The 1,046,319-nt window shown below is 45.8% G+C and overlaps 8 protein-coding genes, 1 long non-coding RNA gene, 1 other non-coding gene and 1 pseudogene across 19 annotated transcripts; 7 read left to right on the top strand and 4 right to left on the bottom strand.

The window, feature by feature from the left end:
• Positions 1–26,894: 26,894 nt before the first annotated feature.
• On the bottom strand, positions 26,895–27,082 carry LOC113923297. The gene has a single exon (XR_003520291.1). It is a non-coding gene; the product is annotated as a U2 spliceosomal RNA (small nuclear RNA).
• An 18,636-nt stretch (positions 27,083–45,718) lies between these two features.
• On the top strand, positions 45,719–131,057 carry ADA2 (adenosine deaminase 2). Of its 7 annotated transcripts, XM_027595645.2 has the most exons (14): positions 45,719–45,930; positions 46,216–46,283; positions 64,014–64,120; positions 66,364–66,482; positions 67,580–67,906; positions 106,320–106,649; positions 108,900–109,125; positions 110,362–110,572; positions 120,558–120,685; positions 122,404–122,494; positions 123,652–123,760; positions 126,922–127,079; positions 128,309–128,511; positions 128,747–131,057. In XM_027595645.2, exons 6-14 carry the CDS (start codon positions 106,328–106,330, stop codon positions 128,868–128,870), a joined length of 1,572 nt encoding a protein of 523 aa, XP_027451446.1. In that variant the 5' UTR covers positions 45,719–45,930; positions 46,216–46,283; positions 64,014–64,120; positions 66,364–66,482; positions 67,580–67,906; positions 106,320–106,327; the 3' UTR covers positions 128,871–131,057. The 7 variants fall into 7 exon arrangements, with proteins under 7 accessions (XP_027451446.1, XP_027451447.1, XP_027451452.1 ...); XM_027595646.2 differs by lacking the exons at positions 64,014–64,120; positions 67,580–67,906; XM_027595651.2 differs by lacking the exons at positions 64,014–64,120; positions 106,320–106,649.
• A 19,867-nt stretch (positions 131,058–150,924) lies between these two features.
• Positions 150,925–170,968, top strand: HDHD5 (haloacid dehalogenase like hydrolase domain containing 5). Of its 2 annotated transcripts, none has more exons than XM_027595119.1 (8): positions 150,925–151,090; positions 160,029–160,232; positions 161,536–161,648; positions 163,496–163,589; positions 165,144–165,177; positions 167,106–167,280; positions 169,742–169,930; positions 170,117–170,968. In XM_027595119.1, the coding sequence occupies exons 1-8, from the start codon at positions 150,956–150,958 to the stop codon at positions 170,448–170,450; spliced, it is 1,278 nt and encodes a 425-aa protein (XP_027450920.1). In that variant the 5' UTR covers positions 150,925–150,955; the 3' UTR covers positions 170,451–170,968. The 2 variants fall into 2 exon arrangements, with proteins under 2 accessions (XP_027450920.1, XP_027450919.1); XM_027595118.1 differs by having other exon boundaries at positions 163,496–163,592.
• A 20,423-nt stretch (positions 170,969–191,391) lies between these two features.
• On the top strand, positions 191,392–198,654 carry TMEM121B (transmembrane protein 121B). Its single transcript, XM_027591670.2, has one exon. It carries the CDS (start codon positions 194,206–194,208, stop codon positions 195,967–195,969), a length of 1,764 nt encoding a protein of 587 aa, XP_027447471.1. The 5' UTR covers positions 191,392–194,205; the 3' UTR covers positions 195,970–198,654.
• A 4,039-nt stretch (positions 198,655–202,693) lies between these two features.
• Positions 202,694–226,307, bottom strand: IL17RA (interleukin 17 receptor A). Its single transcript, XM_027593718.2, has 13 exons — positions 226,040–226,307; positions 217,001–217,025; positions 216,170–216,316; positions 215,097–215,209; positions 213,672–213,798; positions 212,086–212,133; positions 211,798–211,991; positions 211,108–211,191; positions 210,636–210,720; positions 209,884–209,895; positions 209,513–209,614; positions 207,122–207,163; positions 202,694–206,537 (listed from the first exon to the last, which is right to left on the bottom strand). Exons 1-13 carry the CDS (start codon positions 226,181–226,183, stop codon positions 205,036–205,038), a joined length of 2,625 nt encoding a protein of 874 aa, XP_027449519.2. The 5' UTR covers positions 226,184–226,307; the 3' UTR covers positions 202,694–205,035.
• A 40,319-nt stretch (positions 226,308–266,626) lies between these two features.
• On the bottom strand, positions 266,627–917,314 carry CACNA1C (calcium voltage-gated channel subunit alpha1 C). The gene is given in 53 exon segments (XM_027592946.2): positions 266,627–274,176; positions 275,837–276,172; positions 278,103–278,206; positions 278,503–278,609; positions 281,854–281,979; positions 285,693–286,045; positions 287,531–287,665; positions 288,043–288,170; positions 290,989–291,090; positions 306,730–306,832; positions 308,647–308,743; positions 309,588–309,715; positions 310,288–310,453; positions 321,153–321,244; positions 322,771–322,836; positions 325,065–325,193; positions 328,490–328,522; positions 342,110–342,193; positions 342,807–342,890; positions 363,305–363,415; positions 363,988–364,146; positions 365,734–365,935; positions 367,325–367,471; positions 367,769–367,821; positions 368,703–368,774; positions 368,776–368,811; positions 369,374–369,461; positions 371,656–371,762; positions 376,297–376,356; positions 376,499–376,558; positions 378,087–378,216; positions 380,818–380,950; positions 388,219–388,288; positions 388,618–388,738; positions 389,526–389,640; positions 391,362–391,482; positions 392,413–392,620; positions 406,591–406,816; positions 407,794–407,835; positions 407,838–407,928; positions 407,930–407,954; positions 416,327–416,353; positions 423,921–424,011; positions 458,104–458,276; positions 465,766–465,869; positions 477,424–477,620; positions 484,317–484,475; positions 524,222–524,361; positions 530,909–530,963; positions 530,966–531,047; positions 855,930–856,035; positions 860,551–860,872; positions 916,683–917,314. Coding segments are annotated over 53 exon segments (6,558 nt in total). The 5' UTR covers positions 916,732–917,314; the 3' UTR covers positions 266,627–273,873.
• On the top strand, positions 278,635–280,967 carry LOC113921759 (annotated as a pseudogene).
• LOC113921760 (39S ribosomal protein L20, mitochondrial-like) lies at positions 303,162–303,834 on the bottom strand. The gene is given in 2 exon segments (XM_035729215.1): positions 303,162–303,783; positions 303,786–303,834. Coding segments are annotated over 2 exon segments (441 nt in total). The 3' UTR covers positions 303,162–303,391.
• LOC113921762 lies at positions 355,129–365,725 on the top strand. The gene is made up of 5 exons (XR_003519787.1): positions 355,129–355,430; positions 361,447–361,601; positions 363,239–363,372; positions 363,796–364,035; positions 365,539–365,725. It is a non-coding gene; the product is annotated as an uncharacterized LOC113921762 (long non-coding RNA).
• On the top strand, positions 777,456–777,800 carry LOC113921761 (60S acidic ribosomal protein P1-like). 2 transcript variants are annotated; one of them, XM_027592955.1, is made up of 2 exons: positions 777,456–777,521; positions 777,603–777,800. In XM_027592955.1, exons 1-2 carry the CDS (start codon positions 777,456–777,458, stop codon positions 777,798–777,800), a joined length of 264 nt encoding a protein of 87 aa, XP_027448756.1. The 2 variants fall into 2 exon arrangements, with proteins under 2 accessions (XP_027448756.1, XP_027448755.1); XM_027592954.2 differs by having other exon boundaries at positions 777,456–777,800.
• Positions 917,315–963,352: 46,038 nt separating the features above from the next.
• Positions 963,353–1,019,203, top strand: DCP1B (decapping mRNA 1B). Of its 2 annotated transcripts, XM_027592952.2 has the most exons (10): positions 963,613–963,711; positions 969,705–969,745; positions 972,259–972,344; positions 973,912–974,039; positions 998,843–998,909; positions 1,001,340–1,001,475; positions 1,011,604–1,011,732; positions 1,013,226–1,014,083; positions 1,016,188–1,016,436; positions 1,018,967–1,019,203. In XM_027592952.2, the coding sequence occupies exons 4-10, from the start codon at positions 973,943–973,945 to the stop codon at positions 1,019,045–1,019,047; spliced, it is 1,617 nt and encodes a 538-aa protein (XP_027448753.2). In that variant the 5' UTR covers positions 963,613–963,711; positions 969,705–969,745; positions 972,259–972,344; positions 973,912–973,942; the 3' UTR covers positions 1,019,048–1,019,203. The 2 variants fall into 2 exon arrangements, with proteins under 2 accessions (XP_027448752.2, XP_027448753.2); XM_027592951.2 differs by lacking the exon at positions 972,259–972,344 and having other exon boundaries at positions 963,353–963,711; positions 1,018,967–1,019,202.
• Positions 1,019,204–1,046,319: the final 27,116 nt, after the last annotated feature.

Genomic DNA, 1,046,319 nt, shown 5'->3' with positions numbered 1-1,046,319 from the left:
ATAAAGGGATTAAATAAAATTGCCCTTGATCATGTCAGTGATGCTACCATTGTTTATCTTTATGTTTCCTTCCTCTCTTGAGAGCCTTCCAGCTCTGTCCCAACTCTCCTTCCTAGCTGCCACGGAACCTATGGTTCCAGCACTCCATTACCTTTATCCACCTTGGGAAGCTTGTCGGTGTTGGATATCCTGTAAAGCAGGTTTCAGAAGTGAGGCATGGGGGGCGGGGGGGAAGCAGAAGGATAGGCAGCTGGTTGGGGAAGAAGATGACAGAGACAACAAGAGATAATTTATTGAGAGAGAAAATTCACATAAAAAAATGTGTTGTGATAGGAGGCAAAGTCACTATAAGGATTCACTGTGGATGGAAAATCAGGGTCAGGGGGCGCCTGGGTGGCTCAGTTGGTTGAGTGACTGCCTTCGGCTCAGGTCATGATCTCCGGGTCCTGGGATCGAGCCCCGCATCGGGCTCCCTGCTCCGTGGGAAGCCTGCTTCTCCCTCTGACCCTCCCCCTGTTTGTGTTCCCTCTCTCGCTGTCTCTCTCTCTCTGTCAATTAAATAAATAAATAAAAATCTTTAAAAAAAAAAAAAGGAAAATCAGGGTCAGAAATTCTTGAGCAAACCAGTGCTTGTCATGATAAGTACCAGGGGATGTGTGGAAGTGTTGAATCACTGTATCGTACATCTGAAACTAGTATTACACTGTATGTTAACTAACTGGAATTTAAATAAAAACTGAAAAAAGAAAAAGAAATTGTTTGCCAGCCATAGTGTGCTCCGTGTAAATGCCTCCCCCCCGCCCCCCGGCCACCCACATTTCCAGCAATTTCTCTCAGCATTTCTCTAGTTAATTACCTTCCCTAAACTCAGACTGAAGTGGAAACACACTTAGAGTAACCTGGTTTTCCACACCTTTCCTCAGAGCTGCTTAGGATGGGGACTCTCATTAATGTGACCTGTGAGGCTCACAGCCTCCGTGTCCTTCCACAGCACAGTAATAACAGCTGCGAGGCTGCCTGGACCAGGGCTACGTCAGCAGCTCTCTTTATTTTTGACCGTAAGACTGGTAATTTATTATTGCCGTGAAACTGAGGTGTCAGGCTTGAAACCCCCCTGACCCTGGTTAAGAAAGGCTGCTGGCATTCAGAGGTGCAACGCTGAGCTCGGAGGCTGTGGCTCTCTGGAGCGCTGCTTCTGTCTGCTCTGGCTGAAGCCAGCTTCAACCAGAGCTGGGGGCTAGCAAATCCTGTTGTTAATGCCACATGCAGCCATAAAGGAGATGACTACAAATGTCACTCCTTTCTACCACGGACTTTCTTTGATTCAGGACTCAGAACATCATCAGATTTTATTGCCTACTAAAGAACCCTTCAATTTGATTCTAGAAACTATCTGAGAACCAGCTCTCTTGCTGCATCTGGTTGCTTAGTCCATGTTTATGCTGTTCCGTTCCAAAATTCCTCTCTGAATTCCTGGAGTGTCCATCCCAGGCCTATCTTATTGTGGTCTCTCCCCTTGTTCTTGACACCAGGTCAAATAGCTTTGTAGCATCTCAATTCTCAGTGCCATTCAGAAGCTGGTGAATCTTAATGAGTTCTTCTCTTAATCTCTTTTCAAAGGGACTACAATCCTTAATTTCTTTAACTTTCTTTTTAATTATTTTAGCTCCTTGTGTCATTCCTTTGGCCTCAAACCATCCCTACTCAGTTTAAAGGACACATTATTTTGGTTGACAAAGTGCCCAGGGTTGTGTACAAGCAGGCTCAAACTCCTTAGCTGGGCCAGAGTTGTCTCTCCAATTTGATTCATTCAATATAGAAATACCCATTTAGGTAGAAAATTCAGTCTCTGGCCTTAAAGAGATTTCTGATGCAATTGATAGGATTATCCATGCTGTATAGACTATAAGTATACTATATAATGTTAAAGTCATAAAGGGGTGTAAGAAAAAATATAATAAATTTGGCTCCTTTGAGAGAGGAGTTCAGAGAAGAAAATATTTAGTGTGAGATGGAGTGTTCTGGGGGAGGCTTCAGGAGGAAGATGGATCTTGAACTGAAACACAGTTGGCTATCTTCATTCAGCGCTTAAAATCTTGAGTGAAATTCTATTGAATTCAAAACCAATTAAAGAAAACAATTAAGTTAGAACAATTTTTTAACTTAATGAGATATTTAGTAGAGAAAGTAGTATAGTATAAAGGCAAGAGCAGTGTTTTAGGATTCAAAAGACCTGGGATTCTGGTTATAACTTTAGTACCTGGCATCTACGTGAGCCTGGCTATCACATTGCATTTTCTCAAATAATAAATAATAATAGTACACAGCCCCATTCCATTTACTTCCATGAGTGATATGTGGAACAAAGAAGATAATTACTTAAATTATAAACAGCCATATACATATAAAGAATTACTGATTTCATTATTTTTAAACCTACTCAGTTCAAAAGTGAACTTTTTTGCTTTATCTAGATAGGTCCCAAGTGAGTTATTTTCCCTGTTGATTTACATTCCACTCCCATATATTTAAGATGGAGGAGGGAAGGACTATAAAATATATATTTTACATTTGAACAAACATAATCTTTTTGAAGGTGGGAGCTATGTCATCTCTGGGATCTCTTATCAGGCACCAAGTATCTATTTTATTGTTTCATTGGTTTCATTAATTTGATTGTTAAATATCAATTAAGGCTGTAAAGTTGGGCTTAGAAAATAAAATAAGCTGAGAGGTCTTCCATAATAGCAGTGAAAGCTCCCTCTGGTAGAGTATGCCTTAACCTACTAGCTTAATTCATACAGAATTTTTTGAGTATCTACCAACTTTAATAAAGAAAATGGAAAGTAGGGGCGCCTGGGTGGCTCAGTCGTTAAAACATCTGCCTTCGGCTCAGGTCATGATCCCAGGGTCCTGGGATAGAACCCTGCATCAGGCTCCCTGCTCAGCGGGAAGCTTGCTTCTCCCTCTCCCACTCCCTCTACTTGTGTTCCCTCTCTCGATGTGTCTCTCTGTCAAATAAATAAATAAAATCTTAAAAAAAAAAAAAAGAAAATGGAAAGTAGAAGGGTAGATGTGCTTCAGGTGCCATCACTGTAGAAGCCATATATGCTCTTGATTTCTTGATATCAGTATATATATATTTTTTTAATTTTATTTTTAATTAAATTCTACACCCAACATGGGGCTTGAGCTTGCAACCCCAAGATCGAGTTGTATGTTCTACCGACTGACCTGGCCCTGTGCCCCAATATGAGTGTGTATATATATATATATATATATATATATATATATACACGCATTTTTTAAAAAGATTTTATTTATTTATTTGGCAGAGAGAGAGAGAGGGAGAGTACAAGCAGGGGGAATGGCAGGCAGAGGGAGAAGCAGGCTCCCTGCTAAGCAAGGAGCCCGATGTAGGACTCGATCCCAGGACCCTGAGATCATGACCTGAGCCAAAGGCAGACGCTTAACCATCTGAGCCACCCAGGCGCCCTGAGTATATTTTTAAAAGCAGAAAATGAAGAGGCACCTGGCTGGCTCAGTCAGAAGAGCATGTAATTCTTGGGGCACCAGGGAGGCTCAGTTAGTTAAACATCTGCCTTTGGCTCAGGTCATGATCTGGGGGTCCTGGGATCCCTACAGAGGGGAGTTGCTTCTCCCTCTCCCTCTGCTCCACCCCCCAACCCGGCTGTGCTCACATGTGGTCACTCTTGCTCTCTCTCTGTCAAATAAATAAATAAATCTTAAAAATAAATAAATAAATAAATAAATAAATAAATAAATAAATAAATCTTTAAAAAATAAAAGAAGAGCCTGTAACTTGTGATCTTGGGGTTGTGTGTTCAAGTCCCATGTTGGGTATAGAGATTACTTAAATTAAAAAAAAAATTTAAAAAAATAAATAATAAAAGCAGAACTTGGAAATTAACTTTCCTTGCTTATTATCTTTATTTTTGAACTTAGAACAAAGAGCAAACATTTTTTATAGTCTAGAGTAACTTTCAATAACTACAGTAAACACTATTCATTTTATTACAATATAAGATCAGACAATTACCTTCTTTAAGCTAACCTCATTCTTTTATCAAAAAAAACAAACCCAAAGTTTCTATTTTTCATGAATAAAACTGTGAAATTAACATTGGTTTCTAATTTGATTGCTCCAGGCACTCATTCAATAAACATTTATTGAGCAGCTGCTATGCTCTAAGCATTGTTGTAAGAGTTGAGGACCTAGAAATTCCTGTGAACTTCAAATCTATTATGTTTATGGAATGATTTTTAAAGTTAATCAAGCCTCCTTCATCACCTCCTACCTCACTCAACAACTGAAACAGAGCCTGTAAGGTTGTTGCCCTTGTATAGCTGAAAATGTGAAAGGGGTGGGAAGGTGAGAGGCGGGGAGACCTATTGGTGAACAAGGAAAACTATGGGAGCACCTTGTGATAACTGCAGGTGTTACTGTATGATTTGGTTATGATTAAGCAGTTAGATTTAACCATACCAAAGAACAAGACATTTCTGGTAATACATAGACAGTGCAGAGGTTGGCTTTAATTCTTTTTAATTTTAATAGCACCTGATTATTAGCTAATATGATGACCTCAAAAAACATTCTGATCTAATGGTGTGTCCCTGCCAGACTAAACCACAGGAGTTAGCAAGCTGCTTAATTAACATAGAAAAGACAAATCTCTAGATACAATACTTAATGCTAAGCCTAGGAACTCTGAAAAGGTCTCTAACAGTTCTAGCTCCCAAATTAGTCTCCTGGCCTTTAGAGCACATGCCATGTGCCCGTTAGAAAACCACCTTCCAATCAGGTTTTCTTTTTTCTTTTTTTTTTAAGATTTTATTTATTTATTTGTCAGAGAGAGACACAGCGAGAGCGAGCAAGCACAAGCAGGCGGAGCGGCAGGCAGTGGGAGAAGCAGACTTCTCGCTGAGCAAGGAGCCCAATGCAGGACTCAATCCCAGGATCCTGGGATCATGACCCGAGCCGAAGGCAGATGCTTAACCCACTGAGCCACCCAGGCCCCACCCCCACTGGCTTTCCAAGCCGGTTGACTCTATTTTAGATAAAAGGATGATTCCCAACTGCTAGCTACTCTGTCAACCCAAGTGATTTATGAAATATCCATCTGTGTCCTTTCAGGTCTTCCCTCCTATCATCCGAATTAAAGACTCTGCGAGGATCATTAGCGAGGAGCCAAGGAGAACAGAATCAGATAAGCCAGGTATGGGTGTAAAGAGTACAAATGCGCTTCTTTGGGGCGCCTGGGTGGCTCAGTTGTTAAGCATCTGCCTTTGGCTCAGGTCGTGATCCCAGGGTCCTGGGATAGAGCCCCACTTGGGCTCCCTGCTCCGCAGAAAGCCTGCTTCTCCCTCTCCCACTCCCCCTGCTTGTGTTCCCTCTCTTGCTGTGTCTCTCTGTCAAATAAATAAATAAAATCTTCAAAAAACAAATGAACTTCTTTTTTTAAAAGATGTTATTTATTTGACAGAAAGAGATTGAGAGAGAGAGAGCACAAGCAGGGGAAGCTGCAGGCAGAGGGAGAAGCAGGCTCCCCCCTGAGCAGGGAGCCTGATGCAGGGCTTGATCCTAGGACCCGGGAATCATGACCTGAGCAAAGGCAGACGCTCAACTGACTGAGCCACCCAGGCACTCCTACAAATGAGCTTCTAGATCTGCCTATGCATAATAAGGACAGGCTATGAAAAGAATAAAGTGGAAAGAAAAAATGGTATACATTTAAGCATTGAACTTAAGGTGTTGGTGAGATTATGGCAAGATGGAGCCCTGGAGGGAATGTAGGTTAGAAGTGCATAGTGGTTTCATGGTCCAGACATGCACTATCGGCCCTCTGGCTTAGCCTACCACCCACCCAGGAGTGCTGTCAGCCTCATCACTTCCCACTTACAGAGATGGGGGATCACTACCATCAACAGCCAGACGGTTCCAGTTTTTATCAATTCTAATTACTCAAAAAAGTGAAATCTACCTCTCTGTAGATTTTACTCAATGATTCTTAATTCAGGAGCAAGATAAAGATATATTACTCTCTCTTCTACTTAAGAGAAGGCTCTAGTCATTGCTGCTCTAGGACTTCTCTTTTCTCCAAGTAAATACTCCCAGTTTATGTAGTCAGTATTTATTTGTTCATTTATTTAGAGCGAGACTCAGATCTGGATTGTTCATTATTATATTCCCAGCCCCTAGAGCAGTGCCCTAGCATAGTAAAGTAAGCCAAACAAAAACAAAAACAAAAATCATTTACTGAGGGCCTTTTCCTTGCCATGCATGGTATTTGGCTCCGGATTTAGATTTATGAAGTTCAATAAACCAGGGTCTGTGCACTTTGGCAGTTAAAGTCTAGAGAGGAAGGCAAACAAATAAATCAAGTATTATGGTTTTAAGTGTAGGCCCAGTATCGTATGGAGCACACGCAAAGGGTATCCAAACTAAAGTGGGACACCAGAGAATTCTTCCTGGACAAGGAGAGCCTTCGGTGAAGCTTGAAGAATGTGGTGCCACCTGGGGAGAGGGGAGAAGCAGAGAGGCACAGTGGCGTGAAATAGCCAAGTGGCTCAGCTGGAGTGAAGTGAAACATTTTGGTTGGTTGTGGGGTAGGAGGATAGAGACATAACCTGGGCCTTTGGTGCTAAGTTCAGAGTTGAAGGCTTATGCCAAAACATTTGGAGAAGCTATCGAAAGATCTTAAGTAAGAGAATGACATAAATTGATTTTTATATTTAGACCATTGACAAATTATGGCTTGAAGAAGCGAAGGGAGCAAAGGGAGACTGAAGTGAGGAAGACTAGCTAGAAAACAGACTGAAGTCACAAATGCTGAATTCAATAATTCAGGCCGAGAGCAATAAGATCCTAACTAACACAGTGGCAGAAGAAATGGAGAACAGGGAAAGCAGGGATAATACTGCAGAGTTAGAATCTGTAGGCTTTAGTGACTGATGTGCATGATGCTTGAGAAACAGGTGTCCTAGATGACTTCAATAACTGAGCAAGGGATGATGACATCACTGCCTGAAATGAGGTATGTCTGAGAGAAATCGGCACAAGCAGGTTTGCACATAGTGACCTTGAGGTGCTGTGGGCATTCACGGGTGGACATCCAGCAGGCAGCTGGATGCATGAGACCAGCAGAGAGGTCTTGGTAGAGATACAGCTGAGGGAGCCATCAGCGTGAGGATGACTTTGCTGTGGCTCCCCTGAGGGGCATATGAGGGGAGAAGGGCAGAGGGCTTTCCTTACTGCTTGCTCACATGATGTGGACTGAAGACTTCTTTTAAAGTCCTGTGAAAGCTCTTTACCAAGGTTCTTCCTGGAACTGTACATAAACAAATACAGAAGTGAATTCACTAATGCATGTATAAAGTGTTGCTCTCCCTAATTTGATAAGCATGTTTATATGATGACAACCAAGTTGTCATTAGCTTTTTGGCAGCTCATCACATCCTCGGTTCATATTGAGCTAACGGACAACTGAAACCACCAATTTTTATTTTTATTTTTTTTAAAGATTTCATTTATTTATTTGAGAGAAAGAATGAGAGAGAGAGAGAGAGAGCACATGAGAGGGGGGAGGGTCAGAGGGAGAAGCAGACTCCCTGCCGAGCAGGGAGCCCGATGCAGGACTCGATCCCGGGACTCCAGGATCATGACCTGAGCCAAAGACAGTCGCTTAACCAACTGAGCCACCCAGGCGCCCTGAAGCCACCAATTTTTAAATACATTCTCAGGCTAAGGGCTCCTCCGACTATTTTTCTGTAATTGATTTTTGGAACCTGATTACACAATTTTACATTGACCTACTGGAAGATGACCCCCTCAACCTGCATTAAACAGGCCTCTTTCTGCTGTCAAAATAAAGGTACCTCATGTAAGTATCATGTAGAGAATGTAAAGAAGTTTCAGAAATTTATTTTTTTAAGATTTCATTTATTTATTTGACAGAGAGAGACACACAGAAAGAGGGAACACAAGCAGGGGGAGTGGCAGAGGGAGAAGCAGGCTTCCCGCCGAGCAGGGAGCCTAATGCGGGGCTCGATCCCAGGACCCTGGGACCATGACCTGAGCTGAAGGCAGATGCTTAACGACTGAGCCACCCAGGTGCCCCAGTTTCAGAAAATTTTTAAACATTTTTAATTGAAGTATAGTTGACATACAACATTATATTAGTTTCAGGTGTATAACAAAGTGATTCAACATTTATATATATTACAAAATGCTCACCACAGTAAGTATAGTCACCATCTGTCACCATACAAAGTTATTTCAATGTCAATGACTATATTCCCTATGCTGTACTTTTAGAAAAGCATTTTAAAGCAGACCTAGAGAAAGAAGTTAATGAGATTATGTTGCAGTGTTGTTGCTGGAGAAAAAAAATTGTCACGTGTGCTAATTTGCTTTGCCAAAAATAATTATGATTTTCAGTCTCATCTGGATCCTGATGATGCTTAGGATCCTTTCCTGAGTCCCTAGTTAACAACCTTTCCTGTTCCTCCAACAGCTGTTCTAACCTGTTTGCATTCGCCTGGAGACCCTAACCCAAGGCTGGCCTGGCTCTCTATCTCACTCTCAGCAGATGCCCTGACCCACTGCTCAGAAAAGAGGGGCATCCGTGACCACCTCCCTGACTTCTCCTCCCCTGACCTTGAATTATGTGCACATCTTCTTCTGTTCCTCCTTCCCCTTCTCCTCTGGGCTGAGTCCAACCTTCTCACAGTCTTCCTGTCATGGATCTGATCCTGTCCCTTTCTCTAAGGCCTGGGAAGGAGAGATCTCAGTTACAGAAGGTAACATTCACAGTAGGGGGAAGTATATCAAAATGTCAACAGTGATTTCCCCCCCTAGAAACTGGAGTGTTCTGTGATTTTTAAATAAACAAGTGTATTTTTTCCACTTTAAAATTAATATATGATGGTATGTAAATTGAATAAAAGCTGTTTTTTTAAAAAAGTAGTGATACATGGTCCCAGATCCACTATTCACAATCTTTCTCTTCTTGGACTAATTTTTTTTAAAGATTTTATTTATTTGACAAAAAAATTTTTTTTAAATAAAAGATTTTATTTATTTGAGAGAGCACAAGTGGGGTGAGGGGTAGAGGGAGAAGCAGACTCCCCACTGTGTAGGGAGCCAGATGCGGGACTTGATTCTGGGACTCTGGGATCATGACCTGAGCCAAAGACAGATGTTTCACCGATTGAGCCACCCAGGTGCCCCTTCTTGGACTATTTTCTTAATCTCTCTATACCTCAAGTTTTGTGGTGAGGATTGAATGAGTGAAGTATTCCTGATATACAGAAAATGCTTTTTAAAAAGTAACTGTAGGGACGCCTGGGTGGCTCAGATGCTTAAGCATCTGCCTTCGGCTCAGATCATGATCCCAGGGTCCTGGGATCGAGCCCTGCATCAGGCTCCCTGCTCTGCAGGGAGCCTGCTTCTCCCTCTGCCTGCAGCTCCCCCTGCTTGTGCATGCGTGCTCTCTCTCTCTCTCCTTCCTCTCTCTGACAAATAAATAAAATATTTAAAGAAAAAAAAGGGGCTCCTGGGTGGCTCAGTTGGTTGGGCGACTGCCTTCAGGTTGGGTCATTATCCCAGAGTCCTGGGATTGGGCTCTGCATCAGGTTCCCTATTCCACGGGCCGGGGGGGGCGGGTGCTGCTTCTCCCTCTGCCTGCCGCTCCCCTTGCTTGTGCTCTCTCTCTCTCTGTCAAATAAATAAATAAATAAAATCTTAAAAAAAAAAGGAGAAATACATACTAATTATGGAGAACTTAGAAATAAACTAAACAAGGGGCACCTGGCTGGCTCAGGCTGAGGAGTGACTCTTGATCTCAGGTTTGTGAGTTTAAGCCCCACGTTGGGTGTAAAGATTACTTAAAAAATAAATAAATAAAACTTAAAAAAAGAAATAAACTAAACAAAATATAAAACAAAATTTTCCATAATCCCACCATCAGAAATAACCACTATTAACATATTAATATATTTCCTCCTAGCCTTTTCTACAGAAATTTTTTAATAAAAATGATGTTGTACATACAATTTTGAATACTTTCCCCTTAATGTTATAACATGAGTGTTATAACATGACTGTGTGTCTCAGTCAACCGGTTAAGCGACTGCCTTTGGCTCGGGTCATGATCTCAGGGTCCTGGGATGGAGCCCTGCATCGGGCTCCCTGCTCCACGGAAAGCCTGCTTCTCCCTCTCCCACTCCCCCCTGCTTGTGTTCCCTCTCTCGCTGTCTCTCTCTCTGTTAAATAAATAAATAAAATCTTTAAAAAAAAGAGTGTTTTTATGGATGTTTTAAAATGTTTTCCCATGTATACATTTTCGTATTCCTAAAGTCTTCTATACTGAGCATGTATTATTTTTAAAGTAGTATATACAATTAAATGAGTAATAGTGTAATAATACCTAATATATGCTAAATGTGTAAAACTTAAGAAATATGAAAGGATGGGGCACCTGGGTAGCTCAGTTGGTTAAGTGTCTGCCTTCAGCTCAGGTCATGATCCCAGAGTCCTGGGATTGAGTCCCGAATCAGGCTCCCTGCTCAGCAGGGGGTCTGCTTCTCCCTCTCCCGCTCCCCCTGCTTGCGCTCTCTCTCTGTTTCTCTCTCTCTGACAAATAAATAAATAAACAAACAAACAAACAAATAATATCTTAAAAAAAGGAAAGAAAAGAAATGCAAAAGGAAAAAAAAGCAGCATGCAGAAAAGAAAAACTGCCTGTGAAACCATTACCCACAGACTGCTGTTCACATTTCTGTGCTCATCCTTCTAGGCTGGTTTCTCATGTGTAACTTTTATAACTGGGAGAAAAATGTCTCTCTCCACTCCAACTGCCCCTTCCCTGTTCCACTCCCACCCTCCTACCTGCTGCTCATCTCTCTTCCATGAACACCTGCAACTGTTTCTCAACTGGTTTCCTGGGGTCCCTGGCTGGCTCAGTCAGAAGAGCCCACACCAGCACTTGATCTCAGGGTTATGCAATATTTATCCCCTGTGCACACCTCTAGTAGGTTCTCATTTTATTGTATGGTTGTAAAGTGTGCATATTCATCCTCACTGAAACCTCGTGTACCCCAAGTGCATGTCATAATCTGTGTACCTCCAGCACTTAGATGGTGGCTGATGCATAGTATCTTTGCTGAAGGAATGAAGGAATGCCTGAGTGTGTGTTTGTCTTTCAGTCAGCTAAATCAACCAACTAGTATTTTCAAAGTATCTACTATGCACTCATCATGTGCAAGGCACTGTGGAGCTGTCAAAAGACTTGAAAATTTTGAATTTTAATACCACAAAGATTTTTTTTGAGTGCTTCTTATTTGCTGTGAGAATATTAAAGAGGTAAAAGACATGTTTCCAATCTCAAGAGAGACTTCCAATCTTTATAGGGAGATACAACTTTGTTCCATGAAACACATGCAAATAATACAAGCAAATTCCTATTAGTTGTAAAGACAAGTGGAAGAGAAATGGCATAGTTTCCATAGTAATGGAAATAGCACTAAGCTAAGATTGGGGGTCTTGGTTGTTTCCCCCATCTATCATTTACCAGCTGTATAACCCTGGGTAGGTCACTTCATTATCTCCTTGAATCTGTTTTCTCATTTGCTAAAATATATGCTTTTATTTTTTTTATTACTAAGGTTCCTTCCAACTCTGATTCTGTAATTAAGTGCTATGGGATGACTGGAAAGGGAGCATTTAGTGTAGTTTAGAGTTGTTGGAAGGAAACTCATGGTGAAGGTGAAATTGAAGCTGAACTTGAACTATGGGTGAGATTTTGGATAGCCAGAGAAGAGGCAGAAAGGCATTTAAGATATGGGGAACAACATAAACAAAGGAACAGGCAGAGACAGGATTGAGCAAGCATGCTTGTGAGGTGGACTAGACCAGGCTCTCTAATAGAGAATGTTTGTTAGAGAAGATTGAGAAACAGCTTGGGTAGGTTGCCTAGGGCCAGGAAGGACTTAAGAGAGAGCACTGGAATCAGTGAAGCTATTTTGGGATACTTGGAAAAGGCAGGACAGAGGTAGTAGGGACCAAGATTAGCTTTGCAGCAGTGAGAAGGCAGAGCAATGGTTGAAGAGAAATTTCAAAGATAAAATCAGAAAGCTGGCTTGGCTATCCAGTCTGAAGGAAAGGGATGAGTCAAAGATACCTCTTATATTTTATTTTATTTTTTAAGATTTTATTTATTTATTTGACAGAGCACAAGTAGGCAGAGCAGTAGGCAGAGGGAGAAGGAGAAGCAGACTTCCCGCTGAGCAAAGGGCCCAATGTAGGGCTCGATCCCAGGACCCTGGGATCATGACCTGAGCTGAAGGCAGACACCCAACCGACTGAGCCACCCAGGTACCCCAACACCTCTTACATTTTAAACCAGAGAAAGTGAATAAACCAGATTCTGACCCAGGCTCCAACACCTCTGAGAGAGGATAGCATGCCCCAGCAGCCTATGGTGTTTGCCTCCTCTGGTGATTTAGGGTTGAGGGTTGTTCTAGCTCTTCTACATACCAAATTTTGCTAAGAACAATTCAGATGCAGTTTTTCTTTTTTAATAAAAATTTTAGTGTGCTCGGAAGTCCTTTGAGCCTATAATATGTTTGAAACTTCCAAATTTTATCTTAATCAAGAAACTACAGGAGCGTCTGGCTGGCTTAGTCTGTAGAGCATGCAACTCTTGATCTTGGGGTCATAAATGCAAACTCCACATTGGGCATAGAGTCTACTTAAAAGAAGAAAAAGAGGGGCACCTGGGTGGCTCAGTCAGTGAAGCGTCTGCTTTCGGCTCAGGTCATGATCCCAGGGTCCGGGGATTGAGCTCTGCATGGGGCTCCCTGTTCAGTAGGGGATCTACTCTTCCCTCTGCCCCTCTTCCCTGCTTATGTTCTCTTTCACTCAAATAAATAAATAAAATCTTAAAAAAAAAAAAAGGAAGCTAGTCCAAAGGAAGATAGGTACAGAGGCTTTACAATCATCAAGGGCTCAAGTTCTTTCTATGGACTCTACCATCCTCAACACACAGTTTCTCTCTCATGATTCCCACAGCCATCACCTCTGAGTTCCAATCAGCAGGAAGAAGGGATGAAAATGCTTATGCTCCCTCCTTTTAAGTACGCTGTGGTTGCACACATCTCATTGGCTTATATCTTATTGGCCAGAAACTAATCATGTGACCACACCCAGCTGCAAGGAAGGCTAGAGATGACCTCTTTATTCTGAGTATTCCTGTGTCCAGCTAAAAATCAGGGGTTTCATTGAAGGGGAGAAGGCAAGAATGAATGTTAGAAGACAATTTGCAATCTCTGCCAAAGGAAGGGATAGAAGCATAGTGATTCCAAACAAATGCCTTGCCTGAATGGTAAATGGTTTTAAATAAACTGACAGATGGGGCGCCTGGGTGGCTCAGTCGTTGGGCATCTGCCTTTGGCTCTGGTCATGGTCCCAGGGTCCTGGGATCGAGCCCCACCTCGGGCTCCCTGCTAGGTGGGAAGCCTGCTTCTCCCTCTCCCACTCCCCCTGCTTGTGTTCCCTCTCTCGCTGTGTCTCTCTCTGTCAAATAAATAAAATCTTTAAAATAAATAAATAAATAAATAAACTGGAAGATGTATTTTTTCCCAAGATTTTATTTATTTATTTGAGAGAGAGAGAACAAGGGGGGGAGGGGAAGAGGGACAAGTAGACTCCCCACTGAGCAGGGCCCTGGGATCATAACCTGAGCCAAAGGCAGAAGCTTAACACTGACTGAGCCACCCAGGCGCCCCCTGGAATATGCATTTAATAAAAACAGAAAATTAGTTTTCTGTTCACAAGGCAGCGAGGTATTGTAGAAAGTCTTAGAATTGGGAATTAGAAATGCTGAGTTCTTCTTCCCCATTCGTTATTCACTAAGCAAGGGACCTTAAGCAAATCAGCTCACTTTCTGAATCTTGGTTTCCCCATGCAAAATGAGAGGGTTGGACTATATTCCTTTTAAAGGTTTCCCTTTCTATAGATGTTAGAAAGTTGTTTTCTATATGTTGGTCCTAAGATTAGCAGAGGCTGAAAAATAAAAAGTGTAGTTAGGTTAGGGTGAAGGATCTTAATGGTTGCTCTCTTAATTTTAGTCAATTTAGATGATACATGTTCAGATTTTTTTTTCTTGGTTATTTGCTCTTCAAATATTCTACAAACATTCCATTCAAAATATTTTGGGAGGGCGCCTGGGTGGCTCAGTTGGTTAGGCGACTGCCTTCGGCTCAGGTCATGATCCTGGAGTCCTGGGATCGAGTCCCACATCAGGCTCCCGGCTCAGCAGGGAGCCTGCTTCTCCCTCTGACCCTTTCCCCTCTCATGCTGTTTCTATCTCTCTCTCACTCAAATAAATAAATAAATAAAATCTTAAAAAAAAAACAAAAAAAACCAAAAATATTTTGGGAATATATACATCCAAATGAAAATATGTGTGTATGTACTGTCAAAATATTACTCACGGGAACATTTTGAAAATCACACTGAATTTTTCAGATACTATGTTGATACCTTAACAGAAGATCCCTCTTTAAAGTGAATTGACAAGGCGCCTGGGTGGCTCAGTTAGTTTAGTGACTGCCTTTGGCTCAGGTCATGATCCCGGAGTCCCACCTCGGGTTCCCTGCTCAGTGGGAAGTCAGCTTATCCTTCTGCCCCTCCCCCATCTCATTCTCTCTCTCTCTCTCTCTCAAATAAATAAATAAAATCTTTTTGTTTAAAAATAAAATAAAATGGGGCGCCTGGGTGGCTCAGTCCTTAAGCGTCTGCCTTTGGCTCAGGTCATGATCCCGGGTCCTGGGATAGAGCCCGGAGTCGGGCTCCCTGCTCAGCGGGAAGTCTGCTTCTCCCTCTCCCACTCCCCCTGCTTGTGTTCCCTCTCTCGCTGTGTCTCTCTCTGTCAAATAAATAAAAATCTTTAAAAAAATAGAAATAAAAAATAAATAAATAAATAAAAATAAAATGAATTAATGAAAATGAAAGAATAGAGATTTGTAAGAGCAGCTGTTGGATATTATTTTCTTTTCAAACTGGATTCCTTCTATACATCCAGAGCAGATCTGAGGCAAACTTTCAAAGTAGGTAAGTATATTTCTGACTCATGTCACTCTTCTACTTTGTTTTAAACAGTCTTCTCCATTCTCTAAGCCCTCAGTATCCTCAAATTGTTCTAGTTCCACCCTGGGTGAGAGAGACACTATATTATAAGGCAATTCATACTATGATGGTAGCAACTTCTTGTATTATCCCTTCATTTTCATTTTAAAAGGGTAGCTCCTTGAAAGGACAATGCTTAACCCTCAAAATGAGTTTCTATTCTATAGTGAATAGAATTGCAGGCTTCTTGACACCCAGAGATATCTGAGAATTGTTTGTCTGTCTGTCTGTCTGTTTGTAGAGGGAAGGGTGGTGCTGGTATCCCTCAAATCCCACTATTCTGGTCATCCCCTGTTGTCCATCAGAAACCCAGCATTTTAGAGACTTTGAGCCTAGATCTATTTTAGACTGAATGGTGTTTATTAGAATATAGCAAGCTTTTTGTACATATACTTTGCATATTACTATTTTTGTATCTCAATTATATCTGAAAGAGTGAAATAGGTTATCAAAATGAAACAATGGGCCATAAGGGATCAATCCTCTTTTCTTTTTTCTTTTTTTTAAAAGATTTTATTTATTTATTTGACAGAGAGAGTGAGAGAGAGCACAAGCAGGGGGAACAGTAGAGGGAGAGGGAGAAGCAGGCTCCCTGCCAAGCAGGGAGCTCAACACGGGGCTCACTCCCAGGACCCCGGGATCATGACCTGAGCTGAAGGCAGATGCTTAACCGACTGAGCCACCCAGGTGCTCCTCAATCTTCTTTTCTGAAGGAGCAAAGCAAAATTACATGGTTTTAGACAATTCTAAGAATAGATTATATTAGTAAATTTCTAATATGTAGAGAATGCACACCCACCCACCCACGCACACACAGAATTCATAAACTGAGAATAAGAAGTATGTCACAAAGGGCACGTGGGTGGCTCAGTTGGTTAAGCATCCGACTCGATTTTGGCTCAGGCCATGATCTCAGGGTCGTGGGATTGAGACCCATGTTGATTCCATGCTCAGTGGGGAGTCTGCTTGAGATTCTCACTCTCTTACTCTTCCTCTGCCCCTCCTTCTCTCTCTCTCTCAAATAAATAATAATAAATAAATCTTTTTAAAAAAGAATCATGTCAAAGGAAGTTAAGCTTGATGTTCTGTCTAATGGAAAGCAATTGAAATAGAGCTTCCCTGGCCTATTGCCTAAAACCAAGTCAGGAAAATGCTAAAACTGAAGGAAAGTCTACTTAAAAGGGGGGCACACATCATTGGTGAGGAAAAGGAAGTAGGAAATGGTCACGAATCTGTGGCTTTCCTGGACCAGCTCTGAGCGGGCCTGTTATGGAGGGTGGAGAAGCATGGCTGGGGGACCAGCTGCCCAGGCAACCAACCAGAGCTCACGCATAAGTCTTTGTGGTCGATAAACTAAGGAACTGGGCACAGGGAAGAAAGAGGTGCTCCCTCTCTTCCCTCACAATCTGCAGGAGACTCCCTTTCTCTTCCCACTCTAGTCTAATATTTCTTACTAAAGCCAGATCCAAAAGGGAAGCCTAAATGTTCATTTCAACTAATTTTCTGTTCCCAGGGAACTCGAGACCACAGGCTGAAACCTGACTTTTTGGCCCCTGGAGAACAACCATTAAGCGGCAGAGAAGGTATGGTAGTAAACTTTAGGAATTTGTCTCCGCCAAAATTAGAATAGAACTGAATTTATGTCAAGAATTTGGGGGGACGCCTGGGTGGCTCAGTCGTTAAGCATCTGCCTTCGGCTCAGGTCATGATCCCAGGGTCCTGAGATTGAGCCCCGCGTCAGGCTCCCTGCTCCACGGGGAGCCTGCTTCTCCCTCTCCCACTCTCTGCTTGGGTTCCCTCTCTTGATGTGTCTCTCTGTGTCAAACAAATAAATAAAATCTTTAAAAAAAAAAAGAATTTGGGAATATCCTCCAGTGAATAAAGGGTTAGGTCCATCAGACCTAAAGCAATTTGATTCAGTTCAGTTTAATTCAATTAATTCTTCTCAAAAAGCATATAAGCACCTACTATATGCGAGGAACTGTATTAATTTTAAGGAACACAGAGGTATATCAGTTATGGGTATTGTCCTCAAACAACTTGGAAAATGAGTAGAAGACAGATACATAATTCACAAGAACTACGAAGGGTTCTCAGTACTAAGGCAAGTAAAGGGTATGATGCTGTACCAAGAAATGACTCTGGTAAGCAATAAGAAAGGCATTCTGTGAAGGGTCAGAGTTTACTGCCAGTCAGCATGGTTGAACGCTATTTGGAAATAATAGGATCTTCCCATCCCAGAGTGGTTGTGTGGTCAGTGATATGATATAGAAACACATACCTGTGATTTGAGTTCACAGACTGCCATCTGCATTCCCCAAAGTCACTCGGACTCCTACACTGTATAGTCTAGAAACAAATGTTTTCCAGGTGATCTAGACCATTGCTGTGGAATAGAAATGCCTTATTAAAGAAAAGCTCTGGGGCGCCCGAGTGGCTCAGTCGTTAAGCGTATGCCTTCGGCTCAGATCATGATTCCAGGGTCCTGGGATGGAGCCCCGCATCGGGCTCCCCGCTCCGCGGGAAGCCTGCTTCTCCCTCTCCCGCTCCCCCGCTTGTGTTCCCTCTCTCGCTGTCTCTCTCTCTCTCTGTCAATTAAATAAATAAATAAAATCTTAAAAGAAAACTCCGAACTGGACAAACTCTTCAAGCTGCATCAGGCCTTCCATCGGGGGTTGTGGTTGGTGACAAGTGGCAGGCATGGATGGTTCATACTGGAGGGGTACGGTGGGGTCCCATTCAGCGTGCAGGCTCTGGAGCAGCTTGCCCGGGTTGAAACTTGGCTTCACCACTTACCTACCTGCTCTGTAATTGGAGCAAGTCACTTAATCCCTCTGTGCTTCAAATTCCTCAAGACCCACGATGAGTATCTCAAGTATCTTAAGGCCCATGGTGAAAGGGGAGGAAAGAACTTTTTATTTATTTTTTTAAAGATTTTATTTATTTATTTGAGAGAGAGAATGAGAGAGAGAGAGAGAGAGAGCATGAGAGGGGGGAGGGTCAGAGGGAGAAGCAGACTCCCCGCTGAGCGGGGAGCCCGATGCAGGACTTGATCCCTGGACTCCAGGATCATGACCTGAGCCGAAGGCAGTTGCTTAGCCAACTGAGCCACCCAGGAGCCCCGGAAAGAACTTTTTAAAATGCCTCCTGTGTGCTGCATATATGAAGGGTATTATGTTGCGTTTTACATAAGAAGAAATTAAGATTCAAAGAGGTTAAATATTTTTTCAAGAATACACAACCAGGGACGCCTGTGTGGCTCATTCAGATTAAACGTCTGCCTTCAGCTCAGGTCATGATCCCGGATCCTGGGATCAAGTCCTGCATGGGGCTTCTTACTCAGCAGGGAGCCTGCTTCTCCCTCTGCCTGTCGCTACCCCTGCTTGTGCTCTCTCTCTCTCTGGCAAATAATAATTAAAAAAAAAAAAATCTTAAAAAAAAAAGAATTCACAACCAGCAGAATAGGCAAAACTTTTTTTGAGTTTTTGCCTAGGGTGGGAGTGGGGGGGTGAGGGGAGAGTATTGGGTAAAGGGGGAGACTGCTAATGGGTATGAGATTTCTTGTATGGTTGATGAAAATATTCTAAAATTAATTATGGTGATGGTTACACAACTCTGTGAATATAATAAAACCATTTAGTTGTACACCTTATTTATTTATTTTTTAAAATTTTATTTATTTATTTGACAGAGATAGACATAGCGAGAGAGGAAACACAAGCAGGGGGAGTGGGAGAGGGAGAAGCAGGCTTCCCGCTAAGCAGGGAGCCTGATGCGGGGCTCCATCCCAGGACCCTGGGATCATGACCTGAGCCGAAGGCAGACGCTTAACGACTGAGCCACCCAGGTGCCCCAGTTGTACACTTTATTTTTTTTTTAAGATTTTATTTATTTATTTGAGAGAGAGAGAATGAGAGATAGAGAGCTTGAGAGGGAAGAGGGTCAGAGGGAGAAGCAGACTCTCTGCTGAACAGGGAGCCCGATGTGAGACTCGATCCCGGGACTCCAGGATCATGACCTGAGCCGAAGGCAGTCGCTTAACCAACTGAGCCACCCAGGCGCCCCCAGTTGTACACTTTAAATACATGAACTGTGGTATGTAAATTATGTCTCAAAAAAGTGGTTAAAAAAAAAAAGAGTGCACAGCCACGAAGCATCAAAGTCTGGTTCAGACTTGGGCCAGGAGCAAAGCCAACTCTTTTTATTACATCACACCATCTCTCACACAAACCCTGGTGCATGGACAGTCTCCTGACATAGGACGCTTTGCACAAAAAAATTTCCTTAACTCCAAAGATGGGAGGTAAAAGACCATACTTAGATGCCTAAGGAGATGAAAGGCATAAATCATCAGGCCTTCTTGGTTCTCAGGGTTTTCTTAGAAACACCTAGGAGATTGGGCCCCACCCCAATCCCACCTCTGGAAGGGGGCTCAGCCTACAGGCAATAAAGGCAGGCTCCCTGAGAGGCCCTCAAAAAACAGGAAGCGGGCATGGGAGTTAGCTAGTGTAAGCTCAGAACCTGTGTGCTGTCTGTTGACTCTTATTTTTGAGTTTCCCTTGTTTATTTTCCCTTTGGCTTCCCTGAATTTTTAGGAAAGTTCCTTTGGCAAATTCCCACTAGACCCGAACTATGTTAGGGAAAGAAAGGAAGAAACCTTGGTGTTTTTCTACACTTGAACCAGAGGGAAAAGGGAGGAGGCTTGCTACCACCATCTCGAGTCCTTGCAGACAACCTAGGCGACCAGAATCAGCATGACCTGGATCTAGCCCCTCAGGTGTACCAATGAAGAACAAAGTTCAAGTACATGGGGGACACTTCTGTGGCCTCACTACCGTGTCTGCTCTGTGAAGAGGGAGGAGATGCTCAGGTTGCTCCTTTAATGACATGGGCAGCACAGCAGAATGGTGGTTGCCATTGTTGCATTGGCAAATTCACTCCCTTAGCTCAGGAGAATGAAGTAGAGTCCAGGTTTATTCAATTTATTTGATTAAGGAGACGGAATCTGGAAGTTAGTATTGTGTTGAAACCAGAACTACCAATACCAGTACTTTAAATGCTATTTAGTTAGTAATTATTTTGTTTGTACCTTAAAAAAAGAGGGGGAGGACGCCTGGGTGGCTCAGTTGGTTAAGTGTCTGTCTTCGGCTCGGGTCATGATCCCAGGGTCCTGGGATCGAGCCCCACATCGGGCTCCCTGCTCAGTAGGGAGTCTGCTTCTTTCTGCCTGCTGCTCCTCCTGTTGTGCTCTCTCTCTCTCTTTGATAAATAAACAAATAAAATCTTAAAAAAAAACAGCTTACAACGGATATGTTCTTTCTTTTTTTAAAAAAAGATTTTATTTACTACCATATGACCCAGCAGTTGCACTACTGGGTATTTACCCCAAAGATACAAATGTAGGGATCCGAAGGGGCACATGCACCCCAGTGTTTATAGCAGCAATGTCCACAATAGCCAAACTGTGGAAAGAGCCAAGATGTCCATCGACAGATGAATGGATAAAGAAGATGTGGTATATACACACAATGGAATATCATGCAGCCATCAAAAGGAATGAAATCTTGCCATTGGCAATGACGTGGATGGAACTAGAGGGTGTTATGCTGAGTGAAATAAGTCAATCAGAGAAGGACATGTATCATATGACCTCACTGATATGAGGAATTCTTAATCTCAGGAAACAAACTGAGTGTTGCTGGAGTGGTGGTGGGGTGGGAGGGATGAGGTGGCTGGGTGATAGACATTGGGAAGGGTATGTGCTATGGTGAGCGCTGTGAATTGTGTAAGACTGTTGAATCACAGACCTGTACCTCTGAAACAAATAATACATTATATGTTTAAAAACAAAAAAAGAAGATAGCAGGAGGGGAAGAATTGAAGGGGGGAAATTGGAAGGGGAGACAAACCATGAGAGACTACAGTCTCTGTGAAACAAACTGAGGATTCTAGAGGGGAGGGGGCTGGGGGGATGGGTTAGCCTGGTGATGGGTATTAAAAGAGGGCATGTATTGCATGGAGCACCGGGTGTTATATGCAAACAATGAATCATGGAACACTACACCCAAAAAAAATATTTATTTATTTATTTATTTATTTATTTATTTATTTATTTGAGAGAGAGAGAGCACGAGCAGAGGGGAGAGGTGGAGGGAGAGGGAGAAGCAGATGCCCCGCTGAGCAAGGAGCCCAATGTGGGACCCAGGACCTGAGCCGAAGGCAGACGCTTAACCAACTGAACCACCTAGGCGCCCCTCAACAGACATGTTCTTGAAAGAGTTGTGTAGGAGTCAATCATATATTAAACATTCGAGAAAAAGATGCTGAAATGTAAAGAAATGTTGCAGTTAATTGTTTTGATGAAAATACTCAGCAGTTAAAATTTTTTCTTTACACTTCTATTTTCCAAATGTTTCACAAATAAGCATGACTTTCACAATAGGGTAATATTATTTGTAAATTTAAAAATTGAAAGAACAGCTCTAGCTTTTGAATTTTCTACTTTTCTAATCTTTTTAAAGAAGCATGTGTTTTTCTTATAGTAAACTATTTTAAAAATCGCCCCAAACTTAAATCTTTCATAAACTTGAATTTTTAAAAATGAATTAAGGGTGAAACATGTATTAGCTGTCCCGTTTATCTCTACCTAGCCTTAATATTCAACATTGACACTGTTCAGTCAGTACCATCCAGGTGTCTAAGTGTGGCCAATGAGGCTTGCCCATCCTTTTGAGGCTGGACACAAGTCAAAACTGGTAGCCCTTTGGTTTCTGGACTCAGCCAATACTGAAGCCTGAATCCATGTTAGTAGCTATCTGTAACATAGCCTTTTCACCTCTGGAAAAGTCCGACAGAACTGGCCAAAGATGCCGTCCACTATTGTGTTACTTGAGCCAAGCGGGTTTGTTTGCTGCTTCTGTGACTCAGTGTTATAGAATGTTACTTAAAGCGGAGCTTCTGTGCCCAGCTCATTCTGCTCTCGTCCTGTTTACTACAGAGCAGTTGTTGGTGTGTATTCCTCTTAGTCATCCCCTGGATGTCTTGCTCAGCTAATGGAATTGCAAAAGAGCTCTTCCTATGCAGGGAAACCAGTTATGTTCTTGCACCTTTTGCTGGTGATCTTGTCTTGTTCGTTAAGTAAGGATGACTCAAGAGTGAAGTTGATGAAACTGTTAAGAAATTAGATATGAAGTCCAAGGAAGGCAGAAGTCATACAAACATAAAGCCTCATAAAACCTTATCGTAGCAATGTAGGTCTTTAACATATTTTGAAATCATATGCCAGCTGTGGTGATGTCATGCGTGCTGTACCTGCCAGTTCCCCAAAAGGCAATGCGGTCCTCCCTCAGCATGTTTGCTCTTAGATTTTCGCTAGTTGGAGGACTGTTTTTCAGACCTGAATTGCTTACTAATATCCTTGGCTTTCTGGAGGAATTTCCTGGCATATCTTGTCATAGCTCCTGTATATTTTATTGTTATTCTGACCTGACTTTTCTTTTTTTTAAGATTTTATTTATTTATTTGAGCAGGGAGCCCAATGCAGGGCTCAATCCCAGGGATCATGACCCTGGGATCATGACCTGAGTCAAAGGCAGACGCTTAACCAAATGAGCCACCCAGGCGCCCCTGGCCTGACTTTTCAAAACAGACGGCTAAGATCTGATGATTAGACACTGAAAGTTTGATTAAGTGTGGTATAATGGAAAGAATAACAAAATGGGAATTAAGAAGCCAGGATTTTTGGCTCAACTTTTCCCTCAGTATTTTATTATGAAAAATTTCAAACATACAGAAAAAACAGTTGAAAGAATTGTACAGTGAACATGTATATACTTGTTACCTATATATATATATATTCTACAGTTAACATTTCATTTTATTTGCTTTTTTTTTATTTATTTGAGAGAGAGAGAGAGAGAGAGAGAAATAGCATGAGAGGGGAGAGGGTCAGAGGGAGAAGCAGGCTCCCCACTGAGCTGGGAGCCCGATGTGGGACTCGATCCCAGGACTCCGGGATCATGACCTGAGCTGAAGGCAGTCGCTTAACCAACTGAGCCACCCAGGCGCCCCTCATTTTATTTGCTTTATCATTTACCTATCCTTCCATCCATGTATCGATTGATCTTATTTTTTGATATATTTCAAAGTAAGTTGCAGACATCAGTATACCTCACCTCTAAACACTTCAACCTGTATATTAATAACTAGAGTTCAAAAGCTGTTTCTGATTCTTTTTATTGGGGTAAAATTTATATACAATGAAATAAACAAACTTAAGTGTTCCATCCAATGACCTTTGACAAAGAGATACCCCTGTAACCCAAACTTCTAACAAGAATATAGAATAATACCTGTATCCCAGAAAGTTCCCTCGAGCCCCTTCTAGTCAATCCAAATGTCCACCCTCCCAGAAGCAACTGCTATTCTGATTTCTTTTCAATGCAGATAAACTCTGCCTGTTCTAGAACTTCATCTAAATGGATTCAGACTGTATGTGATATTTGCATAAGGCTTCTTTCATTCAGCATGATGTTTTTGAGATTCATTTCATTCATCCGTTTATGTTGTTACATAAATTGTTTCAGCATACTATAGTTTCTAAATTTTAAAATTTAAAATAAATATACTATAGTTTCTATATTTATTCTCCTGTTGATGGATATTTAGGTTATTTCCAGTTTGGGGCCATTATAAATAAAACTGCTATGAGCATTCTGGTACAAATTTTTTTGTGTACATATGCTTTCATTCCTCTGGGATTATAAAAGAGGCATTGTTAAATGTCCGTTAAAACTTTTTCCAATGTAATGATGCCGTTTAACACACCACTGGCAGTATTTGAAAGCTCTAGTTGCGGGGCGCCTGGTGGCTCAGTCGGTTAAGCATCTTCCTTCCACTCAGGTCATGATCCCAGGGTCCTGGGATCAAGCCCCGCATCAGGCTCCCTGCTTGGCGGGAAGCCTTCTCCCTCTCCTACTCCCCCCTGCTTGTGTTCCCTCTCTCGCTGTGTCTCTCTGTCAAATAAATAAAGAAAGAAAGAAAGAAAAGAAAGCTCTAGTTGCTCCAAGGCCTCATCAACATTTGGTGTTGTCAAGTTTTTTAATTTGATAGGTGCATAGTGGTATTGGATTGTGGTTTTAATTTGCATTTCCCTAATGATTAATGATTTTGAGCATCTTTTCCTGTGTTTTTTTACATATCTTTCTTTGTGAAGTATCCCTTCAAATACTTTGTCCAGTTTTTAATTGTGCTGTTTGTTGTTTATTGAGTCATAGGCATTCTTTATACATTCTGGATACAAGTCCTTTGCATATATATATATATAAATATGTATATATATGTCATATATATATAAAACTTGTTATTTTGAAATAAGTTCAGACTTCCAAAATGTCACAAAAATGACATTGAGAATTCCTGTATACACTTTACCATATTCCCCATGTTAACAGCTTACACTACTGCTTTATCAGTTATTCTCTCTCTATATATATATTCACATACATGTATACATAAGTACAGATAGATGGATTAAAAATCATTTCTGATGTTTGAGAGTAAATTGTAGGCATGATGCCTTTTTACCTCTAAATTCTTCAGTGTTCATTTACTTTTTTTTCTAAGAACATTCTCTTATATAACAGCAGTACAATGATCAAATTTAGGAAATTGATGTTGACGTAATACTATTACCTAAACTTTGACCCTACTCAAATTTTACCAATCATCCCATTAATGTCCTTTATTCTATCTGGGGTCACATATTTCATTCAGTTATGATGTCTCTTTACTCTCCTGTAATCTGGAACAGTTCCTCGGTATTTCTTTGTTTTTTATAACCTTGACACTTTTCAAGAGTACAGGCTAGGTATTTTATAGAATTTCCCTCATTTTGGGTTTGTTTGATGTTTAGAATGAGGTTATGTATTTTTTGGCAGGAATACCACAGAAGGAAGGTTGGGTCCTTCTCAGTGCATCCTATCAGGCAGTAAATGATGTCCATTTGTGCCATTACTAGTAATGTTAATTTTGGTCATTCAGTTAGGATAAAATCTGCCATATTTCTCCACTGCGAAGTTACTATTTTCCTCTTTGTAACAAGTAGGTATCTATTAGAAATGTTTTGCAGATTCTTTTCTCAGTATGTGGCTTGCTTATTCTTTTTTTAACAGTATCTTTTGATGAGTAGGAGTTTTAAATTTTGATGAAGTTGAATTTGTCAATTTTTTATAGTTGTTGCTTTTTGTATGCTAACAAATATTTATCTACCTTCAAGTCACACAGATACCCTTTTGCAGTTTTTTTCTAGAAGCTTTATAGTTTTTCTTTTTAAGATTTATTTATTGGGGCACCTGGGTGGCTCAGTTGGTTAAGTGGCTGCCTTCGGCTCAGGTCATGATCCCAGCGTCCTGGGATTGAGTCCTGAGTGGGGCTCCCTGCTCAGTGGGAAGTCTGCTTCTCCCTCTCCCCAAACCCTGCCACTGCTTGTGCTTGCTCTTGCTATCTTTTTCTCTCTCAAATAAATGTCTTTTTGTTTACTTATTTATTTATTTGAGAGAGAGAGAGCCCGAGGGGCAGGGAAGGGCAGAAGGAGAGGGAGAGAATCCTCAAGCAGACTTCTTGCTGAGCACTGAGCCCGACTCTGGACTCAATCGCGGGACCCTGAGAGCATGATCTGAGAGAAATCAAATCTGTTGCTTAACCAACTGAGCCACCTAGGCACCGCTATTGTTTTGTTCTTTATATTTTGGTCTCTAATCCATCTCAAATTAGTCTTTGTGAATGGTGTAAGGTAGGGTCAGTTTCACTTTTCCCCCTATGGATATCTAGTTGTTCCAGCACCATTTGTTGAAAATAACTTCCTAATTGGATTGCTTTGGCACCTTCACTGAAAATCAAACAACTGCATACAGGTGGGTCTAGTTTTGAACTCTATTTTCTTTCTTTGTTATATTTAATTATCCTTATGTCTAGGCCCCATTTTTAAACTAATTTTATAACTAATCAATTCAACATAGTCTCTCTGGGCCTCAGTTCCTCATTTACACAATGAATTATTGTAGCTACCTGATTTGTGAGGCCTCATATTTATAAAATCCTGTAGTTCTTGATTCTTAGCACTGCACCACCCTATTTGTGCCAATGATTTCTTTCTATTGATTCTATAGCTTGCTGGTTTTGAAAGAAGTTTGATCAGTGTAAGGAATGTGTGAATTCCCTTTCTTTCCCATAACTCTGGTGTCTCATTTCTGCCTCATAATTTCAGAAAAATGGTTTGCATTATTTGATATTGGCTAGAACTAGTAACAGATCCTGCTATGTCTGCTGGTTTCTCTGGCAGAAATGTCTTATAAACAGAGACACCTGCCAAAAGTTAGGATCGGCTATGACAATTGGGTCGTCTATAAACAGGATAACCACATAATTTATCTTGCAAATGAGGGCACTTTTGAGATTGAAAGGGATCATAATCATCATACAATCTTATATATTAGTAATTATATATCATATATTAATTCTATAGTTTATTATATTAATTATATTTATTATATTGTTTATTATAATTTCTATATGACATTTTATTATGTTATTAAATTATCAACCATATTTTATTATATATTAATTATATATAATGTGATTATATATAATTATAAGATTGTATGGTTATTATTTTGTCCCTGACAAGGGGTACTGTGCCTGGAAGGACAACAGTACCTGGTCGATGTGTGGAGTGGACAGAACAAGCTCCTTTTCAATCTCCCTTCTCCAAAAATCCATTCAATATGTTGTCCTTGGATAGCGGATGTATCAGATATTAAGCTTATAAGAACAGATACCACACTTCATCTTAGCCAAAGGCCGAGAAGCGATGAAACGGGTAATTATTAATAACTGTGCCTGGTCAACAGGTGTAAACCAGGAGTGCCCTGGAATGTATAGGAGCCCTGTCAATAAACTTCTCTTAGAACTCAAAGTCGTTCATTCAATAGCCATTTTTCAAATGTCTAAGTGCCAAACTCTGTATTAGGTGCCAGAGAGTCTAAGACAAACTGTGATTCCTGCCCTAAGGAGATTTCAGTATAGCGAGGGAAGCAGACAAAAAAAACCCAGATAACTATAGTGAGGTGTTTCAGTTCCATGACAGATATTTGCCCAGGGTTCCTTGGAAGGCAGGCAGGAAAGATACTTCAGCCTGGGATGCCTTGGTGGCTCAGTTGGTTAAGCAACTGGCTTTGGCTCAGGTCATGATCCCAGGGACATGGGACTGAGTCTCGAATCGGGCTCCCTGCTCCGCGGGGAGCCTGCTTCTCTCTCTGTCTGACGCTCCCCCTGCTTGTGCTCTCTCTCTCTCTGAAAAATAAAATCTTTAAGAAAAAGAAAGAGAGAGAGAGAAACTTGAGCTAAGTTTTTATTCTTATTTTTTAATTTTTTTAAAGATTTATTTATTGGGGCGCCTGAGTGGCTCAGCTGGTTGGGCGGCTGCCTTCAGCTCAGGTCATGATCCTGGAGTCTCGGGATCGAGTCCCGCATCGGGCTCCCTGCTCAGTGGGGAGTCTGCTTCTCCCTCTGACCTTCCCCCATCTTGTGCTCTCAATCTCTCTCTCAAACAAATAGGTAAAATCTTAAAAAAAAAAAAGATTTATTTATTTATTTGAGGGGGGAGGGGCAGAGGGAGAGAATCTTCAAGCAGACTCCCCGCTGAGCACAGAACCCGCCTCAGGGCTCAGGACTCCCTCTCACAACCTGAGATTGTGACCTGAGCCAGAGGCAGACACTTAACCCACTGTGCCACCCAGGGGCCCCTTGAGCTAAGTTTTTAAACAACAAAGTATTACCAAAGGGTTTGCGGGAGGTAGCAGGGAATATGTTGTAGAAGACTTTCAGGTACCAGATGAGCAACTGGGACAATGAAAATAACAGTATTAATAACAAGTTAGATTTGCATAGCCTTTTAGAGGGTTGTTAAAAAATTGGGTTGCTTGCCTGGAAGAAAATAGCAGCACTGTCAACACAGCCAGAGGAGATGAGAATAACAACCCATAAAAGAGATGAGCATTCAGCTCCTCATGCAACTTCCATGGAGGCCAATCAGCAGCTGCTCCCAAGGGCTCTGTTCTCCACCCACTTCTCTTTCTGCATTCCCCCTGGATGACCTCATCTACTCCCAACCTTTCAAAGGACAGTTCCTTGTCCTATTAAATGGGGACATCCTCTTAAATGGGGATGCCAGTCCTAGGCTTTCTGCTGAACTGCAGGTCTGAATATTCCCTGCTAATTGACTAACATTTTTCTTCCTCCCCAAATCTGCTCTTCTCTGGTGTTCTGTATTCTACAGAATGACCTCTCTTGCCATCTTATTGGTTACATATCAGAAACATAGCAATCCTATAAATCCCCTTCTTAGCTCCATGTCCTTCTGATTCTGCTTCCTTTATATCTCCAGAACCCCTCCCCTCTATTCCCACCTGGGTTGTGGCTCTTGTCACTTGCAATCTGGATTACTGCCAAGCCTCCTAACTCTTCTGCTTGTCACCAATCTGGCCCCCATCCAAACTATCCTCCCTCCTGCTACCAAAGTGAGTTTCTGAAATGCACATCTAAGCACCTTACTTCCCAGCTTGAAACCTTTCAATGATTCCCCACATTGCTTAAAGATCCCATCTTAAGCCTGGCTACTAAGGCACTTGTCAGTCAGATCCACAGTGATTTCTCTGGCTTGCTGCGCAAGCCTCCTTCACCCAGCTTTCACTAGGCTGGCCATTCGAAACTGCTCACACACCTCTGAGCCACTACGCCCGCTCTTCCCTTTCTCTTCTCACCGGTCCTCCCGGCTCTGATTGGCCTTCAGAAGCCTCTCCTCTAAGTTTCAAGAACACAACTTTTCCACAGCACATTTCAGGGTCTGTCACTCCCACCAGATCAGTGTTGCTCGGCCTGGGCACTACTGACACTTTGGACCCCTTCTTTGTCATGTCCCCAGACACTGTCAGACGTCCCCTGGAGAGTAAAACTGCTCCAGTTGAGCACTACTGTCCCGACTGTGAGCTCCTTCAGGGCAGAAACCATGTCTTACTTGATTTACATCCTGTGCTTCCCATGGTGCCTAAGAGGGAGTGAATAGTCAACTAATATTTATGTAATGAAGGAAAGAAAGAGGAAATGAATGTCCTTCTCGTTGATGTTGGCGGGACAGTTGAACAGCACAAGCTCCACGGTAGACAGTTTAGCAGTATCTATAACAATTACAAATTAAGACATCCGTGGATCCAATAATTTTTCTTGGATGGATTTTTACAGCTATACTCATATATGTGTAAAATGATAAATGTTCCACAGTATTTATTGAAGCTTTGTTTTAAAAAAGACTGGAAGCCTAGTTGTCCATTAGTGAGACACTCTAAATAAATCATGGCCCTTTATACAAGAACACTATGCAGTAGTGAAATAGAATGGAAATCCCTACACCTACTGATATGGAAAGACCTCCAAGATGCATTAGGAAATTTTAAATAGCAAAGTGGAGAATGGGCTATTTGTGTTAAAAGGGAGAATAAGAGTATATATTTGTACTTATTTGTACATGCAGGAAGAAACTGTGGAAGAATGCACAAGATACTAGTAATAGGTGTGTGTGTGTGTGTGTTAGGGGTAAGGGTGGGAACTGGACAGTGGAGGGCAAAAGGTAGGAGGAAGATTTTCCACTATGTACCTATTTATACGTTCTGATTTTTAAATCTTATAAATGTATTGCCTACTTGAAATAATTATTTTCATAAGAAAGGCAAAAAATTGTAATGGAATTTATAGGTAATTAAGTGTACAAAATTTGAACTAATAATTGGTTAATTCAACAGATAAAATTTCATTATAATAATTATTGCTACAAAGCAGTGTTCTATATTAAAATATAATAAAACTCTTTTCAGGGGTCCCTGGCTGGCTCAGTCGGTAGAGCATACAGCACTGGATCCTGGGGTTGTGAGTTGGAGCCCCATGTTGGGTGCAGAGATTACTTAAAAATAAAATCTTTAGGGGCGCCTGGGTGGCTCAGTCGGTTAAGCATCTGCCTTCGGCTCAGGCCATGGTCCCAGGGTCCTGGGATCGAGCCCCGCATTGGGCTCCCTGCTCAGCGGGGAGTTTGTCCTTCTCCCTCTCCTACTCCCCCTGCTTGTGCTCACACTCTCTTTCTCTCTCTCAAAAATAAATAAATAAATAAAAATTTAAAAAATAAATAAATAAAATCTTTAAAACAAACAAACAAAAAAACCCACCCTTTTTCAAATTTATGCTCATTCATGTCCCATGTGAAAATGCTGGGTTCACCTAGCTATAATAAAGTTCCCTCTAAAGAAAGCTTTTGTGGGGCACCTGGGTGGCTCAGATGGTTGAGCGTCTGCCTTCGGCTCAGGTCATGATCCTGGGGTCCTGGGAACGAGCCCCGCGTCAGGCTCCCTGCTTGGAGGGGAGCCTGCTTCTCCCTCTCCCTCTGCTGTTCCCCCAGCTTGTGCTCTCTCACTCTCTCTGTCAAATAAATAAATAAAAGGTTTAAAAAAAAAAAGCTTTTGTGCAACAAATGTTTTGTCTAGTCCAACATAACAGTCAGTAAGTTGCTTTTTTTTTCTTTTTCCCAACTATACTTTCAAGTAGCCATTCCCCGGGATTTCCTGAGAAACTACTTGGTGCTGGACACAGCAGTAGATATTCTGAGGGCTATGATATGAAATGACATATTCCCTGATTTTGAGTGGTTTATAACCTAATCAGAGCATACATATCCTTGTGTCTGGAGCCTTCTCTTGAGCCTTTGTTCAAATGTCACCCCATACCACGACCCCACTTTCTAGAATAGCCACCATAGCCTATTTATCACCATCTGACAAATTACAGATGCATTTGATTATTGTTCATGTTGTCCAACTAGAACAGCACCTGCTCCAAAATAGGCTCTCAAATGAATAAATGAATGAGTTAGGAAGAAAGGAATGGTTGCAGCATTCCATACTATAGGGTGTGGTATAAACAATACATAGGATCAAATAGGACATGTGGACTTGAAGAATCGGAGATACATATGAATTTGAGTTGGAGAAGGTTGAAAAGTCATAATGAAGTATAGATCAGAGGTCTCACAGGCTTTCCATTGATCAGAAATCATCCTTTTTCGGGCGCCTGGGTGGCTCAGTCGTTAAGCGTCTGCCTTCAGCTCAGTTCATGATCCCAGGGTCCTGGGATTGAGTCCCACATCGGGGTCCCTGCTCAGCGGGAAGCCTGCCTCTCCCTCTCCCACTCCCCCTGCTTGTGTTCCCTCTCTCACTGTGTCTCTCTCTGTCAAATAAATAAATCTTTAAAAAAAAAAATTAAAAAAAAAAGAAATCATCCTTTTTCTTCATAGGCTTTCCTTTTTTTTAAGATTTTATTTATTTATTTGAGAGAGAGCACATGGGCAAGAGAGCATGAGTCAAGGGGAGGGGAGGGGGGATGCCTGGATGGCTCAGTCAGTTAAGCGGTTGCCTTCAGCTCAGGTCATGATCCCAGCATCCTGGGATCAAGTCCCTCATCAGGCTCCTTGCCCAGCAGGGAGCCTGCTTCTCCCTCTGCCTGCCACTTTCCCTGCTTGAGCTTGTTCTCTCCCTCTCTCTGACAAATAAATAAAAAATCTTTTAAAAAGAGGGGGAGGGGAGGGAGAGAGGGAAAGGGAGAAACAGACTCCCCACTGAGCAGGACTCGATCCTGGACCAGGATCCGAGCCAAAGGCAGACACACAACCAACTGAATCACCCAGGCGCCCTGGTCAGAAATCATCCTTAACCAGCTCATAGAAGGCTAGGTGGGGTCTGCCCAACAAACTGAAGGTATACCTGAATTCTACACAAAGATAATTGACTAGAATAAAAAATCCAAGCCAGCGCCCCAATATAAATTTACCTAAAAACTCAGTAGTCCTCAATTGTCTTTGTAGGATAATGTTCTATTATTCTAATGGGAAATAGAACTCTCAGTGCTACTTTGGCCCTATTTAAATTCTCTTGATTGTAAGATCCCTTTCCCAATCTTTCTTTGGCCTTAGCCAAAGAGGAGAGCTGAAGCTTTCATTAAGTTTCTCTGGCCTTTTATTAAAGGCTTGCTTGGTAGACAGTTGGGGTTTGGCGTGCATTCTTTTTCAGCCACCTGAATGGCAGGTTGAATGGGCTTAATGGATCTAAGACGATGACAGAGAAAGCTAGTGACTAACGCATTTAACCACCTTGTTTCCAGAACAATCACCTGACTGAAAATTTTCTTGTCATCCTTGATCAATCTTGTTAAAGGGATTTGGGCTGGTATCAGTCCAGTGCAGAGTATGTGCCTGTACATACATGATATTGTGAAATCAGAGGCTCATTTTAGAATATCCCTTCCAGATCTTGCTTCATGGTAATGATTCTCATTCTCCATGATCTGTCATCAACACTGGCACTTTTGATCACCTTCTCCCTGAAACTACTATATCCCTTGATTTCAGTGACATAACCCTATACCACTACTTTCAGAGCAAAACAAATTGAGGTTAAGAACTCGCACTGGGAGGGGGCGCCTGGGCGGCTCAGTCGGTGGTTAAGCATCTGCCTTAAGCTCAGGTCACGATCCCAGGGTTCTGGGATTGAGCCCCACATCGGGCTCCCTGCTCGGCAGGGAGTCTGCTTCTTTCCTCTCCAGCTCCCTCTGCTTGTGTTCCTTCTCTCACTGTCTCTCTCTGTCAAATAAATAAATAAAATCTTTAAAAAACAAAAAACAAGAACCCGCACTGGGCGGAGCCTGGCTGGCTCAGTCAGTAGAGCATGCGACTCTTGTCCTTGGGGTCTTGAATTTGAGCCCCATGTTGGGCGTAGAGATTACTTGAAAAATAAAAAATTAAAAAGATAAAAGAACACACGTGGAGTCAGACTGCTGGGGTTTGACTCTGGGCTCTGTGCCTTGTTGGGTGAGCTCAGGCAAATTGCTTAAGCTCTCTGACTCTCAGTGTCTTCAAGTGATAGTACTTACATCATTAAGTCATTGTGAGACTTAAATGAGTGAATAAATTTTAAACACTTAGAATTGTACCTGGAACATAAGTAGCACTTAATTAGTTGTCATTACTTTATATTTGAATTTTCTCTGTCTCCTCTGGCTCCTCTTCCAGTTCCCTGAATGTGACTGACTCAAAATTTGCCTATTTATCTTTTCTTCTCTACCTTTTTTTTTTTTAGGTATGTAATCCTTTCTATGGGAAGGATTGTATGGGAAGGATTGTGAACTCTATGCTGGTTCTGATTTTCCTCCTGAGCTCCAGCCATACTTCCAGTGCCTACCAGATATTGTTGACTTGGTTGTCTCGATAACACCAAAATCAACGCTCCCAGAATCCCAACTCATCATCTCAGGAGAACATTTTCTTTGATGTCCCCCCAGACTTCCATGTCCAAATAGTTAATGAGCCCTTTATAATCTTTTATCTGTATCCCTTCCATTTCCAATGCAACCCCCTAACTTCAGCTTTTCTGACCCAATACCTGGGTTGTTCCAATTGCTTTAAGTTTCTTTTACCTGCATATCATCATCAATTAATCACAGATTGTACAAAAAGTGTCCGAGGATTCTTCTACTCAGGAAATGTTAGGACTTCTCTCTTGTCTAACATATAAAATCCGAATCCATAACTTATCATTTAAGGGTTTCCTGGGTCTGGCTCCCGACTGTCTCCCCCTTCTTCCCTTACACCTCTGCACAGACCCCACGTTCTAGCCACCTTGACTTCTTTAGTCTCTGTGTCTTGACTCACATCGCTCCAGCTTAAGATGGTTCTTCTCCCAACTCCAGCTATTGAAATCCTAAACCCTACTTATCCTTCAAAGCCGAGCGTACATACCCACTTCTTCCAGGAGGCCTTTCCTGACTTCTCAGTTCCCTTAAACTCTTTCAGACTTTTGACCATTTTTATTATACTTACCACATACTGTCCTGTAGTTATTTATTTCCATGGCTTGACTCCCCAAATAGATTGCAAACATTTTGTGGGCAGGGACCCTACTCTGTATATACCCTTGTATCAGACTTGCCTGGTTCAATACCTTTCATACAGTAGATTCTTTTTTTTTAAGATTTTATTTTTAAGTAATCTCTACACCCAACATGGGGCTCAAACTCACAACCCCAAGATCGAGAGCTGCACGTCCCACCGACTGAGCCAGCCAGGCATCCCCATATAGCAGATCCTTAATCAATGTGAATGAATGAATAAAATCATAGGTCTACTTGTATCTGTGTATAATTTTTCCAAAAGATTTGGTGGTAACAACCGCTGCCACCAAGTCATAATCTAAACCAGAAAATACACTTTGGAGAATAATTAAATTTCCTTGGCTCATTAAATCTCATAATTTGGGAAGTGGCTTCAGTGATGTGGTCATTTTTCTGCTAAGCGCCAAACCCAGACCATCAGTTCATGAAGAGTCAACATGTGGAAATGTTTATCAGCCACTAAATGCCAGAACAGAGTGGTTTTGCTCCTGCCAACAAGCAATCAATCAGAGTATTGAGTTCTTCATACTCTGGGCCCAGAATCTCATATAGGAATTATGAGAAATATAAAAACAGTTTAAGATGTTATTATTTTATGGAGGCTTTTGATCTGATTATGGGACAAAATCGGCATACTTGAAATAATTTAAAAATAAATAAGGCTAATGTGCATAGTATTGGATATAAGTGTCACAGGAATTTAGAGAAAGGAAAAATAAAAATAATACTATTTCCCATTTGAGTGCATAGTATTTGACAATTTATTATCATTTATTTCATGTAATTTTTCCCCAAATCTTATGAGCTAAGCACTAGTATTCTCATTTTACAAATGCAGAAACCAAGGTTAAGACATTAGGTAATTCGCCTAAGGTCTAGAAACATAGCTAGAAAATATTATCATTTACCAACTGGGTTTCAAATCCATGTTCCAGTGCTTCCATCTGGACTTTCTAAAGCCCACCTCTGAAATTGTGAATTATTCTTCTACACAAAACCTCAGTAGTTCTTAAGCAATATGATTCCAACTTCTATATATGGCATTCAAAGCCCTCCACAATGTGTCTACAATAAACTACCCTTCCAGCCTGATGGCCAAGTACTCCTCACCTTGTACTCTGGTAGAAGGGGACATCTCAGACTGCCTCTTTTTATAAATCCCAATGTTTAGGCCTCTGTGTCTTAGTCAAACATTTTTGGTTATAAGCAAATGCAACACATGAACAAACAAAAAAGGTGAAAACTTCAGGCCCCTGGCTGGCTCAGTCATTAAAGCATGCAACTCTTGATCTTGGGCTCTTGAGTTTGAGCCCCACATTAGTGTAGAGATTACCTAAAAAAATGAAAAAAATTTTTAAAAAGGCGAAAGCTTATTACAAGGACATGAAGAAATCTCATAAACCTTGCAGCCTAACATCTAGTCAAGCTTCAAAGGGAACTGGAACCTGGACCTGGGAAATGCTGGTCCTCCCCATAGTCCTATGGTCCCATCTTCTCTTCTCTAAATATTTATTTTCTTCTTTTTCTTTTCCTGCAGTTTGGGCACATGGTAGAGGATTGCTGCCCTACATTTCCAAGTTCACAGTCTTCAGTTGCAAGGGTAGAGACTAATCAACACCGACAAACCTTGATTTCAAATTCACAAATTAAAAAACTGAATGGCAGCTTGTGTCAAGTGTCATCTATGGCCAGGGAGGGTAGGGTCTCATCACACAAACATGGCTATTGCAACCCTTCCCTATGTGTAGGACACATGGCAGTGGGGAGGAGCGCTTCTTGAAAAGAGCAACTAAAAATTAATTCAACCAGACAGATCTGCATTCTACCTTGCCCACCTCACCGTAGAAAAATCTTGACCAGGGCGCCTGGGTGGCTCAGTCGGTTAAGCGACTGCCTTCGGCTCAGGTCATGATCCTGGAGTCCCGGGATCGAGTCCCACATCGGGCTCCCTGCTCGGCGGGGAGTCTGCTTCTCCCTCTGACCCTCTTCCCTCTTATGCTCTCTATCTCTCATTCTCTCTCTCTAATAAATAAATAAAATCTTTAAAAAAAAAAAAAAAGAAAAATCTTGACCTTCCTTCCAATTCCAGATCAAATACCACTTTTTAAATATTTTTTCCTTAGAAAGACTCATGCTGTGTGTTTTGTCTAGCTGTATGACCTCTCCTATCACACAGTTCCTCGCACATAACAGTTGTTCAATAAATAGAGGTTGCATTGAGTTAAGCTCGGGTGACAGAAGAAGTGTTTGTGGCAAGTGGTGTTTGGCCTGGACATTAAAGTAGGGACATGATTTTCATCAATGGGGGAGGGGTCACTGTTGCCTGGGGAAATAATGAACAAGGGTCTAGGAGTGGAAGAGCAGTGAAGAGGCCACCCTGAATGGAGAAGGGTGTGGGCCCTGGGGATCATCAAGGAGGAGAAGTAAGGCCTGTGAGAAGCTGACAGGTGGGTATGCTGGGGAATTATACTTAATGCCACAGGCAACCGAGAGGCAGTGTAAGAATGGAAAATGGCTTGGTGAAAGGACCCTATAGGTTAAAGTGTCCAAAATTATTTATCAGAGGCAGAGGCCAGTAAATTATTAGATGTCATCTTGTTTTTCTTCCAGACATTTGGCCTTTGAAGATGATACCAGAGTGTTATCTGAACAAGTAAAAAGAAAGAAAGAAAGGAAGGAAGGAAGGGAAAGAAAGAGCAATTAGCCAGGTTCCAGAGAGATGATCAAATGGTAGGAACAGGCAAGAGATCAACCTGCCAGGGGAGAGGAGACTTATATCAGAGTAAAGGGTAATTTCCTCTTCACTTGATTCTCCCTAGCTATTTCTAGTCTCTCCAGGTAGCACCCAGTGCTCACCTGTAGGGTGGTCTGGGAGGGCAAGTAGGCCATGCACTTGAAGGCTAGGATTCTAGGCAGGCACTGGAAAGGCCTCCCAGTTGAACTGAACTTTACAAACCTAAAAATCAATTTAATCATAATCGGCTTAAATCGATGTAGAAAGAGTTTTACATGGGGATCTAATGACAGGAATGGTGACTATAGTTAATAAGACTGGGATGTAGACTTACAGTTTGCTAAAAGAGTAGATCTTCAGGGTTTTCACTGCACCCAAGGAAAGGTAACTATGTGAAGTGATGGTTGTGTTAATGAACTTGATTGTGGTAATCATTTCATGTATATGCATGTATATGTATTGCAAACCCCAAATATATGCATTTTATCTGTCAATTATACCTCAATAAAGCTGGGGGGAAATGTTGTACAGACTTGATAAATTATAGAATCAGAAGGTTTTTAGATCTGAAACTGGTTTTTAAGGTATTTGGTTCAAACCCTTCATCTTATAGAAATGGAAAAATAGGGGTGAAATGACTCACCCACGGTTGCTCAGCAGGTCAGGAAAAGGATTCTAGGTCCCCTGTCACAGGTGAGTTTTCTTGGCCAAGTTATTTTGTCTTCTAGGTACAATGGCCTGAGCTCTTCAGCAGGCCTAACCTTCCTTTCTGATTTTTTTTTTTTTTTTTTGTAGGCTCCAGGCCCAGCGTGGAGCCCAGTGTGGGGCTTAAACTCACAACCCCAAGATCAAGACCTGAGCTGAGATCAAGAGTCAGATCTTAACCAACTGAGCCACCCAGGCACCACTTAACCTTCCCTTTTGAACCCTCAGTAACTAGGACATGGGACTCACCTTTTCCCAAGCTAGAAAATGGGTGAGAGTCCCTCTGTCGTGCCAAGGTGTGATTTTTTTTAATTTGCTAGGATGGAAGCGGGGAGGAGTAGGAGAACTGAAAATAGAGAGAGAATCCGCTTCTGGTAAAACAGGAACTCCAGAGTTACCAGCGAGTTGCCGTGAAGCTTGAGGCCACCATCCTGCACAGTGGGGGCACACCTGACACTCTGGTCTTTAGAGCTTGGCACAAGAGCATGGGGAAACGACCTGGTCTTAGTCTGTTCAGGCTGCTCTAACAAACAGATCACAGACTGGGTGGCTTATAAACAACAAAAATGTATTTCTCACAGTTCTGGAGGCTAGGAAGTCCAAGATCAGTGGATTCAGGTTCTGGTGAGAGTCCATTTCCCGAGTCACAGATCGCTGTCTTCTCCCTATGTCCACTTGGCAGGAGGGAGAGATAGCATGCTGGGGTCTCTTTTGTAAGGGCATTAATCCCATTCCTGAGGGCCCCCCCATAACCCAATTATCTCTCCAAGGCCCCTCCCAACACCATCGCATCCAAGGATAGGATTTCAACATGGAAATTTTGGTGGGCTACATTCATTTTATAACAGACCCCATCTTTAAAATCATGCAAAATTCAAAAAAACAAAATAAAATAAAATCATGCAAAACTCTCCCCACTTAATTTCACTAGACAAAATTATGTGCTAGTGCAAGGCACTGCTGCAAGCACTGCAGAGGCTATAAAGATGAAAAGACAGGGTCCTTGCCCTCCAGGGTTTTCCAGTCCACTTAGAGAGATAGCCTTGTCAGCAACATTCCAAAAAAGGAAGATGAAAGTAAGGACGAAGCAGAGGGAAAAATCAACGTGCTGAAGAAGCCCAGAGGAAGAAAAGGTTCACAGTCATTCCTGGGAAAGGCGTTTGCCAGGGCCGCAAAGAATAAGTCAGATTTGGATATAGGCAGAAGGAGCCAAGGGGTCAGCAGAAGCAAGGCCACAGAGGCATAACTTGCCCGCCAAGCCTGGGAGACTCCAGGCGTTAGCAAATGCCCAGATCTGTTTTTAACATAAGGATAATTAGAACGGTTGACTGCGACAGCCATTCCCAAGTCACAAAAGGTGCCCTTGTTCTGCCCTGACTCCAGAGGATAGTAGGTAGAAACGGGCAAAGCTAGAGAAGTCAATTTTGTGTGAACCCAGACATCATAGGATGATCATGACATCAAGCATACACACAGCTTCTAGAGAGATTCACCAGTTAAAGTTTCTCCATGTCAAAAGTAAATGAGACTAGGGGTTCCTGGGGGGTTCAGTCCGTTAAGTGTCTGACTTCGGCTCTGGTGGTGATCTTGGGGTCCTGGGATCAAGTGCCACGTCAGGCTCCCTGCTCAGTGGGGAATCTGTTTGTTCCTCTCCCTCTCCCCCTGCCCCTCCCCCTGCTCAGACCCACACTTTCTCTCTCTCTTTCAAATAAATAAATGAAAATCTTAAAAAAAAAAAGTAAATGAGACTGAAGAAGTAACCTAACCAGCAGATGATGAAATAGCTCTTCTTTTCCCTAGGCTTCAGAGAAGTTCCTTAAACCAGTGCTTCCCAGATTTTTCCACCACAGTGTACCTACTTGCCATGCTTTATCTGCCCTGCCTTGTATGTTAGGGAACGACATTTCCCAGGCTCCCCTGCCCTCTAGCCAGTGGGAGGCACCACGGAAGCCTGGAGGGTGAGAAGAACGAAGAAGCCAGAGCGTTTATCTTCTTACAAAGGCCAAATGTCCTGCAAAGGCAGAGTCTCCTACATGACTCCATCTCTAGCTGGACATGTCTCCCTTCATGGTCCCAGCATTCCTCCCCGCCTAGCTCCCCTCCCTCCCAGCCAAACACCAGCAATCATCCCTGGCTTTAGGAGCCTGGGAACATCACCTGGTCCCTGCATCCTTCTAATCCTAGTGGGGGCAATGCTTTCTGCTCATCTCTCAGTTGACTTGTTTGACCCCTTGGTTCTTCCAACACCTGTGTAACCAGTTTCTTGCACTGGAGTGTCTATTTTCCTGATTGGATGCAGACTGATAGAGCAGAGAACACTGCTGCAATGGGGCAATTTCTTTGCTATATCATGGTTTGCTTAAAAAGCCATGTGAATTTTGCTTATACCCCAGAATATATCTGTGTTTATTTTAATATGAAAATAATGTTTCCCAGAAATTGCACTGTGAATTTGAAGCTCCAGAAAGATGCCTCACATTTGTTCTGTGGCACGATTTTTCCTACTCCTTCGTGTTCTGATAGGGAGCTCCCTATATAGTCACTGACCCCATGTATTAGTCTGCTTAAGCTACCACAACAAAATGCCACAGATTGGGTGGCTTAAATAACAGAAATTTATTGTCTCACAGTCCTGGAGCCTAGAAACCCAAGACGAGGTGCCAGCAGGGTTAGTTTCTGTGAGACCTCTCTTCTCGGCTTACAGACAGCTACCTTCTCTCTGTGTTGTCCATGGCTCTTTCTCTGAGCACGTGTACTCCTGGTGTCTTTTCCTCCTCTCATAAGGACACAAGTCCTTTGGCTTAGGGCCCACTCTTACGACTTTATTTAAACTTAATTATTTCTTTAAAGGCCCTATCTTCAAATACAGTCACATTGGAGGCTTTGGGCTTCAACATGTGAATTTTGGAAAATTCATGCCACAACACCAGCCTTGTAACTTTTTGGCAGAACTGCAAAGAACTCATCTCTCTTATGAAGATGATTATTCCAGCATTTCTAGGATTTTCACAATTCTAGTAGGCAGAGCCATTGTCTCCCAAAGGCCACTACTAAAAATGAAATTGCTACATAGGAGCTGAAGAATATCACGTCTAGTGTTCTCCTACTAGCTATTAGCAAATTACCACACCAAGAGAGTCATCCTGGGAAGAGAAAGTTTCATGGGGGTGGGGGTGGGGAGAATGGGGGTGAGCATGGAGCTGTTTGGGCAACAGATGGCAGGCTAGCTTGAGCTGGGGATGGGACAATGAAATATTCTCTTCTTTTTCTTCTCCAATGTTTTTTCCTCTACCCTTATTTTTTTGCCTCAGTTAACTCCTGCTGTAAGGAGTAGTGTACCTAAACAGGGAGAGCCTCACAGGTACTATTCCATATGGGGAAGGTCCCACTTCTGCTTGCTCTGGGCACATGGTTACTGCCACACACCTGGCTGGGGCCATCTCTTTCCACCCAACAAACAGTTATGGGCTAGGGAGTGCTTATGTGCAGGGGCAGCTGACCGGGGGAAGCACTGGGTCCCGCCGTACAATGAACAAGAGTTCATGCTCTTGTGGAGATACTCAGCTCTCTCCTTAACTATTCTAATAGGGTTCAGCTTGCAGGTGGGGGTTTGGGGTTCGTTTAATTCAGAAGTTTAGAAAGTCAACAGAAAGATATGTTGAAGTCCTCCTATGAAATCAACCATATACACTTTTTTGGAAAAAGAAACCAAATTGAAAATAATAGAAAGTGAAAAAGGCAACGTTACCTTCTCACTGGGATGTTATTTAAAACCTTTAACCAGGGGCGACCAGGGCTAAGCTTCTTCTGGCCCAGCGTGCTTTGCTTGCCCCAGTCAGCTGCCCCTGCACCCTTTGTTCTTTTGTGCAGGCCACAACCACGACCAGACCGGTGACTTCTCAGGATTGATATCAATTGTGGAGACATCATTGCTTGTGGATTTTCTGCCTTCATCAATTATTTTTTGATTTCTGGCTCTTCCTGTTCCTAATTTCTATTGTAGAAATGCTAGAGAATTCTCTCATGCAAGTGTATTTGGAATGAAGCTGTGGAGTGCAAGGGGTTTTTATAGGCCACCAGCTTTCAGGAGGATCTTCCTGAATCACATAGGAGCTTCCCTCTCATTCCATTGACTAGTTGCTGCTGCAAGGGTCAAATGCTGGGGGTTTTTTTTTTTGCAACCAAATGTCTCTGCTGTTTAACTGTTTTTGTGTATGTCCTAAATGTTGGAGCCGGGTCACCTGAGCTCTACCAGATTCACTAGCAGTAATTCCCTAGAAGTGGATCGCAGAAGTGGATCAAGAATTCCCCCCCCTTCCCCTGAGTGCCAAGTCTGATTTATACTCCCCGAATCTCCCTGATTTATTCTTGGATTTTTGTCTTTTATAGATTTTTTCTTTTGTATTTTTTTAAAAGATTGTATTTATTTATTTATCAGAGAGAGAAAGCGAGCATAAGCAGTGGGAGCAGCAGGCAGAGGGAGAAGCAGGCTTCCCGCTGAGCAGGGAGCCTGATGTGGGGCTCCATCCCAGGACCCTGGGACCATGACCTGAGCCGAAGGCAGACGCTTAACTGACTGAGCCACCCAGGTGTCCCTAAAGATTTTATTTTTAAGTAATCTCTACACCCAATGTGGGGCTCAAACTCACGACCCCGAGATCAAGAGTCACACACTCTCCCAACCGAGGCAGTCAGCTGCCCCAAGAATACTCTTGTATGGTATCTTTAGTCTAAGAGTTGTTATTCATCTCACCATCCATTTGTTTTTGCTGACACTAGGTGAATACAATTTTTAGAATTCAGTCCCTCAGTGGGAAGAAAAAGAGCTGACCAACACCCACAGCAAGCAGAGACTGAGAGCCAAGGTGACCCACTTCATTCCAATACCCCACTGGCCACTTGGCTGCTAAGCCCGGAGGTGGCAGGTGGTGTGATTTCACCTGGATACATATTGATTTTAGAGTATGGTGAGGCATAGGAAACTTCCAATGATCTTTGTTTCAAAAAATAAAACCAAACGAACCTAGGTGTGAACCTTAAAAAGCTTGTATTCAGCATTGTTTAGAAAGGGAAATTTTATAAACATGCATCTATGTGTGTATATATGACAGAAGTCAAATGTATATGTATATATTCTTGTCTTTACTTTTTCCTTTTTTGCAAAACTGCAGTTAAAATTTTATATCAGGCTTCTTTGGTTAGAAGCTAACGTGAGGGGGCGGAAAAAAGGAAGGGGAGAAGGCAGGGGTGTTGGAAGGACAGCTCACAGAATCAAAGGAAGAATTAAACCACCAGGCTTGGGAAGGACAGGAATTGGGCACTTGCGTGGATTTTAGGCTCTGGTTCCAACTTAGGTTCAGTCCCTGTGTTTCTGCTCAATATTTAAATTTCAAGGAGCGAATATCTGACTGGCTTGGGATCAGTGAAGTGCCCATCTGCATGGTAGGAGTGGGAAAGGGCCCCTGAGACTGACAGCCCCACTAAAATGAGATGAAATGGGGTTGGGGGAGTGGGACTGTTCCCCGAAAGAAAGGACGCTGGGCAAACACAAAGAAAATCCCAGGGGTGCAGTACTGTGTGTACAGTTGGGGTGAGGCAGAGAGGGTGGCCAGCCAAGGAGACCAGAGGAGGCCTGCAAACAAGCTGACAGCTGCAAGTCGTTTGTAACTGAACTTGCAAGGCACAGAACAAACAGCTTCACCACTTTGTGGTGACTTTGGGAGCCCCAAGAAGAAAGACGGTAGCTATCTTTGCTTCTGTCCCCTGGGGAGGAAGTTTGGTTCAGTGATTGCTTGTTGAGATTGGACAGCTTGAGGCTATGGTTCTGCCTCTGGCTGTGAACAGGGCTCAAGGTGACTGTGGAACGGGGTAAAGACAAGGCCAGGGGCACCTGGGTGGCTCAGTCGTTAAGCGTCTGCCTTCAGCTGGGGTCATGATCCCAGGGTCCTTGGATAGAGCCCCGTGTCAGGCTCCCTGCTCCGCGGGAGGCCTGTGTCTTCTTCTGCCTGCTGCTCCCCCTGCTTGTGCTCTCTCTGTCAAATAAATAAGTAAAACCTTAAAAAAAATTTTTTTTAATTAATTTCACCTGATTCTTTTTTTTTTAAACCTGGTTAGTAGAAAACTTTAAATTACATATGTAGGGGTGCCTGGCTGGCTCAGTTGGCAGAGTGTATGGCTCTTGATCTTGGGGTGGTGGATTTTGAGCCCCACATTGGGTGTAGAGACTACTGAAAAATAAAATCTTTTTTTTTTTTTTAAGATTTTATTATTTGACAGAGAGACACAGCGAGAGAGGGAACACAAGCAGGGGGAGTGGCAGGCAGAGGGAGAAGCAGGCTCCCCGCAGAGCAGGGAGCCCAATGGGGGCTCGATCCCAGGACCCTGGGACCATGACCCGAGCCGATGGCAGACGCTTAACGACTGAGCCAAAGGCAGACACTTAACGACTGAGCCACCCAGGCGCCCCTGAAAAATAAAATCTTTAAAAGAAAAATAAATAAATAAATCGCATACGTGGTTCACATTCTATTTCCACTCAACAGCACTGTATTCTAACATCCTAGCTTGGCTTAGTAATGCAGGTTTGTTTTTTTATTCATCTCTCTGTAGACTCCTTGCCTTGCACAGAGCAGGTGCTCAATAAATTTTTGTTGGGCAAACTAATAAATTATTAAATTTATTCAAAGCAGTGTTTATGCCATATGTAGAGTTCTTTACTAGAAAGATAATAAGAATTAATAACTCATAGAGTCAGTACATATCTTTTGATCATTCAGTGCTAGTATGAGGGTTAAACTCTTCTCCCAATAGCAAGGCCACAGACTAGCAAACTTCTGTGCCCCTTGTTTTCTTCCCCCTGTGGCCCGTTTTTATTGTCCCTTTGAACTTGCTCTGCTTCCACAAAAAGACAATCCCAGCAAGGTTTAGACAGCTTAGCTGAAATGTGTGTTGTGTGGCAAATAAAGGTTTTTATGGAAACTGGAGAATCTCCATAAATGAGGCTGTTGAATTATCCGGATAGATGGGATTGTTTCCAAATCACTTTGTGGCCTGGGGAGATTGATTCCATGAACAGCCCAAGGCCACAAGGCTGTTCCCGGTAGGGCTGGAACGAAACTCTCAGACTCTTATCTGGGATCTTCTAAAATTTCACAGAGAAAAGAGAGGTTGTCTGGCAGGAACGCCCTCGGCTTTCCTCCCTGCCACATCTGTGCGTCACTCAGAGAAAGAAGGGGTGTCCTCACTCCTTTCCAGAGCTAATCTTCCCTCCTGCGCCCCATGCCTATCCCCTCCAACCCATCTGGGGGCTCGTTCCTACACTCCCCTGTCCCTGAAGTTTCCACTCTCCACTATGGCTTTCCTATCACCGTGCCCCAAACCTATCTGCCCTGAAAACCATTACCCTTCCTTAGTCCTGTGATCAACCCCCCCCTTCACGCTTGCCCCTACCGCCCCCTCTGTAAGCAGGTCCCACACCTCCTCTGCATATCCTGACTCCATCCTCTGCTGATATGACTCTTAAGGCTTTAGTTTCACATTGTCCTCTCTCCTGACACTGATCTCCGACTTCCTATTAGTCATTTCTACTTGGATATGCCACAGGGACCTAATGTTCAACATGCCTAAATGACACTCCTCAAATTCCCTCAGACCTACTGCCTTTCATCTGTACCCCCGTTTCATTTACTCACGGATGCTAGAGTCAATCTTTTATTTCTCTTTCATTTTCACATGTAACCCTCCTCCCTCAGCCCCTTCTCTGCTGGTGGCTTTTACTTTCTTTGGCCTCTTCCAGAATCCATTTACTTATTGCACTTAGTACACTGGGTGCCAGGCCTTGTGCTAGGCTCTGGGGCTGTCATGGTAAACAAGACAGACAAGTTCCGGGCTTGCAGGCTCTGCAGCTAAACAGAGGTCACAGATGAGTCAGCAGGCAACCATAATCCAGAGCAACAAGTGCTTTGTTGGGGGATACACAGAGCATTGTGAAGACTGACAAGGTATCTAACCTTCTCCGGGGAGGTTAGTGAAGGGAATAGGAAGACAGTAAGTTAGACCTGTAGGAATTATCTAGGGGGAGGAGAATTTAAGGGTGTTGCCGGCATATGTGAAGGACCAGAGCCAAAAAGGACAGCAGGACACATTGGTGAATGAAAGGCGTTGCCTAGGACCCAAGCCTGAGTACAGGTGGGGAGCGGATCTGACAGAACTGCTGGCCAGGTCACATCAAGTTCGTTGGGTGAGTTAAAGGGTTTGGAAGTCATTCCAAGAACAATCTTGAACATTCAAAGGGTTTGGGGCAGGGGAGGGGTGTGATAGGATTGGTGCGTGAGAAAGGCCGCTCTGGTCTCTCCTTAGTGTGGCAAACATCAGGGCGGGAGGCCAGAGCAGAGAGGAGGAGCTCCGGCTTGAGGTTGTTGCTCTAACCTAGGGAAGGGACAACGGTGAATGGTGGCCGTAACTAGGGCAAACAGCACACATCCATTTGTTTCTAATCTTGATTGACTTCTTGGGCACACGCTAGGTTGCAGGCGCTGGAGGAGATGCCAAGATGACTAAGCCTGTTTCCGGACTGAGGAAGCTCATTGTCTGGTAAGAAACAAATTATTATTCGTCAAGTAAATAAAGGATTGCAATGCAGTGTGATAGGTGCTATGACAGAGGTAAGGACAAATGCCCATGGGAGTCAGAGGTGGGCGGCCCAAGAGGCCTGCTAGGGGTGGCCACAGTTCTTTCCCTCCAGGGGAGGTGAGCTTTGCCTCCCCACCCTGGAAGAGGGTATTCTTACTTCACTCAGAAGTGAAGTGTGGTTGAAACTAGGCCTTTGGGCCCCAATTCTTGGGAGACTGAACTCTGTGAGGCCCAGGAGCCCAGGTGACACTCCCCGGGAAGGCCACCCCCAAGACTGCTAGGACGGGCTCCACAGAGACCATGCCAAGAAGCCAGTCCCGAGTCTAGAACTTCCCTGCCCTCACCCAGCATGAATTTGTTCAAGAAAGTTTTAGTCCCAAAGGATTTGTTAATAAGGGTTTTACTGGGATCATTTCTCTCTTCTGCCTGCCCAGCTCCTATGCCTGATTCAAAACCACGTTCAAATTCTGCTCCATTGGTTCTCCCCTTTCGGCATAGAGCCACACCTAAGTCTTCACCATCCCCCCCAAACCTCCATTCATGAATCGGCATCGCCACAAACTACTTTGTCTGCTCCTCTGGAACACATTCATGGTAGGTGCCGAGTGAGCAGTGAGCGTGAGGGTCAATCGATTGGTCTTTCCCCCCTCATTCCAATCCTTAGCGACTTCTACCTTAGGATTTCCACAGCATTGTTTCCTCTGATACTCTGATGTGGGTTTGTTCGCGCACAGATAAGGTTTGTTTAATAGCAGCTGCAGCCCCCTTTTATGGCATCTCTTCCATCTACCTGCCATAGCCGGCTTTCAGAAATGCAAATCTGACACCATTACCCCCGTGCTTAAAATCTTGCATGATTGCCTATCTCCCAAGAGATGAACCGAAGCCCCAAGCATGGCATACAAGAATCTTTAGAAGAGGTTTCTTGGGCGGGCGCCTGGGTGGCTCAGTTGGTTAAGCGACTGTCTTCGACTCAGGTCATGATCCTGGAGTCCCGGGATCGAGTCCCACATCGGGCTCCCTGCTTGGCAGGGAGTCTGCTTTTCCCTCTGACCCTCTTCCCTCTCGTGTTCTCTCTCATTCGCTCTCTCAAATAAATAAATAAAATCTTTAAAAAAAAAAAAAAAAGAAGAGGTTTCTTGGGCCCCTGGGTGGCTTAGTCGTTAAGCGTCTGCCTTCGGCTCAGGTCATGGTCCCGGGGTCCTGGGATCGAGCCCCGCATCGGGCTCCCTGCTCCGCGGGAAGCCTGCTTCTCCCTCTCCCACTCCCCCTGCTTGTGTTCCCTCTCTCGCTGTGTCTCTCTCTGTCAAATAAATAAATAAAATCTTAAAAAAAATAAAACAAAAAATGAAAGAGTTTCCTTGCCAACGTTTCTGGCTGTATCCCCTGCTTTCCACAAGGCTGAGCTTTTCCATAATAGACTGTGTCCTTGTCTCGGATGTTCTGCCTTGAAAGCTCTCCCCCATCACCTTGTCCGACTGACCTTTCATCTCCACCGTTCAGCATTTTGCTTCAAATGCCTTCTTTAGGGGTTCTCCCTTGACTCACTCACCCTCTCCATTTTGAAAAATCATACTATTAGACATATATAACCATATTGTTACTGTTTACATTTCTTTTCTCCATTAAATAGTAAACTCTTTAATGAAGACATTAAATAGTAAACTCTGAGGGGCTGTGTCTTTGGGACCACAAGATTTAGCTCAGCGCCTGGTTGAACATGCTTCGGAGGGTCTCAAGAAACAGAAAGAATGATCTTGAAGGATCTATGAGGCAATATTTTTGGTGGGGAGTTCAGGTATGTTCCTGGGTTCCTGGGCCTGAGGCTCAAACTCATCCCATGCTCAGTGTCCGTGTTCACTTTCCAGTGCCCCATTTGATCTTTACCGCTTCCTCCTACCCCCTCTGCCTTCCTGCCCAACTCCTCCTTTCTCTAAGATCTCTGGTTGCAAATTTCCTTTTTTTTTTTAATTTAAAAAAAAATTTTGTTTATTAATTTGACACAGAGAGAGCATAAGCAGGGGGAGGAGCAGCAGAGGGAGAGGGAGAAACAGGCTCCTCGCTGAGCAGGGAGCCTGATGCAGGGCTCAGTCCCAGGACCCTGGGATCATGACCTGAGGGGAAGGCAGACACTTAACGACCGAGCCACCCCGGCGCCCCAGGTTGCAAATTTCCTGATAAATGTATGTATACTAAGGTGTGGGTAACTAAGGTGTAAGGTGTATTTGTATTTCAGTAACAAGGTTGGGGGTGCCTGGCTGGCTGTTAGCAGAACCTGTGACTCTTGATCTTGGGGTCGTGAGTTCAAGGCCCATGTTGGGGGGAGTGTTTACTTAATTAAAAAAAATTTTTAGGGGCGCCTGGGCGGCTTAGTTGGGTAATGTCTGCCTTTGACCCAGGTTGTGATCTTGGGGTCCTGGGATCGAGCCCCGTATCGGGCTCCCTGCTCGGCCAGGAGTCTGCTTCTCCCTCTCCTTCTGTATCTCCCCACACTCCCCTGCTCATGCTCTCTCTCTCTCTGTCTCTCAACTAAATATATAAAATCTTTAAAAAAAATTTTTGGGGTGTCCCCCAGTTTTTTTTTAAAATGAGGATAATTTTGGGGCACCTGGGTGGCTCAGTCAGTTAAGCGTCTGCCTTCGGCTCAGGTCATGATCCTGGGGTCCTGGGATCGAGCCCGGCACGGGGCTCCCTGCTCAGTGGGAAGCCTGCTTCTTCTCCCTCTTCCTCTGCCCCTCCCTCTCAACTCGTGCTCTCTAACACTCTCTCTCCCAAAAATAAATGAAATCTTTAAAAAAAATAAAAAAATAAATGAGGATAATTTTTAAATTTTATTATTTCATTGGAGAATTCATTGCATCTTAGAGAAATCTTTTGTAGCTGGAGAATAAACCTTCCCTTTTTCTTCTTGCTGACAGCAGCCACGGAGAAGGAGGGCTCTTGGCTAAGAATTTATTGCAGTCTTATGAGAGCCGTAGTCTCCAGGCCTTTTTTTTTTTTTGTACAGCTAAGGGAAGTGTATCTGAGATGTGTGGCCCAGCCCAGGGCCTGTGTCTTGTTACCAGATGGTCTGAAGGGGAGAGCGCGAGGGGGTGTGTGGGCAAAGAAGGAAAGGAACTACACACTGCCTGGCATGATAATGTGACTGGGCTGGCTCTGCAGAGAGACGGGTCTCCTGACATTTAGGCTACAGCCTCTGTGAAGGGCTTGTCCTCAAGCAGTGTAAGAGCATGTGTTTGGTGCGTCAGTAGCCTTGTTGGCAAGTGGGGAGAGGTGCCTGTACTCACGCTGAAAGCAAGATTGGAAAGGGGCCCCTGACTCAGAGGCCGACACCCACCTTGGACCTCACTGCAGGACCTAGAGCCCAGCATATGAGTAGGACTTGCAGGGTTAAATCACTGATTGTCCATAACCCGAGACGTGGACTGGTACTGTGGAGGGGAGGGCGTGATCCCTCCTGGGATGTGATCCAGCCTCTGGTCGGTCAGGGGTGCGGTTTTCTACGAGGTGGGATGGGGGAGTGGAATACAGAAGTATTTTGGCAAGGAGGAGCAGTCTTCGGGATAGGGAGTCAGGCAAGACTGAGGGTGTGCATATGACGCAGATTTCTGATTGTGAGCTGAGATGCTTGAAAGCCACGGTGCTGAAAGCAGCTGGTGCTGAACGGGGGCAGGCCTAGAGGCAGAATCTTAGGTCCCCTGTATAAGGTAGGCAAGTATACACTCCTTTTTATAGACGAGACACTGAGGAAGTTGTGAAGAAAGCAATCACTGACCAAGCCTTGGCTAAGCACTGTGCCAGGTACTTTCTTGAGTTACTTGGTCTGCTTCTCAGGTGGCTCTGTGTGGCTGGGGTGGTACCCCATATTTAGAGCAGAAGAGTTTGGGTGACTTGCCCAAGGCCTCACAGTTCTCAGAGCTTCCTGGAGGAGTCTTTTGACTTCCTGGAGCAGTGTCCTTGGCTGCTCAGGGAAAAGCCTTTGAAGAGGGTATCGGGAAAATGACATGCTGAGTGCAGGTGAATGAATCTCTCGTGGTTACATTTTAGGCATCAGTGGAGGGAGGCAGAAATGCCCCTCGCCTCTCAAATCACACTTCAAAGGCAACAACAAAGCCTTAGAAGTAAAACCTGCACTGCATGGCTGGTTTGTGTGGGAGACAACTCCTGGGCTCTTTCTAGGCTGCACAGAAAGTACTGGGAACATTAACACGAGAGCAAAGGATTTCACTGAAGGTCACCTAGAAGTAGAGAACAAAGGAATAGTACTAAAAGGGTATCTTTACCCATAAATTTTTCCCAAATGGTGAGCAAGTGTTTATTGGGACCAATTATGTGGCTGCTACCATGATAATGGCTGTGGGGGAGTTAAAACCTACAAACCTTGAGCATTCGAGGCATTTAGAGCAGTGCACATGCGTGCACACACACATGCACGCACTATGAGCAGTCCTCTCTTGTGTGTGCCCGCACGCTCACACAGGCATGGAAGGGTCTGGATGGAAAGGGACGTGCGGTGAAGTGGCCAGCCAGTCAGGATGAAGGTGTAAAGGTTGGGATGTTTCCTGGGGGCAGACCTGTAATGCTGAAGAGAAGCGCTGCGAACCGTCATAGGGTTTGACAACTGACGTTTCATCTGGTTGTAGTTAGCGGATGTCAGCTACGTTTCCAGCTCCCGTATCTGTGATAAGGCTAGGAAACTCTGGGAAAACGTACCAGTTTAGTGATAGCAGCAAAGAGGGGAATTAAATGAGTTTATTTATCTGGGAAATTCCGTGATTTATGAGATATCAAGGAAGCAGTGTCTCCCCGTAATGTTAGGAGCCTGGGAGTGTTGACTTCTAGTTTTCTTGACCAGCTCTGTCCTTGACATATAGGGTGACCTTAAGACCTTCTTCCTGCCTCATTCCCTTCATTTCCTGCTACTGCCCTTGCAGCTCAGTCGACCCTCTCCTTCGGGCTGATGTGCTCCCCACCTCCCGTGAGCTATGCTGTGTTCAGGGCTCAGCCTCTACCGATGCTGCCCTCCCCCTTCACACACACACGCGCACACACACGCATGCACGCACTATGAGCAGTCCTCTCTCTCTCCCCCTGGAATTGAGGCTGTTTCCCAAAGCGAAGGAGAAGGACATTGTGGATACTCAGCCATCATGTAACCTGTGTTGAGTATCCCTGTGCTCCTTATTTTAGTGTTCTATATACGTGCCCCTGTCAGCATCACATTCTGTTTTATCCACAGTGGACTGCAGCTGTCCAGAAGCTGGAGCAAACTTCGCTTCTGGCCTGGGCCCACAACCCACACAATGTCCTGTGCAATAAATATCAATTGGTTTATTAATGAAATTTATTGCCCATTTTTTTTAAAGTGGTGACCACAGTTGCCTACCAAGCAGTTTTAGATCATTAGGGGGAAAAGAGTCATATAAACATAAATTATTAACTTACGAAACAATTTCCTTTAAACAAAATCTGTAACTACTTTCCCTTTTGTGGTTTTTTGTATCACATGAATAAGCTTTACTATAACTTACACATACCCACGAATATAATACGATCAGAAAGTTTTGAGCAATCGGAGCACCTAAGCCTGACTTTGGAATTTTGTTTTCAAAATGAAAATACTTTTTTTTTCTGATTAAAGTAACTATTGGATTGGATCAAAGTTAGTAGTTTTCCTAGAAAAGAAACACAGTTTCTTTATGTTCTGGAGCCTGTTTTGAGTGCCGTTTTATGCACTGTACAAATGGTATACTTTATATTTTCTCTCTACTATATTTTTTCAACATGGTTTCAGGGAATATTTACACATTGTACATATTCTGTTCTTTAGTGATAATAAGTGCCATTTATCGAGCACAAAGTATGTGCCATGCATTTCACATTTATTGGCTCATTAATCCCTCCCAATAATCCGTGGGGGGAGGTTTCTCGATGGTATATTTGTGTCCCGCGTGAATTCTTTTTTTTTTAAGATTTTATTTATTTATTTGACAGAGAGAGTGCAAGCAACAGCACAAGCAGGGGGAGCTGCAGAGGGAGAGGGAGAAGCAGGCTCCCCGCTGAGTGGGGCTCATCCCAGGATCCTGGGATCATGACCTGAGCTGAAGGCAGACACTTAAATGACTGAGCCACCCAGGCACCCCTCCCGTGTGAATTCTTATCAAAAGGCCTCCACTTCACAAAAGGCTTTTAATCAGGTGGGTAAGATGACCACCAGGTGGATGTCAGGAAGCTTCCTTCTCCATCACCCCAGGGCTTACACGTTGGGCTCAGGAGCAAAAGGTCATGGTGGCAGGAAAATGAAGATCATGTATGGATGGTCTCAACAACATGGACTTCTTCTTACCAAGGCTGACCTGACCCCCGCCACTGCTGTGAGCCCAGTTTGCAGCAGCACACCAACTCTTTGTTATGGCTCTAGTCATTGGTGAGATCAGCCAGCTACCTGGTGACTGCTTTATTACATTAGACCCCTTCTGTCATCAAAAGGGCACCTCTAGGGACGCCTGGGTGGCTCAGTCGTTAAGGGTCTGTCTTTGGCTCAGGTCATGATCCCGGGATCCTGGGATCGAGCCCCACATTGGGTACCCTGCTCAGCGGGAAGTCTGCTTCTCCCTCTCCCACTCCCCCTGCTTGTGTTCCCTCTCTCACTGTGTCTCTCTCTGTCAAATAAATAAATAAAATCTTAAAAAAAAAGGTACTTCTATTTTGTCCTTTATCAGAATAAATGCTTATCCTAGATTGTGTCTGCTTTCCAGGATTCTGCTGATAGAAAATTGTGAAGTTAGGGGCGCCCGACTGGCTCAGTCGGTAGAGCATTTGACTCTTTATCTCGGGGTTGTAAGTTCAAGTCCTACATTGGGTGTAGAGGTGACTTAAAAATCTTAAAAATTGTGAAGATAACGAATGTCTTAAACATCTCCAAGGTGTCCCACAAACGTTTTACAGTGAAAGAAAGAAGTCGTACACTGCTGTCATAAGATTCAGTAGTTTTATCATGTGCCCCATTGTCAAGGAGTCATAGAATGGCAGTGTGCATGGGCTAGCAAAGACATAGCCCCTTCAGAGATTGGTGTGCTATACTGCAGGGTGGGGCTCATGCTCTGAGCCAATGACCAACACAAGGATCGGTCCTTCCCATACCCAAAGTACACGGAGCTGGGCACCTGGCTGGCTCAGTCGGTACAGCATGTGACTCTTGATCTCATTCAGGGTCATGAGTTCAAGCTCCACGTTGGGTGTAGAGATTACTTTTAAAAAATGAACAATAGGGCGCCTGGGTGGCTCAGTTGGTTAAGCGACTGCCTTCGGCTCAGGTCATGATCCTGGAGTCCCGGGATCGAGTCCCACATCGGGCTCCCTGCTCAGCGGGAAGTCTGCTTCTCCCTCCTACCCTCTTCCTTCTCGTGCTCTCTATCTCTCATTCTCTCTCTCTCAAATAAATAAATAAAATCTTTAAAAAAAAATAAAAAATAAATAAAAATAAAAAATGAAAAATAGGGGCGCCTGGGTGGCTCAGTCATTAAGCGTGTGCCTTCGGCTCAGGTCATGATCCCAGAGTCCTGGGATCGAGTCCCGCATCAGGCTCCCTGCTCGGCGGGAAGCCTGCTTCTCCCTCTCCCACTCCCCCTGCTTGTGTTCCCTCTCTCACTGTATCTCTCTCTGTCAAATAAATAAATAAAATCTTTAAAAAAGACAAACCATGAGAGACGCTGGACTCTGAAAAACAAACTGAGGGTTCTAGAGGGGCGGAAGGTAGGGGGATGGGTTAGCCTGGTGATCGGTATTAAAGAGGGCACATCCTGCGTGGAGCACTGGGTGTTATGCACAAACAATGAATCATGGAACACTACATCAAAAATTAATGATGTAATGTATGGTGATTAACATAACAATAAAAAATTTAAAAAAAAATCTTAAAAAAAAAAGAAAAATACACAGAACTACGAACCAGGAAATGAAAGTGGGCAAAATTATACCCAGTGACCCATTCACAAATTTCTTTGCTTCCTATCCCCACGTAATCTGTTCTTTGCTGGTTTTAGTGCCCATGGGAAGAGAACTTCCACAGGAGACATATTGAAATACATGCTCATATAGCTACCTAATGTTTTGTCTCCTTGTGTCATCAAGCAAACAGGAAAAAGGGGGAGTTGGAGTGGTGACTGGATCATTGATCCTTCCTTCAAGGGAAGTAGGATTGCTGCTAGACAATATAGCTAGGGAGGAGGGTATCTTCCACGTCCTGGAAAGTATTAAGTAGGAAGAGGGCTACATGTGGCTATTGGGCTATAAAAAGGGTAGGTTATAGCAGACTTGGGTCATTGCTTTGGCTGTCTACTTCCAAATGTCCATCCCACTTACAAGTCTTTCCCAGTGAAGGAGTCCTAGTGGCATAAAGGATCCTGTCTTCCACCGTGGAAGGCTAAACCAGCATTTCCTCTTCCCACAGGGAACATAAATTGGTTCAGCCCAATTCTTTGAATCTGGAGGGCATACCACAGAGATGTAGAAATGGTTACTGATAATTCACAGAGCCAAGTGTCCCCTAGAGGCCTCCTGGGGTTTATCAGGCAGACTGTTTCTGAGGTCAGTCCTGGCTAGGGTTCATGGGTATATGGACAGATCTGGGTTTTGCACATTTTCCAAGCCTGGTTCTCCAGTTTTCCTGGAGATCACCTTTCAGTCAATTCCTTCTCTTCTTGAGTTATCCATAGTTGGTTCTACTGTTTTCAGTCAACAGCTCTGACCGGTATAGAGGGGAAGCAAGCACAAACATGAATCTACCTTTGGCGTCATGATTCAGGCTACACATGTCTTTTTTCTTCTTTCCTAAGCACTAAGTTTTCTTTACTTCCCTTTTGAATAGATAGTGGATAGAATAAATTCTTTAAAAATAAGAGAGCAGAGGGCACCTGGGTGGCTCAGTTGGTTAAGCGACTGCCTTCGGCTCAGGTCATGATCCTGGAGTCCCGGGATCGAGTGCCGCATCAGGCTCCCTGCTCGGCAGGGAGTCTGTTTCTCCCGCTGACCCTCCGCCCTCTCATGTGCTCGCTCTCTCTCTCATTCTCTCTCTCAAATAAATAAATAAAAAATCTTTAAAAAAAATAAATAAATAAAAATAAAAATAAGAGAGCAGAGAAGAAGCAAAACCTCAAGGCATGATAAAGAAAACATACTGATAACAAGCAATTTAACACATGTCTAATTACATCTTTCACTCAAACTGAGCAATAGATCTTAAACACCTCAAGACAATAGCAGAAACAACAAACAGAGAGAAAGGGAATTATAGACTAAGAGCTGAAATTATTTTACCTCACCAGAAAATGGAGGCAGACCTTGGTTTTTGGTTCCACATGAAAGGAACTTGGGAGTTGCCACTTTATCCTAGCAATAAGTAAAAAGCTGAACAGGCTGAAGAATCAACAATTTTTCTTGGATCTGTAAGAGAGGGCAGGACACAGGACAAACTGCTGCCCCCAAGATTGGAAAGACAGACAAACAAATAGAGGAAGTCTCAAAGACTCAAAGCAGAAACTGGAAACCAGTGCTGGGGTAGGAAAGTCTGAACTATAATTGACGAATTGCTGGAGGCTCATGTGGACAAGTCTGAGAGTTAAAAACTCCAGGGGGACCCAGTAATGGGGGATCCCTGACAATATTGTGAGATTTGTCTCCAGGAGCCCTTCCAGATGCCCATAGTAAGGAAAGAAAATCCCCTTGGGCTTCCAGAAGGGGCAGGATGAAAGGAACCATTTTGAAATAGCCAGAACATTCTGTCCTTCTTAAGGAGGCCCGCCTTCAGGGGAAACTAGTTAACCTAAACCTAACCTGTTGTGGTGTTATTAGAGCCTAACTGACCTGGGGAAGGGAAATACCCAACCTCAGCCCACTGTAGTCATCCTGTCCCATTCACGAGGCTGGGGGGGAAGCCCTGAGAATCTTGTGAAGTTCACAGTGCAGGGACAGGCTTGCTAGAAGACTGACCTAATCATAGGACTGTAGAATGTTTCCCCTCCTTCCACGCCTCACCAACACATTACTATAGGCCTATTTACAGCAGTTCCTTTTACCCAGTATGTGTCCGGCTACCAAGAAAAAATTACAAGGCATACCCAAAAGCGAAAAACACAATTTGAAGAGCAAGCCTCATTCAGGGAACTTATTCCCCAAAATGCTAGAGACAAAAACAACAGCAACACTGTAACAGAAATGAAGAATCCCTGTGGACATGGCTGAAGAAAGAATTTCTAAGTTAGGGGTTATAGTAATAGAATCCTTGGAAACTGAAAAACAAAGAGAACAGACTGAAAAAAGCAGAGCAGAATATCCAAGGACTATGGGACAGCAACAAAAGGTATACCAGAAGGAGAAGAAACAGAGAAAGGAATAGAAGAAAGATTTGAAACAATAACGACTGAGAATATCAGCCAAATTAATGTCAGACACCAAGTCACAGATCTAGGAAGCTCAAAATAGACGAAGTAGAATAAATGCCTAAAAACCACACCTAGGCACATCCTTTTTAAATTACAGAAAATCAAAGATAAAGTCCTGAAAGAAGACAGAGGGAAAAAACATCTTACCGATAGAGGAACGAAGATAAGAATTCTATCTGACTTCTCAGAAACCATGCAAATGAGAGTTGAGTGAAATATTTACGCGTTGGGAGAGAAAATAATCAACCTAGAATTCTGCACCCTGAGAAAGGGAACCAAATTTTTCTTTTAAAAAAGATTCCTGGGGCGCCTGGGTGGCTCAGTTGGTTAAGCATCGGCCTTCGGCTCAGGTCATGATCCCAGGGATCGAGCCCCACGTCAAGCTCAAGCTCTCTGCTCAGTGGGAGCCTGCTTCTCTCTCTCCCTGCTGCTCCCCCTGCCTGTACTCTCTCTCTCTCTGTCAAATAAATAAATAAAATCTTTAAAAAAAAAAAGATTCCTTTGAAGAAAATTCTTTTTGCTTTTTTCCTTCTTCTGCCTCCTGTGTTCTCCTTCCCATCATTTTTTTTTTAAGATTTTATTTTTAGGGCGCCTGGGTGGCTCAGTTGGTTAAGCAACTGCCTTCGGCTCAGGTCATGATCCTGGAGTCCCGGGATCGAGTCCCACATCGGGCTCCCTGCTCAGCAGGGAGTCTGCTTCTCCCTCTGACCCTCTTCCCTCTCGTGCTCTCTATCTCTCATTCTCTCTCTCTCAAATAAATAAATAAAATCTTTAAAAAAAAAAAGATTTTATTTTTGGGGTGCCTGGGTGGGTGGCTCAGTTGGTTAAGCATTTCCCTTCAGCTCAGGTCATGATCTCAGGGTCCTGGAATGGAGTCCCACATCAGGCTCCCTACCCGATGGGGAGTTCGCTTCTCCTCCTGTCCCTTCCCCTGCTCATGCACTCGTGCATGTGCTTTCTCTCTCTCAAATAAATAAATAAAATCTTTTTAAAAAGAAGATTTTATTTTTAGGTAATCTCTACACCCAACGTGGGGCTCCAACTCATGACCCTGAGATCAAGAGTCTACACTCCAGGGTGCCTGGGTGGCTCAGTTGGTTAAGCGACTGCCTTCAACTCAGGTCATGATCCTGGAGTCCCAGGATCGAGTCCCACATCGGGCTCCCTGCTCAGCGGGGAGTCTGCTTCTCCCTCTGACCCTCTTCCCTCTCATGCTTTCTATCTCTCATTCTCTCTCTCTCTCTCTCTCTCTCTCTCAAATAAATAAATAAAATCTTTAAAAAAAAAAAAAGAGTCTATGCTCCACTGACTGAGCCAGCCAGGCACCCCTCCTTCATCTAATCTCCTTTTCTCTCCATTTGTTCTGTCATCATGCAGTTACTCTTCTATTTTCTTCGCCATCCCCTCTCCAATGGCAAGATCCTGTCTTCTCTGGCTAACAGATTTCGATAATATTCACCACGAGTGTGTGTTATATTGATAAACACTCATGAGTGTGTATTTCCTGAAGAAGTGCTACTTGGGGAGAAGTGAGCAGTTTGTCCTTTCCCAAACTATGTGCCTCTTTTTGGAACCATGCAGACAAAAAATGCTGGAGGCAGAACCCTCTTCCTGTCCTTTCTCCAGAATTAGATTCTGCATTGGATCATAACCTCCATGTGTTCAGAAGAAAAAAAGTTATGCAATGGTAAGCAGGGGTTAGAAATGCTGGTGTCGGGGCGCCTGGGTGGCTCAGTTGGTTAAGTGACTGCCTTCGGCTCAGGTCTTGATCCTGGAGTTCCGGGATCAAGTCCTACATCGGGCTCCCTGCTTGGCGGGGAGTCTGCTTCTCCCTCTGACCCTCCCCTCTCTCATGCTCTCTCTATCTCATTCTCTCGCTCAAATAAATAAATAAAATCTTAAAAAAAAAAGAAATGCTGGTGTCACGCTTGTTTGAAGGTCTCCTTGGAGCCCATGATCAAAGCGCAGTGGTAGGCACAGGGAGGATGGACAATGACAAGAGAAATGAAGGGGAAGGAGAAGGCAAAAGGGAGAGACAGGAGATGCAGGAAGAAAAAAAGAATGGGGCGCCAGGGTGGCGCAGTCAGTTAAGCATCGGACTCTTGATTTTGGCTCAGGTCATGATCTCAGGGTTGTGGGATTGAGCCCTAAAGTGGGCTCCGCTCAGCAGGGAGTCTGCTTGAGTTTCTCTCTCCCTCTGCCCCTCCCCATTCATGCTCGCTTGCACTCTCTCTCTAAAATAAATAAAATCTTAAAAAAAAAGAAGGGGAGCCTAGGTGGCTCAGTCAGTCAAGTGTCTGCCTTCAGCTCAGGTCATGATCCCAGGATTTGGGATAAAGCCCCACATTAGGCTCCCTGCTCAACAGGGATTCTGCCTTTCCCTCTGCCTCTCCCCACCACTTGTGCTCTCTCTCTCAAATAAATTAATAAAATCTTAAAAAAAAAAAAAGAAAGAAAAGAAAAGGGAAAACTTCTTCAGCAGAACCTCCAAAGGAAAAAAAAGCATTTAAAGAAACTGGTTTCAAAAAAAAAAAGAAAGAAAGAAAGAAACTGGTTTCTAGGCACCTGGTTGTCTTAGCCAATAGAACATGTGACTCTTGATCTCCAGGTTGTGAGTTCAAACCCCACATTGGGTGTAGAGATTACTTAAAATAAAAAAATCTTGGGGTGCCTGGGTGACTCAGTCAATTAAGCGTCTGCCTTCAGCTCAAGTGATGATTCCAGGATCCTGGGATCTAGCCTGGCATGTGGGGAAGGGCTTGGTCCCTGCTCAGCAGGGAGTCTTGCTTCTCCTTTGCCCTCTGCCCCTCCCCCCCTTGCGCTTGCTCTCTCTCTCTCTCTCAAATAAATGGTTAAAATCTTTAAAAAAAATAACTTTTTTATTTTTTATTTTTTTTTAAAGATTTTGTTTATTTATTTGAGAGAGCGAGAATGAGAGAGAGAGAGAGCACATGAGAGGGGGGAGGGTCAGAGGGAGAAGCAGACTCCCCGTTGAGCAGGGAGCCCGATGCGGGACTCGATCCCGGGACTCCAGGATCATGACCTGAGCCGAAGGCAGTCGCCTAACCAACTGAGCCACCCAGGCGCCCCATAAAAAAAATAAATTTTTTAAAAAACCTTAAAAAATGATCTATCGTGATAATATGGCTTATGTTGTAGATTACTATATAATTTATAAACTGTTTTCAATTATGCTTTTTTATCTAATCACACATTTCTTACAAGGTTAGTATTATTATCTTCATTTTATACTTTAGGAAGCTGAGGCTTAGAGGCTTTGAGATTCATCCAAGCTCTCCTAAGTCATAACTGACTGATGATTTTGTTTAGTCCATCACGCAGCACTGCCTCTCCAGTGTGTGTGGATTGCGCCATAGATATTTCTCATCTCGAAGGAAAAGAAGAACCATGGAGGAGGGACCCTGGACAGAAACAAAATGGAAAGGAGTCTGTCCTCAAGGCCAGGGTGTCTGAAGGGAATCTTTGCTCCTCTGGGTGATGCTCACAAGGGGGGTTTCTGAATGGATGCATGCTGGTTGGTCTCCTAACTTTGGGTTTCTTTGCTAGTCTTGAAGATCTGTGAGACCAGATAAATCCTAGACTTTGTTCTTCACAAGTGAGAAATATGAAGACAGCATTTTTGAAAGTTTACTGAAACCTTCCCTTAACATGGGAAATCCAGTGTTTTTGTAACATTTTTCTTATTTCATAAGTCATGTGTGTTTAAATCTGATCCTCCCTATGTCTGTATTTCTCACACAATTCAAGAAAGAAAATGTACTTGAAATTTTATCCAATTTTATCTTGAAATTTTATTAGAACCCATCAGAGACTTCCGGTGTTTTATTCTATTTTATTTTATTTTTAAAGATTTTATTTATTTATTTGAGAGAGAGAGTGAGCATGAGATGGGGGGAGGGTCAGAGGGAGAAGCAGACTCCCCGCTGAGCAGGGAGTCCAATGCGGGACTCGATCCCGGGACTCCAGGATCATGACCTGAGCCGAAGGCAGTCGCTTAACCAACTGAGCCACCCAGGCGCCCTTATTTTATTTTTTTAAAGATTCATTTATTTATTTGAGAGAGAGAGCGCATGAGCAGGGAGAGGGGCAGAGGGGGAGAGAGAGAGAAAGAGAGAACCTCAAGCAGGCTCCCCGCTGGGTAAGGAGCCTGAGTCAGGCCTTGAGCCCAGGACCCTGAGATCACAACTCTGAGAGCACAACCCGAGCCGAAACCAAGAGTCAGATGCTCAACCGACTGAGCTACCCAGGTGCCCCTTATTTTATCCCTCACAGCATGCTGCTGCTGCTGCTTTTTTTAAAGATTTTATTTATTTGACAGAGAGAGACACAGCGAGAGAGGGAACACCAGCAGGGGGTAGTGGGAGAGGGAGAAGCATCTCCCCGCGGAGCAGGGAACCGGACATGGGGCTCGATCCCAGGACCCCGGGACCCTGACCTGAAGGGAAGGCAGACGTTTCACTGACTGAGCCATCCAGGCGCCCCTATAAAATCTTTTAAAAAAAAGAAAGAAAGAAAGAAAGAAAAAAGGCACCTCAGTGGATAGGTTAAGGGAGGTTGGAGGCAGAGAATATTTGCTTTGTTTTAGGGATGTTTTTACTAAATTCCATTCTCAAGGCTGATAGCCCAGAGTAGGGGTAAAGATGGGAAGAAAGAGGACGCCATTTTAGAATATGTTCTTCAGAAACACTTCAGATCAGGGCGCCTGGGCGGCTCAGTCAGTTAGTTATCTGCCTCTGGCTCAGGTCATGATCCCCGGGGTCATAGGATCGAGCCCTGCATCCAGCTCCTCGCTCAGTGAAGAGTCTCCCTCTCCTTCTGCCCCTCCCCCCACTTGTGCAGGCATGGCACATGTGCTCTCTCAAATAAATAAATAAATAAAATCTTTAAAAAAAAGAAACGTGTTGAGGGGTGCCTGCCTGGCCCAGTTGGAAGAGTGTGTGACTCTCGGGGTCGTGAGTTCGAGACCCACGTTGGGTGTAGAGATCACGCAAATAAAAGACTTTAAAAAAAACTAAAAAAAAAAAACTTAAAAAAAAACAAACTGTGTTGAGATCAGACAAGTGGCTTCTATCCAGAACCAGCCCCAAGCCCCCGACCAGTGCTAACTTATTAGGACTCTTCTGGGTTGTGCTTCTATAACAAGGTGAGAGGGAGGAATATCAAGGTCTTTGGAGTTAGAAAAGCTGCTATGCTCATTTCTGCTGTGTATTTTGCAAAAGGACACATCTATGAACAAAATGCTGGGATTTAAGTTACCACGCAAACTGCACTTTCCACAGAAATTCCTATTTTGATGATGGATTTCAGTTCACAGTTACACACCAACTCTAAGAAAGTAGTTTTTAGTGTGTTCTGTTTTGTTTTTGTTTGCGGGTATATTTAAATATCCTTTACTTGGAGAGATGGCAGCCAGACAGAGAGATTCTGAAATTCTCACTTGCTAGTGAGATCAACATCAGTTATTTGTCACCCCAATCATCTAGATGGTGTGACAGATCTGGTGAAGGGCAGACCTCGCTGGAGTTCAGCCTTACGCAGTGAGGGGATCTGTTGTGTCAAGGATATTTTAATTGGCTGTCTGCATTGTGTGGACTCATTAGGTAATTGCTAAGCTTCTCCTTCACTTTGTGTTACATAAACCTGGCAACCGAAGACGGCGTTAGGAACACAGATGCTGGGAGCAGAGGCTGTTGGACGAGAGACCGAGAGACTGCAGGGGCGAGGGAAGGGGGCAACACCTGGAGAGTGGGGTGGGAAACAAAGGGCGCCAAGATGGGAGAAAAGAAAGGCGGCAGAGGGGAGAGCACAGGAGGGGTTCAGGCTAGAGGGGGCACTGGAAACTCCCTCGGAATTCAGGATTCCCAGAAGACAGGGAGGAAGTATAAATGGACAAATATTTGAGATCAGGACAAGTAGAGAAAAGCCTCAGGAGAGGCAGATAGGCACAGACAGCAGCCCACCAGGGGAGGGGGCCTGGAGGGGTTGAGGTAAGAGATGACTCAGGTCCAAAGGGCTCCTGGGGAAATGAAGGGCTGGGGCGCCAGGTTACTCCCACCGTGGGAGCGAGACACACGCGAGCTGGAAGTGGTGCGCCTGGGCCGTCGGAGACAGAGCAGCAGGGTATCAGGCAAAATGAGGGAAATGACTGGTCACCACCTTATACCGGGATAAGGACAATCACTGATGGGGACTGGGGGCAGGGGGGCGGGGCTGGGCAAGGAGGCTAAGGTCATCTTAGCCTGAGGCCCCCTGGCCCTGAAGCAAATGGGCCATGATTCCAAAGATAGCCCTTAACTAAAAGAAAAACAAAAACAGCATTATCAGTGGTGGATTTCTCATCTCGCCCTGCTGAAGAAAGTTTTATAGAAAATAAAAATATCTGAAATCCAGCCCAGCTTGTAAAGAAGTAACCCATACGCAATAGCAATAAAAGGGGGAGGGGCAAATATCCATCAGTAAAAAACAAGTCATTTGTTTGTCTCTCAGTTGTCAGTTCGTACCACAAAAAAAAAAAAAAAAAAAAAAAATCATTCCTATTTTCCCACCACCTCCTGGTAATCACCATTTTACACTCTGCTTTTATGAATTTGGCTTTTTAGATACAACATATAGGTGGATATCATACAGTATTTATCTTTATCAGTTGATCCACTGAAGGGCACTTAGGTTGTTTCCATATCTTGTCTGTTGTCAATAATGTAGCAGTAGGGCGCCTGGGTGGCTCAGATGGTTAAGCGTCTGCCTTCGGCTCAGGTCATGATCCCAGGGTCTTGGGATCGAGTCCCGCATCGGGCTCCCTGCTCCTTGGGAGCCTGCTTCTCCCTCTGCCTCTCTCTCTCTCTCTCTCTGTCTCTGTCTCTCATGAATAAATAAATAAAATCTAAAAAAAAAAAAATCCATATGAAATCAAATTTAAAAAAAATAATGTAGCAATAAACATAGGAGTGCATAAAAGTAAATACACAAGAAATAAGTCATAACACCCAGACTAAGTCATACTAGGCAACAGCTAACAACAAGAGATAAGGACGTATATTGAAAGATAAATCATAAACCAAGACTATGATTCCAGCTGATATGCATGTATGTCTGAGTGAGGTCACGACGAGAAGTGCCCCGAAGAATTGTGAACAACGGCGATGCGCTGGGTGGGTGGGGTGGAGGCACTGAAGGGAGAGGGACAGAAGGCCTATTGACTTAACTCCAAATACTTTGTTTCCTTGGAAAGAAAAAAGTCCTGAAAGGTTGTGATAAAGATGACATGGAAGGAGAGACAGCAGAAACAGGAGTCTCTCTACATTTGAAGGATCATCCACAAGGAGGGAGAGAATGAAGGTATCTGGAAACGTCTGTGGGAATCTATATTAATCTTAAGGGGAGATACCCCGTTGAGGCTGGGAAGGAACAGGGTACCATTCTGAGAAGGCTCTTCTTTTTGCGGAGTGGGTAGAAACTAGAAATAACATGTTGCAACTGATAATAACAGTATGTTGGGTCTTGTCTGGGGATCTCAAACACCTTTAAGGCACACATCTCTTATCCTTGGGAGACAGGCCGATAGCATCGTCCACAGGGAAATTACGGGCTGCTAGTCTGACCACACAATGAATCATTAGAGAGCCCAGAACCAGAACTCTGACTTGGAGCCTGCCTGAGTTCTGGAACGTGTTGCCTCATATTGTCTTAGAACTTCAGCTCCGACAGCCGCCTGCAAGACGAGCCTGGCCTGCCTACCTCTGCCTACCTCAGCCTAGATGTCACTTCCTCAGAGATGCCTTCCCCGACTTGCTCCTGCTCTCACTTGTTCTCGTTGACCCCCCACGGCTTGTCCTTCTATCTGCGGCAGGGTTTACACCTCCCCCAGACGGCCAGCACCCCCTGAGCAGGGGCCTGCCTCCTCCTCTTTGTTAACTGCCACATCCCTGACACCAGTATTTCCAGAATCACTTCACTGTGGTTCTCTCTATCTCCAACCTGGCATTTGAAACTTGGTGTTAAGTAGGTGGGGTTGCCACGAAGGTGCTGGAACAGATCCCTGCATTTCCCAGGCAGGTCAGCCGGTGACTGCTTGAACCCACAGCCCCTGTGGTATGTGTGATTCAGTGCCCTTGGCCTGGCATTTAACTATTTGGCGAGACAAACGCCTGCCCACACCCAAGACTCCAGGTGCTCTGCTGCAGGCCCGGTGCTTCAAGGTGGCGCAGGGGCAGACCCAGATGGGAGGGAGGGACACAGGTGACTGTATCCATCAGCCACGTGGCCTTGCCAGGCTCCAGGGAGCCAGGGAACAAATGAGGGGTGTTGCCAAGGAGGGTGAATGTCACCCTTCCTCCCGCTACCCCGCCAGCAGCAGCCCCCGCCCTGTGGGAATGACTCGCTGAAAATCCCTCTCAGAGGCCCAAGGGAGCTTTCAGCTTTTCCCCGCTCCCTGGGAGGAGGGTATATCCAACTGCAGCTTGGGCTTGTGGCTCCGCTGAGCTCCACCGGGTCCCTCCCACCCCCTAAATAAGGAGAAACAATGGCAGTGAGCAGATGTTTGCCCCCAAGCTGCTTGGGGTGGAGGCGGCATCTCCCACTCCTGCCTCTGTGTAGGAGTGGGCCAGAGGAAGATGATGCCTCCCAGTGGGTGGACGGAGGGGAGGGGTGGGGTGTAGGTTGAATGAAAGAGAGCGAAGGCCTGAAAGGTGCCCCAGATGGTGCCCAAAGGGAGAGTCCTGTGTGCCAGAACTGGGCATCCTGGTTCTGTGTTGCAGCCGCCCCTACCCCCACCCCCTCCTGAGCTCTACCTCACAGCACCCCTGTGAACCGAGCCCTGGGGTGGAAAGGCCCCGAGCCTTGCCCAGCACACAGGCCAGCCCGCGCCCTCCTTCGCGTCAGCCCCCACCCGCATGCGTGGGGCCAGCCCGAAGGATTCACTGACGACTCCAGCGCTTAAGGCCTTCTGTAGGGTCAGCCCACGCTGCCTCCCAGTAACTTCACTCAAGTTTTGTTCCCCGGAGCCGCAGGGCAGTTCTGCCTGATGGCATTTCTAGCATCCTGGGAAGTGGTTGAGTGGTTTTCTTTACCCTGACTTCACGTGTCTCAGATCACATGTCGAAAGTGATGAAGCCACAGATCCTCAAGCTTAGTTAGGCTTCCGAGGTCTTGTCTGCCTCTGACTGCTCAGCCAGGAGCTTCCTTTGAGTATATGGATTCCAAGTGAGAACCGCTTTACCAGCCAGGTCAGTCCATGGATCATGGACCCCTGGAATGGGTGGATCCCCCAAACCAACGGACAGGAGTTTGGGGAGGCAGGGGTGCAGCTCCTTAGGTGGGTCAAAAGCAGAGGAAGATTCCCTTGGGGACCTGGGAGAACCCAGGTTGCTGGGTCTTCTCTATGGGTAAATAGGCTACTGCCCTCCTCTGGATAGAACTGGAGGTACCCCATCTTCCTCCATACCCCCACCCCAACCCTACTATGGAACATGGTTATTTTTTCTTGGTAGAATGGGAAGCACTTTTCAAACTTACTTGTGAACCTTCTGATCACAGCGCTATTGGGCATCCGAGAGCCAAGAATCACATTTGTCTTCCTCCAGGTGAGGGAAATGAAGTCACTGGTCAAGAAATGTACATTTTCTCAGAAAACATTGATACCATAGAAGCAGCAAGGCACAAAACCAGGGACTGTTGAACCAGACGGCTCCAGAGCTTAAAGGTCAGTGTGTGTGTGTGTGTGTGTGTGTCCCACGGGCCTAGAGAGCCCACCACAGACAGACTCATTCTTGGATGACATTCTGACTCTAAGCCTTCAAAATCCCCTCTTGGAGAGTGATGATCCGCCCGTTGGTACTGAGATTCAGGTCACCCTCCTCCCTGTAGGTTGGTGGCGTTCTGACATCTCCAGGCCAGCAGCAGCCTCAGACCTCAGATCCTATCACCCATGATCTGCTCTGCCATTTACTAGCTGTTACCCACCCTCTCTGAGCCTCTGGTCACTCACTTGTATCCAGAAGCTTCAACAGATAATTTGATAATTGGGTGAGATAATGTAAGTATGAATGGTTCCAGATCGTAGGAGCTTTAATATTAGTTTCCCCCTTTCTTAAGTTTCCCTTAAAGAAAAGCGGGGCGGGGGCGTCAATAACTACAGAGGTCCTCCCCTGGTTCAGAGGCAAAGCCCCCTGACCACAGTCCTGACATTGGGAACACCAGCTCCTTCTTCCTGAACCTTTCCGCATTTCTGCCATGGGGTTATAGTAGATGGTCTCAGCCTCGCAAGAGGTGACAGTTCTCTCTCGTCTGTGTGGCTCAGGAAACTGAGGCTCAGAAAGACAAAACAGTTTATCCAAGGTCACGGAATTACAAAGGACAGCGAGGCTGGACTTGAGACTGTCAGTCCCACGTGGTAACCCCTAGACAGTGTCACCTGCCACTCACCCACCACCGCAGCAGAAAGGCCAACTCGGTCCTGTGCTCACCTCAGAAGAACCTTGGCGTTCTTTTCATGGGGTGGGGGGGGCTACCCAAACGACCGACCGAAGCGGTTCAGGTGAAGGTCAGGGGCTGGCTGGCTGAACACGGGAGGCAGTGTCGGGCTGTGTCGGGCTATGATTATGTCAGGGACTGGGCTGAAATACTGCAAGTGGTCATGGGGGGGGTGCGGCTGGTTCACTGAGGGGGTGGGGGGGGGTTGGGGTGGGCAGGCACTTGCAAGCTTTCAGATCCAGAACTGTTCCCGTAACCAAGTGCAACCCTGAGCTCCCTGGAGGGCCTGGGGAGCAAATGTGCTCATCTCTGCCTCTTTCCCAGCAGCTGTTCATGGGAGGACACAGCCCTGCCATCTTCACAGTCCTCCTCCAGGCCTTCCCCAGCCCCCCAGCTCCAGCCTCAGGAAGTGGAGCTGCTGAGAATCTCTCCTCCAGCCTCGCCTCCTGCCGAGAGTGTCCTCCGCAGGAGCATTTCCTGGCCTAATTAAGCTGGGTAATGAGTAGCTAAGAGGGAGGGGATAAAAGCCCTAGGCGGCTTAGAGCTGGGACCGTTTATGACAGGGGTGTCTGCAGCTGGTGACACTCTTAGGAAAGGTATTTCTCAGAACCCTGGGAAGGTGCACGCTGTTGCCACAGCAGAGCGAGCCCCAAGGTAAGCACAGGGAATTTTGTGACTGAAGGGGGACCAGCCAGAGGGTCCCTAGAGGGAGGGGAGGGGTGCGGTGGTGGTGCTGCGGGTCTGAGGAAAGGACTGATCCCGGCCCGCAGAGCAGCCTCGAGCCGCCCTGGTGAATGCCCTTGGCTTAGCCCCAGGCTGGGGTGTCCTTGGTGACCACGTGTGACTCCCCGGGGCTTGGGTTTTAGGTTTCATTTGAATGATAGGACTGTGCACTGTGGGCGGTTTCCTAAGACTGTGTCCGGCTCAGAGTAAGGAAATCTGAGCCAGACGCTGATCCCGACTCCCCTCCGGCCCTCTTTTAAGGTCCTCAAAATTGTGTCCTGGAAAATACCAAGTGTCCCAGCAGCCCTGGCCTGGAGGACAGAGGAAGGCTGACAGCGGCTGGCATTTCAGAGGCCCTCAAGGGCCAAACAAAAGTAGATTGTTTCTACCTCCAGCCTTGGCCCCAAGAACTCAGAACCCACCCCAATTCCACACCCACAGCCTTTTGCTCTTAGTCTGTTTTGTTTGCTTGTTTAAATCACTTTGCCCTCTCTCAGAATTGGCCAGCAACCCACCCCCGCTGTGCTGTGCAGGGAGGAGCACCGAGTCAGGGCCCAGGTTCTGGAGTGGGTTCCTGTCACTAAAGCCCCTGAGTGAACTTGGGACAGCATGTGCCCTCTCAGCCATCATTTTCCCACCTGTAAAATAGGGCTTTGCTGATGCCTAGCCTCCGATAGGCTATGAGCCCACAACCTCCACTGACCATAAGTAGTGGGAGCGGCCAAAACTAGGCCACGTTTTCCAGGCCTTTCAAATCAGGGGACAAAATGTATACTGTTAAACTGAGGGGCAACTTGCTCCAATTATCTGTGGAGAAGAGCCGTACCCAGCAGATGTTACTGATGAAGGAAGAGCTGTCTCCCACACCCTAGAGTCACTATTCTGTTCTTTTCTAATTTTCTTTTTCTTTTCTTTTTTTATTTTAAGTAGGCTCCATGCCCAACGTGGGGCTCAAACTCACGATCCCAAGATGAAGAGTCGCATGCTCTACAAACTGAGCCAGTCAGGTGCCCCTTGAGCCTTTCCAATTTTCCTTCTTTCTTTCTTTCTTTCTTTCTTTCTTTCTTTCTTTCTTTCTTTCTTTCTTTCTTTCTTTCTTTCTTTCTTTCTTTCTTTCTTTCTTTCTCTCTCTCTCTTTCTTTCTTTCTTTCTTTCAAGATTTTATTTATTTATTTGACAGAGAGATAGAGAGCACAGATAGGCAGAGCGGCAGGCAGAGGGAGAAGCAGACCCCCCGTGGAGCAGGGAGCCCGATGTGGGGCTCGATCCCAGGACCCTGGGATCATGACCTGAGCCTTGACTTCAGCTCAACCGACTGAGCCGCCCAGGCGCCCCAAGCCTTTCCAATTTTCTAAAGAAGACCTGTTTCGGGCCATGTCCTCAGAGTCCCGTTGCTCCATTGCATTCTTGGTGGCCAGAGCCTGGGGCCCGCGGCCAGAGGGAATTTACAGGGTCCCTTCTTTCTTTCACCTCTCTTCACTCTCTGCCCTCTGCTGGTCTCATAATCTTATCTACCCCATTGGCCTGCTTCTCTTTCTTTTTAACCCCAGTTTCATTGAGATATAATTGACATGTGATATTGTATGAGTTTAAGATATACAACATAATGATTTGCTCTATGTATACATTGCAAAATGCCTCTCTTTCTGAGAATAGTCAGATCACAAATGACCTGCTGTCTCCCATCTTTCCCTCTTGCTGTAGTTGTCCCTGGAGTGGAAGGAGACTTGGTGGCCAGATGCCTGACCAGGGAGGGTAGGCCTGAGCTGCCCCCCACCCCCCACAAGAATGGCTAGGGCTCTCAGAATTCTGAGGAGGGGTCCCTGGCCTTCAGAAGAGGGGAGAACAGGCCTGGAAGCTGCCACTGGTGCCCTGCCCACCCTCCACTGGGTGGCCAAGCCCAGAAGCCTCTGGCATCCTCCAGCCATGCAGCAGCTGGGCAAGCCCTGGGAGCCAACTCACTCTGAATGTGTAATCCTTGTTAAAAAGCGAAAGGGGTTGCAAGTCCTGGCCACGCAGAGAGGCTAATCACAGGAAAGGGGGAAAGATCCTGTAATTTCCCAGGACACAGTCAACTGAAACCTGATACTCTTGTCAAGGGAGCCCTTCCACTGAGAGAGGCAGGAAGAGAAAGGGAGAGAGAGGAAGAAAGAGAAGGAGGAAGGAAGGAAGTTGTGGAAGAGGGCCTTTGGGATCAGGGGCCAGCAGGCAGCACTGAGCACAGCTGGAAGGGGAGAACCCCGCGTGCCACCTGCCCTGGTCCTTGGCCTGATGCCGACTCTTGAGGGGAGCCAAAAGGGAAGGTCTACCCAGCGTCAGAGCAACAGTGGCCGTGGCTTCTACAGGCCTGCTGTCCCACCTTCTTGGGAGCCTCTGTCCCATCTCTAGAGGACTGGCCTCCTTGCCTTCCCTGCCTTTTATGGGAAGGGGTCAAATAATGCGGTTGATAAAAATGCACAAAGGCTTCAACACAGACCCATAAGAAGCAGTTCTTTCCTTCTTTCATCCAGCAAATACTCATGTCTTAACTGGATGGGTGAAAGAAATGCTATTCCATATGGTCAAACGTGTGGTCAGGGAGGAAGAGATTCCAGGCAGACTCGAAAGGGACCCAGGTGCTCACCCTTGTTCAACTACAAAGAACTGCAGGTTTATTAGGCTAAAACCACAGAAATTTGGGGAAGCTGCTTTTTGGCTGGCTCTGTACTAAGTGCAGTTTGGGAGACAATGACATATATGGCAGAGTCCGTGAGATATAGCGCACCATGTGGCTGGAACAGCAAGGCTTCTAGCCCAGACAAGTAGGGAGCAATATACAAAGAAGTCCAGTATAGACAATATACAAACAATATACAAAGAATTCCAGTATGGACACACCAAATGTGTGCTAGGGCCAATGAAGTTGCCCTAGGCCGATTCTTTTGTATTTTACAGAGAAGGCTTCTTGTAGGTGAAATATTCCTAATGTCACTCTCTGAGTTGGCAGTAGTTTACTGAGCTCCTATGGCGGGCCCGGGCCTGGCCCCGGCACGGAGGATGCAGCTGCGAATGAGCCACACCCACCACCCTGGTCTGACTTCACGCTCATCTGTGCACTTTGGTATTTCATCATTCATTCACTTGTTTATGTGCCATCCATGCTCAGAAAGGAATTAAGGCAGTTTATAATCAATGGCTGCATACCATAAAACCAAACACCAGATTGATGTTTGAGGTCCAAGCTGTAAAGGAAACTGGGGCAAGAGAATAATGACAGCAGAAAACCTAGATTCAGGGAAGTGTGTAATTGAGCCTAAAAGTCAGCTCTGAGCTGCCTGGTGGTGGTGTCAAAAAGGAAGAGTGTATGTGACAAAGAAGAAGTGTTTCTTGTTTAGGTCCCTTCTTGGGGGAACTAACATTCAGGCTCATTTGCTACCCCTGTCCCATACACACTTGGCCGTGATTGGATGCATGTGGTTCCACAGAAGCACGGAGCATTCGGCTCCTTTGCACATGTGTTCTCTCACCTGGAATGTTCTGCCTCCTTCGCCTGAGTGAAGACCATTGGCTGTGCGTCAAGACCCAGCACAGACACTACTTCTGCTCAGTGACCTGTGGTCATGACCACATGCCTTCCCTGCATCTGCTGTCCTCCTACCCTGCTCTGTCACAGCCCTTGCGGGGCACTGTGGCTGGTCCTGGTTTCTTTCCCCACCATCTGGTGAGCTTCCCCAGAGTGGGAGCCCTGTCCCTCATCTCTAGGTTCCCAGGGCATAGCACAGTGCCTGGTCTAGAGTATCCAACAAATATTTGCTGTGAACATTTTTTTTTAAAGGTTTTATTTATTTATTTGACACACACACAGAGAGAGCACAAACGGGGAGTGGTAGGCAGAGGAAGAGGGAGAAGCAGTCTCCCTGCAGAGCAGGGAGCCCGATTGTGCGGCTCCATCCCAGGACCCTGGGATCATGACCTGAGCCGAAGGCAGACGCCCAACCGACTGAGCCACCCAGGTGCCCCTGAACTTTTTTTTTTTGCACATAATTACATGCCAAGCACCGTGCTAATGTTCTTGCATGTATTTAACTCTTACAATTACCCTGTGACATGGGTGTTATTATTGTGCCCATTTTACAGATGAAGAAGCTGAGATTAAGTGACTTGCCTCTGGGCACAGAGTGTGGAGGCAGTCTTCTAATTCAGGGTGGCCTGACTTTCAAGCCATTGGAGAGTATGAGGCATTTTTCAATCAAGGCCTTTTATTGGAATTATTTTTATCTTCAATTAGATTGTGAAGGAAAGAGGGAAAGTCTTCTCTCCCCCACAGGGGCTAGCACAGTGCTTTCTGTATAGGAGGAAGCTGTGAAAGCTTTTCTGGCAGCGACAAGTTCATAACAAAGACAAGTGGAGGATTACCCCGCTGGTTTGCGGTGCAATAAGATGGAACTTTACATCGCCCTAATTAGCCAGTTGGTTTAATCACATTTGTGGTGCTCACAGGCCTTAGAACTTACAGCTGGAAGGGACCTTAGCACTCATCAACTCTAACTCCCACATTTCACAGCCAAAGAAACAGTTGCAGAGATGAGACGGCTTGTTGAAAGGCACACATCTCATTAGTTACAAAGGAAGGGCAAAACTGGAGCTGACTCCTACCACCTGAATCATTCTCCAGTTTGATTCACAAATTCACCTCCATTCGTCAAAGCAGGTGAGGTGAAAATCCAGCAGTGGGAAGTTTCCTCCAAGGCACTGCCCCTATGGGGAGGGGGAGGGGGAAGGGAGAAGAGAAGGGGCAGGAGGAGGGGAGGGTGAGGCCAGCAAGGGCACTGGCCAGCCCCTACTGCCGGCTCTTAACAGCTACCGCTGCTTTCCCCTCCTGCACCCTATCCGCCATATTTGTTAGAGTGGCCGCTCCTTGCCTTCTCCACGACTACATTTCCTTCTCGAGTTCTGAGAGGCTCTCTTGCTTAGAAGAAAGGTAACAGTGAGCATCAAACCTTCTAACACGTACTGACTCCCTGCTACGAGTGCCGCCTTGGTTCGGACTCCTGAAAGGAGGCATGTGCTTGCTCCCAGCTTAGGAGGGCGGTTCTCGGCCAGGGCCTGTTTTGCTCCCAGGGGACACTTGGCAGTGTCTGGAGACAGTTTGTCATAACGGGGGGGAGGGGTGCCACTGGTATCTCGTGGGTAGAGGCCAGGGATGCTGATGAAGATCCTATAATGCACAGGACAGGCCCCCACAACAGAACTACTTGGCCCAAAGTGTCGGTAGGGCCGAGACTGGGAAACCCTGCTCTCCAAGGAGGAGGGAAAGCCTGTCCACAGACTTCCTCTGGAGAAGTTTCACCTGTCTCCTCCCATCCCACACCGTGAGTGGCTCTACATCGGCCTCTTCAGAGTCCCTGGGTTTGGTGCCTACCATTTCCACTCTCCATTTTCCATTTGGTATTTCCATTTTGTCTCCCACAGAATTTGAGAAAACAATTTTATCGAGCACCAAGTGGGGCCTCAGCAGAGTGCTTGGTGTGTTAGGTGTGTCTCATTAACTTTGCCTTGTCGTTTCACTTCACCTGAAAAATATGGAGTAGTTGAATTTGTGAGGTATATTTCCATTTTACCAATGAGACAACAGCTCAGAGAGGTTATGTGACTTGCCCAAGGTCACACCGCCGTTCACTGTTTCAAACCCCGTCCCGGCTATGCAGTCTCATGTGGCTGCTACTTTCCACAAAATAGCAGTGAGTCTGCAGACAGATTTGAAACGCTCGGCAAATGGAAGCCAGGTTTATTTTCCTCAAATCCACTCCCTGCTTGTCCACAAAACAGTGCAGAGAGACCTCTGAGTTGTATGTCAAGTACACTGCATTTCTAATTTTTTTAAAAAAAGATAGAGTTCTGAGGAACTAGGGAAGCTTAGAGGTGAAGACAGGCTGGTACATTTTTCCCAGTTTCAGTGGCTTAAGCTTCTGAGGACTCAGGTGAGCCAGTAGTAACCCAAAATTAAACTCTAAATTGCCAAGGAGTCCTCTGGGGGAGTCCTCACTACCCAGCTCCCAGCACACAGCTCCCCTCCCTGGGAGGAGGCACTCTGGGGTTCCTCCCCTGTCTCCCCCACCACTGAGGTCTTCAGTAATGCTGTCACTGGGGACTTATTAAACAGCTCCAACTCAGAGCTTGACTCCCGAACCCAGTGTCTGTTGTGACAACCTTTATTTTGGTAATAAGAATATACTTCGTGTGTGTGTGCATGCATGCTTGTGAGCACTTGTGAGCTCACAGGCAGGCTACCAGAAAGGTGGCCTTTATGCAGGGTTTAAACTGGGCCTTGGCCTCCTGGCCTGAGCGGCTTCCTGCTGCCCTCCATCCCAGGGATCTGCCTCCCTTGCAGTCTGGAATGGAGCTGGGGCCCTCCTGGCTTCAGCTCAGATTAACCCCTTCCTTCTAGCTTTCCTGTGCCTGGCAGAGGGGCTCTGGGCCAAGTGGCCAGACATTCACTGGCTCCAGGGCTGTGGATGCCATAAACTCATTTTCCTTGGGGACCCAGAGCTCCAGGAATTACTTTCAGAAAGCACAACTGTTTTGTTTGAAATGGCTCCAGGAGGAGGGAGAGCCCAGGGCTCTGTACACGTGTTCCTCATTTGCCATTGGTGGGGAGCAAGGGGCGAAGGGGGGCTGTGGAGGGGTGTGCTGGGGGTGTGCTGGGGAGGCAGGCACAGGAGGGGAGAGCCGGCTGCAGCTGCCGCTGCTGGGAAGTTTGGCTTCAGGGAGGAATGGAGGGAGAGAGTGCTAGGAAGAAGGGGTGGGACTTGGGGACAGGGGCGGTGTCATGGGGGAGGAGGGAGCAGGTGGTGACTTGTTTATCTGCTCAGCTGTTTTGTGTCCAGGAGCCTGAGAGAGAGACAGAAGCAGCTGGGAGGAGAGAAAGCAACCTGGCCAGGGGCCCTCTTGGTCCTTCTGCCCTGCTCTAGCCACAGGTTCTGAAACCAAAGCAAAACCACCAGAGAGTGATTCATAGGGGGATAGCCTGCCCTCCCCCCACTCAGAAAGGTTTCTTTGGGGCCCATATGCTAGCTTCTGCCGTGCAAACACCCTGGCAATGCCCTCTTGGCCTCGGTGCAGTGGTTACGATGGGTAGGCATTCCTGCTGGGTTACTCCTGGCACAAACTCATGTAAATATTCCTGGGCCTCAGTGTGCTGTGCTCCCGTGTGTGACTTGGCACAGTCCTCGGGGGCCAAACCAGCTAGCTCTTAGCCTTAGTATCAGCCTGGACCAAACCAATGAAAATTGTCCCTGCTGGAAACGGGATAGCTGTCCCCACCCCTGCTCCAGTCTCCCCAGTGACTCCCTTCACTTTCAAGGCAGCCCAGTTTGGATTTCCCTCTTCAACTGCCCAAGGCCTTATTGGTCCCCTTCGTGCCCCAGTGCTTGTCACATTTGCATGCTAAATCATTTGGCAGCCAGGCTGGGTGGCGACTTAATTTGCCTTGATGTTTTTGACCAGGTTAATAAACACCCTACCCCTCTCGGCACAGGAGGATCTGGAACGAAGTTATGCTTTCATTATAGTGCAGTTTCAGGAGTTTGCTTGTTCTGCCCCCTTGGCTCTTTCTCCATCTTATTATTTTCTTGTTGTTTGTTTGTTTAAATGAGAACATTTGCTGGAACTTCCGTAGATGACTCCCTTTCCCTCCTTCCTGATGCCAGAGGACTTTTTCTGCCTCCTTCTCGGCTCACAAAGCCGGGGCATCTCTGTTGACAAAGGGTCTGCTTCTCTGGCACTGAGCCTGGTGGCTGGGGACAGTGTAAGAAACGCAGATGCCTTTCGCATACGTCTCCGATGCAGTCAGTGGCCTCCGGCCTCTTGAAGCAGCCAAAAACAACTTCGGAAGACCACAAGTCCCAGCTTGCTGCTCTCCGAGCACAATGCCCCTCAGAACTGTGTGGTGCCCACAGGGTGGGAAGCATGGCAAAGGCCTGTGGAAGAACTGGCAGATTTGGGCAAGGAAGAATAATGAGACTGTCTGTGGGGTGGTGAGGTGGACAGACTGTCTGTCTCCTGGGAGAGGCCAGCCCGAGTGGGAAGGACTGGGAGTCCTTCCTGGTGTCAGCTTCTAGCTTCTAGTTAGTACCTTATTTGCTACTAACGAGTTAGGTGGTCCAGGGCCAGGCACCTCCCTGCTCTGGGCCTTGCTGTGTCAAGTGCGGGATTGGTGCCTCTGATCTCAGAGTCTTCTTCTACTTTATAAATGTTCTTGCTTTTAGAATGCTAATTTCTTTGTCTATAGCCCATTTCCTTCTCCCGAAGTCAGGTAACCCAATCAAATCACCCCTTCATGGTGGTTAGTAACACAGCCCGCTCCAGGGACTGCTTGTTTTCCTGAACCCAGATGCTCTGGCTGTAGCCCCAGTTAAAGCTTTCATCAGGAGGAAGCTCTGGAAGCTTCCCTCTTAACAGGTAAGGGGTTCCAAAGGGCAGAAGAGCCAGGACACCATCTTTGAGCGTCTCCTGTGCAGGTTGGTAGGGAATCAATGGCCCTTCCACACACGTCCTCACGGTGTACGCCTTCACCCTCCAAGGGAAGTTCCTGAGCTCTAGTCGGTACCAGTCAGATCACTGCTCTTTGGCTTCAGATGTACCCCATTCAGTTTTCCAAATGTTTTTTTGAGCGCTGAGCCTGTGACCGACGTTGCTGGACCTGAAGGAGTACAGGAGACATAAATGATCTGGTTCTGATCCTAGTAGTGTTGACTGACCTGTTGGTGGCCAAAGCTTACATATGAGACCATGAGAGGACAATTCTGGCATGCAGCTCCCATGTCGTGGAAGGAGAAGGTGCCAGGGGAATTTCTTCCTTGTTTAAGAAAACTGGCTATGAGAAATTTATTCAAGTAGATTACACTTAGGAATGCTTTGTCAAGTGCGTTTGCAGTCATAACAATAATATTGGGTGCCTGCCATCTGGGCCATGAATGTTGGCGGATATTTTACATGTATTATCTTACTGGGTTCTTTTATGAGAAAGGTGCTATTAAAATCTCCATTTTAGGTGAGGAAATTTACGCCCAAAGATCAATAAGTTTTTGGTGGAACCCATATTGAACTCCAAGGCCAGCACCAGCATTTTAGAGAAATTTCAAGCTGTCATGGCTGACGTGGCTGATCCTTTATTTGTAGGTGGTATTTGCCTCAGCATCAGTGATGCAAATGCCCAAAGGCCCAGACCCCTTTTGTCCTCACTCCAGCCCTTTGCAACATGTGGTGAGGAAACCCAGCAGCATGATTTTGGCTGCCGAACTTCTTGGGAGCTGGCTTTTGAGGCTTTTATGTTCCTCCATTCTCTGTGCTGCTGGTCATTGGTCAGGCTTGATGACCCTCTGCCTCCCAGCGAAGTCAGTACGGGGCTTTCTGGTCAGTGCAGGGAGCTAGCCTTCTGAGGTTGACTTTGTTGCTTGCTTATCTCAATCACATTTAAGAAATGTTGGATATCTATTGTATGCAAAATCCTACAGTAATGGGGGTTTTGGTGGGGAGATACCAAGCCAGGCATGATTCTTCTCCTCAAGGAGCTTATGATCTCCAAAAATATTCTTCAAATCTGTATTTTTGGCCTGCTTTTTCATATGAGTTATGTGATAATTGTCTCAAGTTCTGTAGAGTTGTTCACTGGTGTTTTTTGGAAAATATGGCAAGTCTGCTAATTGACTTGGGGAACCTCAACCTCATTTTTGATCTTTATAGCCAGGAATGACTTTCTACTCTGGTAAATGGTTCTAACTTCAGGGCCCAGCCTTGCTGCCCATTATCTTACTATGCTATTTATTGAGATAACATTGACTCACAACATTGTGTAAGCTTCAAGTGTACTGTATGTTGATTGATACATTTATATCTTACTGTGCTATTAACTCCGTTCCCCTTCTCACTGGGAGAGATGCCCAGGAGGGGCTTTTGCTTTTCTGTAGAGGGGTCTATCTCTCTCAGGGGCTGCCTTTATGGGAAACACATTTTTCTTCATTCCAGGTCACCAATTAGGGATCCCGCCATGGTTGTCCAGCCCCAAAACCAGTTCTTCCTGGTCTGGCTCTAGGGGCCTCAGCAGTCTAAGCTCATTCAGGCCTCAGAGTCCAGGTTGGAACATCAGGGGAGCCCCAAAGCTGGGCAGAATGGCAAGGGGTGGGGACCAGGTGGGCAAAATTTCACCAACAAAGGCCCTGGCTTCAGGTCTCCATCCTATGGTCATCCTCATTTAGTTTGTAAACTGTTATGAAAGATTTTTCCCCCATTTTAAAAAGATTTTATTTAGGGGCACCTGAGTAGGTCAGTCAGTTAAGTGTCTGCCTTCGGCTCAGGTCATGATCTCAGAATCCTGAGATCAAGCCCCTGACGGGCTCCTTGTTCAACCAGGAGCCTGCTTCTCCCTCTCCCTCTGCTGCTCCCCCTGCTTGTGATCTCTCTCTCCCAAATAAATAAATAAAATCTTTAAAAAAAATAAAAATTGTATTTATTTGAGAGAGAGAGAGAGCACAAGCTTGTGGGGGGAGGGCAGAGGGAGAGGGACAAACAGACTCCCCACTGAGCAGGGAGCCAGATGTAGGGCCTGATCCCAGGACCTTGGGATCACAGCCTGAGCTGAAATCAAGAGTCAGGTGCTCAACTGACTGAGCCACATTTTTATTATGTTTCTACTCACAGAAGAGTAGAAAGTACAAAGAATATTCATATATGTGCTGCCCAGATTCAACAATGGTTGATATTTTGCCATATTTGCTCATTCTGTCATCTACCTACCTACCTATCTATTATCTCTATGTCTCTGAATCATTATTTATTTTTTATTTTTTAAAGATTTTATTTATTTATTTGACAGAGAGAGAGAGATCACAAGTAGGCAGATAGGCAGGCAGAGGGAGAGGGAGAAGCAGGCTCCCTGCTGAGCAAGGAGCCAGATGAGGGCCTCAATCCTGGGACCCTGGGATCATGACCTGAGCCGAAGGTAGATGCTTAACCGACTGAGCCACCCCGGTGCCCCTGAATCATTTTAAAGTAAATTACAAACAGTGACTTTTCTCCTTCAAATACATCTCCAGAAAGTAAGGATGTTGTCCTCTATAGTCATAATACCAATGTCACACTTAACAAAATGAAAATAATTATCTAATTTAATCTAATAATGAGGCCATATTCAATTTTCCCCATTTGCTCCCAAATATCTTTTGAAGTTGGTTTTTTGAAACCAGGACACAATCAAGGATCATGCATTGCATTTTATTGTTATTTCTCTCAAATCTATTTTAATCCAAAACAATCACTTTGCCTTTTATAGTGTTGATTCTTGAAGAGACAGGTACTAACCTGTATATCTCATATACTATTCCAGACCATGAATTTGTCTAATTATTTCCCCATAGTGTCATTTAATTTGTTCCTTTGTCTGTATATTTCCTGTAAACTGAAAGTTAGATCTAGAAGGTTTGGTTAGATTCTGGTTAAAACTTCTTGGCAAGAACACATCTTAGGTATTGCCTCTGGTTCTATCTTAACAGTGGAAGCTGTCGTCAGGAGGTTATTTCCAGGGTGGAGGACAGGTGAGAAAGAGGCAGAGTGTGGGCTGGAAGGAGCCCGGGCCTTCCTCAACTGGTTACTGCACCAAATCTCAGAATGTGGGTCAGGGCAGGACCTTCCTTGACCAGCTGGGAGCTTGGGAGGCAGGCTCAGGCTCAGGACCCTGGTGCACAGGCCCCACTGCCAGAAGTCGTGAGCGGCGGCTCAAGGCCTTTCCCAGGAGCTTGGTGACAACTCTGGCCCCTTCTTCTGGATTTGAGTGGCAGTGATGCAGCATGCTATAAGGAAGAAGAACAAACTTTGGAGGCAGAGCGAGAACTGCAATTTTTCAGCTTTTTGGTTTCAGGCAGGTCACTTGAACTCCTGGAGCCTTGGCTTCCTTGTCTGTGAAATGGGCCCTGTAATTATCCTGCTTAACAGAGTAGTTTTAGGGATTAGCACTATGACAAGGGATACCTGGCACATGGTGGGTGCTCGGTAGACGGAAGTCACTGTCAGGGAATAGAGCTTTGGGTTCAGCCACGGGCCTGGGGCCAGTACTTGAGGCTGCCTCTTTACCATCCCACAATAGGATGACTGAGTACTATTCCCCCAGGTGTTGGGGTGGGGTGAGGCTTGAAGCAGCTGTAGCCCTTTCTGACATAAGGGGCTATTAATTCTCTAATTAAAACAAGCCAGTGAGTGGAGGCTGGCAGCAAACAAAGCCATTTCATGGGTCTTCAGAGCTGGCCACCAGTATGTGGTTTACCGGGTGACCCTCTTTGCCTGCTTATTAATTTAATCCAGGATGGCTGCTGGAAGTGCATCTGCTGTGGCAAGTCTGTGCATTTGTCCTTTGTTTCCTTGGTTAACCTCAGAGTCCTTTTTTTTTTTTTGTTTAAATATATTTTTTTAAAGATTATTTATTTGACAGAGAGAGACAGCGAGAGAGGGAACACAAGCAGGGGGAGTGGGAGAGGGAGAAGCAGGCTTCCAACGGAGCAGGGAGCCCGATGTGGGGCTCGATCCCAGGACCCTGGGATCATGACCTGAGCTGAAGGCAGATGATGTTTAACCCACTGAGCCACCCAGGCGCCCCCCTCAGAGTCTTCTGTAATACAGTTTTTAGGTCATATCATTTGCTCATAAACTCTGGAGTTAAGATGAGGAAAAACTCAACCTCTTGAGATTTAAAACCAACATAGGGGCACCTGGGTGGCTCAGTCAGTTGAGCATCCCACTCTGGATTTTGGTTCAGGTCATGATCTCGGGGTCATGGAATCGAACCCCACATCAGCTCCACGCTCAGCACAGAGTCTGCTTGAGTTTCTCTCCCTCTGCCCCTCCTGGGGCGCGGGAGCATGCTCTCACTCTCTCGTGTAAATAAATAAACTTTTTTTTTAAGATTTTATTTATTTATTTGACACAGACAGCGAGAGAGCACAAACAGGGGGAGGGGCAGAGGGAGAGGGAGAAGCAGACTTCCTGCTGAGCAGGGAGCCCCACACGGGCTCGGTCCCAGGATCCCGGATCATGACCTGAGCCGGAGGCAGACGCTTAACCAACTGAGCCACCCAGGCGCCCCCCAATAAATAAACCTTTAAAAACAAAAAACCAATACCAACATAAACTGGTTGAGAGTAGCTTTCTACATGAGAAACCCACCCCAAAATATGGTTAATGAATTGAGCAAATGATGGAGAGTAGGGAAGTCTCCCAATTGGCAATAGGACTTATGATTCGAATGTTACACTTTGGTCAGGATGCTTTTGGTTTCAAATAAGTAGAAGTGGCCTTAACAATGAGGACATATCTCACATAACCGGAAGTCCAGAAGGAAATGTCTGGATGATTTGGCAACTGCACAACATCAGGGCTCTGTTTCAGCTTCTCTGTGATTCTCGTGGCTTCGCCCTCATGATCACAAGGTGGCTGCTATAGCACCAAGTATTATATACTGTTGTGACAATAAACAAAGATGGCAAAAGAGGGGAATCTGCTCCAAAAATCCCCCAGCCAATGTCAATATCCCCTTATGTCTCTGACTGGAGTGGGTCATATGCCTACTCCTAAGCCAAATCACTGTCAAAGAAACCTGAGTCCCCAGCATGGGTCAGGCTAGTCATATTTCAGTCCCTAGGGCTGGGTCCACCTTCCCTGAAAATATTGCCACTCTGAACAAAATGGTAAGGAACAAAGAAGGAATTGGGTAGACAACCAGCAATGTCTACCTGAGTAACTAAAGAAAGTCATCCTCAGATCGGCTCTGTCCCGAGCTTCCTGAGAAGTGTGTCTGCATTGAGTCTAGCAAATTTAAGCCAAAAAACAAGACTCAAGAAATGCCATCTTTATGTGCAGGGAGAGGTAGATTCCAAGGAGATAGCAAGAAAAGAAGCAAACTTTGAGCTTTCTTTGGCCACATCAGGTACAAACCTTAATTATGAAGTTTCGAAATAAGACGTGGCTTTGTTTTCAGAGAAGATTGCTCAAGTAAAAAGAGCAGCTCCTTTTTGGTAAGAACCAAAAATTATCTTTGTCACAACAAAACAGCCACAACGGCTCTGCCATCTGCCAAGAGCTGTGCAGACAGGTGCCTGGGGCTGGAGGGCAAACACTTGGGGCCATGGTTCTGGGGCCTTCTCCTGGGCCCCCTCACTGATTTCATGAGGAACTGGCAAGTACATGTTTGTCTGAAAGGAGTAGCTACTAGTTTTGCCTTGTATAAAGGAGGGTCCAATTCTGCCCAATCTCCTGATTTTCCAAGTCGTTAAAATTTAACATTTTTTTAAAGATTTTATTTATTTATTTGACAGAGAGAGACATAGCAAGAGAGGGAACACAAGCAGAGGGAGTGGGAGAGGGAGAAGCAGGCTTCCCGCTGAGCAGGAAGCCCGATGCGGGGCTCGATCCCAGGACCCTGAGATCATGACCTGAGCCGAAGGCAGACGCTTCAACGACTGAGCCACCCAGGCGCCCTTAAATTTAACATTTTTATCTGAAATTGTCTCATTTTAGAAAACTAACAAAAACATTTTTTTTAATATTTTAAATCTGGTGGACCAAACACAACATCTGTGGGTCCTATTTTGACCTGCAGGTAAATGGGCATAAAGGATATGATTGGGGTAATGGAAATGTTCTAAAATGCATTGAAGATAATGCTTGTACAGTTTAACTTGGTCAGTTTACTAAAAATCATTCAACTGTACAGTTAAAATAGATGAATTATGTAAAATATGCCTCAAGAAAGAATTAAAAAAAAATCTATCTTCAGACAGTAGGCCTGCTGCCTATGGACTAGAATATTTATTCTTAAGCTTTGCTTTTGGTTTTCTAAAGGCACCAACCCGCCCAATAGCTGAGGATTGACCACATCAGTTTACAAGGGAGGGAGTAAAGCCTAGTGTTACTATGTGGGCCATGGGGTCACCTGAGTTCAATTCTACCTTCCCCAATTACTAGTCATGTGACCATAGGCAAGTTAATTCTCTAAGCTAGTTACCTTCTTGAGACTCAGTTTTCTCATCTCTACAATGGAATGGTAATAATAATACCTAGAAGATTAAATGGAATGATATAATACATGTAAAACATCTGGCACAATATAAGTTTTCAAGTAATAGTATATTTGTTTTTAGGAGTTCTTGCCACAAAGCTCAGCCTGCGCATTTTGAGCCTGGATTGTGGGTCTCTCCTTGTCCTTCCTGGGAGATGGGTTATACTTAAGTCTACTGCTCTTTCGTGGGGTGGACCGAAAATACTGTTGCTAATGCTCCCTAGCACCTGTCAGGAGGACTCCCCGCCAAGCCTCAGAGGTTTACAGTGCTCACAGATTTTCAACCCACATTTTCACCATAAAGAGATGAGATTCGGGACTTCCCAGGGCTTCTAGGAGCTGTGTGCACATCTGCAGGAGAGAGTAGTGTCCCCAGAGAAGTTCAGGTTTAGGCTCCTTTTTCTTACGAATTCAAAGAGGGTGGATTCGCATCTTTCTGTTCCTGTAGTTCAAGCCAGACTCCCGCTGGCTTAATCGCCATGAACTGCTGGTGTCTTTTGTCAGTCACACAGCAGAGACAGAGGTGAGGCTTGCAGGAGGATGCTGTGACCCACCGCCCCCCTCCACCCGCAGTCAGTTTTTCTGTGTCCCGCAGTGGGCTGTGTGTCGGGCTGGAATTCTGGGAGTCCCGGGCCACGTGGAAGCCCGCACTCGCCATCTCCATGTGTTTGCCTTCACCCCGCTGACCCGACTCCACCCCAACAAATGCTGCTCCTGCAAGGGCCATAGGACACTCCCTTTCTCCATGAGAGTGAATTCTCACCTACTTGGTTCAGACCGTTTTTAGAGATATTCCCCACATATGACCTGAAGGGAAGGCACTTTGGCCCTCACTGGGGCCCGGTCACTGCCCCCCATGGACTCCTGAGCGGAGAGGACAGGAGGCCCCACCAGCAGAGCCCCCAGCACCCCTGAGAAACCTAGGAGGGGTCCTTCCACAAGCTATGCACAGGCACAGCACAGGGGCTGAACACATCCGGGCTTCAGGGGAAGTGAGGAGACCCTGCCTGTACTCCCAAGCCAGTGTGGACCCCAGGCCCTGAAAATGTCGGGGAAAGAGAAACCCGTGTCAAGCTAGACACCTTGTGCTGGTGCTCAGTTCCCCGGGTTCTGTGCCCTCTCTCTGCCTTGCTCTGATTCTGGTTGTCTCTCTCTAATCCTATAGGCTTCTCCTCCTGCCCACATCCCGTCAACTGACACCCTGTGCAGTCAGCAAGCAGCTCGGGCCTCTTACATGAACGAGGCCATTATTACCGGCCACCAGCCCCTCCCTGAGGGCTGGGGGGCTTGGGCTGAGGTGGGAACAGGGCGCAGGGGTGAGCTTCTGTGCCCTGTTCTGTCAAAACTGCGCCATCAGGTATGCGTGCAGAGGTGGGGAGCCCCTCTTCTCATCTACCCTCACGGGGCGGAGGAAAGCCATGCCGAGAAAGCTTTCAGTTCACATTAGGTGTTAGGGGCTGGGTGGCACGATGGTGAGCAGAGCAAGACCCACGCTTGTCGTGTGATTTTTAGAAACTTGAAGTGAAACTGCAGATCTTGAGGCTTCTGTGTGACGGAGGCTTTCTAACCGGCTTTTATGCCCTGGAGCAGAAAAGCCTGCAGCAGGAACAATGCTCGGGCTAAGGAACACTTCGGTGTGAGGGCCTGAGCGGTTCGGGCCCACCGCCGCCCCGACCTTCCTTGTTCTGAAGGTCAACAGCAGTTGAGGTCTGTGCCCTGCAACGGAGAACCTGGCTATCACTGCCCCGTGGTGGTCCTGGTGTGCCTCTGGAGTTGGTCCGGCCTCCCCAGCAAGAGTTACAAGCTCCTGCAGGACTGGGGCGGAGCAGCCGATGCTACTTTAACCTCCACACTCCGAGAATACCTCTTGATTCCGTCACCCAACAGCTGCTTGCAGTGGGGGCCTTGTCTCTCCGCTCTTAGGGCTTTACCCTCACAATGCTTGGCACAGGGAGGCACTCAATTCATGGTTCCTAGATGAAGGAGTGATATTTTTTTCATTAACAAAGGACAAGAACGACCTTTCTGAAATTTTGCAGGGGGTGCTTAGACCTAAACTTGCTCCATTGGTATCACAGCTCTGCCTACTCTTCACCTACGAAGATGCCTTGGTGTTAGGATTTCTTATTCAGTAGTGCTCTGGGATGAATTGCGTCCTTCCGAAATTCATATGGTGATGGAGACCGGGCCTTTAAAGAAGTTAAAATGAGGTTATTAGAGTGGGCCCTAAACCAGTCTGACTGGGGTCCTTTTTTTTTTTTTAAGATTTATTTATTTATTTGACAGGAGAGAGAGAGAGAGAGAGAGAGCATGAGCAGGAGGGGCAGAGGGAGAGGGAGAGAGAACCTCAAGCAGACTGTGCTGAGCATGCAGCCCAACATGAGGCTCGACCCCACAATCCCGAGATCTCGACCTGAGCCGAAACCAAGAGTCAGACGCCTGCGCCACCCGGATGCCCCTGGTGTCCTTCTAAGAAGAGGAAATTTGGACACACAGTGAGACACCAGCAGCACACACACACACAGAGGAAAGGCCACTTGATGACACAAAGAGAGGCAGCCACCTGCAAGCCAAGCAGAGAGCCTCAGGAGAGACCAGATTGGCTGACACTTTGATCTTGGACGTGTGGCCTCCAGAATTGTGAGGAAATAAATTTCTGCTGTCCAAGCCCCCAGTCTGTGGTACTCTGTTGTTTTGTTTTGGCAGTCATAGCAAAGCAATACAAATAGAGAAGTTGAGACCCCCCCGGAAGGGAAGTATCTTCTGTCACAGATTAAGTGCTCAAGCTTTCTGGAAATCCCCCACTGTTCTGTATCACATGTGTGGGAGTTCCCAAAGGGGTACTACAGTCCAGCTGTGGCTTGGGCTTACTCTTTCTGATGCTCCCTACACACAAAAAAAGACGGTCCCCGTCTCTATCAAGAATTCTTTCCCTAAAAAAAATAAATAAATAAAAAATTCTTTCCCTGACCCAGGCCTGTCCAAGCTCTTTCCCACTCTCTCCCACTCTGCCCCACATCATGTAAGCACCCCTGTGACAGGTGTCGCCTCACATTGTAAGGAAGAACAGGGCACAAGCTGCACATGGTTAAGGTGACCCCCGAGAACGTTCTCTCAGGGCTCGGCTCTCTTTGCACAGGTGGACCGAACTAGGCAGTCCATCCATGGGCTGTTTTAAGCTATTGTGTCCGTCAGGGTAGGGGTGGGGGCGGCAGAGGCGAGCTCCTAGACACCTGCCAAGAAGCTGCATGTTGGGGTGGGCATATGGAAATGTGAGTCTGAACAATTCATGGGGAAAGACAGGCGAGACATAAATGGGCAGAAGACCAAAAGGCAACTAATGAGCGGAGTCCTGGTCCGGCCGTTTGGACAACTGCCTGTTTATTGAAAAGATCCAAAAGGAGGCCGGGGCCCCAGGGGCCGTGGGTAGGCAGACTCCCTCCACAGCTCAGCCCCCAGAGTTCTTTCTTGCGTGCCTGTCAGACTCTTTGTCCCTTTTTTTCCTGCAGGTGCCTAGAAAAACTGCTTTCTCACCTGAGTTCCTGCTTCCCAAGTCTGCTTGGGTCATCCTTTGCCAACTTTTGCCCATCCACATAGGATGTGAGCCAAGTACAAGAGAACTCCTTTCAGGTTTTGAAAAACATTTTGCAGTTAATAATTGCAGGCACTTCTTGGTTTACTTAGGCGTACCTTATTTGTATTCTGGAATAGTGTTTTCTGGTAGGTTCCAAGTCCTCTGTTTAGTCTCCTAAGTCCAAGGGCACCTGGGGGGCTCAGTCGGTTAAGCGTCTGCCCTCGGCTCAGGTCATGATCTCAGGCCCCTGGGATAGAGTCCCATGTTGGGCTCTCTGCTCGGCAGGGAATCTGCTTCTCCCTCTCCCTCTCCCTCTCCCTCTGTTCTTGTTCTCTCTCAAATAAATAAAGTCTCGGGCACCTGGGTGGCTCAGTTGGTTGAGCGACTGCCTTCGGCTCAGGTCATGATCCTGGAGTCCCGGGATCGAGTCCCGCATCGGGCTCCCTGCTCAGCAGGGAGTCTGCTTCTCCCTCTGACCCTCTTCCCTCTCGTGCTCTCTGTCTCTCATTCTCTCTCTCTCAAATAAATAAATAAAATCTTTAAAAAAAAATAAATAAAGTCTCCCAAGCCCAAAATCAAGATCTTGGCATGTCTGTGTTCCTCACTGGAGGCTCAGGGGAATAGTGGGCTTCTAAACTTGTTCACATTGGGGCGCCTGGCTGGCTCAGTCGGTGGAGCATGTGACTCTGGATCTCGGGGTTATGAGTTCAAGCACCACGCTGGGTGCAGAGATTACTTAAAAATAAAGTCTGTAAAAAAAAAAAAAAGAAGGGGGGCGCCTGGGGGGCACAGTTGTTTAAGCATCCGACTCCTAGTTTTGATTCAGGTCATGATCTCAGGTTCGTGAGATCGAGCCTCGTGTCAGGCTCCATGCTCAGCAGAGAGTCTGCCTGAGATTCTCTCCTTCTCCCTCTGTGCCTCCCGCTTGTGCTCTCTCTCTCTCTCTCAAAAATAAATAAGTAAATCTTTAAAAAGGAGGAAATTGCCTTTCAGGTCCTAAGTTAGTAGTCCCTTCTGTCATGGATGGTGTTCAAGCTCTGACTCAAAACAGTCCCCCTTTTTTTTAATTTTATTTATTTATTTTTAAGATTTTTATTTATTTATTTATTTGAGAGAGAGAAAATAAGAGAGAGCACAAGAGGGAAGAGGGTCAGAGGGAGCAGCAGACTCCCTGCTGAGCAGGGAGCCCGATGCGGGACTCGATCCCGGGACTCCAGGACCATGACCTGAGCTGAAGGCAGACGCTTAACCATCTGAGCCACCCAGGCGCCCAAAACAGTCCCTTCTTTTGAGCCTTTGGGAGGCCTCTGGCTTTGTCGGCAACATCTCCTTCTTTCATCTGTTATCTGAGTTGTCTTCAGGTGTCTGGAGAAGCTTCATAAGCTGATCCATCTTCACCTAAAATAGCAACCTCAGCTTACAGCAGGACTTGGGCACTCAAGGCACATACTGTCTGCCTCTTGTTTTAAGCCAGTTTCCTACCATCTCAATGCCCCCATCTCCATGAGCCAGTTTCCACTCAGAAAGTATCCCAAAGGGCTCCTCAGGGGCTGCTCTGCTCATCCCTTCAGACTCTGGTGACTCACCAATGATGAGTCCCCCAAAACTCGGCTATCGCCACTGCAGATGGCTCCCGGGGGAAGTCACTGCACTTTCAGATTCAGACAGTCATCTGAGGGTTGCTCCCAAAGCCAGGTTCATGGGCTGTGGAAAAGCAGACCAAGAAACAAAGATCTGAAAAGGACAAGCAGTGAGATGGATGCAAATCTATTTTATCCATTGGAATGGATTTCCTTGTAATCCCTCAATGCCCCAGATGGGGCAGGGCTTCTAGAGGGAAGGTAATATGCACTATTACCTCTCTGCATCACATAATAGACTTTACTTAACTTTCCTTTGCTGCCACTCAGCCTCCATCCTTTCAGTTCCTTAAACTTTCCACCTCAGGACCTTTGCTCTACCCTTGGCCTGCAATGCTTCTTCCTCTGGCTAACTTCTGGCCATCCTTCAGATTTATTTGAAATAACCTTTCCTGTGGGAAACAGTCTTGTACCCCCCCTGCTCTGGGTTGGGTCTCCCTTCTCTGCTATTCTTATCCTTCCATACCCTAAATGTAATTCTTTTCAGAACTAACTGATCATTTCTTCATGTTCTGTCTCCCTATAGACTGCAAACTTCATGAGTGTGGGGACCATACCCATTACATTGTCTGGCATACACTGACCTCAGTAAATACTTGGTGAATGAATGAATGAGAAAGAAAATAGAAGCAAATAATTAATCATTCCTTCATCAGTGATCGCTTAATAAATGTCAGGCACTGGAAGTATCAAAACAAAATTCAACATAGCCCCCCACAGTCAGGAAATCCACAGTTGAGCGCGTTCTGGGAAGCAGAGTCTGGAGATTCGAGCAGGAGCAGGAGAAGTGATGGAGGAGAGAAGTCCAGGCCACTAAGGCAGAGCACTTTCCATTTGCTTTGAGTTCCTGCCTTCACATTGTGGGATCGGACCTGCCTGGCCAGTTTTTGCCCCAAGATGACCACTTGGATTTCTGGAGAAAGTAAAAGTCTTCTTTGTCACCCTTAGTTACTGACCCCAAGAATCTGCTCCTCTTTCCGCACCCTGGCTTGCTCCTAGACTTTCTTACCAACTTGCCCGGGTTCTTACATCCTTTCTCTTCGCGGCCCTGGTGGGTTTTTTATCATGCACTGGGGCCCACCCAGGTGGCCCCTTCCCTCCAGCCTGAGTCAGCTCATCACCCTGACAAAAACTGCATTTAAAGTTTCATTATTTTATTTGCATATAAAAGGTAATCCTTTCTGCTCTCGGGCAATTTGTTTCTTGTATTCTATCTTTAAAAATATTTAAGCCCCCTGTATTTGCATTTTAACACAGACTCTGCAGGTTCCATGTTTGGAGGTGGAGTCACCCCAAATCTCTCCATTTGCGTTTGGAGGTAAGGAAATGTTGCCTCAGAGGTTGCTCTGACATAGAACAATTCCAGATGCAAATTGATGTTCTTGGTTAGTTGGGGGTGGTGAGGGGTTGGCACACACAACCCCCAAGCCTGGATCTTAAGCCCAGAGGGATTGACCCTTCCCTAATCACCAGCATGACTGAGAGTCTGTGGGGAAGTACTGGGGGGGTCTTTGGTCAGTCTTGAAAAGTAAGTCCTAATTGTGGAGGTATTCTTTTTTTTTCTTTTTAAGATTTTATTTATTTGAGAGAGAGAGCATGGGAGAAAGCTCAAACAGGGGGAGCAGCAGAGGAGAGGGAGAAGCAGGCTCCCCGCTGAGCAAGGAGCCCCCCTCAGGGCTCCATCCTAGGACTCCAGGATCATGACCCAAGATGAAGGCAGACACTTAACGAACTGAGCCACCCAGGTGCCCCTGTGGAGGTATTGTAAGCTCTATTTCAGGAATGTTTTGAGGACAGACATGGCCCTTTTCTCCATCTTGACCCACCTCCTCCATTTGAAATGGTCTCTGGGGTAATATACCCTCAGCTTGGACCTTCTGGTGTATCACCGTCCACAGATTGTTTTCCTCCAGGGGACTTCAGTTTCTCTCCATAAATCGAAGCTGCAAGCATCTTTGCACCTGCATCTGGAGAGGGCAGGAAGGAGAGGGTGTGGGCCTCAGAGGCCAGATGCCCACACCTCAGCTGGTTCCCTGGGCTCAGCCTGTGCCTGCAGTGTCTCTCCTTAGGGGAAGCTACAGGCATGGAGGCATTCCTTTCACTCCATGCTCTGGGAGCAGAGGAACCCAGTATTGTCCTCTGAACTTCAGTGCCACGTCGGAAGCGTAGTCCCCAGAGAGTCCCCGAGGTCAGTGGTAAGCACAGGGGCTCTTGGAGATGGGTGGAGGAAACATGATTATGTTTAAGGGAGGATGATAGAGTGATGGGGGCAGAGGAGAGGGAGTGCTTTTCTCCTCTTCTCTCTACTTTCCCTTTCTCTTCAGTTCAACAACCATCAGGCACCATTTAAAATGCCTTGAAATAAACCTTTATATTTGGAACTCTGCTGCGTTTGCCTTTGTTGACTTCCATCCCTGGTAAACCAGCACTGGGGAGCAGAAGAGTCTGGATGGGCCCCGTGTGGGATGAGGAAAGGACAAGTTCATGTCATTTCGTCCTCTGATGTCTCCCTCCTCCTTCCGCTGGATGTTGCTCGGGGTCATGTCAAAGCTCACCTCCGTTATGAAGCTGTCACCTACTCCCCTCCTGACTCCCAAAGAATTTGGGTCTTTTATGTGTGTAGATAGTGCCATAGGTTGCAATTTAACTGTTCCACGTGGACCTGTCTCCTCAAATGCAGTGGTTTTTAGCTCTGGCTGCACAGGAGACTCACTAGGGAAGCTTTTAAAAAATATACCAGTACCCAAGTCCCCAGCCCAGGGATTACAGTTTAATTGGTCTGGGGTGGGGCTTAGATCTATGAGGCCTGTAAAAGTTTTCCAGGTAACGCCAATGTGCAGTCAAGGTTGAGAATTGGAGAGCTGGACCCAGCCTTCTCTAGGGCTTTCTTATGTCTGCATGAATATGGAAACATTGACCTAAAAAGGACTTTGGAAAGCAAGTGGCCAGAGAGCCAGTACTGGCCCCTGGGTAGTCATGGGGAGAAGGGCAAATAGAAGTGTCCAGTAGGAAGGTGGTGAAGGCACATGTGGTGGTGGTTGTCAGCTCATTCTCCCAATGTGTGATGTATACATCTTGGTCAAGGAGACTGAGGTCCATGTGTAGTCCTTGTTCCAGAACCCCTCTGCCTTCCTGAGGATCCTTTGTGTGCCTTATTTATTTTTCACACTTTCTGTTTTCTTCCCCTGGAGGGCTTTAAATAAAGGGCAGGTGTACTATAGTGGTCCTACCTCAGTCACTGACTATGTGACCTGGATGGAGTTTATTAACCAACCCGGACTTCAGGTTCCTCACCTGCCAAATGGTGATGAACGGCTTGCCCGCCTCCCGAGGCTACCATGAGCATCACAAGAAGCCATCCCTGTCCTGAGTTGAGCCCACACTTCAGGCTCAGGGGATAGTGCCATCACTGTTTTTACCTGGTCCCACCTCTTGGTGGCTACAGAACTGACTAGATGGATTGGCTATTGAAGCCTTGGGGCCTCAGTGTCCACACCTTCTACAATAGGGACAATAATAGATCCTTCACAGATTTGGAAGGCGTCAGGAGGTAAAGGGCAGAGCACAAAAGGGCAGTCGGGAAGCACGGATTGTTGCCCTTCTCCCCGTGCCTCTGTCTCTCTGTCTCCTTGTGCAGGTGCCTCCTGTGATCCCCCTGAATAGTCATAGATTGGGAGGCTCTGGATGGAGCTTTAGGGCTGAAGAGGAGGTGGAGAGATATAGAACAGGGATAAGGAAGTGCACTTTGAGGATAAAAGACCTGCTTAAATCAGAGTAACAGAGACCGTCAAGGAACAGCTCTGAGCCTCTGTTACTGATGCTCCCTAAGTGACAAGAACTGAAGCCTGAAAGAGGTAAGGGAAACTGTTTGGCTTCTTTCATCCACTTACTCATCCACCGAGCAAACACTGATGGCGTCATTGTAATGTGCCAAGCACAGTGCTTGGTGAGCAAGAGCCTCTGCCATCAAAAAAGGTGCATCCTCGTGGTAGAAACACACAGGTACCTGGAAGATTTCAATGTGGTGTGAGTGCTAGGATAGGGGACTGAGCATGGGAGGGGCACCTGACCAGCTCCTGCCTTGGTTTTTGCCCTTGGGGAGGGGACCAAGACTTCTGAGAGTAAAGGCAATGCAAGCTGAGATTGGAACATAGGAATTGGCCAGGCAAAGGGGAAGGAAAACCTTTCCACGTGAACATGTGCCAAGGCCTGGAGGCAACAGGAGCCTGGCTTGTTCCCGGAGTGGCGAAGAATTCGGTGTGATTAACAGGAGATTGTGGGGATGAGCAATAAAACTAGTGAGGTGTTCTGGGACCCTTTCGGAGGGTTTTTAGAAGAGTGAAATGATCTGATTTGCTTTACTGACATCTCTCCTTCTGAGAGGAGAAAATCGTGGAAGAGCTTGTGCTTTACAGGTAGACAAACAGAATGGAATCCTTGGAGGAGGCAATACTCAGACAGGTGAGGACGCCTGGCTGGCTCAGTCAGTGGAGCGTGCAACTCTTAATCTCAGGTCGCAGGTTCGAGCCCCACGTTGGGCCTAGAGCTTACTTAAAAAAAAATACTCAGGTGGTTGTCTGGGTTTCCAAGGCAGTTGACTCTTTCCCTTCTGTGTTCAAGAATAACACAGCCACCGTCAGCCCAGGAAGTACAGGAAGTCCTACTCTTGCCCAGTCAACACATGGTAATAAAAGTCCTTCACCCCAAGAAGGCTAAGGTCCTCATGTCTATAGTATAGAAAATGCTGGCTCAAATCACACAGTCACACTGGAGGCCTTTCTTGTCTTTGGACTCAGAACCCACTTTGAAGGTAGCAAGACACGGGTATTGGCATGATTGAGTCTCTGAACTAGCCAGAGCAAAGGACCAGAGTACGGGCCCAGATGATATGACAGGTGTAATAAAGAAAGAACCACCACTCCACCCCCCAAAAAGTAGGAAAAGAAAAATAAGAATAAAACAAAGAAAACTGTAGAGAGGGCAAAGGTAAATGTTAGTGCGTGCAAAGAGTGTGTTGGAGACTAGAAACAAAACAATGGAAGAATAGGTGACTCCAAGACAAGGCTTGATTCCTAGAGATACTTCAGTGTTTCCCCGAGGTTGGATAAAATGAAATACAAACAAACAAGAACAGCCAGCCCAGGCTTATCGATAGGCCATTGGCATTTATCATTCCCTCCTAGGCTGCCATGTGAGATTGTGCAGGATGAGCACTGCACAATTCTAGGGGGCACCATTTACATCACTGACATAGACTTATCTATTTATTACAATAATTGTTCCACAGATGGCATAGAAATAGGCCGTGCCGGTGAACGGCTGAGGATGGCTGTGCTGACAGGCCATCCTTTACTAGACACTCTAACTTCATTTGCCTCTTCTCCATTACACCAGGTTGAGAAGACCCAAGTGCCTACTACCTGCAAAAAACACTCAGAATTTTCTTTTCCTCTCTACTTTCATTCATTCATTCATTCATTCATTCATTCATTCATGTGTTCATTCCTCCCTGCCCACTTGCTTGCCTGCAGCAGATGTTTTTGGGGCATCTACTCTGAGCTGGGCAGCGATATACCTAAAGGACACAGCAGTAACATCCCTTCAGAAAGCCCTCAAGCAGCTTTCAATCTAATACGAAGATGTAAATTAAACAATCACGGAAATATATAGATACGAAATTATAAATTGAGGTACATACTGCAAAAGAAAAGAAAAGGATATTATGAAGAGTGTACCAGAGGCACTCTATTTAGATGGCAGAGTGTTCACTGAAAGCTTCCCTGAGCAGAAGCATTTACACTGGGGTCTGAAGGATGAACAGGTGTTGGCCTGGTAGAGGAGGGGAGAGGCCATTCCAGGAAAAGGGCATCACATTGAAAACTCTTTGAAGAGCAAGGGTTCACCACGTGTGAAATGCTACAAGAAGGTTGGTCAGTGGGCAAAAGGAAGCCCGTGGGGAGAGGGTGGAGAGATAGTCCCAGGACCAGATAGAACATGGCCCTAGTAGACCGAGAAAAGGACTTGGGTAGATTTTGAAAGGTTTTCAGCAGGAAGGGACATGAGGGCCATGCTGAGATTTTGTGCTTTTAGATCTGGAAAATAAATAGAAAGGGGACGAAAGTGAGAGCTCTGGAAGTAGAGCAGATGAGAGATGCTGGGGCCTCGTGTTGCAATGGTGGCGCCAGAAGACGTGGGTGATCTATAGGGGGAGTCGGGTTTCTGACAGAAGCAATTAAGTGGATGGAGGTGCCATGTAATGAGGAGGAGAAAACTGGAAGAGGATCAGGTTTTGGGGAGAGGAGGTAAAAAAGTCAGAATGAGTGAAGTTGGGTTTGAGAGATCAGAGTTTGCTCAGTTACTCTTCACAACATCAAGAGAGACATGAGGGGCGCCTGGGTGGCTCAGTTGGTTAAGCGTCTGCCTTCGGCCCAGGTCATGATCCCGGGGTCCTGGGACCGAGCCCCACATCGGGCTCCCTGCTCGGCGGGGAGTCTCCTTCCCCCTCTCCCTCTGCCTGCTGCTTTGCCTACTTGTGCGCTCTACCTCTCTGTCAAATAAATAAATACAATCTTAAAAAAAAAGAGAGAGAGAGAGACATGAGCTTATGGCCTTCTCTCCAGGGTATCCGTTTCAGTGTTTGCATCCCAACAAGAAGGACGGTAAAAACAAAGATTTATTGAGCATCTACTCTGTGCCAACATTCTGTAAAGTACTGGGAAGTCAGCAAGGAACAAGGAGACATGGAAGGACGAGGAGTAAGTCCTGGGGATGCGACGTACAGCATGGTGACTATAGTTAACAACACTGTCTCCTTAAAGTTGTTCAGAGGTAAATCTCAGGTGTTCTCACCACACACACACACACACACACACACACACACAATGGTAACTATGTAGATGATGAATGTGTTAACCTTATTATAGCAATTATTTCACAATATGTACATATATCAAATCATCATGTACAAATTAAACTTACAAATGTTATTTGTCGGTTACATGTTAGTAATGCTGGAAAAAGTAAGTATATTTAGAAACAGCTAACATGGAAAGCAGTAGAACAGAGTGGTGGAGATCATGGTCCTTGGGGTCTGTCTGCCTGGCATCAAATATTTCACTGAGCGGGGGCTGTGCTTCTGAACCTGTAAATGGGCAGATGACTCACCTCACAGAGTTGTCCCGAGGACCACACCAGACAATGCTGCTAACGCATTTGAGCATAGTGTCTGGCACACAGTAATGCTAAAGAAATGTTAACGATTTTTGAACATATATTTACTAAGTGTTGCAATCTAATGAATGGAGAAGCTAGACACTGAGCAAATAATTTGAAGTGATGAATTGTTGGATCCCTCCGTCTTACTTTTCAGAGTTTACCTCTTAGAATCGTGAAATGGGGGGCGCCTGGGTGGCTCAGTCGTTAAGCGTCTGCCTTTGGCTCAGGTCATGATCCCAGTGTCCTGGGATCGAGCCCCGCATCGGGCTCCCCGCTCCGCGGGAAGTCTGCTTCTCCCTCTTCCACTCCCCCTGCTTGTGTTCCCTCTCTCGCTGTGTCTCTCTCTGTCAAATAAATAAAATCTTAAAAAGAAAAAAAAAAATCGTGAAATGGCTCCTCCCCAGGAATTCTCCAGTCCTTGGTGAGTGACAATCTGTTGAGCTCTGCTGGGGTGTAACGTCTGTGGTTTGTGTGTGACACCACTCATTTCTCCACACCACCAGTTCCCTCGACTGGCAGGCTCAGCAGCCGGAAAAACAGGAAGAAGGCAGTCTGACTGGGGCCAGGCATTCCTGCCTCTGGTTCAGGAGTCAGAATGTTCCCCGGGGCTCACCCCTAGCAGCCCCCACACCAGCCATTCTGTGCTCTCCAGAGGCTGTGGTCTTCAGGCCTTTTAGCATCTTCCTCCATATGCCTAATAACTCTTTATACTGCTCTTCTTGATTTATTCTGTTTTAGGTGTGAGCTGCATGCTTCCTGTTATAGAAGATTTAGATCTCTCTCAGCTCTCCCCCCTACTTCTACCACCACACCCACCACATTTTTCTATCCCTCCATCGTCCCAATGTATTTATGATTTTGTTAGCTCTATATTCGGTGCTGTCCAAATGATACTGTGTAGACACGGCTGAGCTACGTAGTTTGCTGTGATAACTTTCCCTTGTCACGACAGTTCGTATTTCGTGGAATTAGTCATTGTTTTTTGTTTATTTGTTTTATTTGGTTTTCTGTCTTTCCCCCTTATTCATCCTCAGATTCTCTTCTCCGAAACTCATAATACAACCAAACATATTAGGCATTCTACTAATTTCATCTTGACAAAATGCTTTCCCAGAGGCTTTTTCACCAGCTCCAGCTGCTCCAGGACTGGCTGGCCCTCAGTGTGCAGCACTGATCCGGCCTCGGGATCTTCCTTCACGAAGGTGGAAACTTCCTCTGTCCCTTTCTTGTGTTGGGTCCTCTGTCTCCTGGATCCCCTGAATTCCCTTTTTCTGGTTCACTCTCTTGTTTTAGATGACTTAGAGTTCTTTACTTTGTCCCCAGCCTTCTGCACTCTCACTGTAATGGCCTGGCCCTGGTTCATTGTCAGCCATCTGTTGGGCCTCCCAAGGACCCTTTCGATCTAGACTCACATGTCTTTCCATTCTAAGATATTTTATTTTTTTAATTTACTTTTTATTTTTTTTAAAGATTTTATTTATTTATTTGACAGAGAGAGACAGCGAGAGAACACAAGCAGGGGGAGTGGGAGAGGGAGAAGCAGGCTCCCCGCTGAGCAGGGAGCCCGACGCGGGGCTCAATCCCAGGACCCTGGGATCATGACCTGAGCTGAAGGCAGACGCTTAACGACTGAGCCACCCAGGCGCCCCTCTAAGATATTTTCTTGAGCTATTGCTTTGGTTTTTCTCCACTCTGTTTTCTCTTTCTGGAACATAACGTTTTTATACCTTTGATTTTTTTTTTTTTTTTTGGCTGTTCATCCTTTAAAAAAAAATCTTTTCCCGGGGCACCTGAGTGGCTCAGTCAGTTAAGCGTCTGCCTTCAGCTCAGGTCATGATCCCAGGGTCCTGGGATCGAGCTCTGTGTCAGGCTCCCTGCTTCTCCCTCTCCCTCTGCCCCTCCACTCATGCTCTCACTTTCTCAAATAAATAAATTAAAAATAATAATAATAAAAAATTAAAAAATATTTTTCCTCCACTTTTTCTTTTCTTCCTCTTTTTGTTCTACCTTCTGGAAGATATTAACTTCATTGTTCAATTTTTCTGTAGTTTCTCATTTTTCCTATCCATCATTTGTGCCGAGTTAGTTTTCACTCTTTGACTATTCTTTATAACAACCTGTCCTTGTTTCATGGGTATGATATCTTCTCTTACGTCTCTGATACTAATATATTAAATGGAGTTTTCGTCTCTCTCCCATTCTCTTTCTTCCAAGATACTTTTTGCTCTGTCAGAAAATAGCATACCTCAAATGTAGCGGCTCCTGGATGTCTACCTATATTTAAGAGTGAGGTAGGGGCGGCTGGGTGGCTCAGTCGGTTAAGCCTCTGCCTTCAACTCAGGTCATGATCTCAGGGTCGGGATCCCTGCTGAGCTGGGAGCCTGCTTCTCCTCCTCCCACTCTGATCTCTGTTGCTGTTTCTGTCTCTTTCTCTCTCAAATAAGTAAATAAAATATTAAAAAAAAAAAAAGAGGGGCGCCTGGGTGGCTCAGTTGTTAAGCGTCTGCCTTCGGCTCAGGTCATGATCCCGGGGTCCTGGGATTGAGCCCCGCATTGGGCTCCCTGCGCTGCAGGAAGCCTGCTTCCCCCTCTCCCACTCCCCCTGCTTGTGTTCCTGCTCTTGCTGTGTCTGTCACATAAATAAATAAAATCTTTTTTTTAAAAGATTTTATTTATTTATTCATGAGAGACGTTGGGGGGGAGAGAGAGAGAGAGAGAAGCAGAGAGAGAGGCAGGCTCCCAAGGAGCAGGAAGCCCGATGCGGGACTCGATCCCAGGACCCTGGGATCATGACCTGAGCCGAAGGCAGATGCTTAACCATCTAAGCCACCCAGGTGCCCCTAAATAAAATCTTAAAAAAAAAAAAAAGAGTGGGATAATAAGAGAATGCTATAAGCCCTGTGTATGTGGGGGAGGGGTGGTTGTTGGCCATCCCTTGTGCTATAAAGTGATCTGGTAAGTCTCTGTCAGTATCTTTAGGGCTATTATCAGTGGCTGGTGAAAGCCCCAGGGGAGGCTTTTCCCTTTCCTTCACTGTGGTATGAAACTGGTTGCTGATGTCTGAGAGACTAGTAGGGGAAAAGTATTGTTAAGTGTGCAAAATTTCAGTATTATCTTCATTTTTAGTAGGGTACACCATCCTTAACTAAGCTAGAAACTGTTTCTCTTCCCCCAAAGAAATCTGCAGTGCTCTGCTAAAGAGAGTTCAGAAAGAATGTCTGTAGCTCTAGGGGTTTTGTTTTTTTGTTTAAATAGGTCTAGTTTGGAAACGCCTGACTGGCTCAGTCGGTAGGACATGTGAGTCTTGATCTAGGGATTGAGGGTCCAAGCCCCATGTTGGGTGTAGAGATTACTTAAAAAAATAAAATCTTAAGGGGCACCTGGGTGGTGCAGTCGGTTAAGCATCCGACTCTTGACTTCAGCTCAGGTCATGATCTCAGGGTCGTGAGATCAAGCCCTACATGGGGCTCCATGCTGATCGTGGAGCCGGTTTAAGATTCTCTCTCTCTTCCTCTACCTCCTCTTCCACCTCTTGTGCTCTCTCTCTCCCCAAAAAAAAAAAAAAAAAAAAAGAGAGAGAGAGAGAGAGAGAAATATTTTCATGGGTATTATTTAACGCACACAAACTTACTTGGTTAAAAAACTTAGTAGGAAGTACATGTTATTCTTCCCTTATTGCAGATAAAGGCATTAAGCTCATAGATGTTGAGTTTTTTTTTCAAAATCACGCAGCAATTCCTTGAAAGAGCTAATTTTTTGCTTCCTGAAAAACTTTGGCTATTAAAAGCACAAGCTCCCAGGATCTAGAAAAATCATCTTATACCCGGTAATATCTGTTCCTGTGTCCCATCTTTGCGAATTGGGCTCTCCTCCAGGGATCTGCCCTTCTGTCTTGAGGGGTGCTCTCCCACACCAGTGGCTCGCCACCACCTTGAAGACCTCTGTTTCCTTGCTACCAGGGAAGGCTGTAGGTGGAAAGTGCAGGTCCAGCTGTGTGACCTTGGGCAAGTCACCAACCTCCATCCAGGTGCTTCGGTGCACTCACTGGTCAAGGAGAGCTAGCAATAGTCCCTACCTTATAAGATCACTGCAAGGATTAAATTAGTAAATATATATAATTCTCAATAAATTTTAGCTATTATTATTTCATTTTTTTAAACTCTGGGGTCAGAGATCCTTATTTATCTTCTGTTGAAGTGGTATTTCCAGCACTTCAAAACCTTCCACCATAGGTAGCTCTCCTATAGTTTGCTGTAGGTTACACACAGCAACGGCATATAATTCATGGCATTGATGGGAGAAAGCACTGTTCTAATGAAAATACCTCTCAAATATTTTTGTAGCCATACACCATCTTTAATTCTGAAAACCTCTCCTTGTCTCCAGTTTTGGGGGCATAACCCGCCTGTCCTATCAGACTTCATTCCATTTAGGTTAAGCTTTGAAATTACTAAAAGACACATTGGTTCCATTTTTCTACCCTGTAGATTTTTTAGATTCTGAAACAGGGCCAGTTCTGCTTCTGATGGTTGTCTTCAATAAAGCATAAAAAGCAGAGCCCTGTTCCATATTTTACAGTCTCTGCAGTTGGCAGAATATCCTTCCAGAACGGCCTCACCGTTTTACACCGTGGCTTGCTGTTGTCAGACGGCATACCTCTTCTGCTAGACGTGCTTACTGCCACACCCCTGAGGAGGCTGATGGCTCCGAAGACCAAGAGGTTTGCAGGTCCTGCTGAGTCTCCTGGTCTGACCCTGCTTCGTTTCAATGTTTCTGATCCTGGTGTGCGCCCCCAGCCATTCCCCCTCTGCTTCTGTCTCAACATCTGGGTCCTCCACTCCCCTGGCCCAAGTAGCTTCGGCCTGAGGCAATAACTCCAGCCTCAAGACCCACAGCCCTCCCCTGGCTCTGCACTTCCCGGCCAAGTCATGAGCCAGAGTCTCCAGAGCCAATCCTTTGCGATGTGAACATTAGCTCTTACTTTTAACCAAAGCTTTTGGAAAGAAAAGCTCTACCTTTGGCTCTAGTATCTTAAAAAATCTCCTAATGATTTATGTTCAAAATTGGTGATTTTTCCCTTCCTACCCTTCTGTAGGTCAGTTTAGTCTGTCTTTGCGGCTTGTTTGTTTCTTCCGATTGCACAGACTTGTAAAAAAATTAATCTTGAACTTGTGATGAGGGAATTGCTAGTTCCTCTGTATTTTCACTTTTGGATTTCTTCTTGTTTATGAAACGGGTGACCTTTTTACTTTTTGGAGAAGATGATGACACAGGGCCCCAAGGTTCCAGACGTTTAGGAACAGCAGAAGTGGAAGTGCTGGGGTGTTTGTGGGTGGCTCTGGTGCAGAAGGCCTTGAGAGGGGCCTGGGAAGGAGGGGTACTCGACAAGTCTGTGGAGCAGGCGGGCGTGTATCGCAGAAGTCACTGGTACGGTCTCACACGACTTGGACGATATGTCACAATAGTTATTTCTGATAGTAGTAATGGCTGCTATTTCTTGAGAACTTACTATGCACTGAAGACTTTGCATACATTCTCACGGTGGACCCTGTGTCGTCATTGCTTTTAGACCTCCATTTTCAGATGAGGACTCCAAAGTATAGAGAGTTTAAATAACACAGCTAAGGCCACACAGCTGCAAAAGGCCATAGGCCTGACTCCAGCGTCTAGGTATCAGGGCCTGGTCCCACTCTGCTCTTCCTCTGGAGCCTTCTGCCTCTTGCCTTCTTGCCCGTCCTCCCTGCCCCCTTGCTCTTGCCTCACACCTCCCTACTTCCTCAACTGTCCTGCCCCCAGATCTGTGTATTTTCCCCTTAAATCATTTACCTTCTTTTATATCTACCTTTTCACCCTCTGTTCAGAAGGTTGCCCCACAATTCACAATCACATTTGGAGGAAAGCTATGATTCCCAAAGTTCATCAGCAGATGTTGGAGTGCCTCCACGTGGTGCTTGTTGTCTAAAACTAGGCTCTGGACCCTACAAAGACACCTCAAAAACAAACACACACACACACATATCCTCCCCCCAAACATACAGAAGCCCACACATGCGCGTAAACTCACACAAACACGTAGACACACACAAACATGCATGTAACTTCCTCACAGACACATACATAACCCCCCCCACACATGCACATGCACGTAAAGATGTACATAACCCCCACACACATGCACATGACCACATACAAACACACACGCAAATCACCGCACGAGCACACAGGCGTGCACACAGGCACACACACATGTGAACCCATACTCTCAGGCCCACTTGCTGCCTCGGCTCTGCCAGACCCTGTCTTCCTTGCCTCCCTTTGGAGGCCCTGAGCAACATGAGGCTGGGAGGAAGTGAAACCTGCCCTGACAGGAAGTGAAAACGGGATGGTGAGGTTTTCTGGTGCTTCTGACCCAGCTGTCAGGGGACTCGGCGAACAGTCTGCAGTTTCTGGAGCTGCTCTGAGGTACCTGGGATCCGCTGGGCTGGGAGTCTAGCTCGTGAGGCTCCGGTAGGTAGCTGGGACGCAGGCACTTGGGCTCTGTTTATCTGCTGGCAGCCCTCCCTGCCCCCAACCTGAAGCAGGTTTGTGCCTTCCAGTGGGGAGGAATGCATAGCCTTGCTCCACAACAGGCTTTTGAAAATGGTCGTGGACCCAAGGACATTGGCTCAGAGTTACAGGTGCACATGGTCTGCTTCTTTGTTCTTACTCAGGGACCAAACTAGAGAGTCTTCATGCACCCTCTTTTAAAAGTAAAAGACAGGGGCACCTGGGTGGCGCAGTCGTTAAGCGTCTGCTTTCGGCTCGGGTTGTGATCCCAGGGTCCTAGGATCGAGCCCCGCATCGAGCCCCGCATCGAGCCCCGCATCGAGCCCCGCATCGGGCTCCCTGCCCCGCGGGAAGCCTGCTCCTCCCTCTCCCACTCCCCCTGCTTGTGTTCCCTCTCTCGCTGTGTCGCTCTCTGTCAAATAAATAAATAATCTTAAAAAAAATAAAAGTAAAAGACACTTTTCATGAGGAAAGAGATGAAGTAAGTTTAGCAACAAGTGTTACAGGGATTATTTTTCCTGATGCTCAGCCAGCTTTGGCCAGGACGGGTGTTAGATAAACTTTTGTCTGTCAGACCAGGGAAAGTCCCTAGATGCTGGGCCACACAACTACTTCTGGGGTCTGCGGAGAGGAGAGGGTGGAGATTGTGGAACTTAGTGGCTTCTGCTATGTGTGAGTAAGGAGAGAGGGAAAAGGGGCTGGGGCCATTGATTGGAGGATGCAGCATGGGATGGGTGGGAAGGTGACATAAATGTCACTCTCCTCTTTTAGCTGTTGGCAAACACTGTAGTCTGAAGAGAGGTTCGAAGCCTTGATGAAGTTGCAGGGGTTTTTCAAAAGTCCAACTCTCTGATTAGGAAGGTACAGCCCCTACCGTAGCTGTGGTATTAGAGTAAATAGTATCCAGTTCCTTCTGAAAATTCCGTCTTGGTATCTGATGTAGCTTAGAATAATTGAATGTTAGCCCTGGAAAGAACCTGGGATATATTGTGTTCCAATGATTAGCAAGCTTTTCACCTTTGTCATATCCCTGCATCTCTATTTACTTAATATCTTTCTTTAAAAAAAAATTTATTTATTTATTTGAGAGAAGGAGTGAGCCAGAGAGAGAGAGAGAGAGAGAGCACAAACAGGGGGAGAGGGAGAGGGAGAAGCAGACTCCCCACTGAGCAGGGAAGCTGACATGGGGCTCCATCCCAGGATCGTGAGATCATGACCTGAGCCAAAAGCAGACGCTTAACTGACTGAGCCACCTAGGCACCCCTACTCAATATCTTTCTTTCAATTAACTTATTTTTAAATTTCTTTATTCAACCTAAACATTGGTATCTTGTATCACTGATGATACCTGTATCACACTTTGAGGGCCACTGATCTAGTGTAATTCATCTTTTTCACAGGTGAGAAAAATTGAGACTCATCAATATTAAGCAGTTTGCCCAAGGTCTCATGGTTAAAGACATACTAATTTGGGACTGATCTTGAGGTCTTCCAATTTATAGCCTTAATTCTTTCCAGGATACCGTATCATACTTTCAAGTATGCAGAAACAATTCTTTTATATATTTTATATATATATAAGCATATATATATAAGTATATATATATATATATATATATATTTAAGTACTCTCTATACCCAACATGGGGCTCAAACTCACAACCCTGAGATCAAGAGTCACACGCTCCATGGGGCGCCTGGGTGGCTCAGTTGGTTAAGCGACTGCCTTCGGCTCAGGTCATGATCTCAGAGTCCTGGGATCGAGCCCCGCATCGGGCTCCCTGCTTGGTGGGGAGCCTGCTTCTCCCTTTCCCACTCCCCCCTGCTTGTGTTCCCTCCCTCGCTCTCTCTCTCTCTGTCAAATAAATAAATAAAAATCTTAAAAAAAAAAAAAGTCACACGCTCCTCTCACTGAGCCAGCCAGGCGCCCTGTAATTCTTAAATGTGATTCAAATAAATGACCTAACAAAGTCCTAACATAGTGCCTGGCATGAGGAGACCCAATAGAGGCAAGTTTCTTTCTTTCTGCCCTTAAATCCTTGTTCACTGCTAACCTGGACTAGCTGCTCTCTAGAAGATTTTAGCATCTTTTAGTGCTAATGTTCTGAAATATCAAGATGATATATCTTGGTGTGGCCATTGAGCAGTTGTTGTGCTATGCTAGGAACTCAACAAGCCTCATTAAACCAGGGATTCAGGTCTTCTTTTGTGGCCCAATTTCTTCTATTATTTATTTACTTTTTTTCTCTTCTTTTTTCTTTTTCCTTCTAATATGTCTGTTATTTGGGGTTGGGTTTCCTGAGCCAATAATCCTATCATTTGTTTCTCTCTTATTTTGTCCTAATTTCCAAAAGAAATTCCATCTTGTAATATTGCTAATAAATTTTTAAAATTTCAGCTTTTGTATTTTTAAAAAGATATTATTTATTTGAGAGAAAGAGAATGGGGGGAGCAGAGGGCGAGGGATAGAGTATCTTTTTTTTAAAATGATTTTTATTTTATTTTTTTATTTTTTATTTTTTTAAAAGATTTATTTATTTGGGAGAGAGAGAATGAGAGAGATAGAGAGCAGCACGAGAGGGAAGAGGGTCAGAGGGAGAAGCAGACTCCCTGCCAAGCAGGGAGCCCGATGCGGGACTCGATCCCGGGACTCCAGGATCATGACCTGAGCCGAAGGCAGTCGCTTAACCAACTGAGCCACCCAGGCGCCCTTTAAATGGTTTTTAAAATTTATTTGTTGGAGAGAGAGCACAAGAGAACACAAGCAGGGGGAGCGACAGGCAGAGGGAGAAGAAGGCTGCCCACTGAGCAGGGAGCCCGATGTGGGACTCAGTCCCAGACCCTGGGATCATGACCTCAGCTGAAGGCAGACACTTAACTGACTGAGCCACCCAGGTGTCCTAGGAGAGAGAATCTTAAGTAGATTCCTTACTGAGCGTGGGGCCCGATGTAGGGCTCATTCTCACAACCCTGAGACCACGACTGAGCCAAAACCAAGAGCCGGACACTCAACCAACTGTGCCACCCAGGTGCCTCTCAGCTTTTGTATTTTTTTTCTTTAAATTTTTATTGTTATGTTAATCACCATACATTACATCATTAGTTTTTTTTTAAGATTTTTTATTTATTTATTTGAGAGAAAGAGAGAATGAGAGATAGAGAGCACAAGAGGGAAGAGGGTCAGAGGGAGAAGCAGACTCCCCACTGAGCAGGGAGCCCGATGTGGGACTCGATCCCGGGACTCCAGGATCATGACCCGAGCCGAAGGCAGTCGCTCAACCAACTGAGCCACCCAGGCGCCCTACATCATTAGTTTTTGATGTAGTGTTCCATGATTCATTGTTTGTGTATGACACCCAGTGCTCCACGCAGAACGTGCCCTCTTTAATACCCATCACCATGTATTTTTAATTTCTAAAAGCGTTTTCTCATTCTATTTTTTAATTTATTTAATTTATTTTTTTTATTTTTTGAGAGAGAGAGTGAGAGCACAAGCAGGCAGAGCAGCAGAGGGAGAGGGAGAAGCAGGCTCCCCGCTGAGCAGGGAGCCCCGCTGAGCATGAGCCCAGGACCCTGGGCTCATGACCTGTGCTGAAGGCAGATGCTTAACTGACTGAGCCACTCAGGTGCCCCTATTTTTTATTTAATTTTTAGGTCATCTCTACACCCAATGTGGGGCTTGAACTCACAGCCCAAGACCAAGAGTTGCATGCTCTACAGACTGAGCCAGCCGGCCAAAATATAAAAAATTATATATATTTTTATAATTCCCCCATAGTTGTTTTATGGGACACAGTATCTTTTCGTATCCTTCTTAGGATATTAAGTATGGCTTTTTTTGAATTTTTCTTTATTTCCTGCATTGTCTCTCTTTCCCTTTGTTTCCATTCTCTCTGTGTTTTTTTTCTTAAGTTTCTTTACCATGTTGGAGGCTTTCTTTATATGCCTTGTGATCTGTTGCTCTCTGACGATATTTAAAAGTGAAACACTGAAAATCTGATTGCAGTGTCCTCCTCTATGTGTGAACAGGGCTCCCTAACTGAAAAACTCCACTTTTTTCAAGGAGGGCTCATGGTGACTTATTCTTTGGGAAACCCCTTCCGGTCTGTACCTGGAGGTCTTTTCTCTAAGGGCTTGGAGAATCCTTCAGTATGCTGCCTCCTGGTATTCTGAGAACAGAGTGGGAGAAGGAAAATCAGAGTTTAACATTTAAATCTGTAGATTTTCACTAACCTACTCCCTTCTTTAGCCCTGTTGGGTTTCTATGTGAGCAATTTCCTCTTCCAGGCATCCCAATGTCCATGGGTGGCCCGCCAGGGCAGCCAGCCCTGCTCTCCCTGCTTTTGGTGGCAGCGATGCCTTTCTCCTGCTCAGCCGTATCCACAGATGAAGCACGAGTGCAGCTGTTGATGAGAGAGAAGATGATGCAGCTGGGGGGGCAGCTGGTGCTGACCGAGCAGGAGGAGCTGGCTAACGGGAGGCTCATGGCCCTCAAAAAGGCCGAGGTGGCACAGGCCATGAAGAGCCAGAATTTCCCTCCCAGCATGCACTTCTTCCAGGCCAAGGATCTCATCGAGAAAAGTGAGGTGTTTAATCTCCTGAAGAAGATGCCAAAAGGTAGAGGCTTGGAGAGGGTGGTTTGGGGGTGCTGGGTAGGTAGGGGGAACGAAAGTTAGAGCTAGCATTGTTACTGGAGCTGTTGTTCTAAAGGGAACTGTGAGGAGCATGCGGCTGGCTCAGCCCGTAGAGCGTGTGACTCTTGATCTCAGGGTTGTGAGTTCAAGCCCCACATTGCGTGTGGAGCCTACTTTAAAATAAAAATAAATAAATGGAGCGGCGAGAACCCCACTCTGCACCTTTGTTCTTCCTTTTTTTTTTTTTAAAGATTTTTTATTTATTTATTTGAGAGAGAGAATGTACATGAGAGGGGGGAAGGTCAGAGGGAGAAGCAGATTCCCCGCTGAGCAGGGAGCCCGACGTGGGACTCGATCCCGGGGCTCCAGGATCATGACCCGAACCGAAGGCAGTCGCCCAACCAACTGAGCCACCCAGGCGCCCACCTTTGTTCTTCCTTGGCAAACTGGGAAGGGCGTGGTCCAAAGTGGCTTCTGGTTTACCCTGGAAACCAAAAACCCTGCTTGGGAGGGGACTCTGCCTCAGAGACAGGAGGGAGTGGGGGCTGGGCATTACCGTCTTCCCTGACGAAGTGGATGCATCCGCACATACGGGAGTATGTGGGCCCAATAGGACCTACTGCTCCCTTCACATCTTTTCTCGCATCTGCCTCTTCTGCCCTTTCTCAGTGGCTAAGGTACCCAACAGGGTATGGTATGAACGGGCATTTCCAGTATGGTATGTCTATAGTATATTTACGTTTCTGTTTGTTTTAAGATTTTATTTATTTGAGAAAAATAAGATTTTATTTATTTGTGCGCATGAGAGAGCACAAGCAGTGGAGAGGAAGAAGCAGGCTGCCCATCAAGCAGGGAACGTGATGTGGGGCTCGATCCCAGGACCCTGGGATCATGACCTGAGCCGAAGGCAGACGCTTAATCCACTGAGCCACCCAGGCGCCCCAGTATATTTACATTTCTATGAATAATAAAATAATTACAATCCTGCACATGCAAATAGCAGTTTGCAGCTTACAAGGACTTTTCTTTTTTTAAAGATTTGTTTAGCTATGCCTGGGTGGCTCAGTCGTTAAGCATCTGCCTTCAGCACAGGTCATGATCCCAGGGTCCTGGGATCGATCACCTCACTGGGATCCCTGCTCAGCAGGGAGTCTGCCTGTCCCTCTCCCTCTGCCTACCCCCCGCTCACTTGTGCGTGCATGCTTGCTCTCTCTGTCTCAAATAAATAAATGAATCTTTATTTGTTTATTTGAAAGGGAGAGCACACACACATGTGTATGAGTGGGGAAGGGGCAGAGGGAGAGAATCCCAAGCAGACTCCCTGCTGGGCACAGAGCCCAATGTGGGGCTCCATCTCACCACCCCATGATATCATGACCTGAGCTGAAACCAAGAGTTGGACGCTTAACCAGCTGAGCCATCCGGGCACCCCAAGGACTTTTCTATACCTCTTTTATTTTAATGTTAGAAATAAACAGACTAAACAAAAAAACTGTCAAGTTGGTAAAGTAACCTCTCCACTTGATGGAGAACATAAGGTTTAGACAGGGTGACCTGCCAAAGCTCACACAGCTGGGACCCCTAAGCAGCCAGTGTCAAGGCCAGGAGCTAAGATGGAGCAAGAAGAGCAGAGTGACAGTGTATACTGTGCCTTGAGGAGCTCGGTAGTTGAAATTGGTGTCAGGTCTGAAAGAAGCATGGGGCATGGAAGGCACCTGCGGGCCAGAAGCTGCCTAGATGCGGGCCAGAAGCAGGGAGTGCAAAGGCGGCGTGTCGGGCGTCGGGGAGCAGGCTGAGACGATCAGGACCAGGTTGGGGGCAGGGGCTGAGGCTCCTTCCTATTACAACCCTTCACACAGTGTTGGGTGGTGAGATGGAGCCCAACTTGAACCCCAGTCTTCTGAATCCAAGCTTGAGGCTCCCCCGCCCCATCAGGCTGCCTCTCTTGAATGAGGTCACCATGCTTCTGACTAGCGAGTGAAGCTCCCTTCCTACACCAGAGCAGGGAAGGCTTGGGCCAGCCCGGGAAGACAAAGGCACACAGAGGCCTGGAAGGTCTTTGCGCCAGAGTGGGGATGGTGTGTCATGGGCATTTCCAAGGAACTCCACCAGATAGACATCCTTGTGCTTCTCACTTCTTGTCCAGCTACTGTCCTCGTGGCCCCTGTGCCCTTGGAATGTGGACTTCACCTCTTTTGCCTTACTCTCACCCCCGTCCTTCTTCCCTTTCCAGGGGCTGCCTTACACGTCCATGACTTCGGCATCCTGAGCATGAACTGGCTGGTGAAGAATGTCACCTATAGGCCCCACTGCCACTTCTGTATCACCCCGAAGGGGGCCCTGAGGTTCAAATTTGCTTATCCAACACCCCCCACCCCAATGCCAGCAGAGTGTTCAGAGTGGGTTTTACTGGAGAAGTATCGAAAGGAGATTCAGAACGTCACTGAGTTTGACAACGGGTGAGTGTGATTGGGAAAGAATGTGTCTCGCTCATCATAAGTAGCGGGTGGTGTGCGGGTGTGTCTTCCTTGGTGCAAACCTGTATATGCAAATCTGGCCTTAAAAAAAATCAGGAGGCTTTTTCTTTTAACTTTACAAGATACTTTGCTTCACAGAAGCATTCAAATAGCAAGTTCCTGGTTCATTTAAAATCCAATTTGATCTGTAAGAGGTATTAACAGTAACACTGTTGTTGCATCAGATGAAATTTGTCTAAATGCTTAATATCAGAAAGATGAAAAGCCCAGCTCCTGGAATAATGACAGTGCATTTGTGAGGGAACACCTTGAAAATGTGATAGAGCAACTTCCTAACACACTTGTAAAGTGATATTATAAGTAATAACTGTTTTCATCATAGAACCATCTATAGAGTGCTTTTGTGAGCTTACTGCCCTTTACGAATAAGAAACGTGAAGCTCAGCATGGTTAAGGAAGCTGACCAAGGCCACACAGCTAGTATGTGGCTACTCAGGGGCGAAGCCTGGGTCATGTAGTCCCCGTATTTCCATCATACCTCCTGTATTAGCTTGCTGGGGCTGCCATAACAGAATACTACAGACCAGGTGGCTTAAACAATAGAAATTTATTTTCTCACTGGTTTGGAAGCTAGACGTTCAAGATCAAGATCCTGGCAAGTTTGGTCTCTCCTGAGGCCTCTGTCCTTGGCTTACAGACTGCTGTCTGTCCTCACATGGCCTTTCCTCTGTGTGTGTGCGCTCCTGGTGTCCCTGACACCAGTCCTATTCTATGTGGGCCCCACCCTTATGACCTCATTTAACCTTAATTACCACCAGAAAGGCCCTATCTCCAAATATAGTCATATTGAGGGTGAGGACTTCAACATACGGATTTTAGGGGGATACGGTTCGGTGCATAACGCCCCCGAAGACAGCTTGGTCTAGGATGTAAGTACAATGGGGCCAGACTGGCTAAGCATATGGAGGGGAGCAGGAGAGCCTGGCTGGTGGGAACATCCCACCTGAGCTGGGTCCTGAGGAGCACAAAGTGGGTCTCATGGAGGGGCCTCCACCAGAGAACCCAGTGTGCTTCCCCTGGCTTCTCATCATTGTTCACTATGATGCATCTGGGTTTGCTTCTGGCAGGAGAAGCAAGGTGGGCAGGAATCCTGCAGGCACCTGAAGGTGATGGCTTGAGACACACCTCCTCAATTTACCCCCTTTGTGTCCTGGACAGACTGCTAAAGAATTTCACTCTGATGACTGAGAACCCCGACGTGGATTATGCAAACCAAAATATCGTCTGGTCCAAGTTTCAAACGATCTTCTTCACAATCTCTGGCCTTGTCCACTATGCACCAGTGTTCAGAGACTATGTCTTCCAGGCCCTGGAGGAGTTCTACCAGGACAATGTGCTCTACCTGGAGCTCAGAGCCATGCTGTTCCCGGTGAGCCCACCTCTTTCCTCTGCTTTGACTTGACTTTCAGATCTCACCCTGTAGGTCCTCACAGGCTTCCCACCCTTGTACTGGTATAGGACTGGATGCTGGTTTTATCCCAAATGGGACATGTGTCTTTCCAGGGGCCCCCATGAGCAAGGGAACCTGCACTACACTTGGCTGGTCCCCACAAAACTGAACATCCACCTTGTACCCCCTTCTCTCATGACCCCCACTTCTCACCTCCTGGATATACTGTGCCTCCTGGATGCTCAGGGTTCCCTGGCCTTGGACTCTGAGCAGTGCCTCATGCCTGGACCTTTCTTGACCTGTCTCCTTTCATATCAAAATTTAGCTTCCCAGAATCTCTCAAGACTGTGCTCTTAATCCTGGGACAGCTGATGGTTCTGGCGAATGGATCGCCCTGGTAGCACTGGGGAGAATGGACCGCAGTGTGAGGGTTGCCCAGTGAGTGAGGTGGGGACGGAGGCTGGTAGAGCAGGGAAAAGCAGGTGTGAGATGACAAGGCCAGGGGGACAAGAGCAACGAGGAGGAGGAGATGGGCAGTGTGCTGAAGGAGGACTCTAGAGGTCTTCCTGACTGACCATGTGGGGTTGAGGACTCTACAGTGACTGGCTGGCGTTGGACTTGAGTTGAGTTGACTGGTGGTGACATTGACGGAGATGGGGAAGTAAGAGGAGGAGCAGGATGGGGAGGGAGAATAGAAATTTTGGTTTTGAACCTGTAGAGTTGGAGGTGTCTATGAGACAGCCCTACAAAGATGTCTAGGAAGTGGTTGAATACGTGGCTTTGGAGCTCCCAGAGGACAGTTCTAGCCTGGGAACAGATGTTTGACATCTGTCTGCAGAATGTCGAATCCTTAAAACTGTCAGAGGGATGAGGTTCCCACAGAAGCTGTGAGTTGAAAAGAGGAGCGGGCCAAGAAAGGGGCCCTGCAAACAGAAACAGGATAGAAAATTCACAAAATGGGCTGAGGAGGAGCCATTATAGAAGGAGAAAGTGAGGATGGTCTCCCAGTTAGGGGACGCCTTATTGAGGAGAGAGCCCCAGGTGATCAGATACTCCTGGACCATTCCTTTGGGATGTCTGTTGGACAGAACTTCCCTGAAGTTTTGTGGGAGGGATTTGGGTGTTGTGGGAGTGGGCAGGATTTCTGAATGTTCCATTTGGTGGGCTGACAAAGAGTTTGAGCTGGTTAAAGATTTTAAGTGGCTTGGAGAACATGACCTTTGTGTAGAGCCCTCCCCTATATTGTATCCTAACTAGTCTGCTTATTCATTGAAATATTTGTTGAGCATACAAATGCCTTGGTGAGTGACCTTCAAGTTTGTGGCAAGGCCCACAGGGTGGCATCATTTTGGCTTTGTTACCATATTCCATGGTCTTTATAGGCTCAGAAATGTTATTCTTTGTACACTCAGAAGTGATAGAACTCCAGAGGACCGAAACATATTGACCAAATTCATAAGAGACAGAAGTATAAATAAGAAAGTCAGAATGTGGGCGCCTGGGTGGCTCAGATGGTTAAGCATCTGCCTTTGGCTCAGGTCATGATCCCGGGGTCCTGGGATCGAGTTCCGCATTGGGCTCCCTGCTCCTTGGGAGCCTGCTTCTCCCTCTGCTTCTCTCTCTCTCCCTCTGTCTCTCATGAATAAATAAATAAAATCTTAAAAAAAATATATATATATATATATATAAAGTCAGAATGCTGGTTTTTGGAGAAAACTATTAGACCAGACACTTACGTTTCTTGACTGGGAAGTTCTCTCTCCTTGAAGGCAAATCTTAGCCTTTTCTGAAGCCAAGTTATAGCTAGAAGGATGTTGGTGAGCCAGAGCCCTAAAAAGCCCTGTCATTGGGCTCTGAGAATTTAAGAGAGTCCGTAACAGCGTACTTAATCTTTGGAAAATCTGATGAAAATTATCCCCTTTCCCGGGGCGGGGGTGGGGAGGGGAATGCTACAATAAATTGCCTTTATTGAAGACAATGTTTCCACATGTATCCATATGTATCTATGAAACATTTTATGAAACAACACAATGTACAGAGATTGTGATATTTTTGCATTCTAAAAAATTTTTCAGTTCTTGTTGGGATTCCTAAACGGATTTTGCTGCCCCCAGTTTGATCTCAAGTGTTCAATGACCCACCCTCTGATGAAGGATACACCTGTCCCAAGAACCAGTAATTCCAGTTTGTGGGTCAGGGCTCCCTTTCCCTCCATCTGAGACCAAACTTACTCAAGGCTCAACTCTCTGGACCGACCCACCTTTCCCTTAGATATGTTAATACCCTCCTTGAGGTTAGCTCAAGGCCAGCCCTGGAGGGTCCCGAAGCGTCCTGAAGAGTTGGCTCTCAGCTAAGGGTGCCTATCTCCCTCAGGATCTGCCTGCTTGTTTAGTAGTTAAAGCTCTGAGTATAGTTCTTGGGCAGTGGGGCTGACCTTTGTCCCCCAGTAGAGCTTTCAGCAGTTTTGTGAGCAGAGTAGATAAGACTGGACACAAATGATCCTTTTACAGGAAGCGAGGGTCCATCCACCTATTAAGAGAAGAATTCCTAGGGGCGCCTGGGTGGCTCAGTTGCTTAAGCATCTGCCTTCGGCCCGGGTCATGGTCCCAGGGTCCTGGGATCGAGCCCCACATCAGGCTCCCTGCTCGGCGGGAGGCCTGCTTCTCCCTCTCCCTCTGCTTGTGCTCTCTCTCTGTCAAATAAAATCGTAAAAAAAAAAAAAAAGAGAGAGAGAGAAGAATTTCTAAAAGAGATGAGCTGGCATTGGGCCTGGCCTATGTGAGGTGGAAGAAATTGCACGTCCCAGAACAATCTATTCCCATGATTTGGCCTGGAAAATCCTTTTCTCGCCAAGCATGGGCTCCATCCCATCTAAGCCAGTCTTCCTCTCTGGGTTCCACTGAAACTGGTTTGTAGGTCCGCCAACCCCTCCTTCACCCCCGACCCGGGACTGTGACAGTCCACATCTCTGCCTTTGTCTCCTGGTAATGTGGATTTCCAGCACCTGGTATTTGTTGCCTCTTTATTTATGTCAGATTGTGAGGTATTTCAGACTGCCACCACGTCTACACTGCTGAGAGGCACCAGTAGTGATAATCGTGCTTGTTGATGGTGGTCCTCAAACTTGGCTATTCATATGAATAATCTGGAGGTGCTCTTTAAAATTCGTGTTTGGGCCCCACCTTCCAGGATTCTAATTCTGTGCTCTTGGGTAGGGTCAGGAAGCTGCAAAATTAACTAGCCTCTTCCCCTCCTCCCAGTGATTCTAATGCAGATGGTCTGACCCAGACCACACTTGGAGCGAGGGCCTTCTGCACCTTGACCTTTCCAAAGCACTTGAGCTGCATAGCAAGCTTGCGTTTTACCAACGTGGAAACTGAGGCTTGGGAAGGTCAGAGAGCTCGACCAAGATCACATTGGTGGTAAGGACTGGATAGAGACCAGGGTGCTGGATTTTATGAGCATTGAGGCAGCCATGCTTGATCAATCTCAAAAGGAGCTGCTGGAGCAGGGCATCTGGCTTCGAGTCTCGTCCTTCCGGAGGGGAAAGACAGCCCCTAGGACTGGCCGAGCTGATGCTTCACCCAGAGTGGTGCCGGCCCCTGCTGGGGGCCACTTCCTGTTGCACAATCCTGGCGGCTTTCTCGGTGTGGAGCCTGGGAGAGGTAGCCCATCCATCCTGGCAGAGCCCTGGGCGCCTTAGGGGGCGGAGGGGAGAGGAGGCAGGGGGAAATCACAGAGGCTTTGGGTCTTGGTCGCTTTGAGGGCTATGACTTTCATCTCGAGCCCAGAGGGGAAGCATTTAGGGAAGATGCTGAGAAGCTGGAGGGAACGCGGTAGTCTCTGGTTCCAACCCTCCCCTTTTCCGGCGGGGCTCTTTCCTTCTTACCCTGCCGAGGAGTGGGCTCCGGGGCATCACACTTGGGGACCCCGCCTTGCTGCTTACCTCTTGTCCCGCTCGGCCAGCTCCCCACCCCCCACGAAGGTGGAGGGCTGCTGGGATTTGGGATTCTGGAGAGGCTGAGGGGGATGGGATTTGACCATTTGTTCTGCTCTGACCCTGGAACAAAGGCCTCTTGCAATAGAGAGTCTGTGCCTTAATGCCCCCCATTAGCCAGAGTGGGGGAGCCATCAGCACATTAACAACTAAAAACCGACTGCACGGGAATTCTTTTGCTGAGCCGCACAACCTCCCCCTTCTTGCTTGTGGGGCTAATTCAGGGCCTGGGATGATGTTGATGGACTATCCTGGTTGCTCAGCCTCCTATTGTGTTACTAATGCTTGATAACAAAGGCTACTTGCCTTTAGCAACAGTTGCTAGGCGGGTCTTATCTCCCGGGCTCCAGTCCCTTCCCCCACGGCCAGAATCGGAGGCCCAGGCTGGGTCTGGCCAGTCTTCTAAGACCCCAGAGGATTATCAACAGGGGATTGCCCTGCTGGCACTTCCTGACAGGAGATCTTAGGAGAGAGACACGTCAGTGGCAGAGAACCCACGATGGTCGTTCCCAGACGTTTTCTTGGATGCTGTCACTTGTATAACCAACGCTCCCCGGGCTTTGCCTGCCCACTCCCAACACCAGGGTTTTTCCTGGATTCTTGGCAGATCCTCCATTGTAAATTCCACCTGGCTCGTTGCTGAAGTGACCATTGTCTGTTGTTACTGGTGTAACTCTGCGAGAATGCTGACAAGCGAGGTTGGGGGACCCTTTTAACTGCTCCCCTTATACTACTATGCTGTAATCAAGCTGTTTACTTGTCTGTCAAGTCCACAAAAATGGTAGCTCTTAGCCCTAGCTGTACATTGTACATTAGAATCATCTGGGGAGGTTAAATAAAAACAACCAGCTTCTACCCCAGAGATTCTGATTTAATTAGTCTGGGATGAGGCCCAGGCATCTCCCTCTCCCTAGGTGATTCTAATGTGCAGCCAGAGCTGAGACGCTGAGACCCCTACCTGCCACTGGAGTATAAAGGTAAAAGAACAGGGCTGCTGACCGGAGACACTCAGGGTCAGCAAGATTCTGTAACTCAGCAGACCCCTCAGCCCTCACTCCCACTGTGCAATAGGACTGAGTTTCTTGATCTTTCTCAGCTCAAAATCCTCATTTGTAAAATGAGAACTTACCTGGGGCACCTGGGTGGCTCAGTCGTTAAGCGTCTGCCTTCGGCCCAGGTCATGATCCCAGGGTCCTGGGATCAAGCCCCACATTGGGCTCCCTGCTCTGCAGGAAGCCCGCTTCTCCCTCTCCCACTCCCCCTGCACGTGTTCCCTCTCTTGCTGTGTCTCTCTCTGTCAAATAAATAAAATCTTAAAAAAAAAAGAGAGAACTTACCTGATAGTGTGGTTTTGAAGATTAAAGGAGATTATGACATAAGGCTCTTGGCACTACCTGACACATAATAGAAGCTCAGTTAATGCACATTAAATGCATGGTGCTCGAGTGGCATTGCGAGTTAGAAATTGTGAGTCCTGGCTTCTGGTCTGATACAAACTAATTGTGTGACCTTGAGCAACTGTCTGCTTTCACATTTCCCTTCGGTTCCTTCCAGCTTCAAAATTCTATAATTCCATGATATAGACAATAAAACTTTGTGATCTTGTATAAATAGCCAACTTTATAGTTTCACAATTAAAAACTATAATGAAAATGGAGATAGTCTACATTGAATCCAATGTTTTCAACTCAAGGGAGTTTATTACATGGATATAGCAGCTTTTGTATCACATAGTCTTCGATAAATGACTGACACCACCTACTTGTACTTACTAATTGTTAAATTCTTAGATATTAACTCATCTTCCTAGGATAACTGCAGACTTTGTGTTGTTTTTCTACATCTGGTAATAATAAGATTGGTAATAATAACATTATTATTAATATTTATCATTTCTTTTTTATATGTTTTCATTTATCTTTTTAAGTAATCTCTACACCCAACGGGGGGCTCAAACTCATGACCCCGAGGTCAAGAGTCACAGGCTCTTCCAGCTGCACCAGCCAGGCGCCCCAATAGTTATCATTTCTGAGTGCTTTACAAATATTAACTCATTTGATCCTTGCAGTGACCCTGGGAGGTATGATTGACTGGGGCAGAACATACCTCCACTGGGAGCCAGAACCCAGAAGGCTGCCAGGAACCCCCTAACTAGCTGAGAACTTTCCTTAAATGCCTGGCTTCACAGCAGTGTTCTAACCAGTAGTGGAGTGGCTGTGAGGCTGTGAGGAGTTGCAGGTCTCCCCGTGAAAAGGGTCTCTTGCTCCTTGAAATGGGGGTGCTCTTGAGCGTTCAGATCCTATCCTAGGTGCTTCCACAAAGCCTGCAGTTTCTAGGCCAGGGGCCGGAGGCCCAGGAGCACAAGACAGGGGCAGCCCCGGTAGTGATTTACTAAGGCACCAAGAGACAGGGCCCTGGCATCTGCAGCCCCAGGGGCCAGATTCCATCTTTGGGGCTCTCCATGCTATGGGAACTGGCAGTGGGATTGGAACCCTGCAAGCAGGAGTCCCAGATTCTCCCACAGTAAGTACTGGAGTGACAGAATTGATGGTACTCCAGCCATATGCAAGCCCCCATTTCGCCTCTGTGTCATTTGCATATCTGTACATACTTGCTTAATATGCCAAGGATCTTCCTTTAAGCAGAATTGTCATTTGCTGTTGTTGTTTTTTTTTAAAGGTTCTTTTGTTTCCCTTCTGTTCCGCTAGCACTACTGTGCTGGCCACCCCTCCCAATGTCCATCTATTCGTCCCTTCTCTAAAACATGCTGCCTGGGGCTTAGTACTTTTGAAACTGCTAGTGGACAGTGCTCTTCTTAAGTTAACGCTTTTTTTTTCTTTTAAGTTAACGCTTATTTGTGGAGCTCCTACCCTGATGCTATAGGAGGGAAGGTGGGAAGATCCAAGGGAGCTCGACCCTACCGTCGGTTGTTTAGAATCCAGTCAGTGTGTCTGGGCAGGGGACTCAGTAATGACACAGCAGTCAAGGCCTGGGGAAGAATTCTGTTCTTCCCTTCTGCAAATCAGCTGCGGAATGCCAAGACAACTTCAAGTATCAATTCTAGGTTGGTTTAATGCATTGTTCTCAAACTTGGACACTCAAAAATTTTGGAGGATCCCAAAGGACTTTTGTTTATATGGATTATATCTACTATATCCTGTATAATCCAGCCTGTATTAGAAATTAAAACTGAGAAAATTTCAAAACACAAGACTACACAAGCACACAATCCATTATTTGTTAGAGCAGTGTTTGTCACACATGATGCAACTTCTGGAAAATTCTGTATACTCATGAGAGAATGAGAATGAAAAAGACAAATAACATCTTAAAACTTTTATGAGGAGAGTTTATGATTTTGCAGACTGCCTGGAAGAGTCTAGGGGACCCATAGGGGTTCCTTACCACATGTTGAGTACTCCTGGGGTACAGGATATTGGTTCTTTTGGCATCAAAGATCTGAAGATTCTAACAGAGCGCCTGGAAGTCTGTTGAACCCTTGATCAGTGACAGGAATTCTCCTTTAAAAAATCCTTGGTAAAGTAGGAGAGGATGAAAGTAACTTTCCTTTATTTACCCTCTTAAGGTTCTGTTTTGGGGGGCCTGCAAATTAAACTGACAAAAGCCACATTAACAGGAGAAAAGGCAGGGGTGCCTGGGTGGCTCAGTCGGTTAAGCAACTGCCTTCGCTCAGGTCACGATCCCGGGGTCCTGGGATCGAGCCCCGCATCGGGCTCCCTGCTCAGTGGGAAGCCTGCTTCTCCCTCTCCCTCTGCTTACTTGTGCACGCTCTCTCTCTGTGTTAAATAAATAAGTAAAAATCTAAAAAAAAAAAAAAAAAAAACCAGGAGAAAAGGCATACACATTGTATTTGATGTTAATATTTAATTTTTGGGTGCATGGAGGCCTTTGTAGAAAAAAGTGAAGACCCAGAGAAGTGGGTAGGCCAGGTGCTTATACACTATTTTAACCAGTGGTGATAAATTATGGAGAAATGATGATACAAAGGAAAAGGGGTTTAGGTTTCTGGGGCAGTAAATTGTGGGGAGGGAAATATATGGGGGAAACTCATAGAAGATAAGGGTTACGTTACTAAGGTCTGCTTGTGCAGACCCGTGTCATTGCTGACCTTCTGTCTCCAGTGATAAGCCTTGTTCTCCTGGTGTGGAAGATGGAACGGGGAGCACCTTCACGGACAGTTTATGTCCTGCTTGTAGGCAGATAGGAGGAGGGCAAAGAGCTCTGTCTGGTGTTTGCTGCTTAATTGCCTTCCACTCAAAATAATCCTTATGCAAAAGTAGCATATTTTAGGGTGGCATGTTCTAATCCCCTTCACTAAAAATAATAATAATAATAACTGACTATACTAGATACTGAGCTTAGCAGTTTCTAAGATTCTCTCCTCTGGAAAGTTCTGGCAGCTTTAACGTTCAGTAAGCCTGAGCATGTCCACTCCTGGGCCAAGCAATCAGGGAAGACTCACCTGCCAGTACTGAGCCCCGTTGGTTGAGGCAGCCTTATGGGGGATCGCATGAGAGGCTAGACTTCAATAGGGCAGCAGCAAAGGAAACTGAAGAGCCAAGGCCAATGGGCCCAAGAGAAGGGGCTGGAAAGAGCTGCCCATTCATCCCACTTCCCCCAACCCAGGCTGCAGAACAGGACCCCAAGAGGTGAAAGAGCCACGAGGGTGCTCTGTGGGCCTGAGGAGAAGAGGGTGATGGGGAGGCTGCCCTGGGACCCAAGGCAACACCTCCGGGGTGCAGCTAGGAGGGACAGGGGAGGCCCCCTGGGCCAGTGAGAGCGCGCAAGTGACTGGCGGGGAAATGAGAAGCTTCCTGCACCCAACCAGCTCCAGGATATAAGAGCTGACCTGAGGGAGGGAAAAGGATTTCTCTCCTTCAGGTGGTGACAGAGCTCACAGCTCCCATTCTGCCTCTCTGCCCTTCAGCCTCCGCTCCCTGACCCTGCAGCTCTGGCTCTGTGTGGGGCCGCTGCTCCCTACACAGGACTAGCAATGCTTTAGCCAGGGGGGCCGGCGCAGAGCAGCCTCCTCGGGCCCAGGTTCAGTGCCATCCCCCCCCCCCCGAAAGCTTCTCTGACCCTATCCAGTTAAAAGGAACCCTCTTTTCCTTGGAGGTCCTGTAAACCTCTGTTTAGCACTTAATTCTTCCTGCTTTATATCGTAAACATGAATAGAGCCTGTCTCCGCTAAATCAGGAACTCCTTAAGGGCAGGCATCTTGTCTTACTAGCATTTGTCTACCCCTTCCAGGGCCTAGCCTGGTTCCTTGCACACGGCAGGTTTTTAAATGATGTTCATGGAAATAACTTATGCATATCATTTCTTCCCATCCTCCCTTGCCCCACAATCTCTTTGGAAACTCCTACATCCTGTCCTGAGCCTGAACTGCCACTTTGTGCAGGGCTGAGAGGTGACCCAGTGACAGGAGAGGGCAGAGGGAACTGCAGAGGATGTGCCCACTCCAACCCTCTGGCCTCTCACGGTGGGCTTGTTGTGACCCAACCTGCAAAGAGGGGACTTCTTTATACCCGTTCCTTCTCCTTTGCCTTAGCCACTGTCCGTTGCTGGCTCTTGTCACTGCCCCTAACCATGTCCACCTCAGGGGACATCCCACCTAGGGGTGGGAAAGTGGGGCGTTTAAGTGGGTCCTCTCCCCTGCTGACTGTTCTTCACTCATTACACAAATACCTATTGAGCGTCTACCATGTGCCAGGCACTGTTCTAGGTGCAGGGACCCAGCAATGAATGAGACAGGCAGACAGCCAGCTTTGTGGTGTTCAAGAGCATTATACGAGATAGGACTAGAACTTCTGATAAGTGTCAGAGGCTGCTGAAGTCATTGGGCAAAGAAATTGCAAAGTCCAACATGGTTTTAGAGATTATTGGCAATGGGAATGAAGTTTCACTCAACTCTGATGTCTGATCATGACCATGCTTCCTTCTCAGGTGTATGAACTGAATGGGACCATCCATAGTCAAGAGTGGTCAGTGAGGACTTACAGAGAAGTGGCTTCTTTGTTTGCAAAAGAGCATCCCGGGTTTATTGGAATCAAACTCATTTATTCGGATCACAGGTGAGAGAGAATATGGCTGAAGCTGCAGGACTTGGGAGAATGGGTGGGATGCAGGCAGAGCCACTAGGAAAGGAGGGGAAGAGAGAGGGAGAAAGAGGGAGGCTGAGAGGCTGGCATCAGAGACCTACCCCCAGGGCCAAAGAGCCATGGGCTCAGCGGGTACATTCGCGCATGGGTGCAAAATCTACCTCTAAAGTCACTTCTAGTTCCAATCTTTGCAACTAAGCTAAAATGAAGAACTGTAGCAAATTTCCAGATAATTCTAGGCCTTGACCCATGTTGGCCTGGGTGACTCAGTTATGGATATGTTTTTGCCTGTATGTTCAGATAACTGGCTCATTTCCTTGTTTGAATTTGCCCCTGGGGTTCTGCCTAATGTCTGCTGTGGATGGCTGTGTGCAAGGCCTTGACTGGTGACCCGGCCGAGTGACAGCTATCTCAGAGTCCGTGTGTGGACACCCCATAGGATCATGTATGTGGGACCTGGTAGTGTGAACAAGGATCCACTCTTCCCTCAAACAAGCACAGAAAACTTTATGGCTTAATTTTCCTTCTGATTGTATGAAAGGACAGCTCTCTCCTCCTGTCAAAGGGCAGCTAGTCTAAGGCCTGTGACCCGTCCACAGGGCTGGAGATGCGGGGGCAGCAGTCAGATGGGGATCACACTGAGTCAGGGCTTGGCGGCGGGGAGGGCGGAGGGAAGGGCTCGGGTAGCTCCTTCATTTGCTCAGCCTACCCTAGAGGCTGGACTCCGGAGGGCAGTCAGACTCCTCCCCGCCCCATCACCCCTGAATCCCCTTCCCTCCTTGTGAGGGCTTGGGGGGGCCCCCCACAGGAGCAGGGGTCCATCCCTATGTTCTACACAGCCAGGATGGAGCTGGAAGGCTGGGGCCCCACTGGTTCCCCTGAGAGGCTCCCTGGGAGTCAGTGGCAGGAGGGTGTGTGGGCTGGGCTGCAGTTGGTCAGTGCTCTGTGTTCCCTTGGAGCTCTGCAGGAGAGGGAGTGGTATGGGGGAAGGGGGCAGGAGAAATTTAGGCCCCCAGAACTGAGGAACAGTGAGCCAGCTGCTGTGCAAAGACCTTTGTCCTGTCACAGAGTTGTAGCAGACTTTTCCCTTTGGTGCTTCTGTTGTCATGCTGTTTGCCTCATCCCTATCCTGGACTTGAACAGAGAGGGTGCGGAGAGAAGACAGCTCGCTTGTATGGTTTCTGGAGTGCCCAGAGCCTTGTTGATTGAATGGGGGGCAGAGGACATAGCGTTGCCAGGCCCAGCTGACCTGACAGCGACCTGGGTGATCTGCTGCATTCCCTAGGTGCCCAGTGACCAGAGAGCCGGGCTCTGTACTGCACCCACTTCCGGGAGCCACCTTCTCAGGGATGCAGGGCAAGTTTTGGACGAGGCCTCTTTGCTTCATCCACATGTAGATAAATGATGCGTATCCCATGGGTCTCCCTTCCTCACTTGTTTTCAGACGCTGTGGGTCCTTCTGGAGCCAGCCAGAGTCCTCAATAGGGTTGGATTTGGGCGAAACAGCTCACAGATGTAGCCACTGGTAGGGATCAAAAGAGCCTGGGCAGGCTAGGGTCACGTGGGCAGTGGGGAGGGGCTGCTGAGGACCCTGGCCCGGCCCCAGGTGCTGGTAGAGCCACTCCAGGGTACACAGCACCACCGACACCAAGTCACGCTGTCATCCCTGCTTCTCTCTGTCTCTCTCGCAGAATAAAAAATGTGTCCTTCATCGTGAAATCCGTCCAAACAGCCATGATGCTTCGAGCCATGTTCCCCAGGATGGTGGCGGGGTTTGACCTGGTAATGATTGTGCACGACGAAGCTGTCTGAGAGCGGGGTCCCCCAGGCAGCTCCTCCTGAAGGCCTTGGCGGCTCCCACGGAAACCCTCTGCAGAGGCGCTGGCCTGGCCAGGGTTTAGCAGTGGCCTTCTCTGGGGGCCTGCAGGAGGATAGCAGTCATAAGAGAAAGGGGCGCAGAAAGGGCCAGAAGGCTGAAAGGGGGAGTTCAGAATAAGGAGAATTCAAGGAGGTTGGGCAGTAATGGTGGGCTTACTCCCATTCCCCTGCCCTCCGCCCTCTTTCTAGCCCACGATGCCCACCCACAGCTGGCTCTTAAAACTGTAGCACACGGCGGCGGGGGGGGGGGGGGGGGGGGGGGGTTGTGTGTCCTGGAAGCAGAGATGGGGCTAATCCTGGGCAAAACTGTCCCCTGCCCCCTCCACCAAATCAAAGCCAGCCAGGGCACACTTCCCAGATGACAGCTCATCAATCGCATTAAGGAAGCTAAATTAATTTGAACTAACTGGCTGAAAGGCACTCCTGACTTCCTTTTATAGAATCTGTACATTTTACCTGAGTCTGTGCTTAAGCTCTTATTTTCAGACCATCCAGAGCTCAAAGGAGTAGATTTCAAAGACTCATTTGGTTTGCACCTGGGATGCCCTCCTAGGATCCCTGGGGGTTGCTCAAAGGGTCTGGCCTCTCCTGAAAGAGGCAGAAGGCCCCCTCATCCCACCTTTTCTGTCTGTGTGCAGCACTGACAAAGGGGGCTGAGAAGGAGCGCCTCTAGTATAGAGCTTCCAGAACAGTCCCTACAAGGACTGTAATGGACAAGTCCCGAGGGAAATTGGGGTTGGAAGGGGGATAGGCAGTTGTTCAAAGGGATCTACTCACAAGCTCCAACTCTCTTTCAAGCCTGCACTCCATTCTACTACATTGAATATCCATATTTGGCTTATAATAAAAATGTGTCATTGTCTGCCCCCCACCCCCAACAAATTAAAATAGGCATTCTGAAGGAGGTACCTTTTTATCCTAAGGCACTCTTACTCTTGGCACACAGCTACAAAGCCCTGGGGGTATGTGTGGTTTAGTTTGAAAAGCATAATTTTGTTGTAGTGACAGCTGAGGCATGGACAAAGCAGATGGCTCCATATCCTCTCTTCTGTGTCCTGCAGGTGGGGCGTGAGGACACTGGTCACTCCTTGTATGACTACAGGGAGGCTTTGATGATTCCCACCTTGCATGGCGTTAAACTGCCTTACTTTTTCCATGCTGGAGAGACAGGTGAGCCATATGGAGACAAGCAGGACAGAGGAGGTGATCGATAGGAGGGCTCCTCCTCATCATTCAAGAGAGCTGATAGGATCCTGGGGCAGTATTGAAACTGTTGATAGTCCTTTTATGGCATTATTTCACTTAATCCTGATGGCAACCCTTGGAGAAGGAATAACAATGATAATAACAGTATCTGGCACTTTACATATTTCTTTCTTTTCTTTTTCTTTTTAAAGATTTCATTTATCTGTTTGACAGAGAGAGAGCACAAGCAGGGAGAACAGCAGGCAGAGGGAGAGGGAGAGGGAGAAGCAAACCCCCTGCAGAGCAGGGAGCCTGACGTGGGGCTCCATCCCAGGACCCTGGGATCATGACCTGAGCCAAAGGCAGACGCTTAACCTGCTGAGCCATCCAGGCACCCCACATATGTTATTTCTAATTCTCACCCTAGTCCTGCTAGGAAGGTGTTTTTATCCCTACTTTATTTTATTTAAAAGATTTATTTATTTATTTGGCGGGAGGGGCAGAGGGAGAGAGAATCTCAAGTTGACTCCCCGCTGAATGTGGAGCTGGACACCAGGCTCAATCTCAAGACCCTGAGATCATGACCTGGGCTGAAATCAAGAGTTGGATGCTTACCCAACTGAGCCACCCAGGTGCCCTTCTTCCCATCTTATAGTTGAAGAGCCCGAGTCTCCAAACATAGAGTGGTTAGTCCAAGGGCAAGGAGCTAGTCATTAGTGGAGCTTGAATTTGAGCCCTTTCTGATGATCTCCATTTTATAATGAGCAAATTGTACTTAAGAGATTAATTCACCTGTCCAAAGTCATACACGGGTTAAGTGGCAGAAGAGGGGCTAGAACCAGGACTGCTCTAACAGCTAGGAGGCTCTGTCCACACTCACCAGGTGCTGAAGAGGAGACCCCACCCAGCTCAAGCAGACCCGCAGCTATTGTTTCTGAAATGCCATTAGCCTAGCCACATCTTTGTTCCCCAAAGCTCACTCCACAGGCTCATGGGTCATCTCTCAGACCTTCTCATATTACAGTCCTTAAAATGTGTAAACCTTAAGCAAAAGGAGTCCCAGATCATGGCTGCAATTTCAGGTCAAAATGAAGATACCAGGAAGAAAGCTTGCTGCTGCATCCCACCAGGTGTCTGAGTACCTTAGGCACCTGTCATCCTTAGAAGACCAAGGAGATCAGTGAAGAGCAGTGGGGGCTTGAATTTCACAACCAGGTTCAAACCATCTCTCAGAGGAAGGGTCTGTGTACATTAATCTCTTTTTTCCTGACATTTCAAGTCATTTTGGGTCCAGTTTAGATCAAAGTTGTTCTAGGAGATTTGAAGAATTGTTTTTGGGGGATGGGATTAAGGGGGTAGGGGTTGTTAACCTTGAAGACCTTGTGGTCTAGTGGGGAAAATCATACTTACCTGTGTGAAATCATTTCAACAGTATGAAACACTGTAACAGGATCTAACCACATTCTCAGATGTATGGCCCTAGGAGAGGATTTTGCCAGGAGCTGGGTATTTAATACCCAACAGTCATGTTCTTATTTTTAAAAAGGAAGAGGGGTGCCTGGGTGGCTCAATCGGTTAAGCGTCTGCCTTCAGCTCAGGTCATGATCCCAGGGTCCTGGGATCAAGCCTCATTTTGGGCTCCCCACTCAGCAGGAGCCTGCTTCTCGCTCTCCCTCTGCCACTTCCCCTGCTCGTGTGTTCTCTCTCTCTCTCTAATAAATAAAATCTTTAAATAAAATAAAAAGGAAGAGATCTGGGGTGCCTGGATGGCTCAGTCAGTTAAGTGTCTGCCTTTGGCTCAGGTCATGATCCTGGAGTCCCAGGATCGAGTCCTGCCTCGGGCTCCCTGCTCAGTGGGCAGGGAGTCCGCTTCTCTCTCTCCCTCTGTTCCTCCCCCTGCTCATGCTCACTCTCCCTCTCAAATAAATAAATAAAATCTTAAATAAATAGGAAGAGATCTTTGAAAAGAAAGTTCTAGATTGGAAACCAGTGAAAATCCACCTGAAACACATACCCTAACCAGCAGTGGGAATTCTGGGGTTTTATTCCTAGCAGAAAAGGGAATTTTCATGCTTTACATGTAGATCAGTTAGGATGCTTTTGGCTGCCAGGAATGGAATACGCACATTTAATAGTTGTTTTTTTTTTTTTTAAGATTTTATTTATTTATTTGACAGAGAGAAAGACAGCGAGAGAGGGAATACAAGCAGGGGGAATGGGAGAGGGAGAAGCAGGCTTCCTGCGGAGCAGGGAGCCCGATGTGGGGCTTGGTCCCAGGACTCCTAGATCATAACCTGAGCAGAAGGCAGACACTTAAGTGACTGAGCCACCCAGGTGCCCCAAGATCATCTATTATTTTACATAGTAGGTGACCTCTGCTGTCCTCATCAAGTCGAGGGTTTCACCTTATTTGGTTGTCAGGTAGTCAAATTACATTCAGGTATAACCAATCCAGTGAAGCAAAAGACAAGATATTTCCTCCAGGGCATCTCCTTTTATCAGGAAGGAAGCCAAAGAGCTCCCCACAAATAACCTTCCAGGCCAGCATTAGGACCATCCTAGCTGCAAAGGAAGCTGGGAGAGTCAGGACCTGTTATTTTCACCCTCCAAAGAACATCCTGCCAGCAAGGAAGATAGAGTGGGGGTGGCTGGTAAATAGGCAACAACAGTATCTGCCACCACTTTGTGCTGGTCATTGTGATCTTGCAATTGATGTTACAATTGATATTGTTGAAGATATAAACTGAGTAAGTACACACAAGTAATTATATTGAGAGAGTTTGCAACACACTATTGTAAAAATAATAAACAAAATTCCCAGAAAATAGCTCTGGAAACAAACAAAAAATGGAAAGAAAGAATATAGACTGTGGAGTCAGATAGACCAAGATTTGAAACCCAGTCTTACTACTTAACTGAAAATGTTCCTTCAATTTATAAAGCCTGTATAAGTTTCAACTTCTTCATCTGTTACATACATACATACATAAAATAAAGTCTTGCCATACCTTTCGTTAGCATTGTTACAAGGAAAATGTGTATGTGTGTGAATGTTTGTGTGTGAATGTTCTTTGATCTGGAGCCTTTATCTGAGGATGGTCTATGGGCCAGATCCATCTGATTGAAGACTATCCCTTTTTCCCCAGACTGGCAGGGTACTTCCATAGACAGAAACCTTCTGGATGCTCTACTACTGAACTCTACCAGGATTGGCCATGGATTTGCTTTGACCAAACACCCAGCAGTCTGGGCTGACTCCTGGAAGAAGAACATCCCCATAGAAGTCTGTCCCATCTCCAACCAGGTATGCATGATCCATGCAACCAACCCTCCAATCTCAACCTCTGTTCTTTTTTTTTAAGATTTATTTATTTATTAATTTTGAGAGAGTGAGAATGAAAGAGAGAGAGAGAGAGTACATGAGAGGGGAGAGGGTTAGAAGGAGAAGCAGGCTCCTCGCCGAGCAGGGAGCCCGATGCGGGACTCGATCCCGGGACTCCAGGATCATGACCTGAGCCGAAGGCAGTTGCTTAACCAACTGAGCCACCCAGGCACCCTCAACCTCTGTTCTGATTTCCCAAACTTTTTTCCTGTATAATTTCTTTTTTTTTTTTTTAAGATTTTTTATTTATTTGACAGAGAGAGACACAGCGAGAGAGGGAACACAAGCAAGGAGAGTGGGAGGGGGAGAAGCAGGCTTCCCGCCCAGCAGGGAGCCCGATGCGGGGCTGGATCCCAGGACCCTGGGACCATGACCTGAGCCGAAGGCAGATGCTTAACTACTGAGCCACCCAGGCACCCTCCTGTATAATTTCTTGCTCTTTAGTTCACTTGTTTTCTATATTCCTCCACTGTCGAGTTCCCGTTAGTAATTATTCAGGAATGGTCCCTTGCCTAACCCATTCATAACAATGAGGCAGCAGTGAGGGTCCCCAGTGGGGTAGAGTTTGGGGCAAAGCAATAGACAAAGCTAAAGGGACAGTGAGGAAGACCAGTGGAGTGGGAGGGGCCATTGGATACTGCTGTTCCCACAGATGCTTGGGGTTCTTTGTGCACCTGCCTGTCTTGCTGTGTTCAGGAGAGCTGCTCTGAGCTGGACCAAGAGAGAGACCAAATGTTTGTGGTCGTGAAGAAACTTGGAGAAAATTAGGAAGAGCACAGGACTGGCTCTATTCCTCTGTTGTACCCAGAAGTCATCCTAATGTTCAGTGGTGATGAGGATAAGAAAGGAGCTGGTTGGGCACCTGTGTGGCTCCGTCGTTAAGTGTCTGCCTTCAGCTCAGATCATGATCTCAGGGTCCTGGGATCGAGTCCCATATCGGGCTCCCTGCTCCACAGGAAGCCTGCTTCTCCCTCTCCCACTCCCCCTGCTTGTGTTCCCTCTCTCGCTGTGTCTCTGTCTGTCAAATAAATAAATGAAATCTTTTTTTTTTTTTTTTTTAAGGAGCTGGTTATGCTCATGGTCTTGCCTCTCTTATGACAACTCTTTTTATGGGTCAAAGTTTGTCTTTCTCCTTTGCCTCTTATTGGCAGGTTCTGAAACTGGTGTCTGACTTGAGAAACCATCCTGCCGCTGTTCTGATGGCCACTGGGTACCCCATGGTGATCAGCTCTGATGACCCAGCTGTCTTTGGTGCCAGAGGCTTATCCTATGATTTCTATGAGGCCTTCATGGGCATTGGGGGAATGGCGGCCGATCTGAGGACACTCAAACAGCTGGCCATGAACTCTATCAAGTGAGTATCCTGTGTACTTCCCAGATCCCCAACTCCTTCTTCCACCCCACAACTTGTGTTTATCTCTCTTAGAGTTTTGGGGCAGAAGCCCGGAAGGTTTCTGTGTGTTTTCTCCACCTCGCCTCAGTTTCATTATTGCTCTTGGACTGGGGAGTAATGTGCCCTGCAAGCATCTGAGATCCCCTCACCTGTTCCCCAACCCTTTCTCCTGACCTGGTTGCCTTTTCTCCTGCAGGTTCAGCACCTTGTTGGATATTGATAAAAAGGCTGCCATGAAAACCTGGGAGGAGAGATGGAATATGTTTGTAGCCGACCTGGCAAGGAGGCCAAAGGGAGAAGCTAGCCGTTTATTACCCTAGTCCTCTGCTCTCCTCTGCAAGCTGTTCTCACCTTCCATCAGTAATGCTTGAACCCACTTCAGTGTAGTTGCTACCTCCATTTCTTCATCAGAACTAACCTCATGGAGGTCATCAATGGCCTCCACATTGCTTGACCTCTCAGAAACACTTAAACAGTCTACCAAAGTCATCTTTTTGAAATATCCTTTTCTCTCAACCTCAGTGACATCAACTCTTTTGGTTTCCTCCTTTCTCTCTGGCCATTGCTTCCAGGGTGCCTTTTCCAGATGCTCTTCTCTATCAGATCTCTGTGTTGCATTTCCTCAGGGCTTAGTTTTGCCTTTCCTCTGTTCATGTCTCTGCTTCTCTCCTCTTCTTTTCTCTCTCACTCTATAGTCTTTTCCTAAGTAGTCTCATCCACTCCTTTGCTTTTAAATACCATTTATTTGCTGATGATTACCAATTTATTTATTCATTTGGAAGGTTCACAGGAATCTCAAAACCTACTATGTGCAATTCTGAACTCTCAATCTCTTCCCTTTCAACCTTTTCCTGATCTTTCTCATCTTGGTAAATGGCATCTCCATCCATTCCACCCAGTTGCTCTACGTAGAATTTTTCAGTGAAATTCTTGATACTGCTCTCTCTCCTGTTCCCTACATCAAAATGTATCTTGACTCCTCCATGCCTCTCTATCTGTATTGCTGTCGGCTGAGTTCAAGCCACTATCACTTCTTGTCTGAGTTACAATAGCCTCCTAACTGATCTCTCCTTTCTTCTCTTTGCCTTCTTCATTTCATTTTTCACAGAGCAATGACTTTTCAGAAATTAAATCAGGTTACTAATGGCTTACGACTCAGTGCACTTAGAAAAACCCAAATGTTTCAACAGGGCATATAGCATCCTCTTTAACCTGGATCCCTTCCAGCATCATTCTACCCCGGTCTCCTCTAGTGTACCAGATTCTGGCCACACTGGTCCTTTGTTTCTCAAATATCCCAAACTCTATGCTGCATCAGAGTCTTTTTCTCATTCTCTCTGCCTGGGATAGTCTTTCTTTCCACTTTTGTCTAACTGACTCCTGTTTACCCTTCAGGTTTCACCTTTAATGTCACTGTCTCAGAAGTTTCCTAGACCCCCTAACCTGTTAATATCTCTCATGGCACCTTGCTTTTTTCCTTCATGACTCTTATCATAATTTGTAATTATATATTTATTTCTCTGTTTATGGTTTCCCTCCACCAGAGTGTAAGATCCATGTGGGCAGGTACTAATGATTGTTTCCTGTACACTGTGAACCCAGAGCCTAACTCCATGCCCCAAACCTAGTCAGTACTCAATAAAAGATATGTTAAATGAATGGATATAATATTGAGCTGGTTGCTGAAGCAGGAGGGAACACAGCAGAGTCTCCCCAAAGAAAAGACCTCATATGATCCAATTCTGGCTCCTAGCCTGGTCTTCAGGAAAAGGAAGGCAAGAAACTAGCCCTGTCTTTACTTGACTAAAGGAAGAGAAGGAGGATCAAAGAATTCCTTAGAAGTTGTAGGTGGATTCAAGTGTCTTCTCATCCATCACCCATCACCTGCACCTGAGCTCAAAGGCAGAAGCCAACACTCTTCTCCGTTAGTAGTTTATCACTGTTTGGGTCATGACACTGGAAAAAGTCTTGCTGATTACGTGTCCTCAACCACAGGCTGGTACCCAGATGGAACAGTCTTTGATTTATTGCCTTAGCCAATCCCAGGAGATGGTACATAGGTCCCAACTCAGCTGACTTATATTTAATAAATGGTGAAAATGGAACTTAGCAGAATGGACTTCTGTAGCAAGTTGTCATGACTACAGGGGTCTCCCAGGAGTGTAAGGTCTCTGACCCAGACTTGGTGTGATCTCTGATTTGGCAAACTAAACCAGCTACTAGTCTTGTCTTCATGCCTGGTTCAATAGGCTGAGACCTAGCAGAGAACTAGAAACATCAACAGAACCAGATGTTAAGAAGATCTGGGAAACAGGTTGTAGCCCCCTTGGAACTAAGTAATATTTCTGCCAGGAGTTGAGTCGTTAAATCTGATTTCACTTATTCCTCCTGTAGGACTTCCCAGAAGGTACCCTGGCATATGTTTTTTTGGGAAAACTTGTGTGTTAATTGAATTTTTGTAAATGAAATCATGCTGCACCTGGGGCCTTGCTATTTATTTAAAGGAAATCTGAAGCAAAGCCTTCTGTTAAAACATATTTTGTAATTTGAATTATGTAGTCTATATTTATTTATTGGAATAAGGTTAAATGCTTTTTCCTTCTTTGTCAGGTGAATTGTCTGGTCTGGAAAATCCTAATGGCCAGGGACACGAAGAGTCCCTGAATTGCCAGGCTTATTGTACAAGTCCCCATTATCTGGCCCATGATGAATGCCCTGGTCCAGCCCCCTCCTCCTGGGTCCTCGAGCTTTTCATCAGTTGGCACAGCTCCCAGGGAAGGGCAGGGAGACTTCTCAAAATTCAAACTGAGGGAATGTTGTTGGAGATGCAAATCATCCTGTTTCCCAGCAGGTGAGAATTTGGGATCCAGCCTTAGGGAAAACCATGGAACATATTTCTTTTTATCTCGAAATAATGTGAAACCTTCAGAAAAGTCGCAAGAATAGTACAAAGAACTCTAACATACTCCTTGTCTAGGTTCCCCAATTATTGACATTTTACAACATTTGCTATACCCTTCTCTCTGTATATATATATATCTGTATCTCTTTCAGTGTCTGCATAATAGATCCTATTTTTTCTAACCAATTGAGACTTAAGATACCATTATGACCCATTACTCGTAAACACCGCAGTGCACATTTACAAAAGACGGTGTCATTCTCCTGTGTAATCACAGTATAACCACCCAAAGCAGGAAATTAACATTGATAGATACTACCATCTGGCCCTGGCGCTTCCAGGCATATTTCTTTTCTGTCCCAGAACCCAACCCAGGATCACATATTGCAGTTAGTTATACTCTCTCTTGTGTCTCTCACTGTGGAACAGTTCTTCAGTCTTTCCTTGTCTTTTGTGACCTTGACCTTTTTGAAAAGTACAAAAAATTATTTGGTAGAGTATGTTTTATTTCAGGTCTGTGTAATGATTCCTTGTGAAGAGACTCCAATTTATACATTTTCAGGAGGAAGGCCTCAGAAGTGACACTTTGTCCTTCTCAGTGCATCACATCCGGGGGCACATGCATCAGGGCCTGCTGGAGGTGGTCTGCAATTGATCTTTGTGCGAGTTTTTTTTATAACTTTTTTTTTAACGTAAGCTCTATCTATTACTAGGGTTCATGGATTCTGATTCTATTCAACGGACTATACTTGAACGCTATGGTTATTTCTTTTAAGATGCTCCCACTGTTCCAGATTTGGCCATGGGAACTTTGTTAAACTGGCTCCTGTGACTCTGATAAATTCTTTTTTTTAAAGATTTTATTTATTTATTTGACAGAGACACAGCGAGAGAGGGAACACAAGCAGGGGGAGTGGGAGAGGGAGAAGGAGGCTTCCTGCTGAGCCAGGAGCTCGATGCAGGGCTTGTTCCCAGGACCCCGGGATCATGACCTGAGCCGAAGGCAGACGCCCAACGACTGGGCCACCCAAGTGCCCCGACTCTGATAAATTCTTATAATTTTTTGAGAACTTACTTTTTTTTAAAAGATTTTATTTATTTATTTGAGAGAGAGAATGAGAGATAGAGCATGAGAGAGGAGAGGCTCAGAGGGAGAAGCAGACTCCCTGCTGAGCAGGGAGCCTGATGCAGGACTCGATCCTGGGACTCCAGGCTCATGACCTGAGCCGAAGGCAGTCGCTTAACCAACTGAGCCACCCAGGCGCCCAAAGTATTTTATATATTTATTTATTTGACAGAGAGAGAGAGACGGCGTGAGAGGGAACACAAACAGGGGGAGCGGGAGAGGAAGAAGCAGGCTTCCCGCCAAGCAGGGAGCCCAATGCGGGGCTTGATCCCAGGACCCTGGGATCATGACCTGAGCTGAAGGCAGAGGCTTAATGACTGAGCCACCCAGGCGCCCCTGAGAACTTCCTTATTTTTTGACACAATTAAATATTCTAGCTTCATTTTGTACTTTCTTTGTCTCATACTGGACATGAGCTCTTCTCCCAAAGAACTTTGGTTCCTTTTAGTAGAGAATATTTAGAAACCTTGACCTGAGCATTAAATGTGCTGATTAGATGTGCTGATCTTGGGAAAGGGGAAATTCTGGGAGTCTGGACATTTGCTATAACCTTCTCTCTGTATATCTGTATATAAATATAAATATAATTTATATATGTGCATATGTAACTATAATTTATATTGTTAAAAAGAAATCCACTCTCCCAAAATGGTGTCACTTAGGCCAAGTTACCAAACCAGCGCTTAATACCTAACCTAACTGCAGTTTCAACTTCCCTCAGAAATGTAAGTCTTAACTGGTCAGTCAGGAATTTTCCGATCAGTACCAATGAGATGATCTACCACATGGGCCCTCTCCATCCCCCAAAGATGAGGTAATCCACCTAATAAGAGCCCATACCCTTCACCATAAGGGGAGATGACCTTGCCTGGACCGATCTTTTCTTTTGCTAATAACTTCTTGCCCCACTGTCTTTCCTATAAAAACCTTCCATTTTATACAGCTTCTCAGAGTTCCCCTCTACTTGCTAGATGGGATGCTGCCTGATTCTGTGAATCACTTAATAAAGCCAATTAGATCTTCATATTTACTCAGTTGAATTTTTGCTTATTAACAGTATGTATTAAAATACACACATATGTTTATACATAGGCATTTACATCTATTTCCAAATTTATCTATGTATATTAAAAAACCATGAGTTTGCAGGGTGCCTGGTCAGTTGCCTCAGTTGGTGGAGCCTGTGACTCTTGATCTTGGGGTCATGAATTCAAGCCCCACCTTGGGCCTAGACCTTACTTAAAAAAAGCAAACAAACATGAGTTTGCACCCATATCTCTCATTCCATTCCATACCATGGGTTTATTCTGGCCTCAGCCCTTCCCATATCTAACTCTGTTCCCCAACAGTGAGAAACCCGGCTCCCACTACCCTCAATGTATCTTCATAGTTCCTGATTCCCTGTGTATGTGGTCCCTCTTCACCCCCCACTACCACCTCCTCAGGTGGCCCTGCAGGTCCCTCTGGTCCCAGATGCCTCACGGGAAAGGAGGGGAACCAATAAACAAAAGGGAAGGGAAGGGCAGGGAAGGGAAGGGAAAAAGATTTGGAAGAAGGAGAGAAACAGGTGGGCTTTTTAGAGTTTGAAGAGATCTCTAAAAGGGAACAGATTCACTGGTGTTACTGAAGCTCCCTCTCACTGTGTCTCTGTCAAATAAATAAAATTAAAAAAAAATAAAATTCTTTTTCTTTGAGAGGGTCCTTCAAATATGTATAAGCCTCAGGGTCCCACAAAATCTGGATCTGGGTCTTTCTCTAGCTCCACTCTTCATTTGGAATGAGGAAAACAAGGGGAAGGTATGTTCGCTGAAAAGACTAGCAAAATGGAGATAACCATTATAGGGTCTTAGCCTGGAAGGGATCCTGAAAGCTATGTAAATCATCGCCGCTTCTGGAAGAGCAGCCCAAATAATCAGGAAGCTGTGCCTGCTTAATTTTTAAAGCTCACCAGAATAGAATTTTGTAACCTGCCTCAGCCACCCAGTCCAGAATCCCAGAATGTCCCTTTTCTCAAGATCAGGACTTTTTTAAAAAAGATTTTATTTATTTATTTATTTATTTATTTATTTATTTATTTATTTATTTATTTGTCAGAGAGAGAGAGAGAGAGAGAGAGAACACAAGCAGGGGGAGTGGGAGCGGGAGAAGCAGACTCCCCGCTGAGCAAGGAGCCCGATGTGGGGCTCAACATCAGGACCCTGGGATCATGACCTGAGCTGAAGGCAGATGCTTAACTGACTGAGCCACCCAGGCGTCCAAGATCAGGATTTTGAGTGGTGGGATCCTTGCCTTTCACAAGAATTGATCACTGGAGGATTGGATATATATAACTGTATCCACAGACCAACATTAAGTTAGCATGCTGGATTATAAATATTATTTTCACATACATAATATGTTCTTTATATATCATTTACCCTAAAAATAACCTTCTTGGTCCTTCTTCTCTGTCTGGGAAGGGCGTAAATAGAAGGTGTGGGGGCTGGCAGAGCTGTTGGGGTGTCCGGGAGCATGGTGGGGACAGGGAGCAATTTCCAACTGACTTTGCCGGAGCAACATCCATATCACTCAGTGCTTACATGTTATGGTGCCACCAGGGCAGAGCTGCTGAGTTTCATTTTCTACCTTCAGGGTAACCTGGATCCAATCTTCCAAAGGGCCTTTGCCTGGGGACTGGCCAGAGACCATACATAAGGGGGATGAGGTCTGCCCTGGTCCATCCAGACCTTCCAGGGGCTAAGCCCCTCCTGGGGCAGGGAAGGGTAGGAAGACTGGAATTTTTAGATTCATAGAATATTGGAGCTGGGAGAGGTCTAAAGATCATCTTATCTAACTCTGTGTTGCAGAGGACTCAAGGCCCAGAGAGTGTAAACAACTCTGGAGGTCACACAGTAGGTAACAGCAGGTGTCCAGAGTCTTAGGTCGGTCCTCACACTACAACCCGGGGCTGTTTTCTCTTCCTGTCTGAAGCACCTCTAACAGGTTTCCATAAACTCCTGGCGGGCCTAGATCAGTTCTCCCGCTCAGAGGGTGGAGTTTGGGCAACCGCGGCCCTTAACTCACCCTCAGACAACCTCTCCACCAGTCCCCTTGCTTGATGAAGACAGAACCATTAGTCCTACTGGGAGCAGTGATCTTCCTTCTGGGACAAGCTGACCCCTCCTGTGACCCCTGGCTCTCCTTTGGCCGAGTTCCAGTCCCGGAAACCGGCTCCGTTTCCTGTCCCCCACCAGGAGGAATGGATCCTTGGAGCCAAGGGCCTCAGCCTTCTCTTTGTCCAGGGTCCCTGGGCAGGCGGAGCGCAGGTCCCGAGAATCTCCGCCAGCCCCCACCCCCACCGCCCCCCAGCTTGCAGACAGCTGTGGCCCTCCGAGAACCCCGTGACTGCCATTTAGTGGGAAATGACCCGAGACAGAAGCATGTGGAAAGCAAATGGCGATTAGCGTGAAACAGGATGGCAGGAAGGACCTTTCCCCGCGGGAGCGTCGTCCTCTTCACCTATGACCGGGGGCGAGCGGACTGCGGCGTGCTGCTGACCCCTGGTGGCCACTCATGGGACCACAGAAATGCCCCCAGCGTCTCAGCGCTCCTTTTGGTTCCCTTATCCTCTGCTGTCGCCTCCTGTCACTGCTGGGAGTAACACTTAATGTAATAAGTAACATTTAATAATAATAATTTATGATTGTAAAACTTGCTTGTGGGTAGCAAATTTGTGAACTCCAGAAAGTATAGATGAAACAAAAATCACCCATATTGGGGTGCCTGGTTGGCTCAGTCAGAGGAGCGTGTGACTCTTGATTTCTGGGTTCTGAGTTTGAGCCCCAAGTGGGGTGTAGAGTTTACTTAAATAAATAAAACTTAAAAAAAATTCACCTGTACTTACATTACTGTTATTGTTTTGGTCCATTTCCTACCCACAGTATAATAGTCCTCAGGGTCTCTTTCCAGCCCCCTGCTTCTGCCTTATCACTTGCCACTACCTCCTTCATATGTACAAATTTAGAGCACATAGTATAGGATGAGGGGGGTAGTGCCATAATAATTTTTAAATTTTAATATATATGTTTTTTAATTTTTAAATTAACATATAATGTATTATTTGTTTCAGGGGTACAGGTCTGTGATTCGTCAGTCTTACAATTCACAGCGCTCACCATAGCACATACCCTCCCCAGTGTCCGTCACCCAGCCACCCATCCCTCCCACCCCCCACCACTCCAGTAACCCTCAGTTTGTTTCCTGAGATTAAGAGTCTCTTATGGTTTGTCTCCCTCTTTGGTTTCGTGTTGTTTCATTTTTTCCCTCCCTTCCCCTATGATCCTCTGTCTTGTTTCTCAAATTCCTCATATCAGTGGGATCATATGATAATTGTCCTTCTCTGGTTGCCTTATTTTGCTTAGCATAATACCCTCTAGTTTCGGGGCGCCTGGGTGGTTCAGTCGGTTAGGTGTCTGCCTTCGGCTCAGGTCATGATCCCAGAGTCCTGGGATCAAGCCCCACATTGGGCTCCCTGATCCAAGGGGGAAGCCTGCTTCTCCCTCTCCTACTCCCTCTGCTTGTGTTCCTTCTCTCGCTGTGTCCCTCTCTGTCAAATAAATAAATAAAACCTTTAAAAAAAATACCCTCTAGTTCCATCCACATCGTTGCAAATGGCAAGATTTCAATTTTTTGATGGCTGAATAATATTCCATTGTGTATGTATACCACATCTTCTTTATCCATTCATCTGTTGGTGGACATCTTAGCTCTTTCCATAGTTTGGCTATTGTGGACATTACTGCTGTAAACATTGGGGTGCATGTGCCCCTTTGGATCTCTACATTTGTATCTTTGGGGTAAATACCCAGTAGTGCAATTGCTGGATTGTATGGTAGCTCTATTTTCAACTGTTTGAGGAACCTCCATACTGTTTTCCAGAGTGGCTGCACCAGCTTGCATTCCCATCAACAGTGGAGGAGGGTTCCCCTTTCTCCGCATCCCCACCAACATCTGTCGTTTCCTGACTTGTTAATTTTAGCCATTCTGACTGGTGTGAGGTGGTATCTCACTGAAGTTTTGATTTATATTTCCCTGATGCCAAGTGATGTTGAGCACTTTTTCATGTGTCTGATAGCCATTTGGATGTCTTCTTTGCAGAAATGTCTGTCATGTCTTCTGCTAAATTTTAATATATTTAAAATAAAAATTTTGAATAGGTATGCAATCACATTTTTAAAAATCCAAAAAAAAATGTGAGAGGGATAGATTGGAAAGTCTTATGCCCATCCCAACTTCACCCCGTTCTCTTTCCCACCCCACCTATTTTTTCCTACCATACTTAGTAGTTTCTTGTGTTTCTTTGTGCAAAATAAACAAATGCAAATATGAATATTCTGTTTTCCCTTTTTCTGATACAAAAGGCAGAATATTATGCACACTGGTATGGGCTTTGCTCTTTTTATTTAACAATATGCCCTGGGGATCTTTCCATTTTGGGTCATAGGGAGTACTTCCTTTTTCTAACTCAGTGTTTCGTTGTGGGAACATGCTGTAGTTCAATTAACAAAGCCCCAACAAGTTGGCATCTGGATTGTTTTCAAATATCCTTTATTATAAACACTGTTGCAATAGAATAAGTACCTGCTTTATTTGATGAATGAAGAAGAGGCCAAGTAACAAGAGCCTCGTAGACACTTCCCTGGGTTTATAGACTTGTGTCTTTCCCCTGATTCTTTCATGACAACAGTTCAGGCGAGGCCCAGAGAAGGTGCTAAGTCATCACCAGCGCATTGGCTAATGGGAAGCAGGGTCTTGCTTTAGAGGTCACAGGCCTGGTCCAGGCAGATTAGAAATAGAGATGGAAAAAAGAAAAAGGCACCAATGAGATTTTTGAGGAAAGATAGGGAATCGGTTTTCTTTTCTTTTCTTTTTTTTTTTAAGATTTACTTGTTTATTTGAGAGAGAGAGAATGTGGGCGAGGGGAGGAGCAAAGGGAGAGGGAGAGAGAATCTGAAGCAGCCTCCTCGCTGAGCACGGAGCCTGGCATGGGGCTCAAGCTCAGGACCCGCGATCATGACCTGAGCTAAAACCAAGAGTCCCACGCTCAACTGACTGTGCCACCCAGGTGCCCCCGATTTTCTTTTCTATCGGGCACAATTTTCTGTAGTACATAAGGGACATTTTCAACACTGTCTGCTCTGGAAAGGGGGTGGAGGGCCGAGGAGTCAATGCCTTCTAGACTGTGAGCTCTGGTAATGGCCTTTTCCTGAAACTCTTCCTTCACTTGGTTCAATCATCTCCTGATGCTTGGAGCTCATCTAAGTTCCCAGACCTCGTTCAGAAAAGGCCTGCCCTTCTTTATCCTTGAATAACTCACCTCGGGCCAAGAACAGAGTGCTGGGGTCTGAGCTCTAGCTCCAGTTCTGCTGCTACTCCTAATGTGTTTGTGTGTGTGTGTTGCGTGTGTGTGTGTGTGTGTGTGTGTGTGTGTGTGTGTGTGTGTTGAACCTTGTCGAGCCTGCTCCCTGCCTCTAAACTCAAAGGCCTCATTTATGTCACTAGAGGTGCTGGGCTGGGTGTTTTCTTAGGAACCTTTCTGGCTCTGACATTCTATTCTTCAATGCTCTTAAGGAAGAGTTAACACTATAGGAAGAAACCATGGTCTATAGGAAGGCAATAAGAACAATGGATAAAGGGGAAGGAGACATCATCCTTTAAAAAAATCAAACCCTGAGTTAATCTTGGAAGGAAACCTTCTGGTGAGGGCAAGTTGGGAGACCATACAGCCTGGTGATCCTAGATGAATGCCTACTCCCTCTCTTACGCTCTGCTTCAGGAGTAATATGGCAGAGACTGATGTTATCCCACGGTCTCTGTTACCCCCTTTATCTGTAGAAATAAAGATTTCTGATATTTAGCTGGGTACATGGCTGCCTGAAATGAAGTTTACCATTTCCAGCCTCCTTTGCGGCTGTGTGTGGCCATATGACTAAGTTCTGGTCAATGGCTTGTGAGTAGGAGTGTGTGTAACTTGTGGGAGGCATCCTTAAAGGGACCAACTGTTTTTTTTTTTTTAAGATTTTATTTATTTGTTTGACACAGAGAGAGTGAGATAGTGAGAGAGAGAGCACAAGCAGGGGGAGCAGCAGGCAGAGGGAGAAGCAGGCTTCCCGCCTAGCAGAGAGCCTGATGTGGGACTCAAACCCAGGACCCTGGGATCATGACCTGAGCCCAAGGCAGATGCTTAATGACTGAGTCACCCAGGCGCCCCCAAATAGTTTATTTTTGCTTTTGTTTCTCTTGCCTCAGGAGACCTATCTAGAAAAATGTTGCTACTGCTAATGTCAAAGAAATGACTGCCTATGCTTTCTTCTAGGATTTTTATGGTTTCAGATCTCACATTTAGGTCTTTAATCCACTTTGAGTTGATTTTTGTGTATGGTGTAAGAAAATGGTCCAGTTTCATTCTTTTGCTTTTTGATGTCCAGTTTCCCCAACACCATTTGTAGGAGAGATTTTCTTTTTCCCATTGGATATTCTTTCTTGCTTTATCGAAGATTAATTGACCATATAATTGTGGGCTTATGTCTGGGCTCTCTATTCTGTTCCATTGATCTATGTGTCTAATTTTGTGCAAGTACCATACTGCTTTGATTACTACAGCTTTGTAGTATATCTTGAAATCTGAGATTGTGATACTTCCAGTTTTGTTCTTTTTCAAGATTGCTTTAGCTATTTGCGGTCTCTTGTGGCTCCATACAAATTTTAGGTTTATTTGTTCTAGTTGTATGAAGAATGATGTTGGTTTTTTTTTAAATATTTTATTTATTTATTTGACAGAGAGACACACAGCAAGAGAGGGAACATAAGCAGGGGGAATGGAAGAGGGAGAAGTAGGCTTTCTGCTGAGCAGGGAGTTGGATGCGGGGCTCAATCCCAGGACCCCAGGATCATGACCTGAGCCGAAGGCAGAAGCTTAACGACTGAGCCACCCAGGCGCCCCAATGTTGGTGTTTTTTTTTTTTTAAAGATTTTTTATTTATTTATTTGAGAGAGAGAATGAGATAGAGAGAGAGCATGAGAGGGGAGAGGGTCAGAGGGAGAAGCAGACTCTCTGCCGAGCAGGGAGCCCGATGTGGGACTCGATCCCGGGACTCCAGGATCATGACCCGAGCCGAAGGCAGTTGCTTAACCAACTGAGCCACCCAGGCGCCCCCCAATGTTGGTGTTTTAATAGGGATTGCATTAAATCTGTAGATTGCTTTAGGTAGTATGGACATTTTAACAATATTTGTTCTTCCAGTCAATGAGCATGGAGTGTCTTTCTGTTTATGTTGTTTTGAATTTCTTTCATCAATGTTTTATACTTTTCAGGGTATAGACCTTTCACCTCTTTGGTTAAGTTGATTCCTAGGTATTTCATTATTTTTGGTACAATTGCAAATGGGATTGTTTTGTTAATTTCTCTTTCTGCTGCTTCATTATTAGTGTATAGAAATGCAATGTTGGGGTGCCTCGGTGGCACCTGGGTGGCGCCGTCAGTTGAGTGACTGACCCTTGGTTTCAGCTTAGGGTTTGATCTTAGTGTCATGGATCAGGCCTTGTGTCAGGCTCTGTGCTCAGCTTCAAGTCTGCTTAAGATTTTCTTTCTCCTCTCCCTCTACCCTACCCCCCCAACCCTGTGCTCTCTCTCTTTCTCTAAAATAAATAAAAATCTTAAAAAAATGCAATAGATTTCTGTATGTTGATTTTGTATCCTGAAACTTTACAAAATTCTTATTTCAGTTCTAGTAATTTTTTGGTGGAGCCTTTTTTTTTTAAGATTTTGTTTGTTTATTTATTTGACACAGAGAAAGCATAAGCAGGTGGAGTGGCAGGCAGAGGGAAAGGGATACGAAGAGGAAGAAGCAGGCTCCCCGCTAATGTGGGGCTCGATCCCAGGACCCTGGGATCATGACCTGAGCCGAAGGCAGACGTTCGACTGACTGAGCCACCCAGGCGCCCCTTAGTGGAGTCTTTATAGTATCATATCATCTCATATAGTGAATGTTTTACTTTTTTCTTAACAATTTGGATGCTTTTTATTTCTTTTTGTTGTCTTATTGCTGTAGCTAGGACTTCTAGTACTATGTTGAATGAAAGTGGTAAGTGGGGCGCCTGGGTGGCTCAGTTGGTTAAGCGACTGCCTTCGGCTCAGGTCATGATCCTGGAGTCCCGGGATCGAGTCCCGCATCGGGCTCCCTGCTCAGCGGGGAGTCTGCTTCTCCCTCTGACCCTCTTCCCTCTCATGCTCTCTATCTCTCATTCTCTCTCTCTCAAATAAATAAATAAAATCTTTAAAAAAAAAAAAGAAAGTGGTAAGTGGACATCCTTGTCTTGTTCCTGATCTTGGGGGAAAATCTCTCATGTTTTCACATTGAGAATGATGTTCACTGTGGGCTTTTCATATATGGCTTTTATTATGTTGAGATATGGTCCCTCTAAGCCTACTTTGTTGAGGGTTTTTAGCATGAATGGATGTTGTACTTTGTCAAATGCATTTTCTGCATCTCTTGAAATGTCGTATTTTTTATCCTTTCTCTTATTGACATGATGTATCACACTGATGGACCTGCAAACATCAAACCACCTTTGTATCTCAAGAACAAATCCCACTCAATTGTGGTAAACAACTTTTTTAATGTATTGTTGGATTCAATTTGCTAGTATTTTGTTGAGGAGTTTTGCATCTATATTCATCAGGGATATTGGCCTGTAGTTCATTCCTTTTCTTTCTTTCTTTTTCTTTTTTCTTTCTTTTTTCTTTCTTTTCTTTCTTTCTTTCTTTCTTTCTTTCTTCTTTCTTTCTTCTTTCTTTTTCTTTCTTTTCTTTCTTTCTTTCTTCTTTCTTTCTTATTTTCTTTCTTTCTTTCTTTCTTTCTTTCTTTCTTTTTCTTTCTTTCTTTCTTTCTTTCTTTCTTTCTTTCTTTCTTTCTTTCTTTCTTTCTTTTTTCTCTTTTTTGTAGTGTCTCTACCTGATTTTGGTATCAGGATAATGCTGGCATCATAGAATAAATCCTCTTCTATTTTTTGGAATATTTTGAGAAGTCTAGGGAATATCTTTATGACCATTACTCTAAATCCTCTATCAGGCATATTACTTATCTACGTTTCATTTAGCTCTCTTGCTGTGATTTTGTCTTGTTCTTTCCTTTGGGACATATTCCTCTGTTTCCTCATTTTATCTAACTCTTTGTCTGTTTGTATGTGTTAGGAAAGTCAGCTATGTCTCCTGCTCTTGGAAGCAGTGGCCTTGGGACGCCTGGGTGGCTCAGTCAGTTAAGCATCTGCCTTCCACTCGGGTCATGATCTCAGGGTCCTGGGATCAAGTCCTGCATCAGGCTCCATGCTCAGCAGGAAGCCTGCTTCTCCCTGCCTGCCACTCTCCCTGCTTGTGCTCTCTCTCTCTGACAAATAAATAAATAAAGTCTTAAAAAAAAAAAAGGAAGTAGTGGCTTTGAAGAGGTCCTATAGTGCCCTGTGGTGCAGTGTCCCTGTTCAGAACCTGGCACTGCAGGGGTGTCTCCTACATGTGTTGTGTGCACCCTGCTGTTGTGGCTGAGCTACTTTTGCCTTTAGTCCAGTCATCTGCAATGGCTCTGTTTGCCTGTTGCGGTCAGGGTTTGGTCCCTGTGTTGTTAGTGGGCCAGTCTGGGGCCACCTTGAGCTTGAGTTGAGTCAGACCAGGCATTTGCCAGGGCTTGGTATTCCCTCTGTGTTGTCCTCTGAGAAGATTTCACTGGTGAGCATGGCCTGCAGTCAGACCAGATGTCTGCCCCTAACCCCCTGCTGGGGCTGCAAACTGATGTGTGTGGTTTTCTTCCCCCTCCCTCAGGTAGTGGACATTTTGGGGTGGTGCTGGCCCTGTCGGGGCTGCTTGCACACTGCCATGCTTATGGTGCAGCTTTGGATGGACTCCTGCCAAGGGTATACTAGAGGGGACAATTCTGCAGGAGAATGCAGGGATGTCAATGAGGTCCTAGCCAGTCAGCTGCTGAGGGGACCTGCAGCTGCTGAGGAAAACTCCTGCCTAGGCTAGGTTGTGGGGACGGGTCCGCAGAAGAGCACAGGGGCAGGGCACATGGTTAGCAAGTTAGGTAGAGAATGTTGGCCCTGCCCTGGTTCCCACAGGAGTGCCTGTGTCTAGGCTGAGGCAGTGGAAGGAAATGGTGCCCGCCTGCTCCTTTGTTCTTGGAGAGGTCTCCCAATGTTCCATGCTCCTCTAGCACACACTCTGAGATTAGTAAATATATCTTCCCATAAATGCCGGGCATTTTTCAAACTGCTGCTTCTATGCTGCCTCTCAGTGGAGCTGTTTGTTGTACTGTCTCTTAAGGGTAAGGGTTCTACCCTCCTGGCTCTTCCAGAGCCAAACCCACTGAGTTTTAGTGTTCAGGTGTTAAGCTCCCCTGAGTGTTTGGGCTTCACTGGTTTTCAAAGCCCAATGTTATGTAGATTCATGTTCCCCATGCAGGTCCCCTGTGCCTGGGATGCCTGCCTTGGGGATCTGCTCCTCTCCCTTCTGTGCCTGTTGTGTTCTTCCCTCCTGCAGATGGTCCCTGGGTCCATTTAGCTCCTGACCATGTCTCCACCCTTCTAAACCTCTTTGATGTGCCTTCTCTGCTGTGGGGAGTATATTCTGCCAGTCTTCGTATTGCTTTCTGGGTTATTTATGATGCTACAGGTGTTATCTAGTTATGTCCATGGAAGGAAGTGAGCCCAGGACTATTCTTTAACATGTTCCTCTGGCCTGCATATTTCCTGTAAATTGGTAGTTAGAATTAGAGTTTTTTTTCTTTGAGGTAATCTCTACACCAAATGTGGAGCTCAAACTCATGACCCCAAGATCAAGAGTCACATGCAGTACTGACTGAGCCAGCCAGGCACCCCAAACTTAGAGTCTTAATATGATTTAGGTGTGATTCTTACCATAGGACTGTTTCATTCCTACCTTTTACCAATGAGGACCAACCAGTCTGGATAGTCCATGACCTGTGCAGGGCTGGAGATGCGGGGGCAGCAATCAGATGGGGATTGCACTGAGTCATGGCTTGTGGGGGGCAGCTCCTTCATTTGCTCAGCCTACCCTAGAGGCTGGACTCCGGAGGGCAGTCAGACTCCTCCCCACCCCATCGCCCCTGAATCCCCTTCCCTCCTTGTGAGGGCTCGGGGGGGCCCCTGCAGGAGCAAGGGTCCATCCCTGTGTGCTAGGCAGCCTGGATGGAGCTGGAAGGCTGGGGCCCCACTGGTTCCCCTGAGAGGCTCCCTGGGACTCAGTGGTAGGAGGGTATGAGGGCTGGGCTGCAGTTGATCAACGTTCCCCTTAGGGCTCTGCAAGAGAGGGAACGGACAAGGAGCTATATTTGGAGGATCCTGGCACTGCCCTGACCCAGAAGTACAGTGCAGCCTGGGTACCCAGTCCGGGGAAGGTCTGAGGAGCTGAAAATGCTCAAGAGAGGCTGGTCTGAGTGCAGTGGTTTCATAATTAATTGATCAGAGCCAGTTACAGATTTCTTTGTTCCTTCTCTACTCCCACTGCTTCACCTGACTAGCAAAAAGAAAAAGGGGGGAAAAAAACCCCAGGAAGGGCAGGTATCAGGGAGTCAGGGCAGAGGAGGGGCCACAGGCTTTGAGCAGGGAGAGGTGGACCCCTGAGCCTGCTCGGAACCCAGCCCAGGGCTTCATTTGGACATCACATGCTTCCAAGATATTTAGGAGCCTCTGTTCTGTTGTTTTCTTCCTTTTTCTACACTTGTCTCTGTGTAGGGTTTTCAGCATTTCCTTGATCAGTCTTCTTTTGCCTGTTTCTTTTCTCTTTTCTCTTCCTCTCCAGCTTCCCCTTTCTTTCATTCAGCCCTTCTCCTTCCCCGCACTCAGAAATCCACCTGTGTTTTGCATGGACATGTTGGACAGAGCACAGGTGTGGCAGGGAGAACCAGGCCGGGTGTGCCAGGCCGAGCTGCCAGCTCATTTCCTGCATCTTTGAGGAGCCCTCTCCTCACTGCCTGGTCTTGGAGCATGACCCAGCTCGGTATTCAGGACAGCTAAACCCTCACACGTGGCCTGCAGTTCCCTGGAGCAGGTGGTGAGGGAGTGGGGGAGAGGTGGACCCAGGAAGGGAACAAGAGGAAAGCATGACACATTGGCAGTTCTGGGGAGAAGGAGTGTCTGAGCAGGAGCACGGGGCTGTGAGGAGAATTCATCAGTGGCTCCCTGCGTTCTTCATTTTCTTCTACAGCTGGGACAAGATGTCAGAAAGTCGCCCTTCCACCCCTGCAACCAGGGGTCAGGAGGGCAAAGATCTGGAGGTGGGCTCAGTGACACAGTACCTTAGCCTGGGACCAATGACACAGTACCTTAGCCCGGGAGGTTTAAAGTTTTTCTGTCAATGTTACCTGCTTACAAATTAGGGTCACATAATCCAAATGGGACTGGGTTACCAGCTGCTGACCAGGACTCCCACCCCCAGCTGCAGCACAGTACCAGGGAAGCTCAGACAAGTCCTTGAAAGTGCCTCTTCTTCCAGAGGCTCAGCCATACTGAAGGTCCTGCCACCCTTAGCCCACGATTGACATTGCCACACCCGCTGTCTGATTTTTTCTGAGCAGGGGAGACTGGTGGGCTAGAGAACGTGAAGGAGTGAATCTGAGCAGGAAGCCCTGTGAGGTGCTGAAGCTTCAAGCCCGCGGGTCCCTCTTCGAGCCTTTGCTTTGCTCCTGTCATTGTCGTCTAGTGTCTGTAGCACTGACCTTCTTTCCTACTCGAAAAACTTGCTTTCAAGAAGGAGATAGCATCAGTAATTTACAGCATGCAGCGAACTGTCTCAACTTCCTGTGTCCCTGTTGTCCGGGTCTCAAGTCAGAGCTCTAACTGTGGTGCAAAAGATGTCATTCTTTGCCTCAGAGGTCTGGAGCGGCCAGGAGCTGGCCGGGGACCGCTGCAGCCTCCCTACCACACAGGGGGCCAGTTATTCTGCTAATCGCTAGGGTTTGGGAAGGCAAGTAGGGGTTGCTAGTCTGGAGCCAGTGGGGACGGAGGCTCTAAGGATAAGTCCATAAATGCTCCTTGCTTTCTTGCTTAAATCTGACTCCGTTGAAAAATAGACATGGGACAGATGGAATAAATATCAGATTTATTACTGTTAAAAACTTGTTGTAACAGGAAACAACAGGTGTTAGTGAGAATGCGGAGAAAGGGGAACCCTTTTTACATTAAACATTGACACTTTTTGAGGAACCTGCAAGCCACTCTGGAAAACAGTATGGAGGTTCCTCAAAAAGGTAAAAATAGAGCTACCCTATGACCTGGCAATTGCACTACTAGGTATTTACCCAAAGGATACAAAAATACCGATTTGAAGGGGTACATGCACCTCAATGTTTATAGCAGCAATGTCCACAATAGCCAAACTATGAGGAGAGCCCAAATGTCCACCGATGGATGAATGGATAAAGAAGATGTGAGGTATACATATGTGTGTGTGTGTGTATAGGTATCATATATATGTGTGTGTATATATATATATTTATTTATTTTTAAATGGAATATTACTCAGCCATCAAAAAGAGTGAAATCTCGCCATTTGCAGTGACGTGGATGGAGCTAGAGGGTATTATGCTAAGCGAAATAAGTCAGTCAGAGAAAGACAAATACCATATGATTTCACTCATATGTGGAATTTAGGAAACAAAACCGATGAACATGTGGGAAGGGAAAAAGAAAGAGGAGAGAGGGGGAGGCAAACCATAAGAGACTCTTTTTTTTTTTTAAAGATTTTATTTATTTGTCAGAGAGAGAGCACAAGCAGGGGGAGCAGCAGAGGGAGAGGGAGAAGCAGGCTACTGGCTGAGCAAGGAACCTGATGCGGGACTCGATCCCAGGACTCTGGGATCATGACCTGAATTGAAGGCAGACACTCAACCAACTAAGCCAGCCAGATGTCCCACCATAAGGGACTCTTTTTTTTTTTTAAAGAACCAGATTTTATTTCAGCTTATTAGTATTTTTTTTTAATCAGAGAGAGAGAGAGAGAGCTCAAGCAGAGGGAGTGGCAGAGGTAGAAGCAGACTCCCTGCTGAGCAGGGAGCCTGATGTGGGACTCGATCTCAGGACCCTGGGATCATGACCTGAGGGGAAGGCAGCCGCTTAACCAGCTGAGCCACCCAGGAATCCCCATAAGGGACTCTTTTTTTTTTTAAAGATTTTATTTATTTATTCATGAGAGACAGAGAGAGAGGGAGAGAGAGAGGGAGGCAGAGGGAGAAGCAGGCTCCCAAGGAGCAGGGAGCCCGATGCGGGACTCGATCCCAGGACCCCGGGATCATGACCTGAGCCGAAGGCAGACGCTTAACCATCTGAGCCACCCAGGCGGCCCCCATAAGGGACTCTTAACGATAGAGAATGAACTGAGGATTGATGGAGGGAGGTGGGTGGGGGATGGGGTAAATGGGTGATGGGTATTAAGGAGGGCACTTGTTGTGATGAGCAGTGGATGTTATATGTAAGTGATGAATCACTAAATTCTACTCCTGAAACTGATATTACACTATATGTTAATTAACTAGAATTTAAATAAAAATTTGGAAGAAAAAAAAAGCTTGTTGGAGAACATGGCTTATTTGGGAGACAAAATGGACTTGCTACCTTTCTACCCTTGAATCACACGAATCCAGAGATCATTGGCACAGGGGTAAAAGGCAGCCCTCCTCACTATAGGGCCAGACTGGAACACCAGGTCCCATTGATGGGCTTGCTCCCAAAGAGGAGAGAGGACAGAGCCACATGTGCCTAGTTCTTTCTTACAAGACCACCCATCAGGTAAATCAAATGTCCTGTGTCCCAGGTGGAGAGAGGCCGGTAGTGTTGTTAATAGTTGCATTTTCAGGGGCTCCTGGATGGCTCAGTCAGTTAAGCATCTGACTTTTTTTTTAAGATTTTATTTATTTATTTATTTGACAGAGAGACACAGCAAAAGAGGGAACACAAGCAGGGGGAGTGGGAGAGGGAGAAGCAGGCTTCCCGCTGAGCAGGGAGCCCGACATGGGGCTTGATCCCAGGACCCTGGGATCACGACCTGAGCCGAAGGCAGACGCTTAACAACTGAACCACCCAGGCGCCCCAAGCATCTGTCTCTTGATTTCAGCTCAGGTCATGATCCCGGGGTTGTGACATCAAGCCCTGCTTTGGGCTTTGCCCTGGGTGCAGAGCCTCCTTAAGATTCTCTCTTTCCCAGTCTCCCTCTGCCCTTCCCTCCCGCTCTCCCTCTCTAAGAAAAAAAAAGTTGTGGGGCGCCTCGGTCGCTCAGTTGATTGAGCGCCTGCCTTTGGCTGAGGTCATGATCCCAGTGTCCTGGGATCGAGCCCCGAATCCACCTCAATGATCAGCGCGGGGAGGGGGGGGGGGCGTCTGCTTCATCCCCTCCTTCCCGCTTGCTCATGCTCTCTCTTGCTATCTCTGTCTCTCTCAAATAAATAAATAAATAAAATATTAAAAAAAGAAAATAGTTGTATTTTCAGGAAAACATGAGGAGAAGGGAATAAGTATCACTCCCCAACAAAGATGAACTCTAACCTCTTCTCAAAATTCTCCTTCAGCAAAACTGGGTGAGGCCTGGGGAAAGCTGTGTGTGTGTGTGTGTGTCCCTCTGTCCATGTCCCTTTACCGACCACCACCCTGGTCCACCCACCTTCCTGTCATCCGCTCCCCATCTCCCACTCACTTTCTCCCAGCCACAGCACTCCAGCCCTTCCTCTGGGGACCCATGATCTCTGTTTTGTGTGTGTGTGTGTGTGCCTCCTAGTGTGAGACATAAAATGCCAATTTCCCTTGTTCCCTTTTTATGTGGAAAAGGAAACCCCTATTTTTTTTAAAGATTTTATTTGACAGAGAGAGACACAGCGAGAGAGGGAACACAAGCAGGGGGAGTGGGAGAGGGAGAAGCAGGCTTCCCACTGAGCAGTGAGCCCGATGTGGGGTTCGATCCCAGGACCCCGGGATCATGTCCCAAGCCAAAAGCAGACGCCCAACGACTGAGCCACCCAGGCGCCTCTCAGCTCAGGTCTTGATCTCAGGGACGAGTTCAGGCCCCACTTTGGCTCTATGCTGGGTGTGGAGCCTCCTTAAAAAAAAAAAGTGAGTTATTAAGTCCAGCCCACACTCAACAGGAGTGGAATTAATGCTACCTTTTTAGTAGAGGATTGTCAAATAAATTGTGGATATATTTTAAAATCACTACACCAAGAAACCTTCTACCTACTAAAGCAATTTCCAGGTAGTTTGATAGCAGGAAGAGATTGAGAACATTTCAATCTTGGAAAGCCATGTCCCCTGGCAGGGTTGAGGTGTTGGGCTATTGTAGGCTGGTTAATGTGAATCAGTCTGCCAGATCCTGCTCAGTTGCAGGTGAACTGACAAAATTAAGATCTTGGCCTTCAACGTTGAGGATCTAAGGGTTTCACTAATCTTTGAGTTGGCAGGGTCTCTGCCCATCCCTGACCCCCACCTTGCTTCCTCTCACCTAGTGCTAAATATATTGTAGGCTCAGCCATTCTTAGTGTAACTATATTCAGGGACAGGTCAAAGGGTCTGAAAGGGGGCATCTTAAACATTTCAAACGGTGGAAACAACTGTGCTTTCCCTCTTTCGGGACAATTATTTTCTACCTTGTGTTATATAGTCCTGTCTCAACCTCCCTACAAAATGTGAGTTTGCGGGATTATTTATGTATACAGTCTACCCAGGAGTTAGCACAGAGCCGGGCCGGAAGGAGAACCATAGAGAGTATTTACTGAAAGACTACAAGAATGACTAATTGGTATCCTACAAGTATTCCTTGATTGACTGGGGTTCAAGGCACTTAGAACATCAAAAGAAAGCTTTGCTCCTCCGTCCCCCCCCCGCAAGTAAATATTAGTTCCTTCTCCTTGACAGTCTCTGAGGGTTGAGGGAGCTGCGACTTCAGTCAGAAACGCATGTTCCAGGAAGTTCGCAGGTACAGAGTTCGTGCACACTGGCCTGCGTACCTGAAGTCTCCGTCTACTAAGAGGCGGGACCTTGCCTGCCTCTCTCCCCTCCAACAGGAACCTCACCCGCCCCACCCTCCACCCCTCATCCCTGGCTCGCCGAGCAAGAACCTTTGGCATCCGGCCGGTTCCCGGCCCCGGCTCCAGCCTCCCCAGCGCCCGGCTTGACCCCGCGCCCTGCTCGACTCAGAGCCCTGTTAGACCCCGACTACAACTCCCGAAATGCCTCGGGCGCCGCCCGGCCCGAGCGCTCCCCGGCTGCTGATTGGCTGTGCGGCGGGGGCGGGGGCCACGGACCCGGGCTGGCGCTGTCTGCACGTGCGCGCGACGGGAGGCTGAATGGCTGTTCTCCACTCTCTCGCGGCGGTCCGCGCGGCGCCGGGCCTCTGGTGGCGGGCAGCGCGCGCGTCGTTGGGGCTCCTGGGCCCCCTGGGCCCCTGCCCCGGGAGAGGCTACTGTGTGGACGCTGCACAGGTGAGAACGCCGGAGTTCCTGCCGAGCAAGTCCTCAGGGCTGGGGGTGGGGCCGGAGCCGTGGGGAGGGAGGGGCCGCGGGCCGGGTTGCTCCTGGAGGAGGCCACTGACCTCAAGTGCGCTTCGTTCTTGCCCTGAGCACGAGTGTCCCTAGCACTCCCTGCCTCCCCCTCAGTCAGGGGGTTTGTCATGCCTTCGGCCTGGATGAAAAGTTACTTCAGCTAGAGAATGAACAAAACAAGCCCAAAACACGCACCAGGATTGTTTCTTCGCCGCTCGCTCCTTTTCGTCTCCAAAGTTATTCGGCAGTTTCTGTGTTCCTGTTTTCCCGGTCAGGGTGTGATTCCTTTACTTCCTCTGTGATTTTTCAGGATGAGAGTCTTTCGGTTTTGATTTTCAACTACATTTTTTAAAAAAGATTTTATTTATTTATTTGACAGAGAGAGACAGAGAGGGAACAGAAGCAGGGGGAGTGGGAGAGGGAGAAGCAGGCTTCCCGCGGAGCAGGGAGTACATGTGGCGCTCCATCCCAGGACCCTGGGATCATGACCTGAGCCGAAGGCAGACGCTTAACGGCTGAGCCACCCAGGCGCCCCTGATTTTCAGCTACCTTTGAAAGAAATTTGGAGACTCGCGATGGACTGCACCTATAAATGGACAGCCCAGAGATGAAAGTCGGTTTTGTGCGGGCTTTTTATTTTGGTCCCATTCGCTTGTGAGCCTTACCCATAATGAGCAGCTGTTACATGGAAGATCTGGGGGGCGAGAGGAAGAGAACTGGCGCAGGGTCCCTAATTTGTGCCAGGTACTTCAGTGATGATAATTCTCTCAGCAACTTTGGAGGTAGATTTAACCCTGTAGTAAGGAAGCTGAAGCTTGGAGTCAAGTTTTTAAATACTTTTCTTTGTAAGGTCAAACGGTGGGGGGACGACTGTGCCAGCACTCTAAACTAGGTGGGCAAATCTGTTACCCTCACTTTCCTCTGGGCCATTGTCTTTTTTTTTTTTTAAAGGATAAGTTCGTTTTCTAAGATCACCACAATTTCTGTAGGTAATAATATTGTACGTTTTTATAGTGCTTTCACAGTAACCTTTGATAACTTTAAATACTTATTTTTAAAAACACATAGCACTTACTTTGTGCCAGACACTTCACAGTTACTAATTTGCACACTTTTCATAACAACTCTATGAAGTAGGTACTGTTATTCCGTTTTACAGATGGAGGAACTGAAGCACAGAGAGGTTAAGCAGCTTTCTCAAGGGCATACAGCTGGTCAGTGGTAGAATCCTGGAATCCAGGGCAGTCTGGTGCTAGAGTTCTAGCTCTTAACAGCTATGTTATCACTTGTTACCATTTTGGATATGGAGCAGCTAAGAGTCAAAGAAGTTAAGTGACTTGACCAGTGTCACAGAGCTAAAAGTGGCCACACTGGAAGCATGGAATGAAAATATGTTGTGGAAAGGACTTTGCTGTCATTTATAACTATTGTATTGACTTTAGCATTTTTGCAGGTCCTGAGATATTTCCAAGTGACTTTCTTTCTTTCTTTCTTTTTAAAGATTTTTTTTATTTGTCACAGAGAGAGAAAGAGTGAGAGAGCGCAAGCAGGGGGGGAGCGGCAGGCAGAGGGAGAAGTAGGCTTCCTGGTGAGAAAGGTGCCCGATGCGGGACTTGATTCCAGGACCCTCGGGTCATGACCTGAGCTGAAGGCAGATGCTTAACCGACTGAGCCACCCAGGTGCCCCACCAAGTGCCTTTCTGATAGAGTAGGAAAAGGGAAGAAAGGGATGTAGCATAGCACAGCATTTCAGAGTACTAGCTTCATTTATTTTTTATTTTTTATTATTATGTTAATCACCATACATTACATCATTAGTTTTTGATGTAGCGTTCCATGATTCATTATTTGCGTATAACACCCAGTGCTCCATGCAGAACGTGCCCTCTTTAATACCCATCACCAGGCTAACCCATCCTCCCACCCACCCTCCCCTCTAGAACCCTCAGTTTGTTTTTCAGAGTCCATTGTCTCTGATGGTTCATCTCCAGAGTACTAGCTTTAGAACTGAATCCTGCCTGTCCTGTTTGACTTAAGGCAAATGACTTAGCTTTCTAAGCTTCAATTTCTCCATCTATGTATTGAGGATATTACTTACTCTGCAGTGTTTTTGTGAGAATATCTGTAGGGTACTTTTTGTGATATATGTAGGGTACTTTGCACAGTGACTGGCACATAGTTCTCTTAAATGTGGAAGTGGATGGAGTAGACAGTAAAGTAGACAATAGTTTTAATGCTGTTGTTGAAAACCTACCAAACTAATAACAAGTAAGAAGCAAAAACACAAAGGAACATCTTAGTAGTCCTTTCACTTCAAACTAATCTTTTTATTTTTTAATTTGAGAGAGAGAGAGAGAAACAGCATGAGAGGGGAGAGGGTCAGAGGGAGAAGTAGGCTCCCCACTGAGCCGGGAGCCTGATGTGGGACTCGATCCCAGGATCCTGGGTTCATGACCTGAGCCAAAGGCAGTTGCTTAACCAACTGAGCCACCCAGGCGCCCCCACTTCAAACTAATCTTAAAACCACACATTTTATCACTGCCACAGATATGAACTTTACTTAGAAGATCTGGCTTAATACCCAGGATGACGTTTTTAAAAACCCAAGTGATAAAGAAGAAAAATCAGAATACAGATACAGAAGAGAATGAAAAGAAAAATGAAAAAAAAAAGAGAAAAAGTCTCTTTCTCCTTCTCTCGGTACCTTCACTTAAAAAAATTAATAAACTTCATTTTTTAGAGCAGTGTTAAAGACAGATTGAAGAGAAAGTATAGAGAAATCCTATATATACGCCCTCTCCCCCCAGTTTCCTGTATTACTGATATCTTGGCGGTAGTGTGGCACATTTATTACAGTTGACTTGCACCTTTACTTTCTTGTTGCTGGGTGCCTGATTTCTCTATGTGCATTCACCTGAAGATTGGAGGTATATGATTACTCATTTATATAGTTAGAGATGAGGGACCCTTAAGGTTATTGCTAAGTTGTCCTGAAAACCTTCATGTTTTAAGTAGCAGGGGCTGTGGATTCTTACTTCTAAGAGAGCAAATTTTGTGACTATTTAGGACATGGCCACTAAGACCATTAAAACTGTGTGGTTAAATTTTGTAGCCATCAGCACAAATGAGACATCTTATTTTTTTTTTTTAAGATTTTATTTATTTATTTGACAGAGAGAGACACAGCAAGAGAGGGAACACAGAAGGGGGAGTGGGAGAGGGAGAAGCAGGCTTCCCGCGGAATGGGGAGCTCAGTGCGGGGCTTGATCCCAGGACCCTGGGATCATGACCTGAGCCGAAGGCAGACGCTTAACGACTGAGCCACCCAGGTGCCCTGAGACATCTTATTTTTTAAAACCATGCTAAGTTTTAAAAAATCCAAAAACAGAGTAACATTATGAACCCAGATTCACCAGTTATAGACATTTTGCCACACTTGCTTTGCTTGTCTCCCTCCCCTCCCCCTCCTTTTTTTTCCAGCTGTAAGATTTTTAAATGAATGGCAGATTTCTTGTCACTTAACCCCTAAATTCTTCTATATGTACCTCTAAGAAAATGACATTTTAAACATAACTACAATGCTGTTGTCATACCTAACATTAGTAATCCCTTAATATAACTTAAAATTCTGTCCTCAAAATGTCCCTGAATGTCTCAAAATTATGGGCATATGAGTTTTACCTGTAAGCTTTCAGAACAGTATGCTGTGTGTCCATGTAGTACAAGAAAGAAGGCAGGCCATGCTCTAGAACAACATAGTCCTTACTTACCTCCAGAGGGACCTGTCTTCTAAGAGTCACCAACTGTTTTCCCTTGGGAAGGGATTTGGTGGTCAGGAAGTGCCTGAGGGGAAAGGTCGCCCTTACGTTGGCTGAACCTTTCATCCTTTGGGTCCTTCAACATTCAGTCAGCCTTTGTTGAGTACCTACGGGAGTTTAAATACTGTGCCAGGGGTGCGAAAATCATACCACTCCTCCCTCTAGACCTGTGCAGTGATTCTCTTTGAGAAGAATAAAATGATAAAATCAGAAAAGAGCCATAGATCCTTTCCCCAGGAAAAATGCACATAGAGTTTTAAGGGGTTTTATGGCCACTCTGAAATCTATCCATGGGCCCCTGGTTAGGAACCCCATTCTAGTGGGGTTTGTTGAGGAAGAGGGAGGGGCTCCAGGGAACCTTGAGGGCCATCTGGTGAATGAGCACACTGAGAAGAAGAACACAAACTCACATGGCTGGGGGCTGGCAGGAGGTGCGGCAACAGCATGTTCCAACACTATCCAAGATAGTGATAGTTATCTTGGTACCTCTTGGATCCCTTCCTTACTCTGAGGTGCTTGCTGCCCTGGGAGGCCACTGAATGAGCTCTGACTTTGCCACAGCTCAGTTTAAGGCTGACATCTGGATGGAGCACTTGTGAACGGGTCACCTTTGACTAGTTCTTCTCTCTGAATTTGGTTTCTTACTCATCCAGTCAGATTATCCAGTGAATCCATATTGAGCATTATGTATAAACCAGGCCCCTTTTGCTAGGTAATGTCAGTTGGAGATAATGACACCCACCCCCAGAGGGTTGGTACAAGGATTAAGTAAGCATACCTTTGTTATATGTCCAGCTCAGAGCTCAATACAGTCTACCCATCTATTCAGATCCAGTGCAACAGGATCAGCCTTTGGAACCAAGAGTAGAGACGCTGTTTCGGTATTTCCCTTGTGGGGATTTGACAAGTTTCTCCCTGGCAGTTGTGTTTGCTGGTGGTCAGAATTTCTGTCTTGCTGATTTGAGTTGCTTTCCCTTCTACTTTTCCGGGGCCCATCCTACCTCTGACTTGGCACCAAAGCTGCCATTGTCGAAAGCTGAAAGGTCCTGTGCACAAGCTTCCATGAAAGAGCTGGAAGACTGCCTCCCTGGCGGGGAGGGCCCTGTTCAGCGGAGGGGAGATGGGATCATTACTCTACAGTCACTCCATTTCCTAGTTTACTTGTTCCAGAAACTTATCCCTCAGCTTCCTTGACCCCACACCCTCTTGATTTTCCTCCTCCTACTGACTGTTGCTCCTCATTTTGCTGGTGACTCTTAGGTCGCCCTTCCTTAAATGGCGATGTTCTTCCAGTTCTTGCTTCTGCTCTTACTCTGCTTGTGCTTCTCGGGCTCTTCTCTCCCTTCCCAAGTTTCAGCTGTTCTCTGAGAGCAGAGAGCTTCTGAATTTTCATCTCCAGGACCTTTCTGTTCAGTGCTGATGTTTCCACTTGTACGGCGGACAGGTCCAAAGTGGGATGTATCTTCTGCCCTCCCTGACCTCCCAGCTGCTGCTCCTCTAGAGTTTCTTGGGTCAGTGAGTAATATCAGCATCCACCCTCCCAGGGTCCCAAGCCAAAAAAAAAAAAAAAAGGTATGGGGGTCCCTGTGGCCCCTCCCTCCCTCAGCCCTGCATCCTGTTGTTACCAGGTCCTGGCTGTTCTGCTTCTATGTATAACCTCCCCCCTTCTTACCATTCTTGTTGCTGCTACCTAGTAAGACCTGTTAAAGCCACCATCATCTCTGTCTTAGATTGTAGTTGGTCCCAACTGGTCTTCAACTTGACTCTTCAGTTCACTCAATCTTGACTTTGCAGCCAGGATTTTTCTACACTGCAGGTCTGATATGATGTCACTTTGCTGTTTCAAACTCCTTAAATTGGCCTATGAGACCTAGGATGACTAGTCTTCGCCACCTCCTGCAGGTTAGGTACCCCTCATTAAGGCTCTTGGGGTGCCTTCCCCTCATTTCCTAATGTAGCACTCAGTGCAGACTGTCCTGTGGCTGCTTGTTTGTCTTCCCCATTGATCTGTGTAGATGGAGGCCACTTCTGGCTGCTTGTCTGGTCTGGTGCTGATCAGGCTCTCAATAGATACTTGTTAAATAAAGGCATGTATTTAAGTTTTCCATTGCCTAGCTCAACATTCTCTTCTAAGAAACTACTTTTGTTTAATTCTGTTTATTTACTGAGAGCTTAAGTACTCAGAAATTGATTTGCACTTGTGAAAATGCTGCAGTTTCGTGAGTTTAATTGTTTCCTAGACTGGTTGCTTTTTCTTTGACCCCAGCTGAAAAATGCAGGGCCTGGAGCACTTGCTATCACAGACAGAACCCTAGGAATAGAGTAGGTGTATGCAGTAACAATGGCTTGACCTATTGGGCACCAACAAAAGGAAAGTAGCAAACAGGTTAGGTTGAATTATTTTGAAATTTGAAAAAAATCTTATATGTTAATAAGAATTGGAATGAATTTTTTATTTGTATTTATTTATTTTTAAACATTTTATTTATTTGACACCGAGAGAGGGAGATAGTGAGAGAGAGTGAGCACAAGCGGGGTAGCGGCAGGCAGGCAGAGGCAGAGGGAGAAGCAGGCTCCCTGCTGAGCAGGGAGCCCGACGCGGGACTCGATCCCAGGACCCTGGGATCACGACCTGAGCTCAAGGCAGCTGCTTAACCGACTGAGCCACCCAGGCGCCCTATTTGTATTTATTTTTAAACTTTTTTCTCTAAAAAAAAAAATCCTGTTGTTACCAGGCCCTGGCTGTTCTGCTTTTATTTGAGAGAGTGGGGGTGAGGGCAGGGGGAGGGAAAGGAGGGAGAGAGACAGAGAGAATCTCCAGCAGACTCCCCACTGACTGCGGAGCGAAACTAAGAGCCAGATGCTTATCTGACTGAGCCACCCAGGCACCCCTAAACTTTTTTTTCAAATTTTTATTAAGTAATCTCTTTCCCCAACATGGGGCTTGAACTCACCACCCCAAGATCAAGAGTTGCTTGCTCTTGACTGAGCAAGACTGAACCGGCCATGTGCCCCTGGAATGAATTTTTTTAATAAAAAGGACGGTGTTTTGGGGCGTCTGGGTGGCTCAGTCCGTTAAGTGTCTGCCTTCAGCTCAGGTCATGATCTCAGGGTCCTGGGATCGAGCCTCGCATCAGGCTCCCTGGGAGTCCTGCTTCTCCCTCTCCCTCTGCCCCTCCCCCCACTCACGCACTTGCTTGCTCTCAAATAAATAAATAAAATCTTTTCTTTAAAAAAAGGACAGTGTTTAGGGATGCCTGGGTGGCTCAGTCGTTAAGCATCTGCCTTCGGCTCGGGTCATGATCCCGGGGTCCTGGGATCAAGCCCCATGTTGGGCTCCCAGCTCTGCGGGGAGCTTGCTTCTCCCTCTCCCACTCCCCCTGCTTGTGTTCCCTCTCTGGCTGTCTCTCTGTCAAATAATAAAATCTTTAAAAAAAAAAAAAGGGCACCTGGGTGGCTCAGTTGGTCAAGTGATTGCCTTCGGCTTGGGTCATGATCCCGGTGTCCTGGGATCGAGTCCCACATCAGGCTCCCCCTGCTCTGCGGGGAGCCTGCTTCTCCCTCTGCCTCTGCCTGCCACTCCCCCTGCTTGTGCTCTCTCTGACAAATAAATAAATAAAATCTTAAAAAAAAAAAAAAAGACAGTGTTTAGAGTGCCTGGCTGGCTTAATGGAGCATGCAGTTCTTGATCTTGGGGTCATGAGTTTGAGCCCCATGTTGGGGGAAGAGATTACTAAAAAAAAAAAAAAAAAATTAAGAAAAAGGACAGTTTTCAACTTTATAAGTCCCAAGAAATGCAGATTGAAATGAGATACATTTTTTTCCTCTTTAAAGATTTTATTTATTTGACAGAGAGACACAGTGAGAGAGGGAACACAAGCAGGGGGAGTGGGAGAGGGAGAGGCAGGCTTCCTGTGGAGCAGGGAGCCCGATGTGGGGCTCGATCCCAGGACCCTGGGACCATGACCTGAGCCGAAGGCAGACGCCCAACGACTGAGCCACCCAGGTGCCCTGAGATACCATTTTTTTAAACCTTTAACAAGATGTTTGATAATTAACAAACTCTTTGATACATGTGAAAATCAGTATGGGCAAGGATAAAGTGTGTTAACAGTGGCCATGTAAATTGATAACATGTTTTTGGAAAACAGTTTGTCAATAGGTGTTGTATTATTAAAATGTTTGCACTCTCTTGTTACTCCTGCTTTTAAGAATCCAGCTTAAGGGAAAAATCAGTAAGCATGAAGAAGTTCCTTATAGCATTATTTATAGTAGTAAAAATGTGGGAAAACATAAGTGTCCAGAATAGGAGGAATATGTTAGTGGAATATCCACTCAGAAATACGTAGTCAGAAACGATGTTTAGAAAGAGCTCTGTATATTGATATGGAAAGATAACTAAGAGATACTATCTAAAAAAAGGTCAGATGGAAAAGAAAGTACAATATAATACTGTTTGTGTATTATTTAACAGATAAAAATTATTACTATCTATCCACACAGAGTTTCTGGAGATCTATAAGAGCGGAAATGGCACTGGGTGGAAGGAGGCAAGAAATTTAACATTTTTTTGATATTATCTGTAGCAAATGAGTTTTTTTTTAAAACTCCGGTGTGTTGTTGTAATAAAACTGTAAAAGATTATGAAGGCCGTTGTAACATATAAAAATATTTGAATGTCAAACAACAAGATGAAAAAGTGAACATGTAAAGTGTAGTTGTCTATGTGACAAAAGAATGGAAAAAGAAGAGCCAAGATCAATCATGTTAAAAGTCCTGGGATGTTTTTGAATTTGTCTACTTTCCATTTAAAAAATTCTTTTATATTAATTATGTGAAGATAGTTTTAACGAAATAGTTACATGCTTAAAAATACATGAAGGAGGGACTAATTCTTTGTTATAGATGGATTTGCCCTGTCAGAAATCCCATGTCCTCATTTTCTGTTCAAAGCTCTGGGTGACCTGGGGATAATGTGGCACCCCTTGTTGTGAGGGTCTTTTCCTTCTTCCCCTTTGCCTCTTGACTCAGGCTTTGGGGATTCTCTTCCTTCTGTGCAGAGCCCACCCACTTTTGGGTTCCTGTTGGACATTGATGGAGTGCTGGTGCGGGGTCACAGAGTGATCCCTGCTGCTCTGGAAGCGTTCCGCAGGCTGGTGAATGCTCATGGGCAGCTGCGGGTGCCTGTGGTCTTTGTCACGAATGCTGGGAACATCTTACAACACAGCAAAGCCCAGGAGCTGTCAGCGCTGCTGGGGTTCAAGGTAAGGAGGCACCAGAGAAATGAGAGCCCAAAGAGCTGGCTGCCAGTGGAACTCCCATTCCAACTCTGACTAAGTTCCCTTTCCTGGGTTGGGGTACAGTGTTGATAAGCCCTAGGGCATGGCCTGCTGGTCAGTAGTAGAAAAAAATAACTTGAAGCTCAAGCCTAGCCTCATGAGTAGAGCCTTACAGCAGGAGCATTTTTTATGTATCACTTCACCTCAAGCACAAAAATTCTGCCCATGGATTTGGCAGTATCAATCTGCTCTCTTTGTATCCATTTCTTTTCTGGGCATCAGGGTTGTCTCTTTTGGATCATCGGCCCCTGGAAAGTGAGGGTCACATTTTTCTCTATGTCTATATACCAGTGGGATTCTGAGATAATAGCCTTTGTTTCTCATAAATCTGAATACATAATCTGAAAGAGCATTGTCCCTGAAAAGCAGTCCCTCTTCACCCACTTGCAGTTTCACATGGTATATCAGTGTTGACACGTCCTTCTTTATTAAGGGGGATTGAGTTCTTCGAAAGAGCCCTTCGGAACCAGAAGGGTAAATAAAGTGGCTGATTGACTGGGTAACACTGCTTGGGGGTGAACGCAGAACAAAGGAGTACAACTGGTTCCTTTCTATGGTTTCCGGAGAGGGTTCCAAAAACATTTTGAGTATTGGCTGCATTGTTGGAATTAGTACTATAAATGTTAAAAAGCTAAGTCTTTTTTTTTTTTTTAAAGATTTTATTTATTTATTTGACAGATAGAGACACAGTGAGAGAGGGAACACAAGCAGGGGGAGTGGGAGAGGGAGAAGCAGGCTTCCCGTGGAGCAGGGAGCCCGACGCGGGGCTCGATCCCAGGACCCTGGGATCATGACCTGAGCCGAAGGCAGACCCTTGACGACTGAGCCACCCAGGCGTGCGCGCCCCCCGCCCCCCAAAAGCTAAGTCTTGAAGTAGAAGTGAAAACAGAAAGTCAGAGGCAGATTTCTGTGACTGTGACAAAGAACATGCCCGTAAACCCTGAGGTCTCCAGATGGAGGAACTGAGCAGAATGGGATTGGTGAATGGTCAGAACCCACGACTGATGGCGTTTCCTGCTTGTTCATTTTTTGTGGCAAGAGCCAAATTAGACAGGTTCTTCTCACACCTGTTTGGGTAGTGTCTAGAGGTGTTGGGTGCCAGAAAGGGCTCCCCACTTTTTTTTTCTGGGCAGTTTTTCCCTTCCTAAGTGAAAGAAGCTCCCTGTCTCCCCATTATTTTCCATCAACTTGTGTCTCTGTTTTCTTCTGTCTTTTGACGTCCCTACAGGTGGAGCCAGACCAAGTCATTCTTTCTCACAGTCCCATGAAGCTTTTCTCACAATATCACAACAAGCGGATGCTGGTGTCTGGGCAGGGGCCCCTGGTGGAAAATGCCCGAGTGTATCCTTTCAGTGCTTCTTGTTCTGGCTGAAGAGGAGGGGGCAGGACTGGAGTTTTTCTCCCATGGCCGGGGTGTGTGGTGGACAGGACCATAGTGAGGTGTGCCGGCTGCATGGTGCCAGGGCTTAAGGGGTACATAGTGGGCTCTCGAGGGAGGGACGGTGGCTCCCAGGTATGGCCAGTCCTGGTGCCATACTTTCCAAAAAGTCAGTCCGCTGAATCAGAACCTACTGGGGAGCTTAAAATACAGATTCTTGGTTCACTGGGTCTGAGAGAAAAATCAGCAGTCTGTATGTTAGAAGACTAGGTGGTGATTCTCTAATTAGGTTTGGAACTGCTGCTCTAGCACCGTTCCTTGGCGTGCTCAATCAACTTCTCAGCTAATATTAAGTATCCACAGTGAACCTGTGGGTGTGTGCACACTCAAGAGGCAGAAGAGTTGTTGCTTGTTCTCAAGTAGCACATTCATTTGCTCATATGGCAGACCTGTGTTGAGCACTTCCCGGGTACCAGCCCCATCCTGCACGTTCTTCAGGGGCGATGGGGACCAAGAACAGCACGTGGGACTCTGTCTTCATCAAAGGGTTCATATGAGAGGCAGGAGTAACACACCCACAAAGGATAAAGGAGTATTTAAGATGGCATACGATCGGGGTGCCTGAGTGGCGCAGTTGATAAAGGTCTGACTCTGATTTCGGCTCAGGTCGGGATCTCAGGGTCATGAGATTGAGCCCCGCATTGGGCTCCCATGCTGGGAACAGAGTCTGCTTAAGAGTCTCTCTCTCCCCCTGTCCCTTTGCAACCCCCTCCACTCCCTCTGTAAGAGAAAAGCAGATTCCCAAGCCTAGACATCAAGCCCAGCAGGGATCTGCATTAAAAAAAAAAAAAAAAAAAAAAAGGCATATGACTGAAAACTTAGAAGCACAGTAGAGGTTCTGAGAGTCCCAGGTATTGGGGAGGGAACACCCTGGGAGCGGCTCTGACTGGTGGCTTCATGGAGGGGTTTGGCTCAGAGATGGTTATGGTTAAGGTTTTCTGTGCAGGGAAGGAGCTAAGACGGCTGGAGAGAGAAGGGAAGGTGAGGATCCCTGAAGCAGGAGTTTGGATTGGGATAGGGTGGGGAGTAAGAGAGAGCAGGAGGAGTGGCACCTCAGAAGGGAAGGCAAGGGGCCAGTGAGCTTACTTATGAGGGCACGGGGAATCTTTGCAGGTTCTGTTGGTATTGGGTGGTCTGACGGAAGCAGCATTTTCAGGAGATTAATTTTGAAAGTAATTTGAAACCATGTCCGGTTAACATTGTAAGTGGGAATTGAGGACAGAAAAATGGAGGCAGGTCTCGGAGAGATAAGGTTGGCACTGGCTTTCTGCTCTTCATGGCCTCCCAATCCTGTCTGAATCTGGTTCATCTTCAAGAGTTAACTCAAGTCTGACTTCCCTGGACTCTGCCCAGCTACCAGCCCAGTGACGAATCTCCTCTTTTCAACTCCTCAAAACCAGCACTGTTCAGAGAGTGCTGGTTTAGATGGGCCCTGGGCATGTGGTGAGCTCCTTGAGGCCAGACATTCTTGCGTGCCTTTGTGCCCTGGTAGTGCCCAGCGTGGGACCTGGCACCCTGCTGCCGCATCGCTGTGGCAGGGTGCATCCCTACTATGCCTGTGTAGTCATGGCCCCTTTGCCAGCACCTTCAGGATTGGTGTCGGCCTTCCGGGCTGTGTCTGGGCTCTCACTGCTTCACTCTTGTCCAGGGACTGGGTGCAGTAGTTTGGTTGGGACTGTGTTGGTTCCCCTCACCTTAAAGGCATCTTCCCCCAGAACTGTCCAGCTTTGCTTCCCTGACCTTGCTGTAGACTGGGCTTCGAGAATGTGGTTACTGTGGATGAGCTGCGGATGGCCTTTCCTGTGCTTGACATGGTGGATCTCCAGCGGCGGCCGAAGACCACGGTAGTAAGGCTCATGCCCCTGGGTGTCTCATGTTTAGTTTTCTCCTCTTGTTCCCCATGTGGGTTCCTCTTACTAGTCTTGCAGGCCCTCCCACTGAGAGCCGCATCTTGTCCACCCTAGAGAGGCACATCCAGCCAAGGATTTTGTTCTCCAGATATACAAGGATGGCCAGAGGAGCAACAAGCTCCTGAGGGCTTTCCTTTTTGCCTTGTTTGTAAATAGCTGAGAACTCCTTTCAAAGCCCTAGCCTCTCCAATGAGGAGTTTTCTCCTTTACCAGCTGGTTTTCTGAGTGTTGCTTGGGAAAATCATTAACCTTAGTGAAATTAATCATTGCTGCTCCTTTATCCTAAAGCTTGCTGTGGAGAGCTGTCCTTATGAGAAACAGCTTGCTTATCAAAGTAACTGGCAGTTCTGAGTATGCCCATGTTCCTTTTGGGTTTGGCTCATATTTGAACCACTGGTTTGATTTCTTATCTCTTCTGATCACTAGTCACAGGGCTTCTCACTGATCCTTTAGAGCATGACTTCTTGGCTCTTGATGGCCCCTTCCTTGCCTCCCTCCTTCCTCATGTGAACTCTCTATCACCGTGGCCTGCAGTCTAAATCAGACCACTGTCAAAATGTGGGGAAATGTAGTTATAAACATACAAGCTTACTTTTGTTTGTTTATATAGCGTTAGTCCTCCTTCCTCTAGACCTTCCCAGTTGAACAGAGCACTTTTTTGCCTTCGAAAGCCTCCTCCTAGGATCATGCAAATTATGTGGGGAACCAGAATGTCCGAGTTGGAACAGCTCTTAGAGCAGCTCAGAGACTGAGCCCCACACAGGGGAAGTGACCTACTGCAGGTCACATAGCTGGTTAGTGGTAGAGCCAAGACTAATGGTTTAGGGAAGGAACAGACCCCAGAGGATTGGTAAAGTGGAGGCTCCTGCCTCTTCATATCACATCAAGAGAAATGGTCCATCATGCCCTGGTGACCTCCCTTTTCTCCATAGGCTCACCTTCATCTTAGCTACCTGATTGTAGACTCTTGCTTGGCCCATATCTCACATCTTGTCTTCACTGGAGGGGGACAGCTGACCAGCCCTTTCTCCTGGCTGACCTCCATATGTGGCTTCCATCAGCGTGTTCTGTGAGAGTCCTGCTCATTCTCTCTTCACTTTTCTTTGTTTTCTTTCCTTTTTTTTTTTTTTTTAAAGATTTTATTTATTTGACGGAGAGAGAGAGTGAGCACAAGCAGGGGGAGCAGCAAAGGGAGAGGGAGAAGCAGACTCCCCACCGAGCAGGGAGGACCCTGGGACCACGACTTGAGCCAAAGGCAGAAGTCCAACCAACGGAGCCACCCAGGCGCCTCTCTCTTCACTTTTCTTGATGAATTTTCTTCCTCAGTCCTATCTAGCTTCTCCTTGGCTTGGGCTAGACCATGGGGTGGTCTTTGATCTGTCTAGAATGTGTCTTTTGCCCTGCCACTTGTTATGATGTAGTTGTGTGGTTGTCTGGTAGTGGACAGTGACTGTGGCATTGACGGGCCTTTTCTTTGTTTCTTGGCAGCCCCTTCCAAGGAACGACTTCCCTGCCATTGAAGGTAATGAGGGCCTCTGCTGGTGTAGGTGTGGCTCTGGGCAGTTCTCCTTTTGGTCGTCCAGGCTATTCTCTTGCAGCTGTTTGCCTGGAGACTGGTAGGGTGGCTGCAGGCATTGGATATCAGGTCACCTGGGTTCCAGTCTCAGATCTGCCCCTCAACACCTCTGAGACACTGGTTTTTAATCTTTCCTTCCCCATATCACTTGCTCTATTATTCCAGAAAAATTGTTTTTATTTATTTGTTTTTTTATAATTTTTTTTTAAGATTTTATTTTATTTCAGAGGGAGAGAGAGAGCACAAGAGAGGGGGAGTGGGAGGGGGAGAGGCAGACTCCCCGCTGAGCAGGGAGCCCGATGTGGGACTCGATCCCGGGACCCAAGGATCAAGACCTGAGCCGAAGGCAGACGCTTAACGACTGAGCCACCCAGGCATCCCCAGAAAAATTGTTAAGTGTAGAAAATCTTAGCATGGAAAGGCTCCCAGAGGTAATATAGGCCAGCGTTTCTCAGCTCCATTAAACCCAGTTCCCCCTCGTGTAACAAAAATACCGTTATGTCCCCTTAACTGCCCTGCAATGAAATTCATAGATAACACAACTTTCCTGTATATGTATATTAAAAATTAACTAATTCAGTATAAAGCCCTAATTGTAATATGGAGAAATAAAAGGAAAATTTTTAGTAAGGTAATGTGTATTTCAATATGTAAATAATTATTCAGGAAGACATAATGAAGTAGTAAAATGATTATACCAAACATGGAATCACCGTGAATGTCATAGCTACAAATGCAGACTGATGTACGTGTGTTTATAGGTGTGATATAGGTGTATTTTATTTATGGGTGACTCAGAAATTAGGGGCTGCATTGTCATTGGTGAAGTGATTTTCCATTATAAGGAACAACTATTGGTAAACTTTTGAAAAGATAAAGTACAGTCTTCTCTTGACTTACATGATAGTTGCATTTTTAGAAAATTAGTGTTTGTTAAAACCTTTGTGTTTATATGTAGAATGAAATTAGGGCTTAGGCTCAGTTACTTATAAACAGGTTATTCACCCATGTGAAGGTCAGATGGGATGCTCAAAAGTTAATAGGGGGCAATTTCTGATTGTTCGGGACTGTCCTGAGCATCTAGCATTCGTGGCCCCCTCCCACGATCCTTGCCACTAATTGTCAGTCATGGTGACAATTAAAATACATCCTCCAGTTTCTGGAACACCTCCCTAGGGGGCAATACTCCCCCATGAGACCACTGGTTTGGTTCAGTCACTGGTCTTGTAGCTGATATTGGCAGCTACCATGTGTTGAGTGTTAGGTGTACAGCATGGGTTAATTATATCTCATTTTCACCCTAAACAATCATAGGTATCGTTATGATGTAGTTGAGGCTGAGTCTTAGAGAGAAGGTAAGTAACGTGCCCATAGTCACAAGGAAAATGGACAGTCAGGTTTGGAATGCTGGTCTGTGTCACTCTAGATCCTCCTCTCCTAGCTGTTAGGTTTACTGGCCCCTGGGGCTCAGAAGTGGCTGAGGAAGGCGAGCCCTTTGCCAGGTACTTGTGGGTGAGGTGGTTGGGAGAGCATTAGTCAGCAGGAGGAAGCAGGCCTGAGACTTGGCTGCTGGCTTTCTTTGTTTTAACCTCTTCTGTGAAGTACTGGTGAATACAAGTGAAAATGGGAGCCTTTAGGAAGTGCCTTCCCACGTCCTGGGCTTTCTTTACCATGGGTGAATGGATCTTTGAAGGCTGGTTCTGGGAACTGTGCCCTTGCCAGGGCTGTGTACTGTGGGGAAAGAGCCTGTGGTTGGGTGGCACCAGCTGGCATCAGCTGGCTTCCTGTCTGCCACAGAGGCCTTCTTCCTGTCCGCCACAGAGGCCAGGCAGAGTGCCCAGTAACCCTCACCTCCATGCCTTTGCTCTTTAAAGGAGTGCTTCTCCTTGGGGAGCCAGTCCGCTGGGAGACAAGCCTGCAGCTGATCATGGATGTCCTTCTCAGCAATGGGAACCCTGGGACTGGTCTGGCGACGGCCCCTTATCCCCATCTCCCCGTCCTGGCCAGCAACATGGATCTCCTTTGGATGGCTGAAGCCAAGATGCCCAGGTAAGGACACAGAGTCCCTGGCCTTGACCGTCATGGCCACTGCCAGCTGCTGCCTGGGCAGTCTTGCTGACAGTTTTCTGGCATCATTCTGGTATTCTGGGCGGTCACAGGGGCCCTGTATTTGCCACAGAAACTTGGCCTTCTGGGAGGATTTTCAAGGGGTTATTTTGCATACTAATTAGTAAATGAAAAGTATAGCTGACTGATCACTGAAGATATGTTGAGATGATCTTTAACATAGGTCCTTTGCCCTCCTTTTAAGATTTTATTTATTTATTTAGAGAGAAAGAGAGAGCATGAGTGGGAGGGGCAGAGGCAGAAGGAGTGGGAGAGAATCTCAAGCAGACTCCGCACTGACCCGACTTGGGGTTCACTCCCATGACCCCAGGATCATGACCTGAGCTGAAACCAAGAGTTGGATGCTCAACCAACTGAGCCCAGGTGCCCCTGCTCTCCAGAATCTTAACAGAACATGTTATTTTATTTTTTTAAGATTTTAAATTTCTTTTTAAGTAATCTCTACCCCCAACATGGGGCTCAAACTCACAACCCTGAGATCAGGCATTGCGTGCTCCACCGATTCAGCCTCTGGGTGCCCCCAGAACATGTTATTTTTTGTGTATAGAGCCCAAACAATGGATGACTTCGGAGGCCTAGCAGTACAGCTGCGCCTTCTTGCCTCCTCCCTGTGGCACTGGTTCCCTCCCTCTTTGTCTCCTCCTGCCCTTAAGATGTAGGGGCTGGGGGGGGTGGGCAATAGTTATTCTGATGGTTAGGTAGGCCAGAGAACTGAGACCCAGTGGGTAAGTGACTTTCTCAAAGGCACACAGGTACTGAGCAGGCTCTCCTCAGCTGTGTAGACCTCCTCTGTCCTGTCTGAGGCTAAGCGCAGTCTAGGCAGCTCTGGCCGTGGAGGGCCTTCCTGGAAGGGCAGCTGTGGCTACTGTACTGTTTGGCTGCTCTTATCTGCAGGGCCAAAGTCCAGAGTTTTCTCTCCCCGCTACTAATTCCTAGTGGGCTGTGTGAGTGATCCGTCAACAGAGGGCAGCAGGCCCAACGCTGCCTCAGGTCACATGACTCAGTAACTCCAAAGAGATGGGTGTTACGGTGTTCTCTTGTTACTTTAGTTTTATTTATTTATTTATTTTAAAGATTTTATTTATTTTTTGACAGAGAGAGAGACAGCGAGAGAGGGAACACAAGCAGGGGGAGTGGAAGAGGGAGAAGCAGGCTTCCTGTGGAGCAGGGATCCCGATGCGAGGCTCGATCCCAGGACCCTGGGATCACGACCTGAGCCAAAGGCAGACGCTTAACGACTGAGCTACCCAGGCGCCCCTCTCTTTTTACTTTAAAACGTATATTTCTATAGCCTGAGGTTAGATATTTTCTCTAAAGTATTCTTCCTACAGTTAAGGGTGTGCCGACACTAGGTGAGGGGAGTTTGGCTATGTAGGCTGGAATGGAATAGCAAGGTGCAAATTTCAATTTATAAATCAGATTTAAGATTAATTTTCATTCAGGGGCGCCTGGGTGGCTCAGTTGGTTAAGCGACTGCCTTCGGCTCAGGTCATGATCCTGGAGTCCCAGGATCGAGTCCCACATTGGGCTCCCTGCTCAGCAGGGAGTCTGCTTCTCCCTCTGACCCTCTTCCCTCTCATGCTCTCTATCTCTCATTCTCTCTCTCTCAAATAAATAAATAAAATCTTTAAAAAAAAAGATTAATTTTCATTCACTAATTTAAAAATTGAAAATAGAATTCGTCATATAAATAAGTGACAACACTGAAATACAACCTTAATATGTTGGACAGTATCAGTTGAAATTTAGTTTAGCAGCCACGGATAAAAACCCAAAATGAAAGTGTCTTTTTTTTTTTTTCCTTCAAGACTTCATTTATTTATTTGTCAGAGAGAGAGCACAAGCAGGGGGAGCAGCAGAGAGCATTGAGGGCAGAGGGCATGCGAGTAGCTTACTCGCATGGCTGCACACCTAGCTGCGGTGGTGCAAGGGAATACTTGTGTACACCCATTTGCAATATGGTGAGCTGAAAACTGGCACTGAGAAAGAAGGGGAGAAGGGCAACCGGTCATCTGCCACAGATTTAAAGCCGAATTTAAACTTGGGTTTGTGGAGTCTGACTGCCTGGGTTATAATCCTAGCTCTACCGCCTGGGGCAAGTTACTTAATCTCTGTATGCCTCAGTTTCCTCACTTGTAAATGAAAATGATGACAGCTCTCATGGGGTTATTCTGAGAGTTAAATGTGATATGCCACTCTAGTGTTCAACAAATGTTAGTCGATAACAGCAGGTCATAAAGATAAGTAATAGATGTAATTCTTACTAGAAGTAATTTCACTTTATCTGTCACCATCAGGGTGTTGGAGGGAAAGGTTGGTCTATAGGGTCCTGCTTAGAGCCAGAGAGAGGAGGCCTGAGCTGCTGAGCTTTCTTCTCTGGCAGGTTTGGCCATGGCACCTTTTTGCTGTGCCTGGAAACCATTTACCGGAAAGTGACAGGCAAAGAGCTGAGATATGAGGGCCTGATGGGCAAACCCAGCGTCCTCACTTACCAGTATGCAGAGGACCTGATCCGGCAGCAGGCGGAGAGGCGGGGCTGGGTGGCCCCCATCCAGAAGCTCTATGCTATCGGGTAAGTGCTATTCCATCTCCTCATCACTTTTGGACTTCCCCTGCCCTTTCTCCCTACCTACTCACCCACCTGTTTCCCGGTATCTAATACACACTAGTCCCACAATTGTCCTCTGCTCTCTTTGCCTTGTAACACTGAACTGGGGTTTTCTGTTCTTTCCTTTTCTGGTATGGCTGCCCCTGCCAGTGATAACCCTATGTCTGATGTCTACGGTGCCAACCTGTTCCACAAGTACCTGCAGATGGCGAAGCATGATGGGGCAGAGGAGCGGGGGGCCGATGGCTTGTGGAAGCGGCGGCCCTCAGCAACCCAGAGCTGTGCCTCTATCCTGGTGTGCACTGGTGTGTACAATCCCAAGGGCCCAGAGCCCACCAGGCCCGCCCAGGATGCAGAGGAGGCTCCATTCCATGGGCACCGGGACTTCAGCTTCAGTCCAGGGCTCATGGAGGCGTCCCACATTGTGAATGATGTGAATGAGGCTGTACAGCTGGTTTTCCACAAGGAGGGTTGGCCTTTGTAGTGAGGGCTGTGCGTTGGAGACAAGGGGGGTTGGGACTCTGGAGCTAGAGGGGAGTCCTGTTAACTGGCTTCTGGCCCACATCACTGGCCATCAAGTCAGGGCTGCTTCCTGTGACACTTTCTGTGGCCCCACGGTGGATATTACTGGTCACTTAGAAGAAGACACTGGCTTTTTCTCCTGCTGGGCAGTAGCCACAGAATTGTACCTGGGGTAGAACAATCAGGATTTTCTGGGCTCAGTTCCTGTCTGCTTCTCCTGGCAGTCTGACCTCGGGCCAGTTCCTTTACCTCTGTGCCTCAGTTTCTTCTCTCATTTCAGTAGGGACTTCTGAAAAAAGGGGAAGTGGTGTGAAATAATGCAGAGCCTTGCCTGCACTGAGGGCACCACTGCATGCCAGCAAGGTGCGTCACTAACACTATGATACTGCTTTTTATTGTATTTTAGCTTATTGCCCAGAGACTTTTAGGCTTATTTTTTTAAATTAAAATAATCATAATAAATATTCATTATGCTGTCAATTGTGAAGCGCTTCTGGAATGTACTAAAAAGTCCTGTGGGGGAAGGATAGTGGGTGAGCAACGTGGGTGACCCTGAAGCGAAGAGATCGGTGCCATTTTCTCCCATAACATGTTGATGTCTCCTTTCCTACCTTTTTCTCCTTCCCACCACCAATCTACTTCTGGCCTGCAAAGCCCGAGTCTGTCTGGGAATTAGTTATGCCCAGGATTTGGCATGTACTTGACAACTCCTCTGATGTGGAAAAGAAAGGATCGTGTTTATGGTTTCTTCTGAAGGAAGGCGCTTTTCCTATAGCGATCCTGGAAAGTATGTGTTTCTTATGTTCCTCCCTCTTGGAGCAACCCATTTCCACTTTTCCATGGTCTGTGTTGTCCACGACCCCGTGTTTGCCAAATCCCCTGGTCCTTGCCCTCTTGTTACTCTAGCAGTCATTTGCATGTGACATAAGCTGGTGACTCCCTCCCCTCTTCTCAAAACACTCTTTTTTTTTTTTTTTTTAAGATTTTATTTATTTATTTGAGAGAGAGAGAGAAACAGCATGAGAGGGGAGAGGGTCAGAGGGAGAAGCAGGCTCCCCACTGAGCCGGGAGCCTGATGTGGGACTCGATCCCAGGACTCCGGGATCATGACCTGAGCCGAAGGCAGTCGCTTAACCAACTGAGCCACCCAGGCGCCCTCAAAACACTCTTTACTTGGCTCTATCTCACGGACTTCTTGACCCCTTTGTTTGGATGCATGCCTGGTAGTCATTCAGAGGGGAGGGAACATAGGAGATTGGGAAGGAGTGGCCACTGAAATAGGCGGGGAATCGTGAGTGGGTGGGTGTCTGGTAAGCTGAGTGAACATGTTTCACAAAGGAGGGAGTGATGAGCTGTGCTCACTCTATAAGTATCAGAGCTCAGCTGTGTCCAAAGCCAAACGTAGCCCAACCCTACTGCTAGCAGCAGGACCCAGCTTGGGTCCTGCTGCTGCACACCACCCCCCCGCCACCATAGACAGTAGCACTGAAGACACTGCACTCATCCTTGTCTTCTTTTTAATCTCCTACAGCCGGTCCATCTGCATATCCTGCAGCTTTGCCTTCAGAATGTACCGAGTGTGAGCACTTTCCAGCCTTTAATGCTGCCCTGCTCCAGGCTGCTGGCTTCTCTGGCCTGCATTGTTGTGGCAGCCTCCAGTCTAACCTCCCTGTCTCATCTCCTTCTCCCTCTCTGCGGCTCTCCCCTCAGCGCCCCAGAAGCCACATCCTAAGTTTGACCTGATCAAAACCCTCCCGTGACTTCTGGTCTTACCCAGAAGAAGAGCCCACATTCCTTACTGCAGCACAGATGCCTTTCCATCCTGTTCTCCCACTTTCCCCTTCATGTCATTCCAGCCCCACTGGCTCCCTTGCCAGTCCACCGTACCCATTCCTGTCCCAGGACCTCTGCACTTGCAGTTCCCTCTATCCTACCTCCACTATCCATGTGGCTCACTCCTTCCCTTTTTTTTCCCTTATCACTTCTTAAATAGCTGGTGGATATGTCATCTCAAAGAGACTCCCTCAACTTCTTATAACAAGTAGTACTCCATCCCTCTTACTGCTTAATTTTTTCCATAGTCCTTATCACCCCATGGTCTATATTTACATCTTTATTCTGTGTCTTCTACTAAAATACAAGCTCTGTGGACTTTGTCCTTATTGATTCACTCTTGTGTCCCCACACCCATATGCCTGGCACTTGGTAAGTTTGCGGACCCTGTGAAGTCCTCCTATAGTGTCTTTGAGACAAACATGATTTTCTTTTCTTCTCCCTTGGGCATCATGGCAAAAGTGAAAAGACTGAGGGTCTTGGAGTCAGGCAGACCTGGAATCAAATCCTAGCTGTCACTCACTAGCTATATGGCCTTGGGCAATTTCCTTCACTTTGCCAGGCTTCCATTTTCTCATCTGTAAAATTGGCATTGGCAATGCGTATTTCATAAATGAACTATTTTAAGTACAGTACTGTATAATTTGGGATTTTGTTCAGCTGCTTGTTACAGAAATCTGACTGCAGTGGCTTGAACAAATAGGTGGTTATTTTTCTAAGCAATAGGAAATTCAGAGTAGGCATTTCAGGCTGGGAGGCAGCTCAAGGGTGTGTCATCAAGGACTCAGGTGCTTGGCCTGCCATCCTCAGCATGCAAGATGGCACCATTCTACCCTTTGGCCTCTTGCAAGATGGCACCATTCTACCCTTTGGCCTCTCATCCACATTCAAGGAGGAAGGAGGAAAAGGTGAAGACAAAGCAAGTGGAACTGGATTCCTTTATGTACTTATATATTTACATTTATTTATTTATTTATTTAGATTTTATTTATTTGACAGAGAGAGACACAGCGAGAGCAGGAACACAAGCAGTGGGAGTGGGAGAGGGAGAAGCAGGCTTCCTGCAGAGCAGGGAGCCCAATGCGGGGCTCGATCCCAGGACCCTGGGATCATGACCTGAGCCGAAGGCAGACGCTTAAACGGCTGAGCCACTCAGGTGCCCTACTTTTATTTATTTTTAAAAAAAAGATTTATTTATTTGAGAGACAAAAAGAGCATGAGCAGGGTGCCCTGAGACTTTTAGGGGTGCAGGGAGAGGGAGAAGCAGACTCCCTGCTGAGCAGAAAGCCTGATGCCGGGCTTGATCCCAGGATCCTGAGACCATGACCTGAGCCAAAGGCAGGCGTTTAACTGACAGAGCCACCCAGGCTCCCCTGAGCTGGATTCCTTTAAAAGAACTTTTCCAGACTTTGGTTCTGTCTGGTTGACTACAGGTGGTAGTCAACACTGGTAGCTACAAGGAGGCAGGGACAGGGTGCACCTTTGCTCAGAGAAAATCAGGGTCTGTTTGTAAGGAAGACGAGTAGAATGGATGGTGGGTAGGCAAGTAAGTAGTACAATACCAGCGCCTGGGACCCAGAAGGCATTTAACTGTAAGTATTTCTTCCAAGTGCTCTGAGGAAATGGGTAAGCCCTGGCCTCCGAAGCATCTTGTCTAATAGTCATCTGAGCTGTTGCATTGAGTAACAGTCTTGCTAGCTTACATTTGTGCATCACTTAATCTTTTCCGAAGCATTCTAAGTTAGACGTCATTCATCCTGTTTTGTAAGAGCTTCCCAAAGGCCCTAATGGGGAGAGAATTCTTATCCCAGTTTTATAAATGAAGGCACTACGGCAGAGACTATTCATTCTTTCATTTCTGAAACATCTGTTGAAGATCTGCTTGGTGCCAGATACCATTCTAGGTGCCATAGCAATGACCAGTCGTTGGCAACAATACCTGCCCTCAAGAAGTTCACCTTTCACTGATGATGTGTCCAAAGTCAGTTAGCAAATGGAGGGGCTGGGTTTGCAGTTCAGTCTCCTGACAGAGCCCAGTGTTTTCCCTGAGACATGCACTAGACTCTCCCCACCCTTAGCCCACTGCCCTTCTCCTCCAAGCATTGCTTTATATCCCGGAGCAGCTGCTGTTGTGCGTACAGCCCATGTGAGCTCTCCTTGGGCCAAATAGGTCAAGCTTACCAAATGGAATGACAGGTGAGTGCAGAAACGATTTGGAAATAAAGCCAAGTATGACTATGTGGAGAGGAATCTTGCCAGAGTCAAGATTCCTTCGCTCCACATTGAAATGACAGAATGACAGCATCTCTCTATCTGCCTCTTGCTCTTCCCATTGGCTGCCTGTCATTCTGGCTCTGTGGCCTCTTGTTTGGGTTTCCTAAAGATACCAAAAGCCATTCCAGACTGGGTGCCGAAGAGCAAGTGTCTGCAGTGGTACTTATGCAAATCTGTATTCGAGGGCAGGGCCAGCCGCTCAGCTCCAGGGCCAGTCTTGTCCCTTAGGGGCTTGGTCTAAACTATGGAACCAGAACTCATGACCAACTGCTTCATTTGCTCAGTCCCAAGCTAAATGAAAATGTTACCTTTTTGTGTTTTGATGGAGCCAAGTGAACACAAAAAAGACTTTGTAATTCAATCTGAACAGTAAGTAGGCCCATATTTTTAATAAAATTATTAACATGGAACAAAATTATACCATGGAGTGTTCACATTGAATCTCGGGTCTCTTCAGCCATTACCCTGGAGCCAGAACTTAGGGGCACTTCCTTGGCGTTCCCCTTGGTGGCAGCAGCTGCCGGCCTCTTCAGGACAGACACCTCTAGGCTGCCAGAGGCAGGTGCATCTAGCAAGTTGGTAATCAGGACTCCCAGCAGAGCTACGGTTGCCATAGCAACCGGATGCTCCCTCGAGGGTGGAATTTTAAAATATCTCAGCTATAATAGTGTTTTTTCCCCCCAGTCACTGTCACTTCCCCAGTGCTGCATGGTGCTGCTGAGGCTGGGGCCATCTTGGGACGTCTGTTTCTCTGCCTGGGGCTTTTGGCAGCTTCGGGGGTTGGAGGTGGGAGGATTGTCTCAGGGTGTGAACTGCTGGGAAGCTGACAGCTTTAGCTTTTGCTTCCAGGCTCCTCTAGCTCTTGGTTCCAAAAGCCTTCTGTCATTTTCTATTTTTTGGGAGGTTTAGAAGAGGGGTCTAGCTTGAAACTCTCTCCACCTCCTCCCACTCTGATTCGAGCATTCTGGCTTACACTCCTACCAGATCAGCCTTAGCATTTCTGGTACCTCTCTTTGGAGAGGGGAGGGGCATGTCCCTTGTCTGCTTTTTCCTTTGGTCTTTCTAACTTCCTCTTTGGCTTCATTTATTTACTTAGAAAATGATTGTTGAGCACCTGTCTACTAAGCCCAAGGATAAGAAGTGAGAATCTGCCTTGGTCTTGAAAGAGCTCACTGTCTTGACTTGACTTGGCCCCTATCCAATTCCAAACATTTTTATAAACTTATTAAGACAATATTCTGTTGGCAGAGGGATACGAACCAATGGGACAAAATAGCATGCAGAAACACATATATGATAAGTGTCTATCAATGGGTGAATTGATAAATTGTCTATGTATGTATACACACACATAATGTATACATTTACATATACACAATGGAATATTCAGCTATAAAAAGAAGGAAGTCTTGCATTTACAGTAACATGGATGGACCTTGAGGGCATTATGCTAAGTGCAGTAAATTATAGAAAGACAAATACTGTCTGATCTCATTTATATGTGGACTCTAAACAACCAAAAAAAAAAAAAACAAAAACACTTCAGGGCTCACAGTCTAGAGAAGAGATTGGTGGTTGTCAGAGGTGGGGGTTGGGGGTAGACAAAATGGGTGAAGGGGGCCAAAAGGTACAAGCTTCCAGTTAGAAAATTAGTCGTAGGTTATAATGTACAACATAGTGTCTGTATTTAATAATACTGTATTAAACGGGGACCTAGGTGGCGCAGTCTGTTGGGCAGCCAACTCTTGGTTTTGGCTTGGGTCATGATCTCAGGGTCGTGAGATCGAACCCCACATTGGGCTCTGTGCTTGCTCCCTCCTGCTCATGCTCTCTCTCTCTCTCAAACTAAATAAATCTTAAAAAAAAAAAAATACTGTACTACATATTTGAAAGTTGCTAAGAGTACTTAAAATTCTTTGCAAGAAAAAAAATTTTGTGAACTATGGAGATGGATGTTAACTAGACTTACTGTGGTGATCGTTTTGCAGTATATATACATATCAAATAATTATGTTGTACACCTAAAGCTAATATGTGTAAATTATACCTCAATTTAAAAAAAAGATGATTTATTTTTAAGTAATCTCTGTACTCAATGTGGGGCTTTCAGCCCTGAGATCAAGAGTTGTATGTTCCACCAACTGAGCCAGCCAGGTGCCCCAGTTATACTTCAATTTTAAAAAATATATAATGTTATATGTAAATTATACCTCTATTTTTAATTTTTTTTTAAAGATTTTATTTATTCATGAGAGACAGAGGGAGAGAGAGAGAGAGAGAAGCAGAGGGAGAAGCAGGCTCCCAAGGAGCAGGGAGCCCGATGCGGGACTATTTTTAATTTTTATTTATTTTTATTTTTTTAAAGATTTTATTTATTTATTTACAGAGAGAGGCACAGTGAGAGAGGGAACACAAGCAGGGGCCATGGGAAAGGGAGAAGCAGGCTTCCTGCTGAGCAGGGAGCCCGATGGGCTCGATCCCAGGACCCTAGGATCGTGACCTGAGCCGAAGGCAGACGCTTAAGGACTGAGCCACCCAGGCACCCCATACCTCCATTTTTTAAAAAGTGGGATAACTTAAAATTGTACTATGTCTCCTTGCTGTATGATCATACAGCATCACAAACTACTTGCTCAGATAACTCAATAATCTCATTCAAATTACTTACTTAATGTTTGCTTTTCCCCCTAGCCTGGAAACTCTATTAAAGGTTGCAGAAAGAATTATGGCTTTCAAGGTACTTAGAATAAGGGAACTAACATTCAATTTAATAGTTGCAATACAGCATGCTAAAGACACACAGAAGCATGCATTAGATATTAAGAGCTGCAGAGGTCAAAGATACATTTTTAGTCAAGCTGGAACTCTGAACATAATAAAATCAGATGAAATCTATGGTTGGTTCATTAAATGAAAAAGTCAGTAATTGTAAAAAGTGTTATTTGCATATCCTTAAAAGATTTTATTTTAACTTGAACACATAAATGCACATTTATTCACAAATCTTTTCATATATTAATGCCATATATTTGATATAAGTCTTCTGAATTTGGATCTTCTTTCTTGCATAGGCCATGCCTACAATGATCCATCATTTATGATTTCCACTTATGGTTTCTAAAAAAAAAAGAAAGAATAAATATAAGAAAATATATGATAATGTGGCTTAACTAAATAAATGTTGGGGTCCCTGGCTGGTTCAGTCAGTAGCATGTGACTCTTGAGCTCAGGGTTGTGAGTTCGAGCCTCATGTTGGGTGTAGAGATTACTTAAAAATAAACTCTTAAAAAAATTGTTTATTGCTCATTTCATAGTCTGATGTGGGCTAGGTGGCTATTCTTGGCCTTTCCCCTCCAAATAGTGACTCAGGGATCCTGGCACCTTCCATTTTTGTGATGCTGTCATCTTCAACACATGATTTCCAAGGTCTCTGTGGAGGAGGGATAGAGAATGGATGACTGTGAAGGGATTTATGACTAGACTGGGGAGTGGTACATAACACTTCTGTCCACATCCATTGGCCAGGCACATGGTTCCAATGCAACTACAAGGAGGATGGGAAATGTCTTCCTTTGTGCCTGGAAAAAAGAAATGATCAGCATGTACCCTGTCTTTGTTGCCATATTACTATTTACTAGGCTAAAGAAATTCTGTTTTGCTAAATTTTTGTTTAATAAATGTTGGAAGTTGTTTATACTTACTGAGTATGTATATATATTATAAATGCTTTTATCCTTTAATCTGTTTTTGTTTAAATGTTTTATTTATTTATTCATGAGAGTCAGAGAGAGAGAGGGAGGGAAAGAGGCAGAGGCAGAGGGAGAAGCAGACTCCCCGCCTAGCAGGGAGCCTGATGCGGGACTCGATCCCAGGACTCTGGGATCATGACCTGATCCGAAGGCAAACGCTTAACCATCTGAGCCACCCAGGCACCCTATCCTTTAATCTGTTAATGTGATAAATTACAGTATAGATTTTTTTTCATCTCTTTATCTTCCTTGCATCCTTGTGATAAAACCTAATCGGTTATGTTGCATGTTGCTGGCTGCTACTAGCTAGCATTTGTTTAGGAGCTCTTTGTCTATGTTCATAAATGAGATTGGCATATATATTTTAATTATTTTCTGCTTTGTCTGGTTTTGATATTGATTATATTAGCCTCAGAAATGGTGGTCCATTTTATCTTTTTCTATTTTCTGTAGCAGCTTGTTTAAAATAGGATTATCAGGGCGCCTAGGTGGCTCAGTCGTTAAGCGTCTGCCTTCGGCTCAGGTCATGATCCCAGGGCCCTGGGATCAAGCAACATTGGGCTCCCTGCTCTGTGGGAAGCCTGCTTCTCCCTCTCCCACTCCCCCTGCTTGTGTTCCCTCTCTCACTGTGTCTCTCTCTGTCAAATAAATAAAATTTAAAAAAAAGAAAAAAATACTTGTCTCTTAAAAAAAAATAAATAGGATTGTCAGTTTCTTGAATGTTGGTGGAACACATAATTATCTGGACCTGGTAAATTTTGTGGGGGATGCTTTTAATTACTGATTCAATTTCTTTAAGATTTAAATATATATTCAGATTTTGCTGTATATGACAGTTTTTCTAGGGCATTTACCATTTTTCTCTAAATCCTCAAATACATTGGTATAACATTGTTCATAATATTATAAGTCTCCATTGTTTCTATACTTAGATCTCCTTTTTCATTCCTAATATTGTTTTATTTATACTTTCTCCCTTTTTACTTAATAAATTATGCCAGATATTTGTGTATGTAAATGTCAATTTTAATTATTTCTGTTCTTTAATATTTTGTTTATGTTTTCATTGCATTTACTCTGTTCTTTCTCCCACTTATTTGGATGCTTAACCTACTACTTTTTAGTCTTCCTGCTTTTGTAACAAACGTTTAAGGCTATAAATTTTGCTCTGAATCTTGCTTTGGCTGTATCACGTTCATTTTGACATATTTTCGTAATCATTTAACTCTAAATATTTTCCAATTTTTACATGAATTATTGGAAAGTATGTTTTAAAATATTCCAAATGGGGGTACCTGGGTGGTTCAGTCAGTGAAATGTCTGCCTTCAGCTCAGGTCATGATCTGAGGGTCCTGGGATCAAGCTCCATGTTGGGCTCCCTGCTCAGCAGGGAGTCTGCTTTTCTCCCTCTGCCTCTCCCCACCGCTTGTGCTCTCTCGCTCTCTCTCAAATAAAATCTCTAATTCTAAAAAAAACCCACAAAACTCCTAAATACCTGTTTAAAAAAAAAAATATTCCAAATGTATGGGGAGTGGTTGGTTATCTTTCTGTTACTGTGTTACTAATCTAATTGCTTTGAGGTCAAGGAATATAGTCTATATATGGTCAGGATTTGTAATGTTGCACATGTATTTTTTTTTAAGATTTTATTTATTTGTTTGACAGAGAGAGACACAGCGAGAGAGGGAACACAAGCAGGGAGAGTGGGAGAGGGAGAAGCAGGCTTCCTGCGGAGCAGCAAGCCTGATGTGGGGCTTGATCCCAGGACCCTAGGATCATGACCAGAGCTGAAGGCAGATGCTCAATGACTGAGCCACCCAGGAGCCCTTGCACATGTATTTGTAGACAATGTGTAGTAATCTAATTTGGGGGATACACAGTTCTATATTCAGCCATTATGTCAAGCTTGTTAATGATGCAGTTAAAACTATATTTCTTTACCAGTGTTTCAACTATTTGATCTATCCATTACTAAGAGATGTGTTTATATCCCCCACCATAATAAAATATTTGCGGGGCGCCTGGGTAGCTCATTCGTTGAGCATCTGCCTTTGGCTCAGTTCATGATCCCGGGGTCCTGGGATCGAGCCCTGCATTGGGCTCCTTACTCGGCGTGAGGCCTTCTTCTCTCTCTTCTGCTCCCCCTGCTTGTGTTCCCGTTCTTACTATCTCTCTCTCTGTCAAATAAATAAAATCTTTAAAAAAAATAAAATATTTACCAATGTCTCATAATTATCCATTTTTGCTTTATACATTTTGAGGCTATGTTATTTGGTACATACAAGTTCAGAATTACGATGTCTTTCTGGAACTTGGTCCTTTTGTAGCAGCAAGTACTTATATAGCACTATGTTCCAAGGATTTTGTAAGTGCTTTCAATATATTAATTATACATTAATTTTTTTTTTACTCCTCATAACTCTGTGAAGTAAGTACTATTATTGTCCCCATTTTACAGATGAGAAAATTGATGACAGAGATTAAGTAATTTGCCAAAGGTCACCCAGCTTCTAAGTAGTGGAATTAGGATTTGAATCTAGCTTTAGAGTGTGCCCTTAATTACTGTGTTATATTGTCTTTTTTTAATCATGATATGGTGAAATCCTTTACCCCTAATAATTGGGGGGGGCATACATTTTATTTTTAATAATATAGCCAAAGCTTTCTTTTAGTTAATACTTGCCTGGCTTATTTACATAAATGTACTAAGAATACATTATTATATATATATATATATATATATATATATATATATATGTCTTTTTTTTTTTAAGGACTTTATTTACTTGAGAGAGAGAGAACAAGTGGGGAGGAGGGGCAGAGGGAGAGGGAGAAGCAGACTCCCTGCTGAGCAGGGAACCCAACATGGGGCTTGATCCCAGGGCCCTGAGGTCATGATCTGAGCCCAAGGCAGACACATAATCAACTGAGCCACCCAGGCACCCATTTGGCTTTTTACTTTCAATCTTTGTCTTTATGTTTTGGGCTATTTCTTTTTCTTTTTCTTTTTAATTTTTATTGTTATGTTAATCACCATATATTACATCATTTGTTTTGGTGTAGTGTTCCATGATTCATTGTTTGTTCATAACACCCAGTGCTCCAGAATGTGCCCTCTTTAATACCCATCACCAGGCTAACCCATCCCCCTACCCTCCTCCCCTCTAGAAACCTCAGTTTGTTTTTCAGAGTCCATCATCTCTCCTGGTTCGTCTCCCCCTCTAACTTACTCCCCTTCATTCTTCCTCTCCTGCTATCTTCTTCTTTTTCTTTTTTCTTAAAATATGTTGCGTTATTTGTTTCAGAAGTACAGATCTGTGATTCAACAGTCTTACACAATTCACAGTGCTCACCGTAGCACATTTTAGGGCTATTTCTTATAAAAAGCATATAGCTAGAAATTAAAAAAAAAAAAATCTAATCTGATAATCTGTTATTTAATGGGACATTTATTGTGATTACAGATATATTTAGCTGTATTTTTTAAGGATTTATTTATTTTAGAGAGAGCAAGTGAGCACGAGTTGGGGGGGGGCAGTGGGAGAGAATCTCAAGCATACTCCCCACCAGTTGCTGAGTTCCACCTCATGACCCAGAGATCATGACCTGAGCTGAAACCAAGAGTCGGACACCCAACCAACTGAGCCATTCAGGTGCCTCTCGCTGTATTTTTTTAAAATCACAGTTGCATTTTGGCTTCTCTTATTTCTGATGAAAAGTATGTTGTCAATCTAACTTGTTTTTTTAAGTAAGTTGTTTTTACTGTCTGGTTTCTCTTAAGATCTTTTCTTTGTTTAGACATTTTGTAGTTTCACTTCAAAGCATCTAGGAGTATGTTTATTTTTATTCACCCTGTTTAGGACTCATTGCAATTTCTAAATCTCTAGACTGGAGAAATTCTTTCACCAATTTTGGAAAATTTTCAGCTAAAATTTCTTTATTGTCTTTCTCCCATTGTTGCTATTTTCTCCTTCTGGAACTTCTTTAGGCGTATTTTGGATCTTCCCAACTCATCCACCATGTCTTTTGATCTCTCTTTTATATATTCCACTCTCTCGCTCTCTCTTCTGCATTCTAGAGAATCTCCTCAGATATGTTATTAAATTTACTCTCTTCAGTTGTGTCTAATTTTCTGCTTAATTAATCTATTAAATTATTTTCAATGACTATATATTTGAAATCTGGGGTTCTGATTTTTAAAGAAATATTTTTTGTATTAAGTGATTTTTTTCTTGTGTAACATTTAACTCCTTTAATTTCAAATTAAATTTTTAGTTATTTTCTTAGTGGTTGCTTTAGAGCTTATACCATCTTAGTTTATGAGAGCCTACTTCGGATTTATACTAATTTAATTCCAGTTAGATACAGGGACTATACTTCTGTTTTTAGGATTTTATTTATTTGACAGAGCAAGCACAAGCAGCAGGGAGGGAGAGCGGGAGAGGGAGAAACAGGCTCCCTGCTGAGCAGAGAGCTGGACATGGGTCTCGATCCCAGGAACCTGGTGAGCCGAAGGCAGACACTTAACCGACTGAGCCACCTAGGCACCCTAGATAGAAACTATACTTCTATGTCTTTTTATTCCCTTCCCTTTTTAATCCTATTACTGTTATACATGCTGTATCTATATATGTTACAAACCCAACAATACTTTGTTATAATTATTACTTTGTATAATTTTGTCTTCTATTGATTGAGAGCAAGCATGAGTGGGGGTAATGGGGAGAGGGAGAGAGAGACTCTCAAGCAGACTCCACACTCAGCATGGAGCCTGACCCAGGGCTCAATCCCAGGACCCTGGGGTCGTGAGCTGAGCTGAAATCAAGAGTCTGATATTTAACCAAGTCACCCAGGCACCCCTAATTTTATGTCTTCTAAAGAAAGAGTAGAAGGGAGAGAAACTATATATTTTATGAAATTTGTCATTTCTAGTTCTCTTCATTTCTGAGAATTCAGGTTACTGTCTGATGTTTGAAAAGCTGTATTACAGCTTTGCTCCCAACCACCTCCTTTGTGTTGTTGTTGTCAAATATATTGTATTTCCATGTGTTAAAGGCCCAACAATACAATTACAATTATATGCAGTTATATGTGTGTGTGTTTTAAAGTAATCTCTATGCCCAACTTGGTGCTTGAACTCACAACCATGAGATCAAAAGTCACATACCCTACCAGCTGAGCCAGCCAGGTGCCCCTGCAATTGGATTTTAAAAAGACAATTTTAATAGTTTTAGGTTCTCAAAATTGAGAGACTAGTACAGAGATATTTCATATACTCTGTGTCCCCACAAATGCATAGCCTCCCCCCATTATCAACATCACTTACTAGAGTGCCACATTTTTTTAATAAGGATAGGATGAACCTATATTGACACATCATAATCACCCAAAGCCCACAGTTTACCTTAAGGTTCACTCTTGGTGATATATATTCTGTAGGTTTGGACAAATGTATAATGACATGTGTCCATCATTATAATATCATGCAGAGTATTTTCACTGCCCTAAAAATCCCCCTTTGTTCACCTATTCCTCCCTTTCTCCTAACGCATGGCAAACACTGATATTTTTATATTCTCCATAGTTCTGCCTTTCCAGAATGTCATATAGTTGGAATCATATAGTATATGGGCTTTTGAGGTTGGCTATTTTTTTTTTTAACTTAGTAATATGCATTGGAGTTTCCTCCATGTCTTTTTTTTTTTTTTTAAGATTTTATTTATTTGAGAGAGGGAGAGCCTGCATACCTGAGCTGGGGGAGGGGCAAAGGGAGAGGGAGAGAAAGTCTTAAGCAGTCTCTGCACTGAGTGTCCAACCCCATGCAGGGTTCGATCTCTGAATCATGACCTGAGCCACCCAGTTGCCCCCTTCCCTGTCTTTTCATGGCTTGATAGCTCATTTCTTTTTAGCACGGAATAATATTTCATTGTTTGTATAGTTTATTCACATATTGAAGGACATCTTGGTTCCACGTTTTGGTAATCAGGAATAAAACTGCTATAAATATCCATGTGCAGGTTTTTGTGTGGATATAAGTTTTAAACTCCTTGGGTAAATACCAAGAAGTGCAATTGTTGGATCATATGGTAAGAGTATGTTTATTTTCATAGAAATGCCGAAGTGTGTTCCAAAGTGGCTGTGTCATTTTGCATTTCTTTTATTTTTAATTTTTTTACGATTTTATTTATTTGACAGAGAGAGACACAGTGAGAGAGGGAACACAAGCAGGGGGAGTGGGAGAGGGAGAAGCAGGCTTCCTGCCGAGCAGGGAGCCCGATGTGGGGCTTGATCCCAGGACTTCCTGAGCGGAAGGCAGATCCTTAAAACGCCTGAGCCACCCAGGCGCCCCCTTGTTGTTTTAATTTGCATTTCCCTGATATGTAATGTTTAGGATCTTTCCATATGCTTATTTGCCCTCTGTTTATCTTCTTTAGTGAGATGTCTGTTAAGGTCTTTGTCCCATTTTTTAATTGGGTTGTTTGTCTCCTTATTGTTGAATTTTAGGAGTTCTGGGTGTATTTTGGATAATATTCCTTTATCAAATATGTCTTTTGCAAATATTCTAGTCTGTGGCTTGTTTTTTTCATTCTCTCAACAGTGTCTTTTTCAGAGCAGAAATTTTTAATTTTAATTAAGTCTATCTTACAATTTTTTCGTTCAGGGATCATGATTTTGGTGTTTGTATCTAAAAAGTCATTACCAAATCCAGGGTCATCTAGAGTTTCTCATGTTATCTTCTAGGAGTTTTATGTGTTTTACATTTAGGTCTGTGATCCATTTTGAGTTAATTTTGTGAAGGGTGTAAGATTCTTTTTTTTCTTTTTCTTTTTTTTGAATGTGGATGTCCACCAGTTGTTCCAGTACCATTTGATAAAAAGATACAATTTTTAAAGGAGTTGGAAGAAAGAAGAAATGTGCAATTGTATGATCTTTTATAATTATCTACATGAGAACCTTTACTGCAATTGCTTTATACATAATTTAGAAGAAAGGAGAAGTACACATTATTGTTTATAATTACCTACATAATGACCTTTACTGACACTCTGTTTTTGTTGTGTGTGGATTTGAATTATTGTTTTCAGCCTGAAGAATGTCCTTCAGTATAACATTTTAAAAATAAGGTAGCTGTGCCAGCAATAGGTTTCTCAGATTTTGTTTGTCTAGAAATGTCTATTTCATCTTCATTTTTGAAAGATAGTTTTGCTGGATATAAGAATCTTGCTTGACTTTTTTTTTTTTAAGATTTATTTATTTATTTGAGAGAGAGAGCATGTGAGTAAGGAGAGGGGCAGAGGGAGAGAGAAAGAATCCCAAGCAGACTCCCTGCTGAGTGTGGAGCCCAGTGCAGGGCTTGATTCCATGAGATCATGACCTGAGCCAAAACCAAGAGTCTGCTGCTTAATGGACTGGGCTGCCCTGGCGTCCCTTGTTTCACTTTTTTTTTCAGCACTTTGCATATGTTATCCCACTGCCACTGGCCTTTCCTTCCTGCTTTCCTTCCTTCCTTCCTTCCTTCCTTCCTTCCTTCCTTCCTTCCTTCCTTCCTTCCTTCCTTCCTTCCTTCCTTCCCTTTCTTTCTTTCTGTCTTTCTCTTTCCCTTTCCCCTTTCCTTTCCTCCCTCCCTCTCCCCCTCTTTCTTTCCCTCCTTCCTTCCTCCCTCCCTCCCTCTTTCCTTCCTTCCTTCTTTCCTTCTTCCTTCCTTCCAGCTCCATGCCCAATGTGGGGCTTGAACTCAGGACCCTGAGATTAAGAGTTGCCTGCTCCACTGATCAAGCCAGCCAGGCACTCCTGGCCTTTACTCTTCTGTTTTACTACTTGCTGTTTTCAAGATTTCTTTCTTGTCTTTTACTTTTAACATTTTGACTGTGATTTGTCTGGATCTCTGCATTTATTCTGCTTGGAGTTTGTTGAATTCTTGGATGTGTGGATTAGTAGTTTTCATCAAATTTGGGAAGTTTTCAAGAAATTATTTCTTTGAATATTTTTTTCTGCTTTTTTGTTTCTCTCCTTCAAGTACTCTCATTATGTCTATGTTGATATGATTAATGTGTCCCATTATCTCTCTGAGGTTCTGTTCATTTTTTTCTTTATTCTTTTTTCTCCCTGTTCTTCAGAGTGTTTGATCTATATCAGTGTATCTTTTAGTTTGCTGAATCTTTTTTCTGCCAGCTCAGATGTACTGTTGAATCCCTCTAATGAATTTTTCATTTTAGTTACTGAACTTTTCAACTCTAAAGTTTCCATTTGTTATTATTATTTCTGTCTCTTCATATTCTCTATTTGATGAGACATTGTCATCATACTTTCCTATAATTCTTTATAAGCATGGTTTCCTTTAGTTCTTTGAACATATTTATAGTAGCTGCTCTGAAGTATTTGTCTCCTAAATCCAGTGTCTGGGCCCCTCAATAACAGTTTCTGTTGTCTGGCTTTCCCTATGTATGAGTTACACTTTCCTCTTTTCTTTATATGTTTCATAGTGTTTTAAAACTGGACATTTAAGATAATATCTTGTAACAATTCAGGAAACTGACCATGATCTCTCACCCCCACCTCAGGACTTTTTGTCATGGGTATCATGGATGTCATGGATATCCATGGCTGGACAAATTCAGTGAAATCTGTTTTCCTTATAGTGCGAAACCTCTGATGTCTCTTCAATAGCCTTGGACATGCACCCAGTCTCCCTTCCCTCCTGGGATGGCTGCAGTTTTAGCTGGGTTCTCATTGACTGTTTTCCCCTGATCTCCCAGTTTTGCTTCTGGCTGGTCGGCCTCTATTGGTATCACACCCATCTGTTAATCTTCACTAATTGATAGCTGATTGTCTTGTTATTTTTGACAATGTCCTGGGGCATCAATTGCTCCACATCTGATCCAATAGAGTTGGGCCCCTTTGCAGGGGTAGTTATTTTTTTTATTGTTATGTTAATCACCATACATTACATCATTCGTTTTTGATGTAGTTTTCCATGATTCATTGTTTGTGCATAACACCCAGTGCTCCACGCAGAACGTGCCCTCTTTAATACCCATCACCAGGCTAACCCATCCCCCCACCCCCCTCCCCTCTAGAACCTTCAGTTTGTTTTTCAGAGTCCATCGTCTCTCATGGTTCGTCTCCCCCTCCAAATTACTCCCCTTCATTCTTCCCCTCCTGCAGGGATAGTTCTTGAGACCAGTTTTTGAGGCTTACTCTGTCCCCACGTGGGTTCTTTTTAGCTCTTTCCCTAGTTCTCTCTGTTAAACTTTTAGCTGGTTTACTGTTCACTTGTTCCATCATGGAACTATCAGCCTCCTAAATTACTCACCACCAAGAGCTCCGTTGTCTTCAACAGTGCCTTTGGACTTGAACTTCCCCAACTCTTTTCCAAATAAAGTCAGAATCCTTAGGTTGAGCTACAGAGTTCTTTGTTTCTACATCTAAGGCAGAGCTGTTGTGCCACTGCTCAGCAACATACTTCTCTTGGAGTGAATCACCTTTTCTACGAATTGGAAGGGGATGAGAGGAGGCGGTAATAGGCTCTTGTTTTCTCCGCTTCCCTCTCCCTGCCTGGGACCCCTAAGCTACCAGTGAGCTGGGACAGGGTGATTTGGCCCAGTATTTTTGGCCTGCCACACCTAGGTTAGAACTTTCACTCTACAAGAAGGGACTGGGTGGAAGTAGGGAACCTCAGACCTCTCAGCTGTGTTTTGGCACAGAATTTCTACACAGGAAGCGGGGGTGGGGGGTGGGATTAGAAATCCCTTCCTAGGGACAAACTATTATCCTAGACTGGGAGATAGGGAGCCCCTTCTTCTTGGCTGTACTCAACTGAAGTAGAGTTTCTGTCACACTCAGTGGGGGAGGGAAAGGAGCAGGTTGTGGCTTAAATGCCACAGACTCTTGCTATTCTTAAAGAAATTTAGTATGCTTTCTTGAATAAATATTTTTCCATTTGCTGGGTGCCCTAATACGATTTTCAGAAATTTTAAATGGTTTTTTTATAGTTTCCACCAGTTGTGGTTGTTTTACTGGAGAGAAAATTCACAGAGATCCATACACTGCCATTCTTGGGTGTACTTTTCCCTGCCTTATTCTTTTCTTTTTCTATACTATTCTTTTTTTATAGCATTGTATTCTTTTTTATGTTTTTAATCGTAGTAAACCCATTGGTGATATAGCCTTCATCATTTCAAGTTCTTGGTGGTGGGGTAGGGAGGGTCTAATCTTGCTGTATGTTTAATCTGCTGGCTTTCATTCATGATGGGTTACTTCCTTATGTGTTTTGTAATTTGGGAGTGTGAGCTCACTTTTACCGGTATTTTATCTATGGGACTTCTTTAAGGCCTGAGTTGAAGGTGTGTCCCTTCAGAACTGTTTCATATTTGCCTTTGAGAGGCCTCCATGGTTATTAACAGCCTACAACCAATATTTATGTTAATTTTTCAGCATGAGATCATTCAAATTTCAAATCTATACGTGGTATAAACCCATGGTAATGAATTTACAGGAAAGGTTTTTATTTCACTTCTAGCCTAGGCCACTGCTCATTCGTCTCCATGTAGTCTCCCCGTTTAGGTGGTAGATTTGTTTTTGTAGTCCATCCTTTTATTGAGGGTTCTGGTTGTATGTAGGAAGGTCATCTCTGCCTTCTTGCCTCATTTGGGTTGAATGCCAGGTTTCCTGTCTCTGTTTGGCTATTAAATCCAAGTTCCCATCTGCATGGTCCAATAGAACTTGCCACAGTGATAGAGTTTTGTTTTTTTTTTTTTAAGATTTTATTTATTTATTAGAGAGAGAGCACATGAGAGGGGGGTGGGTCAGAGGGAGAAGCAGACTCCCCGCTGCACAGGGAGCCTGATGCGGGACTCGATCCTGGGACTCCAGGATCATGACCTGAGCTGAAGGCAGTCGCTTAACCAACTGAGCCACCCAGGCATCCAGTGATAGAGTTGTTTTATATCTGCTGTTTTATATCCATATGGTAGCCACTAGTCACATCGGGCTTTTGAGCAGTTGAAATGTTGCTAGAGAGATGGAGGAATTGAATTTTAAGTTTCAATTTATTTCAATTAATATTAATTTAGGTAAATTTAAATTATATTGCTATTTATGGCTTGTCCCTACCATCTTAGACAACATTCCCTATTGAGACAGCCTACATATGTGAAGGCACTCACAGCATCATTCACTTCACTTAACCATTCTGGCTTCCAGTTCGCTCTTTCTTTATGGCCCCTAGAATTTATCTTACTCTTTTAACTGGGCTTTTAAAAGGACATTCAATTGTTTTTTTTTTTTTTTTTAAAGGACAGTCAATTTTATCTTGTGTTTTTTTTGTGAGCTGGAGAGGTTTTATATTATTTAGTTCACAGTATTGCCAGAAGTGGAACATAGTCTCTGCTTTCATTTTCTCTTCCCTCCAATCCATCATCTTTACTGCAAAGCAACTTTTCCAAGATGCAGATCTGTTCTTGTTACATTTCTGCTTTCAAGAGTTCCCTCTTGTCTCAGAATGCAGCCCAAGTTCAGCGTGGCATACGAGGTCCTGTGTAACCTAACTCCTGCCTCTTCCCTCAGCCTTACCTTTTATTGCATCTTCTTGTACTTCATATGCAAGCGATGTCAAATACTTGTAATTCCTTAAACGTGTCCTGCTATTTCATTCCATAGGTACTTTGTTCATCTTGCTCCTTCTACCTGGAATGCTCTCCCAACCCAACCCCCCTCCCTCCCATCTGCTAACCACCATGTGCCCACCTTTTACAGCAGCTCGCACATTCCCCTCCTCTCTGAAGGCCTTACCGACTCCTGTTTTCACCTCTTCTGCACCCTGTATAGCATTCAGTCACTTCACTGTATCTCCTTCCCAGGGTGGACGCCTAGGAGAAGACTTGCTTTGGTTTAGTCTCTGGAACCCCAGCACCTAGCCTGGGGACTGACACATGGAGGTGCTGATGCTGGAACTTCTTTATCCAAGAGGGTAGTGGCATCTCTGTGAGACATCTGTGGGGCAGCTCAAGGCACAGCTTTGCTCCAGGTACTAGAGGATGTCTGAGTTGGGACAGGGGTAGTGTCTATCTTCAGAGAGCTCTAAAAGTCATTTTGAGGCTTCAAGTTCCTAATCCCAAGCTTCACAGACTCATCCTACTTCAGTCCCAGTTCCCTGCTGGCTTCCCTTTCATTTTCTCAGGTCGGTATGGTGACTGCGTAGTTGAGAACCAGAGGGCCCTGCTTGTGTCTTTTCACTGAGCACCTGTGGGGCTCCACACGCCCCTCTGACAGTTCTCTTTGGACCTTTTCTTTATTCTTGCTGTGAAGGTGAAAAAGGGCAGTGATAGTGAGCAGAGAATGGATTGGAAAAGAATGGGGCCTGGTTCAGTATGTGGAAGGGTTGGCCTTGCCTCAGTGAGCTTTCATATGCTGCTGAGCTGGCTGGGGGTATCATTCCCTTACTCCTAGTCCATCCACTGCTGCTCCAGGAAGGCAGTGAGCCCTTAGCCTTTCCGTTCCAGGAGGACAAGAATATTAGGTCTCCAAATGAACCTTACCCAGTGCCCAGTGTTTAGCAGGTTCTTAGGGAAATATTTTTTGGATTGAAACCTGCTTAGTTTGTCCCTGTCCCCCAGGATGCCTATGAGCTGCTGCCATCGTGGAGAGTGGTAGGTGGTGAGAGCACTGGGCTGAGAGAAGTCTGGATCTAACCTTAACTAGCTGTGTGACTTGGAGTAAGTTGCTTAACCTCTCTGTGTCTCAGTTTCCAGGTATTGTGTGTAAGATATCTAGCTAGACCCTCAGTATTTATGAGGTGCTTGGTGACTGTGTCTCCCTTTTCTACATCCTTGTGGGATATTTGCTCTCACTTTATATATGAGAAAGTCTCTTGTCTTCCTTCTTCTTCTTGTCATGTCTTTGTCAAGCCCTTTCCAGCCTGAAGCAAAGGCTGTGTGTGTGTGTGTGTGTGTGTGTGTGTGTGTGTGTGTGTGTGTGTGTGTGTGTGTGTGTGTGTGTGTGTGTGTGTGTGTGTGTGTGTGTGTGTGTGTGTGTGTGTGTGTGTGAAGATTAGGGAAAACCCAGTGCAAAGAGGAGATCCCTCCAATACCCAGGCCACCAACTTATTCTTTTGTGTACTCTGATTTCTCATCCTTATTATATATGGTCTTTTATTCAGGGCCTCAGATCTGAAAAAATTGGGCTAAAAGATCTCATACAGAAAGTTCATCTCCTAGAAATACAAAAGATAACTTCAAAGGGCTGTTACAATTCAAGTTACAGGGGAGATCCCTGTCCTGGAGGCACGTGTGGGAGGAGGGACTAGGCCTGCCAGGTGAGAGCAGGAGGGGAGTATGAGGGAGTGGTGAGTGGGTCAGGGGAGCCGGCAGGTGTGGGGCGTGGGGACCGATCTGTCAGTGTTCTCGCAGGAGCCCAGTTCTTTGCCTTCATCCGCTGCTTTTGCTCCTTCAACTGCTTCATTAATTTGAGCAGAAGTCTTGGGTCAGCTTTCAGGTTAGTCGTTGGCTGATGTTTTCCCTGTGGTAGAGCTGGGAGACTGGCTATAATCACTCCCATTAGCAGTTGGCAGCTCCCCAGTCTGCTTTTTAACCTGGACTGTCTCAGCCCTGACATCTGCCGGACCTGCTGTGACGCTCACACATGAGGGCGGTCTGCACACGCTCTTTATTCCCCACCTTGCCCCATGTGGCTGGGCCTTGGCACCCGCTGCCAGAGCCAAATCTCTCACATTGTGAAGTCTGTGGAGACCAGCTCTAAGAACCACTGTCTAATGAGAGCTTTGCTCCCTGGCACTTACTGAAGTGCAAAGCTGTGGGGGACAGAACTCTGAATGTGGCCTCAGGAAGGAATTCAGCCCAGAAAACATCATTAATGGCTTGTGCCGTGAGGAAATGTTCCCTGGGAGGTAAAGACAAGAGCTAAGTGGAATTATGATAACACCAGCTGCCTTTAGCTGAGTACATACTCTGTGCCAGGCACTAGGCTAAACCCTTGGAACTCATGACCTCTCTTAATAACAGCCTGTTAAGGTAGATATTGGTCCCTTTTTACAGTTGGATAATGTGAGGCCAGAGGGGAAATAACCAGTTCCAAATCACCCAAGCTAAGTGGCAGAGCTGAGACCCCAGAGCATTCTCACCATCTAATATCTCTGTCTGGCATGACTGGACATCGAACTTTTTAAAGGTTATGTGTGCTAGAGGCAGGTGGAAATAGTGCAGGTTAGTGGTTTTAAATCCCATATCTACCATGGATTAGTTGTAGAGACGGACCTCCAAGAGACTGGAAAAAGCAGTTTTGGCCCAAACTGACCCTTATTCACAAGGCAGATTTAGGGGCAAGGGCTGGGCAAGCAGCCACCATGGTGCTCCCTTGTCCTCCACCATGGTGCTCCCTTGTCCTCCTCCCTGGCACTGCATGGTGTGAGCCCCAACAGTACAAGTTTTAACAGCAATGGAATCAAGGCAGGGAACTTGCAGCCTGAAGTATGCAGAGAAGGAGGAAGGGGCAGACAAGTTTCCTGCCTTGCTTTGACGTGGCTGGAATGTTTGCATTATACATGAGCCTCAAATTTTTTTTTTTGAGCCCCAAATGCTCCAGTCATTGTTTTCTCCCCTAAACCTCTAAGACCATAACTCTACCTGCTGCCTTCCTGAGTTGCTGATGGGTATCCAGCCCCAGTCATGGAATAAATCCCAGGGGGTGAGTCAGAATGAGCTCTGAGCCTGCAGGGCCTGTCCAGGGTGGCAGGTTGTAATATTCACCAGCACCCAATTTGAGCCTTTGTTTTTATCAAGGTACCCGTAGCTCTAAAGGTCCCTTTATTTTCCTCTCTGCTAGATACATCTTTATTATTTCTAATTCTCACTTTAAGGACCTCTGAGAATACCAAAAGCCCCACTCGGCTGGGGCCACATGAGTAATTCTTTTACCTGCACTCTCCCCCCCAAGCAGTTATATTCAAAGAACTGCTCCATTCACTGGAAAGTGGGACGTCCCTGAGGGTCTATCACTGAACCCAGTGCAGGGCACAGCAATATGTAGAAATTCATGTCTGGGCTGCTGTTCCTGGTCCTTTTAATCCGCATGGCCTGATTCCTCAGTTAGTTTTCAAGTGTCTGAAGGAGAGGCAGGCTGCCCCAGGTAAAAGGGCGCTGGACTGGATGTAGAGGCCAAAGCTGCCCCTGCTGCCTGCAAAAGAAGTTGTGCTGACCGGGAGCAGAGGCCGGAACCTGTCGTCTGTGCCTGGTGCTCAGAGGCATGATCTACACGGAGACCAAGGCCATCGCGTTACTAACGCTTCAGCAGTTAGGCTGGTAGGATCGCTGAACGACTTCCGTAGGAATCCTCTGCTCGGGTTAGGTCCTCCCAGCGTCAACCCCGCCCACTCCCGCTTCCCCGTTTCTCCTCCTCCCCTCTCATCCTCTAGGCCCCCTCACAGAGCTCCCCACCCGAACTCTCGCGCCTCAGCAACCCCTCCCCCCTTTTGTTCCTGCGGATCCAGCGAGCCAGGCTTTCTCCTTCTCTGGTCTCTCCTCCTCCTCTCCCCCTTGAATCCAGTCCTGGTTTCCCCGCCGCCAGCCTCCCTTTCCTCTCCGACTGGGCTAGCTCCCCGCCCCCGCCTCGCCCGTCGTCACCGCGGTGGGTTCAGCTCCTCGCCTACCCCACTTCCCAGGCTCCCGGGGCTTGGCTCGCCCAGTCCGGTGGCTCCAGTCCGGATCTCGCTGCTGCCCGACCCGGGTACGAGTCCCAGCCGCTGGGGAGGAGGCGGCGGCTGGCCTCGGCTCCCCTCGGCCGCCTTGCCAGCCCGGGGTTGGCGGGGAGGGAGCAGCTGGGCAGCCCCCCGGAGCTCCTCGGAGGACAATGCACCCAGCGCTCGGCAACCCCCGCTCGGTCTCGTCCTCATCCGGCTCCTTCCCACCGCCCCCCGCCGCTGCCCGGCTGCAGCCCCTCTTCCTCCGGGGGGGTTCCTCCCGCGGCCGGAGAGGCTCGGGCGACAGCAGCACTAGCACCAGCACCAGCCGGGGGGGAGGCGGCGGCAGACGCGGCGGGGGCGGCGGCGGCTCCCCCAGCAGCAGCACCGGTGCCGAGAGAGAGGACGACGACGAGAGCATCAGCATCAGCAAGCCGCTGGTGCCAGCCACCGCCGCGGGCCTCCCGGGACCCCCGGCTCAGGGGGGCGCCCCAGCCGCCGACCCCGCGCCCGCCGCCTTCTCCTCCTCGGCCGCCACCTCCTCCTCCACCTCCACGCCCACCTCCTCCTGCAGCATGACAGCCGCGGACTTCGGCGGGGGCGCTGCGGCCGGGGCCGTCGGGGGCCCCGGGGGCCGCTCAGCCGGCGGCGCGGGCGGCACCGGGACCGGCAGCGGCACCTCCTGCTGTTCGTGTTGCTGCTGCTGCGGCCGTCCGGCCCGGTCGGGCCGCAGGGGTCGGCGCCGAGGTTGCGCCCCCAGCCCGGGGTGCCGCTGGGGCTACCAGGCGCTGTCCGTGGTGCTGCTGCTGGCACAGGGCGGTCTGCTGGACCTGTACCTCATCGCCGTCACCGACCTGTACTGGTGCTCCTGGATCGCCACCGACCTGGTGGTGGTGGTGGGCTGGGCCATTTTCTTCGCCAAGAACAGCCGGGGCCGTCGGGGCGGCGCGGCGAGCGGCGTGCACAACCACCACCAGCACCACCACCACGCCGCGCCGCCTCTACACCTGCCCGCCGCCTCGGCCGCCTCCGCCGGGGCTGCGGCGGGGGCCAAGGCGCGCGGCGGCCGCGGGGGCGCAGGTGGCCCGGGGGGCGGCCCGGGCGCTGCCGGGGCAGCGGGCGAGTTCGCCTTCGCCTATCTGGCCTGGCTCATCTACTCCATCGCCTTCACGCCCAAGGTGGTGCTTATCCTGGGCACGTCCATCCTGGACCTCATCGAGCTGCGCGCGCCCTTCGGCACCACGGGCTTCCGCCTCACCATGGCGCTGTCGGTGCCCCTGCTCTACAGCCTGGTGCGGGCCATCAGCGAGGCGGGCGCCCCCCCTGGCTCGGCGGGACCCCTGCTCCTGCAGCCCCAGCAGCACCGAGCCGCCGGCTGCTTCCTGGGCACGTGTCTGGACCTGCTCGACAGCTTCACCTTGGTGGAGCTGATGCTGGAAGGCCGCGTGCCGCTACCCGCGCACCTGCGCTACCTGCTCATCGCCGTCTACTTCCTCACCCTCGCCTCGCCGGTGCTCTGGCTCTATGAGCTCAACGCCGCAGCGGCAGCTTCGTCCTGGGGCCAGGCTTCAGGGCCGGGCAGCTGTAGCCGCCTTCTGCGCCTGCTGGGCGGCTGCCTGGTGGACGTGCCCTTGCTGGCGCTGCGCTGCCTCCTGGTGGTGAGCTACCAGCAGCCGCTCTCCATCTTCATGCTCAAGAACCTCTTCTTCCTTGGCTGCCGCGGCCTGGAAGCCCTAGAGGGCTGTTGGGACCGGGGGAGTCGAGCCTCCCCCAATCGGGGGAGAGGGGGCTACGGCCCTCCGCCCTCTGCCCCGCCACCGCCACCACCACCACCACCACCTCAGGGAGGCTCCCAGCTGGGCCATTGCATCTCGGAGAACGAGGGAGGTGCCCATGGCTATGTCAATACCCTGGCCGTGGCATCCCAGAATTGAGGAGGGATAAGGGAGAGGGGCTTGCTTTGGGGTTGAGAGACCCCACCCCCTTGTCCTTTGACCGTCTATCACCCAGATTTAATCAGGCTCTATTTGGAAGACAGAACTGTTAATAGGGCTAAGGGCCAGTGTGTCCTGCACCCCTTGGGTCAAGACTGGAGGGAGACCAGCAACTAACGGTGAAGGAGGAAGGTCCACTTACTACTACTGTAGTCTGCCTTCTCCACGCCCTACCCTAACCTAGCCTCCAGGGGCCGGATACCTCTGCTTCCTGCTTTTCCCACCACCATCCTAATTCCTGTCCATTTTGGGGGAGAATGGTAAAAAGGGGGTGCCCAGACAGGGGTGCTGGGCCTTAAGCCATCCCCCTCGCTTGGAAGTGCCAGCTTCTTATAGGCTGTGGTTAGTGGTCATTGTCCCACGCCTTGAAACTGATCCAGAATCCACTGTTCCCCTGACGTGTCTTTTGGATTTTTTTCCAGATGGTAGATGCAACGTCTGTGTTTGTCTGTGTGTGTAGTATAGTTTTCCTCCCCAAATATTAATTTCCAGAAAGAGCTGGGCTCCTGGGAGCTGCCCAATTGCTCTCCTCCAAGGGAGACGCTCACCCAGGATCTTCCTCAGTTCTACTCCTCTCTTCTCAGTTTGGGGGAGGAGAGGGTCCATACTCTAAGGACCAAACCACACCCTTTCTTGGGTGAGTGAGCATTTCTACCTCCGTGCTTTCAACTTTTGTTGCATCATACACTGATGCTGCTTGCAAAAAATAAAGGCAAAATACTCAGAAATTGCATTCAACATGGCCACTGGATCCAGCTGGGGTTTGGTGCCAGTCTTATTACAGGGTCTGTGGAGTATCAGCCATTGGCTTGCCCTCCCGCTCTCCCTCCCTCTGCACCCAGAACTCTTATCCTTCCTGAGGTTTGTTGCTGACTGGGTCAGATCTTGGCTCAGCTTTGGTGGGGTTCCTGGATAGATGTGAAGTTGGGGCTCCCATTGGCTCAAGGAAATCCAATTCCCCATCTGTCCTTCCTCTAGGAAGCCTGGTGTGAATCAGAAAGGGTGGTGACCTTTGTCCTCTGCTCTGGTTAAGAGAATTTCTAAGGAGAAGGCAGGCTGCATGGAGAGGCTGGGCAGATCCTCCCCCTGCCCTGCCTTCCTCCCTGGCATTCTTTTGAGATTAATGACCAGGGACACCCAGGGGTTGCCCGCCTATAGTCTGGATGTGGGACATCACTCTTGGAATCTTTGAGGGTGAGTATTTTTAGGGGAGGTAAGAGTGCAGGAGGACAGTTGGCAGCAAGGCCAGGAAATACTCACTTCCCTCCACCCCAGAATAGGATGGGGTGGGGGCTTTTTTGTTGCCCTTCCCCCCTTTGTATGCTTTGTGTGGTGTAATGAACCCCAGACAAAGGACCAGAAGTCATGGATTGTAGTTTTGACTGTCACTCACGAGCTTTGATGGCACTCACTTTTGCTTTCTGGGTCTCAGTTTTTTACTTGAGGCCCTTCTCTCCCAACTTCTTGGGGGTTTGTTGATAGAAGACTTCCATGTAGATACACAGAGGGGCTGATGTCTTGACCAGAGTCCTTCTGAAACTCCCCTACTGTCACAGTGGGGAACAATGGAGGAAACATGTTTACGCTCAATGTATCATCTGTGCTCCCAGCCCCTCACCCTCCTAGGTCCAATATTAGCGGGTTGGATTTTGCAACTAGTCTTTTTTTTCTGCCTCTGCACTCCCCCCGCCCCCATATCCTTTCCCTTTGAATTCGGTGTGCTCAAAGTCCTGGGCCCAGACCGCTCCCCAGGTCTCCATCTCTCTCCAGCTTTGCTCTGTTTCTCTGCTACCTAATCTCAGTGGCTGTGAATGGACTTTGTGTCTGAGCCATGGCCAGCCCCTGGCTGGCCCCTGCCCCACCCCCTTTCTCCTGTTTGGATGGTGGTCTCCCCCCGCTGAGTGACTGACTATAAAATCTGAGTGCTGTTGAGTTTTCTGGTGGGAGGCTGTGATAGGTTCCAATGAGCTACCACGTCCCTAGGTACGTCGAGAGACTGATGGCACCCGGGCCAGCCCTGGCAGAGGCTGGGCCTGCTCAGGCTCTGTCTGTGGGCCCCGCACTCACCCCTGGACGTTCTCTTTCAAACATCTGGTGCAAGCACTTTGCGCTCAGGGGTCAATCCCTTCCTTCTGGTGTTTTTTTCTTGAGTGTTTTACTCTTTCCTTGCCCCACTCAAAATGAGACACGACCCCTAAAATTTCATTTTTCTTGCTTTCTAGGGGCATCTGTAGTGGGGAGTTCAAACTGGAGATGTTTCCCCGTGGGGGGGGGTCTCATAAACAGGAGGTGCACTGTCTCCTGAGGCTCATGATTCACAGGAAAATAGCCCAGGTTCAGAATTCAGACTGCTGGCCTCTAACGTGGGTACCAGTAAGGCATGCCTTGATCTGAGCCTCTGACTCTATGGATTGTGAAAGGGGGTTGGATCGGCCCCCCTCTAAAGGCTGTTCTGATATAACCTGGCCTGGTTCTGCGTCCATGTGTTTTTGGGGAAGAGAGCTGGCTGGAAGTTAGAGCCTGGAAGAAGGGAAGTGGCACCTCACTAGCATTGAGCACGTTTCCCCCGCCCCTTTTTCTTTTTAAAAATAAAACCAGCCTCTGTTCTGAAAATAAAAAACTTGAAACTTGTGACAAGCTTCCTGTGTGGTTTGTTTTAAGATCTTTCCTGTCCTGGTTTCCTTACTAAATTCTTAAATGTCACTGTGACATTTCTCATCATTTTATAGGCTTGTGTTAACATTGTGGGTACACTTGGCCATTTCCTTCTAGGCGGTTGGCACTCTTCAGGGAGGTGGGGTGGCTTTGGCCTTGATCTGGGGGGTGTCTAGGCAGGCCTCCTATAGGCAGAGCTAACAGGTGGGCTCTCAGCCTGAGAGACATTTCCCCAGACACTTGGGGCTTTCACTCCCATTTCCTTCTAAGAATAACTTCCCAAAGGAAAGACTGAGAAACTTATATTCAAATACTTTGCCCTCCTTTCCGACTTATGTCCCTGCGGAGGAATGAATTATGTATGAATGAGGAGAACAACGTCTTTTTAAAACAACAACAACAACAAAACCACACAAAGGGGCTGTGAAGTCTGACAGAACATTGAGTCTGCACAAAAATAATAGTTTTTGTTTCAGCACGGACACAGCCAGTACTATTGAAACCACTCTGTGCTGTTGCCCTATGGCGCTTGTGGCCATTGCAAAGGCCACACAGCGGTTGGACCCAGACGGCAGAAGAGGCAAACTCAGAGCCTGGGAACGCTGGTCCTGGGCTTGCTCTGCCTCCTACCAGCTGCGGCCGTGGGCACTGACCTCCGCTCCTGGGGTGTCTTCCTCACTTGTCACCCAGGAGCACTATTACCTCACAAGGCTATGGTAATAATTAAATGAGGTGGCATATGCAAAAACGGTCCTTTTCCTCAAGACATTGATAATCACAACGGGGGACAACATTCATATGTAAAACAATGACAGAAAAACATAAGACCATGTCTTCCTTTCTTCCTAAATCGAGATGTAAAATAAGATGATGAGTTTGACTAAGCATGTTATATTGACATGTTTCTCACAGGTAAGCAAGCTAGCTCCCACCCCTGTGGTCTGCGGGACCATACAACGAAAGCACTCTGTGAAAGATGAAGAAATGGCATATGAGCGGACGGTGTATTCAGAGTGGGCCTGGCTGAGGCCACACGCGGCCTTGCCAAGGGCCTGATTCTGACCCTGCAGTTCTGGCCCTAGGGAGGAGCCCGGAGACACGTCCTGTGCTCGCCTGTGGCAGGCCCTTGATGCACAGCAGCTCATTTCATCCTCAGAGTCATCTGCAAGGGGGTTTTAGCTCCATTTTCCCGAGGTCCAGAAAGATAGAGTAGCTTGCTGAATACCACACTAGAGTCAGGAAGGGAATCTAGATTTGAACCCAGGTCTGTCTCCAAAATCTGCACCACCCCAGGCAGCCTTCAGACCGAGATGTTAATAGAGTTCCACTTCTCCTTATTAAAGCTGAATGGTCTGGCTAAAAAGCAGGGGCTGGTTTTCCTATTGTGTGAGTCCCAAGGAAGTGGCACTGAGCAAAAGTCAGGGGCCAGCCAATTGTGCGTCATTCTTTTCTGCTCTCTCTCCTCTCAGGTCACTGTTGTATCTTCTTCCTCTCTGATCAGAAGGGAAGGATCCAGTAAACTAACAGCCTAGGGAACTACTCCTCCTAGGAAGGGAATCCAGGAACTGGGGTCTGGGGAGGCATGTTGGACAAGACCTCTTGTTATCCTTGAAATCATGAGAGAGGGGACTCCCATGTTCCTCTAACGGACAAAGGCTGGTTCTCCAAGGCACTTCACCTGCCTCAACCAACCCAGATGGACAGGGTGCGAATGTGCACCCAGTGCCAAGGTCTGGGAGAGGCGGCAGGGCATGGAGGGCTGGGGTGAGACCAAAAGCAAGGAGGTGGACCGTGAAGCCATTTAGGAGTGATGTGGGAGGCTGTGCGTGGGCACCCCAACTTCACAGCCTGTACCCAGGGGCTGGGGGCAGTTGCTTTATTTTATATTCTCCCATAATATAGACTATTGGATCGTATATTGCTTTTGTAATCTGAAAAAGCAAACACTAGAGTAAAAAAGCCCTAACAACAGGAAGAAGGCTAAATAGTGCCCCACATTCCTCAACTGCTCCGACCCAGAACCCGGTCAGGGTGCTCTTTCCTGAGAGGCAATGAGACCCAAGGGAGCCTCTGGACTCCTCCCAAGGGCAACAGTGTGTATGGGTGGCAACACCTGGACGGAACGAGGGCCACCGTGTGCTGAGTGCTCCCGTGTGTGGGACACCACTCAAGCGCCTCACATGGATGTTCCATCCACTCCATACAGGAGACCTGTATGAGGGAGGAGCCTCTGCTGTACCTCCAGCAACCCGAGACCTCAGGCAGATCCCCTGATCAATCACAGGGCTGGTAAGCAGCAGAGCCAGGGCCCCAGCCTTGGGTTAACTGTTGCTAGCCTCTTTTTAAAGAACCTCTCTCTGGGGGCGCCTGGGTGGCTCAGTCGTTGGGCATCTGCCTTCGGCTCGGGTTCATGGTCCCAGGGTCCTGGGATTGAGCCCCGCGTCAGGCTCCCTGCTGTGAGAGGCCTGTTTCTCCCTCTCCCACTCCCCCTGCTTGTGTTCCTGCTCTCGCTATTTCTCACTCTGTCAAATAAATAAATCAATTAATTAAAAAAAAAAAAGAACCTATCTCTGGGTGCCTGGGTGGCTCAGTTGTCTGCCTTTGGCTCAGGTCTTGATCCCGGGGTCCTGGGATTGAGTCCCGCATCGGGCTCCTTGTTTGGTGGGGAGCCTGTTTCTCCCGCTGCCTGCAGGTCCCCCTGCTTGTGCTTGCTCTCTCAAATGAATAAATAAAATCCTAAAATTAAAAAAAAATAAATAAAGAAAATCTCTCTCCAGCCACCTGACCGGAGACCCAAGGCCAGGGCTGAAATACCAGCTCAAGCATACTTGGGTCCTTACTTTCTTGCATAGCCTGGAGCAGCCGGTGTCTCGTGGCCCCGAACTGGCAGGTCTTTTCTGGAAGTGTTGGAGCAGAAGTTGGCCTGGCACTGCCCTTATTTATTTGGGAGGGGAGGACATTAACTGCAGAGTCTAAAGGCCATCGGATTAAAACTTCCCATTGCATTGTAAGTACATCTTCCTCTCCTTTATGTCCTATTTAATCTTCAAAGACAAGTAGAGATGAAGTAAAATCCATCATACCCTCGCATTTGGAGATTCCAACTCAAAGTGCTGGATGTTCAAGTGACTGACCAACCCCCTTAGAGCCTGAACACCTCTGAGGTCCTTCCTAAGCAGAAAAGAGAAACTGGGGTAGAAGCGAAGTTGGAAAGCATGTCTACACCACCATCTAATCATTCCCGCCCCCCTCCTCCCTTCCTGACTAGGATCCAGACAGCAGGCAGGGATGCATGCAAATCCACTCAGGAGTCGGAGGCTGGATGCCGGGCACGGGTCATTGCTCCACTCTAGGTTTGGGTCGCATGTTGATTGTGGGTCCTTCCATCCCCTTGAGCCACTTCAGCTGTACTCTATTTAGGAGAGGGGCTTGAGTGGTAGGAAAACCACAGCTTGGAGGACATCTGTTCTTGGAATGGCGTTTCTGGGTGAAGCAGGATTTTATTAGCCATGTTTCAGAATAATACAAAAAGCAAGGCAAGGCTTTATTTACACATGCTCTTGACGCTCTTGATATTGAGCTGACAGCAGACACCACAGGCTGACAGAACTTCCAGCATTTGTGGTGAGCAAAGGCCAGTCTGAGACTGGAGGCTCCCTGGAAGCAGAGGGAACGTGGGAGGAACCAGGGACTGACATTCAAGAAAGGGTCCAGAAGCCCTGGGGAACTTTATGATTCCATTAATATATGTTATGTCCACAACAGGCAAATCCATAGAGGGATGGGGGGTGGAGTTTAGCGAGGTTGGGGTAAGGATTAAAGGGTGCTGGATTTCGGGGCACCTGGGTGGCTCAGTTGGTTAAGCATCTGCCTTCGGCTCAGGTCATGATCCCAAGGTCCTGGGATCGAGTCCCACATCAGGCTCCCTGCTCCGTGGGAAGCCCGCTTCTGCCTCTGCTCCTCACCCTGCTTGTACGCTCTCGTTCTCTCAAATAAACGAATAAAATCTTCAAAAAAAAAAAAAAAAGGGTGCCGGATTTCTTTTTGGAATAAGAACAATTTCTAAAATTGATTATGTTGATGGTTGCTGAGCTCTGAACTCTTTAAAGCCATTGAACTGCGTAGGGTCAGCTGTGAATGACACGGTATGTGCACTGTATCTCAATAAAGTTGTCAGGAGAACAGGCAGCAGCCCGAGAGAAGGGGAGCACAGCGAGCAAGGCTGAGGACATGTGGCCTCAAAGGCCAGCAGAACTAGAATTCAAGGCTTGTGGGGAACACAATCCAAATGGAAAGTATGCTTCTGGGCACCAGGGCTACACTGGCTGGGGCCATGCTGCTGGCGTGTCAAGCCTGGCCCCAGCCAGGAAGAGTCCACCATGGCGTTCCACACCCTGGGCATTGAGTCAGTGCTTCCTGGAAGCTGGGGCAACGTCACAGAAAGCTTGGTGGGCATCTGGCCCCAGGGATGCCCACTGCCAGCCAACTGGAGGGGAGACGGAGCCTGAGAGGCTGGTGGCCAGGAGAACGCAGCTCCCTTTCTTGCTGTCTCCACCTGGGAGGGCTGAGGGCACAGAACACCAAAGACCGGACGGCTTACACACACACTGCTCACAGCTCCAGCGGCCGGCCAAGTCCAAGACCGGGGAGCCGGCAGACTGGGTGTGTGCTTGCAGCCCCGCTCACAAATGACCATCTCGCCACGCCCTCACGAGGCAGGGGGTGCACGGAGCTCTCTGGGGCTGCATCCTCACGACCTGATCACCTGTACCTCCGCTGCCACCACACTGAGGATGAGTTGTCAAGTATTTGGGGGGGGATACAGACACCCTGTGTGCGGCTCTGCCTCCCTGTTCCTTCGCTACTGTGGGGCTGTGTATGGGCCACACACAGTCCGGGCCTTCGACCCGCTGCCCCTGCGGCTGCTCGGGGAAATCGCACGACTGAAAGGACTCACAGCCAGGCATTCGGCCTGTAGCAACACGTGACTCAACAGAACTACCAGGCTGGACAAATCTTTTATTGACCATCTCCCTTCTGTGCACAGGACGCACGTGTGTGTCACACACACACACAGCCTGTGACGGTTTCCCATTACCTGCCTGAGTCCTCACCCCTTCACTGGGAGCTTGGTGCCAGCTGAGGGCTCGAGTCCAGGCAATGAGCTCACCTGAGTCCAGGGGCAGACAGCATCCCAGCGTGCTCGCCAGGACCCCGGACAGCCAGAAGCCTTCAGTTCCTCCCGAGAAGGCACTTCAGGCACAATGTCTTCCAGCACTGAGCCTTAGCATCTCTCCTTGAATACTGTCTTTGAACCTCAGACTTTTAAGTACAGAGTGGCCTGTTTTCCTCTCCACCCCAGAGAGGCCTGCCAGGCCCTGTGTGCCTCTCATTCCCACCCTGCGCCCCTCTGCCCACCCTGCCGGGTGCCCTCCATATCTCACACTCAGGCTTGGGCCCCCAGCTCTGGGGCCTCCTGAGCTCGGGGGCGGGGTGCTGCTGCCCAGGGGCCTGGCCATGCGACCCTGGAAGACTCCTCTGCAGTGGCTCTCCCACTGACTGAGGGCCAAAATGGGAGCTCAGGATTCCAGGCTTTTCTTCCTGCTGAATGCTTTTAAGGTTCTCATCACACATTACTATCCTGTCTCTTTCCAAAGATGGTCTGAGGTGGCTTTCGGGTACGTTTGGTCCTCAGGCCCCTCCTCTGCAGGGCAGCAGCTCACCCTGTCAAAGGAATGCCAGGCCACCGGGCTAATGTCCCAACCCCCCAGCCTAGCCCACAAGCCCTTCTGCAGCCCAGGCTCCGGCTGCCCCCTCCTCCCGCTCCAGGCTCACTGGCCCCAGCCCTCACCCCACATGCTGCCCCTGCCCCGGGGACCGCTGCCCTCTCCAACCACGGTCTCTGGGCCCAGCTGCTCCTTCTGTGTACTTTCACAGCCCTGGGCAGACCTCTACTAAGCCTTTCCATCGCACAGGACCGTCCCGTTTGCTAATCTGTTGCTCCCACCAGACGTTAAGCCCCTTGGTGGCCAGAGCCCCTGTGCAATTGATCTTTGTATCTCAGATGCTTGGCACATGAGAGGTGCAAAATAAATGCTGGATGACCGAATGACTGCACGATGGAGGCTCAGGGATGCTCTGTGGCTGGCTCCCGGGGATGGGCTGTGGATTCTTGCTGGGACAGAACGCGACCACAGGCTCAGAGGAAGAAAATTCAGGGCAATGCCCAGGGCTCAAGAGGTCCACATTTAAAGGCAAACACTTCACACAGGAACATAGGCATATATACAGACACATGTGCGCTCGTGTACACATGCCGCCCTTCCCTAACACCCTGGGGCTAGGGGGGCCCTAAGGCTCCTCTGGCTCCACACCGCCCCAGCCGGAGTTCTTCTGAAGCTCTTGGAAGAAGAGCCGTCTCTGGAGGCTTCTCAGGCTCTCTAGGTCCTCAGCAGAGAGCTGCTTGGCCGATGTCCCCAGGTCCTGTTCTTCTTCCTCTTCCTCCATTTCCGTAAGTCCTTCAGGGGGCTGTGGGGAGCTCCTGGAGATATAGCCCTGGTCGGACTGCACGGACTGCCGCTGCTCCCCCTCATAGGGCGTGCAGAGGTCTTTGAGGGCCACTGCAGCTCTGTCCCAGCCCTCCTGGGCCTGGCAGCTCAGACTCTGCTGGAAGAGTGAGAACATCAAGCCTTCGAGCTGCTGCCTTACATCTTCTGGGACGTAGTTGGGAGATGCCACTGGGGTGCTGCAGAGAGGCGGGGCCTCTGAGTCCACAGGGAGGCAGAGGACACTGTTCCGCCGCGGGCCGCAGCCCTCCAGCAGCGGGCAGGCCTCGTCGCCCCCGACCACGGCCAGCCGGCCCACTGTGCTGCTCTCAACGGCTGGAGGGACGGGTTCCACGGCCTGAGCCGAAGGGACCTCGTCCACTAGGAGCACTGCGGTTTGGAGGGCCTGGGCTGCCAGCTCTCCTTGGGGCTGGAGTTGAGGTTCCAGTCTTGACAGCCCTCTTCCTTCCTCACTGACAAGCAGATCTCCCACCAGGCAGCCCTCAGAGGTGGGTTCGTGCACCAGGGGTTTCTGCTTGATGATCCCTCTTACTGGTGGCAGCAGGGGCTCTTCAAACACCTCTTCGTCCAGGGACGGGAAGTCCTGGTCATCCGCTGAGCAAAGGTTCTCGCGCTCAAACCAGTCTGGGCACTGGACTTGCCACTCCCGGAACCTCTCCACGGCCTCCTTGAGCTGCCAGCCGCTCGGGTTCTGCAGGTAGTTCTCACCTGTGAGCTCCCCAACGCGGTGCATCCGGCCAGGTTCAAACATCTCCAGGTCCTGGATCCGGAAGTAAACTTCCTCAAACCTGTCCATGAGTGGGTACCTGGAAGTGATGTTGAAGAGGTCGGGGATATCACTCTCACTACTGATGTCACGGAAGTAGCAGACAATGTAGGTGCCGAAGCAGGCTGGCTTCTTGAAGTCTGGTAGGATCATGTTCATGGCTGCAGTGAAAAGGTCACCTGCGGGCTTCCAGCGGTCACACCGGAGCTGGACAGCCGGCTCCTCCCAGCCGAGGATGGCCTGCCACTTGGCCCGGGTGCCTCGGGAGCACAGGATGATGATCTTGGAGTTGGTCTCCACCATCTCCTGCTTCTGGCGGCCCACCCAGGTCATGACCCCCACCTCTGAGATGACCTGCTCCTCCAGCAGGTCGAGGGCCACCTCGGTGCCACAGACGGTGAGCAGGAACTGGGCGAACTTCAGGACCACGTCCACGTAGAGAGGGTGGTCGGCAGAGTAGACAATCCAGACCTTCCTGGGCTTCAGGGGTGGAGGGGTCAGGCTGGTCTCGGGCAGGACATCTGAGGGAAACAAGGAAAGCCAGGCCCCCAGGTTTGGGTGTGTACCTGGGCTGATCCTCAGACAGCCCAGGGGGCGTCTGGACCAGGCAGACACCGGTTCCCTAGTCTAAGTAATGCAACCGAGGCCTTGGAATAAGCCAGATGTTGCTCTTTCACCCGTTCTGGCTGCCTGAAAAGAATTACCATGTGGTGCCTTCTGGGAGAGTGCATTTCTTTCTCAAGATTCCTATCTGGCCTTGAGCCTATACTTTAATTATTGTAATTAAAAAGCAAAATAGGCACAAAGGCCTCTCTATGGAATACAAATATCTGTTATAGGTAGGACCTCTTTTCATCAAAGATGGTACCCTTCCCTTCCTTTCCTTGTCCAAGTGATTTCAAAAATGGTATCCCAGCCTTGCCATTTGTGGTTCTCTCTGTGTGGGGGTCCTAGAAGGTGGGTCCTCCAAGCTGAGGTCTCCTGAAGGAAATCAGGAGTTAAACTGCAGAAGGCAACCCACCCCTGTGTCTCAAGAGAACCTTCCATCATGCCTTTGACAGCAACACTCACCGAACCCACCCCACCCACACCAGGAAATACTGACCTGTGTATTTGGTGTCATTACCATATTTTTCACGATGAGACCCTGAAAGAAAAAAAAAAAAAACACTGGAGCAGCTCTTTTGGAAGAGAAATAGGGACCAATTCCCAGGGGCATCTGAAGGAGTGCTGTCCCACCCCTGACCCAGGACAGACGGTCAGGGAGGGCAGTCGGAGGCAGTTGCCAGATGCTTCAGGACCTTCACAGGACACCGGGCTGTGAGGAGCCGCTCAGTGTGACTCCCAGGTCTGCCATCAACAGCTGTGAGATCTGGGAAAGTTACTAAGGCCTCCGAAACTCAGTTTCTTCCTCTGTAAAAGGGGTCTGTGCAGCAGGGATTGAATGAGATTGTATCTGTGCAGTCAGCTGGGGTCACGAATATTCTGCAGCACTGACCCAGCCAGGACCCCCAGCATGGTGACTAGGGGTTCCCCCCATGTCCCTTGTTCTAGCAATGGTTCCTCTCCTCCCCATAGTCTGGCCACCCCTGAGGAAACGCCCCATGGCAGGGAAAGCTCTTCCCCAGACTCATCCTTGCAAGAGGCTTACAACACATCTCCAGAAGCAGCCCCCATCAGGCCTGTTTACAACATTTCCTCCTGGTATTTCTGAGGTGAGAAAGGGAAACAACATTCTTAGGCAACTGCTCCCCCAGAGATACAAAGAAGGGAACTGTGGTCTAGGAGTCAGCTCCTCGGTGACATGGCAGTATGCACTGAACCCATGGGTAGCCAAGGAAGACTTTTTTAAAAAAGATTTTATTTATTTATTTGAGAATGAGAGAGCACGAGAGGGGGGAGGGTCAGAGGGAGAAGCAGACTGACTCTCTGCTGAGCAGGGAGCCCGACGCGGGACTCGATCCCGGGACTCCAGGATCATGACCTGAGCCGAAGACAGCCGCTTAACCAACTGAGCCACCCAGGCGCCCCAAGGAAGACTTTTTGAACCAGAATTTCAATTCCCACCTCTTGGGCCTTTTCCCAGAACTACCAAAAGACAGTCGAACAAGTGTCCTTTCCTTCACCCCATGGTGTGGGGCACACTTCAATACAAGGTCAGAAATGCAACAACAGAAATGAAGCAAAAAGCCTCCGTGGCATCTATGAAGAGCTTTACAGTTTATAAAGCACTCACGGGGGCGCCTGGGTGGCTCAGTCGGTTAAGTGTCCGACTCTTGGCTTTGGCTCAGGTCATGAGATGGAGCCCCATGTGGGGCTCAGCACTCAGCGGGGAGTCCGCTTGAGATTCTTCCTCTTTCTCTCCCCTTTCCTTCTGCCCGCCCCCCCCAATCAATCAATCAATCAATCAATCTTTAAAGCACTCACGGAGATGTTAACTTATCTGACCCTGAAACAGTCCTGTGGAGAAGTGCCCTCACAGTGGGTCTTCCAGGGCCTGCTGTGGTAGTCTCCCCATCACACAAGAATTAATAATGATTAATACTTAATCCTGATGAGCCTTGAAAGTGCGGAAATAGCTCTTAGACCACTGAAGAAAGGGCGTGGGGCCGCGGAGGGGCAGGGGAAGGCCGAGCCCCTCACCTGGAGGCCCATGTGCTCTCCTGCTCAGCACTTGGCCAGAGAGGGCTGCAGGGAGAGGAGCTGCTACCTCCCAGCACTCCCTGGTCAGTGCCTTCCATGGCTAGACCATTCAATCCGCACCACAACCTTGAGAGGGAGGGGTCATTATCCCAGTTCACAGAAGACAAAACCAAATCTAGGGTTTGTTCAGCAAGCTGCCTATGCCTGCAAAGCAGGGAGGCGGAGCTGCAAGCCGCATCCGTTTATCCTGGGCCCACCCAGAGCTTCCTCTATCACATCGTGCTGTCCCTTGCTGTTCTTCCTGACAGATGTACGTGCATCTGGGGGCTGCAGGATGGGCTCATTCAGGTTCTCCCACCTGCCTGGCTGATCATGTCTGAGGCAGGGAAACCCTACCTTAGCTCCTTCCATCCAGTTTGTTTTAATACTATTAATTTTGGTAGCAATAAACATAATTGTGGCTAACATATGTTGAGCAAATATGCGCCAGGCTCAAGGCTAAAAAGTCATATACGTTATTGCATGTAGTCTTTATATTCGTTTTGTGATATGGGTATCTTTATAATCTCCTTTTCATAAAAGAGGAACCCGAGGCTCAGAGAATGAAGTAATGTGCCCAGGGAGTAAGCAGTGGAGCTGGGATCTGAGCCCACTTCAGCCTTCCCGCAGGCTGAGTTCCTGACAAGGGAGCTTGCCGTGGCCAAAGAGAGACAATGTCAGTAGTTCACTTGGGTTGGGGGGCCTGGGACTGCAGGGTGCCCTCTGAGTACAGCCTTGCAGAGACTGGAGTGGGAAGAGGAAGGCGTGGGAAGAAAGAGAGGAACAGAGAGGCAAACCCCATGACGCCCCTTACCGGGTAGCCTCCAGGTCATGCAGACGATCAGCAGGATGACAGAACCCACCAGCAGGATGGAGATGCCCGTGATGAACCCGTACACCCACAGGGGTATGTAGTCTGTGGGAAGTGGGAACAGCATGAGTGACGTGGCGGAGGACGCCCGCTCCGCCAGCCCCGAGCTCCTCCAGCCCCGCTGCCCAGCCCCTGGGCTGTCCTCTCTGGCCTGTGCCATGATATGCTGGTGACCTCCACCCCCGGGCTGGCCACCCAGTTCAGCCTTGTCTGCCTGGCTCCAGGCGAGGCTCAGTCAGGGACTTCTCATGTGGCTCCTGAGGAAGGGCCCCTGGGAACTCCTGCAGCACGATGGGAAGGACTGCCGGCCTTACCTGCAATTGAGACTGCAATGAGAACAAAGGGAAAATAGTATTCGTTATTAGCAGTAATCACAAAACCCATCGCTGACACCCATGGGGGCCTGCTGGTGACGTTGGCCCTACCCTGAGCGCTCCAGACACCCGCTCAACTTAATGATGTCTACAGGAAACACCCAAGCTGCCGGCCTGCTAAGAGAGGCCCCAAATCCCACCCGGGAGGCCAGATCCTCCTCCAGGCCCATGTAAAGGCTGTGGCTCAGGCTGCGGCGGCTTCTTTGTGGGCGGTGGGCCGCGGAGCAGGGCATGGGGAGGGACGGGCAGCTCTGCCGCTTTCCTGGTGTGTGATCTTGGACAAGTTACTGAGCATCTCTGTGCCTCTATTTCCTCATCTACGAACTGGGGGAGGGACGCTCTACTTCATGGCACCAGGAGTCACAATCCGTGGGGTTTAAAAGTGGACATGGTAAAGCACTTCGTGGTCCATACTAAAACTCTCGGACAAGGACGATCCACAGTTCTTCAGTCACAGAAGTTCAGGATCAGAAAGGTTACATATTTTGTCCAGGGCTACACAGCTAATGAAAGGCAGTCAGGAGTCCAACCCAGGAGTGTCTCTACGGCCCCACATTGCAGGCCTGAATAACTCCAAGTAAAATTAAAGCCCGCCCCCACCCTCAGCACGAGGTCAGGGCTCAGCTCAAGGTGCCGGCCTTCCTTTACCCTCACCCCCTGAGAACGCCCCAGAGCAGCCATACACTCCCTACCTGGAGCCTCTGGAATTTCTGGGCAAGGGAGGCTTATGGAGTGTCTGAGACAGTCGTTGAGACAGCTACTGAAGAAGGGCTGGATCTGGGGGCGCAGAGAAAGCGGGGGACAGTGGGCCACTGAGACGCTGGGTGGGGAGGCTCGGGCCCTCTGCGAGTGTGCTCTTGCCAGCAGGGGCTCCCGGAGGGAGCAGAGCCTGGCCGGCTACTCTGGGACGCCCACGGGCCTGCCAGGCAGATTGCCCATAGGCTACCGGGCGCCAAGAAGCCCTGCCGGGGAGGCCGGGAATATACAGGGCTGGGGAAGGCAAAGAGGAGGCCTCCCCAGGCAGGGAGCCCCAGGGGGTCGGGGTGCCAGGTCCTCGGAGAAAGCACGAGTCCTTGGGCGGCCCGCCTCCCCTACTTGGCCCCTCTAGGCGGAGGGCCCGCCTGTGCATGTGCTCCCACACCTGCCGGGGCCATCCGCACCCACCTGCACTTGGTGGCGGCAGCACCAGTTCTGGTCTGACAGTGTGAGCGTGACGTTGGCCCGCCGGTGGGCGTCCTCGAGTGCGGGCTGCAGGGAGGTGGGAGGGGGGTCAGGCTGGACGGGCACGAGCTTGCCGCAGCGCTAAAGGCAGCTGCCGGGAACACGGCCATTGCTGTCCAGCGCGCCCAAGGAAGGCTTTCCGGGTTTCTGGAAAAGTTCCCTACAGCAACTGGCTCATTGTTGATTCAGGAGCACATCTAGTGACTGGTTTTTCTCTCTTTGCTTTGACTGCTGGGGATTGTGGGGACACATCTGTGTTCACAGCCAACGGCATGACACACATTTTCTGTAGTAACCCCACCCTGGCTTCCTCTTGTTTCCTCATCTTTATTTCCCCTTTGTCTTAATACCACATTTAAAACTCTTCAGGTCCTTTTTGGAACAGGTGGGATAAAAAAAACCAGAGCAAAGAGAACCAGGGGTACTGTGTGGAAGGAGGATCTGAGAGGATGGGGGAGGTAAGCAGGGCAGAGATCAACTATACAACGGAGCCAAAGGAAGGATCCACCACAGACCCGACTCTACACCCGCCACATATGAGAAGGAAAGACAAGGAGCTGAGCAGCACAGAACTGGGATCAACCAAGCACAGTACTGGGTGGCTTGAAGCTTGGGGAGGGGGCGTAGAGCTACCTGAGAGGGCCAGGACAGTGACGGCCTTACGTCGGGCACCATGAGGACACGATGGAAGCAGCTCTGGTTCTCCGTGTGTGGAAAGCTGGTCAGCAGGATCTGGTAAGGGGTAGACTCGTTCCACAGCGTGAAGCTCACCCGCAGCTGCTGGGCCTCCAGGGTCTCTGCCGTGATGTTGGGGTCCCACAGGCTGCCTGCCCAGGGCACAGACACGGGTTGGGAGTGAGGGGGTGGTGTGTGTGTGCACCCGAGTAAAGCTCCCCCAGCAAGGCCGCTGGCTGTGGTTACCTGAGCTCACACACGGTGTGGTCCTCCTCATCCTGGGGTCTTCGCAGCCTGCCAACCCGGAGAAAGGGGAAACCACTAAGCCTCTGTCTTAGAAAGTTTGCTCTTCCAGACTCCTGACACCATGGACAACCACCTCTTTCCTTCTGGGGAGTCTGGTCAAAGACGGCCCCGTCAAAGCAAGCTCCAGGACTGAACTGCTGCCAAGGGCCAGAGGCCCCACAGAACTGGGGGTTGACCTGCTTGTGTCCTCCCTGGTCTCTCACAGAACCTTCCAGACTCCACTCCCGGGCTTGCTGAGAGTCTCGGCCGACTCTAGTTCCTCCCCCCACCCTCTCCGCCCGCCCCCAGGCTTCTCTGCAGGTTGCCTCTGACTCTTGACAGGGGCAGAAGTACTTTATTCCTTCGCAGCAGTGCTTCTCAAACTTTCCTGTGCATCACCCTGGGTAGTTTCTGGATGCAGTCGGTCTGGGGAGGGCCCATGAAAACCTGCATTTCTAACAAGCTCCCAGGTAATTCAAGGATGCCACTGGCTTAGGGACTGCCCTGAGGACCACTGCTCCATAGACATCTTCCTGCCTTCCCTTCCCCAGTGGCCTTGCCTGTAACATTTTCACTTTGGTTTAAGAAGACATGTGACAGGTGTGAACTGCTGTGACAGGGACTGAGTCAGTCTACTGTAGGAACAAAGGAAGGGCCTGGGGGGCTGTTCACTCATTTGACAAGCGCTTATGAACACCCGACCTGTTTCAGGCACTGGTTTAGGCACTAGAGATATAGTGGTGAATAAGGGAGAGTCCCTGCCCTCTGGAGAGCACATTCCAGTAGAAGAGACCAAAGAAAACAAACAGTATAATGTAACGTCACAAAAATATCATGATAATGTGTAAGGGAGTGATGGGTAACGTGAAGAAAAATAAAAGCAGGGTAAGCAGATTGTGTGTGTGTGTGTGTGAAGGCTGTCATCATCCTTAACAAGCATGTTTCTGAACTGCCTACTACAGGCAAGGCAATGGGAGGCTCGGGAGCTTGCGTGGATGGGTGTGAGCCCCAGACCCTGTCCTCAAGGGGGCTGGGGCTCCAGACGGAGTCAGCTGTGAACAATGGGAAATGTAGGTTGTGGCTGAGATGCTGGGAGGACAGAGAACTAGAAGGGGCACAGACATCAGACGACACTTTAGAAGATCAGCCCCGTGGTCTTTCCTGGGCAGGACGGACCTGAGGGGAAGAGGGGATGGTGTCGCACATGGGATGGTGGCAGATAAATGCAGGTAGGATATGGGGTAAAAAGTGAAGAACCAGGCAGGGCAGGTGGGAAATGAAACAAGACAAACGTGCAGAGCGAGGTGATGAGGGACGAGGCTTGAAGCGGGGGTTAAACTCTCCTCAGAGCGGCTGGTCTTCCCGACGTTTCCTGGGCAGGAGGTCCCCAGCCGTGGCGTCTGTTCATTCTGTAGGTACCACGTGCTGACAATGGCAGCCACGGAGGGCCCAGCTGAGCGGGAGGCTGATGTCTGAGCCACCTACTGGTTTCTCTCGAACAGGAAGAGCCGAGTGGTGAAAGGAATGGCTTGGGAGGGCGCTCTTACCGGGCACGGGGAAGTTCTTGGACTGGTGATTTGGGTCCCCGTCAGGGATGGGTTTGGGCAGGTGGTGAACGGTCACCTCATAGTCCTGGCCAGGTTCTACCACAAAGTGGCTGAAGGTAAAATGCCACTGAAGAGAGGGAGGAAGGGGAGGTTGGACAGGTCACACACACACCTCTCACCCAGCGGTGTGTGCCCAGAGAACTCCACCCCTGCCCGCCCCCTGAAAGGTCCGAGAAACAGGGGAAGAAAACCACCACAGCAAGATCCAAAATCCGAGGGAGGTGCGTCTCTGCTCTTGGTTTCCTCTGGTCTTTGATGCCTACCTAAAAAACCTAGATCTGGCGTCAGCAGTAGACAGCAGTGTCATATGCCAGAGAATCTGGGGAAAGCCGAAACAGCCCTCCTCCCTGGTCAGCCCTCTCAGACTCCAGAACGATGGGGTGAGGGAACTGGCCAGAGGACTCCGGGCTAGTGGGAGAGCCAGCACACAAGAGGCAGCTAAAAACCGTTTGTTAAGGGACTCTTCCTCCTTAAATGGGAAAGCCGGGATCTCTTGAGAATGTTCTGAAGCACAAAAGTGCAGAGAGAGGGCTACAGATCCCCACTCAGCGTGCGCCTGCAATCACCTCTGCTGGAGATTACAGAAGGTATGAGGATACTTTCTGGAGGGTGCAGATGACACATATTGATTCCAACTTCCATCCTCATTAGTGTGGGAGTGGATGGGGGTGTGCGGTCCTTTGCTTCTAAGTCGTTCTAGGCACCTGGGCCTCACCATCCAGCCAGCAGTCAAGTTTGGGGGTCCTCATTAAATACAGGGGAAGGGAACTGTCTTGGCTGCTTGCGTTTGTGGGAGATCTGCAAACAGACACTTTTGCAGATTTTAACTGGCAAGTTTTCAGACTGGAGCTTGCCTCAGAATCACTTGGTAGGCTGGTTCAACACCGACTGCTGGGCCCCAGCCTCAGCATTTCTGATTCTGGAAGTCGGAGGTGGGGCCCTAGCTTCTGCATTTCTAACTGGTTTGCAGGGCATGCCCATGCTGCCAGCCCTGGGACCACACTCTTGTGAACCGATGCTTTAAACACACTAGATGAGAATCAACCTTTTACCCTCGGGCAGTGAGCAGCAAAATAAATAGAAACTGCTGCAGAACTCCCCCGCTTGTGCCCACAGCCACTGCAGTTCCCAGGTCTGGGCAAAGCTGCTCCTTCCTGGAGGCAGGCCCCACATTAGCCTCAGTCACACAGGAAGAGAACAGGAGTGGGGCTGTGCAAGGCCTTCGACTCAACTTCCTTTACGCTGAACAACTAGGGAAAGTTGGGAGCAAAAGCAGGGGTGGGCATGTCTGGGAAGTCTTCAAAAACACTTTCGCTCCTTGCTATCAGTAGAGGAACACAATGTGCTCTGGAGCCGGCTGCTTACCCGCTTGCGATGATGTTGCAGTTTGGACAGAAACTCAAACTTGACGCACAAGCGTTCATTGGTGTTCAGCTGCAGGACAGATAACTCTGCACCCTCCAGGAAGAGGATGCTGGCTGCAGGTCGGAGGGAGAAGAGACGAACAGAGGCAGGTCAACAAAGACAAACCACTGGGCGTGGAACTTCCCTGTTATGCTTACTCACTCTTGAAAGAAAATCTGTTCACTGTACCTAACCCTCCACTTCCTGCTCCCTCCAGCTCACTCTTGGGCTTGGTGGAGCCCACGGCCTTGCAGAGGTTACTTCCCAGCTGGGCAAGGACAAGTGAAACTTTACACTGGGCCAGAGGCAAAGGCTTTGCAGATTTGTGGCCAGGATGTTGACAACATGGCCTGGGTGTCAAACCTGGCTGTCCCCATCCTTGGAGAGGCTCAGGTAGGCACCAGGGGCTGGAGACTTATAAGGAGGATGACCTCCCCCAGGCCCTGGTCACAAATGTGGGGCTGGCTCTTGTTAACCCCAAACTTCCCGATTCTGTCATACGACTCTCTATCCCTGAAGAGGTTTTGGCGGGGGGAGTGTTGTCTTAGAAAATGCTAGCCCCTAGGGGCACTTGGCTGGCTCAGTAGGTGGAGCATGTGACTCTCGATCTTGGGGTCATGAGTCTGAGCCCCACGTTAGGTGTGGAGATTACTTAAAAAAAAATGTCTGCCCCTAAATTAAGGGAAAAAGCACACTGGCCAGTGTGTTACCATTTTCCAATAAATATTTGGTACCACAGTCAGAGAATGAACCACTTGACTTTCTTTCTGGGGTGATAAGGATTTTAGGCTGAAGGAGGGATGGTGGGTTGAGAAGACACCATCATGGGTTAATATCTAAAACACTAAAAAAGTATTCATTTACTGCATGAAATGATGGAGGCTTTCAGCATGAAATCTGGGCCCTCGTGTCTGAGGACGGGACGGGGAGCCCCATTCTGAGTCTGGTGAGAGAGCCGGTGGTTTGGTGTGTGGACTCACCTGGAAGAGGGTTGAACCTCCCAGGGCCCCCACCCTCCCGACACGCCCACTCACCGTCTGTCTGCAGGGTCCACCTGATGCGGGCTACAGGCAGTAGGTCTCCATGCTGGGTCTGGGCAAAGTCCAGGTGGACCTGGACATCTTTGGGGGATGAAGGGGTCAGATTTCGAGGGTGGATCCAGCTGTCATCCAGGCAGGTACCTGGAGCCAGAAAATGCAGGAATCAGAGATCCCCACGCTCTGCAAGAGCCTGAAGCTGCAGGAGAACGAGGCGTGCAAGCAAGATGCCCCAGCGGTGGCTCCAGAGAGCTCGATCGTACACACGCAGGGGCCTGTGACCCTCGGCTGGCTGAGTCCCTGCAAATCTCTTAAGTCTAAAGGGCATTTTAGGACAGGAGACAAAGCATGAAACTTGGTTTTGCGATAAAGCAGTGAAACGGGGCACAGGAAGGATGGGGTAGTGATAAAAGTTGATTTATACTATATGCCTGGGTTCGTCCCTAATTAGCACAGACACTTGAAGTGTGTGCCTCCTTCTTGAATTAAAACACAAAACAGGATCAACATCACAGATGTCTCTCACTTTCCAGTGACAAGCTCTGGCAAATCAAATCGTATTGTAGACACACCAGGGCAGCACCCCAGACAATGTTTTCAAAACCTAAATGACAATTCTGTGTCTCACTTCCTGACTTTTGCATAATGGATATTCTTGATAGGAAATGCAGGTGTACAGAGCCTGGACTCTCAAGGATCCCTCCTGCTGAAGGCTGTCACCCCCATCTGGAGCCTAGGTGGAGGGGCAGCGCTCCTGTCAGACAGCGGCATGAGGTTAGCACTTTATTAACAAGGCAACAACAGGATGAACAAAAACAGACGACTTACTATTCTTCACTGCACAGTTTAGCCCCTGCGGAAGAAAGGAAGGAGGTAATTACAGCTGTGAAGGCATGGTAATTCACAAGCCAGGCTTCCCATGCTCCCCTTGGCTCATTCTCAAGAATACAATGTACACAGCACCACCCTCCCTTCTGGGGGCCGCTCGTGGGGCAGGGAATCACAGTCTCCTCCCGCTTCTCCCACCCGCCCATCCGAGGAGAAACAGGATGGCAAGTGGGTCCGGTGGATGACAACATGGAAAGGGCATTTTCTGAGTAACTGTTAACAGCTGGGAACTTCCCCCTTTTAAAACACACTGAGAGGGTTCTCTTTTGGGGCACCCCGCTGAAAAGCCCTCTAAATACCCTGGGGCTTCCCACCTCCCGTCTGGACAACAGCGTGGGCAGAGAAGCGAACAAAACCACAGCTCCTGCGACAGGGTCAGCTATGGAAAATTCACCAACTCCCTACAAGCTCCCATAGGTGCCAGCCCCTGATCTGGGTGACCAGACATATTATTTCACTAATCCTCACACACACTTAGGACTGTTACCCTCAGCCCCGTTTTATAGATCAGAAAACTGAAGCACAAATGCCACCTTATGCTGCCTCCTACTTTGGCAATATGTGTGAACTCTCTAACCCAGAAGAACTCTGGAGAGCCAGATTTAGAAGCCTAATTACAAACAGTAGGAAATGCAATCACTGGTTTCAGTTTGGCCAGCTGACTCTTCTTGGGAAGACACGCACACACATCCTTGGAGCTGAGTCAACTTACCACCACTTACCAGCTAAGTGACTTTAGGCCAGATACCAAACATTGCGAGGCCTTGGATTTCTTCAACTGTAAAATCAGAATTACCATAATACTACCTTCATAGCATTGGTGGGAATTAAATGATACACATATAAAGACCCTGGGGCAGGGAGTGGGCTGGTAGTGATGGCGGTGTGGAAGGGAGCCCTTCACTTTCCACTTCTAATATATCTGTATTACAAGAAGTTTCAAACAGCAGAAATGTATTTGTGTATTAATTATACAATTAAATAAAATAATACAGTGCCCTCGGACTGTTAAATAGGCAGCCTTTAAACAACCCTAAGAAAATCATGATGAGGAATTTTGTTGGCTGCAGTGCCTGGGGAACTGTCATTGCCTGCTCAATGACACAATATTTGTCCAGTGTCTGGGACACAATGGCCGCTCTTTAATTATTGGCTGCCCTTCCTTAGAGCTTGGCATTTAGTAAGCGTTCAATAAATGGAAGCTCTTATTAAAAGGGGTGACCTCCACATATTCAGATTTGGCTTTGATTCTGGAGCCAGGAAGAACTCAGGCTCAGGTATTTCTAGTTATCCAGTCTGGCAAAACGGACCGATCATGTGGAGTAAAAAGTCAGATGTTGAAGCAGATCAGGAATACAATTTTGAGGACAACAGAGGGATTTGGTAAATGCGTGTAAATCTGGTGTTGGGGTCAGCACCTGCCTTTCTCTCAAGAGGGAGCAGAGAGACAGGGTTAAAGATGGGAGAAGATGCTCGGCCACCAGGGTTCATTCACAAAGCGGATACAGGAATAATATCCTTGAGCACGCTCCAGGACTGATTCGAAGCATGCCATTTCATCCATACCCTACCTTCTGGGATGCTAGTTCATGAGCCCTTGGGGTCCTGTCCAGCTCCTGGTGCTGAATTCTCACTCACCCAGGGCCACTGAAACCCTGTGAGGCGCTCGTCACGCGTTCAACAAGATCCACTAGCTGCCTCTGCTCACTCTAGAGTCACTGTGTTTCCTGGCCGGTGAGGAGATTAACTTCCATGCACATGCTCATTTCTCTTCCCACCAGAAACTCCTAGGACTGGGGCACAGAGGACAAGAAACTGCTATCTACTATGGAATATTATGTAAAGATTAAAGAGAATTAGTTATGTAGATATCTACTGACCTGGAGTGATGCTTAAGATGTGTTGATGAGTGAGAAACATAAGCAAAGAACTTCTTATCATATGATCCAATTTTCTATGGAAATAAGTGATGAAAAAACCCTTCCCATATATTTACATATGATGAATATAATTGTATGAACATATAAAAATATTTGGACAGTTATATAGCAGGTTGTTAACACACGGGTTATTGGGGGTAAAGGGATGGAAGCAGAAGAGATAGAGAGGGAAAATGAGGGGAAAAAGATTTAAATGGAAGAGAAAATATGCATATCAGTGAAATATCGAGTAACACATTCCATTAGAGGTCACAGCATGTTGATCATATACATACATTATCCTCTTCCCCTCCCCAAACCATAGGAAAGTTCTAGGAATGAGAACATTTTTAGAAATTTTCATGGACAAAGAAGAAACATCAGTGGACAAAAGATGTGAACAAATTAAAAAAACATTTTTTTTTAGATTTTATTTATCTATTTGAGAGAGAGAGAGAGACAGCATAAGCAGGGGGCACCGCAGGCAGCAGGAGAAGCAGGCTCCCTGCTGAGCAAGGAGCTCGATCGTGAGCTGAGCCGAAGGTGGACGCTTAACCAACTGAGCCACCCAGGCGCCCCGAGAACAAATTTTTATTTTATTTTAAAGATTTATTTATCTGAGAGAGTGAGAATGAGAGAGAGAGAGAGCACATGAGAGGGGGGAGGGTCAGAGGGAGAAGCAGACTCCCTGCCAAGCAGGGAGCCCGATGTGGGACTCGATCCCGGGACTCCAGGATCATGACCTGAGCAGAAGGCAGTCGCTCAACCAACTGAGCCACCCAGGCGCCCCAACAAATTTTTATTTTTATTTTATTTTTTAAAAATATTTTATTTATTTATTTGAGAGAGAGAGAGAGAGAGCACAAGCAGGGGGAGCTGCAGGCAGAGGGAGGAGACTCCCCTCTGAGCAGGGAGCCCGATGCGGGACTCGATACCAGGACCCTGGGATCATGACCTGAGCCGAAGGCAGACGCCCAACTGCTGAACCATCCAGGTGCCCAGAGAACAAATTTTTTTAAAAGCCAAAGTGGAAGGAGGAGTAGGCAAATGGCTCAGGTCAAGCGGGAAAAGAACAAGAAAGAAGCCAACAGAACCTTTTAAAGCATCAGGTCTTATACTTAACTAATGAATCATTGAACACTGCATCAAGGACTAATTATGTACTATACAGTGGCTAACTGAACATAAAAAAAAAAAAAAAAAGAAGGCATCAGGTCTTAAGGGTATCACATGTCCGGGGAGGTAGTATAAACAAAGGAGCTGAAGCGGGTGCGGTTCAGTGAAGGTCTACATAGGGAATGTTGGAACCTTCGCCTCTTTCCCTGCTCTGATCATAGAATGCTGGCAGCCAAGCCCTGGAAAAGACCTCCCGATTCTGACATTTGAGAGTCCACTCATAGGGCATGTTCACCATTAGCTTGACTCCCTATAGTAAAGTCAATAAGCCCTACCTACACAGAGTATTTAATCAGCTTTTCAGGACCTTATTCTTTTAAAACAATTTTTATTAAGTTTTTCATTTTAATTTCAGTATAGTTAACATACAGTGTTATATTAGTTTTAGATGTACACTATCGTGATTCAACACTTCCATACATTACTCGGTGCTCATCATGATTAGGACCTCATTCTTTCTTTCCTTTTTTTTTTTTTTTAAAGATTTTATTTATTTATTTGACAGAGAGAGACACAGCGAGAGAGGGAACACAAGCAGGGGGAGTGGGAGGGGGAGAAGCAGGCTTCCCGCGGAGCAGGGAGCCCGACATGGGGCTCGATCCCAGGACCCTGGGATCATGACCTGAGCCGAAGGCGGACGCTTAATGACTGAGCCACCCAGGTGCCCCAGGACCTCATTCTTAAAATATTCTCAGACAGGGGCGCCTGGGTGGCTCAGTTGGTTAAGCGTCCGCCTTCGGCTCAGCTCAGGATCGAGCTCCTTGCTCAGCAGGGAGCCTGCTTCTCCCGCTGCCTGCGGTGCCCCCTGCTTATGCTGTCTCTCTCTCTCTCAAATAGATCAATAAAATCTTGGTAAAATGAGCAAGCAGAGAATAAAAATGAACCTTGGAGATAAAATACCCCATAGAAGGGTTGTGCTGTAATTCAGGAAACTTCTCTGAAAGTAGAATGAACAGAAACAGAAATAGGAAAGAAAATATATGACTATTTATTGAATCAGTCAGGAAATCAAGGTATGATTAACTGGATTTCCAGAAGATTATATAGAAAATAGAGGGGAAGAAATTAAAAAGCAAAGAAAAACACTCCAGAACTAAAGGATACATATTTCCAAATTAAAAAGTTTCCCTGAATGGCCTGGAAAAAAGGCCCAGAACAAGGTCCAACATCATGAAACTTCTGGAATACCAGGAAGAAGAAGATCTAAATATTTCCAGAGCGGGGAAAAGTAGGGTGCCACACACAGACAGGAAGGCATTGGCCTCCTCAGCATCTGTACTGTTTGCTAGAAGGCAACAGAACAATGCCTCCGTAACTCTGAGGGGACATTATCTTTAACCTGTGATTTTTATGCCCAGCCAAATTAATAAACGGTGTGAGGGTATATATGTGTATATATTTCCCTCACATCCTTATCCATTTTCTTAGGAAACTGCAGAAGGATATGTTCCAGCAGAATGAGGGAGGCAGGCTCTGGGAAGACAGACAGAGGGTCCAGAACAGGATACTGAGTACAAGAGTTGTGCCACAGCCTAGACAGGGGTCCGTCCAGGCTGGAGCTGGAGAAGGCGGGGTTCCAGGAGGGAGTTCTCTGGGGGGAGAGGGAATGGAATCAATGGAATAGCTGATGTTTGGGGAAAACAACATCTGACAAATCTGACAGAAAAAACTGACTGACTACATGGAAAATTATGGAAGAATTAAAGCACTTATCATCTCAGAAGGGGAAAAGGAATTACACCAGAAAAGGAATATAATCAAAGTACACCTACTGGCCTCAGCAGTGAAGATTACTTACTTGTTACAAACACGAACGATGGATTTCACTAAAATTGTGATGTGGGAGAAATGTAAAAAATTTAAATTTTTATCTATTATGAGTCAATAGGCAATATCGAACATTGACAAGTCAAGAATAACAATATAAGTACATTTAGAAATGTGGAGGCAAATGCCAGGGGGAAAAAAACCTAAAATAAATGTAAGTGATCATCTTTGGGAAACAGTTTTAGGGAGTGGCGAGGGCTGGGACAGAGATCTGTCGGTTTGGGTTCTCTTTTTCTTTTTTTTTTTAAAGATCTTATTTATTTACTTGAGAGGGCGCATGCAGGTGCACACAGGGGGTGGGGCAGAGGAAGAGGGACAAGCAGACTCCATGCTAAATGCAGAACCCGAAGCGAGGCTCGATCTCAGACCCTGAGATCATGATCTGAGCTGAAATCAAGAGTCCGAGGCTTAACCGACTGAGCCACCCAGGCACCTCCCCTGCATTATCCCATTTTTACTGATGAAAAAACTGAGACACAGAGAGGTCAGTTAAGTGGCCCAAGGTCCCACAGAGCTGACACTCAAACCCATGCAGTTCTACTCCAGAATTCATGCTCTGAATCACTGCTGTACCGTCTAAGTGGGAAAAAAAAAAAAAAAAAAAAGGACACCTGCAGCAGGTAAGCCAATATTCTCTGTCTATAGTGGTGAAGATTAAAAGGAAGAAATTTATTTCACTGTGTCTAAGTCTGTGCATTCAACGGTCAAGACCAAGTGCCTGGTAAGGAAAGGTGGGCTCTGAAGTCACGTACCACGTGGATTCTCAGCCCAGCACTGGGTAGCGGGGTGACCTTCGGCCAGTTACCCAGCCTCTCTAGAAGGGGTCAGTGGTGTGGCCTGGAAGGTTGTTGTGAGTGTGGAGGGAAGCTGTGCAGGTGAACCCCCTGTACAGTGCCTGGCACAGAGCTACAGGTGAATGTTATGCCCTGGCACCTTCCGAAGCTACAACACACGTAGTCTGGTGCTTTACCTCCATGGAAATCTGCTCTCCCCGTAACCCTGTGAGGCGAAGATCTTTTGTACGGGGGAACACTGGCTCCCCAGTGGAATGACTGACCCTGGGCTGCACAGCGGGTGAGCGGGGAAGCCCAGCGTGGAGCCCAGGCCTTCTGACTGGCATGGCCTCTCCCCTACATGGCCCTGCTGGGTGCTGCTGGCAGCTGATATCACAGTCTCTAGATGGAAGGCCTGTTGGGAGCGGGCAGGGTGCGAGGTATGTTGGCCAAGGGACGTGTTAACTGCAGCAAGCCCAGCCCTGACTGCCAGAATGCCTCTACCACGTAAAAGCATCCCCAGAACACGTTTTACACCAGGAGAGTGGAATGGTAACCGGAAGGTAACGGTTAAATCTAACCCTTGTTCTGCCCCAAGTCTAAACCACAAAGTGCTCAGGAAAGAAAAAAAGAATTTTTAAGACAACATACATCCTGTCCATAAAACGGTGTGTTAACACTCAAAGTGACCAAATCCAAGTCATTGTCTTCCCTTGAGGGCTCTCCTCTGGGCTAGCAGTCATGGGTGACGTGTGAGAAAGCCTGGGCCGGGGGAAGGGCCAACAGGGGGGTAGGGGGTGGGGGGGGCGGTGGTGGAGACTGCTCAGGACAGGGAAATGCAATTACTTATGATTTCTTCAATATCGATTTCTGTGGGGAACTCAAGAGTAATCTGGGTTTTGAGGTGTTAAACTCAGGAAGCCAGAAACAGTGCTATGCCTGGTCTCAGGTAATCACTGCACTTCAAGCAGAGCCGATCACTCATTCGTTCATTCACTCACTCATTCCTTTGACTTTCATTCCACAAATACTTATCAAGCTCCCACATCCTGTGCTTGCAGCACTGAGCTAGTAGCAGAACAGAACAGGTCTGCAGAAGGCTCCTGTCTGTCTTGGGAGACAGTCACTGAGTGCTCAATCCAACCAGGCTTTGGATAGGCATTTATATATTCTGGAAAGTGGTTCGGACACACTTTGCAATGGCTCATCCATCTCTTGCTTGTGGAAGTAGGACACCCAGGCGAAGGAGCAGGCAGCCTAAGCTGCTCAAGCTTGCAGAGATTCTAGGTTGTGAAGTCAGGATGCAAATGCAGGTGCTCTGAGGCCAAGTTTGTGGCCTTCCCTCCCCTCATTATATTATGCTGCATCCACTGAAACACCAATGGAGGCAGAGAAATCTGAAGGGTTTGTTGCTTTCTTTTTAAAGGGACTAGTCCATGAAGCAGGGAAGCTGCCTGTCCATGGAGATGAGCCGGTTGTGAGCCAGGTGTGTAGGTAGAGGCAGGGTGGGGGAAGAACGTGGGAGATCACAGAAAACTCTGGCCAGTAAGTATCCCTTTCCAGCCCTGCCCCTGCTCCTGACTTTCAGGAGTGCTTCCCACTGAGCAATTAAAGTCAAACACAGCCTAGCTCTCACACCAGGCTGCCATGGGGCCATGGAGTCCCTACCTCCCTTTCTAGCTTCTTCTCTCACTTCCTGCCACACACACCCTCCACTGCAGCCACACACCTTTTCCTGCCCACCCAAGGGCCTTGGCTCAGCCCCTTTCCGCCACCTGGACTGCTCCACCACTGGTGTTTTGGAGGCCCCCACCATCCCTCAGCGTTGCCCAAATGGCTTATTGGCCATGAAGAACATCCCAGCTGGAAATAATTTTTCTTTTCCTTGGAATTCTGTACACTCTCTGGTTGCACAAAGAGCACTTGCTACAGGCTGTCTTGCACCACAGTTAGCACCGTCAAGCCTTTTCCCCTCCTAGATGATTTAAGTTGCTGGACATTAGGGTCCCAGGGGTGCTTCCTGATAGTTTCAGTTCAGAGCAACAGTAGTACCTTGTATTTTGCAGGCACTTGGCAAATGGCCACCAAAAAATGAACACCGAATTCTCTAGGTAGGATAGTTCTATACTGAGTTGTGGGATCTGCTAAGCATATATCCCCTGCTTTGCCTAAAAGTGGGAGTTACAAGACCATTTCCCAACATCTTTCATATTAAAAAAAAAAAAAATCCTGCTAAATAGTCACTCATCCTCCACCCTCTTTTGGCAAAACCTCCACAAAATTAGATAAGGAGAAATATCTCCTTGGTTGTTTCACATCCTCTGACTCAGTTACTGGGTCAGAAGTGATGGAGGGGAGGGGGCTGAGGAAACCAGAGAGAAAGTGGAAGAGAGAGGGCAGCTTTGAGGGAAGAAGTTGTGGAGGTGGGCACGGTGTTTTGCTGTTTGTTTTTTTCCCCTTAAGATGGTCCTCCACAAAAGGGCACTACCCAAGGGGTGGGTGTGTCACTTCCTGTGAGCACAGCGAGGGTACTACTTGACAGGTACAAACTGGACCCTAGGGGTGGTGATGGTGGGAGCTGGAAAGGCGGTGTCTTAATCCTCTGCCCCGTCCTCAGGGCTTCGTCCCTCTGGAGAGGTGTCGCCCGGGGTCGGCCGGCTGCCCTCGGCACAACTGTCCCCGTCTCACCGCTCCGAGCCCTTAGCCCCCACAGGCCGTCCGGGCTCGCGCGCAAGGCTCTAGGACCGCGGGGTCCCTCCCGGGGAGTGGGGCCGAGATCCGACCGGGCCCCAGACTTCCGCACAGTCGCCCCCGATCCGAATGCCGGGGGCTGGCGGGACTCCTTTGAGGGGAAGCTCTCGAGGTCCGGATGGGTCTCCCGGGCCCGCCCCGACACCACGGGGATTTGCCGGGCGCACGGCGTGGAGGCCGCTCCGGGCCAGTCCTGGCTCCTCCGAAGGGCCCTCCCCACCTCCCTTTCTAACTGACCCTGCCCCGCCTCTCTGGCCGACCCCGCGGCTCCCTCTCCTTCCTCGAACCGCAGGGCCCTCGCGGCGGCGCTCCCGCCTCCTGCCCAGGACGCCGGGTCGGGTCGTTTCCCCTGAAAACTCGCTCTGTTCTCTGGTCCACCCCGCAACTCCCACCGCTCCGAGGGTCCTCCCGAGCGTGCCCGCTCTTTGTGGCCGAGCCTCGTACCCACTGAGACCCCCCAGCGCAGACTTCCCGGCCCAGGGCACCTCGGCCGCCCCCGCAGCATCCTCGGGGCGCGTCGGGGTCTCTCTTACCTCCTGGGAGCAGACTGGCGTCGGGTGGTCCAGGAGCCGCGGGGAGGCGCGAGCCGGGGCCAGCCCGCTCAGGAGCAGGGGCAGCAGCAGCCGCCCCAGCGGGAGCCCCAGGAGGACGGGTGGGCCGCGGCGCGGAGTCCCCATGGCCCCGCACTGTCGCGGAGCGCTCGCAGCCCGCGGCTGGGGCACTGCAGGGGACCGGCCCTGGGCTTCCCCTTCCGCCGAGAAGCTCAGAGTTGGCTCTTCTTCGCCGGCTTCCGGCTTCTAGCCGCCCAGGGGGCGGGCCGCCAAGGGGCAGGGCTTGGGCCCGGGACCCGGCGCCGCGCTGGGCCTTCCTTCGGCGGTGCGTCCAGGTGCGCGCTCCTCCCCGCGCTCCTCGGCCCGGCGTCCGCGGCCGGGCACCCGCACCCGCGCGCACGTTTCCCGCCGCCCCGGCCGCTGCGGTCGCCTGTCTCTCGGGCCCCCTCCCGTTCTCAAATTTCATCCCGGCTCTTAGCCGCGAGCCTCAGCGCCCGACTTCAGTCCCTTCTCCCTTTGCCCTCGTCCCTGATCAGCCTTCTCTGGGCTTTCTTTTCAGTCCCTGGACGTCAGGCCCCAGCTCGAGGCTGCAAGGAAGTCCGTTTTCGTAGTCTCTGTCCCTCTATTCCCACGCCCTGGACACTCCGGGGTCTGGCTCTGCCTTCCCTGGCTTTCCTTTCGTTTCTCAAGCACCGGCGGCTGCCGGCTCCGACGCATTTCTCGGTTGGGTCCCGGGGAAGGAAAAGGGAGCAGTCATTCCCCACACAGTTGGCGCCCACTTTGCGAGACTGGATTGCCGGGGCGGGGGGCAGGCCCCCGGTTTGGGACCATTCTGCGTGCCCACAGCGCCCCAGACCGCCGCACATCCCGAGACTTACTCCACGTCCGCTGGCGGACGGCGCCCGTGATCCCAGCTCCTAGTCTCCCGTCCTGACGACCGATGATCCTCTGGAACGAGAGCTGACTGCATGCTCTCGCGTCCGGACCCCCAGACCATCCACCCTCCATCCCAAGTCGGGCGCAGGTCTCCCCTCTCCTGGCTCCCTCCAGGCCCCAGCCCCGGCTTGAGGCTTCGAGCCTCGGCCTCCCGCGTTTCACCCTGCCCGCTCCTAGCACATCTGCCTTTCGCAAACTGCTTCGTATCCCCTTGCTCCGTTTCCCTACACCCGCCGTCGCCCGCATTTTCTTCCCAGTCAGGTCTAATCGCCTCGCCTGACCTTTGACACCCACGGAATCTAGACGTGCTTGGCTTTTCCCTGCGTTTCGCACTCACCCGGACTGAATGGAGCTGCCAGGTCTGGGGCGGTGGCTTTTCTCACTGTCCCAAGCAGCCACCGCCCCTTCCCGCTGCCCAAGGCCCGCTGGCGACCCTCTGCTAGACCCTGCCACCTGACAGGCCCCGGCTCGATTAGGCCTCAAGCTCCGTGGTCTCCGAACATCTTTACTTGTTTATTTCTAAAAGAAGTCTTGAAAACTCTGCATCCTCTCACCCATTTTTAAGATGACACCTAAAACTTTTCGTCCTGTACATAAACAGAGGTAGAGGATATAAATGTTCTTAAAATTTGACATTTGTAGTGGGCAGCATCTGAGATGGCTCCCGGGATCCCCCGTCCTGGTGGTCACATCCTTTTGTATCTCCCTCCCCTTGAGTGTGGCCTGAGCCTCGTGCCTTGATTCCAGCAATAGAATACTAATAGAATAAGACAAACGTGATGTGAGACGATGTTACTTACAGGATTAAGCTAAAAAGACCATGGTTTCTGTTGTTCAGCCTCTTTCTGGGTTGCAGTGAGCTGCCGTGCGAAAGGCCCAAAGTCAAGGAATTGAGAAAGGCCTCAACAGTCAGTTAGAAATCGAGGTCCTCATTTCATAATTATTAGTACATAATTGATCAAAATAATGTAAACATGATGCAAGTTTTGATAAGTAGCTATTAAACATAGTAACAAACTGTTATTTGAAATTCACTTCTTATGAAAGGAAAGGTTTTTTTCCTCATGTATCAGTGGACCAACACTGCTTATTCATAGAATGGGACTGCATTCAGCATTTTAAATATTTTACAGGTAAGCCTTGAAAACTTTGTTTACATAAATAATGATACTAGTTTTGTCATAACCATGTTACTCAATTCTTTGAACCCCTTCTGAGTTACATGCCAAACATCACATAGCCATCTGCCACCAAATATTTTCAATGGTTTGGCAGCTGACAACTTGACTGGGTCCTCCTTTGGTTTTGGTAATGCAATATTTGGAACCCTCCTGACTTGAAAACAAGATGTCATTAGAATCCCATTAGACACAAGTATTTGGGGGAGATTCTTTGGTTTAGTGCCTAAGAGGTTTTTACGCCCCTGGTGTAAAAAGGCCTGGTGAGAGGTTTTCTTTTGGAAGTGGGAGAAGGGCAAGTGTGAAGAAGAGCTGAGAAAGGAGAAGATACCACCCATACCTGACCCCTTGAAGCTGGCACCTTCCCAGGCAGCTGAGTTCTTGGAAGAGGACACAGAGTGTTGAGGTTCTAGAAATCCATCCCCTTCAAGCTAGGGTCAGTCAACCTTTTCTGTAAAGGACCAGATAGTGAGTATTTTAGACTTTGCCATGTGGCCTCTGTCCCAGCTATTTCACTCTGCTCTTGGAGCACAAAACCTGCTGTAGACAATATGTGAACTAAGGAGTGTGGCTGTGTTCCAGCAAAACTTTATTTATGGACACTTACATTTGAATTCCATCTAATTTTTACATGTCCCCAAACATTATTCCTCTTTTGATATTCCTCCTCCCCATTATTTAAAAATGTAAAATCCATCTCAGCTCCTGGGGTGGTAAAAAGCAGGCCAGATTTGGGCCGCAGTCTCTAGTTTGCTGACTCTTGCCCCAAAGCATCCATGGAGGCATGCCCCTTGAGAATGTGTATACATTCTAGTTTGAACTTTGCCATCCTGGTTTTCAACCCTGGCTACATATGAGAATCACACGAAATGCTTTATTTATTTATTTAAAAATTTAAATTCAAGTCAGGTAACATAGAGTGTATTTTTAATTTCAGGGGTAGAATTTAGTGATTCATCGGATGCATACAACATCAAGTGCCCTCCTTAAGGTCCGTCACCCAGTGACCCCATCCCCCCCCACCTCCCCTCCAGCAACCCTCAGTTTGTTTCCTATGATTAAGAGTCTCTTATGATTTGGCTCCCTATTTTTTCTTTTTTTTTAAGATTTTATTTATTTATTTGACAGAGAGAGACACAGCGAGAGAGAGAGAACCCAAGCGGGGCTGGGGGAGTGGGGGAAGGAGTGGGAGAGGGAGAAGCAGGCTTCCCGCAGAGCAGGGAGCCCGATGCGGGGCTCGATCCCAGGACCCTGGGATCAGGACCTGAGCCAAGGGCAGACGCTTAACGACTGAGCCACCCAAGCGCCCCTATTTTTAACTCTTTGAGGAACCTCCATACTGTTTTCCAGAGTGGCTGCACCAGCTCGCATTCCCACCAACAGTGTAGGAGGGTTCCCCTTTCTCCGCATCCCTGCCAACATCTGTCGTTTCCTGACTTGTTAATTTTAGCCATTCTGACGGGTGTGAGGTGGTATCTCATTGTGGTTTTGATTTGGATTTCTCTGATGATGAGTGATATAGAGCATTTTTTCATGTGTCTGTTGGCCATTTGTATGTCTTCTTTGGAGAAATGTCTTCTTTATATCTTCTCCACATTTCTTGACTGGAGTTTTAATTTTTTGGGTGTAGAATTTGATAAGCTCTTTATAGATTTTGGATACTAGCCCTTTATCTGATATGTCATTTGCAAATATCTTCTCCCATTCTGTAGGCTGCCTTTTAGTTTTGTTGATTTTCCTTTGCTGTGCAGAAATTTTTTTATCTTGATGAAGTCCCAATAGTTCATTTTTGCTTTTGTTTCCCTTGCTACCTGAGGAGCTTTAAAAACTATCAATGCCCAGCCCCACCCTCCCCACACTGATTTAGTTGGTCTGGGGTGGAGTCCAGGCATAGCTTTTTTTTTTTTTAAGAGTTTCCCAGGCAATTCTAATGTTGCAGCCTGACTTGGGTCCCTATTCTGATTGCCATAGGCTCTAACACAGCTCTCAGGGCATATGATGCTGCGCTGTGCTATGGTTACAGCATTTCATCCAGGGGAAAGCATCACCAGCTTAAGATGAAGTGCAATTTGAAAGATTATAAAGTGTAGGGGCGCCTGGCTGGCTCAGTCAGAGTAGCGTGTGACTCTTGATCTTGGGGAATAGAGATTATTTAAATAAATAAATATTAAAAAATAAAAGATTATAAAATGTAAAAATGTGGGTGTCTTCAATTGAATAGAATCTTGCCTACAAAACCAATCCGTCCTTACAGCAAGGGTCCTGGCTTCCTCACCACTGTGTTCCTCTCACCCTTGAGTGCATTGCTGGGTGTGATGTGTTAAATAAATACTTGTTGAGTGCACCATTGGGTTGCTTTGTTTGTTTGTTATTTGTTCTCTGGGCTCTTACTTTTTTCTCTTCCCTTCTCTGCCCAGAGAGAGCCTCATTCTGAGGAAATAGGAGATGCTCAGTAAGCATTTGTGGATTCATTGATTAAGAAAGGAGTGGTAGACTGATATCAGGAATTGGAGTCAGGCAGGAACTGGAGAACTTGATCGTGTCTTTGGCTATGGAAAAAAAGAAGAGACCACCGCCCCCCCCCCCACCCCCCGCCCCGGACTGGCTAAAAGAGAACTTTTTATTACTTTTATGTACAGAAAATTCAACAGTATCCACTCAGCCCAGTGGGTGGCCAGTTCTTTAGCCTTTGCCTTTTCCAGCTTAGCGTTGCAAGCCACCAACTTCAGACCTAGGACAATTGCTTACCCAGTGACGTCAGATCTCATCATATCTGACATTGTAATTATGGTCCTGATGGCTTCCACCAGCTTAGCCAGAGCTCTTTTGTCTTCTGAGTTCACCTGTGTGAAGGTGACAGTGGTGCAGGTCTTCCTGTGGACCAGACGCCCCAGCCTGGCCTTCCCCTTGATAATGCAGTAGGGAACCCCATCTTATGTATGACACAGGGCAGACGGGAAGACAACCAGCTCAGTGGGATCCATAGCATGTGCAATCACTGCCGTCTGAGCCTTCTTGTTTTCCACCAAGGTGGTGACAGTGTTAACCCCAGCTTGAAAGACAGGTGGCCTCTTAGGGGGACATCCCCTTTGCCAGCAGCTTTCTTCTCAGCCCAGGCCAACGATCTCTGCCTCTTCTCTTGCTCTGTCTCTCCTCTGTGTTTGGGCCAGCTTAAGCCATTGAGTAGCTATGTGGCAGTCCAAGGCCTGGGTGAGCTGGTTAATCCCGGGAGGCACTTTTAGACATTTATAGAGAATAGCTGTTTGCCGTTGCAGCTGGATATAGCAGGGACATTTGACAAAGTGGGTGAGGTCCCTTTTGGGCTCGATGTCCTGTCTGATGCCAGTATTCTTGGGCCTTTTCTCAAACAGGACACTGACCACCTTCTTGGCTTCCTGCTTCTTCACGACAGGGGCCCCCTTCTTCCCCTCTCCTTCTTTCCTTTTGGCATCCTGGATGGCTGGAGGATAGAGAGAACACCACTGATTCTATTCCTGGATGATGGGAGAGGGGACAGAGTGGTTTTTGCCATGAGGAAGATGAGAGAGAGTCAGAAGTTAGGGAAATAATCTCTGATTGACTGGTATTTGTATCTCTATTATCTCCCTGTATTTTCTGCTAGTGTATAAGCTCAATGAAGGAAGGTCTGGGAGTCATTTTCCATCTGTGTCTAGAAAGCACCTATCTCAGAGCAGACGATCAATAAATATGTCTTGAATAAACTATTGAATAATTGTGTTCACTGAGGTTTACTGAAGCCTGAGAGAGGTTTTTGTGTGTAGAAACATTATTTATAATATTGGTGTTTTAAAGATTTTTTTTAAAAGATTTTATTTATTTATTTGACAGAGAGGGAGACACAGTGAGAGAGGGAACACAAGCAGGGGGAGTAGGAGAGGGAGAAGCAAGCTTCCGGCTGAGCAGGGAGCCCAACTCCTGAGCTGAAGGCAGATGCTTAACGACTGAGCCACCCAGGCACCCTATAATATTGGTGTTTTAATTATTACTCACTTACACTGAGTTATGAAATTTAAGTCCCAGTTTTTCCTCAAGCTTTTAAATTAAACTTACAAATCTTGCTAGTACATTTATTAACTAGTAATATTCAATAAGAACAATCACTTTTACTTGTTCTTTGGTTCACGTGCAGTTAACTCATAAACTTAAGATTAAATTGTCTTTAAACACTTAACACTACTCAAAACTTGATTAATTACATTTTTCTTAGACATTTCAAGCTATATCACAAATTTTATGTGTCTGCTTCTCTCAAACATTTCTAATGCTAACCAAGTAGACTTAAAAATTTAACAAAGCATTTCTAAGCATTTAAGCAACACTTGCAAATCTAATTGTTAGCAAAATCTAGGAGGTTATTGCAGTAATTGTTCATATCCTGATTTCTTCATACCTTCTTGAGTAATCCTCTCTCACACTTACTCAGAGCATGGTCATTGGAATTGCTTTGACCAACGGGACAATAGCATATGTAACACACTGCGGTTTGCTCTCTCTTACTGTATTTGGAATCTTAGACTCCCACGTAAGGAAGCCTGGGCTAATCTAATGGAGGATGAGAGACCATGTGGAGCAGAGACTAACAGACCGATCAATGTTCCAACCACCTGACCTTGACCATTCAGCCTGACCATCAGCACCAGCTGGAACCAGACCAGACCAGAAGAGCTGTTCAATTGACCCACAGAATGAAGAGAAATAATAAGAGAGAATTTAAGTCACTAAGTTTGGGTGTTTCTTAATGCAGCAAAAGCAAACTGATATTTAAACTGAAATCCTTCTTATTCGTAATAGGCCTTTTCAGGCCAGAGTTTTTCCCCTGAAACCTGGACTGTCCATCCACTTTATGACAGAATCTCTTCTGTGCTTCTGTGCTCCTGATTTGAGTTGATGAGGTAATGAACCCTGCACCAGATTGTAACTACTCTACTGCTTGATTGGATTCCACACCCTTCTAATATTTCTCTTTTATCAACTCTCATTTTAAAGTCATTTGTAGATATCTCCCCAATGATCAGTGGGGTCAGTTACCCTTCTAAATGTAAAGTTTGATCTTTTTTATTTATTTTATTTTATTAACTTAAAAAAATTTAAGTTTTCTCTACACCCAATGTGGGGCTCGAACTCACAACTCTGAGGTCAAGAGTTTTGTGCTCCACCGACTGAACCAGCCAGGAGCCCCAAGTTTGATCTTTTTAAACAAATAAATGCATTTAATAATTTCTTGACATAATAACAAATGCCAGTGCAATACAATTAATATTAATAGCAAGGTGATAAGAAAGAGGTAACCCAATCATCATTAACGTACTTTACATAATCATCCTTTTCATGAGTTGAAATTTTCTCCTAGGGCACTTTATGTTTTTCCCCTTCTGGAATACCATTATAGGCTCATGATTTTTCTCAGATCTGTTCCTGTGAAATATGATTATTTCCTTTTTATTCAAACTGTAATATCTCAGCCAGGGAAAGATCCTTTAAGCTTGCTCTTGTCTCCTCAGTGCCACCCCAAATGGTCTGAAGCATCTTATTGCCTGGGAATAAGGTATTTTAGGCAACCAAGATGGAATTAGCTACTTTTCACCAAGCTTTGGTTATTTCAGGGGTGTATTAGAGACCTCATTCAGGGCTCTAAGGGTGCATTCAAATTGTTCCATATAAATCTGAAATGGGTGATTTTGCTGTGGACCATTTTCATGCTAGAAAAGTCATACAGTTGTCCCCCCTTATCTGCAGTTTTGCTTTCCATGGTTTCAGTTACCCATGGTCAACTGTGGTTTGGATACAGATAATCCTTCTTCTGAAGTATGGTCAGAAGGTCAATAGTAACATGACATTTTTTTTTTAAAGATGTTATTTATTTGAGACAGAGAGCTTGAGTGCATGAGCAGGAGGAGGGAGGGCAGAGGGAGAGGGAGAAGCAGACTCCGCACTAAGAAGGGAGCACGATGCGTGACCTGGGACTCCATCCCAGGATCATGACCTGAGCTGAAGGCAGATGCTTAACTGACTGAGCCACCAGGTGCCCCAATAGTAGCCTGACATTTTATCTTGATGCCTATGTCATTTCCCTCACTTCATCTCATCAACTAGGCATTTTACCATCTCACATCATCACAAGAAGAAGAAGGGTGAGTACAATAAATATTTTGAGAGAGACTACATTTGCAAAACTTTTATTACAGCATATTGTTGTAATTGTTCTATTTTAATTAGCTATTGTTGTTAATCTCCTACTGTAACTAATTTATAAATTAAAATTGATCATAAGTATGTATGTATAGGAAAAAATAGTATACATAGAGTTTGGTACTATCCGTGGTTTCAGGAATCCTTTGGGGATCTTGGAATATATCCCTGTGGATAAGGGCAGGGGGGACTATTATACTTTTAAAAGTAGGAGTTCATAATGATGCTTTCAATATAATTTCCACTTTACCCAATCCTTAATTGTTCTGACATAAAAATATTTTATTTACAACATATCTTTTTAAATTCAATACAGCATTTCCAACAGAATTTAGCAGAAGTAAGGGCTCTAAGTTGCTGAGCATAATGGTCACATTTTATGACTCAGATTGAAAGATATTACTTAAGTGGAGAGTTCCATCAAATTCTATTAGTGATTAGCTTTGTTTTCTGGGAGGCAGAAACAGATGTATTGGGCTTTCTTGCCTTTACCAGTTATCTTCTAGGCACAGGAATTTCCCAGAATCCCAATCACCAGAATGTACCTGCAGAATGTCAGCACCATTCTTCTTAGAAACATGTTCTTAGCAAGGATGGAAATTGCTGCTTTTCCATTTCTATTTCTTTCTCTCTCTCTTTTTTTTTAAAGATTTTATTTATTTATTTGACAGAGAGAGACACAGCGAGTGGGAACACAAGCAAGGGGAGTGTGAGAGGGAGAAGCAGGCTTCCACTGAGCAGGAAGTCCAATGCAGGGCTTGATCCCAGGACCCTGGGATCATGACCTGAGCCAAAGGCAGATGCTTAACGGCTGAGCCACCCAGGCGCCCCTCCATTTCTATTTCTTTCTTTTTTTTAAGGATTTTATTTATTTATTTGACACACAGAGAGAGTGGGAGCAGGAACACAAGCAGGGGGAGCGAGAGAGGGAGAAGCAGGCTTCCCACGGAGCAGGAAGCCCAACGTGGGGCTCGATCCCAGGATCCTGGAATCATGACCTGAGCCGAAGGCAGATGCTTAACGACTGAGCCACCCAGGCGCCTCCCTCCCTTTCTATTTCTAAGAGGGATTCAAATTACAGCAAGAAAGAGCTATTGCAAAAAAAAAAATTTTTTTTAAGGCACCCAGTCCAGGGATTGTTAAGTTGAAGTCCATGGATAGGTTCTAGGAAGTTTATAAACACTCAGAAATAATTTGTAAAATGTTTATGTGTTTATGTCTCTTTCCCTGGAAAGAGAATTCACAAATTTCACCAGATTCTTTAAAAAGAATTTTTTTAAAGATGTTATTTATTTATTTGACAGAGAGAGACACAGCGAGAGAGGGAACACAAGCAGGGGGAGTGGGAGAGGGAGAAGCAGGCTTCCCATTGAGCAGGGAGCCCAATGCGGGGCTGGATCGCAGGACTCTAGGATCATGACCTGAGCCAAAGGCAGACGTTTAATGACTGAGCCACCCAGGCGCCCTTAAATTTCATCAGATTCTTAAAGGAGTTTTAGTATTAACAAAACAAAAATAAAACCATCACCAGCACCACAACTAAACCACAACCCTGATTTAGCTAATCTTTTCCCTTAGTCGTAAGTAAACTGATCAAGTAAATCACTTGCCTGAAATCATAGTTTGTGGCAGAACCTAGGACAGAGGGAGCCAGGTGGTAAGCTTCATAAAGAAGTTAGAAGTTCTGAACTCCTCGATGAGTGCTCTTTCTCTTACATGAAGTCAGAACAGGGAATCATTACATCCCAGAACAATTGTTAAATTTATATTTTAAAAAGGGAACATTGAAATTTGAAGAAAGAGAGGGAAGGGATATAAATGATGGAACAGAAGTAATATTGGGAGAAATTGCACAAGATGAGTCAAAAGAATCCTAAGCTTAGAAGTGATTCTCATTTACGAGAGACAGAGAGAAAGATGTGATGAGAGGTATAGAATTTTGCGTAAGTGCTTGTCAATAACATGGGCAGAGAATAGTGGTCATTGTAAAGGAAGTAAAATATAAAAACACTTGCAGAATATTTCTCAGTCCAAATCCCAGTAAGCTTCTTCCTAGGAATTGACAGGCTGATTCTAAAATTTACATGGAAACTCCAAGGACCAAGAATATCCAAAGCAATCTTGGGAAAGAATAAACTTGGGGACTTATACTATTGGACTCAAGACGTTTTCCAAAGCTACAGTAATCAAAACCGTTGGTTGGTACTGGCATAAGGACTAAGAGATAAGTCAATGGGACACATAGAGATTCCAGAAACCATGCACACTTATATAGCCATTTGATTTTTGACAAGGTGCCAAAGCAATTCAGTGGGAAAAGGAAAGTCTTTTTTTTTTTTTTTAAGATTTTATTTATTTGACAGAAAGAGACACAGCAAGAGAGGGAACACAAGCAGGGAGAGTGGGAGAGGGAGAGGGAGAAGCAGGCTTCCCGCCAAGCAGGGAACCTGATGCGGGGCTCGATCCCAGGACCCTGGGATCGTGACCTGAGCCGAAGGCAGACACTTAACCATCTGAGCCACACAGGTGCCCCAAAAGGAAAGTCTTTTAAAGAAATAATACTGAAACAACAGGGGATCTCTATAGAAAAAGCGTACCCCTACCCCTACCTCACACCATACACAAAAATTAATTCAAGAGGGATCGTAGATCTAAACATAAAAGCAAAAACTGTAATGTCTCTAGAAAAAAACAGAGGAGAATGTCTTTGTGACTTGGGAATAGATAAAGGTTTCTTAGGATGCAGAAAGTAATAACCACAAAAAATATATGATAAATGAAATGTCATGAAAATTAAAAACTTCTGTTCATTAAACACACTGTTAAGGAAATAAGAAGGCAAGACACGAACAGGGAAAGATATTTTGCAAGACATACATCTGACAAAGAATTGATATTCTGAACATATAAAGAATTTCTTAATAGTAAAAAGAACTCAATTTTTAAAAATAGGCAAAACATTTCAATACACTCCACAAATTAATGTATATATGAATAGCCAATAAGTACATGAAAAGGTGCTTACCATCATTATTCATTAGGGAAATACAAATTAAAACCACAATGAAAAACCACTATATACCTACCAGAATGGCTAAAGTTGAGAATACTGATAATATCAAATATTGGCAAAGATTTGGAACAGACAGAACTTTCATACATTGTTGGTGGGGATGTAAAAGTATATGGCTACTTTGGAAAAATTTTCTTAGGAAACTAAACATACAACAATTTTTTGCCCAGCTATTCCATTCTTAGGTGTTTTTCCAAGAGAAATAAAAAACATATGTCCCATAAAGACTTGTATAAAAATGTTCATAGAAGTTTTATTTATAATGGCCCCAAACTAGAAACAGTCCAGGTATACATCAATAGGAGAATGGATAAACAGTGGAGTATTTATAGAATGGTACAAACTATTGTTGGACACAATAGCATGAATGAATCTCAAAAATGCTATGTTGGTGAAGGAAGTCTGTACAAAAGAGTGCATACTTTATAATTCTAATTTACAAAGTTGGATAGGTGAATAGCAGGTAAAACTAATTATGGTGGCTAAAAAAAAAAATCAGACCAATGTTTGCACCATGGGGGTAGAGAACCAGGACTGACTGGGAAGGGGTGCGAGTAGAATTGCTACATGAACTACAGGATACCCAGTTATATTTGAATGTCAGATAAACAATGAATACTTTTTTTAGGATAAGTATTTCCCATGTAGTAGCTGGGACATACTTACACTAAAAAATTATCCATTCTTTATCCGAAATTCAAATTTGACTAAGCACACTATTATTTTTTCTTCTAAATCCGGCAACCCTAGGTATGAGGGAAATTCTAGAGTGATGGTAATGTTCTATATCTTATTGGGGTTTAGGTTACACAGGTATATATGCCAAAACTCATCTAATGGCACATTCCAAATCTGTATATTTAACTGTAAACTTTTTCTAAAAACACTATGAACAAATGCTGAACTCTAGTTAATCTGTGCATGCTGAAATGCTAAGTGTATTGATGTCTGCAACTTACTTTGAGATGCATAAGATGGATTGACAGATGGATAGAAGAATGGGTAAAAGGACAGATATGTGATAAAGCAAATATCATAGAATGTTATTTGTAGAACCTAGGTGATGTACGGTTTTTCAACTTTTCTGTATGTTTGAAATTTTTCATAATAAAACATTGTGAAAAATTCAAGGGGAAAAATTCACTATAGTGTGATACTACTTTTGTGAAATGTGTATAAAAAACCCCAAACCTTGAAGAATCCCATTAGATAGCAAAGGGATACATGATATTTTTTTAAATCAGGCAGCTGGAAGTTGTCTAAGAAGTTACTTTTAAAAGGTGAAGCACTGGGGTGCCTGGGTGGCTCAGTCATTAAGCGTCTGCCTTCCGCTCAGGTCATGATCTCAGGGTCCTGGGATCAAGTCCCGCATCCAGCTCCTTCCTCCAAGAGGAGCCTGCTTCTCCCTCTCCCCCTGTTCCCCTCTCCCTGCCTTTTGCGCTCAATCTCTTTCTCTCTCTCTCAAATGAATAAATCTTAAAAAAATAAAATGTGAGGGATTGATTTACAAGGAAAAGGCGTGGTCTTAAGGTGTTCCATTACTGTAAGACTCTAAGAAAAGCCTCACCTTGTTTCCATGGAGCTTAGGGAGGATTGCCTCTGAAGTAGACCACACTGTTTTGCCATAATTCAGAATCTCTGACTATCACTGGAATCTGTAACCCATCTCAGCACCCAGCTTTGGACTGAGTAGTCCCAGGCAAACAAAAATGGTGATTCTCATCTCTTTAATGTGGTCAAGTATAGATACACTGCTCTGAAGGTGTAGAAATAAGCAGAGATTTAAAAAAAAAGTACAGCAAATTCATGATATTATTACTTTGTGTTAGGTTTAAAAATATTCTGGTAATCATTGTAGTAATTTGTACGTATTGTTTCTTTTTTCTGAAGGAATTTGAAATATGTAGGAGAATGTCATGTTAGAGAGTCTGACATAATATACTTGTGATAGTACTTGAAAACATTTAAGAGAATTTGATATCAAACTTGTGAGTTATTTTGAAATATATAAAAAGTTGAATGAAAATAGATTTGGATAATTTGAAATGTGTTTAAGAATCTGCTTGCTTTTGGGGGCGCCTGGGTGGCTCAGTTGGTTAAGCATCTGCCTCTTGGTTTTGGCTCAGGTCATGATCTCAGGGTTGTAAGATTGAGCCCCAGGTCAGGCTCTGCACTCAGCAGGGAGTCTGCTTGAGATTCTCTCTCTCCCTCTCCCTCTGCCCCTCCTCCTTGCTTGAAATCTCTCTTAAATAAATAAATCTTTAAAAAAAGAATCTGATTACTTTTGTAATATATTCAGATTTTAGACAATTTGACTTATGGAATCTTTAAGACTTACCAAGGTCTAGGAAAGGAATTTAAGTGCTTTGGATAGTTCTGTTGGAAAGAAATATAAGTCTGTATTTTTAGGAGTTTGATGAGCATGGGTACTGCTTTCATGGCTGGAGTTCGAAATGCCTAGAAAACCCAGGTAACCAAGCTTGTGAACATATTTTCATAAGACATAAATGTTACCTACCTTTTGAAGAATTCTGTCCTTAGCTGCCGGAGTCAAATTTTAAGAAAATATGCCATTACACAATCGAAGTGATTTCCAGAGTGGGGAACGGGGAAAGATCCCATCTCTTTGTTGGAATCTGAAAGATTTTATGATGAAATGGCTTTTGAAAAGGGCTTTGAGAAGTAAGAGAGTGGGCAGGAGAAAAGGGCATTTTAGAACAGGAAACACTGGAAGGAAAGGCATAGAGTTCTTCCAGGGAATGCAAGTAGTCAAATGTGACTGGATCATCTAGGTGTTATAGCAGGAGAGTCAGGCTGCTTCAGTTATTGGGTGCAAGAAGCCACTGGGGTGTGCTGTGCAGGGAGCGCCTCTGTCAGAACTTTGCCTCAGCCGACTCGTCTGGCAGTGCCATAGAAGGTGGACTAGAGCAGTGGGGCCTGAGTGCTAGAAGACCTGCTCAGTCCTTCGTCTGTTTCTTTGGTCACCCACCATCCATCCATGCACCCATGCATGCATGCAACCATCCATCCACCATCCATCCAATCTTTCATTTAGTTGAGATTTCTTCATCACTCACGCTGTGCCAGGCTCTGTGTTCTGGGAACCCACAGATGAAGGGATGTGGTCTCTGCCCTCTAGGAACTCCCTGGTATGTAGGGAAGACAGACAATGACTAGATGGCAAGGAGGGTGGTGCATGCTTTAGCAGACCTGTGCTCAGAAGGCTGCAGGCTACCTGTCCATGCAGGCGTGGATGACTCGCTGTTCAGAGAGATGAGGCAAAGTGCCCCAGAGAAGGTGGCTCCGTGTTTATGTCACCTCAGTCCCCCTACGAGGTACTGAACTATCTAGCGTGGTGGCAGGGAACAAGGAAAGGAAAAGATGAAATAAATCACTCTGTTCTGCATTTTATTACAAAATTTCAAACATGAGAAAAAGTTGAAAGCATAGTACAACTAAGCCTGTATACACACCACCTCAGTTCAATACTTGTTAACGCTTTGTCATATTGGCTTTACCTGTATCTGTGAATGTGGCTGTGTGCTTTTCAGAGACATTTGGAAGTTGTAGACATCATGATACTTGGCCCCCAAATATTTCAGCAAGCACCTCTTCAGAGTGAGGACATCTCACTGCATCAACAGAATGCCTTTATTACACCTAAGAAAATGAACACTAACTCCTTAATATTCAGAGCATAGTCGAATTTCTCCAGTTGTGCCCTTAAATGCTTTTACTGTGGCTTTTTTAAAACCACGGTTCATTCAAGTTTCACATATTGCATGTGGCTGATTGCCTCTTTACATCTAGAACAGTTCCCTTGCCTTTTAAAAAATGACATTGAATATTCCACATTTTTATATTTGACAACTTCCTTGTAGTGTCTCTTAATATGATTTTTGTTTATTTACTTATTTTTTATTTTTTATTTTTTTAAAAGATTTTATTTGTTTATTTGAGAGAGAGAATGAGATAGAGAGAGAGAGAGCATGAGAGGGGGGAGGGTCAGAGGGAGAAGCAGACTCCCTGCTGAGCAGGGAGCCCGATGCGGGACTCGATCCCGGGACTCCAGGATCATGACCTGAGCCGAGGCAGTCGCTCAACCAACTGAGCCACCCAGGCGCCCTATTTACTTATTTTTTAAAGTTTTTATTTATTTATTTGAAAGAGAGACAGAGAGAACACAAGCAGGGGGGAGGGGCAGAGGGAGAGGGAGAAAGAGACTCTCTGCTGAGCGGCGAGCCTGACGTGGGACTGGATCCCAGGACCCTGGGACCATGACCCAAGCCAAAGTCAGACGCTTAACCGACTGAGCCACCCAGGTGCCCTGCATGATTTTTTCTATTCCCTATAATTCCTGTAAACTGGAAGTGAGGTCGAAAGGCTTGATTTGATTCAGGTTAAATCTTTTTGGCCAGAATATCCCCTAGGCAATGCTGTGTATTTCATGACGTCACATCGTGAGACCCTAAAAGGTCAGGTTGTTCCCACTATTACTTTTTATTTATTTTTTAATAGCTTTATTAAGGTATTCACAGACCATACCTATTCAGTTCATGTTGCTCCCTTGTCCCAGGGCTGCATAACTATTCCTATTACCAATGCTAAGTTTGGCCACCTGGTTGAAGCGGTGATTGCCAGAGAAGAGAGACATTTTAATTTACAAAGATTTCTTGGGCTCGGAGTCAAGCTCCGCATGGGGCACTAGACTCAGAAAGGCCACAGGACTGAGAGTTCAAGGGATTCCCCGTGACCTTGGAGAATGCAGCCCCAGGGGATTGTGGGGACAGAAGTCAGATTCCCAAGAGGAACATGGGTATTGGCGCTGTGGAGCTCTGACAGGGCAGACTTAATTTATGAGGTCTTAAAATCACAGGAAAGCAAAGACTCAGGAGGTGGCTTGAAGGGGTACCATGTTGAGTGGAACTTGGGGTGGCTACCGCCCCTTTCCTCCACCTGCCATAGACCTGTGTTCTATACCCGCTCTGCTCCACTGCTCATCGGCTGTAGTTCTGGGTTTGTATGGAGCAGCTTTACAGACAAGTTCAGGAAACCTGGAGCCTGGGTAAGAGCAGATGGGAGTAAACCAAGTTTGCGGAGCACAGACCGAGCACCGGGCTGGGCATGGCGCCCCCCAGCTATGTCATTTAATCCTTACAGGACCCTGTGAGGTGGGAACGTCATAGAAGAGCAAACAAGTTGGGAGAGATCACTAACTTTTTTCTTTTTTTTAGAGAGAGACAGAGCACATGAGGGCATGGGGGCAGGGAAGGGGCAGAGGGAGAGAGAGAGAGAGAGAGAGAAAGAATTTCAAGCAGGCCCCACACTGAGCGTAGAACCTGACCTGGGGCTCGATCTCACAGCCCTGAGATCATGACCTGAGCTGAAATTCAGAATTGGACGCTTCACCAACTGAGCCACCCAGGCGCCCTGAGAGATTACTAATTTACCCAAGGTCACATAGCAGGGTTTTGGGGTGCACACGAATTGAGTCTAACAGTTTGAAAGAGATGGCAAAATTCTTCCTGCTCTCCATGCCTCACTGTCTCCTGGGGCCTTCAGTTCTTGAGCCCTCCTGTTTCTCTCCCAGTCTCCCAGCCCGTTGGCTCTCCTCCTTCTCTACTCAGTCTCAACTCCAGGTTGGTCCCTGGGACTCTCAGAACTGAGCCAGGCATCTCTACAGAACTGGGTTGGTGACTGTGATAGTGACCAGTCAGATTCACCTGGGGTTGTGGTGTGCACAATGCACAGTTCTAGGAAACACTATCCATACTAGAATCTCGTGAATGGTGCCCCCTGATGTTGTGCAGTACACAGATTCTAGCTAAGGTTTCTCCCTCCCACCCTTTCTCCCATTCTTCCTTTCTCTGTTTTCTTTTTTTAGCGAGGAACCAGCAAACAAGATGTGGAAAGGACGTGTGTGAGATCAAGGTTATTGTCAGTGTGATCAGACCTGGCTACCTGGTGCCTCCTTGTTCCTGGTGGAAGCACACCTGCAGCTCATTATTCTCAGCAGTCTACAGAGAATGAGGAATCTTCCAGGCCAGGGGTGCGCAGGAACATAGGCCTGCTGCTTTTTATACTGTTTTTAGGCTACCAAACACCAAGAACCCAGAACCTCCTTTTTCGTACAAATCTCTAGTGAGTTCACCTGTCAGTTGGGGCTGTGATGGCCCAGCCATCCTTTAGCTCTCCAGAAGGTAGGAATGTGTGGATGTGTTTTACCTGAAGAGCCTCAGTTTATCAGGTGTTGGCTGTTTGGCCTGCCTTTGTAGTTGCCTGACAGTTTCCTTGCAGGGCCCTGAACAGGATTTTTTTCTGTTTCTGTGCAGTTCTTTGAGTGTTCCTCCTCAACCCTTGTGGAGTGGGACTCACGCTCCCGCAGGTCCCCAGTTACCTGTGGAAGCTACCTTCCAAGCCCACCCAGGACGCCATTGCAACAAGAGTATCACCAGGAGCAGCACAGGCCCAGGTGATCCTCCTCCTTCCCTGGCATTTGGTTCTTTGGGGCAGTATTTGGTAGTGGTGGCTAAGGGGTCACAGACCACTCCCCTTGCAGCAATTAGGTGATTTTTTTCAACTCGTATTGTCCTTGACCTTTCTTGGCCACTCGTCCTACATTCTCTCAGTTCTCTGAAATTACCTGACTTTGCCTATTCTTGGGTCAGGTATTAGCTGGATGTAGTTTGCTAGGGGCAGAAGACATCCAGAAGAATGCTGACTTAAACACTGTATTTCTGTTGCAAGTAGAAGCTCAAACTGGTATGGAGACTCTGCTTTCTGAGGCCATCAGGGGACCAAACTCCTTCTATCCTTTTATTCTATCACCCTGGGGGAAGGTCCTTGTCTGCATCTGGGGCTGGTATTTCACTAGTGGGAAGTGGGGAAGGGAGAAGGGGAGGGAGGGCCCAGAAGGTTCATGCCTCACCGGCTCACATCCCATTGACCAGTGTCCCTGACGGCAAGAGAGGATGGGAAATACAGTCTTATTAAGGGAAGCTGTGCCCACCTCACGATTCTAGTCCTATGAGAAAAGAGCAGGAGGGCAGGGTCTGCCACAGACAGGCTGGGCTGTCAGGACCCCTGTTTCCATGGGAGAGGGCTGCAGGGCGGGTGTGAAGCAATCCTCTCACCTGCTCCTGGTGGCCTGCCAGCATCTCCTCCTACCGCGGGCCCCTGTGTGGCTGGAGTTCAGATTGGCCCAAACCATGCTAGAAGGAAGGTGATTTTGAGATAATGGGATGCTTGTGGTCTGTCCAGAGTCCACCATTCCCTTAGACAGGGCACCGGAACCCAGCTTCACAGATCCTGTAGGCCCTGCTGCTGTGATGAAAAAGAAGTACTCACCGGAGCGGTGTCCACATCCATCCCCACATCTGCCCCTCCATTCGGAGTAAGAGGTTGAATTGACAATGGTCCCATTTTCCTGTTGATGGTTCATAAGATGGTTCATAAGAACCATCATAAGAAACAGGATCATGTTCCTGTTTTGATAGAAAGCACGTCTTCTGGCTTAGACCGGGGGTGTGGTGTGTATTTGTTTCTCTGGCGGTCTATGCTGTCTTTTATTTACTTCCCCTGCCTCCTATAGATGCTGTGATGGAGAGAAAGTCCAGGCTGTGTCCTGAAGGAGGGTCAGCCCTGCATATCAAGCCAAGGGTAGTGACATGAGTTCTTTCATCAGAGTAATAGTTGAAGTTCTCCCACATGCCAGCCCTTGGTTGTTGGCAAGGATCCCCATCGCTGCAGCAGCAGTATCCACTCAAATGTTGCCATGCCATGACAGTGGTCTCTCCTGGTCAGGGCACATTGCTTGTATATATACCATGCAGTTCTAGTACATTGGGCTCACACCTACTATGTAGCTCTCAGACCCGTACATCATTCATGGGTCAGATGAAGACCTATTTGGGTCCTGATTTTGAGGGTGCATTATGAGGGGTAGAACAACATTCAGGATGCATCCTAGCACTGTCACTTCTGGATCTTCTGATGCTGGATCATGATCTCATGCCCAGAGCAGCATGGTGACATGCCTTCAGTGTCCTGACTCCTTATAAACTGCAAGTCCTCCAGGTGAGATGATCTGCCTGCATATTTCAGTGGCTCAGGGGGGTGTCCTTATTAGACAAGTGCAGAACTGCTCTTAAATTTGAGGTATAAGTTTGCTCTTTGGTTTCACCACAGCTCCTACCAGATAAGGAATTCCTTTGATGATCCAACCCTGGGTCTTCTTGGCTCCTGAGCACTCTGTCATCCCCATTGTGATGGCCCTGGAATTTCTGTAGATTATAACCTCCTCCTGGCTACTGTTTCAGAGACCACGGGCTTATTGTCTGAGCCCTCCATTTGTCAGTACACACTACTATCATAGTCCCGGGTCTTGGGGATCTCGTTTATTTCTGGGGCAATGTGTGGCATGATTTTATTCAATTCAAACTCGGGCAGTGTGAAATACATCATCTTAAACACCTCTCTTGGCCCAAGTGGGTTATTACTTGTTACTTGCTTATTTAGCAACCCAGGCCCTAGGGGTGCCACAGAGAACGGAACAAAGTCCTAATGTGAACTAGTGTTACAAACCGTCTGTTGCTTTGTCTTTGATGAGTGTTAACCTCCTTTGATGAGTGGGGCCGCTGAGGGTTTCCAGGGTGGTTTCCTTACCACACACAGAGTGAACCTCTGCACTCACAATGCAAACTCATGCCACCTGCCTCAGCTTCCAACAGTGTTCACCTCTGTCTCTTTCAACTGGTCTGCTCCTGTGGCAGTCGCTCCTTACTTTGCTTAGGCTCATGCACTCTGGCCTCTGGAATGAGGGAGTGAGGAGCTATCCTGACATCCTTACTCGGATCAAACACCTGTTCCTGAGATGATGGACGTCACCTGGAACACCTGAGTTCTCATACCTGGAGCTCACGGGACATTGCTTCCTCACTCTCAGTGCATGTTATTAGTACCTGGATGTGGATTTCCCATCTCCTGGCTGTCCTGGGGCTAAGGCCTTACTCCTAGCAGCACACACATCCTTGCTTTTGCAAGTCTTTGCTGGGGGCCCTTGGGATGCTAATGGACCCCTCCCACCTTTCTCTTTTTCTTTTTTTTTTTCCTCTTTTTCATAAAAAACATGTTGTTGCAGTTGGCCGCAGGTGTAGGGTTTGACTCACAGTCTCTATTTCCTCCTACTACTCATCATCAGTTTCACTACTGAGCAGTCCCTTTTCTTAGAGCTGGGCTGGAAACTCCCCATTCCTTGCACTTCCCTTCTAAATTCCTTCCACGCTCACCTGTCCCTCCTTCCCTAGTTGTCAGCACTGGATCAGTCAGAGCTAGGAGGTGGAATCCAGTTAAAGATTGGATTGAGAGAGGGCTGGGCAGTTCCACGGAAAAGCCCCTTTTAAATTTAGAGGCCATCAGCACCAGAAGCTGCCTTCAGTTCCCAGCCCTGGGCTTGTAGGTTGTCCTGATGCCCAGAGAGTGCTACTTGCATTTAGTTCACCCAGGCCAGGGATGCTAACCAACTGACCATTCATGGAAAGCTCCACCCCAAATGTGGAGGGTACCCATGTTGAGAGCCCTGCACCTAGCTCCTGCTCTTAATCAGCAAGCAGCACCCCAGGAAAGGCTGACTTGAACTACAGCCCCTCCCTGCCCCTGAAAATTCAGCTCATCTAAACCTCTGGGTCTAGTCCAGCCCACAGTGGGATATCCCTACAGAGTCTACAGCTGAAGGCCTGAAAAGGTAACAGGGTGTGGGAGCCTTTGCTTACCTTGAACTTATCTTGTTCCTGTCTTGAACCACTGGTCTTTCAGACAAAATCCTGCCAACATCTGCCACATGGGATCTGCCGGCCACCAAGTCTGGCTGGCTTTGATGAGAACGACATGGTTGTTTTCGCTTCATTTTATTGTGAAACCAGCACCTAGGCTGTGCAAAGGCCATTCGTGAGGCCAGGCCTGGCAGTGCTGAGGTTGCTCTGGCTCTCTGTGCCTTCCTTGATCCTCGTGGAGGCACTCCAGAAAGTCTATGGTCCTAGCAGCCTCAGGAAGAGAAGGATCTGCCAGGCCAGGGCCTCTTAAATTCTCTACCCCGCTGGTTTCTGTGGCTCTCCTTCTACCTCCTTGACCATTCCATCTTTTTTCCTCTGTGACCTTCTCTCCCAGGCTCTGTCTCCGTCCAGAGCTGGGCCACCACTGGGGAAGGTGGTAGGAAGAAGTTAGGGACCCAGGTATCAGAGGGTGGCATGAGTCCTGAGCATCCAGAAATTAGCAAATGGGGGGAGGGAGGAATGAGGGCCAACTGTATGTATGAAATTGCTGGTATTTGATCATTTTTGACCTATACAATCAGCAATTTCATCTGGCTCAAACTACAACTTCAGAAATTGCTTCAGTAAGGCCCGTGTCCACCTATACTTTAAACAAGGCTATTAGAAGCTTAGATAGCTTACACAAAGGTAAGTAGAAATAATTAAATCAGAAAAGGTACCACTTTACAATAGCACCTCTGCAGTTCCAGAAGGTAGTAAAGTGCTGGAGCCTTACATGAAATCACATATAGCCAGGAAGTAGCTCTTTTCCTGCTGAAAAGCTTGTGGCTGACCTAAACGCCCACCTCACTATAGAGGAGAATGGATCAGGGCAGCAGATCTCTGTGTCTCTGAGCCTGGGATGCCTGTCCGGGGTAATTTTTCAGAGTAGGCCCTGAAGTTCCATCATTCTATGGGTCAGCACAGTAGGCAGTGAGGAAAAACATCAGCTGGGATTTTAGAAAGAGTCGGTAAAGACTTGGTACTTCCAGGGTAGCCTAGACAATTCTTTGCAAAAACAAAGTCTTCTTATAAGGAAGTCTGTGATGGATGCTGAGATGAGCTGCTTACTATCTGTGGGTTCGTAGCCAAGTAAAATTCTCTCAGCCTCAGTTTCTTCTTCTATACATGGGGATGGTAATTCCTACCCATTGAGACTGTATTAGTCCACTAGAGCTGCTATAACCAATACCACTGGGTGGCTGAAACAACAGAAATTTATTTTCTCACAGTTCTTGAGGCCAGACGTCCAAGATCAAGATGTTGGCTGGGTTGGTTTCTGATGAGGCCTCTCTTCCTGGCTGGTCTTCTTGCTGTGTCCTCACATGGCCTCATCTCTGTGAGAGTGCAGAGAGAGAGAGAGAAATCGTTGGTGTCTCTTCCTCTCCTTATAAGGATACCAGTCCTATCAGTTTAAGATCTCATCCTTATGACCTTATTTAACCTTTATTACCTTCTTATGGGCCCCATATCCAAAAACAGTCACACTGGGGATTAGAATGTCAACATATGAATTTGGGTGGGGGACACAACTCAGTCCAGAACAGACTCTTTTGAGAGTGGCCGAGCATAGATGCATAGATTATGCTCTGAAAATGGTAGCTCTTTTGATGTGGGTCATAGAAGAGGTCAAGCAGGTTCCAGTGAATCTGGCTGCTGAGTAAAGAAGATCTGAGCAGATTGAGACAAAGATACCCCCAGATCCTTGGTGAAGAAGAAATAAAAGTCAAGACCACACCCCTACACTAGATTACCAATATTCTGCTACACTTCTCTTTATGCTTAAATGGTCTGTTTAATGAATACCTATGGTTCTTTTTTCCCGACGCCTCCTTCTCCTTCACTTCCTACATTCTGTCAGCCACCAGCCTTCCCTGACTACATTCCCCACTCTTCTATTAGTCCAGGCCTCCACCCTTGATGGATTAGATACTCGCAGTGGCTTCCTCTATTCTTTTGCTGCTCTTCTGTGCCACCGACTTTCACACCCAAACAGGCTGTTAGTGTAAAGTTTATACTAGATCACGACACCTCTCTACTTGAAATATTTTGATGACTTCCTATTATTTTTTGGATAAACCCAAACTTTATGCCAGGCTTCCAGGGGCCTTCATTGTATCTTCTGGCTCTTAGCCGGCTCTCTAGCCTCATTGCCTACCAACCCCATTTTCTCATTCTCTGGCCCAGATGCCTCTGGGTTACTGCCCAAGCTGCTCTGCCTGTCCACACTTGTCTGCTCCCCACACCCTCGTACTAGACTCATTTTTCAGATCTCAAGTTCAAAGTGATACAACCCAGAAAGCCTTTATTAGAAGATTAGGCTGGGTACCTAGCCCGTGGGCTCACATTCTTTCTGTCCTAACAGCTATCTCCCCGTGTTGAAATCTCCTTAGCTGTCTCTATCTCTCCCTTCAAGCTGTAAGTTCTGGGAGGTGGCTGAACATGTAGATGGTCTTATTTATTGTTGTAGTCCCAGCACCTAGCATAGCATCTGGCACATAGTAGGTGCTCAGTAAATACTAGTTGAATTAACTAATTATCTTTTATTTTTTTTAAAGATTTTATTTATTTACTTGACAGAGAGAGACACAGCGAGAGAGGGAACACAAGCAGGGGGAGTGGGAGAGGGAGAAGCAGGCTTCCTGCCAAGCAGGGAGCCCGATGCCGGGCTCGATCCCAGGACCCTGGGACCATGACCTGAGCCAAAGGCAGATGCTTAATGACTGAGCCACCCAGGCGCCCCTAACTAATTATCTTTTAAAAACCATTTTTGATATTTATATACCTATGTTCATAGCAGTATTATTCACAAAAGCCAAAAGGTAGAAACAACCCCACTGTTCACTGATGGATGAATGGATAAGCAAAATGTGTATAGCCATACAATGGAATATTATTCAGCCTTAAAAAAGAAAGAAATTCTGGCACATACTACAACATGGATGAAACTTGAGGACATTATGCTAAGTGAAATAATCCAGGAACAAAAGGACAAATATGGTTTGATTCTCTTATATGAGGTCCCTGGAGTAGTCAAATTTATAGAGACAGAAAGTAGAATTGTAGTTGCCAAGGAGTCAGGGGAGAGAGGAAAGAGGATTTAGTGTTTAATGGGTACGGAGTTTCGGTCTGGAAGATAAAAAATTTCTGGAGATGGTTGGTGGTGACGGTTTTGGAAATAGCATTGTAAATGTATTTAATGCATTAAACTGCACACTTAAAAATGGTTGAAATGGTAAATTTTATGTTATGTACATTTTGCCATAATGAAAAAAGCACTAAAAATTATTTTTATAAAATTTCAAATGAGAAAAATAAAACCTCCAAGTAATGCTGGAGAAAGAGAGAGAGAGAGAGAGAATGAATCAGGAGGGGCCCCTGCTGGAGTCAAATTCAGGAGCCTATAGTGGGTAGACCAGGTTTGCAGCCCTCATAAATGGTCCCTGCATAGCCAGGCTCACGGTCTCTGGATGTGCCTCAGGTTATCCTCTGGCCTGCTTAAGACTGTTGCTGCTCATTTCTTTGTTCATTCTAACTGAGATGATTAACATGAACACTCAAGGTTTTATATACCACTATCCTTAGAGTCTATTCCACCAGGCAGGGTACCTTCAAAGAGGTTTCTTTGCAACTCTGGGAAAGAAACATTATTCAAGCACTCAGTGGCAGACTGTTCTCCAAAGAGGACCACAACTGTTATCTCCCATCTTGCATTATTTCTGCAATGAGACCCTCTTGTCAGGAGACGGGGTCTATTTCTCTCTCCTTGAATCCAAGATGGCAGAAGTGACATTGTGTGGTTTTGAGGCTAGCCTCCAAGCTGCAGTGTTATTTCTGTTATTTTGCTGTCTGGAAGAGCCAGCTGCCATGAAGTAAGGAAGTTAGAGATAAAATACTGAGTGATGAGGTAGCTGGCATGTGCAATGAAAGAGGCCATGTTGGGGAGCTGAACATGTGATATGTGAGTGAAGCTTCTTGGACCTTCCAGCTCAGCCTCACCGCCATTCAACCACAGCTTCATGGACACCCCAGTTGACCCCAGCTGGAACAGAAGAACCAGCCAACCAGGCCCTGCCCAGACATTTGACCCATAGAACTTTTAGAAATAAATAAGCCATTGCTGTTTTAAGTTACTGAATTTTGAAATGGTTTGATTTGCATCAAGAGACAACCAAAACCCCATCTTCTACCAAATTAAAAACCAGAACATATAATTGTATTAAGAGCATTCTAGTATATCCACTCCAGTTTGTATTCATCGTAATAATATTAAAATAAATCAAAAAGAAAGAAATCCACCTACAAATCCACCATTCCAATGCTTTCTCTGTTTCCACTTATCTGTACAGTGCTTATTAGTTCATGATAGGCATACATAGTGAAACAATGTGGTGTTTATTGAGGACATAACGTTTTGCAGCTTTTCCCTCTCTTAGCATTGTATTTTTCATTCATACATTCAACAAGCATTTATTGAGATCTATGTTTATGTCAAGCACTGAGGATTTAGAGCTAAATGACTACATACTTTTTTCCCCATATTTTTAGTAATTTACATAATAATTCCTGTGAAATTGCTCTTTGAATCAAACCAAATTGATCCAGGTGTTTCTTTTCTTGTCTATTTATACTTTTAGCTCTGAAGAATTTGTGGTAATTTACAATATGACCTATAGTATAAACCATAAAATTAAAATTAAAATTATCAGGAAAGGAAAATAAATATGCCATGAACCTAGTCTAATAGAATTACTGTAATTGTACATGTAGCTCTGAGATTTCAGGCAAGGAAAAAGAAAACAGTGAAGCAATCATTCTCATTGCTTGACTTAAAGCAAGTTCATCATTCTTCTAATGGGGATGGAGATCCTGACTTCCCCACTCAGGAGGGGCTGACAGTGGGTCAGAGGTGAGGAGGTGGAGATGCATAGGTAGAGGAGGGCCAGCCCTTTCCAGGAACTTGGCTGGGAGGAAAGTAGAGAGTGTTGAACCTAGGTAGGGGCAATGGGATGTTGGTGGGAAAATTCTGTAGAGAGGCAGAAATTGAGGATTCAGGGGAGAGAGGGTCTGACTCATGGGTAGGGTCTCTTGGAAGGTCCAGAGATGGTATCTGGGACTCATGTGGAAAATGAGGGAGTTTCCTGGCTGGCAATTTCTGTTTTTTTTTTTTTTTTTTTTTTTTTTAAATTTAAGTGACATGAGAGTTTAGGAGAGTGGTGTTGGGGGTTTGAGAAGAATGGGAAAGATATCAGATACTCCTTGTTGAATCTGCTGATAGACTATTGGGGATCTGAATCCAGGAAGAGACAGAAGGCAAAGGACAGATCATGACATGAATATCACCAGCGCCCTGGATCCTGGCCCCATACAAACTCTCCCTTCTACACTATAGGAGACTTGATCTGAAGGTTCTTCTACACCTGCTTTTCTGAGAGTGATGATTTGTAGAGGCTGTGAAGACAGGCAGGTGGCATAGCCAATGGGGCAGCTAGCTGGGAGATTCTAAAGAGTTGACCAGGAAGGAAAGGGTTCCCGTTGAGCACCAGGTTTTACATGGGAGAGGACAGAAGAAACAGGGCTTCAGAGCTGTGGCAGCAGAAGCAGGGACCAACCACCTGGATGGATGGTCCAGACAGGCTCCACTCCTCCAGCTGCTGCAGTGAGAACTTGTGTTTTTAGTCCCCACTCAACACATGTTACTGGAGATCTGATGTTTTAATTTTGAGCTGACTGGGATTTGGCTACCAAGCTGTCTCCAAAGGAAGAAGAGCAAAGATCTGTGGGCCTGGATACCAACTGTTTTGTTTCCTGTGAGAGTTGGCAGGTGAGAGTTCGGGGACCCACCACGGCCTTCCTCCTTTCTTCCCTGACACCTTTGGGCCATGCACTTGTGAAGCAGGTGAAGTCCAAAGTTCAGGCTGTCGAGTTAGACACTCTGGTTTCTAATCCTGGCACCTCTGTGCACCTGGCTGTGTAATAATCATGAAGGAGTTCCTTAAGCATTCTAAATCTCAGCTTTCTTGTCTGGAAATTGAGAATATTTATCTCATAAGGTTGTTCTAAGGAATAAATGAGATAATGAACTGCATAACTGTCCACTTAAAGCAGAGTGCCTAGCACATAGTTGAGTGCCCAGTATATGCATTGTTCCTCCACTGTCCCATCTACCCCTTTGGCTCTTCTCCTCGATCAGCCACTGCCCTTGGTAGGCTGACTGGGTAGTCCTGTATCCATCAGCTTACTCTGGAGCCTGCCTCTCATGATTCCTATGTATGGGCTGTTTGAATGATACTGAATGAATGATGTGACCTGATACTTGGGAGTAATTTAGAAATATTGCTGAGTCTCAGGCACCTTTGAAGGAGACTTTTCAGCATTAGCTGTGACAATTTTTCAATAAAAACCCTAAGCATCTTAAAATGTTTATTTATTTAGAGAAGGGGAGATAGAGAGAGTGAGAGAGTGAGTGTGGGAGAGGGGCAGAAGGAGAGAGAGAAAGAGAATCCCAAGCAGGTTCTGCCCCCAGTGCAGAGCCTGACACCCTGCTCGATCTCATGACCCTGAGATCATGACCTGAGCCGAAATCAAGGGTTAGACATTTAACCGACTGAGTCATCCAGGTGCCCCACAAAGCATTTAAAAAACCCTCAGAAAATAACAAGTGTTGGCAAGGATGTGGGAAACCTGGAACACTTATGTATTGCTAGTAGGTATGTAGATGGCACAACAGCTAAGAAAGACATTGTGATCATTCATCAAAAAAGTTAAACATAGATTTACTATGTTATGTAGCAATTCTGCTTCTTATTATATATTCACAAGAAGTGATTGTGGAAACTCAAACATATTTGTACACCCATCTTCATAGCTGCTTTATTCACAGGAGCCAAAAAGTGGAAATAACCCAAATGTCCATCAATGAATGAATATACAAACATGTAGTATATCCATACAGTGGAATATTATTCAGCCATTAAAAGGAAGGACAACTTGACACACGCTACAACATGAATGAGACTTGAAGACATTATGCTAAGTGAAATAAGCCAGACACAAAAGGATAAATATGGTATGGTTTCTCTTAGAGGAGGTTCCCAGGGTATTCAAACTCAGAGAGACAGAAAGTAGAGTGGTGATTTCCAGGGAGTGGGAAAGGGTGGGGGGCAAAGGGGGGTTACTGTTTAGGGTCAGAGCTTCAGTTTAGGAAGATGAAAAAGTTCTGGGGTGGATGGTGGTGATGGTTGCACAACAGTGCAAATGTACTTAATGCCACAGAAGTGTACGCTTAAAAATTGTCACAATGGTAGATTTTGTGTTGTGTTAATTTCATCACAATAAAAAAAAGACAAATTTGTTAACTACTCTAAACCTTAAGTTAAATGATTGGTCACTGGTCATGTGCAAGAACATATGTAAGAGAAGACAAGCACCGACAATTACCAAAATAAAACTAATAAAAATATTTACCATGTTTTACCCTTCTGTAAAGGTAATGTATCTAAACCACTGGCCAGGGGCTTGCCATATATAAGCAGTCAATAAGTGGCCAGTGTTTTTATCATCATTACTACTATTACTTTTTGTATTATTATTTATGTTATTACTGTTTATTATTATTATAATTATTTTAAATAAAGTATGATGGTAGGTACCCTCTGAAGAGTTGTGGATGGAACAGAAGTCATGTGCAAGAAAGGAAAGGAAATATTCTTTCTATTCCTTTTCTCTGTAGTCTTAGGAAATCTCCTGGCAAAGATACAAAGTATAGAGATTGCCATAGAGCTATTAACAGCCAGACACACCTGGCTGTTAAATTGTTAAATTCATTGATTCGTTCCATCCTTCCTTTGTTCATTTATCAAGTTTCATTAGGTCCTTAGATGTAATCATCTGTACTGGATGACATGGGTATTGTAAATGTAGTAAAGTTTGATCCCTGATCTCCAGAAAGCTTATAATCTAGTAGGAGAGGTAAGACATGTAATTGTGGTGCATTTGGGCATGTCCTGAGTGCACAGCCTTTATCACAGGCTGAAACGTAGAGAGAGGAATAACCACAGCACGGGGGTACAAATACTGCATGTGTGTAAAGATATGAGACTACCTGCTGGTGGTGGATCTAAAACCTGAGCCAATCAATCCCTTGGATGTACTTAGGGTTCTTGGCACCTACTCTCACGTTCTGACCCTGTGTTCTTCTCTTTCCATTCTTGCCTTTCCTGAGGTGCCATGAGGAGTTCTCCTGGTCTCGGCTTCCATGGTCCGTTGAGAGTCTGAAGAGATGGCTGGAGCAGCAGTAGCTGGACTGATCCCTGTGCTACACTCGGTGGCCAGTGACAAGTCCGGCTACTATATTGGGCGGCAGCTGTGGTTTGGCTTCATTGCTGTGTACGGAGTGGTGGTGTACATGGTCCGCATACCCTGGGCCTCCGTCCATGAAGATTTCTGGTGCCACGGCAACATCACTGATCCTTGTTTGATTGAGTGTTTTGAAAAACATTTCAGCAATCCTGTAGTGGGAACTTGGTACTTCTTTTTCTTTATTTTCTTGGCCCTCTTCTTCCTCATGGAATTCTTCATGGCTCAGATTTGGCACAAGCAGATCAAAGTCAAGTCAGTGGAATCAGTGGCAAGTGAAATTGAGGAGGGCTTCATGGTGGGGATCCAGGAACATGTCCCTTCCCTGAAGAAGTCCATCCTGAACTTCCACCAGGAGAAGATGCTTTTGCTTTTGTACCTTCTTTACTTCCTCCTGCAGGTTGGTGCACAATGCGTGTTTTTATTCCTTCTCATGTGCCAACACCTGCCCCTGGTGAACCAAGCCATCATTCACTGCAGCACCGAGAGCCGCCCTGGGCCCTATTTCTGCCTGATCAGGGGTATTATGGAGAAGCAAATGTCCATCTACACTCTCATCATCTTGTCCTTCACGATCATCCTCTTCTGCTCAGGTTTCTTCATATACAGCATCCATCATTGCCTGTTAAAAGGGCTTGCCAGTGCTAAGTTTTGGCTTGACTAATTTTGGAAGATTTTATGGAGAGTCTTTCCTCCCTTACACTAGGAAGTTTGTGTTCCTTTAAATATTGTGTCTGCGGCAGGGCTTCCTCCTGCTAACTTTCTTTGCTTTAGTCCTTCATGAAATAAACCTTCATTGTTCTGTTTCCTTCCTCTACAACCAGGCTCAGATTGTCTGTGGAGTGAGTGGTACACGCTTGATAACATTTCAGAGTTTTCTCAAATGTGCTATCTAATTTGGTCCTCCTCAGAAGCCTGTGGCATTGAGCTTCATTCTTCCAGTATCTTCAAATCAGGAAGAGTTGTCATAGTCTTAGAACTAAGAGCTTTAAAGATTCAGGGGAGATTGGTTGACTTGTGCTCTGGCCTCCCCAGTTTGGGTTGTAAATACAGAGAAGGTAGTTCTTCTCCACAAGGAAATTCTTAGCTGGAATGGCAGAGAGGGTTCCTCAAGCTCCTAGGTGTGGACCCAGTCTGCCACCTTACTTGAGTCTCCAGTGAGGACTGAATCAATCTGGATGAATCCCCCTGGGGAGACAATGAGTATGGCTGAGGTAGGAATGAGGCTTGGTGGAAGCAGTGCACTGGGTTTCCCTGTGTCCAGAATCTTGCCTCACGCCAAGACCTGACCTGTCTATCTTGAGTTATGTCGAAACCCAGCTCAACTCTACACAGAGGTTACTTCTCAACCATACTTTGGGCTCCCTGCTGAGTCCTGTTGTCTGCAAACACAAAGTGGTTTGACCAGATATGGCTAAAGCTCTTCACATCTGGGGGAGGCAAAGATGGGGATCAGAGTGAATCTGTTACAGAGAAGGTATGGCTAGTTACCTCATCCTGTGCTAGACAGTCACCCCCAGAAGTAATTTGAGTGACCATCCTGTGCCCGAGGCTTAGGCTCCCTCCAGGTACTTGGTGTAAGATGTGGAACAGAGGGCAGTGCCAAGAGCCCCACCTTTTTGGGTAAAGTCTGTCTTGTCCAAGCAAGCATGATGTTCCCAAATAACTTAGTTGAATGTAGTTGGAATTTTCCTGAGGCCGACTGTGGCAGACAGATCTCAAAGTGGCCCCTAATGATTTTCTGCCTCCTGGCATCCATGTCTTTGTATGATCCCTCCTTTATGAATGCAGGCAGGAACCGTGACTTGCTTCTAACCAAAAGATGTTACTCCTGTGATTGTGTCATATTATATATAACTCCATTTAGCAGGTTAGGACAAGACTTTCCCTTGCTGGCTTTGAAGAGGCATGCATGGCAAGGAATTGCAGGCAGCCTCTTAGAGCTGAGAGCGGCCCCCAGCTGACTGCCAGCAGAAAATGTGGTCCTCAGTCCTACAACTGCAAAGGAATTAAATTCTGCCCACAACTTGAATGAACTTTGAAGTGTATTCCTCTCCAGTCAAGCCTCCAGATGAGAATGTAGCCCAGCTTACCCCTAGATTGAAGTTTTGTGAAACCATGAGCAGAGGACCCATGCCTGGGCTCCTAACCCATGGAAACTGTGAGATAATATATGCATGTTGTTTTAAGCTGCTCAGTGTGTGGAGATTTGTTACACAGCAATAGAAAACAAACACACTGACTTCAGGGGCCCCACAGTGGTACAAGAGCCAGCAGAGGCTGGGTGGTCTCAGCATGGGTGCATCTGTGGGGGCAGCTTTTCTTCTATCCCAGGAAATAATTCTCCTTTGCTTTCTTCCAGCAACTGTTCTAGTCACAGTTTAAGGGACTTGTGTAAATCTTAGCAGAGAGTGTCAGAGACTGAGGTGACTGCTGCTTCTGTCCCTTCTGCCTAGCCAGCCCTGGGAAGATTCTCACCGTCCTGAATGATCCATCTTGTTCTGCACTGGTCTCAGCAAAGTGGAATCTGAGATCCCAGCACCATTTGTTGCACACACAAATAAATATGTGATCTTGCTGGGCTCACACAGCTCCCGCCAGACACAAAGCTTGGCAGTTGGGGCTCCTAGATGCCACCTTTGACTCTCATCCCAGGCTGGGCATCTTTGTGTACAGCTGTGTGCAGAGGCCTCTGAAGCCCCATTTTGAAGCTTAGCTGAGGTTGTGGGGAGACCACACCTTGTGGGTAAGGTTTTACCCAGCACATACTTGGAGTTGTGTAGAAGACGGGTTACCTTTTAGAACTGTGAAAGGTTTCAGGGGTGAGTCAGAGCCAAGTGTTGCTGTATACCAGTGCCCTGAACAGCATTTGGTACATAGAAGGGACTCAGTAAATACTTTAAATACTGGACAAATAGAGTATAATCAGGTGCTCTCAGAGACTCTTGATGCTATTTGTAGGGCTTGTGGGTAGTAGTAATCCTATTCACAGGTAGGTTTATTGAGAGTCAAAAGTCAAGATCTGGTTTATATCACAAGTAAACCTTGCATCTCCCCTTTCCCTGGGCTCATCCCGGTTGTAGGCAATAGTGCCCAGTGGTTGGGTCTGTGCCATCTTGTTTCAGAGAATAGACAGAGGCTGTGCCCGAGGCTTCAGTTTAGCTACAAGGAAGGACAGTCTAGACAGTAATAGGAGTCAGTCAACAGCTATATTTGAGCATGTATTTAACTGGATGAAGATTGTTTCAGGCAGAGGGAAGAGCAAGGGTGGTGTATTGGTCAGGGTTCAATCAGGAAGAGAAACCACACCAATAATTTGAACAGGGGGAGTTTGGTGCAAAATCTTGGTAACTAGTCAGGTGATTAACTACCTAAAGTGATAAAAGAGAACTTTAAGGGATCTGGAAGTAGCAATTGCAGAAAGCAACTTCTGCCTCCAGGGCCTCGGGAGCATGAACATGGATGGAGGGACTGGATGCTACAGGAACATGTAGCCTGTGGGGATGAAAAAACCTGCGAGAGGGTGACAAGCTTGGGTCAGAGCTAATCTGGAGAAGTAGAGTAATTTGCCAGAGAGTGCAGGTGGAGCCAGTCCATAGGGCTAGTTAGGTGAGTGCTCCCAAGTCTCTCAAATACCAGAGAATTGGCTGCTGCACCAAGAAATAGCACATTGGAAGCAATTCCCTTCCTTCTACTAGTGCCTCCTAGTGTCCTTCCAGTATTACCTATTTTATCTAATGACAAATCCTAACATCAAGCCATCTGGCAAAGGAGAAATGTTTATAGGGTCCAACCCCAGTATCACAAAGCCAAGCAAAAAAAAAAAAAAAAAAAAAAAGAGAGAGAGAGAGAGAGAGAGGCAATACATTGATAACCGTCACAGTCTACATTTTTGGCAACTCAGCTTCCATATGTATCCTCCTCCACACACTTGAGCTTCCAAACAACAATGAAACAACTCTGTTCCCACCCAACAAACTGTAACTGTCCTTTGTACAAGGAAGAAGTGCTTACACTTTCTCCAAAATGGAGACACTCAGACATTATACCCATTGCTGACCAAATTCAATACTTTCAAATTCAGTCACAGTTCCATTGAAAATTTTGTTACCTAATGGTTAAATTATAAAATTAATTTTCAACAACTTGTGTATATAAGATGATAAGGGAAAGAATAAGAGAGAAGAAAATTGTTACAATTTACAAATAAATATATACACAAAAAGAAAATATGCGAAACTAGTACAATCCTTGTAACTGGTCACAAAGTCCTAGTTGATATTTCTCCCTTCTTTACTCAATTTTTTCTTTGTCCTGAGCCAGAAATTTCAGTGGTTGGGTGTTCTCATCCTGATAGGGTGACCCAAACTGTCATTTCTGAAGTATCTGACTCTTCAAGAGTCTTGAATTTTTCTTTTGTTTGTCTGTTATAGTTTTCAACTAACCTTTACTATTGGGCATGGGGAGTATTCTGGGTTCCAGAAAAAGTCTTCTTTGTCCCCCCACTGTGTAGGGACAACTCAATTTCCCATTGACAATTGTGATCAATCACTCCAGCCTATAGAGTAACTCTTTTTTTCCCTTGCCTGTTGGTTCAGCATAAGGAGCCCCAAATAGCCAAGTGGCAGTCTCATCTTCCAAATCAATGGGACCATTGTGTCCTTTGAGAGAAGCATTTCTTCACTGGGATCTAAAACCTCCAAACCAGAAGAGCTCATGTTTGCTGGATGGGAAGTGAAAAATTCTGCCAATGTTTTTTTAGGTATAATAGTGAGAGGAGCTTCTCTCATTTCCACCCTTTGATTCAGAGGGTACATATATTCTGCCTGTGTGAGAGATAGCACTAAATAATGGTCTCTGATTCAAAGCATATACTGCAGCCTGTTAGAAGCTTGAGGGTGCTGTCTCACAATTGATTCTGTAACTGAGTTTTCAGTAAGCCATTCCACCTTTCAATTCAGCCAGCTGCTTCTGGGTGTTGGGGTATTGTGAGAAGATTCCATGGCATGAGCCTATTGCTACTTCCTTTGCTGTAAAATTAGTTCTTTGATCAGACACAATTTTGTGAGGCATTTATCTATCACCCAAGCACCATGAGCCCCCACTCTGACTGGTGGGACACACTGGTGGTTCAGATTCTTAGGAATTAATGTCAATTCAGAGCCTATGTCTACTGATCCCTTAGTAGTCTGGGTATTTCCTTTTCTCCAGTACCCAGCCACTCTAGTAAATGGTTATAGATATCTTCAGGGAAGTCTTAGAGGAATGGTTACTGTATACACTCGTGGCCATTCTGCAGAGTGTCTCTCCTTCAACCAAAGGTCTCTGGATCTGTGAACTGGCTTAGGACTGGAAACTGGATGAGAGGTCATGAGTCTCCATTGCAGTGACTCAAACCAGATCTTTAACCAACAGAACTAGAAGTTCTAGATGCAGGTTGCAAACTTTTTCTGACAAAAACCAGAGAGTAAAAATTTAAACCTTGCAGGCCAAACAGTCTCTGTCACAACTCCTCAACTCTCCTGGTATAGTAGGAAAGCTACCATAGACAATATGTAAACAAATGGGTGTAGTTGTGTTCCAATAAAACTTTAGTTATACAAATAGGTAGAGGGCTGGATTTGGTTCAGAGGTCGTAGTTGACTCTTACCATAGATCTAGCAATATTTTAATAGGTGATTTCTTTTATTACTCTACGATCAGTTAACCACCACTTGGCCAAAGCATTCTGATTACCTTTGTTCCTGCTGCCCTTTTAATGTGTTCACCTTGTCAGGCAGTTATATGCTGCCTCTTGGCTTTTGTTACTCTGAAATTCCATTAATCCTGTTGAAATCAGTGTAGCATCTGCTATGGCCATATCTAGTCTACAAATGCGGGTAATTACAGAGTTTGAAAGGATGTAAGTGGTCCTTCACTAATTTATTTCTCAAAATGTTAGTGAAGGGAGGGACTTCTGAGCCTTCTCAGGGGATATGGTTGAGGGGATGGGTATGCATGTTGCACATGATAAATACACATCAACATTCCTATCTTCCTAAGCCTTCAGGTTCCTTCCTCCATATCAGATCATGGCAACTATGGCATCTCACTCTCATTACGCAGAGGACACTACTGAGTCCAAGAGTCAGTTGATCACCTAATAAGATGTCAGAGCCTCTTCTAGCTGCCTAATTTAAAATACAAGATCTGGAATCTCTAGTAAGTGTACCATATAAATTAATTTGGTCTGATATAAAGTTATATTCCGCTCTCCATGCTCTCACTCCCTTAGAATCCACCCCCACACACATTCCCCAGGTTTCTGCCAACATATATATTAGACAAGTCTTCTAATTCATTTAGAGTATAAGCCGTTTCCTCCTGGGTCATACCGTGTGTCTGAGTCCCTGAAACATGCTGAGATTTGATCTAAGTTGTAGGTCTAGTAGCAACAAGAAGTGATGATAGTGCATCTTGAGGAGAATAAGCATCTCTTTCAAGACATCTGCCCCAGATGAAGTTATCATAGAGTCTTCCAGCAAAGGAAGGCTAGTCGTTATAGTACTGATCTGCTTCTATTTCAAAGGGAGGCTCAGAGTGACTTGGAGATTTTAGAATCTCAACTACCCTTGCATCCTATCAGATCTCTCCATTCTAAGTTTCAAGGTCTCATTATTTCTCAATGTTCTAACTTTCACATAAGAAACTTATAAAAGCTGTGAATTCAACTGCTGTTGTAATTCAGCCATTTGCACAGTTAAATTTGTGTTCAATATTGGTTTCACGAAATAAAATATTATATTAGGACTGCCCTTGGAAGCTCTGTGACTCTCAGATTATGATCCTGAGCTTGTTTTTTTCTTCCCATAAGTGCTGCAGTATACTCAGGAAAGTCAGTTCCACACCACAGTGCTTGTCATTACTATTAACAGTAAGTGCAGCAGCCACTTGGGTTCCCAAGGCATTCACTTTAATTAACACTTCATTACGGGTGATAATTTAATTAACTGGGATGTCACTCTATGTCATGGATAACTAGCACCCGGTTTCCCACTGGCAAGGAACTCAGCATTGCCCTCAGATGCAAACACATGACCAAACTCATTCTCAAATCTTGTCTCTGAGAGTCTGTCTCCCCACACCATTCCAATATCAATTCTCTATCAGGGTCCAATCAGAAGACAGACCCCACACCAGTAATTTGAATAGGAAAAATTTAATATAAAGAATTATAGCGTATAAAAGGGGTTAACTACCAAACTAGAAGAAAAAAAAGCAGCTACTATTTCTAGGGCTGAGGGAGAGTAATTTAGGAAAGAACAAAGAACCTAGAAGAGCTCTCCCCATCACTCACTTCAAGGCTGATTCAGACCGACTTGGAGAGGCATGGCTGCTATAGGATCACACAGCATGCCAGTGCTAAGGAAACTTGCCAGAGGGCACGGGCCACAACTGGTCCATAAACATGGCCTGTTGGATGGTGGAGAGACTTGGCTGGAGAGCATTAGCAGGCTGGAGCCGGTCTGTAAGGGCTACTGAGATGACCAGTACCAAGCCTCACACATACTGCTCCACTGTCTATGTGCCTAAAAATAGCACACTAAATTGTGAAAGGAAATGCCTTTATTTTGCAATGGCCTTACCATGTCCTTTCAGTGCCCTCTATTGACAAAAACTGTACTGACATTGAGCCAGCTGGCAAAGGAGAAATGTTTATAAGGTTGAGCTCCAGTATCACGGAGCAGGGTAAAAAGCATGGGTTTAGTGCTGAGATGCAATAAGTTGATAACTGGCAAAGGGATGAACAAATTTTGTGTGTTTAATGGACAACAGGAAGGTCAGTATAGCTGGAAGTGAGCGAGCGGGACAGAGACAATGGTGGGAAATGAGGTCTGAGAAGCAGAGAGGTAGATGAGGTCAGACGTTTTAGGCTTTATAGATCACGGTAAAGACTTTGGATTTTAATCCAAGTGTGATGAGAAAGCATTGGACAGTTGAGAGTAGTGATGTGATGTAATCTGACTTATTTAAGAAGGTCAGTTTGTGGATACTTGACTTTAGGCGCAAGAGTGGCGATAAAGAAGGCTCTATCAAGTGCTAGCTAATCCACACTCCATCATCTCTAGGCCACACTCTCTCCTGAGTTCTAACCAGGGTGACCAAATGTCTTTGTTGGACTGGGACAACAGAGGGCCCAAGCCCCTTTGTTCTCAAAAGTTCTAGTTTTAGACAACATACTATATGGCCACCCTAGTTTTGACATATCTCAAATTCTCTCCTTTCCTGAAAACAAGCCTGACACTTCAAGATTGTTAGACAGAATTTCTAGAGGTGACTGCCACTCATTGCTATGCTTGGGGAATGCCTGAAGTACAGGCAATTCCTCAAGACCTTCTCCCCTAACACACAAGAGTCTTCTCTTCCTTGGCCTTCTTTCATACTATCAGGTCCCAGGCCATTAGTCTAATTCCTGATGAGTGCTGGCATTCCTCTAACTTAAGATGCTCTGAGAGGACTTGGGGAGAGTCCCATTGACAATAGATTGACTTTGAGGACCACCATACCCTCAAACGAGTTTTCAGAAGAAGTCTTTCCAGTTTCCTAAAAAGATGTTTAAGATGACAGCCATGTGCAGGAGGTCAAGCCATCTTTCATTTCTCACTGGACCTTCAAACAGAGGCCAGATCACCTGCTTTATCTGACTTCATTGCTTCCCTAGCCAAATACGAATTCCTAGGTAGGTGAGGTAGAAGCTTGCCTCATGATGCCTCTGGCTCTTTTACTTAAACCATTACGCTCTTGCACATTTTGTCATACTTTCTCTACCCTTCTCTGTTCTCTCTCTTCAGGGCTGACAACCATTGCTCCCATTTCCCATCAAAACCTGCTCGCAAATCTTTTACTTATACCCTCAGACCTTTGGTTTCCTCTGGGATGTAATGGAGTGAAAGAATCTTAAAAAGTTTCCTCTCCCAGGGAAAGTGGTTCACAATGTTTGGTCTAAATAACAACTTGGAGAGTTTGCTAAAATGCATATTGATGGGCACCAACCTCCAAGTACCTGATTTGATAGCTTTGGGGTAAGGCCAAGTTTGGGGGTAAAACAAGAATCTGTGTTTTAATCAAGCATCCCAGGTGATTCTGCTGGTTGGTTCAGAAACTATGCTTTGATAATAATTCCCTAAGTTAAAGGGAGGAGACACTAATGCTAGAATTGCATGTGTCAGTTGTGAGAGGAGAAGGCTTTACTGAGTATCAGGAACAATGCCACACGGACAACTACATACAAATATATTAACCCTATTTTCTGATTCCAAAATCATGTCACATGGAACCTCAATGGGGCATCGCTGAAATACATGGGCTAAATGGTCAACCCATTTGAAGGAGGATTTTGATGTTATTGAAACTGTTCAAGAGTGCCAAGTTCTGCCCTCTCTCTCCCCTGTGGAGATCACAATATACATGTGATTGTAGCCAATTAGAAAATGAGTGTTATTCTATTATTAGCTAGAATAATGTCTAATCACATACAACATAGCGCTCTATGAAGGCTAGATTGAAGCCCATCATTTTGGTTCATGGTCGGTTCAGGGTCTTCTGCCCCTCCCCCAACTTTCTACAGCCTATTCCTGGGCTAGTATATCCATATATGCTGTGAAAAGCAAGAGATTGAGAGACTGCTGAGCCTACTTACCTGGCAAACCATATGGAAACAAAGAGAGCGAAAGATAATAAAGAGGTAAAGTTTTATAGAAAGAGTACTTAGATCTGCTTACTCTATGGAGGCTGGAAAATTAAAGTACAAGTCAGAGTGTCATGGATGGATACTGATTTTTTTACCATGTAGTAATCCTTCCCATTAGCAGTTGTGGCCCAATTAATACCTAGTACCTGAACGATGAGATCAATAATCACATCCTCCTTTGGGGGAGAAAGGAAGAAATGGGCAGAAGCAGACCTGGTGTAGGAAGAAGGTTCGCAGGCCAGGCCAGACCCAAACAGCTGACACCAAATTATAAAGCAGAAGGGGTGGTGACATGCTCCTATGGCTATGTTTAATTTCTGCTGTGGGCTATCTCTCCCCTCCTTTTACTTCCATTTACTCCAAAACATACAAAATGCAAGGGAGGGTAATTTCATTATAGGGTAAATCCTGAATCTATTCTAGCTGGTTAAAGGTATCATTTGCAGACTTTGGCACTTTCATTATGACTGGATCTGCTGATGTGTTGCAACCTTTTGTGCATGTCCTGGAGGAGGGCTCTCCCAACCTGCTCCAGTAGCTACTCTCTCCAGCCTTTCCACTCCTCTGTTCTCATACAAACTTAGACTCCAGAGCTCAGGGTTTGGGTGGGGGGGGGGGAGGGAGGAGGGAGGCTCTGGAGAAGCGGGGAGGTTGGCTGATGTCCTATAATTCCTAAAATGGACTTGATCATCCATGGGGAGAGGGTGGGAGGGTTTCTCTTGTTATAATTGTGTTCAACTAAGACACATGGATTTCTGGGACAAATTATTTTTACACAGGGAATTATTCTGGAAGCTTTGTCAGAGCCAGTTTAATAATAAAACAAAACAAAACAAAAGAACCTTGCATTTTATAGTCTTTAAATTACTTTAATATACATAATCTTATCTCCCCCTTCCCTCCTTCTTTTTGCCTCCCCCTTCTTTCCTTCATTTATTCAAAACCAATTTTGTGCCTTTCCAAATACTTGGAGGGGGGAGGGGTTGCTGCTCTTCTATTTTGTGGATTATCCACTCAGTTCCTTCTATCTCCTTGTCAACTTTTGACCATTTTCCTGTTAACCTTTTCATTGGAAGGAAAAGTTGGATAAATTGCTGAAATAAGGTTAGAGATTATCACTGGATTCAGATCTCACATGATTTTCCCAGCCTCCCTCCCCTTTGGAGGATCTGAGAGGGTAATTTGGCAGTTCAGTGTATTTTTGTAACCTCTAGCTAAGAGGAGAAGAGGAGGGATGTGGAAGAGGGAAGATACGATTAAACCAGTGTAGACATTGTTAAGAAATTTATTTGCAATTCTTGTTTTTTGTTTTTTTGTTTGTTTTTTAAATAACATCATTCCTTAGATAAAAATGCAATCTTACAGGAATATACATAGCGTCTCACACAGAGATGACCCTGAAGCTCTTCTCGAAAGGTTACCCCTTCTAGATTCCTTGGCCTTTCTCGAGGGTGAGAAGGCGCAGCAGGCGAGGCCTTTGACAATGGGATTATTTGATGATTACAAACTGTACAACAGTATTTACAACAGTAAGACCGTGAAGTCGTGGAGCCTGGAGGAGAAGGTTTGGGGGTGGTGACAGGTGGGGGGATGACAATGGAGGACTGTCCATCTTTCTGCGTTGTGCTGACAGCAAGTGTGATACAGACTGGTTTGGGGGCATGAAGATGGGCCTGAGCAGGAGGACATGAGGAGAGGAGGGAGGAGGGGCTGTTTCTGGAGCCTCTGACGTGGACCCAAGTTCTGCTTGGCAGCTCTAGGGTATTAAAATAAAACAAGCAGATTATGAGAGTAATAGATATTCTAGTGTGTCACCAGCTGGGAACCCGCCACTTGTCCAGATTTGTTTATGCCTTTGATAGCCACAGCCTATTTGGTCCTAGACTCTATTCCCACAAGGCTCTGCGAGAACAGCACATGTTCTGGGCAGGACAGGAAGCGGCTATGGGGTGGTGCATGATCTAGTTGAGAAACTAAGAGATGGATTACAAATTTGGGGGAGTGGGATGCAGCTCGATGCATGGGTGGTGTGATGTGTGCAAGCAGAAAAGTGCCCATAGCATTTGGGTCACTGGAGTTGCCTTACGAGGGAGCTCTTTGCACAGCGTTGTTTGTTTACAACTGTTGACCCTCCCGTTTTGTTTTTTTTCTTTTAAGCCTTGATGTTGTTTCTCCATGCTGGGAAATCTTAGGGGGAGGGGACTTGGAACAGGAGCTGTGACCTGTCCTCTTTTGTTCTTTCTGTGACTCTATAGAAGGGAGCCTTCTCGTTCCCCTCCCAGCTGCAGGCTCAGGAGAGACTTCATGCAGTGTCTGAGACCTGCAGCCCTCAGCAAGCTTTGGCAGTGACCCACTGCCGAGGCTGGTGCCCGCTCACTCTCATCTTCCTCATCCCTCTGCTTGTACCTTCGAAGGCTCCACGAACATCAGAACAGGAGTTCTCCAGGCTGAAACTGTGAAAAGGAATCACTCTGTCCATTTCTGTATTTCTTCACATAGAAATTACCCTTCCTTAAAACTTACAACCTCTTCCACCAAGAGACTTCTTTGATAATGACCTAGGGGAAACATTTTTTTATGTATGAGGTACATGAGTGATTTTTAGATGGCAAATTTGTAGTAAATGACTGATTTATGGTAGATTAAATGTCATGCTGCCCTTTCTAGGAATCTTCTCAAATCAGAGTAGATTCTGGAAAGTGGGGTGCCTGGGATGCCCCCCAAAAGAGAGTACAGCCGTGAAGAAGCCAGCATGTGATCTGAGGGAGAATATTTGACTCTGGTGATGTAACATTTCAAGCTTTTGTTTATCTAGTTTTGTCTTGTTTTCCTTAATTCAGTAGAGACTGAGGGGATTTCTGTGGAAGTCCCAACTCTGACTCTTTCAGTGTTAAATTGATTTGTTCAACTCAGCTCAATATATCCTGCTGGCAATCTCTCTCCCTTTCAGAGACTGATCAAAAGGCTTTTCTAGTATACCGGCGAGCTGAAGAGTCTTTACTACTGCATCTTCTCTGGAGCAAGCCTCTGAAAATCATATGAGGGAAAAGTCTGATTGTAGAAGTAATTGTATTTCTTAATGTAGATAAATAATATTTAGTTCGCAGTAATAATAGGGTCAGATGGCACTATTTCTACTAAGGGAGTTACTCTGCTTCACTCTCCACGTCTCTCTATACAGTGCTCAGCCCTCTGGGAGGACAGTATCATTTGTGCAGAGTTCAACCCCAGCACCAGCCCCTGTCCCTTAAGGAAGTGTGTTTGTGTGTGTGTATGTGTGCATGCGTGTGTGCATGAGGATGAAAGTGTGTATGTGTATGTGTGGTGTTCAAGTGTCTCCCAACCATGTGGGAGTCTGGCAGAAACCGCCTGTTACATCGGTATCTGGCGTCACAAAGCAAGGTTTCATTGTTTTGAAATTAAAAAAAAAGTTAAAACCAGAACTAGCTTCACAAAGAAACTGTTTAAGAATCTGCACATTGGCCTCCTTTCAACTCTCTGTTCTTCTGACTAGACTGGGGGGAGGAAGGAAAAGTGGGGGCCGGGCAGGAGGCTGGAATAGAGAGAAAGGCTTGGGGAAGGGGAAAAAAACCTCATCCCTGACTGCTGTAGGACACTTCGGTCCCTTGTCTATTTTCCTTGTGTCTCCTCAGAGGGAGCTGATGGGGAATCTGGATGTGGTGACTAAGAGCTTCACCGTGAGTGACATTAGGCCATTAGGCCTTCGTGCCTGCTGACCAACAGGAGCCAGTTGTAGGTGGCATGCCAGCTGGTATGAGGGGAGGGACACCAGCAAAGAGGAAAGGGTGGCAGATACCCCACATCTAGCCAGATAGGTTGATTTGTCTGGTAAAACAATGATTGCAATTTTATTCTCTTTTTCCAAAGTCAATCCTTGAAGCATTATCCTCTCCCCCCGTACTGGCCATTGCGTGGATTAACTGGACACTTCTTTCCAGAAAATGGGAACAGAGCATAAAGAGTCAAGACATGCCCTTTGCTTTGCCTGCATTTTCCCTCCAGTTCTCTCTGTGCCAACACTTTCCCCCGACCAGAGCCATGTTTTTTAAAAAAATGGAACTGGCCTGCCCTCTTATCAGCAAGTGTTTTACTAAATTGGGTCTTAAGTGGGTCCTCTTGAAACCAGATTGCCCTTTTCTGGCCTCTTTGCTGAACAGTTTCTAACTCTTAGACAATGGTATTTCATCTTTTCTAGGTCCCTCAGGATGGAGATGCCATCATCTTCCTTAGCAACATCTATAATTATGGTTGATGAGGCTAAAAACATGACTACCAGGGTTATTCTGTACACCTAAACTAGCTTCTTGTCACATGTCTTGACCTTTAAGAATGATGGAACCCTTTTGATGACTTCCAAACTCCTCATTTTCAGGGTGTTCTTATTTCTCAGGCATTGGAAGGTGTCCTTCTCCTGCGGGCGCCTTGTTATCGAGAGCTGAATGATCAGGAGATGTTCTGGAAGGAAAATGGCTGTGAGAAACTGATAGCATCAGTCCAGACAAGCCCCCGAGGTTTGGAAGCAGGGTCACAGGATCAAGACAGAGTAAGGAAGCCTGTTCCTTTGTCCTTGGACCTCCCAGTCAAAGTTAGAGGGTGGTGGTGGGGGGACTATAATAGCCTCTGAAGCAGAACAGAGAAAAATTAATGGAACAAGGCAAAATCCAGGAAAACATTCTCCCTTTTTGCCTCAAGACCAAAAAGAAACTTCTAGAAACAGGCAGAAAGGAGACAACTGAAAATCTCTCTGCTTAATATAGCCATGCACATGCCTAATTATTAAAAAGCTAAAGTGTGGAAATGCAAGAGTCTGGGCCATTCAGAGGAAAAATAAATATCGTTTACCAACCCCCAGAACTTACACGGCACTTCTTCAAGTCCCGTTGGTCCTCAGCCATTGACTGCTTTCTGCTGCCACTCAAGGGTTCTCAGAAGATTTAATGGTCATGGGCAAAGTTCTGCTCTAGGTGGAGGGTAGACATCACTTAATACGCTGCGGAGGAGGTTCATGATGTCATGATTGATTTTACCAGTCTGCATGATGACAGGTATCCTATACCAGTTGATCATGAGGTCAGGCCAGAAAGACCCATTGCCCTACACAGGGAACTCCCATCTGAAACTCCTTTCCTTCCCAGCAGCACAGTGCCAGGTGCCCTTGGCACTGCTGCCATTGTTCTTGCAGGGTGCAAGGCTAGCCGGTCTTCTGACAGAGCTGACTAGAAAGAAGAAGGGACCCTGTAGGTGTGAGTGGTGAAGGACCAGGGGCCACACTTAGGCAGGGCTCTAGGGGTAGTTGGCATGAGCCCAGCCTGTAGCCCATGCCACTGGCCAACGAGATTTGGTGATGCAGAAGACAAGTCCAAAAGGAAAAAAGAAAGCAGCATGAAGGTTGAGGGCGTGCGTGTGTTGGGTGTGTGTGGGTGTGTGGATGTGTGTTTGTGTATGTGTGTGTGGTCAATTGAGATTCTAAATTTCTATCCAGGGACCAAATGTACAGCAAAAACCAGATATCAATCCAAAAGGGCTCCCCTCTCCACCATAACATATCTTAGCAGCACAATGGTAGATATCTTGGGAAACCAGACAGAGGACGACACCTAATTTCTGGAAGGCCTTCATGGCACCGAAAAGGAGCCAAAAAAATCTGGATGGGTTGGGCTTGGAGAAACAGGAAGAAACCCTTCTGCTTCTAGACTGTAAGTTAACCTGGGAGTATCTGGCACGTTTCTCCACTTTTTCATGGATCAGTCCTTGAAAGTGAGACTCGTCTTTGCTGGGGAATTGACTTTCCCCGACTTTAATTTCTAGGTTGCTCACATAAGGGCTGAGAGCGCACTGGGCCTGGAAGACATTCACTGGGTAAATCCTGGATGTCTGGGTCCTGTTTTCCCCAAATCACCTCCTTTTCAACCATCATTGTTGAAATCTATTTGGAGGAAACAGCACCGATAGGATGATGCTCTAGGCAGACGCAACTGGGCATAAGAGACGCTCGCACAGAGTCTCTGGTCCCACTATCACTGTGACCTCCTGACGCGTCCTGCCTGGTCCTGGTCCCCTCCACGGCTGCCACACACACTAGGGTAGGTCTGGAGGAAATCCTGCTCCCGAGTGAGGAAAAGAAGTAAGAGCTGACTTCTGGATGGACAAAGATTTTACCTGGTTGCTGTTCTCTGGCCCCTGCTATCTGAGTTTGGGTAGAGCAGTTGCCGGAGGGAGGATTCCCTGACCTCCAGGCAGCCCGACTCTAGCTCCGGCCTCTCAGTCAGCGCACGCTTTCCTGAGGAAACCACTGAGGAAAGTTTGTGGAAGTAAACAGAAAAGCCAGCCCCCTCTCCCATGGGGGATGCTGATGCTTATGGCGCCGGACTGCCCCTAGACAAAGTCCAAATCAGAGAACTGGAGCAGAATGGATAGAGTGAAGACAGGACTAAGACATGTCCTGGTCTCTCAAAGCAAGATGTAGTACAAATATACTTATCATATAGTTTTGGAAAAATGGAGGGAAATGGAAGCGAACACAAGATATGCAAAACAGTAAAGTCCAAACCTGTTGGTGGATCGCAGAACAATGATTCACACTGGTGATACCTTTGCTCATTGTACAAATTAAAAGAATATTCGTTCCCTTTCCCCCAACCACATATAGAAAAGCACTTCAGAGTTCAAGGGTAAAGCTTGTCACACTCCAAATACAAAATGATTTACTTACATGCAGCAAAATATACAAGAAGGGAATTCAAAAACAAACTTAATTCAATTCATTATATTCGCTTGGCACAATTGCAATTCAGTTTTAAAAAAATATTTGTAAAATACTGAAACTGACCTGAATTCAAGTATAACAGTTTCTTCAACAGAAACATTTTCAATGCAATAAAACATTACACGGAATATATCGAAGCAAAACGCCTTCTTTAGTTTTTCCCTTAAATTTCTCTGTTTTTTTAAATACAGTTTTAATGCCAACACAACTCACAATTATATTTTTAAAATGAATATTATTGCATTGTTTTTGCATATCTTGTGGGACAGAAAATGCAAAGAGTTACTGATTCCCATTTCAGAAGCAGAGACAGTGGTTTGTTTTTGCTTTCAAATGGCCCCAGATTCAGATCTCCCCACAGTTAGACCAGAAAGGGGGAGCTACACACTCATTCACGCATGGGCGCACTGTGTGGGTGTACATACACACGGACGACAGGTGCCCAGACAGCCCACCACACACACACACACACACACACACACACACACACACACACACACACACACACACACACACACTCGCAGAGACTCACTCATCCAATCTTCCTCTCTCTGGCACCCACAAATACACCTCGCATTAAAAAGAACCCAACTCAATCACCCATATGTGCAAGACCGTATCAAGTGCATTACCTTTAAATTATAAAACCAAACCAAAAAAATTTTTGTTACTACCTACGGAAATTATAACAAATTATTGCGCATACACAATGGCTGGTAAAACTTGCCTACGGCGGCTCTATTGAACCCACCGTAGAAAAAGAAAACCACAACCGTTTAAATAATACAGTAAAACCAAACCCGATTTACATTTGCAAAAGTGAAAACAGTAAGGTGGGTGTACAAAGCTTTGTAAACACTTCTTCCTCCCCTCCCCCTGGGAAAACAAAATTAAAATAAAACAAAAACCAAAAAAACCCCCGAAAACTGCAACATGCTATCAAGAAAAATGTTAAACCCTAAAACAAAAGAGCGCTCAACAAGAAGCTCAGCACCACCTCGTCTTGTCAAGGGCCGGCTGCCCCTTCCCTGGCAGGCGGTGCCAGTGCCCCCTCGCCCCGATGCAGGCCCAGCCGCTGGGCTGGAGCTCGGTGAGCCTGTGCAGGGACGCTGGTCCTGATGCAGACGGGCGGGGCACGGCGGGGAGCCTGGGCCTTGGAGGCCGAATGCAGCCCTCGCCCTCTGCTCCCTTCCGCTCCCGAGCTCCTCTGCCTCGGGCTGCACCTCGTCCCTCTGGGGGACGGGGCTGTGTCCTCGCTGCAGTCACACCCCTGCTTCCTTCTGCAAATCCACAGGGCCCCGGCTCTATGGAGACAGTGAGGCTCATACAGAATATGTGCAAAATGATTTTTTTTTTTTTTTTTTTACAAGCAAAGTTGAAAGACACCCGTTTGACATGGGGTCCTTTTGGTGAGGGCTACCGCAGGAAGCTGAGGTTCTCTTTCATGCCCGGAGGTGAGGGCAGGCGTCTCTTCTCTTGCTCTCCCTCGCTGATTCTTCCACTCCTCCTCACCACTCTACCTCTGTGGACACAATACAAACTGGGGTTGCTGCCTTCCTTCCCCCCGGAAAACGGACTCTGCACACCACCCAACTCTGCGTCTTGTCCCAACGAAATGAATGAAGACGCTGTTCCGGTTAACTCCAGGTCACGAGAACAGTGAGGCACTTCTGAAACGAACCCATTAGGAACATTGAAACAAATAAAAAACCCAGCGTCTCCCCAGCCCTAGCGACTACAGGCTGCCGGCGTGGGCTCTGCTGTCCTGGTGCTCCTCCTCGCTCCTCCGACACGCCCGAGCCGCGGCGCAGCTCTCGCCCTCTTGGCCCCCTGCTCTGTCCTGCCCCGGGTCCCTGCAGTTAACAAAAGGTAGTAGGGTGCCGTTGGGGCTCTGCTGGGCGCCCCCACTGAGGATGTTGTCGGCGGCGTTCTCCATCTCCTCTATGGTCATGTCACAGGCATCAGCCAGCTCCTGGGTTGTGACCTCGATAAACTTGGGATCTTGAGCAAACTGCCCCAGTCCTTCTGAAATCAAGACCTGAAGTGGGGAGGGAGGGCCATAAAGAAGAACCAAAGAGGAACATTATTCCTGGAGGTCAACTCTTCCCTTTAGGGCTGGAGCAAGGGGCCTGGGCCTGGTAACTTCGGGAAGTGAGTGTGTGTGTGTGTGTGTGTGTGTGTGTGTGCGCACGCGCGCGCGCGTGAGCATGTGGGCATGCTGGGAGGGGTGCTCCCAGGAAAGGAGCTGACCCGGAGCATTGCCCAAAGGCATCAGGGATGTGTAGGCTGGAGGAGAGCTGTTTTGGCTGGGATACTCAAAAACTGTTGTCGAACACCTGAAAACTTGGCTCGCAGAGGGGCCGCGGGGTGCTGCTGTACTGCGGCCCAGGCAGAACCTGGCCTGCCCTGTCTTTTCTCCTCCCTGGCACCCGTAGGTGCCCCCCTGTTATTCTTGCCCAGAAACCTTCACTCTCCTTTGGGGAAACTGTTAAACTTGTGCCCCTTGCCCACTGCTGGCTGGCTGCCTTCGTGGGGGTGAGGATCCTGGCGTAGGATGTGTGCAAAACGCCAGGTCTGCACCTGCCTCTGCTCCAGCTCCAAAGGGCCAGAAGGCGGTCCCAGGGCTGCTCCCTCCTTCCTAGCGGCTGCTTTAGTGACTGGCTTTGGGGAAACCAGCTGCTGAGCCAAGGACAGGGGATTAATAGTGAAGCCTGAATGCCTTTCTCCCAGGTCTGTTTGCCCTGCTCCCATCACTCTTTATTTCCTGTCCTGCTTAAATTTTCTTCAGAGCTCCAGCGATGGCGGGCTCACTCCTTTATAGGAAAGCCCTCCTCATTTTGGGAAAGCTCTGTTGGAAAGGTCTTCCTCATGTAACCTGAAATCTGCCTGCCTGTCAGTTTGATCTGTCGCTCCAGTCCTGCACTCGAGACCCCCTGCCCAGGACATGAGGGACCTTACAGTTGGAGATGCCCATTGTGGCCTCCTAAGCCTCCCCCTTTCTTGGTTTGCTTCCCTAACTCCCTTGACCAGTGCTCATATGAGATAGCTTCTAGGGACCTCGCCAATCCCTTGCCATGTCCCTTTGGGCTTGTTCCAGTTTGTCAAAGTCCCCTAAAATGTGGTGCCAGGATCACACTAGATGCTCTGGCCAGGGCAGAGGATAGAGGACCTGGAAGCACTCTTGTTCTAGAATAGTGATCTCAACCCTGGCTGTGCATTAGAATCATCGCAGGGCTTTAAAGAATACCCATTTACTGTGTCCTAGGTTTCCAAAGCTCCCCAGGTTATTCTAATGTGCCCCAGGCTCGAGTCCCACAGATCCTGACTTTCTATGTGTGCAAACACAGCCCAGGCTCACCCCTACATCTAGAGCAGTCAGAGCTCCCCTCTGGCTGTACCACGGAGCCCCGGGCCCTGGGGGGCGTTCTCTGGCCTGTGGCAGGGATATGCTACTCAGTCCTTTCTCCCTCTGCGGCAGGCCCTGCCCAAGCAGAAGCCTCTAGCGTCTTGTGTGATCACAGTTCTCTGCACACCATGCCCTCCTCCCCGGGAGTGCGGGTCTTTCTGGCCAAGAGACTTGACATCCACTCTACTTGGGAAAGGACCAGGGACTCCTGTCTCAGTTCCTCATGCGAAGTCCCTGGGCTGCCCTTGGCTTTTCCCTCCCCAGCGTGCCGTGTGGCCCAGGGTCACTTTACCGCTTCCACCAAGCTGCTGGCACTGCCGTGGAACTGCCTGCCCTGGGCCCCAGCCTGGCTGGGCACAGTGAGGGACACCGGCCGGGCTCTCCGGATGGCGCTGCTGCCCCCAGCACAAGGCGTGGGCTCCCCGGACCAGGAGCCGCAGTGGATGGATGGGAAGCTGCTGTTGAGTTTCTCGCTGGACTCGGCCCCCTCCAGCCGCAGGGTGGGGATCGGCTGTGGGGGCCAGCCTCGGCTGCCCGGTGTGGCTGGGGGGGTGGCGCACGGCCTGGGGAACGTGCTGGGGGAATGGCTTCTCTGCAGGAGGGGGCTCAGGCCCGCCACTGCCAATGCCTGTGGACACACAAGGAGCTCGAGTTACTGGGAGAGGCGGACCTCTGCTTCCTCAGCAGCTCCTGCTCTCAGCTAGTCCCACCCACCTGGGGCCCACGCCCATCAGCCCACTGGCTCCGACCTCATCGAGACCCTGGGTTAGCTTCTGCCACCCTAAGATAGATTTTGTGATCGTGCCAGTCTGAAGGACTCGCTTTCTCCTCTAAGTTCAGAAAGCTGTGACGGAGTGGAATCAAGAGCGTCCCCTTCTTATCACCGGCCCTATCGTCGGGCAGCTGAGAATCCTCTGGCTTTTGGTTTTCTCATCAGTAGTTTAGAAAGAATGCTGCCCTCATCATCTGTAAAACCAGGACACTAATGCCCTCTATCTCCCTATCTTGTGGGGTTGACATGAGATCCAAGTGAAATAAAGCCTGTGAAGAAGTATACTGTGCACCACAAAGATCTAGACAGAACCAGTATTTAGTTTTAATTTTTACAGTTAATCAGGCCATGAATCATGTCCTGCTGATCCTTAGCTCAGGTCATCTCTGAACTGTTGTTCAAATCTTTTTTTTTGTTTTTTGTTTTTTTAAATTAAAAAAAAATTTTTTTACTGTTGTTCAAATCTTGCACTGTATTGTGATTAAACTTTTTACATGTTGTGTCTTCTGGCCCCCACTATGCTTGAGAATCCTGCGGCTGGGGCCTGACCCTCATGTCAAGTACCACAACGACCCGCTCTGAGCTGGTGTCCATGGAGAGTGGCATTGCGCAGTGGGAGAGCCCAGCAGAGAGGCAGAGGGAAGGGAAAGCTGCAGCCTGGGTTGGGCGGCAGTGGAAAGGCATGGAGGGGCAAGTGTAAATAAAGAAGAGGTTCTTTCCTGTAGCATGATAAGAATACATGGGTGAAATGGACTTCTAGAAATCTTTAAAAATAGCACACACAGTGTCCACCCGCCCCCAACCAGCCTGCTAGTCTCTTCTGCCCACAGCTCTGGACGGTCCCCAGCCTGGGGTCCTTGGTTCCCTGGAGATCTAAGGGAAGTGTAAGGCTCTGCTCAATACTCCAGAAAGCCCCCTGGAAATCATCTGTATGCTGGCAATGCCACACAGGCTAAGTAAAACGGTGAGTACTGTGAGCTGAAATAATATCAACTTGGCTGAGCCACACTGGCCATCTTATGCACATTATAAGCTTTGATTGGCAGATGAGTGCCCTTGGGTATTAAAAAAAACCATTTAATGCATACGCTTGTGGTGAGGGAGTATATACTTAGAGAGGAAAAAAGTTTGGGAAATTTGGGCCCTAATTTGCCTAGAGGTAAGGGACTGGCCTTTGATTCTTTGAGGCTTCCATTAGTTCTAAGATATTGAGAACATGTTGGATACTGATGTCTTGGATTTCACTGGCTCAGCTGGAGTCAGCCATGCCAAGAGATATTTCAATTATCGAATCTTCTGAACCTGTTCTCCTTGGACATCAGTCTCTACTCTTGATCATGTTGCTGGCAGATTCTTTAATCATTTCTATATTTCGGGGGATGGGTTTGTGTGCAACTAGATCTCCAGGTATCTTGCAGCTCTAGGTATGATTACGTCTGCCCGAGTGCTCTGTGGTGTAAGCCGTTGTCTGTGGAGGGAACATCTGTGCCATTGTAGGAAGGTCAGGCAGAATCCTGGAGCTGCTGATCCTTCTGAACCATGTGAGGAGCTCCTGCTCACCAGTATTTCCTAGGTGTCTCTCCACCCCCCGGGGAAACGACAGACCTTGTTAAGGTTCTCACTTGCATGGACGAGCCCCCTCATGTGCGGCTGTTAGGGCCAGGGGCTAGGGCTATCAGTGGTCCAAGACAGGAGGACTGAGTGGGGTCTTGGGATTTGCCATAATCACGGGGGTTGTGTAGCCTGCGGGGTGCTGGCCAGTGATGCCTCCTAAAGCCTCGGCTACCTGATGATGAACCAGATGCAAGGGCAGGACTGTCTTCTGAGAGACGTCTCCCCCTTGATTCTTCTGTCGCTTCAGACATTCCAGGTGGAAGGAGGCCCTTCGACCTGCAAAGCCAGCCAAAGAACTGTGATCAGCGCAGGGAAAAGGGACTGAGGTCTGCGAGCCTCAGACCATGGGGGGGTGCAAGGAGCCGCGTGAGTGGCCCCGGAGTCAACACTTCCCTACCGTTCGCCTCTCATAAGACGTAGCATATGGCCAAATCCCACCCCCGCAAGCCATGGCTTTGGAATCCCGTCTCATTGCTCTGGAAATCTGCCCAGCCCCTGCGTGGGGCTGTCTGAGCCAGTCACTCGAGTGCCTGACCGGCCACATCTGAAGAAAGAGAGAGGTGAGTATTTACCTAGTGAGGCAGAGCGGAGGAAACCCCTCTTTGGAGATTGCTGGATGCCTCTCTTGTCCTCCTCAGGTGGTGTTAATTGACGATTTTCATCGTCCTGATAGGAGAGCCTGGAACAGAGAACTCCTGGTGCTTATTCTGCGAGCCGGGAAGTGCCACCCCATACGGAGAGCTGCCACCCCCTGAAGGCAGTTTGCTTTTTTCCCTAGTGAAGGGAACCCCTGCTTTGTGCTTTCGTAAAGATTCGGGGAGCAGGCAACAGGAACTCGCCCCCACCAGCCAGGCTCGGCCTGGCTCTCCCACATCACAGATGTTCCCAGCTCCTCACCCACAGCCTGTCTGCTCAGAAGCCTCGCATTTCTGATTTTCGGCAGTAGAGGCACTCTTGAGTCAAAGTTGGTGAGAAAGATGGCAAAAAATGTTTGGTCCACAAGATTCTTTCCAGGAACAGCCTAGGCTCCTCTGTTTACATATGTGGATGCTATTTACCCTGACCACTCCTGAGTTCAGCCCAAACTTCTCCCCCTCTCCCTAATTTCTCCCTGGCCTGCCCACCCTTCATCATCAAGCCACATAAGCAGCTGCCTACAGACAAATCTCCAGTCCGCCAGTCAGTGAATAGCAGAGCTGTAAGGGGCCTGGCTGCTAGACCTTTTGGATGGGACTCACAATGAGAAATAGACTGTACATTGTCCCATTTATATACACACCTAATCGAACTCAACTTCTTGAACCATATTTACCTTTTTTGCATGCATTGCCCTCTGGTGGTTTCTATTCTACTTCAGTCTTTTCTATTTCACTAAACAATGTCAGTTGCAATCCACTAAGTTGATTTCACAGTCCCCAGGGGAAGAAGACAGGTGCTTTCTAACCCCTTCACTTTACAGATGAGACCACTGACTCTGCCCCTGGTGTAACTCCACATGCTTTGAGGGCAGAGAATGTGTGGCCGTCCCTGCTCCTAGCATACTGGTTTTGATCCTTGGTACATGTGCAGGAAAATTTCTGACCAAAAAACCTCCAAACCTTTCCTCTTATTTTCAACGTGGTAAGCTTTCCCTATTATATTTTCTTCTTATCCAAATTGTACCCACTCTTGAAGACCCAGCTTCTATTTGATCTTGTGCCAGGAGCCTGTTATGGTCACCTTGACCTCAACCTCCTCTGAATGTCTGTCCCCTTCGTTGCTTGTACTACTCTGTGAGTGAAAATCTCCATGTTATCTCCCTCTTCTAAGATCTTAACTGGTTTGTAAAATATCCTTGAGTGCCGAGGCCGGTTTATTCATGATCTAGCAGAGTGCCTGGATGCACCAAGCACCAGAGCCAAAACGGATTGAAGCATATGCTTTTCCTGATTTCTAGGGTATGTGGCCATGTAAAAACTTGCAGTCTCTAAAAATCAAAAGGCTGAGGAGCTGGTCCTTCCTTATTATAAAGTGCTTTTAGAAAAGCTTCTAAAACAATGCACCTGAAACTTTTTGAATGCAACCCACAGTCATAAATACATTTTATGAGACTCAGTACACGGATATATGTATTGGCAATTAAACAAATATTTCACTAAATAATACCTCTGTGACATTGGATACACTATTATCTATTGTCTTATTCTAACCTATGCTATTCTGTATTATGCTGTTCTTTCTTTTAAAGTGCTGCTCATGGCCTGGCCTTCTGGCACCTGAGGGGTGTTTTCTGGGGGCAGATACAGAATTGCCTCTCATGTGTCTCGGTTGATTTGAGAATCCTCTGCTCTTCAGCCCCTACAGGGAAATCATGCTTAGCCCGTGGAAGGGGCTGGCTGGGGCTGCTGAGCCTGCTGGGCCGGACAATAAGGGGCTTGTAAGAAGACATACCAAGACTAAGAAACCAGCGGGGGCATCAGCTCAAGGGGATAACTCCAGCCCTCGGAAAGCTTCAGCCTCTAAAAACGGTGGGAAGAATCTAAACAGTTACCGGCTGATGACGTCAGAACCAGAAAGCCAACTAGACAAAGGTGTAGAGGTGAAGTTCAGCCCTGGGGATTGTAAAGCACAGCCCAAGCAGAGAGCATGCTGGGATGGCCTTCACAATTCCCAGCCCCAGAACTTCCTTGGGGCCCTGAAGTGGGAGAAAGAAGCCTTCTACCAGAGCAACTGTGAAGAACCAGGCATCGCAGGACTTGTGAAGCTTGTGAGGGAGGTGTCCCCAGACCACACACAGTTTGAGAAAAATAATCCCCATTATGACCCATCCAGCAAAGAAGACAACCCCAAATGGTCCAAGGTCAATGTACAGTTTGTTCAGATGAAGTGTTTCATGACCCTGGTGCCTGAGCTCAAAACCCATCTCCAAGCTCACAAAGCCACTGGAGGCCCTTTAAAAAATAGGGCTCTCTCCACTCGCCAGATACTCTCCATTCAGCCCCTGACCCAAGAGGAGTTTGATTTTATTTTGAGGCTGCAGTAAAAGGAACCAAGTTAACTGGGACACTGTGGCTGGAATGGGCAAGACAAGACTCCAGAGAAGTCAAGCTTTTGTAAGACGAAAGAAGGTGTGAGGAGGCTTGTTTTGTTCATCTGGGGCTGTGTACATAGGTAGTTTTCATGTACCTTTTTCAATAAAACATTAATATAAAAGAAAGTGGTGATCATAATTAAGTAAATGTCACAACCTTCTAATGGGTCTAGACTTGTAGTTTTATTAAAAAACCTCCTCTTAAAAAATTCCAACACTGACAAAAACCTCGGCCACTGTTTGCCAACAGTGCCCTCTGCTGGGTGGCTTTATTATAAGTAGTTTCATGAACATTTATTTGCCAGTGTGTGTGTACGGAGTCTCACTATAAAATATATTTATGGGGCGCCTGGGTGGCTCAGTTGGTTAGGCGACTGCCTTCAGCTCAGGTCATGATCCTGGAGTCCCGGGATCGAGTCCCGCATCGGGCTCCCCGCTCAGCGGGGAGTCTGCTTCTCCCTCTGACTCTCTCCCCTCTCATGCTATCTCATTCTCTTTCTCAAATAAATAAAATCTTTAAAAAATATATATATTTATGACAGTTGGTTTCAGTAAAAAAAAGTTTATGAGACAATGTTTTGAAGTTTTCCTGAAACGACCGCATCACGAGGAAAGGCCAAGCTAACCAGGGACAGTGGTGTGTATGTGTGTACGTGTGCGTATGTGTCGTGTGGGCGGGGGCATACATCCATCTCCCGCATGAGGTGACAGATGCTTTGCAGGCATTCTTCTGACATGCGACCCCCCCCCCTTCCCCAAGTCCTGCCCAGAGGAGGGATTCCAGGGAGCTGCCCTTCACCCCCAGATCCTGTCCTACATATGGGCTGGCCCGGGCCGAGGCAGCCGCACTCACATCTCTGTGGAGATCAGGCTGGGCTCACTGCAGTACTCCGTGTCTTCGCTCATCCGCACGTCATAGGGCTCGTCCTGAGAGACCTCCTGACACACCATGGCTATCTGGCTCTCCCGGGAGTGGCACCTGAAGGGTCCAAGAGGGAGAAGTGAAGTCAGAAACTGCTACCCCCACCGTTCCCTCACAGGTGAAGCGTCACACACACGCGCCCACACAGCCACACAGCGAACACGTGCACACACCCGCCCACACAGTGAACACGCACACACACGAGCCCACACACCCACACAGCGAACACGCGCACACAGATGTCCACACAGCGAACATGCACACACACACACAGCGAACACCCTCACCCACACACCCACACAGCGAACACACGCACACACCCACACAGCTGCCCACACACCCACACAGCGAACATGCGCCCACACACCCACACAGCAAACACACGCACACACACGCCCACAGTGAACACGCGCACACACTCGCCCCCACACCCACAGTAAACATGTGCCCACACACCCACACGGCGAACACATGCACACACACGCCCACACACCCACACAGTGAACACACGCACACACATACAGCGAACATGCGCACACATGCACCCACACACCTGCCCACACACACAGCGAACACATGCACACACGCGCCCACATAGCGAACATGCGCCCACACTCGTGAACACACACCCACACACCCGCCCACACACCCACACAGCGAACACATGCACACACGTGCCCACACTCACACAGCAAACACGAGACCACACACACAGCGAACATACGCACACACACGCGCAGACACCCACACTGCAAACACACCCACACACTCACACACGCACACACACAGTGAACACGCACACACATGCACCCACATAGCAAACACACGCACACACGTGTCCACACAGTGAACACGCACACACACATGCCCACACACACAGCGAACACGCACACACGTGCCCACACACTCACACAGTGAACACACACACACGTGCCCACACACACAGCGAACACGCACACACGTGCCCACACACTCACACAGTGAACACACACGCCCACACACAGAGTGAACACACACACACGTGCCCCCACACTCAGTCAACACACACACGTGCCCCCACACTCACACAGCGAACACGTGCACACACATGCCCACACACTCACACAACTGCTGTGGCCTCTTCCTCCCACAGCTGCTGACGAAGCAGCAGAGCCACAGAAACAGTAAGATCAGGATGAGGACTCCATACGGAATAAGCATCTCCGGGTTAGGACCCAAGGAGATCTGAGTTCGGACCCCAATTCAATTGCCTTCTGGCATGAGTCACTGGCCCACCCCCCATGCTTCTGTATCCCCATCAATAAAATCGGAGTAGCGTATGCCCTGCTTGACTCAGAGACTTGTCATGAGTAACAAATGAATTAACAGATGAGATGGGGTTTTGAAAGGTGGAAAGGTCCAGCTTTTAAAACAGGGGCCTGGGGTGCTCTATACGGGCTGGGGTGGGTCCTGAGAGGGCTGTCCTCTCCCTCTGCTAGAGACAGCCAGGCCTTTGGTGCTGGTTGGGCAGAGCTGGGAAGTTCCTGGGGTCACATTTTGCCATGCCTTTGGGTTTGATATTGGCTGCTTAGAGTGACGGCAAAGACTAGAAGCCTCACGTCGATGGGTTTGTTCTCCTGGGCAGTGAGCCTGAGTCCCTCCTGCACCAGGGTGTGCCCTGGATGATTCTGCTCACCCTTTGGCCCAGGTCTGTGCCTCTCAGTACCTCCCTCAGTCTTTCTTCCTATAGATCCTGAATGCTGGGGCTCACTTTACTCCCAAACCCATGAAGGCATGACCCGGGGCCTCTGAGCTGTGGCAACTCAGGAAGCTACCCTCCTCGGGTACCTCCCCGGTTCTCTGGAGCAGGCCCTACCAGGTGGCTGCCCATCCCACAGTGAGGGCAGATGAAATGTTGAAGGCTTTTGATGGGGTGGGAAGAGGAGAGGTGAAAGGAGTTTTGGGGAGATGAGCGGGAGGTGGAGAATGGCAACAGGCAGACAACACCACTTCTCAGGGGCCGCTGTGTACAAGACATGCTGGCCCGTCCCCAGTAAAAGCAAGGCCAGTGTTGGGCCACTGAACTTAGCCTTGAGCTGCAACACGAAGGCTGAGACCCCAGAGCTACAACTTGGCTTAACTTGTCCCTCCTCACCAAGCTGAAGCTTACTGCCTTGAGTGTTGTTTTTCTCACTGTGCAGGGAGGGAGGGAGCCAGTATTTAGTGAGCATTTATTATGTGCTGGGCATTGTGCTAGGCTCTTGTGTGTACCGTAGTTCATGGATAGAGGGATCTGTGGGGAGAAGAAGAAAATCCCCCGATGTCTCTCCCTACCTCCTCTCTTAAAAACCACTCCCCCTTCATTTAATACAGACCACAGTTTAATAGGAAAATACTCTCTGAAGGAGGTATTAGTTCAGACTGAGATGCTAATGATGGACACAATGAGCCTTCCTAAAGAAGAGATTTTGGTAAGGGGAGCAAGGGAGAAAATGGCACCAGGACTGAGTCCCTGAAGTTCGTAGGAGGTTTGTAGAAAAGGGAGGGGCCCCCAAGACAGGCACGGGCCAGCCACTTGAACTCTGATACTCCCCTGTGCAAAGCTAACCTTTCAGATCAGCATAAAAAATCCAGGGCTGAGCACACTGCCCTGAGCATGGAAGGCCTCAACATACATCTCTTGAGTAGAAGGACTCACACAACATTGCTTTCAGGTGGTTTCACCAGCCATTCTTCCAGACAGTAAAGTAGACTGATGGCCAATCTGACTTGGCTGTCATCAGACACCATTAAATGCCCAGGCCATGTAGGTGTCCATGGGGCCACTTGAAAGTGGGTGTTAAGAAGGGAAGTGAAAACCAGGGGGCAGGTATGCTGGCTCCTTAGATGAAAGCAGCTTCAGGACACTTGTCCAAAAAGACACTCACACATCACAATTATTTTCTAAGCTCGTGAACAAGAGAGATCTGCCCAAGAACATGGCATGCTGGGGATCTGCCCGGCCTGCTGTGGTGGGGGTGCTGTCCACTAAGAGAGAGGTGGCAAGATACAGGGAGGCATGTCCTCTCCCACCCAGCCTTGGGAACCCAGAGCTGTTGACAGAAACAGGGAGGAGACCCTTTAGGCCCAGACTGTGCTTCCAGAGGCCTAGAGCACGGCAGTAGGCACCTACCATCCCATTATATCATAGCAATGCATCCTGGAGCACCAGGGAACAGAGGGTGGGGAGAAAAGCATGCATCAGGTGGTGGGAGATCAAACTACCAGGAATGATCCTACACTGGGGCAGAATGGGCAAGCGCTACGGTGAAGGGCCTCTTGCCACCAAAATTCCCCTCCCAAGAGGGTTGAGAAGGGTGTAAAGAAGAGGTGGTAGGTAGCTCCATTCCCATCCCAACTAGGCCAAAGGCCAGGTTTGTGCAGACTTGGGAGAGGCTGGGGGAACAGAGTCTGTTGTATAGCCAGGATGCCAGCATCCCGGGGGGCGGGGGCCTGGGCTCCTCAGCTTGGGTAGCATGAGAGAGCACAGGAGGCTCTGTCCCACAGTGTGCATCACAGGACACTTGACGGCCATCAGGACCATGATGCCTTCGCCCAAGGGCGGCTGCCACATTTAATCAAGGGCAAGATAGGGAGGCCTATCTCTTGGTGGGATCTGGGGCAGCAGCCTCCATCCCAGCTCGAGGGGTGCGTGGTAGCCCTGGGGGCCAAACTCTACCCCCCATCCAGTCTGGGCTGGAGTGTGTGGGGCCCCTGTGCACAGGCCCTGGATGCCCCACCCTCCTCCTTACCTCTTGGAGCTGAGCTTCCAGGCTGCCTCCTGTACCCGGACGGCAGGAGACAAGGGGGGCCCACGGCCCTCCACGGTGCTGACCGAGCTGGGGTAGCCAGCGGGGCGGGGGAAGCGGCCCAGGGCAGTGTTGTTGGCATTGTTGATGTTGGCGTTGGAGCCAGTGGACGAGTAGCTGCTGGGGGTGAAAGTGGAGTCCACCAGTTTCTCGTGGGACGGCGACCCGGTGTCGCCTTGGCTGTTAGCCGCCTTGTTGATGTGCAGTGGGCGCTGGGTGGTGAAGGTCTGGGGGAAGGCGCTCCGGCCGTCGCTTTGGTAGCAGCCAACGTGGTTGCCGAACAGGCCGCCGGCCCTCTGTGGGCGAGACAGGAGGGGTGGGAGGAGGAGAAAGCCCTCTCAGCTACCTCTCCTTCTCGGCCAAGGCACGGAAGGCTGTCTGCCTTCCAGAGAGCACAGCCACGCCGGGCAGCATGGGGTGGACGGGGAGCTCTTGGCCCGCGTGGCCTGGCAGCTGGAGGGGAGGGACGCAGACGGTCCCCTCTGAAACCGCTGGGGGGCCGGTGAGGGACAGGACCAGCCAAGCACGAAGGCTGCTGCCCTGGGACTTTCTACCGAACCCCCTGAGGACTCAAGAACCAGTGTAGGATGGCAATCCTTAGTTGCAGCCAGTTGCTCGCTCGCCTTGGCGGCTGTGAGGCACTGAGAGGGCTGAGGGGTGGGGAAAGGGACCAGGAGATTCTAATGAGAATTTTTAAAACGGAGATCCAACTGGCTCACTGAGCTAGAAACTATGTTGGCCAAACAGTTTTGAAAATAAGGATGACGCATTGACTCCTTTAATTATATTCTGGCCTTCTCTCCCCTGGGCAATTCTTACAGATTTCAGATCAGGACTCAGTGTTTTCCCCCAACATTCTTTCCTTGTCCTGGGGCGAGTGGGCAAGTAGCTATCTGCAAGTTGGTCTGTGGGGTCTTGCTGGGGCAGTGAGAGCATGGTGCTGTGTCCCTGAGGCCATTCGGTGATGGACATTTCACAGTGATGAGGATGAGGATGGTGATGACAGGGCAGCAACAGGCCGGGCAGGCTGTCCTCCCTCCCGGTGTCTCCACAGCCCAGGACCCCTGCGTGGGGGCTCGCAGGGCCCCAGCGCGATGCTGCTCGGTGGCTTCTCCCTCGCTTTGGAGGTATTTTAGCCAAATACCTTCGGGGTTCGGAAGGGACCACCATGAATGGAGAGAGCAAGTCAGGTTTGGTTTCCACCAAAAAACGGAAGCTCAGCCTCCATATCCAGGAAAGGAGAGGGAAGGAAGGCTGGAGGGGACTTTTGTGACCGGGAGAACACGTGCTTTCTCTCAAGAGGACAGTTGTCCCTGGGCTCTGCTCCTCTGCTGCCACGTGGGAACACAAGCCAGATTCTCTGATATTTTAGAGAGAAGTCAGAGGTCTAGGTTTTTATTTGAATGTGCCAGATTTCTGAATGCTGGCAAACAAAATCGGTCTGCAGGTTAGATGCGGCCAAAAGTGGCCCCACGGCTTTGCAGCTTCTAATGCAGAAGGTTCTCCTAGGAAACATGTCCCTTAAGAAAATGGCTCCTCCCCTCTTTCTCCGAGAGCCAGTGACACTCTGGGAGCTGCCATGTCCTGGGAGCCCAGGCTTGAGTTGGAGTCAGACTCGGAGAAGGCCAAGGGATAGGAAGTAGCTGAGTGGGAAGAGCTTGGAATCTGCCAGAGAGCTCAGGGCATTCCCCCTGGATTTCCTTGGCAGAGTGCCAGCCCACCCTCTTGCTTCCAGCTGAGCTTTATAAAGGTAAGAGAGTGCTCCTGTGGCATCTACCTACCCTGAAAATGTCGTCTTCGGAGGCAGCAGACACAGCCTCCTTCATGGCCTTGTCCAGCTCCTCCTCGGCCGTCAGATCTCCAGAGATCGCCCGTCGGATCTCAGGCCCGATGTCATGCAGTGTGCGCAAGCCAGCCTGAAACCCAGAGGGACACCCAGCTGCCTGACCCGCTGCCTCCCCATTAGGCAGGTGAGCCTGCTGAGGGTTTATCTGTGTGTGCTAACCAGGGATGTGCTTCGAGACCTCCCTTGTCTGCCCCAGACTGGAAGAATCCATTTCTCCACCCAGGAAGGATAAAGGCACATTAGGAGGGGCCATGAAGAAGGCAGGACTGGGGAAGCAGGGTGTGTGGGAGGCAGTGTGTCACCCCTTCACACACACACACACACCCTTGGAAAGGCTTGGAGCTCCCTGAAAGTTCTGGAGGGACCTGGCCTCTGACCCTTGGCCAGAGGTCAGAAGAAGGTGATCAGGCCCTTCCTTAGGGTGTGGACCCCCTCCTTGCCTCTTACCTGCAAGGATAGGGCGTTCCTCTGGGAGGGTTTGCCCACCAGGCCCTGCTCTTTGCGCTTCTTGAATTTCCGGAAGTACTCCTGGATCAGGAAAGTAGCATAAAACTTGCCAACCGTGACCTCGTCATCTGAGACAGAAGAGAGGACAGAAGGGAGGTAAAGGGGGGAATTCAGTTGGGCTTCATTCACTTTTTTTCAGCATCCAAGCTTTCTGAAGTTTTTTAAACTTTTTTTTTTTAAGAGGTAGTCCATTCACATGGTTCAGAAAGGCAAAAATATATTACAAGGTGTACAGTGAAAAGTCTCTCTCCTACCCCCCCATCCGCCGAGTTACCACCTTTCAATAGATAACCTTTCTAAAATTAGTTTCTTTTTTTTAAAAAGATTTTATTTATTTATTTGACAGAGAGAGAGAGAGAGAGTTAGCGAGAGCAGGAACACAGGCAGCGGGAGTGGGAGAGGGAGAAGCAGCCTTCCCGCTGAGCAGAGAGCCCGATGCGGGGCTAGGATCCCAGGACCCTGGGATCGTGACCTGAGCTGAAGGCAGACGCTTAATGGCTGAGTCACCCAGGCGTCCCTCTAAAATTAGTTTCTTGAGTATTTTTCCAGAGAGTCTTTCTGCAAATGCTTTCTGCAAATAAGCAAACATATTCTTAGCACCCCCCCTTTTTTTTTAACAGAAGTAGCCTATTATCAAAATTATTTCCCACCTTGCTTTAAAACCAACAAAAAAGCGTAAAAGCAACTTTTAAAAAAGTAAAAAAAAATTAACTGACATTGCTAACTAATTTTTTATTTGATTCCAAAACTTGAGGTGACCATCATAAATTGACTGGTCCCCTAAGTGCAAACAATTCTGGTTAAAGATGGAGTCTGGTGGAAGGAGCACTTTTCTTCTCTAAGTTTGGGTTTTGCTTTCAAACCAGACAGATTGGCTTTTCTTACCATGTGGCTTGGCTGGGTCCCTGCTGGGCTAGACCCCCAAGTTACACATGACATAGTCAGCCTCTGTGTTGGGAGCGAACCAGGTGGTGGAGAAGCCAAAGAGTCTCCAAGGAGAACATTGCATGCCCTGTGAGTAGCCTCTTGGCTCCATCTTCTGCTTCTCAAGGAAATGGGCCCAGGAGACAGTTGGTAGGTTAGACATAGTCAACCTGAGATGGTTCTCCTACTCTTAGTTGTCTCTTAAGAATATCCACATCCACAGCAGTAGTGACCTTCCACATGGCAAACACCTCATTCCCATGTGGGAGAGAAAACCCGAGTCCCCTGTCTAGGGTAGTCAGTGAGGAAGAGCTGCAGGGCAGAGAGAGCTTGGAATTCTGGTTTCCTCCAGGCCTGGGTTTGAATTCTCAATCTGCCAGGTACTCACACTAGAGCATTGGGTCAGCTACATAGCTTCTGAGAACTTCAGTTTCTTGAGCAAACGTCACAGCAATGTTATAAGGATTAAATAAGGTATGCAAAATGTCACGTGGTGCTTGGCCCATCTAGGTGACTTTTCACTGAGCTCCAGTCCTGATTCCCTTTGGGAAGTGGTTCTCAACAGGGCCGGTGTCAACATTAAGGAGTGTTTTGGGAATGTGTGGGATTTTTTTGGTTGTCACAGTGTGCTACAGGCATTAGGTGGTTCCAGATGTGTCCCTTAAAACACAGGCATGTTTTGCACAACAAATAATAGATTTACACTCTGCCTGATGTCCTTACCTGAGCTAAGAACCTAACTTCATTTTACATATGAACAGAAAATAATTTTTTTGCCTGGTTTTAATATATCCAGAATTTCCCAGGAATATAACTGCTAGGTAAATTGATGGACTTTGCTTTGTTTCCACTTGACCAAGAGGGCTTTACATTTTGGAAAATTGTATCCCTGATGGCAATGTTCCTTGTGGTATCTGAGTCACCTGCTGTATCTGACCCGCTTATATCAGTCTGCATTTGTTCTATGTATGTGCATGTACATATATATACATGTGTGTATATTATATTATTTAATATACTTAGTTATCCCTTACTTCAAATGACAAATACAAAATGTCAACAATAGTCAATATTGTCTTAGTTCCTTTAAACACAAACTTACTCATCATAGGTGGATGCATGCAAGTATTTTATCAGTTAACTGTAGCTTCTGGCATAGTGCCATAACCCATAGTGCCCAAGCGTGTATATATTGAATAACATTTGACTTTAATGTATTTTATATTAAGGTGTTATATATATATGTTTTTAAAGATTTTATTTATTTACTTGAGAGAGAGAGAGAGAGAGAGAGAGCACGAACAGGAGGGTGAGCAGAGGAAGAGGGAGAAAGCAGGCTCCTTGTTGAGCTGGGAACCTGATGCGGGGCTCGATCCCAGGACCTCAGGGTCATGACCTGAGCTGAAGGCAGTCACTTAACCGACTGAGCCACTCAGGTGCCCCAAGTAAAGGTGTTATATTAATATTTTGGAAATTATTTCTGTAGGAAGGTTATAATTTTCATTCAGGATAGTAATAGGGGCATTATAAACTATTCGTTATGAAAAGGGGCACTGGGTTTGAGAGAGTAGAGAAACACTTCCCTATATAAAACAAAAAGAATTTCAACCAAGAGCGGATCTCAGGGGATTCTTTTTCCAGGTCCCTTTTATTTCCAGAGCAACCAGCCTAGTAGTTTATGGGGAAACCTATACTTTGCAGAGTTTCTTTGGAAGTTCTGCCAAACCTCTGAGCATCAAGGGGCCTTGCCTAGTCTATGAAATGTATGATTAGACCAGATTTCCAACCTGACATTCTGTATCTGAGTTTGTGAAGGCATGGCGCCCTTGTCCCTTCCAACCAATAGGGCCTTGGAGCCTCACAGGAAGGGCCAGGGAGCGGGGAGAAGCAGTCTTCCCACGAGCCTTGTGGACTCAGGAACCAGGCAAGAGCCAAGGGTGTGGAGATCGCGGGAGCACTCACCACCCGCTGGGGGCACCACTTGGTCCAGCAGCTTCATGCTGGTCCGCTTCCAGATCTTCTTGATTATGGCCCGCAGCTCCTCGTTGGCTTGTTCTAGGTTTCCTGAGGGGAGGGAGATGCAAGGCTGAAAACGATCATCAGCCCCTTGGGGGCCCACCCCAGAGGGACCCATGGGGTGGGTCCCCCTGAGCAGAGTGGGAAGCCGCTGCCCCACAGAAAGCCCTGGTCCATCAGCTTCACTTTCTTTCTCTCCATTCGACTGAATGTCACCTCCATCTTCTTTTTCTTTGTATTGCTCTCCATGGTCCTACCTCTCCCTCCCTCTGTTCCTTGTCCAGTGCCATTCCTTCTCCCTTCCTCCCTGCCTGCTGCTCAGGCCAGCCAGTGGCGATCCTTCGTCCCCACACGCTGCTTCCTCGTGAGTGGCCCTTGGAGCGGACCAGACAGCCTGGCCCAAGTGAGCTCATCTGCCATCTGCCAGAGAGCAGGAGAAGCTGCTCTGGTGCACAACACTTCTCACGGGGCTCTATGGGTGATCGAGGTTTTCCCCACACAAAGCATCCATATGCAGGGGGACCTCGGTGTCAAAGCTCTTTGCTGCATGTCCTGTGGGGAAGAGGTGGCAAAACCTCAGTGTAGAAGCTGGACTCAAAACACATTGGGTTCTGTTTTGGAGATTCTCTGGGTCTACTTTCTCCACTGGTAAAACAGGCTTAATTTGCTGCCGATCCCATGCAGCCTCTGGGACACTGGTGGTATAGCAGCTGTAAGACAGGGTGTGGTGGGCAGTAGTGTAAGACCCCCTGAGCTATGTCCCACCACCACTGATATATACACACCTTGCCTGGTCCCTGGTGGGTCCAGGGTCCCTGGACTGTGATGGATTTTACCCCCATGATTAGATTAGATCATGTGGCTCCTATCTCCTTAGGATAGGGAGATTATCTAGGTGGACCTGACCTAATCATATGAACTCTTCAAAAGTAGCGAGTTCTCAGGTGCAAACCTACAGTTAGAAAATAAATAAATCATGAGATGCAATGTACAGCGTGGTGACTATGGCTGATAAAACCATACTGCACGTTTGATAGTTGCTAAGAGAGTAAGTCTTAAAAGTTCTCATCACACAAAAAATTGTAACTCTATATGGTGATGGACATTAATCAGATTTACTCTGGTGATCATTTCTTAATATATACAAATATGGATCATTATGTTGTACATCTGAAACTAATATAGTGTTATATGTCAATTATACCTCAATACAAAATAGAAACAAAACAAATAAAAAAGTACTACATGAAGGAGGTCAAAAGATAAAAGTAGGGCGCTGTCCCCAGTTGGGAGCAGAGGAATGCGAGAGGACTGCTGTGGCCTGGGAGAAAGCTGTGAATTGAATGGAGAGACGCAGCCCCTGGGGCTCAGTGGTCCCCAGCTGAGAGCCAGCCGTACAATGGCAAGACGTGCATTCCTCCAAAAACCCAAATGAGCTGGGAGCCTCTGGAAGAGGACACATCCTGATCAGTGTCCTGATTTTGGCTTTGTAAGACACTTAACAGAGAACTCAGGTATTCTATGGCTGTCCCCTGACCTACAGAACTGTGGGCTAACAACTAGGTGTTGTTCAAACCGAAGAATTTGTGGTAATTGGTTCCACAGCCATAGGAAACCAATACAGGGGTGTTTACTGCTGTGACACAGGGGAAGCAGTATGGTTGAGAGCTCTGCTGTTAGACTGTCTGAGGTGAAATCTGCCCTGTGGCCACACCAGAGAGGCTCCAACAGGGGTAAGCAGAGGTGGCAATGGAGGGAGAGTGACGGACTCCTGAGTCCCCTTTCGGATCCAAACAATACCTGGAGCTGGAGGACGATCCTGGGCATTCCAGTTATGGAGGCAATCCTGCATGGTTAAATTCCCTTTCTGGTTAAGGTAGTTAGTGGTTTCCGACATATTCAATGACAGTCCTAATTAAAATAATGCTCAAATATGCTTATCTTCTGTAGTGGCTTGAATAGTGTCCCCACCAAATTCATGTCCTCATACATCCTTAGCATGTAGCCTTCATTGGAAATAGGGTCTTTGCAGATGTTATTAGTTAAGATGAAGTTATACTTTATTAGAGTGGGCCCTACATCCAATACTACTGGAGAAGAAGCAGAGACACACAGGGAAGAAGGCCATGTGAGGATGGAGACGGAGACTGGAGTGATACTGCTATGGCCAAGGAACGCCAAGCACAGCCTGCCCCCTCCAGAGAGGCATGGAACAGTTTTTCCCTTAAGCCTCCGGGAGGAACAAACCCCACCGACACTTCTCCCGTTCAGCAGGTTGCCTTTTCATTATGTTGGCTTCCTTCACTGTGGGAAACTTTAGTTTGATATAATCTCACTTGTTTATTTTAGTTTTTTGTCCTTGCCTGAGGAGACTGGTCTAAAAATATTGCTAAGACTGATGTCAAAGAACTTATTGCCTATGTTTTCTCCTAGGAGTTTTATGGTTTCAGGTCTTACATTCGTCTTCAGTCCATTTAATTTTTATGTGTTTTCGTATATGGTATAAGATAGTGGTCTGGTTTTATTCTTTTGCAGGTAGTTGTCCAATGTACCCAACACCATTTATTGAAGAGACTTCCTCATTGTATATTCTTGCCTCTTTTGTCATAGGTTAATTGACCATATGTGTGTGGGTTTTTTTCCTGGACTCTCTATTCTATTCCATTGATCTATGTGTCTGTGTTCATACCAGTACCATACTGTTTTGATTAATACAGCTTTGTAGTATAGTTTGAAATCATGGAGCATGATACGTCCAGCTTTGTTCTTCTTTTTTAAGATTGTTCTGGCCATTTGGATTTTTTTTGTGGTTCCATACACATTTTGAGATACTTTGTTCTAATTCTGTTAAAAGTGCCATTGGTATTTTGATAGGGATTACACTGAATCTGTAGAATGGGTAGTATGGACATTTTAATAATATTAATTCTTCCAATCTATTAGCACAAAATATCTTTCCATTTATTCATGTCTTCAATTTCTTTCATCAATGTCTTTTTTTTTAGTAAAGATTTTATTTATTTATTTGAGAGATAGAGAGCACACAAGCAGGGGGAGAGGCAGAGGGAGAGGGAGAAGCAGACTTCTTGCTGAGCAGAGAGCCCGAATGGGGCTTGATCCCAGGATGCTGAGATGATGACCTGAGCTGAAGGCAGATGCTCAACCGACTGAGCCACCCAGGTGCCCCTCTTTTAACAATGTCTTAAACAGTATTCACAGTACAGGTCTTTCACATCCTTGGTTAAAATTATTCATAAGTATTTCATTATTTTTGATGCAACTATAAATGAAATTGTGTTATTTATTTATTTATTTATTTATTTATTTATTTATTTATTTATTTATTTGAGAGGGAGGGAGAGCACAGAGGGAGAGGGAGAAGCAGACTCCCTGCCGAGCAGGGAGCCTGATTCAGGGCTTGATCCCAGGACCCTGAGATCATACCTGAGCCAAGGGCAGATGCTTAACCGACTGAGCCACCCAGGCACCCCTGAAATTGTTTTCTTACTTTCTTTTTCTGATAGTTATTGGTGTATAGAAACACTGATCTCTGTATGTTAATTTTGCATCCGGTGACTATGCTGAATTCATTTATTAATTCTAACAGATTCTGGTGGAGTCTTTAGGGTTTTCTCTATATAGTATCATGTCATCTGCAAATAGTTACAATTTTACTTTTTCCTGTCCAATTTGTATGCCTTTTATTTCTTTTTCTTGCCTAATTGCTGTGGCTAGGACTTCAAATACTATGTTGAATTAAAATGGTGAGAGTAGACATAACTCGTCTTATTCCTGATCTTACAGGAAAAGCTGAAAGCTTTTCACTGTTGAGTATGATGTTAGCTGGGGCTCGTCATATATGCCTTTATTATGTTGAGATACATTCCTTCTATACCTACTTTGATGAGAGTTTTTTTTCTTATCTTAAATGAATGTTGAATTTTGTCAAATCCTTTTTCTGCACCTATTAAGATGATCATATGATTTTTATCCTTTTTTTTGTTAATGTGAGGTATCACATTGATTAATTTGGAACCATATTTGCATCTCTGGAATAAATCTCACTTGATTGTGGTGTATGATGCTTTTAATATATTGTTGAATTTTGTTTGCTAATATTTTGTTAGGATTTTTACATCTATATTATCAGATATATTGGCCCGTAATTTTCTTTCTTGTGGTATCTTTGTCTGGTTTTGGTATCAGGGTAATGCTGGCCTCGTAAAGTAAGTTTGGAAGACTTCCTTCCTCTTCAATCTTTTGGAATAATTTGAGAATAGGTACTAACTCTTCTTTAAATATTTGGTAGAATTGACCCATGAAGCCATCTGGTCCTGGACTTTTGTTTTTGGGAGTTTAAAAATTACTGTTTCAATTTTATTCCTTGTAATTGGTCTATTCAGATTTTTTGTTTTTGTGTGTGTGATTCAGTCTTGGAAGATTATGTATTTCTAGGAATTTATCCATTTCTTCTAAGTTTTTCCAATTTGTTGGTGTATAATTGTAGTAATCTCTTAACCTTTGTATTTCTGTGGTGTCAGTTGTAACTTTTCCTTCATTTCTGATTTTATTTATTTGAGTCCTCTCTCTTTTTCTCTTGAGTTTGGCTATTGATTTTATTGATCTTTTCAAAGAACCAGCTCTTGGGATGCCTGGGTGGCTCAGTCAGTTAAGCGACTGCCTTTGGCTCAGGTCATGATCCCAGGATCCCGGGATCGAGTCCTGCATCAGGCTCCCTGATCAGCGGGGAGCCTGCTTCTCCCTCTGCCTGCCGATCCCCCTGCTTGTGCTCTCTTTCTGACAAATAAATAAATAAAATCTAAAAAAAAAGAACCAACTCTTACTTTTATTATCTTTTCTTTTTTTTCACAATCTCTATTTCATTTATTTCCACTCTGGTCTTTATTATTTCCTTCCCTCTACTAATGTTGGGCTTTGTTCCTCTTTTTCTAGTTCCTTTGGGTATAAAGTCAGATGGTTTATTTGGGATTTTTCTTGTTTCTTGAGGTAGGCCTGTATCATTATGAACTTTCTTCTTAGAACTTTTGTTGTATCCCACAGATTTTGGAAAGTTGTGTCTCCAATTTCATTTGTCTCAAGGTATTTTTTTTTTAAAGATTTGTATTTATTTATTTGACAGAGAGACATAGCGAGAGCAGAAACACAAGCAGGGGGAGTGGGAGAGGGAGACGCAGGTTCCCCGCAGAGCAGGGAGCCTGATGCGGGGCTTGATCCCAGGACCCTGGGATCATGACCTGAGCCGAAGACAGACCCTTAATGACTGAGCCACCCAGGCGCCCCTCAAAGTATTTTTAAAAATTTCCTCTTGATTTCTTTGCTGACCCACTGGTTGTTTAGTAACGTATTGTTCATTCTCCACGTGTTTGTCTTTTTTCCAGTTTTCTTCTTGTAATTAATTTCCAGTTTCACCAGATTGTGTTTGGAAAAGATGCTTGATATGATATCAATCTTCTTGAATTTATTAAGACTTGTTTTGTGGCCTAACTATCCTGGAAAACATTCCGTATGCACTTGAATAGAATGTGTATTCTGCTGTTTTGGATGAAATGTTCCATATATATCTATTAAGTCCTTCTGGCCTTATGTGTCATTTAAGGCCAGTATTTCCTTATTGACTCTCTGGATGATTTATCCATTGGTTAAGGGGAATATTAAAGTTCCCTACTATTATTGTTTTACTGTCAATTTCTCCCTTTATGCCTATTAATATTTTCTTTATATTTTTAAATGTTCCTATGTTGGGTGCCTAAATATTGACAAATGTTATATCCTCTTCTTGGACTGAACACTTTATCATTATGTAATGCTCTTCTTTGTCTTTTGTTATAGTCTTTGTTTTAAATTCTATTTTGTCTGATGTTAGTATTACTTCACCAGCTTCCTTTTTGTTTCCATTTCCATGGGACATCATTTTCCCATCTCTTCACTTTCAGTCTCTGTGTGGCTTTAGATCTGAAATGAGTCTCTTATAGGCAGTATATAAATGGTTCTTTTTAAAAAATCTATTCAGCCACCCTATGTCTTTTTTTTTTTTAAAGATTTTATTTATTTATTAGACAGAGATAGAGCAGGAACACAAGCAGGGGGAGTGGGAGAGGGAGAAGCAGGCTTCCTGCTGAGCAGGGAGCCCAATGTGGGACTCGATCCCATGACCCTGAGATCATGACCTGAGCTGAAGGCAGATGCTTAAAGATTGAGCCACCCAGGCATCCCCACTCTATGTCTTTTGATTGGAGCATTTAGTCCATTTATATTTAATGTAATTATTAATAGGTATGTACTTATTGTCCCTTGTTTTCTGGTTGTTATTGCAATTCTCTCTGTTTCATTTTTCTTCTTTTGGTGTCTTCATTTGTGTTTGATGGTTTTCTTTAGTTTTGTTTGAGTCCCTTTCTCTTTATTTTTTATCTATTATAAGTTTTGGTTTGTGGTTACCATGAGGTTCATATATATTGACCTATATATATAGCAGTCTATTTTAAGCTAATAGTCATTTTGGCTTGAACACATTCTAAAAGCACTACATTTTTACTCCCTTCCCCCAACATTTTATGTTTCAAACATCCTATTTGATATCTTATAATTTTTTTTAAAAGATTTATTTATTTATTTATTTGAGAGAGAAAGAGTGAGTGAGTGAGAGAAGGGAGAGGGAGAGAGAGAATCTCAAGCAGATTCCTTGCTGAGTGTGGATCCCGATGTGGGACTTGATGTCATGACCCTGAGATAATAACCTGAGCCAAAATCAAAGTCAGACACTTAACCAACTGAACCACCCAGGCACCCCTGACATTTTTAATTTGTGTATTCCTTAACTACTTACTGTAGTTACAATTAAATTACTATTTTTGTCTTTTAATCTTCACACTATTTTTTTTAGTGGCCGATTTAACACTCTTCCTATATATTTTCCTTTACCAGTGAGTATATTTTCTTATTTCCAGTTATAGGTTCTTATTTTTTGCTTAAAGAATGCTCTTTAACATTTCTGGTAAGGTTGGTTTAGTGGTGATGAATTCCTTTAATTTTTGCTTGTCTAGGAAACTATCTCTCCTTCAATTCTGAATGATAACCTTGCCAGGTGGAGTATTCTTGATTGGCAGTTTTTTCTTTCAGCACTGAATATATTATTGCACTTAACTTCTGCTATGAAAAATTTATCTTGAAAAATATGCTGAGAGTCTTATGGGGGTTCCTCTGTACATAACAAGTTGTTTTTCTCTTGCTGCTTTAAAAATTCTCCCCTTGTCTTTAACTTTTGACAATTTAATTATAAAATTCCTTGGTGTGGGTCTTTTTGGGTTCATCTTGTTTAGGGCTTTTTGTGCTTCCTGGACCTGGATGTCTGTTTTTTCCCCTAGGTTAGGGAAATTTTCGGCCGTTATTTCTTCAAATAAGTTCAAATAACTTCAAATAAGCTTCCCCACTCCTTCCGGAACCCCTGTAATGTGAATGTTTGTACACCTGATGTTGTTCTAGAAGTCCTTAAAACTATTCTTTTTTTTTATTAACATATACTGTATTATTAGTTTCAGAGGTAGAATTTAGTGATTCATCAGTTGCATACAACATCCAGTGCTGATTACTTCAAGTGCCTTCCTTAATGCCCATCACCCAGTTATCCATTCCTCCAACCTCCTCCCCTCCAGCAACCCTCAGTTTGTTTCCTATAGTTAAGAGTCTCTTATGGTTTGTCTCCTTCTCTGTTTTTATCTTATTTTTCCTTCCTTTCCCCTATGTTCCTTCCTTTCCCTTAAATTCCACATATGAGTGAAATCATATGGTATTTGTCTTTCTCTGGCTGACTTATTTTGCTTAGCATAATACCCTCTAGTTCCATCCACATAGTTGCAAATGGCAAGATTTCATTCTTTTTGATGGCTGAGTAATATTCCATTGTGTATATATACCACATCTTTATCTATTTATCTCTTGATGGGCTTCTGGGCTCTTTCCATAGTTTGGCTATTGTGGACATTGCTGCTATAAACATTGGGGTGCAGGTGCCCCTTTGAATCACTGTTTGTATCCTTTGGATAAATACCTAGTAGTGCAATTGCTTGGTCATAGGGTAGTTGTATTTTAACTTTTTGAGGAACCTCCATACTGTTTTCCAGAGTGGCTGCACCAGTTTGCATTCCCACCAACAGTGTAAGAGGGGTCCCCTTTCTCTACATCCTTGCCAACATCTGTCATTTCCTGAGTTGTTCATTTTAGCCATTCTGACTGATGTGAGGTGGTATCTCATTGTGGTTTTGATTTTTATTTCTCTGATGATGAGTGATGTTGAGCATTTTTTCATGTGTCTGTTGGCCATTTGTATGTCTTCTTTGGAGAAATGCCTCTTCATGTCTTCTGCCCATTTCTTGACTGGATTTTTAATTTTTTGGGTGTAGAATTTGATAAGTTCTTTATAGATTTTGGATATTAGCCCTTTATCTGACATCTCATTTGCAAATATCTTCTCCCATTCTGTAGGCTGCCTTTTAGTTTTGTTGACTGTTTCCTTTGCTGTGCAAAAGCTTTTTGTCTTGATGAAGTCCCAATAGCTCATTTTTGCTTTTTTTTCTCTTGCCTTTGGAGATGTGTGTAGCAAGAAGTTGCTGCAGCCAAGGTTAAAGAGGTTGCTGCCTGTGTTCTCCTCTAGGTTTTGATGGATTCCTGTCTCACATTTAGATCTTCATTCATTTTGAGTTTATTTTTGTGTATGGTGTAAGAAAGTGATCCAGTTTCATTCTTTTGCATGTGGTTGTTCAATTTTCCCAACACTATTTGTTGAAGAGATTGTCTTTTTTCCACTGGATATTCCTTCCTGCTTTGTCAATAGAGTTGAGGGTCCACTTCTGGTTTCTCTCTTCTGTTCCATGGATCTGTGTGTCTGTTTTTGTGCCAGTACCATACTATCTTGATGATTACAGCTTTGTAATACAGCTTGAAGTCTGGAATTGTGATGTCTCCAGCTTTGGTTTTCTTTTTCAACATTCCTTTGGCTATTCAGGGTCTTTTCTGGTTCCATACACATTTTTGGATTGTTTGTTCCAGCTCTATGAAAAATGCTGATGGTATTTTGATAGGGATTGTATTGAATGTGTAGATTGCTTTGGGTAGCATAGACATTTTAACAATATTTATTCTTCTAACCCATGAGCATGGGATTTTTTTTCATTTGTTTGTGTATTCCTCAATTTCTTTCATAAGTGATGTATAGGCTTCAGAGTACAGATCCTTTATCTCTTTGGTTAGGTTTATTCCTAGGCATCTTATGGTTTTTGGTGCAATTGTAAATGGGATCAATTCCTTGATTTCTCTTTATTCTGTTTCATTGTTAGTGTGTGGAAACGCAACTGAATTCTGTGCATTGATTTTATATCCTCCCACTTTGCTGAATTCCTGTATCAGTTCTAGCAATTTTTGGGTAGAGTCTTTGGGTTTTTTACATAGAGTGTCATGTCATCTGTGAAGAGTGAAAGTTTGACTTCTTTTGCTGATTGGATGCTTTTTATTTCTTTTTGTTGTCTGATTGTTGAGGCTAGGACTTCCAGTACCATGTTGAACAGCAGTGGTGAGAGTGGATATCCCTGTCGTGTTCCTGATCTTAGGAGGAAAGCTCTAAGTTTTTTCCCATTGAGGATGATATTTGCTGTGGGTTTTTTGTATATGGCTTTTATGTTATTGAGGTATGTTCTCTCTATCCCTAAACTGCAGAGAGTTTTTTTTTTTTTTTATCAAGAAAGGATGCTGTGTTTTGTCAAATGCTTTTTTCTGCATCAAGAGGATCACATGGTTCTTGTTCTTTCTTTTATTAATGTGGTGTATCACACTGATTGGTTTGTGAATGTTGAACCACCCATGCAGCCCAGGAATAAATCTCTCTTGGTCGTGGTGATTAATCCTTTTGATGTACTGTTGGATCCTATTAGCTAGTATCTTGGTGAGAAATTTTGCATTCATGTTCATCAGGGATATTGGTCTGTAATTCTGCCTTTTGGTGGGATCTTTGCCTGGTTTTGGGATCAAGGTAATGTTGGCCTCATAGAATGAGTTTTCTTTCCATTTCTATTTTTTTTTTTTGAACCAGCTTCAGAAGAATAGGTATTAATTCATCTTTAAATGTTTGTTAGAATTCCGCTGGGAGGCCATCTGGCCCTGGATTACAGATTCAATTTCTTTGCTGGTTATGGGCCTGTTCAGGTTTTCTATTTCTTCCTGTTTCAGTTTTGGTAATTTATATGTTTCTAAGAATGCATCCATTTCTTCCAGATTGCCTAATTTTTTTTTAGATTTTATTTATTTGACAGAGAGAGCACAAGCAGAGGGAGCAGCAGGCAGAGGGAGAGGGAGAAGCAGGCTCCCTGTTGAGCAAGGAGCCTGATGCGGTGCTCGATCCCAGGACCCCGGGATCATGACCTGAGCCGAAGGCAGCCACTTAACTGACTGAGCCACCCAGGCGTCCCCAGATTGCCTAATTTGTTGGCATATAATTGCTCATAATATTCTCTTATAATTGTTTGTATTTCTTCAGTGTTGGTTGTGATCTCTCCTCTTTTATTCATGATTTTATTTATTTGGGTCCTTTTTTCTTTTTTGATAACTCTGGCTGAGGGTTTATCGATCTTATTAACTTTAAAGAATCAGCTTCTAGTTTCATTGATCTGTTCTACTGTTTTTTTTAATTTCTATATCATTGATTTCTGCTCTAATCTTTATTATTTTTCTTTTCCTGCTGGCTGTAGGCTTTATTTGCTGTTCTTTTTCCAGCTCCTTTAGATGTAAGGTTAGTTTGTGTATTTGAGACTTTTCTTGCTTCTCAAGAAAGGCCTGAATTGCTATATACTTCCGTCTTAGGACCACCTTTGCTGCATCCTAAAGGTCCTAAACTCTCATTCGCTGCCATGTATTTTTAAGAATTCTTCTTTAATTTTCTGGTTGACCCATTCATTCTTTATTAGGATGCTCTTTAGCCTCCATGTATTTGTGTTCCTTCTATTTTTTTTCTTGTGATTGAGTTCAAGTTTTAAAGTATTGTGGTCTGAAAATATGCATGGTATAGTCTCAATCTTTTTGTACCAGTTGAGACCTGATTTGTGAACCAGTATGTGATCTCTTCTGGAGAATGTTCCATGTGCACTCGAGAAGAATGTGTTTTCTGTTGCTTCAGGATGGAATGCTCTGTATTTATCTGTGAAGTCCATCTGGTCCAGTGTGTCATTCAAAACCCTTGTTTCTTTGTTGATCTTCTTCTTAGATGATCTGTCCATTGCTGTGAGTGAGGTGTTAAAGTACCCTACTATTATTGTATTATTATCAATGTATTTCTTTAATTTTGTTATTAATTGGTTTATATAATTGGCTGCTCCCAAGTTAAAGGCATAAATATTTACAATTGTTAGATCTTCTTCCTGGATAGACCCTTTTGTTATGATAGAGCGTCCTTCTTCATCTCTTATTAAAGTATTGGTTTAAAATCTAGTTTGGTATGAGGAATTCTTAATCTCAGGAAACAAACTGAGGGTTGCTGGAGTGGTGGGGGGTGGGAGGGATGGGGTGGCTGGGTGATAGACATTGGGGAGGGTATGTGCTATGGTGAGTGCTGTGAATTGTGTAAGACTGTTGAATCACAGACCTGTACCTCTGAAACAAATAATACATTATATGTTAAAAAAAAAAAAAAGAAGATAGCAGGAGGGGAAGAATGAAGAGGGGGGAAATCGGAGGGGGAGATGAACCATGAGAGACTATGGACTCTAGAAACAAACTGAGGGTTCTAGAGGGGAGGGGGGTGGGGGGATGGGTTAGCCTGGTGATGGGTATTAAGGAGGGCACGTTCTGCATGGAGCACTGGGTGTTATACACAAACAATGAATCATGGAACATTACATCAAAAACTAATGATGTAATGTATGGTGATTAACATAACATAATAACAAAAAAAAATCTAGTTTGTCTGATATAAGGATTGCTACTCCAGCTTTCTTTTGATGTCTGTTGCATGATAAATGGTCTTCTACTCTCTTACTTTCAATCTGGAGGTGTCTTTGGGTCTAGAATGAGTCTCTTGTAGACAGCATATCCATGGGTCTTTTTTTTTTCCCGCTGAACACCACATGAGCTTTATTTGTACAGTCTGTAAGATTTCTAGATCTGTCCCAGTGAGGGAAAAAGGGGCCCCTTAAACCTGTTACTAAAATGCAAATTAATAATTGTTGAACACACAGTGTTGACAAATAATTCTTAGACCCTATTTTTACTACTGTGATCATCGGGGGGGAAAAAAAAACCTTTTCCTAAGATACTCACATGCAAAGGGCAGGCAGTGTTGGAATCCCCCTCAGTGATCCTGCACCACGCTGGAAAATATGCCTTGGGGCTCTTTCCCATCCCCCAGGGCAGCAGCAAATCCTTCCTGTCGCCTCCTTTTGGCCAAAGCAGCCAAAGATTTAAAAGTCTTTGGTTCATAGATGGCTAGATCCGCAAGTACTTTCCTGTTGAGCTCCACCTGGCACTTAATTAAATTTACCATGAATGCTGGGTACTTCAGGCCGTGTTCCTGGGAGGCAGTTGTAATTCGATTAATCCAGAGTGTCCTCATGTTCCTCTTCTTCAGTCTTCGCGCTTTTGTGCATTTCACAAGCGCTGTGGTCACAGCTCTCACCGCCAGCTTGTAGCACCGATTCTTCCTTCCCCGGAAGTGCCGCACGTGCTGCAGCACCTCCTGGACCGGCGGTCAGTGAGGCGGCTCCGCAGCCAGAGCTGCGCGGAGAGGAAGACCATGGTGCCCGCGAGCCTGCTTCTCCGCTCAGCCACGCACGCGCCGCGACGCACCGCCTGGGTCTTTTTTTTTTTTTTTTTTTTTTACTTAGTCTGATACCCTATGTCTTTTGATTGGAACATTTAGTCCATTTACATTCAGAGTAATTATTGAAAGATCTGAAGTTAGTGCCATCTGAAGTATTACCTATAAAGTCATTGTTTCTGTAGATTGTCTCTGTTCCTTTCTGGTCTTTGTTACTTTTGGGCTCTCTCTTCATTCAAAGGATCCCCTTTAACATTTCTTGCAGGGCTGGTTTGGTGTTCACAAATTCCTTTAGCTTTTGTTTGTCCTGGACACTCTTTATCTCTCCTTCTATTCTGAATGGCAGCTATTCTTGGCTGCATATTTTCCCACTTAGCACAATGAATATATCATGCCAGTCTGTTCCGGCCTGCCAGGTCTCTGTGGAGAGGTCTGCTGCTAGCTTTGTTTCTACCCTCGTAGGTTGAGAACGTTTTGTCCCGAGCTGCTTCCAGGATTTTCTCTTTATCTCTGAAATTTGCAAGCTTCACTATTATACGTTGAGGTGTTGACCTATTTTTATTGATTTTGAGGGGGGTTCTCTGCCTCCTGGACTTGAATGCCTATTTCCTTCCCCAGATTAGGGAAGTTAAAACTATTCTCATTTTTAAAAATTCTTTTTTCTTTTTGCTGTTCTGTCTTCCAGATTGCTGATCCATTCTTCTGTATCATCGAATCTGCTGTTGATTCCTCGTGTATTTTTCAATTCAATTAGCATATTCTTCAGCTCTGTGACTCCTCTGTGGTACTTTCTTATATTTTCTAACTCCTTGTTGAAGTTCTTACTGTGTTCCTCCATTCTTCTCCTGAGTTTGGTGAGCATCTTTATGACCATTACTTTACTTTGGTAAGTTACGTATCTCCATTTCATCAGGGTTTTTCCTCCTGGGGTTTTATGTGTTCATTTAGAACATATTCTTCTGTCTCCTCATTTTGTTTGACTTTCAGTGTCAGTCTCTACAAATTAGGTGGAATTGCCACCACTCTCAGTCTTAAAGAGTGGCCTTGTGTAGGAATGTCCCCTGTGTACATTGCGTGTGCCTGGAAGCTTTGGCTGGCTGGGCGGAGCTGAAGCCAACATGGCCTGGGGGAATCCTGGGGCACACTATGCCTGGACCACCCTGATGGAATGGCTAGAGCTGGAGCAAGCACTGGCTGGGGGTATCCTGGGGTACACTGAGACTGGAGGTCAACTTGGTAGGGTGGTTGGAACTAGGGCAGGCATGGGTGGGGGGTTACCTTGGGGAGAGCTGGTGTGGGCTAAGGGCCTAGGGCTCACTGGAGTAACCCTAGCAGGTCAAATAGAGCATCTGGTCCCTGCTCCCATCTGCACTAGCAAGGTGGAGGGGAATGTAAACAATGGTGTTGTTGGTAACTCCAACCTGGAGAGAGTTCCAGTAGTTCCTTTCCCTGCCATTTAGTGGACATAAATGGATTTCCTTCACTTATAGTCTTGTTGCCCTTTAAGCCACTGTTTTTCCTGTGTCCCAGGGTGGGTGAGTTTGGGTATAGGGCCCCCGGTGCTATCTTTCCTCACTGCAGGTTGTCACATTGGTTTGGGGGGGAGGGTTTCCCATGGTTGCCATGTCTTCATCTTTCCTGCCATTCTCTATGTGGTCCCTCTAACCTTTGTTGTATAGAAGTTGTTCAATCAGCACTCAGTTTTTCCAGATGAATAGCTCCATATGTGGGTTTAGATTTGGTGTGTCCTTGGGAGGAGGTGAGTTCAGGGCTTTCCTATGCCAGCATCTTGGACCGCCTCCCTTAGCCTTGTTTCTCTTTAGTTCAGCAGCATAACTTGAACTATTTTTAATTTTGTAAAGATTAGCTCATTATTTTAACATGTGTCTTGCTGGCCTGGTTCTTATTTTCCTTCATTTTAGATGTTTCTATTATTTTGTGGAAGGATGTAACTGAGAAAAGGCACTTCTCTGCTGGATTATTCACTGAACTGAATTTCCACACATCATTATCTTTCTTATTTTACAAATGAAGGAGCTGAAGTAGAGAGAATAAATGACTTATCACATTTTAAACAAATTTCAACAGCTGAATCTGAGGCAGGTGGTCTTTTGACCACACTCTGTAAAACACTATAATAAGCTAGAAGCTCTTGGAGAGCAATCACACCTTCTTAGGTATATTCTATATAGCTTTTTCAACAGAATGGCTCAGAAATACTTATCAGTTATAAGGACAGCAGGTTATCTCAGCCAAGGCTGCTGCTAGCCCATAGGGTAACTTTGTGCAAACCAGAAGGCATCTCTTCAGGTGAACACAGCCCTGAGGGAGCAAGGCCCAACCAGAAGAGCACAGGTGAGATCTTAGCCCATACCTGTTGGCTGGCTGAGCACCTTGATCCAGGCACAGCCTGTACAATTGTATGTGATGACTTTGACCATAGTCACCATTTGCCAATATGACCCCTTTCTGACAGTTCTAATTTAAAAAAGAAAGTTAAGCATTTGAGAGATCCACACAGTTAGTAAAATTCCATTTAGATGGGGCTTAGCCCTGCTTTAGGTAAGACTAATCACCTTCTGCTTTTTGAACTATAAGCTATGACTTCAAGGTATCACCCAGAATAATTTTTAGAAGTTAATGGGAGGCTAAAATTCAAAGTAAATAAGCTAGAGACCAAAAGGCCATTGAAGGAGCAAAGGAAACAAGAGTGGGCCAGGCCTCTTCAACATCCCTGGATGTGAAGGTTATCACTGAACCACTGCCCTGATACTACGTAGAATGGGAAGATCCTGGAAGCATTTTGCAAGCTGTTTGGGTAGTCTGCTAGATCTTCTGAGTGGCTCTCTCAGTAGCCCTCAGATGACCCTTACCTTCTGTTTTAATTCGCAGGGCTGTCCGGACCAGGGCAAATAGGGTGGCATTGAACATGACTGTCCCATCACTGTTCAGAGGCATGTTCATGGAGACCAGGCGCTGGAGGGGAAGAGGAGGCAAAGCTGGTGATTATAGCAAACAGTTCTCAAAGGACCTACAGAACCACCATGGCAGGAGAATTTTGGGAGGGAGCCCTCAAACTTGTGTGCATATGTCAGGAGCAGGTATTGTTTGAGGCATGGGTCACTAAAATGTATTCAAAACCTCTTCTGGGGAGAATTTCAGCTCTGCCATAAGTACTCTCACCCTTCCACACAGAGTGAGGGAGGAATGGAGTTTGTCCTTCTTAGACCCTTGCTTTCACAAAAGGATGTTAAGCCCACCCAACGCCCTCCTCAGCTCAAATGTCTACTCAGGCATATGGGTGTGCTCTCTACTGGCAACAAAGGGCAGCTGCATGTCAGGCACTTGCCAGGAGCCCACCTGCCAGCCAGCATTCATCCAAAGCCCTGATAAGAGAGACAGTAATGGTAGGTTTGCATGAAGGAGGTGCAGTGTATCTTCTTTTCTGTATATTGAAAAACATACCTCTGCATCAAGCTGGGTCAAAAGCTTGTTGACTGGGTAAGATTGAATTGCCCTTTTCCCTCCTTTCTCATCACCCCAAATTGCTGCCATTGCATTGTGCCCTGGTGTGGGGCCTTCAGCACACGCCAGAGTAATTATGAGAAAGATCACCATGAAAGTCATTCTGGCATTTGCTCTCAATATGTGGTCAAAGAAGTTATTTGTTAGATCACATGGTGTCCTCTTATTAATCATAGTGCCAAGCAGAGTTATAATTTTCCTGAGTGACTGGATCTTCTTGACTCTCATGGACAGTGTGAATTGTGGAGCAGTCACTGGGAAGCTGAACACCCAATTGGTAGCCTGTCCAGGCCCATCTGGAGCCATGATGGATGCTCTATATCACCTCATGCAGGCCACACTTGTCCCTGCTCTTTTGTCCATTGTGCTTTGACTTTACATTTAATTTGTGCTTTTTTCACCTCATATCTTCTGTAACCTTGGAAATCTTCTAAAATCTTTTTTTTGGGGGGGAACAAAGTGGAGATTTAAGTGAGAAAACACTGAGTAAAACAGAGCACAATTCAATTCTCCATTTCCCATGAGTGGATTATCTGGAGTTGAATTTTTCTATTTGTGCTTCTTCTATACAGCTCTCTTACCTCACTTTCCCCAACCCCTTTTGGCTCATTGCTATTCCAACAGGGAGTACAGAATGGTGGAAATGGGAATAAAATGAAGAGGGGATAGAGTAGAAACAATACTCTTCAGCTACTGTGGGGTTATCTGGTTGGGATTACAGTGAGGTAAGGGAGGTGCCTGGGCACACAATTTAAGGGGTGCTCACTCTCAGGATCATGTGAGGGCTACATGAGCAGGAGTTGGGTCTAAAGAGCCTATCTTGTCTTTAACTTTTATAGGGTCTTAGACTCACTTAGAAATTTGATGAACATGATGGATCCTTTCCCTGGTACAATTTGTATTTCAGTGATTTTGTACATAATTTTAGGGCTTTACAGGTCCCTGAAGCTGATGCATGGACCCTGTAATAACCTTCTGATCCCAGGAAGGGAATCCCTAATCCATCCGTCCTTGGCTGTAAGTCTTCCAGGATGCCTAGGTGGTACAGCCTGATGGGACTGGGCATGTGGCTTGTTGGATCATGAGGCATTCACTTCAGTTTTCCTTTATGGAGTCTGAGGACTTATTGTTGGAAGGAACCTTAAAATATAATCTGGCTCAGGCTCATTTCTTTAGCACATAAAATGGCCTGACCAAGGTCACAAGACAAATAGGCTTCTTCCCTCCCATATTTTCTTTTTCCCCTATGAACCCAGGTCTCTTACTTTGCAAGCCACACGGTGAGGGCACAACTTCCCAAAACCCAGTGGGGGCTGAATCCGTCGGAGCAGGGTCACCACATCCAGGTGTTTGATACGACCCCTAAAAGAGGAAGGGGAGGAGGGAAAGATCAGTCAGAGGGCCATGGTCTCAGCCTGCAGCCCAGGACTCATGTACCAGGCTCTCCATAGCTGTCGCCCTATTGGTCAAACTCAGTGCAAAGTTGCAGAATTGCATGGTAAAACTCCAAAACCAATATATACATGTTTAGATTTTATTTTATTTTTTTTTAAAGTTTTATTTATTTATTTGATAGACAGAGACAGCGAGAGAGGGAACACAGGCAGGGGGACTGGGGGAGGGAGAAGCAGGCTTCCTGCTGAGCAGGGAGCCTGATGCGGGGCTTGATCCCAGGACCCTGGGATCATGACCTGAGCCGAAGGCTTAACAACTGACCCACCCAGGCACCCCACATGTTTAGATTTTAATGAGCAATTTTCCACCAGTGCTATGTTCAAGGTGGAAGGGACTTGGGGTAGTGCAATGAGATTTTCACATATACTTGCTGCTGCAATCTAACCATCTGACCAAAAGGCATTTATTGTCAACCAAATGTGATTGACCAATGAGGGTATCCTTGAACCCAAGGTGAGAATAGAGGTGAGATCTGCTTGACTCTAAACATTTTAACTTGAATACTTAGTAGTTATTCCTGACACTAGGATCTCCCGTCTTTCTGCCCAACTGGAAATAGATATGCTCTTGAATTAGCCAAAGATGCTTGGCCTCCTATTACTGGCCTTTGACCCTTGACCCTGGGGTCGGGTGCAATTCAGTGTTTCTAACTGATCTACCCAATGCTAACCTGTGTTGAACCTCTTCTATAGGTATGGTCACATAGTGTCCTCTGGGCTTTGAGAATCAGTGTTTCCCTCTGGGAACTTACTTCGCTTCAGGATCATACTCTGCCCAGATTCTTTTAAATTCATCCAGATGATGGGGACCAAGGATTGACCAATCCCTTGTCAGGTAGTCAAAGTTGTCCATGATGACGGCTACAAAGAGGTTGATGATCTGCAGAGAACAGAGGTATGATGAGTTTCTTGCCACTTGAATTCACTTTGCCAGCCAGTGCCATATGTGGTAGAAGCCCACATTTCTAAAGACCAGCTATATTCACCATTTAAAACATCAGCCCCTGGAACTTGGGTCTCTTGGGCATGAACCTGACACAGATCCCCTCAGAGTGGTATGGGATGAACCCCACATGTGGACTGGACATCTTCCCTCATACCAAACTGCTGGATAGGGCTGCCAAGGACAGAGGGCAGCTTTCTCCACCATCCTTCCCTACACTACTCATCAAAGTGTCCAAAACATATCGGTTGCCTCTAGGCCTCCACACACACATCCCTTCTGTCCCCAGGACAATGCCACCATGACAAAAGCCAAGAAGAGACGAGAAAGGTGCTGGTTGGGCTCGCTCTTGCCCAGGGTTTTGTGCCCTTGTCTAGTGGTTGGAAATTGCTACTGAGCCTTTCCAAGCTGGCTCCTCTGACTGCAAGCTGCAGAGATAGATAGAAGGCCTGGGCTGCCTTGAACTGCACACTCACGACCTGTGGCTGTTCAGTCCCACCTCGGCTTACCAGGAAGGCACAGAGCATGTAGAAGCTGATGAAGTAGAAGACCGCAAAGCTGCTGCCACAGGGTGTTTCGCCTTCTGTGCTGTTGCTGGGCTCCGACTCGGGGGCACACTTCTTCCCTGGCATGCAGGCCAGCATGATATCCTGCCATGCCTCCCCTGTGGCACACCTAGGGGAGAGCGGTGAGAGAGTCCACCACCTGTGGGGCCCATCTCATATCTCTGGATCTTTCCCTCACCCCTTTCCCCATCCTCCTTCCCCAGAGGGAACTACTAAATTGAATTTGGTATTTATCATTCCTTGAATGCTCTGATACATTTACTAAATATGAAGATACATAGCATTGTTTTGAATGTTTTAAAACTCCATAAATGGTCACAAACCACCTCTTCTGAAAAGTCCCTCTTTTTGCCATTCATGTTAAGTTTTGGAGATTTATACATTAGGCTCTAGTTCATTCATCTTAACTGCCACATAGCAATATATTCTATGTATATACCAATTTTTTAAAAATATTTTATTTATTTATTTGAGAGAAAGTGAGAGCATGAGCAGAGGCAGAGGGAGAAGCAGACTCCCCGCTAAGCAGGGAGCCTGATGTGGGGCTTGATCCCAAGACCCTGGGATCATGACCTGTGCCGAAGGCTTAACCGACTGAGCCACCCAGGTGCCCTGTATATACCATTTTTAAAAACCTGCTGTCCTGTTAAAGGTTTCTCCTTTCTTTTTTGCTATTACAAAGAATCCTGCAATCAGCATGCAGGTCTATGCCTTGGTTATCTGCTTAGAAAGTGGAATTGCCAGGTGAAGTAGGTATGTTTTCACTTTCACTAGTTTTGCTGGTTCTCCAAGGGTTTGCGCAATTTATGTTCCTGTCATCAGTGCAGGACAAATGCCATTGCTTTGCAGACCTGTCAACTGTTTTTCGGTTTTACTGAGGTATAATTGGCAAATAAAATTGTAAGATATTTAAAGTGTCCGTCGTGACGATTTGATTCAACGCTACATTGTGCAAGGACTCCTCCCACCTAGTTAATTAACACACTCATCACTTCACATATTTATCTCTTTTTTTTGATGAGCACATTTCAGATCTTAGCAAATTTCAAGTATCTAATACAGTGTTATCAACTATGATCACTATGTTACACTTAGATCTTCAGACCTTCTTTATCTTATAGCTGGAAGTGTGTGCCTTCTACTAACTTCTCCCTATCCCCACCCCATCCAGCTCTTTGGTAACTCCTTTCCTAACTCTCTGATTCTATGAGTTTAGACTTGTCAACTCTTTTTTTTTAAAAGATTTTATTTATTCATTTGAGAGAAAGAGAGACAGAGAGAGCACAAGCAGGGGGAGAGGCAGAGGGAGAGGGAGAAGCAGACTCCCCGCTGAGCAGGGAGCCCCACATGGGGCTCGATCCCAGGACCTGGAGATCATGACCTGAGCTGAAGGCAGACGCTTAACCATCTGAGCCACCCAGGCGCCCCCTTGACTTGTCAACACTTTGTCTTAGTGAATTTTAAAAAATGTTGCTCATATGATGGGTGTGAAATGATATTTCATTGCTGTCTTAATTTGGGTTTAAATGATTAATGAGTTAAGAATTTTTATTTCATCTTCTGTTGAACTATGTGTTCATATTTTAGTCTGTTTGTCTCTTGGGTTATTTGTCTTCTTGTTCATTTGTGGTTTGTTTTTATATATTCTTTCCATTAATCCTTTGTCAGTTACATGCATAATAAGTACCTTCTTCAAGTCTGTGGCTTGTCTACAGCCTTATTTACAGTGAAGCCTATTTATTTTAATGAATCTAAATTTTATTTTATTTTTTTAGATTTTATTTATTTATTTGACAGAGAGAGACACAGTGAGAGAGGAAACACAAGCAGGGGGAGTGGGGGAGGGAGAAGCAGACTCCCCACTGAGCAGGGAGCCCCACATGGGGCTCGATTCCAGGACCTGGAGATCATGACCTGAGCCGAAGGCAGATGCTTAACGACCGAGCCACCCAGGCGCCCCAATTTTATTTTATTTTTTAAGGATTTATTTATATATTTGCGAGAGAGAGAGAGATAGAGATAGAGTGAGCTTGGGGAGGGGCAGAGGGAAAGAGAGAATCTCAAGCAGACTCCCCACTGAGTGCGGAGCCAGACAGGAGGCTTGATCCCATGACCCTGAGTTCATGACCTGAGCTGAAATTAAGAGTTGGACACTTAACCGACTGAGCCACCCAGGTACCCCTGATGAATCTAAAATTTAAATTTCACTGTGCTTTTTGCCGTCTTGTTTGAAGAAATCCTTCCTTATTCTAGGTCATAAAGATAGTCTCCTATATATTCTAAAAATCCTAAAATTTTATTTTATGTAATAACCCATTAATCTGGAATTTATTTTTGTGCTTGATATAAGGTAGAAATATGTTTTATCTTTTCCTGTGTAGATAACCAATTTTCTCAATACAATTTATTGAGTAGTTCATCTTTACCTACTGATTTGAACTATCCCTTCTGACATAAATTATATTTCCATAGATGTGTGGGTCTCATGCTAGCCTTTTCATTCTATTCTGTAGGTTTATTTGTCTGTTGGTACCACATTGTCTTAATCACGAAGCTTTATATTAAGTCTTGCTCTCTTATAAACAGTGAGTCCTTCCAGCTTGTTGTTCTTCAAAGTTGTCTTAGTTATTCATTTTCCTTTTTTCTTACATTACAATCAGCTCATCAAGTTCCATGAATAATCTCACTGAGAGTCTTACTGGAACTGCATAAATTAACTTGGAGAATTTTATATTTTTGGGACATTAAGTCTCCCAGCCATCCATGTGGCACATCTCTCCATGATTTAGGCCTTATTTAATGTTTTTAAGAAAATTTTATAATTCCCCCATGTATATCTTTTGTTAGATTCTTTCTAGGTATCTTATTTAAAATAAATAAACAAAATGTTGCTTTTATAAGCAGTGTATTTAAGAAGTTATATTTCCTATTTCCAAGTGATGTAGAGGGACTATAGTTGACTTTATCTATAGAAGATTTGCTAAATTCTCTTAGTTCTGCAGTTTCTCTTGTATAGTTTACATGGGCAATTAATTTTTAAAAGAGGTTTTATTATTTTCCTTTTTTGTAGTAAAATGCACATAACATAAAATTTACCATCTTAACCATTTTTAAGTGTTTAGTTTAGTGATATTAAGTATATTCACATTGTTGTGCAGCCATCATCACCATCCATCCCCATAATTCTTTTCATCTTGTAAAACTGAAACTCTGTGACTATTAATTAATAAGTCTCCATTCTCCTCTCCCCAAGACGCTGGCAACCACCATTCTACTTTCTGTGTTTACAGTTTTGACTAAGTACCTCATATAAGTGGAATCACACAGTATTTGTCTTTTTATGACTGGCTTATTTCACTTAGCATACTGTCCTCGAGGTTCAACCCTGTTGTAGCGTATTGCAGAATTCCTTCCTTTTTCAAGGTTGAATAATATTTCATTGTATGTATACACCACATTCTGCTTATCTATTCACCTGTCAATGGGTACTTGGGTTGCTTCCACATTTTACTCACTGTGAATAATGCTGCTATGAACATGGGTGTACAAATATCTCTTCTAGATCCTGCTTTCAGTTGGTTGGGATATATACCCAGAAGTGGAATTGATGGATCATATGGTAATTTCATTTTTAATTTTTTGAGGAACCATCATACAGTTTTCCACAATGGCTGTGCCTTTTTATATCCCACAACAGGGCATAAGGGTTCCAATTGCTCCACATCCTTGCCAACACTAGTTGTTTTCTGTTTTGTTTTGTTTTTTGATAGTAGCCATCCTAATGAATATGAGGTAGTAGCTCACTGTGGTTTTGATTTACATTTCCCTATGATTAGTGATGTTAAGCATCTTTTAATGTGCTCATTGGCCATTCATATATCTTCTTTGGAGAAATGTCTATTCAAGTCTTTTGCCCATTAAAAAAAAGAAGATTTATTTATTTATTTATTTTAGAGAGAGAAAGAGTAGAGGGGAAGGGCAAAGGGAGAGGGAGAAAGAGAATCCCAAGCAGCCTCCCTGTTGAGCAAGGAGCCTGACGAGGCTTGATCCCACGACTCTGAGATCATGACCTGAGCCTAAATCAAGAGTTAGACGCTTAACTGACTGAGCCACCCCAGGCGCCCCTCTTTTGCCCATTTTAAAATTGTGGGTTTTTTTTTTTTGTTCTTGTTGTTGAGTAATTCTTACTCTTTGATTTATTTTTCTTATTGCATTGGATAAAATTTGCAATATTGATGAGAAAAGGTGATAGCATGTGCTCTTTTCTATTATATTTACTAATTACCTATTATAGACTGAATATGTCCCCACCAAATGCATATGTTGAGGTCCTAAACCTCAATAAATTTGCAGGTGAGGCCTCAGGAGGTAATAAGGCTTAGATCAGGTCATAAGGCTGGGGCCCCCATGATAAAATTAGTGTCTTTATAAGAACAAGAAGAGAGACTAGAGCTTTCTCTCTCTCCATCATATGAGGACACGGCAATAAGGTGGCTGTCTGCAGGCCAGGTAGAGGGCTTACACCAGGAACTGAATTGGCTAGGACCTTGATCTCAGACTTTCAGTCTCCAGATGTGTGAGAAGGAAATGTCTGTTGTTTAAGCCACCCATTTCGTATTTTGTTACAGCTGGCTGACCAAATTAATAATTGCCAGTACAGGAAAGTGATTGTTTTCCCTTATTCATCTTCCACTTTACTGATCCTATGAATTGTTATAAGGGTTTTGAGTTGATTTTCTTGTTTTATTCTAATTGGATTAACCTGTTGTTTGCCAACAATGACAGTTATGTCTCTACATTTTCATATTTATACTTCTTGCTTTTTTTCTTTCTTAATACATAAGGTATTAGCCTTATTTAGCCTTATAGAATGACTTAATGGAATGACTGAGGAGATTTTATACCCCCTTCCTATTCCTGAAAAGTTTATGTAACATAGGAGTGATCTATTCCTTGATATTTTGAGAGAAAAATACTGGATCTTGGAACTTTTTTTTAAGATTTATTTATTTTTAGAGAGAGCGAGTGAGAATATTGGGGGGGAGTAGGGGGAGGGGCAGAGGGAGAAGGAGAGAAGCAGACTCCTTGCTGCGCCAGGAGCCTCAGGACCCTGAGATCACAACCTGAGCCAAACCCAAGAGTTAGACACTTAACCAACTGTGCCATCCAGGTGCCCCTGGATCTTGGAACTTTTTGAGGACCAAAACCTTGACTACCTTTTCAATTTCTATTGTGGTTAATTAAAAAAATTCTTTTTAAGACAGTTTGTGATTTATATTTTCCTACATAAAATCATCTACTTTTAGATTAATTTGTTCATAATAGTTTATCATTCTAAAAATCTCTTCCACATCTGTAATTGCGTTACTTTTCTTATTCCTGATGTTGTGCCTTTTTAAAAAAATTGGTTTTGATGAAAGTCTATTTATAGGTCTTTTCAAAGACTTAGTTTTAGAGTTTATTGATAAATATTTTTGTTTTATATTTTATTAATTTCTGCTTTTATTTTAATAAGTGCATTCTTTCATACTTTGGGGTTATTTTGCTATTCTTCTTCCATCCATCAGTTTGGTTATTATAGATTTTGTAAAATAAATTTTGGCTCTGAAATTTTCTTTGGTATTGATTGGTGCATTTTATAAATTTTTTTTAAAGATTTTATTTATTTATTTGAGAGAGAGAATGAGATAGAGGGGAGGGTCCAAGGGAGAAGCAGACTCACTGCTGAGCAGGGAGCCCGATGAGGGACTCGATCCTGGGACCCCAGGATCATGACCTGAGCTGAAGGCAGTCGCTTAACCAACTGAGCCACCCAGGTGCCCCGCATTTTATAAATTTAAGATGTACTGCTCTCACTCTTTCATTTTTAAGAAGTATGCAGCTTCAGCTGTGAGTTATTTAGAACAGTGACTCAAAACATTTAAGTGGATAGATTTTGGAGGGACTACTGATTTTGTGGTTTATTTCTGATTTTTGTTGTATTGAAGTTAGAGAAGTTTTAGAATTTATTGAATTCTTCTTTGTGACTTAAATCTTGGCTGATTTTTGTGAATGTTTCTGGGTGCTTAAAAAGAATGTATTTTTGGGGTGCCTGGGTGGCTCAGATGGTTAAGTGCTGCCTTCGGCTCAGGTCATGATCTCAGGGTCTTGGGATCGAGCCTTGTGTCGGGCTCCCTGCTCAGCGGGAAGCCTGCTTCTCCCTCTCCTTCTACTGCTCCCCCCTGTTTGTACTCTCTCACTTTCTCTGTCGAATAAATAGATAAAATCTTTAAAAAAAAGAATTTTTTTTGCTATCTATTGATTACAAATTTACTTAAATTTGTCAGTTGTATTTTTAGATATTCTATACGTTATCTTTTATTTTGTTCTGTTTGGTCTGTCATTTTTTTTTACATGTCTCCCACTGTGTGTGTGTGTGTGTGTGTGTGTGTGTGTGTGTGTGTGTGTGTGTGTGTGTGTGTGTGTTCATATTTTCCTTACTGTTCTTTTAGTCTCCTTGATATATTTCCAAACTATATTGTTAGGCTCATGTAGTTTTATGATTGTTTTGTAATCTTGGTGGATTATACCTTTTATCAATATCAAATATCCCTCTTTGTATTGTTTAATGCCTTTCACCTGGAATTTTATTTCTTCTGATGTTGTTATTACTACACCTATTTTTTTTTTGGAAGCTTTGTCTGGTATTCTTTTTCCATTCCTTTATTTTCCCATTCCTTTATTTTACTCTATTATAAACAGGCTACAGCCAGGCTTCTTAAAGCCAACATTAGAGTATCTATCTTTTAATAGAGAAATTGAATTTTTAGTGATTAATTTTTGTTTTTTATTCCTGCCATCTTGTTTTATTTTCTAATTTTCTTTTCCTCCCTCTCCCCCACCTTCCTTCTTTTGTCTTTCCTTCCTTTTGCAGAATTGCTAAGGTTTTCCCTTGCTGTTTTTTTTTTCCATCTAGTGATTTGGAATGTACATATTCCATTTCTGTTTCTCTAGTGGTTGACCTTCAAATATTTAACATATCTATTTACACATTTTCCTCTGACTGTGTATAAAGTTGAACAGTACCTCTTTCCTCTCCATAAACAAGGGAAGAATGTCAGCACACTTTGATGTTTCTCATTCTTCTTACCTTGTTGAGAGTGTAAGAAATTTCACTTCCAAACTGCTATTAAGGTTTTGGACATTTTGCTTTAACAGTTATTATTTTTTATTAAAAAATTAATTACAAAAGTTTTCAACCATATACAAAAGTAGAAAGTACAAAGAAACCCCATGTACCCATCACCCAATCTTAACAACCATTAATATTTTGTTGTGTGTGTTTCATCTATCTCCCCAACAATCCCCTTCTCTCCTTTTAGCTGAAGTATTTAATTTATTTTATTTTATTCTTTTGCACTCTCAACTTTTAAAAAAATTGAAAGAGGAGGGGCACCTGGGTGACTCAGTTGGTTAAGCATCCAACTCTTGATTTTAGCTCATGTCATGATTTCAGGATCCTGAGATGGAGCCTGAGCCTGAGCCCAGTGTGGGGCCTAGCACGGGGCTCTCTCCTCAGGGGGGAGTCTGCTTCTCTCCTTCTCCCTCTGCCCCTCCCCTTGCACACACACTCTCTCTCCCTCTCTCTCTAAAATGAATAAATAAATCTTTTTAAAAAAATTGAGAATTGACACACAATGTTACATTAGTTTCAGGTGTACAACATAGTGATTCAACAAATCTATACATTATGCTCTGCTCACCACGAGTGTAGCCGCCATCTGTCACCATACAACAGTATTACAGTACCACTGACTATATTCCCTATTCTGTATCTTTTATCTCCATGATGGAATATTTTATTTTTAAAAAAAATTTTTTTTAAAGATTTTATTTATTTGACAGAGAGAGACACAGCGAGAGAGGGAACACAAGCAGGGGGAGTGGGAGAGGGAGAAGCAGGCTTCCCGCGGAGCAGGGAGCCCGATGCAGGGCTAGATCCCAGGACCCTGGGATCATGACCTGAGCCGAAGGCAGATGCTTAACGACTGAGCCACCCAGGTGCCCCCATGATGGAATATTTTAAAGCAAATCCCACACCTCATGTAGTATCATTATATCAGCCCTAAATACTTCAATATGCATCTCAAAAATAAAGCAATACATTTTACATAACCACAAAGTAATTATTATACCTACAAATTAGCAATAATTATTTAATAACTAATACCACCCTTAACAATTATTTAGACTTAATATAAGGTTTGTGATTTCTTTGCTCATAACTATAAACTTTATGGTTTCTTTACTAATATCATTACTCTGTTCATTCAATTTCTTAGATTAATTTTTCATTCTTTAGAAGTACATCCTTGTGTAGTTGTTTGAGAGGTTTATGCAAGGGAGTAAACTTTCTGGGTTCCTACACTTTTGGAATCAATTTTATTTTGTTACTTGAATGCTAATTAGGCTGTATTACAGGCATCTTGGTTCAAAAATATGTTTTCTTCATAATATTGCATACATTATTTGTCTTCTAGTATGTACTTTTGCTATTGAGAAGTCTAATGAAAATTGGTATTTTTGAAAATAATTCACTTTTTTCTCTTTGGATGCTTCTAGGATATTTTCTTTATTCTTGGTATTCTAAAACTTCCTTATACTGTGTCTGATGAAGGGACTTTTTGACAAACCTATTCTGCACTTAGTAGGCCATTTCAACCTGAAGGCTCATATCTTTATTTGAAATTTTCTTTGATCATTCCTTGATTTCATTCTCTCCATTCATTCTGTTGTTTTTACTTGAACTTGTATTAGAAAGATGAGATTTTCAGCTCTACCCTCCATGTGTTAACTTTTATTTTATATTTTCAATCTTTCTGTCCTTTTGGCTGTGTACTGAGAGAACCCTAGATTTGATCCTTTAGCTCATTATTTCATTCTTTAGCTATGCCCATTTTCTGAATATTTCAACAAGGATGTTTTTCTGAGTTCCCTCTTTAATTTGTTCTTAATAATAATGACTTTTTCTCTGCCTCCTGCTTTTTAATTCAACAGATATGCTCTGCGACCTCTCTAAAGATATGAATTATATTTATTTTCAAGTCTTCTGGCTTTATATGTTCTTTTTCCTCCTCATGTGCTCATTCATCTGCGAGTTGAGCATGGTGCCTTTCTTTATTGATATTCGTTTCCCCCAAATACTTTGGGATTATTATTGACTGTTCTTTGTGATTGAGGACCCAGTTCACACCTCTGTGGATCAAATTTTTATTACAGGGCCTCTCTGAGGATCGTGGAAGAAAGGGAAAGAGAACATGTGCCAACAGGTGAGGTGGGCAGGTAGCACATCTTTGAGGGTGGGGTTCCTCGGGAGGACCTACTCTACTTTTCAGACCCCAAAGCCCAGGGGCGTGATGTCAAGAGCTGCTGCTTTCAGCTTGTGAGCATTAGCAACTGCTCTGCAAACACAGGTCTCTTGAGGGGCCAGCCTCTTTGTGGCTCCAGGTCATTCCTGGACCTTTTACCTGTCGATCCTGGAACTGCTCTCACTTCCTCCATAGACCATGCATTGTTCGGGATAGGTTTTCCTCAGATCTTGTTCCTTTGTCAATTGAATCCCTTCTGGTTTCTTCCACTTAGAAATTCCTCAGCATTCCTGGTTCATTAATAGCATTCTTCCATGGTTTTTTTTTTTTTTTTCCCTTCTTAGTACTGTTATGGGTTTATTCTTTTAAGAAATATCTTCTGTCATCAAGGACTTTAGGAAAGGAGGGGAGATAGAGTCATGTGCTCAGTCTTATATCTGCATTCAGCTCTGATATTTAAATATGGCACAGGCTTAAGTGTTGCTGTTAAACTGTGGTTTACAGTGGCCTTTCTGTTCTCAAAGTCTACAATCCGAGGTAGGTGGTAATGTCTAACTGATATTTAAAGAGCTATCATTTTGATTTAATACACTTTGAGCAATAATGATACTTGGGCTTGGGTGTGGGGAAAGGATTCTATAGAACTTGGTGAAGGTAGAGCTATCTGATAGAGTGGATCTCTGGATCTTCTGGAGAGAGACCCCAGGGAATGGTAGGGAGTTCACTGCCTCTCCCAGTGCCATATTACGTAGAGTACATGAGCTGGAATGGGCTTTAGAAATCATCTGCTCCAAGGATGGGGTAAATAGTTCTCATCTCCCAGCCCTGGTCTAGATGGTCTAGATGGTCTCCTCCAGCAGCCCAGGAGAGAAGAACCAAGGGGGCAGAGCAAGGGGGTCATCAGGAGTCCGATGAGGAAGAAGCAGGCTGCGGCATGGACTCCCTCAGTCAGGAGCAGGCTGAGAAACACTCTTCCCCAGTCAGGCCTGAGGCGGTAGCCTTCTGAGAAGGGTGAAGGCTCATGGCTGGCTTAACTGAGGAGGATACTAAGTGCATGAGGTCATGGTAACCAACAGAGCAAATGGCATCGACGTTGGCAGCTGTACTTGTTTGCGAGGGAACCGAGACTCAGAGGAGTTTGGTGTCTTACCCAAAGCGAATGTGTCACAGGCGTGGCTTTGAGCCAAGGTGCTGTCCAGACCAGGGTGCTGTCAGTATTCGACTTGTGATCCTCTAGTGTTTTTGGGTGGTTGCTGGCAGGTATGTCAGTGACCAGTGGGCCACTCAATGGAAAGTATTACAAATAGCAATGGAATGCCAGCTCTCTAGTCTAGGGAGGGAGATCCAGCATCCGTTCTCTCCCTTCCCACTCCCCTGGAACGGTTCCCTCTCATTCTATGTCCAGACCACAGGGCTGCGTCATGCAGGTGTGTTCGTATCCATCTGTCCTCAGAGACTCACCTGAAGAGAAGCAGCACAGCTTGGGGGAAGGTCTGGAAGTTGTTGTTCCGGTTGATCTCTGTGGTGTCATTCAGGGCAATTTTCCCAAACACCTGAGAAGGGGGAGGGGAGGGAGATTCAGTGAATGGTGGATGGACAGGGTCCTAGTGACCACCCGTCGTTCAGTGGTCTCTTCAGGGGTCATGGCTGGCTGTGGGTCAGGCCAGCCCATAGCAGAACTGAGTCCCCTGACGTGACCTGGCAGGGCCTTGTAGGGGTAGGCACCTGCTGCCCCATCCAGCCCTTGATCTCCATCCACCACACTGGACAGGTGGAAGAAGAAAAAACCCATGGACGCTCAGGAGAGGTCCCGATGGGCCACTGGGAGCTGGGCTGAGAGCAGGTGGACGCTGCCACCAGCACCGTGCTTCTGTGTGGGGACAGAGGGCTCTCTGGTCTCCTTCTTCTTCTTTTTTGGCTGCAGATTCTTGAGAATATATATTTTTTCTCTTTAAAAAAACTTTATTGAGGAATAATTAACAAATATAATTGTATATATTTAAAGTGTACAGTATGGTGGTGATTTGATGTACACGCTCGTAGAATCATTACCAAGACCAAGATAATTAACACATCCATCACCTCACACAGTTAACATAGGGAGCTTTTTTTTTGGTGTGGCGAGCCACTTTCAGGTACACAGCACTGTTATCAATTACAGTCACCATTAGGTCCTCAGAACTCAAGGCTCTGGCCTCCTTTTCCTTGCCATTTCAGCCCAGATGCCCACTCTTCCAAATACAGTTCTTGGATTTTGGAGTGATCTGGGACGCGGGCAAGCTTAATCTATTCCTGACATGAGCGGCCCCCTTATTTTTCTGGCCTTTGAGAGCTATGCCTATCTTAGAAGCTGCCACCCTTGGTGAGGGAGCAGGGTAGCTCTTCTCATCTCAGAAGATTTTGGCCTAGGAACCTGGGGTCTTTCTGCAAAGAATAAGCAGGGGAGTCTTCCTTCGGGAGCCACTGAGGAAAAGTCCTGGCTGGTGTGAGTGTGGGGCCCTGGCGCCTTCCGAAGCCCTGAGGAGAGGCTGCTTGCAGAATGCCACGGGGTTTGAGGCAGGGGAGGGTGCAGTGGGCACCTGCGAGGGGAGGCCCTTGAAACTGCGGCATGTTTGATGGGGGGAGCTTGCCTGCCTGACTCCTTCTTTCCCTCCCTCTCTCCTCCATCCCTCTCTGTCACTAGCTTCTCCTGAATGGTGCTGGGGTGGGGGGCAGTTCTCAGGCCGTCAGACCTGGGTAAGGGGAGGGATGCTGTCTGACACACCCTTCGTGTCGTTTTCTGGAAGGGATTGTCTCTCCGGAGGCCCTTGGCGTTAATCTGGGAGTGTTTTTCCCGACCGAGAGCAGAGACCAGGCCTGGGGCAAAGGGGAGATAAGGTGCGTACAGCACATGGCCATTGACCCTGCTACCTACAGGACACCATTTGAAGGGATGTTTGAATTCCTGTGACCTTCTTGGCCTCAGAAGTGGAAGCAGAGAGAGGGACCGTCAGGAACAAGAGAGAGGTGTCCGGGAACGTGGGGCTGGGAGGTGGGAAGAGAAAGAGGAGGCTGAGGTGCAGCGGGCCAGCTGTCCTACCTGCATCCCGATCACTGCGTAGATGAAGAACAGCATCACTATCAGAAGAGCCACATAGGGCAGGGCCTGGAAGGAAGCACAGGAGACAGGACGTGAGGCCGGCAGGGGGATGGCTGGTCAGAGCCTTTCCCAGGGGGCGCTGCGGCCTGGCTTTGGGAGGGGCATTTCCAAGAGCCCCACAGAAGTTCTGGGCACCAGGAGAAGGCCTGAACCATGGCACTGACCTCTCATTTTCCCTCGGTTTCAGTCACCTGAGAAGCAGTGTGGTGTACCGAGCAAAGTAGGCTGCAGGGTAAGGGATACATATGGTGGGATACTGCTTGAGTAAAAACAGTCAAGAATGAGCAAATGTCCTCCGACTAGACATAGGTCTTTGTACAACAAGGAGAAAGCCATGGAGGATACACACCAAGGTTTCCTGGGGAGGCGTGGGTTGGAGGCAGGTTACACCCTTCCTTTACATAGCTTGATGATATCCTGCCAGTCGTAATAAAAATAAGCACTAAGGAAAAACTTAAGTAGAAGAAAGGTTATGGACTCAAATCCTATTTCTGCCACTTTCTAGTTATGGGAGGTTGGCCATATGACTTAACCTCTCTGAGCCTCAATTTCCTTTTCTGAAAAACGAGAAGAAATGTAATTACCTCTCAGGGGTTCTCTGGCATTTAAATGCTTTAAAGGCTTACAAAAGGCTGAGTGCAATGCCTTCCACGTATTTGGGTCCCATATATTTTATTCACTCTGCCTGGCAGCTCAGACAACTTAAATTTCTGGAGTCCCTGCTGCTTCTCCTGGGGAGAGGCCTTCTGGGGCTCAGGGCCTATTCTGGAAGCCCGAGAGCCACACGGTCGACTAGGAAAAGCCTTGCCAGGTATCCACACACCACTAGATGGCACTGCGAGAGCACATGGATGCTGCTTCTGTCCGGTTGGAGCTGCAGGTCAACATTCAAGCCTCTCCTCACCTGGGTCTCTTGCCTTTTCCTAGGAACTATGTGTGTGTGTGTGGGGGGGGGGGAGTGAGTTGGCAGCCTATATAGTCATCATGGCTATGGGACCCCAGGGGTGCACCCACGGACAGGGTCAGCCCCCAGTCCCGCTCTCCCCAGAATCCTCAGATTCCCAGGGACTGGGCAGGGTACGGCACCCACCAGTGGGGTAGGGTGGGGTGGGATGGGGCTAGCAGGGAGGGCAGCTGCAGCTCATCAGGAAGGCCTGGTGGGCAGAGGACTGGCTATGGGGAGTGCAGCCAGCCTGGTCCAGTGAAGGGCCTGGGCGGATGAGGCCCAGGGCAAGAGGCTGCCTGGAAGGGTGTTTATGTAAGCCTTTGGGAGAGGATTCCAGAGTAAGGCAGGCACCTGACCACAGAGCCCTTCCTCTGGCTGCAACTTCAGTTCTGAGCACATTTGGATCAGGGACCCACTCCGTGCCTGTCCCTGGGCCCAGACTGGCTAGAGCCGGGGACAAGGAAGGAATCCTTCAGTGCCCGGAAGCCTGAGAGTGGTGTTTCCGCGGGTAGGATGAAGCTGCCGTCAGTGTTGGGCTAAGGAAGCGTGGAAGTACATGCAGGGGTCTCTACACCACTCATCTTCAAGGAATTCAAGGGACCTCACAGGTTTGCTTCTCTTTAACTTCAAACTTACATAACACTCCTCAGAGATGGCCAGGGGCGATCATTATTCTGCTTTCACAGATGGAAAATAATGGCTGAGAAAAGAGAATTAATCCTATAGTTAGGCAACCCTGTGCCCCTGTGAGGGGGCCGTGTCTCCTTGAGTGGAGTGACACCAGGGTCCTGGAGCGTTTGGCTAGGTCTACAAACAGGTGTGGACAGCAGACATTGCAGAAATGCCTACTGGGAGGAAGGTGACAGCTGGATCCTAAAACTGCCCAAAGTGGGAGGGCCACTGAGGTTATCAGATCATCTGGGCCCATGTTTTTCAAAAATTTTCCACCACAAAACCTCTTTGTGCAGTAAATTCTTGCGGAAAAATGCACGGATGAGAGAAGAAAGCAGAACCACTTCAGCCTCCCCCTTAGCTCCCAGCCTTCTGTACCCCAACTTTGGGGAAATTTGGGGCTCCAGGAGAATGCTTTTGAAAACCACGGATGGAGTCTGAGGGCCTCATTATAGACCGGAGGAAAGCAAGGGCATAGAGGGAGGCTGAGTAGCAAGGTAAGCCCGCCCTCGGCTCCCGGTGGTGGGCTTCCTGTGCTGCCTCACCTCCCCGCTCAGGGAGCCCAGGTGAGCTGCGGAGGCTCTCCTTGCAGCCTGCTGAGGGTGGAGGTGGTTACCTGGAAGGACTTGATGAAGGTCCACAGCAGGGTCCGAATGCCCTCCCCGCGGCTCAGCAGCTTGACCAGGCGCATGACCCGGAAGAGGCGGAAGAAGGTGATGGAGATGCGGGAGTTCTCTTCTGCGTTCTGGAATCCATCGGCAATAGGAGGTGGTAGTTAACACAGCAACAGAGGGGGGCAGGGCAAGAACGAGGTGGGCCCTGCTCTGAGCAACAGAGCCCTTGCTTGGGGTGGAGACAGGGCAGGGCAGGGCAGGGTTAGCTGCACCAGCTTCTCTCCCCTGGGCCACAGATGGGGAGGCCAGCTGCCCACCTCTTCCAGGGAGACAACTCAGGCTGGAGGCCTATGCAGAGCCAAGCTGTGCCCAGGCCCTGGAGCCCATAACCCTGTTTCTCTGTGCGCCCCTTTTCTCCTTCAGTCCTAGTTCTTAACCCCCTGGGTGGAGCAACAGAAGATTCCATAAAGAACTTCCATATGCTTTGACATTGAGGCTGAGAGCTAGCTGCCTTGGGCGCACCCTCCTCCGCTGCATGCTGAGGAAGCAGCCCCAGCCCCCCTCTTGTCTGGCCTGGCGGGGTGCCATGCATCCCGAATGGGATCTGGCTCTCAGCAAGGTGGCTGGGCGGGTCGTGGCCTCCGTTCCAGCCCCAGGTATGATTGCACTGGGGGTCCTGGTGGGCAGGGCGGGCTGACAGAGACTAGGGTTGGAGTGGGTTGCCAACTGCAGGGATCTTGTGCCCTGGCAGCTCAGGACTCCAAAAGTCTTGCTGTGCCACCTCTTCCCACATGGCTACAGGGACGGTGGGGCTAGGGGCATTGCTTAGCCCGCGGAGAGTGTCTGTTTGCAGCCCTTGCCTCACCTCAGACACTGAAGCTATTCCCCTGCTAGTCCCCCGCCCCCTCCAGCTCTGGGGCCTCTGGGAGGCCCCGACCCTCTCCAGGCTGCAGGAGACCCCAGAAGGTGTGAGAGGCACACTCTAAGTGAGCCCTAGATGAGTCTGGGCCCCGGTGTAGGAGGACAGAGGGGTTCTGCTTAGGGCAGATCATGTCCTCAGGGGAGTCCTGGAGCAAAGGGGAAGCAAGGGGAAGATGAGGAAGAACTGGATCCAAGCCAAGCCAAGTGGAGGCAGGAACACGGTGCTAGGGCCGCTGGGGTCTGCTGGCTGAGGGCCCTCCTCAGCCTGTGGGACCTGGAGGGGCCTGGGGCTGGGGCACGTGCCTGGCCAGGGCTCAGGGGCAGGACAGGCTGCCCTGTCACCCTCCACCTCCAGACCTGAGCATAACACGGACTGACCGCCCCCGCCCCTCCTCCTGCCCATGCTGGCCAGAGAGCCCGTGGCAGTAGCCCCTGGGGAGCCACCTGCCTGTCCCCTGGAGCTAGTGCAGCTCACCCAGCCCTGCTGGCACCAGGAGAGAGTGGACCTTTGGGCTTCCTGTTACTGTCCCTGTTGCGTGCGTCCCTCAAGGGAGGGGGGGGTCTCCAGGTCACTGGCGGGGAGAATCTATGCTGGCCCCCCCACTTCTTGATTCTCTGCTTTCTTTTGAATCATTTACAGGCCAATCCTCCCTGACAACGTCCACACCTTGTTTGCACCCCTGAAAATCCTCCTAGTGCTGATGCCCCTGAGGGCTCCCACCGGCCCTTCGTTCTAACCCGGTGGCCTGCTGACTGTCCCTGACATGGCCAGTGGTTCCTGAGGCCACCCATCTTACTCCTGCTCTGCACGGGAGACCCACGAGGGCAGCGGAAAACTCCAGAGGCAGTTGCCACTTGCCAGCACACCCTCGCTCTGCCCTGGGAGGGCTGCGCAGAAACCATGCCGGAAGGGGCTCCCCTACTTCTCCGAATCTCCAGACTTGGGGAGAGTCACAGTATTTCTTCTAGTTTCTAACCAGAGCTGCCTTAGATCCGCACAGGGGGCCTGCTCCGCAGGCTGCCGTGGGGCTGGGGAGGGAAGGCCAGCCGCAGCCCCCGTCCTGTCCCTGGGCCCTACCCTGCCTGCCTATTTTGAAGCCTCTGATGCCCTTAATCTCTGCATTTCTATCACTCGTGTATCTACTTGAAATTCTATTTTCTCTCCTTAAAAGGAGGTTGTGTTCCCCCAGAGGAGTAGGCAGAGGAGGCTCGGGGTTTTATAACTCAGCTGTCAGTTCCACCATGTTCGGGGAAGGAGAAAAAAGAAGAAAGAACAAGCTAAAGCCGGGAACTTCAGCTGTGAGTGTCAGGAGTGTGAGAAGTTGGTGCCACAGGGGCATCTCGATTTGATAAGTTAAAAAATAAAAGTCAAGCGTATGGTTTGAATTCCATGCTGGGTTCAACCCCACCCCCTGTAGGCACGCTCCCCCCAGTAGCTGCAGTTTCCTAACGCTCTAGAAGGAGGATAAACACACTTCCTCGTAGACACAAAAATGTCCTCTAATAAACCAAATGACAAGGCAGTGGAACAGCAGACCCCAGTGGCGGCCCCTGGGAAGCGGGGTACAACGTCCAGGTTCAGCCTTTTCCTGGGCGGCCTTCCGGCCAGCCTGGGACGCGCTGTGTTAGGAAGCACCAGCCGCCGACCCAATCTTGCCCCCAGTCTGCTGACTTTCAGGGACTCAACCCACTCACGGGTCCTTTTAAAAACTCACACTCGGCTCACTTTTGAAACGTGTGATGGCAGCTTTTTAGAGAAGCCTGTTCCAAGGAGACTTCAAGGTCATGCCTAGCGGCATCTATCACTTTAGGCAAAGGAATCACAGTCCTACATCAGGAGTGGTCCCATCAAACCCCTGAGTTTGTTTTTCTGCATAGCCTAATTTGAATGAACTTCGGGAATTTAGAAAAATTCATGGGTCACTTTGTTGGAGTGACTGGATATTCAGCCACACTCTTAGTAACAGATTCCAGCTTACAACCGTCTACTGCGGCCTTAAACTCAGAGCACACGGGAGGCCAGTAGTTACAGATCCTGGATGATTAGTGGGAAGCCATTGTCTGACTTTCTGTCTCCGGGCTGGGTCATCCCTCTCTCCTTCCTTTTTTCTCAGGAGGCCCTTACCAGGGTGCTCATGGGCGCCCTGTGCAAACTCCCCACATCGGATTAAAGCTAGAGACTTTAGCCCGTGGAGTCCTCAGAATGTTTAACAGGAAATGGCCCTTGGGTCCAGTTCTCTCCCGGTGGCTCATTAGATGGTCAAGATCACAGTGAATTATCACCCAGAGAAAAGCTCAGGGAGGGAATGGAACACCATTACACAACAGCACGTCACAGCTCACACGCGACCGGGCAGGCGAAGCGCAGGACAGACACGGTGGCTACATGCAGCGGGAGCAAGCCTGGGCTCCCAGAGATGCTGGACACCGGGGCGGGGGGGTGAGAGTGGGGGTGTTAGAGGAGGGTCACAGAAGCTAAGAGCGTGGTCTGGAGGGTTGGTCTTACCATAAAGGGAGAGCATTGGGTATGTTCAGCTGGCTTTAAAGAAAGGCAGATAGAAATAAGCTGTAATGAGTCTCCAACGAAGATGCCTGGTACTCTAGGTCTTGGCTAACACAGGAGCAACACCGTGGCAGGAGAGGGCAAAAGGAAACAAGTGAAAGAAATACAAAGCACAGGCCTGGCAGGGACAGGGACATCACCATGAGTGTGGGCTCTGCACAGGTAGGTCTCACGTCTAGGGAGGACCCGAAGGCATTCCCTACTCAGGACCATCTCTGGCCACAAACGAAATAATTCACACACTTGTTACACACGAGGTCTTCTGAATTTTGTGGAGGGAGGTTTGGTTTTGTTTTCTAAAATGAGTTATGTGTTCTATGATAACCTTTGAGGGCTTGTACTTTCTGCACTTTAGCTCACCCTGGGCATTGCCAGCTGGAGGAGAAAGACTTTGCTTATGCCCTAGTGCATGTCCCTGTCCAAACATATTTGAGCAAAGGAGGTCAAGGGAATTGCCCTTGAAGTTTAGGGGAAAACTCAGTTTTAGTTATCACTAAAGGAGGATCTAAAGAGGTGGTCTGCAAGCCCCTCTGCAGCGGGGCTGGTCCTCAAGCTTAGGTTCAGGCAGAGATGGCCTGGCTTAGCTACTAGTCTACAGGTGTGGAGAGGCTTGGCCATCGGTGTGAAATAATACTTTCGACATTTTAAAGCTCTGCACACGATTTAGGATATTATTATTAACACCCAAAATAGCTGCTTTCATGGGTCTGACTGCTGAGTTCATTTTGGGGCAGGAGCTGAAGAAACTGGCCACCGGTGAGTACCCCACGGCAACTTCCAGTTCCTTGAGCTCGTATCTGGGAAGATGCCCCTACTCTTTGGGCCCCAGCACTCAGAGCTCAGCCCCTGACTGGTCCTGATCATTTGAGCTGTTAACTCTTTCTAGAAGATCATGACATTGCTTTTACCCTCCACTTTCAGATGGTTGCTCTTGTGTTTCTGTTTTTAAGGTACAAACAAGGAAAACGTGTAATGGAAGTTTTGAAGGATGGAAATGTGCACAACTAGACATTTGCTTGCAGACTGAAAATACTTCTTTGGTAACAGATTTCTCAGCAAATTCCTTTTTCCCTACAGCAAATTGGGTAAAATGTCCTTTTTCAGGAATGACGGAGATAAACGGTGAGGCAAGGGAAAAGAAGGGAAAGGACACCTCTCTAGTCCCTTACAGAGCACATTCTAGATCTTGGTTTCTACTTCAGGAGGAATACCAGCTGCCAGGTCAGTCCACAGGCCTGGAGGCTGTGGGGTCACTAGAATTTGGCTAGCAGGCTGAGATAGAACATAGAAACACACATGCATGCACACACACATACACATACACACACACGGAAGACATCTCTAGCCACTTGAGTGCTTGTCCTTGCGTGTTAATGGCTGAGTTCTGTGTTTCTAGAGCTTCAGTGCGGAGGGAGTGTGAGGGTCAGATGGAGGTAAATCTAAACTACATGCAATGCCAGGGCATCGGATAGAGTTCCCAGCAGGCGTGGGCCATTGTTCTCCTCTTGGATCCATCCTGAAAACTGCCAAAGCTGCCCATCACTCCTATGAACCCTGGGCAACTGTTTGAGAGTCCTCTGGGTCAATCCCGTCCTGAACGGGACCAGAACGGAGACAATTTAGAGAACCTGCCTGGGTTTGTATATTCTAACCACCTTGATTGTATCTTATTATTTTAATAATATGTATTAATAATCCTTAGGATACATCTCTATGGTAGGAGTCAAGAAACAGAAGGAGCAACGAGGGCAGTAGGGAGAGGAAGGATGGGGCTCTCTGGGACTCCTATGTTGAGTTCTCAGTCCAGGTAACGATAGCTTTCCTAAGAGTCTCACTTTGGGAGAATCTGGAGAATCACAGATTAATTTTTTCTTGGACCTTAAGCTATGCTATTCAGAGGGCACTTTTGACCTGCTAGAGCAGTATTTGTCAATGTCTCATGTAGGCCTGTTCATATCTGAAGAACTATGTTCATAAGATCCATGGTCTCAAAAATAACTAACCATTCATAATAAAATCAGAAAACAATCATTGGGTGATTTCTAAGTGGAAACAATAGGAAGAAGCCTAACATACAGCCCTCACCCTCAGAGAGCCCAGTTTACTGACATACAGCCAACCCCCTAAGGACATTTCCTAGATAATCTTGTGTAGTCATTCCAGTCTTTGGTACCCTGCCCGGCTGTAAGTAGAATCCCTTGGTGACCTAGGAGGGGAGACTGGACCTGCTGGGTTTGGGCATCTGCACCTTTAGCCCAGAGCCATTGTGCGTTTGCTACTCTCTGTGATTCCCTGGTACCCTGCCTTGAAAGACCACCTAGCACTGGTTCTACTTTTTGACCTAAATTCAGAATTGGTTGGTAGCCTGGAGTACTTACACCATCCATCTCTGACCCTTTCCCAGATTTCTTCCCAGTTCCCCTGAGGTAGCTTATAGTTTCCCTATCTGTGGTCTTCCTGGGGAGGAAGGGCAGAAAGATTCCCTGAAGACTCATGCCCTATGAGCCTGGAGACCCTACCTGTACTACCCTTCAAGAGGGAGCCAACAGAGCTGCTTACCTACTCTGAACATTCTGGCTGAGCTTTCATACGGCGTTCTATCCAGTAATGGTAGGCACTGAGCAGCCAATGATTTCATCTTTGTGTTCTAATGATCTGGTAATTTTCAAGGGGTTTAAAGATATTGGGCACTTAATTTGTTCATGCAATTGTATAAATGAAATGTGATTATTCCATAGGTGAGGCAGAGGTGGAACATTTTCAGAAAGAGTCCTGGCTAGTGGTTCTAGCTAATAGGCTAAGGGCTAGTGGTTCTAGCTAACAGGCTAAGGGCTAGTGGTTCTAGCTAACAGGCTAAGGGCTAGTGGTTCTAGCTAACAGGCTAAGGGCTAGTGGTTCTAGCTAACAGGCTAAGGGCTAGTGGTTCTAGCTAACAGGTTAAGATAGAAAGGAAAACCCAATCACCTTACTTCAGTGTACTTAGGCAGATTACCTAGATTTGGTATGACTGGCAATGACAACATGAGCGGCACTGGGCAGCAAACAGGAGATGCTCTCTGGAAACCTGTCTTTCTGAATTAAGTGCAGGATCAAATGAGAAGTTATCACCTCAGTGGATGAAGTCTTAGTTTCTGGAACGTCCTCACTCCTCCTTTTCATTGAGGGACCATCTTTAGACCATGCATAAGACACTGAAGGATGAAGCTCAGGGAGTACCAGAGGCTGGTGAAGAGAGGATTCTTCTAGATGGAGGGGATTCTTCCAGTTGTTAACATTACATAGTCTCCCTGGAGAACTAAAAGGTTGTTGAAAAGTAGCTCTTAACCATATAAAAAGGAGACTTTCCTTTCCTTTCCTCTCCTTTCCTTTCTTTCGCTCTTTGTTTTCTTTCCTTTCTTTTTTTTTTTTTAACACTGCCAGGAGGCAAGGATTACTAGGAATTAAAGGCTTGGTAGTAGATATCTAGGCTGTAATACCCAACCAAGCTGTCTTCCAGAATATTCTCTCAAGATCAGGCCATTGTAGAGCATTTTGAATAGATCATATGCCACTGCTGCACCCTCCTGGACATGCTGACTTTGAAAGGTGCAGATTACCTTCTGATTCCCTCTAGGGAAGGCTGGCTCTTGGCTAAGTCATGGACAGGCCCCACAGAACAGGTCTGCACAATCCATTGGTACCATTGAGACAATGGCCATAACATCAGAGTCGCTGAAATTCTACATTCCTCGGAAACAGGAGTCAAAAGCAATCTCACAGGAGCACGTAAGTCTTTTACTAGCTGCCCTGCTACAGAAATGCTGCTTTTTTTTTTTTTTTAAGTACTCTTGTCCAGAACTTAGGGGGTAGATCTAATATAAATTCCATTTTAGACCCCCTGAAGATCTGGGTCCAGTTGGCATCCCTCTCCACTCCCCAAGCTCTGCTCTCTGCTTCTCTGTATTCACTGTCTCTAATCTTATCTCAATTTGATTTGCAAGATAGGATGGCTGGTTCAGTTGCAAGAGTGTCATGGGATGTGGAAGGCTGAGGGGTTGGGGTTTTGTTGGTGAGACTCCAGGTATCTAAGTTGGGAGGACAATTATCAGGCCGGTACACACAGAAGGAGGCGGGAGTCAGGGGTTTCTAGAGACATTTGACACCACCTTCATGGTCAGGAGCCAGCAAGTGTAAGTTAAGGTGGGGAGGTCTTCAATATCCTCTTATCTCCTCTTCCAACTAGGAACTGAACTGTGGCCCTATAGATGTAGAGGAGGTGGGAGATGCTGAATCTTAGAGCCACCAGAGATGGCAGCATGGGAGGGAATTTTAAGGAGGCCAAAGTAAAATATGTTTTAAAAACTGTAAATCCTCTCAAGTTGCAGGAAGAACTTCTTTGCTAGGGAGATGCAGGGCTTAAATAAGCACAAGTCAACTGGGATGTATAGAAGCTGAGGGTAGATGTCAATGGTTTTCAGATTTAAGGGCAAATGAAGGGAATATGGGTAGTTGAAAGCAGTTCCTAGACAGAATTTCCATTTTGGTCTGTGGAGGAGTCTATGGTCTTTGGAGATGGATCTATGGAGGAAGGGTGCTAAGGAAAAGGAAAGAAGGGGGGATTACAAGGGAGGCAAAAACACTGCACAGAAAAGGGCAGAGAAAAATGAAAGAAAGCCCAAAGATGAGGCGGTGGAAAGTGGAAAGAGCAGCCCCTGTTCTCCTTGTCCACCTGTCCACCATGTTGGAGACCTTCTGGCTTGCATCTGTTTCCCATAGTAAAATTCTAGCCAGAAGGAGAAGGGCCCTTCTTGAATCTTTGTGGTTATAGACACACAGTTGAAATGCTTCTTTGGAACTTCCTTTAAGGGGGTCTTTGGCCCCAAGGGGACTGGTGGAGAGGTACAGAGCATGGACAATGCTGGTTCCTGGCTCACTCTTGCTCTTCCGGTCTCTGTGTGTTCGACTGCAGAAGGTGGACAGCGGTGACCGCTGTATTATTAGCTGCACAGTGGCTAGTTCATGCGGCTGCAAGTAGCTTAAGCCTCAGGCATCCCTGTGTTATTCACCTGAGCCTGATGGCTCCCCAGGTGCTATTACCTGTCAATAATTCATGCTAAACAAGAGTGATTAAATTGTCAAGGTAGTTTTATCTTCCCTTGGGAAGGACAGCCAGTATCCTTCACTCAAATAACAAACCGAAGAAACCCATGAAGAATAAATGAATGAAATCAGTTTGTCAGCAGTGCTAACAACATCGACGAATTCTATTTTAGAGAGAGAGGGAGACAGGGACAGAGAGAGAACACCCAAGCCCAGAAGAGTGGAGAAGAACGGGGCACAGAGAACGAGAGGACGACAGAGAGAAAAGGCACACTAAATATGAAGAGTAAATGGTGCAGGCTATGCTTTTTGGGGGTATTCATGGGCATTTTTGAACCCACCTGGGGTAGAGATCTCTCACATTCTCTACCAGCTCATGGAAGGTTCTAGGTCCCTTTGCTTTAGCAGCTTTCTGGCAACCACACTGACAGCAGCTTGCTAGCCTGTGGGAACTAAAGTAACAGACACCGGCGAGGCCCAGATGGCTGTCTGGCCAAACCAAGGGTGTATTGTGACAGCTTCCTTCCACTCTTCTATTTTAGGGGAAAGGAGAGGGCTGTGTGTGGACAGAAAAGATGAGAACAGGGAAGGAAAGGAAAGAAAATTAGGGGAAAAGAGAAAATGAAGGGGGCAGAAGGCAGAGGGCAGAGGAGCCTTGCTGGGTCATAACTGCCAGAGCACTTAGACGATCCAACACAGGCTGAATTAAGAACCCAAACCAGGATGTCCACACAAAAACAGGTTCCCATGGACCTCTCAGGTCAAGCCTGCAGGGCACTTCTCAAGACAACAGCTTTGGGAAAATTTGTATACCAGGCCGCTCTATCAGGCCTGACTTCCTATCACATCTGACGTCACGGTGCTCGGTGGCTGGCTGCCCACACAGCAAGCGTCGCCTTGCAGAGGCCTGGGGGTTTTCGAAATGGCTCCTGCATTGCAGCTAGACTGCTGATAGTCAGGCACACTGCTGAACCTCTCGAGGGCTGACTTTGTTTCCAAGCAGACTAGAAAACTGCCTGTGTAGAGCAACTGGAGGGTAGAGGGTAGAGAATATCTTTCTCACTTAGGTGTCATGTTCCTGAAAGTCTTATATTAGACACACCAGATATCCAGTCTTTAGGCTGAGCATGACTGTCTTCTCTTTAAGGGCAACATTACTTTCTGGAAGGGTAGCTTACTGAGTCACTATCACCCTAGTATGAATTAGTATATTGGAAACCGGCACTACGGTCGCATTAGTTTTGTTCTGGGGCTAGGGGTGGTGCTGAAAGTGGGAAGACGCATGGAGGGAGATCCATGAGCAACAGAAGAAGGGATCCAGCAAGGGGAAACAGAGGTGTATAGAGGTGTCAAGGATCAAGTCTGCCCCACCCAGCTTAGCCTGAGACCACCAGTCTTGCTTTTAATCTCCCTTAGAACCAGCTCTGGCCACACTGACTGTTGTCATATATATAGACAACGTCTGGTAATGCCACCAGTTGAGCCCCCTACACTAACGCACCTGATTGGGAGTCAGGGGCCAGGTTCTTGGTTGGCCTTGCTCTTAACAAGCTGTGAGAATGAGCGAGTTGTTTCCTGCCCCTGGCCTTCTGTGTCCTCATCTGTAAAACCTCTGTACCCCCAGGCCCTGTCACACAGCAGGTATTCTGTGCACTTGTGTGGGATATGTGGAGATGGGCCTGGGCCAGGTGGTCTGTAAAGTTGTGTCCGCTCTAACGTTCTTGGACAAGGCCACCATCTGCCTGCACCCCTCATCTCGGTTCTTGGGGGGGCATCCGTCCTGACCTTCTTGTGCCCATTCTGGCCCCTTCTCTGCTATGGTTGGGGGCAGGGAAAGGCAGACCAAGAAGACCAGGCCTGCTGCCCCACGTAGGCACTATGGGCTGAAGGCTGGAGAGAGGATCGGAGTGTGTGTGTGGAGCTCCGTGACTCAAGCTGCGGGTGGACATGCCACACACTCTCTATGACTCAGGATGACTCCTTTCCCTGTCATTCTAGGCCCCCAAACCAGAGCAGGAGTCAAACTTGCTTTATTATTTTTATGGGAAGCCAGTAAGGGGCAATTATCTGTCCTGTGGGTCTGTGGCAGAAAGGTACCCCTGGCTTCAGGAGCCAGAGCGGGAAGATCTGGGGCCAGCACATAGAGGCCCCTGGGTGACGTCCCTGGACGCTCCCTGCAGCTGAGCCCCATCCCCCTAGTCTTGCTACCACCCTCCCCCGGGACGCCCCCCCCCTCCCATTTTCTTCTCAAGCTGCAAATGTTAAGGGCGCAAGGGTGGTGGGGGCTGCTTTACACTCTGCCCTTTCCTTCTGAGCCCATTAATCAGACGCAGAGGTTGGGAGGATGCAGACCACGGTCTGTCTGAGCATTCCCGGGCCAGCCTGGGCTCCCTCGGTCCAGCACTGGCAGCGCCGACAGGCAGGTTGGATGGCTCTGCACCAGCTCCCAGAGCTGGCAGTGCACTGAACGAGGCCCCTCATGATGCCATGCCAGGCAGCCCGGCCCAGGGATTGAGCCAACGGGCTCTGTGGAAGTGGCTTTGAGATCCCAGTCTTGCCACCTGTTAGCCACATGATCTTGGGCAAACTGTGTATCCTGCGTGCTCGGTTTCCTCCTGTGGAGAATCAGTGCTCTGAGCAGTTAATCTGACCACGGGCATGACGCCTTTTGCACCACGCCGGGCACATGCTCCTCCAAGAGAAGCCATCATCTCCCTCTTTTTCCGCCACCTCCATGTCCCCGCCTTGCTCCCAATCAGCAAAGATCACAGCTAGGACCATGGTTCATTCACTCCATTTTCCTGCTCTGGTCACTCCTGTGGCCTAGCACTTTGGCACCTACACAAATCCTCCAGATTGTCTTCCCTCTGAGCCTCCCCAGAAGCCAGTGTTCTTTCCCCTGACGTGGTCTCTGTCCCGCCCCTCTCCTGGAAGGCCCCTCTAGGGCCTTCTCTCTGGAGAATTTCCACGTGAGCCAAGCCAAAGCCGAGTGAGCCAGTTCCCACCGGCCTTGGAAGCTTTATGAAAGGAACGCCCCTCTAGACTCTGCAAGGTGTGGAGGGGACAGAAAAATGCCTCAGACTGTATCAGAAAAAGCCCAGGTCAGAATCACGGAATGCTAGATCCCAAGGCCCACTGAGACCATCTCCACCTGCCCCGCTGCCCTCCCCATGTGCATTTGAGGAAGCTGAGGCCCAGAGAATGGGGTTAATTGCTCTGGTCACAGGGATTACTGGTGCTGGACCTGAAAACAGAACCCAGGCTTCTTAATTCACAATTTGGGACTATTGCTCCGTATCCGTAAGGCAAGGATCCAGCCCTCTCAGTTCTTTCTGCTTTGGAATAGACTTTAAAAATGCAGAATGAACAAGAAGACTGTTGGGCAAGGCTGTTGTCGCGGGCACCCAAACTGATTCCGGGTTGGGGTGTTAGGGGTGTTAGGAAGCATTTTTTTGACATTCCAGGGACTTCCACTAATAATCACAGGGGTTACCTCTTTGGGTCTTCCCTGTGGAAAATATCATTTCAGACCCCAGAAATAAAGGAACACCAGAGGGCAAACGAAGGAAGGGGAGCCTCAGCCAGAGAACAAGGCAACTCCTCGTGGAGGAGAAGGGCCACGGCCGGGGCGCCCCCGGGGCAGGGAAGCAGAACTTAGCGTAACGACACAGGTGGGGACTCACGATCTGCCTCGAGTTACATCTGCCATTTGTCCACAGGCATCTCCCAGAGCGCACAGAAGGTCAGCCACAGGCTGGCCGTGAGCACAGGGGTCCTGCCCTCGTCATGCTGGAGGCCCCGGCTCCGTCCTTGCCTCTCCTCTGTCTTTCTCCCTTCCGTGGTGCTCTTCACCACAGCCCGTGGCTCTGAATAACATCAGTCTCAGGGACAGCTCTACTGGTGGGTCGAAGAGACACGTCTTCACTGAGCTCCTGCCTTTCTCACGCGAAACTGCTTCAGCTGCTGTCTCTCCCAGTGGATACCAACTCCATCCTCCCACGGCTGAGGCCCCAACCCCCTGGCCATCCTGGACGCCTCTTCCTCCCACACCCACATCCCGTCTGTCAGGAGATACTGTTCTATTTTCAAACCAGATTGAGAATCTGACCACTTTGTACCACTTCTCATGCTCCTGCTCTGTCGCCAGCTACCCTCGCCTCCCACCTGGGGTACCACGTTTGCCTCCTGAGTGGTGTTTGGGTTTCCACCCCTGACTCCTAGAGACAGCAAGGTGGTCCTGTGGAAATGCGTCAGCGCGTGGGACAGCTCTTCTCAAAGGCACCAGTGTCTCCCCTTCTTGCTCCGTGTACAAGCCAGAACCTGGGCCCCTGTCCCCCCCTCCCCCCCACCCGCTCCGTGTGCGCCACCACCGCGCGGCTGCTCCTGGCCCGAAGCTCCTCTCACAGAGACCGGCACCGTGACTCCTCACTGCCTTCACATCTGTACTTTGTGCACATGTCCCCTCCTCAGGAGAGCCCGTCTTACTGACACTGCGCCTGCCTTCACTGTCCCCAGCACCTCTGATCCCCCTAACGTGGCATAATTTTTTCGAAAGCACTGATCATCATTTAGCACACTGTATATTCCTATTTCCGAGATGTATGGCCCGTCATCTGATTCTTCCCCCTACCCTGGAACGCCAGCTCATAAGGAAAGGGCTTTCGTTTTGCTCACCGATGTATCCTAGGTGCCTGAAATAGAGCCTGACACACACAGAGAGTGAGAGCATAAACACAGTGGAATGAAGAAGCGATGGCCGGGGATGGGTGGAGAACCCGTTTCCTGAGGGGGGCGGACACCACGGCCTACGTAGTGAAGGCGAGGAGGAAAGAGAAGGCATTTGCGGGGACAAGAGTATACATGCAGGGAGAGTTTGAGGACAGTTGGAATGAATACAGGATTTGGTGAGGGAAACGAGAGTTGATTTCTGTAGTTTTAAAAGAGCCAAAGATGCTGAGTGACAGGTGAAAAGCCCTCATGGATTCCTCCGAGGCTTAGAAGTGTGGATTCCTGCCAAATAGAACATATGTCTGGGAACGGATATCTTGTGATGACAGTATGACTAGAACATTCTGGGAAGGCCTAGAGCAGCACCCTGGGAAACCATCCTGGCGCTGTGAACTTCCTCATGCCAGGGAGTGTCCAGAACCAGAAGCTGCCAGTGACCTGAAGGCAGAGCCACGTGGGGGAGGGACCTACCTCTGAGACTAGGCATCACTGCTGCTTAGTTTGTCATCCACCATACTGGCTGCTACCTGAGTGCAGGGTCGCGCAGTACTGTGCTTGTGGAGCGGGCCTCTCGAGGCTTGGGCTGTACACAGTGATCAATACTCGGTGTTTACTTTCATCTGGCTGAGCCTGTCGACCATATTCCAGAGTCTAACCATATCCAGGAAATTAAGGGCCTTCACAGAGTCTGTGGGCAGTAAGTTATACTGAGATATAACTGGTTGGAGACGAGGCTCTCCCAGCTCTTCCAGTAGGGGTTTTGGAAAACACGTCGTTTGCTTGGGTGCCACAGTCTCTCCCACTCAGTAGTGCTTTACAGTTACATAGAGTTTTAAAATAGACGCTCTTATTTCAACCTCAAAACACACTGCAGGAAATATCATCACATTCCTTTGACAGATGAGGAAACGAAGTCTTCGGACATTTTGCTAACTTCTCCGGGAAGAAGTTCTGCGTCCTCTCCCACACTGCCTCCTGGACTTGGGTGATATTATGGTTATTCTCTTTGTTCAGAAGCCATTCATTGTGCACTGGGTCTCTGGACACCTCCTCTTGCTGTCCAGCACACACACTGTCCCTATTTAATCCCCAGACAACCCTTCAGTATGACTTTTAACAAATTCCTCAGTCTGGAGGAGTGAAGAGAATCTCAGCGTGGGATGGAGGGAGGCTGGAGGAGTTAGAGGTGTATCAGAACTCTAGGGTGGTCTGATATATAATTTTTTGTTTTGAAAATGGGAAAAGAACCTGTGTGGTTATCGAAAATATAAATTACAGAACGTAAGGGCTGAACAAATCCTGGCTAGGGGGAGTACACTTGAGGGGGTTATGTGAAATGTATGTGTTTGGTAAAGGCATCTTGGACTGAAGAGACAGGAACTCTGGCCCAGGGCAAAGTGAATGGGCCATACCAGGAGGCCTGGGTTCCAGCTGTGTGGCTCCGAAAGACATTTAAATCTCTCCATCAGCATCTTTAGGGTCAGCAAATTGGGGATGATAATTCTTGCTTGTCAAATTCACAGGGCAGTTAAAAGTTGCCTGAGATAAATTTATGCTCAGGTGAATTGTAAATAGAAAACCATTATGCAAACATAAGGGTCTGCAGGATGATTTCATGCGCCTTTCTTGCCCTGCACACTCCCTCTCTATCCCCCACATAGCCACTCTTTTGGTAGAAATTTTAGACCCTGGCAACTTTTTTCTTTTTGCTTGCTTTTCATTTAAAAACACCAATAGTTTGGGAGAAAATGGCAGGTTGAGTGGAATAGCCCTTGCCAACGGTGAGAACCACAAAGGACCCCCTCACAAGCTCGGGACTGCATCTAGGGGAGCAGCTTGCTGTCACCTTCCTGCATCTTCCTGCCCCTGGGCTCCCAGTCCCTGGGCGCAGATTCGTATGGACCTGTGCCCTCCCTCTCTTCCCTGTCTCCCTCCCTGCATGCTCCCTCAGTTGAGAGCAGTTCGAGCTCCAAGCACAAAGGTGCCTGCCTTTAGAAATGCGGGGGTGACTCCTGGCCCTGAATAGCACCTGACATTGTACAGTGTAGGGTTCCCGGCCTGAAAAGCCCGGAGTGTGCTCAGAGTGGTGAGGTGGGGGGGGGGCGGGGGGGCTCTGGGGGGGGAGGTGCAGAGCCTGAGTAGGAAGATGGACTTTTTTTTTTTAATGATCTGATGTTTTCCTGGGAGAAGTCAAGGGACAATGTGTATACACACACACACACACACGTGTGCACACACACACGTGCACACACACACACACACAGCATGAGACAAAGACAACCCAGGGGGATCTCAGAGACAGAGGGCCATCAAATCTGTAGCTATAGGGTGAGCAGGGAGGGTGCGAGAGGCCGATGGGAGCGGGGAGGGAGGGAAGCGCAACAGGCTCCATCCAACGTCCATGTGCTGGAAGGGGGGCAGACGGGCTTCTAGTCAGGAGAATCAGGCAGATAGGATAACATGTCAGTTGGACTGATTGGGGGCAAAATACGGAGCGGGCAGGGGGAGGGTAAGGATGCAGTAGGGGATGGTGGCAGTTGGTAGGGTAGTTTCAAACATCTTAGATCAAAACTCTACAGCGTCAGCTCCGTGCTGTTATTCAATGGTTCAGTGCATCAAAGGTTTGTGCAAACATTACCAAGTCTCTTAATTAAGGAAAAATAATAACAACAAAAAAATTAAACAACACATGTTAAAGACTAACCGCCAGAGGGCTTGCCTATAGATAAAGAGAGAAGGTTTCAACATGCCAGGTAACAAAAAGACATGTGCAGGGACTGGAAGGAACTGTATAGGAGGAGACAGCTCGGGAGAAGATAGTAGGAGGCCCGGGGCCAGGGGGCTGGGGTTCCGTCTGAGGCCAGGGAGCCGGGGGCAGGGTAGTGAGGGGCTTGGGGGGTGGGAGAGAACCGGGCAGGTGCCAGTGTCAGTTCTCTGGGCAGCTTCACGTGGGAGTGAGGTGCTCATCCAGAGGCTGCTTCCACAGCGAGAGGGAGGCAAGGTCCCCGCCCCCCGGGAAGAGCTCTGGGCGGACCACCCAGCCACCTGGCTGTTTGGCCACTCCAGAGACGTGGGATCCCGACAGGAGTTCCGACACGGCCGGTTCTCCTCTTTTCTCCCACACGAGCCTGGGGGGCTGCGCTGCCTGCACGGGCAGCCGATGCTAAAATGGCAACAGAGCCCCTCCTTACAGTGTGAATGGAATGGGCTGGTCCTTGGGCCCAGGATGCCGGCAAAGTCCAAGCCTTAACTTTGGGGGCGTAACTGGAGAGAGCTCCTTTCCAAGGTGCCATGGGGGTGAAGGGAAGGACAGCGTAAGGCAGCAGTCTGGAGGTGAAGGTGGGGGTGAGGAGAGGGTTGGGTCCCCGCCCCAGCTGTGGCCCAGAGGTTGTAAATATGCCCTCGTTCTGGCACTCTCTGGCTCCCATAGCTGCATCCTCCTATACAGTGTGAGTCATGCCAGGCGGAGTGGAACGGGAGAGAGAAAAGATGCAGCAATCAGAACTTAAAAGGAAAGGGGAGGCCTAACTCGTTCCAAAAGTTAAAAACAAAACAAAAACAAACAGAAAAATTCAAAATAAAGCAACAAGGAAAAAAAATCCTTTAAACCAATTTAAACAAACAAATAAAATAAACAAAATGAAAATAAGGAGGTGGGGAGGAGAAAATAAAATGAAGGAAAAAAATGAGCCGGGGAAAAGACAAATGAGTGTTAGAGCAGGCACGGACAGTTAGGAACAGACGCCATGTACTTACGTTTACCTCGGTGATTGCTATATCAACAATGCTACCCACAACAATCAAGGCGTCAAATGTATTCCATGCATCACAGAAATAGTGCTGCATGGGGCAGAGAAGCCGAGGAAAAGAGAGAGAGAGAGAGAGAGAGAGAAGAGAGAGAGAGAGAAAAAAAAAAACCAACAACAAAGGAGAAAAACAAAACAAAAAGGAAGAGGAAAAAATGAAAAAAAAAAGCATGAAAGAAAGGAGAGAAGAGAAAAAAATGAGAAAAGAAAGAGGTTACGTGGGCATATTAAATACTCTCTTACCACTCTACAGTTCTGGCGGCTCAAACCTGGGCAACCTGGTTCTCACGGGGCGGAGAGGCCTGACAAAAGCTGGGTTAGTACCAAGGTTCCGCTGGGCCGGGGCCGCCGGGGAGGGGGCCGGGCAGCCCCCAGCGCCTGCCCCTCCGCTCAGCTCCGGGCCCCTGGGCCTAGCGCAGCAGGGCAGAGCTGGGCCAAGCAGAAAAAAAGGAGGAGAAGCTCCCACTTTTTTTCCCCCACAGACGACGGCAGGTTCAATAAAAAGCATGACTGGAGGGGGGTAAAAACAGGAAATTAAAAAACCAAACAAATAAAAGGAGGTAAAGAGAGAGCGAGTGAGAGAAGGGAAAGAGAGGAGGCAGAGGAGGAAGGAGGAGGCTTCCTGGGGAGGGCAGAGTCATACTCACATTAGTCTCACTGAGAATGACGTCAATTATGCTGCCAATTACGATGAGGAAGTCAAAAACATTCCAGGGATCACTAAAGTAACCCTACATAAGGGAGGGGCAGGCAGGATGGGGATTAAAAAGGAATATTAGACAGACAAGAACAGAGCAACATCACCATCAGAATCACCGTCCAGGCACCTCAGTGTTGCTGCTGGAGTTGTGAACGCCCGTACTGTGGCCAGGAGCCCAAGAGGGAAGCGGGTGGCCGGGAGGCGGCTGGTCCAACCCTCCTGCCCCGCCCTCCCCTGGTCACATGGCCCCCCCTTCCTCCAGATCCATCCCACCTCACCACCCTCCTGCACAAAGGCTCTTTCTGCTTCCCACCCGGGTGGGGGAGCAGGCGTGGACATGGGGGGCAGGCAGTGCGAGTCACAGTGGTTCAGGGGCACGGTTGGACTTTCTTCTCAGTCCCCACTCAGCATCTCCTATGCCCCCAGGTCTCCTCCATCAGAGGAACCCTTCTGGAGGCAGGGAGGGACACAGGCGGGTGACCCCCCTCGAGGTGAGTGGGCTGTGGTCCTATGGATGATCTGGGAATTCCAAAGACCCTGAAAACCACAGCAGTGTGGTCCAGAAGGGTGGCCGGGTCATCGGGGCTCAGCGGTGACTCATCTAAAGCTTGGCAATAGCAAGAGGACTGAATCATTAAAACAATACCTATAATATGCTGGACTCTTTGCAGTTAGAATCAGGGTCACCCCTGTTCCAGCACTGGACATGCCCTGGTATTTCCAGGGACAGCTCTGACCTGGCAAAGGTTTTATGAACTGAAAGGAGATGGAGTCCAGGCAAATCTTACAGTTCAGTAGTGCCCCAGGCAGTGCTTTCGGGGGCATCTCTTACGCACCTCCCCTAGGTTCCTTTCCTAACGTCTACTAGTTTGATGTAGAGTCCCTGTTGACATGCAAATACCACCCAAAGTGAATGAAATTATCAAAGCCCGAGAACTGGATTGATAGGGGGAGTCTGGGTAGAGAGTATGGGGACATAGACTTCGCAGGAAGGGAGTGGAGGCAGTCGTGCCATGGAAGAGAGATTATGGCACCGAGGGGGTAAGACCAGCATCCCGACTTCACCACTTCATCCTGTACACTTAGATTTCACTCGTGTTCTGCCATATTTGGAGAAGGGAAGAGATGCTTTTGAAAGACTTCTTTTGAGGTCTTGGACAACTAGTCAACCAAGGGATAGGCTGTCCCAGATTTCCTAGAGGATTCCAGGATTCCTGGGAGGGCGGACCCTTCACAGAGTGGACAGGTGTCTTGGGTCTGGATCACCTGCCTCTCTGAGCGGTGTGGGAGTCTAGAGAGCACTGCCCTGTGGCCACATGGAGGTATAGGCTCACCGTTCGGGTAACCCCAGGAACAGAACACCTTTCCATCCCCAGGAATGGAAAGGAAAGGACCTAGTCCTAAAGGTACTTGTCTTCTTAAAAAAAGGACATTTGCTTCTTCACTTTTTCAGGGAATGTTCTGCAAAGGAGACCAGACAGGTCTGGGCTACATTTGTTCGGTAGGACCAGCATTTTCCTATTCTCTGAGCCACTAGCTGGGTCTTCCAGGAGATGGGATTCTAGAGGTTGGGGAGTGGGTATGAAAGCATTAAGGGTCCTCTGAGACTTTCCCAGACCTCTTTCCCCAGTTCTCTTGAAGGCTGCCAACTTTCCCTTTTAATTTTTTACTCACAAGAGCCAAGAGTCTGTGTTCTTCCATTTCCTCCTGACTCTATCCAGCTCCCTGAACTTCCCCACTTCCCAGCCATGCCCTCTTTCCAGAGGGATCGCAAGACATGCTGTCCTAGGGCTGTTATTCTTAGTGTGGGAGGTCAGGTCACAGGGAAAGGGGCCTCTCGGTTCCCAGGCATTTCTGCCAAAAGAAAACAGAAATGCCACGGCGGAGACTTTGGACAGCCAGACTGGAGAAGCAGAGGTTGGCCAGGGTGTGGGTCAGGTGAGGGTCAGATGGAAATCATGGCTTTCTTGTTGGCTTCCCAGAATCATTTCTGAATATACTAGAGCCTTGGAGGCAGAGGGAGACGGTTCTCTCCCATTTAAGTCACATGTTATGAGCAGGAAATAACCAATTCCTTCCCAGGTTCTTAGATGTTATTCACAGGGCAAAGGGAAAAGACTGACTTCTAAAGAAGGGAGGTAAAGAGAGAAGACCCCAAATGAACTGTAAATATGCATGTGTTTTAAAATTTGAGTTTGGAAAACACTGGGGGAGTCTCTCTTGATGGGAGTACCATCTTTGTGGGGAGAACTAGTTCAGAAGGGAAGGGGAGGCAGGGTCAAGGAAGAGAAGGGAGAGAAACAGGCGCCAGAGCAGAGTCCAGGGAGGTTCAGCATCTAGCCTAGAAAATGCGGTAATGAAACATTACTTGGGCGTGGGGGTAAGAGGAGAGAGAGGGAGGGGGAAGGCTCAGCGCTCAGGAAAGGACGTTGAGTTGGAGTCTTCTCATTCGCCAGAGACCTGAAACAAAATGGGTAAGCCGGCCTGGTCTGCAACGCCTCTGAGAGAGGAGAAAAAGGGAAGGAAGGCGGAGAGTAGGGCAAAGGCCAGGATAAACACACAGGTTAGTTAGCTGCTGAGCACCAGGGGAAGGCGGACACCGAAAGGGACCCTGCCAACCTCCCGGTTGGGCATCGCTCCTCACCCTTTCCCTGGGACTTCTTTGTGTACGTGCAGATGGAGGGAAAACATACACCAGTCCACTCCTCCTTGACCATGGCCCTCTCCCAACCTTCCATGGCAGGCTCCCACTGGCTGGGCTCTCTCAAGATGAATGCCTCATGCCTCGCCCTTGCCCTCACCAGGCTGTGCTGCTGAGGCTTTTGATCAAGACAAGCTACCTGGGAGACCCAGTGCCAGGGCCTCCATTGGCTGCAGAGACGCAACCAGTTGCCTTGTTAGACTCTGCTCGAGGAGATTTACACATAGCTAGAATGCAGGGGTGAGGGAGCATGCCAAAGGGGGAGGTGACAGGATCCCTTTTAGAGGCAGATTTTTACTCCGACCCATCCGCCCACCTTCTCTGTCCCACAAGCCCAACAATTCTCTAAGCTGGACCACGAAGACGGTTTCAGATCCAGCTTTCAGCTGTTTCCCCCATCCACCTCCTCCTCCCACTCTCAACGGTCCTTCCTCCCACCTCATCCACACCCATCCCCAGAAACAAGGTGATCTCCATTTAGACACCTGGCCAAATCCTTAAGTGGGCAGGGCCTGGAGGAATATTTTTTCCCCTTACTTTCCTCTGGAGTGTAAGAGCTTAGTGCTCTCTCTCTCTCTCTCTCTCTCTCACACACACACACACACACACACAAACCTGTTTTTGCCTACCTCCTCATTTGCTGGAAACCACAGGTAATACAGATTTTGGGGGTGTAATGGAAGAAGGAGGGTGGGAAAAGATCATAGGCTTTTTCTCTTAGATCAGTTTGACCTAGAGCCAGGTTATACCTGTGACTCCTTCTTTCCCTGGTGATGAGGTCCCAAATGGTAGGGTAGAAGTCAAGGTTAGGGAAAGGGCTTTCCTTGCCCTCCCTGAAATGGTTAACCAAACCTCTTAATGTCCAACTCCCCAGAGTCAAGCAGGGCTGATCACCCAGAAGGTATGGTGTTTTGAGGATGAGAAGGCTTTCCCTTGACATCCTTAAATCCTGCAGATTTAGTGGGTTTTCCCCTTTCAAATTCCCAGTCTCTGGGGATGAGTTTAGAAGATGGGCCTCTTCTCTGGCCTTCCTGGGAATGCTCGTGTGTGCATCCACTCAGGCTGATGAGCGGCCACCCCTGTGATCTGCAGTTGCTTAGACCCTCAGTATGACCCATTCTCCTGAGTGCTGCTGACCCTCCACTCGCTGGCTGAGGTGGGTTGAGAACATGCAGACAAAACTGATATTAACTTTAGCAAATCATTATTAGAAAGGACACACTGTCACAAAACACCATGTTAGGCATTTTGAATGCCCAAGAATTGTGGATTTTCCTCTCAGATTCTCTGTGCCCTGATTCACCTCCATCCTTGAAGCTATTCCAAGTTGAAAGAGGTGGTATCAAGAGCACGGTCTCTGGAGGTAGGTTGTCAGTTCAAATTCTACTTCTGGTGCTAATAAGCTGGGTACTCTTGAGCAAACAACTTCCACCTCTTTGTGCCTCAGTTTCCCCACCTGTAAAATGGGGAAACTATAGGGTTACAATGGGGATTACAATACAATGAGACAATACACGTAAAGCACTTGGACTTGCGCCTGGCCTGAAGTAAGCTCTAAATACGTCTGGATGACTGTCAGTGTTAACTCGAGCTGATCTACCTCTCTCCTAGTTAAGCAGGATTCACTGGATTCATAACTCGAGCTGATCTACCTCTCTCCTAGTTAAGCAGGATTCACTGGATTCATAACTCGAGCTGATCTACCTCTCTCCTAGTTAAGCAGGATTCACAGGGTCCATTTTGGGGGTGGCACTGAGTAGAAGGGCAGGCAAAGCCCAGGTGTGTGGAGGAAGGAGGGAAGAAGGTTCTGGAATCCTGAGCTTACCTTTCACCAGCATCTAGAGCCTTTTCTGCCCATCTTGAGGCACTAGTGAGTAGTGTGCCTGTCCGGAGACTCTTGAATGAAATCTGGCTGGTACCATTTTGAGACTGATGACAGTTTGCAAGTTGTCATGACTAAATTTTGTTAGATACAGGGGCACGTGCACAGTTAACTGCCAGGTTCTGAGAAGCCACCATTTTCACTGGGGGAGACCGAGGCCCCCCTCCGAGGACACAAGTGGGCTGCCAAGTGGGCCTGTTTCCCACCTCTGATCCCGGGGAGCAGGGCTGCTGCCGAGAGGTTAGAGGCACATGCCTTTGCCCTTGAATTCTGGATTCTCAGCTCCTCCCTGCCTGGCGCAGAGGCCTCCTCTGTGAACTCAGAGACAAAACAAACTTTAAAACAGATTGGTGGTGAGAACGTATCGAAGGAAAAATCTGCACACCTGGGAGCCTGTTGTGTGTTCTTGGGGATTTTGAGGTAAGGGTTCTTTTGTTGCTATCACTTGTTTTTTTTCCTCTTCTCTATCCCTGCCTGCCCATCTTCAGAATCTACCTCTGATGGTAAAGCAAAGGAAGCCAGAGGAGGTGATGAGGAAGACTGCCCAGCCCCGATGGGGAGGCTGACCTGGACTTTCAGTCCCTCTAGGGGTGCTTACTTCCAGGGACCCCGAGCCCCACACAGCGTTGCCAGGCTCAGTGTCAACGCGAGAGGCCTGAGTCTAGAGGAGAGGTGGAGGTGCTGGGATGGGGACAGAGAAAGGCCGGGAAGGAGGAGTGTCAGAGGGAAGGAAAGGCCGACTGGCAGGTCGCAGAGATGCCAGAGAAGCAAAGGGACTGAGGGATCACGTGAGAAGCAGAAGGTGAGAAGGGCAGGGATGGGGAAGGTCAGAAGCAGAGGGAAGGAGGGAAGGAGGAGTTAGGAAAAGCCACTCAGGTGGTGGGAAGTGGGGAGAAGGAGAAAGGAGCACAAGAGGGGAGTGGAAGGGAGCACGAGAGGAGGGAGGCAGGAGGTACAGTCCCAGAGGCAGGCCCAGGGCCTCACAGGGGAAAACAGGGAGTCCACACAAAGCGGGAGGAAGGGTCAGGCCACCTGGGGGAGGCAGGGCTTAAAATGGAAGGGAGGGACCCACGATGGCTCATCCTCAACCCAGGGTTAGGGGGTCTCTGAAGGAGAACAAGAGCCCCTGCTTGAGTCAGCAAGCAGGTGAGAGAAGGTACATGAGGCAGGAGGCTGAGCAGAGGCAGCAGGTGTGGCTGGGGAGGCAGTGTCCAGTTCCTTGGAAGCTCTGGTCTCTCCAGGGGTCCAGGTGGTGGGACTGGGACGTGGGGGAGAGTGAATGAACCAGGGAGAGGTGCTGAATGCCACAGGCAGTTCGGCAGTGGTGCCAAGAGTCGATCTCATGGAATCTCATGGAACACAGCGGTAACCAACACCAAGCAGAGATAATAGGACTTGTGTTATGTTAGGATGTCTTTTAGACATAACTAATCACGGAGGTTAGTGGCATCTAATGGAGAAGTCATAACGGGGGCACACAGCTGCCCCAGGCCCCAGGCAGCCTGGAAGGGAGCAAGGATTCTGCCTTCCTCTGTCAGCTCCTCCCCTGTGATGCGCTCATTTGGGGGCTCCGGGAGGCTCAGGCTGCACACAGACACGAGGGGCAAGAGCAGGCTGCGGGCCAGGGTGAGGGCCTGGGTCCGCACCCCTGGGGAGAGGAGGTGGGTGGTGGTGACGGGGCTGCTCTTGACATTGTCGGAGGAATGTGCACTTTGAACTGGACACCTTCTGCTCCAATTTTTTTGAGGTTTTTCCTCCCCAGGAACGTTTTAAAGGCCCTCTTTCATTTCTTCTCTCACCAACACATAATGAACACTTACTGGATGCCTGGGACTCCACAAGACTGAACGGGTCTCACACTGGCCTCCTTCTCCCCTGGGAGCAGATGAAAACTGGGGGTTATTGGCTAAGCTCCCTTTGGGGACCTCAGGAGGTTCTTTCTGGGTCTCAGTGTGCCTGGGGTAGGTGGCCTCCTGCTGCTACTGAGCTGCTTTCTGCAAAGGTCTCCTCCGGGACCAGGGTGCTGGGTGGATGCGTCCCCGCCGGCGGACACAGTGCAATGGATGCAGGCAAACCGCGGCTCAAGTAAACACCACGGACACTCTTTGAAGGAGAAGGGAAGGCAGAGAACAGGCAGCACCGGGAGCAGGTGAATGAGGAGGAGCCGTTCCACCCCGCTGCTCCAGGGCTGAACTCGGACCTGTGACAGCCCTCTGCCAGCTGCCTGCCTTGAATCCTCTCTCCTCCAACCCAGCTGGGAAAGCACTCCAAACCCAGATCTGACCGGTCCCCTCCAAGCCCTTCCTGACCGAATGGGCTGAGCCCTCCTTAGTGAAGGGGCAGGTACAGCCCCCCCTGCAATTGCGAGAGGCAGCACCTGCACCCACTTAAGTGAACAAAACAGGAATGCACTGAGCTCCTGCGCTCACTTCTAGAGCTATGCCTGGAGTTGTGCGGCGAGTTCCCGGAGCCCCCCTTCTCTGTCAAACAGGAACAGTCGCGGGCTTGGCGAGGACAACCTGAGTTGGCACAGGACGCGTACAGTGCCCGCTGCTTGCTGCCATCCCTCCCATACCGCTGTGGTTTGAGCACTCCGTGGGAGGCCGCCTCTCCCGGCCTTGCTGGTGGCCTTCCCACATGGCCCCCTCCCCTACAGCGGCGGCTGGGGGCTGGCTGAGCCGCAGGTCCGTTGGGACAGTGGTGACCCCGAGCCCCGTGGGTCTGGGGATCCCTCTTCCCCTCCTGGACGCGGTGCATTCTGGTTTCTTTCTCAGTGGCAGGGATGGAGAAGGGAACCACAGTGTACTTTCCGCCGGGCTTCTTTACACAGTGTGAATAATTTTCCACATTAAATAATTAAATGTAATAGCTAATACCACCCTTCCCACACAAAGGCTTCACCCAAGTCATATAATTATTTTTTATCATTCATAGCGACTTTCAAGCTCTCAAGCACCAGGCAGGAAAGAAACCTGTCACAATGTTGCAACAATATGCAAATCCCTGGGTGCAAGAGCCATGGTGGGGAAGCCCCTCCCTGACAAAGCCCCTTTGTGCCTGTCTGCCTGCACTGTTTGGCATCAGGTACCCTGTGGACATTCCACAAATAAATAATAATCAGGGTAATGCCAAATCACCAATCAGGCTGCTAAGAAGCAGGCAGGAGCTACACCCCACACAGCAGGTCCCTCTTGACTCTGCTGCCCAGCAGCCAGGGGGTGGGGCGGGGGGGGGGGGCGTTGTTACACGTCACCCCCTTGCTGCCTCCCCTCCTTCTCTTTCCCTTTCCACTCCTTTGAATGAAACGCACATATGTGGTGAGTTTCTGGGTTGAGGGGGTTCCCTTGCTGGTAGGAGACACTGGTTTCTTAATAATTTGGGTAAGCAGGTTTCAAATGTTTCAAGAATTAAATAAGAGGCTGAATGGAGTCCTACCTAAGGCATTAGTTCTCACTCTGGGGCACGCACTGCCCTCTAGGGGGTGTTTGGGAACCTGCGGGGGCACCACTAAGATTCAGGGGGGCAAAACTGGCATTTAGTAATGGGTGGGTGGGCCAAGGATGCTAAATGTCCTGCTAGGCATGGGACAATTCTGCCTAATGAACTGTCGTGTGTCCTGTATGAGTTTTGGGAGATTTGCCACATGCAAATAAGGCTCATTGGTTGTAACTTATCTTAAGTTTTTATTCCAAGGTCTCATAACTCTGCTCTTTCATTAACCTCTATTTTTTTAAATGTGGAATGAATTCTTCTACTAAATACAGACTTTTCCTATTACATTAAAATTCAGGGATTTTTATATTGCATATATATACACACACAATGTAAAATATATATAAATATTGCATTACATTTATATATATAAATATGTGCATAGATGTGAATTTTGTATACATAAAGTTTTAAGTTTCCTCTGATTTAGGAAAATTAAGGAGGTATTACAAAGTATTTGTTACCAAAAGGGAACTTTAGTTCTAAAAGGATCAAAGACCACTAGCCTAAAAGGCTATCTAAGTTTCTATAGAACTCTTAAAAGGAAATATTGCTTGCTCTTGGGGTTTTTTAAAGTTAATTTTCCAGGTTGGTGAGGAAATAGAAAGTCATTCAATCCAAGAGCCATTCATACTTCTAGTTTAATTTATGCTGAGCCTTGGTCATTAATGGGCCACTGAATAAGACCTACCCACAGTGTTCCTTGGATAAGCATTCTCAAATACTCTCCCAGCACACACAGGCCGGGTTTTCCCTGGGTGGCGCTGCCCCGGGCACTGCAGGACCTCACGTATCCTCGGCCCTTGCCCACTCAACCCTCAATGCTAGCTTCGGCTTCCTGGATCAATGTGGTGCCTCTGCAGATTTCCATAGCTGGGTTCTTTGGAACACTAGTTCTGGGAGATGGTAACTGGCTCTTCAATGAGACAAGACAAACAAACCAAAAAACAAGGCTTCAGTCCTCTAAAAAGGCTGCAAGTGTCGAATCTCCGGGCTTTAACCTGGGGCGATCCCAGAGTGCATCATGCATGACAGGCTCGGGGTCCTGCACCGAAGAAACCTAATTACACCAAAGGCAGGAGTTCCCTAGTTTAGGTGGCCGTGTCCTGCCGATCGCCACTCCAGATGGCAGCTCCCCAGGCATTAGCAGCCACACCCCTGGCTTTCCATTTCTGCTTCTCTCTCCAGCAAGTTCTTGGGGGTGACCTGGGGAGGGTGGGGACTGAAGGGGGTTTCCTCATAGGATGTTAGAGCTGTTAGAGGGACTGGAATCATTTCTGTGGGGAAGGAAGCAGGGTTCCTCAGTTTCCCCAGGGGACGCTGTCTTATTGAGGTGACATATCCAGAGTGCCTGATAGGTACCAGGTGTTCCTGTGTTAGCATCTGGAGGGATATAAAAGTGGGTAAGAGGCAGTCCTGCTAAAACCCTATCCTGACCTTCCCTGACTCCTCTTCCTCACCCTCACACCCTCTTCATCATCAGACGACGTTGTGACACTGCCCACCTCCACCCGTCCTCCACGGCTGTCACCTGCATGTCCAGGAACAGACTCCTAACTGCTTCCCCCCTTGGCCAGTACCAGTGCGTGTTCTTCTCTAGGCCATCAGCATGCTGGTTCAAAAACATGAATCCGATGATATAACGCCCACTAAGGCCCTGCTCCTTAGGGTGTGGATTCTAAATCCACACCCCTTTCAGGTCCTGAAGGGCCTTTGTCCTCTGATCCCTCCCCTCTTGCTCACTGCTCTCAGTTCCCAAAATAAGCTCAGCTTGCTCCTGCCTCAGGGCCTTTGCTCTCCCCTCTGTCTGACAGGTTCTTCCGGCTCCTTTTCAACCTCCGGGCCTCAGTTTACCCAGTACATTCCTGACTATCTTATCTGAAATAGGTGTTTCCTCCCCCAGTGGTGCTGTCCCTGTCGTGGCCTATTTCCCCCAGCATAGCACTTGCCCTATTCCGTAACCCCTTCATCTCTGCACTACCCCGTGAGCCCTGTGATACAGTACCATGTCTTGACATCATCACTGAGGTGCTCAATAACCATTTATAGAACAAAAGATGGAAAAAGCAGTACTAGTAAGTAGAAATCACAGGGGGGCACATTTCAGTTCAATATAAAGGAGGATTCCCAACAGAGCTGCCTGAAGAAATCTCTTATGGCAAAAAGGGAGAAGGCTTAGACATTTCTGCGTTGATGGAAGACTGATGATCTTAATGGTTTTATCTGATGTTAATATTCGGACTCTCTCTTCCTTGTTCTCCAGTTTCATAATTTTCATCATGCATGCAGGCGTGCATGCCTTAAACTTTCACCGAATGCCTCTCATGGGGCACAGAGATGCCTTTCAGGGATTTGGCAGTCTAATTTTTGTCTCCACATTTTGCAGGTCTTCCCATTTCAAGTGCACGTGCATGCGTGTATGCACACACATTAATATGTCAGCTTTTAGGTGTAGTCACCTGTCAGATGACTGTCTCCTCTCCCGAAGGGACCTGTCACTTCAGGTTTGCAAGGGCAACCCAGAAGGCCCAGGCCAGTGCAGGGAAACACAGGAGTCAAGGACAGGATGGGCAAAGGAGGGGGCAAGGGGCTAGGGGCCCCAGAGGAGGCAGAAGGACATGGGAATGGAGGGGCTATCAGTTTACGGGGGCTTGTTACTTGAGAATGGCTTGCTTTCATTTTGTCTCTGGTCTGCTCATAAGGAAGAATGTGAACACTTGCTGAGGACCCATTACGTGCACAGCAACATCTCCGCTTGTTCATATTTGTTGTGTCCATGAGGGGGTAGTGGATAGAGCTTGGCTCTTGAATCACCTACACCTGCATTAAAATTCCCCCAAAACAACAATAAAAAACTAGCTCTGCCATCTTGGACACATTACTTAGCTTTTCTCTGACCTTCAGTTTCCTAAATACCATAATGCTTCTCTCACGGATTAATTGAGGTAGTGAATGGAGAAAATCTAGCGTAGGGGCACCTGGGTGGCTCAGCCAGTTAAGTGTCTGCCTTCGGCTCAGGTCATGATCCTGGGGTCCTGGGATCGAGTCCCACACTGGGCTCCCTGCTCAGCGGGAAGCCTGCTCCTCCTGCGTGTGCTCTCTCCCCATCCCTCTCTCTGTCAAACAAATAAAATCTTTACAAAAAAAAGAAAACCCAATTCTTCAGATACTTCCTTCCCTCCCTGTTTCTGAGTGTTTCTTAATTTAAGGTATTGGAACTGATATAAAATGGGATCATGTGTTTATTCGCTGCTTCTTAAGTAGGAACAGGAGTTCCAGGCCGAAGAGGTTTTCCAGGGATGGATGCGATGGTGAACTGGGGACACTACCAGACCCAAGAGTGAGCCAAAGTCAGGGAGGGAGGTCTGTCCTTAAAAAGGCAAAGTGAGCAAGGCTGCACTCACCAGCCTGCTTGTGGTCACCGTGGTGTCCCTGGTACCTGCCTGCCATGTCAGCACTCAATATGGTATTTGCTGAGCTGTTGGTGAACTTTAGCCTGCAGCAAAACACTAGCCCAACAAAGCACAGGCAAAGAGTTCTGGAAATAAACAACGTGAAGAAAGACAAGGCCCAGGGACAGAGAAAGAGAGGAAATGGTCAGCAATGGAACTCCAATCTTGTCCCAGGAATGGGTTTTTTTTAGTCACAGGAAAAGGTGTTAGTAGCATGGGCTTATGCTGTGTCTTAGACAATCCAACTTCAAGGATGCATTAGGACGAGCCTTGAAATTATATTATGGTGTTAGGCAGAAATCTGTGTGAAGGGATAGAATCAATAAGCTCAGGATGAGAGAAGACAGAACACCAGAATTGCAAAAGGACCAATTTTAAAATGGTAATGGACAAGAAGAGCATGATAAGGCATTAGGTTCCTTTCTTCAGAGTTAGAGGGCTGGGTGCAACCTCCCCAGGCTGAGGGACCCTGCCATGTTCCATCTAGATGGCACTTTCCTCAGAAGCCACCAGTGCCTTTTAGACGTTGCTATGACCTGCATGTTTGTGTCCCCCATCCCCCATGTCACATGCTGGAAACCTGGTGACCAAAGACATGGTGTTAGGAGGTGGGGCTTTGGGAGGAGATGAGCTCATGAGGGTGGAGCCCACAAGAATGGGATTCCTGCCTTTTTTTTTTTTAAGATTTTATTTATTTATTTGAGAGAGAGAGAGAGACAGAGCACAGAGGGAGAGTGAGAGGGAGAAGCAGGTTTCCCGCTGAGCAGTGAGCCCGACATGGGGCTCGATCCCAGGACCCCGAGATCACGACCTGAGCCGAAGGCAGATGCTTAACCAACTGAGCCCCCCAGGTGCCCCTGGGATTCATGCTTTTATAGAAGAGCTCCCACAGAGCTCCCTCACCCCTTCCACCATGTAAGGACACCGCGAGAAGGCGCAGCTGTAAACCAGGAAGATGGCCCTCACGAGAGAAGGTAACCATGCCGGCACTTCGATCTTGGACTTCTAACCTCCAGAACTGTGAGAAAGACATTCTAGTTGTTGGTAAGTTACCCAGTCGGGGGTATGTGCTCTAGCAGTCCGAAGAGATGAATGGGGACAGCACCTTACTCTGTCTCCCACAGTCTGCTAAGCTAGTGTTCCTCCTTTACAGAGACATGGAGCCATGGAGAGAACTGCACATAGGAACTATAGCCCTACTGGCCCACCCCCAGCTCATTCCCTGACACAGGAGGGAGATAGGCTTCCTGGTTCTCAATCTACCTGAATTTTCTCCCTTACTGGGGAGTGAATGATTAAACAAAGAAAGTAAAATTTCTTGGTAAAAAAGAAAGCCTTGCAAAAAGGATTGCATCACACAGAGATGTATGTCTAACTTGTTGGCAAGTAGTGCAGTTACAGCCAGAGGTAAAGTTGGAGAGAAAGTAGATTTTTAGCTGGCAGTGTAATTATCTGGCAAAAACAAACCAAGTTTCTAGAAGATACTCAGCTTTCAAGAAGAGGAAATGGCTCTGGTTTACATTCTTTCCTACCGGTCATTTTATTTCCACCTTCCTTCTCCTGGTCCGTTACTGGGCTATAAAGAAAGAGTTCTGAAATTTCTGTTGGCCTGTGGAAGGGCATTGGGGGTATCCCTCAGCATGCTGCCCCCTCAGCATCCCTCCCATCTGGGGGTAGGGAGTCTTGCCCCCAGGGGCAGGCCCAGGCCCAGGCCTGATGGAATCCTGCCTGCAGCGTCTTCTGGGCCCCTCGGTTGCTGTACTGATGCATCTACAGGAATTCTGGCCCTGCCATCCTTCTCACTCTATCTGCCCAGGTTGTCCCAGGGCCCCTGTGGGGTTGCTCAGGGCCTTGTGGCAGCTGACAGACCTCCTTTGCTGATTGGCAGCTTCTCTAACACCAGCTCATGCGTCCCTTTCTCCTGTGGCTCTGATTCAGAGTTGGCAACACTTTGGAGCCTATCCTTTGGCATGCCCCCCACTTGGCTCCTTTGGCGGACAGTGAACACATCTGATTTTGGAAGCCATTGAATACATAGTCCAGATATGACATCTACAGACTGAGTAGGAAAGTAGGCAGGGCTCACGTTTGGTAAAAATGGCCTCTCTTCCCTGGGTCAGAAAAGCAGATCGGCTACTTGCCTTGGGGCTTGTGTCATCACTAAGACACTCTCCCAGCTTTTCCTCCTGCCTCATGAGTGTCAGAACCCTGGTCCCTTTTCCCGGGGGCAGCTTGCTTATGGAGGACAAGGGATCCAACGCCTAAAACAGTGGGTCCAGGCCTGAACAATCTGGACCCTCGGCTTCAGAAGCCCCCTTTGCATATGTAGAGGGCACGGGTGCCCCTGGGGAACCCCAAGCCGGCATCTTTATGACATCTTCAGGCAGTGTGTGGAAAGCTATTTGCCCAAGGGAAACCAGATGCTGGATCTTTTCTTTTCTTTTCTTTTTTTTTGGTTAGAGAGAGAGAGAGAGAGAGAGAGAGAGAGAGTGAGAGAGAGCACAAGCAGGGGGAGCAGCAGGAAGAGGGAGAAGCAGGCTCCCTGCTGAGCAGAGAGTCCGATGCGGACTTGATCCCAGGACCCTGGGATCATGACCTGAGCCAAAGGCAGAAGTGCTTAACTGACTGAGCCACCTAGGCATCCCTAGATGCTGGATCTTTAAGGAAAGAAACTTCTAGGCATGGATAGAACTGACAAAGGAGACTGAGAAATTGGACTGCAGAATTTCTTTGCAAGTGTTATCTCTGAATGCTTCCTAGCCTTCCAGCTCCCCATTCCAGCTTTCCCTCTGCCTGTCCATATGTGAACCTAGAGTCCCAACCTAGCCTGCATCTGTCCCTTTTGCCACAAGCCCAGTGAAAAGAAATTAGCTCCATCTTGATCACGCCCTTAGGATATCCCCCAAACTCCCCTCACCTTGGCAGGGCCTGTGCCCACCCATGTTGGGGTCAACAATCCTTCCCAAGAGAAGAATCATTCCTAAGAACAACAGAATGTGCAGAGAAAAGATTGCTCTGGGGACCATCAGAAGCCATGGGATCCCCTGCACTGTACAGGCACAATCAGCAATAAGAGGAAGGCTGCCTTTGGGCGTGGGAAGTCCAAGGCCAGTAGCACCCCTTCTCAGGCTCGGAGACTTGCAAGATGCAGAGCCGGCTGGCCCTGCACAGTGCTGATCACGAAGAGGGCCACTGGAGAACCTCTTATCGGTTCCTTCTCATAGCCTCGTGGCTGCTCATGTGGCTGGGACCACAGTGAGGCTGTGCCCAGGGCCGGGTGATGGGGCCTGACAAGCATTTGACCTCCACGGTCCTGAGCAGCTCTGTTCTCAGAGCATCTCATTAGCCAGGCTTCCTTCTAGTTATGACTCATCCCTTGCTCCCGGCCAAGGGAAGTGTGCCTGGGCCATAGATGAACTCCTCGGGACAACAGACGGAGGGAAGGAGGAGCTGCTTTCTTTGTTGGCCGGTGCCTCCAGCCTCACCCTCTTTCTGCTTCTCTGCCTTCCAAGAAGCAGCCAAGCCTTCATTGCCCTCATGTCCTCTTTCCGGAAAGGTAACAGGGGCTACAAAAAAGTCCCCAGAGCAGAGACAATATGGTGGCTGCTGAATTACTGAATTACTGCTCCACTGTTAGCTCACACTGTGAGATGTTGGCCAAGTTCTCTGTGTTGGGGGGCAGGGAACAGGAGTCACAGCCCAGACAGTTACAAGGCATGCTGGAACCTAGCAATAGAAGCCAGGGCAGGGTAAGAGTGCCAGGCAGGGCCGAGCTGGGGAAAGGATGTGGCTGGAAGGCTGGCACCTCCTCGGGAAGTGACGTCAAAGCTGTCAGGAAGCAAGTCTCTGGCCAGCAACTGGGATGTGCAAGGACAAGGTTCTTCACCCTGAGGATGGATCAGGCAAGAACCGGGTATAGGCTTAGGGCTCTCAGATTTCAGTTTCACTAGGGCACTAAAGCACTGTCAGGAAACCTAGTCTGAAGCCCAATAGACTGGGAAAAAGCGAAGCTGGGTGCCCCAGGGATCACCAGGGACACAACCCCTAGAAGCAGGCTAATTCCAGACTGCACCTGCCAGGGCACTTTCTCCACCTCCCGTAGGGCCTTTCTGAGCTCAGAAACTGGGTGGGACAGGATCCACAGGGAAGGAGCCTCAGCACTTGCAGCTGACAAGGACCGGGGAAGTCCAGGGATGACAGAGAGGACTGGCCAAGTCAGGAGAAAATCCACACTGTGGGATCCCAGAGCAAGAGATTGTCTTACCCCGTCAAGAGGGCTTCCACCAAGATAAGTCCATTTTTGGCAGAAAACTAACAGCTGGAGAGAGAGTGGGGAGGGTGAGGTAAACCATCTGGCTTCATAAAGCCAGAGCAGCTGGGCTGAAGAAACCAAGACAGACAGAGGACAGCAGAAGCTGGGAATATTATGGGAAAGAAGGACTGTCCAGAGCTGTGCTGCCCAACATAGCAGCAGCTGGCTACATTCAGCTATATAATTTTAAATTAATTAAATATATTTGAAAAACCAACCCTTGGCTCTACTAACCACATTTCAAGTGCTCAACAGCCACAGAAGGCTAGTGGTTATATTGCAGACAGTGCGTATGGAACATCGTAGGAAGTTCTATTAGACGGAGCTGGTCCAGAGGCCTCACTTCATCCCTTAGGTTTGAAACGCCTTGGGGCCCTAATTTGTCCTGCAACATGAAAGTAAGTCCCAAGGCTTTGGCTGCTCTTATTCAAGAAGGCTGAGGTGCCAGGAAGGTCAATGAGTGATTTCACTTTGGTTCTGTTCGCCTCGCAGTCTGGGAGAAAGCTGAAAGGGAAGACCAAGGCTTTGATCACAGGGAGCTGCCAGGGTCAAATCCCCTCCAGCATCCTCCCCTAGGGGGAGATACAGAGTGGGCAGCAGCCAAGGGGCACGAGGTACTTCTCAGCAATAGCAGACCTGCTTCTTCATCTCTCCATGACCCATGTGAAAGTTCATAGGGAGCAGAGGAGTCAGGAGCCTTTCACTGGTGGAACTCCTGCCTTCCTGGGGCAAACCGACTTCTGCTGAGCAGGGCAAGCCTGGAAGCCCTCCGCTCCCTCCTCCCCTCCTCATTGTGCTTGCTGAGTCATTGTCAACAGCAAATCCCAGGCAACCAAGTGACATCATCAGCCCTTCTGGTACTAAAACCTGTAGTTAACAGTGGAGTATCTGTGCCTGGCACTGCTTCCCGAACCAGGTTCTTGCCTCTCCCTCTCCATGGTGATGTCAGAGCTGCCCAAGTGGGCTGAAGCCTTGGGACCACCCAGGGTCATCCTGTCGGCCAGAAAGGGTTTGCTGATGGCTTCCCTTTCTCCTGCCATTCTCACCTTGGGTAAAGTCCAATCTGGAGTTTTCACGGGGATTGTACAGAATCTATGGATCAGTTTGAAGAGAGCTTACATGTTTATAATATTGAGTTTTCCAATTCATGAACACAATATATTTCTCAACTTACTTAGTTTTCTTTAGTTCATTTCTATGAAATTTTATAGTTTTCTCTGTAGAGATTTTTGACATTTTTTATTAGATTTATTCCTAGGCATTAGATATTTTTTCAGTGCTTATCATAAAGTATATCTTAATTTTTTTTCTGTCTTTGCTGATGCTTTCCGATTCCCTATAGGAGAACAACCCAGGTATCTAGTTACCTTCAGACAATTCTAACCAGGACTTTTCCATGCTGACCAACTTTGTCCTACACATGTAGGACTCAGGTACCATTCAGTGTCTCTTACTCTAGGGAAGGGATCCCCTCTGGTTTGCTATTAGCTGTTGAAATCAATACTACTATTACCTACTGCATTCTGTTCAGACATCCCCACAGATCCCTGACGTTTTGGTGGGGGACTGAATTGCTCTAAACTGGTTTATACTCACCCATAGTTTTTGGTGTGTTTGGAATAGAGTGTCAACTTAAGGAGTGGGACAGTTGGATTTAGGGCAGGGATTTACTTGAGTAAAGTCATTTTCCATGGTATGGTGAGGAGAACAGAAATGAAGAACTTGGCAACATCAATCACCACGAAGACAACAAAAGAATGAAACAAGATACAAAGTGACCAGCCAACCAACTGACCAACCAACTAATCACAGAGACTGAAAGGATAGCGAAGGAAAGTCAAGCACTGAGAACTTCCGGTAACGTTTCTCTGGCTACGGTTGATGCATCTTCTACTTCCTTGCTGCCTAACTGTCCTTTTTATACCTAATGCTTACAAGTGCAGACTCGTTCATATCATATATAAAGAATCATGCCAGTGAAATAAAAGGTGCTGAAGAGAATCTCAGTTAACGGTGAGATATGAAAGCTGTTCTGTATTTCAGAAGCTGCTGGTGCTTGGGCCACACCCAGCCAGATATTTCTACCAGGTCTTCAAGTCGTTTCTGGTTTGATTTGCTGCCTGAAATGTTGGAGGATGCTTTTCCTGGGGTCTATTCCCTAAATGAAGAACATAGCTTAATGAGAAACCAGGGCACCCTGTTCTCCTTAAGTCCCAACTGGTCAACCTTCTTTGGCCAGCCAGGTCCAGTGACCTTTAGCCCTCTATTGCCAGAAGTCCCTTTAGAGATATTCACAGAAATTATCCATTTTCCTTTCTCTTTACAGCACAGATTGACCCTGGCATGTGTGAAATGCAAACGGCCCCAGGATGGCTCTCTTAGTTCTTTGGGAAAAGTCTTTCTTATTTTACTCCATCTTGTCACAACAGGAAACTAGGGATTGAGGAAACTAGGAAACTCGCTTTATGGTTTAGACCACAGCTAGCTACTTCTGAGGAAATGGCTTATTCCTTGATCTGCAAACTTAGGTAAGGGGATCTTTCAGGCTGAGGCCCCTGCAGGGATCAATTTCATTTGCTTCGTAGGGCAGGTCTGCCCAATATATCTTCTGTGGTCATGAGGAATAATTCACAAAGTCCACTGCATGGCTCTGCAGACTGCATCAGACATCATCAGAGACACATCTGAGTCAACTGTGGAATGATTCAAGGCTTTGAAATATTTAAACCATATGTCTCATGAAACTAGGTGAAAGCGATGCCAGTTTCCCTACGAGAGGCTGTCATCTGTGACTGAAGCTCAACTTGGCAATAATTCCGCATTCCCAGCCTCACCGGTCATGATGCTATGGGCTGTGAACCTGTTAGTACTGTGGGGCCACGTGGCTTGGAACAGGACCACAGGTAAGCAGAGGTCCCATGGGCCCTATGGAAGGTGACCAGGAGATTCAGTGGTCTTCATTAGGTCAGGACAAAATTTATGCCCCTGAAAGGGACTGGGCTTGGAAGGGAAAGTGGAAAGAGTATATTAAGTGCCTTGGAGGAGGTAGGAAATACCATTATTATCACCAAATGACATTTACTAGGAGTCTTATTTTCTGAAAATTAGCCAAGATTCCTGGGCATTCTTTGAGAGAAGGAACCAACATTGCAAGAATATGGTCTGTTTTATCTTAAAGTCCCTCACAGGTTGTTTCCCTCTTTCTGAAAAGCACCCAGCAGTACACTTGACATGGAAGATGCTTGCTAACAGCTGGGCATGGTGGCAATTACATCGACTATAAAGTCAGGTTCTATTCCCAGTTCTGCCACTTAATAATGGTGTAATTAATATTACACTTAATTGCTCTGAGCTTCACTTCCCTCTTCCCTGAAATGAGGATGCCAGTACCTGTGTTATGAGGGTGTTTTGAGGATTGCATGCAATGAGGTATGTGTAGGACATGGTAGGTTATTCAGAAATGTTAGTTGAATTTTATTTCAGAGAAGATGATAGACATCTTGTTAAATGAATATGGATCCGACAGCCAAGGAGCACCCCCCTGTCCCATTTAACTCCAGGACAAGTAAAAATTTGAATAAAAATGGAATATATGGAAAGGACCCTTCCTTTTTGTCTCCTGTTGATCTGTGTTGAATCTGTAAAAACTAGTAAAGGAGGGGAAGAGAAGGCTCAAATAGCTAGAGAGTTTTCCTCAAGTCTGCAACCATATAATTCTCTTAGAACCAACTCTTTCTTTCTCATTGCTCTCCAAAAGGAGTTGCAGCTATACCCTCTCTCAGGAGCAGCTGCCTGTGTTGTGAATCCCAGGCCAGTGGATGCCAATGATTCTGACCTGTCTTCAGGGGTGGAAGTTGGCGGGTGATGCTCAAGTCAGTCTGCTTCTCCATTAGTCAGGAGAATGGGGGTGAGGGCTGGTTAGGGAGGGCACAGAGAATCCAACGTGACAGGCAATCCATCCTTCCCTACCCTGTCTCATTCAGCCAATGGTTCTCATCTTTCTCCCACCCTATTTTCCTAGAAGTTGCTCGCAAGTAGCAAGCCTCAGACATTTGCCCTTCCGGTACTGGAAAGCGCTAGGGTACAATGATGTAGCCTCTGAACAGGAGGACCCCATTGGCTGGGAAACTGAGCCTGAGCAAATGAAGCCCTGGCTGAACTTTTTACAATGAGCGTGGTCTGTGGCTGATGAAGTGAGAGGGCAGTAGAACAGCAGCCCAAGTGAATCTGGGGGGCTGGTTGTGAAGAGGTTTAGTTTGCCAGTCTGTGGGCACAGTTTCTTCTAGATTATGTGCTGGGGGATGAGGGTGGAGACAGGGTGGGAAAGAGGAGAAGGACCATCATCTGCCTCCTTGGAAGAGGAGGCTCAGCACAGGGAGGAATCTGTTTCCTGTATTTCCCAGCCACAGACTAGAGTGGAGACTATCTCAAGGGGTTGTTCTGGTACAACTCCTGGTAGGTTTAGGAGTTGTAACATTTATCTTCCAAGAAGATGGGGTCTTTCACTGATTATTTCTGCCCGCCACTCTCCTTCTTTCAGTACTGGCACTCCCCCTTGTCCATCCCTCCAGTGCCTGCAGACCAGACAACTTTTTCAGAGGCCTACCTTGGGTTTGAAGGCAATGAGCTTCAGAATCATCTCCACGGTGAAGAGGCCAGTGAAGAGCATGTTGAGTATGTTCATGGCAATTTTGAAGAGGCAGCTCTGGCCGTAGTGCTGAGGGGAGGGGAAGGACTGTCAAAACGAGGCAGGGGCATCCCTACTCCTTACCACCCTCCTCTCAACAGAGATCTTCCTTGAACCAAGCCCTGGAAGGCCATTCACATCTCTGTGGGCAGCCAGGTGGACTCAGGAAATCCTGCAAATTCTTCCCTTCTCTGCTAGCTCTGAAAACACAGGTTATGACACCTTTATGGAGACTTCTGGTTCTCAAGAGAGCTCAAGCACAAGTTGACCTCCCTGAAGAGAGGTGGATATAGAATCAACCTCTATACCCATGCCTCACAGTAGCAAACTCTTCAGGCTCCCCCTCTGTTCTCCATTTCCTTCACTCTAAGCGTTTTATTAACCCAGGCCTCTGTGGATTCTCTTATAAGGTCCCAGAGAGGAGCTCATCCTTGAGAAGGGACACTTGTCCTTCTCCATCTTGGAAAAGAGGACAGTTCTTCTGCTCTTTCTGTCTCTCTTGGCCAACATGACGGAGTCAGCCATGCAGCTCTTCTACACTTCATCTCCTCCCCTAGCATCCTCCTTCCTGCAGGCGTCATGGGTCCTCCCCTCGGACTGACCTGCATGGCCAAGCAGATGGTGTTGAGCAGGATGAGGACGAACATCAGGTATTCAAAGTAGGTGGAGTTGACCACGTACCACACTTTGTACTGGTGCTGGTTCTTGGGAATGTACCTGCGCAGGGGCCGGGCCTTGAGGGCATATTCCACGCACTGTCGCTGGGAGGGAGGCAGCGGGAGGGGCGGGGTGGGGATGGAGAGAGCGGGTTAGTAACCTGGATGATGCGTGTGGGGATGGCCGAGGAGGTGGGGTGTGGATGAAACTGCAGACCTGGGGCATCAGAGAACTAATCTACTTATCTAGCTCATTTACAGGTTTGAGATGGTATCTGGACTTTTTTTTTCCCCTATCACTCCCTTAATCAAGGAAATCGTTGCCTCTGGTCAGTTTCCTTACCAGGATTTTGTCAAGGAGTTTGAGTCTCCTTTTTTCAACTTGGTAATGCCTTGTACACTGCTGACACTTAGTTGGCATTTGATAAATACTTACAGAATGACAGATACTTGGTCTTCCCATTGATTATTTCCTATGCCACAGACTCTCCTTGGGGCACCTCTTAACTTTTCCTTCCTGTCCTAAGTCAATCTCCCTTATTTACCCATGTCCACAAGATTCGAAGACATAGTTCAGGGATAGGGGATCAGATCTTGAGGCTAGCTAGAATCTTGGGACTCCAGCACAGATTCAATTCATTTTCTCTGCACTCGGCCCAGATTCCCATGTCAGACACTGGGGACTCACTCCAGCCTCTTCACTTACCCTCAGCCTCCACACGCAATCTCTAGGCCTGACCAATTTTATTTCTTATCCTGTCCACCTCCACTATCATTAACCTGATAGTAAATCAGGGTCTAATCATCTCATCCACACTTTCTAATTGGCCTCCTTCTTTCCCATCTTACTTCCAATCCAAAGGCCATACAGCAGCCAGAATGATGAGTCTAAACCCAAGAGGTTGACATTTTGATGAGGGGTCCAGTTGGCCTAACTGGTGTAGAGCTGAAGGTCTTGTGCCATGTACCTACCCATACAAGACCTTAAGTCACTCATGGACAGGGATACAGTTCCCCCTGACTCTCTCCATTGGGGAGCCTAGTTGGGGAAGTGACCTCAGTGACCACATGCTGCAGCCCACTGTAACAGCTTCATTCCTCCCTGACAGAGTTTCCAGCTCTTTCTCATAGGCCAACAGAATACCTCCCAGTACTGGCATCCCCATCATTCCTCCTTAAGCCTACTTGCCCCCCACCTCATGCAACAGGCCTCTGTGTTTTCTTTTAAGAAACCATTTACTAGTGGTTTTCTAAAGCCCCTCTCTTCCCCACCCTGAAACTCTCACTCCCTCATTGCTCTAGTTTCTTTCTTCATTATCAGTGTGCCAACCCACGTGAAACACTTGCTGACTTGTCAACTTCTGAGACACAGGGCATGAGGTTCCCGCCCCCCCCCCCACAGAATCTATCATAGAGGTCTCCTTAAGTAGATGCTTAACCAATATTTGTTGGCTGAATGCATTTGCCAGATCCAGGATTTGCATTTCTTTTGTCCAGGCCCTTCCAGAAGACTGACAGCCCTATTCCCTCATTGAGGAGCAGACAGATGATCTTAGTATCCGCATGGATCTCTCTCCTGACTCCAGTCTCTCTTCCGGGTGGGCCACAAGCTGCCATCTGCTGTCATTCCTCATGTAGCCTTGCTCCCCGCTACTGCCCTGCTACCTGCTCCTCTCCTTCCTAGGAAGCTACCTGGTTCTTGTCCAGCTCACAGTTCTTGTATTCCTGCTCCCCCTGCTCCTGGAAGGTGACGATGACAAAACCCACGAAGATGTTCATCATGAAGAAGGCAATGATGATGATGTAGATGATGAAAAAGATGGAGATCTCCACACGGTAGTTGTAGATGGGGCCCTTGTCTTCTGTGTGGGAGTCGATGGAGCGGTACAGCAGCCTGCAGGAGGAGACAGGCCCCAGAGGGAAGTGGAGAAGCAGCGTTACCTCTGTGGAATGATGGCACCACTGCTCCTAGGGATCCTCGGATCAGGGGTGCTGGAAACAGCTCTAGGCTGGGAGTCAGAAGATCTGGGTTCAAGTCTCAGCTCTGCCACTTACCGGAGTGGGACCATGGGCAACTCACTTAACCTCTTAGAGCCTCAGATTCTTCATCTGTACAATGGAGACAATAAGCCTGACTTTCCTACCTGGCAGGGTGGTTGATATAATGTCCTAAAAGGAGGGTGTTTTGAAACCGTCAAAAATTATTTTAATGTAAAATGAGTCATGGACATTGATTTCAAATACTGGAAATATTAGTAAACACTGAAACAGCTTTGCAAAACTGGTATAGACTCAGAGGATGTTACAATGAATATAAAATAAATCTATCTGAGAGCAATATCCATTTAGATAGAAATATTAGATAAAAAATGACCCAGGCTTATTTAGATCATCGGCAATGGTTTGGATTCATACTTAGGTAGTTTACATGTGTATGCCATTCATTTGGGCCTGGACTACATGCCCATGATGCTTATTCCTCTTCATGGATAGGGATTATCTCCTCTCTTTCCTTTGTTTACTCTGCACAGTACTCGGTTATTCTCTAGGGATTATCTATATTTTACCACCTAAGAATGGTGACTCTCATATCAGATCCATCTACTATTACTGACTTAGAAATATTTAGAATTTTCTCACTTTTAAATAATAATTTCCCTGGAATACACTGGGTAGGGGGTATGGGGAAGCAGGTGTCTATACAAGATATATGGAACAGCCTGGTAGAGGTGACGCAGTGTAAAAGGCCAGCCAGGTTGGTCTAGGCATTATCTCTGCAGAGGAATTTGGACTCAGGCTTCTGTCCCTTTCTTACGTCTCACTGTAATTATAGGCAAGGCTTATTTTAAGGAGATGGGAGTAGAATCTAAAAGATAGATATCTTGGCCACCTCTCCCACATTGAGTGCGTGTTGGGTGCAGTAATCTTGAATCCTATGGTAATCCAGGGGCTCATACCTAGAGAAACTCACCCCACTCCTAGATGCCGTGAGAGTAATGACAAAGACACCTATCACTGGGGCTCACTCTGAGGTAGGGAGGGGAAGATAAACGAAGCTCATTTTTGGTTGGAATTTCTGAAATGTTGACATCTTCTAGAAAAAGAAGAGTCTATGTTTCAGCAGTGACCATGGAATGCAGATTGTTTTAGAAACAAACCCTCATTGCTTGGGAAGGACACAGGTAAGTATGACTTCTGGGAAGGAGTGTGGGAGAATAATAAAACTTGGGGAATGTCTTGACCTCTAATATCAGGGTGGGCAGGCCTTGATTTGTATACTCACTCCGGCCACCCCTCAAAGGTAGAGACGGTAAAGAGGGCCATCATGGCCGCCAGAACATTGTCAAAGTCAAACTTGCTGTTCTCCCAGCTGCGGGGTTGGATGATGGGGTGGTCGACCTCCCCGTCCTTGTATGTGATGTAGTTACCCCTGAGAAGAAGGAAGAATTAATTCTTGGGTCTCTCATTTCCCTTCACACCTGGCCCACCAATGACTCCTGGCTTGCTGGGTGGGATGAGACTGCCAGGCCTAAACCCACCGTGCCTAGCCATTGGAAGAACTTGAGAGGGTAGACCTTTCAAGATAGATAATCTTACATGTCATGTCAATGTGATCAAATGTCAGTGCCATCTCAGAAAGAATGGGCTGTCCCTCCTCTCAGGCCAAGTCACCAACCTCCCAGAGTTAACTAGCTTTGGCACTGGCTGCCCTGCTGCTTGTACTCACTTGCATTCCGCCTCAGTCTGTTTGGAACTATCTGAGCAGGTGTAGAGCTTTCCCTGGAAGGCAGAAGAACAAAGTGATTGGAGATATTCATTAATCAATGAATCAGTCAAAAAAATGATTAGTGATCATCTCTATAGCCCAGCACTATGCTAGGGGACTTGGGATGAAAAGTGCAAGGAGAGCAGAATTGAATTGGGAAGATAGGATTTGTATATACAAAACAGGCAGTGAATAAAGATGCTCAGTGTTGCAAGTACCACTGAAATAAAAATAAAAAAAAAAAGGAACTCTACTCCATGAAAGCTAGACTCTTTCAGCTGGCCTGAGGAAGGGTAGAAGTGGAACAGGGTTTGGAGGGACAAATTAGATGGGAGGAAATCAGGGGGAATTTATATGGTCGGTGGGAGAGGGCAGGGGGAAGGATGCTTCAGATAGGAGAAGAGCAAAAATAAAAGGATTAAGGGCAGAAAGAGCAGAGACCATGGACACCGGCCTCACCATAGTGGAGGGGTCTTGTCTGGATGCAGTGAGAGAGAACCTGGGTGGATGCAGGGTTCTGAAAGCTAGGTGAAGAAGGGTGGATTGGATGCTGTTGGTAACAGGGGACCCTTGTGGGTTTTTAAGCAGGTGACTGACATGAGGTTTCAGAGGATAAGAGGCCCTCCTCCCTTTCTTGCTAGAAGGATGGGCAGGCACTGCAAGGGCAGGCTGCGCTGTGAGGGCGAGGGGTCCTTGGCCTGGTGGAGAGCACCTCCTTCCAGGCTCTTCCTCTTCCCCTGGGGGGACGCTGAGAGGAGGGTGGCTGGAGGTTCCACTCATCCCAAGTCTGACCCAGGCCGCTGTCCTCTTTTGGTTGTATCTGCCAGCTCTGTTTCTCAGGAATACTGAGAGGAGGGGAAGGAAGCGGGAGCACAGATCAGAGTCAAGATGTTACCTTGAAAAGCTGGACCCCGATGCAGGCGAACATGAACTGAAGCAGCGTGGTGACAATCACGATGTTCCCGATGGGTCCGGATGGCAACAAACACGCACTGAACCACGTGCTGCAGTGGGGAGAGAAGGCAGGGGAAGGGATGGGGTTCTGGAAGTGCCTGCAGCCTGAGCTTCCTTCAGCCAAGCCATGAGCCTTTCCGAGGAGGCTAAATGGGCAGCCCCTTTGCCAAAGGGGGAAAGTCAGACTCAAATAAGCAAAGCACCTTCCCGGGTTCACATGGCGATGGAATCCAATGGAACCCAAAGTCCCTGTTGGGCTCTAGGTGACTCTAGGGACAAAAGCCCTGCTAGATTCTCATTTTATAGGGTAGGAATATGGGGACCTCATCACTATGTAGGGCCCTGGGTTTGTGTGTGCATCTCCTTTTTGTGAAGAGTTTTGCTTAGAAGTTCTGATTTTGAATGGCTGCCTGTCCTTGTTCTCTTCCTCCTGAAGTGGAGCTGGTGGTACAGGCAGGACAGTCCAGGCTCCCACACAGCAGCCACTTGCTCTGGCTATTTCTCCGCCCTCCAGCCTACCGCCCCCCCATCCCCTTGTTTAACTTCTGCCAACCCCCAGCCAGGTAGATGCTTGCTGGGCTGCTGGCTACCCCCCACACACATGCTTCTCACCTTTAGCCCCTTGGCCCTGTTGATGGCTCTCAGGGGCCGGAGGACGCGCAGGACACGTAAGATCTTCACCACGTTGATTGCGCTGGACCTGGGAGAGGGAAACAGGGCAGGCGAGTAAGCTCCTCTTTTGGTGGAGCAGGAAATAAGGTGGTGAGGGGTGTGTTGATAGGCTGACCCCAGGCCAACTTGAGAAAGCGTAAAGTCTGTTTTGGGGGATTTTTCTCATCCTGGGACCATTCTCTACTCCCACCTCCCACCCCCCAGAAGAGCCTAGAACTTGCCTGGGACTTGACTCTGGGACTTCCTGTGGGTGTGTAAATAATATGAAAAGCAATTTACCACGGGTCATTAGCACTATAATGTGCTACTCAGGGGAGCTTTAGACGAGAGAAAAAAAGAAACCCCAGCTCAGCCACTTAACAGCCAATTCACTGAGGATAAATTTCCTAACTTTTCTGAACCCTAGTTTTTCATCTGTAAAGTGGGCCTCATAAGGTTGTTGCAGGGATTAAATGAAGAAACATATCTGTATCATCTAGCAGTGTGCTTCGCACATATTATGAACAATAAATGGTAACTTTATTAGATGGTGGAGATTCAGGCCTTGTTGGCTGGAGGTGATGGGCAGGGGAGGAGATATTCTGGATCTCCAAACATGTGTCCTAGGTAGTCGCCCATTATGTGCGTATATGAAACCCACTGGTTCATAGCACACTCGGAACTTGAAAGAATGGATTCTACACAGCAGGTCCTGCATACCTGGATGCTAGGGCCTGGCCAGGATCTCTGGGAGCTTCAGGCTTTTTCTGTTCCCCAGTGGAAATGAGGCACCAGGGTGCAGTTCTCCCAGAAACCCCTCAGCAGGAAGCCTACATGGTTTCTGGAGTTATTCATCAACCCAACCCAGGTGGGGTCTATCCCAACCCTCACACACTACCCTGACTGAGATATCCTCTCAAACTTTCAGAGAGCTTGTACCCACCTTGGGACCTAAAAAAATGTATGACACCTCAGACAGGGCTGATTTCATTCTACATGAGGTCAGGATAATGTGCTCAAGAGGGAGCTGGTAGAAAGATCGAATTTCTCTGGTTCATGGCTGTTTTATCCCAAAGGACTTAAAGGTCATTTCTACTTATCCCAGTGTCTCAGGGAGGGAGTCTGTTTGCACTTAATGGCAATGGAAGGGATTTTAAGATCAGGCGGGGGAAAACACAGATAAGGTGGGGGGTGTTTCTTGGTTCCAGGTTAAATAGTAGTTTAGTGGTAGTGTTGGGATTAGAATCTAGACCTGTAGGCTCCTAGGCAGACAGCTGGGATAATACAACTGATGATCACAGAAAAGGTCTCACTCCTCATGCCCCCATGTCCGCTCTTTCTAGGTTTACCATAAAAACACCGTTGGGAAGGGAGACCCAGGACCCTTTTTCCTCTGCAATTGGTGTGACCTTGGGCAAGTCTCATGCCCTGAACCTCAGTTTTCCTATCTATAAAATGGTGGTAACAGCCCCTGCCCTGCCTGCCTCGTAGGCTTTTTTGTGAGGACCATAGAAGATTGTGCATGTGAAAGTGCTTTGAGGTTGAAGGGCAGGGTTAACATTAGCAGCAGATAGAACTTGGGAGACACTAGTAATCAGATCCTGTTAATTGAGCACATTGGCAAACTTGGTTGTACACTGGAGTCACCTGGAGAGCTTTTAAAACTCCTAAAGCCCAGGCCTGTACCCCAGACCAATTAAATAAAAACTTGGGGAGAGGGATACAGGTAAATGTCTTTCCTGAAACCACTCAGGTGATTCCACTATGAAGCCAAGATTGAGAATCGGTAATTCCCCTCTCTCTTTCTCTTTCCCCCACCCACCTTCTTCTCATCAGGTTCTTTGGAGAGAGAAAGGGAGGGAAGATGGACAGGAAGATCAGAGCTGGTCACGGCAATGGCAGGCCCTTGGAGCTGAGGGTAGCCAAGGGCACTGGGCACGTGGTGGAGGAGGCAGGAAGGCCCTGGAGACATTCCTCTTGTTATAACTGGGCCCGGCCCTGCCTGTCATGGCAAGATCCAGATATTTAAACATCTTCTTGCTGGATCGACATACCCCCAAGTGTCACACCATTAAGGACGTGTACAAAAAGCCATCATGTTTTACAAGGCAGGGGCCCCACCCTGTTCCTGTCACAGTCACACCGGTGGCCATGCAGGAATGCCCTCCAGAGTCTTGGTCATCCTCTCTGACACCCATTTCCACTTGTGTGCCCCCATATGGGGCCAAGGGAGTCCTACTCACTGGATGCCAAAGGAAATGAGGGACACGCTGACCACCAGCAGGTCCAAGATGTTGAAGTAGTTTCGGCAAAAAGAGCCCTTGTGTAGGAAAGCCCCATAAGCAGTCATCTGCAGGGAGGCACAGAGAAACACGAGCGTGAGTGGTCCCTGCCCAAGCTCCAGAGACCCCCTCATGCCTCCCTCTCCTCCCACAGCATCCCTTGGGCGGGGCAAGCTGAAGAGCAGTGAGAGGACCGGGGGCAGGCAGGACTGCAGAAGGAGAGGCACGACCAAGGACAGCATTCTGCAACCATTTATACAACCACCACACAATCCCCAGCTCTGGATGGTTAAGTGGCTCGTTCTACCTACTAGACCACACCAGACTCTTCCATCCTATATTTGGAGCCTTTTCAGATTGGGCACTGCCATCCCTCTCTCATTTTCCACCACTGTTCCTCATCACATGTCTGTGGCTCTGGCCCTGAGGGGCTCTTTGCTGATACTGCCCAGTCCAGTTTTCACTTGGATGCAAAATTGCCAACCTCCTGTTCAAATTCTATCAACCCCCAGGGCCAGCTTCAGACGTTAAGCATCTGGGGAAAGATGGGGCAAGCCCAGTGGGGTGACGAACTGTCCTGGTTTTCCCAGGGTTTTCCTGATTTAGCACTGAAAGTCCTGTGTCCCACCCAGGCAACTCTTCAGGCTCAGGCAAACTGGGATAGCTGGTCACCCCAGTGCCCAGTGAGATGTTTTATCAATAACTTTGGCAATTAGCATCCCTCCACTTCCTAAGCTTAATTAGTGTTTATGATCTATGCCACATATTCTAAACTCAGTTCTATTATCTTGCTTCTAGACTGATATTCTTTGAGGCCAGAGCTGTGTGTTCAGAGGGACAATGTGGTACCATGCTTAAGAGGATAGGCTCTGGAGCCAGGATGCCTGAGTTTGAATCCCAACACTGTCATATTTTATTTGTATGGCCTGGAACAAGTTACTTAACTTCTCTGTGTCTCAGTTTCCTCATCTGAGAAATGAGGGTCATGATAATATCTCCCCTGTAGGGTTGTAGGCATCAAATGAGTTATTACAGGTAAAACACTTACACTACCCTGCAAATACTAAGCTTCATGTAAGTGTTAGCTGTCACTATAGAGAACTGAACTCAGGGTCAGATAGATTGGATTTGAATTCTGGATTCTTCCTATATAAGGATGTCCAGTTTCCTCATCTACAAAGCGGGGATACTATTCCCTGTCTTTGTGAGACACACACAGAAAGACAACGTGAAGGCCCTTTGAAGACTAAAATGGGAGCACCTGAGATGGTGATTATTTTTACAGGACTTGGCTATTATTACCTCTCTCTGAGCTCAGTCTAAAGCCACGGTAGACACTCAAACAGCCTTTCCAATTCTGTTAACTTGAATTAAGAGATAACAGATTTCCAGGTTAAGGGTTGTGAAAGGCCATGGGCAGTGAAGCATCAGCCAAAGAGAACAATTTGGAGCTGTGGCTAAGAGACTGAGAGTGGCTCCCTGGTCATCTGGGGTCCAGTTTATCTCTTTGGAATCAGAGCATGCCCAGGGCAGCATGTCCGCAGAGTAATTCAAAAGCAAACACAGGGGAAACTGGCAAAAATAGCTCTCGCAACCTAATTCTTTCCATTTATCTCTTGCTGCAGGGGGTCGCAGGGGATTGAGACACCTGTGTCCTGCAACAGTTTCTAGAAGTGGGTATATTATATAAAAGGCTGCAGGGGAATATAGTTGGAGATTTCTCTTGAAGGCCCGCCATCAGGAGGGGCTTGCTGTCCTGTATCTGGTGAAGATCTAGGACCCCAGAGACTGGACTTGGGTGGCTCCTACAGTTCACTTAACCAAAGAACCCCTGCGCCTGTAGAAGGCCAAGCACCTTCCCCAGCCATCCCTCTTTCAGTCTCAGGAAAGGCGCTGAGTCTGACCCTACCTCACTCCTGGTTTGGACACCGTGAGGACACTATGGAGCACCACAGAGCCCTCCACAGCAGGAGCACTCCTTGAATAGGTGCACCAATGGGGCTCACTCTGCCAATGTCTGTCCTTTGACTTTGGGATCCTATTTGTCAGGGGACCCAGAATGAGACCAGCACTCCAGAAAGTGTGTGTGTGTGCGTGTGGGGGGGCACACATGCCCAGGCAGGGCTAGAGGAAGAGTGGTCAGGGGAGAAAGGGCAAGTGGATACTGAAAAATTGGAGCATTTATTTGAAAATTATCCTAGGCATTTAAGACAACAGAAGAGGCCAGGTTCAGGTACCCAGTGCAAAGTGTCCTTCCTTTACCCCGTTTGGCTGATGGCCACCCATTCATTTCCTGCTTCCCAAAAGTTCTAAGCCATTGCATAAGAAAAGCCTATTGCTGGGGTATTTTCAGGCTGAGGGAAGAAAAAAGGTGGGCATGAGATCACTGACTCTCTGAGCTGGCAGGGCAGGAAAACCCCGCTGTCCAGCCACAGGTGGCCACTGCCTCCCCAGGCAGCCCTTCTAGTTACTAGATGCATCTTGTAACTGTACCCACTGGGCCTGGTTCACCTCCTCCCTCCTCTATGTGACAGTCCTTTGCAGTATGCAGGCCTACTGTCATGGTCCTACAAACCCCTTCTTTTTAAGGCCAAACATCCCCAAGTCTTTCAACTGTTCTTGAAACTAAATGCCCCTTGGAGGATGGGACCATCATTGTCTGTGCGATGGCAGGAAGCTGAGCCTTCGGAAAGACAGAGGGGCCCAGTGGAAGGAGGTGCAGGGAAGTGGAGTGGGGACTGGGGTTTTTATTTAGAAGCACACTGAGCCATAAAGGGAGTAGAAGAGGGAGAGGGTGAAGAGAGGGAAGGCTCTTGCCATGACAATGCTGGCAAAGAGACCTTTCACTTCTGCTCATGGCAACCGTGAAGGAAAGACAGCACCACTGAAATCCACAAGGGAAGCTCTGTGGAGCAGTTCTGAGAACTGGGACTCAGAGCTTTTCTTGTACTGGGAAAGAGGTTTGGGGATTTGAGTGCCTCCCCGAGTCTGAAGTCCAGGATAACTCAGCTCACCATGGAAAGGGGTTTTACAGAGTATATCTTCATGTAGTCGGGCAGCTCTTGGCTCCCTCTCCCACTGCCAGGAATCAGGACCTGGTCAGGTCCACTGCCCTTGAGCAGAAGAGAAAACCCAGGGAACACCCTTGGTCACTGGAACCAGGGACAGAAATTGGGGGTCTGGACAGCTCAGCTTTCTGGGGATAAAGACACAAGAGAGGCACCCCAAACTGCTCCACTCAACTTCTGTCTGGAAGTGACAGAACTGTCACATACATTAAAGGGTTGGGACTTGACTTGGGAGTTGCATCAAGAAAGGAAGGGTCTGTCTGCCAGCTGGCTGTGGTACATGGTCAAGCATGGATAGTGGCTTGCATCAGCCCCATGAAGGGGGAAAAGGGAGCCTGGACTCCTTGAAAGGAGTCCTAGGTGAGGCTCCCAGGAAGAGGACACCAAGCTGAGGCATATGCTTTAGAGCATATAGCCCTTCTGTTCAGGGTAATGGTAAAATCCATCCTGTTGTTCTGAGAAGAGAGCAAGTGCTGAAATGCACTTTTCCTGCGTCTCAGAAATCACACCCTGAGTCTCAGGTGGAGTGGCTTGGCGATGCATTGTTTTAGAGGCTGAGAACTACGCTGGAAAAACAAAGAGATCATAATAAAAAAATATGAATATTAATTATAAATTAATATAAGTAATAAAACAAAACTTAGAAAACAATCTCTCTCATCCCAATGCTTTCAGGAGTGGGCTCCGCTGATTGGGTAATTCTGTAGCAGTTCCTCCATCAGGGCCACCAGCACCTGGTGCTACCAGCCCCAGGTGGGGCCAGGCCTGTGTGCTCTCAGGACTGGGGTTTGGGACCTGGGTGCTCCAGCTTCTTTCAGCTCACTCCCCTGTGCTTAGCTCTCCAGTATGATTCTCCCTCCTCCACGCCTAGGCAAGGGGCATCATAACAAAGCTTTTCGGCAGGAAACCGAGGATTCAGAAGTAATCTACAGTCATCTGTTGAAAGCCCTCATTGGAAGGCTGGTCCCAAATCTTGCATTAGGCCCATGATTACTATCACGCAGGCCCAACTCCAGCCTAGCCCTGGTGCCTGCCCCTAGTACTGAGGAAGGTGTTGAGGAAGGTGTTGACAATGGCTGTCCAAAGGAGGTCAACCAAGTGGCTTTCCATGCCCCATGAGTGTTTCCACTCTTGGAGTTTGTGCAGCATCTCTTCCGGGCAGGAGGAGGGAAGGGAGCTCTGAGCAGGGGTCATCATCAATTACCCAGAGATGGGGTATGAGGTGTGTGTGTGGCGGGGGAGGGGCACTGCGGACTGGCACAGTGCCAGAGCTGGTAACAGAACAGCATCAGTGTTGACACTGTGAGCCACATGCCCCTTCCAGACTGAGAGGAAGCACAGCGGGCGGGGTGGGGGTTGGTTCTTCAGGCTTCTGAGCCAGAGCAAAGCGCATAGCATAAAGTGAGGGGCACTAATTCTTCCAATCTCAGGCTTGAGAGTAAAAAAAGTGAGTGAAGGAAACGAGAGAAAGAGACAGGCAGACAGAGCAGAGATAGAGAAAGAGACAGAGAGTGCATTGCTCAGATTGCATTACCTTAAGGATAATTTCTAATGTAAAGATACTAGTGAAGACATAGTCTGCATTGCCTAGGATCTGAAAAATAAGCACAATTGGATTAGTGGCTCTGAGAGTGAACTCGACACCAACAGAAGCATGTGTGTTAACAACAGACAGCAGCAGAGAGCTAATGCCAGCTCCTGAGGAAGGGAAGAGGAGAGAGGGGTTGGGACTTTACCTTCAGAGCAATTTCAATGGTGAAAATGGTAGTGAAAACAATGTCAAAATAAAACAGAATCTGCAAAACAAAAAGAAACAGGGTGGGGATGGGGTGGGAAGGGAGAGAAGCAGGCTGGAAGGAGAGGTCAGCTCCAGAACCACACTACATGTCACCTGAGATTTTCCGCTTGGAGACAGATGGAAGCAAGTTAGGAGATGAGTAGCATATACACAGCATTGGATCCTGAAGTGGGGTTGGCCTCAGGCAGCTTAGTGGCTCCAGATGAAGTCCCCAGACATGTGAGGGGGGCTTCCAAGGCAGGACTCAGTGGGTCCTGGGTCTGGGCAGCATTTGGTTGGATGTTTTTCTCATTAATCCAATTTACTTACAAACCCCAATCAGACCATTGGGATGCGTGTCAAAAGGACAGAGTGGGGTTTGCTTTTTATTGCAGGAAAATGCAAAATGCTTAACTCACATTGGTGTGACTCAGCTAGCTTCTCATGTTGGTGGAAATCCTGGTGTTGTATTCTTTGGGGCATGGGAGGGAGTATCCTCCAGGTGAGGACTGCCCAGGCTTGGGACGGGCTACATGGTTTCACCCTCTATTATATCTCAGGTGATGGATCAGAGCTAGGGCCAACACCTTTCTAGAAAACTCTGGACCAAGCAGGCTGCAGGACCACCAAATCGTTTGGCATGGGTATGGCTTTAGGTTGGTGGACTCCTCTCTTCATGCCTACCTGTTGGGATTTGACAAAGTTTTGAGGCTTCGAGATAGAACAATTCTTACTCTAGCTTTTAATGTTGTTCACCAGAGCCTTGGCTGGGTCTCCAAATTTAGTTTTCTACTCTACACAAGGTCACTGGAGCTCTCCTTTATAAAGGTCAGCCTCACCACTGACACCTGTTTGACAATGCTCCCCTCATCTCCCCAGTGATTGGGACTGGTCAGAGTTTATTAGGAGCAAGGGAAGTCAGTGGCTACTTTTTCTTTTTCTTTCTTTCTTTCTTTTTTCTTTCTCTTTCTTCTTTCTTCTTTCTTTCTTTCTTTCTTCTTTCTTTCTTCTTTTTCTTCTTTCTTCTTTCTTTCTTTTCTTCTTTCTCTCTCTCTCTTTTCTTTCTTTTTCTTTCTTTCTTTCTTCTTTCTTTCTTTTCCTTCTTTTCTTTCTTCTTTCTTTCTTTCTTTTTCTTTCTTTCTTCTTTCTTTCTTTCTTTCTTTCTTTCTTTCTCTCTCTCTCTCTCTCTCTCTCTCTCTCTCTCTCTTTCTTTCTTTCTTTCTTTCTTTCTTTCTTCTTTCTTTCTTTCTTTCTCTCTCTCTCTTTCTCTCTTTCTTTCTTTTTTTTCTTCTAAGTATGCAAGGAACCAGAGCCTTCAGGGAAACATCCACAGGGCAATGAGAGTCCTGAACTTTGCCAATCAGGCCAGCCTGAAGCATTTGGGTACATGTTCTCTTATTTGTTTCTGATGGTTTCTACCCAAAACCCTAATCTCTTAAAGAAAGTTTATTGTGCATCTGATTACAATATTTGGAATTGGGCTCCTGATTGAGGGCCCAGTCCCATTCCCGGGAGAAGGGGTGCAGGGGACAAAAGGGAATGCATACATGGTTCCTGAAGGAGGTGTGCTGGACGGGGTCCTCAGCTGCCAGGGAAATGCTGCTGAGCAGAATGAAGAAGAGGATCAGGTTGGTGAAGATCGTGTCATTGACGATGCGGTGACACTGGAGGCGAAATCTGTGTGGGGAGGAGAGAAGGACAGAAGCACGTCAGGTAGGCAAGGGAAGCAGCTCCCGGGTCCCTGGAGCTCAACACTCTTTCACTCAACTTGTGAAAGGTGCTTGTTCGTTTGGGGGTGGGCTCTTCATCTGAGGTCTTATGGCTGCTGGGTAATGACAACCACATCCCACCCCACCCCCCTCTGTGCCCCCACTGTGAGGCACATCTGCACAGAATTTGGCACTTTCACGGGCAGTTAGCTTTTGACATTTTGGAGGGTTATATCTGAGACCTTTGGAAATCCCCAAATTTTCATATACTTCTGTGACATTAAAAGCTGGCTCTTTGTGGGGGGACTTCTTTTTCCCATCATTAAAAAATCATTTTATAAGATCTTCATATATTTATGTATAGGGAATGACAGAGCTACCCAGAGATGTGGATGGTGAGAGGCCAGCTCAGCTTACACTCTGGCTAGGCAATTTGCTCCTGTGTAAGAGCTTCAAGGCATGCAATTAAATTCCACACCTCAGCATAATTACAAGGAACTACATGCATGGACCTCTGGGCACTCATTGATGGTGTCACAAATGCTAGATCCTTGAATGCCAAGTGTATCTTATATAGTATCTCATACTGCCAGCCTAGGAATGGGATATGGGTGTTAGTATCTTCATTTTATAGCTAAAAACACTGAAACCTGAGAAGGAGAGCCTGGCCCAGAAAGACAGCTTGTAAAGTGTTGTGTGTGCTTGGCGGGGGGTGGGGGGGGTGGGGGTTGGGGTGGGGGTGGTTAGGGCTTGAATCCAATTTCAGACTTCTGCTCGCAGCATTGTGATTGACTAAATGCTCTGAGAGACCCTAGTGCTGCAGAAGAGGCAAATCCTGGAAGGACAAACCCTTTGAGACAATTTTGGCTTCATTAGAGTTAAGAGGTCTGCAATGATTATCCCTTTCAAACAAATAAACAAACCCACTGAGCCAGGGTCTGTGTGATAGGTAGCCAGGAAGGACAGGGTTGCCTGAGGATAGACGCCAGTGGTAGCCCTGCTATCAGGAAACTGCATTTCAAGCCAGACTTGAGGTGGGGCACAGAAGCTTGGGACTCTCAGGCTGAGCCAACACGCTTAAGAAGCATCTGGAAGAAAGCTTCCCAATCTTAATTTAGGTGCACAGGAATCTCACCAACTAAGATAATGTATTGAGGTCATAATCAAAGATTAAGCACATAAGAGGATGAGCCGCTAAGATGGGAAATCAGAAGAAACTACAAACAAGTGATTTAGAACCCCCTCCCAAAGACTGTGTATACTGGACATATCAGACAGAGAATGTAGAACAACTATATTTCGAATATTTAACAGAATAAAGGACTTGAGCACAAAAATGATGAATCAACAAGGGAAGTATTAGATATAGACAGATGGATCTGGAAAATCAATTAGCAAATGGAATTGTTTGAAATGAAAAAAGAATTAAGTTGATTTAAAAACTGGTTTAAACAGTAACATAGACAAAGTTGAAAAGAGAATGAAGAAGTTGGAAGCTATATCTGAAGAAACTACCCTGAATACAAAGAGAGATAAAGAGGTGAAAGATTTGCAAGACACAGTAAGAGATAGGAGGACAGAATGAGAAGGTCTAACCTATGTCTAATTGGAGTGCCAGAAGGAAAGAATAGAGAGAAAGAGATTATGGCTGCAACTTTTCAAGAATTAGAAATTCTTATTCTAATTTTTAATGTTGTTCAAGAACTGGAGAAAAATATAAATCCATAACATCCCAAGCAGGATAAATGGAAAGAAATCCATATCTAGATACATGGTAGTAAATCTAAACATTATCAAGGCCACAGAAGATATTCAGAGCAGCTAGAGATAAAAGGCAGATTACCTACAAAGGTAGGTAGCTACCTACAAATGTAGGAACGATACACTATAATAATATGTTTAACACACTGTGAGACAAATTTTATTGACCTAAAATTGTATACATAGCAAAACTATTTTCCAAGAACAAGAAATGAAAACAGAGATAAACAGAGGCCAAATAACTTTACCATAAAGGAACACTAGGGGCTTCTAAAAAATGTGCTTAGGAAGAAAGAAAATGATTGCAGAAGGAGGGACTGAGATGTATGAAAAAATGGTGAACAAGTAAAATGGCAAGTTGTATGTACATCCAAATCTACATTGTCTATAGAATAATAATGATGATGATAATGTCTAACTTGTTAAGTTAAAAATAGTTAGGACTAAAAATACTAAGCAACAACATATAAGTTAGGAGGGCTGAGAGGAGTTAAAGTAGCATAAGTTCCTTCTATTTTGCAGGAGGAGGTCTAGGATACTGCTTAACTTTAGACTTCGTTAAGTTAAATAGACTTAGTAAATTACCAAAGGTAATCACCAAAAGACTAGAAATAGAGTTTACATGTGTCAAAAAAATGGAGGGAAAAACAGACACAGGTCTTCTGATTTGGAATCCAGGGTACTGTTTACACAAGTTGTGGGGGTCGGCAGAGTCCCAGGCTCCACTAGAGGTCGGAGGATGCTGGCATCTGCTGCACATGTGGCTTGGAGAGAGCAGAGTCCCACCTTCCCCACCATTCTTGCACACCTGTTGTTGGGGCTGAAGATGAAAAACGCACTGGCTTCTGGCATGGGCACTGCCTTTTCCTTAAGGTGCAGCTCAGAGAGTGGTCGTGGGCGGGGGCCCACAGGCATCTCAGGCTCCTCCTCATCCTCTTCTCCTGTAAGAAAAAAACCACCATTCTAAATAACTCCACTACTCCCACGAAGTTTTACCGCTATGCTGCCTTCTTCCAGATACCTTCCTACCGCCCAGAATCAAGACATCATTTGCGTCTCTGAAAATGAGAAGTATCAACTAAGACACTCAGCTCTCTCCCTGTGAGTGCTGGAATCTTTGTATAGAGAGACTTTTCTGGCAGCACATGACAAGGGGGGTTGTAAGTAGGGTGACTAGTTCAATCCCAGTTTGCCAAGGACTGTCCTGGTTTCTAAACTGAGATTCCCATATCCCAGGAGGCTCCTCAGTCCCATGTGGATTCGGATGGTTGGTTATCCTAGTTGTAAGGCCCTAGGAAAGGTGATCAGGTAAGACTAGGGCATTGCCAGGTGTCTTTTCCATCTAGGCTGCAGGTAGGGGCATGGGTACGGCTCAGTTGACTTGCAAGCAACCCCATCCTTGAAGGTTCTAGGAGTTTAAAATTAACACTCCCATTCCTGAAAAATACCAAAAACTCATGTGCTGTAGGGATAGAAGGGCAATGATGCTGACCACAACAAGCACTTCATTCAAAAGTCTAGACATTAGCACCAGTTAAAGAAGCCCCTTTGTTCTCCAGGCTAGTGGCCACATTCACTGTGGACCTAAAGGAAATGGCTTACTTTGCTTGCAAGGTCATTGCCCATGGTAGGAAACTACTACATATCCTGTTCTGATCAAATGCATTTAAAAATGTTTAGAAGGGGAACGGGAGTAAGAGCATGGGTTCTCCAGCCAATGCCTTGACCCAAATCTTGGCTCTGTTTCTCTTTGGCATTTAGTCTCTCTGTGTCTCAGTTTCCCCATTTGTAAATGGGATAATAGTACATACCTACCTCAGAGTGGCGCCTGGTACATGGCAAGTGCTGTATAAACGTAAGCTGTTGTTACGATCTCTACCCACAGGAAAGACTCATAGCCTGTAAGGTAGTGCTTAACATCTTTCTCAGTCTGACCTCTGCCTGCTCTTATTCCCTGACAGACTTTCCACTCACATCAGCCTGTTTTCTGAAGGCTCATGGTAGTGGGTTGAATCACGTCCCCCACAAACTCATGCCTAGCCAGAACCTCAGAATGTGACCTTACTCTGGAAACAGTGTCTTTGCAGATGTAGAGTCATGATGAAGTCATATTGGAGTAGGGTGGGCCCTAAATCCAAGGACTGCTGTCCTTATAAGGAGACACAGAGACACACATGTGAAGACAGAGGCCGATGGGAGTGATGAGGCTGACAGGCAAGGAGCGCCAAGGACAGCTGGCCATCAGCAGAGACAGGGAAGAGGCGAGAGAGGATCCCCCCTGGAGCCTTGAGAGGGAGGATGGTCCTGCCAACACCTGAGTTCAGACTTGGAGGCTCCAGAACCGTGAGAAAATAAATGTTTGCTGTTTTAAGCCACCAAGTTCATGGTTATTTGTTATGAAAGCCCCAGGAAATGAATACACTTGCCATGTGCTTTCTCCTTTCCTTTCCTCACTCTGTCTCCTTATTTGAACTGCTCTCATCTCCCTCTCTGCAGAGCTAGAAGGACTCCCATGTAAGACAGTATCATTCACATGGCTCTCATAGGTACCTGGGCTCCCCTGAATGACCATCCTGTGATTCCAGAGCCCTGTCGGCCTCCTGCATTCACTTGGCACCTAGGACAAAATAGCTCGAATGCCTGATTTTACATGTATCTATCTGTTCCATCTCTGAGAGAGACACTATGGAGACACTATGCCCAGGATGTAGTCGCCCTTAGTTTTTGATGATGATTACACTTTCACACTAACATTTGCTTTATAAGGAAGAAGACTTTGCAAAAGAAGGTCAGGTGGAGACTCAGCTGTTGGCAAGATAGTTATGGGAAGTTTATCTTATGGACCAGCCATGTCTCTGCATGCTCTCTCTTCTTCTGGTTAAAATGAAGCCAGGTGGTGCAGAGGAAAAAAAAAATGCTTGGCACAGAAGGTGGTTCTTTATCAAGCAAGAAGCATTTAGGGGCCCAAGGATTTTTTGGAGGACCAGCAGAATATAGGCATAAATCAGTTTTTTTTCCCCTGGAGTAATTAGAGCTGACCAGCAAAGCAATTAATATTTTTAGCATTAGAGAGCTGTGAGATGAAAAATTGTGTACAGGCCAAGGGTTGGAGCCTTTTAACCGAACCTTGGTAGGTAGAAGAAAGGCAGAGTCTCCTAGTAAAACAAAATAAATAAAACTGGAGTTGACCTAAATCGAAATCTTTACAAATGAAATCTCACTGAGAAGGCTCTTAAATTCCTGCCCAACTTGTTTGTATTCTTTTTAGTTTTGCTCTAAATGAGCCAACACTTTCTTATTCATGATAATTTGGTAATAGGTAATTTAATGCTTACTTTAATCATTTGTGTTATATAGAAAAACATATTTCCTAGCTTTGTGGTTTTCCGAGTTCCTGGTGAAGAGTTTTTCATGCTCTTTCATCTGCAGTAGCCTGCCTTGCTGTTTTGAAGCTCTACCCTGATTTCCATTGCTAGGGAGAAGCAAGTCAGTCGGTTCAGACACACAGCAGCTGAATTCCAGGCATAATGTTTAAGAGGAAACCACTTCTAAAGGACAAACCCAAATTTGTAAAGGGCCAGAAATCTGACAGCTGTGATGCTTTGCATGTATTATGGATAAGGAGCGAGGTTGGCAGAGTAGGAAAAGTCAGGTAAAGTTCTGTTTATGGGGTTGGCAACTGAACTACCTACAATTCCGCTCCCAGATGCCAGTGGACTCCCTTGGGGATCTTTATTTTCTCATCTCCGTTCTTGGAGGTGTGGAGAAGTGCACTGTGGACTTGCTTGCCAGATGGCAGGTGCCATGCTCAAAGGTAAAACTCCTGGGTAGCTGAATGCCCGACACTTGGTCCTCGGTGATACGTGTCCCCACCCCATTTGACGCTCATTTTCACCTCTGTGATTTTGCTCATGGCCAATTCAGATAAAAATATTATTTCTAACATCTAGTGCCTACAGCGTACTGAACACAAAGCTGTGGTTCTTGCCCTCAAGGGACTTACAGTTTTTAGTGTGACCCCAGAGTTCACTGGCATGATTGGCAAGGCCACACACCCTGGAAGCGAGCTGTGTGGGTGGCGTCTGGAGACAGAAGGCTGAGGATGCACCTGCTGCTGCATCGGGCGTGGTTCTCTGCTGGCTCAGCTCCAAAACCTCATCTCCTCCCATTGCTCATTTTCTCTCTCTGACTTCTAGGCCACTAGCAAGTCCTGCAAAATGTACCCCAAGTTCCGCCACTTCTCCGTATCTCCAGCATCACCATTCTGGCCCACGCGGCCACCGCCTCTCACGGGACCACTACTAACATTCTCACTGCCTCCGGTTTTACTCTTGACCATCTACTGCCCTGTTTTCATACAGCACAGTTTGCTAGAGGTAATTCTGACACCAGATCTTACCGTCCTCTGCCTGAGAACCTCGGGTGAGTCTTCAACGACCTGAACCTCTCAGGTGGCCTCAGAGGCCCTGCCCCCCGGGCTCCTGCCTAGTCCCTGTCTCACCCACACTACCTTTCCCCTTCGCTCTCTTTCCTCTAAGCACATTGGCCTCTTCGGATTCCTCCACAGACCAGTCTGCCCAGTCTGCATTTGCTAGCTCTCCATCTAGAAAGCGTCTTCCTCTGATTTCCATACATCTAGTTCCTCTGCCTCATTCAGGTTTCAGCCCGAATGCCACCTCCTTCAAGAGGCCTTCACCGACCACACAGCCAAAGCAGCCCCACGCCACTGAGGAACTCGCTCACATAGTCCTTGGCTTCATTCATCTCCTTGCTGTTCACTGCTACCTGACGCTACCTTTTCAGTTGGCCTCTTTTCTTGCTCACTGTCTGTCTCCCACTGAAATGTAAGCTCCAGGAGAACAGTGGCCTTGCCCGTCTTGCCTACAGGTGTATCCCTGGGGCCTGCCACAGTACCTGGCACACAATAGGTGTTTCACTAGTAGTTATTTTTTTAAATTAACATATAATGCATTATTTGTTTCAGAGGTACGGGTCTGTGATTCATCAGTCTTACACAATTCACAGCGCTCACCATGGCACGTACGCTCCCCAGTGTCCATCACCCAGTCACCCCATCCCTCCCACCCTCATTAGTAGTTATTAAGTGAATGAATACCTCCACGGTTTCTTCTAGCTCCCTGTCTATGACAATAGTATGGTCCTGAAATAACTTCTGTTCTCTCCCACTCCCCAGATGCCAAGCCCAGCTCAGCCTACTCTTCTCCGTGAAGGCTGGCTGTCTCTCCCCAACTCCCCACCCCATGGCTCTGCTTCTGCTCGAACCCCTTGTAGTTGGAACCTCCCCACAGCACTCAGTGCTGTCCTGTGCATTCTCTGGTGTCATTCACTTTCTTTTTCAAGTGTCCTTGTTAATTTTAAGTCCTCAGTGACTCTTACCATCTGTATGTTCCCTCTAATAAATGAATTGATTAAATAAAAGCACAATCTTGGCACCCTTCCTAGGTGAGTACATATTTCTAAAATTTAGTGTATACTAAGCTGGGAGGCTCCAACCAACTGTTGAGCTTTGGGGATTCAATGGGGAGGGAAGGACTGACACGCCACAGCTGGCCGGTTGGCACTTTGTGCCAATCAGAAACCTGCCCCTCCACTGGGTGTTCCTGTGAGGGCAGAGGCCCTGGCTAGGGGAGCGCAGGCTGGAGCTCCACCCCGCTCAGCGCCTTCGGCACACACCTTTGGGTGCAACCTGGACGAGCAAGCACAGTAACCTGGGCCGGGGGTGGAAGGTCATGGGCATAGGGGGAGAGGAGGAAGCCTGAGTGAGAAGTGGGGACAGGAGGAGGTATGAGAGTATTCTCTGCCCCTACCCCTTCTTTCTCTGGGAGTCTGGCTGTAAGTGGGGCAGGTGCGATGCTCACCAGCGCTGCCTCCCAAGGGGCATCTGTGTGAAGTGGGCACAGCAGAGGCCGGATGCCCAGAGGCTGTCAAGCAGAAGGGGCAGGGTTGGGAGGACAATAGCAGATCAGGTTCCTTGCCTTTTCTGGTTCAGAAGAGAGAGAAGCAGGTGGGAATGAGAGATTGACAAGAACAGAGAGAGCAGGCCAAGTGATTCTGGGAGGAATCTTTGGGGACTTCTGCTGCACCTGATACTAGAGTCCAGGAGGTGACCTGTGGAGGCAGGGGAAGGAGAAGCCAGGAAGCAGAGGCTGGTCCCTTGGAGGAAGGTAGAACATGAGGCACCACCAGCTTTAAGAGCATACCACCCTTGGGTGAGAAAATGGAAAGCAGGGACGGTGAACAAATGGGGGGCTGTGGGGGCTGGCCTTGAAGGCCTGAGTGTGGTGGTGGGCTGAGGCAGGACAGCCTCAACTATCTATGGACCAGAGTTCTCAACACAGATGTGTGAGATGCATGGGACCAAGAAAAACCTGGGAAGGGCTGGGTCTGCAGGAAGCTAGAGAAGGGTGATCACACAACGGGGGGAGGGACACTCTAAAAAATCCAAAGAATCCTGACAAATTAGCAGAATGTGGGAAGAGCTTTTCAGTCAAAAAGCAAAACCATTCCAAGAATCCTCAAAGCTGGGTCAACAGAGGGACTTTTCTATAGTGGCCAATATGGTGACAATGTCCTCATTATTTTTTTTCCCCCTGACCTGCTTCTCTTTGATTTCAAAGGGCAACAAAGAAGAGAAAAGGCACTAGTATATTTAGAATGATGAAACTAGAGACTATGGTCGTAGGTGTGGCTGCCCCACTGCCAGGTAGAAGGAGCAGGCCTGGGCTATCCGCGGTCTCCCCTGTGCTGTGTGCAGCTGGGGTTGGCTCTGCTTGGGGCCCAGGGGGATTCCTTTGATTACTGTCTTTCCTTTTAAACTTTGAAAATACACACAAGTCAAGGGACTTGTGTGGTGACCCTCTATATCCAGCTTCAACAGGAGCTGCTGGAGTATATTTTAAAGCACTTTCTAAATATTTTAGATTCTAGCCATACACATGTCTACATTTATAAGCTAGAACTATAATAACACCACTGCAGTAACAAAATAAATGGAAACTAATGATTTTAAGTAGTTTTTGTTTAAAATCATTAGTTTCCAGTCCATATTCAATTTCCCCCTGCATATTATCTCCAAAATGTCACGTTAGAGTTAAGTTGGTGATTCAGGACCAAGACAGAATTCCCCATTGACTTTGGTCAACATGTCTAGTCTTTGAAATCCTGTAAGAATTTCCACCCAGAAGAGATTTCAGGCTTCAGACACCCTTCCTGCTCTTCCCTTGGTCCAATCCCCAGCAAACCAAATCCTCCTTCCCTGGAGGTGGGAGGTGAGTGAGGATGGAATGATGGCCGAGAGCCTGCTTCCCAAGGGAAACAGAAGATGGCTGCCCTGCAGACAAGCCTGCAGAGGACCGGTGGAGGGGAGGCCAAAAGGAAAACCTAGCTTTGCTCATACATGTAGAAGGTTTTTAGCTACTTAACGTGGTTACCAACTCAAATATAGCTCAACCTCCACAGAGAAGGAAATGCCAGTAAAACAACGGTCCCTTGCTGTGTGCAGCTGATGGCAGGCTTGAAGCTGAGAGGGATGGCAGCAGTTGTAGGGACAGGGAGGCAAGCCAGGGGCTTGTATGGGGTGTGGAGCTTCATGAGGCAGAGAAGTGAATTCTGGAGGGAGGCCTGAGGACCTCTGACAGTAAGCCTTCTCAAAGGAGACTGCCTGCCAACTTAGGTATTGGAAGATGAGAAGGCTGAGTTGTGAAGAGTTCTTTTTATAATAAATGAAAGCATTTTACAAAGCAACAAGTGAGACATCTGTGGTGGCAGCTGTCCTTGTACTCAGCACTGCCACCCGAGTAAGGGCAAGACAGAGTCGCGATTTACGATTATCATTAAGCGAGCGTCATGCTGCAACATGCAAATTATATAAGTTAATGATTTTATGGCATAAGATATAATAAAACCTTAAATGTCTATAGAATCCACCTTCCAAAGGGCATAAAAGACTGCTCAAACACAATTTATTTAATGTTATGTTGTTATTATGAGGAAGCCAGGAGCAAAGTTCTCCTCTGGATGATAACTGGCAATGCCTAACTACGGAGAGAGGACATTTAGCAGTGCAAGGTACTTGTAGAGGGAACCTGGAAACACCAGTCCCTAATACATAGCTACTTCCACATGGCTTTTGAATCCGGATCTCTACCCCCAACCTCCCAATCTCAGGGTTAGGCAGTGGGATTGGTACCTGTATTTTCTGGGTTTGGGTAGGGACTCTTATCCTCATTTTCATTGGGCTGGAGGTCATCCATGTTGATCTAGGCAGCCAAATGAGAGAAGGAGGAAGAATCCAGTTAGAAATGTTCACTAGTTAGAGAGGCTTACGGTAGCCTTGAAATTGCATCATAGTCAATGGCTGAGCTGTTACCTTGCATATATCCTTTAAGACATCAACAGAAGGCTGGGACTCACCCAGCTGGCCTCTCTTCACATTGCTAGCCCTCCTGCTCCACCCTCCTGGGCTTTCTTCCACTGAGTCTCTTTTTTTCCTTCCTCCTTCCTTTCCGTGGGTGCCTGGCCTGGGAAGACCGTGCCCTCCTACCCCAGCAATGGGCCTCCCGGCTCCTGGAAGGGGGTTGCTTCTTACCTTGGTGGTGGGTGGGGATTCTCCATCAGCTGTAATGGATTTCAGTTCAATTTTCTCCTCCTTGGTCTCCTCCACTGCTGGCTTCTCCACCACCTCTTGTTTCTTCTCTGGGCTGGCAGTCCTGGCCGGTCAGCAGGAGGAAAAATTAAAGGAATGTTTACTGAATGATAGGAAACATGAAGACACAGACTACCCTACGGTCTGCTGGGGACCGGTGGGAGCAGACTCCCTGGGCCTACGTCCATCTTCCTTCACCCAGGGCACATGGCATGTGTCACTCGATCCCAGATGCCACTGGGCTGGGCCCACAATGCCTGGCCTGGCTCTGTCTGGTACTCAGTTGGCCTCTTTCAGGTTCTTAGCTGCTCCAGTCCTTGTCTGAATCAGAAAAAGTTTCTGGATCTGATTCAGGATTGGTTCCTGGAAAACTCTGCTCAGTATCCAGCAGGTGTGTGGCCTATGACAGTCCCATTTAGACAATGACAAAAGACAATGCAGGGCCTTATCTTGCTTTCTGAATACTGGAGATGAGTTACCAAACAGTGAAAAGGAGTCACTCAGCTGGAACTGCATTTCCTCTCTGAACGGCTGCTTTCCTCTTCTCTGCATCCGTCACTCCCACCGCCTATCATGATCTCCCTTCTCAAGAGCATCCTCCAACTTCTTAGACAGGTGGGGGAAATCCAGCCCCTTCACAGAGACTGTAATTCATGACGGTCCCTACTTTAGAGCAATGCCTAGGTATTAGCAGAGAGGCCCAGCTTTCTGTAGGAAGCCCCAAACCCAGTGCCCTCTAGGAGGGATGGCTGACAGAGGCCAGCGCCCAAGCCTGTCTTTACCACTAATGGGAATGGCATTCCAGAACTGGGACCCTGGGGCCCTGGGTCTGGGTAAGCTTAGGGGGTTACCTGGCCAGCTTCTTTCTCTCCTTCTCTTCTTCCTCCTCCTTTTGGGCAGATGTGAGGCTCTCAGCATCAGCCAGGTTGTCCACAGCAATGGCCAAGAACACATTCAGTAGGATATCTGTTTGTGTCCATTCTTAAAGAAAATGACCTTGGCCTTGGGGTTTTTGATGGGCACAGGGGTCAGGGAGGTACAGGCCATGCAGTGGTAGAGTTCCCCACAGAGTGAGCTCAATGGTGACTCACCCTGAGGGTTCCCAGCCCAGTGGTGTCCCTCCTCCACCCCTCTCCCTCCCCATCACCCTCCTAGCTACCGGGAGTTTTCTAAGGGGTTGAGAATAGGCTAGCTTGCAGGCTGGAGTGGGCAGCAAGTGAGGCAGTGAGCCTGCCTTGCTCCTTAATTGCTGGGTTTCGTTATTGGTTTCCCCACTGAGATGACTGGCTGTAATTGACATTATAAACAGCATTGTCTCTAGCAGAATGCAGAATGTTCTTAAGAGTGGTTCATTAAAACCGGGTACTGAGGAGGCAGCCTGATATCTGTGCCAACTCTTAATGTGAGCCTGCACATACAAAGACCCTTGGAGTGTCCAGCTGAAGCTGACCGAATCTTGGGAACTCCGAATCGAAGTGGTCATTTGTCCTTTTTTCTCGCCGCCCCACCCCCACCCCCACCTTGAACAGAAACACTGTGGGTCAGAGAACTGCAGAATCAAAGAAAGTATAGCTGCACAGGCCTTATCATTCGTTAAGTCTAACCTCCACCTCCCAGGCCCCCAGACAGTCACACCATTTCACATACCAGGAAGCCACGACCCACAGGGGCGAAGGGTTTGCCCAAGGGTGCTAGCGTACACCTGCCCCCGGCCCCTGGCACCGTGGGCAGGGGCTTCACATACATCACCCATTAAACCTCACCAGGACCTGTTAAGTAGTAGGCACTGATATTTCATCACCCCATTTTACAGACACTGAGGTAGAGAGCCATTAGTTGCCGAGGTCACCCAGAGGGTAAAACGTGCAGCCGGTCTGCTGGCACCAATGCCCAAGCTTCCAGCACTATGTTAGGCCCTGATTTAACCCAAGTCTTAAAAAAATAAAAAATAAATTAAAAAAATGAAATAAAAATAAAAAAATAAACCCGAGTCTTGGGCTAGAGTTGCTTCTACTTTACCATCTCCTCTGCACACAACCCTCACGGGGTTAGACCGCCTGGGGCTTGAGAACCCAGAAACCCGCCCATGGCCTGGATCAGCAAGGACCTGTCAGGTCTGCTTGGGGAAGCCTGTCCAGCTCTGCCTGGGACGAAAGTCCTGGAGAGCGGCTTCAGAGGGAGGGACACTGAGCAGAAAACAGGAGGAGAGATGAAAGTCATTTCAAGGATGACGGCTCAGTTCCCCTGGATGGCACTTCTTACCTCCAGCAGCCAGAGGCCAGGGCTGTCAGGGTGCCCAGCTCCAAGTGTGTTCACATTGGAATCTATCTGTCTGTCCATGCACAACACCAGGGGGCGTTGTTCGCCAAGACTATAATGAGAACACGCCTCCTGGAGTCAGGCAACACTACAGCCCAAACTGGTTCAGGAAGATGAACTTACATCCCCACCTATGCCAAAGCTCCAGGCTTCCACCAAGACCTGCCTCCACGGCTAAAGTGGTTCTGGGACAGGACACGTTTTCTCCCCAGAGCACACCTTTCCCCTGCTTGCCTGGGGGCCCTGTGGGCGGGCAGCCACACTTTTCAGCCCCGAGTCAGGACCTGCTGGGCACACGTATTTGGCATCGTGCTGCAGGCTGAGGGAGGGTGGGGCAGCAGGGGCAGGGAGGCAGGAGCAAAGGATACAGTTTCCACAGATGAAGAGGATGATGAAGTAAATACAGACTAACATCCCTGGAAAAGAGGGGCCGCCATAAGCCATGATCCCATCATACATCACCGAATTCCAGTCCTCCCCGGTCAGGATCTGAATGACACATTCCCACCAATAAGGGACACAGCGTTAGACCAACAGCAAACCCCAAAACTCCCCTGCCCTGCCCCACTATGTTAACAGAATTGTCTAAAATCTCTTTTCCACCTCTTTCCCTCCTCTTGGCCCCCATTTCTCCTCCCAGGGGCTCTGAGCTAATCACCTGGTCAAGTTTGACCCTATCCTTAGACAAAATGCACAGGCCCTGGCATGATACTATTTGAGAACTGACTGGAAAGACTTCCTGGTCCAAGTATTTTCTTCTACTCGACTGCACAAGATGGCTGCCGTTAGCCATTCCTTGGGGCCTTTTTATAAATGTGAACGTGTTTGTTGAGAGAATACTATGCTATTCCAGCTTTCCCCAACATTAGTCATTTGGGTGCCATCTTCAAGATTTGGGCCACATTCACATATTATTTTTCTTGTAAATCAATCTACTTTGAAACTTCAACAAGTGCTACTTTAGCTTTACTCTACACCAAAATATCTATGAAATGACAAATTTGATGGGCTAGTTATATTTCTTCTGGGGACAAGCGTGGTAGGTAAGAAAGACAGAGCTTCACCACCCTTCCCTCCCCCAACAAGGGCAGTGTCCTTTCCTCTGTTCGTACTTTGGGTGTTCATGTAGAATTTGCTTGAATAAAGGGTTCCATGGTTAAGCAAGAGTTTTTAAACTACTCAATTATATTTTTTTCCCCAGTAGTCCATCCAACAGTGGAATTCCATGGGGGACCGAGGGTAGGGGGAACTATAGAAAGAACTCAAGACTCTCCTGGGCATGGACCCTCCATGGCTGATCTAGGCTGGCTTTGGTTGCCCAGTGCAAGGGTGAAGCTTCCCACCACCTTTTCTCCCCACAACCCAACCCCGCCACTCAACACCCTCCCACTCATCATCTCAGCAGAGAAGAGTCCATACCTGAAACACAGTGAGGAGGGACTGGGGAAAGTTATCAAATGTGCTTCTCCGGGTCTGCATTTCATCAAAGTTGAACTTTCCCCCAAAGAGCTGCATCCCCAGGAGGGAGAAGATGATGATGAAGAGGAAGAGGAGCAGCAGCAGGGAGGCAATGGAGCGTACAGAATTCAGCAAGGATGCCACCAGGTTGCTTAAGGAATTCCAGTACCTGAGGACCAGCATGAGGGAGATTAGTGTCCTTTTTCTATGCTTTCCTTAACATCACTCCTGATTCATATACTCACTAGAGATTTTAAGATAAATTACAACTCTTTCTTTCTCCCTTTCATTGGGGTAGTGGTGGTGGTGTGGATTGGGCTGGTAAGCTCAAAATTAGAGTGTGGAGCTAGTTAATTCAAGGTCCCAGGATCAGTAATGTGTAATGGCGAATAGATGGAGCTCAGAAGTCAGAAGCCTGACTGCCAGCTGCAGCTCCTTGCTGCAGTTGGGCAAGTCACTTAACTTCCCTTCTGTTTGCCTCTGAGAAAACAGAGGTAACAGTAGCACTTACTTCATTAGGTTATTGGGAAGATTACATGAGACAAAAAAAAGCGGCCCACCCAGAAACAAAATAAAGAATAAACAAGTGGGATTACATCAAACTAAAAAGCTTCTGGTCAGCAAAAGAAATCATCAAAGTGAAAAGACAACCTATGGAACAGGAAAAAATATTTGCAAAACCATATATCCGATAAGGGGTTGATATCCAAATATAGAAAGAACTCAGACAACTCAACAACAAAAACAAAACAAAACACAACCCAAAACCCAAATCCCCAATAATCCAATTCAAAAATTTGGCACAGGGGTGCCTTGTTGGCTCAGTCATTTGGGTGTCTAACTCTTGACTTCAGCTCAGGTCATGATCTCGGGGTCATGAGACTGAGCCCTATGTTGGGCTCCGTGCTCAGTGCGGAGTCTGCTTGTCCCTCTCCCTCACCCCCCTACTTGGGTGCATGTGTTCTCTCTCTCTCAAATCAATTAATCAATCTTAAAAAAAGTATAGTGCTTAAAAAAAAATTTGGCACAGGGCCTGAATAGACATTTTTCTAAAGAAGATATATGAATAGCCATCAAGTACATGAAAAGGTGCTCAACATCACTAGATATCAGGGAAATGCAAATTAAAACCACAGTAAGGTATCACCTTACCCCTGTCAGAATGGCCATCATCAAAAAGACAAGAGATAACAAGTGTTGGCAAGGATATGGAGGAAGGGGAACCCTGGTGTGCTGTTGGTGGGATTGTAAACTGGTGCAGCCACTATGGAAAACAGCATAGAGGTTCCTCAAAAACTTAAAAATCAACTAACATATGATCCAGTGATTCCAATTCTGGGAATACATCCAAAGGAAATGAAAACACTAACTCAAAAAGATATCTGCACTCCCCATGTTCTTTGCAACATTATTTACAACAGCCAACCCAAGTGTCTATCGAGGGATGAATGGACAAAGAACTTGTGGTATATATAATACACACACACACACACACACACACACACACACACACACACACTGGAATGTTATTCATCCACAAAAAATGAGGAAATCCTACCATTTATGACAACATGGATGGACCTTGAGGACATTATGCTAAGAGAAATAAGTCAGACAGAGAAAGACAAATACCGTATGATTTCACTTATATGTGGAATCTAAAAACAAAAACAAAAAAGCAAAAAAAACCACCTAACTCATGAAGAAAGAGATCAGATTTGTGGTTACCAGAGGTAGGGGGTGGGAGGAGGGAGAACTGGACGAGAGCGTCAAAAGGTATAAACTTCCAGTTATGAGATAAATAGGTCATGATGATGTAATGTACAGAATGATGACTATAGTTAACACTGCTTTATGATATTAACAGATTAGATCCTAAGAGTTCTCATCAAAAGGAAGGATTTTTCCCCTTTCTTTTTATTGTATTTATATAAGACAATGGATGTTAACTAAACCTATTGTGGCGATCATTTCATAATAAATGTAAATCACACCATCATGTTGCATGCCTTAAGTTTATACAGTGATGTGTGGCCAATTATTTCTCAATAAAACTGGAAAAGATATAATTCCTACTCTTAAAAAATACCCTAGTATAGAGCCTGGCACACAGTTGATAAAGGTTAGTAATTACTGTTATCACTATTGGTCTTTAGACAGAGAAACACATTACAATTTTTTTTTCTTCAAGAATGATGTCCTCAGCCCAGGCAGCAGCTGGTTACCCATGGGTGAGAGAGGGTACAAGGCTTAGTGATGTTTCCCAGATTTACCCTGCTGTCTAAAGAATTGGTTTTTTATAAAGCGTCTCTTCTGGAGATTCTGATTCAATTGTATTATAAAATCTGTATTTTTAACAAGCATCCCAGATGATTCTGACAAGCAGGCATGTCTGGGAAATCCTGGGTTACAGGAAACCCATCCCACCCACAGGATGGGAGTCTGTGAAGCGGGTAGAGAGGTCTTCCCCGGGCGGAGATGGGCCATTGGTGGGGAGTGTTGGACAGGAGACCCCTAGTCCTGCTAGTCATAGACCTCTCTCCACTGTAGACACAGACATTCTCCATGGTAGCCTGGGGAAATGCCTCCCTCTTGGAAAAGGAGGGAGGTGTGGGCTGCTCATGGCCACGGGATGTGGCTTGGGTCAGTCAGGGTAAGGAAATGCACCATAGTAGCAAAAGGAACACAGCCTCCAGCTGGAACAGGTGCAACAGCAGAGATATCTCCCTTCCTTAGCTCCATCTGTGGCCTGTCTGCTTTCCAGGTCACCATCTTGATTTCCTTCACTTAAGGCATTCCCAGCTTATTACCAATATACACAGTGAATTGTTTTTGCTGCTTAAAACGGTGACGTGCAAACCACTCCCATTATAGCCTCACAGCTGCACCCCCAGCCTCTGTACTTCTCTCCAGAAAATGGTTCCATATTAGTTGAAAGAAGCAGATGGGCCAACAGTTTGGAGGTAAACGTGAACTTCTTGCCAGCCTGGAGTCTTTAATGCTCCTTTCTCCTTCACAAATTCAGCCTTTTTCTACCTCTATTTTGCCGGCCAGCCATACTTCCTCTGTTTGCAGAATATTAATATACATTTATTTGTATCCGTTCTACAAATGCTCTTCAGTGTTTTTCATTTGTGACAGTCTCATCTCACCCAAATAGGTTCTGAGTTCTTGAGGACAGAGACCAGAAGTTTTTTTCTTCCATTCTCTCCATCTTTGTCCTCACACAGTATGTGTGACGGACTGCCTGGCATGCCATAGGCTAGAGTTGTCATATTTGTTTTGCTTAAAGCAAGAAGTAAGAGAACCTCTCTGGGGCTAGAATACCTGCCCCTCTTATATTTAAAGCTGTGTTCCCACACCTGGCTGGAGAGGAAACAGCTGAGGAGTTGGGTCATTTTCTAAATACCGATTCCCAGGCCTCACCCTGGAACCATGAAATCATAAACTCTGGAGCTGGGGCTTGACTGATTTTCATGCAACCACTCCAACACTTGTCAGTAGACTAGTATTTAGGAACCAGTAACTTTAGAGCATATTTATAACCAGAATTTTCAGCTGTATCAGAGGGGAGAGTGTCTGCATACAGATTAAGGTCACAGAGCCACCTAGAAATCTTCTGTGTGCTCAACTGTCATGGAATATTCTGGAAAAGTCTTTATGGCCATAGAAGGTAGAAGTCTTAATTTTCATGAGGTGCATGGACCCAGGGAAATAACTCAAACCAGGCTCATGACTGAGGTGTCTGTTCAGAGGTCCCTATGGGGAGCTGGACAGGGAGCCTATGGGGAGCCACATAGGGAGGCCCCAGACTGGACAGAGGTTTGGGAGTGGAGCAGCCAGGAGGCAGAGAGGGAAGGGGATGTGGGAAGAGCCCCTCAGAGTGTCCGGGGTTCTGGGAACATGGAGGCCATGGTAGAGAAACAAAATGAGTCATCCAGTGGAGGAGAATGTTGGGCATGAAAGATGGCGGATAATGAATGACCTAGAGGGGCTGGCCCATGGAGCAGGGCTGAGGGCTGCAATGGTCAGAGGGGCCAGCTGTGGGGCAGAGCGTTTGACTAAAAGTGAGGACTCTTCTCATGCTTCCCTATGTCCCTCAAATTATCCAGGGAAATTCTGTGTTTCTCTTGGTCAACTAGTAGTGCGCTCACAACATGAGATTTGTGGAATGACAGAACTCCTACTCCCATCGTCTCCCTTAGTAAGTGACAACTGCGGTTTCTGGCTCAAGACACAACCCTTGCAGTTACACTTCACGTCTCTCTCACCCCCCATGTCTCTCTTGCCCACCAGCAAGCTCTGTGGCCCCATCTTCCAAGCGAAGCCTGAGTCTGGCCACTTCCCATGACTCTGTCACCAGCCGAGCCAGCAACCTCCCAGCTGGATTTCTGCCCCCTGATGGGTTGCCCTGCTTTGACACTTGCTCCCTGCAACCCTTCTCCATGTCACATACATCTCAGGTGAAAAGCCATCAAATGCACCATACCTTTTTTTAAAATTGATAGTAATGGATTATAACACATTGAAAAAACAATCTAAATCCACTGATATTTAAGAAAGGAGGGAGAGGTTTACTTTACAGAATATAATGGATAATATGAATGAATGAATGAATGATAGAATTAGAAGATCACCCTTTTGCAGCAGCAACTAATTCAGATAAAGATCATCATGGACTCTAAAACCATTAGGTGAAAGATTGTTGGCCAGTAGGGCATTCATACACTCTCAAAGTATCACTCCATTGATTACTTATTAATCACAAAGAGAAAGGGCACCTTAACAGTGGAGAAATCTGGCAGACATCCCCTTAACCAAGTTTCTACACTTAGACTCACCAATAACGGGACAAACTTATATTACATACTTCCCATGTGTTGGGAGGTACACAATCATCTATGTACTCCACACCCTTGCAGCAGGAGGCCCTTTTAAATCGCAAGTCACACCAAGGCTTAACGCTGCTTCAAGCGCTCGAGAAGCTTCCCATTGGAAGGCCTAGCAGATCATGTGGGATCAGCTCCTCCCACCTCCATGACCTCTTCTCCTCCCACTCTCCCTCTCTCCTTAGCTCCAGCCCCCCGGTCCCCAACTGTCCCCTCAGCCTCCATGCATACTCCTGCTCTGGTCCCTGTTTTTCTGCTGTTTGCAGAGGTCTTCCCCAGAACTCTGCATGGCTCGCTTCTTCGGGCCCTGCAGGGCTCTGCTCAAATGTCCCCTCACCACAGCGGTCCTCCCTGACCACATTCTATTTCCTATTCCTGCTTTTTAATATACTCACCACCACTTGCCACCAGAAGTTTGTCTGTTTTGTTCGTATCCTTAGTGCTTAGAGCAGTGCCTCGTCAAAGGAGGTGATCAATGACTATTTTGTTGAATGAACGAATCTTACTATGATTGTGACATATTTATACTTATGGAGGGAAAAGCAAGGGGACATGGGTTACCCAGACACTTCTGTGTGTGTGAGGTGGGAGCAGGGGTGAGGTGGTGGTGGGACCTCTCACCCAGGTACTTAAGTCAAACATACTTTGCACCTCTTCCACATCATTTCCTTTCCTACAGCTTCCCTAAATTCATGGGCAGAGTTTCCCCTGCCTAAGTCAAACTATTATGTATCAAGGGAATAGACAGGTGGTTGCCAGAAGCAGGGGGTTGGGAGAGTGTGCAAAATGGGTGAAGGGGGTCAAAAGGTAGAAACTTCCAGTTATAAATTAAGTCCTGGGGATGTCATGTATAGCATGGTGACTATAGTTAATAATACTGTGCTGCATATTTGAAAGCTGCCAAGAGTAAATCTTTTCTTTTTTAAAGATTTTATTTATTTATTTGAGAGAGAGAGCGAGCACATGAGAGGGGGGAAGGTTAGAGGGAGAAGCAGACTCCCTGCTGAGCAGGGAGCCCGATGCGGGACTCAATCCCAGGACTCCAGGATCATGACCTGAGCCGAAGGCAGTCGCTTAACCAACTGAGCCACCCAGGTGCCCCTGCCAAGAGTAAATCTTAAAAGTACTCATCACACACACACAAATTTGGAATTATGTATGGTGATGGATGTTAACTAGATTTATTGTGGTGATCACTGTGCAATGTACACAAATAGCGAATCATTATGTATACCTGAAACTAATATAATATTATATGTCAGTTATACCTTAACAAAAAAAGAAAAAAAGTGAGTATGTATCAATTACCCTACAGAAAACAGGGCTGCTATGGCTTTGAGACCCTTGTGCTAGGGTTTCCCAAAGAGCTCTGGGAATGTCTCCCTTGTGGAAGAACTCCCATCCTGGTGGCTCAAAACCAATGGCTGTGTGTTCAAGGGCTTGAACCAGCCTTTAAGAGACAAACTGCAACCAGTTACATGGACATCAGCCTACTCCTCGTGAAAAACACCCAGGCTGAAAAGATACGGCCTTGAGGACCAGTCACGCAGTTCAGACACAGGGAAGACAAATAAACAAATGGCTGTTTATACTGTTTGTCTCCGATTTCCAGTTGCTTCCCATTCAACAGGGGCAAGGTGGAGTCTGCCCTATGGCTGTTCCTTTGGAGCAGAATTAAGGGAGCAGAGCTGATGCCAGGCATCATGGCATGACGAGGGGCAAACAGCCTGCCGAACAGAAGGTGTCCATCCCTAATGTGCACGTGGTTGGAGATGTTTTATGTGCTCTCCAAAGGACTGAGACAAAGGGATTGTTGTACTGATGTTGTGGCAAAGAACACTATTAGGGTTCAGAGAAGAGCTGGATTTTGGAAACTGGCATGCCTTGGCTGATAGCGGAAGATAGGGTGGGGTTCTCGTTACCACTGATATCAATGAGCTTTGTAAGTGACAGGTGGCAGCCTCTGGGCAGGGTGACAAGAAATAGCGTTTAAATGATATGTTAGCAGGCTTGCAGGTCCTGAAGCTCTCTCCTCCTTAATGCCAATCTGATTCTTGGTGGCTGTGACCACTATGGCATGAAGATCACATGATGCCTCAGCTCCCAGAAACACTCTCCTTTTTAGACATATTAGCTTCTAGACATAAAAACTAAAAGGGTTAACCACATATTAGCAATCAACTGAAAACCACAAAGCACACACACTCACAAAAAAAAGAGCTTTGGAGGAAAGTGAGCAGCAGCAGGACAAAGTCTTGGGCCTCATAAAGAAACAGGAAAATGAAGTATCTTGTCTTCAGAACAGTGTGCACAGGCATCCATATCCACAGAAGTCTCCATTCTGTATTTGGGGATTTACAGCCCCAGATGCACATGCACAGCTTTCGAGACTCCCCTCCTCCCACCCCACCATCCTCTGACAGTCCACCAGCTACGGTCATCCTTGAGATCAACTTTTCAATTCTCCTGTGGCTCTGAATCATTCTCTCCAAAGTATGTCTTTGCCTTCCCCATCCCCCATCCAACCCACCCTACTGTTCTCTCTTTAAAGTAGGGTGCATGTGAGGGTTTTCTTACCCAAGCTATTTCTTTGTTACCTAAATTCTCTCACTTGTTGACTATGGTTTCACTTTTGTCACCTTTTCCCTCCATCTCTCTTGGCTTAAGTGACCACCATCTGTGCAGGCGTGCTGTATCTCCATCATTCTTCCTGTGCTAAGTCTGTTTGGGCTCCATGGATTTCTCCCGCATCTTCAATGGCACAGAGTGACCTAAGCCTTGCTTGAGCTGGAACTTTCATCCTGTGAACCTTTGCTTCAAATAGCTCAGGGCTGGGTCCTTTACATTCTAGGTATGGAGCAGATCATCAAGCTTGCTATAAATAAAAGATCTTCACAATAACAGTACCAATAGCTTTAAGGTGCTTTGCAAAATGCTCCATCCTATTTCCTCTCTGTTCCAGAGAAGTTCATAACTAAATTTATAACTGTCTCAACTCTTCTTGACCTGAGGGTAAACCCCAACTCCCCCAAAAAACCCCACAAAACTCCTTTCAGTGTTGGTGCCAGTGATCTATTGTTGGTAGAGTATTTATAAAGCAAATTTCCTGCAGCAAATCTGTGTGATATGAGGCTTTTATACAACATTCTTAAGGGAAGGAGGAGGAATGTATATCATGTAAGCTGACTGAGGAAAGCACAGAAGGCTCACTCAGGGAGGAAGCTCGGCCTTGTCCTCACCTCTCCCTGGCCACACAGGCATCCAAGGTGGGTGTGCAAAGACTAGTCCTTCAGTAAAGCTGGCCCCTGGTTCTGTAAGACACAATAGAGCCTGGAGAGATTAGTGTGATGGGAGGCTGAACTAGGCATGTGCTGGTCCAGGAAGAGCCAAACAGAGAATTCTATAATATTATAGTCTGGGACAGCCAGGGGCCCAAGGCCAAATCTACCAGTTTAATTCCTGCTGATACCAACCTCTGCTACCTCCATTCTAGGAGAATTCACACTTTATGTGTTTTACTTTAGAGTCAAACTCTGCCTTGGATAATAAGTTCAAAGGTCTCATCTTCTCTGTTTGCATTAGAGGTCTTGGTCACACTGAGAAAGGAACTTACTGGGAGGAATGTAACCTGGTCAGGCTGTCTGTTCTTGACCTTGGGCAGGGATTGTGCTCCCCTGAGCTCCCGGACCACAGAGCTACTCAGTTCTGCTAGTGGGCTCTTGTACCAGACGTGTCAGGGTTAGGAAGGGAGCACATGCAAGTCATCCTCACCTATGTCTTCTTAATCCCCAGTAGATGATACCAGCCAGTCACTATCCCAGAGAATAACCACCCTTCATGCTGACGTCAGTGAGCAGGCTCTTGAGTCTGAGCTGCCTTCTCCATAGACCCTGGCCTGCAAACTGGGCAGATGCCAAACATACCTCTTCAATAATGGTCCTTAAGGAGCTCAGAGCCTCCATGGTGCCCTAAGAAGAGGAGGGCTAGAGTCGGAGGGTGGGGGCTATGTAGGGTTGGATCTGATACTCATGGCCAGACTCTGGCGATTGAAACGGAGACATTTAGAGGCTGGAGAATTTGCAAAGCCTCTCACCTTGGGGCTCTATGGAGCCCATATGTGATCATGATTCACCAGTAAATCTGTGCTGAGTCAGCCCAAACTCACATTTCAGGGCCTGGGAAGGGAGCCACAGGCGAGGAGCAGTAGGAGAAAGAAAGGGATTTAAGGTTTAAGAGAGAAAACAGCAAGGGCTGGAGGGATTTCAGTGCATTTAAAAGGCAACTGTATAAAAAATGAGATATGATTAGTAAATTGGAATCATGTCCAGATTTAGTCTAACTGAGGTCTTTCTTCCTGTAGAATGGTAAGTCAGACTGGGCTGACAAAGAGTAGACATACTGGATATTAAAAACTGGCAACATTTAAGAGCCCTGTAAAACCTCCAAACAGGAGAAAGAACCCAATCTATGACGTGGCTGGAAGGCCCACTGGCATGGGTAACGTACCCAAAAATGACAAAGATTTTGGCCACGTGGATGCCTCTCTGTTCTCACTGAGGCAGGAATCTTGCCTTCCCTAATTCATAATATACCACTTCTAATATTATTAACACTCAGGAATCAACTGATTTATAGTCCAGTGCAGGGTTCCCAGTCTTGTTTTTTTTTTTTTTTTGAGACATATAGGATGGATGATATTCATATACACAGTATCTTCTCTAAAGCATCCTCAGATTTTGACAAAACATTCAAAAAATAAGCATGCTAATAATTCATTTTCATCATATACCATATTCATATTTGTCATATACTGAAGATTTCAGGCAGCATGAAGAGTGGTAAGTCCAGCCCATTCTTGCCCCTTCATAAAAGTATTTGGGAATGCAAATGACCAAGAGTGAGGGTCAGGAACAATATTGAACAATAATGAATTTTTTTGTATTTTTTTTTTTTTTTGGAAAAGAACAATATTGAATTTTTTTTGTATTTATTTTTTTGGAAAAGAAACTGTTCATAAACTTTGGTATTTCAGCTCCTATAATAACAAATTACTTGCTACACACTGCTCAACTGCTCTGGACATAACATTGTGTCTTGACATCATGGTGGAGGACTCTTGGTCTAGGTCAGTATTCCAAACTCAGACCGTAGGTCCTGGGGGAAGGAAGGGAAATTTGGAATTATAGGAAGGGAGCCATGAATCCATGGATACATCAAGCATTACTGCGCTCTAAATAAAAAGCCTGTCTTGTGTGTACATTACCACTTTTCAAATGTGCACAGGTTTATAAGATTTAAAAAAATTCAAATAATTTAAAAACTTTGCTGAATTCATAGTACCTCTTTATCATTATATGTTTTTCCAGTCAAGAATTATCAAAAGTACAATCTTAACATGGTTAGGGGCTACAGTAGAGAGTTTAGATAAAAAAAATCAAGGTTTCCAATGATATATAAAGGTCTATATTTTAAGACAGGGAAGTGGACAAAGGACAGCAGCAGGAAATTAGGCCAGTGTTTCTCAAAGTGAGGTCACTGGACTACCAGCATGGAACTCTCTAGAAGTTGCTGGTCAAAATCTCTAGCGGTGGGGATGCTTCATGAACTCTCTTAATGAGTCCAACTAAGTTTGAGAATCACAATCACTGGTTTAGAATGCATTATAAAAAATGCTTCTTTAACACACAGATAGTAGTGAAATATTACCAAGTATTCTCCAAGAGGTTTTAAAAGAAGAGAGAGAAATATGCTTGCCTGATGGCAGGACCATGCACAGATGACCCATCTCGAGGGACCATGATGTCCACTCCCAGACCATATTTGAGGCATTTTCTTGGTCACTGGAGTATATTGGAGACAAGGTTCAGAGGGGGCATGGGATTCCCCACATAGTTATAGTCTCTATGTTGTTTTCCAAAGCCCCCAGAGGGGTTGGAGGCTTGCAAACAGGAAGATGATGGGCTTTGCCAAAGTAACAATTAGATAATTAAATTATTCTGTTTATAGACTTTATAGAGATCTGAAAATACCACCCATCTTTCTCATGGAGGGACTACAGGAAGCTCTCTGCAAAGACAGATTTTAAAAAATGGCTTCTTGGCAATAGTTTTAGCTTAGAAACTAAATTATTGATTAGAAAGAGAATGACTGTCAAATCTCTTTAAGATGCTATGACAATATCTAGGAACAAGAATTCTTTATAGGAATCTAAAAAACAAAAGCACAAACAAACCCCCAAACACACAGACTTCTGAGAATTATATAGGAGGCGCTGAAAACTCCAAGTTAAAAATAGCTTTTACCAGACCCAAGGAAGAACAAGTAGAATCAGTGAATAACAACAAGTATCAACTTGTAAAAATCCTTTAAGTTGTGTCGCTGGGACAAAGATGGCAAGACAGTTTAGCGGTCAACTCCACAGTTCATGGTCATGGTTAGGAGCACAGAACCTGAGATCAGATAGACAGACCTGCTATTTAATCCTAGCTTCACCTCTGAGCAGTTTGTGTGGCCTGAGCAAGTGACTGAAGTCTCTGAACCACAGTTTCCTCATCTGTAAAATGGGAATAATAATAGTGCCCTGCTCTGACTCTCTCTTACAGGTCATTAATTGTGAGGGTGAATCAAGTGAAAGCAGTCGGGCCACACTAACTGCACAGAGTAAGTCCTGATGCATGTTAACAATATTTTTACTATAACTATATTTCCTCTACTTTTTACTACAAACCAAAGATTTTCTGTAATGCCAAGATATTCAGGGCATTCAGAAAGAGATTTTTCTGGGACGAGGGGAAGAGAGGTGTTTGCTCAACAGCATTAAACTAGTGGGTTTAAATTCTGCGTGTCCTTGGAGTCCATCCTGTGACATTAAACCTTCCCCAGGGACTCCCTCTGTTCCTGACTTCCCATAGCACATATTCCCCCTGTCCCAACATTTGCCAGCTCATTTTATTCCGTCTTAGATTTTCTTTCAATGGTTTCATGAGTACAAACTCCATCTCCCCAGCCAGACTGTAAATTTCTCCTGGGTTCAGTTCATACCATACTCCTTTTGCCCTATCTCTTAGAGCTTGACGTGCAGTATGAACATGAGAGAGAAACAGAAGTAAGACTGTGTATATGTTTAGATGGCTCTCAGCACTCCTCCTCTCCCTCCTCCAAGTAACAACAATGATAATAATTAGATTAATAATAAACCCTCTGGCTTTTGAGGGTCCCTGGGCCTGGCACTGAACTGAGCTCTTTAAATACCTTCTCTCACTTGACTCTTGACCCTCGATAGCACCGCAGGAATGAGCTGCTGAGAGAGAACAGCAAAGCAAGGGCAGCTTTGCAAGCCCTGACCACTCACTCAGCCAAGTTCAGAACACAACCATCAGGGTGTGGTTACTTCCAGGTCTTTGTTTTTGTTGTTGTTGTTGTTGTTCTTCCAGGTCTTTGAATGAAAGATACCAACCCCATTTACTTTTTTCCCCAACACAATCCAACTGATGGTTCCAGTGCCCCTATTGTCATTTGGGCTCCCAAAGCAGAGACTCTTCTGGAGAGGAGGCATGTACCTCTGGGAGGCAGAGTTTGAGCCCTGTCCCTACCACATGTTTCTGACATGTCCCTTCAAGGTTAACCACAACCTACAGTGAGAAATATATATTATACTGCAACTCTGACATATGTCCCAAAGATTTTTATGAAATAATGCTTATGTTCATGTGAGGCCTTCTGAGATTTTCCTATCCTATTTCATTCCTTCACTGAAAATGATAATGTGAAGAAATCGGAACCCATACATATCACCAGCGGGAATGCAAAATGGCATAGTCTCTTTGGAAAACAATTGGGCAATTCCTCAAAATCGTAAAAGTAGAGTTATCAAATGATCTAGAAATCCTACTCCTAGGTATATGTCCAAGAGAAATGAAAATGTACATCTGTACAAAAACTTGAACATGAATGTTCATAGCAGCATTATTCATAGTAGCCAAAAGGTAGAGATAAACCGAATGCCCATCAACTGATGAGTGAATAAACAAAAGCAATGTATATCCATACAATGGAATATTATTTAGCCACAAACAAGAACAAAGTACTGACACATGCCACAGCATGTGAAACCATTATGCTAAATGAAAGAAGCCCAGTCACAAAACACCGCATACTACATGATTTCATTTACAGGGATTGCCAAGAACAGGTAAATTTATAGAGATAGAAAGTAAATTGTGGTTGCCAGGGAGAGAAGGTGGGACAAATAAGGAGTGGGTATGGCTCTCTTTTTGGGGTGATGAAAATGTTCCAAAACTAAATTGTGGTAATGGTTGCAAAATTCTGTGAATATATAGAAAAACACTGAATTGTACAATTTAAAGGGGTGAATTATATAGTATGTGAATAAACCTGTTTAAAAATGATGGCTGTGATCCACTCAATTGATTTCACCACCCCAAATGGGTCTCAACATGATTGAAAATTATTGTTCTAGAGCATACTGCCCACCCCCTGCCCCCGCCTGCGCCTGTCCTCTTCATGAGAATCACGGCTTGACCTGGAGAGTTGGGGAGCCTGCAGTGTTTGGGTGGGCGGATGGACAGGCAGATGGAGAGGGGGTGAATGTGTGGAAGGAGGGGTGAGAACCATCTGTGGCAAAATAGCCATCATCCTTCTCCAGTTAAGGAATCCTGACTGCATTTTCAGCAGCACATGCACAGCAAAAAGACCACATTGCTCAGTCTCTCCAACAGTTGGGTGGCCAACAGAGCCTTGGTGAGATGTCTAGAAGAGCTCTGGAAGGGGCTGATTCAGCCAGGATGGATGCCCCTTTGGTCCCTCACCCCTTCTCTTCTCCTTGCCTTGATTCATTCAAACATGATGGCTCAATCTCTGGAAACCACCTCATGACCCTGGGAGTGGAGGGCAGTCCTAAGGCTGTCAAAGCAAAGGACATAAGGGGACTGGGTCCCTGATGCCTTCTTGAAGCTACCTGGGCTGCACACCTCTGTACTTCTTTTATGTAACTGAATAAATCCCAAATTTGCTTATGCCACTGAGTCGTCTCTGGTATCAGTAGCCAAAGGAATTTCAAAATGATATGTCATCTAAATGAAGAAAAATTCCCCTCTATCATATATGAGCCAAGGATAGACCTTTCAAGAAATAGCAGCTACTCTCCCACCCAAGCCTTTCTGCCTCCCTTGCCTTCTGGAAGAATCTCTCCTTGAGTCCCAGGTCTGAAGGGAAATGAGAACCCAAATACCTTGTGATTTTAAATATCCGCAGCAGCCGGACACATCTCAGCACAGAGATGCCCAAGGGAGACATGATCTTGGTCTCCACCAGGATGGTCTCCAGGATGCCCCCGCACACAATGAAGCAGTCGAAGCGGTTGAAGAGGGACACAAAGTAGGCCTGCAGGCCTAGGCTGTACATCTTCAGCAGCATCTCCGCAGTGAAAAGGGCCAGCAGTGCCTTGTTGGCCGTGTCTGGTGGGATCAGGCGAGGGGCCAGGATCCCAGCACGGGGGTGAGAGGAGGAGGAAGGCAGGAGGAGGAGAAAGAAAACAGTAATTATCACTGCTGGAAAAAAAAAGCACAGATGCTCCCTTTCCCGCCAGAATACCTCCCCCCTCTGTTGCTGCCAGAACAGAACAATTGGGGCCAAATCTCCAGAAAAGGGGTATCTAGTTATAATCACAGTAAACATGATCTACCATGCATCAAAGGCTGTGTGTGCTGATCTTCTTTACTTCTTTACTGGTTGCTTTTTCAGAGATGAGGAGTGAGGTTCTGAGAGGTGAGTACTCTGCCCAAACTGATCAGCCAAAAGGGGGAGCCAAGCCACCCAAGTCCACTCTCTGCACTCGGAGACCATCCACTTTCCAGGGTTCTGGAATGCAGCCCCCATGTCTGCTTGACTCCCTGGGAGTGGAGCTGAGGCACTGGCTAGGGAGGTCCTATTCTAGGGCTCCAGGGAAGGGCGGGGGCAGTAACTGCCCATGGAGGACAGCTCCTGGTGCTCAGGCCATGACTGTCCTCTTTCCTGGCTTTTTGCTCACCTCATCCACACATGTTCTGGCAGGCCCACCTGCAGGTGACAGTAAGGCCTGAGGTATTGAAAACCCATTCTGGGAAGTTGGCAGCCAAGAGTCTGAGATAGCCAAACAAGGGGCAGCATGGACCTTGTCACCTGGACCCAATAGTGACTGTTGGGCCAGGCGGACCGGGTGGGCCCAGCCAGGTGAACCACACCTCTTTATAATGAGGTGGTGCATTTTACTATGGGACCTGCAAGCTTGTCAGCCCTTGACATCCTCAGCATGGCATTTGCCAAGAGCGAGGGACACTTTCCCTGCCAGGGTGGCTTTTCTCATCAACCTTGTGCCTGTGACTATTCCCTTCCTGGGATTCAGGGCCGAGTTGGCAAGAGTACAGAAGGATAGTGCTGGGGGGCTTCTTCTCACCTTGCACCTCCGTGAGCCAGTGGGGCTGGTTGTAGTGTTCGAGGCGATGGTGAGCGTGTTGAGGAACACCAGGAAGATCACAAGCCAGTAGAAGACATTAGACTTGACTGCAGCACGACACTTTCTTCTGCAGAAACCGGTTCCACCGGCGCCAGTAGCGGCTGGAAAAGGAGCCAAGGAGAGAAGGAAGGGGGCGGGCGGAGGGGCTGTGAAATCTGAAAGACACCATCGTGGTTTCCTTTCTTCCCTTAATGGACTTGGCCTCAGGCAGAGCAGTGCAATGTGGTGGCGAGGAGATAAGCTTCCCGTTCAAGTTAACCGGGCTCTGCCACTTACTTGTGTGTGTGGCCCTGACCCTTCTAAGCTTGGGTTCTCCCATTTGTAAATAGGAATAGGGTCAAGCTCACAGGGTTGTTGTGGGGATTGATAAAATTACCATATAATGCATCTGGTATAAATATGTATTTTAAATTTATAATAATGACATTATTCAAATTGTATTGCACAACGGAAGAGTATTATTAATAGTGATGGTAGTAAGTAGGACTAGTAATGGTTGCCATTAATGAAACCTCATCCATGCCTGTTACCATACTAGACACTTCTCATGCCTTCTCTTTAATTTAACCCTGCAAAGCAAGCACTACCCTGATATTGAGGAGGAGAAAACTAAGCCATAGAGGTTGAGTCCCTTGACTGATATTACATAGTGGCAGAGCCAGACTTGGTTTTTCCCCCCCCAGCCCAGTCTCTTGCCCAGATGCTGTCTCATCTGTAAAGTGTTACAGGTGAATCTGGATCAGAGGTTCTTTGCTTTCATGGGGTTATGGAACATTTTTGAGAATCTCATGAATGTTTAGATACTTTGTTCAGGAAAAAAACGAGCATACCCACACATACACACATCTCTATATAAAAGTTCATGCAGCACAATGGCCTCCTGAAACCTCGGCCGGGGTCCATATAATGTTCTTTTGGTCTCTTGTTTAGGGACTTATGTCAATGACTCTCACACCTGGCTGTACATAAAATTACCTGGGGAAGCTTAAAAAAAAATAACCATCAACCCTCACCAGGACCCAGACTCCAACTCCAAACCAACTAAATCTGATTCTCTGGGGGCTGGGTAGTTTTTAAAAGCTCCCCAGGTGGTTCTAATCTATAACCATGGTTGAGAACCATTAAGCTAGATGATACCAATTTTTAAATTCTATGGTGGAGGAGTTTAGAGCTTCCAGTGGAAAACCAAACAACCAACAAAAACAATTTCTAGATCAGGGGAAGTATGAGAAATGCTCTTTTGGCCATGTGGATTGGAGATGATGAAGGCAGTAGCTTTATTAATGGAAAAGAGGACACTGAGTTGACCTTGTTATTTTGAGACAGAATCAATAGGACTCTGAGCCTAACTGGATGCACAAGGTAAGAGAGAAAGGTATGGAAGGGACAGCCAAAATTTCTAGCTGGAGCGATTTGTAAGAGTGGCGCCCTCTAACCGTTATAGGTACAGACAAGCTGGGCAGGGAGGTTGCTATGAGGAGAAAGGTGGGGCGCTCAGCTCCTGCTCTGGGCAGGGAGGTTTGCTATGAGGAGAAAGGTGGGCGCTTAGCTCAGGAAATAGTTTGGAGGTGCTTGCAGGTCATGTGTGTAGAGAGAACCCAGCAGGCAACTGGAAGGCAGCGCCCCTGTTCGGGTAATAAAGAAGGCGGGGGGAGGAGCAAAACAGCATCTCAGAGCAAACAGTCCATGAGTATCTGTATCAGGTTTGTATTCTAGATTTGCAGAATGCAGACCCCTGCTGCGATGGATCCCTCCCCCCACCCCCAAAACGTCCTTTTGAGATAGCTTGACTTTATCTGTATTCTCACTCTGTATTATCTACCTACTATCTGTGGAAAATCCTGGTTGTCAAACTTTTGTTAGCATCTATTATGAGATAGAAACGTGAGAGAGTACATCTAAAAAGAGAACTCTTTCCTCAGAACGGCAGGGAGACTTAGTTTTTGGCCGGCAGAACAGGGAGGGAAGAAAGAATTAATCAAATAGTGTTCTGATCTGACCCTAGCTCTTTGTGGGTGCTTGATTGCCATCTCCAGTGAGCGCTTATCCCTTTGTTGGGGACACTTATCTGCCACTTGAGGCTAATTCACTACATGAGAAGAAGTGCATCAGGGTCAGAAAATTAAGGTTTCCAAATGCTACGGAGGCTTACCTTCCCCGACATACCACTTTGGGCAGGAGTGAGGATGCAGGAGGGTGAAGAGAGGGACAAAGGATGGGATAAGGGGTCTTAGTTGGTCCTCAGGCTCCTCTGCAGTTTGCCAGCTCTTGGTACTGAGGAGTCTTATCTCAACAGGGCAGGACACTGCTTCTTTCCTGTCATTGTGGTTATTAATACAATGGAGAAATTTGGTACGACTATATTTTTCCTGAAAAATGAATTTTTCAGGACAAACTCATATCTGACCTTAAAGAGCTTACATTGTAGTTTCAAAGGGTGTTTTAAATAGATACAATCTTTTGTTAGAGAAATCACAGATAATTGTTACTCAGAGGCCAAAGGAACGAAGTTTGCGTTCCTTTACAGTATGTAGAAATGGACTCAGAGTCAGTTTAATACTGAGAACTTGATTAAGCTCCTCTTTTCCCAAGTTTGGGGATGTGGGGGTGCCACATGGTCAGGCCTGTCCCATGGGTCTAGGACTGCCTGACCCCCTGAAGGAGTGGCTGTCAGAGGCAGGGTGATAGCTGTCAAATGTGCTGTTCCTGTGCACAGCCATTCAGGGGAGTCACATGGATTTGGGCTGGGTGGGGGTGGGGGTAATTACTATCCAGAGAAAGTATTTAAAGATAATTATACACCTCCCACTCTTCAAAATATAGCTTTGCTTGACAACTGGTTTCCTGGCAACGCTTCCTACGGTATAATAAATGTAATGATTTATTAGAATGTGTAAATTTATTTGTGTGTTTACATATGCATGGAGGATATAGAAATTAAATGATAAAATAGGGAGGAGAAATTTGCCTGCTATTCATGTTCCCTTCATACTAACTAGAAAAGTCATTTATTCTAGAAATAGAAGTTCCCATATGTAGACATAGGACAGAAGGGCGGGATATGAAATGTGCCTAATCTACTTCTTCAAAATTCTATATCGTTGCAGTCCCATGGAAATTTCTGCTCAACTCATCCTGGGATCCACCTTACCTCTTCCTAAGTCTGGGCTTTGCTCTTGCCTTTCCACCTACGTGGACTGTCCTCAAACTGTCAGGACCTCCCCTTTCTATGTCCTGCCCACTCTTTTTTTTTTTTTTTTAGATTTTATTTATTTATTTGACAGAGAGAGACACAGCAAGAGAGGGGAACACAAGCAGGGGGAGTGGAAGAGGGAGAAGCAGGCTCCCCGCTGAGCAGGGAGACCGATGTGGGGCTCGATCCCAGGACCCTGGGATCATGACCTGAGCCAAAGCCAGACGCTTAATGACTGAGCCACCCAGGTGCCCATGTCCTGCCCATTCTTGAGGGCTCATCTCAAGTCCCAGCTTCTCCATGGTGAACTTTTTCTAGTCTGGCCAGGCTCAGAATTCCTGTCACACTTACATCTGCATTACTCATTTTAGGTATACATTAAAGAAATATTTATTAAATACCTATCCTGGGATAGGTACTAGATATTCATCAGTTAACGTGATAGTCTTTTTCTGCATAAAACTCATGTGGGCAATAAAGACACTTAAGCAAGCAATCAAAGAGTGTGCTTAGCACTATGGCAGGCTTTGCAGAAGTGCTGCAGGAGTGCACCAAAGGGCCTCCGAGCCGTGGTGGAGGAGCCAGCAAAGGTTACTCAGAGGAAATGGGAAGAGAGGAAATGGCTTCCCATTTCCCCATATTGTTGGTCATCTTTTACTGTATGGTTCTTGCCCTCTCCAGTGAGATCATAAGACCCTCAAGGGAGAGGGGACTGTGTCTTGTACTTTGCTATAGATCCACAGTACTTAGTGCAGTCCATCTTACATGGTAGGGACACTTGACTGACAGCTTGGTAGAACAGCAGAGAGAAACTCTGCAGATTTACTAACTTCTTGTTGAAGACAAGGCTTGAGAGCCCTGGAGCTCTTGTGACCCAGGGATGACAATGAGGGTGAGGGAGGGGCAGTGCTACTGAAAAGTTTGCTTGGCACTAATTTTGGATAGGCATCTAGAAGAGTAGACAACATCAAAATGGTGGACACTTCAGGCCTCTTTCTAGTGGCCAGAATAAGTTCCTGTCTTTTTCTTTGAAAATGAGCAACACAGGAAATGATTAAATTTAATTCTTTTATACTATACCTAAGTAACTTAGAATGGACTATCAGAGAGTAGACAAATTTGGATATTTTGCCTTGTCCCAGCTGCTCATTTCACTGAAGATGGGCAAGACAGTCCTCCCAAATTTTAGAACCCCATGGGATTCACTTCAGAACTCCATAAAGTTAAGATCTGGAAACTCAACAGATTATCTGATTAATCCTGCAAGTTGCACAAAACTTTCTACATCATTTGTTCCTTAACTATTTAAATCCTATTCTGAACAGTTAGCCCCAAATGTTGCAAAATTCCTTATTGTGACTAATTCCTCCAAGTGGAGACTTGGCTTACCAAAGGAATACCCTAATATTGCCCTAATATTATAAGTCAATTAATTTGCTGAATTTCCCCTAAAGTCTCTCTTCTAGTGTTTCTTTTAAGTAAACTGTGATTTTGCATCATTGAGTATTGCAAATGTAATAGGCTGGTTGGAAACTCAAATTGTCTTATTTGTCATTGTTAAACTGAGAAAATGATCAGGATACTTTATTTCTTTTTAATTCAAATTTTAGAATCGTTTTTAGAGTACAGCAGTCTCTTCTCTGCTTACAAGGTTATTTCTGAGTTGCAAAAATTCTCTCTCCATTTTCCCTCTATACTACGCTTTTCAGTCATGGCTGCCACAACCCAAAAAGGCAGGAAGTATGAGGAGACATTCTTCTCACATCTGTAGTGGAAACCTTTGCAGCAGACAGAAATGGCTCTGGGTCTACTTTGATATTTTTTTTAAGATTTTATTTATTTATTTGACAGAGACAGACCCAGCGAGAGAGGGAACATAAGCAGGGGGAGTGGGAGAGGGAGAAGCAGGCCTTCCACTGAGCAGGGAGCCTGATGTGGGGCTCAATCCCAGGACCCCTGGGATCATGACCCGAGCCGAAGGCAGACACTTAACCACTGAGCCACCCAGGCACCCCTACTTTTTTTTTTTATGGCATTTCAATCCATTGCCAGCTTTTGATATTCCTTAAATATACACCATCTGTGGGCTGTAGCATCTAGACTAGAGGGCCCCCATTTGCTATCTGCTCAGACCTTTTAGGGCCACATGGTCTAGTGTAGTAACTACTAGCCACATGTGGCTCTTGAGCACTTGAAATTGGCCAGTCCAAACTGAGACACATAGTAAGGGTAAAATACACTGGATTTCAAAGACTTAGAACAAAAAAAAAAAATGAATGTAAATGTCTCATTAGTAATTCTTATATTAATTACATGTTGCAATGATAATGTTTTAGATACACTGGGTTAAATGAATTATATTAAGATTAATTTCACCTATTTCTCTTTACATTTTAATGTGGCTACTAGAAAAATTTAAATAGTCTTAATGTGGCTCATATTATATTTCTATTCCAAAGCACTGCTGTAGAGCTATGGGCCCATGCCTAAGATGTAACAGTTGAGCAGAAACAGGGTTTAGTATTCCTGGACAGAACATTTCACTAGGCTAGCATGGTGGTTAGTAATACGGGTATGGGTTCTGACTCGGCCAGATGTGAATATGTGACCCTTGGCCTCTCTCAGCCTCAGTATCTTCATCTGAAAATGGGTTGAATGATAGTGCCAAACTACTGGTAGTACACATTTTGGGAATACGGTTTTCTCTCTGTATTTCTGTTGTATCTTGAATAGTAGCAGCAGAGGGAGAAATCCTTCTCAGAGATCCTATGGCTGGAATACAGGAGGTTAGGTAGACAGCAGGTTGAGCTGAGTCTCAAAGCTTAGCAAAGGATTCCCAGGTTTAGGGGGGGCACTGTTCCTCTCCTTTGTCCTAAGTTTGGGTTGTACCATAGGTCACTGGATAGAAAAATGTTCCCAGAATCTCCTGGGCAATCTCTTACGAGACAGAGTGCATACAAAGATGTCATTTCTCTTCCAATCCTTCAGATTATGTTCATTCATTTGTTCACTCACTCATTTGTTCATTTATAATTCATTCATTTGCAGGCAATGAGAATGATATTTTGGAAATATTTTCAAATGGATTTTTATATCCCTTTACTCTTACTGTGTGGGGGATTTAAAACTGCTAGGAACACAAAGGGCTTTCTCAGCTTTGGCTGTCAAATCAGACATTTTGTTTGAGTCTGTGTAAGCCTATTGTCTTACTGAGGCAAGACCACGCATTCATTCATTCATTCAGCAAGTATTAATTCAGTCCCCCATTATGTATTAGCCACTTCCCCAGACACCGGAGATAAAGCAGTAAAATCCAAACACTATCAAGAGAGAAAGGATTTTTTATATTTCTATAACTCTCTTTCATGTAATAAGGGCTAGGCCTGGTAGACTTGACCCTAGATTTTTTAATGTAAAGGAGGTCTTGGCTTGAGAGAAAAAGGAATGGGAGAAAGGTCTACATTTTCCAATTCCAGTGAATTATGGGAGAAAGAAGGTATCAGAAATAGAGGTGAAAATCAGATACCAGAGTCCTCACTTAATTCTCAGCCCTGGGTGCCAAGTCTCAAGAGATTGCAGAGGGTTGCTTTAGAAACACCCAGATAGTCATTGGGAGGCTCAGGTATGCTGAAGCTAGTGGATAGCCTCCACTGGGTGTAGTATGGGGGGGTGTCTGCAGGCCCCTGGGAGAATGTCAGCCTTTGGCTCAGAGCTCTATTCAGGCTGGTGCAGACAGCAGCAGGTGGCAGAGAGGTAGGTGAGCCTGCTATAGTGCTCTGGGGTCCCCAGAGCTTGTTCATGGAGTGTGAAGGACCTGGAAATGTCCATGCACTCAGATGAGGTATGGAGGCACTGAAGTCAGTGACTGACAGAGCTTGGGGGTCAGACAGCAGAGATGGAGATTTCAAGATCAAATGTAAATATGGGGGTCGTGGACCCCAGTGAGTGGATGTCCAAACCAGATGGGCTGCTGCACCCCAGTAAGGACCTGAAAGTTCAGAGAGAAGTCCAGACTAGCAGTCAAACAGTGGAGATAGGCAGAGGACTCAGAGGGGTTCCAGGAGCAGCCTTCACCAAGCCCTGTTTACTTCCCAGGATCTTGAAGTTCCCTGCCCCCATGCATCCAGACTCCATCCTGGAGAAAAGCTGGGGAAGTGGAAATATGAGAGACTGAACATTTTACCTTCGGGGACTATTTAAAGCATAGCATTGGGTTCCATTTACCCAGCTGGACTAAAATTTAGTGTTATTTATGCTCTTGCTACACAGTGTGTGAGGCTAGGGAAGCAAGATTAGATCAATTACAAAACATAAACAACCAATATTTTTGGCATGTACAAGCTTTGTGGGGGAAAATTCACATCTCCACTCCACAAATCCATTCATTCATCCATTCAACATATATGTATGGACAGCCTACCCCTGGGCAGGCACTTAGCTAGGTTCTCTAGAAAGAATACTTCTGAGGCATGCAGAGCCTACTGAAGGAGACAGGCCTGTGAGCCAATAATTGCAATGTAGTATGCTAAGTGCTGTGACAGAGGTATGAGCACAGCACTATGGGAGGGGAGGGAGGTGAGAAACTTCCCTGGAAGAGTTTGCAGAAGATGTAGATGCAGTAACATTTGAGGTTCTTAACAAAAACCTGAATTCTCCAGATGAAGACTTGTGGACACAGTGATTCAGGGAGAAGAAAGGCTGCATGGAAAGGCCTTGATGTCTGAGAGGACAGGGAACATTCTGATGACTGCAAGAAGTTCCATGTGGTTGAAACAAAGAGTGTGTGCAGGGGAGTGCAGGAGGTGAGGCTGGAAAGGTAGACGCAGGGCTGAAGACCAGGGGTCCTGTGTAAGGTTCTGAAGCAGAGCAGTGTCGTGATCCTATGTGTTTTCCATAATCCTTAAAGTTCATTTCTTACTGTGTTCCATAAACATGAAGTAGGCAAGAATAGTAGCAAGTGTCCACATTATATTTATTTTAACTGAACTTCATCTTATAAAGAAGGGAGACACATTAGGTCTCCCAACCTCCTAGGGATGGTACTTGCCAAAAAAGACTGGCAAAGAAAATTCAACAAATGTCGACCCCTGAATTATATGTGGGATCTGATCTAAAAGTCTTTCCTTGGTAGCCATACAAAAGAGAGGCATTTACCCCTTAGAAAAACACCCTCACTGTACCCCCCCCCCCACCTGGTAGGTATTACCTTGGGCTACCCAAAAGTGTAGCTGGGGACAGAGCTGGTGTGCGGTAGGAAAGAAGAGCATGCATTTCACTCACCTGAACTTTGATTTGGAAATCCGGTGGCTGAAAGAGAAAAAGCAGATGTTACCAAGGGACACATACGCATATTCTTCCATTTAAAAGATGTTCAGCAGTCCCAGAGAAGTGTGATGGCCCTGGGTGACTAGAAATGGGTGTTGGATGGATGTGAGGAGTGAAATAGAATGACTCCGGAGAGAGAGAGAGAACCCTACTTGTCAGCATCTCTTGGTGTGTTTAAGTGTATGAACGTGGAAACTGAGGGCTGGCCCAGCTGACATATCTACAAGTCTAGTCTTTTCTAAGTGGAACCAATAGTCCCTGGAGAGGACAGGTGCTATGTGGCACACAGCATCCGCCCAGCAGGTCCAGCCAAGTCAGGTTAGGCCATGTGTTGGGAATGCGGCACCTTGACGAGAGCCATGCAGGGGAGGAAGGCCTCTCTGCAGATGTGAAGGTCTCAGCAGCTGGAAACCACAAGCAGGAAGGAACATGTCATTGCAGACCCCACTGCTGTCCCAACAGGAGCTTGGCCAGTGCTGGGGTATGAAGTGAAGATAAGCAAAACAAGCCAGCTGGGAACTGAGAAGCCACTATAGTCCTGGCCTGAGGGCTGCAACTGGGCCTAAAGGAACAGCCATGGGTCCTGACAGAAACCTAGGATGCTGACAGTCACATGAAGCCTTGAAGACGTGGGGGACTTCTGGGCAAAACACAGGGCAGGTGTGACTCGAAGGGTTGTGGTATGGGGAAGGAAGCCCACGGAGAGGTGGACCCTTCAGGGAGGCCCTGAGGCTACTGAGTTCATGTTGGAGTGTCCAGGGAAAACTAGGAGGAGAAAGGCTGGGAGCCAGAAGGGAGGAGAGAGAGAGAGAGGAGGGGGAGGGAGGAGGGAGCGAGAGAAAGGGAGAAAGAGAGGGAGGGAGGAAGGGAGGACAGGAGGAATGTAAGCCCTTGAGACAAAACGGTTGAAGGCAATGTGTCAGAAAAGGCCTGGGTGTTCAGAAAGTGAGCCAGAGGATTGCAGGTGGAGCAACCATGCTCAGATAGACATGTAGATGGATGGATGCAGAACGCAGGTTAGAGACGAAGAAAGTGATGGAACACTGGTAGGGAGACGAAGACAGATGCAGACAGAAAACAGGAGCAAGGAGTTCAGGAGGCGACCGCTGCAAGCCTGTGTTGTCCCAGCTCAGCACAAAGTGAGCTCTGTCACATAGCAAGAAAACAACCTCTCTCATTATTTTTTATTAAAAAAAAATTAAACCAGAAGATGTGACAGGTGGCAAAGCCATCGTGCATGAGATAATTATATCTCTGGGGCACTGAGAATCCTAGCCAAGTGCCTTTACTGCTCTGAACCGTTAGCTAATAACCTTTTCCCACCCCCAAGGCTGCTTGCTAGGGCTGGAGTGTTTAATCACATGTTAACAAAGTGTGTGGGAGGGGGACCAGGAGCCAAGGGCAGCATTTTTATTTAGAACCACAGTTTAATGGGGGAAACAAATGTTTTCCAGCTGCTAATTGGGTGATGGAGAATCGAGGTCTTCTCTTCCCCAGCAGGGCCATGCTGAGCTTGGGGACCTTCAGCGTCTGAACTAGGCTTACTTTCGGACAGTTGCCTCTCTTTGCTGTTAGGCATAAGCCAAAGTGGATGACTGTGGCCTTCAGTCTCATGACTCTGTCTACAGAGCCTGACCCGGCCCCAGGCCTCTTCTCTTAGAAATGTCTCAGTGATCCTCTCAGGGGTGTCCTTCAATGCAGACCGTGTGCTCTTTCCTTTAAGGCTCTCTCAGTCCATAAGCAAAAGTGGGTTCTTAAAGCCCAAAATCATATCTCCCAGGGAAATGACTCTGGGATGTGGGCACAGAGGGGGATCAGAGCTGAGGTGACTTTTTGAAATGACATCCTAGTCCCAGTTCCAGCGTGGTCATGAGCTATGGGCCCCTCCTTGGCATTCTGGCACATTCAGAAGAGCAGGAATGGAGCAGAACTTTCTTTTCCACTTAGTTACAAGTCCTGATGTATAACCCTTGACACCACACTTGAAGACTTATTTTTTGTTGTTGTTGCTAATCTCAGGGGATTGTGAGCATCATTTTAGGCTCACTGGGTCAGTTCATCCCCTTTTAAGTACCACATTACTTAAGCGCCCCTACTTAAGAGAGGGGAGGGTATCGCTCAAGTGGCAAGTGTCTAGAGACAAAGGAAAACCCTAACTCTTAGAGAACTGCGGCTAGAACTCTGTAAAGCCCAAGGGTTTTGATTCCTCCGTACTGCCTTGAAGAGCAGGGATCCCATTTCATGAAAACAAGAGGACCCAGTTGCTCAGCAGCCTCACCTCTTAGGGAGTAACTATTAGCTCAAGGTTTGGAAAGCTGGTCCGTCTCACTGTGTGAGTAAGCAAACTGGGGAGTCTATGGCAGCCTGGTGTCATGGTCCCCACTCCACACCCTGAGTTGGCTGATGTGGGGCAAGTGCTTCCTCCTACTGGTTTTTAAACCACTTCAGATTCCTCAGCACAGTAGAGGCTCTAGCTTCTCCAAATCCCAACGGGGGACACACAACTTGCTCAGAAGTCTTCTTGGCTTTTATCATTATTGTCCTAGTAAGGTACAATTCCCACCTCACGTTTTAAATGGTTTCCTGAAGAAGAGCTAGGAGGTGGACAAAGTAACTGACACTCAAGACCATCAGAGCAATTCTACTGGGTTGGACCTGAAGTAGCTTCAACCCAAGATACTTTCACTGCCCAGGCCTCCAAGACAAACCTTCTAGGGAACCATGATTTTCTTTGCTGATATTAAGGTTCAAAATTAGAGATGAGCCCCAAACTCCTTTCCTTTTGCTTAACTATTTACTTCTTGGGGGTCTATTTATATTTCAGCCTTTCTCCCCTTCTTAGAGTAATGAGCACAATATGTTTACTACCTGTGGTATGAAATAGTATCTCCCCGAATTGTCCCAATTTGCCTTTAACGTAAGTCAGATGGCACTGCAGTCACCATCCAGGCTGACACACATCTGACTCAGCTTCCTTGATGCCACAACTTCAACACTGTCCACAGCTGTTATTCCTAGAAGGGTAATGGACCTTGTCATCACAGAGCACTGCTTCAACAACTGGGTGCTGAACTCAGTAGCTCCACATTCTGGCCAGATTCTCCTTCTCTATTCATCCTTCTGCTCTTGCTCCGAACCCAATCTTTGCCCTCACTGGGTCTTCCCCATCATTCACCCCCTTCCAGGGCTCCCAGGCTAATGCCAGGCTTAACTTCCAGTTCCCAGCTTGGCACTAGTGTCACATCAATGTTGCCCTCAACACACGGCCTGGGACTTGTACTTTGCCTGCCTTGCTACACTGCCACTCTGGTTCACACGGCTGTCTGTTTTTAGTGCTTCTGGGCCTTGCAGGCTGCCAAAAAAAATCTGTCGAATCATTTCACAAGGCTGCCTTCACATTTACGATGTCAGGCTCCACTGTGTCTTCAGCACTGCTCGGTGATCATTTAGTGACCTCTTGGTGACTCACTAGCTTGAATCTTCTGTACTATTCTTCAGGTTCCTAGGACACCTAACCCTCACTTTCTGTAACGAGATGACAGATAATTTGGTTTGACTCCTATCATTGACTCTCTGTATCAGAGCCTATTTCTGATTCTATATTCTTCATAGACTACAGAGTTTGAGAGCTTGGAAGGGATCCTTAGATGTCACCTGGAACTATGGTTTGCAATTTATCGGGTTGTAGAATGTTTTATTCATATGAAATCTTACATGGAAGCCCAAATGAACAAGAGTTGAAAGTGGCTCCCAGGAGTTCTGGGCCTTTGCTAGGAGTCCCTGAGCCAACAATCAAGATAACTCCTTCGTGTCCCAGAGGGCAAGACCAAGACTCAGAGGGGAAGTGCTTTGGTTGAGGTCACATGGCTTGTTGGCGGCTGACTGGGACTTGATCCAGGACTCCTGATGCCAGGTCTGTTTTTCTATCTTCCAATTAGTCCCAGAGGTAAGGAACTTCTTCTTCCCGTGTAAATCTAGCATCTCCAACTGTGCCTCTGAAGTCAACCTTCTCCTCTTTTTAGGCAATGTCTTGCTATAATCACTCATTTCCATCCCAGCATCTGTAGACCCTCCATTTTCATTGGTCGCTTCTTTGCCCCAAAGACTGCCCCAGTGTTTTACTATGATGAAAAACAAGTTCTCACTTGGCCATTGCTGCCTCCTTTTTACCATCTTATTTTCTCCTCTCTCTTCCATGGCCTCACTTCTGGAGCGAGTGCCCTAAGCTGGCTCCTTCCCACCCTTCTCCTTCACTAAGACTCCAGCTCCCGCAAACAAGTCCTGTAGAGTGTGGCTCCAGAACCCATGACCACTTTCTTCATCTCCATGTGTGACTCTAGCCTGAGCCAGCATCATCTCACACCTCACTAACTGCTATCAAGGGTGCTGCCCTGTGTTTCACTGTGTTCCCTAGTGGCCTCACTTCTACCCATTCTTCCCCTGACATCCAAGTGATCCTTCGAGAATGCAAAACTAACCCAATCAACCTCCCTTGCCAGTTCCATGTTCTTGTGACTTCTCACAGTCTTGTGATAAAGACAAAGATCATTAGGGGCCTACCAGGCCATGTCCTTCCTCCAGCCTCCCCTTCTCTCCTCCCCCACCAATACGCCCTGGCCTCCCAGTTCTTCCACCCAAGGGCCTTGAAACACACTGTTGCCTTTGACTGGAACATTCTTCCTTACTCTTCCTCAATAATGTATGTTCACTCTTCAGTTCTCAGCTTAAATTTAATTCTTCAAAAAAGTGTTTCCTAACTTGCCAGTCTAACCTGTTATTAACCCTACTACTTGGCTACTTTTCCTTCTTAACACTTATCCCTATTTCTATGACTTATTTACTTGTTTAATGTCACTTCCACACCAGATTATAAACTCCAGTGAAATCGTATCAATTTTTTTCTCCTGCTATGCATCACCATCACTGTGCACCAAGCTGGGCACACTGCTGAATGAATGTACAAATAAACAGTTCTCTCTTGAAACTCTTTCTCCCGTGGCCTTCCTGCAAGTGCTGCTGTCTGGTCTCAACACTTCTTCATCTGTTTCACTTACTTGTTCTTATTCTTCTGTCTGTCAGTTTCCCAAGATTCAGCCCTTGGCCAACCCTCATCCTATAGCTTCATTAATAGTTTTTACACTGATAACCTCAAGTGTGTGGCTCCATTCTTGTTCAGAGCCACGCCTTGGACCTCCATATACTGTTGCCTGCATGGTACCTACAGGTCCCTCGGTTGGACCCTTGTTTCTGGACCGGGGACTGCAGGGACGGATGGGAAAAAATTTTACTTCAGCATCCTTACTGTTTTCTGTCTTCAAACTTTGATGGTTCCTTCTTCTTCATCACCTCCCTCTCCCCAACAAACTATCAGATTGCAGTTCCTTTTTCTCTCTGCTCCCACCCCCTCAGGGACCATCTTCATCAGCCCTTCTCACTACATATAAATTTTCATCCTGACCTCATCTGACTACACAAGCCTTTTAACTCTTAGCTCTAAAGATGCCAGTCCCTCACTGTCTCCTCCCCATCACACTCGGTTTTAGCCCCCAGCCTGTTCTCACACTGTTTCTCCCACCAGGAATGTTGGCAGTCTTATCCCATGGTTGTCTGAGTAGGGTGGGGCTGAGTAGAGAGATGGGGACCATAACTTATTAAGCATATATTATAATCCTGGCACTCTGTCCAGGTATTTTATATGCACAGAGTAGAAGCATAAATGTGGATATTCATAAGGATAACAGGGACCATTTCTACAGAGCTCCTCCAGCCTGCAGAATGTGTCCTCAAGGAAATGACAGATATACTAGAGGTGCCAGCTTCCCTCTCTGGAGGATAATCATGTTCTCCTTCCAACAGATCTCCATGCTCTCCTGGAATGTACTTGCAAGTGACTTCCTAGGGCTAGGAAGTTCTCTGGTCTCCCCTGGTTTGCAACTTGGGCTATGCCCCAAAGCCTGAGTTGCAGGGTCCTCCACCATCTTCTCTACAACCCTCCTTGGTGTCAAGACCACAGAAAGGCCTGACAGACTTAGAAGGTTCGCTGGGGCCCATTTGCAAAAACTTGAGTGCTTGCTTTGTATGGCAGGAGAGGAGGGGAATGCTTGGACTGCTGCTTAAAAATGTAATTAGTCCCGTATTTTAACAACATTTTGACAATAATTGCTTCCCAATGATGCCAAGAAATCTGCAGTGCAGACTCCCTGGTGCCACTGTCAGAGTGAGTGATGCTGAAAGCCCTGTGTAGCCTGGAAATAGAAGTTGCAAGAGCCAGTCTGTTCCTAAGCCTTGTTTTCCCTTCTCCTTTCTCGGAGACCATTCTCAAGGTTGGCATGGCTTGTGTTCAGACTCACCTGTGGAGAATCTTTTTAAAGAGGTTGGGGTTTGCTCAGCTTATTGAGTCATTTCAGGGATGAAAGGTGAAATAAGATGCTGTTCCACTGATGGAGCAATTTAGAAACTCATTTCATTTGGGACTGGTCCTACTCAGAGCCTTCTGTATGCGGTGCTTTTTAGTGACTGGGGTGAGCTTACAATTCTTACACCACCAAGCCAACAGGAAAAGCAGGCTCCACTTCCAAGAGCAGACCCTAAATGCTCCAGGAGGCCTCATGCCCAAGGTCAGTGTGAATCCCTGACAGAATAGGACTTTAATCTTTGGACTCTGCTGAGATGCTGGTAATAGAATCAGCAGTTTGCTTATTTTTAGCAGTTAAACTATTTTTTCCCTTCATTTTTTTTTCTTTTTTTTTTGTGGGGGAACATTTCCCAGGGACTACTGGTTTCCATTTTTAAGATCAAAGATGGGTGATTGTGATAGTTCATGAGTGAATTGTTCTTCTGCGTACCCTGCCCAATCTTGGGCCAGTCGGCTCCCCGAAGCCTGGAGCCTGGGGCCTGCCCCAGGGGAAGGGAAGCTGTGGGCATCTAGGCTGGAGCTACTTTTGGACGAGGTGTCTGGCCACATTACAAGCTAAGCACAGGTGAATTTTGTATTAACTCCAGTTTGCACTTTGGGCATCTCCGTTTCCCTTCACTAGGGTAGGTAACTAGAGTTGCAGAGAAGGACCAACATGTTGATTATCTCCCAGGGTATTTTCTTACCTGTTTGCTCTTCTTCCAGGTCACATTTACCAAAATGGAAAGGGTGGTTAGCAGGACCCAGGGACCCTCACATAGGTGCCTCACGTGACAGGGGGCGAGGGGGCTGGGAAGAAACAGACTTCGGAGCCACCGCCAAGCTCCCCTCACTGTCCCCCTAGCCCTATCTTGTATTTCTCTGATGTAATGGACAGGGGCTCCAAATCCTGAGTCAGACTGTCACAGGAGTGCAGAATCAGAGACTGGCCTTAATATTAAGACTCCTCCCCCTGTCATGGAGTCATACTCAACACAGGGCCCTCTTTCCCCACACAAGTCACTGCCTGAGTTTTCTGTTCCTCTGACCTCTGCCTCACCCACGATGGGCCAGCCCATTGTGACTTCGGGACACAGCATCCCTCCCCGCATCCCTGGAAAAGCCCGAGTCCCTGGGCTCGCCGTGCCTACTCACGCCAGCCTGGCCCCGCAGTTCTCTCCCTCGATGTCACCTCCAGCCACATTTTCGGTGTTGACAGACTCGGTCTCGCTTGTGGGCATGCTCACTACAAGAGTCAAAGGGATGCAGAACAAGGCATTGAGGGTGGGGAGGAAAAGGGGAGAGAAGTGCATTAGTTTGCAAAACACCCAGTCCCAAGACTGTGGGCTACTTGGGAGGAAGAGAACCTGAGCAGCATCTGTTAGTTAGGGGAGCAGCGGTGCTGCTGTGAGCAGGTTGGGGCCTGCCATAGCCAAGTTTGGGGGTTTCCTTGACTGTCATGCCTGCTACTTGTCTAGGGTGAGTTTAACTAGTGGGACTTACTTCCTGAAAACACTGACCATTGAATCCTTTCCTACCCTCAACTCTGTGCCCTCAGAAAAGCTGTGCAAGCTTTTCCATTTGTATCCACTATGAGCCATAAAAAGAGGAGCTTTCATGAAAATATTTTATTTTGCTTTTTTCCCCACCCACCAATTCTAAGGGATTTCATCCCCAAACTTAGGGTCCAACTTGTTTGTAGGAAAGATGTTTTTGCTGCCTCATGAAGTACTAGATGGATGTGGAAGACTGCCCCCCTACTTGTAGTGGACACTGGATCCTGAGTCAGTTCCATATAGGACCGTACCTGAAATAGGTAGTTTGAAATAAATGACTATTACCAGAATCGGGTACTAAGATTCAAACTTGCACTACAGACACCAGGAATGGGGAAAATAATTGTGGAATCCACCAATTAAGTTTAAATGTGACTGGAAGATAGACTGCAGGTAGACTGGGATGTCATTTCCCCTTCCAGCAATCCTGACATTCCGACCCCAGCAGGCTGACTTGGGATATAAACCATCTAATTCCACTGGTGCCAATCTGTCTGGTCAATCTCCACTCCCTTCCCAAGGCAGCAGTGAGCTGCATTTCCAGAGTGGCAGGAATTTTCTAGCTTGGAACCCAGTGTAGGGGCTTAGAGAAGCCATTATTTTATCATTATTTTTTATTTCAAATAGAAGTTTCACTCAAGAGAATTCTTCCTCCTTACCTTCTCTTACCCTATTAATATGACGCAAAAATGAGTTTTATTTTTGGCAACCCTTGTTCTTCAGAATGGCCATTACGGCATTGGTCCTGGTCCGTTCTCCTTGCAGAACAGAACTCCTCATGTGGTGAGAAAATCACTAACTCTCAGGAGCCACACAATCTGCAGTTAGTGAGGGTGTGGCATCAGGTGATGTGACACCTTGTACAAGTCCCCATGGGGCCGCCACAGCCCAGGAAAAGCTTCTACTGGTTATATGGATAATATCTTTGGATGGAGATTTTCCAAGGTTCATTTCTTTTGGATAAGACAAGATAGGTGGGTGAGAAGAGACTCATTTCAGGAACATGCAAGATACAAATAGAAAGCCCATGACTTAACATATGTTTGATTGTCATGTACGAGAGACCTCTCTACCCTAGGACTCATTTTTAATACAGTTGGGTAAAAAGAAATCTAGATGCCATTTCAAAGAAGGTTGGCACTGGATGTGACTTTAGATATCACCTAGCTCTAGCTTACTCCCTTCACTTTATAGGACAGGAAAGTGAGGTTTAGGGAAGGGAAGATGCCCAAGTTCACACAGTGTATTTGGGGGTAGGACTTGGTCATGAGTACAAGTGTCATAACCCCCTGCACCATGCTTATCTTGATTGCCCCTCTGTTGACCAGCTCCCTACTCTATACTTTAAGACAAGATGAGGTTCTTATAGCCAGATCAGGCTCTGGAAGCATCATAGGAGCATGGTGAATAGCCAAATAGTGGCGTTGAATTTTACGGCATTTACACACCCTTTGTAGCCTGAGGTCTGAGGGAGCTGGTGTGTGAGGCCAAGACCTTAGGCATGGTTTTAGCACTGGGAGCTAGGAAGACAGCACCTTCAGAGCTTACCAGTTTCTTTCCTCCATCCACACTAAGGAAGAAGTCATACATTAAAGAGCCTTCAGTCCTTTCAAACCATCTATCTCTGATCATCTCTGACCTAAGTTTCCTTTCACTCTTCAGGCATCATTGTTTAAAGTTAAAGAGCTCTGGGGGTGCCTGGGTGGCTCAGTCAGTTAAGCGTACGACTCTTGGTTTTGGCTCAGGTTGTGATCTCAGGGTTGTGGGATCAAGGCCCACCTTGGGCTCTGTGCTCAGTGCAGAGTCTGCTTGGAATTCTCTCTCTCCCTCTGCTCCCCCCTGCCACTCTCTCTCTTAAATAAATAAATAAATAAATAAACAAAATCTTAAAAAAATAAAGTTAAAGAGCTCTGACTTTGTGACACTTTGCTCCCAGAGAGCCCCTTATGTGTTAGTGGAGTGGTATGATGGTGGTGCTAGGCTTGGAAATACAACCAAGTTAGGAGTGGATGGGCTTGGCCTTTAGGAGGGACGATATCATCTCCTAAATCAAGGAACTGCCTGTACCAGTACCAAGATGGCATTTATGGTGACCTTAATCTTGGCTGGCACTATCCAAAGGAAGTGTTCCATCAAGGAATAGCAGCTGCTGATTGTCATGTCTGCTGACTTTATACATATGAAGAGATGATAGGGCAGTGGCTTTGAGTGGGACAGATTACCATCTCCTTATAGATACACACACACACACACACACACACACAAACACATACACACACATACAAATACACATTCATGACCACTGCATCACAAGCCATCAAAAAAAACACCAGTTCGGTATGTACCAATGCTCATTTACACACATAGAGTGCAGGGGAACATTACCATGGGTTTCTGTGGAGTGACTAAACCAAGCAAACTTCCCTTTCTTCTGATTAAGCAAGCCCGCTGGTGTGCCTCCTTTCACAGACAAGATGGTCATGTCAAGAACCGGGAATAAGACATCAATAGAAAGCATGCAGTCAGCCATGGGCAAAAGAAAGAAACAAGGAACCCAGCTTTCAGATAGAACATCCATTTTCATCTTTGAACATAAACTAAGAAAACTGTAAAAAGCAATAAACCAAAACACATAAGAAAACATAACAAAGTAGAACCCAAACCCCAAATCACATGAATTAATGACACAAAACAAATGATGGACTCTGAGGAGAAGGAGTTACTCCAGCAGAAGCTTCAGTCTACACTGGTCTATCTAGTTAGTGGCTTTGAGGGAAGAGCTTCCTGGGAGAGGCCACCACTCATCCCTGCTGCCTACAGTCTCCAGTAGGGTAACTGCTAGAATCAAACGATAGCATTGGTGCTCCCCCTTCACTCCTATTCAATGGCCAGGTGACCTGACCTCTTCCCCACCTGTAGTGGATCTACCCCTCCTCCCTCACCACTTATATTCAGATTGTGTCTCTTGCAGATGAAAAACAGCCCACGGATCTACTTGCCCCTTTGTCCAATTCAACTACTTAGTCCCATTCAGTAAAGAACCACCAAGTGTTTCAGGCCTAATAATATCCAAAACCTCTATGTATCTGCTTTTAATCAGTTTAAATAGGCGAAGTAGTTGCTTAGTTGCTTGTCAATGGATAGTCTTTTCAGGAGTTTGGTGTATAAGGGAGAAGAATGTTATAAGCTTCTTTTGGCTCTGGGCTATAGTTGAAGAAGAGGGTGCTAGGGAGATTGTAAAGACACTGATTACCACAAATGGAAGAGGGGGAGCTCTGTATTCTGCAATAGACTTTGAGTTCTGGATGTCAAATGCTTTATCTAATTCCAGAGAAAGAGAATTTCCCACTCTATTTGACAAAACTCTTATGAACCACACCTCTGCCAGGCCTCTACGGAGGGTGCTTGGCATGAGTGGTGAGTGAGGCTTAGTGACAACTTATTAATGACATGGGAAATCTGCTACCACTCAGGAAAGGAAGCATGTGCCCTGGTGGGGAATGGGTAGATGAGCCCATTAGTTCCAGGAAAGGGCATAAGGGGAAGGTCAATCCAAGTTTTTAGGTGCTTCTTTATTTTATCCGCTTCCCCTGGAACTTGGATCACCTTCAATGAGCATCCTTGAATGCTGCTTGTTAGTGAGAATTCTGAAGACTTGTTCATGAAAAAAAAGGATCAGTCTTATTTTTAACCTAGGTAAAGGGCCATGTCCCAACCACACATCTTTAAAATACAAAGCTTGGAAAAAAGAAAAAAAAACAAAAACAACAAAGCTAGGAATAAGCAGACACTTCTCAAAAATCCCATATGAAAAAAGCACTGAGTGTTAGGAGCTGAAATGAGGTTTGGTTCCAATTTGCCTTCTAGCAAAAGATATGTCTCAGCTTAGAATGATAACAGTTACTGAAGTAAGCATCTCATAATGAGTGGTCTTTTGTTCGGAGGTGTAGAGGGGTCAACACGAGGCTGCCAGTCACCAAGTTTCTGTCTGTTCACATGGTACATGGTTGTCTAGGGGAACAAGAGCCCTGGCCAGTGATGGAAGGCCCAGAACACTGTGACCTGTTCTAGAGAAGCCTTATTCAGCTTCTGGCCTTGGCATCAGTATTGCCCCATATTTTTTGATTTCAGAAATAACTGCACAATAACTTTAAAAACAATAGAAAGAGCTTGATAAAAACATGGTCATTCAGTGTATGACTGAATTTGACCAGGGCTGGTCTTTCATCCACAGGTGTGGAACGTGATTTGAAGAGCATGTAAATCATCTCCTTTCAGAGTGTGCTGTAATGTCTGCTAGATCTGCTCTTTTGGGTAAAGTCATATATCTGAAGGTTCCTTGTTGAAACAAAAATCTCTTACCTGGAAGGAGTAGTACATTAACATATTAGTGCCTATTTGTGATAGTTTATCCCAAAAGTCCCTAAGGGAATAAGATGGGTGAAAATGCAGTTTGTGTTCCTATTCCTAAGGGATTAGATGGCAGGATCATAGTTGATTCTTTAAGGGATTTGTTAACCCAGGGAGATGGACTTGCATTCCATCTTGGAGTCTGAGTGCCCAAACTGTTGAAAGCTGAGAATTATAAATGCTGGATAGTTATTTGGTGGATGAGCTGGAGACTCTGCCTCTTCCTGTGGCCACTCAGATGATGAACTGGCTGGAAATTAAGGCAGAAAGACAGCAAAGAACGCAGGTGCCTCAGGGCACCTCCCCTCTAAAGGCAACCCTCTTGATGTTTGTAAAGTGAAGCTTGATGTGTGCTCATCTGCAGACTGTGTCATAATAACATGCCCTCTGTGGAATAAATTGTGCTTCTTGAATGATTTAGGAAGGATATTACTGAGAAAGAATGCTAGAGAGGAAGACAGTTTTCTGACTTTCTAACTTCATTGTTAGGGGATACTCTGCATCAAATCTGGATTTCTGGGCTGTCCTGTTCCTTGACTTCTGCTGAGAAGATTCTCAAAGAAAATGAGATCTTCCTGAAAGAGTAATTAACAGCTGCCATTGCAGGTGTGGATAACATAATTACATTTTTAGTAATATCACAACTGCTACAATGAGTTGTGTTGACTCCATCTCGTCAAAAACTGATTATCTCTTGAATTAACGTCTTCTCTCCCCAAAATATTTTCTCTGCGTGACAACTCGTGCTTGAATGGTGCCTGACAGATTATTTCTACATCTCAAGGGAGGTGCATAGATCTTGTTTTGCAGTAACCAATGTCTCCTCTGACCTGCTTGGACAATAGTTGTGTGGATACTGGGGGGATTATAATAAGCCATTTCCTACATGTCCGGAAATCATTTGAATCATGCTGGGGGAAGAGCACTAGATCTAAGCCACGGTGAAGATTGGCAGTGCCTGGTACCTGTGGGTTTGCAAACCTTCTGAAGGTTTATTTACTAAAATTTAAAATCCTCCATTAAATACCAGATAGTTCTTTGAAAGCATGGCTGCATAGATCAGGGGGCCAGCCGTTCCAACGTTCCAACAGAGACCAGCCGTTCTCTGTGGTCAACAGAGAAATTCTCTGTAAAACTAATGCCTCTAGTCAGTTCCTTATACTGCTTAAAGCAAACCTCTAAGTGGTGAATCTGCTACAGGTTGTTCCAGTGTGTCAGCACTCACATTTGCCATAAAAAGAAATTAGATCTCATTTAGCTACTGTGATGTAATATGTATCCCCAAAGACGGCCATACTCATCCACGTGCATAAAAAATGACTTCAGAAGGGGCTCTGACAAAGGTTTGAGAGTAAGAGCAATGCTAGTTTTGATAAAGAAAAAGAAAGTCACTAAGGATACTTAGCAGGCAATCCACAGAGGAAACAGTAAGCAAAATCTTCTCAGGTATCCCTTCCTTTACTCTCTTTTTCCTTCTCCCTCCTTCCCCTCCTTCCTTCCTCTCCCTAGGTTGGGGGCAGATGCATGGAGAAGCCTCCACACATAAAATATCTGGTCTTGCTTCTTGAGGCTGTCTGTCTTAGGTATTTTTATTCATCACAATTGGCCACGTGACATTAGAGCAAAGCTCCATGTGAGGGAACGAGGAATGGACCTGGGAGAGATGCAGAAATCTGCCTAGTTCTGAAATCTTTGGTTACCCAAATGGCTTTGACACTGTCCCAGGGATGGGGCTTTGCAATGTTCTGTGGTGACCTTCAGCAGGAATGGCTGGCCTCTCTTGAGACCTACTAAGAGAAATGCTGTCGGCATTTTGGAAGTTAGCGGGCAGCCTCATTACCCAAGGTCAGAGAACTCATCAACTGCTGTCAATCTTTTATCTCCTTTCGTTGGGAGAGGGTTGGTGCATCAGGGCCAGACATCCCAGGCAGTGGTGGGGGTGTCGGAAGCCCAAGGAACTGAGGGCATTTCTCACCCAACCTGAACTTCTCCAGTGCTGTGGAGAGCCGTATGCAGCCAATGGGCTGAATCCTGGGTCTGCCAGACTGCCAGGATCCATTTGCTCAGGCTTCCACACTCTCTTGGATGAACTGAACAAATTTACTTTGCCATTTAATTGGCAGATGCCATTTTATTATCTTTTCTGTATACGAGTCGCATAATTAGTATTCATTTTCTCAAAGTACTAATCCGAGTTATGACTAACATGCAAAAGGATTCCTAATTTCCTACCCCACTGACTCTAATCTGGAATCTAACACTCCCTGTGGTCTGGCTCCATGCTATGTGTGATGGCTGAGAGTGCCCCTCAGAAATTCATATGCAGTCCTAGCCCCTGTAACCTCAGAGTGTAGCTGTATTTGGAGAAAGGGTCTTTAAAGAAGTAATTAAATTAAAATGAGATAATGAGGGTAGGTTCTAAAGCAATTTGACTGGTATGCTGATCTAAAGAAGCAATCTGGACACAGACACACACACAGAGAAGACAATATGAAGCCATAGGGAGAAGACAGCCATTTACAAGCCAAGGAGAGAGACCTGGAGCAGGTCCTTCCCTCACGGCTCTCAGAAGAAGCCAACACCGGTGACACCTTGATCTTGGACTTCTGGCTTCCAGAACTATGGGACAATAACTTTCTGTTGTTTAAGTCACCTTGTGCGTTTGTGGGACTTAGTTACAGCAGCCCTAGCTGATTAAGACACTATTGATTCATCCTCATTTCCCGTTACTTCCTCTAGAAATTCTCCACCCAAGCTGGGCTGCCCTCCTCACTGTCCCTGGAGTGTGCCATCTTTATTCTAACCTCTGGGCTTATGTAGCTATGACGTCACATATCATACCCTTCCGCCTCCCCTTCACATATTCCAGGGTCACGGAACAATAGCTCTTGGGCCAAATCCAGATTGCTACTTGTTTTGTAAATAAAGTTTTGCTTCTGTATTGTCCACGGCTGCTTTCACACTATAGCAGCAGAGCTGAGTGTTTGCAACAGAGGCTCCATGTAGCCTGCAAAGCCAAAAATAATTACCAACTGACCCTTCAGAGAAAAAGTGTGCTGACTCCCGAACTAGTCAAATTTCATCCATTCCTGGAGACCCAGTTTTCATTTGTGGAGCCTTTCAGGACCACCCACTGCCACAGAGTCCCCTCTTCTGAGCTCCTGGAACATTGCGATCCGTGAGGCTTTAAAATTAGAACGTGAATTCAAGTTTTAGTCCCATGAAACGGGTAAGTTATTTAACCTTTCTGAGGTTTCCTTGTATGTAAAAAGAGGCTAAATATCAATACTATTTGGTTCATGAGGTCCTAGTAAGGATTAAGTGAAATAAATTTATAAAAACTTTGTAAATGGTAAGTGATACAAGTATTTGCTAATATTACCAACTAATTTTAATGTTTTTCTTATAGTTTACTGTATGAGTATTAGATTATTTCCCTAAGTTATAATTTTCTCAAGGCCAGAGTCTTTATATTAGAACTCTCTGGACTCCCTTTCAGATCCCAGCGGTATTAGATTTGGAACTATAATAATAACAACATTTTCTATCTTTATGGAGTTTTAAGGGCACTCCTACATGCTGGACATCTTGAGAGTTTGTCCTTCAAATGCGTCCTCCTTCCCTCTCTGCTATGCCCTGTACTCCAGGAAGCTGACCTTTGTAAACGACATCAACAACTTCTCCTACGCTAGGGCTTATGCTGTGTTAACCAATGGGAAGGGCCAGCAGGATGTCTATGAGGCCTGAGGAAAGTGAAACAGGGTAGTTATTTCCCTGGCAATGTGTGCAGGGCTGGTACACATTGGCTGTGTCTCATCACTGAAGACCACAGGTCTGATCACGTGACCCTCTCCTCATGGCCGCCCTCTCTGATTTCTGGAAAATGCTCCTTCACTCTGTCACTTCAGGCCCTTCCAGTAGGGTCCTGCATTATCCCCTGTTGACTTCCTTAAACCTTCCTGCATCTTTTTATTAACCTCTCCTTAAAGCACCCACTTTAAGAGTCTGTTTTCTGTCAGCAGCCTGACCAATGGAGCACTCTGGTCCGGGGCAAGGTGGATGGTAGTATCCCCCTGTCAAATGAAAGGGTAGTCCCCACGAGTGGAATGTAGTTGCCCCCAAAGTGAAAGCTAGTAAATGGTACAGAATGGCTGGCCTTGCACCCAGGACTTTCCTGGGTACATCAGGGAACCTCCAGAATAACTTTGCTCAACTACAGAAGAACTAATTGATAAGAACTAGTGATGTAGGGTATTATAGTGGGCCTTGCTTTAGCCCCATGGCAGAATAGAACTGGACATTCTGGTTGTGCTTACTGCACCAGGAGACTCTCTTGGGAGAAACTATGTTACGTTTCCTTTCATTTCACTTTCTCTTGCCAACAAACAAACAAAAAAACTTGGAAAGTTATTCCTTACTACTTTCCTACATTTTGATAGGTCAAACACATGGCCAAATAAAGTCTCAGGCTGACAAGTGAAGGAGTTCTTTATATGTCTTTATCCAGCGCAGAGTCTTAAGAATCCCCCTAGTACTGTGAGTCTAGGAAATGCCAAAGATGATCCTCGCCTTGGCCTTGCTACGAAATAGCTCCAGACCCTGTACAAATCACACGATGATTGGGGGTCTCATTTTCCTCCTCTCTTATATTAATAAATTAAATTAGATGATGGATTGCAGGTCTCTTCTAAGGGAAAGAAAGAGAGGGAGAAGGAGAGGAGAAAAGTAAACTGTAGAAAAGAAGAGGAGAGAGATGGTGAGAGGGAAAGCAAAAATGGAGCCCGGCCATGGTGGGTTGAAAGGTCACAGAGAAGGGTGCCACAGCCTCCAGAGCCTTCTCAGAAGCTTCCTGCCAGCCCAGGCCCAGCAAGGCTTCCTCCACATAAGCAATTAAGACCTGGTTGATGTTAAGCCATCAGAAAGTAAATATAAAACAGGATTAAATATTAAGAAGCCAAACAAAGTGGCCTTATTAAAAAGGCACAATATAAGCATGATGTGCCATCGTAATAATTATTATTACTGCTATAAACTGGGAGGAGGCATAAATGCCTGCCCTTGATCTGCAGTCATAATCCCCAAAGAAGAAAACCAGGGTCGTTGTACTCTCAGCAGGCCATAAACATCCAGTGTTCCCAAGCAGAAAATTTCTCTCCACAATTGTGGCGCCACTGAGTCGGGCCACCAGCGCGGGTAGGGGGAGGTAGGCAGTGGGAGGAGGAGGCAGGGGAAGGAAGTTGAGCTGCATCAAACAAATGTCTGAACTTTGGCCCATGGTCCTCCTTCCTCCCCCACCATGCCCCACCTTCATTAGGGATGGCCAGGCGGTGTGGAACATTCTCAGGCCCTTGGGACGATGGGGGAAACAGGACATCCGATCACGCAGGAGAATGAGGACATCCCCAAGGAAAACAGAGCTCCCCACAGCCACTGGGGTTGAGACGGGGTGTTCTGGACATGGATGATGGTGGCCTTTCTGTGTAGGATCCCTTTGGAAACTCAATTCTTTTAGGGCACAAACTAATTTTAGGCTGGAGGGAGGACATTATTCTAGTTCCCAAAGCCTCGTTTAGCAGTAGCTGGTCGCTCATGTGGTATGATATAAAAGGGACAGAGAATGACTTGTGTCCTACATCCCTCTTCAACCCAGTCCAGTGATGCCCACTGGTCATTCCTTCATTTTAGGGTCTTGTCCCCTTAGAGTGCAAATACTCTTGGATGTGAAATAGTAGTATCAGTCATTTCTATCTTAATACTAATAGTGTTGAGTAATAGTTTTTTGATCACTCACTACATAATGGCTACTCCTCCATGCACTTTATATGCTAACTCATTCAAGCCTCAAACAATCCTACGAGGGATTATATGTGCCCATTATATGTTCCCATATTATAGATCAGGAAATTGAAGCTTAGAGAATTAAGTCACTTATTCAAAGCAAGCAGCTAATAAGATTCAGCATTTGAACTGTGGTAGATGCTATGCTAAGTCTCCCCTCTTAGCCATTATGTATACTGCATGAATTTATAAAGTCCTTTCCTAATCATAAGAGAGGACTAGAGAGCCCTGCGGATGTGCCTGGATCACTGAGAGGAGAAGAGGAGCCAAAATACAGGTGGAGGTTCTGGGGGAGAAGCCACTTATTTCATAATCCTGCCCAGGGCCCCCCTGCCAGCTCTTCTGGGCCAAGAGGGGGAGGCAGTGTGCAGAGCAGCATGGTTAGGAGCCTAGGCTCTGGAGCCAGGTGGCCTGAGTCTGCCTCCTGTCTCTGCCACTTTGGAGCTCTGTGACCTTGGACATGGGACTTCATTACTTTGTGGCTCAGTTTCTGCTCTGCAAAGGGATATCTGAATCATACCTGCATTGCAGGGCTAGAAGGGGTAGCCTTCACTTTACAGGTGAGAATATTAAGGTCCGGAGAAGGTCAGTGATGTGCCCAGGGTCACAAGGCTAGTTGGTGGTAGAGGGACAGTCTTCTTTCCACCATCCATTGCTGCCACCTTTCTCACCTGCCATTCACTCGCATCCTGGAGAGGATCAAAGTCCACCCTGGAACATCACAGCTGAGCTCTCTCCTTGTCTGGAATTCAAAAGTCCCACTGTGGATAAATCTCACACTTTCACCCTGTTCTCTGCTGTTTACAAAAGCTGTAGAGAGCTCCCGATTCACTCTTATTTTCTCTTTTCTCTTGGGCTCTGTCTTCCCCTTCACTGCTTTCTGAGGCTCAAGATAATTTTGATCCAGGTCAGATTTCCTGCAAGGAGCCCTCCAGGGGCCCAGCACAATCTCGAAGATGCAGGTACCCACAGAGCGGGAGCTGCCTTGAGTGAGGAGCACTACCTCTATGGAAGGGTCTTAGCCTTGTCTTCCTTTCCAGCGTGCAAGTACATAGCTGCCTTAAATTTCGAGGCTGCCTCCATTAGTGGCATTTCTGTGAAGTGAGTCACTTTAGCTTGCAGCTCCATGGTGCCTCTTCAGCCTAGTCATTTCATCAATGAGTTTCTGGGCAGGTGTCAGAATATCAATCAGCTCACCCCCGTCCGTGGCAAGTCCTTTACTTTAATTAATCTCCCTGCTCTGCCTGCTGGAGGCTTACCATTGTTACTTTCCTCCTTCTCGCTGGGGTGAGAATGCAGTCCTGGGTCCGTCTTGCTAATTTAACAGCCCACATCTGTCACGGAGAGTCCTTTTGCCGTGTCACTTCACAGGACCCTACACCCCCCCACCCTGGGCAAAGACCCAGGAAAGTGGTGCTCCCCTCCTCTGCATGAGTCAGATCCTGTTAGGCTGGGGTTCGGAGCCCAGGATCATGTTCATGGAGGCGTAGCTGCCAGAGGTGGAGTTCTGGGATGGAGAACTTCTGGGATGGTGAAGGGTGGTGTGTCATGTTCTAGGAAGAAACTAGAACGGTTTAATCTAGATAAGGTAGATTAAGAGGCCTCATCACGGGATGCCTGGGTGGCTCAATCAGTTAAACATATGCCTTTGGCTCGGGTCATGATCCCAGGGTCGTGGGATCAAGTCCCGCATCGGGCTCCCTGCTCGGTGGGGAGTCTGCTTCTCCCCCTGCCGCTCCCTCTGCTTGTGCGTTCTCTCTCTCTCTCTCTTTCTAGCTTGCTCTCTCCCAAATAAATAAAATCTTTTTTTTTTTAAAAAAAAGAGGCCTCATCACCCTCCTCAAATATTTGGAGTCTTTGCTTAGGGGGAAGATACTGCCTGCTTAGAGTAGTTCTACAAGGAAAAGGTATCAAAGAATAACTGGAGGGGTGAAGATTTTGCCCTAACATAAGAAACATGTCCAAAGTGGCCTGGCTACCATGAAACACTAGGAAGTAGTCATTATTGGCAGTTTTCCAAGCCTTTGCTGGGGGTTTGAGAGGAGCTTCCTAAGGTTTCTTTTGTTTAGAAAAAATAAACTGAGCTTTACAAGGGTACTCGGAGTGATGCATCACCATGAGTGGACTATGTGCGCGGGGTGGGGCGGGGCCCAGACAGAAGGAAGGAGGAAGGTTCTTGGAGCCCTTACCTGATTCTCTCATCTGCTGGGGGGGCCTTCCCTCAGCACCATTTCATCATGTCACATCGCTGTCCCGCACCACACAGAACCCTCAGCCTGCCTCCCGAGGCCCGTGTGATTTGGTTTCACTCCACTCACCCAAACTCCCATTCCATCTCCACACAGCGAATGATCGGGGCACTCAGCATTCAGCTCTCCTCTCCACCTCTGCTTTGTGCCACCCTGGGCCACCTTGGTTTGATGCCATTGCACGCAAGGTGCTGGCCAGCCACCAGGCACCCACCTACATCCGGTCTGCACCCTGCTGGAGACTGACCCCTGGGCTCCTCCACGGGCACAGGACCCTCTTTCCCTCCCAGTCCTGCCTTCCTGAAGCCTTCTTGAATCCCACAGCGTCACAGCATTCTTCCTCCTGAAGAGGAAACTACACGTTTGCACCATGTAGTTCAGTGCTCCGGTATATATACAGTTCTTTCTCTGCTCGCTAGAAGGAATACAGCTCTGTTTGGGGTTACTCTCAGGAAATGAGGCCATTTTCATTCTCACAACCACCTTGGGAGACAGCCAGGGAAGAAGATGTCTTCAGTCACAATTTCTAGACGAGGAGACTGAGGCTGTGCAGGAGCAGAGCCCGGGGCCAGGAGGCAGGTTTTGTCCGTCCTCTGCTCGTTGCCGCTCCCCCCACCAACGGTGCCTTTGACTCTGGCTCATGAATGGGAGGAAGAGCCACACCTCACTGACTCACCCGCTTTTTTCTGCTTTACTCTCCGGTCCTTTTCTTTCCACCACAGCCCTCAGAAAGCAGGGCATCTTCCGTGGCGCAATTTCCCTGGGAAACTAGATGGGGAAGTGCCGCAGGGCCGGGAGCAGGGCTCAGCTTCTGCTGGAGGCCCGGGAGCCCATCCAGAAGCATCCATTCAGCTTTCTTCCATGGCTGTCCTTCACCCTCAGAGAGCGGTGCAGACGAGCATCTCTGGGATGGGGCCAGGGTCGGCACTGTTTCCTTCATTCCGTTTCATCAGGGCGGGGGCTGGAACCCACACAGTCAGCCACCCACTAAAGGCTCCTGCCTCCCCTTTGGACTATACTGGGGAAGGGCCAAGACTGGCCATTGCTGGGTCGGGTGCTCATGCCCACAGCAGCAGGGTGACTCTGAACCAGGCAGAGGAGGAGAAACTGACCCCAAGCCAAATGTGCAAGAACTGGGGGGTGTTAATGCCGGACAATATCGCTTTATTATTCTACTCCATATCCTCTCCCTCCGAATCTTCCCCCCAGATTTAATCTGAATCAAAGGTATTATTCACCCTTCATCCCTCCTCCCTCTTTTCCCTAATCTTAGAACTCTTCTGTAATTTCTCAGGAGAGTTGGGCTTGCTGGAGAGGCTGATTGTTCTTCCTTTAAAAGAGAGAAAGCGTTTTTGAAATCCAGAGAACAGGGACCACTGTCTTCAACAAGCAAAAGGCCTGGGGGCACTGGCAGGAAGTGGGAATGCTGATGTTCCAGCAATCGACTTTAGATGGGAGGTGCGACCTTGGGTTCATCTGGGCCTCTCTGCCTGGGTAGTCATGCTACCTCTTGGTCATCCCTCCCCTTCTGAAGCCTAGATTCTATGAGTCTTCATGCTGTGGGCTCAGAGGCCCAGGAAACCTAGAAGGAAGGACACAGAACTTCTGGTTTTCGGATGGAGTCTCTGTCATGGTAGGTGAGACAAGGAACAGGCTTTTTAAGTAAGGAAGGGAAGGGCTGGTTGTGTGGATTGCATGATGAACAGGTGTTGGTGGGTCTGTACACGGGGACACGGAGACCTCAGGCAGATTCATGCAACTCTATTGCTTTTGTTGCTTGTGTTGTGGGAGTAATCCCTATCTGATGGTTAGCTGCAAAGGAGTGAAGCTAGGGTATTTGCCTGATTTGGGGAAAGCACAAAGGAGACAGTAGCCCATTTTTTATTCCAATAAAACTGTAGGAGAGTGAGCCTCCTTGCAGATAGAAAGGACCAAGCACAGAGGTCAGCACTGGGAAGGAGGGGCTGCAGGGGGGTGGGGGAAAGAGAGACACAGGCAGAGAGATGTTGCGGAAACCGTCTGTGCCAGAGCCAGGAGCCCAGCATTCCAGGGTCCTCCTTAGCCTTGACTCAGTGTCTGGGAAGGACACATAGTCTGAACAGTCCCATGCTTCCCTCGTTGGGTTACTGGGAGGGCCAATGAGAAGAGGTGGGCAAGGATGTCAGAAGCACGCCCCTAATGGCAACGTAAGGCAGGAAGGAGAGCAGAGACAGAGAAGCAATTAGTGTGAGTGACTAGCTGAGTGAGGATAATTAACAGTGCCTTTGGGGGGGCACTGTTGCACCCCTGACACCTCAGACCAGCGTGGGGAAGGAAAGCAGCCGCACGTATCAGCTCAGGAGAAGGAAGAATGTTATAAAAACTGGAGGTGTACAAAAAGGGAGGGGGTTTCTTGTTACCTGGTGAGTTCCTCCCATAGAGTGTTCGAGGAAGGGGGGGAAGACTCTGTATAGATGCTATAGAGGAGTTTCACGTGGACACAGAGACGGAGACACCAGGGGAGCAGGAATGAGCCTCTACAACACTTTCCGGTGCTGAAATTCTACCATTCGATGCTTTCAAGGCCAAGACAAAGTTATCAGGATATTGGTTCTGGGCACAGAGCCGAAGAGTGTGGGCCATGAAGTAGCTGCTGGATGCTGGAGAGAGGTTTCTATCTTGTAGCCACCTGCTGTCCAGCCAAGGCCGGGGGGCGGGGGGGGGGGGGTGGAGGGGGGAGGGGCGCGGGAGCCAGGGTCTGCAAAATGAGGACTTTCTCTCCCCGGCCCAGCCCGTCATCACTTCTGGAATATAGGACTCAAAGAGAAAGTGCCAGAGGGGGCTCTAAGGGATCAGAATGCTCAGGGATTTATAGAAAACTGGAGATTGAGTATTACTTTTACATCCTAGGAAACTGAGGCCTAGAGGGAAAAGGGTTTATTTGAGGTCCCAGAGCTATTCGTATTAGAGCCGAGACTAGGAGCCAGGTCTCCTGACTGCTTTCTGGGGTCTTCCTTCCCCTCTATTTCCCCTCCCTATTACCGAGTATTTTGGGGGCTACCTTGTTCTTTGTGCTTGACTCTTGCCTGACGACAAAAGAGAAAGAGGCTGGCTCTTAGAGTCAGACAGCCCTGGGCAGGAACCCTGGCCAAGCCTCCTACTGGCTGGCTGGCCTTGGGCAAATTATCTGAACCTCATCTTTCTCATCTGGAAAAAAAGAGAAAATATTAACGATCTTGGAGGCTTAAGTGAGGATTTAAGATACTATGAGTTAAAGGAGGTGATTGATAAGTGGTAGCTGTTGTTCATAATTTTCAGTAATAATATTCCGTGTTAGAATGCTTGGACACCATATATATTTATTAGGGAATGGAAAAGCAAAATGCAGGCTAAACAGAAGAATCTTAAGATCACTTGCTTTGCATCTAAAAGGTCATCTGGAGTCTGAACACTTATTAGTGATGATGTATCTGCTCCCAGGGCCAATCCCTAAGGCCGGCTGCAGTTAACCACGCTCCCTTTGGGGCCATCAACCTCCCCCAACCCCCCCCACCCCATCTTCATCATTGTTGTCAGTCCTTTCATGAAATATTCATGAAGTTCCTACTGTGTGCTAACAGCGACTTCCCCGGGCCATGGTCCCTGCCCTGGAAATGCTTAACAGTTTCGTGAGAAGACAATCTGTAAAAATCTTTACCTACCATTCATCGGGAAACACTGTTTATGCGTGACTGGAAAGAAGATAGCTGCATTTACCTCCCTTTTGTGCTCCTTTAATTCTTTTTTTATACCCTACATGAAACCAAGAATCTGCCAGAGGTTGTGTTCTGGCCCCCTAACCTGCTGTCTGCCGTGCCAGAAAAGGGTATTTGCGACCACAACCTGGGTACCATCGTGGTCCTTCTAGCCTTACTCTGGATGCCTCAGTTGGGTCAAGATGAAGTCACATGGGTCCTGGGCACTTTTAGAGTGGCCCCTGCTACAGCTTTCTGTAGCTTATTTGCAAAGAATTTTTGCTTCTATGAACCAGTGACACTAGTAACAGCGCTATGGAGCCTCACTTCCAGTTTGGTTTTAAATAGATTCTGGTCTAAACGTATTTTTTAATATGGCAACAATTGGGTTAGTCTAATGACAAATGTCATCCCCTTCCATTGCCAGAGCAGCAGGCCATTTCCGTAAGGAGCAATGCTTCCTGGCCAGACTGAGGCATGGAAAATAATTTTGGGACATCAACAATTCCCTTCAGTTTCACTGATCTGATTAAACTTAGAAACGGAAAGGGGAATTTACAAATTAGATGCTGTTCTCTATTTATTACCAAAATGGTTGCTTTCCACTACATCCAGGAGATACAGTTGAGATCTCATTAAGTCTCAGCTTGTGATAACATTTACTCCATAAATCTCCATCGCATCCAGTGAATGAAACGAGCATTATGCCAAAGCCCACATAACGGATTAAATCAGACCTCTGCCCCCTTGGAAGAGAGTTGACCTTTTCAAGCCTTAAATGTATTCAGCTTTCCCATCCTAAAGAAGCAGCTAAGCATTTATTCTCGGTACTCTATGAACCATTCCCTGACGCTGGCCAGCTGGCCTGATGGAGAAAGAAACAGAATAAGGATATTTCTGACGCTTCTCTGCACGTATTTTAGAATAAAGGGGAGAAGAGAGAAGACCCTGAAGAAAAACACCATGGAGTGATCCTGCCCTCTCGCAGAAGCTAGAAAGAACTGTTGGCAGACAAGAAATGGAAGACAAAGCATTAATCTGTATGTCTGACTCATTATACATCCTCTGCTGGATCAGATCTGGCCTTTCCTGGTTTTAGCTCCGACACAGTGACAAGGCAGGCCCCGGTCATCCACTCCTAATGGCAGAGTTCCAGACGTTCAGGCCACCCCCGCTTTTCTCCCCCCATCTCCCACCCCCGTTCTAACGGAGATTCATTGACCGCCTATCTGCCAGGCTCTGCGATAGTGCTGAGAATACAAAGTTCCCACCCTCACAAGGTATGCCATCCAGCAGATGGTAGAAGATGGATAAATAAATAGACACACTCTATCGTGCAGGCCTGGAGTAGGTGTTCTGGGAGTGAGGAGAGGTGGAGAGAGAGGGGAAGGTAGGGGAGGTAGTAACTGAGACAATGCAGTTCCAAAAGCAGATGGTGCAGTGGGGCTTTCCAGGCAGGGAGGGCAGAATGCATACAGGTGCCAGGAAGGTGTTTGGAAGAACAGGCTGGCTTCCAGGGGTTGGCGAGTCCTGTAGGAGACCCTGTACCAATTTTGGGAGTCTGGGAACTGCAGGCTTCTAGAATCGACTGAAGTATGATGGACTGGAAAGATCCAGGTTTGGTTCAGACTCCTAGGACTAAAGCTAATGTATGTCAACTTAGAACTATAGAAACAAAACAGAGATCTGGAAGGGGTCTTTGCAGCTGTCTGGCCCGACCTCTCATTTTGCCAATGAGGAGACTGAGAACGATTGCCAGTTGGTAACTGAAGGGGGCCCGGAAGCTTGGGTGGCCTGTTTTTCTCAGGCTCCTCCATGCCACTACAACACATGGACTATCCCCACCCAAAACCCTGATCCTGTTAGGACAGAAAGGTGAGGGCCATTCATCTCACATTGCTGTACTCTCACCTCACCCAATCAAGGGGCATGACTGCATGGATTAATGCAATTATGGAAATTATAATTAATGAAAATGATTGTATACCATCTGAAGGCTCAAGAAGAAGCTCTATAATTTTTATTAACTTTGCCTGGTTGTCGGCAAATGAGCATTGCAACTTCATCATCCCCGCCGGACGGCAGAACAGGCTGCGGGTCGAGGGGGCTACGACCCTCTACCACTGGCTTTACTTTTCATGCCAAGCAGAGTCTCTCCCCTCAGGTGATAGCCGGGATCTTTTTCTCTGCCTCTGCTAGGCACGGCAAACATCACACCAAGCTTCTAGTCATATCAGCTTACTGAAGCAAGTAATAATAAATATAATGAGCCTCTAATTCTGAATATTTCTGACAAGAAAGGGGTCCTCAATTTTTTCTTGCCCATGTGTATGGGGTGTGTGTGTGTGTGGGGGGTTTCTATAGGAACGTGTTGCTATTTTCAGAGAATTTTGTTAACATAATAACTGGCCTGATATTAGATACCATTGTATCTCATGAGTCATTGAAATGAGATATAATGGTTGGACAGTCTGATTTGAAGCTTCGAAGTGGTAAGGTAAACAAAGGCTTTTCCCCTTAAAGCCAGCCTGTCAAGCATATAATTAAGGCTTTCCACCTCATCAGTAAGTCATTGAGAACAGATCTATTATGTCACACCCAAGCAAAGCACAGACAAGTTTCAAGGCAGTTGTAATAATTCTTTAACAGCTTTGAGCCTGTGTTTATATTTTCTCTTGACCTCTAATCTTGGACTGTTTGCGTTCCCGCATATGAGGCACTGTGAAGTCCTGTGCATAAGAGTTAGGCTATGCTAGTCAAAACCAGCTTTATGTTTGGCAAATGATATTTAGAACATGATTTAGGGAGCATCAAAGGCTTTTTTTGTCCAGACGTTTAAAAAATGTCTTAATACCCATACTCTTTTGTAAAATAAATAAATAAATAAATAAAACAAACCGACACCAAAGAACCTCGTCAAAATTCAAATACATATTTTTGGAAAGGACAAGCTTTAAACTTCTTTCATCAAAGCTCTGTCTTAGTGAATCAACCCTGCAGATATTTGCTGGGGGTAGTTTTGGTCAGTCTGGAGAACTAATACGAATTAAGCCTCTGTTGCAAAGAGTATATATTTGTATGAATCTGAGTAAGTGGCTAAATCTTTCTTTCTTGTCCTTTTTTTTCTCCTAGGCTATCTGGAGATATCACCTGGAATAGGACATTCGACTTGCTCTGGTCTTCCTTGGTGACCTTCGCAGGAGACCATTCATTCACGGACTGTATTTTGGGAATAGGGTCTTTTGTGCAAACACATTTTTCTTGCTCATCCTCCCCTTTGAGGAGGGGTGGTGCTAAATGTCATGATATGTGTGGGTCCTGCTGGAGGATCCAAACTGGGGGCAGAAGGAAGAAAGTTTATGGCCTTTGCAGTGAAGTCCAAGTTTAGGCTTGAAGTCAGGTGCTCGGAAATGAAGAACACTGATTGTTCTGTTCTGGGAGGCCTTTGCCCAGTTCCCACTATGTTACCCTTGAGCACATTCTGTGATCTTCCCTGGGAGTGCTGAAACCTGCATGCATCTTTGAGAGAAAGTAAGTTTGTGAGCACTGTGAGTGGGGAGGAAATCTGCCCTTTGCTGTCTTCAGAAAACAAACCAGCCTTAGAGGAGATAGGGCCCTACAGAAACAATCCAGATGCTTCTTTTAGCCCCCAGGACACTTAACAGGTAGGTAAGGCATGACTGGAAGCTGTGTGGTTCTGCCCAAAGGCTGGGAGATAGACTCAGTGACCTGGAGACCCCTGTGTGCCCTGGGACTTTAGGATTCTGTGATTTTTTGATTGTGCTAGAGCCATCCACTTGGCTAAAGAAGCAATCCAGGGCCTAGTATAGGGACACAGAAAGGTCACTGCAATGGACTGAATGTTTGTGTTGCCCCAAATCCGTATGTTGAAACCCTAATCCCAGTGTGATGGTATTTGGAGGTGGGGCCTTTGGGAGGTCACTAGGTCATGCGTATAGAGCCTTTAAGATTGGGATTAGTGGCCTTAAAACAAGAGGTCAGGGAGATGGCTTGCGCTCTTTTTACCACATCAGGACACAGCAAGAAGACAGCCTTCTATAAACAGGAAGAGGAGCCTCACCAAGAACTTGACCATGCTGGCACTCCGATCTTGGACTTCTAGCCTCCAGAACTATGAGAAATAAATGTCTGGTGTTTAAGCCAGGCAGTCTATGGGAATTTGTTACAGCAGCCTGGACAGCGGTGGGAATAAGCCTTAACTGGCCCGGCCTTCTCTGCTCCAGTTCTCCCTCTTCCCCCTGCCTGCAGCCCAGCCTAGCACTGACATTCTGCCTTCTGGTTTGAAGAGTTCCATCCATCTTCCCAAGGGATCACCTTTCTATAGAGCAACTCCCTGAGGGCGATTCTCTGTTGTTCTGACCAGGCTCCAGCCCCGTCCCACTAACCACGAGGCTTAAACACAAGTGATCACAGTGATTCATAGCACAGCACTTACAGCAGGTACTACAGTTATTTAAGAGGATGAAATCTTTCCTATTATATGGGAGCATAAATCTCTTCTGGAAACACTGCAGTTATCACCAGAGGCATGTGCATTTCCATTTGATGAAGTAATCCTGAAGGATGGAGCCATCAAAGCCCTATGTTTGGGGTTGTTACTCAACCTTTTTTTTTTTTTTCATAAGCCACTTAATCATAAGGGCAGGGATTAAATGAGGCAGAGTCACTTGAATTCTACATGTGGTACCTGTTGGGGGAAAGGTACTGCTTATTGGTGTGTTTGTGGTCATGGATAGAAACAGGCCTGGAACAGCAGGGTCCAAGCACGGACAGCTCCCAGACAGGAAAAACCAGCTCCTGGGGGGAGTCCTTCAGGAGGCCAGGACACTGCTGTAACCCCTCCACCATCTCTGGGTCTGGAAAAGCACAGGGAATTTATTCCAAAGGCTTCTTGGTCGGCTCGCCCCCAGGACTGTCCTAGTGGATGCAGGCGACTGGTGGAAGGCCACCTTTGCAATGCGTTCTCCCTCTTTGATCCTCATTTCAGCCATATCAGCCCCAGAAATGACTAACCTCCCTGCTTCCAGTTTCTCCCTCCTTCCAACCACTGCTTCCCATCAAGGTCGTGGTGGCCTTTCAACAGTGACCTCTGCTTAAGTCTCTTTGGTGGCTCCTCCTTATCCACAGAATGAGGGCCATCTCTGAAGCCCTCTGGGATCAGGGCTGGCTTCCTTCTCGGCTCAATCTTTGGTATCTCCCCATGCACCCTAAAGTAACGTCGTCTCCTTCCTCCTCCTGTTACTTGCCTCTACACGTGATATATGTGGCTTCCTCAGCTTACAATGCCTTTCTCCTCCTTTTAAAGGCCTTGTGAACTGCTCCCAGACCGTGGGTGGCACAACCCCTGCCATGTGTCCAAGCAACTCCAGTTGTTCTCCCCTCTTCCTGCCCCTCTACCCCAGCACATAGCTAGGCTATGTTCTGGAAGCCAGCTGGAGCTGAGAACTCTTCTGGCCGATGAGGTGGGGAGGGGAGCTGTGCTCACACTCCTACACCTGGCCTTCACACTCCCTCTCTCTTGCCTCTTCTGCTGGCCAGTTGCAGGGCATCCATGGAGGCCTCTGAGGCCCAGAGGGTGGTAGAGCTGCGAGCAGGAAGAAGCCCTGATTCCCGAAGCCTGTGTGGAGGGGAACTTCCCCTCCTACCAACGCCAAACCCACACTGAACCATGGAGCCAGAAGTGACCTTCACTGTGTCAAGTGGCAGACTCGATTCTGGGATTGTTTATGACAACGATTAGCCCACCCTGACTGAAATGGCACCCCTTCGGAGTCATTGCCTGGGGAGGCAGCCCCGTCCACTCTCTTCCAAATGCTACTCCCTCACCTCTGTATTTCTCCAGTACCTTGTTCATCTCTTCAACGAACTGCTGTAACCTGTTTGTGCATCTGTCTCCTTCACTAGGCTGTAAGTCCCCTTAGGACACTGACTGTGTTTATTTATCTTGGTATTCTGAGTGGCCAGTTGGTACTTAAAGATGTATTGAGCGAATGCACAAATGTCTCTATCAAGTGAGCATGTGCATGACCCCAGGAGGTCTCCCCCAGACTGTTCTACCACTGTAAGGCCAGCAATCTCAATGTCTGTGCCCCTTCCACTGGCCTCCCATACCACGTTCCCCGATGATGGAAATACAGTATGTGGTTAATCTCCCTCCGTCACCAGGTGATGATCTCCCACCTCAGCAAGCAATGACAGAGGCAAGAGCTCTCACTCCTTCTCCTTCAAGAACAGCCTTCTGACAGGTAATATATATTGATGTGACATGGGGCTTTTATCTCCCAGACTTTATGTGGAAGGAAGGGAGGGGTGGGTGTTGGGAGCCAAAGACAACTGTACTGTGGGGGGTTCTGTTTGGGGGCTGAGCACTGGTTATTGGAGGAAACGGATCAAAGGGAAATTTAGGATGCTTCATCTTCCCTTTGATACCTTTGCTGAGCTACTTCCAGCTCCCAGGTATGTCGATCCCATTTGCAAAGCACCAAATTAAAATCAAGTCAGCACTTCACTGTGCGCCTACAATGGGTGAGGCTGAGCGGGCAGATCCATTGGTCAAAGGGTTTTGTGGCTTCAGGTAGGTGACAAGACCTCTCCAAAAACACCACATATGAACTCCTCACTGTGAGGCTGTCCCTGGCCAGAGATTCTTCTTCTGGGTCCCAATCATGCCAACGTTCCTGGGATTATCAGAGGCCTGGGAGGGATGGCCCTGCAGCACTGCATAATCCTGCATCGTCACAAACTATATCACACCCCTCATGGTGGGTTTGGCAAGACAGGAGAGTGGATGGTCACTGAGCTAGAACACCTTATTCCTGGAGCCTTCTGGTTGACAGCACTCTCCTCTAATCAAGTCCAAAAGGGGCCCTGAACTGAAAGAAACTCTGGTGGGTCATATAATTCATGTGTTTTCTTTTAAGCAAGACTATCACTCAAACCATTCCAAATGGATTTTTAAAAAAAGATTAAATGCAGAAAAGACCCCGAATTGCCAAAGAAATGTTGAAAAAGAAAAACAAAGCTGGGGGCATCATGTTGCCTGATTTCAAGCTATATTACAAAGCCGTGATCACTAAGACAGCATGGTACTGGCACAAAAACAGACACAGCGACCAATGGAACAGAATAGAGAGCCCAGATATGGACCCTCAACTCTATGGTGATATAATTTTTGACAAAGCAGGAAAATATGCAATGGAAAAAAGACAATCTCTTCAATAAATGGCGCTGGGAAAATTGGACAGCTATATACAGAAGAATGAAACTCGACCATTGTCTTACACCATAGACAAAGATAAACTCAAAATGGATGAAAGACCTCATTGTGAGACAGGACTCCATCAAAATCCTAGAGGAGAACATAGGCAGTAACCTCTTTGACGTCGGCCACAGCAACTTCTTTCAAAACATGTCCCCAAAGGCAAGGGAAACAAAAGCAAAAATGAACTTTTGGGACTTCATCAAGATAAAAAGCTTCTGCACAACAAAGGAAACAGTCAACAAAACAAAGAGGCAACTCACAGAATGGGAGAAGATTTTTGCAAATGATACTATAGACAAAGGACTGATACCCAAGATCTATAAAGAACTTCTCAAACTCAGCGCCCAAAAAACAAATAATCAAGTCAAAAAATGGGCAGAAGACATGAACAGACACTTCTCCAAAGAAGACATACAAATGGCTAACAGACACATGAAAAAATGTTCATCATCATTAGCCATCAGGGAAATTCAAATCAAAACCACACTGAGATACCACCTTACACCAGTTAAAATGGCAAAAGTTGACAAGGCAAGAAACAACAAACGCTGGAGAGGTTGTGGAGAAAGGGGAACCCTCTTACACTGTTGGTGGGAATGCAAGTTGGTACAGCCACTTTGGAAAACAGTGTGGAGGTTCCTCAAAAAATTAAAAATAAAGCTACCCTACGACCCAGCAATTGCACTACTTGGTATTTACCCCAAAGACACAGATGTAGTGAAAAGAAGGGCCATAAGCACCCCAATGTTCATAGCAGCAATGTCCGCAATAGCCAGACTGTGGAAGGAGCCTAGATGTCCTTCAATGGACGAATGGATAAAGAAGATTTGGTTCATATATATATATAATGGAATATTACTCAGCCATCAGAAAGGATGAATACCCAACTTCTACATCAACATGGATGGGATTGGAGGAGATTATGCTCAGTGAAATAAGTCAAGCAGAGAAAGTCAATTACCATATGGCTTCACTTATTTGTGGAACATAAGGAACATCATGGAGGACATTAGGAGAAGGAAGGGAAAAATGAAGGGGGGAAATCGGAGGGAGAGACGAACCATGAGAGACGATGGACTCTGAGAAACAAACTGAGGGTTCTAGAGGGGAGGAGGGTGGGGGGATGGGTTAGCCCGGTGATGGGTATTAAAGAGGGCACGTTCTGCATGGAGCACTGGGTGTTATGCACAAACAATGAATCATGGAACACTACATCAAAAACTAATGATGTAATGTATGGTGATTAACATAACAATAAAATAAAATAAAATAAACAAATTAAAAGAATATAAAAAGATTAAATGTATTTTATTTTTTATTTTAAATAGGCTCAGTGCCCAGCATGGGGCTTGAACTCATGACCTGGAGATCAAGAGTCACATGCTCTACTGACTGAGCCAGCTGGGTTCCTCCCCTTCTCCCCGCAACGAGATGGATAGTTTTTGATCTCAGTTAACTTATTTGTTTTTTTTTGCTTGAACAAGATAATGCCATGACTTCCTTTCATGCTTCAAACATAGTTCTTATAATCATAAAGCTCATCTTTTCTCTCTTTCTTTAAAAACTAAGCTCATGCCCCTTTGTGTTAACATTCAAGATCAGTTTTCCCTGCCACTGTTTCCCCTCTGCTGCCCTCCCCTCTCCTTCTTTTCTCTGTCCATCTTGCTTTGCCCATTAGACAGAAGGTGATAAATGCTATAACGAAGGAGATGAAGAGGCTACTCTGGCCTCCAGGGGGTTAGCAGGGCCCTCTTCTAGTTCCCTTCTGGTTGGAGGAGAAGGACAGTCCTGACATCACTGAGGGGCGGGACTATGGTATTAGGAGTATAAAGGAGTATAGTACAGAGTCAGCAGAACTGGGCTCAAGGCCTACCTAGCTGAGGTTAGGGGCAATGCACAAGCTATGTGACATGAACAAGTGAATTTCTCTGAGCCTCAGTGTTCCCATCTATAAAATGAGGATAGGAGTACCCACATAAGATTATCTTGGGGAGGATTAAATGAGATAATCTATGTCTTTCCCCCTTGCATGCAAGGAAAAATATGTCCCCTGTCATGCCTTTGCCCCTGCCCTGCCTCTATCAGGAGAGCCCATAAAGGGCTAATATGTGTCAACTATCCAATCTCAGAATCCAAAAACCACAAGCTATGGAACAATGACTCCCTTTCAGGGAGAGAATGTGGGAGTGAGGGATCTCACCCCTTTGCTCCATTGACCATCCAGCTTTCTCTTTCAGGGTCTATAATTCTAGGTCCTTCCAACTGTTCTTCTAGGCCCACTTCCTCAGCCCGTAAATCATTTCTACCCACACTGTCAATGATGATACATTTTCCAAGGGCCTACTGTGAGTATGGTTAAGACTAGACAAAGGGTATTTGGCCAGGTAGGTAGCAATGGAGAGATATAAAACCTTAATATTCTTGATCCACAGAGCTGGATTCAATTCACGTTCAGTTCAGTATTTTTTGGAGGGGAGAAGTCTATTAAACATAAATCACTGTCCTCGATGCTAAGTGGGAGAGTGAATAAGAAGTTGGTAAAGCATAGTCTTTGCCTCCCAAGAGCTGGGCCATGCCCACTCACACTGGGGAGGTGGGGCAGAGGTTGAGCCTGTCTGCCAGTGCCTGTCCTGGGAGGGAGAGGCCGGGGGGGACTAGGCAGGGTTGGAGCAGGCAAGTGAAGTGAGGAGGGAGAGGGTATTCCAGGCAGAGACACATGAGAGTCCAGAAGAGAGAAATTAGCAGGCCTATTTGGAAAATAAGAGTAGTCTGGTTTTGTTGAAGGGGAGTAGGGAGTGATATGTTGAAGCTATTGGCTGGGATAGATCTGAGGTGCTGAGAATACAGATAGAAAATGTTTAGGCGGGGCGCCTGGGTGGCTCAGTCGTGAAATGGCTGCCTTCGGCTCGGGTCGTGATCCCAGGGAAGGCTGCCTCTCCCTCTCCCACTCCGTCTGCTTGTGTTCCCTCTCTCACTGTGTCTCTCTCTGTCAAATAAATAAAAATAAAATCTAAAAAAAGAAAAAAAATGTTTAGGTTTTATTTTGCAGCTGTGGAGAGACATTCAGAGCTTTTGAGCAGGGGATTGACATGTCAGCTCTAGAAATACAGGAATTCTGCTATATCATGCAGGGTGTGGACGTGGGGCTGGGGGCAGGGCAGCCAGGTAGCTACTGCCTTGGGGAAGAGAGGAGAAGCGGCGAGGGCGAGGGCGGGCGAGGGGACTTTGGTTGGTGAGGGGAGGACAACTGATAAGATATGGTAGCTGACTGAACGGAGGGAGGGTACAAAAGAGGAGGAGGGAGGAGGAGGAGGGAGGAGGAAGAAGCCCTTCTGTCTAGCCCCGGGGCTGGTAGCCGGGAGGGTGGAGAAGCCGCTGAGACAGAAGAGGGCTCACAAGACGCTGGTTTGGGCTGAGACCCTGGCTGGAGGGCAGAGGGTGCTGTCCATCAGGCACTGGAGAAGAAGGGGGCCTTCCAAGTTCTGGGGCCCCGCCGAGGAGTCCTGGTCTTGCTCAGTCCTTCAAGAGCTAACAGTCTCTTTGCTCTGCCCCCTGCTGGGCACGTGGTTGGCCAGTGCTCCCAGGAAAACAGCTCCCACTCGTCCCCTTCACATGGCAAGAGCGGCAGGGAGTCATCCGGTGGCTCGGTGGGTAATCCTGTGTCTCTGGGAAACCGCAGCATTGCCTAGCAAGTGCCTGGCTGTGTGCTTGCTGCCATGGGCATTAGGCAGTAAAGGGTAAACCAAGACAAAGGCAGGTGTCTTAAAAAGGTGTAAGAAGCCCTTTTCTGGTACGTTTCTCAGCTGGCGTTGACTATATTCCTCACCATAAATGTAACCATTTGTCTTCTAGAGCTTGTTGGGTGTAACTGTGTTTTGGCACGAGTCCCCCTAAAGACATGGCCCTGTGGATTCTGTTGTCTGCCTCCAGCCTGCCTCATTCTGCTTCCTATGGCATCACCACGGAGCCCTGGGCTCTGCAAGGATGCAGCAAGCTTCCTTCTGTCTTGAGAGGGCGCTGTGGACTGGGAGTCTCCCAGAGTGGGTGGGGGCGGGGTGGTAGGAAAGGGTGCATAGGAACCTCCCGAGCAGGAACAGGGCCCTTAACTAACCTATGATGTCACAGACCAGTCAGGCACCTATACACTGACCTAAGGCTGGTGTGGGCAGGCCATCAAAATCTGTCAAAATGCTATGTGGCTTTTTCTCCTCCATTTCTCCAGGAGCCTACAGCCATTGTTCACTGAGAAGGCTGTCATGGTCTCCCAACAGCTCCAAGTCAGCAAGCTTTACCCAAAACTGGTTTTGCTTTTAAGAAATCTCTGGCCGCTCGGTGAGATTGACATGCCTAACTTCTCACTGTATATTCAATACCACCCCTCCAGTAGCTCTCCCCTGCTCTCCAGGCCGGGACAAGGGCATCTACACGCTTGTAGGGCCAGGCTCTGCTCCAAAGGCAGAAGTGCTACCTGTGGGAATGCCCACCTGGGGCTCAAGATGACATGATCCCCCATGTGAGGTACTGCACACAATCTTGGGTCCAGGGGCCCTGCCCAGGGGTACTGATTAACACCAGTCAGAGCCAGAAGGATCCATGAAAGAGTCTCATGGCAGAGCCCCAGTGTATAGCCAGCATCTTCAGGGAACGGTACTCCATCATTTCTCAAGAGCTCCCCACACCTTCCCATGACATTGCAATCTTCCTACCTTGCCACTATCCTTGCTTCTGGGAGTTCCGTGCCCTTCTGCCTGGTTTCAAATGGCACTTTGCAAGACCGAGAGTGATTCAGAGCTAGCAGAGAGCCCTTGGAAAGGGAGTCATCAGTGATGCCACAAGAGAGTCACTCTGAACAGACAGAATGAGGAAGCTTTACTCAAGTCTGGTGATGGTCTGAGCTTCTCTGCCCAGGGTAGGGCAGAAGATGCTCTGCCAAAACCTTACGGACAGGTACTCACAAACTCTTGTAAATCACTTGACTTCTATGTGTGGTAATATTCCCACGGCCGGGGCTTTGTCAGGGACTAGGGACATAGGGTGAATTAAGGGCAGCTAGCTGAGGACCTCACAGTGTAGACTAGCAGGCATGTGAAGAGGGGAACACACCCCAAGGGTCATGGGAGCACAGAGGGACAGTTAGGGACGGCTGTTGCCCAGAGCCGTCTGATAAGGCTTCCGTGAGGAGCACCATAGTGTGGTGGAGAGAGTCCTATATGGGGAATCAGGGGACCTGGCTCCGAGTCCTGCCCTCTCTAATCATCAGCCCAGGGGAGTGGTTCCTGTGTTGGACTCTAGATTCCTCACCTTATCTCTAAGGCCACATTCCGACACTAAAGTTTTAGGGCCCCGATCAGGACCAGCTGGAGTTAATGCGGGGGACAAGAGATATCTGGGGTCTGCACAGAGTTTGCTTCACTGAGTAGCATGGGGTCAGGATGGTCCTCTAACACCTGATAATTAAAGGGTGCAAGGTAAGAAGGGAATCAAGGAAAAGACAATAGTTAGTGTTTCTTCTCAAGATTGCAGAGCCAGATCCTTGGTGGGATCCTGTCACAGAAATGTAGATGCGTGGTAACCCCTGACCACAGGTTAAGTCCAGGGTAAATGCTGATTATTCTGATGAAAATGTAAAAAAAAAAAAAAGCTTGAAATAATGATACACATACCCTTGACACGTATATAATGTAAATCGATGATACTCAGATTACTGCTCTCAAGCCACATGGGGCCCTTTTGTGGGTAACCTGAAGCTCTCATAAGCCCTCAAATGTCCGTATTTCAATAATCCACTATCCTAGACTCTGCAGGGCATATAGCAGTCATGCGGCTCCGTCAGCTAATGATGATTGCAAAAGTGGCTCCCGAGTCACATAACTGAACACCACTGGTGTAAATATTTAATCCTGCTTATCTATGTGGAAATTCAATGTTTTGGTTCTACCGTCTGTCTGTCTTTGATATGCTCATCCACATAAATGTCTGTCTTAGACTGCAAGCTTTAGAGGGCTGGGAGTGCATTTAAATTGCCTTAATGGCATGATACAGAGATTCCCATATGGATAGATACTTAATAAATGCATTTTTTTTTTATCTTGAGGAGGAAAAAGAAAGAAGAAATTTCTGACTTTATCTCTTTCTCTGTGGCTTCTCTCTCTCTAATGACTGGCCTTCTATCAGATTCGACATTGAAGCTGGAAAACGGGCCCGTCCCTTGGAGCAGCGCATCTCTCCTGGTGACCATGGGCTCCCGGCAGCAGTGACAGTTTTGCTGGTGGTGACTTCACAAGGGATGCTTGTTGCCACTCAGAGGGAGAGGGAGGCCTCCACATTACCCTAGTCTTTACCCAGGAGGAGCAGGGCTTGGAGGCCAAGACCCATGTGGCTGCCTGCTTTGGAAGTAGCACAAATGCAATGGTGCACAAGCACGCCCCTTGCTTGCTTCTCTTCTTTTTGGCACCAAAATAGCTCTTGAGTATCCTTTTCTCCTTTTCCCAAGGCTGTCTGTAACCAATCACGGAGGCAATGGCTAGTACTAAAATGACTGGAGATGGAGATAGAATGCAAGGCTGGGCTTTACACACCTCCTTAGTGGCACAGGCAGGCTGGATTGCATGAGTCTCCTCCTCTCCCCTTTCTGGAAACCCTTAGATAGCTCACAGCTAGGTCATGCCAACAACAGGAGGTCTGCAAACAATGCCTGATACCATTCTGTGAAGTATCTAGACTCAAGAGACTCACAAAAGAAGACTCTCATTTGCCCTCAAGCTTTGAGCTTCACCGTTTCACCCACTGGTGACCTCCACATTGCTAAGCCCAATGACCAGCTTTGCGTGCTCACTCTGCTTGGCCTCAGGGCAGCATGGACCCTCCTTCACTTTTCCTCCTGTCTGTCTGGCCATACCTTTCTAAGTCTCCCTCGCTGGTTCTTCTTCTCCCTCGCTGGTTCTTCTTCATCACTCCTGTCTCCAAACATCACTGGGGCCCAAGTTCTTAGGATACGTCTCACTTCTGTCTACATTATGCCCTACTCTCACAGCTAGGTGAATGTTGACTCTGCGAATTATAATTCCGTCCCAGACTTTTCCTCAGACTCAGATTTATCCCAGTTGCTCACTCAACATCTCCACTTGGAAGTCTAATGGACATTTCAAACTTAAAGGTCCAAGATGGTTTTCCTGATACTCCTGCCCTAACATCTTTTCTTGTCATCATCTTCCCTAAATCAGTAAATGATGATTCTACTCTTACGACTGTTGAGGACAATCGCCTTGGGGTCTCCCTGACTTCTCTCTCTCTCACACCCCATATCTGGTATGTCAGCAAATGATGCCATTCTGGACCCTGACTGCACCACCCCATGTTACCAGGATAAAGCACAATCTCTTGAGTCAGTAGCCTCCTACCTGGCTCCCTGTCTCACCCTTGCTCGCCTTCACATGGCAGCTGGGGGGATCCTGTTAAATATGTGTAGGTCATGTCACTTCTTAGCTCGAAACCACCAGGGGCTTCTTGGCTCGCCTCTGGTAAAAGTCCAAATTCTTACAATGATTTTCATGATCTACTCCTTGGTTAACCTTGAACCTCATCTCCTAACACTGTCCCTGTTATTCACTCCTCCCTGGTCACATTAGCCTCCCTTCTGTTTCCAAGTCAGCCTCAAGGCCTTTCCATGAGCTAGTCCCTCTGCCCAGAATGGTCTTTTCCCAAATATCTATATGTTTCATTTCCTTATTGCCTTCAAGTCTTTATTCAAATGCTACCTTTTCTGTGAGGTATTTCCTGGTCACATCTCAACACTTCTGTCTCCCTCTCACTGTTTTATCTTTCTCCACAGTGCTTGTTACTTTGTCACTCTCTGACATACTATTTAATTTATTGTCCATCTCCCCACTAGAATATAATTTCTATGAGGGCAAGTAGGTTTGACTATTTTGTTCATTGCTATATCCCCAGTGCCCAAAACAGTGTGTGGCACAGAGTTGCCCTTAATGGATGGATGGATGGAGGGAAGGAAGAAGGGAAGAATGAATGAACTAGAATATATTTTTGTATATAATTTTACTGGCCACATCATTTGCTCTAATTATTTAGAGAAATGCTTCCCCACTATGCCCTTTCTCTCTCTTGTCTTCCCAACCCCTGTTCCTTCTACTTCCTCAGTGGTTTTGTAGCTTTTCCTAGAAAAAAAAAATGAGTCTTTGGGCCTCCTCTTGGTAAGCCCAGCTACCACGGAATGTGCCAATGACCTTTCCCTGTGCTGGAGCCAACTCTGTCTCACCCGTGCATCTTGCAAGTGCGGATGGGGATTCTGCCCGGAAGTTGCCAGAGCCATCGATGAAGAGTGATAATACCTTTTTTTCCTTAAAAGACTACTTAATCTTTGAACTGAAAAGAACTGGCAAATACACTAAGCTGTAATCTTTTAGCAATTTCAAAGGCCAAGATATTACTTTAGTTGAGACACACATGTAATTTGTAGCAACACTTCTCCCCTTGTATTTGTTTTGAAGGGCAAACTATGAAGTTCTGAAGAAGAGAATATAGTTCCTAAGCCATAGACTTGCCTTTCCCGCAGATCTGTTAGGTTGCCAATTCCTTAATAATTTAATCACATCAACTCTGCTTGTAATTGGACTTCCCCAGTAGACAGTCCTTTGGACCCGTTTTCTGGCTCCATTCCTAAGTCTCTCACATTCACTTCATTGCAAGTGTTATTTTTTTACTCTCTGTATCTTGCTTTTTTGGATACTTATTCTCTTGCCCCATCCTCTAGAACTGTTCGACCATCATCCCCACAACTGAAGGAGCCAGGGTCCCATTCTATCCTCCTAGGACAGGTTGACCGAGGACAAGAAGGAGACCCAAAAGTGTCCTCTAGCCATGAGGTGAGAGGCACAACAGTCTCCAGAGTCCAATTTCATCCATATTTGAGCTTATGAAAATGTGGCAGAGACCCTGTCCACTGGGGTAGGCAATTCAGTATGCTCTTCCCAAAACTTAGCCAGAAATGTGGGTACATGGGCCTTGTCAATGTGATCTGCTCTAGCAGCAGAGAATACTCCATTCTGGAAACTCCCTGGAATTTATTCACTTCATGGGCAAGGCAGGGAAGCAGCATACTTCTCCTTGGGAGCTCTTGCTTTAGCCAGAGAACAGAATAACTATATGTCCCTGTGGATGGCAATTAATTACTAAGCAAGTAGTGGATACTGCACATTTTTAATAACATGGTAAGAAGCATGCTCACCACCATTAATCAGGAGTTAGGGGCTCCACCTGACTTAAGGTGAAGAGAGGAGCCAAGATGACAATTCCTGTGCCTTAGAGGTAAGCTTCTCTGTCATTCAAGGCCAACTTATTTATTCACCATACCATTCAGTCCACAAACGAATCAACTACTCCACAGTACCATCAACAGTATAATACAAGCTGCCAGGCATTTTTCCAGAAAGACCCTCAATGGCATCATTGCTCATCGTTACAATCCATCAAAGGTGTTGTCTTCCAACTTGCAAAACTACTTAGTAGAGCATAAAGGTCTCCTTAGGTTATTAAATTATGTTGTTATGAGTCCCTTGTTGTTTGTGTGTTTTAATTTTGTATTTGCACCTTGAGCAGAGTTATCAGAAAGGGAACAGTTGATAGATGTATTAAATCAGTTTTGAAATGAGGGAGCAGAGATTCTATTCTCTATTCACATCTTTGACTGTCTTCTTCCCTTTTCCCTCCACCTGCTCCTTCTCCCAGATTCCCAGTTAGAACTCAGTTACTAATGAGTAGAAACATACAGAAACTAACTGGGGAGTTTGAATACAATGGACATAATTAATGCCTGCTCATAAGGACAAGAAGCCAGACTCACATATTTATATGTGTGTGTGTGTGTGTGTGTGTGTGTGTGTGTGTGTGTGTGTGTTAGAATATATATTCCTACCTTCCTACACCATAGGGATTTTAAAACTCTAATGGGAAGACCATAATCTGCCCCTTGCCCAAAGAGATGGAGCCTGGAGGAGGACATCCGATTAAAAAAAAAAAAAGTCCACCTTAGCAAAATCTCAACTGTCTTTTAGAATCTTTGGATCTAAAAGGAATATGAGGCTTTACAGATCAACAGCAATTATTTCACATCTGCGACTAATTTCTATGAGTAGCAATGACTGCAATCAATGCACTGAATGTTGTTCCAGGAAGACAAACTCTAAGGATAAGTTGGTGGTAGAAGGTCTCCCTGTTCTGGCCCCTGCCTCCTCCCTCTCCCAGAACCCAGCCCAAGACAGGATGGCTGCTCACTGTTTCGGGGCTTCTCCTCATCCATGCCTTCATCCTCATTCTCGGGGTCGATGTCCTCTGCCTGGGTGATCCAGTCCAGGTAGCCCTTCAGGTCCTCTTCCAGCTGCTGCTTCTCTCGAAGCTTCTGGAAATCTCCCCGAGCCTTGGCCTTCTCCCTTTCTTTGGAAAACTCTCTGGGGAGTGAGAGCAGAGGGGCAGGGCAGGGGAATGCATGAGGAGGAGGAGGACGAGGAGGGCCAGGTGGGTGAGAAGGAGAGATGGAGATAAGAGGAAACAAAGGGATTAATTTCTTCACACCAGGAGACCTGCCCACCTGCCCCTGCTTTCCACAGACAGCCTTCTCTCCTCATCCTAGGCTTTGTCTTTATTCTCACATAAACAGAAAGTCACCGAAGCGGACATTCTTGACACAGGCACTGGAGTACAAAGGGATGGATGAAGTCCATTTCCCTTATTCTTGGATCATGGTCACAGCCTTTGCCTTTTAATAACAACTATTCTCCAGTGACCTGGAAACCCCTTTCAAACAGTCACTAAAAAACCTCCATGACAGTTATGGACTGTGCACTTTCATTTGCCCCCCCTCCGGAATTGGGTGGCCACTGGGAAACCTCAAAGCATCTCTGGGTGACAAAGGCATTAAGGGCCAGTGGTATGTTGAATCCCGCTCACCCGCACTGGCTCCCGGGAGCCCACCGCACATGGCTCTTTGTTGCTCTAGCTTCACTGATGTCTCCTTGTGGCTTGAAATTGGCCATGGTGGGAATATTTACACCACGGAAATTGGCAAATGCTATCAAACCAGGGCTTTTTACTCCCCAAAGAGCTAATTGGTAAATATTTACCAGTACACCACTGATTTGAGGCCCAAGGAGATTCAACCACCTCAACCTCTCTTCTCATTACTAGAGTTTATTTTGCCACTTTTAACATGCCTGGAAGGATTTCTAATCTAGAGAAAGTTCTTCCCCACAAGGAGACAAATGAGGACTCTAAACACAAGAAAATGTCCTGGGGCCTGCCCTTTTGGTTAAAAAAGAAATCTAATCAGTCTGGAAAAATACATAAAAGCAAGATGATATAAAAGTTAAATGATGCATTCAGTTTAAAGTAATAATGAGTAGAAATTGGAATTGGATTGGGATTTGCTGGAAGAAGGGCCTGTTGAAAATTTTCTGACAGAATGGGTATTTCTTTCCTATTTTTTGATTTTGTCCTGATTTTCTCTCTGACTTCAAATTCACTTTCTGAGCAAGGAAGGGGGGCTGGCAGCAGAACATAATGACCAAGAAGGCTAGTTCTCAACTCTCAAAGCAAGTTTGTGTCTTTTCTTCCAAATTAGGTACATTAGGAGCATTTTGGTCTTTGATATTCAGTTTATGGGAAATGGGGCCCTCAGTGGTGTGTGTGTGCATGTGTGTGTATGTGTACGCATGCATGTACGCATGCATGTATGAGAGAGTGGGACATGCGCTGGGCATCCTGATTAATTCACAGAGACGTGATTCCTCCTTCTCTCACCAGTACAGGCCTAGTTCAGGGCAGGAGGTTGTAGAAACCACCTTGAAGGAATTTCTTGAGAGGCACCTTGGAAGGAAGGACACAGCAACAAACCACAGGTAGACAAAAGCTCCCAAATCCATTCAGTCATATAGGGGTGGCTCTATCAGCACCTCCACTATTTAGTATTTGCATTTTGCTTGTGCTGCTTAGGAAAGCACAGATTTTTAGCATTCACCATTTTTATGGATAAAAAGGTGTTAGGACTGGGAGTGGTCTAGGGAATGTTTTAATTGGGAGATGTGGGGGCTCTCAAGCTAATGAGCTTTCTTCAACTGCTGTCTTAATGATGCTATGCTTTGGATGGAATTTTCTTCTTAAATTTGATTGAACCCAATTCTAATTGGATTGAACTTGCTGTTTCTCTGGCTTCCTGCCAACTGGCGGGTACCTTCATTTCCTTCCCAGGGAGTTTAATGCCAGGGAAAAGGGGCCAGATTGACAGCTTAAAAAATGAAGATGGAAGCTTTGCCTTGCTTTGTTCCCTCCCTCCTTTTGCTGTTGGGGATGAGCATGGATAGATCGCCTATATCTGGTCATACCACCTGGGCTGTAGACTCACTCTCTGGAGACAGTCACTTCACACAGCAGTTCCTTCCCCATGCAAATTGACTCCAACAACTGTGCTTCCATTTCTGCCCACATACATTTGCATTCTCCATTTCTTTTCTGTGGAGTGGGTTTGGGGTTGTAAGGGGACTGAATAGCAGAGGGTTCACTTTAGCTCTTTTGGATTATTTTGCAGAGGGCTTAAGTTCTAGTTACAAAACAATGACCCATCCTTCTTCTGGAGTCAGGAGAACAGGGGGTTGGGATCAAACTGGGATAGGAACATTTGACCCAGTCCCGTGTTACAGCATCTGCCCTGTGGAATGAAAGCTCATTATCCATACCCGAAGACTCTGGGGAACTAACATAAACATTTATAAGGAGAAAAGAAAATGAGGTTGTGTTGGGGTGTGAGGGGAATGGAGGCAGGGTCAGATCTGAAGCCCTGCTGGCTCCCATTGGCTCCCATGGAGTGAGGGGCATAACTCTGCTTGTGGCTGGATGGAGGGTGAGCCAAGGTTTCTTTCTCCAGACTCCATGCAGTAAGGGATTTGCTGGGTGGTGGTATCCGGATCTCTTTATCTCCTCGCCTGGATGACAGCTATGTGCCTGCTCTGGGGTCTGAGCTAATGAAGACATGAAGCCCCAGCCTGATGGGCTGTGCTGGGCCCAGGGACCAGAGCTGGCTAGACAATCAGTCACAGCCATGGAATTTGTCATAAGGCAGGAGCACAGCTCTTGCCAGCAATGGCCAACATGAAAAATGAGGGGTGGAATGGAGAGTTGGGGGCCAGTGCTCAGTAATGTAAAGCATGCTGAGGGAGGTATATGTGGGAAATCCAATCAATACAGAAGGCTGGGGCTCTAGGCCCTCTGATGATCAATACAGTCGATTCTCATTATTCATAGATTCCGTATTTGCGAATTTGCTTACTTGCTAAAATTTATTTGTAACTCCCAAATTGATACTTGTGTGCCTTTGTGGTCATATGCAGACATGTGCAGCATGGCAAAAGTCTGGAGTCACATGAGCAGCTGAGGTTAAACACGGCTACACTCTGCCTTCTTGTTTCAGCTCTCACACTGTAAACAAGTGTATTTTTTATTATCTCTTTAGTGCCATGTTTGTCACATTTCTGGGCTTTCTGTTGGTGGTTTTTCTGTTAAAAATAGCCCCCAAGCACAGTGCTGAAGTGTTGCCTAGTGTTCCTAAGTGCAAGAAGGTTGTGATGTGCCTTAGGGAAAAAGTACATGTGTTAGATAAACTCCGTTCAGGCATCAGTTATAGTGCTGTTGGCCATGAACTCAATGTTAATGAATCAACAATATATATTAAATAAGATGCCTTTAAACAGAAAAACATAAAATAAAGTCATGTATTGGTTGGTTGACAAAAATACTGTGACTAGAAGCTCACAGGATCCTTGCATTTCCCCTGTATTTCTCCCAAGAGTCCAAGAGTAATGGTTTAGTATTCATTAATTCAGTGTTCATAGTGACCTCATAGAATGTAACTACACGGATAATGAACACGACTATAGATGTTGCTGTCTATTCTGCTTCCACCCACGAAGAATGCGAGTCCTGGATCCTTCTGGGCCTAGGCATTGTGTCTTTACTATAGTGCCATGGTCTATTTATGCTTTCAGGTTGCAAAATGCTTCCCCACCAAGCCCCTCGCTGTTTTGGGGAGAGAGACAAGCCCATATCCTGGTGGGAAAGAGGACGGGATGACCACCCATCTAAGAGACTCTGAGTTCCTTGTCTACTGACGGCCCATATCTGAAGTCCTCAGTTTGCAATCACTTAAAACAAAAAGTGACCAGATTCCAGAGTCCGGGGACTTTTACCTAACTACAGCTTCAGTGCAATTTTGAGAATCTCACTGTCATTGTTTTAATTTTAGTAGGCTGGAGACTGAGATTTTTGGAGAGAAAAGCAAGTATAATCCAGTTCTTGTCTGTGCTCATAGAAGTCCTGTGGCTTGTGAGGATCAATAGATAATGAACATGAAACCATTTTGAAAAAATCCACGAGATATATATTCTTTACACTGGCTCTATTTAGCTTCGTGAGGAATAAGATGTTCTGAATATGTTAATGTTCCAGATAAAGGGTACCTAACCCTCTGGTGACCAAAATCTCGGAATGTTTACATTTTACTTCATAGAATGTCCTCTTTCCTTCTTGAATAGAACACTCCAAGCACAATTTAACCTTCTCTTGGTGACTGAAGGACATAATTTATAAGGATGAGTTACTGTGTTGGACTGTAAAATCATACTGTCCTTAATGGGTCGGTGTAGGGTCTCAGACTGCTCCAGTTCCAAAATGCTCCAAGGCTATAGTTCTACCGAGCTGGGCAAGGGGGGCGGGGGGTCTGTTCTCTCTCAAGGACTATTAACATTTGCAGGGCTGCCAGCCCCCATGCTAAACAACCATGCCCTGCTGCAGCCTCCTGAGTGGTGGCTCTGCAGCTTCCTCTTGGGGTTCTTTCTGTTCTCAGCGGCTGTTTTCAACAGTTGTTCCATGGATTGCTTCTGCCTTTCTCCCTCTTCCTCTTGCTCCTCCTCACTGCACTTATTGCTCTCACCTCCCCACTTCTTGACTCTAATTTAGGAACATGGGATTAGCCAGTTAAATGGGTTTGGGGATAGTATAACATGGAGATTAGGGATAGAGGCTATGGATTCACGTTGCTTGGGTTTAATCCTGGATCCTCCATTTTCACCTGTAAGAACTGAGGTAGTTTCCTCATCTGTACCTCAGTTTTCTTCTCTATAAAACAGAGATATAAATAGCACCCAGCTCATAGGGTTGTTGTGAGCATGGAATGAACTATCCACCAAAGGCTCCATGTATTGAGCCTGCCATGGAGGTTGGTTACTGTTAATGCTATCATTGGGACAATGAATTTCGTGGAGCTCTGAGAGTTTTTTGGATGCTATTGGAAGGTTGGTTTAATCAGAAGTCTGACTGATGAGTAAGTGGGAGTTTTGTTGCATTCTTGTGGTGACTTGTATGTTATTGTCCCGACTGATCAAGATGCTGACTCAAAACTGAAACCACTGCCACCGTGTGGTAGCCAATAAGAGCCTGATTCCAGATTTTGTCACTGCATGGATGCAGGGCAGCCCATGCAGAGTGGCCAGCCCTTTTGACTAATTAGGAGGCCTCCTCAAACCAGGAAGGAGAGATGACTATCCATAGACACTTCTCTGTTGGTGCAGAGGGTGTGCCCAGCAGCCCAGGAAGCCTTGGGAGATGTTCCATCAGCAATTCCAGAGCTGTGAGGAGCAGACTACTACTCTGGGATGGGGTCAGGGAGGAGGAGCTGGGGAAGGTGTCCTGCAGAGACCAATGCATGGACTCCAGAGCTCACAGTTCTGAAGTCTGAAAGCCTTAGTGTTCCTGTTTAGAGTCAATTCATTACTAATGCCAGGGTTTGGGCTAGATGTTTTTACACATGCTATCTCAATGGGACTGAGTTGGTCCAAGACATGGTCTTCAAAACGACTTTTCTCTCACATCAGCAGCTGCTGCCATTTAACTTCTCTGCCAGGAAGACAACTTTCCTGGGCGGGGGGCAAGAATGACTGTGAGTTAGGTACCCTGTTTGAGGAGGGGCCTTCAATGGCCAGTGCTGATTCTCCATTTTGGATTCCTTTGGGTGGGGGAATTTCACTTGCTTAGATTTGTTCCCAATCTCTGGGGGAAGAAAGTAGAAGCACATTTTTTTAAAGGTTCAGAGCTCTAGCTTGTGTTACAGTTCAAGTTCATTCAACGTATAGCCAATGGATGGTGATGGGAAGATGGGGTCCAGGCTCTGCCTGAGTTCTGGTCCTTGTTCTAATACTTAGAAGCACAATGACATCACATAAGCCATTTACCTCCGGGCTCACTTTCCTCATCTTTAAAAGGAAAAGGCTGAGGACTTTATGCAATAATTCCAGTTATGATAGGCACCAAGTAAACAATAATCATTATCATGATAGCACCATTATTGAACACTTAGTATATGCCAAGTATTTTACACAAACGATCTCACTCTGTTATCACAACAACCTATGAGTTGGTATTCTTATCTTCATTTTTTTTTGATGGCTAACTAAAGTTTAAAAGGGTGAAGTTGCCCAACTCTATGCATCCAGCAAGTGCAGAGCTGGGATATCCAAATTTGTCTCGAGTGGGAGTGATGAAGTTGGTTTTTTCAATGCTTTGATTCACATATAAACACAGGAGCATTTTCTTGTGTTGGAACACAAAATTGAAAACCTTTATACCTTCCAGGCAGCTAACCAGGGGCTTATGTTGTCCTGTTCATCATGTTCTGTTATGTTTATCCCTGATGGAAGACACTAATTTCCTGTGTGGCCGTACCTTGGCAAAAGGCATGGTGTCATCAAAGTCTCTAACAGGCCACTCACCATGGAAAGGAGTGAGAGTGGGAGCAGATTCTTCCCTTCACCAAAGCCCAAAGACTAAACCTGATGCTCCTATAGGACATTAGGCTATGGCAGGAGACGGGAGGAGCTGTTCCCAGTTTATGTACTTAGTAAAAATTAAATGCAATCGTTCCTGTCATGCCTGACTTTCTCCCAGCATTACTGTCCCTGGAGACATAGGAAAGGCTATTCAAAGCAGGGCAGAAATAGATTGTCCCCCTCCCCCTTGTAGCAAAAGTAGCAGAAGAGGTCATCCATGAGCAGGTCACCAGGAGCATTTAGGTGTTAGGCCTTGGCCTGGCTGGTGTGGACTTGTGAAGAAGAAGGCAGGTTGAGGAAAGGGCCAGTGAGTCTCTGTGGTGTCAAGGTGGCCATCCCCAGGGCAGCTTGATGCCCCGACCATATGTTATTTCTACCACTTTTTAACTTCATCAGAGCAAAGGCTGAAATTAGGCAAACTTTATACTTGTAGCCGAGTAGATAAATTTAAAGGAAAGTATATTCCATTTCCTCTATTCACAAATAATCTATGGCTTTGAACAGCTAAGCGCCATTTCCATTCAGGAAAAGGGCATATGAGACACGGACTGCAGAGTTTGTGAATTAGAATCAAAGACAATTTTATTTTTAGTTTGTGTTTGTTTATTTATATTTTAAATCAAACTCTTATTACCCCAGTCCATTCAACAGATAGCATAAAAGGTATCTGAAATCTTTTTGTTAGCCTGCCACAATGGTAATCAGGCAAGTACCTATTGGCAAGGCAATCCCTACTGCCAAACCCTTTCGACTCAAGGCTCTCACCATGCAGCTCCTCAGGTAGAAGGAGAAACATCCTGCCTACCTGAATAGCTGTTTGAGGGTGGGAGGGGCTTGGATGAGCTAGCAGGAGACAGGCGGGCCTAAGAAGCTCCTTGTGAAGCCCAAACCAACAGATTAATCCTTGTACATTTGATTCCTCTCCAGCCAGGCCAAGGACACTCACTTCAAGGCTCCCGAGGTAGCCTCTTATCCCAGGTTCATCAGAGCCAGAAAAAAGAATAAAGCCAGGAATAGCAGAAAGAGTAAATAAAATAAAATCAAGACCTTTTTCCTTGGTCCTGCTTACCCGCTAAGAACACCGAGAACCAAGTTAAGTACAAAAAATGACCCTATGATGATTAGTGTAACAAAATAGATCCAGGGCCAGTCCCTTCCTACGGCATCATTGACCTGGAAGAATGGAATGATAGTTAGTGAGGCACACTTAGCAGCCGAGCACGGCCAAGTGCCCATCACCGGCTCCTGGACACTGACCCAAGCAGTGCCAGGACCCGGGGATCCTCTAGGTGCAAATCAGAGGTCAAATGGCCTGCCCAGCCAATGGGTCAAAATCTGTGGTTGAATGGGGACTTTTTTTTTTTTTTTTTCTGGTTTTCCTGGCCTGTTAGGATCCCATCCCTGAGGACCGTGGTGATGGATATAGTGGGACCTGGGACCTTGCTCGGCTGCATTGTAAAGAGTACATAGAAACAGTCAGCTTACCCGCTCAACACACCGAGAACCAGATTTAGAACGAAAAAGGATCCAAAGATGACCAGACTGACAAAATACACCCAGGGTAACTCATAGCCCATAGCGTCCTGCATCTGGAAAGATGAAGGCAGGTTAGGAAAGAGAGAGCAGAATGAGTTAAAGTGAGGAGGCAGGCAGGAAGGGTGTGGACAGAACTGGAGGAGACCAGGGAGGCTGAACCAGGATCCACTGTCATCTCTGGCACCCTCGATATTCAAAATACTTCCCCATGACCCTGATCTGAACCATAAGGGACCTTTGCAGGCTCTGAATTCTGGCTCTGTTGTTTTATTTTCCGGAACCAGAAAACTTTCTTCAACGTTTTCACTTGTCTAATAAGGTGGGTTACCTAAAAAAGTGATTTTTTCAGCTTAGGGTTGTTTCAGCTCAGTTGGGTTTATGTGGCATGAAATCTTCCACTGCACCCTGGAGCAGCCTAACCTTGGTGTCAGGAGGGCCTCGACTCTTCCTGAAGGAACCAGACACCCAGAACCTTTGAGGATGCGTGAGGAAGGAGAGCCCTTCCCGGGGGCTTTCCTGAGCTGGACCTGGTATTTAGAAGCAAAACTGCAGTGCTTCACAAGCACTCCAGGCCACAGCCCAGGAAGGACGGTTGTTTTGGTTACTTTTGCAGAGAACAGTTCCTGTCCTGCAACCGCTTTTCCTGTAGCCTAGAGACTGTGACCAGTACCCAACTGGGTAACGGAGACAGCCTCTGACAGGTGGCAAACCCCTGCAGTCGCTGGAGGCAGTGGTGTGCTGGACCTGGCTCCTCCGGGCTTTGGAGAACCACCGCACATCTCTTCCCTTGTTCGTGTTCAGTGATGTCACTAGGGTAGCCTGAAAATGGCCATGGTGGGGCAGAGTGGGCAAATGACAGAGATCAGCCCCCCTTTGTCCTTTGCCCCTAAGAACTGGTGGTTAAACATATACCAGCACACAGCTGGCTGGAGGGTAGGTGTAAACATGACGTGAAGTCACAGAGCAGCATTTTTTATCAAATAGGAAATTTGTTCTGGTTTAGTTTCTCAAATCTATTTCTTTTAATGCTTTCCAACTAGACGAAACAGGATTTAGTCATATCTTTCTAAAATGAACCCCAACTTTGTCTCTGTGAAATTGCCTTACAGGAATCCAAATTCCTAATATACAAGCTTCCCAAATGATTGACATTAGTGGAGTGTGGCCTTGACCTGTTTAAAAATGCACATGCTCGGCCTTCCCTGAAACTCTGCGGGTGGGCCCAACAACCCATGTTTTAGCAAGTCCTACAGTGAGTCTGATGTATGCTAAAGTTTGAGAACCAATGATTTACACCATTCTGCATAGCTCTCAACTTCAAATACAAGGACATGACAAATACTGTGATTCACTACCTGTCTCTGCTTTGTTGCATGGCAGTTTTCATTAAAGTGTGGTCTGAAGACCAGCAGCATCCGAATCATCTGGAAGAACTGTTAACAACGCAGATCCCTGGGCCATTGCTCCCAAATCAGTGAGCCTCATGACTCTGCGTGTTAATCACCCAGGGTATTCTAAAGCCAGGGGCCTCAGGTGAGTTACACGTGGGCTGGGATAGTACCTCCCTCAGCCCTCAGGGCTTCTCAGGCTCCAGGAAACCTTACCCATGTGCCTGAGGATGCTGGACAAATACTATGTTCTCTGTGTGCTGTGAGTAAAAAAGATCGAGAAGTACCGGGAGACCTACTTAGTTGGACTGGTCTGAAGTGTTACATCCCGATATGTTCTTTTCAAATCTAATACTATTTATCTGGTATCACTATATTTTGGTTAGAGGAATCTACCAAATGTGGCACAGAGCACAAAAACTGTGTTCAGGGCTTGGGGACACTGGTTTGAACTGAGTCACTGAGCAAAAGAAGAGTTCCCAATGTATGTCTACTTTACCATGTCATAATTCAATTCAATTCAACATGAATTTATTGAGCATTCCCATTCCCACATACTCTGCTGTTTTTCACATGGTGCTTATCACTTTTTAACTGTATCATTTATTCATTTATTATGTGTTTGTCTTCCATGTAGAATGTAAACTCCCTGAGGACAGGCAGTTTTGGTCTGGTTTGTTCCCTGGTGTATCCCAAGTGCCAAAAACAGTGCCTCATGCATGGCAAGTACTCAGTGAACGTTGAGTGAATGCATGAACTTGATATGTGCCAGGCAATGTGCTATAAATAGGAAGCCCTTGCTAGCAGGGGGACAGATAAATAAAAGGCAACTACAATGTGAGGTGGTAAACGAAGTTGTAGGAATAAACATGGAGGGTTCTAGAAGTGTTGGGGGAAGAGTGGCTGTTTGAGGCTTGGAGAAGCAAGCAAGTGTCAGACCAGGGAGGAATGGCTAAATCTTGCACCGTGAGGCCACTGAAGGCAGGAGTGTAGGGGCAGGAAGGAAGCCCAGAGGCCATGTGGTCCTGGGATGGGAGTGGGGATTTCCTAGGAAGTTGGCAATTATTAAAAATAGAGCCCACAGCTGAAAAGCCATCCTGGCTCTGGAATGGAGGCTTTTTCCCAGTGGCTGAGGACTAAAATATCCAGCAAAACAGTGGTTGTTAGGAGAGGCAGGGCAGAAAGGTCTGTGTGTGTCAGACCTTGCCCCATCACAGGGAGCTTGGGAGCCTCCTTTAACCAGAAATTTACTGTCTGAAGCAAGGCTACAAAGGAAACCAAACCAGCAGAGGAAAGTCCAATAACCACCCAGGAGGAGAAAAAGAAATCTGTACCCTTATAAGAAGGGGCAGGACTGGTGAAATGAGGTTAGGGAGGAGAAAGGCATAGGCATGATGGCGATCTTGCCAACCATAGGCCACATAATGATTGTTAAGGATGGCCATGTGATTCCAGGGTCTGTATGTCACATTTTATCTTGGGGGAGAACGACAGAAGCCTTTCACTATTCTTTATTTTTTTTTTTAAATATTTTATTTATTTATTTGATAGAGAGAGACACAGTGAGAGAGGAAACACAAGCAGGGGGAGTGGGAGAGGGAGAAGCAGGCTTCCCGCTGAGCAGGGAGCCTGAGGCAGGGCTCAATCTCAGGACCCTGGGACCATGACCTAAGCCAAAGGCAGACGCTTAACGACTGAGCCACCCAGGCACTCGCCTTTCACTATTATTAGCAGTGGTGTCATTGGAGTCCACATTGGTTCCACGGTACTTCCGGAGTGACTACTGTGTGTAAGACACTGTGTTCTGTGCCAGTGAGAGTGATGGGGTTGAAACAGCTGTGGGATAGGAGAAGGCATCTGTGAGGAGGTGTTTATGGAAGCAGGATCCAAAGCCATGAAGCCTCTAAGTGTCCTAGCTTTTCCTTTCTCAGATTAAGTCCAGCCAGTGAAGGTCAGAGTCCTCTCCTCTTCCCTAAGTTAGGGAGGGTGGGGAGGTCAGGAAGAGCTGATGGAAGCTGTGGACTCCCACATGAGAAAAGGTGCACACCCATGGCACTCCACATACAACCCCATGGGTGCATGGACCCCGTGTTTCTGACCAATCAGATGCTCTGTGCTAATCCCAGAAAGGCTTTTCCCAAGAGTGGCAGAGGGGGCCTGTTCTTGTGAGTTCTCCTGCTTTGCTCTGGATCTCAGACCTCCTTACTTTCCTCAGAACAGAAGGGAACAGGTAGTTGCAGGAGGCAATGGCATGCTTGCTGCAGTTCACCCGCCCAGAGCTGCCTCTGGAGCCCAGGCAGATGGTGAGTGGGTGCGAGGGCTGGCTGGCACTAAACCAACCTCCTTGGAATGAAATATCTCCTGACTGGTTCCTCATAACCCTAAATTTGTGAACATTTAACCTCACAGAAAATACAGTTCCCCGAGCCACATGTCTCTCACAAGTCAACAAACCCAGGGACCTTGAAGATTTCCTTGGGCCCTTATTCAGTTAGGGTGTCCTTTCCTTTGTGTCACAGGTGAGTGACTTCCAGCATCATCAAGGACCTCAAATGAATGGAACTACAAGCCATATTGCCCAGAGATAGCCCATAGAGAGCCAGGGCCATATCCAGAAGACTCATGGTCTCAACCTCTCCCTTGTCTTATGCTTCTGCTTTGGTCTCTTCCTTGCTGTGAGACAGTTCTTTCAAAGGTTTAAGATGCAGAATAGCAGGTGAGGGGCAGGAGGTAGGAAGATAGACGGGAGATTAACGAGCTTCCAAGGTGTTCCTAAGACCCCATCACTTCCTCAGCAAGCAATGCTTGGCAGCCCTTGGTGGGTGATTCTCTGGTCTGTCTGGCTCTGGCCTGAGAGGAAAGTGCCCCCTTTCGTTTTCTCTTTTACTTTCTCCTCTTTATTCTAGGCCACCTACTTTTGGGGGCAGACTGGGTAGACAGCATACAATGCTGGGTGACTCTGAAGTAGGGCAATGCCTGGAGTGATGAGATTGATGTCTTAAATCAGCTGGAATGGAGCTATTAAGAAGAGAGAGAATAAATAAAGACATATTTTTAAAAAATGACCTAGATTGCTGGCACCCTTATTTAGAGGTGAAAAAAGGATAGGTTTTCTCAAACCATTAAAGCTATATGTTTCTTAGGTCTATAACAAAGGAAGCTTTGTGACTTTTCTAAGGAAGGCACATATTTAGGCATCTTGACATCCACCATCTGCAGCCATTGCAGGCCCAAGGACTAACAGGATGACCCCAGCCTTTGCTGAAACACATACCTTATTATTCCTAGAATCCATAGACAGACCAAAGGTGATACTGAATGAAAAACACAGAAAGAACCTTCTGAAAACAGTATGTAATTCCTTGAGGGCAACCTCAACCTTAAACCTTCAAATCCAACATACGTTTTTTTTCTCCAAAAAAAGAAAAAATAGGAGGAACAACACCTCCTGGGTCCGAGTGCACCAAGGCCACTCTCGATCCTAGCTCATTTCCCTGAGTTTTCAAGTTGTGGCACTTTCTCCTATAAGGTTCATGGCACAGGCACTGTGGATTTAAAAAGACTAAATCGTTTCAATGAATGCCAAGAGGGCTGTCACTTGACATCAAAGGTAGGAGGTGCAGACCCATAAAAATCGCAGTGCTTTCCACGGAGCATAATTAGAGGACAGGGTTTGCTGCTGCCATGAATGCCAGTGCCCAGGGTGATGGCTCAAAAAATCTGTGACTACTCTTGACCTTTGTCACCTTGCTTGTGGACCCAGGGTTTCCACCCATGGGTCAATGAGTGAGCAGCAAGTCCGACAAGTTTCATCTGACTCCTTCCTGCCCCTGCCCCTGTTTATCACTATACATGGAAAACCCGTGAGTGCCTTAGGGCCCAAGTAAAAGCCTGGATCACGTGGAGGAAGACACCAAAATGCTCTTACCATGAAGGCAAGCCAACACATTTAACTCCTTGATCTATTTTAAGAAAGTCCCTGAACTCAGATGGGATCATGCACTGACATCCTAGGGAAAGTCAGGGAGTGTGAGTAGAGTGGTGGCCCCAGGTATGAACACCTGTGTAGGAGACACCTGGCTCACAGCCAAAGGAAGCCCCGCTTATTTGTCCTGGGCAACCACCAGGTGTGGGGTCAAATTTGGTGTCTGTGACTGCACCTCTAGGCAGGTGGCCTTTCAGACCTTTGGGTGAGAACACTTTGGGGAAACTGAGCTGTTTCTTGGTTCTGTTGAGAGAACCTAAAACACAGTTCTCTCCAATCTCCCCAAATGTTATAAAGCTTTCTTTCCCCACAGGGAGGAGCCTCAAAGCCAGGGAAATTCCCCTCTTTCCCCGAAGTATTCTGTGCCAATGCAGAGCTCTCCCTGAGTGTACTGCCATGGGCTAAGTCATGTTTTCTTATGTGTCCTCTATCTCTTCAATTAGATCCTAAGTTCCTTGAGGGCAGGATTTCTCCCCATCCCTCCACCCCAGTCCCTACTCAGTCCTAGGAACATAGTTAATGCTCAGTAAATGTTTGTTAAATAGGGTTATTGAATGATGACTCATTTAATACCAGTGAAATGAATAAAAGAAAACCTAAAAATAAAGTAAATAAAAGCATTGAGAGATGCTAATTTTCTTTCTTGATATGCTTATAAATGACTAGTTTATGGTCTAGATGACATTCTTTACTTTTTGTTTTTTAAAGATTTTATTTATTCATTTGTGAGAGAGACAGAGAGAGAACAAGCAGGGGGAGAGGCAGAGGGAGAGGGAGAAGCAGACTCCCTGCGGAGCAAGGAGCCCGATGCGGGACTCGATCCCAGGACCCTGGGATCATGACCTGAGCCGAAGGCAGACGCTTTACCATCTGAGCCACCCAGGCGCCCTAGATGACATTCTTTGTTTAAAACAGCATGGGCACTAAGTGGGGCACGCTCTAACAGAAACAGATTAAAAGGTAAGAATTGCAGGGTCCTAATAGGACCTACCACTTTCTCGGCTCTGATACCTGTTAAAGAGCTGAGGATGCTGTTTCTAGGTTACTTGAAGATTTTTTCCCAGCTCTTCACTTAGAATGACTATTAGGTCATAAATAGAACTCAGCTCCATTTCTGCTTTTTTGATGCCTTCAGAGACTCATTTTCTATATTCTATAGTGAAAAGAGGTGGCTTTTTGAAGAAAAGATGGAGTGAGAAAAAATAGGGTAAAGCCTGAATCAACCTGCCTGGATATAAAAGACTTTTGTCATAAATGAGGGATGTTTCAGCAGCACCAAGAGCAGATATGAGTGGCCATCTCTCTTTCTCTCTCCCTCTCTCTCTCTCTCTCTCTCTCTCTCTCTGTGTGTGTGTGTGTGTGTATGAGAGTTTAGAAGGAATTATCTTCCCAGCATGTCCAGACATGTAAGTGGGATGACAAGACCAAGTGTGGAGCTGACAATTGACTTATGAAAGGTTAAAACATTAGAATTTTTGTTCCCAGGGTCTCCTGCTGAGCCCAAACTAACCCAGATGCTACAAAAGACACTATTTGTAATTCCAAAAATCTTTTCTTTATATGATTTCTCATTAAGTATTCTTTCTAATCCTATTTTAGGCTCAATTTCTATTTTTTAAATATCAGTGAAGCAACTGATCCTGGAGAAACCAGTTGTGGCAGGGGGCAATGGGTGGTGTTGGAAAGAAGTGATCCCACTATGTTGGTGGTAGGTAGGGTGGGGTGTGAGTCCAGGAAAACCTAGACCTGAGTGCTTTCACTATGCTGCACAGTATGTAATATTCTTGGGGGCCCTGGACCAGGAGGGCATTGGGTGAGCAGAGGTCAACAGAATCCTCCTGATGAAGGATTAATTATTCAGGCATCTAGATTCCTGAAGAGCCAGAAACATGTATTCTTGGGTGATGCCTACTTCTGGCTGCTGCCTCCCTTTCCCACAAGTCTCACATATACCTTCTCCAGGTGTTCCAAACCCTGGGTAAGCGGTCATGTTATTCTGTTTCACAAGAGCGTGGGGTTATCTCAAGTACAAACTCAGCACTGAACAGACACTTGATTGATGTTTATGCTATTTAACTGTGATCTGGACGCAGTGTGGAAGGGTTTCAAACTGACCCTAGTCCTCAGATCATGTTTAAGAATCCTGCAAATCATCTTGATTTAGCTGCCTCTTCTACCTTCAGGAAGGCATGTGCTCAAACCATAGAAGACAAGTAGTCTTGAATTATATGCAGAAAGTTAGGGGTGTTTGGTTAAAAAAAAAACCCATAAAATCTGAACGTAGAAATAGAAACCAATGGTAATGCCATACAATATTGGATTCTTCCCTGTCTTGGTGCTTTACTGTTTCTAAAGAAGGCTGATACTTTTGTTTGCTCACCTTTCCCCACTATTTTAGGAGAGGCATGGACATTCTGAGAGTAAGTGAAGAGGCTTTGGCTTAAGAAACCATTGCCCAAAGAAACCACATCTCAAACTGAGTTTTGGCTTAGTTTCCAAATCCCCAGTGTCCCTCACCCCTTACCCTGTCGCCTACAGATTCGGTAAAAGAAATGTTTCCACAAATAGTTAATCTAGTTGGAGCCTTGACCCAATGTATGGCTAGTAGCTTTAACAGCTTGAGGAATTATGCAGTATTACTTCGCTAAGTTTGATCTTACTTTTTAGTCCACGAACTCTTCAAACCATAACAATGGGATGAAATAATGGATGTCACAGAAAAAACTAAATGGATTTGATATTATCCACAGTTGGAGGCAGGTGTCTGCTCTTTGCTACTGTTGACCTCCCTGATCCCTTCCATCCCAAGCTATATACAGTGATTGAATCAATTGCTTCTTTAGTGCTTTAATGGCTGATTCTTTCCCTAGGAACATCTAACCAGTTGTTTGATAGTTCAGAATGAACCGGGTTGTGAGGTTTCTATTCATTGCTATACTTGAAAATCTTGGTTGCTCCCTCCAACACTCTCTAGACTTGCCCCTTGGATTTGAAGGGAAATGCATTGTTCCGAGTGGAAGACCCTACTTCTCCAATTTCCATGAAAACTATAGCTTCCTAGACTGGTTCAAATCCAGTGGCATCAAAGCAGCACCATGCAGATTGAATAGGTCAGACTTCTAGGGGTTTTCAGACTCCAGCTTGGGCGTCAGAATCACCTGGGAAGCCTTTCAAAATGCAGATACTGGGGCCTAACTTTGGAACTTCTCATTCAGTGGCTTGGAGGGAAGTCTGGGCATCTTTATATTTAGAAAGCTCCATGTTTTATACTAAAGTACATTGAGATTTGAGAGTCTATGGGTTTAGAGATATGGACTCAGAGGCAAGAAGGAGGAATGCTGAAGAGGGGAGGAAATAAGAGGGAAAGAGAAGAAGGAGGAAAGGAAGAAATGGCCATAGAAAGGTCAAAGCAATTAGAGAAATTGTCTGAAAGCAGGAGCATTGGGCTGGGAAGTGCTTCCACCACGAATACCCAAATATGAGGGTGTTTCAGCTTTAGGGGTGTGTGTGCGTGTGTGTGTGTATGTGCACATACACACACACACATGCACACACACGCACGTACACACACACAATATGGCCATTTGGGGAAGGTGCTGGGAAAATCAGAGAGACATGTCCCATGAGCCTGGGATTGTTGCTTCACCTCTGACACTTTTTCCATTCCCAGCCTGAGCTCTATCACCCCCCCCCCCCCCCCCCCGGGGAGAAAGCACAACACAGCTGCTGCAAATTGGTAGTTGCAGTTGTGTGCTTCTTCTCATTCCCCACTCTGGCTGTCATTATGACAGTATTTCTTTGGGTCACATCTGGCTGGCGGGGTATCAATGACTTATGGTGGGGGAGAGGGAGGGAGTGAGGAAGAAAGTTCACAAAAATACATCAGGGCCATCAGCAGAGTAAATTATACCTATTCCCCCAGCCCTACACCCACCCACCCACTGCCACCCTGCCCTCAATTTGCTGCCATGGAAGGCATTCCCATAGCAACTTAAAGCATGGGTTTGAAGCTCATGTGATGAGGCTCTGAAGCACAGTTTCATATGATCATGTTTTATGACCCATAGCAGAAACTGCCCATGTGCAGAAGGGCGTTTCTGCACATGGATAGCCAGAGGGATCTACCCAAGGTAGAAGGACCACTTGGGAATTTGATCAGCTTTGCTAAGTGAAATAAATTTGCCTAAGCATAGTACATTCAATTCCCTCTTTTCCACTTAGAAATTATTCAAAACCAGTTTTGTCAAGCATGGGCCTAAAAAATGTTTTCCAGTGTTTCATTTTAATTTGAGGGAGAGGTGACTTGACCTTTGTCTTCTTTTCAAAGTATCACAACATAGCAACTCTACCATGACCCGGTTCCAATTGTACCACCATTATTCAGTTTAGATTTACTGTTTCTCTAGACTGAGCTTTTCAGTCTGAACTGGATGTTATTTATGTCTGAATCCTGTACCTAGGAGCTTCCCTGGCATGCAAGCAATGCTCAGTAAATGTTTGCTGGGTACAAGGTTCTCAGGCAAGTTTCAAGTAGTCATTTGCAGAGAGGTATGCACTTCATAGCAACACTGGGTTTCAGCATGTTGACCCAAACATAAAAACTGGAAAAAGAGGATTTTTGAATCAAGAGGACATGGTTCTTGCGAAAAAAAAAAAAAAATTAAAAGATACAATACCCTGTGTCACATCTCTGTGTTGTAACAAAACTCTTCTGATTTTAGGAAGAAGTCAATACCTCTCTTGGCATCAGTTCCTTTCTATCTGGCAGCTCTGTTCAATGGGAAGCCACTCGTTTCCCTCTCCCTCTTCCCTGCCTTAGTGTGTAGACACTATTCCCCAAGCAGACTCTTAGACTGTTTTCAGCATGGCCAAATAAATTTGACTATTTGCAAAACTCTGGGTGAGATGGTATTTTCAAGACTGGCAACAAGCATTTTTCACCCAAATGCTGGAGAACAACACTGGATTCTGGCAAGTCATTCCTCATGCTCAAGTAGGAGATCCTACAAAGAATTATATTTTCTGGAGCTTTTACAAATAATGGACTCGACTCTGCCAGAGTGGAGACAGCTCAAATATGGTGTGTATATCTGCGTATCCCGTAGGCAGAAATCTGGCACTTTGACAGCTTCTGGATAATAAAAGGGGCATCTTGAAGGGAAAAGAAGATTTACCATTGACTGGCTGACACTTAGGAAGCGGTATTCCTAAATATGCGTCACATAACCAGCAGAGTGTTTTGTTAGCAGTGAAAATGATGGCAATGTATTTGTCTGATGGACTATTCTAAAATGATAAGGTAGGGTTAACATGAGAAATAGAAATATAATAGCATGCCATAATGCTAACAATTCAATAAAAATGGCTTCTTGTTAGAAGACCAGGCTGACGTTTCTCCTTAGCCCTAAAAATTAATAATTGTGCTCTCTAGCTCTCTTTCAGGGACAGATGCAAGACAAGGATGAGAACAGAAGAAACTACAGTTTCTACAGGAAGGGAGTTGGATAGAATCCTTGTGTCGGGTTTGGCCAGCTCATTCACAGAGCATCAGCTGTGTGCCCGTATTTCTCACTACAGTAGGACAAACTTAAAGATGACATTTCTCTTAGGCTGGTGGGTGGACAGAGAGACTCATTAGGGTGCAAATTTCATGCTTTGTTTCTCAGGAAAGACCTGGAAGAAATCAAAGACATTCATCAACTATTCCATCAAGGTGTGTATGTGACCACAAAGTCGTGGGGAGGGTGGAAAAGGGAGCTATTTAGGAAGTTTCACAGCCTTCTGGACTCTCTGCCTCTGCCCATCTCAAGCTACGTACCCAGTACAGCACGTCTGTCCAGCCCTCCATGGTGATGCACTGGAACACCGTCAACATGGCGAAGGCAAAATTGTCGAAGTTGGTGATGCCGTGCTTGGGCCCGTCCCACCCGGGCTTGCACACAGTGCCGTTCTGACACTGCCGCCCATGGCCTGTCTCCAGAGCACAAGGGGAAGGATCATCTTCTGCTGGTACATCTTGAATGACCAGGGGAAAAGAGAAGGCAGTGGAGGAGATGGAGAGAGATGGGCAGAGAAAGAAGGAGAGAGAAGTCAGAGAGAAAACTGATAGGATAAGGTTGATGGACTAGGCAAAACAACCACAGCAACAATAATGCAGAACAAGTTCTCATTAGTTCCCCCCAGAGATGCATTAAACAACATAAGGAACTAGGTATTCATTTTAGGCTGCCATTGATTTAGAAGTCAGTACTTCCAGCTAATTGTAAAACTGTATTTTAACCTCAGTAATTGATTTCAAAGACAGTAAGGCTATTGCACATTCTGCTGAAACATGTTGGCATCATGGTCAAATGGCCAATTAAAAGCTAATGATGATGCAACCACTCCAAGTGGAAAATATCCTGGAAAGTGATAGGAAGTCTACCTTTTCTTTTTTTGGTGATAAAGTATCTATGGATGCTTCCATTGGAATACCAGAGTTTAGGGTGAGGGCTATATTGATTGAAAGAGACTTCCACATAATTAGCCAACAAATCCCATTCAGTAACACTTTCTCCATTACGTGTTACAGGATACATTACCAGAGATACAAGTCATTTTATAGTGGAAGCCTTATGTTGATAAAGGACAAAAAATAAATTCTGACCATAGGGGGAATGTATCAACCACAGTGGTCTTGATTACAACCCTTGAGCATAAACACTGCTGACTGTCACGTGGAAGCTTGTGGCACTGCTCTTTGGTCTCCAGCATTAATACCTTTCAGAAGAGAAGAATCCTTTTCTGACCTCTAATCAAGACAGAGCGCAGTGGGTGACAGGGAGAATACTCCCTATGTATGGACAGGGCTTTTTCAGGAAACCATATAACATACCTACTGTGGCTACAGACAGTGCTTGGGCTAATTCCACACACTGGGAAGAGCTACTAGAAAATTAATAATTAAGATGTAGCTTATATGTTTGGTGTGGACATCATTGGTAAATGGAAATAGGACTAGACTGATCTAGGGATGCCTGAGTGGCTCAGTCAGTTAAGTGTCTGCCTTCAGCTCAGGTCATGATCTCAGGGTCCTGGGATTGAGCCCCACATCGCATGGGGCTCCCTGTTCAGCAGGGAGTCTGCTTCTCCATCTCCCTCTGCCCCTCCCCCCAGCTTGTGTATGCTCTTGCTCTCTCTCTCTCTAATAAATAAATCAAATCCTTATAAAAAAAAAAAAGACTAGACTGATCTAAGAATTCCCATTATGTTAAAATACGAGTAACCTTGAACCAGCTGTGGAAGGTAACAGTTTCAAATTCACAGAAGTTTATAAAATTAAGGACATTGTCTTATGCTTGTAGAAGGTAACAGTAATAAACAGATAGACTTCAGTCATAACAAACAAATGATTGCCTTTAACAATAGTGAAAATATGCCCCCAGATAGAGAATTTACTTATAGTTCTTCATTTAGAGATAACAGGTCACCCAGGGGCTTTTCTTGCTTCATATGCATCACAACAATTACAAGTGTCTAGTACCTCTGTATTTAAGACTACTGGTTGGTTGGCTCCTTCTCAGTGGCTTCAAATTTGAAACTGTTTACTCCAAAGAGGAAGATAGGAAGAGGAATATTAATCCTAACTAGGAGACAGTTCTTACGAGAATGGAACTGAGCAGTATGGTTGGAAATATATGCTGGAGTGTGTCTTCTTGGCTTTTTTTCTTTTTTCTCTCTTAACAGCTTTATTGAAATATAATTTACATGTCTTACAATTCATCAATGTAAATGTACAGCTCAATTATTTTTAGTAAATTTATATAGTTGTACAGCTATCACCACAATCCATTTTAAAACATGTCCATCATCCTCCCAAATTCCTGTGTGCCTATTTGCAGTCAATCCGAGCTCCTCTCCCCAGCCCCTAGCCACTTGATCTATACTCTATCTCTATAGCTTTGCCTTTCCAGAAATTTCATATAAATAGAATGATACAATATGTGGCTTTTTGTGTCCCTCTTCTTTCACTTAGCATAATGTTTTTGAGGTTCATCTGTGTTGTTGCACATATCAGTATAGTATATTCGTTTTTGTTGCCAAGCACTGCATTTCACTATATGTCTATCTATTCACCAGCTGATGGACATTTGGATTGTTTCCAGGTTTGAGCTATTGTGAACAGTGCTGCTTCCTGGCTTATTCTTGGCTTGGTGCTTCAGGTTGTGTGTGAGTCTTTGTGTGATGACCAAGGTGTAAAGGTCTGCATCACTGGTCCCTGAACTGTTTGAGGGAATGACAGTGTCCACACCATTTCCTGACTCCAGGGTCTGGCTCCCAGTAGGGCTCTGCTTCTGGAACTGAACTCTAGCCAATTTTTTGTGACTTTTGAATTTTTGAAGTCTTTGGAAATTTGGATGTGAGTTTAAACAATGGGAGGCTATTAAAAGAGGGGAACTAAGAAGTCAATCCCAACCCTAAAGAATTCATAAAAAAGTGGGTAACAAACACCTAAAAAATTGAGAGACCGGGAAACCAACAACTAAACAGATCATACATTCTGTTGGGTTTCTCACCCGTTCTGATGATGGCTTTCTACTGTGATGTGTTCAATCACTGTGATAAAAGTGCTGGAATGATATAGGAGATGGGAGAAAAAGAGGTGAAAAAACAGAGGGACAACTTGCATTTCTTTTTCTCCTGTTTTGCCTTCTAGTGAATAAAGATGCTGTTACTCTTTGCATTGTGACTGCTCATCTGACAGTCTTCCCTGTGTTCTCTATTCCTGAAACAGGCAAAAATAAGGAAAAAGTGAAGGTCGCCAAAGTGGATTCTGAGTGTCCTCAAGGAAGAAAAACATCTTTTGGGGTTTTACAAAAAAATATGTGTTGAAAAGAAAATGGCATCAAGGGGAAGTGATCTCATTAATAATAAAAAAAAAGGGCTGGGGTTCAGAGAGATTATCTAAAGGCTCAAGCGCCACTGCTATTTTAAACTATCTTGAACAACAATAAAAAAAGATTTGAGAACAATTAAGAAGCAATGATGATCTGGTAAAAATAGGTATCTATAAAAAGCACTAAAGGGAACACTTGAAAAATGTGAACACACACATATCAGCAGGTCCTTGCGACATGCACTTGAGGGTGGGGGGAAATTAGTTTGAACACGAAGATTGTGTTGGTTTTCTTCTGCAGAGTCATGAAGTCCCAGGGAGGAAAGCAGGAACAAAAGTAGGAGAAAGAAACAAAGATGTGGGCCCTATGCCTTAAAACAGAAGTGAAGTAGAATCATTCTGGAAAGTCCAAATTAAGTTTGTGGTAAAAGAATGGAGGCGAAGATTAGGAGAGATGTTAGAAACGCAGTTAATACCAACAAGAACATGAAATCCTGGGAGAGTGCCAGTTAGGGGTTCCAAGGAGAAATCACCAAAGACAAAAACAATTACTTTTTTAGGACCCAACTTTAAGAAGTGAATACAATGAGAATGATTTCATTTCTAGGTTTGAGCCAACCAATTCTTTGTCAGTCTCAGGGGTAATTAGTGTGCTTGGGAGAGCGATTCAGAGTGGCCTGGCTCAGAGGGCCATCAAACAGATGGGACAGCCAGAAACAAAACGTGCCGGCATATGGTGATGTATCTGTTGAGGAACTAGGAAGGCGCCTTGCAGATGCCTCTGGGATTGGAGAAAAATTGCCTCTTCAGAGACCACCTCTACAGGGAGCTGGAAGGGCAGCCTAGAGGCTGAATAATGGTCCAGCCAGCCAAGCTCCAGAGCTTTCTTTATCCAAAACATGGCTCAAAATCCAATGTGTCCTACAATCTACAAGCACATAAAATTCCCAGCCTGAGAAATAATCTTAGAGTGCAAAAAGAAGAATTTGATCTAAATTCCATTAAAAAATTATGACAAGGGCTCACAAGCACTTTTGTATAATTTAAATTTGCAGAAAAATATGGTAATTCAATCCAAAGTCTAAACTTAAAAAAATACCACCCATTCCAAAGGTGGTATAAAACTCTCCAAAACACATGGGGGTTGGTTTCAAAGATTGCAGGTTTTTGGTCTTCTTCTCTATGGCTGCATGGAGTATGTCCAGATTCCCATACATTTTTTTCCTTCTCATTAGTTTTAGTCACTATGTAGGTGGAAGAGGCCCTGATGACTGTGGTACATGTTCTGTTGGGAGTGATGGAGTGGGTCCCTGGATTTGTCATCAGATGGCAGATTTAGGAAGGAGGAGCTACATGAGCTCCTGATTGCAGAGTGTTGAGTGAAAAGGCTTCTACAGCCAGGTGTCCTCAGCCCCTCTTTGGAGCAGGGAGCCTGGCTCCACACGGAGTGAGCTCACCTTCCTGATGGGGCTGGCATGGCTCCTCTCTCTGGAACACTTCTCTCAGTGTCTGTCCTCTGACACCCTGGATCCCCAGGCTGATGGTCATTTTCACCATGGCAGCTAACTTCCCTTCTGACTTGTGGGGTGAAGGTAAAACCCACCGCTAAATAATCTGATGCATCTTCTGGTAGGAAGCAGGCAACGTCTCAAGTATTTTTCCTAGTCCTGTTTTGTTTTTTTTTTTAATCAAGGATGGAAAACAATATGGCTCAAAATGGTTCTAAAGAGGCCACTTCAATTGGTGAGTCCAGTTCTGGTCTTTATCCTAACAGTGGGGAGGCCACTCTAAGTGTTGGCAGGCTGTTGGTGGCTCTTTCACCAGAATGTGCAGCTATGGTCCAGAGAAGAGCATCCCATCTTGTGTCTCCTTTGTTTATCATGCCCACCATTTTCTTGGCAGTTGAGGCCACTGCAGGTCTGACAACAAAGCCCAGTGACTTCCAACGTTCAGGGTTGCTTGTTAGCGCAGGCCCTTAGAGGATCTTGCTACCAGTGAAAAACATACTTTTACTGTTTTCCCAGCAGGATGATAGAAACCACGTGCAGCTCTGGGAGCAGTGCTCCTTAGGTAAGTGGTGCACAGACCTTTGGTTGCAGGGTATGTTTGCTATCATTAGCTCTACAGCAGAATTTCACCATTTCATTCTCCCCCTGCCCCTTGGTATGCTATTGGTGAGAGCCACACCATCACACATACCCACTCTTGGGGTGTTTGACACTCAACCTCCCTTCTACTATCTGAGGAGTTTGGGTCTAAAGAGTCACTGATCATTTCAATACAACTGCATAAACTTGACAGATAAACAGTCCATCTCTTAAGTGGGACTTAGAATGAGCTCTGACAAAGCTACCCAATTAACATAAATTTATTGGTTCAGGGCTGGCTACAGACTAAACTGAATAAAAAGAAGGATTTGAATTCAAGGGTAAAATACTATTCATTGCATTATTTGGTATTCCTCTAAGCAAAGCTGGAAATCTCAGAATTTTAGCTAAAGGCAAGATCTGTTCTAATATTAAAGAGCTTTTTTCTTAATATGACAGTTTATTTTATGTAATTATGACCCAAATAATTAGGAAGTTCTCTCCAGAGTGAAAAAATGGTCTCTTAAACAGACTCTATCAAAAAAGTAAAAACAATTGTGTGAGTCTGTGATTATGGGTTTATAGTTTTTTGTTTGTTTGTTTTAGGGCTATGGTCATGTAGTGGTGATCTAGAAACTACAAATACCCAGTCAATCCACCCAGTTAAACCAGATCATCCAGATCAGGTACTCTATTTTGGTTTCTGAATATGAATAACCAATGTCACTCCTTGTTGTGTAGATCTGTCCCTCCTCACCATCCTAAAGCAAGAGGGGTCAAATTTAATTTAATGCCTGGGCTGAATGGGAAGGAGAAGCAGTACAGATGGAGAGAAATGAGGTATCTTTTAAAACTTCAGACCTTTCTCCACCAAGAAGCCAAAAACCAAAATGAAAGATCTTGTTGGAAAAAACAATCACATAAATTTAACACTTCTAACCCCTTTGGGGGGAAGTATTTTTTTCAACAAGTTTTTATGTTAAACTACTTTATGCGTCTGTTTAAAAGTTTTGTCAATTCCTGTTTAAATGATTTTTTTTTAAAGGTGCCGCTGAGATTTTAACAACCTAAGACAACAGTTTGTAGTGTATCCCACGAGCCAAAACTTTGGTCCTATTCAGAGAAGTGCTTACTGGGTCAGCATTGCTTGCTAAATATATTGACTTATGGAAGGACCATAGGGAGAGAAGTCTCAACAGGTCCCCCCGCCCCATGACAGGGGGCCAGGAGGTTCTGCCTATGAAGGGAGAAGTAGAAAACCCTGAGCACAGAGGAGCCAAGATCAGCCCTGAAGGGTAGAAAGAACCCAACGTTGTGACGGAGGTATCTACTGGCTACAGGCAAAGCTGCCTTCCTGAAAGGGAAGCGACAATCGACACTGAAGGACCATGGAACAGAGATACACACCCTCACTATGTCAGTTCTGATTCTTAAATTAAAATACTCCAGGTTGTCTAGGTGATGTTTCTTGATTCACACAGCTCATTTAAACTGTTTAGTAGTGCTGGATGGGAATTTGCATTTAGCTGTTTTAATAGAGATTTATTGTACTAGAAAAAAATGAACTGAGCGGAAAAGAATACCAATCCCTGCCTCTCACTTATCCATGGAATGAAAAGATGAGTACTTGAATGGAGGAGGCCTTCCCTAGTGCCACTGGTCATGTGGTGGCAGTTCAGACCATTATAAGGAAAGTAGCAATGAGACAGGGAAGCTTCTTCAGAGCTGGCCACTCACATCTTCCCTTACCTGCTATGCCCTCCTGGTTGTAGCAGGTCTTATGCATCTTCCCCATGAAGAGCTCCAGGCCGATGATAGCATAGATGATGATGACAAACAGCACTAGCAGGGCAATATGCAGCAGGGGCACCATGGCCTTGATAATGGAATTCAGAACCACCTGGAGACCTACAATGACAAAATCAGATAGTAATAGTGAGCACATCAGCTTCCATTTATTGAACCAAGTGCTATCCTGGATGCCATACTGACATAATCTCATGCAATCTTCTTAGCAACTCTACCAGTGATGTATCACAAGCCCCATTTTTTAGATGAGGAAAGTGAGGCTTAAAGTCACACAGTGAGCGAGTGACAAAGCAGGGATTGATATCTAGGTTGGCCTGACTCCAAATCTTTCTTGGAGGCACATCCAAATGAAAGGACTGGCAGATGCTGTGCTTCTAAGGGGAAGAACGTATTGTTTTATCCAGACTATCCAATTTTCTAATATCCTATCTTGGAGACAACCTAGCATCTTTTTGTCCTAGACTAGCATCTCACTATAGTGAGAGTTAACTCTGACTAGAGATAGCCCTGCAAGGACTTGCTTATCACTCAAGGTGGGATTCCTAGAGCCGATGGCTGACCCATCTGCTAGAAAACACAAATCTGGTTGCTAGGCATCTGGGAGTGTGGGACTTCCTTTGTTGAAACTGATTCAAACCCCCAGGATACATGTAGGTGGTGAGACCTCTGTGGGACCATCTCTCCAGAGATTACGTGAGTGGACCTCTTTTCCTACAGATTTCTGACCAGGCCCCTTTCCCTCAGTGCCCAAATCTGAAGAACATTACAGCCTTCCATTCAAAAACCCCAATGAAGGGAGTTCATGTTTAATGCGTTTGTACTTTCCATTTGGGAAGATGAAAAATTTCCAGAGATGGATAACGGTGATGGTCGCACAATGTGAATATACTTAGTGCCACTGAACTATACACTTAAAATAGTTATAATAGCAAAGTTTGATATGGATACATTACCACAATAAAAACTGAAAGTACCCAGATCCTGTCAAGAAAAAAAAGTAAATGAAAAATCCTATTTAGCACATGGGTCTTGTCAGTGCTCCCAAAAGTGTAGGCTTGTACTGCTGTCTTATGGGAAAAAGCACCCCCTAACTTATTTTTTTTCCTGCTTTCTTTTTTTTTCTTACGTTTTTAAAAATTTAATTAAAAAATTTTTTTTTAAGATTTCAGGACATGTTTAATTTATAGTTATAGGCAGGGCTAATAGGTCTAGAATAAACTCCCCTGATGTCTTCGGACAGCATTTGGAAATGACAGTATGTTTATTTACACTTTACTTTAAAAATAGTTTCTTGGTCAAATTGTTCATCATCTAAGAATGTCTCAAGAAAAGATTGTGTGTTAGGATAAGGATAGTTGGAGGAACTGTAAGTAAAACAGAATTTTTTATTCTTTTAAAAAAAAATTTAAATTCAATTAACATATAATGTATTATTTGTTTCAGGGGTACAGGTCTGTGATTCACAAGTCTGATATAATACCCAGTGCTCATTACAACACATATGCTCCCCAATGCCCATCACGCAGTTACCCCATCCCTCCACTCCATTCCCTCCAGCAGCCCTCAGTTTGTTTCCTGAGATTAAGAGTCTCTTATGGTTTGTGTCCCTCTCTGCTTTTGTTGTTTCCTTTTTTCCTCCCTTCCCCTATGATCCTCTGCCTCGTTTCTTAAATTCCACGTATCAGTGAGATCATACAATAATTGCCTTTATCTGATTGACTTATTTCATTTAGCATAATACCCTCTAGTTCCATCCACGTCATTGCAAATGGCAAGATTTCATTTTTTTTTTTGATGGCTGTATAATAGGACCCCTTAACTTATAAGCTCAACCATCAATGACACCAAGAATTCTCTTTGTTTAAAAGGGATGTTACAAGTTTTCATTTGCAAAATGGTGGAGAGTTGCCAGCAAGTCACCCCCAGATTACACCCAGTTCCAAGAAAGCTTTCTGGCAACAGTGAGTACACCAAGTCTTCACGTCCTAGGAGAGAAGCAGGGGGAAGGGCAGGTTCTCCTTCCTTACATCTAGGCCAGTTGTGCAGAAAATCTTGTGACCACCTTTGACATACATATGATAGGACACCCACCTGTGCATCATACCACACAAGGTGCTTTTAGTGTCTCCACCTGATGTACCCACCCAGCTGTGGACACCCGTCCACTGCCCTGTGCATTGGGAGTTTCACCTTCACATTCACCCACAGCCCTCCCTCTGCACTGGATAAACAAAGTCTGGGTCACCCTCTCCCCAGGCCCCAAGGCAGCCATTGGTGTTTTGTGATTTGGTGGAGTGATTTTCACAAGGCTAATTAGAGGAATTCTCCCCAGTTATTAAGCTAAGATGGGGAGAGGGAAAAAAATTAAAAGAAGAGAAAAGCTGGAATAATTTTACCTGTGAATTAATGAGAGTGCTTTGCAGCCTCCCATTAGGACAAGATGTTTTCAGATCCAAATGATTTCATTAATTAGCAAGTTGTACACACATTAGTGCTAAAGTATGCGAAGCCATGGAGGAAGTTGAAAACTGAACTGCAAAACAAGTTTCAGAGATGTCTGCTGGTAGGTGGGTGGGTGGGGGGCGCTCTAAGTGCTACTCACTGAAGGGGAGGGAGGCCTCCCAATCCCGCCCACCCAGACCATCAGCGAGCCTTGTTATCAGGCCTTCGGTGCCATAGCCTGCGGTGGTGAGAAAGTGGTGGGAGACAAAAATGGGAACCTCTCCTCTGTGCCACGGCCAGAGGTTCTGCTCTTAAAGACCAGAGTCCTTCTCGTGCCCTTCAAAGTGTGGCACAAGGGCTGGACCCCTATCTACTTCTCTGTCCACTCCCATCCCCTGCCCCTCACTCTCTGCATTCCTAGTCAAAACAGCTTTTCTGTTAGCCCCAAATATGCCATACTGGCAGACCTCGGAGATCTTGAGGGTTCGGTTCCAGACCACGGCAATGAAAGGAATATTGCATTAAAGCAAGTCAAATGCATGTTTTGCTTTCCCAGGGCATGTAAAAGTTATGTTTACATGATGCTGGAGTCTATTAAGTGTGCAATAGCATTATCTCTAAAAAACCAACATATACACCTTAATTTAAAAATACTTTATTGCTAAACAATGCTGAGCATTGTTTAATAAACCATCATAATAAATAAACCATCATCTGAGCTTTCAGTGAGTCATAATCACTGATTACAGATCACCATAACAAATAAAGTAATAAAAAAAGTTTGAAATATTGTGAGAATTACCCAAGTGTGACACAGAGACACAAAGTGAGCAAATGTTGCCGGGAAAATGGCTTGATAGACTTGCTGGACACAGGATTGCCGCAAATCTTCAATTTGTAAAAAAAAAGATGCAGCATTTGCAAGCACAGTAATATGAAGTGCAATAAAACGAGGTATGCCTGCACCTCCTCCTCCACAGGGCTGTGAAGCATGCTGTTCCCTTGGCTGGAAGTCTTTCCCACGGTTCCCTCCTACTTATCCTTCAGCTAGGATGTGAATGGACAGGTGAGTTTCAGGGGCCAGCAAACTTGGGTGGAGACTACTGAGTGGGCTACAGAGAGGTCAAAAAGAAGCCACAGCAGCCCGTGGGCTTCCTTCCAGCCATCAGGGATGCCATCAGAGTTCTGAAGTAATGCTCTGTTCCCCCGTCCCTATCTCAGCAGGAGGCTGTACCACCCACCTGAGCACCCAGGCCAGAAACCTGATTCCTGAAGCTCTTCCCTCTAACTGGTTATCAAGTCACGCAGTTTGATTTTGAAGTGTCTTCAGACAGGAATGAATTATTTTTACTATATAAATAACAGGAAAAATCATGTATTATAGGGAAAATAGAATATCATAGAGAAAATAGAAAATACTTATGACAGAGAAATTACAAAACATGGGAAGCAAAAAGAAGGAAATCATCCCTTATTCCACCACCCAGAGATAACCACTGTTAGCCTCTGACATATATTTTGGACATTTTGGTTTATGACTTGTTTTCCTCTTCTTTGTCCTCTTGGTGTTCTTCATTCAGTTAATGGTCTCTTTATGTCCAGTTTTGCCCGATCTTCTTGCTGTGGTTAGAAAGCTCATGCTAAAGCACAAACCAGAACCTGTTGCCCCTCTGATGAAAAGTCCTTCGATGACCCTCATCACCTACAGGTAAAACCCACCTGCCTCCTTTTGTAGTTTCATCACATCTGATTCCAGTTTACACTTTACATTCCAGGAATATACTGAATTGTCTGAAGTTCTCTAGCTCCATGCCTCCACTGTTCCACCTGTCTAGAATGCCATTCCCTGCAGCCTCATCGCATCTTCTCATCTTTGTATCTCAGCACATAGTAGTGACTCAATGCACACGGAGCTAAATCACATGTGTAAGCACAGGTTGCCTTAGAAAACAGAAACCATAATGATCTGACAATACAACTTCAGTTTCTTCTAAAGATTATTGAAGAAACTGAAGTTGTATTGTCAGGAAAAGATAAGACTCATGGAATGGGAAAAGCACAGGCAGGGAGGGTGATATCAGTGACTTTCACATTATTTAAACTGCTATTTTGAGGAAGAGGAGTTAGATGAGTTTGATGTAACCATACGGATGGAACCGGGACTAACTAGGAAGTTTCCAGGAAAGATTTAGATTCAACAGGAAATGGAAACTATCAAAAAACCAGACCTATCTGAAGGTGGAGTGGGATGTTTTAAGAGGTAGTGGAATAGCCAAATTATGGAAAGAGCCCAGATGTCCATGGACAGATGAATGGATAAAGAAGATGTAGTATATATCTATATCGATCTATCTATCTATATCTATATATACGATGGAATATTACTCAGCCATCAAAAAGAATGAAACCTTGCCATTTGCAACAACGTGGAAGGAACTAGAGGGTATCATGCTTGGTGAAATAAGGCAGCCAGAAAAAGACAAATACCATATGATTTCACTCATATGTGGAATTTAAGAAACAAAACAGGTGAACATAGGGGAAGGGAAGGAAAAAAAATAAGATGAAATCAGAGAGGGAGACAAACCATAAGAGACTCTTAACTCTAGGAAACAAACTGAGGGTTGCCGTAGGTGAAGGGGGTGGGGGATGGGGTAACTATAACTGGGTGTTACGTGCAAGGCTGATGAATCACTAAATTCTACCCCTGAAATTAATAATACACTTTATGCTAACTAAATAGAATTTAAATACAAAATTAAAAAAAAGTAGTGGGCTCGGGGGGCGGAGCAAGATGGCGGAGGAGTAGGAGACCTAGATTTCGTCTGGTCTCAGGAATTCAGCTGAATAGGGATCAAACCATTCTGAACACCTACGAACTCAACAGGAGATCGAAGAGGAGAGTAGCAACAACTATCTGAACAGAGAAGCGACCACTTACTGGAAGGTAGGACGTGCGGAGAAGTGAATCCGAGGCGATATTCGGGAGGATAGACGGCGGGGGAGGGGCCTCCGCCGGCCGCTTCTGGCAAGTGAGAGAGCCGCGGAGCACAAAATCGGAACTTTTAGAAGTCGGCTCCGCTGAGGGACATCGCTGCAGTGGCTAAGCAGGGGGTGGAATCCTCCCGGGACAGTGTGGTCTCAGGACCCTTGGGGTCACAGAAAGACCAGGGGAGCCTGAGTGCGCCACAGCTCCCAGGTATCGGAGCGGGGAAGCCGGCTGCAGAGACGGAGCCAAGGCGCGGGCTCTCAGCTTGGGGTGGCCCTAAACTGTGATCCGCGGCCCAGTCGGGCCACTGCTCCTGCAGCAGGGACCCAACAGGCAGCAGATCCAGGGAGACTCCCCTTCCTTCCCGGGGAGGAGCGGCACGGGAACGCACCGCAGGGATCTGCTGGGTTTGGAGACTCCACACGGGGTCGGGTGCCACAGATAGCTACGCTCCGTCACAGGCCGGGTGAGCACGGAGAGCGGCTGGAGACCGGGGACAAGGGAGTGACTGCTTTTCTCTGTGGGCGCACTGAGGAGCGGGGCCCCAAGTCCTCAGCTCCTCCGGGTGGAGATTGGGAGGCCACCATTTTTGTCCTGGTCCTCCAAGGCTGTACGGAGAGCTTGCAGGGAACAAAAGCTCCTGAGATCAAACCTGAGCAGCTTGCTTAGCCCGGACCGACAAGGGCGGGGCAATTCAGCCTCCGGCAAAGACATTTGGAAACCACAGCAACAGGCCCCTCCCCCAGAAGATCAGCCCGAACAGCCAGCAAGCCAAGACCAAGTTTACCGATCAAGGAGAATGGGAGAACTCCAGCGCTAGGGGAATACTGCACATAGAATTCATGGCTTTTTTTTACCATGATTCATTAGTTCATCAAAGTTAATTTTTGTTAACTGTTTTTTTTGCTTTTTCCCTTTTTCAACCAACATCTTATCAATCTCTTTTTAAAAAAAATTTTTTTTTATTTTTCATTTTTAGAGTCATATTTTATCCCTTCCTATTAGTTACCCTTATTTTTGGCATATATATATATAAGTTGTTCTCTCTTTAAAATTTTGAGATACAGTTTCTTCTAACAGATCAAAATATACCCTAAATCACTAGTGTATGGCTCTGTTCTAGTCTCCTGCCTGATCACATTCTCTCCCTTTTTTTTTTTTTAAATCTTTCTTTTTTCAAACAACTTCTTATCTTATCAAGTCCTTTTATAAAATCTTTTATAATTTTCGTCTTTACAGTCATCTTCTATCCCTTCATTGTATCAACCCTTATTTTGTACATATATGTCTTTCTTCCTAAAAATTTTAGGAGGCACTTTTTTCTAACAGACCAAAATACGCCCAAAATCTAGTGTGTGGCACTGATCTATGCACTAGCCTGATCATATTTGATCACATTCTGCTTTTTTTGTATTGTTCTGTTTTTGTTTTTATCCTTTTTCTTTCTTTCTTTTTTTTTCTCTTTCTTTTTTCTTTCTTTCCCTTTCTTTTCCCCTGCTTTCAGGTCTTTTCTGATTTGTATACAGTGTATTTGCTGGGGACGTTGTAAACCTGTTAGCATTTTGTTCTCTCATTCATCTATTCTCCTCTGGACAAAATGACAAGACGAAAAAAATCACCTCAGCAAAAAGAACAAGAGGTAGTACCATCAGCCAGGGACCTACTCAATACGGACATTAGTACGATGTCGGACCTAGAGTTCAGAATCATGACTTTAAAGATACTAGCCGGGCTTGAAAAAAGCGTGGAAGTTATTAGAGAAACCCTTTCTGGAGAAATAAAAGAACTAAAATCTAACCAAGTCGAAATCAAAAAGGCTATTGATGAGGTGCAATCAAAAATGGGGGCACTAACTGCTAGGATAAATGAGGCAGAAGAGAGAATCAGCGATATAGAAGACGAAATGATGGAAAATAAAGAGGCTGAGAAAAAGAGGGAGAAACAACTACAGGATCACGAGGGCAGAATTCGAGAGATAAGTGATACGATAAGACAAAACAACATTTGAATAATTGGGATCCCAGAAGAAGAAGAAAGAGAGAGAGGGGCAGAAGGTATATTGGAGCAAATAATAGCAGAGAACTTCCCTAATGTGAGGAAGGAAACAGGCATCAAAATCCAGGAGGCACAGAGAACCCCTCTCAAAATCAATAATAATAGGTCAACACCCCGACATCTAATAGTAAAACTTACGAGTCTCAGAGACAAAGAGAAAATCCTGAAAGCAGCTCGGGAGAAGAGATATGTAACCTACAATGGTAAAAATATTAGATTGGCAACAGACCTATCCACGGAGACCTGGCAGGCCAGAAAGGACTGGCAAGATATCTTCAGAGCACTAAACGAGAAAAATATGCAGCCAAGAATACTATATCCAGCTAGGCTGTCATTGAAAATAGAAGGAGAGATAAAAAGCTTCCAGAACAAACAAAAACTAAAGGAATTTGCAAACACGAAACCAGCCCTCCAAGAAATATTGAAAGGGGTCCTCTAAGCAAAGAGAGAGCCTAAAAGCAGCAAAGATCAGAAAGGAACACAGACAACATACAGTAACAGTCACCTTACAGGCAATACAATGGCACTAAATTCCTACCTTTCAATAGTTACCCTGAATGTAAATGGGCTAAATGCCCCAATCAAAAGACACAGGCTATCAGATTGGATTAAAAAACAAGACCCATCCAAATGCTGTCTGCAAGAGACTTATTTTGGACCCAAAGACACCCCCAGATTGAAAGTGAGGGGGTGGAAAACCATTTACCTTGCTAATGGACACCAAAAGAAAGCTGGGGTGGCAATCCTTATATCAGACAAACTAGATTTTAAAACAAAGACTGTAATAAGAGATGAGGAAGGACACTATATCCTACTTAAAGGGTCTATCCAACAAGAAGATCTAACAATTGTAAATATCTATGCCCCGAACATGGGAGCAGCCAATTATATAAGGCAATTAATAAAAAAAGCAAAGAAACACATTGACAACAATACAATAATAGTGGGGGACTTTAACACCCCCCTGACTGAAATGGACAGATCATCTAAGCAAAAGATCAACAAGGAAATAAAGACTTTAAATGACACACTGGACCAAATGGACTTCACAGACATATTCAGAACATTCCATCCCAAAGCAACGGAATACACATTCTTCTCTAGTGCCCATGGAACATTCTCCAGAATTGATCACATCCTAGGTCACAAATCAGGTCTCAACCGGTACCAAAAGATTGGGATCATTCCCTGCATATTTTCAGACCACAGTGCTTTGAAACTAGAACTCAATCACAAGAGGAAAGTCGGAAAGAACTCAAATACATGGAGGCTAAAGAGCATCCTACTAAAGAATGAATGGGTCAACCAGGAAATTAAAGAAGAATTAAAAAAATTCATGGAAACCAATGAAAATGAAAACACAACTGTCCAAAATCTTTGGGATACAGTAAAGGCAGTCCTGAGAGGAAAGTATATAGCAATACAAGCCTTTCTCAAGAAACAAGAAAGGTCTCAAATACACAACCTAACCCTACAGCTAAAGGAGCTGGAGAAAGAACAGCAAATAAAGCCTAAACCCAGCAGGAGAAGAGAAATCATAAAGATCAGAGCAGAAATCAATGAACTAGAAACCAAAAGAACAGTAGAACAGATCAACGAAACTAGGAGCTGGTTCTTTGAAAGAATTAACAAGATTGATAAACCCCTGGCCAGACTGATCAAAAAGAAAAGAGAAATGACCCAAATCAACAAAATCATGAATGAAAGAGGAGAGATCACAACCAACACCAAAGAAATACAAACAATTATAAGAACATATTATGAGCAACTCTATGCCAGCAAATTAGATAACCTGGAAGAAATGGGTGCATTCCTAGAGATGTATCAACTACCAAAACTGAACCAGGAAGAAATAGAAAACCTGAACAGACCTATAACCACTAAGGAAATTGAAGCAGTCATCAAAAATCTCCCAAGAAACAAAAGCCCAGGGCCAGATGGCTTTCCAGGGGAATTCTATCAGACATTTAAAGAAGAATTAATACCTATTCTCCTGAAACTGTTCCAAAAAATAGAAATGGAAGGAAAACTTCCAAATTCATTTTATGAGGACACCATTACCTTGATCCCAAAACCAGACAAAGACCCCATCAAAAAGGAGAATTACAGACCAATATCCTTGATGAACATGGATGCAAAAATTCTCACCAAAATACTAGCCAATAGGATCCAACAGTACATTAAAAGGATTATTCACCACGACCAAGTGGGATTTATCCCTGGGCTGCAAGGCTGGTTCAACATCCGCAAATCAATCAACGTGATACAATACATTAACAAAAGAAAGAACAGGAATCATATGATCCTCTCAATAGATGCAGAAAAAGCATTTGACCAAGTACAGCATCCTTTCTTGATCAAAACTCTTCAGAGTATAGGGATAGAGGGTACATACCTCAATATCATAAAAGCCATCTATGAAAAACCTACAGCGAATATCATTCTCAATGGGGAAAAGCTGAGAGCTTTTCCCCTAAGGTCAGGAACGCGGCAGGGATGTCCACTCTCACCACTGCTATTCAACACAGTATTGGAAGTCCTAGCCACAGCAATCAGACAACAAAAAGAAATCAAAGGCATCCAAATCGGCAAAGAGGAAGTCAAACTCTCACTCTTTGCAGATGATATGATACTTTATGTGGAAAACCCAAAAGACTCCACCCCAAAACTGCTAGAACTCATACAGAAATTCAGTCAAGTAGCAGGCTATAAAATCAATGCACAGAAATCAGTGGCATTCCTATACACCAACAACAAGACAGAAGAGAGACAAATCAAGGAGTCGTCCCATTCACAATTGCACCCAAAACTATAAGATACCTAGGAATAAATTTAACCAAAGAGGCAAAGGATCTGTATTCAGAAAACTATAAAATACTCAGGAAAGAAATTGAAGAAGACACAAAGAAATGGAAAAACGTTCCATGCTCATGGATTGGGAGAACCAACATTGTGAAGATGTCAATGCTACCTAGAGCAATCTACACATTCAATGCAATCCCCATCAAAATACCATCCACTTTTTTCAAAGAAATGGAACAAATAATCCTAAAATTTGTATGGAACCAGAAGAGACCCCGAATAGCCAGAGGAATCTTGAAAAAGAAAAGCAAAGCTGGCGGCATCACAATTCCGGACTTCCAGCTCTATTACAAAGCTGTCATCATCAAGACAGTATGGTACTGGCACAAAAACAGACACATAGATCAATGGAACAGAATCGAGAGCCCAGAAATGGACCCTCAACTCTATGGTCAACTTATCTTTGACAAAGCAGGAAAGAATGTCCAGTGGAAAAAAGACAGTCTTTTCAACAAATGGTGTTGGGAAAATTGGACAGCCACATGCAGAAGAATGAAACTGGACCATTTCCTTACACCACACACAAAAATAGACTCCAAATGGTTGAAAAGACCTAAACGTGAGACAGGAGTCCATCAAAATCCTGAAGGAGAACACAGGTAGCAACCTCTTCGACCTCAGCCGCAGCAACTTCTTCCTAGAAACATCACCAAAGGCACGGGAAGCCAGGGCAAAAATGAACTATTGGGATTTCATCAAGATAAAAAGCTTTTGCACAGCAAAAGAAACAGTCCACAAAACCAAAAGACAACCGACAGAATGGGAGAAAATATTTGCAAATGACATATCAGATAAAGGGTTAGTATCCAAAATCTATAAAGAACTTATCAAACTCAACACCCAAAGAACAAATAATCCAATCAAGAAATGGGTAGAAAACATGAACAGACATTTTCCAAAGAAGACATCCAAATGGCCAACAGGTACATGAAAAAGTGCTCAACATCGCTCGGCATCAGGGAAATCCAAATCAAAACCTCAATGAGATACCACCTCACACCCGTCAGAATGGCTAAAATTAACAAGTCACGGAACGACAGATGTTGGCGGGGATGTGGAGAAAGGGGAACCCTCCTACACTGTTGGTGGGAATGCAAGCTGGTGCAACCACTCTGGAAAACAGTATGGAGGTTCCTCAAACAGTTGAAATTAGAGCTACCATTCGATCCAGCAATTGCACTACTGGGTATTTACCCCAAAGATACAAATGTAGGGACCCGAAGGGGTACGTGCACCCCAATGTTTATAGCAGCAATGTCCACAATAGCCAAACTGTGGAAAGAGCCAAGATGTCCATCGACAGATGAATGGATAAAGAAGATGTGGTATATATACACAATGGAATATTATGCAGCCATCAAAAGGAATGAGATCTTGCCATTTGCAACGACGTGGATGGAACTGGAGGGTGTTATGCTTAGTGAAATAAGTCAATCAGAGAAAGACATGTATCATATGACCTCACTGATATGAGGAATTCTTAATCTCAGGAACAAACTGAGTGTTACTGGAGTGGTTGGGGGTGGGAGGGATGGGGTGGCTGGGTGATAGACATTGGGGAGGGTATGTGCTACGGTGAGCGCTGTGAATTGTGCAAGACTGTTGAATCACAGATCTGTACTTCTGAAACAAATAACGCAACATATTTTAAGAAAAAAGAAAAAGAAGAAGATAGCAGGAGAGGAAGAATGAAGGGGAGTAAGTCAGAGGGGGAGACGAACCAGAAGAGATGATGGACTCTGAAAAACAAACTGAGGGTTCTAGAGGGGAGGAGGGTAGGGGGATGGGTTAGCCTGGTGATGGGTATTAAAGAGGGCACATTCTGCATGGAGCACTGGGTGTTATGAACAAACAATGAATCATGGAACACTACACCAAAACAAATGATGTAATATATGGTGATTAACATAACAATAAAAAATTAAAAAAAAAAAGTAGTGGGCTCTCCATCCTCAGATGTGTCCAAGCATTGACTGAACAAGTTCTTGGAGGAGGTGCTTTGTGGGCATTCAGCCATGGGGTGAAGAATTGCCTGGGCACACCAAAGCCCCCTATCTCCTCATTAACCTGTTCTGAAGACATTACCTTGGGTCAGGTACAGCTCTCAACACTCTATTTGGATTATTCCATTTCTTCCTGCTAATAACCTATGAAGTAGGTGCTATTTTTTTTTTAAAAGATTTTATTTATTTGTCAGAGAGAGAGAGAGGAAGAGAGAGAACAAGCAGGGGGAGGGGCAGGCAGAGGGAGAAGAAGGGTCTCTGCTGAGGAAGAAGCCCTACCGGGGACTTGATCCCAGGACCCTGGGATCATGACCTGAGCCGAAGGCAGATGTTTAACCGACTGAGCCACTCAGGCGTCCTGAAGTAGGTGCTATTATTAACTGTATTTTACAGGTGAGAAAAGTGAGTCCTAGAGAGGTTAAATGGCTTGCCCATAGTAATACAGCTGGTGAGTGGTGGTATGGGGTACAGGGCCAGGTGGCCTGGCTCCAGAGCCTAAGGGCTTTGCCATTGTGCTAAATGCTTCCCCATACCACCTAGACTATGGCTCCCAGTCTCTAAAATCTGTCTCTATAAAGCAGTAACACATGCTTGCAACATCTGCAGCAAAGGTGGGGAAGCCTAGTCCCTGCTTGAGGAGAGCCCAGATGTTTCCAAGGCCAGTTCCGGAAAGGCTTCTAGTTCCTGCCTGCTTTCCTCACAGCCAGCCTGGGATGGAAGAAGTCAGGCTGGTGTGTGAAAGCATGGGGCCAGAATGTCTTCTTTCCAGTCCATCATACAGAATTTGGCTCTCAAGGCCTGGATGCTTATTATCTTCTCTTTGGAATTGGCTCACAGCTGTCCCAGAAACGGTTCCTCCAGCTCAAGCTCTAATTTGGAAAACACATCGACATTTCTCCACCCAAGTGTTCTCCTCAGATAAGCCATGCTTACAGCAGATAAGGAATTGCTAGGCCCTTCTTCAGGGCTGGCTGCTCATGTTGGTGGAAGCAAATGGGCCCTAGGTAAGCCCGGTGAAGCAATTGCTGGAAAATGCCCTGTGAATACAAGATCAGTAAAGGCCTACAAATAGGATGAGTCTATTTTCCTAGCCTCAAATCAAGTTATGAGATCTGACAAATACACATATACTTATGGGGACAATGTTTGATAGGAGAACTATACCAGAAAATTTAGAACATATAGTTCCACACAGGGATTAAACATATAATCTAGAAATCCAGTGTCTGACAATTTGCAGTTCATGTCAGGTGACCTCCTCTTGGTGAAAGGAAAATCTCCCAAAATGCCTGGCTGCCAGACCTCCCAGGGAGATGGGGCTTTGGGAAGTAGCACCATCCAATGCCGAATTTAAGAAAAGGACAGAGACAGCGCTTAGTTGGTGTATATGGCTTTTCCCTTTCTCTCTCTTATGTTGCTGTTAAGCCCTGGACAAATGCCTGCATGCCTTTAGGGGTCCAATCTGAAAATTCCAGGTTAGGAAAGGTTTAGAGGACCTGAGTACATAAATCATCCTGTTTTTCCTTAAAAGATTAAGAGGAACCATTAGTCAGTTATGGAAAGCAAAACCTGGCATCTTTCCTGAAGACAGTGTTGAGATTAGCCTGAAAATGCCCAGGCTTCCACACCCGTTACAGATGGTCCACCATGATGGATACTCGGCTGAGGGCACATTACACTCTTTTGTTTTATAAAAGAGTATCTCACTAAGCCCTGCTTTTGTGATGAATTGTTCTCCTCAGGGCCCCAGGGGTCACATCAGGAAGGAGTTTGAAAATGACTTTGTGAGCATGAGCCTGAAGAAAGAAAATGAAAAGTTACTGGGGCTGAAAGGTAATGTGCAGAAGGGTTGTCTGATCAAGCGCTAGACCTACAGGCTCTGTTCTTTCCCTGTAAACTCTGTTCCCATGCTCCTTCTTTTGAACTCAACTTTCAAGTCATTCTGTGTAAAATGGGAGGAAAGGGAGAAATAATTGAAGGCCCCCAAATTGGAGATCTTTGCTAATGTTAGTCTGATTTCATTATGGAGGTTCCACATTGACTTACAGCTTTTTTTTGTTGGTGGCTAGGAATGTACATTTCATGTCCCAACTTTTCAGACTCCGTGGTTCCAGCCCAGCACTCAGAAGGCAATTAAAATGATCAAGAAATCCTGATTGTAGAATCGATAAGGAAATAATGATGAGAATCACTGAAGTAGGAGAAGAGTGGTTTGGGTTTAGTGTGGTGGTGGTAGGTACAAGTTTCTTAGATAGACTCAAAGTTTGTCAGAACGGGAAGAGGACTCTGGGATCACCTAACTTAATACTTTAATTTTCATTCATTCAAAGGATAGTTATTAAGCTATGTTTTATGGGCCACCTGTTATGCTGGGGATGGGGATAGAGGGGTGGATAAGAGGTCTGCAGGCATTGCCCTCACAGAGCTCGTAGTGGAAGCCAAACATTAATCAAATAATCATACAATCAATAAATAATTACAAACTTGTTAAGAGCTTTAAGGGAAGAGAACAAGGTATGACAAGGAACATCCTTTGGCAGGGAGGGTAGAGGAAGGCTTCCCCAAGAGGAAGAGAACCTTGCCAGGTGAGTGGGCAGGTGGACAAGTCCAGGCAGAGAGGTCTGTAAGTTCCAGCTGAGGAAGGTTGCCTGAAGAGCTCCTATCTGTCAGCTTCATGCTTTTCCCTTAGCTTTGTTCTGCCTCTTAAAAGACATTACTGGAAAGAGATTTGGGAAACCAGTTTACTGCTTCTGTTTGAAGTGTGGGGAAACAGAAATCACTTTCACTTTCAGAGAAAACAATTCAGGAAGCACAGTGAGAAAGGCTCTCCTGACAACTTCCTCATTTGTAAAACTGAGGAAATAATCCTCGTCCCAGCCACAGAGAGAGCGGAGGAAGGCAGGGAATTGGGCCAACAGTGCTCTATAGGCATACCTTGTTTTATTGTGCTTTGCTCTATTGCACTCTGCAGGTACTGCCTTTTTTTTTTTTCTTAACAAATTGAAGGTTTGTGGCAACCCTGCATGGAGCAAGTCTATCTGTGCCATTTTCTCAGCAGCATTTTGCTCACTTTGTGTCTCTGTGTCACATTCTGGTGCTTTTCACAACATTTCAAATGTTTTCATTATTGTTATGTTTGTTATGGTCATCTGTGATCAGTGATCCTTGATGTATTATTGTAATTGTTTTGGGGTGCCATGAACCCCACCCATATAAGATGGCAAACTTAATTAATAAATGTTGTGTGTGCTCTGCCTACTCCACCAACTGACCACTAAAACACAACAATATTGAAATTAGGCCAATTAATAACCCTAGAATGGCCTCTAAGTGTTTAAGTGAAAGGAAGAGTCATGTGTCTCTTTCTCTCTCCCTTTAAATCAAAAGCTAGCAATGATTAAGTTTAGAGAGGAAGGCATGTCCAAAGCTGAGACAGGCTGAAAGCCAGGCCTCTCACACCAAACAGCCAAGTTGTAAATGCAAAGAAAACATTCTTGAATGAAATTAAAAGTGCTATTCCAGTGAACATGTGAATGATAAGAAAGGGAAACAGACTTATGGCTGATATGAAGAAAGTTCTAGTGGCCTGGAAAGATCTCACGAGCTATATTCCTTTAAGCCAAAGTCTAATCCAGAGCAAGGCCCTAAGTCTCTTCACTTCTATGAAGCCTGAGAGAGATAAGGAAGCTGCAGAAGAAAAGTTTGAAGCTAGCAGAGGTTAGTTCATGGGGTTTAAGAAGAGAAGCCATCTCCATAATATAAAAGTGCAAGGTGAAGCAGCAAGTGCTGATGGAGAAGCTGCAGCAAGTTATCAGAAGATCTAGGCAAGATCGTTAATGAAGGTGACTACACTAAACAACAAATTTTCAATGTAGACAAAAGTAGTCTTATATTGGAAGATGTCTTCTAGACTTTCATAACTAGAGAGGAGAAGTCAATGCCTGGCTTCAAAACTTCAAAGGACAGGTTGACTCCTGTTAGGGGCTAGTGCAGCTGGTGATTTTAAGTTAAACTAATGCTCATTTACCATTCTAGGGCCCATAAAAATTACGCTAAATGTACTCTGTGCTCTATAAATGGAAAAACAAAGCTTGGACGACAACATATTTGTTGACAATATGGTTTACTAAATATTTTAAGCCCACTGTTGAGACCTACTGCCCAGAAAAAAAGATTCCTTTCAAAATGTGACTGCTTACTAACAATGTACCTGGTCACCCAAGAGCTCTAGTGGAAATGTACAATGAGATGAACGTTGTTTTCATGCTGCAAACAGAACATCTATTCTGCAGCCCATGGGTCAAGGAGTAATTTCAACTTCCAAGTTTTACAATTTAAGAAATACATTTTGTAAAACTACAGCTCCCATCGATGGTGATTCCTCAGATGGATCTGGGAAGAATAAATTAAAAACCTTCTGGAAAGGATTCACCATTCTAGATGCCATTAAGAATATCTGTGATTCACAGCAAGAGGTCAAAATATCAACATAAACAAGAGTTTGGAAGAAGTTGATTCCAACCTTTATTGCAGACTTTGAGGGGATCAAGACTTCAGAGGAAGTAATTGCAGATATGGTGGAAACAGCAAGAGAGCTAGGAGTAGAGCCTGAAGATATGACTGAATGGCTGCAATGTTGTGATGAAACTTGAACAGATGAGGAGTTGCTTCTCATGGATGAGCAAAGACAGTGGTTTCTTGAATGGAATTTACTTCTGGTGAAGATGCCATGAAGACTACTGAAATGACAGCAAAAGACTAAGAATATTCCATAAACTTAGTTGACAGAGCAGCAGCAGGGCTTGAGAGGATGGACTCCAACTTCAAAAGAGGTTCTACTGTGGGGAAAATGCTATCAAAGAGTATCACAAGCTGCAGAGAAATTGTTCATGAAAGGAAGAGTCAATCAATGCAGCAAACTTCATCATTATCTTATTTTAAGAAATTGCCACAGCCATCCCACCTTCAGCAACCACCGCTCTGATCACTTGGCAGCCATCAACGTGGAGGCAAGATCCTTTACTAGCAAAAAGACAACTCGCTGAAAGCTCAAATGATGATTGGCATCTTTTAGCAATAAACTATTTTTAATTAAAGTGTGTACACTGTATGTTTTAGACATAATGTTAAGGCACACTTAATAGACTATAGTACGGTATAAACAAACTTTTATATGTATTTGAAACCAAAAAAATTAATTTGGGTCATTTTATTGCAACATTTGCCTTATTGTGGTGGTCTGGAACTGAACCTGCAAATGCCTTTGAGGTATGCCTGTCCTGCTCTGCTGGCTCTTTTGGGGACCACCTTCATCACCAAGCTTTTGACTGACTTGATCCAACTGAAGAGAGGGTTGTGGCAACACACAACATGCCACCAACACAGGAAACCTAGATGGAAAGAGATGTCCCACCAACCTCAAACCCGGAGAAGGTTCTAAGATGGGACAGACCCCATTCTTGATGCAGTCAGTGCTTTCCAATGGAGTTACTGGTGGTTTTGTTGTTGACTCAGGACCCTGCAATGTGTCAGGGCATTTGTAAAGAAGTCATATCCTCATGTCCCAGTCTGAGGTGGGAGTGAGGACTGTCCTCACTATAGGCCACACCCAGGAGTTTAGAAAGCAATTCCTTGATTTAAGCTGGCTATCCTCTCCTCGAAGAATGGTGGGCAGAAAAACATACTGCTTAATCCAGAGGTCTGATTAGCTGGGTGACGCTTAACTGAGAGGTTGGTCCCACCAAAGTGTGTTATGCCTTCTGTATTTTCCAACAGTCTTTTAACCAAATTCAAAGAAAATGACAGAGTCACTACCTGGTGAGTCAATTCTAAGCTTCCTCACCAGGCTCACCTCAGAACTGGATGCTGTATAAAAGGAATATATCTCCATTAAAACAGGTGCTCAATAGAGTATTGTTCCTACCATGCCCAGTAAGCTCCAAGCTGCCCCTAGACCTGAATCACCTTGGACCTGGGACACAGACATTGAAGAAATTTGGATAAAATACCAACATCTCCAAGGAACGGAATCTAGAATGAGGCTTTCCTTCTTCAGCTACTTCTCTCTAAGTTTGCCCTTGCAGAATGCTATGAGAGGAGCTCCCCTTCTTTAACAAAGAGCAACTGGTATACCCAGACAGTAGAAAGCTCTTCTTCTAAGGGCCAAGGTTGCCTTTCTCCAGGCCACCACACACAACTGTGCATCCCTTACTTGTGAACCTACCGAGCACCTGTGAAGTACCCTGTTTATTGCCATGGAAGGTGGGGGAGAAAAGACAGTGCAGTACAGTGGTTAAAGCACAGGGACCCCTGGAGCCAAATGACTGGGTTGAATCCTGGCTCCATGACTTCTCAGACAAGTGGCCCTGGACAAGCTATTTGATCTCATCTTAAAGTAAGGATGATGATGGTACCTACCTCATAAAGTTGCTGTGAGGACTAAACAAGTCAATTCACATCAAATACTCAGAACAATGTGTGGCTAATAGTAAATGCTATTATTATTGTAAGCATGGTCAGGCTATCAGTCGAACTCTAAAGCAGTGAATGTGCAGAGGTTAAAATTTATTTAACACAGAATCTGTTAAAATGAAGATTCTGATTCAGGCCATGTGGGGGTGGAGCCTGAGTTCTGTATTTCTGACCAGGCCTGGGTGACACCAAAGCTGTTGCTCCACCGACCACACTCTGAGAAGCAAGGCCATAGAGCATGCTGGTCAGCCTTGGGGGGCGGGCGGGCGGGTCACAGCAACCTCACCCAGCCATGCTGAAGTATGAGATGCTCTTAAGCAGTTACTGGATTTTCATCGGAGTAGGGTGATCCTTGTCACATCACTCTTGTCAGGTAACTTATGTGATCAGTAAAGTGCATGAAGTCAGCATTGTATATAGAAAATACCACACACTAATTGATATCAGGGTCCTATAGGATTCTTTACCACGATTTTTCTTTTTCTTTCTTTTCTAGACATACACCTACACTGTGCTGCCAGGGAGCAGAAGTGATGTATGCTGGTGTCTCCTTCCAGTAACAATAACAGCTATCTAACAGAGGTATTGAAAGGACTCTGATGATTGTGACTCAATCCTGCAACATTACAGGAAGGAATGGCTTGGCATCAATTTTCCCTCCTGACAGCAGGGACTGTGTCATTACCACTCTTACTAAGCTTGCATCTTTAAAGGTTACTTATGGTCACCAACTGGCCAACCCATGTCTTTGCCATGGCCATTATTTTCCTTGGCCTGTTTGATGCCACCGATTATTCCCTTCTTTTTGAAACTCTCTCCCCCCTTGTCTCTGTGACAGATGTACACCTGTAGTTCTTCCACTTCTGCAGTTAGTTCTTTGCTTTCCTTCTCCTCCTTCCCTTCTGGATCTCTTTTAATCTGGAGAATATTACAAACACAAAAAAAAATGCAGTTGCTGCCCATGGAGAGCTGTAAGCTAGATGGAGAGGCAGACATGGAAACAGCTAATTGCAGAAGTGGGTGACAACGTTCCTAAGAATTATGCCCAAAGAACGGTGGGAGCATAATGAATGGTGGGAGAGGAATGTACATGTGAGCTCTGTCAGTGGGTGAGGCTTCCTTCTGCTCTTTTATTCAGTTAGTCTTCCTCCCCTTGTGTGGCTGTGTCTAACTCTGTTTTTCTCAGGAAATTCATTCACTCCCTCCTAAAGGCTCAGTAGTCACCACCATTAGATGAGCCCAAATTTCCAATTATACTTTCTTTGCCCTCTATTTTAAGTTCAAGTCATACTGCTCTATAAACCTACTAGATATTTCTGCTGGGTTGTCCTACCTTGCATCTCCTCACACTCAAGAAACCTAAACCTGAACTCATAGCCTTCTCCCTAAAGCCAGTCCCCACAAGGCTCAACCCTGGCTTACTTCTTCACCAACTGCAGACAGTTCTTCATCCCATAGCATACCTCTTCCCACTGCAGCCACTGCTGTCCTTGCCATCTCCTGCCTGGATTGATTCACTGGGCTCCCTGTCTCCAGTTCCCTTCCACTCCAACCTATTCTGCAGCACTGGCCCACTACTCATCCTAAAACTGCCCTGCTCAGAAACCTGCAGTGGTTCTATCACAGAGGGTAGATCTGAACTCCCTTTTCCATGATCTGCATTTGGGAGTACCCAAAATTTATTTGCAGAAAAAAATGAAACCAGGTTACAAATATCGTAAGAGTAGGTTCTAGCAAGAAACAGGTGGTTACCAAGATTGGGAAGGAGAGCAGTGGTGGGGAGGGCCATCTTGAGAAAGAGATGTGATGATGCCAACCCAGTGGCCTGAAGGGAAGGATCTAGGGACATAACAACTCTCACCTCACCCTCCTCCATCCTACTGAGCTCTTGCTCTGCTCCCTATTGGTTGGATCTAACTGAAAGCCAGAGAGCAAGGCAGCCTTTTGCTGTACTCCATCTGGTCAGCTCTCCCAGGCCTGAGAGCAGAGTAGAGAAGGGTGGAGAGTAGATGTGGTGGGGCAAATGGAACAACGTGGGCAGACAGAACAATGAGTTTAGGGTAGTTGGCAAGGTGTCACCATCACCATTCTCTTAGGAGGAACTAACCTATTTGGAAAGCTTCTGAGTTTTGTGAGTCAAGAAGTCCCCTCCTGAGGAGGGTCCTCTGACTCTAATTCACTAGCCAATCAGAGTTGGTCCTCATCTTCTAAAGACATACCTGACTGACATTTAAAAATGAATGCTCCTATTGGCATTTCTGGTTGTGACTATCATCACCACCATCACCACCACCACCACCATCATCAACAACATCAGATTGTGACTATTGGTCTAAAGCTTACTTCTGATTCACATGAACCAGTTTGGCCTGGCTAGAAATCAGAGGTGTGATAAATCTCACAGATTATGTTTTGTGCCTTCATTCAGCCAATGGAGAAATGAACACTTTTAATGGTTCACGGGCTTAATGGCTTTCAAAAGAAAATAGGTCTAGAAAGGAAGGCAGGCAGTTCTCTCTTGGTTAAGGAGGAAGTTTATCACACTGAGGTTCAAGGGTGCCTGATGTATTTTCTTATTGGAAAAGAGTCTTCCTATTAAAGGAGGAAGAACTCTTGCCTGGATAGCTTTCCTACAGTCTCAAGTTTTATTATTTTTTTACATGTTCTTATTAAAATGTCTTTATTCATTAGAGGGTTCCATTTCTTTTTAATTTAACCTTTCCATATTAATAAATTTATGCATCTCACAAGTGGTTTGATGAACACCAAAGGAGGACTGTTGCCCTAGGAAAGGGATGGCAAATACTGTGTTGCCTAATAAATTAAAAACTATAAGAGTAATTAAAATATCAACCTTCATGTTGAATTAATTTTTGTATTAGCAATATGGGTTGGAAAGAGAACTTCAGAGAAAAAAAGGTATTTAAAATTTCCTGATATTGGAGGAAAACAAATAAGGCAAAATGGAGACAAGATGTTCCAAAGTGAACAATAATGATAATATCAGTTACCATTTCTTGAGGACTCAGCCTTTGCTGGGCATTGTGCTAAGTGCTTTACATATATCATTTCATTTCTCCAACGATCTTGATAAAGATAAATGAACTGAGGGTTAGGCAAGACAGATAACTTGTCCAACATGACACACCTGGAGCTGGAATTAAACACTAAGCAAAGTTTACTTTAAAACCTTAACTGTTAGCTACTACCCAGGCAAGAATGGCAGGTATGCTGTACTACTTTCTGACCCTGCGCTGTGCCAGATGTTGTTTTCCATCATGGCCTCTTCCTCCTGTCCCAGATGGGGCCTTCTCATCTTTCTCAACGGTATCTCTCTCATGACAACTCTAATCCACTGGAAGTCATTGGGATCATGATTTGCCACCACTGTATATGCTGCCTCCCTACTGGTGACAAACTCTATCTTTCTGCTACAGGCAGAATAGGAAGCAGACTTCTTTTGGCACTTGCCAATGACGTAGAGGCCTGGGCCTGCACTTTTTCTTTTGCTTTAAACCTTTTTGAAAAAAAATTGTGAAATACAGCATACATACTCTCAGAAAAGTGCAAAAGAAAGAGGTTACAGAGTATAGTTTATCACAAAATAAAGCCATATAACTCTCACTCAGGTCAAGAAATAGAGTATCACCAGCTCTATAGAAGCCCCGCTCATGCCCCCACCTGGTAGTACCCCCTCCTCATCTAGCTAAACACTATATTATACTTTAGTGGCATGTTAAAAAGTACTATTTTTACAAAAAAAAAAATCACAAGTCTATCAATAGATGTAGAAAAAAAATTTCATGAAATTCAGCATTTATTCTCTAATCTTTTACATTCTTTTCTGTATTTCCCATTCTTTGATTCTCTGTGATTCATTCTCAATATTTTCCCCTGATCTCTCAATAGTTCAATCATTCTGTTTTTAGCTGTGCTAAATCTTTTCTAAATCCATTCATTGCATGTTTCATATTTGCTATTGTATTCTCCATATCTTTTTATATTTGGTTCTTTTCCATATCTTCTGGTTTTCTAGAAAATTATCAATCTTGTCTTTGATCTTTTTGAATAAAATAAAATTATTTTCAAGTCTATATCTGATAATTCCAATATCTGGATCCCCTTTGGGCCTATTGCTATTGTCCACAGTTTCTACTCATTTTCATTCCCATCTTGTCTCTTTGTGTGCCTAGTAATTTTGTATTGTGGGTTAGACCTTATTATTGTAAAATTGTTTTTCAAAATAATTTGAGAACTTTGATGATGTTCTTTCTCCAGAGAAGATTGATTTGTTTTTGTCAGGCACTTTTTTTCAAGTTTCAGAAAAGAGATTTAGATTATTTTGTTCAGCCTTTCTAGTTGTCCTCAGTAGGACAGTTGATCCAAATTACCTCATGTGCCATTTCAGAATGCAAAAGTGATCTGTACTTTTTAAGGAAGACTACCTAGGGAAGTCCCTTCATTATAATTTTCCCTATTACCAGATCCAGGTAACTGGGACTCTGAATACAGGGACATATTAAAAAGGGTAGGAAAATCTCTGCTAGTCAAATTCTCTTAGTGCCAGACCCTGGATAGAGCTTATTGGAGTGAAGTTTCTGTGGACTGGCTAAATATAGAGTGAAATACCTGGTAATAAGATTAAACAGGAGACAGTGATGGTTTGGTTACCGTCACTCCTCACTCTTACTCCTTCTTTCAGAAAAGTGTAAAAGGTGCAGATTTTAGGAAAATTGAAAAATATCTCCATGATTCAGGTGGCAAATGGGACATGCTTACAGTTATCAGGTTATCAGGTTGGATGAGTTACTAAGATAGTCCTGATTTTATCTCTCTCTTTTCCAACAAACACCATTATACCCAGGCAACTCACAGCTTTCTCTTCCCTAGCTGTTCTTGAGGTGGAGTTTAACAAAGAGACAAGCTTTTTTATTGATGCCAACTTATGGTGACTCCGTACACTAAAGTCAATCTTTCTATGAAACTCAAACAAAATGTTCTTAGGATTCCAGACTTATTTATTTCCCTTTCTGGCTCAAATCACTAGTGACTCAGTGGAGGCTTTGGCTCTGATCAAATCTTCTATATAGGGGAAAATCTCCAAGCATTATGCTTAGTGTTTTGTTTTGTTTAAAGAGATTTCAGATTTACTGGAAAAGATTGCCAGACTATTTTCTCTTCTGCTTCTAATAGCTGTGTGACCTTGGCAGTTATGTCACCTTATTGGATCTAGGTTTCAACATCTTTAAGAGAGGATATTAGATGAGAAAGCCCACTCTGGATCTAAAATTTGCTGGGTTATTTTCTAAATATCTTAAGAAAGATTCTAGTACTTTTCCTTCTTCCAACTATCACAGTGCCTTATATATAGTAAGTCCTCAATAAATGTGTGACAAATGAATTAATACGTAACTTTTATAATATAACACAGAATTATATATTACATAAGAAATAATTCCATATATAATTTATATGTTTGGGGACTACTTTACATCTGCTAACAGAGTAGTCATCAATTTTGAGATTTAAAAATCAAGTACACTTCCATCCCTAGCCATTTTGGAGAAACTAATAGCATAATAGCCCTTATACCATAAACATTAAAAAAAAATGGGCAAATAATATTATAGCATAATAGCCCTTATACTATAAACATTAAAAAAATGGGCAAATAATATGAGGAAATTATTTTCAGAAAGTGGACATAAAGCAGCACAGGGCTGTAATCCCTGAGAGAACTGAAACTCATGAGGTAAACACCACAATTCTGTGACTGGGAACAATTTTCTCACTATAGCACCAAGAGCTATAGTCCAAGCAGACAGACTACTGCAGGCCCACTAATCTGAGAAGGCAGAGATCAGATCAGAATTTGGGGCAGCTGTAGTGGCTGTGGTGTGACATCAGAGAAGAGGCAGCTGGGTAGATAAGAAGCCCTAGAAGTTTGTGTAGGGGTTCCCTGTGTGTCCATGGCTTAGGGCTAGGTCATGCCTGTGCACAGTGAAACCACTGAGGGCTATCAGATAGCAGCTGTTACAGGGTTTAAAAGCAGAAAGAAATACTATAGGTGAAGCAGTGCTGAGGAAAGAGCAGTGTCTGTAGGATGGCATTCTGGGCCTGTCATAGTGGAGAGGTCTAGTTAATATCTCATTAATACCCTGGGAATCTAACTGAGACACCAGAAAGGTACACCTGGAATAAGTAACCTACCCTACAGTAAGACTAACTCTTTTTTTTAAGAAAAAAATTTTATTTATTTACTTGAGAGAGAGAGAGAGAAAGATAGTGAGAGAGAGCACAAGAAGGGGAGAGAGGGAGAGGCAGGCTCCCCAGTGAGCAGAGAGCCCAACATGGGGCTTGATCTCAGGACTCCAGGATCATGACCTGAGCTGAATGTAGACACTTAACTGACTGGACCATCCAGGGGCCCCAGTAAGACCAACTCTTGACAAAGCCTGTAAGGAGCTTTGACAAGATCTGAAAGGAAAATGGAGTTTAGAGGTTGAAGGGCTTTGGCTTTTAATCAGTTTGCACCAACAAGCGAAAAGCCAAGCCTACAAAAGTTCATGGTGGTCAGTCAGTAATTGAACTGCCTGCTGAACAATCAACACTCTTAGTAAGATGATAGAATCCAGTTCTCTATAACATATTATTCACAATTCCAGTATTCAGAAGAAAATCACTAGCTATAATAAATAGGAAAATGTGATACATAATCAAGAAAAATCTTTCAACAGGGAGCTTAAAATGAGATTGCTCAGATGTCAGACTTAGCAGACAAGGATTTTAACCAACTGAGCCACCCAGGCGCCCTCAGACAAGGATTTTAAAACAGCTTACAAATGTTTAAAGAATTAAAGAAAAATATATTAAAAGAATTAAAGAGTTATATGGTCTTAAAGAGAAACAGATAGGGAATTTCACAGATAAATTGAAAACATAAAAGAAATCAAATGGAGATCCTATAAAGAGTAACTGAAATGAAAAATTTATTGAATACATTTAATGAAGATGAAGTCAGCAGAGGAAAAAGTGAGTGAACTGGAAGAATAATCAACAGAATTTATTTGATCTATGAAACAGACCAAAAAAAAAAAAAAAAAAGAAAGGAAGGAAAAAAAAACAACCTGAAGAAAACTGAACAAAGCCTCAGGGACCAATGAGATAATATAAAATCACTTAACATAGTATAATTGTGGTCTCAGAAAGGGAAGCATGAGCTTGGAGCAAAAAAATACATAGATATTTGAAGAAATAATGGCCTCAAATTCCCCAAATTGATGAAAGCCTTCAACTTATGAATGAATCTGAAAGCGCAGAGAACTCCAAGTAGGAAAAATATAATGAAAACAACAAGGGACATTGTAGTTAACTGCTAAAAGCCAAAGACAGAAAATCTAGAAAGCATTCAAGAAAAAAAAGAAACATGTACAGGGGAACCATGATAAAAATATCAATACCTTTCATCAGAGACAGTGGAGGCCAGAGAAAATGGAACAGCATCTTTATAGTTCTGAGAAACAAAATGTGTCAAACAGGAATTGTATATCCAGCTAAAATATTCCTCAAAAACAGGATGGAATAAAGACACAAGCAGAGAGAAGTCTGCAGCAGCAGATCTGTGTCATATAAATCCTAGGGTGGGGGAAATGATACCAGAAGGAAACTTGGATCTACAGAAAGGAATGGAGAGCACTAGAAATGACAAATGAGGGGGTAAATATAAAAGACTATGCTTATGTTTTTTCATAATTTACTTAAAAGGAAAACTGACTGTTTAAAGCAAAAAATATATTAACACTGTAGGATGGGGTTTAAATACATATATAAGTAAAAAAGACATATAACAATCACACAGGACGGGGGGTTTGGGTAAATGAAATTATACTATTGTTAAGTTATTACATTTGTGATACACAATTCAAATGTATGAATTTTATTGAATATAAATTATACTTCATTAAAGTTAATTTTTAAAAATCAATTGCAGTATTTCCCCTTTTCTAACCAGTCCAACTTGGAGCCTGAGGTAGGTAGAGAGTTGGACACACAGGAATACTAATAGCTAATATTTGCTGAATGCTTCTTATGTGTTGAGCACAATTTTAAACCCTTTATGAGCATTTATTTATTTAATTCTCACGACAACTCTGTGGAGTAAATGCAGTTTTAACCTCCATTTTATAGATCAGGAAACTGAGGCATATAGCTAGTAAGTGGCGGCTCTGGGAATCTGAACCCAGGTAGTTGGACTCCACTGTCTATGTCCTCACCTACTAATTGTCATGGATCAGCAGGAGGGAACAAACCAAGAATAACAGGTACCTGGGGCTCATGCTCTGTGTATTGATCATTTCATGGGACACTGACCCACTGTATCTTCATTTTCTAACCCCTCATTTTTCCTTCCAGCACTTATAACGCATGGGTCACTTGTAAGCCTAAGTGGCCTTTATTATTATCATTATTTTAAATTAGGTTACAGTCACCTTGCTGCTGGCTATTATTTCATGTTTAGGGATCTCCAGGAAAGGGCCAGGCACAAAAGAGACTCAATCATAGAGCTTGCTGAGTTTAGGAAGCTCTTTCTCCTTCTGTGAGCTGCCACCTGCCACAGTCCTGGGCACATGATCAATGCTTAATAAATATTATTGACTGGGACAACCCTGGGTGGCTCAGTCGGTTAAGCATCTGCCTTCAGCTCAGGTCATGATCCCAGGGTCCTGGGATCAAGCCCCACGTTAGGCTCCCTGCTCAGCGAAGAGCCTGCTTCTCCCTCTTCCTCTGCCTGCCGCTCTGCCTGCTTGTGCTCTCTCTCTCTGTCTGTCAGATAAATAAATAAAATCTTTATAAATAAATAAGTACATATTGTTGACTTACTATATGACATGTTCTCCCACCTCTGGCCTGATTGCTAATGTCTTGGGAGCTAAAGAGTAAAGGGATTTGCCAAAGGTCATGCCCTGTCAATGGCTGCATCTAGAATTGGTGAGTAAAAAAAAAATTCTCAGGGTATTGCTGTTCTCTGCCATTGAAGCATGTGATGATATGGCTCAGAAGAATTTTAGGGTTAATACAGTTTAACCCTTTCACTTCCCAGATGAGGAAACTGAAGGTCAGAGGTTAAACAATAAGGTCACTTCGCTGGCCAGACTTAGATTCTGGTTTCTTCACCTGCAGACCCAGAGTGCCTTCCACTTTTTCACAAGTCCCTAGGTGGCAATGATACCATTTCTCATTAGCCCCTGTAACCAAAGAGGTTCTCACCAACCATCAAAATGTAAATAGACCAGCACCCTAACTATCAATTGTCCTCAATCTTGAAAGCCACATGGAGCATCCTGATGAGAAAATGTGCCCTCCTCTAAACCACAGTGACCTGAGTCCTACAGGGAGTATTCCTGACTTGGGAAATAGTCTGAACCCATCTCTGTTCATTACTCTGGGAGAAGCACTTGGGACTATATTTGCCTATCTATAAATTAGGGATAATCTCCCTGCCTTCCTGGACCACGGGGCTGATTAATCAGCCAATAAAGCTCTTGCAGTCTGAAAGCCTTGCACTGATGCTGAATATTGCTTTTAGTTGGTGGTAACCCTAACATTTATCACCATCTACATTTTGTTCTTAAATCAAAAAGGGACATTTTCATCACGGGGGAATGTCTGTGCTTTCCTTTAGTAAATATGAGAAGTTATTGTGTGATTGGATGCATTCTTTGTCATTATTATTTTTTAAGCTGCTGTATGTAGAACACCAAATAATAGAGATTTTCCCAGTTTAGTCAGGTACTGTTACTGATATCCAATAACCTCTCAGTAAAACTCCATGACAACAGGGCCTGGAACTTTTGAAATATGCTCATTGTTTAAATTAAACTTGTTTTTGCTGCATTTGGGTCATCTTCCTTTCCTTACTACGTGATGCCATGGCTCATCACAATCCATAACCTCTCTCTTCAAGAGGTGGATTTAAAGGAGTCTGTTGCTAGATGCTCCTGGGCCTTGAGAGGTAAAACCTCATTCCTGTCCATGGAATACTCATCACTAATCTCACTTTGTAGATAAAGAAACCGAGGCAATGTGAAGCAGCGAACAGAGAGGTTCGTAGCAGAGCTGGGGTTGTAACTGTGCCCCTGACCTCCTATTCTGGGGCATCTGGAAGGGAGGGGTCAAGAGCTCCCAAATCAGAGGAGGGGGTGCAATAGTAGAATCATGCTGTGTGACATGGGAGAGGGATGGGCATCAACTCCCAGCTGCCTTGAACATGACAGGTTTTGGGGGACCGGGGTGGGACCCTATTCTGAATTCTGTTCTGTTTCTGGTAGACAAGGAATGCCAATACCAGGGAGCTGACTTCAGACTCCTCACAGCAAAGCAGGCCAGCCAACCTGTTTGGAATATTAAGACGCCGCACTGTTTAGAGCTGTCCTCCAGAGGGTCTGCCCTGCCTTAGTGAACACAAGCAGAGCGGGCAAGTGGGAGGGAGTGCTGACAGTCCCTCAGGCCTCCCTCTTGGGGTGGCTCTGAACTAATGTGTGCGTGAGAGCTCTGTGAGCTCCAAACGCTATAGGAAACTGGAGGGTCCCATCATGGGACTCCTATCAGTCTTCTTACAGGGGGTGTAGGAATTGAGTCCCGTCTGCCTGCCACCAGGGAACCGTGTGACTTCGAGAAGGCCATTTAAGATGTCTCGCTGCAGTGTTCTCACCTGTAAAGTGGAAACTTAGTTGGATCAGATATCTAATGTCCCTTCCACTCAGACGTTCTTCAGGAATGGCACCATGAGAGGAATGCACGGAACAAGGCTTCCTGTTTTAGTAAAAGAAAGTAGCAGACGAGGGACCTAGAAGATGCTGCAGACAGGATTTCTGCATGGGATGGGCAGCTTCTGGTCCCTCCTAGGGAGAAGTAGAGAGAGGGATGGACTTAGGCCCCTGCCCCCAACCTTGTATCAAGTAGCCTCGTAAGTGGTTTAAGGTCCCTCATTTCGGTTTTAGGTCCCATGACATATAAGATTCCTTTAGGACAAAAGGGATGAAAAGGCAGAGAAAGCAAATTAGAAAGTGAGGGAAGAAGAGGCGCCAAGTCCAAGGAAATGAAAGGGGAAGAGGAAGTAGAGGGTGGAGAGGCAAGAGGCCTGCTACTGGCAAGGGCCGTCAGCTGGTGTAGAGAGGAAGAGCGTGTGGAAGGGACGAGACGCAGAGGCCAGGCAGGTCAGGCCCTTCAAGTTACGAGGGAGAACAGTAGATCCGGAGCTAACCGACCTGCCCAAGGTACCTGAGCGAGGTGGGCGTGAAGGCAGGGCTGGAATGAGTCTTCTGTCCACTTCAGGCTTAAGGCCTGCCACCTCACCTGCAACATGCTGGTACTTTATGGAATTGTTACATGAACCAGAAGAAAGGGAGGTCCGGGAAGTGATGACACAGGCAGAAGAAAACAGCAGGGGGCGGGGAGAGGACAATGTGCACTCAGCCTCTGCTCTGACTCATGGGTCCTTCTCTGGGTCGTAGGTTTCAAAGCTGTAAATTTCAGGGGCTGAGTGACTTGATTTGCAAATATCAACTCTAGGCAGGCTTTCCCTCATCAAATCTGGAACAGTGAGGTGTCCTTAAATTCAGTGAGGGAGCTTTTGCGGACCATCTCTGGTACCTGAGCACTCCTCCTCCCTTGCAGGGCAGGCACCCCCCTGGGAACACTGTCCTGGGAGCAGTAACGGTGACTGCAAATCCACTGTGGCCCACCTTACCGAAGAGCAAATTTCAGGCAGGATGGCATAACTGCTTTTGAACCATCAAAGTGTAAAACACTCAGAAGAGTTGTTTTTAGCAGCTCTAATATGCCCCAATGGGTCTGAATTAACTGGCAGCATTTGCTAATCAGTGTGGCCAATTTCACAGTTACTAATCCCCAGGAGGGGAGAAGCCATTCTGAGGGAAAAACTGCATTACGGGATGAGTATGGTTCACCTGGGTATTTGGGCGCTCAGGTGAGTTTGTAACTTTTGCAGCAGGAAGTCAAGAATGCATTCTCTCAATAGCAATAAAGGCAGGTGTGGTAGGTGTTCTGTAGTGTAAGGTCTCTGGCAGAGTGCTCAGAGAACAGGATGCCCTGGACCTGGCCTCCGGAAAGGAGGCTGGGCAGGGTGGGAGAGGGTAGGCTGCTTTGGTCTGGTTCTGACCCCAGCTTTGCCACCAGCTAGCTGTGTGCAGGGTGGCTTACTGAACCTCCCTGGAGTCTAAGATCTGCCATCCATTCTCATACTCTTTGAGGAGATTCCCGAGGCATTTTGCTGTCTCTCTGCAATGCAGTCTTTTGGATGTTTCCAGCGGAGAGGAAAGAACAGTCTATTTAGAAAACTGCCTTACTGGCCTGGCATCCAGGACCCACTGTGGTTTGCTCCATGCCGAAACTGCCTCACCCGGTTCTCACTATGTCCTCAGTGGAGGACCGGTCCACACGGAGACCTACATGCTGGCCTGGGCTGGTGACCCAAACGAACGAGGTTTTCACCCCGAATGTCCTTTCATCTCTATCCCTATGTCTTCTACCAAAAACTTAAGGCTCATTTCAAATACTGTCTCCTCATAAAGCTTTCCTGGGCTGCCACAGTCCCTGGGAAACTCCCCCTTGAATCTACTTCACTAGCATACATAATGCCTCTCTGGTAGTTTTTGGTCTCATGTTGCTATTTAACTCTTAAATGTTCTTTACCATTTAAGTATATTTCTTTGGAGCACCTGGGTGGCTCAGTTGCTTAAGCGTCTGACCCTTGGTTTTGGCTCAGGTCACCTTCTCAGGGTCGTGGGATTGAGCTCCGTGCTCAGTGCAAAGTCTGCTTTAGACTTCTTTCTCCCTCCCACTCTGCCTGTCCCTGCTTGTGCTCTCTCTGTATCTCAAAAATCAATAAACAAAATCTTAAAGAAATAAAGTATATCTGTTTTGTCTTGATAGTGATTTTGTCGTGTTCTTCCATTTTACATGCCTTGTATAATATCATGTGATGGGATACAATGTAATGTAACCGCTACCATTTAACTGAGCACTTGCTAGAAGCAAGGCACTGTTTAAGTGCTTTGCGTGCATTAACTCGTTTAGTTTTTCTAACACCATATGAAATAGGTTCTACTGTTATTTCCATTTCACTGATGAGGAAGCTAAAGCACAGAAAGGCTTAGTAACTTATTTAAGGTCACAGAGTAAGTCGGTGCAGAAGCCAGGCAGTCTGATTCAAGAACTCTTGCTCAAAACCACTATGTCTTGTCTCTCCTGGCACTTTCTATCTGGTATCCAATCAACAGGTATTTGTTGGCTGACTGGTGTTGATTTGTTTTTCAGGAAACAGTTCTAATCTCAGCAAGAAAAAAATAGGAAGAAAGGGTTTGACTCCTCTCCACACATGGTCCTTACTGCTCCTTCTCACTTCTCAATTAGGAAGCAAACCCTTGTTTAATAGCTGTTTTCTGTTCTGTGTGATTCCAGAAATGACACTTTTAACTGAGAATCTTATAAATACTCCTATCAGAGGGAAAGCATGTCCCATGAAAAGTCTCTATAGCATTCAAGTATCTTAACAGATGGGGATAGTATTCTATTTATCTCTGTGTCTCCAGGGCCTCATTTAGTGCTTGGCTTACAGAAAGTGCTCAATAAATGTTCACGGTGAATGGATGCTATTTTCTAAGGCTGGCTCTGGTTTTGCATGGAGGTGACTGCTCAAATCCCCTTCATTGTCAAATCAAGTTGGCTGCTAGGAGTTTCTGTCAAAGACCTCACAAATCCAAAAAACACTTTCTCACCTCCATCTGTCTGATCCCTTTATTCAATCCACTCCTGAAAGTTCTTCTCCAGGAGGGCATATGGGATTGCATGGAAAGGAGGAAATGACCCTTTGCTTATTGCCCCACAAACAAATGCACTCCCTGTTGTATACATTGCGAATATTTAATCACAACCCTCCATGTTATTCATAATGTTTGAACACAGTTCATGTTCACTGTGCAAAACATTTATTCCATATGGTCTATCCTTTGGTACAGTATGCATATGCCTCACAAGCAGTGGGAACTGAGATCCTTAATTGATGAAGCAAAATGGACAAAACTTTCAATTACACAGAATAGCATAGAAGGAGTCAATTAATTTGTACATCCAGAGTGAAATCACCTCTGAAAACTTATTGTGTACAACCCCAGGGCCACAGTCATTCTCCTTTCTCTTCATAATTTTCTAGAATGCCTCCCCTTATTTACCTTTTAGGATCTATTCCAAATGCCACCCTCCTTCAAGAAACCTTCCTGATTCTTTATCCCCATTCCCAAAAGTGTGGCATCTCCAAAGCATCCTTGTCACAGAACTCCTCACATTTTTCTGAAGCTTTTTTTCTGAGGCAGGGGGAGAGCACTCTCCAATTTTTGTTCTATACCATCATTTCTTTGAACAGGATCTTTTCTTCTACTTTTCAGTCTCTTTGAGAACACACTTAGCATCTGACTCGTTTCTTTCTTTTTTTTAATATTTTATTTATTTATTTGACAAAAAGAGAGAGATCACAAGTAGGCAGACAGGCAGGAAGAGGGAGGGGGAGAAGCAGGCTTCCCGCGGAGCAGGGAGCCCGATGCGGGGCTTGATCCCGGGACCCTGGGATCATGACCTGAGCCGAAGGCAGACGCTTAACTGACCTGAGCCACGGCAGGCGCCCCAGCATGACTCATTTCTGCATCTACTGTAACAGCTACCAGAATCTTCTATCAGGGGTGCACCCAGTAGGTTTTGTCAAATTAATATATGGCTTGCACCCTTACAATCAGCTCTCTCATTCCATAATCTGTGATCTTAAGATTTCAATGATGGGGCACCTGGGTGGCTCAGTTGGTTAAAATATCCGACTCTTGGTTTCAGCTCAGGTCATGATCTCAGGGTTGTGAGATAGAGCCCCATGTCGGACTTCATGCTGGGTGTGGAACCTGCTTAAGATTCTCTCTCTCCCTTGGCCCCTCCCCCTTCCTCTCTTTCTCTCCCTCTCTAAAAAAAAAAAAGATTTCAATGGCATTTAGTACACATATGGATGTTTAAAAAATAAGAGCAACTTTTTGGGTTTAGAGTTACATACCCACAAACCATCCAACTAACCTATTTATTATAAGAAATAACATATGTGTATATCCAAATATCACACAACTGTCACGAAGATCAAATAAGAAGAAATAAATACCCTCTGGAAATGCTAAAGAGGCATTTATAACTGGAAGGTGGTTTAGCATTAGAATTTGAGTGAGCTGGGTAGTTCTTAGTAACGGCTGCAGGTAGCGCTGCCCCTCAGCCATGAGGCGGCTGAGTAGAGGCAGTCATTCAGTCTACAGAGATTTATCTGGCATTGTAGATGCTGAGGATATAACAGTGAACAAATGAACAAAAATTGTCCTCACGGAGGTTATATTCTCGTGAGACAAGGGTAAACCTAAGTAAATAAACAAGTACATATACAGTGTGACAGATGGTGATGAGTAAAATGGGAAAAATAAAGCAGGGAGGGGGGCACAGGAGATATGAGCAGGGCTGACATGGTTGGGGAGAGTGGGTAAGATGACATTTCTGTGGAGACTGTCTGGTGAGCAGGCCAGCCCAGCAGAGAGCTGGGGAAAGGGCGTTGTGGACACAAGAAGCAGCAAGCGTGAAGTCTTGCTGGGTTTGGAATGTTGGAAGCATGGCAAGGAGGTCACGGAGGCTGGCAAGGAGGGACAGACAGAAGGGAAGGGTGGAGGGAGATGATTTCAGAGGGGAGACAAGGGAGACTGTGTAGGGCCCTGTGGGACTCTGGCTCTCATCAGTGAGGGAGGGGAGACTTGGGGGGCTTTGACCACAGCTGTGGTGTGTATTTTACAAGGATTTGTATTTCAAAAGGACCATGTTGGCTATGGTGCTGAGACTAAGCTGTGGCAAAGGGCAAGTGTGGAAACAGAGAATCCAGTTAGGAAGCTACTGTAATGATCCAGGTGAGAGGTGTTGGAGGTGGTAAGAAACAGGGAGTTTCTTGAAGGTATGGCTGATAGGATTTCCTGGAGGACTGCCTACAAAGGGTGAGAGAAAGTGGTAAGTCCAAGATTTTTGGCCTGCGTAACTGGAAGGATGAGGTTGACATTGACCAAGACAGGAAAGACTTTGACTTTGGGAAGATTGGAAGTTCTGTTATGGATGTGGTAAGTTCGAGATGCTGAGACATCAAATTAAAGGAATGGAATAGGCAGGTAGGTATACAAGTCTGGAGTTTAGAACAGAGGTCTGGGCTGGTAACATACAGTTTGTAGTTATTAGAAGACATTTAAGCAAGATTTAATGCCAGAAGGCTCAGGTATATCTAATGCCAGATACTCAGAACAGAGTATCCCTGAGATATAGAAGAGGTCTAAGGATCTAGACTGCAGCTCTCCAATGTTAAGAGGATGAGAACGTGAGGGGAGAATCAGCAAGTGATTCTGATAAGGAAAAGCAAACAAATTAAGAAAGAACCGTGTCCTGATAGCCAAGTGATGACAGTGATTCAAAGACAAGGGATGATCAGCTGCATCCAATGCTGCAGCTAGATCAAATACAACGGGCACCAGGGAACTAACCACTGGATTCGATAATGGGGAAATCACTGGTGGTCTTGACAAGAGATGTTTTACTGCAGTAATGGGGGAGAGAGCCTGACTGGTGTGGATTTTAAGAAAGAACGAGAAGACAAGAATTGAAGACAACAGATAGAGGCAACTCTTTCGAGGAGTTCTGCTGAAATATGAAAGAAGACACCTAAAAGTTCTACGAAATGGAATTTGTCTAGGTTTATAGTGGTAGGAGATATTGCTGACATCTTCCTGGATGATATCAACCAAACTAGCCCAGGGTACTTGTTCACCACGATCTACATACTTTACTATTTAAAAGTCACACAGACACTTCTCCAGGAGAAAGGGTGATGGGCTGGATTAGCCCCTTCCTTTAAGCTCCAAAAAGAGCTACTCTGTTGGCGACCCATGGAACACAAGACACAGTTGTTAGCCCTATGCGTAAGCATGAAGCCACCTGCAAGGCTGCCCACAACTGCAAAACCATCTCAGTGTGATCATCTTTAATGACAAAGCTATCTTCTTGGACTGCATGGCAGGTACTATTAGGGCCCTTATCCTTGAGGTACTGTACCATCTTCTTGATGAGAGGAATTCCAAGGTATGTTACCTCTTCCTGACCCCCACTCTACAGTTCTACCATAAATTAAATGCATGTGGAGATGGGGACACCTTCTTTAGGAAGTTTTTACAGTGGAACCCTAGCTACTGTATGTAATCTGATTCTCCTTTTTAATGCACTGAAGCATGAGTGACTCTCAACCATATGCACCTCTAATTAAGAATTTCTGTACTAGAGTCATTACTGTAACTATTTCTACTAATAAAACCCTCAATCTCTTTGTTTTAGACTGTACTGTTTGTTCACAATTATTCACCTTGCTTCTCTGTAGGTACAGTATAATTCTGTGTCCCATTATCCTTGGGACAAAGATAGCAATGTGACTTGCTTTGGCCTCTGGAAAGTGAGTAGCCATGATATAAGCCATTTTGAGCAAAAGCCTGAAATATGCTTGTGTGGCTTAGCTCTTTGCCCCCTTTTTGAGCATCTGCCCTCTGCCATGACAACAACATAGCCTACTGGATGCTTCTTCAACCTGGGCTCTAGCTAAGCCCAGAAAAGTGGCAGCTGGCCGACATCATCATGTAACATGACCAGGTATAAATGTTTCTGATTTTAAGTCACTGAGAATTTGGGATTGTTTGTTCCTATAGCAAAAAGCTGACTGATACACTCTTATTAGATTGTCAGATTCCTCAAGTATTTATTTTTTATGGTATGTCCTCATACCCAGAACAATGCTCTGAAAGTGTGGGCTCCTAATAAGCATGTACATAAGAGGGTAAGAGTCATTATGCCCACTGTAGTTTGGTTGGAAGTTTGGAATAGTTCATAGTTCCTATCACTGACACATTGGCTGCACCATCATATTAAGCTCCTTAAAGTCATGTTCAAAGTTATTCTCACCTTCCTTCTCATTCCTCGATTTTAGTCTACTGAGTTATGGCTGACTGACCAAGAAAACCCAAAGAATTTAGGCTTCACAAAAGGGAAATTGGATCTTGGCCATCATATTCAGTTGAACCTTGAACAATATGAGTTGAAAGGTGTAGGTCCACTTACAGGCAGACTTTTTTTGGATAATACAGAAACAGTACTGTAAATGTATTTTTTCCCACCATATGATTTTTCTTTCTTTTATTTTAAAGAATTTATTTATTTATTCGAGAGACAGCACGCATGAGAGAGTACAGGAGCAGGGTGGGGAGGGGCAGATGGAGAGGGAGGAATAGGCTACCCACTGAGCAGGGAGCCTGACTCGGGGTTCCATCCCAGGACCCTGGGATCATGACCTGAGCTAAAGGCAGATGCTTAACTGACTGAGCTGCCCAAGTACCCCTGTATGATTTTTTCTTTCTTTCTTTCTTTCTTTCTTTCTTCTTTCTTCTTTCTTTCTTTCTTTCTTTCTTTTCTTTCTCTCTTTCTTTCTTTCTTTCTTCTTTCTTTCTTCTTTCTTTTCTTTCTTTCTTTCTTTTTCTTTCTTTCTTTCTTTTTTCTTTCTTTCTTTTTCTTTCTTTCTTTCTTCTTTCTTCTTTCTTTCTTCTTCCTTCCTTCCTTCCTTCCTTCCTTCCTTCCTTCCTTCTTCTTTTTCTTTCTTTCTTTCTTTCTTTCTTTCTTTCTTTCTTTCTTTCTTTCTTTCTTTCTTTCTTTCTTTCTTTTTCTTTCTTTCTTTCTTTCTTCCTTCTTCTTTCTTTCTTTCTCTCTTTTTTAAAGATTTTATTTATTTATTTGAGAGAGAGAGAATGAGAGATAGAGAGCACGAGAGGGAAGAGGTTCAGAGGGAGAAGCAGATTCCCCGCTGAGCAGGGAGCCCGATGTAGGACTCGATCCCGGGACTCCAGGATCATGACCCGAGCTGAAAGCAGTCGCTTAACCAACTGAGCCACCCAGGCGCCCTCTTTCTTTCTTTAAAAAAGATTTTATTATTTATTTGAGAGAGAGAGAGCATGAGATGGGGCGGCAGAGGGGAGAGGGAGAAAACAGGCTCCCCGCTGAACAAGAAGCCCAATGCAGGGCTCGATCCCAGGACCCTGGGATCATGACCTGAGCTGAAGACAGACGCTTCACCAAATGAGCCACCCAGGCACCCCCCTGTATGATTTTCTTAATAACATTTTCTTTTCTCTAGCTTACTTCATTTAAGAATATAGTATAACACTTATAAAATATGTGTTAACTGTTTATTGTTATTGGTAAGACTTCTGGTCAGCAGTAGGTTATTAGTAGTGAAGTTTTGGAGGAGTCAAAAGTTATATGTTAATTTTCAACTGCGCAAGGTGGGGGTCAGCACACCTAATCCCCACATTGTTTAAGAGTCGACTGTATACTGTTTCCAGTCCTAGATGCCCTAAATGGTTAAGGCCAAGTAGAAAGAATCTGTTCCAAAAGTGTTTGTGTGGCTTAGCTCCATGTTCACTTTTGAGTTTAAGACAGACCACAAACTTTGCCCAGGGGGCCCCACTGCAGAGAAGGCATTCCAACTCTTGCCTTCATTTATCTAGTAAATTCCCCTAACTTGTACAGAGACCATTGTAGGCATGGTGCAGGAACGGAGACAATACAAGGCACAGTTCTGGGCTTCTGGGAGCTTATAATGTAATTGAAGAGATGGGATATATTTGTAAAAGTCTAAGACAGTCAAGAGTTTTATACTAGTTAATCCTTTACAAGAAGTTGTATTGTATGATAGGAGAGAAAGTTGGTTAGGAAGTCCCTAGTCCTGCGCTGCTGCTGGTTAGTTAGGTTTCTCTGGGAGAATATTTTCACTAATCTGTGCACGTACGGAAAGAATAGAACAGGTTAATACAAGGTTCTTCACGTTTCTATGGTAAAGGCTCGGTGTTCAGAGGACCTCTTTGTTTTCCTGTCCCCTGCTCCCATCTCCAAGCTTGTCTGGTTTCAGCCCAGTCATAGGGACCTCTACCTTGAGTTATGGGCCAGATCTGATGGAGCTGACTTGAGAGGGAAAAATCTCAGCACGCAAGTCCAGAATTATGCCCAGATTGCACCAATTGATCAAGGAGCAGTGGAATGAAGAGCTCTCTGAAAGTTGACTTAATCCCCAAGAGCAACTGGGGTTGTGCTTTGTTGGGGGTGACGCTGGATGCCCGAAGCTGCTGTTTTCAGTGCCTGGGGTTCATCCATAGTGGGGCAGGCTTCTGGAGGAAGAGGTAGAAGACAGGCTGTCCACCGGACTGATATCTGGATAGACAATATCTCTCCAACGCCCTCTGGCCTGATTCAGAGAGCTGAACACCCTCCACCCTTGGGCAAAACCAATTCTCACAAAGGCAGGCAGCCTGTCCATAAATAGGACTTCTGAAGCCGGAAATGTCCCATTTGACATGAAAGAAGGAGAGGGTTGAGAGAAATGGCAAATAGAACTTTTTGAACATCCACTGATGCTTTTCTGATTGTTCTCTGGAAAAATACAGAAAGTAGAGATAATCTCATTGGCTAAAATACCTTGAGCCTGAGCCTCAGGGATTAGCCTTTTCTGCTCACCAGGCTCCTCTGCTGCAAATGTATTTAAATCCCCAGCCCAGGGCCTGGGGAGGGAGTGGGGGTGGGGCTCAGATGGCCAAGGGATTTCTTTCTTGGGGTAGCCTGTCTTCATTTGGCTGTTTAGCTGCTGTGGATTCTTTCCAGGGGTTTACAGGAGCTGCGGCCACAGTGTGTTCTCATGGACTCACATCAGAGTTAGGTTCTTTAAAGCAAAGGATTTCTTTTAAGAAAAAACACCTCCGTTTATATGGAATCAATTTCCTGGCAAAGTGCTCCTGGCAACTCAGCACAGGACAGCAGGGGGTGGGTGACAAGATACCACTGTGAACCAGAAGAATGGCTTTACTTACTTGGGACTCCAGACACCAGGCGCAAGGGACGCAGCACACGGAATGCCCTCAGTGCCTTCACGTCAAATCCAGCTCCTTTCCCTCCCAGAGCATTTGCCCCGTCGGCTTTGGTTGCTTGTTCTAAAATTGCACTAAAAAGCCTAGAAGAGAGGAAGGGGAGATGGAGCTGTCAGACCCTGAATTCTCTGAAGGAAGCTTGGGAGAGCAGAGTTTGCAGGCATCCCTAGCCCAGGAACCAGAGCAAGGTGTGTGCGTGGGAGGGACCGTGACCTAAGATGACATCCCCTCAGTGTGGGTATTGCCCAGCCAAGGGCATCACCACTGCCCAGAGAGGTCTGAGAGGTGATGGGCGGGCCCTTTGCAGTCATAAAGCCGTGCACGAACACAACTGGTTTTGTGTAAGCTGGGTGGCCTGGACAGAAGTGTAAAGTTGCTAAAGTTTGCTGGAGTGTCTCTGTCCCTTTGCAGTGCCCTCTCTCCACTCCATGGTTTCCTGGTTCCTGCCCTCACGTGGCCAGGAACCACAACCACACCCTCTCTCGTCCCCACACACCTCCATACTCCAAATGATTCCCCTTTGATTTTGCCTGGGCACAAATAGAAGATCCCATAGACATTGGCTTTGTGCTGCAGATACAAGGATGGGAAACTAACTACTGGCTTTAGCAACATGCAGACTCCTGAGACGTTGAAAACATCTGTTTTGGAGAAGTGATGGGGACAAATGCCTAATGGATACGGGCTCAAGAGAGGATAGGAAGAAAAGTCTGAGATAGCTCTAAAAGAAATATGATGCAAACCACAAACACGAGGCATATATGTAATTTAAACTTTCTAGCAGCCACGTTAAAAAAGTAAAAATGGGCGAAATTAACTGTGATAATGTATTTTATTTACTACAACATAACGAGAATATTATCATTTCAACTGTAATAAATACAAAGAATTTTTCATGAGATGTTTGTTACTCCTTTTGTGCTAAATCTTCGAAATCTGCTCTATATGTTACATGGACAGTGTGTTTCACCTCTGATTAGCCACATATTCTGTACTGAGTGGCCGCATGGCTGGTGGCTGGTGGCTACAGTATAGACAACACTTCCGAGGAATTTTGCTGTAAAAGGTAGTAGAAGAAAAAAGATGGCTGCCAGAAGAGGGTGTGGAGTCAAGAGAGTCGTGTTTGTTTTTAAATGGGAGATCCAGCGGCATTTTTATATGTGACAGGAGTCATGCAACAGAGACAGACAATCTGACCATGCAGAAGAGAGAGAACAATTACTGGAAGGATTGCTATCCTGCAGGAGGCAAAAGGGATATCTTGCACCCTGAGGGGTATTGGCCCTAGATAGGGGAAGGCTGGTTTATCATGGTTCAAGTGGGAAGGTACATCATAGGGGTACAGATGTTCCCCGTGGTTACATGTGTTTTCTCAGGGAAACAGGTAGCAAGGTCATCGGCTGAAAATGTAAATGGGGAGCAGGTATTGGAAGTTTAAAGGGGGAGGCTAAGGTATAAAAGACTCACCAAAGAAAGTGGAGGAGTGAATGGAGTAGCACATAGAATAGGGTTGCCAGGTATCATCAAGGACCTATTTGAAGTTGGTGGTCACAAGTGTCAAGTGAAACCCATCAGCTCAGCTTTGCAGGTTTCTCTACCCCTTTTAGTGGCACAGCTTCAGGTACCAGATGGATTTCCATCTAGCTGGATTTGATTAGGGTTGGTGTTTTTCCAAATGAGCAAGGTAAGTGAAGAGAGGAAGAAGGCAGTTGACTGTACACGCAAGTGAGAGACTGTGATGGGGCTGGGCATCTAAGCTGGTTAAAAGGAGGACTGGACACAATGGGCAGAGGAACAGAGAGAATGGGACAGGATGAATGGATTGTCAGGGTCAAAGTGCTAGAGGAGTAAGCTGGAAAGAGGGCTGGTAGTGTTTCCAGAGCAGGGTGTTTGGTTTGAGATTATGGGGGAGGGTGCAGTTATTAGTTACGGCAGGGATACTGGCTATCACCATGAGAGTGGGCATCTAAGACAGATGGAGTCAGGATCCCTGGGCGGGGGGTTGGGCGGATTTAGATATCAAGGAACCAAGATGCTACTGGAGGTGACAACAGGAATAGTGAGGTTGGAGAGAGTTGGGAGTGAGCCAAGAGCTCCTGTCTTCAAGGAATGAGGAGTCCCCAGAGGCCTAGAAGGGGACTCCATAGGGAGAAGCAGGGGTGGAAGGGTTTGATCACACACATCAGAACCAGAGGTGGCTAGGAAGGGGGGAGGGCCAGCAGTCTGAAAGCGGAAATAAGAGAAAGGCAGGGCCCCTCTCCTGACCTCCTGGCTGCAGAACAAGGCATTTGGGAGAGAGTGGCCATCTCCTGAGAGACTGTGATGGAGCAGGACCCTTGGGGGAGCCAGGAGGTTAAGTGAGTGGCCAGAGACAAAGCTGAGGGTTTAGGGCAGCCCTTGGGCCACTCGCTCTGTACATGGAGTTTGCTGGAGCTCAGCTATACCCCTCATTCACACTACTGCTGCTGTCCATTGCTGTTTTCTCGGAAGAGGTGACTAGTCGGGACAAAGCACACAGCTTGTGAGCTGAAAATGCATATCTGGCCCTTTACAGAAAATGTCTGCTGACCCCTGAATGGGCAGTGGCTTGTGGGGAACACAGGCACAGTGAAAGGTTTCAGGGGGATGGCGAGGAGAGGGGCACAGGATTCAAAGAACACGTGGGATGGGAACCCGGAATTTTGGGCTTTTTGTGGTAACCAAGAAAAATAGGGGAAAGGACGCATGGGGGCAATTTTCTGCCCTTTCTACTAGAGATGACTGCCAATTCACTGTCACAGAGTGTGTGCTGGGCTGTGGGCCGAGGGTCAAAGGGGAAGCCCAGATATCAGAAACTGGGGCCACACATCTGACCTGCACTCGAGGCCAGGGCAACTTCATTCTTGAGGAACAGGCTTGAGCTCCTGAAATGACTCATGCCCAGGGAACTGGATCTGGAAACACGGGAGGCTGCAGCTGGGGGCTTAGCTTTGCAGAAACGCAAATCAGGCAGGGCCCCCCAGCAAGGATGGGGTTGTTCTAGATGAAGGATTTCCAAACTGTGCTCCATGGAACTGCTTAGGGACTTCTTGGGCAGCGAGGCCAGAGATAAGTGGCGGGAACAGAATGGATTTCGTGACTCTCTGAGTAAGGCTTTGCTTGAACAATGGGCTTGTAGCTAAAAGAAGTTTGACAACTCTGGCCAGACCACATCTAAAGTCTTTCCCAGCCTGTGATTCTTTCAGCTCAGCTTGGCAGTTTGATGGTGTCCTATGTTAGCTGGTGATGCCTTGAACCCCAGGCAGAGTTGCCAGGATGGGGGAAACAGGCTTCTTTCTCTGCAGAGAAATGTTCTTTCCACTGAAGTCTAGATCGCTGAAATCTTAGAAAAATGGAGACCAGTTTGCAAGTTTGTCAAACAACATTCCAAATCCAAACCAGATTTGGTTCCTAGTTTTCCTGGAAGAAGCAGTATGCTTATTAGGGTACAAGATGTTCACATATTATTATTTATTGAAGGGAACAGAGGTTAGACAACTTTCTCTCTCTTTTCTCTGCCCCAACTTGATGCAGACACTTTATTAAGTGTCTGATTTTAATTTTGAAAAGGTAGAAAATTCAGGAATGGGTCTAGAGGTGTTCTTGGCTTGTAGGGGCTGGTGTGTTTCTCCTTGATTAGATACTGTAAAGCTGAAACCACTGCTTTGTGCCTATCTGTCCTAAGGGCTGGGTTCAGATATGGATGCTTGGCAGGGGGATTCTTCAGGAGTTGTGTCTGGCAGTTCCTTAGCTGGACTTGGAGCTTTTAAAAAGAGGACAACAAAGCTCTAGAGGGCCCAGCAGTTCAGAAAGGCAGGGCCACCACACTGGGAGAGAGATGGTAGCAAAAGCCCTTGCAGCTGGAGTAGAATGTCTCAGGCAGGGGGATCTAGTGAGGATCCCTAGGTCCCTGGCTTGAGGTGGGGAGAGGTAGCTCACAGAGGCCTCTGAAGTCCTCCCCACTTTCATTCAGCAGTCTCATCTCCCCACTGTACCAAGGAGACCCTTCCACTTTAGGAAGGAAATGTGGACAGGTCTGTGGGGGGTTAGGCAATGCCTCTTGTCACAGGCCCTTCCGTGCAATACAGACATGAGAGAGCAGCTCTTTGCCCGGCACTCAGCAGCAGGCGGACCAAACCGGCTCTCCCAGGGCAAGGCAGATTCCCCTCTGACTGTAGGAGAGCCCAAGAAACCTTCCCCTAAGTGGCTACAGAGGAGGGGCCTGGGAGAATAGATCTTTCCCAGGAGACATAAGGGAAGTAGACAGATACCCATTTAATATGATAAAAAAAGGGGGGGGCAGGAAAAGGAGGAATGGCGGTAGAGAGCAGGTTGCTACACCGTGTGTGTGTGTGTGCGCGCGTGTGTGTGTGTGTGCGTGTGTGTGCGTGTGTGTGTGATTTTTCAAGTTAGAAGGATGGCCAAGATTGAGACTAGACAGAGAACCGCTAGGACCAATGCCCTTGGAGAAGAGAAGCTGGGTGTCAAATATGTCCGTGTGTGCTAGTAATGGGGGAAAAGCCCAACGGGTCATATGAGCCCACAAGTTAAGCAACCACTAGCATCAAAACCTCTGTGGCTTAAACAGCCAAACCAGAGGCATTTTTTGGAAGAGGGCCAGTCTGGATGCTTTCCTCTTCATCAGCTTCACGGCCTAGACCCCAGGAAGATGTGACTGAAATTTGGGCTGACCCCAGGAAGCCTGCCCTCTGCGGTTACCGGAGGAGCAGCAGGGTGAGGGATAAAGCAAAGTCCAAACAAGGCAAAAAGGCACAGGCCGCATGGCAAGGCATCTGCTCCCTCCCTCCCGAGCTCTGGTTTAAGCTCTGCCCTGTGCTCCTGGTTTGACTTCCCAGGCTGCCGGTGAGGCCATGGAGGGGGCAGAGCATGGTACGCAGTCAACTCTAACTCATTCCATAATCCTGAGAAGAAGATGTAGCTTCTCTGCGGAAACAAAATTAGTCCCTGAAGGCACCCTTATCTCTCTATCAATCTCATTCCTGGGGCTCTTTTCTAGGCATATGTGAAAGGTTCCCCAGAGCCCGAGGCCCTGAGAAAGACACTGAATTTGAAAGGATTTAGGGGGCATGTGGAACAAGGTACTTAAATGCCTTTGCTATGGTTTACCGGAGTTAATTCAAGGCATTTGTTCAGTTATTCTTTGTTTATCCTGGTGTGAACAGAAGCAGCAAGTTCTCTTATAACTGCATCCTCACTCTGAGTCCTCTGGAGCCAGATCTATGCCTCGCAAATACTCCAATAACTTTAGTGCTTCTCATGTCACCCAAATATCCTTGGTGTTAATGTGGCCAAAGTGTGTCTTTCATTGGCTGTGCAAAAAAAGACAACAAAGAAAAACCCCTAAAACAGTTCCAAACAACCCTAATAAGTCATCCAGATGGCCAGAGGCAAGGAAATAACTTCTCAATGGTCTTGATTTGCTCTTGTTATTTCCTGCAGGAAAGACCAGACACTCCCGTGAGATGATGAGCAGTGGAGTGCTCTGGAGGAGTCCACAAGGGACCCGTGTCTTCACTGGGATGGCACAAATGGTGCCAATCAAAAACAGGTTCCTGGGATATGGGCCCAGTGACATATTGACCTTGACACTGAAGGCTATCAGAACTCCACGGGAGTAAAAATGCAAGGTGGCCACCATGTGACCACTCTCCAGGCTCAGAGAAATGACAGATGAGCTCCAAGAAGCCCAAGTAGAATCTGCTATAGGGTGCCCTCCCTTCACAAAAGGGAGGAGCAAGTTAAAACTTCATCAACTGTGTCTTAATGAACTACATTTCACATAGCACATGTATAGGATCTTTTTGTAAAGTTGCTAACTCCCAGATAAGGAGACCATCACTTCTGAATTTTATTTATGATTCTTTACATTGCTTTTTTTTTTTTTTAAAGCATATATTGACCTTGATTTATCTCATGCTACAGCAGAACGGCGTGTTTGGGGAAGGTGTATTTGGTTCTACTTAGGCCACCCACGACTTTGGCCCTTCAAAGTTCTCTGTTGTCTCCTCACCCCACTTATCTCAAGCAGCCTGTTTCCTGGGGCCCCCGATGAGACCCACTGTAGAGGTGAGAGTGGGCATCCATAGCACCTATGTGCCAGCTTCGTCCCCACCCCCATGCCCATGGGCTGCTCGCCAGGCCAACTGGACGAACTCTGCTCAGGAACACAGCAGGGGAACCGGTTCAGAGAGCTGTCAGGCCAGATGTGGTTGGAGATGGAATAAAAGACCTCAAGCAGAGGAATCTCCTCAGCTGCATAGAGGATGCTGAGTTCCATTAAAAGCCCTCTGGTTCCACTCTGTGTTTTGTGTGTGTGTGTGTGTGTGTGTGTGTGTGTGTGTGTGTGTGTGTGTTTGTGAATGCACGCATGTGAGCATGTGTATGAGGGAGACGTTCTTAAGTAAGACCTCTTTTCCCTTTGGAGAAAGTCTGAATTCAAAGTGACTTTTAATGGATCCTCTCATCTTGCCTGGTGCCCAGTGCCTCTATGACCAAATCAAAAAGAGATACAAATAACAGAAGAAAACAAGGCACATGTTGGTGGATAGTAAGGGGTGAGGGGAGGGAAGAGAGAAAGGTAGTGATACTTACCCTACAACACAATTATAAAATCTAGTAAATTTCCAACCATTGCGGAGGTAAGCGTTGGGTGAAAGAGAAGTCCATAGGCTATTACTTTTAAAAATGCTTCCACAGTAAAAATTATGAGAAAGAGATATTCCACTCGTTCCTAGGAAAACAAAATAGAAGGGAGAGAAAAATAAAGTCAATGAGATCAGGGATCTGGAAAGTTCTGAACCAGCAGATCTCACAAGCAGGTGGAGGAGAGTGCTGCCCACTCTGTGGTAGGATCTAGGTGGACCTGGGTAGGACCTCCTAGCCAGATTTACCAATTCCCCAGTCTGTTACAACCTTAGACCTCCAATTCATTGGGCATTAAGCGTTTTTTTTAGTCTTCAAATGTCCCATAAAATGCAAATATTAGGGTGGTAGAAAAATTACACATTTTGGAAAAACGTCTTATTTAGTTAATTAGTGAATGTTTCATTGTACCTTCTCAGAAGAGAACTCATAATGTCTTGAGCGTAGGGGAAATGGATGCCAAGACAGAGGAGAACAGTGCTCAGAAAGGAGGGGACAGAACCACAGGAAAAGTGTACCGCCACCTTGAGGTAACAAACCCTGAAGATAAAGAACCCATCTTGGGGGAGTGTACTAAGCACGTTCTCCAAACTGATTAGACGAGGAACATAGCCGCAAAGAAGTTGAGACATTGAAAAGCTCCTAACAACAGCTGAAACATAGGCAATCTGCTCATATACCCTGCCCCTGAACTAGAAGTCTCTCTCTTTCTTGAGAAAATAAAAATCTTTGTCCAAAGACAGACCCCCTCAGCTGAGAAATCAGGCATTTCCAGGATGGAGGCAGGCACTGGGGTGGGGCAGTGAAGAGAAAAGGCTCAATCTCTTTTCTCAAAGGTGGGAGGTAGTGTTTTTCCTCCCTCTGCCACCTTGAAGAAGGCTTTGCATTTAAGGATGACGCTCCTATCCCTGGAGCCCACACTTAACAGGACAAACTTGTAGGCTCAATTAGAGCGAGCCGACTCTGTGTGCTGATTCACTGGCTTCCCTCACCACTAATTGCTTTTCTCCCACAACCTTGTTCCCAGTGCAGAGCCTTAATGGCCCCCACCAGGCGAAGGCTGCCTGGATGCCTTCATGCTCCACTGCTCGCCTCTGCAGGAGCCTCAGCCCATCTCTCACTGGAGCCACAAAAACACTGGTCCACATGGCATTCGGCCACAGATCCTTCAAGCAGGACAGGCCCAGTCACAGCCCCCAGGAAGCAGTAGGCTCAGACTCCTGGACCTATCTTCCCATCCTGGTTGGGTCAGATGGAGCTCACCTGGGAAGGCATCACCTGGAAGGCATACTCGCCTCTTGGGTCAGATGGAGCTCACCTGGGAAGGCATCACCTAGGAAGGCATACCCGCTCTTGTCTTGCCTGCTGGGAAGGTGCTCCAAGACCAGGGACATTGGACTCTGACGGGTAGCTCTGTGGGGGGGGCTAAGCCCACTCATATACCTGTGCTCCCATCCATTCTTTCGGATTTGCTAGATTTGGCATGAGTGCTGGCCTCACTGTGCCCAGCTCAGGGTGAAGCAGTCTGAGGAGGCAAAGTTTAAAAATGCAGAATTCTGGGCCCTACCCAGACCTACTGAGGCGGATTTCCTGGCTCTGGAGCCTGGGAATGTGCATTGCAGACGATTCCAGGTGTTTCTGAGGCACCCTGAAGTTTAAGAACCACTAGCCCATGTGCCGGTGAAGGCCCTGATCAGGCAGTAGCTGTGGAAGGGAATGGAGAAGCCGGCCTTAATCCGCACCTCAGAGGCAGGATTGTCTTTTACTCACTACCTATTACAGAGGTGGGGTGGGGGAGCATGACCCAGGAACAAATAACAGTATGTGGGAGCCTCTGGTCTTTTAAATTAGTGATGTTGGGTTAAAGTGGGTTGATTCGGTTGATGATGGGTTAAAACCCCATCAGGACGGAGTTGAAAGGGAAAGCATGTGCAACCTGAGGGAGCTTGTGGAAGTTGTGTGTGTGTGGAGAGCTTCAGGTAATGCAGGCATCTGATCAGCTGGAGTGAAGGTTATGGGGCTGGAGAGGTGGGTAGGCGCAAAATGACCAGGGGCTTTGGAGCTGCCCCTGGGTGCTTGGATTCTATCCTGAGGAGATAGTGAATGTTGGAGTCGGAACGTGCGCTATAATCTGGCACCGGTCTAGGGAGTGAGGGTGCAATGGGGGTGGAGGGAGTTGGGGGGTGATCCATGCAGAGACCATGAAGGCTTGAGCAAGACAGACAACGGGATTGGCGAGAACTAGGTGGGTTTTAGAGATAGAAAGAAGGTAATTTGGTTTCTGGCTGCATGTAGGGGTTGGGGGGAAGACACAGCAGAAGTGCTCCCCCGCCCCAAGTCTTCTAACTTGGGCGACTCTGGATGGTGATGCCTCTCACTGCAGTGGGGGACTTGAGGGGAGAGCCATCAGTTCTGGACTTGTTGAGTTAAAGGATTTGTGGGACATTTGTGGGGTTACTGGTGATCAGACATAGGAGGTCAGGGGGAGTTCAGCTTGCAGGGAGGGCTGAATGAGGTTGCCCAGGGAGAGCGTGCCAACTAAAGAGAGGAGAGATGAGGCTGGAATCCCTCTCAGTGAGGACCAATCTCATCCCTTGGAAAGCACTTTCACATTATGGGAACGTACTGCCTTGGCAGAAGTTATCCTGCTTAAACCCATTGAGTTGGAGAGATAGAAAGAATCTTAGAAGGTATTTAATTAACCTCCTTACTTGAAAATCCAGAATGCTGGTAAGATACCAAGGCCAGGGAGGTATGTGCAGAAGATGGGAAAGCAGATTCCCTGACCCTTGGTCAAAAAGGTCCATTCATCTCATCTCGCTTTCCTGGGTGCCAGGGGAAGGTTTCTCCCTGGTCCCCGCTTATCCCCCGAGACACAACTGGGTCAGTCCTCATACTAAGTTGTTTAAGGATCTGAGATAGAACTGGAAAGGGCCCAGGTGGCCAGTAAGAAGTGGTCGGGACAAAGAATCCTGAGAAGGGGTAGGTGCCTGTTGCCTCTGAGCACGTGCGCATGCTGATGGCTCTATTGTATTCGTTCTGACTTTAGGGATTGAGTGCCCTTGAAGTTAATCCCACCCTCCCCGCCCAAACCCAAGAAAGAAACAAACAATGTAAACAAATGAAACAGCTTGGTTGATCCTTTTAAAACCTATGTTGTGTTGCCACAGAAACACCTAACGGCAAAAAAAAACGGCAAAAAATGAATGGAGTGGAGAAATGCAAAAGTTTGTCCAAGAACTTTCTCTTGCTGTGCTAATGTCCTGGTGCCTCTGGTCCTGTGAATATACATTTATTCATAGCCCTCCTCCTGCCTGAGTTCTGAGGCCAGAGCTCCGTGCTCCCCCGAATCCTGAGGGACCGTAGAGCTCTCTGAGAATGCACAGCACTCAGCCTGTGAACTGCCCCTTTTGATCTGTGATTTTGGGAACTCAGGAACTTTGGAAGCCAACCTGGGAAGTTTCTGTTCCTACTGTTCTGTGTTGACCCTGCAAAGGGTCAAGGAGGCATGCAAACCTGCCGATGAGAGGACGTCAAGGCTGGAATGGGAATAAGCCGGAATGGAGTCCCAGGACTCCTGGAGGACCCCCTTCCCAAATCAAGGGTGAAGCCCTACCTGCCTGGGGCAGGTGTGATGACTTCAGCCTTTCAGACACTCCTGTCTTCCTTCCTTCCTATCCAGGGCTCTTTCCCCTTACTGCTGCCTTTCCATTTTCATCTTCTTCTCCCTTCCTTTCCTCTCTCCCTGCTCATTTCTCAGCACTACTGCAGGCAGCTGGTGCCCATGGCAACACCCATGTCTCAAATATTTAGAAAAATTCAGTGGAGAGAGCCTTAGATTCCAGGAACCACGATGTCTTCTAAACACTTATGGAACTAATAGACACTGATGAGTACAGTGTTAATTTTAGTTTTCCCTTTATCTTTTCATGTACATGTATCCTACCTTTCATTATATAGGACAGAGACTCAATTATCTTTTGATGGTAATAATCTTGATTCTGGTACCACTGGCTGTATGTCTTTGGGCAAATCACTTTACTTCTCTGGGTCTGTCTCCTCGTCTGTAAAAGAACTAGGTAAGCATTAAAAAAAAATGCAGTGCTGCAGAGAGCCCTGGACTTCCACAGTGCTGCTCTGGGAGCAGTTACAGGTTAGGGGGGGCTTTGCTCACTGACCGCCCCCTGCCAACTTGAACCAGAGCAGCACCATCTGTACCCACATGCTAAGTTGTCCAAGGATCCTAACACAGTTCAAAAGAGTCCAGGGAACCGATATGATGGGGTGAGGACAGAGACTATACAAGAAAAAGAAGTAGCCATCTCTGACTAATCTGGAAGACTTTTATTGGCTTTATAATGCTGGTTTCTGCATTAAGATTTTATTTGAGAAGAAGAATCACTGCTTTGTTTGTTTATTTCTTTGTTTTTCTGGGAACTTGAATACCAATTCCAAAGTGGTAGAGGATTTCCAAAGTCTCTTCAAAATTCTATGGCAAGTGAGGATGCCAATCCCTTGTATGTGTGCGGTTCTGCCTAAGGCACAGTCAGATTCCAAGACATGGAAAGGAACAAAGGGTTCCTCTCCTCATTGTTCTGAGGATCACTATAAATACAAATAGGTTTTTATAATAAAAAGGTCCTTCAGCAAGGAGATCATTAATATTTGTGCTTTAGGAGAACACAGACTCCTTATGAGCAGAAGCCATGCCAGGGTAGAGCTCTTCAGACAAGGACAACAATGGAGAGCCTGCCATGTCTATACACGTGTGCATGTTTCTGCACACACACACACACACACACACACACACATGCATGGCACAGCTGGGTGATGCCCACCATCTGTGTTGAACACTGCACAGCTCACACCTGCTATATAACAGACCAAGGTGTGAGAATTCATACTAAGAGAGCCTGTGTGTATTCACTTACATTTATGCAAGTGTATTTATTGGAGCTGCCAAGATTTCTACACCAAACAGAATTGATGAGAAGCCCAGTCATACAATTCCATCTCAGTACAAGGTGCAAAGACAAGAAACACAATAATAATGTGTCAAACAGCACCCTGTATTCCAGATTGTTTCATAATTGAAGTATCATTCAACCTGACCTCTAAAACAGCCTCCTGACTATTTCTAATGAAGGGAGATGAAGAAACTAGAATACCTCAGTTCCTACTCTCCAATTTTTCTCTCGGTCCTTCACTCCTTCATGCAGTAGGTCACACACATTTCCTGAGGGTCTACTCTGCCCCACACCACTTGCTGCATTGCAAGTGTCTCTTAGGACACTGAGGGACTTGGTAGAATATTAGAAGCTGGAAGGACCTCCTACAAAGACACACATCCCAAGTAAGAGGACTTGTCCAAGGCCACACATCCACCCCATAGATGAGTACTTGTGTTTCCTCATGGCTGGTCCTGTGCTGTTTCTGCCATAGCACAGGGGTCTCTATCTGCGGGCTGACTGAGATTTTGGATTGCTGCGCCCGCCAGGGGCCTCTGGGCAGTAAAGGGCCACCTACGTGGTGTAGCTGGAAGGAAGGGCAGCAGGGATCTCCAAATCTTCCTCTCTCCTGGGGTCTTTAATGGAGCCTGGAACTCAGCCATTAAGAAGACTTTCTCCTATCAGTGGATGAGGGATAATCACACAACAGAATATTAGTCAGCCATAAAAAGGAATGAAGGTCTAACAGGCTACAACATGGATGAGCCCTGAAAACATGACGCTAAGTGAAAGAAGGCAGTCATGAAAGGACAAACATTGTAAGATTCCACTTAAATGAAAAGTCGAGGATGGGCAAATTCACAGAGACCGAAAGTAGAGGAGAGGCTACGAGGTGCTGGAGGGAGGGAGGAACTGTTTCAGGGCATGACAAACTTTGGAAGTAGACAGTGGTGACGGCCATACAACATCTGGAGTATAATTAGTGATTCTGAGGTGTGCACTTAAAAATGGTTAGGATGGCAAATTTTATGTTATATATGAGTTTACCACAGTGAAAAAAAAAGAAATATTCCTTTGGATCTTAAAGGTTTTCCTTAGGGGTCTCCAACCAAAGTACACGATGTCATGTTTAAACCTGTATCAGCCTTCACCTTCATAGGGAATAACTCATCAGAAAGTTGACAGCGTAATCTTCTGTGAAACCCTGGACAGATGCCTGGGCAGACGCCCGGGGCACCTGGATTGGGAAGAAGGGGCCTGGAAAGGGATGTGGGCTGCCCCTGAGGATGAATGCTTCCGTTGCAGAACTTTTTGAGGACAGGCCCTTCCTTCCCAAGGGCCTCATTTAGAAGGTGTCTGGTGGTTCAAATGGTCTGGCCTTGAGACTCAGGACTTCTAGCAAAGAAAGAGGGGGCAGGACAGAGTGCCTGGGTGGCTCAGTCGTTAAGCGTCTGCCTCCGGCTCAGGTCATGATCCCAGGGTCCTGGGATTGAGTCCCGCATTGGGCTCCTTGCTCCGCGGGAAGCCTGCTTCTCCCTCTCCCTCTCCCCCTGTTCCCTCTCTTGTTGAGTCTCTCTCTGTCAAATAAATAAATAAAATATTAAAAAAAAAAGAAAAAGGGAACAGCACAAACCATTTAATAGCCTACAAGTAAAGCAGCTTTGAAAAAACATTTCACCTATTTAGCGAGGGCAAGTAGCAATTGAGCTGAGTTGAGTGAGTTGAGAAGTATGCCAGTGTCATGGGTTTTACAGTAGCTCAGTTTAAAAAAACAAAAACTCTCCTCCAACTGGACTGTTTCTCTGTGCTTACACGTGATGCTAAGTTGAAGTGACTTATCCACTTACTAATTCCTCAAGTTCACATCTTCATCTCTGGAGGCCGGCCCTGCCTCGGCTGCCCCAGCCCAGTGGCACCTGACTCAGATCCAAAGAGTGCCAAGCAGGCCACCTTGGATGTTGGGGTATGGACCTGTCTGCTCCTCCTGGACCCTTCACTACCCCTGACTCCAAGACAGCATCTCTGTCCATCCCTGGGTCCCTCCCTAGTCTGGGTTCCTCTGTGTAAACCCCACAGGGCAGAGACCAGCCTGCTTCAGTTCTTTATCTGGTGTCCAGCATGTGGTTGGTACAGAGGGAACAGTCAACCTTTGTCATGTGCTGCCTGCATCCCCCCCTGGAGTGCCCAAACGGCCCGCAGGCCAGCCTCCTGCCCACAGCAGGCGATCCCTCCAGGTGACCTCTACCTCAGGCTGTCATTTCCTTCTAAGGTGGCCCGTCCTTCACCGGGCAGCTCTGGCTGTCAGAACATGGCCAGCCCCTTCCTCTCTAAGGAGTTCACTCCGGCTCAGGGATATTACCTTTTCTTTGGGTATAATGGAGTGGAGAGGGTGACAGATATTACCAATCAGGGCTGAATTACTCCTGGGGACAATGGAGCATTTGCTTAGTGACCTGTGGGCTGCAATGTAATTTCCCAAATGGAGGGAGTGTGCAGCAGTGGTCTCAAAACTCTCGTAAATGCCCCCCTTTGTTTGAGGAGTCACACCAATCCCTGGCCCAAGGAAACAGACCCTGTCTACGCTGCCTGTCCCCACTGCCCATCTCCATCTAGGCCTCCACCAATGGCCGGGTATTAAGTGGCTCCCTAACCCCTCCCATTGACATCTAAGCTGTTTTACTGCATAAAAACCTCCAACAGCTCCCCTCAGCTTTAAAGTAGAATCTAGCCTCCTTAGCCTGGCTCCCAGGTCTGTCACAGTCCCACCCCACCTGTCCCTCAGGCCTCATTCTCAGCCACCACCCTGAGCTCCAGCCACACCAAACGGCTCACGCAAACCAGACAGGCTGTTCTGTGCAGCTCTCTTCGTGTCCTGACAAGCCCTGCCCCTCTCTCTACCTGGCGGACTCCCTCTCAGAGCCAAGCCAGCTCCAGTGTCATCATCTTGTGTGGACTTCTCAACCCTCTCCTGCCTCCTCTGCCCCCAGTGGGCTGGAATTAATCAGTCCCTCCCCCCAGCTACAGCACCCTTTCTTCAGATGATAGCATTCATCACAACGGGTGTGTTTTCTGTGTGTTTCTCCTCTCCAGGGGCAGAGGGCCTGCAGGGCAGAAGCAAGTGTCTTTGTCACCTTTGGTGAAGAAGTGTCTTTAAATGAAAGGCAAAGTGACAGAGGAGAAAGGGCTTTGGAGTCAGATACACCAGAGATCAAATTATTTCTCTATGACAAGCTACATAATCTTCTGAAACTTTGGTTTCTTACCAGTAAAGTGGGAAGAGTGGTAATAATGAGAACTAGAAAGCAGTCATCACTGAAATGGTAGCTGCTGTCATTGCTACCACCCCAGCACCTGCACACAGTAGGTGTCCTGCACACGTTCATGGAGTGAATGTCCCTGCTCCAGGGGACTTAGCATGCCCTCTGCAGAGGTCCTGGCTCTGCTTGCTCCCATGACAGCCTGCTGGGCAGCTGGAGTATTCAGCGGCACCAGCCCTGCTGCCTCTCCCTGTCTCTTCTCCTGCCCTGGCCTCAAAACGGGTAGCACAACTCACTTCTGTGCCTCTTTGGATCCTCTTGACTTCAACAAAAACTAGAGACAGTCCTCATACCTCCTTTCTATTATCAAAGCAACTTAAAAACAAAGCCAAACCAAAATGTTCTCTGTGTCCTGTTTGCTGGGCTCCACATGTTCCAAATGTCCTTGCCCCATCTCCCTCCTTAGCCCTTAGATCTACAATAATGGGTTCCATTCTGCTAAAGAAGCTCTCAGCCCCAGAGCTGTGAGCATTTCCCTTGTGTCTCTGGGAACTTGACAACACTCTGCCTCTTGAAGTGACTTATTTCAGTTATGGCAGACAAGGGTGAAGGATGACAGTCAGTGCTCTTCAGGAGTAGAGGGACCCATGGACGTAGGAGGTTTGCTAACCACAGTTATCACACAGTAATCACCACACTAACAGCTATCACCACAGTGATAACTCACTAGGTAGCACTGTACAGTTTAGAAGGCACTTTCTCATACATTTTTATGTTGAGTCTCATGACCTCTTTGTGAAACAGGAAGGGTGAATACTTTCTTTCCTTTTTTATTCCTCTTACTCCCACTTTCCTTTTCTCCTCACATCACCATCACCACTATCACCACCCTCATCATCATCACCACTGCCATCACCATCACCACCTGCACCAGGATCACCTCACCACCATCACCATCACCACCTGTACCATGATCACCATCACCACCTGCACCGTCAGCACCACCACCACTATTATCATCACTGCCATCACCACCTGTACCGTGATCACCATCACCACCTGCACCATGATCACCATCACCACCTGTACCATCAGTACCACCATGATCACCACCTCTACCATATCATCACCACCACTGCCATCACCATCACTACCTGCACCATGATCACCTCACCACCATCACCATCACCACCTGCACCATGATCACCATCACCACCTGCACCGTCAGCACCACCACCACTATTATCATCATCACTGCCATCACCACCTCCACCATCATCACCACCTGCACCATTAGCACCACCACCACTATTATCGTCATCACTGCCATCACCACCTCCACCATCATCACCACCTGCACCATTAGCACCACCGCCACTATTATCATCATCACTGCCATCACCATCTCTACCGTGAGCACAATCACCACCTCCACCATCATCATCACCATCACTGCCATCACCATCACCACCTGCACCATCAGCACCACCATGATCACCACCTCCACCATGATCACCACCACCACTGCCATCACCATCACCACCTGCTCCATGATCACCTCACCACCATCACCATCACCACCTGCACCGTCAGCACCACCACCATTATCATCACCACTGCCATCACCACCTCCACCATCACCACCTGCACCATTAGCACCACCACCCCTATTATCATCATCACTGCCATCACCACCTCTACTGTGAGCACAATCACCACCTCCACCATCATCATCACCACCACTGCCATCACCATCACCACCTGCACCATCAGCACCACCATGATCACCACCTCCACCATGATCACCACCACCACTGCCATCACCATCACCACCTGCTCCATGATCACCTCACCACCATCACCATCACCACCTGCACCGTCAGCACCACCACCACTATTATCATCACCACTGCCATCACCACCTCTACCATGAGCACCATCACCACCACCACCACCATTTCCTCCTCCTCCACCACAGCTGCTGTTAACACCTGAGTCTGAGTCTGGATGTTTTAGTTATAACATTAATAGTAACTCTGTGTGATGGATTAAAAATATTATCTCCATTATATACACGAGGAAACTTATCAAAGAGATTTAGTAATTTTCCATAAAGTCCTGCAGTTAGTAGGCAATAGAGCCAGGACTCTAATGTTTTCCCCTTTGTTTATGGTTATAATGGTAGATGGACCCCACCAACTCAGCCCTCAACACCCCAGGGCCCATTTACCTGGCACATAGGATGTGCCTGGGGCTTTGTTGGGGCTATGCTGGATGATTTTTGTCGAAACCCAGCAACATGAAGCAAGCTCTTGAGATGCACAGCCTGCTTGGCTCAGGGCACTCTGTATTCCCACTGACAGTGTAAAGACATGTGGCTGTAGATGCTGGCTAGAGTATGGACCCCTGCACTCTCTTCCTACTCCTAATCAAACCTAGTCACTACTTGTGAGGGAGTACTGTGGCCGTAAACGAACCACTAGTCTAACCCAATGGAGGCCAGTCTATTTTCCTCCATCCCTTGGCTATGGAAGGGGCATGTGACCCATCCCTGGCCAATGTGACATGAAGGGAAATTATCTGGGATGCCCCTAGAAGATTCCTCATTAATTAAAAGGGAGAGAGAGACATACATTCAAAAGAGCACTATAATCTCTTTTTTAGCTGGACATGCTCATGTCTGTATGTGAAGCCTGGAACCATGGCAACCATCTGGGGATGACGAGGACCACTGGTGGAGGACAAGAGCGACATGCTGATGGTGGCAAAGAGGAAAGGTGGAAAGAATTGGAGTCCTGGGTAAAGTCATTGAACCAGTGAATTAACTTAACCAACTTTGGTGCCATCCTAATTTGTGGCTTATTTTATGTGAGATAAGATTTCCTTATTGTAGAAACCATTTCAAGTTGAGTTTTCTAGTACTTGCATCTGAAAGCACCCTTACTGATAGGCTCTATTTGCTATCTCTACACGTCAATCCTCGTTCAGCCTCTTTACCCTACTGCCTTTTTGTGCTTCTACTCCTTATCAGCTGTTTGGGCACATTAGAGCTAAGCTTAGCCTCACCCAGCCGGGAAAGGCGAGAGCTTGCAAACGCTGTAAGACAAACGCTCCTCTGTCTCCAGGTTAGCTCTCAGCCTGTGCGTGAGATGCTTATTTGAGATTATGCTCTCAGACTAGATCTAGCGAGCTCAGCCCAAATTCCCATCAGAGGGTAGCCCACGTAGTTCTGGCTTAGCCTTGTTTCAGCACACGGCTGTCGAGACAAAAGATACGGCCGTGTGAGGCAGTAACATTACAGTCCTGAGAGAGATTGGGTGGAGAGTCACAGAGGATTCCCTTCAACATCCCAGCACCAGAAGCCTGGAGATGGAGGATATGGATGCAGACCTGGCATTTCTCTCCCTAGTGTGGGTTTTTTTTTTTTTTTCACCCTCACAGGATGAAGAAATTTCTGAGCAAGGAACTTTCCAGAACCTCACTTTTATCATGCCACATCCCTCCTCAGGAACTTAAAGGGATTCCTTACTCCTAGTTGATTACGCCCCAGCTTTTCTGCTTGAATTTTTCCCTTCCCACATATGTACCTTGTCTTCTCCCAACACCCACTGGAGTTAAGATGCTACTTTCCTGCATGCCTAGTTCCATTCCAGCCTCTGTGGCTCCTAGCCTGGCATGTTCTTACTTCCTCTGGGGCCAACTGGATTCCTCCTCCCATTAGAGGGTTGCTTTGACTTCTCTAGAGCTTTCAGTTTCCTTTTTCTGTGGGCCCTACAGCCTTAGGGGCAGTCATTTGGAATTTTTACATCTGGCTTTATGGCATGTTTTAAACATCGAAGTTGATTTTGCAGTCTTGGCCTCTTTCACATGCCTGCGCTTTTTGCTTCACAATGTGCTTTTACATCTTTCTCTTATCTGCTCCCCAGACAGCCCTGTGGGTCTGCAGGCCATCTGTCACCCAGCCCTTGGTGTGCCACTGCAGGGGGTAGAAAGGAGGGGCTGTTCCCCAGCAGCAGCCTTACCTTCTGCCCCCATAAAGACACGCAGCATCGTCACTATGGATGAAGAACACGTACTGAGGGGCCCACCCTGAAGGGCACGGAGACTAAGGACTGAGGTTGCAAAGGGTATCAGACTTCGCTCTGTCCTCCAGGGGCTCCTAGTCAGGCCAGGAGGCAGGAAGATGTGCCTGATAGGGAGGAATTCTAGCACAGTGTCACATTTGCTACCTGCCAAATGACTCCTGTAGATAAGAAAGCAGATTAAGAACTTGGAGAAAAGGAGGATTTCCAAGGGCTGGAGGCTAGCATAGATGGTGTGAGCTGGGCCTGAGGGGTGAGGCTGGGTGCAGTGAGGTGATTAACACATGGGAAGTGTAAGTTCCCACAGAGACACAAGGAGAAGGCCATTTTTGCCAGAGAGTTTGCACTGTGGGAGACAAAGCTGGAGAGACAGGTAGGATCTAAATTAAATTGACAGGATAGTGTTTATACTTCATACGAGGGAGTTGTCTCTGGGATTTAAGGTCTGTGAGATTTAAGATCTGTGGTGACTTGGACTGAGGATGGTCTGTGATCGAGGGGTGATGTGCGCCAAGATATGTTTTACGAAGACAAATATGGAAAGCAGTCCTGAGACAGATTAGCCTGAAGTCGGGGGACCCTGCAGTAGTCCAGGAATGAGGTGACGACAACTTGAACCAGAGAAGGCTGGAGCAGAGGGACTGGAAAGGCAGTGACAGGTTCAGAAAACACTAGGATGGGAGGTGGACCGCGAGGGGACCTTCAAGCATGACGTCAAACTTCACATTCGGAACGGTGGGAAGAACGAGTGTCATGGGCCGAGTCCAGAGCCGAAGCTGACCAGAGCCCACAGAATGGCCTGAGCATGGCCCACAAGCTCTCTGGGCTGTGGTGTCTTTATCCACTGAATGCGAAGTTTGGCCCGAGAATCTCCACTCCCCTTCCAGCCTCTGGCTTGAAGGCTACCCAGCATAATGGGAATTCCATGGCACCAGCAAATCGGAGTTCTTAAATTTTTAGATCTCCCACAACCATTGCACCTTAGCCAAACTGTTTAAAGGTCACATGCTTCCACTTCCTTAGCTATAAAATGGAGATAGTATCCTCCTGTTGAGACTCTTTAAGGACTGAGGGGAAAATGTACACTAACGTGTTAAACAGGAAATACTTAAGAAATGTCCCCCTCCTTATGCCCCCCCCCCCGGTGGTTCTAGAATCCCATGGTATCTGAGATGTCCCACAGACACGATGAGGAAAAGCAACAACATCCAAGCGCAAATGTGTGCAGAGCCCTGGAGACAATGATGGGTCAGAGCTGAAGGCGTGGGTTCGAGAAACCATCTGTGTAGATGAAGCTGTGATAGTTATATGCAACCCATGGTCAAAGAACAGGGTGAAGTTGATGGGAACAGAGGTGAGAGGTTCGGGAAGGGGATGCTGGCAAGGGGGCGGCCCAGAGAGGCATTTATCAAGACCAGCATCATTTTTGCCGTGTCCGTATATGCTTAGTACTGTTTACTTAATACTTCTGCTTTCAATCGACTTGCTTTTCTTATACAGACATTTAGGAAGGAGATTTTTTTTTTTTTCACTAGAAGTATCCCTGCCACCATAGAAGGTGACAGTAAAAAGAACTATTGAAAGTGTTCATCCATGTACTACCTAAAATCATCTCACATGCTAGCCAGGACACATGCCACACTTGGGGAAACACTGTGCTCGAGAACTGTCCCTTGGAAGGATCAGACTGACTCCACGTGGCTTCAGAAGATAGGACTCATCAGCAGACATGATAGGGAGGCCGATTTTGTCTCCTAGGAGAACTCTTTAGAGCTGGTATTCTCCAGTACTGGGAAGGACTGTCTCGGGGCAGGTCACCTGTGGGTGTGCATTTAGGGACAAAGCCTCAGGTAGAGCTTACTCATCTCTTCCAAGGTCCCTCTGATGACTAAGGGTACTTAATACTGTGAGGTGCCCTCATATCCCTCAGCAAGAAGGAAGCAAAGGAAGTGAGTGAATGAATGGATGCACAGGCGGATGGATGGACACATGGAGGCAGAGAAGGGCTATTTTCCACGGAGACGTGGGTCCAAGGGCAGCACAGTGCTTCTGCTGTTTTGGCTAGCCCTCTCTCCCTGCCATGGACCTGGGCTTGCCCAGGCCTGAGGCTGCTCTGGGTCTTGTGGCGCCGCAAGAACATCACCCCAAGGAGACCAGCTCTGGCTGTGTGTCCACTGGATCTTCTGTCTCAGCTTCTCAGCCTCCCTCCTGGCTGAGACAGGCAAGTGGCATCCTTGATCCAGGCTCCTTAAAAACTGACAGGTAAGGAAATGAATGCCCACAAGGAGCAGCCCAACCACACTTCCCATATGGTTCAGAGACATTAGCATGGACATCAATTTCCGTGAACAAAAGCCATGGTTGGGCAGCCAGGACCCTCCCTGCCTAAGTGGCCTCTGGCTCCTGCCCCAAAGGGACCACTCCCCTCACCCAGCCTCTGTTTCTGCTCTTTTACCCCCTTAATGCTCTGGTTCTATCCTGGTGGCTTGCCCAGAAGGCTTGGGAGGACCATCAGGCTTTGTGGTGTGCAGAATGCATCTGGGCACGAAACATCAGGCTAGAGGGAACCTGGAAGTTTTGGGGGTCCACTGCCTTCTTTTCCAGATGAAGATAGTAAGGCACAAAGAGGGGTAAGGACTTGCCCAAAGCCACAAATTTGCATAATATAAACGACATGGTAATAACCTCCATTTGCACAATTTTTTGGGGGGGGTATTATCTTTTTTTTCAAATTTTTTATTGTTATGTTAATCACCATACATTACATCATTAGTTTTTGATGTAGTGTTCCATGATTCATTGTTTGTGCATAACACCCAGTGCTCCACGCAGAACGTGCCCTCTTTAATACCCATCACCAGGCTAATCCATTCCCCCACCCCCTTCCCCTCTAGAACCCTCAGTTTGTTTTTCAGAGTCCATCGTCTCTCATGGTTCGTCTCCCCCTCCGACTTACTCCCCTTCATTCTTCCCCTCCTGCTATCTTCTTCTTTTTCTTTTTTCCTTAACATATATTTGCACGATTTTTTTTAAAGCTCATTGCATGTATGCCTTTTCTGACCTACTGCATGCTTCCTCTAGCATCTAAACTTCCACAGCGCTTCTGATAGGACCGGGACCACGGCAGGAGAAGCAGGTGTGGGGAATCTCCTGCCTTGTGCTGTAGTGAATTGTGAGCACACCTTAGTTCCTCCATCAGATTACGGCACTGGAGGTCAGGGCCTCGGTTGCCCGAAACAAGGGCAGAGTACTGATCGCAGAGCCATAAGGACTTGATCTGCTGCTGGCCACCGTGATTCCTGAACACATCACTTTACCTTCTGGCCTCAGTTTCCTCAGCCGTCATGCAAATATGATAAAACCTACCTCCCAGGGATGCGGTGGATTTGAAATAAAAATACATAAATAATATTTATTAAGGCCTTTTGTAGTTGTCAAAGTGTTGTACAAGTATGAGTTATCATTACTATAAAAATGAGCAAAACAGAAAAAACAATGACCTAACATGTGAATCGAGCAGAAAGCCCTGAGTTCTCAGTGAAGACTGAAGCAGCCACAAGAGGGGCTCAAGCACAGGCTCTGTGAAGGGCCCTGGAGTGGGGCCACTGCCCCCCACTCACACTGACACTCACCTCTGGCCTCCCTCTTATGTCCAATAGCCTCAGCCACCTGTCCCCCGTGGTACTGACAGCGGGGTCACAGGGTGGAGAATCACAGACTGCTAGAGCAGAAATGAAACTCCACAACATTGGAGCCCCCTCCCTGAGCTACTAGGGCAGGTCTTCCAGGTTGGCCATCAGGATCCTGCAGACTCTGATGACACCCGGGGCCACGGAGCATCTGGGGGCAGCCATGATGCAAAGGTATGGTCTCTGCTCTGCGGGCACCCTTGGCGCACCTCCTGCTCTGGGAAGTCTGTGAGTTCCCGCCTGGTGTCCGGGCCTTAGCCTCCCTGCTGACCACATGCCTCCCCAAGGGGGCTCACTTGCTTCTCCTCCAACTCCTGCTGGGCTTCTTGAGCATGAACTCTTCTCGGAAACTGGTTAATGCCTCTACCAAAGGCAGATCTAGTTTAAAAAGTGTTTCCTGCAAACTGCAAACAGTCATAATTTGGGCTTTTTGTGGGTGTCTCCTTTCCCTTATAAAAACGGGTCTGTTCTCCTTGCCGATCAGTTCAATTATAACGATGTAAACCAGAGAGCTGTAAAAACCGGGGACATGCCCTGAGAGGGGACTTGTGGTGACAGTAATTCATGGTCTGCTCCCCTGGGGGCCTCTGCAGGGGTAGGATGGGTTTGAGCTGTCTCCCAGATGAAGACAGATTTTGTGATCGGTGACAATGGGGATGGGACTCTTGGGACCCAGAACACCAGGAGCCACGATGTCTTGGGTCCTTGTGCTCACCCCGACTTTCACTGGGCCCCAAGGAAAATGGCTCACGGCCCAGCAGTGCAATGGTGCCTGCACTCTGGCCTGTTGGTGGGATTCCCCTCATCATTCAGTGGCTGCCCAGTGAGGTTACTGGATCTGAACACCTCAGAAGTGGGCCAAACTCTGGGCTCCCAGTTCTTGTCCCCTGCCAGGGCCTGGGTGCAATACTTTACAGAGATTATCTCCCAACCACCCTGGGAGGTGGGGACAATCATCGTTCTCATTTCACAGGCTGGAGCCACGGTCTGCCTGGCACCAAGCTGGTGTCTCCATCGCCATGTTTATACGGCTTCTCAGCATACAGCAACACATTTGGATCCCTGGATTCTGTACTGCCTCTTATTGTTTCCTGTCTCTGGAAACACAGCAAAGGCAACGAGCAAGCTGTGGCAGTGAGCCCTGACCTGGAAGTCGGAAATCTTGGGTTCTAATTTTAGTTTCACCGTCATCAAGCTGGGTGACCTTGGTCATCCACACAGCCTCCATGAACCTGATTTTCCTCATCTACACAAGGAGGAGTTCAGCTTCTATCCATGGATTGCAAACGTTGGCTCTCTGACGGCTACCTAGAAACGTCCTGGGCACTTGTTAAAAAGACAGCCTCCTGGGCCTCCATCGAAGATCTGCTGAATCAGAATATTCCGGGAAGGGCCTAGGAATCTGGATTCCTAGCAGGTTTCCCAGTTTCTGGAAAGTGCCCAGGCTGGGAACTGCAGGTCTGCATGGTTTCCATGGCTCCTTTCAGCTACAAGGTTCTCATACATATCTCTGTCTCCTGGGAGCGAAGGGGCTCTGTGGGGACAACCTGGACCTGCCCACCTGACAGGAGGTGTGGAGCTAGACCCACAGCTGCCCACACACAGTGACGTGTGGCTTCTGTAGAGACATCAGAGGCCAGGGACAGCGCTGGGCGCTGAGTGACACTGTCAGTGGCCGGTGTGTTTCCAGGGTGGGAGGCTCAGCAGCAAAGGAAGGCTGAGGGACGGCAGGGCGCTCAGGCCTATTCTCTGCCATCAGCCTGTGGTGATGGAGCTCCCCGTGTCCAGCTTTGGGGCAGAGCTGTGGGGAATGCACAGGAAGGACTTTCAATATTCCTGTGAGGATACCAGCTGTACAACCTGTTCCGCACTGTACCCAGGAAGGAGTATACAGTGAGTGGCAACTGAAGAACAGAGAGTTTAAAGGGTCAGGGGGAAGGAGAGGAAGTGGTGTTTACCGAGCACCTGCTGTGTGCTAGCCCTGGGTCTCACACGTGCCCAGCCCCGAGGATCCAAGAGCTACAGGTGACCCTCCCTGGGCTGGGTAGGGAAAGAGCAGGCAAGGGAAGCAAAGCCAAGCAAGTGTGAGGGAGAATAGGTCTATGGATTCTTGCAAACTGTCCTGGGAACTAGCTGGAAGGCTATATGAGACCATGCATCAAGGTGTCTGGGCCCTGTTGCTATTAACCATTGGTAGGGGGCACCTGGGTGGCTCAGTTGGTTAAGCGACTGCCTTTGGCTCAGGTCATGATCCTGGAGTCCCAGGATCGAGTCCCACATCCGGCTCCCTGCTCAGCCGGGAGTCTGCTTCTCCCTCTGACCCTCTTCCCTCTCGTGCTCTCTATCTCTCATTCTCTCTCTCAAATAAATGAATAAAGTCTTAAAAAAAAAAAGAAATATTAAAAAAAAAAAAACCATTGGTAGGTCCTCAGGCAAGACGCCAAGGGTCTCTGGATTTCATTTAGAAATAAGAAGACCTGTCCTGCTAACTCATGGGATGAAATAGAACATAGTGAGCAGGTCTGTAGAAAGTTAGGATCACTGCTCAAGTCTCAGGCCTTAACGCGTACATTCTCCTCTCTCACTCCACACACTTCCTCCCTTGCCGGAGTTGGCCTTAACACCCGGGCACGTGGAAACCCCCTCCTCCATGAGCTAAGATGGGCTAGTCAGGCGCTGCTGGGCCCCTGGTGCCCGGAATACTGTGACCTTCCTGGGAGTGAGCAGAGAAACGGTATCTATCAAACAGCTCCCAGCATCTCTTGCAAATTTCTGAACTTGACCCACAAAGCCATCTCCTGGGCCCCTAATCCACTATGCTGGTGTTCTTATAAGACGAGAAACAGACACACACAGGGAGAAGGCCACGTGACAACAGAGGCTGAGGTTCAGGTGATGCATCTAGAGCCCAAGGAATGCCAAGAGTTGTTGGCAACACCAGAAGCTAAAAGAAAGGTATGGAACAGATTCTCCTCCTAGAGAACAGCCCTGCCAACACCTTGAGTTTGGGCTCCTTGCCTCTAGAACTCTGAGATCCTTCCTCTTTCCACAGAACTCACATGACGTGGCACGGACGCGGGGTCAGCTTCAGCTCTGCCGGCCTCCTGACCGACCACCCACTGCCAAGTTGCCACCCAGTATAGGCAGAGTACTTGAATGTGCTCTGCTTCTTCAGTAGGGCCTCTAATGACATGTCCAGCCACTCAGGGGGTGTCCCATTGGGTTGGGAGTTCACTGGGATGATGGGGGGTCAGAGCACAGAGATGTGGGGCCCCCAGGTTGGATGCCCCTTTCAGGGGGAGCAACGTTGGACTCTGAGCTGGCTCCATTCTTCTACCGACCCACCAACCAGCTACTAGCTGGGGCCCTTAAACATCAGTGGATGTCTTCCAGGGGCCGTATACTGTGGGGCACCCAGAGCCGGGGAAGACAAGAACTTCATCCTCAGGGAGGTGGCAGTCTAGGTTGGTAGGACTAATACCTGAAAAAAAAAAATGAATCCCCAAGTGTGTGATGCAGATGGCCAATGCCACAGCTGGCTGCATCTGCCAGGGAAGCTTCCTAGAGAAGGCGGCCAGTGCCCTGAGCCCTGGGGAAGGGGTAGAAGGGAAAGCCGGAGGACAGGGTGGGGGTGGGGGATCCAAGGTCAGGAGACAAGCCGCTCAAGCACAGGGCATCTGAGTGCCGGGCTAGAGCAGGGGTCTGCAGTGGAGGATGGCACAGAAGCTGGAAAGGCAGGTGGCGGCCCGATGAGGGAGGCCTTCAGCTGTCAGGGAAAGGAACCTGGGCTGTGTTCTGCAGGCAGTGATGAGCCAATAACGCGTAAGCAAATCTCATGAAAGCACTTCTCAAGTAGAATTGACACAGATTTTCAATTTCCAAGCAAGGAATACAAGATAGCCTTTCCTTTGAAAGTGTTTCTCAGCTTGAAAGCTCTGAAGTCATGGGGCTGAATGTTTGATCTGATAAGGACTCACTAAGATAGTATAAACATTCCAAAGCTGTTATTATTTTGCTTTTAAAAAGCAGCCTCACAAAATGCTAGCCATTCTAGGCCTAGCCAAGACCACACCTCCACCAGGAGCCTTCCTTGATTGTGCGGCTCAGCAGTGAGCCCCCCCTCTCTTCTGAGAATTATTTTGTCTTAACCAACTGTGCAGTGCTTCCCAGGTTCTTGTCAAGATTCCACGGATCAGTAACACAGCAAGCCCAAAAAGATGTTAGGGACAGACTTGAGTTGCCAACTTTTCATTCTGCCAAGTAGAAATATTAAAAATAACAATGACCATTTATTCCCTCTTTTCTTTTATAAAAGGAAGGAGAAACGAGCCCAGAATGAAGAGCAGTTGGCAGCCCCCACCACCCCTGCCATCACTCATCCGCTCACGTAGCGCTCTGCTTATTTTTCTCATCTAACTGCAGCCCCGTAACTCTTCACTGCGGGCTGGCACAGGCCCGCACACTGGCATTTGGGAAACTTCAGTCCTTCCCATTCTTGAGCTCATGGCGTACTTCCCATGTCCTTGCTACTAAGGCATCCTTTTACTCAAACCCTCTAGGACTTGGTGCCAGCTGACCAATCTGTGGAAGCTGGTGACAATGGCCACAATATTTTGTAGCTCTTCCCATCAAGAATCATAGTCTTAACTGCAGGGAACAAACTGAGGGTTGCTGGAGGGGAGGTGGGTGTGGGGATGGGGTCACTGGGTGATGGGCATTAAGAAGACACGTGATGGAATGGCACTAGGTGTTATATGCAACTGATAAACTACTGAACTCTACCTCTGAAATTAATAATCAACCATATGTTAATTAAATTGAATTAAAAAAAAGAATCATAGTCTATCTGTCTACCTCTTGAATCTGTGCTGACTTTGTCACCTGCCCTGACCAATAGGACACTGGGGTAGTGACAGCTAAGCCTAGGCCTCTGAGGTCTTGCAGCTTCTCCTACCATGTGAAGGAGCCCAGGACAGCCTGCTAGGGAATGAGCACCGAGGTATCCCAGCCAAGGCCAGTATGAACAGGCCAGCTCTAGTGACCCAGCAGCTGACCACAGACACTTGAGCAAGCCCAACTAAGATCAGTGGACACCTGATGGGTCTCGAAGAACTGCTCAACTGGGTCGAATCCAAATCACTAACCTGCAGAAATGTGAACTAAATAAATAGTATCTGTTTAGGGTCACTAAGCATCAGGGTAGTTTGTTATGCAGCACAAGCCTGCTGACACATTACCTTTCCCACAACAATCTGCATGGGCCCTCTCTACCCTCTGCTGATTTTAAATATAATTTGAGCTTTCCTGTTTCTAAAAATTTGCCCACACTCTCCCCCCAGGCCTGAAATATCTGCTCTCTTTCTCCTCAGATTTTGCCCATTCTTCAAGACTCAGGTCAATGGCCTCTTAAATAGCTCTCAAAGCTGTGGCACTCACTGTGCACACCTCTCCCTTGGCCCTTAATCACATGCTCACCTCCCTGTGGCATGTCTTGCACCCTGTAATAAATTATTTTCGATAACGTTAACTTCACATGGGTTTGTTACATCTTGCCTTCTCTATTAAACTGCCCGTCCTTCATGGGCAAAGGCTGGTCTTATATTTAAACTCAGCTTTTAACCCAATATCTTGCACAGGACAGGTATATTTATTGCTCACTGATTGGTGAGATTTGGAAATTCAAGGAGTATTTGAAAATAACCATGCTGGGTCAGTTCCCACCAACATACCTTCCACCCAGCTCTGAGCTACATCCTGGCTCCTCAGGCTTTTCCATGGGGTCTGAGCTCATTTTTCAGTCCCACCACAAATGCTTTCTAGAACATAGGGAATGGTCACCCGACCCCCTATCCTAACACCATGGAAGTCAGAGAGGCACACTCAAACCAAGGCAAGAAGGCAAGTAACCCCTGTTACCAAATTATTACTTGGCCTCCCGAGTCTCCTGGGACTTTCTGGAACCCTCTGGAAACTTCCCTTCTCATTCCTGTGACCTTTCATTTGTCCCAGGCATAGGCATTGGATAATCTGGGCTTCCTGTGCCTTTCAGCCTTCACTAAGGTCTTTAAAGTGAACTATAAAGCTTTGCAGGAGAAAAACAGATAAAAAGCTTAGCATTGCAAATGAGGAGAGCATTAAGCCCAGGCTGGAAATGAGGTAAGTGCTTTCAAAAAAGCAAGAGCTTGGAAGACTAAAGGTTAAATGGTGAAGGTAAAGGCCAAGGTTTCTTGCTCTCCTAGTTTAATCTTCTGGATCGTTTTTCTCAAACGGCTCATAACGAAGCCAGCAACATGCTGTCCCACCTCCCTCCCTTCACCTCCTGCTTTGCTCTGAGTTCATGCCCCATATTCCCATGCAGTCCCCTCAGCTAGGCCTCTCTGTCTTATAATCTTTTTTGTCTCTTTCTTTCTTTCTTTCTTTCTTTCTTTCTTTCTTTCTTTCTTTCTTTCTTTCTTTCTTTCTTTCTTTCTTTCTCTCTCTCTCTCTCTCTCTCTCGCTCTCTCTCTCTCTCTCTCTTTCTTTCTTTCTTTCTTTCTAGTGAGAGAATTCCCAGTGGAGGCAAGGTAGGGGAGGGGGGAGGGGCAGAGGGAGAAGGAGAGACAGAGCCACACAGGGCTCAATCTCACGACCCTGAGATCATGACCTGAGCCAAAATCAAGAGTCAGATGCTTAACTGACTGAGCCACCCAGGTGCCCCTGATTATTTTATTTTCTAATAGCTAAGATAAAATATTTCATGTCAGAAATTTAAGAAAACTCTGAGGTGAGGGGCACCTGGGTGGCTCAGATGGTTAAGCATCTGCCTTCAGCTCAGGTCATGATTCCAGGGTCCTGGGATCGAGCCCCACATGGGGCTCCTGGCTCAGCAGGGAGCCTGCTTCTCCCTCTCCGTCTCCCCTCCTGCTCAAGCTCTCTCTCTCTCTCTGTATCTCTGTGTCTCAAACAAATAAATAAAATCTTTTTTTTTAAAAAAAGAAAACTCTGAGGCGAAAAAGGAAAATAAAAATGAGCAGAATCCTACTTCTTAAGGTAACTGTTGTCAACATTTGCGCAAGTATGATCAATCTATTTCCTCAGTGTGTGTATTTTTGCTTTCCAAAACTGTCATCACACTGTTCATATTATTTTATAACCTCTTTTATTTTTGCTTAACAGAAAGTTTTAAACGTCTTATACATTATTCAATTTTGTCTTCAATATCACTTTCAATATCCTTATAGCATGCTAGGAGCATGGATAGGTGTACCATAATTTATTTAGCCATTCTCTGTAGAATGCTTAAATTTGATGCTGTAGGCTTCAACTCTATCTGTAATGATTTGAGGCCTATCCTTCTTTGGGAAGGTTGAGGGCCAGAGGCTTGCTTCAGCCCCTTGCTGTATGCCCCTCTTCCTCTGGGACTTTCCCCTGGACACTCCCCCTTCCCTCCCAAGGGGCAGATTACCCCACTGCCCCTTGCTTTTGCCGTACTCTGTCCTTGGAATACTCAAGGTCCTTCTTTCCATCTTGCTCATTTTCCTTGCAGAAGTATCAGGAAGACCCCTTCCATTCAGAGATGTCCCTTTCTCCTTTTGTGGATGAGCAGAAGAGCCTGCTGTGAAAAGTGGAGCCAGTCTTTCCACTCATGAGAACACACACTTCCCCTGGGAATGCGGCTCTGGCTTCCAGGTGGGCTGGGGTCTTTGTCTCCACTCGGGACAACACAGGAACTCACACCCGCCTCTGTGTGAGTACCCTCCATGCCGGAGCTTTCTGTGAAGTGTCACATCCCTCTGCATCTCCCTGTCCCTAAGACACCATTCAGTCGACCTATTTTTATCCAAGATGCCAAACATCCAAGAAAGAAGAAGCGAATCTGCCTCATGTTGGGTGAAAACGGCCCCATCCGCCTGTCTCCTGTCCTCAGGAGCAGGCTGCTGGCTCCCCTCTGCTCTCCCTCTTCTCTGGCTTCCCCACCCTCCTTCATTTTTCCTCTCCCCTCTGCCTCTCTGGCTTTTTTCTTACTCCCACCTCTTCCCTCTGTTCCCTTCTTTATCCCTCTCAGATTTTCCCTTCTCCACCTGAGGGATGGGCAGCTGTGCACATTCAGCATTCACTGAGTCACACAGGAGTTCAACTAATTGAGGTATTTCTCGCAAATTGCTTAAAATTTGCAGAGACCCACTGAAAATGGAAAAACACAGAGCCATGAGCATCAGCTTGTGATACCGACAATGCCATTAACGAAACACCAGACTTCGCTAGGTATGGATGGAGAAAAACTTCCTGGCCAGTGTGGAAACACATAATGAGCACGAGCTATTAAAGAAACATTGACAGCTTATAGAACCTCGCCTGGGAAGAGAGGGAGAGAGAACAGAGGGGCCTGGCCGCTGTGAGCCCCCAAGTACAGCAATGGTCTAAATAGCAGTCTTCACTCTACTGTGCACATCATTTGCTGGAATGATCTGAGATTGAAGAAGACGGGGCTTTGACTCCCAGCGAGAATTCTCTAAGTGCGACATGGGTAAAATGTCTTCTTAAACCTGTCTTCATTTTTTCTTACTATTAGGCTTGCTGCTTCTGACTTGTGGTTATAAACCCTGAGGTAGAGAGGGGACAATGAATTCTAGGGTTATATATTGACCCTGGGGGTCACAGTACCTGAGAAGAGTCCTAGTTAAGCCATTTACTAGCTGGTTACCACACCACTCCAATAATATTACTACTATACTGCTACCACCACCTCAACCATCTACCACCTTCCTTCAACTATTTTTTCTTATTTTTTATTTTTATTTTTAAAGATTTTATTTATTTAATTGAGAGAGAGAAAGAGCATGAGCAGGGTGAAGGGCAGAGAGAGAAGGAGACTCCTCACCGAGCAGGGAGCCCGATGCGGGGCTCGACCCCATGACCCTGGGATCATGACCTGAGCCGAAGGCAGACACTTAACAACTGAGCCACCCAGGTGCCCCATTCAACTAACTTTATTATGTGCATTCTAAATCCCAAGTGCCTTGCACGAACGATTTTCTTTAACCCTCACAATATCATGATACGAGGATGTTAGCCCTCCCCTAGAGATGGGGAAATGGGACATTGAAGGATGAAGTCAACTTGGCCAAACCATACAGACTGTAAGTGCTACGCCAAGTGTTCACACCCAGGCAGTCTGAGCCCAGAGTGCCATTACTTAACGTTTCTTAGCTTTAATGTTTTCACCTATAAAATGAAGATGATGAAAATAAAGCCTGCATCACGTGATTGTGGTTACACACATGAAAGTGTTCCATAAACTGTAGAGTACACTATAGAGGTACTAGCTGGCATCAGTCCCAAAGTGTAGCTTTCCTTTGGGGCCAGAGAGAACCTTCTCATAAAATGATCATAGGATCACATAATTTTAGGGTAGGAAGGGAGCTCAGATGTCATCTAGGATAATTTCCCACTTGATGAAGATTAGATAGATTCATGAAATTGGAAGAGACCTTGCAAGTAACCTGGTTCAACATTAGCTAGAAGTGACCCACCCAAGATGGCACAGGGAATCGTGAGCAGAGTTGAGTGTAAACTCAGACCTCCCAGCGTGTGGCTCATGCTGATTCCATTGCCCCAGGGAGTGCTGCCCCTCCCTTACTGCTCCTTTGGGAGATGCTGCTTAGCTATCACCATGTGGCTTGTGTGTGTGTTGTGTCACTTGCTGAGACACAACACAACCTCAGAATCCTTCTCAACAACAGTGCTCCAGGCAACTATTATCAGTCCATCAGTGCTGACTTACAGGTTGACAGTTCCACTCTCTCCGAACTATATACAGGGGGACCATACAATTTATCATTCAAACAAGGGCACTTTTGAGAGGGAAAGGGGGGGCACTGTTAATAATTATGGGTGACACAGGACTAAACCAGGATTATCTCAGGTGAACTAGAAACTATGGTTACCTTAATTATACCTCAGTGAGTCTTCCAGAATATCCAAAATACTCCTAACTCCTTCTAGGGTAAAACTGCTAGGAAACTGACTTGAAGGAGGGCCTGTTGGGAGCATCCTCCTACAGGATGGTGGAGGGTGCGAAGGGGAAGGAAAGATGCTCTTTTGGTAAGACAGAATGAAGGCCTACCTTTGGTTCACAGATGTGTCTACAGAAGCAGCACCACCAATGTGGGCTTATTTTCCACTCTCCCATTATTTTTCCTCTACTCCACTGGCCTGGAAAAGCTCATTACTTTCTCAGCTGAAAGCACTGGGTGTCTGTGAATGCTCCCCTCCTTCCTTCTTCTCTTCTCTTTCTCCTCTTTATACTGAATAATCGTTTCTATGGTAGTTTAATTAGCCAATTATGAATGTGTTTGGGTATCGTACAGAGGAAGAATCACTTTGTTTACTTGCTGGTAATTAAATGGGCTATATTTGATTTCTGTTTTGGGAGATTTATGGGCATTTTCTTTTTCTAGATGGTAAAATTGAAAAATTGAAGTCTAATCCTTGATGGATTTCCCTAAGTAGAGAAACGTAGAATAGTATTTCATTCATTGCCAAGTTCACTATGTCTTAGTAAGGCCATAAAAAGGGGTAGAGAATTACACTAATACTATAGACCATTAAAGACCAGCAAGGAGAGAGGAAAGGAAGCTACCAATGTCCATGGAGAGAGAAACATGTTTTGTAGCAAGAAGGGATCCAACTGCTGAACTGCTTTAGTTGGGCTCTGTTGACTTCTCCCTTCTCAAATCTTGAAAGTTCCTCTCAGATAACCCTTTTTCCTATGGCAAACCCCATTTGTCCCTTAAAAAAAGAACTGCAACATTCAATAGTTTACTTAACAATATGAAGCTTCAAGGGTGGAAGATTCTAACCAGGCATGGCGTCTAATTTGCTCTATGACACTGATCAAGTGAGCTTTTTTTTCTTCTTGGTCCTTACATTTTCTCATTTATGAGGCAAAGTTTCCAGAAATTATCATATCATTGAGTTATTTGAGCAGATTTTGCTAGAAGAATGGTTGCAAAGCCAGTTAACACAGAAAACATACAACATGTTTTATAAATGTTTGTAAGTTCCCTCTAAAGTGTTGTGGTAAGCTTTAGGTTTTCTGACCCTTTGAGTAGGAGGTATGAGAAAAATAATCTGAGAATTTTATTTAAAGGCAAATAGAATTGGCTTCTTGGGACTTCAGTTCTGTTATTCACCAGATCCAGTTAACTTTTGGCTATTACACCATTTTATTTTTACTTTTTATTAAGATTTTTAAAAATTCATTTATTTTGGAGAGAGAGAGAGAGAGAGAGAGAGTGGGGAGAGGGAACTAGGCAGAGAATCTCAGAGAATCTCAAGCAGACTCCATGTAAGTGTGAAGCCTGACTCAGGGCTCCATCCCATGGCCCTGAGATCACGACCTGAGCTGAAATCAATTCAGATGCCTAACTGACTGAGTCACCCAGATGTCCCCCTATTACACCATTTCAAATTTAATTCACAGGATCTGGCTGAGATAAGAGTAAGTTTCCTCCAATTAGATAAGAGAAAGGACTAGGGTTTTAGTGTACCCATTAGCACATACCTGGCCCCAGATTTACACAAAGAGCTTCGCATACACAATGTCATTTAACCCTGACAACAACTGTAAGAAATGGGTGTATTTTCTCCATAAGGAAACCAATTCAGGGAGTTTAGTGACTTGGGGAGCCAGGACCTGAGTCTGGCTCTGACTGTTACCTAAGCCTTGGCTCTGTCCGGCACCCCAGGCAGAAGTGCAATGTTGAACAGATTATGTCTAACTCATGCTTCAGTGTTTCAAAGTTCACAAGGATGTTGCAGAAACCTTGCTTAAAGAGACTGAAAATCACATTTGCTCCTCATTTACAGGGCACACTTAAAGGGACTTAGGTAATTTGGGTCCCAAGAGTATGACTCTCCTCTCACCTTGGCCCAACCCACACCTGCCTCAGGACAGAGACAACTAAGTGCATCTCTAGGGAGAAGTCAGCCCAGGACGCACGCAGCTCAGCAATAAGCAGCCTCTCCTTTGGCAGGACACCAGCTCTGTCTACTGAAGGTGCCCCATCCATCTTGTGACCCCTCCCACCACCTCAGCCATCTCAGCCCGGAGTGGGGGGGTGGGGGGGTGGGGGTGGGGACGGGCGGTGTCTCCCTGGTCCAATCTCTCACAGGAATTAAGAGTGGCAGCTGGGAGGAAAGCAACTGCCCAGGGTTGAGGGCAGAGAAGCAGGGGAGGGGAGGGAGGTGTAGTTAGCGGGAGTGGTTCCATGTCCCCTTTGGGCTCCGTAGCTCTTAATCCTCTTGCACTCACTCTTCGTCCACCACCCCCACCCCACCCCCCGCCAACATGGTCACACATACACAGTTTTGCCTGATGTCCATGTCCAGCTGAGTTATCCTGGCTATGGCCAAAATGCCATCACAAAGAAAAGCCTGGTGGTGCCCCCAAGCAAGGCTCAATATATTGTGTAGACCAGGCTAAAGCACGTGGGAGACAGAGATGATGGCGGAGGTCCCGGTACCTGCTGTGACACACCTCCAAAGTCAGTTTCACCTCAGCACCAGCTGTCCTCTCTCCAATTTGGCTGAAGCTGGATTTCAGAGGCAAAATCTCTTAAGGGGAGATGCAATGTACACCTCCGAGAATTCTATTCTCTCCCCTCATATTGCTACTGCTATTAATTGAGGTCTCACTGTGTGCCCTGAAGAGTGGGTTTATGCCTCTCTCTGGGGGGACCATTCTCTCAACGCCCAAATCAGGACACATGGATCATCAAGTCTGAGTTTATTTATGGGGCCAGAGGATGTGACATTTTACAATGTGCATTGTAAAATTCTCAGCTGTGTGGCCCCCCGTTCTGCCCTACCAAATCTGGTTGGATGTGATAAGTGGTTCATGGTAGGTCTGGGATGATAGAAAGGAAAAACACAGGACTGGGTTGAGAGGACTGTTTGGGAGAAGGCATTTGGCCTCTCTGGGCCTCAGTTTTCTCATCTGTAAAATGAACGCCCCTTCCCTTCACCTCCGCCCAGACTATGAGAAAGCACGTAGAGAGTTTGGTGTGCGTGTTTATCTGCACATTTCCATTGGGGTCCATAGCTCTCAAGAGACCATAGGGTTCTGGGACTCCAGGAAGTGGTCTGAGGCCCCTCCTTAGTTCCCTGGGGCTCAGCGTGGCCAGAGTTGGGCTGCAGACACCGGCTTCTGGCAGCTTCCCGGCCAGCTGCCCAGGCATGTTACCAACTCTGTGCAGGCAAAGGTCAGCCTCACTGACCGGGCTGCCTGCATGCTCTTTTTTATTCTCTTATATATTAAATGCAAGCTCCATTTATTCGCTGGAGGAGCAAACTTTGCTCCTGTTCCTGTCTTTAGGGCAAGTACCTGGGACATCCCACGGAGCCTTTTCTTCTCTTCCCACTCTCCTCTGCCTCCCGTTCTCTACTCCCACCTCCCCAGCACCGCTCTGGCCTCACTGGGTGGAAACATGCTGTGGTCAGAGTGTTTTCATGGCTCCCCCCGCCCCCCCCGCCTCCCTGCAGGCCCACACCTTTGTCAGCTTCTCTCTATTCCTCAAACCTGCTCCCAGAAAGGATCGGGTGTTAGTCATTTATACCTTATTGTAACACAAAATCCTGGAGGCCCCCGTCCTTTGGGTGTCGGCACATTTCTGTGTTCATATCTGTCAGGAATGGGGAAGACGCAGACTGAGGGTAAAAGAAGGTCAGGCCCCTTGCCGTGGGGAGGTGGAACCCTTCGGGACCTCATCAGGGGTCTGAAACCACCAGCCACCCCCAACCCCTGAAAAATCAGCCTTGATGCTATTAGGGTTCAATGTCAGGGATCATGCACTCAGAAGGTTATAGCAGGGACCCCAGAGTCAGGAAAGGAGCAGCCCCTTGGGTCTACATTTATGGAAATAATTACTTAGGTAACCTCAATTTCCTCCACCATGAGTAAGCCCCACGCGGGCAAGAAGCGCTCCCAGTTTTGCTCACCACGGACGCCCCACCTGCAAGCCCGGTGCCCGTGTAGGGGGAGCCCCAGTTGGTGCTTGTTGGATACGTGGCTAGAAGACAGTCTGCCCAGGGACACCTCCCTCGCCATTCGGGTGCCAGCCTCTGTCCCCAGCTGGAGAGGCACAGGGGGGACTGGAGCACAGCGAGAAGTCTCCAGCCCTAAGAACCCTCCAGCCAGTTTCCTGATTTCTCGGCATTCACATCACTCACTTCTCAAGGGCCTTTTCAAGGAGATGTGATTTTTAACTGAATTAGAATGTTCTGCTACCTGGGAGGGATGATATATTAGCACGGATTAGTGTCTCTGATTAACAGCATCATTACCTCTCCTGTCTCATCTGCCCGGACCCCCCTTGCAGCCAAGTCACACATCGCCAGAAGACAGAGGAGGGCACAAATTGGGGCTCCTGGCTCCAAAAGGCTCAATGGGGACCATCAGCACTTGTTTCTTGGGAAATCTTGAAAAAAGTGCTGCCTCCCCCCCCCCCCCAAGATGACTCAGGACTGGAGAGGAACCTGAGGCATGTGTGTCTGCAAAGCAGCTCATAGGACCGTATGGTCAGCCAGAGCTCAGACCCACCGACCAGCGACAGGTGTCTGAGCCCTGCCATCTAGGGGCCTCGAAGTTAGGGTAAATAAGTCACCCATTTTCAAGCTGCTCACCTCAGGAAACCTCTACATGGGACCAGCCTATATAACATGCATCACAGTGTTGAATACATGGAGGCCCAGCTCGAGGAAGCATCCAGGTTCAGGAAAAGGCACAAGCTGAACCCGATTTCGCCATTGGACCAATGTCACATCCTTGCCTGAGGCCCAAGGCTCAGTGTATTATAGAAATGACCGTATACCGTCCAAGGCGATTACCAGCACGCTTCTGCCTGTGTGTGTGGAACACGAGTTTTCAAAACACGGAGATGCTGTCGCTAATGATAAAGCAGCACCTTTTACGGGAAGCCCAGCCGCGTGAGGAGCATGAAGAATGCTGGATCTGGAACCAGGAGGCCAGAGTTTGAGTCTAGCCCCTGCTCTTAATGGCTATGTGAACTCTGGCCAGTCCCTTAGTCTCTCTGATCCTCAGGGTCCTCATTTGTGAAAGCGATGCTGGTAAGGCCCTTTTCCGAGGTTGTGATGAAGATGAAGATGAATGAAATCTTGCATGTGGGCCTCACTCCCAAGGTAGGTGCCAAGTAGAAATGACTCCCTCCCCCCACCCCCCGCCAAGTTCTTGCTCCTCATGGACAGCCCCCTGGTGCAGTAGATGGAGTCCCGACAGCCAGCAGCCAGATTCCTGCCTCGGCCATACTGCTGGCCCTCGAGAGCATGCTGGTTAAGAGCCCAGGCTCTGGAGGGAGACAGCCTGCTTCTGAATCAGGTGCTGCCACCTATTAGGGGTTTGACCTTGGTCAAGTTACATTAACACCATACCTCAGTTTCCTCATCTGTACAATGGCAGTAACAGTAGCTACCCCATGGTGCTGTTATGGGGATTCAGTGCGTTAATATTTGTAAATATTCCCTCTCTCCTTCCTTATTCCCTGGCTTTCTCTCCCTCCCTCCTTTCCAGTGGAGCTTCTCCAATGTGCCTGACACTGTTCCAAGCCCTGGGAACATAGCAATGCATAAGAAAAGGTCCCTGTTTTCATAGAACTTGCATTCCAGTGGGGAGAGTACACTGAATGAGTGACAAATAAGACATTTTTAATAGTGCTAAGGTGTTAAGAGGAAATCCACGGAGGTATGAGGGAAGGCGTCTGTGAGGAGGCAGTGAGCAAGGGCCCAAAGGGCAAGGAGGAGCAGACTCTGTGAACATGGGGGTGTCCTGCCTCCTCGGAACCCCAAATTCAAGCTAGTCTGAGACCTGGGGCCCCTCTGGGAGGACAGAGAGGGAAGGCAGAGAGACAGAAGCAAGATGAGGAGCTGCCTGTGGACAGCGAGATCACTACAGGTGAGTGTCAGAGAAGCAGCAGGTAAGAGCCTGGGGGGCTGTTAGGAAGGCAGCCAGGGAAATAGGGAGGAGAGGAATGTGGGCAAAAGGAGAAGCAGAGAAGAAGAAAAGCATTAGGAGCCAGGGGCGCTGATGGAAGACGCAGCAGTGATGGAGAATCGCTAATTACACCTGCTGGACCACAGTCAGAGCCCACATGCTCAGCCGTGACAGCACGGGGCAGAGCGTGGGGCCCTGAGAGCAGGCGGCTAGGCCCAGCCCACTGACAGCCACCCTCCCGTGACCGTGGGGTTGATCAAATCGGAGGCGCTTGGGTTCCAGAGTCTGTCACAGGTTTTTGTTTCTTCTTGTGGTGATCTTGTTGTCGTTCCTGCTGCTATTACTGGTTTTTATTTTTACTCTCTGTGGGCTTGCAGAATATAGTGTAAAGCATTCCTCCTTGGAAGAAAAGCGAACATTTCCTTTTCAGGATAGCAATTTAGGATAGCAGCTTGCAGGACAGCAGGGGACTGGCCGGGCCCCATAAGGGGCTGAGAAGTCAGGGTCACAGCCAGAGTCGAATCCAGAAACGTGGGTAGAAGATGTTGATGGGGCTCTTGGAGCATCAGCAGGCGTGTGGGTGAGGATGCCCACCAGGGAAGAAAGAGGGCAAAGGTAAAAGACAAGTAAAAATTGCCAGAGGGGAAAACTGAAAAATAAAAAGGAGGGTAAGATGGCAGAATAGCCAGGGAAAACACATGAGAGCTAGAAAGAAAGCTGCAGCACCTGTGGGAGTCAGTTTACCACTCCGAATGGACGTCCAGGGTGACAGTTCCCACAGCCATGCTCATGATGCCCCGGGGAGTCTGACCAACAGAAGGGGGTGTGTGCGTGCGTGTAACAGGAGCTCACAGTGCACACAGGTGTCACATCAAATGTGCCCTGCAGAAGAGCCTGGGGCATGAACCCGGCACATGTTACTCTCACACTCCCTCCAGGAACCCACAGACCACCTAACTGGATGGGGAAGAGTGCTGTTTTGGCCCCTCTGGGAAGAGCTGGCCACTGTAGGAGGAAGAAAGCCAGTGATCCTGGGGCCTCTGCCCGACCGAAGCCAGGCTCCCCCGCAGACATCTGACGGCCTTCTGGCTAGATGGCACCCCTCTGGCCACCCTCAGAAGAGGCAAGAGCACAGCCTCTGCTCTAGGGTAACACCCTCCTCCGTGTCACTTTTTCGCACCGTGGCTCTCTCCGACCCCTGGGCTCACAACGCTGGGGTCTGTGGAAATGGACTCCATGTGCCCGGCCAGTATCAGACTGCTGGTCCAGTCGGATGCCCAGGCCTCAGGGTGCCCAAGTTTTGATAATTTTCACAAACATTTATTATAAGTTTATCATGTTCCAGGCACTATGTGGGCACTGGGGATCCACAGATGAAGGAGGAGTGGCCCCGGCCTTGAGACGCCTAAGCCAGGAGAAGGATCCAGACAGGGAGAGAGGCCATTTCAATACAACGTATGTGCTGAGGACCAGTTACACCTGGGAAGCTTGGAGGGCACCTTCCCCTAACACCATCGAGACATAAAGGGCATTTTAGCCCTATTCTAGACTCAGGCTCTGTGTCTGACCCTCACTGCACACCACAGAACCCTTATGGGTTTCTTTATCTCAGAACAAATATTAGCATCTCAAAGGATATAGGCTTTCCTATGAGGCCAACGGGGAAGGGGCCCTGGTCTCGCATAAGGACACAAGCTGAAGGTGGCCAATACTCACACCTCCCTAGAGGTAAATCTGTACGGCTTTTCGCCTACCTGCAGTCATCTGTACTCAGTCAGAATTCGGTCGTCCACAGGAAGCTGGTGGCTCCCCCAGAACTTCCATATGGCTTAATCGTTTGATCATCTCAGTAAAATTCCCACCCTCAAGTGCTAAATCATGAAGGAACTGGAGGGTCATGTTGTACAGGTGTTAGTCCCTTGAAAAGAAATGCGGAAAGGGTGGAGCCAGGGAGGTGAGGAGAAGAGAGGGCCAACTTGAGGGACAGCCATATGCAGACACAGTAAGTCAGGGAGTCCCTGTCCCAGCGAGGCTGGTGTCATCTCTGTCTTACAGAGAATGAAGTGGAGGCTCAGAGAAGGTTAGCAACTGGGCCCCAGTCCCAGGGCAAACAATGGATACAGGCCTTGAGCTTGAGCCTGGCTTCCTCTGAACCCCATTATCTTCGCACACACCGTGGCGCATCTCCCTCGCGCGAGGCACTATACGGACTCGGCGGGGGCACGCGGGGTGGGGGGTGATTTCAACGTGCGTCAGACAGTCTCAGCTTTTGAGGAGTTTATGATCCAGCAGGAGAGGAAGTCATATATTCAAATAACGATAGAACAAGGTAGAATGAGGGAGTGCCGAGGAAGGGGAAGGGGAGCTCATCTCCAGCTCAGGGTGGGTGTGGAGGGGGGGCGGCGTGTGACAGGCAGATGGCAACAGAGGGCCCTTTAGGTGGACGGAACACTGTGGACAGAGTCACAGGGGTGGGACATGACAGGGTGGCTTCAGGACCCAAGTGGCCCAGATGTAGCCAGAAGCCGCCATGCAACGTGAAGTGGCAGTTTTGCAGTGGGCACAGGGAGAAGCAGGCTTCCCGCTGAGCAGGGAGCCCGATGCCGGGCTTGATCCCAGGACCCTGGGACCATGACCTGAGCTGAAGGCAGACGCTTAACGACTGAGCCACCCAGGTGCCCCGTGAATAGGAGCATTTTATCAGAGCTGTGTTGACACATGTCTGGTCCAATAAATTAACATTTCCATCTCAGTCGACTTCATTTGGCAGGAGCAATAAATTCAGATGGCAATTTAAGCAGCGAAGGGGAAGGGTGCAGGAGGGCACGGGAGTGGAAGGGGGTGGGAGAGGCACTCACCGCGTATCAAGTGGCTTTCGTTGCTGCAGTCAGTCATTCATTCACCAAAAAAAGCACTGGGTGGGCCCCAGAGATGACTGATCTAATGAACGTCTCTTTCTGCCAGTCTCTTAGCTTACATTTTAAATTTCGCCTATAGTTTAATTTGTTAGATTTGGACAAAACGGCATGTTTTTCAAAGCTGTTTGTCCTTGGTAGTGCTTCCCCTATTTACGCTCGCTATTGTCATTAGAACAGGTATGTGGGCGTGTCTCTAGAAGCCGGGAGGGTTGTGCTACAGACCTGTCTTCCCACAGCTTCCTCCTTCTGATGTAGACTATCTGAAAATGCGTTAAATCCATCTCACAGACATCTGTTAAACATCTACTTATTGACATCTTGATCAAGAGATTTATTTATTCCCTGGTTCAAGAAAAAGACGATTTATTGAGCACTTGCTACAGACTAGAGATGACGGAATGATTTCCTTCCACGCAGCTCAGGGCTCTGTTGCGAGCCATCAAGCAGAATGCACGCGATTAGAGCCTCCTGGGCCCGAGTGTCTCCAGCCAGTGTGCCGCTGCTCTGCCCTTGGTCTTCACATCGCTCACCCTGAAGAGACCCTGTTCAAGCAGCCCGGTCTGCCGGGCACTGCCCCTTGTTCCCAACATGTCCAAAGATACAGAGAGGGCCTGAAAGGCACTTAATGGAATACCTCATCATGAGACTTGCTGCCTGACACAAGTTTCTCTGAGGGACCTTCTAACAGGTCCCGGGGCCAAGCAGAGGAGCCCTGTCTAGAGTGCTTATTGTCCAAGGGACCGGATCATTGAGCACACATCACATTCACTCAGGTGTTTCTGTCTTGGCCCTTCTAGGGCTACTCTTCCAGGACATTTTCTCAGACTCAATGACCAGGAACCAGGCTAGCAGAACCTGATCACCAGCGACTGTCCCTGGTGTCTAGGGGGCACTGTGGCACACTACAGGGGAGAAATGCCAGTTAGGCACGCGAGGACAAATGCCAGCGGGTGCGGTGTCTGTCTCTGGGATGCCAGGCTCTCATGGGGAGTTGTATTAAGAGCAACTAGCACCTTCTCCTTCTTCTGGTCTAGACCCCTGGGACTGACCTGGTGGGATCGCCAGTGCTCCATGGACTGGGTTAGACTGGGGTGAGTGGTAGTGGTGCTGGGAAGTTAATGGGCTGCAGCTGCTCTGGTGGTCAGATATGCTCTGTCTGGGCCCGGAGCTCTCCCTGCCGTGAAGCCTGCCCAGCTGCTGAGCTGGCTGTGTCGGGGCTGGTGTTAGATCTGCAGGGCCTTGAAAATCTGGGGTCTGACCGTGTCCTGAGACAAAGACCCCAATCTGATGGGGGTGGGAGTGGGGGCATCACTGCTCAGTCCCCTGCAGCTGCTGGCCAGAGAAGATGGCAAGCCTTTCCACTGGGCATCCCTACCACACTCTCACCTTTCCTGGTATCTCTCCTGGTTGTGTGACCTTGAGCAAGGCACTTAACCTCTCTGAGCCTCAGTTTCTGAACTCGTAAAGTGAATGGTGGGAATAATCATCTAAAAAGATAATGACAATGTTTGCGTTTCATGGTTGTATGTGGTTTAGGTGAGATGTATGCTGAACCAACATCCACCTGGGACATCCATCCCCGTGTAAGTACACAGGTTGCTTTTCTGTTAATCTGTTGAGTGGTCAGTGAGCATGCCACTCTTATTGTTATAGATTTACCACTCTTTGACTGTATAAAAAAATCAAGGCTAATAAGAGCTCATTGAATGGCAGGTACCGTTACTCCAAGTGAGGAGAAAGACTCCTGGAAGGTTGATCACTTGCCTGAGGACCCAGAGAAGCTCAGCACCAGAGAGGCCATGAGAACCAGGTGGTCTGACTCCTGGCTCTTTGCTCTTGGCCCTCTCAGTCTACAATTTACAGAGAATTTGCAGAAGTCAGTCCAGACTATCTCCTGCGGCAGGTGTTTGCTTGGGGCCACTGCTAACTTCTGAGGTCGACAAGGGTGGGGGGGTCCAAACACCCCAAACACCCAACCACCCCTTGGGGCCTTGGTCAGAAGCCAGATGTGTTAATACCTGCCTGAAGGCTGAGCTAAGCTCGTAACGTAAGTGTCTACTAATTTTCTAGACTGGGCCTGCCTTCCCGGTGGGGGTTGAGGACGTCCTGGTAGGAGGTGCTCTGGGAGTCAAGCAGTAGGGCTGGGAGCCCTGGTGAGGGAGAGAAGGGAAGGTTCTCCTATTCATGAAGTTGCTCTTCCTGGGGACCTCTGTGGGCCACAGTAGCAAAAGCTCGACCATCCCTGTGCAGCTGAGAGCAGGCAGGGGACGGGCAGGCTGGTGGGGGTGGACCTGGGTGATGGGGAGGCAGGGCCAGGCTTGATCGAAAAGATGGCTCTGGGCCCCAGAAGGGCATTTCCTATCCCCAAACGGAAGCTCTGAGGGAGACCTGGGAGTGAGCGGTCGTCCAAATTCAGAGGCCTTGACATGTCAGGGGCCCTGTGCCTCCCACACGGCTCCCCAGATGAAAGAAAGCAGATATCTGCAGTTCCCTCAGGGGGACTGCCACAGAAGGAAGGCTGGCTCTCTGTCTCTCCTCCCCGAGGATGGTTGAAAGGCACAAGAGAAGGGATTACAGGAGGGAGCCTTGGGGTGGGCAAGGCTCTGTGCTTGGTTAATGCATCCTTCTCCTCTACTGCCAGGGGCTCTGCAATTTTTTTCTCATTGCAAGTCATCTCCGCAAGCTCCAGCTACCTCTGGGGTGCCTGATTTCAAATGTGAAGGGTGTCCTGGTCACCTCATGGCCAGTTTCTGAAGTAGCTTGGGCCGCCGCCAGCAGCCCCAGCAACCCCAGGGCCAGGGAGGGCTGGAAGGAAAATAGGGCAGTGCTCCCCTGCTCTGTTTCTCAAGGGTTTTAACTGTTCTGAAGCCATTTTAGTCCCCAGGAGGATCAGGGATTCTGCAGTAATTATTAGTAGTTTCTATCCACTGAAAAATAGAAGCATCACATTCTGGTGTGTCCCCAGCTCCAGCCCCCATTCTCTGGTTCTAAAAGGTCTTTCAGGTGCCTTGTCCCCAAAGGCCCCAGCGCTCTGACTACCTGCAGGTTCTGGATTCTTTGGAATTAGCCTTTTCATAAAAATCCAGAGAAAGTTCTGCTTTCATTCTCATTTGCTGAGAGTTCTGGGTGGGGACTGGTACTAGAGGTGAGAATTTGGCTTTTTTCTTCTTCCCTCCTAAGTAATGGTAGCTCCTGATAGCTCACCTAGTTTAGGAGGTTGGGAAGAGGTGGGATCTGCTAGGAAATGTTGGAAACACTCAACACACCCCCCCTGGGGAGGTCTGAGGGGGGCATCATAGTAGGTGGGATTTGTGCTGACCCAGATCCTTCCCAAAAGCACAGAACAGTCCTCTCCAGAGAGTGACAGAACCTGGCAATTATATGGAAGGGGCTGGGCCTCTTGTCCTGGAAAGGAGTGTCGGTAGAGAAAGACCAGAGAAAAATCCATATTGCAGTAGCAGAGAGCAAGGAGAAAAAAAGGAGAGGGAAGTCATCTACATATAGCATTATCTCCTGAAAAATATATGGATGCTGCGTGTACGCACGCATGCACACCCAGGCACACACACATGCACACACACACAGGGTCCAGATGTTTTTTTATTCCAGGCATGTTTATTCTCATTTGCTTTAAATGTTTTGTTTTGGTTTCCTTTACACAATGTGACCCACAGAAATCATGGTCCCTTAAAAATGAAAACTATATGATGAACCAAGTTCCTTGCAGGGGTTCACTTCTTGAAAAACTCTTAACACAAGGTGTCTCAGGGATCTGGGGTGGGGGGCTGGTTCTTTATCTCCTTTCATGCTTCGGACAATGGGAAGCCAGAGTTTCTTGTTTCCAGAAAATGGGTGGAGGTGGGCTGCTAAAATGTTGCTCTGTAAGATGCCCTGCAAGGTGATGTCGGTTCTACTCCCACCATGGGCATGGAGACTGGACAAGCCATGCTGCTCTGGAGAGGGGAACCTGTCCCTCTGGCCAACTCAACTAGGAGCATGTGCATTAGCCCAACATGCAAGGCTGGCAGCGACAAACAACCCGGAGGCTGCGAGAGGAAGAAGCTGCCAGCTTACTGAGGCCTGGTGGCTGACAGGTAAGGATGATTCATCCCCACCCCAATGGAAAATTCTCCTCCGTTTGTATTTCTGTCTCCCTGAGCTGTCCCGCTCATCCATCTCTCTGTTCTGTTAGTTCTGCCATGTGTTCTTCCTTCCCCTCCTGTCTCATTTTCTTTCTTGCCTTATTTCTTCCTCTTGCCCTGACAAGGATTCTGTGCACCACACATGAGTTGCGGCCTCCCCTGGTGGAAAGCAGCCCTGGGTTCACTCTTCCTTCCTGTATTTGGTACAGGGAAGGGGGAGGCATCGAGAAAGCACACGGGACTTACTTTGCTAAGGTGAGCACTTCAGCTTCAAGCACTTCCTACTCCTGTCAAAGGCAGCCGTGGAGACACAGAAAGGAAGAGGCAAAAGGGAAAGAAGACCTGTGATTAAGGCACCTACAGTCAAGGGAAGAAATGGACAAAAATCACTTATAATTTGGGTATTGCTCCAAGCATAATTATCAATGAAAATAAAAAATTATGGTGACAAACCCCAAAACAGGAGTCCTGATAGAAGTTTTACACATACTGTCTAGCCAATGCTGGTTCCTACCCATTAGCAGATAATCATCAAGGAGGTCAGGCCGGTGGTGGCAACTTTGTTTCTAATCCCCTGGTCTGATAATGACTTTGACTTTATTAGAGATGAGGAGCCTAAATGTAAAGCTGGTTCAAACAGGAAGAGTCCATAGGGATGATCCAGTTCTTCCCTCATTTCAATGATGAGGAATCTGAGACTCAGAGAAATGAAATGATAAGCTGGTTAGTGACAAAACTGGAACTAGAACCCAAATATCCTAACTTAAAGCCCATTGCTTCTACTGCTACACCAGGGTGTTTCATCCAAGGAGTGTTTTAAATACTAGCAGCTATGATGAGAACAAAAGGACAAATCTAACAAATGCATATTTGATCACATATGCTAATAAAAGAATGAAAGGGACAGCAGGCATCAGCTGAAGAAACTGACAATTAGGACAAGAAGAGAAGTGTCTGCACAAGTAGAATTGATTAATTTTATGATTGAGGATGTGCACTAGTCAGATATACCTGGGATTGGTATTGTTGAAACAAAGGGGAGAAGAGATTGTGGGAAATGAAATGTTATGACAACATGCTGCTTATCTGATGTTATAACCGTTGCTCTGGAAATGTTTAGAAATATTAACATAAGATTTCAGAATTAGGAGCTCTTGCCTGTAAAAACGAGAGATTGTTTTTTAGCTATAGTTTTTTTTAAGATTATTTATTTGAGAGAGAGAGAGAGTGAGAGAGTGCGTGCGAGCATGATGGGGGGGAGGGGCAGAGGCAGAGGGAAAGAGAGAATCCCAAGCAAACTCCCTGCTGAGGGCTGAGCCCAATGTGGGGCTTGATCTCGCAACCAAAAGATCATGACCTGAGCCGAAATCAAGAGTTGGATGCTCAACCAACTGCACCCCCCAGGTGCCCCTAGCTATAGTTTTATATATTAAATTGAAAGGAATGAGATTTCACTAGCTAGCAAAAGGAAACGAAACATGGACAGAAATCCTTCCATAAAATAAAGTGGCTTTGAGATTTCTACTTCTGAAAAGAGGAAGCAGACATATTTTCCCCTTTTCCTCCCACAAAGTGCAACTAAAATCCATGGATATTACATGTAAAACAAACATAAAAAGACTAAAAGGTAGAGAGAAGAAAGCAGACTGGTTAGGAATCTCAGGACCTGAGGAATGACACAGGGGTGAGGTCCTTGGGCTTCTGGGCAACCCAGAAATGCTGATGAGTATAAACAAACAAACACCCAATTGAAGTCTCCTCTCTTTAGCCAAAGGCCCAGGAAAGGGGGTGGCCTAGCAAGACAGAAACCTTTTTCCAAATTGTGGTAAAATATTCCTAACATAAAATTTACTATTTTAGCTGCTTTTTAGTGTACCGTTGTGTGGCATTGAGTACATTCACAGTGTGTGCAACCACCACCATTACCCTACACTGAAAACTCTGTACCCACTAAATTATAAATCCCAATTAATCCCTCACCCCAGCCCCTGGTAACCACTAATCTATTTTCTGTCTCTTTGAATATGACTACTCTAGGTACCCCCTACAAGTTGAATTATACAATATCTGTCCTTTTGTGTCTGGTTTATTTTGCTTTGAATAATGTTTGCAGGAATCTTTGATGTAGCATGTGTCAGAATCTCCTTCCTTTTTAAGGCCAAAGAATATTCCATTGTGTATTTATACCACATTTTTAATCCATTCATCTATTGTTTGACAAATGGATTGTTTCTGGCTTTTGGATTTTGTGAACAATGCTGCTATAAACATGAATGTACAAATAGCCAGAGTCCCTGCTTTCACTTCTTTTGAGTATATATCCAAAAGTGGAATTGCTATATCATACGGTAATTCTATGTTTATTTTTTTGAGGAACCATCTTACTGTTTTCTACAGTGGCTGTACCATTTTATATTCCCATCAGCAGTGCACAGGGGTTCCAATTTCGGCACATGCTTGCCAACGCGTTATTTCTGTTCTTTTGATAATACCCATTTGAATGAGTGTGAAGTGGTATCTCATTGTGGTTTTAATTTGCATTTCCCTATGACTAGTGATATTGAGAATCTTTTCATGTGCTTATTGGCCATTTGTATATCATCTTTGGAGAAATGTCTATTTAAATCCTTTGCCCATTTTTGAATCAAGATAGGAAAATTTAGACAGTAATCATTCTACTCCAGCCAAACGCCACAGGAAAAACTGTTGCTCCACCCCCACCTCCTTCAGCAAAGACTGAGTGGGGAGCCTTGACTTCCATCCTCACCTTCCAGCCTCACCAGGCTATAATGGGGCACCCCGAGTCCCTTGCTGGGGTAGTGTCAGACAAGGCCAAGTGAGGAGTCAGGACAGTCTTCCCCTCTTCTGGGTGGTAATGAGGCTCCTCAGTACCTCCACGGTGTCAGTGGAGCCCACATGGGGAAACTGAACTTCCACTCCAACCTGGGAGTCATGAAGTACACCTCCCTCTCCCTACTGTGGTAGTGCCAGTGAGGCCTACTGGAGAATCAGGTCTTTCACCACTGCCCAATGACAATGAGGCCCCCCTCTGATGCCCCAGGCTGGATGGTGTCAGCAGAGTTCTAGTGGGGAGCCTAAATTACCAACGGGGTAATGAGAAAACCCCGCCCTACTGAGTGTCAGTGGAGACCAAGTGAGGAACCTGGCAGTAATGAGGCAGCATTCTTCTTCCCTGCTGGGTTGGTGTCAAAGGAAACCAGCTATAATGGAAGACTTTTGATATTACTCAGAATGTCCAGTTTTTAATCAAAATCACTCATCATACTAAGGATCAGGAAAATGTCAAGTTGAATGAGAAAAGATAAATCAACAGATACCGACACTGAAATGACCCAGATGTTACAATTATCTCATGAAGATTTTTAAAGTAGTTATCATAAAAATGCTTCAACAAGCAATTAAAAATGAGCTTGAACCAATGAAACAATAAAAAACAGAAAGTCTCAGGAAAAAAAAAAACCCAGAAAAATCTCAGCAAAGAAATAGAGATATAAAGAAGACCTAAATGGAAATTTTAGAACTGATAAATACAACAAAGGAAATTTAAAAACTCAGTGGACAGGCTCAATAGCAGAATGGAAACAACAAAGGAAAGAATCAGTGAATCTGAAGACAGAACAATAGAAATTACCCAGTGTAGGCAACAGGCAGACAATAGTCTTTAAAAAGTGAACAGAGTGGCAGACACCTGTGGGACTATTACAAAAGACCTAATAGTCATGCTATCACAGTTCCAGAAGGAGAAGAGATAAAGGATGGGGCTGAAAAAGTATTCAAAGAAACAATGGCTAAAAATTCCCCCAATTTGGCAAAAGATATAAACCTACAGATTCAAGAAGCTGGATGGTCCCAAATAAGATAAAGCTAAAGAAATCCACACCAAGACACAGCACAGTCAAACCCCTGAAAATTAAGGCCAAAGAAACAATCTTGAAAGCACAGAAAGATAAATGAATGTGTTATGCAGAGGGGGAAAACAGTTTGATTTCTCATCAGAAACCATGCATGTTAGAAGAAAGTGGCATAACATTTTTTCAAGTGCTAAATGAAAAGAACTATCAACCCCAATTCTATATCCAGCAGAAATATACCTCATGAATAAAGGGAAAATACATGTATTTTCACAGATGAAGGAAAACTAATAGAATCTGTCACCAGCGGATTTACATTTAGAATGGCTAAAGGAAGTTCTCTAAGCAGAAAGGGAATGGTTTGTTTAAGATTTTATTTATTTGACAGAGAGAGACACAGTGAGAGAGGGAACACAAACAGGGGGAGTGGGAGAGGGAGAGGCAGGCTTCCCACTGAGCAGGGAGCCTGATGTGGGGCTCGATCCCAGGACCCTGGGATCATCACCTGAGCCGAAGGCAGATGCTCAACGACTGAGCCACCCAGGTGCCCCCTGTTTGTTTTTTGAAAAAAAAGGAATTTTAGATCATCAGGAAGAGAGAAAGTACAGAAAGAGCAAAAATAGAGGTAAATATAGTAGACTTTCCTTCTCTTGAGTTTTCTAAATTATGTTTGATGGTTAAAGCAAAGTTTTAACACTAATGTGTTTCTCATGTATGTGGAGAAAATATCTGCAGTGATTACGTTATAAACAGGGAGGGTAAGAGGAGATAAAGTATCTACAATTTGAACTGCTAATTAATTAATTAGTAAATGTAATTAGTAAATTAATTAGCAAAATGTGACACTAGTAGACTGATAAATTATGTATATATTATAATGTAATACTGAGAGCAACCAATGAAATAGCTACATAAAGAGATACACTCAAAAACACTTAGAGATAAATAAAAATGGAGTTCTAAAAAAATGTTCCAGTAATCCACAGGGAAGTGAGAAGTCATTTATATAACATTCTTAAAATAGCAAAATCATAGAGATGGAGAGCAAATTAGTGGTTGCCAGGAATTAGGGATGGTGGGGAGGAAAGGGGTGGGTGTGACTATATAGGGGTAACACGAGTAAGAATTTGTGGTGAGGGAACAGTTCTGTATCCTGATTGTGGTGGTGCTCACATGAATCTACACAAGTGATAAAGTGGCACAGAAATACAGATATATCCAATATCGGTTCCAATATACTCCATGCCTCAATTTCCCCATATGTTCGAAGAGGAGAACTGTCTTACCTGCCAACCTTAGCACTGGTTTTAATACTGTACCATAGTTATGTTAGATGGAACCTCTGGGGTACAGCAGACCTCTCTGTACTATCTCAAAGTTCCTATGCATCTATAATTATTTAAAAATTAAAAATTAAAAAAATAATGTGACTTGGATCAGTAGAACATATCCATGTCTCCTTCCCCTGGCTCAAGTCCTCCACTAAGGAATCCAAACCAGCAAGCCTTGCCGACCAGGTGGGGAAACTGAAGCAGGGGTGCTGCCAACAAAGTAAGCTCCCCTGTGCAGTTGAGTGACATGTTTATGGAAACACCTGTTGTGTCCTAAGCACTGTACTAGGCAACTGAGGGGAAACTAGGAAAACATATAACATAGATCCCTCCTTATAAATCTTAAAGCTTGTCTTTTCCTGGGCTCCCTCTCAGTCTTTCATGCTTGGCTTTTTACAAACAACCGCAAAACCAAACCAAACCAAAAGACAAAACCCAAAAAACCAAAACCAAAACAACAAACAAACAAACAAAAAAATACCAAAAACAAAAGCCCAGCCACAGACTGCGTAATCTTTCCATGGAAATCTCAATTATTTCATTTCTTCCCATGTTAACAAGCAATTGCCCAGAAGCTGACAAGATACATCATTTATCTTTATGCATGTTTGTCCACTTAATTTTCTGGAATCCAAGGTACCTCATTCATTAGATTGGGAGCTCGTTTCTTCCTTCCCAGCCATGTGAGAAGGGTCCATGCTGGAAGGGCATGTACACCAGGATGAACCTTTGAGGTGAAATAGAATCTTGTCTTCTGACTCAATGTCTAATTAATTCAGGATTGTAGATGGTTGAGTGTTACTGATTTAACCTTGCTTAGTAAATACTAATTATAAATACACAGACAATACCCGCACACATACCCAAAATGCCTACTAAGTGGACCCCCTATGACCAAGAAAAGGAACACACCAAATGTGAGACTGAGGAGGGTCGAACAAGGGGAAATATGTTTCACCCAGAAAGAGAGGTTTGGGCTGACCACCAAGAACATTTCTGATTAACATGAAGAGGCAAAAAAGTATATTTTTGAGGACGTTGGGATCCTGATGGTTTGGAAGACCTGAGGATAGATGTTCGTATTTCCTGGGCTGGTTCAATCACTATCCTTGCCAGAGGCATAGGGAGTAGATTCTCAACCTTTTTCATAGTGAGGGACACAGAGAAATGAGAGTATTTTCATGGCATCCAGAGGGAGATGAATGAAATGCTCACGGTTGGCCTGAAGTGACTGGCCCAGGGGACCCCGTGTCCCAGGCCTGGCCCTTAGGTGTACCCCAGTAACCAGCAAGGAAATTCTGACCTGGAGGACCTACCTCTAAGCTTTCAAGAGTGAGGATTAGGCATTTCCCGGGGAGTAACAGGCAGCTCTGAGAAAGTCCCCTGGGGGATGGGGCAAGGCTGTGGTCTCTGGGACAGGAGTGGTCTTCTACCTGCCATCATCTCTGTTGTCTTGCAGTTGGGAAAAGTATCCCATGCCCCACGCATCCCTGAGTGGTAGTAGCAGACATCCACCTGGGACTCACTCAGGAGATGGAAGGGGGTGGATGGGAGAGATGGGGGGCCTTCAGGTTGGTGCAAGTCATCTTCTCATCTGTTATTTACTGTACTTGTCCTAATCATATAGTGTCAATGCATCTATAAATTATCTTGTCTCTCAGCAGCGGCCATGAGTGATGAAAGCTGTCATTTAATCAAAAAAGTTTAAATTAATTAAAGGGGGAAAAAAAGGAAGAAAGGGAAAGGAAAAGCAGCCTTGGAATGGCTGTTCTGGACTTTGCAGAGTTGTCTGAGATGAGATGCCAGTGTGGGAGCTATGTGCCTGTGGTTCCCACCAGATTACCCAAATCCTACCTCCTCCAGGTCCTCGAAAACACCACTCTCACGCCTGTCTCCAACACCTTCGCTTGGTGGCCCTGGCCGATGAGTAAACAGGAAGCTACCCAGCTGTGGGGCAAGACTAGAAGGTCAGTGATGCAAGGAAGACTTTTGGCCTGGAGTTTTGTCTACTTCAACTTGAGTTTTGGGGATGTGACACTGGTCAGAAAGGAATTAAGGGTGTTAAAAAACAGGTTGGCCTCCAGGAAATTCTGGGGACACTGTGGCTTGTTCCTTATCACTCTAGTCCTACATCCCAGCCCTGTGTGTCTCTGTGATGTCACCTAGATAGCCAAGTTCCCCTCCCTTGTCCCCACAAGGCCATTCCAATTCCCCTAACCCCAAGATCCTCATGATCTGGCTGTCCCTCTCAACTCTTACCTCTCTTAACAAAACAAAACAATCTTGTTCCTAGCAGGGGGCCAAATGGGTGGGGAAAAATCCAATGAACTTATTATTCATAAAGTATTATAAATGATGATGGCTTAAATCAGCACCCAAAGAATAAATTCTTAAAGGAAGCAATATTCTGGTGATGGTTGTGGTGCAGCAGATCCTTCCTGTTGCCTCTGAGACCGGGCTATGAGGTGCCCACTGACACTGGGGCCCCCAAGGCCGGCTGGTGATGGAAAGTCATTGCTAGCATACCACTGATTATCTCCAGTTTACAACATCGGGGGAGCGCTTTAAGATTTGTGAATTGATTTCACCTGTGATGTAGACAGAGCCAGTATTAATATCCCCATTTCCCAGCTAGGACCACTGAGACTCAGAGAGGTTAAATGCCTTGCTTAAGGTCACACTGTATAAGTGGCAGAGTGGCCTGGGAAACCAAGCCCATTGTTTTCTACACCTGTACTGCCTGCAACACAATCTCCCGCCTTCCTGTCCCGGCTGGCTCTGTCTAGGTTGGCTCCTGTTCTCCAGAGCTCCACGTAGGGCCTGGCTCTGGTCCCTGGAAGCACATGGCATTGCCCCTTCAAACCGCGCTCCTCGTCTGAGGCTCCTAGCCAGCCTTGTTGCACCCGGCACTCCCCTCACTTTGTTATCATCCTTAAAGTACCAGGAACAAGAGGGGAAGCTTAACATTGAAGGCCCGGAGCCCTGCCTGCCAATAAGATAAATAATCAGAAAGGTCAGATGCTGCTTGGGTAATTAGCTTTGGTGAAGTCATAGAACGAGGTTGGAAATCAAGGAAATCAAGCAGGATGTTCTAGCACTGCCATCTTATTATCGGGACACTGTAATTCGGCTCGTATCCCTGCTCGTTGTCCAGAGGCACGCACATGCAACATTCATGCATAGAGAACATCCAGGATGTTTTAGGCAAGGATTTCAAACTATGGGGTCCCAGCCTCATGAGGCTGACTCCATGTTTGGGGCCTCTTTAATTAATAGAAAACTAGGAGACACTTTGTTCCAGTCCTTTCTTTTGTGGAAATGTCCAGAAGTATACAAAAGGACCCCATAGGCACATCTGGGTTTGTATTTTTACTGAACAAACATTCAGTGCTTACTACATACTTGCTTTGTGGATATTAACTCACTTAATCCTCATAATGATCCTACAAGTGCTAGTATACCCATCTTAAAGATGGGAAAACTGAGGCACAGGAAGGTTAAGTAACTTGCCAAGGAAACAGCTAAACAAGTGGAGGAGCTGTATTCACACACAGGCAGTCTGGCTCCACCCATTTAGCACTGTCATCAGGGGCAGAGACCCTGCGGTTGCTTCCCTGTTAGCTCTTATAACCTTATACTCCATGCCTCAATTTCCCCATATGTTTGAAGAGGAGACCTGTCTTGCCTGCCAACCTCATAGGCTGGTAATGATGATCACATGAGGGCACAGACATGAAAATGTGTCTGTTATTACAAGTGTGCACCATGAATATGAGTATAATAAATTTTATGTCACTCATCTTTAAAGATACAGCTTAAGTCCTCATTGGTGGGTCTGGTTTTCGGTCTTAAATTTGAAGCTAGTCAACAGGTCTGTTAATCTCATTTGATTCAATGCCTACCAGAGGACCACATATAGGTAAGTGCCAAAGAAATATTTTGGGATGCATGGTTGGATGATGATAAAGCATGAAAAATAAAAAGGCCAACTTTCACCCTTTCTTCAAAAAATAATCTAACCAATTCTTCCAACCCTAACCACGAAGCTTCCAATAAGCAAGAAAAAAGCCAAAAGGCGATCCCCCACACCCATATGGCATGCCTTGAAAGTGACACAGGAGTGCCCGTGGTTGCCATCCGATCGACTCAGTGCTCCTGAAAGCCTGCCGCACACTCAGCCTTAGCACAAGTGCTGCTGTGGGCAGTGGACGCACGCGCTCCCACCCTCCAAACCCCACATAGGAGGCCAAACAGACCCCAAAGAGCTGAAGAGTCAAAAGCACAAGTATGGTATTAAGAGAATAGTTCTGACCTGTACCAAACCTTGAGGTATCACAAGGAGCACCCCTGATATTCTGAGAATGTCTTGGGGAGACTTATGGAGGGAAGGGTATGCAGAGAGTGAGGGGCAGGGGGGGCAGTAGGCACGCCGGAAAGTGGGGAGAAGAGGCTCAGAGGAAGGAGGTGCAGGGCATGGCAGGCAGGGCAGGAGGGAGACGGCAGGCTAAAGCAAAAGGCAGGGTTTGGGGAGCCGAAGGAAACAGCAGTAACAGCTGTAGTTCATAGCCATCAAATATTTACTGACCTCTGACCTGGTGTCAGGCATGGAGTCAAAGGCTGGGGACTCAGCAATGGGCAGGCCAGGTGGGGCTCTTGATCTTGGGCAACTTGGTGGGGAGGCAGACAGACCAGAGGAAAGAGCCCTTCAAGTGAGAGTAGAGGGTGCTGTGGGTGTGTAATGGGGACCCTGAACTAATCTGGAGTGGGCAGAGAAGACGCGGTGCTGAGTACCTTACTTGCATTATTTCTGTTCAATATTCAGAGCAGCCCCATGGGGGCTAACATGTGCCAGACAAGGATGTGAGGCTTGGTGAGGCCAAAGTCTTACAAACAAGCAGCAAATGGGTGATGGAGCAGGCCCTCAAATCCAGGTTTTCTCTGACTCCAAATCACATGCTTTTAACTCTGATTATCATCACAGTAAAAGCCAACAGGCTCCCACAGAAGCCACCCAAAGCCTGCTTCTCCACAAGCTATTTCATTGCCAAGTTCCTCGTTCTGGTTTAGCTTTAGGGCTAAAGCAACAAGAGAGCAAGGAATGGCCGGCTTTCTAGAGTCAAGCAAGGCTGAATTTGAATCCCAGTCTACCAGCGATGCATCGTACGGGCAAATTACCTAACTTTGCTGAGCCTCAGTTTTCACGTCTGTAAAGTGGGTGTAACATGACTCCACAGTGTTTTAGTGAGGAAAGACTGAGGTAATGTGAAGTCCCAGGCACCTAACCCATGCTCCATAGTACACCCTTCTGCTCTCACCTCCAGGAAGTGAAATTTAAAAAATGGGCTACTGCTGTGGTAAGACCCATTGTCTAAATCTCCTAAATCGCTTGCAAGGGAGGGGACCAAACCCCTAATGCTTAAAGGCAGGCACTTTTGCATTAACATTTCCAAAAAGCCAAGAGAGAGGAAAGGCAGGGCTGATTCCAAGCAGTGAGCTTATTCCAAGTTACTAATGATCTGAGGTCACTGTGAGCAGTTCTTTAATGAAACTGAGAATAAACCCATGTGGGGAGAAGGCATGGGCCAGACTCTACAACAAGGTCCGTTTTCTGGGGACTGTGGCCTCGGGCACTGAGATGGCATCCCAAGGTTGTTGCTGATGCACTGGGGGCCTAAGAAACTATTCGGCCCCCATGAACCCAGAGGATGTCTGCCTGCTTGGTCCCTCCATGCCATCCTCACCTGTCCTGGCTGAACCAAGATGCCCTGGAAGACCTCCAATGGCCTGGTCCCAGGAGAAACCTCCTACTTCCCCCAAGGATGCTTCTCTCCACTTCTGAGTTGTCAACTCTGAGATGCTGGTTCACGACAGATTGCTCCTGGGGCTACATGGAAGCCTTCTAAGAGCTCTGAAGACAGAAAGGAAGGAAGTGCCTAATGAGGAGGATTGTGTCCACTGTGGCCCTGGGTCAGGAAGGAACTCGGAGGGGCTAGGGCCAGCGGTCCCCATAAAACCCCTGTAGACAGCCCCGTAGTTCTCTTGAAGGACTCACGCAGCCTCCTACTTGCTTCCAGTCCACAAAGCACTCCACACTCATCTCCCCTGTCCTCTAGATAACCGTGGGGGAAGCTCAGCCCCTTGGAGCCTCCACCTTGTCCTCACTAAAAAGATCCCCACAGGTCAGAAAGGTCAAGTGACTTGTTCAAGGTCAAAGAGCTCGCATCTTATTAGATCTGTGTCCATACCCACTGTGGACCCTGGGTGGAGGGGCTGTGGCTTCTAATGGCAGCCTCTGAGCCCAGGGCAGGCCTGGCCCTAGCTGGAAAAACAGCAGAGCTTCTGTCTTCAAGGCCACTGTCCCTCCATGGCCAAAGGCGCCTGCCACTTGTGGGCTGCAGGCCCTGACACCCACCACCCTGCTCCAGGCATATCTGTCAGGGCCCGCTGCCAACTCCATGATTAATTCCTAATCTAATCAGCTTCAACAGTGACATAACTCACCTCCCTCCGGGTGCTGGGATAATGTATTCAATATTACTAATAACAATCCTGCTCAGTCTGACAAAACTGGCTAAACACACCTCGGTTCTCCCGTTTCCCCTAGACATTCTCACTCAAGCAGTCTGTCCCTTGTCTGTTTCCCTTATTTTCACGTTCTGTACTTTGACAGATCCTGCGGCCAAATCACTCTCCTCTTTGGCTTCCTATAAAACAAAACAGAATCTTCCCACTGCTCCCCACTCTGCTCAGACCCGCTGTACGAGTTCTCCCTGCTTGACGGGTGTGGCCCTAATCCTTTAAGCTGGGGGACAGAAGCTGTGCCGAGGCGTGAACAGCCTGCCCCTGGTCACGGCTATGCTCCCTGTGCACGGTTTGCTGGGGACCAGCTGAGGTCCTCCTGGGGAGCTGGTTCCAACCAGCTGTCCTCTCACTCTTCCTGAGGATGTTAGGGGCAAACGGGAGAGGGAGCCGGCCATCAGAAAGGAATGCCAGTTAATTGTTCATCTGGAGCAAGGAGAGCCAGCCATGGCGGCAGGTGAGAATACAGGAGAGCAGGAAGCCAGGACAAGAAGTGCTCTCACGGCAGGGGTTAGGAGCCTCTTCTCCCCTTCCACAGGAGGTGGGAGCCCTGAGACTCTTTCCAGCTCTGTGGATCCTTCATGAATGCATCCCTGCACCTTATGTACTGCCTCCAAGATGTGGGTTGTGGGGCCTACCTCGACAAGCCAGGCCGCTAAGTGCAGGGGCTGCAGGGCCTGCCTCACCCATACACTCAGCCATGAAGGCTCCCATGGAGTCACTGAGGAAATGGCCATTTGGCCTCAGAAGAATAGAGGTTTGGGGACAGAAGCAAGACATGGAAGTCAGCCCCAGAGCGTGAGATCACGGGGTGAGGTCTTAGAAGAAGAAGCCAGAGTCAGCTGGTCATTGGCATTTCCCCAGCACTTTCTGTGAGCCAGGTGCTGTGCTGCTGAACAAAGGGGGGGCCGGATGTGGACCCCGTTAGAGGACTCTTCATCTAGGGGAACAGTGACACCGGTGGGGCAGCACTGATCTGTGAGTTCACAGGCAGAGAGCTACCCAGGTAGGGATCGGAGGGTCAGGGAAGGCTTCACTCAAGAAGTGACAATTGAGTTGCTCCTTCGAGGCCAGTAATGAAGGGCATTCTGGGCAGGGCAGACAGCATGTGCCAAGAGCTTGGGAAATAGGGTGGTTTTGAATGACCGCAAGGCACTGCTGATGTGGGGAGCGCCAGGGGAGTGGAACCAGCACTCTGAGGGCCTTGTTGACTGTGTTCAGGAGCAGAAACCTGCTCCCTGGGTGACAGGAGCCATTGCAGGATCAGATTCATGTTTTAGAAACATGACCCTTTGAGTTGGACAAAGGATGGCTGGCCACACAATGGCCAACTCGCAGGCGCGCGGGGTGGTCCAGCCTTCTTCAGGGAGTCCCCCCTTCTACTGGCCTCTAGGACTGCTCTTCTGGCTTCCCCATTACAGTGTTTTCAGAATCCTTCCACTCTTAAGGCTCCCAGTAAGAATGTGCCACAGCCTCCTTCCTTCTCTGCTATCTCCTCACCTGCTGGGCCTCTGCTGGGACACTCACCCTCTCCTCCAGACCTGGCACAATTTCCGTTTCTTTCCACAGCTATGAGCACACCTGGACTTCTGGAATGCATATTGCAAAGTGCTTCCCTAGACAAAATCTCAACTGCTGATGATAGTGCTGGGAAGGCGGGGGGACCCAAGGTACTGAGGGTCCCAGGCTGCCCAACATGCAGGTAAGGAGATGCGGCTCACAGAAGCCATCTGGTTCCTGAGTCGCAGGCCTCCTGATTCATAGACTGGAGTTCTGCCCTCACGGAGCACACTCGTCCTTCTCTTCCACAGAGGCCAAGACTTATCTGTTTAGAAAACATCGACAGCAGTCAGACAACCTGCCAAAATATTTGTGAGCATCTGATGGTCAGGGGAAGGTTAGGAAAAGTGACGATGTCTTTCTTACAGTGGCAGCTCAGCTGTGGGCTGTTCCTGCTCAGCTGCGGCTCCGCTGGGGGACAGGGGACAGGGGAGAGGGTGGCGTGGAAAGAAAAGGCTATGTTCCCCACAACTAAACAGAGTCAGGTACCCACACTCACTCTCCCGAGCTCTGGCCACACCCTGCCTCCCAGGCTGACTGTTAACAGCCGAAGAATCCCAAGATGCTCAAAGGGGAGGGACACGTTCGTTCGGAGGCACCTATCCGAATAGGGGGCATTTCCAAATAGTTTGGAAACTATATGTAGAGATGAAGAAGTATTTATTACTTTTATAATACCAACTTCACAAAGTAAAGCTCGACACAATTGTCTTGGCCAGGGGACTCAAGGTGTCAGGGTTCTTCCGGGGAAGGGCAGACGTGTGGAGCGGGCCCTCAGAGTGCTAAGTAGTCTTGGCTACTGGAGTTTGTCCAGGGGCAACAGAACTCAAGAGGATGCAGATAATGACTTTTAAAGAGTGCATTCGTCTTCAGCACACAAAAGTGAGAAGCCCTCCTCCACCCTTTGGAAGAGGCCGAACAGCCTTTTCCTCCTAATTGCCTTGCCAGTGTGGCCTTAGTTTATCCCAACCCTAGACCCATCCTTGGGCCGGTGGTGGAGATTTGGGAATTGCAGGCTCTGGGACTGGGGCAGGAGGCCTCTTGGACCAGTCCTTGGGGTACTCACACTTCAGAGTCCCTCTGACTCCCCAATGGCACTGCAGCTCATGTGTGGGACAACTCATGCCATCTGCCAGAATACCTAACTATGCTTTCTCCTTGCTGTTCTCACCTTCCCCCAAATCAAACCCAGGGTGGGGGACCTAAAGGGAGGGGTAAGTACACAAAATTTCTCAGAAGGCTCGTGAGTTGAGAAACCAGTAGGAAGCCCTCTATAGACCCAAACACCTCTCATCTGGAGTGGGGGTTGTTTACTACTCCCACTGTCTCTACCATCAGCCCTTTTCGGTTTACCGAGCTCCTACTTTGTGCCAAATACTTTGGATGCCATAACCCCCCTGCAACCACAAGCTTTTCTTTCTTTCTTTCTTTCTTTTTTTAATCATTTACAGGCCCATAGATTCTGCATCAGAAAGCAGATGTGAGGCCTTACAGGCTTTTCTCCACACCCTGCCATTAGCACCAACTGAAAGCACTGCTTGTCCCATGCTGCCCCATACCTGATTTGCCCCAAGGCCCCTAAAGTTCCTGGGGACTCTGAACAATTGCCCCTGAGTGACTCTGTGCCTGGAAGGGTCTGTCACTCAAGTGAGCTCCCACTCTTTCCTGGGAAGTCCAAAGTGACTAATGGCTTAAGTCCCATTCTGCAACACAAGGACTTCTGACGTTCCAAAAATAAAACCTGTTTGCTCTTCTTCTTGGTGAGAGAACACGCCACAGTTCCCCGTGTCTAAATGTGGAAGCAACTGTTGTTTAGTACAGGAGTTCTCAATGGGGGTCCATCATTAGAGGGTGGCTCATGAACATCTTGCAATTCTAAGCAAAATGTTGTATGTTAGTGCATTGGTGCCTTTTTCTGGGGAGAGAGTCCAAAACTTTCATCAGATATGAAAATGGGTTAGAAAAGCCCCACTACTTAAGAGCTACAAACAGGCTGGATAACTTGAGAGAGACAGATGAATGGCATAGAAGTATCCAGACAAGGGAAGAGCTAAGATGATGCAGCAACCCTCTCTGGGCTTCCAGCCTGGACTTCCAAGTGACCAGAGTCCTGGGTTTGGGATCCTTCAACAGTTTGGTTTTATTAAGTGTTCACGTACTTCTGAATGGTGTGGCCCGGCCAAGCTTGGACCTGTGCCTTTGGAAAACCACTAATGAAACACTAAATAGTTGGAGAGTCCTAGCTTCATGCCAGAGCTTTTGGCCAGGAGTAGGCTGCTGTGTGGCCACAGGCCGGGGGCTGCTGGGTCCCCAGAAAATTTAATAGGTGGTGACAGGGAAGTCCTGGTGACAACAACTCACCCTATTCATAGGGGCCCTATGTTTCGGGATCCTCAGCTGATGTCTTGGAGGACCACAAGGCCTGGGCGCCAAGCCACTGCTCAGCTGAATCAAAGCTCAGCACATTCCCCAGGTTACAAACCCTGTCAGGCCTGCCCCAAGCCACTGGTTTGGCTGGCCGGCCTTTCTGTCCCCCCAGCCACAGAAAGAGAAAAAAAACCCAAACCTCTACTTGGATAGACCTTTGTGTACTCAGACCTGGAAGGGAGCAGAAACAGCTTTGCTAGTGATATATTCAGGAATAATCAAGCTGCAAATATCTGCATGTTTCCCAAAGTGATCCCTCTCTTCACCTCTCTCAGTTGCCCCGATCTTAGAAGGCTTGGAGTGCAGACCCTTGTCACTGAAACACACACAACTTGGCACAGGCAGAACCTCAGGGAATAACTCAGCTCTCTAAAGAGAATTCTATTTTCTAGAAGCTCTATTTATTCAACCAGGGTACTGGACTCAATGGCCAAGACTATAGAAAACATACTATTCCACACATACTTCCCATGTCAGCTGAACCCCATCAACTAGTCAGGGCCACTCACTGCTGACGTTCAAGGTCAGGAGAGTAGACAATGGGACTGGGCACTTAGGCTCCAGTGAGCCAGAATGACTATGTGATCTTGACAAATTAATCTCTCTAGCCTCAGTTTCTCCATTTTGAAAATTGGGGACCCTAATACCTGATCCTGGCTTGTAAGGACTAAATAAGATAACATGTATCAATGCCTAGCACATTCTAAACTCTCAGTAGAAGGCTGACATTATATGAGTAACTGCTTATGTGGCTCAGATCTGGGCTGATATAAATGCAAAATAGAAAGTTGGGAGTCAGGTCTCTGTTCACTGCCCAACTTTTCTAAAATCACAGGACTCAGTGATGCACAGAGAAGGCCTGCCTTGTAAGGTACATATGGGAAATCTCAGACAGGAAGAAAGAAAGAGCTCCAGCCTGGATAATCTGCTGTCCCCTGGACAATTCCAGCAGAAGCTGCTCCTCCCTGGGCTCTGAGGGACGCTGGGCTCCCTTTCCCTGTAACTACCGCTTCTTGCCACTAGGGGCGCGCTGATTCTCTCCATCTTAAGAGTCATGAATAAACATTTATTAGGCTAAAATAAAGCTGGGAATTTTCATATAAAATTTTCACTAGGAAGCTAAGAAAAAAAGAAAGCAAATACAAAGTACAAACAGAGAGAATTAAACAAGCTGACAATGCAGAATTTGGACCCTAAGTGAAGTCTAGCCTCAGACTGGCTTTGTCAATGCAGCTTATAGCACATCCAGCCTAGTTATAGATGGGAGAACAAACCATTAAGACTTCTAACCTGAGACAGACTGGGTTGGTACTACCTGCTGCATTTTCTCTGGGGGTGAGCTGCCATTCTCCCTCCTCCAGCCCTTCTGGCTCAGTCCCACCGCTTTCCCCACTGCTTCTCTGAAGACTCTTTTGGGTGGGCCAAGGGGAGAGGCCTTCTGAAACCCCACCCAGGGTTTTCCAGTATTGAAAACCCTTCATATTTGCATAGACAGGAAGTGATATGACCTCATCTCCACCAGGGAGAGAAGATGGCTATTTGTTCCAGGCAGTAGGGGATCCACTTTTTTTTTTTTTAAATAATTAAGTCAATGGTTTAATATTTAAAGGTGTACTTGAGGGAGGAGGCTCAGATTTATTCTACCTCTTCCTTTGAAAGTCAAGCATCAAGGAATAGAGAGATTTTTATTTTATTAATCAACACTTAATGCTTTTTTTAAGCTCTAAGATTAGGAAGCCTTTGTTTATCACAGCTGTGTCCAGGTTTACCCCACTAGATAAGGAAGGGCTCCTGTATTCACACCAGAGAGAAGCCACGTCAGAACCAGGAAGAGGAGAACACTGGATCATGCAGGACTGCACCACCCTTGGCTTATCCTAGGACCTTGAGCAAATTGTGTAGATTCTTGCCCAGCCTCCTTTTTTAGTCTAATTCAGAGAGGTAGACCCTACCCTGAAGGGTCGTTGGGAGGACAGAATTTTAGCTCAAACAAGGATATAAACCTGAGAGAAGAAGGGAAACTGACATCTACCGAACACCTATTTTAGACATTTGGCATACATTGTTTAATTTCCAGAACAACTCTGCAAACAAAGTGAATATCCCTATAATCTTTTACAGACTAGAAACAGAGGCTTAGAGTTCAGTGCTTTTCCCTAAACCTACAGTTAGCAAGGGGTGGATGTGAGATCCAGGCTGTCAGGCTCCAAAGCTTGTTCCAATTACTATTAGCCCATGGTTACCCAGCTAACTGATGACAAAGCCAGAAAATGAGAAGGATTCCAGCAGTTGGAAACCTGCCATCTTTGGGGGAGCAGGTGTTGGGGGCCCTGGCCAGCCAGGGATGAGCCCACAGTCCAGGTCTGCAGCTGGAAGTTCCTCACATACTGCTTGCCCCTGCTCTACTCAGCTACTAATCATCTGAAGAGGCCTCCTCAGCCCAGGTTGTGTGTTCTGCTGTGTGTCAGGCAGTCTCTGTTGAGATGCACTCGTTGGGGGGCCCTGCCTCTCCCAGTGAGCCCAGATTTCCAGGGAGGATGAAGTTGCAGCATTAGCTTCAGATACACAGCTCCCAACTCCTGGAGCAGCTACGAGGGTGAGCTTTAGCTGAGGGGCAGATGTCTGTCTGGGGCTTGGAGTGGGAGGCGGTACTTCATTAGAGGGTTAACACTAGTCGGTGGTCTGTCAATATTGCAGGGCCCTTATTAGACATAAGGACTGAAGGCCAGAGAGACAGAAAAGAAAAGCTCTCTAGTTGCCACATGTCTGCTGAATGTGCCCATCAACACATCCACGTGGGGTGGGACCAGCCCTGAGAACACTCAGCTGATGTGCTCTCTGGGCAACCCCTCAGCCTCCCATGGAAGCATCTGCGACACTTCTCCAGCCTGGGTTCAAGTCCTCTGCACAAACAACAATGAAAAGACCTCTTTAAACACAAGCATCTTGGAGACATAGCATCACCCAAAGACAAATTCCCTCAGAAGGATAAAGGAGAAAGTAGCTTAGGGAAAATGAGAAGTATGCTCTGGGCCTGTGCCCAGATGATGACTTCTCAGAAATCTACCACCAACCGATGGATACACATAAGGAGCCGGCAAATCGGATGCTTTCTCTTTCCACCAGCTGACAAGGTCTGCTCGAAGATGCCCAGACAGGTGGAAACCTAGCAGGGCCCCGTTAGCTTCCTGGAAAGAAGGAAGGGGCTCTGTTGCCAAATTTTTCTAATGAGCACATCACTTTTAAAAAATTAGAAAAATTAAGTTACCGTGGATGCACAGAGAGCAAGTATCAGATGGAAATAGTTTGATGGTAACTATGAAAAGACCATAAAGAGATGGTTCATAAGAAATAATCCATTTGTCTACCCCTCTTCCCCTCTTGCTTAACATCTAGAACAATTTATTGTAGGTTAACATCTGGGGAAAATGTTGACTTTAAAATCATAAGAATCTTTCAGCACATTGGATAAAAATATCATCTGGCTTTCTTCCCCCTTAGAATTGGGTTTGGAAATGAGAGAACACTGATAGCATACTAACGTCTATAAGGCAGGACTGGGGAGGTGGTTGAATGTGGTGATGTCTAGAGCAACGCTGTCCGACAGGACATCTGTGGCACTGGAAAGGCTCTGCAGCGGTGCCGTCCCATGTGTTCTCCAGGAGCCATGTGGCAATTCAGCACTTGATATGTGGCCAGAGAGACTGAGGAACTGAATTTTTTATTTGATTTGTTTTTAATTAATTTAAACTTAAACAGCCACATGTGCCTCGTGGCTAATATATTGGGTAGCACCCATTTAAAGGGGCAGAGCTAAATCTTCATTATACTGAAGAGCCCAGAGTGGGTGTTAAGAATTCACTGTAAAAAGGGACTCCCTCAAGACTCCATTAACCTGAAAAGAAATGCTTTTGTGAAACCCCAGCTCACCCTCAAACTTTAAACTTTCTCCTTTGCTTCAACTCCAAATGTTAACGAAGCAGGCTACACGTTGCTGTTTCCTCCTCTCCATCTCCCACCTCACTCTAGCCATGGCTCCTGCTCAATCACTTTATTAAAACTGCTCTTTTAAGGATTGCCAAAGGACCGCCTGGGTCTGAGACCAAGTGGACTCTCTTTCATCACCCCACTGGCACCACTGAGCATCCTTCTCTCCTAGTTTCCTGGACAGTCCTCCTCTTGGCTCTCTCTGACCTTGCTCACTGTTCCTTCTGAAGAGCCTTCATGGTTCCCCTTTCTTTGGGGTTAGATGCTTCCCAAAGGTCAAGCCTGGGTTCCCAAGTCCTCCCAATTCCATACTTGCTCCCTGACTAATCTCATCTACCACCATGTCTTCAATTAATCCACTGAAGAATCAATATTTCCAGCAAGAATGTGTCCCCTCAGCCCCAGACCCAGAGATATAATGGGTGTCTCCATGTGGATGTACCATAGGCCCCTGAATAAGTGCCCTGAACTGCCTTCAGTGATGTCAGACCCAGCCCCTTATTACTCCATGTCTCAGTGAATAGAAGCCCATCTTCTTGGTCTTCCAAAGTAGACTCCTCAGATCTTGCCAACTTGGTGTTTCTCATCTTCAATGTCAGGCACTAAGGCCCATCATTTCTACTGCCAAATTCTCTTCCTCTTTGTCCTCCTTGACACTGCCTTAGTTCAGGGCCACCCCACCTCTACTGCTGCTCAGAGAGTCTTTGAGCTGATCTCCCTACCCCCAATCACTCCCTACTCTGGCCTCTCTACACCTTCCCCAGATGTGTCTCCTGAACTCCAGCATGCCACAGTCCTGCACACATGTGAGAGATCACAAACACCCAGAATTAATGATACCTTCAAGAGGTTAAAGCTCCTTAGCAGGGCCCCACTCCATTTCCCAGCTTTATTTCCTGCCTCTCTCTTTCCACGAACACTGTCCTCTGGTCACACACTCTCTTCATATCTTCACATTTCCCCCTTTCTCTACCATCCTACTTCCAGAGTAAGCCTGTCATTCTTTGAAGCCTAGCTCTCAGGTCACCTCCTCTGATTCTTGAACCCTACAGCCTGACCACTTCTGCTGTGTTCCCAAAGCACTTTGTTCATAAAACTATTCCTTATCAAAACCGAAATAAAAACTTACCAAACTGAATGATTGCAAATTGTATTTGTGTCTCTCTTGCCCAATAATTTTAAGGGAGAGGATTATGTCTTTTTCATCTTTGGTTCCAGTAGCTAGAACAATGCTTACCCTAGATAGGAAATGTTCTGTGACGATCTCTTAACGTTACTTTGCCAAAAAAAGTTTTTCTCAGATTTTGTCCTTCATACTCATTATATGTATGATGACTGTGTGTCCTGGCTAGCCCAGCATGGTCCCAATTTACCTCAGTTGTCTTGGTGTCCTATTTGGTTAGGGCCCTCATTTCATTCTTGCAAGTATCCCTGTTCAAATGCTGAATTATATGGTCACCCTAATCATAGGCTTGGGTTGTGATCTTTTATGTAGAAATCTTCAAGAAGAAGTTCTATTTATAAGGAGTTTAGAAATCAAACTGCAAGGGGTAAGGGGACCAGTTAGATGACCTCTCAACTTCTACTCCTATCATAAGGTTCTAAGATTCTGTGATTTCTAGAAGTATTCTTGAGAGAAGCCATAATAAAAATTCAGCCTAATTTCCTCAGCCTGGGAATGGGAGACACCCCTAGGCAGCTTTCTGTAAACTCTGATAAATGAGAGGTAGGAGAGGCAGGAACTACATAAGTACATCCTAACCATTTGGAACTTGCCCCGAAAAGAAAGGAGGAAGAACAGAGGGACTCAGGGCCAGAGGGGTTAGAGATGGGGACGGGTGGGCTGGAGCAGAGCAGGACTAAGAACAGAGCACAAACACATGGGATTAATGATGCCCCCAAAAGGCTGGTGACGGGGAGGCTTATTTTAAAAATCTGTCAAGGAAGAGAAAAATGAAGGCCCGAAGTATGGACAATCAGGAGGCAATGGTGAATCCGCAGAGGCAGTTGTCAATGAAATAACACTAAGCAAGGAAGTGTCTTTGACAATTCTAAACGTCTATCAGGTTAGACACAGTGGTTACACAACGACATATGGCGTTGATCGTGTTAAAAGGTCACTCTCCTTCATTCAGAAGACAAGCTCACAATCTTCCTTTTTACTCTAAATTTAACCAGCTTGCCTCTCCTACTTGAAAGCAAACTATAAAACCAAAAACCCTTTTTGATCTCACAGAATTCCCTCCATATACTGCCCTCTCCAACCCCCACCTTTTGCAGCTGAATGTCCTGAAGGAGTTTACACACTTGTCTGCATCATCTCATCCCCGCACCCCTCCTCAGCATGGTGTGTCCTGGCCTCTGCTCAACATTGCACCTGCACTCTTGCCAACCTCACAAGTGACCAACATGCTCTGAATCCAGGGGTCACGTGCCAGGCCATATCTTACCTGACCTCTCTTATCAGTAAAAATGTGGGACTCTGTTCACCACTTACTCCTCCAAACATGTCTTCCTTGGCTTCTACAATTCCACACTTCCCTGGTTTTCTTTATACCTCTCTGGCCCCTGGGGCCGACCAGCTCTTCTTACTCTGGCCATTTATCAAATGCTGATGTCCTGAGATGCCTCACGCTCCTCTTACTCTCTTCATTCTTCTTCTTGGCAACGGATGGCCTTTGTTTTCTGTGGTTTCAGTACCATCTACAAGCCGATGACCTTTAGTCTATATTTCTCTCCTACATCTCTCCTCTAAGTTCCAGATCTGAAAATCTAACTCCCTCCCAGATAACAGGACTTGCGTACATCATGGACACTGCCAATTCCACAAACCCAAAGATGAGCCCATGAACTGATCTGCCTCCCTACCTTTCCAACCAGATCTTCGTATCTCCCTCCCCTTCACCACTAAGTCCGGCCATCATGTTCCATGATTCTGCTTCTTGAATGCATCCCCTTCTATCCATCCCAATAGGCTCTTCCCAACTAAAAGCATGGTCTCCTGTCCCATTTTTGTCTCTTCTGGACCACGACTATGAGTGAGTTCTCTTAAATACAGATCTGATAGTAGGCTTCCCTTGCTTTCTGCTTTCGGTGGCGTTCTACCATTTCCAGGATAAAATCCAGACTCCTGCAAATGGCTTCCAAGACTCTTCTTGTGCTGGTCCCTGACTGATTTTCCAGCCTCAGCTGTCACTACTCATTTTCTTACAATTCTATGATCCAACTTCTTTCAGTTCCTTAAACCCACCGAGCTGTCTCTGGCCCTGGAGCCCACACAGGACAAGTTCCAGTTTCATGAAACATCTTCCAACCCTCCTCCTTCCTCAACATTGGGCCCAGACTTCACTGAGTCTGGGGAGCCATATGCCCCACAGACCAGGAGGTAACCCCGAAGCCAGGCACTTTCCATTCCACAGCACTTAGCACTATTAACAGCAAGTGCTTCTTTCCTCCCCTGAGCGCCCCGTAACTGAAGGGTCTGTGAGGGCCATCCTCTTGCTTGCCTTGTGCACCACCACATCCTAAACCTGAAGCAAATAAACTTAACTCAATAAAAGACAGGTGAGAACCATATTCCTATTGGGTTCAACAGAAGCAGGCACAGAGCACAATCCACTGACAGGTTCAGAAGCAATTGACTCTTTAGGAACGCAGAAGGGCTGGGTCAGGTGGGGGTGATGGGAAGATCACTGCACGTGGGGCCAGGAGACCTGGGTTTGTTCACTCATTTGTCCACGCAGCATGTGCTAAGCATCTACTACGCTAGGATGTAGGTGAGCCGGCTGTGACCTTGCCCTCAAGATGCTCACTGTCTAATAGAGGAGCCAGAGAGAGAAATATAGTCAGAACGTGCTCTAAGGTTCTGTATGAAAAGGTCCAGAGGCAGAGTGGCAGACTTGGGGGAGAGGGACTTGTCCTAAAGGACAAGATACTGAGCTGAGTTCTGGAAGATCAACAGGTGCTTGCCAGACAGAGGGGAAAGCAATGGGTGTCCCAGGCACAAGACACAACAGTGTGTCAAGGGGAATAAAACAAGAAACACGACATACTTGGGCCATTGCAGGTGGTTCTGTGTGGCCAGACTGAAGGAAGCTCAACTTTGAGTAGACTCAACTGGGGGAGCTTTAAAAAAATTATGTCCACACGTGAGCCTCACCCAATGATATAAATATTTAATGGCTGGGTTGGGTGGCGGGCTGATCTGTTGCGTTTGCTCCTTTCATGGTATGAATACTCACCCTGATTTCAAGCCATGGAAAGCAGAGCTGGGAAGATACGCACAATAGCACAGCAGTATATATTTCCATCACACAAACACAATCGATGTAAATAACCTCAAGAGCATAGTCGGTAAGAAAATGCAGTCAAATCATTAGGAAGTGATGGATTTTGAGTATTTTGTGACCTTTGTTTTTAATGTAATTTAGTTGTAGGTTTATATAATTTAATTTTAATAATGGCTGTGTTTAACAACCCACTTGCAAAATTCCTGAACATTTACCGATTGGCTCTCCCGAGCCAGTCGGAGCAGCTCCAGCTGCTGCCCATGGCTGGCCCCAGCCCAGATTAATTTCGTGGAATCAGTAGGGGTGAGGACCAGGCATTGGTGAGTTTTAAAAGATCTCCAGGTGATTCTAATGTGCATCCAAGGGTATGAACCACCAGTCTGTGAACCACATCAAGGAGTTTGATAGTTATCCTAAGGGGAAACTGGGGCCATTGAAGGATTTTAAGACTTTTAAACAGAGAAACGATTTTATCAGGATTGCATTTTAGAGAGCGAACTCTGGCTACAGGGTGGCAAATGGATTAAGACTGCAGGGGAGAAGAGAGACCGGGCCAGAGGAGGTTGCAATTTTGCAGGCAAAAGCCGGCAGGGATTTAACGAAGCTACTGAGAGAGGGTGGAGAGGGAGGCCGAGAAGGCAGCTGTGGGTCCCACAGGCCCTTGGGTGCAGAGGTGTCACAGGGACAAGGGACGGGTGGCTGTAGGAATAAATGTATTTGGTGGTGGATCCTGAGAAAGCAGGGGAAATTATTTTCTGACGGGCTGTCTCTTGGTTTTGTATCTGCAATGGGCAGTGAGGCTCATTTGCTGAGTGAAAGCGAGTCCTGAGCAGGACAGACAGCTCAGGCCAACGGTTCTGGCCCCGTTCTGCAGTGAGCAGCCGTGTGAATCCGGGCAGGCCAGCTTTCCCATCTCTAAAGTGAAGGAGTTCAAGCAGATCCCTCTAACGTCTTTTCCAGCCTGGAGACTATGATTTTATCACACTGGCATTTGCTCATGTTTTCACTTTCTTAACTTCCTATATGACTCAAATTACAACCTGTTATGGGTAGAAACACTCATTTGCTCTGGGAATCCAGGCTGCGTCTTTGTAAATTTTCAGGCCCATGGAAGTAATTTTCAGCCTCTCCAAATGAACACTGGCTTGTCTCTTTCTCCATCGCCCTCTCTTTTCCCAGTCGCTTGGCTCCCATGCCGGAAGCTGACCATTCCCTGACCCCTTTCTAGATGGCATCAACAGGGACTATGAAAGCCGAATGGGACACAGAGAGCCCTTTAGATAACTGCTCGTGCTCTCAAGTTCCAGTGGACCAAAAAGTAAAAAGCACTTGCTAACGATGAGGAATGGGCTTGTTGAGATTGCAAGGGAAGTACTCTGCGGGTCTCTGGATCCTGCTGCTCCAGAGTTAGTCTGTCTCCTGCAGTGCCCCTCATGGGCAGTGCCCCTCGTGGACAGTGCACCCATCTGAGGAGAGGATGAAGTCTCGGGTTCTGATTGGCCATGCAGCTTACTTTTCCTTAGCTTCCCTTCCCTGTCACTCTTGTTACTCAGAGAAGAAAAAGTGCAGGACTGTCTACAGGGAAAGGGAAATAAAGAGAGCATGTACATCAAGGAGACAGGGAGACGGGGACTGACCAAGAGCTGGGTCCTGGAGGGGAGAAGCATCCCGCTTCTGTTGGAAAGGAGGGGCCAGCAGGTGCTAGGAGACTTCCCGTAACCATACCCAGTACTGCTAAAGGCTCGAATGGGTTCTGTGCCCAGTTCTGGGACCCACAAGGAAAGCAGAAAGAGAACGAGGAGAGAGATGAACACAATGTACTGAGGGGAGGGGTCCGAAAGGACAGTGTGTGCACACAGGGTGAAAGGTGATCGGCTGTGCAGCCTCGGGAACTGCGATCCAGTGACCGTCTTCAAGAACTTGAACTTCCACAGAAAGACAGGTGACCAGCGATGCCCCACCAACAGGACAAGCGAAGGGCGGCAGGCAGGTCCCCGGCGGTGCTGGGGCTCCCTTGTGTGGTGTGTCATCACAAGAGGCAAGAAAATTAGTCTGCGGGGGTTTAAAAAACCAGAGCACGCCTGTCGTTTGCTGGGCTTCAGCTGAGGTGGGGGTGGCAATCCCATGACCTCTTCAGGACCTTGTCTGGAAGGATCTGTGATTTCCCTGCTCATTAGCACCTGGGGCAGAAAGGGAAGCCAGGAGGCGAAATGCTAATCAATTAGATTTCCTGCCTGTTAACAGCTCTTCCGAAGTGATTAAAGGAGGAAGTTAAAACCAGTAGATAAATTCAGGGCTGGGCTCCCTCTCGTCTCTGGGCTCCTACTGCAGCGGGCCGTCTCATCCCCTTTCTCTGTGAGGGCCACCGGGGCAAAGAGTATTTCGCTGTATTTTTGGTTCCTTCTGTTTTGACGTGGTCTGAGCGTCTAGCTCTCCCCAGGAAGGCATGGGAAAAAGGCTCGTTCGCCGACTCTGGCTCTGCTACAAGATCCTTTCTTAGGATGATGATTATTGCTGTTAACATTATCCCTACAGACGGAGCAGTGACAATTCCCAGCTTCTGCTGCCGGCTCACTGACTGCCCTCCTCTCTGTCTGGGAATCTTGGCCTCCTATTTATAACGGCATTCGCTTATTCGGGAGCCGCAGCTGACCCCTCACTCAACTGGACCTGAAGGCACCATTACTTAGGAACCAAGGAGAAAGGGCACATTCCTACCCCCAGAGAGCTGTGGCCACGTCGCCGGTCTCTTAATCACCCACGAGCTGTTGTGATGTGAGTGACAGGTAAAAGGAAAATTCAGGACCCCCCAGATTGAATGTTGCCACGAGACTCCCTGCCTCAGTCTCCACTGCTCCCCATCCACTGTCCTTTCCCAGAGCTTTGCAAATGCTGCAGGGGCGGTGGGCACGTGACAGTCTGTAGTGTCTATGACAAGTTGGGCATGCCTAAGGGGCTCAGCACCCCATTTTATGGATGAGAAAGCTGAGGCACAAAGAGATGAAACAATGTGCCTAGGTCACAGGGTTAGTGATAGCGCTGGGACTTCAACCCAGGATTGGAAACTAGCTCCAGCTGGCTCTAGAGTCCCAAATCTTAACCGCTAGTGTCTTATGCCCCCTCCCCCAAATTGGGGTCTCAGGCAAGCCCTGATTAGCCCAGAGTCTGCCCCTTCCAAGCTCTGATCCAGGCATTCAGAGCAAAGGCTCCTTCCCTGCCATTGGACTCTAAGGGACAGTGGGGAGTAGGGGCCTCAGTAAATAAACTGACTGAGGTGTCTGAGGAGCTCTGGTTTAAGTCCTCCAGACCCACACTGATGCAAGTTCCTTTCAATACTCACGAGTTATTTTCTTATGTAATGAGGTAAAAGAGTGTCCCGGGCAAAACCATTCTGGGGTTTCCCGAGTTAGGAAGCTTTCCTTGTAGGGTATATGTTTGCTTTCAACTCTTAGCACACACAGGCTCCTCCATCCTCCCCTCTCCTGGACTCCGTCTCTCCCGCTCTGACACTCACCTAAGCTCAGAGTTCCACCTGTAATGTGAGCCAGACAGAAGCAGCACAGGATTGAGAAGTGAACTGTGGATGTAGCGCAGGGGTCTGTAACCTGTGCTGCTCTGGAGGCCTTTGTCAGTTCTGGTGACGCCTGTGGATCCCTTCTCAGAATAACGTTTTAAAATGGAAATCAAAGGGGCACCTGGGTCCTGGGATCGAGTCCTACATCGGGCTCCCTGCTCAGCGGGAAGCCTGCTTCTCCCTCTTGCTCTGCCTGCCTGCTTCCCCTGCTTGTGCTCTCTTTCTCTCTCTGTCAAATAAATAAAATCTTAAAAAAAAAAAAAAAGGAAATCAAGGACTGCAAAGAAAACCAGTTATGTGGAAATACAGCTATCAAAATTCACCTTAAAATGTGAATTTTCAATCTAAAAATACACATGCTTTTTGTTAATGCATTAAATACAAAATCTAGTGGAGCACCGGAATTTTGAAATACTGGTGAGGGGAAAACAGTCCTTTTGAGACATCTATAACGATCTCAGTGGGATAGAAAAACACGCATGGTTTGTACCAGTGGACAAAATCACAGAAGCTGCTACTACTATGGTTGCCTATCTTCACAAAGGAATAACATGATACATTTCAGTAGGAAGTCTGAAAAGATCCAATTATTTCCCATCCAAGTTCATGGACCCTCTGGAATTCGATCTACAGACCCCTTGAATCCCAGGTAAAGAACGCTCAATGAGAGCAAGGGGGATGTTGGGGAAAACAAAAGAGAAACGGACCTGTCTGCACTGGGCTGCAGGCAGGACTTAATCAAAGAGGGGCCTCGGATTCTTGGGCAGTCCCTGGGAATCCGTCTCCCAATACTTTCCCAGATGCTCCAATTCTTAAATAAAGTTGTTTCTATTTTCCCCCAGGATATCTCCAAGTACTCTGGGAGATTTTTTTTCTCAAGCACTCCCAGTTGTCAAACTCATTATTACTAACGTGTTAGTCAACTTTCAAACAAGACACACTATCGATGGCTCTGCAGACCAGACGGCTGGAGCGGAAGCGGAGGTGCGCAGGCTCTCGAGACGGTGAGGGGACCAGAGGGAGAGGGGCTTGGTTTGGCGTCACAAGGGAACTGCTAAGCTGCCCAATGGTCAGAGTGGCCTTCAGGGTTAGCCCAGGATTGATACAGCGTCCTGGGGTTTCACACTGAGGATAACCTGGGGAGCGGAGCCAGCTGTCAGTAGCCAGTTGCAGATGAGGTGGGGACACTGGGGCCACCGCATTTGGGCAGTGTTGCTGGGAAGCTCTTTGGTCAATTGCTTTTAAGCAGTGATTTTAGAGGGCATTTCAACCCGAGCATCCATCATCCACCTCCACGACCTGGCACATCAGGTCTGGCAGCTCTAAACTCATCGACTAGAAGAGCCAGGTGGATCCTTGGGGGGCATCTCCTTTAGTGACTCTTCACCTGGTTCAGGGACCTCTGAGAGTTAGAGGCAAGCAGTGGACTTTTAGTCCCTAAAAATGCCCAGAAACACATTTGTCTTTTGCATATAGTTCTAGGAGCTTCAACGACTCTTTGAAGCCTGTCCAGGTTGATGAATTTTTTAATCTATTCCCCACCTTCCCCCATTCGTAGAGGACAAAACTGAGGCCAGAGAAGTGAGGGACCTTCCCGCAGCCCCAGGCAGCCAGGCCGAGGGCTGCTATTGCCGGGGTCACGGCAGGCCCAGGAAGGCAGATGGCTGAGTCACTGGAAATTGCTTCTCCTCTTCCACGTGCCCTCATCCCCCTGCCCTCCCCACACTCTGTCAGGGGAAAGTGCATGTCCCAGGACCCAGGCCTGGCTCTGAAGGAGGCTGCACCTTCTCTATGTTGTCCTTGGGGGATGTGCCACATTGGCAGAACACCATCCATCTTATTTGCTGTAATGAGGACATTGCCTTCTTCCCCCTCAACTGGGGCTCCCGAAGAGGCCAGCCTATTATTTAAGGCTTTATCTCTATACAAATAATAAATGCACAGAGCATGGGCATGGGAAAGTTAATTAGTATTATTATGTCTTTAATTCTAATGTTGCTCCCTGGCAGAGCCCTTTCATGCCAGCTTTCAGCCCAGAACAAACCTCTGTGATACCCACTTGGACAAATCCCTCTGCAGTGAGGGCCTCTCTTGTGCAGAAAGGGGCAGTGTCTCTCCTTGGGGCTGGAGTGCCTGGCAGGTAAGGCTGCTATGTGAGAGAGCTCCCCAGTGCAGGGCGCCCCCAAACCCTGGACTGGGTTCACAGAGAGAATGATTAGGGCCTGCAGGGCCTCATCAGAACAGGAGGATATGTTGAAAGCTGACCCAAATGGTCTGTGTATTTGTTCTCTGGGAATGAAATGGGGATGAGGAAACATCTGGAATCAAACCTATTTAGGGACCCCGTTTATCAGAAAAGGTTAGTAGAAGACTCCCAGAGGGGTGAAAAAAATCAGTTGAATCTAATCAGAGAGAGAACAATTAGTGGGTGCTCCTCCCATCATCAAAATACATGGATAAAATCCTTGCCTGCCCTCTTGTTGTTGGTCCTATCTTCTGGAAACTATATTTGAATTAAAGACCACCATCCAGGCACTGCTTTCCAGTTAACCCAAATTGCAAGCACTGTGCCTTTAAGGAAACAGGCAGCTTCGTGTGTTAAGGTTTGTAAAACCAAATCCAAAGAGTGGCATACAAATGCCAAAGCCTGTTTTGCACAAGGTGGGGTTAGACTACACAGATGCTACAAACAGCAATTTACACAGAAACAGAAATGGCATCTGTCTCCCTGAGGATACAACCTATCACCAATAATGGTGACATGGAAAAGTGTGCAGCGGATGACCCACCATTTGGGCAGAGTGTTGAACAGGTGTTTATTCTGACTTGAGCATCACTTAGGTGTGGGGACACATCGGGGGCCCAAAGCCCAAGGGAAGCATGGTGGCCTGGTGCGGGCCTGTCTGATAGGGGAGCAGGGCTCAACCTTGCCTCCAGGTGCATCGGCCACAGACCCACCATGTGACCTTGGGCAAGTTACTTACCTCTTGGGGTCTCCTTTCTTTACCCGTAAAATGATGGTGGACTCAACAACCTCTGGACCCAGACAGTCTCACACTCCCATGAGGCAGGCCAAGAAAAAGCCATTCCAGCCGAGAAAGTGTCAAGATCCTCCCTCTTCCTTTACACTTTTAACAACATATCTTCCTCGCCCCCAGCCCCCGTGTGAGTAAAAGTCTCAAGGTTAAAATCTTTTTCCACTTATGCTAAAATGTGGAAGAGAAAATTGATAAAGGGACGTGAACAGTTACTTAAGATTTCTCTAAAAGGCTAAAGGAGCTAAATAAAGGGTTCTCGATGATCAGCCCAGGACAGCCTATCATCACTGCTACATGGACAAATTGTATTGTGTGTCAGAGCACACGGAAGACGCACAATAATTTATCAGTCAGGACCCAGAAAATTGCAGAGTACAAGTACCTCTGCGGCCCCACGCATCCCTGCCATGCCGTCCCTCCCTCGCTTCTGCTTAAAGGGACACCGCCAAGAGAGGCCCTGGATCTAGGCCTCAGTTAAAAAAAGTACTTCGCAAAAACCCAAAATGAACTGAAATATTTTTGTGACATTTATAAGTAAATAACAAAAAGAGGAAAACAGTATTTTCCCTGCTTGTTCTCCTCCCCTCCTGGGGTTTCCCACCATTCTCAAGGTAGTTGCTGAACTACAACCACAAAGAAGTTAAATTTGTGTCGTAAGCACAGGTTGACCAGGAAGATGCGTGGAATGGGCCACGGTGGCCTGCTGGTGCATGAGGAAACCCACCCACCAGCCCGACATCAAGAACAGCCAAGGGAGCACCAGTTGACTGAGAAATGTAGATTCTGTGGCATGCAACAGGGTGGGAGGGGCGTGGGGAAACATCCTGCCCCACTGGGCAGTACTGTATCACTGACATGATTTAGAATTGCCACGACATAATGGCGATACAAAGCAAACCAACTTTTTGTCAGTTTTATTATTGTTTTTAAATTCTCCACAGACGACGGGCTCCCTACTGTGCAGCTAGGGCAGCTCCCACCACCGGCCCTGGGCATGGCCCTATATACGCTGGTCCGCATGAACATGCCTGTGTCTGATGGCTTTGAGGGACCACGGGTAATGAAGATGGGTGGCTCTGTGGGAAAACAATGTTAAAAAAACTGCACATTGCAGAGGCCATTGAGGTCACTACATCTGGCCATCCACCTGGGCATAATGCATTCCAACCACTCCACACATGGGGGCCGAGGCATCCCTTGGGACACCCAGACCCCTCCCTGCAAGCTGGTTTCTATTTTCCCAACCAGTGTTTCTAAGGCTGTTTCTACTTCTGACGTCCATTCCCAAGACCCAGTGCTTTGCTTGTTCCTAAGCAGTTATCAACCCTCTTGTGATCATTAATTATATTATTTCTTTTGTCATCATCATTTCCAGAAGCAGCAGAAGCTAAAGTCCAAAAGAGGGCAAGTGATTTCCATGAGCTCCTGGCTGAATAGAAGTTACAGCTCAGCTGTGCCGAGGGCTCTCAGCCCACCCCCACCCTGTTCTCGGCTCCAGAGCACCGGGTTCCCTGGCAAGCCCCGTTTACTCAGCTCTTGGGCTCAGGAGCTCATTTGGAGTCCTCAGGCCCACCTTCTTTCCCTGGGTTTTTCCACACAGGAGAGGTGGTGACATTCCCCACTTCTATTAAGGGAGACATTGGGCCATGTTCTGGACGGTACCGAGAAATAGAAGTCTAGGAGTCAGGCACACTTGGTTTTGAACTTGGGCCAGCCATGAAATGTTGGTGACCCTCACTTTACTCAGCTGTACACTGAAAATAATACAGCCTATCTTGTAAGCAGGTGGTATGGATGACATGACATAAAGGACACAGATGTGCTGAGTGCACAGTATCTGCGGCTGTCCTTTATCAGTATCTCCTGGCTGTCTCCCCGTAATCTAATATGACAGTTTGAACGATACTGACAGTAAATGAAGCAAAATCCTAATTCCCTCTGAATTTGGGTCCAACCACCCATGCTGACAGCCTGAGGAAAGTAGGTGGAGGGCACTCAGCAAGGCTCCCTTGAGGGCTGGGTTGCCACCTGGGCTGTGAGTGGGTCAGAGGCCACGGTGTTACTGGTGAAGCCACACTCATTTGCTTTCTGTCACTGTGTTTGTCCTTGTGCTGCACGGGATGCCTTGAGAGCCCCAGGACCTGGCCCCTGAGCCTTAGGCATGACAGCATCATATCTGAGTGGTTCTGCTGAGAGGCACCCCAACCTTGCCAGAATAAATTGTACTCACAAGTAGCAGAGGGGATGGGGGAGGAGGGGAGCCTGAACCGTCGCCAAAGCCCTGCTTTTCGGGTGAAACCCACAGCTCATGCTGGAGTTTAAATGCTAACTGTGGGTTCCCGGGACAACCCATTTAATTTCTCCTTTTGTTGGCTGGGTCCCAGCCATCCCCTCTTCCCCAGGCCCCTCCTCAAATATATCGCACCAGCTGGGGAGCTGCCCCACCCCTAATTATTAGCCGAGGGCTGCCAAGATGCAGGCCCCACCGCTGCGGAGGATGGCAGCAGAGCACAGAACGTGACAACAGCAACAGCAGGTGGGCCTGGAAGAAAAGGCCAGATTATCGTCTCTGTGATTACTGTCATCCATCTCCAGCCGGGCAGGCAGGCAGGCAGCAGAGCATGCTCGGTGTTGGGCCTTGGTGCGCCACACTCTTGGGGGTGCCACCGCCTCCCACCCCTTCTGTGCTGTGCAGGCTGGAGGCTGGGGTGTTCCGTGCAGAAAGGTGTGCTGGGAACATATGCTTCCTAGTGACAGATGTAGGGTCACTCAGCCCAGAGCAGCAGAATCCTAGTTAAAGCTTCGTGCCTGAGTATTTCTGGGTTGGTCTAGCTCTCCACGCTCCCCCCCCCCCCCCAGGGCTTCTCTGGGCAGAAATAGACAGCAGGGCACTGGCCCTTGGCCTGTTACAGAAAGGTAGGACAACCTTTCAAAGTAAGTGAAGTGTATCTTCCCCAGCTCCTAGAATAATCCTTGTTCATTGATTTGTACATCTGTCCTCCCATCTATTCATCTATCCAACCACCCTTTCTTTTAAGAACCAGCAAGCACCAGCACTATGCCACATGCTGGGGATAGGAAGGTGGGTAAGACCTTACCCATGTTCTCTTCCCCACCCTCCCTCCCCAAGCTCGAGTGCATTTTGTAAGGACTTGGCAGCAAGTCTGAGAGGAAGCGGTGCTTGTCCTCACAATCCAAGGCTTGGAGTTCAATGACTTGCCTAACATCACACAGCAGGGCCAAAGCTGGGGCTACCCCCTGGACTTCTAATCCGGTGTAGCCTTGGATGGCCGTATGTTTTCTACCGGCAAAAAAGATACCATTGCCCCAAGGCTGAGGCTTAAAGGGAGACTCTGCTTTAGCTCTGCCCGTCCTATTACCTGAGCAATCGTGGCAATTTAACCCATATTTATGCAATGCCTGTGAGTTTGTCAGGTGCCGGGCAAGGTGCTAGGCAAAGGATGGCCATACAGGGCCCTGCCTGACCCACTTCCCATCCCACTCTTTTGCTTGCTGGGGGTTTGGTTCTTCTCTGACAGTTTCTAGATTGGTTTAATCTCTTACAATCCCCCCATGAGAGGATAGCTCTCAATCCTTGTGGCCTGGCCAATACTTCTGCTATCAAGTGCGGTCAGCCTGGGAGTTACTGATGAGCTCTGGACAACACCAGCAGAGCTAAAGGCTCTGCACTGACCAGGTCACCACTATCAGAAGGCCACTGTCCCTACATAGCCCATTAAAAAATACTAAGGCAAGGATTCAACTTAATAATTATAACAATAAAAAAAAGCATCCTTATGGTGTGATGTGTGGAGAGGAGAGAGAGCAGGGGCCTGGACAGACCCACAGGGAACAACTCAGTATTGACTATAGATGGGAAGCTGAAAATACCTTCAAAAAGAAACATCTGATCATCAACAAAGAGCTTTCTAAATCATGCAGTGATACAAATGAACGTGACCTTAAGGACTCTTTCACTTCCTAGTAAGAAAGCTAAGACGTGGTCTGCTTGTGGCCGATGCCCTGGCTTAAGGTGCCACAGGAGGTGGAGGCGGGGCCAGACCCCAAGCCAGGCCATGACACCGGGCGTCATTTTCATCAGCAGCTCCCCAGGCCGAGCCCTACCTGTGCCCAACACATCCCTAGCCAACCCAGCCTGCCAAGGTGGCACATGGGGGAGACGCTGTCCCTTCTTCTGCAGCAGCTCAGCCGAGCTATTTCCTGCGGGCGGCAGGATCTCAGCACATCTGCGGCCCAGGGAGAAGGGCAGGTGTGAGAAGTGAGCTGTGGACCCAGGTTTACGGTCCAGCTCTGACTCTTCTTTAGCCAGGTGACCTTGGATGAATCACTTATCCTTTCCCAGTTTCGGTTTCCCCATCTGAAAAATGGGATAATAATCTTATCTCCAAATGTTTTTGTACAAATTAAAGCATATACTGTCACCAAAAGCACTTTATGAATCTTCCTGCCCAATTCCCATACAATGTTGTCAAACTTTGAGGCTCTCCTGCCGCAGACCCTGGTACACCACCCAGGACTCCCAAGAGTCCAGCTTCTATTCGACTTGGAGACTGAAGGAAAGACTTTCAACCTTGTCATTTGCTTTCCCAACTGTGCTGGTTGGATGCCGCAGGGCTGACGCTGATGGGAGACGGTTTATTTGTCACCTAATGCTAATGTGTCATTCCCGCAGCTGTGGTTCTTAGCTCTATCAGTATTTTCTGGCTGCTAAATGAATGGCTAAGGACCCCACTGTGGAGTGGACAGAGGAGGAGACAAACCGTGGAGGTGAGGAGCTAGATGGGGTGTGAGCTGCAGGGGAGCACTGACCCTTCTGTCAAGGCCCAGGAATGGGAAAACCACGCTTGGCTGGGGTCCCACCTGGCAGCCTGAGGCCCCGAGGGGCAACATGGTGCAGGGGCTGGGACGCACTACAGTGAGAGGTGGAGGGATGGCGGCCTGGAAGGCCATGTTCTGGCAGCCTACCTGGCACGTCAGCCCGTGGCACGGTTGTCAATGAACGAACGATAACACCCAGTTCCGAGCCACAGGAAATCAAGCAGGGCTTAGGAAGGCATGGAGAATTTAGGAAAGCTCCAATTGGAGCCACAAATAACAGGAAAGCAGAAAAGGGTAAAAACAACGATCGCCACGACAGTAAAAACCTCAGTATAACCAAAAATGATGGTCAAATTTCCTCAATATTGCAATCAAAATTCCAATACCAGAAAATTCTAGCACACCAGGGAAGAAAGGCAGGACCTGAAGTTAGAGAAGACTAACCAGAAAAAAAGTGTGAAATAAAGATGAGTGCTGGTAAGTAAAATGTACAGCCCCTAACTAGCTGGGCAGGCCGGGCTAGAGACAAGGCATGCCAATGGGTGGATTGGTGTTAGAAAGGGGCAAAATAGAAATTGACCCTCTAAACTATACCTTAATCTGAAGACAGTATTAAAGTAATACTTTGGTTTATTTTCATAGGTTAAAGAAAGGGCATGTGAATTATTATTTTTTTTTTTAAATTTTGATGATAAGGAAGAGAGGATAGCAGAGAGGAAGGACTGGGTGAGCTGTAGGAAAATGGGACATTTTTCAGTACTACATACACACATCTCTCCCAGATTGACTTGAGATCAAATAAGCCACTGCTCAAGATCTGCCTGTACTATAAGGTGCACCCAGTCAACCTGATGTTGCTATAGGGATCAGATTCCTCCCCAGCACCATGGCAACTGACTCCAAAGTGTGTTAAGCTCACAGTCTGCTAGTCTGCTCACACTCCACATCATAAGCTTGGGAAGAGAGCAGCAGGTGTGTGTGGGGGGCGGGGGGGGGGAAGGCTGTTCCTTCCTAAACCAATTAGCTGTAAACTCAAGTAAATGAGGCTCACTTTGAATGCAGACAATCACAAGAGGTGTACATCCTCATTAGAATTACTCAGAGACATGGGGGACACCCTCAAACTTTGGGGGCCCATCTGTGGTTTTTTATGTTATGAACTATGCTGTCATCATAGCAAGGGGTTTCACTGAGAAAGGCTTTCTTCTAGGGTCAAGAAAACAACAAACAATAAACAGCCAACCAACAAGACAAAATCCAAAAAAAAGCTAAAGTGAGCCATTCTGAAACCTGAGGCCATTACTATATCCTTCCTGAATTTCTAAGTGACAGTGAACTTTCCCACCACGTTAGAACAGCTAAAAATGGAAGAATAGAAGAAAATTGCAGCACTTGTTCCCTTAGAGACTTTCAATGATCCACCTCAATTTATTTGGCCTGGTGATAGGGCTGTCTTATCATCAGGGTAAAAATGTGGGTCCATTCAGACCTCTGAACAGCTGTAATTTCATTCCACAGATTTCAACAATTCAGTCCAAGAGTTGTAGATAAGAGAGTCAGTTATCATGTAGCATGTGTCTCCCATATGCCATATATTGTTGCTGGGCTTTTTATATCATTAGGCTATAGGCCCCCCCCAAACCCTCCTGATTTGTTACTCCAAGTGACCTGAAGCAGTGGTTTTCAAAGTGTGGTCCCCGGACCAGCAGCATCAGCATCACCTGAAGCTTGTTAGAAATATGGACTCCAAGGCTGACAGAGTCAAACTAGACTAGTCAGTCATTGATGAAATTACAGACTCTTATAGCTGGAAGGGTCTTTCCATGGCTTCTGGACCAATTTCTGCTCAAATGAAGTCTCTCATGATCACTCCTCAAGGAGAGCTGTTCAGCCTTGTTGTCCTGGACAGCTTACCATTTTTCAAGATGAACTCTCGTTTGTTCACACATCTAATTGTTATAACTTAGACCTTACATTGTTCTCAAATCTGTCTCTATTTCACCCCTACCCAAGAACTAGTTCTGCTTCCTGAAGCCCCTCCAAATGAGCCTAATTTTTCTTCCTTGTGACAGCCCTTTCATGTAACTGACATCAGCTATTACATTGCCCCTAAATATTCTCCTCTCTAGGCAAAATGTCCCTAGGTCCTGCACAGGTCCTTACGTAACAGGGTTTCCAGATGGCTCCTCTGGTTGCCCTGACTGAATGCGACCAAGATGAGATGAGGAATCTTCTTGGTCCCCGGAAACAGGGGCAGCCCAAGCTCCAGATGTGCTGTCAGAGGACAGGGCACTGTCGTCTCCCCCTCCCAGACCCCACAGCCCACCAGTGGGCAACCCAGGTCGGCTTCGGTTACGATCACATCACCAAGCATGGGCGCAACTAAAGCCCCTGGTTTTTTCCATAAATACAACAGTTAAGTCAGAAAAAGGACTATGTTTTGAGCTTGAGTGCAGAACTTTGCATTTCTAATAATAAATTTATCTCATTAGTTGTGGTCTAGAACTTTTATTCATAGATTGTTGAATTTATTTTTGTACAGTTTATAGAAAATGTGAAATTATGCATATTTGTTTTCCTTTTAATCTCTGTTATTATGCTGTCCATATGTTTCATATCCTACTATTAATGTACAATGAGCATTTTGACTTGTAAGCTTTAAAAACATAATTTTTATTAGCTCGTTGCATGAATTATAACATAGTTTATATCAACATTCCCCTCTGATGTTAGCTTATTTCCAATTTCTTTTTGCTGTTATATGTAACGCTGCAATGAACATCATTGTACATAAAAAAAATTGTACCTAATTATTTTCTTAGCCTAGATTCCTAAAAGGAAAATTATTAGTGAAAGGGTAAAAACATTTCAAAGACCTAGATGTATTTGTATAAATTGTACACAATTTGTATAAATCATTTCCAGCAAGGTTGTAAGTTTTTCTATTTCTATCATAGTATATGATAGCCCATTTCACCAAAACTTTGGCTAATATGCTATGTTTTAAAATAAATAGTCATCAATTCAATAAGTAAAACATGGCAACTTGTTTTCAGTTGTATTTTTTTACTAGTCAAGCTGATTTTATATATATTGACCAACGTGTACTTAACCTTTTGTGAATGAATCTGTTAATGTCCTTTGCTCAGTTTTTCAATAGGGATGTGAGTGTTTCTCTTATTGATTTCTCAGATCTCCTTATCCAACAGAAATATTAATCCTGCCATTTTAAGAAATATTTTCCAATTTGTGTTTGTGTCCTAAAATTCTCTAATTTTTCTGTGTGTAAAAGATTTATATATTTTTTAAAAGATTTTATTTATTCATTTGAGACACAGAGATACAGGGAGAGAGGCAGAGGGAGAAGGAGAAGCAGGCTCCCCGCTGAGCCAGGAGCCCGACATGGGCCTCGACGTGGGGCTCGATCCCAGGACCCTGTGATCATGATCTGAGCCGATGGCAAGACGCTTAACCATCCGAGCCACCCAGGTGCCCAAAGATTTATATTTTTATGCACTGAATCTCTTAATCTTTCCCTTTGTGTTTTCTTTTAATGTTTGAAAAGCCCCTTCTAATTATGAGAGCAGTTAAATATTCACTTCCCCCATTTTTATTATTTTTTATGGTTTTATTTTTTATAGTTTACTTAATTTGTTTTGGCTGAATATATAGGGTCAATAAGTAAAGTTATTTTTCCCCAAATATTTAATTATCTAGCACCTTCACCTCAGGCCCTTCCAGTGGACTTTATTGCTTCCTTATCATATAGTTTTTAAAGATTTTTTAAAGATTTTATTTATTTATTTGCTAGAAAGAAAGAGTGCGCGCGTGAGAGAGTGAGCAAGAGTACAAGCAGGGGGAGCTGCAGGCAGAGGGAGAAAGCAGGCTCCCTGCTGAGCAAGGAGCCCGATGCGGGACTTGATCCCATGACTCTGGGATTATGACCTGAACCTAAGGCAGACACTTAACCGACTGAGCCACCCAGGCGTCCCCATATAGTAGATTCTTAAGAGCCATATTTGTACCTAAATAAGATATACCCTAATTTCACTTTTTTGAGAAACATTTTAAGGTTCTTTTTACTATATATAAATTGGAGGTAGTTTTAAACTGATTTTGTAAGGGAAAACAGATTTTGTTTTCTAGTATACAGTATGAGCTTCATTACAGATGCAACAGATGTGTTTTCTCTTTTGCCTTTGAACTGATGCAGTACTTTAGGGCTCTGGCCTTCCACTTTGAAAATGATGCTATTTCACGAAGTCATTGTGGACACATTTCTTTTCAAAAATGTTATTCTATACACCAGCAAATATTACCAGACTTTATTTCCTAGCTGTTTTGTTTCACTGCTCTACCTGTGGATTCCTTTACCTATACTATTCTATTTAATGCTAGTAATACATTTTCTTATATAGGAAAGGATCCTTTCCTTATTAGTGTTCTCTATATAGTTTTCTTGGTAAATTCTGCCTGTTTATTGCTCCGGATAAACTCTAGAATTATTTTTGTCAAGTGCTCTCTTTCTTTCCACTAGCCCCACTCCCCCCCAAAAACTACCCTGGGCTGTTGAGTAGAATTAAAGTTATGAATTAATTTGAAAAGATCTGGCATCTCCATAATGTTCACTCTTTCCATGTTTCCATTTATTCAAACCATGTTCTATGTCTTTCAGTTAAATTTGTCATATAGTCTCATGTATTTAATGTTGGATACTTAAAAAAGCTACTGATTTTTTAAAATATTTATGCCATATCCAGCCACCTCCATGTGCTTTTATTAATCTTAACAAAAATTTTTAGTTAGATTTTCTAGGACTATAATCATACTGGTTGCAAATATTGACAATTTTATCTCTTCCTTTCCACTTCTTCCTTTGTTGCATCCTCTAGACCTTTTACAATGTTAGTTAGCAATGGTTCTAGTGTACATCCCTTTCTTGTTCTTGATTTTAAAGAAAAGGCCTCCAGGCTTTCATCACTAAATGTTTACTGTTGGTTTGAGATAGATACTATTCTTTTTTTATCATGTTACATATCATTCTATTTCCAGTATATACTGAGTTTATTTAAAATGGATATTGGATTTTATTGCATGATGTGTTATGTTTTTAATTGATTCACTAATGATTCACTAACTAATAAGTTTCCCAATATCAAATAGTTCTTGAGTTCACTGGATAAGTCCTACCTAATTATGAATCCACTGGATTCAATTTATTTTTCATCTGTGTATATATCTAAGATTGCCATAATTTTTTTCTGTGTGTGTGACAGTTTTGTCAAGATAACGCTAGTTATACTAAATAATTTTTTTTAAGGAGATGGGAATTTATTGAATACACTGAAAGAGAGCAGTGGGCAGGACAGCAGAGGAGAGACTATCTGCCTATAAATTTTTAATTTTAATCCTTTTCTGAGTTTTGGAACAAATGACCTAAAGTTGAAACTTTAATTTTTCCATAAAGTTGCAATTGAGATTTTCAAATTTATTAGCCTAGAACTATGAATAGCATCCATTATCTTAACCTTAGAATCTCCTTTGTATGTAATACGCTTCCTTATTATTTTCTTTTTTCTTATTTCTAAACTTTCCAGAGGTCACATAATTTTTTATTTCATAGCAATAGCTCCTTGATATATTTATTAAATCTACTTTTAGACTGTTTTCTAAATCATTAATTAATTTTATTTTTAGCTTTTCGGTATCATTTGTCTTTAGTGAGTCTGTACAAGAATATGGTTGGGTTTTATTTTCTAATCTAAATTTGAGAGTTTGAGACTTTTAATAAGAACATTTAACCCACTTACATATTTTACCACAGTTGATATGTTTTACCTTATTTTTGCCATTTTGTTCTATGCTTCCGGATATTTTTGTGTATATTTATTTTCTCCTTTTTTGTTTCATGGGCTATATTTTAGCCTCTTGGTGTTTTTGAAAATAAAAAAAAGAAAACCCTGATTTTTAACTTTTATACTTATTATATGCATATGCAACAAAAACTTCTATAATTTAAGAAGTCCAAAACAAAACTCTATGTCATGGCTCCCCTTGTTAAGACAAGTATATTTAATATATATATTTTTTATTAAAGATTTTATTTATTTATCTGACAGAGAGAGAGAGAGAGAGAGCACAAGCAGGCAAAGTGGCAGGCAGAGGCAGAGGAGAAGCAGGCTCTCCGATGAGCAGGGAGCCCAATGTGGGGCTTGATCCCAGGACCCTGGGATCATGACCCAAGCTGAAGGCAGCCACTTAACCGACTGAGCCACCCAGGCACCCCATATATAATATATTTTAAAAACATGTAATACCTGCTTTCTTTGAGCACTCACTATTTCCTTGTCATTATTAATTTAATCTTGTATTATATGCTCAATTTCTAATCATACAATTATTCCTCAAAATATAGTATTTTTAAAATTCCAATTTCTATTTTGTAACCACAGTTAACAAAGTTTTTATTAATAATATTAACAAGATCAATAAAAGCTAAATTTATTAGGTACTTGCTATATGTCAGGAACTGCATCAAGCACTTTATCCACATTTTCTACTTAATTCATATAGAAATCCCACTTTTTCAGTGAGACTCACAGAGGTTAAATAACTCCTGCCTAGTCCCACAATTAGTAAGTGGCAGAGCTAGGATTCCTTTGCTGGTCTTTCTGATCCCAGAGCCTGTGCTCTTAATTATTATGCCCTAGCTCTATTTAATTGGTTTCAAGCTCACCATTGGTCCATTTTATACTATCCTCGAGTCCTTGATTTTGATTCATTTCAGTCACCTGAATATTAAGGATTAATTGATTTGCTGTCTCAAGAGGAAGATATGAATGCTTTATTTTCTGAGGCTCTGCATATCTTAATATGTTTTATAATATTTTTCTATCTGAATTACATCTTATTTAACAATCCAGTTCTTTGGGGGCTGTCAGTAGGTAGATGTGTGGAATGCAGTCCAGGAATGTGCCTCGCAAGCCATCCAGTCCCACTGGTAAGAATGCCACTTGTTCTTTGATGTAGGTTCTTGGCTACTCCAAAATTTATAATGTGATTGCCAATTTTAAACTTGTTGGTATGTTTATGGATATTTTATTTGGAAGTTCTTAGGAAGCATGTCAAGCATGTTTGGTCTCCTGCCATGTTAAGTAAGAAGCCAACATGGATCTTGTAAATATTTTTTTTCTACTTGTGGCATTAGTCATCTCTCCCAACTCTGTGTCTTCAACAAATGTGACGTTTCCTTATTCCAGTTTCAATGGCAGACATGTAGACCAGGCCTGAGCACCACGGCATTGAACTGGAGGCCCCTCTCCAGACTGAATCAATCTGTTAACCTACATTCTTTGATCAGAGTTGGCCGATCAATCACAAACCTATTTTCAACCTTTTTTTTCCCCACAGAGAAATCATGATAGATATTCCAAACGCCTTATTGAAATCAACACTATCTTAGGTATTATTTTGATCTAAGTCTAGTAATCCCACAACTAAAGAAAATCTAGTTAATTTAGTGTGTTCCTAAAATTACTGATTTCTTTCTAAAGCACACATGTGCTATCTTTTAGGGAATCTATTCTAAGAGTCTGTCAGGGAGTCACATCAAGTTTACTCTTCTAGGGCCTCTGGACTTTAGAAAATCAAAATGTTTGCCTTCTCTGGCCCCTATACAATTCCGTAATTTCACTGAGATCATTGTCCAAAACTCTAAGAAAATATCAGGAGGTTCTTCTACTATTTAGGATAAAATTGGTCAAGACAGACTTTAACCCTTTAATTCAGGTAGATACTGTAAATGTATGTGTTCAGTTCCTCTGTAACTGTATTGTTGTAGTGCTTTGAGTCTATAGGCCATTCTGTCTTCCCATTATCCTTGCCCGGAGGCAAGACATGGGTCTCAGCATCCTCCACAAACCACTATTTGTTCTACTCTTCATAAACATCTTCCCTTCAGAGACTCTCATGGAATCACAAGACCATTCTCTTCTCTGCACTTTCTGTAACATTCTTTCCTGATATCTATGGGCTGTGTTCTGTTTAAGAGTCTCCCTTTTATGAGTAGGAACCCTAGGCTGACTGGCTGCTCTCTTCCATGATGTCCTTACTCCAGCCAGCCTTTCCTCTTTGCTCAGAATTAAGTCCAGCATGGTGGTCCCCACTGCCACTCCCCTTTCTTTTTGAGAGCTGGAACTCCCAGTAATCCATGGCAAGAGTATATTTACATGCTCTGCTTTTAGCTGAATGAGACTTCTAGCGGAAAACAAGACTATTTTACTTCTGTACCTATTTTATGAATTGTCCTAAGAAATCATTATTCATATCTTTGTTTACACAGGCAGTCCATGGTACATTTCCACAACATGACTTAAGTCCTTCCCTCTTTTGACCCTTGCTAAGTCTGCACTAGGGCGTCACACCCAGCTATGGGTTTATTTAACAATGTGGGCCTCGTTGACCCCGAGCATCTCTCCCAACTTCTTCCATAGGAGCTGCAGGTGTGTTCCTTGATTGTCACTGCCCAGTCTAGTTTCTTTATTCTTACATTCATGTAGAGACCTTCAGAATCACAATGATTAACAGAAGAACAGGAGCTACTAGATGGGGTGTCAGCCTTCACTCTGATCTCCCCTCTCACTGGGTTCTGAGGACTCACGCCAGAAGCAGGAACCCTGAGGCTGGGGCTGGGACAGCTGACTGATGGGGTAGGGCTGCCTTTGGAGGAGTCACAGGACTCTCCACACCAAGATGAGGAAGATGAGGACTCTCAGGCTGACAGAGAGGGAACCCCCAGGTTATCTGCCTCAGCCTCCCACATACACATCATATCTATTCTTTCAGAGGGAAGATAGGAGGGGAAAAAGACCATTTTGGAAACCAGGAAGATGGGGAGGGTGAAGAGAGGACCCTAATGTGAGGCATACAGTGGGTACTCTTAAAGTACCCCTTCACTGAGCACCCCAGCAGCCTGAGAAAGACCTCACTGATGAGGAATGAGGAGGAGCCAGATAATACACATTTCCTCTGACAGCCCTAACTGGTTTTTATTAGCACAGGTTACTCAGTTCTTTGGAATGGACTATGGTAGTAGTTAAGCCAGGTCAAAATAATGTGGGATTTATAAAAACAGAAGGATAAAAATGACACAGAGATGTGGGGAAAAGGATAATTCTGTCTGGTGTTTTTCAAGATCTTCCCAGTGTATTATCAGATCAGCCAAGGTGGATTTCTAGAACTGGAAACCCTCCAAGGCAGCTTGTCTCCTGATCCTCACGGGGAACTCCTGAGGATAGGCAATGCTATGAGCTAGCCAAGAAGAGAGTGTGACAAGGGGCCAGAAGAGTCAGGGGTGGCTCCTAGGGTGAGGGTCATATCCCTCTGAGAGCTGAAATATGATTATATGGTATCTCAAGAGTTCACTCCTGACAGAAAGAGACAGTTCATCTTAGATGCCTGACACCTACTCACCCCTGGGCCATTATCACATACGACTAACAGCATGTTACAGCCACTGGAGGGTTTTGATGAAGACAGTTTTTATGTGGAGGTTTCCTTAGGGTGAGAAACCATCTCTTATCATCTGGTTCGCACCTGGGGAGTAGAAAGTCTCACCTGTGTCTGCCTCCCAAAGCTGCCCTAGCCTCTGGGCTCAGAGCCTGGGCCAGGTGATGTGCTTACCTCTGAGCGGTGCCATCCCTCACCCTCCTCACGCTTTCCCTTTCTGCCTCATCACACAGCCTGCAGCCACAGGAGACAGAGAAGGACCACAAGCCTGACACCACTCTCACAGGAAATAAACATTCGCAACCTGCCAAACTGCTTTCTTAACAACAATACTGAGCACCTACTATATATTCCACATAAGAAGAATTCTAAAACCTGGTCTCTGCCTTCAAGATTATAAAGGATGGGTGCACACGTACATGTACAAGCTATGCCTGCACGTCTGCACCCACGCATGCATGTTCATGCACATATGTGCACATACCTAATAGGAGAATATGGTAAGCCCTGAACTGTGAGGTCTTGACTGAGATAAACTCAGTAAAATGTCAAGGAATGGCTGGAATAGCTTAGATGGCTCCATGGAAGAGAGAGGATGTCAATGGGCCACAAAAATAGGCAGACTTCAGAGGAGTGAAGGAGAGGGAAGGGAATGCCAAATGGCAAGTCTGAGTGAGCAAAGGCCAAGAGCCCCACTCAAAGAGAGCACCCTTCAATCTCTGATGTGTACACTAAGATCACCTAAGCCTGTATCATGGCACGTAGACAGGCACATGCTTTATGACTGGGCCCCAGCTATGACACTAACTCCCCCAAGCCTGTGAGTGAGAGCAGAGGTATACCGTATTGCTCTATATACCCCCAGAGCACAGCACAGTGTCTGGGGCCAGATGGACACACATGCATACACACATGTAGCCACAACTTTTAACTACCTACAATGTGCTAGGTATTAAATAAGACACTTTCTAAATATGATATCTAATACCTAGGAACAGCCTGTGAGGTAGAGATTATTATTCTAATTTACAAATGAAGAAATTGAAAATCAAGAGGATAACTTGGCCAAGGTCATGATTAACCAGAGGCAGAGGTGGATGTCACACCCAGTCTGACTTTAAACCTGTCTTTTCCTGTGTCTTTTTCAGCTGCATAAATGAAACAAAAAATAAAAGTGGCTTTATTTTCCTCTCAAGTCTCTGTCTAAAAGGAGATGGGCTGGGATGACAGCTTCCTGGTCATTGAGACCATGCTTTGCCATCATCAATGCTTCGCTTCCATTGTATAATCTAATGTGGCTGCTGGAATTCCAGCCATTACAACTGCATTCTAGGAAACAGGAAGGAGGAAAGAAGGAAGAAAAAAAGGCTCATCCCTCTTCTTTAAGGAGGCTTTATTAAATTATAGCATACAATAGTTTAGTTTACATCTCTCATTGGCCAGAAATTGCCACCAAGCCTTACAGGAGACTGGAAAATCTAGTCTCTTCAGTCTAGGTAGCAATGAGTCCAGGTGAAAATCAAGGTTCAGTAGTTACTAAGGAGGAAGGCTGGAGTAGACAACTAGTAATTTTTCTTATACCAAAACTTCATTATTTTTTTCAAGTACCAGGGTCTCCAGTACCTTAGAAGCAAAGTTAATAATTGCCATTGGAGCTTTTTCTTTTCTTTTTTTTTTTTCAATACCACTGAAGCCTGGAACTCAGCAAGGATAAAACAAATAAGGCCATGAAATAATGATCTCTCCCTGCAACATTCCTTTTCTTCCTATGAACAGTACTTTTTGATTATAGGCGCCACATTTAAAAACACATAAAAAACTGTTCCAGGGCCAAAGAACAGGATCTGTAGTTTGGTATGCTGCCTCCAGGTGAAAGCATGTCCCTGGTCACATGTGATGCACAGCAGCCTCACACATGAGCCGAGTTAACTGGGGACAGGCATATTGGTATGTTCTTCTTTATCCATCCCAACTCCCCAATGTAAATTACGTAAGAAGAAAAAAATCACCAAATTTGAACCACTGCACTCTGAAAGACTGCACTGGATCTAAGACTGTACGTTCTTCAAGAGCTCTTCATGAGATCCAGGTCCTCAAATGGCCAGTGCAGACAGAAAGGAAGAGCTGGAAGGACTCCTCCACTTCCAGAGAAGGGCACCAGACCAGCAGAGGAAAAATGATCTGCTTATGAGCAAAAGGGACAGTCTCTTGACTCCCAGCCTCACTGGAGCAGCGGTGGGGCTTTCAGGGACTCCCTGGTCCTGGCTAACTCCAAGCTGCCACCTAAGACTCCGAGCCCTGCCCGTGAAGTCAGGAACAAAATGTGGGATGAGCATTTCCTCCAGCAGCTTCATGCCCATGCCTAAGGAGAGGCACCAAAGCTCCTGAGAGCTACAGGCAGCCTCGAGCCACATAGGGCCCACTGCAAAGGAGCCAGTAGGGATACTGGGCAGAGCCACCTGGGCAACTGTGGCCTGGGCTTTGGAAAGGCTCATGGGGGGTGAAAGATCTTGCGGGATGGTGGAGGGGGAAAGAGAAATTTGGGGAGATGTTTTCTCTTTCTCCCTATACCAGCCCTTGGTTCTCAATGATTCTAAGTCTCCTCTGGGAGAATTTGTTAAAAACAGACTCCTGGACTTGCCGCCCAGAAATTCTGAACCAGGGAATCTAGGTGGGACCCAGGAAACTGCATCCTGAACAAGCGCGCAGAGATGCGGATGCTGCTGTCCAGTGCTGATCAGAGCGTGAGTGACTGGGAGCCTCTGAGCTAGACGCTTCACCACCTGCACCACCCAGCGCCAGGCTCGGGGTTGGGGGGGGGGTGACCCGCGATTCGCCCTCTTGCTGTGTTCACCACACTCTGTGGTCAGAGGTTGCTCGGGCAGCTTCATGCTCTCCTTCCTCCTTCTTTTAAGTTTCTTTTCTTCTCTGGGGGTGATGGGGAGCCAGCTAATTGCCCTCCATATCCTAACCCTTCGTAAACTTGAAGCCTGCTACTAGGTCACCTGTCAGCCTGCTCTTCTCCCAGTTAAGTCACCCCTTGCCTCTCACTTCTCTGCTGCGGTCCTATTTCCCAGCCCATCAATCATTTCCACGCTCTCCTCTAAATGCTCTCCAAGCTCCCTCCAGTCCTCTCGAGCTGTCTTTGTTCCCAGTTCTTCCCTTGAACAGTTTGTGTCTTGTGAGATAAAAAAAAAAAAAAAAAATCCCTGCTCCAAAAGAACTCGAAGGCTATTTTGACAGGATTAATTTAAGAAACCTCCCTGTAGCATCCCAGCACTCCGGAAAGAGGCAAGTTGCATAAGAAAGTCTAAGGAAGGGACTACAAGGAAGACTCCATCATTTCCATGGCAACACACCCCAAAAGTTTTCTGGGTGCTTGCTAAAGAAACAAGGTGAGTCTATGGGGCCGAGGGCCTACTTGATGGCTGGTCCGTACGCCAGGAAGGATTGCTTAGCTTCGCCATTGATCTTGGTGATGGAACTCGGTGGGCTGGGACTCAGCAATGGAGAAGGGTGGAAAACAGAATGGGATGTGGGAGCCAGAGTCCAGGGAAGGGGTGGGTCATCGGCAGCCCTGGTGCCAACGACAGCCACTCATTGTAAGCACAAATCCACTTTGGAGAAGATTTTTAAGGGATGCAGAACCTTCTCGAGGGTATGATATGAAAGATGAGACAGCCAGAAGGAAGAAGGGAAGCAAGACAGAGAGTAGAATACAAAGAGGGACAGAATTCAGGGGTCAAGGCAGCAGAAGGCAGGAGGAAGACAGCAGGGACAAGAGGGGCAGCAGAAGGGCAGGGAAATTGAGAAAAAAAAATCTCCCTCTGCAGCCTCCAGGGGCCTAGAACAATTACCCCACCATCCAGCAAGGAAAGTGGCACTTTGTTGAGGAAGTTAGAAAATGGGCATTGGGTTCTAAATATTTCCCGAGGGGTGATCTCACAAAACAGCCACTGGGTGAGCCTCCCGCTCTCCCACCCACAGACCACCCACCACTTTGTGGTTAACCTGGATTGTGCAGCTTCTAGAAAGCTGAGTGCACTTAGTAGCTCATAATTTAGCACTTCTCTCTTTTCAAATCCTTTCTTATATGCTATTTTGGTCTTCCCAGTGAAATTGGCATTTATTAGTTGTAAATTCCTAAGACTATGAGCACTGAATTTGGAGACCACAGTTAATTCCTGGTACTGCTACTTATTAGGTGTGTCTCCAAGGAAGTCTGTAGCTCTTAGCCTCAATCTCTGGGCCAACAAATGGAAAGGGTTGTAATGAGATTTAAAAGAGATGATGTAATTACATGCCAAGAAACGTTAGTGGAATATGAATGCCTATATCTCCTTCTGCACTTGGTATACTGGTGTGTGTGTGTGTGTGTGTGTGTGTGTGTGTGTGTGTGTATGTATATATATAGAGAGAGAGAGAGAGAGAAGGGTACCACTTTCTCTGAGTCAGCAATGACAAGCAGATGGGTAGGACGGAGCATACCCCTTCCAGAGAATGGCAGCTCATTCTTTCTCCATCCTATGATGAAGCCATGCATGCTCTGTGGGGAGCCTCTCTGGGGCTCCGGCACTGCCGAGGAGGTGAGGAATCCCCTGCAACCACTCCTCATATTGCGTGAATATGCTGGCTATGGACGTCACGGATGTGACTATGATAAATTACCGAGGGCAAAGGTGTTATATTTTGTTGTTTCCCTTTTTTTTCAGGGGCAAAAGACAAGCACACTGAGGTCTTTCTTCTTCCTTTGGTTCAATCCCAAACTATGGCCCAGTAGCTAATTTTGTCTGTTAGCCTCTTTGTTCACTAATTAATAACTATGAACAGCTGGAGAGGGGTTTACTCACCTTGAGAAGAGGGAATTGTGTGCTCAAGAGAGATGTCACTTAGGGAGAAAAGAAGAACCTTTCCAGATACAGAAGAACCAAACTAAACATGCCCAGAATTAGACACATCTTTAAGAGGGCCAAGAAAAGAAAATGAGCTTTATTTGCCTTCCGTATGGCCAACATGCCGCCCCCTGGTTTCTGGGTAGTTCCACTCTCTAGTATCTACTTTCATCAGGAAACAGAAATACCAGCTGCCTCAAAGCAAGGTAATTCTCTAGCAATTTTAGATCTGCTTGAAACCAGGGAGCATAAAGCTGGGGAACAGCAGGTTTTTCTGGATGGAACAGAAAATCTGATCTTGAATAAAAAGAAACCCCCAATTCTAATCTTGTCCAACTTCAGTTCCAGTCAGTGAATGAGAGCCAGAGATCACTGTGTATATTCCAAAAATGGCTTAAAAACACACCCAGGCAAAATAGTCTTATGTTTTTAAGACCCCATGAAGAGGATGGAGAGATGGGTAGATGCTGCATTTTTGAGAAGTGGAGGGAAAGGATGAAGCGGTGTTCCGGAGTGGTCAAGGCATGGACTCTGGATTTGGAATCAGGCTCTACCACATGCTAACTGTGTGACCCTAGGCAAGCAATGCAACCTCTCTGAGTATGGGAATGCTGATAAAGGTAAATGAAGTAATGCACATAGAATGCTTAGTATATTTTGGGTCAGGCAACGAGATGACCAAGTCCAGCTCCTGCCTCAAAGCAGGTAAGAATTTATTCTTCCCATTTACAAGTGAGGGAACTAAGCCCACAGGTCAAGGTCAGACTGTCAGTACTGGCATAGCAGAGATATGAACATTTTCTTTGTGAGTTACAATGCAAGAATACTGCTCTTCTCCTCACCGCACCGCCTCTAAGTCCATATGCCGACGGTCCTGCACTTCTCCCACACCTACTACAAAAGAGAGCTGGGGCAGTGGTAGTTCTTAGATCCATCTGTTTTGGGGTGATGAGAAAGTCATACTTCTTGTATCCCTGAGATGCACGATAAATAAGGAGTCAAGGCTACTCAGTGACACAGTTTATGAACCTTTAAAATATTCACAGTCATCCCTAAGCTCCTGCATTCAACTTCTGGGGCCCGGGCTAGCCTCCTGGTGTGGGCTTGACCAGGACCTTCTTCACTTGGATCATGAAGCAAAGGAAAGATTGCACTAACGCACAGGGTAATTGGTGCATCTGCCTACTGATTGGTGGGTGGCTTAGGTTCGATTCGATTCAATTTAACTGAATGAATTCAATTCAGTGCATTTATTGAGTGTCCAACTAAATGCAAAGGATCGCCCTGGTTCCTGAGGGGTAGGGGCAGGGAGGAGTGGGCTGGAGCATGATACTAGCTACAGTGTCTTGCCCTCAAGAAGCTCACAGGTAGGAGCTGGACAGACATGGAGACATGTCGGTTGGCATTACTGATGTGTGGGACCGGTAATTCTTTGTTGTAGGCCCTTGTATTGGAGGATGTGCAACAGCATCCCTGGTATCTACCTACTAGATGCCAGTAGGACCTGTCTCTAGCTTGGACCACCAAAAATGTCTCTAGACATTGCTGAATGGCCCCTGTTGTGAGCATTGCTGTACTAGGAGTTCCGTAAAAGAGGCAAGAACTCAGTGTCATGTGGGCAAAAAAGCAGGTAACTCATTGTAACCAGGGCAGGCTTCATCAACAAAGTGACATTTGGGCTGGGCCTAAGAGAGTGAGTAGAGTTTTGACAAGTACCATTTCTATCTTAATAAGGGAAAAATAAAGCAGCAGGAAATTCTAGTACTCTGTGTTAAGGGACTTGGCATCACCTGCAGACTATAGTGAGAGAGCTTCTCAAAATATTTAACAGTTAATGTGGTACCCCCTGGTCAGAATGGGCCCGAGGAATAGGGTGGGGGCAGAGTCCAGCACCAGCATTAGCTGTGAGTTGCTGAAGTGTGGGATGGTGAGAAGGTCCTAGAAGGGGCACGGGGCATTTGCAGGGCTCAGAGCAGCTCACGTTTTTCAATCCTTTAACAACTGATGGAGGAAGGTGGCACATATCAGCTGAATGGATCTGTTCTCTTCCAGAACAGATCCCAGAGGTCTTAAAGGAAGGCTCGAAACTGCTTTGGCCTGACAATGGTGAAAAACCCCTTTCCAATTCAAGAATTGATGCTGATGGTATATCCAACAGAAGGTACATACTGTAAATATTGTTGGGGAGGGGGTAAGGGAAACAAAGCTGGTTTTGCTGTTGTAGGTTTAATATCCACTTTACAAAATTTTATGGTTACTTCCTGGTCCTCCCCAGGTGCCCCCCTAAAACCCTGAGCATTTGGCTTCATTTCTTCAGGGTTCTTTATCTTGCCTTCTGTGAAAACCTGGGTTATGTACAGTTGCTCACCAAAACGGCAACTGAGGCTGGAGCCAAATCCACCAGCTCCGAAAAGAATATCTGGGTTGAACCTGAAAGGGAGAGAGTAGACCAGGGAAATGAGAATGAACCAGAAATCAAGGCCAGTCTTGCCATGTCTGGAGAAAGCACGAGCTGGTGTCGAGTAGCTGAGGTTCAGCATTCTCTTGCCATGTTCAGAAAAATTAAATTTTAACCCACCCTGCAGGCAGGCGTACTTGGCTCTTTCCGCCAAGCAGATCCCATTTCTGGTCTTTTCCACATGACAGGCCACTTGGACCAGTCAGTAGAGGGCCATCCCTGTGGCCCAAGCAGAACATACACAGCCAGGGAGACATTTCCCCCCCTTGGTCCCTGGTTCTCAAAGATGGGATTTAGTTCCACTGCTGACTACATTCTCTAGTTCCTGGCTAGCCACTTTGCTCGCGTGTCTAAAGAAAGATCTGGCTTACTGGAACTCCAAGCAGGTGGCTGGAGAATGACCCAGAGACACTGGAAGAAACACAAAGCTGTTTGCTTGGCCTTGTGCTCTCTATTCCCAGCTTTGTGCTGGCTTCTGCGACAGGTGTGGGCAAGGGCAGGGGGCAGGGGTCTGAGGGCATTGCAGTCCTGTGGGGGGGGCGGGGGAGGGGAGGCCTGGCAGCTTGACCGTGGGCAGAGCTGAGATGGAAGGTGGGGCATGCACAGGTTTAGTAGGTTCTGGAGGATGGATTCCATCCATTTCTTCCTAGCCAACCCCCCCTTCCCCCTGCTGCATTTCAGAAGCAAACCCCCAATTCCATCATTTTCACCTGGCTCCTGGGCCACTGCAAGGGCCTCCTGATGTCAGTCTGTCTCCAGATTCTCGCCCCTCTCATCCTGGGAGCACAGTTGCCAGATCAATCACTCAAAAACACACCTAGCACTGTTTTATATCACCTCTCCATCCACACTCAGAAAGACCCTCCTGCCTACAGTACGATATTGAGATGCCCAACTGGCATTCCGGAGCCAGAAGGTGTGGTCCGCCCCACCATTCTGGCCTTGCTCCCCCTGCTGTTCTCCACACAGCTCTGCTTCAGCCAGGCGGTTCTAATCATAACCCCCAAGACAGGCCTTGTCCAGCCCCAGCCCCAAGCCTGCACAACTGCGTGCCCACCCGGAGCATTGTCCCCTTCAAGTCCTGTCCATGGCCGAGCCACAGTTCACACTCCACTTCCTCCAGAAAGCCCTCCAGACCAGAGTGCATTCCCTGGCCCCCAGCATCCCTGGGGGGCATGCGGCACATCCAAGGCCACATGGTCCTACTGCCTCCTCCACGGGACACTTTGGGCTTTGACTTGCTTCAAGCCGACCTTTGCAGTCCTCTCCCTCTCCACCTCCTACCCTCATAAGCCCTGCTTGGGTGAGCTCCAGAGCTCCTGGGGGCTGCAGAGAGTGCTCGATCCAGGAAAGTAATCCAGAGCAGCAGTGTACAAGCATCCTGCAGGGGACAAGTAGGGTATAGGAGCAGAGCCAAGAAGACACAGACCCCCACCCCGCCACAAGGCACCACGGACTTCAGAACTTCCTGAAACCCATGGGGCCCACTCCCTAGGCTGAGTCAGGCCTCAGGAGACTCGTGGGCGGGGCTGGATACAGTCCACCATCTCTCCCTCTGGAGATCCCATCCATATGCCAGGATTCCGTGTGATGCCACCTTCTCTCACACAACACCCTTCAGACTCCTAGCCCAAGTAATCTGGCCCTCCTCCAAACTCCCACTCACCTGCCTCGCCTTGACGCAGATTTGACAGGTGACCTGCCAGCAGCACCGAGCATGCTGCTTTGCACCCAGTAGGAGCTCTACCCTTCTCTCCACAATAACCATCTGTCAATCCCTTTTGTGCACGCTTTGGAGTCAAAAGGCACTTGTCTGGCAGAGTCTCATCGGACCCTCACCACTGCTCTGAGAAAGTCAGCGTGAACATCACTATCCAACTTTCCAGATTGGCAACACTGAGGTTCAGAGAGGCTAACTGCCTTTTCAGAGCCCTTATCACCACCAAGAGGTAGGTCACGGATCATCCTGAACTGGTTTGCTGTCCCAAACACTCAAACACAGGATCTCTTTCTCCCAACAAGGAGTGTGGTGCTTATTCAGTGGTCCTTGGGTCCAAGCATCCCCTTCTAAGACCAAGAATAAGGCTGCTACTGGCAAAGGCGAGGGGAGCAGCAGTAAGACAAGGAATTCACCTGGTCTTGTGTAGGTCTTCAAACCCTACCACTTTTTACCAAATCTTCCTGCAACCCACACACATCAAATGCAGGCAGCTTGTTTTGTATGATTGATGAAGACTTTTTTTTTTTTTTAACATAAGAATTTAATTACAGGGGAACTGTATTCCCAGAGGGGCTGTCAATTGAGGTCTCACCATATAGACCTTCTGACAACCTCAGGCCGCCTAGGAGACCTCATTAGCCAAGCAGGGAAGGGGGAGAAGATGACAGGCCCCATGGGGTAGCGTTTTCAGCAGCGGGTCTCTTGCCAAAGGCCCACAGCATGGGTTCTGAGAAATTAGGTGAGCATCTAATCTGATGATGCCCCTCACTGCCCATCTCACCAAGCTGCTGCTGAGCAAACTAGAAACACAGGAGGGGGATGTTGTGACTCTGGGGACAGAGGCAATTGTGCTGCATTTGGGGTAGAAGCCAGGCATTTTGGCCAACACAGTTCTGAGTCAGGCCCCATTGGGCAGGGCAGGTTACTCAGGCCTCCTGTGCTGGGTAGACAGAAACCTGATAAAACAGGACTCCTACTTCTGTTCTCAGGCCCTTCTGGAGCCTGAGGACTGTCTCCTTCTTGCTCCAGCTTCCTCATTATATAGTTTCTGGGCCCAGGGTATGCGGGAGAGGTGGTGGGTGTGGATCTGGGGTTAGGGGTGGGGAAATGGACACTCCAGAGGAACACAGAACTCCAGATCCTACACCCAGAAAACATGTTCTCTTGAAACCAAACCAAGACAGAAATGCTCATGATGTTTTCCATTCTGCAGCACCAGAGACACCAAATCAAGTGAGATGATCACCGTAGAAAAGTTCTCGAGGAAGGATAAATGGGAAAGAAAGCATTACAATCAACCAGTCCCTCCATGACTGGCCTCTCAACCGTACATTCACTCAATCCTTGCAAAAGTCATCACTCATCAGGCTGCATTAGCCACCCTGAGGAGAGGAGGAACAGAGGGAGGCAGGACAGGGCCCAGGGAGTGAGTGGCTCACTATCGCACCTCCAACTCCTGACACAGGCGACCAAGGGAACCAAACCACCTCTGGGCCAGGGAATGGCTATGAGGACCCCTAGCTTGTTCACTCTGGGCCCCCAGACAGAGCACTCAGCAGACGCAAGATGGAGGAAGGTGATTTCTCTTTAGCTGATGGCCGTCAGAGGCAGAATTGGGGCAGTGACTCTCAACCAGGGGCAATTTCACCCCCCTTCCTCCTGGGGACATTGGGCAGTGTCTGGAGACACCCCCCAGCTGTCACAAGTAGGGGGAGGACTGCTCCTGGCATCTGGTAGGTAGAGGCCAGGAATGCTGCTAAACGTCTTCCAGTGCACAGGACAGCTCCTGACAACAAAGGATTCTCTGTCCCAAAACGTCAGTAGGGCCAAGATTGAAAGGCGTGAGTTAGAGTGTCTGATAGTTCCTGTAGCCACCGCCTTCAGAAAGGCCCTGAGGGAGTAGACCAGAGGGCCTGCGGGAGCCACCGTGAGGAGGCAGCCTTTGGCTTGTGGTTATGAACAAGAGCATTCCAACAATTCAACAGGTATTTGGAGGAGCCTTCATCATCCTTGGATGATCCGACAGGTCCTGCCAGGAAGACCACAGAGGGATGCCTGAGTTGGGTGGGAGAATGAAGTGGGTGACCTTCACGGTCCTTTCCAACCCAAGAGACGCTAGTTTCCAATGATTAGAAGGCTACAGGGCCAGGCAAGGGTGGCCGGCTGGGGCAGGGGTGCATGGTGATGGGGGCAGAGCTCAGCTCTTGTTCAGTGGAGAAGGGCTGGAGAAGGGCAGGGGGTACTTACGGTTCAGGCCAACAACTGAGCCTGCAGGGAGGGAATGTTACCCATTCAACAAGCCATCCGGGCATTTGGGCTAAGTGGTTCACTGACATAACTGGCCACCTGACCACTGGCACTTCCTCTTCTATCTCCTGTCAATGGGCATATTCTGCCCCATTCTCCCCCTTTGATCTTTCTATTATTTGAAGGGCGATATGGTGTCGTGGTCAAGGGCACAAACTCTAGAGTCACATTGCCAGGGTTCAAATCCCACCTCTGCCACTGACTATTCATGTGACTTTGGGCAAATTATAGGACCTCTCTAGTGCCTTAACTTCCTCATTTGTAAAATGGGGTCATGATAGTGTCCTACTGCCTAGGTTGACTCTTGGAAGTAAAGTGGCCAGCACAGTAGCTGGTATGTGATGGCCATTCCATCAGGGTTGATTAGTATTAATATTGTCACAACCTAATCCTCTGAGGAAGGTCCAGTCCTGGGTTTTTCTCAGCAGTGGGTTCTCCACTTGGTGGAGCGAGGTGGGGTCTCTGCTCTTACTCTGGTGTGGTGAGAGAAGACATACGCAGCAAAAAGGAATTCCACAGAAGCCGCCAAACCAAGGATGTCACAAGAAGGAAAAGTCACCTCACTAGAGTTTTCCAGACAAGCCACTAAGTGAACAAACATGATTCCCAAGGTGAACATCATAGCTAGAGAGCCCAAAAGGAATTCTGAAACTTTTCGTGAGCCCTGGGGCCACTCCTTTCACCTTGCTCCATTTCTTTCTCTGATCTCTGCAACCACTGCATCTTTATACCTTGATTCATGGGAAATTACTCTTCTTTCCTCCCCAAGACTAAGCAAATAACCAATCTGCAAATTCCTAGCCAGACTGCAGTATTCCTGGAGCATCTACTATATGCAGAGCCCTTTTCGGAGGACACTGTGCCAGGCCCTGAGCATAAACAATCCTACCCTCATCCTATGGAGGAGGAGACAGAGGCTCAGAAGCTGAAATAGCTCAAGTCTTTATAAAGCAGCAGAGAAGCAGAGCTGGGACTTAAAGCCAGACCTGTGTGAGTCCAGAGCTCTTCCCACTTGTCTACAGGACCTTCCTCCAGAGTCCGGGAGGCAAACTGCATGCCTGTGACCATGCTGTGCACAAGGCTAACATCTCAGTGAGGATGAGGGCAGGGTGGGCTGTGGGCGGGCTTTCTCTCCTTGCATGGTGTGTCCCTAGTAAAGATGCCCCTGGCCCGGCAGAGTCAAACATTTGCCTGTAAGACATTTATCCCATGTGAGCCCTTCCATTTTCCCCTCACCTTAAAAAAAAGATGATTCTAATAAAGAAAGTCCTGGAGAATCTCCCTGATATTCTGTTGGAATTTCCTAGATGGTTAAAACCCAGCCCAAACTTCTTCCTTATCCCAAAGCTGCTAAGACCACTTTCCAAACCAAGTCTCAGCTCCATAAGCTATATTTTGGGGCCATCTCAATCCGAAGGGTGCTTTCATTTCCCACCCTAGACATGTTTTTACAGTCCATGGGAACATATTAGAGCAAACCAATCCCGCACCCTACAGCCTAGGCTGCTGCTCAATGGTTATGTGACCTTGAGCAGGTCACGATCCTGTCTTTGGGCCTCAGTTTCCCCATCTATCGAGTGAGGGGACTGGATAAAGACCTGCAGTCCTTTCTGGGGCCGTCATCCTTCAATTCAGCAAGGTTCCTCCGGAGCAGCCATCCTCTTCCCTGCTCTGGGCTAACTGGACTCCAAAATATAATCCTCTCAGAGGATGTCCACTGGAAAGGCATTTAGGGATTGGGTGGACTTCAAAGGAGAGCTTTTCCCACTGGCATCTGAATGCTGACATTACCCACTCACATCCATCCATGTTCCCATCTTTCATCTGGGAAGTCCAGGAGAGGAGCAAGCTCGGGAATTATTTCCCACTGTCCCCTGGTTCCTGAGAAAGAAACCTTTCCCCTGAGACATTCCCGGCTCCTTCTCCAGAGCGCCCCACGTTCTGGGTCCCTCCGGGAGAGATCTTAAAGTGTGGCAGGCAGACGGAAGTGCGAGTTTATATTCAGCATGCCAAACATTCTCAGGATGACTTCTAAACATAACCAGGCCTTAATATAGTGCCTCTTCTTGTGTCGACTACTCGCCTGAAATCCTTGCCCACCCGGCTTGTGAGCCCCGTTCCCTCAGGGAGACTATTTGTAGTCCTGCACCAGGTGCTGTGGCTCAGTGAGAAGACACCAGAAACGCCAACAGGAGAGGGGGCTCTGGTGTCTGGAGCATGCCAATCACCTCCACGTTGGGCTTGTCTAAGTGGCTGAGAAGCTGCGTGACTCAGCATGGGCTGGAAACCACTGGAAGTCCCCACCAACCTGGGTCTGAAGGGTCTAGCTCCTTCTGGCCAGGACTGGGGGCTGTCTGCCCTTGCCCTGAAGAGGGAGGTGGGTCTGCAGACCCAAGATCCAGCAGGTGGGCAGCAGGTCCAGGAGGTCAGGACCGGCCTGGGCCTCCCCTGGGCTGTCCAGGCCCCTCCCCATCCCTGGACATGTCTGTGGGGAATGGTCCCACCTGGCAGCTAGCCCAGCCACTCCCCTACCTCCACTGCAGGCGAGGAGGGGCCCATCCACAGCTCAGAGTGGGTCTGTGGCACAACCACCTCACTGCCTTTTCTAGGGCAAGCTTCTCTCCCTGAGACCTCACAAGAGTTCCCAGCTGGCAGGGACTCTCTCAGTATGTTCCAAGGGCTGTTCTCAATGGCTCTGTGAGAATAGTCCCAGGGTAGAAATTCTCACTCCCAGCCCCTCATCTGGATTCGGGTGTGAGGGCTGAGACATGCCCCCTGCACACACATAGTCTCCTAGAGCAGGAGGGAAGCAGGGAGGGTGGCATTGGAGTCTGAGACCTGTTCCCAAGGTGGGAAGGGGTTGAGGGAACTTGGCCTCCTGCAGAAGCTGCCCAGGGACATGCGTGGGCACCTGTGGCCTAGTGTCCACAGCTCAGGCTTGAATAAGGCAGAGGGAGAACAGGCCTGAGTAGGGCACAGGGGTCTGGACCCCAGAAGACTAATCTACACAGGAATTCCAAAGGCAGGAGCTATGAGCTTGGCCCTCATGGCTCCTGGGTTCCCAATCTCTGAGATTCTCTGGTCCTCGGACTTGCACTCCTGCTGACCAGTGTGTGGGGGTCAGGCCCAGAGCCTGCTACTGTGTTTGATTCTGAGCTGGCTGCATGCAGGACCTCTGCTGAAGCTTTTTACTAAACCCACAAGTAAATATGTAGAGCCTGGCTTCCTTCCTTCCTTCCTTCCTTCCCCCATCTACCTCCAGAAAGTAGATGCTTACGCAGCAGGCAGATGCTTCAGAGTTGTCTTCAGAAGGAAATGAAATAATGAATGTTGTGAATGGGCCTTGCACACAGCACCCAGATGTTGGCAGAAGTGCAGATGACAAGGAAATGATCTGGAAGACAGGCAACCATGGGTATTGGTAAATCTCAGTCCACTCCTCACCGATAGATGGGAGGAAAGTGTGGAGCGTGTGGGGAGGCAGAGAAGGGAGTCCCCATTCCTTCATCTGGATGCTAACTGCACACACATGGCAGGCTCATAGACCCCTAGGGATAAGACACAGAGTAAGGCACGGAAGAACTTAGGGGAGAGGAGAATTACGAGGCAGGAGACGGGCTGAAGTAGGGTATGTTGCCATACAAGGAGGGGTGCCTCACTCATCGGAAGGGGGTCAGACGACCTAAGTCTGACAGGGTCTGTGGCACTAGCCAGAGTCAAAGGGCTACATGGGCGCCTAGCATTCTGAGAAGAGAGGTGGTTGGGCAGAAATCCAGAGGTCAGATGATTCAAATCATGGGGCACTCCCAAAAGGGCCTTTGAGGGGAATGAGAAATCAGATGGTTGTCACATATACACTGCTTTGTGTGTATTTATGGATCTACCTGTCTATTCTTAACATGAAGTGGATACAAAGATTTATTAGGTTTATTAGAAATAAGCGAAATGCTGATTTCTCAAGGCTATCTTGTAAGACCTTCCCATCACCCCCTGCTGAGACCCAGCGAACCTGCACTTTGTCACACTGGCAGACTAAGGGAGTCATCCTCAAGGCTTGGAAGGTGTTCCTGGGGTATACCCTGAAGCAGGCACTGAGATGTGAAGGGGACGTTCAGAGAAAGTGGGCAAGTACTGGGCTGAGCCACAGCGACGCAGACACAGTGTCAATATCTATCTCTTCCTGGGGTCACAAATTTTAAAAATAGCAAGCCCATTGTCCCAAAGCACTGGAACAATGGACACATTTCCTCTAGAACCTGGGCAACAGGAGTCTGTCCCAGGCCGAGGAGGGGGGTGGGGTACCTCTGCACACGCATGCGCACGCAGACACACACGTATGTGCGCACACTATACAGCCCAGCCTTCCACACTCCACCCACAGACACACGAGCCACGGCCATGGCCTCCCGGAGAGCAAGGTCTCCGGGAAGGTTTCCAGAGAGACTGGGAAGGTGGGCTCCCCAGGACCCCAGAGGGCCTGCAGTGGTTCTGGATGGAAAATAGAGGCAGGCTGTGCATCGTAAAAGCTCCTTTGAGCCTGAGTGCTACCACATGGGCCCAGTTTCTTCACACACTTAGCTAGTCTCAGAGGTGACTCATGGGGTTTCCTGTGCTGGGCAAGGCCCGGGGGGGGGAGCAGGGGGAGGCAGGCTGGGTCAGTTTCTCCTTTCCTTCCTCCAGGTCCTGGATGTTGGAATTTGGCAGGGAAGAAAGACGAAAGGGGAACGCCATGAAGGTTCCAAGGCCTAAACATCATCCCTTCCTCCTTTTTAGGACCTCAGGGAGAGACCACACTATGACCCAACCTATTCAGCCACCTCCATGCCATGGTTCTGAAATGAATGATTTCAGGTAGACAGCCTAGACCAACTCCAGAAAGAGTAGAGGCAACTTACATGAAGAGATAGAAATCACCTTGTAATTAAAAACACATCTTCAAAATTAAGCAGAGGGGTTCAAATCCAGCTCTGCCACTTTCCAGCTGTGGGATCTTGGGGAAGTTACTTAATGACTGTGTCTCAGTTTCAATATCCATGAAATGTCAATATTAACAGAATCTAACTCTTAGAATTATTTGTGAAGTTTACCCAAGTTAATATATGTAATAAAACACTTAAGATTTAACCAGGTATTTAAATCATTAAAATACTTCAGAACTAGTTAGTTAATAGCTACTGCTCTAAGCAACCCCCCTAAATCTCCTACCACAGCCCTTCCTTGGGGCCCCCGGAACTTGCCATGACACAGCTACTAGGGAGTTAACAGCTGGTATGCAGGTGGAAGGAGGAGAGAGGGCAGTGTCTGAGTCTGGGGTGGCGCCTGTGCCCAGCATGGCTTCATAGTGACATGCCACCCCTGCTCCACAGGTTCTTGCAAAGTCCTCCTTGGCCTCTGCACACTCTGCAAGTACTTTCAACACCCCCCGCCCCCGGAGTGCTCTTGGGGAGAACCAAGCCTTCCAGTGAACTTCAGGCATTCCCACAATCCACTGGTGGGAAGGGAACCTGCTTGCCTTTCTCCTGGTTCTCAGCAGGTGATTCTTCTCCAGATTATTCAAACCCAGAGATGCAGGGTTCAGGGCCCCAGAGCTTGACCTTGTGTGATGCCCAGCTTCGGTTCTAGATGTTTGGGAAAAGCTGGACTCAATGCACACTTCTGTGAAGCTAGACAAAACCTTGGGGTTGCAGCACCAGCTTGTCAGAGTAAACATGTCTTAAAGAAACAGGAGTTCAGGCCATGTAGTCCCACATCACTGCGCACCATTCACCCTGCCCTGGCTTATCATCCCTGCCTGGACTGATGTTGGGGCAGGTAGAAAGTAAGACTTTAGAGTCAGAAGACATGAGTTTGAATCTCAGCTCTGCTGCTTATCAGCTGTGGGGCACAAGGCAAGTCCCTCGCGCCCTCAGCTACTAGTCCATGTTCCCTCTGGTAACATGAGTGCCGAAGGGGAGGTAAAAGACCCACCACGGGGTCAGGCACCCAGTCGGCATTCCAAAACCCATTAAGGGAGGAGGTTTGGACTGTGCATCTTCCTATGTATCTGATGTATGATTAGAACTCAAGAAAGATTAATATAATATAAATATTAAAAGGGAGTTGCTTGGTCCTTGGATCTGTAATGTAAAACACCCTAGAAAGAAAGGAGAGGGAGAGAGACTCAGATAAGGGCATGAGGCATGTCCCTGCTCCCGTGGGGGCAGGAGAACCTTCCCAAAGACGTGTGAAAAGGCACACGTGAAACCCTTGCACACCCAGAAGAGGCACCTCACAAAGAATGTCTTATCTTTGCTGCATCATCCCATTTAACAAGCTGGTGATTTTCAACTTACCCTGTAAACTTCCGTTACCTGGGATCTTCACAGGCAAATTCCCTACTAGCAGGTAGCAATCAGCCTTAAAAGCAGGGCTTGGGAGATCTCTAGACACTATTGGGAAAAAAACGATATCCCAGATTTCAAGAAATTCCAGACCACCTAAAAGATGTCTTTAGCAACCTAATTCCATTTTCGAGGCAGGTTGCTCCTTAAATTTACTGCCTGAGGGCACCAAAGATTTTCAAACAATCACTGTCAGATCACCCTGAGAGCACAGGGAAGGCAACACCGTTTTCCCTCTTTCCCGTACAGGAACCAAACTGATCATTTATATCAGGCAGGGGACAAAACACTGTTGTGTTCAAAGAGTAATTTACTTTTAGTCAAAGAAAACTGGCCCTTGTTTGGTCCGTGTGCATGCCTCTGGCCAGCATCCTTTTCCAGTTTGCTCTTCTCCTGTTCACGTGAATGGTTCCTTCTCCAGCTACCTGCCAAATCATTTCCCTACTGCTGTGTAAACAGAAGCTCAGGAACCATTGTTTCCAGGAAGCATTATCTAATTAACACTATAGATTTTGCAACCTAACCTACCGGTTTCTTTTCCTAGCCTCCATTCCTACTCTGGGCACTTCTATCATTACTGAGCCAAGACCCCTCCTGCAGCCAGAGCTCAGCTATTAGGGTTGCAGATAAAATAAGGACACTCAGCTGGATCTGAATTACAGCTAGACCCCCCCCCAAAATCATTCTTTTTTATTATATGTCCCAAATAATACATGGGAAATACGTACTAAAAAATGATTATCTGAAATTCTAATTTAAGTGGGCATCTTAAGTTTTTTGTTGTTACTGTTCTTTGTTTCCTTTGTTTTTTGCTAAATCTGGCAACCCTATCTGCTATCCATCTTCCTTGTTTATACATCAGAGAAAAAGAAGAAAAAGGTCTGTCAACAGCGAGTAAAGAGAGAGGTCACAAACCCAGGCACTAGATCTCAATCTCTTTGAAGCACAGCCTCTTAAACCTTTCCCCAGTCATTTACACCCTCTTTTAACAAGGTCTGTGGCGGGTCACCAGTACCCTGAGATGAAGTAAGGAATTGCTAAAGAAGGCAGGCTACTGGCAGAGAAAGAGCCCCTGGCTCGGAATCAGAAGACCTGGTTCTCGGTCCCACTGCCCGCTTCCCTATTCACGTGGTCTTTGACACATTGCTCAACTCTTAAAAGCTTAACGGGTCCCCCCCCCCCACCTGCTTCTAATCAACAAATTAGAGATGATTCTATTTACCTTGCAGAGTTGATGTAAGGACTAAATAAAATAATGCATATGAAAAACGCTAAATAAACACATGATCCTTGTTATCACAAAGAGACACATTGACAGAAAAAGAAAGAAGCATCCCACAGTCTTACTGCAAGGAAGGAAGCAAACTGTAACAATCAAACACAAGCACCACAAAGACAGCCCTCTGAACTGACCTCATACAGGCACAAAGAACTCTGTCGCTTCATTCTGCTACAGCACTGATGTTAAAAATGGGCTTTGGGGCATCTTGATTAAATATATGATTGCATATATGATTAAATGATTAAACTATATTCCTGTATTCTGTTGAAGAAAGCAGCAAAGGGTTTCCTCCAGGCAAATCTATCTAGGCCCCAGGGCTTCCGTATTTGACACAGCCCATCAAAAACCACAACAGTTGCTTCAAAAAAAAAAAAAGTATTGAGTACCTACTATGTGCCAGGCACTGTGCTAGTCATATTCCATTCATAAGATTAGAAAGAAACTCTGTGTTCAAAGCAAGTGGCTATTATCCCTCTCGTAAATACCTGTGGAATGAATGAAGAAGTAGGCGAATGAGTCCCCGAGGTGAATTCACAAAGTGCTGGAAACATAAAAAGGACTCAGGATATACCTGTGTGTAGATTAACTCCTCTCAGGATGGGTGAGAGCACAGGGCAGGGAATAGGAAAGGTACCAGTATGTGCATGAATTGGAAATCCAAGAGAACTCTGCTCCATCACTGAGGGCACCAAGCATGAGTTACAGGGAAGGTAATATCGTTGGAATTACAACTCAGCAATTACCTTCCCATTATACACTGGAGATGAGACTGCTTGATGAACCAGAGGGAAGCCATTTCTAAAGATAATATTTAAGCGGCTAACATTAAATGAGTCATTCCTTTTCTGTAATATTTGGAAATGATGTGTTCTGTTTTACTTTCCTAACAAACAGCAGGACGCCATCATCGCTCCCATTGTTCTAACCTATGAGGGCAGGTGGAGACGTGCTAGAGCAGCATGGAATTGACTCCTGGAAGGATACCTGCGAGAGTTACATGGAGCTCTGAGGTGAGTGGGTGTCTTGGGGGTATGCAGATGGGCTGAAATAAGCCAATAGCCAGCTGCAGTGAGTAGGACATTGAAGCCAGGACCAGGAAGGCTGACCCAATGAAATAAATCCCCTGTTAATCAAACTCCCTATCAACCAGTTAGTCATGCCTGAGTGTGGCCCACCATACAGGTGCACAGGAGATGAGGTGATTGGGGGGCTTGTCAAAGAGATGACAGGGCTGAGCTTGTCCTCAGGAAATTCATTTTCTGCACTGGACAAAAGCCACGAAGGCAAGAAGCTAACAGAAGCACACGGACAACATCACAGTAGAGTAGGCCTGTGCAGGAGAAGGCCTCCGTGTGAGTGCTGAAGCCTAGCTACCCGTGCAAAATGCAAAGCCAGCAAAACTGTCCCCTCCCGAGCTAGGATTCCATAGCGCCTCTGAAATCAATGCTTCCAAAGGCAGGATCTCACTTGTGCTGACTTGAAATCCTAAGGAAATTTGATCTAAAAGGGTTCTTAGAGATCAGATCATTTAATCCTTCATTTGAACTGATGCGGAGCAAAAGGGCGAAAGGAAAATGATTACTGTGTGCCAAGCTCTTAACACGTTACTTGATCCTCATGACAACTCCATGAGGTAGACAGCATGATCACTGTGCACATCATGTGCCCAAAGTTGCACAGCTAGCATGTGGGCAAGGGACTCAGGGCCGTCCCCCGGGTGCACAGGCTCTTTCCTTGCTGCTTCAAACCTCTGCAGGTGAGGACAGCAAGGGCCTGTCCAGGGGACAAGTACTGAGCAGCCCTGCCTGGCGAGGCCCAGGGCCCTTGGCCCAATCCCAGTGCACTTCCCACTTCACAGCTACTTCTGATATGGTCTTGAAGGTGCCTACACTATATTTCAATCAAAGTCCAAAGCTGGTTGGGAAACAAAGGCTCCAGGACATAAATTAAATAGTTGGACATTTACCATGATCTCTTTTTTCAAGGAAATTTCAGATAGGGATCAAATCAATCCCATCTGGCTACGTTTCTAGGAACTATCCAAATTTTTTTGTTACACCAGAATTTTGTCTCAACAATAAGCAGAAATAAGGACGCCCCTGGCTGGGGTCTGGCCATATTTTGTCAGAGATTTTATAGGTGGCTCTTCAGTTGTGTTTTAAAAGAATGAGGGTTGGTTCAGAAAACATTTTCCAATGCCATATCATGTTTATTTGTTATTTCCTTTCAGATCAGTAAAGATAATGCTCAGATAACTAGTGTGGGTCTGAGGAACTCGGAACTATATACTCTGCAATTGAGAATCTAGATTTGAATAAGCTTTCTTAAGGGTCTTGGCAACATACAGCAAGAGGCATAACATTTCACCTATAAAACCCCCTACTAGACTTCCTCATCAGGAAAGAGCAAGCACAAACTGTGGAAAGAGCCAAGATGTCCATCGACAGATTAATGGATAAAGAAGATGTGGTATATATATACAATGGAATATTATGCAGCCATCAAAAGGAATGAGATCTTGCCATTTGCAATGACGTGGATGGAACTGGAGGGTGTTATGCTGAGTGAAATAAGTCAATCAGAGAAAGACATGTATCATATGACCTCACTGATATGAGGAATTCTTAATCTCAGGAAACAAACTGAGGGTTGCTGGAGTGGGGGTGGGGTGGGAGGAATGGGGTGGCTGGGTGACAGACATTGGGGAGGGTATGTGCTATGGTGAGTGCTGTGAATTGTGGAAGACTGTTGAATCACAGATCTGTACCTCTGAAACAAATAATGCAATATATGTGAAGAAGAGAAGAAAGAAGAAAGAAGAAAGAAGAAAGAAGAAAGAAGAAAGAAGAAAGAAGAAAGAAGAAGAAGAAGAAGAAGAAGAAGAAGAAGAAGAAGAAGAAGAAGAAGAAGAAAGGAGAAGGTGATAGCAGGAGGGAAAGAATGAAGGGGGGGAAATCGGAGGGGGAGACGAACCATGAAAGACTATGGACTCCGAGAAACAAACTGAGGGTTCTAGAGGGGAGGGGGTGGGGGGATGGGTTAGCCTGGTGATGGGTATTAAAGAGGGCATGTTCTGCGTGGAGCACTGGGTGTTATACACAAACAATGAAAACAAATGATGTAATGTATGGTGGTTAACATAACAATAAAAAAAATTCAAGGAGGAAAGAGGAAGCACAAAAAAAGATGTATACTGAATAAAGTTACTTATTACATATATTATAAAGGTATATATAGAAGAATAAAGCTATTCTTCATAGTGCTGTTGATAATAGAGAATGCTCTCCAAACATGGAATGGATTAAATACATTGTGGTACCTTCATATAATTCAATATTACGTTACTATTAAAATGATACTGGGCGCCTGGGTGGCTCAGTTGGTTAAGCGACTGCCTTCACCTCAGGTCATGATCCTGGAGTCCCAGGATCGAGTCCCACATCGGGCTCCCTGTTCAGCAGGGAACCTGCTTCTCCCTCTGGCCCTCCTCTCTCTCTCTCTTTCTCTCTCTCATTCTCACTCTCTCAAAATAAATAAATAAATCTTTAAAAAAATAAAATAAAATGATACTGTAGATTCATACTTAATGCCACAGAAGGAGAGTCAATGTTATGTAATTAAAGAAGAACCAGGTTACATAGTATAGTAGGATTATTTTTTAAAAATTATATATTTCTGCATTTGTATGGTTAAGGATGGAAGGATATACACATAAAAGTAGTGTCCCTGAGGTCTGATATTTTGGATAGATTTTTTTTTTTTTAAAACTGTCTTTTAATTTTTCTATAATGATTATGTATTACTTGCATTTAAGATTATTCTTTAAAGCAATGGCTGTTACTGAAATCTGGAGAAAAAAAGCGGGGAGCAGTTTTTCCACCAAACAATATGGTAAACTCATAGTAAGATGATCAGGTTAGCCCATAAAACCTATTAAACTGGTTTAAAGTGGTCAATAGAACAACTCCATTTGGGGAGGTGATGGGGGAAGGGGATGAATTTGGTGGAGAAAGGGACGTGGAGGAGAGGTGCCCTCTCATTTCTTCGGGCCCAGGACAAGCCCTTGACACCCCTATTCCACTTCCAATGGAAGGTGTCTGATATTCTCATGCTTCCATTGGATCCCCCATTGGGGCCCACTCTCCAAGTCATTCTCTGCTCCAAAGTTACTTCAAACTCCCCTTCCCACCCCAAACCCCTCCCCTCACACCTCACCCAATCACAGGGGAGCAACAGAATGGCTTCGGCCAGCAACCAGCTGAGATGAGCCATCTGTGGCAATTGCCAACAGACTGGAAAGTGGCTGTGACTCTAGCCATACAACTTCCCCTGGTAGGCTGGGGGTCATCTCTGGTCTGCAGGTCACTTTTGGCTCCAAGACACCCTAAGCAACATACCCAGTCCTGCTGATGATGTGGGTCCACTGGTCTTGAACCAATGTTCGCCTTTTCCCCTTAGCATCTGTTTCAGACAGTCTGTTACACCCAAGGAGCCCAACCTGGAGCCTTATCTTGCTCTTGACTCTGTCATGGTACTGTTATGTCTACACAGATGCCCATTTCACTCTAATTCTCTGACTTACTGATTCTGAAAGGGTTTGCAGCTCATTAACTAGCCCTTTGGCAGATACTAAGGAGGCTATAATAGAAAACAAACAAACAAAAGAGTTGCCCCTCTATCTGTAAGTTACCTTACAGATAGCCAACACTGGGATCTAAAGTTGACCAAGGCATGCTCCACCATGGAGAAAAGTCAGCCTGGCTGCAGAAAATGCCAGTTGGTGCTAGTAAGGAGGTAGGGTCGGATAGTGAGATAGAACCAGGCGAAGAAGGGATATTTCAGTGTTAAGAGCTTGAACTAAATCCTGGAAGAGGTATTCTAGGTGCTGAAGCAGGAAAAGGACACAATTAAGGAGAGTTAGGGGAAGATTTAAGTAGAGGCTGCCCATGGCACATTGCACGGGGCTGAGACCAGAGGCAGTGACCAAACCGGTGTTAGATGGGAGGGGTTTGGTCACTGAATTTTTCAGAGGGGCTAGTGAAGGACCATGACTCTTGCTCAGGACTCGAGAGCCAGCCATGGGCCCCAGAGCATGTTTCTCAGCTCCTCTGGGCAGCCCATTTTCCATGGGTGAATCGTACATGATAACTGATAACCCTGCCCTGGGATGGATCTCACAGGGCTGCTGCAAAGAGCTTTGTTAAACTGTAGAGTGCTATACAAATGTTAGCTATTATTATTAAATGACTGAGACAGTATTTTGTCAGCAGCTTAGTTCTGCTCAGTTGAACATTGCACTCCAAACATTTCACCAAATACCAAACAGAACTTTGTTATTTAGGGAAGAGATTCAGGAGCTTTCATGGAACACTGGAAAATCTAAACAGCAGCTAAAAACACAACTATCCCAGCTTCCATGATAAGCATTTTCAATCAGGTGGGGCTGGGGGCTTCTGACACCCAGAGTGCCCTGCAGGTGCTTGGCTCCAAGAGGGGTCTGGGTCTGGGAAAAGTATGAAGGGAGGGGGGCACTCACATGACCAAAGCCAACGATCCTAGTTTCCTCTGGGTTTGTTTATCTGGTGATGTACCCCACATGCTCATCTACCTCTACACAAGCAGAGCCTCTACAGAAACTTTCTGGAGTGTCGAAGTTCCTGAAAACTTGCAGTCACTAACCCTTAGTCTTGGAAGGACCCTACAGCAAAACTGCCTCCCTTCCTGTCTATCTTCCACCGACCTGTAAGCTTCTTGAGGGCAGGTATTCCTTTTCTAGTAGCTGGCTAAAGGCCCAGTATGAAGGCAGCTTTCAGTGCAGACATCAGATGCTTGTGTAACTGGGTGTGCGGATAGGTAGATGCATGGATGCAAGGTGAATGGCTAAATAAATTCTAGGGCATTTCGGACCCAATGTCTAATCAAGAAAATACCAATCTGTTGCTTCCGCCTTTTCAGATGCAGCCACCTGTTCTTCCAGTTTCTTACTCTTACAAAAGAAAAATATTCTCCCTCACCTACCCCAACAACTGCACTCCATCAGCTTCATTCTTCCACCATTTCTGCCTAGGAGGAGGCTGTTCTGTTAGCTCTGAAGTCTGATGTGGCCCAGAAACCTCTTCCCCAGGACGCTCCTAAAGAGGAGGAAATGGCTAATGAGTTGGCACTGGTTCTTCCCTGGGCATGGGATGAGAAGTTTCAGGGAGGAGGGGGAAAGAACCCTCTGGAAGGGTAATAGAATTCTATTTAAACACCATATTTTCATTTACGTTTTTCACTAAGCACAAAAGCTCCCCTTTAAGTCCTCATCTCCTGGCGAACAGACTATTCCTGTCCATCTGAGTCACGTATCTCTGGGCAGCCAGACCTTCTGACTCACTGGTGGTTGAAATCTCAGATTCACAATACCACAGAGCTACTAAAAATAGGAACCATGTACCTGGGCCCCAAAATAGGACAGAGACAAATAACGCTTTTAAAAAAAAAAATACTGGCTTATCTGTAATGTGAAAATCTAACAGGGGCTATAATTGTCCTCTTTCATATGGTCTTAAATTTAATAAAACCCCCTTGAATCTTTTGGAAATCAGCAGCCTAGATGGACAGATACAGTAGACAGAAAGACAGATGGGAAGAGTTGGAATAATTCTGCCTAACACATTCTGGTTGTTTTTATTAGAAAATTCTAGATCTTTAAATTAGCATGGGGTATTTCACAGCAGTGGCAGGGAAATGAAACTTCTTCATCCATGCTTTGGTGGTGGTTTCTCTCTTGAGAATCAATGTGGCTTAAAATAGTTTGGGAAATTGTCACTGAGAAACAAAGAGGATGCTTAGGGTTTTTGTTTTGTTTTGTTTGGAGAGGCTTTATACTCCTTTTCAAGGCTTTTGAGGTCTCCCTATGCTAAAATCTTCCAGCTTTTTTTACTACTTAAAAACCATTTGTACGGTAACAGCCTTAAGACCAGCCTTGACGTTTCTTTCCAGCCTTATGTTTTTGGGAAAGTTATCTATACCACTGCCATACAATCTTTTTGCCAAAAGTTGTGACAACTTACTTCATTCGGAATCTCCACTCCAGAATTTACCATGGGCTCTCACTTGTGCTGCCTTATTTGACCTCACAACAACCTGTAGTGAGGTCAGGCAAATGTCAGAACTCTTAGTCTACTAGACAAGACGCTGATGCTGCAGGCGCAAGTGCTCAGAGGGAGCAGGTCACTCAGCAGGCAAATGGTAGAGCTGGGTCTCTAACCCAGGATCCCACTCCCACACATCGTGCCCATAGAAATGCATTTGGAAGAAAAGAATAGAGCAGGCCTGCTTTCTGGCTGACAGGAGGGAGCCAATGTGTGGGTATCTCGCCCTGATAGGCTGCTAACCATGGAAAAATGCCTTTCCCTCTTCTTTACCTGCACATCTTTGTACATTTCAGGTCATTTTTAAGCTAATAAGCTCAACACAGAGTAGGTGACCTCTGCGACTGTCTTCAAGAGGAAGGAAACAGCTCTGACATAATACATCGCAGCTGTTTGTTTTCACTGGTGTTTTTAATTCCCAATGACTTCCGGCAGGTGGGAGGCTGCAGGCTTGTGGGTGCTGAACACTAGGTCATGGGACGTAAATCATCAGGGCCATTTGTAGAACACAGGCGGAAACTCCAGCAGCCAATCCGAGGCTGCTGGGTGAGTGAGGGTGATGACGGGTGGTTACAGTCACATTCTGGCTGTAGGGGCTTCAGATAAGGCTGGGGCCTGGGAGTGGTCACCAGCAGCTCAGAGCACGTGTTAAGAGTCCCTAAATTGGGCTTTCGGATGCCCCCTCCTTGGGGCATTCATGTAGATCCGGGAGGGCAGAGCTTGAAAAAAGGAGTGGGAGAGGCCCTAGAAATGCAGTTTAGGACACTGAACGAATTATGAGCTTGTCTTTCCCGAATACACAATGGGAACCCTAAAGTGTGACATATCCATTTCATTTAGGAGTAAAATAAGATGGTTGAGAGTCAATTACGGCAGGCTTTTGGTATTTGCCATCTTATTAACCCTTGCTACAAAACCATGAGAGAGTTTATTATTATCTTTATTTTACAGCTGAGGAAACTAAGAGTCAATGAGGTTAGAGAATTTTCTGGAAGTGCTACAACTAAGGAATGAAGTTGGCGTTGAACGATGATTTCAAAGCCCACTTTTGCCTCACAACAGCATAATTCCTCTCTTAAAAACTGTGCCCAGTCTGCCGGATGGAAATGGTGTCATCCTAATGAACCAACAACATTGTCCCTCTGAGCCTAGTTCTTTTCACTTGGCCCACGGCAAGCTTTTCCCCTCTCGTGGCTCTCCCCAGTCCCAGCAGGCTAATTGATGCCTGCTGAACCGCAGTGCTGCTGGGTGGCCTCCATCTGAGGGTAGCCTCCTCTGGAATAGGACAAATTAAGAGCAACCAGATGGGGGCTCCCATCGATCTCTGCCTTGTATGAATCTTTTCCCCTAGTTGGGGTAGCCCAAAGGAGAAAAGTTTGTGCCCACCTAACTGAGGTAATTCAAGCTGCCAAGGAGCGAAGTAGTGTTAGAAATGATCCAGCTCATCTCCCTGCCCTGGGGGTGGTCTTTAAGGAAGATCTTAAATCCCTAGCGGTAGAAGGAATAAGGGTCTAGAAGTCAGAAGACCTACCTCAATCACCAGTGACCAGAAGCAAGTAACTTAATCTCTCTGAGCCTTGTTTCCTGCCCTGACTTTCTCCCGCTGCCCTTCTAAGACTCTGATGAGGTGGTGGGGGCCGCAGCATAGAAGATACCCAAACGTGAGGCGTTTCTTCTCAAGGCTCTCTGGGAGACAGTGAATGGTGTCTTTGTGTAACTTATTTGTTTATTTACTCTTACTGTTAGAAGGTCTTCTGGATGCCAGACTAAATCTCCCCCTGCAGGGTCCCCTGCAGTTATGCCTTCTGAGGTGATGGAGAACACAAGGCTGGAGCCATTCTAACAGCATGGGCTCCTTGCTCCTCGAAGGCTAAGTAAATCACCTTTGAAAGTGGACTGGATGATATGTTAATGCTTCTGACATTTAGGCAAATGTTTTACCTTCCCCTTAGGTCACTGTGAGATGAGAATTCCAGAAGACAAAGAAGGATGCTTGTTTTTTAAATAAGAAGCTTGAGGAAACCAAGACGGAGAGGAGGAAGCAAGCCAGCAGACTAGTCAGGGTGCAAACATAAGGAGCAGCAAGCACGCTGATCCCACTCATGGCCACCATTGCCCAGGGGCCAGTCAGGGCAGGGAGTCAGGGCCCAGGTTTTGGAGTCATTCATGTTCACATGGACACCAGCCTCGCTTTTCATTAAATGTTGACCTTGTGTAATCATTTAATCTCTCCTAGACTCAGTTTCCTTATCCACTGGGAGTTAAATGAGATTCCAGAGGACCGCCCATGACCCACAGGAGGGCCACCCTCCAGACCGTCCCCTTGACCCTCCTCGTGTTCATCCCTCTTTCAAGAGCCTGGACTGGAGCAAGTAAGTCCAAGGGGACGGCTTCAGGGCTGCTGGGAGGGAAGACTGTCCACACACTGGACTTCCTTCACAGTCATTGCTACTTTATTTGCTGTTGCCATGATTTTCTGACTTCAGAATTATTTGCTTATGATACGAAATGTGATATTATTGAACAGCATTAGAAAGTAGGAGGAAATGCTACATAGGCATATCTTACAATTCTGGCTTACTTCCTTCCAGATTTTTTAATGTATGTTTTAAGTGTAGTTGAGATCCTACATCATGTACATTGTTTTCTGGTATTTCACAGGACATTATAAGACATACATCTGGTTATGCTGGTAAAGACTCTTCCAATATGTCATGCAGCAGGCACATCATATTCCTTAGCGGGCCCACACCAGTCCCCATCGTTGAATACTTAGGTTGTCTCCAATCTTTCACTTTTGAGAGTAACACTGCAATACGATATTTGTACATAAATCTTTCCATATTTGTAGATTTTCTTTGAGTAGAAGTGGAGCTAAAAGATGAATATTTTTCAGGGTCTGAATGCAAACTACCCAGTTGCATTCCAGACAAGTTGGGCAAAGCCATTCCTGTTGGAAGGACTCAGGAGTTCCTGCTTTGCCCTCACATTCTGCTCCCCTTGCTAATTCCGGAGGCAAAACAGGGCATTCATTCTTGTTTAACTTTTTATTTTAAAATGATTTCAAATTTACAGAAAAGTTGCAATAGAAGTAAAAGGCTCTCTTAACTACCCATCACCTAGACTGCTCAATTGTTAACATTGTGTCATATTTGCTTTATCATTCTCTCTCAATAGATGTAGTGATGTACATATATATTACATGTGTAATGTAAATACATACATATATATAATTTTTTCTGGGTCATGTGGGAGCACCCCTTTATATCTAAATACTTTAGTATATATTTCATAAGAACAAAGTCATTCTCATGTAGTATGATTAGCAAAATCAGAAAATTTACGTTGATAAATACTGGATCTAAACTGAAGACCTTAAATTTCACCCATTGTCCTTAATAGCCAACCCCCCCAATCTAGTTCTACATTCAATCCAAAATCATGTGTATTACATTTATATGTCATTTCTCTTCAGTGTCCTTTAAATGGAACAATTTTCTCAGCTTTACTTTGTCTTTCATGACCATGACATTTTTTGGAAAGGACAAGCCAAGATATTTCTAAAACGTCCCTCAATTTGTTTTTTTTCCTGATGTTTCCTCATGATTAGATTAAGGCTAAGCATTCTGGGCAGGAATACACATAAGTGATACTGTACCCATCTAAAGTTATCATAGTGGGGGTACATGATGTGGGCTTGTCCCACTAGCAGTGAGCTCAACCTCAATCTCTTGATGAAGCTGATATCTGGGTTTCTCCACTGGAAGGTTACTATTTAATAAGTAATTTCTGGGGACATACTTTGAGACTGTGTGAGTATTCTGTTCTTCATTAAAGGTTCACTTACTGGTTTTAGCCTACATTGACGATCCTTATTTGAAGCAATGAGTGGTGACTTTCTAATGCCATCATTCCTTCCACATTTGTTAGTCAGCATTTTGTTTCAAGGGAAAGTTGTCTTCATTTTTCCCCATTTATTTACTCTTTGAGTTACTTACATCAGTATGGACTCAGGGCTTCTTACTTTATTCAGTCTGTTCATGTCATTTACTTTGAAGCTCAAATCAGCTCAGATTGAGCCAGTGGGAGCCCTCTGCACTGACTCCTATGTCCTTTGACACGTCATTCTGTGAGCACTACTTTCTGGCACCAGATGTCACAAGATTCTTTGTGTTTACTTTGATTCCTTTTAGGGGAGAACGCTATGTAGAGACCAAGAGCTGGATGCTAGGTTTGCTTACTGCTCCTGGGCTGTCACTTCCCAGTCCTTCCAGCAGCCACAAAGCTAGGAAATACGTGTATGTGTGTGTACACACATGTATACATTATATGTATACAAAATCATACACATATATGTAATATAAATGCACACATATAATATTAATATGGCATTTCTTTATAAAGTGGAATTCTTATTATTACTTAGGTCAAACATTTTCCCAAATGTTTATGTGGACATCATGTGGATCTTTTGCCCATTTATCTATTAGAATCTTTGTATTTGTTATTCCTTTAGGTATATTTTTAAATATAAATATCAGGCAAAACACTACATTTGTGGTAAGTACTTTAGCAAATTCATTACTTGACTTTTTATTTCTGGTTGCAGAGATTTCTCATTTTTTGAAGTTAGAACTATCATCAACTTTTGTAATTTCTTCCATTGTTTTGAGCTATTAAAGTCCTCCCCCAGCCAAAGATTTGATACTCACTTCTATTTTCTTCTTTTTCCATTAATCTATTTAATCAACTTGGAATATATTGTGGCAAATGGTATGAGATGAGGATCTAAATTGCTTTGATATTTTTTCCAAGTAGCTAAACCAATTGTCGTAGCACCTCTTATTATATAATCCTTCCCTTCATCACTGATTTATCATTGTTGTTTTTAGAAATTGCTTTTGTATCTCCATCTGGCCAGGTGGTTTTTATAGAGGTTTCAGGGTAAACTGTTTTTCTCTCCTAATCTCACATAATTTAGAATCTTGGATAAAGAGCATACCGGCTAAGCATTTGGCCTCTGCAGTAAAGCCAGGCTCCCTGAATTCAAACCCAGTCCACAGCTTTTGCACCCGTAAAATGGAAATATAATTGTACCTACCTCATAGGTTATTATGAGGAATAAATGAGTCAAAACATTTATAGTGCTTAAAATGGTACTTAGCACATGGAAGAGCCCAATAAATGTTAGTCATTATTACTTTTGTTACTGTTTCAATGTTAACTCCTTTATTTCTCAGATTTCTGAGGCTCAGAAATGTGTGATGACTGCGCGAGGTCACACACCCCCAGCCTTCTCACACATGCGCAAGGAAGGTGGGTTCCTTTTCACATCTCCTACTCAGGTAGAGTCCCATGACCTGTGCTTTTAACTTGTGCGGTTCCTACTATGAGAGTGACAGGGATGGAGGGAGGAAGGGAGGAAGGAAGAGGGGCGAGTGCAGTTCAAACAGTGTGGGTGGATACCATCCACCTCTACACTCAGCACACGCACGCCCCTTTAAAAGTGGGGAGATACCAACCAGCTGTTCACCTAGTCTTTCTTAGCTCCAGTGAGCCTTTCAAAGAGATAGCATCTCACCACTTCGGATGGGTTGCCAGTGTTTAAAGACGGGTATTTTTCCAAATAGACTGGCCCCTAAATGCAAACTAACTACTGTATTTCCACCTGGGGCTCAACTGCCCCAGCAACAGACTTCTAATCTGAATGGAGCAAAACCATCTGCTGCGGCCTTCCTGAGAAGTGGATACCACTCTGAAGCCTGTACTTTCTTAAAGGATTCGTGGGGGATTTTTTTTTTTTTTTTTTTTTTTGTAGTACAAAGACCGTGATAGTCATGTCAAAGGCACCTAACTGGTACTTTGTTTTGTCTTAGGTCTTCCCCCTCTCTAATTCTATTCTCCAAAGTAATCATAAGGTGCATATGGACCATATCTTTCTCATGCTTAAAACTTCTTACCATGTCCCCATTTTCACACAACTACATGGCACCCATAGCTAGTGAACATAAATGTTTTCCTCTTATCAAAATGCTAAGAATTTTTTTTTTTTTTTAAGATTTGAAGAGCCTAAGGTAACAAGGCAGGGTAGATTATGTGACATGTGCATCACTTCTTGATGCCGGCCCTGAAAGCACTATCTATTGATGAGGGTGGGCACCCGGTGACTCGCTGTCTTGATGGGGGGCCTGGCACTGGCCAGCACACCGCTACCGCAGATGAAGGGAGTCCTTCGCGATGAGCAAGTTTCCATACTTGAGGATGGCAAGCAACCATTAGAGTATGGAGACAGCACTTAACTCTGGCTAACACACCACAGAGTTCTATGTGTTTGAAAATGTATAATAATTGAACAGTAGAAAATGTTGATGATATTATTCCACTAATCAAAAACATTCTGAAGTTATGCAGAGGAAAAGGACGTGATTCTGGTAGAGAAGACAGGCAGAGGTTTGAAATGCAGTCATTAGGACAGTGGCACCTATCAGGGTCTGTGGTATCTGCCCATTCACTATGGCCAGGGGGCGACCCAAGGGGCAAGGACGCCGTCATACAGCAACGCTGCCTGCAGGCACGCTCTTTAGCTCTCTGTCACAGAACAGCACACTTCATGAATGCCCATCCTGGGGCTTCTCCTGAACAAACCACTCTGAGAGGTAAGAATAGAACAAGGATGACAACAAGCAGGACTGGTTTGTCCGCAAACCCACTTGGTCCCAGATGAGGCACCACATTACTCTTTAGTCACTCCGTGGAGGCTGCAAGGAGTGGTCTTGTCTACCTGCACTGTCAAAGCGTACGCTGCAGCTGATCAATGGCACAATACGAAGACACATGAACAGTCACTAAAAATGACTTTCTAATTGGGATGACACAATAAAAGCCCCCATTTAGTCATCATTGTCGAGTCACAGCAAGATGGTAAATAAATGGCTTGAGAACAGACCAAGTGGTGTTTTATTCACTCTGTTTCCAACTTCCATGAAACTTATCTGTCAAACCGCATGCTTACCTATGGATTCCATACGAAGCTTCTCACACCGGTTTGAAGACTGCCGATCTGTCCATGTTCCCTTGCATTCCTAATGTCTTTCCTAGGGTGACTGAACAAGAGTAGGCAACTGACAATCTGGCCTGCCTTTGGAGCTCAGGTTGACTTACCTCATCCATCTCTACCTTCAGCTCATTTCAATGCCCATTCTGGGGACAGAACTAAGTGACAACTGTGGACACATTAAAAGGGATGAAAATGCTGGAATCATGGTAAATTTATTGCTATGATAACGTCTGAGAACGTATGTTAAACCTAGGCACAGAGCCCCACTGGGCAGACGCTGTTCCCCGAGGGGAGCAGAATATCCACGAGGACGTTCTACTGCCCAGATGTCAAGAAGAAAGAACTAGGCAGACCATCTTGAGAAATCCAGGCCTCTTGAATAAACCTACAAAGCTCAGGGATGATTGAAGGGGCAACCGATATCACAGCCAGCATCCTCTCGACTCTCCATGTGTGGAGAGAAAAGGGGTGAACAGGCTTACCTCTCTGATACACCTAAAAGATTGCTCTTTTGGCTGAGGTGCTATCAAAATTCTCCTCGGCAAAGAACTGGTCCCTTATCTAGGGCATCTGGAAGATGCGTTTTCCTAAGGAAAAATTACATGATCTCATCTTTTGAATTAGCAATTCAGGATGACAGGCCACAGGTGAAGGAGGAAGATAAGGTCAGAGGAAGCATCCAAGGGTTTTCTACCAAGATGCCAGGTTTCAGGGATAACCTCACCTCCTAGGGTTTTCACTCTACTAGTTCTAGTCATGTTCATTGTCTTCTTCTGAATCCATCTTCCTTTATGAGTACATATAATGAAGCAACTGAGCTTTCATCTTGCTTTTGACATGGCAACCCTCCAAGGTCACTATCTTTCTTCCAGTGAAACTGCTGCATCACCCCCTGCCCCCTTCTCTTTCCCAGTCATGCTCCAACCAGCAGTATCACTGAGTGAACTTCACCAATCAGGTTCACACGTTCTAAACTCCTGCCCACATCTCACAATACCTCTTAGAACTAAGGTCATCCCCGTAGTCTGTTAGAAATGGATGGAGTGTGATGGTCATTTGGTCAAAAACTGTCCTTCTAGAGTGGACCAGTTAACTTACAAGGCCATGGAACTAGTTACTGACAGAATCAGAAAGAAGTCCCAGAACTCTTGACTCCACCAATGAACTTCATCTTCTTTGTGTAGAAATAGGAAGAGGGAAACCTCATCAGTCGCTCAATCAATTGAGTATTTCTGGTTAGTGGTATACTCCTGGCAGTGTGTTCACTTTGTAATATTTGCAAAGGAAGTATGAGTACAGTGTGCAACGAGTACAAAGAATTTATAAAGCTGCTGAAAAAGCAAGAGGAACAGACATCCAGGATCTGAGTCTCCAGGGACAGGTCTGGGTCAGGTCTTTTTTGTGATTTAAACAAAATAGAAGCTTACTTCTTCCCTCTTGTATAAAAATCTGGAGGTAAACAGTTGTTCTATATAATTTATACATACCAGATGCTGCCAACTCACCATTTATACATCTCCAGGGTGTAGACCCCCTATCCATGGGCCAACATGGCTGCCAGAGCTCCAGCCATCACATGTTTGGCAGAGGATGAAGAAAGAAACAAAGAGTGATGGAGGAAGGGCAAGAATGGGTCTTAGAGGGTAACTAATGTCTCTGCCACAGAATTATCGAGAGAACGTTCAAATGATGAGCCTCCTGGAGCCCCTGAGCTTGCATATTTTTAGAAAGTTTCCTGACAAGTTGTTCCTGCACACCCTACTTAAGGACAGTTAGACTAGATCACATCTCAGTCACCTTTCAGTCACAAGCCATTCCAAGTGACATGAAATGAAGAGAGATCAATGAGGTATCACATTAGGCTGTGTTTCAGGCAGTGAGTCCAGTGAGCTGATCAATCAGCCCTTAAGGAGTGGGTGAAATAGGGACTGAGCCCCCAAGGCCAAGAATGATGATAAAGAGCTACAGGTGGTATTCACTAGAGACACAACATGTAGAGACCTAAGAGGTAGGGGTCATGCCTGATTAAATTTGTGGAAAATAGTAACTGGAGTCTAAGGGCAGTGGGGAGGCCACTTCAAGTTGGCTGCCTGGGCCATCTTCAATGAGACCAAGAGCCTGCCTTTTCCAGGAAGAGGGGCCTGGGGATTTCTGAGAATCCAGCCTCTTGGAGGCCCAGCTGAAGGTTCACTGTTTCCCAAAGTATGGTCCCCAAACCTCTGCATCAAAATTGTAGGAGAGCTCGTCAAAATGCAGATGTCTAGGCCCCACTTCAGATTTATTTAACCAGATTAAAATTGTATAACATACAGTTAATTTTTTTTAATTTGTAGTATTTACAAGATTCCCAGGTGATATTTAATGAATATGAGCTCAGTGTTCCCTCTCAGAAAGTTCCCTCTGAGGGCACCTGGGTGGCTCAGTTGGTTAAGCGACTGCCTTCGGCTCAGGTCATGATCCTGGAGTCCTGGGATCGAGCCCCGCATCGGGCTCCCTGCTCAGCGGGGAGTCTGCTTCTCTCTCGGACCCTCCCCCCTCTCATGTTCTCTCTCTCTATCTCATTCTCTCTCTCAAGTAAATAAATAAAATCTTTAAAAAAAAAAAAAAAGAAAGTTCCCTCTGAAAGACATACCATTTGGCCTTTATCCCCTTAACTGCACTCCTGCCCCCCAACCGGCTTCTTTTTCTTTAGCTCCCTCTCTCTCCTCCTTCACTCTTCTTCTTTCCTTTCTCCCTGCCTCTTTTAGTCCTTCCCTCAAAATCCCTTCTGAAAAACTTAATAATGAAAAACAAAATGTTCCGCCTGAAACGAGGCCAAGGTGGGACTCGCTGCCCCTGAGCCCCTCACATGTCCTTCCCCCACGGTGACCAGCAGAGGGCGCAAAGGGCCGGATGTCTGCTGTGAACGGTGCGGGAGGACCCCCTGGGAAAGCCAGCAGCAGACATAGAGTGGGCACCTGTGTCCTTCTTCAGCCCCCTCCTCCTCCCTGGTCCAGGGAAAGTCTCCTGCTGCCCACAGAGCCCAGGACTGAGTGCCCCTAAGTAAGAGGTCAGGGCAATGCCACCCTGACCACATGGCCAGGACTGGTCTTACTCATAAGTAGAGTTGGCAGCTATTACAGGACTTGAAAGAAAGCAGAAAAATACCTGTTTGCCCTCAAAAGGGACAAAAGTGAAACTAACATTTATTGAGGATTCTTCTGGGTGTCAGGCTCCGTGCTGTGCTCCTAATGTGCAGAATTTCACTTAATCCCTGGGTTACAAATCATACAGTGGGAGCCCAGAGAGGTTGTAGAACTCATCCATGTTCACACTAGTGAGGATCAGGATTTGATATCTGTCTTTCAGAACCCATATTCCTTCCAATAAACCTTATACCATGACCCAAAAAAGAAAAAAAAATGCAACTATTAGACAATTACTTGTTAGGGATTATCTGCAAGAGTCCTACAGAGGTGCCCCATTAGTGAACTAATCTAATCTACTATTTTGTGACCGAGTATTCTTACTGCATCAGGAAGTTTAGTGGATAATTTTCCAATGTGAAAGGATCTCAGAGGAAATGGGACTGGAATTAGTGTCAGAGGCAGGCAGAGGTTGCTCAGGAAGGGCTTTACAGAGAGGTTGGGTGCTTTGGACACCAGGTGGCACAGAGTGGGGGGCAGAAGGGAGCTGGGGCAGGGCAGTGCACCTGCCCCCCTCGTAGCACTGCACAAGGCTCTCGGATGGCAAAACTCTTGGGAAAGAGTCCATGCCCAGGTGGAGTTTTGGAACCAGACCTGGGCTTAAACGTGCGTGACCTTGAGTCAGTCATTTCACCTCTCTGAACCTGGGCTTTCTCATCTGTAGAAATGGAGGTGATGGTTGCCTTCTCATGGGGTAGTGGTGAGGATTCCATAGCCAATGTAGAAGTGCCCAGCACAGTGCCTGGTGTGTAAGAGGTGTGCAATAGCTTTTTTTCGTGGGTTCTTCAGATGGAGAGCAGGACAAAGACAGAGGCAGGCCACACAGAGAGACCCAGCTCAGCAACCCAGGTCCAGTGCCCCAGCTCTCCCAGCACCCTGCCATGCAGGCCCAATGAGGAGGTGATTTATGGAGGCCTGTTTATTTCCTTTTCATATTGTTAATGACCTTTGGAGTCTAGCGGCAAGTCTGCCCTATTTCCTACTTCAGACAGAGGCGCAGAGCAGAAAAGCAGCTGAAAGCATCAGGATCCTGGCAACGCTCCTTCTCCAACAGGTGCAGGCTGAAGGAGTCAGTTTTCTGGGCAGGAAGGGCCTCAGCAGCACTGAGCAGCAGGAAGGGTTGGGGGTGCTGCGTGCTCCTCATGCACATATGAAACTTCCTTGGGCGAACATGGGGGCAAATCCAGTATGTCAGCCGAGTACATGCTCAGATGCTCCTGGGCAAAGTGGCTGGGCAAGGAGTTCAAGGCTAGTCCCTTCCTAGTCCATTGAAATGAAAACATGAAAAATGGAAAACCTCCAAAAAGGAAAACCAATAAAGCAATGAACACCTGTCAGACTCCCCTGGATATCCACTGCACTGTGAGGTGTTTGTATGTCTTATGCAAGGTCCATGGAGGCCCAGGATGTCCACCCCATGCTCCGCTCTTCTGAGGGAAACTGAGGCTACTGTGAGTCACTGTCAAGAGTCAGAACTGGGACTTGCACTCATATTTTTAGACTTGGAGAGAAGGATTGACAGTTCTCTGGACACTTGGGTTATATATAGAGCCAACTGGCTTGCTCTCAAGTGGAAATGTCCAGACTGACGACACAAGCCAGACTCACCAGCAATGGAAAGGGCCTGGGCGAGAAGGGCTCAGGTCTCATGTGCTCTTGACCTTCCTTCACTACCACTACCCCACTCCAAGCCTCCACCCATTTGGCTCTGCTTGGACACAGGAGGAGGTCTGCTCCCACACGGAGACAGAAGGTCCAACCCTCAGCTCCCACAGATGGTCTGAAGGGCGCCTCCAGAAACTTACCCAAACCCGACTCGCGACAAAGCCCTATTCAACCTCTGCTAGGGTCCTTCCTGAGTTACTGCACTTTCCCCCAGTCTGTTGTGAGATACAACCTAGGAAAGAGAAGCATAAGGAGCCACTGGGAAGTAAGTTGTGAGGTGAGCTGATTATCACTGAGCAAAGAGTCTAGTGTCTTGAGGGCTGGGCGGGGGCAGGTACAGGGCAGAACGTACAGCCTGTGGGGAACCGCAGGGGGCGGGGAGAGGGCCAGCATGGGAGGGTGGGTTCCGGGGCTGTGGCCAGCTTGTGATCCTCCCGCCAGCTCAGTTCCAGATGGCTCCACTCTCCACCCACATACAGCACCCAAGCACTCCCCTGGATCCTGTCACCGCTTTCCTAGTCCACAGAATGAAGCTGGACTCCTCCCCACCGTCCTCGCTGACGGGAGCCTCGGTGGGGGCCACAACCCTACCTGGCCCCTGGAAGAGCTGAGCTCAGCAGCATGGCCACCAATGGAGGCTGCTTGGGTGTTTTTTGTTTTTTTTTTCTGGATTGCGAGCTTAAAGAACAACTTCTAAACTTCAAATTTACTTAGAAATGTGATTTACCAGATTGAGAAGATGGAGCAAGGTCTGCCGGAAAAAGAGCTGCAGCTGTGTTTGGCTGTCTTCTGCATGTGTGTGGAGAAGCGGGGAGGGAGACGGGAGGCAGGGGGAAGGAGATGGAGGAGAGCAGTCACACAGAGCCGGCTAGAAAGACTCGAGAGCAGGGCTGGACCAAAGTGCAGGTGCACGGTGAGGACCTTTGGAACAGGCAGTCTGGTGAGGATAGGCCAAACGGAGGTGACAAACCCTCTCTTGCCTCCTCAGGCTTGTTGGGAGCTCAAATGGGACGGTTGGGAGGGATTTGAGACTCTACGGCTGCACACGTGCATGGAGCATCGTGACCATCAGGGACCACGGGGGCACCTCACAGTGGCCGGCTACATTGTCCCTAGAGTTAATGTGCTGTCCCCCTGCCAGCCCTTGGTCGGCCCTCTAGCTCCTGCGTGTAGGGACACCATTCCTACTTTCATTAAAAACAGAAACCATAATCTGGTGTGGCTCCAGAGCCACCTGTGATTTACCAGGCTGCACCTCGTGAGCAAGTGTGACCTTCCCAGGTCCTCCAGCACTGCTCCTTTTTCACCGTCAGAGCAGGCACATTTGCATGGCAAATACCTTGCAGTGGTAAACAATATGCACACGCAAGTGTAAGGCAACTCAACCAAAAGTGCGGATTAAATTGATTTCTTAATAATGCTCTATAAATAAATGGGTTTTAGCTCAAACAAAATAAGATGCCTCAGCAGCTGCATCTCACTCTAAAAGCTCTGGCCAATCTGAGACACCTCCCGGGCGCTCAGCGGTCCCTCAGAGGTAGAAGATTCTCTGGCTGTACACACCCAGGTCCGCTCAGGATGTAACACAGACTTGATCTGCACTGTTCCTTGGAGGCAGGAACCAGGTACTATTGCAACATAATTCGACTTTGCTCTCTTCTGCCTCAGGGTCTTTGCATGAGCTGTTCGTGGATTAAATGAGATTATGTGTGCCAAGCACTGAGCATCTGCCTCCAGATGGTGACACGGCTGCTTATTTTTCCTTATTCAAGTCTCAGCTCCAATGGCACCTTCTCAGACAGCTCTTAGCCCCCACCCCGTATGATTTTACTTTCTTCGTAGCATATATCACCATCTGAAACTATCTTGTTCATTTCCTTGTCTCCTGGCTTAATTGTCTGTTCCCTGCAGGCGTCCCACACTCACACAGAAAGGTAAGCTCCACCTTACTCACCGCTTTAGCCCCAGAACTTAACGTAGTTCCTGCCTGACACCCAGCAGGTGCTCAGTATTTACCAACTCACCAGAATTAATTAATTAATTAACTAATTCATCCATGTCAACACAAGGCTAAGCCGTGTTGCATTAAATCATCCCATCAGGCCTAGAAGGTGGGTGTAAGTCCCCATTTTCTGGACGGGGAACGAAGGTCCTGACCTACCTTGCTAGCAGTGGGGACCCCATGCCTCTACTGCCTTCACTGGGGGACCGGAGGCAGAATCCATCCTGTCATACTCGGGGACAGAGGAGGGACTGAGGCGCTGCTGGCACCTGCTCCTTCCCCCCACCACACTCATCGAAACCAGAAAGAGGTCCCCTGGGAAGGGTGGGAGGATCTGAGGAGCCATCAGGGCTGTGGCTGGCTGCAGGGACCCTGGTGGCCCGAGCTGGGCCCAACAGGCAGCCTCTGTTGGCCGGATGACCAGGCTGTGCCTCCCACACCTTTAATTTTCAGTCATATGGCGGCTGTAAACCTGCGATTCCAGGCGGCAGCCTCAGCCATCCGGAGCCTCACACAGCTGCTGCTACAGTGGTCGAGGCCACTGAAACCCTCCTCTGATCCAAGGATTCTGGGGGAACTAGCAGGTCTGGCTGTCACCCAGGACCTGTATGTGTCCTGGAGCCCTGAGTGTGTGCGGAGGGGGTCTGGGGAAGGGCACGGGAGGGGGTGCAGACAGGCTCGGGTTTTCAGGCACGTTGGGAATATTATCCTCCTTGTCTTCTTCTTCTGCCCCTAGCTGCCTTGGCCTAAATGCCTGACCGAGGCTGCAAACCTCAGAGGTGAGCTTAATTAATACTCTAGAGGGGCGCTGTGCCCTGAGGGTGGGTCACAGAGAAAGGCAGCCTTAGAGGGGGCCGATGGCAACCCAGAAAGGTCCTCGTGCACTCGAGGAGGGAAGAGAGCCCAGGGGCATGGGCCCCCCTTTTCCCTCCACTGCTCCTTATAGTATCTGTAAACGCCACAGGCTCGGTAACCAGAAGAGCAGGGGCCCAAGGGTGACGGATCACGAGCGCATGCCGCTAATTACAATAATTGCTATTTAATGCTCTGTGTGTATTTCCTCAGACTAAGAGTGCATACGCAGTGCCTGGCCTGAATAAGACATGGTGGTATTGGATATTTGGGTATTTGGTGTTTTCTTTTTTACTAAAAAATATATTCAACAAATGCATGGGAAATAAATGAAAGCAAGGCCGAGACCACCACAGAGGGCAGAGCCGGGGGCTGTTCAGCTGCCTGGAATAAGGTTAAGGCTGGGAGGCTGGGATTCGGGAGCTTGGATCCCACGGGGCCTGGAGTCCAGGATTTGAGTGCAGGCACTGACGAACCACTGGAAATCCAATTTTTCTGCTCAGTTTGGAGCCAGGTGCCCAGGAGGTCAGTAACAATGGGGCTTGTCCTCGGGCAGGGGACACACCCTGTGGCCTGAGCACTGGACCAGCTAGAAGTAGAATCCCCAGAGGGGCAGGGGGCGGAGCTGGGATTGGCTGTCTGAGAAGGGAAAGGAAATACGTGATGGCAGAGTTAAGAGACCATCCTGCAGCAAAACCCCCGAGGGGACTGGCGCTGCAGAGGGGCGGGGAGCTGGTGCCAAGACCAGAATAGCTCACGGGGCTTCCTCAGCCCTGGGAAGCGGTTTGTATTTTCCCTGAAACGCTGAAATGACTCAAGCATAAGGAAATGAAATGTCTGGCCGGAACCTCCCGTGTCAGGGGGTACCTCCCTGAGCTGTCTCAGGATCCAGCCCCGTGCCCCTGAGCGCTCTTGCAGCCTTCCCTCCCAGGGAATGCTCAACCCTCCCCAGCCCAGCACACCACCTGCCAGCCCCCAACACTTGCAGACATGTCAGATCAGAGTGAAATCCATAGCAAGAGCAAACCAAGGAATCAAAGAAATGCCGATGGAGCGTCCAACAGGGGGAAGGAGACAAGGCCTGCTTTTGGAGGCGGATGCAGGTCCGTGTTGAGACCTCAGGGAAATAAGCAGCAGCTATGCCCCCAGGCCCGAGGCTCACCCTCTGGGGACCCCGGAGTCCAGCCAACCAGGGCTGCTGGGCCCTTTTCCCAAGGAGCAAAAGAGGTCCAGGGAGCAAGGGGTGTCAGGAGCCTGGAGCCACGCAGGACAGCCCGCCTGCTTCCTGGACTGCTGTGTGGAAAAGGATCCATCCCTGCATGGCTCCCGGCAGCTGCATATCACATAGGCTGTCGTGGCGAGGGGAGAGAGCCCACGAGGCTTCAGGGACCCACAGTGACCCCTGCCTGGCCAGGGCAGGTGACAGAGCTATTGATACACCATGGGATACAGGCACTATTCTCAAGGAGGGGAGCCTGTGAACCTAACGTTCCCAGGAAAGAACTGGTGTCAGAGACTTACAAGCACCCCTCTGGAGACTGAGGATTAGTCCCTTGGGAAGACATCACTATTATCAGAAAAGGAGCTCAATTCTGAATTTCTCAGTCCTTGTTCCAGAGAGTAGAACTCAGAGGAGTAGGCTTGCCCGAGTTCCTCCCTCCCTCTCTCCTTCGCTCTTTCTCTCCCTCTCTCTCCCTTGGGGCACTTACTTCCAGCCAGGCACTGCTCTACCTAGGTACTACTGCATGAGCGTCTGCCTGCCATGGGGGATCTGGGAACTCATCCAAGCCCCGAGTCCCCACCTGTGTCCCAGCAGCCACTCTGCCTCCTCGGTTGTCTGAGACCCTTGGCAACAGGTGTCTAGACTATGAGCCCCTGGAGGGCAGGAGCCACATCCTTACAGACTGTGTGGCCCTGTGCCCGACACACAGCCTGACACAGAGAGGGCACCTGAAGAAGGTGAGTGGCCTGTGGAAGGATAGATGAATGACACCTCTTTTTGGCCTGCACCGCAAACCTGAGAATAGGGACCGATTTATCCCAGTGTCATTGGATCTGTCTGCCCTTGGTCTTCATCCCAGAAGGAAGGTTCTTACGACATGGTGCTGGGCTGTGGCTCAACAGGGCAGGCCGACACTGTGAGAGTCCCCAGAACTGTCACCTCGCTGAAATCATTGTTGAAGTGTCCGCAGAGTAAGATGTCTCCTCCAACTTGCAGCCACCTGTCAGGTCTGTAATAACACTTGGTGCCTTGACGAAAACCTTTTCTAATTGTGTGGGTTCCAGCTCCAGAAGGAGACGCAACTGGGGGGCCTACAGAAAAGTCTTTAAACACTTCATGAATCTGATTTGGGAAAGTCAATTAGGCCAGAACAACTTGCCCTTTCCTGGTCATTGCTAGCTACAAACAAGCCACTGGTACCCAACCAGCCCCACTCCCAACCCTAAGCAAACCTTCCAATACGTCTTGGGACCTCCTACCCCATTGCTGTCTACTTCCTGCCTTCATAGCACACGTAGATGGCGCATTTCCTCAGGGCTCAGCCACCCTGAGCTTCTCCCAATTAAAACATGATGTCAGTTATTTATTCCTTTGAATGAGTTGAAGTCACTGTGTTATCACCTCTCCCAAGGCTGGTTTCAGTTCAATTATGAAATGAAAGGCGATCATGTCTTTCTCTCTGCTCTCCGGAAATCTCTTCACCTAGACCAGGACAGCAAAGGGACCTGAGGAGTAACAGCCATCCCCTCCAGAACTGGCCTCTCTCTCCTCTCTGTAGCCAACCATCAGCAGGACCCGTCCGCATCCACAGTGCTCATGCCCTCCAAGACATTTCTTCTGTTCAGCAGGATTCAGATGCAGCAAATATTTATTTACTGAGTTCCTTTCATGTTTAAAACATTTTTTAATTTAAAAAATTGTGGAAAATATACATAAATATAAAATTTACCATATTAATCAGTTCTAAGTGTACAATCCAGTAGCATTAAGCACATCCACAGTGCTGTGCAACCATTCTCCAGACTCTTATCTTGCAAAACAGATACTCTGTACCCACGAAACAATGCCTCCTTCTCCCCTCCTCCAGCCCCTCCTCACCACCATCTCACTTTCTGTCTCTCACTTTGACTACTCCAGATACCTCATACTAGTGGAATCATACAGTACTTGTCTTTTTGTGACTGGCTTATTTCACTCAGCATAATGTCCTCAAGGTTCCTCGATGAGGTAGCTTGGGTCAGAATTTCCTTCCTTTCTAAGGCTGAAGAGTAGTCCATTGTACGTAGAGACCATTGTTTATCCATTCATCCATCAGCGGACGCTAGGATTGCTTTCACCTTTTGGCTACTGTGAACAATGCTGCTGTGAACATGGGTGTACAAATATCTCTCTGAGACACTGCCTTCCATTCTTTTGGATATACATCCAGAAGTGGGATTGCTAGACAATATGGTAGGTCTGTTTTAAATTTTTGAGGAACCACCATACTGTTTTCCATCATAGCTGCACCATTTTACCTTCCCATCGACAGCGCATGAGGATTCCAGTGTCTCCACAACCTCACCAACACTTGATTTTGTTAGTTTGTTTTGGTTTGGTTTTGAGGTGGAAGGTAATGATACCCTCTCACGTTTTAGGCACTGTGCTGAGTGCTCGGCACACATAATCTTATTTAATCCACGAAATCACAATGACACTCAGTAGCTGGCCACTTTCTTCCCTGTATCATTGGCCATCGTTTTACACATGTCTCTCTACTAGCAACCAGCTCTCTTGATAGCAAGAACATGTATGTACGCACAGTCATACATGGTGCCAGGAAGGCCTTGACTTAGCAGAAGCTCAGTCATTTTTTGTTGGTGAACTAAGGAGTTAATAGCGTTTCAGGCATCAGTAAGTAGTTGGGGACATCTCTTTGGCCACAGGGGTCTCCAGGGATCCGACCTTATAGATGCTACTCTAGCCATGCCTGAGCCTGTGGCCTGGCATTTTATACAGAACTAACAAGGGCTTTCTTCATCAGCCAAACCAGACTTTCCAATAATGACCCATTCTATGTAAGCATTATGTGTCGGTTCTGTTTTGGCTTGTGCATGAAGCAGATACCCAAAAGGAGTGCCCTATAGTACGTGCCTGACAAAAATTTTTCCCCCAACAAAAATAATAGCCAGCACTTCTGAATGTTTCCCACATGCCCTGCACGTTACACACACTGACCAATATAATCCTCATAACAACCCAATGAGGTCGGTATGATTATCCCCATTTTACAGATGAGAAAACTGAGGTCTCGGAGGAACACAGGCACTTTTGCAAGGTCCCATGGCTAGGAGATAGCAAAGCTGGGATTTGATACCAGAGCCCATGCTCTTAATTGCTCTGAATGTGTCCAGCTTTGGGGGTCTGCCCCAGTTTAGAGGACGTTGAATAGGCCCAGACCCCATTCTCTTAATGGAGCTAGTGACCTCCTGGGTTAGAGCACTGGGCCCCCAGTCACCTCTCTGTCCACAAAGGCCCTGTCCTCTGATAATAGCTCATGGCTTGTGTTTATTCTCACCCTCAGAGCTGGTTCTGGAGAAGCCAAGGGAGTCTTATGTACAAAGAACTGTAACACTGATCTTCCTGTTGATGAGAAGAGGTTCCCAGGGTTAGAGAACATTAAGGGACTTTAGCCAAAAAGCCATGTATTCTTAGAGCACTCTTACTCTAGATGTAAGTATAATCTCAGATTTCTGTTCTGGGGAAGCAAGCAGAAGCTCTTTTAATTGTATTTTAAAACTAATCATTCATTCATTCATTTGCTCAGTCAGCTGTATAGACATGCCTAAAATAATGCCCAGAACTTAATCTTTGCTCAATAGATTTTCTTCCTTTTCACCCCCGCCCCCCCGCAAGCCCTTCTGGGGAGGCTGACTGAGGCACCCCTACAGCTCTGGGTTGGGCTCGGAGAGCAAGAGGTCTGCCTTCATTTCTTTCCTCGATGGGAACTGCCAGCGGCATAAAGGACTGCGAGAGCCTATTCTTTCCCCTCATAAGTCAAACACACTGAGAGCACAGCTTCCTAATCAAGAAGGCAAGAAGGGCGGGTAGCTGTAAGGAAAAATACAAGAATATGTGACGTGCTTACCCGGGCACTCATCAGTGGAGTTGATGAAGGCTGGCCCCGTGTTGTCATAAATTCAATCTTAAGCAAACAGTCATTTCTCCCTCATTTCCAGATTATTGGTACAAAGAAAAGCAGACAGTCACGGATGATATCCATCAAGGGAGGGGCAGGGATTCATGCTTGCCCAAATCCTCCAGGTAAGTAAGGAAAAGATGACCACTTCTTTGGTGCTCATCTGTGTTTAAGCATTTGGAGTTCCAACAAGACACTCCATGAAAAATTATCGATGTAGAAGAATAGTTTGAAGGCAAGTTTGAGGGGGATAAGGAGGATGTGCCCTTTTCCCTTATATATCCGTCACGGGAAAGGTTATCCCATGAAGGGTCAAAAAGATCTGACCCTTTTCACTTGGGAGAAGTCACACCTCTGTGTTTCCTTTTGCAAAAGCAAGACGGCAGTTGGGGGTGAGGGAAGGGGAGAACTCTTCCTACATTACTCTACACTGAGAAAAATTCATACTGGTGGAACCACTTTGTAAAACTTGCAATAGTAAAGCTAAATACACACATACCTGGTGACTCAGGAATTCCACTCCTAGAAATTACACTTAAATGAAGTACATGCATATGTTTCCTTTTTTTTAAGATTTTATTTATTTATTTGAGAGAGAGAATGAGAGAGAGAGAGCACATGAGAAGGGGGAGGGTCAGAGGGAGAAGCAGACTCCCTGCTGAGCAGGGAGCCCGATGCAGGGACTCGATCCTGGGACTCCAGGATCATGACCTGAGCCAAAGGCAGTCGCTTAACCAACTGAGCCACCCAGGTGCCCTGTTTCCTATTTTTTAAAAAACCAACTAAATACCCATCAATAGCAGACTGGATATAAACACTGTGGTTTATTCATACTATGGAATACTATTCAACAATGAATATGAGCAAACAACAACTTCAGGCAACAGAATAGATGAATCTCAAAAGAACTTTGAGAGGAGAAAGCTAGACCCAAAGGTACATATTGTACGATTCCATTTATACAAAGTACCAAAAAAGGGCAAAACTGAGCTATGCAGTTAGAAGTCAGGATAGTGGTTAGGGGAGAAGAGTACAGTGACTGGAAGGAGACACAAGGGGTGCAACTAATGCTCTATTTCTTGATCTGGGTGCTGGCTACACAGTGTTGACTTAGTGAAAACTCATCAAGCTCCACTGGACACTTACAGCTTCTACATTTTGCCATATCCATGTTATAGTTCAATAAAATTTGTATTTACTTATTTTAAAATATCAGATCATGGACACGGGGAATTTTGAACTATCAAAAAGAAAAAAAAAAAAAACCTCAGTAACATGAAAATTTGATCCAAAGGTAACCTCTATTGGATCATGTTCTTAGGCATCTGAATATATGCGCAACACAGCAGGTCCCAAGAATAAGAGAAAGTGGGGGCTCCAGGCCCTCTGGCTCCTCAGAGAGAGCAGGTAACGTGGTTAGATTTCCTAACATTGTTGCCAGCCCCAAAGAGACCAAGAAGGGGGAGGAGAAAGCATAGTAGGGGCTGAGCCCTCCAGAAAGATGGATGGCATCCAAAGCTGGGGCCCTGTGCCCATTGAGTCACAGCAGGCAGGAGGCTGTTGATTTTCCCTGTAGCCTCTCTGGCCACAAGAAAGACGCATGGCATGTGATGAAATTGCTTTGATGGTAATTGTTTCCTGCTCAGACAGGGAGGCGATAGATCATCTCAGGGGAGGCTCCTTAATTGAAAAAGTGTCAATAGATAAAGAGCAATAAAAGCTTTTTCAGCTGAAAGCCTGGTTTCCTTAGCCCCGTCTGCTTCATTCTCAACCAACCTGCTAATGCTGCTTCACCAGGAAGGGCCCTCTGGGTCCTCTTAGCTCTTACCTGACAGACTTGTTTCCTGAGGGAGGGAGGAAGGGAAGGAGCGGGAGTTTATGTCGGAGGACAAGGCCTCCACTTCCTTGAAGTCAGGAAGAGCCACTCCCCAGGTCTTTGAATCGATGTTCTGAGTGAACCAATGAAACCCAATGTGGTCCCAAACTGTCATTTAGTTTATCCTCACTGATTACAGGGATGAGCTTCCCCCGCCCCTTGGGGATTTTCTAGGCCCTTAATCTTAGGTTACTCCTCTTTCCAAAGACCTCTGAGCTAGTTTTCTGTTGAGTAGTTTCCTATCAGGGGTGCCAGGAGAAGTCAAAGCCCCCGCTGCACTTTGTGAGCAGTTTTGAAGAAGCTCTTTTGGGGTGGGGAGGAAGGAAAGACTGAATTATCACCTACAGTGAGGTTTGGGGATGACCAGTATCCTCGCGGATCAACTCACCCTACAGGATGTACTGGACACCCACCACGCGCTAAGGACCATGCTCCCCTTTCAGCCTGGCTTGACCGATAGTCACCCCACCAATCCTCGGGAACAGACTGGAGAGCCGGGAGCTGGATGAGGGCGAAATGGATTCAGAGCGGCTTTGCCACACCCACAGAGCTTTGATTAATGGTTTCCCCGTAAACTGAAAAGGTGGTCTCTGTGCTCCGTGTCCCAACCCTGTACAACATTTCTATCAAACCATGACATTCAGAGTTGTAACTCAGGTGAAGATGTAGACACACTCAAAGCTAGGAAGGAGAGCGGGTGAGGAAGTCAGGATTCGACATCTCAATATCCAATAGACTAATTCAACATTCTGAATCATAATGAGGTTTATGGTAAATTTCTGGGTTCAGGTTAAACAAATTTTCCTAACTTCAAGAATGGGGAGATCTTGTTCAACCGCTATTCCTATAAAAAATAAAAATCTGGAGGATTTAGGAGACCATAGCCTTTTTTTTTTTTTTTTTAAGGCAAGAATATGTCATGATGGTTAAAATATGACATTGGATAAACGGAGGTCAGAAGAGAAAATAAAATTTCTACACTCCTCTCTGGGCAGACCACCAACAGTACCATGTCCAGTGCGGGCATCACTCTGAAAAGCTACTGTGAGCTCAAAGGAAGATGCACAGGATGGTGAGGGGTCTGGAAGCCAACACAGGAGCATTTGAAGGAACTGAGAACAATCACAGGAAGTTCAGGTAGCAACAGAAAGTTCAAATTCACTTTCAAATTCTTAAAGTATTATTAGAAGAGGGATTGACACTTGAGTCTTGTAATATGAGTGAGCAGAACGAGGGCCAATGATACATTAGAGGGATTTTCTTTTTCTTAATAGAAGGAGGAATTTCCAACAATCACAGAGTTTGGGCCACACAATAGCTGGTGTGTGGCCCCGCACCCAGACACTTGTCCCCACTGCACTGAAGAATTTTTAAGTCCCTTTCATCCTGTAGGATTGGGGCTCATCTAGATGACCTCGAGTCTCTTTTAATGGCTACAGTCAATAATGAACACAGGTAACCACTTACTCAGTTTTTCTTCATGCTCCTTGTCATGAGTTGTCACTCAAGACATGAAAGGGATGTGAGGGACTGGTGGGTCTCAGGGGCATGGCTTCCTGCTATTTTCCATATACGCCCATGAGACACCCTGGCATTGTGTGGAACTGTTCCCGGAGAGCAACAACTCCACCCTCTTGTATTGCACAGTGGACAGTGAGGAATATTCCAAACCCTCATAATTTGCATTGTCCCAAAGAGCCTCCTGCTTTTCTATTGGGGTGGAATGGAAGGTACACATAAACATAAAATGTACCATTTGAACCATGATTAAGCGTATGATGTGGTAGCATTAAGTGCCTTTCCATTGTTATGCAACCGCCGCCACCATCCATCTCCAGAACTTGCAGCCTACCTTTCAATGCCATCATGAAATTAAAAAAACTATTCCCCAACCCGTCTCTAGTTCTAGTAGCCAGGTACTAGATGCCGTGGCTTTCTCTGCAGGCCCACCATGGCTGTAACCATCCCGCCATGTGCACACTGCTTTCCTAGTTAAATAAGCTTCTGATGTCTGACACAGAGCAAGTAGAAGGGGTCACGCCTGTCACTGGTTCCGGGTGCTTCCCACATATAAGCTGCGTTCTGTGTGCTTTGGTAGAGAAGATGGCTTAGGAAGCCTCTTCTTACGTTGGGACTGATGGCCACCCCTGAGGACATGGGCCAGCTTGGGTCCAATTTCACTTTTTTTCTGAAGAAAAAGGGGGAAAGTGATAATCAAGGGTCCGCACACACTCCCGTTGATCCGCCCGGCTTGGTGTTAACATAAACAGTTAATTGCAGTCGTGCAGGCCGTGGAGAATACAGGGTAGCTTTAATTAATTCCAGTACATGCCTTACACTGTTTACATTCCAAATTACCTTCAAGTCAGAACTATGTGGCCCAGAACCACAGTTTGGGGGCAATGAAATTCCACTGGCCGCTGCTTCCAGCATCTGGAAGTCATTTGCTAAAAGACACAGAGTTTGCTATTTGGGAAAGTTAGATGTGCTTCAAAGGAGAGATGAGGTGACAGCGGCTTTCTCCCAAGCTGCTGACATAAGGGAAGGACCTGGCCAGCTTCAGAGGAAGAGTGATGTCCTGTGGATTCTGAGCAGAGAAAGGGAAACCCCACCATTTACTGCCATTACAGCATGAACAGGAGCCTAGGACGAGAGCCTGGGGAAAGATGTTACACCCATGACGGGGATTAGATTTCTAGAAAGTATTTTGCGTCGTTACAGACACCAGCCCTTGGTTTGCTAAAATTGGGGTTGTCTTCCTTTTCCCATTCCTTATCTACCTCCCACCCAAGTGCATTTTCCAGGATTCACAGAAAACTCCATCTGCATTAAGAAGAGTGTTTGGAGGCAACAGTTGGTTTTTCTGATGTGCTTGAGAACATTACGAGTTGGTTACACGATATCTCCAAAACACACTGGGTCCTTGGCACCTCCTATGCACTGAGAACTGGAACCCAATGAATGAAAGATTCTGTGAGTAGAAGGCCCTTGCAAATTTCATCTAGTCCGTCCCCCTGCCTTTAGGCAGAGCTAAATATAACCCACTCTGTGCTTTCAGGCATCGACCATATTATTTCCCTCTTTAGATCTGAGAAAGGAAGGCTGGGTTATGAAAAAATACTTTGCATTTGCTCCTTTGGAAGTCAAATTTCCAAACAAGTCAACAGTGCTAAAGGGTTTATAGTATCTCTCTAAACAAATCAAAACTTCATGTAAATCCTATTATTTGTCAATGTCATTTTGCCTCCCACTCATTCAAAAGCCAAGTTAGATTTGTTGGTGATACACTTCAAGAATTCTGCATTCTCAAATTCTCACTGGGAGGCAGGGGACAGAGTACCACCCCATCTTTCCAGTCGAGGAACCCAAAGGAAATAGAGGTGGGCCCTGGAATCAGACAGACCGGAGTTGAGGCCTTGACTTGGGTTAAGTTACTTTCTCTAAGCCTCCACTTCTTGTAAGTAAAGTGGAGATAATTCGACAACTTCCCTGATGGAGGCAGTAAGGGTTAAATGAGCTCAGAGTTTTAAGAGGGTTCTGAATAGTAAGTGCTCCCACCACAGTAGTCTGAGTGGTGAGCTGAATGGCTCTGGGGACCGCGAAGGGAGCTTTAATTTGGGATCTCACAGCCTCCCAGGCCACTATGTGTGTCTCCGACTGCAGGCAGCACTCGATACCCCCAGACTGCTCCTTCCTGGAGACTGGGGCGATCCCAGCTGTCTACCATGCACCGTGTTAGGTGTTCTGAATTCCACCCCCAGTTCTGATCCACTTCCTCATTCCTTCCTTCCCGGACTGTAAGTCACCAGAAGGCAGGGACCACCTCTGTCTAGATCACTGAGTTCAATACGGTGCTTGCAAAGCCACCTCGAAAGCAGCGCTTAATAAATATTTTTTTAAATGATCGAGATGATACTGCTGTTACACGTTACCCATCTTAAAAAGGAAAATGTCTTGCTTCCTTTTCTAACCCACTTGGACAGTCATGGACTGGAGTTTCTAGCCTCCTATCCTAGCATGTGGGTGTTTGAATGATTCCTATAATTAAGCAGTTTTGGGTCTTTACTATTTACATCAGCATTTCACCAAGTGTCGTCCAAGGATTAACTACATCCAAACCACACGGGGTGGGGGTGGAAAGGGAGAGTGCTAGTTAACAACACAGATTCCCCACCTGCACCCCGGACCTCCTGAATGATAATCTCTAGAGTCAGAGCCAGGGATCTTCCCTTTAAATAAGCCCACTTGGTGTAGCCTCTTTTAGAGTCTGCAATAATGGGCAGTTGTACTGGTCTCTCAAAATTGGTCAGTTAGTGACATAAGTGGGCTTAAGCCAGAAGAATTTGTACTTTCTTGCCCTGTCCAGAGACCATGCAAATTCAAATGCACCAGAGAGCAGGCAAAGGTTCTTAGTGCTCTAGGATCATAGCACAGAGGAGAACGCTCCATTCACAGCCTCAAAAGATGAAACGTCTTTCCCAGACGACATCGCCGGGCTCATTCCACATGGTCCTGGTCCTTCGTGATGGATGGCTCTGTAATTTTTAGAAAGTGCCCAGGGTGGCTGTGCTGCACAAATTTGAGAACCAAAGTTGCAGGCCATCCACCTCTGTCCCAGTGAGCTCTGCCAAGAGGCACAGCCAGGCAGTGGGGAGACCCACAAACCCTGGGCAGTGGGGAGCTGGATTCTAGTCATGGCTCTGTTGCCTCCAAGAAGCTGTGTGGTCCCGCACAGCTGCCTAGGCATCTCGGAGCCTTAATTTGTCTCAACTAACTAAATCCACAGCTTTCAGATTTTATTTTGGCAATGACATCCTTTGCCAAAAAAACTTAGCCCATACAGAACATAGATAAAAAGTGCAGTGGTCAGCACAAACTGCAGCAGCCCCCGAGGCATATCAGCGGGAGCCCAGAAGGTAGCCCTGGGACGATCCAACATTCGAGTCACACCTGCAGCTCTGCACATCCCCAGGCTGTGCCCCAGGAGTGGATGGGAGGGAAGGTGTTAGCACACTCAAGAACGGATGCAGAGCAGGCTGGCAGGAGGATGTCTCATGCTTCAGCTGGGTACCCCACAGGCAGCTAAGAACAGGCTCCAGGTAGCAGTGGTGGTTTGGCAAGGGGGGATGTGCTCCCAACTCTCGTCCCTGGGAATGTGGAATTCCCCTGACAGCAAATGGACATTATCTCATCTCTTTCCACTGCAGCTTCAGGAGCAGTTCCCAGACAAACAGGCTTCAGGAACACTTTCTCATTGTATGTGAGATGGATGTGCATTAGCTCTTCTTCCAAAGGATATTTGCACATTAAAGACCCCAAAGATAGGTCCTGTGGCAAATCAGCTTGTTTAGCATGTTTCTAAACCGGCATGTCTCAAACTTTTTTGACTGACAGACCCTTGTTACAAGTAAAGTTTATCCGATATTCTTTGGAAGACAGTGTGTGATGCAGAGAGGTACAGTGTCTGAAGTCCCTGCCTGTGGGTTTTGGGAAAAGACTGACATTCTGAGGATTTGGAGGGGAGAAAAAGCAGAAGAGGAATCATTTTGGGGCTTTTTCCCTTTCACTTTATATTCTTGGGGACAAAAGACTACAAGACCTAACTTTATGATTACTCAAGTCCTAGGACTCAGAGTAGCTCTTCATGAAGGGACTCCAGGGTCCTGCAAGTTTGCTTCCTCTCTGGCAGGATCTTAGGAGAAGAGCGGACCCGAACGGGAGGCTGGCACCGGGTGCCACTCTCTCCTCAAAGGCTGCCTGCTGGCTTCCTGTTAAGCCCCAGAATGTGTCCGACCACAAGAGCACATAGGCTCAAGGTGTATTGTGTCTGCTCATGGCACGCTTCTCACCAAACATCAATCCACTCAGCTAGACCATAACTTCTGGAAGTTTCCAAACTCCCTTTCACACCCTAGCAGCCTGCCACCCAGTAGGATCAGTGGCACAGTGGGTCTTCCTTTGTAGGAAAGACAGGTTTGGTTAAGAACACAGCACCTGGGGCAAGGCTACCTGGTTTTAAATCCTGGCTCCGCTGCCCATAGCTATATAACTTCTGGCAGGTTCATTAACTTCTTCATGCCTCAGCTTCTTAAAACCATTAAAATGGGGAATCCCATGAGGATTAAGTGAGTGAACCTAAGTAATATACTTAACACAGTGTCCAGCACATAGTGAGTAACAGAAAGGTGTCTGCAGTTGTTAATGTTGCATCATTGCTTGGCCTCACTAGCAAATGGTTTTTTTGGGGGGTGGGAAGGAGGATACCCAGTCTGAGTTGCTTCTGAACCTCTGCAAGCATGCATAGCTGAAGGAAAGACGGGACAGCGGGGAGAGCATCCAAGATAAGACAAATACATTGTCATATGCGAGGAGCACCAGACTGGGAACCAGGAGAGCTGGCCTCCATGTGAGGCTCTGCCATGAACTTTGCTTTGCGACTTGGCTTTCCCCATAGTAAAATGATGGGATTGAATTAGATGACGTTGGAGTCTCTCTCAGATTTTAAACTCCATGTTTCTCAGTGCAGGTACTGGATACAGGAGAGGCTGGAGCGGCCCGAAGAGCCGGACTGAGTACAGCACTACCCTGTGGTGTGCGCATCTGTGTGCTAGGCAGGAGCTCAGGGAAGATGGAGAATCAGATGCCTCCCTCAGCCCCTGCCAAGGGGTCTCTGCCCAGCGGTCCTCTGAGTGGCTCAGGGTGGTGCTGATGCCAAGGCAGAGATCATTCTAAAAACATGCCCCCACAGCTGCCATCCAGCAACTTTGAGCTGCATTCAACTAGGTAAGAATTTAATGTCACATTCAAGATTAAAACTCCATAAAAACTGAAAGCCCCTGGGGGCAGCTACTCTTCTCATCCACATACTTGGTTCACCCTGACCTGTGCCTCTTTTCCCCCTAGAGCCTTGCTCTGTGCCCACATGTTGAATCTCACTGAGCTCTGTGTTTGGATGTGATGAGCATCTTTTGAATTTAAAAGCAACTGGCTGTTCTAGCTCCGATGAATGTCCTGTGCAGTGCAGAGGGGGCTTATTCACTGGGAAGTCTGGCCGTGCTTAGTAGCCTGTAAGAAATCTGCTTTCTGTCCCTTTACAGAGGGGAAGGACAGCGGGTCTGCCTCCTCCGGACGCTCAGTTATGTGACCTGACGCTTACTTTCCCAGCTTTATGAAGTTGCTCTGGCCCTGCTCATGGGGGAGAACGGCGCAAACACAGGGGGACAAAAGAGGCCACAGGGGAGGGGATTTCACATGTCCCGAGAAACCAGGCTCTAGGAGCTTTTCCCGTAGTGCTGGCCAGTTAGCAAATGTGCTTCTTGTGCTCTCATCGCTTACCTGCTGCGCCCTGACTGCTAGGGAGGAAAGGCTTTGCAATCCCAAAAGTCTCCTAGGCTGGATCCCTCTCCAAATTTCTCCTAGGGCCCTGTGCCTTCTCAAACCGCCTCTGCCTCTTACCACACACACACACACACACACACAAGCACGTGCATGCACACATACACGTGTGCACGCGCAGACACACAGGGTCTGCACAGACTCTGGCTGACAGACTTGTAACTCACCAGAATGCACTGTCTGATGTTTCACTTTCCACCAGAGTTCAAAGTCCTTGACAGATATCTTCTCATCTAACCTTGTCTGAACTCTCAGAGCTCTGACAGGAGAAGTGACAAACGCAACCTACTCCCCGCCCCGCATTCGGCAGGTGAGGGAGACCGAACCATCTGCCCAGGCGCACTGCGGCTCTTCTTGAGGAAGGGCCCCACGTCCCCTGGAAAGCAGCAGGGCTGCTGTAAAGACTCCCTCCACAGTCACCTGCGGTGTGTGGCAACAATCGGGATGAAAGCCCAACAAGACGGTCTCTACTGCAAAGCAGCCCATTGCCCCAAACACGCCAGTGTTCTGGGCCACCCCCAGCATGCCTCAGTGGGACGTAGGGGCTCACAGTCTACACAACCCTCCAGAGCAGTCTTGCGTGTCTAGACAAATCCACTAGTGGATTCTGTTAGGGCTGAATGTGCCCCCCCCAAATTCACACGTGGAAGTCCGAATCCCCAGGACCTTAGAATGTTACTGTATTTTGAGATAGGGTTTTTAACAGAGCTAAGTAAGTTAAAATGAGGTCATAATTATGGTGGACACAGACACGTATGGAGGAAAGGTGGTGTGAAGATGCAAGAAGAAGATGGCCGTCTACAAGCTGAGGAGAGAGGCCTCCGAGGAAACCAACCCTGCCAACACCTTGAGCTCAGACTTCTGGCCTCCAGAACTACAAGAAGATACATTTCTGTTGTTTACATCACCTCATCTGTGGCCCTTTTTCTAAGGCAGCCCAAGCAAACTCATACAGATTCCTTCACTCATTTTCCAATCTGTAAGACACTTGCATGGCCGGAAGCCATGTTCATGAGCCAGTACATTGGCTCCAACACTCAACCATGGCCCCTCCAGTTAACGCCCGAAGCTCCCACAGCTTGGCTAAAGGAGGAGATATAGGAGGAAGCAAGTGAAAAGGAGACAGAGGGTCCGGAGCAATGCTGACACCCCAGGGCACCAGGCCGCCCTCTCTCCCCGGCATGTAGAGCCAGCTCAGCATCTTGCTCTCTGGCCTCCCCTACTCGCACTGTGATGCATGTCCGGCATTTACAAAGCCTCCCAGGCAGGGCACAGACCCCTTACCAATGCAAAGGCAATGAGATCCAGCCAGAGTGCTCCATCTGAAGGCAACCAACATGGAGATGGAGCCAACATGCTCCCCAGTCCTAAATTAGAACGTGAAGGGCAGAGAAACAAAACAGACCAAAATACCATTCTTCTCATGAGGGAATATTTACTGAATAGTTTATATATACTGAATGAATCTTATGTAAGAGTCAACATGTTCAAAGCACTAAAAATAGGTCTGGATACATTTTGGTAAATAAGCTATTAATGTATTTAACCCTTCTAAAGAAAAAGCACCTATGTAAGAGAGGGCAAAGTGGCCAGCGCCCCTCCCCCAACCCTGGCTGCCTGTGGACCGTCAGAGGGAAGAGGGCAGATACAGGTGGACAGCCACCACCAGCGAGAAGGAAAGTCCACGGGCTTCCAGGAGGCAGGCATACAAGGGAAGGAGCTTCCAGGAATGGGTGGCTTCCTGCAGCTTACCTCTGGAAGGGCCTGGCAGCCACCCTCTTGTCTCCTCTGCAAGGTGAGCTTCACGTTTGTTTCCTGGCACTTGGGCCGGCCACCCTCCACCCTACTGTCCCCATCCCGTCCGGGGAGGTCCCCCAGCCCGGGGTCAGGGGTGGCGAATAGGTTAAAGAGCTGCAGATGTGGCCTCAGGGCAGGGATTCAGTGTGCATGTCTCACCGAGGAGCCCAGGCGGCCAGATTTCAGTTCGTAAACACTTGTCAGTCACGAAAATCAGCCAGCCTCAAAAACAGTATCCTTTTCAGAAACCCAAACACTTCTTGTAAGTGAACCAAAGTTTACAAATTTTTTCCTAATAAATCAGTTGGATCATACTTCTTTTGTAAAATTACTGACCCAGAAACAAACGTAAAACGTCTTCAAAATAGCCTCTCAACCGCACTGACAGTTCATTCAATTGCAAAGCCTGACTAGTCTCCTCTCATTTTTATTTCCAGATGGTTAGTGACTAAGGAACATTACACCAGGAGTAGGATTTGGGGCTCCCAACCACTGTCACGGCCAGGCTGGGGAATCTTGGGAAAATCTCAACAGCGTCCGGGGCCTCTGTGCACCTCCCTTGGAAGATGGAAGGGCAGAGGATATCTGTAAGGCTCTGCCTTGTAGGACCTCATTATCCCCGTTTCTCCACAGGAGATGAGCCTAGGACGCTCATTTCTCACCACGAACATAGGTGCTCTGTAGGAAGAAGGGCTCTGTGGTCAAGAAAGTTTGGAGGTGACCCGCGCTTCTTTACTGCAAGACTTCTCTGAACCTTGAAAATGTTAATGAGCAATCTGTGATTCTCCAGGAGGGGAATTAATAAGGCTGCAGCATTTCTAACATAAGGCATAAAATCTGACTATTTAAAAAAAAAATTTTTTTTTTTACAAGACTGGAAAACGTTTAAGATCCACAGAGGAAAGCAGTATATGGAACTAGTCTTCTGGGACAGAGGTTTCTACTGAAGTCCCCTAAGTGGTGGCACAGAGTCACCTACCCCAACTCAGCCCAGCCCTGGAGCTGAGTGCCTCCCCGGAGAGTGCTCTTGGCTGTGGAGGCGGCGCCCACAGCTTCCTGGGCAGCCCCACTGCTGAGGACCTGCTCACCACCAGAAGTGATGTGATGCCCACAGACCACTGGGAGCTGTCCAGAGATGACAGAGGGCAATGACCCTGATGAGAAGTGGCTGTGTGGCTGGGGGATCCCAGGCAGGCCAGGTGCTCATCACCCCGACCCCACCTGTTTCACTCTTGTCCCAGGCTGCTCCCGGAAGCCCCGCCTTCCACGTGTCCCTGCCAGGTTCCGGTCTCAGGGCCCTCTCCCTACACTCTCAAGAGGTCCCTCACCATCTTCAGGGCTCATTGAGTTCCCACTCAATGATACAATTGTATCAAATGATACAATTTAGCACTTAATTACACATCCTGTCATCTGGCTCCTGTTCTTCCAACAGTGCAAACTGAGCTTCCCAGACCAGACTGCAAATGTCCCGAAGATAGGGAATACTGTCCTTTCTTATGTCATGCTACCAAGGCATCAAGCTGAGCAAACAGTAGGCACTCAATAAATGAATGTCAATTAATTCATTTTGGAGGGTAATCAGGACCTACCATTTTCCCAAAGATGGCTTTCATTCTTTACAAATATGTCTTGAGTGTGATGTGCCTAACATTACTCCAATCCTCCCCAGAGTTCTTGGTCCAGACACAAATTCAAAACTAGTCGGCCCCCTCCAGCCCCTTGAGTTGCTGCAGACCTCAAGGCCAGAATTTTTTACTTCATATTCTTTAAACTCCTAAATTTCTCTCTTAGTCTGTAGCTTCTACTTGAGTTACAAAATGGGTCATGATGATGGTTAACACTTACTGAATATCTGTGATGTGCCAAACATTTTACACGTATCAATTCATTTAATTCCCAACACTTTTATGAAGTGGGTACCACTGTGGAGATGATGAAATGAGGCTTAGGGAGGATGAGTATCTCGTCAGAGTCCCCCAGCTCAGAAGTGGTCTATCTAGTGGACCCCAGAGCCATCAGATGGTCAAAAGGAAAGACGTAAAATCTCTTTTCCTGGAAAATGAAAATTGAGTCTTTGCCTCCCAGTGGTTTCTGAATCTGGCTGATTATCAAATCAAATAATAACAATAATAATAATCATTCCTCATTCCTACCTGCAGAGATTCTGTTTCAGCAAATCTGAGTGGGGCCAAGGAATCTATTTTCTCAAAAGATCATCAGGTGATTCTGATGGTCACTCAGGACTGAGGAGCACTGATCCAATCTGTGCCCTTTTGTCCGCACCAGGCATCAGACAGATCTTCGGTGAATACTTAGTGACACCCACTGGGTGGGAAATGGGAAACAGCGGGTTGGCATGCTAACCCTTCATGCCTCCTTCCCTCCCCATATACTCTAGAAAATGTATATAGTTTGATCCACTGGGCCTCCATAGTGATGTCTAGGGAAGATGAAGAAAGCCTAGAAGAGGCAGGGTCCAGGGCACCCCCACATCAGGATTTTTAAAGCTTCCCCAGTGATTCTAATGCATAGCTCACACATTTGTCTTTTTTTGGATGAAGGACCCCAGCCATTCGGCCTTGACCTTTGAAAGTTCCTTTCTCACGTAAACAGAGTGAGCCGGGGATGCTCCTTAGCAGCTTCAGCTAATTTAAAAACTAATAACGTGAAAATGTTTTAATCCCCTCACTAGTTCAGTTCAGCCTCATTAGGAAGATTAGTAAAACAAAACATATTCCCCACACACGATCAAGCTGAGAAAGTCCAGTGCTGGGGAGATGGTGAGCATGTCAGTGTCCCTCCTCAGGGCAGCTTTCAGCCCAGGTCCCTGCACGGTTAGTGTCTCAGACACGAAAGGTCAGGGCTGGGAGGGACTTCGGGGAGCCCCTCCAGAGTGCCCCGGCCCGCGAGGAGAAGTGACTCCCTCACACCTGGCAGCAACAGCAGAACCAGAACACAAGCCTTGGTCCCCGATGGCACCATGGCGAAACAGCACTTAGCCTGAGAAGGCTCCAGACTCTACTCTGCTTTCCGCACGCCGGGGCAGAAATGAATAATTCCGGTCACTGAAGCCTCAGTGTGAGTTGATGACACGATCACCTGAGGGATGCCTGCATTTTAATTTCTAGCATGAAGGATTTTGTTTCTTGTTAAGGAAACCTGAGACCCTTGCTGAGCTTGTCACAGGGCAGGCAGGGTGCCATGCTGTCTACACACTTCCCTTCACTTACACATTCCAACAAGCTAGAAGCAGCAGCCAGGACAGCCCTGTTCCTCAGATGGGGAAACCAAAGCTTCGAGAGGGCAAGTGCCTGGACCAAGGTCACAAGAGCCCATATAGGGGTTTGAACCGAATTGACTCCAGAGCCCTTGGCTGCACCTACCGGGGATATTGTCGCCTTTAGACTGGACGAGCCAGCAAGGGAGTGTATTTTGGAACAACTGCTAAGGGTCCCTGAAACAGAAAAGACGACCTGCTTCAGACACTTAGACACTTTTCCTTCCTTTTCTTTCCTTCCTCCTCTTCCTCCCCCTCCTTTAAATGTGTGTGTGGTTTTTGGTTTTGTTTTGTGTTTCTGGCAAATGTTGGGAGTGCTGCAATGCATCTATATATACCCAACTGTTAAAAATAGATACAGGTATACACATGTTACATATACATGTGTATGCAAGGGGTATGGAGAAATATTCTAATGCAACCCATGTGAATACACACATATATAACATATAGATGTTCATACGCATAGACCATATATGGATAGTCACATACATCTATTCAGACTTGGCAGAAGGAGAGGACCGAAGATTCTCAGAGAGATGCCACCTGAATGATTTCAATGTCAAAATATCACTCACAAAATTCACAAGCACGCTGTGAGGCTAAGTGTTGGGGGGGGCGGGGAACACAACACCTGGGTGTCGGAACTCCGCGGGGATGATTCCTTAGCAATCTCTCTCCTTCGCCTTTGTGCTTGGGAGGCAGAGGCAACAGCCCACTGTCTTACAACCCACTGTCTTTTGAGAAATTAAAAATAACAATCTTAATAACAGCACTAGTGAATCAGGCCCGTGGACCTGTCCACTAATGACAACTTTCTGATTCTGCCAACGGTTTTATCTTTGTCAATATCCTCCTGGCGCAGGCAGAATCTCTCAAAGCCCTGCCAGCTCTGTGGAGGAAACAGCCTTTAAATGCCTCTGGTAAATGCTACTGTCAATAAGACAGCTCCCTGAAGTGGCAGCTCCCATGTGTTCTGTGCTCCTGTCCCTGGAGAGTCGATGACAACTAAAATTTTGAGGGCAGGCTGAGGGGATAACACAGAGGAAGCTTGCAAACATCATCGGAGTTAGTTTTATTATTGAGTCATTTGCTTCCCTGTCCTGTACTCGACATCTTTCCTTTTATCATGGATATTTTTCTCCCACCAACTAACACTCCCGAGGCAGGACCCAGGCAAAATGAGGAGGAAGACACAGTTGGCTTTCTAAGCCCTTCTCCATTTCTTCAGTCAGTTCCATGGATTTATTTGATCTGTGATGAGCTAAGTGATTCTGATAAGGGTGTTAGCAAGTTAAAGTTTTCTCTTTCCCTAGAGGATTATAGAATAGTGGAAGCAAAGCAAAGCTATAATGGTGGAATTTCAAGCAGTGGGACATTTACAAGGAAGAGAAATTTGCACCCCGTGCAGATGAAGGTTTCCCTATCGTTGGACTACAGACGGATGGGGGCATGTTATACTACTTTGTTCCCCTTATAATCCCGGCTTCCCTCCCCCTTTTCTTCATTCCTTGGCTCCACGGTAGAGAAATCAGATAGCCAGCAGTTTGATGTGGGAAAGCTTATGGTGGGAGGTTGGTGCCGGTCTGCCCAGCAGCAGTGTGGGGTGGGTGGTGGACGGCAGGTGGTCTGGGTTGAGGATATTCTGCAAGCAGCTCCAAATACTTATTTGGGTTGGCACTGGAAGGGAAAGAGCACTGGGTCTTTTGGACCCCAGGAACCTTCTTCCAGCCTGTCCCCATGGTCTTGGACTGAGGGTCCAGAGGGTAAAGAGCCAAAACCTCTGTGTCAGGGTTAAGTTTTCCCTCAATATAAAATGTCTTTGTTGTTGCCTATGACCTGTCTTTTGGCCTGTGAGGCCAGACCTTAGAGAAATGCTTCGGCCATTGTTTGCAGTCAAGGGTTTTCGTTTCCTCTGTCTCTAGGGTAAAGATTTCCTGCACTTCTGCATTTTGCAGCAAAGAGATTGCTCCTCGTAACCATTAGGGCAGAGTGGCTATCACGTCCCCACTCCATTAGCATGGATAAACACTTGTGCTCACTCATCATCTGTCAACATCTCTCTTTTCCCCACTCCCTTTCCATTTTTCCATCTTTACTCTAAGGCACAGGGCACAAGTCATCCATTTTTATGACACCTGCTGAGCAACCTCATTTTTTCTGACAAGTCTGGCATGTGACACCCCTTCCATTCTCCTTGCTTCCTACCAAGGCTGCTCCTATATTAGAGAGGAAGGCAAGACCCAATCACAGGGACAAAGAAGCAACATGTTCCCAAGAACAAAATGATGAAAAAAATCCATGCAGTCTGCGATATGAGCTACTAACTAACAGAGGATGCACACTGAGAGGTTAGGAACATGAGCTTAGAATCAGACAGTTGGCCCACTTCCACATCTGCCACTCACAAGTGTGTGACCTTGAGCTCCTCAGAGTCTCAGCTGGCTCATCTGCAAAATGGAGGTATTGCCAAGCAATAGGGTGATTACAACACTTAAATCATAGGATCATAATGGGCCTAGCACTGTGCCTGACCTCTTGCAATGAAAAGAAATGGTAGGTATTATTATTTTTAAACCCTAACCATTCTTAATACCATTTAGCATCTATTTGCCCCCCCCCCCCCGCAGAATCATTATTATCAACACACATCCATTGAAGAGTGTTATTTTGAGGGAATTCTGCTATGTACTGGGAATACAAGAGAAGAAAATTCCTTGCCCTGGAAAGAGAAATTTGGGCCTATGGGCATACTTCTCAGGTACCAAATGTGTGACGTATTTAGTGAGGGCTGCAAGATGTCAGAGAAGCGACGTTTCATTAAAGGGGGGGTTGGTTTGAATGAAACCTTGAAGGACAGAATGGGGAGAGGCATTTTAGGTGGGGGGTGACAGAGGTGGGAGGGCCACAATAGAAATAAGAAATAAGGAATTAATCAGCTTGGCCATATTCATTGAATCTTAAAGAATGATGGAGAATAGGTTTGGGGGGATTGCTAAGGGCCACCTGTCAGATTAAGGATGTTTATTGTCCAGGCTTCTGGGAGCCACAGAATCTGTTTTAAAGAGGGATTAAAAAGCAAAAGAGGGTTTAGGAAGAAGAGTCCAGCGGAGGCCTTTATGCACGCCCCTGCTACAGTCTTCTTCCTAATCCTAGTGGGAGGCTATACATAGGGAGCCAGCTGGAAGATACTGCAATGGTCCAGGCCCCAGAAGACATGCTGGAAGAGGAACTAGGAAGAATGGTAGAATGCGAGACAAATGGCAAACAAACTGCTTCCCTGAGAAGAGTATGCCACAGAACGGTGAGCCCAGTTATTGCTAACTGACCATGGAGCTCCCACGGGGGGCAGACATGAACACCGCATACCAGCTGCACACATGAACAGAGATTGCCGGCCCACCTGTGGCTGGATTTTCCGCTTGACTGATGGTGAAAATTGCCTTGACTGCTTGTCTTGGTCAGTGTGACCAACAAGTTGTCCATGGTCCCAGCAGCTGCTAGAGATGCTCCTTATTCCAGTGACCTCTGACATACTAACTAACAAAGCTGCTCGCACCTGCAGGTCTCCTTGGGCTCATCTAGCTTGGATCCCTAAGTTCCACTCTCGCTGACTGTCTTCTCCCTTTCTTGCCCAGTTGGCATTCTTCAAGCTCTGTGATGTGCTCCAAAAGCCTTCGGAGACGGTCTTCCCTGCCCACAGAGCCACTTTGTTTTGGAGCTGCTTTCCGCCTGGAATCCCACCCTCGCCACTGCAGCCCAGGCCTTCTTGACCTCTCTGACCTGCCATGATAGCTTCCACACCCTGTCCACTCTCCCTCCTCTACCCACCCCACCCCCACCACCAGACAGGCCTTCTCAAATGTCAGCAGGGTACTCGCTGACTGCCTACAGGAACAGACCCTGTTCCTTCCCAGGATATTCAAGGTCTTCCCACTCTGACCCCTGTCTGCATCTCCCCTACCAGGCTACCTGCTCAAGCTTCCTCAGAAACGTCAGCCACATTCATGCCTCATGCCATGGGCCATGCTCTTCCTTCTGCTTAGAATGTTCTTCCTTCTTTCTCTGTCCACACCGCCAACCTTTTTTTCTGACTAACTCCTATTTATCTTCTAGTTCCAGATCAAATGCATCCTCTCTGCAACTCTCTCCTTTCACACCAGGCAAAAAGTACTCCCTCCAGTTAAAATTATTCAAACATACTTGGTATTAATATACTATTAACTGGTATTTCATTTTAAATTATGTAAATACTATATATGTCTTTATATTGAATGTCTGTCTCCCCATGTGGACAGTCAACACCCACACTCCAGGATTGGGCCTTGGATTACCTTACATTACCAGCACCTAACAATGGCTGGTGCTTATTACTAGACAGTTAATAAATGGTTAAATTCATATACTAATACAAAAGAAGACTTCACAGTAGAATTACTAGAAGAGTTCCCTGTCACGTCAAGAAAAAAAATGAATTAGTGCACAGACACTGGCAGAACCTGGAAATGGCTGTGATCTATTGATAATTCATCAAACTTGATTGACTTTAACAATAAAGCACTGGCGCCTGGGTGGCTCAGTCGTTAAGCGTCTGCCTTCGGCTCAGGTCATGATCCCAGGGGCCTGGGATTGAGTCCCACATCGGGCTTCCTGCTCAGCGGGAAGCCTGCTTCTCCCTCTCTGACTCCCCCTGCTTGTGTTCCCTCACTCGCTGTGTCTCTCTCTGTCAAATAAATAAATAAAATCTTTAAAAAAAAAACAACCAATAAAGCACTATACTAGGCTCTGGTAGAAGAAATATGAGTAAAAATAATAAATGTATAATCTAGTTTGGCAAATGAAGTATATGTATGTAAAAAATAACTAATAAGCCAAAGAAAGCTATTCTAAGGTCAAACTGTGAAAGACTCTAGGTTTAGAGGCATTCATGGAGTCACAGGATTAAAGAATGTTACTTGTTATTAAGTGTACCAGACATTTTGATCCAAGTGCCTACAGACATGACCAACTATGTCACAATCAGATGAGAGTCACTCATATTTACATATATTATTGTTTTTAAAGATTTTATTTATTTATTTGAAAGACAGCGTGCGTGCACAAGCAGGGGGAGTGGGAGAGGGAGAAGCAGGCTTCCCGCTGAGCAGGGAGCCTGATGCAGGGCTCGATCCCAGGACCCCAGGATCATGACCTGAGCCGAAGGCAGACGCTTAATTGACTGAGCCACTCAGGTGTCCCTAAATATATTATTGTTAATAAGCAGAAGGACATTTTACCTCTGTCAGGAGAAAACCTACTTCTAACGACTCTAGCACACCTATGCTACAGCTTGAGTCCATTTCTTTCACTTTCGGTCTCAGAGAAGATTTTCAAAGTATTACTGTTTCCTCGCAAGAGGCCTCCACAGGCATGAAGACTGCCCTCGGAGCCATGTTAGGGGACGGATGCTCAGAGCCGGGAAGGAGGGTGGTGGACTGAGATGACCGGTCAGCGTGACATGCTCAGCTCCAGACTCTGGAACACCTCAGTGTCCAGATGCCTCACCTTCTCCCCGCCCACTCTCTTTTTCTCTCCCACCCCCGGGGGTGGAAATGCACCCACCAGGGCCTCAGAATTTACAAGGAGGCTCTGCGAGAAACCAACTAATACACGAGTGTTTGTGGCCTGGGCATATACCAAGGAAAGTATAAAGGAGCTGCAGAGGGAAGTGGAATTTCCTGATTGCCAAGGGCTTTTCCAACTAATAAATATGCCATAAAATAAAAGAAAGGAAGCAATTATAGAAGCCTCCTTGGCAGTGCCCCTGTAACCAGGCGAGCAGGCTCCCACCAGCATGCCAGCGTGGGCCCCAATGCTGCAGGGCGCAAACAAAACGGAAAGAGAAGAAAGGCGGGAGGGGACACTAAAACACACTGCCACTTGGCCCTTCCCCAGGTCTGTCCGTCTGGGGCAGAGATCCGGTCAAGAACTGGAAAGTCCCCAGGCCACTTCAAGAAGGTAGCTTTGTTTAGATATGCTACCTGCCTTTCCCTCCATGTTCACCTATATCTGAATATCCCTTATGCCTCTAGGCCACCTTAACCCCCTAGCTCGCCTGCTTCGGTCACCATAACAGTCCAGTGCCTTCGCAGATGATATTCAATACATGTTTGTTGACTGACTACATGAGGCTGTAGAGAGGTTCCATAACTTGGTCAAGGTCACGCAGCTGATAAACGCTAGAGATTTCAGACGGGGGCTGATTCCTGAAAGAGTGCTCCTGACCTCTGTGCTGTGCAGTGTAGGGGTGGGAGCACACAGGGGACAGGGAAGGGTGCCTAGCCTTATCCTTCTCCAAATGCCTTAGGGCATCTACAACGATGTTCTCTATACAGAGAAAGGACACATAAAATGTACATGGGATTGAGCTGTCATCCCAGAGGTCCAGACTAAATACATGCATGCTTCCTTCTCTAACATTCCACAAAAGAATGGCCCCGTCTTAGGGGACCCGTGGTTCGCGTCACTCTTATATACGTACCTGGTACCACTAAATTCTCATCTCCTTGTCTGACTTCCCCACTGTCACTTTCTTTAGGATAAGTTCAAGTCCTAGGCCTCTTTGCCTCCCCAGGAACCAGAGAAAGGCCTGGCACTTAGTCGTGCTTAATGGAGGTCTGCCAATCAGTCTCCCCTTATTTCTAATCCTAGTGACACTCTCCTGCTGATCTTACCGAGAGTTAGGCTCAGAGCAGCTCCAAACTGGGGAAGATCATTAAACCCAACCAAGGAGTGAGGAGCTGAGACAGCCCTTTCTTGCCTTCTCAGTTGGAAAAATGCTTCCAAACAAAAATTCAAAACAAAACGTAGGACGGCTCCCTAATTTGGATCTCTCTCTTCTTCTGGCACAATGAGGATTTCTGGAAAAGATTTTCTTCCTTGTATGTGCAGCACTTTCCCCTTGTAGTAAACAGAGGTGATGTTAATGACAAATGGACCGACTTGAGTGGGCTGGTGACACTCGCCTCTCTTGCTTCTTAGAATGGACAAACAGCACATCAGCGGTGGCCTGGGTGTGCTACCCAGAAAAAGCATTACCAAATGCTGCCGCTCGGAAGTCGCCCTCGCTCCTGTCATAGCCAGATCCTGTGTTCTCCCCTGTGGGATGCTGCTGTGACAAGTTTTAATAAAACTCTATTTATGCCGAACACAAGACCAAACAAAATCTCCAGACTCTAACATCTTATTTACAAACATCTCAATTTGAAGTAATCAAAACAGTTGCAAAACTACTAGTTACCTTCCTTTCCTCCCTCCTCCTCTCCCTGGGGTCCTACTCACGGAGGAACCACATCTAGAAAAAGTGTGTAGTTTCAAGAAACTACCAGTAGGTGGCGCCAGCAAATTCTCCCAGCAGGCTCCAGGGCAGAGCCACTGAGTAGGTAAGCAAGGGGCCTTGGATAAATACCGATCTGGGTTCCATTTTGATTGTTTTGGCTGGTATCTCTGGATTCTGAGGCTCCCTCATTAAAACACTGCTCCATTTCCAAAAAACTTTTTTTGGGCTTCAGGGGTAGGACCTTTTATTGTTCTGTTTTAGTAAGGGTTACCATTTAAGTGCTTGCTATGAACCAGACATATTACTGGGGGTTTAGATACTATTTATCCTTGTGATAACCCTGTGATGTATCAGTTATCACCTCATAACACATAGGATCTAGGACTCCACAAATTTAAGTGGCCTGTCCACCTGGTTGGCAACTAGTTGAACTGAGATTTCAATCCAGTTTACATAACTCCAAAATCCACACCATAAACCACCACCATTCTTCCCTCCATAGGTTGGCTGATTCAGACCACCCACTTGAGAAAGCCAAGAATGTGCTTCCTTAGGGCAGTCAGGAAATCATCCCTATGTCCCAAAGATCCCGTAACCAGCTTTGCTGATACGGGCAATTTCATTCCTGAAATCTCCGTCTTTCACACATCTCACATCCCTGTGAAAAGTAGCTTCTCCAGGCAAATTTAACATTTCACTCTCATAAGAGTCCTTGGTTCCTTTTCTGTACAGGTTTGACTTCTCACTCTCTATGTTATTGAGTGGAATAGCCCTGGGTCCAGCAGGAGAGGTACTGGGTGGAGTAACCCTGAGCATGTTCCCTTAATAAAGCCTGGGGGGGGGGGGTAGTCTTCTGGCTCTTTTCCTGGACAGTACAATGAATCATGTCCCCACTGCAGCCTTCCCACCATGCCTTCTGCTCATACTCCCCACATTTGCATGGCTGGGAAAGGAAGTTCCTTGACATTGATAATTTCTTTCCCCTAAAGAAGGCATTTCCTCTCCTTCCAACCAGCACTTTCTCCCTCATTCTTATAATTGTTTCACTCATGGGACGGCCACCCACAGGCTTCCCAAAGAAATCAGCACCATCTTTCTCTGAAACATGTACCTGTCCTGCTGAGTCTAGGGGTCCCAGAAGACAGCACTGCAGCAGCATCCCTTTCCTGATGTGCCAATCCCCAATTGCCATGACATCTGCTGAGAGAGTCAGGTGCTGGCCAGAAGGCTCTCTTTTGATGCTGATTTTCCACCTGTCCACACTTACCCACCTGCAGACTTAGCTCTGCTGTGCCAATTAAAACGTTAACTCTTCAGAGTGGAAGCCGTTGGCCATAAATGCCCAAGAACTTCCCCAATTGACTTCATTTTTGCAAAGGTGACACAAAGGTAAAGTCAAAGGAATACTAAGCTAGGAGTCGAGAAAGCAGATTTCCACCCAAATTCTATTGCTAGCTAGCTGCATCATTTTGATCAAGTTCCTTAACTTCTCTGGCTTTAGTATCTTCATTTTTAAAATAGGAGGGGTAGACCTAGGTGATCTTCCAGATGCAAATATTCAGTGATTCTGTAGGACTTGACACAAACTTCCTTCCTTTATGAGGAGAAGAGTAACTTGAGCTGACAGAGTGTGAGCATGTAAATGACAAAAAAAAATAAAAAGATAGGATGGAAGGAAGGAAGAGAGAGAGAAAGGAAGGAAGGAAGGAAAGAAGGAAGAAAGAAAGAAAGGAAGGCTGTGTTTGATCACTTAGGATCCTAAAAAGTCATTTCAGATCTGGGTGTCCCCACTGTGTGATCATAAGAACCTTGGACCATTGCACATAGAGTCCTGATACATTCATCATGCAATACCCTATGTTGATACGCTCCAATGGCACAGGAATCTCAGTGAGGACAGGGACTGTGTTTATCTACACCAACACTGTGTCCTTGGGAATTAGCATCATGCCAGCACATTGTAGGAACTCAATAAATATTTGTTGCCTGAATGTATTTCCACTGTACAGATCTGATTTCCTGATTATACCAGAGCCCAGATGGCAACCACACATTTCATAGACTCCGCAGCTCTTCTCCATCCCTCCCCTGGAGATTTCCATGGGAAATCATTCTTACAGTGAGCTTTGTCTCAGAGGTTTGGAGGAACATGACTGGCTGCCCTCATCCAGCCTGTTCCCTCCCAATGTTCCAGCAGATGGAGCATGACTATTGGGTCCAATGCCTTAGCAGCTACACCCACTGGAAGATACACAGCTTGCTGACGGGCCACATGCTCCATTTCCCCACACAGAAACCCTGACTCTCATACTCTCCCTCTGTATGGCCTGCCTCCCCATCACATTGCATGAGAGGAGACCCAGCATTCCTCAGGAAGCTTTGGCTCCTGCTAGCTTGCCTAACTGCCTGGGGGCACATCTTCCCATGTGGGATGCATTTGGTCCATAATTAATCAGAGACATCTAATGTCAGCGAAGCCCTGGTTCTTTCACTCGGTCCACTTTGCACGAGGGGAACCCTTCTAACCCGGCTGGCACCCTGACAGTTTGACATTTCTGTATCCTTACAGACAGGCTGAGTTGGAAAACAGGCTTTTAATTAAAACTTGCCTTCCTTTACATATGTTGCCTTGCCGTTGACACTGTCATTTTCAGGTCACACATGCATATTAGTGGTACTCTTTGGCTGTGAGCAGTGGCAACCTTGCCACAAAGCCCACGTTGCAGAGTCCGTTGACTGGGGCTGCCAGAGCCAGTGGGCACAGGCGCCCCACAGCATGCTGATTCACTGGATGCTCCTCCTCACGTCTGCTGTAGACAGAAGCATGAGGCAGGGGGCGGTCCCGAGGGAGACAAGACTAGGGATACTCTGACCTGCCGAGGACACGAAGCATTGAACACAGGGTGGGTTCCCAGCCCAGCACCTGAGCTGAGTAGAAAGGACCACTGCTGAAGTCCTCGGAAAACACAGACCCCAGCCAGAAACACTAGCCCTGTAACAGAAGAGCTGACTCAAAGAGGAAAATGGAACTGCAAACACACTTGATGGGAAGGAGCGGAAAGGGCACTTTTGGGCTGCAATCAACCTATTCCAGAGCAATTGGTGATGCTTCCTGGGTTGCCATGGCCAGCGGGTTGACTGGCTCCTGAACCAACCCCAGGGTGGGGCAGGATCTGCACAAGAGATTCAAATTCCAGAGGGAGGTAAACAGCCCATTATCTGTGTTTGGCAGGAAATCATCCAAGCTCAGGGAGAGGCTAGCTGGAGAGGGTATGGAGGCTTAGGGCAAATGACATTGTTATCGGCGGCCTGCTGTACATTCACGCTCAAGAGAAAAGGGCAGGGAGAGATCGAGGTTTAACTTCACTTCTCAAAAGGACAAGGAAAACCACTGGATGTCCTTGGGCAGGTCTAGGTTCCCTTTGATGGTTCGGTGATCAGTGGGACTCCTAAAGGTCCCTTGCACTTCAACACGGGGCCTGGCATGCAATCTGACTGGAGAACAGTGATCAGATGATGCAATAAACCACTGATTTAATATCGTTTTTAGCCACGGCTGTCCATTAGAATCACCCGGGGAGTTTGAAAAAATTCTGACGCTCAGGTCACACCAGCAGAGATTCTGAGTTGTCACTGAGTTATCCATACTAGTGATTCTCCAAGTGTGGTCCCTGACCAGCAGCATCAACATTATCGGGGAGCCTGTTAGAAATCCACATCCTCAGGTCCCATCCCAGAGCCCCTGAAACTCTGGGGTGGGGCCCAAGTTCTCCAGGTGATTCTGATGACCATTAAAGTCTGAGAACCAAGAGTCTTTTTTTTTTTTTTAAAGATTTTATTTATTTATTCGAGAGAGAGAGAATGAGAGATAGAGAGCATGAGAGGGGGGAGGGTCAGAGGGAGAAGCAGACTCCCTGCCGAGCAGGGAGCCCGATGTGGGACTCGATCCCGGGACTCCAGGATCATGACCTGAGCCGAAGGCAGTCGCTTAACCAACTGAGCCACCCAGGCGCCCGAGAACCAAGAGTCTTAATTAGACTGTGGGATCTGGGCATTGTTTGTTACTCCCAGGTGATTCTAATGTGTGGCCACAGATGAGAATTAGTAATTTAAAGAATCCACACAGTCACTCCCAATGGCACATGACCTCTTCTACACAGAATCACAAAGTTGGACATAGCTTATCATCAGACAAGACCACTTCTAGACCATGCAGGCTGAAACTGCTCTTCAGGGCAACGATCCCAACTTCTAAAGAACCACTGAACAAATGAGTCGCTTTCATTTGTATACCTTTGTTTCTCTGGAAATGCACTATGAGTAGCATGCCTCAAGGGACATTGGTCATTTATCCAGTGACACTCCATGAGGGCACATTGTCTGGGCCACAATCTGAAGGAGCAGGGATGATTCAACACTTGCTTCTCTCCCTCACCTTAGGGAGAGGTCAGTTGAGAGGGGTGCCCGTTCCCAGGAACCCTCCTCTCTAGAACACTCCTTGGGAAGAAGGGAAAGGGATTAAAAATGCCAGGAGACCAGAGGGAAAGAAAGACTCCAGGGTGAGGAATCCAGAGGGGGTCTAAATGGCCAACAGCCCCTCCACCAACTGGAGGCAGGCTCCTGTGGAACCTACGATATAAGGGTAACTGAGACCAGTTAGCCAGACCAGACACCCAACGTCCAAATTGCTTACACAAAAGCCCCCATTCCTGGACTTTGGATTTTTATCTTCAGAAAAAGGGAATAAAAATTTGCTGAAAATTCCACTGGGGTTCCAGTGCACTTGGAATGGAGGGTGGCTACCAACTATTGTCCTGGCAAATGTCAGCACCTGAGGCTCGCTCTTTTGGGACAGAGAAGAATGCCTTTATGCTGTGAGGAGTATCACTCTGTAAGAAAAAACAACACAACTGTAAGAATGACTCCCCTGACTCCGTTTCCCTCTCTTCAGAGGAGAGCTACTCTACTGCCTAAGTTACCTGGTGATTTGTTCTCGGCTTATCTCCCCCTACTGGCCAGTCAGTTCTCCAGGGCAGGGACTGAGTGCCCCTCAGTGCCTCTACCCTGCCAATGCCTAGCACCTCATCTGTGCTCAATCAATACAAGCTGCTGAATGAACCTCCTGAACGTGGGTTTCGACCAGCAAGAAGAACCCAAGGCCAGACTGCTGCAAAGCCTCTAGCTACTGGGTCTCAGGCTCTGTATTACCTGTGGTGTCTTCTCCAAGGGGCCTACAGCAGATCCTTGTGTGTACATCCCAAAGACACTGGCCCTTAAAATCTGGCGTGCTGCCTAAGGCACATTTCCATCTACTTGCTCCACCTCAAAAAAATTCTATTTTAGGAATACCTGCCTACAGGTTATTTCCTCAAATTCCTTCATTAAAAAAAGGTAAGAACCCAGGAAAATCAAGGTTCTTGTTTTCCCTTCCTGTTTCCTGGAAACAGCCAAGCCTGTTTCCCAGGCCACAGTGATTTTTGACATTAACTCCAAAGGAAAGTCAAACAGGCCAGTCTAGTTTCAAAGTTCTTTGCAAAGAAAAAGGACAAGACAGAAATGGCCAGATGCAAATTGATGAGTATTTAGCTCCTGGTGATTCTCTGTTCACTCTAATAACGCCGGCAGTCCTTCGTGAGTCAAATGAGGGGAGGGCCCTTTCAACACCCAAGCAAGCAGACAGGCAAAGGCACTGGGACACTTTCACTTCTGTTAGAGTTGAGCCCCTGGGAAACCTCCCTGGGCCTCAACCTCCTTGCCAATAAGATGAGGGCTGGACTAAAGGGTCTCTTCCGATCCTAAAAAGAGGATGACCAAAAACACTACAAAGTCTGAAGAGCTGTACAATTTAAAAAGTACTTCCCTCCCTCCAGTGGACAATGACTGAACCCTACTATCAGCACAGTATTCCTTGGACTTACAACTTTAATCCCCCCGAAAACACTCCCCTGCCCCGCCCCCAAAATGTCCCTGGGTAGGGAGGCACCAATCTCTCTTCGAATGAGTGTATCAGCGGCAGGTTGTTTAAAAAGAGTAGAAATAATGTCAAATAAGAAGACAGGGAATGGTGGAAGGGGATGGAAGGGAGGCAAGGAACCCAGAAAGTAAGTCTTGTCTACAACACAGTTTAGAGTACGTTCAGCTCTCTTCCAGAGCTGAACACCTCCAACAGAGCCAATCAACCCTTTTGGGTAAGGAGGTATTCACAGAGTTCTGGAGAGCAGAGCTCCTAGTTCCAACGAGCTGCCCCATGATGGCCAGCACAGGCTATGGGGAAGGAAGGAGGATTCCCTCTGCTACCAAGCTCTCCCCCAACTTCGGCCTGACCTTCACCAGTGGTGTGCTGGTAAGTATTTAACAAACCACTTTCCTGGGGACGGTGGGATGGAAGCCCTGATTGGTAGCCCTAGCCAATTTCTGTGGTGTAAATACTCCTCCCACTGTCCATTTCAAGCCCTGAATGCAGAGTTCAGAGCAAGGAGTTCAGTCAGCTCTCAGGAGCCATTCCAACCCACTTGATCCAGGGAAGGGGAAATTCCTCATAGGTAAATATGGACAAACACGGGAAGTGTCTTAAGAGGGAATAGGGTCTGAGAGACAAGCTGCTGCCAGCACTTCATGGCCCCTGGCTCTCCCCGGGAAGAAGCTGGGCACCACAGGAGCCCGGGCCAGGGCCCTGCAGATCTGTGCTACTCCAGGCCCCCACTGGCTTCAAGCGGCGCACCCCGCAGAGGGCAGGCTGGAGAGAGGAAAGGAGCCACCCCCAGCCAGACCCATCGTGTGGCTCCTGGGAAGGTAGTGGGAGGAGGCTCGAGGTGCTGAGGAAAATGAAGTCTGGGGATGACCACGTGAAGCGAATTATCCCTGCCCATGGGAGCAGCGGGCTTTGGCCGCTGTGTCACATCTGAGCGAGGCCAAATCGAGAGCCTTGTCGCTCAGGCGCAGGCGAGCCGTCTGGCCCAACTGCCAACCAGCCAGGAAACCCAACAAAGCAAGACCCCTAGAGTGCGAGGCCCTGAGTTATGGTAAATGACAAAGGCACGCTAATCATTTACATGTGTCCATGTCTTACAGCGTACATATCACTGTCACATACCCCCCTTTTGAAGACTGGTACAGTCAGTACTTTCCCTAAAAAGTGGACAGCATAGAAGCAGGCAGCGTGCCTCAACCGAGAGAACTGTTTGGTGACGGGTCCTGGGGTCTGTCCTGCTCACCCTTAGTCCCCCAGCCCCTCGTGGGCTCTTCCTTTCAGCAGCTCTTCTCATTCATTCCATCTTGGCAGCAGCCTCTTGTGTAACTGAAACCGCAAGAAACTTTTGTTTGGCTTTTAATTCAGAAGAAATTCCAGTAACTGGGTTCCTGCTACTTAAAAAAAAAAAAAAAAATTCAAAGCTGTGCTCTAGAGAATTCAGCTTTTCCCTGGGCACAATTGTTCACAGAAAATGTCTTTCTTTCTCGCTCTTCCTAGCTTCCCCCGGCCCCCTGCCTGAGGCCCATTCTGTGCTCGGACATCTGCAACGCATTGGCCCCTCACGCAGCTGGGCCTGAGTCCCCAGCACTTCCGGAAGGCTGGGACCGAGACAGGGGTGGTGTGTTCCTATTTCATGGCTGGAGCCAAGCGAGTTAAGAGCTGATTAAAGATGTGCTTGGCTGGTCTCTCTTCTCACCCGGGTTTGTTTGGGGCAGGCAGGGGCCCAAGGAAGTAAGGGATGAGGTCTACAGGCTTCCAGGCCCCCTGCCCTGGAAGCAAGCACAGCCAGGGTTGCCCCAGCCGCCCACCCATTACAGGTCTATTTCTAATATCTGATAACATCCCCGTGTACAGCTGTTTGCCCTGAGTGAATGAATAACAAGCAACTGCTGCTAAGTCAGGAAGGAAAACTTGACTTTGTATGTTTGAGGCCCTTTCTATTCAAAGTGGGGCCCAGGATTCCCAGCAGCAGCATCACCCGGGAATTTGTTCAAAACACAGCATCCTGGATCCCCATCCTGGATGTACTGAATCAGAATCTGCATTTTAACACAGTTCCCCTATACCAGGCAACTGTATACACATTAAAGTTTGAGAAGCACTGTAATAAGAAAATGTGCTAGTAACATTTCAGTTCAACAGACATTTTATCAGGGACTGCTGTGTGTCAGCACTGTGCTTGGTGCTGGAGGCAGTGAAGTTCACTAAATGGAATCCCGGCCCCCCTGAGATCACTCACAGCCTAAGTACATAGGACTGACTAGCCGGGGGCAGGGATTCCCCGACCCTGTGGACTGGGTGTGGACATAGTGTAATCAGGTCTATGGTCCTCCCTTGTGGGGACAAAGGTTGTAGCTTGTCCCAAGTCAACCTGTGGCTTCAAGAAGCTCCCATAGCTTGTGTTTTCAGTAGCATTCTAGCTGACAGTCCTACAAACTCCCTCCTTCTCTCTTCTCTTTTGGCCCTTCCACTCTAAAGGTGGGAGAAAAGCAAACTACTTTGTCAGGCTCCCTTGCAGCTAGTTGTAATTATGCGACTAAGTTCTGGCAATAAGATGGAGAGGGAGCCTAGCACCTTGCCATTCAAAATGCAGTCTCTAGCAGCACTGATATATCCTGGGAGCTTGGTCAAAATGTGGAATTTCAGGCTCCACTCCAGATCTACGGTATCCATATCTGTGTTTCAACAAGGCCCCCAGGTGACACTTATGTATATGAAGTTCAAGAACTATTATCCTGGGGGCTTCTGGGAAAGGCCTCTGTTTTGCATTAAAAGGGACAGAGTGCCCCTGGCACCACACTGTCCTCCCTCACCCTGCCTTGAATGTGGGTGTGATGCCCGGCACTGCATCAACCACCTTGAATAAATGAGAAAACAAGTCTGAGCATGAAAAGGCATAGTATGAGGGAGTGGAGAGATAAAGAGTCTTGGTCCTCGGTGTCGTCTTGAGCTGCTAGGCAGACCTGAGGCTACTTCCAGACTTCTCAAGAACCCTATTGCTTGAAGCTGAAAACATTCATAATTGACATGCACTATAAGTCTTTGAGAATGAGGAAGGGTCTTAAGTGAGTCAACCAAACCTGAAGAAAGCTAAATCTATGGAGACCTGCCCCAGATGGACTGTAGGTCTTTCTGCTCCATACCCCTTCTCTGGCAGGAATTGGGTGAGACCCACCTGTTCCTGACAGCTCATTCAGTGGGCACAATTGGCTCAGATACTCTGCTCACACACGTAACAGAGCATGCTCATCTCCTCCTAAGCTCCTGAATGGGCACTATTATCCCCTCTGATGTGGCTATGGAGGAAGACGGGGTCGTGGTGACCTTCTCCTAAACTCACTGCCTCAGGCAGGGTCTTCAGGGCCTACATGGGAGACATTCAGCCTCCACAGAGCTGCCAGTCCTGCCTCACTCCTCAAACAGCCTCCTTTCCTATTGGGAAGGAAATCCAAGCATTCGGTTCTGTAGGCCAGGAATACATTCAGGCTGTCTAGTGCCTTTTGACTCACAGGACTGTCCTGACTTTGGGAATAGGAAAGAAGGAGAAGGAGAATGCAGGAGAAACTGGATGTATCCCAATCCAGCCTCCAAAGTGTGATGTTATGCAAGTCCACCAAATTCCAGAATTGTCATCCCTGGATCTCTTCCTTCCAGAATTTCCAACCAGTCCTCTGGCTTTGAGGATAGAGGGAAATATCTCAGCCTGTGGAGTATAGGTTGAAAAGTTCTGGGTTGGTTTTAAAATAATTATCATGATCAAATTATTAGGTAAATCTACCTAGATTTTTCTAAAGGAAGATAGGTGGGAAGGCAAGAAGGAAGGCAAAGAGGCAGGAGGAAGGAGGGGAAGGAACGGATGGGTGGGAAGGCAGGCACCCAGAAAGGAAGGAAGGCAGAACAACTTAGGCTTGCTGCATGGAATTTGATCTTCTCCCCTAATATCTATGGCTCTTTGGACTAATTACTTCCATGTCACTGGCAGGACTGTGATACACGCATGCAGTGGAACACTACTCAGCAACAAAGAGGAGTGAACCACAGCTACATGCAATGACAGGGATGACTGCAAAAGCATTTAAATTGAAAGAAAGCAGACTCAAAAGGTGACAAACTGTAGAATTGTATTTATACAATTCTACAGGGATAGAAACCAGATCAGTGGTTTCCAGGTGCTGAGGGGAAGACTAAGTACAAAGAGGCATGTGCAACATTGGGGGAGGAGGGCAATGTTCCCCATCTGGACTGTGATAGTGCTTATATGATGATACACATTTGACAAAATTCACCCAACTGGAGACTTCTGCTTCTGGCCAAGATGGGATAATGGGGACCTGACTTACACTCTCACCTGAAACAACCAAAAACTAAAACAAATAGAAAAAAAAAGTATAAAAGAATGGTTTTCAAGAGACTGGACATCAGGCAACACAGGCATTGCCGGAGATCCTCGAGACGTGGGAAAAGAATGAGGTGAGCTCCACGGCTGTTCTAGTTCACTGCCTTGTTAGAGTCTACGGGCCACAGCGTGAGTAGGGAGAGCCCAGACTCCCGAAGACTTGCAGACTCCCGGAACTAAGGAGATGGAGTTGAGAGCCTGGGGAGACCGAGGCGGCTAGACTTTGTAGGACAGAGCAATAGAAAGGAAAAAGAGAACTCCAGAGATCTGCAGAGGGTCCCCTTGGGTGATTTGGCATACTACTGACTGATGCACATGTGTGAGGAAACTGCCTGAGGCACAGGAAAGAACTATATTAGTTTTTATTACCATGTAACAAATTACCACAAACACAGTGATTAAACAACCCATATTTATTATCTCACTGTTTCTGTAGGTCAGAAGTCTGGGCATAGCTTAGTTGGGTCCTCTATTCAGAGCCTCACAAGGCTGTAATCAAGGTTTTGGCCAGGGTGTAATAACATCAAGAGGCTCCACTGGAGAAGAGTCCATTTCCAAGCTCATTCAGATTGATGGCGGAATTCATTTCCTTGTGGCTGTATGACAACCTTGGGCTCTAGAGACTGACTGCATTTCCCTGACATGTGGGATTCTCCAACATGACCACTTATGTCATTAAGCCCACACAGAAGATTTCCAGCGGTAAGTTGAAGTCTAACATAACATAACATAATCATGGAAGAGACACCATCACCTTTACCATATGATATAACCTGGTCACTGAAGTGGCATCCCAGTATCTGTGTCATATTTCATTGGTTAGAAACAAGCCACAGGTCCTACTGATGCTTAAGGGGAGCAGATTACACAAAGGCATGAACAAGAAGAGGCAGGAATCACTGAGGATCACCTTAGGGTCTTTCTGCCACAAAACCATCCATCCAAGGGGATTAAAGGGAAGAGTGCCCAGTACTCACACAGAGTTGGAAATAATGCCTGTTCCTATTAACCAGAGTATAAAAACTCATAATTCACAGGGCATTGGGCAGAGTACTCAAAAGGTCTTCCCTCAGTTGTGCAAAATGATCATCCCCAGGCCAAATGCTTCTCTGCCTAACAAATATTAAAAGCAAGACAAAAAAATATTCTGTTTGCAAATAACTTGAGTCCCAGAATAAAGTTTAAAAATATTTATAACATCATTTTTAATTAATTGAATTTATAAGAATTCAACATTAACCAAGGCAAAACCTATGATGTCTTTCATCCAATGCAAGAAAGCAGGAAAATGCAACCCACAATGAAAGGAAAAATCAATTCAAATTGACCCAGAATGACACAGATGTTAGAATTAGCAGATAAGGATATTAAAACTGTGATCATAACTGCATTCCATATGGTCAAAAAGTTAAGTAGAAACATGAAAATATTAAAGGACCCAAATAGTCCTTCTAGATATGAAAACTTCTATGTCAGAGATAAAAATACACTGGCTAGGATTAACATCAGATTATGCATGACACACAAAAAAAGATTAGTAAACTTGGAGACATAGTAATAGAAACTATCTGAAATGAAAGAAGAGATCAATTAAATAAAATGGAAAAAGCATTAATGAGCTGTATGACAGCTTCAAGCAGCCTAATTTATATGTAATTAAAAATCTCACAAAAATGGAGAGAAGGAGACAGAAAATATCTGTAGAAATAACAGCTGAAACTTTACCAAATTTAATTTTTAAAATATAAACTCCACAGATTCAAGAAGCTCAGTAAATTCCAAGCAGAGGAAACATAAAAAAAAAAAAAATTACACACCAAGGGATATCATAATCAAATTGCTCAAAACCAGTGATAAAAAACAAAACGAAACAAAACATTGAAACTAGAGCACAAAGGCATGTATTTACAGAGGAACAAAGACAAGGATGCCAGCAGATTTCTTGTTGAAAACAGTGTAAGCAAGAAGACAGTGGAACAGCAGCTTTAGATTATGAAAGAAAAAATCGCCAACTTAGAATTCTATACTAAGTGAAAAATATTTCTCAAAAATAAAGGTGAAAATTCTTTTTTTTTTATTACTGGTATACTGGCACTACAAGAAATGCTTAAAAAAGGAAAGTGATAGGAGATGAAAATGTGGATCTTCATAAAGGAATGAAGAATGGCAGAAATGTATGTGTGATTTTTTTTCTTTAAAATACTGCTTAAACAAACATAATAACAATGTATTATGAGGTTCATAACAAATGCATAAATAGAATGTATGACTATAGCATAAAGGCCATGAAGGGAGAAATGTGAGTATACTATTGTGAGTAGTATAACTAAATGAAAGCAGTATAGTAACACTTGAAGGTAGACTGATGAATTAAGAATGTATACTATGAACCCTAAAGCAACCAATAAAAAAACAAAACAAAGAATTTTAGCTAAGAAGCCAACAAAAGAGATAAGATGGACTAAAAAAATAACCCAAAAGGAGGGAGAAAAAGAGGTAAAAGGGAACAAAGAACATATGGGACTCACAGAAAACAGTAACAAGATGATAAACCTCACCATATATCAATAATCATATAGTGGTCTGAATACTCCAATTAAAAGTAAGAGACAATCAGGTTGGATAAAGAGCAAGACCCAACTATATGCTGCTTACAAGAAATCTATTTTAAATATAAAGATACAAATGGGTTTAAAGTTAAAGGTAGGAAAAGATAAACAATACTAACATGAATCAAAAGAAAACCAGAGTGGCTACATTAATATCAGGCAAAGTAGAGCTCAAAGAATACCACCAGGGATAAAGAAGTTATTTTCATAATAATAAAGGGGGCAATTCTTTAAAGGGACATAACCCTAAATGTTTATGCACCTACTAACAGAACTTCAAAATACATGAAGCAAAAACTTTTCCTGGTAGAAACTGGCAAGCAGATCTAAAATTCATACCAGAAATGTGAAAGATCTAGAATAGTCCAAACAACATGTTTGGAAAAGAGAAGAACAAAGTTGAAGGGGTAACTAACACTACCTAATTTCAAGATTTATTATAAAGCTATGGTAACCAAAGCTGTGGTATTGGTGTAAAGAACTGACAAATAGGTCAATGGAACAGAAGAGAGAATCCGGAAATAGATCCACACATATATGGAAACTGATTTCAGACAAAGAAGACGGAGAAAAGACAAGCCACAGACTGACATTAAAAATATTTACAAAGCACATATCTAACAAAGAACTAGTATCCAGGATATATAAAGAACTCTCAAAATGCAATGATAAGAAAACAACCCAATTACAAAATGGGCAAAAGATATGAACAGATACTTCACCAAAGAAGATATGTGGACGGCAGATAAGCATATGAAAGATGCTCCATATAATGAGTCACTAGGAAAATGCAAATTGAAAACACAGCGAGACACCACTACATACATGTAACAGCAAAAACTAAAAATACTGGCCATGCCAAGTGTTGGGGAAGATGTAGAGGGACTGAAACTGTTATACACTGCTGATGGGAGTGTAAGATGGTACAACCACTTTGGAAAACAGTGTGGCAACTTCTTAGAAAGTTAAACAAACACTCCCATATGATAAAACTACTCCATTCCTTGGTATCTATTCAAGAGAAAGAAAGCATATGCCCATACAAAGATTTGTCCGTAAGTACTCACAGTGATTTTAATTAAATAGCCCCAAACTGGAAACAAGCCAAAAGACCATCAACAGGTGAGCAAATTTTGGTATATTCATACAATAGAATATCAGTCAGCAATAAAAGGGGATGAGCTATCAATACATCCAACAACATTCACGAACTTCTGAATAATTATGCTCAGTGAGAGAAGTCAGCCAAAAAAGAACACATACAAAAAAAATTCCATTAAAAAAATTCCGTTTATAAAAAAACTATAGAAAATATAAACTATGGTGACGGAAAGAGACAGAGGAGGGCAGGGAGGATGAGCCGCAGAGATTACCAAGGGGCAAGAGGAAACTTTTGGGGGTGGACAGATAGGCTTACTGTCTTGACTACGGTAATGGTTTCACAAGTGTATGTACATGTCAAAACTTTTCAAAGTACATGCTTGATATATGAGTGGTTTGTTGTATGTTGATTAGGCCTCTGTAAAGCCATTTTTAAAAATTCACAGAAATGTAGACCTGAAATGAAATAATTTTACTGTATGAAAATCATACCTCAGTAAACAAAAAGATCTTTAAAAATAAACAGGAGATATAAAAGCCAGGAGAAAGCATCTGGGTATCTGGTGACTTCATACATTGGTCTGTTCCTATCCCATACTTCTGTGCCCTGTGGACCATAACAGCAGCAAGGACAAAGTGCCTGGAATCTATTCTCCAGGCATGCTGTGGTGAGGAGTGACGGGGCGGGGGGTGGAGGGGGTCCTTGCCGCAGGCCTTGAAAGAGACGAGGAATCAGTGCCCTGCGCGCTGGTGGCTGGGCCGCCCCCAGTCTGTGTGAAAAGCCGTGACAATATGTAAGCACCTCGGTGTGATCAGATTAAAGGTGGTTTCTGCCTCTAATGTAGTATCTGTGGGCCCTTTTGCTCTGCTCTTTGTCAGCGCAGGTGTAATAGGATCAAGCCCAGGAATTAAGTGTTAACATGCAATAAAGAAGCATCAGAGAAAACAGACCCATTTGTGGTGAGCAGCTGGGGTGGGAGGGAGTGGAGAGGACAGGGGCCACCTTCCTGTTAGGTAGAGGAGGCAAGAGAGAGAAGATGCCCCGGCTGCTGCCCAGTCAAGATTCGGCAGTCAGGGACCCACGCCACGCTCTGCTGGGATCCTTGAGAGGACTGCTGTTAGGGTGTCCTCTTGGAGTTCTTCCTAGGAGCCTGTGGTAGGGCTGGGGGCCCCACAGCTGCTGCCTGAAGCCTCCTTAGATTTCTGAGCACAGGGGTTCTGCAGAGGTCTTTTGTTAGAGAGCAAAGACAGAGGAACTGCTATTGAGAAACCAGGAGCAAAATCCTTTCCCTACAAATCCTCAGAGCAAGGAAGAGAGAGGTGTGTGCGTGTCCTTCTGCCTGTCTACTAAAAGAGAGAGATGAATTAAATGAAATGTTTCTAGGCCATGAGCTGATAAATATAACTGTCAGGAGTCATTGTTAGTAATGGCGCTTCTAAAGCAGTAGCTCGTGTTTCTACATCTGTGAAATGGGGATGGTAATAACAAGAGCCAGCTCGTATGGTATTGGAAGAACCACCTAGCATAGAAGAGTGTCTTAAAGAGCATGAAGTGCGATGTGAATGTGAGTTATCATTATTAGGCCAGGGCACAGTCTCCGATAGGAAAGCTTAATGTGATTTTCTGCCGTGACTCTGCAGCCCTTCTGGCATGCTGGAAAGAATTCAGGTCACGGCAGAGGTGTCAGAATTTGCCTATGCCAGGTAATTTCACTGAGTGGCTAGAGTTGATGTTTGAGATCTTTTCTTGGTCTCTCTGGTCCCTGCACCCCTGATTCAGGTACCTGGGCTTCCAGCACCCCCATTTCTTGACCTAGTCCACCCTCAACCCCAAAAAACCCCAGCTGAACTTGCCTTTCCCAGGCTGTGAACATTTCCTTCTGGTTCCAAGTGTCTCTGTATTCAACAACTATCCTATTGTGAATCCATTCTTTTATAGTTCTGGTCTCTGCTTTCAATTACTCTGGGAAATATACCCATGCTGAAGCATAGAAGCTGTGCATATTTTCATCCATTCGTCTGCCCTGTTAATAGGGGCCTTAAATGTTTTGTCACTCTGTTCCATGGGGTATTAAAGGTTCTGGAGAGATGCCTGAGGGGCCGCCTTGTAGAATCAGGGGAAGCTGAGCAGGTAGGCTCCGTTCTGTTCCTCCTCATGCATTTGAACCAAAGTAGCCCTGACCTTTTAAGGTTCTAACAAAACCAAGTTTTGTTAGAAGAAAAGGTTCTTTGGGTTATAGAATCCTAGAAAGGAAATGACAGATTCCCCCAAATCCCAGCACATGGGCAGTTGTCTGCTCCAATCAGGAAGCCAGCCAGCCTCCTTCTGGATAGAATGCAATCAAAATCCAGTTTTGAGCCCAGACCTACCGCCAGCCAGCTGTGTGTCTTGAGCTTATCCCTGCCCCACCTGTAGGCTTCTGTTTTCTCCACTGAATAATAAAGTCACTGGGCTCAATGACCACAGAGTTTCCTCCTGGCTCTAAAACACTTGTTTCTGGAGTGTTCATTATGGCAACCCTCTCCTGAGATGGCCTGATGATGGACACCCATCCCTGGAAGGTACCAAGCACCTCACCATTCTATAGTGCTGGCTCCTTTCTCCCCTCCTTCAGCTGCCATGGCACCATGCTGGCTCCTTTCTCATCCTGACCTGAGAGCAAAAGCTAAGATTGGCCATCTTCCCACAGAAAATTGCGCACAGATCTGGTGGTGCTGTGGGCAGAGGGATATCAAGCCTGGTTCTCTCTGGTTCTTGGACAAGAGCTTCACGAGTGGGTACAGGCACCCGAGGGCAGATGGAGGTGGCAGGTCAAAGGTGGGAGCTGGGCTGTGTGGGGGCTGGGAGCTGGGGTGGAATGCAGAGGGAGTCGCATGTGCCCATCGGGGAGAGGGTGGGGCGCCCGGAGAAGGCCTGGAGCGGGATGATGAAAGAAAACTAGGGCAAAAGAGTTGAGGCTGCAGGCTCACTGGACAACCCACGGGGGGCATGGAGCTTCTGGAAAGACACTGCATGCAAGACTGCCCCCTCTTAGGGTCATGGTGAGGAGCCAAGACACACAACAGGCAGCAGACATACCTAGTTCCACATGGTCACCCCTTTTCCCTTTCCCTCGACACACACAGAAGCTGACACGGATTGGGGGAAAGGGAAAAAAAAATCACGTTTGCTCGGCTCACATGGCTGATGAGGCCTGCTAGCTAGCGGGACAACAATTACATACCAAAGGCACTGCAGCAACTAATTTTCAAGGAGATCAAAATAAATCAGAAAACAAAACCATTCTGACAGCAGAGAAATGTGGAAACGTGTTAAGAGGTAATTATAGTCCTTTCCCCCTTGTTTCACCCGCGTTGCTCCTGCCACTGTAGCAAGCGCTGAATCACTGCTGTCACTCCCTGTCGAGAGGGCCGTGCGTGCTGAAGGCATCGTGCAGGGCGTGCCTGGGCTGGGAATGCTGCCGGCAGGCCTGGCCGCCTGGGACCAACGTCTACTAACAGAGACATGAGTCCCATGCCTGATCCTTGAGGACTGGGAGAAGCCAGCACCCCACCCCAGCCAGGAGCCAATGGGCCAGGCTGCTCTGGCACTCCTCTACTGTCCGGTGCTCCTTTAAAGCAAAGCCCATCACCTCTTGCCCCAGACTGCACCACTGCACTGCACCGCAGGAAGGGCACAGCCTGGGAATCAGACAGACCTGGGCTTGAATTCCAGCGGCACTGGCTTCTAGTTTGGTGACCTTGGGAAAGACACTGGAGCTTGAGAGACCTTGGGTTCCCCATTTGAAAACAGAAAATGTGAGTGCCTACCTCATGCAGTTATTGTGAGAATCAGAAATCACACACATAAGACGCCCACCATCTGGCATGCTTCACTCAGGGTTGACATGCTCACCATCACTGTTATAATATTTTTTCCACGTCTGAACTTTCAGCCACAAACCCCTGAATCCTTTGACTTCAACTTAGTGTGAGGGCACAGGAGGATCCCTGGGAGTTGGCAGCGTTCCAGAACCTCTCTCAATGGGACCAAGGTAAACACTCCCTCCAAGAATGTTTGGAGGATAAGCCTCCTTCTATGATGTGAAGGGACCACTCACAGCTCAGAAACATCAACAGATACTTCACAGCTGAATGAATGAAGCCAAGAGGGCTTTTTCTGATTATATCCTCAGGGATGTTAATACCGGGTAGATACCTGGGCTCCTCAGCATTTTTTGAGATGGCTGCTGGGTGTCCAGCTTAGAAAAAGGTCACTTGCTGCTCTGAAGGATAAAGCCATGTAGGAAGGAGCATGTGGCCTTAGGTGGCCACCGGCGCCACCATCATCACCATCACCATCACCAATCAAGTCTGACAAGTATGACATTATGCCACTCCTTAAAACCAGGGCAAAGGTAATTCCTGCCGAGTGCTACACAGAACTCAGATAAGCAAGCCCGTCTGCTAGAAGCTGCCATGTAAAGCCCATGTCCATGGCACCTTTCAATCAATGGCTACTCATCAAGCGCTCACTAGGGTCAAGGGCAGAGCCTGCATACAATTGCTGTCAGGCATGGGGTACTGAGGGAAGCAGAGCCTCCTCCCCACTCCCATTCTCTGCCCCCAGACCAGCTTTTACCCTCCAGGTATGAGAGCCCATTTCATCTTTCAAGCCTGCCCAAGATGAGCATCCAGAAGCATCCCCAGTACCAGTACAACTCTCCAGCTGTTTCTGGATGTGGCCCATTCCAGCCAACACACCCCAGTCCCCATGAACCTCCCACTTTCTGCCCTCTGCTATTTATTGCCATAAAGAGTATGAGTTCGGGGGCGCCTGGGTGGCTCAGTTGTTTAAGCGTCTGCCCTCGGTTTGGGTCATGATCCCGGAGTCCTGGGATCGAGCCCCGCCCGCTTCTCCCTCTGACCCTCTCCCCCTCTCATGCTGCTTCTCGCTCTCTCTTTCAAATAAATAAATAAATAAAATCTTTAAAAAAAAAAAGAGTATGAGTTCTGAAAACCCTGTGGGAAATTTGTCTTCTGCACCACTCAGAACCTAGCCAAGCTCCTGATGTGACTCTCACATGAACTCAGGGGTGTGTTCCCCTGAGTGCTTCCACCCATGAGCCGCATTTGCCTGAGCCAAAGATGGTTCTATTGATCATCATCATCTTTGTATCCCTCACAGGGCTGGAAAATAATGTTTGTAGAATCCTCCGGCCAAAATCTGGTACCAGTAAACCTGGATGAGGTAGGAAAGAAAAAGGGAGATACTGGACTCACTGTGAGTCATTAAAAGGTAGAACCTTTCTATGATAAATCCTGAAGAATAATAATAATGATGATGATGATGATGATGATAATAATAAACAATTTCTTGGGTCCTTTGCATATGCCAGGTTCTTTCCTAAGCATGCAGCATGACTTAGATTGGATAATTCTTAGACCAACCTTCTGAGGTGGGTACCATTATCATCACCAGGTTACAGACAAGAACACTGGGAGGCAGAAAAGTAAAGGAACTTGCCCAAGGTCACACAACCAGAAGGAGCTGAGCCAGCTTCCGGTGCAGGCAGGTTGGCGGCTGAGTCTACGCTATGCTGCCTCTCAGAAACCAGCTACCTTCCGAGGCTTCACACTGGATGTCTACCTTTCCTGTTACCTCCTGAGCATGTGGGACTCTTGCTTAGCCCAGAAGGTGGTCTTCTCCCTTCTCTGCAGGCACATTCCCCACGGTGCCCAGTGACTGGTAAGTAGCCCACAGGACAGCTTACAGGGTTCCTTGAGCACCTCTGTCTGCTGGCCTTTCTTTGCCAAGTCATTCCAAGAAGTCTAGATTCTTCTTCTAGTTTTCTTTTGATGTGATTTCCAGGAAAGATGAAGGCCCTCTCCCCTCTCTGAAAGGAAGAGCATGTCCCCAGGGTACTGGCTGCCCTGTTGGTCCGAACCCAGCACCCAGAGGAGCCTCCCAGGCAGTGCAGAGAGTAAGATTTTAGGGGTCCAGCTTCTTCTCTGCCAGTTCTATTTCTTCTCCTAATGCCATGTGCCTGGGCTTCTGGATCCCCACTTTGAGCAACTGAAGTTTAGATTTGAAATGACAGTCATCTCGGTAAATAATGCTTATCAATGAAGATGTAGTAATAAGCAAAGGTAACATTGAATCTTTTTGCTTCTGATAGGGACAATATTAAAGTATAACACATAATACAAGTAGTTTCTTTTTAAGGGCCAACATCAGAGTCTTACTTGCCTATAAAGTGATTTCTTTTAGTTGTGGACTTAGTTTATTCAGGTCCAGGGCCTATGAACATGTGTTCAGTAGAACAGATAAATACACTGTGGCACTGGTCCTATGGTGACCTGCCTCTGTTTCGGGAAAAGACAGGGTCCGAGGCGCCAGCCACAGCCCTTCTGCTACCACTTCACAAGCGTCTGAGAGGCAGAGCTGTCTCTACATCAAAATACTGCTGTGTCAAAGAAACGAGAAAGAAGTCAACCCCCTCGCAAGTAGATAGGCCCTGCAAACCCAACCGTGCAAATCCCTCTTATGCCAGGCCTTACAAGAACTGCTAGGAAGAAACTCCTTGTTCTGTGTTCTTAGAAAAGTGTTAAAAACATGGAAGTAAATCCACAGGTAACAGCAAATCTGGGGGGCGGGGGATGGGGACTAACCAGATTTCCCCCGTGAGGCTGAGGATTTGTAGCAAGTGTAAGGAAGGTTGGAAGCCAGATTGTGGGGTGGATCCAGACTCTATCTTCAAGCAAGCAGACTCGCTGCAGGTTTCTTGATGAAAGAGATGCTCGAGGGATGATTGCCCCCTCAGGGCCTCACAGATGTTCCATCTCCCCAGAACCCCAGGAGGATGCCCTGCCCAGAAGAGTATGCCTCGTAGTAATAACAGCGAATATTCGTATGTTGCCATATTGTATGTCAGGCACTGTTGGCTGCACTTTACACACTTTAAGTCAGTATCCCTAATGTAGATATGATGGTGATCCCCATCCTACAGATCAGGCAACCAAAGAATTAAGATGTTAAGTAACTTCCACACAGCCACTAAGCAGCAATCCCAGGACTTGAGTTCAGGCCATCTGTCTAGCTCACTACCCAGAGTAGGGGAGAGTCCTTCTGCTTCTTCCAAGACCCCGGGCTGTCTCCATTTTCTGTTTCATGTCAAAAGGGAAAATACCAGCTCTAGTGCTGCACCTTGGACTTAAATCTACATTTTTTCCATTCAGGACAGAACTGGAAAAGAGAAACACAGAGTGGAGGAAAATTTGCATTTCACCCAAACTGGCATTGGAACCCATGAAGTGGATTCCACACCGCATCCTGCCCAGGGCCTTCCAGCCCAGCCTGAGTGGAGGCAGCTGGCTGCAGAGGAGAAAGCCTGCCTGCCCCAGGACACCGCCGAGGAGGAGTGCCCAGCAAGACTCTGGAGAGCAAGAGACTGCTACACGAGAAAGAACGGTGTGGGCTCTTATCCCAAACAGGTCTACGTTGTCCTAAAAAACAAGCCACAGACCATCAGCCCTTGGCAAAGAGTGCATCTGATGCCCTTTATCTCCCCTTTCCTTCTCACCTTGCCCACACTCCCACCCGTCACCGGGCCTGGCCCAGGAGGGAAATGACCATCTGGTCGGCCTGGATATGTTAATGACTCAATGTGCTCTCCCCCCTCCAGTGGATTAAGACTCTGCCTAGAAGAATCATCAGAACAGTGGCTTCAGGATGCCAGAGACATATAGGAACCAGAAGCCCTACTTGAGACATATTCATGGCCAGACTTCAGCCAGAGGGACAGTCCAGTGACTTCCATCTCTACTTCCTGATTCCTGTCCTCCATTGCCATGGGCTCTGGCTGGGCTGTGTGGCCGTGGTCTTTCCCCATAGAGGGCTTATTGCATCTTTAGAGTGCTTGTGGGCCTTGCTGAGTCAGGCCTGCTCATTTTCACTCCCCCCCAAAGGGCCACCTTGTCACCATTTTTGTCAGCCTCAAGGGGCCTGAGTTCCTGTCTTCTGTGAAGTGTAAGGCACTGTACAAGGTGGGAGCTGTTACATTTCCTCAAGACAACTGGTACTAAAACACTCCATCGCTGCCCTCCAACAGCTGATATTTCACAAATAAAGGAGATGTATGTGGGACATTTCAGAGTTCCTTTATCATTTGAGCAATGTATTTTGCAAGGTAAGCATGCTCGTCTTGGGGACAGAATCATTGGAAAGTGGGTAACCTCTTTATAAACTCCCCTTCTCAGGAAGAGCCTTCCAGAGTTGGCTAAACTAAACTAATACTCCAAATAAGTTCTTGCTCCCTACCACCTCCCTTAGATCCACTCTCTGCCCTCCCCACCCTACTCTGTGCCCTGGAAGGCTGATGCCTACGGACTGCATCTCCTAGGCGCTCCCGCCCTCTGGCTTCAGGCTGGTTTGGCCAAGAAGAAGCACCAGGCAGGACACTGGAGTATATGAAAAAAGAGCAGCCACAGGGTCTTCTTTCCATGCCCACCTGATGCAGTGCCATTGTCCTGGCAGTGGCCATGTCCTTGCATGACCATGGTTTCCAGCTCATGGTCCGTCCTCCCAGCTCCAGCACTCACTGGGCTCTGAGAGTGCTACTTCCTCCCCTTGGACCCAGCTCCCCTCCACTGCTAGCTCCGGGTGCCTCAACAGCCCCCTGGTTCCCTTGCCTTCTGTGGAAATGCCCTTCCATCAGGTCTTCTCAATGGAACCGTCAGTGTAGAATTCCATCTCTGATGGTGATGCAGCTGGACACTTGATACCTATTCTTTATATTTAGCCAAGGAAGATATATAGAGAAAACACAAAGCTTCCATGGTTAGTTGATTCCTTGCCTCCAGGAGTGGTTTTACCCAGACCTGTCCTAAATAGGCAATCACCCTCTCATTTTTCAAACTCTCCACAGGACAACATATTTCTATTGTCTAGAGGACGGCAGGTGATGCTGAATCCAGAACGCAGGGGCTCAGAATTCCTCCACCCTCAACCCTGGTCAGGTACTTTACTCTTATTCCCATCAACAAAGAGGAGACAGCTTTTCAAACCAAAGTGGGCCCATCTCCTTAAGCACACATGTGGATAGTAGAATTGAGGCAGGTTTCGGCGAGTTGATGTCACTCAGCCAGCCTATAAATCAAGCACTAATCCCCATTACTCCTCCTGGCTCTGGGATTAGTATTCCCTCCCGGCCTCCACGGAATGTCTTTTGCATATTGAAGTCATTTTGCTCATTGCTCACCCTTCCCTCAGTAGATGCAGAGGCATTTTGTAACTGTCAGTGTTTTGACAAAGTATGAGTATTTAATCATATGCCCATTACACCCTCCCCACCAGCACACGTGGGCTTGCTGGTGCCTGCTGCCAGGGCAGGACCTCGGGCAGGGAACGGGCAAGTTCTGGAGACCCCAGGCCCCGGCAGGGGGTTAGGGGTGAGCTGAGAAAGCGGGGCCCTCCCTCTTACAAGACCATTTGCCCAGAAGCGCATTTGCCTTCACTTCCACTTCAGGAAAGGAATGCTCGGCCCGAGCGAACAGAACCGAGATTAACTAGGACAGAAAAGACCATCTTGTTCTTTCCCTTGCCTCTTCTGGAACTAAATCATCTTTGGCAGATGGTGTTTCTAGCCACGGTCTCCCTAGGAAACCTACCCCGGTGCCTAGCAACCTTCAGCCCTCAGAAGTCCTTGCTGTGGTCTCTAGCTTAATGCCCAGGATGCTCCCGGCCTCAGGCATCCATACTCCTCTTTCCACCAGACCTTGCTGGAAGAGGTCCTCCCAAGAGTGTGGATGCCAAAGTCTGGTGATTCCCTCGCTGGGAGCCCCTGGCCATCGCGCCAATGAATATGTGGCCTCCCGCCCCCTCCCACACTCTCCCAGCTCCCCAGCCCCGCCCCCCCAGGCTGCCCATAAGCATTTCCTTTGCAGCCACCTCCAACTTCCCTTTCTTAAAAAGAAACAATTTTCCGAAGCCCTGGGAGTTAATCCATGAAATCCTCTGGAACAAAAGCAGCTGGCTTGGGCCCTGGATAAGTCGATCAACAAACATGCCAGAGCCCTGCATGGTTCAGAGTGTTCTTTGTTCCAGCCACTGAGCATGGATCTGCCTGGATCCTGCCAGTGACCCTCAGCTTCTCCAAATCTCACCTCTCGGGCTCCTGGCCCCAGTCCTGCCCATACCCTTGAAAGCTAGACTCCCTTCAGAGGGACAAGGCATCATTTGCCATCAGAGTCTCTCCCTCTTTCAGAAGCTACCTGATTAAAACTTTTTGGAGCAAGTCAAAGTTCAGCACTGAATGAAAACAACCTGGTCCCTTGCAAAAGGCACAGGCCGTTTAGTATAAATGGAGGCCCCATATGGTTGTTATTCTGGAAGAGAATAAGAGACCCTCAAAACCTGTTTCTTAGATGACACCAGGGGCAAAAAAATAAAGAAAGAAAGAAAAGACCCCAAAAACAAAACAAAACAAAACGCACGCTTCATTTTACGTGCAATCGATCCTGAACGGTGTCAGATGTTTGGCGAGTGCTCTGAGACCAAAAGAACAGTCAGAGAAACAGGGCCGGCAAGACCAGCCAGATGCCAAGATTTCCCAAGAATCACTGCGGGGGGGGGGGGTGGATACCACTCCCAGAAGTGCCACACGGAAGGAATTCCAGCGTGCTGCGCTCCTTGCTTACTGCCCTGGGCAGTATGAGACATTCCAGTCCCACCCCCCCCCACCCCCCACCCCCCGCCCTGGAAAGGGCAGGAGCACAGAGCAGGCTGCCCAGCCAGAGCTCAAGATCCTACGGAGGGAGATAGCTTCCATCACCTGGACGCTTTCAAGCTGGAACTAGCCCCTTCAGCTTCTTTCCCTCTCAGAGCCTCAGTTGCACATCTGTAAAGTGGGCACTGTAACACATAGTTTTGTGGCATGGCATGAGGGAAATACATTTTTGAGGATGGAATATGGTGCATCCAGTTGGCTGTCCAGTTGTTTCCTCCCTGCCCAGTCCTGCCCACACCCTACTGCCAAACTTCCTAGGAAGTACTAGCAAGTACTGTACAATGGTGCTTATCTCATCATTCCTCACTGTGTGACTTTGGGCACATCACTCAGCCTCTCTGGGCCTCATTCTATTCATCTTTAAAATGGGGATAATAACCCTATGGTACCTAATAGGTTTGGTGTAGGGGTTAAAGGAGAGTATGAGTCAGACCCCTAGTCTCCCTTTAGTTGTGAACATTTCTTGACCACCTATTGTGTGCCCAGCTGGCACTGTGCTGGGCTTCAGGAAGAACCCAATTCAGTAAATAATAGATGCACTTGTTATTATTATCAGAAACCAGCCGTAGTTTTATTATCCTTCAGTGTACAGATGGGTAAAGAGAAACTCAGAACAGTTAAGTACATTCCACCAGGTCGCACATCGAGATTCAAACCCATGCCTGCCTCGCTCCATACATGACACTGTTTGATATGTGAGCGCCCTCTAAGTCTCAAAGTCTGAGCACTTTCACTTTATATCCTCAGATTCTTACAGCATTCCTGGAAGTGGGGGGACCTTACTATGACCTCCTGTCTGCTTACAGGGAAAGTGAGGCCCAAGGTCACTCACCCAGCATGCCAGAGCCAGGTCTGTTTTCACTGAACTAGGACCACACCAGCTATTGCTTCTCTTGGAACCCAGTGTGGCTTCCCAGCTCCTGGGGCCATAAAGGGAGAAGGGGCACAAATGCACCAGGCCAGCCCTGGCAGTGCCAACCTTGAGAGTCACACAGTCCGTCTCACAGGTGAGAGGGACACCGCAGAAGGAGCGTGAGAGCAGGTGTCGGCGGCCCCCGGTGCCACCCTGAATCAATCTGCACAGCTTAATTACTTTCAGGCCCGGGCCAGTTGCTAGTGCATCCAACTTGGAGCTGTATGCAGGATAACAAGGCCATATGCTCCTGACGTCCGCCCTCCCAGCACAGTCTCAAACACTAAACCAGCTCGGAGGTAGAGGAAGGGAAAAAGTGAGGCAGCTTTGTGGACAACAGGGGCTTTGGGGCTGGGAGAATGTGCTTAGTGACACGCACACGGTGAGCCGCACGCGTGCCTCTTCCTCCTTGGCAGGCTGTGTTTTCTGAGCTCTTTGATAGTGGGATAGGAGAATTGCTACTCTGTGTCCACAGAGCCCAAGGATGAGGCATTTGTGTCGTCAGATTGTTGAGATACAGTGTGGGTGTTTTGGTATCATTACTGCGAGGATAGCAGTGTGCAGTGGAGGGGAGCAGAGATACCGAGACAAACAACACAGGATCCTTTAAAAAGACCCTGGGAACAAGAAGACCATCAGCGGTGTGTCTGAGCCAGAAGGGACCGCTGGGATCGTGAGCCCAGCCAGCGCCCCGTTTGTAGGGGACAGAGGCCACCGGGAGTGAGGGGACCGGTCAGGTTCACCGCGTGGGAGGGGGAGAGCCTAGGCATTCCCTCTCACTTCCAGGCCCTTTCCACTGCACCGGAGGCTCGAGCTCTGGAATCTCCAATGGAGGAAAGGGGAAGGCAAAGAAGCACGCCTCCCTCTGAGTTTACAGGCGAGACAGACAGTCCCCTGAGGGATGCCAGTCAGCAACCACAGAATGTGAAAGGTTTGAATACCTGTAAAGAAGGGACAGGAGGAGAAGAATGTGCTAGGGAGACAGGAGTCCCTGATTCTCGCTCACATTCCACCTCCCCCACTGCCCAGCAGGAAGCTGAGGAGGGCACAAAGCAAGACCCCGGGGGCATCGTCTTCCTTCCTTGCCTTGAAAGAAAGCATCAAGCCCCTGTGGGTCCAGGGGGGTCCAGGCCTAGGATTTTCCCATGAAACAGGAGTAGAACAAATGCTTGGTTGGCTGGCTCCAGCTCTGTAAGTTCAGAGCCACTGACGGGAGGGCGGAGGGCTGGGCACTCTTCACCTAGAGAGGTGGATGATCGTGGTCAGCAGCCGTTCCCTCCTGAAGCCTGTGTGAAAGTCAGCGTCACTCTGCCCACTTCCAGAAGGGCCAAGGGCCTCCCACCAGGCCAGCAAAGATGCTGATCTTCAAACTCACTGTCCTGGAATCCCTGGTATTGTTGCTTAATTCACCAGGTCACTTGAGGGTAGGAATGACCTCAGCTCATCAGGCAGGCGTCCTGAAGCTGATATTTAAGGAGAAATCCAGAGGCTTAAGAAGTAGTCAAGAAAAAGGCAGCTCAGACAATTGGAAGGAGAGAGGGATTTGCAGAGAACAAAAGAGACCAACATGTGGGCTTGGGCAGGCCAGAGGAAACAGCTCTGGGATGGGGCAGGGGGTGGACGCTGTCAGATGAAGAACCCAACACTGGTGCAGAGCTAACTTTCTGCCCCACTTCGGACATGGAGGATGGCAAAGCCAGAGGGGGTACCAACAATTTTAAGAAAAATCTTTCTTGAGGAAGTACTGACTGCCAAGGAATCCATGTCTCACCCGATGGGATGACCGGATTGCCAAAAGGGCTGAGTGACCTCAGGGCTGCCCATCACCCCCTAAGCCCTGATCTGGCAGTGAAAGCCCATGTGGAGGAGGGCCGGGGAACAGGAAGAACTGTGAGCACACAGCGCATTTGGGAAGGTGCTCTCTGGCCGGCACAGATGCAAGGGTTAAGTGATTTGCCCTAGGCCATAAAGCTTCTAATTTGGACAAGTCATGTGATCTCTCTGGAGCTCAGTTCCCTCGTCTGTAAGGAGAGAGGGTTGGACAGGATGCTCTTTTTGTCAATTCTGACATTCTGCAGGTGTAATCAAGGCCTTCAGATCTGCCAATTCCATCTCTCTGGACAACTGCAGTCATCTGAAGACAGTCCCAGGAGAACCACAGTGCCAGAGGACTGGTCTGGGAAAGGCAGTGCCTGGACCCTCCCCAGACGCCTCCCGGAGGCAGCCCCCATCTTAGGAGACACCAGGATACACTCTGTGTCCATTCCAATCCCATCAGGGCCTCGCCCTTCCTGCCCCCTCCCTGGAAGTCAGCCCTGTTTGAAGGAAGGCTTGCAACGCTGCCTTCTGCTGCCCACTAGGGAGCACCAGCAGGGAGGAGGAGGAGTGGATGACCCCGGCTGCTCGCTGTTTTTTGGGCTGAGGCTCTGGGTCTGAGGCTGTCTCTAAGATGCCCCTTCGTTTATCATTTGATCCCAGGGGTAGGACTTGGCTGCACAAGAGCTGCTGTTGTTCCTCCTCTGTCCTCTCTCCCTCCCTTCCTCCCTCCCTCCCTCCCTCTCTCTATCTCTCCTTCGCACTTCTCAGGTCATTTCTCTGATTCTCCCTACTGCAGCCTGGGCCTCTCCAGTCATCCTGACATCTCTACCTGGATCTCTCCAACTAAACACGTCCAAAACCCAACACCTGAAATTCACCCAACTCCCAACCATCTCCAGCCTTCCAGTTGCTTAGGCCAAGAAATTTAGATGTGATCTTTATGCCTCTTTCTCCCATACCTAATGTTCAATATGTCAGCAAATCATTCCAGCCATATTTCTAAAATATATCAAGAACCCAGCAACTTCTCTCTACCTCCACTGTTATCACCCTGGTCCAAGCTGCTCACATCTGCCCCCTGGATTACTGATCTAGCCTCGGACCGATCTTCCTGCTCTACTGGCTCCAGCACCCTCTCCTTCTATTCCCTTTAAAAAATCATCAGATCATGTCACTCCTTTGTTTAAAACCCTCTAGAAGCTTCACACTTCTCTCGGAGTAAAAGCCATAATCATCACAATGACCTATAAGGCCCTAAGTGTTCTTCCCTTATTCCTCACGGACCTCATCTCAAAAAGCTCACCATGCTCCAGCCACACCTGCCTCCTCCCTGTTCCTCAAACACACTCTCAGCATCGGGCCTTTGCACCTGCTGTTCCCTGTGCCCTTGAATGCCCTTTCCCCAGATATCTACCGGACTCACTTCCTTATCCCCTCCAGGTCTTACCTCACATGTCATCTTCTCAATGAGACCTTCCCTGACCCGTCCACTTAAAATTATAACCCCGTCCTGCCACCCTGTCTCCCTTCCCGGCATTAATCCCCTCTCTGTATCTAATAAGATATATTTTACTCTTTTTTCCTTTATTTTCTCCTATTCTTTATTTTCCTCCTCCCATGAAAGGGTAAGCCCCCCCAAGGCAGGGAGTTTTGCCTGTTTTATTCACTCACATAACAAGAGATGTATCTACAACATGCCTGACACGTAACGGGCACTCAATCAATATCTGCTGACTGAATGTAGCCCCTACCTTGTCGGTACCCAGAGAATCCTTAAAAAGCAGGGGCCAGACACCACTTCCCAGATCTGCCATGGGTTTCTGCTCTCCTACATGCTGTCGCTCTTTCCTGCTCCCACTAGCTTTCTGGACTCTTACCATTTGTCCCACATTTTAGACACGCTCATCCCTATCCTGAGCCCATGGAGCATCCCTGTGGTCGTCTCCCTTCCTGGACTCTGCCATCCACAGGGGCCGATCTGCTATGACAATGGGCACCAGCTCCCTGCCCTTCCTCTTTGACCTATGGCTGTGCAAAGCCCCGGCTGGTGCCCGAGATGCAGGTGTTGGCCCCAAGAAAGACCGCTACTGCGATGGCCAAGTCTGAGCCCTCCTCTGATTGGTCAGTGTTCCTTTATTCTTTCCCTTGGTGGCAGATGAGGGAGGAAACAGACTGGGGACTCAAAACACACCAGGTGTTTAATAGATAGCTAAGTGAAAAGGGTTTCCAAATTACATGCCGACACAGCAGCTTGCTACAGCATTCAGCCCACTTCTTGCATTATGGCTTTTGGACTGAAAGAAAGACCAAGGGAAAGGCGGTTGGGAGTGCCAGCTGATTGTCACATGGTGTGCGAGTCTCCCACTGGGAGCACGGTCATGGGCTCTGGGCCCGCCTCTCCAGGGTGACAGACCATCCACCCACTAGGTTGAGCTGAGCAGTTTCTTTCCACAACTGTGAGTCCTGAAAGCACGGCACTGGGCCCCTGGGCAGGCCTCTGCTGGTCCTGCCCATTGCCTCCTTACCTAACTCTGCTCTAAGGCAGAAAACTCGGGGTCTGGTCCTGGCTCTGGCTCTGACTCACCTTGGGACCAGACTGACGTGGGGATGCCAAGAGGACGAACAAGATGATGGAGAGGCAAGTGTGCTTTGCTTCCTAGGAGGAAAGGCCTCTCTGTGACGCCCACGTAACACCATCTCCATATTAGTACATGTGCACACTCCTGGCACTGCAGCCTGGAACACATCCAGGCCCTTTCAGGGCCCTCACCGGCCAGACGAGATGTCACAGGACTGCTCTGGCGCAGCCGCAGACGTACCTGTTGGGTCTGCAGGCCGTGCACATAGGAAGCAGGAAGCAAAGCCTCACTTTCTTCTAGTGCTCTGCCCCAGTATGCGTAGAAATTGTCTCTGTGCTGTCCCCTAGCCAATGGTGATGTTTACAACTATAGTTTACTATTTAGTGCTTACCATGTGCAAAGCACTATACTAAACCCTTGTCATGATTTTTTTTAACCCAATGGTTCTCGAAGTGTATCTCAGGGAACCCAGAAGGGTGGCTAAGACCCTTTCAGTGTGTCTGTGAGCCCAAAACTATTTTCATAATAATTCTAAGATGTTATTTCCTTTTTGCACTTTAATAGTCTCACAATGGAGTTTTCCAGAGACTACATAACTACACAACACATGATGTTGCATCATATTGAGTGACAAAGCAGATACTAGAATCTGTTTTCTCTTAAGGCAGACATTAAAGAAACTCTTTAAAAGGTAAAGCAATAAAATTCTTCCCACTAAATTTTTTGCTTTAGAAAACAATTATTTTTCATTAAAAAGATGTTAACACGTAATAAGGTTTTTTGGATGAATTAAGTTTGAATTTCTAATATAGTAAACACGACAGCTATAAACCCACATAAATAAAAATTCTTTGGGGTCCTAAATAATTGTTGGGAGTATAAAGGGGTCCTGAGACCACAAAGGCTGAGAACTGCTGCTCTAACTCATTTAATTCTCAAAACAATCCTACAAGGTATGTGTTATTACCCCCATTTTAGGAATGAGACCGTCAAGACTGAGAGAGGCAAGGGCTTATCTAGGATCCCACAGCTAAAGAGTGGTCGGAACACAACTCTAGCAGTTGCCTCTATCAGGCCAAAGTGCCCAGCACAGCAGGAGTCCGTGATCTCACTGAGAAGCAGGCAGCCTGCTCTCCTCCGGGCTGACTGAGCTGGCTGGACCAACACTCCCGACGTGGCTGCTTTCTTCGGGACACGAGTGTGCAACCTGGGGACACCAGCTGGGAAAGAGGAGTTCTCAAAGTACGACATCAAAGCACCCAAGAGAGCAGGAATTGAGCTTACAGTGCTGCTTACCTATGCATTTTCCGCTCAATTTTTTAGAACATAAATTGGCTAATTTTTAATAATAAAATTTTTTTTAAAGTACAACTCTTGGGGCGCCTGGGTGGCTCAGTCGTTAAGCGTCTGCCTTTGGCTCAGGTCATGGTCCCAGGGTCCTGGGATCGAGCCCCACATCGGGCTCCCTGCTCAGCGGAGAGCCTGCTTCTCCCTCTCCCACTCCCCCTGCTTGTGTTCCTGCTCTTGCTGTGTCTCTCCCTCTGTCAAATAAATAAAATCTTAAAAAAAAAAAAATAAACTACAACTCTTGCTCTAGTTATATAAAGAAAGTTACACACCTAGATCTGAGACAGTTCTTAATCCAACACTGCCACACAGAAGACAGGCTTCCCAACCACCTCCTGCTGTCAAGAGACCCTCAGAAATTTCGTCCCGTTCTTGGCTCTCACTGGAACACTTCAGAGCAACTTATTTCTGGTCTTTAACCACTAACTCATGAAGGGTTTTTGTTTGTTTGTTTGTTTTTGTTCTGTTTGTTTCTTTTTTGGTTTGCTTGTTTTAGGACAAAGACATTAATTTTCCTCATTAGCATTTTTAATTCCTTCAGAGATGTTTTAACTACCTAGTTCCTATCCAAATGAAGACGTGGCTTCCAGGTGATGTTGTTTTAAGCCAAATGGTCACAAACTTAAGCCTGTAGAAAAACCTGGTGCGTTCATTGAAACACAAATTTTGGGGTCTCAAGGTTGGGGGCAGGGGGAGTTCCCATTCTGTCAACTGGGGCAAGGCCCAAGAATCTGCATTTCTAGTAGGTTCCTAGGTGATTTTTGATGTTAGTTCGAGATCTAATTTTGAGCTTTAAAATACCTTTCCTTGCATCTCCATGGTCCTGAATTTTTTTTCCTTCCATACAGAAAAGAAAAAACAAGAATGTGAAGGAAATACTGAGCTGATTTCCCCAGGCCCATGTAAAACACCTCCAATTAGGAAAAGCCACTGTTAGTAATCATGCTCACTCGCGAGTGTAATTTTACCTCCTCCACCGACTTTTGGAATTTAAAAGCATACACAAGTTAACTTATATCGAATTCATAACATTATTAGAATTATTTTTTTAAGATTTTTTTTTATTTATTTGAGAGAGAGAGAATGAGAGATAGAGAGCATGAGAGGGAAGAGGGTCAGAGGGAGAAGCAGACTCCCTGCTGAGCAGGGAGCCCGATGCGGGACTCGATCCCGGGACTCCAGGATCATGACCTGAGCCGAAGGCAGTCGCCCAACCAACCGAGCCACCCAGGCGCCCCTGAATTCATAACATTATTAATCCAGCTCTCAAATCTACTTTTTAAAAGGGCTTTTTGCCTCTCTTCCTCTTCTGAAAACTTAAAAATTCATTTTAATGGAACAAAATTAACCAGAACATGATCAAAAATATGACTTCCTTTTAATTAGATGATGCTCTTGTATCTATAATAACAAGTAGGATAGAAAATAATCAAGTCTCTTAAAATATGAGTCATGTGAAATTGGGAGGGAAGTGATTATAAAGTGGTAATGGGCCTTTTGGACAAGGCGGCATCATGGAAGGAAAGAGTCTTAGAGGTGGGCACCCAATTCTAGTGACCACACTGAGTCAGTTTCACATATGTAAGATTAAGATAATAAAGCGTTCCTAAAAAGATTATTATGATATAATTAAAATTACTTGTTTTATCCCACACCATTTTTAAAAAGGGACTTGAGAGATTTTTAATGTCACATTTTAAAAAAAGACAAAAATGACAATTATCAAACATTAATAAGTAAATTTTTAAAGTATACCAGCCAAAAGCATAGTACAATTACTCTGACTAATCATAAATGCTGGCCTAAGTTTCCTGGCAGCTAATCTAAAGAAGGAAAGTATTATACAACTCTCATATCTCATTAATTGAGAGGTTGACGGCTCAAAGCAATTAAATGAGATAATGTATATAAAAACTTTTAGTACATAACCAGAAATAAGATGTCATTATTAAAGTTCATGGCAGAGGTGAGAAATGAGACCTTCCTCTTAGTTGGGGTAGGGCAGACCCAAAACACATCAGGCAATAGCATTGAAGGCAAACCCTGCCCACATCTTTTCTCTCTTTCCTTTGGCTTGATTCTCAAAGAAATCTCTGCCTCCTGTGTACCGGGAATGCATTTACTGAAGGCAGGTCTAGGGTTCTCTCAGGAGGAAGCTAAGAGTATAATGTTAATTGAACCGTATGAAAATGTCACCTTTGTAGGGCAAAAAATATCCAATATCAGTGATTTCAGATGGTTTAGCCCGAGAGAAAGACCAAATGAAGTACAGGAAGAGGAGAAATGAGGGGGAAGGAGGGGACAGGTGTAAAGAATATACAATTTCAAGGCCTTCTTTGCAGTTCTGATGAGTATAAAAGAAATCCAAAGATTGGAGAGGTGTAACTAGTTGAGCACCTCACTGCCCGAGAGCCCGGAGGAGGAGAGATCAGGGACAATGGCTGAAGCGTTTTAGAGGAAGGAGCTGTGCTCAGGAACATGCCAGGGTAGAGCTGGCTTGTTCACCAGACCCGGTTCCCACTCCCCTGGGTACTCAGGGTGACTACCTTTCCCAGCCTCGTTTTCAGCCCATGACTGACCTCTGGCCAGTGGAACATCCATGGAAGTGACAGTTACCACTTCCAGGCCCAGCCCGTCAGAGCCACCATGATCCTCTCTGCTCACGCCTCTGGCTGGCCGGCTGCTAGATGTCCCCTCCGAGGAAGCCACTCCCTGAAGATGGCAAAGCCTTGATCCCTCAGTAAATAAGGAGCAGAGCCACCTCGAGCCCCTGACTGGACTTACATGAGTGATGAATAAGCTTCTGTGTTAAGCCCCTGTGATTTCACAGTTCAACTGTTACTCAGCTAATGTAACAAAGGAATGGGTGGACGAATTAAGGTTCTTGTGCCCAAAGAAAAGAGAACTGAACTAAATGGCAGAAAAACCTGTTCGGTATTGAAAAAGATAGTGTTCTGGTTCCCAAACCTGAGAACACCTCAGAATCACTGGTGGAGCTTTTCCATCAATACAGATTCCCCTACACCTGCATCTCTTGGATTTCCCCAGGATACTTTTTCAACTTCTTTAATAGGTTAGGACTCTGGTCATCAGATTGGAATCAGAGGCTATCAGTCTGGAAAGGATGTGGCTGCAACTATGTTCCCCCATCAACGTCTTTATTTCTGCATGCCTGGGAACTTCATCTGCCCCCCCTCTTGGCCCTTCATCTTCTCCTCATCTCTAACTGGGTAACTGGTGTGTTTTATCAGCCCAAGAACCCTGTAAGCTCTTCAGGGACCAGTTTTGGAACAGCATGAAGCTAGGCAGGTAATAAAAGCTCAATCAACACTTTAGTTCATTTGATGTGAGCAGTTATTTTCCATATGACCAGAACGTGGGGTTGGGGGGAGGACTTCTAGCAACCTAGACACAGGAGACTAGACTTGGCAAAACCATTCCAAGTGTAAATATAATTCATTTTTAAGACACTGGTGTGCTCAAGTCACTGATCACTTTTCACTTTGACAGCAAAGACGATCAGTTATCAAACTTTAACACGCACAAGAATGAACTATGAAGCCTATTAAAAATGTAGGTTCCTGGGATCAACCCCCCATATTCTGATCGAGTAGTTCTGGGGTGGGATCCAGGAATCTGCATTTACAACTGTCCTCCTCCCGCCCCCCCCCAAAACAATTCCTATGCAAGTGGCAGGGAGCAGTGGGTGTGATTGTTAACATCTGCGAGGTGAGGCCAAGGTCAGGTCTATCTTGTTTAATAGTACATCCACAGGGCCTAGCATACGGCTCCAGTCACAGTAAAGCCATTAACTATCTGTTGAATGAGGACACTCATCTGTCAGATTTATCCTAAAAATGCCCTTCCTCGAAGAAAGGAAATGAACTAGGTGACCTCTCTGGTTCGCTGAAGGCCACCAGCTCACTATCACACACTTAGTAAACGGGGAAGTGCCCCTCCCAGCTGCTTCAGACCCATCTGCTCCGAGTTCTAATTGAGGAGGCCGGCCTTCTCTGATTGGCACTTCCCTCTTGTTCAGCCAGAGACCATCTGTACCCACCACCTCCTGACAGCTCAGACATCCCTTCCTCTCTGCTAGTGCCGACAGGCAAGGGCATTCAGAAGTAGGCCTGGACCCGGAGGGAGAGCCTGCCTCCCACACCCCGGCATGACCCCGGACCATGTGCAAGCCCCGCACAGGTTCTCAGAGCCCCCTGCACCTGCAGAATGATGCTTTCCTTATAACCAGGCTTTGTTTCTGCGGCAGAACGGTGAGCACTCGGTTCTGTGATCTCACCCACTCTCGGTACCTCAGTAAAACCAGTAGGTAGCAAGCATCTCTATTGTTTTACAGATGGCAAAGAGAGGAAACCTGACTTGCCCAAGGTCACACAGCAGGTCAGCTGTGAAGCCGGGGAGGGCATCCAAGCTCTCCGCATCCGGAGCAACTACTTTCCCACAGCCAAAGTGCCTTTAGGTCTATGGGGAGTCATGGCTGCTTTAATTCAAGGCTCTTGCTGCTGAGTTTTGCATCAAAGCATATGTTCTTCAGGAAAGTATCAAGCTAAGCTTTGTCTCTTCATTTAAAAGACCTTTGGAATGAGTCTCAGAGAGCCCATTCCTCAATCACCAGCCAGTGTGAAAAGAGGAGAGAGGGATAATGCAAGATCTTTCTTTTTTTTAATAATTTTTTATTGTTATGTTAATCACCATACATTACATCATTAGTTTTTGATGTAGTGTTCCATGATTCATTGTTTGTGCATAACACCCAGTGCTCCACGCAGAATGTGCCCTCTTTAATACCCATCACCAGGCTAACCCATCCCCCCACCCCCCTCCCCTCTAGAACCCTCAGTTTGTCTTTCAGAGTCCATCGTTTCTCATGGTTCGTCTCCCCCTCCGACTTACTCCCCTTCATTCTTCCCCTCCTGCTATCTTCTTCTTTTTTCTTAATATATATTGCATTATTTGTTTCAGAAGTACAGATCTGTGATTCATCAGTCTCGTATAATTCACAGTGCTCACCATAGCACATACCCTCCCCAATGTCTATCATCCAGCCACCCCATCCCTTCCACCCCCCACCACTCCAGCAACCCTCAGTTTGTTTCCTGAGATTAAGAATTCCTCATATCAGTGAGGTCATATGATACATGTCTTTCTCTGATTGACTTATTTCACTCAGCATAACACCCACCAGTTCCATCCACGTCGTTGCAAATGGCAAGATCTCATTCCTTTTGATGGCTGCATAATATTCCATTGTGTATATATACCACCTCTTCTTTATCCATTCATCTGTCGATGGACATCTTGGCTCTTTCCACAGTTTGGCTATTGTGGACATTGCTGCTATAAACATTGGGGTGCACATAACCCTTCGGATGCCTACGTTTGTATCTTTGTGGTAAATACCCAGTAGTGCAATTGCTGGATCGTATGGTAGCTCTATTTTCAACTGTTTGAGGAACCTCCATACTGTTTTCCAGAGTGGTTGCACCAGCTTGCATTCCCACCAACAGCGTAGGAGGGTTCCCCTTTCTCCACATCCACACCAACATCTGTCGTTCCCTGACTTGTTAATTTTAGCCATTCTGACGGGTGTGAGGTGGTATCTCATGGAGGTTTTGATTTGGATTTCCCTGATGCCGAGCGATGTTGAGCACTTTTTCATGTGTCTGTTGGCCATTTGGATGTCTTCTTTGGAAAAATGTCTGTTCATGTCTTCTGCCCATTTCTTGATTGGATTATTTGTTCTTTGGGTGTTGACTTTGATAAGTTCTTTATAGATTTTGGATACTAGCCCTTTATCTGATATGTCATTTGCAAATATTTTCTCCCATTCTGTCGGTTGTCTTTTGGTTTTGTGGACTATTTCTTTTGCTGTGCAAAAGCTTTTTATCTTGATGAAATCCCAATAGTTAATTTTTGCCCTGGCTTCCCTTGCCTTTGGCGATGTTTCTAGGAAGAAGTTGCTGTGGCTGAGGTGGAAGAGGTTGCTGCCTGTGTTCCCCTTTAGGATGTTGATGGACTCCTGTCTCATGTTTAGGTCTTTCAACCATTTGGAGTCTATTTTTATGTGTGGTGTAAGGAAATGGTCCAGTTTCATTCTTCTGCATGTGGCTGTCCAATTTTCCCAACACCATTTGTTGAAGAGACTGTCTTTTTTCCATTGGACATTCTTTCCTGCTTTGTCAAAGATAAGTTGACCATAGAAGGTCCATTTCTGGGCTCTCGATTCTGTTCCATTGATCTATGTGTCTGTTTTTGTGCCAGTACCATACTGTCTTGATGATGACAGCTTTGTAATAGAGCTGGAAGTCCAGAATCGTGATGCCGCCAGCTTTGCTTTTCTTTTTCAAGATTCCTCTGGCTATTCGGGGTCTCTTCTGGTTCCATACAAATTTTAGGATTATTTGTTCCATTTCTTTGAAAAAGGTGGATGGTATTTTGATGGGGATTGCACTGAATGTGTAGATTGCTCTAGGTAGCACTGACATCTTCACAATGTTTGTTCTTCCAATCCATGAGCATGGAACATTTTTCCATTTCTTTGTGTCTTCTTCAATTGCTTTCATGAGTATTTTATAGTTTTCTGAGTACAGATCCTTTGCCTCTTTGGTTAAATTTATTCCTAGGTATCTTATGGTTTTGGGTGCAATTGTAAATGGGATCGGCTCCTTGATTTGTCTCTCTTCTGTCTTGTTGTTGGTGTATAGGAATGCCACTGATTTCTGTGCATTGATTTTATAGCCTGCTACTTGACTGAATTCCTGTATGAGTTCTAGCAGTTTTGGGGTGGAGTCTTTTGGGTTTTCCACATACAGTATCATATCATCTGCAAAGAGTGAGAGTTTGACTTCCTCTTTGCCGATTCAGACGCCTTTTATTTCTTTTTGTTGTCTGATTGCTGTGGCTAGGACTTCTAATATTATGTTGAATAGCAGTGGTGAGAGTGGACATCCCTGCCGCGTTCCTGACCTTAGGGGAAAAGCTCTCAGCTTTTCCCCATTGAGAATGATATTCGCTGTAGGTTTTTCATAGATGGCTTTTATGATATTGAGGTATGTACCCTCTATCCCTATACTCTGAAGAGTTTTGATCAAGAAAGGATGCTGTACTTTGTCAAATGCTTTTTCTGCATCTATTGAGAGGATCATATGATTCTTGTTCTTTCTTTTGTTAATGTATTGTATCACGTTGATTGATTTGCGGATGTTGACCCAGCCTTGCAGCCCCGGGATAAATCCCACTTGGTCATGGTGAATAATCCTTTTAATGGACTGTTGGATCCTATTGGCTAGTATTTTGGTGAGAATTTTTGCATCCATGTTCATCAAGGATATTGGTCTGTAATTCTCCTTTTTGATGGGGTCTTTGTCTGGTTTTGGGATCAAGGTAATGGTGGCCTCATAAAATGAGTTTGGAAGTTTTCCTTCCATTTCTATTTTATGGAACCGTTTCAGGAGAATAGGTATTCATTCTTCTTTAAATGTCTGATAGAATTCCCCTGGGAAGCCATCTGGCCCTGGGCTTTTGTTTGTTGGGAGATTTTTGATGACTGCTTCAATTTCCTTCGTGGTTATAGGTCTGTTCAGGTTTTCTATTTCTTCCTGGTTCGATTTTGGTAGTTGATACATCTCTAGGAATGCACCCATTTCTTCCAGATTATCTAATTTGCTGGCATAGAGTTGCTCATAATATGTTCTTATAATTGTTTGTATTTCTTTGGTGTTGGTTGTGATCTTTCCTCTTTCATTCATGATTTTGTTGATTTGGGTCATTTCTCTTTTCTTTTTGATAAGTCTGGCCAGGGGTTTATCAATCTTGTTAATTCTTTCAAAGAACCAGCTCCTAGTTTCGTTGATCTGTTCTACTGTTCTTTTGGTTTCTAGTTCATTGATTTCTGCTCTGATCTTTATTATTTCTCTTCTCCTGCTGGGTTTAGGCTTTATTTGCTGTTCTTTCTCCAGCTCCTTTAGGTGTAGGGTTAGGTTGTGTATTTGAGACCTTTCTTGTTTCTTGAGAAAGGCTTACATTGCTATACACTTTCTTCTCAGGACTGCCTTTGCTGTATCCCAAAGATTTTGGACAGTTGTGTTTCCATTTTCATTGGTTTCCATGAATTTTTTAAATTCTTCTTTAATTTCCTGGTTGACCCATTCATTCTTTAGTAGGATGAATGCAAGATCTTTCTGTTGATGGTGGAAATGAACCCACAGTTCTCAAGATGGGGGGTGGGCCATATCAGAATCTCCTGAGGAACTTTTCTGACAGGTGTCTTCTCCCTTCCCCAGAGATTCTGAAGAGTCAACAAAGCTGACTTCAACCCTGACTCCACAACAGCTGTGATGCCAAATAACAAAATGGAGCACTTGGATTGGATTTGTCCTTTTCCCTCATCCTCTGAGGTAGACGTTAACAGCCAAGCGGAGAACAGGTGAGCCGTAGGAGAAGCCCTGACCCTGAACAATCTTTAGCACGGGGTGGGGGCCAGGTTACAGCAGCATGGGTGGAAAGACACAAGAGCAATGGGGAGCCACTCATTCTTGAAGCTGCCTGGCTCAGCCCCCCACACCTCCATTCCTTACAACTAGAAAACTCAGGGGCACAGAGTACACATCCAGAGCTAAAACAAAAAAGGAGCGAACCCCTGTGTAAGAAAGAAACAAAGCAGAAGGGCTGCTCTTGATGATCAGGGGGTACAGAGATAAATAAGATGCAGGCCTTGTCCTCAAGAAGCTTGCCGAGCAACAGAGTTCTGGGTTGCTTTAAGACTCTATTCTGTGTTGATATTCTCCTCCCCACCAGCCTGTGAGCAACCGTCTAGTGGTTCCACCATGGTGGGCACAGTACTGGACACATAAAGATCCAGAAAAATGAGATGATTTTGCATCCCAAGTTGTGGGAGAGAAAGCTATACATTAACGTAGGATACCTCCAGCAACTCTTCCCAGAACTTGTCAGTCTTTGCTCTAACTAAACAAGGCACAGCCAAAGTCAGGAGTGCCCAGATGAGGTCAACCAACGGATACCTGAAGGTTCATGACTGCATGTTTACTGGCCAAACTCCTTGAGACGCAACCCCTCCTCTCTGGATGCCCTGGATGCTCCTTCTCCCTCTTGGTGTGCATCTCTCTGTTGGTTTTGAGGTTCTTTCTCTCAAATGGTCCCCTAAACCAGGTGTATGGAATATGAGGTTTTCTCATCATTTGTTAATCACTCTCAATGAGACAGAAGAAATGGCCTTCAATTGTTAACAAGACAGGCATGTTCTGGATATCAGAAGGAACTTTCTGACAGCAACCACTATTTAACTGGGACAGAGGCCACCAAGGAGGGGCAGGCATTTATTGATGACCTAGTATGTGTGAGTGTGTGCTATTTCATTTACTCCTCCAAGCCCTCCTCTCAGGCAAGGATCATCATTTCAGAGATAAAGAGGAAAATTCTAACATTGATAGGGCAGACATTCTCAAAAACAGGAGCCATAGACTCAGGTTCTTATGAATTCTAAATAGTTCTCTGGAGGGAGAAAAGGGTCCACAGATGTTGCCTTGCCTCCATTATATCCAGAACTGCTCGGAGAGCCTTCTATAATCAGTGATCAAGGAGGAGTTCTGGGGCTTTGGGTGGTGGCCAAAAACTAATTGTCCTTTCTTCCCTCTTACAAGTTCAGAACCAATTAAGAAATAAGATATAGGAGACACACAGACTGAAATCAAGCTAAAAGCTTCATTACAAACAAATTCTAAATTGGAGAATGTGACTTAGATGGGTGGTTACGAAGGGCTGCCTAATATTTCAGAGTTAATGCTACTCACCCAGCCAAAAAGTGGGACCATTGTAGGATTTCCCCACAGGGCCAGAGCCATCCCCAGCAACTTGGTGACCTCTTCTTTAGGGACAAGTAGATTCAAAAGAGAGTCCCAGAAGGGGCTAAGCCAACTCATGAATCATACAAGTTACGTCACTTCCCCTGGGGTCAAGAGCATGAGGAGATAGGGAGAAGTGGGAAGGGTTCCTCCCACACCTTCCGCTCTAGGGATGTGGCATAGAAATGCTCTCCTCCCTGCCCATGGTAACAGAAAGAGTAGAGAATAAAGTAAGTGGTACTCCTCTATGGGAGGATAGGGGGTGGGTACATCATCCAAGTTTGCAAGTTAGTTTGAATGTACAGGGAGGGCAAAAAGTTGTGTAATCTAAGCTAAGGGACATCCTCTAATTGATGACCCAGAAGGCCTCGGGAGGACCCCAAAAGATCTTGGGAGGTAAAAAATAAGTGGGAAGGAGTAGAAGCTTGGAAAGAAGACAGAAGGGGCTTGACTCCCAGGTCTATATAAAACATACAGCTGTCCATGTACAAATACCTTGACCCAATCTGGCATTTGCTCTCAGTGGAACTGAATAATCTCCTGGACAAAGCAAGCCTCTACCACCTACAGAGACAGCCTTGACATTCAAAGCTCGTCACTCTTGTCCCTGCCTCCTGGTGGACAAGAAAGGCTGTTTGTTGAGACAAGCCATGAATTATGGCAGAAGCCTTCAACCTTACTTCATGGCTTCCCAGCCTCACCTCTCAGTTTTCTGGTTTTCTCTGTCCTGCCCCCCACCCCTCACCTCCCACTCAGCACTCTGCCCTCCCCTCCCTCTTGCGTCTTCTTTCCAGATTATCCTAGAGACCCAAATGTTTGTGTATAATATCAGAGCTGATGATTTGAAGAGGCCCTTGACTGTGGCCAGATCACAGAGGCCACTCTGAATAAACCAGCCCTTTTTTGGACTTTCTTTTTTAGGCAGACCGAATATTTACACACCGGGAGCAGGCCCCATAAGAGCTCCCCAGCAGATAATACATTCATGCAAGCAGCCGTCTCTGGTGGAAAAAAAAATCATTATTAATTGGGGTTATAGCACTCATTTTAACTGCAGCAGGAGCTGAGCTCACTCGATTTAGTGGTGTGCAGACTTTTCCTGAACTCCAGTGGATACTTCACAAATAACAATAAAAATTTTAATGGCAGGACAAACATGGAGTAGGCTACACAGCTTCACTCATTAAACAACCTCCATCCACCATGCTCGAGGATTCAAGCTGTTTTATGTGGCAGGCCGCTTTGCCTCAGCCTGCTGCAGATGAGAGAATAAATTTTCATGGTGTGTGGAGTTGCAGTAAGAAACAGGTTTCATTAGCCCTGTTTAAGAGATGCAGAAACCAAAGGCCAGGGAAAGGAAGTGATTTAGGGTCAATCTGAGGGGGTGCCAGGAGTCTGCTCTAAGCCCCACCTCTCAGCCTGGCCCTTATTCTGTTCTGATTCCCAAATTGTTTTCACTTCATGGAGGCTAGGAAGATTCCATTCTCTGCAGAGCTGCAGGGCAGCTGTTTCTGATTATTTGTCCAAGAGAGACACAAAACCAAAACAGTATTTTGGTTATAAAGCAATTTCTTGTTCTACACACCAGAAGTTATGGATATACATTCACAGGGGACTGAGGCTGAGTTTGATCACACTTGTAACGGCGATGTCTAGAAGGACTTCGCCGAGCCAGGAAGGTCAGTGACAGGGAACTCAAGGGCTGTGGCAGGGCCCTTTGGGTCAACAGGACATCCAGGACATCTGGCTGCTTCCCGGTGGCCTTGCTGAACTACCTCAACCTCCCTGCTTTGGAAAGCTCTGCTGGAAATCTGCAGGAGTGGCTTCTCTCCTTCTAGCACCTGTTTCTCATGAGGAAGGTTTTGGCATGGTTCATCTGAGCCATTTCATACCATCTCACTTGAAAGCTAGGTGTTGCTTTGACCAGCCGTCCACTGTTCACTCCTAGGCTGAAGTGCAGGCCCTAAGAAACAGGTCAAATGTATCACGTTTTCTGCTGGTGACTTGACCTCCTTTTGCCCTTCATCTCCATGGCCCTGTCATGACTGTAAACGTGCTCCATTTCTTGCTGTGCTCTTCAGAAGCTTTCGGGAATGGTTTTCTCCTCCCCAGATATTGACGAGGCAGAAATTACATGATCAAGGAGGATTCACAGACACACACACGCACGCACACACGTCAAACTCAGGGCTTTCCAAAGTGACAGGACTATACTACAGAAGGGCTGAGCTGTCTCAGAACAAACTCTCCCTCCTTCTGCTTCACATCAGAAGTTGTAAGTATGGTTCATAGTAGAAGTCACTTTGGTGGGTGGGATGGATTCTTTTCCAACAAATACACAAGGACAGAAAAGCCGGCCTAGACGGGTCGGGCAGAAGACACCATCAAGACCAAAGATTACAAATTAGTTATTTTTCTGGGAGCTTCTTTTCATCTCCACTGAGAGCAGAACAAACTCCTAAAGCACATAGAATTTCCATTATAGCTTAAGAAGAAGTATCGGCCAACGAGTCATTAGACAGTGGAATGAGTGCCCGGGGGTACGGTGTTGGCACCACCACAGTGATCAAGCCAGGAGGCCAGCTGGGGGAGGGAGAACAGCTGGACTGGGCTGAAGACCAGGACTCCGTGTCTGACTCAGCCATTTAACACACAGCCCTGGGTAAGGGGTCAGTCTCTCTCAGCTTAACTAATGGGCACACCACCCACATACCTTGTCCCTTGCCATGAGGATCAAGTGAGTTAATGGATGTAAATGTGCTCAGTGAACCACCCAGAGATCACTTATCATCAGCCACATCCATGGTCCTGACTAAAGGTCTGGGGACGGAGAGGGTCTTGGGCTGTGCCTTCCCAGATTCCATATTCTGTGCATAAGCAGGGAAGTTTCCGGCATGGTAATAAGCCAAGCCCTCTCAATTCCAGCAGTCGGGGAGGTGAACAACCCAGAGCTAAAGAAGTCCCACATGGAGAGCTCAGTGCTGGGAGCTGGGCAGGTGGGGGCAGGAAACATGCATTCAGCAGGCGACCCTGAAGCCAGGCTCTGTGTGATGTGCTGTTGGGGCCTTCAGGGGAAGAGTGGAAACAGGGATGGACAGACACAGCCCTGTCCTCAAGGAATCACAGGGAAGGCAAGGCAGGTGTCTCTGATTCAGAGCCACCACCAGAGTGAGCCCTGAACTAGACTTCAGGCCTGGCCCCACCTTGGGCAGGTCACTTGAGTGCTCTGAACCCCAGATCCTCGACAAGAAGGGAATGATTATAACCTATGTGTACCAGACGCACGGGAGAGCCTAGTGACCACAAACTGTAAAGGGATAATAGTAGTGACAACAGCAAACACTCTTCTAGCGTGTACTCTGCCAGGCACTGTCGAAACGTTTTACAACCAGAGGTCAGCAAACTTCTTCTGTAAAGGGCCAGGCAGTGAATATTTTAGGATTTGTAGGCCAGACGGGCTCTGTCACAACTACTCACGTCTGCTGTTATAGCAGAAAAGCAGCTACACATAATACGTGAATGAGTGAGCATGGCTCTGTGCCACCAAAACCTTATTTACAAAAACAGGTGGTGTTTGGGCTTGTAAGCCATCGTTTGCCAACTCCTGCTTCCCATATATTCACGCCCCGCCACCCTATAAGGTATATATCACTGTATACTCATTTTGCAGATGAGAAGGGTGAGGCCCAGAGATGTCAGGTAACTTGTTCAAGGTCATACAGCTGGTAAGTGACAGAGCTGGGATTCAAACCAAGGCAAGCTGGTTCCAGAGTCTGTGTTCCTCACTTCTCTGCTGAGAGCCTCCTCAGTGTACTTTACAAGTACACTTACAAGTCCTAAACACAATGGAGATGCCAGTCACATGTGACAATAGTAAGAACGCCCCAAATTGACTGAGGACCTATTATATGCCAGGCACTGTGCCAGGTGCATCCCACAAGGGATCCTCGCAGCAGCCCTGTGAAACCCGTGCTATTATGACCCTCATGTTACAGATGGAGAAACTGAAGTCAAGAGTTGATGTGATTTGTTCAAGGTCCCAGAGCTGCCAAACATCAGAGCTGTAACCGAGCCTATGCCTGTCAACTCTGAGGCCAGCCCCAGCCACCACCTCCATCCTGGAGGGGGGGGGGGGCGCCATAGCTGGGAGGCCGTGTCGGTCCCCTTCTTTGGTTCACTTTCTCAAGTGGAGTTGGATATTGTTCTCTGCAAGAGTTTATACCCACTGAGGCTCTGGAGTAAGCATGAACATCTATGCATGGACCTGGGGACCCTCACACCTGCCTCACCCCAGACAGAAAGGAGGATGTGCTTTTGTCCCCCATTGTAGCCATCCCCTCTCCAGCATCATCTCTTGCTTGTCCTGGAGGTCACTTAGCAACACATCATCTGTCAGTTTCTACAGCACCATGAGCTTAACATCTCATTTCCAGTTTGCTAATAAAACCATGGGAAAATGGAACATAGGAATGGGCCCCAGCTCCTTCATAATGGAAAGAGATGTTCCCTTGGGTCCTTGGCCCTGCCCTAGAGGAATGCTTCTTGGAAGGACATCATGGACATTCCCAGCATTCCAACTCTGGCCTCCAAACTCATCTGCTCCTCTCCTTAGCTGGTCAGGAGTTGAGTGGGGAAGAGACACTGCTCACTGGTTGTGTCTGTAAAGAAGAGTCCATCCGCCGGGAAGGAGAAGTTAAGTGTTATGTACCGAACGTTTACGTCGCCCCTACCCCTCCGGAAGGAGGAGGTGGAAGTGGAAGTGGAAGCCTTAATCCCAATGTGATGGTATTTGGAGGTGGGACTCTAGAAGGGAATTAGGTTTAGATGAGGTCATGAGAGTAACCCATGGTGGGATTAGTGACCTTATAAGTAGAAGAAGAGCCACGAGAGCTTTCTCTCTCTCTCCCCACCCACCACACACCAGGAAAGGTCATGTGGGCACACCATGAGAAGGAAACTCTCTACAATCCAGGGATCCAACCCTCGCCAGGAACCAAATCTGCCAGCACCTTGATCTTGGACTTCCAGCTTCCAGAACTATAAGAAATAAATGTGTTGTTTAAGGCACCCAGTCTGTGGTACTTTGCTACAGCACACGATGCTAAGACATTAAGAAAATATGCTGTATAAACAGAGCACAGAAGCACTGTTTCTTCGGTACTTTACAAGGAGCCAACCCTCCCAGGTTAGCTGAGTTGTTGTGGTGTTATCTCTCCCTCAATGAAAAGAAACAAACACACATACACACACACGCAGAATTAATGAGTTTAAAAAAAGGTCCGAGTAAACAAAGGCACCCAATAACCCAGTTCAGCTTTAGAAATAACTTTTTTTTGAAGATGGGAGAGGAAAGAAGAGTTGGTTATTTTCCTGGTCTACAAAGGTTCTCAACCATCTGTCCACCCTCTGCAGTGGCCACAGCACTGTTTCTCTTTTCCCTACGTTGTTTTTTGCTTTTCTCCTAAAGTTCAAGTTGGCTTCCTCTCCCCTGGGGAGCAAAGAGAAGGAGCAGCAGATGAAATGAGGGCAAGCGGAAGCAAGAGAGAATTTGAGGAGGAAGGACAAAGAGGCTTGGCAAGACTTTGGGGTTTAAGAAGAAAAAAGAACGAGCTAAGGTTAAAGACTTAAAAAGTTTCAGCAAAGATTCTTTTGTCCCTTTGCAAAATCTTGCTATCACAGTCCACAGGGAACTGAGGAAGAACCAGGAAATCGGATCCCACTTTGGCCCCTCACCAGAAGGATGAGGAAGCCCAGAGCTCAGCCCCAGGGACGACGTGGCCGCTGAGAGGATGAAGTCCGCAGTCCATCCCCGTGTGGTACTGCTGTGCTTTCTCCCACCCCAGAAATCCCCGAGGGATCTCCCAGCAAAGGTTATATCTCATCTTGGCACATGCGAATTTAGCTAATTAAACCCACCCAGAATATGGAGTCCAAGGACAAGGGAGCATCGGACTTACGGGAAAAACAGACCCTACATAGCTGACAAGGCAGAGGGGGGTGCACGGACTCCAAGAGTGACCTCCTGGGAAAATGCAAGGGTGTTCCAACCTCCATCAAGTGTGCCGTGACCATGGAAAGAGAGCAAGGTTCTAAAAGGCCACCCCCACCACCCAGCGTATTTTTAAGAAAAGCCTAAGATTCGTTTCTGAAATAATCAGGGCGAAAATTGCAAAAGACAAAACAATGATTTAAAGGAAGCTGCAGATTTTTCGGAGTCAAAGGATTAAAGGAAGGAAATTGATGTAGCCTTTCTTAATTTATCATCTTAGCTTTCCTCAATTTTGAGTGAACTTAGTTCTACCTCTTAGGGAGTTATTCCAGGACACATGACACACCAGCAGTAGGTGAGCGGATAGGAGAAGAGCGACCTGGGAGTGGATGGGAGAGGTGGAAACAGGGATGTAGCTTCTATGCACAAGGCTGTCACCTAAGAGAACTGGTCTCCTTGAAGATACCAACTTACATTTCTTACGGATTAGGTCACCAACTTCAGGACTTCATGTTCTGCCCCTGCCCGCACATTTATCTAATGTGCCTTGGTCACCACCTGCCTTCACACACCCCCTTCCACTGCCATCGCATTCTCCAGGGCAAGAACAGAGAGCTCACTGAAATTGTTAGAGCCACGGGGTCACTCCATACCCAGGATGCAGCACTGATTTTTAAAAAGTTTCATTACTGGGATATGTGGAAGAACAGGTTAGGGCAGAGGGTAGCAATTAAAAAAAACAGGAGCCATGCTGGCCGGGTCCTCATCACAGCCCTTACCCTCACAACACATGGGACCTGGGGCAATTAATCTAACCTCTTAACTTCTCTGTGCCTCAGTCTCCTCATCTAGAAAATGGGGATAATGATTGTATCTATCTCATAGCAAGGTTGTGAGTTAAATAACTGAAGTATTATGAATAGTGGTGATTCCATAGGAACTATACTATGTGAGTGTTGGCGGTTATCCAAATATGTTTCAGGAAAGGAAACATGGCTTCCGGGACAAGGGAAACCTGGGGTTTAGGATCTAACTCATTCTGGGAGCTACCATCCAAAAAGTCTCAGCAAAGCACTATATTCAGCAGACTATTTCTTGGATCAGAATTCTGCCTTAGCTTCCATGGCTACAGAACTGGGTCCATCCTCCTCTGCTGAGCCGTCAATGCCTCCAGAATCTGCCCCTTCCTGCCTAGCACTGCTCATCACATGTCAACACATTTGTGCCATAAATCATATGAACAGTCACTCTAAGTAGGTTAAATAAAGACTATACCTACTCTCATGTCAGTTGAGGTCACTTGCCCCCACGTGAGTTGGGTCAAGTTTTTTGCCAAATGGACAATGATTGAACCTTCCATTTTTCAGAGATGTTCAGATTTTAGAACTACAGAGAAAGGGCTATGGATCTATACTAGGCACTACAGGACTTAACACAAAATAAAAATAAACAAACAGTGAAACCGCTACCTTTAGGAGACACAGTGAGAAGTGTGTAAGCTCCAACATTAGACCACCCCCTCTGAGCCTCAGCTGCCTAGTCTTCGAAATGAGAGGACACATACCTGACAAGGACAGGTTTATCCAGAGCCCAGCCAATTCCTGGCCAAGGATTCTTCCCTCTACTATCCCGTCAGCAAAAACTTCAACACTGGATGGCTGAGTACACATGTGCTGAAGGATTTTCTCAGGAGAACTGAGCTGAGAAAAACTTATCTAAGAAGCGAGAATGAGCTCAGAGCAAATCTTTATGTTGCAGTTTTGTTGAAAACCTTATGCTTGGGTTTTGTTGTATACAAAATAGGAAGAATAGAAGACCATTAGCTTTAAAGCTTGCAAACTTCTGAGGAATAACACTATTGCCCTTGGTGTCACAAAGCATGGGGGCCACTCCACATGGCCCTGCAATCTCTGCCCTGCTTGCTCTTCTTTCCTAAAACACTTCCAATTCAAAAGACATCAAACACGCAAACACAATTAGGCAATCAGCTCAGCAGTGGAGCAGAGTTTACAGCGAGCGAGTAAGCCAGGGGGATGTCAGGGTGGGAGTCCAGATAGAGGCCTCGGGCTCCAGGAAGCGAGGTTTACAGTTAACTGTTTGTTTTTGTTCATACAAGTCAAGTCTTTCCTGTAATGTCCATTTTGAAGGGAGTTCCTTTTTGCATAAATGAACCTAATCCCCCTGTTTATTAACACTAAACTTGACATTTATAGCCCAAGTGCTTTACCGGCATTAACCAGTAATCCCCAGCATATTCCTGTGGGGGAGTTCAACACAGGGCTCCGAGCTGCTCCACAGCCCCAAGGTTCTGCGATCAGGAGTTAGGGGCTCACACGGCCTACCCCCTCCCCGCCCCGGCCTTATACTTGCAGAGCCCTACACACCAGGATTCTGCACACAAGGCCCAAACAGAGTGGGAAAGGTGTCCTGACTCAGCCACAGTGAGCACAGGGTTTGGCGGCACAATCCTGAGCTACAGCTGGGACCTGAGGGGCCGTTCCAGAAAGAGCTGGCTGTCAGGTGGTTTACAGAGGAGCGTTGTGGCAGCCCTGCCGTGCTGAAGGATGGGAGGGCGAGGTCTGTTTGCCCCTGGCCTTCCCCCCGACAACCCCCCCCCCCCCGGAAACACTCTTCCCTGCCTGGTGAAGAACACAGGCTCCGGCCCCAAGCGCTTCTGTTTGAGGGCAGAGCTGCAACCGGAGTCAACACCACATTCCTAGGCTCGTGCTCATGGGCAAAGCAGGCAGCTAACATGCTGCAAAGCCTACTGGGGAGCCAGAGGCCCCTTCCCAGTGTAATTAATGAAGGCCGTAGCTAAAAGAATCTTGGAGTGAGTGCCTAACTTAAGAGCGAGGAGGCCAAAGTCCTGACACAGAAAAGGAAATCCTAGCAAAGAACAGCAGGGATGGATCCAGAGGTAGGTGGAATGTCTCAGAGCAATCTAGAGACCACGTTCTTAATCACGCTGACTGGAGCTTTTAACCAGTTCCTTGGTAAAAAATGAATTGGAATTTTATCATCGCTCTGCTGTGTCTCCACAGTTGTGTATAAGTTTAAGCAAACTGAAGCTCGTTCTCTTTCTATTATGTCGACCTAGTCGTTTTCCACTTACTTTTACCGTCTTCATAAAATCTCAAGTTAAAAGTTTCCTCCAGGTACTGTTACAAAGGAATATTTGTGTTGAATGAATCTCATCTGACAATTGCAGAAGGGAATTCAGTGCCCGGCGTTGACGTAAGCAGATAAACAGTGCCCTTGTGAGTAGTGCTGTAACAAAGGACTCTGCGCGGTGCACGGCATTTGGGCACCCGTCGGTGCTGGGCACTGTGCAGGGGTATTAGCACATTTTACTTTCCTCAGCCTTCCTCACCATCGCATGAGGCAGGCTCTGTTAGCCTGGGATGCGGAGAGCCTCGTGTCACAGAAACGGAGGCTCAAGAGTGAAACTGCCCACAGCCGAGAATTCATCAAACCCAAGACAGACTCCAACATACCACCAGGCCATTCCATTCCTTCCCACCTCCCAACTAGGGGATTCTGGATGGCGGCCACCTTCCTAGCGACCACCACACACGTGACCAACGGCACTGGCCAACTATGAGCCGAGCAGTGAGAATCACAGAGCCAACCAGGCCCTGACCGTCCGCAGGCGCCACCTGGCTTTGGCATCCCTCTCAGGGGGCATCACATCACCACTTTCCTCTGGTTCAATTTCTCAGCCATTCCTTACCAAACGCCTCTACAGACATCTCTGCACTAAAATTCATCCCTGTCTCCGGGTACTCACAGTCTGGTCAGAGAAGATCACCACACATCGAATAATCCAAGATCAATTCCCATGCTGTACAGATGAGTGCTGAACTATGCGGAAAAATACGGCATCTACCTTATGAGTAATAATCCACTAACAGCAAGCTTCTCACTCCTTCTTAAGTGTCCACATAGTACCTAACAGCTTACCGAGAAAAAGGATCCCATTCTGTTCAAAATTTAAAAAACAAAACAAAACACCAAACCTCAGGAGACAAAAGACCCAAATGCCAGCTCTACCACTTATAAGCTGTATGACCTTGAATAAGACACGTAACCCATCTGAGCTTCAGTTCTTTCCTATTAAGTTAAGAATAAGAACATTTTTCAAGCCTACGACACAGGGTTTTTCTGAGGATCAAATGAAATCACGCATATGAAAACATTCCAAAATTATAAGCCAAGCAACTGAACAGGTCAAATATTATTGTCCCCACTTACAAACAAGGAAACCAACCACAGAACCAGGACTAGAGAGTACATCTTCAGACCCCTTTTTGGCCAGCAGTCTTCCTACTGCATGATGCTGTTTCTCTAAGTTCTAGGGGTGCTTGGGAAGGGAAAGATCCAGTCGGGCTTCAGTGACCTAGAAGATTCTTTGGAGCAGAGATCACACAGCTGAGGCCAGCGGGCCAATGGGACCCACAGGTGTATTCTATTTGGCTGGCATAGTTGTTTTATTTTATTTTATTTTTTTAAAGATTTTTATTTATTTATTGAGAGGGAGAGAGAATGGTAGAGAGAGCGCATGAGAGGGAAGAAGGTCAGAGGGAGAAGCAGACTCCCCGCTGAGCAGGGAGCCCGATGCGGGACTCGATCCCGGGACTCCAGGATCGTGACCTGAGCCGAAGGCAGTCGCTCAACCAACTGAGCCACCCAGGCGCCCTGGCATAGTTGTTTTAAAAAAATCTTTTTTGAGCCAACACTTATGAAGCATTAGGTTTCACCTAAAATCCATATTACCTTTCTTAACTCAGAAGGGCTCATGACAATAGATAGACATTCCCTCGTGGTGATAATCTCTGTAGCTGTTCCTTTAGGGAACCTGTGTTCTTGTGTGTCATGGACCCTTCATCCCCTACTGTTTCTCCAACCCAGAAGCCAAGTGTCAGAAGCTATTTATCATGATTGTTGCACTGCTGCTTTCCTGCAAAACTGGGAATGAGCATACGTCTATGGGAATGTGAACCCTCTCTCTGCACCTGGCAGGGAGAGGATTCTCACCTGGCTCTGGAAGGCATGGGAGTCTGCAACCTCTGACCTGAAGGCCAAAGAGAATCCCAGAAGGTAAGGAGGCAGGCTGGGAAAAAGGCGTGGCCATGTGGCAACCCTGAAGAAGGAGCCTGACTGGAATGAGGGGCTACGCAGATGGGGACAGGGGTGGGCAGAGGGCTGGGAAGAAGTTTGGATCAAGAAACGAGGCTGTGTTATGGAGGAAGGATCTCAAGTGATGATGGTGAGAGCAGAGGACCAAGGGGCAGGGCATGGTAATAGTACCTTCGGGCAGAGACGGAATGGAGGTGCCCACGACTGAAAATTAGGAGAAATACTTTGCAAACTCATTCATTTAACTAAACAACTGTCTTGAACACTCATTGTGTTCCAGGCACTAGAAGTACAGCAGGGGATAAAACCAGACAAAAATCCCTGCTTTCATGGCATAGATAGTCAAGTTGGGAGGGATCTTACCACAAAACCCCCCAGTTAATGATTCTGCCCATTAGGTGTTTTGAGCAAGGGAGGACAGACAAATCGCAGAGTTGATGGTTTCTCCCCAGAGGACTGTTGAACAGGGAGAGGGGAGGGTCAGGTGGGTCAAAAATGATCCACCTGCCACTGCGCAGCCCATGAAAGCACAAAGCAACTCGAAACCCCACTCATTAATCTTCTAAGACATTGGACGAACCTCAGAATTACAGCATAGACAGTGGGGCCTGTCATTCCTCTGACCTATTTTTCCAGGCTTCTCACATTGTGTGATTGATCACATGTATATTCCCCCACACAAGTGCTCTCATCTGCTCGCCCGCTCCCTGGCTTGTGCGCGCACGCACGTGTGTGTATGTGTGTGTGTGTGTGCGCACATGCACACACACATGCACGCACATAGTTACCTTCAAGCTTTTTCAGAAGGGGTCACCTTGACAACAAGATAGTCTTATGGAAGGAGTACTCTGCATTTGAAAAAGGGGGGAAACACACAGTCATAGGCTCATGGCACCTCATGATAATTCTTTCCGTTCCATTGTGGAGGAATTAGAAAAACTAGTTACTGGGGCAAGTGAGGAAAATAGTCAGACTGAGTATTTCCATGTAAAGTAGAAGCATAATAAAGGCTTTCTTCCACCAAAGAGTGGCCAAGGGCAGTGCAAAGAGGAGAAATGTTGATAATATTTCTGCCCAGAAATACACAACCATGAACTATGTTTGTAACAATTGCTGTCCTTCTCACTGAGCTCCTTTGCTCCTTGACACATGGTGGAGGTTAGGCCTCCAGGTCCACATGCAAGTCAGAAAGAAGGCTGCAGTGAGCCTTCAAGGAAATGCCTCTCCTCTCCCCAACCCCATCACCTCCTATTGTTAGGAGAGACACAGCCAAGACAGGCTATGTGAACTATGTCTGTCTCTGGCGTTATTTAAGAAATCCTTGAAATCCCCTCAAGGATCATTCCATTTGGGTGAGGACATACATTCCCAGTAACCTCTTGTTCAAACGCAAATGTAATCCCTGGGAGGAGTCTCACATGGGCCAAAACACCCACTGAGACGGTGGGATAAGGGGAGGCACACTGTGGAAATCCAGGCCCCTGAGGCCTTCTCACAAAGGGTGGAGAGTTTCAGAACAAGAGCCCCCAGCTGAGGGAGAGAAGAGGCCTGGGAGGGCTCCAGATGGGGGCTCTGGGCGGCCAGAGTTGAGCAGGGTGGGTGGGGGAAGGAGGGAAAATGGCCACAAGGGGGGTGGAAGAGGAGGGAACGTTGAGGCCAATTGGGGCCTACTTTACCATTTCCTAAAAACCAGGTATGGATGAAGAAAGTATCTTCCTCCCTTCACTAACATCTGTCAGTACCTCTATGCAGAAAGGCCAATATCAGAGTCTTTAGGGGATAGAGAGTGAACCCAGCTCTAACACCAGCCTCCAAGACCTTACAAAATGTCTTGCCCCTTCGGGAGCCATTCCAGCCAGCTTGTGGGGCTCAGACACAAGTGTCGAGGCTATAACCAGCCACCCCCATTGCAGCCCTGCCTTATATTCTGAGCCCAGCTCAATCATTTTTTTTTTTTTTTTGCATTTTGCCTACTTCAGTAAAGCTGCAGATACATCCTCAACATATCAAAGACCCCACCAGAAGATTTCTAAAAATGCAATCCAGATTCTTCTTTAACCTTACTTGTCAAAAATGTTCACTATCACTGACTTCAAGAAGGACTATGTTACATCTTCTTTTTTTTTTTTAACAGGGGAATATTAGCACAACCACTACCCACCTTTAACTCCAAGAGAAAGCCAAGAATGGAGGGGAACCTCTCTATAGATTCAGTGTCACTGCTTCTCTTCTTGGAAGATGACCAATCAAGTGGAGCCGAGAGTTATCATCGCAAGCTATCTGTGTTTCGTGTAATAATGCCCTAATGATTCAATTAGCATTGATTCTTCAGCAGCAACAATATTTTCTGACTGATCCAGCAATTTAGTGCTCACTGTTGATTGATACAATTCCTATGAGTAATAAAGCAGTTTGAAAGAAATGTGTTTAATTCTTCACAAATCACGTTTTAAACCCTTTTCATTTTAACTCAATCTCCATCTTCCACTTTTCCCCCCACCCCTGGAGGTACAAGAGCCCTTTGCTCTGTGTCTCCTGCTGGGCATCCCTGCTGCACAGGTTATCCCATGGCCGGGGCCTCCCCAGCCCTCGTCTGGGCCTCTTCAGCCTTCGCCGCCCCCCACAGATGCTCGGTGGCTGCAGCCCGAGGAGCAGATGGGGCCCAATCGCTGAGCCTCAGTGAATGGTACCGGGCACACAGCCGCCGTGGAAGCAGCCCAGGCGAGAAGCACTGAAGCAGGCTTTTCTGAAAGCTGCCCTGGTAACACTGCTAAAATTGGAAAGCAGGCAGGGTGTGTAGGGGGGCAGAGTGGGAGGTGGGTGGGAGAGGGGAAGGACAATCAAAAACAGAGAAGGGAACGAAAACAGATGATTGGAATAAAATCTCTTAACAGTTAAAAACTGGGCTTCCCAGGAAAGCAGCTAAAACACTATGGCTGGAGGGAGAAACTGGGGGAACGGAGGCCCTTGTGACCTCAGGGATTGGGCTGAAGGGCCGAGATTCTGCGGCCTCCGAGCCCTCCGTGGGCTCCGTGGTACCTCATTCTGACACGAACTCCATGCCCATGTCGTCCTCCCACCTGTGGCTCCCACCAACAGCCTTCCCAGGATGAAATACGGGTCGGGGGCGGCGGGGGGGGGGTTCTGTTGTCCAAACCCCTCCTGTCCTCTCAACCTCCCAGCCCCGTCCTGGCCACCACATGAGAGTCAACGGCCTGTGGATGGAGCCAAACTGGGTACTCTGTAGGCAACTTCCCTTCAAACAGTTCTGCTGTTTCTGGGCTTGCTCTCTCATTCTTGCCCATTTCTATGGCCACTTTCCCCTGACCCCAGTCAGCGGCTGTAACAGAACTAGAAGCTGTAATAAGAACTTGTAACATCTGAAGAGCTGCTATGTGAGTCTTGATGCTGTATATTATTACTTCATGTGATCCTCTTAACAACCTTCTGGAACAAGCATTATCTCCACTTTACAGGTGAGGAAATGAAGGTTCAGGGTGGTGAAGCAAGTTGATCAAAGATATTTAATAAGTTGAGGAGCTAAGCTAGGCAAAATGAAAACCCTTGACCTTAAAAACCAGAGTTAGGGGTTCCAGAATCTCCCCGCATCATCAATTCCCGTATGTCAGCTACAGCCAGAGAGATTTCCTAACTTCACCTCTTCTTCTCTACTTCCTGCAAGTACAACCCTCTTATTCTGCTTCTCAAAGAGAAAGATGGGCAGCACCTCTTCAAAGACTCCCTTTGGACACAGTGATTTTCTACCCAAAGGACCAAGTAATCCAGACCCCCTCCCCTCTCTGAGAACAGTCAACCCCTTCCTGTCCAGGGCACTTCGTGGATCCATTTGAGCCCATTCCACATTAACTCGACCCTTCCTGGTCCCCACTGAGCTCTACCTATTGATTCTGACTCACAAAGGAGTCAGACTGATCCCCCTCCAAGTTTTCTCTAAGAGTGAAAGTGATTTTAGTGCAATTCATACCGTACCTCTTCATTTCCCAAACCGTTCACCCTTCACCACCCTTCACCAGCCAGATAATGTATTATGAGAAACTTCTGGGTCTGACAGACACCAGATTCAAGGCAAGAACTGCTCTAATTCTTCCTAAATTCAGTAAAAATGCATCTTTGCTCCAGTGCCACTATTTCTATGGGAAGATCATGTCAAAATCAACTAATTACTTGGTTACTCCTTCACAGGAAATACTTCTTGGTTTATATACATATCGTGCTGACTAACTATACTGGTTACTCTGAAAAGAAATGCTTCTTCTGCATAATAGTTTGCCAGTTTCATGTGCATGAGCCTTGGTCCCAAACCTGATTCTGTCGGCTTTGATAACAAAGAGTCTCTGGAAGCAGCAGTATTGTTTGGCTTTTAAACAAATCTACATAAAAGAACACACGGACAGTAGCAGCAGTCAAAACTGCATTTATTAGTTTTAGGTTTTCAATATTAAAGCCAATCACTGTCACTTTCATACTACTTAAAATTATCTGGAGTAAGTATTTAAGAGTAGAGCTTGGGAGGGCAAAGGGAAGCAGTGTAGGTTTTAATTTAGAATGACAGCAAATTTGTTAATTAATGTTCTATCAAAGGATGCCCCTGCCTGAAGTTTTGCTTAGCGGTAAAAACAGTGCTGTTAGCTAACACTGGTTTCTTGAGACTTAGATATAAAGACGAAGAATAAGGCGAGTGAGATTAAAAGCATTGTCTGTACCAGTTCTTCCTTAGGTCACATCTTCATAAAGCCACATCGTTAAAAATGAGGTTCCACGGGAGGCAGGAAGACCTGTCTTTCCTTTCCAGTTGGAAATGTCTCAAAAGAGGTCAGCCATTGGCCACTGAGAATTGAGTGCTCAACGTCTTCTTAGAGACTCAACACAACCCTCTAAAGTGTTTCCATGTCTGAAAGGTGTCTTTCAAGAAGCCATGTGGCCAAGCTAATGCAACTGAGTTCATTGTTTCTACCAAACAATAATAACTGAAATCAGCATCTATGTTCCATTGGGTCATTCTGGTTTCTTTTTTCTCAGCTCCATCAAACATTAGGTCATCTTATGGGTCTCGATGGAGAGGTACAGAGTGCTTCTCTGATGATGTCATCCAAATGAGATGGACAAAGTGAACCCACACCATCGTCCCTTAAGCAATGGAAGCCATGGAGAGAGGCAGAAAGGGAAGAGAGGAAGAGGAGATTGTTCCAAATTATAGAAGGTAGCTTTTTGCCTTAACATATAAAATGAAAACCTGATCTAGCAAGCCATACTTCCACTGATTCTACACACTGGAATTAAGATTCCCCATGAGGTGGGGTCTGGTCTGCCCTGGCTCATTCACTACTGGATTTGCCATATGCCCCACACCACCAGTAAGCAGATAAACCAAAATATCGACACATTAACACAGGAAGATTCGGATGTGGTTATCCACCAAAACTCAAACCAGAAGAACAAGAGTATCCCAAGGCACTGCAGTATTCTCATGGTGTTGGGGCAGTTAGGATCAGAAAACACCCTGGAGGCTAACTTCAAGATTCCAGGGAGGGGAGGAGATTCTGAGAGTCTAGACTCTTCACAGCAAGTAGAAGCCCCTAGTTGCAGGGGTGAAGAGATAGCAGCCTAATGTAGGCAGGGCACCACTCCCCCTATCTCTCCAGAGAACAACTTGGTTCACTTTGACAATCAGCTCTGCTCAGATTGCTGGGCACACTCAAGACTCAAAGGATGTGGTTACCATGGTGACTCTGCCTCTGTGATGGAATCTAACTTTGTGTCTGATCCCTTGTACATTGCTGGGGTGTGGCTGGGAGAACTGTATGTAATGGTGACTCAGAAAAAAATTAGGACTGAAACTAGCCCAGAAGTACTGAGGTTAGCCCAAGAACAAAAGAAAGACCCTTGGCTAATACACAGAAAGGGAGGACATAATCTTTCCATTTTCTGTTAAAGTCCTAGGAAAATTAGTTTTTTAAACAGAAATTGATGACTCCCTGCTGCCACAGTTCTTTTCTTTTCCAATGGATCACTCATTAAATTCATATTGGTATTACTCTATTGCTGAAAGCCCTCTATTTAAATGCCAGGATTTCCTCCACAGCCAGGTAAGTGCAATCAGACAGTGAAAACCATAGGCTAGTCCACTAAGGCTTTGCTACTTCATGTGTGGACCATGAATTAGCCACATTGACATCAGATGGGAGCTTGTTGGAGCTGAAACTCTGAGGCCACTCCCCAGACCTACTGAATCAGAATCTACATTTTACCAAGATCCCCAGATGATTCATATCCAAATTTGAGTTTGAGCCACACTGATTCTTCTCTGGAAACCCTTGGGGCTGGGATAGGATGGAACCCATGTGACTGACAGTGTGCCTTTGGTATAGCAGGTTGGACTCTGAGGCCAAAGCATCTGCTCTCCAACCCTAGCTCCAGAAGCAAATGTTTGAGAGCAAATTTAATACCTTCTCAATGCCTCAAGAGTTCTCATCTATAAAACAGGGATAATAGTAGTACCTACCTAATCAGGTCCTGTGAGCACTGAATGAGTTAATTATTTATAACACTTAGAATAGTGCCAGTTCCATAATAAGCTCTATATATGGCAAGCAGATAGATATGGTAGGATGTCCATGAGCTGGAACTGAAGAATGGAGACTAGAAGTGGCTTCTACATCTCCTGTGCACCTAACTGCCTCCAACCAGCCTAACAGAGACAATTCTTTGTTATTCATTCATTTCTTTGTCCCATCCCCACCCCCATCTGACATGGCCCTGTTTTGCTCCCTATTCCTGAGGAGTCATACAGATAGAATTTCAAGAGTACTACACTTTACCTGGTCATAGCCCTAAGTAGACCCCCATCACCCCCATCTAGTGGGCACATTATACAGGCAGTATAGGAGAGATGGCCCCTCCAGTGACTGTACAATCTCCTGATCTCCTACTAAAAAACCCAAAACCAAAAACCCTCCAAAAAACAAAATACAACAAAAAACCCCAAAACAAAAAACTCTTCAAAAAAACCAACAATTTAAAAATGTCTAACCCATGATTTTCTGGGTGAAACAATTAGCCCTGAGTTGCTCCAGCCCTTGGCATCTTCATCCCACAATGCCGGGGTTGGTGAGGTGCCCAGCTGCTGAGCTGGGTGAGAAGGGGAGAAAATCCATACTGGATCCAGGCCGAATGGCTTTCCTGACTTGGTAGCTCCAGATGTTAGCTTGTCATTGTAGAGCAACTGAGTTAATTAGGAATTTCTGTGGAGTCAGAATTCTGAGCAGGAGGGAAGAACTGGAGAATAAGAATGCAAGAATCGGGCCCTGTACCATATACATCATTTCCTCTCCACATTGAGACAAGGCTTGGAGAGATGGGGAGAGCACCACCTCTTCAGAGAATCAAGTGTAGAGACAGCCGACAATAGAAGAGTGGATGTTTGGAAAATTAAGGAATAACACTGTCCTTATTCTTCCCCAGAAGAGAGTTAGCCTGCCTCAATCCCATGAAGACCCCATACAGGTCCATAGCAAGGGATACCAAGAAGCCAACTTCACAAGGACTTCAGCCATAGCAGGGTGTCAAAGCATGCGTGATTGCTATCAGTTATGATTCCCACCCAGAATCTTTCGTCTCTTCTACTGCCTTGCCTAAACCAAAACTTCTGGGAGGGATTTTTCCCTCCCAGCCCTCTACCTCTTGCCAATCCACACTCTCTGTTACTTCTAATTGAAATAGTTAAGCTATGTAGGTCAGCTCACTTAAAATTCTCAAGGGCAGACTACTGCATTACAAGCAGGATGGGGCACATAAAGTTGTTCTCTAAACTGGATTTTATGTATTAATATACAGAAACACAAAGGCACACACAAACAAAACTTCTGTGAAAAGCACCAACACAAACACTGAGATAGACACCAAAGATTCATATCCATAATCCAGCCACTGGTCATCTACCAAGGTCAAGGTCGGAGAATCGGCCATCCTAGATGAATGGCACTATATGCTGGGAAGTACACACCCAGTTGCCCCTCTTTGACACATCTGGCAAATGGATCCTCAGATGCCTAAGTTACTTTTCAAGGCAAACACCATTGATCCTATTGTCTTCCCATGTCTAACCAGAGTGCGTGGCAATCAACTTGACCACAGCTCCACTGTTCCCTTCCTGCCAAGAACAGGTAATAAGTCAGCCATTGTGTGTATATTTTGCATGCCAAGAACACACATGTGTTCTTGTGTCACATGTCAGTGACAAAAAATATTCATAATTTCATGGATGCCAGAAAGGACCCATGTAGAGAGAATAAGCCTTAGCATCTGTTTTCAGCATTCCCATCTTTTCCAAAAGTAAAAAAGATCAACAGATGCTTCCAGACAATTGGCTTGTTTGATAGGATTGTATTGCCCTACCAACAGAAGCCTCTTTGCCAGAGACACCTTTCCGAGCTGTGAAAGGGATTCTTAGTCCATGTATGCTCAAAAAGTTAAAGGAAATATTAATAACAAGCCTAAGTTGGAAACACTGAAAAGATGCCAGATTGTATTAAACCAGATGGGAAGTACAGGAGTTGGGAGTGAAGATAATGCACATCCAGGTGACCTTAAGTGACTTCACTGCTAATCTCCTTCCATCTGAACCCAGATTCAACTAGATTAAATTCAAGTAACAGAGTCTTTGAAAACACACTTTTGCCGAAGGGATCCTTTTGGGGTCTGAAACCAGTTTGAAGAGGCGTACTCCTATCCCATCTCCCAGCCCCATGGGAGAGGGAGGCATCGAAGATGGAGCCCTCTTCTTACAGCAAGCCTTTACTCCTTCAGCAGACTATTTCACACAATGACTAGAGTGAGCGTGAGACACCAAAAGTCTTTTCAAGTCAGTGTATGTATCTCCAGCCTCCTTGCGTAAGGCCTAAAAGAGTCAACCAACCATAGGTCAGAATCAAGTCATGGGCAAACATTCTTAACGATACCAAGTGCTACTGTGCTAGGGAATAGCCTGTTCATATTTTAACAACCTCTGGATCCAAAATCAAAATTAAAAATCCCCTAGGTTTTAGAATGCTGAATAATCTTAAATGAGTTCTCATAATGTACAGTGACCCAAAAAAAAGAATACCATCTCCTAGATTTAACAGAAGACACTGTATCATAAGCTCCTCAGGAGAACTTCACTGAGCCCAGCACATACAAGGCCTGACACATACTGTGTGCTCAACACATACTTGCTTCATGCATGAGTGAAAGAATAACACTGATTCATGACTTTTTCCATGGAATTTAAAATTACCACCAGATAGGAGACATGTCCATGGTGACAAATCTTTAAGACCACTGAGACTCAAAGTGGCAGAGTCACAAATTGTTACTGGCCCATGACAAGATAAGGAGCTAGGCTGACTCACTTTTAAAATGTGAAGCTCCCTTCATCAAGGAAATATTGATATAAAAAACGTTGATAATAATGAAGCTCCCTTCATCAAGGAAATATTGATATAAAACACGTTGATAATAATGAACACACCTAGTGCCCAAATCTTGGGTTTTAAATATCATTTTCCAATAAAAGAAACCAGGGTTTCTTGGAGAAGTGTTTGATTCCAGGGCTGAGACAGAAAAAAATTCAAGATGATTCTGGAGCATCATATGGTCCAAAAGCAAGAAAATGCTTGAGGGCTCAGGGCATGTGGAAGCCTATAGGAGCTGACCCAGAAGAACTCTGAATGGCCAAAGCTAGAACAATTTGGACAACAAAATAAATAAGAGTAATATTAGATTATAGACCATAGAATAAAATAAACATGACAGTAAGATAAATTAATAATTGAATAAAGAAAGAAATGGGGAAGAAGGGATAGCTCTTCCTAATAGAACGCCAATTAATAGATATGGAGGGAAAGAAGACAATAGAAAAATTAGGCAAACACCACAGTAATAAATGTTGCAGGCAAGATCCACAATGTATGATAAAATTATAATCTTATAATTAAAATTATCTCAAAAGTTTGAGAAGCAACAAAATATTTGCATAGTCTCAAAATATCTCTCCCGGGATATTAATTAATTAGAAATGGAGAAATAGCAGCTTTACAGTAGAGAAGCTCAACAGACATCACCTTCACCAAGTGATGAAGGTCAGTGGCACCAGTGAAAACACATTCTAACATCTTTTGCCCCTGTTATGATAGAATGAGGAGGGCACATTACTTTTGTGATATTCAGAAGTGATGCATGTATTTAGGAGGCAAAATGCATTACCTCAGTGCAATACCTTTGAAAGAGACAAATCCAAATTAAGAGGCTTTGTCCAAGATAACTGACCTGTACTCTTCAATAAAAGTGTCAAAGTCATGGAAAAACAAGGCAATGTTGTTGGGGGACACTAAGGAGACTTGATGACGAAAAGCCATATGGGGCCCTAAATTCAATCCTGGACCAGAAAAAAAACATAGGTAGAAAAACTGGTGAAATCAAAAGGAAGTCTGAGGTTTAATTGAAAGTACTGTACTAATGGCAATTTCTGTGTTTTAATCATTATGCAAGATATAAACATAAGAGGAAGTTGGGTGAAGGATCTATGCACACCTTCTGTGCTATTTTTCAACTTTGATGTAAGCCTAAAATTATTTCAAAGAAAATGTTAAAAAAGGAGAAAAAAAGTCAGGTAAACTAAGCAGTGTTTATAGATAGAGTTGATTTAAGTTCTGCCACAAGCTCATGGTCTCACCATAGACTAGTAACTGGTAACTGGTCTACCAGCTGAGGTCCGCATTTTGAGTAGCATTATACTAAATTATTTGCAATTTGCCAGAAAGAAAGGAATCAAAACACTTTCTTGTTCATGCCTAATGAGTATTATTAGGTCCTGTGTTCAAGCTTTGACTCAGTAGGTACATGTTGCTCATAAAATAGGAAATTGGGAGATGATGGTTCTCATTCTGCTTTGATTTTAAAAACAAGAAAAAAAGTAACCCTGTTTGTAACCTTGGATAGATCACTTGTTGACACTAATGTCGGTTTTCTCCTAATTAAACTGGGAAAATAACGTGTGCCCACCACCTTGGCAAGGGTTGGCAAGGGGACGAGATGAGATAGACTGCAGAAGGGTTTTGAAAATCATAATAGCCCCGTTCAAGTGTAACCCTGTCTTATGAGTCACATGTTTAAATGTCCTCCTTTTCATTATTTTCAGAAATGGATGGCTTTAGAATTGGTTACCAAATACATCCATTCAACTTGAGAAATTATTTCATATTTACTAAGGACCTACTATGTTTTAGGCATTGGTGTAGATCCTATAATAAATACGAAAATGAATTCCACACAGACTCTGGCCTCAGTGAGTTTCCAGCCTTAGGAAGGAGGATGACATATATGTCAATAAATGACAATACCAAATAAGAAGTGGAAGTTGCCAGCTGCCAGGCGGGTACCCCACACAGATATGGGAAAATTAAGGACTTGGGACCGTGGCTTTTTCCCTTTGTGACCACACAGTTCCTTTGTATATTTGTATGAATTATTTCCAAAAATGAATTCCACATGATAAACAACAAATGATTACCAGATTGATAAAGGGAAAAGAGATGAGGCTTTTGGAGTCAGAAGCATGTGTGCCAATAATGGCCAGTACTTACTAACTGTTGATCTTTGGGCAAGGTCCTTAACCTCAGTTTCTTCCTCTGCAAAATGGGGATAATAATGCCACCTACATCACAGAACCATTCTGAAGACTGAAGGAATTAATACAAATCAAGTACTCAGAACAGTATTTAACACAAAATGAGCACTACACAAGAGTTAGTTGTTCTGTCTTCTTGTCTTGGGGAAATGTATGGCTTTGTGGCTGACAGTGGGGAACAATACCACACAAAATCAAAACAGAAAACTCTAGTTGCAAAGTCCTCTTTGCTCCAGAAAAGCACAGATCCCCTTGAGTGACCAGGAGAGAACGAGGCCAAGTCAGTAGCGCACAGACTAGCTGGTTCCTGAGGCTGCTGCTGGTCAGGGTGGGTGCTGTGTAACTTCACTCGCTACTCCCACCGACTCCCCTCTTAGCCTTTTGAACACTTTAGGTCATACTCTCAGCTCTCGAGTCCTCACGTCTTCCTGGGGAATTGGGGTGAGCCAAGACACACACTTCTCAGTGACCGTGCTTCCTGGCTCTCATCCCATCCCCCCACCTCTGCTGAGAACTCCCTTCTGGCACACAAGGAAGCCACAGTGAAAGGGGCCCTGCCTTGCCCTCAGCATGGCCTCCGGTCTTGGCTTGCTCTTGTTTCTGACACACACCTGTGCGTTGTGCCTTTCCCACAATGTCCATTCAGTCACAATCTGGACATGTTCAAGGCCCAGCCCTGGACCGGTGGAGAGGCCAACAGCCCCTCACTTCCTGCCACAGCATCCCCAGCCCACAGTGATGGGAAACCATTCAGACAAATAACAAGGAAGGGCCAAACCCACAATGCAAACCATATTTCTCCAGGCCTCCTCCTCCAACTCCTCCACTATCCATTCTCATTTGTCCTCGTAACCCAAGGCAGTCACATTCTCCACTTTACATTAAGATTCTCTGATTCAGTGCTAACACACATGCACAGGCACACACGCACGCATGCACGCGCAGAATCCTTCCCCCACATGTGACTTCTCCACATGGCAGCCTCAGTCATCCTGGTATAACATAGTCAAACCATACCACTTTCTAGTTCAAAATTTCCAATGGCTCCTATCTCGTTCCAAGAAGTAATGTCCTTCTCATGGCTTACAAGGCCCTGCTCCATCTGGCCTCTGGTTAGCCCTCTGTCACTCCTCCTAGCGTGGGCCCCTCCAGATGTGCTGGGCTCCTTGCTCTTCCCTGAATACGCCAGGCCACTCACCGCTCTGAATAGTTGCTCTCTAACTCCTTCCACCTAGAATGTTTTTCTCCCTAACATCCACCTGGCTGGGTCCCTCAGGCATTCCCTTGGGAAGCCTGCCCTAATCATTTTATTTATAATATAAACCTCCACCCCCATTTTCCTGTTTTACTTTTCTCCATAGCACTTGTCACCATCCAGCATCATGTGTCTTACTTATTTTATATATTGTCTCTTCCTACTAAAACCTCAGCTCCCTGTGGGCAGGGAGAGCAGTTTTATATACTGCTAAGTTCCTGGTATCCAGAATAGGTACTCACTAAATACTTGAAGAAAGGACAGAAGGAATTTAAAAATCTGTGTGTATATATATATATATATATATATATATATATATATACAAACACATAAACATATTTTCCTAGGTATGCATATTATAGCTACTACTTATTGAACACCAACTACATGCCAGGCGCTGGATGAGGCCTGCATGAAGCACATGCACTTTACATGGGCGTCTAATTAATGCTTTCAATGAGCCTGCAAGAAAAAATATACTTACGCACATTATAAAGATGCAGAAACTGAACTTGCCTAAGTGAGTCAGCAAGAAAAAGACAACGCTGGATATGCCCTTCAGAACTCCAAATCCCATACTCCTTCTACCAAGCACCATTGTGTCTCAGTTCCCATGTCCCTTAACACTCTTGCCTGTTAATGATCAGTGGCCAGTACATCAGCTGTCTTTCTTACCAGATGGAGCCTCCTGGAGGTCGTGGGAGTGTCTTCCCTGTCTCTGTTTGCCCAGAACCTGCTTATATAGTATGGTCCTGGGGCATAGTCAGTCTCCATTACTTACTGTTAGAAATGTTCATTTTGCCTCTATCTGAATAGACAGATCATCAAGCACTTATTCCTCTTTCCTTGGCAACTAGGGCACATCTGACTCAAGTCAGAAGAGAGAGAAGCATCCTGCTGCATTTATCTTCAAGAAGGAAGAAAATCAGAGGCCAAGGGCAGCCCTGCTCCTACCAGGCAGCCACAGGCCCTCCAAGCCCAGGGGACCTTGCCGACACAACGACAAAGGCGGAGAGATAGAATGAGTGCATCCGGAGGAGTGCTGAAAACTCACCTGCAAAGGCTCAACATCGCCACTGTGCCTCCTTCCTTTCCAATCTCCCTTCCCTCCAAATTCCACAACCTAACCCCTACATCTCTACCCGCGGCATGTCAACCCGGTTCTTAGTGAACGGAAACTCACACTTAACTGCCGTGTTGTTTTATCATTACCACTAGCTGTGGCAGAGTGGGGAGAACACGAGGGCCACTTCGCCAGCGTAGGCTGGGAGAGAGGAGTAGGGCAGAGTGGTTCATATCATGGGCTTTGGAGTGGGACAGACTTAATATTCAAGCCCTGGGCAAGTAAGCTAACTCCTAAGCTTCTATTTCCTCTGTAAGATACAGACTGAGCAACATCAGGCATTGTATTAACTAAAAGAGTTTATATAGGTCAACATATGAGAGGAGAGCTCCCTGTGTAAAGTGTTGGAAAGGCATCTCAGTGCCAGGGACAGAGTTGCTGCAAGCCACCTGAGCTCTGCAGCGAAATGCAATCCTACGTGTCATCTACACCCTATTCGAATGTGTCCCAGAAGGCCAGAAACTCTTCCTCTCCTGCTTCTGTACCCAGACAACAACCTGCCACATGGGGACACTGGACAGATGACCCAGAACAAAGAACCTGGGAAGAGGCTGCATCAAGGATCTCCAGAGCAGAGTAGTTGTTTGACACTTGCTGGAGTTTAAACTCAGATTTTAAAAAATAGGGGCACCTGGCTAGCTCAGTCAGTTAAGCGTCTGAGTCTTGATGTAGGGTCAGGTCGTGATCTCAGGGTCATGAGACCAAGCCCCGTACTGGATTCTGTGCTGGGTGTGGAGTTCTGCTTAGGATTCTCTCTCTCCCTCTCCCTCCGCCCCTCCCCTCCCAACTCTCGCACTCGCTCTCTATTCCCCCCCAGAAAACTACTGTATTTCTTCAAATTGAAGGTGTCATAGATTATAAGACACAGACCAATAAGAAAGAAAAAATGCTGCCCACTAAACCACAACACACCATCAATTATAAAATGCATCCCAATTTTAGAGGAATTGAAATTTAAATGTAATCATTTGAATCAATGAAATATAGTATATCAAACCAGAAAGAAACTGGCACTCAATGTGTATTGTCAGGTAGGAGTGATAGCTGATGTTAAGTGACCTGTGGTTCCTGCCTCATCAGCACACTGCTCACTGGCCTGAAATGAAAAGCTTGATGAAGACACCTCGTGGGTTCTTCAGGAGGAAAGGATGGAAGTGTTGCAGAAATGTAGTGACTCTCCACAAGCCGAGCATAGCCAGGGACTTTGTGTGGTCTTCTTACAACAGCACACCACCATTATCTTCATTTTACAGACTCGGGAAGGTTGAGTAACTTGCCAAAGGTGAGTTGAAAGTGGAGCTGGGATTTTAACTCAGGTCTATCGGACCACAAAGCCCAGTGTGCGCATCGCTAGACTGCACCGCCTGTCTGGGAGAGTCCTTTAGCTGGACAGAGTCTCTAATTAGCACTGAAAGCTTGAAATGCTAATGTCCTCGGGAAAAACCGGTACTGAGGTACAAGAATCATTTTCCCAGAAAGATGGTCTTAGCGAGAGGGAGAAGGGCTCTGGAAGGAGGTCCTAGGCATACTCAGGGAGACAGAACTTCAGAGAGGAGGGTGATCTGCTAAAAAGAGGAGGCCAGGGCACAGGGAAAAGCCCAGTGGCCCACCCAGAAGTTTTAGAGGTAACACTTAGCTAGGATTCCCTCCCTACACGGGGGCCACAGGTTAGCAGCAAGGATATTATCTGTAGTTGGGCCCAGGACAGATACCTGTTTAAGCCTTCAGGCAAGGTTAGCATCTTCCACTGGGTCAGGGATCCAGGTGCAGCTCGTTCAGATTTGCTGCTTACACAATGCATTCGTTAGAAAAGAATTAGCACTATGATAGGCTGTTTTTTAAGAGCCCTCCCAATGCCAATAGAATACTCAAAACTTTTGCTGAAAAATAACAGGGAGACAGCCTGAGAACTAAAGGAAGATGGGAGTCAAGCTCCATGTATTTAATAGCTGCTTACAACCCAAGTACAGTGAAGGACAAGTTCCGAGTTTGCTGGCTTCCATTCCGAATCTCCTTAGAGGTTGAAACAAAGACACTTGTAATTATTAACAGCAGCAAGTCAGTCGTTAACCATACTATGTGCTATGGGGACAAATAGTAATTTTAAAATGTGAGATATTGAGAGGAAATCCAGATATCTATATGGGGCTTGAAATCTTGGTGCAGAAAATCTGTCATTGACAGGCGGTCTTTAAATACACAGGTGGCTTTGGAATGCTGATGACATTCAAAGAGAGAAAGACAAGGTGTTCAGAATGAATGCAGAGTTCAGAGAGCCGGCCTCCATCTTAGATCTACACTGGTTGTGTGACCCTGACCAAGTCATTCAACCTCTGAGTCTCCTCAAATGTACAGTCATCAGTAATGGCAATCATCAGTAATGGTCCCTCCTACCACAAGAGCTAGCTTTTGGTGTCAAAGAAGATCATACCAGTCAAAGGATGATGTAAACTATGAAGAGAAACACAAATAACAGCTAATTTAATTAGTTTTTGACAGGTCTTTCCACCCCTCTAGGAAGAAAACCGTGTGTGTGTGTTATACATCTGGGGGTTTAGCTTCTCTAAGAAGCAGCGGTGATTTAGTAAGTAACCTAGGTATCATTGGGGGAGTAAATGGCATTCTCTCTGAGGCCAACCTTTCAAAACTTAACTGATGGGGAAATGAGTTGCATACAGGTTCGTGAAAGTTCCTCAGGATGATTCCTACTCAGATGGTTCACTGATTGCTCTTGCAAGGCTGCCTTGCCCTCTAGGGCCTCACCCATGTCCAGCTTGATTCAGAGCTCGTTTTCATGAAAACCTATAATGCGATGACCACAACGTTCAGAAAGTGAAATGGTGGTTGCCTACTCCCCTAGAACATCCTCTCTAAAGCACAGGCCCCTCGTCCTTCAGGAGTCTCTGTTGCACTGGGGAAGAAGAAACAGTGGCAGAAACCTAAATACCCAGAATCTCAAAATTCTCCAGATGACTTCCTCTGTAGCCCCACCCCCACCTCTTACTGAGGTCCCCTCACTCAGGTCCCAGGGGAAATGTCTGGCAATTTCATTTACAGAAAACAAGGTTCCTGTAGCACTTAGTTCCAGATAGGTGAGAACTTCCCATTTTATCTGTAGATTTTTGATGTGAGCTCCATCTTGATAACCAGATTTCTTCCCATTTAGTTCTTGTTAATTATTTATGCTACTGTTATTTGTGTCTTATAACGCAAAGATAGCATTTGAATTATTGCTCTCCTTAGCTGCCTGGTTTCTGCCTTTTTAAGAAGATATTAGAATATAATCTAGCAGGCAAGGCAGGAATGTAGTCTTTGTAATTCTCTTCGTGCGACACTACATAAGTGCTGAATAAATGCTTTTTAATAATGCAGCAGCTGGAAGGGTTCCACACATTATCTTACTCATATTGAAGATATCCTGGTGAAGTGAGCAATGTCTCACAGATGGAGAAACCAAAAGCAGAGAGGTGAGGTGACTTGTACGGAAATGGAAAGCAAATCAGAAAGGGAAGCCTGACGCCCTGCACATTCCTCCGGTTGGAGTGCGACTGGTCACTCATTCATTCTAAAAAGCCACAACCTTAAACAAAAGTTCTCCACTCCTACAAAATTTGGGCGGGACAAAAATCACTTCATAAATTGTGCTAGAAGAAGATCCCTCACAGTTGACTCAGGTACACAGTGTCCCTTTCAACCAAACATCAGAAAATCACTCTGTAAGCAAAAATACATTACCACCCCTGAATGCCAACAGCTGCAGTGGCAGAGGGGTGTTTCCATCCGACCTCCCATCTCCGAACTCCACGGTGCTTTACAATTTAATTATCTCCAACACTTCTCTGTTTATACAAAAGAAGCCAAGTTGCCTTTTCTCCATCAGGAAATCGATGGCAAGTTACGCCCAAGGTCCCAAAGTGAGCCAACAAAAGAAAGATCTCAACCTCCAAAGTCACCTCTTAATACAAAACTCTATCCTTCCCTTAATATTAAAATACAGTGTAACTGGCCATCCCTGCCACTGCCATGAAGTGTCGGAACAGGTGGCTGGGAGGTTGAGAGCTCGTGCTGAAGGGAAAATGGGGAAGGTATTCATTCCCTTTTAGACTTAAGTCTAAGAGAATGCATGGATAACCAAGTTTAGGTGTTTGGTCAGGTGGATTAGAAGCACAGGAGAGAGTTCCAGAATAAAGGTGTGTGACCCACTCACATACTGGTGATAGAAGGACACTGGAAATCCTGCTTTTTCATCTAGGTCTCTTGAGACCAACCATGTTTATTATAATAAAAACTCCATTTCCAGGTTCTGAATATCATTGTGAAGTCAAATTACAAAGTGAAACTAACCAGAGGTGTGGGGACAGTTGCAAGAGTCGATCAGTAGGCAGCAAGTTCAGTTTATAATCCAACAATCAAGGCCAGCTGGCAATTCTCAGCTCTCTGTCCATCCCAGTCCCTACCACTTGTAAGCCCAGCTCAGACATTACCATTCAAATTGCTTTTCTCCCAATATCTCCGAACAGAAGTGTTCCCTCCTTTCTTTAAACTCCCAGAGGATTTTATGCATACATCTTTTTTTTTAAATCTGCTTATTGATTCATGTTAGGAAAATGTATAAAATTGTTGTTTGTATTTTAGAGATTTTACTTTTTTAAAAAATTTTATTATGTTATGTTAGTCACCATACAATACATCATTACTTTTTGATGTGGTGATCCACGATCCATTGTTTTCCTATAATACCCAGTGCTCCGTGTAGTACATGGCCTCCTTAATACCCACCATCGGGCTAACCAATCCCCCCTCCCCCCTCCCCTCTAAAACCCTGTTTGGGATGCCTGGGTGGCTCAGTCGTTAAGCATCTGCCTTCAGCTCAGGTTGTGATCCTAAGGTCCTGGGATCGAGCCCCACATCGGGCTCCCTGCTCCGCGGGGAAGCCTGCTCCTCCCTCTCCTACTCCCCCTGCTTGTGTTCCCTCTCTCGCTATGTCTCTCTCTGCCAAATAAATAAATAAAATCTTAAAAAAAAAAACACACCCTATTTGTTTCTCAGAGTCCATAGTCTCTCACGGTTCATCTCTCCCTCCAATCCCCCCCCCCTCACTTTTCCCTTCCTTCTCCTAATGTTCTCCATACTATTCCTTATGTTCCACAAATAAGTGAAACCATATGATAATTGACTTTCTCTGCTTGACTTACTTCACTTAGCATAATCTCCTCCAGTCCCATCCATGTTGATGTAAAAGTTGGGTATTCATCCTTTTTGATGGGTGAGTACCAATCCATTGTATATATGGACCACATCTTCTTTATCCATTCGTCTGTTGAAGGGCATCTCAGCTCTTTCCACAGTTTGGCTATTGCGGACATTGCTGCTGTGAACATTGGGGTGCATATGGCCCTTATTTTCATTACATCTGTGTCTTCGGGGTAAATACCCAGTAGTGCAATTGCTGGGTCAGAGGGTAGCTCTATTTAAATTTTTGAGGAACCTCCACACTGTTTTCCAAAGTGGCTGTACCAACTTGCATTCCCACCAACAGTGTAAGAGGGTTCCCCTTTCTCCACATCCTCTCCAACATTTGTTGTTTCTTTCCCTGTCCATTTTTGCCATTCTAACTGGTGTGAGGTGGTATCTCAATGTGGTTTTGATTTGAATTTCCCTGATGGCTAATGATGATGAACATTTTTTCATGTGTCTGTTAGCCATTTGTATGTCTTCTTCAGAGAAGTGTCTGTTCATGTCTTCTGCCCACTTTTTGACTTGATTATTTGTTTTTTGGGTGTTGAGTTTGAGAAGTTCTTTATAGATCTTGGATACCAGCCCTTTATATGTAGTGTCATTTGCAAACATCTTCTCCCATTCTGTGGGTTGCCTCTTTGTTTTGTTGACATCTTTTTTTAAAAGATTTTATTTATTTGTTTGACAGAGAGGCAGCGAGAGAGAAGAAACACAAGCAGGGGGAGGGGCAGAGGGAGAGGGAGAAGCAGGCTCCCCGCTGAGCAGGACCCTGGGATCAGGACCTGAGCTGAAGGCAGACGTTTAAGGACTGAGCCACCCAGGCGCCCCACTCATACATCTTTTATAGGATGCATCATAATCTGAATGGAGTTGTAAGTATCTGTAAAGTAACCCAGAATGTACTTATATATTATTGTTTATTCAAAAATTATTTATTGAGCTCTTGCTACAGACTTTATCTAAACTCTTAAAAATAATAATATACATAAGTTTCTTAAGGGATGGAACCACAATTTATTCTTTTTTTTTTTTTAACCTGAGTAGCACCTAGTACAGAGCAGGTCCTTGTTAATATATGTGGGGTAGAACTGAATTCAAAACCTTCAGTAGTGCTGGAAAAACAATTCAGTAAGAGGCAGGATAATGGAGTTCAGACTGTGAACCCTGGAGTCAGACAGGCCTGAGTTCAAACCCTAGATTAGTAACTTCTTAGCTTTGTGACCTTGGACAAGTTACTTAACCTCGGTTTCCTTCTCTGTGAAATGGGCACAGCAATGCTTACCTCCCAGAGTTAATGCAAAGAGTAGACAAGATGGTGTGTATAAAGCAGTTGGCACAGTACCCAGCACAGTTGTCACGGTTGCTATTATCCTTCCTGTATAATTCAACAAGGGGATGGTAGGGTCATCTACCACAGGAAGGATGACGGATGGTACATCAAAAGGAACCACACTGCCAGCATATGTAACTGGCAGCTCCCGGGGTACCTGTTCCAAATGGCAAGGCTAGGCTTCTTAGAGTCAGAAGGCACTTCTGGGCACCAGTATTCTTCCCAACATAGCAACTCAACCCAGTAGCAGTTATCCTTTATCAAAACTAGTGTGTGCTGTATTCCACCTCAGTGAACCTGGGAATCCACCAAAAAATCAACCTCCGAGATTGGTCAGGCTTGGCTGCTTCATTTCCCTTTTCCCAGAAATCCCAAGCTGAAAACAGAGGCTCAGACTCTTATGCTATAAGGGACCCGTTCTCTCTACAGCTTCTCTGTGGAGGGGTAACTCTCCAATGAGACATCCTAATGTGGACAACACCGTCCAATACATTGTGAGTCTTGCAGAGCCAGGCAGGATGTCCCTGGCCTGTCCCAATTTACGAATTTAAAAATCAAGTGCCTGTGAGTTGTTCATCAGTGTTTTCGTGCATATCCATTCCATTACATAAGGACCATGACATTTCAGATCCCAGTGCCCAGGGTCCATTAAAAAGCAAATATCTCCTTTAAACGGAGAAGCAGTGCATTTCTCCTTCATCCTTATTCGGACTGGTACCTCCCTCCACTTAACTCCTTTGCAGGTTCATTTCCAATAGGTTTATGTAATAGAACAGCTGAGTGGTATATCAAAGGGGGTCTGGGTGCGGCTGCTGCTGAGATGGCATTTCACCTAGAGCTTTCCAGTGAATGAGAAAGCACTCCTCATTTGAGAGCTGCCTGCCGCTCAGGACAAGCTAATTGTACCTTAAGTTCAGATTGTTGGCTTTTTTCGGGGCATGGAATCAGAAGCAAGCTGGCCTAACTCTTAGTCAAAGCATGGCCCTTTATTCCATAAGATGTGCACTACAAAATACCACGAATGACCCGTCCCCAAATATATTTGTGCCAACAATCACGTCTGTGTGTGAAGGCCTGGAGTCTAGGATATTAATATTTACATTGTGATTTTCTTCCTAGAAACTCTTTTCTCATCCCTGTCACTTAATACTCAAAACAACTCCATGAAAACATTATTACTGCCTTCATTATTACTATCATTGTTTCCATTTGCAAACCGAAGAAGCCAAGGGTCTGTGTGTTAGAGGTGAAGTGTAGCACCCAAGGTTCCAAAGCCCGTCGATGGCAAAGCTGGGACTCCGGCTCCATTTTACTGACTCAAATCCAACGTTTTTCTCAACCCAAACTTTCTGAAGACAAATGCCACCCTCTGAGTAGTAGGGTATTTGGAAGGGCTATTATCTCACTCATTGATTCACTATTCTATATAATCAGACACCACTTTTTTAAAATAATACTTGTTTTTTACTTTTGTTTTCAAAATGTTTATCATAGACAATTGGTAAGAATAATAAGTGTTCAGAAAATAAATCATTTGTAATTTCATTCCCTGAAAATGGCTTGTTGTTAACACTCTGATGTACACTCTAGTAGACTTCTCAGAATATAGTATATTCTATCTATATCTATATGAGATGTAAATAGAATGTATATGTTTTATGAGATTGAGATCATATTATGGATACCATTCTATATTTTTCCATTTAGCTATCCATCGACATCTTCACATGCCATTAAATATCCTCCATATCATCACTTGAATAGCTACCTGGTGTTCCACCACATGGATGCATCCTAATGCAGCCAACCAATCTCCTAGAGACTGAAGAATAAGGGAGAACAATTCCATTATTTCAGGTTTGACTCTATTATGAAAAAGACTACAATGAAATACTTGTAAATAGTCTGTGTGTTTCTGATTATTTCCATAGGATAAAAAACTATAGAATTCTTGGACCAAAAGGAATGAAGAGTTTTTTTTTTTTAAGATTTTATTTATTTATTTGAGAGAAAGAAAGCACGAGCAGGGGTGAGGGGCAGGGGGAGAGGGAGAAGCACACTCCCCGCTGAGCAGGGAACCTGATGTGGGACTCGATCCCAGGACTCTGGGATCATGACCTGAGCCAAAGGCAAACAGTTAACCAACTGAACCACCCAGGTGCCCAGGAATGAAAATTTTAAGGCTCTTGAACATTTTGAACAAACTGCCTCCGAAGTGAGTGTAACCATTCCCACTGCCCAGCAGCTCAGCCTCCAAAACATGTCCCATTTGTGCCAGTGGGCAAATCACGTCCATCTCTCTCACCTCCACTGCTGGTACCTGGTACCAGCCTCCATCCTCCCAACTGGTCTCTCATACCCACCCACTAACTACATCCATTTTCCAATCTACAGGCAGACGATCTTTCAAACAAAATAAACATGTCACCCTCGCTACTAGTCATGATCTAGCCTCTGCCTGCCCCTTCAACCTCCCTACCCATGACCGTCCTGGTCACTCACTGTGTGCCAGCTTCGCTCTTCTGTTTCAGACACGCCCCAAGCTTGTCCTGCCTCCTTTGTACCTACTGTTCTCTGTCCCAGGAAGCTCTTCCTCTCTTTCTTCGAAAACCTAGCTCCTCTTTGTCATTGCAGCCCCAGAGGGGTCTTCCCTGGCCACAGACTCTAAACAACTCCCTCCCTATAGTCATGCTATCCTATCCCTTTGCTTTGTGTCTCTTAGATTCCTTTCCTACAGCACCAATCATATGAAGATCTCTTACTGATTTGCCCCTCCCCCCCACAGGCACAGAAAATGTAAACTCTAGCTCGCCACTGCACCACCTGAGAATCAGACATTCACAGGAAATACTTGTTGAGTAAATGAACACACAGAAAAGAGTAATTGTAGTACGGCCCTAACCAAGCATAATATTGGAGCTAAATCTAATGTAAAACGTATCACCTGATCCCTCCCAGAAACGAGGAAAAGACAAGAGATGCCATAGATGATGGCAAGTCAAGACTGGGGGGGTAAGCGCTGCCCATAGATCTCAGGCTGGGATAGCTTGCCTACATCACACAGATCCAGCAGAATCTAACCAGGCATCAGAAATAGGTCCTTTTGCATTGGAAAACAAAAAACTGCATCCTTTAAAACTAATCTCAAAAAAGAAAAGGCAAATATACCATAAGAAATTACAACATATAGGAAAACACCTGTAAGTGCATCCTCTCGCATTATAGAGATATTTAAATTGTCTACTAGAGTAAACTACAGATAGGGTAATACGACAGGTTTTCACTATTTGAAGAGCCAACATGTAATTAGAAACAAAAAAAATGAAAAGCGTAGACGTTAGAGCTCTAGATTACAGCAGCTGCTGTGGCTATGCAGGTGAGACTCACGAGCACATCAGCACGGCTGCCCTCCTGGGTGGGCAGAGGCGATGCTTGGACCACCTGCCTCGTGCTCCACCAGGGAGCCAGTGCTTCACCTGGCGTTTGACACGCGTGCCCCGCCTATGAGCCTCCCGACGACTCTCTGAGGCACTGCTATCCCCACTCCTATGGGTCAGAAACCGGGCTGCGCTGAGATCACAGAACAGATTACATCAAGATTCCACCATGCCCCCATCTGACACGTGCTTTCTACACAACGGTCCAGCTCGCCCGCGGCACAGTTTGAGAACCAGGGTGCCCAGATTCCCAGCCCCCCACCCATGTGGAAACAAGTTCATGCTGATTGGGGGTGCAGGAGGCAAAGAGCCCTTTCCTTCCACCTCTGAAGAGCAGGAAGCCCCTTCTACCGTCGAGAACAGCTTTCCCCGTATGGTTCTCCTGCCCGTGTCAACGTCTGAAGTGTATCCAGCATCAGGGTCCTCGTCAAGGACAGCCACTCTCCTGGGTCAGCAGGCCACACAGCATGTTTCCTCTCCTGTCCCAGGGCCCTGCCTGAGACAGCACCTCAGAAAACCCTTTTCGGATATAATAAAGCCCTTGGTGTGTGTGAAAGGAAATGTTTTCGGGGTTTCAGGTTCTCCAAAGAGAAACCTTCACGGTCATTTTAAAAGACTCGTTTCTTTCTCTAATCTGTATCATCATGAAGGGATAAAGCCAAGCCAATTTGGGGGAAGAAGACTGGACGCTCCCTCTGGGAGTCTGATGGGAAATGCTGGATGTGAAACGGATTTGACTACCTCTATTTACAACTCCAGAGAGTGGCACAATTCTTGAAAACACTTGATTCTGTATCTTTTTTTTCCATAAATGAACAACAACAATAAGAAATTGCTTATTAGTTCCAAGTTGGCCTGATAAATTGTAAGAAAGGAGTTTCCTGAGTTGAGTCAGCAGCCCTGTTTGCAGGTCTCTCTGCCTCAGTGAGGCCCTCTGACGGGAGATAACATGAAGGGGAAGAGCTTCTTCTGACATCACACCAAAAGAAGAAGAGCAAAGTGAGGACAGAGACACGTGGAAGCTGTAAGGGACAGGGACAATGTGAAAAGTAGAGCAGTTCTGTGGGCTCTGTCCCTAATTCTCTGCATAGCCCACAAAGGCACGAGGGCAATCCTCTACTGAGAAGGAGAAGTGCCCAAAACCACGGTGCTCAAGGCAATCACAAAGGGCACAGCAATTCTGGAAACAAGACTCCACCAGGCTGACTTCGAAAACAAATAGACATGTATTTGCTGGACTGGTTTAATCTGGCATAGGTTTAGACTCAACCTTTCCTCCCATATGTCAAGCACACAAATGCACATCACCAATTTTAAAACTGACAGCTTCCCTCCCGTGCCAAGTGTCTTGTTTTCCTTGAAAGGCATTTCCCAGACTGAAATATTGAGACATATATAACTCATACAATGACGTTCAGGCTGCTAGACACGGACTAGCCAACCCACGGTCAGCAGTTGCTGGGTGATTAAAAACCAATTGAAATGATCAGATTCCTGTATGTGCAACCTACTGAGGATAGGAGGACCTCTCTTCCCCTTTTTTTTTTCTGTTGTAACAAAACAGGTCTTCTTAAATATATTTCACATATTGCAATAGCCCAGACATCAAATGTTTCCCAGAGTGAAATTAAATATGGCATTTTATTTGGAACAAGCCAGCCTAACTCAATTTTCCCTCCCAGCGTTGCCACATAGAGACCTTCCACTTGGCAGCTGAAAGATGGGCTCAGCTCTGAGCTGGACTTAGAACTTCTTTCCCCAGTATTACAATCCATCTTCCTCTGCCCTCGTTCAAGAGCTTCAGAAGTCATGGAGGGGGCCGTCTGGCCCTCTGCCTCCCGGCTCTGTCTTGAGGGGAAAATACCCCTCTCTTCCTAGCAGAGCCTCTCCAGGCTCCTTATGACCACCATCCTGAAACACAGGAAATTGAACTTCCTAGAAAAGGCAAATGAGTCTGCCATGGAGCAGTCTGCCCTGGACAGAGGGAATGGCTCCCATCTGGGATGCGACTGCACGTTGCTGATGTGGACCCTAACGGGACGGCAGGAGAACCAAGCTGACTGGACTCTCACGGCCGATAAACATGACTACATGCCTGCTGAGGGCTGTGCATCAGGAACAGAAAAGTTATGAAGAAGCAAAGACTGTCAGCACAGGTGGGGTGAGGGGGAACCTTGAGACCCCAAAACCAACATGCTCACCTTACAGATGCAGCCACTAGACCCAGAAAGGATGTGGCACTCTTAGTGCTATGGAACCGGGGGGGGGCAGCCCCAGTGATTTCCGAAATCTCAGGTCAAGGCTCACCCACAGCCCTTGGGGAAGTTTAGGGGATGCCTTTAATGGGTGCGTCGTCAGTGGAGGCCTATGGTAAATTTTCAATGACAGCTGCCATTTCCCGAGGGCCCGAGAGGGTACCTGACATCTAATTCCTAAAACAGCCCTGATACAAGGAAATGTACACTCAGAATCAGGCCCAAGGTCATACAACCTTGCATCACAGATGCAAGGTGAATCCAGTTTGGTTTTGACCACAAACCCAACTGTGCTGTGTTGCCTTGCTATCCCGTGACCTCCTTTAGCCCTCCCCCAAAATGGAGCCATCTCTAAGAAGCCAGAGTGGGTCCAAATGAAAACCCGTGGTCCCATGATGCAAAACTGTCTCTCTCTCTCTAAGTAGGATCCAAAGTGTGTGTGTGTGTGTGTGTGCGCGTGCACGCGCATGCACCCATTTACACACATGCAGAAGAAAGGACACATCTAAATGCCAAGTGATTTTTAAATTTTCTTCTTTATCAATTTCTGTTTTTCCAAAATATTAAAACAGACAGTTCTTATAAATCTGAAATCAATTTTTTTAAATTGTGGCAAAATACACAGGACATAAAATTTACCATCTTAACTATTTCCAAGGGCACAGGTCAGAGGCATTAAAGTACATTCGCATTACTGTGCCACCATCACCATCACCATCCGTCTCGGGAATATTTTGCATCTGGCAAGACAGAAACTCTGTACCCATTCAACATCATTGCCCCTGAAAACCGCCATTCTACTTCCTGTCTCCATGAATTTGCTTCTTCTAGGTACTCCAAGTGCAATCACAGTATTTGTCCTTCTGTGTCTGGGCTTACTTCACCCAGTGTAATGTCCTCGAGGTTCCTCCAGGCTGTAACCTGTGTCACACTCTCCTTCCTTTTTCCTGCATGGACATCCCACATTCTGTTTATCCATTCAACTGTCCACGGACACTTGGGTTGCTTCCACTTTTTTTTTTAGATTTACTTATTTATTAGAGAGAGAGAAAGAGCACAAGTGGGGGGAGGGGCAGAAGGCGAAGGAAAGAATCTCAAACGGACTCCATGCCCATCGCAGAGCCTGACACAGGGCTCGATCCCACGACCCTGAGATCACGACCTGAGCCAAAACCAAGAGTCAGACACTCAAGCAACTAAGCCACCCAGGTGTTCCTGTTTCTACTTTTGACTATTGTGAATAATGCTGCTATGAACATGGGTATACAAAGAGTTTTTTTAAAGCACCCAAACTTCTTAAATCCTGAAGTATATTTTCAGAATGTGCCGCTGTAGATTAAAATCAGGATATGTCTTCTATTAACCCCAGCCTGGAAAACGAGCCAATTCTATCCTGGGGTCTACACATTTTGCCTTCTGCCTTTAAACACCTTTAAACCAATGGTTTTCAACCCTGGCTATACATTAGAATCAGCTGGGTTTTTTTTAAAATACTGATGTCCAGGCCCAGCTGAAGACGTTTGAATCCCAATCTCTGGGTTCGGGAGAGGATGTTTTTCAAAGCTTCCCCTCTCCCCAGTTATTCTGCAGAGGAACCACTACTATAAACTCTCTTCTTTGGGGGCCCCTTCATTTTATTTCAAAAATCTCTGCCCCATGAAGAACTCCTTTTTCCCATCAAAAGTGAAGAAGTTTTGCTGGCCAGTCAACCACCTTAGTCATTTGCCTGATTATGTCCCAACCAGAAACCCTCATGGCACAGCTCTGCCTCTTCCTGTGCAAGCCTTTTCTAATTGTGCAATAAGAACCCGCCTCTTTCTTGGAAAGAATGTCGCTATGCGTAAGCAGGTAAGGAGGCATTTCTGGGCTTACTCAGTCCTTAAGGGAATTATAATCTAGTCCTTTTAAGGCAGCAGGAATGGGAAGAGAGAGAGAGCCAAGATGGGGTCCCAGACCTCTCCAGGCCAGGAGGGAGGCTGCTGAGGAGGCTGGTTCCCCGGACTCACTGGAGGAGACAGAGCACCTGGGCCATGCTCACATTCCTCTGATCCTAAAACACCCCCAGGCCCTGGCCTCCCCCATTCTCACCCAGGACTCGCAGGCGCTTCCTTTGGTGTGTCCTGATGACAGCCGGTGTGTCTCTGTCCAGTTCTATATTCAATCATTTCCCCTCTGTAACCAGGACGCTAGAAGGCATCTCTGTGCTGCCACACTCTCTGATCGCTCAGTTCTCAACAATAGAGGGTGTCGCTAAAAGGGGAGCATCGTTACTTCCTCTACAAGATGAGTTCTAAACATCTCAGTCAGAAGCTTCACAACCAAAATGGCCGCAGCAGGACATACCCTAGGACAGTTTCGCTCTCCGCTGCTCTCCCACCGGGCTTTCCTCTCCTGGGGGGGCAGCCCTGGGGCTCCAAGGCCCTTCACCTCACCTTGGGGCTCTTCTGCCTTTTTGGGAAGAGCCCTCCAAATGGGATATTGGAAGACATCCAGACTACAGTCCCAGCAGCAGCTTCATGCTCCCCAGGACTGGCCCGCCGGAGACCTGAGAACCGGGCCCTTTGGAGGTCCTGCATCTGAAGGGCTGGGACATGTCTGGATGCTGATGTGCAGGTCAGCTCTGTTCCCCAGGGGCTGCTTCTCCTTCCACACGAAATGCTAATATAACAGAATGCCAAACGGTGCTGGGGGACAGGAACCACAGCAGGAGTTCAAAGGAGACAATGAGTGTGAGCTCAAGGGGCTAGGGTGCCTGCAGAGCGCCCACAGAGCATGGGGCGACCCCAGCGGCGGGAGACAGGGAAGGATATGATGTAGCCGGGCCTAACAGGAAGGGAGAGGGCACCCTGCCCAGGAGACAGGCCCTGCCTGGGTGTGGCTGGGATGAGCAAGCCCACCTCTGAACTCTTCTCTGCCCTCTCAGGCATGCTGGCCCCCCAAAGTACTTGGCGCCATGAGAGCTGATCAGAATCTACCCTAAGAAGTGTGGAAGTGTGAGGGGTAAGGAAAATGAAGACCAAACTCCCGAATAATGCAGCAGAACACCTACAAAGAGCAGACTAAGCTGAAGCCGGGGAACTCAGGCAGGCATGTCTCTGACATCTCTCTGACCAGGGAACCCAAAATACGCATTTGTCTATCTTATGCAGCAAATCCTTTTGGAGTGCCTACTAAGCATTAGCAATGACGTGCTCCCAAATTGTCTCCAGGTTTTCGTGCCCTCTTCCTCATGACTTCCCACTCACAAGGTGCTTGAGTCCAGACCCAGAGGACACCCTTCTGCAACATCGAAAAGAGACAGGAGGGGAGACACTGAACATGATTTGTATCACCTCTTCAGTACCTCTTTTAGGCAGTGGTGAGACGGCTCTGCACATTTTATGGGTAAAGAAACAGAAGCAGAGAATAGCAGAGATGGAGTTCAAATGGACCTCACGCATCAATAAATTATGTTTGCTAAGCAGAAGTGTCTGCCCGTGGATGAAGCCAGGCCTGCAGGAGTAGGGAAGGCGAGCCGGGCAGGAGGACTATTTAGCGATGCCATCACTAAATGAAAGTGTATTGGTCACTGGGAGGGAGCTAGCTCCTGCAGCCCAGGCCTGTGGTTGGATCCATTTTTGAGCCTGTTTACGTAAGAGAAGGAGCACAGTATAACCGAAAGGGCATAGGGATGTGGACACAGATGGACTTAGGTTCATTTTTAGCTCTGTGACTTTGGATTTCAGCTTTATAACAGGTGAGGGGAAAAAATGGCTGAAGGATTCAAAAGAACCCTGTTATTATTATCCTGGTGATACTCAATCATAGAAAACTGTTACTATTAACTTATTGCTTTCTTAAGCTTTTATCACAATTATCACAGATTTATTTACCTAGAATAAAAACCCAATAAAACTTGTGAGTTAGCTGTTGGAAGTGACTGAGGTCACTTCTCGTTGACTGTGTACTGATATGGAGCGATTTCCTATGTCCAGTTAAGTGGGGGGCAAAAACAGCCCAGAACAGAATGTGTGAGTGTTCCCATTAGGGGTGAAGACGAAGTCAGTATACATCTCTATGTTCTCTGACGTGTGGGTCTCCTTGCAGGGACAGGCCCTGGAGGCGAGGGGTGTGGAGGAGAGAGACTTTTCACAGTATGCCATTTTGTGTATTTTTTATTTTGTACTATGTGATTCTGCTACCTTTTTAAAAATACATAGAATAATTTGCTTAGAAGAACTCTGAGAAAAAAAAATAGAACTGTTACAGGGGGCTGAAAACTTTAGGTGAGCCAGCAGGAATAAATAAGTGGTGATGTGCTTCGTGGCCCAGTGGAGAGGTAGTCGCCAAGGACTCTGTCTCCCAAGAACAGTCCAGGGCCATGGAGAGGTGGCTGCAAGGAGTCCTGACTCCATCGCTCATTACAGAGCCTTGCAGGGCCAACCTCAAGATGAGCCATTCCGGCTAAGAGCCACCACCTGGAGAGGACACTTCGTAATGATTCGAATGCTCTGGTTCACACAGCACCTTTTATCCAGGAGTGCGAAGTGCTTGTGCACACCCATGAGGCCCTGAAGCCGCCCGCAGGAGAAGGGAGTGGCTCTCTACAGCTGTGAGGACCGTGGCCCTAAGGGACCTGGAGGGTAAGCACCGCCAAGCTCCCTGGGCCGCGGCTCACAGCTGAAGTCTGTCACTTCCGGCGACCCTGAGGCAATTCCCTCTCCGTGCCTCAATTTCCTTCTTTGCAATTTGAGAATATGAACAGTACTTATTTCACAAGGTTAGTGTGAAGATTAAATAATGGCCAGCATAATAACCAATATTTACTGAACCATTATTTTATGCCCAACACTGCTTTAAGCCACCTGACCCATATTTATCTGATTCCTATCCTTAATTCCTGAGTGAGGCAGCTGAGGCACAGAGAGGTGTAGGCAGAACCGGTGAGGGGGGGGACCCAGACCACTTCACATGCATCCCTGATCAGCAGGCTGACACGGAGGGCAGCCTAGAGATGGAAAAACTGAGGCACGAAGAGGCTGCCAACCCTGCTGCTCTTTCTCACATATGACCTTGAGGCCATAGATGATGACCTCTATCGACAGATGTCAGGGAAACCAAGACAAGAGGGTAAGGTGGCATCACTTCTTCTCAGCCTGAGGGCCGGGGGTGCAGGCGGTCCCTTGCAGATTGTAAGCCCCAGGTTCCCTCGAGACCAGCAACAATCACCCCCCACTCAGGACCCGGGATTCAGGGCCTTGCAGACTAACTGCAGAAAAGGTGCGAGAAAAACCTGCACAAATCCCGAGGTGCCTGGAACCTGAGAAAACTGATTATTGTTCAAAAGCCTATGGCTGCTACTGAAAAATGTAAAGAAGGGGGGGCCCTGATGAGAGGAGGGGCCGCTTGCGAAGCCAGCAGGCCCATCTGTAAATAGAGAACACGTTAGGAATGTGTAAGCAACAGCATAAATCCCTCGTCAGCTGCCTCCCTTCCTCTCCTTCACGGACAGGGCCTGGGAGGCCTTCGGCAGAGAAGGGAGGGTGGGGTTCGGCCTCTGATGGCCAGAGAGATAGCTCCCCGCCAAGGGTCTGTCACAGAGCACCGGGTAAAACAGACACACACAGAGCTTCACTCATTAACATTGGCGTTGCCATGACAATAAGCTGTTGCCAGGTAGCAGCAAACTAGGAGAAGAGTGAGAATTAGCAAAGCCTAAAAATAAAGCCGTTATGTTTCTTCCCCCGTCTAGATGTCCATGTGTAACAGGCAATAATCTCGCCTCCGCCTCGGCCGGGCCTTCTCCCCAGCCGGCCCCCACGGCTGCTTCCCGCCCGCAGCCTGCACGAGGCGGTGCCCCCCTCAACCTCCCCCCCACCCCACGCTAGGGGCCCAGAGCGCCCCTCCCCGGCTGCCGCCACCACGGGCACCTGAAGACAGGTGAGGGCTCACACCTGAAGGCCGGCTAACAAGCAGCACCAGAGAATGCCTCAGCACAAGAGCCGGGGGGCATTTTCCCCTCCTCAGGAGGTCAGCCCGGACTCCAGACGGAAGCTAGGCCCGCTCCAGGCTGTCACACATGCGCCTGACTCCTTGGCTCAGAATGACTGGGAAGTGGCAGGTGCCCCGTCCTAACTGACCGTTTCTCTCTTGGAATGTATTTAAGTAAGCCTCAGCCCCAGAGGTGTCTGTGGAAGTCAGGAGTCCAGGTTGGGCAGCATGAGTGGTTCATGGTTTCCTTTCTGTGATCCCGCCAGAAGCGCCATCATCATACTAATTCCAAAAGGTAAGATAGCGTAATGATAAAAATCATGGAGCAATTTGTAAACAGCTCCAAGGGAGAGGCAGTGGAATTACCTTCAGGGTCTTCCAGCCTGGCTCTGGGAGCAGAGGAGAAAATGCACGTGTCCAGCGGTTACAGGTTTCCTTTGTTCGTCTCTCTCATCAGACCCTAAGCTCCACAAAGGCAGAAATCACACTGAACTGTTCGCCCTCATAACCTTAGCGTCTGCTGTTATCCCAGACACACAATCCGCACACAACAAACACAGTGGGGGCAAGAGGGAGCGAGGAAGGAGCACCGCCTCAAATATGGCAGAGACTGCATTCTGGGTAAACGGCAAAGATATTAACAGTAATAATACCTGACCTAGATAAAACACCTCTCTTTCTAAAATTCTAAGCTCTGCCTTCTAAGAACCAAATCCTACTCTCTATCCCGGTCTCTAGTCTCAAAAAAAATGGTTCATCACATATACAGGTGTATCGTGCTTGAAGCAGATAAATTAAAATCCAGAATTTTGTTGGCAATAATTTCCTTTACTAGTAATTATAATAAGATTTCCTCAAATGTAGACCTGACTAATTTCTTTGAAGTATAATTTGTTTAATTCAGATAGTATGTGCTAATCTGAATCTCTACTTTGAGTGAAACCAGCAGCAACAACTAAATTTGTGGTTTCTTTCCTTCTACCAGACTCACCCTTTAGTTCTCTCCCTCTACCATGGTGGATGTGCACTCAGCAAATGCAAACAGTAGCTAATTTTAATATCAATGCAAGAAGTACGTACTTAAGAAACTAAAGTCATTATTTCTCTCACTATCACCACATAAAAATATATAACCCAGAACAGAACATAAACATTATTTCTTGGTTCTTCGACTGTTCTGGATTATCTAGCCGTTAATCCAAATGCCAGTTCCTGCCTCTGGTCCCCCAAGCTTGTGCAAATAAAATAAAAGTAGCAGAGAAAATGACAAGTAAAAGAAGGAGCAGAACAACTAGGGATTTGAGAGGAAGTCCCATTGATCATCCCACCCCCCATCCCAACCTCCGAGCAAGGCCAAACATGTACGAATTAATTTACGCTCTTGAGAGAATGAGAATCAGCAGGTAGGGTCCTACCAAATAAGTAATAGTCATGCTCATGAAGGTGGCTGTATTTCAACAACACTCCAGAGAAGTTCATATTCTTACAAAACTACAGTCACAGAAGCCATCAAGTCTGCTTTCAGCATTGTCTCTAGAGAAGTTAAAGTTCATGGACACATTCCTTCTCTTCCAAAGTCAGACCCCCAGACCTCTCCTAGAGGGACCGTGTATCCACAGTGCCTGATGTTCTCATGGCCAGGCCCAGCACAGACCAATCCGAAAATGCTACTGGAGCACAGTTTCTACAAGTGTAATATAGTGGGGTAGCACTCTGTGAACTGCAGAATCCCAAATTATATATGGCCCTGACTTGATGGCCTGGGGAGGGTTCCTAATTCAGCAAGATCTGCCTGATGGACTGCTCCCGGTGCCGAAGCTAAGGGCACCTGCATGCCAATGCCCACCCAGACCCCTGGGTTTTCAGCAGGTCCTTCACTTGACTGGTAAATAGGGCTCTTTTGAAAGCTTCATGTTCCCTTCTGCTAAAAGGTACCCGAGAGACGGCTCTCGTCATCACTACACAACCATGCTGATACATAAGATCCCAGCCTGTCCCCATTACCCATTACCTTCTTCCTTCTCTATGGCACAAAATACCCAGTTACAGCTGCAGCTTCCACTGGGAAGGGCCACTGGAAAGATGGAGATGACAAGGCATCCGGCTCCAATGTGCCTCAAGTAGAGGCTGGAGCACTGCGCTGGGCACTGCACAGGTGACCAAGAAATAGACATTGAATGACTGAATCGGTGAACGAAAAACTAACCTAGTGCTTTTTCCCCTAAAACACTTGAATTACTGGGATGCTGTCAAACTGAAACTGAAACTGAAACTCGAGCCCAGTTCTCTGAGATCCCACCAATCTAAGGTTGATCTCGTTTGCCCGTTACTGCCTTTGAGATCATATGCACCAGTGCCAAGTGTCATCGCCAGCCCTGTGAGGACTGGGTTGGGATCCACCTCTAACCTTGAAGCACCTCGCTCCACATCATTTCCCCAGACTTCAGAATCGAGGCACCCCGACCAATCCTGGGCTTCTTCATAGGAAAGGGAAGCAAGGCGAGCTACCTGCACACCCTCAGAGAAAGACAGCATAAACCCGAACACTGCTGTTATTAGCAGTATCGCCAACATCTCACTGAGGACACTCTATCACATATCACTACTTCATTCTACCCTAAGGAGTTCATATTTTCCAGCATGGCCCTGGTGAAATGAGTCTCTAAGGATGACCCTAACGAAGCTGTTGACACATAGGTAAGACCCCGACTCGGCACTAGCCATTCCCCCCAGATGTTCTGTTGCAAAAACAAGTCTGATAAAAATAAAATCACACCAAGCTAAAGATCAGATTCCTCTCCCTGCCCTTCCTTCCTTCCTGCAACAGATAAACTTGTTTTCTTACTTTGCATTTGCCATTTTTAGAAACGGGTTAAAAGTAAAATGCAAGCCTCTCCTGGAGGAAAGGAAAAGGATATCAGTCAGTCTCGCTCTCTCTTGCTCTCTCTCACTCTCTCTCGCTCTCTCTCGCTCTCTCGCTCTGTCTCCCCCGCCCCCCGTCTCTTCTCTGGCATGTGTTACTAAATTTTATATAGCTTGACTTGCTGCATCTCTGATATGAGCTGCTTATACACAACATAACCAGACACATATTTTTAAGAGTATGCATCACTTAAAATAACTGGATTTTAAACCTTCTGATTTTAGGTGAGAATTTGGTTGGAGGACTGGATGGGTCTTGGCTCTTGAGAAAGCAAGGCAATTAGCGTTTTAAAGAAATGTACGAGTAACCTTTCAGGAGGCACTGACTGAAATGTAGAAAAACCTGACCTATTTTTGCCCCACCAGACCCCCCTTGGAAAGTACAAATATCCTTCCATGGATGGTTTCCAGAGATGAGTTTTCTGAAGCTCAAGACAGTTTATTTTAAACTTCAGCTCCTTAAACTGTATTTCTAAAATATAATTAGCAATTCTTTATTCTTGGCCAAACAACTGCTAATAGAACACTGTGTGTATGGTGGTACAAACCAGTTAAGAATCTTATGAAACAATGCCCAAAATACACAGTGGCACAGACACCCTTCTCTCTGTCTCCTTCTCTCTGTCTCTCTGTCTCTCTCTCTCGGATACAAGTATGCACACAGATGGAACACCATTTGTCTTCCCAGAGCCATCAAATTTCAGGCACATGATGACTCCTCCCAGTGAATTTCTTATTATCACAACCATTCAGAGACCACTTCCAACCGTTTGTTTGTTCATGAGGATTATTGGTATTTGGGCTTTTTTTTTTTTTTAACCATACTGATATATAGAAAGGATGCTTACAAAATTTTTAAAAGTATGTGATTACTGTTTTTAGGAAAACAATTCTAACAATAATACACCTCACCCCAAACCAAGACTTCTGTGGGGTATAATATGATTGGTTGCTTCTTATTGGAAGGCCTAAGGACCAGGGAGCAATCGCCCACCTGTCAGAATGGATACCGCCAGCCAGGAGAGCTGGCCCAGGGCTCTGGAACCCTCTGCCCTGCTAGGCGTAGATCTACTTACTGGATACAGGGGAGGTCCAGGGGTCTGATGCAAGGGCCTCAGATAGTGGGGACACTTGGATCAGAGTAATTCAAATGCTCAAAGTAGTTGGAAAAGGAACCACATTTCTCCATTATTTCTATGCGTGGGCAGGGGAGGCAGGGGGTACTCGGGCCCTAAGTTAGATCCTCAGGTTAAGCCAGGTGGAACAACCTCAAAAAAACAAACAACAACAAAAAAAAACCCCAAAACCAAGGTATTTGTTATGGGGGAAACACATTTTTCTTCTGGGGTGGAGTGAGGAGAGGGAGATAACCTGACTTCATTGGCTAACTCACCCCAGGGGTTCCAATTTGGGCTGATCTTCTGCCACTAGCTACAGTAAGTACAAACTGATCATGACATATTAAGACACCTCCATATTGGTTGGTAAATGGCCATTTCCCTGAGTTTCCCAAATGCCCTGCACCACCCAGGCCCCCTTCCTCAGGCCCCCCGGATCTTCCCTTGAATCCACTAAACAGAGAGTTTATGCCAGGCAGGGCAGAAGTCTCCAGAACCCTGCACCAGCTCTCCTAGCCAGTGGTAGCCATTCTGATGAGTGCTGCCAGACCAGCTATTAATAATGTGTGAAGCCCTAGTCGTGGTCTTGCCTTAAGACCATCTCAGCTAACATAGCTATCCTGGCCAAAGCCATGCTGACCTCTTGGGCACACATCATCTTCCCTCTTTTGAACAGTGCTCTCTCTAGCTGTCCCTCTCTTTCAGCATGCTGTAACTCTTTTATTTGAATTATGCTGTGTGTGTGTGTGTGTGTGTGTGTGTGTGTGTGTGTGTGTGTTCAACGTACATGTCTTCTCATTCTTCTCCATAAAGAGATGGGAGGCTGGCATCATACAATGTTTTATGTTTCTTGGCTTACCACTTTATATTTAACACAGTACCTGGTGCATTATAGGTATTTGAGGAATGTTCACCGGAAGAAAACTTTTTTTTTAATTTAATTATATTATGTTAGTCACCATACAATACATCAACTTCTAAAGCCTAACATTCCAACAGCCATCGCCTATACGTTGATTCCTATCCTAACCAAGCCCTGTCATTCTCAAAGCCCCTGCAGGTCTAGTCCCCTCCATGAAACCTCTCCAGAATCTCCCCCCACCCAAGTGATTCTGCTTTTTCTAATCCCTATAGAATCAACAGACCAGACTGCACACTCCAACACCTGATTTAACTGTATACCATCTTATGTTATGTTCCTTATGAGAAAGTTCAATTCTTGTTGTTTGTCTTATCAGCCCAACTAGACTATACATTCTTTGAAGATAAGGACCACATGGGAAAAGGCACATTTTGGTAATCTGTTTCTGAAAGTCAGATGTGCTGTGCGAAATGGTAACCTATTTCCCATTATTTTACATAGGAAAAATTATAATGTTTTGCTTTACATCAACCCCAAACCAAAACATATTATAATGTATTTCCTAAAATGTAAGCAAAGTACAGCACATAACTATCATATAAACTATCACATTAGGATGTAAAGTGTTTAAAATAGCCCTTCCTGATCTCTCAGTTGAATGTGCAGAAGCCAGTCACCTGGTTTCTCCCAGAGCTTTAAAAGGGCCCAAATGGATGACCTCCTTCTAGGAAGGTTGGCAGTCAGGAAAAGGGAAAGGAAGAGTGTGTTGGGTTGTGATGGGGGTTGGAAAAGCTGTCTGGTCTACCTCGCCATTACACTGGCTTTGCAAATCCTCCAACATATACGGCCAAGACTCCTCCCCTGGGGAATGGATCAGTGTTCCTTGGATGTAGTCACATGACTCTCTTAGCCCCCCCAAAACAGCCCCAAAGCACATCCCTTTTATTGGCATTATGTGGGCTCTATAAAACATCTACAAATGTTTCTCATGTTTCACCAATTGTATTGTAAGATAACTTGAGACTTTTCTTTAAAATGTTATATTGAGTTTGAGGGCTATCAATATACACTTTTCCTATATAAATATCAACTGAAAATCACTTTACTCAGAGCTGTTTATAAAATATGAAACAGAGATATTAGAAGCAAAGATATATTCCCCCCAGGAATATGTCAACAGGGGAGACATTCTATAGGAAAAACGTGCTTCTTCTGAATCTTTACCACCTTAGCACAATGATGGGTACATGCCATGTGCACCATATGTACCTAAGGACGAAGAGTTAGTATATTTGCTCATTGACTACAGACCAGGTTGGGGAGCAGGAGAAATCTGGAATTGGCCATGCTAGCTATTCAAAAGAGAAGAAGAACTAAAAACCAACACTCACTGGACCCTGAGTATGAGGGAGGCACACATGTCAGCTCAGTGAATATTCATGAAACCCCAGAGAGGGAGCTATCACCAGCCCCATTTCACAGGTAAAAATACAGACTGCATAAACAACTTGGTTAAGATCCACACAGCCAGTCAGTGGTGAAATCTAGAATCCCAAGTGGGCTTAATGGCAAACCTGAGCCCTTTGCCTCCTCCCAGGTCAGAAGCACACTCAACCCCCAGGTGCTGCCATTCTCTCAATGTCTCATTTTATTTTTGAAAATACTACCCTGTGCTTCTGAAATCACTCATCTACATCGTATAAGTTGTCAACTGGCCTTCTTCCCTCTGGATCTCATCCCAAGGCCTGGATTCTACAGCGCATGGCGCTCCTATGGAAGCACTAGATCTCAAGTGGGCTACTTGATTTACAGGGAGTAGTCCCAGGTTTGTCCAGCTCGCCCTCCTGCCTCTCTGAGTAACCCCAAGTCAAGGCTAATCCCCAACACAGACCATGTATACCAAACCCTCTGCCTACCCCCTTATTCAAAATCATCAACCCAAGAGGAGTAGACTGTCACCATTTATTCATCCCACAACTATTTCTTAGCTGCCAGCCTTGGGGCTAAGTACTGGGGATACTGCAGTGGAGAGAAGATAGGGTCCTCAACCTCACCCAGCTACTGGGGTGACAGAAAATCATACAAATAAATACATAATTACAGATTGTTTTAAGTTCTATAAGAGACAAGAGCAAGAGGAAAGGGCAATATAGGGCAAGATAAAAGGTTATAACAGGAAAGAGGATTTAGAATAGGAGCTTAGGGAAGACTTGTCAGATGAAGTGACATTTAATGAGACCTGAATAGAAGGATAAGAAAGAGAAAGCCAAATTAAGAGTGAGCGCCTCTGGGTTGTCGGCCTCCTCCCTGTAACCACCACGACCTGCCACCTCCCAAACCCCCGCCTCCACCAGCCTATCTCCAAGTTGGCACTGTGAGAACCCAGCCTCTCAAGGCGGGGGTGGGAGGGCACCTTGAACTTCCACACACAGAGGTTTCCCAGTTGAGTGTGTGGAAGCCTGTCACCTGGTTTCACCCAGCCCTTTAAAGGAGCCCAAGTGTATGACCTTCCAGGATGGTTGGTGGCCAAAGAAAGGGAAGGGATGAGGAGAGATATATTGTGGAAAACGACCCTGGCTTCGCAAATCCTGCAGGACACGTGGCCAAGACCCCCATCCTCTGAGAAGGTATGGATGTTCTCTGGTGTGTGTGTGTAGAAAGTTTTAAATATGCATTCAGAGAGAAATGTAACTCGTCTGGTTCTGATTCATTCAAAACTCATCAAATTTGTTTTGCAAGCGCTGTTTGATGTCCAAAAAAACTGCCAAGCCTCCCCAACCCTAGACCCCCGTTTGAAGTGGTGGGTGTGCAGACGTCACATGCCCGCCTGGGCACTGAAGAACAGAGCCTGGGGCTCTGCTCCCTGAGATTTGGTAAGAAGCAGACCTGCTGTGAAGATCTTCCAGTCACAATACCCCACGCGACCCCCTCGGGCTCTGTTTAGCAATGTCTCTGGTGTGAAAATGTATCCAGAACACATGAGTGAAAGGCCCACGGGTGTGCAGGGAGAAGGGGAGTTGGGGGGGACAATAATCAATGTTTATTTCATTTGTTTGCTGACTGACACTGGAATGTGTCAGCAGCCAGGTGAACAAAAAAAAAGTGTCCTCCTCCTCCAGAGTCAGAAAACTGCCCTAAAAACAGAGGAAGGGACAGGCTTGATTGGTTCTGTGTCAAATGGACCTTCTCCACTGGGAGCAGCCTGTCCCCGAGGAGGCGGTCAGAGGTGAGGGGAGGTACTCTGGGTTGTCATCATACCTGGGTGGGGACTTAAGCGGGGGTGAAAGCCAAGGGTTCTAAACACCCTGCAATGGGTGAGACTGCCCTCACAAAGAATGGTCTCAGCCTAAATGCCCCCAGCCCTGAACGAGGGCTACTGGAAGGGGAAGAAGATGAGGCAGTAACCACGGCACACGGGCACTGGGGAAGGACAGCTCAGAGACAGGACTGTAGACACAATACCCTATGCCACCTTCTTGGTACTAGCGTGTGGCTTCTCTGACCTGATGGTCTGAAGAGTTCGGAGGCATGTCCCTTCAAGGGAAAGACTACATATGTTTCACTTTAAACAGCACCCAGTGTGGGGGCACTTGGGTGGCTCAGTCGTTAAGCGACTGCCTTCGGCTCAGGTCAAGATCCCAGGGTCCTGGGATCGAGCCCTGCATCCGGCTCCCTGCTCAGCAGGGAGTCTGCTTCTCCCTCTCTACTCCCCCTGCTTGTGTTCCCTCTCTTGCTATGTCTCTCTCTCTGTCAAATAAATAAATAAATAAAAATCTTAAAAAAAAACAGCACTCAGTGTGGAAATCAAGTCACTTGCTAAATACACCAAGGTAGGTACTCCAGGGTAAATATGCTAACTACTCCTTTCATGGGATCCCCATGATGAATCTTACCTGCATAGAAAAAAAAAAAAACCAAAACTTTTATACTACAAATAGGCTTCCTAGCCTTCTATGATGGGGCACTTAGATTTCCAGATACAAGGCATCTCTTTATGGAGAAGAGAAGTCTACCTGGGATGGCGGGCCATCTACGGGGCCTGGAACATTCTCAGGGCCTATGGCCTGTTACCCATGAGCCTCACCTCACCCTCTGCTTACAGAGAAGAAGACAACAGAGCTTGTACTTTACTCACAAAACGTTTTTAGATCAAATGAAGGGTCTAAGGATGGTGACAGGCAGGATGCTTTTCCCATGTGAAGCAAGGTCCCTTTCTCTTGTCTGCTGTGGCTGCTGAGAAGGTTGCACCATCCAGGATGAAGAAGGCAAATGAGACACCAGTGTGATTCCGAGAGGCCAAGAAGAGAACTGAAGTTCTCCTGCCCCCAAAATAATTCTCATGCCTGTTAATAAATGCTTGAAATGTCTTTAAATGATTCAAGAGAAGACTTAAAATATGAAATATCTAATATTCATGCTGGGCTATAAATGACTGCTATCTAGTTCTTTAGTTCTTGGGCAAGTTTTAACAGGGAGAAAAGCTTACAAGTGCACAATAGCACTGATTATCTGGAAGGAAAGGGGACCAAGCATCGTGAAAGTAGAAAAAAGACACGAAATGAGACGTGCGGTATCACAGGCATGCTCGGCTAAACTAGCTATGGGACACTGGGTGCGTCCCTCGCAGCATGAGCCTCAGTTTCCCTATTTGTAAACTGGAAAGACTGAGCTGCATGTTCTTAAAGCCTTCCGACTCTGAAATCCTGTCAGTCAACCCAATGATCAAAAGCAGGGACTCCACATTGTCCAGCTCAGGCAAGAAGAAGGAGAGGCCCAAGGTCAGCAATGAATCATTTCTCTAAACATTATAACTTAAAGAGGAAAAAAACCCGCCTATTTTTGCACAGGACAAAAGATTCAAAAAATGTCAATGGTCAGTATGGGCTTTCCCCAGTTGCCGCTAAGGCGCTCGGTCTTTCTGAGGGAGCTAAGGCCGCGCTGGAGTGACGCCCTCGCTTCACCCGCAGACCAGCAGCGCGCCCACGCCATGGCCTCCTTCTCGGAGCTCTCCTCCATCTACTCAGCCCTCATCCTGCATGGCGCTGAGCTGACAGTCTCAGAGGATAAGATCTATGCCCTCATTAAAGCAGCGGGTCGAAGTGGTGAACCCTTGTGGCCAGGCTTGTCTGCAGAGGCCCTGGCCAATGTCAACATCGGGAGCCTCATCTGCGAGGTAGGGGTTGGGGGCCCTGTTCCAGCAGCTGCTGCTGCACCAGCAGGAGGTCCCGCTCCGCCCACTACGGCTGCCCCAGCTGAGGAGAAGGAGCTGGAAGCAAAAGAAGAAGAATCTGAAGAGTCTAATGATGACATGGGCTTTGGTCTTTTTGACTAAACGTCTTCTGTAACACGGTCAATAAAAAACTGAACTCTTGGGGTGCCTGGGTGGCTCAGTTGGTTAAGTGGTTGACTCTTGATTTCTGCTCAGGTCATGATCTCAGTGTCATGGGATCAAGCCCTGCATCCTCATTGGGCTCCACGCTTAGTGGGGAGTCTGCTTACCCCTCCACCCCTCTCCTGGCCCGTGCTCTCTCTAAATAAATAAATCTTAAAAAAAAAAAAAAAAGGCTGAACTCTTAAAATAAATAAATAGGTGGACAGTATTCTTTGAGTCCAGGAAGACAGATGATGAAACTGGCATCACTGGCTGCCCAAAAGCCATCGTTCCTTCTCCCTGGCTGGAAAGGCCCAGATTCTGTTTGGTTGTGACACACCTCTCTCAGCAATGGAGGTAAGTCCTAATTCAACTCAACTGTCAAGACAGTACCAGTCTCCTTGCTAAAGGGACATCTGACCAACTCCTGGCCAATGAGACATGGCAGAGTCTGCTGGACACTTCTGGGAAAAGCTTCCTCGCTGTTAAGAGACACTCAGGGGAGAGATGCCTCCAGTCCCCTGGACGTTGCTGCTTCTGCCTGGGATGTCTGAAAGGGCTACAGCCATCTTACAATGTCAGGGGAGCTCTCTGAGGACAGAGCTGCCACACTGAAGACGACAGAGCAGGAAGGATCAGGAGGACCCAAGCATCGAAGTTCCTCAGGAGATGATGGGCATGATGTGGTGATAGAACAACCTGGAGCCACTTGGCGAAGTTCAAAAGGAACAAACTCACAGCAAATATCAGGAGAAACGCCTTTATGCAGCCAATACCTAACTTACAAGAGCTAAAATATTTGCTTCAGGAAAAGTTTAGAAAAGAGTTTTGGATGATAGCCTATAATATATGCTTAAGAACAATTAAGAGGACATCAAAATGCATCCCTCACCTTGAAAACTAAGAATCACACAAAATAAATACGCTGCTCTGCATGTCACCTCTTGACAGCCTTGTCAAAACGAATGCCAGCCATGGCAGCCAGGACAACAGAGCTTAGCGGGCAGGTTCTCTGACCTTTTCCCTTCGTTCTGGAATCCCTTGCGTGACCTTCCCACCCCCCACCTCTGACTCTACTGACCCCTACTCTCGTGCAGCCGAAGAGCCGCAGAGTAGAAAATGAAGAGTTTCCATCAAAAACGTTGTAGGAATTTACCTTTTCTATCAACTTCATTTCAACTTCTGTTTCTTAAAACTGAAGTCTTCCCAATTTGGTAATGGAGAAGCTCAGTGACGCCGAGAGCACCCCTAGCACACGTGCAGGGCCTACAGAATCTGGAGTTGTAAGGGATCTTGAAATGGTGAGTCATCTTCATGTCTCAATAGCCTCGGAGGGGAGGCCTCTGGTTCAGTGGAGAGCAGTACACCTCAGCAGCCTCCTCAGAAGCCACTTCCCTGGTGGGAGAGGCAGAGGTGGGGACAGGGCCATGTCGGGAGGAAGACAGGCAGGCAGCTCCCCAGCTGCCTTTAAAGATACTTTTGGCTGAACTGCCAAGTCAGAGTGTTTTGTCCTAAAGGGCGAAGGCACAACACAAGCACCTTCCTTTCTGAGGGTGCCCTTCCCTCCTGCCTCAGCCGTCTGCGCACGCATACGCAGCCTTGAAAGTAACTCTCCACGCCATGGTCAGCGCTCCAATTTCAAGGCCATCTCACCCTCTGGGGCAGGCAAACCGCAAAATGACAGAAGATCATTTCCATACAAGGGCCTTCCGGTAGTAAAAATTCATTTAGGAGGAAATAAATTTGAACTGAATTTACTAAACCCAAAAAATGTAAATCAGGGGAACATTCCTAATGAAACTGCAGCTTGGTCTGAAGTTACCTTAAAGTTGCATTTCAAGATACAGGTTCGTTTCTGCACTGAACTGATTTACTGCATGGTTATTTACAGAAGCCCAGGTTCTACTAAAGGATCCTTGGAATGTCAGATTTTGAAATTAATAAAAATTCATTTCAGTTTGGTGCTTCTGGTTCAAAAATTAATCATCCTCCAGTTTGGTCCTATTCAATCACTGATTTAAATGTAGGAGAAAACTTCACTTATCTGAATGTTTTTGGAGGAAGAGGAAGGAAGAAAGTCTTGTCTAAATTGATGGAAAAAAATCCGAATGGCTGATTTTTTTAAGAAAATGGTTCTAGTACTTGTAGAATTGAACATATAATAAGCTAAGATTTAAATGAACACTAATAAGTAAAATTGAGTTAGTCACTGAAAAATTACAATCCATAATAGGCTCTTATTACATAATAATGAATTACATTATATCACTGAGTCTTAATTTTTTAAATCAATGGGAAACACAGTCTGTGTCAGAATTCCTGGGGTACAATTTGAATTTAAGTTACACAGCATTCAGGATTTAATTGGGCATTTCCGATGGTCAGTGAGTAGCTTTAGTAAATGCAAGATGCAGGGAAGCAGGAGAGGGAGACAGGGGGAGAAGGAGGGGGAGAGTAGGAAAGAGGGGGAGAGGGAGAGGGAGGGAGGACAAATGAGGAGGGAGGGAGGGGGGAGTGGGGAGGGAGGGGAGAGTTGGGTGAGAAGGGGAGGAAAGGGAGGGAGAGAGGCAGAGAGAGGGGATCCACCCAGGGAAGAATAAATTCTTAAGTTGGGAATCTCAATTTACAAGTCTTGGTAGAGAAATCAGCCAAGAGAGTGCAGGGATTTAAATTTCCTAAGAGCATATTGTGCCCAGTCTGGGCTGTAGTGGGACCTTACTGCAGTCTCCTTGTTCTGACCACTTTAGCTCCCATCTTAGAAGAACAGGGTGGTGCCCCTGGAGGAAGGGGTGCTTTGGGCCAGCCTGTGCCTGGTAGAAAGCCAGGTGCACTGGTGGGCGTGGGACTGCTGACCTGGAAAGGACCAGAAGCTGTTTTGTGGGGCAGGCCCAGCCCATCCATTCTGAACCAGAAGGCAGCCTGCCAACAGGTTCTGTCCTGCTCAAAACTACAGAGGCTCTAACGTCCTCCCTGCCTGCTACCTCACCTTGTTCCTATCAGCTCTGGACCTGCTGGTCCATGGGATATTTACAAGACCCTGGAAGAAAGGCTCACGGGAGACGGCAAGAGCTACACATACAAGAACCCTCAACTGTAGCGCTCTCCTTGCTGCCTCCCCAGACGAGGCCAGAGAGCTCCAGGAACCTCTCACTCCTTCCTCACGTCCCTCTTATCAGAGTAAAGATTAATCGGACATCCTGCTTTTACACTTCAGTGTAAATGTGTTTATGTTCTGGCTGGGACTGCTGACGGCCTTCCAAAAGTGGTTCAAGACAGAGGGAGTCTGCAAGTGCAATTCTATACTCCTCATTTGCAGAAATACTATTTTCCATTATGATTCATGGTAATAGGGAGTGTTTCAGCTGTGTTATGGGTTAAGCAGGCCAGCCTGGAAATCTAAATGCCATTTACAATTTTCTACATTTAAAACACCAACCTAACAATGAATAAAAGAGCAGTTCAAAAATTGGGGACCATCTGAAATTGTTTTTGGGTGAAAAACTCAACATCTCTTACCAATGGGACTCAATGCAGGCTTTCCCTACATCTAAGCTAGGAAATCTTGACGATCCTTTATCACAGTTTATCACCTGGATTCATTAATTCCTACTAAGAATGTGGTTAACTGTAGAGTGAGCTGGCAAATCACAGGTCTTCGGGGTAGATGGACAAGAGGAGCTTCCTGAAACAACAGGAGGGCTCTGGACTCCTTGTCCCAACTATACTGCATTCAGTCAGTCTGGCAGATGAGCTGTCAGAAGAGAGGCTGAGTCTTACGAGTTCCATATTCCAAAAGAAAGCCCTGGTCTACCACAGCCTGCTCTTGAAGACACAAGTACCAGGGATGGTACACCTGGGGGCCCACCCGATCTAAATTCTCTGGAATTTGGCCTTAGAGGTCTCTGTCTTCCAAGGGTTGGGAGCCCATTGACATAAAATGAAGGGGTTTGCTGCTTGGGACCCCTCCTGACCTGTCACACAAGTTTCTGAGTTTGGAGCTGAGAGGAGGAACCTTACCACTTTGACATTCACTATCTCTAGCAGGCTTGAAATGCAGGGTAGAGAATTAGATGTATAATCTTGTGGCTCCCTAAGAACCATGTCCCTGTTCAGTTTTGGATGCTAGCCCATCCACCCCCCCCTTATCCTCATCTCTACCCCCGTTTCCTATAGTAATGGTTTCCTATCTTTGGCACTAACACCTTTCACTTTGTCCAAGACTAGAAAACATTTTGATAGAAGGCAATTTTTTTCTTGTGACAACAATGTTTCCTAAAGGAAGCTGGCTCTGAAATGACAGAGATGTCAAATCTCAGACATATGTAGCTGTTGACAGTCTTAAGCACATCTAATCCAATCCCATCTTTACCGAGGGAGAAACTGAGGCCCAGAGGGGCAGCAACAGTGGCACAGCCACGATCCCAAGCCCTGTTCTCCCTCCTGTCCTGTGGGAAACCATGACTTCTTAGTTCTGAGTCCTGGCTCCACAGAGAGGGTCTCACCCAGGCTCCGCTCTCCAGCCATGGGATCAGGGCAGGCTTAAGGACCACCCCCCGCCAGGCTTTGAGGTATGCACACCCACTCCCCTTGAGTTGCTGTCTGGACTACATAACAAAGGTGTGTACAACACAGAGCACAGTGCCAGGCACATGAGGACTATTACTGTTATCCCCGCTATCATTATCAGTGATTTAAAAACACACACACACATCTCTTCTTTCATTAAGGGAAGGGTATTTGGTTCATTTGCAAGACATTAGAACATATTCTCTATCTTGGTAACTTGAAACTTTTCTACCAGATCCCATCATAAGCAAAAAAAGACATCCTAGTCAGTGTTTGCTCTTGGGAGTAAATTGTCCCCAAGTGTCCTCACAGGACCTTTGTTTGGAAAGTGTTCCTACTTTCCCCGAGGGTGGTATTTTTCAGCTTTCCCAGTGTAGGATGCAGGGTAGAACCTGATGAGCCTGAGGGCAAGAAAGCCAGGGACATCTCCCAGGAGTGTTCGATGGCAGGGTCAGGACGCAGGGAATGAGTATGCCTGCATTGGAAAATGCGAGAGGGTCAGAAGGGGCATAAGTGTTCCTGGACAAAAAAGTTTATCAAATAGATGAGGCCCCAAACTCCTCCAGTCACTGAAACATGGCATTCATAGTGGGAAAGAAAATAAGACTATCACAGAGCAGGAAAGGGGAAGGGGGGAAAAACAGGCAAAAACCCCAAAAAGAGGCAAAATGTGTCAATGAAAAACATTTATCAGGAAATCTCCATGAGAAGGAACTGTCCACAGACAGAATGGGAGAAACAAAGCTTACCAGCACATATGAAAAGTGACTGAGAAATTCCAGTTGCCTGAAAGTTCAACACAAGTAAACAGTATGATGTGGAAGGAGTGGGGGGACAAGGAGGAGGGATGGGAGCAGAGGGGAGAAGGGAGGGGGAGGAGGGATGGGAGCAGGGGAGGAGGGGGGAGGAGGGATGGGAGCAGAGGGGAGAAGGGGGGGAGGAGGGATGGGGAGAGAAGGGAGGGGGAGGAGGGATGGGAGCAGAGGGGAGAAGGGAGGGGGAGGAGGGATGGGGAGAGAAGGGAGGGGGAGGAGGGATGGGAGCAGAGGGGAGAAGGGAGGGGGAGGAGGGATGGGAGCAGAGGGGAGGAGGGGGAGGAGGGATGGGAGCAGAGGGGAGAAGGGGGGAGGAGGGATGGGAGCAGAGGGGAGAAGGGAGGGAGAGGAGGGAGGGAGGGGGAGGAGGGATGGGAGCAGAGGGGAGAAGGGAGGGGGAGGAGGGATGGGAGCAGAGGGGAGAAGGGGGGAGGAGGGATGGGAGCAGAGGGGAGAAGGGAGGGGGAGGAGGGATGGGAGCAGAGGGCAGAAGGGGGGAGGAGGGATGGGAGCAGAGGGGAGAAGGGAGGGGGAGGAGGGATGGGAGCAGAGGGGAGGAGGGGGAGGAGGGATGGGAGCAGAGGGGAGAAGGGAGGGAGAGGAGGGAGGGAGGGGGAGGAGGGATGGGAGCAGAGGGGAGAAGGGAGGGGGAGGAGGGATGGGAGCAGAGGGGAGAAGGGAGGGGAAGGAGGGATGGGAGCAGAGGGGAGGAGGGGGGGAGGAGGGATGGGAGCAGAGGGGAGAAGGGGGGAGGAGGGATGGGAGCAGAGGGGAGGTGGGGGAGGAGGAAGGCAACACGTAATCTCAGGCTACACTGATGGAAATGAGCTGCCCTTAACAGGATGCAACAGCCTCTTATCCCTGGGGCCAGGTAGAGCTGAGGAATTGTGGGTCAAAGGCAAATAGCAGAGTTCAGATGAGTGGCCAGGACAGGGGGAGAGGGTGCAGTGAAGCGGATGGTTAGCCTAAGGGAAGATGACCAAGAGGCACAGGGCTGCAGTCTTTGATATCAACAAGGATGTCCTGAGGGTGAGAGAATACATTTTTTCCCCCTCCAGATGGCAAAATGAAGTGCAGCAGGTAGAAGATAAAGGAAAGCCGCTCTAAGAAAGACCTTTCTCGCCATTACAGATATCCCCCAAATGGATTTCCATCCCCAGAGGTGTCGGGCAGAGAGGCTGGATGGCCCAAAGACTTGTCAAGGCTGGGGCAGGAGAAGGCCCACTGTTGGGTGGGCCCGGGGCACCCCATAGCTCTGGGAGACTGCGGACATGGCAGGCCCAACACGGTCAACCGCCCAGTTGGCCCGCGGCTCTCTTCCTCTCCTCTTAAAGAGAAGTGAAGGTGCAGAGCTCTCAAAAGCAGCAGCCTGCTGGAGGAGTACATGGCCCCTCCAGCTTCCAGCTTGGTCAGCCACTCACGCAAACCAGCTACCAGGGTAACAAGTTTCCATGGGTCTTGCCAGTACACGGCAGCATGCCTGGGAGGGGACGGCGATGTGCCACCCCCCTGCAGGTGTGGTGTCCTAGAGCCATGACCCCTCTTCTCCTGCAGGCGCTCTGCAAATTTAAACCTACCTGGAGCCACATCATGAATCTTAGTAAAAAGATTTCTGCTGAAACAGACAGCTACTTAACAAGGTTCTCCTCCCATTTATATCCAATGTGCTAAGTTCTGACTTATGAATGCAGAGGATAAATGCCCATCTCCTTGGATAAAAGCACAGCATGAAGCTATCTGGCCCCACTCCCCCACTGCAGCTCCATCTCTCGCTCCTCCCCATAACACACTCTCACCCTGAGATGCCGTGTCACTGACCACACAGCACTGTGCCTTTTAAAATACCCTGCGACTCTGAGGGCAGGCAGGAGAGGACGACAGCTGTGTTTTAATTAAGGATCTACTATGTGCCAGGCACCGCACGACACATTTTCATCTATTATCTTATTTCTCTCAACAACCTTGCAATTGTTGTGGCAACAGTCCCATTTGACCCTTAGTGAAATTGTATATAAAAGGAAGAAAAAGTTGCTTAACACAAAAATTGGCCCCATCTGCTTCTGCATTCAATGCAATGGGGAAATGAATCTCTCTACCACCCCTTTTCCCTCGTCCAAGGAGGTGGGGTGAGACCTCCCTTCGATGGCCCATCACGTGGGAAGGTACAGCTGTGGATATGGCCTACTGTGCGGGAAGGCACGTAAGTAGATGTACAGAAGACGGCTTTGGGCTGAGTTTAGAGGTAGGGACTAGATAGAGCTGAACTGCTCTGCATAATAAAAATGGGGAGAGTGAGTTCAAGCAGTTTGGGGGCAGTAAAGGGGGAGAAGTAGAAAGGACAAGAAATATATTAAAACCCTAAGGCCTGGGTAGGCAAAAATGTCTGTAGGGCTTTTTAAACACAGAAATTTCAAACATTCAATATTCCCATTACAATGATGTGAACTCTCTTGAGCTTCCCAAAACCTGAATACAGGCTGATATACTCACAAAAACCTTGTGTGAGACTGGAGAGAGAGAGAGAGAGTGAGTATGTATGTGTGTCTGTAAATCAAAGGGGAACAGGTCCACATCAGGGTTTGTCCAAAGCAGAGGGAAGGACACAGAGCAATAGCATTGACCCTTGGAGCCAGTGGGGGCTGGGCAAGGAAATCCCTAGGTAATGGCCACAATCTGGGCGAGGGCATGGGATGAAGGGCTGAAGCTGACACCTGGGACACACAGGGACCGGGCTCAAGGTCACATCATTGCTAGTTGTGGGCCGATATTTAAATCCAGCTCTATCTGAAGACACATCCCATTTACTTCCACTTCTTTTCCCTGAAATACTCTTCTCACACCCCTACTCCCTCCCGGCACCCAACACTCAACATCTTCACCAGGCAAACCCTACACACCCTCAATACTCACCTCTCATCGAGCTGCTCTGACTTCCCAGGGTGGGCAAGTTGCTCCTTGCACTGAATATGCCACTAATGTTCACCAAACCCGTTTTTCCTCCAGGGGAGGACAGAACCAGACCCTATTTCCCAGAATTGCATTCGAGCCAATGGAACCTGCAGGAAATGATGAGCACCACCCCGAGGCCTGGACCTTAAAACTTTGGGTGCAACCCACCAACCCAGAGGAAAATTTCCAGGCCCAAGGGGATGGCACAGCCTTGAAACAGAAGAACCCTGGGTACCTCAATGTCCCGTCACCACCCTGTCAATCTTAGTTGGACTGTGATGTAAGCCACTTTGTCCTGTTAAGCCACCAAGATTCGGGGGGTATTCGTTACAGCAGACTGGCCATTCTGATGAATGTACTCTTTCTCAAGGCTGCCATGAAACTCCTTCATCTCTCTACCATCCTCCTTGTTGACCGGGTTATATTTCAACTTTCCACAGAAACATCTGCTTTCCCACTCTGCTGACCTCCTCAAGGAAAGGAACTATATTATTCTCATTCTATGTTTTTCACACCTAGGACACAGAGTTTATATATGTCCTCACTAAGTGTATACTGAGGAAGGAGATAGATGAACGATAGATCCCAGCTGAGCCCAATATCCAGCTGGGTCTCTACTACCCTGAATATTTTTAATTAAAAAAAACACCAGCCCAACCCTATGACCAGCAAAGCCCTGGATGAAGGAAAGAGAGGGCCTTTTCTTCATGGCCAGGATCCGGAAGCGGAGTGCTGAAGAAAATTTCTCGTCTTCTGCTAGGTTCCCATTGTGCAGGCATACCTTGAAATGACAAAAACCTTACCCTAGGAGAGTGCGGGCTGGCAGGAATGTTTCACCGTGCTCCATCCTACAGTATTTTGAAATCTTTTGTTTAAATCGATTGGCAATGTTTAAACACACCATTTCACACAGAAGTACAATATTACTAATTAGGCAATAAGGAGTAAGATGGTGTCATTTTATGGTAATGCATCAGGCACAAAAAAACCCCCCTCTTTCAAATAAATCCAAGATTTTACATAATCTCATTTTTAGTGTAGAAAGGGGATTCCGTTCCCTTAACAAAGAGCAGGTTCTGGTTGGATGTGCTACTTGCTTAATAGAAAAATGCTGGGCATGACCCCAAAGATGCTTTTCCCAGGTTTCACAAGTACCTGTGCCCAACCCTGAAGAGCTGGCTCTCACCTTGATCAGATGCAGCCACCTCCAGGACCTCCTTTGTTCTCCTGTATCAGTGATCTCGAGGGACCTATATTTTCTTTTCCTGCAGTAAATCATTTCATGTCTTTTTGCGAGGGTTTTTTTTTTCCTTCTTTAAATATCACTAGTTACCAGAGCTCTTAATGAGTATGTCATGTTAATGGGGCTTGTCACAATTTCATGATGCTTTATTTTAGTTTTTCTATATCATGTAAATCACTGTGGTTGAGGATAGCCAAATGTTCCTTCCTTTCCCTCTCCCCTACAGGCTTCCACTCAACTTGCTGATAGAGTTTTCCAGTTGGTAAGTGGCACTTGGGAAGCTAGACCTTGCACCCTCCTCTTAGGCAGCATAGCCAGAGCCCAGCCTCAGTCCCTACATAGGAAGCCATGGTGTCCCCACACGGCACAGTGTCTTCCTGTTTCCACAGACCAGACCCTTCCTGCATGTCTGGGTGAACCAGGCCCCTCAGCCTCAGGGGTTTTCTCCAGCCTTCTTCTCTTTGTATAAATTCAGCTCTTGTCACACAAGTCAGTTCCTCACTCTGCTCCTCTGGGGCACAATATTGGCACCTCTGTCATGGCTGCGTCTAGCACGAGTCTCTTCTTTGGAGCAGGGGGAAGAATCCAGTGTCTATGTTACACCAGAGTCACACAAAGATCCTAGTCAGAGGCTCTGGAAGAGCCAGCCCTCCCTATGTCTCTACTCCTCACTTCTGAAAATCTGAGCTGGTTGATGCAATCCCATTTAGAATTTATATCCTCCCTTCTGCCAAAGGATCTGAGGTAACTGATTTAATATCATCTGTTCAGGACACTTACAAATTTTCCACATTTCTCGGGGAACACTTCCTATATTTTATAGTTATAAAAACAACACCAAAGAGGAGACCAGAGGACCTGAGAACCTAGTATAATTTAGGCCTAGAAAGTGATATTCACTGAAGTAGCCTCCTTCTTTCTCACTTTCTCTCTGGGGATGGAAGGTGGGAAGGGATAGAAGAGACTGTATCCACTGAGCACAAGAGGCTCAATGCCTATGCCCTACAGGCTTTTCATCGTCCCACAAAACACTTGAAAATTAAAAACAAAAAACAAAAGTAGGGTGGGTCCAAAACATAGAAGAAACTGCAAAATCGAAATGGATATTTAACTCAGCATCCATAAAACTTAACACTGTGTCAGCCAGTCAAATGTAGCTCAACACACAGAGTTATGTATCAATATAATAGAGTTTCTCTCCTAAGACCAATAATTTATTCTTAATAAAATGCAACATTATAAAAAATACAACCATTGTTTCTAACTTCATTACAGCAAAAATATTCTACTTGAGGTGGCTTGTGGATACATTTTGAGATGTCTGATATACTGACTGGCGAGTAGAGTGACTGACTGTCAGAGGGCCCCGAGCCTTGGAAAGCCTCACACGACCCTGGGAAGATGGAATTTATGACACCATGTGGCCCCCTAGGTATTGTGTTGATCATAAGGTTTTTTTGGTTTTCGTTTTAATTCTGAGTGAAAAGACTCACACAGTGGCTGCTTGTTCTGTTTTGCTATTTGCTTTTCTCTGAGAGCTGTTATCTCCTGAGGACCCAGCCAGGGTTTCAAGGACAGGCCACTCCAACTTGTTGCTGCTATTCCCACCAGGGCCGGGGCGCCTCCACGGGCACCCTCCCTGCCACTGTGCAGATGGGATGGCTTAGCCCTCTGAGGGGTCGGGAGATCTGAGATCAGGACAACATGGCAGGCACCTTAGAGCCTCAGGCCTTTTGCTGCAACCGTCAGGCAAAGTAACACCAGCACAAAATCTGCCTTTACTTTCTTAGTTATCTCCCTTTAAAGAAGGTAAATGGAACATTACAAGGCATGGATCCTACCGTCTGTGGACACTGCTCCTGGTCCCTTCAGCCACGCCTGGCTCTCTCCATGCTGCCCTGATGTCAGGCCTGTTGGTCACTAACGCATGCCCCCCAAACTGTGGGTCTCCTCACTCGTACCTGACGCATCAGCACTTTACTCTGTAAGATAGCAGACTTTCCAAAACCACCAGCAGTCACCCACTAAGCCATTACTCAGATGTTCTGCTTGGGAAGAGGCTACAGCTCCCAGACAGAAGTTTCTGTGGGCCTACCCTGTCCTTAACTGCCTCAACATCTCTCTACCCACCACCAGCCCCATCTCAATTCCAAATGCAAATCACTTTCTGGTTTCCTGGTCATTCCTTTGGCTGAAGATGGAGTGGCTGCTATGAGGAACACAGCACCTCAGAGAGGTGACCAGTGAGGGTTGGAGGGTACTGGATTTGAATTCTGACACTGTGGATTTGCATCCTGGCTCTACCACCTAAAAGTTGTGTAGTGCAACCCTAGGCAGTCACTGAATCTCACTGAGCCTCAGTTTCCCCTTCTATAGGATGTAGAAGATAATATCCGCTCACAGAATCACTGCCTGGGAAAGGCTCTAGAAACATACAGTGGTACACAGAGGTAAGATAGGCTTTCACAGTGAGTCTGTGTGCCCGGTCGCTGGCAAGAAGAAAGCAGAGAGTCATGGCAGAGGCGGGGGGAGGGGGTGAAAAAGGCGTGGGGGGGTGCTCACAGCCAGTTTGGGGAAAGAGGACTGCATGGGATTGAATAGAAGAGAAGAAAGCAGCATCGCATATGTTTACAGTGATAGGCACTGGGGTCCCACAGACCTGCGATCGGAGTCCCAGCTCTTCCTCGCTACCCATGGGCCTGATTCTGAGCACCTGTTCCTCTTGTATTAAATGAGGATAATGAGAGCTCCCTCACGGGACTGTCATAAGAATTAAAAGAGGTCATGTTAAATGACTCAGCACAGTACTTGGCACACAGCAATTGCTCAAGAAGTCCTATTATTAGTAAATGGATCTCTACATTAAGACTGTACTTTAGAGACCGGTAAGTACTTGAATTGTGAACAAGTCAGGATCAATAAATCCGTAAGCAGTGTCGCCACGGGCTCTCCCCAGCCACCCTCAGTACCTCTCTCCCTGTGGTCTCCCTCCGTCCCTGCCTATCTGCTGCTCACAGTGCCAGTGTCTGTTCTTCTCTGACACTCTCTCTGTCTCCAGCTCCGTCTCAGGCTCTCTCAGACTCTGACCTCTAATGTTCTTTGTCTTTTTCTTCCTTCATTCATTCCTTTAAAAATAAATAGATCAATAAAACCAACTTTCTGTTTGGGCAGAAGGCACATTTTCTCACTGGAAGGTGCCCTCGTGCCAGCGGAGGCCGTCTGCCCCACGGCCTGCTGTCACATCAGGACCCACCACACACAGCTGCCTGGCTCTCCTGCAGATGCTCCCAAAGGAGGGCGAGGAGTGGGCACCTAACCTCATCCAGTTACCCAGGCCCTGACGAAGCAAGAGCCTGACTTCAGTCCCGTCTGGGTAACCGGAGCCGAGCGGACCCACCACACAGCTGCAGACAGTGACCAGGGGCCCTGGGAAGGAAACCCGCTACAGCGTGTGGCCAACTCTGGCCATGCTCGGCTACACGCTCAGCCCCACGGCAGGGAAGGGAGACCTTTATTGCCACCATCCAATTCTAATCAGGCCGGTGCTGGGCAGGCTTCCCATAAAGATGAGAGGCCTAAACTGCGGCTCCCCAAAACCACAGCCCGCAGTGGGAGCAGCTGCTGACGTGAATCTGGCCACGGCCTCCTCGGAGTGGGGGGCTGGGGCAGGCACTCAAAAGAGGAGCCAGACTGTGGCCGGGAAGCGACTGGTGGCCTGGCTGGGAAAACCAATCCGTCAGGCCACAAGTGTCTGTTGGGCTCTCTTCACATGAGGCCCACAAAGATGGCTCTAATGTTGTGGGAAGTCTAGGCCGGTCTCAAGGACGGGAGGAGGAAGACAGGGTCCATGGGGAAAGATGCCTAAAGACGCACGGCAGCTTCTGCCCAGGGCCACACAAGCAGGGCAGTAGGGCAGAGCCAGAGGCTTGGCCCAGAGACGGCCCTGTGGACAGGCATTTGGGCGGGCCTCAAGGGGTCCCAGCAAGGCCCTGAAGGTGTGTGGGGATGCAAGGTAGAGAGTGGTGGAAACTGGGCACAGAGGAGGCACTGTGAGCAGGAGGAAGAACCACCTGCCCCCTGGAGGAGCTGCTGGCCGGCTCCTCCCTCCCTTTGTCTCTCGACGGCACCTGCCAGCCACACACAAAAATAGAGTGGGATTCACCAGTGGTAAAGTGGGAGTGATAAAAACCAGAGAGGTAGAAACACAAGAGAGACAACTTGGAGGGTGTCAGTGGCGACATCTGTACCTTCACATGGCTTGGCAGCGGGCACGGTGAATGAGCTCTAACCAGCCAGGCAGCATCAGCTACATCAGAGGGAGACTCCTGGCCCTCTCGCAGGGCCTACCTCCCCTTACTGCTCCCCCTGCTGCCCCAAATTCACCTCCACATCCCTTTACATATGACTCAAACCCCAGTTTAAAAGCAAATACCCATGGAATGGGAAGCATCTTCAGTGATTTCCATTAGTATTCATCATTAAGATCCTAGTGTTAGGAGTATTTTGCAGGGAAGATGAAGCCACCAAACCGCCAAAGAAGAAAGCAGCCTAGAAAACAAGATTCTCTGTCTGCTTTGTCATGCCGCCTGTGCACCCGTCCTCTTCACCAGAAGGTGAGCTCCAGGAAAGCAAGACGAAGCCTTGGTCCTCACTGTACCTCCAGTGCCTAATGATGGTACCTGGCGCATGGTGGACAAGCAAGAGGTAAGTGTTGAAGGAATGAATGAACAGACTACAAGCTGCACAGAGAAATACAGCACTCACTATTTCTGATTCTAGATACAGCACGTGTTAAGGGGTTCTGTATGAGGCAAATCACCTCTCACGTCGATGTGGTCTATGATTAGCTCTGACAGGAGATAACCAAGGAACGGGTACCCTAAAGCTGACGCCAAGGACTACAAACTAACATGAACTTAGTTCAAATTACCAGGGTGTCACCCACGATGACCAGAAGCAGCTGTGAACTTCTGTCCTTGCAGGGGTAGACTTGAGGGCATCGCGGGGAAAGTCAGAGTTCCTGCCACAGCTCATGGAGCATTCAGGAGACTTACCAAGAACACAGAAAACCAGGCAAAAAGTCCAAATCTCCTAAACTCAGAAGGTATGTTGAAAAACAAGTCCCCTTAGCTGCCAAACACAGAGCCAACATTCCCTTCCTGCCTGTTTCTACCATCATACACCTGAAAATCCTCCAGAATAACAACATCCCGGCTCTGGTGCCCATTTGCCTTGTCAGGAAATCAGCAGCTGCTGGCAGTGGAGTATGGGATGGAGGAAAGAGGAAAGGAGACTCGTTACAGAAAAGATTGGACCAATTAGGAAAAATTGCAAAAGCTTTCAGACCATGCAGAGGCTGACTCTCCTGCACACACACCACAATCTCTGTCTCTCTTTCACTCAGATGAATGTAACTCATAACAGATTTTACGTTTATGGGAACCAGAGAGAAACAATTTCCATGTCAACTTTTCAGGCTGGTTACCACTAAGTATCTCAAGAACCTCTGGAGACAGAACTGATGAGGTGCCCCAACCACTTACCTACCTGCCAGAGAGTCAGGCCACCAAACACCTGTTCCTACTTCCCTGGGAATCTCCAGAGTGAGGGGACAAGGAGAGCCCAGCCATGGTAGCCTCGGAGGCTGGTTCATGTCCCAAGCCCATATTCTCAGACCACATTCTGTTCCAGCAAGCACATAGCACAAAAGAGTGATTCTTAATTTTTGTGGGATCACGAAGCACTTTGAGAATCTGATGAAAACGAGGGGGCCCTTCTCTGGGAAAATGCACATATGCATGTGTGTATGCATGTGTACTCACTCTCTCTCTCTCTCTCCCTTTCTCTCTCTCTCTCTCTCTCTCTCTCTCTCTCTCACACACACACACACACACACACACACACACACACACACACACACACACTTCTGTAAAATATTTTCAGTAGGTCTCCAAACCTACACTTAAGCCTCAGAATCACTTGGGCAACTTCTCAGATTATGGTGCAGCCCCTTCCTATACTCATCAAAACAGAATCTCTAGAGAAAGTGTCCCAAAGTTTGTATTGAAGAAATCATTCCTGAGATTATGTTATCCAGCTGGGCACCAATCTGTGACCAGCAATTTAGGAACCACTGCCTTAGAGACTCATGGACATCAAGTTCAGGATCTCTGTCTCCACCCTTCACCCTCGCCAAGGTCAGGAGGCAAGGGAACTTTCCTTTATTGAGCCAGACACCATGTTAGGTGAGTTTCCCTAAATTAGCTCATTTCACTTGATTTTCACAGAAATCGTGTGAAGGAAGTAGTATTTTCCCCATTATATGGATGGAGAGACAGAAGCTCCAAAAAGTTAAGGAACCTGCCCACGAGATGGCAATGGCATGTGGCAGGTTAGCGACCGAAACCAATACCTGCCTGAGTTTTTACAGGGATGACACCATCAAAACCCCGCCCGGGGACATACGGGTGAGTGCTCCTCCCACGTGCTGCCCCAGGGCCCTGGGTGCACCTTTATCCAGAAGCTCCTCAAACTTGTGTCATTGGCTTGCTTGCTTCCCTGTCTCCCTGCATGGAGGAAACACGAGGGCACACCTGAGTCACCTTTGAATCTCCAGCCCCAGCACCATTCTGGCCCATAGGAGACATGAGACAAGTATTTCCTGGATATACTAAACAGAGGAAAGGAGGGAGTGTGCCGTTGAGCTGATCACCTCTCCCTCTAAAAACTCCACTAGAGAAGCCACCTCCCCGGAATAACCTCAGATTCTGTGCCCTCAGTATGATGACAATGACCCCCCACGTGGTTCACCAACAGGCAAAAGACTGAAACCTTCACCAATCGAATGGGTTTCAATTTCAGGTAGTGTAGGAGCAAAGAGGAGAAAGACATGGGGAAAGCACGTGGGTGGGGGATGGGACAGGCAGGAGCAGCGGCAAAGGAAAGCCATGAGGACCTGCGCCCCCAGGAGTACGGACCCTGTCACTGCAGCATGCCCGGCTTCCACGCAGGTCACACCCACTCTCGGGTTCGCATTCCCCTATTACCTCACTGCTCACACGATGTTATAGTGGCTCTTGCCGGGGAGGTCAAGAAAGATTACATGGGTTCCGTCATGGTTACTTTTCTGCAGACAGAAACTCACACGTCATCTGGCCAGTCCCTCGCAATGCCAAAACTCCCTATCCAACAGCGCGGACAGTCCTCCAGCCTCTGCTAGAGTGCTTGTAGGGATAGAGAGCACGGGACCTCTGGATGTGTTCTATTCCTAAACAGCTCTCTGCTGAACCCATAGCATCCACTAACTGTCTTGAGTTCTACACCAACAAGTAACCCACAGTCAGTTTACTCCCTCTCTGTATGACCCCCTGACAATACATCTTCTGGCCTCGGTCCTACGGCTGTGCATTATGGGCCCTGGGCAAAGCGTCCCTCATAATCCATCACTTAGGCTTCAGTGTTCACATCTATAAAATGATAATAACAACAAAACCGACCCTGTGGGGTTACTGTGGGAATCTGACAAGCTGTAATTAAGTGATATCATGTATGTAGGTCTCTTGGCCTCCAGTAACTCCAAAATATCAGCTACTGCTGGTCTTCCTTTTCTTCCCCTAGCCTACACCCTAAGCACTATCAATCTATGAATGTAGCTTGGGATGGTGCCATAGTTTCAGCAGCCCCGATCATACAAGAATAAAATACATACCTGGACCGTCTTCACGTGCCCTGTTCTCAAGTCTGCTCTCCCCGATCGTGTCTTTGAACAATTGATTTTGAGAGCCTAAATATCAGACCCCAGTGTTTTCCCGTTTGCTTCAGCTCACCCTGCCAGTCTATTGTGATCATGCTGATCTTAACCCCACACGGAAGGCTCAGATGCCGCCCCTTCCCGCAGCCCCTCCATTTGTATCTCACAGACTCTAAATAACAAGCGTGAGCTCCAAAACTGTAGCTTAAGATGAGAAGCTGGGGGCCTTCCTCTTTGAGATTAATTCAGCTCCACATTTTACAGAAGAGACTGAGGTGCAAAGGGATGAGCTGGTTTACGGGAAACCAAAGAGGTAGTAATGATCATTGTGACCACTGTATTGGCTGAATGTCCACAGGTACTACCCCAAGAATGGGTCTCCTCCAGTGGTCCTCCCAGCCAGCAACTTGGACCCCAGGGGACAGGGTCCAAGTCCACAGCATTCACCTCCATGTGCTCTGCACCCAGCAATGTACCAAACACACATCAGGTACCCAAAAACTTGTGGAGTAAATGAACATGTGATCTCATTTGACACGAAAACCTTTGTTTAAAAAACAAAAACTAGGCTTCAAGAGACTCAAGCACCCACTCAAGGTCCCTAGCTGCTTCTGGGAAGGGCTGTGATCAGGACTCAGTTTGCCTGGCTCCAAAGCCAGCCTTCTTAACCCCTCACTTTGCTGCAAAAATGTTCCAGTATGCAATACTCTGGACATTCAAGGAACGCTTTCTGCATTACATCTGAGAGCTTACCCACTGCAATCACATGTCCCAAACTTATATCTAAACAAGAGAAATGGGAAAAACCTACCAAGACTAAAATATCTTTGAGCAGAGAGAAGATCCTTTAGCCTCTCCTCCCAAAGTGACTCACTCTCTGGTTCCATTCTCCCACTGACTCATCCTGCCAGGACATTTCGCTTCCTCTGAAGGGAGAAGGGCTCCATGCCAGGCTTGCCAGTACTCAGGCCTGCTGGGCTTCCTCGCAGATGCTAGCTCCAAGGAGAAACATGAGCTGGAGTTTCTGTATCTTAATGCTCTCCCCTCAGGGTTGATGCTTATACTTCTCTAGGCCCTTCGCCCTTTGCCAGGTGCCAGAAAAGTGGGATGCCAGGGGTTATCTCCAACTATGCTTAGGAGGATGGGGTGTTGCTGTGTGTGCAGACACATGGGTGTGTGCTTACACCTGTATGTTTGTTTACCTAGAACACAGGCTTCATTCATTCATTCATTCATACCTCTACCATGTACTCAATCTCATGGTAGATAATAATGGAAGTTACAGGCACCAGAAAATGTGCTCCCCCTTCCGGCAAGCATGAGCAAGTAAGGCCTGCTCAGGAGGCAATGGGTGAACCCACCTGCCCAAAACAAAAGCTTATATCAAAGGGTGGAAAAAGAAGGGTGGAGCCTTGAAGAATCAAGTGTAAAAAGCTTTAACTTTCTCTAGTTAGACAAAGAGAAACTACAAAAGTTTCCTTCACTGTAGAGAAGGAATGCAGAGGAAGTAGACTCTTGGGAGATCAGTCCAGCAGTGGTGTGTCCAATGGTTCAGAGGGCGAAGAAACCAAGGCAGGAAGGCAAGAGCTCTTCCTGAAAGAAGACTCACATCAGATAAGTGTGGAACAAGGGTACTTTTATTTAACTACTGAATACTCATTTGTGATCATTATTATGAAGCTCTGATTGTTCCTTTTGAACCTACTGACTTACTCTTTGCTTTCTGTCTACTTTCCAACTTTACTAATGTCTGTTGCTTCCTCTGGATGTCTTTATTGCTGAATCTCTTCCAGTTTGTGGAATTCAGGTCTGGAGCCAATATTCTAGCAGCATTCCATTAATTATGATAATATTCTAAACCAACACTATGGGCCTGGGTCAACCTTTGGAATGCAGAGCCCAGAGTTTTTGCATCAATTACTAATCAAGCATTCAATGGGGCAATGGGCTGGATGACCTCAGAGGACCTTCCAACCTTAAAGAGTTTATGGGTCCAAGGTGCTGACTTCACTGATAAGTTTGTATTTTTTCCTTTCATCAGACAACTCACTGGGTCAAAAATCTGGCCCAAACCACCAGTTCACTAACCTACTATCAGTAAGCCAGGGAATGCTTCATCTTTGGCAACACATTGCTCACTTACTTCTGTACTATACCCCCATGCCTATAAAGACCACGAACACTTTGGCAATACAAGAGGACACTCAGATTGTAATAAAAGACTCTGGATGTCAAGTCTTCAAACATTCATTTTAATGACTGTTTAATGAACTATTTCATTAAACAAGCTTTAGGTGGTTCTAACCACAGAAAAGACCTCCATCACTTCTATCTTTTTGTTTTCCTCTCAGGGCCTGTGCAGTTCATCTGAAAAAAGAGCACACCCATTGGTCCAAAAATCTGGTACTCAGGCAGCCCCAAAGGTTCCCTGGTGGGAACCAAGTCATAAAGAAAGTTGCCGAGTCTGCCCAGGGGTCAGGAAAGAAGGGCATTTTCCAGGAGCCGAGACATGTTCGCAGCCTTTTGTGACAACCTGGAAGGGGGCCAAACTCCAGGTCTTAGCATCCAGCTCCCCGTACACAGATGCCTTGACACCACAAGATAACTGCTTCAATCCTTTATCAACCCTGTGTGGACCTGGCTTGTCTGCAGCACACCATCTCACATGGAGCATCAATTCTGAGTTAGACTCATCTGTGCAACAAGCAAGGCTCCTGCCTCCTACAGGTAGGTATTTTATAAGAGTAACCGCTAAGAGTGCATGGTGCCTTGCAGACAGTAAACTCTGAAGCATTCCCTTCCCTTCCCACCAGCCCCTGGCTCCTCACGAAGCCTCCTGCGATGAGGGCTCCATTTCCTGTCTTGTCACATCGCTGGGTACTGGCCGCATACCAAGGACTGTCATTCATTTGAAATGTTTTACCACACCCCCAGCAAGCAATTTTCCTTTCAGTAAGAGGCAGAGAGCCCATTCCAAGTGATGACGTCCCTTCGTTGGAGAGCCTGCTCCCCTCATTATGTCCTTTCTTCTCTGCAGAACCTGCAGCTTGAGGCACCTTGCAGTGCGGAGAGGCCCAGCCTCCTCCCACCTCCTCACTTCCCTTGGTATGTCTCACCCTCTTGGTAAGCCTGGGGACAAAAGTCTCAGAGGGTTACAGAGAATCACCTGAAATGATGACAGAGAATGATGAGAAACAAGCTTTCTCTGAGGCAAGATGTGCTTGAACTAGATTCAGTTTAAAAATTTTTTAATTAAAAAAAGTCACGGTGTAAGTTGACGCCTAGTCTCTGCGGCTGCTGTCGTTGCTCACACAAACCCAGAGGAGATGATGAGAGAGGGAACAGCTCCTTGACAGGCATTCAGGCTGCTTGTATTGTATCCTCTCCTGGTTGCTAAGCACCCAGAAATTCCTCACAGCCTATGACAGGCGGGAGTTACAGGCAAAGACAGATGCTCATCCACGAAAAGCCTCTCTGGATGCTGAGCAGGCGGCAGGGATGAGAAAGTGTGCTCCATGCTGACTGGGAACTCTGGATGGGAAAGGGTGCCCAGCTGATGGGTAGCCCAAGTCGTCAGGCGCCTCTTAGTGAGGCCACCCCTCGCCAGGCTTAAAGCGGTGACCCTGGACAGAGGGATGGTCCTCTCGCTATCCACAAATGTGGACCTAGCTCTAGAATCATCAGACACCCCCAATGTTAGCCAACACCAATTCCTTAGGAACGGTGAAAAATGTTCCAACGGACTTGTAACCAAGAATAAAAGAAGATGGGTCACGTAGTGGCATTTCCCCCCCATGTACCATAATTTTAGAATGGGATGGAATTCGATCTCACTGGGATGATGGACATATAGTCATTCTGTGTGGAGTCTGGGGGAGGAAGGTTTCTGCCCTGGGATTTTATGTTATGAAGAGCTTAACAGTGCCAAGGAAAGTGCTAAACCTGGGAATTTAAAAGGACAGTTTAAGAGGCAGCATTTCCTGTAGTCCAACCATTACCCAGATGCAGAGTTCCCCTCCAAACAGATGAAATACCTTGTGTCCCCCTTGCCAGTACCAGCTGACAAGGAAAGAAACTTTCTACTTTTAAGCCTAAACTCAGTTCCACCCCTACCCAACTATTCCATCAAGAGTCACATCATATGCCTCTGTTCAAAATTCTTCAGTAGCTGCACAGCTCTTTCAAGGGAAAAAGCAATATTCTTAAAATGGTCTACAAGGTCCTACGTGGTCGGCCCCCACTCCCACCTCTCTGACCTCATCTCTTACTAATTTCCCCTTCAGTCACTCCACACCAGCCACACTGGCCTCTTTGCTATTCCTCAAACACTGTGGGCATGCTCCCACATCAAGCCCCTCTGCCTGGAATGCTCCTCTCCAACATGTAGGTGGCTCATTCTTTCACCTTCGTCAAGTTTTTGCTTAAATATCACCTTCCTGTGAGCCTTCCTGACCCACTTTAAAATTGCAAACCCAACTCCCATTCCCTCCAGCTCTCCCGAAACCCCCATCCTGCTTTATATTTCTCCATAGTTCTTGTCATTGCCTAACACAATAGATCAACTTACCAGAATGTAAGTTCCAAGAAAGCAGAGAAGTTTATCTATTTTGTTCACTGCTGAACCATCAGGAGTTAGGACAATGCTCAACATATAATAGGAACTCAATAAATAGTTGTTTAATTAATTAATGAAAGATCTATCCTCCTTTGCTAGGGCGCCAACTCATTATTCTGAAAATTGACAAATGATAGGAAAGCACTTGTCCTGCTTGTTCTGTCAAACTGTATTTCAGGAAAACCAAATAAATGATGGGAGAGCATAGTTCTTATAAAAGACTTCCAACTACTAAATGCAAAAGGAATGACGGAACCAAAAATGGACATTTCACAAGTCCTAATGAAGTACAGGTAGGGGCAACGATCATCACTGGATGCTAAAACCAGCAAGCAGAAGGCTGGTAATGGAGGGAGCCATCTGACAATAAATCTCTGAGCCCCCTCACCAGTCCCAGCATCCCTAAAAGTGACTGCTGATGTACTGCAACAGGAAGTGTATAGCCCCAACAAGAATACCCTTGACCCTCCCTCCAAAACAAATGGAGCGTGAATCTCACTTCTAGGTTACAGGAAATAAGGAGGATAAAGGAACAAATTAAATGACAAAATGAGGAAGTAGTCAGCCAAATCAAAATGTGGAACATTCTACAGGACAACTGACCCAGTTTCTTCAACAAACAAATGGCATTCAGAAGGAGAGGGAGGACAATTTTTGATAAGAGATTTAGGACATACAAGCCAATGTAATGTGTAGACCTTATTAGGATCCTGAATCAAACCAACTGTCAATAGATATTTTTGTGATAATAAGGGAAATTTAAATTTGAACTGAGTATCAGATGATATCAAGGATTTACTGAGTTTTGTTGGTATTATTGTTGTCTGGGGTGATACAGACATTTGGGGTTTTTTTTAAGTCTTTGTAGAAAACACATACTGAAGTATTTACAGGTGAAATTATACACCTCCCTCAACTTATGATGGGGTTATGTCCTAATAAACCTGTAAGTTGAAAATACAAGTCGAAGATGCATTTGCTATACCTAACCTACCCAACATTATAGCTTAGCCTAGCCTACCTTGCTTAGGACACATATGCTAGCCTATAGTTGGGCAAAATTCTCTAATGCAAAGCCTATTTTATAGTTAAATATTGAATATCTCATGTAATGTATTGAACACTGTACTGAAAGTGAAAACCAGCATGGTTGTATGCGCACAGAATGTTGTAAATGGATCAGTTGTTGACCCTTTGATCACAGGGCCGACTGGGAGCTGCAACTCATGCTGCCCCCCGTCACAGAAGAGTATCAACCTCATATCGCCGGCCTGGGAAAATACCCAAATTCCAAATTTGATGTATACTTTCTACTGATTCCGTAGCACTTTTGCACCATTGTAAAGTCAAAAACTTACAAGTCAAACCATCGTAAGTCAAGGACAATCTGTATATAACGACAAACTTGCTTTCAAGTATCTCAGGAAAAATGCCTTGAGGGCAATAGATAAAACTAACTTGGTGAGTGTTGATAACTGTGGAGCTGGAGCTGGGAGATGGGTACATGGGAACTGATTATACAAGTCTCTTTGATTATGTTTGAAATTTTCCATTATAAAGCCATTTCTAAAAAATATAAGTTGCTGCTTTATAGATGAATTTAATGAAGTAAAAAAAATAAGAATTCCAAGTATCTAGAATAGTTTTGTTCATCCCATCAGCTCTGGATGGAGGTCAAATACTAGAAGCAAAAGAGCTGGTCATTTTCTGTCTTTAGATGTACCCCAGTGACTTGCCTCCCTAGTTTAAAGATAACCCCTCTGGTTTTTCTCCTGAGACAAAGGCCAAACCATCTTGCGACTTCTAGAGTCTTCTCTCTTGCCTGAGAGTGCTAAGAAGATTAGCCATCTGTTTATCTGGATTCCTGCTTACCTTTTCCATGTAAGGCCACACACACAACCCTCTCCCTATCTGCTTCCTTCCCCTTGGGAAACTCCCCTGTCCATTCAGTAAATGTTCTTTAACCGCATCTAAATATATTATGTAATAAATCTGTGAACAAGTGTGGAAAGTATTATAACTCACCCTTTGATGTCTGCTGCTGATTGTAAAGAGGAAGGGGGGCTACATTTTATTGAATTTCAAGCCCATAAAAGGTAGGTATTCCCGTCTCTGTTTCCCAGATGAGGAAAGTAAAGTACAGAGAGATTGGGTATGTTACCTGCTGTCACAGAGCTAATCATAATGATCATCATGTATGTGGTGCTTACCTTCTGTCAGGCACCATTCTAGTGTCAATCTCTATTAACTCGTTCATCTTCACTACAATCCTGCAAGGCAGGTACTCTTGCTACCCCCATTTAACAGACAGAATGTGAGTACTGGTTAAAGAATCTGTCCGAGGTCACAAACCTGATCAGTGGCTAGAGTGGTGGTGTCCGTGGGGGATAGGGCTCCAGCTGAGTCCTGACAATAAGGAGAACAGGCTCCAGCAGGATATGCGGACACGGGTAGAAATATTTCACTGCCCATGGAGTGGGCATCTCATTGTGCCTATGTGTGAATGGAGTGACATCTCATAAGTCGGGTCTCTCTGTACATCCCAGTTTGCTGGGCCACTCTTTGTGTGTGCCTCTTATCCCCATATAATTCTTAATAATGCTCCCTTTCTTTCTCAAGTGTGTCCTCGTTGGGATAATAAGTTATATGATCATCTTAATCATAAGCTCCTCCAGGGTAGGAAAAGCATATATAGCCAATTAATTAATACCCATTGAATAAAAGGTTAATGAATTTTTGTTTATGGTGATGGGCCTTCCTAGAAATGAAGAACTGACCAAGTAATGGTCTTCATGGTGTCCCTGGCAACTCTTTTGAATTCTGTGGCTTATAACTCTTTCCTAACTACCCCCCTCAGATGTAAATGCCCACTCTCCCCCAACTCTCCTGGGTTATCCCACAGCATCTCTGAGTTCAATGAAGAAATGGATCTGGGTTAGAGCCAAACAAAGAAACTCTTACACTTTTCTTTTGTCTCTCCTAAGTAAGAGACGTCCCTGGGCACACTGTCAATCCATCATTTACCTGCCTTATGGTAAGCCCTGCTCTCTCTCTTAGCTGGAGGCCAGTCGCCTGTCCTCGAGTATGCCTGCCACTCAGAACTCAGTGTTTCCTGATAAATCCCTCTCTTGGCTCCTCATCAACTCTGCAGTCACCTGCCACTTCCAGGCCAGTGAGGCACAGGGCAAAGCTGGCCAGCTCCCCTTCCCATGTTCCCTGTTCCGATCCCACATCCTCTCTCCATAGACCAGGTTCATCAAGGCAAATCTACTCCAGTTTTCTCCAGTTTTGACATATGGTATTATCTAATTAACTCCAGCCCCTTATTTGTGCTCGGCTCCTTACTGTGACATTAAGATAATCCCATTTCCCTAATTCTATCACACTATTCTGGTTTATTGCTAGGAAAGATTAGCTATCTTTATGGGGTCAGAGATAAAGTCAGGTGAAAGAACTGAACCTTATTTTAAAGTATGAAGTCATTTTCCCAACTTTTTGGGGATCTTCATTTCTTCCTAAGGCACAGTTGGTAGGATATTTGGACATATATTTTAATACTTGCATTTTGAGCTCTTCAAAAGAAAAACATAACATAAAATTGGAGATTTTATTACCAACATTAATAATATTAATTGTTAAAGCTATCATAATTTGGTCTTGATTCATTGCAACCATATGGCACTTATTGGACAAGCACATTATTGCTTAATTAGAGGACCAAGAGCTTCCCTGTGACGTGACAAGAGTCTGGAAATGCTGCCTTTTTGAATTGATATTAGAGCAAGACAGAGCCTCTGGCTCAGACTACAAGGAGAGAGAGGTGAGCACCCTCCTGTTGCTGAGGTGATAATTGGCTTTCCTTTCTGTGCTCAAGTCCCGCCTTTGCTTCAGGGCTCGGTACCACCAGATGCAAGGTTAGGGTGGCGTTAATTGCTGTAACCAATACACACCAACACGTAGGTGGCTCAACACAATAGAAGTTTATTTCTTGCTCACAGTAATTCCAGATAAGCTTCCCCTCACAGTGGGAGTCAGAGACCAGGCTCTGTGCCCACAAAGGGCATCATGGCCATCTGCCTACTGGGCTTACCATCTCAGGGCCATTGTGTTTGCTGTTCCTTCTCCTTTCTCCCAGACCTATTAATAAAGGGCCCCTTGCCCTGGGTCATAGCCCAAACAGCATGACCTCAGGGAGGCCTTCTGTGCTACTCCCCAAAAACAGCCACATTCCCCCAGCACTGTCCATCCCATCACCTTATTTTTTTCAAAGCACTTACCAGTGTTTGAAACAGTCATACTTATTTAGTTGTTTACCTCATTTCTGTCACTCTCCCACTAGAATGTCAGCCTTGTTCTATTATTTTCCACTGCACTTTCAGCACTTACAACCTCTAGTAGGCACTCAAAAGGGAGGGAGGGACAGAAGGAGGGGTGGAAAGAAGGTTCAGAAAGTGTAAGTGATGTCCTGAAGGTCACTTATCCAGGAAGTCACTTACCCTGAACAGAGCCCCCTCTGTCCAAGTTCTTCTACCAGACTCTTTTTGACCGACTTTCTGTGCGGGGTGCCCATCCCTCTGTGATGGGAGGAGGACAGGCATTTTGACCTGTCCCTCCCACAATGGTGATGTTGTGCCATACACTGCACTGTCTCATCTTGGCCTCCCATTTGCAAGTTGGCTGGAGTGGGGGACTCTTGAAAACAAAGGTCAAGGTTTCAGTCTCTAAGGGGGCCAACTTGCTCAGCTCCAAGGAAAGTTTTGTTCTATGGACACACCTCTAACTCTGGCCAAACTGCTACAGAACTTATTACCCTGACAGGTCATGCTGTTCCTGCCTGGCTTTTAGAGGATATGACAATCAGCTTCCCAGACTGACATCCCCCTCACCTATCTGAGGATACCCCAGGGAAAAGACTTCTCAGCAATCCAGCCCAGTACCTGGAAAGCCATGTACTGTAAACTAACCACGGGTGAGAGCTGTCTCTCCCTGCCACAGGGCATTCTACAGGCTGCATGAGTCACACAGATGGAGAGTTCCAGATGCAGACACCATCAGCCCTCCTCACCGCCTCCAAGGGGAACACTGATCCCTCTCAAACAGTGTGGGTTGGAAAGCCAGGCCCACCAAAATACCCCTCAGGAGCCCCTGCAGGCCTGGCGAGATCTCTGCAGCCTCCAAGGGCCTGGGTAGCAGTGTTAGCTGTATTCCTTTCTGCTAGACCACTCATCTGCCCCCAGTCAGTCCATTCCAACCCACCTCAGCCTCTAATGCACTATTCCTCTCACATTCCTTCCCACTGAAGGCAAGAAGAAGGAAGCAATAGCACAGGCAGCAGAAAAGAACTGGAGTCCCCCTCCATTCTCCACCGGCCCTCAGGCTTCTCAGACACACTTTGCATTCCCCAGGGATTAGGAACTAGGCGTCTTCTACCTCAGCTTCCTAACTCTTAAGTTAGAACATAATGTCTTTAAGATGGTGACTCACTACAGCAGTGAAAACTGACTGATTATTTTGATCTTCTTGAAGCTACTTGCCTCATTAGTGGATACTCTCCATCCTGGGCCAAGACCCAATCCTGCAGTCAAACTTGGCTGAGTCAACCATACATGAAGTGGCAGGACAGCCTGGCCCCTCTCCTTCCCTTAGGTCATGGCTAAGCTCCTCTCTCCCTCCTGCTCTAAAATAGACTTTTCCTTCTAAAAACAGGTGTCTGATCTAAATCGGTATGTACCTCAGAGCAGAGGACTTATCCCCATATTGAGAGGGATGCCTCCTTCCCACAGACCTGGTCACAGTGAAGCCACACTGAAATGAATGAGACTGAGTAAAAATCCCACTATCTGAACATGCAAAGAACCCTTTAATGACTCAGTCCTGACTAGACTTAAATCAAAGGCTGAGATTCACAGATATAACTGCCAGCCAACGCTGGACCTGAGATTTCATTGTCTGAGCATGTGCTGGGGATAAAAGTTAAAAAAAAAGAAATAGGCATAGAAGCTGCCAAAACTGCAACAGAGGAGAGTTGCAACAGAGGAGAGTTCCTATTTCTGCCTATTCCATGCTCTTTTGAATCACTTTCTTTCAACCCCTGAAACTCATCCCCCACCTCCCACTTCTACCATCCATAGTTCTCAGATGGAACATCATAAATAAGTCAAAATGCTTCCTCAATCAACTTCTTCCAATATAATGGACCTTCACAAATAGAATTCTACAGGCAACGCCTTCACCCATGATAACTCATGAGCTAACCCATGATTATGTTATGAGTTACACCAATGGCAGAAATTTCAAGTGCAAAGGCAAGGAAGTAGGAGATGAACTTGGCGCAGGCCTCACAGCACCCTCAAATCCAGGACCAATTACACCAGAACTGATAAAATAGAAGCTGGCAAAATGTCACCGTGACCAAACTTGAACATCTCTGCCAAAAGCACATCATCCCACTTCCTGATATTTTCACCAAATCCAATTCAGTGGCCACAGTATGATAGAAAAGAACCTCTATGGAAAGGCACACCATGTTCATTAGCTCAGTTCAAAGAGTGGAAAGCCAAGCAGCCAACGAGGGGCTGTGGCAGATACTTAGCTAGGGTCTCTCTGAGGACAAGGACTGCATCTTAATAACTGTAATACCCCCAGACCAACCCCAGGTGTCTCGTAAATATCTGAACTGATGCACTCATACACTCCAGACTGGAAACATATCAGAGAAAAAATTTAAAGCCATATAAGACAATATCATTTAGTCAACTCTGAGTAAAATGACATTCATCAAAGTAAAAAGCCAGGAAGGTAATTCACCAATCTCCACACCAGGTCTTGCAATCCTAAGAGGAAAGCCTTGTTTACAGGCAAGAAACAGCATGCAAGAATTACACTGCTTCCTCTGTAACTCCTAAAACCTGATATTTCATGAACTGAATATAGGATCAATTTAACCGAATATGGTATATTCAGCTAGTTTTAAGAACGAAAAGGCCTGAGCTCTTACTGAGGCAATGCATATAAAAATGTGTCATGATGAAAATGAACTACTGGACTCTGGATTGCCCTCCTGAGCAAGGGCAGAAGTTGCTTTTCAGCATGTCATCCACAGTCTGACACAAAGGAGCTCTTTGCTCTCCAGGAAGCATTAGAAGGTATAGAACATTCTGCGGCTCAGGGAAGCCTCACCTTCCTATCGGTTCAGAACCAGGAAAGGATGAAATCAACATGCCCATCATACTGCCCATCAGCATCTCCTGAGACTCTCAGAAAACTATAATAGAATATTTTCCCACCCTTCCCATTTTTGGTACCCCTACAGCAATCTGTCCATAACATTGGTTCTTAATAGGCCCATTTCCTTCTCTTTCAGAACCAAAAAAAGTCAAAGTCAGATCAATAGTAGACCATTTAAGATAACACAGAATAACCAAATACCTGTTATGATGCAGGCAGTCTAAAGGGAGAACCAGAGAAATTCAAAGGTCATTAACCACCTTTGGTACATTCATGTGTGTTGCTTTGTGCCCCATTACCTTAATGTATATTCATAAACCAAAGAACACCACCAAGTATATTTTTCTCTGTTGGCATCATCTGAAGTCTGGGTTCAAAGGGCTGTGTATAGTGCTCTACAAAACACAGATTCACAGGAACCCCAAGCTCCAGTAAGGCCAAGTAAAAGCATTAGTGGGAAAATCATAATATTAAAGCCATAAAAGACATTAATGATCAGCTAGCTCAACCCTTCATCTTACAAAGGAGAAAACTGAACTCTGTTTTACCCAACAGCTTCCTAAACTATCTTTCTACCTCTTCTGGCTCATCCTTATACAGATGCCAAGCCATGTATCTGAGACACAATTCTGATCATTTTACTCTTCTAATTAAAGCTCTCCATCACATCCTTCAGGTTAAAGCCCGAATTCCTTAGTGTAACACACAAGGCCCTTGATGACCTGGCCTCTGCCTTTCTCCAAGCTGCATATCCTTCCAGTCCCCTACAATACACACACACACACACACACACACACACATACACACACACACCTCTAACCATATTGAACAATTTGAAGTTCTTGAAATATCCATGTGAATGTTTTGCTTCTAATACATTAAGTAGCTTATATTGGACCAATCCTCTCTGCATAACTATTACCTAATAAAAACTCAAAAATAACTATTGGTATGCACTAGAGGGCAACCAAAAGCAGGCAGAAACTAGGGAGCACTGGACAAGTTTCCTGGGTTTTACAACTTTTTGCTTGAGTGAGGGCCCCAATAAGCATGCTATTAAGTGGCTACAAACCAAAAGCAGGCAGAAGCTAGGGAGCACTGGACAAGTTTCCTGGGTTTTACAACTCTTTGCTTGAGCGAGGGCCCCAATAAGCATGCTATTAAGTGGCTACAAACCAGGTAGAAACCTGCAGAATCAGAAGACAGAGTTTGAGGCAGCTGAAAAATGGAGGAAAAAATCCCAAGAATGGAGAGAGCCTCAGAAAGGAACTCTAAATTCTGCATATAAACTCTGTCCAAATCTCTAGCTGAGGGCACCTGGGTGGCTCAGTTGGTTAAGCAACTGCCTTCGGCTCAGGTCATGATCCTGGAGTCCCAGGATCAAGTCCCGCATCGGGCTCCCTGCTCAGCGGGGAGTCTGCTTTTCTCTTTGACCCTCCCCCCTCTCATGCTCTCTCTCTCTATCTCATTCTCTCTCTCAAGTAAATAAATTAAAAAAAAATCTTTAAAAAAAAAAATCTGTAGCTGACTCCTTAAGCTACACATACACGAGACAGAGTCTAAACAACCCAGCTAAGATTAATAGAACTGATCAGAGATTTCAGTTTCTGCCCACTACAGGGAAAATGGAGTTTGATGTTTGAATTCAGTCAAATTCAATACCTGCTAAAATAAAAAATTAACATTCTTCAGAGGAACAAATAGAATCCATGGGCTCTACAATGTATCATTCATAATGTCCAGAATATAATCCAAAATTGCTAGACATGTGAAAATACAGTCCATACTTAAGAGAACAGGTAATCAATGGAGAAGAGCCCTGAGATGTCTCAGATGTTGGAATTAGCAGACAGGATGTGTCACACACAGTGCTCTGTCATCTGTGCCTCTGCACATACAGCAACCTCTACCTGAAAAACTCTTCTCCTGCTGCTAGATAACTCTTACTCATCTAATCTCAGGTCTCAAGTCCTCCAAGAAGCCTTCCCAGTATACCTCATTCTTCCTGATCACTCAAGAACTTGTCTGATTGTCTGGTAACTTGCCCACCTCTTCCCTCAGTTTTCTTAAGGATAAGGAATGGATTGTTTTTATCTATAACATCGATGCACAGCACAGGTTGAGTGATAAATGTAGGTTCAATGAATGTAGCAATGAATAAAGTGACTGAGGGTGATATTAAAAGCTTGAGTATCAATGACTCATGGGGAGCCCCTTTGTACAATGCTTATAGTGTCTGAACACTGCATGGGTTCTTTTCTCTTGCTATGCCTGATGTAGGTGGTTCCTGTGGCAAGAAATCACATGTGCTCATATCCTGCATATTCCCACATTCAAAATCCTATTGATTAGTCTCCTTGATCCCCACTTTCTCCAAATACGGGTCTTATTCCTTAATATCAATTCCCAACATGCCTACTAACCCTTCCCCTTAGAACAATTAACATAATTTTAGCTAACCTTTATTGAGTCCTTTCCATAACACCAGGCAAGCACAGTGTTAAGCATTTACCAAATACCTAACCCATTTAATTCTCCTAACCCCCTATGAGGGAGGCATTATTATTATTGCCATTTTACATATAACAAAACTGAAACTCTGAGGTTATTTATAAGGTTCACAACTGGCAAACTCCTTTGCCCGCCAAACTAGACAAAGAAAGAGACTTCAAGAGAAGCAGTTTTTCTCCTCATTTCTGACACTCCTTAGGCATTTCTCTTCTAATATAAAGAGGCATTTTGAATGGGGTCAGTGTATCTACCCATAAGATCTAAAATCTAAATAAACATCAAAAGCCACATGAAGAATTGATCAGCCAACCTAAAGATAACCTGGGCAGATGCTGCCTCCCCATTCTGTTTGAGTTTCTTTTGCCCACCCAAAGCGTTATGAGTGGGAATCCCGCATATTCACTACTGAGAACGGAGGCATCTCTCTGCTCCTGGCTGGGACTGGGGAGGATGGGGGACAAGCTAAAGGAATATGGGTAAACATGGCACAAAAGCCCATTGTCCCAACAGTAGAGACTGTTTGATGGGCCTAATGGAATTGGAAAAACAGTTTGAGGGCTGATGTAACACAGCTCCCCAGAGACAATCAATCTCCGAGAAATCAGTGGAACACTAATTGGATTAACTGGCAGAAGACACTTTGAAGTTTCATCCTATCCTGTTTTATCCAAAGCTATTTCTTCATACACCACATGACCTCTACAATGTATGCCGTTTTGACTATTTCTTTTTACTCTCGGAGTATTTATTAAAAATTGGCTTTCTGGTTCTCCTTTATCTTCTGGAATTCTTTCTGACTCTGAGAGCCAATGTTGAAACTCAGTTGAAACATAAATTGTCAAGATAAGACATGGGAGATCTGCAAGTCCTAAATCTTGCTCAACCACCACTGATGAAAAGCATTATTTTGATCAAATTCTTTTCTCTGTTTCTTAAATTGTGTGCTGGAAACCTTTACAAATACTTGAACTTCAGGCTATCACACATACACATACACACGCACGCACGCACACACACACACACTCGTGGACTCTGTCCAAAAGTTACTTGAAAGGTAACACTCACTCAACATACATTTTTTTCATTTAAGCAGAAAAGGATTATCTAACAACTTATTTCCTCCCTAACATTCTAAAGCCAAGTTATGTTCATCATGCCATCATGCCATTTTTGCAGTTGGTAAGACTGAGATATCCAAGGTCTTTAAAGTGACTTTCCCAATGTCTCAGAGCAAGGCAGTTAGAAAATTTTGATTTACACCCAAAGTCCTTTTTTAGTCTCCGCTGCTTGGAGCACTGAGCCACCCTCCAACTTTAAGACTTGAGAAACTTCAGTTACTTAAACCCAGAGCAGCTGGGGAAAAAATTTGAAAAAGCAAATACAGCAGTGGGCCTGTTGCTTTTGGTAGTTCAGAGACAAATTAGAGAGGCTCTCCTTAGAATATCACCTCCAGAATAAAGTGCCTCATTAAAACAGTTTCTTATCATTAAACTTGTTCCACTTTTCACAACTTAGTTAAAAAGCAAAGGTTTACACTTGATTTATTTGCACTGGCAGGAAGCAAGACTGGTTCATTTGAATCACTCAACCAGAAATCTGAAGCTCCAGAGAGTCAACCCGTTTTTGTAAGTCTCTCCCAAATCCATAAACTATGGAACTCTGTTAAAATGTTATCATGTGCATAATTAGTACTGCTAGTCTTATTAGAACTGAAATGATTTTCCTCAAATCATTACACTATTATTAAAATGATAAAGGCATTGTCTTAAAATACAACCAAGAATTTACAAATCAGAAAATGCTCACCAAAGGTTTAGAAGACACACCATTTTGCTTCCCAATTACACCAATTATTTATTGAGCACCTACACTGTGTATGCACCACATATGCTTTATCTCACTTATTCCTCAATCACCCTTTGAAACCAGTATTAACTCTATACTTCTGATATGAAAAGTGGTGTTTAATGAGGTAACCTGCTCAAGATCACACAACTAGTAAATGATGGGACTGCAATTTAAACCCAGGACTGAAAGCCATCTGCTTTTATTTTTTTATTTTTTTTTAAAGATTTTATTCATTTATTTGACAAAGACACAGCGAGAGAGGGAACACAAGCAGGGGGAGTGGGAGAGGGAGAAGCAGGCTTCCTGCTGAGCAGGGAGCCCGATGTGGGGCTTGATCCCAGGCAGACGCTTAACGACTGAGCCACCCAGGCGCCCTGCCATCTGCTTTTAAATATTCCTCAATACTCCCTCACTCTCCTCTGTGACCTCTCTCTGAGAGAGGACGATAATTCTTTTTTAAGTTACATGCATCCAAATCATAGGTGCAGGTGATAAGCCAAGGACAGCTTAACAGGTTGCAATGGAGAATGCATACAGACAGGTAAAAGCAATGAGAATCTCTCTTAATCAGTCCTAGAACTTTAGATTTGGCATAAACCTTAGAGATCATCCAGTTCAACTCTTTCATTTTACAGATAAAGATTGCAACCCAGATTGGTGAAGGGATTCATCCCAGGTAACAAAACCATGTCTGGATTCCCAGGTCTCTGCTTTTTTCTATAAGCATCCACAATGTTTCATCAAATGAATCTGTCAGCATTCACTTGTGCCCAGCACACTCAGACACTTTCAGAAAGAGGAAAGACAAGGCAGACCCAGTGTCTGACTGCAAAGAATGCACCAGAATAACTGTGCATAAAGCAATCATGAAACAGTACAAGGGGATATTTAGTAAAGCATCAGCTTGAGCAACAAACAACAGGGTCACATGCATTCTGGAATGGAAACTCCATGGGGGAAGTAGGGTCTTGCAGGCAAGCAAGATATAGAGAGACAAAGAAAGGGAAGAGGGACATCGCAGGCCTTGGGGATGGAATAAGAAACTAAGTAGCTTGGTCCAACATGGCAGGGTAGCTGACAATTTGGTTTTCCAATTACTTAGGCAAACTTAAAGAAAAAGATGTGACTTTTGATATCTGCTATACAGATTGATATGAACATTTTACTTCAGCTGAGTTGCAGGCCCCAGAGACTGAGAAGCCAGCGTCGCATGCAGGTGGCTCCAGTTATGTTTTCGATAAGCCACAAATAGCCTTGCTTTGTACTAGGGCCATGACCCTGACAAGCCATCATCATCACTGGAATGCCTTAGAGGCCAAGGGAAATGCACAGAGCTGCCAGAGTCATTGCGACATCGATCCATATCCAAATCCTGGGGGGAGGGGGACCAGGGCCTGACTCAGCAGTGGTAAATTCACTTGCCAAATTCTTCTGGCACCTGGACCAGGCTCGAAGACATTTCTGGATCCCATTTTTCTGAGAACCTTCACCACAAGCCGAAAGCCATTTTCCTTCTTTGGAAAACATAAAAGGCTACACAAGATGCCTCCCATCAAGAAAAGTGACCAGTCTTGTTACCAGGCCACGGTCAGCAGGCGGAAAAAGCATTATGGATTACAAAAAGGAGGATAGGATGTGGAGTCCAAAGACTCCTGTCCTGTCTCAGCCATTTACTCACTGCGTGAACTTGGCATGGTGCTCAAGCCATCTCGGCACCAGCTTCCTTATCTTTAAGGTAAATCTTAAATATTATATATTTTATAAAGATTTTTTTAAAGATTATATTCTGGACACTCATACTGCCTATCCTTGATAAGGCATTATGAGGTGCAAGTGACACATGAGGAAATTCACTATAAATTCTAAAGCATACAAATTTCAATGGTCACATTTTAAATAGGAAAGCATATCCATGGGTTTTCCAGACACATGGGCAAATGCGGGACAGAAATTATTCTAGTTTTAATGAGGATGACCAAGAGGGCTATTTGCTTTGGGTTGGTTCTCAGTAAAGGAATCCACAAAGCAGACTGAGGAGGAAATTTCATCTCAACAAAGTTCTATGTTTATGGCATGGACCTCAACTCAGAATAGCAAAACCACCACTAATAATAACAATTACCCTTTGGGAAGCCCCCTCCCATGGGCCAGGCTCTGTACTAGGGGTTCTGTATCTACCACTTCTAACTCTCTTTGTTAGGGAGGCAATTTCTCCCCTCTGTCCTCTTGTTTACTCCTCTATTTTTGATTGAAGGCACATCCATCTCTCTTCCCATCCCATTTCTAGGTCTCCCTATTGGATGAGTAGTATTCTAACTACTTACACCCAGGGACATCCAACAGACAGAGTTAAAGTACCTCAAAAGCATATCCTGCTTTTTCTTGTTTTGTTTTGTTTTGTTTTGTTTTGTTTTGTTTTGTTTTGTTTTGTGGATAAGAACGAACCACATCCATCTGCGAACTTTCTTGTTTATTTCCTCCAACTTTGTCATGCACTCCCAGCCTCCATGTAGAAAGCCAACTGTGTGAGGCTTGTCTCTCTATGGAGGTAAAATCAGGATCCTCATCCTGGCTCAACAGATGGGCTCATGATCTGCTCCTCAGAGCCAGAAACAAGGGGTCCTCAAATGGGAGGGAGCAGTTCTCAGATGTTTGCCATGCTCTTTAAGAAAGTGGCCATCTCTCTCACTTGGAGAGTACCGTTCTTTGGAAGTAAGATCCTTTTCTGAGAGAGTACAGGGACGGGAAAAGGTGGATGGGAAGTTGTGAAACCAAAACTGAGGCGCTGATCCCCTGATACAGTGAACCTGCAAAATGGGCATCATTATCTCCATTTTAAAGACGAGAAAACTGAGGCTTACTGGTAAATAAATGGATGTCAGCAACCTTACAATCTGGTTGGGAACACAAAAATAGAACACACCAAAACAGACAGAAAACAACTAAGTCCCAAGGTCTGTGGTCGTAGGTTTAAGTGCCCCAAGAAGGTCAGGATGTCTTTCTCCAGAGCCTCGGCTTCCAAACATCACCCCTTCAAAACAAAACAAAAATCCCCAAAACCATTTCCACCCCCCGAGTCACCAAAGAGGTCAAGCTTTCCACAGAGTCATCGGCTTGGCTTTCTTTGGTCTGGACTCAAAAAGTTGGACCCACTGGAGGCCACAGCGCCCTTTGTTTGCCCAACAGGGCTCACACATCTCCATCCACAGCTCTGCTCCCCACACGGAGCAGCTTGGCTGCACCCCAGGAAAGTGCAAGGGACTTTTACAAGGCAAGAAAGTAGGCCATAGTCTCCATCATTTTTCACGGTTTGAGGCTCCTATTCTCTCTGGATTAATTTGCCTTGTAGGAGCATTTATCTCTGCTGCCGTGAGGCTGTGCCACAAGGCCTGAATTGTGGGGAGAGTTGACACGCGGGGCTGGGCGCCTTTCACAGCAACACCAGCCCCTTGGGCCAGCTCTCAGCACAGTGATTAAGTGGGGAGTGGAAGCTGATCTTCGCACCCCTCCTCTGCCTTCTGTGGGGCCCTCTGCCCTCGGCCCAGCTGCCCACAAATCCCTGAGAATGAGTGAACCAGTGTGCAGGGCCTTCACCTGCTCCACGCCCAAAGACCACTTTCACACTCCCCACACCCACACTGTCTTTGGCAAGAGTCCATCAACCAATAAATGGTGTTGATAATTATTATCTCCTCTCCACTCTTAAATTTATCAAAGATAGATGGCTACTAACCAGAGCATCTAACCAGCATGGAAGGACCAGAGCTACAATGCTAAGTCAGACAGTAGATACTCTTTCAGCTAAGAGCAAAGGACCTTGACATTTTAGTTACTCTTTATAGCCTTATCTTGAACAAATGGGCAGTTTCCATTAGGTGTTTTGAAATATTAAAAAGAGCTCTCTGGCCACCATTATGCCCTTGATGAGATGTCAGAGTATGGAAACTCCAGGGTGGAAATTACCATGATAATGGCTCATAGTCTTTTCCCCCTTAGGGCATTTGTATTTGCCTTAAATTCCAAATATTCTTCAAAACTCAAAGTACTGAATCTCGAATAATTAGATCTCTGAGAGTGAAGGTGTAATTATGGGGGGTGGGGGTTGGGAAGGCTGGCCCTCCCTAGTCGCCCTGTTCTGCCTAAACTAAGGGATGATTTGGGGATGTGGGAAGGTCAACATTTGGTCTACTCTGAGGAGGGAGACAGGAGAGGAGATGAGCACACGTCAGAGCGACCATTTGTCCATCCATCAAGTGCCTCCTACCTGTCAGGGACTGTGTTCAGCAAACTGACCACAAATTGTGCCTGCTAGAAATTTGTAATCTCCAACCACACCATACCCAGCAGAGATGTAGAGAGAAAGAAGTACAGGACAAGAAGTCACCGGTTTCCTAAACCTAGGGTCCCAGTAAGAAGGACCAGAACAGGAACAATTAAAAAAGGAAAAAAAAAAAAAGCCAAACACTGAAAAAAGAAATGGCCTCAACGTCCAGCACATAACAGACGCTCAAAAAAAGATTGCTGAATAAACGAACAAACAACATAGGACTCTCTGTTTTTAAATGTGAAATAATTCCAAAGGAAATAGCTGCTTATCAATAAGGTATTAATTTTTTCCAGTTTTTATTTTTATCTGTTATACATCCATATAATTTAAAGAGACAGATAGAAAGGCTCATCACAAAAGAAAACCACAGTTCTCTTTCTTACCCCCCACTTCCCCTTCCAAACAACAATTACTTTCAACTTTTTAGCTTCTTTCAGTAGTTAATTCCATATTTTTAAATAATATGTTTATATAGCTTCTTAGCAATTTTTAACTTTTTTTCCTACCATGTTTTCCTTCCAATTTTTTCTCCTCCATCCTCCTCAATAGCTACATCATAATGTAATTTAGATCAATACATCTGTGCTATCATGACTAGGAAGGATCTCCTTTCACGTATTCCATTGGCCTCTCTCCTGTGCTGGATCCTGAATCCCATGTTTCCCTTGGTTTAGTCCTCCTAATGGTGAAGAACTTCCTCTAGGAGCTTCCTAAGAAAAGGTGTATGGGTGCTACGGTGTTTATGGTTTGGGATGTTTGTTTTTTGTTGTTGTTGTTATTCAGATTTTTGCCTCTCTGAAAATGTCTTTGATCTACCTCGTTGTATGAGTGATAACTTGGTTGGAAATAAAATTCTCAACTGGAAATCTTGTTCCTTCAGAATTTTGAGGGCACTGCTCCGCTGTCTTTTAGCTTCTATTAAAACACCCTAAACCAGGTTGATTCCTGGTCCTTCGTTTGTTTGGAGTTTTTTTGTTTTGTTTTGTTTTTTAAAGATTTTTATTTATTTGACAGAGAGAGACACAGCAAGAGAGGGAACACAAGCAGGGGGAGTGGGAGAGGGAGAAGCAGGCTTCCTGCCGAGCAGGGAGCCCGATGTGGGGCTCGATCCCAGGACCCTGGGACCATGACCTGAGCCGAAGGCTGACGCTTAATGACTGAGCCACCCAGGCGCCCCTCCTGGTCCCTTGTAACCTATTTTTTCTCTCTAGAAACTTGTAAGATGGGCGCCTGGGTGGCTCAGATGGTTAAGCGTCTGCCTTCGGCTCAGGTCATGATCCCAGGGTCCTGGGATCGAGTCCCACAACAGGCTCCCTGCTCAGTGGGGATCCTGCTTCTCCCTCTGCTTCTCTCTCTCTCTCTGTCTCTCATGAATAAATAAATAAAATCTTTAAAAAAAAAAAGAAACTTGTAAGATGATTCAATTGTCCTCACTTTTCTGAAACTTCACAATGAGGTACCCTTGGCATAGGCCTATTTCATCCATTTCTATGAGCATTTAATGAGCCCTTTCAATCAGCAAACCAATGCCCTCTAATTCTAAGAAATGAACTAAAACTGTCTCACTGATGATTTCCTCCCCACCGTGTTTTCAGTTATCTCTTTCCAGAACTCCTAGTATTCACAGGTTGAACTTTTCGGACCAGTTGTCTAATTGTCATATTTTTTTCTCCTAATTTCCATCTCTGATTTGGGGTTTTTTGACCTATTTTCTTGGAGATTCAACAATTTCACTTTCCAACCATTCACATCCCTCAACTAACCACATTTTTACCTTCAATGAGTTCCTTTTTGTTTCTTGAATGTTCTTTTTACATAGAAATCAGTTTCTGTTTCAGGGATATAATATCATTTCTCATCTCTCTAAAGACTGAAAAGAATGTTGGTGTTTGTTTGTTTGTTTTAACTTTTCTTCTCCTTGCATATTCTGTTTTAAATTTGCCTCCTTTGGGGCACCTGGGTGGCTCAGTTGTTAAGCGTCTGCCTTCGGCTCAGGTCATATCCCAGGGTCCTGGGATTGAGCCCCACATCGGGCTCCCTGCTCAGCAGGGAGCCTGCTTCTCCCTCTCCCACTCCCCCTGCTTGTATTCCTGCTCTCACTATCTCTCTCTGTGTGTCAAATAAATAAAATCTTTAAAAATAAATAAATAAATAAATTTGCCTCCTTTGCTTGTTTGCTTTGGTTTCTACTTTCACTTTAAGGAACTTCCTCAAACATTTAGGTACTCGTAACTGACTGATCATATTTAAGAGTGAGACAACAAAAAACTGTCAGGACACTCTAAATGGTCAATGGTCCTCGTCAACCGGGCTTTGCTGGAGAGGGCTATGGCTGAATTGTCCTGTTGGGTAGACTCTGGGCTGTATCTTTAGGGCTTTCTTCTTTAGGCTAATCTATTCTGACAGCCTAAAGGATGCTACGATGTTTAAATCTCCTGCCTAGAGGGTACAGCCTAGGGGCTGGCACTGTGAGGGCCATTTGGAGACATAGCTCAGAAGTCTCAGCCCTATTTGCACCCTTAATACAGTGCCCCAATTGTGCCAGCCATGCCCCAGTCCAGAGAGCTTCTCTTTCACCCTCAATAGAGAACAACCCTCCAGTGTTCAGCTGAAGGGAAGAAGAGTATTGACTGCTAGGATGGGAGTGGGATCTGAGATCTAATTACTCCTTCAACAGACCTTGAGCCAATTCTCCAGTTTATAGCCCCATTCATACCACCATTTCCAAAGATACCTAAGACCACTAATTCCCAAACCTTTTGGGAGCTGTGAGCTGCAGGTCTAATTGTCTCGATTTTCCCCATTGCAGCTCAGGATTCAGCTATTCATATATGCAAAGTCAGTTGCTACTTGTCCCTCTACTTTCCAGTTTTCAGAAGATTGCTGCTGTGTCCCCCTGCTGCCACTGGGTTGCATGAAGGCAGGGCCTCTCTGGCGAGTTCAGGATTCAGCTCCAACCTTAACCCCCCCACACCACAGCCAAGGCATGCACTGCTTCTGGTGTGAAATGGACACTAACACCACTTTACGAGAGGTGCTGAAGAACACCCCTATCCACCATGGCCCATCTTGTGCAATACGTGTGTGCTTGCATCCAGCTGTGGCAAGTCCATGCACAAAAACCTGGTGGAGGAACTGTGCACCAAACACTAACCAGATCAACTTAATTGAGGCTGGTCATCATGAGAAACTAGAGGAATGGGCAGGCCTCTGCAAAATTATCTGAGAAGCAAAGCCTGGCAAAGCAGTTCTTTGAGTTGCATGGTTGTTTAGAACCATGGCAAAGAATCTCAGGTCAAATATGTCATCAAAGCATATTTCAACTACAAAAAATGAACAAATAAAAACATAGTCCTCATATATATATATGTGGTTGCTGGTGTCTTCTTTTCCATTCATTTTGTCTTTGTGGTTTATGCATTTTTAAAGATTCCTTTGCCATCATCTTAGTGTGGTTTTGGAAGAAAGCACTCAATCTGCCATATTTATCTGCAATTTCTAAACTACTGTATTTTTCTCATTTCCATATCACTTTATTCTATTTTTATAAAATATAGCATACATTCAGAAAAGTACACAAGACATATTTTTACAGATTAATGAATACATAGAAAGCAAACTCTCACGTAACCACCATCCAGATCAAGAAACACAACGCTGCCAGCCCTCTCCTACATGGCCGTCCCGTCATGAACCAACCCCTCCTCACCATCAACACTGCTACCTTGACTTTGGCTATAGCCACATCCTGACTTTTCTTTATGCTTTTACCACTTATGAATGTGTACCTTAAAAAAGAGTTTTGTTGGGGCGCCTGGGTGGCTCAGTCAGTTACGCATCTGCCTTCAGCTCAGGGCATGATCCCAGCCAGGGTCCTGGGATCGAGCCCTGCTCAGGCTCCCTGCCCAGCGGGAAGCCTGCTTCTCCCTCTCCCACTCCCCCTGCTTGTGTTCCCTCTCTCGCTGTGTCTCTCTCTGTCAAATAAATAAATAAAATCTTAAAAAAAAAAGTTTTGTTTTGTCTGCTTTTAGCTTTATATGAATGGAATCCTACTGAACATATTCTTTTGTCTTGCCTCTTTCACCCAATCTTATGTTTGTTGGATCCATTCTTACCGTTGTGCCTCAACTATTGGTCTTTTTCTGAAATACACTTTAATGAAATACACTTTACAACATTAATAATAAAAACGAGAGGTGTTAGGAAGCTATGGAAGTGGCATGTAAAAAGAAGTCAAAATTTGCTCAAAGTTTAAGAGACAAAAACCCTCAGATTCAAAAATATTTCTCTTAAACATGGAACATAATTAGACTTTTCAAAGCAAGTGGAAAGCTCCCCTAAAAATGGCTTTCCAGGGAAGACTGGCTCATCCTCCCACCTCTGGGAGGATCTGCACTAGTCTCAGTACCCATTTCCTCATCAGGAAATGCCCTGGTTTTGAGTTGATGATGTCTTCTAAGAGGTGGCATCTTCTCTCAGCAATCCAATATATTCTTATAGCACTTTTAAGATAGCCATAGCCCCAAGAGATATGGATCTCTACAACCAATTATTCTTTATGTGAGGAAAATGGATTGAGGTCAGAAATTCCTTCACAATCCAGTTATTCCAGTCAGTTCTAAGAAGGCCAGAGAACAGTGAGAAAATGACAATTAAAAACTCATTTAGTTTAGAATTTTGAAAACATCCTTAAAGATCCTTTTAGGGTAATCCTATTTTTTCAGACAAGGAAATCAAAGCCCAAGTGAGATAAAATTATTTGTCCAAGTTACAAAGCTCATTGGGCTGTTAGGCTCTCAAGATGACATTCTCTTCACCTGTGGAGGGCAGGTGTACTACGTGATCTGAAAGATCCTGAAGAGTACCAATACTCTAACTCCTGTTGTCTACAGGCAAATCAATCCCACACTACAGGAACAGCCATCACAGAAAATTTATCTTCATGCTCTGTGTTCTCCATGCAAAACAAGGCCCTTTACACATCAGGGGTGTGACTCTGTGTGTGTGTGTGTGTGTGTGTGTGTGTGTGTGTGTGTGCGCGCGCGCGCGCGCCAGCCACACACACTCCTGCATAATTGCAAGCAAAGAGAATTATGTCTACCTTAGAAGAGTCTTCCCACAATGCCATGGATTCACCAAGTGGAAAGATCTTTCATCTCCTGATACCTCAGTAAACAGAGGGAGATTGCACCTGTACCCAGGAAGGCAGGATGTGCTCTTTAAGAACACAGAGCCGCCTCAGGAAACAAGCCCCAGAACATCCCACGTGGGGAGCTTTGTCAACATCAATACAGCAATCACAAAGCACCCACCTACCATCTATCCTGCAGCGAGCTTCTGTCTCATTGGCAAGACAAGGTTGATACATGAAACTGTGAGAAAACAGTACAAAGCAGTATGCTAAACTCTCTGATCAGACATTCTGTGCCTTTGGAATTGAAAGAAGGAAGGAGGCAGCCTGTGTAGGAGTCATGAGAGAAGGAGTTCTTCTGGGCTTTAGTTTCTTCTCAGTGTAAAATTGCCTGGTAAACCCTCAGTGACTTCTGCCCCAGGGCCTTGGATTCTCCCCATAGCAAATCCCAGTGTTGGAGCTGTAGTGAGAAACATCTTTGACTCCTAAGTCATACACAGGACTCCCAGCAGGGAAGCCTGAGTCCTGATCCTGGGTCCTCCACTGGCCCTCACAGGCCTCAGGGAGAAGACTCCCTTCCTCTAATATCTCAATATCCCTACTTGTTAAGTGGGCACCAGGATGCTGGACATAGAGAGCCATGACTGCCATGAATGGTGCAGGGAGCAGGATGACTCTAGAGTTCATAGGAAGGAAGTAGCTCTATACACTTGAGGTGGTGCTCTTTCTACAACCTGACAGATTTTTGTTTTCTGGTGACCCACCCTCTGTCTCACTGCCAGATAATCCAAGTCTCAGAACTGCCTTTCCAAGTGTACTGTCCCTTCCTCATGCCCTGGCCAGACTCAGCAGCACGCGGCTGGAGTGGGATGCAGAATTTCCCACTTGTTTGTTTTCTAAGTAGGACCCATCACTGGGGGGAGATGACTAAGCCTCATTTTGTCAGGAAGAACCCAAGATTTTTAAATGGAGAGCCTAAAGGAAAAAAACCCTGTTGTTGAACTTTACATAGGAAACCTCCCTGGTCAGAGAAGAGACCTCAAGAGTGTCACTGGGGAGAATGGTGAACTCTTACTTTTTTCTTGAATTCAAAAGAACTTCTGCTTAGTATTTTGGGAAACAGAGAGCAGAGTGGAGGCAAGGGAAAAGAAATGTCTGAGGATAGCTGAAAGCACAATTAAAGTGATGGAGCTTGGAGGGATTCTGTGATTATTTGGCTTTGCTGAGATAATTAGTATTTAATATTTTGCCAATTACATTCCAACTATCTTATTCATGATCCATGCCTGTGTGCCTCCAAATGAAGAAGGCAGACACCATTCCCTTCACTTCCCAGTAAGGAAAATTAAAAGGTATAATAATGGAAGACATTTTAGCACAGAACTACCACATCCTACACTGGACAAAAAAGCACAATTACAGTTTGGAGTCTTTACATTCCCAATGAACACAGCCCCTGGCTCCTTCCTAGCAAGGAATTCACCTCTTTCCCATCTTAGTAAAAACTGGATTACAAACAACAACAACAACAACAACAAAAAAAAACACATAAAACTGAAAACAGCCTAGTTACCAACACTTCTATCAGACAAAACAGACTTTAAAGCAAAGACTGTAGCAAGAGACAAAGAAGAGCACTACATAATGACAAAGGGATCAACCCAACAAGAGGATATAACAAATGTAAATATCTATGCACCAACATAGAAGCACCTAAATATACAAGGCAAATATTAACAAACATAATGAGAGAAATAGACAGTAATACAATAATGGTAGGAGAATTTAATATCCCACTTACATCAATGGACAGATCATCCAGACAGAAAATCAACAAAAAACACTGGCTTTGAACAACACATTAGACCAGATGGACTTAACAGGTATATACAGAACATTCCATCTAAAAACAGCAGAATACACATTATTCTCAAGTGCACGTGGAACTTTCTCCAGGATAGAACACATGTTATGCCACAAAACAAGTCTCAATACATTTAAGAAGATTAAAATCATATCAAGTATCTTTTCTGACCACAATGGTATACAACTAGAAATCAATTACAGGGAATAAAAACTGCAAAATACAAACACATAGAAGCTAAACAACATGCTATTAGACAACCAATGGGCGAATGAAGAAATCAAAGAGGAAATAAAAAAATATATGAAGACAAATGAAAATGAAAACACAATGGTCCAAAATCTTTGAGACACAGCAAAAGCAGTTCTAAGAGGCAAGTTTATAGTGATACAGACTTCCACAAGAAATAAGAAAAACCTCAAATAAATAACCTAACCTTACATCTAAAGGAACTAGAAAAAGAACAAAGCCCAAAGCTAGTAGAAGAAAGGAAATAATAAAGATTAAAGTAGAAATACATGAAATAGACTTAAAAAAAAAAAGGAAGAACAGTTCAATGAAACCAGGAGCTGGTTCTTTGAAAATATAAACAAAACCAATAAACCTTTATTTTAGCCAGACTTATAACGGAAAAAAGAGAGGACTCAAATAAACAAATTCAGAAATGAAAGAGGAGAAATAACAACTGGTACCACAGAAATACAAAGAATTATAAGAGAATATTATAAAAAATTATATGCCAACAAATCGGACAACCTAGAAAAAAATGGATAAATTCCTATAAACATATAATCTTCCAAAACTGAATCTGGATAAAATAAAAAATTTATATAGACTAATTACTAGTAACAAAATTGAATCAGTAGTCAAAAACCTCCTGGGTGCCTGGCTGGCTGAGTCAGTTAAGCATCTGCCTTTGGCTCAGGTCATGATTCCAGGGTCCTAGGATCGAGTCCCGAATCAGGATCCCTGCTGAGCCTTTCCCTCTGTCCCTCCCCCCACCTTGTGCACACTCACTCTCTCTCTATCTCTCTCTCTCAAATACATAAATAAAATCTTTAAAAACAAAACAAACAAACAAAAAAAAACCTCCCAAAAAACGAAAGTCCAGGACCAGATGGCTTCACAGGTGGATTCTACCAAATATTAAAGAAGAGTTAATACCTATTCTTCTCACACTATTCTAAAAAACAGATAAGGAAGGAAAACTTCCAAATTCACTCTATGAGGCCAGCATTACCCCAATACCAAAACCAGATAAAGACACCACAAAAAAAGAAAACTATAAGTCAATATCTCTGATGAAACAGATGTAAAAATCCTCAACAAAATATTAGCAAGCAGAATTCAACAAAAATCATTCACCACAATCAACTGAGATTTATGCCGGGGTTGCAAGGGTGGTTCAATATTCACAAATCAATCAATGTGATACATCACATTAACAAGAGGGATAAAAACCATATGATCATCTTAACAGAGGAAGAAAAAAGCACTTGACAATATACAATATCCGTTCATGATAAAAACTCTCAACAAAGTGGTTTTAGAGGGAACATACCTCAACATAATAAAGGTTGCATATGAAAATCCCACAGCTAACATCATACTCAGTGGTGAAAAATGGAAAGCTTTTCCTCTAAAATCAGGAACAAGACAAGAATGTCCACTCTTGCCAATTTTATTCAACATAATATTTGAAGTTCTAGCTGCAGCAATCAGACAAGAAATAAAAGCATCCAAACTGGTGAGGAAGATGTAAAATTGTCCCTATTTGCAGATGATAGGATACCATATATAGAAAACCCTAAAGACGCCACCAAAAAACTATTACAAGTGATAAATGAATTCAGTAAAGTTGCAAGTTACAAAATTAATATACAGAAATCTGTTGAATCTGTATATACTAACAAAATCATAGAAAGTGAAATTAAGAACACAATCCCATTCACAACTGCACCAAAAAGAATTAATTACCTAGGAATAAATTTAACCAGGAGGGTGAAACAGCAATACTCTGAAAACTATAAAACATTGATGAAATAAATTAAAAAATAACACAAACAAATGGAAAGATATACCATGCTCATGGATTGGGAGAATTAATATTATTAAAATGTCCATACTACTCAAAGCAATCTATAAATTTAATGCAATCTCTATCAAAATACTAATAGCATTTTTCACAGAGGAAAATGGATTCACAGAACTAGAACAAATAATCCTAATTTGTATGGAACCGCAAAAGACCCCAAATAGCCAAAGCAATCCTTGAGAAAGAGCTGGAGGTATCACAATCCCAAGTGTCAAGATATACTGCAAAGCTACAGTATTCAAAAATAGTATGTCTCTGGCACCAAAATAGACATATATATCAATGGAACAGGAAAGAGAGCCATGAAATAAATCCACACATATAGGGTCAATTCATCTATGACAAAGGAGGCAAGAATATACAGTGGGGAAAAAACAATCCTTCTAACAAGTTGTACAGGGAAAACTGGACAAAAGAATGGAATGGAACCAAACTTATCAAAAAGAAAAGAGAAAGAACCCAAATAAAATCACAAATGAGAGAGGAGAAATAACAACCAACACCACAGAAATACAATATTATGTATTGCATAATACATAATATTGAGAATATTGTGAAAAATTATATGCCAACAAATTGGACAAACTGGAAAAAAGGGATAAATTCCTAGAAACATATAAACTACCAAAACTTAAACAGGAAGAAATAGAAAACTTGAACAGACTGACAACAAGCAAAGAAATTGAATCAGAAATTAAAAAACAAAAACTCCCAACAAACAAAAGTCCAGGACCAGAAGCCTTCACAGGAGAATTCTACCAAATATTTAAAGAAGAGTTAATACATATTCTTCTCAAACTATTCCAAAAAAACAGAAAAGGAAGGAAAACTTCCAAATTCATTCTATGAGGCCAGCATTACTCTGATAACAAAACCAGATAAAGACAGCACTAAAAAAGAGAACTACAGGCCAATACCCCTGATGAACACAGATGTAAAAATCCTCAATAAAATACTAGCAAACCAAGTCACACAATACATTAAAAAAATCATTCACCACAATCAAGTGAGATTTATTCCTGGGTTGCAAGACTGGTTCAATATCTGCAAATCAATCAACATGATACATCACATTAATAAAAGAAAGGATAAGAACTACATGATCATTTCAATAGATGCAGAAAAAGCATTTGACAAAGTACAATATCCATTCATGATAAAAACCCTCAACAAAGTAGGTTTAGAGGAACACACCTCAACATGATAAAGCCCATATAGGAAAAACCACAGCTAATATCATCCTCAATGGGGAAAAAACTGAGATCTTTTTCTCTACAGCCAGGAAGAAGACAGGGATGTCCACTCTCACCACTTTTATTCAACATAGTACTGGAAGTCCTAGCCACAGCAATCAGATGACAAAAAGAATTAAAAACATCCAAATTGGCAAGGAGGAAATAAAACTTTCACTATTTGCAGATGACATGGTACCATACATAGAAAACCCAAAGGACTCCACCAAAAAACTGCTAAAACTGATCAGTGAATTCAGTAAAGTTGCAGGATACAAAATCAATGTACAGAAATCTGTTGCATTTCTACACACAAATAATAAAGTAGGAGAAAGAGAAATTAATGAATCAATCTCATTTACAATTGCACCAAAAACTGTAAGATACCTAGGAATAAACCTAACTAAAGAGGTGAAAGACCTATACTCTGAAAACTGTAAAATATTGATGAAAAAAATTGAAGATGACACCAAGAAATGGAAAGATCCATGATCATGGATTGGAAAAGCAAATATTGTTAAATTGCCTATACTACCCAAAGCAAGCTACACACTTAATGCAATCCCTATCAAAAAACCAACAGCATTTTTCACAGAACTAGAACAGTCCTAAAATTGTATGGAACCACAAAAGACCCTGAATAGCCAAAGCAACCCTGAAAAAGAAAAGCAAAGCCAGAGGCACCACAATTCCTGACTTCAAGTTATAGTACAAAGCTGTAGTGATCAAAGCAGTATGGTACTAGCACAAAAACAGATACATAGATCAATAGAATGGAACAGAAAACCCAGAAATGAACCCATAACTATATGGTCAATTAATCTTTAACAAAGCAGGAAAGGATATCTAATAGGAAAAAGACAGTCTCCTCAATAAATAATATTGGGAAAACTGGACAGCAACATGCAAAAGAATGAAACTGGACCATTTTCTTATACCATACACAAAAATAAATTCAAAATGGATGAGACCTAAACGTGACACCTGAAACCAAAAATCTCTGACATTAGCCACAGCAATTTTTTTCTCTGCAAGGGAAACAGAAGCAAAAATAAACTACTGGGACTAGATCAAAATAAAAACTTCTGCACAGCCAAAGAAACAATTAACATAACTAAAAGGTAAACTCATGGGATAGAAGAAGGTATTTGCAAATAACATATCTGCTAAAGGGTTAGTATCCAAAATATATAAAGATAAAACTTACAAAATTTATAAGAACTTATAAAATTTAACACTCAAAAACAAATAACCCAATTAAAAATGGGCAGAAAACACGAACGGACATTTCTCCAAAAAAGACATTCAAATGGGGCACCTGGGTGGCTCAGTCGTTAAGCGTCTGCCTCCTGCTCAGGTCATGGTCCCAGGGTCCTGGGATCGAGCCCCGCGTGAGGCTCCCTGCCCCGCAGGAAGCCCGCTTCTCCCTCTCCCACTCCCCCTGCTTGGGTTCCCTCTCTCACTGTGTCTCTCTCTGTCAAATAAATAAATAACATCTTAAAAAAAAAAAAAGACATTCAGATGGCCAACAGACACATGGATAGATGCACAACAAAACTCATTGTCAGGGAAATGCAAACCCAAACTACAATGAGATACCACCTCCCACCTGTCAGAATGGCTGAAATCAACAACACAAGAAACAATAGTCCTTGGCAAGGATACAAAGGAAGGGGAATCTTCTTGCACTGTTGGTGGGAATGCAAACTGACACAGGCCACTGTGGAAAACAATATGGAGTTTCCTCAAAAAATTAAAAATAGAACTCCCCTATGATCCAGTAATCATACTACTGGGTATTTACACAAAGAATACAAAAACACTAATTCAAAGGGATGCATGCACCCAGATGTTTATAGCAGCATTATCTACAATAGCCAAATTATGGAAAAAGTCCAAGTGTCCATTGACTGATGAATGGATAAAGAAGATAAAGGTGAATAGATAAAGATGAGCGGATAAAGATGATGTCACATTATGTGATGATGGAATATTACTCAGCCATAAGAAAGAATGAAATCCTGCTATTTGCAACCACGTGGACAGAGCTAGAGAGTATTATGCTGAGTGAAATAAGTCAGTCAGAGAAAGACAAATATCATATGATTTCACTCATACATGGAATTTAAGAAACAAAACAAATGAGTAAAGGGAAAAAAAGGGGGGGCAAACCAAGAAACAGACTCTTAGCTATAGAGAACAAACTGATGGTTACCAGACGGGAGGAGAAGAAGGGGATGGGTTCAGTAGGTGATGGGGTTTAAAGAGGGCATTTGTTGTGATGAGCACCAGGTGTTGTGTAGATGTGTTGAATCACTATCGGTACATCTGAAACTAATATTACACTATATGTTAGCTAACCAGAATTTAAATAAAAACTTAAAAGAAAAAGGATGAAACTGGACCACTTTCTTATACCATACACAAAAAATAAACTCAAAATGGATTAAAGACCTAAATGTGAAACTTGAAACCATTAAACTCCTAAAGAAAACTTAGTAATCTCTTGGACATTGGCCTTAGGAACATATTTCTGGATACGCCTCCTCAGGCAAGGGAAACAAAAGAAAAATCAACTATTGGGACCATACCAAAATAAAAAGAAAGAAAACCATCAAGAAAACAAAAAGGCAACTTACTGACTGGGAAAAGATATTTGCAAATGATACATCTGATAGGAGGTTGATATCCAAAATATATAAAGAACTTACAGAACTCAACACCAAAAAATAATCTAATTAAAAATGGGCAAAGGACCTGAATAGACATTTTTCCAAAGATGGCATACAAACAGATGGCCAAAAGACAAATGAAAAGATGTTCAACATCACTAATCATCAGGGAAATGTGAATCAAAACCACAATGAGATATCAGAATGGTTTCAAAAAGACAGGTAATCAAATGGTACCAAAAAGACAAGAAATAACAAGTGTTGGCAAGGATGTAGAGAAAAGGGAACACCTGTGCACTGTTGGTGGGACTGTAAGTTGGTGCGATCACTGTGGAAAACGGTGTGGGGGTTCCTCAAAAAAATTAAATATAGAATTACCATGTGATCCAGCAATTCCACTACTGGGTAAGAAAATGAAAACACTAATTTGAAAGATATATGCACCTCTATGTTTATTGCTGTATTATTTACAATAGCCAAGATATGGAAGCAATCGAAGCATCCACTGATGGATGGATAAAGAAGATGTGATATACATACACACACACACACACATACGCAATGCAATATTACTCTGCCATAAAAAAGAATGAAATCTTGCCATTTGTGACAACATGGATGGATCTAGTGTGTGTTATGCTAAGTAAGATGAGTCAGAGAAAGACAAATACCATAGGATTTCATGTATATGTAGAATCTCAAACACAAAACAGGTGAACAAACAAAAAAATACAGAGAGTAAATTGGTGGTTGCTGGGGCAGAATGAGTGAAATAGATAAAAGGGATTAAGAGGTACAGACTTCCAGTTACAAAATAAATGCTGCATGGAGACGAAAAGAACAGTGTAAGGAATACAGTCAATAATATGATAATAACATAGTATCATGACAGGTGGTGAGACTCACTTACCATGGGGAGCCCTGAGTGATGTACGGAACTGTCAGCTCAGTATGTGTAGGCATGAAACTTCTATAACATTGCATGTCATTTATACTTTAATAATAAAAAAAAAAGATTTAAAAACGGTCACTGGTTACAGATCACCATAACAAATATAATAATAGTGAAAAGCTTGAAATATTGTCAGAATTATCAAAACGTGCCACTGAGACATGAAATGGGCAAATGCTGTTAGAAAAATGGCACTGAGGGACTTGCTCCATGCAGGGTCGCCACCAACCTTCAATTTGTAAAAAACACAGTATCTGAGAAGCACAATATAACGAAAAACAAAAAAACCCGAGTGGCCTCCTGTCCCTGAAGGACAAGTACTGTACCATTCCACTTCCGAGGCACCTGGAGTAGTCAAGTTCAGAGACAGAAAGCAGAGTGACAGCTGCTAGGGCCCAGGGGGGAGGGAGGAATGGGAAGCTAGTGTTTATTAGTTAGAGAGCCGCAATTCGGAAAGATGAGAAAGTTCTGGAGATGGATGGCGGTGACCATTGCACTTAATGCCACTGCATCATTGATGCACTTTCAACTGGTTAAAATGGTCAATTTTATGTTACGTTTGTTTTACCACAGTGAAGAAGAAAGGCACCTCCATCCTAAGAAGAAGAATGAATTATGTAAGTGGAGTGCTTCTGTAAAATGAGGGCTGCCATTAATCTCCAGGAGAAGAGCCAGCTCATCAGGCAAGTTATGACAGGCTGTTTCAGGGCGAACAGACATGGGAAAGGAGGAAAGGGGAACCGACTACTCCCCTGCCTCAGTAGACAGCGACATTTATGATTCAATTCAGAGCAGAAATGAGGCCACCTCCTAGCACTTCCTTCTGCCAGTCCATACCACGGCGACCACAATGGGCGGCCGGATGGCCCATGCTGGGTGTTTTGGGAAAGTCTGTCAGTAGCCAGAGGCACAGGAACCTTGTGCTGGCTGCTTGGCCATCCTGAGGGCACATGATCCACAGTGGCCCCTCACCATGACTGCATTCATGCCGGGAGGAAGGGGAAAGGGGAAAGGGCAGGCACACCTTTCCCTTTAAGTGCGACACCTGGACGCTGCACACATCACTTCTGCTGACACTCCTTTAGCTAGAGCTCAGTCACACAACCTCACTAGCCAGAGAGATGCAGCAAACTGCCGTTCGTCATGCCACACAGTCACAGCCCCAGCTAAAAAGTCCATTACTACGAAAGATGGAGAGGACGGATCCTAAGTGACAAGGACTTGTTTCTCTCATTCGTGGCATCGGTGACCTGTTTTGTATGAACGACCTCCGCCATAATGTGCATACCATAAAGTGGTCCACCATGATGGGATTAACTAGGGAACAGCACTCTGACGTTGCCCTCAAGCCAACTGACCGTCACCACGATTCAAAATGACAGACTGAGTTCCAAACTTCTCACATAAGTCAATACCTCAGAAACGAGAGGGTTTAAAATCTGCCCAGGTATGCTGACTATAAGTGATGCATTGGTTGCCATGTCACTGCGTGGTTCAGATCCCCCCAAGACATGCTATCTCCCTTGGGCAGCACAGGTTCAAGATACAGCATCAGGTAATAAGCTATCAAAATGGGCCTCTACCCAATCTTTGGCTAATCCACCCACATATGAGCAATGGATTCCTGAGGGTCCACTGGCCTATGTATTTGGGATGGAGGAAAACAAGGTTAATGTGTCTGCCAGAGTGGCCCAGGTGTCATCTCTACTTTTCTGTACCACTTTCATAATGACGGAGGTCAAGACAAGGTATAAATCTCCCTTCCTCATCAATATAAAACCATTCCTGCAAAGCTGGCTCTGTGCCCTGCTTCACGACTCATTCTATGACAAGTGCTTGTTCTCTGGCTGGGATGTACCCAGCCTCCTGGCCAGATCTCTTGGCCTGGTTACTGAAAGGGATATGATAGGGACAGAGTGCAAAGCCATTGAGTCTTTTATGCAGAGTTGCTCCTGAAAAGGGAAAGACTATTTTTTCTTTAAATTTTTTTATTGTTATGTTAATCACCATACATTACATCATTAGTTTCCATGATTCATTGTTTGTGCATAACACCCAGCACTGGGTGTTATGCACTACATCACACGCAGAACGTGCCCTCTTTAATACCCATCACCAGGCTAACCCATCCCCCCCCAGAACCTTCAGTTTGTTTTTCAGAGTCCATCGTCTCTCATGGTTCGTCTCCCCTTCTGATTTACCCCCCTTCATTCTTCCCCTCCTGCTATCTTCTTTTTTTTTCTTAACATATATTGCATTATTTGCTTCAGAGGTACAGATCTGTGATTCAACAGTCTTGCACAATTCACTGTGCTCACCATAGCACATACCCTCCCCAATGTCTATCACCCAGCCACCCCATCCCTCCCACCTCCCACCGCTCCAGCAACCGTCAGTTTGTTTCCTGAGATTAAGAATTCCTCGTATCAGTGAGGTCATATGATACATGTCTAGGGAAAGACTATTTTCGGTTCTGCTACTCCAAACCTATGCAAATATGTGATGAATGATGACCACGGCTTTAAGTTTATAAAAATGGCTCCTTGGTCGGACACCCAACCCTGCCATCCCAAACGCATTTTCTAGCTACCACTGGTCAACCAGTGGTGTATACAGAGAACATGGGCCATGGTACAAATGACTTCCATTTTATTTAGACCTGAGCAAAATAACTTAACCTCAGTTTCCTTATTTTGTAAAGTCAGGGAATTCAGTGAGATAATCTTCAGGTTTTCTTTTGGCTCCAATGATCCACATCACAGTTGAATTCAGTTGTACCCACAGAATCCCATACCACTGGTAGAGTCTGTTGTGAATAAAGCACACGAGTTCAGCGGAACCCAATGAATTCTGGGACTTACTCACCCCTTCCCTTAACTGCCAAAGACAGACCAATAGTGAACTCAGACAGAAGAGCCAATGCAAAGGAAAATATGCAAGACACAAAGACATGAGCTGCCCCAGGCCCTTGGCACCTGTCAGAGATAACATTTACCACTGTGGTTCCCATGTCATCTTCCCAGGAGGCTTACTCAAAGTGCTTTGAAAATATGGCTATTAGATTAAAAATAATAGGAGAGATAAAGATAGTTCTCCTTTAGAAGGAGAGAAGCAGGGAAAAACTGAAAACTCAATCTTGTGGGTTAAATTTTGAGTCTTTGTCATTGTCTTTAAAATACCAGTGTAAATAAGTATTCACTGCAGGCCAGCCCACACGTTTTTCAGCAAACACCCTTTCCATTGGAACTCAGGGAATAAAATTAGCCTTACCTATTTCAAAGCCACCTAGCTTTTTAGAGGAGAGGGAAAGCATAGCTGTCATCAATGTCGCTTTGTAACCTAGAAGTCCTGTTTGGAAATTCAGAGGGCAGGATATCATGATGTGAACAGACTTCTTCCTCTTTGGTGGGTATTCCTGATTCCGAGTCTGTGAGAATCATTCTGGAATGCCCTCTGTGTTGTCTTCCCTCTGCTCCGTACCCCAGGAAGTGGTGGGGGGCTGGGGGTGAGGGACACTCTTATTCCTCTAAAATTCTGTTGATCAGTTAACGAACACATGCCTTCTTCCACGCAGTGGTGCCTCTAGAGACCAAGGCCAGCAGGACCTGTCCTCTTTTGCCACTCATTCTTACATTTCAAGCAGACTCTGACTTATTTCAGTCTGCAAGCTGCAGGCCAGCCAACCCCGTGACGGTATGCCAGCTTCTGCTGGAAAGCCCCAAAGGGCTGCTATCCTTGCTGCCCAGATTCTACCACCATGTCATGGCTCTCTGTTACCCACTCTCCTTGCTAAATCTCTGACTTCTAATATATGGTCCCTGTGCCGGATCTCCATCTCCAACTGTCACTATCTGGATCCTTATCTTTGCTTTCTGCCAACAGTACGGTCTTGACTCATAAAGCCAGTCTGGTTCCTTAAACTCTGCCTGCTATCCATATTCCTAAGCCACTATACCAACATTCCCCTTCAGCCTGTGCCCCAGGCTCAGAGCCCAGCCTGGACCCTCAAATGCCCTCTGAGAGTTGGGCTTCCTTATTCATGCATTGTTTCTCCTAAGTCTGGGTCCTACCTGCTATCCTCAGTTGCCACAAACTTCTCCCTCTGATTTCAGGCCACTGTCGCTTACTCAAGGGCAGCTCTGATCCAAGAAACTTTCGGTATGGTAGACAGTTAATAAATAATCAGGAAAATTAAGATACTGTTGAAAACCAGAAAAGACAGTAACCTGCTCTACTACTATAAGAATTCCTATTGCTGGGATCTTCCTAGAGTCCTGCTTTGCAAAATACCTTCAATAGAGATAATTCTTGCAATCAAAATATTAAATGGGTCTCGGGTTTTTTAAGTGAGTCCAGCAGAAGGAAGGGACGATGACATTTCCCATGATATTTTTCCAGGCCTGTCTCTCTTTCTTTTGGCTTTGAGCCTAGAATGGATGCATGCTCAGCTTGATTCTTTACACCGGCCTGGCATGAATCCGAACATGTGCATTTATCCAAGCATTTCCACAGGGTCACAAGAACAAAGCACAAAAATCCCAAAATGGGTCAGAGCCGCCCTTTCTTCTTCAGCCTCAGACATTCAAATGCCCTTTGAGTTCTCAGGTAAGGCAAACTCATCAGCTTCCAAGTTAATTCCACATAAGCCCCAATGTCATCTTGCAAGATTTCCTGTGCTGCTCAGTGACCCCCAAGACCACATCTTCCCAAATGAAAGACACCATGTCCCTGATGACCCTAGGAAAAAATCAAGTCTTACATGTGGAATCTCCACTGCAAAGGCCACAAAACAAATTTCAGGGTTGGCCTAGACAGGACACAAAGTGATGACTCCCACAGACACCTGCTAGCCTGCCGGTAGAATGGTTTCTAGCAGCACACAGGGCTGAGGAAACACAAGTCCTAGCCCAGGGACTTGCTCACTGCGGTGGTCTCAAACACCAGACCCCTCTTCCCCCTCTTCAGGCCCTTTGACAGCATATCTGCGGTAGACATGGTTGCAAACATTGAGTACACTGGGAAGAACAGCGTTTAGAGTCATGCAGAACCACACCCTAGCTCCCCCATTTCTCACCTTGCCTCCCAACCTGTTTGCTCGCTTGCACATGAGAGCTGAAAACTAGCTAGAGTCGCAGAGTTGTTATTGAGATTAAAGTTCCTGGCACATGATACATGCTCTAGAATTGTAATCACAGTCATCATCATCAGTATGATTAAAGGTAAATGGCAGCTAAATGGAGGCTGTGACCCAGAGCCCCTGGACCATAACACATTCTTGAAAACCAAGAGCCCTGGCCTGGCCATAGAGAGAGTTTGGTTAAATACACAAGCATGAACAGCAGAGGTTAATACGTGGAATCTTGGAGCAGAAGCTGGAAGACAAGCTCAGGTGCCTTCTTGCCCATAAGTGGGATCAATATATCCATGGCAGGTCTTTTCAAGGCAGTATTTTAATATGAAAGGCAGAAAGAACATTTCCAAAGAGAACTATCAGGCAGAAGGGAGTTTATTTCACAAGAGATTTATCAGAGATTTCTGTGGTTGTGTGGGTGATTGGTTTGCTGCCGAGTGATAGATTTGGGCTTTTTCCCTCCTCTTTCTCTATGGTGAAGTCCCTTCAGAGATTTCTTTATGACTTTATAATGCTAACTCCTTGAACAATTTTTGAAAGATTTTGACGGGTTCTATATAAGTACACAGTGTACGTATATACATGTGCACATACAATTGTTTTTTTTAGGAGCCCTGGAAGTTGCATAGACCCCCTTCCCCAGTGGTCTAACTACAACCAGGTGTCCGGATGAGGTGTCACTGCCCAATGGACCCCACGTGGCTGACAGTGGAAATCCGAGGATTGTGATCAAGAATGTGGAAACCCAAGTATTAAAGGGTGAATTTTTCAAAATGATTCACCTGGGAGGAAACCTGCTGCCTATTTAATTACCAAAAGAAGTCTCCAAAGAGGTTCGGGAAAGTAGAACAAAGTCTCCTTTACCTTCATAATTCACATTTCCTCTCCTTCCCATCTGGCCACAGTATGCTCATTACTCCCTTTTGCGTGTTATTGTCTGAAGACGTCTGCTCTCTCTCCATTCTCTCTTCAGCTCCTATTCAGGCTCTTAATTCAGAGCCTCGTTGAATTTTCTCTCTCCCCACCAGCTCCCTTTCTGCCTTTTCTGTCAATAACTGAGTTAATGAAAATTACCTTAACACTTGTCATAAAGAGGCAACAAGTCCCTGGAAAGGACTTAATAACAGATAATTTCAGTGAAGCCTCAATACCAGCGAAGCCAAGTGTGTGCTCTGCCCATATTTAGCGTTTCACTCCCCAAGGCTGCCTGAGGAAGTTGTCAATAAACCTCCCATTGTATGAATGCGGTCCCAAATCGAGCTGTCTGGAAAGAAGCCTGGCCCTTCTAAAACAGCAGAATTTACCTCCATCTTCAACTCCTGCAGTACACTGTTTCTAACTTTCCTTCTCTCTGGTTGACCCCATTTCTTGAAATTTAAAGCTTCGATTCCTTTGAAGCTTCTGAAACACTAGATAAGTGAATCTCAACATTTTGGGGGTTGCCGCCCCATATCAGTGATTTGTTTTCATTTCCCTTGATGCCGTGCCTCATCCTTAAAGCCCTGGATTTTATAGATATAAAGATGGGGATAAGAACTGAGCAAGGGACGGAGACATGCTTACAGTGAAATGAATTTGCTTTGATCATTTGAGGGACTGAAGCGTTCTTACTGGGGGGTTGTCTGTCCTCTCTCTCTCTCTCTCTCTCTCATTTGCCCACAACTGGATGGACTCAGGCTGCCCTTTTCCCTCTCTGTTCCTGGCCTCCCTCCCCCTGTCCTCCTTCCGGGACACCTAGTCCTACTTGAGTGTTCTTAACCTCAGACATTTATCTTGAATGACTCAGGGCCTGAAAAGTCACAGGCAAATCACACAAAACCCCTTCCACAGAGAAGAGAGGAAATGGTGCAGAGGGCTACATGTGTTGGGTTTTATGATGCTCTCCCCTTCCAGCAGGTGAACAAAATCAGGTATTGAGAGTGGAAAGCAATCTCTTCAAGCTCAATGGGAAAACAGATAATTAAATACTATCAAATAAGCAGAAACATGGAATGTCCTTCCAGATGGTTCTGCTTTTGTCTAAATCCTGCCCTTCCTTTAAGGTCAGGAGCCACTGCTGCTCAGTCGCCTTTCCCAACGACCTCAAACCTGGGGCTGCCCTCTCCTCTGGCCTCCTGCCGCACTTGGCATCTCCCTCATTGGGGCCCCATATTTTTTTATGCGAGCATCCTGACTCCCCAACCAAACTGCGTATCCCCTGCTACGTACTGCGACTCAACAAATATTGACTTTATTAACAATGTAAGAAGGTGATTCTGACTCTGATGCTAATGACAGCCAAGTCGAGAACCACCTCCCCAGCGAAGCCTTTCCTGAGTACGACTAGAATTTTGGAGCAAGACCCGGAGAGATCCTCAAGCCCTCTCTGCCTTTTCTTAACAACTATGCCATGATTTTCTAATTGGTTCTTATCACCCAAGTCTGAGCCTCAGCTCCCCCAGGGCGGGAACCCTACTCCAGCGGTTGCTTGCAACTGCCCTACCCCTGCAATCCAAAACACGCCTACAATACCCAGCACAGTGACAGGGCAGAATGGTGACAATAATGCCCTCTCTCTTTTGTCACCACCCCTGGTGTGGAGTTAGTAGGCACTCAATAATAAAAATAACAATATTTTCCATTTCAATAACGCTGCACAATTTTCAAAGAGCTTTTAGAAACATTATCTCTAATGAGGTAATGCTCCTCACAGAAAGCCTGTGAGTTAAATAGGTATAATTAGCGCTAAGCAACAGATGGAAACTGAGGCTCAGAAAGGTTAAGCAACTTGCCCAAGGGCAGACAGCCAGGCTAGCATTCTAGTCCAGGTCAGTCAGCATTTCCCTCTCTGTTGCAGGGTCCTTCCAGACACTCAAAACGCTAGGCTCCAGCCAACGATCAGAAAGACTAACGCCAGGAAAATCCACACCTTCCACCAAACCCCACACTTGGAAAGACTTGACATTTACCATAATAGAGATTAATTTAGTGTTTCCCCACAACGTTTTCTATAATTGACTGTCCCTTGTCCAGGCGTGGGGCATAGTAAGCAAGTTTATAAATGGCAGCTGAATGAGTGAAGGACGAAGAAATAAATCAACAAGCAAAACAAATGAATAAACCTACAAGTGCATTGTCACTGTAAATATAACCAAGAGAAGATTTCAAATCTAAAAAATCCACAAGTTTAAGAAAAGCTGATTTCAATTTATAGAATTACAAATGTCTGAGATAAAACAGCTCCAACTTAAGCACAGGCCCACGGAGTAAACAAAGAGTCTTATATTATTTAGTTCCAAAAGGCCAAACCTAAGAATACTACATTGGAAAAGAAAAGAAAAAAAAATTATTCAGGCAGGAAATCCTCCTGACTCCAAAAGGGTGAAATGATAGGTGTGTATTTTTTTTAAGATTTTTATTTATTTATTTGAGAGAGTGAGAGCACATAGGAGCAGTGTGTGGAGGGGAGAGGCAGAGGGAGAAGCAGACTCCCCGCTGAGCAGGGAGACTAATGTGGGACTCGAACCCAGGATCTTGAGATCATGACCTGAGCCAAAGGCAGATGCTTAACAACTGAACCACCCAAGAGCCCCACTTTTTTTTTTTTTAACAGAAAATCCACAAGTTTTACTAGAAATGGCTGGCTACAGGGAGAAAAAAATGACTTTGGCAACCCAGAATTTCAAATCGTCCTGATATGTAAGAAATGACAGCAAGTGGCACTGAGAGGGTCAGACATCTTCCCACAGTTAAAACAACCCTCCAATGCAGAAACTTTTTTTGCATGCGAATTGAGTTTCCTGTTGAATAATCTCATAGTGCTGCCCTCCAGTCTCTGATGTGGCTCTGTTGCTTCCTCCTGGGGTGTTTTCTTTCTTTCTGGAATCTGCTCCTTGTAACTTAGGACACCTTAAGACTTTGTACCTCGGGTGGACTTCAGTCCAAGTAGTCACAATCTAGTCCCCAACAGAGATTGAGATTTCCCCCTCACTCTTCATCCCTTCAACGCCACAAGCCGCAAGTTCTATGACCCAGGGGCCGCCCTAACAGAATGAAAATTTCACAATTCCAAAATTCCACCGTAAAACATTGTTTTAATCACAACTTAGGAGAAACGTCATCTTTACAAGACAGCCATCCCTTCCATGCAATCAAGTGACCATTAACTCAGGTTTTGTTTTTTCCATAGCTTAAGCAAATATTAATTTAAAGCAAACAGAGTCACACCCAAACATAAACATAAATATTTTCGAGGCCAGTTATAACTGAATAGTTGTTTAATTAGATGCTGGGTAGGTACCTGTCTCCCTTAGGTAGTATGATGCCCCATGAGGGCAGGAACTTTGTGTCTTAATGATTGCTGTGTCTTATATATAGTAGGTGCTCAGTATGTATTAGTTGATGAATGAATGCAGATCACCCCAAAAATGTTCTTAGACTGAACCCTGAGAACTCCGTGTTTATATGTAAAAATTGTACCTGTTGCATGCAATTGTATCTCTTATTTTTCTTACCTGGGACTCCTCCACTGCTACCACTGGTCTAGCCAAGTCCTCCACAGCCGTCCAGGTGTCACTCAAGCCCCACTTCTGGTGAGACCCTTTCTACCACTCTGGTTCACACTAATCATATCCTTTTGGGCCTTCTACTAATCATATTAGAATATCAGAATCATATGAGGATCTTCCAGATTAGCCCTTAATGGTTCCGTATGTCTTAGTTCTGCATTCTCAATGCTTCTGTAGGAATGCTCATGCCTCTTGCATGTCCACACAGGGCCGACCTCAAACAACAGCTGTTTGGATGAACCAGCTCACTTGCCTACCATGCCTGTTTTCTCTAAACACTGCTAATACCAGTGATTTTAAATTTATAGTCAAATGGCTTTGGGCAACTTTAAAGTAAACTAAAGACACAGTTAACAGCATATAGATAGCATGTCCCACTGGCTGTTGGGGTGGACGTGGGCAGGATAGTCAGAGCAAAACTTACAACAAGGGTCACCTCTAGCATAAGCCTGTAGCATAAAAACTTAGGACAAGTATCACCCTCCCACAATCCAACAAGAGCCAGGAAATCCCATATTAAGAGTCTTTCAACAAAGTTTTTTAAAGTTCCCCTCAAATATATAATTTGAGATGGAGCAAGGGGGAATACGAAGAAGTCTTTTATTGATTTGCCCTCTTTGTGATTAATTCCTAAAAATTATTTTTGTGTGCCGATCATGCCTGGTTTCCTCTCTTTGGAATGCAGACTTTGGCACTGCCAATGGCTTGTATTTTGTTGGGGTTCATGGAAGGAATTCATATGACATTAGACTGCAAGGGACTTTAGAGATCATCTCACACCCCCACCTTACAGATGAGGCTCAGCCAGTGGAGGCCACTTGCCCAAGCTGCAGGGGAGAGTCCAAGAACATGGACTCCGGGTTCTTACTGTCCAGGTGCAATCACCCAGGTGAGTCATCCACTCTTCCAGCCTGTTTGCTTCTCTGTCACAGGGGATAACAGTACCTCCACCTCCTATGGCTGCTGGAGGGCTGACTGACATGACGCACATAAGGCCCAGAGCTGGGGCATCAGAAGTGCTTATGAACACCAGGTGTCACCTCTGAGGGCACACAGCCAGGTGGTGGTTGTGCCAGGACCAGGGTGGGTACCACCCAGCTCAGGGCTCTCTCCCCTGTACCTGAGTTTCGTGCCAGCCTGGCAGCACTCCCCAAATAATGTAAAGGAGCAGATGCCCCTCTAACATTATGCCTCCAAAGACTGAGACAGGCTTCTAGTCAAGTTCATCTCATGTGGACTAGATTATTAGTACTCACACAAGGCTGACTTCTGCCCAGGAGCTGCCACCAAAGGAAAAGGATGCCCTCACCCGCCTTGCGGAGGGATGGAATCTACAGAAAGAAACTGAACCATCCAGAGCACTGTCTCCACACTCCCCTTCTCTGACAGCAAAAGGCCACAAAGCCAGATGCCCCAGGGAGGCTCCAAATCGCCTCCAGCCACCATAGGGCAAAGGAGTTTGTACACTTTCCTACGGGATGGTCAGAAGGGTTCCCCTGGTAAATCAGGATGTAGAGAAGTTGCCAGGTTACTGAAGGCTGGATCACTGAGGCCACAGTGTACAGAATGGTCAGGAAAACTGCCTCCATGTCCCTGATGCATTCTGACAGGAGCTGTTGACATGTTTCTGTGACTCCCGCCTTCCCTTCTCTTGCTGAGATCTACACAGGCCCACTGGCAACATACACATCCCTCCTAGAAAGTCAAAGGCAATGCAGAAACCCTTCCCTATCTCTGTTGACCTCCTAACACCCTTCTGGATGCTTCCTGCTCCTTTGCAGGCCTTTGCAAGCGAACAGGACCTGCCAAGCCCACACTTAGAACAAACGCCTCAGCATGGCCTAGGTGATGCAGCTCCCTCCCGTCTCTCCGACTCATCAGGCACCCCTCCCCACCTGCCTCCCTGGGCTCCAGATCACACCTGTGAGTCTTTGACCTGCACCGGGTCCATCTGCAGGCTCTGCCCACAGGCCGGCAGTGCCCCGTCCATCCATCACCCCCTTGCAGCTCGGGCACCCTCTCTGATCCTCCTCACAGAGACCTTCCCTGCCCATCACCCACTCCAACACTCTCTGCCTCCAGAACCTCTTCTACTTTCTTCTCCATGGTACTGATAATGCTGTGAAATTATCTTGTTTATTAAGTTGCCTTGTTTTTTTTTACTGACTGGCACCACAGAACATAAGCTCCTGGAGGGCAGAGACCTTGTCTGTCTGTACTTTTTTGTATTTCTAGCACCTAGCTGGTACATGGCAGACACTCAACACATTCATTGAATGGATGTGTGAATGACTGTACTGATACCCAGTCAAATAGTCTAGCAACCAGGCAAAGACCCCAGATGTGCAAAAGGACCTAATCTAATCTTCTCCTGAATGATGAAAAGTGAACGAGCAGAGGTCAGAGAGGCAAAGACACTTGCCAAAGCGAGGTTAACGAGGAGGTAGCGAGGAGCAGAGGAAGGTCTGGAATACCAGTTTGGTGTTGTTTCAGTCCCACTCCACCTCTCCAGCACCCCCTTCCCCAAGCAAATGCTCTCATTCACATATTCACCCAGTTATTTATACAGCAAATACTCATTGACTGTATTCTATGTCTCAAGAATGGTCCTTGCAGTAAAGTCCAGATCAAGAGTGCTGGGAGCCCCTCGTCTACAATCCCAAAGACATTTCTGGTGGCCGTGAATGGATCCACTTGCTGGGGCTTTCTGGGATCATTCCACAAATCATCCATCTTCCATGACTGGTCCCAGAGTGACCTGGGGCCTGTCCCTGTCCCAGGACAGAGATTCTCCATCTACAGAATGGGTTTTCTGCCAGAAAGACAATGAGACACTGCCACAAAAGCAGAGAGGGAGGGACACCACTTTGAAGGGTGTGGAACAAGCTGATTGAGTTGCCGTGTGTCTACCACGAGCTTCTTCCCCTGTTTGGACTGAACCTGGCAAAGGTAAGTTGCTGTTCAGGGCTGCCAAACCTGCTTCACGTGGCCCTGAGTGCCCAGAAGAGAAGGAGGGCCGGCCCAGGACTTCCCTGGTCAGTCATGGTGCATAGGGAACTAGAGGGGAAGCCAGGGCTCCTCCCTGTGGCCCCATGGGAGGCCTCCTCCTTCCCATTCCCTGGAACCAGGAGGCACGAAGGAGGCATCAGGTCTGGGCCTGCAGTAACCTGCAGGGCTGCCCTACCTGCGGGCCTCCAATTCTGACCACATTTTCCCTTCCCTGGGGTCACACACCTAAGACCAGTAGGCCCAGGAGGCAAGAGAGGGAGGGGAGGAGCAGGTCTTGAGCTGTAGGACTGAGCTAAGATCTCAGACTCTTGAGGTAGAAGGCACCTCCTCTGTCACCCAAGCTGCCGTCTGTCAGACAGAGAGCACCCACACCCACACTGAGGCACACCCTTCCCTGCGAAGCAATGCCTTTAACAGACTAGCCAGGTACTCAGCGGATACACATAAAGCTCCTATGGTATTCAGGCACCATGCTAGGACCGTACAGACATGATCCCTGCTTATGCACAGCCTACTGTGAGTGAGTGTTGTGGGCTGAACTGTGTCCCCTGGTACCTGTGAACATGACTCTATTTGGAAATAGTCTTTGCAGACAGAATCAAGTTAAGACAAGGTTACACTGGATTGGTGGGGGACCCTAATCCAATGACTGGTGCCCCTCTAAAAGGAGGGAAATCTGGACATAGAGAGACAGATACCCAGAGGAGAAGGCCAGGGGAAGGTGGAGACAGAGACTGAGATGTCTAGAAGCCAACAAACAGCAAGAATTAGGAGCGATACCAGGAGCTAGGACAGAGGCACACTAACAGAGTCTCCCTCCGAATGCCCAGAGGGAGCCCATGCTGCTGACACCCTGATTATGGGCTTCTGGCCTCCTGAACTGTGTGAGAGGAAAAAAAGTTGTTTTAAGCCACCAAATTTGTGGTAATTTGTTACAGCAGCCCTACACACTGAACACCGTGAGATCCACATACAAATACACAGGAGAGCAACAGTGCTTAGATAAGAGATGTTGTCATCCCCCCTCATCTGCAGGGATGGGTCCCAAGACCCCCAGTGGGTGCCTGAAAGTTTGGCTGGCACCAAACCCTACATGTACTATGTTTTTACCTAGACGTACAGATATCCCCATGATCAAGTTTAATTTACAAATGAGGCATATAAGAGATTAACAACAATAACTAATAATAAAATGGAACAATTATAACAATATACCATAATAAGTTATGGGAGTGTGCTCTCTCTCCCTCAAAGTGATGACCTGAGATGATAAAATGCCTGGGTGGTGACATGCAGGGAGGTGGATGATGCAGGCATTGCCATACAGTGCGAGGCGACTACTGCCCTTCGGATGCTACGTCAGGAGGATCATCTGATCATCTGATTCTGACCTCAGGTGACCACAGGTAACTGAAACCGCGGAAAGCGATTTCCACGACACACAAGGGGGGCTACTGTATCTAGAAAATGGGGAGAGGAAGCTCCCCGCAAGAAGTGACTTCTAATCTGAGCCTGAGGATACATAATAGTCAACCAAAGGAACAAATACATAAAGTTGCTTTCAGGGGTCAGGGAAGGCTTCCGGGGAGCAGTATCTGTGCTGAGACACCCAAGAGCAGTCGCATTTAGCCAGGCAAAGTGGAGGAAGCAGTGTTTCCAGAAACAACAGTGTGAGCAGAAGCCCCTCAGCGAAGGGGCAGAGACCTGTGCAAGTCCAGCGATGCTGGGGCGTGAGCGTGGGAAAAAAGTGAGGGTTTTCTATTGCCATATGACAAATGACCACAAACTTAGTGGCTTGAAACAAAACCCATTTGCTAGCTCACAGTGCTGTAGGTTGGACACAGAGGGGCCAGGTTGTCTGCTCAGGATAAAATCGGGGTGGTGAATGACAGGGGAGTCCTCTCTCAAGCTCCATCATATTGTTGGCAGAGTTTCATTCTTTGCTGGCTGTCGGCCCAGGTCACTCTCAGCTCCTAGAGGTCATGCTCAGATGCTTGAAACAGGGCCCCTCCTCTTGAAAACCAGCAACAGAGAATATCTCACACATCGAATCCCCCTGTACTTTGAATTTTTGCACCAAGAAGGACCCCAACACTTTTGAGGGGTCACCTGACTAGATCAGACCTCCGTCCTTTCATTTTTCGCCCTTTTCTCAAAGCCACTGTCTGGGATAGCATGTCCCATTACAGGCGTGCCATCCTATCCTCTTCACAAGGCAGCCCCACAATGGAGCAAGGGTGCGAGGCCCTGGGGGTCATCTCAGAATTCCACCACCAAGTAGGCTAGCAAGGTGGGCCAGTGGCATCCTGCAGACCAAGACTATGCATGTCCCTGTGCTTTTCCCTCTGGAACCTTCTTCTGCCTGTATTCCTTCCCCGCCCCCGTCCAACTGCCACAATTCAAATTCAACTGCATTTTGAACCATGAACATAGCCCAGCTCTCAAGCATACTAACCGACCCCTGCTGCCTGCCTCCCCCCGCATATCCATTGGCAAGCACGGGCTACTCCCAGGTCTGTGTTCTCCAAACCCGGCCACGGGTGCTCCAGTCTCTACAAGACATGACTCAGCTCACGAGGTCCCATTCTGGACAACCTTCCTTATTCTCAATGTCTGACCCTGGTCCTAAGGACTCGAAGGCGCCAGAGAGAGAGCCCTTCCCAGGGCACGTTGCCGTGTGTCCTAGAGCACATAGAGAGAAACTCCCGTGTTTTCACGTCTCATCTGCTCTGTACTTGAGGAAGGCTTTACCAGTTGCAGGACAGTGCTGAGGAACTACTCGTCCCCTACGCTCAGCCGTGCCCAAGTTGAACAAGCCCCCAAGGAACAAACAAGATGAGCACTGCATGAGCTCCCCAGCAAGGGGCTCCCTGTGCATGGGCATGACGGGTTCCAGGCCCAGTCAAGGACTGGACAGCTGTCCCCTCGCCTGGCTTTCCCAGGCTCCAGCAGCCCAGCTGCACTCTTAGCAACAAGCAGGTTATGGCCACACCGCTCACCATCCATCTTGGAAAGGTCAGGAACTAAATTTGGAACTTGGCTTTTAGTTCTTTTGCATCTCTAAGTTATCTCGAGAAGAGGCTAAAGGAAAAGGTTCACAGAGGAACATGCCAGGAGAAAAAAAGGAGTACATATATCAGAGACCGAATATATCTGTCTCGTTTTAATAACCGTTACTGTGATAACGCAGCAACGTCTATATGGCACTTTGCATTTTCCGGAGCATTTATGTGCGTCCTCTCATTGGAGCCCTGCTATGACTGTGTGAGGTACGACCTATTACCTTTTCCACCGCCAAGAAATCTAAAGGCTAGGGAAATAAAGTGACAAGGCCATACCACTAGTTGTTGGCCGAACTGGAGCTAGAACCCAGGACGGTGACTGCAAGCCCGGGGCTCTCTCACGGCCATCACACTACCCACGGTCTAGGCCACGGGGCCCCGAGTGCTCGGGCATATCCCATGAAGCCACCCACCATGAAAGGCACGTGGCTTGCACCTGGGGCTGGGTGCTCTTGAGATCCCCCACACCTGACTCTGCTGGCCAGGATCCAAAGAAGGCTCCTCCTTCAAATGTGGGGTCTCTCTGGCTCTTGGGAACTGCTTCCAGTCACTCCGTCCCCAAGAAGGCTCATTCGCGTTTTTAAGCTTATCTCAGGAAGTCAGGCTGACTTGTCTCAGGAAGTCCCCCCACTCCAACCAGAGGTTCTCATCTATTTAGGAGGCCTGAAGGCCTATTTGGTTAAGGACGTCAGCTCATGTGAGTCACGGGTCCTTGAAAGAATGTGGGTCTCAAAGCCAAGTCTTCTGCTCAGGCAGCAGTGGATACAAATGAGCGCCCCCCCTTCCCCCACCCCACACTCACCAAAGGGCACCGACTAGGGGCTGTGAGCCATGCCCCGAAGACTCACAGACACGACACAGCCTCTGAGGGGCTTATTCCCTACATCCACCGTCCCTAAACAGATCATCACTTATGTTACAGGCATGCTAGTTGAGGCCCCGGTAATTAAAGGACCATATTCTAGACAAAATACCCCTCCCTATACACCTTAGAAAAGCCACAGAGCACAGCAGTTAAGGGCGTGGACTGAGGAGCCGCACTTCTGGGGCAAGTCAGTTCATTTCTCTGTGCCTCACTTCCCTGATCAAAAATGAGATGTTTATAATAACAACAAGAGTGGTTTCATGGAGTTACTGAGAGGACTAAGTGAGTTAACACTGTAACATACCTCGAGCAGCGGCGGCACTGCGGGTGTGGGCCACATGAGTGTGGATGGTGCTGTTGTTACCCCTGCTTATTGAAAGGCACTAATCCAACAACTTTGATCATACAGAAATCAGTAAGAACAAGGGAATAAAGAGGAAAAAAGCCTTCTGAGAAGCCAAAATCAATTTTCTAAAATCCACACATTAAAGCTAATGTACCTTATTCATAAACGAGCCTCCTCAATCAGAATCTATTTACTCTTACTGTGCACATAGCCGTGGTGGCTTTGGTGATCTAGTGTCTATGCTCCCAGGAGAGGGGGAACAGCAAATTAAAAGGGCCGGTCCTGGAGGGGGAGACACTCCAACAGCAATGGTGTATGAAAATGATGCCCAAAGACCTTCTCAGTCACGGTATTCAGGGGGCCATCTGCCCTTTCCTTCACTCTCTCCATGGCTTTATGGAATTACAGGAGTTTATATATTGAACATTTCCAATGGTTGTGCTGTCCCAGAAAAAGCATGGAGTATGTTGGGAATTCTTTTTTTAAAGATTCAGGGATCTATATTTTACATTCTAGACTTTCTTCAAATATACTTACATTCAAAGGCGCTTGGTACATGAAAGGGGTTCCATTAGCCAGAGTGTGAATACATATGGAACACTTTCCCCCCAAAATGAATGCAGATGGATAAAAATGAAACAAGAGGCGTCACCATACTTAGACTTCAAAGCATCATCTCCTCTCACCCCATCCGCTGGCAAATGCAGAGCAGACAATGCCTTCTCCTCTGAAATATTTAGTGAGGAAACACTGAGTCAAATAATTGCCCCAGGCACCCAAGGGTTTAGGACGATTACAGGAAGCACAACTTGATCGGGGAGCTTGCCATCCCCTGGGAAATGCCATGTCCCTGAGGCGGCCTCCCGGGTGGCTTTGCCGGCCTCCCCTGCCGTGCTGGCCTTGCAGGATGGCCTAGCCTGCCCCCAGCTCGGTCCCTTCCCCTGCGGGTTTTCTCCTGTGTGTGGTGTCAAACCACTGTGTTCCTTGAGCACAGCATTCACCATGGTGTGTTCCAAGGAAGACTATTCTTCAAGTTGTCTTGTGGTGGGACGTTTTGGGGAGGTCCAGGGAGCCCGGGGGCACCTTAACCCACAGGGAGCCTGCTGTAGCATGAGGCTAAGAACACACCACTGGGGGTAACTGCAGTACCTTCAGTTTGCTATGTTTCCCAGTGCAAATTACTTCAATTCTCTGAGCTCCGGTGTCCTCGTCTGTTAAATGGGATTAATAACCATATCCATCTTATAGGGTTATTATGATGCTTAGACGCATTAATATACTCAAAGCACTAAATAAATAGTGAGTGTTATTAACATGTTAAAGACTCCAAGGAGTCTTACAATAAATTAACTTTGGTTGCCTCAGGCTTACCAAATTTATTTCCCAACAGAACCAAGTTTGTTGGTTTTTTAAAATACCTGTTAATACTGCTGCAGAGGGTTTAATCTTTGAAACATTTTCAACCTCCTTCTATGCTCATGGCAACCCTACACACTCCAGAGAACGGAGTGAAGAGCCCAAGCGATGGTCCCGTGCAGTCCTGAGTTCAAATGACCACCCTGCCACTCACTCACCAAGTCACTTTACTTCTCTGAGACACCATGTCCTCACCTGAAATAAAAGGATACACCCTGGCAGGGGCCATTCATTCACTCCTCAAATATTTATCAAGAGCCTGACATGCACCAGTTACAGCTCAAGGCCCTGGGGATAGAGCAGCAAACAAAACGGATGAATTCTCTACCCTCAAGGAAAGAAGTAAATAGATATTGTAATTTATTGCTGTGGGAACTAGGAAGAGTGTTTGCAAAGCACTGGCACCTGCTGGTCACTGAATAAAAGCAATTATTATGACAAAGCAGGTTTGGTTATTCCCACCGGCCAGCAGAGACACAAACAGGAAGGTTAAGTGACACTCCTGAGGCCAGACCACTCAGGTCTCTCTTCCCAGGTCGGCGCCTGCTCCAGAATAGCTTTTCAGACATACCTACACCCAGGTCCCGCTCAGACCAGATCAGTCAGAACCTCAGAGGGGAGACCTCGCTCAGGTGAAACAGGGCGTCCTGCTAACTCTCTCGTCTATAAATACTGTGCAGAAGTTTACCTTAATCCAGCATCTTATTTTTAAAAAATAAGGTGCATATTAATAGCTTAAGAAGTATATGTTGGTTGAACGTGGAGAAATGTTACAAATAACAGGAGCTAACATTTAATATAAAAGAATCACTGCTCCCAGGTATCCTCAAACATCCTCAAACATACTTCACACAAGAAGTATTTAGTGATGATCACCTATATGCTTTATTCTGTAGTATGTATGTGCTTTCTATAAAAATTGCTACTTAAAATAAATAAATAAATAAATAAATACAGACTCAGCGCCACTGCCTCCCCCCAGCCCCGCTCCCCCTCTCACCACACTGCACAGAGAAGATTCGCACATGATGCAGTAGCTATGTGGCTCGTTACCTGCGATTAGCTATGCGTGTATTTTATAACCCTAGTATTTCTGCCGAGTGTGTGCGTCTGGTGCATTAGGATGACACATGTGAGGGAGCACTAATAAATCACGTTTTGTTGGTGCATGAAAGCCCACAAAGACTTCTCACTCCTAGACAAGCTTGATGATAAAAGAAATCACAGCTCACTGCAGGGAGATGAGGAGCCCCCAAACTGGCATTTTTATTCACCTCTCACACAGAAGCTCTGACGTGGGTCTCTTCACGCCTGGTGGGCAGGCCTTGGACTCATCTCAGAACGTGTAGTGGCCTAAACACAGGACCCTGTGGGGTGTCTTCAGCCCCACCTGCCTAGGGAGAGGGGAACCTCAACTTTACAGTGCTCAGGCACACCTTGGCTCCCTGAGCTGTGACTAGGAAGGGATGGACACAGGCTCGTTCCAGGCACAAAACACCCATGGGGGTGGGGGATGGAGTCACCCACAGGCCACCCAGGGCTGTCCCTTCAGGGCTCATCTCTCCCCATGAATGCATCTCTGCTTTGCTCCCCCGTACAGTCAGACGATGAGGGTGAGGCACGTGCGGACACGTGTCAATCTTGCCACATTGGAGTTGCTAGAAACAGGGCCTTTTGGTGTCTTCTCTTACCCTTCCGAAGTAAAAGCTAGCCTGAGGGCCATTGATCCTGACCTACCCCAAGGAACCAGATGGAGGGGACGGCTTTCAGCCTCTGGTTCTAAAGGACAACACACATTTGTTGTGGCAGGCATTGTTCTAAGCATTTCTCGTACGTAAGTTAACTTGTTTAATCCTCACAGCCGGCCTAGGATGCCAACTCTCATCACTGCCCCAACTTTACAGCAGGAAAAGGGAAAATCTGACATCCCAACCCTCTTCCTAATGTAACTCAGGAGCTTCCAGCAAACCCATCCCCCTGAGTTCTCCCCAGTCCTTGACAGAGATGCAAGCAAGCTGAGCCCCAAAACAACTCCTCTTCTGGCCTCTCTGCCTCTGCCGAGAGCCTGGTTCTTGCTTCAGAAAGTACACAGCGCCGTTCTTTGCACAAGGTGAAATGCCAAACATATTCTCCTAATATTTCAACCCAAGCCAAGTCTTTGTGGACTTCCGAGTTTGGGAGACCTGGGAGTTTTCCACACACAGTGAGTTCACCCTGCTCCCAGAGGTTGTTCGACGGATACCCTACATACGATGTACCTCCTGGGTAAAGGCTGCCCCAGGACAGGCTTACAGCTGCTATAGTATAAATGATGTGCTGCACAGCAGGTGGCATTGCCAGTAACAAGACTGTGAATAATACAGAGAAATGTGTCTTGTGCCAGTTCGGTTTCATTATGCTTCACTAACATGAGGAAAAGATAACAAAGATGATGGATTTGGGTGCAAAAGTGTATGTTCAGTGGAGCATAAAAAAGACTTTTCTTTAAATAATAAGAGAAAGATTCCTGCCCCCCGCTCCGAAAAAATTCTATACCGGAATACTTTTCATCTCTTGGAAGGAGGAGAAAGCAAAGTGCTAGAAAAATAAATGGGGGTTATATTAAGGAGGCAGGAGAAAGTAGAGGGTGACGGAGAATGTATGGAAGCTGACAAATTTGCAAAGGAAGGCACATTTGCAGGAGCAGGCGCAGATGTGAGTTTGCCAGTGTGTGGGAAAAGAAGACTCTCTGCTAATTCTGTGACAGCACAAGCGCGCTTGGTTCAACAGTCTGTTCTGAGCCCACCAGAGTGGGAAACCTCTCGGCAGCCGGCGGGGCCCAGAGAGAGCTGTGGGTAGGCAGTGGCAGACTGGGGAGGGTGAGCTGAAGGAGGGTCCACTCTACAGTGACGAGCTCAGAGTCACCATCCTCAGAGAGCAGGCCCCAGTCCCCTGCATCCGTCACCAGGAGAGCCCGCTGACAATGAGACTCCAGGGGCCCCCTCCAGACACGGAATCAGGGGCTCCAGGGGCAGGGCCTGGGAGTCTGCATTCTAACCAGCTCTCCATATGATTCTTACCCACCGAGGTCTGACAACCAGTGCTGTCGCCATCGTCCTTCCTCTGCTGTTTGTGAGAGCAGGCCTCTGAAACAGCACTTCCTTATTTAAAAGATGGAACCGTGCCATGAAAGTAATGGGAGAATTCTCGAGCTTTTATTTAGGGGTAACTAAGTGATTGGGGGACCATGTTGTGGCATGACACTGACACTCAACAAACAGTGGTTACATGTCTACTATCTCAGGGCCTCGGTGAGACTATAGATATGTCCCTCCCCATGGCACTCTTCTAAGAGCCTTCAACACCTTGTCTCATTAATCCTCACAGCAACTTACAAGGTAGATATTCCCATTTTATAGACAAAGAAGCAAAGGCACAGAACGCTTACACAAATGACTCTGGAAATAGAAAGGAAGCTAAATGTGATAGACCGCCAACAGAGAGGCCGTAACTGAATCTGCTTGGATGAGCACGATGAAGGGAAGAAGGTGTTCAAGATGACTCTGTACAACATCAAGGTCGGCAGAGCCAGCGACCAGGCTAAAGGCAAAGGTCAGAAGCAATGTTCCTGCATGGTTTCTTTTGCTTTATTTTTTGGAGACCGGTTGTGTGAGGAGGGAGAAGTTGAGTCCTATGTGGGCTTGTCTGTTTGAGGTGTCTGCAAGACATCCTGGCACATATCACTGTGGGCCAGGACCACACTGGGTGCTTCCTGATCATAGCCAGCCCTGCTCTGCCCCAGAACCCCGGGAGGGAGTGTGATTTCCATCCGCCAGGCCAGAGATCGGAGCTTCAGGAAGATGAAACAACTCCACAGGACAATCCAGATTAAGATACAAAGTGGTAAGGCCAAGGCATGAACCCACATCAGCCCAACTCAAAATCTGGCTCTATCCAAAAAGCCAGTAGTTCCCAAACCTGACTGATTCTTAGCCCCCCAACTCCAGCCCATGAGGAATTTTTCAAATGCATATTCCCAGGCCATGCCCCAAAACTACTAAATCTGAATCAGATCTACCAACGCATTGGCATCTTTCCACTGAAGCTATCCAAGTGGTTGTAACAATCAAGCTGGTCTCAGGAGTCACTGCACTGGTCCACAGGCCTCTCTAATGTAGGAAATAATAGTCCAGGCCTTAGGAAAAGAGCTCAGAGCTGGGTACATAAGTCTAGGAACAACTTACCTAGAAAGGGTACATGAAATTGTGGAAGTAGCTGAGCTCACCAAGGGGAGACCACAAAAAGAGAAAATAAGAGGCCCAGGACAGCAACCTGGTCAAAGTTCCCATAGAAGCAAGAATAAACTAGAAGAAGCAGGAAAAAAATGGTAAGAGATAGGAGGGGACTTAATAGTAACTCTGTCCCAAAGCCAAGGGGCAAAAGAGTTCTGCAGAGGGGCATCTAACAGTGTAAGATGCTGCAGGGAGAAGAGGGCCTGAATCACAACACTCATACTGGTTACATCCAGGGAGCAGAATCATAGCCTGGCCTATAAGCCAATGTGGGTTTGGTTTGGTTGGTTGTTTCAGGGGTTTTCTAATACCCCTTGGCCACCGTGCCCCCTCCCATTAGGTCAGTGGCCTTCATTGTCCCAGGGAAGGTATGACACAGTGGAAGGCAGAGAACAGGAGTCACACCATGGCTTCAGAGTTCAAGGAATGTAAGCCAGGGCACTGAGGACAGTCTGGACGACCACAGGAGGGCCACCTTGCCCCAAACAAAGATCCCAAGATGGTGGACCTGGGAGCATCAGCCAGGAAACAAAAATGAGTGAGACCCTGGGGTATGTCCTTGAAAGGGGGCCCGTGTAATCTTCACCATGTCCCCATTCCCACAGCCCCAGCATGGCCAGGAGAGGTCCAGAGCTGCAGATCAAGAGACCCCATGCTGGGAACAAGAGACCACACTGCCTGCGTGGATCAAAGACCAAGGCCCTTCCAGGAGGGACAAGGCCACTTCAACAGTGTGGATCAACCACACCAAGAGCAGGATGTCCCCTTGGCTCCATAATGCAGTGGTCCTTAGCTACAACTCCAGAGAAGGGGCTGAGAGCCCTGGATGTTCAGTGATAGGAAAGCAAAAACAAGCTGCATTTCTTCCCTCCTGAGTTTGCCAACTGAGATCCATATCTTTTACTTTCTAGAGATGGGGACAGAACACAGACAGCACGGAGCTGAAGAGAGAGCAAAAACAAACTGGCGGAAGTGGCAAATGCAGACTCTTCCTGAAAAAACATTTCAAACTTAAAATTTAAAAATTATATATATATTAAAGGAAGTTCAGGGATAGAGCAGAATTAGGGAAGAGTGTGCCTATGTCTTTGTGTGTGTCCATGTGTATATCCATGTATGTATGTCTATGTGTGCACATACGTGTGTCTGTGTGTCTGTGTGTGTCCATGTCTCTGTGTGTCTGTGTGCCTGTGTGTGTACGCGTCTCTGGGTGTCTGTGTGTCTGTGTGTGTCCATGTCTCTGTGTGTCTGTGTGTGTCCATGTCTCTGTGTGTCTGTGTGTCTGTGTGTGTCCACGTCTCTGTGTGTCTGTGTGTCTGTGTGTGTACACGTCTCTGTGCGTCTGTGTATCTGTGTGTGTCCATGTCTCTGTGTGTCTGTGTGTCTGTGTATCTGTGTGTGTCCATGTCTCCGTGTGCGTTTGTGTATATTTCTATGTGAGTATCTGCATCTGTGTTTGTGTGTCTGTGTCTACATGTGTGTCTGGGTGAGTGTCTGTGTGTGTTTGGACTGGGGATAAAGGAAACATGAACACGCTTCCTTCACTTAGGCCAAGCTGTGGCTTGAAAGAAGTCAGAACTGCTCTAGCAACTAGAAACCCCTTTTCAACCTCGCACACTCTGTTCCGCACCCCCCAAATTCCTACTGTAATGTCACAACAAAGTTCGCTGGCTGTCCCCATCCCCTCTTTCCCTCCACCTATGTAACCTCCCCCCTCATTTGCAAGAAAGAAAATAGCAACATGCAACTCACACTGGGAGGTCTTGTGAGGCCGGGGCTTGCATGCTGGTGTTATTCTTTTTAAAAAATACAGCTTTATGGAGGTATAATTTACATACCATAAAAGTCACCCATTGTTAAGTATACGACTCAGTGACTTTTAGTACAGTTATACAGCTGTGCATCCAGCTTCAGAACACCTCCATCACTCTGCAGTGGGATTTTAAAAATCCACTGTCCCTCCAGCAGTCTCTGCACCCAGCAACCTCCACTCTAGTTCCGGAGTAAGTCCAACACAACCCCTCATGGTCCCACCAGCCAGGCCACCGCCACCAAGTACGGGCTTCACAGACCCAGACAGCAGCCAGCCCAGGGTCCTCTCTCTGTGCAGCACCCCCCACCCCCTCCCCGTGCTGCTGCTAATCCCCCAGGGAGCTCAGCCCAGAGGGGCTGGGGCAGAGACTAAACGCAAACTCTCTACCCACCTTCCCCACTGCTTTTGCCTAGATCCCACCAAAGCCTCCCTGTCTTCAGAATAAGACACAGATCCTTTTTTTTTTTTTAAGTTACAGATGGAGTATGAAGCTGCCTGGGTTTCAAGAGGCCCATGCTGGGAGAGGGAGGTGGATACACCGAGAAGGACAGCCCACGGAAGATGCTCCTGCTTTTCCAAGGGCCATTTGGGAGACACTTTGGCTTGTGTTTATTCTGACACAGTAAAGATTTCTTGCCTATGAAGAGACAAGGTCACGCCTCAGAAGGCCTCGCGGACTGCAGGGAGTGCTCTGCCTGCCGACTCTGGCCGTGTCCTCCCTCAGAGCTCCCGGGCCAGCTCTGGAAACTGTCCCCAACGCGCAGCCCAAGCCGAGCCCCAAGACGCTGCAGCCTGGCTCGCACCACACCACCTTACCCAATACGGAGCTGGGCCTAACTGTCCCAACTGGGGAACATGGCAGAGAAGTTTAAAATGCGCCTCAGATTCAGTTGCTGAGGGGGCTAAAGAAAATGTCAAAGGTTAAAAAGCAAAAGAATACAGCAGTGATGCCATCAGCAGCCAGCAATAAGGGAAAGGAGAATTTGGTAACCCTCCTGCTTCTTTGAGGAACGATCTCATCAGACAGTCCGCTAATTAGAGAAAGGTGCTGATGACGGGGAAAGAGGCGTTGGTGGGAATCACATGAAAAGTTATGGTGTCTCTGCGGGGGAGGGGGAGAGAGACAGGATTTTCCTATGGCCTGTGGCAGAGGCACCCGGGACTGCCCTGATTTTGCCAACTGCATTCCAGAGCTCTTTTCCTCCCATGCCCAGACAGAGCAACGGCCTCTGTAATGACTTCACGCTCGGCCAAAAGTAAACACGCTCCGCGCTTTTTCCATGGACAAATTCTAACCCCGAATTGCCAGCACTGGCTTCCCAACAATCCAGATGGAAAGCCGCCTTTCCCAAGAAAAGAAAACCTTTTCAACTAAATAATGCATCTTGGCTGCAAAAGGAAACTTTCCTAAAAGCTTCCTAGAAATTGTTTCTCGTGCAGTGATACTACAGATCACCTGAGCAAACCTTACCAATGGGACACAGTCACTTAAAATAAATACAAAAATCATCCAAGAATAAAAGCTTGCTCCTGCAAACACCTGCACTTGCAACTTAAGCAGCACATTTTATAGCCCTCAAAATACACGCACACACACACACACACACAATCACCACCACCTAACTGTAATATTCTTTCTGAAAACAGGCTGTGATAAGACAGGTGCTGATTTGAATAAAGAGCAATAGCACTTGAGATCTGAGCTCGGCAGCACCTCTGCTCGTGTCAAATGCACATCTCACTTCTCCCCACATTCCACCTTGAATCCATGTGATCCAAGCTCGGTTCTCCCCCGAGGGGGAGAAGCAGACAGAGACGGGATGGTGGACTTACCAGGTTGGAATTGGTGGCGTTGGAGTCATCTTCTGGAAAGGGAATATAGATCGCTAAGGCCACACAATTGGCAAAAATAGTCAGTAAAATAATTATTTCAAATGGTCTGAGGAAGGGAGTTAAGGAAGTCAATGCCACAGAAAGCACAAGTGAAACAAACATACATATATATATTTTTTAAATGAATCAAAGATTCATAAGAATTTTGTTTAAACAATACATTCCAAGCCCCTTGTATTCTGAAAAGAAACATATGCCTTTTTAAGTGCTTCTAATGGGTCCCCGCCAAATTTTTTCCTAATATGTCAAAAGCAGTGGAGGCCAGTCGCGTGCCAGAGTAAACACAGATTTCTAAAAACTTTTTTTCTTCTTCTTTTATTTATTTAGATTGCATTGGACTTCATTTTCCCCCCTGTGTGCTTGGGGTTGCCTCTACAGAGCAGGGCCTGCTCCAGTCGGAACAGACCGTCCCCCAGACACTCCTCCTCTCGTGGTTTCCGCGCTGCCCCCCAGGGGACTTGAGCTGGGGGCGGGAGAGGTGAGACAGATTTAAGGCAGACTTGACGTCAAGATTTTTCATTGAAATTTGAAGATTTACTTTTGATCTTTTAATCTGAAGTTTAGAGTGGTTATTGTTTTTTTCTTCTACTTTATTTCCTGACACCTTCCACAGAACCTGACGATGGCTGGAGGCTCTGGACCCTCAAGAGCATGGCAGCCCGTGTACTGTGCCTTCAGGGCAGGGCAACCATCTTTCCTCCAAGGCACAGCTCCATGTGGAATACCTTAACCCTCTTCAGTCTGTGGAGGCCCTGCCTTCGGTGGGCAAGGTTTACGTTCTAGGACCTCCTGACTTGCGTTGGTGTGTGCTAGGATCTAGAGGGATAAGCCAGCTTCACTCACCAGCAGCAGTGCACTCAGTGAGGCTCTTGTGCCCAGATTTCTTTACCAAAATATCAGGCAAAACACATTCTCCAGAGAAAATGTTATATGAGTTAATATGATAAGGGTCCTTCTACTCTGCACCTACAACTAAAGGCCAGAAAGGAGAAGCTTCAGAGGAAGGTCAGTTTGTGCTCTTTGGGCCCCAGCTTCCCCTGGTTCCCCAACACTGCCAACTTGTCAGCCTCGTCCGTGGAGCCTGACAAGATGAGGAAGGGAAAGAGGATGGAAAACCCTGGAAGAAGGGACCAACTTCCTCTCCCAGGGAAACCTCCTCACCAAGTTAATGAATTGAAGCAGGAAGAGAGACCTTAGAGATCATCTCGTCCAAACCTCTGAGGCCCAGAGAGCCTGAGAAACTTTCCCAAGACCCCACAGCAGGTACTTCCCATCAAGACGAGAACCCAGATTCCCTGAGCACAGAGTCCAGTGTTCATCCCCCTGCCGTGAATGGCCTCTGACCTGTGTTAATGACCTGGAAGGCATCTTAGTCATGGCTTTAGCTGGTGTGCTGGTCATGGATCCCCCTCGGTCCCACGGGCATAGACAAGGGTCCATTTACCAACACACTTCATGCAGATACAGAAAACAAAACCACCTCTCCCAGGTTCCAAGCTGACAAGGAGCAGGGCCAGGCCCAGAACCGGACCTACTGACTCATCTGCTCCGATACGCTGTGCTGCCCCGAGTTGGCCAAGGAAGCAGGGATGACACTGGTGGTGTTGATGACAGGGACAGCAGCAGGCAGGACAGTGGCTGACACCATGCGCTTACTCTGTGCCAGGCTCTGCTCTAAATGCTCCACACAAACACCCGAGTGAGTATGCAGTTATCATCCCCATTTCTAACTGAGGAAGCAGAGAGGTGAAATGTTAACTTGCCCAACGTCACACAGCTTGTGGTAGGATGGGATTCAAACTCAGGAAGTCCGGTTCCAAAGTCAGAATTTGTAAGGACTACTTACTCTATGCTGATTTCTATGCTGACCTATCCTGAAGTTACCCTAAAGCATTTTTAGAAAATTCATACTTTAGACCTCCTACCATGAAACCCCTTCCCTCCTAGCCCTTTCCCACCTGCTTAGGAAAGTCCCATTCGGCCCAGGGGCTGGTTGGTTTCATTCCCGTCATCTGATCCCTTGTGCCCCGCCCCCCCCACCAGGGCTACAGCACCTCAGTTCAACCGAGTCAGACCTCAGGTACCTGTCCTCAAACATCAACTCATTCCTTCCACCAAAGTGGGTGGCGGCTAAGCTTGGGGTGTTTCTTATACTACCACTTCTACATCCTCCCCCAATCCAGGCTATCCATCCATCATCTTATGCTAAAAGTCCCTGGCTACTGCGGAGACGATAATGTGTAAAGAAACCAATCAGGCAGATAAGAAAAGCCACGAGTGCAAGGTGGAGGAGATGCCAGGTAAGATCTGGAAACGTACTGTGTCACCCTGTGACAGCCAGATCATTTTTTAAACTGTTTTTCCTTCTTAATGACAGCATCAGATTCCACTCTTTCAAGGAACACTGACGAGCGAGTACACCAGACCATCTCCTGACCTGTCCAACTACCCTTCCAAGGCAGTCTGGGAATGCCATCTGACTAGCAGTGCGGAGGCTGGGCCCGCTTCCTTCCCCGCGGGGGGGGAGGACCCATTCCGCCAGGTGGACTGGCTGCAGCACCCCTCTGCCCAACCAGGGAAGCGGCTGAGCTCCACAGGTGGCACTGGGTCACAGCCTAGCTAACACTGCTGCTGACTCAGTCAACAGTCTTTTCATGAGTCCCTGCCTCGGGCCTCCTGTGGCTCTGTGACCAGTTTCCATGGACAGCATACCAGACACCGCCATTACAAAGCCCTGCTCTTCCACACTCCCCCTCCTGCCCTGTGTGCTGCTATCTGCCCTCTTCCCTTCCTCCCAGGCTAGTACGTCACCTGGCACTTCATTCTGCCTGCAGTGCTGCCTGTCAGGGAGCTGTCCGTCCCGGCAGGGGAAGACAGACTTGATGAAGTCAACTCATCCTCACGGAATACGTCCCCTGACATGTTTTTCTGAGCATGCTTCCACAGGCATAGACTCCACAGCCCTCGCTAATACTTTGGTTACTGCCCACTAAAGATGAGGAAACAGAAGCTCTGGTGATTCCAATGACTTGTGACCACTCAGAACACAGGTGGCAGCGCCATGATGGGGCGTGGTAGTTCAGGCCCCAGATCTAGGTCCCTCTGTGTCCCAGTGGGCTGGCCGGTGTCCCCTGAAAGCCTACCCTAGTATGTCTCCTCTACACTACGGGTGCACGGGGAGTGGGACGCACATGGACTGGGACTTGGGGAACTTGGATTTGAAATCCAGCTCTATCAGTTGCAGGCTGTGTGATTTGGGTAAGATCTTCAGCTTCTCCAGGCCTCAGTGCCCTCCCCTTTGGGGGAGTGTGACCCACATGGCCCCCAGCTCTCCCACTGCATGGTTCTGATGGAGCTCTTATGACAGCAGCATGCTGGGGCTGCCCAGAGCCGAGCCTCTCACCCGGTCCTCTGGGACGGGAAGCACGCTTGGCCACTCAGGACAGATGGCCAGCTCTCCAGCCGCCACTCGGCTTACGCTGCTTTCTCTTAAAGTTACTTTTTGAGTTGAGGGGCTCAAACATTTATAGAACTGACATGTCTTGCTAAACAGAAGCTCTTCCCTCCCAAGCCATCTTCTTTTGCCTTTCAACCACTACCTACTAAGGCTTCTCAATCTTTCCATGGAAACTCATGAATGACATGGAACCCTCCTAACCTGAGCCCCAGGAGACATGGTAGGAGACGTGGTAGCACTGCCTGAATGAATTCTTATTATGAAAATGCCCAACACTAAGTACCAGAGTTCACCTGTCTGTCACTAATGTATGACCACGTGGGGCTCAATGTCATCACTGGGCAAAGTCAGGGGTGGACCTACTCATCTTGAAGCTCCTTTCGATCTCCACCACCCCACAATTCCAATGACGTTAAGGGGCCTGTAATTCCACAGTGAGAGCCTGGCCCTCCAAAGCCATTTTCTCTGAAGGGCCCACTCACTGGGTTCTATGCATACAATGTGGGTCTGTGGTTAAAACTCCCAGGCAGTGTTCTCCACTTCGGCTGCACATGAGAATCACCTGGAGAACTTTGACATATGCCTGCATGGGGCTCAGGCACCTGTATTTTGTTACAACTTTCCAGGAGATGCCAATGTGCAGCCAAGTTTGAGAACCACGAGCCAGGGTGGGTCACTGACCACTACCCTCTCGCACTTCTCGGGCTTCCTCCTCCTAGAGAGAGTGGAGGTCATGAAACTACGCCAGTGCCATGACACAGGAGCCAAAGAAGGCTATGGGGTATGTAACCACTATTCACCCAACACACCAGCAGATCCCTGGACAGGCTCGGCTAGGTGAGATGATACGACCTCTCAGGATCACTTTCTCAAATGCTGCTCATGGTATGAAAAAGATATATGAAAAAAAAGACCCTGCTTGTTACTCCAGCAGATTCCTGGGCCCTATCCCCAAACATTCTGAGTCACTGAGTCTCGGGTAGCACCTAAAACTCTGCATTTACATAGCGCCCCAGTGATGAAGACAGTCTGGGAGCGAGCCTGGGGCCAGCCCCACCCAGGGTCCCGGGGGGGACACTGCCCAAGCCAGAGCGCAAAGGATATTTCCATTCAACGATGCTGATGCACGCCCTCCGGATGGGGTTCTTCAGAGTCAGGCAGAGCAGGGCACGGGGCGGGCGCGTGGCCGTCGTGCTGCCCTGCTTCTTGGGTTTCCCGTACTGCTGCCGCTTCCGCTGTGTGGAGCTGACCGTGGAGATGGTCGCGTTGCCGGCGCTCCCCATCAGCTTGGCCTGCCGGGCCGCGTCAATGGCCGCCTGCCAGGACAAGGCCGCCCCCGGTGTAGGGATGTGCTCAGGGGCGAGCCCTGCAGCAGCATTGGCATTCATGTTGGCATGAGCAGGGCGCGGGCTCCCATAGTTGGAACCTGCAGGAGGAGGGGACAGAGGACGGCAGTTACTAGGGAGAAAGCAGGAGAGCTCGGAAAAGGAACACAGACTCGCAATTTTTTTTAAATCTTATTTCAAAACTATTGCAGCAAGAGCCTGGGCGGTGGTGCATGAAAACATGGATGTGTGCCGCTGAGCAAAAAGAGTCAGGGAAACTGTTCTTGTCCCAGTTCAGCTGTGTGACCCTGGATGTGTCGCTCCTCCTCTCCAATCTCACCGACTCATCGTAGGCAATCAGACATGAGATGTATGCATTACGGCATACACACATGGCACATGTATGGACCTGGAAACACGGAGCAAGTGAGAAAAGGAGGGCACAGAAAACCGTACATATGCAACATGATATACGTCACTTACATTTGTAAGAACACATACACATAAAGGAGGTGCATAAAATATAACAGAATGGTTGTTTAAGGAAAGTGAAGAGGGAAAAAGGAATGTAGGATATGGGGATAAAAGGGAAGAGTGAATGAATGAATGAATAAATGAATGGAGAGAGAATCATTGCATGAATCAATGATGACAAATGCACAATGAATTGAAGAGTGTAATTCACTCAAGTCTCTGTACCCAAGTTCCAAAAACCAAAAATAGTATAATGAAAGGAAGGCATTGGACCCAAGTTAGATCACATCCAGGTACCTCAAATCCATCTGGGCAATGAGTGTTGACTGGATAGGAGGGGGTCAGGGGCTGTGATGGTTTTACGTTATGTCAGCAAATCCTTTGACATCCCTACCATTAAGAAAGAGGATCTATGTCCCTTCCTCCTGAAATGGGGTTGGTCTTTGGTGACCATCTTGGCCAAAAAGTACATAAGAAATGACAGTATGTGCATGCCCTGAGGCTGCCATGGGGTGAGGAAGCCCATACTAGCCAACACGGAAAGCCCACAAGCAGGGAGAGACTGCAAGACAGTCCCCAGCAGCTCCATCCACCATCTGACTGCACCCTCATGGGAGAGCCCAAACAATTCCTGACCCCTAGAAACTGTGGGAGGCAGCCAGGTGCTTGCTACTATAAACCACTTTGTTTTGGGGTGATTCATTACATAACATTTGATATCCAGGAAAGGGAGCTGTGTATGGCAGGGATTGACAAGGGGAGGGTAGAGGGACACAGGGAGGAAACCTGTGCAGCAACCAGTGAAATCCAGAGTAGAGGCATCTGCATTTCTCTGGTATAAAGGCAACTGAAGCCTTCAAGACTGACCCTAAGACACTATGCATACTTGGTGGGCATTCCTCCGTCTGATCAGCTGGATGCCTCACCCTAGAATCCTACAAGGTTTACCCAGGATCAGCTCAGCCTGGGCCCAGACCTGAATGCCCCAGAACAGATGCATGGCCTTGAGACTTGTCACCTGGTTGGGTGCCATGGGATCAAGAGAAGCAGCAGAGAATGGGGTGATAGTGTGGGCAGTGAGCCTGGCATCTGATGCCAAATCAGTTGCCCAGAGAACTGTGGCTGGAGCAGCCAGACCAGTTGCACATATGTAGCTTCCAAGGCTCCCCGCAAGGGCCCTCTCCTCTGCTCAGTGTACACACGGCTCTCCCAGGGAAGCTGCTGGGCCCAGAACAAACTGCCCCTTCCCTCTCCTCGCTGCAACTCACTAGTATTCAGATGAACACTTGGCACCTCTCCCAGCCACCCCTCCCTACTCTTATCTTGGACTGATCCTTCTATGTTTGACCTTCAAGATGACTTTTGCTCCCAGTGTGACCAGCTGTCTAGACCCTATCGCCTCCACCACCAGCCCTGTTGCCCTCAGCGCTGTCCCCTCCCCCACCCAGGGGATAAGCAATGACCTGGCTTAGCCAGACAGAACTCAGAGACACTCTGTCCTAGAGATGGACTTTAACATCCTCACCAGGCTCCTGATGTAGCAAGACCCTGAGCTTTCTGGTTATATTACTTAAGTAACTTAGCTTAGGCTAACTCGAATTGGGTTTCTGTCCTTCGCAACTGAAAAAGACCTGACGAATATGCTTGTTCAACGCTACAAAGATTGTACCTGTCTGGGCTGTCATTTCTGCTGAATTCCAAAATCTATGTCCTTTCTGTCATCACACCCATGACAGACAATAAATAAGTTTCTACTCTTACACCAATTGATTGACATGACTGCACAAAATGCTGGACCCAAAGGATTCTGAGACTTCTCCACGTACAAGAGGAAAGTATGTCATGATAGCTTAGTGATGTCTGCCACGGGTACAAACGGTAGGGAATGCTATCACAGATGCCACGAATTTACCAGCCCTCTGTGATACCACGATGAGCACATCAGGTCTTCTTTAGTACCGGATGGCCCACTGCCTTCCTGATCCCTGACAGTTGCCTCCTGCACTATTGCCATCTGGTCCCTGTAGCATTAGGACCCCACGCCCACTCCCCAGGGCCTGGAAAATTGCCTCTGTGCTATACTCAATTCATGGCTATATTCTCAACGGGACACGCGCTCCTGTCTCACCATCTACTCCATTCACCCCCCTCCTTTCCTCTGCTCCAGCTGGTCCAGGCAGCTGCCGCACCCCCGGGGGGTAAAGTGTTTTACCCAGAATGTCAGGATCATAGAGAACCCAAACACTTCCTATGAGAAGTCCTCTCTCTCTCACATACCTTGCCATTGTCCTCCCTGCACTCACTGTGTGGATCCTAAGCATAAAGCTAGGAAGACCCTAATATGACTGGGGCCTTCGCTTTTCTTATGATACCCCAGAGGAAGGAATTAGAAGGCAGTATCTGAATTAATAAAGGCACCCGAAGCATCAGAACTGCTTCAGTAACCAGCAAGTGTTCGTATCTCCATTTAACACATAAGAAAACAAAGGAGTGTATGACTCATTAAAGGTCACAAAGTGAGACAATGAAAGATTTCTGCAGCACGCACAGGACTCACGGTTCACTGCTAAACTATACTCCGCCTCCTCAGAACTCACCCATGCGCCCCACATGCATACACACGTGTGTGCTCACATCCACGGCCACAAGAAAAGCATACGTCTCCTACTGGGTTTATGGGCCTTGAGGTTGAAGGGGCTGCTGCATTTCTAACCTAAGAACATCCTTTACGTTTGGCATAATCTTCACAGGAAGGAGTCCACTGTGTGAACAGCCTCTCCAGTAACCCTCAGGGCAGCCCTGGGATGAGTGAAAGTGGAAGGTGTCCCCGTTTCTATGGGCTGTGTTGGAGTGACCAGTAGCCTGTGGCTTAATCTCATGTCTTACTGGGTTTGCTGGGAGCACTGGAACTCTCGTTTTGTCCATTCAATCTGTGATCTATAATTTTTCCTTCCTAGACTCCCTCCTTGCCCAGCACGGACAACACTTAATCAACTCTATTTTATTTCCTAGACTAACTTCTCTTCCCATACATAAAAGCAGCCTATGTCTTCAGCACTGTCAGCCCCTCCAGACCCCAAATCTCTTCTCACAAGCCCACAGCACCTCATACCTTCTTGCAGACTGCTGTCTTCAAACCCATCTTTGGATTCATTCCCAAGCACTGTCTTCATCCTCCTCTCTCCTACTACTTGCTAGTTCCAAAAACCGAGCCATCCTGGAGTGTTTAGACAATGCTTTGGAAGAAGGCAGGAAGCACTGGCATGAGAACACATCCATGGCCTCAGAAAGGCTGCGTGAAGGGTGTGTCCTATGCACCCTGAGGTGGTGACATGGAGAGCAAGGTGACCAGGGCTCCGCAGAGCCAAGATGTGGTTCTAAAAGCCAGGTCCTGGCAGGCTGACTTCTGAGCCACCCTGCACCATGGGTGACCTTCTTTATGTTCCCAGAGCACAAGGACCTCTTTGGAGCACTCCATCTGGAGAAAGCACATACAAAGAAGCCCATGGGGAAAAATGGAATGTCAACCTCTCCCTAGCCAAAGAACAAAAAAACAACCTCCATTATTTTGGTCCTGGAAGCTCTGAGCACTGCTACAGCCCTGTGACCTGACTAAGGGCACTGCCATGGTAAACACGGAGTCACACACGGGCGATACAGGTGCGGCCCCTCCGGGTTAGCCTCCCACTGGGGCTATGCTTCAGGGCCCAGCTTAGCCTCCCCTTCTCCCAGCAATCTCCCCTCATCCCCTGGGATGGCTCCCTACCCAGACCCGAGGCTCTTTTAGTATCTCCAGGTCCCACTCAGGAAGGGGGCACCACTATCCAAGAATCCCAGGAATGGAAAATAACCACCTTCGGTTCAATGCTTTTGAACCCAGAGCAGTGCCATGGAGGAAGGGCAAGCAGCCTTGTGTCCCTGATGGCTTTTGTTAGCACGAAATAACCACCCAATGCAAAGAGACCAATTTTCAAATTATAAAGCTGATTCAAAGCTCTGTCTCCTGGCTGCCAGCTGAAAAGATGCCACCATTTAAGCCTGCTCTGGCTCCTGCCTTACTAAACTATTTTTACTGGTATTCTTGTCCCTGAATGAGCCCCAGAGCAGCGGCTCAGCAGATCAGGCCACATACAAACAGGTGGATGCCCACAGCGGCGACCTCGCCCTCACACAGAAGAAAATGATTCCCATTTGTCAAATGGCCCAGCTCGCCTGACTTCAGAGAGCAGCTCCCTCCTCCCGCACACAGGGGCTGCTGCTTCTCCAAGGGACCAGGACGAGGGCAACACCCCTGTACAGACTGGTCAGCCACAGGTCATTCTGCTCTGCAAGGTCCTAGGAAAGAGTCCAAGTCCGGAGGCAGTGGCTTATGCTTCCTTGGTATCCCTGTGAGTAAGGCGTGGAGCTGGGGACCTGGAAGGTGTTCGGTGATGAAAAAGTGGATTTCATTTTCCCTTTAATCCATCTCCATACATGTACCTGATCCAGGGCGTTATTGCAGAAGACGTTCAGTATCTACTTGCTAACAACAGCAATATGATGATGTCATGATAAAGATGAAGGCGGGTAACAGTTAAACACTAGAAACTGAGGGAGTCAGTCCATCTATGCCCTAAAGCATGGGCTTCTTCAGGCTCTTCCACTTACTTCTGGGACAGGGTTGTGGGGGAGATTTCTGAAGGAAGAGGTTGTGAGCCATGACTTCCTTCTCCCCCACCACTCCCTAGTCCAGGTCTCCACCTGTTTCTTGCCCAGAATGCTGCAGTGGCCCCCTGACATTTCTCTCTCTCTCTTTGCCTATCCCCAATCCAATCTCCATGCAGCAGCCAGAGTGACCTTTTAGAAATAGAAATCATAAATCAGGTCCTGTCATTCTCCTAGATAAATCTCTTCAAAATCTGGACTTGTTGCCATGACTTATGAAGCCCACATAGGCGCTGGCGCCGGTCACTTCTCTGAGCTCATCTCATTCCCCTCTCAGCCTGGTCCAATGCAATCCTCACATATGAGCCTAATTTCACTCCTCCAAAATGCTCACTTCTTAAATGCTGCAGTACCTTTGCATGTACTTAGAATGTTATTCCCTCTGCTTTTAGCTTAGTGAGTCCTTCTCTCACCTCAGGTTTGGGCTTAAATAATTCCTTCTCAAAACCCCTGACCTGGATCCTCTAATGTAAATATGCAGAGTTCAAAGACTGGCTGCCAGTGGGCGCCCCATCTCCCTGCCTCCATACTACCCTTGAATAGAGATGCCCAAACTCCCGGCACGATAAAGAGATCCCCAATTAGCCATGTGTGTAGAGAAAAGTACAGTGCTACAGATGAACTTCGACAGCACAACCTCCCTCTTAGCCTTAGCACCTTCATCTGGGCACAAGGGAGGTCACTGCTAAAGATGAGACTTTGTACCCACAACTGCAACGCAAATCAATTTACGGAGAGCAAGAAGCAGCAGTTCACACTGGGCAGGGAGAGAACGGAAAATGCATTTCCTCCTAACGTCCTAACCACTCTCTCACTTAGCAATCTCTCCAGTGCAAAGGAAATGCTTTCTCTCAGGCCAGGGTGTCACCTGAGACCTTTGTAGAAGCCCATTCCGCTTTTGCTGTCTGTAATTTCACCGTGGTGACCAGGGGCCTCCATTCTCTTTTAGAGTGTAGCAGCCAACCTGAAACAGAAACTGTGCTTTCTCTGCCCATTAAAGGCCAAAATGACTAGAAAGCAGGAGGCCATTAATCTTATCTATCCAGAGTGTTACAGAGATAGCTGGGAAACTCAAACGGGGAAGATTCTCTCTCCTGGTCTTAAGATACCCGAGGCCCTATCTGTCTTAAGCCCAGTGGTGCCCATGCAGAGAAGGATCAGCTCTGGCTCACCCCCATGGGGCAGATAGGGTAGACCAGTAGACTAACTCAGCAGCTCTTCCAACCTCCTTCTGCTGTGCCTGCCTGTCCTACAGATGCCAAAGAGCTAAAAATTCTAATTTCCAACCTTCCTCATAGCTGGACTTCCTGATGTGGCTATGGAGTTTGGCCAACTCAAATGAATGAAACTAAGTCTGGTGGGGAGAGCATCTATTTCACTGCTACAAGGCCGGTGAGGCTCTGGCGATGCTTTCCCAATGACTGGAACGTGGATAAGGGGGTGTGATCCTGGAGCCAGCTCTTGGGCTTCCAGATTCCCCAGCTTCCTAATTATACCAGAGTCTCGGTCCCCTTGGTGGGCCAGCTCTACAGCCTTATTCCGGGAGTCATTCCTAGAGGTCTGACCTAGATCCTGCTCTCCCAACCCTTCCAATGATTTTGTAAGCCCTTAAATTCCTGTATTAACTATGTTTCCTCTCAAAAAGACTATGGCAGTGTCTACTGTAGGTCTGAACTCTGACTGAGACATATGGTCTATAGCCTCGCTGTCTAATAGAACATCTACAGTGATGAAAATGTTCTATTCATTCTTCGATGCCCAATATGGTAGCCACCAGCCGTTGCTGACTCTTAAGCACTTGAAATGTAGCAAGTGCAACTACAGAACTACATTTTAAATTTTATTTAATTTCAATTAATTTACATATAAATAGCTACAGATGGCTAGTGGCTATCATACAGGACAGCACAGGCCTACATTAAGAGGAAGTCCTAATGCAAAAAGCATGATTTGTGATGGAACTTTTCAAAACAAGCAATCAAGAACCAATTCAGATGCTGATAGGTGGGTGGATTTTCTGATCAGGAAATAACCACCCTATGCAAAAAGGCATGTGTTCAAAGCATAAGAGAGTCTGAGACCCAACAAACAACATTAGAAACAAAAAGTCATTTTTCAATGGCTAATCCTCTTGGCAAATGAACAGAAACTAATGATCCCAAGGGGCAGATGGGGAAGCTGAATCTTCCCCCCAACCTGAGTGGGTCCTAAGAGATCCCCAGGACATCCCAGCTGACGTGGAACCCTCTCCCCAGACCGAGCACCCAAAGGGTCTTCGCAGTGTGTCACATCTGCTGCCTCTACCTCTCACTGGAGACATTTCACACTCTTTTCGACAGCATTCTCGTCCACTCTTCCCTCACCCTTCTACAAACACTGATCATGAGAGAAGCAGATGCTCAGAACAGACCCTTGGCCACAGCAGTCAAACCTGCTCCGAAACAAAGACAAGGACCCAAGGATATCTGTGGCCATCCCCCCGACTAAATCATTCAGACACTGCCTTAAATAAAACCATGTCTTTCCTGTTCTACACCCTACTCCTCTCTAATGACAGGGCCAAAGCAAAGAACCTGGAGTATTTCAGAAGCCCAAGCTGACAGGAAGAGTGGTCAAGCTACTGTCATTCACACCTTCTAGTGATCCAGCAAACTAAATCTTTTCTCTGTTCTTCACAGGGCAGCTAGTCACAAGGAGAGAAAGAAAGGAAAAGGAAACCTCTGAGGGACTCCCATGGAAAGAAATAGATGCAGTCCTGACTGAGGTCAGATACCAGCTAGAAAAACAGAAAGCCTTCTGGATGCCAATGTCTGGGACAGGCAGGAAGAGTGCCACAAGCCTGGCACAACACTGACCAAACACTGGCTCCTGGTCTCCTTGGCAATGACTAATGAGTGCCTGAGAGGGGTTACACTCTGGTATGTGGGCCCTTCTTCTATTCTCCCAGTGATCTGTAAGCTCCTTGAGAGCAGGACCCAGCTTTGTGGCCTCAGAAACCCAGCAGACTGTCACCTAGTAGGTGCTCAAAACACATTTGCCATGTGGAAGTTCTTTTGCAGAATTTTTATTTGGCCTTCAGAGATTTCTATACAGAAGTTTACAGAGATGATGTTATTCAATTATTTTAGATTAGAATGTCATATATGTGTGTTTCTTTCTTTCTTTAGAAAAAGAGGGAGTGCGCAAGTGGAGGGGCAGAGAGAGAGGGAAAGAACCTTAAGCAGACACCCTGCTGCGTGCGGAGGCCAACAGGGGGCTCGATCCCACAATCCTGAGATCATGACCTGAGTGAAAATCAGGAGTCTGACACTTAACTGACTGAGCCCCTTCTGTGTTTATTTCATATGTTAGGTGAATATTTGTTTCTTATCCCCCAGTAGAAGGGAAGCCCCAGGAAGCAGGCACCTTTGTCTATTTTGTTCACCACTGTATTCCCCAGAGTCCAGAACAGCCTGGACTATGGTGTGTGTCCAACAAAGATGTGTTGAACAAATGATTGAATATCTCAAAGTGTAATTGTCCCATTACATTTTTTTCCCATGACATTTTTAATTACTTCAACTTCTTGCCCCAAGACATAGAGGGTTTTGCTGCTTTGGCCCCATTTTATTGGTAGGAAAACAGAGACCTGGAGTCTCTGCACCTCTCCCAATCACCAGAACGAGAACCTATGAGGCAGCACCATCTTGGGAGGACAGTTTTTAGTATATCCAGTGGTCCCAACCTCCTTCCTTCTCACCACCTGGGAGGATGGGGTGACACAGGAAGACTCACTTGGCTAATCCTCAGCTGCCCACATACTGCACCCAGTGAAGTGGGCAGAGCTCCCTTGGGAACCAGCAGTAATTCCTGACTCCATTCTCTGCCTGTGAATGCCCAGCCACACTGCCACAGAGGAATGGCATATGGCAGCGCAGCCCTGCTGAGGCTCAGAGCTCACAGACTCAGACCCTCCAGGCCAGGAGAGGTTCTGTTCTATGGGAGAGAAGGTCTGACTGTGCCTGGAGTCTCTTCAGCCCTGCTGGGGGCAGGGGAAGCTGAACTCCAGAACCCTGCCCAGCTGGAAGCATGCGCTGATCAGCCCTGTAGGGAAAGCAATTTAGCACACCTAATGAGAGTCTTTAAGGAATTCAATCATTCGGGGACGCCTGGGTGGCTCAGTCCTTTAAGCGTCTGCCTTCAGCTCAGGTCATGGTCCCAGGGTCCTGGGATCGAGCCCCACATCGGGCTCCCTGCTCTACGAGAAGCCTGCTTCTCCCTCTCCCACTCCCCCTGCTTGTGTTCCCTCTCTCGCTGTGTCTCTATCAAATAAATAAATAAAATCTTTAGAAAAAAAAAAGGAAATCAATCATTCCACTACCCTTCTCAGAAGCTACCCAAGACTTCAGCAAAGCAACATACCCGGGTATTCACCACAGTGTAAATTATACCAACACCTAATTGAAAATCACCTACAAGCCCATCACAGGGGGACTGGCCTATGCACGTCCACATAATAGAATTTTAGAAGCCATAAAAATTATGTTTTGAAAAACAATATAGAAAAAAATTTCACATGATATTAAGCAACAGAAACAGGGCCCAAAAATATATGTACTGGACTTTAAAAATTGGACCCCAATTTTTAATTTTTTTAAGATTTTATTTATTTATTTGACAGAGAGAGACACAGTGAGAGAGGGAACACAAGCAGGGGGAGTGGGAGAGGGAGAAGCAGGCTTCCCGCGGAGCAGGGAGCCCGATGCAGGGCTCGAACCCAGGACCCTGGGATCATGACCTGAGCTGAAGGCAGACGCTTAATGACTGAGCCACCCAGGTGCCCCAGGCCCCAATTTTTAAAAAGACACTTATTTTTCCATGGAAGAAAGACTAGAAGGAAATACACAGAAATATTCCTAGTGGTTCAACTATACTTCAGTCTTTTAAAAAGTCATCTTTCTAGATCAAGAGCATGAAAAAAGGATTTAAGATCTCTATTGTTTTTACTAAACTTGAAAGGAAAGCACACTTATTGTTGAAAAACAGAAAAGTCCAACAATTTAAAAATGTTTATCTTAGAAAGTCCTCTACCTCAGAAAAAGCACCATTGATAGACTTATGTGTCTATTTAGATTCTTTTAAATTTTTTTTAGAGAGGGGCAGAGGGAGGAGAGAGCATCTTTTTTTTTTAAGATTTTATTTGAGAGAGAGAGACAGTGACGGAGATAATGAGAGAGAGCACACAGGTGGGAAGGAGAGGTAGAAGCAGGCTCCCCACTAAGCAGGGAGCACGATGCAGGGCTTCACCCCAGGACCCGGGATCATGACCTGAGCTGAAGGCAGACACGTAACCCATTGAGCCACCCAGGTGCCCTGTGTCTATCTAGATTTTTGTCCTGTAAATGGCTAGAATAAAAATTTACAAAAATGGTAGGAAGGAAGGAGGGAGGGAGGGAGGGAGAGAGGGAAGGAAGGAAGGAAGGAAGGAAGGAAGGAAGGAAGGAAGGAAGGAAGGAAGGAAGGAAGGAAGGAAGGAAGGAAGGAAGGAGGAAGGGAGGAAGGAGGAAGGGAGGAAGGAGGAAGGGAGGAAGGAAGGAAGGAAAGAGGAAGGAAGGATGGAAGGAAGGAAGGAGGGAGGAAGAAGGAAGGAGGAAGGGAGGAAGGAGGAAGGAAAGAGGAAGGAAGGAAGGATGGAAGACTAGTGGTTATCTTCAGGTAGCCACATTTATTTGCAGAGAAGCAGTTTAGCCTAGAACTCAGGGCCATGGACTTGGAAACCAGGCAGTCTAGATGCAAATTCTAGTTCTGCTAGTCACTACTTGTGTGGCTGGAAAGGTCACCTCACCTCTCGGTACCCAAGATTCCTTATTTGTAAAATAGAAACCATAACATTGCCTATTACATGGCATTATTATGATGATCAAATGAGTTCATAAATATAAAACTCTCAGAATAGTGCTGAGGGTAAGAGCCTTGTAAGAACTAGCTCTTTTGAAATTACTATATTTTCCAAATTCTGTACAGTAAATAATTCTTTGGTGATCAGAAGGGAAAAAAGTTATGGTTTTGGTTTATCATTTAAGTGTACTTCCAAAATACCGTAGCCAAACTGGTATCAGATTCTTGTCAAGCTGTTGCCAGACCCATTCTGAGGGGGCTGGGGGAAAGGGCATGCACTCAGACCCCACCTGGCAAACGGGCCGCCCACCTTCCTAGCCTGCCTGGAGCCTCCTCCTGATCCCCAGCACCGCAGGAAAACACAAGCATCTGCCTGCAGCCACAGAGAAACAAGGAGTCCCATGAAAACTCAACATGCACCTTTGTGTAGCCCTCTGCTGCCTCGAACCTAAGCTCGGGAGAAAGGATAATTGCACCCCTGGGTCTCCAGCTGCAGCGCTCTGTAAACAAAGGTGTCTAGGTTTAGGATACAGTGAAATGGTTCATTGGAAAATTAGCCAATATATATATATGGGCAAGATGCTTTCTTTTTTCATGTCATCTTGATTCGTAACAACAATTCCATTAAATATCAACTGGGCCCTAGAAGGTATGAACAGGTATGGGTATGCATCCTAGAGAAAGACACCAGGACCCCTGGGTTCGGGCCCCAGGTCCGAGGGGTGCCATCCATATCAGCACCAGTCCTTCAAAGAAGCTGCAGCAGAATGAGACACTGGAAGGAGGGAGGGGACTTCCTCCGGCTGGAGCACAACCTCCCAGCATCAAGAGCCCAGGCCGCTGACCCCGTGACTGTCACTCCTACCACCACCCACACTGCTGAGCACCAAGTGATACACACTTCTCAGTTTGCTCATCTGTAAAATACAGATAAGAATACATTCCTCACAGGACAATAGTAAAGACTAAATGAGATTAGGTCTATGAAAGTACTCCCAAATATAAAGACACTTAATAAGAATCCTTCCACAGATGTCCACATATAAAGCCTCAAGGCACCAAAGAATACCTCATTACCAATGAAGTAAAATAAAATATGAAAGCTGTTTTATAAAAAAAAAAAATCTTTTTCCCAGAAGCACACCCTCCACGTTAAGCAACCATCTCGTGAAAACTGTTATATCTCACACACAAATTTAATTGTGTCCGTTTGTGAAAAAGTGAATCTATCCAGAGAATTCAGAATACAGAAGATTCCAGAGATCATTGAAAACAGTGATCCATTTTGCAAGGAACCCCTCTTGGTGAAAGGCTCTGAGGTTCTTTTTCCATTAGCCGTGGGCTTGCACTGTGTGCATGTGCATGGGGGGGGCTGCACATATTTACACACTAAAAACATAATGCACGCAAACACCCGTACACAGCCCATTTGTCCTCCTCCTGATGTCTCTAATTCTCATTAGGGTGGGACAAAAGAAAGACATTAGCTTATTCCTCTGCACTCGCAGGCTACTTAATAGCAATGCTTTGTATAAAGCATAATGCTTCTTTCATTTGGAAACGTCAAAGCCATTTATCTCATTAATCCCCACAAAACCTCTGCCAGAGAGCAGGCAGACAAGAAGGTGGAAGGCAACGAAAAAATAAGCAAGTCCCCCCGAGACTGCTGTTCCTTGGTAAACATTAAGCTTCAAAGAGCTATGAGGGCATCTCGACTATTTCCCGAGTTTGGTGAGAGAAGAACCAGACCAGAAGTCAAGAGAGCCGAATTCCAGTCCCCACTTCAACACCCATTTTTGTTCTGTGTGAGTCAGACACATCACTTTCCTTCTTTGGCCTTTGGTTTCCTCCTCTTGAGAATGAGGAGGCTCAACCAAACACCATGAGAGGTCTCCTAGCTCCGAGCCTCAGGTCCAGAACTCTTGGGTCTCATTGCCCCCATCACCCCTCCCCAGCCAGTCGAACTCCTCCTGAGTTCCTCAGTGCCCAGATCTCCTCCCCATAGACCTCAAAGATCAGGGCCGAGAAAGTTGGCCTGACATCCAGCTCCATCTGCTCCCGGGCTGGGCTCCTGGCTCGAGTGTGTGCTCGGCCATCCTCAGAGGCTGCCTCCAAATCTGCTCACAGGGCAAGGCCAACTGAAGGGGCCACTCAGTGAGGAAGGGCAACAGAGAGAATAGGACCCTCCAGCCCTTGTATTGTTTCTAATTTATTATTCCAGGGTTTCCCAGTGACCCCTGGGGGCTCCATGTGGTTCGCATGGAAGTCCTCAGAGCCAGAGAGAGCCCTTCACCTCCCCCCACTGAGATAGTATTATCAAAAAAATATCAGAAAATGGCAAGTGTTGGCAAGGACGCAGAGGAAGGACGGCCCTTGTGCGCTCCTGGCGGGAACGTAAAATGGTACAATGGTTATGGGAAGTAGTCTGGAGGTTCCTCAAAAAATTAAACACAGAATTACCGTATGATGCAGCAAGGCCACTTTTGAGTCTATACGCGAAAGAACCGAAGGCAGGGACTCGAACAAATACTGCGCACCAAGGTTCAGAGCCGCATTATTCACCGTGGCCAAGAGTTGGAAACAGCCCGAGTGTCCACTGACAGATGAATGAATAAACAAAACGTGGCCTATACATACAATGGCCTGTTATTCAGTCTTAAAAAGGAAAGAAATTCGGACACAGGCTGCAAAATGGATGAACCTTGAAAACATGATGCTAAGTGAAGTCAGCCCGTCATAAAATAAATACTGTCTGGTTCCACTTCTATGAGGTACTGAGAGGAGTCCTAGCCATTGAGACAGAGAGTAGAGGGGTGGTTGCCAGGGCCTGGGGGCGGGGAAGGGGGGATAGTTAGTGTTTAGTGGGTACAGACTTTCACTGGAAAGATGAAAAAGGATGGTGGTGACCGCAGAGCAATGATGTGAATGTACGTAATGCCACTAAATCATACACTAAAAAAAAAAAAAAAAAAAAAACATTAAGATGGTAAACATTATGTGAGTTTTACATACTATAAAAATATTAAAATTTTGATTTAATTTTTTATAAAGAGCAGAGAGAGAGGAGTGTTGGACCTGAACATTCCAAGAGGAAAGAGATCTAGGAAGTGGGGGGCTGTCTTCTCAGGAACAGAGAGCTGGAAGGCGAAGGCAGCTATCCTTCAGGAAGGGCTGGTGAGGGTGAATTCAGCCCAGTCCCGAGGGAGGTGTGTAGCAGGACAAGTCTCTACCCCTACCCACATGCTTCCCTGCACTGCCTTCTGCTCAGGCCCTCAGCACATGACTCAGGCCCAGAAAAGGATGCAGAGAATTTTGGTTATAAATTGTTTCCAATTATCAAATAAATCACATATGCACATACACAAACATGTCTTCACAACTGAGTGAAACCAGACTCAGGTCCAAATACAACTACGGTGTTCTCAAGCACCATTCAATACCAGGCGTCAGCTCTTTGGCTGGGAGAGATGGGTGATTGGAACGTTAGATCAATCCCTGGCTTTCCACAGTTTCAGTCTTGTCCAAAGGCTCTGCACTGGGCACCTGGAGTGTCTCCAGGGCAGGCTGTAATGCGTTCATCTCCGTAGCTCTGGTGCCTAGCCCAGCGCCTGACACACATCAGGTATAAAAAGAGTGTTCACTGAAGGAATGGGATTTCTCCTCAGCGTCCTGATAGTTTTAGGTGAGGAGACAAGTGACATTATTCCCACTGCTAATGATGAAACCAAGGCAGAGAGAAGCACACGGCCCCCATCCAATGAGACCCAGGCTAGGATGGACTCAGCCACCCCCCAAAGCCCTCCAATTTCACTGGCATCTTAAATCCACGCTCCTTCCTCAGAGCCTCTTGAAGCCAGGAACCTCTTGAGCTTCCCCCACGGGTGTGTATGTGTTTCCTCTCCTTCCTGAGCCCCAAGCTGCCTTTTCTCTTCTTTCTGCCTGGCTTTTTCTGACACCTTCTAGGCCAGCAGTACCTGATGCCTCCTGGCCCCGCTTCTCCATTTTTCCTCCTTGGAAGACTGAGGAAAACATCTGACGAGGCCGTCCCCGTGTGTGACAGAGAGGCAGAGCAAGGGTTGCACCTAGGTTGGGGGTCCTTGGAGACCCAAGTTCCCATTGTGGGACTCTAGTGCTGCCCAGAGTCTTTCCCAGGCCTCAGGTGCAGCGAAAGCCTGGGCCAAAAGAGAGCAGACTCAGACAGCCGGGAAAGTCTACTGTTAAAAACCCAAAACTAGAAGGCAGAGGTCAACATCACCTTCATTCTTCATCTCAGAATGGAGTATGATTCAACGGAGCAGAAACCAGAGCTGCAGAAATGCTGTAAAACTCTACCATCTCTACACCTTTGTCACCCTGTTTGTGTGGCTCTCCTCCGACTATGTCCCCACAGTAATTAGGAGGGGTGTAACCTCTAAGACAACGTGAATCTAGTGCTGGACTATGAAGACAGCAGGGAAAGAAGAACACGGGATCTGTAAATACTGAGTTTTAGGGACAGGCTGCAAGGGAATCGAGTGGAGAGTGGCAGCTAGAAAAGAAAGCTGCGAAGTCGAGTGGCTAAAGGCAAAGATCGGGAGTCACGCGAGACCCAAGTTTGTACTCTGTGCAGCCACTTACAAGCCCCGTGGGCCTGGGCAACTTAGTTAACATCTCTGAGACACTGGGACCTCTGAGCTGTTTCAAGGATTTTAAGACATTTACAAGCACTTGGCATGGCACAGCCATATATGAAGTTCTCAGTGAACAGTAGGCATTAATCGGTATTGCTCTTATTGTTGATGCTGTTACTAAAGTGAGCTGGATCCCGGGACCTGCAAAAATAGAAAGGCGTGGGGAGACTCCGGACTGAGAAGAGCCATCAGGCTCAGCACCACGAAAACCTCTGCAGGCACCTCAACAGAGTCAGTAATTCACGATCCTCCACATTTCCACCAAAGCACACTCAACCCCAACTTATCTCACTTCTTCATCAGCTCACCTTGGGCCACAGAGACCAAGGACCAGGGCTGGGCACATGGCTCTCCTCCTCCCTCCTCCACTAGGGAGCCGTGTGACTCTGGACAAATTCCTCCCCTGTGTTTACCTTGTTGGTAAAATGAAGGAGTTTACCAAATGATCTCTAAGATCCTATACATTTTTTGGCACTCGCTGATTCTAGAATTCGCATGTGGGTGGCAAAGAAGAGTTTATCATTTGGAACATGCTGGCAAAAGAAATAGGCTTCCTAGAGGGATGCTCAGTGCCCCCACCCCACTCCTCAATTCCCTCCTTTATGCTAATAAATAACTGAATCCAAAAAGCACCTACCTAATAGGGCAGCCACTTACATAGGGCCACCCCCCTGAGTCTCAACAAACATGGACCAGGATGGCCATGACTCCTTAAGGGCGTGATATGTAATGTTTGTTCTCCACAGTGCCCGGCTTCTGCAATATCTGCTGACTTAGTAAGCTGCTCTTCCTAGTCCTCTCTGATGCACTCAAGTTTGGGAGCCGGATGCTGCTGGAACCACAGTCACCTGCTCATTAGCTCTCCTTGAATGTCTGTTTCCTTCGGCAGCCTTCCTAGATTTATTTGGTTTTCCCAATCTGTGAAACGGGAGCTAACAGCTCCCAGAGGATAAGAACAGAGATGTGGAATCTTTGGGGTGACCTGGAAGCATCTTTCTAAAGGTCAGAGCTAGCAGGTGGAGAAGGTTATTGGGGCAAATGGGGCATTTGCTTTCATCTGCTCTATGCACTCAGTACTCCACTGAAGTGCCCTTTAATATAAAACACGCATGGACTAAACATAGCTTTGCTACTGGGTGGTCCCCTGGCAGCCTGCAAATACAGATACTGTTTGCTGAGCATCACTGTTTGCCTTTATAAAGAAAGGCAGTTTTCTTTATAAAACTGGGAGCTTAGGACTCCCACTCAAGATGGCAAATGCTTGGTCCAATTTCCCACTTGAGCCAAGGAGTTATGGAGCCCTCCACTCACTGACCCCGAATTATCCGCGGTCACAAGATTGTATAAAGGCGTCAGTGATGGGGGTAGGGAAAGCAGTTGCTGCCTGCCAAGGATAAGGTCCAGGAAAGCAACTTGCCACATGACACAGGTTCACCCTGGATCACAGGCACACACATGTAGGAATGTGCATATACAAACATGTGCATGTCCCCAGTGTGGGACTTTCAGGCACAGAGCCCCACCACCTTCCTCTGTGCAGGCCATGGCCTTTGCCGCTGCCTTCCTTAGATCTACTTGAAGCATGTGCGTGGCTTCTCCCCCTGCTCAGACATAACCCTGAGCGCAGAGCCCCATTTCCTCCCACTCTGTGGCCCCCACAGTGCTAGCACAGGGTAAGTGCTCAAGAACATCTGGGTGTATGGGCCCCACTGGGGCGGGCACCGGGGGAGCCTCAGACACGTGAGATGCTCTCCCTGCCTCGACAAGCCACCAGCCTCCTCGGGTTGCACATTCACCCACACAGACACGCACACAGACACCCACCCACACACTCTCTCCAGTAACATCTGCCCAGCCAGGGACCTTGCTCTTTCAGAGTCCACAACTATATTTGGACGTGAAACCGAAGCAGCCAAGGCGAGACTGGCCCAAAGGTTAGCTCCAGGCAGCTTAGCTTTCTAAAGTGCTCAGTTCGCCTCTGCCAGAGCACGTGGTTTCTTCGAGCTGTCACCCCCTCCAGACTGTGGATCCCCTCCCTCCCCCTCATCTGTCCGTGGCCCCAAAACTCCACTCCCAAGGGCAATGGCTTCAGGTGAAGGAGATATGAAGTGCCAAGGTACAAAGAAGATGAGTTTTGGAATGAGACAGATCTGTTTGAGTCTCAACACTCCCCTTTTTAGCTGGGTAATCTTTGCTAAGTTAGCCTAACCTCTGTGGTCCTCAGGTTGCTTCTGGGTGAAACAGGAATAATATCACAAGGATAAACAGGATCCACTAACACCAGCGCATGCTTACTGGAGGTTAATTATTTCAAACCAACACTGTCTCTTGAGTGCTAAAGGGTGGTGTGAGACACGAGGAGTTACACCCTCCTTCCCCCCCCCCCGCCCCTGGGTTCTCCAGCAACTTCTCCCAGCCCACTCCAGAGCACAGTTGGGCCGCCCATCCCAAAGAGAACCAACATCTAGTGATGTCTTGCCCTCCGTGCCACATCCAGAGCTGGCAAGACTCTCTCATACTTCCTCTGTCACCACACAGAGGGGGTTACACAACATCTGAGCCTTTGGGAGACACGGCTTCCATCTGGCTGGCAGCTTACAAATATTTGACCTTATCAGGCTTAAACTGGAGAAAGGGTAATTGAAGTTTCGTATGAAATTACCATGCAAGTTATGTGTGACCCAATCAGGCTTCCAGGGCAGGTAACAGTTCCATTTGTTTGTGCCAGGGACACTTCGTGTGCAGGCTGGAGGAAGGAGGCCAGCCACATAACAGAGTCCCTGTGCCCTTCGTGTCTGCGCTCCCTGTCCTCCCTTCGTTGGCACCCAGCAGCTATCTTCACAAAGCCTCACACAGTTAGTTGTCCTCTCCTACCCCTTCAGGACCGCCTCAGGCTTTCCCTGAGCCAACAGGAGAAAGCCATGTGAGGAGACGAAAGGAGAGTGGGGGTGAGGAAGGGGAGCAAGCTTGGGCACCGCAGAGCTGGGAGTGCCCTAGAGACCATCTGGCCCCAGCATCTCCCCTCAGAGGTACGGACGCTCAGACCCCAAGAAAGCAAGCCGTGTGCCCTAGCCTCCACAGCCAGGGCAAGGTCAAGCCAAAACTTGAGCCCCAGCCTCCAGATTTCTACACGCTGTTTCTACTAACCCAGGTCAAGGCTGAAGCCTTTCTAATGAGAAACTGGCCTATAAAAACTGCTCTGCCCACTGCCCTTTATGCGGCCGAGGCCCGTGTGGCAGGCTGAGTAATGCCCACCCCCCTGCAAGATGTCCCAAGTCCTAATCCTCGGAAACTGAATAAGTTACCTTATATAGTCAAAGAAACGTTGCAGGTGTGATTGAGCTGATTTTGAGTTGGGAAGATTATCCAGGATTATCCAGGTGGCCCTGATATAATCACAGGAATCCTTGTAAGAGAGAGGCAGGAGAGGAGAAAGGAGAAGATGCTACACAGCTGGCTCTGAAGATGAAGACGGCCTCCATCAGCTAGAAAAGGCAAGGAAACAGAGTCTTCCCCTAGAGCCTCCAGAAGGAATGGGGCACTGCCCACTTTATACCTCTGACCTTCAGGACTGTGTTTTTAAGCCACTGAGTGTGTGATCATTTGTTACAGCGGCAATAGGAAACTCATACTCTCGGCACTGCATGTGTATAAAATCATCCTAAGTTGAAAGCAGCAGGGAGAAGGCAGAGTTAAGCAGTCTTGGTTATCTGGTCCATGGCAATGGTAAGCCGTGCTCCTGGGACTCCTCGAGGGCAAAGTCCTTAGTGCCCTCAGCCTGCGAGGCCCTCAGAAGCCAGCCAGTGCCTGATGTCTGGGGCAGGGGGTGGTATGAATAGAACAGAAACAAAAGTTTCTAGGAGTCAATTAAAAAATGGGTAAAGGACTTGCATAAACATTTCTCCAAAGAAGATATATACAAATGACGAATAAGTATTCAAAAAGATGCTCAATTAATAACCAAAGAAAGGCAAATCAAAACCACAATGAGATATCACCTCACATCAACTAGTATGGCTACTGCCAAAAACAAACAACAACAACAACAACAGAAAATAGTAAGTGTTGACAAGGATGTGGAGAAATTGGAACTCTTGTGCACTGTTGGTGAGAATGCAAACTGGTGCAGCTACTGTGAAAAACAATATGCAGGGTCCTCAAAAAGTTAAAAATAGAATCACCATATGATCCAGCAATTCTGCTTCTCAATATATAGCCAAATGAACTGAAAGCAGGTCTGGAAGAAATATCTGTACACCCATGCTCACAGCAGAGTTAGTCACAGAAGCCAAGAGGCAGAAGCTACACAAATGTCCCCTGACAGATGAACGGACATGCAAAATGTGACAGATGCATGAAATGGAATATTATTCAGCCATAAAAAGGAAGGAAATCCTGTCACAGGCTACCACACAAGCATTATTCTAAGTGAAATAAGCCAGTTACAAAAAAGACAAATACCACATGATTCTACTTATATAAGGTATGTAAAACAGTCAAATTCATAAAACAAAATAGAATGGTGGTTGCCAGGGGCTGGCGGAAATGGGAATTGTTTAAAGGGTATAGAGTTTCCATTTTTCAAGATGAAAAAGTTCTGGAAGTATATTTTCACAAAAATGTGGTTATACTTAACACAACTGAGTTGTTTACTTAAAAGTGGTTAAAATGGTAAATTTTATGTTATGTGTTTTTTTACCGCAATAAAACAAATTAAAAAATAACAAAAAGTGTCTGAGTGTATAACATACACCAAAGGAGCCCAACTGGAGCCCCAAGGCCTCTTACAACATAGCATGTGTGAGAGTTCCCATTACTCTTGCCTTGATTCCTGCACTCACTTAGGTGTTTGTCTCCCCAAGAAGATCATGAGCTCACTGAGGACAGGAATCAAGTCTTATTACTCCAAGTACCTCACACAGCACCCAGCATTGTGCTTTCCACATAAGAGGTGCTTGATGAACATTTGTTGAGTTTAATTTTTCAAGAATATGGCCTTAGCTCCTACAAATTAATCCTATTCTTCCAAAGTGGTACTTATTCTCCTGCCAGCTTCCACAGGGTCAAGGATGTTAGACCAAGTGCCAAGGAGACAGGGAAACTGGATCAGGGCTTTTGTAAGAGGGCCAGACTGTAAGTAAACAAATGTAGCTATTCTCTAAATGCTTGTATGATATCATTTCTCTGCACCCTGCCCCAGCCTTCCTTATGTGGCATTAAACAGGTAAATCACTCAAGAACACAAAATCAGAGGTAAAAGCAGAATGATTCCCTGGGAACAGGGACCAGCTTCAATTTGGTTATACTCTGAAGAACAAAATCTCAGAGCCCCACAGACCACACCAGAAGTATAATACAGGTCTGGAAGCCCTCCTTTACCAGTTTAGCATCTCCTTGATTGGTTTAAGACTATCAAGAGAGTGCAAGCCTCACGTAGTGGTATCCTCTGATACTCCCTCGATGCTGTGATTACATATAATAACCACTTCAACTAAATTCTATCAGCGGAAACGTTTGTTACTCTGTGTATGGATAGTCATCTCCTGACATAACTCAAGCCAGCATGAAAACAGTGGAAAGGTCCTTCTCCTCTTGTCTGTAAGCTTAAAGTCAGCCCCGGGGCCCTCAAAATGTATGGAAGGGGCCTATTGAGGTAATAAGGGAGGAAAACAAGACAGGGGTACCTTCTGGAAATTCTCGCTCAAAAGTAATACTTATAGAACATTTATTATATGGGCCAGATCCTGTTCTTACAATTTTACACGTATTAATTTATTTAATCCTCTCAGTGTATCCATAGGTAAGCATTTGCTATGCCCACTTTACATATGAGAAGACTGAGGCACAGAGGAACTAATTAACTTGTGCAAAGCCACCGGTTCAAACCAAGCAGCCTGGCTGCAGAGGGTGTACTTTAACCACCATGATCACAGCCTCCACATTTAGGTCCCTGGGCTGAGGTGTTCACTTCCAGCTTCCTCTCCCTCCTCCCTTAGCCCCCAACCCCACAGAGTATACCACTTCAGGCCTCACTGGCAGAGGCTCACAAGTTTAAAGAGCTATTTCTAAGAAGTAGGATTTGCAAATAACCACACACGTCCCAAGGCAAGAACCAAAGAGCAAAGATGCAGAGAACTACCTACACCAGTATAGTTGTATAGGATGTTTGACGCACGTACTCTAAAACCTGTTAGAAACATGAATTCCTTCTCACCCAAACTTCCTGAACGTTCATTCCATCCCATTCCGACTTACTAGATAAGCAGACCATCTAAAGAATGCCCAAGTCGGTAACCTGCAGAGTGAGTGCATGATAAAATAAGTAATGGAATTCAGGCATCGTAGTACTTGAAACCTTACAAGAAAATACTCCCTTCCACTTAGGACATCATTGGGAAATACTACCCAGAGACAAATATTTTAACTATGAGCATCTCTCAAAAGGCGTATGAGCCAAAAAAAACATGACACTCAGCTTATTTCTTCTAGATTTACAGAATGAGGAAAAGATTATGAGCTTGCTCAACCACCTCCCGCCACCCAGCAGGTCACTTATAGGGCACCTGAGATGGGCTCTCCCACTCACAGCGTTTTCCAGGAAAGCGTATGACTTAACCTCTCAGGAACCTATCCCCAAATCCCCAAATTCTGGAATTCATGAACTCTTTCTTTGTCTCTTACCTAAAAATCTCACACTAAAATGTGAGATACTTTCTTCTTGTTCAGAGTAACAAAAGAACATCTACTCTAGCGTCACCTTTAAAACAATTTTTAAACCAACTTTTTACAAATATGTAAAGATTGGCTCTTCCTGTCAGGCTTGTCTCCTTCAAGATACACAGCACTGATTCTCTTGGCTTCCCAAAGCTGTATTTTCCAATGTCTTGCTTATTTTATGGCTCTCATTGCAACTGTCTACATTCTCTAATTGTCTCTAAAACTAGAGTTCCAATCCATAACCAGTATTCATAGGAAGGACTTCAAAGCCCTGGGCATATTTAAAAGACTCTCCTCTCTTGGACCAAGGTGGGCGCTCATCCAAGGAACACACATGGTGATGGCAAGCAGGTACCAAGGATCAGATGGTCCAGTCTCAAGGAGGGAGCCAGACAAGGAGGGTTGCTAGGAAACCAGAGAGATGTGGCATCAAGTCTAGCCAAATCAGCAAGGAACGAGGAATTAGCCAACAACTGACCAGGGGGTTGGAGAAAAAGGGAAGAAAAGAGCAAAAAGCAAAACCCAGGTTGAGAGAGGGAAGATCCAGAGGCTTGGAGGCAAAGCTCTGGCTAAGAAGGGATCTGGAACACAGCCTGGAGCACACGAGGTCAGAACCTAAGACTGAGTGCAACGGCAGAAAGTGGTAATGCTCACTAACATCCATGTTCTCTTTTTCGTCCTGGGGCCCCAGGTAACCCACAGTCTCCAGCCTCGCTGATAGTTGGACATGGCCTTGTGACAAAGTTCTGGCCAACGAAATGTGAACAGAAGTGATTGGTACCACATCCAGTCCTGGCCTGGGAGAACCTCCCATACACAATCTCTCGTTTCCCCATCTGCAAACCTCTCTCTTTCTTCATACATCAGCTGAATGGAGAGGTCTCTGAAGACCTAAGAGAGGGCAGTTCCCAAGGTGAAAGGAACCTGGATCACTGAATCACCTTTTAGAAAGCCACTTGAACAAGGAATCCTACATCATGACAAAACTAAAAAATAAACTTTGTGTCAAGCCCATGAGATTTGGGGGCTAGTTGTTACAGACAGTTAACAGCCTTCCCTTATGAATACAGGGTCAGAGAAACAAACATGTAACTAAGGAGTAAGAAATGGAGTTTCACATGCCTAGAGGAGATAAGAAATCAAATGATTTGAAACACCTATAAAGAAAAAAACCTAATGTCAAAATACCTCTTTTACTTTTGTAATCAGATTACAAGGCCAATGAATCAAAGGGACACCACTGACACAGAATCAGAATATTGCTGAGCAGGGAAATTAAGTCACATGGTCCAGAACAAAGTGGAAATGATTTGGCAAGCCACCCATTCGTTCAATAAACCCTGAATACCTGTTATGTACCAGGCCCTGTGCTAAGAGCCGTGGCTACAATGGGAAAGGGGGCACAGTCACCACCCAGCCAGGTGGGAGAGGCAGGCATGCAGTTACTCTCCCATGTGACCAGGTGTTTAATGGGTATGCCAGGAGTGTGACGGCAGCTCAGAAAAAGGACCCCTAACTCATTCTGGAGCTGTCAGGGAAGGAGTCTCGAAGGAGGGGATGCTTGACCCCAGCTCTGAAGAAGGACAGAAGTCAGTTGACTAGAAAGGGTGAAAGGGTAATCCTGCTAAGGGGAACAGCATGTGCAAAGCACAAAGGAGTAAACTGCATTTGGGAACCACTGGCAGATAGTACATCTCAAGTGCAGGGGGAGACGGAGCAGGACGAGAGCTGGTAAGACAAGGAAAGGCTAGACTATGAAGGACCAGCCATCCATTTCCCAATCAACAGGGAGCCAAGCAGGTGCTCAAAGCAGTATGATGACATCATCTGACTTGTGCTTTGGCTTTCTGGTAACCGAGCAGAGGATGCACTAGAAGAAGAAAGCCAGGAATAGAGAATCTAGTCAGAAGGCTCTTATAATCACACAGGCAAGACAGATCAGAGCCTGGGAAGTGGATTATGAAATACTGAAGAAGGAGAATCTCTAAGACTAGTTAACTGAACTAGCTGTGCAGTTAGAGGAAAACAGACATTGAGAATGGCTTCCCGGTATCTGGCTTAACCAACAGATGGGGCCATCACTGAAATAGTGATCACAGAAAGAGAGAAAGGTTTTAGGGGACATACAGGTGATGAATCAATTTTGAAAAACTCAAAACATTCTGGAGACGTCCAGTAGAAAATTTAAAATGTGAACTTGAGACAGATATGTGGGCTGAAAAAGTAGGTTTGAAAGTCATAATCATACCAATGGTGGGTTCAATAATGGGCACAGTTGACATTGCCTAAAGAAAGATAAATGGAAGAGTCAGAAACAGAATTCAGATCACCTGTGTGGATAATCCATTGAGGTGATCTGTAGTCAGCTGATACATAGGTGCATTTATGGTTGATGCATTCATAGATGCACTGATTCTCTGCACAGATGTTTAGAGCACTGATTCACAGATGCGTTTAAATTTGGAAGGTATCTACTGATGCGACCCAGGGCTCTGTCTTTGGCTCTAGTTTTTTAAACACTGAATTAAGAACTTGGATGAAGACAAATTTGTCAAATGGGCTGCTGACACAAATCTGGGAGGAATAGCTAGTAAGTTGGAAGGTTGAATCAGGATTCAAATGACCTCAATATGCTGCAACTATGGTCCAAACTGACAAGATGAAATATAATAGGCATGAATGTAAAGTACTGCACTTAGGTGAAAAAAAAGTCACTGCCTGAACATAAGGTAGGAGGAACCCTGGCTTATCAGCAATTTATATGACCAAGACCCTAAGGGCTTTAGTAGACTGCAACTCAGTGTGAGTCAACAGAACAGCACAGCTGCCAAAAAGGCCAAGGGCAATCTTTACTTCCTTAATCTGCATTCAGGGCCCAGAACAAGGGAAGCAGCAGGCTGAGCACTCAGCACAAATCCACCCACCACTGAAGCCTGTGTCCCTCTGGGCAACAGACTCCAAGAGGGACAGTAGCAAGGTGGAGGGTGACCAGAAGAGGGTGAAGAGTGAAAAACAAAGCCACAGAGAACCAAGTAAAGAAAGTGGGGACAAGAGACCTGGAAAACATGCTTAGAGGGAGCATGGCAGCTTACTGCAAAACTCCAGAGGGCTAAAGAATATGAAGTAAGAGCAATTCCTTTGCTCCAGATGGAAGAAGATGAAGGGGCAGAAGTTAGAGGATGGCACATTTCAACTTTATCTCATTTCAAAAGATAAATGCTCTTTAAAACCAGAATGGTGGGGGCGCCTGGGTGGCTCAGTCGGTGAAGCATCTGCCTTGGGCTCAGGTCAGGATCTCAGGGTCTAGGGATCGAGCCCCGCATCGGGCTCCCTGCTTAGCCGGAAGCCTGCTTCTCCCTCTGCCTGTCACTCCCCCTCCTTGTGCTCTCTCTCTCTCTCTCTCTCAAAGAAATAAATGAAATCCTTGAGGAAAAAAAAAACCAGAATGGTTGCTTTGTGAAGCTAGTGAGGCCCCCTTCCCTAGAATTATCAAAGCAGAAATTAGACCACCTGTTAGGAACACTGAAGAGACTTCTGCATTGCCTAGGAGTTTGGGCTGGCTCCGGGTCCCCAACCTTTTGAATTTCAAGGACGAGTACCATCTCTTTTTTAATTTGCCATGTGAGAAATTTTTCAAAAATCAACTACCATCTACTATCACCATCATTTCACAAAAATGAAGACATTTAACACCAAAGAGCAGGGAAGATATATTATCAGCATAAAGGGCAATCCTCTATAGCAAGTAAACTTAACTTTCTGAGAAAACATACCTAATTTTTCTAACTCTGTAAAGGCCAGAAAAAAACGTTAATCATGATTCCACTGTCTCATTCACTTGTATTTCCAGTGCATGGCATTTAGCAGGCACTCAAGAAATACTTGCTCAACGAATGACTGACTGAATGCATGCATCTAATATATAAAGCCCTGGTTTCCAGAGAGTGCAAAAGCTTCTCTCCCCCATCATTAATCGATATTTATTGACAGCTCTGGTCATTCCTGGCACTGAAACACACTACAGCAAGGGCCATTAACGCCCCCCAATCCATTCTCCAAGCACTGAGAGTAACAATGCCTTATATTTGTATACTGTTTTAAGATTTACCAAGCATTGCTCATGCTATCATCTCACTCAGTCCTCTTTACAACACGGAGATCAGTACCCTGAATTTCCAGCTGGAGAAACTGAGGAACAAAGGCTTTCCCCAAGCCCCATCTGAGATGGTTGAGTCAGAACATGAACATAGCTCTTCCAATTGCAAGGTGGATGCTGTTCTCACCTGCCCCAAGTTTCTCCCTAAGAAAGGTAGAACCTGGTCCTCTGGCCCCTTTGGGAGAAATTGAAATGCTTTGTTTTAGCCACAAAACCACAGAATACAGGCTTCCACAACACAAGTAGCCCTGGTACTGTTGGGATCTATAGCCAGAGCCTCCTTGGGGAAAAGCAGAGAGATGGAGGAGCACACAGCTTCCATCAGCAGCAAGCCAAGTGCCTTTGTTTGTCTTCAAGACACCATCTGTGCTCCGGGCCTGCTCACTCTGGCACCATAAAGCCCTCTGAGATGGATTCAATCTTACGTCTACCCAAATGCACAAAAAATAAATAAATAAACCTCCAAAAGATGATGACAATGTGTAAGAAGCCAGTAATGGGAACCTCAATTCAGAGCTCCCCTTTCATTCTGTGTGCAAGCCAGCTCACGTGGGACTACCTGATGAGTTCTTTCAGCCTGAAAGTAACTGCCAATGCAGGAAACCAACAGAACAATTAAAACAAAGATACAAAAACAAACCACCACCACCAAAACAAAACAAAACTATGTTCACAGACTTCACCAGTTAATTTGGCACGTGCACACACACGTGTGTGTGTGTGTGTGTGTGTGTGTGTGTGTGTGTGGAGAGAGAGAGAGAGAGAGAGAGAGAGACGTGTCGGGGAGGCGAGGGAAAGGTCTCAAGGAGACTTGAGAAGATACAGCATTTTTATTCAAAATATAGGAAACTGAATGAAGACTCCTTGAACGTGGGATATCTCAGCACCTCTTCTCCAGTGTGTGACTAGAACAGAGTACAGTGTAGCTTAGCAACCCTAGGTGCTAGTTTTCTCACTGATAATTCCTTGGGTAGAGAAATCCAAGCTCCATGGCCCACCGTCCCGAATGCAGTGGAGCATCTCAGTAGGACAGGGTCAAGGTACTGAAGCAGCAGCAATGGGCATCCTGAACAGATGGTAAAGGCAGGTGTCTACAGGAGGGAGGAGAGAAGGTACGTGCTCTAAATGCTGTGATCATTACTGCATTCCCTAGCAACACGGTGCTGGCAATGTTGTCTAAGTACCACATAAAAACTTGTGAAATCAAAAAGCAGACATCAAGGAGACTGCTCACCTGCGTGACACGTGGTAAAAACACAGCCAGGGCATAAGATATAAGTGGGGCATGTCACATGGGAGACCAAAGAATGCCTGAGTGGGGCACCAGTTTACAGGAAGTACAGAACCCGTGTCCGACTAGTCCAGAAAGTCACTTACCCCGAGAAGTAAACAGTTAGGAGCAGAGCCCTATAGAGAAGCAGGGACTGTGGGGTTAGACAGAGTGGAGTTTGAACAATGGTATTATCGCTTTTCTAGTATCAGGACGGAGGCCAACTGTTGGTTGACTGCATTTTGACCTCAGCTGGGCTTGGCTCACCCACACTTACTGAACACATACTACTGCTGTCCATTATACTGAGCGGTGGGAGTGCAAAGGTAAATATATCCCCTTTTCTTACCTCCCCAAACGGCAACATTATCTTTCCCATATGGTCACTGTGAGACTAGATGAAATAATATAAATGACAGATCGTGGCACACAATAAGAATTAACTATCCATTAGTTGTTATTCTGGTGTTAATGATGGGTATCTGAAGGTCAGTGTCTGGATATTTCTCTTTTTTTGTTTTAAATCATGAAATATTTTAAATAACTGTTCATTATTTCTCTGAAAAATACCAAGACCTTAGAATGCATTAAATTCTGATCTTTGCACCCACCTCATCTATCACTTATTAGAACCTTATTGGTGTTTAATGTTTAAAACCACCTTATTTTCAAATCATCCTAAATCTTAGTCTTCTTTAAAAAAAGAAGGAGAAAAAGAAGAAGGGAAGAAGAAAACAATGCTTCTTTATTGAACATGTGGCTTGGTAGTTCTTTCTGCAAGGATCACTTTACAGATGCACGCCGTCAGTCTCTGTATGAACAATGCCTTTCCATCCTCTTTTTTAAAGATTTTATTTATTTATTTGACAGAGAGACATACAGCGAGAGAGGGAACACAAGCAGGGGGAGTGGCAGAGGGAGAAGCAGACTCTCCGCTGAGCAGGGAGCCCGATGCGGGGCTCGATCCCAGGACCCTGGGACCGTGACCTGAGCCAAAGGCAGACGCTTAACCGCTGAGCCACCCAGGCGCCCCACCATCCTAACCCTTGACTGAAAATCTAGCTTTGTGCGGAATTCTAGTTTGAGAGTCACTGAGCACTCTGAAGATACTATTTCATTGTCTCCCAGCCTCTGTTGTAGCTTGATGGAAGACTGCTGTTTGTAGATAATTTGTCTTTTCTCCTTGCTTGCTTTGAAGATTTTCTCGTTTTCTTTGACATTCCAGCAGCTTTCTCCATTGAGTGTCTAGGTGTAGACGTATTTTTTCATTACCCTACTCAATACTCAGCGTGCTACTACAATGTAAAAATCAATCTCTCTCTTAAATTTTGGAATGTTCTTGGCATTATCTTTTGCCGCCATGTCTTCTCACCATTCTCTCTACTGTCTCCTAGAACTCCGCCCAGGCAGATACTGAAACTTTCATCCTGTTCTCGGGTTCTTTCACTGCTTTCCACGGATTCCGTCCTTTCTCTCTCAGCGCTGAAGCCTGGGCAGCTGCCCATCGCAGATTTTACTTTCTGCTAGGTCTGACCTGATGTCATACAAAGGTTCGTTAAAGTCCTTCATTTCAAGTATACTGAGCCCTGTTTCCAAAACTTCTCTTTTTTTCATAGAGCAATCTTCTTTTCTTAGAGTTTCTATTTCTTCTTTAATCTCTTTGTTTTAAACAAATGTGTTTTATCATCTCCTGAAACTGTCCTGTTATTTTCACTCTTGGGGCACTAACTTTGCTGCCTGTTGGGTCTGCTGGCTTTAACTCATGGACGTTTCCATTGTTATGAGGTCTCCTATTGTGAGCTCATCTTCAGCCAGGATTGCTTATGTTACGAAAGTGTTAGGGGCCCTGAGCTATAGAAGTGTGCTTCCGAGTTGTTTGTGTTTATTGCTGAAGGACTGTTACGAATATCAATTATCCTAGATCTAGAGGTTTTTTGTTTTGTTTTTTTTGTGTGTGGCAAAACACACACACATAACATTTACCATCTTAAGCATTTCTAGATGTATAGTAATGTTAGCTATATACACTGCTGTGTGGCAGATCTCTAGAACTTTCTCATCTTGTAGAACTGAAGTTCCATACCCAATGAACACACCCCCCCCCACCCGCCCCTGCCAGCCCCTGGAAACCACCATTCTACTTTCTACTTTCTGGTTCTGAGAGTTCGACTAGTTTAGATACCACACACATGTGAGGAGTCTTTTCATGCCTGGCTTACTTCACTTAGCATAATGTCCTTAAGGCTCCTCTGTGTTAAGATATATGGCAGGATTTTCTTCTTTTTTAAGGCCGTCATAACAAATCACATCAGCCTGGGGGGCTTATTTACTCACAGTTCTGGAGGCTGAAGTCTAAGATCAAGGTATCAGCCTGATTGGCTTCTGGTGAGAGCCCTCTGTCCTGGCTTGTGGGTGATAGCCTTCTTGTCCTCACTCGGCAGAGAGTACAAGCTCTCCACTGTCTTTTCTTATAAGGGCACTAATCCTTTCATGAGGGGTCCACCCTCCTGACCTCATCTAAACCAGATTATCTCCCAAACGGCCCATCTCCACATACTTGAGGGCTTCAACATATGAATTTGGGTGAGGGACACAATTTAGTTCATAGCCATATGTGCATACCATATTTTCTTAATCCATTCATCCATCAATGTCCAAGATACCATTTTTTTCTCATTTTTTTTATCCTAAAGTTCCTATAACAGGCAAGGAGCATAAATTCGGACCCCCTACCTACAAGTGGTACAGGCGTAGAGTCCCTCTTTCTCACAGGTGGTACGGTAAGCCCCAGGACAGTAGGCCTCCTTGCTGTTTACCCCAGGGCAGTAAACAGAAGCTTGCTCATCTCCCTTTCTTGAAGAGAAAGCTCCTGAAGATTCTGGGCTTTATGCAAGGGCTCCATTCCAGCCCCCCGAAACCTTGCACACCTGAGGCCAGACCCTCATCTTCCATAGCCTATACTCTTATCCAGATCCAAACTTCTGTGGGGGTCACCAGGCCTTAGCTATTTTGAACCTATTCTTTCTTTTGTAGAGTTAAAATATGCATATCTATGACACAGGACTGTTTTGAGACTTAAATTACACAATTCACATTAGCAGACACCAGATAGTCAATGAATCATTGCTACTTTTATTTCCAAACCCCAACTCAGCCCAATCCAGCCAAAACCACTCCCTTTCCTCTTAAAAATACAATAAAAACTTAAAAGCTGTAACATATAATATTATCTACCTCAGACTGCCCATACAATATCTCCCCTTTCTTTTGAAAAAGACAAGAGAAGAAATACAAGAGATACCGACAGTCAGCTACAAAGTCTGAACCCCAATATCATTTCTGTATATGAGATAGCTCTAATACGAAACACTTGCCTAGTTAGCTAATGTATGAATTCAAACAAAATACATGAAACTCTCAACCTAACATACACACACAGTTATTAGTTGCATCTAAGTCAAATTTTCCAGTTGATCATAAAAATACACATCTTAAATGTCATTCATCCCTCAAGTGGGAAATATGTTCATCTTGTATTAAACATCAGTCAGCCTTGTTGCTAAACATGAAACTGGAGCCAGTTCACAACACAATAGCTTTTCTTAGCTTAGAATCTGTTCCAGATCGTGAGTTTGTCTTGCCCTAGTCAGTATTTCTGTCCCTTTTGCTAGGTTCTATGGGTGGTTGGTCCATGATTTCCCTTTCAGTGGAAAGTACTATAGAGCAAAACCCCATGTCCTTCAAATGTGATAGCTGCATGTAGCGAGAGTGGGAAGTTTCCTGGGCCTTCTTCATAGGTGGCCCACATAAGAAGTCTCATTATATAAAGCAAGAGCTTTTTTTAATTGAGTCATCTTACAGAAATCAGCAATGGTCCTAATAGCAGTATATTTGATTCTAAGATAAATGGGAATCGAACTTGGAAGAAAAGCCAGGGGCGAATAATTTCATGACTGCAGAATATATGATGCTAAAGATGTAATATCTGTTGCTCTTTCCTACCCCTTAGAAAACTGCTCTAATAAATGAAAAATATATTGGAAAGAGAGAAGAGGAAAGGAAAGGAGAAGAGATTTAAGGGAGGGAAAGAGAAGGGAGGGGAGGGAAGGGAAGGAAGAAGAGAGGGAGCGCAGGGGAGGGAGAAAATAAATGTGGTTTATCCCCAAAAGCAGCAGACTCCAAGTGAGCTATGTGTGCATACTCCCTTATTTACTGTGTCCTCTTGGAATGTATTCAAAGCAAGAACATTAAGCATGTATAAATCCAGAAGTGAAAACAGCCCCTCTTGACACAGCTCTGCAAGTTTCTGCCCTAAATTAGATAGCGAATCAGAAGGTTGCCCCTGCGGCTGGCTTGGAGTGAGAAATTAAAGAGTTCCACAACGTGTAAGCGTGCTGGGCAAAGACTGAGTCTAAGACAAGGCTGTGTGATGAGATTTTTCCCAGTCAGGAAAGGCAGAGCCAGGCTAGGCTCGTTTTACTGCAGTGCAGACAGTGACAATTCCAAACTGATAAAGACCCTAAAATAGGCCCTCTGTATCAGGCTGCCCTGCATCCCTGGGAAAGAGCCATTATGTCAACTGGATGTCAACGCAAGCATTTTCTTACTGACCCACCTCCCTGACTTTTATCTCTGAGCATGCAGATAAACACACACGACAGTCCCTAGAGATTCTTTCTAAATATACCAACCCCTGTTCATACCAAAATGGACTCCCTGCCTATTAGTGCTCCACGGTACAGAGGCCTGGCAGACCTGCTCCCGGGGAACAGACCAAGACTCTCACACCCTGGCTCTGCTCTCCTAAATCTGAGGTTTAGACAAGGCCCTTATGCTGACACTACTTCCGAGACAACACGCATTCTTAACTCGAATTTTGCTCCTGCTAGGGGAGGTCTGAGCAGATCCCCAGGCTCCTTGTGCCAGCATACAGGCTACTCTTCAAGCTACCAAGAAAAATCTCAAGAGCCCAACAATAAACCATCCAAATTAGAAAAGAAACAAGAGGATCATGGCAGGACTTTTTAAGACTAGGGGCTCACAAAACAGGCTGCCCGTGTTCAAATTCCAGCTCCACCGCTTACCAGCTGTCGACCTTAGGTAAATGACTTAGGTTTTGGAACTTCGGTTGTCTTTTCTGTGAAACTGGGATAACAGGAGTCCCTACCCCATAAATGGGAAGTGAGGATTAAATGAGATTGGGTGAAGCACACCCCAAAGCGCCCACTGGGAGCCACGAGCAAGGATGGAGGAAGACTGCCTGCACCCACTGAGTGCAAACACTCCAGGAGGAAGGTTCTGATAAACGATAGCTTATTATTCTTCAGAAGGGCCTCCTTACCATCCCTTGCAATCATCAAAGTTCCCGGTTGCAGTCTGGGCTAGGGAGAGTGGGGGTGAGAAGATGTTGGCTGTCATGAGGCTAAACTGTTTATAACTGAAGGAATGCATTAAGACACTCACGCTCAGAGAGCTGATTTATGTTAAGTAAATGGCCCCACATCCCTTGGATGTCTCCACTTGAGCTCTTTCTGCTGCCTGGCCATTTAAATGCATGACTTGATCCGGGTCCCCACTTGGGTGTTGGCAGGTTGAAAGGCACTTCCAAAGCCAACAAGCTCTAGAAAGCCAAATATGGCCACGCTCAGACCACTCTAGGTGGACCACAGTGAGGCCCCCCGAGGGTGCCAGAAGACAGTGAGGGGTGACTCAGACAGCATCAGCTGACAACTTCAGGGTACAAATGACTATGGGCTATTTTCATTTCCAAACAAAATTTTCCATCCTATAAACCCCAGAGTATTTTACCGAAGCAGTGGGGTCTAGTTCATCAGCCTACTGCTGACAGGACAACCTCTTAAGCAGGGAATAGACACTATTTTGAGTCACTGCCCCAGCAGTCTCCTGCCCCTGAGAGAGTGTATCAACAATAATCAGCTGGGTAGAAATCTCCTGGGGGTCACAGAAATTTTATGGTACAAACGAAGGGGGCTAGGAATCAAGGCCAACCCCTCAGCTGCTTCTGACCACCTTTGGCAAGCCAGATCATGTCTGAGCACCAGTTTCCCCGTCTATGCACTAGAAACAAATCTGTCACAGGGATCAAGTGAGAATAAAATGAGATAATATGTGCGAAATGCTTTGAAAAATATTTAGAAAGACACTATAATAAAATCATAAAGTACCATCTAGTGACTCCTCCAGGAAAGTTAAACCAGAAATTAGAAGCTCTCACATTTAATTCACCTTTCAAAATTTGTCTATGATTTACCAACCTACCTGAATTTAAAAAAATGAAAAACAGAGTTTATAAAATGGGTTTTTTCTTTTTTTTCTTCATTATACCAAACACATATTTCAACAGATTTTTCTGTCATTGTTGTTGAACTATTTGTTTGACAAAAGTGACTGAATCAGCTGGCTATTAAAGTACAACCTAAGCACCTGTCCAACTCTACCAGGAACAGCCGGAACAGTAGGTGTGCTGTATGTCTGCCCTCCGTGCTGAGGCTGTGGCCTCTTTCCCCCCAGCTTGGGCAACAGTTAGCCTCCTCTTCAACACACGGCAGTCCAGCCAGCCATAACCAGTCCCGAACGGGCACGGGACCTGAAGCCTATTGTCATCAGAGCTGCATCCTTTACCTGATTTAATCTGGAACCATAAGCTCAGTAAAATCACCTATAGGATGCTTTTAGTCTTAATAATTCCTCCTGAATTTAATTTGCTGATGTCTAGAATTCCTTCAAAAGACACAAAATCTTTCACTTCACAATTAGACAAAAGGCTGGACATGCTAATGCTTCAGGAAGGATATAAAAATGACTTAAATTTACAAAAAAATAGAAACAGTTGATTCCAGTCTCCCTCTGAGCGGGTCCTCGTGGCCCTGTTCCTTCCGGAGCAGCTCTTCACTGCATCTTTGAAGAAACCATTCTCTTCCCACCCTCTGGCTGAATTTGGCCTCTAGGGACAGCAGAGCTCACCCAAGACACACCACAATGGCCAGGATGAACGAGGGCAGTGCCGCACGACTCTGCCGGGTACCCGAGCCCTTCTTCTGTGAGCATGTTCTGCCAGAGGGAAGGAGAGGTAAAAAGCAAAGAGCTCTGGATCCCTTAGAGTGATGTGCAATGGAAAGAGCACAGAAAGGGGAGATGACCCAGAGATTGCAACCAAACCCCATAAAATCATCTTTCATACTATGTTTGACCCCTTTATGCCAAAAGTTGCTCAACTCCTGGACTAGGCTTTTGTTTTGTTCTGTTTTAATTTATCCCTGATGGGATTATGGTATCAGTCTGTATACTAGAGTTCTGTAAAAAAAAAAAAAAAAAAAAAAAAAACTGAGCGAGACTAGTTCTAGAGTCTGAAAGATTCACTCACTTACCAAACAAGTATGGTGATAACAATGTACCACGTTGCCACCTCTGAGAAATTCTAATGCAATTCAGCCAGTGGCTCCACTGTAAGCTCCAGGAGGGCAGACGCCCATTTGTTTTATTCCTCCATACATTGAGCATTGTGTCTATCTGATATCTGCTAGACAGTTCATACATGGCTGTCAAAACTGGTTATGCTTGTTTATGCCCTCTGCCAAGTGGCTATTATAGGGCCAAAATCAAAGCAAGCACTCACTTAACATTAATTGATTGATGATTGATAGTCTGACCCGTCTTTCGTTCCCTAAGTAAAGAAAGCAGAATGAGTCAGGTTGATACATCTGGAATATACCTAACATACCTAACAGATATCTAATGTACCAAACGTATATTTTAATGTATACTTAATATATGCCCCTTACATTTTATGATATTAAAAAGAAGAAATTATAGACTGACATCCAGAGAGTTTAAAATACTCTACCTAAGTCCCAAAGGGCAGACTGGAAATCATTAGGTGGCATAAATGGGAGGTGATAGTTAAAGGAGGTAAACTATTAAATAGCATCATGTCACTTTGGTTTCTGACAGTTTCGCTTATAAATATAGTTTTACTAAAGGACCAGCTCAAGGGAGAATGATTTACAAACCAGGCAGAGGTATATTTATAATAATCCCTTCCTCATAAATGGGTCAAAACTCTCCAAGCATGTCCACATCCATGATTTCATCTGCCCTCACATCTTTGTGATGGAAGTAGAATTATTTTTAGTGGTCTATAAAACACAGATGCAAATTTCCAGTTCTGGCAATAAGGCAGGCCAAGCTTAAACCGAATTCACTGTTTTTACGATGCAGAGAAATGCTGAACAATATCAGCTGACACAAAGAAAGGGGATTCCTCAGTTCCAGGGAGGAAGAGAGAACTTAAAGCTGAGTAATGAGCTGAGGCACTACAGCTGGGCTGCCCGTGGAGGCTGTGGGCCCAGAGCTGGGGCTTCAACATCCCCACGGCAGGAGATGGAGCTAGGGGACCCCCACAAAGCCAAGAGTGGAAACCGAGGCCTTGGCAAAAAGCCAAGAACCTGGAAAAACTGCTCCCCAGTAAAAAACCCAGGTTAAAATCTCTGCCCACCCTCCCAAGGAAGAGATAAGGAGAAGCTGACTGGCACTTTTCCTGTTGTCTCAGAATTCCAGCTGAAGCCCCAAACCTAAGAACAATAAATGAGAAGTACCCCTCAAACAACAAAGGCACTGGATAGATACTGTGTTACAAAACTAAGAGGTATCCAAACTGGTCTTTTGACCCTCCCCTTCACCACCCTATCTAGCCTACATAAGCAGAGGACTAGAAACTGGAGTCCTGGAGGTAGCTGTGGTGGAGTGTGCTTCCCCAACCCTCCCCCTAAAGCCAAGGGAGGTGAGCCAAGAGGAGCATCTCTTGAGACTGGAGTGCCTGCGATAAAAAGACCAGCCTGTCACCCCCCAGCCTGATGCCTACTAAGGGACAGTACCTATATGCCCACCCCCATGTACCAGAGCAGAGGGCTACTCTCGGGAAAGCGCTGACCCATGTCTTTTAGAGTCTGGACGGTGCACACAAAAACCAAGGGACAGGGCCTGCTTCCTGCTTCAAGAATTCTCCAGGAGAACTGGGGCAGTTATGTAGATGGGGTAAGGAGAAAGGGCAACAAATGGGAAGCAGCCTGCAACTCCAAATTTTAACTAAATACAACAGCCTTTACTGGGCTGAGTGGATGACACTGACATGACATGAATTGGCTGGATTCAAGCCACTGTAAAGACTCGCCCACAAGGGCCACCTCAGCATAAAGAGGCTGTGAGATTCACAAAACATCTGGGAGATGCCACATCACCCACATCAGGGAACTGTGTGCTACAAAGGACCCCAGCGGGGCTGTCAAAGGACCCACAGAAAGAAAGAGCCAGTGTTGAGATGACTACCATAGCAGAGAATATGACGGCCAGCCAATGTCAGACAAGAAGCAGCACCAAGGAGAGAGACTTGAGCCCTACTTCCTCTGAGTCCCTCTCCTCTGCCCTAATCCTGGAAGCCCAGAGTAGGCAAGAAATGGAAGAACTAGAAGAAGGGGAAAAAATAGGTCATGACACTTCTCCATACAAATGTGAAAGCCAGGCGTAAGGCCTGAAGTAGTCTATGGACTTCTTTAATATTTACAACATGAGTCCTAATTATTGAAATGAGACTATTCTAATAACTGAATGTGAGTGGAAAGCAAATACAGGCCTCAGAGAATGTGAAAGAACAGGGAAGGGAGATCCAACTGAGAGAGTCTGAATGCAGCAATGGTAGAAAAATTAAAATGTTTCCTATTTGTAGGAGTCAGTTCATTACATATACATATTCCACTGATCTCTGACTGAGATTCTGGGTCTGAACATTTTTTTCTCATGATAATTAAAGTACCAGTATGCTGTGGGCACTTCAAGTCAAGAAGCAAGTATCAAAAACTGTTTCTGGACCACTGAAACCACCAAATGCAAAACAGCACTATTGCAACACCTCCATAACTCAGGGTGCTTAGAACCTCATGGGAAAAAAATTCACAAAGAAGATGGACTCACTCTCAAAATTTATATGCCACAAAAGGAAATGATCCATCACCAGTGAAAGTAGTAGATACCAGAAACAGGATAATCATTCCCCAAGGGCTGAAGTAGATAAAATAATTTTAAATAGACTATAAATATTTTATATTTATAAACTATATATATTTATAGAATTTATATATTTTTAAATTATTAAAAATCTAAAATATGGAAGAGAAACCAAAAGGGAAAAAAATACACTATGAAAAAAACCAAAAAATTTGAGAAAGAAAATAGAACTTTTACAAATAAAATAGCCATTAAAAATAAAAATGCATTTAAAGGTTAAACAGGGGCACCTGGGTGGTCAGGCAGTTAGGCATCTGACTCTTGATTTCAGCTCAGGTCATGATCTTGGGATCCTGGGATCAAGCCCCACGTTGGGCTCCCTGCTCAGTGGGGAATCTGCTTAAGGATTCTCTCCCTCTTCCTGTGCTTCTCCTCTTATTCTCTCTCTCAAATAAATAAATAAATCTTTTAAAAAATAAAGGTTAAACAGCAGTTTAGAAAGAAATGAAGACTACATCAAAAACTAATAATGTACTATATGGTGACTGATATAACATAATAAAAAAATTATTAAAAAAAGAAAGAAATGAAGAAAAAATTGTGAATTGGAAGATAGAGCTGAAGAAATTACCCAGAATGTAACAAAAAGGGATAATGAAATATAAGATATGAAAGTGCATTTAAGAGAACATGTACAATGACAAAGACCAATATATTTTATTTTATTTTTTAAAGGTTTTATTATTTATCTGAGAGGGAGAGAGTGAGAAACAGTATGAAAGGGTCAGAGGGAGAAGCAGGCTCCCTGCTGAGCCGGGAGCCCGATGTGGGACTCCGGGATCATGACCTGAGCCAAAGGCAGTCGCTTAACCAACTGAGCCACCCAGGCGCCCAAAGACCAATATATTTTAATAATAGAGTTCCAGAAGAATAAAATAGAAAGACTAGGAGAGAGGAGTATCTGAAAATGACTGAGAATTTCCAGACTGGAGAACAATATGAATCTGTAGACTGAAGCATCCCACCAAGTCTCAAGCAGGATTTTTTAAAAAATTATGTATGAACTCAACATTGTAAAACTGCGTAACACTAAGGTCAAAAAGTCAGAAGAGTGATTCAGACTTACAGCAGACTTTTCATCAGCAACAATAGAGTCCAGAAGAAAATGGAATATCTTCAAATTGCTGAAGGAATAGAACTAATACAGAATTTTGTACCTGCCATTATTCATGAGTGAACTCAAAAGGAAAAGAGACAATGTCAAACAAAGACTGAAGAACTGAAAAGAACTACAAAATATGTGCTTCCGTACTAAGGAAAGAAATCTAGAAAGAAGGAAGAGAATGAGAGATGAAATAGAGCTTCCTCAAAAAGACTTCCTTGGGAGCAGATCTGAATTCTTTGTCACATCTACAGTATGTAAAATACAGCATCTCCAGTTCAAGACCCCCCTCTCAAGGCCAAGGAAACACAAGACATCCCCGTGCCTTTAAAGCCCAAAGCCCTTTCTCTCTGGTACTATTTTTGAAGTCACAGAGCAGAGTTGTCTTATATTCTTCCTTCACCACCCCAAGACATTCTTTCTTAGAGAAAACCTGGCTCAGCAATATTCTTTATGCATTTGAGCCTACACTACAATTTCCCTGTGCACCTGACAGTACATAAATGACTAGACACAAAAAAGTTTTCTCCCGCTGTATTCCAATTAATCCCTATGAAATATTCAAGTAGTTGTCATTTATCAATGAGGCTAAAAGAATAAGTGGATTCTATTTTTTAAAAAAAAGATTTTATTAATTTATTTGAGAGAGAGAGAGCACGAGCAGGGGGGAGGGGCAGAGAGAGAGGGAGAAGCAAACTTCCCACTGAGCAGGGAGCTCGACTCAGGACTCAATCCTAGGACCTGGAGATCATGACCTGAGCTGAAGGCAGATGCCTAACTGAGCCATGCAGGCACCCCAAGAATTAACGGATTCTTAATGGGGGAGGGAGGGTCAGGATGGTAGCAGATGCAGATCCTCAGACATAGGGAAGTTAAATGATCCAACCAAGGTTCCAAAGCAAGAGGCTGAAGTCCATCTAAACACAGGTCTCCTTGTGCCCAGATATGCCCGCACCTTGTGATGACATGGTATCTTTCAGAGGTTTCAAATGAAGGCACTCCGCTCTTTCCTCCCCTCTGCCTCTTCTCTCTCACACACACATGCACATACATACACACACTACATGGAGATCGTTGTCAAAGAACTTATAGGTATTTGGCCCCCAAGTGTTAGAGGAACATTTCCTTAAGTCTTTGGTTTAGAATTTCTGTTCATTTACTTCTGGGTCTGAAAAACACAAGTTAGATGACCTTTGCTGCCACTTTATCCTCTCTCTTTCAAATGGACCATGAACTAATTGTAACTCCTCAGGAGGCACTGATGTGTGCCTGTCCCTGGGCCAACTGTGCATAAACATGACTACACACGGTGCTATCTGTGGATGTCTCCAAGAAGAGCTGTGCCTACCTCTCAGAGACACCAGGCCTGTTCCATTCCCTCATCCAACTCAAGAACATTTTCTGTGGTCATTTTCTTCTTCAGGATCTTTTCTTCTTTGAAGTTCTCCAGAATAAGGCCAAACTCGGCAAATGGTTTCTCAGATGAGACCAGACCGGGTGAAACAGTAGCCACAGGACTGGTCATGTCAATTCCCAGAGGTTTCTGGACAGACAGACAGGCAACTGGTGCCACTTCCCTGGCTAAGAAAGGTAGAGAAAAATGTGCTTCCCAGTAAAGGCTTCACCCCTGTCCCTGGGGCTATCCCACACTAAGGTCAGGTCTAGTGAAGAGGTGGGGATGTATGGGTGCAAGGAGCCAGAGAAAAAGGGCAGGACTTGGGACCACTGGACTGTCTATACATTTCACCATGGTGGTCAGTGCAGAGAACCTGAGTGGAAGTGCAGGGGCATAGCTTCCCCTACTCAAATCACCAGGCCTTTGTAGCCACTGCCCCTCCCACTGCCTCTGGGCAAGGCTTTCCAGTCCACAGATGATGCCTGCCAGACCTCTTACTGGAGTCCCTGCACACATGACAAGGACTGGGATAGAGCCTGAGGGTACCTCCTGATGATTAACTCTTTCTTGTACCAAGCAGTACCCAGCAGAGCATACTTCCATGGCATTGAAAGACTGTTATGTTCTTGGCACCAAAAATTTACATCCTTTCATTAAATATTCAGGATATCATATTTTTCTTGATGGCTGGCAAATCTAGGCATTGCAAAGCTCAAATGGGATCCAACCTGAGATTTTCCAGTGGTTTGTAATATTTTTGTTATGAGGTTATGAGAGGGAGGGGATAAAGAAAAAATAATAAAATGTTCTGTTCTCAGGAATTTGATATACTGATATAATTATAATGATATAAAATCATAGATCTTAACACTCCACAAAGGCTAACCAGTTCTCCAGAGAACCAATATCATAGGCTGGGAAGCTTGTTTGGTGTGGATAGGGAACGTGAGAAGACAGGAGCGGGCAGGTCCTGCAGGTAGGTCATTCTCTAGGTAACCACCCTTAGGCTGGCACTTCTCATCTGAATTGTCCAGAACACTCCTATCCACTGTTGAACCATGGCCGAGGCCAGCAGTGCAAGCTCCTTGTCCATGATGCCCAAGACAGTCTGTGACAACCTGATGTTTGATGTCCACCTGTACACCTGTCCTGATGTCACCCGCTTCCTTCCATCCTTGTCTTGAACATGACCTCAGGTCTCTGGAACATGGGCTCTCTGCTTTGGTGTCAGTGCCCAGAAAGTTCTCAGGAAGCCAAATTGTGAAAACTTCAGTATATTTTGTCTCCATTCACCTACCCTTCCACACACATGCATCCTAGCCCACCATCCACTACCTACACTTCTTACACTGCCACCACCCCTGCTTGCCATCTTCTCCTGTTCTTGTGTTCCCCAAAGAAAGTCCACCTGCTCTTCTGTACATCCACTCAGCCCTCAAGTGGCCAACCAGCTATTCTGATGAATAATCTATGTGAACAGAGGCAGGCTAGAAGATTCAGACTCACGTATCCTACTAAAAGTATGTGTCCTAGGACTTCCATGCACCTCGAACATCCTAGGCAACCACCTCCATTCTCCCACACCAGCTCTAACTTCACTTCTCTCTGCCCCCTTGACTTAGTTAGTGCCCATCTCACTTCAGCAAACTAAGTTCTGGGGAACCTTTCTCTAGGACTGCTAATCACTGCTGGACCCTAACTCATGCTTCCTGACCTCAACCGCATTCCCTCTGAGACTTAGGAACCCTTACTGATATCTTTGGGATGTCCCATAGTATTTTCTACTGACTGTTACCTCCTCCTGTGTCTTCAAGCTCAGACTATACTACAACTGCCCTCACCTGTCTCAGGATCCAGCCCTGCCATCCCAGAGATCCATAATATCTCCTTTTTCAGCTTCCCCCACCACCACTCTATATTTTCTCATCCTCTGCTCACTGTTGGTCTATCTCTGAATTGTACCTCCTTGGCTAAGGTTAAACCTCCCGCTCCTGTCCCTCACCCCACTACCTACTGCCTTCTTCCAGATCTGATTCATCAAGCCCCCCCACTTCAATGTCCAGTCTCTCATGTGCCAACAAATCCATCTCTTCTTTTCTCCTTCAGTCAAAACTCTTGAGTGGTCCACATGTGCCTCCCATCACACCCTGCCATGCCTCAGCACTGTGTAGCCTCACTGACTACTCAATGATCACTCTGAGCCCATTCTCAAGGTCCACTGTTGACACCCAAATCATCAAATCTAGTAAGGTTTTCTCAGTTCCCATCTTCCCTACCCCCTTCTCCACTCAATACTGATAGTGATGGCCTTCTTGCCCTCCATGGCCCTGTGTAGGAAGGCTCTTCTACCTCTCTGACCATTCTGGCTCCACTCGCTCCATTGCATCCCCTTCTTGTCCTTTGAATGTAAGGGCTCCATCTTCAGCCCCTTCATCATTTTTTTTCTCTCTGTTCCCTCTCCCGAATAATTTCATCATTTCCACAGCTTCAAATATCACCTCTAAATGAACTCTAACTCTGCACATATGCTGGGTATCTTCAATTTACCCTCCAAATCCACCCTCTATCCTTCCCACCTAGACAACAGCAAAGGGTTCCCTTGCCCTCTGGCTTCTGTTAAGAAAAGCCCTTCTTCCCTCTCATGCCTGGACTATGGCCTCAGAACTGTACCCCACCTGCAGTCTTAGCACCCCCATCTCAGCCTTTACCCCACTGCCTCCCTAATCTTCTGGAAGAGCAGCTCTGACCACAACACTCCTCACTCAAACACTATCAATGGCCCTCCAATGCCTACCAAATGGGATGCGAGCTCTTCAGCCTGACACAAGGGCTCTCCGCATGTTATCCCTTTCCTGCCACCCCAACCTTCTCTCACTTCTCCCCCTATATAACCTACGCTTTAATCCAATTCAACTCACTCTTCCTTTAAAATCCAATGCATATGCCTTTCAACATATTACTGACTATACCATTCTTTCTGTTGGGAATGTACATCCCTCCTCTCTACCCCATTTATGTCCACCCTTCAAGATTCAGCTTTGTCTTCATCTTTATACATGCTTTCTCCACTTATTCCATCTAATTGTGTCACCCTCCTTCTGTAAACCTGTAAGCCTTTCATCTTTACCTCCCTGTAACATCAAGCATATTCTGCCTTGTATTTTATAGTTGTATCTGTGAACGTGGGTGTGTACCTTACCTCCTACTAGACTATATACTCCCTAAAGGAAGGGACAATTGAGAGCCTGTGATCTTGAAGGTCTCCTTGAATCTAGAGATCCCAAGAGCAAATTGCCTTACAGATAACAGATGCTCATAACTTTCTGTGAATGACCAACCATCCAAATTCTGGAAAGGGGAAAAAAACAACTTAAAATTATTTTCATCACAATTGGCATGAGACACCCCATTTCAGGGACATTTCACAACTTATCTTAGGAAAAGGCTTCTCATCTCCTGATCTTTCAAATAGGCTGGGCATAGGTCAAAATTTCTGCCTATTAAATAACTGAAAAACAGAGCCACAAGATCCTATCCACTGCAGACCAAATATGAGATCTGAGTCACTGTAATCCCCTTGGATTGGAGCTTGGAACCCCAGGCTGACCTGGCCATCCAGACATGACAGCAGAGGTTCTGACCCTGGAGAAACACTACGCAACATTTTAGCTCTGGACGGTGGCCAAAACACACCTGTAAGCATGACCAGGGAGGGGATGTGAAGACAGAGGCTACAAGGGAATTATGTGCTCATAGTTGGATTAAGCCAAGTGTACTGGTCTTCAAAGTGACCTGCACCTTTGTCTTAGCGTACTGACCTCTGCTAATCTGAGAAAGAAACACACACACACACACACACACACACACACATATTCATGGCCAGGCTGAACCCAGAGAGCTTGGTATGGGGCAAAAAGATGCACGGGCTCAAAGTCTAACATACAATATTTTCCAAAAAAATAAAACTGATGAGTCTTTTTCCTTCCCTAACCAGGCAAGTTGTTCAAATTCTCTGAGTCCACCTTTCTTCATCTGAAAAACTGGGAATACCACCACTGTCCCACGACTTTGATGGATTTTTTTTTTTTTTTTGAAGAAGGGTTAAAGTAGTAGACATGAAAAAGACGTAAAAGGTATTTTAAACAATCAAAATGTAAGGTGATATTATGACTTCTAGGTAAAACAATTACCAAAAACAAAAGCCACCCCAAGATTGGAAAGAAGCGTCCTGATCATTAATTGGGTCATTAGTCCCCAGCACAGATCCATCAAGTGTTAAAAATTTCCCCTTGCTTATCCACTCCCTTCTCTCTTACTCTCCTCCCTCTTTTCCTGATTCTCTCCCCTGTTTCTTTTCCATCATACTTTTTTCCTCCCTTGTCTAGACTTCAAATGGTGTGAGGCATAGCCAAGAGTCTGAGAACATGGCTTTCCCCCCAGGCAGCTCCAAAGCTGGGAGACAGACACCGCATCAAGCAAGCCACACTGCCCTTCCACCAGGGCAGATGCACAGCAGCCACTGAGGAGGACGCGGCCCAACCACACAGCAGGGGGAGCCATGCTCTCCCAGGTCCTTATGGTTGTCAGACTGGATCCCGCTCTCCGCAGGCGTGGGTGCCCCTGGACTAGACAGACAGGCAGACGGAGAGACGGAAACAGACAGACTAAATAGCTTTGTCTTGCCAAACACCCATTTCCTGTCAAGTCACAAAGCCCAGTCGGCACAGAGGTAAACGCTGAACTAGATCTAGAAAACTTCATTATTTTTTTGGAATGGAGGCAGCATCAAAAGACAGCTGCTAAATTGTTAAACACACAATTAGAGTCAAATTTCTGATATAGGCACTGGGAGCCCAGAGAAAATACTAGATTCTCATTACTGACACAATGGAACTTCCTAATACTATACTCTCCTCTGTACAAGATTCAAACTTGGGGAGCCACACAAGGAAATGGGCTCTGAGAGCTAAAAAGTCATAATTCAGACCCAGCAATTTCACTCCTAGGTATATACACAGAAGTGAAAACGAGGATTCAAGCAGACACGTGTATCCCAAGGTCCACAGCAGCATTATGAGCCAGAGTGTATTCACAACCCAAGTGTCCATCCACGGATGAAACAATAAATAAAATGAGGTATATACTCGCAATGGAATATTATTCCGTCATGAAAAGGAAGGAATTCTGACACCCACTATTTCACTGAGTGAAAACACACTCAGTGAAATAAGCCAGGCACAAAAGGCCAAATACTGTATGATTCCACTTAAATGAAATATCTACAATAGGCACATTCATTGAGATAGAAAGTAGATCAGATGTTACCAGAGTCTGGGGAGAGGGAGGAATGGGAGCTATTGCTTCGTGGTTACGGAGTTGCTGTTTAGAGTGACGAAAAAGTTTGGAAGTAAGTAGCGGCCATGTTGTACAACGCTGTAAATTAATGCCACTGAATTGTAATAGTTGAGAATGGTTAAAATGGCAAATTCTGTTACCACAATAAAAAAAAATCGTAAAGGTCATCATTCACATCTTCGACTATCAATAGAGGGGACTTGTAGACTTAGCTTTCGTGAGACAGTTAAAAGAAATAAATCTTAAAACCATTCTTTCCATAACTGAAAGTGCTTAATCTCACCTCCAAATGACACCCAAGTCCCTAACTTATCTTGTGCTTCCTTTTAACTGAATCATCTATCATACAGATTGTCACGACATACCTAGCTCTGAAATGCGTGAGATGTGCTGCCAATAGCTAGACTACACAGATGAGCTCCAATTATAGAATTATTATTGTTCACAATAATGCATGAAAAATCCATAGAGACAGAAAGGAAACGCATGATAGCCGGGGCTGAAGGGAGGGGGAAATGGAGAATGACGGCCAGTGGGTGGGGGTTTCTCTCTGGAGTGATGAAATGTGCAGGAATGACACTGTGGTGACGACTGCATGACTCTGTAAAAATACTAAACACCACTGAGTTGTATGCTTTAAAGAGTGAATTCGATGGCATGTGAATTATAGCTCCACAAAGATGTTATTTAAAAATAAACAAACAAACAAACAAATAAATGCATGAAGTCCAGGGAGCTCAGCTTACAAGGGCGGTCCCCTGAACTCAGAATCTTGTCTGAGGGTGGAGACTGTCTATTTTCCAGGAAGGAATTACCAAGAATGGGTGGCGAGGTCAGGCCATGCCAAGGAGTGGTCATCCCAAAGCCAAGACTGACTAGTCCAGGTCTTCCACTAAGGTCTACAGAGGGAGCTGAAGAACCAAAGAGCACCCAGGCAGAAACCATGGGCACAAACGAATAGCTAGAGAATGGGACTGTGAGGAGGGGCATGCTGAGGGACCCCACAACGGTCCTCCCCAAAGAGGAACAAGTGTTCAGCTGCTTATCCACTCCACACAACCAACAAAAGCTGGAGTTTCCACAGAGCAAATCCAGGCAAATTTCCATGAGGCTAGCCCAAAGTAGTTTTTCCCAAAATGGATGGATAGTGAGTTCTTCTTTCTCCTCTTCCCCATATGGAGAAAGAAAGAACAAATGCTCTGAAAGTCTAACAGACCTGGATTTAATTCCCAGCTCCAATACTGTCTGGGTGATCTCGGCCACAATACACAAGATCCTTGGTCCTCGGTTTCCTCATCTGAAAAATGTCAGTACCTGCCCCACAGGACTGACAGAAGGACAAAATGATACTCAGCTCATGAAGCCCAAAGAACATTGCTGGAGACACACCAGGCATTAAGTGGTAGTTATCACTCCTGCCCCATCCTAAAAATAGAAAAAGGAAGGAGTTATATTTCAATATAACTAATTTTTTAAAATAAAAATGAAAGTATGATGACTCCACAGATCATAGGACCTGAGGCTGGGAAGGGACACAATGTGGGGAACAAGGTGCAAACTTAAATACAAATTTTCCAGCACACTTTTTAATGATGAGATTATTTCTGCTTTAGGAAACTAAAATCTAATCTGTCACTTAAGATGTGAAATTAAAGCCCTTTCTTATTGTGATGTGTCTCAATGCTGTATTGAACTGTTGCCTCTCTTTATCTATAAACCTCCAACACCTCTACTATATTAAAAATATTTAGTTCATTTTTTTTTTCCAAAGCCAAGGTTTACATTTGAAGCAAAGTTTTATTTTCTAGGCAGTCTGTCCTTCTGCACTGAGGAGTTGTATTTAGGTTTGGGGAATTCATGCCAGAAAGCAAGGGGATGTTTGTTTGCCCAGGTGGTGTCCTTCCTGCTCTCAGGGGCCCTATTTCCAGATATTTGGACCATCAAAGGACTTCCGACCAGTTTGGCTTTGGACCTTAGGCTGAAGGCAGGGAGCCTTGTGCCGTGAGTGGGAGAAGATGAAGGAGGGACAGGTGGACAGCTGCTGGGCCTAAGGAAGCCCTGTGTCCCCGGGGCCTGACCCTCTGGTGGGAAACAGCAGTCCAGATGGTCCCCCAGTCCTGGCATTCTACTGGCCTCACATTGGTCGACAGTTGTGAAGAACGCCACAATACCAGGCCTATCGGGACTGATTTTTCACTTCCTTGATTATTCTGGTATCAGCCAGACCACCTCGGACTCTGTTTCTTTTTGTTTTACATTTCCATCCTTGAACTTCTGAATTATGTCAGCCATCCAACAGCATCTACAAAGTTGTCTGAAACACTTTGAAAGTTGTTTCATGGCCCTGCTTTTTCAAACCCTAGTGGTCTGCCTTCTGATGAGAATGATTGATATCCACACAGTGATTTACACTCATTCTCCCATACGGAGCCTCACCGCTACCCTGTGACGCTGACTGGCTAAGGATTCTTATCTCCATTTTAGAGATGAACAAATGTAAGGCTTGATTCCTCCAAAACTCTCAGAGAAAAAGAACAAGTCAAAGAATGTGACCCGGTCACTTCTCTAGCTGTAGCCTTATTTATCTTTATTTATTTTTCTTACTTTTGCTAACTAACATCTTTGAAAGGTTTCAGCCCAACATGGATTATTTCGGAAGGACACAAACAATGTAAATGACTGAACATGACACAATGGTCACAAAGTAAACACAGCTTAATTGAGTAATCAAGCCAACGTTTCTGCCCACAAGCTATATGCGGAGAACATTCATTTACTGTCTGGATTTTGGCGTGGTTCTCTAAAGGACAGGACACAAGATTATTTCATTTTCTTTTCAGCTAGGTTCAAGCGGGCAATGCCGAGAGCGTATCCAAGCGGATTAAAAGAACCCCCCTCATGAATATTTCATGAGATTATCACAACACTATATTCTGAAAGGGTGGTTTCCTCCAGGGATCTCAAAGGCCACATCTCTAAGGGTGAGTCTAGCCCATGCCTCCATCTTAGAGCTAGAAACCAAGTCAGCCTCAAAAGCCTTCCCGTTTTCCATGTATTTGAGCATCAAACAAGGCAGCCAACAAGCGCTTCAAGGACGATGGGAACGACAGAGGCAGGTCCTAGATGAACTCCTTTCTTAGGCTGATTTTAAACCCTTGCTCCTTATTTAAATGTCTCCTGGGAAGAGGGATGGGGTGAGGGGCGGGGGTCCTAGGAGACCGACCCCGACAAGGAAGCATGGAGAAGCCTTTGTTCTTTCAACTCAGGTGGAGTCCACAGCAGCCTGTCCTCTGGCCAGCTGCAACCCACATGTGCCCTGGTCTCTACCCTGCAGTTAATGTGTGTCCCTGGCCTGGCCAACCGCAAAGCTGGCTGGTCCACAAAGAACTGCCGACAGTTCGCCAAGGGGAATCCTACAGCACAGCCTCACCTCTCACCACCCTGCTCCCTCTCAGGGGCTGAAATGAGCCTAGAGTGGGACAGAAGGGGAGCAAGCAAATAAAAACAGCTCGGAGCTATATCTGTCTGCAGACAGCATAGTGATCTGAATTTTGCCGGACCTCCTGGTGGACGTGTATGAACTTTTACTTTACGGTCCGAGCAATTATTTTTAAACCTTTCCAATGATAGATACCTCCACCCCACCCCCACTCTGCTTCCACATCCCTCATCTCAGCAATGATTTTAAGCCAGTACAAAGGTGGGACTGGAGAGAGGATAAGAAGAGGGTGAAAGGTTTAGTAAGCAAAATTTTTCCAGAAACACTAAGCAATGCCCTCATACGGGGTTTAACACATACGAAATGTGGTCATGAGAAAGCAGGAGCAAAAAGAGCCTGAAGATCTTGCTCTCTGTCACATCACTGCCTGAGTGACTGACTCTTTAGGAGCCTCTGTTTTCTCAACTGGAAACAGAGTTTGTCCTAAGGTTCCTTAAACTGCTCTGATCCTAGAAAGTAAATTCCCAAAGAGACATTACATTTATTCTATGTCTGTTTGACAAGTGCTTCAAAGTTCATGAATCTAGAACCACCCTCTCCCCACCCTTTGTCTCTCTCACGCAAGCAAGCACAAGCGTGCGTGCCGCACACGCGCGCGCGCACACACACACACACACACACACAAACCAGGTGCCAGAAGATGTTTTTAAGTGAACATGGTACGGACAGCAATGGTTTGGTGGGGTTCTTGGAAGGGGAGGAACTGAAGGGTCCTGGCTTCTTGCCAGTCAACCCACCCTTTCCTCATCCTCTGCTCCAAGCCAGATTTACTATTCCTTTCATTCCCTTGGTCTCTGGGGAAGTAAAGGCCTATTTCAATCTCTCTTCAACTCCTGAGCTCCAGGCCCAAACTGTTCTCCTTATGTCCCTTAAATCACCACTTGAATTTAATTTAATTTCTGCAAGTAGTAACCGTGTTCCCCAAATTCCCACCGCCCCCCCCGAACCCCCCCCCCAGTCATCTGGGCCTCTTCCTGCATTCTTCTCCCACCAGCCTGGCTCCCTGAAGCTCCCAGCCATTTCACAGCTCTGCTTCTTTAGGAGGCCCTCCAGGGCTTTCACCCACACAGAGCACAGCCTAGAATGGCAGCGAGGCTCTCAGGGGTCCCAAGGCTCCTGGGAACCTGAAACTCCACTCCAGTTCCCTTCTTGCGGCGAGCAGCTGCTTCCAAGGGCCCCTGACCATAGAGGGAAAGGAGCAAGGGCTGCTGCAGCGTTCCAGGCCTGCATCTCCATTGGGTCAGTAAGCCCTCGTCTTGAACACCTAGGCACCCCATCTGGGAATTAAGACACATAGAAGACCTCTCCCGTAGTACCAGGACTTTACGTTCAAACAATCACATTCACTGCTTCAGCCCTCCATTTTGCTTTCTCTGCCATGGGTTCAGTTAGTCTACGGGCCTGGCTTTGAAACGGCACTGCAAATCATTCCATTTTCCCAGGGGGATCCTGTCACTTTTACTTGTTTTATACAGTATCCAACCTTGAGGTACATGTAAACAGGTGTTTACTAAATTATTTTAATAATGACAGCCATGGCTTGGAGTGTTGTTTCATTATCAGAATGTTTAGCACTCGTGTTGCTAAATATTTAGCACCTGATATTTTGCAAAACAATTCCCATGCCTTTTTTGTCATCAGTCTTCTGCTCTCCTCCAGTGCCCAACATTAACGGAGGCAACAGTGAGGATGGGATCTCAAAACAGACTAAATCAGCATGATTATTTTACTAATTTGTCTTGTTGTTAAGTCTTCAGGTGTCTCCCCAAACAATCTATCTGCTTTCTTTAGTCTGTGTCGGAAAATAAAATTGTCTCCTGCTTTTGAATGCTGAGCATTGGTTTCAGAGTCCGGCAAGGAGGCATGGGGATGACACGGACTGACCTGTCACTACCTGGTGAGGCAGCAGGAATTACTGAAAAGGAAGAAGACCCTATGGGGCACTCATTCACCCCTTCTAAACACCATGGCAAGGGTTTCTTAGACCTCAGAGAGTTTGCCACAACAACTAAGAAAGCCAAGTGAAGGAAGGGCTGGAAAACATCACTGAAAATTAGAACAAATCTCAGTTACTGCCTAACCTGGGTCTCGGGAGCTTTTCTGCCATTACCCAGCAGGAGCCCAGCCAGACTCATAAACAGAAATCAGCTGTGAAGTGTACCCAGTTGTTTTTGTGTTTTTTTCCCTAATAAAGTTAGGAAAATGTCTTCTTGCCTTTGAGCCTGCAAGCTTTGTAACCCTATAGGTTAGGGTTTCCAAATCCCAAATTTCTGGTCACCTCATGCTCCACTGGGCTTGGGAACCCCTGGCCCCTCTGGTTACTAAACCATCCATGGTAAATCAGGGAGAAAATTAATATACGGCCATAACAAGTTCGACTAATCGCCCAAAAGGCTCCCTCAAGGCTCAGTAGGATGCCGTCTGTGCAAGAAGTAAACAGAAGTCTGAGGTAAGAGTGTGCAAGAGTGGGAGAAATCCAAAGTGGGTTTGCATTACCAGAGAGTGGCAAGGTCCCTGAGGGACTCAGTCACCCTGGGGGTCCTCTGGTGTGTGTGGTGGCATGGGAATACGCACTGGTCTTTGGGGTTCTCTGCACTGGGACAGGTGTGGGCATAATCAGAGTCACAGCACACAGGAAATTCTCCAAAACCTCCCAATAGCTTTCTTCACCAAACCTAATGGGAGTGCCCCTTTCCTGACTCCTAAGCCCTGGAGCGCCACCTACTGGGAGAGGTAGAAAGCACATCCACTTTAGGTCTTCCTGAGTCTTGCATTCATTCGTTCAGGCGGGCAGGCATTCATACAGTCATGTATTAGGGGCCTGGAATGAGCGGGAACCAGTGCTAGAAGTGAGGACACAAAGATCAGCAGGGCTTCGAAATCCTCATTCAGCGTGCTTCAGTATAAGTCCAAGGTCTTATATACATAGAAGAACCCACCTAGGGCAGTTTTAAGTCAAAGAAAAAATTGCAGTAAGAGTTCAAGTCATCACCAAGACTCTGAGAGATGGTTGAAGGGGCTAATGGCTCACCATTTCATTTGCAAACTACTATACCTAGAACATCTACCAGTAGAGAACAATTGTCCACTTCACATGAGGTAGAAATGTCCAAACAGTTTCAGGGGACTGCATTACCAATATTCCTCTCCACAACTTGCTGAGTCCCCAAAGTGCATTAATCTTTTGTGTAATCTAAAATATATTTTCCTTATTCAGTGTGTGTGTGTGTATGCACATGTGCACAGACTTAAATACTTTTAGTGTGTGCTCTATAGAAATAATGAATAATTGGTTCTTGTAATATAGTCTATTATGTATTATTCTGATACACTGGAAAGTATCAGAGCAATACTAGGAATGATATTTAGAGCCTCAAAAGCCCTTTTCCTCCAGTTTCCTCCATGCAGTATCCAGAAAAAGAGAAGCTAATGTCACATTTTCTAAAGCCTGAACAAGCTGAGGTGCAAGTGACACTGTTCTATGACCATTTGTAAAGAGAGTTAACTGTGATCACTATTATTATTACTTTATTTTGATGATTACTATTCTGCTGTATTGCTAAGTAGCTAAAAGAAAAGCACAGTGTGTCTTCCACTCCCAGAACACATGTTTCTCCCCTCTGCCTTGTCTCCAGCAGATAAGGGACATTCTGATGTTTTATTTGCTAAATGGTTGACTATTAAGAAACTCATTTGCTAGCTGGAGCCTGCAATGGAAAATCAGCCCAGAAAAGTAGGAGGTTGGCGTGGGACCAGAGCAGATAGGGCACTAGAGGTAAGACAAGGCCCACATGAGCCACTCCCAGCCTGAAACCCAGGGTCAAAAGCCAGTCCTTCAGTGAACCTTCAGACTATTCCAGTGCACTGATCACGAGTCTCCATACCCCAACCCTCAACACACACACACACACACACACACACACCACCACCACCACCACCACCACCACCACCACCACCACCACCACCACCACCACCACCACCACCACCACCACCACCACCACCACCAAAAAGCTGGGGAGAAAGGGCCAATGCATTCAGTGCCTTCAAATCTGTCAGGAAGAGAAGAATGTAAAGCCCTGCACTGGCAACTTTTTCGGTTCTCCACTCTTTGGTTCGTCACCATCACTGATCTGAGGTAATCATTTGGCTTCTCTTCTCTCTCTCTCTCCTGAAACTCTAACCCCCAATTACGTTTCATCACCCCTTCGGTTATTAAACCACCCCAACCCCTTCCTTGTAAATATTCGTGCTTTTCCAGGTCTGCTTTCCATACCTCCATCACCCTCTTTCTCTCCTCCCTGAAAAAAAACCCTGGGCAATGCCAGTGACTGAGGACAGGGGAATGGGCAATGGAGGGGAGACAGGGATCCTGGTGCTCTTTCACCTGAGCACCGCATCCAGGAATGGAGGCAAAATTGCTCCTGTGAATTATATAATCACTGCAGCTTCAAGGGAGAGAACTGGAATTCAGGTTGCCATAGTGTTTGTTGGCATGTTGCTGGAAAGGCAGAGCTCCTGGCCACGGCTCACTCGCTCCTGTCCCTCCATTTTTCTCACAAACCTCTCCAGGGTCAGTGTTCCTACTTTTAATGTCTGCTCCCTGCATTTCTGTGGGGCTGGGGGGGGGGGGGAATGACGGGGGACAAAGGGGCAAAAAAAAGGAAAGGGGCTAAGAGGGGTTTCTCCCGCACTAAGAGGGGACCTGGCAAACTACTGAAGATTATCCTTATGTGAATAATAATTCTTGCCACGGCATACTGCCATTGTTAGTGACAGTAAGGACAATACTACTGAGCTCTCCTCTTCGAGGCTGCTCAGGCTGAGTTGAGAACCTGGAGGGGAGACATCCATCCCCACTCTTCACAAATATCACCCTTTCCTTTGTGTCTCTTATCCTCAACCTCCTAACGCATCCACTGCTCCATCTGCTAGGAAGGGGACTGGAGGAACAGGTGACAGATGGGGTCATGGCATAGAGAAATCCAGGGACAGAAGCTGCCCTTATGACAAAGCCCTGGCTCACCCTAGAACCCATGGCCCTTGACAAAATTCTCTCTACCGAGGGGTCAAAATCCCCACACTGCCACCCCAGCTGGAAAGCAGAGGGACAGCTAGCCCCCAAATCAGTTTCAGGATGGACAGAGACCAGGCAGGTAGCTCTAAAGGACAGGGGATCTGTCCCCAAATGGTGGAGATGGGAGCAGAAGGAGGAGGAGGCTGGAAAGAAGAGACAAGGAGGCAACCCCTCCACCAGGCTGGGGTCCTCAGAGAATCACTTAAAGTACCCCACGAAGTAACAGCACTAACAGCGACAGGTATTCAGAAGGACGCAATTGAAAGGGAGTGTAAACAGGGAGGCTTGGGAAACTGGGAGAGAAAAAGGGAAGACTACACCCAAAAGAGGCAGAGAAAGCCATGGAGACAAGACAGAGATGAAGCTGGAGGCTGCCACACTCCAGCAAGACCATCCCTCCACACTCCATCATAACCTGAGCTGCTGAGCAGTGCCAAAACATAATAACTTGTTAATATGAGGGGAGGGGGGGAGGGAGAAAGTTTCCAAGAAGTGGGGAGTTGTTACCTGAAAGCCTTTCCCCCTCACTGCGGGGAGCTGGTGACACTTGATGCCCAGGATGGAGATGCTGGGAAAACACTGGGCAACAGTGTGGAGTCCTGTGAGCTCGGCACACCCTTTCATTATTTCCTTAAAACATGAAAAATCAAAGCCCACACACCGCCCGAATTCTAACTGCTTACATCCTCAGGTGCTAGCCCACATGTGGGTGCGAATCAGAACACACGGGGCGTGGGTGCACCCGGGGTCAATGGCAGTAGAGAGGTGGGTGGGTGTAGGTGAGCCGAGGGAGACAGGGAGACCCGGGGAAAGACGGAGAGAGAGAGAAGAAAGGGAGCCGGGAGAGAGGAAGAGAGAGAGAAGAAAGGGAGCCGGGAGAGAGGAAGAGAGAGAGGGAGCGAGGGAGACGGGGAAAGAGGGAGAGAGAGGCGCCGAGACTCACATCTGCATCCCAGGCCCCCCACCCGCCACCTGGAGCGCGCTGCCGGAGAGAAGGGGCGCCCGGCAGCAAGCGGGATGCCCGGCGGCGGCCCGGGGCGCGAGGCCGACCTGGGGCGGGGTGCGCGCGCGCGCTCCCAGCCGCGCCCCGGGCTAGGCGACGGACCCCAGCCCGCGGGGCTCGGCGGCGCCGGCGCCCCCTCCCCCCCACCCCCCCGCGCCGCTGGCCGGGCAGTTGGGCTTTCCAGGCAAACGCGAGAAAGCGAGGCAGAGCAGACACTTGGGGAACTTTTCCCCCTCGCCTGGAAATTCATAGGAAACACATGCTCTGGAGAAGCCGGGCACGGGGAGGGGGAGGGGCGGGAATTTTCCGCTCCGGCTCGCGGGCGGCTCCGGCCCGGGTCCCGTCGGGCTCCCGGCCGCTTGGGCGAGACCGAGGCGCCCCGCCGCCGGGCGCCCCTCGCGGACGCAGCCCGGGGCAACTCCGCAGGGACCGGCCCGGGGGCCGCGGGGAGCGCGCAGGGGAGAGCGGGAGAGGGGTGGAGAGGGCGGGGAGACCGGGCTGGAGCCCCGGCGAGGCGGCGGGGTCCAGCCTTACCTTGATGGTTTTCCTCTGGAATGTACATCCTCGTGTTCTCATTGACCATTGACCAAAAATTGTTTTAAAAGGAGAAGCCACGAAGAGGAAGAAATGGCAAAACACCCCCAAGCGGGTCTGGATTAATCCCTCCTCCGAGGTCGGCTTTCGTGCAAAATTCAAGGAAGCCGTGGATCTGCAGTATTTCTTCTTCCCTTCTGATGATTACCTGATTCCCATTATTGCATCAAACACCAAAAACTGCTCCTTTCCACTACTGCCTCCTTTTGTGAAATTGTAATGCATCCTCAGTACATCCGGGCCCCTTCCAAGAATTTAGCACCGCACCTCTGGCGGCTACACCATTTGAAAAAATAAATCGAGAGAGGCAGAGCGAGAAGAGGCGGAAAGGAGGGGAGTGGGGGAGCGGCGGACCCCCGGACGGGGGGAGAGGGGTCCGCCCGGGCCAGCAGGGGGGCTGAAACGTCTCTGCCCGCTCGTTGCCAGTCCTCCCCGAGGCCCCTGTCGGCTTTTCTCTGTCAAAAAGATCCAGCAACTCCTGAGGGCGAGCAAGCAGGAAGAGGCGCCGCCGCCGCTCCGGGCCGCGCCGCGCCGAGCGCCGTTCTGGCAGGGAGCTGTTTCTGCAGAGGCAGGGAGAGGGAGACACCGGGCGCGCGAGAGAGCGCCGCGCTCACTGCCGCCCAGCCCAGCCCCGCCGCGCCGCGCCGCGCCCGCGCCCTCCCCTGCCCGCGCCCGCCCGGCGCGCTGGAGGCAGACGCGCTGAACGCTTCCAGATGTGGCGGTGGCGGCGGCGGCGGCGCGCGGGGAGCCGGGCGCACGGCGCAGGGCGCACGGCGCGGACTTGAGCCCGAAGTTGAGCACCAGCTCGGGCCCTCGGCCGCGCCAGCCAGCCAGCCTGCTGCCCACATGACGTCAAGGGGAGCGAGGCAAGGCGGCGGGCCGGCCGAGGGGCGGGGGTGAGGGGGCCGCACCGGGCGCCCCCGGAGGAGGGCGGGGGGCGCCGGCAGGCCGGGGCGCGGACACACCCCCTCGCGCCCGGCCGCCGGCGCCGCGCCCCCCTCCCCACCCCGCCGGCCCCCGGCCCTCCGCCCTCGTAATCCTGGGCGGCCCCCGCGCGTCCCTGCGCGGCCGACCACGTCGGGAAGGCCTCTGTGAGCGGAATTCCAAGAGGGGGGGGATACAATCTGCCCAACTACCAGAGTCTCTTTGCAGATCGGGCCACCGAACAAAACAGCAAAATGAGCCGTGATTCCGTGATTCTGTTTGATCAATTATAATCAGAGCGGTTGTAGAAGTGACATGTAGAGGCGAGGATGGGAAGAGGGGAGGGGAGAGAGAGAGAGAGAGAGAGAGAGAGAGAAAGGGCTGGAGAGGCGGGGCCTCGTAGGCTAGGCGGTGGTGCCCAGATGTCTGAACAGATTAATAGACCCCGGTTTTCTAATTCCTTGGAGGCAGCCGAGCACGTGTGCTACTAGGATATCCTTACCTACTTCTCTTAATTATTTCTGCCACTCCCGAAGGAATCTATTGAGCGCCTCTCCTTCCCGGAGAAGCAAACATTTCTCTCCATCACTCTGCAACCACAGCGAGTTCCAGGGCACCCCCTGCAGGCCCGGGCTGCTCTAGAGTGGGCCTTCGTCAGCCCTAGCCAGGGAGCCTACAGCTTCCTGGGGGAAGACCTGTACCTTCCTGCCCTCAGACCGCCTCGCCTCGCATCCACACTTCTTCCTTGGGTGATCCCGTCTGTCCCCGTGCCTTCAAGCAACTGTCTATATCAAATTTGTATCTCCTGTACAGACCTCCCTTCCTGAGTGCCAGGTTACACAGCCAACCTCAGTCTCCACTTGGCAATCTGATAGCGTCTCAAACCTCACGTATCCAAACACTGAATTCCTTATGTTCTGTGCAAAACCTGCTCCTCGCACAGCCTTTCCCATCTTTGTTGATGGGGCCAAACATCTGGAGTCATTCTTGACATCCCTTTGGTTCTACCTTCAGATAGGTCCAGAATGTGTCCACATCGCAGTTTCTCCCCTGTTGCCCCCTACCCCCCAGGTCTGAGCCAACATCATCCTTCACCTGAGTTTCTGCAGTAGCTGATCTTGCTGGTGTGCCTTCCCCTCCCCACCTTTGGTATATTCCTGATAATAGTAGTCACAGTGATCCATTTAAAACGTCACATCACTACACTCCTCTGCTCAAAACCCTCCAGAGGTTCCCATTTCACTCAGTAAAAGCCAAGGTCCTTAGAGTAGCCTACAAGGACCCACATGAACAGCAGTGTGCGCCTTTCATCTCCTACTGCTCTCCCAGCCATAACAGCCTGCTTGGTATTCCCCAAGCACTGTAGGAATGATCTCTTCCACACCTCCTTCCTCCTGCCCCCCCGCCCCTGTGTCTTCTCTCTCTCTCTCTCTCTCTCTCTCTCTCTCACACACACACACACACACACACACACATACACACACCCTGAGCCCTTTGCTCAAGCTGCCCCACAGAGAAGCACTCTTTCCTCAGATGTCCTCTTGGTGAACTCCCTCACTTCCTTCAAGACTTTGGGGAAATGTCACTTTCTCAATGAGGCTCATCCTAAACACCATATTTAATACTGCAACCTGCCCAACACCTCCCCCCACTGCTACTCTCCCCCTTTCTCTACTTTTTCCATGGTATTTAATCCGTATCTAACATACTGTACAGCCTACTTATTCATTAATTGTATTGTTCATTGTCTGTATGCCCCACTAAAATGTGAAACCCATGAGGACAGGGATCTTTGTCTATTCTGTTCACCATTGTATCTCAAGTGCATACAACAATGTCTGGCGGACAACAGTTACTTAATAAATAGGTGTTGAATGAATGAATGAATGAGTATGTGAGATGGTTTAGCAATGCTACAATTCACTGCGTCAGAATGCCTCCCTCTGTCCCCTGCTTGATAGCTGAAACCTCACCACTCCAGCTTCGATCCTCTGGCCAAGGTTTTTGGCCCCAGTGGAAAACGCAAATGCTCCTGGGAAAGGCGTTAAGCTTTATCAGTCATCTTCATCCTACTGTGAACTGTCTAGATTATACAAGTGCCTACCTTTAGAAAAGCAGTCCAGATTTAGAAGCAGTCTAGATTTTGTTGGTTAGAAGAGAAATCTGACTTATTTACCGTTCTGGTGTTTCCATATTCAATTTTCAATCTAATAGAAAAAATTAGAAATGACACAAATCCAAATATCTCTTTTGTTTAGCTTTCGGATACATTATAGTCCTATGTTTCAGAGGCCTACATACCTGGTTATTTGTTTAATACTGAAATTGGTTTGCATCCCCTATATTACACTATATTACAGACACTATATTACACTATATTACACTATATTACAGACATAATAATAGCGAAGACCACTGAGCAATGTGTACTGTGCTACTGTGTACTGTGGTAAGGCTTCACAGGCCTTACTCAGGTAATCCTCATTGCAGCCCCATTAAGTAGCTGTTATTATTAGCATCCCCATTTTATAGATGTGGAAACTGAGACTTAGAGACTTAAGTTAGATGTCCAGGGTCACCCAGCAGGAAAACTGTGGAACCTGGGTTTAGCCCAGGAGTGTCTGACTCCAAACATCCACTCTTGCACCAGGTGATGTATGGAAGTGTTGAAAGACTGTATTGTACACCTGAAACTAATATTACACTGTATGTTAACTAGCTGGAATTAAAATTTAAAAAAAGATTAAATTTCAAAAAATTCAAATACTCCTGTTTGAGGGTGATCTGGGGTGGGTAGAAGGATGAAGAGTTTAAAATGACAGTAAAAATGCCCGCAAAATGTGCTTCAGAGAATTCAGATAACAGAACAGAGTGTATGTGTGTTGGGGGGGGCACATGCTGGATTTATAGCCAGGCTTTTCTAAAGGTAGGCACTGTATAAATCTAGCAAGTAAATATTACCTTCATGCTTCTTTAGTTTCATTTTTCACTTCTCTTTTCAGCTGTGAAATGTGTTCTTTCCTTTCCAGAAAAAGGGTATTTCCTAAATATTTGGTCTTGCACTATACACCCATATCTTGGCTCCCAACTTTGAAACACGCCCTTGGTGCTCTCTTTGGAGGTAACAAATTCTCAACATGACAAACAGAAACCATTCTGAATTCTGATTTGGGGATTTGGGAGGTGGTGGGAGCAGCGGACGAAGTCTTTCTTTCTCTTTGATTGCATTATCTGATTCTCCAACAAAAGGTGCTCTCCTCTCCCAAAGTTCTTCATTTGTGCCACTCTGTCTATGTGCTGGTATGTTTCTACATAGCATTATATTTGTATATGAATGTGCCTTGCTCTAACCCCCACTACCTTTTAAAAGTCTTAAGGAAGAGAACTGTGTTCATTTATCTTTGTTATAGCATAACGCTTTGTACATATGGACACTCAATGTACATTGAGTGTGTTGATTCACTCTGGAAAAGATTTCCCTAATGTGACCACAAATATTTCCTTTGGAAGGAATTCAGAGTGCACTAAATTTGTTAATTGTGGTATATGTGTAAAAGTGAAAAGCTTGGAAACAATCTAAATATTCCATTGAAAAAATTGGTTAAATAATATCTTTGGGAGGTTATCCTCATATACAAAGTCATCTTTTCTTCAGAACAACCCTACAAGGGAAGCCCTATTAGCCCCATTTCACAGGTGAGGAAACCAAGAGTACAGAGGGCTAACTCACTTGCCCGTTTTGACACTAGTAAAGGTTGGAAGACTTGGGATTTGAACCCCAGCAGTCTGTCTTCAGAGTCTATGCTATTAACCACTTTATAGATAAACTAGGTACATTCATGCCATGAAATCCTTACACAGATGTGAATAATATTAAGGAAGAATGCTAGTGACATGGAAAAAGACTATTTACACTAAAAGAAAAACAGGTTACAAAATATCATGGATGCTATGATTCCATTTTTCTTTTAAAGACGGTGTATATTTGAACTAGGAAAAAGACAACATAGGGTTCACACCAAAATGTTGACAAAAGCTTTCTTTGGGAGGTAGGATTATAGGTAAATTTCTCTTTTTTTCTGTCTGACCCAAGGCTTCAAAAGACAGGTTGCTGGGGAGAGGTGAGTCAGAAGGCTCTGCTTCAATGTGCCTTCCAAAGGTTACCCGCTTTCCCTCGACAGGGCTGTTTACAGCAGTGCGGTGGAAACCACTGGAACATCAGCGCAGTGGTTTTGTATTGGGCCACCTTGACCAAGCTGGAACTGTATTTCCCAGAATTACCTTCCCTGTGTGGTTCCAGGTCAGGATTGCCCATGACAGATATTCGTGGAGCACTTGGAAGGTAGAAGTGAAGCCGCAGGTCTCATGCCGTCAAGGTCAGCCCATGGCAATGACGGCTGCTTCAAACTTGCAACACCTTGTGGCCCATCTGGGCACTTTCCCTGTTGGTGTGGGCCCACAGCTTTCCCAGCTCCTGCCAGATCTTCCCCTTCAGCTATTCTGAGCCTGGAGCAAAGCTACATCTGGGTCCGTGGTACAGGGTACCAGCTTTCAGTTTCAAAGTCAAGGTTGGAAGTGGCCAGAGAAAAATAAAAGTTGCAGTTGTCTTTGGTGGTTTACCTTGGCCTCACTCTCTCCCACCTCACATCTGACTTTTCTTCCAGACTTCTGGCCCTGCTGATCTACAGCGACTTCAGACCCATCACTGGGTAAGGTCTCGGCCCTACAACCAATCCCTTGCCTTCTGTCACTCATGGGGGTACTTCTTCCTCAGTCAAACCTAACTGATGCATCCCGGTATTTCCCAGGATGTTTTCATGAGCAAATAAGAGATAGTGCCTGGCACATAGGTGCCCTTGATGTATATTGTTGAATTCATACTAATTACCATCACTTGATAACACTTAGTGAGTGTCAGGTACCACGGCACAAGTACTTAAATGTGGTTAAGTACTTGGTCTTTGGAAACTGGCGAAGCCCAGAACCAGGCTCTCCCTCTATAAGCTGTGGGAATGTGGACACCTGGTTTACCTCCTAATGCCCAGTTTCTACAAAATTCTAACAATGGTACCTACCTCTCTAGGGCGCTTGGGAGAATTAAAAATCCCGGTAAGGCATGTGCAATGTGCTCATTTAATGTTTTCTGTTATCATCCTTCATCCGCATAAGAAAGACTTGCCAAGTGTCCAATATGTGACTTTACCACAGTCCTGCCAAAGAGAGTTAGCCACCCCCATTTAAAAATATAAAACAATAGCTAAGAGATTACCTTTCTTGCCCAAGATTTCTTGGTTGGTAAGTGGTAAAATTGAGATTTGAACCCAAGTCCATGCAAATCCAGAGGCTGTGCATAGTCCACTCTACTACACAAGACAATTCAGGTACTGGAACTAAAATGGAAGGGAGTGGAAGCCTTCAGGAAAACTTGCCCCACTCACAACTCAGAGAGCAGAGCTGAAGAGGGTACAAAGTGACCCCTTCCTTCCTTCTGAGAGACCCATAATAACCCTGCTGCCTTCATAACCCATTTCAGTATTGAAGAACCTCTACTGGCAGAGTTCTTCCCTATATCATATTGAAATCCTTCCCCTCGCCTACTTGTCTAGAAGCCACAGGACAAAACAGATCCCAGCTAGCCCACTGGGTTGTCTTTATACATTGCATTTAAGGAGAGCTCTCCTGACATCTCAGCCCAAAATTTCAATCCCAAGGGGAGGCCAGAGTGTATGGACTATAGGGGAAATTCAATCCTCATTCTACAGCAGCTTCATATAGCAGGGATAACATTGTGGTAACATACCTACCCTTGTGACTTTAAAAATACGTTAAGTATTCCCCAAAGGCAGAAAGCAGCAAGATGGTCGATGGCCTCACCCTGAGGACTAGCTATCCTTGGCAGAGAATTCATACACCACACATGAGTTCAAATTATGGCACTCTCTTTCTACCTCAGCAAGTCACATCAGCAGACTGTGGCCCCTGTTTGCCCCATCTGCAAAATGGGGCCTAGTGGCCTCCTCTCTCATGGCTCTTTTCAATGAAAAGCTGGTACCAAAAGAAAACCTAAGTCAGTAAATGATTTTCTTAATTACTTATCAAGGCTCTGAAGAAGCTAGTTTCATATGGATGACCTGCTGACCCTTGGAAGGAACCCCCCTGTGTCAAGTCTCAGAACCAGTCCAATATTGTGTCCACATTGTGTCCACCATCACAGGGTGGAAGCCATTCCCGCATGTATTAATGTCCTAGGGCTGCCATAAAAAATTACCACTGGATGGGTGGTTTAAAACAACAGAAATTTATTCTCTCAGATGTGAAGGCTAGAAGTCAAAAAAATCCAGCGGGGTCATGCTCCCTTCCGGGTCTCCAGGGGACCATCCATTCTTTGCTTCTTCCAGCTTCTGGTGGTTGTTGGCATTCTCTGATTTGTGACCACATCACTCCAATCTCTGTCTCTGTGGTCACATTGCCTCCCCTCTCCTGGCAGCAAATGTTCCTCTGCCTCACACTTATGAGGACATTTGTTGTTGACTCACTGGATAATCCAGGATGATGTCTTCATCTCAAGATCCTCCAGTTAATTACATCAACAAAGGCCATTTTTCCGAATAAGGTAACATTCACAGTTTCTGGGGATTAAGACGTAGGCATATATCTTGAGGTGCCACCATTCAACACATATACTACCTTAACTTAGACTAAGTCCCTGTACCCATTCTCATTTCAGTCTCAAGTCCAACATTTAGTAGTTACTGAAACTTGGGCAACCCCTCTCTCTCCTCCTCCCACTCAATTCTTCATTTATAAGGTGAAAATTATGGGCATATGCTAAGACTTAAATAAGTGGCAAATAAATCCAGCACAGCTGCTGGACTACAGACCACTCCTTTCCCTCAATATTCAAACTCATGCTTATAACAACTCTATGGGTTAAACATTATCCTCAGTTTTTATATTAAAGAAATTGAACACTTAGAGAAGTAACTTGGCCACACCAACTCAGCTGGGTAGGAGTGGACCTGACTTTAAAACCCACAGCTCATTCTGTTACCCAGCGTCCCTACCTCTTTGCCTTCTTAACTGTTCCAGGCCAATTCCAAAAGTATTCCCTGGTGCTAGATAAAAAATGTTTTCCTTTTCTTTTAGAATTTTTTGAAATTTAATCTTATTTTCATTTTAATTCCAGTTAATTAACATATGGCGTAATATTAGTTTCAGGTGTACAATACAGTCTTTCAACACCTCCATACATCACCTGGTGCTCATCACAAGTGCCCTCCTTCATCCCCATCACCTATTTCACCCATCCCCCTGCCCACCTCTCCTGTGGTCACCATCAGTTTGTTCTCTGTAGTTAAGAGTCTGTTTCTTGATTTGTCTCTCTCTCTTTTTTCCCTTTGCTCATTTGTTTTGCTTCTTAAATGCCACATATGAGTAAAATCATACGGTATTTGTCTTTCTCTGACTTACTTCACTTAGCTTAATACTCTCTAGTTCCATCCATGTCTCCACAATGGCAAGATTTCATCCTTTTTATGGATGAATAATATTCCATTATTTATATAAATACCACATCTTCTTTAACCATTCGTCAATCAATGGACACTTGGGCTGCTTCCATATCTTGGCTATTGTAAATAATGCTGCTATAAACATAAGGGTGCAGGTGTCCCTTTGAATTAGTGGTTTTGTGGTTTTTGGGTAAATACTTAGTAGTGCAATTCCTGGATCATAAGGTAGTTCTATTTTTAACTTTTCATCTATCCCTCTTATAATTCCATGGCATTAAGTTCCACCTTGCTTCCCTACAAGATCAGAAATTATGTTAGACTAGAGTTCTCAAAGTCTTGAAAATTTTTGGTTCTTGACCTGACATAGGTCAGGTAACCCTTTGCCTGACATTTGGGGGAAAGGTAACTTATTACACCAAAAAAAAAAAAAAAAGGATGTTTGTTCCCTAAGACATCTTTTTGAAGATGGCCCTGTATTGTGACTATAGTTCTAGGGATCTTTTATAGGTATACACATGGGTCAACCCGTGGCAATCCCATCCCTGAACTAAATCTAAAAGAATACTAGTATAAGCTATACAGATAGGAATAATCCCAAATACTTACATTCTCAGAAAGTAAACCCAAATTTCCTATAACTAATTATGCTTGATAGTAGATCTGGCTTAGTCACTCTATCTTCTAAATTCTTGAAAAGTGCTTTTCAATCCCAGGAGATGGAGAATTTATAGCTGAAGATTCCCACCATTACAGTGAGGTCAATGCCCCATAACACATCTAGGTAACAATTTAGACAAAGCAAAATTGAAGGGCTTTCAGGGCCCACAAAAAGGATATCTTCTTAATGGTGACTATCATGAACTTGCCAAATGACTTCCATTCAGCAACCAGGTGGAGCCAGGTAGAATCAAGAACTTGGCAGAGTTTTCAAGTGTGACAGGACACTCACAACCATCTCTTCATAAGACCCCAAAGAACTAACCTTACCTACTAGAGAGGTCTTAGGTCGAAGTCATATTTGAAGACAAGTTTCGTTCTTTCAGAGTTTGCCAGTTTTGCCTTTTTCCATAACGGATTCAAATTTTCCGTTCTTCTCATGTTCAGTCCTGTTTCTATAATCATTTTTTGCAATGAATATAACTGTATTGTTTTATTATTCATCACCAACCTTTGATAATCATTTTTTTCCAAGATGACTAATGCTGCTTATGATTTGACACCTATATCAACTTCTACTATGGTTTAATTCCAATAATATTCTGTTTTCCTCCACTTCTGTGCACATGGAAGAGTGTACTTCTCAACTACTCTGTATTTGGACACACTAATGGACTAATTCTGACCAATAAATGTAAGTAGAAATGACATGTGTCACTTCAAGGTTGAGGTGATGAAAGGCCCATTGTGATGTTCCTGTTCCTCTCTTCTGACACATAATCCAGATGGTGCAGCTACAAGATCCCTGAGTGACTTTGTATAGCAGAATCTCTCCCACAAACCCCCTCTGGACAGTAGTATAAGCAATAAATAAACCTTTAGTGTATTAAGCCCCCCAAATTTGGAAGTCATCCCCAATGTATGACATTGCCTGTCCTGACTAACAGACTAGTATAAATCAACATCTGTGTGTGTGTGTGTGTGTGTGTGTGTGTGTGTGTGTGTGTGTGTGTGTGAGACCCATGTGTATTAGGGTTTTGCCAAGTTCTGATTAGTGGAGTTGGTTTCCATTCCAATCAGCGTAAAATCAGTCAATGATTCTAATTCATAAGAGGGTAAGTTGTAACCATAATGATCTTGTGATGGAGTAATATCGAGAGCATTTATAATTTATGTAGCATATAATAGCTTTTATTTGGTCTAGATAAATCAATGACAGTGTCTGTTTCAACTGATTCTGTAGATGAAATACCCCCAAAATATATTTTCTCTTAAAATCTGCTGAAAGTAATGCCTGCATTTATAGTGAATAGTTTATGCAAACTACTGTTGTCTAGATGAATCAAGAAATGCTAGCAATTTCCTAAGCAGGTTTGGAAAGTGTTTGGAGTAGTTCATGGTTATCTTCAAACTGATGTATTGATTACCCTTGTGGTACATGGAATCAGTTTCCAGATCCTCAACTTTCATATACACTCAATCTTAACACTGGTTGGAGGACAATGTGGGGCAGAGACTGGAGGCTGCCTACCACTTACCCTTTCTCTTCTGACTTTTCACAACCATCCTTTTCTCATACCACAAAAGAAAAGCACACCTTCACACACACACACACACACACACACACACACACACACACCCCACACACATCCTTCCATGGTTCATTTCCCTGAGATGTGAGTACCACCAGGGAGCCAAAGGAGATATTTGAAATACTGGTGTCCAGAAAGCCTCTTTAATCATACACCTTACCCCTTCAGCCATCCATCTTCATAAGAGATATATTTGGGATGATATTTAATTTTTATATTAATCATTACTTTATTCATTATTACTTAATTTAGGGGTTAATAGCCAAAATTTATAAAGAACTTATACAACTAAACACCAAAAAACAAACAATGCAATTAAAAATTGGGTAGAGGACCTGAATACACATTTTTCTAAAGACGACATATAGATGCCCAAGAGACACATGAAAAGATGCTCAGTGTCACTAATCATCAGAGAAGTGCAAATTAAAACCACAATAAGAAATCATTTTGCATGCATCAGAATGGCTAAAATAAAAAAACAAACAAATAAGTGTTGGCGAGGATGTGGAGGAAAAGAAATCCTCTTTCACTGTCAGTGGGAATGAAAACTGGTGCAGCCTCTGTAGAGGCTTTTGAAGGTTCCTCAAAAAATTAAAAATAGAATTACCATATGATCCAGTAATTCTACTACTGGGTATTTACCCAAAGAAAACAAAAACCCTAATTCAAAAAGATAGATGCCCCCCTATGTTTATTGCAGCAGTATTTACAGTAGGCAAGATATGGAAGCTATCCAAGCGTCCATCCATAGATGAATGGATAAGGATGTGGTATATATATACAATGGAATATTAGCCATTAGAAGAATGAAATCTTGCCATTTCCAACAATGTGGATGGAGCTAGAGGATATAATACTAAGTGTAATAAGTCAGTCAGCGAAAGAAAAACACCATATTGTTTCACTCATGTGGAATTTAAGAAACAAAACAAATGAACAAACAAAGAAAAAAGAGACAAATTAAAAAACAGACTCTTAAATATAGAAAAACAACTGGTATTTGCCAGAGGGGAGGTGGGTAGGGGGGATGGGTGGAATAAATAAAGGAAATAAAGAGTACACTTCTCTTGATGAACACTGAGAAATGTAAAGATCTCTTGAATCACTATATCATGCACCTGAAACTAATGTAACACTGTATGTTAATTACACTTGGATTTTTAAAAAAGCTCATAATGTACTTACATTGTTTTGCTCAATTGTGTATTAATAATATTTGTGATGATAATTCAACCCAGAAGAAAGTTGTAGCAGCAAGACTTATAGTCACGGGAAATTTTTTTTAATTTAGATTTAAATTTATATACCTCTTTTTGTTGCAGAGTACTATGATTGTGTAATCAACGAAAGACTTTTCAGCATAAAAATATATTGCGTCAGGGTAAAATTTTATGGAGGAAATGGGATAGAAATAGGTTTCTAAGACGAAAAAGAAATGAAGCAAAATCTTTGTTTAAAAAAGCTTTTATATAATATTTTTGAATCGATAATAGAAGGTTTCAAATAGCAATGGTGTTTATATATCATTGGAAACTTTTTAAAGAGGGATGCAACAATTTTATTTTATTTTAAACTGTCAAGATCTACAAAGCACCAGAGATTGCATTATTTACAACCATTTAAACTTATTGTGACAATTTTTGGATATGAACTTGAAAATGTATAATGAGGCACATACTTTTTCAGAACGCTTTTTGGGGGATTTGCAAGCAAAACAGCGTAGGGACTCCTCTTTCAGCACAGGCTGAGACCCTGGGAGGCCAAAGCTGGGAGGCCAGTTGAAGGACTGGCCCTGCTTCTGAACACCGGTGCTCACTGCTCTCCAGAAGGAGAGGCAGGCTACCAATCCCAGTGCTCGCTCGTGTGTAAGCACGTGTTTGTGAAACAAATTAACATCTCTGATTTCTCATTCTTACTCTGTCATCTATCCCCAACATGATCTTGAGCAATTTGCCTCCCTTCTCAAGGTTTTTAATCTTGAGATGCTTAGAGAAAGAAATGCTAAGTGTCATGCGGTCATGTCTTTGGTTATCCCAGAGAGTACAGAGAACATTCTTTGGAATATGGCAATCCAAACACTCTCGAGGAGTCTTTTTGACCCTAGATTATTTGTATTTTATTCCATGACAGAACTGTTCGATTTTCAAGTATGTTTTTAATCCATAAATGTCCAACAGAGCAGACCCTGGAACTTCACTGCCTGTGTCTACCCTTTCCACAACTTGAGATTAGATTTTCTCAGCCTCAGAAGAAATTCTCTCAGTTCTGGCCTTCAGTCAGGATTTATTGAACAGATCTGAATCTGCCATATTTTCATTTACAGTCTAGGAGCCAAAAGGGTTAGGTATTAGAATGAACTCTGGGTTCAAAGCTTGTATCTATTCCCACCTGGCTGTGTAACTTTAGCCACATTTCTTACGTTCTTTGAGTATCAGTTCCCTCAACCACAAACTGGGAAACCCCAAGGAGAGGATTTTCAGTATAAAACAAAACATTAATATGAAAATGTGTGGTGAGTAAAAGTAGAAAAATAACGGGGTATTTATTACTAGGAAAACGGAATTATTTTATTTTATTTATGTATTTGTTTGTTTATTTTAAGTAGATTCCATGCCTAGTGTGGAGCCCAACACAGGACTTGAACTCGAGACCACAAGATTAAGGCCTGAGCTGTGGATCAAGAGTCGGACACTCAACCGACTGAGCCACCCAGCACCCCAGGAAGATGGAATTTTAAATCATTTTTGACAATCTGTGGTGGCACCAAGTAATCACTTCTGGTCCAACCTAAGTATCACTAAGCACAATTCCAGTCCTTTCTTTTTGTCTTTTAACCCTTTTTTGGAAAAAGGAAACAGTTGGCCACCACCTCTTATGTAAGATCTTGTTTGTTATCTATTTGAAGAGAAGATATTTGAAACCAATTCTTCAGCAGCAGAAGTCAAGAGTATTCAACATCTTCACACTACTCAGCCTACACTTGGACCTTGATAACCAAATTCTTCCAAATTTCTCACGAAAGGCAAATTAAATTTCATCGGTTTTATCCCAGTTACCATTTTCTGCTTGAAAATTTCCCTTAAAACTCTGAAAGCAAATCCTGGAAGGGGGAGTAGTTAAATTAACTAAATTATTTGCTGTCAAGTTTATGCATTTAGCTAAGATCCCATCAAGATGGATTGTTGTGCAGATGGCAGAGCAAGCTCCATTTCCTGGGACTGATCAATGTTACAGAAGTTTGGTAAGCATTGAGCTTAGAACATTTCCCATTACACAAAGAACTCACTTAAGCCATATTCAACAGTTTTTTAAATGCCCAAATTATAAATGCTAAAAAAATAAATAAAAAGATGGAGTATCCAACCTCAAAAAAAAAAAAAAAAAAAATCTGCCAGTTAACCCTCTCATTGCTGAAGTCATGCAGTGAGACTCCACCGGATAGGAAAGCAGCATGTGAGTGGCAAAAAGTTAAATGAAGAGGGGATGACTTGAAAGAGAAATCTGGTGCTATCATGCTTTCAACAAAGTGACCAAGTAGACAAATTGGTCTCTGCCATTCTCCATCTCTGGGCATAAATCCTGCCATATCCCCCTTTCCCCATCTCCAGAAGCACTCTCTGAACACATGGGCATCTAACACCTACATGATGTTCCATAGGAACCCAAGGTCTATACTCCCCTACCTAGATATAGGGTTGCTCCCTCCCACTTACAAGGCTTCATGGTCCAAAATCATCCCCTATACCTTCTCTCCCACATCCAAGTTGCCATCCCCCATCCTTGGCATCTGCTGGCACTTGTCTGGCATCTGTCTGGCATCCTTTGCATCCTATAAGACTTAGCTCAAGGTCATGTCCTGAAGCCTTCCCAGACCTGTTAAGGTAGGTGAGACTCCTCTTCCTCTGTCCCCCATAAAACCTTGCAGTTACCTCTATCAGAGCACCAGTTATATTGCTAATTATGATTTGTTTATTGAGTAATTTGTTTACCTCCTGTCCCTTTGACTAGACTTTGAGCATCTCAAGGGCAAGAGCCATGTTCTACTTGCCTTTAAATTTCCATTCCCAAGAATAGGATATGTTTGGCTCATAGTAAGTGCTTAAGAAACATTTGATGAATGAATGAATGAATGATTGTTTTTTCAATCTCTAGATATGGTAGGGAGTTCATCCAAAGGAATATATTGCTAATGGTGCAATTTCAGGCATGTTGCAGGCTGATAGAGAAGATATTTTGGGACCAGGAGACCTGCCCTACTTCCCTCAATCATTTCACAAAAGTATCTACTTGAAAGGCTGGCCTTGAGCTGGTAGCTAATGTTCCTGACAAAGCTCCTTGGTAGGTTACCCACAGAGATTAGTTTAAAGAGAAATTGCTTCACTTGTCCTCTCATCATTGTTTAATGGGCTACCTAGCTAAAAAGACCCTCCCTCTTCTAAGGATCTGGGACTCTGTGTGCAAGTTTTGGCTCTTATTTTTCTAGTTCGAGGCCCCTGTTACATGCAAGGGGCTGACCGTTGACCCCAGAGACCTTCACTCACAGCATCTGTCTTTTGCAATTTCCTACCTATAAAAGCTGTGTTTACTTACATAACATTTGCAATCCAAATTTGCATTTGCCAGTGTCCCATCTGTAACACCTGGACTTATCCATTTCCTTTTCCCAGCATCTGTCTTTTACCAGCACACATTGATAAAATTCATGTTTAGGGATTTCATCTCTGAAAACATTTGAGCCCAGGACAGTCAGGGAGTTGCTGTGATGCTGGATTGTATCTCCAGGATGTGACTTAAATGAGAGAAAAATCAGACCAAGAAACAAAAAGGGAGAATATCATGCAAGTCACATCTGTTCCTACAGTAACTGGAAAGAAAAGGGACACCAAAACATATTAACAGTCATCACATGTCAAAGCTGTCTGGCAAACCACTAGCACCCTGGAAAGCATGGGTCCAGCTAGCTCCAGGAATCATAGGTCAACAATTCTCTTCTTTTTTCTTTTTCCATTTTTTTTTTAAAGTAAGCTCTAGGCCCATCGTGGAGCTCGAGCTCACAACCCCAAGATCAAAATCGCATTATCTACCAACTGAGCCACCCAGGCACCCTAAGAATTCTCTTATGTTTCTTTGGCTTAACAAAACCCTCCTAACATCCATTGCTTATTTTTAAACCTGGATTTTGTATCTTAAGTGGCCAAGTACATCAAAATAATACAGATAAGAAAGAAGTATCTGAGATGCAGCACTAAGAACTTAGTGTCTGTGAGCAATAATGAGGACTTACTGGTCTGAGAAGCCCTAGAGGTCATCTTTTCAGTAAGAGTCAGTCTGTTATATAGTTAAGTGGTTGCCCACAAAGGTTCAAGTGAGTGATTAAGAAAGTTACCCTATCCCCCAGATATCTATAGTCTCCATCAGAGTGCCACAGTGACTCAATTTCTACAAACAGAAATACAATCTTTAGGTTAAATAATGATTTGTTAAGTATCTTATTTTATTTTAATTTTTTTGAAAGAAAAAGAGAGAGCACATGCACACATGTGCACACTGAGCCACCCAGGCGCCCCAAGTATCCAAGTATTTTAGAGTACAGTATCCCAGTGAAAAAGAACTCTTCCAGGTGCCTGGGTGGCTCAGTCGGTTAAGTGATGGACTCTCGATTTTGGCTCAGGTCATGATCTCAGTGTCATGAGATGGAGCCCATGTCAGGCTCTGTGCTCAGTGGGGAGTCTAACTGTATTCTCTCTCTCCCTCTCCTTTTGCTTCTCCCCACTAAAATAAATAAATCTTAAAAAAAAAAAAAACCTCAAGTTTCAAAGTCACTGATAATTTAATGTGAATTATCTTTTCATGTCTCTTTTGTCTTGTATGTAAGGGACCTGGGTCATACTGAGTGTGCAGTCTTTGTTATTATTTGTCCCTCTGTCTGGGTTTTTTGGGGAGGGGGGCTCCAGGAAGGAGGGGATGAGAGTGGAAGGGAATAGAGGGAGAAGGAAACTTCAATGAGAGAAAAGACTATCAAAAAGTAGACTGGCGGACCCAAAGAAGAACTGCTTCGCAATTTTGCCTGGGATCAATGTGTTGAGAATCCACCTGGAAGCGCCCTATTTTCCAGTGCTCCTCAAATTTTAATATGCATAGGAATCAACTGGGGATCTTGTTAAAATACAGACTGATTCCATAGGTCTGGGGTGGAGCCCGAGACTCTGCATTTTTCTTACAGGCTCCTAAGGGAGGCTGATGCTGCCAGTCCCCAAGTTTTGAGAAATGGAAGGCTATATAGAAGGCTCAGGTATTTTCAAACCTCTGCGCTATTCATCAGGTGGGGAATGGTTAGCATCTTGAGCTAATTTAAATTCTTCCCTGACTTTTCTGCACAACAGTAAGAACCAGTTCTGCAATACACACCCACCTAATCTGCACACGTCCCGTCCCAGGAGACTCAAATTCAGGTAGGACCATCCTTCCCTTTCTCTCCCCCTCAGAGGCCCAAGGCAAATTTTTGTGTGCTCAAGACTTTGTTTATTGTTATTTTGTTTTGTTTTACTTTTTTTGTTTTTTAGAGCGGTTTTAGGTTTACGGTAAAATGAAGAGGAAGGAACAGAGATTTTTTTCTCCCATATACCAACCACCTCACTCATGCATTATTTCCCCCAATACCAACATCCTTCACCAAAGTGGTATATTTTTTACCAAGGATGAACCTATATTGACACAGCATAATTACCCCAACTCCATAGTTTACCTGAAAGGTCATTCTCAGTATTATACATTCAGTGGGTTTGAACAAATGTATAATGACTATATCCATCATTATAATATCATACGGAGTATTTCCACAACCCTAAAAATCCTCTTCATTCACCTGTTCATCTCTTCCCCACCCCAAATACTGATCTTTTTACTCTATAGTTTTGCCTTTTCCAGATGTAATATGGTTGGAATCATACAGTATGTAGCTGCCTAAGTTCCCTACGACTTTTAACAAACAATTTCAAGATGGAGTTGGGTCTTTGGTATGCTTTAACTCCCAGCTAACTCTGAAATACTAATAACAAGAATGGCTGTCAGTAGACAGTGAGTCCAGTGCTATGTTTGATGAATACTAGTAATAAAAGCAAGAGAAATTCTACAATCTCATATTTACATTTGCAGAAGATTAAAATTCCTCACATGCCTACACAACAACGAATTCTTTATTTCTGTATCCTTTTAAAGAGCTTGAGGAGGTAAGAGTATACTAGTGAATGGCAGGTTGATCTGTCTCATGATGTGATCCACTTATTGGCCGAAGCTGCATTCACTCTTATGGACCAACAGTTCCCAACTTGAGATGGTTCAACTTACGATTTTTTGACTATAGGAAGGTGCAAAAGTGATATGCATTCAGTAGAAACTGTACTTTGAATTTTGAATTTTGAATTTTGGATCTTTTCTTGGGCTAGCAATATGCGATATGATCCTCTCTCTCTCGTGATGCCGGGCAGCAGCAATGAGCCTCAGCTCCCAGCCAGCCCCATGATCACAGGGTAAACCACTGATATACTTATAACCATTCTGTACCTTACAACCATCCTGGTTTTCACTTTCGGTACCATTTTCAATATATTACATGAGATACTCAACACCTTATTATAAAATAGTCTTTGTATTAGATAACTTTGCCCAACTGTAGGCTAATGTTAGTGTTCTGAGCATGTTTAAGTTAGGCTAGGCTAAGCTATGATGTTTGGGAGGTTGGGTGTATTAAATGCATTTTTGACTTATGGTATTTTCACCTTACAATTGATTTATCAGGACATAGCCCCATCATAAGTTGAGGAAGATCTGTACGGATGAGGCCAGAAGCTCAGCAAGCTTAGCTGATGGAACTTTGCCTGGGATAAACTGCACCTGACAACTCTTCCCTAAAGTGAGCTAACTAATACCAGCCTTAAGCAAGCTGTCCTCTGGACATGCATACCAAAGATAGCAGACAAGAACGTTTGGGGAAAAAATGGGAAATAAGTAAACTTTGTCTTCAGCATCCTCTTGCTTTCTGTGTGGGAGCCTTTGTCTTTGTTCTTGGCAAACCTCCATCCTCAGGCGTCCTGAATCCTCCCATACTAACCGTTGCCTCTCTGGACCAGAGTTGGCGACAGCTTCTTTCTCAGATCAGTAGAGTTACACGATAATGGCTTAAGGTATTATCCTTCCTAGAGCATTGACTTTTTAGATAAGAAGGGGTAGGCAGAGTCAAAATCTAGCCTACTATACAACTGCCCTCCTCTGGGTGTTCACTTTTCTCAGCTGTCAGGGGCTAGAGGTTGGCACAACACCCACAAAATGTGACCATGGATGATTGGGGTGCTTACCCTGCAGTGACCCTGAATGGTCCAACTTTGAGTGGTGGCAGCCCCTCCATTGTTCATTCCTTCCTATAGTCCCACTCTATGTCACTAATGGAAAGATGGCTTTCTGGACTCGGTCTATGTGGCATCATTTCAAATTTCAGCTATAAGCTCTTCGTGCAACAAAGCATTATTTTTTCCACAGAGTATTAAATCACATGTGATACCTGTGCAACACTTTTAGTTTGAGATGTCACATCTTTTAGAGGTAGAAGATTCCTTGGGAATCAGCCCTACCTCAACCTTCATGTTTACGAAAAAAAAATAAATAAACCCCAAAGAAGGGTGTTAAAATAGAGTGGATGATTCCCAAGGCTGCAAAATTAGGACCAGAATCCTCCCCTCCCCTAAAGCAGAAGATCCACAGCATCTACCCTCAAGGAACAAGACTTAAATCACACCAAAGAGATTTAGATGCAGTATAAAGGAGAGCTCGCTGGTAATGAAGATGATTAAATACTAGAACAGACAGCCACGGGGAATTGTGAAATCGTCCTCCCCAGAGATCTTTTAAAATAGGACAGTTAACCATCTGTCTGAGATGGTTTAAGTACAGTCCTGCCTTGGAGGTAGGAAAATAATGAGATGGTCCCCTCACCTGTCACATTTTGGGGTTCTATAATCACACCTGGATATAGAGGCACACATCATGGGAATCCCAGGTTGAATCTGGGCTGTGTCCCCCACTGGGATTCAGATGTGTCCAAGTTGTTGAGAGGGTAGAAGGCCCACAGTGCTCTGTCTGCATGAGCTGGAAGGTGTCTGCATGGAAGAGATTTGGGCTGGGGTTTCTGGGGAGAAAGAAGGGAGTTGGGAGAAATAGAGATGTCAATTTCCACGTTCTCCCCCTCCTCCCCTCCGGCCCCCTATAACATCACCCTGCCCACTCCCTGCCATATGAGTCTAATGAACCGCAGCTGATACCAGCGGAACCAAGGGACTCTAAGAAACACAGGGACACAAGCAGCCCTGCTTTGTTTCCCAGTGACAAAGCACAAGAAAGAATGGTCCCTCCATTTCTGTGGAAAAATTCGGAACGGCTCTGGCCTAGTGAAAATTTCAGAGCAAACAGCCCCTTTGCAGGACTTTAACGTGCAAGTTTTGGAGCAGCAGGAGACATTGGAAGGCTGTTGGAACAGACCTGAGCATCCTCTCCAGCAGGTCACCCGCACCCACCAGGCCAGGGGAGACCTGACCCTGCAGGGGCGTAGAGATCCACCTGGACCAGCAGGGGGCGCTCGCACCTAAAGTGCACGACTGGGCTTGGAGTTCCTGATCAGGCCATAGTTTCTCAAGCCTCCAGGGCTTTTACAGGTGCTGTTTTCTCTGCCTAGACCTCTTTCTCTTCTTCACCCCTTCCCCTTGCTAGCTCCTGAGTTGTTTCCACTCAGTTGCGTTTGGTATCCCTCAGCATCCTGTAATTCCCTAATTATACTTATACATAGAATTAAAAGCACCTGTTTTACACATTTCTCTGACTTTGTGGTCTAGAGACTCCTTGAGGAGAGGGACTCTGTGTTATTCACCACCATATATCTATCTAGGGCCTGGCACATAGTAGGGACTCAGAAAAATATTTGTTCAGTAAGTGAATGAATGAATGAATGAATGAATGAGAAACTACAAGCTTTAATAACACTAGATGGCACAATCAGTCCTTGAATTATTTCTAAGTCATTGGCTATTGGTCCAGCATATTACACTGACCTTCTATTTTAGCTTGAGTGTTTGGGGGGTTTACTTTACACAGACTAATACAATAAGAAGGATCATTAGCGGTCATCTGGTGACTCCTTATAATGTTAAATACACTTCACGGTACCCTCAACAACACCCCTCAGCCTGTGACTGAAGACCTCTGAGCAACCAGAAACTCAGGTGCAGCTGGGTGATCCATTTCATCTCTGGACACCTCTGACTCTGAGAAAGTCCTTCCTAATGTCGAGTTGAACTTCTGTTGCTCTGGCGTGTCCCATGTGGCTCTGGCAGCAGGCAGAGAAAACGTACTGTCTCTGACATACCAGGGAGACATGGAAGATGGGACCTGGCCTTTGGAGACAGAAGGACTTGGACGTGAATCTTAGCTTTGCTACTTACGAGGTGTGGGAGTTTAAGTAAGTCCTTTACCCTCTCCAGTTTTATCATCCGTACCCAACAGGGCTGTCACGAGGACTGAGACTAGTCACCACATTCCAAGGGTCTGAGACATAGCAGATATTCCTAACGTGACTCTATTATTATTAATAAATATTAGAATATAGATCATTAGCATAGAGAGATAATAGAGATAATATATTAACTAATATGTAAAATCTTCCTCCCTTCTCTGTCAGTCTTTTGTTTTCTAAGCCAAAACGTAAGCTACTTTCGCATCCTCTGCCATCCTCATCTCCTTCTCTCTCAGTGTTCCTCCCAAAACAGGCCATGGGATTGAGCTGTCACCCAGGGCAGTGACTAGGGCAGCACAAGCCATCACTGCCTTTGTGTTGGACATCACGCTTCTCTTCGTGGTGCCGACGGTTCCTTTAGCTTCTCTGGCCACCGCATCTTCCAGAGTTCCTGGACATTTGGGCCGTGTTACTCTCCTCTCTGTGGTAAGATGCTTGCTGGAGATCTGACTGGGGGGCGAGGGGTGCGATACAATAGGGGGTGGGCTATAATGTTGTTGTTGTTTTCCTCATCTGTTTTAGCATGAGATCTCTAGAAAATGTTTACCCTGAGAATTACAGTATGAGCAACACTCGAGGCCCTGGAGCTAATGCCCCTGACCTCTCAAGGACAGTAAGATCCCAGGAGACATTTAGCGTTGAAGGGTGGGAATAAAGCTCAATTTTCCAGGAAAGAGGGTATCGTCAGATTTTTTTATTTTTTAAGGTATAAAGTAGCCTGGATTTGGAGGGGAAAGGGAATCCACGTTCTGGGTTCCAGAGGGGTCAGGGGCCTGAGCCCCATGCAGAATTCCAGGACAGATGTGCAGCCCAGACAGCATCTGCTTGTGTGAGCAGGCTAGCGGGGCGCGAGTGGGCATAATGGGGCCCCTGTGTCAAGAGCCAGAAGGAGGAGCCAGCTGGACACAGAGATGAGGCTCCACTTGTAGGAGGGGCTGCCCACACATGCCCCAGGATTCCTCATAAGTCAAAGACTGGGGATCCCATGCACCCCCCCTTCTCTAGAGGCAGTCTAGGCCAGCAGGATACACTCAGGGACAGTTCAGCTACCATGCCAACCCGATACTCCTATCGGTGCCACAGGGCTGGCTTGGCATTTTCTTCCACCACCCCATCTTCAGTTCAAAACCCTTTTGATCAGATTGGCCAACCCTTAATTTGTCATAAGGAGGACCTCCCAAAAGTAAACACTGTCGGCGGGGGCTGGGGGAGGTGTTTATCGGGAGGGAGATTCTCTCCCTTTCCTGATTTGTGTTATTATTTCCAGCACAAGGGCTTCAGCTATTGTTAAATCAGAACCTAGTTCTATAAATACTTCTGATTTGAAAAGCCACATTCACTTTCTCTACTTCAGAATCCAAGCCCGAGATGGCAGCAACATCTCATGGATATAGAATACGCAGAAAACAGGGCAATTGTTAGCACCACTTCCTGATGTTCTGAGCTGCCTGTCCATAATTCAGAGGACAAGACAAGGTCACTAATAAACACCACTGAACTGTGTCTCCTTTCACGGCTCCTGCATAAAAATATTACAGCCCCAATGAACACCAAAACAAATGTAATGGATCGATTTAACTCACATCTGAACACCTACAAACACATCCGCCTAATCACCTTGCTGTTTCCAGCAGGTTTGCATGCTTGTCAATTATTCTGAAACATCAATTGTCCTAACTTTGACTTCATTTAAAGATGCATTTGGTAGGTTGAGTTAGTAAAGGAAGAAAAACCAAGATGCTAAGTCTATTTTAAAAAATCTTTTTCAAGAGCATCAGAGTCCATTCTCAATATGTGTGGCCGATAAGCACAAGCTTGTGCCTCCTGCCCGGAGGAAGTCCAAGATGTGTAAGGTGACAGGCTGATGTTCATGTTAGGGACAGTCTGTGACACTGAGGTCAATGGGAGTCATTATGATATAGACACCCAGATGAAACCTAACGCTGGGAAAAACTCACACGAGAGGGATGGGTGTTCGGGACCACAGGAATGTCCCCCTGGTGGTGCCCCAAAGCATGCCCTCCATCTGCAGTTTCCAGGACTCCAGCACACAGTTCTCCTCGCTCACAGACCTTGCAGCAAGGAGGAGGTCCAGATGGGAGCTAGGGGCTATACCTTCTTACCCCACAAAACACACACACATACAGAGAGAGAGAGTGAGAACGAACCCATTTGTCTCCAGGATAAAGAAATAGCAAACAAACATGAAAATTACATATTCAGGGTGAGACTAAACACAAGTGCCTTCTCTCCCCCTGAGCCTGCCATTGTTCACTCTCAGGGCCTCTCAGGAAGGGTTGAGCAGGACTTGAACCCTTAAAGGGAATTAAAAAAAAGAAGAAGAAGAAAAGAAAAGAAAATCACTGAGCCACCTGAAGTCCAAATGGTACCAATTTTTTTTTTTTTTTTTTAGCTATATAAGAAAATCCAAGGAGATATTAAAGCTTGTCTACCACGGAGATAGAATTAACTTCCACACTCTGGAACCTTCAGAATGTAGGAGAGATAAGGGGCGTCCAGATGGCTCAGTCGGCTAAGCATCTGACTCTTGATTTCAGCTCAGGTCATGATCTCAGGGTCATAGAATCGAGCCCTGCACTGGGCTCCCGGCTCACGGGGTGTTGGAGGGTCCTGCTTGAGGATTCTCTCTCTCCCTCCCCCTCCGCCCCACCCCCCCTCTCTAAAATAAATGAATCTTTAAAAAGAAAAGATGTAGGAGAGAATGAAGGAGGAGGCACTTTGTCTTTGATAAGGAAATTGACAGGAGGACAAAAGAGAAACCACCAAGAAGTAAGGTTTATGTCCAACAATAAAGTTTTATGAAAACAAATCTTTCTATAAAAGATAATAATACTTATTTAGCACCTCTATGGGACATGCTCCTTTAAACCTTTTATGTACAATAACTCAGAGAATCCTCGCAACCACCCGAGGTTACCAGCCCCAGGTCCTAGGTGAGGAAACAGCACAGTAAGTGACAGTCAGGATTTCGAGTGAGGCAACTTAGATCTAGAAGCCAAGCTCTGCATGGTTGTGCTGCCTCAGATGCTGAACTAAGCCTGCAGTAAAGCCTGATGTCCTGCTGATTCTGTCCAGAAAGGGAAAGCAGAGCCACGTCTGGGTTGGCCAAGACCCCCCTGGCCAGGCCACTATCGTGAAGTTTCGCTAGGGTTTGAGTTCCCAACTTGCCTGCCTACTGGGAGAGCATAAGCAGCTTGTGCCTGGACCCACTCCAGAGGTGCTGATTTAGTCAGTTAGGAGAGCAGCCTGGGCATCAGGATTTGTAAGTCTCCCAGTGATTCTGTTTTGCATTCAGAACCTTTGCTCTGAAGGAAGGGGAAGGAGGAGAGGAAAAGAGGCAGAGGCTTAAGCAGACTTATTTTCAAACACTATTTCCATAGAAAATAAGGGTGGAGGGGCACCAGCGTGGCTCTGTCCATTAAGTGTCCACCTCCGGCTCAGGTCAAGATCTCCAGCCGAGCATCAGGCTCCCTGCTCAGCAGGGAGTCTGCTTCTCCCTCTGCCCCTCCCTCTGCTCAGGCCCTCCCTCGACCTCTGTCTCTCAAATAAATAAATAAATAAAATCTTTTAAAAGAGAGAGAGAGAGAGAAGAAAAGAAGGGTGGAAATAAAAAGAAACTTATTCTTCGATCCTCTTCTGCCCAAAGACATGGGACAGGGGAGGAAGAATGGGAGACAAGAAAGCACTGTCTTCCCAATGGTTTAGCCTGGAGAACTCAGCTCAGCTGCATATTCACCAGCTGCCCACATGTGTGCTAAGGAACCTGGCCCGCTATTTAGCCAGCTCAAGCTCGCCTGGACACCAGAAGGCTCAGGGAAGGGAAAGCATGGAGAAGCTCTTGAGTTCCCCCCTACTGAGACCATAGTGATGAGAAAGAATCCAGGTTGGACCCCTAAGAGAGTGAAGAGGTGTCCAACTCTTTGGATATTCCAATTTTGATGACAAGGAGAGGGTCTGCCTGGTGGGTGGGCCAGGAATGGTTATGGGTAGTCATACAGCAAGGTCTCTGGATCCTTTTGCCAAAACAGAACAAAATCTCATGAACAATCATGCTAGGAGACGTAAGACAAGGTCTAGGCCTTTCTGTCCATCCTTAGTCAGGGATAAGTTGAACCTATGGAGACCTGTCTTGCCATCCAGCAGCAAGCACACAACTGTGGGTTCTTGCCCATCACAGGGAACAAATGAGAAGGTCAAAGAGGTCAGATAAATCTTGCTTCTGCTTTGGAGCCTAAATCACGGGCTGGGTCCCAACCTGCTGTTTGTCCCCTTGCTGTCTACCTAACTCACCTGTGGTATAAAAGTCCACATTTGATCCTTTCTGCCTCGGCCACTCCGAATTCAACTTCTCTGAGTGGTGCCTGGGCCTACGGGTCGGCTTGCACCCGGCTTCAGACCTGTGGAGCGTGGCCTTGTGTCTGCTTGCACTCTGCTGCTCACCAGATCTCTGGCCACCTGCCCTGACCCCTTCCAGGCAGCTCTGCCCTGCTGTGGCCCATGCCTGTCCTCTGGAAAGATGAGCACAAGTCATTCCATCAACAAGACAGGCACAACTTCACAAGCCCCCAAGGAAACAGGACGCAGGCCCCGGCGTGCAGGTGGAAGGCAGACCCCAGGGCCAGCCTGAGATTCACGGAGAAGGACCAGAGCAGGACAGCTAACCAGAGTGGGGTCAGGAAAAGGAGGCTGCTGCTTTCCGCACCTCAGCCCAAATAAAGACCGGAGCTGTAAAATCTGGCTGGAAAAATACGTTTTTGGCAAAATAATCTATGAAGTTCTTGGTTTATGAGAGTAAGGAAATGAAAACAAAAGACATCTATGTTGGGCAAGATTTTATCTTGACAATGTTCCTTTAACTGATGTAAAATGTGATGAAATTGACTGTAATTGATTCCAAGGAAGGATGCCAGAGATTCTTCAGCATTAGATCCAACCTTAAAATAGGAATTATTGGGCCTGATTAGTATGGTGATGTTGTTTTTTAAATCTCTCCTCTTGAGTTCAGATGTTCATCCTTACAGACAAGGAACTCATCCGGTTAACAAATAGAACACCTCAGCATCATGAAATGACACTAAGTTATTGCTCTGGTAACCTGCATTATGGCGCTCTTGCCAAGAACCAATGGGTCCACGTGTTAGCTGGTTCCCCTTTCAGGCTGGGACAACAAGCGGGCAGAGCCAGCACTGATGAGGGTTTTGTACAGAACCTCAGTATCATCCAGGGGGCTGAATTGTCCAGGCTCTGAAGTCTGTTCCTTCTTTATGGTAGAACTCCCACCCTGGTCCTCAGAGTTCACAAATACCTGGGCACAAGCACGTGTCCAAATATTAGGCAGGGGTGTCTCACAGAGAGACTCTAGATAGGATAGCAGGTGGTGGAGGCCTGGGGGACTCAGTCGGTTAAGTGTCAGCCTTCAGCTCAGGTCATGATCCCAGGGTCCTGGGATCAAGTGCTGCATCGGGCTCCCTGCTCAGTGGGGAGTCTGCTTCTCTGCCCCTCCCCTGGCTTGTGCTCTCACTCACTCTCTCTCTCAAATAAATAGATAAAACCTTAAAAAAAATAAAATAAATCATTTTTAAAAAAGGATAACAGGTGCTGAGCTTTCTCTGCCCTTGGGCTCCTGTCCTGAGAAACTAGGGACAGGTTGGTAGTAAGAAAGGGACAACAGTGGAGTGTCTTATCAATGATGGAGGTTTGGAGTGGAAGGGAAAAACAGAAAACTGTTTACTTCAGTTAGCCTCACTTCAGGCGGATGCTAGGAAATGAAAGGGAGAAGGGGATCCTTTTACCAAAATGCAATATAAAAATCACAGAAAAGAATGAAATACTGATGCACGCTACAATGTGGATGAACCTTTAAAGCGTTAGGCTGAGTGAAATTAGCCAGATATAAAAGTTCACATATTGTATGATTCCATTTATCTGAAAAATCCCGAATAGGTAAATTTATAAAGACAGAAAGTAGATTAGTGGTTGACAGGGGCTGGGAGGAGGGAGGAATGGGTAATGGCTCCTCAGTGGGTATGGGGTTTACTTTGGGAGTGATGAAAATGCTTGGTGTCCAGTTAGAAGTGTTGGTTGCTCAACACTGGGAATGTATGTAACATCCCTGAATGGTACACTATAAACCGGCTGATTTTATGTTAAGTGAATTTTACCTCAGTAAAAAACAATTTTTCTAACTGCAACATAAACATAGTGATGCAAAGAATAAGAAGTGGTTTTAAGGTAGACTGCAGGCTCCCCAGGATTGTATCAGATGTCACAATTTGGACATCATTACCCATTCCTCCCTCCTCCCATGCCAGAAGACTGAGCGAGTCGTTTCTGATCATGGGGGCCTCAGCTCTCACTCAGTTACCTACAGCAAAAGACAAGCTTCCAGTCCAACTAGCCTACGATCCTATCACTCCTCCCGCCCCACGATAATGGCTTTAACCCCGGGAGGGAACACACATCCACAAACGAGGTCATCCTCAGCTCCAAATGTAGGAGGATCAACAGGTTACAATGCATCCCAGGGCAAGTTACAGAAAGCCCAGGATTCAGAAAGCCAGTGATACAAACGTTTAGATAACAACTAACATTTATTGAGTTTCTACTCCTTGCCACGTGCTTTTGGCAGTACTTGTGTGTGCGCTGACTTACTTCACCTGCGCAACAGCTACTTTCCATCAGAGGAAGCAGAGCACGAGGGAGGCTAAGGAGCTTAACTCGAGGTCATATAGCTAACAAGGATGGAGAAGAGATGCAAGCCCAGACAGTCCAAATCCAGCGCCTACATGTTTAACCTCTGTGCTCTACGGCCTCTCTGTGGGCAGAATCTAATTTCTTTTAGGTTCTGGTTTAGCCCTAAGGTTGGTGCTAAGAGGCCCACACTGGTCCCGGCTGCGCTGAGGAATCCAAGAGTCATTAGGAAAAGTAAAGCACACTGGACTGGTAGACAGGAGATCAATGTTTTAGATCCACCTTGGTCATTGCTTTTGTGGCTGTGGGCAGATTTTACAATATCTCTGGCCCTCAGAATCCTCTCCTGTAAAACTGAGAAGTTGGGCTAGATCAAATTTTCCAATTATTTAAGCAGCAGAACTCATTCTTAGAATGAAACTTACTTAGAAGGCCAGTATACAAAGCAGATAAAAGCGTGGAGCTATCCTGGATAAACATGGCAGAGGAAGAATGCAGATCCTCTCTCCGTGCCTCAAGCAGTTCCTGAGACACTTTCTTGGAACCACTGTGACCCTGTGGAACACATTTTGAGATCCACTTGAATAGAAACTCATGCAGTTCTTTTGAAAATAAAACCCAAAAATCTTAATTTCAATACTGAATCCTTAGGCATGCTTTAACTCGGTGGGGAAACAATATTCTAGTCACTTTGCTCGAAGATATTTGTTTGGATTGGTGACCTCGTAGAGAGTTGGTGAAGATTTCAGGTAAGAAGTGCAAGTGGGATGCCTCCAAGGATGTAACCCCAGGCCAATACAAAAATGTTCAAAACCTCAGCCTTCCGAGGAGCTCCGTGCCCCTTTAAACTAACTGCTAAATGTTACCAGCCCAACGGACCCCTCTCGGGAGACAAGCTGTTCAATTCGGAATCTGTGTGTTTTGTCTAAATAGTCTCAAATTATGAAGCTAGATCACTTATTAGAGTTTTACATCAATCAAGACAGTACCGCTTCATTCTTCATGAAACTTGATCCTGACATCTTGCTGGATCCCTGAAATTAAACTTGGTCAATGAATAATTAGGCAAGAAATGCCAGGAGAGTCTGAGTCTCTCATAGTCATTCTGGAAAGATCAGCTGACAGACACCTCCAGGGAAGGGGACTTCTGCTGCAAATGTCCATGCTCAAGTCAGCCCCTCTCACTCCACAGGCATTTATAAATCCAAGTTTGCTGCAGTGCTTGGAAGCGGTTATACAACTGGTATGGTGCAGTGTTCAAGGCAGACGGCTACCCATAACTCAGAGGCCAAGACAAACAGGAATTTGTTAATAGCAGCCATAACATAAAGATAATTTATCTTCAGTGTCTGGGAGCTAAGGGGATCAGCAGATACACTGTTAAGTATTTAGGCATTAGAGCACAGGAGCTTAACAAATGGGGGGGAAGCAGGAGAGGGTTGGAGAGGAGAAAGATGGATCTCCTTCGGAAATAATGCAGCATCTGAACCAATTAAGTTAAAAACAGTTATGTGGTTATGGGCAACACCAGACAAAAAGGAAAAGACACATTCCTAAACCCCCTCGCTCTGCCATTTGGGTGGCATATTCCACCCCAGGGACAAAGCATTTCTTAGTACTAGAAGAGAGATTATACCAGGAAACATTTTCCTTTTCCTAACCCTCCTCCTCCCGCCAACGTCATGGTTCAGATCGCTGGCCTGACAGCAGGAAGTAAACAAACAAACAAAACCCCACTGTTTGAATTTAATAAAACATCACAGTACCTTTCTTTGGGGAATGGCAGGAAAGAATTAGAAGGCTATTTCTCTACCTTTTTTTAGACCCATAAAACCTGAAGTAAAAGAAACATTTTGCAGTTTTTGTTTTTCTTTTAAAACATAGCAGGGAACACATTTTGATTATGCACTCCCAGAATGTATACTGTGCACTCCCCAAAATGTCACAAAGGGTACTTAATAAGAAAATAGTCTGGCCACCCAATAGGCTGATCATCAACATCACAAAATCTTGTACTTATGCAGTAAGCTCACATGAAAGTCTTATAATCAACTTTAAAAAATAATAATATCAATATTGTTTAAATCTTAGGCGTTAACATCAAAAATTAAATGTTTGTGGGCAGTGTTTAAAAGTCAGTTGATATTTATCAGCTATGAGGTAAGACATGACTTCCGCAGAGACGTGAAGGCTTCTGGTGCCTGTGACTTCCTCCACATCCAGTGAGTCATCCTCACATCTCGCAGATGTGCTCCCTTCATTCATACCTAGTCTCTCCTCACCCCTTCTTGCTGATGCTGTCCTCCAGCAGGAATTTGTATCGAACAGATCCATCTGTCCCCAGTCTTCCTCCCCACCCCAATCAGTTTTTCACGCTAAATCCTACATCATCATTCTTGTATACAGAGGTGACCATGCCACTCCCCTCCTTAAGAGCTTCCGGGGGTCCCCATGCCCTATGGGAGAAGCCAAATGGGCTTTAGCAGAGCCCATAAGTACTTCACCATCTTGCCCACCTCACCTTTTTAGCATTTTCTCCTGCTCATCTTCCCTTTGCCCATGCAAGCACGCACAGACCTCCAACTCCCACCTCCCTCAAACGGTGGAACATGGTCACACTCGTGTGTCACTCAGCCAGCGAGGGCTACTCCTCTTCCCTCTGATAGGCCATTAGAAGTGTCAGCTCCTTCATGAGACTTTCCAGCATTCCTAGGCCGTTGGTTTTCTCATCTTTCAAAGCATTTGCACATATGTCTACTAGTAAGTAATCATTTGTTCTGTTGTTGTTTCCAAGAACCGCCTCCCCTCCTGAGTTTTCTTTTTTCTTTCTTTTTAAGATTTTATTTATTTGACAGAGAGAGAGAGAGAGAGAGAGAGGGAGAGAGCACAAGCAGGGGGAGCGGCAGGCAGAGGGAGAAGCAGGCTTCCTACTGAGCAGGGAGCCCGATGCGGGGCTCGATCCCAGGACCCTGAGATCATGACCTGAGCCAAAGGCAGTCGCTTAACCCACTGAGCCCCCCAGGCGCCCCCTCCTGAGTTTTCTTACGCAGGTGCTAGGAGGGGGATTGTTTGTCTTTGCATAACTGGTGCCTTGCACAACACCAGGCACTAGCAGGCCCCAAAAAATGACTGTTAAATACAGAAGTAAAAGAATTCAAGTGTTTACAAATCTACGCGAGAAAGGAAGACAAAAATGTGTAAAGTTTAAATACTTAACAATGGGGTTCAGTGATAGTTGAAGTCAACTTCTACAAGAAATATGAGGGAAAAACAACAAGGGTCAAAACAACTCAGAGGCTGGTATTTTGCAGGAGGGCTTCTCCAAGAGGAAGTATTTGAGTCTCCCGTGGATGAAGAGGATTTGAAATCAGAATACAGAAGACAGAACTGCCTTCTAGGAGGCTGGAATGTGAGAGAGAAAAAGAAAAGCAGGAAGAAGGCTCAGCCTTGTTTGGAGGCTAAAAATAAAGCAATCCAAGAACCATTTTGGAGGCTTCAAGCAAACTAGTCCTCCACAAGGAAATGCCCACCCCTCTGCTGTGCCGAACGCACAGAGCTAGGATGGGAAAAGCATACAGCCACATTCACTTCTAGAGTCTCTGTGCACCCCACAATTCCCGTTGTCGCTCGCCTACCAGCTGTTGGCCTGGGGCAGGGGGTCACACAGAACTGCCCCTGCTCTGCTGAGACACCACTATCTGGGGTCAGCATCCACAGCTGTTGCACAGAACACGGACCCACAGAACATGTCATGTTTCTGCTCTGACTGTAAGTAGGAAGTAACTCTTCCCACCAAAAGGGGCCCGCTTCCCTTCCCTATAGTCACAGAAACACAAATCCCACAGAGATGCACACAAGTACAGCATCAGAGTGCTACGTACAGACAAACAGGCTGGTCAGGAGAAAATTCCATGGGCGGGTGCCTTCCAGACCTCAGAAAAGATGTCTCCACTGATGGAAAGCCTATGCTCTTTGAGCCAGGAGTAGGAAACGCAAGCTCAAAGTCTGTCCATTCCCCAAACACGAAGCTTTATAAAAGTCCTGGGCTGCATAGGAAGAGCCAGACTTGGCAATAGCTTACAGCAATTCCCTCACTGAATCGGGCGGGACAGGTAAAACTGGGCAGAAACCCAGCTTTCATAACTCTCAGTGAGGGCTCTCAGTACCTTCCCACCGCTTTGAAGAAATCCACAGTCTAAATGAAGACTAATGAGCAGCAAAATAGCATATTAGGCAACCGATGTTATAAAGAAGGTGTTGGGCAGATGTGTCTTATTACCTGTTGTTGGTCCTTTTTCTTAATTGGCAGTCATGGGCTGGGCCACATTCACTTAGGCACATTTTTGTTAAACTGGATTTTCTAAGACAACTGAAAGCACACATCCGAGGAGCCCTGACATGACCACTTCCAGCTGACTTTTCCTGGAACAGTTACTGAAAGACCCAGCTGCAATTCACATCCCACCTCTGTCCGGTCCTGTGAAGTCTGCCTCCTTGGCATTTACAGCAGGCTGAAGAAGGAATGAGGAGAGCTCCCACATTAGCCAAAAGGAGGAAGCTCTCACTCAGCAGGTGGAAGTTTCTCCCAGGGAAATCCTGGAGGTTCGTTGTTCCTGTCAACCACTACAATGTGCCCATAAATTTCATTTGACAGAAAACACGATGTCAAAGGAGTAGAAAGTAACAAAAACCAAAAATGTAAAAGCATCCTGGCTAGAATTCAGCCCATCCTCCATGCATAGCTTTGAAACCACAAGGAAAGAAACCATCTCTATACTCTGCACCCAGACCACTGCAGCTGCAGTGGGGCTTTCCAGGGCAGTGAGATCAGGGCAGAATGGGGAATGGGATCTCCAGGTTACTCCAAAACATACTAACCTTCAGAACTACAGAACACCAGATGCACCATACCACACACACACACAAAAAAAGGTGGTTTATTTGTCAGCTTGATTTCAATGGTGGGCTCAGAACCAGTTAATTTTCTGGGCTCGGGGTAAAATGATATTGCAGGGCTCCCTGTTCCCAATATATTAGGATTGTTTTTAGGATTTATTTATTTATTTTAGAGAGAGAGCACGCAGGCGCATGCACACAAGTGTGGAAGGGGCAGAAGGAGAGGGAAAGAGAGAATCCTAAGCAGGCTCCACGCCTAGCTCAGAGCCCGACGCAGGCTCGATCTCACATTCCCGAGACCATGACCCAAGCTGAAATTAAGAGTCGGAGGCTCAACTGACTGAGCCACCCAGGTGCCCCTCAATATACTAGGAATTTTAAGACGAAGACAGTAGAGCATTAAACCAAGCTCAGAGCCTTTCTAAGGGAGAATGTACAAGTTGCACATCGATGAAGCCAGTCCTGGGTAGACCCTACTTTCCATTACATTCTCTTTTTATACCAGGCAGAGTGGTTTATTTATTAGGTATTCTAGATCAGGGTCCAAGCTGCCTGTATGTAAATCCCAACTCCTCTGTCTATAACCTGGGTGACCCTGAGCCAGTTATTCAAGCTCTCTGAGCCTCAACTTCCTCAGCTATAAGATAGAAATAATAGCATAGGAAATGATACATATAAAGTTCCTGGCATATAAACACCCAATCAGCTATTATCAGCTATTATTATTATTATTATTATTATTATTATTACCTAGGAGGAAGCCAGTTGATTGAGAAATGATCTGAATGATAAACAGTGATTAGGGAGGATCTGTGAACTCAGTATCTAGGAATAATTTTACTACTGGGAAAAAAGTAGTCAATGTGTGGATATTTCTGTGTTTACCTTAGGGACTATTCTGAGACTTGTTGTGTGTGGCCCTAAAAGTCAGTTCCTGGCCAGCGAGGAGAAATTATTGGGTTTCACACAAGGCATCTGTGGGTTTCACAGAAGGAAAAACTTTCTAATACACACCTGTTGAGACTGTCTAATGAGTTCTCCATCTTCAAGGGCATTCAAGGAGGCTTAACAACCATCTTGTCAAGACGCAGAGCAAATTTATGTATTAGGCAGATGGCATTCAAGTTCTCTTCCATTCCTGAGATGCTGTAGATTCAGTGTAGTTTCAGTGTTTCTATTCTGTAACTACAATGTCTAATTTTATTCTTCCATGGCCTTCCACCAAATCAGCCCTTCTGTCTTCCCTTCTTTCCCCTTCAACCATTTCGTTCCAGCCAAGTGTACTTATAGACTCGGGAAGCTTAAAGCATCTAGAATTTTTCTTTTCCTTTTCTACTCTATGTCTTAAGGAGTCTACCTTTCCCCATCCCCCAGTGCCTTCTATTTTTATTCCTTCATTCTGAAGTTAACTCCATGTAAATCGACTTCAGGAGACCTACCCGATTAATGAGTTCAGAAGGAAGTTACGAGGAAGTAAAGGTGCAGAGCAGAGATGTGGAGAACAGCAGTGCTAGGCACCCCAACCAGCTCTCCCAACTACAGTGAGTGACTCAGGGCAACTTACTTAATATTCCTGATCCTCGTTAATTTATCGGAAAAATCTGGATAATATTAGTACCCACTCCACAGAGTTATTCTGAAATTTAAATGATGTAATGCATGTAAAGTGCTTAGCATGGTATCTGACATACAGAGAGTCCTCAGTGAAAGTTAGCAAGTATTTTTATTGATGTCCATCAAAGGGCATTTGCTGATGGGATTCTGTTCCTGCCTTTCCTTCAGCTTCCTAGAGAAGTGTGTGTGTGTGTGTGTGTGTGTGTGTGAGAGAGAGAGAGAGAGAGAGAGAGAGACAGAGAGAGACAGAGAGAGAGAGAGACAGAGAGAGAGAGAGAGACAGAGAGACAGAGAAAGAAGCTCTCAGAAAGAATCATATACCTTTTAATGTTTGTCTTTAACACTATTTTAAAGATTGCCCACCAGGTTCATGCCATGCTGTTGTATAGTAAGAAACATAAGAAGAAATTTAACAAATGCTTCCTCCCTACAGCGAGTTAAAGAACATGAGAAATCAATAGAAACGTAAAACCATCTACCATTGGTATCTTAAGGATACCATTAGGTGGTAAATATTAAATATGTGTAGTTACATAGTTTGTTTTAAATAATATTTAACATAGTATGGGCACAAAACTGAATTGATCTGTGAACAAGTCTAACAGTGCTGTTGTTAACAGTACCTCCTCCCCAAAATAACACGTTACATGAGAGGCCATCTGGATTCTACTTTCCATCCTCAAGCATCTCAACCTCTGCTTTTCCCCTTCCTCCTTCCTTCCTACCAATCCATCCATTCTGCACCATTCTGGGGCTGTTAAAGACTCACACAGTTTAGAGCCCAAGTAATGACTCAGGGAGCCACCCAGTTTGACGTCTACTTTTTTTCCTTCAGCAGCATCCACAGAAATCAGGAATTCTCTCACTGGAGAGTGACAAATTTTACTCCCTCATCAGGCAATGTTTAAAGGAGTGTTGTTGTTATTATTATTATTATTATTATTATTATTTTTAGTTAGGGACTTGGGACTGCTGCTTTAGCTGGTTTCAGTACATGTGCATGTTTGTGAGAAAGCTGGATTGGGAGAGAAAACCCAACATGATGGTAAGGGAAAAGCTCAATCTTTTGTTTTACCATCATAGTTTTACTCACATGTAAATTCGCGTACTGTGTTTTTTAAATCAGATTTGCTGTGTATTAAATCGAGTTCTGTCTCTGCCAGGTATTGGTCAAACTGAACTGAGTTTTCTTCCCAAATTAGTTGAGTCATGCTTATTAAGACAGAGAGGCCAAATTAGCTCTGTAAAATCAGCTACTGTCTTGTGCAATGCCCAAGCTTGGCTACATCTCAATCGATGGATCAAGTGTTTGCCCACAGCCTTGAATTTCATCTTTCCTCACTCCTTCACTTTTACCCCAGCCATTTCTCAACACTCTACCTTCCCTTTTCCTACTAGTGGTGTGCAGGAGCCAGCTTGTACCAGCTGGTGAGAGAAGATTGTTAAATTTTCAGAAATTTTGTGAACCAATTGTTAAACATAGCAGGTATCAAATTATGTAAACTTACAATTAAATAAGTTATATCAAAAACAAAGGGGAGAGACAGTCAAAACCTCATTACTTCCTAACTACTTTACTACATTTTACCATTATCTTTGTTCTTAGAGTTACTTACGTCTGTTGAATGGTGGAAAACTATAGGCTACTGAGCATCTCTTCCCTACTCTACAGCCGGTGACATTAGTGTTGCTATGTGAAATCAAGTCAGAGTAAGATATCTACAGCAGGGAAATCAGCAAATGCTACGTATCAGTCTTCAGTGTGTTGTTTTGTGCACTGTTTAGACCAGGGGTCTGTAAACTCTGGCCAGGGACTTGATTTTGTATGACTCTTGAGCAAAGAATGATTTTTATATTTTAGAGGGCTGTGAAAAATATTCAGAACGTCACTTTGAGACATTAATATTGTGTTGTGTCAGTCTAGAAGGCAACCAAAGTTCTTTCTGATTTGTTGTGCTATGTCTTCCAGCCAAGATGTGAGCCTCCAGCTGGACTCTTCTTGCTTTCTTCGACCTCCTTCCTGAGAGTGATGAGTCTAGCATTAAGACTTGACTGACAACTGAATTTCATGAAGCATGAGGCAAATGAACCCAATCATCTTGCCACTAGAGTCACATTAGCTCCACAGACCCAACGACAGTAAAAATACGTTTTGATGACAAGAAGCATTAGATAAGGCACACACATACACACACACAAATCCTCACATCACAATGGTAAGTGGATATTTGGCAATTATCCAGGTAATTGGATCAATGTAAGTAGCCGGACCATCCCCCCCCCACCTCCAAAAAGTCTGTTTGGGAGCTTAATGATCTACTTTGCCAAAATTAACTGGATAATTACAGAATCTGTGTCCTTTTATTTTTTAAGGGTGAAACTCCATCTCTGTATCATTCTGAAATCCATAAATGTTTGAGAGTTCTTGAAGGAGCTGTCATCATTTAAAGACCAACCTATGAAGTATCAGTGAATTCTTTAGATGTTTACCACGATGGTAATTCTATTTCAAAGCTGAAAACCAGCAGAAGCAAAATATTTCCATTGCTCCGACCCCTTTTCCTTTCCCCTGTGTGCCCAGGGTTTTGATATACCTGGTGTCAGAGTCCCGCCATCCCAGTGTAATTTAGGCCCTTGATGTCATCTCCTTCCCCCAATGGGTTGTCCTGTCTCCAGCCTTACCAATTTTCTACACTGTAGCCAGAATTATCTTTCTGCAAATCAGATGTCACCTCTCTCTTCAATTGCAGCCTGTTGCCAAAAGAATAAACTCCCAAGCCCAAAATCTGGCACGTCCAGAAGCCTCCTAAGCATGCAGCTCCAGTCTATCTAGAGTTGTATCCTTGATGAGTAGGAATCTCCTAAATCAATGATTCCCAAACTTTAATATACATTAACATCATCTGGGAGTTTTTAAAAATCCTGATGCTCAGGTCACATACCTATCAATTAAATCAGAATGTCTTGAGCTGAAGCTATCATCTGACACCTTAAGTAATGCCAAAATTGTAATAGTATTTTGGTCACCCAGATTGCCTGGATGACCAGAAAACTGTTCTTAGAACTGTTACTTACTTATTTTTATAAATCTATTGTCATAGTAAAGACAGTGTACAGTGATTTGTCTTCGTGTATCTCGTCCATCAAACTTTAAGCTCCTGGAAAGCAGGGTCTGTTTTTAATTTTTTGTCATATTGATGATATTTAGATAGTACTTGGCAGCCTAATAGGAACACAAAAAACGTTTATCAAATCAAAGAACAAATGGATGGACAAATAAATAAATTATACCAAAAGGGAGACATTAAACAGAACGAGGTTTAAGAAGCTTAAAATAAGGAATACTCTTCCTTATTTGAGAAACAAGGCCATTCATGTCATTTTTTAATAAAGTGAATCATTTTAAAGGATGGAGCAGCCCATTTGCCACTGAACTGATCACCACAGGCCTTCATAAATGATCACTGTGGACAGAGCATTGCCTGGTCTAGTCCTGTTCTGTCATTACCCTTTTTATTATGCACTTGATAGGTTTCAGATGCTTTACTCGTATTTAATCCTCAACAACAATCCTACAAAGTCAGATTCATTAGAAACCTCATTTTATAGAGAAGGAAACTGAGGTTGACATGGGATAAAGAATGGCCCACGCTAGCTGAGCCACATTCAAACCCAGGAAGCTTGTCCTTGGCACAAGGCTGCCAACCAGGCTGTCCAGTGGCTCTCCAACCCGGCAGCAGTTAGACTCATTTTAAGGAGATTTACCAGAGCCCAACCTGAGAGTTTGATGAACTTGTCTGGATGAGACCTGGCCACTGGTATGTCTTTTCAAAGGCCATCCAGCAATTATAATGTGTAGCCAGGGTTGAGAACATCTGCTCTAGGCTCTCTCTACTCTTAACTGATATAACCTCAGAAAAGCCACGTCCCTAGCTTTCTTCCCTACAAAGAAGTGGCTGAAACTACTTATCTTGGTGATAATTCAAGCTGGAATGCCTAGGAATTATCCCTGCCCCTCATCCATCTTTAACCTCAGGCAGGGCAAAGAGGGTCTCCTGGGATCCCCATACGTGGACTTCTAGCCAGGCTTCTCCTGGATTTTTTAGCCCCTACTGAAGGGAAACTGGGGCTATGACAAGCCAGCACTATAGTTTACTTCATGAAATGCAATGCAGGAGTAAAAGCCGTGTAGCTCCTAAGGAAGAATAAGAAAGAATAAATGTAGTCCAAGGAGTACACCTTGCTAGCCTTACTTGAAGATGGATTGTTTAGGCCTGGGGAGAGAGGCAGGGTATAGGAGAGTCTACTGACTAGTAAACAAGCCCTTTCCTAGCTAACAGCGGGTCCTCTGCCCTGTCTCAGGGTGACAAGTGTGAAGAAGTAGAGAATACAGTCTTTAATCTCGGGAAGGGAAATGCCTAGCAGCAGAATGAGGGAGGGCTGAGCAGGCGAAAACCACTGGTAGTTCGAGTACTTCCTGTTCATACAGATGAATACCTGGCCAGGACTTGGTGGCCCCAAGGAGGAAGGGCTTGCCCTTGGGAGGGTCTTCCTTAGTCTGTTCTGCTCCAAGGCCAGAGGGGAACAATGTGGCTTTAGGATATGTTGTCTGTGGCACTACTCAGACAAGTCTCTACTGCCTCTCAGAGACCAAAAGCTCAAACCACCCGAGAAAATTCATGGTGTCAGAATGATCAGGGCCCAGTGTCCGACTCTTAGGGCCATCCACCCTGGTCTGGGTCTAAAGAGAGGCTGTACAACACCTTCATCTTGTTATTCTTGGCAATTCATTTAAAGAAACCGAAGCCTTTCTGGGGCCCCCATCATGTGCTCCATAGCACCCTCAACTTTTGACAGAGCGCCGCCCCCACCTGTCATTACCTGTTCATGTGTCCATCCTCCCAGGTCGACTCTGCACTCCAGAAGGGCAGGCCATGCCTGTCCTGTTCACTGCAGTAATGTCTCAGCTCCCAGCCCTGTGCCTGTTCCATTATAAGAGCTTACTAAATGTTCACTGAGTGAATACATGATTAAATGTAAAGGCTATCTGACAAATGAATACAGCAATCCTTGCTACCTACTTCACAGGGAACTAGTGAGACAGGAACTGCCCCACTTAGTATAAGAGCTCTCCCAGTTTAGACTAATTGTGGCTTATTTGGGTTAAATAAACGTGTTTGTTTTCCTGACATTTTCTTGTTTTCTTATAAATCCCATATAATTCCTAACAAAAGCAACTAAAACCAAACAATGGATTCAGTGTTTACAGTTCTTTGGAAATGTATTAAAACTTAAGGCCCTCTGAGGCAGCGACCCCGGAACGGTGTGAACAAGGCTGGCTGGGGTCATGGCCACTGCTCCTAGGAGTCTGTAACAGCAGTGAAGGTCAAAGCCTTGTAGAAGGCCACTTATTACCAACAGGAAATGTAGAAAACACCCTGCCCTTTAATCTTCAAATTACCTCAAGGGAAACAAAAAGCAATACTATCATCAGGCTTTATCCACAGAGGAAGCAGAGTCTTCTTCGGACACTCCTGATTTTAAAACCTCATATGTTAGGATTACATCAAAATACTTAAAGTGTTTCAAAGAACTCTTTCAGGAATACTCACAACAGCTACAAAACTAAATGTCATTATCCTCTATGACAAATAAGAAAAACTGATCTGGTTTCTACATGATTTCTCCCATAATCATGGAAATAGGTGAAAACCTAGGGATGCTGATCCCCAATCCACAAGGCTAGTACCACTGCCAACCTGCCTCACCTCCAAAGGCAGTCAGTACAGACCCTGAAAGCACTCAAGACTCCTCCAGTACACCAGAGTGTAGATCTGTATTTGCATGTTTTATATAGTCCTCCCTGTCCCCGAGTTCCCAAGGACATCCTAGAAATAAATTAGGGGACTGGCAATGGTGATAATGTTAAAAATTAAGAATCACAATCATTAGCAAACTAAAAAGGGGGAGAAATAATTCTGCACTTTGCATTAGTACATTTGTTTACCAAACGCAAGGTGACTTTATGAATGATAAAGTACTAATTTTCGTTCTGGATGTAAGTGTGACTCTCTTGTCCAGGGCATAACTCTTGCTGTTATCAAAAGCAATAGCCAATGATAAAACATTGATAGAGCCCCATCTTTGTACCAGGCACTTTATATTCTAAGCACTTCTCATGCATTATTTGATTTAGCTCTCACAACAACCTGAAGAGGTACGTGCTATTATTGTCCTTATTTCGTGGGTGAAGAAACTGAGGCCCAGAGCTTAACAGAACCCCCAAGATTACATAGCTAGGAGGAGATGAGACCAAGATTTTAGATCCGGGAGTCTCTGACTCCAAAACTCGTTCTTCATCATTATACTATATTTTCTCCAAAAAAGAAAGACATTATGCCGCTACGACTGAATTAAATTCTCTGTAGTTTAGGGATATTGAAGGAATCCCAAATCCCAGAAAAATCGGTCAGTGAAAGTTACTCAGAAATACTTCTGGTCATTAAGGTATCCCCAAAGCACAGGGCCAAAAATATCAGTGACTTAAATGACACTAGAGTAGAAATACAGGTCAAATCCAATTACAGAGGATCTCAAGGGAACATCCAAGCTCTTATGGTATCCTGGAACTTTAGTATATTGAACAGTGCCTGTTCCAACTACTAGAGGACTCATGGATCCTCCCTTCCTTTCTCCAAATTCTGGTATTTGTCTCTACATCACAATTTAACCCTTGATTATATATTATGTTTTATTGTTCACCATTTTTTCATGTATGCTTAGCTTTGTCTCCTCAACTAGATTTTAAGATCCTTAAGAATAAAACTGGGTTTCATACCTTGTTGCCCTTTCTAATTTATTATGTGCTGACAATGTGCACAAACTGGGTGCCTACTGATATAAGTTACTTACTGATTTGTTTAACAAATATACCAACGTTCAGCAAACTTCCTGAAAAGGAACTGAGAGTAAATATTTTAGGCTTCACAGGTCATCTGGTTTCCATTGCAGCCACTCAACTGTGCTGCTTTAGGGTGCGAGCAGCCCTCTGGGTGTCTATCAATACATTGAGCCTGACTGTACCCCAATAAAACTTTATTTATGAAACAGGCAGAGGGCCAGATTTGGCCTGTGGGCTACAGTTTGTCAACTCAATACAGGGTATATAAGATAGGCTTGAGGGTCCAGGCTGGGAGATGTTTTGAAATCTCAGCATTCTATCAGCAGCTTCTATGCCTCCCCTCTGGCCTCTAGACCATTTTAGAGTCTTAGCTCCTGACCAAGCCAAGTGTCTTTCCAAAGCCTCTTACCTTGGACTTCAGTTTAGTTCAGCACAATATTTTGTTGTTCATTTTCCTTTGGGGCTTCACACATCAGTTTAAAAAGAGAAAAATCAATCACAAAGTGAAGAGCTGACATGGTAGCTTGCATCGATAATAAGTAACCAGAAAATTCTTCAACTGTATTCCATCTGGGAGTCCCTGACACTTTTTTTCTGACCGCTTCCTATAGACTGCCATGTAAATCATCAAGGTAACTTGAAATATGCATTTCACCTGGATTAAAAATCTGCAGGGAGAGCTGATCACCCCTGGCAGTAGGCCACCTAAAAGGTAGTAAGGATAAACATCCCTTCCTCCCAACAGTGACTGCTTCCCTCTGAGAAGGAAAGAGCACAATGAAGGAAGACACCCTTTCTCTTTCTTGATTAAAACATTCAGCCCTTAGTTTTGACATAATGCTAACAAGTCCTTAATGGGCTGCTATTTTGACCTAATTTCAACGCACATCAAACAGATTGGTCATTATTATTTCTGGGCTCATCTACGTGTTTGTAAAGAGAGCTGCATTTGAGATGAATGGAGGTGGTTCAATAGACAGCCATGCAATCTGGAATGGGGAAGCATCCTTCTAATTCAATCGCTTCATCCACAGAGAAGTGAAGTGGCCTGCCTAGAACAGTGGACTCTACCCAAATCAAATAATCCTGAGGTCATCCCTCTATGGTGTTGGTGCTACCACAGTGAACCAGCTAGCACCACACACACCTAGGTAATGTGAGAGCCAACTCAGTTTGCTGTCCTAATGTGCAATACCCCCACACCCCCACTCTGCCCCAGGACAAAACTCCTTTCTGTGAAATCGGCCACATTCGATAACAGCTTCCTGAATCACATGATGCAGAGCTGCCTGTGTTTGCAGAGCCAGGGCAGATGATCTATGCAACGTCCATGGTACCTTCCACGGCGCACTTGTAAACAGGGAGATTTGTCTTCTGCCGTCCCAATGCGCCCTTTCCACACCTTGCTCTCCCTCCCTCTTAGCACTCAGGTGCTGAGACTCAGACTTTAGTTATCACAGTGGTCATTGTATTTTAAGCCTATAATCCCTTCATGTGGAATTAAAGGCACTTTTAGTATGTTCCAGGCATTGAGAAGCAACTGGAAAGACATGTTTCGTGTAGAGGTCCTCTACAACCACTAAGCCTGACCCCTGACAATGAGGTAAAGTGAATAGGTTTAGTGGGACTGGCAGAGAGAGGCAAAGTGAGATTAGAAAAGAACATATATATGTTCTCCCCAGTCCAAAGAGCTCCAATGACCCCAGGTCCACTCCAGGCCAGTTTAGCCAAGGCTTAATCTGGGCAGCAGCTGGGCCCAGGTTGGAGAAATTCAGGCTTGAGCAAAGGCTCACCCAACAGGCCCCTTTCTTCCCCACATCTGCCCCTTCTCATTCTGTTCCAAGGCTCTCTGATGGCTGTTTCACATCTTAACTGCTTTGCAATCTCATGGAACACAGAACTCTGTCTCCTACATTATTTCTTCCTCTGTGAAGTTTCTGATAAGTATGTTTTAGCTCACATTTTCCATCTTATAAAAATCCTGGGAATGAACTGCCTTGGGAATTAATGAGCTCCTCGTCACGCAGAACTTTGTTGAGGTGAACTGAGCATTGGCTAGGTAATTGGACAAGAAGGATCTTTCCAGGCTTCTCTTAGAAATAATAGTACAGGGGCGCCTGGGTGGCTCAGTCAGTTGAGCATCCAACTCTTGGTTTCAGCTCAGGTCATCATCTCGGGGTCCTGGGATAGAATCCCGAGTTGGGCTCCGCACTCAGTGGGGAGTCTGCTTGTCTCCCTCTCTCTCTCCCTGCCCCCCCCGCCCCCACGTGCCCCCCCAAGCACACTCTCTCTCTCTAAAATAAATAAATAAATATTTTTTAAAAAAGAAATAATAACAATGATGAAAATGCTAATGATGATGTAGTTATAATAGTAATAATAATAGGTTTTTTCATTTGCAAAACATTTGATAGTTTGCAAATCTTTTTCAAGTTCGCTCTCTAACTTGATCTCATTTATCCTACAAAATTGGTAAGACAGATATTAGTTAGGATCCCCAAGTTAAAGGTGAGGTCACTTGTTGAAGGTCACATAGATAAAAAGAGGTTAAAGTAGTTTCCCTTTCCAAAGGGTGCCTCTTCCACTGTATACTGCTGCCTACAAAAGAAATGAACCATGCACTGAAAACAACTGATAACAAGCTTCAAACCATTTTCCGCCACTAGGAGAAAAAGGGCTTTCATTAATTCTTAACTTCTATCATCTTTTAGTACAAAATTCCTAGCAAAAAGGATGATTCATACAGGTAGCACAAGCAAACCATCAGAGGTTGTTTAAGTCATTTTAGAATCACAAACTCTTAGGGTGCATCCTGGAAGCTCCTCTTTCCCCTCCATTTCAACACATTCTACTCTAGGACAAGCGCAAATCTTAGAGGTCATTTACACAACAAACAAAAGAGTACTAATAAAGCAGACTGTGTATTTATGTTTCAGATTGTTATGCTATAAGAAGTCAGTTTATATTTGTATACAAGCATTCATACCTAGCTACAAAACCAAACATTTTTCCCAATTATATCCCTGTTTTCAAACAACTGAAGCATACCATGTTCCCACAATTACCTTGATGGATTAGGTGGTGAATTTTATCTTAGTCATTGCAATGGTATAAAAATCATAGACCTGGACATTATTTTTTTTTTATCATACTACAAACTTGTTTTAAATTCTGGTATACAACTTTAAATACCAAGTATTAGCACATGTTTTATCTCATAATGACAACTATAAAATCATCATGAAACCCCAAAGTCATGAATAGCTATTCAAGGTATCATAATGAGACTTCCAGAAACACAGTGGAAGTATGCCAGCAGTGTGGAAGCCAATGGAAGTTAATGTTATGTGGATTAAATAAGAATTAGCCTATCATAAATGGTCTTTTACTAACATAGAGCCTGCAACTTAGTATGTTTGGATAAGTAATAAGGACGTGATTTTACACAGGTTATTCAAGTAGAAAGTAAGCAGAAGTCTGTCTTCATCCTAGAAGGATGGAGCTTTAAGAATTTGGGGAAAAATAATTTTTTAAAAAGATAACAAAGCTCTGTGGGCCAGGAGATGAACAATACGGCAACGCTGAAATCACTGCGACGTTTTGTATCTTTTTTTCCATGTGGTTTATAATCCTCAAGGTTTTCCCCTTTTTTTTTCCTTACAATATAGAAAGTTAAAAAAAAAAAACTTTCCATTTTTTCCTATCTTCCTTAGAATGTAAATTCTGAAAGATCAGGACTTGCTATTGTATGCTCTTTTATCCCAACTTGGATTTCAGGATTCTACTTCATGAGCTCTTAAAAAAAAAAAAAAAAGACATTAAACGAGTAAATTCAACTAACTCATGGTGTAGTTCAACAGAATAAGCATTTACTAAATCTCTATTCACAAGGCGTTGGACTAACTACTAGGGAGCCAACTAGGGTGTATCTATGTTTCCTGAAATATTGGGAAAGGTAGACTTTGCCCATAGGACCCAAGACTCAAAGGTAAATGCCTTTACAAAAGAAATGATAAACGTTTGCTAAAAGACTTTAACAAAAATGTACATCCAGTTATGCATGTTTTAGACTGACAACATTCCCATTCTCCAAAGGCTTAAAAACCAAATCCCTCATCACGGACTTTCTAAATGCCCACTGATCTCAATCAGAAAAGACTAAGTACTGAAAAGCTGTCCAACTCCTGGTAGTGGATACATGTTTTCTAAACTTCTATTTCTCACTTGAAAACTCAAAAATTATCATTGGCAACAATCATTGTCCTTGTTTTCCTGGAAGTGACAGATGCACATTATGTATTTTCGAAAAAATGTGTATCGAATACCTGTCTGAATAACCACAGTTTGTCCATCTTTTCTTTCAAATAAAAAGTGTCCCGTGAAAATAAAAATAAAAATACTAGTTCAGCTTGCAACTCAAGCACAGAAGTGTTTTCCTAGAGACAAATAATATGGCACTCAGGTATTCAGCACATGTGCTTATTTTTCTTTTTTCTTGTATTTTTCTTATTTTTTTCACACAGAATTTAAAAAAGTGTGGGGCGCCTGTGTGACTCAGTTGGTTGAGCCACCGACTCTCTTGGTTTCGGCTGAGGTCCTGATCTCAGGGTGGGGAGACCCAGACAGGTCCGGCTCTGGGCTCAGCTCGGAGTCATGCTTCAGACTCTCTCCCTCTGCCCCTCCTCCACTCACATGGGCACTCGCTCTCTCGCTCCCAAAAAATAAATCTTTAAAAAGTGAACCAAAGAGTTGAACTCTAATTAATAATTTTTACTGCTTTATGGAGAACACTCTCAAGTGACGCTGGCTTTAACCGCGGTACCCCGCTTTGAATCACTCTAAGACGCCTGAACCTTTACTCGCCATTGTTTGCAAACGTCAACACAGTGAAAGAGGCAAATAAATCCTAGCATTGTCATGAAAATGGTTTTGACACGGCAGACCCCTGAAAGGGTCTCAGGAATTCTCAGGGGGTTCGAGAATCACACTTTGAGAACCACGGGGTATTTGTACATACAGAAATCACGGTTCCCTTTTTCTTCAGTTATTAATTCTTGAGGTTTATTTATTGTTATAGGTTTGATCACTGAGCGTCAAAGAAAAGACATGCCAAGGCGTCGAACACATTCAAGAGATACACCCCGGCCCGCGTGCAGCTCCAAGGCTCGCGTAAGAAGAAAACAGCGCTAGGGTCGGGGGACCCGGATTCAGACCTCCAGCCAGGGCTTGCGGTTGCCCCCGGCAACGATCGTCGGGGGAGGGAGCGCGGCCATCGATTAGTAATGTCTGGCGTCCGTCACCGGACGTGGGGGCGGGGGCATGGCTGGAGAAGGAAGGCCTCCCCGGACTTGCGGTCGTCGCGTGTTTTCGGTTGTGAGGCGGCTCGTTTGTTCTGCGATCTATTGAGAGTGGCTTCCGACAGCCCTGGGTTGATGTCGGGGAGGGAGGGAAGATGGCGGCCGTGGCGGCGGGCGGCCTGGTGGGGAAGGGGCGCGACATCAGCCTGGCGGCCTTGCAGCGCCACGACCCCTATATCAACCGCATCGTGGACGTGGCCAGCCAGGTGGCTCTGTACACTTTCGGCCATCGGGCCAACGAGTGGGTGCGTGCGGACGCGACGGGGCCGTGCAGGCAGGGGGAGGGTGGGGACAGGGTCGTCAGACTCGGGGCTCCAGAACCCAGTGAGGGGGAGGAGACGCTGACGCCCTGGAGGTGGATGGAGGTGGATGGTGGTGGATCGCGGCCTGAGGCCGAAGTTGTGGCAACAGGACCCCTGGGCCGGGGATTTGGGGGAAGAGGGAGGCCGCCCTGAGAAGCCACCTGAAGTTGGGGAAAGGACTTAAGTATCTACGATACCCCACGTGGGGAGACTGGACCGATCAGGGACGGGACCCGGAGAGCTGAAGGAAGGAGGGGGGCCTGATGATTTGAGGCCGGAAGACTGATGTACTCCGAGAAAGTAAAGCGGGATTCTGTCACAGTGAAACGTGGCTGTAGGGGAGGAGGGGTAGGGAGGAATGAAAAAGCCGAGTTCTGGTTCAGGAACATCAGTCTTAGATGGGACGAAGAGAAGTCAAACCTTGATAGAAGGGGAGAAATTGAACTTGTGAACTCAGGAAATACACCAAGGAAAGAGCAAACATTGGGAAATAGAGGACAAAATGGGGGCTGGGTCTAACACTTCGAAGGGGGCTGACGCTCTTGGAAAGATCATTACACCACAGCCTACCAAGACCAAAATGAGTTTGAAATTTGAGTCCATTTGGGAGCCGAATTATTTAGTTCACTTCTCAAAGCAGAAACCCAATAAATAGCAATGGGATGAAATTTAATTTTCCTCACAATTACAATGGGGTAGGAGCACAAGACACTTGAGTCCTTTGCAGGAATTACTGCCTGTGATTCTGTAACCCACCCACTTGAATAGAGAGAGATGTAATTTTTCTTTTCCTCGTAATGATTTTTGTCTCAAATAATCATCCATCCATTATATAACCATCCATCATTTTAAAATAAGTTAGAAAACAGTATAAAGAACGGGGCGTGGACGAATGGATTTCAGGTGATTTTTTTTTTTAATGTCTTCTCCAAGACATCAAAATTCAATCAAGGAAAACACGCATATTGAACAAATTCATATATTTTTTAACATTTGCATTCATTTACATAGCCTGTTTCTAGTGTGGCTCTTGAGCAGTCTGTAATAAAAAATTCACCTGAAAATCATTAACAAAAATAAAAAGATTAAAAAGGAGGTCCTAAAATGGGAGAGAAGAGAATAGTTTTGCCCTAAGTTCTTAGGTGAGGAAATTTGCTGCAATAGAGCAAGGAATTTCAGTCTGTACTCCTAGTTGTCAAGCAGAGAAGGAAAAGGAGATATCTTCAATATTCACCATTCTGTAACAGAAAGTATACCACTTGGTCAGCAGAGAGGTTATTTCCTCCTAATTTCCAGGGGAATTTGTCACTTGGGTCTTTATATAAAGGACATTGAGCAATGTGCTGGATGATTTCATCAATGGCAATTTAGGAAAAATACAAAGATATTCTACATATTGTATTGCTATTATACTGCTCTACAAAAAAAATGCCAAAGGCATAATGTGTTAATTCTGTCAAGGTAATCTTGTAGGAGATAAAGGATCAGGGATGTACAGTAACGTGAGCCTACTTGACAGTGGGATTAGAGTCTGGAGAATCTTGAGAAATTGTTAACATGTAGAGGAAAATTCCTGTTGGAAAACAGTTGTCTCCTATAAGCTTTTGACAGGATCTCTGTGATAGATACCTGTTCAAATAGTTAGAGGTTTATTAGATAGCCAGTGAAGTCCTTCTAAAGCCTCATCAAAAGGCATAAGTGTCACAATGCATTATTTACAGGAGTTATGTTTTCCTGCTTCCTGGACTTGTTGCCTTCAGACAGGGCATAATTCATTCAGTAAAAGGTCATTCTTTCAAAGTACTAATCTTCAAGGCTGTGGTAGCCAGAAAAAAGAGACCTAGTTCAGATGCAGAGCAGTTGCTGAGGGTAAACAGTTTGTCACCACCATCTCCATATGCCATCACTCAGGGCCTTTGGATGGGAACCTTTTGAACATAAACCTACTGAATTATAAAGAACATTCTTGAGATTGGAGATGAAAGTATATGCAAGAAAGCAGATGGGAGGTAAAGGAGGGCAATTCTTACTACACTGAAGTAGATGAAGCATGACTTCAGGCATTCAGTGCAGGAGATACTAGGAATGAAGGGTAGGCAGAAAATAAGGTGCTTGAAGGAAGAATTAAGCTTATGTCATGACCGGAATAGGAATTTAAGATCTAGAACTACTTCCCATTCATTATCTGGAAAGACTACTCCCCCAAAGTACCTACATGTCATTTGAATATATTTTCACCTCTCAGTCCTTAGAGTAGTGGTTCGTAGCTAGTTTTGATTTTGTCTCTAGAGAACTTTTGGCAGTATGACCAAAATTTTTGGTTGTCACACTAACAGGGAACATAACACTGGCATCCAAAGGATAGAGGCCAGGGATGCTGCAAAATATCCTACACACAGGGTAAGCCCCCATGACAAAGATTTATCTGGCCCCAAATGTCAAAAGTTCTGAGCTTGAGAAACTGCCTTAGTGTGACTATTGTCCTGTTTCTAGCTAGTGTTTTCTAAGTTTCCTGTGTATCAAAATTACTTGGAGTTTTAAAAAGTATAACCTGCCAGATCAGTATCTCTGGATGTGAAGTCCAGGCATTGCTATTTGTTAAAGGTTTCATAGGTGACTTAGATGCTATGTGCATGATTGAGAGAGAAAGGTTTATGGGGATAAATGGAGACCTACTTTTTCATTGTATTAACATAGATAATTAGTAATACAGAGCTTGCTTTGGGTTGTTTCAAAAGTGTCAAATACTGTGCCAAGTCCCAGTAATTTGCCAACTAGCACTATTTTATATTCCATCATCTTATTTTAAATTTTGAACTGCTTAATTTTTTAAGACATGTTAAATTTTATACTAGAGTGTAATAGTAAATCATTAAATTGTACTTTTAAAATTTTAGCTAAAATTCCCCAGAACTATAAACTAATAATTTAACATAGAAGTCCTCCTTGCCTGGAGGACCTAAGGAGGATCTAATAAAATCTTGTTCTAACTATACTCCAGAACCCCAACCCTGAGCTTTGCCTGGAAAGAAAAAAAAATCTGGTTACCCTTGGATCTGCCCGCACCAGGAAAATGCATGAATGTGAGCTGTTTCCGCCTTGGTAGATCAGAATTTACATTTCCAAAGCCCCTTTTATCCATGTGTAATATACCACTTAAAATGTTTTTGTTTTTCTAATCAAAAGATCACAGTGATATAGGCTAGTTATCTCTTTTCAGTGTAGAAACTGAGACATAGAATAATAAACTAGTTAGCCCAGTATGACCTGGCAAGAACCCCACTTCAGGTATTTATAATCAAAAGAAATTCCCTATACACTCTAGTGCTGATGACAATGCTCCTGGTGGGCAAAGTACGGAGTGGGTTTTGTTTGGCGCAGACTTCCCTAGTTATGGGTCTGAATCCCAAGGAAAACTCTCCAAAGCTGTTGCTTGATGTTCATTCTACGGGGAGACCAGGTCTGTGGTATTGGGCTGTGGGAGTCTGGCCCCTGGCTAGTCAGGAGAATTTCAGACTTTTTAAAGACCTGTTCCAATTGAAGATGGCCACAAATTCTTTAATACTCTTTTCAATCAAGAGGTGGGGGTCCATTACCTTGAGGGCACTATGCTAAGTGAAATAAGTCAGAGAAAGTTACCGATACTGTTTGATCTCATTAATATGTGGAATCAAAAAAAAAAAAAATGGCTTGTTACAAGTTGGAGGAGCATTTCAGGAGAAACATGCCTTTTACATTTCTGATTCTGGGTTTTTCAAAACTAAAATTGGGCATTAAGGTTTTTTTTTTTTAAGAAAAGGTAACTTCCATTGCTACTTCATGGAGGAAGAAGGGAAACAGTCAAAAGCTATTAGCTATATGGGTACTGATCCATAGAAGCATCCTGGTTTGGATCACTAAGATGAAACAGTCTAAGGTCAAATACTGGAAGACAGGAAAGTGTTTTGGCCTTGTAGCAAGTGGTCCTCACAATGCACGTAGACTTCTCCAGTTCCTTAACCTGTATATCTGTTTCAGCTTCTTATCAATGTAATAAATAATACTAAATATTTCATTTTTACACATTTTTTTCTTGAAGGCTCTCTGGACTGTAAATACTTGCCAACTGTACCAGTTGAACTTTAGGAATGCCCACAAATTTTCAGACTTGTTTGGGTAGTATTTATTGTTCTATAGCGGCCATTTTCTCAATGATTAATATTGTGGAAGTTTTTAGGTAATTCTTAGCACTTAAAGTGCACCCAGGATATAGATTTCTCAACAGATAAGAATTAACCATGTTTGTTTACACAAGGAAAGACAAGTAATAATGTTTCTGTATCTTTTTTTTTTGACTCTTTTTCAAAGCACAGTGGAAAAGGGCCACATTTGAGAAGTAAGGATATTTTTCATAGGACACTGAAGTGATTTATACGAACTTTATAATAAATCCATTTTAAGGATGAACTCTAACTTTCTTCCCAGTGTTTATGTATTAGAGAAAAGACTGACTAAAATTGTTTTTAACTGTTATAAATTCTTTATTTCTAATTGCATATTCTATGATGAGGATTAAAATCCTCATTGTTGCTAAGTAATTTACTCCTAATATCCATTTGCTCTTAAAAAACAATGTTTGGTGATGTTTGACACAATTTGGGACATCGTGGATTTTGACTTCAGGACTCCTAGTTCTTCGGGCAAAGGCAGCAGTTTTCACATAGCGTACATCAGAATCACCTGACAGCTTAATGAACATGAGGTAGCTGGGCATCACCCCCACAGTCTGAGTCTGTAGGCCTGGGAGGAGCCCAAGAATTTGCATTTCTATCAAGTTCCCAGGTGATGCTGATACTGCTGAGTTGGGGACCATACCTTAAGACCCACTGAAGTAAGGTGACCAAGAGAATTGCTGAAATTACTTGAGCATGTGAGAGGATCATGCTTCCAATGTTTTATGTGCCTTTAAAGAAATTAACATTTAATATTATACCCTTGTTCTTAAAGAGTGTATTTTTCCCCAAAACTATAGACTACTTAAATTTTGAATGATTTTGGTAATAGAGATTAATAATAAAATATTAGGAGGTTGGATAGAATGGTGAAACTAAAGCATGTAAGTAGCAAAAGTACCTTTGAGATTCCGAATTATAATAATATGATTACTAGTTAAAGCATTTTTTTTTTTTTTAGTATGCATTGTACTGACAAACATTTTCATCAGGGCCTGGGCTCCTGTCTTCAGAGAGATGGAAGAGAGCCTTTCCAAATGAACTGAAATGATAGTTTATCACTTTCACTTTACCATTTAACCAGTTTCTCTCAGGCAGATTTCTTGAGTCCAAGCTTGGCAATGTTTCTAACTTGATTTCAGAGATCCAAAATAGACTCTTAAATATTCCACACCACGTTGGTGATTAATTTGTCTGAAAACTACAGCATTGTTGCTCTCTTCTGTGTTGTAGTCAAAGTAGGATTATTGACAGATCATCTGCTCTCCTAGGTGACAGGATATGGCAAGAGAAAATGAACCCAGACAATAAAGAGAGGGATAATGAAATGTGAACACCAGTGACTTCCGCAGTCATGTACCCAGGTCACAGGGTAGAGGAGAAGGCAGCACACTTATCTCCTCTTTCAAGGGAAATCCATGGAGCGTATTTATTTTTGTATTACTTTAGCCAGAGGTGTGTTGCTGTCTCTGTCTTTGGTAAAGAGAAATAATGATGGTTTATTTCGTGAATGACAAAAGGAGAATGGCTGCTTCCTGCTGCCTAATCAGCAGAGCCACAACCTGGCTAAGAAACTGCTTTTTTCCTTTCCCTAAGAATAATCCCTCCTGTTATATGGATTGGCCTTACTTGAAACTGAATGTTCTCTAACCTCTGTGCAAGTTACTATTAATGAAGAGAATATACAGATTTTGCTGGTTTTTTTGTTTTTTTTTTGTTTTTTAGGAAAAGACTGATGTGGAAGGAACCTTATTTGTTTACACAAGGTAAGAGTATTTTACGTTTATGAAGAAACTGACAGTCTTTGAAAGAATATTTTAACTCAGTTGTGTCACTCTTCTTCAAATGTAGTTTTATTTCAAAGAGAAGTGAAAAATCCTGAATCTTAGTTTGAAGTTATTAGTGATATAAGGAAGGGAATACTGAATAATGTCACCTGGTATAGTATGAGGAATACTAATTTCAGAATGTAATTTAAACTCCAGTATTGGTGAGCTTAAATCTCTGTGTTCTTTTTAAAACAGTATTAAATATTTATCCTTTAATTCAAATGAATGGTACAGAGTCCTTGAATATAATGCATTGGCAAGAAGCTAGAAGTACACTATTAAGAATATTAGATTTTTTTAATCACTATTTGGAAAAAGGTTTTATTGGTCACCTCCCCACTCACCTGCCTTTGACTCTTTAAAGAAGTGTGCTCCAAAACTAAAGATATCTTTTGAGTCCTCCATTATATAGCTAATATAGAATATATTTCCAGATAAATTTAATAAATTCATGTTTTTGTCATTTGTATCAGAAATTGTTAATATCACATAGTATGTATATTGTCTTAATACTTAAGCATTTTATTCACATAAACTGTCCATCATTGTCAGTGGGAGGACAAAGATAAAATACAAAGGCCTAGTACAAACCCTTCTAGAGCTAACAGCTTCATTGGGGAGACAGAAAATGCACACACACACACATGCATTTTTTTTTAGACATTCACATTTAAAGATAAACCCCCCAAAATAAATAAAAATTTAAAAAATAAAGATAAATCCCAATAGATAGCTTATCCTCAGGGCCAGTTGAAAAGTTATAAGCAATGAATGGGCTGCTGTGATTATGGAAGGCTGTATAGAATTGGTGCATCCAGAGTAGGCCTCAGGAATAAGGTAGCGCTAACTTGCATAGAGGAGAGGGAAGGGCTGTCTCAACAGGAAGAATGGCAGAAGCTGAGGCATAGGACCTAGTGTGGTGAAGGGACAGTAAGGAAAATGACTTTTGGCTGCAGAGAGTTTATACTGGTTTGTATCGGTTAGAAGACAGTAAGGGTAAAGAAATTTTGCTGGCTTGGAATGTCAGACCAAGGATTTTGAAATTTATTTTCTTAGCAGTAGGGAGTCACTGAAGGTTTATAAACAGGGAAGTAATAGAGTTATAGCAAAACGTGTGGGGAAAGTCAGTGTATTAGCATTATGAGGATGCACTGGTTCTAGAAGAAGTTGGGCTTAGGACAATGAGAAGATTATTGCAGGGTAGTAGATATGAGATGATGGGAGTATGGGACTAGAATGGTAGAAGTTGAGATTGAAAAAATTTCTTGAAAGATTGTACATATAGAGGAAATGTTAATATTTAAAAAAAAATTAAGATATTTAAATAGAAGACAAAGAATGACAGAATCGTGAGCAGGATGGAAAGATAGGAGGTGGAGAATCTGGTTTGAAGATAATTTTATTTTGAAATAATGATTTTGGAGTAATAGGGCATTCAAATAAGGTGTCAGGTCCCTCAGGACAGGTTAGGGATGGAGATACTGAGCTTGGAGCCATCTGCCTTAAACTGGTCATTGAAGCCATGAGAGTACAAGTGTTCTCTGAAGGAGAAGAAAGTGATGAGGGCTAGTGGTTGAGTTTTTGGGACCCAGAGATACAGAGAAGAGTCAGCCATACAGATAACAAGCAAAACGAGAACCTAGTTGCAGACCCAGTGCAAGCATGGTGGAAGAGTGTGTAGGTGGAGGCTGAAGCTACAGTGGGAGTGGAAAGAAAGGAATGGATGAGCAAGGCCATCAGAGTAGGTAGAGGAGATTGGTTTATTAGAAAAGTGGTGGGAGTGCCTAAGAGCCATTGGCTACTTTAGTTTACATTATGTTCAAAAACATTCCAAAAGCACCAGAACATACTGCCAAGTGAGTATAGACTCCTCTTGAGAATTCTGAAGTGTGAAAAGAAAACCAAACAGATGAACTCTGACTTATTCCAAGCACACACAAAGAGTGCATTGCTCATTCATTTTGTACAAGTATTACTCTTCTGAGAAGTGAAAGAAAAGATGTATTAATATATACTAATGATTTGTTTTAGGGATTTTTAGTAGGCCCTCTCTTTTTTTTTTTTTGACTGCAGAAGATTAACAAATTATACAAGTATTTTCTCTTTTGTGCCCAAACCAAATGTAGGTTTACATTTTCATGTATTTCTTAATATACTCTGAGTTCCAAATGGAATTGTCAGTTCAACATTAAACTCTTTTCCCTGTTCCTTAATCTCTTCCCCAAATCTAACTCCTCAAGAATAGGGGCTTTTCCCATCTCCCCCCCACCCCCACCCCCGACCCTTCCACGGGCATAGGCCAGCGCCCCCCCCAGTCAGATAGATGCCAGATTCTAGCATGTTGAGGTCTTTCCTCAGTAGAGAATGACAGAAAGCTCATAAAAGTCAGAAGGGAGTTTTTAGTACAGGTAATGGAGCTGCTGGTGATAATATTTTGACTTCTGTTACAGATATTGCTTTAGAGGAACTGGCACATTCATCCCCTGAGCCTATTTTGTAAATTATGAGATGGTATAGTAACCATACTATTAGAGAGGTAAGGTCCTGTTGTGATAATGAAATACTTGAAGAATCAAATTCTGATTCTCTATAAAAACACCTAATCCCATTTAAAAAATTATTTCTTTTCTTTATTTCCTCCCATGGCTTGCTTTCTTAATAGAGAGTTCATAGAGACACCCACTGGTGATTTTTGAACTTGACACTTCCAGAGGACCCTCTGTTAGAGATCTTGGGAACTCTTTTTCATTCTTCCTCAGAATTTAAGTTGAAATGATTATCATAATGCTTTCTAGTATTGATTATATGCCCACCACTGCTTTACCTTTTCATAAAATAAGTTAGGCAAGGATTGCCTTCCATCAAGTTTAAAATTGGAGGTCTCAAAAGAAAATTCCATAAGTAGTACTGTAGCTGTATTTTACTTCTTTAGTAGCATCAAAGGGTTAATGTGAAATAAAACTAAAACAAACACCTTTTCTTCCTATCGCTCAGAACACTTCTGTGGGTTGGTTACCCTGCTGCCCTAGTTTAAAGTAAATAAATGAATTCTGCTTGCTTCAGTTTCAGCGTAGAAGCATTTGGTGTTTCATTTGTCACCAGAAGTTGCACAGTTGGATTACTATATGGCTGTCACCCAAGAGTAGACAAATGCACACGTGGTTGTTAGAGTTACACTCTGTGTAATTTGGGCTCTTTCTGCCTGACAGAGAGTAGGCACTGAAGGTTTATTCAATGAAATGAAAAATAAAAAGTCACTAAATGACACATTTTTATGGAGAAAAACTTTTATAGTAGTTTATCTATGAAGTTGTTTCCTTTATGAGGAAAACAAAACAGCTGCTGCTTTTTTTTTTTTTTAAGATTTTATTTATTTATTTGACGGAGAGAGACACAGTGAGAGAAGGAACACAAGCAAGGGGAGTGGGAGAGGGAGAAGCAGGCCTCCCACGGAGCAGGGAGCCCAATATGGGGCTCGATCCCAGTACTCTGGGATCATGACTTGTGCCGAAGGCAGACGCTTAACTGAGCCACTCAGGCACCCCATAAATAGCTGCTTCTTGAATTAAATTCTATGATCTTTTAATTATACTGTATCTCATCACAGGTTCTTTGACCAGAGGGGCATCATTTCTCTAAGAAATTTTACAACTTCAATTTCAAACCAACACTAATATTTTCTATGAAAAACTTCTTTGTATGATTTTGATGTGCACTCTATATTAACTATCAAGATTCTTTAAAAGTATCTGTTAGTAATTTTTTTAAAGTGGTTAATATTTCTGCCTTAAAGGAATTTACAACCTAGATAGGGAAGCAAGATATCTATATACACATAGCTAAATAGGTAGGACTTGTGCCAAACGGACAGCAAGGGCAGTCATGCTGGATGTATTACATAGGAAGTAGTACATGCATTAGTACATTAGTACTGTTAGCCAATAGTAAAGAATCATTGCTTTATATGTGTACAGTCTGCTTGCACAAAGCTCTATATACATACAAAAAGGTTGAGAGACACATTCGAATAGTAGTTCTACTAAAGTGTACTTCTGTGGAATAATTTGTCTTTTGATATCCTCCCCACCCCTTGTGATTTTTAGGTCTGCTTCCCCAAAGCATGGGTTCACCATTATGAATAGGTTGAGCATGGAAAACAGGACAGAACCCATTACTAAAGACCTGGATTTCCAGCTCCAGGATCCTTTCCTTCTCTACAGAAATGCCAGATGTGAGTCTTTCTTAATGCATTGGATAGTTTTATTTCTGCAGTTTGGCCAAGTGTTTAAAATTGTATAGTAGATGTCTTTGTGTCTGTGTTCAGTATCAGTGACTCTTAGGGGCAGCGTCAGTTAACTTGGGAAATATGCATGTCCAGTTGAGGGAATCACTTCTTCCTCGTGAAAGTTTCAATGAAAATGACGTCAGTATGATAATGTAAGTATCTGAACCCTGTTTTCCACTGCTAGACCTGTTTGTGTGAACCCATCGTAGATTTTTAAACCTGAGTAGGGTGAGGTGAGGCAAATTCTTGTTCAGGAGACTGCAGAGGGACAGACACATAGGCAGTGCTACAGATACAGAATGAATGATTTAGCTAGTGGTACTTTTTCCCTATGCATCACTTCAGACTGAGCATCCTGATAGGAAATTGGAGGAAGAGGGCCTATATTCTAGATTGCCATCTTTTGAACACATAGTAAATGAAAAACCAAAGTCCAAAGAGTTTTGGTCATTTAGAATTTTGTAAACTTTGTGATGTTGAAGTTATATTAGGTAACTAAATAGTCCTTGTCTGATTTGAAACGAGGTGTAGCAGTCGTCTATCCAATATTCTGTCTCCATTTTACTCTTGTGATTATCTGACCACTTGTGTTGGACTACTGGGCAGCGCAGAGAAAAATTGATGAAAAATATATGAACTGCAGGAGCATCTTCATACACAGAAAACGAGAGCATACTTAAATATAAATTGTATGTGTGTGCACGTGATCTGTGCTTTGTGCATAACTTTCAGAAAGACCTGGCAGTTAAGAAGTGTTTTCCATACATTTTCCACCCTGCTTTTGAGATCAAGATACAAGAATTTGCCAACTGTATACTATTCAGTGTAATTTTAATAATGAATGTAATACAAATAATATTTAATGTTTTAACTCCAGTGAATTGTTTTGTTTTGAAATAAATATAGCATTTAACTTATAGTCACATATAATCAAGTTGTCACGATAGGTGGTCATCTGTTATTTAGAGAATACAGTTAAGTTATGAGAAAAAAGCCATTAAAACTGTAACATGACTTACCAGTGCTAAGTCCTGTGAAATAAAAATTTAGTAATATAGGGAAATATTTTGTTCTTTTCTCCTATTACTTTGCTAAGAGTGTAGTTAAATCAATTGTTAGTTATTTGAATTATTTGTGTGCTTATAGTTATGTCAGGTTTATTTATTTTTTTAGATTATTAGAGTCTATGTCAAATTAATATATAATTCAGATCCTAATAATATCACAAAAATAAATATAAAATAAATGAATATTAGTGACTTATAACAGTCATTTTTGGTTGTTCTTATTTTGGTTAAATACTTGGTCTAGTCAGTATAGATAGTATTTTATTTTAAATTCTTATCACAATATTACATATTATATATCATATCACATACTATATCAAAGATATAAAAATACAAACTTTCTTAATGTGGTTGATTTTAAAAAATAGCTTCTACGCCCCACAGGGTTTATCTGGTAGGAAATAGTGTTTGGGTATAGTAAACATATCAAGCCTTGCCTTGGCTCCAGGCCTCTACTGTCTAATCTGGTAGCCCCTAGCTGCAAGTGGCCATGGAGTGCTGGACGTGTGGCCAGTCTGAATTGATCTCTGCTGTGAGTGTAAAATACATACTGATTTGCAAAGACCTAGTACCAAAAAAGAATGTAAAAAAAAGTCTCATTAATAATTTTATATTGATTTATCTGTTGAAATGATAATATCTTGAATCTATTGAGTTAAATAAAATATATTATTAAAATTAATTTCACCTGCTTCTTTTAATTTTTTTATTTAAAATTACATGTGTGGTCACATTTGTGGTTCACCTTATATTTCCATTGAACAGCACTGTTCTAGGCATTTTCATTTATTTTACCATGTTTCATAATCACAACTTTGTAGGGCAGACATTTTCACTGTCATTTTGCAGATGAGAAAAGTAGGCTCAATGAGATGACAGACCTGACAGAAACCTGTAAATTCTGCTTTTTTTTTTTTTTGCTTTTTCTACATCATCTGTACTATTCTCTGCACTATTAAACATGAATGCAAATTGAAGGCAGCCTTTTGGATGCATAACAAAATATTTCTAATGAATTTCCATAAGAAAGAAATGAAATCAGTTGAACAGCAAAGAGTGGAAAGGAATGGATCTATTTACCTTTCTGGGTTTATTTGCTTTTTATTTTCTCCTTAATATCTGGTACTAATTGCCTTTGCAGCCATAGTCTTTGGTTTTAGTTTATTTGTAAAGGCCTTTTCGGTCTCTGTCATCAAAGGTTCACAGGAGAGTTTACCCCAGGTTGCTTTCAGAGTCTCAGATACTTCTCAGATGTTTATAAAGAATTCAAATACTTTAATAATCCTGTATGGTTTACATATTCTCTAATAACATATAGATTGTCCTTTGAACAATGAAGCCAGCTTTATTCAAGAATGGCTTTTAAGACTCTGTACCCCTCAAGACCTGTATAATTAAAAACCTCTCTGTATAGTGTTGGCATTTCACTTTGGCCTAGGTATGTCATAGGCCATATTTGGACATGTCAACAGGTAGAGTTGATTTAGGTTTGTGGTGAGTTTTCTCATGGAGTGTTTTAGATTTACTAAGTTAAAAAAAAAAGATTAGTACCTAGGGAGTCAATTATCCCAGTCTTGGATTGGATGAATTTAGAAAAACAAAATCAAGGAGTAAAAATCTTAAAATTTCTTCATTTAATTAAAGAAAAAAAGATTTTAATAAATAAGTAACTTTGAACTTGACCAAACACAAAATATATGGTTTTATTACATTAAAGGCATAGTTTTTAAGCTTGGTTATAATTGGACTTGGCTTATATAAACTTTAAATAAAAGATAGCTGTTAATTAAGGACAGAAATTCATTTATTCAACATTTACTGAGCATTTACTGTCCGCCAGGCACTATGTCAAAGCTTTATATGGGTGATTTAACTTTCTTAACTTTTTCTTGGAAATGCTATTATTCTTGTTTTATAAATGAGGAACTGAGATTAAAGAGATTTAAGTCATTTACCAGGATCCATGACAATTTTGAGGTGGAAATAGCATTTGAACTGGGAAAGCCTAACTTTATTTATTTTAAGATTTTATTTATTTATTTGAGAGAGCATGCAAGAGCAGGGGGAGCGGCAAAGGGAGAGGGAAAAGCAGACTCCCCACTGAGCAGGGAGCCCAGTGCTGGGCTCCATCCCAGGACCCTGAGATCGTGACCTGAGCTGAAGGCAGACACTTAACTGACTGAGCCACCCAGGCGCCCTGAGAAAGCCTAACTTTAGAAGCCCAGGCCCAAGCAGTGATAGTACTAACACATATGAATGATGCATTTGAGCAAGGTTTACCTTTTAAGAAATACTTAATCTTTTTACTGCACACTCCAAAATTTAAAAAGCAAGTTTTTCTTCTCTTATATCTCAGTTATTAGAATATCAAATAAAAACTAATGTAATAAAAAGCTGAATTTGACCATTTCTTTTCTATTAGAGCCCTTTAGCAACCATTTTCTGTATTTTCCATTTCATAACTAAATAAGATTGTATTTTCCCAAATATAAGATTTAAGATAAGTTACAGACAGCAGAGGCAGGTAGGTTTCAGAGTTAGACCAACATGTTGAATATACCATTGTCTGTGGCTACAGGAGTAGAATGAAATTCTTTTAAGCTGCTTGATTTCATTGAAGACATAAACCTGGAGCTTAGAGAAAATGATAAAAGGCAAAATCAAGATATTTAAGATCAAAGTTGTTTTAGAAACTCTGCCTCAGTTTTAAAGTGAATTTACCATATTGGATAGTTTTGTATTCAGAAAAAAATACAGTTTAAATCCTTTATTGACATTTGTAGGATTTGGGAAAAACTGCTATAAATAATGGAATATGGGACACTAAATGAAAATGATAATTACAGACAGCCCTCCTCTTTCAAATAGGCCATGTCCTAGCAGTTCCTTTTTAAAGTAATTGGTGGACTTTGGTTAAACATGGCATATTGGATACATTCCTGTGGTTCTCCTAAAACTGTTGAAATGACAATAAAGGAACAAAAAGAGACATAAACCTACAAGGGTGGAGGATGCATTTCATGAAAATGATGGAATAAACAAGAAAGAGGAAGGCATGCTATGATAGCTTTATTATTCATAATGTATTAACTTTGCCTCCCTGCAGAAGATTATGTATCTCTATTCTGTTGATGTCAGACTTGACTACATGATTTGGTTCCTCCTCCCACGATCCACCCTCCAGGAGGATATGTAGTGACCCTGTTGAACTCAAGTATGGCTGTGTGAATTGCTTTGGCCAGTAAAATGTGGATAGAAGTGTTTTGTGTCATTTCTGAGCAAATACTTTAAGAACTAGTTCATGATTCACCATTCTCTTTTCCTTCTGCTATGATGACCAGCAGTGTTCTAGGCAGAGGCTGCTGTCAGCCTGGGTCCTGGAATGAAGATAATATGGCACAGAGGTAAAAGTGACCTATGATGGACATGTAATGTGTACAAGAAATAAATCTTTATCACTGAAAGCCATTGAGATTTTGGGGGTCATCTGTTACTGAAGCATAATTGGGCCTGTTATGATAGATACATAGCCATCCAGGAAAAATGGGATCCAAATACTGGATTGAGGTAAAGGAATTCTGAGAACAGTGGTCAAGAGGAATCCCATGATGACCCCTGTGCAACGGAAGATCAGTCAGTCTAAAGTATAAGGATAAAGGGCTTCAGGAAGGGTGTCCAAGAAAAACTTTACAACTAATACCTTGAGTCTATTGGGACATTTATAGTTTCTTGTTAAGAAAGTTTGATGATGCTATAGAAACATTGAAAACTGAGAGAGGTATGGAAAAGTACAACAAAAGGAGGCAATTCTTAATTCCTGGGAAAACAAAATATTGTAAAAGAAAGGAAATACAATTAGAGTACACTATATGGCTCTGCAGATTATAATAATTATATAAATAGCATATGACTATTATGTACATGTATTATTTTGATAATTAAAAATTTAAAAATTGGATAGCAGAATACATTCATAGAAACAATATTTTAGCTGGTGGTTAGGTTTCTGAGTCAACTCACGAGAGTCTTTTAGCTCATTGTGCACATACTGAAGAGTCACACAGTAACATCATAATGATGCACGTATGAAATACAGCACTAGCATGTATAGCATTATTTTTGTAGGAAAATTCACTCAAGAGTGAAACTTATGTATATCCCCAAAAGTATAACTTCCTTAGCTGCAGGGCAGAGGCCTTGTAGTGCTCATTTGTAGTAACAGATTATTTGTAAGGCTAAATATTCATATAAATTTTATTTTAGCATGTTTGGTAATAGTAAAGTTAACTGAAGTTTTCTCAGACAGTTGCTAAGTCCTAGTTCAGTAGTGGTTCTGCTGCTCTCTCCTTATAACAAAAAGAGATTAAGCTTCCAGCACCAGCCAAAATACAGTAAGTTCACTATCAGACATCTCTCTCGCTGTTTAGAACTAAAAGTTCTAAATACAAAAAGCAACTAAGTGAAGATTCTGAAGGTAAACAAAAGGCATATGGGAAGGGAAATCAGAACCTGAAGAACAACCAGTATGGTGGTGAATTTCTGCATTTTATTTTCTTATCTGCTGATGGTGACTCAAGAGTGGGCCAAGTTGCAGAACCATAGACAAGAACAACAAAAACTAAGAGAAACCCCTCTTTTTAGTTTGGGAATTGGAGAAATGGACTCCTGTGAACCACAAAGTATGAAAAGAATCTCCCCCTTTCCCCCTTTTTTCTCTCCTAGCCCTACCCTGAAGCCAGTTGCAGTGCAAAGCTCAATTGCCACTGTGGCGATGATGGTGGTGGCACAGTCACCTAAAGATCCCAAGAAACAGCTTGTCTCTGCCACAGTAACTGGAAACCAGGGCCCCTGTGGTCTAAAGACTTGCAGGGACAGCAAGGGGTTCCCATTATATATCTTATCTTTCCTTTGTTTCACCCTGTGAGCAGCCCAAACTATGCAGACTGCCTGACTCTGATAAGCCAAAACTCAGAGACATGCTGACTTTATAACCAGAGGTCTGGGGAAAAGGGCCCCTGAGAGCTGGAGAGTTGGGGAGATTGTAGAGGAGAAAGCTGAATAAGATCTCCTAATTCTGATTATGAACTGACACAAGTCCTGGTCTCACCTGTGAGGTTCACATACATGTAACAAAGACAAACATAACAAAGGCTTTGAGAACTCACCTACAAAATAAACCACCATCCTAAGTGGTATATATGTAGGGCAGACACAGCTTTGAAATGGAACTGACATGGGAACCATTTCCCGTGAAAGGCAAGAGAGAATTTCCTATCTAAATCTAAATGTTTGAGAATTGGACACCTTCTCAAACAAAATAAACATTCTCTGGGAAGTTTTAAGAGTACTTGGACTCTCACAACGTAACCAAAATGTTGGACATTTGGTACAATCCAAAATTGCTAATTATGCAAAGAACCAGGAAAATCTGATCAACTCTCAAGGGAAAAGCCAGTCAATATTGGCTACCCTGAGATGATGTAGGTGTTGGCATTATAAGACAGTGGCTTTAAAACAGTTATTATAACTATGCTCCATGAGGTAAAACTGAATACTCTTAAAATTAATGGAAAGAGAAATTCTCAGTAGAGAAATAGGTATGAAAAGAACCAAATGAATACTTTGGAACTGAATAATACAATATTCACTGGATAGCCTATTTAATAGCAGAATAGAGATGACAGAGGAATGAAGAGTCAGCAAATTCAAAGACAGATCAGTAGAAATTATCCAACCTGCAGAATATAGAGGAAACAGATCAAAACAAAACAGAACAAACAAACAAAAACAGGGCCTCAGAAACCTGTAGGACAATATCAAAAGGTCTGAATCTGTGTCACTGGAGTGCAACAAAAGGAGAAAAAGACTTGTTTAGAAAATATTTTGAAGAAATAATGGCTGAAAACTTTCCAAACTTGGTGAGACACAAATATATGGAGTCAAGAACCTCCATGAACCCCAAACAGGATAAACCCAAAGAAAACCATGCCTCTTTAAACATCATGATCAAACTGCCAAAAAACAAATTTAAAAAAAAATTATGAAAGCAGCCAGAGGAAAATGATACATATGGAGGAACAATGTTTTGAATGACCACAGATTTCTCTTCAGAAACCATAAAGCCTGGAAGACAGTGGGGCAACATTTCAAAGTGCTGAAATAAAAGAACTGCCAACTTAGAATTCTATCTTCAGTGAAAATATCTCTCAAGAATGAAGGTGAAATTAAAGACATCCTCAGAGAAAGAAAAATTAAAAAGAATTCTTTTGTCAACTGACCTGCTCTAAAATCCGTGCTAAAAGAAGTTCTTTTAGCTTCTTCTTCAGACTGAAAGGAAGTGATACCAAAGGGGAAATTGGAACTGCAGGATGCCTTAGGAAGAGCAACATAAATACTAAATATATAGGTAAATAAAATAGTTATTTTTCCTCCTCTCAATATCTTTAAAATACACAGGATTATTGAAAGCAAAAGTTGTAATGTTGTTAGGAGGTGAGTTAATGTATGTAGATGTGATATGTGTGACAACTATAATAAAAGGGGGGAGGGTAAGGGGACCTATATAGGTGTAAAGCCTTTACATTTACTTGAAGTAGTAAAATGAAAACTAGTAGACTCTGAAAATATATATATATACCTAAATTATATATATATAATACATATAACATATATAAAATATACTACATATAGTATATAGTGATTCCTAGAGCAACTACTAAAAAAAGAAAATACAAAGAGATATAGGTACCAATAGATAAAATAGAATACTAAAAACATTTCAAATAATATATAAGTAGGCAAGAAATGAGGGAACAGCAGAGCCAAACATAGGAAAGACAAACATAAAAGAGTAGATCTAAATCTAACCATATTAGATATATTAAATGTAAATGGTCTAAACATACCAATTAAGACAGAGATTGCCGGATTGGATAAAAAATCATGACCCAACAATATGCTGTTTATTTATTTTTTTTAAAGATTTTATTTATTTATTCGAGAGAGAGAATGAGAGAGAGAGAGCACATGAGAGGGGGGAGGGTCAGAGGGAGAAGCAGACTCCCTGCCGAGCAGGGAGCCCGATGCGGAACTCGATCCTGGGACTCTAGGATCATGACCCAAGCCAAAGGCAGTTGCCTAACCAGGCGCCCTATGCTGTTTATTTAAAAACCCACTTTAAATGTAATGATATAGATAGGTTAAAGGTAAAAGGATGGAGAAAGATATACCATGCAATTACTAATTAAAAGAAAGCTGGAATGACTACATTAATACCAGACAAACATTAGAACAAAGAAAACTGCCAGCGATAAAGACAGACATGATGTAATGATAAAAAGGTTAGTTTATCCAAAATACATAACAATGCATTTGCACCTAATAACAGAGCTTCCAAAATGCACCTAATAACAGAGCTTCCAAAAATGTGAAGCAAAAAGTAATAGAAATAAAAGGAGAAATAAAATCTGCAATTATACCTGGAGACTTCGGTACTCTACTTTCTATAATTGATAGAACAAATGGATAGAAAACAGCAAGGATATAGAAACCCGAACAACACTATCAACTCACTTGATGTAACTGACATATATATAACATTCCATCCAACAAGAGCAGAATGCACATTCTTCTCAAGTGCACATAGAACATTCCCCAAGATAAACTTCATCATGTGTCATAAAGCAAACCTTAAAATTTTTGAAGAAATTGAAATCATACAAAGTATGCTCTCTGACCACAAAGCATTTGAACTCAGAAATCAGTAACAGAAAGATATGTGGAACATCCCCCAAATGATTGAAAATTAAACAACACACTTCTAAATAACTCGTGTGTCAAAGAGGGAGACAAATTAGAAAATATATGAGCTGAATAAAAATGAAAATATAATATATCAGATGTAACTGAGGTTGGGCTTAGAGGGAAATTTATGGCATCAAATACTTAGGTTAAAAAGAAGAAAGCTCTCAAATGAATACTTCATGCTTTCACTTTAAGAAATTTGAAGAGAGGAGCAAATTAAACCCAAAGGAAGCAGAAAGAAGGAAAAAATAAAAATAAGTCCAGGAATCAGTGAAACAAAAAACAAAAACAATAGAAAAAAATCAATGAAACAAAGCTGGTTCTTTGAAAAGAGTCAATAAAACTGATAAAACCCCAGCCAGACTGATGGGGGGGGGGGCAGGGGGAGAAGACTCAAATGAGCAGTATCAAGAATGAAAGAGTAGGTCTCTACAGACATTGAAGAATAATAAGGGAAATACAGTGATCTCCATGTCCATCAATTTGACAAGTTAGTGAAATGGACTAATTCCTAGAAAAACACAAATCCCCAAAATGTACTCAAGAAGTAAATAACCCAAAATAATCCCATATCTATTAAATAAGTGGACTTTGTACTTTAAAACCTAACAAAGAAAACTCCAGGTCCAGATGGTTTCACTGGTAAATACTACCAAACATTCAAAAAAGAAATAATACTAATTTTACACAATCTCTTCCAGAAAAAGAAGAAATACTTCCCAACTTATTTTATGAGCAACATTCTTGATACCAAAACAAGACAAAGACATTACAAGAAAAGAAAATTATAGACCAATATCTCACATAAATATAGATATAAGAAATCATCAACAAAATAATGTTTATAGCAACATTATTCACAATAACCAAAATGTGGAAACAACCCAAATGTCCAGTGGTGGCTGAATGGATAAACAATATGTGGTATATACATACACTGGAATATTATTCAAGCAGAATGAAATTCTGTTATATGCTATAACATGAACCTTGAAGACTTTATGCTAAGTGAAATAAACCAGACACAAAAGGACAAATGTATGATTCCACTTGCATGAAGTACCTAGAATAGTTAAATTCATAGTGACAGAAAGTAGAATAGTGATTACCAGGAGCTGGAGAGAGGAGGGAATGGAGAGTTAGTGTTTAATGGATACAGCAGTTTAGTTTGGGATGACAAAAAAGTTCTGGAGATGGATGGTACTTACGGTTGCACAACATCATGGATATACTTAATCACTGAACTGTACACTTAAATGTGGTTAAAATAGTAAGCTTCATGTTGTTTGTATTTTACCACATACACAAAATACTAGCAAATTGAGCCCAGAAATATATAAAAAGGATGATATAGCATTAGCCTTATAATTTGCAATCAGCTTATCCCCTCCATCCAAAACCACTATTAGATTATCTTCCTAAAGCATAAGTCTGATCAAGTCATTTTCCTGCTCAAAATCTTAAATGCCTACCAAGTAAACATTTTCACCAGGTGTTTAAAGCTTGCCATAGTCAGGTCCCAGTTTACCTATCTGGCCTAGTCCACCATTACTTTTACACACTTGTCTTCTGTTCTAACCAGACAGAAATATATGCTTTCCCAGAATACTCTTTAATTTCTTATCTCCATGCTTTTAAACATGCTTCTCATTTTTCCTCCTTGAATTCTCTCCTTCACCCTGACTAATCTCTACCATATAAATTTTCATATTTCAAAACCCAACTGAAACTGGACATCTCCCTAATGTTTTTATAATTCCTCTATTTAGCTGTGATATCTTGCTACAACATATACTCTCTTACCTTGATTTTGTTAGTATTTATTGAGTACTTGTCTATTGATACTGATTCTGTACTGGGTTTCGAGGTTCAATAATGAATAAGACACATTCCTTCCCTCTTAGAGTTTACTATCCTAGCATACAAGATAGAAAAATAAATATAAATATTCAAAATACTCTAAATGCTGAGCTGGAAATAGACAACAGGCACTTACTAGTACTTATATTTTATCTTATATATATGCCTTAATTTCTCTATTAGAATGTAAGCTCCTACAAGGCAAGGTACCCTACTCGCCTGCAACACTTAATTCTTTGCATTAAATATGTACCATTAAATATTTGCAATGAGTTCTGAACTGTTTTTTATTAAATTTCTTTATTCAAGGCAACCTATAAAGCTTAACCAACAATTTCACAACTGTTTCTTCAATCTTTTTTTCTTTTGGGACATTATCTAGCAGACAGTAAACATAACTTAAAGCTCTGGGTGGTTCCCAGATAGAAACTGAAAATACTAAACAATTTCAGCAGCTTACATAGGAATTCCTCTGTTCCTCAAGGTTGATTTTATATAGATAATAGTAGCATTTATCTAAAAGTTCCTAGAAATTATTGCAAGTTGTGAGAATTCATGTATCCTCATCTTGAGAAATTTAATAACTCTAAGAAGAGATAGATAATGTGGGAAAATGTTAATTTAATCTTACGTAAAAGTTCTTTATGAAACTTTAAGTTTTAAAAAACATTTTATAGAATGTTTCCTTTAAATTGTTTTATTGAGACATTCTGATTTGATATTTAAGTTTATTCACTATGACAAAGTTGGCATTTTAATTATGATACATGAAAACAGGTCATATTCCTATTTTCCAATGGCCCTATTAAACCATGATCATATGGCTTAAACAGTAAGGTTTATACTGTAGATATTTTATCTGAGAGTTAAGTAAGAAATCCTTTTTTCCATGTTTGTAGAAGCAACCAAATCTGTAACACTTTATCAAAAAATGGTAAAAAAAAAAAAGGTAGTATTACCAAACACTAGATTTAAATTGAATCTTATAAGCATTTACCATAACAGAAAAAAATGATAAGTTGTACCCCATCAACAGGAAAAATTTCATCAGATCAAAAACTTGTCTTCTTCTAAAGATACCTTTTAGAAAATGAAAAGGCAAGCCACAGACTTCGAAAAAATATTCACACTACATATATCTGACATAGTACTTAGATCCAGAATATATAAGTAACTCTTAAAACTCAATAATAGGAAGACAGACAACCCAATTTAAAAATTGGCAAAATATTTGGGGTGCCTGGTTGGCTCAGTCAGTTAAGTGTCTGACTCTTGACTTCAGCTCAGGTCATGATTTCAAGGTCCTGAGACCTAGGCCCACTTCGGGCTCTGTGCTCAGTGGAGTCTGTTTCTCTCCCTCTCCCTCTGCCCCTCCCTTTGCATTCTCTTTGTCTCTCTCTCAAATAAATAAATAAATCTTTTTAAAATTTTGGCAGAATATTTAACACTTTACAAAAGAAGGTATATGAATAGCAAATAAAGAGATGCTCAACAATAATCATCAGGAACTTCTAAGTTATTGTTTGTAGCAATAGCTTATTCCTTTTTATCACTGTGTAGTATTACAGTAGCATCAGAATAGTGCAATCTGTTAACTTAGTCTCCTATTGGTGGGTATCTGAATTATTGCTAGTTGTGAACTATTGTGAAGAAGGTTGCCATGAAGATTCTGGCCCATGGTTTTTAGGTAGATATATGCACTTATTTGTTTTGAGTTTTTACCAACCACTTTATATATAGTATAAAAATATTTAGCTTTAATAGATCCTGCTGAACAGTTTTCTAAAGTTGTGTGCCTATTTATTTTCTTTCCAATAATGTATAAGAGTTCCAATTGCTTCATATCCTTGTCAACACTTGACATTGTTCCTTTTAACTTGAGCTATTTTAGGAGTTCTGAAGTGATACCTCATTGTGGTTTTAATCTGCGTATTGTCATAACTAATTGTGTTGAGCAATTTGTCATATGCTTATCACACATTGGATGGATATGCAAATTAAAACTTGCATGAGGATACCACATAACTTAGTAGAGTGGCCAAAATTTTAAAAACTGACATTATCCTAGTGTTAATGTGAATGTGGAACAACTGAAACTGTCATACATTGATGTTGGGAGGGTAATATGGTCAACCACTGGAGAATGGATTGGCAATTTCTTATAAACTTAAACATCATTATCATATAATCCAACAGGTTCCACTTATAGGTATTTACTTAAAAGAAATGAAAGCATGTCCACACAAAGACTTTTACTCAAATGTTCATAACAATTTTATTTATAATAGCCAAAACAAAAGACAAACAAAAACCCAAAAGCCCTGGAAATAACCCAGATGTCCATTCATCAATAAGTGAATGGACAAGCAAATTCAGTGTATCCACATAAGGGAATACTACTTAGTAATAAAAAAGGAATGAACTACCAATCGGTTCAACAACATGGATGAATTTCAAAAATATCCTGAGCAAAAGAAGCCATTTATAAAAGAATATATACTGTATGATCCCATTTATATGAAGTCTAAGAACAGGCAAAACCAGTCTATGGTGACAGAAGGCAGAAAACGATCGTGTCTGCTGGGTTGGTGGTGGAAGTGCTGCAGTTGTTGCCTGAAAAGGAGGGATGACAGTGTTTTAGGTCTTGTTTTGGGTGGTTGATTACTTGAGAGTGTATTATTGCCAAAATTCTTCAAACAAAACACTTTAAGTTCTGTGTACTTTATCATTTTTAAAAGTAGAAATAATTGAACCTGTTATCAAAGAAGATATTTTTTTAGTCATTTTTTTTTAAAGTCAATTTTCTGGCAGAGAGAAGTCCTAGCATTTCTTCTGCAGTGCTAATATATAGTAAACCATTAATATATGGTAAGCAATTAATAAGGTTTTTCTTGATGGCTATTAGAAAGCATATAACGAGGTGTGGGCTTTAATTTTTTCCAAAGCTCCAGTTGAAATGTACCTGGGCATAGCCATCATAAATAATAGCAATAAGAAAGCCAAATTTGCAAACAGAGGTAGGTCATAATTTGGAAACAACATTGCTCACTATACTTTGATGCATGTTGTGAAATGTTTTCTCTTTCACTATACTGTCATTAATTGGTTGATTATTGATTATTTAGGCTATCAAGAAAGCAGTGGCATGAGTAATAAATTACAGAGGGCAGAGACTACATCTTAATATTTTGTTCTGTGGTACCAAATAACCACCAAAAATGAACAGATCTAGATAAGAAATAGACACATACAATGTACTTAAGGTAGTTCCCAAATCATTTATATTAATTCTAGAATTGTCCTCTATGGACATATGTCTAATTTTTTGTCCAGCTTTGAAGATGTTATGCTTGGGGTAATTGAGAAAGAGCCAAAAAGTAGCTCAGCTTTCTGAAATTCCTCCCTGTTGGCCATTTTATGGTAGAGATTGAAAATCCCACCTACTGGGTGGCTCAGTAGGTTAAGTGTCTGACTCTTGATCTCAGCTCAGGTCTTGACCTCAGGGCTCAAGCCCCAGGTTGGGCACACTGGGCATGGAGCCTACTTAAAAGAAAGAAAGAAAGAAAGAAAGAAAATCCCACCTCTCAAGCTAATAATGCAAAGCCGTAGTGGAAGCTGAACTGTGTGGTTCACCCTTGCTGTGGCTGAGGATGTGAAGTCTCCTTTTTAAGCCCTCTCCTCGACTTTAGGCCACTTGGAGGAATAAAAGGTCTTACAACTTAACAAATTCTAATTCTAAGACCTCAAGACTTTATCATCTATTTTCTTAACCTTGGAATCAGTTCAGGCAATTATAACAAAAGCAATTTGAAAGGTTAAAAGTGAACTCTGTGTAAATTTATTACTAAGAAAATGAAAGTCACATTATCTCTCCACAGATAATTGAGAGTTTATTTTTCCATGCTAAGGTATTTAGTGGTGTATTGATCCTCAAATAGTAGTTCTTAACCTTCTTTGGGTCACAAATCCCTTTGAGAATCTGAGGAATTTCCTTCCTGCCTGCCCCTGCAATATTTTTTAATTGCCTGTTATGTGCCAGGCATTGTTCTGGGGGGGGTCTATGCTTTGTACTTCCCTACCTCCAAACATGTCTATTTGCATATTTACACATTATTTTGCATGCATACAACTGGGATTTTACTGAACTCCTGAAGCCCTCTAGAGTCAAGAAACATCTTTAAAGTAATTACATGACCAAAAATACTTGACATTCTTGCTAGGTAGAATCTTAGTATTTGCAGGAATAAGAAGAGAATGTTCTATTAAGGATCTGTCCACTGATATAAGATCCTTAACTTCATTCAAATCATGTGCAATATGGGATGGGAGACAAGGAATTTGACATTTCATATGCAATTAGAATAGGTAACCTATACAGTCTTGTCTTCTACTGTACATGAGAGCACCGTTGGTTGCACTAGAGAACCAAGGATTCTTTCTACCAGCTGGAAGCTTCTTAGAAAGAAAGACCACCAAAATTTAAAAATTATAATGTGGTCACTGAATCTTACTCTGTGTCTGTATAAATCTCCTTTGCCATTCTAACTGAAAAATTGATCTATTTATTATGCATCATTGCTCAGAAAGCTAATGTGTTTTAATATATGATTAAGGCTTATACATCTACTGTGACTTGAGTGATGAAACTTGTCACTCTGACCTTAACCCAGAATCACTCTTTTGTTCTGTCAATGCTCAGTTCATGCTGAAAGGAAAAGATCTAAACTCTAAAGGAGACTATTAATCTAAATAACTGGCATCCTATCAATTAAAGAAGGCTCTGAAAAGCCTCACGTAAAGCAAAATTTCACTCGTGAGCCACATGGTACATCTAGGTTTCATGTTTTTGTTTTTTACTGTGTTGTGTTGTGTTGTGATACCTGGTAGCTCCTTGAAACACACACACGAAGTAGATAAACAATACTTCTCTTCACCCTGACCACCCAATTTACGCAGCCTCCAGACTTTCATCATTTATTATTAGGGGACTCACTGGATATAGGACCGTCACATGAATTTAATGGGAAACTGTATAAGCATATCTAAACTTAATTGACTTAGCAATCTGGTGTGCTTAGATGAAGAACCCATGTGGCAAAGGTAATACACAGATACTATGTGAGAGTGAAATTAAAGTTTTATTTTATCCTGAACCATAAACACTTTTTTTTAAAGATTTTTATTTATTTATTTGACAGAGAGTCACAGTGAGAGAGGGAACACAAGCAGGGGGAGTGGGGGAGGGAGAAGCAGGCTTCCCGCAGAGCAGGGAGCCCGATGCGGGGCTTGATGAGGGGCTCAATCCCAGGACCCTGGGATCATGACTTGAGCCAAAGGCAGACGCTTAATGACTAAGCCACCCAGGCGCCCTATGAACCATAAGATTTTTAAGAACTTTTAAGATTCTCAACTTCTACCAAAGAAACATCTGCATAGTGATGCTATTTGGATTCATACACTACATTTGTAGCTTGGAGATAGACTGTATTTTATATTTTGTTTCTGAGAGCCCAGTTTGGCATGATAGAAGTCTAAATCTTGGCAGAGCAAAAACTGGATTCCAAAACACTTTCTGAAATGCTTAATGTGTGAAGCATCTTTCAGTTTTCCTACGCTAACACAGTGCCTTGCATATAGTAAGTGCTCATTATGGCTACACTGAGTGTTCATATCTGTTCTTTTAGAGTCTATCTTTTATATTACTGATTTTTGTCCAAAAATCATTTAGAAAATAGTTTCAAAAAACCAATTTGAAACTATTGGATTAATTTTCTTCTTAACCCACACAAGGAAAAATTGCAAATCTTCATGTTCTTATGGGTTTGGGAAAAAGAAAACAATTTTAGCCAAGAATTTATGTTAGAATTATCCTATATACAGCCTTAGAGCTCTAATTTAATTTAAGTGGGACCAAAACATGATTCAACTGTGTATAATGTAAAGGGCTTTGGGAAAAGTAGTATCTCCTATATCCGTAATTATAGATTAAGGTCAAATTGGAAAAAGGACAGAAACTCTGGCTCACTTTCCTTCAATCAAGAAGTAGTATTCAGCTCCTCTTGGTAGGCCACGGCTATATAAAATCTTAGAAATTTTTCATTGATCATATACTTTTTAGGTAGGCTATTTTCAGTAAAGCTATTACTATAATTATTAAACAGTTGGTTAAATAATCTAATTCAAATATGAAGAAGTCTGCTTTTCATTGGAACAAGTTTTGACTTGTAGAAATACTCTTATGTTTAGGTTAAACATGTATTTTTTGCAAACTACAATTGTGTGAGATAAGACTTATTTTACTACATTGAGATTCACTTAAGATAGTATGTTTTCAGTGTGTTGCTGGAATAATTGACATTGCATATAAATCTTATGTTTTAAGATAATTTAGGTACTTGTATATGTAAGCTTCAGATTACTATTATCAGACATGACTGGAATTTGAATTCTTTTTTTCTGCTAGATCAAAGTACTATTAGTTATACTCTGAAGATAAATGCATGTGATTTTGCAGATTAATTGCATTCTTTGAGCTCTTAGTTGCCAGGGCCTGACAGGTATTCAATCAGGAAGACTGGTATATGGTAAAATTGTTGTAATAATAAATACACATAAAATGAATACATTAATGTTTGCATAGTGCTGGATCAATAGAAATATACAATCCTAGGGAGCTCATCCCTTAATGACAAGATCCCATCAACATTACTGATGCCTAAGGTTACCAAATGTTTAAAGCTAAATAAACTCCAGTTAGAAGGAGAAATAAAGGAGCACTGTGAGGAGAATCCCCATGCTGTAATCCCTGGTAGAGGTTGTGATCATTGAATACAGAGGATCTAGGACATCTAGTCTGTGATGTGTAATTAGCCAATAATAGTGATAACTATTAATATTAGCATTACAAGGCATACTGATACTATAAGATCTTAAAGTCTGATTTCAGTTCAACTCAGCAAATATTTGTTGAATATCTACCACGTGCTTGTTGTCATTATGCTGGAGCTCATAGTCTAGTGGAGGAAACAGTTCTGTAAATACTTAATTATGATGTGTGCTCAATTTTTTTTCTTTTCTTTTTCTTGGCACAAGGATATACAAAAAAACTACAGGAACAACAGAAAAATTGAGGCTATTTATCCCTACAGGAGTGGGAACACCTGAGTCTTCAGGAGGACTATTAGCTCAGAGAGGGGGAAAGACACTTTGGGGAACCCATGTTTGTTATTTGTGGTCTAGGAGATTTTGAAATTTATCGGCAGGGTTATGAACAAAAAGAAAACATAAATTTAAATGACCAACAAAACAGAATAAGTTGTTCCTATTTATATTTATTGTTACTGAAGACTTTTTCTCTTCCTAATGTTTTTAAAATGGTTATTTACTCTGTTAAATCTCTTAGATTAAAGGAACTTTCCTCTGAAATAAATAAAATTAGGAAGTTAGTGTATCATGAAAAAGATTCCACCTGGCCTTTCATGAACTTGAGGCCAGCCGCAGATCTCTGGGGTCTCATTTTGGGAGGATAATGACCTCGGGGGAGATTAAGAAGGCCTAATGACATAACATGCATTTGTTATAAATAAAAACTTCTTAAAAGATAAATCCATCCTTTTCTTTCAAAATAATAAATGCTAGTTTATAGTTGGAGATACATATTAATTTAACCCAAATTAGTTTAATGCTTGTCGTTGCTGTCTATGGCATTAACTTTTTAATGAAGTTAACTTATTTAGAAAAAAGGTTGTTATACTTCACAGTATTTATTTAGGTTTTCTACTGTTTCTCCCAAAATGTTTCATGAGGATTAGTCACCCATAAAATAGAAACTGCTTCTCATCTACTGTGAACTTTCCAATATTTTGAGATCATGGGATCACTGATTTGTGAGGTGCAGTAAAACTATGTCATATGAAAAGAACCAGACCAGGGGCCAAAGATAACAGTGCTATGTAGACTCTCTGTGGCCAGTGAAGATTTTGTTTTACAAGATCGTGTCCGTGTTTGGTCAGTAGAGCTAAGGCAGAAGGTGAATGAAAGAACATTACTTTAAAGGCATTAAAGAACATGAGGAAGAAAAACATTTTTAGTGCAAAGCATTCCAAATGGGGTAGAAGTACAGAGTCAACATGGAGCCGCCAGACATAGCTTGTGTTTACCATCTGTGGCTGCCAGGACATGGGCAGTGTGATTGCTGTCCTAGCACTCACTGCCATCAAAGTAGGGGCAATACTAGAAATCTCGGATTCCTCTCTTTCCTCCCTCTCCTCTCCGTCCACACTCATCTCCTCCCTCCCTTCCCTCTCGCCTTTTTTCCTCTTGAGATTCCATATGAAGCTCGGCTCTAGAAAAGGCTCATTCCGTCTTTTATAACCAAGCCTACAACTCAGTCAAATATAAAACTTGTTTCCATCTTATTTATTTCATCTGTAAGGCTGGGGGAGGAGCATATTTCAGAGCAAACAGATGGAACCAGTCAAGATGTCATTGGCTAAGTCATTTCACCTTGTGAGACCACACATTTCCTCATTAGTGAAATAGGCTATTGAACTACTCACATCTCAGCTGCCTTCCAGCTCTAAAACTTCACGGTTCTAATGTTCTAGTTTCTTGGCTACCCTGTGATCTCTCGGGGTAGTAGCTGTGTGTGCATGCTTACCACCAAATACCAGTAACCAGTCATCATCAGTGTGGTCAATCTTACAGAAACTTGAAATCGATAAATGGTACCATAAATCAAGACATATGATATTTGAGTGAATCTCAAAAACAAGTGTTTACATCAAATGTATGATTAGATGTTCTTGTTTCTTACATTGGGATTATTATTCCACTCATTTGGGAAAGACTTGATGAGATGAATGGGGTTTGAAGGAATTTTAAAATTTTGGTTTATCCTTAAGTGCACAGAAGAGGTTTGTGTAATTTACACTGCCACCTTTCCATAGTTTTCCTAGTGAAAAGAAAGAGAACTTAAATGCCTTCTTTGCTGTATTCTAAGAAATATATATCCCTATGCTTTTTAGTGAAATTCTTGTTAAAGAGAGAGAGAGAAAGGAGAGCAGTTGCCAAGTCAAATATCCTTCTCACGCCTGTTTAAACTTTACCTACGTAATTATGTGTTATCTACTTCCTAACTGCATGGAAATATGCCTTATATTTTAAAATTGCACAAATATTAGCACGAATCCTTATTAAAAGATTGCAAGCTACCATTCATGATTTGGAGTTGAAAGATATTTTGGGTAAAATATGGAACAAATGATAAATGTCTTAAAAGAACAGATTGTATAGAAATATTTGTTAGGAACATAAACTAGATGAGGTAAATCCCCAAAGAACATCCAGAATGAACTAATGCTCCATGCTAAAAAGAATCCAAGAGTTCTAAATGACTGTGCATTGAAGGACATTTTGATATTGCCTCTGATGACCTCTTAACTAGCCTCTTAACATTTTACCAGCTTTAGATTTTTCTGCTGAAGAAATTAAAAAAGAAGAAAATACCATTATCAGATACAATGAGCTTGCTCTGTCTGTCTTGCTCTGTGTGTACCTACGACATTCAGACATGAAATCTAATAGGGAGATTTTGCTTTCCTTAATCATCTATGCAGACTTAAAAGGAAAAGGGAAGATTGATGCTTCAATAGCTATGTAAAGGCAATATTACCATGCCTGTTGCCCCAAACACTGGTTTTGTTTCTGATTGAGAATTTCCAAAGCATGAGATAGACCACGACAGTGCAATTTTAGGCAAAATTTCCCAACTGTGCTGTTGAAAAGTCCTGTATTAAATACAAAGAGGATTGCCAAAAAGATGAGTCCTTATGTCACACATTCTAGATGTCATTAGAATATTTTGGAGTACATTTCAACCTGTTCTTCCTATTCATTTTGGGGTTTCTTACCTCCAGGAGGGATGTAGAAGCAGTTGAGTTGAGCTTCATGCACCAAAGTGCCCTTAAACTTCACCTCTGCTTCAGTGGTGGGGTGACTGGGAAGCGGCTGGTATGCAGGCGCAGAGGGCTGGCCGAAGGCTCGAAGCATGGTGAACTTCCAGATGTGCACTATTAGGTCACTGTTTTCAAGTAAATAAATATCCTCCTCGCGAGCTTCCCTCGTAATTTCTTAAAGCCCAGAGGTCATTCCCACAATAACGTTTCAGCGTTCCACAGGTCCACACGGCACGTCACCATCGCTGCAAATTCAGGTCACAGTGATTACTTTTTCAGGCTTAGAATTCGAAAAACCACACCTTCTTTTTGGGTTCTTCTCAACCGAGTTTTTTCTTCCTTGCCTGCCGCACTCACTGCCTCCCTCACCCAGTGGCTTTTACAGGATAACTGGGATTGAAATGTGAAGTTAATGGTTTCTGTCAGCCTGTCAGCTCATCACCTCCCTGAGGCACGATGATCTCTGGTTTTTATATATCACCACGAGCTGCTTTGATATACCCTCTTGTGCAGGAAGTGATAGGTTTGTCCAGGGGTTAGGAGACCTTGGGCCTAAGAGGCAGAAAACTTCGGTTGGAATGTGCACGTTCATGGAACCGCGGCCCCTCTCCCACTGGAATGTAATGCAAGCCACAAAACTATTTTAAGGAGAAAAAACTTAGGCCCAGTTCAACATTTTATCTTGGTGCTACCCTTCAGTAGCCAGGACTGTTGGTAAATCTGTTTTTTTCTCCACTGACAAGTTACATTTTACGTTCAAACCGAGTATTAACTGGGATGAAAAATGTTATTTCAAAATGAGCCCGTTTTACTCTTGAAGTCATGTTGTTTTAATGATAAATGGTCAGGTCCTAAAAAAAATCTCTACAATGTCTCAAGTAGTCATGACAAACCTGGTCTTCCCTTCATTCTGCGCTGACATCTGAAAGATGTTTTCATAGCATTTTTCCTCCCTAAATCTACGTTTCAGTTATCTCATGGTAATGACATTGTCAAACTGCTTTTCTGTTTGTATCAACAGTTTTTTTGGCATCCCGCTCTTCTGAAAACCGAATTCCTTATGTCAAATGCCGCAAATGTGTAACATCAAACAAACAAACAAAATGACACTCAGAGCATTTCTACTAATATATCCTACAGATGAGGCACAAATGGCTGGTTCCCCTCTGCGACTGGGCCTGCAAGTTTCTAGTCATGCTGGGTTTTTTCCCCCTGCTACCTACCACCTTTCTTTTCTGATAGTTTTGGAAAACCCAGTCTCCCAGGAAAGGAAGTTATCACTGTAACCAAAAAAGCAGACTGAGCTGTTAGTTTTATAACTAAGATTAAAACCCCTGTCAGACACAACCGTATTCAGATTTATTGTCTTTGAATGTCGGTGATCCAGTGTACTTGTGCTTCCAAGGACATGAGCTGAGGTGGGTTAGTGTGTCACGGTGTGTGTAGGCAGTCAGAGTAGGACGTTAGTGTGGACGGGCTGCTAATAATCTTGAATGAAAAGTGTTTTTTTTATTTATTTATTTGTTTTTTATTGTTATGTTAATCACCATACATTACATCATTGGCTTTTAATGTAGTGTTCCATGATTCATTGTTTGTGCATAACACCCAGTGCTCCACGCAGAACGTGCCCTCTTTAATACCCATCACCAGGCTAACCCATCCCCCTACCCTCCTCCCCTCTAGAACCCTCAGTTTGTTTTTCAGAGTCCATCATCTCTCATGGTTCATCTCCCCCTCCAATTTCCCCCCCTTCATTCTTCACCTCCTGCTATCTTCTTCTTCTTCTTTTTTTTTCTTAACATATTGCATTATTTGTTTCAGAGGTACAGATCCGTGATTCAACAGTCTTGCACAATTCACAGCGCTCACCATAGCACATACCCTCCCCCATGTCTATCACCCAGCCACCCCATCCCTCCCACCCCCCACCACTCCAGCAACCCTCAGTTTGTTTCCAGAGATTAAGAATTCCTCATATCAGTGAGGTCATGTGATATATGTCTTTCTCTGATTGACTTATTTCACTCAGCATAACACTCTCCAGTTCCATCCACGTCGTTGCACATGGCAAGATCTCATTCCTTTTGATGGCTGCATAATATTCCATTGCATATATATACCACACCTTCTTTATCTATTCATCTGTCGATGGACATCTTGGCTCTTTCCACAGTTTGGCTATTGTGGACATTGCTGCTATAAACATCGGGGTGCATGTACCCCTTCAGATCCCTACATTTGTATCTTTGTGGTAAATACCCAGTAGTGCAATTGCTGGATCGAACGGTAGCTCTATTTTCAACTGTTTGAGGAACCTCCATACTGTTTTCCAGAGGGGTTGCACCAGCTTCCATTCCCACCAACAGTGTAGGAGGGTTCCCCTTTCTCCACATCCCTGCCAACATCTGTCATTTCCTGACTTGTTAATTTTAGCCTTGAATGAAAAGTTTTAAGATACACATTTAATGATCTTGAGATGAAAGAATTTCTTTTTGATAGTAAGGCTCTCTCAGCACATAGGTTCAGAATCTTTTTTCAAAAGATTATCAATGTATTAAAGAGGAATATGTGTATGTATTTCTAAGAGGATAAGATGGTCCTATTCAAAAAAATGCTGGAGGGTTGTTTCCATTTCTTTCCCCCTCTTCACATGTAGGTTGGTAAAATATCCTGGCACACTAATCATACACAAAGTTTAAAACCCCGTTGCCACCTTTTGGCAAGTCAGTAATTCAGATTTATGGGATTCCTTTTAAAAATATCTGCCTAAAATAGCACTGAGAAGACATTTCCTGAAGCTTTTGTTATCTCAATCACTATTGACAAGAAGCAGAAATCCCACACTGAGGCATTGGTCAGGTGGGCGGAGAAAGACGTTGTCAAAGCATCATAGCTGTTTTAATGACCACATAATATTCAGAGAATTAAATATTTTGAATGTTCAAATTTTAAAAAGTGTTTCCTTTAAAAAATATGTTTTGTTGGTTTTCATTGCCCTATCATAACATTGCTGCTGGTTTCAGTGAAGCGTTTGAAAATGTATCTGTAGCTAGTGCATTATTTATATGATTACTGCCACCAGATCCTCAACTCGATCATTATAAATGTATTTTGGAAGTGTCTAGCCTTTGCTATAAAAATGATGTAGATCGGTACATACTAAAGTATACAATTTATTTTGAAACTTGTTAAATGAATCCATAGCTCCATTATACCACATTTTTTTCATTACTAAATGATTAAGTCATGGTCACATCTCATCTTTCAGCAGTTATAAATTTTCCATACAGGCGTTTTGAAGTCAGAGATTTGTTATTGAATTTTATTTTTTCCTGCACTGTGTCCTAACTTACAGCTTACAAAGCCAATTTTTCAGTGAACATATTCCTGGGAGGAAGAAGAGTGGGGAGAGAGGTTTCTAGGCCTAATTTCATGCATCAGGTTTCTGGATACTTAAAATAAAGATGAAATATGTGTATAAATGTGCAACTGGAGTCTGGACACAGTGACTTTTCTTTTTTTTAAGATTTTATTTATTTATCTGACAGAGAGAGACACAGCAAGAGAGGGAACACAAGCAGGGGGAGGGGGAGAGGGAGAAGCAGGCTTCCCACAGAGCAGGGAGGGAGCCTGATGCGGGGCTCAGTCCCAGGACCCTGGGATCATGACCTGAGCCAAAGGCAGAAGCTTAATGACTGAGCCACCCAGGCGCCCTGGACACAGTGATGCTTCAAAGCCAGGAGTTTAGAAATTCTGATTTCACGTCAATCTGTATTCATTCATTTAAGAAGCATTTGCCAAGTGCCTGTTACGTTCAGGTGCTGTATTGTTAAGGATAGCACAGATTATTGGGGAGGAGTATGTGTCCCCACATATGTATAAGACCACTCCAGAGTTCTCTGTGGGCTTAGACAATTCCAACACTAGGTTTTCAAGCTTAAACTCCAGTGATTGGATTTGTTTATCCATAAGTATGTATTTTCTTCAAGTTGGAAAGGGAATTTCTTTCCATTTTGTAGTTTTAAAGGTGCTCATAATTTGTTTGATGTGTTTTTTGCAGTGTCCATTTATGGGATTTGGTTTTACGATAAGGAAGAATGCCAAAGAATTGCAGAGCTTATGAAAAAGTAGGTGCTGAAAGGCTAAGTATTTTTCTGGACATGATGCATTTGTTTGTGTTTCTCAAGTGTAACTCCACTGTATTTTTAGCAGACTGTATCTCTTACAGCAGCCCTTTCCTCCATGGCTAGGAAAACATTTACTATTACTTAAATGAAAAATAAACATAGTCACAACTTTTTACATTTTCACTAGGTAAGGTTTATCATGTAGAATAGTTCACCTCATTTTTGTTCTGCATGGGTGAAATATCTATAATATGAATTGTTCCAGATGGCAGTTTTCTTCAATATTTTCCTCATTTGTAAATTAGCAGGGCTTTTTTTTTTCTCTGAAAAGTCATCAGTATAGCTTTCAGTAAAAAGAACATTCAGAACATTTTAAAGGCTGCTACACATTCTCTAAAATCTTTCATTTCCTTCCCACCCTAAACCCTTTCCTTTAACTGCATTTCCATGGTTGTGGAACCTCAGAGTTTCCTCACATTTCAAATGCTGTGAGTACTTAGGATAGACGTTACTTACAATCTTATTGGAAATATCGGAGTTAATATTAGTTTAGTGATCGGTAGGCAGTCCCTTTCTTTCTTTTTTTTTTTTTTTTTTTTTTTTGCTGCTAGTCTCTTTTTCTTTTAATCTCTTGATACCTTGTGGTTTGTCTCACCTGTGTTTTGGGAAACTTAAGTCAGGGTCTGACTGTCCTTCTTGGCCCCCTGACTGCATTGAAAGGGAGGCCCAGTTAAGCGTGCTGTTTCCTCTGTGACTGGTCAAATCCTTGATCAGTTCTTGAGCCCCGAAGCTGCTCCCTGTCACGCAGTATTTCTCTGCTTTATGGGGACGGTTTAGAGCCTCAGAATGAAATACGTTTCCTACACATGCCGTATCCCGGCCGGTGACTGGGCTCCGCCAGACACACAGTATGGCTTCTGCCCACGCAGATCTGACAACACGTCTCCATCTGTGAAAGGACTGTTTTCCAATTTTAAATCCTGGGGCAATGAAATAACTAAAAAGTGACCCCCAAAAATGAAATGTGTGGGACACTTTTTTATAAATAGATTTCTGAGAATCTAGCTTGCGATAGCTAATTGTAGGTAACCAGCTCACGTTGCAGATGGTGATTAAGTGTGTTCAAACTGGTATTTACCCCAATAACAACTAGTTCCTAACACATTCATGTTATTGTAAACTGTACAACGGATAATAATAGCAGGATTTCATATAGATGAAAAAATACCCTGTGGCTCAGCCAAGAGACTGTGTTCAAATTGTTAGCATTCTGCAGTAATTACTTAACAGCTGGGGCAGGAAATTGATTGTTGACTAGCAATAAGCAGCTGATATGTGTGGATTCCGAGCCCTTCCTCAGTTAGAATTAAATCTCCCAGTAAGTTCTCAGATGTCTTTTACCATAAATGACATGGCTGTTATAAAAATTTCAGCTGAAAGTCAAAGCACACAAAAGGAAAAGGTATTTTTCTTAACGTCCCCAGGCACCATATAGGAGCCATCTGGTCTCCCTCCTGTATTGTTTTCAGGAAAACAGAAGACACTCTTCATTGCTCCGTTTTTTGGTTTTTTGTTTGTTTGTTTGTTTGTTTTAATGCCTCCTCTTCTAGAATGGAATCTTCATTGTTTATAAATTGCCAGAGGACTATAGGATTTGAGTTGCTGAGATCAATTTTGCTTTGACTACAAGGCACGTTGAAACAAGGAAGGGGGGAATTTCAATTTGCCATAAGATTTACTCGGTGTTTGAGAACTCTAAATTGGGTTTCCTTAGCAATTAATGAGTCCTTTCAAATGCTCTAAATGAGGAGTTGGCAAACTTTTTCTGGAAAAAAAAAAAAACATAGTATTTCAGGCCTTTCGAGGCCATAGGTCTGTGTCACAACTACTCCGCTCTGCAGTCATGGTGTGAAAGCCGGCCTTAAATGTAAATAATACATAAACCAGTGAGTGTGGCTGTTTGTAACTTTCTTTACAAAAACACATGGTGTGTCGGATTTGGCCTGCAGAACATAGTTTGGCCACCCCTCTTCTGGGTTCATACCTGTACTCACTATACTCAGGACCTCAACTCTTGTTTTTCTTCTTTCACTTCCTAAGCAGTTTTACTTCTACCATGACTATAAAAAGATAAAAACAAGTGGGGACGCCTGGTGGCTCAGACAGTTAAACATCTGCCTTCAGCTCAGGTCATGATCCCAGGGTTCTGGGATTGAGCCCCACATCATTGGGCTCCTTGCTCAGCGGGGAGCCTGCTTCTCCCTCTCCCTCTGCCTGCCACTCTCTCTCTCCCTCTCTCTGTTTCTCTGACAAATAAATAAAATCTTAAAAAAAAAAGATAAAATCAAGTGGGTGGGAATTAGATGGTTTTAAAAGCCATTTGTGTTGAGTTCGTTTTCCTTGTGTGGATTTTCCCCTCTATTTTTCTAGCCTAACTCAATATGAACAGTTGAAAGCCCATCAGGGAGGTGGAGCAGGAAACTCCCCAATGATCCTCAATTCAGGAGAGGGCAAGGAAGTAGATATCTTACGAATGCTCACCAAGGCCAAAGATGAATACACCAAGGTGAGTTTTTGTCTTCCTTTGTGAAACATACTTAAATCCTACAGTGGTAATATGCTTGTGGAAAAAGGGGTGAGTGCTATTCCTTCCACCAAACAAAATCAAATGAAAAATTAAATCTCTATTTGCTTTTAGTAGGCTAATGAAGACCACTTGTTTTAAGTGGATTAAAACGTAGCCTAAGAAATCAGCAGCCTTCCTATATACAAATAGTATCCAATCAGAAGGTTAAGTACAAGACCCCATTTACAGTAGCAACTATTAATATAACATTCTTTGGAATAAAATAGCAAGAAATGAACAAAGCCTGTATGAAGAAAACTTACAAACACTCCTGACAGGCATAAAAATAGATATGAACAAATGTCCGGATCTTAGATAAGAAGATAGAACTTAAAGCTCTCACTTCTGTTTAATCTGCAAATTTAAGATGATTCCTAAACAAATACAGACTGGTTTCTTCTTTCCTGGAGCCACACAAGTTGATTATAAGGTTCATATGGAGAAATATACAAGAAAGAACAGCGGGGAAAACCTTGATGAACAAGAGCAATATTGGAAGGGAGAGAAGGGGGAGCAAGCTCTACCTATCTGGTATTAAGGAGCTAAAGCCTAAGCACTTAAAACAGGATGGCTTTAATGGTATCAATGCATAAACAGCCAGATAGACCAATAGGGCAGGTGGGAAGGTCCAAATGACACCCCAGTGTATATGAAATTTAGGATGTGAGAAAGATGAAAATCTCAAATCAGCTATTTGAGTGGATATTTAAATAAATGATATTGGGACAAGTGATAGCCATTTGGAAAAATAGAAAATTGGATTTGTACCTTATACCAGGATAAATTCCAAATGTATTAGAAATTTAAATATTAAAAATAAAACCAGTCAAATACAAGAAGAAAATTTATATGGATTTCTTTGTACTCTGGAAAGGGGAGATCTTCTAAACTCTGCCTTAAAACCCAAAAGCAACTAATTCAACTACATAATAATCAAAAAATAAACGTTTTGCCTGGTTCAAAAAAAACACAAGCAAAGCAAAAAGATATATAAAACTGAGAAATAGTTATACCTCAGTAATAGGAGGAGGGTTAATTTCCCAATTTTATAAACTGCTATTATAAGAATTGAGAAGTAAAAGATTAACACTCTCTAGAAATACGGGAAAAAAGAAAATTAAGGAAAAAAAGACAATTAAAACCTAGAATTTGTAAACTAGCTGAAATAAGTGTAGATAACTGAATATCATATTATAACATAATTACTTAGAAAAGAAATTGGGGAGTGACTTCAGAACCCCATGTTTGGACTGAGCACCCTTAGAGAAAAAGAACTGCAAAGAAATTGTAAACGTCATTCCGTGGTTTCATTGTTAATGGTAATGTTGGCATTTTAAGTTTTCAGCTGTCGTGGATATAATAAATGAGTATGTTTATGCGGTCAGAACAAAACCTTCAGTATAAGAGAAAAATATTAAGTTAAAGCTATTTAATGTTAAATTTTAAGTGGAAATGTAAGAGTTAGTTCAAATTTTGTTTCTTAAATATGTAGTTACTGACTTTTTCCCTGAAGAGACCTAGAAATAAGTGACAATTCAGCAGCAACAGGCACTTCTGGCTCCCAGATTATTATTATCCGCCCCGCAAAAGGTATCAGCGCTCTTTTTTTTTTATGTTATGTTAATCACCAAAATTACATCATTAGTTTTTGATGTAGTGTTCCATGATTCATTGTTTGCGTATGATACCCAGTGCTCCATTCAGTACATGCCCTTTTTAATACCCATCACCAGGCTAACCCATCCCCCCACCCCCCTCCCCTCTAGAACCCTCAGTTTGTTTCTCAGAGTCCATAGTCTCTCATGGTTCGTCTCCCCCTCTGATTCCCCCCCTTCACTTTTCCCTTCCTGCTATCTTCTTTTTTTTTTTTTAACATATAATGTATTATTTGTTTCAGAGGTACAGATCTGTGATTCAACAGTCTTACACAATTCACAGCATTCTCCCAGTGTCTGTCACCCAGCCACCTCATCCCTCCCACCCCCCACCACTCCAGCAACCCTCAGTTTGTTTCCAGCGATTAAGAATTCCTCCTATCAGTGAGATCATATGATACATGTCTTTCTCTGATTGACTTATTTTGCTCAGCATAATACCCTCCAGTTCCAGCCACATTGTTGCAAATCGCAAGATTTCATTCCTTTTGATGGCTACATAATATTCCATTGTGCATATATACCACATCTTCTTTATCCATTCATCTGTTGATGGACATCTTGGCTCTTTCCATAGTTTGGCTACTGTGGACATTGCTGCTATAAACATCAGGGTGCACGTACCCCTTCGGATCCCTACATTTGTACCTTTGGGGTAAATACCCAGTAGTGCAATTGCTGGGTCGTAGGGTAGTTCTATTTTCAACTTTTTGAGGAACCTCCATACTGTTTTCCAGAGTGGCTGCACCAGCTTGCATTCCCACCAACAGTGTAAGAGGGTTCCCCTTTCTCCGCATCCCCACCAACATCTGTTGTTTCCTGACTTGTTAATTTTAGCCATTCTGACGGGTGTGAGGTGGTATCTCATTGAGGTTTTGATTTGGATTTCCCTGATGCCGAGCGATGTTGAGCACTTTTTTGTGTGTCTGTTGGCCATTCGTATGTCTTCTTTGGAAAAATGTCTGTTCATGTCTTCTGCCCATTTCTTGATTGGATCATTTGTTCTTTGGGTGTTGAGTTTGATAAGTTCTTTATAGATTTTGGGTACTAGCCCTTTATCTGATATGTCATTTGCAAATATCTTCTCCCATTCTGTTGGCTGTCTTTTGGTTTTGTTGACTGTTTCTTTTGCTGTGCAAAAGCTTTTTATCTTGATGAAGTCCCAATAGTTCATTTTTGCCCTTGCTTTCCATGCCTTTGGCGATGTTTCTAGGAAGAAGTTGCTGCGGCTGAGGTCGAAGAGGTTGCTGCCTCTGTTCTCCTCTAGGATTTTGACGGACTCCTGTCTCATATTTAGGTTTTTCAACCATTTTGAGTCTATTTTTGTGTGTGGTGCAAGGAAATGGTTTAGTTTCATTCTCTGCATGTCGCTGTCCAGTTTTCCCAACACAATTTGTTGAAGAGACTGTCTTTTTTCCACTGGACATTCTTTCCTGCTTTGTCGAAGATGAGTTGACCATAGAGTTGAGGGTCCATTTCTGGGCTCTCTATTCTGTTCCATTGATCTATGTGTCTGTTTTTGTGCCAGTACCACTGTCTTGATGCTGACAGCTTTGTAATAGAGCTTGAAGTCCGGAATTGTGATGCCACCAGCTTTGCTTTTCTTTTTCAACATTCCTCTGGCTATTCGGGGTCTTTTCTGGTTCCATACAAATTTTAGGATTATTTGTTCCATTTCTTTGAAAAAAGTGGATGGTATTTGGATAGGGATTGCATTAAATGTGTAGATTGCTCTGGGTAGCATTGACATCTTCACAGTATTTGTTCTTCCAATCCGTGAGCATGGAACGCGTTTCCATTTCTTTGTGTCTTCCTCAATTTCTTTCATGAGTATTTTCTAGTTTTCTGAGTACAGATTCTTTGCCTCTTTGGTTAGATTTATTCCTAGGTATCTTATGGTTTGGGGTGCAATTGTAAATGGGATCAACTCCTTAATCTCTCTTTCTTCTGTCTTGTTGTTGGTGTATAGGAATGCCACTGATTTCTGTGCATTGACTTTATATCCTGACACTTTACTGAATTCCTGTATGAGTTCTAGCAGTGTTGGGGTGGAGTCTTTTGGGTTTTCCACATAAAGTATCATATCACCTGCAAAGAGTGAGAGTTTGACTTCTTCTTTGCCCAGTATCAGGGCTCTTTAAAGAAATTCCCAATTCCATGTCCAGGATAGGAAAATCAAACAAACAGGGTCATTTGAACGGGGCACAGTAGTCAATTTTAAGGGACCACTGACTAAAACATCAAATTCTGACATCAACAAGAAAGACTACAATGGATTGAAACACACTAAGCATATGTAATATGTGAGTTCATGGTGATGAGTGAGCAAGCAGACCAAAAATATAAAACAGAACAAAAAAGTAATTATTGGCTATTCTTGGAGGTGCTAAGACACCAACTCCTTCCTCTGAAAATTAGTAGTTAATGGGAAGGAATTAAGCATTTATCCTGCCTGACCAGTAGAGACAATTTTTCAGAATAACCACATAATCCTGGTTGATGGGGGAAAGTTCTTCTCTACGGAAGAATTCCAGCTATTAAATATAGATGAAATGATAGAACTTAAAGCCACACTAGTCAAATAATATTCAAGCAATGATCATTAGTAATGTAAATATTATGAGAAAGGTTGATGGAAACTTGACCATGGAAGTCAGTCTACCACCACATGAGCTTACTGACCAGCACCATTAAAAGTTGGATAATCAGACATCATGTGTCTCCTAATGTGATATAATGTGAACTATGTAGTCCCACCTTGAAATCTATATTGTTGATCCTGAATCTTTTTTAAATTTTTTTATCTAAATTCAATTTAGTTAAGTGCTCATTACATCAAGTGCCCTCCTTAATACCCATCACCCAATTACCCCATCCCCCCCACCCACCAACCTTCCAGCAACCCTCAGTTTGTTTCCTAGAGTTAAGAGTCTTATGGTTTGCCTCCCTCTCTGTTTTCATCTTATTTTGTTTTTCCTTCCCTTTCCCTATGTTCATCTGTTTTGTTTCTTAAATTCCACATATGTCTGAGATCATATGGTATTTGTCTTTCTCTAACTGACTTATTTCACTTAGCATAATACCCTCTAGTTCCATCCCCATTGTGAGCTTTCTTAAACTTACTAGTTTACAGAAAATGAAAGAGAAGATGGGAGAAGGGCAGGCAGAAAACAAATTAAATGGCACCACAAGGAAGCAATCAGAAAAGTCCTGAATGAAGTGGGACATGCTAAAGGACAACTGGCCAAGTTTCTCCAACATGCCTTTGACTTGATAGTTGGCTTACCCTTGATTGATAGACTGTGAGCTCCTTGAGCACAGAGAACACCCTGTATTCATCTTCATAAGCCTAGTCTCCAATGTTCCCCGCATATGTGTGCTAAATAAATGGTTGTTGATTGACTCAATGCATATGAATATGAATTAATCACAGTTTCATTGTCCTTCAGTCAGAGGGCCTGGACAGAGACGCTTTAATCCCAGATGCTGTCAGTAATGATTTCTATATTAGTTTTCCATTTTGCTTAATTCTTCAGCAGCTGTTAAAAGATATCCTAATGACTCGGCAACTATCAATTAATTATACTTTACCTAATTAGGCGCCCTAAAGGTCAATCTTAAATGGTGACATTTTTGCTCCCCAGGAACTTAGGTTCTGTGAGGACAGCATAACAATGACCAATAAATAATAAATGCAAATACTGAACAAAAATTATTTTCTTTCTTCTCCCCCCCTCCTCTCAGCATACAAACATATTGTATTATTTTTATTTTATGATGTTTTGACATCTTAAAAGTCTTCTGGTTGGGGCCAGAATCTTCCTCCCTGGGCTAGCCAATTTTTTTTTTTTTAATAAATAGGCTCTGCCCAGCATGGAGCCCAACACAGGGCCTGAACTCATGACCCTGAGATCAAGACCCAAGCTGAGATCAAGAACTGAGTGCTTAACCAACAGAGTCATACAGGTTCCCCTGGGCTAGTTAATTCTTAGAGCTAGCCAAGGTCCCAGCCAGAGGCTGCCCTTGCCATGCAAACTAGCCATCCAGAGCCATGCCTTCTCCATCTGGCCCCCAGCACCCCAGGAGGCAATACTCCTCTGCCTTAATCATCTCAGGTCGGGGACTAGGGACCACCATGTAGTTTAAAGCCTACTGGAAATTATCCAAACTAGCCAATCCTAAAGTGCAGAAACCCCAATAGAGGTTCTAGCCTTGGCTTTCCCCTAGCTCCTGCTTTCTGTCTCCTGCCCATCCTGAGGCTTCCCCATCTGGCCTCCTGTTACTATAGGACCTATGAGTATATTTGTTTCCTGAGCCCCTCCAGTGTCTCCCCTCTAGCTGCACCTGTCTCATAAAAGAACACGGAATACACACACGCACACACACATGTGCACACCCACACACACGCACACACTTAGAAACACTCATATGTGGTTTCGGAGACTTAATTAAGCCATCACTTTATACTGTACCCACAACTTGCAGTGTTTCCCCCTCACTTTATTTGCCCTTCAGAATCTACATATTCTTCAAGCCCAGTTAAAATTCCACTTTTTACATGGAGTTTTCCCAGATCTCTTCATTCAGATTAATTATTCTTCCCACTGAACTCACCAGTCTGTTACTATTTGGAATTTATTTTGCTCTTCCTCATTTATTACAGTTAGGTCAACTTCTCCCACTATAAACTTGTTGAGGTCAAAACAATGTTCTGTTCATCATTACACCGCCCCCCAGATTGGTTGTTACAATGTTGACATGAAGTACAGATGTTTCATTGGTATATAGACTTGCTTTTCTATATAATCAAATACATGTTAAATGCATAATGTTAATTGCTCCAACTGTGTGATAAACAACAGAAGAAATTATCCCTTCTGTTATTAACAGCCAGAGGATGTAACCTTCTAGGAGCACTTGTGTGATCCTATTACTTCTCTGGTCTAAATTCTTCTTGGTTTCTCATTGCCTAGCATATGAACTTTCAGACTCTTCAAGGATTATATAACGTAGCCCCAGTTTATTCTCTTAACGTGTCTACCTTCTCCCCACACTTCCCTTTACAAATATTTGAAACTCCTACCAAACGGAGTAACAGTGTTGCTTCCTCAAAGGGCCTTCATGGACTTCCCTTGCTGTCCCCTCTCCTTCTTTACCTGTCGACGTATGATCAGTCATTCAGGGCCCATTTCAAATGTTCTTTGTCCATCCTATAATTTCTGATCTACAGAACCAGATGTATATGCTTCCCTGTGAACTTCCACTGCATTGTGCAAACCTGCTTTATATTTGCCTGTGTTTGTGTTACCTCTTCTCCCACACACAGACATTTCAGAAGATGTGGAGATCATGAGGAAAATGGCTCTGAGGTACGGGAAAGGGGGAACACAGACAGAAGCAAAAGAGAAGAAGACAAGATTTCCCTGGGAATTTTTGAGAGGAAGTGGCTGCCCCATCACTGGGAGTATTCAGGAAGAGACTACATGAGGACATACTGGGGCATTGGGAAAAAAATCTCCCTTCTCTTGGTAGGGACTAAACTCAGTGACTTCTGAGATTTTCCCAACTTTAAAATGCTTCAGTTTATGAAAATCCCAAAAAGTAAGAGGAGGAAAACTTTTCAGCTAGGGGTGACATATGGTGACATATGATGTTGGTAAAGTGAAGCCTAGTGACATCAGATGCAACTGTTTACATGAAGTTAATAAAACAATCTGAAAACCTTATTTGGGCCAATATTTTATGTTTTTTCCCCTAAGAAACAACTTTCTGTGAATCTGCTATAAAGTAGCATGATGTTAATTTGAACTTCACCTCTTTTTACCTCCTCCCTATTGGACTCATGGTTGAGATGCAAATGAACAATAAGACCACCAACTCTCAGTAGGAGAAAGAACCAGGGCCAGAAAGGGTCTTTGGCTGCATAGTTGAGTTCTGAATATGCAGAGGTGGACTATTTTGTGTTTTGTGGCTTAAGGCAAGAATTAATAGTTCTCTTTTAATATACTGTGATTTATTTATAAAATTAAAGATATTACTAAGTGTCTTTTGATGCTTAGTGAGAAAATTCAAAAAAGTAGAAAAGGGAAATAAAAAATGTCCATAATCCTGTAACCCAAAGATGTCTACTTTTAATACTTTCAGTGTATTTTCTTCCAGACTTTTCTCTTGGCATGTGTACATATGTTTGTGTGTTTGTGTGTGAGAAAATGAGATCATGTGACATAATTTTTAAGGCTTTAAAGAAGTGCCTCGGGATCTCTATGGAGAATCCATTATACACTTTTTCCAACTCTGTATTTTTTTCCAAGTATCTTAAAGTTATTTGGGTCAGGAGAAGCATAGAAACTTAAACAGCTGCGGACACCTGGGTGGCTCAGTCGTTACACGTCTGCCTTTGGCTCAGGTCATGATCCCAGGGTCCTGGGATCGAGCCCCGCATCGGGCTCCCTGCTCCGCGGGAAGCCTGCTTCTCCCTCTCCCACCCCCCTGCTTGTGTTCCCTCTCTCACTCTGTCAAAAAATAAATAAAATCTTTTAAAAAAATTTTTTTAAAGAAAATTAAACAGCTGGAAAATGAGCTACAAACTATTGAGGTAGATGATATTTAATTCTGAGCAATTTGATGGAGAGCAATTTTTACATGAAAGCAAGGTTTCAGTGATAGATAGTGACACAGAAAACAGCTTCTAGCAATTTCACTTAGAAAGCCTATCTAGGGCTTATGCATAGCAAGAGACAGAGCAGCCTCTCAGCCCAGGTGCATATGTGTATAGCGAATCTGGGGGGGAATCTGTTTTTCTTTGTTTGAAATTTAAGGTCTCTGAACATAGAGAGTGAAAAAGTAGGGGTGTGCCTGGGTGGCTCCTTCGGGTGGGCATCCAACTCCTGATTTCCGCTCAGGTCGTGATCTCAGGGTTGGGATCTCAGAGTCATGAGATCCAGCCCCGCATCAGGCTCCACACTCAGCATGGAGTCTGCTTGTCCCTCTTCCTCTGCTCCTCTCCCCCACTTGTCCCTCTCCCTTTGCTTCTCCCCCTCTGACACTTGCACTCTCTCTCTTTCAATGAATAAATAAAATCTTTAAAAAGAAAAAGTACAGACAGGGTCATTCAGTGAATGTAATCTGAGCATCCACTTTCTTTTACATAGCAAGCAGAAATTCATGCTAAAATTTTGTAAGTGACTATCTTAGACTGTCTTCTCGTCTTGTGTTGGTTATGGCCTTGGAAAGCCAGGCCAGTTGGTCCATGCCTCCATACCATTAACCACCAGCATTCACCTAAGCATTAGAAATAGCATTTTATGACTCATAAAGGGATTTCACATCCCACTTAATCTAGTGCCAGATATCCAAATTACTGATAGAATTCTCGGTCGAAATGATTAGTCTTTTGTACAATTAACTTTACAAACCCAACTGAACATGGTGGTGATTGACCCCATACTCCTACATCCTCGAATTAGAAAATACAACCCCATAACTGTAAAACACATTGGAAGCCTTGGGTTCCTGGGGGACGAGATTGTGCTTATAGCTCATTCCATGTCAGGGACAGTGTGAAATATTTTCCTACCTGAGGCCTTGACAGTTGAAACTAGCAATGCTATAGAGAGTATAGAATAGAAGTAGTCGTTTTATATTCAGTTTTATTTGGTGTTTTAACAAGATAGATACTGCCATCATCGCTGTGTTCTTTGTGTTATGAATCCTACTGTTAGCAATTGTATGGTTGGTTAGATTAATGTATGATAATGATTCAGTATTTGAAATGATGAGTCTTGTCTCTCATCTCTTTCTCTGTGAGGTTCTAATTTGTAGTGAGTGGCTCAGAACACTCAGATTTGAATTATCCTGTTTATGTTAACAGTCATTTATTAAATAAAGATGATGTTAGTAATTTTTAAGTCAATGGTTTGAGTCAGCTTTACTTTTTGGTTTGTGGACCGAAAAGGGTCAGTTGCTTTGGTGATGCAGCTCTCTAATTTTAAGTCAACTGCTAATGGGTGAATAGAACCATACTGTAATCCAGACATGGCATTTAAAGAATTGTTTCTATCACTGTTTATCACTGAAAAGCATTACACTCCATATTTTTAAAACAATTGCTTCTTAAGCATATCTGTAGTCTTTCAAATATCCAAGTATCTCAGAGCCTCTGGGTCTTACAGGCTGATGCTTTTGGTAATATTTTAGGGCACCAAAATTGTGCAACTAAGAAAAATTAAATTGGAATTTGATTTATACTCAAATATGGCTCATATCAGAGGAGATTAAGTAATTTTCCTTTTTTCATGAAAGTCTATCAAAAAATAGCTACCAATTAGATAAAATAAAGAGCGAGAAGTTACATTCTTTTAAAAAGATTAACGCTTCTTTTACACTAAAAATGAGATTCTTTTTTCCATTTCAGTGTAAAACCTGTTCTGAGCCAAAACAGATAACGAGTTCATCTGCCATCTATGACAACCCCAATCTCATCAAACCAATTCCAGTGAAGCCCAATGAAAACCAGCAACAGCGCATACCTCGGCCCAGCCAGGTATGAAGTCTTCTGCTTTCCATTTGCAATGTCTCTATAGGATTGTTAAAGAACTCTTACCCAGAGTACAGTCAAGGGAGAGCCTGGTGCTGTTCAAGGATGCTTCAGGGTAAATCCAAGAAAGAAAGATTTCAACTTCAAGACTGTTTTCATTTTAATAATGTATTCTTCCTAGAAGGGGGTTGAAATTTTTAATTTTGGCATTTACCGTATTCTGTGTTCGTCTCTTGTGGACTTGAACTTCTTAGAGGATAATGTATTTTTTAAAAACAGCAAACTCATAACATTGTCAGAGCTGACAGGAATATTACCTGCAGGACTGCATTCTTCTGCGGTAGGTGGCTGGTTTCCCAAGGCCTAGGAGAAGGACAGCCAAGGCCACACTCAATTAAACGTTTCTGAGCACTTCCTCCGTCCCAGGTACAGTGCTATGCACGGTGTGTATAGAACAGGATTCCTGTTCTAAGGAGTGGTATAAAATTCCCCCGTAGACCTGCTGGGTTATCATTGTATTTGCATCTAAATATATGAAAATGATAGCATTTTTTGGTATGAGTATATGTATTTTCCAGAATAGTGCAGCATTAACAAAATTGTTCATCTGCAAGGCCCATTATTGACTGTCAATGTAGTATAGCTATTTCCACTTCCTATGGTTATTCCTCATTAAGGGTTTGGGTTTTTTTAAAGGAATTCATTTAAATCAATTTTGGAAATGAACATAGAGCCAAAAGACATAAAGACTAGCTAATGAAAGTCTTGTATTGAATTTTTGAAAAAAATAAGTCTTTTCTAATTATCTTTTAGCTTGCTTTTATTCTTTGCCTTCCATGGAAATTTTTTATTTTAATAAAGAAACTGGAATATGTTGGTGTTAGAAGGAAGCTCATGTTTTCTTAGCCCAACAACATGGAAAGCCCCAGAAGGAGCAGGAGAGGCTATAAGGCAGGAAGGAGGTAGCTTTGTGACTGACCAGGCCAGGGAAGGTTGTATGTATGCATATGATGATTTTTTAAAAGCTGCTGGTATATAGTTGAAAGGATCAAGTTAGTTTAAATGACTTATCCTAAATTTCTCTAATTCTACGAAAATCTACAACCCTCATGTTCCTGTGTGTTCTCAACATCTTCTTACACTCTGCAGGGGCAGGCGGACTTCCTGTTGAAGAGATCATTCCCTTTCAGTATCTAGAACTTTGCACCACAGTGGTCCCCACTCTGTGAACCCCAGGCCCATCAAGGGCTATTTCATCAATCTGCAGATGCTAAAATGTAACTGCTGTCTTGGGGGTGGGAGTGAAGAATGCTGTGAAAATTTTTTACCTGGAAATGGTCTTAAATTTGTAAAATTGATTAGAATTATAGGTTTTTCATCCTCTATAATTGATCCTATGTAAATAAAGAAATCATCAGTTAGGTTAGGAATGTTTCATAGCCCTCCATATAACCAAATTGTATGCATACCCATTTTCAGACATTTTTATTTTTTTCCAGACCTTAGACCCCGAACCCCAACACCTGTCCTTGACAGCTCTCTTTGGGAAGCAGGACAAATCTACATGTCAGGAAGCTGTGGGGTCCCCACAGACCATCCACCAGCAACAGCACCAGGAGCCACTTCCAATTAGGCAGGGGGTCGTACGCTCCCTCTCCTATGAGGAACCCAGAAGACACTCACCCCCCATCGAGAAGCAGCTCTGTCCAGCCATTCAGAAACTCATGGTCCGGAGTGCAGACCTCCACCCCTTGTCAGAGCTGCCTGAAAACCGGCCCTGCAGAAACAGCAGTACCCATTCTGCTGGGGAAGTTTTGCTGGGACCTGTGCAGCCAGGGTCTCCCCAGAGCTTTGGGACTTCTCAGCATGTACAGAGTGCTTCCAGAACTCAGAGCCTGCTGGAGAAGCTTCAGAGTGCCCCGAGGCCAGCAAATAAGTATGACCCTAACACACCAGCACCTGCCAGCTCAGCGGCCCCAACCCTCAGCACCGCTCTCCCCACTGCCACCCCTGGCGCCCCAGTAAAGGGGCTGGCTCAGGCACAAGCGGGGTATTTCAGTGGCTCCCTTCCAGCTCAGCCACTAGGACATCAGGCTCACGGCGAAGAGCAGTCCACACACCCGAGACCCACGCTCCCCCTCTCTGGCAGTCAGACTAGTAGTTCTGGAGTGATCTCCCCTCAGGAGTTACTGAGGAAGCTGCAGATTGTACAGCAGGAACAGCAGCTGCACGCATCTAACCGACCAGCCTTGGCAGCCAAGTTCCCTGCAGTAACTCCGAGCTCCGGGACGGGGAAAGCGCTGGAGTCCTGGATGCACAAGACAACCAGCGCAGAAAAGCAGACTCCTCTTTTTCAGGTAGATATCTTCGGGGGTGGGGCGGGGGGTGGGGGGAGTCGTATTGCTCTAGTACTTTGTGAGTACTCGGTGAGACTTAGAATCAGCTTTGGTGCTCTAGGGACACTTCTGTGTAGAACGGGGCGCCACAAGCCACATCTGTGCGTCTTATTATCCCCATAACTTTCCGCCTGGAGAGACAAGCCTTTCTTTGCTTAGCCATCTGGGGGCTTCCCTCCTTTTAGAGGTACTTCATTTGTCGAGTTAAATCTTCATGGTGTTATAAGATCTAAGACAAGCACGTGGACGCGGGAAACAACAGAGACGTGAGGAAAGCCCCCAAATCTTTGACCAAGAACACTTCTGTCCGCATTGAAATCATTTGAGATAACCAGACATCTGACCTCTTCTTATTATTTTAAAATCATTACTGTTTATTTATTCAGTACATATTTCTGAGCACTTACTACATGCCAGGCGTTGTGCTACTTGAGGTTACATACCTCATTGTTCATGAAGAGGCTCACATACTTACCACCTCTGCAGGGCCCATGGTCCCAGGGGTGCTTGAAGTCAACAGGAAAAACACATCAACTCCTCAAAGGTACAGGCTGTTTTTATTTCTATCACCACTGTCACTTAATGAAGATGGAGAGAGGGGTAAGTAAGTATGCCATCTGACTCCCCGCCCCCACCCCCCACCACACACACACACACAGAGTACCAGTCAGGGAAAAATACTGTGACTTTTAGAAACACTCTGTCCCTCAAGGAAGGGGACTCTCTATGTATCAGTAACTTGGAACAGCGATGAAACCACAGCTATTTCATGGCCTGTGAGGAACATCTGGAGATCTGACTGATTTTTTTTTTCCCCATTTGGATTGGTACAAATTCATTGAAAAGGCATTGGGTTTAATAATTAGGACATTCTCCCTGTTTATTACAGATGTCATCATTGGTCCTTTTGTCATGTTTTGGCAAGTAGCTTACAACAGGTCCTTAACAAGCCTTCACTTTTTTGAAAACAAAGATGTTGGGCATGTAGCATAAGTCTTTGTGTATGTGAGAGCCTGAGTCCAAGTGTTCTTGTTCATTATTTATTACAGTCACAGAGGAACGGTTGTTAACCACCCGCATCCCCATTTCAGTGCGTGTTGTCCCCTCTCTTTCATACCTGCTTTTTTTCTCTTGGCAGGATGGGACACTAGGGAAACTAGGACACTAGGTGGGACACTGGGGAACCGGGGTTAGTAGTTTGACATCGGCTTCTGCGGACACAATTCTCATTTCTCTTGAGCACCCACAGGTGTGGACCATGCGCTCTTCCTCACAGCGGGTGCTGGGACCCCCACTAGGGTGGCATCCGTTCTAGCTCCTCGGCTCCAAACAGCAGATAGGGACAGTTAAAGGAAACAAGCAACCTACCTTCCTCCAAGCTTCCTTCTTCTCAGAAAGATACTGAGGGAGTGAAATCACAGCAGCTTCTAGACCACGGGCCTTATGTCCCCCTTCTCGTGACTCCTTTTGGGGCATTAGAAGGCTGATAAGTAACATTCTTTTTTCTCGCCTGCATTAGAAACAAATGAGAGCTAGCCGTAGGAGTCAGTCAGACGAAGATCAGAATGTCACTTGCATAACTGGAAAGGCTATTGGAAAACTTGGTTTTAGGTGTAGCCACGTGAGGTAGACATACTTGTGAGGACAGATAAGTCACTGGCAGTGCTGAGCACAACCAGCCTCCCTGCACCCAAAACTTGAGCTGCAGATGCCAGGAGTGTATGCTGTCCACAAGCAGGCAGATCCTCTCAGGAAGGGGGACCCAAGAGGGGTGACCCCGATAAGCTTGCCTCCATCCCAGTGAGAAGTCAGTGAGCAGGCGGAGAGAGGCTGGGAAGCTTCCTCCATGTGGAGGAAATGTGTGTGTACCCCCAGCAGGTGCAAGTGGAGAAGCAAACAGGAATCAGGCTCCCACAGGATTTGCCCACCGAGAGAACTGGCAACAGTTCCTATTGAGCCTCACTTCTCTCCATGCTTGCAAGCAACGGGCGTCTCTCTCCCTCTCCCTCGGTGTTCAGGGAGCCGCTACTTACCACTGCCCTCTGTGTGTGTTTGCCATGAGCAGGCCACCTCGCCTCCGCGTGTCCCTGCCACCCGGGCTCCTTCTCTGCTCATGTCGCCCATGGTGTTCACCCAACCCACCTGTGCCCCACCAAAGGAGAGGGATGCTGGGCTCTTGCCCCTGGGAAGCCAAGAACCAGCTGCCACTTCCGCCAGCCTCCTCCTGCCTCTGCGGACCCCGGAGCCCCCCGTGACCACCAGCAGCCCACTTACCAAGCTACAACTTCAGGAAGCACTGCTGTACCTCATTCAGGTAGGAGGGCCGCGTCGTCTCCCTTCTTGCCCTTATCAGCTCTGCCGACCTGTGGGCTGTAGGACAGGAAGTGTCAGTTAGCTAACACCTGCTTAGTACTCCCCGAGAATAAGGAAACCCCGTAACAGTTCGACCTAAACAGTTCGACCATGGTTTCTGTGCTCGGTTAACTGGAGGAGATTCGGAAGACTAGTTGTGGCTTTGGGCGTGTCACGACATGAAGGATTTTGTAACTGGAAGACTGCCTGAGTCCTCCAGGCTGTCACCTGCCCGAAAAGAAAGAAGCATGCACTGTACCCCCAGACAGCTCACCGTTGGGCAATAGAGGTCAGAGCCACATTGAGCAAGCGGCGGCGTTTCGGGGACAGCTCTGGCAGACTGCTGAAGGAGGAGGGAACAGGTAGGGAGGGAGTCATGGCCGTGACTGCGAAGGGCACATTTTACAAATAATTCTGAAACCTGCTAATTAGGACAGGATGGACTGACGGGACTTCTCTGTCAGCCGTGTGTCTCACTCGGCTCTGGAAGGTGATCAAAACATAACAGCTGACACTTGCAGAGACCTTTGAGCCAGGCGCTGTTTTAAATGCTTTACCTACATTAATTCATTTTATCCTTATACAACAACCCAATTTTTTTTTTCCTGTTTTAGAGACAGAGAAGCTGAGGCTAAGTGACGCGCCTGAGGTCCCAGCTAGTAAATAGCAGAGCTAGGCTTCAACCCCAGTCTGGCTGCAGAATGCTCCTTCCCCTGCACCGGACTGGGGGCCACAGTGGTGATGGGAGTGGGAGGGCCGGGCCCCGGGAGGCTGGTTGGCCGTCCACCTAGCGAAGCACACCTGGAAAATAGATGCGAGGCCTTGAAAAGTGGGGCACTTCCAACCAGACAGCCTTCAGGCACCTCAGTGAACAGAGCTAGGTGTCTTTTTGATACAATCTTTAAGAAAATTTTTGTAGTACTTTGCTTAAGCTTTAGCAGACTTTCAGAGTGCTGGCTAGCACTTTGCAGTTGTCTCATCCTGGTTGAAAAGACAGTGGTCTCTATTATTAAAAACACTTTTTAAAGGTCACGTATTTTAGAGAGAAGGGAAGGAGAGGGGGCTGGAAACGAGCATCTGAGTGTGAAAGCAGATTAGCAGTCGAGTAAAGATCAACCACAAATGGGTGGGCCATACTCATTCATGAACAAATATTAGGATAAAAGTATTTCCCACCTTGTCAACCCATTCGTGATAAGTTTGTGAGGACTTAGGACATCTTAAGCTTCATTTTTTTATGAACAATAAAGAAAAAATCCTCTGGTTCATTCCATTTAAAAAACATGGTTCCATAGGTCTTTGTATAGGAACCAAGACTCTGAAAGTCTAGAGCAGGCCCTGTCTATTGCTAGGTAGAAAATTACATTTATGTTCCCTCCACTCTCTGCATACACTTTACTTTTCCCAATGTTGTAGACATCATCTTCCTGGTGAACTCTTGGAAGTCACTCACGCAATCTGCTTTTAGCCTTCGCCCGTTGGTAGGACACAATCTCACGCACGGGGACTTTGTGGGATAAGGAAAATCTGGGATAACATCGCTGTCTTTCATTGCATGAGAATAATGCTAGCTCTGCGCGTGGGGTGCCAAGAGGGAATGAAGGGGGAATGTGAAATGTGGGTGAATTGCTAAAGCTTTAAAGGATTTGAGTGGGAGGGAGAAGTCTCTAGAATTAAAAACCAAGAGCACCACTGTTTAGACCCGTGATTCTCCCTCAGCCCTTAGCCAGGCAGAGGAGCCCAGAGACTACCAGTCTCACAGCTGCCCACTTGCCAAGGCCAAAAACTTTCTGTAACTAATGGGAGAATTATGCTGGTTTTGATGATATAAATGCAGCATATTGCAAATAAATCTTAACTCATGCCAAAAGCAGAGTATACACATTGTGGGAGACTTCAGCGGACCCTTAAGAAGCACCAGCAATCTCCTAACCAAACTTCGAAAACCCCTGATCTGGATCATTGCCTCCCAATCCAGCCTTCTGTTAGGATCTGTGTCTTTTCACACAACAGACCCAGGCTTTTCTTGAGTGAACCTCATTCCATTCTGCCATGTGGTTGGGCCACCCATCTGGACTGTATGTAATGAGCACTTGCTGCTTCTATTGACTGTTGGAAACCAGCGGCTGACTCTGGCACTTGCCTCCAGTCCCACTTAACATTCACACATGCAGGGCACCTGGGTGGCTCAGATGGTTAAGCGTCTGCCTTCAGCTCATGATCCCAGGGTCCTGGGATGGAGCGCCGCGGCAGACTCCCGGCTCGGCGGGGAGTCTACTTCTCCCTCTGCTGCTGTCCTCCACTCATTCTTTCTCTCTCTCAAATGAATAAATAAAATCTTTTAAAAAAAAATTCACATATGCAGTGAAGAACTACCAGCCATTGGAGCAGACAGGTAGAGATGAGTGTCCAGGGTCAGCACGCCCGTTCAGCTCCTTTGGTTTCTGCCAACTAAATCACATTCCCTTGGGTCTTTTGATTTTGTTTTCCAGAACGATGACAACTTCTTAAATATCATCTACGAAGCTTATCTCTTCAGCATGACACAAGCAGCCATGAAAAAGACGATGTAAAGCAAAACATTTTAAGACTGATTTTCAAGGTCCTGTGGCTCAAGGTTCTTTCACGTCAATGGCGTTACTCTAAATGTTTCTGCCTTTTAAAAAAAAAAAGTATATATAATATGAAGTAAAATGTTTCAGAATTTTCTTCAGTCAAGATGGGTTTTTTTATTTTTTATTGTTATGTTAATCACCATATATTACATCATTAGTTTTTGATGTAGTGTTCCATGATTCATTGTTTGTGCATAACACCCAGTGCTCCACGCAGAACGTGCCCTCTTTAATACCCATCACCAGGCTAACCCATCCCCCACCCCCCTCCCCTCTAGAACCCTCAGTTTGTTTTTCAGAGTCCATCGTCTCTCATGGTTCGTCTCCCCCTCTGACTTACTCCCCCTCATTCTTCCCCTCCTGCTATTTTCTTCTTTTTCTAAGATGGTTTTTTTTTAATCCTATCCTTTAGTACACTTGGTACTAAGAATCCAGGGGATAGAAAAAGTCTTTTGCTCATATCACACAGTAAATCCCAAGCTTAAATTATTTTTTCCTTGCATGTATGGGGCCACTTCTACAAGAATTAGCCTCTCAGTAGGAAGGGCTGTTCTGGAAACTTGGTTTCTTTTTTATTAATAACTCTGGTTATTCTTTGAGCGCGGGAGTGTTTTCCGGGTTGCTGAGCCCCTCATGCCATAGTGCATGCCAGCCACCAGGTGGCAGTGTCACCCCACAGACTAACCTACCCAGCCCTGCCCGAGCCCTCAAGCCATCGAAGCCTTTGGAAGTCAAGGTTTTCTTTGACCAAAGTAAACCCTTCATTGGTAGAAATCCAGTTGGCATGTTTTCCCTGGGCCTTTCAAGGGAAATTATTTCTAAAGGTATTTATAGCTAGTTTCTAGAGGATAGTTGTTCTAGGAGTCCACAGGTGGCCCAGATTTCCGGTAACACTTCATTTATCCCAGCTCCTGTTATTTCTTTTGGACCCGACCAGCAGAATACGCCTGCCTGTGCTTCCAAATGAATATTTTGTCATTTTCAGTCAAACATGCTGAGAGGAAGGTCACAGAAGATTTTAAAGCTTTTTCTTAGCCTCTGAAGAGAGGTAGTAGACTGTTTAGGGGCCTGATGGGTAAGGACTCTTCAGGCTACATAGCAGATTGGTTTTTACGTTCCCAGAGATGAGGAGCGTAACCTTGGAGGGAGACAGAAGAGCCCTTGCCAAGTTGTTAAGGCCTCAAAGTGTCCATACGGGAATTACTCCCTGCTGAGTATTAGTGATAAATAAAGCTTTGCGTTTCTATAGCTCTTTTTATTCCTAGATCATAAAAAAATCTGTAGCTTACTGCACAGAAGACAGGTTTTATTCTCATTTTATAGGTCATCCAGGAGGCATGGGAAAAGTAGGTTTCCTCGCAGCTTCTGACTTGGGCTTTAAGCTTTGGCCCTCCGTGCAGGCGCGCCATCAGCGGTGTTCCTCAGAATACCACCTCCCACACCTCCCGCAGGAGCGTGCTTTTTCCTCTAAGGAGAAAAGGTGGGCGGGAAAGGATTGGACTCTTACTGACCCTTCGTGATGTGCCATCCACTAGGCTGAGGAGTCTACTGTTAGCCTCCTACGTTCAGGAAGGGACGATTTCTTTCATTTTTTTTTTTTTTTTGGCATCTCCTCCATCGTCTCACACAGATATAAACCCATGTGATGCTCTAACAAAATACTTGACGTTAATAATTGCACATGTAATATCTCCACATTCTTATAAGGAGAATGGGCCAAGGAGAGACACACACGTGGATCTGTTATCCCGACATCAGTGACGGTGCTCACTTCTGCAACACAGGTACTAAAACTGGAGCCAAATCAATGGTACACTTAACTGCTCGCCAACCTTTTCTTTAAAAACCTTTCTTTGCTCCTAATGACATGTTTAGAGTAGCTTCTCGAACTAGGGAGAAATGAATTCCATCTTCAATGTTGCTAATATATCTGGGGGTAGAAAATGGCTAATTTCTGAAATACTTATTTTTGAACCTCAGCATTGAATAACTAGAATAGAGACCTCAGCTGCGGTACCCCTGTGCAAAGGCGTGCCACGCTGTGTGACAGAAGGAAGAGCCTGAGCCCAGCATGGTCAGACCCGCACGGCAGGCTTCACTCGGGCCTTTTTAGGTCAACACCACAGTGATCTGTTTTGAAAAGTAATAAATTCTCCATCCTTTACTGGAATGAATCACTTTAAAAGTGACAGGCCCAATTCATTTTAACCAAAGACTAAGTCACCCTTTGAAAGGACACTTGGTGATTGAGTGCTTATTCCTTCTATGTGGCAAAGCAAAGGAGAGCTTCTTTGTACAAAGAGCTTTCTCTAGAGAGGCCAAGAAAGAGATAAAAAGGGTTATCTAAGCACCCCGAATTAGATTTCATAGATAAGTTCACTTTTCTTCTTCCCACTCTACACCCTGAATTCTGAGACCATCACGGATGCCACTCCTAGGGGTCACTGGGTCCCAAGTAGCAGTTTTAAGCTAATTGAATTTCAGATGGAACCCTGAGATAATTTTCCTAAGCCAGTGTCATCTGATGCAGTGGATCTCAACCTTGAAGAAGTTATGGAAGTCAGTTCTGCCTGGTGTAGGGGACAGAACACATAGCCTTTGTCAGACAGACTTGCCTTTGATTGCTGCACAAGTGAACATCTCCGAGATGCAATGTTTTCATTTGTAAAATGAAAGGAATACCCATCCCACAGGGTCCTTAGATGGAAGCAATTTATGGAAGATAGTTCCTCTGTGCCACACACTCTAGAAGTAATGAGTTCTTTCCTGCCCCCTCCGTGTCATTTGCTCTCAGTGCCCCGGCCGTCGGGATGAGACCTGCAGCTGCTGGAGGGAAGTTCATCTGCCATCATTTGTCGTCCACTCTGACCTAAGTATTGAGTCTTACATTGCCGTTTATGTATCTGTGGTCACTTTACTCTCTTCTCACCTCCTCACCTTTTATCAATAAAATGAAAACAGTAACACTTGCCCCTTCCTTCCAAAGGAAGTGTCATGAGCTCTCTAAGACAAAGATGTCAGTGTAACCCACGATAGTAGTGTTCCTGCCCCTGCATTTATGGGTAAAGCGACATTTTAATTGTAAAGCCGGAGAAGACAGTGCTGTTAATAGAATTTGTAGTCCCTGGACTTATGAAAAGACACACATTGCTCAGTTTCCCCATTTAGAAAGCCAGGCATGGAGGTAACCGCAGAGTGAGAGAAAACTTCGTCAGCATCTTTAAGAATTTCCTAGTCTCCGTACCCAATCCAGCTGATACCCACAACTGGCTTCTTCCAAACCTTTCAAAAGGTAGGCCCAAGGCAAAAAATTCCTAGGCTGAAGGCTCTCCCATAAAGGCACATGTTGTTTGCCTCTGGTAAGTTCATCCTTCCCTCAAACACTGTTAGCCCACAAACGTTTCTTATGTCCTGGCTGACAGGACTCTAATTGCTTCCTTTTGAATGAGAAGTGTGCTAATCAAAGAAGAAGGTGCCTGTCCTCCTAAAGACTGTCCCCAACTATTGGAGAGCATTAGCCCTCTTCAATTCTCTCCCGGGTGTTAAAACCAACAGTTGACACAGGTTAGCGCCTACGCCCCTGGGTGTGTAAAACTAAACATAGGAGGTGTCACATCAAAGACCTCTAAATACCAGGCTTCACTTGGGTTCAACTGAATTGAACTGTGAAGACAGTTCTTTGTGCTGCTGGGCAGGGCAGGGCGGGGCAGGGTGGGGCAGCGCTGGGGTGGGGTGGAGGCAGAGGGTGCAGGGTTAGGAGTGATGTCTCCAGACTGTGGACAGATTGGCAGCTCACTCCTCCTAGCTCCTGCTCTATTCAGACGTGTGCCTCCTTCTCCCTGTGCAAAGCAGTCAGCTTGCTTCCTAGGCTTTGGAACGTTGAGCCATCTTTCAGGCTAAATTTATCATTTGCAGCCAGCAGGTTGTAGCAACACTTCAACATGTAAAGTTGCCTGGCTGCACAGATTGGTGGGTCTCCCCAGCATTTTGCTGAATACTTGATTTCAGGTTTCAAAGGCTTGGCATCCCCCTCCCTCTTATAATTAGGATAGTGAGAGAGGCAGTTACAAATACTTGGTATATTTAACTCAACCTTGAGCATCTAGATAGATATTCCCCAAATTGAGTTATGAGTAATGCCTTCCAACAACTTAGAGCCTTGAGAAAAGTACACAAATAAAAACTGCGTGTGCAGACTGTGGTCTTAAAACCTCAATGGGGAGGTGGCAGGCAGAGCACTGTTGGTAATGTTCCACAGGGGCTGGGCAGTGCAGACAGGCACCGTGGCTCTGAGCCAGCTAGCACAGCCCAAACCATGCAGCCGGGTAAGGACAAGTTAACTAAGGGCACATCAGGAAGGAAGTAAAGAGGCAAGAGAAAGGGCGGGAGACCCAACTGTTATAAGCCAAAATCTGAGAATTTCTCTGCAAGTCTAAGGACCAAGACAGAAGGCACTAAGTACCTAGGTGAAAGTCAAGGTAGAAAGAACATCACCCGGAGCCTGGCAGGAGCTGAAACAGACGCTCGAGAGAGGTGATGGGTGTTCCCAGCTTAGTGATGCTGAGCAACAATAAGACCACTGGTCTAGAAGACTGCGTATTGTCCGTGGCCCCATGATGGAAGCTGCGGGTCCCATCCAGCTGTGTCCAAGCATGATTCTATGGAAGACACACCCAGTGAAAGAAGCTACAGCTCCTTCGAGAGATTTGTTGTCACTTCCTGCCACCAGGCTGATAGGTAATGCCAACCATGTCTTTTCTCAGCACAGCTAGAGCCTGCACAATCAACTTAAGGGCTCAAAAGACTGACATGGCACTCCCAACATTTAGGCTGCCATGAGCATCTTATCCCATATGGCAAAGTGCAAAGAACATGTAGTTGGAACCAAATAGTTCTGGATTTGAATCCCAACACCTCCTGTCTCTTTCCTCAACCAAGAGAGTGACAGGGGGAAAAATTCATGTTCTGTGTGTTTATCGTGGGAATATAGAAGTTGTCACTTTGGGTCATTGCCACCCATCCTCCACAGTGTCATTTTCTGTTGGACGGCAGGCCCAGGGAATGTGCCAAGGGAGGAGCTTCCTCTTCACTCCCATCAGCCTCAAAGGTTAGGTGTATCCCAGCTTCTCTTTTTCGCCATTTATGGCCCCATCATAGATCTGTCCAGAATTCTTTTTGATGCTTTCATATTTCCTGCCCATAGCACTTCCCCAGGGCTATGAGTTCCTCAAGTTTTAGTCCCTTGCTGTGTGCATAGTAGCTCACCCAGCACGCCCAGAGGCTGAGAAACTGTGGCTTGACAGAAAATCCATAAATCTCAGACCCTGATAAGGTGAGGGGCTCTGTTCTGTGGTGAAATGCCCAGCCTATGTGTGAACATCCGTCACCCGTCAGATGCCTCTGTCGTTCCCAGGCCAAACACAGTAACAGCAGCTAAAAAGACAGCTACACCTAATTTCGGATTCCTGAAAAATGTCATCCTCCCCAGCGCTTTCCCTTCCCTCTTAGCCTTCTTTCCCTGGGAGATGTCCGAGGAATGTGCCTCATCCAGCTTCATATATCCAGAAAGCATGTCCATCTTTCCTATCCTTTGGAGATGAGCTGCTCTTCCCCAAACTCTTTTCCACATGCCAACTTTGGGGCCACTTCATTCATGCACGCTTGCATTCATTCACTCAGTAAACTTGGACTGAGCTCTCTGTGTGGGGAGACACAAAAGCGAGTAAGATCTAGTCCTGCCCCCAGGGATCTCACAGTGCACGTTGGGGGAGACTAATTACGAGACGTGGTCAGGGTACTCATTGACAGCATGGGATATTCCAGCACACCTAAAGCAAATGGGAGGTGTAGAGAAGGCTTCCAGCCTGAGCTGGTTCACAAAGGACTGGTAAGGGTTGACAAAATGGGGGGAGGCAGGTGTTCAGGGCAAAAAAAGAGGGTGTAAGATATAAAGGCCAGAAGCAGCAATGGTGTGTAGCTGGATGGGAAGGAGGGAGGTCGAATACAAGCCACTTGGTGTTGCTGGAACTTGAGTGAAGAGCTAGAGAGGTGTGGCTAGAGAAAGCCCAGGCTGGACTTTGTGGACAATAGGGAGTCTCGATGATTCGGGCAGGAAAGGGCCATGGTCAGATCTTCATTTTCCATGCATCCCTGGCAGCTGAGGGGCGTGGGTTGTGCAGGAAAGATAGGATGAGCAATGGGGATGGTCCTGGGAGCCGTGGCCATGGTCCAGGTGGGAAAGGATGATGACCTGATCCGAGGCAGGGGGAGTCGAGATTTTTTTTAAAAGTAGGGACAGTTATAAGAAATATTTAGGAAACAAAATCAGTAAGACTTAGTAATAACTAAGATGATTAATAACTCAGCTGTAGAGAGTAGAGGAGAAGAAATCAGGTTTCCAGCTTGGTTGACTAGATGGATGATAATGAGCCTGGATGAGAAAATGCTGGCTAGAGTTAATAATAATAGTAGTAGCAGTAATAATACTAATATTAGCAGATAGTACCTATTAAGTTCTTCATCTGTGCCAAGCACTTTTCTCAGCACTTAGTACATTATTTTATTTGTCCCGCACTGAATCCTGCAAAGTATCCCCGATTTTATGGCTAAGGAAACTGAAATTCAAAGAAGTTTATTTCTTCTTACTCGGATCATTTTACTGAATCCATTTAGAGGCAGAACCGCGCTTCTCCACTGGTCCAAGCCGAACACGGCCATGGGAGGCGGGAGGCAGGACAGTCGTGTGGGCAGCCTAGCCCAGGCTCGGGGAAAGGAGAAGCCATGGCATGTACGTCCCCAAACCAGATTCCCTCCTGGAGCTGATGGCTGCAGAGCAGGGAGGGCTGGTCACAGGAATGAGGGCATCTGGGTCCCCTGGGCCCAGACTGACCATCTCCCAGGGGCTGACCCCGAATTCTGTCCCAGGGCATTAGCAAAGGGCCCCACAGCCTCCCTGTGGTCTGTGGCTCTCAGCAAAGTCTACCCCGACAGCTTCCCACCTCCCTGGGCAGAGGGGGCTGTGTCTCTGCCAGTGGTTCCCAGGTGGGCCTTTCAGGAGCCCAGGGAGGCTCTCGTCCTCCCACTCCAGCCATCACTCCCCCCTGGAGAACCTGGGGGAGGCAACAGCCACTCTGCACTGGCACCTGAAGCTACTCACCTGGTTTAATGGGCTGAAATGGGATGCTGAGGGGACTACTCCCCTCTCCCCACCACTGCCCAGGCCTGGCTGCCCTGCGTGAACGCCAACAGCCAGGGCATGCAGAAGAGAGAGCGAGGCCCAGGAGACCTGGGCTCTAGTTCGTGCTTTGCTATGAACTTGCTCCATGACTCTTTCCACACTCTGGAAAGCTCCATGACACCCACACTCTCTGGGTGTCAGTTTCTCTTATTTATAAAGTAAGGTGATTAGACATGATTAAAAAATAATGCCTCGCATTTGAGGAGCTCTTTGCAGTTCCAGACTCAGCGACCCCGTATTTCTGTGGCCGTTCCGTGCCTGAGGACTTTGGGCAACTGGTAAGCCAGTGGGGACTGCCTCTGTTTTGGGGGGTTACTCAGATGCTGGGGTACCTTCTTTTATTCCATCACACTCCGCTGCAGTGGGAGAAAGTCAAGAATGGATCTCCATAACAGCCCCACTCCTGCTGAAGCCTACAGAACCTCTTGGAGGGATTTTGTGGTGAACAGAGGTCCTCTCTGGCCTAAAGGCCAAGGATTCCACAGATTCAAGTCCTTTCTCTTCTTTAGTGTAACCCAGTGGTCAAGGAACTATTAATAATCACACCAAGCCATAGGCAGGAACTGCACCATCCTGGGGACAACTGATCCCCATGTGTATCACCAGAGATCCCCTGGTTCGGCCACGCCATTAGCACCAGCCTTAGACTAAACCTCAAAGAAATCAGACTGCGGACAAGCAGCCCTGAAGTCAGGAGGCTGAGTTCTGGGCCTGGCCCTGTCATTAATTTGCTGTGTGGCACTAAGCCAGGTGATGTCAGCTGCCTCTGTCAAACGAAGGGTTTGAACTAAACGTGGTTTCCTCCAGCTTCAGCAGCTGGCTCCCTTGCTCCTTTTGGGTCCTTCCTTTTTGGTAAAGATGGAAATTCAGGGGAGGTCACTGGCCAACGTGGCCAGTGGTCCTGAGGGTAGAATGGCCACCACTTCCCTCCTCCACTACCACCCGGAGACAGGTCCCCTCCATGCCCAGGGCGGGGATGCTCTGAAGTGTGGACGGATGGCTTTGCCGTCCCATTTTTGTCTCTGCCATTGACTAGATCTGAGGCACTGGGCTAGTTACATACTTTTTCTGAGCGTCCCTTCAAGAACCCTGGGGGTGGTCCTGCTTGCTTCTCTCAAATGCACTCCGTGACCTTGGCCAAGGGCACTCACTGGTTACAAATGTGAGCATGAGAAAGGATCTCGTAAGATCATAATCCGACGCGCTCATTTTACTGATGAAGACGGGGCCTAGAGACGCGTTCTGCCCCGCCCAAGGATGGCCAAAGCAGGACCACAATGTTGGCCGCTCTGCTGGGGCTGTCCCCTCGTCTGCACTTGCCTCTGCCCCCAGCACAGCACGGCTCTCTCCTCCCCCTAAGGACTCAGGCCCTCGTGAACCTTTAGAAGTCTGTGTTTATTTATAAAGCTGCGCTCTCCTTCCAGCATCTGAGAGCATTTTACAGGCATTAATTAAGGAAGGTTCACAGCAAGCCCAGGAGGGAAGGAAGGGTTTGTGGGGGATTCTTTAAAGAACCAGTTTCTCCTGCTGGGTGCCTCTCTGTTTTTTGTTTACTTCTCACTCTCCTCAGTACACACACACACACACACACGCACACATGCAGATATACACACACGTGTGTGCGCTCGTATAAACACACATACATGCACACACGTGCATCCTCACACATACACACAGCTGGCCCACTGCCAGAAGCTTTCTAGCATCCTCCACTGCAAGCCTCTGCTAACTCCATCCCTGATTGCATCTCTGTTGCTTCCCTGAGCCTCTTCCCCTGTGGTCTCCCCCAACCAGCGGTACCCATGGTCAGAGAGTCCCTTCACCCCACAGGACCCTCATCCCACACCCCTACTCTTCCCAAAATCCACTCCTAAACATTCCGCACACTTCAGCCCCTCTCCCACGCTGTGCAGAAATAATCCTTTTAATGGGAGGGGTTTGGAGAGGAAGTCCAGGACCAAGAAGGAAGGCATTCCAGTATGGGCCACTGTATCAGCTTCCAAAGTACCACAGCCTGGGGGCCGTAACAACAGAAAGGTATTCACCACAGTCTGGAGGAGAGAGGGCTGAGATCCAGGTGTCAGCAGGGTTGGTTCCTTCCAGCCTGAGGGCTTGAGGGAGGATCCGTTCCAGGCCCCCGGCTTCCCTTCTGGTGGTTGGCTGGAGGTCTTTGTCATTCTTTGGTGCCCTGAGCTCTGCCTTCATCTTCACGTGATGTTCTCCTCCCTGTGTGCATGTCTACCTCCGAGGGTCCACTTTTCATAAGGACACCAGTCACATTGAATTAGGGCCTCCTACCCTCCTCCAGCATCCCCTGTCTTAACTAATTATCTACAATGACTCTATTTACAAATAAGGTCCCATTCTGAGGAACTAGGTACTAAGACTTCAACATACAAATTTGAGGAACACACAGTTCAACCCAAAACAACCATAGCACTGAAACCAGGGGTCCTCCTAGGCTAATTCGTGTCTATCACTGGCGGCCTGAGTGACTCGCATGAGAAATATTCCTGTTCAGACACGGAGCTTATGACCCAGTGATGAGTGGCTGAGGCTCCTTACCTGGAGAACGCAATATAGCTTTATATGAGTTTCTTCTAAATTGGCCTTGGTGTATATGTACTCATTGCTAAACACACAGCTCAGGGTTGGTCTGGTTTAATTGCCAGAGAGGACATTGGACGTGGGAAGCTTTGCCCTGAGTGACCAGAGACAGGGACTCTGCCTTGCTTGCACCTGTCACTCTCTTGGATTCCATTCTTGATGTTGATCAGACCAGGTGGCCCGCTCTTGGCAATGAGCCCAGACAGAGACGGTGACCGCAGAGGCCCACTGCCTGCTGACTGCAGAGACTCCCAGGGCCCACTTGGGTTCAGTTTCTAAAGCTCACCTACCTCCACTACACGGCTACTGTTCCTCTCTTGTTTCCACCTTTTCTGTCCATTTCTGTCTCTTTCTACCTTGGGCACACAGAAAAATTGAATTAATCATACTCTTCAGTTTCTATAAACCTTCATTATTGGTTTGGACAAGAACTCTTTCTTGTTTTATTCATTTCTTTCCCTCTATGTCCAAACCACACTCTAGTCCCTTCCTTCCTAACGGGCCCCCACAACCATCCTCTTGAGTCCATGTGGACTCAACACCTTTAATTATCAGGGAAATGCAGACTAAAGCCGCAGTGTGACACCACACACACCCACCAAAGTGGCTGAACATAAAAGGCTGACAATATCTTGAGTTGGCAAGGGTGGGTATCCATTAGAACTTGCATATGCTGCCAGAGGAAGTGTCAAATGACATGTAGGGGACCGTGTCTACTATCCTATGACCCACTCTTGGGTGTATACCAGAAAGAAAGAAATCAAAAGACATGCACAAGAATGTGCATGGTAGCTTCATTCAGAAGAGTCAAAAAACTGGAAACACTTGAAGGTCTATCAATAGGTCCAACAACTCAAAAGTTCACATGACTGAATGCCATTACGGAGATTTTAAACAATGAACATAATGATGAATGGAAGAAGACAGATAAAAACATTTGTGAAGACTGCTTACTGCATAACTCCATTTATGTGAAGTTCAAAAAAGGGATCTGTGACGGTGGGAGTCAGAATGACGGTCTTTCTGAATGCCATGAGAGACCCATGCTGATGTTTTTATATCTTAGTCTGGGTGGGGGATCCAGACACACTTAAACAGTTATTTATAAAACTCACTAAGTTGTACTCCTAAGAGTTTACATTATTTAATGTGTATTTGTCATACTTCAATAAAAAATAAATGCATGCATACAAAACTACACATTTTGTAAGGACACATACAAACAAAAAGGCCATAGGATAATAGGCTGTCCCCTCTGTGACACGGTGGGTGTGTGTTGTGTCACATTGTGGTTTCATCTGCATTTCTCAATAGTGAAGGGGATTAGGTACATATGCCATACATGTGGTTATTGGCTAGTCATATATGTTCTTCTGTGAAGTGCCTGATCAGGTTTCTTGCCCATTTTTTAATTGGCCTTTTTGCATTTCCATATTGATTTGTCTTTGTTCTTTGTATATTCTCATATAAGTCACTTATGTGCTCCCACACTTTGTTCACACAGACCCCCACTGCTCTGTGCATTCCTTCCTGTGTCCTATGACTGCACTGCGGGGGCTGGAAGACACTCGATCCAGGACACTTGTGTTCTCACACTTGATAACATGCAAATCGTCGTACAGAATCTCTGTCTCTCCACATCCCACTGATGCTAGGATGTGTTAACCTTTACTCCTTTGTGCTTAAATATTTCCTTTTTTTTTTTTTAAGATTGTCTTTATTTATTTGACAGAGAGACGCAGCGAGAGAGGGAACACAAGCAGGGGGCGTGGGAGAGGGAGAAGCAGGCTTCCCGCTGAGCAGGGAGCCCGATGCGGGGCTCGACCCCAGGACCCCGGGATCATGACCTGAGCCAAAGGCAGACGCTTAACGACTGAGCCACCCAGGCACCCCTGTGCTTAAGTATTTCTGTCCCGAAGCTGAGCTCTCTTGTATTAATGCAGGAAAGCCAGGGGGAATGGCTCCCAAACTCCAGACAGTGCACTGGGGCCCCCTAAGGAGACTCGGGTCCTCCCACCTCAGAGATTTGGATTCAGAGCCTAGGAGCCTGCATTTCCCACAAACTCCCTAGATGGTTCTATATACAACCAGGTTTCATTTACTCAAGACATATTTATTGAGCATTTACTAATGCCAGGTACTGATCTAGGTGCTGGGAATAAAGCAGTGAACAAAACAAACAAATGTTCCCCCCCTCAAGGAGAAGATGGATTAAAAGCAAGAGAGACAAGTAAAATCCACAGAATATTGAGAGGAGAGACACACCAAGGAGGAAAATTAAGCAGAGGAGGAGAATAGCAGTTCCCGAACGAGGATCGCAGTCTTGACAGGCTTGCAGGAGGGTCTTAGTGAGAACCAAGCATTGAACAAAGGACCTGAAGGAGCCTCAGGAGTGAGCCCCGGGGGACTCCAGGTGAAGAGCAGCCAGGCGAGGACACAGCTGCTGCTCCCTTACTTGTTAACTCTTCTCGGCCTCTCGCCGCTGGCTCCACCCGGAGCGCGCCTTGCCAGACCAGTAGCCCTCAAACCTGTGCGGAGCCCTCCCGCCAGCTGAAGGCAGGCCCCGCCACCCACGCTCAGCACCCACACCTCGCTGGTTGATCACGCAATACCTGTCCACCACTCCCTTCCCGCATCCTATCAGACCTCAGTGTTTTGCGTGTCCTTCGGGTGGCCACATTCCTCTGGGCAGGTGGGTCTCAGCCCCAGCCAGGAAGGGAGCCAAGATCGCTTTAAGCTAGTTGTGGCAGTCCCCGTTCCCTTGCCCGTTACTCCTTCAGGGCCTGAGCCTGGAATGCAGTCTGGCTGTTGAAAAATAAAAGTCTGCTGGATGATTTCTGCAGCAAATGTGCCTCGCAGGTAAGAGATGCCAGGTAAAACCAGTCCTTCATCTCCTTCAAGATGTTATCATGTCTGAGCGACATCCTTGAACAATGGCTGCCATCTTGTGACCATGAAGGGAGCTTAGATTGAGGACATTCCAAAAGACAGGATGACAGGGAAGAAAGATGGAAAGAACTTGGATCTTTGGTGACATCATTGAGCCGCTGCATTAACCAACTCTGGAACCATCTAGAGTTCTTTTGTAAGATATTAAATTGTCATCATTTATGCCAGTTGCATAGGGGTTTTCTGTTACTTTTGGCCAAAAGCACTAACTGATATCCACCCCATTCCCATACCCCGAGCATATTTAGGACACCCTTCCAATGGCTCCTTGAAGGTAGGAGCTAGGCAAAGTCTACTCTCCACTCTTAGGGCCTAGTAGACCACCCGCTGTTTGGGATTTGGGGATACATGTGCGCTTACTCTTAGACTTCATCTGCCATCACAACAGTATAAAGTGGATTGTGTGGAAGAAAGAGCAAAGATCCAGGGAGAGTTAGCTTCTCCAGTTCTGGGTCCCCACACTCCCCTATTGGGTTGGAATTTTTTGTGTCTGCCTCCTCAGCAGCCTGTGAGCTTCCTCTGGAGTAAGAAATTACCATCATCCTCGTGGCTCTGAGTCCTCAGGGCCCTGCATAGTGCCAGGTGCATACTAGGTGCTCAGGAAAGGTTTGCTGAGTGTTGGCAAGACACGAAGAGCCATTGAGAAACAGGAAAAGAGGAGAAACAGAATGGGGAGGCAAAGAGGGGAAAGTGAGGAGGGTTAGGGAAGTAGGAGAAAGTGAGGAGTGGTGTCCCAGAGGACCATTTGCGGAGAACAGTGTGTGTAGCGTGGCTTCTTCATGGGGACCATGAAGGAAGAAAGCAAGACTGTGAAACTGAAGGATGGAGACCCAAGGGACCCAGAGGCCAGTGGTCATGGACAAGTGAGCCTGAGCACACACCTAATTATCAGTAAGCCCATCTGGTCCCTCTCCTCCCTCCCTCCCATCTGCCTCCCTTCCTCCCACTGCACCTCCTCTCTCTCTCTCTCTCTCTCTCTCTCTCAGAAATGAGCACATGGCTGATGCTTATAGGGATGAACCTCTAGCTGTGCGTAGCTCTAGCTAAGGTCCCCAGAAATGCTTTGGGGATTCATCAGAACCAATAACTGCCTTTTGTTTCCTCGCCCCCAGCACTCATTCTGCCGCTCCAGAATAGTTGCTGACGCCAGCAGAGGAAAGACTGCACAGATGTCACCCACCCCCACCTCCAGGGATGTGCTGCAGGCTTCCCGTGAGACCACCTACCTGCATCATGGGTGACTGAGCATGGACTGTGGCCAGGGGTACTGGGATTGTGACAATGACATGGAGCACCGTGATGGCCACAAGACTCAGAGAGCGCTTGCCAGGCAGCGCATCATCTCACATCCTCCTGACACCTGCAGGGCAAGTATCACTACCTTTCATTCTACTGAGGAGGAAATCTAGGGCTCCCCCTCCCCCCAAATGAGAGCAGTTCCAACTTTCATTTGCCGCTTGACCTTCTGTCACTTTGTTTCCCCAATGTAGAGGCAGAAGCCCCTTCCCCGATCCTGTGAGGTATTCCCAAGGGTGCTGTGAATTGGAACATTAGCTCTACAAGGCAAGGCACGGGACTGTCCCTCAGGAGGATGGCTGGCCAGTGGAGCGAGAACCCATTAATGAGGGCAAGTTACTCTTCACTGAGCATTGGCACTTCATTCAGTTTCTAGACTGGAGTAAATTGACAAAGCTTTGCCTGACTCATGAGTTCTCCCCACTCAGAATGAAGTAGATGAGAACTGCCTAAGGTCAATGGGGTTCATTTCAATCCCACAGCAGTGCCATTGGTGAGGCAATACTTTCCTTGCAGATTGCTTCAAGAAAGCCCTGGACAGCAGGCCTGGCTCCTGCAGGGTCTCCTCGCTTTGCTTTGCCATGGAGAGCGCCGACCTCAGGTGTTGGCCACCAGTGGGCCCTGACAGACCCTGTCTGCCCTTTCTGGAATGCTGTCCCTGGGAAGCTCCAAGCTGCAATTTCTGAGCAAACTTCCAGCCTGGACCAGGTGTTTGTCACAGCACCCAGTCTGGCTCTCTGAGGAAACACTGCACTCCCTGCCAGGAGCCGCGCTCACCACCCACCCTCACTGCTTTCCCCCTCTCCCCCAGCCTGCGGCCCCCCTAGGACTTAACATCGGGGCTCCTAGCTGAACACTGCTATGTTTCGGCACCTGCTTCCAGAATGTTGCTCTAGCTGGCGCAGGCCCCGGTATTTTTAATGAAAGGGCCAGGTTCTGAGACTTGCATTGCTGGAATACGGCCAAACAATTCTAAATTTAAGCTTCTATAATTTTTTGGAAATAAGTGGGACTTATTTCCACCCCCATCTTGGCTGCCAGGCCAGGTGCTCATTCTGACATTGCTGGGGTGGACATGACCCAGGCAGGCTGCAGCCTGCCCCCACCTCTGCAGGTGAGGTAGACAGCGGACTTCTAAGGGACTCTGCCAGGATTCCTGCCCCCTCCAGGAGGAGGCACCTGGAGGTCTCTCCCTGGGGTGCTGCCCGGGTCCCCTCTGATCCCCACCCCCTTTTCTCTTCAGCCTCGTCTCACTGCTCGGGGCCAGTCTCCTGCCTTTTCTGGAAGGAGTAGAAACAATACAAACAGCAGTGACTCAGAGGTCTTTCTAAGTGACGTGATCCTAGCGGGAGAGTCTCCTGCAGAGGACAATGAGGTAGTTTCCAAGGGGAGCCACATGGTTTCCACTTTCCTCCATGGAGAGACTCCTGGACACTGCCTGTTGGCCTGACATGATGAGAATGGCCAGGACCCCTTCACTGGGGCCCGCTGACCTCAGCCCCAACCTGCGCTCCATCCTTGCCCCTACTTTGACAAACCCTTTACAGTGTGTATCTCCTGGCCCATCTTCCTCTTCTTTTTTAATGTAGTTGACATATAACAGTATATTAGTTTCAGGGGTACAATATAATGATTTGATAGTTGTCAGACTGTGAAAAGATCTCCACAGCAGGTCTAGTGAACAATCTTTTTGTGATGAAAACTTTTTTTTTAAAGACTTATTTATTTTTCGTCGGGAGGGGCAGTGGCAGAGGGAGAGAGAGAGAGAGAATCTCCAGCAGACTCCCTGCTGAGCATGGATCCCAGCGCGGGGCTTGTTCTCACGCCCCCGAGATCATGAACTGAGCTGAAACCAAGGGTCGGATGCTCAACCGACTGAGCCACCCAGGAGCCCTGTGATGAAGACTTTTAAGATCTACTCCCTTAGCAACTCTCAAACATGCACCACGGTATTGTTAACTATAACCACCCAGCTGTACACGACATCCCAGGGTTTATTTATTTTCTAGCTGAAAGTTTGTACCTTTTGATCCCTTCATCCTTTTCACCCACCTCTGACCCCCTGCCTCCAGCAACCACCATCTGTTCTCTGTATCTGTGAGTTCAGTTTTTATATTCCACATATATGTGACATCATACAGTATTTGTCTTTGTCTGACTTATTTCACTCAGTATAATGACCTCAAGTTCCATCCATGTCGTCACAAATGGCAGAATTTCCTTCTTCTTTATGGCTGAGTAATATTCCATCTTATATATAAAATATTCTGTTGGCCCTTGAACAACATGGGTTTGAACTGTGCAAGACCCACTTATATGTGGATGTTTTTAAAGAATGGACGGCAAAAGCCACAAGGCATTTATTCACGACTGCCTACCCCATTCTCCACAGAACCAAATCAAAGGTGACTGGCACAGAGGTTGCACCTGCTGCCCTCTGAGTGGCCAGGGAGGCCACAGAGGCCATTGGCAGCCCCCGGGCAGGACTGGGCAGGCCTGCAGGTCACCTCATGTGCCCACAGGGTGGTCAGATCCAGCGCCCAGGGCTAGCAGGCAGGAGGCTGAGCTGAGCAGAAGAGTGCGCCCAGACAGCAGGGGTGTTGCCGTGCAGAGCACTCCAGCACCTTCCTTCCCGGAGTCTGCCTAATGCCAGTCTCTGGGGCAGCTCAGGGGAGCCATTAACCTCTGGCCACTCTCAGGCCACATAAGAACCCCTGCCCTCAGTGGTGCCTTGGCCCTGTGACTTCCCGAGGCTGGTGCCTCCATGTGTGGCCACAGCTGCCCAAGGCCACGGGCTACAGGTGCACCTCTAGGCAGCTGTAACTTCAGGCCACTGTGGCTGCCCACGGCCTGCCCAGTGGCTGCCACTGCAGAGCCACGGCCACAAGGCCAAGGAATAGCTCCATCCTGGGACCCCAGCCTGGCTATATGCAGATTTTTCAATAAACACATGTACAGTACTATAAATGTATTTTCTCTTCCTTATGATTTTCTTTTTTTTTTAAGATTTTATTTATTTGATAGAGAAAGACACAGGGAGAGAGGGAACACAAGTGGGGCAGGGCCGGGTGGGAGAGGGAGAAGCAGACTTCTCGAGGAGCAGAGAGCCCGATGCGCAGCTCAATCCCAGGACCCTGGGATCATGACCTGAGCCGAAGGCAGACGCTTAACGACTGAGCCACCCAGGTGCCCCCCCTTATGATTCTCTTAATAACATTTTCTTTTCTCTAGCTTCTTTTTTGTAAGAATACAGTATATAATACATATAACATACAAAATATGTGTTAATGGATTATTCATGTTATTGGCAAGGCTTCTGGTCAACAATAGGCTATTAGCAGTTAAGTTTCTGGGGAGTCGAAAGTTATGTGTGGATTTTTGACTGTTCAGGGTACCCCAACTCCCACTTTGTTCAAGGATCAACTGTATACACCACATATTCTTTATCCATTCATCCATCGACGGACACTTGGGTTTTTTCTATGTCTTGGCTATTGTAAATAATGCTGCAATGGATACGGGGTGCACATATCTTTTTGAGATAGTGAGGAGCCCCCACACTGTTGTCCATAGTGGCTGCACCAATTTACCTTCCCACCAACACCGTATGAGGGTTCCCCCTTCTTTTTGTCTTGGATAATAACCACTCTAACAGGTGTGAGGTGATAATTGTGGTTTTGATTTGATTTGCATTTTGCTGATGATGAGTGACGTTGAGCATCTTTTCATGTACCTATTGGCCATCTGTATGTCGTCTTTGGAAAAATGTCTATTCAGATTCTCTGCACATTTTTCATTAGAATTGTGGTGTGCTTTGGGAGGGGGTGTTTTGGGTTTTGGTTTTGGGGGGTGTTTGTTTTGTTTTATTGCTACTGAGTTGCATGAGTTTTTTTAAGTATTTTGGATAGTAACACTTTATCAGATATATGATTTACAAATATTTTCTCCCATTCTGGGGGTTGCTTTTTCATTTTGTTTATGGTTCCCTTTGCTGCGTGGAAGCTTTTTTTTTCTTTAAATTTTTTATTGTTATGTTAATCACCATACATTACATCATTAGTTTTGGATGTAGTGTTCTATGATTCATTGTTTGTGTATAACACCCAGTGCTCCACGCAGAACATGCCCTCTTTAATACCCATCACCAGGCTAACACATCCCCCCACCCCCTTCCCCTCTAGAACCCCCAGTTGGTTTCTCAGAGTCCATCATCTCTTATGGTTCGTCTCCCCCTCCGATTTCCCCCCCTTCATTCTTCCCCTCCTGCTATCTTCTTTTTTTTTCTTAACATATATTGCATTATTTGTTTTAGAGGTACATATCTGTGATTCAACAGTCTTGCACAATTCACAGCACTCACCATAGCACATACCCTCCCCAATGTCTATCACCCAGCCACCCAATCCCTCCCACCCCCCACCACTCCAGCAACCCTCAGTTTGTTTCCTGAGATTAAGAATTCCTCATATCAGTGAGGTCATATGATACATGTCTTTCTCTGATTGACTTATTTCACTCAGCATAACACCCTCCAGTTCCATCCACGTCTTTGCAAATGGCAAGATTGCATTCCTTTTGATGGCTGCATAATATTCCATTATATATATATATATATATATCACATCTTCTTTATCCATTCATCTGTCGATGGACATCTTGGCTCTTTCCATAGCTTGGCTATTGTGGACATTGCTGCTATAAACATCAGGGTGCATGTACCCCTTCGAATCCCTACATTTGTATCTTTGGGGTAAATACCCAGTAGTGCAATTGCTGGACCGTATGGTAGCTCTATTTTCAACTTTTTGAGGAACCTCCCTACTGTTTTCCAGAGTGGTTGCACCAGCTTGCTTTCACGTGGAAGCTTTTTTGTTTGATGCAGTCCCACTTGTTAAATTTTGCTACCTGGACACATCTGACAGACACTTTACATATGGTTTTTTTAACATATGTTTTAATGTGTATGAAATTTCCCTTCATCTGTATGTGCTGCATACATGTGCTTGAATGGGAACCTCACACCGTGTGTGTGTGTGTGTGTGTGTATGCGTGCGCGCACATGCACAGGTGCACGTGTGTGTGCTTACTAGCCTCCCAAACCACTAAGGCCCTGAGGTAGTCCCTGAGGTTGGCACCTTGCTTCTTCCCCCAAGAATTCAACATCTTACATTTGCACAGAACATCATATTCTCGCATCCACCATCTTACATGATCCCCTCTTACAAGAATCATCCACATCATTGTATATAGATGACAACGTTAAGAGGTTCCAAATCATGCAGGTGACTAGCAGTAGGGCAGGAATTAGAAACTAGATGTCCTGACCCCTAGGCAGATGCAGGCCTTTCTAGGGCTTCAAACTATGAAGGCCAAGGAAAGGCTCCCAGACACCATGGGTCCTCCCGCCCTGCAACTGAGTCCTCTCCATCTCTGCCCTTCCGTGCATAGCTTGTCTTCTCCCCTGAAAAAGAGGCGGCCTGCCCTTTACCAGTTCCCCTTAAAGTGTCCTGGGAGGTAGGGTCTGCCTGTCAATCCTTGTACAGGAAGAGAATTTATATGTAAATGATGATAGAGAATGTTTTTGAGGGCCAGGTGCTGATTCTGCTTCACATGCTGAATCTCATTTACTACTTGGGGATCAAGGGGGACGTGTTGCCCACATCATACCCATTCTCCTGTTCTTCCGTGGTGACAATGCCCCGCCCCAGGCAAGACATCAGGATTTATTAAACCAGGTGGAACAATCCTGTTCCCATATTTCCAACCTGTGATTGTGATTATCTGAGCCACTTCTGGCCATTGGGTCAGAACCCTAGGTCTGCTGGCAGAGGGGATGAGTGAGATTCTGGAGAAATTTTTTGCCTTGTGTTAAAAAATGAACAGAAGCATCTGGCATGGTGCTTTGCTTTCACCTTACCTTGAACTCAGGTGTGATGTTTGGAACGGCAGTAGCCCTCTTGTGACAATAACAAGCATAAGGATGAAGGCAGCAAGCAAAGGAGGAAAGGGCAGAAAGAAAGAGCATATGGGCCTCTGGGGGCATCGAGAAGCAGTAAACCAAGACCCGCAACTGTGACTCTGAGCCCACTCGGTCAATGGGTGGACCAGGTTTGAGGAGAGAGACCTTGCTTCCCAGCCTGTGTCTCCACAATGAGGCTGCCGTCCCCATGGACAGTGTCACACTGCCACACTATCTGCACGTGGGGCTCCTGATTCCCCCAGAACCAGAACTGGGAGCACACACCCCTGGCTCATCACAAGCTCTCACTTGTTGGTAAAATGAGGGAATTACTGGCCTGTGGCTGGTGCGTCTCAGCAAGCATTGCCTCTGGTCCTTCTGCTCCAAGCCTGTCCCTTGCAGACTGAATTGCCCCTTGAGAACTCCCACAGTCCCCCCAGGGCTGCGAGCAGGAGGGAGACGCAGGGAACTGTGGACTTTCACCAGATCCTTTACCACCAAGTCCCCCCCCGCCCCGCCTTCCCTCAGGGCCCTCCTCCTGGGGTTGCTTTCTGCCTCAGTCTCCCACCCCCCTTCCTGCCTGAACACACACATACACACGCATGCACACTTCCTCTAACAAGCCACCTGCCCAGGTATTTAGAGACCCTGCAGGCCCCGCAGTGACCCTCTCCAGTTGCCTGCCTGGCCAGCCTCTAATTAGCCTGGTGCCCTCGCCCTGATGCTTTGATGTGCCTCAGACTCTCCAGACAGAAGTGATGAGTCACTGGCCTGATGTCCCACAGGCAACTGCCCCAGCCAATCCAGGCTGCAGTCAGGCTGACAGCCAGCTGTCCCCTGCATTCATGCCATGCTTCTTTGTGGTCGGTGGGCAGGTTGGGCATGTGGCTGGGCTGGGGGAGGCGCGTTTGAGGGAGACCGTGGCACTTTGTTCAGTGGCCTTGTTCCTCCCTCCCTTCATGTTAGGAGTAAGAAGTGGCCGAGCCATGATTAAAGGCACTGGGAGTCTGAACATTTATTTTCCTTTTTAAAGCTCTAGAGTCAAGCAGGGCTAGTAGTTTTTAGCAATGGAAGTGTTAAAAATGGGAAGCAGCCTCAGGGAGATGGAGCGGGGTGTCCAAACTCCTGGCTCTGCTCAGGGCAGCAGTAGATGCTTCCCCTTTTCTTCCACTTAAAAAAATTGTGGCTAAAAAAATCCCACAAAATTTACCATCCTAACTGTTTCTGAGTGTACAGTGCGGTAGTGTGAAGTACGTTCACATTGCAAGACCGGCTGCCAGAATTCTTTTCATCTTGCAAATCTGAACCTCCAGACCCATTAAACACTAAACTCCCCAGCCTCCTCCCCCAGCTCCTGGCAGCCACCATCCTATTGAATCTGACTACTCTAGGTACCTCACATAAGTGGAATCATACCTCTCTGGTCTTTTGTGTCTGGCTTATTTCACTTAGCACGGTGTCCTCAAGGTTCATCCAAGTTGTAGCCTGTGTCAGAATGTCCTTCCTCTGTGTTCTATTGTGTGGATACACCACGTTTTGCTTATCCATTCATCCATCAATGAACAGGTGAGTTGCTTCCAGCTTTTGGTTATTGTGAATAACGTTGCTACGAATATAGGTGTACAAATATTGTAGGTGTCCTTTGTGACGTCCTCTGTGTCATTTGAAGATGAAATGAGCCACCCAAGACTCATTTGCAGAAGGAAAGGGCAGTGAATGTCTTTGCATGGTTATGTGGTGGTTTCCAGATTGCGTGCAGGGCCCTGGGAGGGGAGGATGGGGAAGAGCGGGCTGGACCTGGACTGACTCCCCGCCAACTACCTCCTCCTACCAGAGCACCTCCACTTGCAACCATTCGTCCATGCCACACGTATTCACCTACTTGCACTGAGCACTGGTTTAGGAGGTGGTGGGAATGCAGCAGAGAGAAAATCAGACCACGGTCCCTGTCTTCACAGAGGCTACACTCCAGTGGAGTGGACAACAGACGAACGCAAGTCGTAAGAAAATACTGTGTGTGGTATGTTTGATGGCAACCCCTAAGCAAAAAAATGCAGGGAAAGCCCAAAGCAAGACGATGCTGGGAAGAGAGATAGGAAATGTTGAAGACAGGCAAAATTTTAGATCCTGCAGCCACAGAAGGATTTACTTACTGAAAAAGCGTTAAAAAAAAAAAATAGAAATGTAATTCACCCACCGTAAAAGTCACCACGGGAAAGTGGTTTTCAGTATATCCACACAGTTGTACACCACCCCCACTATATCTAATTCCAGAACAACGTCATTGTATGAGGTGATTTTTGAGAAATATCCTATGCTGCTTATCTTCCATCTGCTCCTCCCTCCGTGCTCTCTGCCTCTCCTGGCCCGGGAGGCGGAAGTGGGGGTGGGGGGGCCACATCAACGGGCTCCTTCTTTGGAGCCTCCAGGTGGCTTTAGCAGCTGGGAGCACCTACAGGAGATGAGAGGAGGAAGACTTACTCCTCACGTCCCCTCTGGGTGGGGTCCACACAGGTGGCTGCATCCCGAGGCCACCATCCCTGTGGGATGTCATCTCCACAGAGCTCACTCCCTTCCCCTCATCCCTTGGGGCCCAGGGATTGGGTGCCCACTGTCTGCAGCCTGGGACACAGCAGTGCCCCGTCCATACCTCTGTAAATAGCCCCCTTCATACCCTCCTCTCAAGCCACTCAATTCAAGTATGCCATCTCTTCCTGCCAGGGACCCTGCCTGACAGAGCCCTGATGGCAGTGAGAGAGCCAGCCACCCAGGGGCAGCGGGGCAGCAGAGCCACAGCGGGGACTGTCCAAAGGCCCTGAGGTGGGAGTGGGCCGGACTCGCTCAAAGAACAAGACGCCACTGTGGAGGGGGCCTGTGAGTGAGGGCAGACAGCAGAGACAGGCCAGGGAGGACACCAGGGCAGCCCGTGGAGGGCCTTGTGGGCTGTGGCAGGAGCTTTGGCTTTTACCCTAAGTAAGACGGGTAGCCACTGAGGCCTCTGAGCAGAAGAGTGACATGGTCTGACTTACAAAAGGAGCCCTCAGTCACTGCACTAAGAATAGACTGAAGGGGGGAGGGCGGAAGGCGGAGGGAGGGAGCCCAGCTGGCAGACAGAGGCTCAGCAGGAAGCATGTGGGACACTCATAATGGGATAATTGGAGGAAAGTTTCTTTACAAAGGTGTGGATATAGAGGAAATACAAGAGGAACCCACAGCTTAGGAGCAGCTGAGCTGTTCACACTTTCCAAGTCATGGAAAGGAAGCAGCTACGACTGGAGCCTAAAGTGAGCGTGGTGGTCCATTTTGTGTCGGCTTCACTGGGCCACGGAGTGCCTGGACATCTGGTCAAACATTATTCTGGGTGTGTCTGTGAGTGTTTCTAGATGAGATTAATTTTAAGTTGACAGACTTGAGTAAAGTAGATTGCCCTTCCTAATGTGGTGGGCCTTGTCCAATCAGCTGAGGGCCTGAATAGAACAAAGGCTGACCCCTTCCATGAGTAAGAATTCCTGCCTGACAGCCTTCAAGCTGGGATATTGGAGGGTTTTCCTTCCTTCAGACTTGAGAAACATCACAGCTCCCTCTGGGTCTCAAGCCTGCTGGCCTTTGGGCTGAAATGACATCATCGGCTCTTCTGGTTCTCAAGCCTTCAGACTCAGACTGAAACTATCCCGTCCACTCTCTTGGGTCTCCAGCTCGCCAACTATAGAGTTTGAGGTCTGTCAGCCTCCTTAATTGTGCGAGCCAATTCTTTATAATAAATCTTTCTCTCGCTATATGTGTGTGTATATATATATGTATATATATATATATATATATATAGAGAGAGAGAGAGAGAGAGCCTGGCATGGTGCCTTGTATACAGCTGTGTTCATTCATAGTCACAGAATGAATGAAGGAAAAACTGACATGAAATGGTGAGAAATACTGACTTGTCATACTCCTTTGTAGAATTAAGCCTGGAGACCTGATTCGTTCCATTTGCTGCCCTTCCATTGTTCAGGCAGGGAGGACTCAGAGATGAATGAGCTCTGGCTTAAGCCTAGCTCTTGAGGAGCGAGTGACCAAGGACATGTGGATGGTCACCAAGTAATGTAAAGCGAGGGGTATGTGCAAAGAGAGGGAGAGCAGGAGTGGGGCAGAGGGGAAGGGGGGCAAGGGAAGAAGAGGGCAGGGTGCACACACTTCTCACCAAGCTTCACCCTAAAGGGGAGAGCCTGGGAACATTCTCACTGGCCAGCACTCACTGAGCAATGAGCAAAGTTGTACCTTTGTCGTGTGTGCACAAAGGAGCTTAGCTTAGCTACTAGATTCTTTTCTATCTTTTACTTCCCTGTTCTTTTTCCTTCCCATCCCCCTGTTCCCCTGTACTGCCACACTCATAAATCCCCGACCCTACCACCCTCTCCATCCTCCCTTATCCTCAACCCTACGACCCTCACTATGGCAGTTTTAAAACATGTCTGCAAATTTTTGACCCTCTTGTCACTGAGAGGTAGGGTCTGTGTCTCTTCCCATTGAGCCTGGGTCAAACTCAGAGACTAACTAACCAGTAGAATAGAATTGAGGTGACGCTCTGGGACTTCCACAGCAGACCATAAAGGGCATACAATAGCCACTATTCCTTCGGGATTCTAACTCCTGGAGCTCAGCCACCATGCTGGGAGAAATCCCAAGCAGCCCGCGAAGAGGAAATCGGAGCAGGCCATGTGGAGGAAAACTGAGTCCCCTGGCCCTTAGCCCCAGCCGAGTTCCTAGCCAACAGCCAGTACCAACTTGCCAGATATGCAAGTAAAGCAACCCAGAAGTGGATCCTCCAGCCCCATTAAGCTATTCCCACTGACACTGCGCAGATAACCTTCCCTGCTGGGCCCTGCCCCCAAACTCACTCATTAACTAAAGAAAATATTGCTTTTATGTTAAGCCACTAAGTATAACTTAGTATATGGATAACTGATATTCTCACTATTTTCCAGCAAGTATATACAACATAACATGCCCATGGTTTCCTTCTTTTGTTCCTTCTGTTTCTTATATACTGTCAGTTCCTTATAACCATCCATTGAGGAGTCTCCATTGGTGAACTCCTAGTCATCAGTTAAAGCCCAGTTCAAATGCCTCTTTCACTGTGTCGGCTTCCCTAAAATTTCCCTCCTCCTTTTACCTCCCAAAAGGAAAAAATAATGTTCCCTCTACTATGTTTCTCAAATACCTCACTTTGGCACCACAGAACTTAGCTCGCTTTCGCTGAGCATTTGTTTGAGATCAGTCTTCCTGTATAGACTCCAAGTGTCTATCTCAAGCACCATGTCCCAGCCTTCATGCCAGCTCTGTGTATCACATCTCCAGGGCCTGGTGAGGGGCCGACACCGAGAAGATGTCCTAGGAAAAATGAGTTAGGTTGGATTAAATCGTGAGGGGTTTGAGATGAAAGACTGACCAAGAGAAAGTTGGAATACTCTTTCCCTCAGGGCCCTTAAAAAATAAAGCCACAGCATCCGTTCCCTCCTAGCTGGCAGGAGGGAAGGTAGGGAAGCTCCATCCTGACCTGCAGCTAAGGGATGAGCCCCTGAAGGTTCTGAGTTTCAAAGATCTATCCTAAGGCCCGATCATTCCCTTGGCTCTATGCTCTGCTCCCACGCCTCATTTTACTCCTGCTAAGAAATCCCCTCTCTGAAGTTACCAGGCTCTCGAGTCCTCTGCCCTCCCCCACATCCCCCGCCCCCACCACAATCCCTAGTATTTCCCAATATGCCACCGTGTACCTCTGAGCCACGGTCCTAACGAGCAAAATGGGCCAGAGTCAACAATACATACAAAGCAATATATTTCAGTGTTATTTAAAAAGTGTTTGTCTCTGCACAGCTGGTTAGGCACTTGTAGGGTGAACTACCTTAGCAGGTCTTTCAGAAGACATCACACTACTCACCATTGTAACATCAGCGTTTTCCTTCATAAGTACTTTGAGGTCTTCCAAAGGAAATCTAAAGGGCTGGGAGGGACCTGGGCCACTGCCGCGTCTGTGAATGAGCAAGATGAACATGGATACAGCTTTCTAAGCAGCTTCCTTGCTTAGCACACTGGAGGAAGTCAGTGCCTTCAGTGAGCAGGTGCCTGAAAGTGGGGGAGGGGCCAGGTTCTGTGGGGTCAGAAGCTTGCAGAATTTGGGGCCGGTTATCTACAGTAGAAAAGGGATACAAATTATAAGTACAAAAATAGATATAAAAGCGAATATTTAGAATGAAAAAAATCACTCAAAATTACACATTTTAAGAAGGTGATGAATACCACAAAAATCATAAAACCTAGAAAAATTACACATTCTCCTTATTTATTAATTGCCCCATATGCCTGTGTAGTACTTTTTCTAAATTTGTAATGATTTGTAATCCGAAAAATATGCAAAACTCCTCTGAAATTAGGCATTCACAGGAACAATTCAAATGCATATAAAATTTGCTGCCACCTTATACTGAACCAAATAATTGTGCAACCAGATTACTCTGATACCACAACATTGACTTATTGATGACTACGTGTAGGAGTTTTGTCACTAGAACACTTGCTTCTTCAGGCATTTCTCTGCGTTGGCGGCAATGCTGTGTGCCATTTTGCTGGAACCAGCAGATTTCGTTGGGACAGGATGCCTCAGATACACTAAAAGGCGGGCGGAGACGTGTTCCGTGTACCCTGGGACTTCACCTGCGCTGCTCAGGTGGCGCCATCATGCGATCGGACCCACAGACACAAGCATTGTAATCAAATTCTGTTTTGCGTCATCCCAGTCTGAAGAGAAGACGATGTAAGGCCTGTTTATAATTACAGACATTCAACACGGACAACTTCCCTCACACGAGAGAACTGGTTGACAATTGTACTTGTTTGATCTTCGGAAGAATCTGCCAGCCTAGCTTCTGGCTCAGTGCATCTCAAACCTTATTTTTCCCTGCGCTCCCACGTACTTCCAACGGCGGGTGCTGTGGGACACTCACATGGTGACAAACTTAGGCTGCACCTGCCCTTCTTGATGCACAGTGATACTGAACACGGGCGGGAATGAGTGTTCCTGGAAGCCAGTTCTACACCCGCTGCTTGCAAATAACTCGTCTCTACAAGGAAGTGGCGCTGAGCTACAGAAATATATCCCTCCAAGCCCAAATTAAATGTTACCCCGATTCAACT

This window comes from Zalophus californianus, chromosome 9 (genome assembly GCF_009762305.2).
Source record: "Zalophus californianus isolate mZalCal1 chromosome 9, mZalCal1.pri.v2, whole genome shotgun sequence".
NCBI lineage: Eukaryota > Metazoa > Chordata > Mammalia > Carnivora > Otariidae > Zalophus > Zalophus californianus.
Note: the sequence above shows the minus strand (reverse complement) of the source record. Positions and strands in the feature narration are given on the sequence as shown.

Bases quoted from the DNA above. Each gene is read 5' to 3' on its own strand.
- TMEM121B (XM_027591670.2), top strand. From the start codon at position 194,206: ATGCACCCAGCGCTCGGCAACCCCCGCTCGGTCTCGTCCTCATCCGGC.
- HDHD5 (XM_027595118.1), top strand. From the start codon at position 150,956: ATGGCTGTTCTCCACTCTCTCGCGGCGGTCCGCGCGGCGCCGGGCCTC. The intron at 151,091-160,028 runs GTGAGAACGCCG...CCTTCTGTGCAG, and splicing joins ACTGTGTGGACGCTGCACAG to AGCCCACCCACTTTTGGGTT. The intron at 165,178-167,105 runs GTAATGAGGGCC...TGCTCTTTAAAG, and splicing joins CGACTTCCCTGCCATTGAAG to GAGTGCTTCTCCTTGGGGAG.
- ADA2 (XM_027595646.2), top strand. From the start codon at position 106,328: ATGTCCATGGGTGGCCCGCCAGGGCAGCCAGCCCTGCTCTCCCTGCTT. The intron at 123,761-126,921 runs GTGAGCCATATG...CTTTTTCCCCAG, and splicing joins TTTCCATGCTGGAGAGACAG to ACTGGCAGGGTACTTCCATA. The intron at 127,080-128,308 runs GTATGCATGATC...TCTTATTGGCAG, and splicing joins TCTGTCCCATCTCCAACCAG to GTTCTGAAACTGGTGTCTGA.
- LOC113921761 (XM_027592954.2), top strand. From the start codon at position 777,456: ATGGCCTCCTTCTCGGAGCTCTCCTCCATCTACTCAGCCCTCATCCTG.
- IL17RA (XM_027593718.2), bottom strand. From the start codon at position 226,183: ATGGGGACTCCGCGCCGCGGCCCACCCGTCCTCCTGGGGCTCCCGCTG. The intron at 213,799-215,096 runs GTAAGCAGCCGG...CCCTCTCTTCAG, and splicing joins TGCAACATCATCGCAAGCGG to TGGCATTTTACCTTCAGCCA. The intron at 211,192-211,797 runs GTAGCTCTACGC...ACCTCCCTGCAG, and splicing joins CACTGTCCTGGCCCTCTCAG to CCCGCACTCGAGGACGCCCA.
- DCP1B (XM_027592951.2), top strand. From the start codon at position 963,562: ATGGCGGCCGTGGCGGCGGGCGGCCTGGTGGGGAAGGGGCGCGACATC. The intron at 969,746-973,911 runs GTAAGAGTATTT...TGTGATTTTTAG, and splicing joins ACCTTATTTGTTTACACAAG to GTCTGCTTCCCCAAAGCATG. The intron at 1,016,437-1,018,966 runs GTAGGAGGGCCG...TTTGTTTTCCAG, and splicing joins CACTGCTGTACCTCATTCAG to AACGATGACAACTTCTTAAA.